Genomic DNA, 985,073 nt, shown 5'->3' with positions numbered 1-985,073 from the left:
GATCTATTTGCATGCACTGCTTTCATTGTATGCTAATAGTTCTCATGCGTATTCATTGGGGAAATCCTGAAAACCCGGCTGGATTGCGGCCCTCGGGGAGGGACTTTGACTCCCCTGTTCTAGAGTGAAGAAAATTACCTTTTGTTTATCACAGTCAGTTTTGCTTGCAAAAAGTCAGTGCTTCTTACTTCTTCGACCTCAAGTTGAGATTGAATTCTAGGGTTTGAAAAATGGCTATACAATAAATGTTTGTCTTCTAAAGAGGGATATTTATAGATCTGCCAGAAAATATATAGTAATACCTATTTTATTCTACAATAATCTACTTTAATTTTGTTTATAACAAGACTGGTTGGGGTCCATTGTTAATATTTCCCTTGTTCATTAATGTTAAGGATAATTGCCTACCAAATAAGGTGTTATAGGAGCCAATCCATTCTTTGTTCTAAATACAATCAGTTTATAAGTTACTTGCTTGGTTTTCATGTTTAAGCTGTGTGTCTTTACTTTGTAAGTCTAAGGTCTGCCTCACTTCATTACAGCAGGGGTTCTCAATCCATCCAGCCAGTCAGATTTTCAGGATACCCAACATGAATATGCATGAGTCAGATCTGCATACAAGGGAGGCAGTGCATGCAAATTTATCTCATGCATATTCATGATGAGTATCCTGAAAACCACACTGGCTGGGTGTACTGTATACTATGGACTGGGTTCAGAACTCCTGCTCTACAGAGATTTGGTTCTGTTCTGCAACAGTGAATCTCAGTATTTTAACAAGATACCTCAGAGTAATTCCTATTGCATTCAATGGGTTTTCTAGAAATAATAAGCAACCTTGTGGTATTTGATATCGCAGGGGTCATAGTGAAAATAACAAAGAGCACATCTGCACTTATAGATCAAGAAATACAAAACAAAGCTATAAAATCCCTGTGCTATAAAGTCTATAAAATCATGTTTTCCTGGTACCAAATTTCACATAGATTTTGGGCCAGTTTTTTTTTCCTGATTTTTGCTAATTCAGACATTTCTAGAGCTGACTCGAAGGAACAACAGAAATATTGAATCTGTCATAAAACATAAGCACTTCATAGATGTTCTCAGCTTTTTATACTGCATTACATCTGCCACTTTTACAATTCTGCAGCTGCTCAAAATTTCAAGTGCTAACACTTTCTTCTGCACTTAAGTCTTTCTTGTATATAAAAAATACATAAAAACACCTCTAGGGCTATCCTGATTTTTACTTCTGTTTAACTTAGTTATGCTTCATCATATGATCCACTCTTAATTGGGCTCTTTATAGCATTAATAATATTAAAGACCATTGGATTTGGTGAATCACTGCATACTATGTATGTCTGACACCAACAAACTATCACTTGATTAAGGTCCTTCTCCTTTTTGCATCTCTCATGGCAAGGTTGGTAATCTTATTTATGAGGTTTTCAAAATACATTTGCAACCTTATAGGCTGTGGTTGAATCGGGTCAGGGGCATTGTAGGAGTAGGTAGTAATATGGAGAATAAATGATCCTGACCAGGTAGATAAACTAATTAATTGGATCTTATCTTCCAATTATCTGTAGGCCTGAACTTTTACAATTGGGAGTTTTCTATGTAATTGTGAATAGATAGTGTTCACAAGCACCATGTACGAAGGGATGCAATATCACAATTTTCACTGCTTGCCCTTGGGTGTGTTGTGAAGCACAAAGCCTCTAGCAGCACCTGCAGGGTGTTTGCACTCCAAAGAGCTTGTTAGATATGGAAACAACTCGTATATATAAAAAAAGGCTGTCTAAAGAATGTCAATTATAATCCCGTCTCAGTTGAAAGTTTAGCGAGGCTAGAGCAACATTATGAACTCATCAAGCACTGGTAAAGCCTTTAAGGCTAGGTGGCAAATAAGAATGCTTTGATTTTTCAACAGCTCTCTAAAAGTGCAATTATCTACACAGTATATGGCAATAAATATAACAGAATTCAGTGAACAGAGGTTCTCATTGAGGTGATGATGTCACTAGTGCATCCAAGAATGGATGCCAACTCAAAAGAAACTAAATTCAAATTGAATATATTGTTTTCTATTCTTATTTACAGCACTTAAAGAAATATATTTCTGAGGTTTACTAAAACAAAACAAATCGATTGATAGTTCTCTCAAATCTCTCAGCTATTTTCCTGAGAGTCCTGATATTTTTAGGTAGCTTTTCCACAGCCTTCATAATTAATACTGAGTCAGCAAGCTGACAGTTTTTCAAAGTAGGTTTATCATGTGGTCAGTAAAATGTAATTAATGTTTTTTGTTCTCTTAGGCTTCTGCAGCTGGTGTCATGATTGTTGCGGTTGTCCTGATCTTGATAGAACCGAGGCTTCAGCCATCATGCTGTGGCTTTCTTCAGGCATACCCCGAAGAAAGCCACAGCATGATAGCTGAAACGTTGGTTCTACCTACCCAGATGTGACGAGACCCGGGCAAGAACAGCAATCTTATAATTAATGTTCTCCGATCTTACCATACATTACTGCAGAACACTGTTCTGAACTGTGTTCGTGAGAATCTGGGGGGGGGGGGGGGGAATGCTGGTTTCAAATCTTCATATTTTCAAAAGAGTTTTCAAGTAAACCAAATGTTTGGTAGCATTCTGCTCTCTCACCCCTTTCCCTAGGTTTTGATTTGCATCACATGTAAGAAAAACTGCATAGAACTACGGATCGGTACTTAGAGCTCCTGCCTGGATGTTCCCACAGTGAATAACAAGATTTTAAAGTCCTTAAGACTGTAAAGTAGCAGTCCTTATTAGCTAGGGGGTTAAACAGTCTTTCCTTAAGAGCTGGATTCACCCCCAGATCTTCTTTTTTTTTTAAATTTGTCCCCAGAGAACAAAAAGAGAGATTCGTAATAAAATGAACAAGATAATATTTGACAGAATAGGAATAAATGTATTGGGAGAGTCCCGAAGAAGCTGATTTTTCTGTTAATACCGTCCATGCAACTGGAGCTGTAGTCGCAAACAGCTCGTCACCTAAATGCACAGGTCCCTTTTGCTTCCCATGACTCAGGCCTTGATTGTACAGTATGTACTCCATCTCCACCCTCATGTGAATCTTTGCTAGTGCACTGCCACAGGAGTGATTATCGCACATTTAAAACTTTAGATAGGAAAGCTAACTGAAATAAACCCTCTTTCAGATAACACCGCTGTGAAATGTTTTAACAACCTTCCTCTATTTTTAAACGCCGGCTAAAGTTTCCCACTCAAAAGCCACTTTTAAAGGGAGAGTATCGAATTTCTTAGCAAGGGCTACTAACTTCTTTGTAGTACTTCTATTTTTAGGCGTTTATAAATTTCCAGTTTAGTTTAATTTCAGGCTATTTAGAGATTCTTTGATGGTACAAAATATCACTGTTCAGTAGTGTTTTGACAACACAGGGTATATTTTCCAATGGAATCGACTTTTATCAGTTAAAATCAGAAGCACTAATTATATGTCATTTTAATTTGTAAACCTTTGCACACAAACTCACACTCTGATACTTTGCACATTTATGCATTGTGTCATGTGTCATACACGACAACACGTTTACACATGTTTCATATCTTTGCACATAAGAGTCCCTTGTTAATTTACTTAATCAGGTGATGTCAACACCTTGGTTTCTTCTTTTTCCAGCCAGGTTTTTGGGACATCTGTAATGAACAGATATGTGAGAAATTTTTTCATACATTGGAGAGCGTGCTTGCAAATATATCTTGTACGTATTCACTAGAGGTATTCTAAAATTCAGCCATCTAACATTTTTTGCAGGCCTGTTTACCAACTTCTATGTCACTTGGTTCCTAGACTAGACAGAAGGATGCAGAGAAAGAATGGATACATCAGCTACACAAATAATAATTACTATGCATGGTATGGTCTGATAGATCCCCTTACACACAAACCTAAGCCACGAATGACTTATGGGAGCCAGCACACGAGTGCCACAGTTTCCAAGGCAGGACTTGAGCAGGGCAGATTGCTGGCGCTGTCACAAGGCAATGCAGGGTTAGGTAGCTTGGTCAAGGACACAAGATGCTGCTGTGGGATTTGAACTTGTATATTCCAGTTCACTGCACTAGCCATTAGGCAAGAGAATCTTCCCAATGCAGCAGCTAAGCAAAGGTGGATGATGATGAATCGAGCAAATACACTCAAATCCTGGAGATCATGTGGGCAGTGAGGAAATTCATGTGGAGAATTTAGTCCTTAACCCTTCAGCACTGCAGATAAAGATGGTGGGATGAAGAGTTAGTATAGGTAAGATGGAGTGGAAAAGATAGATATGAATCACTTCTTCACTCTTTCCAAAAATACGAGGACTAGGGGGCATGCGATGAAGCTACTAAGAAGTAGATTTAAAATAATTAAACTCTGAAATTTGTTGAAATCAACGAGTTTAAAAAAGGTTTGGATAATTTCTTAAAAGAGAAGGCCATAGGCCATTATTAAGATGGACTTGAGGAAATCCACTGCTTATTCCTAGGAGAATCGGCATAAAATCTGTTTTACTACTTGGGACCTGGGTTGGCTCCTGTTGGAAACAGGATACTGGTCTGTCCCAGTATGGCAATTCTTATGTTCTTATAAGACTTCTCCCCTATTTGGCATGTCAAATGTGGTTTGTGTAGTATCTAGCGCCCATCCTGTGTCATAACCATTACTGCAAATAATTTAGCCTTAAGGAGACTAGTGCCAGACCTTATATGAAATTTGTTTTTTTTTTAAATTAGTGCCTTCTAGTAGCTCCTATTCAAAGGTGCTATAAGAAACAAGTGCCATTAATATATTCTTTGGTGTAGATGTTTTCAATCATGTATGAATGCTGCATTTACATGGTACATGGCAGTGTAAGCTACTGCTTCCGTTTATATTTGAGCATGATGATACTTTGGATTTCTTCACAAGGTGGCCACAGTTTTCCCATATTTCTGTCTCTTGTGCGATAGTTGTGAGTGCACGATACCTTAGGAAGGATGGAATAGAGAGTGATCGCTGCTAATAGGGTAACGATATCTTTATTTTTGCGGCATTGCCTAGGGATTCAACTTTAGGGCCATTGAAAATTTGAACCTGTATTGATAAAGTTGGAGTCGTGGTATTCTCAAAATTTGCTAAAATTAAATTCTGCATAAGCAAAGATGGCTTGTTCCAACTCCTATTCCATTGAACGATAGTGAATCTGTGGCTATTGTGAATCCCTCTAAAGTTTTGGGCTTTAAACTAGATTTAGTTTTGGGCTTCGCCAGACAATCTCCAACTTACCGTATATAAGAAGGGCTAAAATTGAAACAGCTGAGGATCCGTGCGCTCCTCGGTTTTTGAAAGCTAATTTGCAAGGTTAGTCCAGGCTCTAGCTATTTCTCAAATGGACTACACTTAAGTGGAAAATTCATCACTGGGTGCTAACCGTGTTTAGTTAGCACATCTGTAACAGTGCGCCTATTGATGAAGTCCCCCTTAACTCTCTATATTTTAATGAAAAAATTACAAATTCTGCAAAATACTGCAGTTAGATTGATTTTCAAAAGAAAAAAAAAATGATTGTTTCTTTGTTGTTGGCCTGTCCACTGGCTTCCCATTAAAGCGTTAGCTTGTTTTATGTTTAAAATTTTAAATGGTTTGGCCCCACAAAGTATATCCCGATTAGTAGCTTTTCCTAGAACTAGAGATTTCTCCAGGACAAGAGATTCTTACATGTTGATATTTCCATCCTTTTAAGTTTGTTCAATATAAAAAGATATTGGAATCATCTTTTTCTTATAGAGCCACTGAAATTTGAAATGACATTCCTTTATCTGTGACGAAGCAATGCTCTTACGATTCTTTTCACAAATGCCTTAAGACCTATTTATTTCAAAAATTCTTGATTAATTGTAAAATTGTATATATTATCAGTGTAGTTTTTCTTCATTGTAAACTGCTATGGACCCCTGCAGTGGAAGAGATACCCACTCTCCCCCGCTGGCAAGTGACTTCCCTCCCTCGTCTTCACCACCCCCCCTCCCCCTTACCTCAAATAGATGACCCGCACGGACGCTGACTCCCTCCTCCCAGCTACCTGCATTGTCTAAAATGGGACTTCCAATCCCAGGTGCATATTTGGATGCACCGGGAAGGGGCCTGAGGCTCTGATTGGCTCAAGTTGTTTAAGGCCCCTCCCATGGGGCCATGGGAAAACAACTTGGGCCAATCAGAGCCTCAGGCCCCTCCCTGGAAGCACCGGGAACGGATCTAAGGTTCTGATTGGCTTGGACTTCTAAGGCCCCTCCTATGGGGTGTGTTGCCACCATTCCGTGGGGGGAGGAGGAGGAAAGGGGTGTTATGATGCAGCGGAGAGAATGGGCCTCTCTCCTGCATCACAACACAGGGGCTTTCTAGCAGTCTCTGACACTGATCGGCACCCCTGGATCAGTTGATTATTTTTGTCGCCAAAAGCCAACGTCACTTTTTGAAAATGCTTGGCATTTTTTAAGAATCCATCGGAGGGCTCATTTCAATGTTGAAGAGCCAATTTGCATGTCAGTATTGGAGACTGCTAGAAACTTCCCTTTTGATAATCCGCCGCTAAACTGCGTACAGGCTAAACTGCCAGAAAAACAGTTTAGCGACGGCGTTAAAATTTTGAGACTCTGGTGCTAGTTGCATGGGAGATCCCTGGATCTAACCCTAGTATCAATGAGCACAAGGAGATTAGACATTTGTTAACAACCTTACTAGTTTTGAGAGATGCTTGGGGTATTGCGGAACTTTGAGATAAGACATGGTAGAGGGTCTGCATGTTATATTACGCGTATGTATGGGAATTGTAAAATGTAGCAGGTGAGCTTGAGGACTACACTGTATAAGAATTTAAAAATGTTTGGGAGAGACATAGATGGCAGTAATAAGAATAGGATTGAGAGTTTGAATAAAAGATATGGGAGAGCTCATGTGGTTAATGCTCATCAATCCAAAGTAATAAGATACCTAGAGAGAAAGACAAGTGGGCACACTGGCAGGGCTGAAGCAACAGTGTTATACTCTGCCTCCCACCATTAACTTTCAGCCCCCAGTGTCTGGGCCAGGCCTGCACATTGGATGAGCCAATTGATCCTTATGGTCTATTTAAGCATATGGTTCTTCTGTTCAGGTCATAACGTAGGTGAAATCATGTGTAAAAAAAAAGGATGTTGAGAATTCAATATTAAAGGCCTACCGAAACGTCTTTTTTCAGTTTCAGCAAAAATCAAAATGCCACCAAAACTTTCTGATAGTTTTCAGCCAAAACTGCAGGCGGAACTTATCGCCTGCTTTCAGTTGAAGCCAAAACAGAAAACTCAAATTTGGTTGTGTGAAAGTGAACCAATAAGGGCCACTGGGGGTTGTCAGAGCTTGCAATCTGGATCCCTCTGCTAAACCCACGGTATCCAAAATATAATAATGTGTGTAAAAAAGATCATATTTTATCTCCAAGAAAAATAATCTGTATGTAGTCGATATAAATCAGAAAGGTGGTATATCAAATCCAAGACCATTCTCATAGACTGCAGTTAACCCAGATGCTTTTACAGCTGATGTCATAACTCCACCAGAAGCTAATTCCTAAGTAGCTTATCAATCTCAATTTAAAGACTTAAATTCCTGTTCTACTACTACTAGTATTTATTATTTCTATAGCGCTACCAGGCACATGCAGCGCAGTACATTAAACACCCAAGAGACAGTCCCTGCTCAAAAGAGCTTACAATCTAATTATGACAAGTAAACAGGACAGAAGAATAAATCCTATACACGATGCTCAAGCAGGAAATTACAAAGGGAATGATGAGGCAGATAGGGTAAGGCAGTGGTCTTTGCTAATTTTTAAGTGAGGGCCGTTTCGGGTTCAAAAGGGCTGAACGAGAGCTGACAAATATGAGCCATGATACCAATAACACTTCTTGACATTCATTCCTACCAGAACACAGATAAACCCTATACAAATACAGGACCACAACCTAAAAGTTCTAATATACACAAACGAAACCCTAAGATGCCAGACTCTGCATGCAGTACAATACCAGAGAAATGGAAATGCATTTTTTCCTGAACGGTGCAAAATATAGACAGCAAATATAAATTCTTAAAACTGACCAGACATATTTCAATCACTAAATTGAAAATAAAATAATTTTTCCTACCTTTGTTGTCTGGTGATTTTATTTTTCTAATCATCTTTTTCCAGTCTTTGGCTGCATTTCCTTCTGTCTGTGCTCTTAAATGTATTTTCCAGGGCCTTCTTATCCAATTGCTGTTTTTCTCTCCTCCTTCACTTTCTGCCCTATATCCATCTTCATCATTAACTTTTTAAAATTCAATTTTCTTCAATTTTTCTGCTTCCTTCTCAAATCTATCTACTGTTCCATGTCTTCCTTTCCCCATCTATCCATATGCACCACCCTCCCCTCCTTCCATGTGTACCATCTCCTCCCTCTTTCTTCTTCCCTATTCCCATTTTTTCTTAAACATTTTTCCATCTCTCTTCCTTCCCCTCCCCCATCCCTCTGCGCCATCTCCTCACTCCCCTTCTCCTTCCCTGTGCAGCATCTCCTCCCCCTCTTGTGGTCTGACATCTTTCTCCTCTCTTTCCCATGATCTGGCATCACTCTCCCTTCCCTCCTTTGTGGTCTGGCATCTCTCAGTCCTTCTCTTCCCCATCTCCCCTACCTCTGTCTTTCCTTCCCTGTTCTGGCATGTCTCTCTCCTTCCCTCTTCAGTTCTAGTGGTCTGGTATCGCCTCTTCTGTTCTTCTCTTCCCTCCCCCCCCTCCCCCAATGGTCTGGCATCTCTCTTCACTTCTCTCCTTCCCTTTCCCTCCCCTGAAAGACTGGCATCTTTCTTTTTCCCTCCCCATCCCTGAGTCCAGCATCTCTCTAATAACCACCCCCCTGGAATCCCCCCCAAACCCCCATGTTCCTCTCCTCCACGAGATCTAGTAAGGCAGTTGTTCTTGCACTCCTCAGACCGCTGGCAGTGTGAGTGAATTAAACACCCTGCCTTTGGCAGCCCAGAAGCTTTCCCTCTGCTACTGCTCCCCGTCTATGTGGGGACAGGAAGAAGTAGCATAGGGAAAGCTTCCAGGCTGCCGAAGGCAGTGTTTACCTTACTCATGCTTCTAGCGGTCCAAAGACTGAAAGAGCGGCTGCAGCAATGGATCCTGCAGGGGGAGATGGAACATGGGTCACAGAGTTTAGCATGAACTGCCCAAAAGGTCACTTGCAATGAAGACCACTGGGGTAGGGGATCATTCTACTTGTGCAAGATCATAACTGCATTTCTTGCAACTGTATTACAAAAAAAAGAATAGGAAGTGTAGCTCCCTACCCCCACCCCAAGGCTGTCTGAAATTCTCTGGTGGTCTAGTAGTGTAGTCAGGGCTGGAGCTATTTTGAGAGCAGAGACAGAATGGACAGTAATAACTGGGAATCGCTCCTGCCCCAACTATACCCCTAGACCACCAAAGATTGTAAGCTAGGCCCAGTGCGGCCTACGTATTGGGGGAAAGCACTCGCAAAGGATCCAGGAGGAGGGAGACAAACTGAACAAATTTTCAGCTGCCACTGAAAATACATGTTCATTTTTGGTCAAAAAAAACAAACAAATCATGACCAAAAATTAAAATAACCTTTTGGCCAAAACAGAAACCAAGCAGGAAATGTATTGGGCCAGTTTTGGAAACTAAAATTGCAATTTAGTCAACCTCTGTTCAAAATATTTTAATGAAGCCAAGAACGGTAGAATTCCTTAATAGGTTTGTTCTAAAATATACAACCCCCCAGAGCTTATTAGGGAAAATTGACAAGTAGCATTCAAATTCTGAATTGGGTGGATTGAGTAGTTCTAGTAGGGTACTCCATAAGCCTCACTGACCATGCCATTCTTTTTTGGGTGCCTGTGATAGTATTCCTTTAAGAGCTCAGGTTCTTTTGCATTTTATTTTTTTGTCAAATAAAGGTTAAGCCTAGAAAATGGGAATAGCCTATAAACTTTCTTTTTTCCTTAACTAGAAAAATGATGAGTTGACACGGACTGCTACTTTTGGTCTAAAATAGCATTTTGATTCCACAAATTTGATGCATCTTAAATTCGTGGCCATTGCTTTATAGTATATTCTTACCTGCCCTCCACAGCCTGGCTGGCTTGTTTTTACACTTTAAAATGCTGTTGCAATATGTTTTAGGGGTAAACCAAGTGATGTAAGATTCCTAATTTAGGTAGCCCAAACTGATCCTGATCATTTTATTATATAAAACATGTGGAATGTAGAGGCCTTAAAATGTATGTATAAAGTGGCAAAGTTTTAAAATCAGTACAAAATTAATTCTTATATTTAATAGATAGAAAATAAAATCAACCTCCTATACCATTGTATATGGAGACGTGTCTTTTGGAGAAAGTGTTGCAACCGTCACTGTTCCAGTGACCAGATTAGCTGGACACCCCCAACCTCTTTTATAATTAAATCTCCGTTAAGTTTGTGAAATGTCTTGTTGCGCTCCATTTTAAAAGATTAATAGTAACAGTAAATGTATTCTACTGTACTTAAACTGTATTTATAATAAGCAGATGCCTTTTAAAAGAAATAATAAAATTAAATGTTATATTTACACTGCATCATTGCTGGATGTATCACTGAAGGCAATGCAATTTCATTAAAATTATGCTTTTATTTTGTTAGGAAAAATATTCATCATGCATTATAGAGGGGGGGGGAAACAAAATAATAGCAGAATATAGAATAAAAAAACGACATTTTGCCTTGAAGCGAAAACTGTCTTTGAAATCTCTAGAAAGGAATAGCAGTGACAAAAGTACCCAAGTAACACATAACTTTTTTCTTAAAACTTAAGAGCCCCACCCCAGCCCACATGCCCATTCGGATATGGGAAGCATTTCTTTGTAAGGGAGGTAGGATCAATAGTTCTGTAAAGGAAAGGAAGCCAGTCAAGCATCACTCACTAGATCCTCGCAAGGCGCAGGGTGGTCCTGGGCTCACGGACCCTCTTTGAGGCAATTATTCTAGTTCACGAGGACCCAAACCAATCTCTGTGAGTATGGATCTGAGTCTGATTAGTGAAGTAAAAAGGGCACCTCTGAAAACTCAGCGCCCATTGCACATAAGAATGTTTAAAATACTGGTATACATACACGTACAGGCCAGTTTGCCACCCCTGGGCCCTGTGAATATGCTACTTTCTTGTAAGCATATATTTGCAAGGGAAGTGAACACATGGGCAGGGCTTAACCATAACCCATAATGCTGTAAGTTAGGAGCGATTCTGCAGCATTTATGTGTTTGTTTTTAAGCCAGCTCTATGGCTGCTGTAGGTGCACTGATACCGAGTGATGCTAACATTCTAGAATGGAACCTAAGTGACTAGATTCCATTATAGAATAGGAACCTACAGCTTCGGAATGCCTAAATCAGGGGTGTCCAATGTCGGTCCTCGAGGGCCGCAATCCAGTCGGGTTTTCAGGATTTCCCCAATGAATATGCATGAGATCTATTAGCATACAATGAAAGCAGTGCATGCAAATAGATCTCATGCATATTCATTGGGGAAATCCTGAAAACCCGACTGGATTGCGGCCCTCGAGGACCGACATTGGACACCCCTGGCCTAAATGGAAATACCCAGTTACAGACTTGCCTACAAAGTGCCTATGTACTGGCTGAATGTCCAGCTCAAATAAAATAGCCTGGTTGCTTGGCAGCTACGCAGGATACTTTGTTTGAGGGGAAAATGAAACAACTAGATCAGTGGTTCCCAAACTTGTCCTGGGGGACCCCCAGCCAGTCAGGTTTTCCAGAGATCCCTAATGAATATGCATGAGAGAGATTTGCATATAATGGAAGTGGCAGGTATGCAAATCTCTCTCATGCATATTCATTAGGGATATCTGGAAAACCTGACTGGCTGGGGGTCCCCCAGGACAGGTTTGGGAACCACTGAACTAGATCGTCAGGTTTTTGTACAATATAAATCATCCAGTGTAGCTAGTTTGTGACCTAAATAGTTTCTGCAGTTAAATTTGGTCTCTTTATGCAAATGACATTTTGTGGTTTGTTGGCATCTGTCTCCAAGAGCAAAATTACTTTCGAAACAAACAACTTAGTCTGTATATAGATGCATCTTTTTATAAAGATCTTTAAAGATGCAAGTTTGGAGGACTGCAACAGGCACTGACTTCTAATTTAAATAGTTGGCTTCCCAAACCTGTCCTGGGAAACCCCACTCAGTTGGGTTTTCAGAATATCCACAATGAGTATCCACGAGATCCATTTGCACATATCTCATGCATACTCATTGTAGAGTTTTATAAACTGAGTCTCCAGTGTCCTCTTGAATCTTTGCAGAAATGCTGAAAATCTGGCTGACCGCGATCCCCAGGATATGTTTTGAAAAGCCCTGGCATTTAGGAAGAAATGCAGAGGGAAACTTTGATCTAATAAGCAGTGCCACACTTATATACTGTGATATAGTATGATGTAAGTATAGCAACATCATGCAACCTGTGTTCTACCTGCACACGATGACATCACTGGGCATTTGTGTGATGTCACAGGCTCTGATTCTAGGCATGTATATAAAGTAGCATAGAGACTGTATTACCATCGAGTCCTCACAGACAGAATATACCCTCGTGTGAAATGTTTTTGAAATTTTCCTTTGTACTATAAAATTGTCCTAAATGTACAAAATTATTTTCTGTGAATAAAAATGGGAATTAAATTATAATGAAACCAGTTAGTGTACAGTAGTTATACTGGAATTACTCTTTCAGGAGGTCACAGGTTAAACTTCTGGCTTTTTCTTTTTTGCAGTGTATATATTGTATTTGGTATTGCAAATGGTAAAATAATATTTATGCTCACTAGTAGTGATACATCCACTACTCATAATTAGAAACACCCACTTTTGATTCCTAGGTAATGGTTAAATAAATGCTTACTGTTGGAAAATACTTTTTTTCTATTTAAATTTTTGGTTTATTTTGAAAATAGATTATTTGTAATTGTGCATCATTTGCTTCTTAACAGTTTGTTACAGAGTTTCATTTAATTTATGTTTAATGAAGTTTTATGTTCTTTGTGTATTATTATTATTTTTAACTGAGTTGTTTTCTGTTCCTTGCCATGATGCTTGTTAATAGCCGGTGATAACTAATCTGTTGGTTATTTTTGTAATTTTTTTTTCTCTTTGGTACTCTGGGTATTCCAGAGGATACAAAGCCATTTTTCTGCTCTGCTTCTTTTCCATTTCCTCCCCTTGGCCTCTTTATTAAAGTATTTTATTGCAATTTCTCTCTTGGTGCTCTTTTTAGGATGGGTGGGAAAGAGGATAGAAGAATTGAAGAAGTCTTGAGGTCATTCAGTAGTGTCTGTCTTAGAACTAGTCTTTTCCATTTCTACAGTCCTTTTGTGGTGAAATTATGGAAATGAAATAATTTCAGTGAAAATAGCATTTAGAGGACAGAGTCCAAGGCCCTTTTTTATGAATAAAATAGGCCTGTCTGAAAATCGCCTTTCTCTGGCAAGCTAAAAGTCTCTGCAGGTTTCTTTTGCATGTGTACTTTTAGCTAGGCAAAGAAGAGGATTCTCTGTGGGTTTGCTTAAGTCACAGAAATGAAATAGCAGGTGTGGGGTTAATGTTTCCAGATACCTGGGTGTCCTTTTGCTCCCCTTAGGCATCCCATACAAACTGCAGTTTCAGAGGGCTTTGCAGCCTGTGCTTTCACGTTCAAAATTGTCAGCAGTGTACATGGGTGAAACTGCCACTATTGCAAACAACACGGGCCATTTAAAATTGACCCATAAGGATATTATAGAAATGAAATTCACCACACCCAAGCAGTCTTTATAATTGTGACGTCTGTCTAATACAGAATTAATGTCAGGGATTGGCAGTGTGTTTTTTCCAGTCATTGCAGAATATACACACCATGAAACCCTTCCTGGGAAGAATCAGTGAGAACACATCTAGGAAAAATTACTCTATCTCGATATCATTAGGATTGCTAATTTGTAGCTATTTTCACACACCTCCTATATTCTTTAAAACATAAATGGTCTGAAGACTGTCTACTGTCTGAGTGGTTCTTGTCTGGTTAATTTTAAATAGTTAATTTCGGGGGACCTTTTTCTAAGTTGCATTAATTTCCAATGCCTGATTAACACAGGAAAAAAATCAACTAATGCAGGATGCAGTAAAGCTTTCTGTATCAGTTTTGCCATTTGTGTAAATTAGGGCATCCACAAAAGTGGATCCACAGCCTCAGCACCTTTCAGTTGTGGGTTCAAACCCACACTGCTCCTTGTGACACTGGGCAAGTCACTCATTGCCCCAGGGACATTAGAGAGATTGTGAGCCCACCGGGACAGACAGGGAAAAATGCCTGAATAAATTCATGTAAACCGTTCTGAGCTCCCCTGGGAGAATGGTATAGAAAATTGAATAAATGAATAGCGTGAAAAGTTTCAGCCTCTTATCACCAGAGCAGGTATTGTGATGTCATAATGCCTCATTCCACCAATGCCTAAGAGCCAACCTCATCAGTGATGTCACAATGGCTTCATTGTCCTATACTTGGCTCACATTTTCTACATTATTGTTTCTAGAGTGGCGCAGTGGTTAACGCTACAGCCTTAGCACCCTGAGGTGGTGAGTTCAAACCCACACTGTTCCTTGAGACCATGGGCAAGTCATTCAATCCCCTCATTGCCCCTGATATATTAGGTAGATTGTGAGCCCACCAGGACAGATAAGGAAAAATGCTTGAGTACCTGAATAAACCACTTAGGCTATAAGTGGTATATAAATACAAAAAAAAAAAAAAGTACTTTCTTATTTTTTGTGAAGACACATGTCAGAGGCAGAAAATAGGTATGGAAGCACTATTAAACATGCTGACATTACACTGCTTACTGGTTAGCATGTCCTATAACAGTGGTTTTCAACCTTTTTACACCTATGGACCGGCAGAAATAAAAGAATTATTCTGTGGATTGGCGGTTGAAGAACACTGGGCTAAGTTGTGGGCCAGACCCCGCCCATCTCTACCCAATCTCCACCCCAGACCCCGCCCCCATAATAGTGCTAATTGCACCTTGCACGTCCCGTGCCTCATCTGGAAGCCTTCCCTCTGACATTGCAACATCAGAGAGAAGGCTTCCAGTTCAGGCGCAGGATGCCCGTAGGAGCCGCTGCCCCTGGCTTTGTGCACTGAATCGGTTAGGAAGAGAGAGCTGGCTCGAAGATAACGCCGCATCGATCGCACCGTGGACCGGCGGTTGAAGAACACTGTTTTGGTCCTGATGCACGTGCTGGCCCTGTGGACCGGCAGGAAATTTCTGTGGACCGGCACTGGTCCATGGACCGGTGGTTGAAGAACACTGTCCTATAACATGGGAGCCTTCAGCACTTCCTAAATAGAAGGTGGTAGGTAATTCTCCACTTTTTTCAGTGGCTGCACGCTAATTCCAACGCTAGTATTAACACATGGCCAGTGTAACGGCTTTTGTACCCCTTGCAAGATGCTTCTTAGCAAAAAAAAAAAAAAAAAGGGCATATAGGCATAAAGCTGCTGCCTAAGCTTTGTTACGGCTGGCTTTGTTGGTTCTGTCTCAAAACCAAGAAGGTGATATTGGAAGAGGTGGGACCAGTAGAGCTGTTAGCAGTGTGGCTTAGAGAGCCGTGCTGTATGTACCTTTGTGCCACTTTTTTTGTGTGTGTGCTGGGAAGTGCCAGGGCTGGTGTATAGTGGGAAGGAAGATGCTGGACCAGAGAAGGGGTGAGGTGAGTCCTGTGTTCAGGGTCACTTTTACTTAAGCTGGGCCTGGGCCAGCTACCCCTTTACTCATAGGTAAAAATGGCCACTGCAGTATCTTCAGATAATCTCCCTGTAGTGCATATCTTTCCCAGTAGATAATCAAGTGCGTGCTCAATTGGTGTGCATGGTTCTCCAGCTGAAAAAGGAACTCGACCCCCTTTTTTACAAAACCATGGCATGGTTTTTAGCGCTGGCCATGGCGGAAACATCACATTCATGTTATTGTCTTTAAAATCACATACCCCTTCCCTTGTCCCCAATTTTTAGAATTGTAAGCCGCTTTGGATAAGGTTACCATATTTGTTTAAGTAAAAAAAAAAAAAAGAAAGACTGGATGGACCGACCGTTCAGGTCTTTGCCTGCCGCCATTTACTATGATGCTCAGAATTCCTATGAGCGTCAGAGCTCTTACTGCCACAGCCAGTGCTAAAAATTGCTATGGTGATCAGAATGCTGTTTACCTAAATAAATACATGCTTTTCATTTAATGAAATACACTAGAAATTGTGGGTTTTGTTTCCTGTGAGAAATGGCTTTTACAGGGTTTCAACTTCAACTAAAGGCACATTTTATTGTTGGGATACTGAAAGTGCACCTATAAAAATAATGTGTCCCAAAAACCCATCACAATTTTTTGTTTTGTTTTGTTTTGTTTTTTTGCAATCAGACTGATAGTGATGAGCAAATAATTTATAGGAGAGTGAATTGAGTTCCTGAAGGGGCGGGAAATTTCATGGCGACACCAGGAAATATTTCTTCACCGAGAGAGTGGTTGATCCTTGGAACGAGCTCCCGGTGCAGGTGATCGAGGCAAACGGCGTGCAAGAATTTAAGAGCAAATGGGATGCCCATGTGGGATCCCTTAGAGGGTTAAGCCAAGGGAACCTGTCACCAGGAGTGGGATCCCTAGGATAGTAGACTTGGGGGTGGGTTAGTAGAGTGGGCAGACCTGATGGGCTATGGCCCTTATCTGCCGTCATCTTCTATGTTTTTAAAGGTACAGCATCCTTGGAGTGACATCAAGTCTGATTATTTTAAATGTTAGATTTTTGACCTGGCATTTTCCTCCTGCATGTTTGAGGGCAGGGATCTAGCATCATGAACCTACGTTTGTAATAAAACCAGAGATTTCTGTCTTGTTCTCTTCTCCTTTCACCTGAATCCTGCACTCTCAACCCAACATGAATATTTCTTTCCTTCTCATTTTTTTTTCGATAACGACTTTGAGGGGACACAGCTTTACTTATGTTTTCAGTCCCCCTTTCCTATTTAAAATTGTACTTCTGCCCCTTATCCTCATGTTATTGTCTTTAAAATCATATACCCCTTCCCTTCTCCCCAATTTTTAGAATTGTAATCTGCTTTGGATAGGGTTACCATATTTGTTTAAGTAAAAAATAAAAAGAAAGCAAATGTGGCCCGGCCCCACATAAACTTCATCTCCTTCCCTGTGCTAGGGGCCACATCTGGAGAGCCTCCGAGCATTCGCGGATGTGTTGCGATGACTTCACATGCTTGTGTGCATATGGTGACATATGTGTTGCATCCACACAGGTTGAAAGACCCCTCCAGATTCAGTCCCGACGTCTGACAGAGCCAGGGTCCTTCTAGAACCCGGGCCAACTGCCGGGTTTTCAAAAATCTGTCCGGACATCATGTTCTCTAAAAAGAGGATGTGGATAAATCTGGACATATGGTAACCATAGCTTTGGAGGGGTTTGGGGATTTTTTTTTTACATTATTGCGGGATACCACATTTTTTAAATAAACTTGGAAACCACAAGTCTGGTCACTGGGTACTATTGTCCCCAGTCTGGTACTGGGTACTAGAATGCCCAGTACTGGTACTGGGTACTATTGACCCCAGTCCATCCCCAAGTCTGGTCACTGGGTACTATTGTCTCCAGTCTGGTACTGGGAACTAGAATGCCCGGTACTGGGTACTATTGACCCCAGTCCATCCCCAAGTCTGTCACTGGGTACTATTGTCCCCAGTCTGGTACTGGGTGCTAGAATGTCCAGTACTGGTACTGGGTACTATTGTCCCCAGTCTGGTACTGGGTACTAGAATGCCCAGTACTGGTACTGGGTACTATTGACCCCAGTCTGTCCCCAACTAAGAGCTATGAACACTGGCTTCATAACTTCTCCAGCTGGCTCAGGGAACAGAACCATGGTCTCTGCATGTTCACAGCCCTGCTACCAGGTTCAAATACATTTATTTTTTGTATAGGTGTATGCCCTAAGAAGATAAGAATTGCCATACTGGAACAGACGGAAAGTCCATCAAGCCTACTATCCTGTTTCCAACAGTGGCCAACCCAGGTCCCAAGTACCTGGAAACTACATTCCAGAGTTGAGATTGTGATGTCATAATGCCTCATTCCACCAATGCCTAAAAGCCAACCTCACCAGTGATGTCACAATGGCTTGATTGTCTTATTCTTGGCTCATATAAGAACAGCTTCACTGGGACAGACCACATGTCCATCAAGCTCAGCATTCAGTTTCCAACAGTGGCCAACCCAGGTCCCAAATATCTAGCTGTTCCTTATTTATTAATGATTTGCATTGTGACCTTTCCTCCATTTTTCTGAATTATTACTAATGCAATTCTTGCGCCTGGGAACATTTTTGACAACAAAAACCCTAGTTTCTGTAAATTTCACAGTGAGATTTTCCAAAACCTTTAAATCTTTCATCCTATACAGCAAATAAGAATCTGAGAGGAAAAGTGGTAAGTGGATCAATTTACAAGTGCTCCAATGAATCATTAAAAAGAGTACAAGTTGCTGTTTTTTTCATTAATGTTCCCTTTAGAGGTGAACAAATTGGTCGTGTTTACAACTTAAGATATACTTTTGAGTTTATCTTTGAAGTGTCCATTCTAAATGACATCCATAGTGTGAGGGATGAAAGCTATTGTTCTAAGTTTCTTGTGATGTTATCTTGTTTTTCCTAAACATTATTACTTATTAAAGGATCTAACAGCATATTATCACCTCGGCTATATTTCCTGGATCCTAGCAAGTTGTTAAAGCAGTAAACAGTAAAAGATTTCTGGCAGACAGCTTACACTGTGGCATGCTGAATTAGGTCTGAAAGGCTGATTAAAAGAGCAGAGTAAATTCGTTGAAAGCAAAACTGATGACTTTGAACATTCTAAGGGAAAATGAATTGGACAACAACCTATAGAACACCTGAAAACGGTGATATCGGGTGCCAGAAAGAATCTGTTCTGGGTTTAATTTCTGTCGTTTACCAGGGATCTCAAAGACCCTCCTTGAGGGCCGCAATCCAGCCAGGTTTTCAGGATTTCCCCAATGAATATGCATTGAAAGTAGTGCATGCACATAGATCTCATGCATATTCACTGGGGAAATCCTGAAAACCCGACTGGATTGCGGCCCACAAGGAGGGACTTTGAGACCCCTGGTATATACTGATATCTTGTAGGGTTGGAAACATATTCATTGTCTTAATACAGTGCTGTTCATGGAGTCATATCTAGCCAGTCAGGTTTTCAAGATTACCACAATAGATATGTGGAATATATTTGTAGAGATTTAAGATCCATTGTATACAATTGCAATTCTGTCTCATGCATGTTCATTGCAGTAATCCTGAAACCCTGGCTGGTTAGTTGGTACTAAAAGGACAGGAGATGCTTTCTTCACAGACTGTGAAAGCAGAAACAAAACAACGAAGGTGACTTCAATTGGTAAACTGTGTTTCCATATATCTATCTATCTATCTATCTATCTATATATCTATATGTATATGTATATATGGAAACACAGTTTACCAATTGAAGTCACCTTCGTTGTTTTGTTTCCGTGTATATACATATATATATATATATATATATATATATATATATATATATATATATATATATATATATATATATATACACACAAGTCTTTAAGCCCGTTACATTAACGGGTGCTAGAATATGTGTGTGTCTGTCTTTCTTTCTTTCTTTTTCTCTCCCTGGCCACTTTCTTTCTCTCTTTTTCCTCGACTGTCCACTACCACCCCTTGCCTGCTCCCCCTGTCCAGCACTAGCCCTTCTCCCTTCCTTTTACTTCCCCCCTGTCCTGCAGCACCCCTTCCATTCTCCCCCTGTGCAGCAGGAGCCCTTCTCCCTTCGTTTTAAGTCTCCCCCTGTCCAGCAACACCCCTTCCCTGTTCCCCCTGTGCAGCAGGAGCCCTTCTCCCTTCTTTTAAAGTCTCCCCCTGTCCAGCAGCACCCATTCATTCTCCCCCTGCCAAGCAGTAGGTCTTCTCCTTTCCTTTTACCTCTCCCCCGTCTAGCAGCACCCCTTCCCTGTTCCCCCTGTGCAGCAGGAGCCCTTCTCCCTTCTTTTAAAGTCTCCCCCTGTCCAGCAGCACCCATTCATTCTCCCCCTGCCAAGCAGTAGGTCTTCTCCTTTCCTTTTACCTCTCCCCCGTCTAGCAGCACCTCTTCCCTGCTTCCCCTATCCAGCAGTAGGCCTCCCTTCCTGTTATCTCCTCCCCCCCCCCCCCCGGTCTAACAGCATCTCTTCCATGCTCCCCCAATTGAAGTCACCTTTGCTGTTTTGTTTCTGCTTTCACAGTCTGTGAAGATAGCATCTCCTGTCCTTTCAGTACCAGGGTTTCAGGATTATTGCAATGAACATGCATGAGACAGAATTGCAATTGTATACAATGGATCTTAAATCTCTACAAATATATATACTGATTGCTGAATAACAGACGGCAACAAATAATGCTCCTCTATAGCTGTCTCGGGTATGCGCCGCTTTCAGTCTGAGTAGCCACATCATCTCCTGATGCAGGCCCATTTGGGGCTGAAACACGATTGTGTTGAGTCTTTAGATTCAATAAAGGAGATGTTCAGTCACCTTCGTTGTTTTATCTTGTCTTCCGAAAGATAGATGAATGAGGCATCTGTCAGCCTTCATTGAACCACAAATTGACATCACATATCTGTATTGAAAAACTAGCTGTTGATATAAAATAAATGAGGGTCTACTGCTCCGATCTATGCTACAGTGATCTTATATACATTGGTTTGCGGGGGGTTTCTAATTAAGCAATACACCAAGGGCTAGATTCACTAAGCTCACTGAAAACCCGACTGGATTGCGGCCCTCAAGGAGGGACTTTGAGACCCCTCTTAAAATGCACCTGAGCAGTCAGGCAAACCGTATTAGAAGGTGATTGCCCGACGGTGAGTTTAGTGAATCTAGGCCCAAGTACGGCATTCTAACAATGAGACTGAATCGCATTTATCTCGAACAGGTATTCTAAACCCCGCCCTCAGGGCACAGCAAGCCAGTCTGCTTTTCAAGATACCCACAACGAATATACTTGAGATAGATTTGCATACCATGGAGGCAGTGCATGCAAATTTATCTAAAGCATCTTTAAGGGACATATCCTGAAAACCAGATTGGCTAGGAGTGTCCTAAAGACTCAGATGAGAACTACTGTCCTGGAAGTACCACCTGACCAGTCGGGCACGATGCTGTAAAGTTACCGTGCATTTAATGAGCGACGTTAAACCAGTTATAACTGGTTTAGAGTTGAAGCATTTTAGCTTCCAATGCATACAATGGCTCTGTGTGATCTTTTCTGTGCGTCATCTGATAATTATACAATTGTATTACAATGAGCTCATAAATATTAAAACAAGCACTCCAGGCGATGCCCAGATATTACTCATCAAAAAAAAGCTTCCCTTAAACATTAATTATATATTTGTTTTTGAGTTTAAGGAATTTTTAAATGGTAGGATTGTGCTCAGAGACCTGGAGGGGCGCAAGGGGGGGGAAATCTCCTCACCACCCAATCATTGCATGATCCATATTTTCAATTAACGTGCAAAAGTTCAATTGTAAAAAAGATGTGAAATTCTTCACTTCATAAATAGACATTAAAAGTGAAAAATGCACTCATCTGTAAATGGCTTTGACGTGGCACGTTTCGTTTGCTGCGTCAGGAAACCATGAAGGCTGATTATTCAAAAGGGTAATCTGTCAGCGTGAATGGATGAGATTTCCGAAAGAAGAAAACCTCTCATTTCTTCCAGGCCACTCAAATACCCGGTTCAACAGCTCAGATTCTCAGATATTGTTAGGTACTAAAGTGCCCTACGAGGGTCAAGATAAGGAAATGGGGTCATTAGGGCATAGACAGGGGGTGGGTAAGCAGAGTGGGCAGACTTGATGGGCTGTAGCCCTTTTCTGCCGTCATCATCTTCATCTTCTATGTTTCTATGTTTCAACACTACAAAATTACCGGAAGGTCTGGGGGTGCTGGTAGCGTTGAACCGCACGCGTTAAAACCTTATACTGTCAGGACGGGGGCTGCCGATTGCATAGTTTGTTGGTACTTGTCTACCCTCCAATGAGATTCATGACATGTGCTTATGATGCACTAACAAAAGGCATGCATATGGTTTGCGTGCCTAGGACGTAGTTTTCCCTGGCACATGAGTAGGTGTGAGTGAAGGTCCATGGTACCCTAATCTCTAACTCGATCAGAACTGGAACAGAGGTCTGCACTGTTTCATCCTGAAGAAAACGGGAATTATAGTGGGTTCTCAAGCTTTTTACTGAATTAAGAAAAAAAAAAAAAAGCAAAAAGCTACTGTAATAGAAAAACATTCAAGGTTACCTAAGTTCACATCTTCAGATGCAACTGTTAAACTGCAAGAAGTGTTTCATATATGCTGTTATCTTCGTCAACCCTGCACTGACAGCTGAAGAAAATACTTGCATATGATCATCAATGCTCAACCATCGCTCTTAGGCCAATAAAAATTCTGTTCTACCAACAGCTTGGTGGCTGATAACATAAAACTAGTCACCCCAGCAGTATATAACGTTATCATATGAGTTAGTCTAGAATACCGCTAAATACCAGACAATACACATCAGTATTGTTAGCCCAACACACTTGAAAGGCTATGGCCTCAGAATCGGAGCCTACGCACAGCGGTGAATCACAAACTGAGGATAATCCGCGTAGTACTACAGCTCCTGCTCCAATCATTGGCCGGTATATATATATTTTTTAAATTTTTTCTAAAGCATTTCAATAAAGCTGAACCCTTCACCCCAAACTTCAAAGACTTTTTAAGGGATACTGTGTATATATAATATACAAATTTTCAAACCGAGTGAACTGATTGAGCCTGTGATTTTGAATGTCCTGGTGGCCCTGACGCAGCGGATGTTTAAAATCCCCGCGAAACGCTGGCCGCGTCGGCAAACAGACACTAGTGACGGAATTTATTTTTAAAGACAAGTCAGCAACAAGATAAGTCTTTCTGGTCTATTCTTTTCAAATCCTGGCTATTATATATACACAGTATCCCTTAAAAAGTTTTTGAAGTTTGGGGTGAAGGGTTCAGCTTTATTGAAATGCTTTAGAAAAAAATTTAAAAAATATATATATACCGGCCAATGATTGGAGCAGGAGCTGTAGTACTACGCGGATTATCCTCAGTTTGTGATTCACCGCTGTGCGTAGGATCCGATTCTGAGGCCATAGCCTTTCAAGTGTGTTGGGCTAACAATACTGATGTGTATTGTCTGGTATTTAGCGGTCGGCTGATAACATAACACATAATACAACATTATACTTATAGACCACGTTACCAAAAAGTTCTATGCAGTTTACAAAAGATTATAAACATTAAACATAATCGTATATTTGAATGAGTCAGGTATTTGGTTTTTAGGGAAAGGGGTAAAACGCGGACCTCACAGACCTGACGGACCTCGCGGATCTAAACCTGTACGGCCTTAAAAATCTGAGGTCCGTGTCGGTCCGTGTCCGTGGCGCTTGTAGTTTCTGTCGCTGACAGACCTTGATGAGATTTTTGCGCTGACGGATCCGTCTCAGCATAGGGAGGGAAAAGTGTTAGGATCTGTCAGCGCTAAAAATCTCTTTGAGGTCTGTCAGAGCCAGAGACTAGAGCTGGAGTTTGGAGACTTCTTTTCCCCGCTCTCTTGGCTTCTGCTCTGCCGCTCCAGCACGAGTCTCTGGCTCTGACAGACCTCGAAGAGATTTTAGCGCTGATGGATCCGTCTCAGCAGAGGGAGGGAAAAGTGTTAGGATCCGTCAGCGCTAAAAATCTCTTCGAGGTCTGTCAGAGCCAGAGGCTAGTGCTGGAGCGGCAGAGCAGAAGCCAAGAGAGCGGGGACATAGGTATCGGAAAAGAGGTCTCCAAACTACAAGCGCCATGGACACGGACCTCAGATTTTTAAGGCCGTACGGGTTTAGATCCGCGAGGTCCGTCAGGTCCGTCAGGTCCGTGTTTTACCCCTTCCCCATGTGAATGATGTTGACTTAGGTGGGTTTAGCCTCTTTAAAAACTTTTGTACATAGGATATGAAATCTTCATTTAAACGATCTTGTGTTGATCTTTTATTTCTTAGACATCCTTCATTTATAAAAGTTGTTGTTGTTTTTTACAAAATTCAGACAATTGAACCTGGCGCTCAGCAGATTAGCTGCTGCGTTTGTCAATCAAATCAGCATCTTGAAACCATCATTACTATCCACTGCGGAAAAGCCCTTAGAAATATACTGTACAAACATTCGTGGTAGTACAGGGTAAATTCACTTAACCCTGGATAAATCTTTGGAAATTACTGTGGACTCCTTTTTTAAAGGTGCATTTGGGCCTTAACGCGCGCTGGCCGCTACCGCCTCCTTTTAAGCAGGCGGTCATTTTTCGGCTAAAAATGCTAGCACACTTTAGTAAAAGGAGCCCTTTGTTTTACAACAGAAAACGTGTAATTTTACGCTTAGACTTTATAATAGCAGACTTCCCCTCCCCCACCCTCCCTTTTTTTCCCCAGTAAAAGGTGGGAAACAGGTGTTTTGTTCTTTGGCACCTCTGAAGAGTGTTAGTACTGAGAGTTCACATGTCATCAGCTCCCATCATAGCTTGAGAAAGGTCACTCAGTATTTCAGTAGCACAAAATAAGGCAAAATGTGTATCTGCAATGTGTGTGGGGGGGGAGGGGGAGGGGAGAACAACTGAACACAGAGGCAGCATTGTGTCGTTTATGACCACTGGCTGCCTTTGAACCTGTTAGCACAGCCATCTGGCTAAGTTAAGAAAATGTAGCACTTCCTGTGTTGACATCCCCGCTCTCTTTCGTTCTGGAGCGCTTCGGCGGCATCCCTGAGCGGAAGCTTTTAGTTCTCTGGTTCTGCATCCATGCAAGTCTCCCACGGGTTTCTGGGCATGCGAGGCAAAGAGATTAAGAGGAGAGCAACTCCACAGATGAACAGCAGGGCGAAGGCGGCACAGGCACAGGCAAAGGACCACGAATAATAATATTCAATCCAGACCGTGTCCTCGCTATCGACCATCCTCTTCACCGATTGTCTGATGACTTCAACAGCGATGATGATGCAAAGGCCTGGGACAGAAGAGATTCAAAACAGTAACATACTGACATGGAAGAGGTTTCATCTGATGTGTTTTCTGTATCATGTTTTACTATATTATACCTGTGTTAACTATTTCCCTTTGTATTTTCCCTCAATGTTTCTTCTTTACTTTATGAATTGTATTTCATCCCTCCTTTCCCATGTTTATCAATGTTAAATTTAAGAGTTCTTACCCATTATTTAAGTAATTGTATGTACTGTATTGTTTGTTTTATTTTTTTTTTATATTTAATAATTGTAAATTTTAAAGTGTACATCGCTTAGAATATCTGATTAAGCGATTGATCAAGTCTCCTAATAAACTTGAAACTTGAAACTTTTTAATTGTTGTGTCCCTCAGACCCTCGCACAAGATGAGAGCCTGTGCGTGGACTGGTCTGACAGAAATGCTAAAATCATTCATTAAGTGCAAAAAGGACAAAAGGGAGAATTGCATCTGAACACAAATGACCATTACTTTGTCTTTTGTAAACATCCATAAGATCAAGGACTAGGGGACATGCAATGGAGCTATGAAGTAGTAGATTTAAAACAAACCAGAGAAAATATTTCTTCACACAATGTGTAACTAAACTCTGGAAATCGTTGCCGGAGAATGTGGTAAAATCAGTTAGAGTAGTGGAGTTTAAAGAAGGCTTGGATAATTGGTTCATAGACAACCCCGCAAAAGACAAAGGCACGTGCCGACAACTGAGCGCAAGACGGAGGCGTGCCCTGAAGAAAATTACAGTTTTTAGGGGCTCCGACGGGGTGTTTTGTTGGGGAGCCCCCCCAGTTTACTTAATAGAGATCGCGCCGGCGTTGTGGGGGGTTTGGGGGGGTTGTAAGCCTCCACATTTTACTGTAAACTTAACTTTTTCCCTAAAAACAGGGAAGTGAAGTTTTCAGTAAAATGTGGGGGGTTACAACCCCCCACACCCTCCACAACGCCCCCACAACGCAGCGCAATCTCTATTAAGTAAAGTGGGGGGGTTCCCGCCCCGCCCCCCCCGTCGGAGCCGTAAAAACAGTAATTTTCTGCGGCGCGCGCCTTTGTCCCGGCGCGCTTTTGACCTGACACCGGATAATTTCCTAAAAGAGAAGTCCATAGGCCATTATTGAGATGGCTTGGGGAAATCCACTACTTTTTCCTAGGATAAGCAGCATAAAATCCGTTTTAGTATTTGGGATCTAGCTAAGTACTTGAGACCTGGGTTGGCCACTGTTGGAAACAGGATGCTGGGCTTGATGGACCTTCAGTCTGTCCCAGTATGGCAATTCTTATGTGAGCCAAGTATAGGACAATGAAGCCATTGTGACATCACTGGTGAGGTTGGCTCTTAGGCATTGGTGGAATGAGGCACTATGACATCACAATCTCAGCTCTGGAATGTTGCTACTCTGGGTTTCTGCCAGGTACTTGAGACCTGGGTTGGCCACTATTGGAAACAGGATACTGGGCTTGATGGACCTTCGATCTGTCCCAGTATTCTTGGAGCTAGGAGACAGTAACTTTAGTTTGGAGCCTGAATTCTACCGGTTCTTTTCAGCGTGTACATTAATTTACCCAACTGTACGGTCTTGGATTGGTTATGAGAGGATATTATTTTATTTGCTATAAGATCTATTTTTACGAATGTTTGTTTTACCTAATTTAGGTGGACTAAAAGAAAATACAAGTCTCCCTCCATATTCATGGGTTGGGCATTTGCAATTTTGGTTATTCGCAAGCCCCCTGCTTCCTGGACCCCTCCATACCTTACCTTAAAGCACTGGTAGTCTAGCAGTGAAGCAGGGTAGGAGCGATCTTCCTACACTCCTGCCCCGTGAAAGCTGCAATCAAAAATGGCTGCCGTGAGTGCCTGCAGGGATCTGACAAGTTCCCACAGTCTCGAGAACGTGTGGCAGCCATTTTTGATCACAGCTTTCACAGGGCAGGAGTATAGGAAGATCATTCTTGCCCTGCTTCACCACTCGACCACCAGAGCTTTAAGGTACGGTTCTGGGGGCTCTTAAAGTTATTTGTGAATACATAGTTTTAGCAAGGGGACTATTCCCCTAACCCCCGTAAATATAGAGGGGGGGGAGTGCATTCTGCTCTTTCCTAGGCTAATACACAAGGCCTCAAATTCTATAAACTCCGCCTAAAGTTAGGTATCTCCAGTGGTGTGCCTAACTAATCTTGTTGCCTAGCTTAATTGATTAATTGGCACTGATAATTGGTAAGGTCTTGACCAGAGGGCTGCCGCGTGAGCGGACGGCTGGGCAAGATGGACCACTGGTCTAACCCAGCAGCGGCAGTTCTTAGGTTCTTACATTAATTGAAAGTTAGGTACACAACTTGATAGATACAAAGTACAAAGCATTTACCTAAAAGTGGACACAGTTGAGGTGGATGGTGGGCATGTTTTCAGGTTACGTGTCTGTTTTTGACTTGGGCATCATTGCGCATGAGACTGAGGGCTCCTTTTACAAAGGTGCGCTAGCAGTTTTAGCGCGCACTAGCCGAAAATCTACCGCCTGCTCAGAAGGAGGTGGTAGCGGCTAGCCCGTGCGGCAAGGCCCTAGCGCACCTTCGTAAAAGAAGCCCTTAGGAGAACACATTTAGGCCAAGAAAACCCTAGAATAGGTTACGCCTAAAAGCTAGAATGCATAGTGATCCTTAACGCTGCTTAGGTGATGATAAGCATGATTCTACATAGTGCGCTAACCTTTATATTGTTGAATCGTGCTTAGTGGCACACTAGCGGCACTGATTTTTGTAGGTGACATATTTGGAATTCTGCCCAAGTCGGATTACATAAAAGATATGAACTACAATTGAATCGGTTCAGCGGACGGCCACCAGGATGGTCTCGGGGCTCAAGGGTCTCTCGTATGAAGAAAGATTGAACAAATTGCAGCTCTACACTCTCGAAGAACGTAGGGAGAGGGGAGACATGATTGAGACATTTAAGTATATCACGGGACGGGTCGAGGTGGAAGATGATATTTTCCTTCTCAAAGGATCCTCGGCCACAAGAGGACATCCGCTCAAACTCAGGGGAGGGAAATTTCGTGGAGACGCCAGGAAGTACTTCTTCACGGAAAGAGTGATTGATCATTGGAACAAGCTTCCAGTGCAGGTGATCGAGGCAGACAGCGTGCCAGACTTTAAGAATAAATGGGATGCCCATGTGGGATCCCTACGAGGGTCAAGATAAGGAAATTGGGTCATTAGGGCATAGACAGGGGGTGGGTAAGCAGAGTGGGCAGACTTGATGGGCTTTAGCCCTTTTCTGCCGTCATCTTCTAGGTTTCTATGATGGGTCATTTGGCCTTTTCTGCCATCATGTTTCTATGTTTCTATAATCAGAAAGTTCTATGACATCACAATGCAGGTGTAAAGAGCCTTAGCCTATAGGAAGAGGAGATGCAAATGTTAAGAGCCTTAGCCAATAGGGAGAGGAGGAGAGAGTGGCTGCTGCAGACACCAGAAAGTATTTCTTCACAGAGAGAGTGGTTGATCATTGGAACAAGCTTCCAGTGCAGGTGATCGAGGCAGACAGCGTGCCAGACTTTAAGAAGAAATGGGATACCCATGTGGGATCCCTACGAGGGTCAAGATAAGGAAATTGGGTCATTAGGGCATAGACAGGGGGTGGGTAAGCAGAGTGGGCAGACTTGATGGGCTTTAGCCCTTTTCTGCCGTCATCTTCTAGGTTTCTATGATGGGTCATTTGGCCTTTTCTGCCATCATGTTTCTATGTTTCTATAATCAGAAAGTTCTATGACATCACAATGCAGGTGTAAAGAGCCTTAGCCTATAGGAAGAGGAGATGCAAATGTTAAGAGCCTTAGCCAATAGGGAGAGGAGGAGAGAGTGGCTGCTGCAGACACCAGAAAGTATTTCTTCACAGAGAGAGTGGTTGATCATTGAAACAAGCTTCCAGTGCAGGTGATCGGGCAGACAGCGTGCCAGACTTTAAGAAGAAATGGGATACCCATGTGGGATCCCTACGAGGGTCAAGATAAGGAAATTGGGTCATTAGGGCATAGAAAGGGGGTGGGTAAGCAGAGTGGGCAGACTTGATGGGCTGTAGCCCTTTTCTGCCGTCATTTTCTATGTTTCTATGTTTCTATGATGGGTCATTTGGCCTTTATCTGCCATCATGTTTCTATGTTTCTATAATCAGAAAGTTCTATGACATCACAATGCAGGTGTAAAGAGCCTTAGCCTATAGGAAGAGGAGATGCAAATGTTAAGAGCCTTAGCCAATAGGGAGAGGAGGAGAGAGTGGCTGCTGCAGACACCAGAAAGTATTTCTTCACAGAGAGAGTGGTTGATCATTGGAACAAGCTTCCAGTGCAGGTGATCGAGGCAGACAGCGTGCCAGACTTTAAGAATAAATGGGATACCCATGTGGGATCCCTACGAGGGTCAAGATAAGGAAATTGGGTCTTTAGGGCATAGACAGGGGGTGGGTAAGCAGAGTGGGCAGACTTGATGGGCTGTAGCCCTTTTCTGCCGTCATCTTCTATGTTTCTATGATGGGTCATTTGGCCTTTATCTGCCATCATGTTTCTATGTTTCTATAATCAGAAAGTTCTATGACATCACAATGCAGGTGTAAAGAGCCTTAGCCTATAGGAAGAGGAGATGCAAATGTTAAGAGCCTTAGCCAATAGGGAGAGGAGGAGAGAGTGGCTGCTGCAGACACCAGAAAGTATTTCTTCACAGAGAGAGTGGTTGATCATTGGAACAAGCTTCCAGTGCAGGTGATCGAGGCAGACAGCGTGCCAGACTTTAAGAATAAATGGGATACCCATGTGGGATCCCTACGAGGGTCAAGTCAAGGAATAGGGTCATTAGGGTATAGACTTGAAGGGGTGGGTCAATAGAGTGGGGAGAGCCCTTTTCTGCCATCATCTTTCTATGTTTCTTACAATATGCTGCAGAAAAATAATGCAGCCCTAATACAGAAGTCAAGGCGTGATTGTCACTTCTCATTCTAAGATGCTGCACAGTCTGTTGCAAACTTGAGAAAGGCACGGGGACAAATTTATCCCTATCCCCGCAAAAACTCAATTTCCCCATCCCCGGGAGTTTTGTTGCTGCCCCTGTCCCATTCCTGTATGCTCTGCCTTAACCGCACAAGCCGTGTTTGAGGCTTGTGCAATTGAGGACAGAGCTTACAGGGATGGGGCAGGGACAGGAAAATAACTCACGGGGATGGGAATATGAGATTACACGGGTATGGGGAAAAATTTGTCCCCATGTCATTCTCTTCTTGGGAGAACAATGTAGAAAATTGAATAAATAAATAGTGTGAAACGTTTCAGCCTCTGATAACCAGAGCTGGTATTGTGATGTCATAATGCCTCATTCCACCAATGCCTAAGAGCCAACCTCATCAGTGGTGTCACAATGGCTTGATTGCCCTTTACTTGGCTCACCTTTACTACATTTTGATTTCTAGAATGGTGCAGTGTAGAGAAAGACACAAGGACAAATTTTAACCCATCCCTGCAGGAACTCAATTTCCCTGTCCCCAAGAGCCTTGTTGCTGTTTCTGCCCCTACCCCATTCCTGCAAGCTCTGCCTTAACCGCACAAGCCTCGAACACTTATGATGTTAAAGCGTTTGAGGCTTGTGCAGATGAGGACGGAGCTTAGGCATTGGTGGAATGAGGCATTATGACATCACAATCTGAGCTCTCGAATGTTGCTACTTATGATTTTAAAGCGTTTGAGGCTTGTGCAGATGAGGACGGAGCTTAGGCACTGGTGGAATGAGGCATTATGACATCACAATCTGAGCTCTAAAATGTTGCTACTTATGATTTTAAAGCGTTTGAGGCTTGTGCAGATGAGGACGGAGCTTGCAGGAATGGGGCAGGGACAGGAAAAGAAAGGGATGGAAAACTGAGTTCCCACGGGGACGGGAAAAAAATGTGTCCCCGTGTCATTCTCTATGGCAAACCTATGTGCCATCTATAAAAAGCCAGCCTCTCCCTTCTAACCCATTAAGCGTCTTAGGCTCAGCCTCTGAGGCACTCCACTATTTCCTTTCTCAGCATGCAGCATGAAGAGCGTTCACCACTGCCCTTTATTATCTATCGCTCAACCAGTTTCTAATTCAATCCACCAGCTTTGCCCCCTCCCCCACCCCATCTGCTTAGGTTATTTATGAGCCTCCTACGCTTTGCTGAAAGACAAGTGGGATTGAATGTTTGTTCCCTTCTGAGTCAGGGTTGCCAGATTCCTGCCTAAATGGTCTCCTTTACCTTCTGACTTCACGCTGTAAAGATCCTTAGTGACAGATGGTTCTAAACACACAGTCCTGCCAGTTTTCTGCCTTCTTTTGGCCTCCTTGCCACGCCCTGCACTACTGTTGTTCCTTCTCTTTGAAAAATATCATGGACCAGTGGTTGGAGCGAGGGTAGGAGGCGCCTCACTGCATTCTCCTCTCTGCCCTCCCCCTCACTCCCTCTGCACCAATCCCCTGCGTCCTCATCTCTGCCCGCACTCCTTCTGCACTAACCTTTCCCCCCCCCCCCCGGGTCACACTCCCTCCCCACCCCAGACCTCTTTAAATCTTCACCAGCATGAGCAACTTCTCCTGCCTGCTGCTTACACTGGCTTTCCCTCCTGCATCACTTCCTGGTCCCGCAACCCGGAAGTGATTGCAGAGGGAGCCAGGCCAGCAGGCTAGAGTAGTTGCTTGTGCTGGTGAAGATTTTAAAAAGGTACAGGGGGAAGGGAGGGAGTGAGCGTGGCAGGGGTGGGCCAAGAGGTGAGGACACCCCCACCAAGATGGCACCTGGGGTGGTCCGTTCCCTCCCCTAACCCACCCCCTTGTACTACACTACTGTCATGGACTTTATTCATTACATCTATATTCCACACACTCATATAATTTCTAGGCAGATTACAATTTAACACTCAAATCATTTATTTATTTATTAGTCTTTAAGCCCGTTACATTAACGGGTGTTAGAATAGATGTGTGTGTGTGTCTGTCTCTCGTTTTCTCTCTCTCCTTGGCCGCTTTCTGTCTGTCTGTCTTTCTGTCTCTCTTTCCTCGGCTGTCCACCACCACCCTGTGGCTGCTTCCCCCTATCCAGCAGTAGCCCTTCTCCCTTCGTTTTACCTTTTTCCCGGTTTTCATGGTGGTCTGCAGTGCTTTCCGGGTTGCAGCGTCGTGGAAGAAAGGCAACGTTTAAACTGCCACCGGCTCCTACTGATGGGGAAACTTCCTCACGCTCTACTGCACGTGCGGAAACCGCCGAACAAAACAGTCGCACTCTCCTCCTTCTGCCCCACGCGCCGCAAGCTGCCCCAAGCGCCTCAAATCGAATTCGGCACGGAGGCACACATCACGGCGGCAGGGATCATGCCGTTTCAACAGCGTATGAGCAGGTAAGGGTTAGATTAGATTAAATATTCTGCATATCCTACAATTCTAGGCGGATTACAAATTATTCAGATACTCGAGCATTTTTCCCTTTCTGTCCCGGAGGGCATTGGGGGATTAAGTGACTTGCCCAGGGTCACAAGGAGCAGTGCAGGATTTGAACTCACAACTAGAGAATGACACGGTGACAAAATTCATCACCATTCCCGTCCCCGCGGATAACCACGGTAAATCATCTTCATGTCATTCTTTAAGGAGAGAGGGAAGAATCAGAGTATGAATGGCCACAACCACTGACCCGCAAGCTTTGCTTTGAATAATGCTAGTGTAGAAGGACCGAAGTTGAAACAGACACTACAGAATGACAGTCTCTGGTATCCAGAGCAGATATTGTGATGTCATAATGCCTCATTCCACCAGTGCCTAAGAGCCAATCACATCAGTGATGTCACAATGGCTTCATTATCCTTGGCTCACATAAGAATCAGAGTATGAATGGCCACAACCACTGACCCGCAAGCTTTGCTTTGAAGAATGCTGGTGTAGAAGGACCGAGGTTGAAATAGACACTAGAAAATGACATGGGATTATTTCCCGCGGTTATCCGCGGGGACGGAAACGGTGGTGAATTTTGTCACCGTGTCATTCTCTACTCACAACCTCAGGGTGCCGAGGCTCTAGCTCTAACCACTGCACCACAAACAGAATAAACCTTATGTAAAATCACCTTTAGTAACTCTTACATCAAGCAGTGTGTCACTTTCTCAAAGCTGTACATTTATGTATCTTTCTTTCATAGACAGTGGCGTGCAAGACGCCAGCCCTCTGACAATCCAGCGCCGACAATCTTGCGCAAGCCAGAAGCGCGCGGGGGCAAAAGTAATTTTTAAAGAGGTCCGACGGGGGGTTTGGGGTGGCAACCCACCCCCCCCCACTTTATTGGTTAGTGTTCGCGCTGCTGTTGGAGGGAGGTTCGGGGGGTTGGAAACCTCCATTATAGCGAAAACGGAACTTTTTCTGATTTTTTTAGGGAAAAGTTCCGTTTTCTCTATAATGTGGGGGGTTTCACCCCCCGCACCCCCCCGCAACGGCAGCGCGAACACTAACCAATAAAGTGGGGGGGTTGCCACCCCAAACCCCCAGTCTGAGCTCTTTAAAAATTACTTTTTCCCCCTTGCGCTTCTGTCTTGCGCCGAATTGTCGGCACGCTGGCGTCTGGCGTGCGATTATCCCATCACCGTTCAAACCTGGTAATGTAGCTCAGAGGGGACTACAAGCATGTTGGATGAAAGGTCCCATAGAAATCCAAATTATTTTCACATTCATACCTATTAACCAAGATTAGGAAAAAAGTCTCACCTGCAAATGTATAGAACATTGCTGCCGGCTTTAGCAAGTAGTTCCTCTTTGGATTGAAGGCTAAGAGGGTGCAGATGGTTCCCATTGTCATGAAACCAACTCCAATGATAGCGAGAGCTGCCGCCGAGATACTGTATTCTAACAATTCATAAAAGGGCAGAAGAAAGTCTTTAAGAATTGAGATGCTCTAACATCTTATCAGACTTTGCAAGAATTACTTTTTCATAGAAATGTATGTATTTTAAAATTATTTCCTCGCTGACCACCTAGGTGAATCTTAAACATACACAGTTAATTTACAGAAAAAAAACAACAATTACAACTATACATATTCACACACAAAACATGTCTTTTTTAATAGCCAACTCAGCAACAGAACATCCCTCCGAAATTAAGCAGTTATCTACAATGCTACACATTTTTTCCCTAAACATAAATGACCTAACTCAGCAACAAAACTCCTTCACAAACATAGAAACATAGAATATGACGGCAGAAAAGGGCTATAGCCCATCAAGTCTGCCCACTCCAATGACCCACCCCCCTGACTTTACTCCCTTAGAGATCCCATGTGAATGTCCCATTTTCTCTTAAAATCTGACACACTGCTGGCCTCAATCACCTGCAGAAGTAGACTGTTCCAATGATCGACCACCCTTTCTATGAAGAAGTATTTCCTGGAATCACCACAAAATTTCCCTCCCCTGATGTTCAGCGGATGCCCTCTGGTGGTCGAAGGACCTATAGGACAGAAGATATCATCTTCCATCTCGATACGGCCCGTAACATATTTGAACGTCTCAATCATGTCCCCCCCTCTGAGTCTTGAGTAGTCACCTAAATTGTTCAAAATTCTAACCTAAACGTCCTTGACCTGGCAAAGAATTCCACAAGCTGACGCCTCCTAGTGAGAAAGATGCCTGGCTTGTTGACATGTGATGTACTGAGTCCACCAATAGCATTGCTGATTCTGACCTTAATGATCTTTTTGGCATATACACTTCTAATGCTGGTAATGAACACCAGAACTGTCCAATTCATCCATTTCTTCTAAATGATCTTCATCTTTCCCCTCACCACTTCATTGACAGAGGACAACTCTGTCTCTGATCATCTTTCTCTGAATTCCGATACAGGCAGTCCTCGAGTTACAGACACCTGACTTATGTACGACTCATACTTAAGAACGCGGTTGTGGCTTCATTTGATTTCATTGAGCAGTATTTACAGTGGCATAGACTCCTACACGTCTCTTGTAGCAAACCCAGGAATGATGCATGCTGTACCTTAGAGGGAACACTAGTAGGGACAGATGGCCCTTTTGTCAGCTGGGAGCCGAGGGAAGCAGCAAGAAACTTAAAATCTACAAGTTCTGAGTTACATACAAATCCGACTTAAGAACGACTTTTAAAACATAACTCGTTCTTAACCCAGGGACTGCCTGTTTATTTATGCCTCTCTCCAATTTCTCTGTAGGTTCTTCCTTTCTCAACTCCACTTTCTGTGAAGAAATGCTTTCTTAGAAGGTATTATTTTTGAGACCAATGGCATGAATGTATAGAGCAGGAGTGGGCAACCTTGATTCTCCAGGGCCGCACCCCAGTTGGGTTTTCAGGATTTCCCCAGTGAATATGCAATGCACCCTGAAGAAGCTGAAAACTGGGCATGCTCCATCTGGCAGGACAGCAGGTAAATGACCAGTACAAAGAAATCCTGACTTTTCAAGGTAATTGATACCAAAAATAATCTTTATGATCCTGAGAAGAAAATGTAAAAAACCCATGAAACTGTATAAAAGAGTTTTTTCATGCTAAAATACAAAGACCAGACTGGTGATAATATTCATATTGTATATCTGTATTTATATCACCAAACAAGGATTGAATTTAGAGGGACCATCTTTAATATTATACAAACACCTTCATAATTACAGTATAGGAAAATAAATTAATCCTAACCAATGGGGATTTAGGTAGCCAATGAATGAAAGAGGAGCACAGAAATTAAACCTAGACCCTACTGGGAACAGTGTGGCTAGACCAGTGTTCTTCAACCTTTTGACACCTATGGACCGGCGGAAATAAAATAATTATTTTGCAGACCAGCAGTTGAAGAACACTAGGCTAAGTCGTGCCCATCTCCGCCCCAGACCCCGCCCCCAAAATAGTACTAATTGTAACACCATTTTTTCCATTCATTTTTCATATTTACACACAATATAATTGTATTAACAACACATAATGGTTAACCACAAAATTAAAATACACAAAGCACACTGTATGCTTTTTAACATTCATTCCTCCCAGAAAACAGATAACCCCATGCAAATGCAGGACCAAAAACTAAAAGTACTAATATTTACAAACAAACATTAAGATGCAAGACTCTGCAAGCAGTACAACCCAGAGGAAAAGAAACAAATGCATTTCTTTCTGAACAGACAAATCAATCACAAAAAAAAAAAAAAAAAAAATGCATTTCCCCTACCGTTGTTGTCTCGCTCCATCCATGTGCCTTGCCTTCTGGCCTGCCCCCCCCGGTGTTATCTTTTGGCTGGTCCAATGTGCAATCAATGCGGCTTCTTCAGGCCGGCTCTCTGAGTGCTGCATTGCACAAAGCTGTGGGCAGCGGCTCCTCACGCGCGTCCCGTGCCTCATCTGGAAGCCTTCCCTCTGATGTTGCGAAGTCAGAGAGAAGGCTTCTGGTTCAGACGCAGGCCGCGCATAGGAGCCGTTTCCCACGGCTTTGTGCACTGCAGCACTTAGGGAGCTGGCCCGAAGACACCACATTGATCACACCGTGGACTGGCGGCTGAAGAATGCTGTCTTGGGTCTGATGGATGTGCCAGCTCTATGGACCGGCAGAAAATTTCTGAGGACCTGCAGTTGAAGACCACTGGGCTAGACAGTTCAGTAGAGCTTCCCAAAATTTCTCATGAGGAATCGACAACCAAGCAGATTTTCAGATTATCCACAATAAAAATGCATGAGGAATACGTATACGAGATACATCTATATATATATAAAATTGGATGTATGTGTGTATGTACCTCAACAATAGCACTAGTTATTTTTCACCCAGGGTATACAATCAATATAAATCAACTCAGAGGGTAGACCAAAACTCAGTCACCCCTTTCATGCCCTGGAGCACTTATGGTCTTTATCCCGATCCTCAGCGACACCACTTGGAGCTCAAAACACTCTCATTGCTCCAAGCTTTATGTGTCAACTCGTCACTGGATCGATCTTTTATATTATATTATTTATGTTTTTCAACTTTTGTCTATACTATATATTCAAACTTCAATATTCACATTTTAGAATGATTTTTAAGCATATCACTTAGCTTAATCATGTGGTCTCTGGCAGGGGATTAACACCGACATGTTTCGCTATACAAGCTTTATCAAGGATATCCCCTGTTAAAAACAAAAGTTAAAATTAATAATGTTCTAACGGATAGTTGTCGAGGTCACCAATCTTTATGGAACCAGAACAACTAAAAATTCCTTACCTAAACATGAATAACCGCCAACCTCTGACCACTTATATCAAGAGAGATGGCGGCGGCGTCTTTAACAGAAATTAAATAGAGCAGAACCCGGGACAACTGTACCCACGTGATTACGTGGCCAACAGCGTCACGGGACTACTTGCCGGATTTAAAGGTACAGGCTCGAATTATTGTAGAAGAGACTGAACAACCACCCAGAACCCAGACTAGATTAACGTACCCCACTCTAATTCACCATTCAAGCCTTTTGGTGTGACAGTATCTAAAACATATATCCACCTCTGCTCCTTGTAATTCAGCCGCTCTTCACAGTTTCCCCCTTCCCACCCCGCAGCAAGGGGATTTTAAAGGCGGATAAGGGAGGAGCGACTGTTAAGCAAAACGGCAGCTTTCTGACATTACATCATATAGACCCATGCAAGAAAATCCTGAAAACAAACTAATGAAAGATATTTTTGATTGGGTCACGCTACACTATGAAAAGAAAATGCTCACAAAGAAAGAATATCAATTCTTATTAGAAAAATACCCCTGTACCCCTAATATTTACTTCGTACCAAAGATCCATAAGAGTGTAGAAGCCCCGCCGGGCAGACCTATTGTTAACACTAGGGGGTCTTTACTAGAGCCCTTGTCTAAGTTTATTGATGTCTTCCTTTCAAAAAAAGCTTCGGAGGTCTCTTCCTATTTGAAAGATTCGTCCCACCTCTTGAGAATTTTGTCACAGGAAGTGCATATGAGTCCTCAAACGATATTGGTGACGCTTGATGTGGTATCCCTGTATACGAAGATCCCCCAGGGTGAAGCTTTGACTATTATAAAGGATACCCTGGACGAGAGACCAACTCCTCGTATTAGTAGTGATTTTTTATGTCAACTGGCCCAATGGGTAATAGGGAGCAATTATTTCTTTTTTGAAGGAGTTTATTATCAGCAAATTCAAGGTGTCGCCATGGGGGCCACGTTAGCCCCTTCAGTTGCAACATTATACATGGGACAGTTTGAGGACCAAGAAATCTATCCTTCAGAATATTTTCGCCATATTACATTGTGGAAGAGGTTTTTGGACGATATTTTCTTTCTGTGGGAAGGACCTGAAGCGGAGCTTTTAGAATTTCTCCAGTGGATTAACACCAGAAATCCTAACCTCCACTTTACCCCCTCTTTGAGTATGTTTCAAATTGAATTTCTAGACATTCGCATTATCAAGGAAGAAGAACGGTTGATTACCCAACTCTTCCGTAAAGCAGTGGCCCGTAATACTCTGCTGCACTTTTCCAGCCATCACCCCTACCATCTAAAATTTAATCTCCCGGTTAGCCAATTTCTGAGGGCCCGTAGAATATCTTCTGAGGACAGTGATTTTAAAATAGCGGCTAAAGAGTTAAGTAACCGGTTTAAGGTCAGGGGTTATCCTTCAAAATCAATAAAACAGGCATTTTTAAGAGCAAAATACGCGAATCGTGACCTGTTGCTAGCCGAGAGGGAGCATGAAGATTGTATAGACAGATTGATTTGTGTTCTCCCTTACTCGATAGCGGCTAAAGAACTGATATTCCTCATGAAAAAATATTGGCATATCTTGCAGGTTCACTCCATATTTAATGAAATTCCCATGTTTTCATTTAGGAAAGGAAAGACCATAGGACAGATATTAATCCAACAGAAATTGGGTAATTACAGGGAGCAAATACAGGGTACTCATATGGAGTGTGGACGCTGTCAATGGTGTGCCACTACGATTCAGGGTTCCTCATGGAAGGACCCCCATACGGGTACAATAATAAATTCTACTAGTAATACAAACTGTCAATCGATTAATGTAGTTTATGTGATTGTGTGCCCGTGCAGGCTTGTGTACGTGGGCCATACGTCAAGGCCCATACACATAAGGTTGAACGAGCACAAGTAACGAGTTAAAACTAGGAATACTCAAGCTCCTCTGGTGGAACATTTTTTGGCTATGCAACATACCATGGAACAGATACAATGGCGGGTAATAGAGAGCCTTGCTGCGGGGTAGGAAGGGGGAAACTGTGAAGAGCGGCTGAATTACAAGGAGCAGAGGTGGATATATGTTTTAGATACTGTCACACCAAAAGGCTTGAATGGTGAATTAGAGTGGGGTACGTTAATCTAGTCTGGGTTCTGGGTGGTTGTTCAGTCTCTTCTACAATAATTCGAGCCTGTACCTTTAAATCCGGCAAGTAGTCCCGTGACGCTGTTGGCCACGTAATCACGTGGGTACAGTTGTCCCGGGTTCTGCTCTATTTAATTTCTGTTAAAGACGCCGCCGCCATCTCTCTTGATATAAGTGGTCAGAGGTTGGCGGTTATTCATGTTTAGGTAAGGAATTTTTAGTTGTTCTGGTTCCATAAAGATTGGTGACCTCGACAACTATCCGTTAGAACATTATTAATTTTAACTTTTGTTTTTAACAGGGGATATCCTTGATAAAGCTTGTATAGCGAAACATGTCGGTGTTAATCCCCTGCCAGAGACCACATGATTAAGCTAAGTGATATGCTTAAAAATCATTCTAAAATGTGAATATTGAAGTTTGAATATATAGTATAGACAAAAGTTGAAAAACATAAATAATATAATATAAAAGATCGATCCAGTGACGAGTTGACACATAAAGCTTGGAGCAATGAGAGTGTTTTGAGCTCCAAGTGGTGTCGCTGAGGATCGGGATAAAGACCATAAGTGCTCCAGGGCATGAAAGGGGTGACTGAGTTTTGGTCTACCCTCTGAGTTGATTTATATTGTGTGTATGTACCAGCATAACTCCAAAACGCATAGAGAGATTTCAACCAAACTTGGTATACATATCACTTACTATTTGGGGAAAATACTGTGGGGGTGGGAAGGGGGTGACATTTAAAAATTATCAAAACCAAACATATATTTGTGTCTAACCTATAGTTTTCGGGTTTACTTAGATGAATACTGACACTCCTGATGCTGTTTAAGATCAAGTTCAGCCTCATAGAGAGGGACATTCCTGTGGGACATGTGGGGGGGGGGGGGACATTTTGGGATAAACACCCAGGCAATGCCGGGTAATCATATTTACTGAGGATATCCTGAAAAGCTGACTGGCTGTGGACTCCCCACGACAGATAGGGGGTACTTAAGCTTCTTAAAGCTTCCCAATCCGAGCTCTCTCTCTTTGATCTTTCACGATCCACTTTTCTAACTATAAAAATGAATAGATTAGCTGTTTTCATGAACTTTCTCTCATGTGCCATCATTGAGGGCTCAGGAACAGAATCAGATACTACTGCTTTGCTTGGCTTTCAGCCTTATGGCTTATTGGATAGACCTGTACAATACAACCATCACCCTTCCTCCTTGGGCATCATTTCCATGTGCTACAGACCTACACACCTGATGAGAAAGAGGTGCTCAAGTCTTCACATGGTTCCTTACAAAAATATAAAAAAAAATTCAAGAAAAGGATGCCCAAAATAAATCACAAAAGAGTGGAAGCGGGTGTATGATCGCTCAAATCCCTGACGAAGCATTTTTTGCGAAACAGGGGCCCCTGTTGGATATTTTGAAAGAATGTTTGATTGGTAGCTTTTTTCCATGGAGCAGTTTTTCCTGCTTTCTTTACTCCAGGACTACACCTGAATACCAAATACTCAGATAAGTGACTTCTATTTTTGAAAATTACTGTTTGAAGAAAATTTGAAAAATATAAGAAAAGTATAGAAAAATATATAAAACTATAAGAAAATTAAGAATAGAAGTTCACACATTAACTGGGAGTTTTTTTTGACCAAGGATGTGTCTGCTAGGATTAAACTCTGTTTAAAACTAGCCTGTCTATATGGGAAGCCTAAAGAGCCCCTATTAGATACTGAGGTCTTTTCTCCCTTTTTGCAAAGAAAGGTGATTTTCTTGTCCTGTATTGTTTGGAGGGTGCAGTTTTTTGTCCTTACAAAAATATACATGAGTGCAGTGATATAAGAAAGATCTGGATTTGATTTTCAGGGCAGGTTTTGTTCTGTAGGTGAGAAGGTTTAAAGCCCGGACTCAGGATCTATATTAGCCAGGTTTGGGAGAAAGTCATGATGCAGATGTGGCCAAGGATGGCTTTGCTGAGAGGTGGATATTAAAAGGGAGAGAGGGATAAGGCTGGAAATTCCTGGATAGTTATGAAAGCAAACCAAGAGGCTGATTCCAACAGCAAAAGAAAGAAAGTGGCAGGCAAAGCATCTCCTCTCCTCCTGCTCCCAACTTCACAAATCTGATTTTCATCCACTAATGAAAGCCAACTTGTTTGTTGCTTATTGATCAGATGGGTGAATCTGTGGAGACTGCAGTTTTCATTTACTCAGAGCTTACCTTTGGCGGCTCTGAATTGTACAAGATGGATGCTATTGTGTTGTGTGTGTGTGTGTGTGTGTGTGTGTGTGGGGGGGGGGGTTGCAGATGGTCTTGCCATGGACATTTATGAAGCTGCCAGTCTTATATTTAAAAGAAATCCTGATGAATGAACACTGAAGGCTTCAACAGAGCTGAGAAGCCTTGTAGAACAAACGTAGGGTGCAAGGATTGCCATATGGCTCAGCAAGTCCCAGAATTCGTGTGCTTTTTTTTTTTTTTTTTAAAAAGCAGCTTTAGCATAGCAACATATCCAGTGTTAGACAACTGAAGGCGTCACCCAAATTACTGTTGCACCATGTCCACTACAGCAGGGGTTCTCAGCCCAGTCTTCAGGACACACAAAGCCAGTCTGGTTTTCAAGATCTCCACAATATTACATTACATTACATAAATGACTTCTATTCCGCCCGTACCTTGCAGTTGTGGGCGGATTACAAAAGAAACAGCTGGACATTTCCAGGAGAATTACAAGAAGATTGGAGAATTACAATTTAGGGTTTAGGATGCAGAGAAGATGACTGGGCTATTCCAGTAAATATACATTTGGGAAGCAGTTGACATGCTTGAGGCTTTGAAGAGAAAGAGTAATTGGAGATGAGACGAGGTTTGGGGAGGGAATTACACCAGGGTTGGAGTTAAGGCGCCTGGATAAATTTTTTGAATAGCAGGGTTTTGATTTCTTTTCTAAAAGATTTGAAGTCGCTCGTTGTTATCAGCAAGTTGGAGATGGTATGGTCAAGTTTCGCTGCTTGCGTTGCTAGTAAGTTGCGCTGAGTGCCTTTGAGTGGGGGGGGGGTAGGTAAATGGGGTCTGAGCTTGAGATAAATGTGCATGCACTGTCTCCCTCGTACGCCAATATGTTCATGCATAAGAACATAAGATCATAAGAAGTTGCCTCCACTGGGTCAGACCAGAGGTCCATCGCGTCCAGCGGTCCGCTCCAGCGGCAGCCCATCAGGTCTATGACCTGTGAAGTGGTTCCTGACCATTTCTATAACCTACCTCTGCTTCTATCTGTACCCTCAATCCCCTTATCCTTTAGGAACCTATCTAAACCTTCCTTGAACCCCTGTACTGTGCTCTGGCCTATCACAACCTCTGGAAGCGCGTTCCATGTGTCCACCACCCTCTGGGTAAAAAAGAACTTCCTAGCCTTTGTTCTAAACCTGTCCCCTTTCAATTTCTCCGAGTGACCCCTAGTACTTGTGGTTCCTCACAGTCTGAAGAATCTGTCCCTAGCAAGGCTGGGTTGAGAACTCCTGTCTTAGAATGTGTAAAACATCTTTGGGACCAGTGTCTGGCAAAGGCAACCACCGAAGAAGTAGAAAATGAAAATAACTGATGAAGGATGTAATGTACCGACAGGCTCGCATTTGTGTTGTTCCACATGTTACCAGCAGAGATCCCTGCTGCATTTTTTTGCTACTCACTGAATGAACGACCTTAAAATAGCCATTGGCTAAGATTCAGAAGATACTACTATTACACTGACAATTAGCCCTTATGTGAGCAGAGGTTCGTTCATTATACACACTTGACGGCTCATTTATCATATGTTGAATCATCCTGTCCCTTGGTCTTCACTCCCAGTCTGTGAGGGCCACCAGTAGGTCAATTTTTCAGGCTATCCTTAATTAATATGCATGAGATATATTTAGGTATGCAAATTTGTTTTGCATATTCATAAGGGATATCCTGAAGACGTAACCTGTTGACAGCCCTCAAGGACCGGGAGTTAATACTTACCTTGGATGAATCTATGAGATTTAAAGAGCTAAAATAAAAAAATAATCAGTTCTCCTCCCAATTTATTCACCAGAGTGACAAGTATATAAATCCCATAGATTAGGTTTTTTTTTCTGTTAGCTGTGATTGACAGCACAGCCTGTGTATAGGAAGAAAACGCATTATGAATCAGAGGGGAGAAAAACTCTTGGGGAGTCCAATCTCCCCATCAATTCAAAGCCACATATTCAGGAAATATAACTTAAATACAAGTAAACTTTTTTTCTGCAAATTCTTACCCTTTTGTGTAGTCACCTCAAATATCTCTTCATTCTCCCCTGAGGTGAAATGTTTGAAGTATGAGCAGTTATGATCTGGGGGGAAAAAAAGAATTTGGACAGTTTAGGCTTCAGATTACAGTACAATAAGTTACTAGATAGAAAGACGAGCCAGGAACACGAAGGGTGTATTTGGAACAGGTGGAAGCATGCCACGATTAGAGCTCTCTTTTATTGGATGAGGCTTTGAGAATCTTAATGGAAGGAAGTATTGGACAGCTGGCGAGAGAAATGATTTTACATCAGCAGGATCCAGAAGCGAACGACAAGGTTTCTTTATTTACACCACACTCAAAGAGCATGAACAAAAACACCACCAAAAGAGACAGTCAATCAAACGGTTCTATCTCTTTGACTGTCACAGCTAGGTAGGAATAGGCAATAGGAAATGCACCCTTAAATACAGTTCTGTCAGTGAATGATGGGACGAAGCTGTCAAAATGTCTGAAAGCATATATAATAATGAGACCAGATCAAAATCTGAGTTTCATTAGAGAATGACACGGGGACAAATTTGCCCCTGTGAGTTTTGTCCCTGTCCCATTCTTGTAAGCGCCTTTAAACACTTATGATTTTAAAGTGTTTGAGGCTTGTGCAGATGAGGACGGAGCTTAGGCATTGGTGGAATGAGGCATTATGACATCACAATCTGAGCTCTAGAATGTTGCTATTTAGGATTTTAAAGTGTTTGAGGCTTGTGCAGATGAGGACGGAGCTTAGGCACTGGTGGAATGAGGCATTATGACATCACAATATGAGCTTTAGAATCTTGCTACTTATGATTTTAAAGTGTTTGAGGCTTGTGCAGATGAGGACGGAGCTTAGGCATTGGTGGAATGAGGCATTATGACATCACAATATGAGCTCTAGAATGTTGCTACTTAGGATTTTAAAGTGTTTGAGATTGTGCAGATGAGGATGAAGTTTGCAGGAATGGAGCAGGGACAGGACAGGAAACATTTTCTCCCTTTGTGTCATTCTCTAGGGGGAAGGGGTAAAATGCGGACCTCACAGACCTCGCAGATCTCAAACACATGTCCTTAAAAATCTTCATTTATTGACAGCTGAGGTGACCTCTCATTTTCTACATATATCCAACAAACTGCTAAGACCTGTCGCTTCTATGTCTTCAATATCATCAAAATTTGCCCCTTCCTCTCTGATCACCATACCCGGACCCTTGTCCACACTTTCGTAACCTCACACTTAGATTACTGTAATATACTCCTTATTGGTTATCCTTCAGTGTTATCTCTCCCCCTTGCAATCTGTGCAAAACTCCGCTGCGCGACTCATCTTCTACCAACCTCGCTAAGCTCATGTCACCCCTCTCCTTAAATCGCAGACAATTCAAGCTCCTATTGCTGACCTACAAGTGGGTTCATTCTGCTGCCCCTCAATATCTCTCCTCTCTTCTCTCTCCTTATACACCTCCCAGAGAACTCTGTACCTCAGATAAGCTGCTCTTAGCGTTACCCTTCTCCTCCACTGCCAATTCCAGACTTTGTTCCTTTCATCTAGCTGCCCCTTAAGCCTAGAATAAATTGCCTGAGTTTGTCCGTCAAGCCCCTTCCCTTGTTTAAAAGCAGACTGAAAACCCACCTTTTTGATATAGCTTTCAATCCTTAACCCTACTCCTCTGCCCTCCAACCCAGCCAGCTGATTAACCATTCCCCTTAACTGTATCTGTGACATCCTGTTTGTCTGTCTTGCCTGTTTAGATTGTAAGCTCTTTTGAGCAGGGACTGTTTTCTTTGTGAATCTGTACAGCGCTATGTGCATCTGGTAACGCTATAGAAATAATTCATAGTAGTAGTAGTATGAAGAGTTTCAGTCTTTGGGAAGCAGAGCTGAGCTTGTGATGTCATAATGCCTCATTCCACCAATAAGAGCCAACCTCCTCAGTGATGTCACAATGGCTTGATTGTCCTGTACTCCCCTCTGCCCTCTAACCCAGCCAGCTGATTAACCCTTCCCTTTAACTGTATCCGTGACATCCTGTTTGTCTGTCTTGCCTGTTTAGATTGTAAGCTCTTTTGAGCAGGGACTGTCTTCTTTGTGACTCTGTACAGCGCTATGTGCATCTCGTAACGCTATAGAAATAATTCGTAGTAGTAGTAGTAGTGTGAAGAGTTTTAGTCTTTGGGAAGCAGAGCTGAGCTTGTGATGTCATAATGCCTCATTCCACCAATAAGAGCCAACCTCATCTGTGATGTCACAATGGCTTGATTGTCCTGTACTCCCCTCTGCCCTCTAACCCAGCCAGCAGATTAACCATTCCCTTTAACTGTATCCATGACATCTTGTTTGTCTGTCTTGCCTGTTTAGATTGTAAGCTCTTTTGAGCAGGGACTGTTTTCTTATTCTTTGTGACTCTGTACAGCGCTGTGTGCGTCTGGTAGCGCTATAGAAATGATTAATAGTAGTAGTAGTAGACGACCCTATATGTCATGTCTGTCTAAGTTAGATTGTAAGCTCTTCCGAACAGGGACTGTCTATAAATGTTCATTGTGCTTGCCCAGCTGGATTATTGTAATTCTGTTTAAATTGGCATCAAGCAGGGTAGTCTAAAACGACTACAGTTAATACAAAACATGGCAGCTAAATTCATTTTCGGGGAAAGAAAGTACGACCATGTCTTTCCTTTGTTGAGAAAGCTTCACTGGCTCCCAGTTCGTTTTAGGATCCTAAGTTTCTCTATGGAATATTTGACCCTTTAGTCCCCTTATATTGGAATACTTCTAGATTTTGCCACTCGAGGACTACACAGAAATATAAACTATTGTTCCTCTCTTTTAGGGGAATCAAATCTGTCGGGAAGCTTAGCCAATCTTTTGCGTACAGACTCCCTGACTCTGTCAGATTGATAGGTCAGCTATAACATTTTCGTAAAGTCCTAAAACAGGGGTGTCCAATGTCGGTCCTCGAGGGCCGCAGTCCAGTCAGATTTTCAGGATTTCCCCAATGAATATACATGAGGTCTATTTGCATGCACTGCTTTCATTGTATGCTACTAGATCTCATGCATATTCATTGGGGAAATCCTGAAAACCCGACTGGATTGCGGCCCTCGAGGACCGACATTGGACACCCCTGTCCTAAAAGCTCTTCTGTTTACACAATATCTTAACGGCGTAACTACTGAACTGACAAATTGATAGCACTTTAACATTCTCTTGTTATGCATTCTGGTCTTTAATTATCTGTGAACTGAGTCGAGCTCTGTTAGGAGATGACCCTGTATATAAACTGAAGACTAGACTAGACTAGACTAGACTATAGTAGTGGTAGGCAGGTCTGCCGGCAGGAGGAAGTGGGCATCCCTCCTGCCGATCTTCAATTTAGAGGTACTGGGGGTTCAGCTGTTTGTGGTGGGGCCCCAGAGGCAGGAGGAAGTGGGTATCCCGCCTGCCAATCTTCAATTTCAGGGGTGTGGGGGGTCCAGGTAGCCGAGGCAGAAGGGAGTGGGTTTCCTTCCTGCCATTTTATTTTTATAGTTTGGGGGTGTAGGCCATCGTGTGTGCGGGGGGTCATGGCACAACTTTTATTTAATTATTATTTTAATGGGGACAGTTATTGTGAGTGTGTAACACACACACACACAACTTCTGTGCCCATCTATATAATAAAATGCTAAGCGCGCATGCACACTCTTACCGCGTGCTTCCCTGATCCCTGATCTGTCGGGCTGTGGCGGCAAGAGTGCGCATGCGCTACCCCAGGATGGAGAGCAGCTGCATCACTGGAGCCTCCTCGCCCGCAAACTCCGCTCACCAGTGCTGGGCGAACTCCTCCGTGCCCCACATGCCGCTCCGCGCCGGGCACCAGCAGATGGGAATCCTTCCGCCTGCACCGGCTGCTTTGACACCTGCCGAAAAATTTTCTCTCTCTCTTGGCGCCTGCAGGCCGTGGAGGCTGTCGGTGCCTGCATGGCACAGCGGCTTGAGGCGGCTATTGGCGGATGAACGGAGTTAACGGTTGCTGGGGGTGAGAGAAACTGATACCCAGGCACAATGATTGATTGTTCTTTCATCTAGGCAGAAGTTTATGTAGATGACAAATTGCTCGGGAATTAAAAACAAACAAACATGGCTCTGTGAATGTTAATACAAACGGACTTGGGCTCTGTGCAAATACCTAACAAATTCTGGAGAATACTTAGACAGATGCTCAGGTTCTCCGCTGGGACAGGGGAAGAGGTGCTGATGGACATGGGGGGAAAAAAAAGGAAAGGAGGCCTACTGCTGGACAGGGGGAGCAGGAAAGTGGACATGGGGAGGGAGGCCTACTGCTGGACAGGGGGAGCAGGAAAGAGGTGCTGATGGACATGGGGGGTGAAGAAAAAGGAAGGGAGGCCTACTGCTGGACAGGGGGAGCAGGAAAGTGGACATGGAGGGGAAGAAAAAGGAAGGGAAGCCTACTGCTGGACAGGGGAGCAGGAAATAGGTGCTGCTGGACAGGGGAAGAGGTGCTGATGGACAGGGGGGGAATAAAAAGGAAGGGAGGCCTACTGCTGGACAGGGGGAGCAGAAAAGAGGTGCTGCTGGACAGGGGGGGGAGGTAAAACAAAGGGTTGCTTCTGAATAAGGGGAGCAGTGAAGAGGTGGTGGTGGACACAGGGGAGATAAAAGGAAGGGAAAATGGACAGGGGGAGCAGGCAAGTGGGGGTGGTGGACAGCCAAGGAAAAAGAAAGACAGAAATACATAAAGTGGCTGAGAGAGAGAGAAAGAAATAAAGACAGACACACCCACATGTATTCTAGCAGCTGTTAATGTAACAGGCTATAAGACTAGTTAAAAATAAAATTTTAAAAAGCTGCTATTCAGGGCGCTTTTTTATAACACTACCGGCACCTCACTTCCAGATCTGTCAGAGATTTCAGAGTGTTAAAAACTGGCACTTCATTTTGTGCATCATCTGGGCATCGATCGGGGTGCTCATTTTAATATTGATGAGCTCATTGTCATTTATTTACATACAATCATTGGAGGCTACTACAAACCATAGAAAGGCTATGATTTGCCGTTTTGGGCATCGATAGCTGAACTACTTTGATGCTATGCACGTTAAAACTGGTTTAGCGTTGATCGTTAAAGGCACGGTGACTTTTGAGCATATGACAAACACAAGGATAAAATCGTAATGAGCCAATTTGGGAGAGGAGAGAACAAGTCTATTAGCAGCGAGTGAATCAGAACAAAGTGCAGAATCAAAGTAGACTCCCAGATAGCGAAAATATTTTGCGGGGATCAGATCGGTGTCAAACAGATGAATACCACTTTCCATGGGGCTCTAATGCTCTCTCTACAGCAGGGGTGTCAAAGAGCCTCCTCGAGGGCCGCAATCCAGTCGGGTTTTCAGGATTTCCCCAATGAAAATGCATGAGATCTATTTGCATGCACTGCTTTCATTGTATGCTAATAGATCTCATGCGCATTCATTGGGGCAATCCTGAAAACCCGACTGGATTGCGGCCCTCGAGGACCGGAGTTGTCCACCCCTGGTATATACCCTAGTACAGTGATTCCCAACCCTGTCCTGGAGGAATACCAGGCCAATCGGGTTTTCAGGCTAGCCCTAATGAATATGCATGAGAGAGATTTGCATAGGATGGAAGTGATAGGCATGCAAATTTGCTTCATGCATATTCATTAAGGCTAGCCTGAAAACCCAATTGGCCTGGTGTTCCTCCAGGACAGGGTTGGGAACCACTGCCCTAGTACAGGGATGTCAAAGTCCCTCCTGGAGGGCCGCAATCCAGTCGGGTTTTCAGGATTTCCCCAATGAATATGCATGAGACCTATTTGCATGCACTGCTTTCATTGTATGCTAATAGATCTCATGCGCATTCATTGGGGCAATCCTGAAAACCCGACTGGATTGCGGCCCTCGAGGACCGGAGTTGTCCACCCCTGGTATATACCCTAGTACAGGGATGTCAAAGTGCCTCCTCGAGGGCCGCAATCCAGTCGGGTTTTCAGGATTTCCCCAATGAATATGCATGAGACCTATTTGCATGCACTGCTTTCATTGTATGCTAATAGATCTCATGCATATCCATTGGGGAAATCCTGAAAACCTGACTGGATTGCAGCCCTTGAGGAGCGACTTTGACACCCCTGTTCTACAGCATACCGCCTCTAAATGGGTCAGACAATCAAAAGTCCTGAGCTGGGGACCTGCTACTGAACCATTGAGCTGCCTCATGCGAGATGATTTAAATTTGCTATCAGAATGTTTAGTATCAACTTTAAATAACCCAAAACATAAGGCGGTGTAAATTTGTATACACAAACACAACACTGTGAACTGTGTGGTTTCTCTGTATTTCAGCGATTGTTTTGGATTTCGTTTTACAGTTGACGTTTCAACCATGAAGTGAAAGAGGATGGGAACGTCTCAGCCATAAAGCACAGGATGTTCACTATATTGTCTGTGAGTAAAACGTCCTCTTTACTCTTCACTGACTAAGGCAATGTGATTATTGGTGAAATTGACAGAATATTTTGAGAACTAGTCTAAAACAAAGTTGAATGCCTTTGGGCTATTTATCACTAGCCAATGGATGGATCTCCTAAACAAGAGTCAACAAGTCATTTGTAATGTCGAGAAACACTGGGGTAGATTTGACCAGTAATGGTCAGCAGAGCAGGTGGTCACAAAATCCAAAATGGTGCTCAACACAGCAGATCAGCCAAAGTAAAGTCCAAAATGGTGGTCAAAACAGCTGATCTGCTGTGTTGACCACCATTTTGGTTTTTTCTAAACTTGATTTTGGCTCACCTGCTGTTTTGACCATCAAAGTGGTCAGCATACTTAAAAAAAAAACAATTTATTGCCATCAGCTTTTTGGCCAGATATTCAATGCTGGGCCATGTGTGGACACTAGCATTAAAAATTTGGGTAGACGCAGCGGGATAAAACTTAGCCATTTAAGTACAAACAGTATATGTATCACCCAGTATCTGTGATACATATACTGTTTGTGTTTTAGGCGTGTGTGGTTATTCATTCCCTGAGGCAGGTCTGGGGAGCGAAATGCTAGAAGGGGCCTTTTACGCACTGCACCCTCTGAGTCGGGCGCGACAGTTGCAGCAGCGCTGGAGTTCCGAGGGACGGTTAAGTACCGCCTCACACGATGAAAGAAAATGTGAATTTAGAGTGATATTTAATTGGAAATATTTAAGGCTTGGCTATCCTTTTATAAGAATAAAAAGTAGGTAAGGGAGAGAGTGGGGGTGGAGGGGGGTAGAAACAAATGATTCTATGACTTGGATCATATAACCATTTGGGCATTGGAATAGCTGTGTGCTCTCAGAGGCCCTGTGATCCTTCATCCCAATGATAGCTCTGATGTTTCTCCTCTCTTTGTGCGTATTATGCTGATTCACGACAGAAGCTCTTAAGCAGGATTAACAAAATAGAGGAAAAAGCTTCATAAGAGACTCTGTGACGAACATTGGGTTTGAACAGGCGTTTTTGATGATGGTACATTTGTAATGGGCAGAGGTTCTCTGCTGAAGAATTACAGAATTGAATGCTACCCATTTTGCTAAAGTGTGGTTAGAATATTATTGGGGTAGTTATTGAATCGTATTAATACTTCCCTACTATTTCGAAATCTTGGTGATTGACACGCGGCAGATGCCCCCATCTGGTAATGTGCAACTGGATTTGTCCAGTTGGCCCCGGACAAGTAATTTAAATGGCCAACAGCCTCTCCTGGCTGTTTACATAGTAACATAGTAACATAGTAGATGACGGCAGATAAAGACCCGAATGGTCCATCCAGTCTGCCCAACCTGATTCAATTAAAATTTTTTTTTTTTTCTTCCATTGTTTTTCTTCCATTGTTTATATCCAGTGACATAGTAAAGGGGGTGCAGACCACCCTGGGCGCCAAGTTGTTGGTGGCGCTGGAACTTTTTCGCCCTGCCCTGCCACATCGCTCCACCTTCGTGCCATCTTTCCCCCCCCATACCTCCGTATTATCTTCGCCAGCGTGAGCAACTTCTGCCCGATGCTCCCACCAACCTGGTTCCCCTTTGAATCACTTCCGGGTCACTGGGCCAGGAAGTGATGTCAGAGGGAAATCCAACTCTGGCGCGAGGAGGGGTGCGGGGGTGGTGGGGTGCAGTCTACCTTTTATGTATGGGTTTGAAAAAACTTGTTTGGGGAGGTGGGATCGAAAATTAACAAAAGGAAGCTACGGAGCTGAGACTGTCCCACTGATCTTGGCTTTTGATGTAGAAGTGATGTGGTCTTTCTTTCTTAGTTCTATGATAGTGTGACCATATGGCTCCAGAAAAAAGGGGACGGATTGAGACATCCGGGTTTTACTTCCATTGAAAGCAATGGAAGTAAGGAAAACAGATTGAGTCATCTTGGTTGCTTTCAATGGAAGTAAAACCCGGATGTCTCAATCCGTCCCCTTTTTTCTGGAGCCATATGGTCACACTATTCTATGATCTTGTCAAAGGTTTGTAACTTGTCTCTTGAGCAGCAAAAGTTTGGAAACCAGTAATTTAATGAGTGTAATGTGCTTAACAGCTAATCTAGAGAAAAATCAAAGCTTTGACGATGAAATCCTGATAATTTTACAAGTTCACAAATAGTATTTATGTTTCTTACTACTTATAAAAAGAAGGGTGATAAAATCGAATGTAAAGGAACAATTGCCCACAGAATAATGGGTTCATATGTTAAGATCTTTGCTTGCAAAGAAATGGAGGTTTGACCCAGAAGTAGGTCAAACGCGCGGCATGCAGAGCCCTGGGCTTTGTGTGCGGGTTGAGCACAAGTTATCACGCAGAGGTCAAATGAAAAATAAGATTTCTGTTTTGTTTGGTGTCTCTTCTGTCGACGGTCTTTATTTTCCGGCTTATTTTCTTTGAAATAAATCCCATCAACTGACGTATAAAAAGAGAATGAGAATCTCAGTGCACAGAGCAGTGACTTAGGTGATAACTTGGCTGCTGATGGCACACAGTGACAGAGGCTCTTGCTGCCGGATAATCTATTAGATGTGAGAGTAATGCCCTGTACATGAGGGACAGAAAGCATCAAACCTTGAAGTCAAAGCAAAAAAGACATGGGGGAAGCCTCTCTGATTGCTCTGGATCGGTAGCATGGAATGTTGCTACTCTTTGGGATTCTAGAATCTTGCTAATCTCTGGGATTCCGGAATCTTGCTATTTATTCTTAGATATTCTATGTGGAATGTTGCTACTCTTTGGGATTCTAGAATCTTGTTACTCTCTGGGAGTCCGGAATCTTGCTATTCTTTGAAATTCTGTATGGAATGTTGCTACTCTTTGGGATCCTAGAATCTTGTTACTCCCTGGGATTCCGGAATCTTGCTATTTATTCTTAGATATTCTATGTGGAATGTTGCTACTCTTTGGGATTCTAGAATCTTGTTACTCTCTGGGATTCCGGAATCTTGCTATTCTTTGAGATTCTGTATGGAATGTTGCTACTCTTTGAGATTCTAGAATCTTGTTACTCTCTGGGATTCCGGAATCTTGCTATTTATTCTTAGATATTCTATGTGGAATGTTGCTACTCTTTGGGATTCTAGAATCTTGCTACTCTCTGGGATTCCGGAATCTTGCTATTAATTCTTAGATATTCTATGTGGAATGTTGCTACTCTTTGGGATTCCGGAGTCTTGCCATTCTTTGAGATTCTATATGGAATGTTGGGTTTTTGCCAGGTACTGGCGACAGCTGCAATATACGAGATTTATATCCCATTCCTTTTTTGAATTTTGGTTAAATCTATGTGAGTGGCAGCTTTCTTTGAATATCATCGTTCGTGATACTTAAGACTCCTGAAGCAGGCCTGTTGGCCGAAACATATTCATGTCGAGTCATTGAGTTATTGAGCATTGAATTTACCATTGGGACATTGGAGGAATAAAGATCTTCATATTACCAGATGAGTTGGAGGACACTTCTTTAGTGCACATCATTCTGACCTGGACAATTCCATTTTGCTTCTTTGTATTTGTGTTTGTGGTTTTGCTTTCCCCTGGTTTTTCCCTAGTTACATGAAATGCAATACCATCATAATCCCCATTTAATAGGAATGTGGATTAACACTCCTTGTTCAAAAGAGCCCTCTGGTAGCCCACTTCATTCATAAAGGCTTTTTACTGCCCATGTGTTAAGGGGAAAAGTGGTTCCTCTCAGGAATTTGCTAACCTGCTCCCTGTTTGTGACAGCATTCTGGGAAACATTGTATCATCTGAAGGAGGGACTTTGTCCTCAACAGCTCTTAAATTATTCTCCTAGCCTGTCTGTCCACTGCATATAGGCAGTGAAACTCTGAGCCAAAACCAGGCAATTGCTTGATGGCATCAGACCATAGAATGACACCTAAATGAGATCATGCAAGAACACATTCTGTGCTTCATCCTCTACTTTCTCTTTGCAGTAACTGATCTCCAGAACAGGGATTTTAATCTAGTAAATTAGATGCCAAACATCATTACATATATATAGCAGTGTTCTCCCCAGAAATGTTTTCCAGCCGGGTGGCATGAAAAAGTAGCTGAGTGGGGTAGGACGAGACAGGGAAATTTGGTGCTGAGGAAACTTAAATGTGTACTATTTTTATTAGTTAATTATTATTCATTATTTTCCAATGCTCAATATGACTTCCTTTTTTTAAGATTTGACAGTTGTGCCAGAATATTTCTATTAAATTTAAAGAAGTATCCAATTCTAGAAGTGAACAATTAGATATTTGCAAATCTATTTCTTGGACCTGCTTTATTCCTCTTAGGCACCTTCTCGCATGCAGCTGCTAGCTTCTGCCTCTCCTCTTTCTGATTGGTTCTCCTGCACAACGCGAAACCGATGTCCTGCAGAAACAGATCTGCAAGCGTCGGCCAGCCTAGCGGGATCAGCGGCAGAATGAAAACAGACACGACATCGGGGTTCTTCCTGTTTCGCAGCCCCTGCCTCCAACTGTGAGCGTAAAAAACGACCAGCAGTAGGAAAATTTTTTAAAAAAATAAAGCTGAAAGCCCGCTTGCTGGCGCTTAAAAAAAAAAAAAATAAAGTCAGGCTGAGGCGAATTTGCGGCTGAGATGACAGCCGGGCGCTAAAAGGCGCTAGGGAGAAAACCGTATAGGCAAACCAACGGTCTTTTTGTTCTGTTTGAGCAGGGACATTTTAAAGCATGGAAGTACCCTGGTAATAACATTTTTTTCTGTTGTAAGCCCTTACAATCATGTGTAATATAACATCCAGCACCAATTAAGAGAGAGGAAAAACAACACAGAATACAGACTAAGACCTTAGGGCCTGAAAAAAGCTCTCCGAGCTAAGATAAAACAAAATGATTAGAGAAATGGTCCAGCTGAGGTCGCAGAAACCTGGAAAGGCAGATTCTTTGAAAGTGCTCTGATACAGTGCCAAAATAATGCCTTTTATTTATTGGTGGAGGAATCGCAAATCCCATTTACTGTCTCTCTGTCTGACAAATGTCTCAATCTGGCAGTGGAAGAAATGAGGAGGCAAACCCGGGGCTGTAAACCACGGACAATAAACTACAGCTAGACAAGAAACTACTGTGACCTTGAAATCCTGCTGAAAATTGAGGAGCAACTTAGCAGCCATCCAGAAATAAGCACATTGCCGTAAAGTAATCCACATCCCCAATGCAAGCCTTGCTCTTTTGTTTTAAGGTTTTTAAATCTTAGTTTGCCGCTCTTGTACTTTCAGGTGGACTTCCTGGGACATCAGGCCGCTCGGGGGGGGGGGGGGGGGGATAATTAATATCTGGATTTATGAATAAAAAAATCAAAGACTTGTCTTCGGAACATTTGGAGCATTGAGATCAAGCATCAAATTACTGCATCTCAATGGCCACGAATTTGGGCTTGGAGGATGAGATGTACAGTGTCTGCATCTATGAGACAAACTTGGTTTATTCTGTTACATAGAGCAATTTGGACCCCGGTTCGTTTACCGAAGTTAGATAGCTCTAAGTCTAATAGATGCTGGCACTGTCATCTTGAAGCTGGGACATTAGATCATTTGTTATTCTATTGTCCATCGAAACTTGCTTTTGGAAATCAATATGGGGTCAAATAAATAGTTTGTTAGATAATCCAAACATTATCCTATGTTTGGCATGTCAATGAGGGCTAAGAGCCAAATATCCGCTAACAATAATTAGCTTCTACTCATTATGACAGGGGTTACCATACAACAGATTACGAATAATTGGAAAAATTGGGATAGGCTGAATTATAGCTTTTGGTGGAACTCTTTGTGTCACATATTTAAAATGGAAAGGATAATTGCCATGCAGTAGGGAAATTTTAAGAAATTTCAGGATATTTGGGAGCCATTAACAAGATACTGTAAAGATTGAAATTGCTGCATAGAATAAATATTATTTTGTTTTCCTTCACGTCCAGGGTGGGAATATTTTATGATTTCTTTCGCTTATGAGTAATTGTTGGGTATAAGGGAGGGGAGATAATTGACGCAAATTAGAATTTGAAGATATATTAAGTGATGTTAAAGTATAAGATGTATGTAGTTTATGTTACACTTATTGTGAGTTTAAAAATGAATAAATTTTTTTTTTAGAGGTTTTTAAATCTGAAGTGGGATTGATAATGTTCTGTCTCCCTGTCAACTGAATGCTTGGCTGTATCACCGAGGTATCAAACATCAGGCTGTAAATAGTGTATGCAGGTTAATTTGTGGAATCTGGAAGCCCAAGACCATTTGAGGTCTGATGTTATGTTTTTTAATTAACATAAGAACATAACATAAGCAATGCCTCCGCTGGGTCAGACCTGAGGTCCATCTTGCCCAGCAGTCCACTCACGCGGTGGCCCAACAGGTCCAGGACCTGAGCAGTAATCCTCTATTTATACCCTTCTATTCCCTTTTCCAGCAGGAAAATGTCCAATCCTCTCTTAAATCCCAGTACTGTATTCTGCCCTATAACATCCTCTGAAAGCGCATTTCAGGTGTCCACCACACGTTGGGTAAAGAAGAACTTCCTGGCATTCGTTTTGAATCTGTCCCCTTTCAACTTTTCCGAATGCCCTCTTGTTCTTTTATTTTTTTAAAGTTTGAAGAATCTGTCCCTCTCTACTCTCTCTATGCCCCTCATGATCTTATAAGTCTCTATCATATAATTCATATTATTCATCACCGTATCACTTACAAAATAGCTTTAATCTACAAAACAATGAAAACCAAGGAACCTGCTTTTATTCATAAATACCTGATTCCACATGATCCTCCGAGAACCTTAAGATCTGCATCACAGCATCTTCTTCATGTCCCATCCCTAAAAATCATTAGTACCCGTAGGGCTTCTTCTTTCGCAACGACTGCTCCAACAATATGGAATTCGTTACCATTATATTTAAGGTCCGAACAGAATTTAGATAAATTCAAGGGTGGCCTTAAAGGCTTCTTATTTAAAGACGCATACGACTGTTAATTGATCTAAGGGACTTTCCAAGCTTATTTTCTATACTAAAATTGATTTCTCCCTTTCCCTATGTTATTGTCCTTAATTGTTCTTTCAAATTGTATTTCTCCCCACTGAACTATTGTTTCATGTAAGTAAAGTTATGTTATTAATAGTTTAACTGAACCCATTTTAAAATCTTTAATGTAAACGCTTAGAAATTTTGATTAGCGTTTCATCAAATTTTTAATAATAAACTTGAGAAAACCACTTATATCCTAAGTCAGGGGTGTCCAATGTCGGTCCTCGAGGGCCGCAATCCAGTCGGGTTTTCAGGATTTCCCCAATGAATATGTATGAGATCTATTAGCATACAATGAAAGCAGTGCATGCAAATAGATCTCATGCATATTCATTGGGGAAATCCTGAAAACCCAACTGGATTGCGGCCCTCGAGGACCGACATTGGACACCCCTGTCCTAAGTGGTTTGAATTCAGGTACTTTATCATATTTCCCTATCTGTTCTGATGGGCTCAAACTCTATCTAGTGTACCTGGGGCAATGAGGGGATTAAGTGACTCGCCCATGGTCACAAGGAGCGGCGAGGGATTTGAACCCACAACCTCAGGGTGCTGAGGCTGTAGCTCTAACCCAGGGATCTCAAAGTCCCTCCTCGAGGGCCGCAATCCAGTCGGGTTTTCAGGATTTCCCCGATGAATTTGCATTGAAAGCAGTGCATGCACATAGATCTCATGCATATTCATTGGGGAAATGCTGAAAACCCAACTGGATTGCGGCCCTCAAGGAGGGACTTTGAGATCCCCTGCTCTAACCACTGCGCCACACCCTCCCACCACTTCAAGCCTGTATTTGGAGGGTGAGATGAACCAGAGTGATTATCCACGCGATGTGGGTTCCTTGTGAAATGGAGTTGTAGAACTGTAACCCTTGACATGCTGGAGTGGACTGTAGAGCTCCTGTCCTTTCCTCTCTTGATAGGAGAGGGCCACGTTCTTCTCTCAAGCTGGTTTTAAGAAAAGTTTGGACAATTTCCTGGAGGAAAAGTCCATAGTCTGTTATGGGGGAAGCCGCTGCTTGCCCTGGATTGGTAGCATGGAATCTTGTGTCATTCTTTAGTGTCTATCTCAACCTCAGTCTTTCTAACCTGTTAGATTACAAAAGTTAGTTAGTGCAAAATCTAATAGATGCTGGCACTGTCATCTCGATATAGGGACACAGGATCACCTGCTGTTCTATTGTCCATTGATACTCAACTTATGGAAGTCAATATGGGGACAGATTAATACCATACTGGAGTCATCGATTCTATTGACATATGATGTAGTCATATGTGGGATGATATTGCATCTTAAACCCCCATTGGACCGATATAAATGTTGGCTTTTCCTTATTATGACCGGGGTAGCCATGCAAATGGTTACTCGCAATTGGAAAAATTGGGATCGCCTTAGCTTTACTTTTTGGTGGGCAAATTTATGCTTATGTTATAAGTATGAGAAGATGAACGCTGACATGCTGGGACATAATAAGGTATTCAGATTAGTTTGGGGTCCATTGACGTCTTTTGTGGCTTCGTTATAGTTGTCTTTTATCTTTATTTTCCATTGTTTTAACACACATCCAGGGGAGGGGGGGAGATATCTCTTTTGATTTTATTCCCTGATTGAAAATGTTGGATGGGAGGGTTTTTATTAATTTTCTGTATTGTTACTGATGGATTATAAGTGCTTATTATGATTATTAATATATGTATGTACAGTATATTGTTTTGCACTTTTTGTTAGCTTTGAAATCTTAATAAAGATTTTAAAAAAGTCCTTCTACACCAGCATTCTTCAATGCAAGGCTTGAGGGTCAGTGGCTGGGCCCATTCATACTCTGATTCTTCCCTCTCTCCTTAAAGAATGACATGGAGATGGTTTCCCATAGTTATCCATGGGGACGGGGATGGTGATGAATTTTGTTACTGTGTCATTCTCTAATAGGTTGGTAAGTAAGACTGATACCAGGCAGACTTCTATGGCCTGGGTCCCCTAAGTCAGTGGTTCCCAACCCTGTCCTGGAGGAACACCAGGCCAATTGGGTTTTCAGGCTAGCCCTAATGAATATGCATGAAGCAAATTTGCATGCCTATCACTTCCATCATATGCAAATCTCTCTCATGCATATTCATTAGGGCTAGCCTGAAAACCCGATTGGCCTGGTGTTCCTCCAGGACAGGGTTGGGAATCACTGCCCTAAGTGGCAAAAACCGATCAGAATCAAGGCTGGAGTATGCTTCGACAGCAACTCTAGTAGATGGGAAGTAGGTCTGGTGGCTGGGAAAACTTCTATGGTTTCTGCCCCAATATTGGTGGGGAAAGAGAGAGATTAAGTGTACCAGTGTTTAATCATGGAGAAGTGGAAACAAGAGGAAAATTTTAAAGAAATAAAAACTGTACAAATGGAAATGGTTAAATATTTCTGTGAGGTTCTTGCCATTCCATTGGAAAATTTACCTCCAATTGTTAGAGCCGATTATTGAACATTATGAGACCTCAAGGGGAATCTACTCCTATAGAAAAACCAATAGATAACGTCGTAGACATGAATTTATCTCTACTTTTGGAAAGTTCCCTTGAGGTGGGAACAGATAGAACCACTATGTTAACTCTAGCTTTGGAAAGTGATAGGGAATATATCTTACGTTTGTATTTTCAACAGATTAACGATAAGTTTTTGGGCTCTAATGTTACAATTTTTCCAGATTTGGCTCAGAAAACCCAAAGGCGAAGGAAAGAGTTCTTGACTCTGAGGCTTGGGGCTACATTTCTTGTTAAATTTCCTGCAAAATGTTATGTTTCCTATCAAAATAACAATTTTCTTTTCTTCAAGACTAAACAGCTTTTAGAATTTATAGGACCAAAAGAAGGGTTGGTATCTTAGTCCAGTGATATATGACCTGTCATCCGGCTATAGGACGGGTCATCTAATGCCATCACTCTAATATACGTTTATTTCTAAAGAGCTGAAATTTAATTTCTTGATCTCCTTAATGGTGGACTAAATAGGAGTTAAATATTTCTATGTATTACTATAATTGCTTGATTTTTCTTTATTATTTTGATCTGTATCAAGAGATATATGCTTGATTGAAAAATGTTATAAATAAAAAGTTTTTAAAAAAGAAGAAGTAAAACCTGTGTACAGTGCCAGATTCAACTCTGGCTGCCTTGATGGGCAGACTGGGTGGACCATACAGGTCTCTCTATCTATCAACATTTACTATTGGCACCTGTTTTCCTAGTTTCGGAAAGTGCTAGAAAATAAGGAGCTGGTATTCATTGCTTTTTTAAATGCTGAACTGCACTGGCATTCCCCTAAGTCATTCACAGCCCGGTGCTTTCATATAGTGGTCCACCTTTACCTATGTGGCTACCCGGTTAACTTAGGACAACGCTGGCTTTTTTTATTATTAATATGGGGGATTCCTTTATTTTAAAATATTGATGTGGAATGCATTTATTTAAATATCACTGGGAAAGAATCAATTTTATGATCTTTTGCCTTCAGAGGTTTTCCAACCTCAGGTTAGATCACAATATTTTAAATCAGGGGTGCCCAATAGGTCGATCGTGATCAACCAGTAGATTGCCAAGGCAAAGTGAGTCGATCGCGGAGCCCATTCCAGGCTCCGTGATAGACTCACTTTGCCTTGGCGATCTACCGGGCCGATCAGCCTTCCTCTCCCCGATGTCAATTCTGCCGTCGGAGAGGAAGTTCAGGTCAGCCAATCACTGCCTGGCTGGGCCGGAACTTCCTCTCCGACGGCAGAATTGACGTCGGGGAGAGGAATGCTGGTCGGCCTGACGCAGGGAAGCAGGGAGAGCTTGAGGCGGCGGCAGCTTTGGGGCCTGTTACCCGATGGCGGCGGTGGTTTGGGGGCCTGTTCCCCGATGGTGGTAGCAGTGGCTTGGTGGTGGTGGAGGTGGAGGGCAGGGAGAAAGAAAGAAAGGGGGCAGGCAGGGAGACAGAAGGAAAGAAGGGAAACAGAAAAAAAGAAAGGGGGCATGAAGAGAGAAAAAAAGAAAGGGAGGCAGGGAGAAAGAAAGGGCAGGGAGAGAGGAAGAAAAAGTTGGGAGAGGGAATGAAGTCTGGAGGAGAGGAAGCATAAAAGCTGAAAGAAGGGAAGAAAGATTGGATGCACAGTCAGAAGAAGAAAGTGCAACCAGAGACTCATGAAATCACCAGACAACAATGGTAGGAAAAATGATTTTATTTTCATTTTAGTGATCAAAATGTGCCTGAATTTATATCTGCTGTCTATATTTTGCACTATGGCCCCTTTTTACTAAACCGCAATAGCGGTTTTTAGTGCAGGGAGTGAGAGCAGCGCTGGGCATTCAGCGCAGCTCCCTGCGCTAAAAACTGCTATTGTGGTTTAGTAAAAAGGGAGGGGGATATTTGTCTATTTTTGTATGGTTGTTACTGAGGTGACATTGCATAAAGTCATCTGCTTTGACCTATTTGAAAAAAGCCCGGAATAGGAATGATAATTAACATGTTCTCTGCGTACAGTGTGCTTTGTGTTTTTTTAAATTTTATTGTTGGTAGATCATTTTGACTTGGTCATTTTAAAAGTAGCTCGCATGCCCAAAAAATGTGGGCATCCCTGTTTTAAATGATACAATGCCAAGAAAACACAGCAGAAATCAGAACATGAGAGAAGCTGTAAGAAGGAGAAATGAATGCAAAATGTAGTTTCTTTGATTTCCATAATGTGTACCTTGTGGTGATGTGGTGTTTTGGTTTTTTTTTTTTTTAATTCAAAATGAAAGCTGGTTTATATATATTATTAAACTTCTAATAAGAACCTTATGTGATCTGAATTAGGTTTTCTCTGGAGAGAAATGTGGGAAAAATCCATTAAGGGTAAGGTCCGTGACGGTACATCACATTGGCCCTCACATGGAAATTATTCTTCTATCGGTGCGAGTCAGGGAGCATGTTTAGTCCTCATACACACAGACACCAATTAAATCATTTACGCAGGCAGCTGCTACCTTCATTCTCAGTTTCTGTGCCAAGAAAAGAAAACCAGTTGGCAGATTTTAACTATTGCTGGCCCATAAATCTCGGATGCATAACTCCTGAGCATTTGGGTGTAAGATTTGGATACAGCCTATACTGTGACCTGCCAATTAATTCAGTTTCTTGCTACTTACTGTAGATATAATCAGACATGCATATATGGTTCTTTAGTTAAGGGAATGGGGACTTGTATAATGCCTTTTTGTTACTTTGGCATTTCAAAGTGGTGGGCATTGGAGGATTAAGCGACTTGCCCAACAGTGACACCTAGTGGACATGTTTAGGGCCCATGATTGCAGAGTTCTAAAAGAAGGGCCCCAGGATCACAAGGAGCAGCACCAGGATTTGGTCTCACAATTCTGGGTGCAGAGGCTGCAGCTCAACCAGTGATCCACAGCCCTTCTCTTTACTAGTCTTCACAGCCCCTGGGGAAGGAATTGTTGTTGCGTAACAGTGACACCTAGTGGACATATTTAGGGCCCATGATTGCAGGGTTCTATAAGAGGGGCCCCAGTGCATGACCCATTAATGTGTATCAAAATACGGGAAAATCACTGAGCGGCTTCAAATGGGGCCAGATACTAGTCTGAGTCCAAATTACGTAGTTTTTTTTTAATAGTCCAGTTTAGAGTTGATGTGGTGGTCTGGGGGAGGGGGGGCATTCAAGAAAATAATCGCCAATGTCACTGCAGCACAGTGCAAGGTTCAATTACTAGTGTCACTGCCAGCTTCAGGGCCTGTAAAGAGAGCACTTGTTTGTAATACATGAACTTTTTGATAAAATCATATTAAAGATTAAGAAACTTTGGCAACCTTTTACTAAAGATTTGTGTATGCTATGAAGCCCACTTTAGAATAGTAATAATAAACTTTATTTTTATATACCGCCCTAACCATAAGGGTTCACAGATAAAAGCGCGGGACGACAAAGGCACGCCGACAACCCAGCGCAGACAACTGAGCGCAAGGCGGAAGCTCACCGAAGAAAAACAGTATTTTAAGGGGATCCGACGGGGGGTGTTGGTGGGGACCCCCCCCCCCACTTTACTTAATAGAGATTGCACCGGCGTTATTGGGGGGGGTTTGAGGGGTTGTAACCCCCCTCATTTACTGGAAACTTAACTTTTTCCCTTTGGGCGGGATGGACCTCTGGTCTGACTCAGCGGAGGCAACTTCTTATGTTCTTATGTTCTTAAACAGAATTCTCGCCTCGAACGACACCCAATGCAGCTTTTGATAACTGCTGGCTACTTAGTGCTCCTTTAAAGCCGTGTTAGGGCATTAGTGCCCGGAAGATCGCGCGATAAATTTCCCCACACGCTAGATGCTAACGCCAGCATTGAGCTGGCGTTAGTTCTAGCCGCGTAGCGCGGGTTTAGCACGTGCTGAAATGCCAAAAACGCTAACGCAGCTTAGTAAAAGGAGCGCAGAGTTTAGGGTGCGCTAATCCTGTTAGCATGCACTGAGCTTCAGTAAAAGGGCCTCTTTTTGCTAGTAATTTTGTTGAAATAGTTTTCTATCACTAATTTTGCCAGTTTGACTCTGGTTTTATGCCCCATTTGGTTTATTACAATCCCGTATTGGTAAAAGCCGTAGAGAAGAGAATGACAGTAGACTGTCCTGTTCCAGTCTCCAGTATTTTTGCTTATGGTGCACTTTCAGAAGATGCAGTCCGCAGTGTGGAGGCGTGAGAATTTCAGGTATTTGATCCCCACACACACACATGTGCTAATGTCTGTCAGAAAGGAGAGAGCAGAGCCCGTGCTGTACTATTCTGCAGAGACAGCTGCAGATGTGTGACTTTCCAATCCAGCCAGTCACATACTTAAAATTGTCTGAAAGCTAGATATGTTTTAGCCAGAGACCTCTAAGGTTTTGCCATGCTTAGATGGCAGAGACCTCTAGTGGCTCTACTAAAGTATTGTTTTATGACCTATGCGTACACTTTCACTTCTTCCTATATCACGTACCCCATGGTGAATCTCTCAAGACCTTAGCGGGACCGCTGTGCGAAATTCGTTTTTCTGCGCACAGACGTTTGGCACCCAAATCGTCACCGGTCTTCTCTTATTTAATCTTAATTGTAAAAAGTAAAATTAAGGATAAATAAGAGAAGACCGGTGACGATTTGGGTGCCAAATGTCTGTGCGTAGAAAAAAAGAATTTCGCAAAGCGGTCCCGCTGAGGTCTTGGGAGATTCACTATGGGGTATGTGATATTGGAAGAAGTGAAAGTGCTTTGGACATACCCTTCCTAAAAGCTGTTTAAGTTTAGAGCACTTATTTATGGCAGAAGGGCTTTCATGATGGTGGGAGGATGCCTTTCTTTGGAGGGAAACTGGGATGGGTAATGAATATCATGCCCAAAAGGTCTTGCTTGTCTTTTGGTTTAACAGTCGTTGTATCATACAGCAAGTGATAAAGGATCTTTTTCCCATAGAACCGCAGCGCCTGGATGTTTTCCTATTGATTTTATTAATTTAATAAAATTTGATACACTGCTATTCAGTAACCATCAAGGCAATATACAATAATAAATCAGCAGATACCGTATACATAAAACCTGACATAAAAAAAAAATAGAATAACAAACATAACACATGAAAGAGCACGACAAATTTGAAACCAGCAGACAAAGATATTGGCTCCTTTTACTAAGCTGCCGTAGTGTTTTTAGCGCACGCTAACCCCTGCGCTACACGGAAAAATTAACGTCAGCAAAATGGAGGCGTTAGCGTCTAGTGTACGTGGCATTGTAGCACGCGCTAAAACCACAAGCGCAGCTTAGTAAAAGGAGACCATAGTGAAACAAAAGGAAAGTGAAATGGATGTCAGCTAACAAATATATTCGAAAAGGATTTGCCTAAACAACCGGGTCTAAACAAATACACTTCTCCCTCGGTATTCGCGGGGGATAGGGACAGAGCCGGACTGCGAAGTGGGAAAAACCGCGAACAACTTCTCGTCCAGCTCTGACCTACCCCCGTCTCCCTCCCGCCTTCCTCCCCTACCCCCCCGGCATCTCGAGACTACGACGGGAGCTCACGGCAGCCATTTCCTATTGGCGATCTACACAGGGCAGGAGTGTAGGAAGATCGCTTCTGCCCCAAAAGCCCGCTAGACCACCAGGTAAGGCCAGGATGCCGGGGGGAAGGCAGGAGGGAGGCGGGATAGCCCTAAACTATGCTTTTCCCCCCCCCCCAAAAAAAATCTTGGTTAATCATAACCGCGAACACCGAAACCGCGAATAGGGAGGGGGAAGTGTATCTACGGGAAGCAAATTCCAAAGGAGCTACACGACTAAATGTTGACTCCAAAGAAGAAATAAAAACAACCTACCAAGGAGACAGAATTGCCAATTGATCTGTATTTGAAGGACAAAGCAATCTTTGTGAGGAGAGTATGGCGTAGTGGTTAGAGCTCCAGCCTTGGCACCCTGAGGTTGTGGGTTCAGACCCCATGCTGCTCCTTGTGACCCCGGGCAAGTCACTTAATCCTCTACTGCCCCGGGTACATTAGACAGATTGTGAGCCCACCAGAACAGATAGGGAACATGCTTGAAGTACCAAAAAGCTTGATTTTCTATAGGAAAGGAAGGCATACCGCATCTGAAAGGTAATATTTTTTTTGTCATTTAAGGGCCCACAGCACAGACTGGGCCTCCTGAACCCCTGAGCTTTGCACTCTGCCCCTTTCCTCCTGAACCCTCCATATTCCGTCTGTGGAATTTCCAGAGTCAAAATAAGGCAGAAGTAATTCCCGATTGCTCCAGCCCTTCCCCCAGATCCCCACTTTCATAATTGCATCAGTCAACTCTGAGGTCCTTATTAGTTTCATGAATCGCCACATGCTTTGATAGGTGAGAGAAATGTGGGTTTTTTAAAGTTCAATCATCTTTATTAACATTTTAAGATATACAACAATCAATAATTTGATGGGCAGGAGTGGTGCAGAGAGGGCAACTTGAGCAATGGGCAAGTGAGTCCAGTTTCAGGCAGATTTCTGCCTAAATCTAAAGAAGATAGTCTCTCCTGGTATGTTAACAGAGCCCCAAAAGGAGGAAATAGACCCCCCTTCCCCCCAAAAAGTAATATGAAGCACCGTTCTACTAATTTTTACTGAACGCTCATGCAGCTATCACACTGATATATGTAGGTGTTATTTTAGACTTTAAATAATTAGGAGTATAGAAACTGTATTGCTGGTATTACTCTATAACCAATTCAAACTGATTACCAGCTCCTTCAATTCATGCATGCAAAACTATAAATTTTACTTGTATATATATTTTCTAAATCTGATATTAAATAAAGAAATATTTAAATATGTGACTAAGTGCTTAGTGTCTTATCTCCTGCCATCTTTAACGTTTTTCGACAGTCCTGGAATGAATAATACATTTGAGTAAACACTCCTCCTGAAGAAGCCATGACGGCGAAACTCAGGACTGAGTTGGGGAGCAGAGAAAAACCTACCAGTTTGCACATTTGCACAAATTGCACAGATTGCACATATGTATTCAAAATCTTATTGGAACAGCAAGCCCGCAGAGTCACGAGTTTTGACCATTCAAGCTGAACAAGATAGGTGCAATATTGCAAGATATGATGTATAAGCACATGCTGGATGGTCTTGGTTTTTGAGATCAGACATAATGTGGAATAAGGGACACATAAGTGCGATGACGGTCCCAGAATGATCTCGCTGTGGCTCCTATGCAGGAGATAAGACACTGAGCACTTATTCACATATTTAAATATTTAATATCAGATTTAGAGAATATCTATACAAGTAAAATGTATAGTTTTGCATGCATGAATTGAAGGAGCTGGTCATCAATTTGAATTGGTGTTATTTTAGAAACATTTACAAGTGTGGGTCACATACATGTGCAATGACTGATTTTGAAAAGCTGCTATTAACAAGTGAAGATCAACAGGTTCATACTAGTGCTGTCCGATTCAGAAAAAAAAATTTCGATTCGATTCAGCCTATTGAATTGGTTTTTCGATTCAACTTTCCTGCCCAGTTGGGTGTTTTTTTCAAACATCCTGGTGGGTTTATTTTATAGCTTCTTCACCCCCTTTGCCTTCTCCTAACTACACTGGCACTGTGATGTAAACAAAATAAACAAACAAAAAATACTTTTCCTCTCTCTGTCAAATCCTAGTTCACACCAGGAAGTACTTCTTCACTGAAAGAGTGGTGGACAGCTGGAATAGGCTCCCAGTACAGGTGGTTGAGGCCAGCAGCGTGCAAGTTTTTAAGATCATTTGGGATGCTCATGTCGGATCTCTTCGAGGGAAAAGGTCATCAGAGAGCAACTAGGGGGGTGGGTCAATGGAGTGGGCAGACTCGATGGGCCTTGGCCCTTTTCTGCCGTCACTTTCTATGTTTCTATGTTATGTTTCTATGTTTGCGGTCTAACACCAGCTCTGGCAGGATACACGTTTCAAATCTGACATATTGTAATCACAAAATAGAAAATAAAATTCGTTTTTCTACCTTTTGTTGTCTGGTCAATATTCAAATCTCGTTGGTCTCAGGCTCTGGTTGTCTTCTGATAACTCGCTTGCCAGGGTCTCCTTCTTTCTTCTTTCTCCGTGCTAACCACCCATCTTCCGTCTCTGTCCTCCCCTTTCGTTTCCCTTCCCTCCCCAGGAGATCAGGCATCTTTCCTTTTTTTCATTTCCATCACCGCAGCTGCCGCAATAGACCCCACCATCCCCAGATCCACCATCTCTCCTTTTCTCCCCAGCCCCCCCTCCTCAATTCTCAGCTTCCCAGGCCCAGAGCATCCCCAAAGAAAGAGTCCATATTCCCCCACCCTAGGCCCCCTCCCCCCAATTCTCAGCTTCCCCAGGCCCAGAGCATCCCCAAAGAAAGAGTCCCATATTCCCCCTCCCCCCCAATTCCTATATGACCTTGGGAAGAGAGCAGCACTGCAGCAGAGATCCTTTACTTACTTACTGACAGATGTGGGGAGGAGAGGAGAGGAGAAATGCTTCTGGGAACGAGCCAGTCAAACCAACAAATGTGAAAATCAACGTGCTTGCTGCTGCCACCGATCTGCACATTCGCACACAGAGACATTTAAGGGGGGTGGAGAAAAAATCTACACATGTGTTCCCCATGTCATTTAGCCAAGGTTTTACATGAAAGAGTAAGGGAGTCATTTTCTTTAATCCCCGCGCTGTCTCTTTCTGCCTCCAAAGTGAAACAAAATAAATTGCAGTTTCATTATTCATTTGACAGAATTTACAGATGTGCTTTATAAAATGAAATTGCTACATGTGGAAGTGTGCAATGTCTGTGTATAAAAGTGGCATCAATTGCCACGTCACATGGAAGCTGCTGGGTTTGTGCTGCTCATTTATCCATCAGTATCTTTTAAAAATGGCTCTTCCTGCTTTAAGTGCCAGAAAATACACATGTCCTCCTGCAGGTATTTTGTCGTCCTCGCCTTTTGTAAAATAAAATAAAATTCAGAATGTCCTAACTTGGACTTCTCTCTGCATCCTCTATAATAAAACCCTAAGCATGCATGCGCACTTACGATTCTGTGATTCCTGCCGCTGTGATATGTGCCTCCGTGGCCATATTCTATTTGCGGCTTGTGTGGTGGCTTGAGGCGCGTGCGCTGGCTTGCGGTGTGTGCAGTGATTTGAGCGGCGGTGGTGGTTTTCTGATAGCTGGCGGTCTCCTGATAGCTGGCGCCTAGAGCAACGGCAGGAGGGTGTCGTGCGGGTGCTTCGAGGTGTCCCATGCTGGTAAAAATTCTGCTACTGCTCAGGGAAGTGGAGGAGGAGAGGGAAAGGGGGTGCTTTGGGGGGAGGGGAAGACAGAAGGGGACCACGGAGAGACAGGCAGGCATGGCGCAACAGAGAAATACAGGCAGGCAGGGGGCCAGGGAGAGAGATAGAGAGACAGACAGAAAGAAAGACAGACAGGGGGCCAGAAAGGCAGACAGAAAGAAAGACAGACAGCGTCCAAGGAGAGAGAGAGAAAGAAAAAAAGACAGACAGTCAGCGTCCAAGGAGAGGAAGACAAAGAAGAAAAGACATATAGCCAGACTGCCAGCGGCCGAGGAGAAAGAGACAAAGAAAAAACCCCCAAACAGACAGACAGTGAACATAAGAACATAAGAATTGCCCCTGTCGGGTCAGACCGGAGGTCCATCGTGCCCGGCAGTCCGCTCACGCGTCGGCCCCTCAGGTCCAGGACCTGATAGTGCTCATACCCTAAAACTGTCATACGCTTTTCGCTTATGTCCTTTAGAGTAACCTTCTATCTATACCCTGTAATCCCCTTCTCCAGTGGCCAAGGAGAGAGAGAGAAAGAAAGAATGACAGACAGACAGACAGGGGGGTCAGAGAGACAGACAGAAAGAAAGACAGACAGCGTCCAAGGAGAGAGAGAGAGAGAGAAAGAAAAAAAAGACAGACAGGCAGTGGCCAAGGAGAGAGAGAGAAAGAAAGAAAGAAAAACAGAAAGACAGACAGAAAGCGGCTAAGGAGAGAAAGAGACAGAAAGACAGGCAGACACATCTATTCTAGCAACCATTAATGTAATGGGCTTAAAGACTAGTTCTATATAAAATGAGTCTGGTAATGTATGAAAAGTGGTCATCTTGAAAGACCCTCCAGGAGTCTCACTAAAGCATATGCTGCACAGATAGTTGAAGAATGGATCAAATGGTGAATTTTGTAAACCAGAAGTGAAAACTAAATGAATGAAGATGAAAAGCTATAGCATTTGTCCAAAAACGTTTTTAAAATGATAGTAAAGAAACAAGGTAGTCCTTTTACTAAGGAACGGAACCCGATTTAGTATGCGTTAAATGCTAACTCATCCTTAGGATTGAATGGACGCGTTCGCACGCGTCAGCATTTAGCATACGCTGAAATGACTAGCGTGCCTTAGTAAAAGGATAGAAAAAGGAAGGTGAACTAAATTCAAATCCTTTCCTTTCCCTTTGATAAGCACTTGACCTCCACATTGACAACCAGTAAAGCAAAATGATTTCCTCACATTTTGCAAAGCCAAACTTGAATCAGATAAGTATGTCGCTCGTCCTCAGAAATATGATTTCCCAACCCTGTCCCTTCATGACCACCATGATGAATAAATTTCTACATAGAAAACCTTTTACTTAACATAAACATTCAGACGACTACTGTCTGATCTGAGCTCTAAAAGAAGGAAAGCACTCATCTTCCTTTTCTCTATGCCAAAGTCTCATGCGTCTTCTTCTTCTTTTTTTCATTTCTTTAGGAGTGCAGGTTCTGCACACTTTTGCCTGTGGTCTTTGAACCACTTTTTGAAAGGTGAAGCAAGTCTAGACATTCTCTTGAAAACGGCTGTGGGTATAAAGCGTCTGCTTGCATGCATCAGCTTTGTGGAAGTAGAATTCTGCTTGGAAAGGATATACGGAGATTTGAAAGTGCATGCCCAGAAGAGAACACTGCCTCTTAGTACAGCTGAAAGCATACACATTAGAGAATGACATGGGGACCGTTTACCGCAGTAAACCGCGGGTCACCGCAGTACATCCGCAGGAATGGAGATATTTGCAACCGGTTTACCGCAGGAATGGGGACAAGACCTTTCACCGCCCTGCGGGAATGGGGACAAGATCTTTTACCGCCCCGTGGGAGCGGTGAAAAGTCTTACTCCTGAGGTAAAAAAAACATTGCCCGTGTCAGACTCGGCATCTTCTCCCCAGCTCCTCTTCCGCCTATTTCACCTTCAGGAGCCAGCCATGCCACGATGAAGACAGAGGGAACCTAAAACCAAAGCCTGAGACCAATGTGATTTGAAGAATAAAATTACCAGACAACAAAAAGAAAAAAAATAAATTTATTTTATATTTTGTGATTAGAATATTTCATGTGATTAGAATATTTCAGATTTGAAATATGTATCCTGCTAGAGCTGGTATTAGACATAACTAGGAACCGCAAAGCCCAGGCTGTGCTTCTTTAGCTTCCAGCTGGCTTAGGGCTCTCTCTCTGACCAGGGGGCCGTTGCCCTAGTTGCTGTCCCCTAACACAATTCCTGCCATGTGTGACTGAAGTATTCTGTTAGCTTGATTTTTCTATGTAGCATTCTGTAGTAATTTGATTTGTTCAATTTTCACAATAGTGAAGGGGATATTTGTGAAAGGGAGGGAAGACGGGTTTTGTTGAACCTTGCTCTGTTTTATTTGTGTTTATAAAATGACAATTGCCAGAGGATAAGCTTCCGCCCACACACACGCGACTGCAGGGCGGCACAGGCAGGCTTCGCCGGCATCAGTTTCTTTTCTAAAGCGCCGCGAAGGTAAGGGGGAGGGAGGGAGATAGATTTGGCCGGAGATAGGGATGGAGTTTCTTTATGCCGTGAAGGAAAGGGGGAGGGAGGGAGATTCTCGGGCCGCTGAAGGGCGGTGAGGTGGCGAGAGGGAAGGGTGGATGCTGCGGGGACGGGGCGGTGGGTTCGGGAACGGGGCGGTGAAGGGGACGGCGAGGATGGGGCGGTGAAGAGGACAGTGGTCCGGTGACAGGGCCTAGACGGGGACAGATTTTTTCCCCGTGTCATTCTCTAATACACATTGTAGAACACTACACTTCTAGCGTAGGTTATGCAGGTGAAATACTTTTATACCTACAATAAAGCACTTTATAAACCCAGAAATACAGTACACAGTGAGAATGCATTAGTTAAGTACAGTAAAAAAGCACTACCATATGTTAATATGCATTATTTCCTCTAGGTCCCATTTAGGCATTGGATCCGTAGCTGATAATGTGAGTTAATGAGGTATAATACTTCAGTAAATTCCATGCATAGACATTTACCAACACTTTATGAAATTCTAATAAAAATGAAGTCACACTGGAACAAAATATGCAATGGAGTGTTGATCAGAGTAGTGTTTCGATTTAAATAAAACCCAAAAAGCAATGTTAAATTGATTCACTTCTCTCCCACCAATCTTTTGGGTGAGCGTTCACTAAATCCAAAATTAGACAGGTCCTACCTCCAGGTAGCTTCAGTGGTCCACAACCTTTACCCTCCGGATTTGGCTCCTGGATAAATATCCTTTTTGTGCAGAGTCGCCATAGACCAAAGTGAGCTGCTTCACAAGTGGAGTTCAGCTTCTCCACTTTCGGACTTAACACTGCCCAATAATCAGTCACCACGGCTGCCAACATTAAGGAAATGCCAACCAAAATGAAGCAGAATGCCACCCTGATTTTGATGGCCTTGCCTTCCATCGCTGCTAAGGGGGGCGGGGGACGCACAGAGTCCCCTCTTTGCTGCTCTCTTGGTCAAGGAGCTCCACAAGTGAAACCCTCACCCTGGTTCTTGGCACATCTGAGCACGTCAAAATGTCACTCCCCCACCCCCCCCCGTCCCTGGGGCACAAGTAGGGCGGCTCGTAGGCTGGAATGAACTCGGGCTGGTTGGACAGCTGCTGAGGTATATCAGGAAAGTTAGCAGTCAGGCTCGTGAGTGTGGATTCTATTAATGCATCTAATGAGGGGAACAGGAATGACTGGGACTGCTCTGGTTACATTTCTGCTTCGCTGGTTTGCTTTTGGGGGGGGTTAATAATCGACTGGATTTGAACTTGATGCTGAGTGAAATTAATAACTGGTCTCTCTGGATTGTGCAGCAATTCTTATGTTCTTATATGCAGGATGCTCAAAACTATTTCATAAATGCTTGTTGTAGGATATAGTATCACAGTCAAAATACCCTGTTCTACTGACATTTTGGAGTTATGTATTTAAAAGGATTTATCCATGTCGGAGCGCCTAATACCTTGATATGTCCAGCCAAAACAAGTATCGGCAGCACTATCTGGATAAGGCCACTGAAGAATTCACACACCGCCGCAACATGATCTGGGCGTGGAGATGGGGAGGAGGCAAGTTATCGGCGTTATTACATTCCATTACATTAGTGACTTATATTCTGCCTTAACCTTGTAGTTCTAGGCGGATTACAAAAGAGGTAAGCTGGACATCACCAGAAGAGTTTACAGGGTAAAGTACTGCCGTGTTTCCCCCGAAAATAAGCCCTAGCATGATTTTTAAAGATACGCCTAATATAAGCCCTTGCCCAAAAATAAGCCCTAGTTAAGATTGATAGAGGGAAGGTCTCGGCGGGGAAGGCCACGAAGCAGCCCGTTCAGAGCGCTGCCGCCGCTGCTGTTTTTGGAGGCCTCAGGGGTATGGTATGTCAGTCTCACAGTGGGATTCTGCACAGGGGGATGGGAGGGAGGGATAGAAAGATGCTGCACAAGGGGATGGGTGAGAGGGGAGGAAAGATGCTGCACATGGGGGGGGGGAAGAAAGGAAAGAGGAAGAATTGGGGTGGAGGAAAGCAAGGAAGAGATGATTGTTGTACATAAAAAAGACATTCCCCCCAAATAAGCCCTAATGCATTTTTTGGACCCCAAATTAATATAAGACACTATCTTATTTTCGGGGAAACACGGTAGATACAGGAATAGAGAAAAAATAAGGTGCTGTTTTAATTTGTACTAATTACAGGAATAGAGATAAATTACGGTTCTGCGTTAATTTGACCTGCCCAATTTTCTGAATAGTAGGGTTTTTATTTCCCTTCAGAGGGCTTCATAATCAGGTGTTGCTATCGGTAAGTCGGAGAGGTGGTGGTCAAGTTTCGCAGCCTGAGTTGCTAGTAGGCCATTGTACATTTTTTTGCGCAGTGTGCCTTTGACTGGGGGGGACGAGTAAATGGAGTCTGAGTTCTTCTTGGCCTGGTTCAGTTGTTGCAGCAATTTTTCAGCACGACTATCCTGATGAAGTAGGATAGCAAAAAGACCGTCGGAGAGAACGCCAAAAAGGTACGGGGAAGGCAAGGAGAGGAGCAGGGAATGAGCGGGTGGTTGGGGGGAAGAGGGGAGTGCCGCCAAGTCCTTAGGAAGTCTGCGCCCCTGGAACGTACCGCACCCCTTTTACTACGCTACTGTACACCACATTTGTTTCTCATTTTTTTCTGTGGCCCCTCCCCTCTTCACCTCTTTATTTATTTATTTATTTAAAAATTATTTTAACCCGCTTACACCTAGGCAGTTCACATGAATGCGTGCATAACTATCAAACAACAAAAAGAGACATAAAACATAGTTCAGATTCATAAAAGTTCTTCAAACAATCATTTTTTAAAAAGCCTTTACAATAAGTATAAATCTTGTGGTTTTGAAAACCGCTGTATTTCTAGACTGTCTTTACAAACCTTTCATCCTTCTTCACCATGGAAATTCCTGGATCGTTTTATGCAATCTGGGTAGCTGACCACTCCTGCTGCCTGATGTCTCTTTCTTTCCTCTTTTCACATCTTATATTTAGCCTCATCTCTTATGACTTTGCTTGAACTTGTTGGGTTACAAGGGGCTAATTGTACAGTGGAATGTAATTGCTCTTCTTAGCCCCCTTTTTTCGTTGAATGTACTTTCACTGTTTTTGTGGTTCATGTCCTTTGTTGTTATCCCCAAATTTCCAATAACAATTTTGAACCAAAAAAAAAAAAGCCTCTACAAATAAAGTTGTCTTCAAGACTTCTTAAATTTCTGTAAATCAGGGAACAACCGAAGAGGTTCTGTCAAATTGTTCCATAACAATACTCCTGCCACTGAGATAATGGAAGTCCTAATTGTCTCATAATGTACAGTCGTCAGCTCCTCACTAACTAACCGTAACATCCTTTCCGATCTCAAGGATCTTGATGGCTGGTTCACTTTTAACGGTACACCGACGTTTGAGCGCAGGACAAAAGTTCTCCGACAAAGCCGTTGCCGACATTTGCGCGCAGGGATGAGCGCGCGCCACCGCCTGAAGCCGCTCTGACCGTTTCCGTCAGCACTGTGAGGGTGTGTGTGTGGGAACCCCCCCAGTACACTGAGAAATACTCATGCTCATCTTTATTAGTTTATTAAGATTGTGAATTATATTCAATGATGATTATGTGTTGTAGTGAGATTATTGTATTAAAATTATTAAATAAAGAATTTTTTAAAAAAGAGAAATACTCGTGCTCAAGTTGAGGGTGTGTGTGTTTGGGGGGGGGGTGGTTCCCTCCGAGTGGAAGAGCCGGTGTTTAGGAGGAGAGTGGGAATATTCAGTGCCAATGATAGTCCAAATAGAGTTCAACTCTTTCATTTAAAATAGTGCCTAATGCCTATGTTTTGGTCTCTGTTACAACTACAGCTAGGATTATGATTTAAGAGGGTTGTATTAAGAACCAACTCAGAAAACGCTAACTCTGAATTGTTACACCTTTATAAAAGCACAAGTTTTGATTAAGGTTTAATAATGTGTTGATTATGGTTTAATAATGTCTGCATTGAAACCATCCTAGGAAATGCAGACTCTGTATTGTAACATCTTTACAGAAGCTCATGTATTGTAACACCATTACAAAGCTCATATAAACCTCTCTGAATTGGCTCCCCCAGTCATTAGCAGCGGTATAGAAGCTTAAAATAAACAATTATGCCCCTCCCATTCAGTGTATTGGGGAAGGTTTGATCCACCTACCGTTCCATCTACTTGGTTGCCGTGAAGTTGGAAAATGTTTTTTGCATGAACACTCCGGTTTGATGGCAAAAGAATTCCCACAGCTACGGCACGATCACTTGAAAATTCATAGGCAATTGAAAACTTGGCTATTCAATAAACTTTGCTGGATGGCTTCTAGATTTAACTTGCTGACTGGTTTGTTAGTTAGGTTAATTGTTCTTGATCTGTAAACTGTCCAGAGCCGGAGCCAGGTCAGGTTTTCAGGATATCCACAATAAATATGCATGAGATAGATTTGCATCTCAAGGAGGCAGTGCATGCAAATCCATCTCATACATATTCATTGTGGATATCCTAAAAACCTGACCTGGTTCCGGCTCTCGAAGACCGGAATTGCCTACCCCTGATCTAGACTGTCGTGCCTTACCTTCTGTGTGATTTTTCTATTTTCTTTGATAAATGCAGTTTTGCTCTTCAAGGGTTACGGTTATGTGTAAGAAAACACCAAATATATGCATTTATTAACATGCTCATATATTGCCCGGTTTCCTTTGCATGGAAAGTGTTAAGGGTTGATGTGTTCTGTCTTAATAATAATTATTTCTGTAGAGTTAATATATATATATTTTTTAAAATTTATATTCCACATATCTTACAATTCTATGCAGATTACAAATTATTCAGACACGCAAGCCCTAACTGTCCTGGCGGGCTCCCACTCTATCTAATGTACCTGGGACAATGGGGATTAAGTGACTTGCCCAGGGTCACAAGAAGCAGTGCAGGATTTGAATCCACAACCTCAGGGTGCCAAGGTTGTAGCTCTAACCACTGCACCACACACTCCCACTGCTTAGTATTATCGGATAGTTTCATGCCCTCAGGAGCAGGAGGGACGATTAAATATAGGGAACTTTAGTTCCAGACTGTAATTATTTGCCCCCTGTTCTCCCACCTGTAACACACAGGTCCAGGGCATCCTCATTTTGCTCCCCTTTCTCTTTTTAGGGCTTCCAGTTAATGTTTGTTTATTCTGGGAACATCATTCATTCAGGGATTTTGCCAAGCGTGCCATGATGCAGTGGGCCAGAGAGAAGCTGTAAATGAGCCAGTGCTGAAGCGCTTTATGGATGTTTATTTGATCAACCCCAAATGTGCAAAATTAAAAGACTTGCTAGGTTTTTCACATTCATCCACACAAAAACAATTACAGTGGTACCTCGGTTTACGAGTGCACCGGTTTGCGAGTGTTTTGTAAGACGAGCAAAACATTTGCAAAATCGGCGCCTTGGAAACCGAGCGTGGCTCGATTTGCGAGCGGCACCCCTCTGCGATCCGGCACCCTCCCCCCGCGATCCGGCACCCCCCCCTCCCGCAATCCGGCACCCCCCTGCCACGATTCGGCACCCCCCTGCCGCAATCTGAAGTCCCCCAGACCCACCCGAACCCACTTCTTACTGTCATCTGGCATGTCCTGTGCATTGGTGCCAGTGCCCGAAGATTGGCCTCCTCTTCTTGCTGGGCCTTGAGCATCTGCGCATGCTCAAGGCCTGCGAGTTCAAGCTATCTTCGAGATTCTTGGACTTCAAATTGCGGCGGGGGGGTGCCGAATCGTGGCAGGGGGGTGACGAATTACGGCGGGGGGGATGCCGGATCGCAGGGGGAGGGTGCCGGATTGCAGGGGGGGCCTTCAGGGGTAGCAATGCTGGTTCTCGTGAGGGGGGGGGGATAGAGCAGCGCCGCTGGCCTCGGGGGGTGGGAACGTATCAAAGCGAGTTTCCATTATTTCCTATGGGGAATCTCGCTTTGATATACGAGTATTTTGGTTTACGAGCATGCTTCTGGAAAGAATTATGCTCGTAAACCAAGGTACCACTGTACATCAAAATGCCCAAAGACGAGTGGAGAAACCCAGATCTCAATATTTTGGCTCTAGAACACAAAAAGTGTCGAGTGAGCCACCATCATCAAAGGTTCTGAAACAAACTCTACTAACCTCTGTGCTTTCAAACAACACCACATTCCTGCCTTTATAGACAAATATTTAATTCCCTAAGCTTCATCCCATACACTATCCTCAAATTATCAAGATTATCAGATGATAACACTCAACTGGGAGAGTTATGATCGACTTAATTATACTTTCCGGTGGGCAAACTTATGTTCTAGCTACAAATATGAAAAAATGAACGCTGAAATTTGAGGATATAGTAATGCATTTGAAAGGGGGTGGAGCCCACTGACATCATTTATTGAGTCACAATAGTTGTCATGTACCTTTTCTTTTTATCTGTCCTCCTTACACATCCAGGGTGGGAGGGAGGGAGATGGGAAAACATTATAATTATTATTCATTATATCTATTTTATTGAAATTATACTTGTGGTTTTATTTTCATTAGTTAAGGGGAGGAGGGGGTGGGTGAAAATGTTTGTTGTTGAAATATTTCTATATTTAAAGTGCTTATGTTTGATTCGTTTATGTTTAAATTCACAATATTGTACTGTTAATAACTGAAAACATGGTTTTTCCTGTTGCATAGAGCAATCTGGACCCCTGTTCGCTTACAAAAATTAGATGGCTTTAAATGTAATAGATGTTGGCACTGTCATCTTGAAGCAGGGACTTTGGATCACCTTTTATTCTATTGTCCATTTATTTTGGCTTTTTGGAAATCAATTTGGGGCCAAATAAATTGTTTGTTAGAAAATCATGTGGCATTATCATATGATACAATATTATTTGGCATGTCTATGAGGGCTAAGAGCCAAATATCTTCCAAAAATAATAAACTTTTACTTATTTTGACAGGAGTTGCCATACAACAAATAACATGTAATTGGAAAAATTGGAATAGATTGAACTACAGTTTTTGGTGGAATTCAGTATGTCATATTTATAAAATGGAAAGATCATTAGCTATTCAGAAAGGGAATTTTAATAAATTTCAAGATGTGTGGAGACCATTAACAAAATATTGTCATGAATAGGTATTATTTTCCCTGATTTGTACAAATGAAAGAATGGGATGGGGGAGGGGAGCTTTATTATATGGTATGAGATATTGAAAGGTTGGGAGGGAAAGGGATAAATTTTATTTAATATGAAGAATTGTAGAATTTCAAGTGATATATTTAAGTTAAAATGTGGTTACTTTTTGATGCACATGATGAAAGTTATAAAAATGAATAAAGAATTAAAAAAAATAATTGAAAACTAATAAAAAAATAATTGAAAACTAATAAAAAAATAATTGAAAACTAATAAAAAATAATAATTGAAAATTAATAAAAATTTACAAAAAAAAAAAATAGATTTGCTTGTTGTCCCCTCCATCCGACAAATCTTCTACGATCCGACAAATCTTCTACGATCCCAGCAGAAACTCCTTCTTCTCCGTCATAGCGCCGCTCTTCCCCTGCACATACAAGAGTCTTCTCTCACATTATTCAAGACAAAACTCAAAACTTTTTAATTCAAGGATGCTTACAATACCTAGGGTTCCTTTTACGAAGGTGCGCAAGGCTTTTAACGTGCGGAATAGCGCACGCTACATTGCCCCACGCGCTAGATCTTAACGCCAGTATTGAGCTGGCGTTAGTTCTAGAAGCGTAGCGCGCGGTAATTTCCCGCGTGCGCTAAAAACGCCAGCGCACCTTAGTAAAAGGAGCCCCTAATCCGGAAGCCCTTTTCTTTCCCTGGAATAACGTTCTTTTCAGGTTTTCAACTCCAAACACCTCTTCAGAGACAAATTAATTCCTAATGTTTTTATCCAACCCCCTCCCTCCTTTATTTTTTCTATCTTGATGCATTTTTTTTACCACCTCTTCTACCTTCCTCCCCTGTCATGTCAGTCTCAAGTAATATATGTAACCTTCCCCCCTCCTCCACATTTAATTATCATGTGGTGGAATTTTCTTTTTTTTTCTATTTTAATATTTGCTTTCAAACATTTTTATGGATTGTAAATCATCTAGATAAATTTTGATGGATGGTATATCAAAGAAACAATAAACTTGGAAATGTCATACTTGTGCTTCAAAAACCATTTTACTGTGTGAGCAATAAATCTCCCCCTTGGCTCACATAAGAATAGCCATACTGGTCAGACCAAAGGTCCGTCAAGCCCAGTATCCTGTTTCTACAGTGGCTATTCCAGGCCTCAAGTACCTGGCAAAAACCCAAAGAGTAGACTGAGAGGGGAAACGATCGAAACGTTCAAAATGCTGAAAGGAATAGACTTAGTAGATAAAGACAGACTGTTCACCCTCTCCAAGGTAGGGAGAACGAGAGGGCACTCTCTAAAGTTGAAAGGGGATAGATTCCGTACAAACGTAAGGAAGTTCTTCTACACCCAGAGAATGGTAGAAAACTGGAACGCTCTTCCGGAGTCTGTCATAGGGGAAAACACCCTCCAGGGATTCAAATAGAGGGAAACACCCTCCAGGGATTCAAGACTAAGTTCGACAAGTTCCTGCTAAACTGGAACGTACGCAGGTGAGGCTGGACTCATGCAGAGCACTGGTCTTTGACCTGAGGGCCGCCGCGTGAGTGGACTGCTGGGCAGGATGGACCACTGGTCTGACCCAGCAGCATCAGTTCTTATGTTCTTACGTTCAACATTCCAACTAGGATCTCAAACAAATAGCAAGATTCCGGAATCTGAAATAGTAGCAACATTCTAAGCGACCGATCCCAGGGCAAGCAGTGGTTTCCCCTAGGTCTGCCTTGACCTCCTGCTGCTGGATTTCTCTACAGGCTGAAATGTTGTAGGACTACAATATATTATGCTTGCGAGGTTGGTGGAAACAGGTATTTGTGGCGTAGTATTTGCATGATTCAGCTATGGCACATTATCGCCTTGGGTCTGAACTGCAGGGTACCGCAGGGATCCGTGCCACTGGCTTTTTTATTTACTATCTACCTTAAGCTCTTTAGCTGAGCCGTTTGATTGATGGCCATGAAATTCTATATCCATGTCAATGAAGAACAGCTACTCATACCCATAGCTCCGAGTGAACTGAGGAATGGCCATAATGAAAAAAGAGCAACAATTTTTTTTTTTTTTTGCCTGAATATAAGTTGGGGGGCTGGCTCAATTGAGATTTAGGGCTCCTTTTACAAAGGTGTGCAAGCGGTTTTAGCGCGCGCTAGCCGCTACCGCTTCCTTTTAAGCAGGCGGTAATTTTTCAGCTAGTGTACCTTTGTTAAAGAAGCCCTTAAAGTCACGTTTTATGGAATTAAGCAGCAAGTTTCATACACTTATTTTGAGTGTTTGGTAATATATTTAGGCGGTTTGGGACCGTGGGTGCCATGATCAGGGCAGGATTAACCAAGTAGGCATATTTCCTCCTATTGGTTTTAAACGTATTAAGAAAATAAGAACATAATAGCCTTACTGGGTCAGACCAATGGCCCATCAAGCCTGTTCTCACGGTAGCCAAACCAGGTCACTAGTACCTGGCCAAAACCCAACTTTCCATACAGAATCTCAAAGAATAGCAAGATTCCGGAATCCCAGAGAGTAACAAGATTCTAGAATCCCAAAGAGTAGCAACATTCCATACAGAATCTCAAAGAATAGCAAGATTCCGGAATCCCAGAGAGTACCAAGATTCTAGAATCCCAAAGAGTAGCAACATTCCATACAGAATCTCAAAGAATAGCAAGATTCTGGAATCCCAGAGAGTAATAGCAACATTCCATACAGAATCTCAAAGAATAGCAAGATTCCGGAATCCCAGAGAGTACCAAGATTCTAGAATCCCAAAGAGTAGCAACATTCCATACAGAATCTCAAAGAATAGCAAGATTCCGGAATCCCAGAGAGTAATAGCAACATTCCATACAGAATCTCAAAGAATAGCAAGATTCCGGAATCCCAGAGAGTAACAAGATTCTAGAATCCCAAAGAGTAGCAACATTCCATACAGAATCTCAAAGAATAGCAAGATTCCGGAATCCCAGAGAGTAACAAGATTCTAGAATCCCAAAGAGTAGCAACATTCCATACAGAATCTCAAAGAATAGCAAGATTCCGGAATCCCAGAGAGTAACAAGATACTAGAATCCCAAAGAGTAGCAACATTCCATGCTACCAATTCAGGGCAAGCAGTGGCTTCTTCATGTCTTTCTCAATAACAGACTATGGACTTTTCCTCCAGGAACTTGTCCAAACCTTTCTTAAAACCAGCTACGCTATCCGTTCTTACCACATCCACTGCTAACGCGGTCCCGAGCTTAGCTATTCTCTGAGTGAAAAAAAACTTTCCTCCAATTGGTTTTAAAAGTATTTTCCTGTAACTTCATCAAATGTCCCCTAGCCTTTGTCATTTTTAACGGAGTGAAAAATCGATCCACTTGTACCCGTTCTACTCCACTCAGGATTTTGTAGACTTCAATCCTATCTCCCCTCCGCCGTCTCTTTTCCAAGCTGAAGAGCCCTAACCTTTTTAATCTTTCCTCATACGAGAGAAGTTCCATCCCCTTTACCATCCTGGTCGCTCTTCTTTAAACCTTTTCTAGCGCCACTACTACTATTTATTTCTGTAGCTCTACCAGGCACACACAGTGCTTTACGTTAAACACCCAAGAGACAGTCAAACTGGCCAGAATGCATAGAGGGGCATAATAAAAAGAAAAAAGTCTAAGTCCCCTTTTGGCCTAAGTCAGTAGACTCTGAAGTTGGAAGCAGGGAAATGTCCATTCTCAAAAAAAGTCCAAATTGAGGGATTTTTTGAGAATGGCCTACCTGCACATTCAGCAATCTACTGGCCCAGACTGCCACTATATCTCTCCCTACACCACATTCCTGACCCAAAAATTGGCCAAGTCCCAAACGCACAAACCCAGACCTTTTAGGCGAAGGAGGGGCCAGTCCTTCGCTTAAAAGCAGGATTCTGTAACCGGCGTCTGTCAAAAAACAACGCCGGTTACAGCATCCTGTAACTGGCCCACCCCCCCACCGCAATTATCATGATCCCCCCCCCCCCACCTCCGACAAAATCCCAAACCGGCAGGAGGGATCCCAAGCTCTAGGTGTTCAGAGGCAGGGGAAAGGCCTAAGCTGGTTTTAGATACATCTAAAACCAGCTTTGATTATCGGTATTTGGACAATCTGTCTTTTTGTTCGTCCAAGTACTGATTTAGGGCACTTTTTGGATGGGGCTGCAACTAACTCAGAATGTTGCATCATTGATAGAGAGTTATAAGAAGCAATATTACATCACACCCTTCAAGCAAAAAGTGCAGTATCGGAATCCTACAAGTGCAAATTTTAAATCTATCATATACCCCATGCAACCCACCCTAAAACTTCTCGGACTGATGATAGACAAATGTTGCACCATGCAACTGCAAATCAACATGACCGTCCAGAAATCCTTCTCAGCCATGCGTAACTTATGACAGACACAAAAATTGTTTGATAGAGAGCAATTCCAACGCCTGGGATTGAGAAAGCCGCGATGGGGCCTGTGCTGCTGCTGATGTGGTTTGTTATAAGGTACTGTATTTCGGTCTTGCAGTTGGGGTTCAGATGGGTGGAAGAGATGAAAGGGTCAGCAGGTAGAGTGGGGTGCGTGGCGGAGGGGGTGGTGGATGGGAGGGATTAAAAAATGCTCCACGGGGGGATGGGAGGAAGGGAGGGATAAAGCTGCAAGGGTTCTGTTGCACAGGGGGATGCGAGGGAGGGGGGGGAGGGATAGAAAGATACTGCACAAGGGGATGGGTGAGAGGGGAGGAAAGATGCTGCACATGTGGGGTAGAGAAAGGAAATAATAATAATAGCAGTTTATATACCACAGGACCGTGAAGTTCTATGCGGTTTACAATGATTAAAAAAGAATGGTACAATTGAGTAGAACTTACATAGTTGGAGATTAATGACTAACAGTAAATGAGAGCAATTGTGGCAGATTGTGCGGATCAGCTACCTAGGTAATTCAAGAACAGATATGTTTTTAGGTGTTTCCTAAATTCACCATAGTAATTTTTCCAGGTCTTTGCCCCATAATGCTGCTTGAGAAGATCACAGCTACCGACTCCCACCTCTGGGATTCCTCACGAGCAACGGGGGAGAAATTGCGCAGTTCACACAGTCTGTGGGGACTGCATCTTTTCCCGATGACGTATGCCTGAGCAGGGGATCTCTGAGCAACAAAGCTACGAAGAACTTCAAAAATTTGGTGGAATAACCCGAAAATAAAGAACACAGCAGAGCAAAACACACCTTCTGAGTTCACTTGCAGAAGGAATAACTGAGGAGGGTGCTGTGCTCCACTGCAGAAGGGGAGGAATTCTCAAGTTCTTTAAGGGATATATCCTTCTGCGGTTCATGGAAAATGGAAAATCCACAGCTCATGTATGGACTCCTGTGTATCCACAATAGAAGCCCTGTTAAAATTCTAGCTATCAGTAGTTAGAAGTTACTAAGTGAATACCAATTCTGGTAACCCCTACAAAGAGATCCTAGAACATTAGGAAGAATTGGGGTGGAGGAGAGGAAGGGAAAGATAATCATACATGAAAAAAAAAATATCTCCTTGAAAATAAGACCTAGTGCCTCTTTTGGCCCCCAAATTGATATAAGACAGTGTCTTATTTTCTGGGAAACACGATTCTACCTGCTCCTGTAATTCTCCTGGAAATGTCCAGCTTACCTCGTTTGTAATCCGTCTAGAACTGCGAGGCAAAGGTGGACTAATAAGTTAGTCCACACACTTTGACTTCCCACATCAAAGGAAATCGCACAGGGGGCGTGGCTTGGAACACGCACAAGATGGAGGTGTGATCACATTGCTCTGCTCCCCCAGGCACTAATTCTGAAGAATTTGCTGTAAAATAAAGTTTCTTGTATCAAAAGAACTTACTATAAAGTCAGAGGATGGCAACTTCAAGGCAGACGAAACTTGAGACGGCTTTTGTGGGCACTGCTAAGCGTGTCAAGCATGATCATGTGACGCCGGCAAAGACTTCACTCCCGGATGAGGAAGAAATTGATAAAAAAGAAGTGATGACAGCGCTGGAAAAAAATACAGCAGATGCTACAAAAGAACACAGATTACATACAGGAAGTAAAGGAAGAGGTTGTCAACATAAATAAGCAGTTGGAATCGGCAAACCAGAGAGTGACAACACTGGAAAAAAAAATGGAACAGTTGGAACTAACAGAGGTTCAGTTTAAATCTGAAAGAAAAATCATTTCAGAGATGCAAAAACAACTGGAAAATTATGAGAATCGTGGACGTCGAAAGAACATAAAAATAATTGTGCTGGCGGAAAAATTGGAGGGAGAGAATCCCATAAAGTTTCTGGAGACTTCAATACCAAAACTTTTTCAGCTGAACTCAAAACAACCTCTTGAAATTGAAAGAGCCCACAGAATTCCCTTCCATCGGTCAGAAAGTCAGTCAAAGCCCAGACCGCTGATCTTTAAACTGTTAAGGTTTCAGCAAGCCTTTGAAATACTGAAGTTGGCAAAAGCAGACAAAAATTTGACATATAAAGGATCAAAATTATTATTTTTGCCTGACTTTGCAAAGAATACAGCAGCACTGAGGCAGCAGTTTCTTCAATTAAGACCACAGCTTAGAGAAAAAGGATATAAATACGGTTTATATTTCCCTGCAAAAATGAGGATTTCTTATGGGAGTAAATCACTATATTTTGAGGATCCAGGGAAGTTGAAAGACTTTCTGAATAACTCTGAACCAATGACTATGTAAGGAAGAAAAGGTTTAGAAGACAGAAATATATTAATAGGAGTGGAATATAAAAGTAAGACTGGAATAGAATGGATGGAATGCTAAGGATTTATGAAAATGTTACATTTCTTCTTTTATGTATGTATGTAGTGAATATGAAATTGAATGAAATGGTTTAGAACTCTAATATAAATATATTTAAAGAAGCACATTCATAAATAAATTAAAAGAAATATAGATATTATGCTGTGAAAGTGGGAGGAGGGTGGAATATGAGATGAACTTAAGGAGGATTTATAAAATACGTAAAGTTTTGAAATGTTCATTTATTAATATTGAATATGGGGGAACTTAAAAGATTTAAAAGAGAATTGATAAAAAGGTAAAGGTGGTATTTGACCATTTTGGAAATTGGGTTATATAAAAGTATGGAAAAATAATGAAATAAATGGTTATGTTAATATTTAAAATATGTCATGGTAGTAAGATATAAGATGGGAAAAAGTACATTTATATGTGGGAGACAATGTATAAATGTCTGGGGGGTGGAAGTGGTTGCATATCCTATGCGTGGTTCAAGTTTATCCATAATGAAGGGAAGGGTGGGAGGGATATGGGGAGGGGGGATATTTAAGAGTAAGGGGAAAGAATATCTGTGTAGTAGGGGATATTATATCATATTCTTATATTTTATGGATGTTATGGGAAGGATGGTGTCTAATCAATTTCATTTATATAAACTGGAGTGTCAATGCTGGAATTTTATTGAGTTGAAAGATGGAGACTAAATTCTACTCTTTAAATGTCAATGGCCTGAATCACCAAATTAAAAGGAAAAAAATGTTAAATTTCCTTAAAAAGCAACAGGCGGATGTATATTTCATCCAAGAGACCCATCTGTCCACAATAGAATCTAGAAAGCTGGAAGGGGGATGGATTTCAAAAGTATTTTTTGCTCCAGCAAATGGGAAAAAGGCTGGAGTGGCCATTTTAATTAATAAAAAATGTACAGCTGATTTTAAGATGGTAGAAATGGATCCATTAGGAAGGTGGGTGCATATTGAAATGAGCATGGAAAATAATACCCTGGACTTATTTAACATCTACGCTCCTAATACGAATCAGATGGAGTTTTTTAAGAACCTACTACAAATTTTAATGCCACTGGCTGCTTCTAATTTAGTGGTGGCTGGAGATTTCAATGCTGTAATGGATTCAATTATGGATAAAAATCCAAGTAGAGTTATGAAATCATTAGGGCTAGATAATTTGGTAAAATTTTGTGATTTAATAGATGTATGGCGTATTCTTCATTTTAATGATCGGGAATTCTCTTTTAGTTCACAGGTCCATAATTCTTTTTCAAGAATTGATTATATTTTTGTTTCAAATAATTTAGCGAAAAATGTAATAAACTAAACTAAACTAAACCTTGGGTTTATATAATAAGAGCTATTATAGATCCTATTCTCTTATCTGATCATGGTGCTGTATGGATTGAGTTAAAGGATGGTGAAAAGGATTATTCTAAGCCGGTTTGGTGATTTGATAATTCTTTGGTAATAGATTCAAATTTTACTGAAGATTTTAAAATAAAAATGATTGAATTCTTCCAAATTAATGATACTAATGATATCAATATGGAAGTATTATGGGATGCGTTTAAAGCAACCATGAGAGGTAATATTATTTCATATTCAGCATACGTTAGGAAATAGTTTACAAAACAATTTGTTGATTTGGAAAAGGAAATTAAAGTATTGGAAAGTAATTTAATTAATAGATGGGAGTGGAATACTTTGCAATTATTATTAAAAGCAAAAGTTAAATATAATGAGTTATCCTCTAAATTTGTAAGGAATGATTTATTTTCTAAACAAACTCAATACTATGGAAATTCAAATAAGGCGGGTAGGATGCTAGCAAATTATCTTAAAGCAAGGAAAAGAAGAACAAAAATTGTTGTAATAAAAGATAAAAATGGAAAATCACATAATAAAATTGATCAGATTCTAAAACAATTTTTTAGTTTTTATAAAGACTTGTATTCTTCTGAATCTTACAGAGATAGAGAAAAGGATGGATTGGAATTTTTAAGTTCACTTAAGGGGCCTCAAATTCCTGAACATATAAAAGGAATCTTTAAAAGAGTTAGAAACAGCATTGAAGTCTCTTAGAGTTGGATCCGCTCCAGGTGGTGATGGATATACGGTAGAGTTCTATAAATTATTTCAAAATACTTTGTTACCCTATTTGTTAAAATTATATCAATACCAACTGAATAAAAGTTGTATATCAGGTACTATGGCAGATTCATTAATTATTGTCTTACCAAAACCAAACAAAGATCATACTTTGGTATCAAACTACAGGCCTATTTCATTAATTAATGTAGATGGTAGACTTTTAGCCAAAGTTTTGGCATTAAGATTGGCCAAAGCTCTCCCTTTTATTATTGATACTCACCAAACAGGATTCGTTGCAAGAAGACATTCTTCCAATAATACCAGACTGGCTTTTCATACTTTAAATTTAACAAAAGATATTCAGGATCCGGCATTCTTAATTTCTTTGGATGCAGAAAAAGCCTTTGACAGAGTTGAATGGTCTTTTATGTATCAAGCATTAGAATGGTTTGGTATAGGGACTGGTTTTATTCAAATGATTCAGACATTGTATAGCTCCCCTGGTGCTAGGCTATATATTAATAATAATTTATCGGATATATTTAGTTTACAAAGGGGGGTTAGACAAGGTTGTCCTTTGTCTCCTTTGCTTTTTGATGTTGTTCTGGAACCCTTGTTGATAGCTATTAATCAGGCAAAGGAGATACAAGGAATTCCGTTTTCAAGTTGGGACTATAAGCTCTCCGCTTATGCGGATGATATTCTGCTTTATTTGAGGAAACCAGAGACTACTATTCCATGTTTGCTTGAACTGATTGAAAAATTTGGAAAGTTTTCTGGGTACAAGATTAATTGGAGCAAATCGGAAGTGCTACCACTTAATGTACATTGTACCAAAGGATTATTTGATTCATTTACATTTGTTTGGAAAGAAGATGGATTAAAATATTTAGGAATCAATATCAAAAGTACTATTGAGGATACAGTAAAGGAAAATGAAAAACTTTTATTAAAGAAAGTAACGGAAATGTGTGAGCAATGGAATCCTTTATATTTATCTTGGTGGGGGAGAGTTCAAACAATTAAAATGATGATATTGCCTGTGGTTTGTTATCAAATGAGTATGATACCAGTTTTTTTTCAGGGGTCATTTTATAAAAAGTTGAATGGCATTCTTACAAAATTTGTTTGGTTGGGGAAAAGACCTAGAATTGCTTTAGTAAAGTTACAAAAAACAATTGTGGAAGGGGGGGTAAATTTTCCAAATTTTTATAGGTACCATCAAGCCTATATTTTAAGACAGGGTATGTATTGGGTCCTTCCAGAGCTCATGGAGAATGTCCCAGACTGGTTGTATTTAGAATGGCGACTCATGTTTCCTATACATTTGGTTCATCTTTTGAGTATACCAATGCCTAATAGATACAAAGGGAATAGAATTTTGATTGATACTTGGAAGACATTGAGATATGTTACTAAATTATCACCTATTCCAATTTTTAAATCATTAAATCAATCCATTTGGCTAAACTCCAAAATTAAAATAGGCGGTCATAAAATTCTCTGGAAACAATGGATCATTGCAGGAATAAGAACTTTAAATGATGTTATTTCAAATGGTAAACTGCTTAGTTTTTCACAGCTGCAACATAAATATGGTTTTACTAAGTCACAAAGTTTTAAATGGTTGCAGCTGAAGCAGGCTATTCAGGAGGGGTTCCCTGAATGGAAAGATCTTGATACTCAATATAGTTTGGAAATCCTATGTTTCCAGGTGGATTTCTTGGGTCACCAAGCCGCTAAGTGGTATAAATTGATATATGGTTTTACAAATAAAAAACAAAAAACGGGTCTAAGAGACATTTGGAGCATTGAGATTAAGCATCAAATTTCTGCTTCTCAATGGCCACGAATTTGGTCTTGGAGAATTAGATGTACAGTGTCAGCATCTATGAGACAGACTTGGTTCTTTTTGTTGCATAGAGCTCTTTTGACCCCAGTACGTTTACAAAAGTTTGATAGCTCTAGATCTAATAAATGTTGGCACTGTAATCTAGAAGCAGGGACTTTGGATCATCTAATTTTTTATTGTCCTTGTATTAACGCCTTCTGGAAGTCAATTTGGTCTCAAATTAATTATTTTCTAGAAAATCCAGTTGCTATGTCATATGATACAATTTTGTTTGGAACAATGATGAGAGCAAAGAGTCAAATTTCAGCAAATAATAATAAATTACTAATGATTATGACAGGAGTTGCCATTCAGAATATAACTAGAAATTGGAAAGATTATACAAGACTTAACTATACTTTTTGGTGGAAATATGTTATATTTATAAAATGGAACAAATTCTTGCTATGCAAAAAGGAAATTATAACAAGTTTAAAAAAATTTGGGGGCCATTGATTGAATATTCGAATGATTAGACACTTTTTTTTTTTATAGAAGAATAATATGATATGGGATTGGGAGGGTATAATGTGTGAGATTCAAATAAAATGTTGATATGTGTGGAAGGGAAGGGGGGAGGGGGATAATATAAGATTTAATATTATATGAAGTATACAAGTGAATTGTATGAATATTGAATGATTATTGTATACTTGTTATGAGATATGAAAATGAATAAAGAATTGGAAAAAAAAAAAAAAGGAAATCGCACAGTGTGATACCTGTCAGCGGTGGCATAGCGGGGGATAAGCAGTGCCCGGGGTGGTGGTGCACCCTCTCTTGCCCTCTTCCCTGCCCCCCCCCCCCCCGCCACATGCACGCTCCTTCCCCGTACCTTTTTATCTTTGGCTTGAGCAGCCACAAACTTGGCGCACGAGCAGCAAGGGGAGGAGTGGTAAGGGTTGGGCGGAGAGCAGGAGGGGTGCCAGCGCCGCTGAGGAAGACAGCGCCTGGGGTGGCCTTTGGAACTCACTTCCTGAGGGGGCTATGCTACCTCAAGGTACCCTCTACTTCAGGAAGCAGGTGAAAGGCTGTCTCTTCCCCCAAGTTTTTAATGGCTGTGGCAACTAGCTATTCAGTCACTCCACATGCCCTGAGTAAAATGGTGTGATGGCCGTGTTACTCCACTTTTAAAGGTAATATGTAGAAATAAAAACATAAAGGAAATATGGTGATACCTTTTTTATTCGACTAACTTAGGGCCCCTTTCATCAAGCTGTACTAGAGGTTTTTAGCGTGAGCCGGCGTGGTAAATGCTCTTGACACCCCTAAAATTCCTGAGTGTCACAGCACTTACCTCGCCAGGCCTGCGCTAAAAACTTGATGAAAGGGGGTGTGGTGGTGGTGGTGGTGGTGGTTAATGCATACTGTGTAACTTGAGACCGGTTTTCCTATATATACGATATGCCCAGTCACTTCACCTTGGCTCTTTTTGGCTGTCTAAAATTTACTCATGTATCACTTTGTTACTTCAGTATTCCACTGTGCTTCCTGTAATGATATATTTGTAGTAGAGAATGACACGGGGACAAATTTTTCTCTGTTCCTACAGGAACTGAATTTCACCTCACAAGTTTTGTCACTGTCCCTGCCTCATTCCTGTAAGCTCTGCCTTAACCCCACAAGCCTTGAACACTTATGATTTTTAAAGTGTCTGAGGCTTGTGCAGATGAGGACGGAGCTTAGGCATTGGTGGAATGAAGCATTATGACATCACAATCTGAGCTCTAGAATGTTGCTACTTAGGATTCTAAAGTGTTTGAGGCTTGTGCAGATGAGGACGGAGCTTAGGCATTGGTGGAATGAGGCATTATGACATCACAAGCTGAGCTCTAGAATGTTGCTACTTAATGATTTTCATGTGTTTGAAGCTTATGCAGGCATTGGTGGAATGAGGCATTATGACATCACAAGCTGAGCTCTAGAATGTTGCTACTTAGGATTCTAAAGTGTTTGAGGCTTGTGCAGATGAGGACGGAGCTTAGGCATTGGTGGAATGAGGCATTATGACATCACAAACTGAGCTCTAGAATGTTGCTACTTAGGATTTTAAAGTGTTTGAGGCTTGTGCAGATGAAGACGGAGCTTGCAGAGATGGGGCGGGGACAGGAAAAGAACTCGTGGGGACGGGGTGGGAAAATGAGTTCCCGCGGAGACGGGGGAAAATTTGTCCTCATGTCAATCTCTAATTTGTAATCTTCTCGGTTTTATCATATTCCTATTACAGTGCTCCCCCGGTCATTCGTGGTCCCAGTCATTTGCAGTATTTTCTGACCGTGAATGACCGGGCAGGAGAGGCCAGCCGGAGAAGCAGGAGAGAGCAGCCGGAGCGTGAAGAAAATCACTCGCGGTATGCTCCGACCGCCTTTTCCTGCACTAAAGTCGGGCCTCACCCATGAGGAGCTGCTTTGACACGTAGCTCCTGATGGGTGAGGCCCGACTTTAGCGCAGGAAGAGGCGGTCGGAGCATACCGCGAGTGATTTTCTTCACGCTCCGGCTGCCCTCTCCTGTCTCCCCCGCTGAAAAGATTCACTGAGGTTCCTGGAGCGGAACCCCCGTGAATATTGGGGGGGAGGACTGTATATGAACGTTCCACTGTGCTGTTTCTGTGCATATTTCTGACACTATATCATATTGTTGCCAAAGCAAATTAAATCCTAGTTATGTCCAAATTTATCTCATTGATTTAACTGCTTTATGTTGCCACTTGGTCATTTTATGATTATGGTAATACAGTGCATGTTGATTAATAAAGTTCTACCTGTTGAATGTAATGTAATGTAATGTAATTTATTTCTTATATACCGCTACATCCGTTAGGTTCTAAGCGGTTTACAGAAAATATACATTAAGATTAGAAATAAGAAAGGTACTTGAAAAATTCCCTTACTGTCCCGAAGGCTCACAATCTAACTAAAGTACCTGGAGGGTAATAGAGAAGTGAAAAGTAGAGTTAGAGGAAAAATAAAAATAAAATAAACATTTTAACAAGACAGCATTGATCTAAATACTTTGGAAGGTAGAAGAGAGGAGAGAAAGGAATAGAAGCAGAAGGGGGAGCCGTTGAACAGTAGAATTCTGGAGAAATTTAAATGATAGAAATAGAACAAAACAAAGACAAAAGGCAAAACAATAGATAAGATTAAAGATAAATCATAAGCTGGAAAGAAAAATAAAATAAAACTTTGTCTTCAATCCACGGTTTCAGCGTCAGTGATGAAGTGGAGCAAGTAAGTTTAGGAGGAGCGATTGACGTTTCCAGAAAGGGCTTCTTCAGGGAAGAGACTTGGCAGACAGTCCCAGGATGCCTATGTCTCCTCCCCTGCGATGTTCTCCCATCCATGCATTCCCTCCCAGACACACTGCCCGTGCCCCAGCCGCTCCAAGGAGGCTGCCCCAGATGAGGCCCAGATGAACTCTACCTTAGGTTAAATCATTTCATAAATAGGGAGAAATTAAAGGACACTCTCTTTCCTGCAGTTGTGAGGAACTTCTGTCATGGTTTGAGTGGATTTCTAGATTGCTGTGCTCACATGGGAGAGTCCTGTCCGAGGAATAACGAGGAGAAAAGGGAAAAAGGAGAGCCTCACTTATCCGTTCCCCTCTCCTTTATAACAGCCTAGATTCAGAATGGCCTCACTAGCATCTGCATTTGCCACGTGGAATTTTAAAAAAAGTGTGCTTTAATGGACACCGGTCTTGGCATCGGGCAGCCAAGTTGCTCTGAGTAGGCACCAGTGTTTGTTGCTGGCATCACAGACAGAATGATCTCTGTCCAGCTTTTTCAATGCCACCATTTAGGCTGTATGCAGAGAGTGGGCTATCTTCCCTCTAAGCCAGTGTCTCGCAAACTTTGTCAAGCTGCAAGCGCACCAGACGCGATGGCCGCAGCGCAAGGCATCCGGAAGTGCGCAACCGTCAATGTGATGATGTCACGCACATTCGTGAAGGCCCTCCAGATGGGCCCTGAGCTGCCAGTGGGGGGGGTGCTGTAAGGGAAGACGCGCGGAGAGAAGGTGGTGCCGGCTGACTGCCTACAGGGGGTGCCTCTCACTACAAGAGGCAGTTAGACGGCACCGGCATCTGGCGGCACCCCTGAAATCATGGGCAATCAGTTTGCGGTATGCTGCTCTAAGCGGGTCACGTGAGCGATCACTCGTACAGTCTAGGATCGTCGCTCACAAATTTTACACGATCGCTCAGAAAAATTACTTGCAAATCTGGAAAATGGTCTTTAGAACTTGGTACTCACCCAAAAATCTTTTTTAGAACTGGTCGCTCGAATGAGAAAAAATTTGCATGCGCCTAGCCAGTTCAAAATCTTTTTTAGAACTTGTCGCTCGAATGAGAAAAAATTTGCATGCACCTAGCCAGTTCAAAATCTTTTTTAGAACTTGTCGCTCGAAAGAGAAAAAATTTGCATGCGCCTAGCCAGTTCAAAATCTTTTTTAGAACTTGTCGCTCGAAAGAGAAAAAATTTGCATGCGCCTAGCCAGTTCAAAATCTTTTTTAGAACTTGTCGCTCGAATGAGAAAAAATTTGCATGCGCCTAGCCAGTTCAAAATCTTTTTTAGATCTTGTCGCTCGAATGAGAAAAAATTTGCATGCGCCTAGCCAGTTCAAAATCTTTTTTTGATCTTGTCGCTCGAATGAGAAAAAATTTGCATGCGCCTAGCCAGTTCAAAATCTTTTTTAGAACTTGTCGCTCGAAAGAGAAAAAATTTGCATGCGCCTAGCCAGTTCAAAATCTTTTTTAGATCTTGTCGCTCGAATGAGAAAAAATTTGCATGCGCCTAGCCAGTTCAAAATCTTTTTTAGAACTTGTCGCTCGAATGAGAAAAAATTTGCATGCGCCTAGCCAGTTCAAAATCTTTTTTAGATATTGTCGCTCGAATGAGAAAAAATTTGCATGCGCCTAGCCAGTTCAAAATCTTTTTTAGAACTTGTCGCTCGAATGAGAAAAAATTTGCATGCGCCTAGCCAGTTCATAGCGGGAGCATTGAAAGTGGGTTTGATGTATGCAGACACTGGAGATTCTCTTTTGGACTGCTTTGATGCCTGGCACTCGATGCTTCAAGCTTTACTGGATTCTTATAAAGGGCATGCACTTTCATTGGCAGATAAAGACCCGAACGGTCCATCCAGTCTGCCCATTAGTTATACCCATTAAAAATACATGATTAAATTAACTTGTCTTTTTGATTTTCTGGGTCATAGACTGTAAAGTCCACCTGCTATTGTCCTAAGTTCCAAATGCTGAAATTTTCCATCTAATCAAGCCATTATGACATCACTGCTGAGGTTGGCTCTTAGGCATTGGTGGAATGAGGCATTATGACATCACAGTCTAAGCTCTGGAATGTTGCTACTCTTTGGCTTTCTGCCAGGTAACATAGTAAATGACGGCAGATAAAGACCTGAACGGTCCATCCAGTCTGCCCATTAGTTATACCCCTTAAAAATACATGATTAAATTAACTTGTCTCTTTGATTTTCTGGGTCATAGACTGTAAAGTCCACCTGCTATTGTCCTAGGTGCCATCTAAGCTCACTCCAGCCTATCCAACCATCCCGTTTGCAAGATATCTACCATAAGGTCTACTCAGTATCATCCTCATGTTCCAAGTTAGTGGAGTTCTCATTGATGCCCTCCCCAGCCCAATCCTACACCAAATCATCACATATGGGACACAGACCGTGCAAGTCTGTCCAGTACCCGCCTTAGTTCTTAATTGTGAATGATATGTTTTCTTCCTTCAAGTTAAATGTTAAATACAAACCCAGTAAGTTAAAATCAACCTAGATCAGTGGTCTCCAACTCAAACCCTTTGCAGGGCCACATTTGGGATTTGTAGGTACTTAGAAGGCCTCAGAAAAAAGAGTTAATGTCTTATTAAAGAAATGACAGTTTTGCATGAGGTAAAACTCTTTATAGTTTATAAATCTTTCCTTTTGGCTAAGTCTTAATAATAATATTGTAATTTATAGCTAAAGAGACGTATGATCAATAAACTTTTATTTTACTTTTGTGATTATGATAAACATACCGAGGGCCTCAAAATAGTACCTGGCGGGCTGAAAGTTTGAGACCACTGGCCTAGATCTACCAATCAAATCCATGATTACATTTGGAAACATTGCATAGGGTTTAACCCTGGTGGTTTTTTTGGGGTTTTTTTTTTCATACATTCAGTAAACTCAAATAATTACAAAGGTGTTCATCCCTCTTTTTTTTTTTGCTTAATGAAAGCTTTTAACAAATTACAAAATCCTGCAAATATTTAGTGGAGAACATTCATTAAAAAAAATAAGTATTGGTACAGTTCAGAAAAATGCATTTATTAAAAAAAAAAAAAAAGTTTCTAAGTATCCTATACACAGTCATAATATTAACGGTATATCAAGTTTTCTTTTTTTAATTAACATATACATAAACATTTAAAGATATTTTACATACAGAGAAACGTAAGCCTCAAGGTGCACTGCAAAATAGCCCTTGTGGGATTGAGGAAATAAATACCATAGGAAAATGCAGGTAGTGTTGAGGATAATTTGACTAGAAAATGCAGACACTGGATATCACTGTGCATCATGGCATTATTCGTGCCGTCCTGGTGAAAACCAAGACTATCTGGCGGAAGGGTAAAGAAACCCAGGGTAAAGCAAGAAAGCCCCTCACCCCCACCCCATAGGTCAAGGCTCACAGTCTATAAATAGCTTCCATGGAATGTGTTAATTAAAATACAGGGTGTCCACAAAAACACCCCTCTATTTTAAATGGTTACAAAACCAAAATTGATTGGAATATTCTTTCACCTTTGATGCTACATTTTCATCAACTCATATAGTTTCATATGGCATCTGTTGATTACAGACGCTCGGGATGTGCGCCCCCACCTGTTTCTCGGCAAACATCGATGCGATAATTGAGCTCGGACCAGGCTCTCCGAAGCATATCCGCCGTAATTGCGTTCATAGCTTCAGTGATGCGTTCCTGCAGGTCATCCATAGTTGTGGGTAGTGACAGTACGTACCCTCAAAGGAAAAAGTCACAAATAGTAATGGCCAGTGATCTCAGGGACCATTTTGTCGCGTTGCATCGTCCGAAGGTTGTAACTCCTGCATCAACTGCAGCTTATAAGGGTGAAAGTGCAAGCAGATTGCGTAAGATCTTCCTAATTGTGCTTTTTGGGACTTGTATTTGCTGTCATCTTAGTTATAAACATATTCCAATGTTTTGATTTTGTAACCATTTAAAATCAAGGAGAGTTTTTGTGGGCACCCTGTACATGAAAGGCTTTAGATCGGCATATTTCTCTCAATGTATCAACTGTTTAATCGGTGTCAGGTCAAAAGCGCGCCGGGACAAAGGCGCGCCCAGACAATTGAGCGCAGCTCGTGCCACCGCGCCGCTCTAAATTACTGTTTTTAGCGCTCTGACGGGGGCGTGGGGGGGAACCCCCCCCACTTTACTTAATAGACATCGCGCCGCGTTGTGGGGGGTGTGGGGGGTTGTAACCCCCCACATTTTACTGAAAACTTCACTTTTTCCCTGTTTTTAGGGAAAAAGTTCAGTTTACAGTAAAATGTGGAGGGTTACAACCCCCCAAACCCCCCATAACACCGGCGCGATGTCTATTAAGTAAACTGGGGGGGGTTCCCCAACAAAACCCCCCGTTGGAGCCCCTAAAAACTGTAATTTAGAGCGGTGCGGCGGTGCGCACTGCGCTCAATTGTCGGTGCGCATTTTTGTCTTTCGCGCCGTTGTCTATGAACCGTTTAATCTTAACAATTCATCCTTTAAATTCAGAAATTTACAATTATAAACAAGTTCAACAACATAAACATAATATCCTTCTACCCAATATAACATCTTTAAAGCTAGGTCCCCAGTTTACTCATTGACAATACAAATCCATCAGTCACCAAACCCTTCTATAATGGATTAAGTTACACTTTTTTTTTTTTCTTCGTACTTTTGTGCTAAACAACGTTCCAGGGTGGGTGTCGGGAGGGGAAAGGGAGTTGCACTGGAATTTGATTCAGGGAACTTATGGATAGTTTCTTGAAGGTTTTTATTTTATTTGAATATTAGGTGGGAGGATGTGGGTAAATATAATTGTACATTAATATATGAAAAGTTTATTGTGCTTTTCTTGTAGTATTATATGTATATGAATTACTTGTTGCACAATTGTAGTTTGAAAATTCAATAAAGACATACAAAAAACCCCAACAAAAACAACGTTCCACCTTTAATTTCTAATCCCAGAAGTGGCATTAGCTACTAGTTCAGACTGAGGAGATTTACATGTACATATGAAGACGGGTTTACATATGTGACTTTAGACCTGGGATTAAAGCCAAATTGTAAATGCTGCAACCCAGAGGGTGAGTCACTCACGATCTAATTTTGGATGTGGTTTTTACCAGGCCCCTGGTCAGATCGCTGCTTGTTTGGTTTTGTGTTGCATGGGCAAATATTGCCCAAGATAAATGGCATCTGCCCGCTGGATTGGCAGAAGCTTTGGATCCATTGTAGGATGGGGATAGGGGGAATATTTCCCTCTTTTTTGATGAGATTTGTCCCTTTTTTTAACATAATTTTTTCTAGCGATAAAAAAGCCTTGTTCTTGTAAGCAGAATGGAAAGAAATGAGAAATAAGATGGTATAAATGAGAAATAATATGGTGTAAAAGAGAGATCCAACAGCCAGAATGAACTGGAAAAAAGTATGCAACTATGCCTTAAGGCAGAATAAAAAAAGAAGACTCAGAATAGAGACAAAGAACAGTCTTTTTGTAAAACAAAGATTCTTGACACTTGGACTAGTTGTTAAAGCTATTCATTTTTCAGACTGAAAAGATTCCTAAGAGGTGGGAGGGAGGAAGACAACGAAATTCATTAATCGGCTTCGAGTGAGAAAATTGTTCTCTTTATGTAGAGACAAAATGTCCTTATCCATTGCCAATGACGCTCTAAATCAGGGGTGTCAAAGTCCTTCCTTGAGGGCCGCAATCCAGTCGGGTTTTCAGGATTTCCCCAATGAACATGCATTGAAAGCAGTGCATGCAAATAGATCTCATGCATATTCATTGGGGAAATCCTGAAAACCCGACTGGAATGCGACCCTCGAGGAGGGACTTTGACACCCCTGCTCTAAATGGTTGAATCTAAACTAAACTAAACTAAACCTTAGGTTTGTATACCGCGCCATCTCCGCAAGCGCAGAGCTCGGCACGGTTTACAGAGTTAAGAGGAAAGGAACTACAATAAGGGATAAAGGAGAGGGACTAAGAGGAAAGAGAGGGACAGAATACTGGAGAATGGGAGGTGACTAGATTTTTGCAAAGAGCCACGTTTTCAAGGGTTTGCGGAAGGATTGGAAGGAGCTTGAGTTTCTGAGCGGGGATGAGAGGTTGTTCCAGAGTTCTGTGGTTCTAAAGGGGAGAGATGTTCCAAGTTTTCCTGCGCGGGATATACCTTTTATAGAGGGGAATGATAGTTTCAGTTTTTGGGAGGGTCTGGTGGAATGGGGGTTTGAGGAATTCCAAAAGAGTGGGATGACGGGAGGAAGGACGCCATGTGGGATCTTGAAGGCTAAGCAGGCACATTTAAAGAGGACTCTGGAGTATACTGGGAGCCAGTGAAGCTTGGAGAGGAGTGGGGAGACATGATCGAACTTGCTTTTTGCGAAAATAATCTACAGTTTGTACCTGGGACTCATGTCCACATGATACTGTTCAACTATGATGGTCTATTAAAATACTTCTCTAAAGAAGGGAAGAAGCATTAATGAGACTGGTTTAAGCCAACATGGATTTATTTTATGATGCAGCAAAAAACAGAGGGGAGGGGGGGAGACAATAATTCCATTAAGAACATAAGAACATAAGCAGTGCCTCCGCCGGGTCAGACCATAGGTCCATCCCGCCCGGCAGTCCGCTCCTGCGGCGGCCCAAACAGGTCACGACCTGTGTGAATCACCAGAAGGGGCTCCCTTGCACCTTGGTTTCTCATTGAAGTCTTATCTTCCCATCGTAGTCCTAACCCTCCGGTCTTGCACATGCACAACCTGTTGGGTTTCTATACTTATTACCTGGTTAGCTTTCTATACCTGTGTTACATCCCAGCACCTCTCTCAGTATCCCACGATCCCTTTATCCCTCAGGAATCCATCCAATCCCTGTTTGAATCCCTGTACCGTACTCTGCCTGATCACTTCCTCCGGTAGCGCATTCCAAGTGTCCACGACCCTTTGGGTGAAAAAAAACTTCCTTGCATTTGTTTTGAACCTATCTCCCTTCAGTTTCTCTGAATGCCCCCTCGTACTTGTTGTCCCCTTCAGTCTGAAGAATCTGTCCCTATCCACCCTCTCTATGCCCCTCATGATCTTGAAGGTCTCTATCATATCTCCCCTGAGCCTCCTTATTTCCAGAGAGAAGAGCCCCAGCCTATCCAACCTCTCGGCGTATGGGCAGTGTTCCAGCCCTTTTACCAGTTTCGTTGCTCTCCTTTGGACTCTCTCAAGTACCGCCATGTCCTTCTTGAGGTGTGGCGACCAATACTGAACGCAGTATTCCAGATGTGGACGCACCATCGCTCGATACAATGGCATGATGACTTCCCGCGTCCTGGTTGTTATGCCCTTCTTTATGATGCCCAGCATCCTGTTGGCTTTTTTCGAGGCTGCTGCGCACTGTGCAGATGGCTTCAGTGATGCATCCACCAGCACACCCAAGTCTCTCTCAAGTCTGCTGTCTCCCAACAATGCCCCCCCCCAATTTGTAGTTGAACAACGGGTTCTTTTTCCCTATATGCATGACCTTGCATTTTTTCATGTTAAAGCGCATTTGCCATTTGTTTGCCCAGTCTTCCAGCTTGTCCAGGTCCCTTTGCAGGTCCTCACACTCCTCCCTGGACCTAACTCTACCGCACAGTTTGGTATCGTCTGCAAATTTTATAACCTCGCACTTTGCCTCCTTTTCCAGGTCATTGATAAATATGTTGAAGAGTAACGGCCCCAGCACCGATCCCTGTGGCACACCGCTCGTGACTCCCCGCCAGTCAGAATATTGGCCCTTCACTCCGACCCTCTGCAGTCTACCCGACAACCAGTGCTTGATCCATCTGTGCACATCCCCTCCCACCCCGTGGTTCCACAGCTTCCTAAGCAGCCTTTCATATGGCACCTTGTCGAAAGCCTTTTGAAAATCGAGGTAAATGATGTCTATGGGTTCCCCATTGTCCACCCGACATAATGGATGCGAAACAATGTGAGATAATGAGTCTCAGTATCTGGATAGTTCCACAACAATTTTCTTGTAGAGATAAAGCTTGATTATAGACACCAAACAAATTTCAAATGTGGTTACAAAAAATAGATGTAAATAGGACCCGATATGTTTGCATGCATCAGATCGCGGATGGGCGTCAGGTAGTAAGTTGAACAACATAACTGCTGGTTGACGCCCATCCGCGATTTGATGCATGAAAACATTTAGAGGGGCATAATTAAAAAAAAAAAAAAGTCTATGTTCATTTTGGGCCTAGGACACTAGTTGCCCAAAGCCAGCAGTGTCCAAAGTCCATTCTCGAAAATTACGTCCCAAATATTCTTTTTCGAGAATCATCTAATTATACGTCCAGCCGTTTGATTGTCCAGACCACGAAGTCTATACCGCATTCTCGTCCAAGAAATCGTCCCAGTCCAAAACACCTAGAAAAAGACCTTTTGGATGTGGGAGGAATCAGCAAAGTGATAGACTGGCCAGCCAGATTTGGCAACAGAGTAGTGGGTCACCTTACAGGGTACTGCTGTGAACTTCTCAAAAAGGTTGCCACATAAACACCTCACCACAACTCCCTTGCAGGTCATGGTGTGCCTCCAAAACACCCCCAAAACCTACTAGACCCACCTTTCTACCACCCCAATAGCCCTTATGGCTGCAGGTGCCACCTATATGGCAGTACTTAGAATATATTAGATATAGTAAGGCCTAAACTATGTTTCAACCCTATAAAAAGTAAACAAATAGATAAAGGGAGGATAACCTATTAATTATGTAGAGTAATTAAGTCTAATCTAATCTAATCTAAACCTTAAGTTTATATACCGCATCATCTCCATGAGAATGGAGCTCGACACGGTTTACAAGAACTTAAAATAGTGGGTAGAGAAGAAGAAAAAGGATTACATGAACTTATGTGTAGAAGGGGGGAGAGAAAGGGGGGAAGGATAGAGCTACAATTTGCTGAAAAGCCAGGTTTTCAGTTGTTTGCGGAATAACTGAAGGGAGCTCAGGTTCCGCAGCGGGGTGGTGAGGTTGTTCCAAAGACCTGTGATTTTGAAGAGAAGGGATTTTCCCAGTCATCAAACCTGCATCATTCACAATGAAATTAAAGGCCACTATAGCTCATAATTTGAATAATCTAAATCAAAATCTAAATAATTAAAGTGTAATTAAAATTAAAATATAATCCTAATTGAGTGTTTAAATGTTTAAAGAGAACCGTGGTGGACATATCATAATTTATACAGACTTCAATCTTTGGAACCTCTTATGATATATACCATTCCAAGTTCCAGTCTTGTATGTTGTTATAATCATCTATGTCCACCACCCCCTACCAATTAAACATCTTTTTAAATTATTTAAATAACTGTTATATTAATCTAAGATGCCTCTAGATAAGTCTAAACCCCATTTCGATTATCGGTACTTGGACGACCTGTTTTTTAGATCATCCAAGTGCCAATTTAGGCGGGTTTGTAGACGTATTTTCATTTTGATTATGTACCTCTTATTGTCCCCAATGTGCTTGATTTGATGTTTTAAAGACTGGATTCCTGAGGAAGGCACAAATGGTCAAAACAAAGACTGAGCTGGATCCTGTTTACATCTATTTTTTTTTTTTGTCTCCACGTTTGAAATTTTTTGGGCATCCAAGATCAAGTTTTATCTTTGCAATAAAATTGCTCTGGAACTAACCAGATACTGGTGCCCCAATATCATGTGCTTAATGCCAATTCTAAATGGCATCTTGGTGCCAAGATTCCATTATAGAATAGCATACGTTGGACTTGCTTTAAGCATGACAGTTTAGCCATGTCAATGGCAGGTATATGTGATGTGCCTACATTCAACATATGATGGGGATAATTTATAGTCTATACAGTGTTCCCCTGGTGATTCACGGTCGGCGGTTCGTGGTCCCAGTCATTCGTGGTATTTTCCGACCGCGAACTGCCGACCAGGAGAGGTCAGCTGGAGAGGCAGGAGAGAGCAGCCGGAGCATCAGCGAATGAAGGAAATCACTCGCTGTATGCTCCGACCGCCTCTTCCTGCACTGAAGTCGGGCCTTACCAATCAGGAGCTGTGTGTCAAAGCAGCTCCTGATTGGTGAGGCCCGACTTTAGTGCAGGAAGAGGCAGTCGGAGCATACAGCGAGTGATTTCCTGCACTCTCTCCTGCCTCTCCCGCTGCCCTCTCCAGTCTCCCCCACGAAAAACCGTATTCACGGTTTTTCAAGATTCGCGGGGGTTCCTGGAACAGAACCCCCGCAAATATCGGGGAAGTACTGTATATATAAAATTGGATGTATCTATGTGTGTGTATGTATGTATGTTCCTGCCAGCTCATTTATGTTGGACGCACGAGCAGGAAAATCAGGACCAGATTAATAGAACACAAGAGCAGGCTCAATACCAACTCTGTTTCTGCTCTGTTAGTTCCGGCATTGCCTTGAAAAACATCATGGGTTTGATGATCTTACCTGGTTTGTGTTAGAACAGATAGGTGAGAATTATAAGGGCGACAGAATGTCTTGTATTCAATTAAGAGAACAGGTTTGGATCTTTCACTTACGAACTGTACAACCAGATGGATTAAATGACTGTATCGAGTGGAATACCATCTTATAGTAATTTTGCTTCTGTCCTACTATTGGCTGTAGTATTTTGACGTATTTCCTGTACGGCTTTAAAGCTTGGCGTGCGCTTCCCTCTGGTAGCTCCGCCCTCCTTCCAGCCAGCTTGGATTGCTGTCCTTCATGCTTTTGATGTTTTCCAGCATTTCAACTTAATGGGTTCCAGATGAAGGGACAACTTGTCACTGAAACCGGGCTTGGTTGAACCCAGCTTGATGAACAAGTCATTCAATTAGCTTTTGGACGTATTATCTGAAGGATTTCATCTATTCATCAATTCAAGCTAAGTTTTATCTTTTTGGAGTTGGCTGGGGGGTTCTTAGAGTGGTATCTTGGCCTGTTGGTGTGCGACTCAAATTTATTTATTTATCATTGTGTTTATTATTCACTGCACCAGTATTCAATTTATCTGATAAACTGTTGTAAATCTGCGTATCAACGCAGATACTACTTTAATTGATGTAAACCGCCTAGAACTCAACGGGTATGGCGGTATATAATAAAATTATTATTATTATTATTATTGTGTTAGGCACACAAGAGATATCCAGTGATGGTGTGCAGGTAGGGGCTTCCCGCCGCTGCCTTGTGTTTAGCGCTGGAGGTTTTTCCTCCCCTCGCTATTACCTCACACTGAGGATATCCTGTTTCACTTCTTCATTTTGGTGTGTTATGTATATTAGTTTAGGGTGTTTTACCCGGTTCACACACTTGCATCCAGGATACCGCCCTCAGAACCTATTGACTTCACTGCATATTTGCTGTTTCTTTTTGCAAGTTCCTGTGGCAGTGCTTTGTGGAGTTTTTGTTGTGTGTATGTATGCTCCAGCATAACTCTGAAATGCATGGAGAGATTTCAACCAAACTTGGTATACATATCACTTACTATCTGAGGAAAAATACTGTCGGGGTGGGAAGGGGGTGTCTAATCCATAGTTTTTGGGGATGATACTCCCAATGCGGTTTAAGTCCAAGTTCCAACCGTAATCACTGAATACAAGTCTATCGATACCGGAAGATTGGGATAAATAAATATCCAGGCAATCCGGTGATCAGCTAGCAGTCTATAACCTACACATGTAACTGAAAGTGACATCCAGGCCTGCCCAGGATCCACCCAAGTGTACAGCCCCCTGCAGCAGTGGCATAGTAAGGGGGAGGGGGGCAGTCCACCCTGGGCGCCAAGTTGATGGGTGCACTGGCACCCTTATCTCCGCCCTTGCCTCTTCCCATGCCGCCCCTCACCATGCGCGGGCCCCTTCCCTTTCTTTCCCTGTACCTCTAATTGTTCATCACCATGAGCAACAACTTTAACGTGCTCCTCGCGACGACAGCGTCTCTCCCACTGATGTCACTTCCGGGTGCCTCACATAGGAAGTGACGTCAGCGAGAGAGACGACAGGGCGGTGAGGAGCATGAAGTTCTTGTTGCTCGCGGCGGTGAACAACTAGAGATACGGGGGAAGGGAAGGGGTGTGTGGATGTGGCAGGGGGGATCGGGGAAGGAGCGGGGAGGTGGCAACGAGGGCGAGGGAGGGACGCCACCAGCCCAGGTGCCTCTCACCCTGGATACACCACTGCCCTGCAGATTAGATGCTGCCTTATAGAATAGATGAACATAAGTGCCTAATCGTCAATTGCAGTTGTTTTATTTAAAAATGTAAAATGCCGTAAAGAGCTTTAAAATGGACGTACATAAATCGAAAAAGTTCCCTTCTCATTATTACGCAACTCCGCTGCACAGAATGACCCCAGGTGCTCTCTAGCATTATGGTACCTCAGCAGAGTGGAAGATATACACATCTTCTCCTATAATCCTTGCGCCCTGTTCTGAATGTGTAAATATTCGCACAATTTGTTATATGAAGAAGATTCCATATCGGAATTGAAATGTCGAGTCATTGTTTCAGAACACACAAAGAGGGCCCGAGTACAAAAAATCAAGACATACAAAGAATGCACAAAGGGCGTCAGTGAACTAGGACTCGTCTTTATTGACCCAACACGAGCCGCGTTTCATCATACAACACCCGCATCAGGGTTCAAACAAATGTTCTTAAATGCCAAAAAAATGAGGCCTAAGTCGATAAGTTCTGACGCTGTTAAAACAGTGAACTGTGCAAAGTGCCAAAGTTACTCAGAGAATCAATGTGTCTCCTCATAAAGGTGGCTCGTGTTCGGGTCAATTGAAGATGAGCCTTTGTGCATTCTTTGAGTATGTTGTCACGTCATCCATTTCAGTGATGTCTGACTGTTATCTTCCTTAGGGCCATAAGTATAGGCGGACTAGAGGGCAACCATTCTGGGTCCAAAGCCACTTACAGGTGGAAATGGAATGAAATGGAAGCATTGGTTGGCAGCAGATGAAAAGCCAAAGTGGGGACAGAAGGAAAGATTGTTCATCAAGGTATATGGGGGAGTGAAGGGGGGGGGAAGTTGAGAGGGGGAATTGGGATAGAGATCTAGGGGAAAGAGGGGGTACAAATACACTTGCCCGCCTTGCTATAGCTCTAATTTTCCCCTCGTTCTTGAGGACATGACTTCTGGCTCAAAGCCCATCTGACTGGGTGACTTAAGGTATCGTACTGACATCTTGATCCTCATAGGTCCTGTTTTCATGGCATGTTTGCAGTCTTTTTAAAGATGCATGTTCATTTCCAGGCAGTATAGAAACAGTCGCATACTGTGAAAAACTCAGTGGTGGGATCTTGGTATATTTTTCCCAGTATTACCAAAAATTGCCAGGTAAAAATAGTTTTTGCAAATGCTATCTAAAAAATATATAAAGCTAATTAAAAACGCACATATAAGTGAAAAACCTATTTTAACCCGAACCTAGAACCAGTACTGCGTTTGTGATTCTGCAAAGTATCTATTTAGAGTCATTTTTTAAAATTTATATAAATAAGTTAATCGGAGCGAGATCACTTGATTTCAGGCTCCACACTGGGAAATGCATTAAGGGTCTGGTGTAAACAAGGTGTAGGTTTCATCAAAAGGCTGAAGACAGGACAAAAAGGTGCTGCTACTCCTTCTGTGATTCTTGCTGGAGCCATCAGACTGCAATAATTCATTGCATCCCAGTTCACGAGAGACTATGTTCATTTGACACCTGGTGTCTAATAATCCTGACTCTAAAGAGTTCATTGTAGCTCTTCATTCCTATTGGTTTCCTTCTGTTTCTATAGTATGTTAGATTCTCCATTAACGTATCACATATCTTTAAAATTGGAGAACAATTTTGAGAATGAAGAGTATATAAGAACATAAGAATTTGCCATACTTGGTCAGACCAATGGACCACCTAGCCATGTATCTTGCTTCCAACCGTGGCCAATCCAAGCCACAAATACCTGGCAGAATCCCAAGGAGTAGCGAGATTAATCCAAACAGTAGCAATTGACGTTGAAATGGTGAACCTTCAAACAGGAGTGGTCCTGCGGTTGACCATACTAATGTTAACCCCTTCTGTAATTTCTTTCTGGAAGCAGTTGTGGACCTGCAGAAAGCTGGCTTCCTGTTCTGGATCGTAACTCGCTGCAGGCATCACTTTCAAGGGTTCCCTAGAGAGAGTGTACATGGAGAGCTCACTCATGGGTATAGAACTGCCGAGTTTCATGCCAATGGATGAGATATCCCTAGAGGGGGAAGGTTCTGTGGATTGAGAGCTAGACCGCGACCTCCTCCTCCTGTACCTATAACTTGGCATTCGGGCATAAGGAGAGGAAGAGGACAAAGTCTTCAGGAACTCCCTCTTTGACTTGAATCTCAATTCTTTATTTTTCTCAATGTAAATGTTTACTGCAAGGACACCTATGGTCTCTGCCACAATGAATGACAGTGCGCCAAAATAAAATGACCATCCGTAGCTGTATTGATTCTTTTTGTCTTCATCCTTCTTGTCACTTGGGTCCCCTGTGTTGCTGGATATGTAGACAATAATTCCTATGATGTTACTCAGTCCTTGAAAAAAAGAAAAAAGAAAAGGTTGGCTTTATAATTCTCAAGGGCTCATGGAACACGTTAGAATATAAATGCAACACAAACATTACTCAGGTACCTTGAACTATCGCTGGAAAGATGTGAGCTAAATACAAAAATAAATAAAAATAAATGTTTTCACTAATGAGAGCATTCTATTAACTATCTATAAAAATGTGGAAGATGTACGGTATCTCTACGCCTGCAAAACAAATTTCCCCTGAGCGTACACTTTATTTTTAAGAGGATGATTCACTCTTATGCTAAGCCATCAAATTGATCAAGATCTCTTGCTTCCTGGAATGAATATGTAGGAGACAGATTTGCATACAATGGATCTAGCTAGGTAGTCTTTATCCCCCGCTATTCTATAAAACTTGCATATCCGGTTTTATTCTTAGCATGCAAAGTTGTGCGCACACGTTATAGCGTAGTGCAGTGGTTCCCAAACCTGTCCTGGGGGACCCCCAGCCAGTCAGGTTTTCAAGACATCCCTAATGAATATGCATGAGAGAGATTTGCATACCTGTCACTTCCATTATATGCAAATCTCTCTCATGCATATTCATTAGGGATATCTTGAAAACCTGACTGGCTGGGGGTCCCCCAGGACAGGTTTGGGAACCACTGGTATAGTGTCAGTTGGCGCATGTAACTTAATTAGCTGTTAATTGGCATTAAAGATTGGCTATAATTGCTGTTTAGCACTAATTAACGGTGATGCGTCAATACATTTTTGCGCCTGTCTAGGTAGAGTGGCCTAGTGGTTAGTGCTGCAGCCTGCAAACGCTACAGCTTCTTGTGACTCTGGGCAAAACACTCAACCCTCCACTGCCCCAAGTACAAAATATGTAAACCGCTTTGATTGTAACTACAGAAAGGTGGTATATCAAGTTCATCCTCTTTCCCTACAGATGGGTGTGAACAATTTATAGTAGCCATTAACCTAGTGCAGGGGTCGGCAACCTGCGGCTATTCTGCCATGTGGATCCCTAGGTCCTGATCTTTTAAGCTCCCTCCCAACTCTACAGTTCACCCCCCCCCCCCGCCCCTGGGCCTTCTGAGGTACCTGGTGGTCTAGCGGGGGTCTTTGTGGCAAGAGCACAGCCCTCTCACTCCTGCCTCCTCGTGGCTGGCTTCTAAAATGGCTGCCACGACCTCTCATGGCAGCTCACAGTACTACAGGAAATGCCATGAGCAGGTGTGAAAGGTCAGGGCAGCCACGTGGAGGCAAGAGCGAAAGGGCCACCCTCCTGCCACAAAGACCCCCCACAGGTACCTTGGTAGGCCTGGGGGGAGGGGGATACTGGGGTTGGGAGAGAGATTAAAGGGTCGGGGACTAGAGAAGGGAGAGAACCTTGGCTATGGTTTGAGGGGAGGAGGACAAGGGAGGGAGGGAAGAGAGGTGCAGAGACCTGCGAGGGGTTGGAGGGAAGAAAGAGAGGAGAGAAGCTAGACCTTGGGGAGGGAAGAGAGAGTGAGAGACCTGGAATATCTCAAACTCCCTTTTCTACCTGGTGTGGCTCTTTGTAAATCTTGGGTCGAATTTTTAGAATAAATTGGCTCTTTGCTTTAAAAAGATTGCCGATCCCTGACCTAGGAACAGTAACATAGTAGATAGTGGCAGATAAAGACCCGAATGGTCCATCCAGTCTGTAGCAATTGCCGATATAGAATGTTCTGTCGTTCTATTCTGGCACCTTAACTTCGGTAAGGTATCAAAATACTAGGCGCTAAGCTGGTATTTTATAACGGCACAGTTACACACCAAATTGGTTATGTAAGTGCATGTTTGTAAGTGCACAGTTATAATGCCCAACGTCAGGGTCCAATCGCGCTGTGCATAAACAGCGTGGTGCCCGTTTGCGGCAGTTGACCATTTAAAAGCAAGTATTCGATAAATTGCGTGCAGGGATAGAGTGCTGCTGACATGCCCATGTCCCTCCCGTGTTAACACCCCTTTGCAGTTGTGCACAAGAGAAATTAGGCTCCCAGTTCAGAGCAGGGACATAAGTCTAGTTACACTCATAATAAAAATTAGCGCTTGTTAGGTCCAGTTATTGGTTCTCTTCTTTAATCAGGTGTCAATTTAGCACTGATTAGCTAATTGTTATACCTCAAAACTGATTCTAAACTAATTTTGTTTTTTTCTATACCGCCACAATCATGCGACTTCCAGACGGTTTACAGTGAAGAGAGCTGGACAATCAGCGAATTACAGAATACAATTAGTAAAAGATACACATATTTCTCAAAGTTATCAGCATGGTGTTGATAGTTTTAGAATGGTATCTGATTAGGAGATAAATCTGTCGAACAGTGCTGTCTTAATTTCTTTCCGAAATGCGCCGTAGTTCAACCTGGTTCTGTTGATGTATTTGCCTAGCCAGGTCTGCTGTTTACAAGCTTGAAACTTAAAGGTTCTGTCCAGAAAGGACTTGTATTTGCAATCAGAGATCCTTGGATACCTGGGTGTTCAATTATGTGCTAAACTTTTAAGTACCATTTCTAGAATTTGGGGTTTCTCTTAGATAACCCCAGTCCTTGTGTCTGACGCTAACAATCTGGATATGTGGAGTGTCTTCAAAGTGCCAGCATTGATGCCCAGAATTAGTGGCATAGTAAGGGTGGACTGTTCTGGGGGTCGGCACCCCTCCTCTTCTCTGCCCCCATTCCTTCTCGTCCTAACCTGTCGCGTGTGCGCCTTCGCTTCCCCCCACCTTATCTATCTCTTCACCGGCACGAGCAGCAACTCCAACCTGCTGCGCGCGCGCCAGTGTCGGCTCTCCATCTGACGTCACTTCTGGGTCCGGCGTCTAGGAAGTGATGTCAGAGAGATAGCCGATGCGAGCAGCGAGTTGACAATGTTAAAAGAAGTACAGGGTAGGGAAAGGGTGCATGCGGCGGGGAGGGGGGGAGGGGGGAAGGAGCTGGGATGGAAAAGAGGGGTACCGATGCCCTGGGTGCCTCTCACCCTCGCTTTGCCACTGCTACAACTGGTGCAGAATAGCCAGCTGCAGTTACCCTCTTAGTCCAATCAAAGAAAGCAGAGTACACCTGGTCTTCAAACCCACTTTATTGGCAACCAAATATAAAATCTATATGAACAATCATCTGTAGCAGATCATAGACACACGTAGAAGATCCTGGACGCGACATGGGCTGTCATGCAGGCTATTTAGCTGAAACACAGCCCATGCCGAGTCCATGATCTGCTACGGATGATTGTTCATATAGATTTTATATTTGGTTGCCAACAATGTGGGTTTGAAGACCAGGCAAACTCTGATCTCTTCTATTGGACCCTGTGGTTGGTTCTGCAGAGGTTATCGTCTCCTCCTTTGGTTGGCGGTCACTCTCTTACTCCCATGGGCTCTGTTTTGTTTTGCCAAATCTGCCTGTTACCGGTGTTTGCAATAGGCACTTGCGCCTCTATAACTGAACAATTGATAGCAAACTCTTGTTATAGTTCTACATTTGTTCAGATTGGTCAAGACAATGGACAACAACGAATAATGACGTGCCTCGCTTAGTATACATTTAGCTCATTAATGCATCTTAAAAGTCTAGTGTGAGTGCATTAGCCTGCTAATTACTGGGTGTGCAATAAACCTGCCCATGTAAGGAGATTAAAAATCCATGTGTGGAACCAAAAGAGTGCCTGAAAATCATGGAGGAAGGGAATCAAATGGCAAAACTTTTGACCTTGCGCATCCTACAGATCACATAGTTAAAGCGTAATGGGCTCAGTTCAATAGAGGTCACTAAAAGCGCCCATACACTGGGCACTAAGTGAGTATTCTACAATGGCAGATTTGGGTGATAGTAATAGCGTAAATTTACGGTTATACGCCGAATATGAGGCACAACCACTTACGTGGTTTCTATGGCTGGCGTAAATTGTGGCATGTACACATGGTGGTTGTACGCGTCAATGTTGCCATTCTATAAAGTGCAAGCGAAAATAGTCTGAACACCCCGACATGCCCGTGCCCCTCCCGCTTTAATGCCCCCCCGGTTGCGTTTGCACATGAAACGTTAGGTGTGTTTATAGAGTAGGGGCTTATGTCTTACGCCAATTGTCGGTCGTTATCAACAATTGGTAAATCATGTTGCATGAGTAACAGGTCCCTATTCTCTGACAGCGCTCCTGACTTTGAGGTGCCAGTTGTAGAATTTGGGGAATATACATTGGCAAGGAATGATGCCCGTTTTGTTCATGACCACGATCGTCTATGCTTGCCCTATTTCTCAAGCACGGGTTGGGATTTTCCACCTCGGCTCAAAGTTAGTTGGGTACACGAGTCATTTCTCGGCACTTGGGACACAATCCTAAGTTGTACCTGAGGCAATGAACGATGAACCCTGGCTTCCTTGTTCTTTAAGCATTAGGGGTTACAAATTCATATTTAAACCCAATTGATTGGGTATAGCCAGGGAGAGGACAGAATCGTTGGATACAACTATGGAGAAAAGACTTGGCCTCCCCTTTTTGCTTTAGATCAAATGTTGAAAACATAGAAACATAGAAAAAGACGGCTGATAAGGGCCATAGCCCATCAGGTCTGCCCACTCTACTGACCCACCCCCAAGTCTACTTTGCTAGAGATCCCACTCCTAATGACCAATCTCCTTAACTTAACCTCCTAAGGCATCCCATTTGCTCTTAAAATCTAGCACGCTGTTGGCCTCGATTACCTGCACCGGGAGCTCATTCCAAGGATCAACCACTCTCTCGGTGAAGAAATACTTCCTGGTGTCGCCATGAAATCTCCCGCCCCTGAGTTTGAGCGGATGCCCTCTTGTGGCCGAGGGTCCCTTGAGAAAGAGAATCTCCTCTTCCATCTTGACACGGCCGGTGATATGTTTAAATGTCTCGATCATGTCTCCTCTCTCCCTACGTTCTTCGAGAGAGTAGAGCCGCAAATTTTTCAGCCTCTCTTCGTACGAGAGGTCCTTGAGCCCCGAGACCATCCCGGTGGCCATCCTGCTATTTCCCTGATTGCACCGTTACAAAAGAGAGCAACTAGGGAACTGATCTCTGCCTCAGTTCTGAATACATAAAATGGCATTGCTTTATTCACCACAAAGAAACAGGAGATATCAACCTTCCCAAAATAGGAAAGCAAAGAAAACAGCTAAGGAGACCTGGGGTGCTCAATGCTTTATTGCATGTAGACATGCTCGTGTTTCGGCTGAAAAGGCCTGCCTCAGGAGTCTGTATAGAAATCAGAAAGATATCGAGAAGTATCTCAAGAAATCATTCCCTGTAGAAATTATGTGTCATTATTTTCTTGTGCAAAGAGTCAATAACTGGAGGAATGAAAATGAAGTCATATATTGCTTTAAAAGTAGGGTTGCCAGATTTTCCTAGACCCGCCCCCCAGGCACGTCCAGTTCTGCCCATTCCCGCCCTTTAACACTAATTCCGCCTCCAGTCCCGCCCTAGCCTCGTCCTCTGCTGCCTGATCTTGTCAGGCAGGGAAAACGTCTGCGCATGCACGTAATATCATCGCGTGGCATCTGCCTAACGCAATTTGAGGGGGCTTTTCAGAACCCAAAACGCCGGGATTTGAAAAGCCGTCCGGAACCCCGGACGTGGCCTCAAAAAGGACATGTCTGGGGAAATCCAGACGTTTTATAGCTGGCGTGTTCGGCAGTGTGAAACGCGTTCCCCTATTTACGATACGTGTTCACTGCTGTTCAGATAAAAATTCAAAGTTTTAAAACTGGTACAACAAGGCGCTTATGACATTCTGCCAAATTATTTGGCAAAATGCCTAACTCTATGTACTCCGCCAAGGACGCTGAGGCCACAGAATCGTTGGTTGTTAGACACAACAAAGGGGAATATTTTACAATATGTATGGACCAAAAATTCATGGTTTTCTATAGCTGGACCTTTTATGTGGAATGCGTTGACTGGTACCGTAACGGTTTTGTAAAAATCTAATGCAATTTAGAAAGCTGCTTAAGACCCATCTGTTTGTACGGGCTTTTTATAAGCTAATATCCTGCTTTATTAAGTTAACATTCTATCTTCTATTGGCCTGGTGGTCCTCCAGGACAGGGTTGGGAACCAATGTCTTAATGCATTCTGCTTCATTTTTTCAATCAAGTTCCTTATATTCAACTTGATGTATTTGATCTGTTCTATGTATTACTTCTTTCCCTGCCAGGCCGGTATTTTCTGCATTAAATGCTTTCTGTCTTTATCTGTTTTTAAATCCATTATTCTAATTTGTATTTTATCTGTATCCCATGTATTAGCTCACCTTGTTGTGAACCGCCTAGAACTTTTCCAGAATAAAATTATTATTATCCTTTGAGATTCTGTATGGAATGTTGCTACTCTCTGAGATTCTGGAATCTTGCTATTCTTTGAGATTCTGTATGGAATGTTGCTACTCTGGGATTCTAGAATCTTGTTACTCTCTGGGATTCTGGAATCTTGCTATTCTTTGAGATTCTGTATGGAATGTTGCTACTCTTTGGGGTTCTAGAATCTTGTTACTCTCCAGGATTCCAGAATCTTGCTATTCTTTTTGATTCTGAATGGAATGTTGCTACTCTTTGGGATTCTAGAATCTTGTTACTCTCTGGGATTCCGGAATCTTGATAGGCTGGTATCTTAATGCATTCTGCTTCATTTTTTCAATCAAGTTCCTTATATTCAACTTGATGTATTTGATCTGTTCTATGTATTACTTCTTTCCCTGCCATGCTGGTATTTTCTGCATTAAATGCTTTCTGTCTTTATCTGTTTTTAAGTCCATTATTCTAATTTGTATTTTATCTGTATCCCCTGTATTAGCTCACCTTGTTGTAAACCTCCTAGAACTTTTTCGGGATGGCGGTATATAAGAATAAAATTATTATTATTATTATCTTCTGAATGTCATCTTCTTTTACAGATTTAGATCTGTTTTGCTTTATTGTGAAGCAATGATAATACAGTACTCCCCTGATATTCACGGGAGTTCCGTTCCAGGAACCCCCGCGAATCTTGAAAAAACCGCGAATATGGTTTTTCATGGGGGAGCCTGAAGAGGGCGGCAGGAGAGCAGCCGGAGCGCCGCGAGTGCAGGAAATCACTCGTGGTACGCTCCGACCGCCTCTTCCTGCACTAAGTCGGGCCTTATCCAACCAGGAGCTGCGTGTCATAGCAGCTCCTGATTGGATAAGGACCGACTTAGTGCAGGAAGAGGCGGTCGGAGCATACCGCCAGTGATATTCTGCACTTGCGGCGCTCCGGCTGCTCTCTCCTGCTGCCCTCTCTTTGTCGGCGGTTCGCGGTCGTAAAATACCGCGAATGACCGGGACCGCGAACCGCTGACTGCGAACGACCGGGGGAACACTGTAGATGAATGGCTGAGAGGTAATCTATAGGTTCATATAATCTTATGATTTTTACTGACGTATATGACTTTTTAAGATGTTCAAACCTGAATTGTGTACGTGATATCGTGAGCCACCTTGGGCAAAGGCGGATTAGAAATGTTTTAAATAAATAAACATCAGTGAACACATATACAGACTTCTGAGGCAGGCCTTTTCGGTTGAAACCAAGCGTGTCGAGTCTCAGCATTGGGCACCCAGGGGTCACCTCTGCTCTTTCCTTTCCGTTGTTTTGTTCACTCCTTTCCCCGGTTGATTTTCACCCTGTGCTCAAGTGATTTGACAATGCTCTTAATCCAAGCTTTTGAGTCACCAAATGCCTGTCATTTGTCCTTGGTGGTAAAAGATCCATCCACTTTCATGGTCTATATCTTCGTAGTAAGTCGTGCTTTGGTAATTGTTTGGTAACAATGAGTACTTATGCAGATGGTTTTTGAGAACAAAAAGTCTTAAAAACATATTCAAATGAGCTATGTTCCGTTCTCCGTACAGCTGGAAAAACAGTTGTCGGACTGACATAAGGAACTTACACAGTGGAATACTTTGCTTATACAGATTTGAAATCTACGTGCAGGGCTGGCTCTCACCCTATGGCCAGGTGGGGCACTGGTTCAGGATGCCAAAATCACAGTCTGTCATCTTTCCCTTTTTCTCCTCTCCCTCCTGCAAGAGAGATGGTGGACCCAAGATTTAGGATTTTGGAACCTTTTATTACAAGGAAGAGGATTTTTATGGGAGAGAAAAGGGGGTGGCTGGTGCAAAGGCTGGCTCAGGGTGCCACAGCCCCTGAAGCTAGCCCTGATACATGTGTTGAAGGGATTGAAAGTTTAGAGTTGCCAGATTTTCCTTCCCCCAGGCCCACCTAGTTACACCCACCCCCTAATCCCGCCCCCAAGCCTGCCCTAGCCCCGCCCCCACTGCCTGCTCTTGTCGGGCAGGAAGGAAGTCCGCGCATGCGCAGACTTCCTCCCTGCCTGTCACCGCTTTTCAAAACCCGGACAAAGTGGCAGGTTTTGAAAAGCTGTTTGGACTTATGTACCCTAGTAGAAGGACTCACTTGGGGTGACTGAGAACTGACATGTGCGAATGCTTTCTCTGGGAAGTGTGTTTGACACGGTGACAAAATTCATCACCGTTCCTGTCCCTGCGGATAACCGTGGGAAATAATCCCATGTCATTTTTTCGTGTCTATTTCAACCTCAGTCCTTCTACATCAGCATTCTTCAAAGCGAAGCTTGCGGGTCAGTGGTTATGGCCATTCATACTCTGATTCTTATGTGAGCCAAGGATAATGAAGCCATTGTGACATCACTGATGTGATTGGCTCTTAGGCACTGGTGGAATGAGGCATTATGACATCACAATATCTGCTCTGGATACCAGAGACTGTCATTCTGTAGTGTCTGTTTCAACCTCGGTCCTTCTACACCAGCATTCTTCAGAGCAAAGCTTGCGGGTCAGTGGTTGTGGCCATTCATACTCTGATTCTTCCCTCTTTCCTTAAAGAATGACATGAAGATGGATTCCCGTGGTTATCCGCTGGGACGGGGACAGTGATGAATTTTGTCACCGGGTCATTCTCTAGTCTAAGATTTAAATGTGTAATTTGCATGATGTCTGGTAACCATGTAACGGAGAGAGTTATTTCTGTTCCATGAGGTCACAGGAACAGGGCGTCTCCTCCCTTTGGGTTTCCACTGTTAACCCATTCCCAGAAGAGACAGTCTGGGCCCCCTCCTATGGGCTGTCTTGCTAGACTGGAAATCTGTACAGAGGACTGGGGCTTGCGAGCGCAAACTGTCAGACAGGGCCCTGTGCTTTTGCTGCCTTCATGCTTTGGATAAGTGAGGGGAGGGGACGGTAGTACACTTCTCCCTCGGTATTCGCGGGGGATATGGGCAGAGCCGGACCGCGAATGGAGAAAAACTGCAAATATCTTCTTGTCCAGCTCTGACCTACCCCCGCCTCCCTCCTGCTTTCCCCCCGGCATCCCGGCCTTACCTGGTGGTCTAGCAGGCTTTCGGGGCAGGAGCGATCTTCCTATGCTCCTGCCCCGTGCAGATTGCTAATAGGAAATGACTGCCGTGAGTTCCCGTAGTCTCTTGAGACTACGGCGGGAGCTCACGGCAGCCATTTCCTATTGGCGATCTACACGGGGCAGGAGCGTAGGAAGATCACTCCTGCCCCGAAAGCCTGCTAGACCACCAGGTAAGGCCGGGATGCCAGGAGAGAGGCGGGAATGTGATAAAATATGAGCTTCCTCCCCCCCCAAAAATCGTGAATTTGTGAAACCACAAGTGTGGAAACCACGAATGGTGAGGGGGAAGTGTAGATGTTTTCCTATTTTTGTTTTCATCATTATCTGGGGGGTCATGTGAATTTCTAAGATTTAAGATAGAATCATGTCTGGTAAAAAAAGAAAAAAAACACCCCATTTGATAACCACTGTGTTGGGTTACTGAAGATTCGTATTGTGCAAACAACAATCCAAGTCACTTCTTGCCAAAGAAGCCTCTTAGCTAGCATTAATATTAGGGATGGTTGATTATTTCTTTATTCAGATCAGGGCAGGTGTTGGAATCACTGGGGCCCAATGTTCCTGTAAAATCTGCTTTGATTTTAGCTAAGGGCAGTGCTGCAGTAAATCTCAGCTGAAGTCGTGGTGCAGGGCAGGCGGCAGGTCCCCTGGGAGTCCCTCAGAGTCTGCTGTGGCTCACTGGTAGAGCTGCTGCCTCTGCACCCCGAGGTTGTGAGATCAAATCCCGGTGCTGTTCCTCGTGACCCCGGACAAAGCAACAAAAAGGCAGTATACAAGTCCCCATTCCCTTTCCCTTTCATCAAGCCCAGTATCCTGTTTCCAGCAGTGGCCAACCCAGGTCCCAAGTACCAGACAGAAACCCAAAGAGTAGCAACATTCCAGAGCTGAGATTGTGACATCACAATGCCTCATTCCACCAATGCCTAAGAGCCAACCTCAGCAGTGATGTCACAATGGCTTCATTGTCTTATACTTGGCTCATGCTGCTCTGGGACAGACCAAAGGTGTGGCTCACTGGTAGAGGTTGTGAGATCAAATCCTGGTGCTGTTCCTCGTGACCCCGGGCAAGTCACTTAATCATCCAGTGCCAAAGCAACAAAAAGGCAGTATATAAGTCCCCTTTCCCTTTCATCAAGCCCAGTATCCTGTTTCCAACAGTGGCCAACCCAGGTCCCAAGTACCTGGTGGAAATCCAATGAGTAGCAACATTCCAGAGCTGAGATTGTGATGTCATAATGCCTCATTCTACCAATAGCAGCCAACTTCATCAGTGATGTCACAGTGGCTGGATTGTCCTATAATTGGCTCACATAAGAACATAAGAATAGCCATACTGGGACAAACCAAAGGGGTGGCTCACTGGTAGAGCTGCTGTCTCTGCACCCAGAGGATGTGAGATCAAATCCCAGTGCTGCTGCTTGTGACCCTGGGCAAGTCACTTAATCCTCCAGTGCCCACCACTTTGAATGTTAGCTTTGAAGTGCCAAAGCAACAAAAACCAGTATAGAAGTCCCCATTTCCTTTCCCTTCCTCTGAACAATTTCATGTTTCAGCATTCCTGATGGGAAGAATGCAGGCTCTGGACACCCATACATCCTACAGGTAGCATTGCTGGCACTGAAGACAGAAAGCAGGCAGTGCCAGGCAAGAGTGATGCAACACATCACCAAGTTCTGTCTTGTTCCTGTCCTGCCTACTTCAAGTTTTATTAGGATTTTATTAGGATTTTATATACCGCCTATCAAGGTTATCTAAGCGGTTTTTACAATCAGGTACTCAAGCATTTTCCCCTGTCTGTCCCGGTGGGCTCACAATCTATCTAACGTACCTGGGGCTATGGAGGATTAAGTGACATGCCCAGGGTCACAAGGAGCAGCGCGGGGTTTGAACCCACAACCCCAGGGTGCTGAGGCTGTAGATCCAACCACTGCGCCACACACTCCAGATGCCAGGACATATCCTCGGACATCTCCGCGGACATATCCTCGGAGATTAGAGAAACTGGGCCTCTTCTCCCTTGAAAAGAGAAGAAGGAGAGGGGACATGATCGAAACATTCGAGATACTGAAGGGATAGACTTAGTAGATAAAGACAGGTTGTTCACCCTCTCCAGGGTAGGGAGAACGAGAGGGCACTCTCTAAGGTTGAAGTTGGATAGATTCCGTACAAACTTAAGGAAGTTCTTCTTCACCCAGAGAATGGTGGAAAACTGGAACGCTCTTCCAGAGTCTGTTGTAGGGGGAAACACCCTCCAGGGACTCAAAGAGAGGGAAACACCCTCCAGGGATTCAAGACAAAGTTAGACAAGTTCCTGCTGAACTGGAACGTAAGCAGGTAGGGCTGGTCTCAGTTAGGGCGCTGGTCTTTGACCTAAGGGCTACCGCAGGAGCGGAATGCTGGGCACGATGGACCACGGGTCTGACCCCGCAGCGGCAATTCTTATGTTTTTGAGAACATGTCCGGGTAAATCCAGAGGTCTGGTAACCCCAGTCCTGGGACTGTATGCTTTTGATCTGTATAAGAGCAGCAGAACCTTATGTACAGTGGGATGGGAGGTTGACGTCGGGACTTGATTTATTTTGTCTCTGCCAATATTTTAAAAAACTTGTCAAAAATATGTTGACATCATATGATTGAGTGTCCCAAACTGTGGGTTCCCAACAAAAGCTCTGACTCGCAGAGAGGACATACGTTTCATGAATGTTCATTGTGGAAAAACCGAATGGTGCGCGGCCCTTGTCATCTAGGGTCTCGCACTGTCTACAGCCAGACTCTTTGGAAACAGGGGCTTGCGTTTCTAGCTAGTTCACATTCCTGACAGAAGCCATTTCTCCCCCCCCCCTCCCTTTACCTGCAGCTACGAACAGAATCCCCGCACTGAGAATGATGTTGCTTTTGCTGCTGTAAATCCTCCCAGCTCCAACACAGAGGCCTCCGAGCAGCAGTAATATTGTACTAAGGATGGGAAACACGCTGGAGGCTCGAACGATACCTGCAAATGAAGGAAATAAAACAGACCATAATTAGTTCAGGGTGGCTTGTGCATTTTCTCCCACAAACTCCACTGGGGTGGGGAAGAGTAGTGAACTTCCCTGTGCTCTGAAGGGGCCAGACTGGGGTTACCAGCCGTCTGGATTTCCTCGGACATGTCCGGATGGCTTTTCAAAACCCGGCCCAACGAGAGCAGGCAGCGGGGGTGGGGCCAGGGTGGGACAGGGCGGGGATGGGTGAACTGGGCGGGCCTGGGGGGTGGGTCTAGGGGGGGGTCTGGATTTTCCAAATGGAAAATCTAGTAACCCTCCAAATGGCTCCAGAAAAAGGAGGATGGATTGAAACCTCCAGGTTTTAATTCCATTGAAAGCAATGGAAGTAAAACCCGGATATCGCAATCCATTCTATGTTAAGCTTATAACACTAATGCTCTATGACCTCACAATGCAGGTGTAAGCGTATTTGCCGCAGAAAACAACTCTGCTTCATCAACAGCTCAGCTGGGGGCAAGAGAACACATTAGACTTGGGAAACAACTCTTTTGAATACTGAGAATTGGCAACTGGAATGAATTTTGACAAGCTCTTCTGTTCTCAATAGGGTTCATCTACCATGTTCTTACACAATAACCTTATTTGAAATAGTGTGTCCAGTGGCGTCGTTCATTTTTAGAAGTTGAAAGGTTTCTGTCATGTTATATTTTACAGTACAGATGAAGCAAGATCAAGAGTGTTGAAAACTGGGAAGTTAGTCGATTGACTTCCTAGCAAGTAAGAGATCTGGGACTAACATGAAAAGATTGTTACAGAGGGGTCTTTCATGTTCTCTGCTCTTAACATTTTTAATTTTATTTTTACAATGTTCAAACACTTAAGCAGAAAGGTGGGGGTGTGGATGAGGGGAAATCGGAGACGGGGGAGGAGGATACCTGGAGGAACCCAGAGCGTGACGAGGGTTTGTGTAGGAAGCCCAGTTGAGCTATGGAGTAGAGAATGACCCAGGGACAAATTTGTCCCTGTCCCCGCAGGAACTCAATTTCCCCGTCCCCGCGAGTTTGGTCGCTGTCCCTGTCCTTCTTGTAAGCTCTGCCTTAACCATACAAGCCTCGAACGCTTATGATTTTAAGGTGTTTGAGGCTTGTGCAGATGAGGACACAGCTTGCAGGAATAGGGCGGGGATGGGAAAATAAAAATTTGTCCCTGCGTCATTCTCTACTTGAGAGAACAGTAGACAAAATTGAATAAATAAATAGTGTGAAAAGTTTCAGCCTCTGATCGTCAGAGCAGGTGTTGTGATGTCACAATGCCTCATTCCACCAATAAGAGCCAACCTCATCGGTGATGTCACAATGGCTGGATTGTCCTACACTTTATTACATTTTGATTTCTAAAGTGGTGCAGTCAGGAGTGCCAAGTATGTGAAGCCTTTTGTGTACAAGTCATTGGGTCCCCTTACCCTGGCCATGATGTTATGTGAGAGTGACCGGGGGCAGGTATTTAAATCAAGCTTTCTCGCAGATTGAGAAAGGAGCTTTCCAATCATTATAAACAGTACATAAATGTTCAATAAAGATAAAGAAACCTAGTTGTAGTTGTGGAGGGCCAGTCGTAAAGGGCCTTCATGTGTGCAATTCATCATCCCTCCCCCAGCTGTTATGCCAGGTTGTGGCAACTAGATGTGATTATTTAAAGCAACTCTTTGCAAAGCTGTAGGTGCATGACTGAAGGGGCATAACCAAAGAGAAAACTCCCCTTTGGTGCTCCTTCACCGCCTACTGGAGGAATATAATAAGAAAAACGATGATTAAGAACCAACTGATCCCCGGGGATACCAGGAGGATCTATTCCGGCTTGATAGACGAGCTTGTCTAGAAGATATTGGGTACACTGCTTAGTATTTCCAGCCCTTCAAGTCCCAACTCGCTCAGTCTTCCAGTAGCTTTCTTAAACGGACTTTGCCACGCCCACCATTAGTTTTTTCATGGAGTCCTGGCAGAGTTCTTTCAAGAAGCCCATCTGAATCTGCGTCTGACCCTCAATGTCTTCAGTTCCTCAGATACTGTACTGAGTAAGGACTATGCGCAAGAGAAACTTGTATGGGCCACCGTACCCAGGTTGGGCACCAGGATTTACATCAGAGTTCAACAGACATAAATCTGGCACCCAAAGGTAGGGTATGGGAATATTGGGCTGGTTAACCGGTGTTTGATCACCCATTGGGAAGGAGACACGAAATCTAGGAAGGCAAAGAGGGGAAGGGCACAGGCTCCAGGAGATAAGGTAAGGGGTAGGGGAGGGGGGCAGGGTGTAGGAGGTGAAAGGGAACAACTTTAAATCTGACTTTCTTGCCGATGGTGAGAAGCATGATAGGACAAGGTAGTTTTGGGAAGAGGGCAGGCTGGGACAGCATTTAAAAGAACAGCTCCTGGGGGACACCGGTCTTTTCCCCTTTCCATCAGAGGCAGATCGTCACACGCCCACCTACCCTAGCTGGCATGAAGGCAGTAATAACGGGGTTCAGAGGGGTTATAAGTTGCACCATCCCTGAGTTACAAGGTTATGTGCTTATCGGGCGATGAGCGATAATCGTGTCTTAAAGCTTGCTGAGCAGTATCTTGAGGGTCAGGTGACCCAAAACAGCATAGAGATCCATGCCAATCTCAGGCCCTAGATGTCGTGGTGGGGCCCAGGGAAGGTCAGATGCACTGTGTAGTTTCTTTTTGTAGTTCGAGGGGGGTGGTGAGGGGGGGGAGGGGGAGGAGTATTGTTTGTGCTCAATATACAAAGCTGGAGCCTGGTTTTACACCCACCAAGAAAGTGTCTGTCTGGTCAAGAATTAAATCTGACATCAAATGAGTATTACGAAGGGGTAAATGGGGGAGGGGGTGGCAGCAGGGCCAATCCAGATCCACTGCTGATATTTTCTGATGACCATTTTTAGAATCCAGCCCTATTTGTCTATCCAGGCTTTGAAAACTGTTGTCGTTTCTCTTATTTTAATTACTCCCTTGGTAGGAAATTAAGCATCTGCTTCTGTACCTTACTCAGATTTTCTTAGGAGTACAAAGGCTTAGTTAAGTTTGAAGAATGGGAATTTAAGTCTATTGAGCTTTTGTTGGTTTGCTTCATTAGCTTATGGTTTAATTGTGCCAATGCTCGGTGCTGGACTGGTGAAGGGCCTTGAGCATCTGTGCATGCTCAAGACTTGCTGGACTTCCTTCGAGAATCCCGGAGAGGGCGGGAACCAGAAGGTCTTGAGCATGCACAGACGCTCAAGGTCCTTCAGCCCAGCACAGAGCTTTGGCTTCCGGAGCATAAGAACATAAGAAGTTGCCTCCGCTGAGGCAGACCAGAGGTCCATCTCGCCCAGCGGTCCGCTCCCGCAGCGGCCCATCAGGCCCATTGCCTGAGCAGTGGTCCCAGACTATCCCTATAACCTACCTCTACTCCTATCTGTACCCCTCAATTCCTTTATCCTCTAGGAACCTATCCAAACCTTCTTTGAAGCCTTGTAACGTGCTCCGGCCTATCACAGCCTCTCGAAGCGCGTTCCATGTATCCACCACCCTCTGGGTGAAAAAGAACTTCCTGGCGTTTGTTCTAAACCTGTCCCCTTTTAATTTCTCCGAGTGCCCCCTTGTACTTGTGGTTCCCCATAATCTAAAAAATCTGTCCCTGTCTACCTTTTCTATACCCTTCAGGATCTTGAAGGTTTCTATCATGTCTCCTCTAAGTCTCCGCTTTTCCAGGGAGAACAGCCCCAGCTTCTTCAGTCTGTCAGTATATGAGAGGTTTTCCATACCCCTTATCAGTTTCGTTGCTCTTCTCTGGACCCCCTCAAGCACTGCCATGTCCTTCTTCAGGTACGGCGACCAGTACTGGACACAGTATTCCAGATGCGGGCGCACCATTGCACGATACAGTGGCAGGATGACCTCCTTCGTCCTGGTCGTGATACCCTTCTTAATGATACCCAACATCGGGACTGTAAGTGCGATGTCGGTCTGGAACAGGGGGTAGTGGGTAGTGGAGGACAGGAGTGCCGGTCAACAAGGGGAGGGAAGATAGGAGTGCCAGTCATCAGGGGAAGGGTAATAGCAGTGCTGGTTATCGGGGAGTGGAGGAGCAGATAGCAATGGTTATCAGTGAGGATAGCAGTGCTGGTCATGGGAAGAGGGTGGAGGATAGCAGTGCCGGGCATCTGAAGGGGTGGAAAATAGTATTATTGGTCGTCGGGTGGGGAGGGGAGGAAAAAAGCACCATCGTCCAAAGGAGGCTCAAACATAAATCAAGAACCCCATTTTTGGGCCATACACTGAGGAGCTGAAAAACCAGGCATGGATCTAAACTATGTTTGTGGCCTTCTCTGGCCATGCACTTAGGGAAAACAAGACCTGGATGTACAGTTTCACTGGTGCATGTCTGATTTTCTGCACCATTTTAGGCAAAAAACACTTTTTGTACTTATAGAAATACTTACGTAAAAGATATTCTGAGCTATCGTGATCATAGTCATTGTCCTCTGGAAAGTGATTGATTCGAAAACAGTTTCCTTTATAAAGACCTAAACATCGGGAGACAGATAATGAAAGGTCAGTGTCCGACAACATACAGGAAAAGAACTGAGCCTGCAATAAGTATCTGTCCATTTCATTTTGGTTTCCTGTACGATGGGTTCAGTAACACTTGTGTGCCCTTTCTGAAAAAATAAAAAATCTGCTCATAAAATCTATTTGCCCAAAGCCCAGTGGCTTCTTTTTTTTTAAGTTCAAAAGTTTTTCTTAGTTTTATACTTAAGTAAACTTTGAATAAACAAGACCTGATATAACCATATCATGCAGAAAGTACAGACAAGAATCATGAAATGAGATAATTTAGCACAAGTACAACAAGCTGATCAAGTCTTCCTTAAGAAGAGAAGCCAACAGATGTTTCACCAAAAGATATTTATAAAAATATTTAAGTAAAAACATGACCTAGACCAGGGATCTCAAAGTCCCTCCTTGAGGGCCGCAATCCAGTCGGGTTTTCAGGATTTCCCCAATGAATATGCATTGGAAGCAGTGCATGCACATAGATCTCATGCATATTCATTGGGGAAATCCTGAAAACCCGACTGGATTCAGCCCTCAAGGAGGGACTTTGGGGAACCCTGATGTATAGGTTACGTCTCTTACATGTTCTATATCAGGGGTGTCCAATGTCGGTCCTCGAGGGCCGCAGTCCAGTCGGGTTTTCAGGATTTCCCCAATGAATATGCATGAGATCTATTTGCATGCACTGCTTTCAATGCATATTCATTGGGGAAATCCTGAAAACTCGACTGGACTGCGGCCCTCGAGGACCGACATTGGACACCCCTGTTCTATATCAAAGATCTCAAAGTCCCTCCTTGAGGGCCGCAATCCAGTTGGGTTTTCAGGATTTCCCCAATGAATATGCATGAGATCTATTTGCATGCACTGCTTTCAATGCATATTCATTGGGGAAATCCTGAAAACCCGACTGGAATACGGCTCTCAAGGACCGGAGTTCCCTACCCCTGCTATAAGGCAGTGTTTCGCAACCCTGTCCTGGAGGACCCCCAGGCCAGTCGGGTTTTCAAGATAGCCCTAATGAATATGCATGACAGAGATTTGCATATAATGGAGATGCCAGGAATGCAGATCTGCTCCATGCATATTCAACAGGGCTATCTTGAAAACCCGACTGGCCTGGGGGTCCTTCAGGACAGGTTTGGGAACCACTGCTGTATAATGTTCCTGGTGCAGGTCCAGGAAGTGACATCAGAGGAAGAGCCGATGCTGGTGCGATCGAAGGTTGGGGGTTGCTGCTTACGCCAGGAATGTTATTGAGGTACGGGGGGGGGGGGGGGAAGTGATACGCGCACATGCGACAACGGGGCGGGGAAGAAGCGGGGTGTCGGAGAGGAGGACGGGTGCATGCGCCCTCACCAAGAAGGTGCCCGGGACAGTTTAGCAGATTTTAGTTTTGAGAATCTGCCCCTTAATCCCCCCCCCTCCCACTGCCCAGCTCAGTGGTCAGTAAAACTCAGTCAAAAGAGCCAAAGATCAGCAGTACAACGATTTAAGATTTCTTTTGAGAGCCAAATTTCTTTTCAAGAACCATCTTTTTAGGAGTCGGTTTAAACTAGCTACTAACATTGAATAAAACCAAATATCATAATAATAATAATCTTATTTATTGACAAAAAAAATCTTTTTCTATCTTTTGTCGTTTCATCTTGTCTTCACTCACTTCATTCTAGCCAGCATCTGTCCTCTCTCTGTCTTCCATGCCCCTTCCATGTCTGCCCTCTCCCTATTCCATACAGCATCTTCCTTCTTTCTATTCTCCTTCCACAAACTGTCTATTTTGTGCCCCTTCTCTTCTTTGTACATGATTTATTTCAGCTCTGCCACCTCTCCATTTTTCTCTGCCACCACCCCCTCCCTTATGCTCTGGCATCTCTCTCTTCTCCTTTCTTTCCCACCCCATGGTCTGGCATCTGTCTCCTTCCCTTCCCTGATTCCCAGGCATATCGCTCCTTTCCTTACATCTCTCCCTCCCCATCCATGCTCTGAAATCTCCTCCTTCCTTTTCCCTTGGTCTGGCATACTTTCCTCCTTCCCTCCATGTCTTGGCATATCTCCCTCCCTCTCTTCCCCCATGCCCTGGCATCTCTTCCTCCCTCCCTGTCTTCCCTCCATGCCCTGGCATCTCTTCCTCCCTCCATTTCTTCCCTCCATGCCCTGGCATCTGTTCCCTCCATCCCCTTCATGATCTGGCATCTCTTCCCTCCCCGACTCAATCGCTCAGCGAGTGATTGAGTTGGGGCAGAGCCCTGACAGTAGTGACAGGAGAAGCAGTCTCCTGTCACTGCTGTCAGGACTTCTGCCGGCTTTTTTTTTTTTTTTAAATGGGCCATTTAAAAAAAAAAAGAAAAGAAAAAAAACCCAGGCAGACCTCTCGGTAACAGTTACTGACAGGTCTACAGCAGTCAGGTTTGACAATAGTCAAACCCGAGGCAAATTAGCTAAACAATTGTTAGCGAATCAATTGCTTGGCTATTTTGCATGGGGTTATTCTAATTTGCAGGGGTGGATCGGATGGGATCATAAACTGGGCCGTTTAGTGAATCGGGTCGGGAAACAAGAACGAACGCAAAACCAGTAAAACTGGTTTTGTGAACATCGTTACAGGATCAGTAAGTTTAGTGAACTCCTTGTTTAATTTCAAGTGCTTTGGAAGAAAACGATAGAGTTGAGGAATTGCTGTTTTAGTTCGGTTTGTGGAAATAAATATTCATATCAATAAAACCACTTTAGTTGGTATGAGATCCACACTTCATTTTCAAGGAATATTTTAAGTCTTCCATTGCCCAATTAGTTTGGGTCTTCCAGCTTTCCTAGTCAGGTCTGGACAGGAGAGTGTTGTAAATTCATGCATAACAAAAATCAAGTGCGCACAAATGAGCTCAAAGTAAAAACCGGAATGGCCCCCTAACTGCTTTCCACTAGGAATCTTGTAAAATATTTCTGTTCTTGGAAGAGCCACAAACGGAACTCTTTAGTGGCTGAGGTATCTAGAGAATGACATGGGGACAAATTTTTCCCCATCTCTACAGGAGATAATTTTACCATCCCGCCCCACAAATTCTTTTCCTGTCCCTGCCCCATTCCTGAAAGTTCTGTCTTCATCTGCATAAGCCTCAAACACTTTAAAATCCTAAGTAGCAACATTCTAGAGCTCAGATTGTGATGTCATAATGCCTCATTCCACCAATGCCTAAGCTCCGTCCTCATCTGCACAAGTCTCAAAACACTTTAATATCATAAGTTGCAACATTCTAGAGCGCAAATTGTGATGTCATAATGCCTCATTCCACCAATGCCTAAGCTCCGTCCTCATCTGCACAAGCCTCAAACACTTTACAATCATATGTGTTCGAGGCTTGTGTGGTTAAGGCAGAGTTTATAGGAATAGGGCAGGAACTGGGACATTAACAAAACTTTCAGGGACGGGATGGGGAAATTGAGTTCCTGCGGGGACGGGTAAAAAATTGTCCCCATGTCATGCTCTACACTGCACCACTCTAGAAATCAAAATGTAGTAAAAGTGAGCCAAGTAAAGGACAATCAAGCCATTGTGACATCACTGATGAGGTTGGCTCTTATTGGTGGAATGAGGTATTATGACGTCACAATACCTGCTCTGGGTATCAGAGGCTGAAACTTTTCACACTATTTATTTATTAAATTTTCTATACTGCTCTCCCGAGTAGAGAATGACACAGGGACAAATTTTTCCCCATCCCCACGGGAACTCATTTTCCCGTCCCATCCCCGCAAGTTCTTTTCCTGTCCCTGCCCCTTTTCTCAGGCTCCGTCCTCATCTGCACAAGCCTCAAATACTTTAAAATCATAAGTGTTCGAGGCTTATGTGGTTAAGGCAGAGCTTACAGGAAAGGGACAGAGATAGCAATAAAGCTCACGGGGATGGGACAGGGACATTGACTTCCTGCAGGGACGGGGAAGTGGATACCTCTAGTCTAGTCATTCTCTAGACTAGAGGTATCCACTGGTTGTACTGTGGAACGTAATAGTTGTTTGCACTACTGTGTTGGATTTAGGGGTTCAGTTTCCAGTACTGTCGATCTAGCACCTCATACATCCTTGTAACCAAAATAAAAACAACAGCAACAAAATCTCTGACATCTTTCCTGTGTTTTGTGATCAATGAGCTCTGGATGCATCCTTTTTTTTTTTTTTTTTTTTTTTTTGCTTTTTTGGTAGGCAATGTATTTTTCATCTAGCTCTGAATAAACTTAGTGTCTTTTCAGTTTTATCTTTCCTTGGAAGTGTCAGATCTAACAGCTTATGTGGTTGTTTTCCTTGACAGTAGCAGAAACAAAGTGGGTCGGAAAAGCAGCTACTCTTTGCTGGAAGAATTCATTCCCCCGTGGAGAGACTTTCTGCTCTTGAATCCTTTCTCTTTCTCTCTGCCTTAAAACCTAAGAAATGTAATTCCATCAATGTGTGACTTCCAGGAGCAGCCGTCCCAACAAACCGATAACGTTGCACTTTTAAAGATGACCCTTGCCTCATCTGAGCATCAGCTGTCAATCGGGCTGTCAGGTCACACTTTATTTGATCTAATTCTTATTAGAGGACTGTAAGTGTTAATTTTGCAGGGATCCTAAATAATGGTTAGAGTTACAGCCTCGGCACCCTGAGGTTGTGGGTTCAAACCCTATGCTGCTCCCTGTGACCTGGGCAAGTCACTTAATCCTCCACTGCCCCGGTGACATTAGATAGATTGTGAGCCCACTGGGACAGATAGGGAAAATGCTTAAAGTGCCTGTATGTAAATTGCTTTGAGTGTACTTGTAAAAAAGGCAGTATACAAGTCCTAGTCCCTTTCCCTGATGTCATAATGCCTCATTCCACCAATAAGAGCCAACTTCATCAGTGATGTCACTTCTGATATTGTATCAGAGGAGAGTGTGGTGCAGTGGTTAGAGCTATAGCCTTGGCACCCTGAGGTGGTGGGTTCAAACCCCATGCTGCTCCTTGTGACCCTGGGCAAGTCACTTAATCCTCCACTGCCCCAGGGACATTAGGTTGTGATCCCACTGGGACAGATAAGGAAAATGCTTAAAGTACCTGTATGTAAACCGCTTTGAGTACGGTTGTAAAAATACAAAAAGGCGGAATACAAGTCCCAACCCCTTTCCCTGATGTCATAATGCCCCATTCCACCAATAAGAGCCAACTTCATCAGTGATGTCACAATGGCTTCATTGTTCTATACTTGGTTCACTTCTGATATTGTATCAGAGGAGAGTGTGGTGCAGTGGTTAGCGCTATAGCCTTGGCACCCTGAGGTGGTGGGTTCAAACCCCATGCTGCTCCTTGTGACCCTGGGCAAGTCACTTAATCCTCCACTGCCCCAGGGACATTAGATTGTGATCCCACTGGGACAGATAAGGAAAATGCTTAAAGTACCTGTATGTAAATTGCTTTGAGTGTACTTGTAAAAAAGGCAGTTTGAGTGCAGAGCTCCTCTCCCTGGACAATCTGCCTGCTTTTAAATATCAGCAGCAGTGGGAGATCAATTGCTTTTACACCTAAGCAGCAACGGGACCAACCCACCAAAAACCCGCAGTCCCGGTCCTGCAAAAATATGAGCTCCACCCTCCCTGCAGTTCGCTTGGAAAATCAACTGCTTTTACACCTAAGCAGCAGCAGGACCAGCCACCACTACCAAGAGCCCTTTGCCCCGATCCAGCCAGGCATGTGAGCTCCTCCCTCTGCAGTCCATTGGAGAGATCAATCTACCTGCTTTTAAATATCAGCAACAGTGGGAAATCAACTGCTTTTACACCTCAGCAGCAGCGGAACTATCCGCAACTACCAAGAGCACACAGACCCGATCCAGCCAAGAGTGTGAGCTCCACCTCCCCCTGCAGTCCACCAGGAAGATCAACTGTTTTTTACACCTAAGCAGCAACAGGACCAGCCACCACTACCGAGAGCACTTTGCCCTGATCCAGCCAAACAAGTAAGCTCTTCCCCCAGCATTCCGTTGGAAAAATCAATATGCTTGCTTTTAAATATTATCAGAAGTAGGAGATCAACTGCTTTTACACCTAAGCAGCACCAAGACCAGCCGCCACTATCGAGAGCTTTTGTCCCAATCCAGCCAGACGTGTATGTTCTTCACCATACAATTTGTTGGAGAGATCAATCTGCCTGCTTTTAAATATCAGCAGCATTGGGAAAACAACTGCTTTTACACCTAAGCAGTAGCGGGTCCATCCGCAACCACCAAGAACCCACAGACCCGAACCTGCCAGGAATGTGAGATCCGCCCCCCCCTACAATTCGATAAGAAGATCAACTGTTTTTACACCTAAGCAGCAATAGGACCAGCCGCCACTACCGGGAACCCTTTGCCACGATCCAGCCAGACATATAAGATCTTCCCCCAGCATTCCATTGGATAGATCAATCTACCTGCTTTTAAATATCAGCAGCAGTAGAAAAACAACTGCTTTTACATACAAGCAGCAGCGAGACCTACCGCAACCACCAAGAGCCCACAGACCCGATCCTGCCAGGAGTGTGAACTCCTCCCCCTGCAGTCCATTGGAGAGATCAATCTGCCTGCTTTTAAATATCAGCAGCAGTGGAGATCAACTGCTTTTACACCTAAGCAGCAACGAGACCAGCCACAACCACCGAGAGCACACAGACCCGATCCTACCAAGAGTGTGAACTCTTCCCCCCATGCAATCCGCTAAGAAGATCGACTGTCGGCTCCGGGCGGCTTTCCCGCAGAGGAGAGAATCCTGCATTCACCGTGGGCCTCATCTGGGGCAGCCTCCTTGGAGCGGGCTGGGGCACGGGTAGTGTGTCTGGGAGGGAATGCATGGATGGGAGAACATCGCAGGGGAGGAGACATAGGCATCCTGGGACTGTCTGCCAAGTCTCTTCCCTGAAGAAGCCCTTTCTGGAAACGTCAATCGCTCCTCCTAAACTTACTTGCTCCACTTCATCACTGACGCTGAAACCGTGGATTGAAGACAAAGTTTTATTTTATTTTTCTTTCCAGCTTATGATTTATCTTTAATCTTATCTATTGTTTTGCCTTTTGTCTTTGTTTTGTTCTATTTCTATCATTTAAATTTCTCCAGAATTCTACTGTTCAACGGCTCCCCCTTCTGCTTCTATTCCTTTCTCTCCTCTCTTCTACCTTCCAAAGTATTTAGATCAATGCTGTCTTGTTAAAATGTTTATTTTATTTTTATTTTTCCTCTAACTCTACTTTTCACTTCTCTATTACCCTCCAGGTACTTTAGTTAGATTGTGAGCCTTCGGGACAGTAAGGGAAATTTTTAAGTACCTTTCTTATTTCTAATCTTAATGTATATTTTCTGTAAACCGCTTAGAACCTAACGGATGTAGCGGTATATAAGAAATAAATTACATTACATTACATTACAAGTCCTAGTCCCTTTCCCTGATGTCATAATGCCTCATTCCACCAATAAGAGCCAACTTCATCAGTGATGTCACAATGGCTTCATTGTTCTATACTTGGCTCACTTCTGATATTGTATCAGAGGAGAGTGTGGTGCCGTGGTTAGAGCTACAGCCTTGGCACCCTGAGGTGGTGGGTTCAAACCCCATGCTGCTCCTTGTGACCTTGGGCAAGTCACTTAATCCTCTACTGCCCCAGGGACATTAGGTTGTGATCCCACTGGGACAGATAAGGAAAATGCTTAAAGTACCTGTATGTAAACCGCTTTGAGTACGGTTGTAAAAATACAAAAAGGTGGAATATAAGTCCCAACCCTGATGTCATAATGCGTGTCAGAAACCCAAATAGTAGCAACGTTCCAGAGCTGAGTTTGTGATGTCATACTTGCCTCATTCCACCAATAAGAGCCAACCTCATCAGTGATGTCACAATGGCTTCATTGTTCTATACTTGGTTCACTTCTGATATTGTATCAGAGGAGAGTGTGGTGCAGTGGTTAGAGCTACAGGTTCAAACCCTGCATTGCTTCCTGTGACCTGGGCAAGTCACTTAATCCTCCACTGCCCCAGGTACATTAGATAGACTGTGAGCCCACCAGGACGGGTAGTAAAATACTTGAGTACCTGATTGTACACAGCTTAATGCACCTTGTCCAAGTGGTATATCACATCCCAATCCCTTTCCCTTTGAGTGAAATTTAAAGTAATAATCAGTGATATTGTATTTTGACAAACAAAATAGGAGGAATTTTAAAATATGCACATAACTCAATATTTTTGCTCAGAATTCCCCTAGGAGGACGTTGTTTTGACTTTCTGCATGAACACATAGGCAGGCTGCCACCTTAAACTAATTACTGCTGGATTTCTTTTCTGGTGGCTCTAGAGCAGAAGCTTTAGCACTAATTGGTTGCCCCTTTGATTCTTCGAGGATAGCAGTGGTTACATCTGTCAGATTGAGATCCTCTGCCCTGCTTCCTAAAGGTCAGTTTATGTGAATGTTAGAGACTAAACATGACACACATGTAGATATTCTAGGACAGGCCTGTCCATTCCCCCTCCCCTCCCCCCCCTCCCCGCCATTTGACTCTGTCCTAATCTTCTCATGTCTTAGCTCTAAACATATTAGCTCTTGACTAGTCAATATATTGATTGAAAATCTGAGCAATAGCACAAGCTTTTTTTTTTCCCAATTGGTACATAGGGCGTGATTTGTTGTCTGAAAAAATTTTGACACAATACAGTTTGTTTTGCAATTTTAACTTGTTTTCCTTCCAGTTTTTTTTTTTTTTTAAACTATATATCGATACTGAATTTAATGTGGAGGGTGACAGATTTAAGTACCCTGGAGACTAAAGCTTTCAGTTGATCCACAGACCATAGAAACATACATAGAAACATAGAAAGATGACGGCAGATAAGGGCTATAGCCCATCAAGTCTGCCCACACTATTTACCCACCCTCTTAAGTCTACTGACCCCCTAAAATATAATTGTAATTATACTGTCACTCTACTGACCAGCTCATTCAAGTCCTAGTGACCCTATCCCTTAGCATGACCTCGTAGGGATCCCACATAGGTATCCCATTTGTTCTTGAAGTCTAGGATGCTGCGTGCCTCGACCACCTGCACTGGAAGCTTGTTCCAATGCTCAATCACTCTCTCCGTGAAGAAGTACTTCCTGGCGTCTCCACGAAACTTCCCTCCCTTGAGTTTGAGTGGATGTCCTCTTGTGGTCGAGGGTCCCTTGAGAAGAAAGATATCATCTTCTTCCACCTCGATACGTCCCGTGATGTACTTAAATGTCTCAATCATGTCTCCCCTCTCCCTACGCTCTTCGAGAGTGTAGAGCTGCAATTTGCTCAGTCTTTCTTCGTACGGGAGACCCTTTAGCCCCGAGACCATCCTGGTAGCCATCCGCTGAACCGATTCAATTCTGAGCACATCCTTACGGTAATGTGGCCTCCAGAATTGCACACAGTATTCCAGATGAGGTCTCACCATGGCTCTGTACAATGGCATCATGACTTCAGGTTTCCTGTTGACGAAGCTTCTCTTGATACAACCTATCATCTGCCGTGCTTTAGATGAAGCCTTCTCCACTTGAGTGGCTGCTTTCATGTCAGCACTGATGATTAAAGTCGGTGCTGGGTAACCATACAGGCTGCAATTTCTGGAACATGGATTTGGGGATGGAGAAGAGCCCACCGTGAAGTCCTAAAGGAGCAGCCCTGGTGCATGAATATTGCATGCCTTAAAATTTAAATGAAATTTCAGCCTTGTACCTTCCCCATTAATGGCATTCAGGTCCCCAGCATCCCTTCTGAGATTTTGATAATTACACTCAACAGCCATGATCACCCCATGACCCTTTGCAGAACTGTCCTATAAAATAGTACAATTAAAATACCATACTTTAAAAATATTAAACTTTGTGCCATGTACATATCTATACTAAAACAATATATGCATATAATGAGGGCAGTACTTAGCAATCCTCCCGTGGTTTTTTAAAATTTATGTGTATCATTATGCTTTCACATTAGCTGCTCTTTGTTCTTCGTCAAGAAATTACCTAGGTTCAACTGGTCCTGATGCTGAGGTCCAAATTCAGAATGAAAGAGAGAAAGATCACAGGAAACCATCGATAACTCTTAACATAACATAACAAAATTTCTTGCTACCTTGCGATTCGGTGCAGTTAACAACAATTAAAATACAAGTATTCATGATATAAACACAATTAATTAAAATATTTACCAAATAGATTAGTCTTCATAAATTTTCTAAATGACAAATAAGCAGTAGAGATAGAAAGACATATACTAATTTGTTTATTCCATAATGCTGCCTGATAACGCTAAGATCTTACTAAAGAAGCGTTTATACACACATCCTTTTACAGAAGGAAAATCAAAGAGCTGAAGATCACTAAACTAAACTAAACTAAATCTTAGGTTTGTATACCGCGCCGTCTCCACAAGCGTAGAGCTCGGCATGGTTTACAGGGTTAGATTGAAAAGGAGCTACAATGAAGGGTTATAGGAAAGGAGCTAGGAAGATAAAGAACCAAAGTGCGGGAGGTGTTAGATTTTTGAAAAGAGCCAAGTTTTCAGGTGTTTGCAGAAGGATTGGAGGGAGCTTGAAATTCTGAGCGGTGATGTGAGGTTGTTCCAGAGTTCACGTACACTTCTCCCTCCGTATTCGCGGTTTCAGCATTCGCGGTTTCGATTATTCACGGTTTTTAGCTTGCTGGCTCCTCCCCCCCCCCCCAATTACATCAGCTTGCATAGAGAAATCGCTGATTCCAAGCGTTTACAGAGAAAATCGCCGATTCCCAGCACTTTCTTCACCGTGTTTTGCTTCTCCTTCAGGAACAGGCCAGGTCTCCCACCATGTTGTTCGCGGTTTCACCATATTCACGGTGGTTTTTAATAGAAAACAGCGAAAAACATATGAAAAAGTTATTCGCGGGTCTGTTAATCCCCTATCACAGTGAATATGGAGGGAGAAGTGTAGTTTCAAGAGAAGAAACCATACAAGAGCCACAAAACATCGGATCCATCCCAAATCCTTTTTCCAGCTTTTTGAGTAAACTGGAGGACTGCTGAGACTTCCCCTAGCTCCCCGAGAGGTACCTCCTTTTTCTTGAGGAAGGACACTCGATCCTAATGACTTGGGACAAGTCTAAACCACTTTAGACTTGATTCTCTTCCTGGGACACCTCTAGCTTCTCTTTTCAGTGGATGCGAACATCTCACCTTCTCACCGAGACCTTGGGAGACAGCTGATAGCTGCCCTTCAGCTCCCTGGATCCAGGAGAGCTGAAGCCTCCTGCTGCATAGCCCATACATTCTGTGAAACATTTTTTATTTTATTTATTCAGTTTTCTATACCGTTTTCCCTGGAGAGCTCAGAATGGTTTACATGAGTTTATTCAGGGCAAGTCACTTAATCCCCCATTTCCCAGGTACATTAGATAGATTGTGAATCCACCAGGACAGACAGGGAAAAATGCTTGAGTACCTGAATAAATTCATGTAAACCGTTCTGAGCTCCCCTGGGAGAATAAATAAATAGTGTGAAAAGTTACAGCCTCTGATAACCAGAGCAGGTATTGTGATGTCATACTGCCTCATTCCACCAATGCCTAAGAGCCAACCTCATCAGTGATGTCACAATGGCTGGATTGCCCTTCACTTGGATCACTTTTGCTACATTTTGATTTCTAGAGTGGTGCAGTGGTTAAAGCCACCCTGAGGTTGTGGGTTCAAAGCCACGCTGCTCTTTATGACCCCAGGCAAGTCACTTAATCCCTCAATTGCCTCAGGTACATTAGACAGACAGGGAAAAATGCTTGAGTACCTGAATAAATTCATGTAAACCGTTCTGAGCTCCCCTGGGAGAATAAATAAATAGTGTGAAAAGTTACAGCCTCTGATAACCAGAGCAGGTATTGTGATGTCATACTGCCTCATTCCACCAATGCCTAAGAGCCAACCTCATCAGTGATGTCACAATGGCTGGATTGCCCTTCACTTGGATCACTTTTGCTACATTTTGATTTCTAGAGTGGTGCAGTGGTTAAAGCCACCCTGAGGTTGTGGGTTCAAAGCCACGCTGCTCTTTATGACCCCAGGCAAGTCACTTAATCCCTCAATTGCCTCAGGTACATTAGACAGACAGGGAAAAATGCTTGAGTACCTGAATAAATTCATGTAAACCGTTTTGAGCTCCCCTGGGAGAATAAATAAATAGTGTGAAAAGTTACAGCCTCTGATAACCAGAGCAGGTATTGTGATGTCATACTGCCTCATTCCACCAATGCCTAAGAGCCAACCTCATCAGTGATGTCACAATGGCTGGATTGTCCTACACTTGGTTCACTTTTGCTACATTTTGATTTCTAGAGTGCTGCCGTGTAGAGAATGACACGGGGACAAATTTGACTGTCTCCGCAGGAACTCAATTTCCCCGTCCCATCCCCGCAAGTTTTGTCGATGCCCCTGCCCCATTCTTGTAAGCTCTGCCTTAACGGCACAAGCCTCGAACACATGATTTTAAAGTGTTTGAGGCTTGTGCAGGTGAGGACGGAGCTTGCAGGCGTGGGACAGGGACAGAAAAATGACTTCCCGCGGGGATGGAGAAAAATTTGTCCCCGTGTCATTCTCTAGTGAATACCATAATCTCCTTACAGCTCTGTTACTGCTGACTCATCCTTCTTTTTACAAGCAGGGCTGGTTGAGCAACAGGTGACTCCAGGCTTTTTTTGCTGAGTCCCTCAATGGTAGTTAGACCTCATAGTAATCATTGAAATAATTTGGATTAAATATTAAAACTAGCATATGAAAATTATAAAAAAGTTTTCAACATATTGTATGATAAAAAAAATATTTTGTTGGCGAAAACCAAAGGAATGAAAAATTCTGTTCTCTGTATTTGGCTTTAATTACCGTAATCACAGAGTGTTTTTCTATCAGCAAAGACTGAGGTCAGAACTTCTCAACTGGTGTTCTTGAAGGGTAGATAATTCACTCTGCTGTTTAAAGACCACAAATTCTTCTCTACTCTGCTTTTTCTCTTTATTTTTCCCAGTATAGCAGCCTGTGTTTGACCCTACCATCACCTCCCTTGCAGCTGAATGATTCTTTGTGCTTATCCCATAGTTGTCTGAATTAAAACAGTTTTTACCTCCATTGGGAAGGCTGTTCCCTGTATTCACTAATCTAAGTAAAGAAGAAATATATCCTGTTACCTATCTCCATGATCCCTTGTTCTAGAATTTTCTTTACACTGAGAAATGCTTGCTGCTTTGTTATGTTTGAAGTAAATTTGTATATTTTTATCTGTCATATCTGCTCTTCCCTTTTCTCTCGTCTCAAAGCATTTGTGTCTTTTTCATGTCCCACTCTAGGGATAGCTAAAAATGTTACTTTTTAGATGCTAAAACATTAGGTCCATTGATTAGAAATGACTCATTTGATGTTATCCACCTATAGGGCCATAGAGTTACCAGACGTCCGGATGGACAAAGGGGACCCCATAGACATCATATACTTCCGGAAAGAATTAAAGACCACTTTGTTTAAGAAATTCATGTCCTAGCCAGACTTTCTCCCCGCGAACAAAACTCCCACACCTTACCCCGAATTTCTTCTTCATACTAGGTATCCTACATTCTTTGTTTGTTTACAAAAAAAAAAATTTTCCTCTCCTCAATGGTTACCCAGATACTCGCTGGTGTCTGACCATTTTCAATGTATTATGTACAATAGTTAATTCTTATACTGCAACCTATGTTTACTTTTGCTTCTAACCACCTTGTACCTGTAATCACTGATCACTCAGTGACCTCCTATTTATTTAATTTACTGTAATTCGCTGATTGTACAGCTATTCTTCATTGTGAACCGCCTAGAAGTTGCAAGATTATGGCGGTATAGAAAAATAAAGTTATTATTATTATATACTTGGATTTCCAAAAAGCCTTCGACAAGGTACCCCATGATCGCCTACCACGGAAACTGAAGAACCATGGGGTGGAAGGAGATGTACATAGATGGGTCAAAAATTGGTTGGCGGGTAGGAAGCAAAGGGTAGGAGTGAAGGGCCACTACTCGGACTGGAGAAGGGTCACGAGTGGTGTTCCGCAGGGGTCGGTACTCGGACCGCTGCTGCTCAATGTATTTATTAATGACCTAGAAACAAGGACGAAGTGCGAAGTTATAAAGTTTGCAGATGACAAAAAACTTTTTAGTGAGGTTAGGAATAAAGAGGACTGTGAAGATTTACAAAGGGACCTGAACAAACTGGGAGAGTGGGCGAATAAATGGCAGATGAACTTTAATGTAGAGAAATGTAAAGTCTTGCATGTAGGAAACAGAAACCCAATATACAGCTACACGATGGGAGGGCTGGTAATGGGTGAAAGTAGCCTAGAGAAGGACTTAGGGGTACTGGTGGGCAAAACAATGAAGCCGTCAGCACAGTGCGCAGCGGCCTCTAAGAAGGCCTCTAAGAATGCTAGGTATTATCAAGAAAGGTATTACAACCAGAACGAAAGAAGTTATTCTGCCGTTGTATCGGGCGATGGTGCGCCCGCATCTGGAGTACTGCATCCAATATTGGTCGCCGTACCTTAAGAAGGATATGGCGATATTCGAGAGGGTCCAGAAAAGAGCGACAAGATTGATAAAAGGTATGGAGAATCTTTCATAAGCTGATAGATTGGAGAAACTGGGGCTCTTTTCCCTGGAGAAGCGGAGACTTAGAGGGGACATGATAGAGACTTACAAGATCATGAAAGGCATAGAGAAAGTGGAGAGGGACAGATTCTTCAAACTTTTGAAAACTACAAAAACGAGAGGGCATTCGGAAAAATTAAAAGGGGACAGATTCAGAACCAATGCTGGGAAGTACTTCTTCACCCAAAGGGTGGTGGACATCTGGAATGCGCTTCCAGAGGGTGTGATAGGACAGAGTACGGTACTGGGTTTCAAGAAGGGATTAGATGATTTCATGAAGGAAAAGGGGATTGAAGGGTATAGATAGAGGATACTATACAGGTCCTGGACCTGATGGGCCGCCGCATGGGCGGACTGCTGGGTGTGATGGACCTCTGGTCTGATCCAGCAGAGGCACTGCTTATGTTCTTATGTCCCCAGACATGCCCGGGGGCCTGGACATCTTTTCAAAACCACTTTGTATGGGTTTTGAAAAGCTTCTGTTGTTCGGACGGCATCCATGAATGCTTGTCCTAGGATAAAGTACAGTTACTTACCGTAACAGGTGTTATCCAGGGACAGCAACCCACCCACCTACCCACCCATCTCACAACCCACCCACCTCCCCTGGTTGGCATCTTAGCTAGCTATCTGAACTAAGGAGATGCTGAGGAAACGCGCACTCTACGTCGGGCGGGAAGGCACTCGCGCATGCACGGTGCGGCAGTCGCAAACTTTCTAAAAGTTTTACAAGCAAGTCTGCTTGCGAGGCTGTCCGCATCAAGTCTCTGTGCATGATGTCACCCATATGTGAGAATATCTGCCTGTTGTCCCTGGATAATACCTGTTACGGTAAGTAACTGTGCTTTATAGAGGCTTCCAGAAAGACTACTACTAGGCAATGTTACCATCAGAAATGGATTAGGTTTTCTGCTTGGTGCGCAGTTCATCACAAGGAACCTCAATTTACCTCCTTGTCTTCAGTTTTGGATTACCTGTTGTATTTATCTCACTCAGGCCTCAAATCCACATCCATTAGAGTCCATCTCAGTGCAATTGCTGCTTTTCATCAGCCACTAGAGGGGAAACCTTTATCTGCTTATCCTGTGGTTTCCAGATTTATGAAAGGACATTTCAATGTCAAACCACCTCTCAAACCGCCTCCTGTGGTTTGGGATCTCAATGTGGTTCTTGCTCAGTTGATGAAGCCTCCATTTGAACCAATGTCTACGGTTCATCTGAAATATCTCACTTGGAAAGTGGTCTTCCTTATTGTTCTCACGTCTGCTTTCAGAGTCAGTGAGCTACAGACTTTAGTAGCGGACCCACCTTTTACAGTATTCCATCATGACTAGGTGGTCCTCCGTATTCATCCTAAATTCTTACCAAAAGTAGTTTCAGAATTTCATCTTAATCAATCCATTGTTCTTCCAGTGTTTTTTCCAAAGCCTCATTCTTATCCTGGAGAAACAGCTCTTCATACTCTGGACTGCAAGTGTGCTTTGGCCTTCTACTTACAAAGGACTAAGCTATACAAATCTTCTCCTCAACTTTTTGTCTCCTTCGATCCAAATAAATTGGGACATCCAGTTTCCAAGAGAACCATATCCAACTGGTTGGCTGCTTGCATCTCATTCTGCTATGCTCAGGCTGGACTGCATCTAGAGCAGGGATCTCAAAGTCCCTCCTTGAGGGCCGCAATCCAGTCGGGTTTTCAGGATTTCCCCAATGAATATGCATTGAAAGCAGTGAATGCACATAGATCTCATGCATATTCATTGGGGAAATCCTGAAAACCCTCAAGGAGGGACTTTGAGACCCCTGATCTAGAGGGTCGAGTCACAGCCCATAAAGTTAGGGCCATGGCAGCATCTGTAGTTTTCCTTAGATCTACACTTCTCCCTCCATATTTGCTGTGATAAGGGAATAACAGACCCGCGAATACAGAAAAACCGCAAATAACTTTTTCATATGTTATTTGCTGTTTTCTATTAAAAACCATCATGAATATGGTGAAACCGCGAATAACATGGTGGGAGACCTGGCCTGTTCCTGAAGGAGAGGCAAAACACGGTGAAGAAAATGCTGGGAATTGGTGATTTTCTCTGTAAACGCTTGGAATCGGCGATTTCTCTATGCAAGCTGATGTCATTTGGGGAGAGGAGCCAGCAAGCTAAAAAATGTGAATAATCGAAACCGCGAATATGGAGGGAGACGTGTATATGTTTGTTCTGGTGCTCTTCAATTGTTCCTGCTAATAACGATGAAGTGAATACATGTCTCCCTCCGTATTCGCTGTGATAGGGGATTAACAGAACCGCAAATACAGAAAAAATGCGAATAACTTTTTCATATGTTATTCACTGTTTTCTATTAAAAACCATTGTGAATATGGTGAAACCGCGAATAACATGGTGGGAGACCTGGCCTGTTCCTGAAGGAGAGGCAAAACAGGGTGAAGAAAGTGCTGGGAATCAGCGATTTTCTCTGTAAACACTTGGAATCAACGATTTCTCTATGCAAGCTGATGTCATTTTGGGGGGGAGGAGCCAGCAAGCTAAAAACCGTGAATAATCGAAACCGCGATTGCTGAAACTGCGAATATGGAGGGAAAAGTGTACTCCCATTGAGGAAATCTGCAAAACTGCCACTTGATCCTTGGTTCATACATCCACCTTTCATTATTGTATGGATTCTTTTTCCAGACGGAACGGCCACTATGGCCTGGCAGTATTACAAAATGTATTCTCCTGAATTGCCAACACTCCCACCATCCCATTCTGGTTAGCTTGGAGGTCACCTATATGTGAGAATACCTGCCTCCTTGTCCTGGGATAAAGTACATTTACTTACTGTAACAGGTGTTATCCAGGCAGTTATTCTCACAACCTCCCCTGGTTGACTTCTTAGCTAGCTATCTGAAGTGAGGAGATGCTGAGGAGACGCGCGCTCTCCGTCGGGCGGGAAGGCACTTGCGCATGTGCGGTGCGGCAGTCGCGAACTTTCCAAAAGTTCTTCAAGCAAGTCTGGCTTGTGGAAGCTGTTCGCATGGGGGCCTCCGTGGTTGACGTCGCCCATATGTTGAGAATATCTGTCTGCTGTCCCTGGATAACACCTGTTACGGTAAGTAACTGTGCTTTTTACCTTCTACACACATTCCCTGTTGGATATGATGAAAATGCAGCGTTTGAATCAAATTTGTGGCATTCAGAAGCTAGGTTCCATGAGAAAGGAACCTGCAGTGTTTGTTTTCAAGCCCAAATACTAATTAGCTTATAATATTAGTAGGGATTACTATGACTGTATAAATTACAATCAAGCAATGCATTTCTCGAGTTTTCAGAGCATGTAGTTCTCGTGTTCAGTAAAATCAATGTGCTTTTTTATTCTTGATTCTACATCAGTCAGACTCCTTTACCCTAGTTTAGTAAGAATCTATACCATGCTTGTCCTTAACCCTCAACAGGGCACGTTATGAAAGTTACGTTAAAGGGCATCTGGGGTCCGCGTAGACCCCAGCACCATAAAGTCATATTACGGCTTAAATAAATTGAATGGAAATAATTATTGAGGTTAAATAATAATAACTTTATTCTTCTATACCGGCACAATCGTGCGACTTCTAGGCGGTTCACAACTGAAGAGAGCTGGGCAATCAGCGAGTTACAATATGCAGATAGTCAGTGAAATTACAGTATGCAGAATCTTAAAATTACAGCAAATTACAATATAACATACAGTTTGTTGAGAATTTCAGAGGGGACATGTTAGAAATAATAGAATTGGATTTAGTGTTTGGTGTAGTTACTGGTTAGGTGATATATCTGTCGAATAAGGCAGTTTTTATGACTTTTCTTAAAGCGACGTAGGTCAGTCTAGCTCAGGGATCTCAAAGTCCCTCCTTGAGGGCCGCAATCCAGTCGGGTTTTCAGGATTTCCCCAATAAATATTCATTGAAAGCAGTGCATGCACATAGATCTCATGCATATTCATGGGGGAAATCCTGAAAACCCTACTGGATTGCGGCCCTCGAGGAGGGACTTTAAGACCCCTGATCTAGCTCCGTTAATGCAGTTGTCCAGCCAGTGTTGTCGTTTGTTTGCTTGGTACATAAAACTTCTATCCAGAAAGGTTTTGTATTTACAGCCGGTAATGCTTGGGTATGCAAATAGACTGCAGTTTCTGGTTTGTCTTATAGGGCTGTATAATATGAAGTGAGATAGCAAATATGTAGGAGCCAGTCCCCAAACCAGCTTGAAACATATGCAATAGAACTTGAATATTATTCGTGCCTCAACTGGCAGCCAGTGCAGCAGTCTGTAGTAGGGGCTAACATGGTCGCCCTTTTTCTGAACAATTCTAAGTTTCCTCACTGTTTTTTTTGGTATACCCATATAAATGATATTGCATTAGTCCAGTGTAGAAAGCACTAGTGATTGCACTAGTAATCTAAATGATAATGGGTCAAAGTAGTTTTTGATGGTCTTTAATTTCCATAATGTCAGGAAACACTTTTTTACCACTATGTTCGTGTGTTCAACCATTGTCAACCCAGCGGAGGCAACTTCTTATGTTCTTACTGAATAACTGGATAAAAATGTAAATGCCACAGCGAACACCAAACAGAGCGTTTAAATATCAAGGGGTTAAGCTACCTCCACTTTGCTAGCCCCTCCCCCACCCCAGCCCAGCTAAGAAAAACCCTTACTAGTGCAGTGTAAATGTCCTAGCGATCTGGTTCATCGTTGTGTAGATCAACAAACGAGACGCATTCTTCAGTGTAACCTTTAAAATCTAGGAAAATCTTAGAAGTAGCCCTTCCCCTCCCCCCCCTTGACTGAGTAATCCGAGAAGCAGCAGTTGCGTCACGGTGGAAATATTTAGAATCAAAGCTGACAGTCCCTTCTTCATTTACACTTTGTGCTACTTTAGGACAAGAATTGCCTGAATCATATAATGTGCTGTAGTGGAAGGAATATTGCAAAGCACAATTCCAGGGGGGTGCAGCATATGCCACTGGCCCTGATAAAATGCGATGGCAATTTAAAAAAAAAAAAAAAAAAGGCCACATAGCAATGGGCACAAGAGAAATGCATTGGGCTATTTTTCCTGTTTGAAAATAACTTTTGTTCATCGAACGTAGTTTAAATGAAATCCTTGCATTGATTTTTTGCTCAAGGTGCAGTAGCTTGACGAGGGTGAGAGGCGCCATGCTAGTGCCCCTCCCCCCTGCTCCTTCCCTGATCCCCCTTGCCGCGCGCATGCCCCCTTCCCCCATAAAGCACAATCTGGCAACCTTAATCCGGTCCATCTCCAGGCCCTCTCGGAAACTGAGCCCACTGCACTACTGGGAGAGGGTTAGCGTTAACAGAGCAGGTCTAGGGGACCAGATTTTACGAATGTAAAATCTGGCAACCCTACCTGGAGCCCGAGTTCAAGAATCTCCTCTGCCGTAGACTAGTGCTGCCCAATTTGCTGACTTGAATTGATTTACCGATTCGCTTTGGTGAATCGATTCGAATCGATTCATTTCCCCCCAAAATAGCATAGCGTAACCAGCTTGTTCGCAGCCTGCCCCACCAGGACTTCCTTCTGCCGTGTCACCAGTGATGTATTTAGTGACGCGGTAGAGGGAAGCCTTTAGGCAGGCCGCAAGTTAGCTTGTTTAGGGCCTATGTCTGCTAGCCGTTCACCGCCGCCACTGCTGCATTAGAAGGCCCTGAAGGTATGTCAGGCCTCACCGGAAGGTGTGTGTGTGTGTGTGTGTGTGTGGAGGGGGGGGTGTGGTCGTGTAGTGTTGCACAGGGTGATGGGAGGGACGGTAAGCTGCTGCACAGGGAGATAGGAGGGAGAATTGAATTCATTTAATAGGCTGAATCGAATCGAAAATTTTTTCCCCTGAATCAGACTTGTGTCATCATAAGTAAAGTCTTTATCTCCCTTCTCTTGTGCTTTTGGTGAAAACAAGCCATTTCTTCCAATGGATTTGCTGCTCAACCAGTGACGTAGTAAGTGGGGTGCGTGGAGGGGGGTGCAGTCCGCCCCGGGCATGGTCTTCCTAAGGGTACAGCAGCACCCCTCCTCCTCTCCGCTCCCACTCGCCCACCCGCTCACTCACTTCCCCGCCGCTAGCTCGCCCACCTGCTCACTACCCATTCGCACACACACAAACGCCCGCCCGCTTGCTCCCTGCTCCTCTCCTTGCCGTGGGTGCCCCTTGCCTTCCCCGTATCTTTCTGGCGCTCTCTCTGATGTCACTTATGGAACATGCACCTAGGAAATGATGTCAGAAAGAGCGGCAAAAAAGGTATGGGGGAAGGCAAGGGGGCGCATGTGTGAGGGGGAGGGGGTACCATCATCCCAAGCGTCCTTTACCACTACTACGCCACAAATTACTCGGCCCGTGACTTGCAAAAAGCATCTTAATGAGACTCATATTGGACCGCGCGTTGTCATCCAAACCTGTTTGCTAGTTTATGAACCTGTAGAAGCAAAATAATTTCTTCCCGAAAACGCAGACAGGGAGAGAGCACTTAACAAGTGTAAGTGCTCTCATTCACTCCGGATAAACTTCTGAGCAGAAACCCTCCAATCTACAGAATGGTTCACGAACATAAATCTTGATTCTGCAGTCCAGTTGATTCATGCCTTACTGCCGCAGGAGACGCACTGTCTGGTATTTCTGTCTAGCATGGGGATAAAAGCTGACGAAAATAACAGCTGTATTTCAGCATTTATTTGCCTTCACTATAGCATAAATGGGGACCACAAATAAACTGCGGCATCTTTGCAATGACACGATTAATGAACGATCCGCATGGCTGGTCATTTTCAAAACAGGCTAAGTGGTCCATTTTAAGGACGGGCTTCCGTTTGAAAATGGCACAAGAACAATGGTGAGGTTGCTTAGAAAACAAAACCAAAAGCAAACAAAATTTTGGTTTTCTGTTTTAGTACCCACTAGCCGTCAATTGGAAAAGGCTTTGTGCCCAGATTCGACTAACATGCAGCTTATAAGGGCAGTTGTGTGCGCAATTTAATAGATTAATTAGGGTTCCCTGAACGGAAAAACTTAAAAACATATTACAGCTTGCAGATCCTTTGCTACCAGACAGATCTAGCAGGGCATCAGGCCGCCCAGTGGTACAAATTGATTTCTGAATTTTTAAATAAGAAGCCAAAAAATAGTCTTAGAGATATTTGGAGCATCGAGATAAAACAGTATATTTCTGTGTCTCGTTGGCCACGAATTTGGACTTGGGGGTTGAAATGTACAGCGTCAGCATCTATGAGACAAACATGGTTATTTTTATTGCATAGGATTTTCTGGACCCCAGTTTGTTTAAATAAAATAGATAGGATCACGTGATGCCTTGAGCCGCGGCAGACGCTGGCTGCCTGAGCTCCCGGGCCCCGAGCCCCGAATCGCACTGTTGCCGACCATCGGAGGAGCACCGGAAGACAGCGCTTTGCAGCGCATCGGGCACACACTACATGGACAGATTTCTGTCCTCGCCCGCACTGCAGATGTCAACCCGCACCCAGAAAAAAGATCGGGAACGCCAGCAGCCCGGCGTGGACAAAATGGCGCCGGTAACCTCCGCTGCACCACTCCAGCAAATAGCGCCGGAGGCGCTGACAGCTATCACACAGGCAGTAACAGTGGCAATGCAGCCTAGTATTAATAAACTCTCTGAACAACTTTTCAAGCTTGAAAATCTGTTGCTGGACACTACCAGCCGGACTACAGCTCTAGAGACCCGAGTATCCAGCCTTGATGACACGCAGCGGGCCCATGACACCACGTTGCAGGAACTGCAGGCCCTAGCCCAAAAGCAGGCAGACAGACTGGAAGATCTGGAAAATAGATCCAGGAGATCGAATCTACGCTTCTTAGGAATTCCAGAAACTGTGCCCGGACCTAAACTACTACAGGTACTGGAGGCCTGGCTGACTAGCACCTTTACATTGAAAGAGGGCTTGGGGCCCATCCGCCTGGAGAGGGCACACCGGCTGGGCAGGGAGCAGGCACGAGAGATGAGGCCTCGCATGGTGATAGCCAAACTTTTAAATTACAATCACAAAGTGGAAATATTGCGCAAATATAAACAACTCCGAGAGACTTTAGCATTTGAGGAATCAGAGGTGCGCATCTTTCAAGATTATTCAGCAGCATTGACTGAGCGCAGGAAGCAGTTCTATCCCATCTGTTCCTCTTTGGCTGAAAAAAAAGTACGTTTTCTCTTTTTGTACCCGGCCACTTTGAAAATTCACCACCAGGGACAATGGCAAGTTTTCGAGGCAGCAGCAGAGGCAGCTCTCTACGTAAATACCCAGGTGCTACCCCAGTCGGACCCAATCTGACCGAGCAAGTGGTGCGAGCCGACCTCGGCTTGTTACCTCTTAGGTGACTTTGGATTTGCAGCTGATGGACTCCAGGTTCTTCTGATTCGGGGGAAAAGCTGCATTTCATGGTTTCGGCTGTAATGTTGCACTAAGATTCCAGTTTGTTTGCATTCTAATGTTCTTTTGTTCTAGTTCAGGGACTGGTATATATAATGTGGTTGGGGATTTTCCCAATGTGTTTTATTCTTTAGGCTAAAAATATGTAAACTGTTTTCTAATTGTCTGGGGGACTCAGGACCCGGAGTGGCATAGTATTGTGATCCCTCACACCTTTGGGACCGCCTTTGGACGGCCCTAGGGCTGTGACCACAACCATGCGAACAGGGGGTAGGTGGGGAAGGGAGGGGAGGGCGGGTGGGGGTTCAAGGGGGGGGAGTCCTTTGCCAATATGGATGTTGTTGGCATTTGTTGAGTTACAGGAGAGTATGGGTTCTGCAACGGCAGTGAGACTAAAGTTAATTGCATTTTCTATGGTACCTCTGACGCTCGGGCAGGTCCTGAGCGCCACATGGCTACCCTGGGTGTGGCTGGGAGCCCGGGGTGGATCCTATTTACACATTCTATCTTCTCTATTTACACATGCCTTACTGATGCCCGCTGGCTAGCAGTTTGAGATTGGTATCTTGGAATGTTTCGGGTATTACCTCCCCTATTAAAAGAACAAAAATTTTAACACAGCTCAAACGTCATAAGGTTGCCATAGCCTGTCTCCAGGAAACCCGATTGACGGAGTTAGAGCATCAGAAGTTGAGGAGGTCCTGGGTGGACATGGTGTATGCGGCCTCCTCCACGCATAAGCGTGCAGGGGTAGCGGTATTAATTAGTAAGACCTTACCATATACAGCAAAAGTGGTAGTCTCTGACCCGAAGGGCAGATATATATTGTTGCAACTGACAGTAGGCACATATTCTTTTAATCTCATGAATGTGTACGCACCCAATACCTATGACCATTCTTTTTTTGAGGGCATTACAGCACTGCTTCTTGGGAGAGTTACTGAACCGGTATATGTAGCAGGAGATTACAATCAGGTTCTTGACCCAACCTGTGATCGCTCCCAGCCGGGGCCCAGCACCAATTCATTCCAAACCAGAGGCATTCCTTATCTATGCGCCACTCTGGATTTAGTTGACCCATGGAGAATTCTCCATACCTCAGAACGGGATTACACTCATCGCTCCAGGGCCCATAACACCCAATCTAGAATAGATTATATTCTTACCACGCGTAGGGCCTTCCTAAATGTGGATGCAGCGGTCATAGGCCCGGCTGTGATCTCCGACCACGCGATGATTTGGATTGATGTGAATGTGGGCTTTGGCTTACGGGGACCTGCACGCTGGCGCTTCCCTAGTTATTTGTTCTCTGATGAACATTTCAAAACATACTTAACATCTAAGTGGGATGAATTCTTAGACTTTAATGGTCAGCATTGCAATGATCCGCAGTTGTTTTGGAACACCGTCAAGGCAGTGCTCAGAGGAGATTGCATAGCCTACGTAATAGCGGGCAACCGCCGTCTATCACGGGGAATACTTAGGTTAGAAAAGGAACTTGCCCTAGCTAAACGTCGTTACACTCACAACCCGACCCGAACCCGACCCGAACCTCTAGAGAACACTTGATCTTGGTGGAAACGACCCTTAATTCCTACATACATGAGCGCACGGTGAAAATGCTTTTGTACCAAAAATATCGCTATCATCGCTATGGTAATCGCGCAGGGAAGTTATTAGCCCGATTGACCTCCCAAGCTAGGGGTCATCGCTATGTGTTGGGGTTGCGGGATAGCCTGGGTTGTCTCCAACATACTACTGGCCAAATTGCACAGCTTTTCATGTCCCACTTTCGGGGGATATACGATTGCCAGGACTCGGGGGCAGAACCCCTTATTAGGGATTATTTAGTGGATTCTGGATTACAGCCGCTTTCTGATTCAGTGGGTCCATAGATATAAGTGAAAGGCTTGGTATTTTACATATGTGATATGTTTTTATGATTATTTTCAATGAATTGTAATTGCCCTAGAGGTCGAAGTGCACAGTCGCTTCCCCGCCTTTAAAAAAATACATCCTCTATAATAAAACCCTAAGCGCGCTTGCGCACATACGATGCCGTGATCCCTGCCGCTGTGATGTGTGCCTCCTTGGCCATATTCCATTTGTGGCACATGCGGCAGCTTGCGCCGGCTTGGGGTGCGTGCAGCGGTTTCAGCGGCGGTTTGTCTCCTGATAGCTGGCAGTAGAGCAAGGGCAGAAGGGTGTCGTGCAGGTGCTGCGAGTTGTCCCATGCAGGTAAAAAATTCTGCTACTGCTGCACAGGGAAGTGGAGGGGGAGTAGGAAAGGGGGCTGCTTTGGGGGGAGGGGTGTGCTTGGCGGGCAGGCAGCAATCTTGCTCATGGGAGGGAGAGACAGAAGGGGCCATGGAGAGACAGGCAGGCATGGCACAACAAAAAGAGATAGGCAGGCAGGGGGCCAGGGAGAGAGACAGACAGAAAGAATGACAACAAACAGACAGGGGGCAGAGAGATAGACAGACAGACAGCGGCCAAAGAGAGAGAGACAAAGAAAAAAAAGACAGTCAGACGGAGGCCAAGGAGAGAGAGAGAGAGAAAGAAAGACAGACAGACAGGAGGCCAGGGAGAGACACAGACAGAAAGAATGACAGACATAGGACCAGAGAGACAGACAGAAAGACAGACAGACAGCGGCCAAAGAGAGAGAGACAAAGAAAAATATACAGACAGACAGCGGCCAAGGAGAGAGAGAGACAGACAGAAAGACAGACAGACAGAAAGCAGTCAAGGAGAGAGAGAGAGAGAGAGAGACAGAAAGAAAGACAGAGACAGAAAGCGGCCAATGAGAGAGAGACAGAAAGAAAGACAAACAGACACATCTATTCTAACGGGCTTAAAGACTAGTATTCTAATATGTGTTTGCCACTTTGGTTTCTTTTCATTTGGAGATTAGATATAGAATTCTGAGAAGAACCTTTAAGGCTTTTCTTTTTTTTTGCCAGATAAGAAATGCTATTGCTTTAAAACGCTAGCAAGGGTAATAATGAAACTGGAACATCAGAGGAAATGCAGGAGCACCTCAAGATAACCTTTACCTCTTGATGCCGGCAGGGACAGCTGCTTTCTTCCTGCTATCTTTTCATATTGTGTTCATTAAAAATTAGTCACAGGTCTCTCTAAGCACTTCAGAGCCTTCCATTCACATTAGCACAGGCACCGAGGGAATGTCTGTTGTTCCAGCCTCATGTGGATTATTTAATAGGCATTGCTATTGCTGTAAGTTAAAATCCATGCTGCGAAGGGTGCAATGGCAACGAGGACTCACATTTTGGGAAAAGATGGAATGAGCAGTTGTGACAAAAGGCCCGCGGTTCAGAATGAAGACACAGGGACTACTTTACAAAAGTGAATTAAGATTTGCAGCCGTGTTAACGCGACATTTGAAGTAGCATTTTATTCAGGGCGTGCATTAATGTTTGCTTTACTGTGTGGTATATGCTCCACAGTAGAGAATGACACGGTGACAAAATTCATCACCGTTCCATGTCATTTTCTAGTGTCTATTTCAACCTCGGTCCTTCTACGCCAGCATTCTTCAAAGCAAAGCTTGAGGGTCAGTGGTTGTGGCCATTCATACTCTGATTCTTATGTGAGCCAAGGATAATGAAGCCATTGTGACATCACTGATGTGATTGGCTCTTAGGCACTGGTGGAATGAGGCATTATGACATCACAATATCTGCTCTGGATACCAGAGACTGTCATTCTTCAGTGTCTATCTCAACCTCAGTCCTTCTACACCAGCATTCTTCAAAGCAAAGCTTGCGAGTCAGTGGTTGTGGCCATTCATACTCTGATTCTTCCCTCTCTCCTTAAAGAATGACATGAAGATGGTTTCCCGCGGTTATCAGCTGGGACGGGAACGGTGATTAATTTTGTCACCGTGTCATTCTCTACTCCACAGCTAAGGCAGGAACACTCCTATTTAGAGGGGGCGCAATGCTCCCTCATTAACATAACGCTCCATTTGTATACTGCAAATACCTCGCAGTTCTATGCGGTTAATATAAAGAGAACTGTGTATTCACAGAGAATTGCAAAATAACAATGGAAATGTACATTTGTACATTACGCCACATTATTTCTCCCCCCCAAAAAAAAAAAATTGCTTAAATAAGTAGGTTTATAACACATGTGGATCAAAACAATTGGCAGATATTAGATTTATTCAAGATGCTCCCAGCAACAGTGCCAGCCGTGTTTCACCCAACAAGGCTGCTTCAGGGGCATTTAACTAGCTGGGATCCGAAACAGATTCCACCACGAATGAAAGCCAGCTGATACAAAGAAACAGCTTCATATATACAATACATCTCCTTAATCTCCTATAATTTTCCTATAATGATCATAAGATACGGTAATATTTCCAGGCCACACCCCCTGAGAATGTCTGAGCAATTCATTAACATGTGGTAGCAGGCATGGTTGAGCGATAAGCATTTTTTTGGATGTTAATCTAAACTAAACTAAACCTTAAGTTTGTATACCACATCCTCTCCACACTCGTAGAGCTCGGCACGGTTTACAGGAATTGATATAAAGAAGGAACTCCAATGAAGGGTTATAGGAACGTAGTATAAAGAATGTTTAGAGGGACTTAGTATACCAAAGAGGGAGGAAGTATTACATTTTTGAGAATAGCCAGGTTTTCAGATGTTTTCGGAATAGTTGGAGTAAAGTGCTTAAAACTTTTCTTACAGAATTAAGACTGCTAAAGATAAAACTATAAAAGCCATGCTGAGTCCATCGAGCCCAGTACCCTGCAGATCCTATAAAGCTGTGGTCTCAAACTCGCAGCCCGGGGGCCACATGCGGCCCCACAGGTACTATTTTGAGGCCCTGGGTATGTTTATCATAATCACAAAAGTAAACTAAAACAGTTTCTTGACCATCTGTCTCTTTAGCTATAAATTACAATATTATTATTAAGATATAGCCAAAAGGAAAGATTTATAAACTATAAAGTTTTACCTCATGCAAAATTGTCATTTCTTTAATAAGACATTAACTATTTTTTTTCTGCAGCCCTCCAAGTACCTACAAATCTAAAAAGTGGCCTTGCAAAGGGTTCGAGTTTGAGATCACTGCTATAAAGTAACTGTTTCTCATAACCCATTCCAGGTTAATAGCTGGTTAATAGCTTTTTATGGACTTTTCCTCCGGGAACTTGTCCAAGCTTTTATTTTTTTTTTTTTTTTGACTCATGCAGCATTGGTCACCTTGACCACATTCTCCAGAAACAAATTCCACAGCTTTATTATGCACTGCTTAAAATAAATCCTACAAAGTTTGTCTGGTGGTCATTCATTTCAAGGACTGCCCTCAATTTTGTGTTTCAAACATTAAACAACCTTTCCTTTTATTTTTAAACCATACCACCCCACTCCTGATTTTATTAACTTTGCTGTGTGCCTTTCATTACATTTTCACCAAACCTGACCTGGCGCGCAAAGCCAGTTTCAATCTGGAAGCAGCAGGCAAAGCTGCCCCCACAAAAAACGATTGGGAGTTATCACTCACTGAAGAAACCAGTGGCCAGGGAAAGGAAAACAGAAATGTATACTCATTTCAGATGCTGTTCTTTCCCTTAATCTGAATATATATTTCCATCAAATAAATTGCACAGGGCTACTTGCTAGCATAACAGGTATTTTAGACAACTTGGTAGTTACAATAATTGGAAAACACCCGCTAACATAGATTGAAACTGTAACTTAAGTGTTCTTTTCAGTGAGAAACTTATTGAATATTTCCGAGGTCTTACAGAATTTGCAGGCTTGCCAGTTTTGCCCTTCAAATTGTTGTGCTAGTTTATTTAGGTAATTGTAGCTAGCAGATTTTTGGTCTACTCATAACAAAACTGATATGCCATATCAAATACAGCGTGGAAGTCTGTAATCTTTCAGCTGAAAGTAATGTGCATGTTTTACATGGTAATCTAATCTAATCTAATCCTTAGGTTTGTATACCGCATCATCTCCACGTTCGTAGAGCTCGACGCGGTTTACAGTAGGAGAAATAGGAAGGAACTACAACAGAGGGTTAGAGGTAGAAGTGTGAAGAAAATTTAGAGGACTTGGGATGCCAAGATATAAGAGTTTCTTTGATTCCTAAATTGGAGGGAGACTTACATTTTTTGAGAAAAGCCAGGTTTTCAGATGTTTGCGGAAAACTTGGAGAGAGCTCAAGTTCCGAAGAGGGGAGGTAAGGTTGTTCCAGAGCTCAGTGATTTTGAAGTAGAGGGAGGTCCCTAGCTTTCCTGTGTGGGAAATGCCTTTTAGCGAGGGGAAGGATAGTTTTAATTTGTGGGAGGATCTGGTGGTATTAGGGTTTGAGGAATTCCAAGAAAGAGGGATAAAGGGAGGGAGGATACCATATAGGATTTTGAAAGTTAAACAGGCGCATTTATAGTGGACCCTGGCGATTATCGGAAGCATGGTAGTGGTGGCTTTTCAGAAAAACAGTGTCCTGGTTCCCCTTTGCTCTTTGGTATCTTTAAGTTAAAACAGACTGGAGAAAATATTTATTCACACAACGTGTAATTAAACTATGGAATTCATTGTCGGAGAATGTGGTGAAATCAGCTCAGCAGGGTTTAAAAAAGGTAAGTCCATAGGCCATTATTGAGATGACTTAGTGAAATCCGCGGCTTATTCCTTGGATAAGCAGCATAGAATCTGTTTTACTACTTGAAATCTAGCTAGGTGCTTTGGACCTGGGTTGGCCACTGTTGGAAACAGGATACTGGGCTTGATGGACCTTCAGTCTGTCTCTATATGGCAATTCTTATGTGAGCCAAGTATAGGACAATCAAGCCATTGTGACAACAGTGATGAAGTTGGCTCTTAGGCATTGGTGGAATGAGGCACTATGACATCACAATCCTAGCTCTGGAATGTTGCTACTCTTTTGGTTTCTGTCAGGTACTTCTGACCTGGGTTGGCCATTGTTGGAAAAAGGATACTGGACTTGATGGACCTTCAGCCTGTCCCAGTATGGCAGTTCTTATGTTCACACAATGATTTCTCCATGAGTATTGGGGAACTTTTTTTTAAAAAAATTTATATTCTGCATATCCTACAATTCTATGCGGAATACAAATTATTCAGGTATTCAAGCATTTTTCTCTAACTGTACTAGCAGGCTCCAACTCTATCTAACGAACCTGGGGCAATGGGGATTAAGTGACTTGCACAAGGTCACAAGGAGCAGTGTGGGATTTGAATCCACAACCTCAGGTTGCCAAGGCTGTAGCTCTAACCACTTCGCCACACACCACACACTTGTATTAGACTTTTGGATCCTTTACTGTATTCAGTCTCTGGTGGGGAGGGAATCATGGTGTTTCCTTGAGTGACTCCTAAAGGTCACTATTCAAATTGATTTAACTGGCCAGAAGTGGCTCTGGTTAAATGACTTGTTCAGGGCTTCCATATTCAGTGGCACATAACTGGTTCGCCCAGGGAAGCTCAGAATGGTTTACATGAATTTATTCAGGTACTCAAACATTTTTCCCTGTCTGTTTTGGTGGGCATGGGGGGGGGGGGGGATTGGGTAACTTGCCCAGGGTCATGGGAAGTGGTGTGGGTTTGAACCCTTGGCCTCAGGGTGCTAAAGCTATAGCTTTGGCCACTGCATCACACTCTCCCCCCCCCCAATTAAGGCCTTGATTCTCTAAATGGCGCCTGTGTCGGTGGCTGCCTTAACAGTGGCCGCCAATCACGTATCAATCACGTGACGGCGCTGTGTAGAGAATCGCGCCTTCGGGGAAAGGAAGGCACCAGGAATGTAGGACAGGGTTTTCAAGGCCTACATTTTCAGCACCTACCTTTGATTGCACCTAACGCAGGGATCTCAAAGACCCTCCTCGAGGGCCGCAATCCAGTCGGGTTTTCAGGATTTCCCCAATGAATATGCACTGAAAGCAGATCATGCACATAGATCTCATGCATATTCATTGGGGAAATCCGGAAAACCCGACTGGATTGCGGCCCTCGAGGAGGGGCTTTGAGACCCCTGACCTGATGCCACTTCCAGCATTAGCCACGCCTACATTGGCATTAGGCAACAAAGTGCTTCTGTAGGCGTAATTCTTGGCATCGTTTTTTGTTTTTTTTAGGCGCCTTGAAATTTCTTTTCAAAGCTCTTTTAAATGGCATTTTGCATTTAACTTAAGCGCCGGTAGGGCTCCTAAGCTAAGCTGCGGTTTGTTGAATATGGGCTCGATGTACAGAAAGCACAGTTACTTACCGTAACAGGTGTTATCCAGGGACAGCAGGCAGATATTCTTGACTGATGGGTGACGGCACCGACGGAGCCCCGGTACGGACAATTTTAGAGTGATTGCACTCTAAGAACTTGGAAAGTTCTGGCATGCCGCACCGCGCACGCGCGAGTGCCTTCCTGCCCGACAGAGGCGCGCGGTCCCCAGTTAAGATAAGCCAGCTAAGAAGCCAACCCGGGGAGGTGGGAGGGACGCAAGAATATCTGCCTGCTGTCCCTGGATAACACCTGTTACGGTAAGTAACTGTGCTTTATCCCAGGACAAGCAGGCAGCATATTCTTGACTGATGGGTGACCTCCAAGCTAACAAAAAGAGGGATGGAGGGAAGGTTGGCCATTATGAAAACAAATTTTGCAAAACAGATTGGCCGAAGTGTCCATCCCGTCTGGAGAATGCATCCAGACAATAATGAGATGTAAAAGTATGAACTGAGGACCAAGTAGCAGCCTTGCAGATTTCCTCAATAGGAGTGGAACGGAGGAAAGCCACAGATGCTGCCATAGCTCGAACTCTATGGGCCGTGACAGAACCTTCCAGTGTCAGTCCGGACTGAGCATAACAGAATGAAATGCACGCTGCCAGCCAATTAGACAACGTATGTTTAGAGACAGGACGTCCCAATTTATTCGGATCAAAGGACAGAAAGAGTTGGGGAACTGATCTGTGGGGTTTCGTACGCTCTAGATAGTAAGCTAGAGCCCTCTTACAATCCAAAGTATGCAGAGCTTGTTCCCCAGAATGAGAATGAGGTTTTGGAAAGAAAACAGGCAAAACAATGGATTGGTTGAGATGGAATTCAGAGACAACCTTAGGGAGAAACTTTGGATGCGTACGCAGAACCACCTTGTCATGGTGAAAGACCGTAAAAGGTGGATCTGCAACCAGGGCATGAAGCTCACTGACTCTCCTGGCAGAAGTAAGAGCAATAAGAAAAAGTACCTTCCAAGTGAGAAACTTGAAAGAAGCGGTAGCCAAAGGTTCAAATGGAGGCTTCATCAAGGCGGAAAGAACCACATTGAGATCCCAGATAACAGGAGGGGCCTTAAGAGGTGGTTTCACATTAAAAAGACCCCGCATGAACCTGGACACCAGGGGATGAGCTGATAGAAGTTTTCCATGGATCGGCTCATGAAAAGCAGCAATGGCACTGAGGTGGACTCTGATGGAAGAAGACTTAAGGCCAGAGTCAGACAAAGAAAGCAAATAATCCAACAACGTCTCCACTGCCAGGGAAGTTGGATCAAGATGATGAAGAAGACACCAGGAAGAAAATCTCGTCCACTTCTGATGGTAACATTGCAGAGTGGCTGGCTTCCTGGAGGCATCTAGAATGGAACGAACGGGCTGAGACAAAAGCGTATCATGAGAAGTCAGCCCGAGAGATACCAAGCTGTCAGGTGCAGAGACTGGAGGTTGGGATGTAGAAGGGTCTCCTGATGCTGTGTAAGCAGAGAAGGATACAGTGGAAGAAGAAAAGGTTCCCTGGAACTGAGTTGAAGTAGAAGGGAGAACCAATGTTGTCTGGGCCACCTCGGAGCAATCAGAATCATGGTGGCTCGTTCCCTCTTGAGCTTGAATAAGGTTCTCAACATGAGAGGCAGAGGAGGGAAAGCGTACAGGAACAGATTTGACCAATCGAGGAGAAATGCATCCACTGCCAGACGGTGAGGAGAGTAGAGTCTGGAGCAGAAGAGGGGCAGCTGGTGATTGTGAGGAGCTGCAAAGAGGTCTATCTGAGGAGTGCCCCATTGAGCGAAGATAGACTGTAGAGTTACAGGATCGAGTGTCCACTCGTGAGGTTGGAGAATTCTGCTGAGCTTGTCCGCTAAGGAATTCTGTTCTCCCTGAATGTAGATAGCTTTCAGGAAGAGATGGTGATCTATGGCCCAAGTCCAGATCTTCTGTGCTTCCTGGCACAAGAGGCGAGAGCCTGTCCCCCCTTGCTTGTTGATGTAGTACATGGCCACTTGATTGTCTGTGCACAGCAGAAGGACCTGAGGAAAGAGAAGATGTTGGAAGGCCTTGAGGGCATAAAACATCGCTCTGAGTTCCAGGAAATTGATGTGATGCTTCTTTTCCTGGGCTGTCCAAAGACCTTGAGTCTGGAACTCGTTCAAATGAGCTCCCCATGCATAAGGGGAGGCGTCGGTGGTGATGACTAGTTGATGAGGAGGCTGATGGAACAGAAGACCTCTGGATAGATTTGAGGATACCAACCACCATTGTAGAGATTGACGAAGAGATGATGTCACAGAGATTTGTCGTGAGCAAGGATCCGTCGCTTGGGACCACTGAGTAGCAAGGGTCCATTGAGGAGTTCGCAGGTGAAGACGTATGAGGGGTGCGACATGAACTGTGGATGCCATGTGACCCAAGAGTATCATCATTTGTTTGGCAGAGATGGAATGTTGTGGAAGTACCTGCTGACATAGAGACTGAAGAGTCTGAAGACGGTTGGATGGTAGAAATGCTCTCATGAGGAGTGTGTCCAATATCGCTCCAATGAATTGGAGTCTTTGAGTGGGAATGAGATGAGATTTGGGTAGATTGATCTCGAATCCCAATATTTGTAGAAACTGGATGGTTTGGTTGGTGGCCAGGAGAACTGCTGGGGCAGATGTGGCCTTGATTAACCAGTCGTCCAGGTAAGGAAATACCTGAAGGTGGTGAGAGCGCAGAAAAGCAGCTACCACGATGAGACATTTGGTGAACACCCTTGGAGAGGAAGCAAGACCGAAGGGCAGCACCTTGTACTGGTAATGACACTGATTGATCATGAAACGGAGATACTGTCTTGAGGTTACATTGATTGGAATGTGAGTGTATGCTTCTTTGAGATCGAGAGAGCATAGCCAGTCGTCTTGGTTGAGAAGAGGATAAAGAATGGCTAAGGAAAGCATCTTGAATTTTTCCTTTACCAGATGTTTGTTGAGATCGCGAAGATCTAGAATTGGTCTGAGATCTCCTGTTTTTTTGGGGACTAGAAAATAACGGGAGTAGAATCCCTGACCCTTTTGATCTAGAGGCACTTCTTCTATAGCGTTTAGAAGAAGGAGGGATTGAACTTCCTGAATGAGGAGGGCAGATTGAGGACTGTTCAAAGCAGACTCTTTTGGCAGGTTTTGGGATGGAAGAGTCTGAAAGTTGAGAGAGTAGCCGTGGCGGATGATGTTGAGGACCCATTGGTCCGAAGTGATAACTTCCCACCGGCTGAGGAATAGAGAGAGACGACCTCCTATAGGTTGAGGCAGGAGAGCAGATATAGGAGTATTGGCTATACTTTGGAGAAGTAAGTCAAAAGGGTTGTGTCTTCTGCTGTGGAGTTGGCTTAACAGGCTGCTGTTGCTGTTGTTGCCTGGGAGGCTGACGCTGTTGCTGCCGTTGACGCCTGGTTTGCTGAGCAGTTGTTGGCAATGGCCGAGCTGTGAAAAGGCGTTGATAGGCTGACTGTTGTCTAAAAGGCCTTGTTGGGGGAGGCTTTTTCTTATTTTTAAGAAGGGTATCCCAACGTGTTTCATGAGCCGACAGCTTTTGAGTAGTCGAATCCATGGATTCTCCGAAAAGCTCATCCCCTAAGCATGGGGTGTTGGCTAACCGATCTTGATGATTAACATCAAGTTCAGATACCCGAAGCCAGGCCAGACGACGCATTGCCACAGACATTGCTGTCGCTCTGGATGTAAGTTCGAAGGTGTCATAAATGGATCTAACCATGAACTTACGCAACTGAAACAGAGAAGACAAGCAATGGTGGAAAGATTGTTGTTTCCGTTGAGGAAGGTATTTTTCAAAAGAAGCCATGGTGGTAAGGAGATGTTTCAAATAAAAGGAAAAATGAAAGCCATAATTTCCAGCTCTATTTGCCAACATTGCATTTTAGTAGAGCCTCTTACCAAATTTATCCATGGCTTTGCCCTCTCTGCCAGGAGGAACAGAAGCATATACACTGGCTCCTGCAGATTTTTTAAGGGTGGATTCGACAAGTAAAGATTCATGAGGAAGTTGTGGTTTGTCGAACCCAGGAATGGGAATTACTTTGTACAGAGAGTCTAACTTACGTGGGGCCCCTGGAACCGTTAAGGGAGTCTCTAAATTCTTGTAAAAAGTCTCCCTCAAGATGTCGTGAAGAGGGAGCTTCAAATATTCCTTTGGAGGTTGGTCAAAGTCCAGGGCGTCCAGAAAAGCTTTAGACTTTTTGGATTCAGCCTCCAAAGGAATAGACAGAGAATCACACATATCTTTCAGGAAACTGGAGAAAGATGAAGTGTCATGCTTAGAGGACGGGTCATGTACAGCAGACTCCTCCTCATCTGAGGAACATTCTCCTTCAGAGAGAAAAGGCTCTTCTGAATCTCCCCACAGATCAGGATCCCTGACATGGGGAGAACGATCTCGAGACTCCGGGGTAGTTGGGTCTGCATGCCGGGTCTTGCGCACCGACTTACCCGATCTCATCGACATCGACCCAGGCGATGTAATCGGTTGCACCGGAGCCGAAGTCTGCACCGATTGATGCTGAGCTCTCGGCTCCGGCGCAAGGACTGGCATCGATGTCGATGAGGTGGAGTGAATCGGTACCGAGGGACTGGATACCGACAATATAGGTTGTTCCACTATCGGAACCGGCTCAGTGCGGACCGGCACCGGAAGGTTCGGTGCTAGGATCAATGGAAGGAGCTGTTGCAATTGCTGCTTGAGCTGTTCCTGGAGAATGGCCGTAATACGGTCATCAAGGGATGGCACCGGTACCGCTTTTTTCTTCTGCGGTACCTGCGGTGCCGCTCGACGCCCCGGAGATGAGGAGCCCGATGTCGAGGGACTCACCTCAATAGGGGCGGAGCGCTTCCGCTGGCGCCTCACAGTCGGCAGGATTGGACTCACTGCACTCGAGACCGGAGGACGTTCCAGCGGGGAAGGCTTCTTAGCCGGCTTACCTGAATGTTGGGACGCCGGTGCGGAATCTCGCGGCGTCGAAGAAGAGGGTGCCGACTAAACCGGTGCCGAAGTCGGAGCCGATGGAACGGGATCGGACATCTCGGCACCGAAAAGTAATCGCTGTTGTATTTGGCGATTTTTTAATGTTCTCTTTTTCAGTGTGGCACAGCGGGTGCAGGTGGAGGCCTGATGCTCAGGACCCAAACACTGTAAGCACCAGTTGTGTGGGTCCGTGAGAGATATGGGCCGAGCACACCGCTGGCACTTTTTAAAACCTGGCTGAGGGGGCATGAACGTGAACACCGCTTCAGCCAAATCGAAGGCCGAGGCTTCGATGGTGGCAGAAGGCCCCGCAGGGGAAAAGCCAAATTGAATGAAAAAACAAAAGTTTTTTTTTTTTTTTTTTTTGAAAATAAGGAAAGAAAAAGAAAGAGGCAAAAGCCAAAAAGGTTTACGCGAGCGGGAAGGCAAGTTCAAAAAATTTTCAACAGCCGTTGAAAAAACGCGTCTTCTTAGCTCCGCGGAAACTAAGAAACTGGGGACCGCGCGCCTCTGTCGGGCGGGAAGGCACTCGCGCGTGCGCGGTGCGGCATGCCAGAACTTTCCAAGTTCTTAGAGTGCAATCACTCTAAAATTGTCCGTACCGGGGCTCCGTCGGTGCCGTCACCCATCAGTCAAGAATAGCTGCCTGCTTGTCCTGGGATAAGATCCAAACGCATCACTCCAGTGTTTTAAACCTCACAGAAATGCAAAAACACTAAAAATTCTTAAGATTATCAACAATGTTCCTGTGATGAAGGCAATACGTTCGTATGTATAATAATAACAACTTTATTTTTGTATACCGCAAATACCACAAGACAGTTTAGAGCGGTTCACAATACGAGAGACTGTACATATACAGGATCAATTGTCAAATATAAAGGTCATCAGTTTCAATTACAGGAGAGTACCGAGAGGAGAAGGAGAAGCAGAAGGAAAGGGAGTACGTTGGATTGAGGGGGAGGGAAGGGAAAGACCAGGGAAGGAAGGGAAGGGAAAGACCGGGGAAGGAAGGGAAGGGAAAGACCAGGGAAGGGAAAGACCGGGGAAGGAAGGGAAGGGAAAGACCGGGGAAGGAAGGGAAGGGAAAGACCGGGGAAGGAAGGGAAGGGAAAGACCGGGGAAGGAAGGGAGGTGGTTAAAGTTTGGTGAGATTGGCCGGAAGGGAAGGGGTTAGAAAAATTTATCAAAGAGGTAAGATTTGAGAGATTTCCTGAAGGATTGGTAGGATGGGGCAGATGAGATGTATGTATGCATCAGCCATCTAATCTTTTAAGACCTGCGGCAAAAGACTTGATGATCCTTCTTTCCATCTTGCAAAATTAGGAGCATAAGTCCTCCAATTTTCACATTGTAATAATAACGTTATTCTTTTATACCGCCATAGTCAGACGACTTCTAGGCGGCTCACACCGAAGAGAGCTGGACAGTCAGCAAATTACAATGTGCACCTCATAAGATTGTGAGATTATAAGAGTACGACATGTTATACAAGAATAGATATAATACAATTGTTGGTATTTTTTTGTGTGTGTAGCTTCTGTTTAGGAGATAAATCTATCGAACAATGCAGTTTTAATTTCTTTCCGTAAGTCAACCTAGCCTACTACTTATGGAGAATTCAGGAAACACCTGAAAACACATCTATTCTTGAAATACTTAGGAAACCAACCTATTCAATCTTAGGCCTTAACAACCGAGCGCAAGAACCACCTGTCGCTAAATCTGTACTTTGTTTATTCATTCCATCTGTAACATTTCTAATCATTGTAAACCGCATAGAACTTCACGGTCCTGCGGTATATAAACTGTTATCATTATTATTATTATTATTAATATAGTTGCCTAACCAAGACTGCTGTTTACTTGCTTGATACATGAGAGTTCTATCTAAGAAGGATTTGCATTTATAGACAGTGATGTTGGGTATGCAAAAAGGTTACAATTTCTGGTTGTCCTTGTTGGACTATATAGCGCGAAATGAGATAGAAGACAAGTGGGAGCTAGTCCCCAGACCAGTTTGATATTCGTGCCTCTATGGTCAGCCAGTGCAGCAGCTTGTAGAACGGACTAACATGGTCGCTTTTCTTCAATCCAAATATCAAGCGGACAGCTGTGTTCTTCTGAACATTCTTAATTGTGGAACTTGCTGCCAACATTAGAGAATGACATGGGGACAAATTTTTCCCCGTCCCTGCAGGAACTCAATTTCCCAGTTTCTTCCTTGCAAATTTTGTCCCTGGCCCTGCCCCATTCTTGTAAGCTCTGCCTTAACCACACGTCTCAAACTTTTATGATTTTAAAGTGTTTGAGGCTTGTGCAGATGAGGACAGAGCTTAGCCATTGGTGGAATGAGACATTATGACATCACACTCTGAGCTCTAGAATGTTGCTACTCTTTTGGTTTTAAAGTGTTTGAGGCTTGTGCAGATGGGGACGGAGCTTAGCCATTGGTGGAATGAGACATTATGACATCACAATCTGAGCTCTAGAATGTTGCTGCTTAGGATTTTAAAGTGTTTGAGGCTTGTGCAGATGAGGACGGAGCTTAGGTATTGGTGGAATGAGGCATTATGACATCACAATCTGAGCTCTAGAATGTTGCTACTCTTTTGGTTTTAAAGTGTTTGAGGCTTGTGCAGATGAGGACGGAGCTTAGGTATTGGTGGAATGAGGCATTATGACATCACAATCTGAGCTCTAGAATGTTGCTACTTAGGATTTTAAAGTGTTTGAGGCTTGTGCAGATGAGGATGGAGCTTAGGTATTGGTGGAATGAGGCATTATGACATCACAATCTGAGCTCTAGAATGTTGCTACTCTTTTGGTTTTAAAGTGTTTGAGGCTTGTGCAGATGAGGACGGAGCTTGCAGGAATGAGGCAGGGACAAGAAAAGGACTCGCCAGGATAGGAAAATGAGTTCCTGCTATACAGTAAAAAATTTGTCCCCGTGTCATTCTCTAACATTTTTATGTTCTACTAAATGCCCTGAGACTTTTAAAAAACAAACTGAAGACCTTTTCATTTCAACAGGCTTATATCGATATATTGTGCTAATATATTAATGACTCCCAAACCACATTTTAAAAAAAGATATTCATCTGACTCCCTCCCTGTGCATGCTTCAGGCTCCAAGTGTCCGCTAATCCAGAGCAACTGAACTAGACTCATCTCTTATAGCCTGTTTTACAAAGCCACGCTATTAGCTGCCGCCTGGCAACAGCCCCGAAACCCTTTAAATCTCTATGGGCTTCGGGGCCGTTACCACGCTGCAGCCGTTAGCGCAGCTTTGTAAAACAGGCCGTTAGTCTTCTGTTCGTTGTTGTTAACTGTCTTGTTTGCATGTAACCCGTTCTGGGCTTCTCGGGGAGGACAGGATATAAATTGAACTAACTAAATAAATAATTTGTAAGCAAACTGTTGTTAAAATGTGTCATTGAATGTTTTATGTGTGGGTTTAAAAAAAAAAAAAAGTATTTATTTTTTTCCCACCTAGAACCGCAGATAGTGTGGGCATGCATTTTAAAATCCCATTGTGACGTCATAGGGCATTGTTTTTAGACCCTCCTACTCTTGGTTAGCAGTTCCATGGTGGGGAAAGTGTGGCTCGCTGGTAGAGCTGCTGCCTTTGCACCCCGAGGTTGTGAGATCAAATCCCAGTGCTGCTCCTTGTGACCCCTGGGCAAGTCACTTAATCCTCCGGTGCCCACTGCTTTGAAATGCCAAAGCCACAAAAAGGCAGTATACAATAGAGTTTTGAACGGGGATCGTGGGAATCCCGCAGGGGTCCCATGGGAAACCCCCCCCCTAACCCACAGGACTCCCACGGGGACCCCCTCTGACCCACAGGACTCCCACGGGGACCCCCCTCTAGCCAACGGGACTCCCACGGCGATGGAAGGCTTTGGAAGCAGGGTTCGTCCATATAATATAATGGACACGTCAGCCTTAGTAACAGAGGGGGTTTATAAGTGAGTTACCTGAACAGAAAACATAAAAAGGTTTCCACCAAAGAGATTCCACAAGGAAAACAGCAGCGCAAACACAAAAGAAACTGTGGAATTGATGATCCTGTCAGAAGTAATTGCTGCTTTTTATGGGGACGGGCGGGGATGGAGGTAATTCCTTGCGGGGATGGGTGGGGACGGAGAGGATCCTGACGGGGACGGGTGGGGACGGAGAGGATCCTGGCGGGGATGGGCGGGATTTCTGTCCCTGTGCAACTCTCTAGTATACAAGTCTCCCCGTTGTTTGTCAATTTCTATATGAAAGTGCCATGAAACATTCATAGATTCTCTTGTTTCTGCTCTCGGATCCATGCCTCGGCAAATGGAAATATGACTGGTTTTCACACCCTAGAAATATAAGGACCCGTATTCACCAGGGATGTACCTGCATAGGAACCATTCCTAGTCAAATAAATCCTGATCACCGGATCATACCCAGAACTCCAGCAGCAGTTATCTGGACATTGCTTCTGAAAAACTGGTCAGACAGCCTTGGCACACTCTGGGCAGTACTGGGGTATTTAGGGATGGCGCTGGGCATTACAGGCAACATTCAATCTAACCAGGTAACTGTCTGTATAAAGCTGGGAGCAGTGGCATAGCCATGGGTAGGCCTGAGTGTGCACAGGCCCACTCAGCAGTGGCAAAGCTGATTTGTAGCTAGTGGGGATCCTGAAGCCTCACCAGCTGAAGACTCTCTGTGATCCAGTATCTCTTAACTTCATTCCATTAGTTCCCCTGGCATTGGGACGCGACTCAAATTAGTTGATCACGCCAGCTCTGAGCTTTCTGGTGGGCTGTGTGTGTATTGGGTGGGGGAAAACAGGGAAGGGGTGTGGAGTTAAGAGATGCTGGATTGCCTGGGGGTGGGGACCAGGTTTCTGTGCTGACCCACCTGGTCCTCAAGTCTGCCCAGAATTGGATGTCTGGCTATGCCCCTGGTTATGAGACCCTCCATCCCCCTTGGAAACTGGGACAGACAGCTCGTAGCAGCCAGCATTAAAAAAAAAAAAATGACCAGCAAATCAGCTCAATAGTCAGCAAATGCTTCTACAAATTAAAACTCATTCGCTCTCTTTCATCACTACTCGATCGTCCCTCTCTTATCCACTCCCTTATCATTTCAAACATTGACTACTGTAATACCCTTTATCAGGGTATAAATCAAACAGAGTTACGCAGACTTCAAATTTTACAAAACACTGCCGTTAAACTTATCTACCATGCCAAAAAAAAATTTGATCACGTCACCCCGCTTTCACATGATGCCCACTGGCTCCCAATCCCCCATCGCATTACATTCAAAATTCACCTATAAGAACATAAGAATTGCCGCTGCTGGGTCAGACCCGTGGTCCATCATGCCCAGCAGTCCGCTCTCGCGACGGCCCCTAGGTCAAAGACCAATGCCCTAACTGAGACTAGCCCTACCACCGCCCATTCTTGTTCAGCAGGAACTTGTCTAACTTTGTCTTGAATCCCTGGAGGGTGTTTTCCCCTTTAACAGCCTCTGGAAGAGCATTCCAGCTCTCCACCACTCTCTGGGTGAAAAAGAACTTCCTTACATTCATACGGAATCTATCCCCTTTCAACTTTAGAGAGTGCCCTCTCGTTCTCCCTACCTTGGTGAGGGTGAACAACCTGCCCTTATCTACTAAGTCTATCCCCTTCAGTACCTTGAATGTTTCGATCATGTCCTCTCTCAATCTCCTCTGTTCGAGATAGAAGAGACCCAGTTTCTCTAATCTTTCGCTGTATGGCAGCTCCTCCAGCCCCTTAACCATACACCATACCCCTGCCTTTATAGACAAATATATAAACCCTTATGCCTCCACTCGTACACTACGTTCAAATTATCAAGATCTCCTTGTTGTCCCCTCCATCTGAGAAATCTTCTACCACACCACCAGAAAATCCATCTTCTCTGTCATGGTGCCCTCACTATGGAGCACTCTTCCCATGCATATAAAGCAAGAGTCCTCTCTTTCATTATTCAAGACAAAACTGAAAACTTTCTTATTCAATGATGCCTATGATATCTAATCTAGGATCCCTTCTGCTTTCTCTGAAATAATTTTCACTTCAGGTTTTTCAACTCCAAATGCCTCTCTAGTCCCTAATGTCCTATCCACCCCCTCCATCCCCATTTTTTTAAATCTTGATGTATTTTTTTACCATCTTTTCTTCGTTCCTTCCCTTTAATGTCCGTCTTAAGTTATATTACTCCCCCCCCCCCATAATGTTTTGTGATGGAAAACTGGTTGTGATGGAAAAGAGAGTGGTGGAAAACTGGAATGCTCTTCCAGAGGCTGTCGTAGGGGGGAAACACCCTCCAGGGATTCAAGACAAAGTTAGACGAGTTCCTGCTGAACTAGAGCGTACGTAGGTAGGGCCGGTCTCAGTTGGGGCACTGGTCTTTGACCTAGGGGTCACCGCGGAAGTGGACTGCTGGGCACGATGGATCACTGGTCTGACCTAGAGAATGACACAGGGACTGTTTACCGTGGTAAACCGTGGTCACTGCAGTAAATCCGCAGTAATGGGGACATTTGCAACTGGTTTACTGCAGGAATGGGGACAAGACCTTTCACCGTCCTGTGGAAGCAATGAAAAGTCTTGCTCCTGTGGTAAAAAAATTGCGCCCGTGCCAGACTCGGCATCTCCTTCCCAGCTCCTCTTGGGTCTATTTTACCTTCAGGAACCAGCCATGTCATGATGAAGACAGAAGGAACCCAAAACCAAAGCCTGAGACCAATGTGATTTGAAGAATAAAATTACCAGACAACAAAAGGTAGAAAAAAAAAATGTATTTTTATATTTTGTGATTAGAATATTTCAGATTTGAAATATGTATCCTGCTAGAGCTGGTATTAGACATAACTGGGAACCGCAAAGCCCAGGCTGTACTTCTTTAGCTTCCAGCTGGCTTAGGTCTCTCTCTGTAACTAGGGGCAGTTGCCCTAGTTGCTCTCCCCTAACACTATTCCTGCCATGTGTGACTGAAGTATTCTGTTAGCTTGATTTTTCTATGTAGCATTCTGTGGTAATTTGGTTTGTTTAGTTTCACTATAGTAGAGGGGATATTTGTGAAAGGGAGGGGAGACGGGGGTTTTGTTGATCCTTGCTCTGTATTATTTGTGTTTATAAAATGACAATTGTACAGAATAGTTTCTTTTTATACTTTAATAAAATAAGTTCAGTATAAAATCCTAACAGTTTAAGGCTTATGTGGGTGGGATCTGACAGTTTGCAAGGCGGGGACGGGGACTGAGCTTGCAGGGCGGGGGTGGGGACTGAGCTTACAGGGATGGGGCAGGGATGGGGGCTGAACTCACTGGGACGGAGCAGGGATGGGGACTGAGCTGACGGGGGTCAGGGCAGGGATAGGGTTGAGCTCACGGTGTTGGGGGCGGGAACGGTGATAAATATTTTTCCCTGTGACATTCTCTAGTCTGACCCAGCAGCGGCAATTCTTATGTTCATTTTTTTCTTCTTACTTTTAACATTTGCTTTTAAATTTTAAATTATTTTTTTTATTGACTGTAAACCGTCTAGATATTTTTTGATGGACGGTATATCAAGAAATTAATAAACTTGGAAACTCGGATAGTGACCCAATATTTTGTAGCCCCCATTAAGTCAGAATCTATGTCTTTCTTCCTGGTCGTATGTACCGTATTTTCACGCATATAACGTGTGCGTTATACACGTTTTTACCTACCGCGCATACCCCTCGCGCGTTATACGCGTGAGCGCGGTATACAAAATTTTTTTTACATAGTTCCCACCCCGCCCGACGCCCGATTCACCCCCCCAGCAGGACCGCTCGCACCCCCACCCCGAACGACCGCTCGCACGCGCTCCCACCCGCACCTGCATCCACGATCAGAGCAAGAGGGAGCCCAAGCCCTCTTGCCCGGCCGACTCCCCAACTCCCCGACAATATCGGGCCAGGAGGGAGCCCAAACCCTCCTGGCCACGGCGACCCCCTACCCCCACCCCGCACTACATTACGGGCAGGAGGGATCCCAGGCCCTCCTGCCCTCGACGCAAACCCCCCTCCCTCCAACAACCGCCCCCCCCAAGAACCTCCGACCGCCCCCCCAGCCGACCCGCGACCCCCCTGGCCGACCCCCACGACACCCCCACCCCCCTTCCCCGTACCTTTGGTAGTTGGCCGGACAGACGGGAGCCAAACCCGCCTGTCCGGCAGGCAGCCAACGACGGAATGAGGCCGGATTGGCCCATCCGTCCCAAAGCTCCGCCTACTGGTGGGGCCTAAGGCGCATGGGCCAATCAGAATAGGCCCTGGAGCCTTAGGTCCCACCTGGGGGCGCGGCCTGAGGCACATGGGCCCAACCCGACCATGTGCCTCAGGCCGCGCCCCCAGGTGGGACAGCGCACGGAGAGTCGGGGCAGTGCACGGAAAGTCAGGGTGGGTGAACGGAGAGTCGGGACAGCGCACGGAGAGTCGGGGCAGTGCACGGAAAGTCAGGGAGGGTGAACGGATAGTCGGGACAGCGCACGGAGAGTCGGGGAGGGCGAAAGGAGAGTCGGGGTGGCCAGAGGAGAGTCGGGGCGGGCGAAAGGACAGTCGGGCAGCATGCGCGGTATACCCGTGAGCGCGGTATACAAAAGTTTTTGTACATAAAATCGTGGTTTCTGCGCGTTATACCCGTGTGCGCGTTTTACATGGGTGCCCGTTATCTGCGTGAAAATACGGTACTACTAAATGCAGTTTTCAACAGGCATTTTTCAGGAGGTGAAACTCGGCACTTAATGTCTTTAGAGATGGAGTCGAATAAACCTGATTTCTTGTAGACATTGCACCTTCAGGCAGTAACCTATTTCAAGTCATAATTCTGACATAGTTTTTAGTTACGGTAATGGTCCGCTGGAACCTTGCAAACTGTAGATGCCACCTTTGGGACATGGATTAGACAGGAAACTGCAGAATTATTGGACGTTGCTGCTGGGGGCCAGGGAAAATGTTCAGCCTTTTCGTGCTCCAAGCTGCTAAAGCAGGAGTTTCGGGTTTATGAGCAGGAAATTCTGCGGTGTGGAGCTGGGGAAAGCTTCAGATTGAAATGAATGATTTGGGCTGCCTAGAAAATAACAAAGGAGAATATATTCTTTTATTTAGCAGAGAGAATATAGCTTTATGTAGTATTTTGTATTAGCGTAGGCTTAGAGGACAAGGTTTTCATGCCTGAGAAATGCACAGATTCACAAATGAGCTTTGATGGCTAGAAGCCGATCTTTTGTTACGGTTCTGCTCATTATCCTGCTACGAGGGCTTTATCCTACTGGGCAATATTTCTATATGTCTCCTACATCCCTGAATAGACTTGTATCACAAATACACATTACGTACGTTGGCAAAGAGGCTACTGCTCACTCTGAAATGCTAATTAGGGTACGGTCACATCAATATTTAGGCAAAGTCCACTGAAACCACACTCCTTAAAAAGGCATGACGTTACTAAAACTTATCCCAGGTTGTGTTTTAACTGGCCTGTGTATCAGATATGAGATGAGGATGTCTGTGAAATCAGATTCTGCTGTGAATATTCTGCTGCCCGTCAATATCTCTTCCTCACACACCTCCCAGAGAACTCAGTTCCTCAGAGAGGCTCCTCTTAGCGTTAACCTTCTCTTCTACTGCAAATTCCAGACTTTGTTCTTTTCACCTAACTGCCCCCCTATGCCAGGAATAAACTACCCGAGTTTGTCCACCAAGCCTCATCCCTTACCTTATTTAAAAGCAGACTGAAAACTCACCTTCTTGATATAGCCTTCAGATCCATAGCCCTACTCCCCACATACTACCAACCCAGCCCCCTTAACTGTATCCATGACATCCTGTTTGTCTGTCTTGTCTGTTTAGATTGTAAGCTCTTTAGAGCAGGGACTGTCTTATTTGTGACTCTGTACAGCGCTATGTACATCTGGTAACGCTATAGAAATAATTAATAGTAGTAGTAGTTTGAAGAGTTTCAGCCTTTGGGAAGCAGAGCTGAGCTTGTGATGTCATAATGCCTCATTCCACCAATAAGAGCCAACCTCGTCAGTGATGTCACAAAGGCTTGATTGTCCTGTACTCCCCTCTGCTCTCCAACCCAGCCAGCAGATTAACCCTTCCCCTTAACTGTATCCATGACATCCTGTTGTCTGTCTTCTCTGTTTAGACTGTAAGCTCTTTGGAGCAGGGACTGTCTTCTTTTGACTGTACAGCATATTGTGTACGTCTGGTAGCGCTATAGAAGTAATTAATAGAAGTAGTAGAATATAACTGTCAGTGATTTATTGCTTACACAGAGATATTGCGTCTCCTATTAATCCAGTCTCTCCCTCTGCACAACTGACTGCATACTTGTGAGAAGAAAAGGTGCTTGATGCACCTTAATGAAAAGAGAGATATTGCTATTCCTAACACACACGCACGACTGTTCAAATGTTTTATTATTTTCATCTCAAGGAGTGGTCCAGTGTTTAGAGCTGCAGCCTCAGCACCCAGAGGTTGTTGGGTTCAATCCCAGCATTGTTCCTTGTGACCCTGGCCAAGTCGCCTATCCCTCTGTAGCCCAGGTATCATAGTTAGACACCCCAACTCCTCTTCGTGCCCCCGCACCCCTTCCCCATACTTTGGTGCGATCAGCGACGAACTTGCTACCCGCGTCGGCTTCGGCGCTTTCTCTGACTTCACTTCCAGGAGGAACCGACATCAGGGAGAGCTCCGACGCGGGCAGCAGGTTCTTTGCGGCTCGTGCTGAAGTTAAAAAGGTATGGGGAAGGGGTGCGTGTGTGGCGGGGGGGGCGGGGCAGGGAAGAGGGTGTGAGGCGCCGCCACCCTGGGTGGTGTTCACCCTCGCAACACCACTGAGTATGATAACACTTTTTTGGGATTACAGGGATAGTTCTGCCTTCACAGAATTCTATAGACGTTTTATTTACTCGCTGTCTCTGCTATGCTGCTTTGCTCTCTGCTCCTCGGCTCATGTTCCTGTGTCTGCTCCAGTTCCTCCTCCTGTCTCCAACTAATGCTGCCCGATTCAGGGACAAAATTATTTCGAATTGATTCGCCCTGTTGAATCGATTTTTTGATTCGATTTCAATGACACAGCTTTTTAAGTATAACATTTTATTTAACCAAGGCATATGGGTTACAGTTGGTTGACGTAGAGTAAGGCAGTTGAGAGGCGTTGCAAACTTGGTTATTAATATAGACTTATATTTCGGATAATATTACTGCTTTACAATATATTTGAACACTTTCATATACGTTTGGAAAGGGTTCAGAGTTAAAGTCCTGGGTAAGTAGGTGGGAAGGGAAGGAAGGGGGATTTGTTCAGAGATGTTTGGGGGTGGCATAGAAGAAAAACTGCGCACTGGTATGCTAATCTTTGTTTTGAATTAAAAAAAAAAAAAGAAATACAAGTTGAAATAACGAAGTAAATAAGAAAACAGATAAATGGGGGTGGGGCATGGATTGGGCTGGGGTGGGGGGCCCAGTGTACTTGTGTGCCTAGGGGCCATTGAAGAATTAATCCTGCCCTGCCGACATAAGCAACAAGTTGGTGGCTTCTCGAGCCGAAGTTAAAAAAATACGGGGGGGAGGGGCATGCACGCGGCAGCGGGCGGAGTGAGGAGGAGGGGTGTCAGTGCCCCTAGCAAGATGGCGCCCGGGGCGGACCGCCACCCTCACACACCCTTTACTATGCTACTGATTCTGAGTTTCAAAGCAGATAATTTTTCCTGGTTTGTAAAGTGCCAGACCATCGTATGTAGGATTATCATATGGCTCCAGAAAAAGGAGTTCATAGTCTTTCGCTTGCGAGACTTCTGCGCGCCGACATTGGAGCACAGACAATTCAGCGCAAGACCCTAGTGCGCCACCGAAAAACTTACTTTTACAGAGCTCCGAAGCGGGATATGAGTAGGGAACCCCCCCAGTTTACTTCATACTCTTTGTGCTGCCGTTGGGGGGGAAGGGAGGCTGGGGGGATTGGAGCCCTCCATTATAAAGTAAACTTAACTTTTTCCTGATTTTTTAGGAAAAAGTTAAGTTTTCTCTATAATGGGGGGGGGGAGATTGCACTCCCCCACCCCCTCCCAACGGCAGCGCAAAGACTATGAAGTAAAGTGGGGGGGGGTTTCCCCACTCACACCCCACGTCGGAGCTCTTTAAAAGTAAGTTTTTCCGTAGCGCGCTGGGGTCTTGCGCCAAATTGTCTGCGTTCCAATGTCGGCGCGCTGAAGCCTCGTGCATGAATGACCCATCACCGAAAAAAGGAGAAGAGCAATTTGGTGACATATCTGAATTTGATGCCCAGAGCTTCCCCTGCGTTAGTGGCAAGTTTCATCAGTGTTTGAGTGAGGGCAGATGCTTGTGTTCTGGTGGGGACGTCGTTTTGTGTCCGCTTCAAGCGATCGACGCATCTAGTGACAGATGTGAACTGCTGCCTAGCCTGCCGTAATTCATCAATGAATGTAGGTGAAAAGAACAGGTAAGTTACACCTTCTGTTGTGACCACTGTCCAAGAATTTCAGCTCTTAAGTGGACTTAAGTGCTTTTGAAAAGGAATAGAGAAACAACAAAACGGTAAATGCTTCTATCCCTGTTTCGATTTATTTAGCATTAGAGAATGGCACGGTGACAAAATTCAGCACCGTTCCTGTCCCCGCGGATAACCGCGGGAAACCATCTTCATGTCATTCTTTAAGGAGAGAGGGAAGAATCAGAGTATGAATGGCCACAACCACTGACCCACAAGCTTTGCTTTGAAGAATGCTGGTATAGAAGGACTGAGGTTGAAACAGACACTACAGAATGACAGTCTCTGGTATCCAGAGCAGATATTGTGATGTCATAATGCCTCATTCCACCAGTGCCTAAGAGCCAATCACATCAGTGATGTCACAATGGCTTCATTATCCTTGGCTCCCATAAGAATCAGAGTATGAATGGCCACAACCACTGACCCACAAGCTTTGCTTTGAAGAATGCTGGCGTAGAAGGACCGAGGTTGAAATAGATGCTAGAAAATGACATGGGATTATTTCCCGCGGTTATCCGCGGGGACGGGAACGGTGATGAATTCTGTCACCGTGTCATTCTCTATTTAGCATCTTTCTTCCTCCCCCCCCCCAAAGTAATCTAAAGCTATTTAAATGGAGAAACATTCAACAGTATAACAGGACAGGTTTGCTAATGCTAATGCTAACTGCTAGCAGTGCAAAATACAGTGATGCCTTGGTTTGCGAGCATAATTCGTCCCAGAAGCATGCTCGTAATCCAAAGCACATGTCCCCATGGAAAATAATGGAAACTCGGACGATTTGTTTCACATCCCAAACCTGGTACGGATAGTAAGTTGATGCAGAAGAGGGAGGGTGAAATGGCTTTGCACAGAGTCACAAGGAGCTGCGGAGGAAATTAAACCCAATTCCTTAGCCAAAAGGAGCCGGAACAAACGAGACCGACTACTGTACCTCTTTCATCGCCCGGCTCACTTCCTTCACTTCCAGCTCCTCCAGCGTCGGGGGATCCACTGTGTATGGCATGGTGGAGTACCAGCACCACTGTCATCTGCAGTCCAGGAATTAGCAGTCCTCCATGAAGTGTCACCCACTAGCCGGCTGCCAGCGTCTCTGCCTCTATATTGCTCTTCGACAAAGAGCAATATAGGCTCGTAGTCCAATCCCTAGTACTAGGCCTACTGGACTACTGCAACATCCTCTACCTGCCTTGCCCTGCAACAATGATAAAACAATTACAGACAATCCAAAACACTGCGCTCAGACTGATCTACTCGCTAAGAAAATTTGACCACGTCACCACTGCCTACCTGGACTCACCCTGGTTACCAATACAAGCGCAAATCCAATTCAAATTATACTGTCTGTTATTCAAAGCAATAAATGGCTCAGCCCCCAATTACCTAAACAACCGCCTGAACCAAAACCTCGCCACTAGACAAAGAAGATCTAAGACTCCATTTACCTACCCCCCACTCAAAGGCACCCAGCGTAAGCAGATGTTTGACAGTCTGCTAGCGACGCAGGCAGCGAAATTGGACCACGCCATCTCCAACCTGCTGATGACAACAAGCGATTTCAAATCTTTTCGCAAAGAAATCAAAACCCATCTATTCAAAAAATTTATACAGATGTCATAACTCCAACCTGAATTCCCCTCAGTGTGACTCCCCCATCCTCCCTTCTTCACCAGTTACCCTTCCCCTCAAAACCCAAGCTTGTCAACTGCTTCCCTAACTGCATATATACTGAAACTGCACTATCTCCTATCTGTACAGCATCCCGAATTGTATATCCACTGGAAATAGCTCAATCCTCCTTGCCGTATCCCATTCCCTAAACTATACTACACCATTCTTCTTGTAACTCCTCTTTTAGTCTTTAAGACAATTAAGACCAATACACCGGCTTTTATAGATAGGCTCCTGATCCCTTACAGTTCATCGAGAGTTCTTAGATCATCCTCTCAGTCTACCCTTAATGTTCCTTCCTTGAAAATTATCGGAACACGTCGTGCCTCTATTTTTTCGGTAACAGCACCAACGATCTGGAATTCTCTCCCTTTATACATAAGACTCGAACAAGATTTGCAGAAATTCAAGAGCAGTTTAAAGTGTCTTCTCTTTAAAGAAGCCTTTAACTGAATCCACCAAATCCATTATGAGGTACCATCCTATGATCTTTCCCATTCATAAAACTATAGCATCAGTATTTCTCTCATTTGATCTCTCTCTACTACCATCTTTCTTTCCCCCCCCCTCCTAATGTACTTCCCTTTTATGTACTTTTCTTTAAAAAAAAAATTGTATTTCTTCCCCCCTTTCCTAATGTTTCCCTTGTTCAATTTACCCCTGTTGGTCTAATTATAAAGATTATGTATTAGTGATTTTTTTTTTTTTTTTAATTTCATTTTATTTCTGTAAAACGCTTTGTAATTTGAAAAGCGTTTAATCAAATTATTTGAATAAACTTGAAACTTGAAATGTTCTATTTCTTGTAATTCTTCTGGAAATGTCCAGATGTCTCTTTTGTAATCCGCCCAGAACTGCAAGGTTGAGGCGGAATAGAAATCTGTAATGTAATGTAATGTAACCACCACAGGTCCTCCAGTAGGGTCCTTTATTGTCAGCGGTCACCTTTCTATTTATCCCAGGAGAGCTCAGAATGGTTTATATGAATTTATTCAGGTACTCAAGCATTTTTCCCTGTCTGTCCTGGTGTGTTCACAATCTATCTAATGTACCTGGGGCAATGGGGGGGATTAAGTGCTTTACCCAAGGTCATAAGGAGCAGCGTGGGTTTGAACCCACAACCTCAGGGTGCTGAGGCTGTAGCTTTAACCACTGCGCCACACTCAACCCAACGCTCGCCTGAGCTCAGGAAAGCACAGGATTGCCCTGTTTATGGTGAAATGGCAGCGGCCCCGAGCAGTTGGGCAGGAAGTGGCTGAATAGGCATGCGTGTGCGGCTGGCAGGAGGACAGGCATCCACGCGACCGCCCTGGCTTTCTCAGACTCCGGCGATGTTTGAGGTGGTGTTGGTGTCTCCGCATATTGTAACGGCTTGGCAGCAGCTTCCAGTGGCCTCGCCCGGAAAGACGGTAGCTCGGCAGCCCTCACTGAAGGGGGGCCGGCTGTGTGGACACCCGCAGCGTGCTCTGACCCGGCCCTTCATTTTCCGGCGACAGCAGCAGTTCGGGCCGGCCTTGCCTCCATTCCTTCCTCCCTGCGCTCTTCACTCTCTCTCCTCTCTTCCCCCCCCCCCCCATGTGCCGCTCGGGTGCCTCTGGAGCTGTGCCGGGTCCTGTCCGCAGCAGCCTTTACCTTCTGTGCCCTGCAGTTTCTGCCAGTGCTGCCGCTGCATACACAGAAAGGAAATATAGACACGTGAGTAAGTGCTCATTTACCGAGGCAACACTCCAAACCGCGTTACTCACAAACCGAGCTTTGACTACGTTTAAACTCACCACATGCCATGTACCCTTGGGTGATAGTTCTGTTCATGTTGTTTAGTTTGTAGCCACTGGGGGGTGCTGTAAGAACACACATGCGTAAAGTACAGGCAGTCCCTGGATTAAGATCGAGTTACGTTTTTAAAGCTGTTCGTAAGCTGGGTTTGTATGTAACTCAGAACTTGTAGATTTTCAGATTCTTGCTGTTTACAAAAGGGCCAACTGTCCCTAGCCAGTGTTCCCTCTAAGGCAGTGTTTTTCAACCTTTTTTGGGCAAAGGCACACTTGTTTCATGAAAAAAATCACGAGGCACACCACCATTAGAAAATGTTAAAAAATTTAACTCTCTGCCTATATTGACTATATATAAAGTAATTCTCTTGAATAGGAATCAAATAAACACAAAGAAAGTATTTTATAATTACTTTATTACGAAATAAAAATTATAAAAATTATAAAATACTTTATTCAGTGCGAAACCTGGGCCTGTTTGGCTGAACACAAAGCTGATATTCTGGCTGGAATCGAAGAAAGACACACACGTAGCTCTTCGTCAACAGCTCTCAGTCTCTCTCTGTATTTGGTTTTTATAGCATACAAAAATAGACAAATATACCCTCCATCCTTTTTATTAAACCACAATAGCAGTTTTTAGCGCAGGGAGCTGCGCTGAATGTCCAGCGCTGCTCTTGACACTCATAGGCTCCCTGCGCTAAAAACCACTATTGCGGTTTAGTAAAAGGTGACCATATTGTAAAATATAGACAGCAGATATAAATTCAGAACTGTGCATAGTAAGTGAAGGGAAGTTTTCATCTCTGGGAATTTACCCAGTTAGCTATTAAGTTATTTGGGCAAATTCCTTTGAAAACTGTGGTAATACTGCTTCCACTTTGCTAAATTTAAAATAAAATCATTTTTCCTACCTTGTCTGGTGATTTCTGGTTGCACTTTCTTCTTCTGACTGTGCATCCAATCTTTCTTCCCTTCTATCAGCCTGTATGCTTTCTTTCCTCCACACCTCATTCCCTCCCCCAACTTTTTCTTCCTCTCTCCCTGACCTTTCTTTCTTTCTTTCTTTTTTTCTGTTTCTCTTCTTTCCTTCTGTTTCCCTGCCTGCCCCCTTTCTTTCTTTCTTTCTTTCTCCCTGCCGTTCCCCAAGCCACTGCCGCTGCCATCGGGGAACAGGACCCACCAATGGATAACAGGCCCCAAAGCCGACGCCGACGCATGCTCTCCCTGACGTCAATTCTGCAATCGGAGAGGAAGTTCTGCCCAGCCAGGCAGCGATTGGCTGGCCCGAACTTCCTCTCCGACTGCAGAATTGACGTCAGGGAGAAGAAGACTGATCGGCTCGATAGATTAGATCGCCAAGACAAAGTGAGTCCTGGGTGATCGATTCACTTTGCCTTGGCGAGCTACTGGCGCCCCTGCCTCGGGCCCCCTGGCCCTGCAGCACACCAGGCAACATCTCGCGGCACACTAGTGTGCCGCGGAACAGCGGTTGAAAAACACTGCTCTAAGGTACAGCATGCACAACCACACACTGTTCTTAATGTGGGCATGCATCATTCCTGGATCTGCTACAGGAGAAGTGTAAGGTGTCTATGCCACTGGGAATACTGCTCAGTGAAATCAAATTAAGCTGCAAAAACGTTCTTAAGTATGAGTCGTACATACGTCGGGTGTCTGTAACTCGGGGACTGCCTGTACTTGACTCACATAAGAACATAAGAGTTGCCATACTGGGACAGACCAAAGGTCCCTCAAGTCCAGTATCCTGTTTCCAACAGTGGCCAACCCAGGTCACAAGGAGTAGCAACATTCCAGAGCTCATATTGTGATGTCAGAATGCCTCATTCCACCGATGCCTAAGAGACAACTTCATCAGTGTCGTCATAATGGCTTGATTATTCCTTTACAGGCAGTCCCCGGGTTAAGAACAAGTTACGCTTTTAAAGCTATTCTTAAGTCAGATTTGTATGTAACTCAGAATTTGTAGATGTTAAGATTCTTGCTGCTTACATCTGCTCCCAGCTGCCAAAGGGCCAACTGTCCCCAGTGTTCCCTCTAAGGTACCTCTTTCAACGAGCCCCGTTTCGTTACTTCCTCAGGGAAACGAGGTGATACTCAAAACGTACTGCACTGGCTGAACTATTTAAACTCAGCTCTTTGCGGTAATGCTGCGGAAATGGAGAAAGCAACAATCTGAGCAGCATTACCGCAAAGAGCTGAGTTTAAATAGTTCAGTCAGGACAGTACGTTTTGAGTATCGCCTCATTTCCCTGAGGAAGTAACGACACGGGGCTCTTTGGAAGAGGTGGCGCTGTTATTTAAGAGAAGTTTTTTTCATCCCAATTTTTGAGATGTTTTACATATACACCAGGAAACATTAAGTATTGAAATTAATAATGAAGAAATATACATCAGAAAAAGGGTCCTTCTAAGGTACAGAATGCACGACTACACAGTTAGGGTTACCAGATTTTCCAAACGGAAAATCCGGACTTGGAGAAATAAGGGAGCTGTGCTACGGTTGCTCTGGGCCAGGCCAGCACCAAATATTTTGCAGTGAATTTTCACTGACTATGGGAATGGCACTTGCCCTGTTGATTGGGGGGGGGGAGGGGGAGTGGACATATTACTAAAGGGTTCTAATATGCTAATGAAATCCCAGTTCTGACATTGACTGCTCTCGACCACAATAATACAGAGAAAATATTTGTTTTTTTCTGGGCTACTGTAATCTAATATAATAAAGCCCTAAGCGCGCATGCGCACTCCCACCTGCGTGCTCCTGTTTTCCGTGCGGCTGTAGGGCACTGCAGGTAGGAGTGCGCATGCGCGCGAATCCCCCAAGGCGGATGTCGGCCGTGGCGGCTGTTGGTGGCTGTTGGCGGCTGCAGGCTCGGCGGCAGGTTGGACAAACGTACCCGGAGCCGGACACGAAACGCCGAGGTCATCTCGCTGTGGGAGGGGCAGATGGGAGGGTCAATGGGGTCGGCTGCATGGTGGCGGGGGGGGGGGAAGATGGAAACAGGCTGATCACCGGTTCTACTGCACAGGGGGGATGGGAGGGAGGGAAATAAAAATGATGGGTTCTACTGTACAGGGGGAATGGAAGGGGGGTAGAAATTTAAAGATGCTTCTCATTGGGTCTACTACACAGGGGGATGGGAGGGAGGCAGGCAGGCAGGCTGGCTTCGGGGATGGGGTTGGGTCAAAATCTGGAAGGCAGTGAGGGGGACATAGGAAGGAGGCACGGGGGGCACTAAGGACATAGGAAGGGGCACTGAGGGCACTAAGGACACAGGACAGAGGCATTGGGGGCACTAAGGACACGGGAAGGAGGCACTGGGGGCACTAAGGACACAGGACGGATGCACTGGGGGCACTAAGGACATGGGAAGGAGGCACTGGGGGTACTATGGACACAAGACGGAGGCACTGGGGCACTTAGGACATGGGAAGGTGGCACTGGGGGCACTAAGGATGTAGGAAGGGTTACTAAGGACGTAGGAAGGAAGAACTGGGGTAATAAGGACATAGGAGGCACTGAGGGCACTAAGGACATAGGATGGGACAGTATGAACATAGGAAGGGGGCCACTGAGAGACAGGCAGGCATGGCACAACAGAGAAATACAGGGGGCCAGGGAAACAGAGACAGAAAGAAAGATAGACAGGGGGCCAGGGAGAGACACAGACAGAAAGAATGACAGACAGACAGCGTCCAAGGAGAAAGAGACAAAGAAAAAAAACAAACCCAAAATAGACATCTACTCTAGCACCCGTTAATGTAACGGGCTAAAATACTAGTATTTTATAAGCTAATAAAATGTCTCAGTATTGTAACAGGTGTGAATTGAATGTAGAGGATATGATATGTGTTTGAGTGAGGGCAGATGTTTGTGTTCTGGTGAGGAAGCCGTTTTGTGTCAGCTTCAAGTGATTGACGCGTCTAGTGACAGATGTGAACTAATACCATTTAGTTCGAGGCGAGCTACATGAAAAAGAAGCCAGAATAATTCTATGGGGAAAATACAATTCCTTGGATAAAAAAATATCCTTACAATTCTTTAACTAAAAAAGCAAACTTTACAACCGATCGTACCAAAATATTTTCAACATTCTACGAAACTTCCAATAACTAACTTCTGGCCTTTTTGAAGGTTTGGTCTCCAGAATTGTACACAACGGGCTCCTTTTATTAAGCTGCGAATAGTGCGCGGTACAATGCCACGCACGCTAGACGCTAATGCCAGCATTGAGCTGGCGTTAGTTCTAGCTGCGTAGCGCAAGGTTAGCACATGCTAATCTGCTGCGTGCGCTAAAAAAGGCTAGCGTACCTTAGTAAAAGGAGCCCTTATATTTTAAATGAGATCTCACCAGAGCCTTATACAGGGGCATCAATACCTCCTTTTTCCTACTGGCTATACCTCTCCCTATGTACCCCAGCTTCAACCGTCACCTTTTCAACCTGTTTGGCCACCTTAAAATTATCACGTACTATTGAAAGGTCACTTGGATACACAAAGTCAGAGGCGTGAAGAAAGTACAAGAGTTTTATTCACAGCATGCCGGGACTCTAGTGCAGTTAATAGCCTGCCTACTAGAGTGTCAGAAACAGGAAATACACGGATTTTATGCCCTTTTCGCAAACCAATATATGCAAAAACTACAATTTTCATTTGTTACTTCTATAACTTTCTACAATTATTATTGGTCCTAAGCCAGCACTTATGATAGGTTCAGGGGTACAACTTATAGTCCTATAGGAAACTAGCTCATTTCTCTGCTTATCTAAATCTTACAGGTCTAAATTCTACATGTACAGAAGGGCAGGGCACATCATGGCTCAAACTCTTATCTATTCAGCTTACAATGTGGTAAGGTAGGGACATACATTTTAGGCAGATGAAGTCAATAGATTATACACTGTTTTCAGCTATGTAGGCCAGAGCAATATTTTAAACAACAGTTAACTATTTCATGACCCTACACTATCACTCCCAAGTCCTGCTCCTCTTTTGTGCACAAAAGTTCTTCACCTCCTACAAATTCAGATTGTACTTGAATGTAATTCACCTCGAGCTAAATCTCAAATCCCTTCCCTTTCAAGAGAATTCTTCTTTGCATTGTACAATTTGGAGTCTATTTTTGTCTTCTGGAGACTTTGGCAATACTTAATTCTGAACAACTGCCAAACTAGCCTACCTGCAAGTATTTGATAAACAGGTGAGAGTTGGGCTGGTACTAATATAGACAAATAAAACCCTAAGATGCAAGACTCTGCATGCACTACAACCCCCAGAGAAATAGAAACAAATGCATTTCTTCCTGAACAGTGCAAAATATAGACAGCAGATGTCATTTCTCAAAACTGACATAATTCAATCACTAAAATGAAAATAAAATAATTTCCCCTACCTTTGTTGCCTGGTGATTTTGGTTTTCAAACTATATTTCGCAATCTCTGGCTGCACATCCTTCTGTCTGTGCTCTTAACTGTGTATTTAGGGCCATCTTATCCATTTGTTGTTTTTCTCTCCTTCACTTTCTACCATACATCCATCTTTAGCATTAACTTTTAACATTCAACTTTCTTCCATTTTTCTACTTTCTTCTCAAAATCTACTTTTCCATGTCTTCCTAAACTAACTAAACTAAACTAAACTAAACTAAACCTTCCCATCTATCCATGTGTACCATCTCCTCCCTCTTTTTTCTTCCCTCCTCCCTTCTATCCATAGGAAGCATTTCTTCTTATCTCTTCCCTGTCACATCCATTGCTGTGCACCATCTCCTCCCTCTGTCTCCCCTTTCCCTCCATCCCTATGCACCATCTCATTCCTCTTCCATGGTCAAACATCTCTGTCTTCCCCCTTCCCCCCTCATATGGTCTGGCATCTTTCTCCTCTCCTTCCCATAGCCTGGAATCTCTCTCCTCTCCCATGGTCTGGCATATCTCTCTCTTTTCCTCCCTCTTTCCAAGGTATAACATCTCTCTCCTCTCCTTTTTACGGACTGGCATCTCTCTCCCCTCCTTCCCTTCCATTCTGTGGTCTGGCATATCTCTCTCGCTCTCTCTTTCCTATTCCAGTGGTCTGACATTTCTCCCTTCTTTGGGTCATCTTTCCTCCCTCCTTCCTCTCTACCACTATCATGTCCAACAATTCTCCCACTTTCTTCCTTTCCCCATATACATCATCTCTCTTTTCTTCTCATGCCACACACCTATGTCCAATAACTCTCTGTTCCTTTTCCCTCCCCCAGGGCAGAATTTCTTTCTCTCCCTTTCCACTACTCCACCTGTGCAGCATCTCTCTTTTCCTACTTTCCTACCCCCAACCCCCAAGCATTTGTCCTTCCCAACCCTCTCCCTGTATATACAGTATCTGTCTTCCCAGCCCCCTGAGCATCTGTCCTCCCTGCCTTCCCAACTCACTACTCCCTGCACCTAGCCTCTCCCTGTTGGGCTCTGCACCCAGCCCCCTTCCCTCCCCACTCTGTCAGGTTCTGCACCCAGTCCCCCCTCCACTCCCCTCTGTCAGGCTCTGCACCTAGCCCTCCCTCCCCTATCAGGCTCTGCACCTAGCCCTCCCTCCCCTATCAGGCTCTGCACCTAGCCCCCTCCCTCCTTTCTTCCCCTATCAAACTCTGCACCTAGCCCCCTTCCTCCCTCTCCTATCAGGCTCTGCACCTAGCCTCCTCCCTCCCTACCCTGTCAGGCACTGCACCCCCTTCACCTCCCATCATCCACCGCACCTAGCCCCCTCCCCCTGTCAGACTCTGCAGCCAGCCCACCCCCACTCTGTACCCAGCCACCCCCTCCTCCTACCAGACTCTGCATCTATCCACCCTCTCCTCCTGCCAGACTCTGCATCCAGCCCCCTTTTCCCTCCCTTCAGGCATTGCACCTAGCCCCCTTCTCCTCCCCCATTATGCACTGCACCTAGCCCCTCCCCCTGTCAGACTCTGCACCCAGCCCACCCCATACCCAACCACCCCCCTCCTGCCAGACTCTGCACCTAGCCCCCTCCCCTTGTTAGACTCTGCACCCAGCCCACCCCCACTCTGTACCCAGCAACCCCCTCCTCCTGCCAGACTCTGCATCCAGCCCCCTTTTCCCTCCCTTCAGGCACTGCACTTAGCCCCCTTTGCCTCCCCCATTATGCACTGCACCTAGCCCCCTCCCCCTGTCAGACTCTGCACCCAGCCCACCCCATACCCAACCACCCCCCCTCCTGCCAGACTCTGCACCTAGCCCCCTCCCCTTGTTAGACTCTGCCCCCAGCCCACCCCCACTCTGTACCCAGCCACCCCCCTCCTGCCAGACTCTGCACCTAGCCCCCTCCCTCCTTCCCCTGTCAGGCACTGCACCCCCTTCACCTCCCATCATTCACTGCACCAAGCCCCCTCCCCCTGTCAGACTCTGCACTAAGTCCACCCCCATTCTGTACCCAGCCACCCCCTCCTCCTGCCAGACTCTGCACCCAGTCACCCCCCCCTCCAGCCAGACTCTGCATCCAGCCCCCTTTCCCCTCCCTTCAGGCACTGCACCTAGCCCCCTTCTCCTCCCCCATTATGAACTGCACCTAGCCCCCTCCCCCTGTCAGACTCTGCACCCAGCCCACCCCTACTCTGTACCCAGCCACCCCCCTCCTGCCAGACTCTGCACCTAGCCCCCTCCCCTTGTTAGACTCTGCACCCAGCCACCCCCCTCCTGCCAGACTCTGCACCTAGCCCCCTCCCCCTCATCAGACTCTGCACCCAGCCTCCCCCTGTCAGACTCTGCACCCAGCCACCCTCTCCTCCTGCCAGACTCTGCATCCAGTCCTCTTTCCCCTCCCTTCAGGCACTGCACCTAGCCCCCTTCTCCCTCCCCCCCATTATGCACTGCACATAGCCCTCTCCCCCTGTCAGACTCTGCATCTAGCCCCGTCCTCCTTCCTCTTCTGGTCTGGTGGTCCAGCGGTCTTCATGGCTGGTTTCTTCTGCCACTGAGCGGCAATGAGTGGGAGTGCACTTTGATGTTCCTGCTTGGTGCTCAGCGGCTTCTTTGACTGGCTCTCGTGAATCGTGAGAGTTCATGGGAGCCAGTCAAAAGAAGCTGCTGAGTGCCGAGCAGGAACGTCAAAGTGCGTTCCCACTCATTGCCGCTCAGCGGCAGAAGAAACCAGCCGCGAAGACTGGGTTAGCAGCGGGGCAGGAACTCGCTTCACCGCTGGACCACCAGGGATAAAAGTAAGTGGCAATTTGGGGGGAGGCCACAACCCCTCTGGCCTCCCATTCCTGCGCCTATGGGTAAGGCTTAAGGCATCATGCCCCCTCACTCTGTATAGTTCAGTGGTTGTCAAGTCTGTCCTGGGGGACCACCAGCCAGTTAAGGATATTCTGAAAATCTAATGAATATGCATGAGAGATTTGCATATAATGGAGGTGACAGGCATGCAAATCTCTCTCATGCATATTCATTAGGGACAGTTTGACTGGTGGTCCCCCAGGAGAGGTCTGAGAACCACTGGCATAGCTGATGCCCTCTGCAATGAGAGGGCATAGGATGAAGTTAAGAGGTGATAGGTTCCGGAGTAATCTAAGGAAATACTTTTTTACAGAAAGGGTGGTAGATGTATGTCACAGTCTCCCGGAAGAGGTGGTGGACACAGAGACTGTGTCTGAATTCAAAAGGGCCTTGGATAGGCACGTGGGATCTCTTGGAGAGAGAAAGAGTTAATGGTTACTGCGGATGGGCAGACTGGATGGGCCATTTGGCCTTTATCCACCATCATGTTACAATGTTTCTGTAAAACAATTCAAAAAATAATCACCTTCTTTCCACAGAAATAAACAACCAAATACTTTTATGGTCACAGAGTGACTCTAGGTTTCTAAGTGAACGCTCAGACCCATAACCAAACTCTAGTGAAACGTCACGGAGTCAGTTATAATAGAGATCATCACAGCAAGTTCACTGTCTCTGCCACCTGAAGGAGTGTCCGGTCCCTGGTAAGCCTATTTAATAGTATTTGAAAGGTTTTGAAACATTTAGTATGAATGCATTTATTAGTCTTGGGTTTCTAGTTCACCCTGACACTGTTGTCACAGTAGAAGGTGGTTAGAAAGTTATTGTTTTTCCTTTGCAGTGCCCCTCCTGAGGAAGCCAATCGTGAAACCCAGTTTGGGGGGGTTTAACAGCTTATGGCAGTTGCAATGTGTTAGTACTTTAAATATGTCCCCGGAGCAGTGAAAGAGCAACAGCAGTGCCATCCTGCATTCAGATAAGTTACCTATCTTTTCCTTGTATGCAGAGACAGTGAACTTGCTGTGATGGTCTCTATTATAACTGACTCCGTGACTTTTCACTAGAGTTTGGTTATGGGTCTGAGCGTTCACTTAGAAACCTAGAGTCACTGTGTGACCATAAAAGTATTTGGTTGTTTATTTAGGTGGAAATAAGATGATTATTTTTTGAATTGTTATATGGTTATCACTTTTGAAGAAACAAAGTCCCTTATATTTTATGTACAATGTTTCTATAACCATAAAGTTCTATGACATCACAATGCAAGTGTTAAGAGCCTTAGCCTATAAGAAGAGGAGATGCAAATGTTTAAGAGCCTTAGCCAATAGGGAGAGGAGGAGATAGTGGATGCTGTGGATAGGCCATTTGGCCTTTATCTGACATCAGGTTTCTGTGTTTCTATGATGGGCAGCCCCGTCTCTCTCCACTACCTAGTCACTGTTTTATGAGTTTGAAGGTTGAGTTGCATCACAAGTTAGGACACTCTCCCCCCCCCCCCCCCCCGGCTATGAACAGATGTATTACATCATCTTTTAGTTTAATACATTCTGTCCCCACCAGGATCCTCCCATCCCCACTCGTCCCCGTCAGGATCCTCTCCGTCCCCACCCATCCCCGCCAGGATCCTCTCCGTCCCCACCCATCCCTGTCAGGATCCTCTCTGTCCCCACCCATCCCCGCCAGGATCCTCTCCGTCCCCACCCGTCCCCGCCAGGATCCTCTCCGTCCCCACCCGTCCATGTCAGGATCCTCTCTGACCCCACCCATCCCTGCCAGGATCCTCTCCGTCCCCACCCGTCCCCACCAGGATCCTCTCCGTCCCCACCCATCCCTGTCAGGATCCTCTCTGTCCCCACCCATCCCCGCCAGGATCCTCTCCGTCCCCACCAGGATCCTCTCCGTCCCCACCCGTCCATGTCAGGATCCTCTCTGACCCCACCCATCCCTGCCAGGATCCTCTCCGTCCCCACCCGTCCCCGTCAGGATCCTCTCCGTCCCCACCCATCCCTGCCAGGATGCTCTCCATCCCCACCTGTCCCTGCCAGGATCCTCTCCATCCCCACCCGTCCCCATCAGGATCCTCTCTGTCCCCACACGTCCCTGCCAGGATCCTCTCCGTCCCCACCCGTCCCTGTCAGGATCCTCTCCGTCCCCACCCATCCCCGCCAGGATCCTCTCCGTCCCCACCTGTCCCCGCCAAGATCCTCTCCGTCCCCACCTGTCCCCGCCAGGATCCTCTCCGTCCCCACCCATCCCTGCCAGGATCCTCTCCATCCCCACCCATCCCCGCAAGGAATTACCTCCATCCCCGCCCGTCCCCATAAAAAGCAGCAATTACTTCTGACAGGATCATCAATTCCACAGTTTCTTTTGTGTTTGCGCTGCTGTTTTCCTTGTGGAATCTCTTTGGTGGAACCCTTTTTTTGTTTTCTGTTCAGGTAATTAACTTATAAACCCCCTCTTTTACTAAGGCTGACGTGTCCATTATATTATATGGACGAACCCTGCTTCAAAAGCCTTCCAACCCCGTGGGAGTCCCGTGGATCAGAGGGGGGGTCCCCATGGGTCCCTTAGGTTAGGGGGGATTCCCGCAGGACCCCTGCGGGACCCGTTGGATTCCAGCGATTCCCGTTCCCGTGTAGATCTCTAGTTCAAAAGCCGAATTGTCAGATGCTTTTATTTAATGCACACTTTCCGTCCCTAGGCAAGAGGAATCTGAGCAAATTAGCAACAGCTGGACTTTGTAACATCCTCATGTCCCCGTCCACCCCTCCCCCTCCCCTTCACTTCATTCCTACTGTCTCGGTAGCCCTGAACTTCCCTCCACCCCCTCCAGAGATTGTGTATTGCCTGTCAAATTACTGGGAGGTTTTGTTTCTCCGGGAGTGTGTTTCCACAGCCTGCTGTGTTGGTTTATCTAGGCAGACACACAAACGACGCTGCCAGTTTGCCGTTCGGGAGTTTAACTTATTAATTTTTTTTTTTTAAATTCGTTTTATATCGGGTCCTCCCCAACGAGCTCAGAACGGGGTTAACTGAGACTTAAGCGCAGACGTAAGAGACAAGATCCACCCCCTCCCCTTCCCCCCCCCCCCATTCGTTCCACAAAGATGATCCCCAAGACTAACCTGGCTAAAGTCATCGTACTGTACTGTCAATGGCAAGGTTCCCATAGCAATCTTACAGATAACTTGTTGCCAAGCAACAGCATCAGATACAGCCTAAAAGAGAGTGGTACATTTTTGAATCCTTTTGGGACCCAGACTTGAATTATTTTATTACTGCACCTGATGCCTCTGTAGGTTCTCCAAATAATATCCCGCACAAAATAAATGATTTTTACATTTTCTCTCCACTTTGCTGTCTTTTTTTCTCTTTCACCTTTTTATTTTTTCTCTCTCTCTTGACACAATAACTCGAAGCTGCTATTTGCATCAGTTAAAACGACTGATAAGAAATTCACGATACCTTCAAGGCAGCATATCCTCCAGAGCCCCGAATGAGTAAGATCCCCTTTCGTCTTTTTGGGCTGAGTCTGTGCTTCATCCATGGTGATGTTGGTGCCGTTACAGATGTGAGCCCTGGAGTAGAGCCAGTAATCGGTGCCAATCGCGATGGTCATCAGGCTGAAGGCAGCGAAGGCGCCCGCTGTGGTCAGCAGCATCTGGACCCCGCGATCACACCACACCATAGTGCATCATAGTCTCCGCCACCCGAGCGGTGAAAGGGGCGCCCAGACCCTGCCGGGCTGCTTTGCCCCTGGCTAATCGCCTGTCTCGGCTGCACCCATGCACACGGTCTCAGACAAAAGAAACCGACGAGGTGGGAAAGGAGCGAGGAGAAAAAAAAAAAGTGACAAAGGCTTTGCCTGCACTCCAGAAAAGTGCCAGGAGCTCCTGGAGCGTGATCAGCTCTACCAACTGCGCTCTCTGAAGTGGTGTGTGTGGCTCTCTGGGCTGGTCTGATCTCTGCTTTGTGGATCCTCCGCCTCCTGTCCCTAAACTCCAGCCGTAGGAGCCAGGAAGGGTTCAGACGGCAGCTTCCCCCCCTCTGGGGTGGGGGGAGAGATAAATATGCAAAGAACTGGGCGGAGATTGATTCTTTAAGTGAAAAACATGAGACTCTGACCCACCTCCAAGCAGTAGAATAAAAAAAATAAATAAATAAAGCTATCTTTAATACTGTATGCCAATTACCCCTATGTGAAATTCTTTATGGTACTACAGCTACTTAAACTTCATTGCCTTGATATAAACTGAATCCAGTTTAGTTGTGAATTGCCTTCTGTGGGTAGTGTTTGTTTTCATAATTTCCTTTGCCTTGTATCAGTCAGTCCCTCACAATTTATTGCCAGACAGACTAGGAGAATACATCAAGAAAACCTTTGATAGTTAACCAACGGATTTATTAACATCATAAAGCAAAATGGTATTAGACCCATTAGTCTCGTCTTTTGAATTTGAAAAAAAATTGTGGCCTATCTGTAGGGAGAACTGCTTCCTGGTTGCGGGCCAGAGGTGGCAGAAGGCAGGGTCTGTCTGGGCCCGCTCAATTCATCCTCTGTCACACACCACAGCTGAATAAGAATTCTGCTTCTGTTTTTTGGTTTTTTTTCCTGGGCAGCATCGATGTACACAGGCAAAAAGAATTTTTCATTTTAGTAATTTCTGGAAATTTTCCCTGTTTACATGTTGCTTATTTTTAAAGCATGCTTCACGCATAAATGCCACCTTTTACCGTGGCCTGGGGGGCGCTAAATGCGCTGGCACTGCTCTGACCCTCAAAGGAATTCTGTGAGCATCGGAGAACTTAGCCCTCCGGGGGCCGCAGTAAAAACCTCTACCACGGCTTAGTAAAAGGGGAGGTGGTAGGTTTTTGTGTCTGCAGGTTAATTGTGCATAAATTTATGTTAACGCATGTTTAATATTACAAACGCTAATGGCTCCTTTTACGAAGGTGCGCTAGCGTTTTTAGCGCAGGCGCCAGATTAGCGCACGCTAGCCGAAAAACTACCGCCTGCTCAAGAGGAGGCGGTAGCGGCTAGCGCGCAAGGCGTTTTGTCACGCGCTATTCCGCGCATTAAGGCCCTCGCGCACCTTCGTAAAAGGAGCCCTAAAAGTTTTAAGGTGTGCTAACAGATTTAGCATGCACTAAATTCTAAGAAGCCCAATTTATTATTTAGGGCTGGACTCTCTAATAATGCCGGTAAAATCCGATGAGTCGCTGTCGTGGCCGTAAATGTAACCATTTCAAAAAGACGAGTCATTCTCGAAGAATCGCACATGCAAATGAGGGTCACAGAGGGTCATAAAATTAACGTGAGTTGCTGGTGATAGCGACTGGCACGTGCGTAGAATAGGCCATGGAAAGAGGTGCCAATGTGCTCATGTGCCGGGAAAAAGCTACGCCTTACACACGCATATTGTGGGCGTGCCTTATTGGAGCGCAATATATGCACACAGGTATCCCTCCTGCCATTTGTTTTGGGTTCGGGGGTGCCTGGCTTGGGAGGGGGGCCCAATTGAGGGCCTTCATTAGTGGTGGGGGACTATTTTCCTTTTTTTTTATGGGATAAATATTTTGCGTGTGTAACACATGCAAAATATCTGTGCCATTAAAAGAAAATGGAAAATCGGACAGTTTTTACAATCGCTAAAACCCCTTTTAGTTTTTTTAAATAGCCAAGCAACGTTAGTGCATCAAATCGCTTGTCTATTTTGCATGGGGTTTTAGCTAATTTGCAAGGCTGGATTGGAAATGGGCGATCGAGGGGAAAAAAACACGCGGTGGGCCGTTTTGTCTCTTTTCTTGGATTATGACACATTTCTCATATCTATAGTGCTCCAAGAGAACAGACAGAAGGAGGTGAAGGCAGTGTATTTCCTCTTCTAAGGATATTAGGAGAACATAGCATGTGGATGATAATGCTTCTCCATTTCCACCAACTTCCTCTAGTACTTTTGGAGGTATCAAGAGCAGATGAGCAGAAAAGCACTCCCCCTGGTGGAAAGGGCTACATCAATTTGCTGCACGGTCGTCTATACTTTCCCTTCTGGAACCTTTCACATTATATTTAATGGTTAAGGCCTAATGGCCCTGTGAGAGAGTCAGAGGCAGCAGGGAACGCTAATCAGAGAGAGAATCTCGGAGAGAGGCAGGAGCCAGAAGGCCTTGAGCATGCGCAGATGCTCAAGGCCCAGTCCAGGAAGAGGCAGGATCTTCGGGCACTGGCACCTCCTGTGGGTTGGTGCTGCATGCCAGTGCCAGATTGGGGGTAAGCCTTTAGTTTGGGTGGGCGGGGGATGCCGGTTTGCGAGGGGGGGGGGCGATGCCGGTTCGCGGGCGGGGGGACTAGCAAATCGAATCAATGCTCGGTTTGCGAGTCACGATTTGCGAAAATGTTTTGTTTATCTTGCAAAACACTCGCAAACCGCGTTACTCACAAACCGAGGTTTGACTGTATATCTTTTCCAGTTTAAGATTCATTCAGGGAAGTGCAAGAGTGAGAGGGGGGGGGCTTCCAAATCTAGAGACTGATACAAGCCTCAAGGAACAGACTCTCCAGGAGAGTTCTCTGAGAGAGAAGTCACAACCAGGGAGGTCACGAGCTGATACAGAGCTCTGGAAACAGACTAATACTTATGAGGAGAGTGAAAGCAGGGTTCCTGAGGTAAGCCCAACTTATTATTCTGAGAATTGTGGAATATGCTCATGAGTCTGGCTGGGACTGTTTATTTGAATAGAGAAACTGCTTCCCCTGAGCCTGTGAATGAACAGGCTCATAAGAGTGTATAAATAAAAGCTTTCCTTATACTTTCCAACCGTATCTGCCTAAGTTTTTGTGTGAAGGTGAACAGGGGGTTCCTGGAAAACCTAGACAGGATCTCCTATAGGCCCTTAAAGAAAATCTTTCTTTCACATATTTAGTTGGACTAACACAACAACCAAGTTCAATTCACTTTTCAAAGTGAAAGGTCACTTGGACACACAAAGGCAGAGGCGTGAAGAAAGTACAAGAGGTTTATTTACAGCATGCTGGACTCTAGTGCAGTTAACAGCCTGCCTACTAGAGTGTTAGAATCAGGAAATGCATGGACTTTTAAGCCCTTTTCACTAAGCATATGCAAACTAATATATGCAAAAACTACAATTTTCATTTGTTACTTCTATAACTTTTCTACAATTATTATGATAGGTTCAGGGATACAACTTATAGTCCTATAGGAAACTAGCTCATTTCTCTGCTTATCTAAATCTTACAGTTTTAAATGTTACATATACAGAAGGGCAGGGTACATCATGGCTCAAACTCTTATCTATTTAGCTTACAATGTGGTAAGGTAGGGACATACATTTTAGGCAGATGAGGTCAGTAGATTGTACACTGTTTTCAGCTATGTAGGCCAGAGCAATATTTTAAACAACAGTTAACCATTTCATGACCCTACATTAGCTTCTTGGGTGTAGAGCAAAAGTTTGCTTCCGCTGAGATTTATGGCGGTATAAATTTATTTTTAAAGTAAATACTCTGGAAAGGAGACCCAGATGGAGGTAGCTGTGAATGTAATTACCAGGGCTCAATTAAAATCTGAGAGCATTAACAGAGTCGAAAGCCCTGCCAGCTTATGAGGCCTACAGCAAGACAACACCTGGAAACCTCTTTGCATTTGTTCATGAAAGAAAAGCGCAAACAGCATTTTCCAAGACTCGGAAGCCTGGGATCCATGCACAATTGACAGTTTTTCTTCCCGCAGTCACCGATATTCTTGCTGCAGAGAAATATGTGCGAAATCTCTCTCCCGCCCCGGTTCTAATGTGAAAAATTCAAAGTTTAGAACCAGAAGCACAAGAGAATGTTTTATACGTGTCTGCACCACTGATAATGGTGAGGCCAATGAAATTATGCAGCAGCTTGCGGGACCTCTCTGTGCAGGGAATCAGGATATTGCGCTACTGGCTGAATGGTAGATTTTGTTTTGCTTTTGTTGTCGGCTACTGGCATCGGCATTAGAGGCTTGGCGTTATTACTCATCACGTATCCAGGGGGGCCTTGTCAGCTTATTTGGTGGAGAGTAGAATCATTTTTCAGTGATCAATTTACTTCTAGCTTACAGGGCTCCCTCCCGCTCTGTGTTGAGCAGTGAAAGAGGAGTCATATGTCTGGCACAAATGATCTCTTTCAGAGGGGCACAGGTCGTTTTACTGAGGCTTATAAAGATATAGAAATAATGTAGTGCAGAGGAGGGAATGAAGGCATGAGGGGAGATCTTTTGGTATGATCTAAGGTGGTGTTTCTCAACTTGGTCCTGGAGAACCCCCTTGACAATCAGGTTTTCAAGATATCATAGTAACATAGTAAATGACGGCAGATAAAGACCTGAATTATCCATCTAGTCTATCCAAACATACACTCTCTATAATTTAATGATTTAATTTAAATTGTTCTTTTTCTTAGATATTTCTGGGCTAGAAACCCAGAGCTCTGTCAGGTATTGTGCATCTATTGGAGTCTCGTCGAAGCTCTCTCCAGCACATCCAGCTCATCCCAGACCATCCTCAACTGAATGGCCATATACGTGACACAAGCTGTGCAAGTCTGCCCAATACTGGCCTTAGTTCTTCAATATATACCCATTATTTTCTGTTTCGAGATCCTCTTTGTTCATCCCACGCTTTATTTTTTTTAACTCCATCACCGTTTTGCTCTCCACTACCTCCCTCGGGAGCGCATTCCAGGCATCCACCACCCTCTCCACAAAGAAGGATTTCCTAACATTACTCTTGAGTCTACCACCCCTCAACCTCATATTATGCCCTCTGGGTTTTACCATATCCACAATGAATATGCATAAACTTGATTTGTATACTTTGCCTCCGGTATATGCAAATTTCTTTCATGCATATTCATTGTGGATATCCTGAAAACCTGAATGGCAAGAGGGTACTCCAGGACCGAGTTGAGCAACGCCCTAGATGCTGGGTTCCGCCACCTTCATAATATTTTTTTAAAACTGAACATTTTAACCCTCATATAAATGGGATCTCCTGGTACTGACTGCAGAGGAAAGCCGGTAGGAGAGAAAACAGAAGGTAGGATGTGCCGATTACTAATAATGCCTGGCAATGCACAGATGGTCAGGAAAATAGAGTTTTGCAAGCAGCCAAGACTCTTTATCTGCCCCTCCCCCAGCCAGGAGCTAACTTGCTAGGATAGATATCTGCCTTGGAAGCCAATGAATTAGCACATCTGAGAGGATGTTTCCTAAATGTTTGGGCCCTAGGCACATGTCTGCTTTGAATAATGTTAATTTGGCCGTACCTCGAATACTATGTGCATTTCTGATTACAGTATCTCAAAAAAGATGTAGCAGGATTAGAAAAGGCACAGAGAAGGGCAACAAAAATGATAAAAGGGATGGGATGACTTTTCTATGAAGAAAGGTTAAAGTGGCCAGGGCATTTCAGCTTGGAGAAGAGACGGCTCAGGGGTGATATGATAGAGGTCTATAAAATACTGGGTGGACTGGAAAGGGTAGATGTGAATCACTTGTTTACTCTTTCCAAAAATACTAGGACCAGGGGGCATACGATGAAGCTATGTAGTGAGTGGCGTACCTAGGTGGGGGTGGGGGGGGGGGGGGCGGGCCGCCCCGGGTACCAGCCCTAAGGGGGTGTTCCCGGCCTTGCCGTTCAGTCCCCCGCCACCCCCGAAGGACCGCTCGCCCCAATGACCTTCATGCACCACCTGTGAAGCAGCCCGCAGCAGGATCGCGAAGTCAGCGTCAGCATCCCTGCGCTGCTTCCTGCGCCGCGATCCCGCCCCTCCTCTGACGTCAGAGGAGGGGCGGGACCGTGGCGCAGGAAGCAGCGCAAGGATCGCTGACGCTGACTTCGCGATCCTGCTGCGGCTGCTTCATAGGTGGTGCGGGGAGGCCAGGGGGGCGAGCGGTCCTTCGGGGTGGGTCGGGGCATCAGGCCTTCAGGGTGGGGCGGGCGGGCAGGCAAGCAGGCTTTCAAGGGGGAGGGGGTGACAGGCAGGCAGGCAGGCCTTCAAGGGGGGACAGGCCTTCGGGGGGGGGTGCAGACCTTCAAGGGGTGCAGGCCTTCAAGGGGGGCAGGCAGGCCTTCAGGGGGGTGCAGGCCTTCGGGGGGGGTGTAGGCCTTTGGGGGGGTGCAGACCTTCAAGGGGGTGCAGGCCTTCAAGGGGGGGAACAGGCCTTCAAGGGGGGAAAGGCAGGCAGGCCTTCAAGGGGGGACAGGCCTACAAGGGGGGGGACAGGCCTACAAAGGGGGGGACAGGCCTACAAGGGGGGGGGACAGGCCTTCAAGGGGGGGACAGGCCTTCGGGGGGGTGCAGACCTTCAAGGGAGTGCAGGCCTTCGGGGGGGGGGGGTGCAGTCCTTCAAGGGGGTGCAGGCCTTCAAGGGGGGGAAAGGCAGGCAGGCAGGCCTTCAAGGGGGGGACAGGCCTACAAGGGGGGGAGAAGCTACAAGGGGGTGGTACAAGCCTTCAAGTGGGGGACAGGCCTTCGGGGGGGGTGCAGACCTTCAAGGGAGTGCAGGCCTTCGAGGGGGGGGGTGCAGGCCTTCAAGGGGGTGCAGGCCTTCAAGGGGGGACAGGCCTTCAAGGGGGGAAAGGCAGGCAGGCAGGCCTTCAAGGGGGGGACAGGCCTACAAGGGGAGGGGAGAAGCTACAAGGGGGTGGGACAGGCCTTCAAGTGGGGGACAGGCCTTCGGGGGGGTGCAGGCCTTCGGGGGGTGCAGACCTTCAAGGGGGGGACAGGCAGGCAGGCCTTCAAGGGGGGGACAGGCCTACAAGGGGAAGGGACAGGCCTTCAAGGGGGGTGCAGGCCTTCAAGGTGGGACAGGCAGACCTTTAAGGGGGGACAGGCCTTTGGGGGGGGACCATGATTTAGAAGTACACGGAGGGAAGGGGGTGTTCAAAGAGACATGCATATGCCAAACTTTGGGGGGGGGAAGAAATAATGGGTCTGAAAATAGAGGAGAGGGAGAGAGATGATGGACCATGGGATTTAGGGAGGGAAGGAACAGAAAGGGAGAGAAATTGGACACAAAGGATGGTGTGGAGGAGGGATAGAGATACTGGATAGGAGGGTAATTAGGAAAAGAAACGGAGAGACGGTGGACTCTGGGATGGTGGGGAAGGAGGGAGAGATGCCGGATGAAAGGGTATTTAAGAAAAGGTGGATCTGTGGAGGGAGATGAAAAAAAGGAAAGATACCAGACTTCCTGGGAAGGGAAGGGAAATGGAAAGGGAGGACAGAGTTGGCAGATGGATGGTTAGCATGCAGAAAGAAGGAGACCCTGGCAAGCAAGTTATCAGAAGAAAACCAGAGCCTTGGACCAACAAGATTTGAAATATAACCAGACAACAAAAGGTAGAAAAATTAATTTTATTTTCTGTTTTGTGATTATAACATGTCAGATTTGAAATGTGTATCCTGCCAGAGCTGGTGTTGGACTGCAAACGTGAGCTAGGATTTAACAGAAAGAGGAAAAGTCCTTTTTGTTTCTTTACTGTATTTTATTTACACCACAGCGCCAGTGTGGTTAGGAGAAGCCAAAGGGGGTGAAAAAGCTATAAAACCCACCAGGAGTTTTGAAAAAAATCACCCAACTGGGCAGGAAAATCGAATTGAAAAACCAATTCAATAGGGCTGAATCGAATCAAAATTTTTTTTTCCTGTATCTGGCAGCATTAGTTTGCGCTACTGTCTTAGACTTTAGGACCTGGGATTGGGGAGAGATGGCATCCTCAGTACTTTATAATGCAAGTGAAACGAGGATTTGGTCAGACTTTTGAAGGGTCTGCAGAAAAAAAATATTGTATAGGCCGGGGACATGAGACAGCAGGAAATGGGAACTTTTCTTCCTTCTATTTTTGTGAATGGAAAGGCTGAGGATGTCAGAGAGGTCAGTTAAAATATGTGCTTTATAAGAAAATATAATAATGTGTTTTATAAAGTTTATAGCATAGCTGGCCTACCCAGTGAGGTGTTCCTAGTGGTGATGGTGGCAGCGTGTCAATGTGTTGAGAGGAAGAGGTGGTCTGGGAAATTCTGCTGAGCAAACTCCGGGCCCATTTCCACCCCCCAGTTAGTCCACTCCACTCAACTGATTCACACACTGAGTGGGTCTTTGGGTGTTGTTTTGGGATCTCTTCCAGTGGTTTATCTCCTTCTGGTCCAAGGAAGGAAACTTTGTTATCCTTAGCATTGACCTACAGAATATGTTTGTAACAGCGCTGCTTGTGTGGCATTAGGCTATGTAGTGATCGAAAGAAAAAAACAGACCTTTGCACATTTTTGCACTATATGGTGGGTGTATGAGGAGATTCACATTTCCTGCACAGCTAAGTCCATGTGAAGTTACCTTGTGCTGTATTTGACATCTAGCAAGGTCTCTGTTTGAAAGGAAAGATCTAAACTTAAAAATGAAGTGGCCAGAAGTTATGGTAAAAGCAGATAGTGTAGCTGGTTTTAAGAAAGATTTGGACAAATTCCTGGAGGAAAAGTCCATAATCTGTTATTAAGACATGGGGGAAGTGTCTGCTTGCCCTGGATCGGTAGCATGGAATGTTGCTACTCTTTGGGTTTTGACCAGGTATTAGTGTCCTGGATTGGCTACCATGAGAATGGGCTACTGGGCATGATGGACCATTGGTCTGACCCAGTTAGGCTATTCTTATGTTATGTTCTCATCTGTAGGGGCCTTTGTTTTCACTTCTTATTTTAATGTATTTTTTTTCTGGGAACTTATCAGTGTTTTTTATAATGGGAACAAAAATGGAAGAGAATTAATGTGTGTGGAATGGGGGGTAACTAATTTCTTCAGCTAAATAATTCAATCCACTTCAAACAGACATAGGAGAACTTGTGCACCATTCACACACCCTCCAACCAAAAACGTCAAAAGAAAAAAACTGTTCGACAACCTCCTAGCCATTCGAGCTGCAACACTCGACCCCCAACTCTACAACCAATTGATATCAACCACAGACTGCAAAACCTTCAAAAAGAAATAAAAACCCTTCTATTCAAAAAACACATAAAACCGAACTAACACAATCAGAACTGTCCCAAGCATCACCTGCAACTACTCCATATGTACTTCTAATGTCATGACAATTTAGACATAATTTATGTTATGTTATGTTTGGAATAATGGTTACATATATGAGGTTCAATAAAAGAAAATTTTCACTGCCTGTTTCTATTCTGACCAGTTATTCCATTTCATGGTTATTGCAAAAAAAAAAAAAAAAAAAATTTTTTTACATGGGGGGGGGGGGTGTCAAAAAATGATGGGCCCCGGGTGCCACATACCCTAGGTACGCCACTGTATGTAGTAGATTTAAAACAAACCAGAGAAAATATTTCTTGATACAACATATAATTAAACTGTAGAATTAATTGCTGGAGAATGTGATGAAATCAGTTTAGCAGGGTTTAAAAAAGGTTTGGATAATTTTCTAAAAGAAAAGTCCATTGACTATTATTGAGCTGGCCTGGGGAAATCCACTGCTTATTTCTAGGAGAAGCAGCATAAAATCTGTTTTACTACTTGGGATCTAACTAGGTACTTGGGTCCTGGGTTGGCCACTGTTGGAAACAGGATACTGGGCTTGATGGATGTTTGCTCTGTCCCAGAATAGCAATTCTTATGTTCTTATGAGAGCCAAGTACAGGTAGTCATCGACTTACGACCGCAATTGATTCCGACTGCTAGGTTGTAAGTGGATCAGGACATAAGTCGGCCTATGTTAAATTAAGGCAAGAATATTAGACTGGGTAATGATATTTTAATCATCTTAAAGCAATCTGTTAACATTTTCTTTCTTCAGAGAGCGGAAGTCGCGTCGTAAGGTCGAACAGTCGTAAGTTGGATAGGTCGTAAGTCGACGACTACCTGTATAGGATAATCAAGCCATTGTGACATCACTGCTGAGATTGGCTCTTAGGCATTGGTGGATTGAGGCATTATGACGTCACAATCTCAGCTCTGGAATGTTGCTACTGTTTGGGTTTCTGTCAGGTACTTGGGACCTGGGTTAGCCATTGTTGGAAACAGGATACTGGGCTTGATGGACCTTCGGTCTGTCCCAGTATGTCAAGTATTATGTGAGCCAAGTATAGGACAGTCAAGCCATTGTGACATCACTGCTGAGATTGGCTCTTAGGCATTGGTGGAATGAGGCATTATGATGTCACAATCTCAGCTCTGGAATGTTGCTACTGTTTGGGTTTCTGTCAGGTACTTGGGACCTGGGTTGGCCACTGTTGGAAGCAGGATACTGGGCTTGATGGACCTTCGGTCTGTCCCAGTATGTCAAGTATTATGTGAGCCAAGCATAGGACAGTCAAGCCATTGTGACATCACTGCTGAGATTGGCTCTTAGGCATTGGTGGAATGAGGCATTATGACGTCACAATCTCAGCTCTGGAATGTTGCTACTGTTTGGGTTTCTGTCAGGTACTTGGGACCTGGGTTAGCCATTGTTGGAAACAGGATACTGGGCTTGATGGACCTTCGGTCTGTCCCAGTATGTCAAATATTATGTGAGCCAAGTATAGGACAGTCAAGCCATTGTGACATCACTGCTGAGATTGGCTCTTAGGCATTGGTGGAATGAGGCATTATGATGTCACAATCTCAGCTCTGGAATGTTGCTACTGTTTGGGTTTCTGTCAGGTACTTGGGACCTGGGTTGGCCACTGTTGGAAGCAGGATACTGGGCTTGATGGACCTTCGGTCTGTCCCAGTATGTCAAGTATTATGTGAGCCAAGCATAGGACAGTCAAGCCATTGTGACATCACTGCTGAGATTGGCTCTTAGGCATTGGTGGAATGAGGCATTATGACATCACAATCTCAGCTCTGGAATGTTGATACTGTTTGGGCTTCTGCCAGGTACTTGGGACCTGGGTTGGCCACTGTTGGAAGCAGGATACTGGGCTTCAGTCTGTCCCAGTATGGCAATTCTTATGTTCTTATGTCCTAATTATGTTATCCGCTGAGGATATGCATGTGTGCAGGGCTGCCACATTTCTCTTTTCAGGAGGAAAAGGTTTTGACTAGCACTGATTTTGAATTTACATTCCAAAGAATGTGCTATTCCTAGTTTGATTCTACTTATTGAAATCCATGCATGAGGATAGGACTCTCAAGAAGCTTTTGAATTAAACTTATGCTTTTCTAACAGTGGCAGAAGACAAATTACATTTAGGACGTTCACCATAACCTCCCTCTTGGAACTAGGTCATTTGTCAACTCTGTGTATGTTCTGGGGATGCAGCGATGAGAGTAGATTTTAATAAATAAGGCAAAGGGATGGAGGTGAGGGGGAATACCAAGATTAACAGCTATAAATTAAACTTTCTCTATTAAAGTGTAATTTTTGGTGATGCCACTAGATGGTCCTATTCGTTTTAGGAGTTAAGTACTGGGTGTGTGACTTTCTATCCATTTCCTGTTCTCACTGATCATTTTGCATATATATATATAACTTGGTTCTTCTCAAGCAGGAGCAAAATGAAATGCTCTAAGGATACTAAATAAAAGCTTGTTTCATATTTAATTCAGTAAAAATGCTTGAGGGTGAGAATTGAGGGTCTCCTGGTACGTGTTTTGTTTTATTAAATTTTATTAACTTTTGTACTCCACCAAGAATAAACTATAAACTGTTTGTTAAATTTACCCCTCTCCCCCCTCCCTTTTATGAAACCGCATTAGGCTTTTTTTTATATCCAGCCGTGGCAGTAAAAATTCTGACGCTCATACAGCTGGCAATAAAAAAAGCCTAACGCAGCTTCTTAAAAGGGGGAGGGGTTAATTCTATTTTTGTATAGTTGATGTATTCCAAATAAAAGTTATCTCTCTTTATGGAATAGGTAGACCTGTTTGAATTTCTTATGTGAATTCTGAACACTGAACTGGTAATGGAAACTGATGTTCAAAGGCGAACAAGCTCGTTATCATGCCCTGGATGCCTCACTGCAGCCCTTAATGTTTGAGTAAGTAATTGTTAAGGCCAAATTCTTCAAGATGTCTGTAAGAATACTGCAGTGGTGTATCTCTGAGGGAGCCCTCTCTGAACAAGAGGCAGTGCTTAACATTTACAGCAATAAATTAAAGATTTCATAATCCAGTTTTATTTTTAAATGCTGCTGTTAATAATAATAAATGGATTCGTCTATACCGCCATTACCCAAGAGTTCTAGGCGGTTTACAGTGTAAGAAACTGAACAATCAGCAAAAATACATATCATAGGATTAAAAAAAACCAAGATTAAAAATGATAAAATAATTACAATGTTAAAAAGACCTAATTATGTGATAAATTTGTCAAACAAAGAGACTTTACTAATTTTAAAAAAGAACAATAAGACATGGCTTGATGAAGACCGAGCCAACATTGAAGTTTGCCTGCCTGAAATGCTAAGGTCCTATCAAAAAAGGTCTTATATCTGACACCACTTGGCTTAGGATAGGCAAATAAGTTAGAGTTTCTTGTAATCCTTGATGGTCTATAAAATTCAAAGCGAGGGAACAAATAAATTGGAGACTCTCCTGAAATCAGCTTAAAACAAATGCAAGAAAACTTAAATCGTATTCTTGCTTCCAACGCTAGCCAATGCAATAATCGATAATATGGACTAATGTGGTCGTTCTTCTTCAGACCAAATATCAATGGAACCGCAGCATTTTGAACTATTCTCGGTCTTCTTAAAATCTTTTGGGAAGATCCCAAATAAATGATGTTACAATAATCCAGAATGGGTAGGATCAATGATTGTACCAGTAATCTAAAAGACACTGGATCAAAGTATTTTTTAATGGTCCATAATTTCCACATTGTATAGAAACATTTTTGTACTACCAAGTTTGTATGATTGATCCAAGTTGGCGGTCAAGCGTGATACCCAAGATTTTTATGGAATTGGTTATTGGATAGACATGTCCATTAAGACAAAGCGATGTTTCTGTTATTTTATCATTGGGACTGGCTAAAAAAAAATTTGTTTTTTCCGTATTGAGCTTTAGCCTGAAACTAATAGCCCATTGCTCTATCTGAGATAATATGGATTATTGGCATTTGATATACTGCTCTATTTTGGAGAAGTTTGGGGCAGTGTACAATTTCAGGCACCCTTAAGTATTTTCCCTATCTGGCCCAGTGGAGCAATGGAGGGTCTAAGGGCTGCTACTATTTGAGTTTTTGCCAGGTACTTGTGATCTGGATTGGCCTCTGTGAAGACGGGGTACAGGGCTAGATGGACCATTGATCCAGTAAGGCTACTCTTATGTTCTTAAGTGACTTGCCCAGGGTCACAGGGAGCGGCGCTGAGTTCAAACCCGCAACCTTAGGGTGCAGAGGCAGCGGCTCTAAGCGCTAGGCCACGCCTCCGTTTTTCTTTTGCCCTGGGAACAATATTTCTGAATCTGGCCCTGGATGAACCCTCAAGCAAAACAAGCATGTGCTTGGGGGGCACCAAGGGAAGTGGGGGCTCCACAGGGTTTCTTCCTCTAGCCTTATTGCCCTTAACTCTTTCACTGCCGTTCAACATGAATTTCAGTATTTTTTTTAAATCAGGATCTTTTCCTTAATGCAATAACTCAATCAGGGCTGAGAGGTCAGTTAGCAATGGAAGGGCTGAGGGGCACCATTGTGGGCTGTGCTTGGGGCATCAATTGGCTTTAATCCAGCCCTGTCTGAATTTTAACACCGCTGTTGTGTATGAGGAAGGGACCAGTATTCCTACTTTGCTCAGTCATGAGAAATAGCTGGTAGTCGCCATGGAAAGACTTCCCCTTGCTAGTGATGATTCATTGCACAAAGGACCCACTGAGACCAGATGTGGAGTAGTGGAGTCACTGGCGTACTAAGGAGGGAGGGGGCGCAGTCTTTGTAAAGGGCGCAGGCACCCATCTTCCTCTCCGCCCCCTCCTTCCATGCATGCGCCCCTTCCCTCGTAACTCTTTAATTTTTCCTGTGCGAGAAGCATTACGAACTCGCTGCCCTCGTCGGTGTCATCTCTCTCCGACGTCACTTCCGGCCCCGCACCGTGGAAGTGGCGTGAGAGGGGTGGCCGACACACGACGCAGGCAGCAAGTTCATGCTGTTGCTCTCGCCTGGAAAATTAAAAAAGGTACGGGGGAAGGGAAGGGGGGGTCGGGAAGGGTGGAGGGGCACCGCTTACCCTCACTTCACCACTGGGTGGCGTAGCCTAAGGGTGAGCACAATGGGAGGGGAACTGGGTTCAATTCCAACTATGGCTTCTTGTGACCCTGGGCAAAGTCACTTACCCCTCCATTGTCCTATCTTTGGAACCCCTGAGGGACAGAAAAAGTATCTACACTGGTTGTACAGTAACAGGTAAATGGCTCTTAGTATACAAAACCTTATCTTCTAATGAACCACTATTTATTTCAAGAATGCTTATCCCTTACAGCACCTCCCGATCTCTCCGCTCAACGTCGCAAAACCTTTTAACCGTCCCCTCTTTGAAAATTATAGGCATTAGAAGACAAGATATGTTTTCTGTGATGGCCCCACAACTGTGGAACGCACTGCCACAGTACATTAGAGAAGAAAAACACATAAATTCATTCAAAAAAACGTTAAAAACTTATCTTTTTAAAGATGTGTTCAATATCTAATAATGAGACCTACCACTTGAAACTTCAAGCCTTTATTTTGTTACCTTCCCTCTTGTTTTTCCCTTTTTTGTTTTCTCTCTTTAACTAAAAATTGTAATTTCTCCCCGCTATCCCCTTCATGTCTGTCCTAGATAAAAGATGTGTATTACCCTGTTAGTTTTCATAATCGATGTTTTTTTTAAGCTGTACATCGCTTAGTTAACTGAATAGAAACATAGAAGAAGAAGAAGAAACATAGAAGATGATGGCAGAATAGGGCTAGTGCCCATCAAGTCTGCCCACTCTGCTTACCCACCCCCTATCTATGCCCTAATGACCCAATTTCCTTATCTTGACCCTCGTAGGGATCCCACATGGGTATCCCATTTATTCTCAAAGTCTGGGATGCTGCTGGCCTCGATCACCTGCACTGGAAGCTTGTTCCAATGATCAACCACTCTCTCTGTGAAGAAATACTTTCTGTTGTCTGCAGCAGCCACTCTCTCCTCCTCTCCCTATTGGCTAAGGCTCTTAACATTTGCATCTCCTCTTCCTATAGGCTAAGGCTCTTTACACCTGCATTGTGATGTCATAGAACTTTCTGATTATAGAAACATAGAAACATGATGGCAGAAAAGGCCAAATGACCCATCATAGAAACATAGAAACATAGGAGATGACGGCAGAAAAGGGCTACAGCCCATCAAGTCTGCCCACTCTGCTTACCCACCCCCTGTCTATGCCCTAATGACCCAATTTCCTTATCTTGACCCTCGTAGGGATCCCACATGGGTATCCCATTTATTCTTAAAGTCTGGCACGCTGTCTGCCTCGATCACCTGCACTGGAAGCTTGTTCCAATGATCAACCACTCTCTCTGTGAAGAAATACTTTCTGGTGTCGCCATGAAATTTTCCGCCCCTGAGTTTGAGCGGGTGCCCTCTTGTGGCTGAGGGTCCCTTGAGAAAGAAAATATCATCTTCCGCTTCAACATGTCCTGTGAGGTACTTAAATGTTTCGATCATGTCTCCCCTCTCCCTATGTTCCTCGAGAGTGTAGAGCTGCAATTTGTTCAGTCTCTCTTCGTACGAGAGACCCTTGATCCCCGAGATCATCCTGGTGGCCGTCCGCGATTTATCAAATATTAATAAAAACTTGAAACTTGAAAACTTTGGTTGTACCACGTAATGGTGGTATATCAAGAACCTAAAAAAGCAGAAAATGGTCAAGATAGATTGCGGTGCCCATGTCTTATAAATCAATCATAGTGCGTTCCTCTAATCCAGATATATCAATACCACCGTTAAATAAAATTAAAAGATTTGATTTCATGATTGCCTTAGCTATCCAAAAGCACAAAGGAAAGAAGAAACCAACGTAATCTGCAATGAAGAAAGCAGCAAGCAAAAAAACAACGTACAAACCGCAGATAACGTACAAGATGCAGGTGTTTGTTTATTAAGACAATTAAAATGCGGTAAAATATACAACCTTATTACCAACCAAGGGACCTGACACGGTCCGTGTTTCGAACAACACGCCTTCCTCAGGGGTCCATGGTGGTTAAAGGTGTGAAACAAAACCGCACAAAAGATATCAAATCAACGCCTATGTCAAACAAATGTGGACAAGCATATACTCCGCAATGGCAGTAACACGGACCGTGTCGGGTCCCTTGGTTGGTAATAAGGTTGTATATTTTACTGCATTTTAATTGTTTTAATAAACAAACGCCTGCATCTTGTACATTATCTGCAGTTTGTACGTTGTTTTTGTGCCTTAGCTATCCACCATATTGTTTCCAATTGGAAAGACAATTCTAGGCTTAATTTTTACGAATGGTGGAATCACCTGTGTGTCATCAGAAAGTCTGAGGAAATAATAACATTCAAACAAAATAACAAAATATAACAAATGAAGTGAATTGAATTAATTAATTATATAAAGTACATAATATGATATTAAAAATAATTATAGAGTGCTCAGTGTGATATCTTATTCAAAACCAGCAGGTTAATAGAATAAAGATGTGTTGACATTACATCATTGCACTCACCTACCTACCAGCCCTAAACATTTTGTTAGATATAAATTGTTCAAGCAGATATATAGTGGTGAATATCTGTAGATGAATACTTAGCTGAATTTAGAAGATATTGATTGATTGATGAGGTAGGTAGGTGAGTGCAATGATGTAATGTCAACACATCTTTATTCTATTAACCTGCTGGTTTTGAATAAGATATCACACTGAGCACTCTATAATTATTTTTAATATCATATTATGTACTTTATATAATTAATTAATTCAATTCACTTCATTTGTTATATTATTAAGCTGGTGAATAGATTTATATATTTTCTCCCATTTATTTAAATTTTGATTAACAAAATAACAAAGCCAGATTCACAAAAATTTGGACCCCTCTTGATGAATATGTAAGGACTCATGTAAATCCTAATTAACTTTACTTTGTATATTAACTATACTATATTTTGCATATTATTATGTATATTTTGGTGTCTGCAGCTTATTGTTCTGTTTTATTCTTATACTTTTGTATTTGTAAAATTTCAATTAAAAAAAAAAAAAGGATAGATTGCGGTGCCCAGTTCTTGAGAGAAATCATAAAAGTGATGGTATAAGTAGAAATAGGACAGAAATGTACAAAATGTACATTAAAGTACATTGAACACCGATTCAGTCATCTTCGTTGTTTGTTCTCTGATTTCACGGTTTTTTAAGGTAGTGTTTCCTGTTTCTTGTGGCCTAAATGTGAGTGCCACTTACAAATTTACTCCATAGAGTACACTTAGGGCTCCTTTTACGAAGCCGTGTTAACGGCTTTAGCGCTAGAGAGTTGTGTGGGGACAGAAATCCCACCCATCCCCACCCATTCCCACCAGAATCCTCTCGGTCCCCACCAGGATCCTCTCGGTCCCCACCAGGATCCTCTCCATCCCCGCCCGTCCCCGTCAGGATCCTCTCCGTCCCCACCTGTCCCCGCCAGGATCCTCTCTGTCCCCACCCATCCCCGCCAGGATCCTCTCCGTCCCCACCAGGATCCTCTCCGCCCCCACCCATCCCCACCAGGATCCTCTCCGTCCCCACCCATCCCCGCAAGGAATTACCTCCATCCCTGCCCGTCCCCATAAAAAGCAGCAATTCCTTCTGACAGGATCATCAATTCCACAGTTTCTTTTGTGTTTGCGCTGCTGTTTTCCTTGTGGAATCTCTTTGGTGGAACCCTTTTTTGGTTTTCTGTTCAGGTAATTAATTTATAAACCCCCTCTTTTACTAAGGCTGACGTGTCCATTATATTATATGGACGAACCCTGCTTCCAAAGCCTTCCATCCCCATGGGAGACCCGTTGGCTAGAAGGGGGTCCCCGTGGGAGTCCCGTGGGCCAGAAGGGGGTCCCCGTCGGAGTCCCATGGGTTAGGGGGGATTCCCACGGGACCCCCACAGGATTCCCACGATCCCCGTTCCCGTGCAGACCTCTATTTAGCGAGTGTGACTTTTCATCACGCGCTAACCCCCGTGCTAGCCAAAAATTACCACTTGCTCAAGAGGAGGCGGTAGCGGCTAGCACATCCGGCGGGTTAGCGTGCACTATTACGTGTGTTAAACCGCTACCGCGCCTTCGTAAAAGGAGCCCTTAGTGCATACTACATGTACATAAGGTGTAATTCTTGAAAGGTTGACTAAAGATGGTTCTGGGATGCTGGCTGTAGATGTCTGATGTCACTTCCAGGTCCCGCACCTAGGAAGTGATGTCAGAGGGAAAGCTGATGCTGGTATGGGCAGCAAGTTGGTGATGCTGCTCGCACCGGGAAGTTAAAGAGGTATGGGTGAGGCAAGGGGGGGTGGCGCATGTACGGTAGATGGGAGTGGGGAAAGAGTGGGGGATGGGGAACAGGGCAGGGGAGGAGCACCACCGCCCCCAAGCACCTCACCCTCATTACGCCACTAGTTGGTAGTAGCCAATTTGCTTATTAATGATTGGCTAGCAAGTTAGGTTGCACATGCACTGCAGGATCGCACCCAAATCTGAGTGTCACACACAGAATCCAAGGACAGTGGGCACAATATGGAAATAGCATACACTCTTATTCGCTCTCATATGCTTAGAGTCCCTGGCCGGGGCGGGAGGGGGGGGCACATTTAGGGCCCGCTTCACTAAATTCACCGATCTTGTAACAATCGTCGCTAAACCGGTTTGACTGGTTTTGCAGTCGTTCATGTTCCCTGACCCTATTCACAAAACTGCTTTGCGACGTGCCTCTCCAAGCACTCACCCAGTCTCCGATCCGAGCATGCTAATGAGGGCATATGCCACGCAAAAGTAGGCAGCGATCGAATCACAAAGCTTTCTAGAAGGCACTCTGTCCTGAGTTGGTAAATGTTCATGAGGACTAGGCTGGATAATTTGAGAGGGAACACGGGGCTGTGGGATTCTCCTAGTTGTGATTCCAGGCACTGCTCTTACCGATGATAACCCTCTCTCCCCTCCCCCAAACACAGCTCCAGCTTAGACCGCCACTGCCTTTCTGTTGAAATTACTGCAGCTGCTGCTGATATAAAGAAGTGATGGGCCCATGGGGGTGCTCTGAGCCACTGCATGAAAGAGAGGACACAATACAAGCTCTGGCTCAGCTAAAATAACATTTATTCACTTCAGCTGTTCGTGCAAGGCAGGAAACCCCCAGGGAGAACCTGAGCAGCATGGGTCTGTTTATCCCGGAGAAGCCGGATAGTGATTTTTGTGGGGCTGTTTCACGTTTTCTTTATCAACACAGTAATATGACAAACATGATTTGCCCTGGAAGAAACGTTGCATCCATCCGATCTGTTCTTTTCAAACTCTCTGGTGGTATCGCTATCGCGGCAGGGGAGACGAGCCACCTCTTCTTCTGCGATCGTTGCTGGGGGTGGGGATTCTGTAACCGGTGTTGTTTTTGACAGACACCGGTTACAGAATCCAGCTTTTAGGTGAAGGACTGGCCCCTCCTTCGCCTAAAAGTCCTTGTTTTGGGCGTTTGGTACTTAGGCTTTTTTTTTAGGTTGATTATATGGTGTAAGTTTAGATGTAGTGGTGGGTCTGGGCGTTTAAACAGCTGAATGTAGAGGCAGGCCATTATCAAAAAAACTTCCTTTTGGCCAAAAGGGAACTTAGACGTTTTTTTAAAAAATTATGCCCCCTCCATGCGTTTAACAGTTAAACAATTTAAATGGGGGACAATTAACAGATTTGTAGTAGAACGTATATAATTTGTACTCAATGTTTTGTTTTGTCCTCCCCTTTTAAAAATGTTATACGCATTGAAATATATGATATTGCGTAGAAAACAAATCTTAATAAAACTTGAAAACTTGATTTATTAATGACACGACAGTACTTACGTGGAAACAACGGGATGGTAGGGAGAAATACAACTTTTAAACAAAAGAGAACACCTAAGGTTAAAAACAAGAGGAAAAGGGAGGGAGAGTTAAATACAAATAAACAGCATTTGGCATGGAAGGACCCTAAGATTATTTAACATCCATAAGCGTCTTTCAATAAGAAGCTTTTAAGACCGCCTTTCAATTTATCAAGATTTTTCTCAGACCTTAAATGTGGTGGTAACAAATTCCATATCCACACTACCGAAAGGACGTGCTGAGGATCGAGTCGGTTCAGCGAACGGCCACCAGGATGGTCTTGGGGCTCAAGGATCTCACGTATGAAGAAAGACTAAAAAAATTGCGGCTGTACTCACTTGAGGAAAGAAGAGAACGGGGAGATATGATTGAAACATATAAGTACATCACGGGACACGTCGAGTCAGAGGATGATATCTTCTGGCTCATGGGACCCTCGTCCACCAGAGGGCATCCGCTGAAAATCAGGGGATGGAAGTTTCATGGCGACTCCAGGAAGTACTTCTTCACCGAAAGAGTAGTGGATCATTGGAACAGACTCCCACTCCAGGTGATAAAGGCCAGCAGCGGGACGGATTTTAAGAGAAAATGGGATACTCACGTGGGATCTTTAAGGGAGTAAATTCAGGGGAGGGGATACTTGGAATGGGCAGACTTGGTGGGCTATAGCCCTTTTCTGCTGCTTTTTTCTATGTTTCTATGATGGCAGATAAAGGCCAAATGGCCACAGCATCCACTATCTCCTCCTCTCCCTATTGGCTAAGGCTCTTAACATTTGCATCTCCTCTTCCTATAGGCTAAGGCTCTTTACACCTGCATTGTGATGTCATAGAACTTTATGGTTATAGAAACATAGAAACATGATGGCAGATAAAGGCCAAATGGCCCATCCAGAGCATCCACTATCTCCTCCTCTCCCTATTGGCTAAGGCTCTTAACATTTGCATCTCCTCTTCCTATTGGCTAAAGCTCTTTACATCTGCATTGTGAGGTCACAGGGCTTTATGGTTATAGAAACAGACTCCCACTCCAGGTGATAAAGGCCAGCAGCGTGACGGATTTTAAGAGAAAATGGGATACTCACGTGGGATCTTTAAGGGAGTAAATTCAGGGGAGGGGATACTTGGAATGGGCAGACTTGGTGGGCTATAGCCCTTTTCTGCCGCTTTTTTCTATGTTTCTATGTTTCTATCGTGGCGAATGAAGTTGCCCTGCGTGTACTGATGGGACATATAGGAGGTGCCAAGAGGCAGGTGTCGCTGTTGCACAATGACTAGCCCAGGTGACGGTGAATGCTGTCTCAAGAGCATCTCTAGTCTTAGCCATGGAAAAGCCATGATAGATTAAATTACACATTTTGGTGGACAAATGTATGTAATACATACAGGGCCGGATTTAGATGAAAAGAGGCCCTAGGCTATTCCACTTATGAGGCCATTTCACCTCCCATTTTTAAGTTTGTAAATTACATGAGAGATAAAAAAATATATCATTACTGTGATATATATCAATATGTTAAATGAAACATGTTGTTATTGGTACTAACTTTTATAAAAAATGTGACACGGATAATAAATAAAAAAAAGTCGAGAACACTTATTTGGACATTTATTCTCAGCACCATATATAGTACTTGTAACAATAACTAATCAAACATAACACACAACATTGCCCCTTCCTATGTCCATAGTGCCCCCAGTGCATCCTTTCTCACCTCACCCCCCCCCCTCTGATGCCCGCCTGCTTCCCATCCCCCTTCCACTGAAACACCTCACCCCCCGATGCCAGTCTGGGCCGCCCTGTCCTGACGGATCCACGTTTTGCCTCTCTCCCTGCGGGGCTGGGCTTTGCCCAGCTGTTTCCGGACTGACGTCTTTCCCTCCCCGATCCTCCTCCCAGGGCGAGAAAAAGAAAGGGAGAAGTCGAGTCGGTGCCCCGTTGCGTCCGGAGCCGGTTCCGATCCCGAAGCGTAGAATTTCTCCCTATTTTCGGTTCAGTGTTTTAGTGTTCACTGTTTTTAGAATAGTGTAATTTGAATTTTACTAACAATTTGAATGTAGACCCTCATGATCTTGAGGCCCTAGGCTGAAGCCTAGTTAGCCTATAGGAAAATCCGGCCCTGAATACATACAAATATGAGAGAATGAATGCAGAATGTTTTGGGTCCAGTGTTTCATTTAACAAAATATGGAGTCCATTGGCTTCATTTCCTGCTTCACATTAATGGTTTCTGTATTTTTCTCTAAGTTTTTCCTTACACATCCGGGGTGTGGGGGGGAGAGAATGGGGAGGGAGAGATAATTAAGAAATTGATATCAATAAAGTTGTCTTGTATTATTAATAATTGATAGAAGGGTGGGTAGCTAAAGTCATGTTCTATATACTACTTGCGTAAAATGGTGTAATCTCTGTAATAATTTTCTGTGTTCAATCAAATGTACTACACTGTTGTAGTTTTTTAAAAATAATCATAAAAAAAGTCTTAGCCAGCCTGATCTGCAGAAGCTGAACATGGGAATCAAATGCAGATTTGCACATGGATCAAGGGGACGGGATGATTTTCCTATGAGGAAAGATTAACGAGGCTAGAGCTCTTCAGGTTGGAAGACGACAGCCGCAGGTGGCGGATTCCGCCTCCGACCCTGTCACATCTAGAGTTAATTTGGAAACAGGCAGAGGATAAGCAGCCCTAGGCAAATTTTATTGTACTCTAACCTTGTTGTTTTTTGCTTTTAAGTGTAATGAAGTTTTTTAATGCATTGTTTTTTCATTCCCCAATTTATATTCACTGTAAACCGCTTAGATTTAGGGCTCCTTTTATTAAGCTGCGATAGCGTTTTTAGCGCACAGAATTGTAGCGCACGCTAAACCCGCGCTACGCGGCTAGAACTAACGCCAGCTCAATGCTGGTGTTAGCGTCTAGCTCGCATGAAAACCGCTATTGAAGCTTAGTAAAAGGAGTCCTTAAACTTTAGGTTTATATTTGCAATATATTAAATAAATTGAACTTAGAAAATAGAAACATGATGACAGATACAGGTAACATGGCCCATCCAGTCTGCCCATCTGCAGTAATCATTATCTCCTCCTTTCCCTAAGAGATTCTTTTAAAACCAAGTGGAGGAAAAAAAAATTTTCACTCAGAGAATAGTTAAGCTCTGGAACGAGTTACCAGAGGATGTGGTAAGAGCGGATAGTGTAGCTTGTTTTAAGAAAGGTTTGGACAAGTTCCTGGAGGAAAAGTCCATAGTCTGTTATTGAGAAAGACATGGGGGAAGCCACTGCTTGCCCTGGATCGGTAGCATAGAATGTGGCTACTATTTGGGATTCTAGAATCTTGTTACTCTCTGGAATTCTATAATCTTGCTATTCCTTGGGATTCTGTATGGAATGTGGCTACTCTTTGGGATTCTGGAATCTTGCTGTTCCTTGAGATTCTGTACGGAATGTTGCTACTCTTTGGGATTGTAGAATCTTGTTACTCTCTGGGATTCCAGAATCTTGCTGTTCTTTGAGATTCTGTATGGAATGTTGCTGCTCCTTGGGATTCTAGAATCTTGTTACTCTTTGGGGTTCCGGAATCTTGCTATTCTTTGAGATTCTGTATGGAATGTTGCTACTCCTTGGGTTTTGGCCAGATACTAGTGACCTGGATTGGCCACCGTGAGAACGGTCTACTGGGCTTGATGGACCATTGGTCTGACCCAGTAAGGCTATTCTTATGTTCTTACCTGAGTTCAGACACATTGTCTGTCTCCACCACCTCTTCCAGCAGACTGTTCCATGCATCTACCACCCTTTTTGTTAAAAAGTATTTCCTTAGATTACTCCTGAGCCTATCACCTCTTAACTTCATCCTATGCCCTCTCATTCCAGAGCTTCCTTTCATATGAAGGAAAGAGACTCGACTCATGCGACAGGAGTTCCATCCCCTTTATCATCTTGGTCGCTCTTCTTTGAACCTTTTCTAGCACCACTATAAAAAGGGAAATGAGGTTCCTTGAAAATAATTTTGAAATATTCTAAGCATAACCACGCTTCCATTAGCAGGTAAAAGTAATTGTTTTTCCGAGAACCTGTTCTATGCTGTAAAAAGGAAATCCTCAGGAGCTTCACTCTAGTTTTCAAATTTGCATTTACTGCACAGTGATTTGAAGCCCTTACAAGAAATGACATTTGTTAGAGCTGCTCTTTATTCTATTACTAAAGGCCAGGTAGCGAAATGATTTATCAAGGCAGCTCCATGATGGAAGCAGGAGCAAGACTGACGCTGAAATAAAACAAATTCAGAAAACCAACATATGAGGCAGTAATTTATCTGAAGTCACCTTGAAATTAAGTAAATGCTTTGTAAAAGGATTTATCTGTAGGACTGCATAGGCTGTAGAGGTTAAAAGTTCCTTCCTAATACATTATATTGATTTTGCAGAATGTTGTGCTATTAATCTAAAATTCTACTGGCTCTTTATTCTTGTGAGTATATGGCTAATACCATATTTGCCCTATTAATTACCCCAAAGTACTTTTGACATGGGGACAAATTTTTCCCTGTCCCCACGGGGACTCATTTTCCTGTCCCTGCCCCATTCCTGCAAGCTCCATCCTCATCTGCACAAGCCTCAGACACTTTAAAATCCTAAGTAGCAACATTCTAGAGCTCAGATTGTGATGTCATAATGCCTCATTCCACCAATGCCTAAGCTCCGTCCTCATCTGCACAAGCCTCAAACACTTTAAAATCCTAAGTAGCAGCATTCTAGAGCTCAGATTGTGATGTCATAATGCCTCATTCCACCAATGCCTAAGCTCCGTCCTCATCTGCACAAGCCTCAAACACTTTGAAATCATAAGTAGCAACATTCTAGAGCTCAGATTGTGATGTCATAATGCCTCATTCCACCAATGCCTAAGCTCCGTCCTCATCTGCACAAGCCTCAAACACTTTAAAATCCTAAGTAGCAGCATTCTAGAGCTCAGATTGTGATGTCATAATGCCTCATTCTACCAATGCCTAAGCTCCGTCCTCATCTGCACAAGCCTCAAACACTTTAAAAGCATAAGTAGCAACATTCTAGAGCTCAGATTGTGATGTCATAATGCCTCATTCCACCAATGCCTAAGCTCCGTCCTCATCTGCACAAGCCTCAAACACTTTAAAATCCTAAGTAGCAACATTCTAGAGCTCAGACTGTGATGTCATAATGCCTCATTCCACCAATGCCTAAGCTCCGTCCTCATCTGCACAAGCCTCAAACACTTTAAAAGCATAAGTAGCAACATTCTAGAGCTCAGATTGTGATGTCATAATGCCTCATTCCACCAATGCCTAAGCTCCGTCCTCATCTGCACAAGCCTCAAACACTTTAAAAGCATAAGTAGCAACATTCTAGAGCTCAGATTGTGATGTCATAATGCCTCATTCCACCAATGTCTAAGCTCTATCCTCATCTGCACAAGCCTCAAACACTTTAAAATCCTAAGTGTTCAAGGCTTGTGCGGTTAAGGCAGAGCTCACAAAAATGGGGCAGGGACAGGGACAGCGACAAAACTCGTGGGGACGGGAAGGAGAAATTGAGTTCATGTCCCCGTGTCATTTTCTACACTGCACCACTCTAGAAAAGAGATCCAATTGAAGGACAATCCAACCATTGTGACATCACTGATGAGGTTGGTTCTTAGGCATTGGTGGAATGAGGCATTATGACGTCACAATACCTGCTCTGGTTATCAGAAGCTGAAACTTTTCACACTATTTATTCAATTTTCTATACTGTTCTTCCAAGTAGACAAATTTTTCCCCGTCCCCGCGAGTTGTTTTCCTGCTCCTGCCCTATTCCTGCCAGCTCTGTCCTCATCTGCACAAACCTCAAATACTTTAAAATCATAAGTGTTCGAGGCTTGTGCAGTTAAGACAGAGCTTACAGGAATGGGGAAGCGAAAGCGACAAAACTTGCAGGGATGGGGAAATTGTCCCCGTTTCATTCTCTAGTCTAGAACCAAAGCGCATCAACGTGCAACAGGTCTTAAGAACATAAGAACATAAGAAGTTGCCTCCGCTGAGGCAGACCAGAGGTCCATCTCACCCAGCGGTCCGCTCCCGCAGCGGCCCATCAGGCCCATTGCCTGAGCAGTGGTCCCAGACTATCCCTATAACCTACCTCTACTCCTATCTGTACCCCTCAATTCCTTTATCCTCTAGGAACCTATCCAAACCTTCTTTGAAGCCTTGTAACGTGCTCCGGCCTATCACATCCTCCGGAAGCGCGTTCCATGTGTCCACCACCCTCTGGGTGAAAAAGAACTTTCTGGCATTTGTTCTAAACCTGTCCCCTTTTAATTTCTCCGAGTGCCCCCTTGTACTTGTGGTTCCCCATAATCTGAAAAATCTGTCCCTGTCTACCTTTTCTATACCCTTCAGGATCTTGAAGGTTTCTATCATGTCTCCTCTAAGTCTCCACTTTTCCAGGGAGAACAGCCCCAGCTTTTTCAGTCTGTCAGTATATGAGAGGTTTTCCATGACCTTTATCAGTTTAGTTGCTCTTCTCTGGACTCCCTCAAGTACCTCCATGTCCTTCTTGAGGTACGGCGACCAGTACTGGACACAGTACTCCAGATGCGGTCGCACCATTGCACGATACAGTGGCAGGATGACCTCCTTCGTCCTGGTCGTGATACCCTTCTTAATGATACCCAACATTTTGTTGGCTTTCCTTGAGGCTGTGGCGCACTGTGCCGACGCCTTCAAAGTTGTGTCTACCATCTTGCAGAAAGAGACCGTATATTGAAATAGTGATGTAAGTAAAGATGAAATAAGGTTGCTTGATTCTTTCTCCTCCTTTCCTGGGTCCTGTGCTTAAGTGATCACATGACAAGGATTTGAAGGGCACTGTTTAGCTCCTGGGCACTGTTTAGTTTTGTGGGAGCTGGTAGAAAATTTCTATAAGCAGCTGGTTACTTCTACACATGTAACTCTTGGGGATCAGGGTCCCAGAACCCTGAATATACTGGAAAAGGGGGAATTTCTATTTGTCCTATTTACCCTCTTTTTACCTGATAGGGTCCTTCTGACCTACCTCCTGTGCACATAACCTGTCACAGGGTACCGTAGGAGGCCAGGGGCTACACACTGCCAAGAGCGTCATCCATACCCTCATCACCTCTCACCTAGACTACTGCGACCTGCAATCTTACTGGCCTTCCACTAAACCATCTCTCTCCCCTTCAATGACGGAATATGTAGTTGGTTTTAAAACCGATGAGAGTTAATGAAGCTGGTTTTAAAAAAAGGTTTGGACAAGTTCCTGGAGGAAAAGTCCATAAACTGCTGTTGAGACACATCCAGGGTGGGGGGGTTGGAAAATATTTTGAATCTTTAATCTGAGTGCAATTTTTGAATATGAAGATGGGGGGGGTGTTATATGTATTTGTCATAGATTACAATTTGATTGAATTTAGGTGCTATTATAGTGTAATATGATTGTATATTGTGTTGCACTTATTTTTGGTTTCAAAATGAATAAAGATAATAAAAAAAGAATGGGTTCCATCTCTAATGACAGACACCACTGCTGACAAGTTTTAAACTTGTGTTAATTCCTTTTTTAAAAAAATTATTACTACTGTTCAATATATGTGCACAAGGATTTTCCTGTTTAGTAACACATGACCTTAATGTAAGTAATCCCAATGGAAAATGGAGAAATTGGATAAGAATCATATTAATTGCCCGATAACGTTGAGATAACTGAAATCTCCAATTTCTCTTGTGTGGTTACTCAGAGCAAGAAGAAACCAAACAGCTTTGCCAGTGTGCTGGGTAATTGCTTTGTGAAGTTCATGGGTCAAAGAAGAAATACAATTTACGTACCACGTTTCTTTCTTTCTGTCTTTCTTTCTCCCTGTCCCCCTTTCTTTCTGCCTTTCTATCTCTTTCCCTGCCCCCTTTCTTTCTCTCTCCTGCCCCCTCCCTTTCCTGTCTTTCTTTCTCTCTCCTGCCCCCCCCAAGCCACCGCCACACTAACAGATCATCTCAATGCAGCAACTGCACAAGGCCCCCCTCCACTCCCCCCCCCCCCCCCACGACGTCGGAGAGGAAGTTCTGGGCCATCCTGGCAGCAATTGGCTGGCCGTAACTTCCTCTCCGACGTCAGAATTGATGTCGGGGAGGAGGGGGTGGGAAGGCTTGTGCAGTCGCTGCATGAAGATGATCTGTTAGTGCGGCGGTGGCTTGGAGAAATAGGTGTCAGTGGCTCATTTTTAGCTCGCCTGTCCCGCGCCTTCTGAAACGGGACATTTTGGCGTCCCTAAGCTGTGTGTGGGGACAACGGCTACACCAATCAGGAACTGCTTTGACACACTATCTGGTGCGTCAAAGCAGCTCCTGATTGGTGTAGCTTGACTTTAGTTCCTGGAAGAGGCGGTCAGAAAATGCCGCGAAAGACTGAGCCCAGGGTTCGTGAACTACGAATTCTCAGGGGTTTACTGTACAAAATGATTACAAGTGCACAAATGGCAACAGGGCTACTCTTGACAGCATTTATATATATACTGTATATATAATGTTTATAGACATATAGATACTGTATGTAGATATATACTGTAAATCAGTGTCTCGCAAACTTTGTCAAGCCGCAGCACAGTAAACGTGGGCGGCCCTGTGCCGCCAATGGGGAGGGGGGGGGGCGGAAGGTTAGATGCACGGAGAGAAGGAGATGCTGGCGTCGGCTGATCGCCTATAGGATGTGCCTCTCACTGCGAGAGGCATGTCCTGTAGGCCTTCAGCCAACGCCTCTCCTCCTCAGCGTCTCGTGGCACACCTGAAATCTCGTGAGGCAGACAGTTGGCGAAATACTACTGTAAATATTATACACTCACTCATGCCCTTAAAACCAAAATAAGAACCCAATCCTACATATACTAGAAGTAACATTAAGGACTCCTTTTACTAAGCTGCGTTGGCGTTTTTACTGAACGCAGCAGTTTAGCGCACGCTAATCCCACGCTACGCGGCTAGAACTAACGCCAGCTCAATGCTGGCATTAGCGTCTAGCGCGGGGCAATTTAGCACGTGCTATTCCGCGCGTTAATGCCCTAACGTAGCTTAGGGCTCCTTTTACGAAGGCGCGGTAGCGGCTTCAGCGCGCGTGACTTTTCATCACGCGCTAACCCCCGTGCTAGCCGATAAACTACCTGCTCAAGAGGAGGCGGTAGCAGCTAGCGCGGACGGCTGTTTAGCGTGCGCTATTACGCCCATTAAACCAATTCCGCGGCTTCGTAAAAGGAGCCCTTTGTAAAAGGAGCCCTAAATTTACAGAAATCTCATTTTAATTAGCTGTCCCTCACCTAGGTTTTCATCACCCACAGTCCCACAACAGGGCAGATCTCTAATAAATAATATATAATTAAGCCGATAGGTTATGCTGCAGCGTTTCTCTGTACAGTAACAATGGGTATTCTAATGAACTAGTTAAAAAAAAATACTAAGAAGGAAACTTGATCTCCCTTTAATGACCTCCCTCATTTTCCTAGTGTCAGACACAAGGGCACCCCTCAGAGCAAGGGAGTGAGAAATTGCCAGGCCTGGCTTTCCGTTACCTGCTGTGTGCTGTTCGCCAGGGTTAACGAGTCTCTACTTGCTTATTTTTATTTTAGCGCATGGGGAGGAAAGAAAGGAGGCCGGGAAAAGGGTTCAAATTTAAAACGCCTCTGAGAATTCCTTGGTTACGATAAAAGATCACAGTGGCCCGGGGGAAGGTCAGTGTCTGAATAACGTCTGAATGAGACAGGCCCCTTTCCGAGGGCGAAGTCAATTAATGAACCCTTAGGGCTCCTTTTAAGAAGCCGCGTTAGGGCATGAACGCGCGGAATAGCGCGTGCTAAACTGTCGTGCGCTGGACACTAACGCCAGCATTGAGCTGGCGTTAGTTCTAGCCGCGTAGCGCGGGTTTAGCGTGCGCTAAAATGCTGCGTGGGGTAAAAACGCTAACGCAGCTTAGTACAAGGCGCACTTAGCAGCTGTAAGCTGCTCCCTTTACCTGGCGCGTTACACATTTCAGGTTGAAGCAAGGAGGAGGCAAGCACCTACCCGCTCATGTCGGTTGAGTAGGAGGGCTTTTGAATAGGCAGGATGGGAGTGTTTGCGGGGTGCTTTTCCTCAATGGAGCTGCTGGGAGTAGGGGAGAAAGGCACGTGCAATCAAGTTTCCTATATTGACCAATTCCAATGCAGGTTTATTTCCTTAATTCAGGGGTCCCCAAAGTCCCTCCTTGAGGGCCAAATCCAGTCAGGTTTTCAGGATTTCCCCAATGAATATGCATTGAAAGCAGTGCATGCATATAGATCTCATGCATATTCATTGGGGAAATCCTGAAAACCCAACTGGATTGCGGCCCTCAAGAAGGGACTTTGACACCCCTGTTTTATATAAAACCTTAAAAGAGACTTTAAAGCAGGGGTGTCAAAGTCCCTCCTCGAGGGCCGCAATCCAGTTGGGTTTTCAGGATTTCCCCAATGACTATGCATGAGATCCATTTGCATGCATTGCTTTCATTGTATGCTAATAGATCTCATGCATATTCATTGGAGAAATCCTGAAAACCTGACTGGATTCCGGCCCTCCAGGACCAGAGTTGCCCACCCCTGCTCTAGAGGTTCCAGGGGGAAAAAAGTGAGATATACTAACCCTCTTGATCCTCCCCTCTCTCTTTGCCAATACTAGAGTCTCTTCTAGTTCTCGATCCTCACACATTTACTGTAATTGTTTCCTATCTCCCCATCTCACGTGTCAATAGGCATAGTATGGGGGGTATATTTTTAATAAGAACTAGACCAGGGGTGGGCAACTCCGGTCCTCGAGGGCCGGAATCCAGTCGGGTTTTCAGGATTTCCCCAATGAATATGCATTGAAAGCAGTGCATGCATATAGATCTCATGCATATTCATTGGGGAAATCCTGAAAACCCAACTGGATTGCGGCCCTCAAGGAGGGACTTTGACACCCCTGTTTTATATAAAACCTTAAAAGAGACTTTAAAGCAGGGGTGTCAAAGTCCCTCCTCGAGGGCCGCAATCCAGTTGGGTTTTCAGGATTTCCCCAATGACTATGCATGAGATCCATTTGCATGCACTGCTTTCATTGTATGCTAATAGAGCTCATACATATTCATTGGGGAAATCCTGAAAACCCGACTGGATTGTGGCCCTCAAGGAGGGACTTTGGGTACCCCTGCTTTAATTAAAAAGAATGTGTGAAAAGTATCGGGGAGAAAAACCCAAAATGGAGAATTATATGAACATTTTTTTAAAAAGCTTTTTTTTCTTGCTTTATCCACATCACTTTTGCCTGTGGATTTTGCATGAATTTTGAGTGAAGTGGTATGGTAACTGTCCCCTCCTCCCCCCTCCCCCCTTTTTACAAAACCACAATAGCATTTTTTTTTTTTAGCGCAGGCTGGCGTGCTGAATGCACTGCACTGCTCCTGATGCTCATAGAGGGGGTCTTTTATCAAGGTGCGTTAGCTGATTTAACGTGCGCTAAATAACGCACGCTAAAAGCTAACGTGTTCATAGAATATAATGGGCGCATTAGCATTTAGGGCTCCTTTTACGAAGCTGCGTTAGCGGCTTTATCGCACGCACCTTTTTACCGCGCGCTAGCCGAAAAACTACCGCCTGCTCAAGAGGAGGTGCTAGCGGCTAGCGCAGCCGGCAAATTAGCGCGTGCTATTATGCGCGTTAAACCGCTGACGCAGCTTCGTAAAAGGAGCCCTCAGTGTCTAATAATATTTAGCACATGCTGATTTGGCTAGTGCACCTTAGTAAAAGACCCCCAGAATTCCTATGAGCGTCGGGAGCAGCACAGAACATTTAGGGCGCCGGCCTGCGCTAAAAACCACTATCGTGGTTTTGTAAAAAAAAGTGTGTGTGGGGGTGAATATGGGTAAGCTTCCACACTCCTCTCCCTTCTTAAAAATAAATAAAGATGATTTAACCTCTTTTCCCTCAAAGATAAAACAGGGGAAGCAAAACCACAAACTCAGAAGCACAGAACCAAAGTGGAATTGCCCCAACCAGAATGGTGCACACCAAAAAAGTGTCTTTTAACTCATCTGGTAAATTCAAATGCCTTTATTCGTCCAAAATTCATCTATTGACTCAACGACCCGACGTGCACATGTTTCGGCCTCCTCGGCCAGTGATTTGAATTGCTTCACGTCTTTTCAAAGCAGCGTTTTGGAGAGATTGTGCGCCAGAAGACGTATGAGGAGAGACTGGAAGCCCTGAATATGTATACCCTAGAGGAAAGGAGAGACAGGGGAGATATGATTCAGACGTTCAAATACTTAAAGGGTATTAACGTAGAACAAAATCTTTTCCAGAGAAAGGAAAATGGTAAAACCAGAGGACATAATTTGAGGTTGAGGGGTGGTAGATTCAGGGGCAATGTTAGGAAATTCTACTTTACGGAGAGGGTAGTGGATGCCTGGAATGCGCTCCCGAGAGAGGTGGTGGAGAGTAAAACTGTGACTGAGTTCAAAGAAGCGTGGGATGAACACAGAAGATTTAGAATCAGAAAATAATATTAAATATTGAACTAGGCCAGTTACTGGGCAGACTTGCACGGTCTGTGTCTGTGTATGGCCGTTTGGTGAAGGATGGGCAGGGGAGGGCTTCAATGGCTGGGAGGGTGTAGATGGGCTGGAGTAAGTCTTAACAGAGATTTTGGCAGTTGGAACCCAAGCACAGTACCGGGTAAAGCTTTGGATTCTTGGCCAGAAATAGCTAAGAAGAAAAATTACAAAAAAAAAATTTTTTTAAATTGAATCAGGTTGGGCAGACTGGATGGACCATTCGGGTCTTTATCTGCCGTCATCTACTATGTTATTATGTTACTATGTATTTTATACCCTGTATGTTTCTTAATACAAACCTGAAGACTCATAAGACTCCTGATGCAGGCCGAGTAGGCCGAAACATGTGCACTTCGGGGCGTTGAGTTAATAGATGAATTTTGGAAGAATAAAGGCATTTGAATTTACCAGATGAGTTAAAAGACACTTTTTTTGTGTGCACCATTCTGGTTGGATTGGTTCTTAACCTTTTTTCCTACCATTGAATGCTCAAATGCCACTTATACGAGTCGTTTCGATATCATAAGCGTTGTGGAATTTAGCTTTGAAAAGGGAAAAATTGATTGGCCACTTCTGACTTCTTAGATCAAACTTTATTATTCTCTCTCAGTTCCGCTGCCGTGAATGAAGGGCACGCTAGCACAGCTCTGGTTGATGGCTGAGAGATACTTAGCACAGCCTGTACTGAATGCCAGCTGAATGGGATCCCAGAATTAAAACAAACAGACTGACAAAAGATGCTTGTCTCTCTCTCTCTCTCTGGAAAAAAAAAAAAAAGAATCTCAAACAATTTCTGCCCCCCTTACACACAACATAAAGAAAAGCATTTCAATTTCTTAATGAGCCAGCTGTAGATTTCTCTCAAAAAAGGGACTTAATTACGATGCTAATGGAAGGATACACAAGTACAGTAATGTGAGATGCCGAGGAGCATCACAGAGGTGCTTTTTTAATGAGTGGTAGAATTTTGAGGGATATCAAATTAGTAGAAGAGCAAAAAGTAGGAGGAGGGGAAGAAGCCCCAAGGTGGTCCGTTATATACTCATGTGAGTAGTTATAAAATTCCATTCATGCATATAAGTAGTCGTTTGGAAAGCATAGCACCTAGGGCTCCTTTTACGGAGCCGCGATAGCAGTTTTAACGCGCGCGATGTTTAATCAACGCGCTAGCCCCAAAACTACCGCCTGCTCAAGAGGAGGCAATAGCGGCTAGCCCGTCTGGCGGTTTAGTGCACGGCATTACGCACGTTAAACCGCTACCGCGCCTTCGTAAAAGGAGCCCCCTAGTGTCAGACATTCTTGGAGGCAGAGAACAGATGCAGCTGTGCCAGGTGTTTCCAATCAGTGCCAATTTAGCCTTACGCTCACCTACCAAATTCAAGTCTATCTCTATTCAGAAAGTTAAGACCATCAAGTTCCTGGAAGTTATGTTCGACGGGAAATTAGCCTTTCGTGATCCTATCAGCACTGTCGTTCGGAAATGTTTCTACCAATTGCGCACGAAACGTTCCCTTGCCAAGTTACTCAACCGTTCTTTGTCAAATATACTCATTCATTCATTCGTTATTTCTTGTTTAGATTACAGTAACGCTCTCTATAAAGGTATCGCTAAAAAGAAAAAAAATTTGATCACGTAACTCCCCTTTTAAAAGAAAAGCATTGTTTACCTGTAAACCACAGAATTACATATAAAATAGCATTACTCACACATAAAATACTAATAAACAAAGCTCCTGCATTCTTAGAAAGATTTCTAATTCCTTATACTCCCACAAAATCTTTAAGATCCGAAGAAAAATCTTTACTACCATATTTTCACGCATATAACGCGCGCGTTATACATGATTTTTACAAACCGAGTATAACCATGCGCGTTATATTCGTGAGCGCGTTATCCCCTTTTTTTTTTTACATAGTTCCCCCCCCCCCCGACGTCCGATTCACCCCGCAGGACCGCTCGCACCCTCACCCCGAAGGACCGCTCGCACCCCCACAGCCTCCCCACCCACCCACCCCCATCATGTAGAAGCTGCCTACCGTCGTCCTGCTGCTTCCTCTGCCGGCGGTCCTGCCCCTTCTCTTAGCCCTGCGTCTACGCTGCTTCCTCTTCCGGCGGTCCCGCCCTTTCTCTGACGCTTTTTAAGGACACCTTTTAACTGAGTCATTCAAATTCTATTAAATTAGGAAACTTTACAGCGGACCAATAGCGCTGGTAAGCGAAAATTAAGCGGGTAACCTTTCCTAACTGCTTGTTTCATTACCTTTCCCTTTTTTATTTGTTTATGAATTTAATCCTTTAATTTTTTTTCACTCCCTTTTTCACATGTATTGTTTTGTTAAAATAGTCCGAATTGTCTTGTTTTGTTTTGGGGGTTTTTAACCGAATTTTTAACTAAATGTAAATCGCATTGGATTTGGATTTTGCGATCAAATCAAATATTTCAATAAACTTGAAACTTGATGTTTACAAATAGTCCAAAATACTGCCTTAAAAATCATCTATAATGCTAAAAAAAATATTTGATCATGTCGCTCCTCTTCTGTACAAGGCACATCGGTTCCAATAGAACATCGTATCATTTTCCAAAATTATGTTGTTGACCCTCAAAACTAGATTAGCAAGACAGCCAGAAGTCATGAATAAACGCTTGATTCCTCATTCATCTCAGCGAACACTCCGATCCTCTAATCAAAACCTGCTATTAATCCCTTCACTAAGACATATTAACGTTATGAGAACCAGTGTTTTCTCTGTCACCGCCCCCTCTCTTTTCGAACTCAGCCCCAAATCACAAGAAAGAGATCTCTACATTAGAAAACTTTATATCCAGTCTCAAAGCATTCCTTTTTAAAGACGCTTTTGAAAATTGATCGTCCTTTTAAGGATGTTTTAATGTCATCAATATCTCTGCCATTCTGGCTGATATCAGTGTCCCCCATTCCTTTTGTCTTCCCCTTATTTGTTCTTTCCTGTTCTGATTTTGTAGTTCTCCCTTCTCCTTATGTACCAGTTAGTCAAATGTATGTACTATTAGTCTAGTACTATTCTTTTTATTTTCCCCTTAATGCGATGATTTTATGTATTAATTTTATTTTTCCTTTGTTTACCCCACTTTGAATTTTCTGATAAGGCAGAATATCAACACATCTGCATTCGTTCTGTAAAATAAGGGCTGGATTCAGTAAATGGTGCTCAGTTTGGCATAAAAAAAAATCCGTGGTAAATGTGATTCTACAGTATAAAAGGCATGTGCACTTCGCAGAATAGCGCTTAGGTCTGGATTCCATACTTAATTTTTGGGCACCGGATTTGCACCTGCTGAAACTACATGTAAATGCTGGTGCTCAAGTTGAGCAAATTCTGTAATTCCTCGCACAACTTTTGGGAATGCCCCAGATCAGTGGCATAGTAAGGGAGGGGTGGGCAGGGGTCCACCCCAGGTACCGTCTTCCTGGAAGCGCTGGTACCCTCCTCCTCGCCGCCTGTTCTGCCCCCACTTTAAGTGGGCTTTTGCTCAGTTTCTTGTATAAGAACAAGTTTAAGTGTTTATGCTAAGATGCATAAGTGCTCTGTGGACTTAAATCCCCCAAAAGCTTTGCTTTTCCCAGAGAGCTAGGCTGCAGCTACAGAGTTTAAGCCCGCCTTCTTCAGTTTGAGAGAGAACAGTTGCCATATTTGTAGACTGCATGTCTGTATGAGAACCTGAGTTTAGCATTGTTCTCCCACCTGGTTTTCACCCTTTATTTCTAGCAATCTAATAAAGCTTACGTTACAATATTTAAGTCTGGAGCTCAGTGTTATCTTCCACAAGGTGTGGACACATTTCCAGCTTTCCCTTGAATAGGATGGGCTGGTAGAGTGAGAAGATTCTGTGAAAGTTTAACTGCCTTGAAGTCAACAATTGTAAGTGTTTATTCTTTACTTCATGTTATTAAAGAAATGTGTTCAAGAGCTACAGATTCTGGCTGATAACACTAAGATTACAGAAGTAAGGGTTAACTGAATAGGAGCCTCATACAATTGACAATATAACTCAGAGTGAGTTCAATAGTGCTTGACTATTCAGAGGAGTCCTTGGTTTTCAGTAAAAAGCCTGAAGAGATTTCGGTGAGGAAATCTATAAAGACTCTTCAGGGAAGCTGTAAACTGTCCAGTAAAGCTATAGTCAGCACCCTCCCCCTTGCTCCTTTCCACTCCTCCCCCGCTACACGCGCACCTTCACTTCCCTAACTGTACCTGTAGCTCTTCATCAGTGTGAGCAGCAACTCCAACCTGCTGCTCGTGCCAGCGTCAGCTCTACCTATGACATCACTTCCAGGTCCTGTGCCTGTGCTCACGCTGGGAAAGCTAAATAATAATAACGACGCGATGCTCCCCTTGGTGAGGGCCGAACTGCAGCTTCTGCATCAGTTTGGGTTACCTCACCCTCGTTCCTCCACCTATCGTGCCTACGTCCCTGACCCTCATTGGCTCCCCCCTCCTGAGTTTCCCCTCCCCCTCCCTACCTCCCTTTCATTCACCCCCCCCCCTCCTAGGCAATGGCCTCGGCCCTTTTGTCATTGCTCCCCCCTCTAGGGTGGGGCCATCATCAATAGTTCTAGGCGGTTTACACCAAGAGAAGTTGTACAATCAGTGAGAGTACAATCACATAGAATGTACTAGTTACAGTCTAAAAAACGCCTAAGTTAGGTAATGAATTTGTCAAACAAAGTAGTCTTAACTCATTTTCAAAAAGAACAATAAGAGGTATGGGGAAGGGAAGGGACTCATGCATGGGGGGGGGGAGCAGGGAAGAAGCAGGATGCAGAGAAGGGGACAGGGAGGGGTACCACTGCCCCAGGCACCTCTCACTCTTACTACATCACTGCCCCAGATATACCCCCAGCCATGCCCCCTTTTCAAATCGTACACACTAGAAACGTTAGGCACCAATTCTTACAAAACTTCTAATCAAAGCCAATGAACTACAATAATTTTTAGTGCCCAATTAATTGCTCTTTAAGGGCTTGCTAATAAATTAAATTTTGCATGTACCTAAACATAAGAACATAAGATTTGCCGCTGCTGGGTTAGACCAGTGGTCCATCGTGCCCAGCAGTTCACTCATGCGGGGCCCTTAGGTCAAAGACCAGTGCCCTAACTGAGACTAGCCCTACCAGCGCACGTTCTGGTTCAGCAGGAACTTGTCTAACTTTGTCTTGAATCCCTGGAGGGTGTTTTTCCTTATAACAGCTTCCAGAAGAGCGTTCCAGCTTTCTACCACTCTCTGGGTGAAGAAGAACTTCCTTACGTTTGTACAGAATCTATCCCCTTTCATCTTTAGAGAGCGTCCTCTCATTCTCTCTACCTTGGAGAGGGTGAACAACCTGTCTTTATCTACTAAGTCTATTCCCTTCATTATCTTGAATGTTTTGATCATGTCCCCTCTCAGTCTCCTCTTTTTAAGGGAGAAGAGGCCCAGTTTCTCTAATCTCTCATTGTATGGCAGCTTCTCCAACCCCTTAACCATTTTAGTCGTTCTTCTCTGGATCCTTTCGATTAGTACTGTATTAGTATTAGTAGGGTGCTTAGGGAGCTGAGTGATGTCTTGGCGGAGCCACTGTCCGCGCTCTTCAACCTCTCCCTTAGTACAGGCAGCGTCCCGTTGGACTGGAGGACGGCTAACGTCATTCCACTCCACAAGAAAGGCTCAAAGATGGAGACAGCAAACTACAGACCAGTGAGTCTAACATCGATAGTGAGCAAACTAATGGAAACTCTAATCAAACACCAATTAGATAAGATCCTGGATGAGGAGAATCTACGGGATCCCCGACAACATGGATTTACTAAGGGGAGATCCTGCCAATCCAACCTGATCAGCTTCTTTGACTGGGTAACGGGGAAGCTGGATATTGGGGAGTCCCTGGACATCGTGTACCTGGACTTTAGCAAAGCATTCGATAGCGTACCACACCGCAGGTTACTGAGCAAGATGAGTTCTATAGGATTAGGTAACACATTGACGAAATGGGTTGGGAGCTGGCTTGGAGGTAGGCTCCAAAGGGTGGTGGTGAACGGCACCCCCTCCGAAATGACGGAGGTGATTAGTGGAGTACCACAGGGCTCAGTCTTGGGCCCAATCCTATTCAACATCTTTATAAGAGACTTGGCAGAAGGGCTTCGAGGTAAAATAACATTATTCGCCGATGACGCCAAACTGAGTAATGTAGTGGGCAAATGCACAACAGACGAAGATTCAGTGCCCGACAACATGATGCACGACCTACTCCTACTGGAGCGATGGTCTAGGACATGGCAACTCAACTTCAATGCCAAAAAATGCAAAGTTATGCACCTGGGCAGCCAGAATCCATGCAAGTCTTATACCCTTAATGGCGAGATCCTAGCAAAAACGGTAGCAGAACGAGACTTGGGGGTAATCGTCAGTGAGGACATGAAGTCTGCCAATCAAGTGGAGCAGGCTTCGTCCAAGGCAAGACAAATCATGGGCTGCATACGAAGGGGTTTCGTCAGTCATAAGGCGGAAGTCATTATGCCATTGTATAGATCCATGGTGAGGCCCCACCTGGAATACTGTGTGCAATTCTGGAGGCCGCATTATCGCAAGGATGTGCTGAGACTGGAGTCGGTGCAAAGAATGGCCACCCGGATGGTCTCGGGACTCAAGGATCTACCATACGAAAAACGGCTTGACAAATTACAGCTATACTCGCTCGAGGAGCGCAGAGAGAGGGGGGACATGATCGAGACGTTCAAGTATCTTACGGGCCGCATCGAGGCGGAGGAAGATATCTTCTTTTTCAAGGGTCCCACGACAACAAGAGGGCATCCGTTGAAAATCAGGGGCGGGAAACTACGAGGTGACACCAGGAAATTCTTTTTCACTGAAAGAGTGGTTGATCGCTGGAATAGTCTTCCACTACAGGTGATTGAGGCCAGCAGCGTGCCTGATTTTAAGGCCAAATGGGATCGGCACATGGGATCTATTCACAGGGCAAAGGTAGGGGAGGGACATTAAGGTGGGCAGACTAGATGGGCCGTGGGCCCTTATCTGCCGTCTATTTCTATGTTTCTATGTATGGCGACCAGTGCTGGATGCAGTATTCCAGGTGAGGACGTACCATGGCCCGGTACAGCAGCGTGATAACCTTCTCTGATCTGTTCGTGATCCCCTTCTTAATCATTCCTAGCATTCTGTTCGCCCTTTTTCCCGCTGCCGCACAATGCACAGATGGCTTCATTGACTTGTCGACCAGCACTCCCAAGTCTCTTTCCTAGGGGGTCTCTCCAAATACTGCACAGGACATCCTGTATTCGTGTATAAGATTTTTGTTACTGACATGCATCACCTTACACTTATCCACATTAAACCTGTCGCGGCCCATTTCTCGAGCGTGTTTATGTCCCATAATGGACAAAAATGGAATTGCTAGGCTAAAAGATGCTGGGAACAAATATGTGGAGAATGATGAGGAGAAAGAAAATGTGCTAAACAAATACTTCTGTTCTGTGTTCACAGAAGAAAATCCTGGAGAAGGACCGAGATTGTTTGGCAAAGTTACACGAGAAAATGGAGTAGATTCTGCGCCGTTCACGGAGGAGGGTGTTTATGAGCAACTTGAAAAACTGAAGGTGGACAAAGCGATGGGACCAGACGGGATCCATCCCAGGATACTAAGGGAGCTCAGAGAGGTTCTGGCGAGTCCTATTAAAGACTTGTTCAACAAATCTCTGGAGACGGGAGTGATTCCTGGGGATTGGAGGAGAGCGGATGTGGTCCCTATTCATAAAAGTGGTCACAGGGATGAAGCAGGAAACTACAGGCCGGTGAGCCTCACTTCAGTTGTTGGAAAAATAATGGAAGTGTTGCTGAAAGAAAGGATAGTGTATTTCCTTGAATCTAATGGGTTACAGGATCCGAGGCAACATGGCTTTACAAAAGGTAAATCGTGCCAAACGAACCTGATTGAATTTTTTGATTGGGTGACCAGAGAGCTGGATCGAGGACATATGCTAGATGTAATTTACTTGGATTTCAGCAAAGCCTTTGATACAGTTCCTCATAGGAGGCTGTTGAACAAACTTGAAGGGCTGAAGTTAGGACCCAAAGTGGTGAACTGGGTCAGAAACTGGCTGTCGGACAGATGCCAGAGGGTGATGGTTAATGGAAGTCGCTCGAAGGAAGGAAAGGTGACTAGTGGAGTCCCTCAGGGTTCGGTGCTGGGGCCAATCCTGTTCAATATGTATGTAAGTGACATTGCTGAAGGGTTAGAAGGAAAAGTGTGCCTTTGTGCAGATGATACCAAGATTTGTAACAGAGTAGACACCGAAGAGGGAGTGGAAAATATGAAAAAGGATCTGCAAAAGTTAGAGGAATGGTCTAATGCCTGGCAACTAAAATTCAATGCAAAGAAATGCAGAGTAATGCATTTGGGGATTAATAATAGGAAGGAACCGTATATGCTGGGAGGAGAGAAGCTGATATGCACGGACGGGGAGAGGGACCTTGGGGTGATAGTGTCCGAAGATCTAAAGGCAAAAAAACAGTGTGACAAGGCAGTGGCTGCTGCCAGAAGGATTCTGGGCTGTATAAAGAGAGGCGTAGTCAGTAGAAGGAAGAAGGTGTTGATGCCCCTGTACAGGTCATTGGTGAGGTCCCACTTGGAGTATTGTGTTCAGTTTTGAGACCATATCTGGCGAAAGACGTAAGAAGACTTGAGGCGGTCCAGAGGAGGGCGACGAAAATTATAGGAGGCTTGCGCCAGAAGACGTATGAGGAGAGACTGGAAGCCCTGAATATGTATACCCTAGAGGAAAGGAGAGACAGGGGAGATATGATTCAGACGTTCAAATACTTAAAGGGTATTAACGTAGAACAAAATCTTTTCCAGAGAAAGGAAAATGGTAAAACCAGAGGACATAATTTGAGGTTGAGGTGTGGTAGATTCAGGGGCAATGTTAGGAAATTCTACTTTACAGAGAGGGTAGTGGATGCCTGGAATGCGCTCCCGAGAGAGGTGGTGGAGAGCAAAACTGTGACTGAGTTCAAAGAAGCGTGGGATGAACACAGAAGATTTAGAATCAGAAAATAATATTAAATATTGAACTAGGCCAGTTACTGGGCAGACTTGCACGGTCTGTGTCTGTGTATGGCCGTTTGGTGGAGGATGGGCAGGGGAGGGCTTCAATGGCTGGGAGGGTGTAGATGGGCTGGAGTAAGTCTTAACAGAGATTTCGGCAGTTGGAACCCAAGCATAGTACCGGGTAAAGCTTTGGATTCTTGCCCAGAAATAGCTAAGAAGAATAAAAAATAAAAAAAAAATTTAAATTGAATCAGGTTGGGCAAACTGGATGGACCATTCGGGTCTTTATCTGCCATCATCTACTATGTTACTATGTTACTATGTTTTTGCAATCCTCCTGTGTCTTCACTACTCTGAATAACTTTGTATTGTTTGCCAATTTAATCACCTCACTCGTCGTACCAATTTCCAGGTCATTTATAAATATGTTGAAGAGCACGGGTCCAAGCACTCCACTCGTGACGCTTTTCCAGTCTGATTATTGTCCATTTACCCCCCACTCTCTGTTTCCTATGCGCCAGCCAGTTTTTAATCCACGTGAGTATTTCACCCTCGATTCCATGGTTCACAATTTTTCGAAGTAGTCGTTCATGCGGAACCTTATCGAACGCCTTCTGAAAATCCAAATATACGATGTTGACTGGGTCATCCTTGTCTATCTGCCTGTTTACAACCCTCGAAGAAGTGCAGCAAGTTCGTCAAGCAAGATCTTCCTTTACTGAAGCCATGCTGGCTGGTCCTCATCAGATTGTGTCCATCAAGGTGATCAATGATGCGGTCCTTTATCAGTGCCTCTACCATCTTTCCCAGTACCGAGGTCAGACTCTCCGGTCTGTAGTTTCCTGGATCTCCCCGCGAACCTTTCTTGAAGATCGACGTAAGATTCACCACTTTCCAGTCTTCTGAAACCCTTCCCGATTTGATCGACAGATTGGCTATTAGTTGAAGCAGTTCAACTATAGCTCCTTTCAGTTTCTTGATTTCCCTCGGATGGATGCTATCCGGTCCCATGGATTTATCGTTTTTAAGCATACCTCTTCTAGACTGACCGTCAGCCCTGCCAGTTTCCCGTCTTCGATTCATGCATATAGCCTGTCGGCTTCCGGTATGTTGTGTATAGCCTCTTCAGTAAATACAGACACAAAAAATGTGTTCAGTTTGTCGGCGATGGCTTTGTCCTCCTTTAGCACTCCCTTTATTCCATGGTCATCCAACGGCACCACCGCTTGCTTCATGGGTCGTTTCCCCTTAATATATCGAAAGAACGGCATGAAGGTTTTTGCCTCCTTGGCTATTTTTTCCTTGTAGTTTCTTTTGGCCCCTCTTACCACCTTAAGGCACCTGCTTTGATGTTGTTTGTGGTTTTTCCAGTTTTCGTACCTTTTTTGAACTTTTCCATTCCTTAAACGAAGTCTTCTTGTCTCTGATCGCTTCCTTCACCGCTACAGTAAGCCACTCCGGTTCCTTGTTCTTTTTCCTCTTGGATCCCTTGTTGATACGTGTTATAGATAGATTTTGCGCCTCAGTGGCTGTGTCCTTAGATTATCTAATCGTAAATTGCTGACAGTCTCCTCCCATCATATAATAGGAGCCAAAAGGCATGATATTTTCTCAGTCGAAGTCCCTCAACTCTGGAATACCCTACCAGCTCTTTTTAGAGAAGAAGCTAATCTCGAACGTTTCAAAAGCCTACTCAAGAGTCATTTATTTAAAGAAGCTTTTAACATTTGATTTAAATTTTACAGTATCCTTTTTAACTCCCTTAAGGAATTAAGCAGCAACGAGCCCTTTCCTTTTGTTTTTTTTTTCCTTATTTGTCTTTCGTTCCTATCCAAATTGTATTTCTAACCCTATTTCCTTTTGTCTCCCGTCTGTTTGTCTCGTTTATCCCTTTTTAATATGCCAATTAGTTGATATTTCTTTATAATTGCATTCTTTTTGTAAGCATTAATGGTATTTGTTAATGGCATTTTTATTTTGTTCATGCTCTTTTTTTATATATATTGTAAACTCGCTTAGATATTAGATAAGCGATTAAATCAAATTTTAATAAAACCTTGAAACCATGTTTTGGGCACGATATATAGAATCTGGGAGAAATACATATGTGCTGATTTCTAGGTACACATATTAGGTGTGATTAAAAATATGATGAAGTTTAAATTAAAAAAAAATTATTACAGTAAAAGACATATTGCTAGTAATCTCCCTCAAAATACTCCCCCTTGCTTCAAACACACTTATCCCATTGTTCTCGACACTTTCTGAAATAGTTCTGGAAGACCTATTTCATGTCTTTAGTTGCACTGTCGTGGCTGCCTCGGTGTCCTGAATCGATTCAAAACGTTTACCTTTCATGGTCATTTTGATTTTGGGGAAGAGCCAGAAGCCACACGGTGCCAGATGACGACACATCCTGTTTTTATTTGACAGAAATTGCCATGCCAGAAGCAATGTGTGACACGGAGCGTTGTTATAATAGAGGATGAAACTGTTTGCCCATTTCTCAGGTCGCACTCACTCGCCTCATGTTCAAATCTGCCGTTAAAAATATTTTGAATGGAAGCATAAGAGATATTCAGATCCTCAGAAATTTCCCTAATAGTCAATCGCTTACTCTTCCAACATTTCACTTACTCTTCCAACATTCTCTTGGGTTTTTGATATTGAAGGACGTCTCGATCTCTCCTCGTCTTCAACTGATTTACAACCATTATGAAATTGCTCAAACCACTTGTAAACCATCATTATGGTCACTGCAGCATCGTCATAAACTAATTTGACCTTTTTATTGTGTTTCTTTAACACTTTTTTGCTGTCTGACACAAAATTTCCTGTTGTTCATGATCCATGATTTACGGCACACTTCAAAACACACCTTCTCTCAACCAAGTAGCTCACAACTGACTGACTGCGGTTGAAACTTGTCACACATTGTTACTAAGGTTTGATGCGCTGCTTCCCGTACTGAAGATCCTTGCCTTTCCGTTGGATGGCGCTCGTCAGCAGCATTCACCATATTTTTTTTTAATCACACCTCATACATTCACAGAATATCTCCTGTCTCAGAGCAGGTCCAACTTTGTGGCAGTTTTCCAGTGGGTATGTTTTCTAAAGGAACCCAAATAAGTATGGGGCCTCTTTAAAATACAAAAATTCCAAATTCAGGCATAGACTGTATATTGGATGATGGTCCCTTTAGTAGCCTCTGGCAAGATAAATGCCATATGATTGAGGATCTCCATTGGTGCGCCCGCATCTGGAGTACTGCGTCCAATATTGGTCGCCGTACCTTAAGAAGGATATGGCGATGCTCAAGAGGGTTCAGAAAGAGCAACACGCTTGATAAAAGGTATGGAAAACCTTTCATATGCTGAAAGATTGGAGAAACTAGGGCTCTTTTCCCTAGAAAAACGGAGACTTAGAGGGGGCATGATAAAGACTTACAAGATCATGAGGGGCATAGAGAGAGTGGAGAGGGACAGATTCTTCAAACTTTCGAAAACTACAAGAACATAGAAACATAGAAATAGATGGCAGATAAGGGCCACGGCCCATCTAGTCTGCCCACCCCAATGACCCTCCCCTACCTTTCTCTGTGATGTACAGCTATACGATGGGAGGGCTGGTAATGGGTTAAAGTAGCCTAGAGAAGGACTTAGGGGTACTGCTGGGCAAAACAATGAAGCCGTCGGCACAGTGCGCAGCGGCCTCTAAGAAGGTGAACAGAATGCTAGGTATTATCAAGAAAGGTATTACAACCAGAACGAAAGAAGTTATCCTGCCGTTGTATCGGGCGATGGTGCACCCGCATCTGGAGTTCTGCATCCAATATTGGTCGCCGTACCTTAAGAAGGATATGGCGATATTCGAGAGGGTCCAGAAAAGAGCGACAAGATTGATAAAAGGTATGGAGAACCTTTCATAAGCTGATAGATTGGAGAAACTGGGGCTCTTTTCCCTGGAGAAGCGGAGACTTAGAGGGGACATGATAGAGACTTACAAGATCATGAAAGGCATAGAGTAAGTGGAGAGGGACAGATTCTTCAAACTTTCGAAAACTACAAGAACGAGAGGGCATTCGGAAAAATTGAGAGGGGACAGATTCAGAACCAATGCTAGGAAGTTCTTATTCACACCCAAAGGGTGGTGGACACCTGGAATGCGCTTCCAGAGGATGTGATAGGACAGAGTACGGTATTGGGTTTCAAGAAGGGATTAGATGATTTCCTGAAGGAAAAGGGAATAGAAGGGTATAGCTAGAGGATTATCATACAGGCCCTGGACCTGAAGGGCCGCCGCGTGAGCGGACTGCTGGGTGCGATGGACCTCTGGTCTGACCCAGCAGAGGCACTGCTTCTGTCCTTCTGTCCTTATGAGTTATGGATCATGAGCTACTGAGCGCATGAGCTGGTGATTGTGATTTCAAGTTGACTTATTGGAATTCTGTTGGATTTATACTCTCCAGTTATTGACTCCAAGGGGACTGAATGAATAATTGATTGGATGGCATTGATTTAATATGGTAAGTAGTCATGTGATATAATGCTGACACCATGTCTTGTTTTTGCAGCTGTACACTTGCAGTGAAGATAGGGGCAGTTAATTGTCACTCAAAACCATCTGTTTACCCAGCTTGACTCGTCAAGTGCATAATTGGAGGGGGGGGGGTTAAACTTGTAAACCACTAAAGGTTAATTGAGCCATTTGGCAGTATATCAAATGTGAATAAATAAAAAATTAAAAAGGAAGAGAGATGTAATGGTCAAAGGGTCTTATGCTCTTAAGTCAGGGAATAAACTCATAAAGTTTCATATGGTATCTGTTGATTACATACACTCGATGTGCGCCCCCACCTGCTACTCGGCAAACATCGATGCGATAATCGAGCTCGGACCAGACTCTCCAAAGCATATCCATGTAATCAAGTTTCAAGTTTCAAGTTTTATTAGGATTTTATATACCGCCTATCAAGGTTATCTAAGCGGTTTTACAATCAGGTACTCAAGCATTTTCCCTATCTGTCCCGGTGGGCTCACAATTTATCTAACGAACCTGGGGCTAAGGAGGATTAAGTGACTTGCCCAGGATCACAAGGAGCAGCGCGGGGTTTGAACCCACAACCCCAGGGTGCTAAGACTGTAGCTTCAACCACTGCGCCACACACTAGAGAATGACACGGGGAAAAAATCTGTCCCCGTCACCGCCCCGTCCCCGGCCCACCATCCTCTGCACCGCCCCGTCACCGCCATTCCATTCACCGCCCCGTCACCGCCACTGCCATCTCATTCACCGCCCCGTCACCGTCCCCGCAGCATCCATATAAGCCTTAGTACTCTAATATTTAGCGTATTCCACCCTCCCTCCACCTCACCTTATATTCATTCCGAGTTTGCCGGCTTCCTTTTTCCCTAGCCGCACGCGTTCAAAAAGCCGTGCATTTAGCCAGCTCCCTCCCTCCACCTCACCTTAAATTTCGAGTTTTCCGGCTTCCTTTTTTCCGAGCCGCACATGTTCAAAAATCCGTGCACGCGCGGCTGCGCGAGTCAATCAAACTTCTCCTCTCCTGCAACTTCCTGTTTCCGGTTACGTCAGAGGAGAAGATTGAGTGACTCGCGCAGCCGCGCGTGCACGGATTTTTGAACACGTGCGGCTCGGAAAAAAGGAAGCCGGAAAACTCGAAATTTAAGGTGAGGTGGAGGGAGGGAGCTGGCTAAATGCTACGGGCGGGCGGGCGGTGGCTGTGGGGACCGCGCAATCCTTGATACCTCACTGCGGAGACAAGACCATTCACCGCCCCGCGGGCGGTGAATGGCCTTGTCCCCGTCGCCGCAGCGACTGCTAGTTTTCTTCCCCGTTTTCGGCGGGTGACCCGCGGCTAAAATGCGGTGGCCGCGGGTAAACCGCCACCGTGTCATTCTCTACCACACACTCCACACGTTTATAACTTCAGTGATGCGTTCCTGCAGATCATCCAAGGTTGCGGTTAGTGGAGGTACGTACGCGCTGTCTTTCACGTGTCCCCAAAGGAAAAAGTCACAAGCAGTAATGTCCAGTGATCTCTGGGGCCACTTGAGAAACACCTGGTCATTTTGTCGCATTGCATTGTCTCAAGGTTGTAACTCCTGCACCAATTGCAGCTTATAAGGGTGAAAGTACAAGCGATTGTGTAAGATCTTCCTAACCGTGCTTTTTGGGACTTTTATTTGCAGTCATCTTATTTACAAGCATATTCCAATACGTTTTGATTTTGTAACCATTTAAAATCAAGGAGTGTTTTTGTGGGCACCCTGTACAATGCTATTCCCCCTCCTTTTCTTCCTACCCTGTCTTTCCTGAACAGATTATAGCCCGTGAACTCCATCTCTGTGATCACCACTATATCCAACTCATCTTCTTCCTTCAGAGCTTCTAGATCCAGAATCTTGTTTCCGTTGCTTCGAGATTAAAGTGTTCCATCTCCCAAACAACTCTCTTCCCAGCACAGGTACCCACTGGAGAGTGAATGCTGTTGCTTGACTGTGAAGAAATATAGAAAAAAATCCTCCTATCCAAGTATAAATATTGTATAGAACTAAAGGGTAAACATGGATGGTTCAAAATTGAAAAAAAAAATTTAGTGAATTTTTAAATAATAAATTGTGGTTACAAAAAAACCTTCACCTTCAATAAAAACTTCTCTGTTTCCAATTATGTCCAATATATACTTTTTCTAAACAACTAACTACAACAGAGACAGGCGTATCATAATTACAGAGGGTCAGATCATAGGATCTCTTATCTATAATAATAAAATGCTAAGCGCGCATGCGCACTCTTAACGCCGTGTTGCCTGATCTGTAGTTCCGTGGCTGGCAGAGTGCGCATGTGCGCTTACCACGCATCTCTCGGTCTCGCAGCGGGCTTGCCGGCTACGGCCAGACAAAGTTCATTTTTTGGTTCAAAGCCCCCGCCACGGCTCCTCTATCGAACCTCACCAGAGTCAGAGAAGACTTCCGACTCTGGTGGGGATCGAGAGAAGAGACGCAGCAGCGGCTTTGAACTATAAAATGAACTTTGGCTGGCCGGAGCCAAAGACAGAGACATGGCTCTCTTACTGCCCCCCCTTCCCTTCCCGCGGTCCCGACTACAAACCTGACGAATCCAGCAGCGTGTGTAGCACTCTACACACGCTGCTTCGGGGCCTTCTACTGCCCTGATTTGCTTTGCCGCGTCTCTGATGATGTCATCAGGGACGTGCCAGAGTAAATCAGGGCAGTAGAAGGCCCCGAAGCAGCGTGTGTAGAGTGCTGCATACACTGCTGGAATCGGCAGGTTTGTCGGGACCGCGGGAAGAGAAGGGGGAGTGCATTAAGGGAGCTGGCCAGACCGCGGGGAGAAAGGGGAGGTAGGAGAAACGCTGCTGCTGCACAGGGAAGTGGTGTGGGGAGAGGGAAATGGAGGGGTAGGGAATGCTGCTGCTGTGGCTGCTGCACAGGGAAATGGAGGGGAAAGGAATACTGCTGTGGATGCTGCACAGGGAAGTGGGGGGAAAGAAATGCTGCTACATAGGAGGCAGGGAGAGAGACAGATAGATAGAAAGAAAGACAGTGGGAGGAAGGGAGACAGAAAGAAAAGAAGAAAGACACAGGGGCAGGGAGAGACACAAAAAGGCAGACAGACAAAGGGGGCCAGGGAGAGAGACAGACAGACAGAAAGAAAGACAGCGGGAGGGAAAGAGAGAGACAGAAATAAAGACAGACAGACATATATTCTAGCACCCGTTAATATAACGGGCTAAAATACTAGTACTTTATATATTATTCCAGGTGCACATCCTGAAACCATGTTTTAATCACCTTCGCCTGTCCCACCTCACCTACCTTCTAGTGCAGGGGTGTCAAAGTCCCTCCTCAAGGGCTGCAATCCAGTCGGGTTTTCAGGATTTCCCCCATGAATATGTATGAGATCTATTAGCATACAATGAAAGTAGTGCATGCAAATAGATCTCACACTGGAAAGGTGGAAGTGGATTAAATAAATATTAATAAACCAAGCTATTCCGCTTCAACATTGTAAGGGCACTATCCCCAACGGAAGAAAAAGCCTCAGGTAATATTACGGCAGAGCATGAAAATGCTCAAATCTCCTCCACCCACATCATTGGCAAAAAAACTTCCGATATTTATTCCAGATATTTATTTTATGTCTTTCTATTTGTCAACTTTCATCCAGGGTGGGGGATTTCATTTGGAGGGAAGGGTAGGGGGGCAGGGGATGGAATCAAGGGGGGTGTAGAAAGGAATGAATTAGTTCATATGGAAATTTAATTTGGAGGAATGATATAAATATGTATGAAATATTATTATTATGATTCTTATTGTAATGAATGTATTTTTGTATCATCTTATTGTATTTTTTCCTGGATTCTTTCAATAAAAATTGTTATAAATTAAAAACGCATGGCTGAATGCAGGGGCTGAAAAGATCAAATGTATTATGGTGATGAAGAAGATCATAACCCATCTTTTAATTGGCTTAATTTCATTCCAGATGTAGTGCCACAGACCTCTGGTGGTTCCTTCACTTTTTTCTTTTCATAACCAGAGTTTCCCTGGGGGTGTTTCCCCCCACCTCCCCAGTACCTCCTTTAATTCTGTGACTGTTTTCGCCTTCTCAGCTTCCATCAGAAAGCTGTTTTGTGTTCCCCAGCCTTTCTATGAAGACGTGTTTATGGTAAATATTTCATGGGTTATACTCCAATTTATATTCTAGGCCCAGGATGAGCGCCCAAGAGTTAAATCTCTCTTCTCTAAATGCAATAGCTCTCTACGCTTTCTCTGTGCCTTGTCAAATTCATTGGGGCAGAGTGAAGTCATCGGTGTTCACATCCTGCCAAAGGCTTATTCTTCTCCATTTCTGCCCATCTTCATCAGAGCTCCTAACCATCCGTGACAAAGCTGACCTTTTTTATTCCAGTGGGCTGGAGATGGTATTAAAGAAATGTCCCAGAGCACCGGGAGGCTCTATTACCCAGGGAGTCTGTAATTTGCCATATCTAACCTAGATAACATTACAGCTACAGCATCTGCCATCCCTTTTTCTCATAAATGCAACTGTTTGGGGTTAGTTTGTAGGGAAGTTTTCCTCCTATCAATTAAGCATTAGCCTTGCTTAATTAAGGCTTAGGAAAGAGAAAGGAAATGGATATCAAAGGGCAGGAAGGAAAACATTTTCTCTAAACCGTGATCTCTGTGACAGATCCATGACGTATCTAAACGCTAATGATAAGAGTGTGTTCTCACCGAATTCAGTGATGTGTCTCGTATGTACACTGTGAACTGTTGACGTTGTAACAAAACCTTAGAGTGCATTAAACAGAACACGGAAAATAAATTTAATTTAGCTGCCGCTCATGTAGGAGGTCAATTATTAACTGTGTGGGCTAAATCCATTAGTGTATATTATTTAACATGGATATGCAGTATATCCTGCTTTAGCACACATTCTTAGTATATGACCCCATTTATGTGTGTGGGGGGGGGGGAGGTTTATGAAGATGGCCAAATTAGTCATAAGCCAAAAAGACTCGGCTATTGTGAAAAATCAGTAATATTAAGAAAACACTTTCACAAGAAAAATGCACGTCTGATGGAAATAAACAGCACAGCTCAGGCTTCATTACAACATGCAATTTGAAAAAACGGAGGAAAAAGCCTCAGACTCGGGCCCTCACACCGCCACAAAGGTGGCTAAAAGGTGGTTAGCCTATATGATTGGGCATAAATCAGGGATCTCAAAGTCCCTCCTTGAGGGCCGCAATCCAGTCGGGTTTTCAGGATTTCCCCAATGAATATGCATTGAAAGCAGTGCATGCACATAGATCTCATGCATATTCATTGGGGAAATCCTGAAAACCCGACTGGATTGCGGCCCTCCAGGAGGGACTTTGAGACCCCTGGCATAAATGTATTATGCAATTTTGGTTGCAGAAAGAAATCTCCAAGTTTTTGGCATTGGAGGAATCAATTACATCGCTTATTTTTATTTGAGAGTTGGGAGGTTCGAGGTTCGCCTAAAAAAACTCGTCTTTTTATGGAGGTTTGGGATCCTTATATTCAGAATCTTTCACCAAAAATACGAAGTTTGGTTATCAATGATTTATTATGAAAATTAGGTTTACTAATTACATTCCAGTTATTTATTTTAATTTTTAATTTTTGTCAACTTTCATCCAGGGTGAGGGATTTCATTTAGGGGAAGATAGTGGGTAGGGCAGGGGTAGGGCACTCCGGTCCTCGAGAGCCGTATTCCAGTCGGGTTTTCAGGATTTCCCCAATGAATATGCATTGAAAGCAGTGCATGCAAATAGATCTCATGCATATTCATTGCGGAAATCCTGAAAACCCGACTGGAATACGGCTCTCGAGGACCGGAGTCCCCTACCCCTGGGGTAGGGGATAGAATTAAGGGGGGTGTAGATAAGATTGAATTAATTCATATGGAAAGTAAATTTGAAAGAATGATTTAAATTTGTATGAAATATTGTGATTCTTATTGTACTGAATGTATTTTTGTATTATCCTATTGCAATGATTATTTGATTCTTTCAGTAAAAATTGTTATACATAAAAGGTGGTTAGGCGTTAACCTCATCGGCAAAAAACCTCCATTATACTGCAAAGGATAAAAGCCTTAGGCGGTGCTATTTATGCTAAAAGATAGAAGAAATGGCTTTCAACTTATCTTCTGTTGATCGGTACACCAATGGTGGCCGGCGTTTCACAAGTCTGCTGCCTCAGGGTGTAATGTGTCTGATCGAGCTTCAAATGGGACACCAGAACGCATCTCCTGCATATTGTAATTAAGCCTGAGCTGTAATATTTCTGATGTTAATAGTGTATTTTCATATAGTTTGTTTTTTTTTTTTCGATTTTTCAAATGTATACATTGTCAAGTTCATAATATCAATAAAGAAATAAAAAAAAAAAAAAGACATTGTGCAAATTAGTCCTAAGGCCATTTAGCTATGAATGAAAGATGTACCACTGGATGAAAGAAAAGTGATGTACACGAGGACATCATTGTGTTCAGATCCTGCCAAACTGGAATCAATTCCCACTGCAGTTCCCCAAGACCCTGGGCAAGTCCACTCAATTCTCCATTATCCTTTGTACAAAACTTAGATTGTGGGCCCTCTAGGGGCAGAGAAAGTAGCTGCACGTAATGGGCCTGATTGTGGAAATGGCGCCTGCCACGGTAGGTGCCTGCAAATCGGGTGCCTACCACGGGTCAATTACCGGTAAGTGCTGTGTCCAGAATTGCGTCTATTTTCTTCTACGGGTGCCTTAAAGGTAGGCCAACATTTTATAGGCCTACGTTTTAATTTTCCAGGCGGGAGCAACATCATGAACTTGCTGCCTGCATCATTTTGGCTGTCCCTCCGATGTCACTTCCTAGGTGCGGGGCCCAGAAGTGATGTCAGAGAGAGGCGACAGCAACGCAGGCAGCAAGTTCGTAATACTGCTCGCACAGGGAAAATTACAGAGGTATGAGGGAAGGGAGAATGGGTGTATGCACGGTGGGGGAGGGGGTGGAGGTGAAGTGGAGGATGGATGCCAGCGCCCCTACCAAGACCATGCCCATGGTGGGACGCCCCCTGTCCACTCTTACTACGCCATTGCATGATTCTACAAATGGTGCCATAGCATGATTGATATGTGATCGATGGCCGTTTTTAAGGCGGCGGGCAACGTTGGCACCATTTACAGAATCCGGGCCTGATTAGTGCATGTTTAGCAAGTGAACTCTTGCTGTCTACATAACGGGTAGCAGTAGGGGGCTCACACATTAATGGAAAAATTTGTGTATGGTCATCAATAGGGAAAATACAAAAAAAAATTAGCCATTTTACCCTGGTGGTAAAAATGGCCTTTGCACACAGAAATGACCTGTGTAAGGATGCACCAAGGCCACTTTTTACTGCAATTTAGTTAAAATAACATTCCTAAGTGAAATAAAATATTCACTTTCTTGCACACTTTTGAAATAGGTGTTGGTGCATTGTTGCTTGTTTTTTTTCTTAAAACTGAAGACACGGCTCTCTGGTTGTAACACGTGGAGTTTAAGTGGAGGCTGCTGGTAAGGACTGTTGAGATCTTGAGCAACAGAGGGAATCGCTGGGACAAGATGGATGTGTGTGAATAAATCTTATGTCATTCATCTTGACGTTAAATCATCGTACGTAAACTAAAGTTTCGAATAAGGACGATTACACTAATGCATGCTTCTGTGTCCTTCACTGATTTGTCATATCATATGATTGACTTCTGCAACGGGATGTGACGAGCCCGTGAAATCATGTTAATTGCAGCTGATGGCCATGCGGTCGCTAAGCAGGTTGCTATGTAAGTGGGTTGATATCAATTAATTATAAAGGCATTCCATAGATGCAGGCTCAGGGGTTTGCTTATTTTGAATGAAGAGAATCTCATTAAGAACTGCCACTGGAAGAGCTCAGCCACTCGTCTACCACCAATGTACAGTATTTTAAAACAATTACTGAGCCGGCAGTACACTTCAGCACCATGGATAAGTACCTACAGTATGGCCATCAGTTTCTACTTGGCAGCTTAAAAGTTTACTTTGTTACTTAGTTAATGTCCGTTTCATTTCTTTTCTTTCCAGTTAGTTTCATTTTCCATTGAAACTGTTCTTCCTGTTTAGTGTTCCCCCATGGGATTTACCGGGGATGGGACAGATAACCATGGTGGAGTCCCGAACGGATGGGCATAGAAACATGATGGCAGATAAAGGCCAAATGGCCCATCCGGTCTGCCCATCCGCAGTAACCATTATCTCTTTCTCTCTCCGAGAGATCCTATGTGCCTATCCCAGGCCCTTTTGAATTTAGATACAGTCTCTTTCTCCACCACCTCTTCCGGGAGACTGTTCCATGCATCTACTACCCTTTCTGTAAAAAAGTATTTCCTTAGATTACTCCAGAGCCTATCACCCCTTAACTTCATCCTATGCCCTCTCATTGCAGAGCTTCCTTTCAAATGAAAGAGACTTGACTCATGCGCATTTACATTTTGTAAGTATTTAAATGTCTCTATCATATCTCCCCTCTCCCAACTTTCCTTCAAAGAATACAGATTGAAATCTTTAAGTCTGTCCCCATACGCCTTATGATGAAGGCCACAAACCATTTTAGTAGCCTTCCTCTGGACCAACTCCATCCTTTTTATATCTTTTTGAAGGTGGGATAGCCAGAATTGTACACAATATTCTAAATGAGGTCTCACCAAAGTCTTATACAGGGGCATCAATACCTCCTTTTTCCTACTGTCCATGCCTCTCCCTATGCACCCTAGCATCCTTCTAGCTTTTGCCATCACCTTTTCAACCTGTTTGGCCACCTTAAGATCATCACATAGAAACATAGAATATGACGGCAGAAAAGGGCTGTAGCCCATCAAGTCTGCCCACGCTAATGACCCACCCCCAGACTTCACCCAGCTAGAGATCCCACATACATATCCCATTTCTTTTTAAAATCGAGCACGCTGCTGGCGTTAATCACCTGCAATGGAAGTTCATTCCAATGATCGACTACCCTTTCGGTGAAGAAATACTTCCTGGCGTCGCCATGAAATTGCCCGCCTTTGATTTTCAGCGGATGACCTCTTGTGGTTGAAGGTCCTTTAAGAAAGAAGATATCGTCTTCCACCTCGATGCGGCCCGTGATATATTTAAAAGTCTCAATCATGTCCCCCCTCTCTCTACGTTCCTCGAGCGAGTATAGCTGCAGTTTATTTAGTCTTTCCTCATATGGGAGATTCTTGAGTCCCGAGACCATCCTGGTGGTCATTCGCTGAACCGACTCAATTCTCCGCACATCTTTTTGATAATGTGGTCTCCAGAATTGAACACAATATTCAAGATGAGGTCTCACCATGGATCTGTACAGGGGCATTATGACTTCGGGCCTCCGGCTGACGAAACCTCTACGGATGCATCCCACCATTTGTCTAGCCTTGGATGCAGCTTTCTCCACCTGCTTGGCAGTTTTCATGTCTTCACTAATGATTACTCCCAAATCACATACCCACACATCACATACAATCACACCCAAGTCCCGCTTTTTTGTCGTGCACATAAGTTCTTCACCCCCTAAACTGTACCGTTCCTTCAGGTTTTTGCAGCCCAAATGCATGGCCTTGCATTTTTTAGCATTAAATTTTAGCTGCCAAATTTCAGACCATTCTTCAAGCTTCGCCAGGTCTTTCTTCATGTTATTCACACCATCCTGGGTGTCTACTCTATTGCAGATTTTGGTATCATCTGCAAAGAGGCAAGTCTTACCCGAGAGCTCTTTAGCAATATCGTATATAAAAATGTTGAAAAGAACAGGCCCAAGAACAGAACCTTGAGGCACACTACTGGTAACATCTCTTTCCTCAGAGCAATCTCCATTGATCACTACCCTCTGTCGCCTTCCACTCAAACAGATCTTGACACAGCCCGTCACTTTGGGACCCATCCCAAGGGCACTCAGTTTATTTATTAGACGTCTGTGTAGAACACTATCAAAGGCTTTGCTAAAATCTAAATACATCTAGCACATATCCTCTATCTAATTCTCTGGTCACCCAATCAAAGAAATTGATCAGATTTGTCTGACAAGACCTACCTCAAGTGAATCCATGTTGCCTCCGGTCCTGTAATTCACAAGATAACAGAAACTTGACCATTCTCTGTTTTAATAGTGTTTCATTAATTTGCTTACCACAGACGTCAGACTTACCGGGCCTGTAATTCCCTACTACTTCCTACTTTGGGGAGAGGAGGAAGGGTAAAGGGCTTAGGCAAGATAGGTTAAGAAAAGAGGGAGGGGTCATGAGTGCGAAGAGGTGATCAGGTTTGAGAAAGAGTACGGCGGTAAGGAGGAGGATGATTGGTGAAATGAGGGGAAAGGTCAGAGAGTTTAAGGAGGAATTTGGGATTTCAGCAGGCAAGGGAAGCAAGGGAAGGGAAGGGAAGGTGGGGAGGCCAGGTGGAAGGGCTGGGCTGGGGGGGATAACAAGTGTTGTTTTTTTTTCTTTTCTTCAGTGATGCTTTACTAGAGCTTACCTGAGGGGCTTCAGTTTTGGGTCGCCATGGCGCAGGACCGCATTCGGCGGTAGGGACGAGGCTTTAGGCCTGGTTTGTGGCACTCATGGTCTTCAGTCCTTTGGTGAGTGAGTTGTCCTCATGTCCTTCATACACAGTGCCACACGCATTGATGCAAGCAGCAAGATGACACCGGCAGATAAACACATGGCGCGTCTGGAGCAGCCTCCAGCTGCAAAGAAGAAGAGATTGGCCCAGGCATCAGAGCCGCCCACAGCCTGTAAAAGTGGGTGGCTAGGTAGGAAAGGCAAGATGTGTGCTGTGCAGGCAATTCCATTGCCGTGTTGGGCGCCCAGCCATAAGGCTAAACCAAACTAAACCTTAAGTTTATATACCGCATCCTCTCCATAGAGATGGAGCTCGGCATAGTTTACAGGAATTTAAATATAAGGAAGGAAAAACATAATAAGAGTTAGTGATTATAAAGAGGGTAGCGAGATTTACATTTTTGAGAATAGCCAAGTTTTCAGATGCTTTTGGAATAATTGGAAGGAGCCCAGATTCTGCAGCAGGACAGGAAGGTTATTCCAAAGCTCAGTGATTTTGAAGAAAAGAGATTTCCCTAATTTTCCAGCATAGATAACACCTTTTAGCGAATGGAAAGATAGTTTAAGTTTTTGGATGGATCTGGTAGTGTCAGGACTCGTAGAATTCTAAGATAGTGGAATTAGAGGAGGAAGAATGCCATGCAAGATCTTGAATGTTAGGCAGGCACACTTAAAGTGAACCCTAGAAATTACTAGAAGCCAGTGAAGTTTTGATAGAAGCGGGGAAACATGATCAAATTGACTTTTTGCAAAGATCAACCTAGCTGCAGTATTCTGGATCTGCTGAAGTCTTTGGAGACTTTTCATGGTGAGACTTAGATAGATGGAGTTGCAGTAGTCCAGCCTGGAAAGGATGATTGATTGTACAAGGACAACAAAATGTTGTTGGTGGAAGCAGAATCTCACTTTTCTCATCATGTGGAGACTAAAAAAACATTTTTTTTTTACCAGAGTGTTGAGATGGTCGTTAAATGAAAGTGTAGAGTCAATAATGACGCCCAAAACTTTGCTTGAGAATTCAATCTGCAGTGTGGGACCAGAAGGTAATGAAATGATTGTGGGTAGCTGATCTAGTTTTGGGCCAAGCCAAAGTAATTTTGTTTTGGACTCGTTCAGCTTCATTTGTACAGTGAGGGTCCAGGATTGGAGTTTCGTTATGCATGCTGTTATATTCTCAGTGAGGTTGGTAAGATTTGAATCTACCTCAAGAAGGACAAGGATGTCATTTGCATATGTGTATAATGTCAACACATTGCGTTCCAATATTTTTGCGGTCACCGCCCCTTCTCTTTGGAATTCGCTGCCCAATCAGTTGCGCAGTGAATCCGCAATAAATCAATTTAAATCAAAATTAAAAACATTCTTGTTCCAAGATGCTTTTGGACAATAACTGTCCTCTTAAGGACAAAACCAAGTTTTGTTGCTTTTTACCCTAACCTATTGGTTTTTTCCCTTTCATTGTGCTCTTTCTCTCATGATTGTAGTTCTTTCCTCTTTTCCCTATTGTCTGAAGTTAGTCCATACATCTTATTATGCATCTTTTTGGTATCGTTTAGTATCCCTAACTTTTAAATTTGTTTTTACGTAATTTTTATATTGTACACTGCTTAGAAACCTGATTAAGCAGTTTAAAAAATCTTTTAATATACTTGAAAAAATAGTAACATAGTAGATGACGGTAGATAAAGACCCGAATGGTCCATCCAGTCTGCCCAACCTGATTCAATTTAAATTTTTTTTTTTTTTTTTTTTTCTTCTTAGCTATTTCTGGGCAAGAATCCAAAGCTTTACCCGGTACTGTGCTTGGGTTCCAACTGCCGAAATCTCTGTTAAGACTTACTCCAGCCCATCTACACCCTCCCAGCCATTGAAGCCCTCCCCTGCCCATCCTCCACCAAACGGCCATACACAGACACAGACTGTGCAAGTCTGCCCAGTAACTGGCCTAGTTCAATATTTAATATTATTTTCTGATTCTAAATCTTCTGTGTTCATCCCACGCTTCTTTGAACTCAGTCACAGTTTTACTCTCCACCACCTCTCTCGGGAGCGCATTCCAGGCATCCACCACCCTCTCCGTAAAGTAGAATTTCCTAACATTGCCCCTGAATCTACCACCCCTCAACCTCAAATTATGTCCTCTGGTTTTACCATTTTCCTTTCTCTGGAAAAGATTTTGTTCTACATTAATACCCTTTAAGTATTTGAACGTCTGAATCATATCTCCCCTGTCTCTCCTTTCCTCTAGGGTATACATATTCAGGGCTTCCAGTCTCTCCTCATACATCTTCTGGCGCAAGCCTCCTATCATTTTCGTCGCCCTCCTCTGGACCGCCTCAAGTCTTCTTACGTCTTTCGCCAGATACAGTCTCCAAAACTGAACACAATACTCCAAGTGGGGCCTCACCAATGACCTGTACAGGGGCATCAACACCTTCTTCCTTCTACTGACTACGCCTCTCTTTATACAGCCCAGAATCCTTCTGGCAGCAGCCACTGCCTTGTCATAGTTGAGATAGTTGAGAAACTTGAGATAGTTGGAAAAGTTTCAAAGTAGATATATAGATGTTGAAAAGAATAGGGAACAGAGGTGATCCCTGCGGGACTCTGCATAACGGCTTCCAAGGAGAAGACATGGTGCCATTCATATTAACAGTGTATGAGCGAGAACGTAAGAATTTTGAGAACCAGTCTAAGAGACTGTGGAATCAATGCCTATCTCAGAAAGTTGGTAAATTAGAATATCATGGTGGACAACGTCAAAGGCCGCAGATAGATCGAATTGTAATAGGATAGCAAACTTATTACAAGAGTGTAGTTGTTGAATCTTTGAAATTAAAGAGGCCAGTAGGAATTCGGTGCTGAAGTTCGGTCTGAAGCCATGTTAGCAAGGTAAGAGAATGGAGAGGTAAATAAGATGAGAGTTGAGTAGATATGATAGACTCTAGCATTTTGGTCAGGAGAGGAATATTCGCTATAGGACGATAGCTGGACGGTGAAGATGGATCTAGATCAGCTTTTTTCAGTAATGGGGTCAGGGCAATGTGTCCCATTTCTACAGAAAATAGGCCTGATAGTAAGGCAGAGTTTATAAGTCTGGTGAGAGATGAAATAGCCTGCGTGGGAATTTTCTTGTATAGGTAAGAAGGAAACGGGTCCAGGGCACATTTGCAAGATCTTAATTTGTGGCACAATTTTGAAACCTGGGCTTCAGATACATGCTCAAAGACTGTCCAGGATCTGTCTACTGGGATAGGGTTGGTGTTGCTGGACACCAGAGAATTGTAAGTGACTGCTGATGGAAAAGAGCTTCTTATAGTAGCAACCTTTTCGTTGAAAAATTTTGCTAGGTCGTCCGCAGCTGGAGAGGAGGGGAGTATAGAGGAGTCGTTTTTAGAAGTTAAGGAGCACCAGATGTTATACAATGTACTGCTTTGGTTATTGGATCTGATGATTTTATCACCGTAGAAATTCTTCCTAGCTTTTTTTTAATACTGTGTTATAGAGCGTAATACTGTCCCTCCAAGACTGTCTATCCGCAGGGGATTTAAATTTTTTTCCATTTACGCTCCAGTACTCGGCATTTATGCTTCAGTTCTCCGTGGTACAGAAGATACCAGGGGGCCTTATGGGAGTAGGAGACAGTCTTAGAAGATATAGGAGCAAGAGGTAGTAGGTAGTCTCAGAGAGGTTGACCCAGTTGTGCCAGTTGGCTTCAGGGGCATCGGGCTTGGGACAGAAGGAAAACTGATTAAGAAATTAGGTCCAGAACTGTTCACTCACAATTTTCATGTGGAAGGTAATGGATTTAGAGGCATGGGGTTGAACCCCAAGGTGAGACATGAAAATGAGGAGACAGAAGGTACCTAAAAAGTGGTCGGACTAAGGGACTTGTTCCCAATGAACACCTTCGGTTGAAGTTTTGTAATCAGTAAGGTCAAGGAAACTGATGATGTCTAGAGTGTGCCCTTTTTCATGGGTTGGAGAGGACTCAGGGGAGGGAAAGCCCAGAGAAGTGAGAAAGTTGTTGAATTCAATCGCATCCTTACTAGTGTTATTGTCTAGGTGGAGATTAAGATCACCAACAATCAGTAATCTTTGAAATTTTAGGAAAGCGCTTGTTATGGTCTCAAAAACAAGTTTGGAGGATTCATTCCAAGGGATTGGTGGACGATATAGTAACAGAATACCCAATGGGTGATAGTGGAGCTCATCATTGACTGTAGCTAGCATATATTCTAGTGATGTGTCGCTTACCCTTTTCGAGGAGCTGTACACCTAAAAATGGAAAAAAACTTAAAAAATTTTAAAAGCAATCTAAAGTGCTTTCTTTTTAAAGATGCTTTTAATTGATCAATTATATTTTAGTAATTAAACTATTTTTGTTTTTTACATTTACTGTCCCAATCCCCTTTTGTGTTTACCTTAAATGTTTCTCACATTTTCTATATCGATTGTATTTCTTCCCCTCTTCCTATTCGTGTTTAGGGGCTTTTCGGTCCGTTTTTACCTAGTATGTAATTGTTGTCAGTCTTGTAGTTTTTTAAATATAGAAATGTATGTTTTACTTGTTAAATTTTTGTTTAAATGTTAATTTTAAATCTTGTTCAACGCTTTGTAGTTTCGAAAAAGCATTTAATCAAAAATCTGAATAAACAATCTATATATATAAAATCGGAGGTATGTATGTGTGTATGTATGTGTGTGTGTATGTGCCGCGATCATGCAAAAACGGCTTGACCGATTTGAACGAAACTTGGTATGCAGATCCCTCACTACCTGGGATGATATGTTCTGGGGGTCTCGTGGCCCACCTGCACACGTGGGCGGAGCTACAAACATAAAATCAGATTTCACCCATTCATGTCAATGGAAAAAATGTAAAAAGCTGCCATTCTCACAGTAATTCAAAAACGGCTTGACCGATTTGAACAAAAATTGGTATGCAGATCCCTCACTACCTGTGGTGATATGTTCTGGGGGTCTCGCGGCCCACCTGCACACGTGGGCGGAGCTACAAACAGAAAATCGGATTTCACCCATTCATGTCAATGGAAAAAATGTAAAAAGCTGCCATTCTCACAGTAATTCACAAACGGCTTGACCGATTTGAACGAAACTTGGTATGCAGATCCCTCACTACCTGGGGTGATATGTTCTGGGTGTCTCCCGGCCCCCCTGCACACGTGGGCGGAGCTACAAACAGAAAATCAGATTTCACCCATTCATGTCAATGGAAAAAAATGTAAAAAGCTGCCATTCTCACAGTAATTCACAAACGGCTTGACCGATTTGAACGAAACTTGGTATGCAGATCCCTCACTACCTGGGGTGATATGTTCTGGGGGTCTCGCGGCCCTCCTGCACACGTGGGCGGAGCTACAAACAGAAAATCAGATTTCACCCATTCATGTCAATGGAAAATATGTAAAAAGCTGCCATTCTCACTGTAATTCAAAAACGGCTTGACTGATTTGGACGAAACTTGGTATGCAGATCCCTCACTACCTAGGGTGATATGTTCTGGGGGTCTCACAGCCCACAACTCTATTTTGCTTGCTCAAGGGTGGGTTCACCCAAGAATTTATATGTTCTTGCTCCAGGAGGTGAAACTAAAATTGTTGTTTATAATCACGTTTTGCGTTAGGTGTATTGTATTCATTTTGTCAAATATTTCACTTTATAATTTGAATATTGTACTTTTTATTAAGCTGTAAAAAAAATACTTTCATTCACCACTATAAAGTATCTTTATTTGAATCCATTTACAGTGTTATTGCTATAATTAAATACCCGTGCAACGCCGGGGCATCAGCTAGTAAACAATAAACAATAGAGAAGTGCCAGGCCTCCTCCTTTCTGGCAATTTTTGGAAGAGAACAGGCCTTGATAACCATGGGAATAGAGTTCATTTTGTGTAAATAAATCATCTTTTGTGATCCACGATTCTATAATGCACAGGAATCCAGGATCAAAATCCCCTAGTACATCATTTAATATTTGGAGCTTGTTGCATGCTGCTCTGACATTGCAATATGCCCCCTCTTTTACTAAGCTGCGGTAGCGTTTTTAGCGTGCGCTGCAGATTAGCACACGCTGCCCCCGTGCCACGTGCCAAGAACTAACACAGCTCAATGGTGGCATTAGTTTCTAGCGCGCACGGCAATGCAGCGCACGCTAAAAGCGTGGGCTAAAACCGCTAGCGCAGCTTAGTAAAAGGAGCCCATAGTGTCGGGACTGGAGTGAGAGAGTCAGAGGCAAGACTGGGCAAGTTGGCAATAGGTACAGGCTTTAAAGAAGCATAGTTAACAACTCGAGGGTTTTTTTTTTAAGGGGTAATTTCTGGAGTGCACCAGCATAGGGAATCTGAGGCCAGGGCAGATCTCACTTTCACCAGTGGAGTCAAATATATTGGGGGAGAGAGGTTTTGTGCAGTGAGTAGTATTGAGAAATGAACAAAGTAAGAGAAAAAGGAACCAAGGGGGTAGTTTCATGATGAAAATTAACGGAAAGCACAGGGACTAATCTGAAGCTGCTAGATAACAGAAATAGAGAAAGGTAAATAGACCAATAAAAAGTAGGGTAGGGGCACCAGCTAAGGAGCCGATTAGGAGTAAGTTTATTATTTTTTATTATTTTTTATTTTTTTAGGGGGCAGCCTGGTCTGCTGAGCCCTTAAGAGGGCTAAAAGGTGAGCCAGAAGAAGAGGGGGAGGGGGGTTGGCTTTGACCACTGAGCCCTTAAGAGGGCTGGAAGGCAGGCCAGGTGAAAAAACGGCTGCTGGGGGCAGGGCTTCCCGCTGAACGCGATCTCTGCCCTCAGTGCAGTGAAGGAGGACGACTCGATCTCCCTTCCCATTCACTGTGCTGTGGCTGGAGATGGCCTGGTCTGCTGGATAAGGCTGTGTGGGCTGGTGGCTCGAAGTGCTATTGCCCGATAACAGTGCTGATATGGAGCGGCAGGAAGGTGGTGGGCATTGGCCAAGGAATGGTGCGTTGCCTCCAAGATCTGACAGGCCTGTTGTGGAGCTGCAAGATGGTGATGAGCAGATGGATGATGCGAGGAGTGTACGGCTGCTGCATGATGGTGAGTTGGATACAGTTCTGTTTTATTTACTGGGGATGGAGTGTGCCCAGCCTGGAAAGGGGGAGGGACAGGGTTCTAAGTCTACCAGGGCCCACATGGGAACCAGTAATTGGCAAGTCAAGTGCGCAATATAAAAATTTTTGCATCGGCCCCAGCATATAGTCAAGCACATGGATACGGAAAAGAGACAGCGGGATTTGCAGGCATCTTGGCCACTAGGAGTTTGGGAGTCGTGGGATTCGTTTATTTGTGTCTTCCTCAGAGGTAGTTGGTCTAGGTGGGGGTTCAGCTGGGGTTTCTGCCTTTATGTGGGGGTGTCGCAGAAGGGGCTTGTTCAGGTATCGCAGAAGGGGCATGTTCTCAGTGAAATGGCATCATTGAATTCCCTGATCTCTATGAAACTACAGCAATGGATTTTACATGGGAGGTATGATGGCAGATAAAGGCCAAGTGGCCCAACTAATCTTCCCATCCAAAGCATCCACTATCTCCTCCTCTCCCTAAAAGATCCCAAGTGCCTGACCCACACTTTCTTGAATTCAGACACAGTCTTTTTCTCCACCACCTCTACCAGGAGACTATTCCACTACTGTCCAGTAGATATAGAGTATAGTCGATGACAGAGAAACTAAGGATTTTAGCCGTAGCCCCCAGAGTTTGATATATCACTTTACATTCCAATTCAGGATCGTTTTGATGTAACATGAATAAGAATATAAGAATAGTCATACTGCAACAGACTGAAGGTCCATCAAGCCCAGTATCCTGCTTCCAACAATGGTCAACCCAGGTCCCAAGTACCTGGCAGAAGCCCAAACAGTATCAACATTCCAGAGCTGAGATTGTGATGTCATAATGCCTCATTCCACCAATACCTATGAGCCAACCTCATCAGTGATGTCACAATGGCTTGAATGTCCTATACTTGGCTCACATACGAATATAAGAGTTGCCATACTGGGACAGACCACCGATCCATAAAGCCCAGTATCCTGCTTCTAACAATGGCCAACCCAGGTCCCAAATACCTGGCAAGATCCCAAGTAATAAAACAGATTTTTTTTTTCTGCTTATTCTAAGAATAAGCAGTGGATTTACCCCAAGCCATCGCAATAAGGACCTGATGCAGCCTCACTCAACATATGGAATATTTAAAGCAGATGACAGGAATGAAATGCATTACAAAAGAATCTGATTCTCAAGTTTCTTTAACAGGATGGACAAGCTGTGGTGTTTTCTGAAGTTATTCAGCTTTGCATCTGCAGGAAGTCACACCAAAAGAAAAAAAAAAAAAAAAAGCAACAATGTTCTCCTAAAATGTAATGAGTATTTTAAACATTTAAAACTTGTGTAGCAGTCTGGAGAGAGACTGATAACAGTTCTTAAACATCATTTCTCTTAATTCCTGCTGGCAGGATGGTAAAAGTCTCTGAAATGGGGAGATGCACTTGGCACAATAAATTAACATCTTCCAGTGCGTTAATTAGGTTAGTGCCACAAAATACCTTTGCCATCTATTGGGTTTCATGAGACGTCAATTTGCGTTCTATAAATGCAGATAAGATTCACGTAAGGCATTTTTAATAAGTGTAATAAACTTCATCAGCTTTGCAAATAAGGTTTTAAATGAGTCAGCACGCAGGTAATTAGCAGGAATCAGACAGGGGCAAAACACATTTCTCTCCTGATAAGATGATAATCTAGTTTGCTCCCAAAGAAAATAACCTGTTAGAAAGCCACTGGAACCATAAACGCAAGAAGGCGGTCGAAGAAACTCCAGAATATGTAGAACGGAGTTTAATAATTCCTACGCGATAGCCCTGGGTCTGTTCTGTTCTCACAGTTGGACTTTTGACTCCTCGATCGGGGCTCTGTTAGATTGAAGGTATTTTTAATCCAATTTATCCCAACAGCACATTCGAACGAGACCCTTTGCTTTCCTGAAATCTCAAGACACTGCCCTGCCCTGCTGGATCAATTCTTTTCAACGACGACAAACTCTACACAGCTAATTATCTTTGATCCGTACAGCAATGATGATTCCCAGCTTGGCACTTGAAAATAATTGTTCTGTGGATTGCAGGGAAGCAACCTAGTTATAACTCGGACCAAAATATCTTTATTTCTACTGTACCGTATTATCTTGCACAGAAATGACCCTCAATATCCAAAGAAGTCACAGCAAAATTCATCAGTTCCCCTGCACACCACAGTTATGTCATCATGCAGAATGTGTGATACATTACCTAATGCTTCTATATTCAGTCTTGCAAGGATGAATAACACTTTTCATCTAACTAGGAAACAAACCTTTGCCATTGTAGCATTCTTGAAACTTGCACATTATACGTATCCTCTGAGTAATTATGTATATTATCCTTGAACTCTTTTTAGAGAAGAGAGACCGTGTTATTAAAACTATACAAAATAATGTTTAGCTGAGATTATATATGGGAACGGGAACTGCTTAAATTAAAAAAAACGAGCCTCAGAACTGTCTAGCGGAGACAAGAAGCTCAGCTAGAGCAATAAGCCATGAAAGGCTCCAAAACTTAAATCATAGGTTACTCTGACCAGGAGAGAAACCCAGTAAAAAAAACTTGAGGGCTCAAAGGGCCCGCTGAGAAAAACTTGAGTTTACCCCCACCGGTCAAGTAAAACTGCATTCAAAAATTGTCCCAGAAGAATCAGGGCAAAGTTACACAGTGTAGTGGTATACAAACAAAAAATCCCCCCAAATATAAGAAAAAAGCTCCACCAGTACTTATCTTTTGTCGGTTGCAACCGTACGTTTGCCCTGATTCTTCTGGGACAATTTTTGAATGCAGTTTTACTCGACCGTTGGGGGTAAACTCAGGTTTTTTTCTCAGCGGGCCCTTTGAGCCCTCAAGTTTTTTACTTGGTAGGAAGGGGTAAAACGCAGACCTGACGGACCTGACGGACCTCGCGGATCTAAACCCGCTCGTCCTTAAAAATCTGAGGTCCGTGCCACTTGTAGATAGTTTCTGGCTCTGACAGACCTCGGTGACAATTTAGCGCTGACGGATCCTAATACTTTTCCCTCCCTATGCTGAGACGGGTCCGTCAGCGCTAAATTGTCACCGAGGTCTGTCAGAGCCAGAAACTAACTACAAGCAGCACGGACCTCAGATTTTTAAGGACGTGCGGGTTTAGATCCGTGAGGTCCGTCAGGTCCGCGAGATCCGCGTTTTACCCCGGTCAGAGGAGCCTATGATTTAACTTTTGGAGCCTTTCATGGCATATTGTTCTAGCTGAGCTTGTTGTCTCCGCTAGACGGTTCTGAGGCTCATTTTGTAATTTAAATAGTTCCTGTTCCCATATATAATCTCAGCTAAACATTATTCTTCAAGTAAGGATTGAGAAGTTAATTTTGACAGCAACACTGTTTTTTGTATTAAAACTATACAGTCATGGCTGGGTAAGCTACATGATAAAGACCAGAACTGACTGCCGATCATCTTCCTTGGCCTCTAGATCAGAAGTCCCTATCTGTACTTGAACATTAATCAACGATTCAGAAACCGGAAGATAAATGGTCATGTATTTTGTAAATGCTACCACTGAGGATCATAGAGAATTATTAAAAAAAAAACAAAAAAACCTGAAGGGTCATGTTGGCATAGAATTTAATTGGTTCTAAAGATGAATGACCAAGTAGGCCATCTTCTAAGGAGCTGTGATCTGAAATGAGTCAGAGTGAGAGAAGCTAGTGAGATGGGAAGGAAGGTAAAGAGGAACAGGTAAGAGAGTTTTCTGCATATACCCCCTCCAGGACACTTCATTCCAATAATCAAAACCTGCTCACCATCCCCTCAATATGTGAGCTATTTTATGACACAACTTGCAAATCCATTTTCCCGGTTCCTGCCCCCTCCCTGTGGAATGCCCTCCCATTGGATCTTCGCCTAGAAAATTCTTTAGAAAAATTCAAGTCCAAACTTCAGACTTTTCTTTTTAACGATGCCTACAATCTCTGAACACATTTCTTTCAAATAAAATTCATGTAGTTCTTTGATGGACTTTGGACAAAATGCTTCTTATGAAGCCCCTCCTCCCTTTTATTTTTTGATTTTCAGTCTCAATGTATTTATTAACTTACCTAATTCCTCCTCCCGTCTCGTTTCCAGTGTGTCAGTCTGTTTATGGCCCCTTTTATTTCTAATTTTAGACATATTTAATTTTTAATTTATTTTCTTTTAATTCTTTCCATTGTGAACCGTTTAGGTGCCTGTTTGGTAAAGGGTATAACAAAGGATAAAGAAACTTGAAACATGGGTGAATCTTTTGTGTGCATTGGCGTCATCCGTTCGTGTATGTCAGAACATTGAAAATCTAACGCGTTGACTATGTTCCATATCTATCCCTCTTCGTTATTGATTATCTTGATACAGAAGAAAGATTGACGTTTTTTTCCTACTTCTATTTTGCTGTCAACATTTGTGCAGACAGTGGGGTGATGGATCTTTATGCGCTGGCGAGGATCAATTTTTCCTTGACCCCCCAGAGCCATCTTTTCATTACCAAATAATAAATCACCAGTGGGGCTTTATATGATAATCCCCGAACAGATTTTCAACCAGGATTTTGAGGAATATAACTTGAATTAATTAAATGTAAAGAGCTATGCTCTAAGCTGGGACTCGGCCTAGTCAAAAGAAAACAGATAACAATATTCATTAACTATGATCAACTCGATTGCCATGTTAGTTTTAAAACTTATCCAAAAGATAACTAATCTTCAAGAAAGGCTGACAGGTATTTAAGACTCATTATTTTTAAAATTTCCATAATGTAGCAGACAACAGATAAGCTACAGAAGCAAATGTGCGGGACTGCTGAAAAAGGAAGTAGAGAGGTACTGAGGTATTTCTCATGAGCCGCCTTTTACCCTCTGGAAATTTAAAAATTCAAAGCCAAGGTGGGTCCCATCTAGAAGTTTCTTCTTAATGAATAAGAACATAAGAACATAAGCAGTGCCTCCGCCGGGTCAGACCATAGGTCCATCCTGCCCGGCAGTCCGCTCCCGCGGCGGCCCAAACAGGTCACGACCTGTCTGAATCACCAGAAGGGGCTCCCTTGCCACCTTGGTTTCTCATTGAAGTCCTATCTTCCCATCGAAGTCCTAACCCTCCGGTCTTGCACATGCACGACCTGGTTGGGTTTCTATACTTATTACCTGGTTAGCTTTCTATACTTGTGTTACATCCCAGCTCCTCCCTCAGTATCCCACGATCCCTTTATCCCTCAGGAATCCGTCCAATCCCTGTTTGAATCCCTGTACCGTACTCTGCCTGATCACTTCCTCCGGTAGCGCATTCCAAGTGTCCACGACCCTTTGGGTGAAAAAAAACTTCCTTGCATTTGTTTTGAACCTATCTCCCTTCAGTTTCTCCGAATGCCCCCTCGTACTTGTTGTCCCCTTCAGTCTGAAGAATCTGTCCCTATCCACCCTCTCTATGCCCCTCATGATCTTGAAGGTCTCTATCATATCTCCCCTGAGCCTCCTTTTTTCCAGAGAGAAGAGCCCCAGCCTATCCAACCTCTCGGCGTATGGGCAGTGAATTTGTTTTAGTGCGATATAATTCTCTTATTTTTTTGTTTTTGTTTCTTTGATACTGACTGTAAAGCCACATCGAACCTTAATTGGGGCATTAGGGTCAATAAATGAAAATAAAATGAAAATCCAAGGTTCATCAAGCCCAGCAGCCAGTTGGACCAGTGGTCAGCCTGGATCGCAAATACACAGAAGATCCCAAAAAGTATATTTGTTTTCCATAGCTCCTTTTCAGGGATGAAGGATGATTCTCTCTCGTCGTGTTAGCTAATAGATTTTATGGATTTTTTTTTTTTCCCCTCCAGGAGTTTATCCAATCTGAATCTTGCTGGGTTGGCTGCCTGTGATGTGTTCAGACATAAGGCATGCTGTCCTCAAGGATGTGTCTATTTGGGATTCTCTTCTGGTTGGTGGAAGTTTTGGGGGGGAGGGGATGGATAATTTTAGTGATTCCTTATCCAGAAATAGGGGTTGAAACTATTTTCCTTAGGATTTCTAGCTTTGGCTTCTATGTTAATTCAAGTGGTACACATTCCAGTCTTCCTTTCCTTGTTCCCCCTAGATGTTTTGACCGAAGATCAGTTTTCTTGGAGATGATTTTGGAGTGATAACTATTTGTTTCAAGGATTCTATTAAAAAGAGCAAGAACAACTACTTAAAGGTGTCTTATCTCTGTCTTCTGGACCAGAGCAAATTCTGTAGTATTTTGTAGCTTGGCTATATAAAATGGATTTGATATGTGAAGGACAGAAACTGGAATAATGAAGGTGGTTGCATCTATTGGTAGGTTTCTCTATACCGATTTCTATTTTACAACATTTTAATTATAAATTTCAAAAAGAAATGATGTGTAAATGTAATTATGAAATAAGACAAATAAGAGAATAATTATAATTTTTTTTTTTTAAAACCCTGAATAATGCACACCAAGACTGTACAGATTGCTTTTCAAGTTTCAAGTTTCAAGTTTATTTATTCTTGATGAATCGCCTATTTAAATTGCTAGGCGATGTACAATAATATTAACATATGTTAATAAATGAAACAAGCACAATATTAATGGTGACATAAAAACAAATTTGTTGTTAGTTAAAATTTAACACACTTAATAAACTAAGTGTAAACATAAGTTTAAAATAATTTTGTGGGTAAAACATACAAGACATGTGCGGTTAAGAGGGGGAATAGTTACAATTTTTGATAGAAGAGAAGAAAAAACATAAAAGGGAAAAACAAAAGGGAGGTTATAATGGTTGTTTTTGAAAAAAAAACAAAAAAAAAAACTAGAAAACTCGGTAACGGTATGAAGATAATCAATTTTTCTTTGTCCTAAGATCCATACGCATCTTTAAAGAGGAAGGTTTTTAACGTTTTTTTAAACAGTGTTAGGTCTTTTAGTTCTCTAATGTATTGTGGTAAAAGATTCCAAGAATGTGGGGCCATAACTGAGAACATGTCTTGTCTTCTAGTTCCTATCATTTTAATAGAAGGCACTGAAAGAAGATTAAATGAAGATGAACGAAGTGATCTTGTTGTACTATATGGGATAAGCCATCTGTTAATAAATTGGGGTTCATTAAAGTTTAGGACTTTGAACACCAAAGACCATTGCAGATCGAGACTGTAGCATCTAAAAAAAATTCCTTTCCATGGAGTAATCCATGTTGAATGTGATTACAGGATACGATTCACTGACGGAGCGGTAGAAATGTTTAAGGTTCTCTTCTCCTTCAGTCACAATTATGAAGATATTATCTACGTCCTGGTAATATCAGAAAGGTATGTTGTGATGACTAGCAAAGCCTCCTCCAATTATGACATAAAACAGTTGGCATTCTGGTGCCCGTAGCAGATCTCTTAGTCTGTAAATAGGTTGCATTATTGAAGTTGAAGTAGTTATGGGTTAGGATAAATGCAATTAGTCCTGCGGCAGCTTTTGCTGTGTGTTCATGGTCCAGGAAAGCAGTCATTAGGAGTTTGCCATCTGCATGGGAGATGTTGCTGTACAGTGATCTCCACATCCATCGAACCAAGGAAGATGTTGGGTGGTAACTTGTTCAGAAACTGAAGTATCTTATTTATGTATTCATTCATTTTTTTATTCAATTTCTATATCGTTCTCCTAGTGGAGCTCAGAAGAGTTTACATGAATTTATTCAGGTACTCAAGCATAATTCCCTGTCTGACCCATTGGGCTCACAATCTATCTAATGTACTTGGGGCAATGGGGGAATTAAGTGACTTGCCCAGGGTCACAAGGAGCAGCGTGGGTTTGAACCCACAACCTCAGGTGCCGAGACTTTAACTATTGTACCCCTCTAGAAATTGAAATGTAGCAAAAGTGAGCCAAGTGTAGGACAATCCAGCCATTGTGACATCACTGATGAGGTTGGTTCTTAGGCATTGGTGGAATGAGGCATTGTGACATCACAATACCTGCTCTGGTGATCAGAGGCTGAAATTTTTCACACTATTTATTTATTTTCCCAGGGGAGCTCAGAACGCTTTACATGAATTTATTCAGATACTCAAGCAAAATTCTCTGTCTGTCTCAGTGGACTCACAGTCTATCTAATGTACCTGGAGCAATGGGGGGATTAAGTGACTTGCCCAGGGTCACAAGGACAAGGGTGGGTTTGAACCCCTAACCCCAGGGTGCTGAGGCTGTAGCTTTAACCATTGCACCATTCTAGAAATCAAAATATAGCAGAAGTGAGCCAATTATAGGACAATGAAGCCATTGTGACATCACTGATGAGTTTGGCTCTTAGGCATTGATGAAATGAGGCATTATGACATCACAATACCTGCTCTGGTTATCACAGGCTGTAACTTTTCACACTATTTATTTATTTAATTTTCTATGCTATTCTCCCAGGGGAGTTCAGAATGGTTTACAGTACATGAATTTATTCAGGTACTCATGCACAATTCCATGTTTGTCCCAGTGGGCTCACAATCTATCTAATGTACCTGAGGCAAAGGGGGAGCAGGTGACTTGCCCAGGTCACCCATCTCACCTGAGTATTGTCCAGCTCTCTTGGCTACATCTACCAAAGGATTTTCAAAAAGATGACCACTAAAATGGGGCATGGCCTGTATATAAACCAGAGGCTGAGAGAATGAAGGTGATCAATATGTATTCTAGAATGCCACTAGCCTGGACATCACTCACCCTCACTATGCTACTGCATGGTCAAGTGACTTTGGTACCCAAGAAGTGTCTATCAGGGCCAAGAGAAGAAGAAATTTCATTTAATTTTTTTCTTATTCTCTGTGCACTAAAGAAACTTGGAAGACATAAGAACATAAGAATAGCCTTACTTTGCCAGACCAATGGTCCATCAAGCCCAGTAGCTCGTTCTCATGGTGGCCAATCCAGGTCACTAGTACTTGGCCAAAACCCAAGGAGTAGCACCATTCTACATAGAATCTCAAAGAAAAGCAAGATTTCAGAATCCCAGAGAGTAACAAGATTCTAGAATCCCAGAGTAGCAACATTCCATGATACCGATCCAGGGCAATCAGTGGTTTCCCCCATGTCTTTCTCAATAACAGACTATGGACTTTTCCTCTAGGAATCTGTCCAAACCTTTCTTAAAACCAGCTACACTATCTGCTCTTACCATAACCTCTATTCATTGAGGTAACACGACCACATCACAGAGACATACCTCAACTCACACTGGCTTACAATTCCGGCAAGAATACTGTTCAAATTCTACTGTCTACTATTTAAAACTATAAATGGCGACAGCCCAACCTACCTGAACAACCGCCTTATCCAAACTACCTCAACTAGACGTAGGAAAACCCACACTCCATTCACGCACCCTCCAATCAAAGAAGTTAAACTGAAAAAACTGTATGACGGACTCCTAGCCACACAAGCAGCAAAACTAGACAATCAAATCTCCAATCTACTGATAACAACCCCAGACTACAAAATGCTCAGAAAAGAAATAAAGACTCTTCTTTTCAAGAAATTCCTGAAAACGAACTAATACCACACAAACCTTCCCAATTCCCCAAAGCAACCTGATCTACTCTTTATCTCCCCTGGAAATTGCAAAATATCTTCTTTTGTAATCCGCCTTGAACCGCAAGGTAATGGCGGAATAGAAATCACTAATGTAATATAATGTAATGTGTTCCAGAGCTTAACTATTCTCTGAGTGAAAAAAATTTTTCCTTCTGTTGGTGGCTGAGGGAAGATATGATAGAGGTTTATAAAATATTGAGTGAGCAGAAGAGGTACACATGAGTCACTCATTTTACTCTTTCCAAAAATACAAGGGCTTGGGGTGGGGGGGGGGGGGGGAGTGGTCACATAATGAAACTACTAAGTTGTACATTTTAAATATATTGGACAAAATGTTTCTTCACTCAATGTGTAATTACACTCTGGAATTTGTTGTCAGAAAATGTGGTTAAAGCATTTAGCTTAACAAGGTTTAAAATTTATAGGGACATGTTCCTACAAGTTCATAAGCCACTATTAAGATGGATACACAGCAAAAAAAAAAAAAAAAAAATCTGTTTTTCCTCTTTTGGGATCTTGCCAGGTACTTGTGACTTGGATTGACCACTGTTGGAAACAGGATACTGAGCTTAATGGACTTTCAGTCTGACCCAGTATGGCAACACTTGTCCTAATGTGGGACTAAAGTGGAAAATGCTGGAGTGTGGCGATAAGGCTCTGAACTAGGGGCAATACAGGAAGTGACTAATGGATTGCAATAAATTAGCATCTTTCAAAGGCTGTCTACATTCAAGTTCTGAATAAGGTCTCCTCTTTTGATCCAGTTTCCTGTCCCCTCCCTCCCCCTCTGTGTTCCTTTTGCTAAAGGATTCAATGAGATAACTGCAGGAGCTCAAATTGCTTCATTTCCGTAGGAATGGAATACTGATGGGCACGAGTATATTCCCCTTAAAACCGACTTTGACAGATCTCGTTCAGCTGACCTGTGCAACATTTGATGTCTCTCTGACCCTGGCTAATGGTTTTGGCTATGTTGGAATGCAGGTATAGAAGTAAAAATTAATGGGACCCTTAATCTTTGGCTGTTTAGTAAATATCTTATTCTAGAGCAGGGGTGTCAAAGTCTCTCCTCGAGGACCACAATCCAGTCGGGTTTTCAGGATTTCCCCCATGAATATGCATGAGCTCTATTAGCATACAATGAAAGCAGTGCATGCAAATAGATCTCATGCATGTTCATTGGGGAAATCCTGAAAACCCGACTGGATTGCGGCCCTCCAGGAGGGACTTTGACATCCCTGTACTAGGGCAGTGGTTCCCAACCCTGTCCTGGAGGAACACCAGGCCAATTGGGTTTTCAGGCTAGCCCTAATGAATATGCATGAAGCAAATTTGCGTGCCTATCACTTCCATCATATGCAAATCTCTCTCATGCATATTCATTAGGGCTAGCCTGAAAACCCGATTGGCCTGGTGTTCCTCCAGGACAGGGTTGGGAACCACTGTACTAGGGTATATACCAGGGGTGGACAACTCCGGTCCTCGAGGGCCGTAATCCAGTCGGGTTTTCAGGATTTCCCCCATGAATGCGCATGAGATCTATTAGCATACAATGAAAGCAGTGCATGCAAATAGATCTCATGCATATTCATGGGGGAAATCCTGAAAACCCGACTGGATTGCGGCCCTCCAGGAGGGACTTTGACATCCCTGTACTAGGGCAGTGGTTCCCAACCCTGTCCTGGAGGAACACCAGGCCAATTGGGTTTTCAGGCTAGCCCTAATGAATATGCATGAAGCAAATTTGCGTGCCTATCACTTCCATCATATGCAAATCTCTCTCATGCATATTCATTAGGGCTAGCCTGAAAACCCGATTGGCCTGGTGTTCCTCCAGGACAGGGTTGGGAACCACTGTACTAGGGTATATACCAGGGGTGGACAACTCCGGTCCTCGAGGGCCGCAATCCAGTCGGGTTTTCAGGATTTCCCCCATGAATGCGCATGAGCTCTATTAGCATACAATGAAAGCAGTGCATGCAAATAGATCTCATGCATATTCATGGAGGAAATCCTGAAAACCCGACTGGATTGCGGCCCTCCAGGAGGGACTTTGACATCCCTGTACTAGGGCAGTGGTTCCCAACCCTGTCCTGGAGGAACACCAGGCCAATTGGGTTTTCAAGCTAGCCCTAATGAATATGCATGAAGCAAATTTGCGTGCCTATCACTTCCATCATATGCAAATCTCTCTCATGCATATTCATTAGGGCTAGCCTGAAAACCCGATTGGCCTGGTATTCCTCCAGGACAGGGTTGGGAATCACTGTACTAGGGTATATACCAGGGGTGGACAACTCCGGTCCTCGAGGGCCGCAATCCAGTCGGGTTTTCAGGATTTCCCCCATGAATGCGCATGAGCTCTATTAGCATACAATGAAAGCAGTGCATGCAAATAGATCTCATGCATATTCATGGAGGAAATCCTGAAAACCCGACTGGATTGCGGCCCTCCAGGAGGGACTTTGACATCCCTGTACTAGGGCAGTGGTTCCCAACCCTGTCCTGGAGGAACACCAGGCCAATTGGGTTTTCAGGCTAGCCCTAATGAATATGCATGAAGCAAATTTGCGTGCCTATCACTTCCATCATATGCAAATCTCTCTCATGCATATTCATTAGGGCTAGCCTGAAAACCCGATTGGCCTGGTATTCCTCCAGGACAGGGTTGGGAATCACTGTACTAGGGTATATACCAGGGGTGGACAACTCCGGTCCTCGAGGGCCGCAATCCAGTCAGGTTTTCAGGATTTCCCCAATGAATGCGCATGAGATCTATTAGCATACAATGAAAGCAGTGCATGCAAATAGATCTCATGCATATTCATTGGGGAAATCCTGAAAACCTGACTGGATTGCGGCCCTCCAGGAGGGACTTTGACACCCCTTCTCTAAAGCTTGTATTGTAACCATAGTTACTAAAATGCATTTACGTGACTCATATTCTCAGCACAATGAGGCTAGGTAACCATAGTGATAAAAATGCACTTGCAAAACACAGTCACTTATGACAATGATGTACCTTATATCCTTACGTCAACGTCTTGCGCGTGATTGTGTTGTTAAAATTTCCTGCGCATGCGTGCTTGTGTTGAAGTTCACTGCGCGCAATTGCCCTGAGCTAAGTTGTTTTGCGCTCAATTGTCTTCGCACAATTTTTTCCGCGCGTTTTTGTCTTGTGCGCATTTGACTTGCCACCATTCTTCTCGATTGCTAAAGCAGCTCAACTTGCAAAAAAAAAAAAAAAAAAGACCTTATTCTGCTGAAAGTTTCAAGTTTGAAGTTTATTTAAAAATTTGATTTAATCACAAAATCTTAATCCAATGCGATTTACAAATAACAATAAAATCAGGGTAAAAGGAAAACACATTGATTGAACCAGACAATAATATGACTTTTGACCAACTTGAGGGGGGGAAAGGTTAAATACAATTTATAAATAAAAATAAAAAGGGCATGGGTAAAGAAACAATAGGATGGGAAAAGGTTATCTGCTTAATTTTCACTTAACAGCATTATTAGTCCACTAAAGAGTATCCTGATTATATAGAGTTCAAATAACTCAGTTAAAGGCGTCCTTAAAAAGCCAGCTTTTCAGGAGCAATTTTTCTTCCCTTAAATTAATTGGGAGCGAATTCCAAATTTGAGGGGAATGTTTGTAGACTGAGATTCCTCTTCCAGCACCAGCGTAAGGGCTATGCTACAACATCAAAGAGAGGAAGTTAATCTGATCTGCTATAAAAGTAACCTAAAAAGTTTTTTTTATTCAAAGAAGTTTTCAGCCTTTAAATTTTTTCTTTTAAACATATCGTTTTATTCTCACCCGATCTTTTCTTTTTCCTCTCTCCTTCTTCACCTTTTTTCTCTCTCTCTTTCTCTTTTCTTCTTTTGAACCCCTACCCTATCGTACTTTCCATACATGTTTTTCCTTTGAATTTTAAAAAACTAAATTATAGTTCCACCCCCTTGTCTCTTCTATATTAGTTAGTCTTTATGTCGATTTGTTTACCCCATTTTAAATTTTATCCTTAAACTAATAGTATGTGCTTTTTTTTCTTTTTTTGTGTGTGTTTTAATGGCTTTTATTATTGTATTTCGCTTAGTAAAACAAAATAAGTGATTATATCAAATTTTAATAAAAACTTGAACCTAGATGTGTTTGAGACCACATAGGTCTTTCCAGTGCCAGTAGTAAGGGGGGACGGGGAGTAGTCCATCCTGGGCGCCATGTTGGAGGGGGCACTGGCACCCTTCCTCTTCTCCACCCCTTCCTACTCCTCCCCTTGCCACATGCTTGCCCCCGTTCCCTACCCCCGTGCCTCTAGTTGCTCACCACTGTGAGCAACAATTTTAACAAGCTCCTCGTGTCTGCATCGTCGCTCCCGGGTGGCGCGCATAGGAAGTGACGTCAGCAGGAGAGACGATGGGGTCGTGTGAAGCACGGTATAGCAACATAGTAGATGACGACAGATAAAGACCCAAATGGTCCATCCAGTCTGCCCAACCTGATTCAATTTAAATTTTTTTAATTTTTTCTTCTTAGCTATTTCTGGGCAAGAATCCAAAGCTCCACCTAGTACTGTGCTTGGGTTCCAACTGCCGAAGTCTCCGTTAAATCTCACTCCAGTCCATCTACACCCTTCCACCCATTGAAGCCCTCCCCAGCCCATCCTCAACCAAAAGGCCATATATAGACACAAGTCTGTCCAGTCGTGCTGCCCGGATTGCGATTCGAATTGATTCACCGATTCACTTTGGGTGAATCAATTCGAATCGATTCGTATTTAAAGAAAAAAAAAATTGGCCTTGCCGATTTGGGGCCCAACCTTCCTCCCTGTGCTTTCAGGTTTAGTTTTAATACACAGCTTCTAAACGTCAATGAAGGGCAGCGCTTTTGGCAAATCCGAAAGACAGCAGAGGCCTCTCATGGAGCGCAAAGAGAAAGTAATGTAGTACCCTCCCCCTCCATCAGCCACGGACTGCGCACGCTCGTGGGAATGCCACACCTTTACCGCCTCGTCCCAGTCCCGGCGTCTGGTGCACTCTTTCCGAGCCCTGCCTCCCTGCTTGCTCCCTCGTCAGTTTCGCTGTTGAAATGAAGCCATTCGCCCCCTAACAGCTGCTTCTCCAAAACAAAAAACTGAGCTTCCTTCTGAAGACGAGCTGCATATGGGCAACCTCAAAACAAATAGGGTACACCACGAGTCCGTTCTTTCACATCATTATTGCCTCTCCGAGATATGTTCCAAAGTATAAAATCCATCAGATCATGACACCATCTGTTTATGTGTTTAAATTCAAAATAACTGCTTTGCACTGAATATTGTTAGAAAGAGTCCAAAATTACATAAACACTATTTCTGAGAGACTCGTGCGATACGTAAATACAAATCACCATTCATGTTCTGTGTGATCAAAAATATCACCATTACTTACCCCATGGCACGATACTGAATCACGGCAGAAAAGATAAGTGATGGTAATTTCTTCTTTTTTTTATATTTAATGAAAAAAATATTTTGAACAATATGATTAAGTTGAAAAAAGTGGCCTAGTAGTAGAGCTGCTGCCTCGGCACCCTGAGGTTATGGGATCAAATCCCAGTGCTGCCCCTTGTGACCCTGGGCAAGCCACTTAATCCTCCAGTGCTCCAGGTTAAAAATAAGTGCCTGTATATATGTGAACTGCTTTGAATGTGTAACCACACCAAAGCAGTACACACGTCCCATTCCCTTTCCCCTTTTTTGGAATGATTCATTATCCTGCTACTATTCTAGATACCTCCTAGAAGAAACCAAAGGAAACTCTGCGAAGTGAAGTACCGCTGTACCATGCAACCACAAATCAACAAAACAATACAAAAATCATTTGGGGTCATGAGAAACTTAAGGCAAGTTCGAAAATTCTTCGACAGAACACAATTCCAGCTCTTGGTCCAATCCCTAGTCCTGGGTCTTCTAGACTACTGCATCATACTCTATCTCACCTGCCCCACAACCTTGATAAAACAACTACAAACTGTTCAAAACATAGCGCTAAGACTTATCTATTCATTGAGGAAACACGACCACATCATGGCGGCATACCTAGACTCTCACTGGCTCCCAATACAAGCAAGAGTACAATTCAAATCCTACTGCCTACTATTTAAAACCATAAACGGAGACAGTCCAGCCTACCTAAACAACCGCCTAATCCAAACTACCTCAACCAGACACAGGAGAACGCACAGACCGTTCACTCATCCCCCAATCAAAGACGTAAAACGAAAAAAACTGTACGACGGCCTTCTAGCCACTCAAGCAGCAAAACTAGACTACCAACTCTCCAATTTACTGATAACGACTACAGACTACAAATCATTTAGAAAAGAAATAAAAACTATCCTATTCAAGACCTCCTTGAAGACAAACTAACTCCGCAAGACTCATCCCAATTCTCTGTAGCAAATCTCTCTACTCTTCAGTTCCTCTGGAAATGGCCAGATAACTTCTTTTCTAATCCGCCTTGAACCGCAAGATATTGGTGGAATAGAAATCTCTAATGTAATGTAATGTAATTTATTTCTTATATACCGCTAATCCGTTAGGTTCTAAGCGGTTTACAGAAAATATACATTAGGGTGCATTAAAATTATAAGTAAGATAGGTACTTAGAAATTCCCTTACGGTCCCGAAGGCTCACAATCTAACTAAAGTACCTGGAAAAATGACAATTAGTAGAGTAATAAAGAAATAAAAAATAAAGATAGAGGAGAAAAATAAGAAAATAAACATTCTAATAAGACTACAATGATCTAAAGGACTTTGAAAGGTTGAAAAGAGGGGAGATAGGAATAGATGCAGAAGGGAGAACCGTTGAAACAATAGAATTCTGGGGAAATTTAAATGAAATTTAAATGATAAAATAAAACAAAACAAGTGGCAAAACAATGAATGAGATTAAAAACTATATCATAAACTAAAAAGAAAGTACACTAAAATCATCCACATAAAATAAAATCATCCACACAAAAAAGTAATCCACATGAGAATCTTAAAGGACCTAGTCCACTAGGGACGCAGGACCCAACACGGTCTGTGTTTCAACAAAAAGTCTTCTTCAGGGGTCCTATAAATAGTGAGGGGTACTTTAAGAATATATGTAAGTTATGAAGAGTAGTGACTGTGAAATTTAAAGCTATGAATGATGTCTAATATGCAGAAACTGTGAGATAAAAAGATACAGTGATTTGAATGGAACTAGTGGTAATCAATTGGTGAAAGACCGTGATAAATATCACAAATATATATTAAAAAAACAGGAAGTGTTAAGTCTATGCAAAAATGTAGAGTAAGGTGAAAAATTAAACTAGAAATGCAAAAGCTGTGCTAAGCAATTGAACTGTGAATACGTGTATGAACGGGCTTAAGAAGCGAAAAGGGCACTTAAGAACATAAGAACATAAGCAATGCCTCTGCTGGGTCAGACCAGGGGTCCATGGCGCCCAGCAGTCCGCTCACGCGGCAGCCCATACAGGTCCAGGACCTGTATAATAATCCTCTATCCATTCCCTTCAATCCCCTTTTCCTTCAGGAAATCATCTAATACCTTCTTGAAACCCTATACCGTACTCTGTCCTATCACTCCCTCTGGAAGCGCATTCCAGGTGTCCACCACCCTTTGGGTGAAGAAGAACTTCCTAGCATTGGTTCTGAATCTGTCCCCTCTTAATTTTTCCGAATGCCCTCTCGTTCTTGTAGTCTTTGAAAGTTTGAAGAATCTGTCCCTCTCCACTTTCTCTATGCCCTTCATGATCTTGTAAGTCTCTATCATATCCCCTCTAAGCCTCCGCTTCTCCAGGGAAAAGAGCCCCAGTTTCTCTAATCTTTCAGCGTACGAAAGGTTTTCCATACCAGTCGCATTGCTCTCCTCTGAACTCTCTGGAGTATTGCCATATCCTTCTTAAGGTACGGCGATCAATACTGGACACAGTACTCCAGATGCGGGCACACCATCGCCCAATACAACGGCAGGATAACGTCCTTCGTTCTGGTTGTGATACCCTTTTTGATAATATCTAACATTCTGTTTGCCTTCTTAGCGGCCGCTGCGCATTGTGCCGATGGCTTCATTGATTTGTCCACCAGTACGATGGGAGGGCTGGCAATGGGTGAAAGTAGCCCCTTTTCTAGGCTACTTTCACCCATTGCCAGCCCTCCCATTGTATAGCTGTACATCGGGTTTCTGTTTCCCACATGCAAGACCTTACATTTTTCTACATTAAAGTTCATCTGCCATTTATTCGCTCACTCTCCCAGTTTGTTCAGGTCCTTTTGTAAATCCTCACAGTCCTCCTTAGTCCCAACCCCACTAAAAAGCTTGGTATCATCTGCGAATTTTATAATTTCGCACTTCATCCCAGTTTCTAGGTCATTGATAAATACATTGAACAGCAGCGGTCCGGGTACTGACCCCTGCGGAACACCACTCGTGACTTTTCTCCAGTCAGAGAAGAGTCCCTTTACTCCCACCCTTTGTTTCCTCCCCGCCAACCCGTTTTTGATCCATCTATGCACCTCTCCTTCCACCCCATGGTTCTTCAGTTTCCATAGTAGGCGTTCATGGGGTACCTTGTCGAAAGCTTTTTGGAAATCCAAGTACAGTGGTGCCTCACACAATGAACTTAATTCGTTCCAGGAGCAAGTTTGTTATGCGAAAAGTTCGTTATGTGAAACGCGTTTTCCCATAACAATACATGTTAAAAAAAATAATTCGTTCTGCAGCATAAAATATGCTAAGATGACATAAAAAAAGATAAATTTGTCAAAATGGTGAAAATGGTGGTCTTGCTGAGGCCAAACTCTGACGAGGTCACACTTCCAAAGTATTTAGATCAATGCTGTCTTGTTAAAATGTTTATTTTTCCTCTAACTCTACTTTTCACTTCTCTATTACCCTCCAGGTACTTTAGTTAGATTGTGAGCCTTCGGGACAGTAAGGGAATTTTTCAAGTACCTTTCTTATTTCTAATCTTAATGTATATTTTCTGTAAACCGCTTAGAACCTAACGGATGTAGCAGTATATAAGAAATAAATTACATTACATTACATTACTGTTTTACCCCACATTCACTCCTTCTAATTATTTCCCGTTTCATTTCAACAGAAATCACCTTCCTGCTTTTTTTAGAAGCCATGATCTATAAAAAATATTGAGTTTATCTTAAAAGGACGACTGTATACAGTGAGAGAGGGCAGAGTCTCAGCGGCAAAAACTGGGACTTAACTTTTCTTTCTTTTTTTTTTTCTAGCATCGGGGAAGCGGCGAGAGTAGCTCCGCCCCCCCCAACGCATCAGCAGTAGGCGCCGGGCCCCTCCATAAAAGGAGGCGAGCCGACGGTCCGCCACTGCACAGGGAGCCAGGCGAAGGGCTGTGAGAGAGGGCAGTTAAGCGCAGTGACTAACGACTGCCTGCAGTGCCTGCGCGGAAGGATGCAATACATCGGCAGCTTGGGCGACTTCGTTGTGTGAAATGAAGTTCGTTGTGTGAAGTTCGTTGTGTGAATCAAGACATGAAGTTCGTTGTGCGAGGCGTTCGTTATGCGAGGCACCACTGTATGCAGGACAAAAGTACATCCCCTGAGGGTCCTATAACGGTGAATACGTGGAGAATCTGATTAAACGAAAAAGATGAAAATGACATGAAAATAAATGAATTAAAATTGCAAAGGATTAAAAACATGTCTAAAACTCTGTGCTACTACCAGGTTTAAAAAATAGGCATGTTATCAGAACCATATAAAATGTTTAGGAGTCACATATTGTGCAGAAATACTAATGATGTCAGGAGACAGGTGCGGGTGATGGAAGAAAAGACACATTCTTCTTGGTTTTCGCTAGATACCTCCTACACATGCCACAGGTATCATCCTGGCCTATTTACAAACCCTCAGAGAAACGGGAGATGCCGCCTTCCCAGAACTTGGAAAGCGTGAAACAACAACAAAGGTGACTTTTGATGCTCGGTTGCTTTATAGCACAGTTACTTACCGTAACAGGTGTTATCCAGGGACAGCAGGCAGATATTCTTAACACATGGGTGACGTCACCGACGGAGCCCTCGGTACGGACCTTTTTAACTAGAAGTTTCTAGTTGGCCGCACCGCGCGTGCGCGAGTGCCTTCCCGCCCGACGGAGGAGTGCGTGGTCCCCAGTTAGGATAAGCCAGCTAAGAAGCCAACCCGGGGAGGTGGGTGGGACGTAAGAATATCTGCCTGCTGTCCCTGGATAACACCTGTTACGGTAAGTAACTGTGCTTTATCCCAGGACAAGCAGGCAGCATATTCTTAACACATGGGTGACCTCCAAGCTAACAAAGAGGGAGGTGGGATGGTTGGCCATTAGGAAAATAAATTTTGTAACACAGATTGGCCGAAGTGCCCATCCCGTCTGGAGAACGCATCCAGACAGTAGTGAGTAGTGAACGTGTGAACTGAGGACCAAGTGGCCGCCTTGCAGATTTCCTCGATGGGCGTGGAGCGGAGGAAAGCCACAGAAGCAGCCATAGCTCGGACTCTGTGGGCCGTGACAGTTCCTTCCAGTGAGAGACCGGCCCGAGCGTAGCAGAAAGCAATACAGGCAGCAAGCCAATTTGAAAGTGTCCGTTTGGAGACAGGACGACCCAAACGGTTGGGGTCGAAAGACAAAAAGAGCTGAGGGGCTGTTCGGTGAGCTCTGGTACGATCAAGATAGTAAGCAAGGGCACGCTTACAATCCAGCGTGTGCAACGCCTGTTCCCCAGGATGCGAATGAGGCTTAGGGAAGAAGACGGGCAGCACAATGGACTGGTTGAGGTGAAAAGCTGAGACCACCTTGGGAAGGAATTTAGGGTGGGTACGCAGAACAACCTTGTCATGGTGAAAAACAGTGAAAGGTGGGTCGGCAACCAGTGCATGCAGTTCGCTAACCCTCCTGGCAGAGGTGATGGCAATTAGGAAAAGCACCTTCCAGGTAAGAAGCCTGAGAGAAGTTGTGGCAAGAGGCTCAAACGGAGGTTTCATGAGAGCTGAGAGAACCACATTCAGGTCCCAGACGACAGGAGGAGGCTTGAGAGGCGGTTTGATGTTGAAGAGTCCTCTCATGAATCTGGAAACCAGAGGATGAGCCGTGAGAGGTTTTCCGAGAATAGGCTCATGAAACGCAGTGATGGCACTGAGGTGGACTCTGATGGAGGTAGTTTTGAGGCCAGCGTTGGACAGTGAGAGCAAATATTCCAAGACAGTTTCCACCGCTAAGGAGGTGGGTTCTTGATGATGCCGGAGACACCAGGATGAAAATCTGGTCCACTTCTGATGGTAACATTGGAGAGTGGCCGGTTTCCTGGAAGCGTCCAAAATGAGGCGGACCGGTTGAGATAGATTCTTCGGAGAGGTCAGCCCGAGAGAAACCAAGCTGTCAGGTGGAGCGAAGACAGATTGGGATGTAGCAGAGACTGATGCTGTTGCGTAAGTAGAGTAGGAAACACAGGAAGTAGAATGGGTTCCCTGGAGCTGAGCTGGAGCAGGAGTGAGAACCAGTGTTGGCGAGGCCACCGAGGTGCGATAAGAATCATGGTGGCGTGGTCTTTGCGGAGTTTGGACAAGGTCCGCAACATCAGAGGAAGTGGAGGGAAGGCATACAGGAACCGATCCCTCCAATCGAGCAGGAATGCATCCGGGGCCAGACGGTGAGGAGAGAAGAGTCTGGAGCAGAATTGGGGCAGCTGATGATTGTGAGGTGCTGCAAAGAGGTCCACCTGCGGAGTGCCCCATTGAGCAAAGACGGAGAGCAGAGTCGGAGGGTCCAACGTCCACTCGTGGGGTTGAAGGATGCGACTGAGATTGTCGGCCAGAGAGTTCTGTTCGCCCTGGATATAGACCGCCCTGAGAAAAAGATTGCGGTCCGTGGCCCAGGTCCAGATGCGCAGAGCCTCCATACAAAGGGGGCGAGATCCGGTGCCGCCTTGCTTGTTTATGTAGTACATGGCGACTTGATTGTCCGTGCAAAGGAGGAGGACTTGAGGGCAGAGGAGATGTTGGAAAGCCTTGAGGGCATAGAACATGGCTCTGAGTTCCAGGAAATTGATGTGATGACGACGCTCCTGTGGGGTCCAAAGTCCCTGGGTGCGTAGATCTCCTAGGTGAGCTCCCCACGCGTAGGGGGACGCATCTGTGGTGATGATCATAGAGTGGGGGGGCAGATGAAAAAGCAGACCCCTGGAAAGATTTGAGGAGTTCAACCACCATTGGAGAGATTGCTGAAGAGATGATGTCACAGAGATGGGATGAGAAAGAAGGTCCGTAGTCTGTGACCATTGGTTGGCGAGAGTCCACTGAGGCGTACGAAGGTGGAGGCATGCCAGAGGAAGGACATGCACCGTCGAGGCCATGTGACCCAGTAGGACCATCATCTGTCGGGCAGGGATGGAGGGGTGCATGAGTACCTGACGGCAGAGATGGAGCAGGGTCCGCTGGCGATCGGAGGGGAGAAAGGCCCTCATTAGCGTGGTGTCCAGAACTGCTCCAATGAATTGAAGTCGCTGGGTGGGAAGCAAGTGCGACTTGGGGTAGTTGATCTCGAATCCCAGGAGGTGGAGGAGAGAGATGGTGTGATGAGTGGCTTGTAGCACGAGTTGAGATGAAGGTGCTTTCACCAACCAATCGTCCAAGTAGGGGAACACCTGGAGGTTGTGAGACCTGAGGAAGGCCGCTACCACAATAAGGCACTTGGTGAAGACCCTGGGTGAGGAAGCTAGTCCGAACGGTAGCACCTTGTACTGATAGTGGTGGTGCAGTACCTGGAACCGTAGGTAGCGGCGAGAATTCTGGTTGATGGAGATGTGAGTGTAGGCCTCTTTGAGGTCCAGGGAACATAGCCAGTCGTGTTGAGAAAGAAGAGGGTAAAGCGTGGCAAGGGAGAGCATTCTGAACTTCTCCTTGACTAGACACTTGTTGAGGTCCCTTAGATCGAGAATGGGACGGAGGTCTCCCGTCTTTTTGGGGACCAGGAAGTAGCGGGAGTAGAATCCCTGACCCCTTTGATCTGGAGGTACTTCTTCGATGGCATTGAGAAGGAGGAGGGATTGAACCTCCCTCAGGAGGAGGGGGGTTTGAGATGAGTTTGAAGCAGACTCTACGGGAAGGTTGTCCGGAGGTAGAGTCTGGAAGTTGAGAGAGTAGCCGTGGCGGATGATGTTGAGGACCCACTGGTCCGACGTAATGACTTCCCAACGGCTGGAGAAAATGGTGAGACGACCTCCGATGGGTTGTGGAAGAGGTAGCAAGGGTGGATGACTGGCTATGCCCTGGAGAGAAGAGTCAAAAGGGCTGAGTTTGTTTAGTAGGCTGAGAAGGCTTAGAGGGTTGAGTGGCCTGAGATCGAGCCTGAGCATGATGTTGCTGTTGACGGGGCCGTCGAGATTGCTGGGGGGGCGGGTTGAGTGGTCTGGCTGAGAATCTCCGTTGATAAGATGTTTGTGGCCGATAAGGTCGGGTAGGCGGTGCCTTCTTTTTCGGCTTGATCAGGGTGTCCCACCTGGTTTCATGGGCAGAGAGTTTCTGGGTGGTGGAATCCAGTGACTCTCCAAAAAGCTCATCCCCGAGACAGGGGGCGTTGGCCAGACGATCCTGGTGGTTGATGTCCAGGTCGGAGACTCTGAGCCAGGCCAAGCGACGCATGGCTACGGCCATGGCAGAGGCCCGAGAGGTAAGCTCGAAGGAGTCGTATATCGAGCGGACCATATACTTGCGCATTTGGAGAAGGCTAGAGATGTGCTGTTGGAATAGCGGGACCTTGCGCTCAGGAAGGTACTTTTGGAGGGCAGACAGTTGTTGGACCAAATGTTTGAGATAGAAGGAAAAATGGAAGGAATAGTTGTTTGCCCTGTTTGCAAGCATGGCATTCTGGTAAAGCCTCTTGCCAAACTTGTCCATGGTTTTACCTTCTCTGCCAGGAGGGGTAGAGGCATAGACACTGGAGCCCTGAGTCTTTTTTAGGGTGGATTCAACCAGAAGGGACTCATGGGGCAATTGAGATTTGTCGAATCCAGGAATGGGAATGACACGGTAAAGGTTGTCCAGTTTACGGGGGGGCTCCCGGTACCGTGAGGGGATTTTCCAAGTTTTTGTAGAACGTTTCCCGTAGAATGTCATGCACGGGAAGTTTGAGGAACTCCTTAGGAGGTTGCTCAAAGTCTAGAGCCTCTAGAAAGGCTTGAGACTTTTTTGAGTCCGATTCCAGAGGAAGGGATAGGGCAGCAGACATTTCTCTCAAAAATTTGGAAAATGAGGACTGCTCTGGTTTAGAGATGGCATCGGGTGCCGATGGTTCCTCATCAGATGAGGAGGGATCCTCCTCGGTACCGAGAGGAGTTTCCTCCCATAAGTCAGGGTCCCTGACTTCTGGTCGAGACACCGGGGTGGAGGGCGCGGTATGTCGAGTTTTGGACAAGGATTTTCCAGAGCGCACCGAAACGGTACCAGGGGAGGACGACCGGCGTCTATCTCGGTCCCGAGAAGAATGCCGTACCGCCTGGTGCCGAGGAGGATCCAATGTGGCATGAGAATGAACCACCGGATCGCCGGGAAGTTGTTGGGCCGAAAGGATCGGCATGGATGTGTTCACCGGTACCGAAGGGGTGGACACCGGGGGCTCGGTACGGGGCTCGGGCCGGTCTGGTACCGGAAGGAGCGGTGCCAGGATAGTGGGCAACAGTTGTTCAAGTTGTTTCTTCAACTGTTCTTGGAGTTGAGCCTTTAAGATGGCCGAGATATGGTCATCTAGGGGTGGCATCGGAACCGCTTTCTTTTTCTTCGGCTCCTTAGATGCCGCTCCACGCCCCGGCGATGAGGAGGCCGATGACGAGGCACTCACCGAGATCGGGGCGGAGCGTTTGCGGGACCGGTGCGATGCCGGTAGGGACGGTGTCGCCACCGTAGCCGGAGGGCGCTCGAGGGAAGAGGAAGGCTTCTTAGCCGGCTTACCTGGCGCCAGTGACGCCGATGCGGGGTCGGTCGGTGTCGAGGACGACGGTGCCGATTTCTGAGGTACCGCTGTTGAAGGTGAGGAGTCCATCGCCGACTCGGTGCCGAAGAGGAGAGTTTGCTGAATTCTTCGGTTTTTAAGGGTTCTTTTTTGAAGAGTAGCACAGCGGGTGCAGGAGTCCGCCCGATGCTCCGGACCCAGACACTGCAAACACCAATTGTGTGGGTCAGTGATGGAGATCGGGCGTGCACACCGCTGGCACTTCTTAAAACCGACCTGCGGGGGCATGAAGGGGAAGATAGCCTCCGCAAAATCGAAGCCCGAGGCCTGTATACTGGCAACAGGCCCCGCCGGGGCAAAAACGAAAGAAAAGGGAAAAAAAAGCAAAGTTTTTTTTTTTTTTTTTTTGCAAATCAAAGAAAAATAAACCCGAAGGTAAAGGAAGAAAAAAGAAGGAAAAAAGCGCGAGCGGGAAGGCAAAAAAGTGGTTTCAACGGCCGTTGAAAAAACACACGCGTCTTCTTCGCTCCGCGGAAACGAAGAAACTGGGGACCACGCACTCCTCCGTCGGGCGGGAAGGCACTCGCGCACGCGCGGTGCGGCCAACTAGAAACTTCTAGTTAAAAAGGTCCGTACCGAGGGCTCCGTCGGTGACGTCACCCATGTGTTAAGAATATGCTGCCTGCTTGTCCTGGGATAATACATATTATGACTCAACACCATCATGTTTCGGCCCAAAGGGGCCTGCCTCAGGAGACTGAATGCTGATTGAGAAGTAAATGGCACAGAATGTAATAAGTGATCAATGCCTGTGTTATATATAACTAGTCTTTAAGCCCGTTACATTAACGGGTGCTAGAATAGATGTGTGTGTCTGTCTGTCTGTTACTTTATCTCTCTCTCCTTTGCCTCTGTGTCCTTCTGTCTTCCCCCCCCCCCCCGAGCAAAGCTGTCTGCCCCAGCACACACCTCCCCCCAAAGCAGCCCCCTTTCCCTCTCCTTAACTATCTTTCTATGGCCCTCTTCTGTCTTCCCCCCCCCCCAAGAGCAAAGCTGTTTGCCCCAAGCACACCCCTCCCCCCAAAGCAGCCCCCTTTCCCTCTCCCCCTGGCCCCCTGTATTGATCCCCTTCTTACCCTCCTTCCATCCCGGCGTCTTCTGGCCTGATCCTCTTCAAAGCAGCCTGCGATCGTGGTGGCCGGCTTTAGCGAACCTCGCAGGCCGCTCTCCAACTCGGTAGCACGTTCCCTCTGACGCGATCCTGTGCGTCAGAGGGAACGTGCTACTGAGGTTGGAGATCGGCCTGCGAGGTTCGCTAAAGCCGGCCACGATCGCAGGCTGCTGTGAAGAGGAGGATCAGCAGCGGTAGCGGTGCGCGAGGGCGGGAGGTGTGTTCCCTGCCAAGGACGCGGGCAGGGAGAGAGCTTGCCTGCGCTTCATCGCAGCAGCAGTTGGTGAGTGAGGGCGGGAGGAGGGGAGTGGCCAGAATGTTCCCTGCCACTGGTTTCTAAAATGGAACACGGCCACAGATCACACACCACAGCGGCAGGGATCACGCTGTTTTAACAGCGCATGCGCCGGTAAGCTTTTATTATATAGGATATGTGGTCACTTTCTGTCCAGAAGGTTGTCAATGAAATGATATTTGAAAAATATTTTGGTGCTTATAAGCAGAGAACGCAAATCTCAGGTTAAAACGTATGTGGGCTGCTGTCCATACAACCCCCCCCCAAGACCTATCACCAGTATCGCCCCCACACTATCCCAAATACCCCTTAATTTTAATTAACTCCTCTCCCCCCCCCCTTTCCTGACTAAGTGGTGTGCTGAGAATGACCTCCTTACTACCATGGGAACTATGATGGGTTTTTTTGGGGGGAGGGCAACTTGATTTTTCTGTCTGGGGCTCATTCAATAATAATAATAATAATAATAATTTTATTTTTTATATACTGCCTAACCAGGAATGGTTCTAGGCAGTTCTGAACAAATAAAAACTGAAGAATTCAATTTAAAATGAAAATACATCGGATAATAAAACTTAAGAAATTTATAAAATTTTAAAAAGATGACAGAATACAATTAGGATGCAAATTTATGAAATAATTTTCTAAAATCAAGATAGGAGGAAGCTCCTAGCATAATTTTTTCCAAACCAACCATTCAATATAGCAGCCTGAAAAGAGAGAGTTCTCTCAAGAAATCTTTTATAACAACATAATTTAATAGAAGGAAATGCAAAGAAACTCTACGTGTGGACTTATTTGAGTGGTTCAAAGAAAAATGGGAAAGAAGGTAGCCAGGTGACAAGCCAAAGATTGATTTATAACAAATACAAGCAAACTTAAACAAAACTCTGGCCTCAATCGGCAAACCAATGAAGTTTCTGATAATATGGCGTAATATGCTCCCATGTTTTCAAACCAAAAATCAATCAATCGAACTGCAGTGTTTTGAACCACTCTCAGTCCTAGCTATTAGAGATCTGCACGGGAATGGGGATCGCGGGAATCCCGCGGGAGTCCTGCGGGAATCCCCCCTAACCCATGGGCCTCCCACGGGGACCCCCTTCTAGTCAACGGGACTCCCACGGGGATGGAAGGCTTTGGAAGCAGGGTTCGTCCATATAATATAATGGACACGTCAGCCTTAGTGAAAAAGGGGGTTTATAAATTAATTACCTGAACAGAAAACCAAAAAAGGGTTCCACCAAAGAGATTCCACAAGGAAAACAGCAGCGCAAACACAAAAGAAACTGTGGAATTGATGATCCTGTCAGAAGTAATTGCTGCTTTTTATGGAGACGGGCGGGGATGGAGGTAATTCCTTGCGGGAATGGGTGGGGATGGAGAGGGTCCTGATGAGGACGGGTGGGGGTGGGGACAGAGCGGATCTTGGCGGGGACGGGTGGGGACGGAGAGGATCCTGACGGGGAAGGGTGGGGACGGAGAGGATCCTGATGGGTTCGGGTGAGGACGGAGAGGATCCTGGCGGGGATGTGTGAGGACGGAGAGGATCCTGGCGGGGACGGGGGGGACGGAGAGGATCCTGGCGGGGATGGGTGGGGATGGAGAGGATCCTGATGGGGCCGGGTGGGGGTGGGGACAGAGCGGATCTTGGCGGTCTAGTCAACGGGACTCCCACGGGGATGGAAGGCTTTGGAAGCAGGGTTCGTCCATATAATATAATGGACACGTCAGCCTTAGTGAAAGAGGGGGTTTATAAATTAATTACCTGAACAGAAAACCAAAAAAGGGTTCCACCAAAGAGATTCCACAAGGAAAACAGCAGCGCAAACACAAAAGAAACTGTGGAATTGATGATCCTGTCAGAAGTAATTGCTGCTTTTTATGGAGACGGGCGGGGATGGAGGTAATTCCTTGCGGGAATGGATGGGGATGGAGAGGATCCTGATGGGGATGAGTGGGGGTGGGGACAGAGCGGATCTTGGCGGGGACGGGTGGGGACGGAGAGGATCCTGACGGGGACGGAGAGGATCCTGAAGGGGACGGGTGAGGACGGAGAGGATCCTGGCGGGGATGTGCGAGGACGGAGAGGATCCTGGCGGGGACGGGGGGGACGGAGAGGATCCTGGCGGGGATGGGTGGGGATGGAGAGGATCCTGATGGGGCCGGGTGGGGGTGGGGACAGATCTTGGCGGGGACGGGTGGGGAAGGAGAGGATCCTGGCGGGGACGGGTGGGGATGGAGAGGATCCTGGCGGGGATGAGTGGGATTTCTGTTCCCGCGCAACTCTCTACTAGCTATGTCTCGTACAATGTTTTTCCATCCTTCAGTATTCATAATATATATATTTTTTTTAATGTGGCCAAACTATGGGGTCTTTTTATTAAGGCTTGCCTTAGCATTTAGTGCGCCTTACTAAAAGGACCCCCATGTGTTCAGATTTGATTACACTGTTACAGCTGTTTATATCAATCAAGCATTAAATAGGAATACTAAAGAGCCAATGATGCTATATTGCAATTTTCCTAAAATCAATTGTAATTGTGAATCTCCATTAATAAATACAAATATTATATTTTACTGGGATTGGATTTTTTTTTTTTGTCTGCATTGTTTGCCTCTCAATAAATTATTGTGCTAGCTTCCTCCAGGAAATCATTCAAGAGTTAATCACCGCACTGCTAACCCTCTTGAAATGAGGTTTCACTTCGGTCATTATCCTCTCAAATGCGCTGCATGCGACATGGCAAAACAGATTATTCAGAAACAAGTGCAGAGTGAAGAAATGCAAGCAGTCGTATAGAGCAGTAAACGGTTCATTGTCCTTTCAGAGGTTCATCATTGTCTTTCGATGAACAGACTGGGGGATTCTTTGGCGACTAGTCATTCAAGACAAAGCAATCAGTTTTGGAAAGATATATTCTTCCCCACGTGCAAACTCTGGCCTTCCTGCAGAGGGAAGGCACAAGAGGATGGGTGAGAGGGGAGCAAAGATGTTGCACATGTGGGGGAAAGGAGAGAGGAAGAATTTGGGTAAAGGAGAGATGATCATGTACATGAAAAAATAAGCCGTACCCGAAAATAAAACCTAGTGCCTTTTTTGGGCACCGAGAAATAATTCCCATTGTAGTGGGTGCAGTGGCATACCAAGGGTGGGGTGGGGGTGGACCGCCCAGGGCGCACACCCTAGGGGGGTGCACAGCTGGCCGGGTCCGGAACCTCCTGGGACCTGCACTTCAGCATGGCTGCCGGTCCACCCCCAAGAAAAAGTCTAAGAAGCCGGCGGGAGCGGCGAAAGCATCTTTTAAGGAACGTCCTCCCGATCTGGCTCTATCCCACCCCATTTGTGTCACCACCAGAGAGCATTCTTAGCCATTGGTCGACCTTGCCTGGGTGCTGCGACCGCAGGTGCCAGAACGCTGATCACTTTGGGCTGCGAAGAGAACAAAAGCGATCAGCGTTCTGGCGCCTGGGGTCGCAGCACCCAGGCAAGGTCGACCAATGGCTGAGAATGCTCTCTGGTGGTGTCACGAACAGGGCAGGTTAGAGCCAGATCGGGAGGATGTTCCTTAAAGGGCGCTTTCGCCGCTCCCGCCGGCTTCTTAGCCTTTTTCTAGCACCAGATTTACCACAGTTTTTTATAGAAGCTTATATTGAAGAGAAGAACCGTAGCAGTGGCGTACCAAGTGTGTCAAAAAAATGATGGGCTCTGGGTGTCACATACCCTAAGTACGCCACTGAGTGGGTGCAGCTGGCCTGATTTAAAAGCAATTTCATAGCACAACTTGAGAGGTTATCTATAGATAGTGTGACCATATGGCTCCAGAAAAAAGGGGACGGATTGAGACATCCAGGTTTTACTTCCATTGAAAGCAACCAAGATGTCTCAATCTGTTCTCCTTACTTCCATTGCTTTCAATGGAAGTAAAACCCGGATGTCTCAATCCGTCCCCTTTTTTCTGGAACCATATGGTCACACTATCTATAGATATCATAAAGGAAGGTCTCTAGAGTGACATACAGAAAGTACTAAGGTGCCATGGTGAGAATTAACCTATTTGGAGACCTGCCCTCCAGATGATCCAGACCAGGAATTGGACTGAGGGCCACATACAAAGCAGCAAGTCTGCCACACCCTGTGAACCAATCTAACTACAATTTTCTAATGTATGCAAGATTGATTTGGATCCCGACTAGCAAAGTCTCTCTGTTGAGAGGAGCATGTCATGTTGCTCTGGCGCCCCCTGGGGGAATTCTGTTATGAGTTTTCCTATTTTTATAAGAATTAGGGTATCCCGTGTAAATGGCGAAGCTTGAAGAATGGCCTGAAATTTGACAGCTAAAATTTAATGGTAAGGAATGCAAGGTCATGCATTTGGGCTGCAAAAACCTGAGGGAACGGTACAGTTTAGGGGGTGAAGAACTTATGTGCACGACAGAAGAGTGGGACATGGGTGTGATTGTATGTGATGATTTTACGGTGGCCAAACAGGTTGAAAAGGTGACGGCAAAAGCTAGAAGGATGCTAGGGTGCATAGGGAGAGGTATGAGCAGTAAGAAAAAAGAGGTATTGATGCCCATGTATAAGACTTTGGTAAGACCTAATTTAGAATATTGTGTACAATTCAGAGGGCCACACCTTCACAAAGATTAAAAAGTATGGAGTTGGTCCAGAGGAAAGCTACTAAAAAGGTGCATGGTCTTCGTCATAAGGCTTATGGGGGCAGACTTAAAGATCTCAATCTGTATACTTTGGAGAAAAGGTGAGACAGGGGAGATATGATAGAGACGTTTAAATACCTAAGTGATGTAAATGTGCATGAGTCGAATCTCTTTCATTTGAAAAGAAGTTCTGCAGTGGTCTCAAACCCGCAGCCCGGGGGCCACATGTGGCTTGCCAGGTACTATTTTGTGGCCCACAGTCTGTACTAGTGCTGCCTGCTCTTTGTAACGTCCTCCAGTTTCCCCCCGGCCTCCCGCTCTTACTTTCAGATAATTACCGCAGCCTGCAGAGAGGATTGCCGGTGCTGTAGCAATCCTTGCAGGCTGCCGTTGTCCTCAGCAGCACATTCCCTCTGCCTCGATCCTGCCCTTGATGTCAGAGGAGGGGTGGGACTGCAGCAGAGGAGATGTGCTGCGGAGGCTGATGGTAGCCTGCAAGGAACGCTACAGCACCGGCGATCCTCTCTGCAGGCTGCAGTAATTAGCTGAAACTAAGACCTGGAGGCCAGGGGGAAAGTTGGAGGATACTGCAAAGAAGGGGGGGTACATGCAGGTCTTTGGGGAGGGGGGATTTATAAACTATAAAGAGTTCTACCTCATGCAAAATTGTCATTTCTTTAATAAGACATTAACTATTTTTTCTGCGGCCTGCCGCACCTTGCTAAAAGGCCCTATGTAGCCCTGAAAAGGACATTTAGGTCTCGAAAGCATCAAGAAAAAGAAATGTTTTTAATTTCGTCTTAAAATGATGAAGAGTTGATTCTTCCCTTAAGTAGGCCGGAATATTATTCCAAAGAGATGGAGCGCTGACAGAGAAAATGGTGGACCTCATTGAGCTGATAAACTTCAAAGATGGGAGAGATAAAAGATTTATAAAAGATGATCTTAAGGTCTTTGAGGAACTATAGGGAATTAGAAGATTATTAATAAATTCGGGTTGACTATTTGGTCTAGTTTTAAAGATTAGTAAAATAATTTTATATGTGATTCTATGTTCTACTGGCAACCAATGAGCTTTATAAAGGAGGGGAGTGACATGATCTAACTTCTTTGCATTAAATATAATCTTTACAGCCGTGTTCTGTATAATTTGGCAGTAATATCAATCTTTTTCACAGAGAACCGAAAGATTTCAAGAATACTCAGAGCACTTGCACTTTTCATAATCTCGTAAGTGTATCTTTCGGAGCTCTTGTGCCATCTTCTGTTCGTACAGAGTTTCACACTTTAAAAACTTACTGATGATTCTTTCTCATTCACAAAATGCAGAAAACTATCAGTCTATAAAACATAAAAAGGTATTGCATTGGATTCTGTTATACTGCTGAAACATTCATTCTTCTTCCAAGGTTTCAAAAGGAATGCATGAAAGAAAATGTTTGTTTTGGGAGTTTTTTTTTGGGGGGGGGGGTTTAGGGGGGGGTTCATGGTGCATCAAATGGAATTTGATATATAGTAATGGGCTGTGTGCAAACAAACTCTGGTTACATTATTTATAAATTCAGTTTTGTTGTCCTCAACACAGGAATGATTGCACTTGGAATACCCAAACAAGAAGACATCAAGAAGCAAAGTGGGGAAGTAGCCCCTAACCTAAGTCAAATCTAGATATACTGTACAGCTGCAGATTTTTGATTCTGTCATAAGGGGGAGTATAACTAACCTATGAATATTCATGTTGATATGTGTCAAAAAAATTTTTGAAAGCAAATTGACGTGCAAACGTTCTCATTCAAACTGGGTGACGAGGAGGGTAGGTGGTCTGAAATTGCTCTCTGTCGAGGTTTTCATTGGCATTATCAGGTTAAGTCTATTGAAATGGTGTATAGTCAGATACAGTAGGTATTTTTCTGTTCTTGGAGGACTCACAATTGAAAAGAACTTGAACCCAAGTCCCCTGAGTCTCAACCTACTTCTAAAACCATTAGGCTACTCTGCTCTGCGTGGACATCTGTGTGGCCATTTTATATGATGTCTTGAAAATCCAAAATAACTGGCTTTTTAATAAATTACACTTAAAGTTGATCAGATTATTCAATCAAATAGATACTCAGCTAACAATAACCAACTTTTGATCTTTAAATTTCTTCCGGGATCTCAGCAATACAACCCATTGCGATTCAAGTTCTCATAAGGGGATGGGCCTTGATACAGTTACCATGCAAAACATGATTCATGTCAGTGTTAGCTTTTGTCGAATTAGGGGCTGTTCTATGTAAAATTTACATAATCATTGAAGATATTGAGTTTAAAGTTTATGAAAGTTGTTGAATTGTGGAAGAGTATTTAAAATTGCAAAAGTTGAAGGGGTCAGTGAAGAAATGGTGTGTACATCCCCAGCGATTATGAAAGCTTGAATCACAATGGTGGCATTGTAAGGACAGATAAAAAGAAAAGGTACATGACAGCTATTGTGACTCAATAAATGATGTCATTAGGCTCCACCCCCTTTCAAATGCACCACTATAGCCTCAAATTTTAGCGTTCATTCTTTCATATTTGTAGTTAGAACATAAGTTTGCCCACCAGAAAGTATAATTAAGTCGATCATAACTCTTCCATCATCTGGATGGCTATTCCCATCATTATTAAGAAAAAAACGGCTTTTATAGCGATCCAACGAAGGTTTAACATGTAATAGAGTACCACAAATTATGGCTTCATAAGTCAGTGGTATCAATGACCCAAGTACTACATTAATTTGGCCCCATATTGACTTCCAAAAATTAAGTCTCAATGGACAATAGAATATCAGATGATCCAAAGTTCCTATATTAGTATGACAATGCCAACATCTATTAGATTTAGAATTGTCTAACTTTTGCAAATGAACTGGAGGTCCAAAAAATCCTATGCAACAAGTAAAACCAAGTTTGTCTCATAGTTGTTGAATTGTGGAAGAGTATTTAAAAATGCAAAAGTTGAAGGGGTCAGTGAAGAAATGGTGTGTATATCCCTAGCGATTATGAAAGCTTGAATCACAATGGTGGCATTGCTGAGATCCCCCCCAAAGATTTAAAGATCAAAAGTTGGTTATTGTTAGTTATCCATTTTATAAGATGGGCATTCCTATGCAGTGGCGTAGTAAGGGGCGGGGGAGGTCTGCTCCGGGTGCCATCTTGGTTGGGGTGCTGGCACCCATCCTCCTCTCCACCCCCACTCTCCTTCCCCAACCTCTCATTACTGCACATGCACCCCCTTCCCTTCCCTCATACCTCTTTAACGTTTGCGGTAGGCGCAGCAATCCCAGCCTGATGCTCATGCCAGCGTTGGATCTTACTCTGATGTCACTTCCTGGACCCGTGCCTAGGAAGTGATGTCAGCAGGTTAGGGTTACTGCTTGTGCTGTGACCGTTAAAGAGGGAAGGGGGAAGGGAAGGGACACACGCGCACGGCAGGAGGAAACAGAGAAGGAGCAAATGGGGGGAGGCAGAGAAGAGGGGAGGGGCGCCTCTCACCTCAGTACGTCACTGTTCCTATGCTGCCACATAGACATATGTGCCCATTGTTCCTTATTCCCCCAACCCCTGTTCATAATTTGAACATTTTAGTTTGTAACATGGATGTTTATGTCGGATGTTTCCAGGACTGGATGCCCTTCTCATATGTATTTGAGAACAAGCTGTACCCTATTCTAACATATATGCAAGATGGATACCCATATTCCTAATCGGGCGTCTTTCATTTAAAAATGCCCCTAAAATGTCTCCACAGAATGTCTCGTAACAGAGAACTTCCCTGCCTGTAGGGGAAGAACTTTCAAACAAAGAGTCTCAACAAAGTGTATCTTAACGCTCTAAGGAGCAAGCATTCAATCCGCAAGGCTTTAAAGCCTAATAAGCACACTTCACGTTTTATCTGCTGGGTTACAGGAAGTCAATGCAAAGATTCTAAAAGTGGAGTTGTATTTGAGGGCCGCATTGTGATAATAATTGGAAAGGCGTATTCTGAACTAACTCAAAGTATCTAGGCAGCGAGTCCAAAATAAATGGCCTTACAATAATCAAGATTCCTGATGGCCAACAATTTACAAGTGTGCAAGAATCGACCTAATTGACAGAAAGACACCCTTTCCATTTTCCAAATCTGATGTTCAGGCATAAATGTTACATTCGGTTGAGCACCTACATTGCACACCGTTGACAGACTCTCCGAGGCCATTATACCCAGATTCAGGGCTAGATGTACTGAAGTCCTCGATCGTCAAATGATCGTCGCTAAACCAGTTTGACTGGTTTAGCGGCTGATCGTATTTGCTGACCTGATGCTCTGAACGGCTCACCGTGTGGTTTTCTGTTGGCCATACATTCTCTGATTCTGGCATGAAAATGAGGTAATTAATATTAAAACCAGGCATCCAATCAATGTCCTAACTTTGCATGCCGGAATTCGGTCGGTAGCAGCAACCCAGAAAACCTGGCAGGTCTGCCTGGTTTTTTCTCTAAAAGTACAGAACACGAAACTGGCCTATATTTAATGGTTCAATATAGTAGCGTCATGACATCATTACGTTTTTTTGACGTCATGCCACTACTTGACGCTCAGTATATAAAGAACGCTAAGTAAATCGCCTCTGTCTGGCGGTTTGAGGATTTAGAAGCAACTTCTACCAACTTTTCATCCGTGGTACGTACGCTCCAATGGAGCTTTTTAAATTTTGTGCATCTCGTTTCCAGTTTTTGCCTTAAGTAGTGTGCAACATCCCCATGTACTCATGTGGGTACGTTATTGTGGTTTACTCACACCTGACATGGTATATTTGTTTTCTATTAGAACTATTCGCTGCAAGTCACGAAGCCAAGCTTTTTCAGCATGATTTTCATCCAGGAACTATAATCGGGTCCCCTGAAGCAGGGATCGAAACGGGGCCACGTTGGGACCCCCCCCAATCCTGCTTATAAGCTAAGTGAACTTTCTACCAGCCTGTATTGTGCAGTGACGTTTGCATGGTATTATAGGCAGAAAATTGTTGGAATTTTTTTGAAGCTCCTTTGATATAATATTTCATACATGCTTTTGGAGTTTGTGATCAAAGACTTTTTATGAAATAACAATGACTCTTTACCCAAGGGAGGTTTTTCAGCCTTCCCTTCAGAGTTTCATATCTCTGAGTATTTTTATAAACATCTTTTTGATCACTCTCCATAGGCTAGCCATTAAATATAGGCCAGTTTCGTGTTATGTACTTTTAGTAGTCTTTTCTGGCCTCGAGTTTATATACTCATTATCCCTGAACGCATTTCAGTAAATTTGTTTTTTTCTCTAGGCAGAGATGTGCCCATAAAAAAAATGCTGTGCCGTGCCGACGACCCCCCTCCCCTGATGAACAACCCTGGTATCAAAAAATCTGCAGGAGGGATGCCCACTCCCTCCTGCCACCACAAACCCTCCTGCACTGACACCCCTCTGCAAGGATCCCCCAAACCGACCCCTCCCCATCTCCAAAAATCAGGAGGAGGGATGCCCACTCCCTCTTGCTGCCATGAACCAACCCCCCCCCCCCACACACACACACAGACCCCCCCCTTTGTCACCATGTCCCCCTAACCAACCTCTTTCCTTTTCCATTTCCTTTCCCACTCCCCTTCAAAAAAAATCAGCAGGAGGGATGCCTGCTCCCTGGCCTCCCTATTCCCCCATAACCCCTGAACCTCTCCCACCTGTGCCATTATAAAAAAAAAAGAAAAAATTCCTCAACAGCTGAGCGGCAGGACGCTGCTTTGGGTCTTCCTCTGCCACTCAGTTGTTCAGGCTTCCCCAAATCAGCTCTACGCATATATCGGTCGTTCTCACAGCGACTGATCGGATGGGATTACGGTGAACCTCTGTGCAAATCATTTGCATGCAAACATGTTGGAACATTAATTGCTGTTCCAGAGTCGGCCAAAAAATCAGCCAACAGCGATCCACACAGTCTTAACAACCGTATTTTGTGCATCTAACTCTCAGTGAAGTAGTAATACATGGTTTGTATAGCCAAACAATATCTGTTCCTCTTTAAACACTGATCAATTGTGAGCCCAAACTCACTCAGGATTCCTTGCAGCTCTAAAACCAGGATCATACGATAACAGGTAGCAATAGATGTAACTCATCACATACTCTAAACCAGTGGTTCCCAACCCTGTCCTGGAGGACCGCCAGGCCAGTTGGTTTTTCAGGCTAGCCCTAATGAATATGCATGAGAGAGATCTGCATATAATGACGATGCCAGGCATGGAAATCTGCTCCATGCATATTCATTAGGGCTATCCTGAAACCTCGACTGGCCTGGGGGTCCTCCAGGAGAGGGTTGGGAACAACTGCTCTAAACGGTAAACCTTTAGACAATCCCCCCCCACCAGAAATCAAAAGGTACTAATATTAAACAGAGCATGCAGATCCCTGTGGCACCCCACATTTAAAAGACATCTAGGTGAATTCAGCATAGAGATTATTGCTTCGTTCAGTTAGTGAGTGCCCAACCCAAAACTGGCCATTTTGAGCTGGGCTGATGGAGGGGTTTCTTCTTTCATCATTGGTAAGGACTAACCACCTACATTTCTATACCTTTTTACAGGGGCAAGAAAAATGTTCTTGTATATTTGGAAAAGTGTGTCCACAGAGTAAATAGAGAAGCTGAAGGATAAGGGAGGAATGGTTAAACTTAACTTCTACAGATTTTTTTTTTCTAGCCAACCCTCTTGAAGGGTGTTTGTAGCATGGTAGGCAGGAAATCAGAGACTGAAGCCATAGCTCTGGAGACCAGTAAAGCTCTGGATTTAGCGGCATCAGATTGGTGGAGAGCCAGACAGAGCTTCCTTTATTAATAAATTGGCCATTACCAGTCTTGCGGGGACCTAGGTTTGAAAGTGGTAAGGATCTAGATGTCATCTGTGTATACGAAAAAACATCAAGAAGTATAGCAAACAGAACTAAACTAAACTAAACCTTAGGTTTGTATACCGCGCCATCTCCACAAGCGTAGAGCTCGGCACGGTTTACAGAGTTAGGAAGAAAGGAACTCCAATGAAGGGTTATAGGAAAGGAACAAGAAGAAAGAGAGGGACAAGGGTCCCAGAGAGCAGGAGGTGTTAGATTTTTGAAAAGAGCCAAGTTTTCAGGTGTTTGCGGAAGAATTGGAGGGAGTTTGAATTTCTGAGCGGGGATGTGAGGTTGTTCCAGAGTTCTGTGGTTCTAAAGGGGAGGGATGTAATCCCCTCTCTCTCCTTCTTGCTGTAATATCCCTTCCCGCTACCCTCAACCTTTACTTCCCTTCTCCAGCTAACCTCAACGACATCATTCTATGTCAATTGTTCATTATTGTTCGTGCAACTATTTGTAATCTCTGATATGTTTATAACTTTGATAAATTGCTGTGAACCGCCTAGAACTCCCTGGGTATGGCGGTATACAAGAATAAAATTATTATTATTATTATTAATTATGGTCACTTAGTCAGATAGAGATTGCAGATAGGCTGCTTGTAGGTGAGCAAAATGATCCATGTGTTAATACTTCTATTACTGCTCTACATTCCCATCAATAATTTCAAAAGATTTTAAACACGCCAATACTATTTCGTGATCAACAGTGTTAAAAATGGCTGAAATATCCAACATTGCCAGGTGCATTTGACACTGCCAGCCACAAGGTGATGCAATGAATCCAGTAATGAAACATTGAAAGTTTTGGTACTGCGGATACTATATTGAAAATCATCCAGCAGCCTTTTGATGACATAATGAGCTTCCAATTGCCTTTATTCTGGTTTCGAAGTCAACATTTATTTTATCTGTACTTAGATCCTTTTTCACAAATAGTGAGAATTAAGTTAAACACAAAATCTTGTGGAGGGTCAGTGATGGAAACTGTGAACCATTAAAAACTTGGTATCAAATTAAATATCCTTACTCAAGTAGGTTTCTGAGACCCTTTATCCTCCATCTTCTCCTGAAATACTCTACTGTGGGATTTTCTCATATTTGTGGATTATTCCTTAGGAATCCCATAAACCATCTCCCTTGAACTTTCCAGTAATACAAGAACCATTCTTGGAGAGCCTTGGGGTTCTGTTCAACAAGCCTGGTTCCAGACGTCTGTTCCTGATGCTGACACCAGGAAGTCTGAGCTAGCCCGCTCCTTGAATCTGATGCCAGAGGTGTGATCCAATGGGCAGATCCAGACTGCAACCGTTCCAGTGATTCTGCCTTGGCTTTTCTTTATCTCCCAATTGAGCTCCTGCCACCTGAGATACCTCTCCTACACCACTCAGTGGCGTAGTAAGGGGGGGGGGGGTGATCTGCTCTGACTCAACACCCCTTCTCCTTTCCGCCCCCTCGCTCTTCTCCTTGCCACACGCATACACCCCTTGCCTTCCCTGTACTGTTTTTACTTCCCCGATGCGAGGTTGCTATCTGCATTGGCGCTCTCTCTGACATCACTCCCAGGACCTGCGCTTAGGAAATGACGTCAAAGGGCGAGCTGACACCAAGGTGGGCATGCTGCTCACGTTGGAGAAGTTAAAAAGATATGGGGAAAAGGAAGGGGGGCCGTACGTGTCAGGGGGGTGGGGAAGAGGGCGAGGGAGGGATGCCACCGCTAGGGTTACCAGACGTGTGGATTTCCCCGGATATGTCCTCCTTTTTGGGGACATGTCTGGGGGTCCGGACTTCTTTTCATAACCCGGTACTTTGTCCGGGTTTTGAAAAGCCTCCTCTAAATCGCGTCGGGCAGGAGGAAATCCACGCGTGACAACAGTCAGCAGGGGGCTGGGCTAGGATGGGATTGGCGGTGAGACTAGGGCGTAATGGGGCGAGGATGGGTGGAACTGGGGGACGGATCTAGGGGGGGGTCCAGATTTTACTATATTAAAATCTGGCAACCCTAGCTGCCACCCCGGGTACCGCAAACCCGTACTACGCCACTGACTATTGCGCTAACGGGTCTGCTATACCTTAGGTAGTGTGTCAGGAGGCAGGCTATAACAGCCTGTAGGGAATTGTGCATTTGGAATATGGTGATTTATGCAATTGTGGGTTTATTGTATATTTCCTAAGCATTCTAGCTTGTCTAATGCTTAAGTCTCATATTTCATGTATATGTTATTTTTCTAATACACCACCTGGTTCATTGTTTGTCATATTATATTGTCCAAGTGTTAAGGACTTGAGTCTATTTGGGGAACATGGCTGCTGTGAGTTCCATGAGGCTGTAGCAGGAACTCGTGGCAGCCATTTTGGATTGCAGCCCTGCATGGGGCAGGAGCGTAGGAAAATTGCTCCTGCCCCACTTCACCGCTAGACCACCAGGCTTTAAAAGTAAGGTGTGGAGAGGTCCAGGAGGGTGGGGGGTGGTTCAGATTCAGCCCTAAAGTTATTCATAAAGTTTTGTTATTTGCAAGGGGGCTGTGCTCCTAACCCCTGCAAATATGGAGGGGGGGAGTGTACTTTGCTTCAAACATTTACACCTAATAGTAGATTTATTTTATTTATTGGGATTTATTAACCGCCTTTTTGATGAAGAAATTCACCCAAAGTGGTTAATACACTGAATAGCAATCAGTATTTTCCCTATCTGTCATGACAGGCTCCCAATCTACTTATTTATTTATTTATTCAATTTTCTATACCGTTCTTCCAGGGGAACTCAGAACAGTTTTAAATGCATTTATTCAGGTACTCAAGCAGTTTTCCCTGTCTGTCCCGGCGGGCTCACAATCTATCTAACGTACCTGGGGCAATGGAGGGATTAAGTGATTTGCCCAGGGTCACAAGGAGCAGCGTGAGTTTGAACCCACAACCTCAGGGCGCTGAGGCTGTAGCTTTAACCACTAGGCCACACCTCATTTCTGCAGCTTTTCAAGTGCAACTTTATCAAAACATATCTTTGCCCATATGCCTTCATCAAATGGGCTCAAAAAAAAAAGCACCAACTTGCTTCCCAGCCTAGGCTAAATTTACTTTCATACTCCTGCATTGTATATGTTGTGGTGAATTACATGCAGAAATTTACATCAGGTCTCAGCTGGTGTAAATCCTCATCCTGAAAGTTAGGCACGGATTCCTTTCCTAATCATATGTAGCACTGCTTGCTTTTTTTTTTAAGCTGCCGCTGTACACCGAGCAGAAGATTTGAACGTATTGTCCATGACGACACTTAGAACATTTTCTCTCAATGGTGACTCATAAAATGGAGCCTAGCATTCAAATAACTATAATTTAGATTATTCTTCACAAAAAAAGGAGAATTCTGCACAAAGCAAACAGTGAAAAGGAGCAGAGATGAAAAAAAAAATCAGACACATTTTCTTGGAATTCCTCAAACCCTAATACCACCAGATTCTCCCACAAATTAAAACTATCCTTCCCCTCGCTAAAAGGCATTTCCCACACAGGAAAGCTAGGGACCTCCCTCCACTTCAAAATCACTGAGCTCTGGAACAACCTTACCTCCCCTCTTCGGAACTTGAGCTCTCTCCAAGTTTTCCGCAAACATCTGAAAACCTGGCTTTTCTCAAAAAATGTAAGTCTCCCTCCAACTTAGGAATCAAGGAAACTCTTATATCTTGGCATCCCAAGTCCTCTAAATTTTCTTCATACTTCTATCTCTAACCCTCTGTTGTAGTTCCTTCCTATTTCCCCTACTGTAAACCGCGTTGAGCTCTACGAACGTGGAGATGATGCGGTATACAAACCTAAGGATTAGATTAGATTAGATGACCAAACCAAAGAAGAGAGTTCAATGTGATTCAACATGGGTGCAGACATCCACACTAAGTACTCATCCCGGAGAATACTTGAATACTGCAGAGCCAGGTGGTTGTTTTTTTTTACTGGCACTTAAATTTTAGCAGACGAAAAAGGAGAAGAGTTCCTTTCATTTTGCAGCATTAAACTCGCTACAGCTTGGCGATTCTGCTTCAGCATTTATTTCAACAGTGTGTTATCAATAAGTGTCCCCCGAAGACGGCGTTGTTTCGCTATGCCGAAACAAGGATCCTTGTTGGGACAATTTTAACGTTTATTGGTCTCAATAAAAACTAATCTTGGTTGATTTAGACATCCACCTTGTCTTTTTTTGTTGGTGCACTTAAATTTTAGCAACATTTATTGAATTTGACCCTTATTGTGTAAATTCTCTGGCAATCTGCAAAATGTGCTGAAACTTCTCTATTGTTTCATATCAAGCTTTGCTCATTGGCCGATGTCTTTTTACGCTGAATAATGATGTACCTCCTCCCTCGGAAAAATATAAATCGGACTCAATGGATACTTACAAATTTGGGATCGATTTGCTGTTACTTCCATGTTCATTGTGACAATCGTCTTCTTAGGTTATTTAAGGGTTCATTTTCAAAGCACTTAGTCAAAGTGCCACAGGTTTCTAAGGCGATTTGTGTGTCTAAGGCCCTGATGTTCAAAACTGGCCGTGCATTTAACGTTCACCGTTAAACCAGTTCTAATCAGTTTAGCTTCCGATGCACAAAATGGTTCTGCGCGGTCTTTTCCGTGCCCCATACCAGCCTCCGAGAATAATATGGAAATGCAGTACAACAAGCTCATTAATATTAAAATGAGCACTCCAGGCAATGCACAAAATGAAGCGCCAAACTTTAACGCTCCAAAATAACCGGCAGGTCTGGAGGTGCCGGTAGCGTTGAACCGCGTGCGTTAAAAGCGTATACAGGCAGGTCTGGGGCTGCCGACTGCATGAGGTGAAAGTTTTTTTTTTTAAAAAGCACATTTGCATGGTTTGCAAGTAGTTTTCGCCCCCCCCTCCACCCCCAAATGGTGCTTATGACAGTTACAGTTACTTTATTTGAAATACTGCATTTTTTAAACAAATGTAGTCAAATCAAAGCGGTTAAAAAATTTAAAAACAATGGATTAAAGAGGAAAAAAAAAATAAAAACGAGAAAAAACGAGGGGTGGGGGGGGAGGCCGATACAATAGGCAAACTGGATTTCATAGCAATTAACAAAAAACTTGAATAAGTCCATCAATGGCTGGATACTAATAGGTTGGCGCTTAACATTAATAAAACAAATGTGATGCTTTTTCCATGGAAAGACAGTTCTAAACTCATTGCCCCTATTCCTATAAAAAAAATGTTCCCCTGCAATCAGTTAACACCATTAAAATTTTAGGAGTGATTTTCGACACTAAACTAACGTTCCACGATCATATCAGCCGTATTATTAAAGCATCCTTTTATAGACTTCGTCAAATCCGCTCTCTTTCACAATTCCTCTGCCCGAAATCTCTCAACATTCTTATTCACTCTTTGGTGATTTCTAAAATCGATTATTGTAACGCCCTTTTTAAGGGAATCGCTCAAAGTGAAATTAGACGATTACAAATTATACAAAATACCTCCATTAAACTTATAACAAAAACCAGGAAATTTGATCATGTAACTCCCCTTCTTAGGAAGGCGCACTGGCTACCCGTATCTCACCGGATAACATGCAAATTATGCTTACTTATTTACAAATCCCTACTTTATAAAACCCCAGCATTTATTTTTAAATTATTAATTCCTTGTACTTCTAACCAAACGTTACGATCGAATGAACAGCACTTGTTGATGATTCTTTCCCTTAAGAACATTAATACAAGACGACAATTTATTTTCTCTGTTACGGCCCCTCAAGTCTGGAACTCTCTTCCTATCTATTTGAGAGAAGAGGAGTGTGTGGCGCAGTGGTTGGAGCTACAGCCTCAGCACCCTGGGGTTGTGGGTTCAAACCCCGCGCTGCTCCTTGTGACCCTGGGCAAGTCGCTTAATCCTCCAGAGCCCCAGGTACGTTAGATCGATTGTGAGCCCACCGGGACAGAGAGGGAAAATGCTTGAGTACCTGATTGTAAAAACCGCTTAGATAACCTTGATAAGCGGTATATCAAATCCTAATGAACTTGAAGAGCGCAATTTTGATAAATTTAAGAGTAATTTAAAAACTTTTCTTTTCAAAGATGCTTTCGATAATTAATTATTTCTTTTTGATTTACTCTGTTTCTTGATTAAGATTATGGAATATTTAAATCATCTGCCTTATGTTCTTTCCTTGATTGTTCTGCTCTTTTAAACATTCTGTAGTTCACTCCCCTTTTCCCTTATTTACTTGTTTGTTAAGTTTGTTAATAGTCCTTTCTGGACTTAATTTTTTGTTAAGTATTGTATTTACTCCCTTAATACTGTAATTTTATTATTATGTTCATCGCTTTGAAATATGATTAAGCGATTAATCAAAAACATTATTAAAACTTGAAACTTGAAACAAAAGGATTAACAGTAAAGGGATGGATTACAAGAGTCCTTTTTACGAAGGTGCGCTAACCAATTTAGCACACACTAAGGGCTCCTTTTACGAAGCCGCGTTAGCAGCGTTATCGCACGCAACTTTTTAGCACACGCTAACCCCTGCGCTAACCGAAAAACTAGGGCCCGCTCAAGAGGAGGCGGTAGCGGCTGGCGCGGCTGGCAAATTAGCGCGCGCTATTACGCGGGTTAAACCGCTAACGCGGCTTCGTAAAAGGGGCCCTACACGCTAAGGTGCCCGTAGAATATAATGGATGCCTTAGCATTTAGTGTGTGCCCATCTTTAGCGTGCACGCAAAATCAATTAGCATGCGCTAAATCGGTCAGTGCGCCTTTGGAAAAGGACCCCAATATTTGTTGGGGGAAAGAAAAACATAAACAAAAAAGGACGAAAACAAAAGGTTGAAAGGTCGAAGTATAACAAATCGTGAAAAGTACAGTTTTCCCCGAAAACAAAAGTGCCTATAGAGATTCACAGCTGAATGCCTTTCTAAAGTACCGTATTTGCCGGCGTATAAGACGACTTTTCAGTACCTTAAAATCCTCCCCAAAGTCGGGGGTCGTCTTATACGCCGGGTACTGTTTACATGCCCTTACTTTACATTAGAGAGCTGCACGGGGACGCCCCTAGGGTCGCGGGGATCCCGTGGGGACGCCCCCTAGGGTCGCGGGGATCCCATGGGGACGCCTCCGAGGGTCGCGGGGCTGGATGTACTCAGTCTTCTGGATGTACGCGGCTCTTCTTCTCCCTACCTTCTCTGCTTGCAGCACAGAGCCGAACGGAAGTCTTCCCGACGTCAGCGCTGACGTCGGAGGGGAGGGAGGGCTTAAACAAAGCTTAAACAAAGCCCTCCCTCCCTCCGACGTCAGCGCTGACGTCGGGAAGACTTCCGTTCGGCTCTGTGCTGCAGGCAGGGCAGATAAGGAGAAGGAGAGTAGCCTCGCGGTTCGAGTGGCTACCAAGAGAGAGGGGCGGCCGCCCCGCCCCGGTTGCAGCACAGCCGGCCAGGTTCCCTTACTTTTGTGGAACTTCCCCGACCGACCGATAACAGCCCGGGTCCGACAATCCTCCCTGCCCTTTAGCCGCGAATCTAAATTACCTTCTTACAGCAGCTGTAAGAAGGTAATTTAGATTCGCGGTTAAGGGCAGGGAGGTTTGTCGGACCGGGGCTGTTGTCGGTCGGTCGGGGAAGTGCCACAAAAGTAAGGGGACCTGGCCGGCTGTGCTGCACCCGGGGCGGTAGAGAAGGTGTGCGGAAGAAGGGGTAGTCTTATACGGCGAGTATATAACAAAACTCTATATTTTAACTAAAAGTTGGGGGGTCGTCTTATACGCCGGCAAATACGGTAATAGTAATAGGATGAAATGTACGGTATCTGCATCTATGAGACAAACTTGGTTTTTTCTGTTACATAGAGCGTTATGGACCCCTGTTAGGTTGCAAAAATTAGATAGTTCTTTGTCTAATAGATGCTGGCATTGTCATTTAGAAGCAGGAACTTTAGATCATTTATTGTTTCATTGCCCATATATTATGAATTTTTGGAAATCAATTTGGGACCAAATTAATAATTTATTAGAGAACCCAGCGGCATTATCTTATGATACTGTGATATTTGGTATGGAAATGAGAGCAAAAAGTCAGATTTCTGCTAAAACAGTAAATTATTACTAATAATGACTGGGGTTGCCATTCAGCAAATTACATATAATTGGAAGGATTGGAAGAGATTAAATTATAACTTTTGGTGGAATTCTTTATGCCATATCTATAAAATGGAAAGATTTATTGCTTTACAAAGGGGATACTTTAAGAAATTTCAGGATGTGTGGAAACCATTAACAAAATATTGTAAGGATTAAGTAAAATTATTTCCCTTTTAATTATCAGTTCAGGATATAGGGAGGGGGGTATTTTTCTTATTACATATATTATATAATAATGGAAGATATGGATGGGAGGGATGGGAAAGGGGAAGGGATAAAATTTATATAATGTACCAATGATTGTTTATAAGTGATATATTTATTGTTACTGTGAATGAATATATTTTACACTTAATGTAATTTTGAAAATGAATAAAGAATATTAAAAAAAAGAAAATAAATAAAGTAATAGGCTTTGAACTGTGACTTGAAAACTTTAAAGGATTTCTCCAACCTTAAATAGAACGGTAATGAGTTCCAGAGACTCGGGGGCCATCGCAGAAAAGCTCGAATCGCGATTAGCATCCAGAAACATTTGCCGCCTTTTTTTTTTTTTTTTTTTATAATTCTTTATTCATTTTCAAACTTACAATAAGTGTGACAATATGTCCAAACAAATTAACAATAAATATATCACTTAATAATCATCAATGGTACAAATAAGAACATAAGAACATAAGAAGTTGCTTCCGCTGAGGCAGACCAGAGGTCCATCTCGCCCAGCGGTCCGCTCCCGCGGCGGCCCATCAGGCCCTTTTGCCTGAGCAGTGGTCCCTGACTAGCTTTATAACCTATCTCTACTCCTATCCCTATAACCCATCTCTACACTTATCTATACCCCTCAATCCCTTTGTCCTCTAGGAACCTATCCAAGCCTTCCTTGAAGCCCTGTACAGTGCTCCTATCTACCACAGCCTCTGGAAGCACATTCCATGTATCCACCACCCTCTGGGTGAAAAAGAATTTCCTAGCGTTTGTTCTAAACCTGTCCCCTTTCAATTTCTCTGAGTGCCCCCTTGTACTTGTGGTCCCCTCTTATGCTCTTATCTCCCACCCACCCTTCCCACCCTTTCCTAGTTCTTAATAAAGCAACACAAAAAATATATAACCCTAAGGACAGTAGTATAGCCACTAAAGTCCAATATATAATTGGCTAACACGCTTAATCCCTCGGGGAGGATGTCTGAACCGGGAAAAATACGGAATCAATACAAATAATTATTTAAATAAAGGACATCAATATGAGCCCTTAGCATGCGGACGGGAGATTATGGTTCGGGCTGTATGTCATAGGTGACCAGCACTAGACCAAAGTCTAAATGAGAATAGCCTCATACATCATTTAGTCTTTTACAAAGTTATCAAACCGGTGACACCTCTCACACTCCCAATTTTAAATCCTGGTCGGACATACACATCGGGGGAGAAAGGGTGAAAAATGCACAATAAATAAATTCATTGCCAAGAAACCATCACCCTGGCAGAATGAAAATAAAGTGCAGAGTGCAAAGTGCTCACAACCAATTGATGCTAAAAAAATTTTTTATAATTAACTTAATAAAGACACCACTAAATGACACTGTTACTATAGGATCAAAAATCATGAGCTTTTCCTGCTGCATTCACACGTTTATGCCTCTGTCTGTGAACTGTTCTGCATATGTGTCAGTTGCCTTCTCCAGCGATTGATCCTAGCAAAAACGGTAGCAGAACAAGACTTGGGGGTAATCGTCAGTGGGGACATGAAGTCTGCCAATCAAGTGGAGCAGGCTTCGTCCAAGGCAAGACAAATCATGGGCTGCATACGAAGGGGTTTCGTCAGTCGTAAGGCGGAAGTCATTATGCCATTGTATAGATCCATGGTGAGGCCCCACCTAGAGTACTGTGTGCAATTCTGGAGGCCGCATTATCGCAAGGATGTGCTGAGACTGGAGTCGGTTCAGAGAATGGCCACCTGGATGGTCTCGGGACTCAAGGATCTCCCGTACGAAGAACGATTAGACAAATTACAGCTATACTCGCTCGAGGAGCGCAGAGAGAGGGGGGACATGATCGAGACGTTCAAGTATCTTACGGGCCGCATCGAGGCGGAGGAAGATATCTTCTTTTTCAAGGGTCCCACGACAACAAGAGGGCATCCGTGGAAAATCAGGGGCGGGAGACTACGAGGTGACACCAGGAAATTCTTTTTCACTGAAAGAGTGGTTGATCGCTGGAATAGTCTTCCACTACAGGTGATTGAGGCCAGCAGCGTGCCTGATTTTAAGGCCAAATGGGATCGGCACATGGGATCTATTCACAGGGCAAAGGTAGGGGAGGAACATTAGGGTGGGCAGACTGGATGGGCCGTGGCTCTTATCTGCCATCTATTTCTATGGACTTTCCATGGACCTCATTTGCACGTGATGTTTTTGGAGCATCACTTGTCGTTCAGAAATCGGAAAATTTACCGGCACTACAACGGCTCACAGGATTTTTAGCAGGGACTTTTGAGCATCTGAGCCTAATTGCTTTGAAAATGAGCCCCTTAGGGGCCTCACTAAAGGACCTTATTGTAGGGCGTTCGTAGACAAACGGTGATATTTAGCTGAAGTTTCATTTCACCCTTCTAACGTAACAAACGTTTATTCTACCGCTATGCAATTAATAGTTTTAACATTCATAATCCTAAAATCAGCAATGTCTGAAATAATCTACCAACAGAACAGACTTACACACACTGTTTAAAACCACTGTTTTATTACATTATTCAATTAAACCCACAGCATTTAGAGATTAAGGTGTTGATCACCTGTGAAGGCAATTTCTAACCACATAAATATATCAAAATGTATAAAGAGAAGTTGTTTTTTGTGAGGGTGACATCCAGCATCCACACAGAAAAGTATAACGTCTGTAACTGCCAGCTCCTTTTGGGTTTATTTCATTACATCAGCGAAGGAACAAGTATTTCGTTTCTGAGCAGGAATGTACCACGTGACCTAGTAATAATAATTTAAAAAGTTCAACAGTCTTTAGAAAATTATTTACAGTCCGGCCCTGGAAAGAAACATTGAAAATCAGTGCACTATAAAAGAAACCAAATTTACCCCCCTTTTACAAAACTGTAGCGTGGTTTTTAGCGGAAACAGCTCCAATGCTCATAGAATTCCTATGAGCGTCATAAAAATAGCTTTACTGGGTCAGACCAATGGTCCATCAAGCTCAGTAGCCCGCTCTCATGGTGACCAATCCAGGTCACTAGTACCTGACCAAAACCCAAAGAGTAGCAACATTCCATACAGAATCTCAAAGAATAGCAAGATTCCGAAATCCCAGAGAGTAACAAGATTCTAGAATCCCAAAGAGTAGCAACATTCCATACAGAATCTCAAAGAATAGCAAGATTCCAGAATCCCAGAGAGTAAGAAGATTCTAGAATCCCAAAGAGTAGCAACATTCCATACAGAATCTCAAAGAATAGCATGATTTTGGAACCCCAGAGAGTAAGAAGATTCTAGAACCCCCAAGGAGTAGCAACATTCCATGCTACCGATCCAGGACAAGCAGTGGCTTCCCCCATGTCTTTCTCAATAACAGACTACAGACTTTTCCTCCAGGAAATTGTCCAAACCTTTCTTAAAACCAGCTACGCTATCTACTCTTACCAGAACCTCTGGCAATGCGTTCCAGAGCTTAACCTCTGAGTGAAAAAAAAATTCCTCCTATTGGTTTTAAGAGTATTTCCCTGTAACTTCATTGAGTGTCCCCTAGTATTTGTACTTTTTGATGGAGTGAAAAATCGATCCACTTGTACCCGTTCTACTCCACTCCACTCCACTAAAAACTATGCTACAGTTTTTTTAAAAAGGGGAGGGGGGAGGGGGTTAATGCTTGTACATCATGACAGGCCTGTTTTCGCTGTAGCCTTGCATTTTGGTGCTAGCCTCCTGTCAGAGAACATCTACCCTCTTTGGGATGCTGTAAACCTGAAAGAAGATTTGTTGGATTCACTGTCCTATGATTTTTTTAAATTTATAATATCATTATTTCACATACAATGAAATAAACAGAAACAATAGTCCACATCAGAAGAAAGAAGCAGTTGAAAAAAAATTCTGAACATTAAACTCCCCCCACCCCTCATCATAGGTCATTTCAAATTTCTTTAGCCATTCATTTTACCCCTCAATAGAATTTTTTTAATCAGTAATCTTTCAAGCTGGGTAGGATCAAAGTAAATATACTTTACAGACTTCAAAGATATCACACATTTACAAGGAAACTGAAGGAAGAATACTCCTAATGCCATTACGCTCTCTTTCAAGCTTACAAATTCTTTCTGACGCAGTTGTATGGTTCTAGGCACATCTGGAAACATACAGACCGACTGACCACAAAACTGAACATCTTTTTCCTGTAAATATATTTTCAATATATTAATTTTCTCCTGTTTGGTCGGGAAAGTAACCGAAAGGATAGCTCTAGTAGTGATATACTCCAAGGAAACTAGTCAAGTTAATTGATTCCAAAATAGCAATCTCGTTAGTGCCTTCTACAACTGCCCCAGAATAAGGAACAAAAACATATCAACATTCAGAAATAAATAATTATCCACTATCAATATCGCCTTTAAATATCTACGCAACAATATCTCAGGAGACGGCACATAGGAGAATTCAAAATTATGTAATGTTCTAGAACGGGTATGATTTTCTAGGAACTCGAATTGTTTGTGGATCAACAAACTGTCTTTTACGAAAGCTGAAGAAGCTGACTGTAAATTTGACATAGACGAAGAAATTTGTGACAGTTTAGTGTCCATCTTAGCAATTTTAGAGTCTGTCATAAAACTTGTCAACTCTCTGCTGAGAGAAACTACATTCTTCAGTCCTAACTACCACTTACCTGATGTCTTTTAAGGTAATATCTTGAGGTTGAACAATTGTCCACTGCTGTTGGTTGAACAATGATCCACTGCTGTTGGATCATCACAAACAGCACGTGAATGCTCAAAAGATTATGCATGTAAATCTGTAGATATCCCACCCACAGGGGCAACACCATCTTGGGAAGATGCCCCAGTGGGACCAGCAGGAGTAAAGAGAGGGGAAGGAGTGGATCTACCTCCGTCACTTAAAGAAGCTCCAGAAACAGATAGAACACCTGGAGTTGAGGCAGTCAACTTCATCTGAACATAGGATCATAAGGCTTTGGAATGCTTGTATTTTTAATTTTCTCCTTGCGCTTAACCATGGTGGAATAGTCAAAGAGTACCTCAAGAAGAAGAAGAATCCAGGATCTTAAGTACTTGCAGCTCCTCTTGGGCTCCTAGCAATGACGTCTGACGTCAAACACCATCACCTACCAAAGTCATGATCTCACTCTCAGGGAGGGAGTCCAGAGCAGCAAGAAGCCTCCTTCACAGGCACTCCTGGTGCCTTCAGATTTTCAGGGTTTCCCAGTGGCGGCATTTGATGTCACACGCTGCCGCCCGCCAAAGTCCTGACCTCACTCTCAGGGAGGGGGTACAGAGCAGTAAGCGGCCTCCTTCCCACTGACCTATGATTTAATGGTTTATACTTTATGGTTTAGTTATATTCTGCCTTAGGCCAAGACAGAGTTCAAAATACAACCTATGTAATCAAATTTAATTTAAAAAAAACCAAAATAACTAAAAATAAAACAGGCAGAATTGCCTATTTACACCTTGGAGCTGATTAACTCAACGTTGTCATTTCGTACACTTAGCATATGTGTTAGGTTGCATCAATCAAATAGTCCCCGTAGGAACTTCTTCATAGCCTGAAATGACTCATCTTTGAACTGAACTAATCAATGTCAGTCAAGCAAGGCATCATGAGTTACAACATTCAACTACTCAGTGGAACTTTCTTATCTTCCAAACTGGTAGTCACATTTATAACTCTATACAGTCGTAGGTCAATTGATATTCTTAGTTTTAATTAGATACATATCAATGAAATAATTCTTCTAAAAGGAAAATATTTTAAATTGAAGATCATTTTGAAAAGTTTTCATTATCGTATCACAGATGGTATTTTAGGCTGGAAATCTGACATCCCACTCAGAAATCAACCTCAAAACCCAATTAAAGAATTCACCTTGTCCAGTAGTGAGCTTTCTGAGCTCTGCTTTTGAAACTAAGTACAAGCAGTAATTTAATAATTAACCTCTCAAAGAAATGGCCGAATATTGGAGTGTCTCGAAATGATGACCCAAGAAATCTCACATGCTGCCTCAACAAGGGGATGACGACATTTGATCGTAGTCTGGACATTTGAGCAGCGCAGGATAACTGGTATTCATCTGCAGGGATGCTTCGCTAGAGATATCGGATGGGCTGCGGCCTCGGATCCAGGCATCCGGATGCAGGAACTGACCCGAATAATCGGAACAGTTGCTGAGTCTGGGGCGATAGAAGCCCGGGTGGGGCCGATAGATTTCCTCTGCTGTATATCTTTTCATGAACAGGTAGACGGACATCACGCCAGCAGTCTGCAAGGGATCAAAGAAGGCAAGATGGGTCAGCATGGATAACCACAAAAGGGCCTTCAAGTTCCAAGCAATCAAAAAAGCAAATTTATTGAAGGACCAGACACGGTCTGCGTTTCGGCATGTCCACCCCCGTCAGAAGTCGTCCAATGCAATCCACACAAAGATTAGCCAGACAAATAACACCTAATATTGAGATGCTTAACGAGCAGAATCCTTGGCTAGAGAGAATACGAATGAACAGTGCCATCATATGCGTGCCTCTTGCCTTCCCTGTACCTTTTTGCTTTCCCGGCGCGAGGTTGCTGCCCTCGTCAACATTGTGCTCTCTCTGACGTCACTTCTGGGACCCGCACCTAGGATGTGACGTCAAGAGGGTGAGCCGACACCAATGTGGGCATGCCGATCACACCGGAGAAGTTAAAAAGGGAAGGGGGCACGTGCAACAGGGGGAACGAGGAAGGGCCGCCACTGCCCTGGGCGTCGCCCACTCTTACTATGCCACTGCCCGAGCCTAAGTATTTCCAAAGGGTGGGGTGGCTGTGTTTATTCAACTCAAGTCTCAAGCAGTTATATATGTAAAGAAGAATGCCAAGCTTTTACCCCTGATGCAGCCTGTGGGCGAAACATGGCCACATCGGGTTTGTCCCCAATAACTGACTGCATTTTAGTCTGTTGTTTTTCATTTTGGGTTATTTCTAATTGTGGTCTGCAGACCAAGGCCTCTTTGTTGGTTTGGACTGATAAATCCACAGCAATCATGAGTCTAAGGGGCTATGCAAGCATCTGTTTGTATGCCCTGATTCTAGTGGGGCTGGAAATGTAGCTAGTTTGAATGTAAAATAGTCCAGAAAGGTATGAGGTGGTGGTATTGAGTACGAGGGAGGTTGCTATTTTGCTGGGTGGAGGGAAAAGGTCATATTATGACGGGGGTTGGGGTTGGGGGGGAGTTTTGACCCTAATAAGATTGAAGGGTATGAGCAGGTATGCACACATGGGTTTGGAAAAGTTTAAAGAAGAATGGTGGGGCCTAGGAATATTGGCGAAGGGGCAGGTGATCACTGCTAGATCCAGGAAGAAAATTCTGTGACATTTTATTAGGGTTTTGGCCAGTTTTGGAACCAGCACAGAACAAAATAGCAGTGTTGTTCAACCACCGGTCCATGGACCAGTGCCGGTCCACAGAAATTTCCTAACGGGCCACAGGGCCAGCACGTGCATCAGGCCCAAAACAGTGTTCTTCAACCACCGATCCACGGTGAAATCGATGTGGCGTTATCTTCGAGCCAGCTCCCTCTTCCTAACTGATTCAGTGCACAAAGCCACGGGCAGCGGCTCCTACGGGCATCCTGCGCCTGAACCGGAAGCCTTCTCTCTGACGTTGCAACGTCAGAGGGAAGGCTTCCAGATGAGGCACAGGACGTGCAAGGTGCAATTAGTACTATTATGGGGGCGGGGTCTGGGGTGGAGATTGGGTAGAGATAGGCGGGGGTCTGGCCCACGACTTAGCCCAGTGTTCTTCAACCGCCGGTCCACAGACCAATGCTGGTCCACAAAATAATTCTTTTATTTCTGCTGGTCCATAGGTGTAAAAAGGTTGAAAAACACTGCAAAATAGGACATGGTACAGAGTTTTCTGTGTACTATTAAAAATGGAATTACACCCATTATCCTATAATGGGAATCCCGCAAAGAAGATTCTTTGAGTGCAAAATGTTAGCAGTGAGACCTGAAACTAGAGCTTCTGATGCTTGAGGCTTATAGGTTGGAAATTTAGGTATTCGGTTTTACCTCTAATTGTGTGCGCATGGAGTCTGAACTGGGGGGGACCGAGGGGCTGATTCTATGGTTCATAGACAACCCCATGAAAGACAAAGGCACGCGCCGACAACTGAGCGCAAGACGGAGGCGCATGCCAAAGAAAATTACAGTTTTTAGGGGCTCCAATGGGGGGTTTTGTTGGGGAGCCCCCCCCCCAGTTTACTTAATAGAGATCACGCCGGCGTTGTGGTGGATTTGGGGGGTTGTAACCCTCCACATTTTACTGTACACTTAACTTTTTCCCTAAAAACAGGGAAAAAGTGAAGTTTTCAGTAAGATGTGGGGGGTTACAACCCCCCAAACCCCCCCACAACACGGCACGATCTCTATTAAGTAAAGTGGGGGGGGGGGTCCCCCCAGGCCCCCCGTCGGAGCTCTAAAAACAGTAATTTTCTGCGGCGCGCACCTCCGCACTGTGCTCAATTGTCTGCGCGCGCCTTTGTCCCGGCGCACTTTTGACCTGACAACGATTCTATAAACATCGCCTGAATCAGCCAGCGCCTAAAAAGTAGACGTGTCAATTACACTTGGCTGCCGTTTACAGATTTGCAGCTAGCGGCGTGTGTGAAAACATAGGCAAGGCCCACATTTTTGGAGAATCATGCTTCGTGGCAGTGGCATAGTAAGGGTGAGCAGCGTCCAGAGGGGTGGCACCCCTCTCAAGCTCTCTTCTCCATCACCCCCCTCCCCTCCCCCGCATGGGCGTGCCTCCCTTCCCTTTCCCCGTACCTGTTTAACTTTTCCGGCACGAGCAGCACGCCGATGTCGGCGTCCGCTCGCCCTTGGACGTCACGACGTCCTAGGCTCGGATACTGGAAGTGACATCACAGAGAGTTCAGATGATGGCACTGGCGCCAACCTTGCACCGGGGGAAGTTAAAAAGGTACGGGGGAAGGCAAGGGTGCCACGCCCTTAGGAAGACCGCTCCCAGGGCAGGCCGCCCCTTCCGTCCCCCGGACTATGCCACTGCTCAGCGGTGCCCAAGTCATGCTCCATCAATAAAAATGCTCACTTAGGTGTTAAGCGCCGATAAGTACCGTGCAATAGGCACTTATTATAGAATTGGAAAGGCACCTATCATGCAATTCATTTTTTTCCCCTATTATTGAGCCTATTAAAGGTATTTTTCCAATTGAGTTAGGGGCCTGAGGCGTCTAACTTTAGACATCCTTTATAAAATCAGCCCCTGGGTGGTTTTTTTTTTTAAATTCAGTCACCAAACAAGTAGTACACTCCGTATTCGCGGTTTCAGCATTCACGATTTCGATAATTCACGGTTTTTAGCTTGCTGGCTCCTCCCCTCCCCCCCATTATGTCAGCTTGCATAGAGAAATCGCTGATTTCAAGTGCTTTCTTCACCGTGTTTTGCCTCTCCTTCAGGAACAGGCCGGGTCTCCCACCGTGTTATTCGCGGTTTCACCATATTCGCGATGGTTTTTAATAGAAAACAGCGAATAACACATGAAAAAGTTATTTGCGGTTTTTCTGTATTCGCGGTTCCGTTAATCCCTTGTCACAGCGAATACGGAGGGAGAAGTGTATAGTTTCTGTTAAAACAAGTCTCTCCCTCCCCCCCCTCCTCAGAACATGCAATCCCAGCAGTCTCCAGTACATCTCCCCCTACCCCCACCCCCCACCCTGGGACCCTGACTTCCCATCACCCTGCTCCAAATACCTCTGTTAAAAGGAAAGATATAGCAGCAAACGCAAAGGACCAGCCATATTTATAATTAAAGTAAGTCTCCGAATCCTTGGTCCTATTCAGGAGTTCATCATTGATGCTTGAGATGTACAACACCAGCCCCACAACCAGAGATAAACCTGGAGAAGACACAAAGAGGGGCATTTTTGATGTTTGATCAGCCACTTAAACTGGTTGAGAAGAGTTTAGGAGGCCTGGTAACTCACACTTAACCCAACCACAAGTCCAGACCAGTCTTGTTTTCATAAATACCGGGTTTTTTTCCAGGAAAGTAGTACTCCCCCGATATTCGCGGGGGTTCCGTTCCAGGAACCCCTGCGAATCTTGAAAAACCGCGAATACGGTTTTTCATGGGGGAGACTGGAGAGGCAGGAGAGAGCAGCCGGAGTGCCGGCGAGTGCAGGAAATCACTCGCTGTATGCTCCGACCGCCTCTTCCTGCACTAAGTCGGGCCTTACCAATCAGGAGCTGCGTGCCAATGCTTTGGAATCCGAACGCCCTGCACATTGTGTGTGTGTGTGTTTGTGCCTCAAAATCTGAATGCTGCTTTGGAATATTTGCTAATATTTTACCTTAAAATCCAGTGTATTTCCTGTTAAAATTTGAGTTTGTGGGACCCAGGAATGGATTAAACCAGTTTCTATTATTTTCTTTTCTTTTTTTTTTTTAGTTCAATAATTTTATTGAATATTATAAGTAATATACAGAAAGCAGTTCAAATACATAAAAATTGAATAAGAAATAGTGATGTAGAAACAAAAGAAACCATAATTGCAGTCATTTGCATTTAATAGATTAGTAAGAAGAATTCAGAGTATTTGAAACTGCTAAGAAAAGAAATAGAGAGGATAGAGAAGCAAAGAGGATGAAGTAAAAAGAAAAAAGAGAGATGAAGAAAGAGAGAGAGAAAGAGTCATTCTTAGATTCATATGTTCATTCTGCCTTGTAGTTTCTATTATTTTCAATAGGAAAACTTGTCTTGGAGCTCAAACGCTTTGGAACTCGAATGGGGTTCTGGAACGGATTAAGTTCGGATTCCAAGGCATCACTGTATATATAGAGCCCTCAAAAGCGGCACGCCATCGCACACAAAATGCCAAACCTACCGAGCTAAAAGCCGCGCTACGCTTCTTCATCGGCTCCTATATTTTTAAATAGAACTTATTATTAACACAACTTCTTTAGGTTATTAGATACTAGTCTTATAGCCCGTTACATTAACGGGTGCTAGAATATATGTCTGTGTGTCTGTCTTTCTTTCTTTCTCTCTCTCCTTAGTCGCTTTCTATATTTCTTTCTTTCTTTTTCCTTGACTGTCCACCACCACCCCTTGCTTGCTCCACCTGTCCATTCTCCCTTCCTTTTACCTCCTCTGTGTCTACCATCATTCCTTCACTGCTCTCCTTATCCAGCAGCAGTCCTTCTCCCTTTGTTTTACCTCCCCCCCTGACTAAAAAGGCAAAAAAAAAAAGGGGCAAAAATTTAAATCTTAAGTTTGGCATTCCTCCACTTCCCTCCCCCACACCCAAAACAGAAGCCTCTCCCCAAAGTGTTATGAAGTGGCCACTCATTCTCAGGCTGATATTTTAAGGCAGAAAAGGGCACGCCTGTCAGCCTTGCATACTTTTCTAAACCAAGCAAGTGACGGCTCTCACCCAACGGCAAAAGCGGCAGACGCCTCGGCTAAAAGAAGCCCTCGCCGGAGCAGCAAATCTTTTTACCTGTCCAGACTGACGTGACCCGTGTAAATAAAGTGCAAAAGTTTTTCCACTTGCGCCTGATCCAGAAAGACGCTCCAGCAGAACTCTCTCCGCACAGGGCTCCGAAGTAACCGCTGAAGGAGGCCAGCAGGTTCCGGTGGGCCCGAAACTGGGCCTCCCCGATGCGGACGACACAGTCGCAGAAGAAGCCGGCCTGCCGTTGCTGGTTCAGCCGCTGCAGGAGCTGCTGGCAGTGCTTGGCCGGGAACTGCACGATGCCGCGGCCGGGAGAGGAGGGAGACGGGCGCACACGCCGCCAACTGCCGCTTTCCTCGCTACGCAGCGGCTCCGCGGTGGCGGCGGCTGCTGCTGCTCTCCCACCCCCCGCACAACACCGGATTCGGAGCTTCGGTCTGCCCTGCTCCCTGCTCGCCTTGCCGTATTGTATTTTTTAGTTGAAAGACGCGGCGGCGGCTCCTCTCATGATCTCCACCTGCGTCGGAAGTCCGACGCAGGCGGGGATCGTGAGAGGAGCCACCGCCGCCTCTTTCAACTAAAAAATACAATAGGGCAAGGAGAGCAGGGAGCAGGCCAGACCGAACAACAGGACGAAAAACAGAACCCTAAGCGCGCATGCGCATCCTACCTGCGGGTCCCTACAGCTCATGAAAAACAGGCGCATGCGCAGCTTAGGGTTTTATTATATTAGATTGAAATAGCTTCTATTTTAAAGTTTATCAGACTTATCTGTAAAATCCTGGCAAAGCATGTGATGTAGCTTATGCCAAGAAGCTGAAAAGCAACGTCGCCATGTTTAGACATTTTGGAGGAACACACAAAAATCCAGCAGCAAACGTAACCATTTTTGAAAGAGAAAAACATCTAATTTTTTTTTTTCCCCAAAAAAAATGGCCATTTCCTAGACCTGGAACGCTCTTCCAATTTATTTACGAAAGGAGCAGGACCTGGGAAGATTCAAAAGTAATTTAAAAACATTCCTTTTTAAAGATGCCTTTGATATTTAATTTCTTAATACCCAGGTCATTGATTTTATTCTATTAATATGCTTTTATTTTTTTGTTCCCTCATGTACCTTTCCTTTTTTGTTCTGCTTTCCTATATTAAATTGTATTTCACTACCCCTTTTTTACCTTATGTTATGAATATGATGAGTTAATTTTTAACCTTATTGTATTGTTTTAAGTTTGTATTGTATTGTATTGTATTGTTCCCCTTTGAATGTATTTTAAATTGTTCATCGCTTAGAACTATGATTAAGCGATTAATCAAAAGAATTAATAAACTTGAAACTTGATGTGTTTATTTTCTGTGCTTCTATCTTTTTAAACCAGTAAGTTTAATACGTGTCAGCCGATAAAGACCTGCACAGTCCAGGCAGTCTGTCTAACAAGGCGGCTAGGTTTGAATTTGGCACTCTGCACAGATTGCACTTCTTCACGATTAAACACTGGTACACCCAGATCCCCTTTTATTAAGCTGCGTTAGGGCTTTTTTTTATCTTCGTCCGCGGTGGTATAAACTCCGACGCTCGTAGAATTCCTATGAGTGTTTTGTTGTTTTTTTTAAACTTTCTTTAAGTCAACTTGAAACACGGTACAGGCTTATCACCATGCACACACAGCATAAAATACAAATACAAGGCATAACCGAACATCAGCAATGTTAAGGAATCCAAAAACAATCAGCACCAGCTCAAGTAGACCCAATTTTTACAGTTTTCACACATCCCCACCTCCCAACACCCTCCCTCCTCCTACCTCACCCCCCCCACCTAACAACTCCCCCCTCCCTCCCCAAAGCTGTGGAGGAAACATGGTACAGAGCCTTAACCTTTGTCAAAGAGAGACATAAGCTTTCAATGGTATCCCCCGCTGCGAACATCAAAAACAATCCCAGGTTGCCATTTCCAACATGCTATTGGTCCACAATGGTAAAGCCAGTGGCTCAGCGGCCATCCACACTTGGAGTTTAGCTTTTTTGGCCAATAAAACGCCCACAGCTGCTCTGTAGCCTGCTGTTCCAATTCAGAAGTAAACCCTAACTAGAGTATCCTATAAGGCCATTCGCAGGATCTGTCCACTAGTGCTGCCCGATTCAGGAAAAAAAATTTTGATTCAATTCGATTCAGCCTATTGAATTGGTTTTTTGATTCGATTCGATTTTCCTGCCCAATTGGGTGTTTTTTTCAAACATCCTGGTGGGTTTATTTTATAGCCTCTTCACCCCCTTTGCCTTCTCCTAACCACACTGGCGCTGTGATGTAAACAAAATAAACAAACAAAAAATACTTTTCCTCTCTCTCTCTTAAATCCTAGCTTACGTTTGCAATCTAACACCAGCTCTGGCAGGATACAAGCTTCAAATCTGACACATTGTAATCACAAAACAGAAAATAAAATTATTTTTTCTACCTTTTCTTATCTTGTCATTTTTCAAATCTTGTTGGTCCCAGGCTCTGGTTGTCTTCTGATAACTTGCTTGCCAGGATCTCCTTCTTTCTTCTTTCTCCGTGCTAACCATCCATCTTCTATCTCTGTCCTCCCCTTCCCTCCCCTGGAGGTCTGGCATCTTTCCTTTCTTTCATCTCCCTCCACAGATCCACCTTTTCTCAACTACCCTTTCATCCAGCATCTCTCCCTCCTTCCCCACCACCCCAGGGTCCACCATCTCTCCCTTTCTTTTCCCAACTACTCTCCTATCCAGTATCTCTATCCCCCCCTCCCTCCACATCATCCCTTGTGTCCAACTTCTCTCCCTTTCTGTTCCTTCCCTCCCTAAATCCCATGGTCCATCATCTCTCTCCCTCTCCTATATTTTCAGACCCATTATTTCTTCCCTTTGAACCCCCCTTCCCTCCGTGTACTTCTACACCAGGGCCCCCCTCCCCTGAAGGCCTGTCCCCCCATAAAGGTCTGCATCCCACCCCTGAAGGCCTGAATCCCCCCAAAGCCCTGCCTGCCTGCCTGTCCCCCTTGAAGGCCTGCACCCCCCAAAGGCCTGTCCCCCCCCTTGAAGGCCTGTCCCCCCTGAAGGCTTGCCCGCCCCACCCTGAAGGACTGGTCACCCCACCCCGAAGGACTGCTCACTTCCCCCCCCCCCCCTCCGGGAAGGCCTGCGTGTTCCCCCTGGCCTCCCCGCACCATTTACCGTATAGAAGCAGCCTATAGCAAGATCGCGATGCCAGCGATCTTTGAACTTTTTCGGTGCTGTTTCCTCCGTCGTGGTCCCGCCCCTCCTCTGACAAATACAGTCGGGTTTTCAGGATTTCCCCAATGAATATGCATTGAAGCAGTGCATGCACATAGCTCTCATGCATATTCATTGGGGAAATCCTGAAAACCCGACTGGATTCGGACTTTGGGGACCCCTGCTCTGGCGCCTACGTATGATCGACATGCAGCCGGCACCGTTTTTGTAAGCGGCTGCCGATTTAGTCACTTTGTATATAAATCCTGGCCCAAACTGCAGACCTCATAGCATACCCTGAAGAAAGCCACAGCGGGATGGCTGAAGCATCGATTGCACTTACTCAGACACAGCAAGACCCAGACAGCCGCGGAAACCTACGACAATATCCGGGGCTCCATCCCTTTTTCAAAGGTTACTGGATCTGTGTCATGTGGCATCTCCTAAGTCAGAGCAGAATCTAGTTCTTGAGCAGCTGTTTTATTTATTTATTTTAAAAAATTTTCTAACCCGCATATCTGACAATTCTAAGCGGGTAACGATCCAACATACATAATCAAATAATCTCTAATGTCATTTAAAAGAAAAGAAAACCTGATACAATCATAAGGATAAAGTTGCTAAAACTGTTCACTATAAAACTTAAGACAATCATGTTCAGAATAAAAATAAAAATTGGCAAAAAATGATAAAGAAAACACTCATTCAAATAACCTGGCTTTCACCGTCTTCCTAAACTGCAAAATATCTGACGCTTTCCTTGTCTCAAGAGCAGGGCAGGATTAACCAATAGGCCAAGTAGGCACGCGCCTAGGGCCCGAAATGGTCAGGGGGGCCCGATGAAGGAGGGCATCAACATTGTTTTTTCCAAACGGCGATAGGCCCCTCCAGCATCGATCGGCAATGCGGGCCCCCCGATCGGCAACGCGGGCCCCACCCCGATCGGCAATGCAGCCCCCCCCCACCCCCATCGACGGAAAGTAAGACAAGCAAGCAACGCGGGTAAGAAAGGCAACGGGAACTGTAATTGTGCAAGCGGTGCTGCTTGCCCAAAGCTTCCCTCTGACGCAGCTTCCTGTTTCCGCCTGGGCGCATGGTGGGATGGGGCGGGGCAGGGGGGCCCAGTGTACCTGTGTTCCTAGGGGCCCTCGACGAATTTATCCTGCCCTGCTCGAGGCAACGCATTCCGATACATCGGCCCTTGTATCGCCAGCAATAGTTTTACGATGCCCTGAGCGTCTCACCACACTCAAAGAGGTTTTAAAAATAGTTTGTAAGTTGGATAGAAAAGCTAAGGCTTACCGGAAAGTATAAAGAAGATCCCAGACACAAAAGCTAATATGGTTCTGTGGGGACGAATGTGTCCAACGTTGTTCAAAATAAATCCAATGAACATGAAGAAGAGGCTGACCAGAGGGAAAGGTGTGGCGGAACGAATCATTTCTGGTGGAGGAAGAACATAGAAGAGTTAACGATTCACCCGGAGAAGCAAAAGACATGGCCAGGCCGCTTTAGCTGCAGTTAAAAAAAAAAAAAAAAGAGGTAAATCGCACAAAAATAACCCTGTGAATTTCAACATAAACAAAAGCGCAAGAACAGAAGATACAGAGGTGGCATCTTAATGTCTATCCCTTCTCTGAGGTTGCCCCAATATTTATCTCGAATGTACTGAAGCTAGGTGAGAATCTCTTTTTTATTTATTTTTTTTTTTTTTAATCTTTATTAGTTTTCAATTATTAACAGTGCAATACAGTGAATTTAAACATAAACGAATCAAACAAAGGCACTTTAAAGCTAGGTGAGAATCAGTGGGGTAGCGAGGATGAGAGGCACCCGGGGGAGGTGGAACCCCTCCCCGGCTGTCGTCTCATACCCCCGTGCCTTCCCTCATTCCTCTAGTTCAGTGATTCCCAACCCTGTCCTGGAGGAACACCAGGCCAATCGGGTTTTCAGGCTAGCCCTAATGAATATGCATGAGAGAGATTTGCATATGATGGAAGTGATAGGCATGCAAATTTGCTTCATGCATATTCATTAGGGCTAGCCTGAAAACCCAATTGGCCTGGTGTTCCTCCAGGACAGGGTTGGGAACCACTGAACTAGAGGTATGGGGGAAGGGAAGGGTCCCGAGCATAAGAACAGACGGAAGGTCCATCAAGCCCAGCATCCTGTTTCCAACAGTGGCCAACCCAGGTCCCAAGTAGCTAGCTACATCCGAAACATTAAAACAGATTTTATGCTGCTTATCCTAGGATTAAGCAGTGGATTTCCCCAAGCCATCTTAATAATGGCCTATGGACTTCTCTTTTAGGACATTGGCCAAACCTTTTTTTAAACCCTGCTAAGCTAACTGATTTCAAAATCCTTTGGCCTACCTGACTTTCTCACCTAAATCAGATCAAAATTTTAGTCTGGTGCTTTGCTCTTCTGGGTGTTTTTTTTTTTTTTTTTAAGTTCAAAGAGTTTTATTGATTTTATAAAAGATGAAATACAAAGCCAACAATATGCGTGCTCCAACGAGGAGCACATTATAACAATGTCATTAACAAATGTGAAGTGCATCCACAGTGAAATAATAGTCACAGAAGGTTATTGCTACTGTATACATGCACTGGACTTCCCATTTATCTTTTCATTTTAAAAGCCTTTTGCCTCATTTGCTAGAATTTTGTAGCTTAGGACACACAGATCCTACAAAGTGGGAAAAAGAAATAAAACACCTCTCCGAGAGCAAAGATTTTTCTGTGAATCAGCAGATCCAAGGTGTAATTCTCAGCCACACATCATCTGTTAACACTTTCCATCCTCCCAACCATTTGTGCAGGGTGCACTCAGTAAGGACACGATTTAAAAGCAAACCATTTCAGTGTTTCAAGGGGAATTTCTGAACAGTGTACCAACAAAACAGTATCAGAGGTGTTTTGATTTGTGCGATCACATCAGGGCAGTAGATAGTCATTGGGCTCTCGGTCTTCTGTGCAATTTATATAGCAGTTGCTAAAAAAGAGGTCAATTAAAAATTTGTTTTGGCATTACGGGATGACCTTTAGCAACTGTAAAATTAACTAAATTGCTCAAGGTCAAAAGGGGCCGGATTCAGTAAATCTCACCCAAAGTTAGGCACTGGAAAAACTCAGCACTAATGTCCCTATTCTATTGTATAAACAGCGCTTTAACGTAGGCGCGGCAGGCGCCTAAGTTAAGAGGGAAACACCATTTAAGAATTCTTTTTAAAGAGATTTCCAGGCGCCAGGATCATGCCTCCAGAAACATAGGCAATGGAGCGCTGCTTTGTTTGGGGAGGGGGCCCAGAAGCACCGCCTTGGCACACTCCTGAGCCCTCCTGGCGCTTTAGTTTTAACTGCCGTGCAGCGTCCATGAGCAGGCCTGCCCCCAGAAATAGAATGAAAGGTGCCGGGGCAGACCTGGTGTTTGACGCTGCGTGGTGGCTGCCCGAAGATTTTAAACAAACTCCGAGAGCAGGGCGTGAGGGCTAACACAGCAACCGAGAATTTGGGGGGAAGCCGTGGCCCCTGTGGCCTCCCCCGTTTCAACGCCTATGTCCAGAGGTGCCTACCGGTGCCTAACACCACTGTAGGCGTGGCTGCCGGACGTGGCGCTAGGCGTGATTCATGTCAAAGGGAGGCACTGAAAATGTAGGCCTTGAAAACTCTGGTCTACATTTCTGGCGCCTACCTTTGCCAGAGGCGCAGTTCTCTAAATGGTGGCATCGCATGGTTGACATGCGATTGACGTACGCTTGTAAGGTCTCAATCGGTCGCTTTTAAGGTGGCCGCTACCAACGGCGCCAGTTAGAGTATCTGGGCCTAAACACAGAAAAAAACAAAAGTCTTCCTCGCAAGCCCGACGGACAAAATTACCAAAACAACGTTGCATATAAAAGATCACGACTACCCGATTACTAAAACAATAAAAATATTGGGAGTCACATTAGACACACATTTGACAATGGTTGAACACACACGAGCATAGTGGTAAAAAAGTGTTTCCTGACATCATTGAAGTTAAAGACCATCAAAAACTACTTTGACCCATTATCATTTAGATTACTAGTGCAATCACTAGTGCTTTCTACACTGGACTAATGCAATATCATTTATATGGGTATACCAAATAAAACTGAGGAAACTTAGAATTGTTCAGAAAAAGGGCGACCATGTTAGCCCCTACTACAGACTGCTGCACTGGCTGCCAGTCGAGGCACGAATAATATTCAAGTTCTCTTGCATATGTTTCAAGCTGGTTTGGGGACTGGCTCCTACAGATTTGCTATCTCACTTCATATTATACAGCCCTATAAGACAAACCAGAAACTGCAGTCTATTTGCATACCCAAGCATTACCGGCTGTAAATACAAAACCTTTCTGGATAGAAGTTTTATGTACCAAGCAAACAAACGACAACACTGGCTGGACAACTGCATTAACGGAGCTAGATCAGGGGTCTTAAAGTCCCTCCTCGAGGGCCGCAATCCAGTCGGGTTTTCAGGATTTCCCCAATGAATATGCATGAGATCTATGTGCACGCACTGCTTTCAATGCATATTCATGGGGGAAATCCTGAAAACCCGACTGGATTGCGGCCCTCAAGGAGGGACTTTGAGATCCCTGAGCTAGACTGACCTACGTCGCTTTTAGAAAAGTCATAAAAACTGCCTTATTCGACAGATATATCACCTAAACAGTACCTACACCAAACACTAATTTCCATTTCTTTTTTCCTAATATGTCCTCCCTGAAATCCTTAACAAATTGTATTATGTAATTCGCCACTTTTTCTAAAAAGGCCCTTCTGAAATTCTAAACAAACTGTATCTTGTAATTTGCTGTAATTTTAAGATTCTGCATACTGTAATTTCACTGACTATCTGCATATTGTAACTCGCTGATTGTCCAGCTCTCTTCAGTTGTGAACCGCCTAGAAGTCGCACGATTATGGCGGTATAGAAGAATAAAGTTATTATTATTATTATTAAGTACTATTTAGCACTTAGGCCCTGATCCTAGAAATGTTAGGTTCCTAGACTGGCGCACCTAGCCGATCTAGGTACCTAACTTAATTTTCGTAATTGGCTTAATTGGCACAGTTAATTGAAAGCGCCAATAAAAAAAATGTAGAAGACCATTAAAAAAAAATTGAATTAGCTGATAGGCACCTAACTCATTGGGCCTACCACTTTGAGGTCTACTCCAAGGCACCTACCAGCAAGTAGGCGTAGTTAGGCAGATCCAGGGTAGATTTTGGATGTGGTTTAACTTAGGCACCTAACTTAGGAAAACCCTGGCCTGCATGGGAGTGCATCTAAGGCATCAACGCCTACCTTTGGCTTAGTTGCCACTAGGGACTGTCCTATAAATGGCTCCTAGCAGATGATTGACAATTGAGCTCGATGGCAACTGGAATTAGGCACCGTTTATAGAATCAGGGCCTTAGTACCGTTTCCTGAGCCTTGCTTTGGCGCCAGATGAAGCCTGATGTACTTCTGGCACTCAACGTAGGCATGGAAGTGGCAGTATTCTGTAATAGCGTGCCTCTGACCAGCGGCGTAGTAAGGGTGAGTGGCCCCTCCCCCCCGAAACTCGCGTGCCCCCTTTCCTATCCCCGTACCTTTTCAACTTCTCTGGCGTGAGCAGCATGCCCACGTCGGTATCTGCTCGCCCTTTGACGTCACTTCCTAGGCATGGGTCGCAGAAGTGACATCAGAGAGAGCGTCGATATGCCAACATGGACAGCAACCTTGCATCAGGGTAAAAAAAGGAAAGGAGGAAGGCAAGGAGAGGAGTGGGGGCGGAGACGAGGAGGGGGGCCATACCCTTAGGAAGACCGTGCCCGGGGCGGACCCCCCCCTTCCAGCCCCTTCTTACAACGCCACTGCCTCTGACCTGCCCATGCCCTCCCTTGACCACATCCCCTTCTGGCTCCGCACATGAATGTAGGTGCCTTCCGGTCATTGATTCTTTTTGTCTGTATATTCCAGTACACTTCTCCCTCCGTATTCGCGGTTTCAGCATTCGCAGTTTCAATTATTCACGGTTTTTAGCTTACTGGCTCCTCCCCCCCAAATGACATCAGCTTGCAGAGAGAAATCGCTGATCCAAGCGTTTACAGAGAAAATCGACGATGCCCAGCACTTTCTTCACCGTGTTTTGCCTCTCCTTCAGGAACAGGCCAGGTCTCCCACCATGTTATTCGCAGTTTCACCATATTTACGATGGTTTTTAATAGAAAACAGCAAAAACATATTAAAAAGTTATTTGCGATTTTTTTTTTAATTCACGGATCTGTTAATCCCCTATCACAGCGAATACGGAGGGAGAAGTGTAATGATGTTTTATTTTAATCCCCTGTTTTATCTTATATGTCTTTTTAAAATGTAGTGTAAACCGCCTAGATGTAATGATAGGCTGTATATTACATGAATAATAAACTTGAATCATGCACAGGCAGTTGTGGGCACAACTTCAAATTAATGCCAATTGACATCAATTATTAACACTCAGTTATTGGTTGTTAATGGCTCATTACTTCATGTCGTTGCATACGCAGCTCTCGCTCATATTTAAAATTGGTCATCCAGATATAGGCACCCTCTATAGAATCCAAGGAAGGGAGGGCAGCTATGCCACCAAGCCTGGGACTTCCCGTTTCTAAGTGGCACAGCACCTCTTGATGTACAGTTATGCAGTTTAATATGGTAGCCTAGTAGATGATGGAGTAGCCGAGTAGATGATGGTAGCCTAGTACATGATGGAGTAGCCTAGTAGATGATGGAGTAGCCTAGTAGATGATGGTAGGGTAGCCTAGTAGATGATGAAGTAGCCTAGTAGATGATGAAGTAGCCAAGTAGATGATGGAGTAGCCTAGTAGATGATGGTAGCCTAGTAGATGATGGAGTAGCCAAGTAGATGATGGAGTAGCCAAGTAGATGATGGAGTAGCCTAGTAGATGATGGAGTAGCCTAGTAGATGATGGTAGCCTAGTACATGATGGAGTAGCCGAGTAGATGATGGTAGCCTAGTACATGATGGAGTAGCTGAGTAGATGATGGAGTAGCCTAGTACATGATGGAGTAGCCTAGTAGATGATGGTAGCCTAGTAGATGATGGAGTAGCCAAGTAGATGATGGTAGCCTAGTAGATGACGGAGGTAAACTACCAATTGTCATGCATTTAGGCTGCAAAAACCCAAGGGAATGTTACAGTTTAGGGCAGGGGTGTCCAACCTCTTGCCCGAGGGTTGCATGCAGCCCCGTGAAGTATTTTTTGCAGCCCCAGTCGAGGGCGATGCAGTGTTTTCCTCTGCTGCCCCCGGGTGATTACCGTCTTGCCGGCTCCCTCCTCTGTCTTGCTGCAGCCTTTGCGCATTTGTGCAGCCCCAGAAATTTTTTTTTCAGCCAATGCGGCCCAGGTAAGCCAAAAGGTTGGACACCCCTGGAATAGGGGGTGAAGAACTTATGTGCATGACAGAAGAGCAAGTCTTGGGTGTGATTGTATGTGATGATCTTAAGGTTGAAAAGGTGACGGTGAAAGCTAGAAGGATGCTAGGGTACATAGGGACAGGTATGACCAGTAGGAAAAAGGAGAAATCGATTCCCCTGTATAAGGCTCTGATGAGACCTCATTTGGAATATTGTGCACAATTCTGGAGGCCATGCCTTCAAAAAGATATAAAAAGGATGGAGTCGGTCCAGAGGAAGGCGACTAAAATGGTGGGTGGTCTTCGTCTTAAGGCGTATGGGGACAGACTTAAAGATCTCAATCTGTAGACTTTGGAGGAAAGGAGGGAGAGGGGAGATATGATAGAGAAGTTTAAATCAAAAAATGTCACACATCAGCAGTGGGCTAACTCTCTGAGATCCAACATTGAAATTCACGTTTGAAGCTGGTGTGAAACCTTCTGGCTGTTGGAAGCTGTTTGGAGAACCCCTGAAGAAACCAAACGTGTTGGTGAAACGAGTGCTTGTTGGAGATTTTGGCTCCGTCGTGGGCTTGGCTGCGTTCTGCGAGAGGCTTAGGGCTCCTTTTACATAGGTGCACTAGCATTTTTCGCGTACGCTAGCCGAAAAAATACCGCCCGCTTAAAAGGAGGTGGTAGCGGCTAGGGCGTGCGGTATTTTAGTGCACGCTAAAACCGCTAGCACATCTTTGTAAAAGGCGCCCTTAATTTTGCCCTTGAAAAAAGAAGAACTTTAATACTGGTGGATCCTTTCCAGTTACGTCCTCTGGCACCAGAGCTAAGTATTTTGCTTCCTTTTTCAGCGATTTTGTATTTTGAACTTTATATTTCCTATATTTATATGCAAAAAGTTTTTAAAAGTTTTTAAAGAAAAACGTATTATAAAAATTAATTAAAAAATTTAAATCTATAAAAAAGAATTAAAAATACTGTGCACAGTAGTGGGGTGTGAGTTTTTTTTGCCCATGACAAGAAAAAGAATGCCAGCTGTGAATCATCAATGATTGCTGCGTGCTAAAACGTTTTTGAAGCTTTTTCTCCACCTGTTTTGAATTTCAATGTTGGATCTTAGAGAGGTAGTCCACTGCTGGTGAGTGACATTTTTTGCAAGTTTTTGGTTTTACTGTCACTACTTTTTTGAGAGAAGTTTAAATACCTACATAATGTAAATGCGCATAAATCGAGTCTCTTTCATTTGAAAGGAAGCTCTGGAATGACAGGACATAGGATGAAGTTAAGAGGTGACAGGCTCCGGAGTAATCTGAGGAAATACTTTTTTACAGAAAGGGTGGTAGATGCGTGGAACAGTCTCCCGGAAGAGGTGGTGGAGACAGAGACTGTGTCTGAATTCAAGAAAGTGGGATAGGCACGTGGGATCTCTTAGAGAGAGGAAGAGATCATGGTTACTGCGGATGGGCAGACTGGATGGGCCATTTGGCCTTTATCTGCCATCATGTTTCTCTGTTTCTATAACTATAAAGCTCTTTGACCTCACAATGCAAGTGTTAAGAGCCTTAGCCTATAGGGAGAGGAGGAGATAATGGTTACTGTGGGTGGGCAGACTGGATGGGCCATTTGGCCTTTATCTGCCATCATGTTTCTCTGTTTCTATAACTATAAAGCTCTTTGACCTCACAATGCAAGTGTTAAGAGCCTTAGCCTATAGGGAGAGGAGGAGATAATGGTTACTGTGGGTGGGCAGACTGGATGGGCCATTTGGCCTTTATCTGCCATCATGTTTCTATGTTACATACAGTTTCTTACATATGTGTAGATGAACATAAAGTTTCTTAATGGGTTCAAATTCCACACTGCTTCCTGTGACACTGGGCAAGTCAATTAATCCCCTTCTGCCCCAGGTATATTCGATAGATTGTGAGCCCATCGGGCCAGACAGGGAAAATGTTTAAGTACCTGTATGTAAACTGCTTTGAGTATGTCTGTAAAACTACAAAAAGGAGGTCTACAAGTCCCAATCCCAATCCCTTTCCCTATTTTACCATGCATAGTAGGGATATGTCTGTTTTTCCGAAAGAGTGCACCCACATTACAGAACCGCATCATCACCTACTTAAAACATTGACTGTGGATTCGGATGTCAACTGGACATTCATTGGCACAACATATTCGATGGTGAAACACCGCCCACGTTCTTCGCCTGAAAGCAAAAAGATTTTCGTGTTTAACCACTTTATCAGCCACTAGTGCAATGTTCACAAGACAGCTACGTTTCTCCCGTTCTGCAAAATGAACAATGAGCAATTAGAACTCGTATTCAGCAAGGACAATAACAAAAGATAGACAGCAGTTTCCACTAAAATACAAATCCCATTGATGAACAATTAGTACACAAATTATATTAATTTCTGGAAAAGAAAAGCTTTTATCAGTTTCCTAAACAGCTTGAATAACCCTTTGGATTGAATTTAGGAAGACAATTGTTTGAAACTTGTATGCTTAATGAATGATATCCTGTTATCATTTGGTTTTAATGTGGTATATGATTCAAGTTTATTTAAAATATTTGATTTGATCGCAAAATCCAAATCCAATGCGATTTACATGTAGTTAAAAATTAGATCAAAGTAAAAAAATAAAAAACAAGACAATTAGTACTATTTTAATAAAATAATACGTTTGAAAAAGGGAGGAGAAAAAAAAAGAATTAAATACAATTCATAAACATATAAAAAGGGATGGGTAATAAAACAAGAGGTTGGGGAAGGTTACACACTTAATATGACGCTGACTAGATAAGAATTGTCAGACCATGGGTTAGATTTGGAAAGCAAACCGATCGTGTACCGATCGGTTTGCGAAGACTTTGCGACCTGGTTTCCCTCCGGCCCGATTCACTTACCTCTCTGCCGACCATGTTCCGATATGCACATGCAAATGAGGGCAACGGCATGCAACGTAGGCAGGGACGCGATTCCCTAACCCAAACCCTGCAACGCCGACTGGGCTGGCCGATCACAAACAAGCGACTGCCGAGGACCAGTCGCTCAGGCCCTTTCCGACTGCCCTGCCTTCTGCCGCCCTGCTCTCTGCCCTGTCTGCCCCGATCTCCTGCGGCCCCGACTCTCCCGCTGCCCTGATCTCCTGCCTGCCTCGACTCTCCCACCCTTCCCCGCAGTGCAAGCCCGTGGTTATAACCCGCGAGGCTGACGGGGCTGTGAGGAGCACGTTGAAGTTCTCGTTGCTTGCGGCAGTGAACAACTAGTGGAGTTATGGGGGAAGGGAAGGGGAAAATTAATCCAATTGGCGCATTTCTGCACAATTCTTCTGTGGGCCGGATAAAATCATATCACCCGCGGGCCGTACTTTGGAGATCCCTGAACTAGTGGATGCTCCCTTCTGCCTCAAGATGGGTCTCCTCATATTGGAGCTACTATAGTGGCAGTGGGCCTCTTGAAGCCTGCCTCACTGATTACTATCTGCAGCTATTTGAACCTCTCTAGATACTTCATTGGCATAGCACTGTTGGACCAAACTTCTGCACACTGCCTTTGGGCAAGTAGTCCTGACCAGTTTGCCCCTATTAGCTAATACAGAATGACACGGTGACAAAATTCATCACCGTTCCTGTCCCGCCGGATAACCACGGGAAACCATGTCCATATCATTCTTTAAAGAGAGAAGGAAGAATCAGAGTATGAATGGGCTCAGCCACTGACTCTCAAGCCCTGCATTGAAGAATGCTGGTATAGAAGGACTGAGGTTGAGATACACACTAAAGAATGGCAATCTCTGCTATCCAGAGCTGATACTGTGATGTCATAATGCTTCCTTCTACCAATAAGAGCCAACCTCATCAGCAATGTCACAATGGGTTCATCCTCCTACACTTGGCTCACATAAGAATCAGAATGGCCACATCTACTGACCCTCAAGCCTTGCAGTGAAGCATGCTGGTGTAGAAGGACTGAGGTTGAGATAGACATTAAAGAATGAAATGGGATTGTTTCACATGGTTATCTGCAAGGACGGGAACGGTGATGAATTTTGTCACCGTGTCATTCTCTATTAGCTAACTCCTCTCCCAACTATGCGCAGTGCCCTGAGTTTGGGAATCCCCCACTTTGTGTGTCTGACTCAGTCCTGCTTGTCAATAGAAAAAGCCATGTTTCTCATCTATAGCAGATAATTTTGTAGTCAGCAGGACTGGTAAAAAGCACAATCCCACCCACACCCGAGAGTAGCTGTTTATTTTCTTCTGGTCTGGGTATAGCTGGTGGTATATTTTCGCAGTGCCAGACACTAAGCTGGCTGCTGCAGTCTCAGTGTGAAGAATTTGAGGAATTCTAGTTATGCTCATAGAGACAGAAGGAGTAAAGAATGACACGGGGACAAATTTTTCCTCGTCCCCACGGGAACTCATTTTCCCATCCCTGCCCCATTCCTGCAAGTTCTATCCTCATCTGCACAAGCCTCAAACACTTTAAAATCATGTGTTTGAGGTCTGTGTGGTTAAGGCAGAGCTTACAGGAACGGGACAGGGACAGCGACAAAACTCATGGGGACAGGACAGGGTAATTGAATTCCTGTGGGTACGGGGGCAAATTTGTCCCCATGTCATTCTCTACACTGCACCACTCTAGAAATTAAAATGTAGTAAAAGTGAGCCAAGTAAAGGACAATCAAGCCATTGTGACATCACTGATGAGGTTGGCTCTTATTGGTGGAATGAGGCATTATGATGTCACAATATCTGTTCTGGTTATCAGAGGCTGAAACTTTTCACACTATTTATTTATTCAATTTTCTATACTGTTCTTACAAATAGAGAATGACATGGGGCATATTTTTCTACGTCCCCGCGGGAACTCATTTTCCTGTCCCACCACTCCCCTCCCCCCCCCGCAAGTTCTTTTCCTGTCCCTGCCCCATTGCTGCAAGCTTCATCCTCATCTGCATAAGCCTCAACCACTTTAAAATCATAAGTATTCGAGGCTTGTGCGGTTAAGGCAGAGCTTATAGGAAAGGGACAGTGACAGCAACAAAACTCATGGGAACGGGGAAATTAAGTTCCTATGGGACGGGGCCAAATTTCTCTCTGTGTCATTCTCTAAGAAGGGGTAGAGGACTAGTCAGAGGCTCGGAGCCATATGTCCATTGGAGAGGCATTCAAATTAGAGGATTGTTTTTTTGTAAGATCATCATCCAAAATGAGCATCACCGCCCATCATCTCTGCAAGCAGCTTAACAGGTGAGAGGCAGCTGATAACATGCATGACATGAAACAAATCACGGGAGGAATGGAGTGAGACAAAATGGAAAGATTTTCATACATAAGCCCAGTTTCTCAACTGATGAAATAGATAACCGAGCAATCGGTCTCAATATCCTACAGTACTTTGCACTCTACACGATGGGGTAATGAATGGCCTACCTGTATCTAGGAAAATCAATGACCAACACAAATACTTGTTCTGGAAATTAAAAATTAGCTAGTGCAAGACAGGATGACCTGAGCCCCCGTTTACGGTCTAAAACAGTGATCACTCTTTGCTAGCCTTGTCATTTGTTTTATTTGCATTTTATCTATATTTTATTTGCATAATAAAATACAAAAAAAAAAAAATTTAATGTGAGCTGGCATGGTAAATCCTCTGATGCTCAGAGAATTCCTTTGAGCATTGGAGCAGTTACCTCGCCGGCCTGTGCTAAAAACCTCTAGCACAGCTTGATAACCGGAGGGGGGGGGGGAGGTAGGTTTGGAGTACAGCAGAGGGGGCTAGAGGGAAGCACCTTCCAATCTAGCTACAATGGAGAAAAAGAAGAAGTTACATGGTCTGGGAAAAAATCCCCCCAGTTTGCAAAACTGGGAGCTCATTCTGACTTGTTTTGCAATTACAAATTTATTCTTAAGTAGTGAGAGCCACCCTGGGTGGTGATGCCTCTCCTGCCATCGTCTCTACACCCCGCTCTCCCCTGCTGTGCGTGCCCCCTTCCTCCATACCTCTAGTTCCTCACCGCCATGAGCAAAAACTTCAATGTGCTCCTCGTGACCCCGTCGGCCTTCCCTCTGATGCCACTTCCTGTGCGTGCCCCCTTCCTCCATACCTCTAGTTCCTCACTGCCATGAGCAAAAACTTCAATGTGCTCCTCGTGACCCCGTCGGCCTTCCCTCTGATGTCACTTCCTGTGCGCGGCACCCGGAAGTGATGTCAGCGTGAGAGCTGACGCGGTTGCGAGGAGCACATTGAAGTTGTGGCTTGCGGCAGTGAATCACTAGAGGTACAGGGGGAGGGAAGGGGATGCGAGTGAGTGGTGAGTAGGGAGAAGAGGCGGGGGGTACAAAGAGGAGGAGGGGTGCAGGCACCCCAACAACATGGCACCCGGGCAGACTGCCCCCCCCTTACTACAACAACTGTTCTTAAGCTCTTAGGGCATTTTTTTTTTTTCTTTCATGGCAAAATCTCACTTGTGTCAAAATTATAAAGCCATCACAATCTGAATTTCATGGGTTGTGAAAAAATGAACATTCTATATAATAATACCCTTAGCGCGCATGCGCACTTCAATCTTTGTGGCTCTGTGCGTCCGTAGCTCCGTGGCCGACAGAGAAATGTTGGAGCGTGTGGTGCATACACATTCGGCACGTACTCACATTGGGAGCTACGAGGCAAATTACTTTCCTGTGTGTTGGTTGCCCTTTCCAACACAACGCGTGATTTAAAAAAAAAAGGTAGGTGGGAAAGTGGGCAGTGACATTGACAGACTGACAGACATAGAGACACACACACTGAAAGACAGGTAGGTGGGAGTGAAAGACACACACAGAAGGACAGGGTGCCAGGGAGAGAGAGATTGAAAGAAAAAAAAAAATAAAACAGACAGTGGACAAGGAGAGAGAGACACACTGAAAAAAAGACAGACAGACAGACATACAGCGGCCAAGGAGAGACAGCAAAAAAAGAAAGACAGACAGCGGCTAAGGAGAGAGAGAGACAGAAAGAAAGAAAGACAGACAGAAAGCGGCCAAGGAGAGAGAGAGAGAGAAAGAAAGACAGACACACACATCTATTCTAGCACCCGTTAATGTAACGGGCTTAAAGATTAGTATAAAAATAATTGGTTTTGAAAGTTTCTGGGTTTTCTTATATCCCCACGATAATCTCTTTTTTTTTTCTATGAAATGAAAGTTGCCTACTGACTTCTCCTTTATGTTCCAAATGGAGAAAGCCTAAGAGAGATGAACAGACTATTTCTCAAACCAGCTCACTCCTTGGCAGAAGTTTTGCATAGCTATTAGTACTTTTAAGATTTATCAGCTTGCGAAGGCAGAAAGATTTGCAAACTACTTTCACAATTCAGAGACACAACACATGACACGTAGGGTGAGGTGGAGGGATAGTTTAGTGGTTCTACATAACTGTTTTAATAGTATTTTTCTGCTAAGGATTTGGGGAATTTCATTCTTGTAACGGGACAGATTTCTACCTTCTGGTATGTTACATATTATTCCCCCCTGAGCTGCACACGGGGCATTAAAAGAAGGTTATCTTGCCACTTTTCCTCAGTCAAGTGCCCCCTTGTTCCTTGGCTAAAACGCAACCCATGCTGATACCAAAAGACAACTTCTGAGCAATTAATGTGAGCTTTAGAGGAACAAAAGCTTGATGCCGCCTAAATCTACTTAGTTTCATCTGGACTCATGAACACACCTTGAGTCACCGTTTCTCACAATTTGTACCAAATATCAGTTTTTGGGGAGACTTCAGAAACCTGTGTCAAAGGTCTTCTAAACCATTGTTTTCTATGCTGAGCGGGAGTCCTCCAACTGCATTGGTCCCAGTGGGGGGAGGAGGGGGAGGGGTGCTTCAATATTGTGTTTTCAATTTCAATTGAAAGGGTACAGGCAGGTTCCCTGGAGTCCTCCAGATCTTGCCTATCACTATTGAAAAAGTGATCGTGAAACAGCACCCCTCACTGGCAGGACTATGGGTAACATATAACATACCATAACAAAACTTTATTCTTCTATACCGCCATAATCAGACGACTTCCAGGCGGTTCACACTAAAGAGAGCTGGACAATCAGCAAATTACAAAATGCAAAGAGTGAAAGTACAACATATTACTCAAGAAATAGACAGAATAAAATTACTAAATTTTGTGTGACTTCTGTTTAGGAGATAAATCTGTCAAACAATTCAATTTTAATTTCTTTCCAATAGGCGCCGTAGGTCAACCTGGCTCCATTGATGTAGTTACCTAACCAAGATTGCTTGAAACATAAAAGACCTCTCCAAAAAAGACTTGTATTTACAACCAGTGATCCTTGGGTATGCAAATAAATTCCAATCTCTGGTTGTCCTTGTAGGGCTATAAAGCACGAAATGAGGTAGAAGATAGGTAGGAGCTAATCCCCAAACCAGCTTAAAACAAATGCTAGAAAACTTAAACATTATTCGTGCCTCCATTGGAAACCAATGCAACAGAGACTAACATGGTCGCTTTTCTTCAATCCAGATACCAAGCGGACAGCAGCATTCTGTACTATTCTTCGTTTTTTAGGTCCACCCAAATAAACGATATTGCAGTAGTAGAGAACTCCTGTTCAGTTTAGATGGAACATTTAGGTAGCTTGCAGGGTATATGAGGGAGAAACTACAAAATGAGGCAGACAATTGCTTTATATTGTCTGCTCCAGCCTCACCTCCTCCCTTTCTGTCTCTATGGACGGAGAGGGGATGAGCATGGAGCAGGTGCTACAGGTCTCAGGTGGGATAAACATGAGAGGAAGGCTGGAAAAGGAAGCAGAGTTTGGTCAGCCGGAAGCCTGAAGTCATAATGCCATTATACAGAACCATGGTGAGACCTCATTTGGAATATTGTGTGCAATTCTGGAGGCCACACTACCGAAAAGATGTGCTGAGAGTAGAGTCGGTGCAACGGATGGCCACCAGGATGGTCTCGGGGCTCAAGGATCTATCGTACGAGGAAAGGCTGAAAAATGTGCGGCTGTACTCACTCGAGGAACGTAGGGAGAGAGGAGACATGATCGAGACGTTTAAGTATATTACCGGCCGTATCGAGATGGAAGAAGGACCCTCAGCCACAAGAGGGCATCCGCTCAAACTCAGGGGCGGGAAATTTCATGGCGACACCAGGAAATATTTCTTCACCGAGAGAGTGGTTGATCCTTGGAACGAGCTCCCGGTGCAGGTGATTGAGGCAAACAGCGTGCAAGAATTTAAGAGCAAATGGGATGCCCATGTGGGATCCCTTAGAGGGTTAAGCCAAGGGAACCTGTCACCAGGAGTGGGATCCCTAGGATAGTAGACTTGGGGGTGGGTTAGTAGAGTGGGCAGACCTGATGGGCTATGGCCCTTATCTGCCGTCATCTTCTATGTTTCTAATTCTCTACTGCTTTGATGGGACCTGTATTTCAATACTAATTTTGGGATATAAACATGTGAAACCTTTATGACTATAACCCCTGTTCTTTAAAATCTTAGAAAATAGAAAAATTGTTGAAGGAATTGAGCTAGGGTTACTGGACCCATGGCCACGCCTCCAGGCCCGCCCAGTTCTGTCCACATCCCGCCTCAAACCCCACCCCCCTTAACCAGTTTGTGCATCGGGACGGCATCCACACATGCGCAGATGCGATGCGATGATGTCACCGTGTTGCATCCACACATTCAAAGATGCTGTCCCGACGTCGGAAGCTTTTCAAAACCCGGAGAAAGTGCCAGGTTTTGAAAAGCCATCCAGACCCCTGGACATGTCCAGGGAAAGCCGGACGTCTGGTAACCCTAAATTGAGCTGATGTCATAGAGCAGAAGTCTTAAAGTCCCTCCTTGAGGGCCGTAATCCAGTCGGGTTTTCAGGATTTCCCCAATGAATATGCATGAGATCTATATGCATGCACTGCTTTCAATGCATATTCATTGGGGAAATCCTGAAAATCCAACTGGATTACGGCCCTCGAGGACCGGAGTTGCCCAGCCCTGCACTAGCCATAGCACAGGGATGTCAAAGTCCCTCCTTGAGGGCCATAATCCAGTCGGGTTTTCAGGATTTCCCCAATGAATATGCGTGAGATCTATGTGCATGCACTGCTCTCAATGCATATTCATTGAGGAAATCCTGAAAACCCGACTGGATTGCGGCCCTCTAGTAAGGACTTTGAGATCCCTGTCATAGAGGCTGTACATTGCTTCTTCCCAGTTAATTAACTACAATCTTGACATGTCACAAATCAGAAGCTATGCATTTAGACTATGCATTTTGACATTGTACGACAACTCAATTGCCACTAATGCCACTAATGTAGGCTTACCAGATTTTACAGCAGTAAAATCCACATGTGGCCCCGCCCAAGTCACGCTCTGTTCCCCCAGCTCCACCTCCAAATCTCTTCTCCTAGAGCTTGGAGCCAGGTTTGGAAGGCCTCTGAGCATGTGCAGGTGTGATGTCACTGCATTGCATCCGTGCAGATGCCTTCCAGACGTGGCCTCAAGCTCGAAGCTTTTCAAAACCCGGACAAAATGCTGGGTTTTGAAAAGCCGTCTGGATGCCTGGACAGTCCTCTAAAAGGAGGACATGTCCGGGTAACCCTACACTAATGCAAGTCAACAACTCGAGTATTGCGGTTTTGACATGGACACTTCATCTGTTGATATTCTTATACATGTCACATCTTCTGATTTTTTTGGACTCCTGATGCAGGCGTTGTGATGCTGAAACACAGCCGTGTCAAGTCTTAGGATCTGTACTATATGGAAAATTTAATATGATGCAGTAAATGCAAATCAATCTCAGGCATATTCATTGTAGAAATCTTGAAAACCTGACTGGATTGTGGCTCACTACTGAGATGGAGGCACAGGCCTAGAGTATAAATGTATGAGCTAGAGAATGAGACGGGGACAAATTGTTCTCCATTCCCCCAGGAACTCAATTTCCCTGTCCCTGCCCCATGAGTTTTGTCACTGTCCCTGTCCCTGCCCCATTTCTGTAAGCTTTGCCTTTACTGCACAAGCCTCGAACACTTATCAAGTTTATTAGGATTTTATATACCGCCTATCAAGGTTATCTAAGCGGTTTTTACAATCAGGTACTCAAGCATTTTCCCTCTCTGTCCCGGTGGGCTCACAATCTATCTAACGTACCTGGGGCTCTGGAGGATTAAGTGACTTGCCCAGGGTCACAAGGAGCAGCGCGGGGTTTGAACCCACAACCCCAGGGTGCTAAGGCTGTAGCTCCAACCACTGCGCTACACACTCCTTTTAAAGTGTTTGAGGCTTGTGCAGATGAGGACAGAGCTTAGGCATTGGTGGAATGAGGCATTATGACATCACAATCTGAGCTCTAGAATGTTGCTACTTAGGATTTTAAAGTGTCTGAGGCTTGTGCGGATGGGGACGGAGCTTAGGCATTGGTGGAATGAGGCATTATGACATCACAATCTGAGCTCTAGAATGTTGCTACTTAGGATTTTAAAGTGTCTGAGGCTTGTGCGGATGGGGACGGAGCTTACAGGAATGGAGCAGGGACAGGAAAAGAATTTGCGGGGCACAGGGAAAAATTTGTCCGCTAGTATGAGCCCTGGGTCCAACCTTAAGGCTGTTGTGGCCACAAAGTTTCAATGAGATTTGAAGGGATCTACACAGGCAAAAATGTTTAATTTGTTTTGAATGTTTTTGGACTTTTTTCTCAATTTTGGGGAAAGGTTTTTAGTTCATTGTAAACATTCATTTTCAGAAAAATATTTAATGTGGACATATTTTGCTTATATTCATATGTTGATATGCAAAAATAATCTTGAAACTCAATTTTAGGACACACTTCAGAACATGCACACCAAATTCCAAAGTCTTACCCGCTAAGAAGCACACTCTCCAGAGTCCAGAATGCAAGGACATCTTAATTTCGGTTGTTTGGTTTTGGGGTAGGATGATACCTTCCTCCAGATACAGCCAGTAATCTGTGCTAACTGCAATTCCTAAAAGTCCCAGACTGCACACAGCAAAGACGCTGCTGAGAAGGGTCAGAGCTTTCCGGCTGCATAAACCCATGCCACCGATCATCAGCTTTGGAGGGCACACAAGACAGCTGTAGAGAAACAAAGACCATTAATAGCGGGAGCTGCTGTTCCACAAGTGTGTTCACCTTTCCTTATTCAGGTATTTAGTCTTTGGAGTTCATACGTTTTATTTATGGCATTGAATTACGGAACTTTATGTATAATATAAACTCACCCTACAAGGAGAAGGAGCAAAAAATTAAAGCAAAAATGACAAAGTGAGCTTTAGCTGCAAAGAATCTTGGTCCTATATGATCCTCTTTTTTTTGTGGCGTTTAGTCACCTTTGACTATAGTTTTTGCCAATGATGTGGGTGGAGGAGGTAGAGCGTGACTAACACTCACCAGAGGCCTGAGGCTTTTTTCTTTCATCTTAGAGCAGAGGTGTCCAACCTTTTGGCTTCCCTGGGCCGCATTGGCCGAAAAAAATGTTTCTGGGGGCCGCACAAATGTGGAAATGGTTCATAGACAAAACCGCCGAAGACAAAGGCGTGCGCTGACAACTGTGCGTTGAAGAAAAAGAGTGTTTTTAGGGGCTCCGATGGGGGTTTTTTGTTGGGGAACCCCCCCATTTTACTTAATACAGATCACGGCGGTGTTGTGGGGGGTTTGGGGGATTGTAACCCCCCATCTTTATATTGGAAACTTAACTGTTTCCCTGTTTTTTAGGGAAAAAGTGAAGTTTTCAGTAAAATGTGGAGGGTTACAACCCCCCAAACCCCCCACAACGCCCCCACAACGCGGTGTAATCTGTATAAAGTAAAGTGGGGGGGTTCTCCCCCGTCGGAGCCCTTTAAAACAGTCATTTTCTTTGGCGCGCGGCTCCGCGTTGCGCTTAGTTGTCTGTGCGCGCCTTTGTCCCGGCGCACTTTTGACCTGACACCGTGCAAACGCTGCAGCAAGACAGAGGAGGGAGCCGGCAAGATGGTAAACACCCATGCGTAGCAGAGGAAAACACTGCATCGCCCTCGACTGGGGCCGCACAAAATACTTCACGGGGCCGCAGGTTGGACACCCGTCTTAGAGTAACTCTCAGCTGATTGGTGGAGAGTTTTGGGAATGTAAGCATTTTTGCATTTCCTTCACCTCGCTCAGTAGTGATTTTGTCCTGCAATATTTCAACCAGAAGCAATCAGGGGTGGCCAGGGGAATTAGTTGGGATCAGCTGAAAGCGCTCCAAAATTAGCAATTTCAAATTACCATTTGTAATTGGTACAGGATAGGTAGGAGAAAAAAAAAGGTACGGTCTACATCAGTGGTCTCAAACTCAAACCCTTTGCAGGGCCACATTTTGGATTTGTAGGTACTTGGAGGGCCTCAGAAAAAAATAGTTAATGTCTTATTAAAAAAATGACAATTTTGCATGAGGTAAAACTCTTTATAGTTTATAAATCTTTCCTTTTAGCTAAGTCGTAATAATAATATTGTCATTCATAGCTAAAGAGATATGAATTTTACTTTTGTGATTATGATAAACAGACCGAGGGCCTCAATATAGTACCTGGCGGGCCGCATGTGGCCCCCGGGCCACGAGTTTGAGACCACTGGTCTACATGCAACCTAATTTGTTTGGAAATGTTGAATGGTTTACGCCGTTATATTGGCTGAAATTACAGAAGGTGCTTGAAACATGTAACATGATTTTGCAAGGCATACGTTCTCATGTTCAAACCCCAATTGAACTTGCCCGTGTTAGTCTTCCTGCTGCTAGGGAAAGTGGAAATGACAGCTCAATAACAGAAGCAGGCAGGGGAGCAGGCAGAAAAAGCTTCCATTTAATCTTTGGGGAAATTACGATGTTATTACTCCTGTAGGCTGGGAAAGTGATGCCAGAAGCCACCTGCAATCCTTTCAGCTTTTCAGATTTCTTATCAATCCACACTTATCAGTAGAATTCTGTGTCCTTGACAACAGTGATAGTCTATGAACCAAGACTTTAATATTTCTTACAAGAAGAAGAAAAAAAATCATTTGTTTTACAATGAATTATGGGCTCCAGTGACAAAAAGAGAAGGAGTACAATTAATTTGCTTTTGGTTAGAAAATGCATTAAAGTATAAGGAATATAACAAGTTATGAGAGAAAAGCCTGCTTAGAATCATGTCTGGGAAATTAAGACCTAAACTTACCGATCCTGTAACGATGGTCGCAATGGCCAATCAGGGACTTCCTTGGGCTCAACCATCCCAAGGGAGGAGCCAGAGGTGCCCGAGCCAATCACGGCCTTAGGCCCCTCCCTGTGCATCACATGGGGCAGGGCCTAAGGCCCCAGTTCGTCGGAGGAGGCCATGGAACAGGAGGGACTGAGCAACCCTCCTGCTCCCAACTTTTAGAGGTACGGGGAGGGGGAGGGGGCGTCTGCATCCTATATCCCAAGTTAGTGCCCCCTTCCTCCCTCCCTCCCTCCCTCGAAGCTGCGCCGAAACCTGCCTGCCTGCCCCCAAGCCAACTCACCTTCGCTCTATTTAATTACCCCCTCCCCCGCTGCTGCCACAACTCCAAAAGGACTAGGCGCGTGCAGCAATTGCACGCCGCTGGACCATAAGCCTTCCCCCCTACGTTAATTCTGACGTCGGAAAGAAGGTCCAGGCCAGCTAATTGCTGCTTGGCTGGCCCGGACCTTCTCTCCGACATCAGAATTAACGTCAGAATTGACGTCAGAGGGAAGGCTTATGGGCCGGCGGTGTGCAATCGCTGCACGTGCCTGGCCCTTTTGGAGTTGCGGCAGCAGCGGGGGGTAATTAAATAGAGCGGGCAGGCGGCAAGTTTCAGCGGTGGTGGGCGGTGGTCAGCCTGTGTACCCCCAACAGGCGGTTCGCGTACCTCCTAAGGTACGCAGCTGTGAATCTTGACGAAGGCCCCAATGTTCTTAACTTACCGTACCTTTAACCAGTTCTAACCGGTTTAGCGTCAAAGCATTTCAGTTTCCAATGCACTTAATAGCTTTGCAAGGTCTTTTCTGTGCTTTGTTTCACCTCCGGTAATGCTATGTAAATGTACGACGAGGTCATTAATATTAAAATGAGCAATCTGGGCGATGCCCAGACGTTACCTGGTGATGCACGAAATTAAGCGTTGACCTTGAACACTCCAAAATTACCGGCAGGTCTGGAGGTGCCAGTAGCTTGTTAAAATCGCACCTCAGGCACGTGGGTTACAGGCGCATCTCATGTGTGTCAAAAGTGTACACCGGGCTGCAGATTGCATGAGAGATGGACATTGAAGATACATTTATCATACTTGATTGGAGGTTCCATATATTCGTATGTTAAAAGCACGTCTTATCCACATGTTTTAAAGGTGTGTCTCATGCACGTTCACTGCTGATTGCATCAGAGGTGGAAGCTAAAAAAAAAAAAAAATACGGGAGCAGCATATATGTCCCACAGAAGCAGCATAGAAAAAAAGCAACATGGTTTGCTAGTAGTTCTCCGCCCCTCCCTTCCGCCTCTGGCATTGACGGATGCTTAAGAGAAACTGGGCCTCTTCTCTCTTGAACAGAGATTGAGAGGGGACATGATCGAAACATTCAAGGTACTGAAGGGAATAGACTTAGTAGATAAGGACAGGTTGTTCACCCTCTCCAAGGTAGGGAGAACGAGAGGGCACTCTCTAAAGTTGAAAGGGGATAGATTCTGGACGAACGTAAGGAAGTTCTTCTTCACCCAGAGAGTGGTAGAAAGCTGGAACGCCCTTCCAGAGGCTGTTATAGGGGAAAACACCCTCCAAGGATTCAAGACAAAGTTAGACAAGTTTCTGTTGAACAAGAACGTGCGCTGGTAGGGCTAGTCTCAGTTAGGGTGCTGGTCTTAGACCAGAGGGCCGCCGCGTGAGCGGACTGCTGGGCATGATGGACCACTGGTCTGACTCAGCAGTGGCAATGATGCTTTACAATAAGGTACATCTATGACTGATGCTTACGTGCTCATGTGTGCCTATGACAAAGCATTTTCTGGTGCATGCACACATTTATGCCTCCTTCCGTGGACTATTCTGCGCATGTGTCAATTGCTTTAAAGAAGCCAGTATAAGGAATATATCAAGTTGTGAGAGAAAAGCCTGCTTAGAATCATGTCTAAGAAATTAAGACCTAAACTTACCGATCCTGTAACGATGGTCGCAATGGCCAATCAGGGACTTCCTTGGGCTCAACCCTTCCAAGGGAGGAGCCCGAGGCGCCCGAGCCAATCACGGCCTTAGGCCCCTCCCCGTGCATCACATGATGCACTGGGGCAGGGCCTAAGGCCCCCAGTTCGTCGGAGGAGGCTTAGGGACTGAGTAACCCTCCTGGAATTTCTGTGGACCTCCGCCGAGCTCATTTGCATGCAAAGTTTTTCTCAGCATCGCTTTATGAAATTGGAAAATTAACTGGTACTACAACAACATGCAGGATTTTAGTGGTACGTTTAGAACTTCGGGGCTTGAGGAAATGTGAAATGTTGGCCCATAATTGTCAGAGTTAAAGAGAGAAAATGTTAAGTAGGGCATGCGGTGATGAGACACGCTGCTTGTTACAGAATGACTAAAAGAATTTAAGAAATAACAGTAATTATTTGCTACTATTGTGCTCGAGGTATCAGGAGAGGTGTGAAATACTAATGAACCCATCTAGGCTGATTGATACAGCACAGTGATTGCATTGTCTACCAGAAGGGGGGGGACGTGCCAAGGAGGAGATCCAGATTGAGTGAATTCTGCTAGTTAATTCCAGGTCACTGGAGACACACTGGAATAGCTTTGTTCTTAAATGTGCCTGTGAAATCATTGGTCACCCTATGCCAGTGTATGCCACGGCGAGACTTCAAGTGTACTGCAAGATGCCAGCGAGGAGAGGTGCTGGCGCTGGCTGACTGCTTACAGGACATACCTCTCATGGCGAGAGGCATAGCCTGTGGGCAGTCAGCTGGCACCGGCACCTCTCCTCCTGCAACACCACCCCCCCACCACCCCACTGGCGTAGCAATTGCAGGCGCAGGGCCCCATCTTGAAGGCCTCCGCACGTGCGCGGACATCGATGTGATGTGCACAATGTCATCGCCGTGCATTTCCGGATACCCTCCAGCGGCAGCCCTGTGTTTAGTGTGCTGCGGCTGAAAAAGGTTTGCAGAACGCCGTTCTATGCCAACATTTCTCAAGACAGATCTGGAGTTATCCCCTAAACAGTCTGGTTTTCAGGATAATCACCAAACAAATATGTACGAGACAGATTTACATACCCTGCTTTCATATTCCCCCCCCCCCCCCCAATTAGAGAATGACACGGGGACAAATTTTTCCCCATCCCCGCAGGAACTCAATTTCCCCATCCCGTCCCCGCGAGTTTTGTCGCGGTCCCTGTCCTTGCCCCATTCCTGTAAGCTCAGCCTTAATGGCACACGCCTTGAACACTTGTGAATTTAAAGTGTTTGAGGCTTGTGCAGATGAGGACGGAGCTTAGGCATTGGTGGACTGAGGCATTATGACATAGTAACATAGTACATGACGGCAGATAAAGACCCGAATGGTCCATCCAGTCTGCCCAACCTGATTCAATTTAAATTTTTTTTATTTTTTTTCTTCTTAGCTATTTCTGGGCAAGAATCCAAAGCTTTACCCAGTACTGTGCTTGGGTTCCAACTGCCGAAAACTCTGTTAAGACTTACTCCAGCCCATCTACACCCTCCCAGCCATTGAAGCCCTCCCCTGCCCATCCTCCTCCAAACGGCCATACACAGACACAGACCGTGCAAGTCTGCCCAGTAACTGGCCTAGTTCAATATTTAATATTATTTTCTGATTCTAAATCTTCTGTGTTCATCCCACGCTTCTTTGAACTCAGTCACTGTTTTCCTCTCTACCACCTCTCTCGGGAGCGCATTCCAGGCATCCACTACCCTCTCCGTAAAGTAGAATTTCCTAACATTGCCCCTGAATCTACCACCCCTCAACCTCAAATTATGTCCTCTGGTTTTACCATTTTCCTTTCTCTGGAAAAGATTTTGTTCTACGTTAATACCCTTCAAGTATTTGAACGTCTGAATCATATCTCCCCTGTCTCTCCTTTCCTCTAGGGTATACATATTCAGGGCTTCCAGTCTCTCCTCATACGTCTTCTGGCGCAAGCCTCTTATCATTTTCGTCGCCCTCCTCTGGACCGCCTCAAGTCTTCTTACGTACATCACAGTCTGAGCTCTAGAATGTTGCTACTTATGATTTTAAAGAGTTTGAGGCTTGTGCAGATGAGGACGGAGTTTGCAGGAATGGGGCAGGGACAGGAAAAGATCTTGCGGGGACGGGATGGGAAAATGAGTTCCCACGGGGACAGGGAAAAATTTGTCCCCGTGTCATTCTCTACCCCGAATGTCCCATGCAGTGTCCATGGCACTAGATAATAAGAGCAGGTCCTCCGTTGGACGCAGTGGGAATGTTTGCACGACACTAATTTTTATCAAGGTAGTTATTTCTTTAATATATCTTAAGAACATAAGAAATTGCCTCCGCTGAAGCAGACCAGAGGTCCATCTCGCCCAGCGGTCCGCTCCCGCCGCGGCCCATCAGGCCCATTGCCTGAGCAGTGGTCTCAGACTATCCCTTAACCTACCTCTACTCCTATCTGTACCCCTCAATTCCTTTATCCTCTAGGAACCTATCCAAACCTTCTTTGAAGCCTTGTAATGTGCTCCGGCCTATCACAGCCTCCGGAAGCGCGTTCCATGTGTCCACCACCCTCTGGGTGAAAAAGAACTTTCTGGCATTTGTTCTAAACCTGTCCCCTTTTAATTTCTCTGAGTGCCCCCTTGTACTTGTGGTTCCCCATAATCTGAAAAATCTGTCCCTGTCTACCTTTTCTATACCCTTCAGGATCTTGAAGGTTTCTATCATGTCTCCTCTAAGTCTCCGCTTTTCCAGGGAGAACAGCCCAAGCTTTTTCAGTCTGTCAGTATATGGGAGGTTTTCCATACCCTTTATCAGTTTAGTTGCTCTTCTCTGGACTCCCTCAAGTACCGCCATGTCCTTCTTGAGGTACGGCGACCAGGACTGGACTACGGCGACCAGGTATTAATAACGCAATCGGGTAACCCATGAAGCTCTCTGTTCCTTCTTTGGCCAACGTGTTCACCTCCTTTGGTGTTGAACGCTCTTGCCAGGACTCCATAGAGTTAAAACAATTGCTAAGGGTTTTGTCCAATTGCTTCTAATTCCCTAGATATCGGATTTATTAGATTTTGTCATTATTGGGCCTCTCTTGATCTACTGTATATCAAACAAGAGATGCCTGCTTTAAATTCTGACCACTTTATTCCAGACAGTGAGTCTCACTGCATCAGGCCCCTCTTTGTACCACCTACTGCAGCTAAGGTTACAACAGCCATAGCAACGAACGAGCAAGCGCTCTGCTGGTGACTAACCCTTGTGTGTCATCGCAGCTCGGTCAGTAATTACAGACTGTCAGACTGTGCCTTGTTTATTCCTAGATTGTTGTTTTTTTTTATTTTGTACAAATAGAAACCTGTCGTACAGATGGGATGCTACAGCTATTTCAGAAGGTAGCACCTGAATGGCTTTCTTGGCTAGTCACAGGTGAGCAGGGAAGGCTCCGCCACTAAGTTTTGGGAGCAGTGGCATGGGGCGGGGGGGGGGGGGGTTAAAGTTGGTGGGGGAGCTGGTACCTGTTCTCCTCGCCATCCCCTCTGCTGTGCGCGTGCACCCCTCCCCTCATACCTCTTTAATTCTCCCAGCATGAGCAGCATCACGAACTTGCTCCCTGTAATTTCCAGGTCCTGTCCCTAGGAAGTGACATCAGAAGGATGGAAGGGAAGTGGGGCAGGGGAGGGGAGATAGTGAAATGGTTCCAGTATGTGCCAGAGCTTTCCTCTTGGGTCTGCTGCAGCCTCCCCTCTACCTGAGTTAGAGACTGAGTGCTGTGTGGGCTATATATAGCACAGGCTCGCACTGAAGTGTTGCTTTGTCCCACCTCCCTCCGAGACAGACTTCCTGTTGAGCAGGACAGGCTTCTCCAGCTTTTCAATGCAGGCCTGTACTTACAGGGCCTGTGCACCACTCACTACTCTTTAGCTTAGCTCTGGTGAGGGAGGAGTGATCCAGAAACATGGCGTGAAGGAGGAGAGATGCCAGATGCAGGAGAGGGAAGGGAAGGAGAGATACTGGGTGTAGGATGGGGGTAGAAAGGTGAGATGAGTTGCTGGCTAATTGTGGGAGAGTAGAAGAGAAGGGAGATGGCCCAATGGAGTGTGAGGTAGTAAGGCGACAGGAAGATGCTGATCTACTGGGGAGTGGAATGGGTCGAGACGTGAGCTGCATGGGGGAGGGGATTGGCAGTGGCGCACGGTGGAAGTAGGGTTGCCAGATTTTCCGCAGTAAATGCACCAATGCCCTTAGGAATTGAGTAAGCTTTGATGCACTCTCCATGGCTTTGTAAAACGGGCCCTTAGACTGTGAGCTTTTCAGGGACAGGAAAGTGCATGGAGGGGCATAATCAAAAGAAACGTCTAAGTCCCATTTGGATGTAGGGAGCTAGTTGCCCAAAGTCGGCAGCGGCAAAATGTCCATTCTTGAAAAGTATGTCCAAATATTCTTTTTTTTTTTTTTTTCTTCGAAAATCATCTGTCTGTACGTCCATATGTTTGATCGTCCAGACTGCCACTACATCTATCTTTATACCGTATTCTCAACCAAAAATTCATCCAAGTCTCAAACGCCCAGAACAAGACCTTTCGGACGTGGGAGAGGCCAGCATTGTGATGGACAGGCTACCCAGCCATGGCAACAGAGCAGTGGGGCACCTTACAGGGAACTGCTGTGAACTTCGCAAAAAGAGTGTCACATTAATATCTCACTAGAACTCCCTTATAGATCATGGTGACCCCAAAACCCACTATACCCACCTGTCTACAACCCCAACGCCCTTATGGCTGCAGGTGCCACCTATAGGGCAGTAGAGTAGGGTTTTGGTTGGGATTTGCTGGGCTCACATGTTCCACCACGAATGTAGTGGTTAGAGTAGCTTATAGGCCTGGGTCCTCCTCTCTATAATCCGGTAGCCCCCCCACCCCCCACCCCCAGACTACTTAAGCCACCTCTGTGCAGCTAAGTGCTGATGTTCTGGAGGCAGGTATATATAGTTATATTTTGAACTTTGTGGGAGTGCGACGGGATCAGTGAACACAGGGTGTGTGTTGGGAGGTCTTTACTTTATCCCTGTAGTGGTTCTCTGGTCACTTTCGAAAGCTTTTGGGCACTTATACCTGTTTTCACATCGTCTAACTCACAATGTCTAAGTTCCATCTAGGCAGTCTCGTCAAATCTTCGAATATCCCTGCAGGATGACTAACTCTAGGTCAGCCCACATCCCGCTGTAACCACGCCTCCAAAAACATCCCTTTCAGCACGGCGGGATTCAGAGGCCTAAAGTGTTCCCATAGTACCTGGAAGTAACTCACCTAGATCTACAACTGAAAAAAGGCATGAAGTGAAATCCAAGTAAGTCATCAAATAGCATAGCTGGTTTTAAGAAAGGTTTGGACAAGTTCTTGGAGGAAAAATCCATAGTCTGTTATTGAGAGAAAGACATGGGGGAAGCCACTGCTTGTCCTGGACAAGTAGCATGGAATGTTGCTACTCTTTGGGATTCTAGAATCTTGTCACTCTCTGGGATTCCGGAATCTTGCTATTCTTTGAGATTCTGTATGGAATGTTCAGGGCCCCTAAGCACACAAGTACACTGGGCCCCCCTGCCCCGCCCCACCCCAGGTGGAAACAGGAAGCTGTGTCAGAGGGAAATTTTGGGCAAGCAGCACTGCTTGCACAATTACAGTTCCCGTTGCCTTTCTTACCCACGTTGCTTGCTTGTCTTACTTTCCGTTGATGGGGGGGGGCACGTTACCGATCGGGGTGGAGCCCGCATTGCCGGTCAGGGGGGCCAGCGTTGCCAATCGATGCTGGAGGGGCCCATCGCCGTTTGGAAAAAACAATCTTGATGCCCTCTTTCATCGGGCCCCCCTGACCATTTCGGGCCCTAGGCACGTGCCTACTTAGCCTATTGGTTAAGCCTGCCCTGGGAATGTTGCTACTCTTTGGGATTCTAGAATCTTGTTACTCTCTGGGATTCCGGAATCTTGCTATTCTTTGAGATTCTGTATGGAATGTGGCTACTCTTTGGGATTCTAGAATCTTGTTACTCTCTGGGATTCCGGAATCTTGCTATTCTTTGAGATTCTGTATGGAATGTTGCTGCTCCTTGGGTTTTGGCCAGGTACTAAGGACCTGGATTGGCCACCGTGAGAACGGGCTACTGGGCTTAATGGACCATTGGTCTGACCCAGTAAGGCTAGTCTTATGTTCTTAGTATCTTGCCTCCCATCCCAGCTTAAATTTATTGTAAAATTGTAACCTAAAAACTATCTACCTGATAGCTGCATTAATGCAGAGTATGAAGAATAGATATAGTGGTTTTTCATTAAATTCAAGATCTATTGTCTTATTAATAATTGAAACCCTTTCCCTCAGCAATGAGAATAAAACCTTTGCTGAATGTGCAACTACTACACCCATGTATACATATAATTGCTATATATATTTATTGCCAAACAGTGTGAAATTCACTACTTGAAATTGCATTTCCTTAACCCATTTAAATTCAAGTATAAAAGAACCTGAGTGTGCAGACCATGGGCTAATGATAGTCACTGGATCTGAACATGGGGTACACTTTTTTTTTTTAATGAATGCAGTGTGACCACGAGTAAATATTAAAACAGACAATATGAAATCAATTCCATTTATCAGGGTGTGACATTAGCAACAGACGTAGCAGGATAGCTTCAGGGTGGGAAGAAGGGAATCTTGTAACTCTTTCAATTAAAGAAATTTGAATATGGAATGAAAAGGTCGTGGGATATAATTAATGTATGTGTAACCTTCATAGTCAGTACTTAATCCTGTCCTGGGGAGCACCAGCCAGTCGGGGCTTGTGGAATAGCCGCAGTCAATGTGCAGCAGAGAGAGAAAAGAGTTCTAATATAACTTGGAATTTCGTTCCAAACCATTGTAAACCTATACGAAAAGTAGCGAGAGATATTACCAACAAGCTGTATCCCTTTCACTGAAGGAAATGAAAGTTTGTACTTCTGAGAATTCAGAATTCCATGTTAGAGGCTCAAATAGACCATGGATGATGATGGGATGTATCAATAGAAGTTTCGTCAGCAGGAAGCCTGAAGTCATAATGCCATTGTACAGAACCATGGTGAGACCTCATCTGGAATACTGTGTACAATTCTGGAGGCCACATTACCATAAAGATGTGCTCAGAGTCGAATCGATTCAACGGATGGCCACCAGGATGATCTCGGGGCTCAAGGGTCTCTCGTACGAAGAGAGACTAAACAAATTGAAGCTCTACACTCTAGAGCACAGGTGTCAAAGTCGGTCCTCGAGGGCCAGAATCCAGTCGGGTTTTCAGGATTTCCCCAATGAATCTGCATGAGATCTATTTGCATGTACTGCTTTCAATGCATATTCATTGGGGAAATCCAGAAAACCCGACTGGATTCCGGCCCTCGAGGAGGGACTTTGACACCCCTGCTCTAGAGGAACGTAGGGAGAGGGGAGACATTTAAATACATCACAGGACTTATCGAGGTGGAAGATGATATCTTCCTTCTCAAAGGACCCTCGGCCACAAGAGGGCATCCGCTCAAACTCAGGGGCGGGAAATTTCATGGCGACATCAGGAAGTATTTCTTCACAGAAAGAGTGGTTGACCGATGGAATAAGCTTCCAGTGCAGGTGATCAAGGCCGGCAGCGTTCTGGACTTTAAGTATAAATGGGATGCCTATGTGGGATCCCTACGAGGGTCGAACTAAAGAATTGGTCACTAGGTATAGACTTAAGAGGATGGGTCAGTAGTGTGGGCAGACTTGATGGGCTATAGCCCTTTTCTGCCGTCATCTTTCTATGTTTCTATGGATAATTTTCAATATCATGCAAGCGCATTTAAATCAAATTCTAAGATGAACAGGGAGCCGGGGAAGATGTGTCAGTAATGGAAGTATATGATCAAATTTCCCTTTTCCAAAAATCAATTTGGCCGCCATATTCTGAATCAATTGTAACCGGTTGATATTTCCTTTACTCAAGCAAATGTAAATAGAGTTGCAGTAATCTAACTGAGCCAAAATAATGGCTTGAACCAATACAGCAAAATGTTGCTTAGAGAATAGCTGACACCCCCCCCCCCTAACATTCTAGGACTAAAGAAACATTTTTTAAAAAGATGATTCACCTGACTTTGAAAGGAAAGGGAAGAGTCCAACAGAATACCCAATACCTTAGATCAGGGGTGTCAAAGTCCCTCCTCGAGGGCCGCAATCCAGTCGGGTTTTCAGGATTTCCCCAATGAATATGCATTGAAAGCAGTGAATGCAAATAGATCTCATGCATATTCATTGGGGAAATCCTGAAAACCCAACTGGAATATGGCTCTCGAGGACCGGAGTTCCCTACCCCTGATCTAGCCCTTTGAGTCTAAGGCTGGAATTTTTGTTTAGGATCTAAGTCAGGGGTGTCAAAGTCCCTCCTCGAGGGCCGCAATCCAGTCGGGTTTTCAGGATTTCCCCAATGAATATGCATTGAAAGTGCATGCAAATAGATCTCATGCATATTCATTGGGGAAATCCTGAAAACCCGACTGGATTGCGGCCCTCGAGGAGGGACTTTGACACCCCTGCCCTAGATGAAAAATCTATCTTCAAAAGATCTCCAGAACTCAAAGTTATTGAAGAAGGTAAAAAATCAATTTTGGGGCCAAACCACAATAATTTCATTTTTGCCGCATTGAGCTTCATTTGAACAGATGTAGCCCAGGCTTGTAATCTGGAAATACAAGAGTTAATAAACGTATGTTTATCATATAGATCAGTGGTTCCCAACTCTGTCCTGGGGACCCCCAGCCAGTTGGGTTTTCAAGATATCCCTAATGAATATGCATGAGAGAAATTTGCATATAATGGAAGTGACAGGTATGCAAATCTCTCTCATGCATATTCATTAGGGGTATCTTGAAAACCCGACCAGCTGGGGGTCCCCAGGACAGGGTTGGGAACCACCGATATAGATGGATCCAAACCAGAAACACCAATCAGGGATGAGCACTAGAGACAAGAGTGGCTGACTACAGGAAGGGATCAAGAACAAAAGAAAAAGACTGTTAAAAAATTATTTTTGACAGTGAGACATTAACAAACTGCTGCTGTACAAGAAACCTATTTATGGCACAGGAAGGATGATGCCGTCACATGTTACAGGTGATGCTTCTTCCACCACCTGCCTTATGAAGGCCCATTTTGATTAATAATCTCTTTGCTTTACTTTTTATCTCCTTACTAGATTTCAGTTTCTAAAGGAAACATTTCTGATCAACTCGGATTTTATAGCCTATAGCAGTGATTCCCAACCCTGTCCTGGAGGAACACCAGGCCAATCGGGTTTTCAGGCTAGCCCTAATGAATATGCATGAGAGAGATTTGCATATGATGGAAGTGATAGGCATGCAAATTTGCTTCATGCATATTCATTAGGGCTAGCCTGAAAACCCAATTGGCCTGGTGTTCCTCCAGGACAGGGTTGGGAACCACTGGCCTATAGAATTGGCAGCCTTCAAGAGAGAAAGCGCTAACTAGTAAGACATAGGAACATAAGAATAGCCCAGTAGCCCATCCTCACGGTGGCAAATCCAGGCCTCTAATACCTGGCAAAAACCCAAAGAGTAGCAACATTCCGTGCCACCGATCCAAGGCAAGCAGTGGCTTCCCCCCCCCATCTGTCTTAACAGCAGACCATGGACTTTGCCTCCAGGAACTTGTCCAAACCTTTCTTAAAACCAACTATGCTATCCGCTCTTACCACATCCTCTGGCAACGCGTTCCAGGGCTCAAGTATTCTCTGAGTGAAAAAATATTTCCTCCTATTGGTTTTAAGAGTATTTCCCTGTAACTTCGTCGAGTGTCCCCTAGTCTTTGTAGTTTTTGACGGAGTGAAAAATCGATCCACTTGTACCCGTTCTACTCCACTCAGGATTTTGTAGACTTTAATCCTATGTCCCCCTCAGCTGTCTCTTTTCCAAGCTGAAGAGCCCTATCCTTTTTAGTCTTTCCTCATACGAGAGGAGCTCCATCCCCTTTAGTTTGAATGGCACGAGAATATCATTAGAACAAGCGATAGAAAAATCACCAGCAGAACAGGGCAGCTTCCCTCAGCAGCAGAGACGTGATCTCAGGTGAATACTTGTAGGCCTTCTAGATTCTTCATCAAATGAAGGCAAACACTAATCACCTTCACTGTCTAATGATTTTGCCACTCAAGTCCTGGTGTATGCAGCCGGAAAACATTTAATTTACACCTGCATTCTCAGCTGATTTAACCAAAGCAGCCCGTCCATCCTTTATGCTTCAGCAATCTGATGTCAGGAAAAGGGGGATAGATAATCTGTTGGATCTGTGCTGCTTTACTGGAAGAATTAGCTAAGCCCTATTAGTCTAGATCTCAAGGGAGCCAGCTTTTAAAATCATTAAGGGGAAATCAACACAAATTACTCCTGTACTCCAGTATTGGAAAAGCTCCTTCCTGAGGAGAGTGTGGTGTACTGGTTAGAGCTCCAGCCTCAGCGCCCTGAGGTTGTGGGTTCAAATCCCACACTGCTCCCTGTGACCCTTGGAAGCCACTTAATCTTCCACTGTCCAAGGTATATTAGATAAGATTGTAAGCCCACTGGGGCAGACAGGGAAAATGCTTGAAGTACCTGTATGTAAACCACTTTGAGTACGGGTGTAAAACTAAAAAAAGGCGGAATACAAGTCCCAACCCCTTTCCCTGATGTCATAATGCCTGGCAGAAACCCAAATAGTAGCAACATTCCAGAGCCCAGATTGTGATGTCATAATGCCTAAGAGCCAACCTCATCACGATGTCACAATGGCTTCATTGTTCTAAACTTGGCTCACTTCTGATATTGTATTGGAGGAGAGTGTGGCACAGTGGTTAGAGCTCCAGCCTCAGCGCGCTGAGGTTGTGGGTTCAAATCCCACACTGCTCCCCGTGACCCTTGGAAGTCACTTAATCCTCCACTGCCCCAAGTGCGTTAGATGGATTGGGAGCCCACTGGGGCAGACAGGGAAAATGCTTGAAGTAGCTTTATGTAAAACTACAAAAAGGCAGTATAGTTGCTGAGAATGTCTGAGTTATAATCCAATTAAAAATAATTGTAGCGGGTGCTATGAAAAACCCAGAGCTGACACGTACGCTACTGTCAAGCAAAAACTCTAGCATTCTGCTGCTATTTTGACACTCGTTGCCATCTCTTTATAACAGCTCCCCCCCCCCCCCCCTTCTACGGTGACAATATCTCACAATTTCCACGCTGGAGTTAAACAGGTCCCCTATCTGGTGTTATACCAGAAGGGCAGCGAGCACCGTTTTCTCCCTCCATCCTTCTCTCTTACATTAACCCCTGCCAGTCCGTGACACAGCCGCCTTCTAGGGTTTCAGTGAAACATTTCGGCATCTCGATGAGGTTTAAAAAAAAAAAAAAAATCCCCCCCCCCAAACATGTTTTTCTTCTAGCCCACAGCTTGAATTGCAAAAGCTTTGAAAAGTTCTCTTGCTGCTGAAGGCAGATTCTTGAATTCAACCAAAAGAGCCTTTAAAATCGAGCCGGACCTAAAACACTGGGCTCCTTTAATCAAGCCGCGCTAGCGGGAGTTAATGCGCGCAACTTTTCATCGCGCGCTAACCCTCCCCCGCGCTGGCCAAAAACTACCGCCTGCTCAAGAGGAGGCGGTAGCGGTAGCGCGGCCGGCGGTTTAGCCCGCGGTATTACGCGCATTAAACCGCTAGCGCGGCTTGATTAAAGGAGCCCACTGTCTCTGCTGAATCCTTAAAGGACCGAGGCAAGAGGTTCACTATTCGGAAACATCAAAAGGCTAAAGCCCAAGACTTAATACCTCGCCACAAAGGAGCCCGGTGATCGGAGGAGCAGGCAATTCGAGCCATTCAAAATTGCACTGAATGAAGTAATAAACAGTCCCAGAATTATCCCCTCTCTCCCTCCCACTTGTTATAACATCTAAAAAGCTCCTTAAATGAAACGATAGTCTGCTGATCGTTAGAAATCTATGCACCAGAATATAATAACCCTTTCTAAGAAGAAAAGCAGGAAAATGCTTTCTTACCTGGCTTGCTAAATAATGAAGGATGCAATGAAGGTTTGCATGGACGATCAAGGGAAACTTGAGGGGCGGGCCGGGCAGCTGTTCCCCTTTGGTGCAAGCTGAGGAAGCCCCCAGGCAGGAAGGAGCTTTTTCTGGGAATGGTCAATGGAGCCAAAGGCACAGGAGAAAGCAGTGCCTTAATGCAGTCAGCAGCTTACTTGCTGGATATCCTGAGCATGTGACAGCTGACCCCGGGCCCCCTCCCCTTCCTTTCCCCACTGCTCTCAAGTGCTTGCAGATTATCTGCCTTGAGCCCCCCCCCCAAAAAAAAAATAATCTGGGTTTATGAATATCGTTTCCCTTCTTAAAGTACCTCTAGCTGGCAGAGGCGACCTCCCAGCTCGTCCAATCTAATATGGGGGTGGAGAGAGGGGTAAATGGAGGGTTCTTAGCTTAAGTGGCCAGGAGAAAGACATGAGTTCCAGTAGAGGAGGGCTACTCTGTATTTAACTTGATGGGGTTTTTTTCCTCCCCAGGTGACTGTTGGCATCCTTCCCTGATCTTCTCTCAGCAGCTATGAGACCGATTGAACCCCAACTCATAGAAAAGGAGGTGGGGGAGGGACTGAGCGACAGAAGTGCATCCCTTTACCAAGTAGCAAACCAAGCCATTTACACGGGGTGCATGGCTATTACCCGGGAGAGAGAGATTTTACCTTGCTGTTACTGCACAGTTTTACCTTTTGCTGAGATTTTTGCCTGTGTTGTCTACTGAATCTGCAGTATATATATATACAGTATATATATATTTTAATGGGCTTCCACTTTGACCGTAGAGCAGTCCTGAAGTAGCGCTGACATTTTCTGGAGCTCAAAGATCCCTTCCCTCACCCCTCACCAGTATGGCTGTCAAGGGTGTGACAACATGAGGTGACAGTAAAACAAGGAATCCAAGCACCTAGGTAGGATCTTTTTTTATTTATAGATCTCCCATCAGGGTCCCAAAGGGGATATCCAGAGGGTTCTAGAACATTGTGTACCACAATCAACTTTCTGATGCCCCAGCTCTCTGAATCCTAGTAGAGAATGACAAATTTGTCTCCATTTTGTCCCTGTCCCATTCCTGTAAACTCTGCCTTAATCGCACAAGCCTCAGACACTTATGATTTGAAAGTGTTTGAAGCTTGTGCAGATGAGGACGGAGCTCAGGCATTGGTGGAATGAGGCATTATGACATCACAATCTGAGCTCTAGAATGTTGCTACTTAGGATTTTAAAGTGTTTGAGGCTTGCGCAGATGAGGACGGAGCTTGTAGGAATGGATCAGGGACAGGAAAAGAACTGCTGGGGATGGGAAAATGATTTCCCACTGGGACAGGGGATATTTTGTCCCCGTGTCATTGTCTAGATCCTAGTACCCAGCATCATTACATATTGTGCTGGCAGTGCCAGTTCCAGTTCCAGATACGTGGCCTGGATTCCTCAAAGTGTGCCTATGGCGTTATCCATTAATGTGTGTGCCAAAGGGAAAAATTATATCCTTAGGCAAATAAATCTTGGTTTTCGCAGTTACCTGCCTTTCTACATAAGCACACACTTTTTTTCCCCCCCTAATAAAAGAGAGAACCACTTTGGTTTGGGTGAACCCAGCCAGGATCCACCTCTTATTAGTTTCTTTCTTGAAAAGTTGCTCTTTTCTAATTATCCTTAACAGCAATGAGACACGTCCACCTGTGATTTTTTTTATGCTTGCAATAATTTTTTATATCTGTATTTTTCCTATAGCGTTATAGCAGCTCTCAGACTTTGTTTTGGTTTTTTTTAACCTATATTTTTTCTTCTTTTTTTCATTAGGCAGCTTCTTTCTTTTGGTTTGGGTTTCCAGCTTAATTGAAACTGGGATATGTTACCAAAAGCCTTTGTTCTAAACTGTCCAAGATTCATCCTCATGTAATAATCACCATTCCTTAAAATCTAGCTTCGCTGTTACAGTAACAGTGCATGCCCAGGTACTACAAACCTTTGTTCCGTCCAAAAATGGTGGACGTGCACTGTCACTTTGACCACTGGACCTGCACAGCACCTCTTCTCTCCTCTAGAGCTCATCTGATAGATGGTGATATGATAGATGACATCACTCTGAACATAAGAATATCCTTACTGGGTCAGACCAATGGTCCATCTAGCCATGTATTGCGCCTTCATGGTGGCCAATCCAGGTCCCTAGTACCTGGCCTAAACCCAAGGAGTAACAACATTCCATGCAGAATCTCAAAGAATAGCAAGATTCCAGAATCCCAAAGAGTAGCAACATTCCATACAGAATCTTAAAGAATAGCAAGATTCTGGAATCCCAGAGAGTAACAAGATTCTAGAATTCCAAAGAGTAGCAACATTCTATGCTACCGATCCAGGGCAAACAGTGGCTTCCCCCATGTCTTTCTCAATAAAAGACTATGGACTTTAACATAAATTAAGCAGGTATGTATAAGCAGGTAGACTGATTATATATTATAGGCAGAAATAAGAAAGAGGATTGATTATGGTTTGAGAGGGAGATATTGAAAACCAACTCAGAAAACACTAACTCTGTATTGTTACACCTTTACAAAAGCACAAGTATTGATTAAAGTTTAATAATGTATTAATTATGGTTTAATAATGTCAGTATTGAAACGATAAACTTATAAGAATAGGCTGTCACACAAATATATAGTCACATAGACAGGTATTTCAGAGAGAAACCAGGGGTCTCAAGTGCTCCCAGCCAGAAGCCCGATGTATATTACAAAGCTGGTGGCTTATTCGGTGAGCTATCATCGGTCCCAATAGTTTAAAGCCTTGTAATATGGCCTTGTGCTGTTTCTTGACCCTTTAAGTTGTTTGGGTCTCTGCACGGAGCAGTCGCTTCAGTATATCAGCTCGGATATCTTTGCAGCGCCAGGGGGTTAACAGTGCTGCCTTTGGCGTTTTCCTGATGAAGCTCCTGTTTAATGAATAGGAGTGAAACGGAGATCTTCCGTCGTTGTTGAAAGGAAAATTGATATATGATACTTTCAGCCAAAGAACATGAAAGCTAAGTAATTTTCATTAAAACGGAAGAGCAATATATTAGTAATTCAGCTGTGCTAAATGTAGAAAAGAGCACAAAAAAAGCATAAAAAATGTATATAAAAACATAAAAAGATAAAAACAACTATAAAATTCTGGTATAGAGAGTATAAACGGGACCGATGATAGCTCACCGAATAAGCCACCAGCTTTGTAATATACATCGGGCTTCTGGCTGGGAGCACTTGAGACCCCTGGTTTCTCTCTGAAATACCTGTCTATGTGACTATATATTTGTGTGACAGCCTATTCTTATAAGATTTTAGTGTGATTCACAAATTTTGGAAAGTGAGTATTGAAACTATCCCAGGAAACGCAAACTCTGTATTATAACATCTTTACAGAAGCTCATATATTATACACTATTACAGAAGCTCATATAAACCGCTCTGAATTGACTCCTCCAGCTTACAATAAACATAACTTTTTGGAATGATGTACTTTTCACCTGGAAGCTGCCTGAATCCAAACTAATGAATGTAAGCCTATATAAGAGGATAAGTTGTCTGAGCAGAGTTGTTACCCTCCAAGGAATTACCAAAAAGATTACTGCAACTATTTCCAAGAACTTAAATAGAACTCAGCTGATAAAACTTACAGTGTAAATCATGAGAGAGAGAGAGAGAGAGAGACTTAATTTTCACTTTGAAGGCAATATGATAGCCTAGATCGGGGGTCGGCAACCCGCAGCTCCAGAGCCGCATGCGGCTCTTTTTCACCTTTGACGCGGCTTCGGTAGTGTGTCACGCGGGCCGGACCAATCAGCAAGCAAGGCTTTCATCTGTGTACGTGCTGAGCTCACTGCTCAGCATGGCTATTTCCCGCCGCGACGCCGGACTTGTAAGCTGCATGCCTGCATCGCCAGAATTTAGGTAGGCTGTTTTCATCCCCGTGGGAGTCTCTCTCGTGCGCTATGGCTCTAAGTCAGGGGTGCCCAACTCAGCAGCAGCGATCGACACAAGCTTCTGACGTCGGGGCCTACCCTCTGCGAGTCCCGCTTGTTTCAACTTCTTTTTCCACAAAGGCGAGACTCGTAGAGGGAAGGCCTCGATGTCGGCAGCTTGTCTTGATCACCGCTGCTGACGAGTTGCTGAAGAGAGCCGCGGAGCAGGGGGGTGTTGCCAGGTGCAGGTAGAAGGGAGAGGGCCAGATGCAGGACTCGTGGGTGAGGGAGGAGAAGAGAGAGAGAAAGAGAGAGGGGCGGGAAACAAAAGGAAATATTCATACTGGGCTGGGCCGGAGTGGAGGGAGGGTGGAAAGATTCTAGCTACAGGGTACAGTAACAAAGGAAAAGGGGGGAAAGCTGAAAATGGAGATAGTGACACAAAGAAGAGAAAGGGTAAGCAGGACCTACTGAATAAGGATAGAGATACAGAGGGGACATGAAGAGGAGGTGAAATAGAGACATAGAAGTAATGCTGAAAAAGTGGGGGGGGGGAATAAAGACATTGAAAGGGCAAATGGTGAACATGGGGTAAAGACAAGGACAGAGACAAATGAAGATTCTGAAAAAGTGGTGAGATAGGGATATAGGTGAGATGGACACAAAGAAGGGTGATGCTGGAAAATAGGTGGAATGGTAATTCTGACAAACACAGAAGGGAAATGCTGGATCATGGAGAGATGGGGCTCAGGCTGGATGGAATGAGGAGAAATGCCTTGTTGGCCCGGAACTTCCTCTCCTACGTCAGAATTGACGTCAGGGAGCGGAATGCTGGTCAGCGCGACGCTTCTGCAGGGAAAGCTTGGGACGGCGGTGGCTTGGGGGCTATTCCCCGATGGCGGTGGCAGCAAACCGAGTGGCTTGGGGGAGGGCACGGAGAAAGAAAGAAAGGGGGCAGACAGAGACAGAAAGAAGGGGGAATAGGGAGACAGAAAGAAAAAGTTGGGGGAGAGAATGAGGTCTGGAGGAGAGGAAACATACAGGAGGCTGAAAGAAAGGAAGAAAGATTGGATGCACAGTCAGAAGAAGAAAGTGCAACCAGAGACTCATGAAATCACCAAACAGCAAAGGTAGGAAAAATGATTTTATTTTCAATTTAGTGATCCTGTATATAGCATTAAGATAAGAAACAATATATGCAGTGTTAGATTTGTTTTATAATGGTTTTGCGGCTCCAAGTTTTTTTTCTTTTCGAAAACGGGTCCAAGTGGCTCTTTATGTCTTAAAGGTTGCAGACCCCTGGCCTAGATTATATGGAAACAGATCTATTTCACATCTAATTTTTTTTTTTTTTAAGGTGCATAAGTAGGTGTGGTAGCCCTGTTAGTCTGGATCTAGCAAGAGGAGGATAAGAGATCACTGCCTTTGATTCTTCCACATTTTGGTTGTATTGTTGCTTGTCAAGGGTCTGGAGTTTTGTTTGATGAATATTTTTCACAGTATCTGGCTAAATAGCCTTTCTTTTGGGGGAAGGGGAGGATTGAGTTGGGGCTATATTTTTGTTTGCAGGTTGGTTGTCTCTGTACTTGATGACTCCATAAACACTGCTAAAGATAAGGAGGGTGTAGGAAGACTGTGGGTTGCGACAGAGGACTAGTCATAATATACCCAAATATATTTTGCATTTGGTTAATTATAGTCATTTGTACTTGTTGTGGGAATGGAAAGGGGGGGCTGATTAATACCATGTAAAGTTTGATGACCGAAGTTGTAGCGTACTCTGTTTTATATATTTGAACTGTTCTGCAGTCATCAATAAAAAAATTATTGAACCAAAGATGATAAATAGAAATCAAAATAAAACAAAAGATAAAATACTTTTTTAATTGAACTAACAAAATAATTTTGACTAGATTTTTGAAGGCAATACTTTCTTGTTTGGGTCAGAAATGAGCAAAAGATGACAAATTTCAGTATATATAATAATAATGATAATAATAAAATTTATTTATATCCCACAATACCTTGCAGTTCAGAGCCAAACACAGTGAAGGTACTTACATGAACACATATCTGAAATATATCACTAAGGGGTTCTTTTATCAAGCTGCGCTAGCGGGTTAGCGTATCGGACATTTTATCACGTGCTAACCCCCGCAGCCGGCAAAAAAACTAACGGCTAGCGCGGCAGGTGGTTTAACGCACGGTATTACGTGCATTAAACCCCTACCGCAGCTTGATAAAAGGACCCCTAAGTGAAACATAAAACCATTTCAATGATGGACGGGAGATTAGAAGATGACATAGAAACATAGAAAGATGACGGCAGATAAGGGCTATAGCCCATCAAGTCTGCCCACTCCATTGACCCACCCCTTTAAGTTTACTGACCCCTTTAATTATACAGCCACTTTACTGACCCGCCCCTTCAAGTCCCTAGTGACCCTATTCGTTGACTTGACCCTCGTAGGGATTCCATTTATTCTTAAAGTCTGGCACGCTGTCTGCCTCGATCACCTGCACTGGAAGCTTGTTCCAATGATCAACCACTCTCTCTGTGAAGAAATACTTTCTGGTGTCTGCAGCAGCCACTCTCTCCTCCTCTCCCTATTGGCTAAGGCTCTTAACATTTGCATCTCCTCTTCCTATAGGCTAAGGCTCTTTACACCTGCATTGTGATGTCATAGAACTTTCTGATTATAGAAACATAGAAACATGATGGCAGATAAAGGCCAAATGACCCATCATAGAAACATAGAAGATGACGGCAGAAAAGGGCTATAGCCCATCAAGTCTGCCCACTCCATTGACCCACCCCTTTAAGTCTACTGACCCCTTTAATTATACAGCCACTTTACTGACCCGCTCCTTCAAGTCCCTAGTGACCCTATTCGTTGACTTGACCCCTGTAGGGATCCCACGTAGGTATCCCATTTATTCTCAAAGTCTGGGATGCTGCTGGCCTCGATCACCTGCACTGGAAGCTTGTTCCAATGCTCAATCACTCTTTCAGTGAAGAAGTACTTCCTGGCGTCTCCACGAAACTTCCCTCCCCTGAGTTTGAGCGGATGGTCTGCAATATTCTTTCTCTCTCTCTCTCCTCTGTGACTCTTTATCCACCTTTCCTTTTTCATCTGTCTTATTATTCACTTACTAGTTGTTAAGCCCGTTACATTAACGGGTGCTAGAATATATGTCTGTCTGTCTTTTTCTTTCTGCCTCTTTCCTCCCTCCATTTCCCTGTGTAGCGCTGTCTCTGCTTTCTTCCTCAGTCTGCACTCTCAAGCTGTAACATTACTGCTTAGCTTTTTCTCCCTGCAAGCATCTCTGCTCTCTTTCTCATCCCCAGTCTCTTTGCTCTTTTTCTCTTCTTGCAGGGGTCTCTGCTCTCCTTTTTGCATATGTTCCTGATTCCTTCAAACTTCTGTTTTCTCTGTATGCTCCTGATCCTGTGTTTCCCTGTAGGTGTCTCTTTTTTTTTTTTATTTTATTCCTTCTTCAGTCTCTGTTCTTTATCTGAACATTCCCTTCCTCAGTCTCTCCAACTGCAGCTCTCTTGCCCTCTAAGCCCCTGCTGTGCATGTCACTCCTGATCCCCTCTAGTGTTTAAGCCTGTTAAAGCCTCCTTCCTTCACATGTCCCCTATTTTCAGCCCCAGCTCCAAACTCATTTTTTAGCCCCCCCCCCAGCCCTCTTCTCCCATCTTTTTCCTTTCAGCTTCCAGCCCCCTTTTCTCCCATGTCCCTGGAGCCTATTAATCCACCGAGAAGCCCCACCCTTCCCTGGCCCAAATGGAAGCGTCCCTTTCCCTCTCTGTGACAGTGGTTGTTTTTATTTTTGGTTTTGGCCGGGGTTTCTCCCACTCTTCCTCCCCTTCCCCTTTTGCCCCCTCTCACTGTTTTGCTCTCCTGTTCTCACCCATTTTCTGCCTCGCTTTCCCTTTCTCTTCCAGGACCGGTCTTGCTGTGTTGTTATAGCGGCTGGGTTTCCATGGCAACCCTGCTCGCGGGTCTGTGAGTGTCGGGCCCTAATGTTATTTCCTCCTATTTGAAGCTGTCCGGGTCTGGCGGCGCTGTGTCGGGTGGAACCGGGGAGGCGGGGCCTGGCTCGGTAGGTGGTGGAAGAAGGCTGGGTAGCTGCTCGATGGATCGCAAAAAAAGGAGGAGGGGCTGGGCACTCGGAGAAGGGAGCCGTTTTAAAAGGCGCCCCCGCGGCTCCTCTCATGCGCTGCAGTTGCGTCGGAAGATGAGAGAAGAGCCGCGGTGGTGGCTTTGTGGGTCCGTAGTCAGAGAGAAGTAAGACTGGGGACTCGCGCATGCGCACTCCTGCGGCCACAGACCTACAGCGCACGGAACACGCAAATAGGAGTGCGCATGCGCGAGTTAGCCTTTTATTATATATGATACATAAGAATATAAGAATAGTCATACTGGGTCAGACCAAAGGTTTATCAAGCCCAATAGCCCATTCTCATGATGGCCAATCCAGGTCACTAGTAAGTGGCAAGAACCCAAACAAGGGGGTGCTGAAAAGTTCGCAGTCCAACCAACCAATTTCCTAAATTCTGCCACTGTAGTTGAAAAGAGTTATCTTATTTCATTAGGTGCCAATTTGCAGAAATAAAATTATATGTTTTGACATTTTCAGATCATTGATTGGACCATATCCATGTCATTCTCGTCTTGGTTGGCCTGAGAACTTTTCAGTACCCCCTTCCTAGTGTGAAGAGTTTCAGTCGCTGATAACCAGAGCTGAGATTGTGATGTCATAATGCCTCATTCCACCAATAAGAGCCAACCTCATCAGTGATGTCACAATGGCTTCATTGTCCTATACTTGGCTCACTTTTATTACATACGAGGGGGTGCTGAAAGTTCTCAGCCCAACCAACCAACTTGTTAAATTTTGAGCGTTATTTTGCCACCGGAACTGAAAGCACAGTTACTTACCATAACAGGTGTTATCCAGGGACAGCAGGCAGCTATTCTCAACATGGGGGTGACGCCATCCACGGAGCCCCGATGCGGACAGCCTCGCAAGCAGACTTGCTTGAAGAAATTGAAAAAGTTTGCGACTGCCGCGCATGCACAAGTGCCTTCCCGCCGAGCGCAGGGCGCGTCTTCTCAGTTCAAATAGCTAGCAGAGAAGCCAACCAGGGGAAGTGAGTGGGTTGTGAGAATATCTGCCTGCTGTCCCTGGATAACACCTGTCACAGTAAATAACTGCTTTATTTCAGGACAAGCAGGCAGTCTATTCTCAATGAATTATGTACATTTAATTTCTTAAAATGTTAATGTCCTTTTATTTTTACTATTTGTACAACGCTTTGTACTTCTGGTTAAGCGTTTAATCAAACAATATGAATAAAGTTGAAAACTTGAAACATGTGGGTGATCTCCAAGCTAACCAGAATGGGATGGTGGAAGTGTTGGCAATTTAGGAGAATAAATTTTGTAATACCGCCTGGCCAAAATGGCCATCCTGTCTGGAAAAAGTATCCAGACAATAATAAGAGGTGAAAGTATGAATCGAGGATCAAGTGGCAGCTTTGCAGATTTCCTCAATAGGAGTAGATCTAAGGAAAGCTACTGGAGCCGCCATGGCTCTGACTTTGTGGGCTGTGACTCGACTCTGTAGATGCATATGCTGCAAGATTGGTATCGAGACCAGGGAAAACTGGTACATAAGGTGTGGAGGGAGACTCCGAAGACGAGGAAGGATGAAGCCCAGGCAGCGTCAAAGCCACCTGCTTTAATGATGGCTTGGTCGGAGGAGGCTGCTGAGCTATGAGATCTGAGAGAGACAAAAAAAAGAAAACGGCGCCTCAGAAAAAGACATAGCAGTTGGACGAGGACTTCCCAATTGAGAAAAGGTGAAGTAAACTCGAGGACGAAGTAGAAGATGGACTCTCCGCGGGAGACCTGATTAGTCGTTTGTTTTGTTGTCCCCTAAAAATCTGTAATTTTATCGCATAGAATTTTGAATAAGCGATCAATCAAATTTATATTAAACTTGAAACTTGAAGTCGGGGTAAGGACTTTATGGAAAGGCCTAGTCACACCGCCCAAGTTGTTGTACTGAAACTCGACGTCCGGGGAAAAGGCAGGATGGAGCCCCAGATTAGAAAAGGCCACAACGCAATCGAGCCTGCAAGCTGAGATCGCGGTAGGCCCAACGTTGGTACATGAAAAAAAAATTAAAATAAAATAAAACGCGCAAGAAACACAGCGACCCTGAAGAAAATAAAACACGAGCCGCGGTGAGAGAAGGCACAAAGTAGAACTGAGTCTAGCGCAGAGCATCGAAACACGTCTTCTCAGCGCCGCGGAAAACTGAGAACTGAGGAGAAGCATGTCCTGCACTGGGCAGGAAGGCACTCGCGCATGCGCGTTGCGGCAGCCATGAACTTTTTCACGTTCTTCAAGCAAGTCTGCTTGCGAGACTGTCCACATCGGGGCTCCGTAGATGACGTCACCCACATGTTGAAAATAGGCTGCCTGCTTGTCCTGGGATTGTTTCATTAAGTGCCAATTTGCAGAAACGAAATTCTGCTTTGACACTGCTTCAGATCATTGATTGGACCATATCCACATCATTCTCTTCTTGGTTGGGCTGAGAACTTCTCAGCATTCCCTCGTAATTCCTTTCCTTTCCTTTTCCACTCGATTTGTACACTGCTTTGATTCCCATCCTGAAAGGCAGCAGATTAAGAAACTTATACTGCTTTATCGCTCTCTGACCCCCTGTTTCTCACTCCTCCACCCCCATCTTTCCCTGTGAGACTATAACTAGAATACTTTGGTGCTTCACATATATTCTGGTATCTGATATTTCTCAAAACATCTCACTCATGTTCTCAGCTCTTAGGAAAATTCAGCGGAGTAGAACGGGTACAAGTGGATCGATTTTTCACTACGTCAAAAAGACTAGGAGACACTCGATGAAATTACAGAGAAATTCTTTTAAAAACAATAGGAGGAAATATTTCTTTTACTCAGAGAATAGTTAAGCTCTGGAACGTGTTGCCAGAGGTTGTGGTAAGAGCGGTTAACGTAGCTGGTTTTAAGAAAGGTTTGGATAATTTCCTGGTGAAAAAGTCCATAGTCTGTAATTGAGAAAGACATGGGGGAAGCCCTGGATCGGTAGAATGGAATGTTGCTACTCTTTGGGATTCTAGAATCTTGTTACTCTCTGGGATTCCGGAATTTTGCTATTCTTTGAGATCTGTATGGAATGTTGCTACTCTTTGGGATTCTAGAATCTTGTTACTCTCTGGGATTCCGGAATTTTGCTATTCTTTGAGATCTGTATGGAATGTTGCTACTCTTTGGGATTCTAGAATCTTGTTACTCTCTGGGATTCCGGAATCTTGCTATTCTTTGAGATTCTGTATGGAATGTTGCTGCTCCTTGGGTTTTGGCCAGGTACTAGAGACCTGGATTGGCCAGTGTGAGAAAGGGCTACTGGCTTGATGGACCATTGGTCTGACCCAGTAAGGCTATTCTTATGTTCTTAAGACAATATCTTGATAATAAGCTTTTAAATATTCTTATTCATGCATTGATTCTGAATAGACTTTTAGAACTTTGTTAGTCTCCTATCCTACCAAAAAATTCACCGGTTACAACTTGTCCAGAGTAGAGTGGTGAAGATAATTTACAATGCTTGAGAATATGGCCATGTCTGTCCACTTCTATATGAGAGCACTGGATTCCTTCTAGCTACAGGATCTGTTATAAGATGATACCGCTGACCCACAATCTCCGCTCCCTCTGACGTGAGCACATGAGCAATTGAACACAGTTTTTGTGCGTGTCGCTCACAGGTTTCAAATGTTTGCTCATGCACGAGGCCACTCTGCTGTGGCTTGCTTTCAGCTGTGCCTGTCCTCTGCTGTAGCTGACGCTAATGTTTCTTTCAAAATGGCTGCCGAGACTTCAGGCGGCAGCCTCATGAGATTCACAGAAGTATCGCAAAGCTGCTGTATGAAGTCTCGGCAGCCGTTTTGAAAGAAACATTAGCAGCGGATACAACAGTGGACCGGAGGGTGGGGTGAGCACTTACCACCAAGGGGTGGGGGAGAGAGACGGGTCAGATGTTGGTGGGTGGGAGGGGGGGCATATCATGATGGAGGTGTGGAGAAATGAGAGAAGGAAACAGATTACTGGTTCTCTTAGGGGTTTTTTTCCAAATTGAGTGGTTTAGTTCAACTTTGATTTATTAGTCGATATATCCCAAATTACTATACAGTAACATCTGAGCACCGGTTGTAGCTGGAGTCACCTTATGGCCCCAAAACTGAGAACAGATGTATTTCCTGGACAGTAAGGCCTGGATTCTGTAAACTGAATCCCGATTGTAGGCAGCTGTAGGCATCCTACAGCTGTCTAATAAGCCAATCGGGACGCACGTTAAAAAAAAAAAAAAATGCTCCCCAGGTAAGTCGCCTATATTGAAGGCGCCTCCAGGAGCCTAGGGAGGCGCGGAAGCCCGCATAAGCTCACCTAAGGCTAGGCAGTAGCCTTAGGCGAACCTAGGCAGCCCCAAGCGTCTCTGTAGTAGAGCAGGAGACGCTTACAATGTAGGCCAGCAAAATGCTGGCCTACGTTGTAAGTAGATGCGGCCGCTATATTTATCCTGGCAAGGGATCTCCCTGCCGTGATTAATATAATGGCCGCCAGTCTCCCCCTCTGAACGAACGAGGCAGGAGAGTGCCCAACCCCTCCTGCCAAGAGAGCTCCCACCACCATGATCGCTGGCAGGAGGGTGCCAATCAGGCCTTGGCATCTTGTGGGATGGGTCGGAGAGGGGTGGGCCCGCCTCTTTTTGTCGGAGGCGGGCCTGAGGGATGGTGGGAAGACCCATCTGTCTGGCTAACATTTCACGGTTATTGGGGGGCTCCATGCGTGTGAGGGGTTGGGCACCCTCCTGCCGGCAATCATAGTGAGGTCTCTCCTGGCAGGAGGGGTTGGACACCCTCCTGCTACCGTGACCTTCGTGGGGGAGGGGAATGGCAGCCATTATACTTATCAAGGCAGGGAGATCCCTTGCCATGATAAGTATAGTGGCTGCGTCCACAGTAACCCGGTTTTATAACTGGCATCTATAACATAGATATCAGTTACAGAATCAGGTTTATTTTAGGTGGGTGTAGGCCCGATTCAGTATAGGTCGCACAGAATCCGGGCCTAAGTGCTGTGCAGAAGGCTGAACAAAGATTTGATAATGGTCTGGCAATATGATGGAATTTATTTACACTTTTATACAGACAATTCATTCATAGAGATACCCACAAATATATATATATATATATATATAAATTAAAAAAAAAAATCTAAAAAAGTGTGGAGGACTAAGCAATGATTGGGTGGTGAAGTGGTGGGGGGATTCGTCCCCTGTTATGACCCCCTCCGTGCCTCTGAGCTAATCCTATCATATGTAATAGCTTTATTCAAATGATAATGTATCGCATTTAATGGAAGTGTTTTTGGTTGATATATATTTTTCAACATTCATACTCAATTCTATGTATTAACCCCTGGTTAATGTGTACAGTTCCGTCCCCACTTTTTCAGTTTTAATGAGCTATGTACCAGTTGCTCTTCAGTCTATGACTTCTTGTACGCTGTGTGTACTTTTCACTGCATCGAGAGAAGATATCCCTGGAAGCATGTCTGGGTCACAATGATGAAATACATGTGTAATATAAGCAAGAGCAAAAGTGGAAATGTCCAGTCAGAATGGTGCACAAAAGTGTCTTTCAACTCATCTGATAAATCCAAATGTCTTTATTCATCCAAAATAACTCATTCATCCAAAGTAACTCAAAGACTCGACATGATCAAGTTTCGGCCACCCGGCCTGCATCAGGAGTCTTTGGGTATCAATTGGATAAATATGGCCTAAAGCAAAACGATCAAACCGTTGCTCCGAATCTTGTGACGCTACAAACCAACACGGCCTTGCAAGATTCGGAGCAACGGTTTGATCGTTTTGCTTTAGGTTCTATTTATCCAATTGATACCCAAAGACTCCTGATGCAGGCCGGGTGGCCGAAACATGATCATGTCGAGTCATTGAGTTACTTTGGATGAATGAGTTATTTTGGATGAATAAAGACATTTGGATTTATCAGATGAGTTGAAAGACACTTTTTGTGCACCATTCTGACTGGACATTTCCACTTTTGCTCTTGCTTGTTTGATATCTGTGGATTTGTTTCCCCTGTTTTAGTATACATGTGTAATATGTCATTTCAAGTTTTTTGCATGGAAAATCAGCCCCCACCAAAGCAGGTACAGGTGACAACATAGTTTCTATTTATGGAAGAATATTGACTTGTATTTTTGCATTGAAAATTAGTACAAAATCTGCAGGTAAAAAGGGTGGGATTCATTTACAAACAGAACATGCAAATACCATTCATTTTATTCTTGCGGGCCCTGTGCAAATGTGAATCAACTGTGTCAGCAACACTATACCGTCCTTTATTCCATTCTGTGATGGTCTGAATAATTTTAGCGCACGTTGAAATAAAAGTGGTGATGTCCTTCAATCCTGCTACATCGATTGCTGTATGCTGAATATTATGAACGCAAAATAAAACCCAAAAAATATAGGGAGGAAAAATATGTAACTACAACAAAACCTCCCCAACCCCAAGAAAACAAACCGACAAGGGGGAGAGACAAGAGAACCCAAACCTCAACCTGAATTAACCCTTTCAGGACCAAGGGACATATTTGTCCCATAACTTTAAAATCCTATAAATTTTGATTGGGATAGTCTACAGTTCTAAATTTGATATGTACGGATTCCATAGGATACTGCCTTTATGTTAACAAACTGGTTCCGACATTCATTCATTAGCGTCGTTGCCAGATTGACGAGAAGATTCACTTGCCACACTGTCCATAAGCCAGAAGTGTGATTTTTTAAAATAAAAATAATGATATTTCACAAAAAAAATCAATTTTTTGGCATCTGCAAGCCCTTTTTACCATAAAAATGTCGTCAAAACCACAAAAATTGGCCTACGATCCTTATGGTCCTGAAAGGGTTAACCAACAAATTACATATAATGTGAAACAGGAGCACCCTCAGTAACACAGCCACCCGCTTGGGGAAGGCTGTCACCGGCTGACACTCAGAAAGAGTGTGAACTGTGAAACATCCCCGGGTTCTTCCTGTTCGTGAGAATAAATCAAGTGCACCCCCAAAAAGTGCTGCGTGTGAAAAAAGATTTGAATAAATAAAAAAAAACACACTAGAAACAGTAAAGGAAACTCTTGTCTCTACTCCTTGTCAGGGGGGCCAAACAAGGAAGGAAAGTGTCCAAATCTGTCCGAATCTGAACCAAGCCAGTCAATGAATGGAAGTACTTAGCTTCTCTGGACAATAGAACAGCCAGCCGATGTGTGACATCATCCGTCCAACGGGACTCCGTTTCGGGGGTGCACACCCCCTTCTTCAGGAACAACTGGACTGTAGTAAGACTGGTGATTCCTCCGACGTAGCTTGGAAAGTAAGGCAGAAAATATTATGAAGGCAGTTTTCGACTGTCCACATTGGACAACATAGTATGTTACTATGTTGTCCAATGTGGACAGTTGAAAACTGCCTTCACAATATTCAGCATACAGCAATCGATGTAGCAGGATTGAAGGACATCACCACTTTTATTTCAACGTGCGCTAAAATTATTCAAACCATCACAGAATGGAATAAGAAAGGTTGCCTTTGCCTAGTTCCTTCTCATTAGGAGCCATCCGGATTATAAGAGAGCGGTTTTGCTTGGAGATTTGCCGACAGAAACTGGATGATCTCGGTAAGCATCTCGCCAACCAACCAATGGGGCACCATCGATACGGACTAATTACAAAGCATGAGTCAGCTTTTTGCTTTGGAGGTGGGACGTTTTCAAAGCTATTTACGCAGTAACATACTATGTTGTCCAATGTGGACAGTTGAAAACTGCCTTCATAATATTCAGCATACAGCAATCGATGTAGCAGGATTGAAGGACATCACCACTTTTATTTCAACGTGCGCTAAAATTATTCAAACCATCACAGAATGGAATAAGAATGGTTGCCTTTGCCTAGTTCCTTCTCATTAGGAGCCATCCGGATTATAAGAGAGCGGTTTTGCTTGGAGATTTGCCGACAGAAACTGGATGATCTCGGTAAGCATCTCGCCAACCAACCAATGGGGCACCATCGATACGGACTAATTACAAAGCATGAGTCAGCTTTTTGCTTTGGAGGTGGGACGTTTTCAAAGCTATTTACGCAGATAACTTGGCTGTCCCTCGATGCATCTTGGAGTCAGGGCAGCTTTCGACCGATAAAGCCTTTTGCTGAATGGTGAGGAAGTGGCTCCCAGCGGCAGAAACAAAATAAAGCACGGAAAACAAACGGGAAGTAATGCCCACAGATTTGAAAAAAACAATTTTACCAGCATATTTATTTAAACTCATTTGTAATCTTCAATTCCTAGCTGCTAACAAACACACATAATCAGTTTTTGGCATCCCATTTGGGCAATAACACAATACATTACCTTTTCCTGTAGTTTCGATTACCTCTCGTTCAAGTTTTGTGTTAAAGAAAAATCATTCTCTGTCAAGTCCTGCCCTCAGTCGCTCATGACACAGACCTTCTGATGGTCTGGGTTAAACAGAAATGTCTGAGATTTCTTTCTCTATTATCATCACCAAAATTCATCTCTTCCTCTCTGAGCACCCTAGCAAAACCCTTATCCATATGCCCATCACTTCACACCAACATTAATGCAATTTGCTTCTCCTACCAAACCGTCTCACTCCCCTTCAATCTGTTCAAAAATCTGCTGAACATCTTTTCTGACAGTCACTATGGCCTAGATCAGGGGTCTCAAAGACCTTCCTTGAGGGCCGCAATCCAGTCGGGTTTTCAGGATTTCCCCATGAGATCTATGTGCATGCACTGCTTTCAATGCATATTCATTGGGGAAATCCTGAAAACCTGACTGGATTGCGGCCCTCAAGGAGGACTTTGAGATCCCTGGATTCACTAACAATAGCCACTCAAACGCCGTTGGCCGATTTTCCAACAGCGATTCATTCACCATTAAGTTTGCATGTAAAATGGAAGTCGGTCCCTCTCCTGCTAGCCAGCCGGCTGCTCCCCTACAAATTCAGCGGCTTCACTCAGAAACTGGGTGGCACTGGGCCCGCTTCCGCCTACAGCCCGCAGGGATTAAAAGCTGGGGTGGTCTCCAAGACCCCTGCTATGATTTTTGGCACACCCACGAAGCTGGCATCAGAATCAGCAGCACCCTATGAATACCTGGGCCAAAACAGAGTACCAGATTTACAGAAATTCTTTCAGAAGTCTGATGGTGTGCCAGTACATCTGAAGTGTGGTCTTCCTGATCGACTGCTGTACCGCACAACTATGGCTTTAACAATAGGAGGGGGCCATCTATTGTCTACATGGCCTCACAACCAAAGAACAAGAACGGAATGGAGTTAGCAGGACTGAAAGCCCATGTATTGCATTACGAAGATCTCCTGTGTAATTATGTTTTCTTTGTTCCAATTCGTGTTCAGATGTGACATAATTAATATTAAAGATTAATGTGTCCTGAAAAGAAAAAAAAAAAGTTTGCATGTAAATGATTTGCACGGAGGTGTAAATCATTTGCATGCAAACCCACCGACTCAATCACTCAGTGAGCGATTGAGAAATGCGCAGAGGAGTGACAGGAGAAGCAGCCTAAAAACAGGGAAAAAGTTAAGTTTTCAGTAAAATGTGGGGGGTTACAACCCCCCACACCCCCCACAACGCGGCGCGATGTCTATTAAGTAAAGTGGGGGGGTTCCCCCCCTCATGCCCCCCCGTCGGAGCTCTAAAAACAGTAATTTTGAGCGGCGCGCACCTCCGCGCTGCGCTCAATTGTCTGGGCGCACCTTTGTCCCGGCGCGCTTTTGACCTGACACCTCATTATTGCACTCTCAGTCCCTTAACCTTCCATAGTCAATGTTTATAATATAGATAATAGAAAAATCACTTATCTTCAAATGAATATAAGGAAGGCAGCACAGTATTAAATCAGCTCCGGCTCTTGTAACTAATTTCAATCTCTATTAAAGAACCCCCTTGTTTGAAACTCTCATAGCCCACAGTGTCCCCTTCCTGATGACACTCACGCGAAACTCGAGTCGAAGGGATGCTATGGGAGTTTCGAACACGGGGGGTTCTTTAATAGAGATTGAATCAGTTACGAGAGCCAGAGCTGAGTTAATACCGTGCTGCCTTCCTTATATTCATTTGAAGATAAGTGATTTTTCTATTATCTATATTATAAACATTGACTACGGAAGGTTAAGGGACTGAAAATGCAATGATGGTCCCTAGTGTACAACCGGCACATGTACTTTTAATAGTACTTTATGCACGGATCGGTTGGTGACTGACAACTTCACTTATATTAATTAATATTTATTATGTTCACATAGCATTTTATGCTCTTTATATATTGATGTGCTAACTTGCGGAGTATATTTACAAAGTAGATTTTTTAAGACAAGGAATTAATGATTAACTCCTTAATATTAATAAGCCTCAAATGTTAGACCTGTTTCTGGGTTTATTAGATCTGCTGATTCCAAAAATGGCACCAGTTTTTTCCCATCAGCTCTAGTTTTTGAGGGGAAGGGGTAAAACGCGGACCTGACAGATCTAAAACTACACGTCCTTAAAAATCTGAGGTCTGTTTCGCTCGTACTTTCTGTCTCTTACAGACCTCTATGAGATTTTAGCGCTGACGGATCCGTCTCAGCTTAGGGAGGGAAAAGTATTAGGATCCGTCAGCGCTAAAATCCCATAGAGGTCTGTCAGAGCCAAATTCTATGTCGGGCTTAAAGGATAAGCAGAGCGCAAAACGGTTAAACAGCCCTGTTAAGCGCCAGGTTTTCTGGATCTCCTGAAAGAGACCTCCACTATAGTGTACCCTTACTTTAAACTATAATAAGATCCAGTAGACTTAAACCTATACATAAGGCGGCTTCTGTTCTGCCGCTCCAGCACTAGTCTCTGGCTCTGACAGACCTCAAAGAGATTTTAGCGCTGACGGATCCTAATACTTTTCCCTCCGTATGCTTAGACGGATCCGTCAGCGCTCAAATCTCATCGAGGTCTGTAAGAGACAGAAACTACGAGCGGCACGGACACGGACCTCAGATTTTTAAGGACGTGCGGTTTTAGATCCGCAAGGTCCGTCAGGTCTGTGAGATCTGCGTTTTACCTCTTCCAGTTTTTGAAATACAGAACATGTGCCATTTACTACTCTTCACTCTGCTCGCCTGTTAAAAAAATCTGGATATTTTAATGTAGTGTTTAAATTCATATCTTTTAAGCATGAAGGAAACATATTAAAAATTAAAAGAAAAGTGTACAACATGAAAATCTGCTTATTTCATACCAAAAGCACAAATTTATGATACAAACTTCCCAGTCATTTGACATATAAACAATTATACAATCCAGTGTTTTGGATGTAAAACTACAGTTGGAAATATGTAACCACTCTCATTATATCTGCTAATTTGTACACAAAAACACAAACTAGGTAACAGAAGAGAAAGCTGAAAAAATCTGTTAGAATTTAAATCTATGTGTAACTGTTTTAAACAGATCAGATTGAGAAACCTTTGAAATATAAATTTATGTAGTCCAAGGAGACCATGTTTACCATCTAAATTTTTTGCACATAATTATATAATACTAGTCTTTAAGCCCGTTACATTAACGGGTGCTAGAATATATGTCTGTCTTTCTTTCTTTCTGTCTCTCTCTCTCTCTCCTTGGCTCCCTTTTTCTGTCTGTCTTTCTGTCCCTCTCCCTGCCCCTGTGTCTTTCTTCCTTTCTGTCTGTCTCCCTCCCTCCTGCTGTCTGTCATTCTTTCCCTCCATTTCCCTGTGCAGTAGTATTTCCACCCCACTTCCCTGCAACAGCATTTCCCTCCCCCCCCCGACTTCCCTGTGCAGCAGCAGCAGCAGTATTTGTCTTCCCCTCCAGGTCCCTGTGCAGCAGTTGCAGCATTTCCCCACCCCTTCCCTTACCGCGATCTTGCCTGCTCCGTTCGGCCCCTCCCCGCGTTCTGGCCTGCTGCGATCTGGCTGCTCCGTTTGTCTCCTCGCGGCTGGAGTCCTCTTCTTTGTCGGCCCCCCCTTCCCTTCCCGCGGTCTTGAGCTTCGGTCTGGTCTGGCCTGCTCGCCTTGCCGTATTTTTTTTTTTTAGTTGAAAGACGCGGCGGTGGCTCCTCTCATGATCCCCACCTGCGTCGGAAGTCCGACACAGGCGGGGATCGTGAGAGGAGCCACCGCTGCGTCTTTCAACTAAAAAATGCAATAAGGCAGGGAGCAGGCCAGACCGAAAAACAGAACCGTAAGCCGCGCATGTGCACTTCCTATGGGTCGCTACAGCTCATGGAAAACCGGCGCACGTATAGGAAGTGCGCATGCGCGGCTTACTGTTTTATTATATTAGATAATAGAACAAAGGCAATTTTGTCATTTGAGCTTTATATTTTTATGTCAGTGTGCATTATAGGAAAGGAAGTAGATTAATAATTTGAACCAAAGGTTATTATACGCACACAAAAAAGTGGGTAATTTAAATACATAAATTTCCCATTCAAAAAAGAAAGCTTGTTATGACATCCCAATTCTGAAGAAGAGATCTTTTAAATAGTGGTAAAAAAATTAAGAAATTCAACCATATCTAAAAACCTAGAGCTGATGTGGTCTATCCAATGCAATTTTCTGAATCAGTGCAAAATAACCTCAGGAACAAGTCAAAAAACCCAAGGCACCAAGACATTTCTTTTTTTCTGTTGTTGTTGTTGTTGGCCTGTGTTATCTGTTAGGAATAATCTCTTATGTGACATCCTGTAAAGGCAGCTGTTTGGTAGGTATGGGGCTCAAAAGAAAAAAATTGCTAGAGATATGAGAGATAACAAGAGAACCAAGAAAGAACAGGGCCTCGAAATCCAAGTGATGACAGTGTATCAAGGAGAAGGCGGCGGTTGACAGTGTCAAAAGCAGCAGATAGACCAAGAAGGATGAGGACAGAGCATCCTTTGGACTTGGCCAGGAACGGGTCATTAGGGGCTTTAGCAAGGGCAGTTTCTGATTGGAGTGTGTCAAAAATACCTAGGGATAACAGAAAGTCCAGGCAAGAGCGGTGAAGAGCTTGTTCAAGGAACTCAGATAAGAAGGGGAGGAGGGAGATGAGGTGACAGTTGGAGGGGCAGATGGGGGTCCAGTGAGGGTTTTTTGAGAAGAGGCGTAACTATGGCATGTTTGAAGGCATCAGGAACGGTTACTGTGGAGAATGATAAATTGAAGATAGGACAGATCGGAGGGATGACAGTCAGGGAGATAGATGGGAGGGAATAGGAGAGGAGCCGGTTGTAGGTTTGGAGAAGGAAAGAAACTGAGCAGTCGCCTCTTTAGTGACTACAGTGAAGGAAGAAAAGGCAGGATGGACTGGGGGAGGGGGAGGGGACCCAGTTGAGAGCTCAAGATTAATCTGGGGTGGGGGGAAGAGGTGAGGGCACCTCAAGTAAAGAGTTCAGTGTGGCAAAGAGAGAATGGGGGGATGGCTCCAAGAGAAGTGTACATCGGTAATGTCTCCGGTTTCAGGAATGTTTCGATGTGAACTCTGCTCGCTGACACAGAATTAGGTGTTACTACCAGACTATAAAGGTCTGGTTGGATGATTTATTACTGTGATTTGAAGTGCCTGTGTTCAGTTAAGCTTGCAGTATATCATCTTAGGTCAGTATTTTTCCAAAAGGCAGTTAATAAATCTTTAACAATTACGCCGGGAGCTGTTCAGACAACTGAGAATTCATTGGAACGACACTCTCTGGTGTTTGCTTGTTTTTTTGGAACGCAATGAAGTGCTCCAGCAGTAAATTTGTATCACATTCATCAGACATTCATATCTAGTTTCCATACAGGAGATACAGGCTCCGTGACATGATTTCCTGAAGTCTACCAGCAACAAGCTCTGTTATATGTCAGTGGTTACCATGAATTTCATGGTTGAAGGCGTCTGAACATTTTGGGTTTGGTCAGAGAACGTGAGTGGTGCCATTCAAGATACTGTCGCTTAGTCTCTGGTGTGAAGTGAAGTACCCATGTCTCATCTCCCATCACTATGCGGTCCAAGAATTAGTCTCCTTCGGCACCGTAGTACTCAAGTAATGCTCAAGAAGCAGCCATTTTTTTTTCCCGTTTGTGTTCTGATGTCAACATTCTTGGAACCCACCTCACACAAATACTGTAGTGAAGGTGTTCAATGACGATTTCATGAACAACAGAACAAGAAACATAAGAAAAAGCCGCATGAAGCTCATCAATTGTGCATTTCCTGTTCTGCTGAATGTGTGCATCAATTGCAGTTTCCAATTCTTCAGTGATGACAAGACGGGTGTCCGGATCTTGCTTCATTGTGCACGTTTGCTCTCCCTTCGTTAAACAACCAACACTATTTCTGTACATTTGCCTCATTCATTACACCTTCACCATACACTGCAATTAGCTGTCTGTGAATTTCAGATGGACGTACGTTCCTTGTATTTAAAAAATGAATCACCAATTGCACCTCACAATTGGTGGGATTGTTGATAAGACATGGTTAATGAAATACCTCTGAAATTAAGTATGATGCAATGAAAAGTTTGGCACTGATAGGCAAGGTTACATACAAGTCTATACATGTTCGCAATGTTCCAGTCCAAAGCGCCAATTAGGTTGTTAATATATGCAAATGATTCTTACTTTAAAAATGGCCCTTGTATTGGTGAGTCAGGTTTTCTGAACTACACTGTAGTTGGTGTTCTGGAACCTGCAAGATTGGTATTGTGACTCCCCCTGCCCTTGAACTAAAGAACCGGTATGCTGTCCTGGAAGTAAAGATGAGAGCATTCCAAGGAGAGGAAGGACCAAAGCTTGAAATCCCCAAAATTACGGGATCGGTGACCACTAAGAGGCGAAAGGTAGTGGTAGTTGGCGATTCCCTTCTGAGGGGTACAGAAGCATCCATCTGCAGAACAGACACGATGTCACAAGAGGTATGCTGTCTGCCTGGTGCCAAAATTCAAGATGTTACGGAGAGCTTGCCGAGACTCATCAAGCCTGATGATTATAATCCAATACTGTTCACCCATGTTGGCACTAAAGATACTTGCAGGTACCCTTGCGAATATATCAAAAGTGACTTTGTGGCTCTGGGAGAGAAGGTGAAACAGTCAGGTGCGCAGGTGGTATTTTTGTCCATCCTCCCTGTTGAGGGTAAAGGCCAGGGTAGAGATGCTCGTATTCTGGAGATGAATGTGTGGTTTACTTGGATGGTGTCATCAAGAGTGTTTTGGTTACCTGGATCATGTGATTGTTTTCCATGGGCTGCTGAGCAAGGATGGTGTGCATCTATCAAAGAAGGGAAGAAGTATCTTCAGCAGCAGGCTGGCTAATCCACTGAAGAGAGCTTTAAACCAGAAGTAATGGGGCAGGGTGATCAAAGCCCTCGGGTGAGTATAAGCCCTCAGGTAAGTAAATCACTGAATACCTCTACACGGATGGGAAAAAGGGGCAATGTATGGGAAGTATGGTACGGGCAAAATGGTAGAAACAATTATAAAAAAGTAAAATTTTGGAACATGTAGACAAACATGATTTAATGACACGGAGTCAGCCTGGGTTCAGCCGAGGGAGATCTTGCCTCACAAATTTGCTTGACTTCTTTGAAGGTGTGAATAAGCATGTAGATAAAGGTGAGCCGGTTGATATAGTGTTTCTAGATTTTCAGAAAGCTTTTGATAAAGTTCCTGACGAGAGGCTCCTGAGAAAATTAAAGTGTCATTGGATAGGTGGCAAAGTTCAGTTGTGGATTAGAAATTGGTTATCGGATAGAAAACAGAGGGTAGGGTTAAATGGTCATTTTTCCCAATGGAGGAGAGTAAATAGTGGAGTGCCACAGGGGTCTGTACTGGGACCGGTGCTATTTAACTTATTTATAAATGATCTAGAAATTGGAATGAAAAGTGAGGTGATTAAATTTGCAGATGACACCAAACTGTTCAAAGTTGTTAAAACGCATGCGGATTATGAAAAATTGCAGGTGGACCTTAAGAAATTGGAAGATTGGGTGTCCAAATGGCAGATGAAATTTAATGTGGACAAATACAAAGTGATGCACATTGGGAAGAATAACCTGAATCACAGATATCGGAAGCTAGGGTTCACCTTGATGACTGGCGCCCAAGAAAAGGATCTAGGTATCACTGTAGACAATATGATGAAATCTTCCGCCCAATGTGCAGCGGCAGACAAAAAAGCAAATAGGATGCTGGGAATTATTAAAAAAAGGGATGGCTAACAAGACTAAGAAAGTTATAATGCCCCTGTATATAGTGCAACCTCATCTGGAGTATTGTGTTCAATTCTGGTCTCCTTATCTGAAGAAAGATATAGTGATGCTAGAAAAGGTAATTATTGTGAAAAATTATAAATTACAAATAAAATTATAAAATAAATAATAATAAAAAAGAATAGCTTTACTGGGTCAGATCAATGGTCTATCAAGCCCAGTAGCCCATTCTCTTGGTGGCCAATCCAGGTCACTAGTACCTGGCCAAAACCCAAGGAGTAGCAATGTTCCATGCTACCGATCCAGGACAAGCAGTGGCTTCCCCCATGTCTTTCTCAATAACAGACTATGAACCTTTCCTTCAGGAAATTGTCCAAACCTTTCTTAAAACCAGCTGTGCTATCCGCTCTTACCACATCCTCTGGCAACACGTTCCGGAGCTTAATTATTCTCTGAGGGAAAAAAAAATTTCCTCCTATTAGTTTTAAAAGTATTTCCCTGTAACTTCATCGAGTGTCCCCCCTAGTCTTTGCAATTTTTGACGAAGTGAAAAATCGATCCACTTGTACTCATTCTACTCCACTCAGGATTTTGTAGGCTTCAATCCTATCTCCCCTCAGCCGTCTCTTTTTCAAGCCGAAGAGCCCTAACCATTTTAGTCTTTCCTCATATGAGAGGAGTTCCATCCCCTTTATTATTACATTACATTAGAGATTTCTATTCCACCATTACCTTGCAGTTCAAGGTAATGGCGGAATAGAAATCTCTAATGTAATGTAATGTAATGATAAAGGGGATGGAATTTCTCTCTTTCCTCATATGAGGGGTGGAGGAAAGGTAGACCCTGATCGATTTTCAGAGGGTTGTGTTCGTGAGGAGCTAGCTAAATTAAAGGAAGACAAAGCGATGGAGCCGGATGGTGTACATCTGAGAGTGTTGAAAGAAGTTCTGCTGGGTCTGCTGATTGACACTTTCAATGAGTCACTAGAGTTGGGAGTGGTACCAGAATACTGGAGTGGTCCATCTCCACAAAAGCAGAAGTAGGGAATTACAGGACGGTAAGTCTGTTTTCTGTGGTAAGCAAATTAATGGAAATGCTTTTAAATCAGAGAATGGTGAAGTTTCTGGAATCCTGTGGATTACAGGACCAGAGGCAACATGGATTCACTAGAGGTAGGTCTTGTCAGACAAATCAGATCAATTTCTTTGACTGGGTGACCGGAGAATTGGATAGAGGGAATGCGCTAGATGTGGTGTATTTAGATTTTAGCAAAGCCTTTGACAGTGTCCACACAGGCGTCTAATAAATAAACTGAGTGCCCTCAGGATGGGTCCCAAAGTGACGGGCTGTGTCAAGATCTGGTTGAGTGGAAGGCAACAGAGGTTAGTGATCAATGGAGATCGCTCTAAGGAAAGGGATGTTACCAGGGGTGTGCCTCAAGGTTCTGTTCTTGGGCCTGTTCTTTTTAACATTTATATAAACGATATTGCTAAAGGGCTCTCGGATAAGATTTGCCTCTTTGTGGTTGATACCAAAATCTACAATAGAGTAGACACGCCAGATGATGTGAATAACATGAAGAAAGACCCGGCAAAGCTTGAAATATGGTCTGAAATTTGGCAGCTAAAATTTAATGCTAAGAAATGCAAGGTCATGCATTTGGGCTGCAAAAACCCAAGGGATCAGTACAAATTAGGGGGTGAAGAACTTATGTGCACGACAGAAGAGTGGGACTTGGGGGTGATTGTATGTGTTGATCTTAAGGTGGCCAAACAGGTTGAAAAGATGACAGCGAAAGCTAGAAGGATGCTAGGGTGCATAGGGAGAGGCATGGACAGTAGGAAAAAGAGGAATTGATACCCCTGTATAAGACTTTGGTGAGACTCATTTAGAATGCTGTGTACAATTCTGGAGGCTGCACCTTCAAAAAGATGTAGAAAGGATGGAGTCGGTCCAGAGGAAGGCTGCTAAAATGGTGTGTATCTCCGTATACTTTGGGGGAAAGGTGGGAGAGGGGAGAAATGATAGAGACATTTGAATACCTAAGTGGCGTAAATGTGCATGAGTCAAGTCTCTTTCATTTGAAAGGAAGCTCTGGAATGATCTTGAAGTTAAGAGGTGATTGGCTCAGGAGTAATCTAAGGAAATACTTTTTACAGAAAGGGTGATAGAAGCATGGAACAGTCTCCTGGAAGAGCTGGTGGAGACAGAGACTGTGTCTGATTTCAAGAGGGCCTGGGATAGGCACATGGGATCTCTCAGAGAGAAAAAGAGATAATGGTTCCTGCAGATGGGCAGACTAGATGGGCCATTTGGCCTTTATTTGCTATCATGTTTTTATGTTTCTATTTTTAAAGAAATATCTATCTATTTTCGCGAATGCATTTTATTCAATTATTGTATAATTTTAGTTGTTTTTAGATTTCATACTTTTATTCACTGTTTGTATATTTTTAGTACTGTATGTGAACCGCCTAGAACTATGTGGTGGGGCGGTAAATAAAAATAAAATTATTATTATTATTCACAAAAATGCCTGTATTCAAACCACTAGGGGCAATGGTTCTAAAAAAAAAAAAATCCAAACGTTCTCTCTGGTGCAGTCTGCGTTTGATATTGCCTCTACGGAAGTCAACATTAATCTTCTCAATCACAAAACATTTAAATTCAGAAAATAAATGTCCAGCTGTCTCACAGTGATCAGCCAACGGAGCAATGAGTTTGTGCGTAGAAACACAATGTCTGTGTTCAATAAGACATGTTTTAAGTTGGCGAGATGTCTGCCCAACATACATTAGCCCACAAGGACAGATCAGGGCATAGATAACACACATCAAAGTACAAGAGGTAAATGATTTTAAAGGAATCATCTGATTTTCATTAGGAGCTTTAAATTCGGTGATATACAGCATCAGATCACAGACAGAGCAATGACCACAGTAAGTATGACGTCCTGTCATAACGTCCCTTGATTCCTGACCCAATCCTGTAACAGCAGGACATAAAACGTCACGTAGATTTGCATGCCTCTTATAAGAAAATAAAAAAGAGAAGTCTTCAAAGCAAGGTAGAGTAGAATGAATATGCAGATGTTTCTTCATTATCATCACAATTTCAGGTGTATGCATATTATATTTCAACACACAAGGAATAGCTTCGAAATCATTGGAAGCAGGTTTATATTCAAGCAAATGCTCTCGGTGGTTAAACAAAGCTCTCTTTGCAGCATTCTTCAAAATTGTTATCAGGATACCCTCTAGCTGCTAAACTGTCAACCAATTCTGTAGATTTTACTCTGTAATTAGAGTCAGAAGAACAAATGCTACGATATCTGATAAGCTGGGAAAAAGGGATACTCCTTTTGGAATGAGAAGGATGTATGTTTAGAAAATGTAAGATAGTACAGTAAGATAGTACCTCGGAATCCGAATGCCCCAGAACGCGAATGTTTTGGAATCCAAACTTTTTTTTTTGTAGTAAATTTTGCCCCAGAATTCTAACTCTGCTTTGGAATCCGAACACCCTGCACATTGTGTGTGTTTCTGCCCAGAATCTGAATGCTGCTTTGGAATATTTGTTAATATTTTACCTTAAAATCCAGTGTATTTATTGTTCAAAATTTGAGTTTGTGGGACCCAGGAACGGATTAATCCAGTTTCTATTATTTTCAATGGGAAAAATTGTCTTGGAACTCGAACGCTTTGAACTCGAACGGGGTTCTGGAATGGATTAAGTTTAGATTCCAAGGCATCACTGTATTATGATCCGTAGCTTTCTTAAACACAGAGCTACTGAAACTACTTTCATGTTTTACCACTTTCACATTCAAAAAAAATTAACCGTCTGAGTAGCCCAATGGGCTTCAAAGCAGATAGTTTGATGGTGGGAATTTAATTCAACCAGAAACCCCTTCAAATCCCCTTTTGTACCAGTCCATGCCAAAAAGACATCGTCGATGTAACGCCACCAACAGAACGCAAATGGAAAAAAAAAAAATAGGAATAAACCCACTTCTTCTCGAACCAGGCCATAAACAAATTAGCAATACTAGGGGCAAATGACGCCCCCATTGCTACTCCCTTAACTTGCATATAGAAGGCATTCTCAATAAAAAAATAATTGCTTGACATTGCTAAAGATGTCAAGACAATCAAAAATTCAGGTGGTATCAAAAAGGGATGAGGTCCGGTTTGCAAAATCTCTTCCAAAATATTCACAAGGTTCTTGTTGAGGAATATTCGTGTATAACGATACCACATCAAAAGTACTAGATCTGTAACAGCTGAAGATTTTCTAACAGTTGTAAACCCCCCCCCCCAAAAAAAAAAAAGAGAGTGGTATCTTTTAAATAGGAATCGATTTGTACCACAAAGGGCTGGAGATGACAATCCACATACTTGCAAACTCTATTCGGAAGTGAATCACAGGCAGAGACGATAGGACATCCTGGAGGAAGATCTAAGTTCTTATGAATTTTAGGGAGTGTGTAAAACACTGGAACCCTAAAGTTAGTATAGTTTAAGAATTGAAATTCAGCTTCCTCCATTGGAAAGCAGCGTTTTTGTTTAAGTTGTTAATGTTCCCCCGATGCAGGTCTATTTGACTGAAACACTCTAACGAGGGAGAGCGTTGGGAAAGCATTATCAAGCTACCAGTGCTGAAGCTGGAAATCACCGTTAAAGATAAGTGTTGTCAAATGGTTTGATAAACGCAATACCTCTTTCAATCAATATTTCACACTTACAGCAAGTGGTAAGCGTTAGATTACACATTGCACGATTAAGCTGTGGCTCCATTCATTCACATTTTAAGGGGAGGATGGAGGTGTATATAGATGATTAAAGCCATATTTTCAGGATGGGGACCTGAAATAACATATAGGTTATAAGAGGCCTTATGATCTGAGCCTCTCCAGCTCTATGATATACACTCCTTCTAGTTTCATATTGAGTGTGGGATAGTTTTGAAAATATTAGTGTGGCATTTACATATAATACAGTTTTGACGTGGAATAATTCTAAAGTTTGCTGTTTTATTGCATTAGTGTTGAATAGGCATCTTAAAATGACTAATCCGTTTAGGGAAACAGACCACCTCCGGGTGAGATCCTACGAGTGGGACACCCGGCCTCTATTACAAAATAAGGCTTGCAACTTGAACTCTGAGTGAGTTCAGAGCTAGATTGTTTTTAAAAACCATCTTGTAAGAAGCCTAGAATCTGAGGCAGCAAAGGGATTGATCGCTCTCTCTGAACATCAGGACTCAAGCATAAGCTGAAGTAGTAGAATGCTTGTAGTAAAGTAGCAATCCCATTCTCTGTATACCTCCCTTTTCCTCAACTTTGACCTCTTAGCCAGGCTGTATGGCCAAAGGGAGATGGATCCTTCATTAGAACAAGACCCTGACGCCACAGGTCTGGAAGAAGAGAAAGTCGTAACGGATCGTGGATTAGTTGTTGGATCAGATCCACGTACCACGGTCTTCTGGGACAATCTAGAGCAATGAGGATCACCAGGACTGGATAAAGATGCATCTTTTGGAGAACTCGTCTGATCATTGGCCAAGGCAGAAATATGTAGAGTAATTCTTGTGTCGGCCATCTTTGAAGAAACACTTCTGAGCTAGAGGGGCAGTGCAGACACCCCCTTGTCTTTTGATGTATACCACTGCAGTGACATTGTTTCAAGTTTATTTAAAAGTTTGATTTGATCGCAATATCACAACCCAATGCGATTTACAAATAAAATCAGGGTAAAATTAAAAGCCAACTAAGAATAAAACCCACACAATTAATAAAGGAAGACAATACAAGACACAAGGAGGATAGGTTTAAATACAATTCATAAACAAATAAAATGAACATAGGTGTTAAGACAATGGGCTCCTTTTACTAAGGTGCGCTAGCGTTTTTAGCACGCTAGCTGAAAAATTACCACTTGCTTAAAAGGAGGCGGTAGCAGCTAGCGCGCGTGCTATTCCGCGCGTTAAGGCCCTTTGTAAACGGAGCCCAATAGGATGGGAAAGAGTTACCCATTTCTTCATTTAAAAAAAAAAATTTTGTACGCTATAGGATGTTTGAGTTATATAGAATTTGAGCGTCTCAGTTATCCAATAAAATCCTTACTGCATATCATTGAAGAATGCTGTGAAAGCTTTCAGGGCCCTGACTTCTAAGCAATTGCTTGGTGATAGATGGCAGTTAGGGAAAAGTAGCAAAAAACCCCAACAACAACCACCAACAAGCTGGAGCTGAGAGTAATTAGGAATTAAATGGCATACTCACCCCACAGCCAGCTGAAGGAGGGAGGAAGTTTCTCTACCGAGAATGCCAGATTTTCTGACCTGAATCCCAACCCCCTCCTCATAGAAAGCCCCTCCTCATAGAATTTTCAATTTTCCCCTCAGTCTCTTAAAAAAAAAAAAAAAAAAAAAGCAGAAGGGGGGTGGGGAGGATCCTGGCACCAGCAGCAACCTAAAATACCCTGAGACTCACTGAATCAGGACCAGAACAGTAACTGTAAATTCTGAAGAGACTAGAAGCTGATGGGAAACCTTCTGCCACCTGCTGGAGATCGAGCTATAAGACTATGATGCTTCTAGTCAGTTAGAGAGCACAACCGAACACTGTCTCCACCTGCTGGTAGATGGTCATAACCTGTCAGTTTCTGGATTCATCTACTGCTAATGACAAGGAGTATAAGCGTTTCATTTTTTTTCTCCACTTGAAAGGCTTATATTTAAGCACAGAAATCAGGCAAAAATGTGTGCTATCATTTTTGGGTTTGCTCGGACTTGCATACACTTCCTTCTCAGTAGCAGCACTTAAAGAGGCTTGCATAGACTTCCACTTCCAAATCAAAACTGGCACATTTTAAAACAGAAAATCAGAAGTAATCCTCTCTTCAAACCCCCCCCCCCCCCCCATGCCAGCTCCTAGCTGGCGATAGGTTTCCGACATCGGTGTAAAGCTTGCTAAGGGATGATAAGCCTTGAAAAAACCCTTCTGTAGGTGAAACACGTTGGCTCCTATTTCCCTGAAAAGAAGACCACAATTAAAAGCTAAGTACCCTTGAAATATGCTAGAAGGGTTGTTAAATAAAAATTTAAAAGTAAAGTTTGCTAGTAAAAATTGATAGTGGCTCCAGTGAGGAGGCCAGTACATAAAGCCTAGGGCTGTGAAAGCTTTTGAGCCCAGGTGGTACTTCTGAGGAGCTGGGGATTATATACTGGAGGTGAGGAGTTTGAGATATATACTCATCTTGGTGAAGGGTCAAAAAACTTTCATAGCTTGAAGCTTTAGACCAGGGGTGTCCAACCTTTTGGCTTCCCTGGGCCGCATTGGCCGAAAAAAATGTTTCTGGAGCCGCACAAACGCGCAAATGCCGCAGCAAGACAGAGGAGGAAGTCGGCAACGTGGTGAACACCAGGGGGCAGCAGAGGAAAACACTTCATCACCCTCGACCGGGGCCGCACAAAATACTTCACTGGGCCACAGGTTGGACACCCCTGACCCCTGCTTTAGATCTCCACCTCCTCATTAGTCCTATTAAGTATAGACAAATTTTATCTTGTAAACAGTGATTTAACTTATCTTAAAAGGCTGGGGTTTTTTTTGTCTGTCGGCCAGGGGATATTCATAGCATAATGCTGTGAAAGTTTTTCGAGCATTAACGCCCAAATTCTGTAACCAGCGCCTAAAGTCAGGCACCTATTTCGGAGGCGCCCAACTAGATAGGCGCCTCTCTAAATTGAACGACAAGCTCAATTAAGCTTTTTAATCAGCGCCGATTGAAACACGGGCGCCTATCAAGAAAGCGCGATTCTGTAACAAGGCGCCTCTAACAATTTAGGCGGCCTTCAAAAAAAAAAGGCGCTATGCATGCTAGGCGTGGCTACATGTCAGGCGCCTTGTTGCAGAATCATCGCTCTTAAGCGTGCGCGGATCGCCGGTCTTGATGGACCGAAGGTCTGATCCGGAGATGGCAGTTCTTATGTTCAGAGAGGGGCCTCATTTTTAGTTATGCCTAAAGCTGGCCTAGTTCTTGGGCGACTCCAAAATGGGTTCCGCTCGGCGTGATTCATTAAACAGCGCCCGATTTTACTTGAATCGCGCTGAACAGGGCCTAATTAGGCGCCTAACTTCTGGGCGCTTCTTATAGAATTTGCCCTTAAGTGTCACCGTTGAAGCCCGAAAGAGGGGGAAAAAACTGAAAAAGCAATGTTTACTTTTGGTGAATTTAGGTTCTGAGCATCAGGCAATGGAGGGTGTGGCGCAGTGGTTGGATCTATAGCCTCAGCACCCTGGGGTTGTGGGTTCAAACCCCGCGCTGCTCCTTGTGACCCTGGGCAAGTCACTTAATCCTCCAGAGCCCCAGGTACGTTAGATAGATTGTGAGCCCACCGGGACAGAGAGGGAAAATGCTTGAGTACCTGATTGTAAAAACCGCTTAGATAACCTTGATAGGCGGTATATAAAATCCTAATAAACTTGAAACTTAAATGATTTCTTCCAAATCAGTGTGTCATAGGATCTCTTACAAAATTTCTTTATTAACCTTCAAAACGCTACAAACTAAAACTCCTCAATTTACCGAAAAATATCTCATTCCTTATGAGCCCTTCCCACATCCTTAGATCTACAGACCACGGTCTGTTAACTATTCCCTCCTTGAGAATAATCGGTACCAAATGCCAGGACATGATTGGTTCATAGACAGTGGCGCGCAAGACGCCAGCGCGCCGACAATTCGGCGCAAGACAGAAACGCGTGGGGGAAAAAGTAATTTTTAAAGAGGTCCGACGGGGGGTTTGGGGTAGCAACCCCCCCACTTTATTGGTTAGTGTTTGCGCTGCTGTTGGAGGGGGGTTCAGGGGGTTGGAAACCTCCATTATAGTGAAAACTGAACTTTTTCTGAATTTTTTCGGGAAAAGTTCTGTTTTCTCTATAATGTGGGGGGTTTCACCCCCCCCCCGCAACGGCAGCGTGAACATTAACCAATAAAGTGGGGGGGGGTTGCCAGTCGGAGCTCTTTAAAAATTACTTTTTCCCTCGCGCGCTTCTGTCTTGCGCCAAATTGTTGGCGCGCTGGCGTCTGGCGCACAATTATCCCGTCACCACATTTTCTCCATAATTGCTCCTCAGCTTTGGAACACTCTACCCATTTCTTTGAGAGAAGACAAAAACCTAGACCGCTTTAAAGGCCTTCTCAAGAGTCATTTATTGAAAGAAGCGTTCAAACCTTGAATCCGGTACTTCCCCCCCCCCCATCTTTCAAAAGAAACAACTTTCAACATTCCCGTACCTATTGTACTTTCCTTAATTGTTCTCCTTTACTATAACAATTGTATTTCTTCCTTTCGTTTCATGTTAGTTAAGTTCGACTTGTCTCATGTTAGTTAAACGCTGTACTATGCACAAAATTTCAATACTAATGTCTCATCAACCAATCACTGTCCCCCACTGAACGAGTACACAAATCACACTTTGTTCCTCAGAATGCCACACTAAAAAGTCGTGTGGTAGCGGTCCTCACCGGAACTTTATATAGTGCGATTCTTTTGATTAAATATATTATCATTTACGTTTTGTTTCATAATAATTTATAAAGTGTCAGTGGCTTTATGTTCCACTCTGAACGCCGCGGCCATTTTACTGCCTCAGCGAACATTGTAGGGAATTAGCGTTCTGCTAAAGTTCTGAATCGTTCTGGTAAGCATATGGATAGCATGCCTGTTTCTTAGCTTGAACATAGTAACATAGTAGATGACGGCAGATAAAGACCCGAATGGTCCATCCAGTCTGCCCAACCTGATTCAATTTAAATTTTTTAATTTTTTCTTCTTAGCTATTTATGGGCAAGAATCCAAAGCTCTACCCGGTACTGTGCTTGGGTTCCAACTGCCGAAATCTCCATCAAAACCTATTCCAGCCCATCTATACCCTCCCAGCCACTGAAGCCCTCCCCAGCCCATCCTCCACCAAACGGCCATACACAGACACAGACCGTGCAAGTCTGCCCAGTAACTGGCCTAGTTCAATATTTAATATTATTTTCTGATTCTAAATCTTCTGTGTTCATCCCACGCTTCTTTGAACTCAGTCACCGTTTTACTCTCCACCACCTCTCTCGGGAGCGCATTCCAGGCATCCACTACCCTCTCTGTAAAGTAGAATTTCCTAACATTGCCCCTGAATCTACCACCCCCTCAACCTCAAATTGAATATTGGTATACATCGGGTCGCTGATCTATTTTATTTTATTCATTCCAGTTCTCTCCATCCCCGACCCTGATGAAAAGATGAAACGCGTCGGTGGGGATAGAGGCAGTCCCGATTCCAAGCTAAGTTATGATTATGCATTTATAGCTGTATACTACATTTTTCCAAATGACCACCGACACTTCATAAATTATTATGAAATCCCAAGTCCTCTAAATTTTCTTCACACTTCTACCTCTAACCCTCTGTTGTAGTTCCTTCTTATTTCTCCTACTGTAAACCGCGTTGAGCTCTACGAACGTGGAGATGATGCGGTATAGAAACCTAAGGATTGGATTAGATTAATCAAAAGAATCACAATATATAAAGTTCCGGTGAGGACCGCTACCACATGACTTTTTAGTGTGGCATTCTGAGGAACAAAGTGTGATTTGTGTACTTGTTCAGTGGGGGACAGTGATTGGTTGATGAGTCATGTTAGTTAAGTCATATGCTTTAAATGCTGTTTTAAAACACTTATGTTACAATCATTTGTATTTTATTGATGTTTATTTTAATCCCCTTTTTTTTCTTACCTGTAACTCGCTTAGAAGCTCTAGGATAAGCGATGGGATCAAACTTTAAATAAAACTTGAAACTTGATTTGACTATTGTCTTATTTTCCTCCCACCAACTTTATAAACATCCATTCACATTTAGGCAATTACAGCAGGAATTTAGGATTGGATTCTGCAATTGGCGCCTCAAATTCTATAAGTAGCGCCCAAAAGTGAGGCGCCGAATTAGGCGCCATTCAGGTCAAATTGGGTGCTGTTTAGTGAATCACGCTGAGCGGCACCAATTTTGGAGGCGCCCAAGAAATAGGCCAGCTCTAGGCGCAACTAAAACTTAGGCGCCCGTGCGAGCGCTTAAGCGCGCTTAAGAGCAGCAATTCTGTAACAAGGCGCCTAACACGAAGCCAAGTCCGCGCCTACTTTTTTGAAGGCCGCCTCGTTACAGAATCGCTCTTTCTCGATAGGCGCCTAGGTTTCAATTAGTGCTAATTAAAAAGCTTAATTGAGCTTGCTCTTCAATTTAGATAGGCGCCTAACTAGTGGGACGCCTCCAAAATAGGTACCTAACACTTAGGCGTCCATTACAGAATCGCGCTTAGCTGCACCAAACTAAAACTTAGGGCTCCTTTTATCAAGGTGCGCCGGACATTTCATCACGCGCTAACCCCCGCGGCAAGCCAAAAAAACTAATGCCTCGTCAATGGAGGCGTTAGCGACTAGCGCGGCAGGCGGCTTAACGTGCGGTATTCCGCGCGTTAAACCCCCCCCTACCGCGCCTTGATAAAAGGACCCCTTAGGCACTTGTAATACAGGCCAGGGTTTTAAAGGCGCTCACGTCCTTGTAGAGACACCCAAGTCTTTCGCCACCCCTAAACACACCTACTTTGGTGTTAGGCGCTGATAGGCAGCTATCTTTTGTAGAATCACACCTAAGAGAATAGACGTCCATCTCCCAATTAAATTTATTTTTTTTTATCAATTATGAACTTGTTAAAGCTTATAACCGAAGCCAATTTACTAACGTTATGTTACAGAATTTCGGTTCATAGACAACTCGGCGAAAGACAAAGGTGCGCGCCGACAACTGAGCGCAAGACGGAGGCGCGCGCCGAAGAAAATTACAGTTTTTAGGGTCTCCGACGGGGGGTTTTGTTGGGGAGCCCCCCCCCAGTTTACTTAATAGAGATCGCGCCGGCTTTGTGGGGGGTTGTAACCGTCCACATTTTACTGTAAACTTAACTTTTTCCCTAAAAAAAAGGGGAAAAAGTGAAGTTTTGAGTAAAATGTGGACGGTTACAACCCCCCAAATCCCCCACAACGCTGGCGCGATATCTATTAAGTAAACTGGGGGGGTTCCCCCACCACGCCCCTCTGTCGGAGCCGTAAAAACAGTAATTTTGTGCGGCGTGTGCCTCCGCGCTGCGCGCGCCTTTGTCCCGGTGCGCTTTTGACCTGACACCCAGAATTTCCTTCTTAGTGAAAAGACTCCTAAAATTAGGTGCTCAACCTTACATTGCTTTCAAAGGTGCTGATTTCAGTCCTTTATCCCCCAAATTATGTACATGAATCTTTTAAAATCAGAGTCCTTGTTACATGTTGTTAAAATGAATTTACTCTCAGCACAGTTTGTACAAATGACTTTCTCCGATCTGTTGTCGGTGCTAGACAGAAAACACATCTTCAGCTTCAGATTTAACTCTCACGTCAGAATTGGCTGTTTAGAAATTGAAGTGAGCCAGCAGCTCTTAAAGCAGCACTAAGATGCTTCAATTGGTTGAATGGCGCACGTTTTTGTAGTTATTCAGTCATTTAGTCATTTATTTAGACATTTTTGGGGTTGAATAATATTATTATATACTAGTCTTTAAGCCCGTTACATTAACAGGTGCTAGAATATATGTCTGTCTGTCTTTCTTTCTGTCTCTCTCTCTCTCTCCCGCTCTCTCTCTCCTTGTCTCCCTTTTTCTGTCTGTCTTTCTGTCCCTCTCCCTGCCCCTGTGTCTTTCTTCCTTTCTGTCTGTCTCCCTCCCTCCTGCTGTCTGTCAGTCATTCTTTGCCTCCATTTCCCTGTGCAGCAGCATTTCCATTCCACTTCCCTGTGGAGCAGCAACAGCAACAGCATTTCCCTTCCCCCCCCCCCGACTTCCCTGTGCAGCAGCAGCAGCAGTATTTGGCTTCCCCTACAGGTCCCTGTGCAGCAGTTGCAGCATTTCCCCCACCCCTTCCCTTCTCTTACCGCGATCTGGGCTGCTCCGTTAGGCTCCCCTGCGTTGTTTAGTGTAGCTTTTTGCAGTCCTTTGCAATTATCACCACAAAATCCCCCCCTCAACGTTTTGATGTTACAGCATTGTGTTATTTGGCATCATTAGTATCTGGTTGGTTGCGTGACCACGTGACGTTTTGCACGTGGTGACGCTGGAGGCCTTTAAATGTACGGCGTTTTTCCGCCGGTGTAACATCAATAAGACAGAAGCTGTGTGAAATGCTCTCCGTCCTTTATGTGAGATATGCGTTACTACTTTTGGTGAGTCCCTTCCTCATAGCCAAGAGTTATGTTTTATAAGATAAATTGGTGACGGGACTAAATTGCGCGAGACAACGGCGCGCCGACAACTGAGCGCAAGGTTGACGGCGCGCCGAAGAAAAGCACTATTTTAAAGGGCTCCGACGGGGGTTGTGGGGGGGAACCCCCCCCACTTTACTTAACAGACATTGCGCTGCCGTTGTGGGGGGTTTGGGGGGTTGTAACCCCCCAACATTATACTTAAAACTGAACTTTTTCCCTAAAAAACAGGCAAAAAGTTCGGTTTCAAGTATAATGAGGGGGTTACAACACCCCAAACCCCCCCACAACGCCAGCGCGATGTCTGTTAAGTAAAATAGGGGGGTTCCCCACCAACCCCCCCCCGTCGGAACCCTTTAAAATAGTGCTTTTCTTTGGCGCGCCGTCAACCTTGCGCTCAGTTGTTGGCGCGCCGTTGTCTCACGCAATTTTGTCTATGAACCAAGATAAATTAGACATGTTTTAACATTAGTATGAATAAAGCATTAATTTGTTTCATTTTGTATTTTTTAGAATCTATGATGCCCACCATATGAAAACTCTTTATACTTTTTCGTTGGTTCCCTGAGGCAGGAACGAAACGTGGCACGTCGGAACCTGCAAGCTAACGAGATAAGTTTGCCGAGTTCTTTTAAACGATATGACCTTCACCATTTAAGACCTTGAGCCGTTTTTGGCATTCTTTATAAAATTACAATATAAAGTTGTTCATTGTTTCATATGCGATGATTGGGCGGTGATGGGGGCAATGTTGGGGGTCTCCCCCAGTTACCACCCCCATGATTCTGAGCATATCTAAATTTTGTTCTATACCATCTATACAGCTCATTTATAAATATTACCTAGAGCGATTTGTTTTGTTGCATCAATTGGTTGACGAGCAATAGGGAAAGAAAGAACACAATGACAAATGTTAGTGAATTTTAGACAAAGACTAACAGAAAACCTTGGAATACTGATGGAAGGATTGACAGTTTTATTCCAGTGGAATTTGTCAGAACAGACCATATTCACATCTCCCCACAGTGGGACCTGGCCATACGTCCACAGTAACTGGTTCAAACAGAATTTGGCACAAGTAACCATTTCCTACGCATTTACCCTTTCAAAACCGTACGGGAACCTGAACGATTGGGACTGACGGTTAAACCCATCGGACCGTGGACGGGAACAACTATTTTAAGAGTCTCGTTTCTTCCGGCAAATGCTCGTTCTGCATGAGATCGTGGTAACGTGCTAGAAACACAATGGCTCAGTCTGCATGCATCCATTGAGAAAACATGCATCCGACTTCGACATGCCCATCGGGAAAGCAAAAATTCTGGCACCGACATTAACAAGTCAAAAGTAAACAACAACCACCCCCCCCCCCCAAAAAAAAAAAAAAAAAAAAGTGTAAAAAAAAAAAAAAAGAAAAACTACACCAGATTACTTGTCATAACAGAATCAAACAATGCACAGATATATCACAGATTGTTTAACCAGTGTATTCTAGTTTATTCTAATAGAATGTGCTAAGCTTCTTGTATGTACAGTTCCTGAATATGCCGAGGGGGGGGGGTCCATTAAATAGTGTTTTAACATTCTTGATAAAACATTGTTCTTTTTAATGAGTATAAGCAGATATGTCATAAACAGCCCAGTTAAGACTTGTATAAAACCAGCAAATGGAAATTATTTAAAGGATAGCTATCTAAAAAATATAGATATATATATATATACTAAACCGATGATGATGCATTAAGAGGTTGGGGGAAAGAGCATTTCAAAAGGACACATTAACCTAGATTTAAATAAGAATACTCATTCAAAACAGGGACTTCCATAAATATAGCACAAATTTGTCTTAGAAAATTATTGTAACACTCTCTTTATATGAGATAATTAATATGTCAATTATATTATAGATTCATTTGTTAAGGTTTAATATAAACATGCAAAAACTCCTTGCTTGATGCATATCTAAAATGTTTAATCTAGTCACCCAACAAATTAAAAAAAAAAATCTTTCCAGCTTTCTCATCTAGGTTCTATTGTGCCTTCTCACTTTTCCTCTTAAAATAACCTCGACTCCATTCCTGGGGAGCTGGTAGTAATACATTAGATAACATACACTGTACATAGTACCTTCTCAAACTCTACCGCAGTTTGCCAATGGCACTGCAACGTAATGGTTTCTGATGACAAATTAGCAATGGCGCACACAAATACCAGTTTTTTTTATATGATTAGATTTTTGGCATCATTAATACGAATCTCTCAGAGATTAAAATTAACAACAAAATCAGGAAAAAGTAATTAATGGCCATAAAATTCTAACAGGTAGTATTTGGCAATGTTATCAGCCATCTGGCCTCTCTAGAAATTCTGCTCAAATTGTATAGCTTTCAATACAATTGATTTTCCAGAAATCGAAAGGACCGGATACCTATCTCTTGCTCTCTCTATATACACACATATTTATTTTTGTTTAAAATCAGTACCAGATTATCTTTGATGCTGACAGTACATGAAGCTACATTACTTACTTTCCTCCTTACTCTTTCATTCGGTTCTTTTAACCGAAGCCTCAAGACTGACCAGAGGAAAAAGTGGTCTCTCGAGGCCACATCCTTTCATTACCACATCATCTGCATTTACAGTAAGAACATAAAGCCTTTTCCATTTAAAGTGTTTTCACTCTGAGTAATCTTGTATTCCTTCTAGACTCTATAGTGAAAAAAAATTCCAGTGGCCGAAGGAGATTGAGATTATGAAAATAGACTGAATTTGAGCCAAAATGGCTTCGTAGCATTCGATAGATCCTAAATTCTACAGCTCGTTCTGGTCTCAACATGAGTAAACTGGATGCTGGGTATTACCTTTTTATTTTCACTAAGACAACTTTCCTTTACAAGAAATACCCTCTGCTAGCAATCTGTTAAGATAGGTTTCTAACCCTAAAATTTTCAGGTCCTTCTAAATGACTGAAGTCATGACCTTAAAATTCTAGGGTTAAGGACTGTTTCTATTGCACCTGTCTGTGCACGCCTTTTGGTTCATACTGTGCTTTGTAAGCTAGGGTGCAAAAACTGGGGGTTTACAAATGAAAAGCCTTCAAAATCTGCTTGATCGATGTTGGCGATAACAAGCTGGTCTGGTGGCGTCAACACTGGTTGTCCTCGCGTGAAGAACTTGTCGAAGTTTTCAGCACCTTTGCCGCACTGTAGAAAAAGGGAAAACAACCGACACTGAACAATATAGTTGCGTTTACAGGATTCTCAGAAAGGTGGATAAGTTATTTCTTTTCATTTGGAACACCGCCTGGCTGTTTTATGGCGTTTTCATTGCCGCCTCCAATGTTATCTTCTCGCCAGCTCCCTCCTCGTCCTGCGCCTGAACCAGAAGCCTCCTCTCTGACGTCACAACATCAGAGGGAAGGCTTCCCGATGAGGTGCGGGACGTGCAAGGAGCTGCCACACCTGGCTTTGTGCACACTGCGGCAGTGAGGAAGAGGGAGCCGGCCACAAGATATCTGGGTCAGCGTGTCAAACCTTCATCTCATACCAAGACACATGAAGGGTTGGCCACAGGCTCTGGGAATATGTTTCTCTAGCTTTAATAGCTCTTTATGGGGCATTAAATTAAAAAAATAAATAAAGGGTAAAATATTCATAGCCAGTCGAGTTTAAATTTAGTATAAATTGTTAGTCCTATGGAAGTTAAAACTTTTTTTCAAATATAAAGATGTTCCTTTTATGTCAAATGTTGTAAGAATGTACCCTGATGTACAGTGGTACCTCGGTTTACGAGTGTTTTGCAAGACAAGCAAACCATTTGCAAAATCGGTGCCTCGGAAACCGAGCATGGCTCGATTTACGAGCGCCCCCCCCCCCCCGCAATCCGGCACCCTCTCCCCGCGATCCGGCACCCCCCACCATGATCCAGCACCCCCCAACGCGATTGGGCACCCCCCGCCCGATCCGGCACCCCCCGACACGATTGGGCACCCTCCCGCCGCTTCTTACCCTCATCTGGGCACCGGCACCGGCATGTCCTGTGCTTGATGCCGGTGACCGAAAATCGACTTCCTCTTCTGCTGGGCCTTGAGCATCTGAGCATGCTCAAGGCCTGCGAGTTCACATTCTGCACGTGAACTCGCAGGCCTTGAGCATGCTCAGATGCTCAAGACCCAGCAGAAGAGGAAGTCGATTTTCGGGCACCGGCATCAAGCACATGACATGCCGGTGCCCAGATGAGGGTAAGAAGCGGCGGGAGTGTGCCCAATCGTGTCGGGGGGAGGAGGGTGCCAGATCATGGCGGGGGGGGGGGTTGCCCAATCGTGTCGGGGGGGGTTGCCCAATCGCGTCTGGGGGGTGCCGGATCCCAGGGGGGACCTTCAGGAGGAGCAATGCCGGTTCTTGTGGGGGGGGGGGGGAACGCATCAAAGCGAGTTTCCATTATTTCCTATGGGGAAACTCGCTTTGATAAACGAGCATTTTGGATTACGAGCTTGCTCCTGGAACGGATTATGCTCGTAATCCAAGGTACCACTGTTTCTTGTTCCACACAGAAGAGAAGGAAACAATTTCTCATATTGAGACCACAGGCATTGCAATTCGGTGCTACATTTGTTTTCAGATACCCCTGTAAATGTGTTATGGTCTATAATAGGGGTTGGCAATTCTGGTCCTCGAGAGCCAGAGCCAGGTCAGGTTTTCAGGATCTCCACGATAAATATGCCTGAGATAGATTTGCATCTCAAAGAGGCAGGGCATGCAAATCCATCTCATACATATTCATTGTGGAGATCCTGAAAACCTGACCTGGCTCCGGCTCTCGAGGACCGGAATTGTCTACCCCTGGTCTATAAAGATAGTCGATATGTTTTCTATAGACCAACCCTGTCCTGGAGGACCACCAGGCCAGTCGGGTTTTGGGGATAGCCCTAATGAATATGCATGCCTGTCACCTCCATTATATGCAAATGGACTCTGAATCAAGCAGTACTACTTAATCACTTTCCCACACTGTCTTCTCTTCCGAAGCCTTCCAATTATTACGCAAATAAATTTGAAACCATTTCTGAATTGAGTAACTTTCAACCCATATGAAATCTGGAGTCACCCTGATACATCCGCCTTAGTATGTCTTTGAAGTTCTACTTCATTCTCCTAAAAACTAATGAAACAGAAAACCATGCAAGTGAGGAGGGCTAGTAGCCAGGGTTCAAAGCTTTTGTAGGCCTCAGTTCTCATGATTAGGTAAAGCAGGGGTCTCCAAAGTACGGCCTACGGGGCACATCCGGCTCACGATATGATTTTATCCGGCCCATGGAAGAATTGTACATAAATGCGCCAATTGGACTAATTTTCCAATGAGAATCTGCAAACCCCCCTCCCATGAGGTGTTGATAGATTTCAAATGCATTAATTAAAATTGTGTTCAAAATATATTGATATTCCATATTATGTTAATATTATTCACAACTTTATTTAATACTAAATCGTAATTGAATACTTTGTGGTATTTCTTCGTACTTGTTCGGCCTCGATCGACAGTGTCAATTTGCGGCATTGGAGGTAGCTCTGGCGCTGTGACTAATCTTTAAACTGAATCAGGAAGTTCGTTACTAGCCATTACGGTTAATTGTCCATAAGAATACTTGCAGTGGAATACTCAATTTGTAATTGCATAAATTTATATTTAAAGGTGCGTATTCACTTATTCACACATTTGCTTGTACAGAGTTCTCGTGATTTTAATAATTTATTGTCTCTTACACATACTCTGTAATTAGTTTATAACATTTTCTACTTTCAATAAAACTCATATATCTTGAGTTATTTATCTTTTTTTTTTCTACAGCCCGCTGAAAAGTGCTGAAGTACTCAATGTGGCCCTCGTGGCCGTGGAGACCCCTGAGTTAAAGTAATCCAAAGCCAGTTCCACCAAAACTAGCTTCACTGTGGGTAGACACCGGAAATAACCAGTCCCAATCCAAAATCCAGTCGTATTTCAGCAGAGAGCAGACTAGGCATGTTCTCCCTCTACGACAGTGGAAGAAGTGAATCATCTCTGGGCTGCTAATGGTGTCTTAATGGATGCACTTTATTTATTTTTTTTTAATGGCTTTCATGTCTAATATGCAACCTAACTGATACTATTAAATGGACATTATTCATAATTCCATCAAGACAAGTTCAGTGATATTTTACTGCCTCCCCACGTCATCTAGCAGTATCGGGTCTACAATTTAGAGACAGGTTTTAAGAAGACCTTGTCTCTGACTTATCTACATTAAAAAAAAAAAAAAAAATTGATTTCCTAAACAGAAAAAAAAGCATAATTTACCCCCCCTCCTTTACTAATGCGTCGGTGACTGCTCCGAAGCGCATAGGAATTCTATGAGCGTTGGAGCTGCCGGCGTTAAAACCCACGCTACGCGTTAGTAAAGCAGGGGGTTGGTTTGTTTCAGGGTAGGAAAGCACTCTGCAAGATTGTCTTTTTAATGCAGTAGCAGAAGGCATCTTTCTAAAGTTAATTAACACTTATTTATATTTATATTTTATTTAAAAATGTATATTCCGCCTATACTCTAAGTCAGTGGTTCCCAAACCTGTCCTGGGGGACCCCCAGCCAGTCAGCTTTTCAAGATATCCCTAATGAATATGCATGAGAAAGATTTGCATACCTGTTACTTCCATTATATGCAAATCTCTCTCATGCATATTCATTAGGGATATCTTGAAAACCTGACTGGCTGGGGGTCCCCCAGGACAGGTTTGGGAACCACTGCTCTAAGTGGTTTCCATTATAATAAACATTCATAATTGCGTCTCAAGACCTAACAAACATCAACTCACTCTCAACGTATAGTATATTTGTAACATAGTTATCAAACTGTCCACTAATAGACACGTCTAGGTACTGATTTCATAAGATTCACGCATATCCTAAACTATAATTGCCTCTACATATAGGCATCGACAAACAAATTTGAACAGTCAGAGCATAATTTCAGTTGTCCTGACAACTTATTCCAGAGGGTCATACCATGCGATAGAAAACAGTCTAGATTTTGTGATCACATACTTCACTCCCTCTTCCATTCTTGCTATTCATTTCCTGCAGCCTTCTGATCTCAAGGTTCTGTTTGGTCTATAGACTTCCCAGAGATTCACACCAGAAAGGGACTGATTGATACAGTGTCTGGTATACCAATGTTAGCACCTTATAGCACCAGTGAAGTTGTTTCAGAATAGGAGTGATCTGTGCCATCCTTGGAACGCCACTAATCAAATATTTTTTCACTCAGAGAATAGTTACGCTCTGGAACGCATTGCCAGAGGTTGTGGTAAGAGCAGATAGCGTAGCTGGTTTTAAGAAGGGTTTGGACAATTTCCTGGAGGAAAAAAACACATAGTCTGCTATTGAGAAAGACATGGGGGAAGCCCTGGATTGGTAGCATGGAATGTTGCTACTCTTTGGGTTTTGGCCAGATACTAGGGACCTGGATTGGCCACTGTGAGAACGGCCTACTAGGCTTGATGGACCTATGGTGTAACCCAGTAAGGCTATTCTTATGTTCTTAATCTGGCTGCTGAATTCATTACAACCTGTAAGGCCTTAAGCTTTGATTTTGTCGAGCCCAAATAGAGAGAATTACAATAATCCAATTTAGGCAGAATTAGTCCATGTACCACCGTTTTAAAATCATATGGTGTTAACAATGGTTTTAACCTATATAAGGTACGTAATTGTGCATACCTCCTTTGGACAGTATTCAGAATTTGGTTACCCATAGTGAGAGCTGAACCTAAACAGATCCCCAAGATGTTCATCTCTGTTCTCACTTCTGTCTGGGACCCCAACACGTCTAAGACTGTTCACCATGTTACTCTCAGCATATTTTCCCATATCATAATCTCAGTCTTGTTGCCACATACTGAAACCCCAAAAGTCTTATATTTTCCAACTCAACTACTACAAACCCTCTCTCTGGCTTAAAATCTCAATATACAGCTGACTATGATAGAGCAGTGGACAACAAATTTTAAATTGAAACTTAATACAGAAAATACTAAACGTTTTTTGGCTACCCAAATGATAAAATAACTAAACCATCACTTCACTTGAATGGCTATGACTACCCGATTTTAAACTCTATAAAAATACTGAGAGTCACACTAGATTGCCATCTAACCATGACAGATCATATGGATTCAATGATAAAAAAAAAAAAAAAAATGCTTTTTTTGCACTATGGAAATTAAAGACCATAAAAAATTACTTTGATCCTTTATCCTTTAGACCAGTGGTCTCAAATTCAAACCCTTTGAAGGGCCACATTTTGGATTTGTAGGTACTTGGAGGGCCTCAGAAAAAAATAGTTAATGTCTTATTAAAGAAATGACAATTTTTAATGAGGTAAAACTCTTTTATAGTTTATAAATCTTTCCTTTTGGCTAAGTCTTTCAAATAATATTGTAATTTATGGCTAAAGAGACATATGATCAATAAACTGTTTTATTTTACTTGTGCGATTATGATAAACATACCGAGGGCCTCAAAATAGTACCTGGCGGGCTGCATATGGCCCCCGGGCCGCGAGTTTGAGACCACTGCTTTAGACTATTGGTGCAGGCTTTGGTTTTATCTATACTGGATTATTGTAACATTGTCTATTTGGGAGCTCCAAAGAAAGTATTGAGGAAATTGAGAATAGTACAGAATGCAGCTGTTCGACTGATATTTGGATTGAAGAAACACGACCATGTCAGTCCTCACTATCGTTTGCTGCATTGGCTGCCGGTGGAGGCGCGAGTACTATTCAGATTTTCTTGTATCTGTTTTAAGTTGATTTGGGGATTGGCCCCCAACTTATCTTTTATCTCATTTCGTGCTGTATAGTCCTATAAGGAAAATTAGGAATTCACATTTATTTGCTTATCCAAAAATTACTGGTAGCAGATACAAGACTTTTTTGGATAAGACTCTCGCATTCCAAGCAGGTAAACAGCAATTTTAGCTGGGTAAATACATCGGTGAAGCTATGTTGTCTTATGGTGCATTTCGTAAAGAAATTAAGTCAGCGCTGTTTGACAAATGTATTTCTTAAACGTGGGTACTATTATTAGCAAAACTCTACTTTGAGTATATCTAAGTAACTGTTCTATTTTTAACTATTTGTATTTCGCTGATTGTCCAGCCTTCTTCTGTTAAAACCGCCTAGAAGTCATTTGGTTATGGCGGTATAGAAGAATAAAGTTATGTTATGTTATGTTATGTTATTATCTGTGCCAAGCTAGAAAATGTAACATATTTCTTTCAGGTAGTCTTTACATTAAAGCTACTGTTAAAATACTTTCAATATTAGAAGAAATCAGGAACTAGCCAGCTAAGTCTCCCTCTTGAAATTGCTATCTCCCTCACTGTTGCCCCCAGGCATATTTTTTAAAAAAAAAAATTTCAGCCTTATAACATTTAATATCAAAACCTACAGGTAGGGAGAACAAGAGGGCACTCTCTAAAGTTGAAAGGGGATAGATTCCGTACAAACGTAAGGAAGTTCTTCTTCACCCAGAGAGTGGTAGAAAGCTGGAACGCCCTTCCAGGAGCTGTTATAGGGGAAAACATCCTCCAAGGATTCAAGACAAAGTTAGACAAGTTTCTGTTGAACAAGAACGTGCGCTGGTAGGGCTAGTCTCAGTTAAGGTGCTGGTCTTAGACCAGAGGGCCGCCGCGTGAGCGGACTGCTGGGCATGACGGACCACTGGTCTGACTCAGCAGTGGCAACTCTTATGTTCTTATAGAATGTCTTAATTGTGCATGCATAACGTAGACCCTCACTGAATAAGTGATCACATATTAGAATGAGAAACATGCCAAGAAAACGGAAACCTCAAGATGTCCAATGCAATGCTGGAAGCACACAAGCAACTCTGCAGTATGGCATCAAAGAGGGCCACCAAAACTCATCTGCGGTGCAATATCAATATAATTCTGAAGGCCATTACTTCTCTAGGAAGACTCTCCACATATGAGACCCGATCACCCCGGCGTTGGGTGCTGTCCACTGGCTGCCGATCGACAAATGATGTATATTCAAAGGCCTAGGGGATGGCCTACAAACTCTTCCACAACATGGTACCAGCCTATACGGCCTCCAAAACTTCTGCTCTACGGCCCAAATTGACCGCTTCGTTCGCAAGAAGAAAAGTAACTGCATGCCTTGAGCGTGCCCCAAAAAGATCTTACTTGCTAAACCTACTGCGCCTCTGGAACAAACTACCTACCAGCATAAGATCATTAGAAGGCCTACTGGGCTTGATGGACCTTTGGCCTGACCCAGTAAGGCTATTCTTATGTTCTCAATCTAGCTGCTGCATTCATTACAACCTCTAAGGCCTTACATAAGAACATAAGCAATGCCTCTGCTGGGTCAGACCTGAGGTCCATCTTGCCCAGCAGTCCACTCACGCGGCGGCCCAACAGGTCCAGGACCTGTGTAGTAAACCTCTATCTATACCCTTCTATCCCCTTTTCCAGCAGGAAATTGTCCAATCCTTTCTTAAACCCCGAAACTGTTCTCTGCCCTATAACGTCCTCTGGAAGCGCATTCCAGGTGTCGACCACACGTTGGGTAAAGAAGAACTTCCTAGCATTCGTTTTGAATCTGTCCCCTTTCAACTTTTCCGAATGCCCTCTTGTTTTTTTATTTTCTGAAAGTTTGAAGAATCTTTCCCTCTCTACTCTCTCTATGCCCTTCATGATCTTGTAAGTCTCTATCATATCTCCTCTAAGTCTCCTCTTCTCCAGGGAAAAGGGACCCAGTTTCTCCAATCTTTCTCTATCTCTATCTCTCTCTCTTTCTCTCTCTCCCTTTCTCTCTCTCTTTCTTTCTATCCCTCTCTCTCTATATTTCTCTCTGTATCCCTTTCTCTCTCTCTTTCTGTCCCTCTCCACTCTCTCTATGCCCTTCATGATCTTGTAAGTCTCTATCATATTCCCTCTAAGTCTCCTCTTCTCCAGGGAAAAGAGACCCAGTTTCTCCAATCTTTCTCTCTCTCTCTCTCTCTGTCTCCTTTTCTCTCTCTCTTTCTGTCCCTCTCTACTCTCTCTATACCCTTCATGATCTTGTAAGTCTCTATCATATCCCCTCTAAGTCTCCTCTTCTCCAGGGAAAAGGGACCCAGTTTCTCCAATCTTTTTTTCTCTCTCTCTCTCTCTGTCTCCTTTTCTCTCTCTCTTTCTGTCCCTCTCTACTCTCTCTATGCCCTTCATGATCTTGTAAGTCTCTATCATATCCCCTCTAAGTCTCCTCTTCTCCAGGGAAAAGAGACCCAGGTTCTCCAATCTCTCAGCGTATGAAAGGTTTTCCATCCCCTTAATCAGTCGTGTCGCTCTCCTCTGAACTCTCTCGAGTAACGCCATGTCCTTCTTAAGGTACGGCGACCAGTACTGGACGCAGTACTCAAGATACGATCTGAGGATAAAAATCTATTACTGTTCCATCCCTACGAATCATAAATACTAGACGTACCACACTCTTCTCTGTCACCGCCCCCCAAACGTGGAACTTATTACCCGCTCAGGTAAGAGAAGAAAAGAACATTGAGAAATTCAAATCAAAACTAAAAGGTTTCCTATATAGAGACGCTTTCAACTGATTAGTGAGCCCCTTAAACTGAGTTGATATTCCCAATTGAAGTAGGCAAGCACTGATCTACTATAACTCCTATTCTTTTATCCTTTTATGTCCTCTTTCCTATATCAAATTGTAGTTCTTCCCTGATTTCTCCATGAAGTGCGCGTCTGTCTATCCCTATTTGAAAATTATTTATTGTACATCGCTTTGTAATCTTTGAAAAAAGCGATTTTATCAAATATGAAATAAACTTGAAACTACTGAACTTCAGGATAGCTATAAAAACAACCCCCCTTCCCCTGCACCAATCCAAATCCCCTGGACCCTCTGACAAGGGCCCTGAATGCTTCACTATCTTGATTCTCACAAGCTGATGAGCTCCGTCTTATTAGGTTTGACCATACCACATTCTACCACAATACATCATACTGTTCACCACTGTCCTCTTATATCATACTATACGCCATATTTACCATACTGTGTGTGCCTTGCTACGATCACTCATACTTTGCTGCACGTTTGCTGTTCCATGTGTTCCATGCTATGTTTGTCATGCATGCCCGCCTTGCCATTTTGCCAAGCCATGTCATACTATATTAACTGTGCTTTGTAAAACTGTTTGCCATGCTGCTTGGCCAAACCATGCCGTCTCACCGTTTTATCATGCTTTGTTAACTATGTTTTGCCATCTTGTCTAAGTTTACTGTCACCATACTATGTCTGAAAATGCAGCACCGTGATTGGAGCTGCAGCCTAGGCACCCTGAGACCCACGCTGCTCCTTGTGACCCTGGGCAAGTCACCTGCTCCTCCACTGCCCCAGGTACATTAGATAGATTGTGAGCCCGCCAGGACAGACAGGGAAAAATGCTTGAGTACCTGAATAAATTCATGTAAACCGTTCTGAGCTCCCCTGGGAGAATAAATAGTGAAAAGTTTCAGCCTCTGATAACCAGAGCAGGTATTGTGATGTCATAATGCCTCATTCTACCAATAAGAGCCAATCTCATCAGTGATGTCACAAAGGCTTGTCCTACACATGGATCACTTTTACTACATTACATTTTCTAGAGTGGAACAGTGGTTAAAACTACAGCCTCAGCACCCTGAGGTTGTGGGTTCAAACCCATGCTGCTCCTTGTGACCCTGGGCAAGTCACTTAATCCTCCCATTGCCCCGGGTACATTAGACAGATTGTGAGCCCCCTGGGACAGACAGAGAAATGTGCTTGAGTACCTGGATAAATTCATGTACTTCCCTGGGAGAACGGTATAGAAAATTGAATAAATAAATAGTGTGAAAAGTTTTAGCCTCTGATAACCAGAGCAGGTATTGTGATGTCATAATGCTTCATTCCACCAATGCCTAAGAGCCAACCTCGTCAGTGATGTCACAATGGCTTGATTGTCCTACACTTGGATCACTTTTACTACCTTTCAATTTCTAGAGAGGTGCAATGGTTCAAGCTACGGCCTCAGTACCCCAAGGTTGTGCTCCTTGTGACCCTGGGCAAGTCACTTAATCCTCCCATTGCCCCGGGTACAGACTGTGAGCCCCCTGGGACAGACAGAGAAATGTGCTTGAGTACCTGGATAAATTCATGTACTTCCCTGGGAGAACGGTATAGAAAATTGAATAGATAAATACGGACATGTAGCTGCCATTTCTGACTCACCACTTTAGGCTTAAATGGGGGCTGGATCTCCCGACCCTCTAATTTCTCCCAGTCGATTCTTCTGAAGAAAGCGTGTTCTCTGATGTCTCGCTCCCCCTCAGAACCGCAGCCGAGACGCTTAGCAGGGTGTTTTGTCATTAACTATAAATCCAAACACCAAAAAGGTGAAAGTGAAAACGGTCCACCACGCACTTTGCTCAAAGTGTGAAAGAGCAATTTACTGATTTCATGCTCACAAGCCTTTTCCAATAACGGAGAGCAAGATTTATTTTAAACCTCTGAAAAGGAGATGTACTGAAGCCCTGTGTAGTTTCAGTAGTGAGTAGCAGAGGAAGAGAAAGGGGTGAAAGCACAAGACACAGAATCAGGGTAAAAAAAGCACCAAAAGTCATTCAATACAAAAATCGGTCATTTTACTGATGCACAGGAAAGACCCATGGAAGGGCGTGATAAGGTCATTTTGTTTTTGTAAATTGTCTTTTTAATGTTCACTCCTCCCCCCACCTATAATTATTATTTTAACCGTTTATTTTTTTAGCATTGTAAACCGGCTAGATATATGTTGATGGTCGGTATATTAAAAATAATAAAACTTGAAACTTTAGCACTGCTTTGTAACAGGGTCCTTATATTTTAGGGTACAAAGTAGGCAGGGCAATGATTTTCCACTGCACCAGTCTCACTGGATTTTCAAGGGAAACCTCAACAGGGGGCTTCCCCAACAAAACCATCTTCCATAAATGAAAGGGAGGGAATCTTACCAAAGGAGATTTTTTTTCCCATATAAACATTTGAAAATGATTTAAGTGCTGATATTGTAATGCAAATAACAGCCTATATATTTGAGTTATCGAGAGGTACTTACCCCTTTACAGATAGAAACAGCTTCTTTGGACATTGATTTCGGATAGGAAACATTATGCTCCATTATAGACTGGAAGAGCTCATCCTCATCTTCCCCATCAAATGGTGGCTGTGAAAACAAAATTGGTGGCATTCAAATTCTCAGGCCCCTGTGATTATTCCTGGGCGCCAAGCAGGACTGTTTATCCAGGACTATATATGGTGCCCTCAAGTTGATATTATATTTTGTAATTGTGATGTAAATTGCCTTTATAAAAAAAAGCCCAAATATAATCGGAGTAGTCATAGAAACATAGAAGATGACGGCAGAAAAGGGCAAAAGCCCATCAAGTCTGCCCACTCTAATCAAGGGGGGTGGGTCATTACTTTATACAGTAATTATATTGCTCTGGAAGTAATTATATTTCTTCTGGAAGTAATTATATTGCTCTGGAAGTAATTATATTGCTTCTGGACTCTATTGAGAGCGAGACCAGAAGGCTTTGAGCATGCGCAAATGCTCAAAGCCAGTCCAGCCCAGCCCAGACCAGAAGAAGGAGGATCTCCGACGCACCGCCCAGCCTAGGCCGCGCCAGAAGAGGGAGGATCTTCGAGCACTGGCACTGGTGCCAAGTCGGGTAAAGGAAGTGTCATTGACTGCTCGGGGGGGGGGGAAGTAGGATCGCGGTGGAGGGGGGGGCAATGCGAGTGGGGGGAGGATGCCGGTTCGCAGGGGGGGGGAAGCCAGATCACGGGGAGGGGTTTGGAACAGCGTCGGATTCCTCAAGGGGGGGGGGGGGAGAATGGAGCAGCACCGGTAGCCTCGGGGGGGGGGAGGGGGGGGAGGAGGTGGAACCAATCAAAGCAGTTTCCCTTACTTCCTATGGGGAAACTTGCTTTGATATACGAGCAATTTGGTTTACGAGCATGCTTCTGGAACGAATTATGCTCGTAAACCAAGGTTCCACTGTACTTGTAAATTGAATGATAATCCATTCCAAAGTTGTGGATCTTTAGCTAAACTTCAAAGCACGGTATGCTAACAAAATCAGAACCAGAACCAGTAAAGGTTCAAATCCTGCTCCTTGTGATCTCAAGTGAGAGTCAATAACTTTTGATTTACCAAGTAAAGATTATAAATCCTCTGGGGCAGAGAACTACATACGCAACCTAACTTGCCTTCAGCTCAGATTTGGGAAGACAAATAAAGCAGAAATTAATGACTTTTTGATTTCAGGAAGAACCAGGGGGGGGGGGAGAGAGCAGGGGGGATCTGTTTCTCCTCATAGACCCCAACTGTCTTAGTTTTACATTTGTGAGCTGCATGAAAGACTTCTGTGCTTCTTTGATTCAGTATTTGCAAAGAGGTTTATTTTGCTCTGGTCCGAGAAGAATTATTATGTTTCTCCAATTCATGATGTAACTTCCTTCTTCTTGCATTTTGTAATTTGCTGATTGTCCAGCCTTCTTTCTTTGTGAACCGCCTAGAAGTCAGTTTGACTATGGCAGTATAGAAAAATAAAGTTATTATTATTATTATTTAGATATTTATATACTGCCTATCAGGTTATCTACCTGATTGTAAACCGCTTAGATTCTAAGCGGTTTGTACAATCAGTTACTCAAGCATTTTCCCTATCTGTCCTGGTGGGCTCACAATTTATCTAATGTACCTGGAGCTAAGGAGGACTGAGTGACTTGCCCAGGGTCACAAGAAACAGCACAGGATTTGAACCCACAGCCTAAGGGTGCTGAGGCTGTAGCTCCAACCACTAGGCCACTCCTTCCTCCTTTTATGCCAGGTACGATCTCAGTCTCTCAAGTTACTGGTGCAGTGCGATGGAACGTCCACAAAATACACCAAGTGGAGCCAGTCCCTGGACGCAGGAATTTAAAATGCAAGATACTTTATTTCAAATTGTGAACAAACACTGGAACCTAGGTTCCAGTGCTTGTCAGTTCACAATTTGAAATAAAGTAGAGTCAAACCTCGGTTTGCGAGTAACGTGGTTTGCAAGTGTTTTGCAGGACGAGCAAACTTTAATTCGCAAAACGAGTGTTGACTCAATAAACGAGCGCAGCCCACCCCCAAACTCTTACCTCCAGCGGACACCACTACTCACACCGGCACCACCGCCTTGCCCATGCCGCCGGAAACAGAAAATGCAATCAAAAGGGGGTGGAGCTTGGATGACGGCATGGACACAATGGTGGACTGGGCTGCAGAGAGCGATGAGGAGGCCGGGCATTGGGGGGTCCTCCGCGGGAGAGAGACCTTCGTCATCTGCCTGGAGAGGTAGCAAACAGCAGCAGAGTCCTCCCCAAGAGAATTGGAGGAGCCGAGTGGATCAGTCCGTGGTCGAGGCAGTGGTGGAGGCGCTGCTAATAATAATCAATCTGCTAAAATTTTTGAGTTGTGGAACGAATCGTCTGAGATTCCATTACTTGCTATGGGGAAAGTTGCTTTGATATACAAGCGCTTTGGATTATGAGCATGCTTCTTGAACGAATTATGCTCGCAAACCAAGGTACCACTGTATATTGCATTTTGCATTCCTGTGTCCAAGGACTGGCTCCACTTGGTGTACTTTGTAGACGTTCCTCCTTCTTTTGTGGAAGCCTGGTCTTTTGCTTCTGTATTGGAAAACCCCTGCCTCATGTCGCATTCCCTCTCAGCGGCTTTGTGGATTGGGCAGTGCAATGGAATGCCATGCAACATCTATCTTGTTCTTATCACTAGATGTCGAACAGTAAATGTACGGAATTCCTTACCTGCCCAGCCAGCATTTCATATAATAATACGCCGTAGGCCCACCAATCCACAGATTTTCCATATGGCTGATATGCAATGATCTGAAAAAAAAAAATGTACAAATCAAGATGAATGTGAGTAACGAAGACGGGGTAATTAGTTGGATAAAGTGATCCATTTTGTTAAGCCATTTAGTGGCTGACAAGATTGGATGAGTCGGAGAGTCTGGAGGGAAGTCGAGGTCAGAGGAGGAGGTCAAGGAAGAGGTGGGGAGAAGTTAAAGGAATTTAACTCCTCAACGTACATTTCCCTATTGGTTTTAAAAGTATTTCCCTGTAACTTCATCAAGTGTCTCCTAGTCTTTGTAATTTTTGATGGAGTGACAGCAATTTAATGGCAGAATCTAGGCATACTGAAGAATCAAGTTGGATGTCACTGTGCTGTAGAGCAGTGTTCTTCAACCTTTTTACACCCGTGGACCGGCAGAAATAAAAGAAAGGAAAGGTTCCAAGAAGAATCAGACAAAGGACCCTGCATGGATAACCAGTGAAGTAAAGAAAGTGATAGGAGACAAGAAAAAATCATTTCAGAAGTGGAAAAAGGACAAAACTGAAGGAAACTGGAGAGAGCACAGGAAACAACAAAAAGAATGTCACCGAGTAGTCAAGAAAGCCAAGAAAGAGTATGAGGAGAGACTAGCCAAGGAAGCAAGAAATTTCAAACCATTTTTCCGATATGTGAAAGGGAAACAGCCAGCGAGGGAGGAGGTGGGGCCCCTGGATGAGGGTGACCGGAAGGGAGTGGTGAAAGAGGAAAAAGAGGTGGCTGGTAGGCTAAACAAGTTCTTCTCGTCGGTCTTTACAATAGAGGACACATCCAGTGTGCCAGAACCGGAAAAAATCTTCAGTGGAGATCAAGAGGGGAAATTATCATGCATGGAGGTAAGCCTCGAAGACGTTCTTAGGCAGGTAGATAGATTGAGAACGGACAAAGCTCCGGGCCCAGACGGGATCCACCCGAGAATACTGAAAGAGCTCAGAGATGAAACAGCACAGTTACTGCAGCATATTTGCAACCTGTCCTTGAGAACAGGGGTAATCCCGGAGGACTGGAAGATAGCGAATGTTACACCGATCTTCAAAAAAGGATCGAGAGGCGACCCGGGAAACTACAGACCGGTGAGCTTAACCTCCGTTCCGGGGAAGATGGTCGAATCAATTATCAGGGAAGGTATTAATGAGCATATAGAAAAAAATAATCTGATGAGATCGAGCCAGCATGGTTTCTGTAAAGGCCGATCATGCCAGACAAATCTACTGCATTTCTTTGAGGGGATAAGTAAGCAATTGGACCAAGGTGACCCAGTAGACATTATATATCTAGATTTCCAAAAAGCCTTTGACAAGGTGCCCCATGAACGCTTACTGAAGAAACTGTGGAGTCACGGGGTGGAAGGGGACGTGTACAGATGGATCAAAAATTGGCTGGCGGGCAGGAAACAGAGGGTAGGAGTAAAGGGGCACTACTCTGACTGGATAGGGGTCACAAGTGGTGTTCCGCAAGGGTCAGTGCTGGGACCATTGCTGTTCAATATATTTATTAATGATCTAGAAACGGGGACAAAGTGCAAAGTTATCAAGTTCGCGGATGACACAAAACTCTCCAGCAGGGCCAGAACTGTTGAAGAATGCAAAGAATTGCAAAACGACCTGAACAAACTGAGTGAGTGGGCAAAAAAATGGCAGATGAGCTTCAATGTGGAGAAATGTAAGGTCTTGCACATAGGGAAGGGGAACTCCAGGTACAGCTATACGATGGGAGGGAGGGTACTCGGGGAAGGCAGCCAAGAAAAAGATCTGGGGGTATTGGTAGATAACACAATGAAGCCGGCGGCACAATGTGCAGCGGCCTCAAAAAAAGCGAACAGAATGTTGGGCATTATCAAAAAAGGTATCACTACCAGAACAAAAGAAGTTATCCTGCCACTGTATCGAGCAATGGTGCGCCCACATCTGGAATACTGCGTCCAATACTGGTCGCCATACCTCAAGAAGGACATGGCAATACTCGAAAGGGTCCAGAGGAGGGCAACGAGGATGATAAAGGGTATGGAGAACCTTTCATATGCCGAACGGTTAGACAGGCTGGGGCTCTTTACCCTGGAAAAGCGGAGACTGAGAGGGGACATGATAGAAACTTATAAAATCATGAAAGGCATAGAGAAGGTGGAGAGGGACAGATTCTTTAGACTAGCAGGGACAACTAAAACAAGAGGTCATTCAGAAAAACTGAGAGGAGACAGATTCATAACGAATGCAAGGCGGTTCTTCTTCACTCAGAGGGTGGTGGACACCTGGAACGCGCTTCCCGGAGAGGTAATAAGACAGAGTACAATTCTGGGGTTCAAAAAGGGACTGGATGACTTCCTGGAAGCAAAGGGGATAACAGGGTACAGATAGAGGTTTACCGTACATTGAGCGAATAGGGTATGGATATTTTAGGTTAGGTAGGGAACACTTTCAGGTCATGGACCTGGGGGGCCGCCGCGGGAGCGGACTGCCGGGCACGATGGACCCCTGGTCTGACCCGGCAGAGGCAACACTTATGTTCTTATGTTCTTATGTTCTTAATTATTTTGTGGACCGGCAAACTACTAGGACTAAAATTTAAAAACCCCGTTTACGCCCCATCTCCGCGAGCTCGGTCCCCGCAAACCATCTGATCCCATCTGCACAAGCCGCAATTATGATTTTATATTGAACGTATTTTATTAAAGTATAAAAAGAAACAATATTCTGAACAATTGTGATTTTATAAATACAAATATACAGAGCATGGACCAACAAAACCCCTGTCTCCCCTCCCCTTCACATATATCCCCTCTACTATCAAGAAAACTGAACAAGCCAAGTTATTATAGAATGCTACATAGAAATATCATGCTAACAGAATACTGCAGTCCCCAGTTATGTCTCTAGCAGGATATATAATTCAAATCTGATATATTCTAATGACAAAATAGAAATAAAATTATTTTTTTCTACCTTTTGTTGTCTCTGGTTTCTGCTTTCATCTTCTTTTCACTCTTTTCCTTCCAGCATCTGCCCGTTCCATCCAATGTCTGCCCTCTCCCCATTCCATATGTATCTGACTTCTTTCTATGCCCCCCTTCCTTGTCCATCCTCCTCTCTCCTTTTTACATCATTCATTCCAGCTTCACTGCCTTCTTCATTTTTATCTCTCCTACACCAGATCTAGCATCTTTATCCCTCTCTCTTTTTTTTTTTAGTTCAATAAATTTTATTCAGTATTTTAAAAAATACAAGGAGCAATTCAAATACATAAAAGTAGTATAACATTTTGCATTAATATACAGTTAATTATAAAGGCCCATATTATTAAGAAAAGCTCAGAGTTGTTTTTGGATTTGTTTGTGGTGATGTATGACAATAGAAAGTGAAATAGGACAAAGTAAAAATTGAAAGAGAGAGGAAAAAAGAAGAGAGAAAGAAAAAAAAAAATATATATATATAATTTTTAAAGAGAGGAGAAGACAGGAGTGTCTACATAGTAGAATGTACATATGAATCTAAAAATGACCAGGGTGATTTTTTGTTTTTCCAATTCATGGATTTATGGAGTGAAATTTTATTTTCATATGCATATGATTCAAATCTGTGGTACATACATAGAGAGTTCCACCAAAAAGTATAATCTAATAACGAAGATGATTTCCAATTTTTCAGAATATGCATGAGAGCAGTCACAAACATGGTATCAATAAGTTTAGGAGGACAATTTGATTGCGCGAAACAGAGGTGTTGAGATCGAAGGATTATAATGTCCATAGAAATCTCTTCTGAGCAGTTGGTGATAGATTGTATGGTATTCCAGATTTTGGACCAAAAAGAACGGACCAGAGTACAATGGAAGAACATATGATCAAGAGTTCCTTCCTCTTTCAAACAGTTCCAGCAGATAGAATCTTGTTTTAATTTGGCTTTCCACATACGAAATGGGGTCCATATTGCATTCCACATTACAAAGAGCATTGACTGTGAAACTCTAGAAGATAAAAGTGGGCGATTTGTTGAAGACCAAAAGAGTTCCCAGTCAATGTCAGAAAGTGGAATGGTTATTATATTATCCCAGTGTTTCATAGCATGATATGAGAAAGTGAAGGATTGGTCTCTTAGAATATTATAAAAAAAAGATATAGCTTTCCCTTTTGATAGAGACCGTAAAGACCAATGGTAAATAGTATTTTTAGAAGATATGAAGTCATATTGTATCTGTACAGAAGACAGTATTTCACTGAGTATGATCCATTGTGAATAAGCAGAGGATGTTAGTAGGTATGTGGAGCAAAGTATATCAAAAGGGATTAGTTTATTAAGAGTATATAATTGATGAACAAACCATATACCTGTCCGTTGCCACCGTTTCCATGAAAGGGATTTGCCTTGGTTTTGGATATTGGGATTGTTCCAAAGGGACATGAATGGGCTAACACTAATTGAGATATCAGCTATTTTATCTAAATGATGGAGAGCATGCTGCGTTGAATTCAAAAGAGAGTATTTTCTCAAATGTCTGGGTATTGGTATCGTTAATAGGCAAGAGATGTGTAAAGGTTTGCATAGAAAACATTCCATTTCATACCAATTAGGAGGGTCTTGAGAGAAGGAGTCATTGACCCAGTAAGCTCCATATTTAGTTAATGAAGCAATATAGTAGTGGTAGAAATCTGGAAAGTTAAGACCACCGTTAATTTTAGAGGCCTTCAGCTTGGCTAGAGCAATTCGGGGTTTTTTCTTGTTCCATATAAATTCAGATAGCTTCTTATTTAGCCAATGGAAAAATGATTTCTGGCATAAAAGAGGAAGCATTGAGAGGATGTAATTAATTTGAGGTGCTAGGGTCATTTTGATGGATGATATTCTACCCCACCAAGACAAATAAAGTGGAGACCACCTAGATGTAGTGTTAAGAACTAAATTTTTGATTTTGGATATATTAAGATCTTGAGCAAAGACTGGATCTTTGTGTATTAAAATCCCTAAATATTTCACAGCTTCATTTGACCATGTGAATGGAAAATTAGCCAAGTCTGATTGAAGAATGTTATTGTTCAGAGGAAAGATTTCTGATTTCTCCCAGTTTACAGAATATCCTGAGAAGCTAGAATATTGTTTGATGATATGTATAAGATGAGGGAGAGAAGATTGAGGGTTCCTTAGAAAAATTAATACATCATCAGCATATGCTGCTAGTTTGAAGTCTCTATCAGGGGAGGGAATACCATTAATTAGCGGGCATTGTCGAATAGCAGAGAGAAGAGGCTCCAACACTAAATTGAACAATAGTGGTGAGAGAGGACAGCCCTGTCTAGTGCCTCTGTGAAGGGGAAATTTATTGGATAAAGAGTTATTAATTAGAATACGAGCATTAGGACTATAATATAATGTTTTTATCCATTTCGTGAAAAATGATCCAAAGTTATACCATTTTAGGACACTGAAAAGAAAAGACCACTCCACTCGATCAAAGGCTTTTTCAGCGTCTATAGCTAGGCCTATTATTGGGTCTGTCAATGTTTTAGCATGTGCATTCACGTGGTGAAAAAGTCGTAGGTTATCTCCTATATATCTTTGTTTAATAAATCCCGTTTGGTCTTTGTGTATAAGATGTGGAATCACTTTGGTGAGTCTTAATGCAAGTAACTTTGCCATTATTTTATAATCTAAGTTAAGGAGAGAGATGGGACGGAAGTTTTTGACCAAGGTAGCGTCTCTGTCAGGTTTAGGGATTACAACGATGGTGGCTTCTGTGAAATTAAATTGTTTATCTGGAGAGGAGTGGAGGAAATCATAGTATGTAAGGAGATGAGGAGCTAAGATGTTTCGAAATAGTTTATAAAATTCGTTAGTAAAACCATCCGGACCTGGGGCTTTTCCAGTCGGTAGGGAAGATATAGCAGTTTCTATTTCTGTTATGGTTATCGGAGAATCTAGTTCCAATTTAACAGGCTCCGATATGGTCGGGTGAGATAAGGAGGAAAGAAAAGAGTCTATATCTGATTCAGGAGCCACAACTTCAGACTTATATAATGAAGTATAAAAATTTTCAAATTGAGAAGAAATTGAAGATCTGGTTTTGACTAATTGTCCTAATGAATTTTGGATAGATGTGATATGTAATCTTTTGGATTTAATTTTAAGGTATCTGGCCAGTGGACGACCCATAAGATTATCTCCCATATAATGACCAGAATTGGAAATGAAGATATCTCGTCTGGCTGTGCATGAAACTAAAGTATTATATTCATATTTAAGTTTTTGGATATGATGGAGAATAGTTGGGTCATGTAAGTGATTAGACATATGTTGTATTTCTAATGTTTTAATAGCGTTTTCTAATTCTTTTTCTTTTTTCATGGACTGTTTTTTTTTCCAAGAGGCAATTTTTATCAATTCACCTCTAAGGGTTGCTTTATAAGCTTCCCAGATTATGGAAGGACAAACTTCAGGATCTTTAGAGTTATTTTCGAAGAATTCTAATGTAAATGAGTTGATTTTTTCAACAGTTTCTTCATCCAAGAGTAAGGCGTTGTTTAGTCTCCAAGAAGGAGATTCATTACGTGGAGCCGAAATAGAAATATATAAAGAAATGGCAGCATGGTCCGTAAGGGAGATTGGATGTATACTAGTATTAGTAAGGTCATGAATGAGAGAGGAGGATATAAGAAAGAAATCAATTCTCGAGTATGTATTATGCGGTGGTGAAAAATGTGAATATTCTCTACCTTTCGGGTGAAGTAGTCGCCAAGGATCTACAAGGGAGAAAGCATCTTTTAGGGCCTGTAGAGCTGTGAAAGACTTGGTCTTGGATGGTTTACAGGAAGAAGATCTGTCAATATATAAGTCTTGGATTTGGTTAAAATCTCCACCCAATATCAGAGAACAAGAACTGAATTCAATTAGTGCTAGTTGAATGTCTCTAAAAAAATCCGGGTGATCTTTAACCGGGCCATAAATATTGAGAAGAACAAAGTCTATTGAGTGCAACGCAGCATGTACCAGACACCATCTTCCCTCTGTGTCTGTTTTAATTGAATGAATAATGGGAGAGAGTTTATCTTTAAGAAAGATTGAAACACCATTTTTCTTTTGATAAGTCGCAGGGGAGTATATATGAGCAGAGTATCCCTTTAGTTGAAATTTCGTGGCGGCAGCAGATGGGAGGTGGGTTTCTTGTAATAAAATTATGTCTGGATGTTTATTGGACACATAATTGGATATCTTTTTTCTTTTAATGGGATGATTCAGGCCATTCACATTAAAGGAAAAGACATGTAGGTCAGCCATAATATATGATTTGCGTTAGAGAGATATGCAGTATATCACTTTTGTCGAGAGAAGATATCTGATATATTAGTGAGATAAGGTAGACACTCCTGTCTAATAAGAAAAGTAGAAAAGACATTAAAATAAGAAAGAAGAAGATAGTAATGACCTCATAATATGTGGTCAGAAGATAGATAAACCAAACTATCATGTACATATTAAAATATTTTAAGGATGCTTCTATGAGCATATAAGAATGACGCATGTGAAGCATCTAACATCTAACAAGATCCACACCTAATCAGTAATATAAATGTAAAGATTAGTGTGCTTAATTTAGCAGGTTATATAAAATTTGTATTTCATTACATAACATAACATGTTAAGATAAGAGCTTATTGGCTCAGATTAAAATATTAAATTTGGAATTGATTTGATCAAACAGATACCTCAAAGTAAAATATATGGCTGATAATATTAGCCCGTTGGGGTAGTATTTGTCTCAGGTATAGAGTCTATAAATAGTTGTGCGGTTGCTTTGTCTGTGAATGAGTGTGATTTCCCTTCTCTCCATATGCGTAAAGTCGCTGGATACACTAGTGCAAACTTCACTCCTCGATGATGCAGTGTAGAACATAGTGGCACCATCGTCTTGCGAAGGGTGGATACATGTAGGGAGTAGTCGTTGAACAAAAGTAATCTTTGACCTTCATATTCAAGTCGACCATATTTTCGAAAGGCTTGTATGATAAGATCTTTATCTTTCCAGTTGATATATCTAGCAATAACTGCTCTCGGGCGGTTGTTATTCTCTGTACGTTGGCTCAAGCGGTGTGCCCGTTCGCATGGAAAACCAGAATCAGGGGTCACTAGGCCAAGTTGTTTTGGGAGCCAAAGTTGAAAAAAATAGTATAGATCCTGATCAGTACGGAGATCAGGTAGCCCCACTACTCGTAGATCGTTGCGGCGTTGACGATTCTCCTGGTCGTCCAAACGTGTTGTCAGTGTTGCTATTTGATTTTGCAATGCTGTTACTTTTTCACGATCTTGCAAAGTTGCATCTTCATTATCAGACACCCTTTGCTCCACTGCTGTAATACGTCCAGCGTGTGATTCAAAACGATCATTAATACAGTCTACAGCCAGTTGTAATTTAAGAAATTTTTCTTCCAGGGCCTCGGTGACCATTTTTGAGATTTCTTGGGCCCAATCTCCCCATTGTGTCAAGGTTATAGATGGAGTCGGTGACATCGCCATTTTAAGTTCTGAGCAGGATAATTTATGTTTAGGTGTTTTTGCCGGTCTTACCGGCATTTCTATTTGATGCACACTTTTAAATTGCTACGTATTTAAATGTAATGAAAATAAAATTGCAAAAGCACAGATTATATTAAATCAGGTGTGTAAGAGGAGCCGTTAAGCCATCCGTGCGTTTTTCGTGGCGATCAGGTCATGGACTTGAAATCACCTTCCTCTTCGGCGGTTCACAGTGGGCGGTGCCGAAGTGGCTGTTAGGGGGCGGGGCAAACCGCCGATTTCAGGCTCCTCCGGTGCAGTGAAGGGGGATGCCTCGATCTCCCTTTCCCTTCACTGTGCTGGATTTTGAAGAGGGGTCCTGTATTCAGAGCCCTCAAGAGGGCTGCAAAGGCAGACTTGTGCCGAAGTGGCTGTTGGGGGCGGGGCAAACCGCCGATCTCGGGCTCCTCCGGTGCAGTGAAGGGGGACGCCTCGATCTCCCTTCCCCTTCACTGTGCTGGATTTTGAAGAGGGGTCCTGTATTCAGAGCCCTCAAGAGGGCTGCAAAGGCAGACTTGTGCCGAAGTGGCTGTTGGGGGCGGGGCAAACCGCCGATCTCGGGCTCCTCCGGTGCAGTGAAGGGGGACGCCTCGATCTCCCTTCCCCTTCACTGTGCTGGATTTTGAAGAGGGGTCCTGTATTCAGAGCCCTCAAGAGGGCTGCAAAGGCAGACTTGTGCCGAAGTGGCTGTTGGGGGCGGGGCAAACCGCCGATCTCGGGCTCCTCCGGTGCAGTGAAGGGGGATGCCTCGATCTTCCTTCCCCTTCACTGTGCTGGATTCCAAGCTTTATCCCTCTCTCATTTCTCTGCTGACCCCCCTTTCCAGCATCAATGTCTCTCTACTTTCTCATTCCTCTCTCTCCCCTTTCTCTCATCTGATCTCTCCATTCCACCCTGACCCCTTCCCCTCCTGTAATCTCCCTGCCAGCTGTTTCCTTCCTTTTTTCTTTCTCCCTACCCTCCTTCCTTTTTTTCCTTCTCCCTTCCCTCCTCCCTCTATCCAACATTAACTCAAGATTCCCATCCCTTTCCCTCCTCCCTCCCAGCAGCATCTCTCCTTCTTCTCCCTTCCCTCCTCCCTCTATCCAACATTAACTCTCTTCCCATCCCTTTCCCTCCTCCCTCCCAGCAGCATCTCTCCTTCTTCTCCCTTCCCTCCTCCCTCTATCCAACATTAACTCTCTTCCCATCCCTTTCCCTCCTCCCCTCCCAGCAGCATCTCTCCTTCTTCTCCCTTCCCTCCTCCCTCTATCCAACAGTAACTCTCTTCCCATCCCTTTCCCTCCTCCCCTCCCAGCAGCATCTCTCCTTCTTCTCCCTTCCCTCCTCCCTCTATCCAACAGTAACTCTCTTCCCATACCTTTCCCTCCTCCCCTCCCAGCAGCATCTCTCCTTCTAACTCCCTTCAAGTCCAGTAACAGCTCTCCCTTTTCCAGACCTTCCCAGCCTCCTACAGTGGCTTCCTCCCTTTCCAGCAGCTCTCGGTACTTGCCTGCAGGAAGTTGCCGGTAAATCATTTCCCTGGCAAATTGGAGAGCTGGAGGGAGGGGAGACAGCCACTGTGAAGGCTCCCCAGGATCTTGTTCGCACACGCTGACCATCTCCCTCCACCTGCACCTGAATCTGCAGCTCTCTCCGGTCTAATTGCAACTTCCCCGCGGCCCTCTTCAGCAACTCAGCAGGGGTGGCGATCAAGACACGCTGCCGACGTCGGGACCTTCACTCTCTGAGTCCCGCCTATTTTGTTTCAACTTCCTGTTTCCGAACAGGCGAGACTCAGAGAGGGAAGGCCCCGACGTTGGCAGCCTGTCTTGATCGCCTGAGGCTGGGAGGAACATTAGTCGGGAGGAACCGCAGTCGGAAGGAAATTTAACTGCCGACTTGATCTTGCCGGCCCTGCGCAGACCGGCAGAAATTTTTTGCAGACCGGCGGTTGAAGAACTGTGCTCTAGAGTTCTCAGGGTTCAACCCTATTCACTCTACTTTTCAATATTTACATGGTACCGGTTTGCAGGTTGTATGGTTCTTGGGTGTTTGGATATACAATAAAACCTTCATGAAGATGAGTTAAAATCTTATTTTCTAACTGAAGGTTTGCCATTGAAATGCACTTTTTGCAAATGTCCCTTTTCTAGCCTCCCCCCTTATTTCTTCTCTGACCCATCTGACTGGACAAATTGTTGCACACCGCTTAGGGCGCTTTTCGATAGGCGGTATATATCAAGCACTAAAAAAACTTGAACATAACATAACAGCAGATTTCTAGACCCCATAACCATTAGTTCAATGCGGTTAACAAAAGATTATGCTCTGGGAAAATACAGAAATAATATGATGCACAGAAATTTAGCTTTGGAATTTGGAAAAAAGAAAAGTCTTTGAAAGTTTTCTGTAATGTTTATAAGATCTAGATCTAATCGATAATGGACGGAAATCTTTATCATAAGAAGCAGCTTGATAAGAAAGACAATGCCCATGATGTTTCTTACTTTTGCAACCCTTTGCTGAAGGGAACGTAAATAGGGCATGAGATTTTCTATTCCTCTCGTGTGTAATAACAACAAATTTATCAACAAGATGTGATGGAGCAACACCAAAAGCTACTTTATAATATATGCATCCAACTTGAAAAATCACTCGGGCCTCCACTGGGAGCCAATGCAGCTCACGATAATAAGGAGTGACATGATCGTACTTCCTCAGGCCATAAATCATTCTTACATCTGTATTTTGGACCAAGGCCTGTCTGGTCAAATTTTTCTTAGTACTTGTCAAGTATATAATATTATAGTAATCTAAAAAACCTCAAAAGTAGTGTCTGAACTAAGAGCGTAATGTTTGCAAGGCTCAAGTGTTATTTTTATCGAGTTTGGACAATTCTACTTTTCTGCTATCTTTCTGTTTTATCCACATCCTTAGGGAAATGAGATATTTAGAGATCATTCCTCCTTGTCTCTTAAGCCACATTTTTAAATTTTGTTTATTTGGTTTTATGTCCCATCCACCCAGAACAGCTCAGAATGGGTTACAAGATTAGATGCATAATAAGGCGTATTTATACAAAGTGATGGCAACACATAGTTAACGAAGCCTGGTAAAACATCATATGACAAAACATGGTACGGTGAGACATAGCATGACAAACATAGTATTACAAGCATGGCTAACCTAGTATGACATGTAGCAAGATAGAACTTTGCACGGTAGACATGGAACAGCAAACACTGTATAGCAGACCAAGTGTGAGACATCGTAGTATGGCAAATATAGTGTGGAAGATACAACATACAGTATAGTAGAGCGTGACAAAAATGGTGATAGTGTGACAAAATTATTCTCTAAGAAGTCCCAACAAGGATCCAAGTTTCAGCATCAAACGATGCTTTCATCAGGGGACACTGATAATTGTAGTGGATGCACCAAATGGAGCCAAAGGCTTGTCAACTTCATGGAGGGTGGCCTAAGGGATCTGGACAATCGGAGTCTTAGGCCACTCCCAGTGCATCCCATAATGCACTGGAAGGGAGGCCTAAGATTCCGGTTGGCTCAGGTGCCTAAAGCCTCTACAATGGGAGGGGCCTTAGGCGCCCGGGCCAATCAGGACCTTAGGTCCCCCCCCCCGGTGCATCCCAGGATGCACTGGTAAGGCCCACCATTCTATAGAGGCAGGCCTGCTGGCTGGAGGGAGTAAGCATCCATCTAGCCGGCAAGAAACAGGTATGGGAGAGGGGTCCGGGTGGGCTTGGGGGTTTCGGGGTAGGGGCATGTTTTCAAGGGGGGGTGGCGGCAGGAGGAACTGGGCACTCTTCCTGCCATGGACTTTTTTTTGGGGGGGGGGCTTTGGGGATTCCCTCCTGCCAGCCAAATTTGCAGCTGGGGGGAGGGGTTCCTGTTGTGGCCGTTGAGCTGATCACGGCAGGGAGATTCCTTTGTCGCCATCAGCTCAACGGCAACACGATTCTCTAACCGGTGCCTGTGACACGGACGTCGGTTAGAGAATCGGGTTGGTTTCAGAGGGGTTAGGCGTCTGTCCATCAGGACAGATGCAATTCTATATAGGACGCATCTGTGCGATTCTCAAAAGCTGCTTAGGTGGCTGCTGAGACCGGGCATCCTAAACAGAATTTCTCCCTAAGCACGCCTAGGCGATGATAAGCGTGCGCCTAAGTTTTATAACATTGGTGCTGACATCGGCACCATCTTTAGGTGGACTTTATAGAATCAGCGCCAGTGTGTCCTATAAGTAGTGTTGAGTTACCCGCCTTGGGGCTCTGGGAAGAGGCGAGATTAAAGAGTACCTAAATATTTAAAATTACCTTAGTTTTATATGAAAATTGGCTATTTAAGGACTACTAAGAAGACCATTTACCTAAGTTCCCCCTTTAACAATTTAAAGTAATGTTTTGCCTTGAAATAGTAACAAGGAAATTTCCTTAATGTATTCACCTCGTTATCAACTCGGAATTAATTTGCGTCACAAGGACTGAAAGTACAGAGCAGCTTCTTGGGGAGTCTAGAAATCAAAGCTGCAGCCTTGCAATTTTCAGGAAAGAAGTTTAATTTTCAGCTCAGCAATGCAATTCGATTTAGTGAAAGCACAAAGAGCGCAGAGCCCAGGAGAAAATTGCTGCCTTTTCAGTGGTAATAACAGGATGCAGTCAGAATTACGCCACCGTCTCCAGGGTCCAAGAAATTAGAAGTCTGCCACCTGCTGAACAGGAAACTCAAAGCTCTTAAGTCTGCAGCTGAAATTCGTGGGTCAAAATATCCAAATTATAGTATTTATGGCTCAACTGTGCTGGAGTAGTCTCATGCGTACAAAAGGAAATATTTCTTTTTATTTTGTTCGCTCAGATCTAACGTCTATTAATGAACAAGTCCAGTTTATTTTAAGTAATAGCAAAACAAACCATTCTGAAGAACTCTTTTCACCTTAAGGACATGTTGAGAATAATGTGGTTCAACAAAGACAACTCTTGTTATGCCACAAAAGGAGGTACAACGAAGAGTATCTCATCTGGATTAGAGAATGACACGGGGACTAATTTTTCCTCGTCCCCGCGGGAACTCATTTTCCCATCTCGGCGAGTTTTTTTCCTGTCCCTGCCCCATCCCTGCAAGCTCCGTCCTCATCTGCACAAGCCTCAGACACTTTAAGATCCTAAGTAGCAACATTCGAGAGCTCAGATTGTGATGTCATAATGCCTCATTTCACCAATACCTAAGCTCTGTCCTCATCTGCACAAGCCTCAAACGCTTTAAAATCATAAGTAGCAACATTCTAGAGCTCAGATTGTGATGTCATAATGCCTCATTCCACCAATGCCTAAGCTCTGTCCTCAACTCCACAAGCCTCAAACACTTTAAAACCATAAGTTGCAACATTCTAGAGCTCAGATTGTGATGTCACAATGCCTCATTCCACCAATGCCTAAGCTCCGCCCTCATCTGCACAAGCCTCAAACACTTTAAAATCATAAGTAGCAACATTCTAGAGCTCAGATTGTGATGTCATAATGTCTCATTCCACCAATGCCTATGCTCTGTCCTCATCCCTCTGCATAAGCCTCAAACACTTTAAAATCCTAAGTAGCAACATTCGAGAGCTCAGATTGTGATGTCATAATGCCTCATTTCACCAATACCTAAGCTCCGTCCTCATCTGCACAAGCCTCAGACACTTTAAGATCCTAAGTAGCAACATTCGAGAGCTCAGATTGTGATGTCATAATGCCTCATTTCACCAATACCTAAGCTCTGTCCTCATCTGCACAAGCCTCAAACGCTTTAAAATCATAAGTAGCAACATTCTAGAGCTCAGATTGTGATGTCATAATGCCTCATTCCACCAATGCCTAAGTTCCGTCCTCATCCGCACAAGCCTCAAACACTTTAAAATCATAAGTAGCAACATTCTAGAGCTCAGATTGTGATGTCATAATGCCTCATTCCACCAATGCCTAAGCTCTGTCCTCAACTCCACAAGCCTCAAACACTTTAAAACCATAAGTAGCAACATTCTAGAGCTCAGATTGTGATGTCATAATGCCTCATTCCACCAATGCCTAAGCTCCGCCCTCATCTGCACAAGCCTCAAACACTTTAAAATCATAAGTAGCAACATTCTAGAGCTCAGATTGTGATGTCACAATGCCTCATTCCACCAATGCCTAAGCTCCGCCCTCATCTGCACAAGCCTCAAACACTTTAAAATCATAAGTAGCAACATTCTAGAGCTCAGACTGTGATGTCATAATGTCTCATTCCACCAATGCCTAAGCTCTGTCCTCATCCCTCTGCATAAGCCTCAAACACTTTAAAATCCTAAGTGTTCGAGGTTTGTGCGGTTAAGGCAGAGCTTATAGGAATGGGGCAGGGACAATGACAAAGCTCACGGGGATGCGGAAATTGAGTTCCTTTGGCGATGGGGAAAAATTTGTCCCCGTGTCATTCTCTAGTCTGGATAATGAAGTAGTGTAGCCACAAGTGGGCTTGGACGTGCAAAGGCTCACCCCCTTTGGGCTCACACTTGTCAGCTGGCGTGGATTCACATAGGAAAAAACCGAGCATGCACAGAGCGCCAACTGCAGCGCAGGGATATTATCGACAGCTATTGAACCTGGTAGGAGTTCGGGTTGCTGGAGGACAACGTCTTCAACTGGGAAGGTTTCAGAAACCCTGCCAGCTAAGATATTTACATTCTGAGTTGGGGAGAGTGCACTGGGTGGGGGGAGGAAAGAAAATGTCATATCAAATCAATTTGGACTCAGGCCCACCCAAAACTGGGCGTCTGGCTAGGTCAGATTCTTCATGTACATTCCCACACGAGGATTCGGTGTACGGCAGAAAAATGCAACGACAAGAGTTCAAAAAAGCATGGGATGAACACAGAGGATCAAGAATCAGAAAATTATAGTAAATATTGAAGAACTAAGGTCAGTACTGGGCAGACTTGCACGGTCTGTGTCCGTATATGGCCGTTTGGGGGAGGATGGGCTGCGGAAAGCTTTGACAGAGACTTCAGTGGATGGAACGTAAGCACCAGGCAGAGCTTTGGATTCTTGCCTTGCCCAGAAATAGCTAAGAAGAAATAAAAAATGTAAATTGAATCAGGTTGGGCAGACTGAAAGGACCATTCGGGTCTTTATCTGCCCTCATCTACTAGGTTTGATGTTACTAAGATGTAATGGGGTAGTTTTATGAGCACTTGAGTATGTACAGCAGTGTTTAATTCAGATGACGCCCCTTGGTGGGCTCGGAGCTGGCTTCTACTTCGGCGGGCCACCCTTGCTCAGAGCGGCTGGTGTACTGTCTCCCTGGTGGACTGATGGGATCGTCTTCTTTTCGCCCACATTTCCTCTGTATTGTTTCTGATCGTATGGTGCTAAGCACCGCTTTCTTGTTCTGTCTTTGATTTGTTTTGATGCTTTGTTCTCTGCCTTTGGATGTAGGTTGCGGTCACAGATGTTTGGAGGGGGGGGAGGTTCCCCTCTATTCCATCACTTCTTGGCACTTTAATTTATATTGTGATCCCTATCTGGGACAGACAGGGAATTTCCTTCTGCCTCAGTATTGCATCCAAATGGTTCTATTACCTTGCAACGTTAAAAATTATTATTTTTTTCTTCTCTGTTTTCACTTTTTGTAACCGCATCGAACCGAAAGGCATTTTGTGGTATATAAATAAAGAGTGTGGTACAGTGGTTAAAGCTACAGCCTCAGCACCCTGAGGTTGTGGGTTCAAACCCACGCTGCTCCTTGTGACCCTGGGCAAGTCACTTAATCCCCTCCCATTGCCCCAGGTACATTAAATAGACTGTGAGCCCATCGGGACAGATGGGGAATTATGCTTGAGTACCTGAATAAATTCATGTAAACCGTTCTGAGCTCCCCTGGGAGAATAAATAAATAGTGTAAAAAGTTACAGCCTCTGATCACCAGAGCAGGTATAGTGATGTCATAATGCCTCATTCCACCAATGCCTAAGAGCCAACCTCATCAGTGATGTCACAATGGCTGGATTGTCCTACACTTGGATCATTTTTGCTACATTTTGGTTTCTAGAGCGGTGCAGTGGTTAAAGCCACCCTGAAGTTGTGGGTTCAAACCCACGCTGCTCTTTATGACCCCAGGCAAGTCACTTAATCCCCCCATTGCCTCAGGTACATTAGACAGACAGGGAAAAATGCTGGAGTACCTGAATAAACTCATGTAAACATAAAATTTTATTTATATATCACAAACCTTAGGAGTTCTATGTGGTTTGCAAAAGAAAATTGAAATAGTGATAAAACCAAAATGACCTAGAAATTGCAAAAAATTCCTAAATAAGTAGATTTTCAATAATTTCCTGAACTGCTGGTAAGAGACAGAGCTAATTAACAGCTTGACAAACTCTTTATCTCAAGGGGTTTTATACGCTTAGAAATGATAACACTTACTTCTTATCTGATAGACCAGTGTCCCGCAAACTTTCTCGAGCCGCAGCACACTAAATGTAGTGGCCGCGGCTCGAAGCATCCTTTAGTAAATGGACATCAACATCCATGCATGCGCGAAGGCCCTCCAGACGGGCTCTGAGACGCCAGTGGGGGGTGCCAGCAGGGAAGAGGGCTGGAGAGAAGGAGAGGTGCGGGCTGACTGCCTACAGGACGTGCCTCTCGCCCTGACAGGTGCATCCTGTAGGCAGTCAGCTGGCGCCTCTCCTCCTCCGCAGTGTGCCGCGGCACACCTGAAATCTCAGGAGGCACACGGTTTGCGATACACTGTGATAGGCGGTACAGTACTCCCCCGATATTCGCGAATCTCAAAAAAACGCAAATACGGTTTTTCATGGGGGAACCTGAAGAGGGCAGCGGAAGAGCAGCCGGAGCGCTGCCAGTGCAGGATATCCCTCGCGGTATGCTCCGACCGCCTCTTCCTGCACTAAGTCGGGCCTTATCCAATCAGGAGCTGCATGTCAGCGAGGGATTTCCTGCACTTGCGGCGCTCCGGTTGCTCTCCCCCGCCGCCCTCTCCTTGTCGGCGGTTCGTGGTCGGAAAATACTGCGAATGACTGGGACTGCGAACTGCCGACCGACCGGGAGAACACTGTATATCAATTAAATAATAAACTTGAAACTTGAGAGAACAGGCAGAATGAGGGAGGAATGGGCACCTATGAAACCTGTTATACAATTATTCCCATTGTCAAAACAGGCGACTCCAGTGCTATGAATATGGCCATCTGTGGACAGGAACACTTAAACCACCTTTAAATGATTTAATTACTGGTTTTCTAAGAATCCAAGAGGGAGGTGAAAGAACTTGAAGTAGCCCACCAGCAATATATTATTAAGACAACTGGGATTTTTGATGCCCTGGCATATCTGTCAACACAACTCTACGGTTCATAGACAAAACCGCGGAAGACAAAGGCGCGCGCCGACAACTGAGCGCAAGACGGAAGTGCGTGCTGAAGAAAAAGAGTGTTTTAGGGGCTCTGATAGGGGTTTTGTTGGGGAACCCCCCCACTTTACTTAATACAGATCGCGGCGGCGTTGTGGGGGGTTTGGGGAGGTTGTAATTTACACCCAAGAGTGCTCAGAGAATTGAGAGATGTTCTGGCGGAACCGTTGGCAGTGCTCTTCAATCTCTCACTAAGTACAGGAAAGTTCCGTTGGACTGGAAAACAGCCAACGTCATTCCTTTACATAAAAAGGGTTGTAAGGCTGAGGCTGCGAACTATAGACCGGTAAGCCTCACCTCAATAGTGTGTAAACTCATGGAAACACTAATTAAGTATAAATTAGATACGATCCTGAACGAGGAAGATCTCCGGGATCCCAGCCAACATGGATTCACCAAGGGTAGGTCATGCCAGTCCAATCTAATCAGCTTCTTTGACTGGGTACCAAGAAGACTGGACTCAGGAGAGTCCTTGGACGTCGTGTACCTGGACTTCAGCAAAGCGTTTGACAGCGTCCCACACCGCAGGCTGCTGAACAAGATGAAATCGATGGGATTAGGAGAGACTCTAACTGCATGGGTTAAAGATTGGCTTAGTGGCAGACTTCAGAGGGTGGTGGTTAACGGTACCCTCTCTAAAATGTCGGAGGTGACTAGCGGAGTGCCACAGCGTTCAGTCCTGGGCCCACTCCTCTTCAACATATTCATTGGGGATCTGACTCAAGGGCTTCAAGGCAAGGTAACCTTATTCGCTGATGACGCCAAACTATGCAATATAGTAAACAGCTATAATCTACAGAATGCTATGGAGCAGGACCTGCATACTTTGGAAAGTTGGTCCTTGATCTGGCAGCTGGGCTTCAACGCCAAGAAATGTAAGGTCATGCATCTCGGTAACGGAAATCCTTGCAGAACTTACACCCTGAATGGAGAAACTTTAACCAGGACTACGGCAGAACGAGACTTAGGAGTAATCATCAGTGCTGACATGAAAGCAGCCACTCAAGTGGAGAAGGCTTCATCTAAAGCACGGCAGATGATAGGTTGTATCAAGAGAAGCTTCGTCAACAGGAAACCTGAAGTCATGATGCCATTGTACAGAGCCATGGAATACTGTGTGCAATTCTGGAGGCCACATTACCGTAAGGATGTGCTCAGAATTGAATCGGTTCAGCGGATGGCCACCAGGATGGTCTCGGGGCTAAAGGGTCTCCCGTACGAAGAAAGACTGAGTAAATTGCAGCTCTACACTCTCGAAGAGCGTAGGGAGAGGGGAGACATGATTGAGACATTTAAGTACATCACGGGACGGGTCGAGGTGGAAGATGATATCTTTCTTCTCAAGGGACCCTCGACCACAAGAGGACATCCGCTCAAGCTCAGGGGAGGGAAGTTTCGTGGAGACGCCAGGAAGTACTTCTTCACGGAGAGAGTGATTGAGCATTGGAACAAGCTTCCAGTACAGGTGATCGAGGCACGCAGCATCCTAGACTTCAAGAACAAATGGGATACCTATGTGGGATCCCTACGAGGTCATGCTAAGGGATAGGGTCACTAGGACTTGAATGAGCGGGTCAGTAGAGTGACAGTATAATTATAACTATACTTCAGGGGGTCAGTAAACTTAAGACGGTGGGTAAATAGTGTGGGCAGACTTGATGGGCTATAGCCCTTTTCTGCCGTCATCTTTCTATGTTTCTAATCCCCCTCATTATACTGGCAACTTAACTGTTTCTCTGTGTTTTAGGGAAAAAGTGAAGTTTTAACTAAAATGTGGGGGGTTACAACCCCCCACAATGCCCCCATAACGCAGCGCGACCTGTATAAAGTAAAGTGGGGGGGTTCCCCCACACGCACCCCGTCGGAGCCCTCTAAAAGTCATTTTCTTCGGTGCGCGCCTCCGCGCTGCGCTGTTATCTGCGCGCACCTTTGTCCCAGCGCGCTTTTGACCTGACACCAACTCTACTGATAGCACAAGAGACTCACCCCCCCGCCCCCCACCCAACTTGCATGCACCCAGTTCTGCAAGAATAAAGCCACAGCTTCAGCAGCCTTTGCACCGCTCAGTCTTTGAAAGCGGAGGCTGTGTGCAAGTGGGAGCAACCAGGAAATTCTAAGCTACCACCTTAGAAAATTCTGGCTGAAACAATCTTTCGCTGATCAAATGCTAGACTTTGAGTTTCAGAGGAAGTTCGGCACTATATTTAGTCTTTCACAGTGTAGGCAGCCAGGCAGCGTTGCATTTTGCGTACAATGTGGGGGATAGATAGCGTATGAGCCCAATTCGCCATGGAGGACAAGTCTAATTATGCACAAATTTGAACTGCCCCGAGGCTCGGAAGACTCTTGCTTCTTCTGCGAGTCCTAATTAGCTGCGTCCCGGGTGACACATCAATTTAATGCTCATTCTAGTTTTGCAGATCTGGAGACATGAAATGCAGGAGAGCACAACTTGCCGTAGTAATTTGTTCACCTGTTAATCATGCACAGAGAAGCCAGCAGCCACCTCGACACAGAATAAACGGTAGCTTTTATTTATTTATTTATTCAATTTTCTAAACTGTTCTCCCAAGGGCGCTCAGAACGGTTTACAAGAATTTATCCAGGCACTCAAGCATTTTCCCTGTCTGTCCCAGTGGGCTCACCATCTATCTAATGTACCTGGAGCAATGGGGGGATTAAGTGACTTGCCCAGGGTCAGAAGGAGCAGCGTGGGTTTGAACACACAACCTCAGGGTGCTGAGGCTGTAGCTTTAACCACTGCACCACTCTAGAAATCAGAATGTAGCAAAAGTGATCCAAGTGCAGGACAATCCAGCCATTGTGACATCACTGATGAGGTTGGCTCTTATTGGTGAAATGAGGCATTATGACATCACAATACCTGCTCTGGTGATCAGAGGCTGTAACTTTTCACACTATTTATTTATTCAATTTTCTATTCTGTTCTCCCAGTGGCGCTCAGAACGGTTTACATGAATTTATTCAGGTTCTCAAGCATTTTTCCCTGTCTGTCCCGGTGGGTTCACAATCTATCTAATGTACCTGGAGCAATGGGGGGATTAAGTGACTTGCCCAGGGTCACAAAGAGCAGCGTGGGTTTGAACCCACAACCTCAGGTGAGGCTGTAGCTTTAACCACTGCACCACTCTAGAAATCAGAATGTAGCAAAAGTGATCCAAGTGCAGGACAATCCAGCCATTGTGACATCACTGATGAGGTTGGCTCTTATTGGTGGAATGAGGCATTATGACATCATAATACCTGCTCTGGTGATCAGAGGCTGTAACTTTTCACACTATTTATTTATCCTCCTAAGGGAGCTCAGAATGGCTTACATGAATTTATTCAGGTACTCAAGCATTTTTCCATCTGTCCCAGTGGGCTCACAATCTATCTAATGTACCTGGGGCAGAGTCACAAGGAGCAGCGTGGGTTTGAACCAACAACCTCAGGGTGCTGAGACTGTAGTTTCAACCACTGTGTCACACTCTCCCCCATCTGTTTAACATACGAGTACTAATTGGGAAATCAAATGCAGAGTAAGACAAAAAGGGGATTGAGTTGGCTCTACTTTGATGTAAAGCATTCTGGCATTTTCAGAAGCCCTGTTTTTCGCCCTAATTTGAATTTTGCGACACGGTCAGGTTTTTCACATGCCCAACATACTGAGGAATTAGCTGTGGCCATATAAGAAAAGAAAGGCTCGCAACTGACCATGCTGTAAGACCACAAGTCAACAGAACTGGGTGAGGTCACAGTGAGCCCCTGAGATTTGTGACGAGAGAAGAATGAAGCTCTGAGAGCCGTGATAGGAGCACAGTAAAATTTTAGGGCACATAATTAGTTACTATCAAAAGCATAGAGATGACAAGATTGATAATACAGTGGTACCTCGGTTTACGAGTGCACTGGTTTGCGAGTGTTTTGCAAGACGAGCAAAACATTAGCAAAATCGGCGCCTCGGAAACCGAGCGCGCTTCGATTTGCGAGCGCCCCACCTGCGAACCGGCACCCTCCCCCCCACGATCCGGCCCCCCCCCGCCACCATCGGGCCCTCCCGCTGCCATCGGGCACCCCCCGCCGCGACCTGACATCCCCCCAACCCACCCGAACCCTCTTCTTACTTTTCTGTAGCCTCCGCAGCGGCACCGGCACCAGCACCAGCATGTCCTGTGCGTGGTGCCGGTGCCTGAAGATCTGATTCCTGTGCTGGGCCTTGAGAGGTCACGTTCGACGTGAACTCTCAGGCCTTGCACAGGAAGCAGATCTTTAGGCACCGGCACCACGCACAGGACATGCTGGTGCCGGTGCCGCTGCGGAGGCTACAGAAAAGTAAGAAGAGGGTTCTGGTGGGTTGGGGGGACCTCAGGTCGCGGCGGGGGGGTGCCCGATGGCGGCGGGGGGATGCCCGATGGCGGCAGGGGGAGTGCCCGATGGCGGCGGGGGGTGCCGGATCGCGAGGGGGGGAGGGTGCCGGTTCACGGGGGGGGGGGGGCCTTCGGGGGGAACAATGCCGGTTCTCGTGGGGGGGAGCAGTGCTGCTGGCCTCGGGGGGGGGGAGAGGAAGGTGGGGGGTGGAAACATATCAAAGCAAGTTTCCCTTACTTCCTATGGGGAAACTTGCTTTGATACACGAGCATTTTGGATTACGAGCATGCTCCTGGAATGGATTATGCTCGTAACCCAAGGTACCACTGTACTTGTAAAGCACCTGCAGGGTACAGCAAGTAATAGAAGTTCCTTTCACAGAAATGTGAGAAACAAAGTAAAAGCTAAAGATTCAGCATTGCGCAAATAAGTGGACGTCATAGATAGCAAACCAGGTGATATATATGTAATAATAATAATAACAGCTTATATACCGCAATACCGTGAAGTTCCATGCGGTTTACAAAGATTAAGCAAAGATACAAATTGATTGACTTTAAGAGGGGAGGAAGAAAGAGGGTTAATAGGACAGGAAATCCATTTTTGAGGAGAGAGTGATCAATAGAACAAGTTAATTGCTATAGAGGGGAGAGAGAAGAGAGGATCAGTTGTCTAGATACTTTAGGAATTGGTGGAATGAGGCATTATGACATCACAATCTGAGCTTTAGAATGTTGCTACCTATGATTTTAAAGTGTTTGAGGCTTGTGCAGATGAGGACGGAGCTTAGGCATTGGTGGAATGAGGCATTATGACATCACAGTCTAAGCTCTAGAATGTTGCTACTTATGATTTTAAAGGTTTGAGGCTTGTGCAGATAATAATAATAATAACAGCTTATATACCGCAATACCATGAAGTTCTATGCGGTGTACAAAGATTAAGCAAAGGTACAAATTGATTGACTTTAAGAGGGGAGGAAGAAAGAGGGTTAATAGGACAGGAAATCCATTTTTGAGGAGAGAGTGATCAATAGAACAAGTTAATCGCTATAGAGGGGAGAGAGAAGAGAGGATCAGTTGTCTAGATGCTTTAGGAACAGGTGGTTATGTATGTAGTAGAGAGACAGAAGAGAAATTGGGCAGTTTAAAGATGTCTTGTTTCTGACTCAGAAAATAAGAATGTACCCAGATGTATCTAAATTAACGCAAAAAAGGAGGAAACAATTTCTGCTTTTGAGACCCCAGGTTTTGAAACTGGGAGCTACTTTTGTACTAAGGTTCTCTTGCAAATGTTTGATTAATTTCAAGGGGGCCAGATATACTTTTTTTGATTCTACACAGTTGACGAGATTTATCTTAGAAAATGAGGCGAGGTCTGCAAGGACCCCCTTGTCAATATTCAGGAATGAATGCTCAGAGAAGTTTCGTTCAGGTCCATTTCAGGCTACCATTATTTCCCTTAATAAGTGAGGGAGTCTTCGATTTTGATGGAACTCCTCCTTCACAGTTGAAACTTACCTAATTTACCTTGTTATTGTGTTTCCTTTTTACTGATATTAGTTGGATACTGTTGATTTCACATGATTATTATTGTCATAAAACACTGAAACTTAATAAAGATTTAAAGAAAAAAAAAAAAAAAAAGAAATTGGGCAGTTTATCTCAGGCTGTGGGACGTCAGACGAGAAACGTTGCCCTTCGTGCAACTATAGCCAAGGCTGTTTGGTTGTTAAAGAAAGTACGTTCTGGTGGTCTACTTTCTTGGGTGGGTCCCTCTCAATAGGGATTTGTGGTTTTCGAAAATTGGCCGAGTACTCTAGTACTTGACATTATTAGAAATTGTGTGCTTCAATTCCGGAACTTCTAAAACTGAAACCAATACCTGATCTCCTTCAAAATATTATTACTATAGCTCCTCTTAAAGGTGTTGCCTCTAAATGGTACACTTTATTGAGACAAACTTCACCTGTGTCTATATCACTAATGACGAGTGCATGGCATCCGGATTTAGACATGTCCACTGATGATGAGCTTTGGCAGAAAGTGTGGACCAGAGTATTCAAATCGATTAGATCGGCTCCAGTCCTTCAATCAATGTACTTTCTATTACATCGGTCCCACTGGACTCCACATAAACTCGCTAAATTTTCCAAAGAAGGCTCCAATCTATGCTGGTCCTATGGAAAATTCGAAGATACACCGCCGCACATGTTACACCAATGCTCACATATTAAATTGTATCGGGATAAAGTCTGGAGCACCATATCCACCATTCTAAATATTAATGAACCCTTACATCTTTAAAATTATTATTCTTGGACAACATGGTCTCACATATTCTATGCCCGAACCCAATGCTCGTTTTCTTAACATCTTATTATTCTTGGCTATTAAAAACATCTTGCACTGTTGGAAGAACTTATCTAAGGTAGAATACATTGTGTGGTGGAACATGGTATGCATAACCAACAAATTTGAAAGTGTAATAGCTGAAAAATATCATTCTATTAGTTCTTTTTTCAAAGTATGGAGACCTGGTCAACTTTATTGCAACTTGGACCGTTGACATAAAATTATCTCAATGTAATACCAATGTAATATTTATAAAATATAGAGAGAGTCACTTCTTGTCAGTTAATTAAGTCGCTTGGGATGCTCAGTACGATGATCATTGGGAACTCTCTTCTATTCTTTTCACGTATACTCTCAGCTGAAATTATATGTACTGGCCCTGCTGGATTTGGTTGACATGAGACACTGGTTGTATTGACTTATAAAAAAACTATCTTCCCGCTTATTAACTGTGATACGTACATAAGAACATAAGAAATGCCTTCACCGGATCAGACCCCAGGTCCATCTAGTCCGGCGACCCGCACAGCGGAGGCCAATCCATGTGTTCCCTGCTGAAGATCTTGTTTAACCATATACCCTCAATGTGTTTTGCAAGAAGGTGTGCATCCAACTTGCCCTTGAATCCTGAAATGGTGGTCTCCGCCACAACCTCCTCCGGGAGAGCATTCCAAGCGTCCACCACTCGCTGTGTGAAACAGAACTTCCTGATATTTGTCTCCGGCCTGTTGCCCCTCAGTTTCAGTCCATGACCCCTTGTCCGAGTCACATTTGACAATGTGAATAACGAAGTTTCTTGCTCAATTTTGTCAAAACCTTTTAGTATTTTGAAAGTCTCTATCATGTCCCCTCGCAGCCTTCTCTTTTTGAGGGTGAACAATCCCAGTTTTCCGAGGCATTCTTTGTAACTCAAATTCTCGATGCCTTTTACTAGCTTCGTGGCTCGCCTCTGCACCCTCTCCAGCAGGGTTATATCCTTCTAGTCTGTTTCATGTTTAAGTTATCTTTTGTATACAATGGTACCTTGGTTTACGAGTGCACCGGTTTGCGAGTGTTTTGCAAGACGAGCAAAACATTCGCAAACTTGGTGCCTCGTAAACCGAGCTTGCCTCGCTGTACGAGTGCCCCCCCCCCCGCGAACCGGCACCTTCCCCCCCCCGCGATCCGGCACCCCCCCCCCCCCCGCAGCAACCTGAGATCCCCCCAACCCACCCGAACCCTCTTCTTACTTCCAGTGTAGCCTCCATATCGGCACCAGCATGTCCTGTGCCCAAAAATCTGCTTGGAAACAGGATGCAGGGCTTGATGGACCTGTGGTCTGTCCCATTACAGCAATTCTTATGTTCTTAAGTGAGCCAAGTATAGGACAATGAAGCCATTGTGACATCACTGATGAGATTGGCTCTTAGGAATTGGTGGAATGAGGCATTATGACATCACAATCTCAGCTCTGGAATGTTGCTTGGGACCTGGGTTGTAAACAGGATACTGGGCTTGATGAAAGGGGAAAGGGAATGGGGCCTTGTATACTGCCTTTTTCTATACTGGGCTTGCTGGACCTTCGCTCTGTCCCAGTTTGACAATTCTTATATTCTTATGTTTATCCTTAAAAGGGATTCTAAACCCTGAAGCCTGCCTATAACAGTGTGGGGACCAAAATTCTTGCTGCTGGTTGTCCACATGAGCAAGATGTAGACATTCTTTTTAATTCCTCCGGATATTCTTAAGTGCACTCATTGGATGTTACCAATCCTCAGCCAAATCCTCAGCCATCTGGAAGCTGAGGAGCCCAAGGACTAGGCCTGATGGTACAGGAAACCGATGTCAAGTTGACTAGTAGGGAAATGCTGGCACTTGAAAACACGGAGAAAGTGACATTTTTGGTTTTATTGTGCAGTTAAACTAGCACGACCTAAAATGAAAAAAAAACAAAAAACAAAACCCCGAAAGAAAATACAGAACAAAAAACGTTTCTATCCATACTAAGCAGTTCTGCTTCTCATTGGTTACCAATTGGTTATAGGATCACACACAAAATTCTTCTTTTGACCTTTAAAACCCGTATCACTAACTGTCCTGAATTTATAAATAGGTTATTAATCCCATACAATTCTTCAAGATCTCTACGATCTGCTTCCCATCACCTTCTATCTATTCCTTCAATCAATCATATCTGTACGATGCGCACACAACCATTTTTCCAGTTTCTGCCCTATCGCTGCGGAATTCCGCACCTGCTGATTTAAGAGAAGAAACGTCACGGATTGGTTGAAATCTAAATTAAAGGCATTTTTATTTAAAGATGCATTCAACGTTCGAACGTCCTTATCAAGATGACTGGCAAATTTAACAGGGTTTTAACAATGCTAAGAAATTTAAAACCACCCTTCCGTTTGTTCTTACCTTTTAAAGTTTTCTTTTCTAGTTGATATTGTAGTTGTTCCCCTTTTTCCTACTGTATCCATAAGTTTGTATGTTCTATTTGTGTTACTTTACGTATAGGTCATTGCAAAATAACCTGGTTTATTTTTTAGCTGTACAATCGCCTAGAAACTCTGTGTAGGCGATTTAACAAATTTTTAATAAAGCTTGAAAACTTGATATCTGTCTCCCTTCCTGAAGTGTACTTAGAGATAAAAAATTATAATGAAGTCAGGAAAGAACGTACTGGCTAATCAGAAACGTAACATAACATTATACTTATAGACCACGTTACGTGGTTTACAAAAGATTATAAAGATTAAACATAATCATATATTTGAATGAGTCAGCTAGTCAGGTATTTGGAGAAAAGATAGGATTTTAGCTGTTTTCTAAAATGTCTGTAAGAAAAAACTGTGAGCAACAGTGATCAAAATTCTTTTTCATGAGAAACTGCCTGAGATGCTACAGAGTGATTTAGGAATTTCTTGCTTTTACAACCTTTTACAGAAGGGAAATTGAACAGAGCATGAGTTTTTCTACTGCATTTGTGCGTAGCTATGGAAAAACTATTAGCCAGATAAGTAGGGGCTGCACCATATAAAACCTTGTAACAAAAACAGCCAACTTGAACAATACCTGAGCTTCCATTCACAATAAAATAATATAACCTGATCGTATTTCTTCAATCTGTGAATCAATCTAACTGCTGTGTTCTGTATCAATGATAATCTCAATAATTCCTTCTTAGTAATCGATAAATAAGCAATATTGCAATAGTCAAGGAGACTCAACAGTAATGACTGGACCAATAAATTAGTATAAATGAAGTATCAAATTATCGGCCAATCGCTAACATACCATTTATTGCAAAATTAACAGAAAAGCTGATCTTTAATCAGCTTTCTGACTTCATTGAGAAAACAAATGCACTACATCCGAATCAAACCGGATTCAGAAAATTCCATAACACCGAATACTCTTTGATAGGACTGACCTCTAACATCCAATACTATTTAGATCACCATAGATCCGTTATTCTTTTCTCCCTTGACATTTCGGCTGCCTTTGACACTATAGATCATGATCTACTCCTACACAGACTCGAGGAAAAAGGAATAAATGAAAGAGTATTAAAATGGTTTAAATCCTATCTTACAAATCGAACCTCCTCAGTCAGATTCAACAATGAAAATTCTAATTCGTTTACCTCAACATTTGGAATTCCCCAGGGTTCCATCTTATCCCCTTTACTCTTTAACATTTTCTTATCTCCTTTATTAGAAATCAGTCAGGCCTTAGGTTTTATACCATTCTCTTATGCGGATGATATCCAACTCATACATCCCTTGGATCCCGAAAACCACTCAGAAATTTTAGTTATAAACCAAAAATTGGAACAAATTCAAAATTGGCTGGACAAAAATAAACTGGCTTTAAATATCAACAAGACTAAATCCATTTTGTTTAATTGGAAGAAAGAATTGTCACTTATAAAACCTTTTTATCTTAATAACATTCCAATTAATTTGGTCCCATCGGTTAAAATTCTTGGTATATTGATAGATGAGAAACTTTCATACCACGATCATATTTCCCTCATTGTTAAAAACTGCTTTTACAAACTTCGTCAGATTAGGTCAATCTCCAAATTTCTTACCATATCCTCTTTGAATATATTAATTCATTCTTTTATAACATCAAAAATTGATTATTGTAATGCCTTATTTCTAAATATTACTAACAAAGAAAAAAGAAGACTTCAGATAATTCAGAACATAGCCGTAAAATTAATTTATAAAGCAAAAAAGTTTGACCATGTTTCCCCACTCTTAATAGATGCGCATTGGTTACCTATAGGCCACAGGATCCTGTTTAAAATATTGTTGCTTATTTTTAAGACATTGGCATTTAACGAGCCACAGTTCATTTTTAGATCACTGATTCCATACAAACCTAAACGTTCCTTGCGATCATCTGATCAAAATCTGCTCTCGGTACCATCATTGAAGATTATTGGAACCAGAAGATCAGATATGTTCACCGTTATGGGCCCACAATGGTGGAATACCCTGCCTCAGTATATTCGATCTGAACAAGATATTGTAAAATTTAAAAGACTGTTAAAAACCCACTTATTTAAAGATGCCTATGATTCTTAACATTAGTTTATTTTAACTAATTTAAAAACTTGATTACTTTATTACATTGTGCTTTGGTTTTATGAATCCCTTCCTTTTGTTTTTTCCTCTTTTTCTAACCAATCCCAAATATTGTAACTTTTAACCCCATTCCTCAAACTCATGTCTGAATTGTTTTAAATTTGTTATTTGAATTTATTTTGTAAGTTTCTTCTATCTTAATTATAATATGTACATCGCCTAGAAATTGTAATAGGCGATTCAACAAAAATTAAATAAACTTGAAACTTGAATAATGTAAAGGCTGAAAATTCAAAATAGGGTCTAATTGTTCGAAGCCTCCATAAAGTGAAATAACTTTTACGTACAACAGCATCTATCTGGGTTTTCATAGTAAGATGTTGATCTAATACGATTCCTAAAATTTTAATCGTTGGATGGATTGTATAAGTTGTTGAAAGTATATTGATGGAAAGTTCATGAAAGATTCTGCTAGGAGATGCTACAAAGAACTTTGTTTTATCAGGATTAAGCTTAAGTTTGAATTGCTGCATCCCAAAAAGTCATCCTTTCCATTACAGTCTCAATTTGAGTAGTAATCTGAGATAGAACCGAATTACAAGGTAAAACTATTGTGATGTCATCAGCATAACTGAACAGTCTTATATCCAGATGGCTTAGGCACGAACCTAGTGATGAAAGGTAGACATTAAATAATGTAGGTGATAGTGGAGATCCTTGAGGCACGCCTGTCCACCACTGTCTCTGTCTATTAATGAACGAGGGAACTTGTTTTCTTCACTATCCAACAGGTTGCAGTGGCCGAGATATGAAAATCAAACAATGGCCGACATCTACAACAAAGGTTTCATCTATCTAATCTCAGAGGCTCTGCAGAGCAGTACCCGGCATAGAATTCTACATATTTATTCCAATTTCTCGGTGTGTACCCTCTCCAGCTCTCATAACACGCTAGTTCATGAGTCACGTACCAGGGCCAGTCGTGAGCAGGCAGTGAGAGGCTGGAGTATTAATTTATTTGAAGGGTGTCAGACACTTAGTTTGAAGTAGCAGTGCTTCTGACTAGAATATTAATGAAAGTCTTATCCAGTGTGATGTCCCTACTTTGGTCTGACACGGCTACTCATCTGTTCTGTTCTTGGGCCTGTTCCTTTTAACATTTTTATAAACGATATTGCTGAAGGGCTGTCGGGTAAGATTTGCCTCTTTGCGGATGATATCAAAATCTGCAATAGAGTAGACACGCCGGATGGTGTGAATAACATGAAGAAAGACCCGGTAAAGCTTGAAGAATGGTCTCAAATTTGGCAGCTAAAATTTAATGCTAAGAAATGCCAGGTCATGCATTTGGGCTGCAAAAACCCGAGGGAACGGTACAGTTTAGGGGGTGAAGAACTTATGTGCACGACGGAAGAGCGGGACTTGGGTGTGATTGTATGTGATGATCTTAAGATGGCCCAACAGACTGAAAAGGTGACGGCGAAAGCTAGAAGGATGTTAGGTTGCATAGGGAGAGGTATGGCCAGTAGGAAAAAGGAGGTATTGATGCCTCCGTATAAGACTCTGGTGAGACCTCATTTAGAATATTGTGTACGATTCTGGAGGCCGGACCTTCAATCCAGAGGAAGGCTACTAAAATGGTGTGTGGTCTTTGTCATAAGGCGTATGGGGACAGACTTCACGATCTCAATCTGTAGACTTTTGAGGAGAGGGGAGATATGATAGAGATGTTTAAATCCAAACGATTCCAAAAAAATGTCACTCACCATCCTGGGCTACCTCTCTAAGATCCAACATTGAAATTTATTCAAAGCATCGTAGGTCCCGTATTCCTATGGTATAGCTCTCTCTATGCAACAAGTCACTTGGCTAGGACCATTTCAGTCTGACTACAATTTCCAAGCGTGTGAAATCCATCACAGACAACATGACTTTTAACCACTGTTTCTGCCAGTTTCAGAAAATCCACTTTAATCATTTCGTTTAAAGGATCTAACCATTAATCCATACAACTGTGAGGTACCAGTGCAATGCTAAATTATCCCTAATCCACTGAATCCATCCCAATGGAAAATCTCACACGTACTGAGAGAATGAAGCACCTCAATCCAATTATATGTAGCTCTCATCCAGAGAATGACAGGGGACATATTGAAAGCAGTGCATTGAAATACATCTCATGTATATTCATTGGGGAAATCCTGAAAACCCAACTGGAATACGGCTCTCGAGGACCGGAGTTCCCTACCCCTGCTCTACTTGATAGAGCACTGAAAACTTCCCCTTCATTTTATCCTTCCCCACTTTTCTATCTACATTCATGTCATGTCTCCACCGCCGCCGCACCCCCCCTCATTTTTATTGTAATCCGCTTAGACATTCTATTTGACAGCTATGATTTTATTGTCAGATTGTTTTGATGTGTACAAATGGGTTCATAGTCATTCGCGAGCGGGACTTCGGCGCACCGACATTGCAGCGCAAACAAATCGGCGCAAGACCTCAGCGCGCCACCTAAAAAGTTACTTTTAAAGAGCTCCGACGTGGGGTATGAGTTTACTTCATACTCTTCGCGGTGCCTTTGGGGGGGTTTGAACCCTCCATTATAGAGTAAACTTAACTTTTACCCGATTTTATAGGAAAACGTTAAGTTTTCTCTATAATGTGGGGGGTTGCACCCCCCCACACTCCCCCAACGGCAGCGCGAAGAGTATGAAGTAAACTGGGGGGGTTTTCCCCCCCACACCCCTCGTCAGAGCTCTTGAAAAGTAACTTTTTAGGCAGCGCGCTGGGGTCTTGAGCCAAATTGTCTGCGCTGCAATGTCAGCGCACCGAAGTCTCGCGCACTTTTGTCCCGTCACCGTACAAATGATATATCATTTTTTAGTTTATTTATTTAAAACATTTATATTCTGCATATCCCAAAATCTATGCAGGTTACAATCAACATACATAAGCATAAAAAGACAAATAACCAAACATGTACACATTAATTAAAAAAAACAAAAACAACATTCCAGAACATTCTCTTATAACTCCCCTAAAAAGGAAATTATCTATAAAACTGTAATATCTCCCCTATACACTACCAAAGACCTCTGAAAAATAATAAGAGCCTTCAAGCACTTATGAAATGATAACAGTACAGAAATCTGATAAATCTGCTCAGGAAGTATGTTTTTATTATAATCTGCATAGGTGTATGAGGACTAAAAAATTCTAAATAAATAAATGTGCCATTGAAGTCAATGATAAGCTAAAGACATTAGGTGAAGATGATTGGAGCCTCCAAATCTACATTGCCAACCATGTGTGTTGCCCATGTGTTGTTCCAGGAGCTGGGATGAAGGGTAAGCATAGCACAGATTCACTCAAAACATACACCCACACAAGGGCAGTGAAGATGAGAAAGGGATGAATATCATGACAGGCAAAGGCGTCTAATGAGTTTACCTCTGGTGCAATGTAGTCTGGAGTCCCACAGAAGGTCCTGGTTGATACATTATCCACCATGTGTTCTTTGCACATCCCAAAATCGGCAATCTTAATGTGACCTTCTGAATCCAACATCACATTATCCAACTTCAGATCTCTGGAAGAAAGAAGGGGTTGACATTCAAAATGTCTTCCATTCAGCTAAGCAAAGAAATACAGGCAGTCCCCGGGTTAAGAACATAAGAATAGTCTTACTGGGTCAGACCAATGGTCCATCAAGCCCTGTAGTCCGTTCTCATGGTGGCCAATCCAAGTCACTAGTACCTGGCAAAAATCCAAAGAGTAGCAACATTCCACAGAATCTCAAGAGTAGCAACATTCTGTTCTACCGATCCAGGGCAAGCAGTGGCTTCCTCCATGTCTTTCTTAATAACAGACTATGGACTTTTCCTCCAAGAACTTGTCCAAACCTTTCTTAAAACCAGCTACGCTATCCGCTCTTACCACATCCTCTGGCAATGCATTCCAGAGCTTAATTATTCTCTGAGTGAAAAAAAATTTCCTTCTATTGGTTTTAAAAGTATTTCCCTGTAACTTCATTGAGTGTTCTCTAGTCTTTGTAATTTTTGAAAAATTGATCCACTTATACCCCTTTCTACTCCACTCAGGATTTTGTAGACTTCAATCATATCTCCCCTCAACCGTCTCTTTTCCAAGCTGAAGAGCCCTAACCATTTTAGTCTTTCCTCATACGAGAGAAGTTCCATCCCCTTCACCATCTTGATCGCTCTTCTTTGAACTACCGTATTTGCCGGCGTATAGGACGACTGGGCGTATAAGACGACCCCCCAACTTTTAGTTAAAAAATAGAGTTTTGTGTTATACTCGCCGTATAAGACGACCCCTTCTTCCTTCTCCACCCCTTTGTATTCCCCCATGTGCTTTCAGCGTTCTTCTCCCTCCTCTGTCTTCAAGTGCTTTCAGAGTCCTTCCCCCCCCCTTCTCTACCGCCCCGGGTGCAGCACAGCCAGCCAGGTCCCCTTACTTTTGTGGCACTTCCCCGACCGACCGACAACAGCCCGGGTCCGACAAACTTCCCTGCCCTTAACCGCGAATCTAAATTACCTTCTTACAGCTGCTGTAAGAAGGTAATTTAGATTCGCGGCTACAGGGCAGGGAGGATTGTCGGACCCGGGCTGTTATCGGTCGGTCGGGGAAGTGCCACAAAAGTAAGGGGACCTGGCCGGCTGTGCTGCAACCGGGGCGGGGCGGCCGCCCCTCTCTCTTGGTACTCTCTCTCTCCTTACCTGCCATGCCTGCAGCAGAGCCGAACGGAAGTCTTCCCGACGTCAGCGCTGACGTCGGAGGGAGGGAGGGCTTTGTTTAAGCCCTCCCTCCCCTCCGACGTCAGCGCTGACGTCGGGAAGACTTCCGTTCGGCTCTGTGCTGCAAGCAGAGAAGGTAGGGAGAAGAAGAGCCGCGCGACTGAGTACATCCAGCCCCGCAAGTAAGGGCATGTAAACTGTACCCGGCGTATAAGACGACCCCCGACTTTGGGGAGGATTTTAAGGTACTAAAAAGTCGTCTTATACGCCGGCAAATACGGTATATCTTTTTGAGATAATGAGACCAGAATTGAACACAATACTCCAGATGAAGTCACACCATGAAGCGATACAAGGGTATTATAACATTCTTAGTCTTGTTAACCATCCCTTTTCCCTGCATCATATTTGCTTTTTTGTCCGCCGCCACACATCGGGCGGAAGGTTTCATCGTATTGTCTACAATGAAACCCAGATCCTTTTCTTGGGCGCTAATCCCCAGGGTGGACCCTAGCATCCGGTAACTGTGATTTGGGTTATTCTTCCCAATGTGCATCACTTTGCATTTATCTACATTAAATTTCATCTGCCACTTGGACGCCCAGTCTTCCAATTTCCTAAGGTCCACCTGCAATTTTTCACAATCTGCATGCATTTTAACAACTTTGGTGTCATCTGCAAATTTAATCACTTCACTTATTCCAATTTCCAGATCATTTATAAATAAATTAAATAGCACCAGTCCCAGTATAGACCCCTGTGACACTCCACTGTTTACTCTTTTCCATTGAGAAAAATGACCATTTAACCCTACCCTCTGTTTTCTATCCGATAACCAATTCCTAATCCACAACTGAACTTTGCCACTTTAATTTTCTCAGGAGCCTCTCGTGAGGAGCTTTATCAAAAGCTTTCTGAAAATCTAGATACAGCGGCTCATGTTTTTAAAGCTGTTCTTAAGTCGGGTTTGTATTAGAGAATGATACGGGACAAATTTTTCCCAGTCCCCATGGGAAATTATTTTCCTATCCCGTCCACGAGAGTTTTTTTCCTGTCCCAAACACTTTAAAATCATAAGTATTTGGGCCTTGTGCAGTTAAGGCAGAGCTTACAGGTTTGGGTAAGGGACAGCGACAAAACTCGCGGGGACAGGACAGGGAAATTGAGTTCCTGTGGGGATGAGGAAAATTTGTCCCCGTGTCATTCTCTAGTTTGTATGTAACTCAGAACTTGTAGATTTTAAGATTCTTGCTGCTTACCTCTGCTCCCAGCTGACAAAAGGACCAACTGTCCCTACCAGTGTTCCTTCTAAGGCAGTGGTCTCAAACTTGCAGCCCGCCAGGTCCTATATTGAGGCCCTCGGTCTGTTTATCATAATCACAAAAGTAAAATAAAACCGTTTCTCGATCATTTCTCTCTTTAGCTATAAATGACAATATTATTATTACGACTTAGCCAAGGAAAGATTTAGAAACTATAAAGAGTTTTACCTCATGCAAAACTGTCATTTCTTTAATAAGACATTAACTATTTTTTTTCTGCGGCCCTCCAAGTACCTACAAATCCCAAATGTGGCCCTGCAGAGGGTTTCAGTTTGAGACCACTGGCCTATAGGAAGAGGAGATGCAAATGTTAAGAGCCTTAGCCAATAGGGAGAGGAGGAGATAGTGGATGGGCCATTTGGCCTTTATCTGCCATAAAGGTCTATGACATCACAATGCAGGTGTAAAGAGCCTTAGCCAATAGGGAGAGGAAATGCAAATGTTAAGAGCCTTAGCCAATAGGGAGAGGAGGAGATAGTGGATGGGCCATTTGGCCTTTATCTGCCATAAAGGTCTATGACATCACAATGCAGGTGTAAAGAGCCTTAGCCTATAGCAGTGGTTTCAAACCCACAGCCCGCCAGGTCCTATTTTGAGGCCCTCGGTCTGTTTATCATAATCACAAAAGTAAAATAAAACAGTTTCTTGATCATACGTCTCTTTAGCTATAAATGACAATATTATTATTAAGACTTAGCCGAAAGGAAAGATTTATAAACTATAAAGAGTTTTACCTCATGCAAAATTGTCATCCGTATAATAAAACCCTTAGCGCACATGCGCAGTTGAAACTTCGTGCGGCCGTGATCCCCGATCTGTGGCTCCGTGTCGCTGCATGCGCAGTAGGAGCCTTTGGCGGTTCGCGACGCGTGCGACGGTGTCCCCAGCAACGTCCCTGCCCCGATCTCCAACACTGGTTGACTTCTGACGATGCCTCTCCTTCTCACTCCCGGACCAGCAGAGAAGTGGGCCGGCCTAGCAAAAGCCCCGAGGCTGCCCGGCCTAGCGGAGGCTGGACAGTGAGCAGGTAAGGGAGAAGGGGTACTACTGGACAGGGGGAAGGTAAAAGGAAAGGAGAAGGGCTACTGCTGGACAGGGGAAGCAGGGAAGGGGTGCTGCTGGACAAGGGGGAGGTAAAAGTAAGGGAGAAAGGAAGACTGAAAGAAATGCCTAAGTCTACATATCTATTCTAGCACCCGTTAATGCAACGGGCTAAAGCACTAGTTTGTTTAATAAGACATTAACTATTTTTTTCTGAGGCCCTCCAAGTACCTACAAATTCAAAATGTGGCCCTGCAAAGGGTTTGAGTTCGCTGATCTGAGGTACAGCATACACAACCACACACTGTTCTTCATGTGGCCATGCATCATTCCTGAATCTGCTACAGGAGACGTGTAAGAGTCTATGCCACTGGAAATACTGCTCAGTGAAATCAAATGAAGCTGCGACCAGGTTCTTAAGTACAAGTTGTACTTAAGTCGGGTGTCTGTAACTTAGGGACTGCCTGTAAATACATTTTTAAAAATTCCTAAATCTGGCCGATCTGATAGCCCTAAACAAAGCAATTTCCGAAAGGTTCCACAGAAGGAAGGAGAACCCCGAAAACAAAAAAAAAAGACCGTGTAAATAATGTTCTTGATCTAAAAGTCCTTAATGAAAAGTGATGCAGACAATGTAAAAGTCATTCCATGTAACACACAGTAAAAATAGTGGTGTGGATCCAACACGGTCCATGTTTCGGTAATGGATAACCTTCTTCAGGGGTCATATAAAGATATATTAATATGTGACAATACGAAAGGAGTCCCATGAATGAAAAATGTGATGGGATGGTGAAAGTGATAAAAGTGAATGATAGCCCTACCAGCCAAGTTTGACAAAGGAGACCCACAAGGATCTTTGAACTTGGAGCCTGCTCTGGCAGACATCAATTAGGTAAACTTGGAAATGACAAATTAATTCTTAACAATAGGACTAACATGATACGATAATCAGAAATATAAACATTTAACAGCACTCTAAAATATATTTTATCAAATTTCTGTCACATGTTCCCCCTTCTACAAAACTGCGATAGTGGTTTTTAGCACAGGCTAGCAAACTGAATGCTCTGCACTGCTCCTGACAATCATAGAGTTCCTATGAGCATCGGGAGCAGTGTAGAACATTCAGGCCCTGAGTCTGCAAAGTGCGTCCCGATTGTAGGCAGCTGTAGGCGTCCTACAGCTATCTAATCAGCCAATTGGGAGGCATGTTTTCTAAAAAAAAATTGCTCCCCAGGCAGGCCGCCTATATTGAAGGTGCCTCCGGGAGCCTAGGGAAGCCTGCAAGCCCGCCTAAGCTTGCCTAAGGCTAGGCAGCAGCCTTAGGCAAACCTAGGCGCCCCTATGTGTCTCCCTAGCAGAGTGGGAGACGCTTACAATGTAGGCTAGCAAAATGCTGGCCTACATGGTAAGTAGACACAGCTGCTATACTTTATCACGGCAAGGGATCTCTGTGGGAGTGTAGTAACTGTTCTAAACGAGCGAGGTCGCATTTTTTCTCCAACCTGCCCTAAGTGTCAGCTGGGTTGCAATTCTTTTTTTCATGCCTTTTGGGGATGCCCTCAAGTGAAAGTTTTTTGGAGGGCCGTACTCCGCTTCTTGGAGCGGCTTGTTGGTCGCTCTATTCCGATGTCTCCGGTAGGCTTGCTTTTGGATAGATATGAATCTTCGCGAGTGCCTGCTCGGGGACATCGGTTGCTGATCCGGAAAGCTGCTGTTATAGGAAAGAAGATCACACTTAGCGTTTGGACACAAGCCACCGCACCTGCTTACTGGGCTTGGAGGAATCGCTTTCATAATCTGATGCTCTTGGAGCAGCGCCATGCCCGTTTATCTGTCAGGCGGACGAAGGTTTTTCTGCAGACCTGGGACCCCTACATTCGCTCGCTTTCCCCTAGGGCCAGAAGTCTGGTCTTAAACTCGTTTCACTGATGATACCATGTGCTCTCAGCTGTTTCCCCGGGATGGTTGGTGGGTTGTTTGGGTGAGTGTGACTGGAGGGTATGAATGGATGGGTGTGTGTGGAGTTAGTTGGGTAGGATGAGACTCAATTCTGTGGGTGGGTGGTAGGGGTTCGGTTGTCTTGTTTACTACGTGCTGAGCGTCATAAGAACACAGCTTGCTCAGCATTCTCTTTTCTTTCTTGCTGGTTTCGGGTTATGGGTAGGGCTTCAGGGTGGGGGTTCGGGTTGGGGTGGGAGTTTGTGATTGGGAGCGGGGGGGGGGTTGGGGGGTTTCTTTGGGGGAGGGGGAAATTGTTTGGTTGTACGTTTAGTGATCTCGACCTTGTTGTACTGTTGTGCTGTATTGTGTATTTACTGATTGTGCACCAATAAAACATGATTTATACTAAACGAGCGAGGTCTTGCAATACGAGTACATACAGTATACACGCGTCACATCATCACAGCTGAGCCGATGGTTCTTCTCTCTCTGACGCTGGGGTAGTATAGTGACTGTTCTAAACGAGCGAGGTCTTGCAATACGAGTACATACAGTATACACGCGTCACATCATCACAGCTGAGCCGATGGTTCTTCTCTCTCTGACGCTGGGGGTAGTATAGTGACTGTTCTAAACGAGTGAGGTCTTGCAATACGAGTACATACAGTATACACGCGTCACATCATCACAGTTGAGCCGATGGTTCTTCTCTCTCTGACGCTGGGGAAGTATAGTGACTGTTCTAAATGAGCGAGGTCTTGCAATACGAGTACATACAGTATACACGCATCACATCATTACAGCTGAGCCGATGGTTCTTCTCTCTCTGACGCTGGGGTAGTATAGTGACTGTTCTAAACGAGCGAGGTCTTGCAATACGAGTACATACAGTATACACGCGTCACATCATCACAGCTGAACCGATGGTTCTTCTCTCTCTGACGCTGGGGTAGTATAGTGACTGTTCTAAACAAGTGAGGTCTTGCAATACGAGTACGTATAGTATTTTCTATTAAAGTTTTTGGGTTGTGGAACAAATTGTCTGAGTTTCCATTATTTCCTGTGGGGGAAATTCGCTTTGATAGACAAGTGCTTTGGATTACAAGCATTCTTCTGGAACGAATTATGCTCGCAAACCAAGGTTTGGGACTGTATTTCTAATCTGACATACTGGCATAAAATACATATCTTATCTTTGCATTTCCCCAGAACTAAGAAAGCTTAAAGGCCTAAATGGCTCCAATAAAATATACATGACAATAATAAAACAAAATGTAGCTATCAAAACAAATTAAAACAGTAATCATCCTATTCAATTTGATCTTGTAAAGTACTCGCTCAAGCAGAATCAGTCCATACGGTACTGTGGTGTGACTGGCTAAAATTAATTCCACGGCTTTCCCCAAACTTTTGCATGACTGAAAAGCTGTGATAAATGTCATGGGGGGATTCTCATCCTGCTCTCTCACAAGCACACCCACATATGGAAGGAATGGTGCTTAAGCGTCACCAAGAGTCTTGTGACTTGAAACAGTAAAGCGTCTTACTAAAAGTAGCAGGATTCAAATACCCTCTGTGAGCAAATTTTCAAATTTTATCAGGCATTGTTCATGGATAATCTGAGACAGGTAAAGCACGCAAGACATAGTGTAACGCTCACCTGTAAATGATCCCTTTTTTGTGCAGGAAGAATAACCCAATAGAAATCTCCGCTGCATAAAATCTGAAAAAAACCCAAAACTGATTTCAGAAGGTTTTTTTGATGATACACAATTTTTCTGATGATTAAGACATCAATATAATTCAGCCTACCAAAGAAATTTATAAAATGCATCATTCATGGTAGAAATCTCGCTGTTATACTGTGTGAATCTTGCTATGCTCTTATATAATTATTGTATTACTGTTCTAACATGAAGCAGGTATCTTCCCCAGTTGTGACACAGCTGTCCAGACCATAGATAAAAGAATTAGGATGGATTGTTGAAGCAAATACTATGACCCCATGGGGTCTGAATGAAGACATGGAGTGGTTTTCAGTAGCATACTGATGGTTTTCATTCCCTGTTTGTAATGCTGTTTTTGTCTCTGTTTTAAATTTTTAATATACAGCATCCAATACCTAAGGGTCTCAAAGATTTTTTTTAAAAAAGGGTGATTCTTTCAGGGTTGAAAGCAATTCTTTATTCATGGATAGGACCTACGGGATTGAATTATGGTCATTGGAGATCACGAATGTTATATCTAGTACTCATGGAAGCTTTGTCCGTTTCTGACAGGGATATGAAACAAGGTCGAAATTTACTTATTATTTGGAAACCATTTTTAGAAACATTGACTCCAGTTGCTCGCAGTCATGTTTTGTCAGGAAGACCTTAATTTAAAAAAAAAAAAAAAAAAAATATATATATATATATATATAATATTTACATATTTATGCAGTTCTGGAAGGGGATAAGGATAGATATATTCATTATTTATTTACTCATTTATTTGTTTATTTTTCAATTATTATATTTTACATATTTATTGCTCTATAAATTGGGTGGGAAATGGGTTGGTGGAATAGAGATTGGTAGTTGAAATTGAAATTATTTAAATCTGATCTTTGATGTTTACATTTACAAATTCCTTTTATATCTAATTCTAATTGTACTTCTTCATGTTCAATAAAAATGATTTAAAGTAAAGAATACTCCTTTTTTTTCAATCCCGATTTTAAAGTACTCTTTCTTTTTTCAGCTTAAAATATTTCTAAGTTGGTAAATGCTATATTTAATAAGCCTGTGTAAGGTCGTGATTAAAAACTAGGGGAGAAGGTCCTAAAATACCCTTTCTGACATCAACCTTTTTTGACGTCAGAATCCACGGAGGCGGGTTTTAAAAGGCTGCATAGACGCCGCGGCCATTTTAAACAGACACGGCTTACAAGCAACTTTGAACTGCACGGCTTTAAAGCATAATAGGTGATATTTAGATGAATTGTTAAATCTTAGCTTTTTATAGCTTATGGGCAGTGTTGTAATTCTATTTTTTTTTTTATTTTGCAGCGCTTTTTTCACCTCATTCCCTGAAGAAAGTATTTGAAATGCGATACACATCGGAGGAGATGCAGTTGTAAAGTTAACTAGCCTCTAATACTAAGAAGAAAATTGTTTCCTATGATTTGGTTAATAGCTTAAAAACTCACAAATATATGATTATACACATAAAAACTGAATCAATGACGATTGCCCCAGCAAAGGTTATTTCACCTGGCTGGTATTCTGAGGATTCCTGAAGATCTCCTTATTGCCTTAAGCCAGGGGTCTCAAAGTCCCTCCTCGAGGGCCGCAATCCAGTCGGGTTTTCAGGATTTCCCCAATGAATATGCATGAGATCTATTTGCATGCACTGCTTTCATCGGATGCTGATAGATCTCATGCATATTTATTGGGGAAATCCCGAAAACCCAACTGGATTGCGGCCCTCGAGGAGGGACTTTGACACCCTTGCCTTAAGCTGTGCAATATAATATAATTACATATGGTATGAAGATAATATATGATAGCCAAATAATAGAGTAACAGTGATTTATCAACAACATGGTTCTCAGTCACTGTCTAGATAGCCTAATGTGCTTACTTTAGGAATGCTGAACGCATAGTAGCAACCAAATATTTGCACTACAGGAGCCCTCAGCAACAGCCACTATATTATATGTCAGGGGTCTCAAAGTCCCTCCTCGAGGGCCGCAATCCAGTCGGGTTTTCAGGATTTCCCCAATGAATATGCATGAGATCTATGTGCATGCACTGCTTTCAATGCATATTCATTGGGGAAATCCTGAAAACCCGACTGGATTGCGGCCCTCAAGGAGGGACTTTGAGATCCCTGTTATATTACATGTGTTGCTACTGCCTTTCCTTTAAGCTGCACTGAGTGTGTGTGTGTGATGCCTTCTTTTGTTAAACGCTGCAGCTGGCATTTAAAAAAAAGATACGACAATTGCTGGGCTTGAATGTTGACCCAGTTATTAACATCGTGGGACTGTAAAATGAAAAGCTGGACAATATTACTGCAGGCAGCGTGTGCACGTGAATCCAGGGGACAGACAACAGCCCTTGTGGATGACGCTTCCTCTCCATCTGATCTCTTGCAAGGTCTGCTTTGTGGCAGGGGTCCTCAAATCCACGACCCGGCTAGGTTTTCAGGATTTCCACAATGAATGTGTGTATGGGATCCTATTTGTATTCACTGTTTCCACCTGCATGCAAATAGAGCTCATACATATTCACTGTGGAAATCCTGAAAACCAGGCTGAGCTGTGGACCTTGAGGACTGGATTTAAGGGCTTCTGCTTTATGGTCTTGTCACCGAATTCATCAAATACAGCCTGTGGTTTAGTAAGGGTGAAAGGCACCCGGAGCAGTGGCGCCACCTACCCCCTTCTTTTTCCCTGTATCTTTTAAACTTCTCGGGCCTGAGCAGCATGCCCACGTCAGTGTTGGCTTGCCCTTTGACGTTACTTCCTAGGCGTGGGTCCCGGAAGTGACGTCAGAGCGCCGATGCTGACACGGGCAGCAATCTCGTGCCAGGGAAGTAAAAAAAGGTACGGGGGAACGCAAAGGGCGTGTGGCATTGGGGGGGGTGGAGAAGAGGAGGAGTGCCGTGCTTTGAGCAAGACGGCGCCTGGGGTGCACTGCCCCTCCCCCACCCCATTTACTAGGAGAGAAGCATTGGGGGCGGGGAGTGTAGAGGGGGAGGAGTGTCCAGGGTGGATTGCCCCTCCCCCACCCCATTTATTACACCAATGAATGCAGCCCAATAAGAGTAATGATATGATTTGGTAACATTCCCCCCCCCCTGCGGACAGCGAATAAATATACTTCTCTCCCCCTTTGGAAGGTGTTAGAAAGTCAGATCCCCACAAGCAGCCAAGAATTGCACCGTGGAAGTGTAGACTCCTGTTCAGAGGAAACAATAATTCTCAATCTCTGGCCAAACCCCCCTGTAGGAGCAAAAGTACATCCATCCACTGGTTATACGTCAGGGGTAAATTGAGATCAAAGAGCATGCTGGTTGACGATGAGCCAGGTAAATCACAGTCCTCCCCCTCGGTACGACAGCTGTAAACGCATGACAGACAGCCCGACCCACACCTTCACCTGCTACGTTCCCAACCTTTGCTCCATTACATCTGTCAAAGGATAAATTCACTTTAGTAAACTCCGCTACTAGACACTTGGAAACAATACTGGACGAAGTAGAAAAATGGATGACAAACCACAAATTAAAACTAAACTCGGACAAAACCAAATTCTTAATGCTTGAAACGGACAAAATCCCATCCATAACAGACCTGGAAATCAAAACTACCAAATACCCAATCCAGACCTCCCTCAAAATCCTGGGAGTGCTGATAGATAGATGCTGCACTATGCAGACTCAAATCAACAAAACTACCCAAAAAGCATTCTTCACAATGCGCAACTTACGAAAAATAAGGAAATTCTTCGACAAAGAACACTACAGGATCATTGTTCAATCCCTGGTACTAGGACTTGTGGACTACTGCAATATCCTATATCTACCATGTCCTACAAAAATGATCAAAAAACTACAGACCATTCAGAACACGGCTCTCAGACTAATCTATTCCCTCGGAAAATATGACCACATAACTAACGCCTACCTAGACTCACATTGGCTACCGATTAGAGCCAGAATCCAATTCAAACTATACTGTCTACTCTTCAAAGTACTCAACGGTACAGCACCTGCCTATCTAATCGATCGCCTACACCGGAACCTTCCACCCAGAATAAGAAGAACACTGACACCATTCTCATACCCACCACTCAATGGCACTCATCGTACAAAGCTTTACGATAACCTCATAGCAACGCATGCAGCAAAACTCGAACCCTCCATAACCAGATTGTTAACCTCAACATCTGACTTCAAAGCATTCCGCAAAGAACTCAAAACGCTACTTTTCAAAAAGCATATTCAAAACACCTAATCTCCTCTTCCACATACACCGACCAGGTTACCCACTCCCTGACACCATATCCTCAACTGACCAAAAAAAACAAAAACCTAATTCATCCTATCGATTCATATTACCTACCAACGCCTGGAAAAAGATTTGATATGTAATGTAATATAACTGCTTCATCCAATGTTACCAAATATATACTCATTCTGTAACTATGTCTTACCCTAAATGTCACGTACCCTCCTGGAAATGTCCAGCTTCTTCTTATGTAATCCGCTTTGAACCGCAAGGTACAAGCGGAATAGAAATCACTAATGTAATGTAATGTAATGTAAACTCAAAACAGCTGCCTGATGCTTAAAAATAGGAAATATTATGGAAGTTAAAAAGAGATTAGTGATGACCAAAAGAGAATGGTGGTAAAGATGGTTTTTTAAAAAATAAAAAAATATCAAATTGTGTTTTAACAGTGCCCCCTCCTGATGAAGAGCCGAAACTCGAGTCGGGGGGGGGGGGGGTCATGGAGTTTTATTAGAGTTGACACAGTAGTAGAAAAGCACTTTAATGCACAGTTCACAAGTTTGCACAAGGTGAATGGAGTACCCAACCTGCTGACAAAGATAAGTGACTATATTTGTCCAGTATAAAGTGAATATAACTAAGGTTAAAGGTTGGGTCAGGGACAGTGAAACTGCTATGATGGTCCCGATTCTACCCGCAGTTTGGTGTCATCACTAAACATAGGGTTAGGTGGTCTGAGCACTTTTACTAATTTATAAATTATATATCTTGATAAGAGCTGTGATTGCTTAAGAGATCGAAGAGATTCATCACGGAGTTTAGTAAGCTTTCCCCATTTGTTTGTTAAAAAAATAAAAAAAAGTCATCACTATTCTCTTAAGTCATCATGCTTACACCGGCACTGTTTGACCTGAGAGCTCTTAAACCCCAGCAAGTGCTGGAAAAGTATCAGAAGACAAAGACGATTAACATGATTTTTTTTCAACAAAAGTGCTGTGCATTAGCTCATATACGACAGGTTATCACGTGGCGGGAACAGAGAGTTACACCTCCAACGAAGAGAACAACGCTGGACCTTTGAATTAGACACTGTCAGCCCGAAAGGATTAATGAAATGCATCTTTAGATTGGTTTTATCTCTATTAATTTGCAGTCTCCCTTCAACTCTATATAAGTTTAAACCCAAACTAAAAACCTTCTTATTCAAAGACGCCTTCGATTAGCCCCTTCTCTTTTAAAAATGCTGTTTGATAGCAACCGCCCTTCTAAGGACAATTTAAGTCCCTTTCTTTAAGCCTTTTAGTTCCCTCCTTCAGTGTTTCTTTCCTTTAAGATTGTAGTTCGACCCCTTCTCTCCTTTTGTATAAGTCTGTCTGTTTAGTTAACTATGTTTGTTAACTTGAATGTTTTTATTCACTAATGTACACCTTCTAGAAGCCTGATTAGACGGTTTTTAAATGAACTTGAAACTTGACGTAAAGCACAGTATTTTCTATTTTTCACCGCTAGTAGGGTAAACACGCCCATTGAGCAATGACTGTGTTTGTCATCCAATGAGGAGAGGCCAACACTTCCCCTGGTGCTGACGTGGAGGGACGTGGTTGGCTACTCTCCCTATGAAAACCGAGACGCTGAGGTTTAGCATTTAGGACATTGGTGAGATCGTGAGCACAACGCTGTCAGTAAGTAAAAGTTTCTAATTTCTGATATCTTATAAAGCACAAGCGGACAGAAAGGGATACACATTATTTAATTACTTTTACAGATCTGTGCGAATCAAAGTGAGGTCGTATAGCCCTGAAGAAACGTGAAACGTCGGCAACATAGCAGACTGCTTTATACAATCACAGTTGTTTTAGCGGCATCAAATCTCAGTCCTTGACAATTTTAAACCCCAATAGCGGACCGTCACTCTGTGGAAGTTTTTGCCAATGATGTGGTGGTGGTGGCTTGAGCTTGGGCTCTGCCGATAAAACCCGAGGCTTTTCTTCCATTTGAGTCGACTCTCAGCTTCACACAAGTGGAGTCATTTGTGGTATCAGAAGACAAAGAGACATGAGATTAGCCCACAACACAGTTGATTTGTTCAATTTTTGCCTTTAGATGTCTTAAAAATCAGTGTTTTATAAGCTCTTATTTACACATATATCAAACTTCATTAATGGTTTGAGGGCCTGAAATGTAAAAGGTTCATATCTGCCCCCTCCCCCCAACCAAAGATAACAGAAGAAGAAATGGGCTAAAATCTACTTCAGTTGTCAATGGTCAAGACTCATGTCAAAGACAATTACCATTCTCAGTAAAGAGTGACCGCTCCCTATTTCTCCACTATCTTTGGCATATGATATCGTAAGCATACTCCCACCCTCAAAAGCTTTGGACCAGAAGTATTCATTCTATGATTAATAAATTTTGATATACCGCCTTGTCTTGCAAAACGTAAAAGAAGTGTACACGGCCTAAAATAAACGGCTGTAACTAGGTCTGATTTCTAGGGTTACTGAAATTGCCAATTCATTTGATTCTCCGATCAACTATATGAAAGCATGCCTAATGAGAAATCTTTGTAGATAGCTTGAAATCAGACGACCTTCAAGACTGGAGGTGAATACCACCTCAAAACAACTGGCCAAGAGTCTAGGAATGTCGTTGACTCAATGTCACGTCTGCAGTGTTCTGGTGGTCTTTGACCTAAGGGCCGCCACGTGAGCGGACTGCTGGGCACGATGGACCGGTGTCAGGTCAAAAGCACGCCGGGACAAAGGCGCGCCCAGACAATTGAGCGCAGCGCAGAGGCGCGCGCCGCTCAAAATTACTGTTTTTAGGGCTCCGACGGGGGGGGCGTGGGGGGGAACCCCCCCACTTTACTTAATACACATCGCGCCGCATTGTGGGGGCGTTGTGGGGGGTTGTAACCCCCCACATTTTACTGAAAACTTCACTTTTTCCCTGTTTTTAGGGAAAAAGTTAAGTTTACAGTAAAATGTGGAGGGTTACAACCCCCCAAACCCCCCATAACGCCGGCGCGATGTCTATTAAGTAAAGTGGTGGGGTGTTCCCCAACAAAACCCCCCGTCGGAGCCCCTAAATTTTCTTCGGCGCGTACCTCCATCTTGTGCTCAGTTGTCGGCGCGCGCCTTTGTCTTTTGCGCCGTTGTCTATGAACCCGATGGACCACTGGTCTGACCCAGCAGGGCAATTTTTTATGTTCTTATCAATTACCCTTATGGCCCCATTATGTGCAAGAGTTTCAGCACACTTTGAGTTGACAGACAACTGAGCCAACCAGAGGAGCCTGGGCACTGGTATACCTTGGAATATTGTGTGAAAACATGGTGATACAGTCAGTTGTCTAAAAACACTACTAGTTGTACTCACACTGCTTGTGGTTCCTTGAATTTTCCCACTTGCTGAATGTGATACATGAGATCCCCACCATTTACATACTCCATGACGAAATATAGACGATCCTAGGACACAGAATTAACACAATTAATGCAAATGGGTTAACACAGTGGGTGTGAACAAAGACTTAACTGTTGGATACTTAATGCCAACTTCGTTTTAAGATGGCTGCCTAGGCTTCAGAGAATAGAATAAAGGGCTAGATGCACTCATGTTAGTCGGTAATACCAACTGGATCGCTGTTGGCCAATTCTCTTTTCTATGCATATTAGAACCCTACTACAAGTTTATGGCTCCACTGCTTATTCCTAGGATAAGAAGCAGAAAACCTGTTTTGCTACTTGGGATCTAACTAGGTACTTGGGACCTGGGTTGGCAACTGCTGGAAACAGGATGCTGGGCTCAGTGCCCTTTGACCTGTTGTTATGTGAGCCACGTATAGGACAGTCAAACCATTGTGACATCACTGATGAGGTTGGTTCTTAGGCATTGGTGGAATGAGGCATTATGACATCACAATCTCAGCTCTGGAATGTTGCTACTATTTGGACTTCTGCCAGGTACCTGGGATCTGATTTGGCCACTGTTGAAAACAGGATACTGGGCTTGATGGACCTTCAGTCTGTCCCAGTATGGCAATTCTTATATTCTTATGCTTGGGACCAGAAGCATTTTGGATTTTAGAATTTTTCAGTTTTTGAAATGATGTCACCTGGGGCCATAGCGATTCATATTCCTTGACTGTTGCTGCCCTGCAGGCTTCTCTCTGGTGCTTCCTGCCTTGCTGACATCACTTCCTCTTTCCTTCCTGGCTGGACACAGCAGAGAGAATCATGAGGGTCTGCAGCAGGCAATGAATATGAATTGTTGGGGCCACCGCCAACACCTCATAGGGTGAAGTCTTGAAAGTGACTTTGGGGCCAGGTTTCACTTTTGATGCTAAAAGTAAGCTTTTTCTGTACACATGAATAATGCAACAATGTTACAAAAAAAATTCTGGTTTTGGAGGTTTTTGGTTTTTTTTAGAATTTTGGAAAAAAGTTCTTGTATATGAACCACCGTGCTCGTTTCTAGGGAAACTTCCTAGCTACATTCGTTTTCCATGCAATTCACTCTCTCAGCTTTGACCTTTGTGCCACCACCTTTTCAGTGTTCAGAAACTAAAGACAGCTGATGGGAAAGGCTAGAAAACAAGGCCTTCCAAAAAGGAAACCCTCAGAAAAGCAGAGAGACAAGAGAGAGACCTACCACGGTCTGAAAGCAGGAATGCAGCTGTGTTAGGAAAGGTGGTTTTTCTGGAAGGGCTAAAACTCTCTTTTCTATCATGGTACACTCCACGTCGTCATCTTGAATCACTACGTCCTTTTTCAATATTTTGACTGCGTAAAGGTCTTCTGTCCCCTTTCTGTCCGCCAGCATCACCTACAAAACAAAATACGCAAAGAGTGCTTAGGACGTCTTTGTCTTTCTTTCTATACATACATACATATGACCCCCCCTCAGTTTCTATACATGGCGTGCTATATTGAGACAGGCAAGAAGGGTATTACAACCAGAATGAAAGACGTTATCCTGTCGTTGTATCGGGCGATGGTGCGCCCGCATCTGGAGTACTGCGTCCACTATTGGTCGCCGTACCTAAAGAAGGATATGGCGATACTCGAGAGGGTTCAGATGAGAGCGATACGTTTGATAAAAAGTATGGAAAACCTTTCATACGCTGAAAGACTGGAGAAACTGGGGCTCTTTTTCCTGGAGAAGCAGAGACTTAGAGGGGACATGATAGAGGCTTACAAGATCACGAAGGCCATAGAGAAAGTGGGAGAGGGACAGCTTCGTCAAACTTTCGAAATCTGAAAGAACGAGAGGGCATTCGGCAAAATTAAAAGGGGACAGATTTAAAACCAACGCTAGGAAGTTCTTTTTCACCCAACGGGTGGTGGACACCTGGAATGCGCTTCCAGAGGGTGTGATAGGACAAGGTACGGTATTGGAGTTCAAGAAGGGATTAGATGATTGCTTGAAGAAAAAGGGGATAGAAGGGTATAAATAGAGGGTTAAATACAGGTTTCTGGATCTGATGGGCCACCGCGTGAGCGGACTGCTGGGCATGATGGACCTCTAGTGCAGTGGTTCCCAACCCTGTCCTGGAGGAACACCAGGCCAATTGGGTTTTCAGGCTAGCCCTAATGAATATGCATGAAGCAAATTTGCATGCCTATCACTTCCATCATATGCAAATCTCTCTCATGCATATTCATTAGGGCTAGCCTGAAAACCCGATTGGCCTGGTGTTCCTCCAGGACAGGGTTGGGAATCACTGCTCTAGTCTGACCCAGCAGAGGCAATGCTTATATTCATGCAACTAAATTAGCTAACGAGTCAATTAGCACCAGTAATTGGGTGCAATCCATCTATTATGGCGCCTTAACTTAGGTACTGGCAGGTGTCTTATAACTTGTTTAACTGTATAAACAACTTGCCTTGAGTTTAGCCTCCCATCTGTTTATCCCAACGCACTCCGTATCAACCCATCCTGTCCCCATCTAATATCTGCATTTGACCCCTTAACACTAGGCTACGCGTCATATCTATGTTATTTGAGTGTTCTAATGCGTGCTTATTAGGTATTTCATAAGTATTATGCCGACATTGTATTATATCTCTCTTACTTGAATTTCAGTATCCTCTTCTCCCTAAGAGATCCCACACGCCTGTCCCATGCTATCTTGAATTCTGATTAGAGAATGACACGGTGGCAGTTACCCCCGCCGAAATGGGGGGGGGAAGTGCTCACTGTGGGCATGAGGACAAGACCTTCCATCACCCCGTGGAGCGGTGAATGGCCTTGTCCCCGCAGTTAAGGGAGGGAAGGCGTGCGGTCACTGATTGCGCGCGGCCTCCTCCCTACCTACCTACGGCCAAATCTATCTATCACAGCAAAGCCTGCCTGCCTGCAGTTGCATGTATGTAGGCGGAAGTTTCTCCTCTGACACAACTTCCGGTTGCGTCAGAGGAGACGCTTTCGCCCACACACAAGTGACTGCAGGCACAGGCAGGCAGTGTCTGCCGGCTTCAGTAAGTTTCTTTACTAATGCGCCGCGAAGGTAAGGGGGAGGGAGGGAGATTTTCGGGCCGCTGAAGGACGGTGAGGTGGCGAGAGGGAAGGGTGGATGCTGCAGGGACGGTGATGGGGCTGTGAAGGGGACGGCGGTCCGGTGACAGGGACAGATTTTTTCCCCAGTTATGCACCTGGGCAGCCAGAATCCATGCAAGTCTTATACCCTTAATGGCGAGATCCTAGCAAAAACGGTAGCAGAACGAGACTTAGGGGTAATCGTCAGTGAGGACATGAAGTCTGCCAATCAAGTGGAGCAGGCTTCGTCCAAGGCAAGACAAATCATGGGCTGCATACGAAGGGGTTTCGTCAGTCGTAAGGCGGAAGTCATTATGCCATTGTATAGATCCATGGTGAGGCCCCACCTGGAATACTGTGTGCAATTCTGGAGGCCGCATTATCGCAAGGATGTGCTGAGACTGGAGTCGGTGCAAAGAATGGCCACCCGGATGGTCTCGGGACTCAAGGATCTACCATACGAAAAACGGCTTGACAAATTGCAGCTATACTCGCTCGAGGAGCGCAGAGAGAGGGGGGACATGATCGAGACGTTCAAGTATCTTACGGGCCGCATCGAGGCGGAGGAAGATATCTTCTTTTTCAAGGGTCCCACGACAACAAGAGGGCATCCGTTGAAAATCAGGGGCGGGAAACTACGAGGTGACACCAGGAAATTCTTTTTCACTGAAAGAGTGGTTGATCGCTGGAATAGTCTTCCACTACAGGTGATTGAGGCCAGCAGCGTGCCTGATTTTAAGGCCAAATGGGATCGGCACATGGGATCTATTCACAGGGCAAAGGTAGTGGAGGGACATTAAGGTGGGCAGACTAGATGGGCCGTGGGCCCTTATCTGCCGTCTATTTCTATGTTTCTATGTTTCTATTCTCTAATTCATTTATTTATTTATTTATTTATTTATTTAGATTTATATCCCGTTCTCCCAGTAGCTCAGAACGGTCTACAAGTAAACATACACAGTAGAAGTAATTAGGCAAATAAGATGTACAATAGGTTTAGGTGCTTGGACATACAAAATTGTGCAGTATTTATCAGGGTACAAACAATTTTTCAGAGTACAGACAATTTATCAGAGTACAGACTAAGAGAGGACTATACTGAAATTTAGGAGAAGTTAAATAGGGGAGAGAAGAGTGAGGTGGGGTTTAAGGGGGGGTGTAGACTGAGGGAGATCTTTAGTTGAAGAGGAGGGTCTTTACCATTTTACGGAATGTCAATAAAGAGTTCTGTTGCCTGAGTTGGGGGGGGAGTTTATTCCAGAGATGTGGGATGAAGTGGCTGTAGGATCGTTTGTGGGCAGTTTCTGAGAGGAGGGACCTTCCAGGGGGAATGCATAGGCGTATTTCCGATTTTGAGCGGAGGGAGCGAGTGGGGGTGTAGATGGGAAGCTTAGATTTTATGTAGGAGGGGGTGGTGGCATAAATTCTCTTGTGGGCTACTGCTAGGGCCTTGAAAGCACAGCGCTGGCTAATTGGGAGCCAGTGTTCAGCGCGGAGTGCTGGGGAGACGGGATCATGGTAGTTGAGGTTGTGTAGGAGGCGGATAGCTGCATTTTGGACACGTTGGAGGCGTTTGAGATTATTTTTGGTTAGTCCATTAAATAGGGAGTTACCGTAATCCATTCTGGAGAGGACATATGCGTAGAGGAGTTGGGCGAGGTCAGGTGTGGAGATGTAGGGTTTGATCCTTTTCAGTTGGCGGAGGTAGTAGAAGGAGGTGGAGATTACTTGGGATATGTGGGCAGATAGGGATAAGTGTCCATCTAAAGTTACTCCTAGGCTGCGTACCTGATCTGTTGCCGTTAGTAGAGTGGAGTCCCATGCTAGGGTAGGACGTGTGAATTTGGTGCTTTTTTTCCTGATCCATAAGAGTTCTGTTTTAGTGGCGTTTAGTTGAAGTTTGTTGTTTGACATCCAAGTTTTCATCTCCACCACCTCCACAGGGAGACTATTCCACGCATGCACTCTCAGATCCCATTTTAGTGCGTTGCTCAATGAAAAGTTTGGTCCTGCCTTGCTATTTGTGTGTTCTAGGGTTGCCCTGACAGAAGGCTAATTCTAATTAAGTTGGAAGGCCGCTTGTATAAAACCAGTGCTGAAATCAGGAATGGATCCAGTTCTGCCTACCAGTAATTGGGCCTCTCTTCAACTATTTTGGGCCAAGTTACCACTTAAGCTGTTTTAAAAAACAACTGGCAGATTTTCTAAATATGACCAATGTCAGCTCCACGCGGTCACGCTCTTGGGAGCTTCAAGCACTTGTACGAATTTTCACCGAGATTTATATATATAACTCATCTCTCTGGCTATATCTGCTGTACGTCTTGGTCAATCATAGATTTTTACTCAAAAGGCTGTTTAACACTGTTCAAGAAATTGCTATTAAATGATTTAAATTGCATATAGTAGACATTTTTATTAGGTATTTATATACCGCCTATCAAGGTTATCTAAAGCAGTTTACAATCAGGTACTTATGCATTTTCCCTATCTGTCCCGGTGGGCTCACAATCCACCTAATGTACCTGGGGCAGTAGAGGATTAAGGGAAATACCAAGGGTCACAGGGAGCAGTGTGGGATTTGAACCCACAACCTCAGGGTGCCGAGGCTGGAGCTCTAACCACTGTGCCACACTCTCTTCCAATACAATGTCAAAAATGAGCCAAGTATAGGAAAATTAAGCCATTGTGACATCACTGATGAGGTTAGCCCTTAGGCATTGGTGGAATGAGGCAATTATGACATCACAATCTCAGCCAGTGGCGTACCAAGGGGGGCGCGGGAGGGGCGGTCCGCCCCGGGTGCCAGCCCTGAGGGGGTGCTCCCGGCCTTGCCGTTCAGTCCCCCCCCACCCCCGAAGGACCGCTCGCCCCACTGACCTTCCTGCACCACCTGTGAAGCAACCCGCAGCATCAGCGATCCCTGAACTGCTTGGGCGCTGCTTCCTGCGCCGCGGTCCCGCCCCTCCTCTGACATTAGAGGAGGGGCGGGACCGCGGCACAGGAATCAGCGCCTAAGCAGCGCAGGGATCGCGTCGCGATCCTGCTGCGGCTTCTTCATAGGTGGTGCAGGAAGGTCAGTGGGGCGAACGGTCCTTTGGGGGTGGTGGGGGGGACTGAACGGCAAGGCCGGGAGCATAGGTAGTGCTGCTTCATAGATGGTGCGGGGAGGCCAGGGGAGCGAGCGGTCCTTCGGGGTGGGGCGGGCAGGAAGGCAGGCAGGCTTTCAAGGGGGAGGGGGGTGACAGGCAGGCAGGCCTTCAAGGGGGGGGGGACAGGCAGGCCTTCAAGGGGGGGACAGGCCTTCCGGGGGTGTGTGCAGACCTTCAAGGGGGAGGGACAGGCCTTCAAGGGGGGGGCAGGCAGGCCTTTGGGGGGGGGTGCAGGACTTCGGGGGGTGCAGACCTTCAAGGGGGTGCAGGCCTTCAAGGGGGGGACAGGCCTTCAAGGGGGGGACAGGCAGGCAGGCCTTCAAGGGGGAGGACAGGCCTACAAGGGGGGGACAGGCCTACAAGGGGGTGGAACAGGCCTTCAAGGGGGGTGCAGGCCTTCAGGGGGGGTGCAGGCCTTCAAGGAGGGGGACAGGCCTTCGGGGGGGGTGCAGGCCTTTGGGGGGGTGCAGACCTTCAAGGGGGGGACAGGCCTTCAAGGGGGGGACAAGCAGGCAGGCCTACAAGGGGGGACAGGCCTACAAGGGGGTGGGACAGGCCTTCAAAGGGGGTGCAGGCCTTTAAGGGGGGACAGGCCTTTGGGGGGGGGACCCTGGTTTAGAAGTACACGGAGGGAAGGGGGTGTTCAAAGAGACGTGCATATGCCAAACTTTGGGGGGGAGGAAGAAATAATGGGTCTGAAAATAGAGGAGAGGGAGAGAGATGATGGACCATGGGATTTAGGAAGGGAAGGAACAGGAAGGGAGGGAAATTGGACACAAGGGATGGTGTGGAGGAGTGATAGAGATACTGGATAGGAGGGTAATTGGGAAAAGAAAGGGAGAGATGGTGGACTCTGGGGTGGTGGGGAAGGAGGGAGAGATGCCGGATGAAAGGGTAGTTAAGAAAAGGTGGATCTGTGGAGGGAGATGAAAAAAAGGAAAGATACCAGACTTCCTAGGGAGGGAAGGGAAATGGAAAGGGAGGACAGAGTTGGCAGATAGATGGTTAGCATGCAGAAAGAAGAAAGAAGGAGACCCTGGCAAGCAAGTTATCAGAAGAAAACCAGAGCCTTGGACCAACAAGATTTGAAATATAACCAGACAACAAAAGGTAGAAAAATTAATTTTATTTTCTGTTTTGTGATTATAATATGTCAGATTTGAAATGTGTATCCTGCCAGAGCTGGTGTTGGACTGCAAACGTGAGCTAGGATTTAACAGAGAGAGGAAAAGTCCTTTTTGTTTCTTTATTTTATTTACACCACAGCGTCAGTGTGGTTAGGAGAAGCCAAAGGGGGTGAAAAAGCTATAAAACCCACCAGGAGTTTTGAAAAAAATCACCCAACTGGGCAGGAAAATCGAATTGAAAAACCAATTCAATAGGCTGAATCAAATCAAATTTTTTTTCCTGAATCTGGCAGCATTAGTTTGCGCTACTGTCTTAGACTTTAGGACCTGGGATTGGGTAGAGATTGCATCCTCAGTACTTTATAATGCAAGTGAAACAAGGATTTGGTCAGACTTTTGAAGGGTCTGCAGAAAAAAAATATTGTATAGGCTGGGGACATGAGACAGCAGGAAATGGGAACTTTTCTTCCTTCTATTTTTGTGAATGGAAAGGCTGAGGATGTCAGAGAGTTCAGTTAAAATATGTGCTTTATAAGAAAATATAATAATGTGTTTTATAAAGTTTATAGTATAGCTGGCCTACCCAGTGAGGTGTTCCTAGTGGTGGTGGTGGCAGCGTGTCAATGTGTTGAGAGGAAGAGGTGGTCTGGGAAATTCTGCTGAGCAAACTCCGGGCCCATTTCCACCCCCCAGTTAGTCCACTCCACTCAACTGGTTCACACACTGAGTGGGTCTTTGGGTGTTGTTTTGGGATCTCTTCCAGTGGTTTATCAGTATCTCCTTCTGGTCCAAGGAAGGAAACTTTGTTATCCTTAGCATTGACCTACAGAATATGTTTGTAACAGCGCTGCTTGTGTGGCATTAGGCTATGTAGTGATCGAAAGAAAAAAACAGACTTTTGCACTATATGGTGGGTGTATGAGGAGATTCACATTTCCTGCACAGCTAAGTCCATGTGAAGTTACCTTGTGCTGTATTTGACATCTAGCAAGGTCTCTGTTTGAAAGGAAAGATCTAAACTTAAAAATGAAGTGGCCAGAAGTTATGGTAAAAGCAGATAGTGTAGCTGGTTTTAAGAAAGATTTGGACAAATTCCTGGAGGAAAAGTCCATAATCTGTTATTAAGACATGGGGGAAGTGTCTGCTTGCCCTGGATCGGTAGCATGGAATGTTGCTACTCTTTGGGTTTTGACCAGGTATTAGTATCCTGGATTGGCTACCATGAGAATGGGCTACTGGGCATGATGGACCATTGGTCTGACCCAGTTAGGCTATTCTTATGTTATGTTCTCATCTGTACGGGCTTTTGTTTTCACTTCTTATTTTAATGTATTTTTTTTCTGGGAACTTATCAGTGTTTTTTATAATGGGAACAAAAATGGAAGAGAATTAATGTGTGTGGGATGAGGGGGTAACTAATTTCTTCAGCTAAATAATTCAATCCACTTCAAACAGACATAGGAGAACTCACGCACCATTCACACACCCTCCAACCAAAAACGTCAAAAGAAAAAAACAGTTCGACAACCTCCTAGCCATTCGAGCTGCAACACTCGACCCCCAACTCTACAACCAATTGACATCGACCACAGACTGCAAAACCTTCAAAAAGAAATAAAAACCCTTCTATTCGGGGGGCGCTGTGGAGCCCGACTAGGATGGTCGTGGGTTAGATCAGCTCCAGCAGCCCTACCTACTATTTTCCTCTTCTGAGCTATATTACTGCTTTTTCAATTATTATTTTCAGCAGAATTTATTCTTTATATGATGGCTTCAGCAAAGGTTGGAAAACGTCACAAGCCTGAGCCCTTGTCACCTGCCAAATCTACCCAGGACAAATCTGACAAGCCAGAGGCTCCCTCCATGCTTGACTTATGGGAGGCAATTCGCTCACTACAAGATATTATGACTGACACGAAAGATGCCTTAACTGAGATGAAAGACGAACTCAGCACTATACACTCTGATATTTCAGGCTTCAAAACTAAGCTTGCTGATTTGGAAATCAAGTCTGCCACTGCCGATGCCAATATCAAGGCCCTGCAGACACATGTAAAGCGCTCTCTCCTCATCGAGCGGGAACTTGAAGACGCGAGCAACCGCTCGCGCCGGAACAATGTGCGGCTGCTTGGAGTGCCGGAAAATCGGGAGGGCACTAATATACTGGCTTTCCTTGAAACATTCATCCCTTCTCTCCTAAACATTAATTTTACCAAAGACTTTGAGATCGAGAGAGCCCACCGCACACCTTCAACTCGGCAGCAGCGTGATCAGCGCCCTCGACCGATTATACTCAAAATTCTCCGGTACCAGCAGGTGCTGGAAATCATGCAAAAAGCCCGCACACTCGCTCCTATTACCTTCGAGGGACACAAGATACTTTTCCTGCCAGACCTTCACAAGAACACAGTGAAATCAAGACAACAACTTCTGGCTCTTCGTCCTCAACTAAAGAAGATGGGTGCTCGTTTTGGAATTTACTACCCTGCCAGAATGAGAGTCACATACCTTAATCAAACACGCGACTTCACCGATCCGGAACTACTGGCGTCTTTCATTGAAGAAAAATCTCCAACCTCAATAGATGCAGTGTGACTGTGACTGCTCTAAATCATTCATGCACTGACTTACCAGCCTTGCCTGCTCGTCCCTCGTGGGCTCCCAGGACTCCATTTTCCTTCCGTTGGACATTTCAGCCTGTACTTCCTGCTTACTTGCTTGCCTGCATGAAATGTTTGCTGTGACTCATATAATTCTGTTCTCTGTTCTCTCCGATACACCTGATCTGTCTTTCTACTTTAATGCCTTTCTCTCTCTTCTCCCACCCCCTTTATCTTTCTTCCTCGCCACCATTTTGCCTTCTGTGCTTCTCTTTCTTTCTGCACACGTGGAACCAGCTGCACAACTTGTTTCCTACCCGGTTCCTCTGACTTTTCTTTCAGACGCATTACCGCTGCTTTCCTCTCCTTGCTAGATGACTCACTGCTTTATATAACTGATCTTTCCTTGCTACTGGCCTTTAACTGCTGTGTTTACTCAGCTTATCTCTCCCTTCACGGTCCACCGAGCTTCAATTAGGCTCTCATGTTTCCTTTATTGATTGCCTCTTCAGTATCAATTAACCTCCATGACTCATAGCCCTCTCTCTTTTAAATTCTTATTTCCAATTGCCTCTTTCTAGTCCTTTTCTTGGCTAATGGAATTTTATTATGACTACCCATATAATATCTCTCCCTTCTCTCTTTCTGCTGAGAATTTTTTTTTTTTTTTTTTTTTTTTACATATGCTTATTCATACTCTTACAATGCTAATTTGATTCATTACTCTTTTTCCTGTTCTCAGATGATGGTTGCTAACAGTTCTGAATTAGGCTGCTGTGTTTGCTATCTGACCTCGGCCGCCTGGCTTGACTTTCTAGTTACCCCAACTTGTTGGCTGCGTTTGTAGCCTATCTCATTGACATTTGTTTTAAGTGCCTCCATTTTACCTGTTTGCTGTGAATGCACTATTCACCTGATTGGTTTTTGTCCTTTTTTCTTTTATCAAGGTGTACCTTCTCAGTGTATAATGCCTTACATCCCTCACTATCTGATTATTGTTGCCTGACTGAATATGTCATGAATCCACCTCATATTTATCCATGCCTTTAACCTTTACTTCTCTCAATGTCAAGGGTCTAAACAATTGCATTAAAAAACGCAAAATTATTTCTTATTTACAGGACGTTAATTCGGACATTGTTTTTTTACAGGAAACGCATCTTTCAGAATCTGATTCCCACAAACTTACCCTGAAAGGTTATTCACCACCATTATGCTCACCTGCACTCAATGGGAAAAATGGAGTCATAACTTTCATACGTCAAAACCCAGCCATTTCCATTGATTTTAGCTCTCATGACATGAATGGTCGTTGGGTTAGTACTCTGCTTACCATCTCGCAACAACCAGTTCGCATCATTAATATATATGCTCCTAACACGGACCAACCAGATTTCTTTACCAATTTGGCTACCCACATCCTTCAAAGCCCTAATACTCCTATTATTTTAGGGGGGGACTTTAATCTCATCCTAGATGTAGATAAGGATAGGAAGTCCCATGCAACATATAAAAAGACCCGATCCTGGTTCACTCTACATGATATCATTTCACAGTTACAACTCATTGATCCGTGGAGACTCCACCATCCTGATGCTGACCGTTATACCTTTTTCTCTGCTCCCCACTCCACCTATTCTCGCATTGACTACTTTCTTGCTAGTTCCTCCCTGGTTGACCATCTCTCCTCCTCTACCATTGGAGATATTGCCATTTCGGACCACGCTGCCATCTCCTTGACTTGCAATCATTTTTCTCTCTCGCCCAAATCCAGACAATGGAGATTCAATTCCTCTCTACTTATGGAACCTGACTTTGTCACCACTGTCAATGATGCCATAAATGAATTCTTTGTCTTCAATTCACCTGACCAAACCTCTTGGCCTAATACATGGGACACCTTTAAGGCTTACATACGGGGAGTCATCATCCAATATTCCTCTCATCTCCACTCTGTCAGGAAAAAACGAATCAAAGATCTGGAACAACGTATTCACGTTGCAGAATCTACATATACATCTGATTTATCTAATATCACTGCCCTAACGGATCTCCGAAAACTTCGTTTCGAATATAATTCCTTACTCAGTACTGCAGCAGCTAGATCAGTATTTGTTCAAGCATCTACATATCACGCGGAAAATAACAAGACCGGCCATTTGCTTGCGAATCTTCTAAATAAATCTTCTAACCAAACTTCTATCCCTTCGATCAAAGACCCCTCCGGTGCTCTTCTTACTGGGACATCTGCTGTATCGTCTCAGTTTCTCTCATTTTACCAAACACTATATTCTTCTGACTCCTCTTATTCGGCTACCTCTACGGACTCTTTTCTAGCATTGCAACATCCGACGGTCTCCTTATCTGACTTACCTCTTCTTGATAAAACATTCACAGCACAGGAACTCTTGGAAGCAATTACTTCTCTAGCTCCCAAGAAATCCCCAGGACCGGATGGATTGACTGCCGAATTCTATAAAGCTTTTCATCAGACATTATTACCCCACATGCTTGCTTTCTTTCACCATCTCTGTGCTCATGGGACTGCTATGGGCTCCTTCACTGAAGCCACGCTGATTGTTTTCCCGAAACCGGGAAAGGACCCACAGGACGTTAAGAACTACCGTCCTATCTCCCTCATCAATGTCGATGCCAAGATTTTTGCCAAAATCCTGGCCTCTCGTATGCAATCTGTTCTTTCCTATTTAATTAGTCCGGACCAATCCGGATTCTTACACAATCGCTACTCATCTAATAACACTCGTTTATTTTCTCATATTCTTCACCATACAGACTCCAATCCAGATAGACTTCTGATTATGGCATTAGATGCTGAAAAAGCCTTCGACCGTGTTGAATGGCCCTTCCTTTTTCACACGCTTTCATGGTTCGGCTTTCCCGAATCATTCATTCGCATGATCAAAACCCTATACTCCCACCCTCAAACCAAAATTTTGATTAATGGACATTTAACTTCTTCCTTTTCGCCTTCGAGGGGTACCAGACAGGGATGCCCACTTTCACCTCTCCTTTTTAATCTCGTACTTGAACCTCTTCTTATTGCCATCCGGAATGATTCTTCTATTAAGGGATTCCATCATGACTCTTTCTCTGTTAAACTTTCTGCTTATGCAGATGATATCCTACTCTATGTCACGCCGGAATCTTTGCCCTCGGTCCTATCCCAAATCCACCGCTACTCCGCTATCTCCGGTTACAAGCTAAATATTTCTAAGTCTGAAATTATGCCACTAAACTGTATTGACGTGCAGACAGTGGTCACAGGACAGGGATTTCTTTGGTCTCCCCAAAAAATAAAATATCTCGGAATCTTCTTTGGTCCTTCCCTAGACTCCACTATACATTTTAATACCGAACATCTTATTTCAACCACCCTCACCTGTACTCGCAAGTGGTCTCCGCTCAATCTGACATGGTTTGGTCGTCTTTCTACTATTAAGATGATGATCGTTCCTAAAATCAATTATGTTCTCAGCATGCTCCCCATACTCTTTCCTCATGCTGTTTACGCCCGCATTGAGAAACTCCTTGTGGACTTTCTCTGGCAGGGAAAACAACCTAGAATTGCGCTTAAAAAATTGAAATCTCCCCGTGAATGGGGAGGTGTTAATTTTCCCTGCTTTAGAGGTTATCACATGGCCTTCTTGATGACTCAGGGCTCTCTTTGGCAAGATTCTAATCCGATCTCAGTCAATCCTAATTGGTTACAACTCGAAATGACTTTGACGGATCCATCTTCTCTTAAGCATGCCCCTTGTATGTCTCTCACTGCTTCTATTAAAGCTAACCCCATTATCAAGAGTACATGGTCAGCGATTTGTTATGTGGACTCCATCTCTTCTAATAAATGGGCAGAATCTTCGTTAGCTCCCGTCTGGAATAATCCTCGTATCACAATCAATAAGGAGATGGTGGCGTGGAAGAGGTGGCAACAACAGGGGATTTGGTATGTTCATCATCTCCTCCAGAATGACCACTGGCTTTCCTTTTCCGATCTTATGGTCAAATTCCACATTCCTCAATCTCAATACTTTCTCTGGATACAACTTCATCATAGTCTCAAATCTGCCTTTCCATCTCCTATCTCCCTTGCTGTTCCTCCTGACTTACCTAACTTATTTCTTTCCTATCCTACCATGAAAGGTCAGACATCTAAATGGTATAAATATATCCAATCTCACACCACCACACCTCCCCATGATACCATAGCGAAATGGAATGTTTCATTACACACTCCATTCACTGAACATTCGTGGCTACTCATGTGGCCCAAACTTCTGAAGTCACTTCGTTCAGCCTCACACATACAAACAGCGATATTCTTATACCACAGGGCCTTTTGGACCCCGGATAAGTCAGCCAAAATAAATCGGTCTTATGATGGTTGTTGCTGGACCTGTAAATCCCCTGATGGCTCTTTACTCCATATGCTTTACACATGTACACATGTCTCATCTTTTTGGTCTAATGTGTGGTCTACAATTGCCCGCATCTTTCATATCACCGATACTTTTTCCTTTGACTTATTGTTTAATGGCTCTTCGATCCTATCCTCCCCTTTATCCATCACTCATGAACGCCTGTTAATTATACTTTTATTCACTGCTCTCTCCACCATCCTGCACAATTGGAAGGATACCACTAAACTACATGTCAATATATGGTGGAACTCGATATGTCTCCTTGTGAAATATGAATGTCATTTTGCTGAACGCAATAACTCCATGATCTCTTATACAAAAACTTGGTCCCCTCTGCTTGAATATTGCAAATCAGTCTCATGAATACTGAATATTGTTACTCAGATTCTTGACTTTAATATTCATTTCTCTATTATATGTTTTTGCCTCACCCTTAGTCTTCTGAATTCAGGCACTTATCAGAATTAACCATGTTCCAATACATTTTATATATATCATATTCTTTTATTTTAGATTGGACATGTCCTTCTGATTTTTCTGGTACATTATTTGAGCATTTCACCTACTGTTTTTGTTTTTCTTTTCTTTAATACCCCTTTCTTGAACTAATGTCATCACATCTTTATTTTGTTATGCATTTTATAATCTGTGATCATTATTCCTTTGTGGATGCACTTCACACTTGTTAATGATATTGTTATAATGTGCTCCTTGTTGGAGCACTCACATTGTTGGCTTTGTATTTTTACTCTACTTATAAAATCAATAAAACACTTTGAACAAAAAAAAAAAAAAACCCTTCTATTCAAAAAACACATAAAACCGAACTAACACAATCAGAACTGTCCCAAGCATCACCTGCAACTACTCCATATGTACTTCTGATGTCATGACAATTCAGACATAATTTATGTTATGTTATGTTTGGAATATAAGAAAATTTTCACTGCCTGTTTCTATTCTGACCATTTATTCCGTTTCATGGTCATTATAAAAAATATTTTTTTACATGGGGGGGGTGTCAAAAAATGATGGGCCCCGGGTGCCACATACCCTAGGTACGCCACTGATCTCAGCTCTGGAATGTTGCTACTATTTGGGTTTCTGGCAGGCATTATGACATCAGGGAAAGGGGTTGGGACTTGTATTCTGCCTTTTTGTATTTTTACAACCGTACTCAAAGCAATTTACATACAGGTACTTTAAGCATTTTCCCTATCTGTCCCAGTGGGCTCAAAATCTATCTAACGTACCCGGGGCAGTAGAGGATTAAGTGACTTGCCCAGGGTCACAAGGAGCAGTACAGGGTTTGAACCCACAACCTCAGGGTGCTGAGGCTGGAGCTCTAGCCATTACCACTGTTGCCTTTCTTGGTACACCCGATTTCAGCAGGCCTATGTCCCGGTACTCAAATTTGGCTGGTGAAATTGGCACTCAATTCTGTTCTACTACTACTGATTATTTCTGTAGAGCTACCAGACGTACGCAGCCTTGCACAGAGTCATAAAGAAGAAGAAAAGAGTCCCTGCTCATAAGAGCTTAAAATCTAAACAAACAAGATGCTTGTATTGACTCTTATTACAGTGGTACCTTGGATTACGAGCATAATCCGTTCCAAGAGCATGCTCGTAATCCAAAATGCTCGTTTATCAAAGCGAGTTTCCCCATAGGAAATAATGGAAACTCGCTTTGATATGTTCCCACCCACCCTCTCTACCCCCCCCCGAGGCCAGCAGCGCTGCTCCCCCCCCACGAGAACCGGCATTACTCCCCCCGAAGGCCCTCCCCGTGAACCGGCACCCTTCCCCCCGCGATCTGGCACCCCCACGCCGCCATCGGCCACCCCCCCTCCCGCTGCCATCGGGCACCCCCCCACCGCGACCCCCCCAACCCACCCGAACCCTCTTATTACTTTACTGTAGCCTCTGCACCGGCATCGGCACCGGCACCAGCATGTCCTGTGCGTTGGTACCGGTGCCCGAAGATCTGCCTCCTGTGCTGGGCCTTCACCATGTGCGCATGCTCAAGGCCTGAGAGTTCACGTTCGACGTGAGAGTTCACGTTCGACGTGAACTCTCAGGCCTTAAGCATGCACACATGCTCAAGGCCCAGCACAGGAGGCAGATCTTCGGGCACCGGCAGGACATGCTGGTGCCGGTGCGGAGGCTACACTGAAGTAAGAGGGTTCGGGTGGGTTGGGGGACCTCAGGTCGCGGCGGGGGGGGTGCCCGATGGTGGCGGGGGGGGGGGGGTGGCCGATGGGGGGGGGGGGGGCTCGCAAATCGAGGCGGGCTCAGTTTCCGAGGCGCCGATTTTGCAAATGTTTTGCTTGTCTTGCAAAACACTCACAAACCGGAGCACTCGTAAACCGAGGTACCACTGTATTCCCAATTATGATTCATTCTGCACCAGTTACATCTCTGGCTTTGGGTGGTATGGTAATTATACATCACTGGGGTTATCTTGGCAGTAAATAAAGAATAATAAACCTGAAATAAAAACTTCAGCTCGGTTAGGTGTCCCTTGCTCGCTCTAGCCTTTTATTTTGATGGGTAAAAACTGCATCCGAGATTGGTGGCAAAAGTTTCTTACCTTGCCAAAGCTCCCTTTCCCTAGCACCATGAGGAAGTTAAAGTCCGTCAACTTGACCCGGTCAAGGTTGTTGGATGGCACATAGGGCTTCCTATCTTCTATTGGACTGATTACTTTGTTACCAGCTGGGCCAAGTTTGGCTTTCTAAAAGACACATTGGTAAGACAGTCAGCACTCGATCACCAAGAATATTTATGTTCCAATTAATATTTTTTCAAGACAGCATTACATCATTCAAACGAGGCATCTGGTTCAAGCTGCACACAGCTTCTAGGAATTCAAATAACATGAAGGTTGCATGCATTTCCAAGCTGAAAATGCCACTTATTGCTAACTAGAAAAAACTTTGAACTGGCAACCTGTAAACAGCTTCCCCCAATGAAAAAATTATTCAATTTTATAACCGCATCCACTGAATAGGCATAAAATAAAAATAGCATTTGTGTTTGTACATAAAGCATGCAATAATACAATAGATGTGCTTTAGGTGAAAAATAAATGGTTAACTGTGAATTTTTTTTATTTTATTTTAAATATTCAAGCATTTCCAGGCTCCAGAGTTGCAACCATGCTATTCAGAGCATGCACATGAAGGAAAAAAAAAATGTTGCTTTTTTTCAAATGCAGCAGGCCTCACATTGCCAAGACATCGCATTCACTAGCATAACTACAGCTCAGAAGTCGATCCATCCTTAAAATTTCGTAGCCACATCGCTTCGGTACTTAAGACTGTTTTTTTTCAAAATGAGAATGGTACTCAAATTACCGGATTTGTTGTCAGCTGCAAACTTTAGACTAGTTATGCAGAAATATGTCTTAAGAGTTACGTGTTGATTATTCTAACTCTATTTTTTTGTGGCTCGCCAAAGACATCGCTCAGAGCGCTTCAAGTGGCTCAGAATACCGCTGCTAGGGTAATAGCTAGGTTGCCCCGCTATTCCCATGTCACACCTGTACTGGCTGAACTTCACTGGTTGCCGATTACATGGCTCCCCTGTGAATTTGTGGTTGGCTGTTCACAGTCCCGGTCATTTGCGGTATTTTCCGACCGCGAACCGCCGACCAGGAGAGCTGGAGAGGGCAGCCGGAGCGCCAGCGAGTGAAGGAAGTCACTCTCTGTATGCTCCGACCGCCTCTTCCTGTACTAAAGTCAGGCCTCACCAATCAGGAGCTGCTTTGACACGCAGCTCCTGATTGGTAAGGCCCGACTTTAGTACAGGAAGAGGCGGTCGGAGCATACAGCGAGTGATTTCCTTCATTCGCCGGCACTCCGGCTGCTCTCTCCTGCCTCTCCAGTCTCCCCCACGAAAACCCATATTTGCGGTTTTTCAAGATTCACGGGGGTTCCTGGAACAGAACCCCTGTGGATATCGGGGGAGTACTGTATATGGAGAATACAATTCAAGCTTTTAACTTTGGTATTCAAAGCTGTACGTGACCTACTGCCTAAGGTGACTGCTTCTCTTCTGCCGATAAATACACCCTCTTGTTCTTTGAGATCACAAAACAGAGATTTCTTAGTTGTTCCCACAAGTCGTTCTGTCAGTAATGCATAGCATGGGTTTTAGGGTCGGTAACTGCTCCGATACGTACAGGGATTCTGTGAGCGTCAAAGCAGTTACCACAGCTGCCAACGCTAAAACCCACGCTACGTGTTAGTAAGAGAGGGGGTAAAGTTGTAAATCGATCGAATATGTTCCAAGTAGCTGGACCTTTACGATGGAACTCGGTTCTAGATTCCATCCATTCGATTTCTGATTTCCTGGCATTTCGAAAAAAAAAGTCTGAAGGCCTACTTCTTTCAACTTGCCTTTTAAAATTAGGCCATTTTGAAATTGCTTGGTTTTAATTCTTTTAAGGTATGGGTTTAAGGTTGTTTACTGTACGCTGTTATTTTGTAATGATCTGCCATGTTCTGTTTGTTCATGCATGTCAGGTTTTGTTTTAATTATTCATGTATTGTTGTTATCCATAGAGATGTCTGATACGCGGCCTATAAGTATTTTAAACAAATAAATGGGAGCCCGAGACCCCAGTGTCGATGGGCATAATGTAGCACGCGGCTGGTAGAGCACTCGTGTCGCCCATCAGCTGGGGTAGGTGGGATTAGTGGAGGAAGGGGGGGGGTAGGAAGTAGGTAGGTAAGAATTGGGCGGTGGGCCTGTCAGGGTAGTTAATTTTAAAGTGATTGGTGGAGGGGTGCGGGGGTGAGGTCTTAAAGCCGGGATCCTGGAGGACTCGGCTCCTTCTGAGGTCCTCCAGGGCGGCTTTTCCCACCTGCCCGTTGTTTGAGGGTAGATGTTGGTAGCTCGGGGGGGGGGAGGAGGGGGATCTCCCGAGCTACTGGGTCATGGGGCTCATCAGGTAATGAGCGTTGGGGCGGCGGGGAGCCGTGCCTGGTGGGTCAGGTGACCCGGAAAAAGGGCATGAAGGACATGCCACCCCTCTGACTCTTGCTGTGGTGGCTGGGTCGAGGGAATAAAACTAATTCATTGGGTAGCTCCAGGACCTGATGGGCCGCCGCGTGAGCGGACTGCTGGGCATGATGAACCTCTGGTCTGACCCAGCAGAGGCAACTCTTATGTTCTTATATGATGTTACTTATGTTTTATGAAGTTAAGATATATTATGTTTATGGTTAATAAACTGAGCTGCGGCTGATTTTACCAACCAGAAGACTCTAGTGTGTTTTTGGTAAGGTTAAGGGGGAGGGTTATGAGGGAAAAGTGGGGGTTGAGTATTTAGGGGGACAGCAGGGCCTATCCAGATGGTCCCTGACAAAATCTGCAAGAAAAGCTGCTGCCCCAGACATAAGCTGCTGCCCCAGGTTTTTCTTGCCTTCTCTGTGCTGGTTCGATTCATAGAACAGCAAATTGAAAAGCAGATTTTCAGCACTGTTTCCTTTTAAAAAGTCTTCCCCTGGTGATAAACGTAACAGCGGGATCTGGATAGCCCCTACTGTCTTCCCCCAACCCCCCTTATCCTATTCCCAAAAACTGAAACAACACACCAGCTTGGAATATAGCCGCAGCTCAATTTATTAATAAAATATCAACCAAATTCATTTGCATAAATTAACATCTTTAACACAGTAACTTCATATCACAAGATCTGCCAGCTCCTCCCGAGCTACCCGGTGTAACCATCAATAAATGGCCCCCAACCCCGCCATAAACAGCAAGAGCCTGAGGGGTGGCATGACCTCATGCCCCTTTAACCAGGTCAATATCCCCCAAGACACGGCTCCCAGCCAGCCCCCCCGCTCATCGCCGGATGAGCCCCAGCACCCAGTAGCTCGGGAGATCCGCCTACCCGAGCTACTAAGGCCACTAATAGAGGGCGGGTGGGCGGGGAAAAAGCCGCCCTGGAGGACCAGAAAAAACCCAGTCCTCCAGGGTCCCGACTTTAAAACCTCCTCCGTTGCCGCCCCCTCTTCCCCTAACCAATCGCGCACCAGTTTTCTGGCGCGCTCCTAGCCACCCCATAAATCTCTCTTTCTCCTCTCTAACCCCTCCCCCTGACTCGAAGGCGACACAGGGCTCCCAGCCCCGTGTTATCATACGCCCTTCGAGACGGGCTCTCGGGCTACTCTTAACGGTGTTAATATAAGGCTCTTGGTTCCTCCTCGACTGCTTCCACAGCTTCACTAGCTTATTTCTCTATTCTGTACTCTGCCCGCAATCGGTACTGGCTCACTCAGCTTTGAGACGGCCGCCGCGACTCACGTCGTCTCAAACACTCACGAACGATCTTTGTTTTATTGTTGCCATTAGAACCATCTAAGACTCTTCTTTCCTCCACGATAAATATCCTGTAGCTTTTAGAAGTGCACAAAAAAAAAAACAAAAAAAACAAGACGCAAGTTATTAAATCGCATCAATTGGCAATGCCAAACTCGGGCCCAGATGCACCGAAGCCAGCGATCATTGCTAAACCTGTTTTAACAGCTTTAGTGGCGATCGCATTCGCCGACCCAATGCAGAAAATGGCTCACCGCCTGGTTTTCTGCATAATCGCTCATTCCCCGATCCAACCATGCAGATGAGCCAATTAATATTCAAATGGCATGTAAACTAGTAGTGCGATTGATGCGCTAACACGGCTTCCTGATGCATTAAAAAAAGTGATGGCTTTTAACGATCCAAAATAAAGCGACTGGTCAAGACGGTTCATAGACAACACCGCGAAAGATAAAGGCGCGCGCCGACAACTGAGCGCAAGATGGAGGCGCGCATCGAAGAAAATTACTGTTTTTAGGTGCTCCGACGGGGGGTTTTGTTGGGGAGCCCCCCAGTTTACTTAATAGAGATCGCGCCGGCGTTGTGGGGGGTTTGGGGGGTTGTAACCCCCCACATTTTACTGTAAACTTAACTTTTTCCCTAAAAACAGGGAAAAAGTGAAGTTTTCAGTAAAATGTGGGGGGTTACAACCCCCCAAACACCCCACAATGCCCCCACAACGCGCCACGATCTCTATTAAGTAAAGTGGGGGGGGGTTCCCCCCCGCCCCCCTGTCGGAGCTCTAAAAGCAGTAATTTTCTGCGGTGCGCACCTCCACGCTGCGCTCAATTGTCTGGGCGCGCCTTTGTCCCGGTGCGCTTTTGACCTGACACTGGTCAAGACCATTCGCTTGCCTGTCTAACCTTTTTTTTTTTTAATGGGCATATTACACATGCACAATATCTGCTCCATTAGAAAAAAAAGCACACACCCCCTCCCCTGCAGATGACAGCCCTCTCCAACAAACTGGCACTGGGAAGCAATACCCCCCAGCAAAAATGGTAGGAGGAATGCCCACTTCCTCCTGCCATGCCAACCCCACTTCCCCTGCATGAGAAAAAATGGCAGAAGGGATGCCCACTCCCTCCTGCCACCGAAGACCTACTCCCGTGCCAGGTGCCCCCCCAATCAGGGCCTTAAGACTCCTCCCCCTTTGTTTCCCGGGATACAGAGAAAGGAGCCTAATGCCCTGATTGGCTCAGAAGCCTAAGGCCCCTCCCAAGGGGGCAAGGGGAGGGGTTTTAGGTGTCAGTCAATCAGGGCCTTAGGCCCCCTTCTCGTGCATCACATGATGCACTGGGGAGGGTAAGGCCTGCAATTTTTAACTGGTGGGCCTACAAGCACGATGGACTGAGTTTCCCTCCCGCTCCAACTTCTCTAAACAGATATGAGGGGGGGAGGGGCTCGGGGGACCTCCAGTGGCAGGAGGGAGTGTACATCCTTCCTGCCCTTTTGTCAGGGGGGGCAGGGGGAGGGTAGGGATGTTTGGGGGGTGTACCTTTGGTAGCAGGTGGGAGTGGGCATCCCTTCTGCAGTTTTGCTGCCATTGGGCCCCCCGGGGGTTGGCATGGCAGGAGGGAGAGCGGCATCCTTCCTGCCATTTTGGCCTTGTGCAGAGAGGGGGGCAAATGGCAGAAGGGAATGGCCATCATCCCTCCTGCCGATTTTTGCTAGCGCGAGGGGGGGGATTCCCAGTGCCGCTTTCATTGGTCATTGGGAAGGTCCATCATCGGTGGGGGAGCTTTTTTTTTTTTTTTTTTTAATGGGGCAGATATTGTGCATGTAAAAAGGTTTCCTGCCCAGAACAGCATGGCAGGAGGCTTTCCCTTAGCTGTTCAGGCTTCCCCTGCCGGCTCTAAACATGTGTGGGAGTCGCTCTTACAGTGATCCATTAGATCGGAAAGTCAGGGATTACGGTGAACATCCACGTGAATCATCTGTATGCCAACTTTTTAGTGCATCAATAGCTCTTTCTGAATTGGTGGAAAAAAAAAAAAAAAATCGGATCGGTGCAGACCCATGCTGTCATACCGATCCTCTTAGTGCATCTAGGCCCCGGTCTGGTGATGTCATATTAAGGAAGAATGTTCTGTGTATCAACTTGTATCCTCTTACAATACCTAATCCATTGTCTGGTAACATCTCGAGCTCTGTGACCTTTCTTTTCCATTGTCTTAGAATGGTGACTCGGTTAAGCAGATAAAACTCATATTTTGTGAAGTGGATGGCGCAGGAGCTCAGACAATGACATCCAGACTTACACAATAGACCATGAAAACAGATATATCTTAAACACACACACACACACATGCTGTCACAGGGATCATCATAAAATAAAGATTGCCGCTCCGTCTCTGCGGCAGAACATCGGAAGGCAGGGAGCCAGAGGAAAGATGGAAAGGCTGTAGTTTCTCAACTGGGGGGGTTTTCAAATAGAGAGCTACACAGGAACGGGGATGACGGGAATCCCGCGGGACCCGCGGGGATCCTGCGGGTTCCCCCTTTGGGTCACGGGGATCCCGTGGGGACGCCCCCTAGGGTCGTGGGGATCCCGTGGGGACGCCCCCTAGGGTCGCGGGGATCCCGTGGGGACGCCTCCGAGGGTCGCGGGGTTCCTGCGGGGTTGGATCGCAGTGCACTCGAGCCGCGAGGGTAGTCTCCTTCTCCTTACCTGCCCTGTCGCAGCACACAGCCGAACGGAAATCTTCCCGATGTCAGCGCTGACGTCGGAGGGAGGGCTTAAGCAAAGCCCTCCCTTCCTCCGACGTCAGTGCTGACATCAGGAAGACTTCCGGTCGGCTGTGTGCGGCAGGGCAGGTAGGGAGAAGGCAATGGCGTACGAAAGAGGGGGGAGGGGGCGGTCCACCCCGGAGAATGTGTACAGCCGGTCAGGTCCCCCGATCGACCGACAACAGGCCCGGCCGACAAATCTCCCTGCCCTGTAGCCGCGAATCTAAATTACCTCTTACAGCAGCTTCACTACTCCAGCTGCTGTAAGAAGGTAATTTAGATTCGCGGCTACAGGACAGGGAGATTTGTCCGACCGGGCCTGTTCTGTTGTCGGTCGGGTGCAAAAGCGCCACAAAGGTGGAGGCAGGGAGGGAGGAAAGGTGGAGTGGAGAAGAAAAGACGCTTAAGGGGGGAGAAGGCCGCTGAAAGCACTGGGGAAGACAAAGGGGTGGAAAAGAACGCTGAAAGGACATGGGGTAAACGGGAGGAGGGGGGGAAGGACCCTGAAAGCACTGGGGAAGACAGAGGGGGGAGAAGGCCGCTGAAAGGACATGGAGAAGACAGAGGAGGGAGAAGGACGCTGAAAGGACATGGGGAAGGCAGAGGGGGGAGAAGGATGCTGCCTGACAGGACATGGGGAAGATGGTGGGGGAGAAGGACACTGAAAGGAAATGGGGAAGAGGGAATGGGAAGAAGACGCTGGCAGGGAAGAAGACAGAGGTGCCAGACTATGGGGGGAGCTGAGGGAAAAAGATGGGTGCCAGACCAATTTGGGAGGGGGGAGAAAGGGAGAGGCACAGTAACAGAGCAAATGGAAGACACAGAGAGAAGAGAGGCAGTGGATGGAAGGAATTGAATGAGAACATGAAGAAAGCAGAAACCAGGCAATAAAGGTAGGAAAAAAAATTCTTTTTTTTTTTGCTTAAGGATAAAGTAGTATATTAGTTGTATTGATAAAAATTTATAAACATTAGAGGCTCTGGTAGAAACCCGTTTACAAAGTATGTATTCTTCCCAATTAATATTTCCAAATTAATAAAGTCTTTTTGCTTATTTTTAAATGGGTTTCTACCAGAGCCTTTAATTCAGTAGCATAATTAAATGAAATAACTATTTCTGTAGTTTATAGGGACGGGCGGGGACGTAGGGGATTCCGCGCGGGGACGTAGGGGATTCCTCGCGGGGACGGAGGGGATTCCTCGCGGGGACGGGTGGGGACGGAGGGATTCCTCGCGGGGACGGGTGGGAGTCCTCACGGGGACGGGTGGGACTTTGGCGGGGACGGGTGGGGACAGGTGGGATTTCTGTCCCCGCGCAACTCTCTAGTTTCAAATGCACGATTAAAGCACCTGTCTGCAAAACCTGTCACACCACAGACTTGGAATAGACAAGAGCTGAAATGCTCAAAGTAATTACCCAAAATAGGAGGGGGGGGAAAATTAGGCAGAGAATGCTTTACTACTGGAATATGAAGGAATGATGGAGGAAAAAAGGGGTAAGGGGGGGAGTATTTTGGCTGATAATATTACAATTTGCTGTCAGTGGCACGGCCACGGTTCATAGACAACACCGCGAAAGACAAAGGCGCACGCCGACAACTGAGCGCGAGACGGAGGCGCGCGCCGAAGAAAATTACAGGTTTTAGGGGCTCCGACGGGGGTTTTTGTTGGGGAGCCCCCCCCAGTTTACTTAATACAGATCGCGCTGGCGTTGTGGGGGGTTTGGGGGGTTGTAACCCCCTACATTTTACTGTAAACTTAACTTTTTCCCTAAAAACAGGGAAAAAGTGTAGTTTTCAGTAAAATGTGGGGGGTTACAACCCCCCAAGCCCCCCACAACGCGGCACGATCTCTATTAAGTAAAGTGGGGAGGTTCCCCCCCCCCCCCGTCGGAGCCCTAAAAACAGTAATTTTATGCGGCGCGCGCCTCCGCGCTGCGCTCAGTTGTCTGCGCGCGCCTTTGACCCGACACCCACGGCCACATTTATTTGACACATCCACTTATTTTTAAGTTCAGTATGTGGGACAGGGTCTGTCAGAGCTACTTCCGGCTTTTCCACACCACCTACTTTCAACGTTGGCACAGGATAATGGAACAATAGTTCTGTTATTCAATTTCTGCCAGAATTTAGGGCTCCTTTTACTAAGCTGCGGTAGCGTTTTTAGCACGCGCTGCCCCTCGCCCTACACGGAAAAACTAACGGTCAATGGAGGCGTTAGCGTCTAGCGCCTAACCGCTAGCGCAATTCCCCTTGGTTGGCCCCTTGAGATCCATCTTTCCAGTTCACTTTGCTTGACAGTGTTTATAGTGCGAAAATCACAAATCCAATTAGTTCAGCAGGTGATGTGCTACCAAGGGGACAGGGTGTGATAGATTTTGCAAGTACTAACATCACTCAGAAAGGTTTCCTTAACCCCACCCCACATCGGAAAGAGAAAAAAAAACTACAGCAGAGACCCTCAGGACACTGACGTTCAAGGTCAAACTCAGATAGGCAGAACTGCTGAACACTGAAATTTGGATGGCTCGACCCTATCATTCCCAACCCTAAAAGGTATCAAACATATGAGGGGTCGTTGTAAAAATGTAGAACTCGTTTCCTGATGAGATTCATGTTACTACTGTATATCCTGTCTTCCACAAGTTTAAAGCTACAGCCTCAGCACTCCTTGTAACCCTGGCCAAGTCACTTAATCCCCCTATTGCCCCAGGTACGTTAGATAAGATTTTGAGTCCACCGGGACAGATAGGGAAAATGCTTGAGTACCTGAATAAATTTATATAAGCTGTTCTGAGCTCCCCGGGGAGAAGAGTACAGAAAATTGAATTAATAAATAATTTGTAACTTACTGTCTACGATGTTATCTGTAACTCGCGGTTTCAAAAGTCTCTGTAAAGGCTGTATGTAGTGTGTGTGAAGCTATATATATTGTAATGTAGCAACTACCTGTAATCCACCTAGAACTCCATTTTGCAAGAATTTGCCAACATATAAGACTGCATAAGAACATAAGAGATGCCACTGCTGGGTCAGATCAGTGATCCATCGCGCCCAGCACTCCGCTCACGCGGCGGCCCTTTTGGTCAAAGACCAGCGCCGTAACTGAGACTAGCCTTACTAGTGTACGACCTTGTTCAGTATGAACTCGTCCAACCTTGTCTTGAATCCCTGGAGGGTGTTTCCCTCTATTTGAATCCCTGGAGGGTGTTTTCTCCTATAACAGCCTCCGGAAGAGCGTTCCAGTTTTCCACCACTCTCTGGGTGAAGAAGAACTTCCTTACGTTTGTACGGAATCTATCCCCTTTCAACTTTAGAGAGTGCCCTCTCTTTCTCCCTACCTTGGAGAGGGTGAACAACCTGTCTTTATCTACTTTGTCTTGAGTCCCTGTAGGGTGTTTTCCCCTATAACAGACTCCGGAAGAGCGTTCTAGTTTTCCACCAGTCTCTGGGTGAAGAAGAACTTCCTTACGTTTGTACAGAATCTATCCCCTTTTAACTTTAGAGAGTGCCCTCTCGTCCTCTCTACCTTGGAGAGGGTGAACAACTTGTCCTTATCTACTAAGTCTATTCCCTTCATTATCTTGAATGTTTCGATCATGTCCCCTCTCAGTCTCCTCTTTTCAAGGGAGAAGAGGCCCAGTTTCTCTAATCTCTCACTGTACGGCATTAGATGATGGAGACAGAAAGGGAGTGATAAAAGAGGAAAAGGAGATAGCTGACAGGTTAAACGAGTTCTTCACGTCAGTCTTCACGAGGGAGGACACAACCAACATTCCGGAACCCGAGGAGATCACAAAGAGAGAACAGGATGAAAATCTGGTCCAACTAGAGGTGAGCAAGGTGGATGTCCTCAAGCAGATAGACAGGCTAAAGAGCCAGGTCCGGATGGCATTCACCCAAGGGTACTCAAGGAACTAAGGAACGAAATAGCTGAGCCACTTCGACAAATATGCAACCTATCCTTAAAAACTGGAGAGATTACGAAAGACTGGAAAATGTCACGCCCATCTTCAAGAAAGGCTCAAGGGGAGACCCAGGAAACTACAGGCCGGTGAGCTTGACCTCGGTCCCGGGAAAGATGATGGAAGCGCTGATTAAAGACAGCATCTGGGAACACATCGAAAACAATGGGCTACTAAAGTCGAGCCAGCATGGCTTCTGCAAGGGCAGGTCATGCCTCACAAACTTATTATACTTCTTTGAGGGGGTAAACAGCCAGGTGGATAAAGGGGAATCCATAGACATCATTTACCTTGACTTCCAAAAAGCCTTCGACAAGGTACCACACGAAAGGCTGCTAAGGAAGCTATGGAACCACGGGGTCCAAGGGGGGGTCCACCGATGGATCAAAAACTGGCTGGCGGACAGGAAACAGAGGGTTGGAGTAAAGGGCCATTACTCAGACTGGCAATGGGTCACGAGCGGAGTTCCACAGGAGTCGGTGCTGGGACCGCTCCTGTTCAATATATTTATTAACGACCTGGAGGCAGGAACAAAATGTGAGGTTATTAAATTTGCGGATGACACCAATCTATACAGCAGGGTTAATAACATGGAGGACTGCGAAGATCTCCAAAAAGATCTGACAACGCTGGAAGAGTGGGCCAAAAAGTGGCAAATGAGCTTCAACATAGGGAAATGCAAGATCATGCATGTAGGGAAAAAGAACCCGATGTACACTTACAAAATGGAGGGATCACTGCTAGGGGTAAGTAACCTTGAAAGAGACCTGGGAGTGATGGTAGACACAACCTTGAAGGCGTTGGCACAGTGTGCGACAGCCTCAAAGAAAGCAAACAAAATGTTGGGTATCATTAAGAAAGGTATCACGACCAGGACAAAGGAAGTCATCCTGCCACTGTATCGTGCAATGGTGCGCCCGCACCTGGAGTACTGTGTCCAGTACTGGTCGCCGTACCTCAAGAAGGACATGGCGGTACTTGAGAGAGTCCAGAGAAGAGCAACTAAGCTAATAAAGGGTATGGAGGACCTCTCATATACTGACAGACTGAAAAGGCTGGGGCTTTTCTCCCTGGAAAAGCGGTGACTTAGAGGAGACATGATAGAAACCTTCAAGATCCTGAAGGGTATAGAAAGGGTAGACAGGGACAGATTTTTCAGATTATGGGGAACCACAAGTACAAGGGGGCACTCGGAGAAATTAAAAGGGGACAGGTTTAGAACAAATGCCAGAAAGTTCTTTTTCACCCAGAGGGTGGTGGATACATGGAACGCGCTACCAGAGGATGTGATAAGCGGGAGCACGCTACAGGGCTTCAAAGAAGGTTTGGATAGGTACCTGGAAGACAAAGGGATTGAGGGGTACAGATAGGATTAGAGGTAAGTTACAAAATTAGTCTGGGGTCACTGTTCAGGCAATAGGCCTGATGGGCCGCTGCGGGAGCGGACCGCTGGGCAGAATGGACCTCTGGTCTGTCCCAGTGGAGGCACCTTCTTATGTTCTTATGTACATTTGCGTCCCAGCGGAAGCAGTGCACCCAAAACGTTCCTCATGCTTATGTACTGTGGATATCTTAAAACCCCAACGGATTGGGTGGTCCTGGAGGACTAGAGTGAGAACCAGCACTCCAGAGTTCAACCATTCAGCTAAAATTGACTGCACGATAAACTCAACATGCAACTGGACTTGCTTGTGTGTTTACTGCTGCAATATATATTACATGCGTGATAGCGGAATAGATGCTGAAATGAACTGTCTCGTACTGAATTAAAATGCCTTTTATAGCAGAACGGCCTAATATAATATTCACTTGATACTGCAGTTCTGGGGTTATTTAAAAAAAAAATTTATTCTTAGCCATTCCTTATCCTAGACCAGTGTTTTTCAAGCTTTTTACACCTATGGACCGGAAGAAATAAAAGAATTATTCTGTGGACCGGCGGTTGAAGAACACTGGGCTAAGTCGTGGGCCAGACCCCGCCCATCTCTACCCAATCTCCACCCCAGACCCCGCCCCCATAATAGTACTAATTGCATCTTGCACGTCCCGTGCCTCATCTGGAAGCCTTCCCTCTGACGTTGCAACGTCAGAGAGAAGGCTTCCGGTTCAGGCGCAGGATGCCCGTAGGAGCCGCTGCCCGTGGCTTTGTGCACTGAATCAGTGAGGAAGAGGGAGCTGGCTCGAAGATAACGCTGCATCGATCGCACCGTGGACCGGCGGTTGAAGAACACTGTTTTGGGCCTGATGCACGTGCTGGCCCTGTGGACGGGCACTGGTCCATGGACCGGTGGTTGAAGAACACTGTCCTAGACCACTCTATGTTCACAGGGAGCCAGGCTGCATTTGGACTGTGTTAAATCTGACCCCCAAACAAATGATCCCCAATTAAGAGTTTTACAGGGGGTGGGAAGGGAGACGACATTTTGAGGGGTTATGACCAGCAATATTTACACTCAAATTGAGGGCAAAATTCTTTTCAAAAATGTATGAATACCGTACATACTCAAATATAAACTGAGATTTTTGGGACCAAAAAAAGGCCCAAAAATGGGGGTTTTGGCTTATATTCGGGTCATCACCCACCCTCTCCCAGACTTGTCGCAGGCCTCCGCGAGGTCTGCCTTATGGCCTGGTGGGTTTGGTCATGATAGGAGGGATTCCTCGCATCTCCTGTCCCAGCTGACTCTGCTAATGTTATTTTACCTCCTTCCCGCCTCCCCCGCGTACCTTTTTGAATCCCTGGTGGTCCAGCGGTGTACTGGGCAAGTGCGAGCTTTCCGTGCTCCTGCCCCGCACTAAGCCCCTCCCTGAATGGCCGCCTCAAGTTCTCACTGGACTCATGAGAACTCGGGGCAGCTATTTAGCAAGTGGCTCAGCATCGGGCATGAGTGAGGAAAGCTCTCTCATGACCGATACACTGCTGGGCCATGAGAACTCAAGACAGCCATTCAGGGAGGGGCTCAGCACAGGGCAGGAGCGTGGAAAACTCACTCCTTCCCAGTACACTGCTGGACCACCAGGGATTTAAAAAGGTATGCAGAGGAAGAGGGAGGGGAGGGAGGTAAAAAAATTGGCAGTGTCAACCGGAACAGGAGGGGTCTCTCCTGTTCTGGCCTACCATGTCATAGGCAGGCCCAGTGGAGGCCTTCAGGATATCGGGAGGGAGGGGGTCTGGGTGCAGAGCCTGGCAGGGAGGGTGAGGAAACAGGGTGGAGAGCTGTGCATGGAGGGAGGGAGTCAGGGTGCAGAGCCTGGCAGGGAGGGAGGGAGGGAGGGGGGCTGAGTGCAGAGCCTGGCAGGGGAGGGAGTGAAGGCACATGAATATTAACCCCCCTCCATCTTATATTTGAGTCAACCTTTTTTCCTCCTTTTTTTTTTTTGGGGGGGGGGAAGGGTACCTCATCTTATACTCGGATCGACTTATATTTGAGTATATATGGTATGTTTCTTCTTCCTCGGAGCAATGAACTGACTTAAAAATTGACCTGTTTGTACCATGCTGTTTTTATAAGCAGACTTCTCCTCCCACCGGGGATTTAGACCTTAAACTAGAATCCTCTGAGCCACTACTGGAAGACGAATCTAAATCAGTATATGAGACTCGGGAGTTGTATGAGAAGTTTCTTTGAACTGCAACCATGGATATATGCTTCCCTTAGAGTAATCATCAGCATCCCAATGAAATTTCTTTATCTTAGATTGCCGTGTTTTGTTCCTGAATTGTTCTAAAGACTGTTGAATAGCTGGTAGGCTTTCCTGAAAAAAGTTGAATTTGTTTGCGTTTGAGCCAGCCCGGGTGTTTTTGGACGCTCCTTGCCCTCGGAAGGGAGATAGAGATAGCCGAACCAATTCGCTGCCTAGTGATTTTTGCACTTATTATTTCACTTTATTTTTCACTTTTAGCACGTTTGTGCACTAGTAAATTTAGGTGGGAAACCCAGAGGTGTTTCACATATAATACCCGTCCTGGGTTTTGATTGTGGCAGCTGGTGCTTTAGGGACTTGTATGTCGTGCGTGCTTGAACTGTGGGTTAATTGGGCGTGACGCTTCTATTACGTTCAACTGCGCTTAGCGTAAGATGCGTGTATATCATGCGTGCTTGAACTGTGGGTAAATTGGGTGTGATGCTTCTATTACGTTCAGCCGCGCTTGGCGTAAGATGCGTGTATGTCGTATATGCTTGAACTGTGGGTAAATTGGGCGTGACGCTTCTATTACGTTCAGTCGCGCTCAGCGTAAGATATGCGCGCTTGTACTGCAGGTTCTGATGATGTAATGCGCTTATGCGCTCGTACTGCGAGACGACGCTCGTTTATCGAGTTAAAATTGAATAAAATGTTTTGCTCGTCTTGCAAAACCACTCGCTGTCCAAAGTTTGACAGTATAGGCTTATTATTTCAGATTGTCTCTAGTCAACAATATTTCAAAGCAAGGTATCGGACTCAGGTCGTCAAAGGCAACAAGGAAATCCGGCTTTCAGGATCTCTGAAATGAATAAGCATGAAATGTACTTGTAAGGCTGCAGTTTTGGCCTTGACCCAATTTATGCAGGTTTGGAGGAAGAGTCAGACGTGTCTGCATTCCTGCACGGATCTTCAAGGGATACAAGATGCTGTTTGATGCTCTGGGAACGCAGCACAAAACAGTAAATCTCATTAAAAGGGAATTTTAGTATCCACAAAGGGCTGCCACTTCTGGCTGTGTTCAATTACATCCCTGGAAGTCTGCCACAGAACATGAAACGTTTCATATCCCATTCCCCTCCGCTTCTGTTGACATCGTGTCAACCAATTATGAAAACCACGTTTGCCAGTTTCCCCCCCCCCCCTAACTTTGTACAGGCAGCAAACGGTGACAAATACTAAACCGCCACAGATTTCCGAAGGTGGCCGTAAGAAACGCCATTTCTTTTACACCGGAGTCACATGCAGGATTCCCAGCAAGCTCCACTATATGTAAACCACCAGGAAAGACTGAACAGCGCTCCATCCTCTGGCGGAGACTGCAAGCCAGGGCTACAATCCGTTGCTTTACAAGGAGAACAGGGTGGAAAATTAAAACGAGGTACTCTAAGATCATAAAAGCATTATTAACTAGGTTTCTATGGCTCAGTTTTTACTTCATTTATCTGTGGTTAAAAAACATCTCTATACACCTGTACATATCTACATATAATCTTCTTGAAATACAGTCGGCCCTCCATATCCATGGGTTCCCCATTAGAGAATGACACGGTGACAAAATTCATCACCGTTCCCGTCCCCGTGGAAAATAATCCCATGTCATTTTCTAGTTTCTATTTCAACCTCAGTCCTTCTACACCAGCATTCTTCAAAGCAAAGCTTGTGGGTCAGTGGTTGTGGCCATTCATACTCTGATTCTTCCCTCTCTCCTTAAAGAATGACATGAAGATGGTTTCCCGCGGTTATCCGCGGGGACGGGAACGGTGATGAATTTTGTCACTGTGTCATTCTCTATTCCCCATCCATGGATTCACCCAACTGTGGATCCAAGTGCAGCTCTCTCTCAGGTCCCCCACACCCGGTGCCCCTTGGCAGCCAGTCTTTGGCCCTGCGGCAGCCATGCTCAAAAAGTCTGCCTGCGGCCTGCCCCAGCCCAATCCTTCCGATGCTACTTCCTGGATGGGATGAAGGCAGCCTCCGAGTACAACTGCTGCTATGGCTGCAAGGCCGAAGACTGGCTGCAAAGCTATACCAGGTTCAGGGGACGTGAGAGAGAAACAACGAGCGACCAGGCCACGGTTGAGGGGAGTGGAATTAAGAGAACTTCAGCATCTGCGGATTTTGGTATGCAAACAATCCCCTGCGGATACGAGGAACGACTGTATATACACACACTGGGACTAGATTCGGTAGAAGGTACCCAGAGTTAGGTACTTTTAAGACACGCTAAGCTAGGATTCGGTAAAGGGCACACTGCGCAGAGCGTCCTCTGCAGAGCGTCCTTAGCTTCTCGTGCCTAACTTTGGGGGAGTGCACGTACGCCTGTTTAAATGCTCATATCCAATAACATTGCGTCTTATTTCTGGGAACTCCCCTGACCTGCCTAGGCTCCTCCCATGGCCACACCTCCTTTACAACAGCACGTTCTGAAATTTAGAATAGGTACATATTATGGAATAGGGAATAGGGCAGACCAAAATACAACTCCTAATTAAGTGCTTGTTAATTCCAACAGTAGATGTTGAACTACTTCCAATAGCTGGTGTTTAACTGACTGACTAGTTTATGCACCGATCTCAGATCTGCCCCCAAATTTGGGCAACCTATACAGAATCTAAGGGATTTATAAATATATATATATGGTTACCATATTTGTGAGGAAAAAAAGAGGACAAGTCCCCGCCCACACTCCACCTACAGCCCCCGCCCACCCACTCATTTCCTTAGTTCCCCTTCCCATCCTCTGTACCTTATCTCTCTCTTTCCTTTCCTCCAACCCTCCTCCCCCACAAGGTGCATCTCTCTCTCTCTCCTTCCAACCCACCCATCCCTTGGGTGCCCCTCTTTCTCCTTCCAACCTCCTCTCCTGCTGTTTCTGTCTCTCCCCTCCCATCCAGCATTACCCTACTCCATGCTCTCTTCTCCAGCACTCTTTCCTTTCCATAATGCTTCTCCTGCCCTCCCTCCCTCCGTGTTGTTTCTCCAGCCCTCCCTCCTTCCCTTCCTTCATGCTGTTTCTCTAGCCCCCTCCCCTCTCTTCTCTGATGCTGCTTCCCTTCACAACCTCTCCAGCTCCTGACTCCTCCGCCTATCTCCTCCCCAGGCCCGGCCGCTGTAATTTAATCTTCAGTTAGATTGCAGCAGCAGCGAGATAAGCCTGCTGCTGCCAGCCTAACCTGGAAGCCGCCTCTCTGCAAGTTCCGCCTATATAGGAACAGGAAGCTGCTGAGGAAAAGTGGCTTCCAGGGCAGGCAGGCGACAGCAGGCTTATCTCACTGCTGCTGCTGACTGCCCGAAGATTAAATTACAGCAGCCGGGCCCAGGGAGGAGGTAGGTGGGGGAGTCAGGAAAGCTGGCTAAACCCAGACCCCCCATTTTAAAAAAAAAACCACCCGGGCACCCGGACAGCCCTTGATAACGATGGCATTTCCAGGTTTTCCCGGATGTCTAGTAACCCAACACACACAAACCGCTTCGAACTTCACGGTATAGCGGTATATAAGAAATAAATTATTATTATTATATATCTGCATATTTATTATACATAGTAAACAAGCATGACAGCTCAGTGCTGGGCAGCTGCTTGCAAGGCAGAGCATGTGCTCACGTGCATTAGCTGAAGAACTGAAAACAGAGGAAGAAAAGATGCTTAGCGCTTAACGAGGCCTTATCAAGCCACGACTAGGAGTATAATGCACAGCCCCAAACTGCAGAGTCGACTGGCAAAACAAAGCCACTGAGCATGCTCTATAAGAAAATGGTGACTCAGCTGTTTAGAGAAACTCAGACCCATTGTCAAAGGCCCTTTTATCCAGGGGGTTCAAAGGAATATTTCACATCAGAAAAACTGAGGTACCCTTTAGGATTGAAGAGGAGGAGGTTGACGCTCCATTGTGGCATGGGGTTCTTTAAGCCAACAGTAGTTTTTAAGCCCTGCTTTCGATGGACTATCTTGAAAGCCAATGACCACTCAGGTTTGTTTCGTAACCTTCCTCCGGACAATCCGCACAGAACTCATGGCTCCTGGTGAACTGACTAAATCACAGAGCCAACGTCACACTGTACAGAGTTACCATCAGATTTGTTTCTCAATCAGGGCATGAAGCAATTTCTGCCTTCAAAACTTTGCAACATCCTTTACAAACAAAATAGAAATTATTCTCTAGGTGAAATCAGTTTGTAATGAAGCAGCGTAAAGCCAGGAAACTGATAATGAAGTGGTGATTACTCTGCATTCACAGCAAAATGAGGTACTCTCAAAAGAAAACCAAAATCATGCAAATCGTCTTACTTCCTTCGGGATGGACGCACCTTATCTTGGCCATGTCTTTTGCCCTGCAACCATAGGTGAGACAGGATTTACTCTTGCAAACCTCAACGCATCCTTTAAGGCAAACTGAGTCAAGCATTGAAGGTGGTGCTATGAGCTCCGGGAGCAGCCATGGAGCCGTGTTTGTTTGTATGCATTAAATAACATTCGAGTACAAAAACTTTGAGTCGTCTATGGATGTCGGAGAGTTTTAACTGCCTGGTGAATGGTGCACAGCAGGGAACCAGCAGAGTCGGGCTCTGCACAGACATAAAACACTCGGGGCTTCTTTCACGAAGGGGTGCTAAGCGTTTTAGCCTTTTTGGTTCACAGTCATTAAGTGCACGGGAGAAAGCCGCGCCGACATGAGAGATCAGACAATTGAGCGCAAGACTCCAGCGCACCGCCGTAAAAGTTAATTTTAAAGAGCTCCGACGGGGGGGGGGGGGGGGTGAGGGAGGTACAACCCCCCAGCTTACTTAATAGTGTTTGCACTGCCATGGGGGGGGGTTTGGAACCCCCATTATAGAGGAAACAACTTTTTCCCTATTTTTTAGGGGCAAATTTAAGTTTTCTGTATAATGTGGGGGCTTGCACCCCCCCCAAACGGCAGCGCGAACACTATGAAGTGTGTGTGGGGGGGGGCAGCCCCCTTCAGAGCTCTTTGAAATTAACTTTTACGGTGGCGTGCTTTTGTCTCGTCACCGTGCATGTTAGTCTACGGACGTGTCAGCGGTCAGCGCACGTGCAGATCTGGCGTGCTAAAATGCTTAGCGCACCTTCGTAAAACAGGGGGTTAGTTTTCTTTTTCTTTTTCTCATGAATTTTTTCTCTTGATTTTCAGCTGGTTTCTTTCGTTATTTTCCGCATATTAGTTTTAACGGGGATTCATCAGCCCCTACTGAGCTGATTTCACATGTGCTAACCGCCACATGATGGGGTGCTTTTATCAAGGCGTGCTAAATGCTAAGGCATCCATTATATTCTATGGGCGCCTTAGCATTTAATGTGCGCTAAATCGGTTAGCGAGCCTTAATAAAAGGACCCCTAAGGGATATTAACACGATCAGTCCATTTAGTGAACGCTGCTTTTTTTTTTTTTTTTTTTTTAAGACAATGCAAATTAAGGTCCCCTTTTTCAAAGCCGCACAGCAAATCCTCTGATGCCCATTTAATTCCTATGGGCGTCGGAGCAGGTACCGCGCCGGACTGTGCCGGCAGCTTTTGTAAAAGGGGGGGGAGGGGGAGGGGGGAAATACAGATGCATTCCTGCTAAAACAAAGGCATCACGAAGTATTCCATGGGAGGCAAACCCCAATTAATATCACACGAGTACATTTTTAACAATTACTTCCATTCAAGTAAGTATCTCTCTTAAAAAAAACTCCTCACAAACCCCCCCCCCAAAAAAAAAAAAACATTTTAAATGGTGTCAGTTGCTTCTTAAGAGTATACACTTCATATAAGTACCCTTATCTAGCATATAGGTTGCCTGGTAGGTCTTTCATTGCCACTGTCCACCGCCTATTAAATACTCTACTGAAAGGATTTGAGAAACTCTACATCAGTGGTTTGGTAAAGGGGAGAGGGGAGGGGGGGTCAGATCGCCCTGGGCGCCGTCTTGGTAAGGGAACCGATAAGAATCGTTCAGAATGCCGCCGTTCGCCTCATTTACGATCTCAAAAAAATCAGATCACGTAAGCCCTTACTACAAAAAACCGCACTGGCTGCCGACGGAGGCAAGGATCACCTTCAAATCTGCTTGCCTCTGCTTCAAAACCTTAACAGGCTCGTCTCCAATCTACCTGTCGGATCACTTTGAATGTTCAGGCCCCACCCGCACACGTAATGCCCACCTTTTTGCCTTCCCGTCCCTAAAGGGCTGTGTCTACAGGAGATTCCTGGACAGATCTCCGGCATTCCAAGCAGGCAACTGGAATAAATGTCTTGGCACTCTCATTTCTAACTCACCCTCCTACCAAACTTTCAGGAGATCAATCAAAACCTATCTCTTTGATACATTTTTCTGACTCCCTCCCAGCCTTGTCAACCTGCCTTGTATCTCCGATATGCCTCCGGATCTCCTGACTTCTCCCGACTTGCTAAGTTAAGCTGATTGTCTTGTTTGTAACATCGCTGTCTATGTACAGTCTCTTACTCTCCGCTCTGAACTGTTGTGTTACTGCAGTAAAATAAAGTTATTATTATTATACCCATATTCCTCTCCGCCCCCCCCCCTCCCCAATGCCACGCATACACTCTGCCGTGTACGCTGCTTCCCCTCCCCGTACCTCTGTAAGGTTCCTGGTGTGAGCAGCGAACCCCCCCCCCCACCCCAAGTTGCTGTCGCACCAGCGTTGGCTCTTCCTCTGATGTCATTTTCTGGACCTGCACCTAGGAAGTGACATCAGAGGAAGAGCCGACGCTGGCATGACAGCAACTTGGAGGGGGGGGGGGGAGTTGCTTCTCACGCCAGGAACCTTACAGAGGTACGGTGGAAGGGAAGTGGAAGCGCGCAGGAGGTGGGGGGCGGAGAAGAGGGCGTGACAGGGGTGCCACTGCCTCGTGCGCCTCTCCCCCTCGCTACGCCACTGCTCTAACGAGGATATGCTGATTTGAAAGTTGGACGACTGGTATGTCCTCTGTAGGCTTACTGCCATGAAATATCGTACTTGGTGTGCTTTTATGCAAAAATGGGTAGATTTGAGCGACGGAAGCGGGATGGGGTGGCTGAAAGGTTTTAAATGGGGGAGGGGGCAGAGAGCTTTTCTTATGTATTAGTGGGGTAGTTTGGTTGGTATGGGCTGTTTGCAGTGTTTGCTTCTATACTTGTTTGCATTCTGAGTTGACAATGTATTTGGCTTCACTGTTTGTCTATATTGCAGCATTCAATAAAGCTGTTAATACAAAAAAAAAAAAACCACCCCAACCAAAAACCCCACCTCAAACAAAACATTAAACTGGAAGCCACTTCTCTGAACCCAGCCAGGTGGACAAGCTCTATACCAGGATACTATCACTGTAAAAAGGAATTAAGTTGACGAGCAATTCTAATAGGCATTGATACTGACCTTGCTTAATTAAAAATTGGGAATATTACAATTCATTTTTGACTTGTGTTCATTAGTAATTCAAGGCAAAAATAGATCTGCCATTGGACAGCATAAATGCTGAATTACTTAACCCCTTAAAGACCCACGAAATTTGCTATACGCTGAGTTCCGGTGGGGGTCAAAAGTGACCCCCCCAAGATAAAGCAATGCTTATTTGTATTAACTGAGTCATAGGAATGTTGAATTCTGCACTTTGAAATACTTAATTACAATTTGTAAATTTATAACTCGTAACTGTAAAATTGTAAAAATGTCTTGTAGCAGGGCTTACTTTAGAACACTCATTTATTTGAAATACTTTGCAATTTGTGAATTTAAATCAAATTTGTTACTATAAAACTTCTAGGTTGAGCTAGATTTAGTAAAGCATGTTACCATGTAAAGGTCCCATCACATTAATGAGTGTCAACCCACACTAATGTGGAGAGTGTGGTGCAGTGGTTAAAGCTACAGACTCAGCACCCAGAGGTTGTGGGTTCAACCCCACGCTGCTCCTTTTGACCTTGGGCAAGTCACTTAATCCCTCCATTGCCCCGGGTACATTAGAAAGATTGTGATCCCGCCGGGACAGACAGGAAAATGCTTGAAGCATGTCAACCGTTCTGAGACGGTATAGAAAATTGAATAAATAGTGTGAAAAGCTTCTACCTCTGATAACCAGAGCTGGTATTGTGATGTCATAATGCCTCATTCCACCAATAAGAGCCAACCTCATCAGTGATGTCACAATGGCTGGATTGTCCTACACTTCGCTCACTTTTGCTACATTTTACTTTCTAGAGTGGTGCAGTGGTTAAAGCTACAGCCTCAGCACCCTGAGGTTGTGGGTTCAAACCCGCGCTGCTCCTTGTGACCCTGGGCAAGTCACTTAATCCCTCCATTGCCTAGACCTGCTTTCGCCCACTACTTATGAGGAATTCAGAAAACGTCTAAAAACTCAACTGTTCCTAAAGTATCTAGACAACTGACCCACTCATCTTCTTTCTCCTCCATAGTGATTCCTCTGTCCTATTAATCTCTTTCTCCTCAACAACGCATTTCCGGTCCTATTAACTCTCCTCTTCCCCCCTCTTAAATTCAATCAATTTGTACCTCGCTTAATCTATTGTAAACCGCATAGAACTTAACGGGATTGCGGTATATAAACTGTTATTAATCCTTCCATTGCCCCAGGTACATTAGAGAAATTGTGAGCCCGCCGGGACAGACAGGGAACATGCTTGACGCATGTAAACCGTTCTGAGCTCCCCTGGGAGAACGGTATAGAAAATTGAATAAATAATGTGGTAGTGGACTTTAGCAAAATTAGCCTTGGGTGAGTACTCTTCCCCCCCCTTCAACACCCCCGACCTAGCTGTCCCCTTGGAATGTCCCCTCTCCATGTGAATAAAAGTATGTATATGGCCGAAAAAAAAACCGCACACAACAAGACTGGTTGATTTTCAGACTTATAAATTATGTGGATATAACTTTGAAAATTGACCTCCCTGTGATTAAAATTGGCTTTATAGTGAAAGAGATGCTTAGGTTGGGGTTTTTTTTTTTCTGTTTTCTATGGAAAGTATACAGTATTTATAGGAAAAAGAAACACCACTAGTTATGTCTCTTTGGCAGCAGATATGCTACTTGTTGCCATGGCAACTCATTTAAAGCCCACTGGGAGCTGGAGTATTAGGAGACACTGAAGCAATAACGCCATATTATATAAAGGACTTGTGTCATTACTGGTGTCCTTGAACTCCTGTTTTTATTTGGGGCAGATCTGCTTCTCTGCAGCTCTTCTGTGGCTTAGGTTTTCATTTGCTCTAGCGACACCTCAAATAGGGGTTCTTTTACTAAGGCGTACTAACCGATTTAGCACGCCTTACTAAAAAGACCCCATAGAGCTATAAAAGGCAGTAAGTCAAGATTAGCCCAAAGCTCTCGCCCCCCCCCCCCCTCATTCTATAACTTGGTGCCTACTAATCCGTGCCAAGAGCATACGAGGTTTATAGAATACCAGCCCTTATGCATGCCAGAAGGCCAAACAGGCTGAAAAGATGACTGCGAAAGCAAGGGTGCTTGGGTGCTATAGGGAGAGGTGCTGCCAGTAGGAAAAAGGCGAGACCTCATTTAGAATATTGTGTACAATTCTGGAGACTGGACCTTCGTAAAGATATAAACAGGATGGTGTCGGTCCAGAGGAAGGCCAATAAAATTGTCGATGGCCTATGTCATAAAGGCATACACCACCACCGATATGTATATTTTTGAGGAGAGATACCTACATGGCATAAATGCGCACGAGGCAAATTTCTTTCAATTGAAAGGAAACTCTGGAATGAGGGGGCTTAAGATGAAGGTAAAATGGGAGTGACTGAGAAAACACTTTTTCACAGAAAGGGTGGTGAACGCTTGGAACGGCCATCCTCTGAAGGTGGTGGAGACCAAGGGTGTATCTGAATTGAAGAAAGCTTGGGACAAGTATGTTGGATCTCCAAGGGAGAGGTAAGGATAGTAGATGGTATGGTTAGGAAGACTGGATTTGCATTTTAAAGTGTTTGAGGCTTGTACAGATGAGGATGGAGCTTGCAGGAATGGGGCAGGGACAAGAAAAGAACTCGCCGGGATGGGAAAATGAGTTCCTGTGGGAATAGGGAAAAATTTGTCCCTGTGTCATTCTCTAATGTGGAAGACTGTAGCATGAAGACAGGATACACTTAAGATCTTAAGTCACTATTCTATAAGGATCACAACCAACATTGTTGAGTAGACTGGATGGATCCTTCTGCTGTTACAACCAACTCCACAGGAAACCAAGATAGGAAGAGAAGACAAGGGAGAGGTAGCCAGATAATGTCTATTTTTCAAAAAGGATTCCTCAATATTGATTAATGTTGGGATTAAATAAATTAAATGATACTCAGCCACTGGTCTACGAGAGTACGTTTTAATCGTGAATGTTTTATCTTAACTGTGGAGTTTTTGATTTTCTGGATGAGAAATTAATTCATGGATTACGGCCATATAGTATATGGAGGAATAACAGCAGGGCAATTCTTACAAACAGTCGGAAATGCTGCGATTCGGTGGTTAAGCCAGGCACATATTCGTGATCATGTGATTCCTCTGTATTTGAAATTCCACTGGTTACCGATGGAATTTAGGATCAAATGTAAGATTTTGATGTTGGCACATAGAGCATTAGTTGAGTTACAACTGGAAAATCTCTCTGACTTACCCCCTCCTGTGCTCATGCGTAGCGCGGGTTTTAGCGCCGGCAGTGGCGGTTACTGCTCCGACGCTCATAGAATTCCTATGAGCATCGGAGCAGTTACCACCACAGCCGGCGCTAAAACCCGCGCTAAACGTTAGGAATCGCCTAGGCGATTATTAAGGCAAGATGAGCCTTTAGAATATGGGGTACGACGACTCTGTTATCGTTCAACCAGAAATTGTGCATTTTTAAATTTAGTTCCAATTTTATGGAATAGTATGCCTGTAGAATTGAGAAAGGAAAAATCTTTCCAAAATTTTAAAAGACATTGAGGGCTCCTTTTACGAGGCCGCGTTAGTGGCTTTATCGCACGCAACTTTTTAGCGCTTGCTAACCCCCGCGCTAGCCGAAAATCTACCGCCTGCTCAAGAGGGGGCAGCAGCGGCTAGCGCGGCCGGCAAATTAGCGCACGTTAAACCGCTAACGCGGCTTCGTTAAAGGAGCCCTTAAAAGGCACATTTTTTTTTCAACTGGTCTTTTTAAACTGACGGGATCTGAATTTGGGACTTCAATCTGCATTTATATATTATATATTTTCATTAATTAATTTTTAATTTAATTAATTTAGGGGTCCTTTTGTTACGGCGCGCTAACCGATTTAGTACACGCTAAATGCAAGATGCTAAGACGCCCATAGAATATAATGGGTCCTTTTACAAAGGCGCGGTAGCGGTTTAAACTGCCCGCCGTGCTAGTACCTAACGCCTCCATTGATGAGGCGTTAGGATTTTAGGCTGCCGCGGGGGTTACCGCGTGATGAAATGTACAACGCGCTTACCCCCGTAGCGCGCCTTGATAAAAGGAACCCTTAGTGCATGCTAATCCTTAGTGCGCGCTATATCGGTTAGCGCGCCTTAATAAAAGGACCCCTAAATTAATTAAATAAAAAATTAATTAATTAATGAAAATATATAATATATAAATGCAGATTGAAGTCCCAAATTTTACAAAGGTACGCTAGTGGTTTTAACGTACTTTTAGCCGAAAATCTACCGCCTGCTCAAAAGGAGGCGGTAGTGGCTAGCGCGCACGGCAATTTTATCAAGGCGCGCTATGGGGACATTTCATCACGCGCTAACACCTGCGGCAAGCCAAAAAACTAACGCCTCGTCAATGGAGGCGTTAATGACTAGCGCGGCAGGCGGTTTAACGCACGGTATTCCGCGCATTAAACCCCTACCGCGTCCTGATAGAAGGAGCCCTAAGAGGTTTTCTTTTCTGAAAATCTGGTGGTTAGGTTGTTATATAACATTATGTATTAGAAACGTGACCTTTTATTTTTCTTTTCTATTTCAATGGAGTTCTTTTCATAATTTTGATTGAATTATATTGCAAACTGTATATGTGGGATATAAAGATTTTAATAAAGTTTCAAGTTTATTAAGTTTATTAGTTTCAAGTTTATTAAAAATTTGTTTGACCGCTTAATCCAACTTCTAAGTGGTTAACATAATAAAATTACACAAAAATAAATTAAACATATTAAAACAGGGGAGACAAATGACTTACTCAAAACATACTGCAACAGTAGGGCAGATGGGGAGGAACTACAATAAGTATAGGATAGATAAGTCATAAGGCTAAAAGAGTAGGTTAGGTAAAAAATTGAAAAAAAGGAAAAGAAAGAAGAGTGGCAATTTAACAAAAGGCGTCTCGGAATAGAAATGTTTTTAATGCTATTTTAAATTGTTTTATATCTAATTCATTGCGGAGATTTATAGGCAGTAAATTCCAAAGGGAAGGGGCAGTGACAGCAAAGTTGTTGGTACGTAGAGTATTTATTGATTTTAACGATGGTATAACTAAAAGATTTTGAGAAGTGGAACGGAGGGATTAAAAGACTGTTAATGAAATTATTATTGGGCTCCTTTTATGAAGCTGCGATAGCGTTTTTAGTGCGCGCTGAATTGCCCCGCGCGCTAAACCCACGCTACACAGCTAGAACTAACGCCAGCTCGATGCTGGCGTTAGCGTCGAGCGCGTGGGGCAGTTTAGCGCGCGTTAAAACCACTATCGCAGCTTCGTAAAAGGAGCCCGCTGTCTAATCTAATCTAATCTTTAGGTTTGTATATCGCTGTCTTTCGTATTTATTGTCTCAGTAAGCTTGACTCCGATAAAGCCATCTTGGTGAAATGCAGCCATATCAGGCACATTTTTATGCCTGGGAGAACGTCTAATTAAGACTGTTTTCTTATTTTGTTTGGTCTGCTTCTCTACTATTCCTCGATATTGTTCCACTTTCTTAATGTTTTCTTTTTTTTAATTAAATAAAAAGTGTGATGAGGAAGTAACTTGGGTTAGGAGTTTTCCCTTTTGTTTCTCTTAATGTCGGTTCATGACCATTGCACGCCTGACATGAGGACAGTCACCTACTGACTGTGATACTCTGCTGCCCTCTGGTGGTAAGCGAGCATTAAAACAGCTCTGTGGAAAACCCGCTTAACAGGACTAATGTTTAAAATATTTACCCACTGCCTTTTGCTACTTTGGATGCTCTCCATGGGACCGCCTTGGTTTTCTATTTTGCTTTGGTAAATACCTGCAAAGCCACCGAACAAGAGACTGGTGGCACTTTTAAGAATATGTTTAACTGCTAAATTCGGGGTTTTGCTTCTACACCCTGCAAAATGGCAACTTAGTAAAAAAGACTGTGGATCAGGCCTTAATTTTAGCACGAGCGACTTTTTGCTCTGTGGATTGGGTTGACCTTAACCAGTTTGGGGGTTACAGAGAACCCCCCCCCTGCTTTTAAATGTATTTCCTCCTCTCTGTATCTGAGCAGCGAGGACCACCAGCGTTCAAATGATAACCGAACCTCAGCTTTCTCTAAGCACATGAAAAAATAAAACTTGGGGGGTCCCTTTTACTAAGGCACGCTAACTGATTTACCACACGCTAACAATTAGCACGCACCAAATGCTAAGGTGTCCGTAGAATATAATGGACGCGCCTTGGTAAAAGAGGGGGCTGGTGTTTCATATTTCTTAATCTAAAATATTTAAGAAGGAAATAACTAAGAAATTCCCCTGCTCTGGGGAAAGGAAACATCAGGAAGCAATCCAGAAATCTTTGGCTCTGTAATGTGGCAAAGCTGGATATTGCTATCCTTCGATAACCGGAATTAATGGATTAATGGGCTGCAAGATTCCCTGAAAATCCGACTGGACGATAAGGGGCCAATTCTATAACTGGGCACTTCCCATTTCGTTGCCCAGTGGCGCCAGGGCGCTCAGATTCTATTCTAGAATATGTTACGCGCCCCCCGTAACACCAGCCACAGATGTGGCACAATTGGGAGCACCTATATGCAACAGGGATGCACATAATTTACATATTCTGTACGTTACATGTGTGAGAGCCCAACCACGCTCCACCTGTTGAATTTACACGATCTACCCCTGAATTCTATAAACAGCGCCCAAAATTGCATATGCAAATTTGGGCACACATGTAATTTAATCGCGTGACAAGCCGATTAGTGCCAGTAATTGGGGACATGCAATAATTTGTGTTAATTACCAAGAACTTGGCTTTAAACTTGCATCTCACTACGCACTACTGCAGTGTCCGGCAAACTTTTTTTTAAAGCCGCGGTACACTAAACTTGGGCCCTCGGCTGGAGGGCATCCGGAAGTGCGCGGACATCGACGCACATGCGCAGAGGCCCTCCAGATGTGGTCCCGGGCCTGCAATTACTATGCCGGTGGGGGCTGTCGGAGAAGAAGAGGCGTGGAGAGGAGGAAAGGCACCGGCTGACTGCCCAAGGACGTACTGCTCGTCAGTCGGTGCTTCTGCTCCTTGCCAGCGTCTCGCGACATCTGAACAAACTGAGTGAGTGGGCAAAAAGATGGCAGATGAGCTTCAATGTGGAGAAATGTAAGGTCTTGCACATAGGGAAGGGGAACTCCATGTATAGCTATACGATGGGAGGGAGGGTACTGGGGGAAGGCAACCAAGAAAAAGATCTGGGGGTAATGGTGGATAACACAATGAAGCCAGCGGCGCAATGCGCAGTGGCCTCAAAGAAAGCGAGCAGAATGTTGGGCATTCTCAAAAAAGGTATCATGACCAGAACGAAGGAAGTTATCCTGCCACTGTATCGAGCAATGGTGCGCCCACATCTGGAATACTGCATCCCATACTGGTCGCCATACCTCAAGAAGGACATGGCAATACTCAAGAGGGTCCAGAGGAGAGCAATGAGGATGATAAAGGGCATGGAGAACCTTTCATATGCCGAACGGTTGGACAAGCTGGGGCTCTTTACCCTGGAAAAGCGGAGACTGAGAAGGGACATGATAGAGACTTATAAGATCATGAAAGGCATAGAGAAGATGGAGAGGGACAGATTCTTTAGACTAGTGGGGATGACAAAAACAAGAGGTCATTCAGAAAAACTTAGAGGAGACAGATTCATAACGAATGCAAGGAAGTTCTTCTTCACTCAACGGGTGGTAGACACCTGGAACGCGCTTCCCGGAGAGGTGATAAGACAGAGTACAATTCTGGGGTTCAAAAAGGGACTGGATGACTTCCTGGAAGTGAAGGGGATATCAGGGTACAGATAGAGGTTTACCTTACAGGACATTAAGCGAATAGGGTATGGACGTTTTAGGTTAGGTAGGGAACACTTACGGGTCATGGACCTGGGGGGCCGCCGCGGGAGCAGACTGCCGGGCACAATGAACCCCTGGTCTGACCCGGCAAAGGCAATGCTTATATTCTTATGACACACTACACTGCACTATTGTATAAAGATCTTTTAGTGCATAACTGAAAAAGGGCGTGGCCTTAGGAAAGACATGGGCGGGTCAGGCACGTTCACTAAATTTGCATGCAGTATCTCAGAATTGGGGGGGGGGGTCCATGCCTAATTTACATGTGAAGATTTATGCCAGGTTTCAACAGGTGTAAATCCCCCGTGCCCAACAGTCGAGCATGGATCCTGGCGCTATGCGTTAGACTATAAATCGCAGTTAACTAACTTGGAGCGCCGTTTACAGAAAAGCACTCGAGGCACTTTTTTGATCCTTTTGTCCCCTTACGTTGGAACACCCTTAGGCTTTGCCATTTGAGAAGCACACAAAGATATACGTTAGCCTTCCCTTCCTTTAAGGGAGTTAAATCTGTGGGAAGCTCAGTCGATCTTTTGTTTTCAAGTTTGTGGAGATCTGGAATGAACTTCCCGACTCCATTAGGCTTTTAGGCCAGCTGCAATTATTTCGTAAATTCCTGAAAACTTTGTTGTTCTCGCAATTTTTAAATGTTTAACTACAGCCTCAACGAAATGATAATATTATAGTTATTTTTCTTATGTACTTTAATTTTTAATTAGTTCTTCCTTCTCCTGTTTTCTGCTATGTACTCTAGTCTTAATTACATGTGAACCGAGTCGAGCTCCACCGGGAGATAACTCGGTATATAAACCAAAGATTAGGTTAGATTTTTTTTTTTTTTTGACACCCAAATTTGGATATAATTTACTGAATCTAGTCCTATACCACTTAATACGTGCGTCATCGCACAACAGCGCTAAGCCCTGGCACTTTTAGGGGTTAAATGCTAGCACTGTATACATTTTAGGCTCGCAAGGGGTGTGTAAAAATCAGGCACCTGGTTATAGAATCACCCCTTAAATGACTTTATTTATTAATCCCCATTGCCTCCAAAATAAGAGATGATATTTGTGGGGAGAAATAAATGATTTTGTTTAATAAGGAATCACTTATAGTAGGAGAGAAAGGACGCCTTCCCTCCACCTCCTCCCCCCCCAAGAGAAAAAAATATCAATGGTGTGTTTGTTGCTCTGACCAGTTGGTGTTGAATGTTGTGGCGAGCGGCCCCCTGGTAGGGGGAGCTGCTCTGGATGGCTGGTCTTTGTTGTTGCTTTCTTTATTATAAATTGTAGGGGGCCAACGGGGTACCTTTGGACGCCGCTTTTTGTGTCTCTTCCCTCCTATGGGGGGGACCCTGGGGGGGGGATTCTGGTATCTTTTCCTCTTGCTACAGGGATGGGACGAGTCTGCTTCCATACCCTCTGTATTTGCTGTTAACTTTTTCCCTGTTTCGGTATGTAGGAGGACATCCTCCTCGGCAACTCTTCTGTCATTGTACCCTCTTTGGGACCATCTCCAGAGTGCAGTTTTGGGTTTCTACCTTGTTATTTGTACTTGCCTTTTTGTATTTGCGCCTTTGGCGTACTTGTTGTTTTTGTTACCTTGTTGTTCCCTTCTCAATAAAAATGATTTTCAAAAAAAAAAAAAGCACCCCAATGAATACCTCTAGGGCGCAAAGAAACTGGCAACCATATTAAACAAAGGAATTGAAATCCTGCTTTGCCTCGATGTCTAAAGAATTCTCCAGATCAGTTTCAGTGGAGTTTAATTTTACTGTCAAGGACCCAAATATATAAACAACCTACAAAGCATTTAATTTTAAGAGCAGTACAAAATCGCATAAGCCAGCAAGAAAGTGAAAGGCATTTCAAGAACAGCCTCATGACGCTGGGATCTAGTCATGTTTCACACAGAGACTGCACAAAAAACATGGAAGCACCAAACCCTACAACGGTAGAACAGTCGAAAGGAATAGAGCCGGATAAATGGTCTTTTAAAAGGAGGAGGTCTAAACACCAACAGGGGGCAGTGTTTCAGCATTTTAAAGCCTGCATCAGGATTTGTGATCTTATACGTCAGACTGTAGCAGCTGTCACAAAGGTTTGTGCCTGGCTTCGCCTTCCGTGCTGTGTGCTCTGAATTTACACCAAATGATTTGCACAATTACCATAAGATCGTGACTCCAGATGCAGGTTTTAAAGTGCCGAAACAGGGCTCCGTGTTGAGTCACATCTTCTTGGCGGACATTGAAAGCTCTTTGAATCTTGTTGCTTAATCAAATTGGTGTATGGACCTCCTCAGGCCTTCTTCTTTTGGAAGACCATTTATCTGCCCCACCCCCCTACTCCTTTTCACATACAGACAGCACTTGTGGACTTAAACAAGTACTGGTTTCATCCATAGATTTCAGGCAAGTCCAGTTTAGGACAGAGTAGTCATTTGTTAATTTGGGGGACAATGTCAACTCTCAAGGCTGTTGGCGGTACAAAATGGCTTTGATTTGTGTCAAGCTATGTCCAGTAGACAAGAGTCTCTGTGGCACAGAGAATCTAACCCCATAAACCAAGCTCTGAAAAAGTCTGTATACTCTGCTAAATGTTAGTTACCATATCACATACACAAACACCGATATATTCATTTCCAGAATGAATATAGAATCAACATAAAAGATATGAACTAGACATCAGAGCTATAGCAAGAAAATAGGAACTCAATTTCCAAGGATGACAGTGGCATAATGCTCAAAATTACAGGCAGAGGGCATTACTGGCTTTTGGAGACCCTCTTCCAACACCCCCCTGGCTCTTAGTTTCCTGCCATAATTCTGACATTGCCAGGGCATATATAAGTTATGACACCCTTACTCCTTCTCAAGTCTCAGCATTCATCCTCAGCTGCTAATCAGGTAATTTCATTTAAAAAAAACCAAGCAAACAGCATTACTACCCAACTGGGCATTTCGTTGACATTGCTCTGCCTTCCCAAGTCTAAAATGAAAATCATATGTATACACCTGAGGAGCTGGCTAGCTGATGAGAGAGAATTTTACTGTTTGATTGGTTTTATACTGTTTGTAGTGGTTCTGCTGAGTTTCCCATATATACTCGAAAATAAACTGAGATTTTGGGGCCCAAAAATGGGAGTCTTGGTTTATATTTGGGCCAGCGCCCACTCGCCCCCCTCCCAGACTTGTTGCAGGCATCCCGCCAGGCCACCAGGCTCTGCACCTTGCCTCCTTTCCCATTCTACCTCCTCTCTGCCGACATCCTGCATGCCACTGCGCCTTCCGTATGACCCGCGTACCTGGAATCCTTGGTGGTCCATAGGTGTACCGAGCAGGAGCACACTTTGGGCGTTGCTGCTCGGCACTGACTGGATTCCTGAATGGCTCTCACGAATTCTCACAAGACCCGCCACATCCATTCAGGAAGCCGCTCAGCTCTGAGCGGCAGCGCCCAAAGCGCACTTCTGCTCGGTACAGCTGAACCGCCCGAACTCAGGACAGCAACCAGCTCAGCTGTGGGACAGGAGCGTGGAAAGCTCGCTCCTGCCCACTACATCTCTGGACCACCAGGGATTCCAGGTACGTGGGTCATGGGGAAGGCACGGCAGCATGCAGAATATCGGCAGAGAGGAGGTACAGTGGACAGGGCGAGGAGGGAAGACAGTATGGCAGGGCAGGGAGGGAAGGGGGCTGGGTGCAGTGCTCGGCAGGGAGGGGGCTAGGTGCAGATCCTGGCAGGGCACTTGAATATTAAGCCGTCCGTCTTATATTCGAGTCAACCATTTTTTCCTCCTTTTTGTGGGGAAAAATGGGGGGGTCTTGACTTAAATTTGGATCAACTTTGTATTCAAGTATATACGGTATATATGTTTTTGTTGCCCACTTACGTAGTTGTAATCTGCATATAAATATTATAAATAAACAGAAAATATTCAAATATATGCATGGGAACTTTCTAGAAAGTCTGGAGCCCTCACTGAAATAAGCTGAGAGCTTGCTCACAGACTGGGGTGGGAGACCGAGAGAGGGGGCAAACTGCTAAGCTAAGCGAGCACATACAAGGCATATGTTACTGTAGCTTGTATGTGCCGATCTGATTACAAAGGCCAATGAAAAAAAATTATTGGTGCCTTGATATTTTTTTTTTTTTACCTTTTCCTGGGGTTATTTGGGGCGCTGATTCAGAAAATTGCATCGGATAGACCGCATCAGCTCTACTTTCTCAGATATGGTTGAATTTATTACATTTTTTTTTTTTACCGCTATTTAAAAGATCTCTTCTGCAAAATCGGGATATCATTAACAAGCTTTCTTTTTTGCGTGGGAAATTTATGTATTTAAATTACCCACATTTTTTTTTGTGTGTGTGTATAACGACCTTTGTTTTACAACTATTCATCTACTTCCTTTCCTATAATGCACACTGGCATAAAAATATGAACAATTTGTAAAGGCTTTGAATAAAGACGGTTCGTCCATTGAATACAGAGCGCATATGTTACCTGGACTTATCATGGAAAACCTGAAGGCAGGAATTTTCGATGATCCACAGATCAGACGACTTATAAACGACCCACATTTCATAGCATCAATGAATGAAATCGAATCATGGGCCTGGTCTTCCATTGTTCTTGTTGTGAAAAAACTTTCTTGGCAACAAGAAGGCAGACAACTACACACCATTAGTAGAGGATATGCTCTTTCATTTTGACAGGCTTGGCTGTAACATGCGTGTTAAAAGTCCATTATCTGCCTAGGTTCACTAAGCTCACCGGTCTGGATCGTTATTAGGCGATTCGTGGCCGAGTTCCACCGGGCGACCGATTCACTACAGAGTCCTCATGCAAATTATCCGATCGGACGCACGCCCCACAGCTAACAACGGAGAAATGCCTGAATGTCTCTGCCTCTGGCCCTGAAGCAGTGGACTGAGTGTTATGTCCACGAAACGCTGGCCACGTCGGCAACTTATTGGCAGTAAACAGGCAAAACATGAATTAGCAATGACAACGCTGAGATAAGTATTCAGTTGTCAAATTCTTTCTCAAACTATTAGAGAGATGTACCCATGAGTTTATAAATAATATTTAAAAAATTATACATATTTATTTAAAAAAATATTTAAAGTGAATTGAATAAATTCTCAGGTTTTTGGGCCAATGATTGGAGCAAGGAGCAGCTATGCTGAAGTTTCAGTCTGTGATAAGACTGCGCGTAGGCTCCTATTCTGAGGCCTTTTCCTGAGTAGCTAGAATTATAAGAGAATATATTTTGGTTACATTCTCTCTGGAAGTGGTATTTGTTATTATTTTGGAATAGTGCGTTTTGAACCACTTCGGGTATATATCTTGGAGCAGAAAACTGGTGCCATTTTTGGAATCAGCAGATCAAATAAACCCAGAAACAGGTCTAACATTTGAGGCACCAAAATGAGTGTTGGCCACTGTTATCTGATGCGTCACTGTTTTATTTGTCTTCCTTTAAAAAAAAATATCATTTCTTCAACCTTTTATATTTAAAAAATTATGATTTTTCCAGCTCTGCCAGCTAAGGATGGGGAGAGGAAGGACTCAAAGGGAAGAAAAAAATAGAGCAGGCGAACCTTTTAGGCTGCAAGGGGAGAAAATGGAAGACTGGGCAAGACGAGTTCAAAAATATTGAACAAAAAGTGCAAAATTAATCTGGACAAAGGGTAAAAAAGCAAGAGGAAGCACTATATTGAGCAAGAGAGAGTTCAGCCTGGGAAGGCAGGCAGTGGGAGAAACAGAACAGCAGCCTCGGGCAATCCGTTTTGAATGGCTACTGGATTGTTTCTTTGGATTAGTTGGTCACGTGAAAGATTTGCATCTGGGGGGGGGGTGTCATAAATACATATATGTGTATGCATACTGGCTCTTCTTAAAGGAGCTTCAGCTAAAGCAGGGGGGTCAAAGTCCCTCCTCGAGGGCCGCAATCCAGTCAGGTTTTCAGGATTTCCCCAATGAATATGCATGAGATCTATTTGCATGCACTGCTTCTATTGTACGCTAATAGATCTCATGCATATTCATTGGGGAAATCCTGAAAACCCGACTGGATTGCGGCCCTCGAGGAGGGACTTTGACACCCCTGAGCTAAAGGATTTTTCTTCCTAGGTCAGCTTTTCCAAGACATTTTTTTCTTTGTAAATGCATTATGGTTTCGTTTCAGTCCTATGGATGCTCTTAAAAGAAGAGCCTGTGATGTATACGTTGTATATACATTATATATATATATATTACATATTTTAATATAATATATAATACAAGTGAACATGATCATTGATTTACAGAACTTCCTAAAAGTTCCATAAAGGACATGTAAAAACAGAAAGAAAAGCTCATTAATTTAAAGATGCACCTGTTTCGTTCTGTTAGGGAAAGGTCAACCCCTCTGTGCTCAATTTCCATGCATTTCTCGCTTCAAAAACATCCCAGTCTCTTGGAACTCATCCCATCCCACCCCACGCATTCTGAAAAGAGTAATTACCGGTAGATAAAATAGTGCATCTTTAAAGGCCTGACAAAGCTGAGGAGCACTCAAGGGGGGGGGAGGGAGTCAGATGTTCAAAATCTCTGCAAAAAGAGGAAGAGGTCTTGATGTGTTAATGCTAAGTGTAATCAGTGCCGAGCAAAAAAAAAACAAAAAAACAACAAACTACCTTCAAGAAGTGGATATTTTTTATATGACAGCCCTGGGAAAGAGACAGGAAAGAAAACATTAACGAGAAAAAGGCTGGCTTGGTTAGGAGAAAGGCAAAGAGGCATAATTATAGGCAAGTAACCCAGGTGTCAGTGAGCAGAAATGGATACAAATACACAGCAAAAACAGGAACCAAATACACCTAGGAACTCCTTTTACTAAGCTGCGTTAGGGCTTTAACGCGTGGAATAGCGCACGCTAGACCTTAACGCCAGCATTGAGCTGGCGTTAGTTCTAGAAGCGTAGCAGGCGGTAATCTCCTGCCTGCGCTAAAAACGCTAGCGCACCTTAGTAAAAGGAGCCCCTAGACCAGGGGGTGTCAAAGTCCCTCCTGGAGGGCCGCAATCCAGTCGGGTTTTCAGGATTTCCCCAATGAATATGCATGAGATCTGTTAGCATACAATGAAAGCCAGTGCGTGCAAATAGATCTCCTGCATATTCATTGGGGAAATCCTGAAAACCCAACTGGATTCCGGCCCTCGAGGACCGGAGTTGCCAACCCCTGGTTTAGACAATAGTGAAGCCTTTAAAGCAGGGGTGTCAAAAGTCCCTCCTCGAGGGCTGCAATCCAGTCGGGTTTTCAGGATTTCCCCAATGAATATGCAGGAGATCTATTAACGTACAATGAAAGCAGTGCATGCAAATAGATCTCCTGCATAGTCAATGGGGAAAACCCGACTGGATTCCGGCCCTCGAGGACCGGAGTTGCCAACCCCTGGTTTAGACAATAGTGAAGCCTTTAAAGCAGGGGTGTCAAAGTCCCTCCTCGAGGGCTGCAATCCAGTCGGGTTTTCAGGATTTCCCTAATGAATATGCAGGAGATCTATTAGCGTACAATGAAAGCAGTGCATGCAAATAGATCTCCTGCATATTCATTGGGGAAAACCCGACTGGATTCCGGCCTTCGAGGACCGGAGTTACCAACCCCTGGTTTAGACAATAGTGAAGCCTTTAAAGCAGGGGTGTCAAAAGTCCCTTCTCGAGGGCCGCAATCCAGTCGGGTTTTCAGGATTTCCCTAATGAATATGCAGGCGATCTATTTGCACGCACTGGCTTTCATTGCATGCTAACAGATCTCCTGCATATTCATTGGGGAAATCCTGAAAACCCGACTGGATTGCGGCCCTCCAGGAGGGACTTTTGACACCCCTGCCCTAGGCTGAGAACAGAAACCAGAATTGGAGCTACGCAGTCATTTCTTCCTTGGGCAAGTTCTACAACGCATTTGAAGAGTTTTCCGTATTCCTTTACTCGCTGTTCAGAAAAGAAAGTTTGGCTTTGCGGTTTTGAAAGCTGCAGGAAACCACGTTCTGCAGCTGTGCTTTCAGCAGTTGGAACCTAGGACAAGGCCAGGTGGACTTTAGTCTAAGGCCCAGAAATAGCACAGAAGAGACAAGTTAATTGAATCACGTATTTGTAATGGGTTGAAGTAATGGGCCGACTGGATGGACCGTCCGGGTCTTTATCTGCCGTCATTTACTATGCCACTATGCATTAAATGGGCAGGAACTACCTGGAACACATTTTAACCATGAATGAAGCCAGTTTCATGAGCCCCTGCGAACAAAGTGAAGGGAAACGGTCTTGACGTCAACGCTAAAGCTCGAGAACGAAAGCTGTTCTTACATTACTTCACGTGTTCAAGGCAAACTAAAGGAACTGAACCTCAAGGAGGCTACATCCCATCCGATCTACTCAATTACCGTATTCTCTCGCATATAACGCGCGCGTTATAAGTGGTTTTTACAAACCGCGCATATTCTTGCGCGTTATACGCGTGAGCGCGTTGTACAAAATTTTTTTTACATAGTTTACGCCAACCCTGGGCAGGCAAGTAGTAGGAAAGTGTGCACCTTACCTCTACTTGTAGCGCCGAAGTTTTCAATGAAATTTCAGCTCCTCCAAGTCTGCAGCAGTGACTCCTCTCCAATCCAGGCAGCGACTCCAAAAAAAAATCCTGGGCTTGCCTCTCAGCTCCGAAATCCCCCGATTTCCAATCGCTACTGCAACCCATTAAATATCATGGGTGGCAGTAGCGATTGGTCCCCTTCTTGAGCAGGAAAGAACTGACTAATGAGGAGCCAGAATATTGAAAGGGGCGGAGTCAGGCAACGTGCAAGTCGGGTGGAGAGAGACGAGTTGGAGGAGACCACATGGCCGACAAGCATGGCCGCTGGAAAAAAAATCAGACACCCGTCCCGAAGTGAACCGAACACACGGTGAAGACCCGGTAAATCGCGGTATGTAGAAGGGATACATTTGCCTGCAGGGACAAATCTTTTCACCGTTTTTGCGGGCGGTGAAAACTTTTGTCCTCGTGTCTGCAGTGATTTGGCCATGGAGTCTCCATAGCCCGCAGCTAAACCGCAGCCACACCGCGGGGATTGCTCCCCGTGTCATTTTCTAATAGGAAGGTGGTAGACCAGGAGGGGGGGGAGGGGGAGAGAGAGGGAGATGAGATGTTGGCTGCAAGGGGTATGGGTGGGAGTAGAGAGGAGAAGGGAAAAGACTGAATATATTGGGGAGGGAGATAAAAGGCAAAAACCTTGCCTTATAAGAGGGGGAGGGGTAGAAAAAAGGGTGAGATGCTGGTCACCTTGGGGACAAGGGAGATGCTAGACAAAGAGGGTGGAGAGGTAAGGCCTTGAATCACCTCTGAGAGAAGGGATCAGAAGACTGAAAATGGGTCTCCATAGCTCCAAAACATTTTCTGGACAGTTTTCACAAAATGCGCAAACTGAAAATTTAAAATGCTCGCACCGTCTTTAAGATGACCGCAAAACCTGCATGCAGTATACTCCCGTGTCTCATTTTTCTGGAAGGAATGTGCAGAGATTTTATTCTGAAATACCTTGGGCACTTTATTATCCATGCAGTTTGCTGATGGAAACCAAGTACTCACAGCCGAAAGAAAAATGCTCCAAAATGGGCCAACACACTTCATTTCTGCACGCGCTTCAAGTCCTCCATTTTAGAAACTGCGTAAGGATGTTTCAGTGAACTACATAATGGCATTAAAAAAAAAAAAATATTATCTGATCTTAAATCTCACCTCAAATTTCTGTCGGAGCTCCACGTTGCCGTCATCCGCCTCCGGAATGGGGACGTTATAGTACTCACCTTCCTCTTGGTTAAGCAATTTGTACCTGAAACACATGAAGCTTAGATCAGACAATCTTTCTTGATTTTTTCTATTCTCATTTAGATTAAGTCTTTTTTTATTAAAAAAAAAAACAACCAATTACTTTTAGACCAAGTTTCACCAAAAATCTTTTAATACCCCTCCTGATGTTGTTCTTCCCTAAATGTTTTTCTTTTTGGGTTTTTTTTTTAATTTTTAAACAAATGTAGTTTATCCTTGTATTCCTTATGTATCTTTAAATAATTATGGATAAGATTGTACGTTTATTGTTTTAAATGGTTTTTATTTGTCCCCCCCCAAAACTATTATTGTTATACGCATTGAAATTACTTGATATTGCGTTCAAATCAAAACTTTAATAAACTTGAAACTTGATAAGCAAAGTCCTGTCAACGAGTCCACAAAGCTACACGCTAAATCCAAGACAAGGGATCTGCATTACGAAATAAGGAAACAGAATCTGCCCATGCCAGCTCTTTACCTTTCAACTGCCACCTGCTCAGTGCTCCTTTTGTTCACAGCTAATCCTTTATTAACTATGCTTACCTAGCACTGTTAATGTGGCAGAGCGCATCTCAATAATGGCCTGTGGACTTCTCTTTTAGGAAATTTATCCAAACCTTTTTTTTTTTAAACCCTGCTAAGCTAAATGATTTCACCACATTCTCCAGCAATGAATTCTAGAGTTTAATTACGCGTTGTGTGAAGAAGTATTTTATCAGTTTTTAAAAAAAAATCTACTACTTAGTAGTTTCATCACATGTCTCCTAGTTCTAGTGTTTTTGGAAAGAATAAACAAGCGATTCACATCTACCCTTTCCACTCCACTCAGTGTTTTATAGACCTCTATCATATCACCCCGAGTCATCTCTTTTCCAAGCTGAAGAGCCCTAGCCGCTTTAGCCTTTCCTCATAGGGAAGCCATCCCACCCCTTTTCTCATTTTTGTCGCCCTTCTCTGTACGTTTTCTAATTCCGCTATCATTTTTGAGATACAGCAACCAGAATTTCACACGGTATTCGAGGTGTACCATAGAGCAGTGGTCTCAAACTCAAACCCTTTGCAGGGCCACATTTTGGATTTGTAGGTACTTGAAGGGCCGCAGAAAAATTAGTTAATGTCTTATTAAAGAAATGACAACTTTGCATGAGGTAGAAACATAGAAACATAGAAAATGACAGCAGAAAAGGGCCATAGCCCATCGAGTCTGCCCACTCCATTAACCCTCCCCTAACTACCCTCTTAGGGGTCATGCTCTGATGGCATCACCTCTACCCTACCCTTGTAGAGATCCGACGTGGGCATCCCACTTTTTCTTAAAATCTTGCACACTGCTGGCCGCGATCACCTGCACTGAGAGCCCGTTCCAGTGGTCAACCACTCTTTCCGTGAAGAAGTACTTCCTGGTGTCACCATGAAATTTCCCGCCCCTGATTTTCAGCGGATGCCCTCTTGTGGCCGAGAGGCCTTTGAGAAAGAAAATATCATCTTCTACCTCGATACGGCCAGTGATATACTTAAATGTCTCAATCATGTCTCCCCTCTCCCTACGTTCTTCGAGAGAGTATAGCCGCAATTTGTCCAGCCTATCCTCGTATGGGAGATCCTTGAGCCCCGAGATCATCCTGGTGGCCATTCTCTGAACTGACTCAACTCTCAGCACAACCTTACGGTAATGTGGCCTCCAGAATTGTACACAGTACTCCAGATGAGGCCTCACCATGGTCCTGTACAAAGGCATTATGACCTCTGGCTTCCAGCTAACAAAACTTCTACGGATACAGCCCAGCATTTGTCTAGCCTTGGACGAAGCCTTCTCCACTACAAATCCAAAATGTGGATTATCTGAAATTATCAGAAGCAATTAAGGAAAGATTTATAAACTGCATAGTTTATAAATCTTTCCTTAATTACTTGTTCTTTTTTTTTTTTTTTTCCAATCTTCGATCAAGTCGTTATTTAAATCAGTGGACCCAATAAGGATCCCAGTTTCAGCAAATAGGAGGTGCCTTCTTCAACATACATATTCCTTTTTTTATTATTGATTTTTTATTCAAAAATAGTGCATTAGATATACATATACATATTAAATAACTTCAAAATTGCACTTGAATCAATCATCAAAATATTTCAAGACATTTCCCCCCCTTCCATACCAGAACAAAAAAAAAACAAATGCATTACTTCAGACAAGTAATAAAAATCTTATTAAACATAGTGATGAAAATCTGCTATCCCTCCACCTTCCCCACCCACTCACCCTGGATGTGAAAATAAAATTAAAAAAAAAAAAAAAAAAAATCATCGTTAATAAAATTTGTCAATGGACTCCAAGTTAATTTGAATAACTTATCATTACACAACATTTCTGAATTCATTTTCTCGTATTTGTAATATAAACATACAGAATCCCACCAAAAGGAGAAATTAAGCCGATCCCAATTTTTGGTCACCAGTTGCATGGCTATCCCAGGCATAAAAGCAAATAATCTACTTTTATATTTATCCGAAGGAGGTTTCGGTGACAACAACGTACCACAAATTACAACTTCATAAGATAGCGGAATTGAAGATCCCAAAATCAAATTGATTTGTCCCCATATAGTTGAGCATCAAAAGTTGAGAATCAAAGGACAATGAAACAACCAATGATCCAGGGTCCCTACATCAAGATGACAGTGCCAGCATCTATTAGACTTTGAACTATCTACCTTTTGCAATCTAACAGGGGTCCAAAAAACTCTATGTAACAAAAAAAAAAAAATATATGTTTGACTCATAGATGCTGATGCTGTACATCCCATCCTCCAAGTCCAAATCCATGGCCATTGAGTTACAGAAATCTGCTGTTTTATCTCAATATTCCAAATATCTTTCAAGCAGCTATTAATTTATACCACTTGGCGGCCTGATGCCCTGAGAAATCTCTCCTTAATTGCATCTGATAATTTCAGCCATACACAGCTGAAAGCAATGCAACATGCACTAAGGGCCGCCGCGGGACCACTGGTCTGACCCAGCAGCGGCAATTCTTATATTTTTAAACGTAGAAAATGATTCTTTTTTTCTTAAAAGTGTGTATAAAATGAGGGGGGGGGGGGATGCATCTTATACACTGCTGCGTCCTATACGCCAGCAAAAACGGTAATTCAAATGCGATGTCCTAAATTTCAGCAACTCCCCAAGGGAAAAAAAAAAACAAACCAACCTCAAGAGCAGGCAACACAGAAGAACTAGAGACAAAACTATTGTAATCTCGCTGAGCTAATCGTTGTAAGTTTCATTTTTAAAAGAGTGCATCTTACCATCCACATGCTGGCATTTTCATGAGCTCCGACACCCCGAATGAGAAGGACCCCATAAAATCATTTCTGGTGGTCCGATCCCAGTCCCAAATCTCTACCGATAACCGCCTGTCTTTATCCGATGGCTTTAGTTTACTAAAAAGAGAACACACAGACAAAAAAAAAAAAGAGGGGTCAAACCTGCCTTAGGGAACATTGCTTAAAAACAAAGGAGCCCACTCACTCTTTCGTGTTTGCTAAGCAGATAATACCCACATCAGCATGTTAACGACTTCTGCGCAAGCGTGCCGACTGTTACCATGGCAATTAGTGTGCGCTAATTTGCGCCTTAACTCCACGTTGGGTTGGGGAGTGGGAGCTAGGCAGAGAATGGGCATCAACTGCATACCACAGTTAACGCATTGTACTTACTGCATGCTATGCATTCACTTCTGCACTTTGACAGCAGGAGGTGCTAAACGCATTCACACTAGAGAATGACACGGTGGCGGTTTACCCGCGGCCACCGCATTTTAGCCGCGGGTCACCCGCCGAAAACGGGGAAGAAAACTAGCAGTCGCTGCGGCGACGGGGATAAGGCCATTCACCGCCCGCGGGGCGGTGAATGGTCTTGTCCCCCGCAGTGAGGCATGAAGGATCGCGCGGTCCCCGCAGCTCACACCCGCCCGCCCAATCGATTCCAGTGCCCAGCCAGCTCTCTCCCCTCTCCTCACCCCAGTCCGCAGATCCTCCTCCTCGGCGACCCGCACGCTACCAGAGAGCCGCGCACACCCGCCGCTGCTCAGCCTCGATCTTCTGCTCTGACGCAACCGGAAACAGGAAGTTGCAGCAGAGCAGAAGATCGAACACTGAGCAGCCGCGCGTGTGCGGCTCCCTGGGAAAGCGCGCAGGTTGCCGAAAAAGAAAACCCACAAACCAAGGTGAGGAGAAGGGAGAGAGCCGGCCAAACACCAGGATCGACCGGGCAGGCAGGTAGTGGCCGCGGGGACCGTGCGATCGCTAGTGTTCCCGGCTCAAATTGGAAGGAGGGAGTGAAAGGAAAAAGGCTTATATGGATGCAGCGGGGACGGTGACGGGGCGGTGAATGGGATGGCGGTGACGGTGACGGGGCGGTGAAGGGATCGGCGGTGACGGGGCGGTGCAGAGGATGGTGGGCCGGTGACGGGGCGGTGACGGGGACAGATTTTTTCCCCGTGTCATTCTCTAATTCACACTACTTGCAAGCAGTCTTAAACTCGCCAACACAGAAGTCACAATGCAATAATTGCTGACGGCATGCTGGGCATGCTCCCTACGACTGCCACACAGGCGGGGCCAGCGTTCCCTCTAAGCTGTGCGAGAGTCCTCCACCTACATTCCTGCCACTGGGGGAGCTGTTTCGAGATCACATTTTCAAAAGTAAGGGACAGGCGAGTTCTGCAGGGCTGCAGAGGATCTGCCTTCCCCAAATTGTTGAAAACACAATATTGAAGCACCGCCTCCCCCTACTGGCAGCAGTGTGCTGTTAAGTTGCAAGTAAGCGCACTTTAAAGAACCCCACAGTGTAACTATCAGGGCAGCGTCTGGCAAACTTTGCAAAGCCGCAGCACACTAAACATGGCGGCTGTAGCTCGAGGCATCCAGAAGTGCGCGGACGTCGATGCGATGAAGTCACACGGGTGCATGATGTCATCATGTCGATGTCCGTGCATGCGTGAAGGCCCTCCAGATGGAGCCTCAGCTGCCAGTGGAGGAAAGAGGGAGGTGTACTGGAAGGAAGAGGCGCGGAGAGGAAAGGCACTGGCTGACTACGTACAAGTTGCACCTCTCAACGCGAGAGGCACGTCCTGTAGGCAGTCAGCCATCGCTGGCATTTCACAGCGCACCTGGAATCTCAGGCGGCACATAGTTTGCGATACACCGTCTTAGAGTAAACGGTAGTGCTGCCCGATTCGAATCGATTCACATCGGGTGAATCAATTTGAATCGATTTGTTTTTGTAAAAAAATTGAACTCACCGATTCATCAGCCCCCTTGCTAGAGACCCGTTTGGGCTTTCCCTCTGCCACCGGAATCCTTCCATCTAATGTAACTTCTGGTTTTGCGAAACTGGAAGTTACATCAGAAATAAGGACTCCGGTGGCAGAGGGAAAGCCGAATGGACCTCTGCGCGCAGAACGGCGGCAACAAAGTGATTTTTAATTAGTTGGCTGCCAGTAGATGCCCATGCCTCATCTTCCCGCATGCACGCTCATGCTTCCCCCCGGAGCCCGGCAAACGCCCCCGATCCGCCACCTGCATGCACCGCTCTTGCTGCTGCTGCTCTCCCAGGTCGTGCCAGTAGCTGGCCTTTTATTGGCCCCATGACGGCCAGAGCCCCGCGCACCTGCGAGCGCCAGGTGATGTGGTGGCGTACGGGGGCTCCCGAGGAGCGGTGCACGAGTGCATTGGAAGTGCTGCGGAGACACTTCTCACTGCGCTTTTGCAAAGCTGCGTCTTCTGCAGCTCACGGGAAAAGTGTTTGTCTGCTGTGCGAAGCGCCTGGAGCTCTTGCTAGGTGCCACAATGCACGAGTGTTGCTCTCTGCCAGCCAAATACTGGGCTTCTGTGTTGGGAGTCAGAGCTGGGGGGAGAGGGGAGATGGACGGAGTTGGTGGACTGGAGGAGAGATGGGGAGACGATGGAGGGAGAAGACAGATGGGGAGGGCGGAGATGGACTTGGGGGAGATCATGCAGAAGGGGGATGGACTTGGGGGAGGGAGAGATGAACTTGGGGGAGAGGGGAAATGGGGGGAGGGATAGAAGAAATAATTCATCTAAAAACGGGAGAGGGATGGTGGGCAATGGGATTTAGGGAGGAAAGGAACAGAAAGGGAAAGAAATTGTACACAAGGGATGGTGCGGGGGAGTGGGGTGTAGAGATACTGGATAGGAGGGTAGTTGGGAAGAGAAAGGGAGAGCTGGTGGAACCTGGGGTGGTGGGGAAGGAGGGAGAGATGCTGGATGAAAGGGTAGTTGAGAAAAGGTGGAACTGGGGATGGAGACGAAAAAAAGGAAAGATGCCAGACCTCCAGGGGAGGGAAGGGAAACAGAAGGGGAGGACAGAGATAGAAGATGGATGGTTAGCATGGAGAAAGAAGAAGTAGGAGACCCTGGCAAACAAGTTATCAGAAGACAACCAGAGCCTGGGACCAACAAGATCTGAATAATGACCAGCCAATCAAAGGTAGAAAAAAATAATTTTATTTTCTATTTTGCGATTACAATATGTCAGATTTGAAATGTGCATCCTGCCAGAGGTGGTGTTAAGACCGCGAACGTGAGCTAGGATTTAACAGAAAGACGAAAAGTCTTTTTTGTTTATTTTGGTTACACCACAGCGCCAGTGTGGGTAGGAGAGGGCGAAGGGGGTGAAGAGGCTATAAAAGGGGATGTTTGGGAAAAAAACCCACCACCCATTTGGGAAGGAAAATCGAATCGAAAAATCGATTCAATAGGCTGAATCGAATCAAAAATCGGGCAGCCCTAGTAAACGGATCTCACAAGGTCTGGATAGTATCCTAAACAGGAACCCTACATGCAAATGGCTAAGAATTTCTGATGCAGTTCCATGCAAATGCCTGGCCCTCCCATCACTTGGTAGCTTTTTAATGCTGAATTATTTCTGATACACAGAGGGTCAGTTAAATGACTTACATCATCTCTCCATCATCTTCAGTAAGGAGAGATCAACTGGGGTCTATTGAAACTGTAGCAGAAATGAAACCATCCAAACCTTAACTAACAACGTATTCTATGGATCGGGGGTGTCTTCTTCGGGACTCCAGCACCCCTCCTCCTCTCCACCCCCCCATCTCACTCCTCCCCCCTGCCCCGCGCGTGCCCCTTCCCCCATGCTTTTTCAACTTCGGCGCGAGCAGCTGCCCGCGTCGGCTTTGGCACTCTCTCCAACGTCACTCCCGGGACCCACGCCACGGGGAAGGGGCATATGCGTGGCGGGACGCCAGCACCCCAGGCACCGCTCACGCTCGCTAGGCCACTGTCAAGAGACATATTAGCTACACTGTAGAGCCGATAGAATGGTCCAAAACAGTTCCGCCGAGAGAAGAACGCCACATCAGACTCACAATGTAAATGTTTCGTTCCAGTGCGGGTTCAAGGTAGAGCGTATGGTTTTCGTCTTCTTTTTGCTTTCATTCCTTGGGTCGGGAATAAGTTTCAGCTTCACATACGGATCAGACAGCCCATTCGGGTCCATAGGGATTAGGTTTCTTGCTTCTCGAACTGGAAGAAAGAGAAAAGAAGGTCGAGTCACATTATCGATGCCCACGCGGTTATTAAGCAAGTAGGGGGAAAACAAAACAATCTCCGCCATTGTTAATTCATAAAGAGCAGAGCAGAGACCCTGCAGGGCTCAGTGGTGAACTATGTATGAGACTGCGGATTTATGACGAGGGAAGGACGAATCCTTTGGGATATCAGACAATAGAAACTTTTTATTTATTTACTGAAAACTTTTTTTTTTTTAACAATGCCTACTATCACCTTCTTCTGCTGCATTTTTATAGTGCTAATCAAATACATTGTTTCATTTCTTAAAAAAAATAAATAAATAAATAACAAAACTATCCACATTTGTACTGAACATTGTTTGTTACCACAGTTCGTTCTTGTTTGGTTTTGCCATTTTCTCTGAGGAAATCAAATACAGCCTGAAAATCAAACACCTTCTTTGCACAAACATAGAAACATAGAACATAGAAATATGATGGCAGAAAAGGGCTACAGCCCATCAAGTCTGCCCACTCTACTGACCCACCTCATTAAGTCTGAGTGCTAATGACCTAGTTCCTTAACTCGACCCTCGTAGGGATCCCACGTGAACAAAGGTTTTCTGTTCCAGACTGACTATTCCCTATTTTAAAGATGCATTTTAGAGCAGATGCCATATTTAAATTTTTTTTTTTTTTAAATTTCTCATGTCTTTTTAGTAGTACCTCAAGGTATTTTCCTGTCTCCAGAGGGCTTGCGATCCAAGTTTGTACCTGAGGTAATGGAGAGTTAAGATAATTTGCCCAAACTTATAAGGCGCTTCACTGCTTCTCTGTTTCTCATTAACCACTTATCAATTCTACCTCGGTGCATTACCATAACCACTCATGTGAAGTGGTTGGCATACAGCAGAGAATGACACGGGGACCCATTTGTCCCTGTCCCCGCAGGAGCTCAATTTCTTCATCCCCGCGAGTTTTGTCACTGCCTCTGCCCCAGTCCAGTAAATTCTGCCTTAATCACACAAGCCTCGAATACTTATGATTTTAAAGCGTTTGAGGCTTGTGCAGATGAGGACGGAGCTTAGGCATTGGTGGAATGAGGCATTATGACATCACAATCTGAGCTCTAGAATGTTGCCATTTAGGATTTTAAAGTGTTTGAGGCTTGTGCAGATGAGGACGGAGCTTAGGCATTGGTGGAATGAGGCATTATGACATCACAATCTGAGCTCTAGAATGTTGCTATTTAGGATTTTAAAGTGTTTGAGGCTTGTGCAGATGAGGACGGAGCTTAGGCATTGGTGGAATGAGGCATTATGACATCACAATCTGAGCTCTAGAATGTTGCTACTTAGGATTTTAAAGTGTTTGAGGCTTGTGCAGATGAGGACGGAGCTTAGGCATTGGTGGAATGAGGCATTATGACATCACAATCTGAGCTCTAGAATGTTGCTACTAATGATTTTAAAGTGTTTGAGGCTTGTGCAGATGAGGACGGAGCTTAGGCATTGGTGGAATGAGGCATTATGACATCACAATCTGAGCTCTAGAATGTTGCTACTTAGGATTTTAAAGTGTTTGAGGCTTGTGCAGATGAGGACGGAGCTTAGGCATTGGTGGAATGAGGCATTATGACATCACAATCTGAGCTCTAGAATGTTGCTACTTAGGATTTTAAAGTGTTTGAGGCTTGTGCAGATGAGGACGGAGCTTAGGCATTGGTGGAATGAGGCATTATGACATCACAATCTGAGCTCTAGAATGTTGCTACTAATGATTTTAAAGTGTTTGAGGCTTGTGCAGATGAGGACGGAGCTTAGGCATTGGTGGAATGAGGCATTATGACATCACAATCTGAGCTCTAGAATGTTGCTACTTAGGATTTTAAAGTGTTTGAGGCTTGTGCAGATGAGGACGGAGCTTAGGCATTGGTGGAATGAGGCATTATGACATCACAATCTGAGCTCTAGAATGTTGCTACTTAAGATAAGTGAAGTGTTTGAGGCTGTGCAGTGTGCATTGCTAAGTGTGCAAGATAAGTACCGGTAAAACCTGGCCCAATATATTGGTACCTACCTAGTAACATCTAACGATACCTAGGCGCTGCTAGGAGTGATTCTATAAAGGACACCAGCAGATGATTGATGGCTGCGTGGACCAGTGCCTACAATTTAGGTGTGGTTAGGTGCCGTTTACAGAATTAGTCCCTTAGCGCCTATATTTCGGGCACCTAAATTTTGCTGCTTTTTGCAGTATCTACCCCATATGTCTGGCAAGTTGGGATTAACTATGAGTGACGTTGCAACACTGAGACACATGAGCAGACTGGAGATGAAATGACCCCTAAATCCCCTGATTAATTTAACTTTTCCGCTTTAAGTCCAAACATCACCATCTTGAAGGAGTATGAATTACATGCTAGATTGTTACAGATAAAACAAAGCCCTTCCTGTAATCGGCATTCTTGAGGCTGAATGGTTTCTTGACAGCTTATGTTTGAACTGTGCATGACACTCTAAAGCTTACAGAACCTGCTACAAGGAATCTATATTACATCTGAAGCACAATCCTCTTTTTCTCTGTATTCATTTATCCAGGCAAGATGTCATGTTTGATGGGGGATAATAAAATGTCTCTTACAACAAAGAAATAAAGAGAAAAAAAGGATACGGCTTACACTGGAAGGTGTAATGGGTAAATTTGACAAACTGAACAGTAGCAAATTGCCTGGACCGGATGGTATACATCCTAGAGTGGAGACAGAATTGAAAAATGAACTTGCAGAGCTATTGCTAGGAATTTTTCTTTAAAATTCAGCACAGTATCAGAAGACCGGAGGGTAACCAAGGTGACGCCGATTTTTAAAAAGGGCTCCAGAAGTGATCCAGGAAATTATAGACTGGTGAGACTGACGGTGCCAGGCAAAATGGTAGAGATTATTATAAAGAACAAAATGACAGAACATATACATAAGCATGGATTAATGAGAGAACGCCAATATGGCTTTAATCAAGAGGAATCTTGCCTCACCAATCTACTGCATTTCTTTGAAGGGGTGAATGAACATGTGGATAAAAGGTGAGGCGGCTGACATTGTATATTTGGATTTCCAAAAGGCGTTTGACAAAGTACCTCATGAAAGACTTCTGAGGAAATTAGAGGGTCATGGGATAGGAGGTAATGTCCTATTATGGGTTAAGAACCGGTTGAAAGACAAAAACCAGAGAGATGGTTTAAATGGTCAATATTCTGAATGGAGAAGGGTAAATAGTGGGACTCCCCAGGGGTCTGTGCTTGGACCTCTGCTTTTTGACATATATATCAATGACTTAGAGATGGGAATAACTAGTGAGATAATTAAATTTTGCTGATGACAAAAAGTTGTTAAATCACAAGATGACCTTGTGAGACTGGACATCAAAATGGCAGATTACATTTATCCCTTCTTCTACAAAACTGCGCTAGCAGTTTCTAGCGCGGGGAGCCACGCAGAATGGCCCGCTCTGCTCCTATGAGCGTCGGGAGCAGCGCGGGCCATCCAGCGCGGCTCTCTGCGCTAAAAACTGCTAGCGCAGTTTCGTAGAAAAGGATAATGTGAGGAAGTGCAAAGTGATGCATGTAAGAAAGAGGAACCCGAACTATAGCTACGTGATGCTGGGTTCTGTGTCAGGAGTCACCGCCCAGGAAAAGGATCTAGGTGTCATCGTTGAGGATACGTTGAAACCCTCAGCTCAATGTGAGCGGCGGTGGCTAAGAAAGCAAATAGAATGTTAGGAATTATCCAGAAAGGAATGGAAAACAAAGATGAAAATGTTATAATGCCCTTGTATTGCTCTATGGCAGTGTTTTTCAACCGCTGTTCCGCGGCACACTAGTGTGCCGCGAGATGTTGCCTGGTGTGCCGTACGGTCAGGGCCACCATCAGGGCAGTACCACCAGTCTAGGGAGAGGGGCGGTCCGCCCCACGTGGACAGGAGAGAGCTGGACGGGGGACCCGCGGAGTTCAATACATCTTGAGCCGCGAGGCTCGTCTTCTGTTCCTGCCTGCCCTGCAGCTAACATATAGCCGATCGCAAGCGTTCCCCGATGTCAGCGCTGACGTCGGAGGGAGGGCTTAAGCAAAGCCTGCCCTCCGACGTCAGCGCTGACGTCGGAGAATACTTCCGTTCGGCTATTTGTGCGCGGCAGGGCAGGCAGGAAGCAGAAGACAAGCCTCGCGGCTTGAGCTTCGTTTTGCTGAGAAAGTTGCAAAGATGGGCTGGGAGGCAAACACGGAACACAAAAGGGGGGAGTGAGTGCGTTTTGGACACAAGGCATGAACTTGGGAGAGAGGAAGGGAGGGAAAGAGATGCTGAGGTGGGGGAGGGAATGCGTTTTTGGACACAGAAGGCATGGACTTGGGAGAGAGGAAGGGAGGGAAAGAGATGCTGAGGTGGGGGAGGGAATGCGTTTTTGGACACAGAAGAAATGGACTTGGGAGAGAGGAAGGGAGGGAAAGAGATGCTGAGGTGGGGGAGGGAATGCGTTTTTGGACACAGAAGAAATGGACTTGGGAGAGAGGAAGGGAGGGAAAGAGATGCTGAGGTGGGGGAGGGAATGCGTTTTTGGACACAGAAGAAATGGACTTGGGAGAGAGGAAGGGAGGGAAAGAGATGCTGAGGTGGGGGAGGGAATGAGTGTTTGGACACAGAAGGCATGGACTTTGGAGAGAGGAAGGGAGGGAAAGAGATGGTTGTGTACACGGGGAATAGAAGAAAGGAGAATTTTTGGTCATAGGGAGGGAGTGAGGTACAGATAGTGGCATACCAGGGTGGGGGGGGGGGGCGGACTGCCCCACCCCGGGTTTACGTTCCAAGGGGGTGCACAGCTGGCCACCCTCCAGTGTTGTCCCTAGGCCGGCAAACTGCGGCTCTTTAGCCACTTGAGTGCCACCGCTGCCAACAGTGTTGTTGGCGGTGGCAGCATTATAAAATACTTTCTTTGTGTTTATTTGATTCCTATTCAAGAGAATTACTTTATATATAGTCAATATAGGCACAGAGTTAAATTTTTTAACATTTTCTAATGGTGGTGTGCCTCGTGATTTTTTTCATGAAACAAGTGTGCCTTTGCCCAAAAAAGGTTGAAAAACACTGCTCTATGGTACAGCCGCACCTCGCACACTGCGTGCAGTTCTGGTCGCTGCATCTCAAAAATGATATCGCATAATTAGAACTTTGTGACCAGTAAATGTTATATGAATTGAGCTATGTAGCTTCAAGGTCAGCAAAGAAGTTAGATCAGATCTTTAAGTGGTACCGGCAAAGCCAAGACATGACTGAAAGAAGTCGTCCGAGGGATGGGGTTGTGGTTTGGCAGTCTAAAGTTTCCCGCCTTGATTAATGGACCGTCAGATGTGATTTCATCAGTCAAAGTATCTACTGTAATTGTTTTCTACCACGTAAATGGAAAGTTCAAAAACGGAGTGGAGATGAAAGAGAGAGGAGCATCTGTGTCTCTCCACACTTTAAAAAGCCAACACAGCAGGCCTGCTTCATTGATTTTATGTATATTTATCAAGGCAGCTGGTGTTCTTCACAAATCTTTCCAAACAAACAAAAAAAAAACAACTATTCAATATTCTCTATGCACGTCAAGTTCAGTTGTAGAAGTACATTTGTTGCTGTACAGGATAAGGAAAATTAGACTATTTTGGAGGTACATCCAATGACACCAACGGCCGATGTACAATGATGTGCATATATCTGTCCGGTTGTGCCAAATCGATGATTTCATAGAATCTGATTCCGGCTGTACAACAAGATGAAGCTTTTTAGCTCCTATGTTGTTCCTAGAGGATTAAACATAGGCCACAGAATGGGGTGGGTCGTCGGGGCCATGGCCGACCAATATCTTGCTGAACACAGCATCAACAACATGGAGCCGGGGGTGGGAATTGGTTGAAGGGGCCAAACCAAACAAGGCGTTCTACAGCCCCGGGGAAAAAACAGAACTTAATAGGCCGCGATAACTCCGCTTTCGTTTGAAGACGGGACTTATGTGTTCTTGAAAGCTACTGTACCTCCGCATCTCTTTTGCCAGACCAATAAAAGGCATTACACCCACGGAGATCCAACACGACGTGAAGAATATTTGAGCCTGGATCGCATATAAAGTGGCACTCGTGTATACAATGGGACTGAACGGCAACACATCGAAAGCTTGTCATTAGCTCCACTGCCACTTGTCAGGGCCCCAGTGGTTCATGGATGGTATTTAACTTTGCCAACGGAAACCTCAAAGAGCTCAGAGCCAAGATACCAAACTCTTCATACTCACGAGATTTTGTTTTATTTGACGTAACTCCTTGTCTAAAAATCAGGTCCTTAACAAACTGAATATTATTCAAAAGAATAATAATCCTCTTTATCAAAGAGAGTACCTCAAATGTAGACGTGGAGGGGCATTTTTGAAAAAACCAAACCCAAAACCCTTCTAAGTTCATCTCGGATGTTTCCAGCTGAATGTCCAAAGTTGGAGGTACAAAACTGGCCATTTTTGAATGGCAAACTGATGGACAAAAAAAAAAAAAATCGTCTACTTAGAAGTGTCGGCCACCGAGACATCTAACTTTATAGCCCATTTTCGATCAGAGAAACTTCCAGGTTGAAAATGTCCTAATCCGGACCATTTGGATGTGGGTGGAGCCAGCATAGCCACACAAATATCCCAACAGAGCAATGGGACACCTTAGAGGACACTGCTGTGAACTTCACATAAAAAGGGTGCCCTCTGTATCTCTCACCATAACTCCTTTATAATTTAGGGTGAGACCCCCCCTCAAAAACCTACTGTACCCTCCTGTGTACCACCCCAATAGCTTATGGCTGAAGGTGGCACCCATATGGCAGTATAGTAGGGTTTGGGTGGGCTCACAAGTTCTACCATAAATGTAGTGGTTAGAGGGGCTTATGCCTGGGTCCTCCTCTCTACTGTTCACTAGCCCACCCACCAGACTACTTAAGACACCTGTGTGCAGCTCTACTAGGCTTCCCCATAACAGATCCTGCTGTTTTAAAGACAGATATGTACATTTTTATTCTCAATTTTTTGTGGTGGAAGGGGGGTCAGTGAGCACTTGGGGAGTGTGGGGGTGTCTTACCTTGATGCATGCAGTGGTCACCTGGTCAGTTACATAGTAACATAGTTAATGATGGCAGATAAAACCCCGAGTGGTCCATCCAGTCTGCCCAACCGTACATGCTCCATAAATTAATTTAGTTTAAATGGTCCTGTTTCTTAGATATTTCTGGGCCAGAAACCCAGGGCCAAGCCCGGTAGTGTGCTTAGGTTCCGTCTACTGGAGTCTCCATCAAAGCTCACTCCAGCCCATCTTAACCATCCCAGCCATCAAAACCCTTCTCAGCCCGTCCTCAACTGAATGTTCATATGTGGGACACGGACCGTGCAAGCCTGCCCAGTACTGGCCTTAGTTCCTTCAATATATACCCATTATTTTCGGTGTCAGGTCAAAAGCGCGCTGGGACAAAGGCGCGCCCAGACAATTGAGCACAGCGCGGAGGCGCGCGCTAATCAAAATTACTGTTTTTAAGGCTCCGACGGGGGGGACGTGGGAGGGGAACCCCTCCACTTTACTTAATAGACATCACGCCGCGTTGTGGGGGGGGGGGTTGTAACCCCCCACATTTTACTGAAAACTTCACTTTTTCCCTGTTTTTAGGGAAAAAGTTAAGTTTACAGTAAAATGTGGAGGGTTACAACCCCCAAAGCCCCCATAACGCCGGCGCGATGTCTATTAAGTAAAGTGGGGGGTTCCCCAACAAAACCTCCCATCGGAGCCCCTAAAAACTGTAATTTTCTTCGGTGCGCGCCTCCGTCTTGCGCTCAGTTGTCGGCGCGCGCCTTTGTCTTTCACGGCGTTGTCTATGAACCTTATTTTCTGATTAGAGATCCTCTGTGTTCACCCCACGCTTGTTTGAACTCTGTCACCGACTTCTTCTCCACCACCTCCCTCGGAAGCGCATCCCACGCATCAACCACCCTCTCCGTAAAGAAAAATTTCCTAACATTACACTTAAATCTACCTCTCAACCTCAAATTATGCCCTTTTCCTTTCTCTGGAATAGATTTTGTTCTACCTTTGAAGTATTTGAACGTCTGAATCATATCTCCCCTGTCCCTCCTTTCCTCTAGGGTATACATATTCAGGGCTTCCAGTCTCTCCTCATACGTCTTCTTTGCTGAAGTTAGACCCTTCTACAACAGGTCTAGTTCCAAACATATAAGTTCCGTCCAGGATGTCTTGCAAAATGTTTATCGCTGCAAGACATCCATATCTGACCTGCCCTTGAGACTGCCCACAGCCCACCCGTAACATGCCTTCACCATGCCCATCTTATGCTCTGGATGTACAGAGAATGGAGCACCTTGCCAGATGTACAGAAAGACTGTTTTGAATATCATCACTTGGACGTCCTGGTGATTAGGTGGCCAAGTGATGATTTATGATGCTTTTTGGATGTCTTATGTTTTTTAAAAAAAATTATGAGCCTGATCGATTGTACAATCAAAGAACAAAAAAAAGTCTCACAAAGAACCTCAACCAAGTGGAAACAAACAAGGCGGTATGCGAATGGGATGCAATCAAACAAGCTCTTTATTAAGTGGGACTCAACACCAGTAGGGTTTCGACAAAAGCCTTCATCAGGAGTCCAATCAATTAATCCCCTTACAGGGTTCAAGACTGGAAACGAGAGCTATGGATGAAAACTAAGCTCCTTCAGAGGTACCAAAGAACCCTTCTGAGACCAAACATCTCAGGCCACTTGTTCCCTATTCAGCTCTCATAGGCAACACCCCCCCCCCCCTCTCCAACAAAAGCATGCATGGCTGCTATGAAAATTCCACATCCAACATGGTCCAGCAATAGGGCAACACAAGAACAGACTAACTTTTCTGGGCAAGGGCTACCATAATGAACCAGTCATCCAAGTCAAATCTCTTCAGGCTAGCATTTGATGAGGGAGATCTTCTCTCCATCTCCCTCAAACTAGCATCGGGCTACAAAGTGCAATATTTGAAGAATTTGTTTGTACCCTCACTGGCGAAGATGCCGGGGGGGGGGGGCTGAGGAGAGGGATGAACTCCTCGCAAATTTGCCTTATGTGACTAAAGGTCAAGTTGGAATGAGTTCTTTACTAGCCTTTATTCACCTCAAGCGATGGACAGCAAGAATAACCTGGACATAGACAACAGCCCTAAGATTCTACACATGGATCCAAAACCGGACGCCAATCCAAGATGTGTGCCCAACTAAGCTGGCCAATGAGTGCCAATAACTGGGTGCCAAATCCCGCAGCGCGCAACCGGAAAGGGAGTGTGGCCATGGGGGATGCATGGGTGGGTCAGGGGGCATTCCTAAAATATGTGTGCAGTTTATAGAATACTGGGGATATGCACCGAAATTGGGCGCCGGGAAGTACATCTAGTTTCAGCAGCCATACGTCCCAGCAACCAAATTTGGGTACTGAAATTGGCACTCAATGCTCTTTATAGAATGGCACTGAGCAGCAATTTTTGGCAGTGCTAATTTGTGAGTGCCACAGACCTCAGTGGCACAGCCAGACTCAGTACTTTGGATGGATGGGTCCTTCCACTTTACACCTCCCCCCCCACGCCAGAGACATGAAACTCCCCCCTCCCCCAGGCTTTTTACACTTATCCCGCATCCCTCCTCCACGGCCTTCTGGCATCAGCCCTCCAATGTCTGAACCTTATCCCTCCCTAGAGTACCTTATAAGCATCTCCGGCACCAGCAGGGATTAATTTTTGCTGCTGGCGTTGATCCTCAAGGCTTCCCTCTGCTGCATCCTCCCAAACAGGAAAAAAGAAGCACATCAACTAGGGCGTGGTATGGTAGAGAGAAACCTGGGGGGGGAGGGGGGTCAGCGCTGGAAGCAAAAATGAATCGCTGCTGGTACCAGGGACACCTTGTAAGACATTCTGGGGAGGGACAGGGTGCAGAGACTGGAGGGCAGATGCCAGGTGGCCATGGAATTGAGAGGAGGGCAGTGTGGTACCATCGTTGGGTGGGCCTGAGCCAAAAATGGGTGGGCCTGGTCGTAGCTATACCACTGCTAGCCCTAAATGATTACAGCAGTAGCAAAAAAAAAAAAAAAAATCATTCAAGAAGCAGTACAAGTTATAAGATAGCATTTTTTTCCCAATGTCTTAATAGATAGAGAACAAGGGGTAAGCCAAAAGAGTAACAGTTTAGACGTAAGATAGAGTGTGATCGCAATAATATTCTGTGCCTATATTTCCAGTTTATGGGTTTAAACATAGGTATATTTCCTGATTTATCTAGAAACACACAAAAAAGGCGCCAATCATCGAGAGTGATTGCTTTAGGGGCCAATTTTGTATTGATATTTCCTTGCATTTGCATTATTTTACTTGAGTGTATCTTTTACCTTTTGTGACCCTAAATAATAATAATTATTTTATTCTTATATACCACCATCCCGAAAAAGTTCTAGGCGGTTCACAACAAAGTGAGCTAATACATGGGATACAGATAAAATACAAATTAGAATAATGGACTTAAAAACAGATAAAGACAGAAAGCATTTAATGCAGAAAATACCAGCATGGCAGGGAAAGAAGTAATACATAGAACAGATCAAATACATCAAGTTGAATATAAGGAACTTGATTGAAAAAATGAAGCAGAATGCATTAAGATACCAGCCTATCAAGATTCCGGAATCCCAGAGAGTAACAAGATTCTAGAATCCCAAAGAGTAGCAACATTCCATTCAGAATCAAAAAGAATAGCAAGATTCTGGAATCCTGGAGAGTAACAAGATTCTAGAACCCCAAAGAGTAGCAACATTCCATACAGAATCTCAAAGAATAGCAAGATTCCAGAATCCCAGAGAGTAACAAGATTCTAGAATCCCAGAGTAGCAACATTCCATACAGAATCTCAAAGAATAGCCAGATTCCAGAATCCCAGAGAGTAACAAGATTCTAGAATCCCAGAGTAGCAACATTCCATACAGAATCTCAAAGAATAGCAAGATTCCAGAATCCCAGAGAGTAACAAGATTCTAGAATCCCAGAGTAGCAACATTCCATACAGAATCTCAAAGAATAGCAAGATTCCAGAATCTCAGAGAGTAGCAACATTCCATACAGAATCTCAAAGGATAATAATAATTTTATTCTGGAAAAGTTCTAGGCGGTTCACAACAAGGTGAGCTAATACATGGGATACAGATAAAATACAAATTAGAATAATGGATTTAAAAACAGATAAAGACAGAAAGCATTTAATGCAGAAAATACCAGCCTGGCAGGGAAAGAAGTAATACATAGAACAGACCAAATACATCAAGTTGAATATAAGGAACTTGATGGAAAAAATGAAGCAGAATGCATTAAGATACAAGCCTTTAACAATTTTCTAAAATCAAGATAGGAAGAGACTTCTGACATCATTTTTCCAAGCCATACATTCATTTTTTATTTTTTTTTGTAGCTACAGAGGATTTCAGGGTATCTGTATGACTTTTTTCCTATATTAATTATTCCTAAATATCTTGGATCTTATTTCCGATAACTTGTGGACTGTCTCAGGAATTTTGTTTTTCCCGATTTATTTATTTTCTTTTATTGCTTTAATTTCATTATCATGGAAGTATTGAAGTGATTGTAAATTTAAAATATTAGAAAAATAAAATTAAATAAAAAAAAAAAAGATAGTGTGTGATAAACGTAAGGAAAACTTACAAATGTGGTAAGTAAATCTTGCTACAATAAGGGCTCCTTTTACAAAGCTGTGATAGTGGTTTTAGCGCGCGCTGAATTGCCACGTGCACTAGGTGCCAATGCCAGCATTGAGCTGGCGTTAATTCTAGCTGTGTAGCGTGGGTTTAGCGTGCGTGCTAAAATGCTGCATGCACTAAAAACGCTAAGTGCTCCTTTTACTAAACTGCAATAGGGCTTTAACGCGCACTACAATACCACGCACGCTAGATGCTAACGCCAGCATTGAGCTTTGACACGCAGCTCCTGATTGGATAAGGCCCGACTTAGTGCAAGAAGAGGCGGTCGGCGCTCTGGCTGCTCTCCTGCCGCCCTCTCCCACTGCCCTCTTCAGGCTCCCCCATGAAAAACTGTATTCGCGGTTTTTTGAGATTTGTGGGGGTTCCTGGAATGGAACCCCCGCGAATATCGGGGGAGTACTGTATTAGAGAATGACACGGTGACAAAATTCATCACCGTTCCCGTCCCCGCGGGAAATAATCCCATGTCATTTTCTAGTGTCTATTTCAACCTCGGTCCTTCTACACCAGCATTCTTCAAAGCAAAGCTTGTGGGTCAGTGGTTGTGGCCATTCATACTCTGATTCTTATGGGAGCCAAGGATAATGAAGTCATTGTGACATCACTGATGTGATTGGCTCTTAGGCACTGGTGGAATGAGGCATTATGACATCACAATATCTGCTCTGGATACCAGAGACTGTCATTCTGTAGTGTCTATTTCAAGCTCGGTCCTTCTACACCAGCATTCTTCAAAGCAAAGCTTGCGGGTCAGTGGTTGTGGCCATTCATACTCTGATTCTTATGGGAGCCAAGGATAATGAAGCCATTGTGACATCACTGATGTGATTGGCTCTTAGGCACTGGTGGAATGAGGCATTATGACATCACAATATCTGCTCTGGAATGTTGCTGCTCAATCTCAGCATTCTTCAAAGCAAAGCTTGAGGGTCAGTGGTTGTGGCCATTCATACTCTGATTCTTCCCTCTCTCCTTAAAGAATGACATGAAGATGGTTTCCCGCGGTTATCCGCGGGGACGGGAACGGTGATGAATTTTGTCACCGTGTCATTCTCTATTTAACTGTATATCTATCTACTAATTTGCTTTTTTCATTCAAAGGCTTGGGCTGTACAGTTTTCAATACGACACAAACACTAAGGATAATTTTTTAAATTTGTTTCCATTCAACGCGGCAACCGCACCCAACAGTCTGTTTTGTTGTTCTGGCACGCACTAACCTAACTTAGCACTTGCTAAATCATTTTAATGCATGCGAAGTTGACAGCAAAACACAGCTATGGTGTTTTGCCCCGCAGGTCCCTAAACTGCACTGATTTTGAAGAATTAAAATGACCTGTGCTGTGCAGTACAGAGACTGTCCATTTGGAGGGACTCTTGGATCACAATAAAATTCCTGAAAACACAGGGAGCCTCTGCCAAGACACTCCTACAAAAAAAAATGTTAACTGCACAAAACCCCACAAAAATGAAGTGCTAAACCATGATGAGAATGACCCGATACATTACAAGAGCAAAACGCAAAGGGCTCCTTTTACAAAAGACGTGCTAGGGCCTTAACGCTTGGAATAGCGTGCACTAAATCACCCCGCACGCTAGCTGCTACCGCGGTAGATTTTCGGCTAGCGTGCGCTAATCATGTGTGTTCAGCTGGAAGAATGCTGATGAAATTTTAAAGGAAGCAAATAAACGGTGCATTTTTCTCTCACTAGAAACAGAACCAAAAGGCTCCTCTTACCCCTAGAAGGTGATTGGCGTGGACCTTAGGGGTGGGGGTCTCTCTGTCCAGTCCTAACAATCTACTTGCTTTCTTAGCCACTGCCGTACATTGAGCTGAGGGTTTCAACGTATCCTCAACGACACCTAGATCCTTTTCTTGGGCGGTGACTCCTAACGTGGAACCTGCATCGCTTAGCTATAATTTGGGTTCCTCTTTCCCACTTTACACTTGTTCACATTTAAACACCATCTGCCATTTTGACGCCCAGCCTCACAAGGTCCTCTCGCAATTTTTCACAATCCTCTTCAGATTTAACAACTTTGCGTTATCAGCAAATTTCATTATCTCACTAGTTATTCCCATCTCTCGATCAAGTTCAAGTTTCAAGTTTATTCATGGCTTGATATACCAACCATCACAAGTATCTGGGCGGTTTACAACGTTAAAAAATTAAAAAGGTCTAATATTATTTGTGATTTGGGTGGGGTAAAATAAAAAGAGGGTAAACCTATAACTATAACAAATTAAGACTGATTAGAGGTTTTGGGGGATAGGGAAGTTTTAATTACAATGATACATAAAAATAAATGGAAGGGAAATAAGGAGAGGGAAACAGGGATGTCGCTTCTTAAAAGCTTCCCCCCCACTTCCCCCAGTTATTGGTAGGCATCTTTAAAGAGAAATGTTTTGAGATTCGTTTTAAATTTACTTAAGGAATTTTCATTGTGAAGATGGAATGGCATTGCATTCCAGAGCGAGGGAGCAACTACTTTACGTTATGTTAAAAAGGAGTGGTCCCAGCACAGACCCCTGGGAAACCCCACTATTTGCCCTTCTCCATTGAGAATATTAACAATTTAAACCTACTCTCTGTTTTTCGTCTTTCCACCAGTTCTTAATCCATAAGACGACATTACCTCCTATCCCATGACTTTCTAATTTCCTCGGAAGTCTTTTGAAAATCCAAATGCACGATATCAACCGGTTCACCTCTATCCACATGTTCATGCAGTAGATTGGCGAGGCAAGATTTCCCTTGACCAAAACCATGTTGGCTTTCTCTCATTAATCCATGCTTATGTATATGTTCTGTCATTTTGTCCTTTATAATAGTCTCTACCATTTTGCCCAGTACTGACAACAGACTCACCGGCCTATAATTTCCCGGATCACCTCTGGATCCTTTTTTAGAGCCTGGCATTGTGTTGGCCACCCTCCAGTCTTCCGGTACTACTGTCTCCTTGAACACCTTAATGCCTGCTCTGAGCTGGCATTACGTTTTTAGTAAGGACAGATTTTGTTTTGATCCCTGTTCTCTGAGCATTGGGAAGGAATAGGAAATGACCTCGATAGCATGGTATCTTTGGAATGTACATCCTCTATAACAGGGGTCTCCAAAGTCCCTCCTTGAGGGTAACAATCCAGTCAGGTTTTCAGAATTTCCCCCATGAATATGCATGAGATCTATGTTCATGCACTGCTTTCAATGCATATTCATGGGGGAAATTCTGAAAACCCGACTGGATTCGGCCCTCAAGGAGGGACTTTGGAGACCTCTGCTCTATAATAAAACCCTATGCGCACATGTGCACTTACGATGTCGTGATCCCTGCCGCCGTCTAATATAATAAAACGGTAAGCCGCACATGCGCATTTCCTATGCGTGCTTCTGTTTTCCGTGAGCTGAGCTAGGAAGTGCACATGTGCGGCTTACGGACTGGCCTCACGTGAGGCAAGACAAGTGCGCATGCGCGCCCTTCCCTGCTCTCCACCTGCGGAGCGGTGGCTGCCGGCCGCTAGCACCCCCTGCCCTCTCCGTCGCCTCCCGGCTCCAGCGGCGTAGGCAGCACTATAAACACGCTGCTTCGCGCCCTCCTCTGCCGATTTCCTCTGCCGCGTCTCTGATGACATCATCGGAGACAGACGCGGCAGAGGAAATCGCCAGTAGAAGGCCGCGAAGCAGCGTGTTTAAAGTGCTGCCTACGCGGTTGGAGCCCCGAGGTTTGTCGGCGGTGGGAGGGTCAGGAGCAGTAAAAGAAGGGGGAGGGGCCGAACAGAGCAGGGAAGAGAAGGGAAGAGAAGGGAAAGGGGGAGTGGGGGAAAATGCTGCTACTGCTTCTACACAGGAAAGGGGGGGATAGGAGGGAAATGCTGTTGCTGCTGCATAGGGAAGTGGGATGGAAATGCTGCTGCACAGGGAAATGGGGAAAAATGACAGACAGACAGCGGGAGGGAGGGAGACAGAAAGAAAGAAAGACACAGGTGCAGGGAGAGGGACAGAAAGACAGACAGAGAAAGGGGGCCAGAGAGAGAGTCAGCGGGAGAGGGAAAGGGGGCTGTTTTGGGGGGAGGGGTGTGCTTGGGGCAAACAGCTTTGCTCTGGGGGGGAAGACAGAAGGGGCCATGGAGAGACAGGGAGAGGGATAGGGGGCTGGTTTTGGGGGGAGGGGTGTGCTGGGGGGAGACAGAAGGGGCCATGGAGAGATAGGGAAAGGGGGCTGCTTTGGGGGGAGGTGTGCTGGGGACAGACAGCTTTGCTCGGGGGTGAGGGGGAGACAGAAGGATACAGACAGCGGCCAAGGAGAGAGAGATAAAGAAACACAGACAGACAGACACATCTATTCTAGCACCTGTTAATGTAACGGGCTTAAAGACTAGTGATGTATAAGTGGTTTGGAATGGCCCAGGAAATATTCATAACCTTAAACCGTGCACGTTATTCCCTAAAGACCATTTGTGAGCTCTCAACCCAGTACAGGCGACAGCTACTAAGGTTGTTTGTAGTGAAATTTGCATACAGTACTCAATGGTACCCCTGAAATTTGCAAACCATAGAGAGGTAGTGCGCTCAAATTTATCTCATGCATTTTCGTTGTGAGTATCACGAAAACCTTTCCAGTGGCCTGCGTTGAGAAACCCTGCTCTGCCAGTAGCACGGTGACTAGTATGCCATCCTGACTCCAGGACTTGCAGCTTCTAGGTGCCCTTCGGTAAAGTCAGCCAAGCAAGCAGAATGGCAGCGACCGGGGAAGGAAGCCTTGCTGCTAATCCCCTTACAACTGTTACTCAACAGCGGATGAACTGACGAAAAAACCAGAAGCATGTGATGTGATTCAATAAATTGTAGTTTTTTCTTATCTTTTCACATTTTTTTTAAAGTGTTTTATTGTAGTTCTGTTAGTTATTACCTAGGTATATATTAAACTGTAATTAACCTGTAGACTGTGCATAAAATTGTTTAGTAAAAGTAGGTCACAGGAGGAACATACATAACCAGAATTTGTTTCGAACTCTGTGCATTATAGGGGAAAAAGCAAGCACAGAACTCCCAGAGGTACCTTGTTCCCTCTCTCCCACCATATCTTGTTAATGAGCCCAGCAGCTGGGTCTTGACATTTGCTCTATAGAAAGCAGCGTTTGAGGAGGCCGGGATGTGCAGAGCAGCGTCGGAGGAATGGTATGGAACCGTGGTTCTCAACGAAGCCCTTCCCAGCCAGTCAGGTTTCCAGGATGACTACGATACAAAGGCAAACGAGGGATGCGCGCACATTACAGCCAGGGCATGCGAATCTGTCACTTTCATATTCTTTGGGGATGTCCTGTAACCCAGCTGGCTGTGGGCTGAGAACCGCTAGTATTGGGGATGGATAAAGGGCGTAGAATTCAAAGAGCGTGTGACTGAGGCTGTGTGCATGTGTAAAAGACAGAAACTTTAAGAATTAGAAAGAGGTTGTGAGAGATGCAATGAATGAAAAAGTGCTGCAGACTTTGTTTCTATATAGAAACATGACGGCAGTTAAAGGCCAAATTGCCCGTCCGCTATCTCCTCCTCTCCCTATTGGCTAAGACTCTTAACATTTGCATCTCCTCTCCCTATTGGCTAAGGCTATTTACACCTGCATTGTGAGGTCATAGAGCTTTATGGTTATAGAATCATAGAAATATGACAGCAGTTAAAGGCCAAATGGCCCGTCCGCTATCTCCTCCTCTCCCTATTGGCTAAGACTCTTAACATTTGCATCTCCTCTCCCTATTGGCTAAGGCTATTTACACCTGCATTGTGAGGTCATAGAGCTTTATGGTTATAGAATCATAGAAATCTGACAGCAGAGAAAGGCCAAAAGACCCATCCTGTTTGCCCATCCACAGTAACCATTTTCTCTTCCTCTCTCTAAGAGTTCCTATGTGCATATCCCAAGCTTTTCTTGAATTCAGGACAGAAGTAATATTACGAGGGGCTGCTGAAAATTTCTCAACCCAACCAAGAAGAGAATGATTAAGGAGCCATGAAAACTAACAAGTTATTCCACACTTTTCTTGACATTTTCAGTTTCATTTACATAAGAACATAAGAAGTGCCTCTGCCCAGCAGCCCGCTCATGTGGTGGCCCACCAGAGCTCACAAATGGTCTTTAGGGAATAACGTGCACGGTTTTCCTGGGCCATTCCAAACCACTTAAAATGTCTAAAGATTTATAGTGTCTAAAATGTCCAGCTACAGTTGAAGAAATTGCGGAATCTGACAAAGTGCTATACCATAAATACCCAACAAAATATCACAGGCATTGATTCCAAGAGTGACATGGGTCTAATTAGAAAGGACACGGTTAAGATGCATTCTTCGTAAGAGGAGGAACTGAGCATACATTCAAACATACACAGAAAATAGCAGCAGATACGTCTTCGGCGGTGTTCAAGTCCACGTTAAAAGCCCACTTCTTTGAGAGTGCTTTCAACTCACCTTGAGTTCTGCATCCCCAACCTTCTATGTCATGTCTGTCTGTCCAAGTTAGACTGTAAGCTCTTCCTGGCAGGGACCATCTATAAATGTCAGCCCACCTCTTTGAGAGTGCTTTCAACTCCTAACTCTTCTCATCTTGGGTTCTGCATCCCCAACCCTCTATGTCATGTCTGTCTGTCCAAGTTAGACTGTAAGCTCTTCCTGGCAGGGACCATCTATAAATGTCAGCCCACCTCTTTGAGAGTGCTTTCAACTCCTAACTCTTCTCATCTTGGGTTCTGCATCCCCAACCCTCTATGTCATGTCTGTCTGTCCAAGTTAGACTGTAAGCTCTTCCTGGCAGGGACCATCTATAAATGTTAGCCCACCTCTTTGAGAGTGCTTTCAACTCCTAACTCTTCTCATCTTGGGTTCTGCATCCCCAACCCTCTATGTCATGTCTGTCTGTCCAAATTAGACTGTAAGCTCTTCCTGGAAGGGACCTTCTATATATGTCAGCCCACCTCTTTGAGAGTGCTTTCAACTCCTAACTCTTCTCACCTTGGGTTCTGCATTAGAGAATGACACGGTGGTTGTTACCCGCGGCTAGCCACGGGTAACCTGCCGAAATGGTGACAAAAAGAAAAAAGGTCACCGTCCTGTGGAGCAGTGAATGGTCTTGTCTCCGCAGTTAAAGGAATGAGCACGCGCGGTGAACGAGTGTGCGGTCCGGCAGCCCCCTCTCTCCCACCGGCCGTGCATCTCCCTCCTTCCCTTTCCCTTCCCTTCTCTTTGTGGCGATTTCTATAAGGCTATGCGTTGTATTGCAGCTGGAGCCTTGAAGTCGCGTGGCTGCTGGAAAAGTCTCCTCTGATACAACTTCCTGTTTCCGGATGCACCGGTTGTATCTGGCAGAAACTCAAAGAGTAGCAACATTCCAGAGCTGAGATTGTGATGTCATAATGCCTCATTCCACCAATGTCTAAGAGCCAAACTCTCACCAATGATGTCACAATGGCTTGATTGTCTTATAATTGGCTCACATAAGAACATTAGAATTGCCATATACTGGGACAGACCAAAAGTTTCCAACAGTAGCTAACCCAGGTCCCAAGTAACTACTTAGATCCCAAGTAATACAACAGATTTTATGCTGCTTATCCCAGGAAGAAAATAGGGGTGGTAGCTGAATCCCACACACAATTTTCCAGCTTGGCCTTGCATTTTTCCACCTAGAGAACACTACGGTTCCTATCTGGAGTTCTCTCAAGAACTTATAAAACTCTCCTTACTGAAGAGCACGCCTGGTTGCAAATCCAAGTAGACTGTGCCGACCCTTATGGAAGGTATAGCTTTACTTTAATTTAGGAAAACAGGCCTGTATATATGTATTAAAAAACATCACTCTTTGTTATAACCAGTCAGCTGCTTAATTCATTTACTTCATTACGATACCAAAAATATAAAGGAAAATTTTTCTAAACACACAAATAGAAATCTGGCAGAGGGCTGTTTAATAAACATATATATTTTTCTTTGATGCCTAGTCAAAACATAAGCACTCAAACCAGAAGCTAATATTATGCAGCAACAACAACTGAAAAAAAATGCACACACAGAGAAAAAGGAATTGCTAATGCTCTGACTCAGAGGCAGGAAAAGCTCATAGTCAAGGTTCAGTGCCAATATCGAAGCAAAAAGGGTCTACTTTCCAGAAAGAATCCCTTACCAGCTGACAAAATTCTAACACTGCTTCACATACCTGACATCCTGGCATCTTGAGTAGAGAATGACACGGGGACAAATTTCCCCCCACCCCCGCAGGAACTCCATTTCCCCGTCCTGTCACCACAAGTTTTATCGCTGTCCCTCTCCCTGCCCTATTCATGTAAGCTCTGCCTTAACCGCACAAGCTTCCAACACTTTTAAAGTATTTGAGGCTTGTACAGATGAGGACGGAGCTTAGGCATTGGTGGAATGAGGCATTATGACATCACAATCTGAGCTCTAGAATGTTGCTACTTAGGATTTTAAAGTGTCTGAGGCTTGTGCAGATGAGGACGGAGCTGAGGCGTTGGTGGAATGAGGCATTATGACATCACAATCTGAGCTCTAGAATGTTGCTACTTAGGATTTTAAAGTGTTTGATGCTTGTGCAGATGAGGACGGAGCTGAGGCATTGGTGGAATGAGGCATTATGACATCACAATCTGAGCTCTAGAATGTTGCTACTTAGGATTTTAAAGTGTTTGAGGCTTGTGCAGATGAGGACGGAGCTTAGGCATTGGTGGAATGGGGTATTATGACATCACAATCGGAGCTCTAGAATGTTGGACAGAGGACAGAGCTTGCAGGAATGGGGCAGGGACAGGAAAAGAACTCGCAGGGACGGATATGGGATGGGGATGGGATGGGGTGGGGAAAAATTTGTCCCCGTGTCATTCTCTAGTCTTGAGTACTTCTACATAGATGCGATTCAATGTAGAATTTAATGGGAAATCCTTGAGTTTCCAGTGTCTGTCAAAGCTGGCTCGCTTTCACTAATGTTCCCTGGAAAAGTTTCATCCTTTTGAATGAACGTTTAAGCTACAGACAGATCCAAAATTAATATTTAACATTTCAGAACACTGGGCCTGACTGAACACAACGGATCTTGCATGGAAAACCTTGTTACTGTGAAGCTCCATTAGATATTCTTATGGATCTACACTGTGACCTTACAGGATTGCTACTAAAAAGATATTAAACCAGGCTGATGATGTTGCATGGTACATTTAAATTAAAATGGACTTCTTTGCACCCCCCAATTGTGCAGTATGCTTTTGGTTTCTAAATGTCTTCCGACACCTTGTACCCAGAGACTCGCTAGCTTGCATCTATAAAGTATTCTGTGATCTTCAGAGAAGGCAGCTGGCTTTAAACATGCAAAAATCATTCTTATAACTTGTTTTCTGTGTAGAATATTCCTCCTCAGCTGGAGTCATCTCTTGGTGCCCCCCCCCCCCAACCCCCGTATAGGACATCCTAAAAAAGAAACCTCATGTACATCCATATAATAATATACACAGAACTCCTCTCTGGATCTGTGTGCGTGCTCAGTATGTGGATTATTCCAGTTACACACACAACTGCGCAGCCAATTTAAGTAATAAAAACACAATATATATAGGAACAAAAAGACACCATTTTTAAAAATTAGGACAACTAACATTTTATATTTTGGGATTAATTTTAATAAGAACTTGTTGCACAGGTAAAAAGGCTTTTATTAAAATTATCTCAGGCGTTATGCATATAGGAATGTACAGGGGAGTCACTTGGATGGTGCTGTGATTCACATACATTACTTAAGAACATAAGAAATGCCATACTAAGACAGGTCAAAGGTCCATCAAGCCCAGAATCCTGTTTCCAACAGTGGCCAACCCAGGTCCCAAGTACCTACCTAGATCCCAAGTAGTAAAACAGATTTTATGCTGCTTCTCCTAGGAATAAGCAGTGGATTTCTCCAAACCATCTCAATAATGGCCAATGGAAAATATCCAAGCCTTTTTTAAATCCTGCCAAGCTAACTGATTTCATGTACATCCTTTACACATTAATGTTTACGCTTGATCACTGGCAGGTGTAACTTGTCTATGGCTTCAAGTAGTCTGGTATAAAGGGGGGAAAAAGGGAGAAAATAGAATTGTTTGTTTTCCAAACAAAGCACGTTGCCAGAAACTGGTTGAGTGGAAGGTGACAGAGGGTAGTAGTGATCAATGGGATCACTCGGAGGCAGTGGTGTGCCTCAACTTAAGGTTCTGTTCCTGGGCCTGTTCTTTTTAACATTTTTATAAATGATATTGCTGAAGGGTTGTCATTGATATTGCTGGAGGACTTTAAACTAAAGGTCTGAAAGTTAACTGAGAAAGTATAAGGTTGAAGATTCACTTAGAGCCCCCACTACCCTTGCAACGGCTCTGGTATAGCTGCACCGTAAACATAGGCCTTTCAAAAATGTTCTCTGCTAGAACTCCCACAGCAGCCCATCTGCTGCTCCCTAAAGCTCTGGGACTCTCCCCTAGAGCAGCATTTCAGCATAGCTGGCTGTGGAAAAACGCTCAGCCTTCAGACAAAAAAAATAACATTTAATAAGAAAGTGAATTCTTCTATTATTCTGCATCTGTCTTCCTGTTTCTGCTTTCCTAGCCTTGACCCCCTGTAAGATAGGCCTCATCGAAGAGAAAATTAAGCTCGCTACCTCTCTGATGGGACCCAAAAAAGGTCAGAGAGGCAGCGAATGAAGGAAGAAGCTGCCCCTGGTCTTTGCTTTGGTAACCTTCGCAGAGGAAATAATTTGTTCTCTTTAAATGTTAAAGCTCCTGCCAAAAGAACATAAAAGCATTATCGAGCATCTGGACTTTTCAACACTCATATGTCGAGCTCCTACAATGATTTAAATGCTATGTTCAAACTGGTCAGGAAATGAAAACACAGGACTCTCTTCACTTGAAGACTAGCAACTAGAGACACAACATGTAGGTCTTTATTTAATGCTTTGTTATCAATTGTATTTTGCTTAGTAAAACAAGATAGCCGATCAAATCTTAATGAAAACTTATGTTACATAAGAACATAAGAATTGTCATCTCCGGATCAGACCTTAGGTCCATCTAGCCCAGTATCCCGTCTTCACAGAGGCCAATCCAAGTCACTAGTACCTGGCAAAACCCCAAATAGCAGCAGCGCTCCATGCCACCGATCTAGGACGAGCAGTGGCTTCTCCCATGTGTGTCTCAACAGCAGTTTATGGACTTTTCCTCCAGGAACTTGTCCAAACCCATTTTCAAACCAGCTACATTACCCGCTATTACCACGTCCTCTGGCAATGCATTCTAGAACATAACATAAAAAGTGCCATCTCCGGATCAGACCCTGGGTCCATCAAGTCCAGCGATTCGCACACGCGGAGGCCCCACCAGGTGTACCCTGGCATAGTTTTAGACCCCATATCACTGTATGCTTCTCAAGGGAGATGTGCATCTAATTTACCCTTACCCATATCACTCTATGCTACTCTTAAGGAGATGTGCATCTAATTTACCCTTACCCATATCACTCTATGCTACTCTTAAGGAGATGTGCATCTAATTTACCCTTACCCGTATCACTCTATGCCACTCTTAAGGAGATGTGCATCTAATTTACCCTTAAATCCTAGAACGGTGGATTCTGCAATTACCTCTTCTGGTGGACACCTGGAATGCTCTCCCAGAAGAGGTAATTGCGGAATCCACCGTTCTAGGATTTAAGGGTAAACTAGATGCACATCTCCTTAAGAGTGGCATAGAGTGATACGGGTAAGGGTAAATTAGAAGCACATCTCCCTTGAGAAGCATACAGTGATATGGGGACTAAAACTATGCCAGGGTACACCTGGCGGGGCCTCCGTGTGTGCGGATCGCCGGACTTGATGGACCCAGGGTCTGATCCGGAGATGGCAATTCTTATGTTCTTATGTAACATAAGTTTTCATTAAGATTTGATCGGCTATCTCGTTTTACTAAGCAAAATACAATTGATAACAAAGATGAACCATACAAACAAGCAGACTAACTGGTACAAAAGGGGAGAACTGCAATCTGCTTTTTAGAGGCAAAAGAGGTAACATTTATGGACAGCACAGTAACGAAGGGGTGGGCAAAAACCCCAAAAGCGTGAAGAGCTATCCTTTGAAATGAAATTATAAACTGTATACATCTTTAAATAAACTTTTCAGGTTATTTTTGAAGCGTGTCAAATTTTCTTCCTCTCTTAAGTATTTTGGCAAAGCATTCCAGAGCCGAGGAACAGTCACGGAGAGGATGTCTTGCCATTTCTGAATTTCTGATACAGGATTGCAGCTTCCTGCAAGAAATCATCCTACCGAGCAGTGGTGTCGCGAGGGTGAGCAGCGCCCTGAGCGGTGGTTCCATCCTGCCTATCGCGGGGTGGGGGGAGGGTGTTTCGAGGGGGGGGTTTTGACTGGACGGAGTGGGCATTGCGGTTAGGTGTGTGGGGGGAGGGGTGTTTTGGGGGTGGGGGGTTCCAGCAGGAGGAATTGGGATGAAGCTCTGGAACTCCCTCCTTGGAACCCTGAGGATCTGTACGGATCGTGCCCAATTTTAAAAAAATGCTGAAAACACAATTATTTGTTGATGCCTTTTTAGGATATAGCATGGAAGAATAATTCAGTATTAGTATATACTGAATAAAACCTGGCTAAGCGTGGCCTTTCAGAGAGTTAAATATTCCTTTGCTACTTCATACTTTCTGCTTTAGTTCAGCTACGCGAGCAGGATGAAAATTTACGTCTTGCCAAACTCACCACGGCTTTATTTTTCCACATTTACTCCACAAAGAGAGCTAACAACTGAGAAAGGTGTCTAGTTTCCTTACAGAGCATTCCTGTGGTAGATTTTCCAGATGTTTCAGAGTTTCACAAATGAAGAAAAAAATAGAGCCCTCGCAATATTTGAGAAAACCATGTGACGAATGGCTAAAAGGATGTCTACTATACAATAGTCTGTAACCACACCTCAATTCTATATTTAGATTGATTTATTATTTAACTTCCCAGAATGAATCCTACTCGAGATGGAATACAAAATAAACATCATTCTTCAACATGTTTCTTCAACATATCCAGATTGTACAATAATACAACAAGAACAGAGAATGATTTTACAAAACCCTGGAAAGGAGAATGGTCTACTCTCATTTCATGGTACAAAAAAATATCCCAGGAAAAGCAATAATTTCATAAGCAAAGTATCGCTTATCGCTTTTCCAAAAAAAAAAAAAAAAATTTCTATATGTTAGCAGGAAATATAGCCACACATTAAGGAACAAGAATTAACAATCAATGAGAAAATTGAACTTGGGCCTTCAAATTGTCCTCCGAATGCTGTTCATAATGTCATGATTCATAACATAACTTTGACCTTTTGCTTATTAGCATGAGATGCTCGAACTAATTTCACAGTAATTAACTTTATGCTTAAAGGGTATACCCCTATAATTAGAAACAATTAAAATACTGCAGAATGACCTACACTGTCAATGTCAAAACTAATGGTACAATACTGAAACAGACCTTTATCGTCATGGAGGAACACATACTTGTCTAGCTCTATGCAAAGCAAACTTCCATTTCAGACTTCCAAGTCAGATAGTTTGTCCAAAAGGTAAATCTAAACCAATTGGATTCTTGTTTTATTTGCATATTATAATCCTGTTTCCTGAATAAAATTATTATTTATAAAATATATATATGTAATGATGGTTCTTCGAAAAAGATTAAGTGTCTCTACTAACCAACCAACCATCTGACTCTATGGTACGAAATAGCCAAGTAACCGGTAATTCTGGGATTATTTCCCTCTCTGTTTTGTAAAAAAGTCTTTCTTATTAAGAAAACTCTCAAAAGTGCTAGAAGAGAGGCAAAAATCAAAACATGACTGGCTCATTGGCTTCCTTTGGACTTGACATGCAGCATTTGCTCTCAACCAAGATACATCTAGCAACCTTGTGGTCAGTGAAGCTTGAAGATCCAAGACTGGATGGACCGTTCATGTCTTTATCTGCCGTCATTTACTATGTCACTATCCATAAAAGAAGAAAAAGTAAAAATACAGATATGTGTATTTGAAATTATTTTCCCACTGTATTTACAGTACAAAATATGTGAAGAGACCAACTTTTGCACTGTATTTTATTACTGACAGTACTGGCCATAGATAAAGAAGATGGTGACCCCAAAACTGGTAGGTCTACAATAATGCAGAGAGAGTGGAAGAAACGGGCAGAACAAATTGTCCTTAACAGTCGACTTTCTGTTTGATTTCAGGCCCAGGCCAGTGAGTGAAAGATGAAATGCAGACTGCGTAGAGGAGTTGACAGGAACACAGGGAGGGAACATTTCAGAAATTAATTTTGGGATCAACTGCACAGACCTCTTAGAATTCAAGCCTGGATCTACAAATATTGTATGAGGGTAAATCAAAAAGTACACTTCTCCCTCCATATTCGCGGTTTCAGCACTCGCGGTTTCACGGTTATTTGTGATTTTTCGCATGCTGACTCCTTCCCCCCCTCCAAATTACATCATGAGTAAAGTACTGTACCGATAAAAAGTTTGGCGCTTACCAGCTTTCACAATCGCTGCTATTATCAGGGCTGTGGAGTCGGTAGATAAATGTTCTGACTCCGACTCCTCAGGTTTTTGTACTTCTGACTCCGACTCCGCGTGAAACAAGATCTTCATCCGCGTAAAAAAAATGTTGTGCGTATGGTGGGAGAGCTTGGTTGGATGAATTTTTCGAGTCTACACCAGGTGATTTCTACCAACGAGGTATTGAAAACCTTGTTGAACGTTGGAAATAAGTTGTAAACAACAACGAGGGAGAATACATTTATAAGTACTGGTGCTCCGAATTGTGCTTTGCATGCCATATAGTGAAGGACGTGTTCGTTTTGCGGTTACGTGAGGCACTGCATGCATTGGTCTTTATTCTTACAGTACAGAAGTCATTAATTATAACTTTTTGTGAATTGGGACATTTAAACTTGCTTTTTTTTAATTCCAATCTAAATTTAGTCGGAGTCGGTGCATTGTTTGACAACTCCGACTCCGACTCCAGGTACCCGAAATTTCCTCCGACTCCTCGACTCTGACTCCACAGCACTGGCTATTATTCATTTTTTTAATATATTAAAGGATGTCTGTTAAAACCCCCCCCCCGCAAATAACATAAAAATTATTCACGGTTTTTCCTTATTTGCAGTCATGTTCCGCCCCTAACCACCACGAATACGGAAGGAGGAGTGTAATGTAAATCATGTTTTATTGTTGTACAATCGGCAAACACACACAACAAAGCAAAAGCATAACAAGGTCGAGAAAACCAAAAGTACAACAAGACAAGTTTTGGAAATAAACCCCCGTCCCTCACGCTGCCCACATCCGATTGCATACACTTCACCCATACTGGACTCCCACCCCCACCCCATCACCCCAAAGAAAACAAACAGACCAGAAGAACTGCTGAGCAAGCTGTGTTCTTATGCCACTCAGCAAGCACCGAACAAAAACGTCCCCAACCCCGACCATCCTCCCACAGAAACCACCCCCACCCTCCCCAACTTGCGAACAACACACTCCACCACATCCATACCAACCATCCTCACGCAGCCAAACATCATACCAAATATCCCGGGGAAGTATCCGAGGACATACGGTATCATCGCCTAGAACGAGTTTAAGACCAGACTTCTGGCCATAGGGGAAAGCGATTGAATATAGGAGTCCCAGATCTGCAAAAAACCTTTTTTCCGCTTGAAAGACAAGCGGGCATGGTGTTGTTCCAAAAGCATCAAAGTATGAAATCGATTCCTCCAAGCCCAGTAAGCAGGTGCGGTTGATTGCATCCATACACTAAGTATGATCTTCTTACCGATAACAGCTGCCTTTCCGAATCAACATCCGATGTCCCCGAGCAGAAACCCTCAAAGATTCATACCAATCCAGAAGTAAGCCTACTGGCGACATTGGAAGAGATTGACCAAAAAACCTTTACGGAAGGAGGAGTATAAAGGCAAAATACATTTAACGGCTTTAATAGAAGTAACCGCGAGCAATTGAACATATCATCCCCGTGCAAGACGATGCATTTGTTGTATCGGTCAACTAGCTTCTACATTCCTGCAGAGAAGAAGTTTTTCGGCTGCTCCTGAAGCCAGGTGAGCCACCGCTTCCTTTACGTCCTCATGCTTTGTCGTTTGCCCTCTGGGTCGCAGTGATGCAGCCACGTCTCATCGCAAGTGACAAATTTCTCCAGAACACTTGGATCTTCTTCGTACCGTCTCAAGCACGGGGTCACAACCTCCAAACGCTGTTGCTCGTGCAGATCAGTAAAGCTGTTTGGGAACCCATCGGGCGCAGACTTTCCTGTATCCCAAATCATCGTGCATTAGGGCAAACGCAGATCCATAGCTCATGTCCAAATTTTCAGCCAATTAAGATACCATTATCTGTCAGTCTTCTCTAATCAAGGCATCTGCCCTGTCCATGTGCTCGTGTGTGCATGATGTTGATGTGTGACCAGAATGACCTTCGTTGTTACACCTGTTCTTCCCGCTCTTAAATCTTTCGCTGACTCATGGTGCTATGTGCATACTGAGTCAATATCCGACGGTGAATTTGCACAAGTTTCACCCCGTCTGCACGTTGCTCTTTGATAGCGCAATCCTGCAATGGAACGCCCACGTTTCTGACCTTGTGGCTGCCACGCAATTAAAGGCCAAGTGCTGCACGGTGCGTGGACGAATCATCCGACAGGCAACGAACGAGTGCTAATGTTGCATTTAGCTCTGTTCTGGTTATCGCGTAATTCAACAACTGTCTTTAATTTTTTTGATCTGCCCACATTTACAGTGTAGCCGAAAATAAGTTATCTTCAAAAGAGACTTGTTTTATGACAAACGACAAGAGCTCACCGTAAAACAGAATTGCTCCCTGCGTCTTTCGGAAAATAGGGTCAGACAGGACGCTATCATTCACAGAGAGGGCCACGTGGACAAAGGAGATGGAGTCTCTGAGGAAGGGGTTAGCCCCTCTATCACTGTCCTGCCTGACAGGTAATTTCAGCCTTTGCAGTCGATTCTGTTTGGGACAACACCAAGAAAAGATTGGTTAACAGGCACGGTGTGCATCTTAAAGACCTTCCAGCATCTGGAAACTCAGCAGACTAGAATTAATCACCTCTGGATCACTCTAGTTACGTTTACTTATGTTCCGGACAAATAAGTGAAGCTACTTTGGTGATAAAAACATGCTTTATCCTGTTTTTCCTTTTAGATAATGCTTTTCCCCAGTGTTCTATCTCTATGTTGCTTTCCATTATCTTTCTGCATGGGAGCCATGACACGAAACAATTATAACACAGTGGCTTGACGTTGCAATACTATAGCAGCTGTAAATATCTTTCAAATGAGCAGCATACAAAGATGTAGAACTAGATCTCTGAGACCTGGCGTTAGATAGGCTGGAGCCCCGGATCAAAATTTTGAGAGGTGGCTTTGAAACGGCAACAGTGAATAACGAGTTGAACTCTGTTACGCATCGGCAGATAAGGGGAAGATCCCTGAATAGTATTCTCAAGGTTTGTGACACTGAAATAGTAGTTATGAGGTGCAAAGACCGCCAGCAGACTGAGGGCCAGATTCTCAAAACTTTTAACGTGGTCGCTAAGCAGTTTTCCGGCGGTTTAGCCTGCACGCATTTTAGCGGCGGATTATAAAAACGGATTCTCTCTGTCTTTAGCGAGGTTTCTAGCAGTCTCCGACAATGGCGTGCAAATGGGCTCTCCGGTGGATTCTTAAAAATCGCCGAGGCATTTTCGAAGAGCGGCGTCGGCTTTTGGCGACAAAAAGCAGCAAATGGTCCGGGGGGTGCAGTTACAATGCCAGCACTTGTGTTTTGACTGTGGCTAATGAAAAAAAAAAATTGTGTACCTAGTTATTTTTAGGGGAGACTAGTAAAATCATGCTTCTTTTGAGTTTTTGTGACACAGAGGCATGTTTCATACGCGCTTGTTAAAAGCTAACATTTCTTCTTGAGCGCATGTATGATACCCTTGTCTTGCGTGTTTTTGGCTATGGGTCTTGATTACATTTTACATTAAAAGCAAGTTACAAGGTTTACCTGAATTATAGTAGTTTTTTTTTTAAGAGAAAGGCATGTTTCAGGCGCGCTTGTTAAAAGCCAATGTTTCTTCTTGAGCGCATGTATGATACCCTTGTCTTGTGCGTTTCTGGCTGTGGGCCTTAATAAAATTTTACAAGGTTTACAAGAATTATAGTCGTTTTTGGGAGAGAAAGGCATGTTTTATGCGTGATTGAAAAAAGTTGACATTGCTTTTCCCCTCCTCTCCCTTCCATTTGTCCAATAGTACAGCAGGAGAGTGTGTTGGGGGTTTTATTTTACGGCGTTTTTCTGCGCAAGTGTCCATCAGCGATAGGCACATGCAAATGTAGAAAATCTTCGCTGCTACCTACTGCTTTTTTTTTTGCATGCGCAATTTTTAAAGAATGTCTCGAGTTTTTAGATTCGGTGTCAAAACGGGCTACGGTAGCAGACCGTCGCTTTTTAACGCGGGTTTTTGAAAACCCTGCCCTCAGAGTCTACTTCAGTTTCGGCCAGACCCAGGGTCCCCCCTGTGGTGCTCGAGCCCAGGAAAACAGTTGCATCCCCTCAAAACTGCGCTTGTCCAAAATGTCTGTGGGTGAGATGGAAAAAAAGACATCGGAAGAAGAGACTGTCTCCGACTTTAATCATGTTATGTCTTTCTGCCTCATAATTATGAAGGAACAAACAAGCCCTGTGTCAATTATAACAAAGTAAATGCGGCAAGTGTTCTGATAAGGCAAGAAAATTGTGTTTACCTACTGTGAGACAGGAATAAACCAGAATGTTTTCACATTTATCTAGAAGGCAGGGGGTGATGCTCTGGCTTTATTCTCACCATCAGTGCGTGCAAATAAAGGACAACAAATAAAATCATATATTTTGGAGAGAGAGAGTGTGTAAAAACTTTAATTGGACAATACATCCATTTCTTGAGTAGCTTTCCAGAACTAACAGGGTCAGATTAAAAGGTAAGATTTGCCTCTTTGCGGATGATACCAAAATCTGCAATAGAGTAGACACCCTGGATGGTGTGAATAATGGTGTGAAGAAAGACCTGGCAAAGCTTGAAGAATGGTCTGAAATTTGGCAGCTAAAATTCAATGCCAAGAAATGTAAGGTCATGCATTTGGGCTGCAAAATCCCAAGGGAACAATACAGTTTACGGGGCGAAGAACTTTTGTGCATGAAAAAGGAGTAGGATTTGGGCGTGATAGTATGTGATGATCTTAAGGTGGCCAAATAGGTCAAAAAGGTAACGGCGAAAGATAGAAGGATGTAGGGTGCATAGGGAGAGGTATGGCCAGTAGGAAAAAGAAGGTATTGATGCCCCTGTATAAGACTCTGGTGAAACCTCATTTAGAATATTGTGTACGATTCTGGAGATCACCTTCAAAAAGATATAAACAGGTTTGAGTCAGTCTAGAGCAGTGGTTCTTAACCTTGTTGGAGGTACTGAACCACACCAGTTTCATATGCGTGTTCACCGAACCCTTCTTTATTGGAAAAATAAAATATGATTTTTACAAATTCAAAACATAGGTATACAAATCCCCTGCAGCACAGGTAGGCCAAGCGATGTTGCGTGATCACCTGCAGCCAATTATGGACAAGCGGGGCGTATCATCACGAATCATAAGCGCTTCGGTCACGTTCAATCATCTATCAGTTATTCAGTGATTTTGATCAAGACTGATTGTGTATTCGGTTTCTTGATCTATCAATCAACAGCAGAAGTCACACTGATTTGCAGTAAATTTCATTATTATGTTATTATTATTCGAAATATAGGAGAACTTTTTTGTTTTCAAAATTGATATTATTTTTTCCCTCACTGTATACCTATGTTTTGAATTTGTAAAAATCATATTTTATTTTTCCAATAAAGAAGGGTTTGGTGAACATGCATATGAAACTGGTGGGGTTCAGTACCTCCAACAAGGTTAAGAACCATTGGTCTAGAGCAGGGGTCTGCAACATTTAAGACATAAAGAGCCACTTGGACCCGTTTTCGAAAAGAAAAAAAACTTGGAGCCGCAAAACCATTATAAAACAAATCTAACACTGCATATATTGTTTCTTATCTTAATGCTATATACAGGATCATGCAGTTAGCTGTCAATCTGAAGAAAAAAAGGACTTTTTCACTTAAAAATCAAAGATCACCACCATTACTGGGCCAATAAGCCCCCCATATAATGTGCCAGTAGCCACAGGCCCCCCTATAATATGCCAGTAGCCAATAGGAGACCCCACAATATGCTAGTAGCCATAGCTCCCCCCTACATTGTGCTAGGAGTCATAGTCCCCCCATATAATGTGCCAGAGTCCAGGCCCCCCATATAATTAGCCACAATAGTAGGTTTTAGCACAGGGAGTTACGCTGAATGCCTCGCGCTGCTCTCAATGCTCATAGGCTCCCTGCGCTAAAAAACGATATTGCGGTTTAGTAAAAGGGAGCCATAGTGCAAAATATAGACAGCAGATATAAATTCTCAAAACAGACACATTTTGATCACTAAATTGAAAATAAAATCATTTTTCCTACCTTTGCTGTTTGGTGATTTCATGAGTCTCTGGTTGCACTTTCTTCTTCTGACTGTGCATCCAATCTTTCTTCCTTTCTTTCAGCCTCCTGTATGTTTCCTCTCCTCCAGACCTCATTCTCTCCCCCAACTTTTTCTTTCTGTCTCCCTGTTCCCCCTTCTTTCTGTCTCTGTCTGCCCCCTTTCTTTCTTTCTCCGTGCCCTCCCCCAAGCCACTCGGTTTGCTGCCACCGCCATCGGAGAATAGCCCCCAGGCCACCGCCGTCCCAAGCTTTCCCTGCAGAAGCGTCGCGCTGACCAGCATTTCGCTCCCTGACGTCAATTCTGACGTAGGAGAGGAAGTTCCGGGAAAACAAGGCATTTCTCCTCATTCCATCCAGCCTGAGCCCCATCTCTCCTTGATCCAGCATTTCCCTTCTGTGTCTGTCAGAATTACCATTCCACCTATTTTCTAGCATCACCCTTCTTTGTGTCCATCTCACCTATATCCCTATCTCACCACTTTTTCAGAATCTTCATTTTTTTCTGTCCTTGTCTTTACCCCATGTTCACCATTTGCCCTTTCAATGTCTTTATCTCCCCTCCCACACTTTTTCAGCATTACTTCTATGTCTCTATTTCACCTCCTCTTCATGTCCCCTCTGTATCTCTATCCTTATTCAGTAGGTCCTGCTTACCCTTTCTCTTCTTTGTGTCACTATCTCCATTTTCAGCTTTTCCCCCTTTTTCCTTTGTTACTGCACCCTGTAGCCAGAATCTTTCCACCCTCCCTCCACTCCGGCCCAGCCCAGTATGAAATATTTCCTTTTGTTTCCCTCCCCTCTCTCTTTCTCTCTCTCTTCTCCTCCCTCACCCACGAGTCCTGCATCTGGCCCTCTCCCTTCTACCTGCACCTGGCAACACCCCCCTGCTCCGCGGCTCTCTTCAGCAACTCGTCAGCAGCGGTGATCAAGACAAGTTGCCGACATCGAGGCCTTCCCTCTACGAGTCTCGCCTTTGTGGAAAAAGAAGTTGAAACAAGCGGGACTCGCAGAGGGTAGGCCCCGACGTCAGAAGCTTGTGTCGATCGCTGCTGCTGCACGAGAGAGACTCCCACGGGGATGAAAACAGCCTACCTAAATTCTGGCGATGCAGGCATGCAGCTTACAAGTCCGGCGTCGCAGCGGGAAATAGCCATGCTGAGCAGTGAGCTCAGCACGTACACAGATGAAAGCCTTGCTTGCTGATTGGTCCGGCGGCACGTCATCCTCCGCGCCTCCCATTCTTCAGGAGCGCGCCGCAGCCACTGAAAGACTCCGGCCCGCGTGACACACTACCGGAGCCGCGGCAAAGGTGTAAAAGAGCCGCATGCGGCTCTGGAGCCGTGGGTTGCCGACCCCCGGTCTAGAGGAAGGCTACTAAAATGGTGTGTGGTCTTTGTCATAAGGCATATGGGGACAGACTTAAAGATCTCAATATGTATACTTTGGAGGAAAGGCGGGAGAGGAGAGATATGATAGAGATGTTTAAATCCAAACGATTCCATAAAATGTCGCTCACCAGCAGTGGGCTACCTCTCTAAGATCCAACATTGAAATTTGAAAAAGAGGTGGAGAAAAAGCCTCAAAAACGTTTTAAATATGCAGCCATCATTGATGATTCACAGCTGGCATTCTTTTCTTACCATAGGCAAAAAAACTCACACCCGCAGCACAATGTAAAAAGATCTGAAAGGGAAAACCCCACTACTGTGCACAGTATATATTTTTTTTTAAAAAAACTTTTTAAAATTTTTATGAATAAATATATGAAATATAAAGTTCTAAACGCAACATTGCTGAACAAGGAAGCAAAATACTTAACTCTGGCACCAGAGGACAGAACTGAAGGAACCCCACCAGTATGAATTGTCGCTTCTTCTTTTTTTCAATGGCAAACAAAAACTCCCACAGCACACAGTCAAATCCAATCAAGTCCACAGCAGAGCCAAAGCCTCCAACAAGCACCTGTTTCACCAACACATTTGGTTTCTTCTGGGAACGTGAAAGAGGTTCAAGGGAAGGAGTGGGAAGGGAGGAAGGAAGGGAGCGGAGAAGAGGGCGGGGAAGGGTGCCACCTCCCAGGGCGCCTATCATCCTCGCTACGCCACTGCCTCCCCCCTTTTTCTTGTTCCTTCCTCATCCCTCTGCTTCCTTCTGTTTTCTCTTTTCCTGTCCATAATTGTAGTTTTTGTCAATAATTATTTATTAGATATATATTATATTATTTATTATAGATAATTATAATTTTTTTTCGGGGGAGAAGGGGGGCGGAGATTGTAAACTGCCTTGACAGGTTTTTCCAAGGCGGTATATCAAATTCCTTAATAAACTATAATAAGATATCTAAAGTCAGGCTCTTGGAGAGATATTTATCTAATTCATCATGAAGGAGCTGCATCACTAACTAATCATGAAGGCAGTCTTCGACTCTGACTCCTAAAGGATCTGTCTCTGGTATTTGGACCGACCAAACAATAGGCTTGCTGCCTAAGTATTATATCTAAAAGGGCAGAAAGCAATCTCATATCACCTTTACTCAAAGCATTTTAGCATTCGTGAGATTGCCTAGAGGTTATATACAGGCCTCTAAAGAAATTCATTGTGGAAAGGCCTTTTGTCAATAAATCATATCACTCCCCCGAACTAAAGCCACAGAGTTCCATGAAATATTCCATCTGAAATGTTCCGAACTACACAGAAATCCAACCACTGATTAGCGATCGACTGCTTCTGCAGTCTTATCTACCTCGAAGGAGCCAATTTATTGCACACTTAAATGCGCTCTGTAACTTATCATTATGACTTCTCCATTAATCAGTGCTACTTCTTCTGTATGCTTGAATGCTGCGTGAGTGAAAATGGATTACAAAGCGAATGCTGTGTCTGTCTATCCCCAAGCTGACTGAATTGGATAATGCCGGCTGGCCATTAACGCTGACTTGGGGGGGGGGGGGAGAGGTGGAATAATGTACCCAGAAGTTCCGTTCACTTTCTCAACCTAAACCAAAAATTGACAAAAATCTTGTGATTCGTACCATGAAAATCTCAGACACAGATCATCTATGGATTTTGGCTTTATAAGCTGCCATAAGAACATAAGAATCTCCATACTGGGACAGACCGAAGGTCCATCAAGCCCAGCATCCTGCTTCCAACTGTGGCCAACCCAGGTCCCAAGTACCTAGCTAGGTCCCAAGTAGTAAAACAAATTTTACGCTGCTTTCCCCAAGCCATCTCAATAATGGCCCATGGACTTCTCTTTTAGGAAATTATCCAAACCTTTTTATTTTTTTTTTAAACCCCGCTAAGCTAACTGATTTCACCTTTTGTTGGGGAAGCCTTCTGTTACCAGTGTTTGGTTTCCTGGTGGCAATGCTCTACAGCAGCATGTCACAAGCCTTCTGAAGCTCCAGCACACTACACTAAGGGCCGCAGCTGGAGGGAATCTGGACATGCACGGAGGTTGACGTGATCCAATCCAAACCTTAGTCTTGTATACCAAATCATCCCGACAACAGGGCTCGATCCGGTTCACAAAAAGTTAACTAAAAGGACAAGGAATGCGAATAATTGGACAAAGAAGTCATCAATTGAAATCCCTTATTTGTCAGTTAAAAATTTCTGAAATAGATAAGGCTGAAAAATTATCAGAGAAGGAAGGAGTCTAATATCTGTAGGAAGATCATTCCAAATTTTTATAAGGGAAAATGCCAAAGCATGACAAATCCTACCTAAAGCTTTAAATCCCCTAATACGAGAAGGGAAGGCTAATTTAAATTTGTGAATTCCCCTAGAACAGGGGTAGGCAATTCCAGTCCTCGAGAGCCGGAGCCAGGTCAGGTTTTCAGGATATCCACCATGAATATGTATGAGATGGATTTGCATGCACTGCCTCCTTGAGATGCAAATCTATCTCATGCATATTGGTATAGCGGTATTTAAGAAATAAATTATTATTATTATTGTGGATATCCTGAAAACCTGACCTGGCTCCGGCTCTCGAGGACCGGAATTGCCTACCCCTGCCCTAGAAGATAAAGGCTGTTGGGAGTGATGACTTCAGGCGTATGTGTGGCGACATCATGTTGACATGTGCGCGTGCTTGGAGGCTTTCCAGACGGGGCCCTGAGCTTGCTAACCCTGCGAGGAGAGGTGCCAGTGCCGGCTGACTGCCTACAGGATGGGCCTCACACCGTGAGAAGCATGTTCTGTAGTTAGTCAGCTGGCACTGGCACCTCTCCTTCTTGCCGGCGTCTCGTGGCACACCCTGAATCTCGTCGCAGAACACAATTTCCAATATACTGCTCTACAGGCACGAGGATACCAAAACCAGATGTAAGACAAACTATGAAGTTATTTTTTATTTTTTTCATATTACCAGAAATGGCAGCAATGCAAGTCAAAGTTAGCCACGTCATTGCTTGACAGATACAGACTAGGGGAAAGCCTCCGTTATAATCAGAGCCTGCTGCAAAAGCGTTAAGGAAGAAAGGAATAGAGTCAGATTTCAAAATCTCAATACAAGGTAAACTGCATAAAATCCCTGCTATAAAAAAAAAAAAAAAAATATATATATATATATATATATATACTGTATATACTGTATGTATATATATATATATATATATATATATATATATATATATATATATATATATATATATATAAAACCCTCCCTTCCCTCTAAAAACAACTATTCCCCAAAACAACAGCAGCAACAACAACAAAAAAAAATCATATGAGCTCTGTTATTTTAAAAAAGTAGGGGCAAGCAGGCGGAAGACTAGCTTGCAAGCCATATACTGTTAAGAGCGGTGAGAGTCGGCACTGGGTAACTGACCGTCACAATTCCAAGCCTCAACTAACAGAGCGGGTGGTCACAGCACATCAGCCGGGCTGGAAAGAGTCTAAGCAACGCTCTGAAATGTTTACACCCACCTCCTGTGTTTTCACATCTGTTATTCTGCCTGGAAGAGAGCTGTTAAATTATTAAAGGAAACCGCTTTAATCCTTGGATCAGCAGGTGCACTCAGGTTGGCTTCATAGATAGCAGGACCCCCGATTCCTACTGGCCAATGGGAAGAGTGTGGCGCAGTGGTTAAAGCTACAGCCTCAGCGCTCTGAGGTTGTGGGTTCTAACCCATGCTGCTCCTTGTGACCCTGGGCAAGTCACTTAAACCCCCCATTAGATAGATTGTGAGCCCACCAGGACAGGCAGGGAAAAATGCTTGAGTGCCTGAATAAATTCATGTAAACTGTTCTCAGCTCCCCTGAGGGTATAAATAAATAGTGTGAAAAGTTTCATCCTCTGATCACCAGAGCTGGTATTGTGACGTCATAATGCCTCATTCCACCAATAAGAGCCAACCTCATCAGTGATGTCACAATGGCTGGATTGTCCTACACTTGGATCACTTTTGCTACATTTTGATTTCTAGAGTGGTGCAGTGGTTAAAGCCACAGTCTCAGCACCCTGAGGTTGTGGGTTCAAACCCACGCTGCTCTTTATGACCCCAGGCAAGTCACTTAATCCCCCCCCCATTGCCTCAGGTACATTAGACAGACAGGGAAAAATGCTTGAGTACCTGAATAAATTCATGTAAAACCATTCTGAGCTCCCCTGGGAGAACAGTGTAGAAAATTGAATACATTAATTCTCGTAACAGTGTTCTATGTTAAGCGGCGGTAGGTACCCTAAAGTCACATATCTTAATTGTTTTAACTGGTGATAAGCGGCATTGTAATTGACAGCATCATTTAAAACCAATTAAAAACACATCTGAAAAAAAATGTAGCCACCTACAAAAACGGGAGCCATCTCTCGTCCATAGAGGCGTCTACATTGAAAATAGACACCGTTTATTTCCTAAGTGGATGCAAGCATCAGTAGTCACCTCTATGGACCGATTCTCGTCGAAACTAGGCACCGGACATATAGGCCTGTAGACATGTAGATTTTGGCCTATTTTCGATGCGGTTGTGATTCTATAAATGGCGCTGTCACGTGATTTGACACGTGAATGGCGCCGCTTTTCTGGACGGCCATCGATATCGGCACTGTGCACGCCTAGATCTAGGCGCCTTGTTCTGGCAGCTCCGGAAAGATTTGTTTCCTGGCGCTGGTCGAATCTCGCGAAACACAAGTCTTCACAAACAAGACCGTAACGAGCAGATGGCGAAGCACGAGTAAGAGAGGACGTCTGACTCTAGATTGATGAAGGAAATGATTTTCAAATGGGTGGTCACAAAGCAGTTTCTCCCACTTGAAAACCCTAAATGCATAGCGAGACGGTGGCAGACCTCTGGTCATGATAGAAACATAGAGAAACTTAGAGTATGACGGCAGAAAAGGGCCGTCGGCCCAACACGTCTGCCCACTCAAAAGAACCCTCCCCCTAAGCAATTCCCCGAAGTGAACCCACATGTTTATCCCATCGTTTCTTGAAGTCGAGCACGTTGCTGGCTTCAACTACCTGACGTGGAAGGCCATTCCAACGATCAACCACCCTTTCGGTGAAGAAGTATTTCCTGATGTCACCATGAAATCTCCCACCCTTGAGTTTGAGCGGATGTCCTCTTGTTGCCATGGGACCCGTAAGAAAAAGGATATCTTTCTCCACCTCAATGGTGGAGGATTTGTCCGGATAAGAGTATTAGACATTGACATGCATACAGTGGTGTAGTTAGGGAGGGCGGGGGATAAGGACCGCCCCAGGCGCTTTGTCAGTGGGGGTGCCAGAACCTTTGCGCCCTGCCACACCACGCTCATGCCAAGCCTCCCCCCCCCCCCCTGCATCTCTGTAAATCTTCGCAAGCGCTGGGAACTTCTTCTGCCTGTTGCTCGCACCAGCCTGGTTCCCCTCTAAATCACTTCTGGGTCAAGGAGGCAGGAAGTGACGTCACAGGGAAATTCAAAGCTGGCGTGAGAGGAGCATGCCGGTGAAAAGACACTCTCACTGGAGCAGATTTAAAGGTATGGGGTGGGGAGTGTGGAGCAGGGGGCGGGAAGGAGAGGGGGGTGCAGAGAGGAGGTTGCGGGGGGATGCTACCGCCCCGGGTACCTCCTACTCTTATTATGCCAATGCATGCATATTCTCCTTGCTCTAAAAAGGTTAAAAAAAAAAAAAATTGTAACGAATGTATTAAAGCAACTTGAGGGAGTGAGAAGGAAAGAGCATTGGCCATCCTTCTCCTGGAGGTTCACCTATCCAGTTGGGTGCAAAGTGAATATGCAAGAGACATTTGCATATTTATTCTGCTCTGTAACTCTCCAGATCCTACGGAGAAATATCCTAACGTTCTCACAGCCCGACCGGCTCAACTGGGGCTGGAAACTGGACAGGCACCATGAAGCTCCTTGCGACTCTCCCCCCTCCATTTTCCACGGGGAACACGAAGGGTGTGGGAAATAAACACTAGTGGCCGCCATGCCAGCTGCCTCGTGAAAGCGGACTTTGATGCAGAAGCAGTGCAGAGTGTGGGAAGGCGGTGAAATGTGGAGAAACGATGGCTCTCCGGCCTACAGCGCAGGGCCAGTTTTTCCACCCTCTCCGTTTTGGATCGACCAATGCTTTTAAAAGCCAGAGTTCAACATTCCCAGCCAAGCAGAAGAAACCACTTCTAGAATTAAATCTCTCATGTTCCAGCAAGCCTCAGAGGACAGCTACTATCAGTCAAGCAAGAAGGCCGGGCAGTGTCTCGGTTGTTTACCCAAGGAGTTCCAGTGACATTAACTGCAAATATTTAAAAAGCACACCCTTTCTTCTTTGGCTCCCATGTGAATAATGACTGCAGGGTTTCTTTTCTCCTTTTTTGGTTTTAAGGATTTTCTCTTATCTCTGCAAGTCTATCCCTCCAAATGAAAGTTTAACCGAAATCTCGGAGATCTCCAGCAACCCACTAGACCACCAATTAAGAAACTTCATCACATGCGGTGTATGTTTGGTTTTCTTTTTAAAGTTTAACAAGAATATTTCATCTTTGTTATTTACATATGAGCTCTTTATTTAAAGTTGATGCCTTGCACAGCATCTGTTCTTTCAAAATCCAGTCTATTTTCGCAAAGCACAGGTTTGTGTGTGGCAGGGGCATAGCCCGACCTACGTATGGTTACCAGAGGTCTGGATTTACCCGGACATGTCCTCTTTTTAGTGGGCATGTCCGGGCGTCCAGATGGCTTTTCAACATAGATGCAATGCAGTGGCATCACACACACGTGTGTGTATGATTTCATCATGTCACAGGCACGGATGCCCTCACAACTGACGTGAACAGGCTGAGGGGGGCGGGTCTAGGGGCAAGGCTGGGGCATAGCATGGGCATAATGGGGTACGGAGGGGTGGAACTGGGCGGACCTGAGGGCGGGCCTATGGGTACAGATTTTACGTAAGTAAAATCTGGTAACCCTAGACCAGGGATAGGCAATTCTGGTCCTCAAGAGCCCGGAGCCAGGTCAGGTTTTCAGGATATCCACAATAAATATGCTTGAGATAGATTTGCATCTCAAGGAGGCAGTGCATGCAAATCCATCTCATATATATTAATGGTGGAGATGCTGAAAACCTGACCTGGCTCCAGCTCTCGAGGACTGGAATTGCCTACCCCTACATATCATTTTGAGTGAACCCAGTTAGGACAGGTAGTTCTTCCAAAACTTCCTCCCACCCCTTTCCGCATCTTTCTTCCTCTCCTCTGACACCAGGTCCAGCATTAGCTCCTGCATGTGGCCCAGCAGCTCCCTTCCACAGTCTCTCAGCACCTTCGCCAGTGCAACAGCGATGCAGATTTCCCTCCGCTGCATCCGGGAAACAGGAAGTGATGTTAGTGAGGGCGGGACGCAGCAGAAGGCAACCTGCAGGGCCAATGCAGGCAGTGGAAGTATGTCACTGAGGGAGATCAGAGAGAGAGGAGGAGCTGAAGGCCACAGGATGGGAATGTCAGATCCGAGGGGAGTGGGGGGTGGGTGGGAGAGAAGAGCACGATGACTGCTACTGGACTGTTTTGGTGGGTCATCAAGTTGGGTCCGAGCCAAGAATACGTGGGCCAGTGCCCACCCAGGTCCACCCGTAGCTATGTCACCAATAGGCAAAAAAAATGAGTTTGGAAACACTGGCCAGCTAGTGCACTACACATACTGCATGCTAACTGGATAACACAGAGTTAACCTCTGACCAGAGTTAACTCCTGATTAGAACGGGTACAAGTGGATCAATTTTTCGCACCGCCAAAAATTACAAAGACTAGGGGACACTCGATGAAGTTACAGGGAAATACTTTTAAAACCAATAGGAGGAAATAGAACACATTGCCAGAGGTTGTGGTAAGAGCCAATAACCAGCGTAGCTGGTTTTAAGAAAGGCTTGGCCAAGTTCCTGGAGGAAAGGTTCATAGTCCGTGGGAAGCCACTGCTTGCCCTGGATTGGTAGCATGGAATCTTGCTACTCTTTGGAGGTTTCAAGTGGAATGTTGCTACTCTTTGAGATTCTATGTGGAACGTTGCTACTCTTTGGGTTCCGGAATCTTGCTTACTCTTTGAGATTCTGGAATCTTGCTACTCTTTGAGATTCTATGTGGAACGTTGCTACTCTTTGGGTACCGGAATCTTGCTTACTCTTTGAGATTCTGGAATCTTGCTACTCTTTGAGATTCTATGTAGAACGTTGCTACTCTTTGGGTTCCGGAATCTTGCTTACTCTTTGAGATTCTGGAATCTTGCTACTCTTTGAGATTCTATGTGGAACGTTGCTACTCTTTGGGTTCCGGAATCTTGCCTACTCTTTGAGATTTTGGAATCTTGCTACTCTTTGAGATTCTATGTGGAACGTTGCTACTCTTTGGGTTCCGGAATCTTGCTTACTCTTTGAGATTCTGGAATCTTGCTACTCTTTGAGATTCTATGTGGAATGTTGCTACTCTTTGGGTTCCGGACTCTTGCCTACTCTTTGAGATTCTGGAATCTTGCTACTCTGAGATTCTATGTGGAATGTTGCTACTCTTTGGGTTCTGGAATCTTGCCTACTCTTTGAGATTCTGGAATCTTGCTACTCTTTGAGATTCTATGTGGAATGTTGCTACTCTTTGGGTTCCGGAATCTTGCCTACTCTTTGAGATTCTGGAATCTTGCTACTCTTTGAGATTCTATGTGGAACGTTGCTACTCTTTGGGTTCCGGAATCTTGCTTACTCTTTGAGATTCTGGAATCTTGCTACTCTTTGAGATTCTATGTGGAACGTTGCTACTCTTTGGGTTTTGGCCAGGTACTAGTGACCTGGATTGGCCACCATGAGAGTGGGCTACTGGGCTTGATGCACCTTTGTTCTGACCCACTAAGACTATTCTTATGTTTTTATTACTCAGAAGCACGTACCACAAGCACTTTAATCTAAATGTAAACATATGACCTGCAATAAAAAAAAAAAAACACTGAGAACACCCCTCCCTGATGCAAGTGTTAGTTTTGGGTTTGTTGCATGCTAAAATTTTGTACACTAAGCCCAAAATATTTTAGTGGAAGGGCACAGAAAATAAATATGTTGAAATAAGGAAGGTACCTTTGCTTTCCATGCACATGGAGTTTCAGTAAAGATTGTTTTTATTATTTAAATACAACCAATCATTTTGACAGACTTCAGTCCTCACTGCTATTTATTGTACAGAGTTTACCTGAGATTTGAAAGTGGTACCATTTCATGACTTCAGTGACGCATCTAAAGAAAACGTTTGTCATATTTAATCAGTCCACATCTTCAAAGCTGCTTGATAGAGGCCGACCAAATTTCCGTTTCAGCTTCAGTGCCAAAACCAGTCCAAAATTCCAATTTGGCCACGTTTCAGTTTTAGACAAAATGCTGATGCATTTTTGTCAGAAATGGAAACTCCTTTCCTTTGGACAAGAAAACTCACCCACTCTTGACTTCCCTCTCCCAACCTTCAGCCTTTGAGGAATGGCTGCTGCTGGAAGAAATGGTTTGAAGATTTAAAACTTTATGGACATTCTACGTCTATTAGAGGTAGGATGAAGAACCAGCAAAACCTAAAGGGCCAAATACACCAGAAAGTTTTTTCATTCTTCGTCTATGACAGGGGTGTCAAAGTCCCTCCTCGAGGGCCGTAATCCAGTCAGGTTTTCAGGATTTCCCTAATAAATATGCATGAGATCTATTTGCATACAATGAAAGCAGCGTATGTAAATAGTTCTCATGCATATTCATTGGGGAAATCCTGAAAACTCGACTGGACTGCGGTCCTTGAGGAGGGACTTTGACACCCCTGGTCTATGAGGAAAATCATTTGCTATAACCGATCCTCCATATACAAAGCAAGTGCTGCCTTCTTTAAAATAATTTAAATCAAATATATATATATATATATATATATTTTTTTTTTTAAGTGTCTGCTCCTTACTTGTGACGCTCATTACATCGCCGACGACTTCTGCTTTCAGAAAAATTCTCCCTCGTTTCTCTGTGTGATCCATCCCGCACAAGCTTGGCACATTTATGACACATACTTTGTGAACGTTCATATCGCATGCTGTGGAGAAACAAAGCGGAGATAGTCAGAATCAGAGAAAAAAATAAAATAAAAATAGAGCCTCCCCAACATTGTTCCCTATAATCCTGCTGGGGGGGGGGTGCTGATTTACTGCAACATTTTCAATAGTGAGGGACTGGCAAGCTCTGCAGGACTCTAGGGAACTTGCCTGCCCCTAACGATTGAAAATGATATTGAAGCACTGCCCCCTACTGGCAGTAAAGCAGTTGGAGGACTCCCACTCAGAGTGAACAGTGTTCTCTGGTAAAGAGAACAGTGGAAGGAATATTGTTGAAAACTTAGATAAGACACAGTAGAAGGAACAACGCTGAAATAATTAAGTAAAGAAATGTATAGCTCATCAATTCAAAAGAATAATCCAACTCAGATACTTTTTAAAAAATGCAGCTATGTGCAAGGAATCAGCAGGCAGCCTTCATAAAATCACTGCCACATTACAGTGTTCCTGTTCCCTAAAATAATTCCTGATGCAAAATGTACTGGGCAAAATGGGGGGAAAGCTGAGCTACTGAGAACATATGCCTTATATCGGGTCATCAACAGAGCAGAAACTATATGCAAGTTGCCCATCTTTAACAGCTCCTGCCATGTTTCTGGAGGCTGAGGAGATGTGAATCTAGCAGGAGATAGCAGTGCTTCTGCAGCCCACAAAGTCAGATCTTAGCAGCACATAAGCCCTCAGTGTGCAGAGCTGTTCAAGGTTCGTTATCACTCACTGATGCAAAAGAAAAAATCAAAAGCATTTTCTTTTCTACTTCGTTGAAAATGAAAGTTTTCAGATGCAAGATCAAAACGATTGCAAGAAATTAAAACATTCTTTTCAGAAAAATTAAAAATTCTCCTCCAATCGAATTTGACTTCCTCTTAGACTTGTGTTTCTGCTTTTTAATGCATGAGTAACAGATAAATAATCTATATTAGAGAATGACACAGGGACAAATTTTCCCCCGTCCCTGCGGGAACTCATGTTCTCATCCCATGAGTTATTTTCTTGTCCCCGCCCCATTCCTGCATGCTTTGTCCTCATCTGCACAAGTCTCAAACGCTTTAAAATCCTAAGTAGCAACATTCTAGAGCTCAGATTGTGATGTCATAATGCCTCATTCCACCAATGCCTAAGCTCCGTCCTCATCTGCACAAGTCTCAAACGCTTTAAAATCCTAAGTAGCAACATTCTAGAGCTCAGATTGTGATGTCATAATGCCTCATTCCACCAATGCCTAAGCTCCATCTCATCTGCAACAAGCCTCAAACACTTTAAAATCCTAAGTAGCAACATTCGAGAGCTGAGATTGTGATGTCATAATGCCTCATTCCACCAATGCCTAAGCTCCGTCCTCATCTTCACAAGCTTCAAACCCTTTAAAATCATAAGTGTTTGAGGCTTGTATGGTTAAGACTGAGCTTACAGGAATGGGGCAGGGGCAGTGATAAAACTCGCAGGGACTGGATGGGGAAATTGAGTTCTTGCAGGGATGGGAACATTCTCTAATCTATATGGAATATGCTATGCAAAAAGTAATTACATTTGCAAGTGCATAAATTTGACTGCTTTGGACCTTGCAGAAAATCATAGTGACATCCTGCCTGATTTTGAAACTGAGAAATGCAAAATGATGAAATAATCCAGTGTACCAACATCTTCCAGCAGTATGGAAGGGTAATGAAATACATGTTGGAGACCAATCACTGTAAGATAATATTGACCGAGACAAACTTTTCCAGAAGATGAAAAGGATACTGTGTGGTTTGCTGTCTGGATTTTGGCAGCTCCCTACTGGGTAAAGAGACACCGTTCTATCCAAATATTGATACAATATCCACGAAGGACACAAAGGTTCATGGGGAAAAGATGGATGAAATCTGTATTTATATTTCTTCTTCTCCAGCAGTGACTGGTATGCTCAATCCAGCAAACCCACTCAAATGTATTTTGCAGCCGCCTCGGGATAGCCGCAGTTAACAAGAGGCATGCTGCCGGTAGTTTTCACGGGCAACATACGGATTTGTTAGCTCCAGTTAGCTCTTCAGAGACATCAAATACGAAAGCGTTAGGACAAGAATGTTCTCGGTGATGGCTCCGAGGTGGTGGAACGCCCTCCCGAAAGAATTAAAACTAGAAAAGGACACCAGAAAGTTCAAGAAAGGGATAAAGACCATCCTCTTCACAGGCTACTTTAATGAATAAAGCAGCACAGAGGAGATAGCGGTACTGTAACTAAAGCGCGCAGGACTTTGGCGCGCCGACAATCCCGCGGCGACATTTGCGCGGACAAATGTACGCCGACGCTTCTGCCGGTCCCGTTTGTGCTCTGAGGGAGGTTCGACTACACTTAGAAGTGCTCGAACTCCTGTGGTGGGAGGGGGGTTTAGGACGGAACCCCCCAGTACACTGAAAACTCCCGTTCGCCTTCCCTTTTTCGGTTAGTGTATTGGGGGAAGGGTCTCCCACCCACACCTTCAACAGGAGCGCGAGCACTTCTAAGTGTAGTGGGGGTTCCCCCCCCCAAACCCCCTCTCAGAGCACAAACGGGAACGTGCAAAGGTCGCTGCGGGATTGTCAGCGCGCCTTTGATGGGTCAACCAGAGATATCTGGCTAGCCCCATTAAGAACACAACACAGAATATGATACAAGTATTATGTGTGTAAATAAGTAGGATTTAGTATGAACATAGTACTTGATACTATTACATGTGGATACACGTAAGATGATTGATTATGGTATAAATGTGTCTGCATTGAAAGCCATCTCAGAAAACGCTAACTCTGTATTGTAACACCTTTACAGAAGCTCATGTAAACCGTTCTGAATTGACTCCCCAATCAGTAGTAGAAGCTTTCAATAAACATAAACATGAACTACAGAGAAAGCAAATCCAGGGCCAGTCACATATTTACATATCAGTCGATATTCAATCACTGTAGTCAATGCTTTTTTTTTTTTTTTTTTAAATCACCGTCTGTAGTGGTCAAAAAGTATCCACTATGCGGGAAATTCTGTAAAAGGTGTCTAGAAAGATAGGCGACAATCTGGTGTCCATCACACTCAGAGAACCACGTCTAACTTAAAACTTTGGCACCTGCAATGTAGGCCAGGATTTTAAAGGCCTACGCTATAGGTGCCTAAAGCCTTTAAAGAATTGAACCTCGAGGCACCTAACGTTTTCTCCACCCCTAAACACTCCTATTTTTTGTTGAATTGAACCTAAAAAGATAAGTGCCTATCTCCCAATTCATTTTTATTTTTTCAATTATGAGCTTGATAAATTTACTAATTCCCTCCCCCAAATTAGGCTTTTTTATCACCAGCTGCAGCGGTATTAGCTCTGACGCTCATCCTTTTTTTTTTTTTTTTTTTACAGAAAGGGTGGTAGATGCGTGGAACCGTCTCTCGAAAGACAGAGACTGTGTCTGAATTCAAGAAAGGTTGGGCTCGCTCAGACACAGCTTTCCTTTCGTACTGGTTTGCTCATTTCAGAACTTTCAATATACCAAATTATCCCCCCCTTTTACTAAGCAGAGGTTTCATAGCTCACAATGCAATTGATGCCTTATCATTAAAATTTCTGCCTGTCTGTCTTTTGCAGTCATTTCTCATTACACACACGCAGAGGCAAAGTGACTGAAATAAGAATTTTAATGAAGTGGAGCATTCACAACGGGCTGGGAAGAATTTATTTGCAGATCTTTCAATTAATACACACAATGAGACCCAAGAGAGCTACAATCTTATAGCAGCCGAAGTGCCATTGGCTGCTACAATTGCATTACGTGAATGTATAGCCTTTTCAAAATTACTGCTGACCTTTGATTCACCCGTGTCTTTTCTCATCTCCTTCTGTATATCATTCTATGGGAATTTAGGGAGTAAACTCCGAGGAGAAAATTGTGGCTTTGAATTTATTGCACACCTTTCTCAGTAATAGCTCAAACTACCTAGGCTAAACTAAATCTTGGACTTATATACCGAGTCATCCCTGAGAAACAAGGCTCGACTGGTTAACAGTAGTTACAGTTAATAGAAATAATTGACCTCTTAGAAACTTATCTGCTAGAAAACGCTAAAACTAAACTAAACCTTGTTTGTATACCACATCATCTCCATAAAGATAGAGCTCGGCATGGTTTACAGGTAAATTCAATAAATGAGGAAGGACATAATAAGAGGTTATGAAGAGGATAGCTAGCTTTACATTTTAAATAGATAGCTTTACATTTTGGAGAAAAACCAGGTTTTCAGATGCTTTTGGAATAATTGGAATGAGCCTAGGTTCCACAGCAGGGCAGGGAGGTTATTCCAAAGCTCAGTGAGTTTGAAGAAAAGGGATTTTCCTAATTTACCTGCATACATGACGCCTATTAATGAGAATGAGAGAAAAAAAGAAGAGATAGAGAAAAAAAGAGAGAGAGAAAGAGAGAGAGAAAAAAAAGAGAGAGAGAAAAGAGAGAGAGAGGAAGAGAGAAAGAAAAAAAAGAGGAAGAGAGAAAAAAGATAGGAAAAAAGGAGAGAGAGGAAGAGAGAAAAAAGAGAGGAAGAGAGAAAGAAAAAAAGAGAGGAAGAGAGAGAAAAAAGAGAGGAAGAGAGAAAGAAAAAAAGAGGAAGAGAGAAAATAAGGAGAGAGAGGAAGATAGAGAGAAAAAAAGGAGAGAGAGAGGGAGAGAGAGAGAGAAAAAGGAGAGAGAGAAAAGAGAGAGAGAGGAAGAAAAACTAAATTAAACTAAACCTTAAGTTTGTATACCACATCATCTCCATAAAGATAGAGCTTGGCACGGTTTCCAGGTAATTCAATAAATGAAACAGAGCAGTTTTCAGTATTTTTCGAAAAACTTGAAGAGATACACAGGATCTTATTTGAGAAGGTACATTAGGTTGTTCCAAATTGCTATACCTTCTACAGTGGGAAAATGGCTGTTAGTAAATACCTTTTACAGTGGGAAAAGAAAGTTTAAATACGTGAATAGTTCTGCATCTTGGCGATCTCGAAGAATTTAAAGCTAGAGGGACCAGCGAATCAAAGATACCATGTAAGATTTTAAAAACGATGCAGGCACGTTTAAACTGAGCTCTCAATCAAAAAGGAAACCAGTGTAAACTCCTCAACAGAGGTGACACATGATCATACTTTGTTTTACCAAAGAACAATCTTGTGGCGGTATTTTGAATTAACTGGCGTCTTTTTTCATTTCCTATGCTCAAACGCAAGTAAATGGAGTTACAGTTGTGCCAAAATGATAGATTGGACCAGAATTGCAAAGTGATCTACACTCAGGCATCGTAGATATTTCCCTGTCACCAGAGAGCTTACAATGAAATTTGTTTCTCAAGCAACGGAGGGTTAAGTGACTTGGCCAAGATCACAGAGTGGCAGTGGGATCTGAGCCCGCCATTAGGATACTCCGCCACACAAATTCAGTGACTTTTTATCCCTAACATGAGCCACTACTAGAGTTCTTGCCAGTTCTTCCCCTTCTGCTCAGGCTGCCTCAACTCAACATGTCCCCTCCTAAAACTTCAGTCTTCAGCTGGTTGGCTGCTGATACACAAAATCAAACAAGGAAGGACTGAATTCAGGACATTAAGTTTAAAAACTTTGGGATAAATTGGGGACATTTATTCAGGCTTTCACTTGACTCAATTCAAATCGCTACATTCCCTCTCTTAAGATCTGGGTTTCAGTGGCGTAATAATGGGGCCTGCCCTGGGCACTGTATTGGTGAGGGCCCCAACACCCGTCCTCCACTCTGAATAAGGAAAAGCCACAAATAACTTTTGATATGTTATTCTCGGTTTTTAGAAGACGTTGTCGTTTTTATTATTGAAACCGTGAATAGGCAAGCGATTTCAGTGCTTGGAGCAGGCAAGCAACGATTCCCAGCAATTCCCAAAGAATTAAGGGCTTGGAACAGGGAAGCAGCGATTCCCAGCGATTCAGAGAATTTAGGGCTAATAGCAGACAAGCAGCGAATCCCAGAGATTTTCTCCATGCATGCTGGGAAGAAGCCTTTCTCTCTATGGATGCTGGGAAGCAGCGTTTTTCTCCTTGCATGCTGAGAAGAAGCCTTTCTCTCTATGGATGCTGGGAAGCAGTGTTTTTCTCCGTGCATGCTGGGAAGAAGCCTTTCTCTCTATGGATGCTGGGAAGCAGTGTTTTTCTCCATGCATGCTGGGAAGAAGCCTTTCTCTCTATGGATGCTGGGAAGCAGCGTTTTTCTCAGTGCACACTGGGAAGCAGCGATTTTGTGGGAGAAAACATGGAAGTAGCAATTTTCAGAGTGAATGGTAAGCGATAAACTTTTTTTTATCGGTACAGTAAAAGGAAAAAGAACTTTAATGATGATGTCATTTGGGGGGGGGGCGGAGTCAGCAGCCGAAAAATCACGAATAAGCAAATCCACAGATACGGACACCGCAGATATGGAGGGAGAAGTGTACTTGAAAACATTTCAGATATTTTTCAACATCTACCACTTTTCTGATGTGACTATCAAGTTACAGATTTTGGATCCAAAAATTGAGTCAGAAGACATATGCATGTTGTTAATTTCAACATAGTTCAGCAGATCATACTTTGCACCTTCTGGGAATATAAGGCAAAGCTCCCCCTGCTGGTCTAGGCTTAGCAAATTAAGTCCCTGGCTGGACTTCTAAACTCCCCGCAAGGCTTCTATGAAGGGTGATGAGCATCAAACAACCAAACCCTCACTGGATCCAAAAGAGAAGGTCAGAGGAGAGCCCAACTTATATGGTCTAGAATAGAGAATGACACGGGGTCAAATTTTGCCCGTCCCCACATGGGATTTGTCGCTGTCCCTGCCCCATTCCTGTAATCTATGCCTTAACTGTACAAGTCTCGAACACTTATGATTTTAAAGTGTTTGAGGCTTGAGCAGATGAGGACGGAGCTTAGGCATTGGTGGAATGAGGCATTATGACATCACAATCTGAGCTCTAGAATGTTGCCACTTATGATTTTAAAGTGTTTGAGGCTTGAGCAGATGAGGACGGAGCTTGCAGGAATGGGGCAGAGATAGGAAAAGAACTTGCGGGGATAGGATGGGAAAATGAGTTCCCACAGGGATGGGGAAAAATTTGTTCCCGTGTCATACTCTAGTCTAGAACAGTGTTTCCCAAGTAAGTCCTGGAATATCCCCTTGTCAATCAGGTTTTCAGGCTATCCACAATGAATATGCACAAGATCATTTGCATACACCGCCTCCATTGTATGAAAATCTCTTTCATGCAAATTCATTATGGATTATCTTGAAAACCTGACTTCCAGAAATGACTTGAGAAATGCTAGCCTAGAATTTACTCCTAGAATACAGAATCAACATTTTAAACTGTCTACTAGAAAAAAATAAAACCCTCTTACAAAATGTTACATTTTTCCTCTTTGAATTGTTAAACAATATAAATCCATTTTTTAAAAAGGAGTTTAGAATAACGCATATGTGCTTGGGTCTCAGTATTTGATCATGATTCAGCTATTCCCAAGATAGAGAGAAACCTGTGTAAAATGACTTAAGTGATAAATTGAAAGAGCAAAAAAGTTAGTTACCATTATGTGAAATCTCGGTAATGTTCCAAACACGTCCTCTAGTGAGTACTTACAGAAAAAGAGCTGGTGTTCAAAATGGATCATTTTGGATAGAATGGAATTTTTCTTTTGGCCTCCTTTTGCCTTCCTCACACAGAGCCGCAGGACCTCTCACTAGCTCCAGGTACTAAAGTGGCATTTCCTCCTCCTCCACCTCCATCCCCTCATCCTCAGTACCACATCTCAGCCAGCTAAAACCACTATGGTAGGAGCAGCCTTAATTCGCTTCCTCCCAATACATAGTGGACTAATATCGCTGACTGTATCCCACCCTCCAGAAGATATTGTGATGTCGAACTGGTGACTGAAAATAAGCAACTTACAGAGCTTGATGGCTTCCCCTCCCTCCCCCCCATCAATGACTGTCTACATCAGTGTCTCGCAAAGTTTTTCAAGCCCTGGCACACTAAACTCGGGGCTGCATCTGCAGGGCCTCAGGGCATGCGTAGATGTCAACGCAATGATGTCACATGCCAGAGGTTGTGGTAAGAGCGGAGAGCGGATAGCGTAGCTGGTTTTTAGAAAGGTTTGGACAAGTTTCTGGAGGAAAAGTCCCTAGTATGTTATTGAGAAAGAAATGGGGTAGCCACTGCTTGCCCAGGATTGGTAGCATGGAATGTTGCTACTCTTTGGGATTCTAGAATCTTGTTACTCTTTGGGATTCCGGAATCTTGCTATTCTTTGAGATTCTGTATGGAATGTTGCTACTCTTTGGGATTCTAGAATCTTGTTACTCTCTGAGATTCTGAAATCTTGCTATTCTTTGAGATTCTGTATGGAATGTTGCTACTCCTTGGGTTTTTGCCAGGTACTAGTGACCTGGATTGGCCACCATGAGAATGGGCTACTGGGCTTGATGGACCATTGGTCTGACCAGGTAAGGCTATTCTTATGTGTGACATCATCACGTTGACGCATGCGCGGAGGCCCTCCAGATGGGGGCGCTGAGCTTTCTAACCCTGAAATTACTATGCCAAAGGGGGGTGCGGAGAGGAGGAGAAGCATCATCGAACTGCCTACAGGACATGCCTCTCGTGGCACACCCGGAATCTTGCCACGGCACAAAGTTTGCGATACACTGGGATTTTTTTTTTTTTTTTTAATCGAGCAGTTATTTTGCATGTGTAATACATGCAAAATATCTGTCCGATTTAAAAAAAAAAAATTCAAAAAGCCAGCAGAAGCCCTGACAGCAGTGACAGGAAGCTGCTTCTCCTGTCACTACTGCCAGGGCTCTGCCCCGATTCAATCGCTTTTGAGTCGGAGTTTGCATGCAAATGATTTGCATGCAAACTTGATAGTGAATCAATCGCTGCTTTAAAATCGGCCAACTGCGATTGACTCACTATCATTTAGTGAATCTAGGCCTAAGTACAGTGGTACCTTGGTTTACGCTGACAATTCGTTCCAGAACCCATAAGGTGCCAAGGAAGTGGTGAGGGGTGGCCCAGGGATGAGTACCTGTCGGGTGCCGGGTGCTGCAGCGCCGTCTCTAGGAAACGCCTCCTCCGTCCGCCAGCCGATGGAGAACCCCGTAGTGCCACTTCGCGGAGATGCCTCTTCTGTCTGCCAGCCGCTGGAGAACCCCTGAGCCAACACATCGCCGCTTCAGGGGGATTCCAATTCCGTCCGCCGGTCAGCCTTCCACGCCGGATGCCTTCCGCGTGGACAGCCTATGAGAGCCCACGCAACCGAGTGCCATCCCACCTGCACGTTGCGTATGATCACGCACGTCGATGAGTGATGTTGTGCGGGATCATACGTAACGTGCAGGTGGGACGGCACTCGGCTGCGTAGGCTCAGATAGAGGCTCTCCAACATGTGGAAGGCACCCGGCGTGGAAGGCTGACCGGTGGACGGAAGAGGAATGCCCTGAAGCGGCGCTTCCTGCTCGTTTATCGGGGCGGTGCTCAGTTTGCGAGATAAAAGTTTGCTGAGTGTTTTGCTCGTCTTGCAAAACACTCGCAAACCGCGTTACTCACAAACAGAGGTTCCACTGTATTTTTTAAAAACTGGACCACCAATTAGTGACATAGAGAATGAAGAAATGAACGTTCCCTACTCCAGCCCCACCACAATTATATTCAGATTCGTCACTCAAACTTACTTTCACATTTCATCCCCTGGTGAATAAGTCCATAAAGCAACGATCCACAGTGATCGCAAAATGTGGGGCTGCCATATGTGTGGATTTTGAACTTGTGCTTGCTTCTAGGGTCCTAAAAAAAAGGAAAATACAACAGATGTGTTGACATTTTCAGTAAAATGCCTACTGTATATCCTTTTCCCTTTCAGGGCTCACCACCAGCGTCCAACTTCTCATCTACTTCCCTGATTCTTCCCACATCTCCACAGAGAGAGAGACAGTCAGAAAGAGAGAGAGAGACAGTCAGAAAGAGAGAGACAGACAGAGACAGAGAAAGAGAGAGACAGAGAGAGAGACAGTCAGACAGAGAGAGAGAGAGAGAGAGAGAGAGAGAGAGAGACAGTCAGACAGAGAGAGAGAGACAGAGAGAGAGAGACAGTCAGACAGAGAGAGAGAGAGACAGAGAGAAACAGACAGAGAAAAACAGAGAGAGACAAAGAGAAACAGACAGAGAAAGAGAGACAGAGAGAGACAGTCAGAAAGAGAGAGAGACAGTCAGAAAGAGAGAGACAGACAGAGACAGAGATAGAGAGAGACAGAGAGAGAGACAGTCAGACAGAGAGAGAGAGAGAGAGACAGTCAGACAGAGAGAGAGAGACAGAAAGAGAGAGACAGTCAGACAGAGAGAGAGAGAGAGAGACAGAGAGAAACAGACAGAGAAAAACAGAGAGAGACAAAGAGAAACAGACAGAGAAAGAGAGACAGAGAGAGACAGTCAGAAAGAGAGAGAAACAGAGAGAGACAGTCAGAAAGAGAGAAAGACAGAGAAAGAGAGAAAGACAGAGAAAGAGAGAAAGACAGAGAGAGAGAAAGAGACAGAGAAAGAGCGAAACAGAGAGAGAGAGAGAGAAATAGAGAGACAGTGAAAGAGAGAGAAAAACCAACAAAATGATCACAGATGAAACCAGTATTTTTTTTTTTTTAGCCTGAAAGTGGCTAAAGGAATTCACTGATACAAGGCAGTAAAAAAAAAAAAAAAAAAAATCCGCCAGAAGTAGTCCAGTCAAGATGCAGACAAAATGGTTTAGTAAGAAAACATATTTAAGGATGGTTAAGGCTTTTGCATTTCAAGAGCCTTTTAAAAAGACCTATAATAGAACTTAGATTCTGGTATGTGACTATATTTTTGTGTGTTTCTATGAGTCAATTTTATGATTTTATGTCCACCTGTTCTTTTTATTCTGAATGTTGCAATAAAGTTTACCTGCTCAACTCCTCCCGTTACAAAGGCGCAGAACCGGCCGCTGCATGGCAAATGCTCCCACACCCATTGAACCCCTATGGGCGTCGGAGCGATAATCGCCTTTGTAAAAGGGGACCTAAATTATCTAAGACTGACTAAGGGCTCCTTTTACTAAGGTGCGCTAGCGTTTTTAGCGCACGCAGGAAATTACCGCGCGCTACGCTTCTAGAACTAATGCCTGCTCAATGCCGGCGTTAAGGTCTAGCTCACGGGGCTTAGTAAAAGGAGCCCCGAATTTACTTCTAAGTTAGTGATGTACATCTGTATGATAGATCAGCACGGGTCAGAGTTTTCTACTGGTTTTGGCTCATTTGAGTTTTCCCCCCCCAAAATTCTCATATTCTTTAACCCTTTCAGGACCATAAGGATCGTAGGCCAATTTTTGTGGTTTTGACGACATTTTTATGGTAAAAAGGGCTTGCAGATGCCAAAAAATTGATTTTTTTTGTGAAATATCATTATTTTTTTTTAAAAAAATCACACTTCTGGCTTATGGACAGTGTGGCAAGTGAATCTTCTCGTCAATCTGGCAACGATGCTAATGAATGAATGTCGGAACCAGTTTGTTTACATAAAGGCAGTATCATATGGAATCCGTACATATCAAATTTAGAACTGTAGACTATCCCAATCAAAATTTATAGGATTTTAAAGTTATGGGACAAATATGTCCCTTGGTCCTGAAAGGGTTAAGCATGGTGATCATTTTGAGGTGCATTCAATCAATAGGCTAATGCAGTGGTTCCAAACCCTGTCCTAGTGGACCACCAGGCCAATCGGGCTTTCAGGATAGACCTAATGAATATGCATGGAGCAGATTTGCATGCCTGTCACTTCCATTATATGCAAATCTCTCTCAGGCATATTCATTAGGTCTATCCTGAAAGCCCGATTGGCCTGGTGGTCTTCCAGGACAGGGTTGGGAACCACTGGGCTAATGCACATTAAAACTATTTAGCCCTTACACAAACGAATGCATCTCTCCAATATACACCCTTGATTACACAGTAAGGTGATGGGTGCCGGGAGGGATGGGAGACGGTGCTGGAAACTACCCTTAGTTGAAAACTACCCTTGTACATCTAGACCAGTATCGCGGCACACTAAACTGGTGGCTGCGGCTCGAGGGCATCCAGAAGTGCGCAGATGCCGACGCGACGACATCACGTGCGTGCGTGATGTCATCCAGACGGGGTTCCAAGCCGCCGGTGAAGGGTGCTGGAAGGGAAGAGGTGCGGAGAGGCACCGGCACCGGCTGACTGCCTGCAGGATTTGCCTCTCGCCGTCAGCCAGCGCCTCGTGACCCACCAGGAATCTCGAGCGACACACTAGGTGTGCCACGGCACACAGTCTGTGATACACTGATCTAAACAATCTACACTTCTCCCTCCGTATTCGCAGGGGTTAGGGGAAGAGCCGGCCCGCGAATATTAAAAAAACGATAATACTATTCGGGCCAGTTCTGCCCCTAACCCCCGCTTACCCGGCTATTTTAAACCCTGAAAGCCCCTCCCCCCCTCCCTTTAAGTCTTACCTGGTGGTCTAGTGGGTTTTCAGGCAGGAGTGATCTTCGCACGCTCCTGCCCCGTGCAGATCGCTCACAGGAAATGGCTACCTTGAGCTCCCGTAGTCTCTTGAGCCATTTCCTGTGAGCGATCTGCACAGGGCAGGAGCGTGAGAAGATCGCGCCTGCCTGAAAACACGATAAACCAATAGGTAAGATTTAAGGGGGGCTTACAGAGCTTAAAATAGCTCGAAAAATGAAAATAAATTTTTTAATTTAAAAACGCGAATAAGCGAATCCGTAGATGCGGAATTCGCACGCATTTGGCATAGCATGAAAGCACACACTTTTATGTCTTTTAACACGGTGTAAATGTATGTATAAGTTTACCATATAGCTCCAGAAAAAGGAGGACGGATTTACACAGCCGGATTTTATTTCCACCGAAAGCAATGGACGTAAATAGGACAGACTAAGATACCTGGATGTTATTTGCACTGAAAGTACTGGAAGTAAAACCCGGATGTCTTAATCCATCCTATCTTTTCTGGAGCCATTTGGTAACCCTATTTTTTCACTCAGAGAATAGTTAAGCTCTGGAACATATTGCCAGAGGTTTCGGTTAGAGCCGATAGGGTAGTTGGTTTTAAGAAGGGTTTGGACAGTTTCCTGGAGGAAAAGTCCATAGTCTGTTATTGAAACAAACAAGGGGGAAGCCACTACTTGCCCTGGATCGGTAGCATGGAATATGGCTACTCTCTGGGATTCCGGAATCTTGCTATTCTTTGAGATTCTGTATGGAATGTTGCTACTCCTTGGATTTTGGCTAGGTACTAGTAACCTGGATTGGCCACCATGAGAACGGACTACTGGGCTTCATGGACCATTGGTCTGACCCGGTAAGGCTATTCCTATGTTCTTAGTATCAGCCAATATGATCCGACGTGCCCAAAGGCGCAGAGGCGTGAACGGGGACCACTTTCACCATCTGTTCTAACTTGTGGGTAAGTGAATAAAAGCAATCCACTTGCTCGTTCATCTTGTCATACTATCGCCGGAGGCGGGCTACTTTTCCGTGGCCACTCTGTATATCTCTGCATGGAATGGAAATCTGTCTGTCTACTAGATCAGTGTTCTTCAACCGCCGGTCCGTGGATCGGTGCCGGTGTGGTGCGATTGACGCGGCATTGTCTTTAGGCCGGCTCCCTCTTCCTCAGTGCGGCAGTGCACAAAGCCGTGGGCAGAGGCTCCTACGCGCGTCCTGCGCCTGAACTGGAAGCCTTCTCTCTGACATCGCAACGGCAGAGGGAAGGCTTCCAGGTGCGGCGCAGGACGCACGAGGAGCCGCTGCCTAGGGCTTTGTGCACTTCAGCCCTGAGGAAGAGGGAGCCGGCCAGAAGATAACGCCGGGGGGGGGGGGGGACAGGCCAGAAGCCAAGGCACAGCATGGAGGGAGGGAGACAATAACGGTAGGGGAAATGCTTTTTTTTAATTTTTTTTGTATTTGTTTCTTTTCCTCTGGAGTTGTACAGCATACAGAGTCTTGCATCTTAGGGTTTGTTTGTATATATTTGTACTTTTAGTTTTTGGTCCTGTATTTGCATGGGGTTATCTGAGTTCTGGTAGGAATGAATATTGAGAAGCATACAGTGTGCTTTGTGTAGTTTAATTTTGTGGTTAACCATTATGTGTTGTTAATACGATTATATTGTGTTTGTTTATATATGAAAAATGAATGGAAAAAATGGTATTACAATTAGTACTATTATGGGGGCGGGTTCTGGGGAGGAGATTGGGTGGAGATGGGCGTGGTCTGGTCCCCAACTTAGCCTAGTGTTCTTCAACTGCCGGTCTGCGGACCGGTGCCGGTCCACAAAATAATAATTTTATTTCCGCCGATCCATAGGTGTCAAAAGGTTGGAGAACATGGCATTAGGCTGCATGACTCAGCCAAGACATTTTATTATGGTAGTTTAATCTATATATATAAAATCGGAGGTATGTATGTGTGTATGTGTGTGTGTATGTGCCGCGATCACGCAAAAACGGCTTGACCGATTTGAAGGAAACTTGGTATGCAGATCCCTCACTACCTGGGATGATATGTTCTGGGGGTCTCGCGGCCCACCTGCACACGTGGGCGGAGCTACAAACAGAAAATCTGATTTCACCCATTCAAGTCAATGGGAAAAATGTAAAAAGCTGTGGGACCGATTTGAACGAAACTTGATATGCAGATCCCTCACTACCTGGGGTGATATGTTCTGGGGGTCTCGCGGCCCACCTGCACATGTGGGCGGAGCTACAAACAGAAAATCAGATTTCACCCATTCATGTCAATGGAAAAAATGTAAAAAGCTGCCATTCTCACAGTAATTCCAACTACCTGGGGTGATATGTCCTGGGGGTCTCGCGGCCCACCTGCACAAGTGGGCGGAGCTACAAACAGAACATCAGATTTCACCCATTCATGTCAATGGAAAAAATGTAAACAGCTGCCATTCTCACAGTAAATCTAAAACGGCTTGACCGATTTGAACGAAACTTGGTATGCAGATCCCTCACTAACTGGGGTGATATGTTCTGGGGGTCTCTTCACCCAAGAATTTATATGTTCTTGCTCCTGTAGGTGAAACTAAAAATGTTGTTTATAATCAAGTTTTGTGTTAGTTGTATTGTATTCATTTTGTCAAATATTTCACATTATAATTTGAATATTGTACTTTTTATAAAGCTGTAAAAAAATAATTTCATTCACCACTATAAAGTATCTTTATTTGAATCCATTTACAGTGTTATTGCTATAATTAAATACCCGTGCAACGCCGGGGCATCAGCTAGTATTTTCATATAATCCTGTGATCAGAAACTGCACTGGCTTATGAGGAAGAGAACTGGATGTATTTAAACAAGGTGTTCATTTGTTTCCAAAAGCCATAAAACCTCAGTGTTTTCTAATTATGTTTGAGGCAGAGGATGGAGGCACACGATTCCTCCTAGGGACTGTCATAAGCTGCCAGGAGCAACTGGTGGCTGGCAAACTGCAACGCCAGACTTAATCTGATCCAATTACATTATCTTGACTTAGCCAAACGAAGGAAAGACAATAGGCTGAAAGAGGATAGTGGCACAATTCTGATGCACTATAAAACTCTACCACGGAATTCAGTGACCATAGAAAATAAATGCTATACAATAACAACACATGCAAATGAATAATACATAAACGGCTTATAATTAAGGATAAAGCACTTTAGTTGTACCACAGAAAGGCAGAATATCAAATCCATTACCCTTTAGCTTAAAAGGAAGTTTTCATATCGCATGGTGCAGTTAACATTCCCATTAGAGGTGGACTGGGAAACTGAAGCATCTGCTAAAAAAGGGGGGTGGGCGAAGCGCACTGAAACCCCCCAAGACAGATTTACATGTCTATTTGTATAGTTTTCATTTAAAATTTCTTAGAATTCTATTGTTTAACTGTTTCTCTTTCCATTCTATTCATATGCCTTCCTCTACCTTTTCTTTTTTCCTCATTTCTAATGTTTATTTTTCTTTTTACATTTCTATATTTGATTTAATTCTTAAAATTATTTTCTATTTAATTAGTTTCTTTCCATTACATTATTATTTTGGAATATACGTTTTTGTTTAACAGTATGGTATTGAGAGTTCAATGTATTCTTGTTAGGATGCTTCATATCTCATTTTTTCCTCTATCTTTATTTTCCTCTCTATTATTTTGCTAATTTGTTTGTTCTTTGGTACTTTAGTTAGATTGTGAGCCTTCGGGACAGTAAGGGAATTTCAAAGTACCTATTCTTTATTTATTTATCTTATTTTTATTGTCTATTTTCTGTAAACCGCTTAGAATCCTAACGGAATTTAGCGGTATATAAGAAATAAATTACATTACATTACATTACATTTCAAATATGCATGAGGGGTTGGGTTTTTTTTTTCAATCTGGATTGTCTACGTCTATACTTCTGGGCCTTTGTCTAAAGTGAAACTAGGACTGCACACGGATGAACGCAGAAACCCCCACACACTTTAGGCCAGGAGGTGTCCAACCTGCGGCCCCGTGAAGTATTTTGTGCGGCCCCGGTCGAGGGCGATACAGTGTTTTCCTCTGCTGCTCCAGGTGTTTACCGTCTTGCCGGCTCCCTCCTCTGTCTTGCTGCAGCATTTGCGCAGCCCCAAAAACATTTTTTTCAGCCAAGGTGACCCAGGGAAGCCAAAAGGTTGGACACCCCTGCTTTAGGCCATATTCTGTAAATTGTGTTTACATTATTCAATTTTTTATTCCCTTCTCCAAGAGGAGCTCAGAACGGTTTACATGAATTTATTCAGCTACTCAAGCATTTTTCCCTGTCTGTCCTGACGGGCTCACAATCTCTCTAATGTACCTGGGGTAATGGGGTATTTGCCCAGGGTCACAAGGAGCAGTGTGCATTTGAACTCACAATCTCAGGGTGCTGGGGCTGGGGCTTTAACCACTGCACCACTCTAGAAATCAAAATGTAGCAAAAGTGATCCAAGTGAAGGGCAATCCAGCCATTGTGACATCACTGATGAGGTTGGCTCTTAGGCATTGGTGGAATGAGGCATTATGACATCACAATACCTGCTCTAGTTCTCACAGGATGTAACTTTTCACACTATTTATTTATTCTCCCAGGGGAGCTCAGAATGGTTTTACATGAATTTATTCAGCTACTCAAGCATTTTTCTCTGTCTGTCCTGGTGGGTTCACAATCTTTCTAATGTACCTGGGGCAATGGGGGGATTAAATGATTTGCCCAGGGTCACAAGGAGCAGCGTGGGTTTGAAACCACAACCTCAGAGTGCTGAGGCTATAGCTTCAACCACTGAAAAGGGGGGCATCTAATATTTCAAGATGCCGGGAAGTGTGCCAATGCATGCCCCAGCACATGCGCACAGTTCTTGGGTCAAGTTCCTGCACCTTGCTTTCACTTTACTGTCATGCATAAAATTTGTATCCCTTAGCTTTGGGCCTTGGGGGGCTAGTTTTCTACGCTGTTTTTGCGCTATGGGACGTGTGTCCTTGCCTCTAGCGCCAGAGTTTTGCACATCAGGCACAAAGTTATTAATATTGACCGACCCACATAGGCATGGTAATCTCATAGGCCTTTTGCTCTCAATATGCATGCCAAAACAGGAAATCAAATTGTGCAGAAACTGAAAACTATCAAGGATAGTTCTCAAAAGGTTTTTCTTCTCTGCTATAGTGATAAAAGGACTCATTTTTGGATAAATACAAAACAAAAAATTCTAGTTCTTGATTAAAGCTTAATTAAATAACTGCACACCAGAAGGGCGGGAGACACTAGCTCTGTTGAAAAAGAAATGTACCCTATCCGTTTCAATTCCTGCACTGCTGTGGTTCAAAACAAAAGATGGGGAAAATCATTGCCTACTCTATTTTGAATACAAAGTCACCCAGCTCAAAATTAAAGATCTATTTTAACGCTTGGAATCTCAATATTTTAATAACTGGTCATAGTCTGTGATTGACTTCTGGGGAAATAGATAGAACAAGAATTGGGTGCACACCTATAGCCAAATTGATTCAGATGTTACAAATAGGCAGTTACTGATTCTCAAATGTGAATATTTTAAGGGGCAAATGCAGGTTGTAATTAATACGGTATTTCTTCACTGGTTCTCTGATCATATTTCTGTACCAGGACTAGAACACTTTTCTTCCTTTATTTCAGGCCTGAAAGAAAACCAGCCCCAAACGACAAAGCTTGTAAAATGAGAGCGTAATCCAAGCCAAGATTTCATAGCTGGCATCGCCTGTGTTTATATTACAGAGAGCAAGTACAAACTCATAACTAAGGCAGAGAAAGATTTACTTTATAAACATTGTTAAAAAGTCATGTTTAACCGAACTTCAGACGATTCCTGAAAACATCTGTTTGCTGGGTCCACCAGAAGGGGGTCATGGGAAGAGGTTATCGGACGGAGAAACAGCTGGTTCCCGGCAAAGACCCCAACGTGCTGCTTCCAGACCTGCCCCTATTACTCCAGGAACCCGGAAAGCCACCCTGCCATTTTAGATTTATGAGCCACCTTTCCATGAAGAGGTTCGCCCAAAGCCGAACGGTTCTCTCTGTTTCGACTTGTTTTCGAGAGATGAAAGGCATCTTTGCGAGCGAGGGGACGGGGGTCTGGAATAAATCCTTTTGAGAGCTGGCATCCACATGCGGGGGAGGGGGGATTTAATAAATGGTACCAGTGGCGCAGTGAGGGTGAGAGGCGCCTGGTGCGGTGCCCCTCCTCCGCCCTCTTCTCCGCCTCCCCAGCCGCTCCTTCCCTGCCCTCCTCCTGCCACGCACACCCCTTCTCTTCCCCATCCCTCTTTAATGTTCCAGACGCGAGCAGCATCCCCAACCTGAAAAGGTGAGAGAAAGAGAGAAAGAAAGAAAGAGAGAAAGAAAGAGAGAAAGAAAGAAAGAGAGAGAGAGAGAAAGAAAGAAAGAAAGAAAGAAAGAAAGAGAGAGAGAGAGAGAAAGAAAGAAAGAAGAAAGAAAGAAAGAAAAAAAGAAAGAAAGAAAGAAAGACACATCTACTCTAGCACCTGTTACTGTAACGGGCTTAAACACTTGTTTTTAATAATTCCCTTCATAAATACGCAAGATCCTATCAATGTTATGAGGGCCCAGAGAAGCATCATTCTTTGACGTGATTGGTCCTTGAAAACTAACGTCAAGTACAGTCGACTCCACCTAAGTGCATGTCGGATAAGCGCACGCTCCAGTTATCCGCACCCTACCACCAAGGTCCCGTGTTTTTTTTCCCATTAAAGTCAACGGACGTAAACTCCGGATATTTGCACTTCTGATAAGCGCACAATCCGCTTATGCGCACTGATGTCATAGGTCCCGCCTCTATTTTTTCACGTTAACTTCACTCCGGTTAAATGCAATCACGGGTCCTCTGTATTTATTGCACCGCAATTTACTATCCCCCCCACCCCCCTGCCTGGAACGTCACAGCACTGCGAGCCGTCCCAGGCAGCAAGTAGACGGGAGACCTGCGCCAGCGCGCCGAACACTCACCAGCACCCCAGGTAGCTGCCGATACTGGCTAAATGACCGCCTGACTACAAAGTGGTACTCCTATTAAGCGCACACTCCGCTTAAGCGCACATGGCGGTCCGGTCTGGAGGCCTTGCACTTAAGCGGAGTTGACTGTAATTTTATTTGTATTTTTTATGCAGTCGTTATCCTAACTTGAGCAACAAAGCAATCATGGCTTTGTTACCGTTTGGATCTTCTTATCTTTGCGAGCTTGGATTTTCAGCTCCAACAGAAATTAAATTGAAAAAAACGAGAAGGACTGCAGATGGTGGATGATGAAATGCGTGTTTGCTTGTCGACTATTGAGCCGCGTTTTGAGTTAATTTACACTAAAAAATAAGCACATCCATTGCATCGATTAGCAATTCTATTTTATCTATTTTAGTTTCACCGTTGTTACGATTATCCATACATAGCTTAAAGAACTTTAAATAAATACCTCTCAAATTTAATTTTTTGTTGGTTTTGCAATTTTATAAGTTCAATTATAATGCGCCGTGAACAATATTTGCTTTGTTTAGTGTGCCGGAGCTAAAAAAAAAACAGACACAGGTCTAGGGCAGAGGTAAGCAATTCCGGTCCTCGAGAGCCGGAGCCAGGTCAGGTTTTCAGGATCTCCACCATGAATATGTATGAGATGGATTTGCATGCACTGTCTCCTTGAGATGCAAACCTATTTCATGCATATTTATTGTGGATATCCTGAAAACCTGACCTGGCTCCGGCTCTCGAGGACCGGAATTGCCTACCCCTGGTCTAAAGGCAACCAATAACCCTGCACCTGCTCTGAAGAGCTGTATCCTCTCTGAACATATGACAACATAACTTTAGTTCGAAGAAGCACTCCACCACCGTTTCTCTGTTAATTAAAACTAAATATTTACACAGGGAGGCAACTTGGCTACAGTCAATAACGAGGGAAAGCGAGTTTGTTTTAGATGACCTGGAAAATAATTTTCCTAAAATGGCAGGAGGTGGTTATGAGTTGTTAAGTTTGTTTTTGAGCTGGAGAAAGAAAGGGGGAGGGAATCTCTTTCGAAGGAACTTCGTTTCTCTGGCGCTATTTTTTTTAGAACCAGGCGTCAAAAGGGCTGTGAAGGGAGCAAATACCAGGTTTCACAGCGTGAGAGTGTATAGCAATGTCTGTTTGTACTATGTACCTTCAGAGAGAACCTTGAAATTATTTGACATCCGGAAACACCCCAGCTTCTCCATGCTGTAATACCGTCTTGGCCATCGGACCTGGTGGGTGGTCCAAAATCTAAATAAACTAAGGTAGCATCACATGCAAATTTAATTCAGTGATCTCCAGATGCCTCTGTAAGGCAAAGTACCTTACAAAAGTTTTCTCTCCCACAGTGGAGAAAAACAAGTGAAAAGTGTATTCCTAACACTAGAGGGAGCCACATGCTGCCCACAAACAAGTACTAATACAAAGGTTCCCCAACCGCTGTGACACACCTGACGTACATTGTTCACCTGTGTGACACACTGAACACTACAATTCATAGCTGAACACATTTTTTATACCTCCTCCCCCTTTCTATATATCATTACGAGGCTGCTAATAATAATTCAAGGGATACACAGAAGTAGGGTTACCGTATGGCTCCAGGAAAAGGAGGACGGATTGAGACATCCGGGTTTTACTTCCACTGCTTTCAATGGAAGTAAAACCTAGATGTCTCTATTTATCCCCCTTACTTCCATTGCTTTCATTGGAAGTAAAGCCCAGATATCTGAATCCTTCCTCTTTTTCCTGGAGCCATATGGTGACCCTACCCAGAAGCAATGATGGCGAGTGTGAGGAGGAAAAGAAGTGCTAGTCTAGAGGACTGCAACAATTCCATGTGGGGCTAGTTATGGAGACTTATGAACCCAAGCAGGTGACGGGTCAAAAGCGCGCGAGGACATAGACGCGCAGACAACTGAGCGCAGGGCTTGATCGTGTCGAAGAAAAACCGTATTTTAAAGGGCTCTGACGGGGGCTGTGGGGGGGGAACCCCCCACTCTACTTAATAGGGATCATGCTGCCATGTTGGGCGGGGTGTGGGGGACTTCTCCCCAACCTGTTGCATGTAGGGTCCCCCCTAGACCCGCCCCCCAGGCCCGCCCAGTTCTGTCCATCTCCGCCCTGTAATGCCCTAATCCCGCCCCAAGTCCTGCCCTAGCCACGCCCCCCCCGCTACCTGTTCTTGTCGGACAGGAAATCTGTGCATGCACGGATGCCACGCAGTGACATCATGCACATGCACGCGTGGCATCCGCGCATACGAAGACTTCCTCCTTGCCCGAAGCGACATGAGGAGGCTTTTCCAAACTCGGACAAAGTGCCAGGTTTTGAAAAGCCCTCCAGACCCCCGGACATATCCTTAAAAAGAGGACATGTCCGGGGGAATCCAGACGTTTGGTAATCCTAGTTGCTCATATAGTTATTAAAGAAAGCACAAGCCTGTGTGCAATTCTGGAGGCCGCATTACCGTAAGGATGTGCTGAGACTGGAGTCGGTCCAGAGAATGGCCACCCGGATGGTCTCGGGACTCAAGGATCTCCCGTACGAGGAACGGCTGGATAAGTTGCAGATGTACTCACTCGAGGTACGCAGAGAGAGGGGTGACATGATCGAGACGTTCAAATATCTCACAGGCCACATCGAGGTGGAAGAAGATATCTTCTTTTTCAAGGGTTCCGCGGCAACAAGGGGGCATCCGTGGAAAATCAGGGGCGGGAAACTGCACGGGGACACCAGGAAATTCTTTTTCACTGAAAGGGTGGTTGATTGCTGGAATAGTCTTCCACTTCAGGTGATTGAGGCCAGCAGCGTGCCTGATTTTAAGGCCAAATGGGATATTCACAGAGAAAGGTAGGGGAGGGTCATTGGGGTGGGCAGATTAGATGGGCCGTGGCCCTTATCTGCCGTCTATTTCTATGTTTCTATGTAAATGTTTGGCAACACGCTCCCAGTTTAGTGAGCACAGAACTTGTAAGTTTTCACTCTTGTCAGGGCTCTGCGCAGGTCTCAATCGCTAACTGAGCGATTGACTCGGTGGGTTTCCATGCAAACTTAATAGTGAATCAATCGCTGTTGGACAATCGGAAACAGCGGTTGAGCCGTTATTATTAGTGAATCTAGCCCAGGGGTAGGCAATTCCGGGTCCTCGAGAGCCGGAGCCAGGTCAGGTTTTCAGGATCTCCACCATGAATATGTACGAGATGGATTTGCATGCACCACCTCCTTGAGATGCAAATCTATCTCACGCATATTTATTGTGGATATCCTGAAAACCTGACCTGGCTCCGGCTCTCGAGGCCCGGAATTGCCTACCCCTGATCTAGCCCAAAGTAAGCAAGGAGTCTTTGTAACTTCAGTTTTAGTAACAGCTGATCTTCTTTTGTTTCTCTCCACCCTCAAACTTCTGCGCTCATCTCCTGGTTATCTGAATTGTCACGATCAGGAAGGGGAAGCGACTCGTCTGGCACCTTCTGTCTGCAGTGATTTGCCTATTATCAGTGCTGCTGAAGAAATTTTACAAGCTGTAAATACGATAAAGAATTGAATAGCCTCGGGTGGTTTTCATCTCCATAGTTTCCTCTGGGCCACCATAATGTCATCCCGAATTAGGAGGAGACCGAAATACAGTTCATTTCCTCCTGCTGCAGAAAACAGCCCAAACCCCTCTGAGCCTGCTACAGCGACTGTAGTTAAAAGGAAGCCATCGAGGTGTCAAGGCTCCACCTTGGGTATAACCAATATTTCTCGGCAGCCTGTTAGGAAAGAATGAATTTTCTGTCCCATTTCATGTTTCCTACTGTGTGAGAAACAAAGCACAGTCGACTCTCTGTTAACCGGAGCTCAATTAACCAGAACTCTCAAGCAACCAGCAAAAAACCCAAAGAAAAACTCCTAGAACACACCTAGAAACTCGTCTTTTTATGGAGGTTTGGGATCCTTATATTCAGAATCTTTCACCAAGAATATGAAGTTTGGTTATCAATGATTTACTATGAAATTAGGTTTAATAATTACATTCCAGTTATTTATTTTAATTCTTTATTCTTGTCAACTTTCATCCGATGGTGAGGGATTTCATTTAGGAGGAAAGGTAGGGGGGTAGGGGATGGAATTAAGGGGTGTGTAGATAAGATTGGATTAGTTCATATGGAAATTTAATTTGAAAGAATGATATAAATTTGTATGAAATATTATTATTATGATTCTTATTGTATTGAATGTATTTTTGTATTATCCTATTGCATTGATTATTTGATTCTTTCAATAAAAATTGTTATAAAGTAAAACCCAAAGAAATACAGTAAGACTTTAACTAAAAATGAAAATCAATTTCTGACAGAAAATTAAGTGTAAACTTAGCATGCCACACCCGAGTACGCTCACGCTTCGCCTACTACATGTCCGGTAGTTTGTCTGGAACAGTTTATGGTATGACATAGTATGGGGTTTAGTATTAGTTAGGCCTGTTTTTAATAGTGACTCTCAAGCAACCAGAAACTACAGCTATCCGGCATCTACCAATCCCCAGGGATGCTGGTTAACTGAGAGTCTACTACAGATCTCCGGTTCCATATGCTTGTGAAAAGGGGGGGGGGGGGGTGTCAGCCTAATTGTTTTATTTTAACAAAGTTTCTAAAGGCCTGCAGTGAAAGTTCTCAGCATGTTACAAAAGCTTATGGGTGGGGCTGTGATTTTCTGTCGGTGAGAAGCAGGAATGGGGATAACTAACTTCCGAGCATCAACTCACGGCCCCATTTCTCAAATTTCAAGTTTATTTAAAATGTACTATACCGCCTACTCGAGACTTCTAGGCGGTGTACAAAAAATGCCATAACCAATAAAAGTATAATTTAATCTAAAACAGACCAAGGGGAAAAAAACGATTCAAGGACAAAAAAAACGAACAGGAACAAAAGGGAAGAGGAGATAGGAACTCAAATTAATAGAAAGAAAAGAAAACACTTAAAAGGAAAAAACAGAAGGGCTAAAAATTTTTTTCTAAAAACTAACTTTTAAATGTCGTATTCAAAAGATCTCCTCGGTGCTACCTTCTTTTTTTTTTCATTGAATTTTCAAATTTCGGGCCATGTTTGAAGGGAATGTACCTACAGAATGTTACATAGGGCGCATTTTTCACAGGTGCAAGCTTTTCATGCGGACTTAGTTATTCTCCCAATTGTATTAAATGTGATAAAACTCTTAATACGCTAGCTCATGCATTGTGGCTCTGTCCTCTTATTAAGTCGTTCTGGTCTGCTATATTTGGGTTCATTATGGGATAGTTCATTAGTGGAATCTCCAAGGGGGGGTGTTATTTGGTAAAGCTGCTGCTTGTGGGATATATGGACAATGGAGATGCATTTTATTTCAAAAGGCATGTAAGATTGGTCATAAATGTATTTTGCAATATTGGTTACAGAAAGATCCTCCTAGTTTTTGGCGCTGGAGGAATCAATTCAATAGTTTATTGTTATTTAAGGTTTGGGAGGTTCGTAGATTTCCTAGACGAACTCGTCTCTTTTTGAAAATTTGGAACCCTTATATTCAAAATCTTTCATCTAGAGCACGAAGTATGATTATTAATGTTTTACAATGAAGCTTTGGAAACATTCATTGCATTCTAATACCTGGTATTTTATGTCACCTTCCATTGGGGGGGGGGGGGGTGGAGGGAACTGGGGGATGTATGAGTAGGATGAAAATAGTTATATGGAAATGTATTACAATGTAATAAATTGAATATAAAATAAAAAGAATGGGGGTAGGGAAGAGGGGTTGAAATAGGTCATATGGATATATATTTTGGAAGAATGATAGAAATATGTATGGAAATATCATAATTGTGAATTTAATCGTAATGCATATTTATTTGTTTTATATCATTGCATATTTACTTGTTTCCTTCAATAAAATATTATAACATAATTGAATTTTCAATTGTTACACACAACCCAAAAACAATTAAGGAACTATGGTTGTCAATAGAAAAAAAATAAAAGAAAATTTTTTTTACAAAGCAATCCATCAAGCCCTCATCAAGAGAGAAATTACTCCCTCGGTGCTGCTTTCTAGTTCTGAATAACATACCAATCTCCAAGCATGGGTGCGGTTAATAACCATCACTTCCCACAGAGAGGGTAATTTAAAAAAGAAAAAAAAAAGGTATAGTACAATGCAGGACGATACAAAGTTATTCAGAGTACTGAGGACACAGAAGGATTGCGAAGACCTACAAAGAGACATAAATACGCTCGAGGAATGGGCTGCGAAATGGCAAATGAGGTTCAACATGGATAAGTGCAAGGTGATGCATGTCGGGAACCAAAATCATATGCACAAATACAGGATGTCCGGTGCTATACTCGGAGAGAGCCTTCAGGTAAGAGACTTGGGAGTACTTGTAGACAAGTCAATGAAACCGTCCGCGCAATTCGCGGCAGCGGCGAAAACGGCAAACGGAATGATTAAGAAGGGGATCACAAACAGATCAGAGAAGGTTATCATTCCGCTGTACTGGGCCATGGTACGCCCTCATCTGGAATACTGCATCCAGCACTGGTCACTGTAGATGAAGAAGGACACAGTACTACTCGAAAGGGTCCAGAGAAGAGCGACAAAAATGGTTAAGGGGCTGGAGGAGTTGCCGTACAAAGAGAGGCTAGAGAAACTGGGCCTCTTCTCCCTTAAGAGAAGAAGACTGAGAGGGGACATGATCGAAACATTCAAGATATTGAAGGGAATAGACTTAATAGAGAAAGAGAGATTGTTTACCCTCTCTAAAGTGGAGAGAACGAGAGGGCACTCTCTAAAGTTAAAAGGGGATAGATTCCGTACAAATGTAAGGAAGTTCTTCTTCACCCAGAGTGGTAGAAATCTGGAACGTTTTTCCAGAGGCTGTTATAGGGGAAAACACCCTCCAGGGATTCAAGACAAAGTTAGACAAGTTCCTGCTGAACAAGAACGTACACAGGTAAAGCTAGACTCAAATAGGGCACTGGTCTTTGACCTAAGGGCCGCCGCGTGAGCGGACTGCTGGGCACGATGGACCACTGGTCTGACCCACCAGCGGTAATTCTTATGTTCTTATGTGAACAATGAACTACCACGAGCTGGGATGAATTACAGGAGCGCTTCTCTAGGGTTACCATGTTTTCTTCTCCCCAAAAAAGAGGATACATGATCCTTCCCTATTCTGCGCCCAGCCCAGCCCCCAGCCCCGACATACAGTGGTGCCTCACACAACGAACTTAATTCGTTCCAGGAGCAAGTTTGTTATGCGAAAAGTTTGTTATGTGAAACGCGTTAAGCGCAGTGACTAACGACTGCCTGCAGCGCCTGCGCGGAAGGATGCAATACATCGGCAGCGATCGTGGAAGCTCGGGCGACTTCGTTGTGTGAAACGAAGTTCGTTGTATGAATCATGACATGAAGTTCGTTGTGTGCAGCGTTCGCTGTGCGAGGCGTTCTTTATGCGAGGCACCACTGTATCTCGTCTCTTTGGGGCCACGTCTGGAGGGCATCCGCACATGCATGGATGTGATGTTATGATGTTTTGAAAAGCCCGTCTGGACACCTGGACAGTCCTCTAAAAAGAGGAATTGTCCGGGGAAATCCGGAAGTCTGGTAACCCTATGCTGAGGCAAACAAAAAGAATGTTAAAAAAATAGTAAAAACAAGTGGAATTGTCCAATAAGAAAAGGTGCAACAAATAAAGGTGTCTTTCAACTCATCTGGATAATCAGGTTATTCTTTATTCTTCCAAAAATACTCGACCCGACATGTACATGTTTCGGCCCTACGGCCTGCGTCAGGAGTCTATAGGTAATGTATAAAATCATAGAAACACATATAGAAACATATAAACACTATAATAATAAAATAAAAGTACATGGTAGTAAAAACATTAAAAACATTCAAAATATTAAAAAGAAACAGCAAATTACATGTAAAAGTTTCTTTAGACAATGCAAAACAACATATTCTTTAATGAACCGAACATAAAAAATAAAAATGAATAATGACTAATATCGTATAAATTTATCATATAAATTTAAAACCAACCATAACAACAAAATATCATATAAATTTAAAAGCGAACATAGTTTAGATATCACAACAAAGCAATATAGATATTCTATATATTATTAATAGAAATCAATATATTATTACTAAGAAAATTATATATCAATAAAAAATGAAAAATGAAAAATAAGGTGACTAAAAAGCAATCAATGTATCATCCATAGGAGTCAATGTATTGTTATCAATAGAGCAAAAAAATGTGTATTGCCACTAGGAATAAATATATTATTACTAGAAAAAACATATATAATCAATAAGCAAAAAACAATCAACAAAAAGAATGTATCATTTCACAAGCAAAGGGTACAGGATCATGACACCACCATCAGATAAAGGATGACGAAAGCAGGAATACGCTGGTGAACCACAGGACTCCCGTAATGAATTTGCTGGGCTGCTATGGGATCGTAAGGAAAGACAACCCAAACAAGTCTTTATTCGAAATAGTAAGCCCCAACAAGGCTTATCCCAGTTCCGGCCTACCTAGGACGCCTTCTTCAGGGGACACTTTGCTGAAAGCGAAGCTGGTTCAGAAAAGCTACCTCGGCAGTGACAAAACGCGGCAATGGGTAACACTTGACAAACACCTAACCCTGAAAAACCACACAAACCTACTGTTTAAAAAAATGTATTTCGGTCCTCTGGAAACTTCGCACTCTTAAAAAGTTCTTCGATGAAAAGTCTTTCCGTTTACTAGTACAATCATCCATCTTAAGCACCCTAGATTACTGTAACATCATATACCTAGGAGCTTATAAAAAAGAACCTCAACAAGCTGAGATTAATTCAGAACACCGCGATCCGACTAATCCACAGTTTAAAAAAATGGGAACACGTTTCCCCTTATTATCAGAAACTCCATTGGTTACCCGCAGAATCCAGAGTCCTCTTCAAGTTTGCTTGTTTTTGTTAAAGCTGTCTTTGGGATTCTTCCAGCTTCCCTAATCTCCCAGTTCTCCCTCAACGAGTCCAACAAGAGCACTCGCGGAACAAACCTATTTAATTACCCCTCCTTGAAATCTTACCAATACAAAAAGTTTCTAGATAGAATGTTATCATTCCAGGCAGCCAGGCTGAACACATGGCTTGGAAAGCCCATACTTGAGGCCACTCCATACGCAGACTTTAGAAAATCCCTGAAAACTCGACTGTTTAACAAATTCTAAATTCCCATACCCAACTCTTCCTCGCCATGACCCTTCCACCTCTCCCACTAATTCCAAGGCCCGAAACTAATTATACTTTCCACCTTGAATCTCATGTACTGACAAAACGTATCTTTATTGTAACCCATGTACTGACTAAACGTATCTTTATTGTAACCCATGTACTGACTAAATGTATCTTTATGGTAACCCACCTGTTTCCCTTACACTGACAAAATGCACCTTGATAGTAAACCACTTGTATTGTAACCCACTTGCATCCCATGTACTGACAAAATATATCTTTATTGTAAACCATTTCTATCCCATGTACTATCAAATGTATCTTTATTGTAAACCACTTCGAACTTCACGGTATAGCGGTATATAAGAAAAAATTATTATTATTATTATTATTATTCTGTTGGCCTGTCTGCTATGTACTGTAGCATTTAAGTTCCACGGTGAGATTCCCAGAGAAAGTCACACACCACGTGTGGTTGCATTATTCAGTTCTTAACCTTTCCATTGTATTTATTTTTACCATTATCTGTACATTTCACGTGGCGCCTGTATAAGGCTCTTTTGTTTGCTTAAAAAGCTTCCGTGTACATAGGTTTCCTAAGGACTTTGAGTGGGAAGCAGACGGAAGGATTTTACATCAAGAGTTTACACGCACGCTCTTCTGTGTTGCCACCACCTGAAATTCGCACAACAGTAGCAACTTTGTAATCCAAATGCCAGGGGGATTTCTTGTCATTGAATACTGGCATATCTAGTCTAACACAAGTTGAAGGCGATTTAAATCAATTCAAAACCGATCCACTTAAAGCTAACTCACTCACCCACATCCTAAGTGCAGAATGCTTTATCTCACATCATAAAGCTTCAGAAACGGGGAGGGCAATTTTGCGGTAAAAATAGTTTCTGCTCCCCACAAATGGGATGTCCTCCAATGGGCATCCTTCCACCTGCAAAATCCGGAGACTCTGGTTCCTGAGGATGTACTTAGCTCAGAGGAGAGCAGAAACTGCATGCAGAAATTGCATTTGGAAAATTGCAAGCACTACTTTACTTAAAATCCTAAGTAGCAACATTCTAGAGCTCAGATTATGATGTCATAATGCCTCATTCCACCAATGCCTAAGCTCCGTCCTCATCTGCACAAGCCTCGAACGCTAACCTTTTCCTATCGTGTGTCCCGGATGACGGGACATTCCAAAAATGCCGTTGCCATCGTATGTCCCATGGCATGGGACATACAGTACACATCAGGAACACAAAATATTTGAATTTACAGACTTATGACTTATTTACATTATGTTTAACATAGCCGTAAATGATAACGGTGAATAATACAAAACTTTGCTAAAATAATTACGATTGGAACCAGGGTAACGTAAAATTTATTACGATAGGAAAAGGTTAAGAGTTTTGCGCCCTGACCTGTAGCAATAACCAATCTAAACGTGTCATTTCTCTCTTCCTTTGGAGCAAACCTTGCAGATAAAAGGTACAACATTATGGAAAGCAGTTCATTAGACAAGAACACAGAGATAAAGGGCTCCGTTTACAAAGGTGCGCTAACGTTTTTAGCGGATGCACCGGATTAGCACGCGCTAGCCGAAAAACTACCGCCTGCTCAAGAGGAGGCGGTAGCAGCTAGCCCATGCGGCATTTTTGCACGCGCTATTCCACGCGTTAGGGCCCTAACGCACCTTTATAAAAGGAGCCCAAAGTGTGCAACAACCACTTCACAGGTGAACTACGGTAAGCAGGACTCGCCAGAACTCACAGCAGCCATTCAGATTGAAGCGCAGGGCCAGCTGGGGCAGGCGGAAAGCTCGCTCCTGACCTGTGCGCTGCGGAAACAGGACAAGACAGCCGTCGATTTAAAAAAGTACCGGGGGAGCCGGAGATGAAAGATTTTTCAGGCTGCCACTGTGAAAGGGCATGGGGTGGGGGGACTGGAGATGAAAGATTTTTCTGCCTATCCTACGGTCGAGGCTGCCAGTTTGAAAGATGGACCTTTCTTCCCCTTTGTTTGTGTCTAGGGTTTCAATACCTCTCGTTTCCTCCCTCGAGGGCTGGGGCCTCTTAGGAACCAGAGCCTTGGCTAGTTCCAGCACTGATGCCACATGGATGTGTTGTTGACATGGGGGGGGGGGGATGGATTTGGGGGGTTATTGCTTTTGGGGGGTGGGAGATATTGTAACGTTGTGAATATTTGATGATATTATGATTGTCACTTTTCTGATCTTGTTAACAGTGTTGTGTATGTTGTATACTGTTCTGCTTGTAATTTTTCTCAATACAAATTGTTTGATCATAACAGAGGGAGAGGGGGTGAGTGGGATGGGATTGGGGTACTTCCTGTAACCTTTGCTGGATGATTTAATATATTCTTACATTCTTTGTATTCTATGATTTTGAATTTCTAATAAAAAAAGATTTAATCTTAAAAATTACTGGGGGGTATAGGGGCGATGATTTAAAAGAACTGGGTATAAAAATTGTTAGTCGGATGGGACGGATCCCTCTTGTCCCGGCCTACCACTAGACCACCAGAGGGGGGACAGGGTACAGAGCCTGGCAGGGAGGGGGGACAGGGTGCAAAGCTAGGCAAGGAGTGTGGGGTTGGGTGCAGAGCTTGGCAGGGAGAATTTGGTTCAGAATGTTTTGTTTTTTTTCTTGTTTTCCTCCTCTAAATCTAGGGTGCGTCTTATGGTCAGGTGCGTCTTATGGACTGAAAAATTCAGTATTTTAGACATATTTTTCGAGAATGGACGTTTACCCGCTGCTGACTCTGGGCATCCAAATCGGACTTAGACGTATCTTTTGATTATGCCCCCCTCCACGAGTTTAAGCACAACATTCAGCCCTGAACCGCGCAAGCCGAACCGCTGAAAGATAGAACTGCTATCTATGTGGCTTAATTTAAGTGGTTATCTTATGCAGCCTTAACCGCTTAAGTGCCAACACTGTCCCTGCAAGTTAACTGGTATCCGCTCAGGCACTAAGAGGGGAAATGCTGTATATGGCGGCCTATCTTTTGTCAATCACACTTAGGCGTCCATTACAGAATCGAGCCTAACTTAAAACTTAGGCTCCTGTAATGTAGGCCAGGGTTTTAAAGGGATACATTATATGCAGAATCTAGAAATACAAAATTACTTCCTGTCAAATTTTGTAACAAGCGTAGCCGTGCCTCAGAGACCGAGTCATCCAGCACAATTTTACTTATTGCCACTCTTCGGTCAGATTCTCATTCATTGGCATCAGGCATATGCTTGCTGCATCTAATTTTTTTGACGTTATTATTTTTGAATTTTTATATATTTTTTTGTGTCTTTTTAAATTTTCATTTTTAAAAATTAGTTTTAAGAGAAATAAATACCAAAGACTTTAATAAGATAGTGCATCTATTTGAAAAGCACTTATTTGAGTCAGTTGTCAGCACTGTTTGTATCCCAACGGGGCCACCTTTTCACCCGATGTGGCTTCGTCAGGGGAAATGGTTGACAGTGCGGAACAGGAATCGACCTAGCTCCTCCGCAAAACTTCAAAAATTCAAAAATAATAACGTCAAAATGTTAGATGCAGCAAGCATATGCCTGATGCCAATGAATGAGAATCTGACCGAAGAGTGGCAATAAGTAAAATTGTGCTGGATGACTCGGTCTCTGAGGCATGGCTACGCTTGTTACAAAATTTGACAGGAAGTAGTTTTGTATTTCTAGATTCTATTTGATACTTCCTTTAGTACTTGCATTTTGGTTCTACCATACATTATATGCACCCAAAGTCCTTTAGAGCAGTGGTTCCCAACCCTGTCCTGGAGGAACACCAGGCCAATTGGGTTTTCAGGCTAGCCCTAATGAATATGCATGAAGCAAATTTGCATGCCTATCACTTCCATCATATGCAAATCTCTCTCATGCATATTCATTAGGGCTAGCCTGAAAACCCGATTGGCCTGGTGTTCCTTCAGGACAGGGTTGGGAATCACTGTACTAGGGTATATACCAGGGGTGGACAACTCCGGTCCTCGAGGGCCGCAATCCAGTCGGGTTTTCAGGATTTCCCCAATGAATGCGCATGAGATCTATTAGCATACAATGAAAGCAGTGCATGCAAATAGATCTCATGCATATTCATTAGGGCTAGCCTGAAAACCCGATTGGCCTGGTGTTCCTCCAGGACAGGGTTGGGAATCACTGCTTTAGAGAATTGTGCCTACATCGCCTAAGTCCTTCTCCACTCCTAAACACGCCTACTTTGGAGTTTGACGCCACTAAGCGCTTATCTTTTGTAGAAGCATGCCTAAGAAGATGGGCGCCTATAGTCCAATTAATTTTTATTTTTTTCAATTATGAGCTTGATAAAGTTCATTATTGAAGCCAATTTATTAATTAAGTTAGGTGCTTAAGTTTAGATGCCTCTTATAGAATGTCCTCTTAATTGGTTACCGTATTTTCACGCATATAACGTGTGCGTTATACACGATTTTACAAATCGTGCATAACCTTGCGCGTTATACGCGTGAGCGCGTTTTACAACTTTTTTTTTTACATAGTTCCCCCCCCCCGACGTCCGATTCATCCCCCCGCAGGACCACTCCCACCCCCACCCCGAAGGACCGCTCGCAGGCACCCGCACCCCCACCCCGAAGGGCCACTCGCACGCAATCCCACCCGCACCCTCACAGCCTCCCGACCCTCCCCCCATCATGTAGAAGCTCCTACCGGTGTCCTGCTGCTTCCTCTTGGCGGTCCCGGCCCTTCTGTGAGCCCTGATGTCAGAGAAAGGGCGGGACCGCCGGAAGAGGAAGCAGCGCAGGCGCAGGGCTCACAGAAGGGCCGGGACCGCCAAGAGGAAGCAGCAGGACACCGGTAGGAGCTTCTACATGATGGGGGAGGGGTCGGGAGGCTGTGGGGGTGCGAGCGGTCCTTCAAGGTGGGGGTGCGGGTGCGTGCGAGCGGTCCTTCGCGGTGGGGGTGCGAGCGGTCCTGTGGGGGGGTGAATCGGACGTCGAGGGGGGGGGGCATCAGGCTTTTATGGTGGGGACTGGACTTCAAGGGGGAGAGGAGAATCGGGGCGGGCGAAAGGAGAGTCGGGGCGGGCGAAAGGAGAGTCGAGTGGCGACGGGAGAGTCGGGGCAGCATGCGCGGTATACGTGTGTGCGCGGTATAAAAACATTTTTTTACATATATTTTGGTTTCCCGCGCGCTATACCCGTGTGCGCGTTTTACATGGGTGCGCGTTATCTACGTGAAAATAAGGTAAGTTATGCAGAATATTTAGGGCTCCTTTTACAAAGGCATGCTAGCGATTTTAGCGCGCGCTAGCCGCTACTGCCTCCTTTTAAGCAGGCGGTAATTTTTCAGCTAGCGCACGCGCTAAAAACACTAGCGCACCTTAGTAAAAGGGGCCCGTAGTCAGGATTTAAACAACCTGAAGCCTCTCTGGGCAGTTTAAATTGCTTTGAATATCAGGCTTTAATTTCTCTAAAAAAGAAAAAAAAAAGAAAAGAAATAAAAATCATCTTTTTTTCCCCCGTCCTCTCTCAGATTCTGCAAGAAGCAAACTGCAGGTGGCAGTGCGGAACCCTGAAGTGCCCGGCGTTTAGAGAGCCCTTGAATTATGATCAAACGCCGCAAATTACGGGGAACGAAGCAGACTGAAGTGTCTTGTGCCTGGTTGACAATTACTGTGCTCTAATGAACGATTACTGAAGGCTCAGCCAGCGTTTGCAGCGTACTAGTAAATGAGTTTTTTCTTAATTGTAATTATGAGAGCCATAATACCAGGAACAGAAATTCTGGAGAGCTGTCGGTGACTTTGCTGGAAAGTCTGATAAGGAACCTGTTGGGGAACATTGGAACTACTCAGCTGCTTTGGGGTTTTCTTGGGGGGGGGGGGGTGTTGCCATTTTTGGTTTTTTTTTTTGGGGGGGGGGGTTTCTGCCACTTTTGTGCCATCTGCCACACAGAGGATACACTAAATGCTTAGTACATTTTAATGCACAGCTTTGAGTTTGTTAAGCCCAGATTCAATGTGACAAAATCATCTTTTTTTAGGTCTTGCGTTAATGCTCAAATTAGAGCCCAGTGCAGGGGCCCAGTTGCAAAGTGCTCCCACTTGAACTCAACATTAGCCAGTTAGAACATGCCGCTGTGAACATGCCAGGCGGATGGGTCACGTATGATGACAATGACATCTTTATAAAACATGCATGTGATTGTTTTGTGGCGCACTCCATACACTTGTGCGCTGAATTGTCGTTGCGTCGAATTGTCTGGCTAGGTAACCATAGTGATAAAAATGCACTTGCAAAACACTGTCACGTATGATGACAATGACATCTTTACGTGAACATGCGCGTGATTATTTTGTTGATATTTTGTGGCGCGCTCCATACACTTGTGCGCTGAATTGTCGTTGCGCCAAATTGTCTGGCTAGGTAACCATAGTGATAAAAATGCACTTGCAAAACACCGTCACGTATGATGACAATGACATCTTTACGTGAACGTGCGCGTGATTGTTTTGTTGATATTTTGTGGCGCGCTCCATACACTTGTGCGCTGAATTGTCGTTGCGCCAAATTGTCTGGCTAGGTAACCATAGTGATAAAAATGCACTTGCAAAACACCGTCACGTATGATGACAATGACATCTTTACGTGAACGTGCGCGTGATTGTTTTGTTGATATTTTGTGGCGCGCTCCATACACTTGTGCGCTGAATTGTCGTTGCGCCAAATTGTCTGGCTAGGTAACCATAGTGATAAAAATGCACTTGCAAAACACCGTCACGTATGATGACAATGACATCTTTACGTGAACGTGCGCGTGATTGTTTTGTTGATATTTTGTGGCGCGCTCCATACACTTGTGCGCTGAATTGTCGTTGCGCCAAATTGTCTGGCTAGGTAACCATAGTGATAAAAATGCACTTGCAGAACACCGTCACGTATGATGACAATGACATCTTTAAGTGAACGTGCGCGTGATTGTTTTGTTGATATTTTGTGGCGCGTTCCACACACTTGTGCGCTGAATTGTCGTTGCGCTGAATTGTCGTTACGCCGAATTGTCTGGCTAGGTAACCATAGTGATAAAAATGCACTTGCAAAACACCATCACATATGATGACAATGACATCTTTATGTGAACGATTGTGTTAATATTTTGTGGCCGAATTGTCTTTGCACTCACTTGTCTTGCGCTGAATTTTAATGCGCTCACTTGTCTTGCACTGAATTATTGTTGCGCTGAATTGTTGTTGCGCTGAATTGTCGTTGCGCTGAATTGTCTTGCACTGAATTATTGTTGCGCTGAATTGTCTTGCACTGAATTATTGTTGCGCTGAATTGTCTTTGCGCTCACTTGTCTTGCACTGAATTATTGTTGCGCTGAATTGTCATTGCGCTGAATTGTCTTGCGCTGAATTGTCTTGCACTGAATTATTGTTGCGCTGAATTGTCTTTGTGCTCACTTGTCTTGCACTGAATTATTGTTGCGCTGAATTGTCGTTGCGCTGAATTGTCTTGCACTGAATTATTGTTGCGCTGAATTATCTTGCACTGAATTATTGTTGCGCTGAATTGTCTTTGTGCTCACTTGTCTTGCACTGAATTATTGTTGCGCTGAATTGTCATTGCGCTGAATTGTCTTGCACTGAATTATTGTTGCGCTGAATTGTCTTGCACTGAATTATTGTTGCGCTGAATTATCTTGCACTGAATTATTGTTGCGCTGAATTGTCTTTGTGCTCACTTGTCTTGCACTGAATTATTGTTGCGCTGAATTGTCGTTGCGCTGAATTGTCTTGCACTGAATTATTGTTGCGCTGAATTGTCTTGCACTGAATTATTGTTGCGCTGAATTATCTTGCACTGAATTATTGTTGCGCTGAATTGTCTTTGTGCTCACTTGTCTTGCACTGAATTATTGTTGTGCTGAATTGTCTTGCACTGAATTATTGTTGCGCTGAATTATCTTGCACTGAATTATTGTTGCGCTGAATTGTCTTTGTGCTCACTTATCTTGCACTGAATTATTGTTGCGCTGAATTGTCGTTGCGCTGAATTATTGTTGCGCTGAATTGTCTTGCACTGAATTATTGTTGCGCTGAATTATCTTGCACTGAATTATTGTTGCGCTGAATTGTCTTTGTGCTCACTTGTCTTGCACTGAATTATTGTTGCGCTGAATTGTCGTTGCGCTGAATTGTCTTGCACTGAATTATTGTTGCGCTGAATTGTCTTGAAATCAATTGTCTTGCGTGCATTTGACCTGCCACCCAGGATGGATAACGCTTCCATGCCTATTCTTCCGCAATCACACTCCCCCCCACCCCCCTTCAAAAATAATTTTAATGAACAGCTAGTGTACAAGTTAGCACATGCTAACTGGGAAAACATTGCAAAACGCTTTTAATACATTTTCGGGAGCCTGATTTGCACATGCTAAGGGCCCGATTCTGTATAGTGCAACCAAAAATTGTGCGCACATATCTGTGTGATCTTGTTTAACAAGCTAATTGGTAATTAACAAGTAATAATTGACATATTTGTGCACACAACTCTAAGCATATTCTATAAAGTAATGTGCACAAATTTGATTCCATGAGGTCAAGGGTGGGGCATGGGTGCTTCTACCGTGTTTCCCCAAAAATAAGAACATAAGAATTGCCACTGCTGAGTCAGACCAGTGATCCATCATGCCCAGCAGTCCGCTCACGCGGCGGCCCTCTGGTCTAAGACCAGCACCTTAACTGAGACTAGCCCTACCAGCGCACGTTCTTGTTCCACAGAAACTTGTCTAACTTTGTCTTGAATCCTTGGAGGGTGTTTTCCCCTATAACAGCCTCTGGAAGGGCGTTCCAGCTTTCTACCACTCTCTGGGTGAAGAAGAACTTCCTTACGTTTGTACGGAATCTATCCCCTTTCAACTTTAGAGAGTGACCTCTCGTTCTCCCTACCTTGGATAGTGTCTTATATTAATTTTGGGTTCAAAAAATGCACTAGGGCTTACTTTCGGGGATGTCTTATTTTTTTCATGTACAACAATCATCTTTCCCTTCCTCGCCTCCACCCCGATTCTTCCTCTTTCCTCGCCCCCCCTCCCTCATGTGCAACATCCTTCCTCCCCTCTCACCCATCCCTTTGTGCAGCATCTTTCTATCCTTCCCTCCTTCCCATCCCCCTGTGCAGCAGAACCCCACCAACCTCCCACCGTAAGACTGATACATCTCCACTCCAAGTCCTCCTAAAACAGCAGGGGTGGAGGTTGCTAAATTAACAAGTCCGATTTTTTTTTTTTTTTAGCAAATCAGGCTGCACTAGTATCAAGGATGGAGTCAGGGAATATTGAAGACATTTGGGGTGGAAGGGGGGCTTCAGGTATCAATCTTAACTAGGGCTTATTTTGGGGGTAGGGCTTATATTAGGAGCATCTTTACAGGCTTATTTTCGGGGAAACAGGGTAAAAGTTAGGTCATTGCTAAAGAATACACCCGATCCGTGCCCAACTTAGGTGCATGTATTTATGCCTGGTTCTATCGGTCTAACTGGGTGTGCCTATATGTTAATCACAAGTACGGGCACAACTGCGCATAACTTAGGATAGATTTTTTTATAGAATCTCACTAAGCGCCGTCCTTTTTGATACGACTGATTTTTTATGCATCGTATATAGAGAGCATGGTCCTATGCGGTGGCAAGTCAAATGCATGCGGACAATTGCATGAAAACAACTGAGTGCAAGATAATTGAGCGCAACCACAATTGAGCGCAGCGAACCACAACACATGCGCAGAAATTTTAACACCACAATCACGTGCAAGACGTTGTCGTTGCGCTCAATTGTCTTCACGCAATTGTCGTTGCGCTTAATTGTCTTCACGCAATTGTCGTTGCGCTCAATTGTCTTGCAGGCAATTGTCGTTGCGCTCAATTGTCTTCACGCAATTGTCGTTGCGCTCAATTGTCTTCACGCAATTGTCGTTGCGCTCAATTGTCTTCACGCAATTGTCGTTGCGCTCAATTGTCTTCACGCAATTGTCGTTGCGCTCAATTGTCTTCACGCAATTGTCGTTGCGCTCAATTGTCTTCATGCAATTGTCGTTGCGCTCAAGTGTCTTCACGCAATTGTCGTTGCGCTCAAGTGTCTTCACGCAATTGTCCGCGCGCTTTTGTCTTGCGCGCATTTGGCTATAACCCGTCCTATTCAAGCAATAGGGAAAAGGATTGGGATTTGTATACTGCCTTTTTGCAGTTACAAAACCACACTCAAAGCGGTTTACATACATAGGGATACTTATTTTGCACAAGGTGCAATGGAGGGTTAAGTAACTTGCCCAGCGCTAGGATTTCATCCTATATCTTCTGGGTAGAGGCAGAAGTTCTACCACCAGGCCACTGCCTCACCTTTACAAATGTAGTTTTCTAATAAGGCTCCATAGACATTACAACAAAATGATGCACGTTGGGTTAACATTAAAACGGAAATTTTCACAAAGCTGCCCAGCTGCTTAGACAAAGGGTTCGCAGTCCAATCCTCAGGACACACTTAGGGCTCCTTTTACAAAGGTGCGTTAGGGCCTTAACGCGCGGAATAGCGTGCGCTAAAAAGCCACGCGTGCTAGCCGCTACCGCCTCCTCTTGAGCAGGCAGTAGTTTTTCGGGTAGCGCACGCTAATCCGGTGCCTGCGCTAAAAACGCTAGCGCACCTTTGTAAAAGGAGCCCTTAGCTAGAAAGGGTTTCAGGATATCCATCATGAATATGCATAAGATAGATCTGCATACAATGGAAGAGACTGGGACAGACAGGGAAAAATGCTTGAGTACCAGAATATTCCCTTGAGCTCCCTTGGGCGAACGGTATAGAAAATGAAACAAAGAGTGTGAAAAGTTACAGCCTCTGATCACCAGAGCTGGTATTGTGATGTCATAATGCCTCATTCCACCAATAAGAGCCAACCTCATCAGTGATGCCACAATGGCTGGATTGTCCTACACTTGGCTCACTTTGCTACATTTTGTTTTCTAGAGTGGCGCCGTGGTTAAAGCTACAGCCTCAGCATTTAGGAAGGTGCAGTCAATTAACGCAGCCTAATTTACTGTACAAGCCACTCACTTGCTCCCAAGATTAAATGTCAGCTGGGGACACTGTAGCCAGATCATCATGAACTCTTGGCCACAGCAATACAAAGATAGTGGGCCACAAGATAGGCCAGAACCGGTGGCAACTTACCTCCATCCTCCCCAAAACCCCAGCAGGCAGCTCCGTTCAGCAAAGGGCCTGCAACACAAGCAGGAGGGTTTCACCTCTTTCCTGCTTGCTGAAGACAAGGAACCCACCCTAATCGTAAGCAAAATTCTGGCTGATGGGCGTCCAGGCAATTCATTTCCCATTTATAAAATCTAATATCCCGTTGATTTGATCGAGTACCAGTGGGCATCAGAAGAGGAGTCAGAGGCTGAGTTTCATCAGGTACCGCTACCAAGCTATGGAATCACAGGGTGCAAGGGGAGGTCCACCGGTGGATCAAAAACTGGCTGGCAGACAGGAAACAGAGGGTTGGAGTAAAGGGACATTACTCAGACTGGCAAGGGGTCACGAGCGGAGTTCCGAAGGGGTCGGTGCTGGGACCGCTCCTGTTCAATATATTTATTAACGACCTGGAGGCGGGAACAAAATGTGAGGTCATTAAATTTGCAGATGACACCAAACTATACAGCAGGGTTAAAACCACGGCAGACTGTGAAGATCTCCAAAAGGATCTGACGACACTGGAAGAGTGGGCCAAAAAGTGGCAAATGAGCTTCAACATAGGGAAATGCAAGGTCATGCATGTAGGGAAAAAGAACCCGATGTACACTTACAAAATGGAGGGATCACTGCTAGGGGTAAGTAACCTTGAAAGAGACCTGGGAGTGATGGTAGAAACAACATTGAAGGCGTCGGCACAGTGCGCCACAGCTTCAAGGAAAGCAAACAAAATGTTGGGTATCATCAAAAAGGGTATCACGACCAGGACGAAGGAAGTCATCCTGCCACTGTATCGCGCAATGGTGCACCCGCATCTGGAGTACTGTGTCCAGTACTGGTCACCGTACCTCAAGAAGGACATGGCGGTACTTAAGGGGGTCCAGAGAAAAGCAACTAAGCTGATAAAGGGTATGGAAAACCTCTCATATACTGACAGACTGAAAAAACTGGGGCTGTTCTCCCTGGAGAAGCGGAGACATGATAGAAACCTTCAAGATCCTGAAGGGCATAGAAAAAGTAGACAGGGACAGATTTTTCAAATTATGGGGAACCACAAGAACTAGGGGGCACTCGGAGAAATTGAAAGGGGACAGGTTTAGAACAAACGCTAGGAAGTTCTTTTTCACGCGCTTCCGGAGGCTGTGGTAGGTAGGAGCACGTTACAGGGCTTCAAAGCAGGTTTGGATAGGTTCCTAGAGGACAAAGGGATTGAGGGGTAAAAATAGGAGTAGACGTGGGTTATAGGGATAGGAGTAGAGGTAGGTTATAGAAATATTCAGGGACCACTGCTCAGGCAATAGGCCTGATGGGCTGCCGCGGGAGCGGACCGCTGGGCGAGATGGACCTCTGGTCTGCCTCAGCGGAGGCAACTTCTTATGTTTTGGGGGAAAGGGTTTTGCTTTTATGGTGTGCTGGAGGGAGAAGAGGGGGGTGAGATGGTTGAAATCTAGGCAAAAGTTGTGAACAGGCAGATATTTTCAGACTATGAACAAGAAACTTGGGGTCCTTTTACTAAGCTGTGACATGAAGTGGCCTTAGTGTGCCCTTCTGTTTCTCAAGGTCATTTTTACCGCAGCTGTATCTTGTTTAATATTTTCATAAATGACCTAGAAGAAGGAACATCCAGTGGGATCATCAAGTTTGCCGACGACACAAAGCTATGCCGGGCAATCAGATCGCAGAAAGACAGCGAGGTACTCCAGAGTGACTTGTGTCAGTTAGAGAAATGGGCGGAGAAATGGCAGATGAAGTTTAATGTGGAAAAGTGCAAAGCACACCATTTAGGCAGTAAGAACAAGAAATTCGAGAATAGAATGACCGGTGCAACTCTGGGCAAGAGCAAACAAGAAAAGGACCTGGGTGTACTGATAGATAGGACCCTGAAACCGTTGGCACAATGTGCGGCAGCAGCAAAGAAAGCAAATAGAATGTTGGGCATGATAAAGAAAGGAATCACGAGTAGATCGGAGAGGGTCATAATGCCGCTTTATAGGGCAATGGTCAGACCACATTTGGAATACTGTGTCCAACATTGGTCTCCCAACCTAAAGAAGGATATAAAAATGCTGGAGAGGGTGCAGAAACAAGCAACGAAGCTAATAACTGGTATGGAGAACTTGGATTACGAGGAACGACTCAAGAAACTGGGACTGTTCTCCCTTGAGAAGAGGAGACTGCGAGGGGACATGATTGAGACTTTCAAAATACTGAAAGGCATCGACAAAATAGGGCAGGAAAATAAATTATTTACCTTGTCAAGTGTGACATGGACAAGAGGACTTGGACTGAAGCTGAGGGGGGACAAGACCAGGACAAAATGTCAGGAAGTTCTGCTTCACGCAGCGAGTGGTGGACGCCTGGAATGCTCTCCCCGAGGAGGTTATTACGGAATCCACTGTTCTAGGATTCAAAAGCAAATTAGATGCACATCTCCTTACGAGAGGCATAGAGGGATACGGGTGACTAAAACTACATCAGGTGTGCACCTGACTGGGCCTCCGCGTGTGCGGATCGCCGGACTCGATGGACCTTGAGTCTGATCCGGTGGTGGCCTTTAGCGTGTGGATAGTTTTACAAAATTACTGCATCAGTATTTACCACCAATCATTTCTGAGCTCACCTGGTAGCGTACCTACACTAACTAGTTAATGCAGGAAGGCCTACTTTCTGCCCATGGTACCCCCTCACAAAAAAAACACCACCCAACCAACCACTAGTGCATACACATTTCAGAGTTACTGCAGGAAATCTGAGCATGTCCCAGGGTACTCCATTGTTACCTGTATTAAGCACACATTAATACCTAATGCAGCTTAGGAATTGGGCTCCCTGGTGTAGGAAACAATCCTGCAAAAAACCCCAAGGGAACGGTACAGTTTAAGGGGTGAAGAACTTACACGACAGAAGAGCGGGACATGGGTGGGATTGTATGCGATGATCTTAAGGTGGCCAAACGGGTTGAAAAGGTGACGGCGAAAGCTTGAAGGGCGCTAGGGTGCGTAGGGAGAGGTATGGCCAGTAGGAAAAAGGAGATACTGTATTGTTACAGAAAATCTGGTAACAGCCATGTTAAAATAGCTGTCTAAATGCTGCAGCCTAAAAATGTTTTGCAAAAATTAATAAAAGGCCCGCTTGCAAGTAAGGAAAGATCCTGAAAAAAAAATACAAGATAACACAATTGTTTATATTCCAGCCTGGTCGCTCTCCAACAATTCCTGGTCAATGTTGTCTTAAAAATGATATGTGCTCCTAACCCTTTGGTCGATCTTCAACGTTCACAGTCTCTCCCTCAGGATTCAAGTTGAATTCTGGGACCAGGTAAATGACATCCATTCAGTCTGACCTAGAGGAAAGGTCTAATTTTGGATTGCGTGGGCTGGTTTATTTTCCTTGAAAGCAAAAGGACGAGTCTTAATGACTGTGAAATTATGTTTAAAAGAGCTGCAGGGTTTATGGGGTTCTGAAAAAAATACACTTGCACATCTGTTCAGCAATTACCAGGCTTTGATGTAGAAAAAAAAACCTGTTTATCTACAGGAGAGAGTGGCGCAGTGATTAATGCTGAGGTTGTGGGTTCAACTTCAAACCCACGCTGCTCTTTGTGACCCTGGGCAAGTCACTTAATCCCCCCATTGCCCCAGGTGCATTAGATAGATTGTAAGCCACCAGGACAGACATGGAAAAATGCTTGAGTACCTGAATAAATTCATGTAAACCATTCTGAGCTTCCCTGGAAGAACGGTATAGAAAATTGAATAAATAAATAGTGTGAAAAGCTCCAGCCTCTGATAACCAGAGCTGGTATTGTGACATCATAATGCCTCATTCCATCAATGCCTAAGAGCCAACCTCAGCAGTGATGTCACAATGGCTCGATTGTCCTGTACTTGGCTCACTTTTACTACATTTTGATTTCTAGAGTGGCGCAGTGGTTAAAGCTACAGCCTCAGCACCCTGGGGTTGTGGGTTCAAACCCACACTGTTCCTTGTGACCCTGGGCAAGTCACTTAATCCCCCCATTGCTCCAGGTACATTAAATAGATTGTAAGCCACCAGGACAGACAGGTAAAAATGCTTAAGTATCTGAATAAACCATTCATTCTGAGCTCCCTGGGGGAACGGTATAGAAAGCTAAATAAATAATCTTTAAAAAATACGGTAGAGATCACAATCTTTGGTGCACATTTAATAAAGAAAAATAAAGTTTATTTTTTCCACCATTTTTTGGGGGTTTGGTAGAAACAGAGCCACAAAGGGCAATGCAAAGTTCCCAGGGGCAGAAGAGACGTTTACCACTAATTTTATAAACTTGCGCACTCAATTTGACACTTATAAGAGGCGTTAAAATTTGTGCATGCAATTTCATAGACTATTGATCCAATTATCACTAACAGGGATTTTAAAAGGTCACTGGCAAATTTACACGTACGGTAAGAGAATAAGGGCGATCTGCACCTATTTTAATCGTGAGGATTTACACCATGAGCTCCTTTTACAAAGCCGCGCTAGCGGGGTTAATGCGCGCGACTTTTCATCATGCACTAATCCCCACGCTGGCCAAAAACTACCGCCTGCTCAAGAAGAGGTGGTAGCAGATAGCAAGTCCGGCGGTTTAGCACCTGCTATTACACGCGCTAAATCGCTAGTACGCCTTTGTGAAAAGCCCTCCAAGTTTCAGTTGGTGGAAATGGCCACACCCAAAGTTAGACACAATTCCCGTTGCTAAGCGCCGTTTATAGAATAGTGACAATTGCTATTTTTGGGGCGCTGATTTTTCGGCGCTATTTATAGAATCTAGTCCTAGTGCGCAAAATTGCAACGAGAAGTTACACAATAGTACCAGTTATGGATGTGACGGTTATTAAAATAGCTGCCAATTGGGTGTTGCCCATTAATTACACTTCTCCCTCCCTATTCGCTGTGATAGGGGATTAACAGAACCGCAAATAACTTTTTTATATGTTATTTGCTGTTTTCTATTAAAAATCATCGTGAATATGGTGAAACCGCGAATAACACGGTGGGAGACCTGGCCTGTTCCTGAAGGAGAGGCAAACACGGTGAAGAAAGCGCTGGGAATCAGCGATTTTCTCTGTAAACGCTTGGAATCAGCGATTTCTCTATGCAAGCTGATGTCATTTGGGGAGAGGAGCCAGCAAGCTAAAAACCGTGAATAATCAAAACCGCGAATGCTGAAACCGCGAATACAGAGGGAGAAGTGTATATGTTTGTTCTGGTGCTCTTCAATTGTTCCTGCTAATAACGATGAAATTAATACACTTCTCCCTCTGTATTCACTGTGATAGGGGATTAACAGAACCGCAAATAACTTTTTCATATGTTATTCGCTGTTTTCTATTCAAAACCATCGTGAATATGGTGAAACCGCGAATAACATGGTGGAAGACCTGGTCTGTTCCTGAAGGAGAGGCAAAACACGGTGAAGAAAGCGCTGGGAATCGACGATTTTCTCTGTAAACGCTTGGAATCAGCGATTTCCCTATGCAAGCTGATGTAATTTGGGGGGGGGGGGGAGGAGCCAGCAAGCTAAAAACTGTGAATAATCAAAACCGCGATTGCTGAAACCGCGAATACGGAGGGAGAAGTGTAGCTACAACTGGTTTAACCAGCTATTACGCACGAACAGCTCTTAGCTGGTATTCTGCAAACTGAGCATGCAAAATCCATCGCGCACGACTGCCAAGTGGGTGGAGGGCCCAGAAGAGAAATGGGAGGGTCAATGGCCTGCTCAATTTTCTATAATGTACACGCAGAAGTGTTACCGGTTATGCGCCAGCCCTTATGCTGCCTCATTGGCCGATGTAAATGTTAAATGTGGAACTGTGGACTTATAGTATCATTCTGCAATGGCAGTTTTGGGTGGCAGTCGATCTGACCACTTTTCACCGAAGCTGAGGCAGCTCGACTGGCTGCCGGTGGATCTCCGTACACAATGTACACAACGGTGGCGCGCGTTTGTGACCTGTGGGAGACACACGAGTGGTAGTGCCAGATGTGTGTAAATCACGCTATGCCGGCAGCGTCGCACCGCCTTTTCTGTCGCTGGCCCACGTTTGTGGAACACTCTGCCAGGGTTCATACATTTCAGTGCGTCTTTACAGCAATTCAAAAAAGCATTCAAGACCTTCCCTTGCTCATTGGTACTGTGGAGTGGGCCGGGAAATGTGCGCGTCTCGTTTGGCATGCCCATCCTTGCTATCACGCATACTGTTGTGTTGTTTTATAATCAGGGCTGTGGAGTCGGTAGATAAATGTTCCGACTCCGACTCCTCAGTTTTTTGTACTTCTGACTCTCCGACTCCGGTAAACAAACGACCCCGCGCGTGAAACAAGATCTTCATCCGCGTAAAAAAAATGTTGTGCGTATGGTGGGAGAGCTTGGTTGGATGAATTTTTCGAGTCTACACCAGGTGATTTCTACCAACGAGGTATTGAAAACCTTGTTGAACGTTGGAAATAAGTTGTAAACAACAACGAGGGAGAATACATTTATAAGTATTGGTGCTCCGAATTGTACGTTGCGTGCCATATAGTGAAGCACGTGTTCGTTTTGCGGTTACGTGAGGCCCTGCATGCATTGGTCTTTATTCTTACAGTACAGAAGTCATTAATTAGAACTTTTTGTGAATTGGGACATTTAAACTTGCTTTTTTTTAATTCCAATCTAAATTTAGTCGGAGTCGGTGCATTGTTTGGCAACTCCGACTCTGACTCCAGGTACCTGAAATTTCCTCCGACTCCGACTCCACAGCTCTGTTTATAATAACCCTTAGTGGTATCTTAGACAGATAGTCTTTTTGATTATGTATGTTTTGTCGTGAGTCGCTTTGGTCCACGTTAGATTATGTTAAGTTGATCAGGTTTTCGATGCCGCCTTTACCTATTCAGTTCAAGGTCGGATTACATTACAAGAGGTTGGGTCAGTTACCCAAGAAGTTACAATGGACAGTTTGTCACAGACATTCAATATGGCTGCTAGTACAGGTAGGGTTGCCAGATTTTCCAATCATAAAATCTGGACCCCCCCCTAGACATGCCCCCAGGCCCGATCAGTTCCGCCAATCCCGCCCTGTAACGCTTTAACCCTGACCCCAGTCCCGCCCCCCCCCCCCCGCTTCCTGCTCTTCTCGGGCAAGGGAGAAAGTCCGCGCGTGCATAGATGCCACGCGATGGTGTCACGCGCATGAGCTTGTGCACGTGAAATCATCGCGTGGCATCTGCGCGCGAGCGGACTTCCTCCCTGCCCCAGCGATTTGAGCAGGCTTTACAAAACCCGGACACAGTACCGGGTTTTGAAAAGGCATCCGGACCCCCGGATATGTCCTCAAAAGCAGGACGTGTCCGTGGAAATCCAGACGTTTGGTAACCCTAAGTTCAAGTGCCATATAAGAACATAAGAACATAAGCAGTGCCTCCGCTGGGTCAGACCACAGGTCCATCCTGCCCAGCAGTCCGCTCCTGCGGCGGCCCAAACAGGTCAAGACCTGTCTGAATCATCAGAAGGGGCTCCCTTGCCACCTTGGTTTCCCATTTAAGTCCTGCCTTCCTATCGAAGTCCTAGCCCTCCGGTCTTGCACATGCACGACCTGGTTGGTTTATACTCATTACCTGGTTAACTTCCTATACTTGTGTTACATCCCAGCTCCTCCCTCAGTATCCCACGATCCCTTTATCCCTCAGGAATCCATCCAATCCCTGTTTGAATCCTTGTACCGTATTCTGCCTGATCACTTCCTCCGGTAGCGCATTCCAAGTGTCCACGACCCTTTGGGTGAAAAAAAACTTCCTTGCATTTGTTTTGAACCTAGCTCCCTTCAGTTTCTCAGAATGCCCCCTCGTATTTGCTGTCCCCTTCAGTCTGAAGAATCTGTCCCTATCCACCCTCTCTATGCCCCTCATGATCTTGAAGGTCTCTATCATATCTCCCCTGAGCCTCCTTTTCTCCAGAGAGAAGAGCCCCAGCCTATCCAGCCTCTCGGCGTATGAGCAGTGTTCCAGCCCTCTTACCAATTTCGTTGCTCTCCTTTGGACTCTCTCAAGTACCGCCATGTCCTTTTATAAATTATAGAAGTAATTGCTGAACAGAATTTGCACTTAGCGCACATCATCCTGGTACTTAACTTTAAGAGACCTGTACAGGATTAACCCCACCCCCTTTAACGATTCAGCAGCGCATGTGGGATTTTAGCCAGGCTATTAAACAGAGCAATGGTACGAGAGGAACGAGAAAAATGATAAAACCAGAGGGCATAATTTGAGGCTGAGGGGTGGTAGACTCAAGAGTAATGTTAGGAAATTATTTTTTAGATGCCTGGAATGCGCTCCCGAGGGAGGTGGTGGAGAGGAAAATGGTGACAGAATTTTTTTTAAAAAAAAGGCCTTGGTGAACACAGAGGATCTCTAATCAGAAAATAATGAGTATATATTGAAGGAACTATGGGCAGACTTGCACAGTCTGTGTCCCGTATATGGACATTCAGTGGAGGACGGGCTGGGGAGGGTTAAGAACATAACATAAGGATTGTCGCTGCTGGGTCAGACCAGTGGTCCATCATGCCCAACCGTCCGCTCCCGCGGCAGCCCTCTGGTCAAAGACCAGCGCCCTAACCGAGACGAGCCCTACCAGCGTCCGTTCTTGTTCAGCAGGAACTTGTCTTACTTTGTCTTGAATCCCTGGAGGGTGTTTTCCCCTATAACAGCCTCCGGAAAATGGTCTGGAATGAGCTTTGGCAAAGATTCCAGTAGATGGAACCTAAGCATATTACTGGGCAGGGCTCTGGGTTTCTGGTCCAGATATATCTAAGAAAAAGGACCCTCTAAATGAAATGATTAATTTATGGAGCAGGTACGGTTGGGTAGACTGGATGGGACATTCAGGTCTTTCTCTGATGCCAGTTCTATGTCAAGGCAGGGGGGTCAGAATCATCGGCCACCAGGCCTTTCTGTTGGTTGGGAAGTCTGACAGAAATGCTAAGAGATTATAGCATGGTTTTAGTGGTGGTGGTCTTTGTTTTTTTGGCTTCGATGATACGAGTCAAGAGTTGCTCTGGAACCTTACAGGGTGTCAGGTCAAAAGCGTGCCGGGACAAAGGCGCGCGCAGACAATTGAGCGCAGTGCGGAGGCACGTGCCGCAGAAAATTACAGTTTTTAGGGCTCCGACGGGGGGGGGGGGGGCGTGGTTTACTTAATAGAGATTGCGCCGTGTTGTGGGGGCGTTGTGGGGGTTTGGGGGGTTGTAACCCCCCACATTTTACTGAAAACTTCAATTTTTCCCTGTTTTTAGGGAAAAAGTTAAGTTTACTGTAAAATGTGGAGGGTTACAACCCCCCAAACCCCCCACAACACCGGCGCAATCTCTATTAAGTAAACTGGGGGGGGGCTCCCCAACAAAACCCTCCGTCGGAGCCCCTAAAAACTGTAATTTTCTTTGGCGCGCGCCTCCGTCTTGCGCTCAGTTGTCGGCGCGCGCCTTTGTCTTTCGCGGGGTTGTCTATGAACCACCTTACAGACATTAAGGTCATTTCACATTAGTGAACATCACGATAGGCCCAGGAACAATGCCAAAACTATTATCCGAGGGGTCCAAAATGTCTACCAAGTATGCCAAGGGACCAGATGCTACTATTAGGAGAAAAAAAAAGCCCTAACATCCGCAGCTTGATATATGGCTGCTGTGAACCCCATCCAAAAGCAGAGGAGGAGAGGTAGAATACTGTGTGCTTTGATAATTGGCATCCAAGCATGTCCTTTCTCCGATTAGCTACAACATATGCTTCATTCCCTACGTCTTTCTTTTTTCGGTTAGGTTAAAAATATGCTTTGAAAGAATCGCAGGCATGCTTTTCTGGAAGAAAGGGAACTGTAAAACAAAGGAACACGCCAAGATCCAAGCGTGCAAATGTAACATGGCCACTACACAACCGCTGTATCCTCCCTTCCCCACACAATAACCAGATGGCAGGGATCAGAGAATAAAGAAGGACTGGGGCCTAAGCCAACTTGGCTTGAAGCGTAGAGATTGCCCTGTGGGATGGCCTCCCACGAGCCAACCAGGTGCACTCAAAGGCTCACGCTGCGTGCCCTGTGACACAATACCGCAGCACACGCCGGAATCTTTGCATACCCTTTATTGGTTTAATTAATAAACTACTCTACTAAAATGGCTTCTTTTTTAAAAAAAATTCTTTCTTCATTTTTTATATCAAATACAAAGTGCAAACACATGAACATTCAAGTAACGTACCATATTGCACTCTATTCCAACAATAAAATATAAAACTGTTTTATCCCCCCTTCCCACCTGGATATGTATCATGTTCATTCATGAAACAAAGGGAAATAATAGTAGTAATAATAATGATAATAGTTCATATTCATATCTTACAATATTTTGTTAACGGGCCCAAAATTTCCTTAAATTTACTATGATGTCCCAACTGTAAAGAATTAATATTTTCAAACTTATAAATCTGGCCTAGGGATTCCCACCAGAAACTATAATTTAAGTTATCCCAACTTTTCCAGTTTTTCATTATCAATTGCTTGGCTACTCCTGTCATGAACGTGCCTGATTTTAAGGCCAAATGGGATAGACACGTGGGATCTATTCACAGAGAAAGGTAGGGGAGGGTCATTGGGGTGGGCAGACTAGATGGGCCGTGGCCCTTATCTGCCGTCTATTTCTAAGTGTCTATGTTTCTATGATTAGGAGCAATTTGTTTTGATTTGCATTAATTGGTTTTTGGGGTAATAAAATCGTTCCAAATAATACTATATCACATGTCTATATTGAATACTAAAATGGCTTCTATTGCGCAATCTCTCCAAAAGATTCAATGCGGAACGCAGCCGGAAAACTAGCACAGTCGCAATGACAAGAATTTCCCAACAGATCCAGCGCTCAAAGAAATGGGTTTTCATCATTTTACGAAATAGCCAATACGATGTGACTGATCGAATTTGGACAGGGATATCGTTCCAGATCTTTGCACCGAGACAAGCAAAGTCGATCGACGCTAGATTTTATATTTCACTTTTAGTTATTCAGTGAACTCCTAGAACAGTGTCTCCCAAACTTTTCCGCCACGGCACACAAAATGCGGGCCTGTAAATGCAGCCCTGTGCTTGTGGGGGGGGGTGCTTCCAAAACCCGGACAAACCGCTGGGTTTTGGAAATCTCTCCATCGCCGGGGAGGCAGAGAGAAGGAGAGAGCGCTGGCAGCGACCGACTCATCTCTTTCGCGGCACAGCCAGGGCCGGATTTTCCTATAGGCTAACTAGGCTTCAGCCTAGGGCCTCAAGATCAAGAGGGGCCTACATTCAAATTGTTAGCAAAATTAAAATGACACTATTCTAAAAACAGTGAACACTAAAACACTGAACCGAAAATAAGGAGAAATTCTACGCTTCGGGATCGGAATCGGCTCCGGCCGCCGACTCGGCTTCTCCCTTTCTTTTTCTCGCCCTGGGAGGAGGATCGGGGAGGGAAAGACGTCAGTCCGGAAACAGCTGGGCAAAGCCCAGCCCCGTGGGGAGAGCGGCAAAACGTGGATCCGTTAGGACAGGGCGGTCCAGACTGGCATCGGGATGGGGTGGGGGGTTTCAGTGGAAGGGGGATGGGAGGCAGGCAGGCTGGCATCGGAGGGGGGGGGTGGGGGGTTTAATGGAAGGCAGGCAGGCAGGATGGCATGGGGAGCTGTTCAATGTAAGGGGGATGGGAGGCAGGCGGGCATCGGAGGGGGGTGAGGTGAGGAAGGACGCACTGGGGGCACTATGGACAATAACATGTTTCATTTAACATATTGATATATATCACAGTAATGATGTATTTTATTATCTCTCATGTAATTTACAAACTTAAAAATGGGAAGTGAAAGGGCCTCATAAGTGGAATAGTCTCTAGAGTCTCTTTTCATCTAAATCTGGCCCTGGCCACAGCACACAGTCCTAGAAAACTGATTCTATCCCATCATAAGAAAGAACATTTAACCCAGCTTTATGGAGAGGTCATCTTTAAAATTTCAGGATTTGTGACCTACAGACTATCCTACCCTGATCACCTCAAGCCCCAGCCAACCAAATTTGAAGACACTGTTCTACCTACCCAGACGTGTCAAGACCCGGACAACAATCATAAAGCTAGTTTCATTATTTGTCTGATTGATATGACCTATCAGTCTCAAAGCATCACAGGGGTCTCAAAGTCCCCCTTTGAGGGCTGCAATCCAGTCGGGTTTTCAGGATTCCCCCAATGAATATGCATGAGATCTATGTGCATGCACTGCTTTCAATGCATATTCATTGGGGAAATCCTGAAAACCTGACTGGATTGCGACCCTCAAGGAGGGACTTTGAGATCCCTGATATAGAACATGTAAGAGACGTAACCTGTACATCAAGGGTCCCTAAAGTCCCTCCTTGAGGGCCGCAATCCAGTCGGGTTTTCAGGATTTCCCCAGTGAATATGCATGAGATCTATGTGCATGCACTGCTTTCAATGCATATCATTGGGGAAATCCTGAAAACCTGACTGGATTGCGGCCCTCAAGGAGGGACTTTCAGATCCCACCTTCCTAATGAGCTGCCACACTGTTAAAACACACTGGGACCATTAAACAGAGAAGGCATGATTTAAATTGGCATAAAGATATGCAAACAGGTTATAAATCTGGACTACTCTCTCCCTTCCCTTCCAACAATACTGGACTTGCCCGAGTAGCCGGCTTCCTCTGCCCAGGAAAGTACAGGAATGCTGGACTAGTTAAATCAAGATTAAAAATTTTGATTGTGAGATCTGTGATTAAAATTTTTAATCATTCAACAGTTCGTTTTAGATCTCACCTGTCTGACTAACTTAATCCATAACCGATAAGCGTCTTGAGTGCCACGCTTTTTACACCAGGCCGTGACAAATTTCAGCCTTGCGAGGTTGCCATGGGAACTTGTGGCAGCCATTTTCAACAGCGAGTTTGCACTGGGCAGGAACACACAGGAGCATCACTCCTGCCCCGGTTCACCTATGGACTACCAGGGCATCAAAGGGAGGCTAACAGCGATGGGGTAGAGCAGAGCTGCTCGGGTCAGACTCTGTGAAAATGTGCCGACTCCAACTCTGACCCCTAATAGAGTTAAACCGTTTGTCATGCAAATATTATTATGCTTAAATTTCTTATATCCCAGATAATAATTTGATTAACCCATTTGTTTCAGGATATGTTTACAAAATGCAATATATTTATATTAGTGAAAGTGGCAGCTAGGGCTCCTTTCACGAAGGCGCGTTAGGGCCTTAACGCGCGGAATAGCGTGCTAGCCGCTACCGCCCCCTCTTGAGCAGGCGGTAGTTTTTCGGCTAGCGCGTGCTAATCCAGTGCATGCGCTAAAATGCTAGTAAAAGGAGCCCCTAGTGTGCGACACGGGGACAAAATTTATCCCCATCCCCTTGCGAACTTCTATATAGATATATAAATCAAAAAGTTGGAAGGTTTTGTGTACCAATGCCACAGCCCTGCCTTTTTCCCTCTTTTGGGGGGATAAAAAAATTACTTTGGTTTATATTTGGATCGGTATATATTTGACTATATTGTATACGGCGCATCGTCTACTTGCAGAACTGTCCTGCTTATCTGCAACTTGGCGGTTTGCTTTCTATTGTTTTTATTCGGCTTCTAAATTTTCTGCATTGCTCGCTTTTAGTAGAAGTCCTAGCTATGTGATAATTTCCTATTGATTTTTTTATGAGATTGATATTGCAATGACATAGATTATATACAATATTATCCATACTAGTGTTTAAGCCCGTTACATTAACGGGTGCTAGTAAAGCCTCCTTTCCCTCACATGTCCCCTATTTTCAACCCCAGCTCCAAACCCATTTTTACTCTCCCCCCCCCCAACCCCCATCTCCCATCTTTTCCCTTTCAGCTTCTAGCCCCCTTTTCTCACCAGCAGCATTTCCCTCCCCCCTACTTCCCTGTGCAGCAGCAGCTTTTCCCTCCCCACACCTCACTTCCCTGTGCAGCAGCAGCTTTTCCCTCCCCACACCACTGTGCAGCAGCATTCCCTCCTCCTCCATTTCCCTGTGCAGCAGCATTTCTGTTTGTTTCTGGCCGGCACCCTTACAGTCCCTTGCCGAAGTTATTTTTGAGTTTAAAGCTGCAGCGGTGGCTCCTCTCACGATCAGCGCCTGCGTCGGAAGCCTTCTCTCTGAGGTGACGTCAGAGAGGCTTCCGACGCAGGCACGGCTTGTGAGAGGAGCCGTATGGCAGCTTTGAACTTAAAATAACTTCGGCAAGGGACTGTAAGGGAGCCGACCAGACCACGGGCTGCGCTGTGTTAGATGGTGTGAGGACGGGAGGGGGAAGTCTCCATGTGCCCATGCTTAAGGTGCCTCTGCGTGCGCAGAAGAAATCACTGCTGACTCCTTCTACTGCGCAAGCGAAGCCATGGAGCTACAGAGCACGGATCACGCAGGTAGGAGTGTGAATGTGCGCTTAGGGTTTTTTTTATTAGTGATTATTGCAACACCATCTTATATAATAAATCCCTAGCCACGCATGCACATTCCTACCTGCGTGTTCCATTTTCCCTGTTCCATGAGGTGTAAGTCCGTGGTGGGAGGAGTGCGCATGCGCGGGTCCCCAGCCTTACAGCACCTAACTACACTCGCCGGTAGGACTGGCCGCCAGCGCTGGACTCCCTGCTCTGATAAAAGTAAGTTCTTCGCCTTGCCGCCCCCCCCCCCCTTTCACTTCCTTTCCCGCGGTCCCAACTCCAAACCTTCCAATTCCAGCAGCGTCTGCATCACTCTACACACGTTGCTTCGGGGCTGTAGAAGGCCCCAAAGCAGCGTGTGTACAGTGCTGCAGACGCTGCTGGAGTTGGCAGGTTGTCGGGACCGCGGAAAGGGAAGGGGGGCGGCGGCAAGGGACTACGAGAGCTGACCAGACTTCTAGCACCCATTAATGTAACGGGCTAAAATACTAGTATATGTAATATTATCCATGTCATTGAAATATATATATATATATATATATGTGTGTGTGTGTGTTTATTGTCGCAACATGAGATATCAGCTTTGAGGTTCTAATTTTTATTTTTTTTTAAGTTTTCATAACATCTGGTAAATTTACTAGTTGACAGGGTAGAAAAGGAAAGTCGGAAATATGAAAACACAAAAAACAAATCAAACAAAACACAGAATAAGCAGACTGTAATCTAACAAGAATCTGTTAAAGAAAATGGTGGTAAAGAAACACCAGAAAGTCCAACAGGACAAGAAACCCACGGGTTCAAGAACACACAGAAAAACAGTGGGAACGGACAATGAATACTCCACTGAAGATCACTGATGTAAAATAAATCTTGTTTATTGCAATGAAGGACACGGCTGTTGTACGTGTCCTTCATTGCAATAAACAAGATTTTTTTTTTTTTTTTACATCAGTGATCTTTAGTGGAGTGTTCATTGTCCGTTCCCAAAGAAAATGGTGGCGGCATCCACTGAAGAAACCAACAGCGAAAGAAAAACGGATATGCCATTTTCCAAATCCATATTAGAGAGTTAAATCGCCCAACCCAAGAGTTGATTTAAGGCTTCAAGAATAAGTATTTAATGTTAGCCCAGGAGTTTCCTTCTGTTGCTTTGGGTCTCCCCTTCAATCAGGGCTGATCCCCCTACTAGGGCACCATGAGCGACTCTGGGGTTTCCTCCCATTTTCAACCAAGCTACTCTGCATATAAGGTCCATTGTATAAGAACAGACCTTTCATAAAATTGTGCAGCTGTACACAAGCAATGCAGGTCCAAATCAACAAAACTACTCAAAAAGCATTTTTCACCATGCACAACTTACGAAAAATAAGAAAATACTTCGACAAAGATCACTACAGGATCATAGTCCAATCCCTTGTCCTAGGACTAGTGGACTATTGCAATATCCTCTACCTACCATGCCCTACATACTTGATAAACCAACTACAGACCATTCAAAATACAGCCCTCAGACTGATATATTCACTCGGAAAATATCACCAATGCCTACCTAGACTCACACTGGCTACCGATACGAGCTCGAATCCAATTCAAATTTTACCGTCTATTATTCAAAGCAATAAACGGAACTGCACCCACCTACCTAAACAACCGTCTAAATCGTAACCGCACATCCAGACTAAGAAGAGCCCAGACCCCGTTCTCCTACCCGCCACTCAAGGGAACTCAGCGCAAGAAGATGTATGACGGCCTCCTTGCGACGCAGGCAGCGAAGCTGGACCCCTCCATCTCCAACCTACTGACAACTACAAGTGACTTTAAATCATTTCAAAAAGAAACCAAAACTCTGCTATTCAAAAAATCTATACAGCCTTCTCTACCCTCTACTAATATCCCAAATGACTATCAAGTATCTACCCTAAACTGCATCTTCTCTACTAGTAAACCTCAATCCTCCTCTTTGCCTCTACTAAAGGACTGTCCCCTAAATTGTAACTCCCCATCGCCTCTACTATGTATCCGTCCCTTAAATTGTAACTTCCTGGAAATGTCCAGCTATCTTCTACTGTAATCTGCTTAGAACTGCAAGGTACAGGCGGAATAGAAGTCACTAATGTAATGTAATGCATTCCCCGGGGACATAGCTGTGATACATAATTTATGAAATACACAGATACATGTGTAAGAATAGATGCATCAACTTCAGAGGTAGTGTAAATGAGGAATCCACTCGGGCTGCTTACTTTATAAGAACACATTGGCATCTGTATTGCTGGGTGAAACAGGCACCTCTTTGGACTTCTCACATATACATCCTGTTATAAATTCAGACCCCTCCCCCCATCTCATTAGTCCTCTCATTAAAGCTACAAGTCCTAGACCTGGAGCCACTGACCACCGCTGCCTCCAAAATTCAAATTGTACAAAACCTCCCACCTAAATTAGAAAAAAATCTGAGAAAATGTCTGCCACTGAGACAGATATGGGGGAAGCCACTGCTTGCCCTGGGATCAGTTGCATGGAATGTTGCTACTGTTTTGGGCTCCGGAATTTTGCTTACTCTGAGATTCTGGAATGTTGCTACTGTTTTAGGTTCCGGAATCTCGCTTACTCTGAGATTCTGGAATGTTGCTACTGTTTTGGGCTCCGGAATCTTGCTTACTCTGAGATTCTGGAATGTTGCTACTGTTTTGGGCTCCGGAATTTTGCTTACTCTGAGATTCTGAAACGTTGCTACTGTTTTGGGCTCTGGAATTTTGCTTACTCTGAGATTCTGGAATGTTGCTACTGTTTTGGGCTCCGGAATCTCGCTTACTCTGAGATTCTGGAATGTTGCTACTGTTTTGGGCTCCGGAATCTCGCTTACTCTGAGATTCTGGAATGTTGCTACTGTTTTGGGCTCCGGAATTTTGCTTACTCTGAGATTCTGGAATGTTGCTACTGTTTTGGGCTCCGGAATTTTGCTTACTCTGAGATTCTGGAATGTTGCTACTGTTTTGGGCTCCGGAATCTTGCTTACTCTGAGATTCTGGAATGTTGCTACTGTTTTGGGCTCCGGAATCTCGCTTACTCTGAGATTCTGGAATGTTGCTACTGTTTTGGGCTCCGGAATTTTGCTTACTCTGAGATTCTGGAATGTTGCTACCTTTTGGGTTTCTGCCAGCTACTGTGACCTGGATTGGGCTAGATGAACTGTTGGCTGACCAATATGGCAGTTGTTATGTTCTTATCTAAAATAGACCCTCGGACCAAGAGCTAATGACAATTACAAGCAACTTATTTCCTTTATGCTCCAAAATGTTACTCACCAGTCTCCTTCAACAATTGACGTGAAAACTTCAAAAGGTCTCAGTTAATCCATCTCAGTGACACAGAATCAAAATACAGTAAAATAAGCATAACTGAAATAATAAGCTTGTAATTGGGCCCTGGCTCCTGATTTCAGGGTCCCTGTCTCAAATCTGTTCCAATTTAGGGAGGAGGTTTTGTGTTATTTGGATCAATATTATTCATTTTATCTCATGCATCAAGTTATTCAGTTGCTTGGACAGAAAATATTGAACTCCAACATTACCCTGTGAAAGGGAGAACTGAACACTTGTCTCTGAAGCATTCATAGTGCTTTGCAAGGACAACCTTAAAATATGCCAGTGAGACTTATTCCTCCCTTTGAACATAAATATAACAGGACTGTAGGGAAGGCAAACTTGAGCAAGAGCCACCCTGCTACTGAGTTACCCTGGCTCCTGTCCCGATGGAAAGCAGAGTGAAATTCAAGATCTTATTGCTGACACACAAAACTGTTCACCTCTCAGAACCGCAATATCTTGCGGCCAGACCACATAACCCTAATCCACCACACGCCCTACGCTCGAGCCAGGAGTCTCTACTTTCAAAGACATCAAATACAAAATGCACAGGTTTTGGCTTTATATTGTATGGAAGTGATAAATATGTGTTTTATGATCCAGTCCAGTTAGAAGATTTCATTAAAGAGAAACCTTTGCTGAAAGTTTAATTTCTAGTATTGATTTTCATTTTTGGAGGATGATGTATAAATATATAAATGCCATTTGCCTGTCCTTTGATGGTAGATAGATTTGCTTTTTCTTTTTTAAAATACTGGCGACCACGATAATGTGGACTAGGACACGGTTGATTAATTGCCTTATATATGTTTTAATGTACTCTATATGGAGTTTCTTGTGGTCATTCATGAATATTTGTTATTAATGTATTATAACGAATAATCAATAAAGAAATTTTTTTTAAACCCAAAAAGCACAAGGGCGAGAACGTTCTCAGTGCAACTAGAATTATTCTATTGCACTTTACTTGGGTATAACATCTTCACAATGTAAAGCGTTGCAAACAATTCAAAATGCAGCGGCACGCCTGATACGCGGTAGAAACAAATTCAATCATGTTTCACCACTATTGAGAAAACTTAATTGGCTGCCGGTACATTCTCGCATCGTAAGTTCTTGTACTAGTTTCCAGAGTAATCCATCAAAAAAAAATCCCTCCCGGTATTTGGCACAGGCGATGAAATTATATCAGTCGTCCAGGACTCTGAGATCTATGAAAGCACAAGAACATCGGTAATCTCGATAGCAGGGGTATCTCTATTGAATAAACTGAAGGGATCCTTGAGGTTACTTATGGATACGCAAAAATTCAAGAAGGTACAGTTTAGGGGGTGAAGAACTTGATGTGTACGACAGAAGAGCGGGACTAGGTGTGATTGTATGTGATGATCTTAAGGTGGCCAAACAGGCTGAAAAGGTGTCGACGAAAGCTAGAAGGATGTGGTTGCATAGGAAGAGGTATGGCCAGTAGGAAAAAGGAGGTATTGATGCCTCCGTATAAGACTCTGGTGAGACCTCATTTAGAATACTGTGTACAATTCAGGAGGCCGCACCTTCAAAAAGATATAAAAAGGATGGAGTCGGACCAGAGGAAGGCGACTAAAATGGTGCCTAGTCTTCGTGATAAGGCGTTTGGGGACAGACTTAAAGATCTCAATATGTATACTTTAGAGGAAAGCCGGGAGAGGGGAGATATGATGGAGACATTTAAATACTTCCGTAATGTAAATGCGCATGAGTCGAGTCTTTTTCATTTGAAAGGAAACTGTGCAAATGAGAGGCCATAGGATGAAGTTAAGAGGTGATAGGCTCCGGAATAATCTAAGGAAATACTTTTTTACGGAAAGGGTGGTAGATGCATGGAACAGTCTCCCGGAAGAGGTGGTGGAGACAGAAACTGTGTCACTCTGAATTCAAGAAAGCGTGGGACAGGCATGTGGGATCTCTCTGAGAAAGAAAGAGATAAAAGTTACAGCAGATGGGCAGACTAGATGGGCCACATGGCCTTTATCTGCCATCATGATTCTATGTATTTAAAACAACCTTGTTTATGGAAGCCTTCGCTAACTGAGTATCCATATAACATGAGAACCTTGGAAATGTACTTTCTGATTATGTACTTGTCATGTTATATTTATTTATGATTATATTTTGTAACCTGCTTAGGTCTACATGGGTGAAAAATTTTTGTAATAAATAATCTAGGATGAGAGCAAACAGGACGAACATAATACACACTGTTAGAGCGATTTAGGAGGGTGCAAATATAGCATACTTAGAATTGTTAACTGCAATCTTGTGTAAACACAGGGCTCCTTTTTACTAAGGTGCGCTAATGGTTTTAGCGGGCAGGCGCTAAACGCTAACGCCTCCATAGAGCTCGCATTAGTATTTTTCGTTTAGCGCACGCTAAAAACGCTAGCGCACCTTAGTAAAAGGATCCCTTAGTATACATACTATACATACATATATAATAGCGTAATAATGCAAATGGCAACATTATCAAGCAGCTAGGAGGCCGACGGCAATCACAGTGGAATCCGTCTGAATCTGTATTTAAAATCCGTTACAGATGTCTTTGAAAACCGCACTGAATTGACTCCCCAGTCATAAGAAGCTTCCCATAAAAGAAAAGGTAAAGTTTAAAATGATAACAGCATTTCTTCTACCCAGTGGTAGGAAGCTTTTAGGATTCATAGAGAGGCTTTGTAATATCCAAGGATACGTGAATTTGTCTTGTTTTTCACTTTTAGCTAACAATTCAGGAAAAGAGGTTGGCCAAGGACATAAGTCAGAAATGAGCTCAGCGCCGCAGAGGGCGATTGCTGTCGTCTGTCACGCTGCCGACATTTTGCATTCGACAATAACGTTATCATCCAGGGCCAAGATTCACTGCATGGCCAGAAAGAGGTTTGTAAGCTTTCTGCTTTTAGAAACCGAGATGATCTTTTAGGGACATTTTCCAGGTCTCCCTAGCAAAAGAAGAGACTTCTAAAGTAAAAGGAAAAAAAACAAGCACACAGCCCCCTCCCCCCCCCCCCCCAAAGGCAGGAAGCCAAAATCAAAATCCCATTGATTGAGCTCCGTCTCTGGCAGGATTCAAATCTAGGCTAAAATCCCACTTTTAACTCCTAACTTCCACTCAGTTGTAAAGTACCCCTGTTTGTTTTATCATTCCTTCTCTGAGAAACTCCCTAACCCCTATTTGTCCTGTTTGTCTGTTTTCAATTAGTTTGTAAGTTTCAAGTTTTATTTTAATTTGATAAATCGCTTAACTTAATTTTTACTAAGCGAGTTACAGCATACAAAGATAACATTTATTTAAACATAATGTTTTTTTAAAAAATTTTAAAAAAATTATTTTTAAAACAGTAGTTAGAACCGACAGACAGACAGACCAACCGAAACACTAGGCAAAAAAAGGGCAAAACTACAATTCAGTATTTTCCAGGGTATAGAAAAGAACCATAAACGAGGAGAAAAACATTAGGAGGGGGAAGGTAAATCTTTTAAATATAATTTATAAATTAAAAGCGTCTTTAAAAAGAAAGCTTTTTAAATTACTTTTAAAATGACTCGGGTTGTTTTCCTCTCTCAATTGCAGAGGTAAAGTGTTCCAAAGTTGTGGCACTATTACCGAAAACATATCTTGTCGACGAGTTCCAATAATATTCAGGGAAGGAACCACTAAGAGTTTTAGGTTGGTGGACCGAAGGGAACGCGACGGACTATACGGAATAAGTGCATTGTTGATAAATTGGGGTTCATTAGTATCAAGGGTTTTGAATACTAATAATAGAATTTTGAAAGTAAGCTCTATTAAGCAGGGATTGTCTCTTACATGTTAATGTACAGCATTGCACAAGTCTAACAGCGCTAGGATTACCGGACGTCTGGGGAAAACCGTTCATGTCCTCTTTCTAGAAGACTGTCCGGGCTCCCAGACGGACTTTCCAAAACCCGGCTTTTGTCCAGGTTTAGGAAAGTGCCTACAAGCTCCGGCCGCATCTGGAGGGCATCTGAGCGTGCGTGGATGACATCACACGCGTCTGCGCATGCTCCAGGCCTTCCAGACGTGGCCACGGCTCCTCGCAAAGAGAAGAGGCTATCTGGGGGGCAGGACTGGAGGGCAGAATTGGGCAGGACTAGAGGAGAAGCTGGGCGGGGCTGGAAGTGGAATAGGGTGGCGTCATGTGACTGGGTTTTTTTTTTTTGTTTTTTTTTTAATATGGTAACCCTAAGCAGTGTTATAGAAATGATAAGATGTAGTAGTAGTAGTAGTAGACTGAAGTAACTGCACTGCCTCTCCCCTTCCCCCCTCCCCTTCCCCTGAATTCTCCGATAGTGTAGCTGGTTTTAAGAAAGGTTTGGACAATTTCCTGGAGGAAAAGTCCATAGTCTGTTATTGAGAAAGATGTGGGGGAAGCCACTGCTTGCCCTGCATCGGTAGCATGGAATGTTTGGGATTCTAGAATCTTGCTACTCTCTTGGATTCCAGAATCTTGCTATTCTTTGAGATTCTGTATGGAATGTTGCTACTCTTTGGGATTCTAGAATCTTGTTACTCTCTGGGATTCCGGAATCTTGCTATTCTTTGAGATTCTGTATGGAATGTTGCTATTACTCTCTGGGATTCCGGAATCTTGCTACTCTTTGGGATTCTGGAATCTTGCTATTCTTTGAGATTCTGTATGGAATGTTGCTACTCTTTGGGATTCTAGAATCTTGTTACTCTCTGGGATTCCGGAATCTTGCTATTCTTTGAGATTCTGTATGGAATGTTGCTACTCTTTGGGATTCTAGAATCTTGTTACTCTCTGGGATTCCGGAATCTTGCTATTCTTTGAGATTCTGTATGGAATGTTGCTACTCTTTGGGATTCTAGAATCTTGTTACTCTCTGGGATTCTGGAATCTTACTATTCTTTGAGATTCTGTATGGAATGTTGCTACTCTTTGGGATTCTAGAATCTTGTTACTCTCTGGGATTCCGGAATCTTGCTATTCTTTGAGATTCTGTATGGAATGTTGCTACTCTTTGGGATTCTAGAATCTTGTTACTCTCTGGGATTCCGGAATCTTGCTATTCTTTGAGATTCTGTATGGAATGTTGCTATTACTCTCTGGGATTCCGGAATCTTGCTACTCTTTGGGATTCTGGAATCTTGCTATTCTTTGAGATTCTGTATGGAATGTTGCTACTCTTTGGGATTCTAGAATCTTGTTACTCTCTGGGATTCCGGAATCTTGCTATTCTTTGAGATTCTGTATGGAATGTTGCTACTCTTTGGGATTCTAGAATCTTGTTATTCTCTGGGATTCCGGAATCTTGCTATTCTTTGAGATTCTGTATGGAATGTTGCTACTCTTTGGGATTCTAGAATCTTGTTACTCTCTGGGATTCTGGAATCTTACTATTCTTTGAGATTCTGTATGGAATGTTGCTACTCTTTGGGATTCTAGAATCTTGTTACTCTCTGGGATTCCGGAATCTTGCTATTCTTTGAGATTCTGTATGGAATGTTGCTACTCTTTGGGATTCTAGAATCTTGTTACTCTCTGGGATTCCGAAATCTTGCTATTCTTTGAGATTCTGTATGGAATGTTGCTACTCTTTGGGATTCTAGAATCTTGTTACTCTCTGGGATTCCGGAATCTTGCTATTCTTTGAGATTCCAGAATGTTGCTACTGTTTGGATTTTGACCAGGTACTAGGGACCTGGATTGGCCACCGTGAGAATGGGCTACTGGGCTAGATGTTACCGTTGTCTGACCCAGTAAGGCTATTCTTATGTTCTTATCTTCAAAGAATGTCTGAACTATCATCTTGCCCTTGGGAAATAGATTTACTTATATGGTAACTAAGCACTGCATTGCACTCTAACTTGTAAGAGAAACTGAAAACAATTGAAGGTTCTCTTTTCATTCTTATTTTATGCACAAGAACCCATAGCATAGACTTCTGTTGATAGTTTTGCCTCTTTCTAGGTTCAAACTAGGAGCAACAGGAAATGCCCAGAATCCATGTTTAATATTTCCTCTACAGAATCAAGAGAGACCTTTTTTCAGCATTTCAAGGGATCTGACAAGAGCTTTCTAGTTTGAAACGATCCATAAGGATGGACGGACACAGCCCAAGAAGCAAAAACAACAAGGTCGTTCCAGGAAACTGCTGGATCAGGCAACTTGCTTCCAGCCAGTCCCTGACCTCACAGTGGGGAGTTACAAAGAAGAGAATGACAGGGGGACAAATATTTCCCCATCCCCCGCAGGAACTCAATTTCCCCGAGCTGTCCCCACAAATTTTGTCGCTGTCCCTGTCCCATTCCTGTAAGCTCTGCCTTAACTGCACAAGCCTCAGACACTTATGATTTTAAAGTGTTTGAGGCTTGTGCAGATGAGGACGGAGCTTAGGCATTGGTGGAATGAGGCATTATGACATCACAATCTGAGCTCTAGAATGTTGCTATTTAGGATTTTAAAGTGTTTGAGGCTTGTGCAGATGAGGACAGAGCTTAGGCATTGGTGGAATGAGGCATTATGACATCACAATCTGAGCTCTAGAATGTTGCTACTTAGGATTTTAAAGTGTTTGAGGCTTGCGCAGATGAGGACGGAGCTTGCAGGAATGGGGAAGGGACGGGAAAATGAGTTCCCGTGGAGATGGGGAACTATTTGTCCCCGTGCCATTCTCTATTACAAAGAAGCGAAACTTAAGCAACTGTGCACGCTACAAGGCCACACAGGTGTCCCGGGATCACCGCTCATCTACACCACGTCATGCCTGACGCTACTAAAGGCATCCATCGAACAAGAACATAAGGATGTCCTATCACGATGCTACAGTGTTATAGCCATGAAGGGAAGCATTTTAAAGACTTTTCGGCCGGCTACAAGGAAGAGCTTACCTGAAGTGCTGGGAACTCTGCAATCCCTTCGCCAGCTTACAAACTGGTTTGCGATCATTGGAGCCCTGTGCAGGATATTCATTTCTCCCAGGGGAGGCCAACTGTTTACTTCTACAGCTGCCAGACGCAAATTTCCTAAACCCCATAACCTTGTCAAATGCTTTCTTTATCAGGAAGAAAGTCATTACCGCTTTATTGAATTTTATGATAGCTGAAAAGCATATTAGGGGGCTGTAATTGACCAGATGAAGGCAATGCAACTCTAAAACATGTTTAGACTGGCCTTCAAGACTATTTCAACAATATTAAATGTTCTTGGAAAAGTGTAGAACGTCTAACATAAAAGGTAAGGCCTACAAACTCCTGGCTTCTTTTCCTTGACTTGTCTTTGGAAAAAGCTTAACTAGAATATTACAGTAATAGGATAACCAGCGTATGTGATACCCTGGGCCCATCATTTTTTGACACCTCCCCCCCATCTGTATGAAAAACATGATTTTTAGTAACAAGCCACATGTCACACATGAGTACCTAGGAAAAGGCAGCATCTTACATACTGCAGTGAACAGTGCAACAGCAATACACCCATTGAAAAACTAAACAAGCCAGACCAGCACAGATCAATCCTACATCATCAATCCTAACAGAAAACCATGTCTTTCGAACACACAGAACACAGAAAACACCTTCACCTAGTATGGAATATGTAACTACAAACTAACCCCTCCCCCTTTTACAAAACTGTAGTGTGGATTTTAGCCACGGTGGTAACAGCTCTGACGCTCATACAATTCTGAGTATCAGAGCTGCTACCACCATGGCTGTCGCTAAAAAACCCTCCACAGTTTTGTAAAAGGGGGGATAAAATAGAAATACATAGACAAAGGTTAAATTGAACCAGTAAGAAGCTTTACTCTGCATACAGTGCACCACAGAAACAGTGACATATGTCTCCTAAAGCAATAAATAAATAGAAAATTTTTTTCTACCTTTGTCTTCTGTGGTTTCTGCTTTCCTCATCTTCTTGTAACTCTCTTCCTTCCATCCACTGTCTGCCGTCTCTCTTCCCCTATATGGCATCTTCTCTCCTTCTATGCCCCTTCCAGAAACTGTATGCCTCCCCCTTCCATCTCTCCTTTCACCCCCATTGGTCTGGCATCTCTCTCCTCTCCTTCCCTCACCCACACTTCTCCTCTGCAATCCCTTTCCCTTTTTTCCCTCATTTTCTTTTTCAATTTATTTTCTGCATCTGACTAGATTACGTTCTTACTACCCTCTCATCAATGTCCTTTTTTACTGTCTACCTACAGCTCACCATCTCTTTCCCTCACTCCCCTCCAGTGTTTCCCTAACTCAATCCTTTTCTCCCCATCATGTGCCCTCCTTTTATTTATCCCCTCCTTCCATCATGTACCCTCTTTCTCCAACCCTTCCATCTAGTACCTTCTCCTCTGTTCACTTCCATTCAGCATCTGCTCCCCTCTTTCTCTCCTCTCATTTCCTTCCTACATTTGCTCACTTATCTCTCTCATCTGCACTTCCATCTAGCATAGGCTCCCCACTACCATCCAATGTCTGTCCTTTCTCTCGCCATCCACTCCTCTTCAATCAGCATCTGCCCCCTTTCTTTCCCTCCAATATCCTTCCCCCTTATGTCGCTCCCTTTTCTCTTTACATCAATTCCATCAGCACCACCCTTCCCCCTTTCTTTCCCTCCACCACTCTTCCATTCCAGCAGTCCTGCTCCTTTCTCTCCCTTCATGCAACAAGGTCTCACGATGACTGTAGCTGCCGGCTGCCAGTCCACCCCACTCCGAGGTACTTGCTCTGGAGCGAACTCAGCAGCCGCATGCTGGAAGGTCCCATGATGACTCGTCTGCTGGCTCTGCTCCGGAAGAAGTAAGTTATGTCGGAGGGGGTGGACCCAGCAGATGCAGGGAGTTGTGGAAAAGTCCCGCAATGACTGCATCTGCCGGGTCTACCCCCTCTGACGTAACTTACTTCTACCGAAGCAGAACCGGCAGACGAGTCATTGCGGGACCTTCCTGCACCTCAGCGCGGCTGCCGACTCTGCTGCAGAGAAAGTAAGTCAGAGGTAACGTGACCATTTATTTTTTTCATCAAAAGGGGATGACTGTGTATCCTTTCTTTCATTTCTTTCTTTCTGCACTCAGGCCTAACAATTGTCCCTTTCTATTCCCTCCCTCCTTCCTTCCCATGTCCTTAGTGCCCCCAGGGCCTCCTTCCCGTGTCCTTAGTGCCCTCAGTGCCTCCGTCCTGTGTCCTTAGTGCCCCCAGTGCCTCATTCTCATGTCCTTAGTGCCCCCAGTGCCTCTGTCCTGTGTCCATAGTGCCTCCAGTGCCTCCTTCCTGTGTCCATAGTGCCCCCAGCCTGTGTCCTTAGTGCCCCCAGTGTCTCCGTCCTGTGTCCATAGTGCCCCCAGTGCCTCCGTCCTGTGTCCTTAGTGCCCCCAGTTCCTCCGCCCTGTGTCCATAGTGCTCCCAGTGCCTCCTTCCCGTGCCCATAGTGACCCCAGTGCCTCCTTCCCATGTCCTTAGTGCCCCCAGTGCCTCCTTCCCGTGTCCATAGCGCCCCCAGTGCCTTCTTCCCGTGTCCTTAGCGCCCCAGTGCCTCCTTCCCGTGTCCATAGTGCCTCCTTCCTGTGTCCATGGTGCCCCCAGTGCCTCCATCCCATGTCCTTAGTGCCCCCAGTGCCTCCTTCTTATGTCCCCCACTGCCTTCCAGATTTTGTCTACCCCCAAAGCCAGCCTGCCTGCCTGCCTACCTATCTCCCTCCCTCCCTGCCGCGCTAAAGCCAACCAGCTTGCCTGCTTACATCCTTCCCTCCCTGCTGCGGAAAAAAAAGCGCCTCTCTCTTCCCTTTCCCCCAGTCCACGCCGCTGCAATCTTACCTCCCCGCTGCTGAAACTAATCGCCGACAAGAAGTCTTTCCGACGTCAATTCTGACGTCGGAGAGGATGTTCTGGGCCAACCAATCACTGGGACTGCTGTAACCTGAGACTGTTGTAATCATTCCATATACTCCAACACAAGTTTCATGTTTCAAGTTTTAATAAAATTTGATAGATCGCTTATTTGTTATTCAAAGCGATGAACAAATCTAAAAACATGTAGTACATTTCTCAATGCGGGGAGACAATATTATTAACCTAAGTCGGACAATAAAACAAAACAGATCCAACAGGAAAATAGGGCAGGAGACAAAGTAAAGGAGACAAATAGGAGTAAAACGATAGGAAGGGGAAAGACCATATATAGGTCTCAAAAAAATTAAGACAGTGATAAAATTCTGAAGGAAATAAAAAATTAGCAATTAGCAATTAAAAGCATCTTTAAAAAGGAAGCATTTCAATTTGCTTTTGAATTTGTCTATATGACATTCTTCCCTTATATATATATGGGAAGGGAATTCCACAGTTGAGGAGCAACGACCGAGAAAATGTACTGCCTACGGGTACTAATGGATTTCACAGAAGTGATAACCAGCAAGTGCTGGCTATCAGATCTAAGTGATCAAACGGGAGTATAAGGTATTAAAACTCGCTCGATAAAGGCTGGGGTTTTGTGAAGAATAGATTTGAAAGTTAATAGACAGATCTTATAGGTTATTCAGTCAGTTGACTGACTTTTTTTCTTTTTTAATCGCCTTTCTTATGGAATGACCTTCCACAAGTTATTCAAAGTGAACTTTCATTTCCAAAATTTAAGTCTGTGTTGAAAACTCATTTTTTTTCAATTTGGCATTTAATTTGAGGTAATTTTTAGACTGTCAGTGGACACGAGAAGACTACATTCACGAGACTAAAACAAAGGTGTGTTTTTTTTCTTCTTCTCAATATTTAGATTAGGTCTTTCCTATTGATAATGGTGTTTTTTTTCTAGTTTTAACTGATTTTCTTGTGTTTTGTATCCTGCATTGATCTGTTGTAAATTGCGGGATACCAAATTTTAATAACCAGAGATATCCTCTCCTGAGGTCATCGATGAAATAAGCCACCACCTGAGTTCCTATGATTTAAACCCTTGCTAACCAAATGAAGAGACGATCTCTAGAAAGAAACTCATGGATATATTAATTTAGTCCAACTTGTTTGTTGATCCTTATTTTCTACATAAATAAAACTGAGCAAAACAGTTGGAACTTGCCCCAACCCTGATGGCTTTTGCAATTTTGTCAAATAATGTACAATTAACTGATCTATAACGGAGTTTCCAAGATTGTTATCTCTGCTGATAATAGATAGGACTTCGGAGCACTAGGTATGAGGAAAGACTAAAGAGACGGCTGAGGGGATATATGATTGAAGTCTACAAAATCCTGAGTATAGTAGGACGGGTACAAGTGGATCGATTTTTCACTCCATCAAAAATGACAAAGACTAGGAGACACTCGAAGTTACAGGGAAATACTTTTAAAACCAATAGGAGGAAATATTTTTTCATTCAGCGAATAGTTAAGCTCTGGAACGCATTGCTAGAGGTTGTAGTAACAGCTAGTGCTGCCCGATTCGAATCGATTCACCGATTCACTTCAGGTGAATCGATTCGAATCGATTTGATTTTGTAAAAAATCGAACTCACCGATTCATCTGCTCCCTTGCTAGAGACCCGTTCAAGCTTTCCCTCTGCCACCGGAATCCTTCCATCTAATGTAACTTCCGGTTTTGCGAAACCAAAAGTTACACCAGAAGCAAGGACTCCAGTGGCAGAGGGATAGCCAAGTGGACCTCTGGGAGCAAAATGGTGGCAACAAGGTGATTTTTAATTGGTTGGCTAGAAACAGATGACTGCGCCTCATCTTCCCGCATGCACGCTCATGCTTCCCCCCGGAGCCCGGCAAACGCCCCCGATCCACCACCTGCATGCATCGTTCTTGCTGTTGCTCAGTGACACACGTCTGCTCTTCCGGGTCCTGCCAGCGGCTGGTCTTTCATCAACCACATGACGGCCAGAGCCCCGCACACCTGTGAGCACCGGGTGATGTGGTGCCGCAGAGGGGATCCCGAGGAGCGGTGCGAGCACATTGAGAAGTGCTGCAGTGCGGAGACGCTTCTCCACGGCTTTTGCAAGGCCCACATCTTCTGCAGCTCACAGGACTGCTGTGTGAAGCGCCCGGAGCTCTTGGTAGGTGCCGCAATACACGAGTGTTGCCCTCTGCCAGCCAAATACTGGGCTTCTGTGTTGAGAGTCAGAGCTGGGGGGAGAGGGGATATGGACTCGGAGCTGGTGGACTGGAGAAGGAGAGATGTGGAGAAGATGGAGGGGGGAAGATGGATGGACTTGGGGGAGGGAAAGATGAACTTGGGGGAGAGGGGAGTTAGGGGCGGGAGAGGGGAAATGGGGGAAGGGATAGAAGAAATAATGGATTTAAAAACAGAAGAGGGAGAGAGATGGTGGATAATGGGATTTAGGGAGGGAAGGAACAGAAAGGGAGAGAAGTAGTACACTGGGGGAGGAGAGGTAGAGATAGGATAGGAGGGTAGTTGGGAAGAGAAAGGGAGAGCTGGTGGAACCTGGGGTGGTGGGGAAGGAGTGAGATATGCTGGATAAAAGGGTAGTTGAGAAAAGGTAGATCTGGGGATGGAGACGAAAAAAAGGAAAGATGCCAGACCTCCGGGAGAGGGAAGGGAAACAGAAGGGGAGGACAGAGACAGAAGATGGATGGTTAGCACGAAGAAAGGAGATCCTGGCAAGTGAGTTATCAGAAGACAACCAGAGCCTGGGACCAACAAGATCTGAATAATGACCAGACAACAAAAGGTAGAAAAATAATTTTATTTTCTATTTTGCGATTACAATATGTCAGATTTGAAATGTGTATCCTGCCAGAGGTGGTGTTAGATCATGAATGTGAGCTAGGATTTAACAGAGAGGAAAAGTCTTTTTTGTTTATTTGGTTTACACCACAGCGCCAGTGTGGGCAGGAGAGGTGCAAAGGGGGTGAAGAGGCTATAAAATAAACCCAACAGGATGTTTGAAAAAAAATACCCATTTAGGCAGGAAAAATCGAATCGAATCGAAATATTTTTTTCCTGAATCGGGCAGCACTAGTAACAGCAGATAGTGTAGCTGGTTTTAAGAAAGGTAAGAAAAGTCCATAATCTGTTATTGAGAAAGACATGGCGGAAGCTACTGCTTGCCCGGGATCAGTAGCGTGGAATGTTTCTACTCTTTGGGATTCTAGAATCTTGTTACTCTCTGGGATTCCGGAATCTTGCCATTCTTTGAGATTCTGTATGGAATGTTGCTACTTCTTGGATTTTGGCCAGGTACTAGTGACCTAGATTGGCCACCATGAGAACGGGCTACTGGGCTTGATGGACCTTTGGTCTGACCCAGTAAGGCTATTCTTATGTTCTTATATGAATCAATATTACCAGGAGGAAAAGACAATGGAAATACCCCCCCCCCCTAAAAAAACAGCAACAACTAAGTATATCACCTTTACTGTCCATTCTAGCCTGGTTGGAGGGGAGGAGGGGGTTCTGTTAATACAACTGTCTGACTTATCATTTCAAAACACATTTCACTCCCTGCCTGCCAGTTCATACATTAAACATCAGACAAAAAAAAGCAGAACCATCTAATCAAATGTCTCACAGCTCCAATGCAAATTAGAACCACTGGAAGAATCGGCAAACACTAATTAAATATCCTGACAGTATTTCTAGTATCTATTACTGTTTTATCTTTTTTTTTTTTTTTAATTATAATGCATAATTAAAGAGAATGCTAGGTACATCAAAGACTTCCTTTAGAACATGGTACAATAAAAGGCAACATTTATTTTCATTTGTTCTCTGCTTTCAGTACTGAAGAGACAGCTGCTCTAGCCAGAAGCTAACAGAATTGCTAATCATAGCTAATTCCATATGCTGCCTGATAAAAACAAAAAGGTAAGCACATATGCATTTAAGTGTTCCAACACCGAAGGTGGTCCAGGCAACACCGTGTGTTTACAATCCAACTTCCGCAGAATGCCACTAGGTGGCGATCGGTAGAAATAATATACGGTAGCTGTTTGCATGAAGTCCTATTTATAACGGGCAAGGTAGTCATACCAATAAGGGGCTTTAGTGGCAGAATATAGATGATACATATAACTGATTAAGGCCTAGATTCACTAAGGGTATGGATCCGATCCATGTCCAGGGGGCTGATTCACGAATCGCCCTCATGCAAATGATGGCGATCGGAATCACTCCCCCAACTGCCTGCCCGGATCGCTCTATAGCGATCCCAACGCATGCGCAGACCATCTGTAGATGGTCTGCCCATGCGTTGGCCCTCCAAGCCCGGCAGCAATTTTTTTTTTTTAACTGTTTTTAACTTTTTTTAACTTTTTGGGAGCCCTTGGTTTTAACCCGCTTTAATTTTGCAGGTTAAAACCACGGGCTTGCACTGCAGGGAAGGGTGAGAAGTCGGGGCAGGCAGAAGATCAGGGAAGCGGGAGAGTCGGGGCAGCAGGAGAGTCGGCGTTGCAGGAGTTCGGGGCAGGCAAGAGTTTGCGGCAGGCAGGAGATCAGGGCAGCAGGAGATCAGGGCAGCAGGAGATCAGGGCAGCAGGAGATCGGGGCAAGCGGGAGAGGCTGAAAGCAGGAGTTCGGGGAAGAGAGCAGGGCGGCAGAAGGCAAGTCGTCAACAGTCGCTTGTTTGTGATCGGCCAGCCCGGTCGGTGCTGCAGGGTTTTGGTTTGTGAAACGCTGCCTGCCATCACTTGAATGCCGTTCCCTCTCGTTTACATGCGCGGATTGGAGGATGGTCAGGACACAGGTTAGTGAATCAGGTCGGAGGGAAATCAGGTTGCAAAGGGCTCGCAAACTGATTGGTACACGATCAGTTTGCTTAGTGAATCTAGCCCTAAGACTCCAAGGGCAATATCAAAGCACAAAGTGCCTTGAGACTTGATCAGATGTAGCCATGGGAAAGTAACCACTGCCTATGGTTATGTTCATTCCAACATTTGAATCCTGCGCACTACAATAAGAGTTCCCAAAGGTGAATCTTAAGTTATGCTACAGCCCTATGCGCAACGAGTTTTCTGAAAAGAGGGAACCCCGTTTTCTCTCTTACTTTGCTGAAATTAGATCATATCTGTTTATCAAAGACACTCAAGGTGACGTACGTGTACAAATGCATGAAAATTTAGGCCTTTAGCTGACCACATGATACCCATTATTCTTTAATAGTGTTCGAAAGGTTACACTTATCTATTGGGACAGTGTCCACAATTATTTATTTCTGTCTATTATTCTTAACTATCCCTATGCCCTTTTGTACTTACCTTCAGTGTTTCTTTTCTATAAAAATTGTATTTCTCCCCCCCTTCTTATTGTTCCTCGAGGCTCTAGAGAGCCAGCTAATCCAAGTATACTCGTTAATTAGTCATGTATGTCTAACTTGTCAAAATTATTCGCCTCTATGCTATTTTTAAATATTTTATAAATCGCTTTGTATCTTTGAATAAACGTTTAATCAAATACTTGAATAAACTTGAAACTTAAACTTGAAACCGCAAAAAAAAGAAAAAAGAAAGAAAAAAAACCATGAGAATACAAATCATAGAAAACAAAAACATAAAAGCAGAGTACACAACTAGAGAATGACACGGGGACAAATTTTTCCCCGTCCTGTCCCTGCAAGCTCCGTCCTCATCTGCACAAGCCTCAAACGCTTTAAAATCATCAGTGGTCAAGGCTTCTGCGGTTAAGGCAGAGCTTACAGGAATGGGCCAGGGACAGGGACAGCGATAAAACTTGTGGGGACAGGACAGGGAAATTGAGTTCCTGCGTGGATGGGGAAAAATTCTTTGCACTGCATCACTCTAGAAATCAAAATGTAGTAAAAGTGAGCCAAGTAAAGGACAATCCAGCCATTGTGACATCACTGATGAAGTTGGCTCTTATTGGTGGAATGAGACATTATGATGTCACAATACCTGCTCTGGTTTATCAGAGGCTGAAACTTTTCACACTATTTAATTATTCAGTTTTCTATACTGATCTCCCAAGTAGAGCATGATATGAGGGACAAATCTTTCCCCGTCCCCACGGCAACTCATTTTCCCGTCTCCGTCCACATGAATTCTTTTCCTGTACCTGCCCCATTCCTGCAAGCTCCAGCCTCATCTGCACATGCCTCAAACACTTTAAAATCATCAGTGGTCAAGGCTTCTGCGGTTAAGGCAGAGCTCACAGGAATAGGGAAAGGAAAGGGTCAGCAGCAAAACTTTTTGATTTCCATCGCCCTTCGTGCAGACCAAGTACGACCAAGCAAAAACCTCTGCTCATCTTCGCCCAAAAGTAACAACAGTACACAAAGCATTGGTCCAATGCGTTGGAGGAAATCGGTCTTCGAATCCACCTCTGAGTTTCGAGGCCCCAAAATTTAGATCATCAGACCTATTCCTAACTTCAATTTAGGAAGGTGCTAAAACACATCTGTTTTCATTATAGTCTTGCGATGATTCATAATTTCTATGGTAGACTCAAGAGTAATTCTAGGAAATTCTTCTTTAGATGCCTGGAATGTGCTCCCGAGGGAGGTGGTGGAGAGGAAAATGGTGACAGAGTTCAAAAAAGCATGGGATGAACACAGCGGACCTCTAATCAGAAAATAATGATATCTATTGAAGAACTAAGGCTAGTATTGGGCAGACTTGCATAGAGGATGGGCTCGGCTGATTTAGATGAGCTGGACTCAACTTCAACAGAGACTCCAGTAGATGTACAATACCGGGCAGAGCTCTGGATTTCTGGCCCTGAAATATCTAAGAAAAAGAACAATTTAAGTGTATGTTTGGGCAGAATGGATGTCATTTACTATGTTACTAAGTTGCTAACCTTATTAATCTTATGTAAGCCGCAATGATTCCCAGCTGACATCTGCATGGGGTTATCAGAGGTCCGGATTTCCCCGGACATGTTTTCTTTTTGAGGACATGTCCGGGGGTTCGGATGGCTTTTCAAAAGCCAGTACTTTGTCCGGGTTTTGAAAAGAAATTGCATTGGGAGGGGGGCATCCGCGCATGCAATGCGGTGATTTCACCACATCGCATTCTCGCTTGCGCGGATGCCTTCCTGCCCGACCAACAGGCAGCAGGGGGCGGGGCTAGGGGGAGAGTTGAGGGCAGAGCTGGGGTGTAACAAGGTAGGGATGGGTGGAACTGGGCGGGCCTGGGGGCGGAAGAAACAATATGGAGCACCAGAAGTGACGTCAGCGGGAGACCTGACGGGGTCGCGAAAAACATGTTGACCTGCCTGAACAACAACTTAAACTAGAGGTGTGGGGGAAGGGGGCATGCACGTGGAGGGGAAGAATGGTAAGAGGCGGGGGAGGGGTGGAGAGGCGGAGCTATATTCAATTGCACGCCTTGCACCCAGTCCTTCTTCCATCCCTCCTTCCTGCCCAGCCTCCTATGCCCACTGCAAGCCTCCCTTAAGCCCTGGTGGTCCAGCGGTGAGCCGGGACAGGAGTGATCCTTCCCACGTCCTGTCCCGGCCAACTGTTAGCCACCCCACCTCCCTCCCGGACCCCTCTAAATGCCTTTGAACCCTGGTGATCTCGTGGTGAAGCAAGGCTGGAGCTATCTTTGTTCGCTCCTGCCCCGTGCAGAAAAGACTGCCGCAAGTTCCTGGGGCAGTCGCGTGAGACTGCATGAATTTGCGAGACTGCTGCAGGAACTCCCAGCAGCAATTTCTGATCACAGCTCTGCATAGGACAGGAACGAATGAAGGTAGCTCCTGTCCCACTTTACCACTAGACCACCAGGGTTCAAAGATATGTTCTAGAGGGGTCCGGGAGGCGGGATAGAGGTGAGGTGGTTAACAGTTGGCCGGGACAGGACACAGGAAGGTTCACTCCTGTCCCAGTTGGACCACCAGGGCTTAAGGAAATGGGAAGGGGAACTTGCAGACCTGAGGACCCGAATATAAACCGAGACCCCCATGGTGGGAATTTTTGATTTATTTTTTTTTTTTTTGCATTATATAGTATTATTTGGAATTAATTTTATGCACACATTTTGCATGGTATCTATAATAATAATAATAACAGTTTATATACCGCAGGACCGTGAAGTTCTATGCGGTTTACAATGATTAAAAGGTATTACAGATCGAGTGGAATAAACAAAGTTCAGAGTTGGTGAATAACAGTTCTAAAGATCATTTGATGAGGACTAAGATTGTGTAGGTCAGTTACCTAAGTACTTCAGGAAGAGGTATGATTTTAGGCGTTTCCTGAATTCCCTATAAGTCGTAGGCACGAGCAGTTGTTCCAGGTCTTTACCCCATAATGCTGCTTGATGTGAGAAAAGATGCTGGTGATGACTTTTAAATTTACAACCTCTAACCGGTGGAGAAACAAAGTTCGGATGTGAGGTTCTCCTGAATCTGTTGGTTGTGAAGGAGAAAAGGTCTGTTATGGATTTAGGGGCTAAGCCGTAAAGTACCTTGAAGCAAAAACAACCAAACTTGAATTTCACACGTGCCTCCGTCGGCAGCCAGTGCAGAAGTCGGCAGGAAGGTGTCACGTGATCAAACTTCTTCAGTCCGCAAAGTAACCTAACCGCTGCATTTTGTACCAGTTATAATCGCCGCATGTTCTTCTGGGAGAGTGCCAAGTAGTATACGCCAGTTAGGTTTGCAAACTTTGAGATTTCATGCTACATGCTGAAATCCACAGTGTCCCTTGAAACCCCCGTTTCTAATGCAGTCTTGTGTGCATTATGAGTCCATAAGTCTAGTGACGTGAGCTGCAATTGCTTTTATAAACTTACTCTCTTTTCACGTAGGAAGTAGCATGAACTGATTGCCACCAGATCTGAAATGAACAAACACAAATTTTTAGATCAGAATATTATAAAATAGGAGAGCTGGGATGATGGGAATATTGCATGGTTATTTTTTTGTTTTTTTCTTTTCTTAATCCACCAATTCCCATGCCTCTGCAAGATACAAACAATGGAACCTTTTGACACACAGCCAAGAGGAAATGTCAGAGAGAGGCAGAACGTTTCACACAGAGAACCGACTGTTGAGTCCCGCAGTGACTGTACAGATGCTAACAGTAGGCCAAGCTCCTTAAACTTTTAATTGGCTGGTTTCCAATTCCATGGCATTTATGAAAATGATAAAACTCATAAAAAGTCGCCATTCAGCCTCTGGAAGCAGTATTCAGATGCTAATAGGACTTTCCGAAAATTACAAATAAGCCATCCTTCTGCACAGAAGAACCGTCCCAAGGGGGAAACGGCTGAACGCTGGGGAGAGCACAGCCTTAAAAGCCACAGAGGCAGAACCACGATAAACTTGAAGCCATTTTCTAAGGGGTTTTTCCCTCTCTCTAAGAAAACTGAGCGATTCTGGAGGTGTCCATCATGACTGAAAGGGGAGGGGACTTAAGAACAGCCTTACTGGGTCAGACCAACGGTCCATCAAGCCCTGTAGCCCGTTCTCACGGTTGTCAATCCAGGTCACTAGTTCCTGGCCAAAACCCAAACAGTAGCAACATTCCATACAGAATCTCAAAGAATAGCAAGATTCCGGAATCCCAGAGAGTGACAAGATTCTAGAATCCCAAAGAGTAGCAACATTCCATACAGAATCTCAAAGAATAGCAAGATTCCAGAATCCCAGAGAGTAACAAGATTCTAGAATCCCAAAGAGTAGCAACATTCCATACAGAATCTCAAAAAATAGCAAGATTCCGGAATCCCAGAGAGTGACAAGATTCTAGAATCCCATTCCATGCTACCAATCCAGGGCAAGCAGTGGCTCCCCCCATGTCTTTCTCAATAACAGACTATGGACTTTTCCTCCAGGAATTTGTCCAAACCTTTCTAAAAACCAGCTATGCTACAATCAAAGCGATTTACATATTATACAGGTACTCTTTTGTACCTAAGACAAAGGGGGGGGGAGTTAAGACACTCGACCAGGGTCACAAGAAGATCCAGCGGGAATTGAACCCAGTTCAGCTGGTTCTCAGGCCACCACACAAATCAAATCAGGCTGCTCCCCCACTAAACATTAAAAAACCTAGTATTCCTTTCGTTAATGTGAATTCTTTTTAACGTGTGCTGCTTGAACAATTTTGATAAATCTGCACCCCAGACAGCTCGTAATACAGGTTTTGAGTTTGAAGGAGGCATCTTTTGTTTTAAGATTTCAAGTACCTGATTATGGAAGAGGCAATTAACCCTTCATAAGCCACACATACAAGCATGTCCTCATTCTTTCTAGCACTATCAATAAGAGCTTTCAAATTGAGAGTTTCAGAGGGATTAGGCAGAATTGTTTCTAATGAATTTGTCTCGAGATTAATGCATGTATTATAACTTCTGCAGCACATAAATTTTGCGGGGGGGGAATTATCACATTGCACAAGTTACTGCTACTACTAACTTATCACTTATATAGCGCAAAGGCCGGTACTGGACAGACTTGCACGATCTGTGTCCCATTTGTGATGATTTGGTGTAGGATTGGGCTGGGGAGGGCATCAATGGGAACTCCACTAACTTGGAACATGAGGATGTTACTAGCCAGACTTTTTTTTTTTTTTTTACAGGGCTGCTCAATTCCGGTCCTTGAGATCTACAGGCAGGCCAGGTTTTCAGGATCTCCACAATGAACATGCATGAGAGAGATTTATATACCAAGAAGGCAGTGCAGGCAAATCTCTCTCATGCATATTCATTGTAGATATCCTAAAAACCTGGCCTGCCTGTAGATCTCGAGGACCAGAATTGAGCAGCCCCATGGTAGATCTCCTGCAAACAGGATGGTTGGATAGGCTGGAGTGAGCTTGGACGGCAACTTCAGCATTTGGAACCTAAGACAATACCAGGTGGACTTTACAGTCTATGACCCAGAAATAGCAAAGAAGAGACAAGTTAATTGAATTCAATTTCAGCAAGAAGGTAGGTGTGGGACAGGGGGAGAAAGAGAAGCATTGTATGCCGGGGGGGAGGTGTTGGAGGGAGGGAGAGAGATTGGCCTGGACGCCTATGGGGTGTCCAGCCAATCAGAGCCTTCCCGGTAAATTCAGGGAGGGGCCTGAGGCTCTGATTGGCCCAGGTTGTATAAGCCCCCTCCCATGGGATGCACCAAGGAGGGGGAAGGCTCATTTTGAAAGACATGGGCCAGCTGGTTGGAGGGAATCTTTCCCCCACAGGTCAGACATCTACATGGAGGTAAGGTGAGGTGTCAGAGGCAGGGGGGTGTTGTTTAGAAGCGGGAGAGTGTAGACATCTCTCCCACTGCAGGGTGGGGGCAGGCGGTGGTTTCGCTTGGCAGTGGGAGAGAATGGGCATCTTTCCCACTGCAGGGGGGGTTGTTGGGTGGCAGCAGGAGAGAATAGGCATCTCTTCCACTGCAAGCGGAGGGAATCGCCATCGCTGCAGGGGGGTTGTTTGTAGCGGGCAAAATTGGGCATCTCTCCCGCTGCAGGGGGGTTGTTGGTTGGCAGCGGGAGAGAATCGGTATCTCTTGCGCTACTGAGGTGGATTGTTGGTTGGCAGCAAGATAGACTGAGCATCTCTCCCACTGTTGTGTTTTGGAGGGGGTTCTTTTCGCATTTTTTTCTGCGCATGTGCCTATCGCTTTCACCAGCGATGGGCACATTCAAATTTAAAAAATCTTTGCTGCTGTCTGCCGACCTCATTTGCATGCGCGATTTTTTGACAATGGTTCGCTTTTTTAAAATTCACTATCCAAACGGCTGCGTTAGCAGACTGTCGCTTTTTAATACGGTTTTCTTGAGAATCCTGGCCTGAATGTCCATGAAAAGTGTGCCATTACTTGCTGGTTCCACGTGTAAATGTTGAGGAATACACTTATAGGTGGTGAGTAATTACACGCAGAAGACCCATATGAAAAAAAAAAAAAACTCCCCATGTCACCAATTGGTGAACAAAGCCCTAGGTAGCAAAGTTTTGACTTTAAAACACTGAATCACATACTGGAGTCTAAGCACACCTGCCCCTCAATCACGGCAGATAAAGGCCAAATGGCCCATCCAGTCTGCCCATCTGCAGAATCCACTATCCCTATAGGATAAGACTCTTTACACCTGATTGTAAAGTCATACAGCATTATTGTTATAAGCAAAGGCGCTTAACACTTGCATTGTTAGGCCATAGAAGCTTTATGATTATAGAAACTTGATGACAGATAAAGGCCAAATGGCCCATCAGCAGCATCCACTATCTCCTCCTCTCCCTATTGGCTAAGGCTCTTAACATTTGCATCTCCTCTTCCAATAGGCTAAGGCTCTTTACACCTGCATTGTGAGGTCATAGAGCTTTATGGTTATAGAAACAGAGAAAACATGATGGCCGATAAATGCCATATGTCTCATTCAGTCTGCCCATCCGCAGTAACCATTATCTCTTTTTCTCTCCGAGAGATCCCACGTGCCTATCCCAGGCTTTCTTGAACTCAGACACAGTCTCTGTCTCCACCACCTCTTCCAGGAGACTGTTCTATGCATCTACCATCCTTTCTGTAAAAAAGTATTTCCTTAGCTTACTCCTGAGCCTATCACCTCTTAACTTCATCCTATGCTCTCTCGTTCCAGAGCTTCCTTTCAAATGAAAGAGACTCACCTCACGCGCATTTATTTATTCAATTTTCTATACCATTCTCCCAGGAGAGCTCAGAACGGTTTACATGAGTTTATTCAGGTACTCAAGCATTTTTCCCTGTCTGTCCCGGTGGGCTCACAATCGATCTAGTGTACCTGGGGCAATGCCACGTAGTTATAATTCAAAGTTGTTTTTTAAAACAAGTTAATTATTTTCTGTTCTATTAGCTTTTCTCTGTAAGCTTATCAAATTGCTTATCCCAAGCAGTGTTTAGAACTTCCAGAAATGGACAAGGATCATTAATTGGCATTCTACGCGTATCTCATTGCTTCTAGAAGTTTATGATTTTTGTTTATGCCATCTTAAGTCACCACAGACTATTCAGATTCAAAGTATGATGTAACTCAACTTCCAAACAATGCAGGACAAGGAAGCAATGACTATTTATTTTAAAAACTTTCCTCCTCTTGGCAAAAGCCATGCAGCATGGTTTATAAATACAAAACAAATAAAAAATAAATGCAAAATACATAACTCACACATAAGATAATATTATTATTATTTAAGTTAATACCAAGTGAAGTGCCCTGTTTGCCACGTCTATCTTTGCAAAGCTGATGCTTGTTTTAAAACATATATCTAATATAGTGATCTCAAATTCGCGGCCCCGCCAGGTACTATTTTGAGGCCTTTGGTATGTTACCATTGTTCTGGAACGTTGCCTGCCTCACTGTAATTTCACCTAAGCGCTTTTCTGCGTCTGTACGCGATTGTGAGGTGAAGTGGAGAGGACAAATGCGTACAGACGCAGAAAAGCGCTTGCGTGAGGTTACCGCAGTGAGGCGGGTAATGTTCCAGAACGTAAGGTAACCACTGGAGGCAGTGCAGCTTGTGCGTGTATACATAATCTCGTGAACTCTCGCAAAATTCGGCACCTCTCTTGGCAGTGACTGCTTGATGTAAGATGGCGGTTGTGTCCGTTGCTGGAGGAGGCGAGAGCTGAAGGCGGTTGCGGATGCGACCACCGGACACTTAAGACACAAGTTTTCCAGGCACAAGTCGGATATTGATTCTCCCCTCTACAAAAAAGCCTAGAGGACATCCCCCAAATTTTGTCTCTTGCAGTTGATACTTTAGAATATAAATCACAATTTTGCATAAGGTAAAACTTTTTATACTTTATAAATCTTTCCTTAATTGATTCTGATTATTTCAGCTATACACAGTTGAAAGCAATGCAAAGTTGTCATTTCATTAATAAGACATTAACTATTTTTTTTCTGCGGCCCTCCAAGTACCTACAAATCCAAAATGTGGCCCTGCAAAGGGTTTGAGTTTGAGACCGCTGATCTAATCCAAGGAGAGAATAATTTCCATATCAAATTACAAAAAAAAAAGGCTTGCCAGAAACACAGCCTGCAACAGATCACAACAGAATAAATGGCTGGACGACAAAGATAGGTGAAATCAATTACTGGCAAATACTTATTAAAAGGGTTCATAGTCTGTCGCGCGCGAGACACCAGCGCACCGACAATCCAGTGCTGACAATTCGGCGCAAGAGAGATGCGTGCCACGGAGGTTGGAACCCTGCATTATAGAGAAAACTGAACTTTTTCCGATTTTTTTCAGGAAAAGTTCCGTTTTCTCTATAATTTGGGGGGTTGCCCCCCCCCCCCCGAACCCCCCCTCAACAGCAGCGCGAACACGATACAGTAAAGTGGGGGGGGGGTTTCCCCCCCACCCCGGTCGGAGCTCTTTAAAATGAAGTTTTCCCACGGCGCGCTTCTTTCTTGCACCGAATTGTCAGCGCTGGCGTCTGGGGCGCGATTATCCCGTCACCATTAAAAGCTAGGTAAATGGTTATTACATCATGTTATATTATTATTCTGGACTTTGTCTCCACTCTTTTGTACGTAAACCGCAATGAACCATCTGAAGGTATTTGTGGTATATAAAGAATGCCTGCATTGTATTGTGAGTCACTATTTCTCTGGAAAGATAAAGCCTTGCACAGCTCCCATCGTTTTAATTCAGAACCATTAAATAGCTCCGTGCGCTTGTGACGGTTCTCATTAAGCTTGGGCTGTTCCAGAGCTCTTACAAAAAGGAATCGATGCACTATCATGACGGCAGCAACACGACTTCACTGGATTATGTACATCCCAAGTTAGCCAAGGGGTTAGGGAACTATTTATAACTACATTTTTCCATATGCCCAGCTGTGTTTCTCGATGCTTAACGAGTGGAAATAGATGTTTTTCGTCAACATTAACTCCTACAATTAGGCATAAGGGGACAGTCATGTGCTTGTCTCACCCATTACGTAAACTCCATCTATTTTTCAAGTCCAGCACAGAGAACAAGTATCTCCAACCCAGGAGTTTGTATAACACAGTCTTCAGTCACTGAATAATAATTGCATTATTAAAGCGCTATAACTAGTCACGCCTTGAATTCAGATCATCTTTCTCAACAAGTGATTTTATCAGGTGTAGGAGGTTATTAAATTCACATTTGTTTTCCCTGTGGCTTGTTTGCTTGCCAAATAAGGCTCGTAAGAACTCCACTTGAAAATTGGAACGTGATGCAAAACCATGTTTTATGGAAAAATCACAGAACAACTGATTTTCCTCAAGCTAGCATTACTAGACTATTCTATTATACAGAGTTCTAGGATTCCAAATCCTCTCTTTTTGGTAGATGAGTGGAACAGTCTCTAAGTAGAGGTGGTGGAGACAGAGACTGTCTGATTTCAAGAAAGCCTAGGCTAGGCACGTGGGATCTCTCGGAGAGAGAAAGAGATAACGGTTACTGCGGATGGGCAGACTGGATGGGCCATTTGGCCTTTATCTGCCGTCATATTTCTATAACCATAAAGCTCTATGACCTCACAATGCAGGTGTAAAGAGCCTTAGCCTATAGGAAGAGGAGATGCAAATGACAAGAGGCTTAGCCAATAGGGAGAGGAGGAGATAGTGGATGCTGTAGATGGGCCATTTGGCCTTTATCTGCCATCATGTTTCTAACATCCAAGTCTGCTCAGTCATTTTCCTCTCTGGTTCACTATATCTAAATTCCCATATGTAAGTCAATGGCAACAATGGCTCTTTATTTTAGGGGGATGAGACTTGATACACCACACATTATATATACAGGTACAGTGGTGCCTCGCATAACGGACGCCTCGCACAGCGAACGCTGCGCACAACGAACTTTATGTCTTGATTCGTACAACGAACTTCGTTTCACACAACGAAGTCGCCCGAGCTGCATCCTTCCGCGCAGGCACTGCGCTTAACTGCCCTCTCTCCGCCTGGCTCCCTCTTGCCCCCCCCCCGACTCCCCGACACGATCGGGGCAAGAGGGAGCCCAAGCCCTCTTGCCCCCCCGACTCCCCGACACGATCGGGGCAAGAGGGAGCCCAAGCCCTCTTGCCCCCCCGACTCCCCGACACGATCGGGGCAAGAGGGAGCTCAAGCCCTCTTGCCCCCCCGACTCCCCGACACGATCGGGGCAAGAGGGAGCCCAAGCCCTCTTGCCCCCCCGACTCCCCGACACGATCGGGGCAAGAGGGAGCTCAAGCCCTCTTGCCCCCCCGACTCCCCGACACGATCGGGGCAAGAGGGAGCCCAAGCCCTCTTGCCCCCCCGACTCCCCGACACGATCGGGGCAAGAGGGAGCTCAAGCCCTCTTGCCCCCCCGACTCCCCGACACGATCGGGGCAAGAGGGAGCTCAAGCCCTCTTGCCCCCCCGACTCCCCGACACGATCGGGGCAAGAGGGAGCTCAAGCCCTCTTGCCCCCCCGACTCCCCGACACGATCGGGGCAAGAGGGAGCCCAAGCCCTCTTGCCCCCCCCGACTCCCCGACACGATCGGGCCCGGAGGGAGCCCAAGTCCTCCTGGCCACGGCGACCCCCTAACCCCACCCTGCACTACATTACGGGCAGGAGGGATCCCAGGCCCTCCTGCCCTCGACGCAAACCCCCCCTCCCCCCAACGACCGCCCCCCCCCAAGAACCTCCGACCGCCCCCCAGCCGACCCGCGACCCCCCTGGCCGACCCCCACGACACCCCCAACCCCCTTCCCCGTACCTTTCTGTAGTTGGCCGGACAGACGGGAGCCAAACCCGCCTGTCCGGCAGGCAGCCAACGACGGAATGAGGCCGGATTGGCCCATCCGTCCCAAAGCTCCGCCTACTGGTGGGGCCTAAGGCGCCTGGGCCAATCAGAATAGGCCCGGGAGACTTAGGTCCCTCCTGGGGGCGGGGCCTGAGGCACATGGGCCCAACCCGACCATGTGCCTCAGGCCCTGCCCCCAGGAGGGACCTAAGGCTCCCGGGCCTATTCTGATTGGCCCAGGCGCCTTAGGCCCCACCAGTAGGCGGAGCTTTGGGACGGATGGGCCAATCCGGCCTCATTCCGTCGTTGGCTGCCTGCCGGACAGGCGGGTTTGGCTCCCGTCTGTCCGGCCAACTACAGAAAGGTACGGGGGTTGGGGGGGTCGTGGGGGTCGGCCAGGGGGGTCGCGGGTCGGCTGGGGGGGCGTTCGGAGGTTCTTGGGGGGGCGGTCGTTGGGGGGAGGGGGGGTTTGCGTCGTGGGCAGGAGGGCCTGGGATCCCTCCTGCCCGTAATGTAGTGCAGGGTGGGGTTAGGGGGTCGCCGTGGCCAGGAGGACTTGGGCTCCCTCCTGGCCCGATATTGTCGGGGAGTTGGGGAATCGGCGGGGCAAGAGGGCTTGGGCTCCCTCTTGCCCCGATCGTGTCGGGGAGTCGGGGGGGCAAGAGGGCTTGGGCTCCCTCTTGCCCCGATCGTGTCGGGGAGTCGGGGGGCAAGAGGGCTTGGGCTCCCTCTTGCCCCGATCGTGTCGGGGAGTCGGGGGGGGGGCAAGAGGGCTTGGGCTCCCTCTTGCCCCGATCGTGTCGGGGAGTCGGGGGGGCAAGAGGGCTTGGGCTTCCTCTTGCCCCGATCGTGTCGGGGAGTCGGGGGGCAAGAGGGCTTGGGCTCCCTCTTGCCCCGATCGTGTCGGGGAGTCGGGGGGCAAGAGGGCTTGGGCTCCCTCTTGCCCCGATCGTGTCGGGGAGTCGGGGGGGCAAGAGGGCTTGAGCTCCCTCTTGCCCCGATCGTGTCGGGGGTGCCAGGGACCACACGGAGTCACCCACCGTACCACCCGATTCGGGTAAGCGCAGGTATCGGTGGGTGGCTTATTTGCGGGGGGGTGCCGTATTTTACATTTTTTTCTAAAAAGGGGGGGCTGTCTTATTTGATGGCCCTGCCTTATCATCGGGGAAACACGGTAGAAAAAAAAAAAAATGAACAGTTAAGTCCCAGTTTTTGCCGCTGAGACTCTGCCCTCTCTCACTGTAAAATTAGACTCTACTTAGTCTGTCTTTAAATTTAAAAAATGTGTGTTGTTTTAAAAAACAATTATGTTTTTAGATGTATCTAAATAAAAATAATAACCAAAAATTTATCTTTTTTTATGTCATCTTAGCATATTTTATGCTGCAGAACGAATTATTTTTTTTTACATGTATTCCTATGGGAAAACGCGTTTCACATAACGAACGTTTCACATAACAAACTTGCTCCTGGAACCAATTAAGTTCGTTGTGTGAGGCACCACTGTACAGTGGAACCTTGGTTTAGGAACATAATTCGTTCCAGAAGAATGCTCGTAAACCAAAATACTCGTATATCAAAGCAAGTTTCCCCATAGGAACTAAGGGAAACTCGCTTGATACGTTCCCACTTACCCCCCCCCAAGGCCAGCGGAGCTGCTCTACCCCCCCCCATTAACTGGCATCGCTCCCCCTTCTGCTCACAAACGCCCCCCCCCCCACGCAAACCGGCACCCCCCACCCGAACAACTTCAAACTTGGTGGAATGAGGTATTATGACATCACAATCTGAGCTCTAGGATGTTGCTACTAATCATTTTAAAGCGTTTGAGGCTCGGTGGAATGAGGCATTATGACATCACAATCTGAGCTCTAGAATGTTGCTACTTATGATTTTAAAGTGTTTGAGGCTTGTGCAGATGAGGATGGAGCTTAGGCATTGGTGGAATGAGGCATTATGACATCACAATCTGAGCTCTAGAATGTTGCTACTTATGATTTTAAAGTGTTTGAGGCTTGTGCAGATGAGGACGGAGCTTAGGCATTGGTGGAATGAGGCATTATGACATCACAATCTGAGCTCTAGAATGTTGCTACTTATGCTTTTAAAGTGTTTGAGGCTTGTGCAGATGAGGACGGAACTTAGGCATTGGTGGAATGAGGCATTATGACATCACAATCTGAGCTCTAGAATGCTGCTACTTAGGATTTTAAAGTGTTTGAGGCTTGTGCAGATGAGGACGGAGCTTAGGCATTGGTGGAATGAGGCATTATGACATCACAATCTGAGCTCTAGAATGTTGCTACTTATGATTTTAAAGTGTTTGAGGCTTGTGCAGTGAGGACGGAGCTTAGGCAATGGTGGAATGAGGCATTATGACATCATAATCTGAGCTCTAGAATGTTGCTACTTATGATTTTAAAGCGTTTGAGGCTTGTGCAGATGAGGACGGAGCTTAGGCATTGATGGAATGAGGCATTATGACATCACAATCTGAACTCTAGAATGTTGCTATTTAGGATTTTAAAGTGTTTGAGATATTTTCAGCTGACGGCAAAGTAAATAAGACAAAGTTATCTTAGTTTCCACGACCTTGATAAAGGGAAATGCATTGGTAAAGGGGAGCATTTTGCTGAAAATGCTGAAAAGCTAAGTTACTTATTTAAAACTACTTAAATTATGAAATAGTAAAAATTAAATCACATTATTAATAAGAGATATGTAAGCTTTTGCTAAACTGGGAAACATGAGAACTGGACCCCAGCGCATTTTGCTACTCGGGGGGAGGTCTGAAATCCCATAAGCATTAGCATGAACTTATTTATAATGCTACTGAATTTGCTTACAACGTTACTGAAATTTGATATTGTGTCAGACTGAATAAAAAGTGAATCAACATAGGGATTGGTGGAATGAGGCATTATGACATCACAATCTCAGCTCTGGAATGTTGCTACTATTTGAGTTTCTGAAAGGTACTTGGGACCTGGGTTGGCCACTATTGGAAACAGGATGCTGGGCTTGGTGGACCTTCAGTCTGTCCCAATATGGCAATTTTTATGAGGACCAACTTCAAAACCTAAGAGCAATGCCCTGGTTTACTTTATTACCCAAAAGACAGCATTAGTTTGTTTTCTCTTTCTACAGCTGAGGATAGATTAAGTACTGTATTATCTAGGTCAGTGTTTTTCAACTTTTTTACACCCATGGACCGGCAGAAATAAAAGAATTATTCTGTGGACCGGCATCAGTCCGTGGACCGGTGGTTGAAGAACACTGGGCTAAGTTGTGGGCCAGGCTCCGCCCATCTCCACCCAATCTCCACCCCAGACCCCGCCCCCATAATAGTACTAATTGCACCTTGCACGTCCCTTGCCTCATCTGGAAGCCTTCCCTCTGACGTTGCAACGTCAGAGAGAAGGCTTCCGGTTCAGGCGCAGGATGCCCGTAGGAGCCGCTGCCTGTGGCTTTGTGCACTGAATCAGTTAGGAAGAGGGAGCTGGCTCAAAGATAACGCCACATCGATCGCACCGTGGACCGGCGGTTGAAGAACACTGGGCTAAGTCGTGGGCCAAACTCCGCCCATCTCTACCCAATCTCCACCTCAGACCCCGCCCCCATAATAGTACTAATTGCACCTTGCACGTCCCGTGCCTCATCTGGAAGCCTTCCCTCTGACGTTGCAACGTCAGAGAGAAGGCTTCCGGTTCAGGCGCAGGACGCCTGTAGGAGCCGCTGTCCATGGCTTTGTGCACTGAATCAGTTAGGAAGAGGGAGCTGGCTCAAAGATAACGCCGCATCGATCGCACCATGGACCGGCGGTTGAAGAACACTGGGCTAAGTCGTGGGCCAAACTCCGCCCATCTCTACCCAATCTCCACCTCAGACCCCGCCCCCATAATAGTACTAATTGCACCTTGCACGTCCCTTGCCTCATCTGGAAGCCTTCCCTCTGACGTTGCAACGTCAGAGAGAAGGCTTCCGGTTCAGGCGCAGGATGCCCGTAGGAGCCGCTGCCTGTGGCTTTGTGCACTGAATCAGTTAGGAAGAGGGAGCTGGCTCAAAGATAACGCCGCATCGATCGCACCATGGACCGGTGGTTGAAGAACACTGATCTAGGTCGCTATTATGGTAAAGTATATTGGGATGGAACGTCCAATTAGTAATCCGTCAGGAAAAGACCCAGGCACAGCAGTACTGAGGTTCGGTGAAAGTTTGAAGATCACTGCTTGGCGGTTAGAAGTTTGATTTTGGATAGCTCTCCAGTGAAGATAAAGCGCAACCTTACTTTTGAACGTTCTACACAGTTACGAGGGGGGGGGAGGGAGGAGGGGGGAGCAGATTCAGTTTAAGATCTTGACTCAGGCTTAAATAGACCAAAAAAATCCACCATTTTATCTAAGCCAGAAATCTTTCTTTTATTTCCAAGCGTGTACGAACAATCCTTTTTTTGGAGACTTTTGGGATTAATTAACTCTTATAAGTATTCTTGATGGATTTACAAATTGATGCAGGACAGCTGGGAGATTGAGTTCAGTAGGGACATGGTTTAAGGCCAAACTTTTTGGGCTTGCGAACTACGTTTCAAATGACCAAGTCAAAATGATCAACCAACAATAAAATTTGAAGAAAAACCCCCCCACAAAGCACACTGTACGCAGAGAAAATGTTAATTATCATTTGTATTCAGGGGTTTTCCCAAAGGTCACGGCAGATGTCTTTAAAATACGCAATGTCACCTCAGTAACAACCATACAAAAATAGAGAAATATACCCCCTCCCCTTTTACTAAACCGCGATAGCGTTTTTTAGCACAGGAAGCTGCGCTGAATGCCTCTCGCAGCTCCCGACACTCATAGGCTCCCTGCGCTAAAAGCCACTATTGCAGTTTAGTAAAAGGGGGCCATAGTGCAAAATATAGACAGCAGATATCAATTCTCAAAACTGACACATTTCGATCACTAAATTGAAAATAAAATCATTTTTCCTACCTTTTTGTCTAGTGATTTCATGAGTCTATGGTTGCACTTCCGTCTTCTGGTAAATCCAATATTTCTTTCTTTCTGCCTTTCTTCCTGCCGCCTCCCCTTTTCTTTCTGTCTCTCTTTCTCTCCCCCCCCCGCCCCCTCTTTATTTCTGTCGTTCTCTCTCCCCCTGCCTGCCTGTCTTTCTTTCTTTCTGTCTCTCCCTGCCCCCTCCAAGCCATCGTGCTGATTTCTTCCTGCCTCCCCAAGCCAGGCCAGGCGCGTACAAGCGCCAGACTCACAAGCCTTCCCCCTCCCCCCCCATGTCAATTCAGACGTCGGAGAGGAAGTTCCAGGCCAGCCAGGCAGCGATTAGCTTGCCCAGGACTTCCTCTCTGACGTAAGAATTGACATCGGAGGTGAAGGCTTGTGGGTCCGGCGCTTGTACGCGCCTGGCCTGGCTCGGGGAGGCAGGGAGAACAAGATCGCAAAGGCAACGAGATCGACCCGCGTTGCCTTTGCAATCTATTGGTCAATCACGATCGACCATTTGGGCACCCCTGCTTTTCATGCACAAGGTAGTTTACCATCAAACATTAAAAACAGTAAATAGGAAAGCACGTCATAAATTTATTTTTTATTTTATTTATATATCACTTATATTCTAAATGATTTTACATTCAGGTACTTTATCATATTTTCCTATCTGTCCCATCGGGCTCAAACTCTATCTAGTATACCTGGAGCAATAGGGGAGATTAAGTGACTTGCCCAAGGTCATATGGAGCAGTAAGGGATTCGCAACCACAACCTCAGGGGGCTGAGGCTGTAGCTCCACCCACTGCGCCACACACTCTCCATTAAAGTCATTAAATTGCAAAGTTAACTGCCAATATCTTGCAACCCTAGCTTTAAATGCGTTTGTGATTTTAGATTTGCTTTTAATTTTGGTACGACTTGGTCTGCAGGGATGGTGGCACCGAAGGAAAGAGAATAAATCTGTTTGGCAAGGGCTTACAATAATGCGCCAGGATTTTCCTTTTGAGCAGAATCTTTTACCGCCCAAGTTCATCTGTATCACACGGCTTTAGTTGGCCTCCGGGCTCTGATAGCTGTGAAGTTCCTGCAGAAAACAGGTGTCTCTCAGATGTGGGTATATTTATCAGACCAACAAAATGAAAAATAGGTTGTTGGAACATGATCTTCCGAGCAAAAACCAAAAAAATGACTCCAAAATAAAGCCCACTTAGGAACATCGTTATTCCACAGAGTTTCTTTTGGTTTCTACGTGATCTTCCGAGACCACGCGGGGCTTTCTTCAGAAGTTCATATTTTACACAGCATTTTGTTGTCATTGGGAGCAAAGGCTGCAGAGTTTTGAGCAAATGGAACATGAAATGCAGCTTTCCTTTCATGGTCTGTGCTGTCCTGCCCCTCCCCCCGTCACACTATTTTTCATTCTGACGGTTAATGGACAGAAAGTGTTCATTATATCCAACAATCCCATCCATTACAGTTGATGAATCATTCACCGACTTCATGAATTAGTCCTTTTAAACCACAAGCCCATTATTCAGCATTACAGAGAGGTTTGGAAATTTGAAGAGATATGGAAAGACAGCCATGTCTTCCACGCTTTGTTTCATCATGCACGCCTGCCTGGAGGAAAAGTCCATAGCCTGTTATTGAGAAAGACGTGGGGGAAGCCACTGCTTGCCCTGGATAGGTAGAATGGAATGTTGCTACTCTTTGGAGATTTCACATGGAATGTTGCTACTTTTAGGGTTCCGGAATCTTGCTTACTCTTTGAACATAAGAAGTGCCTCTGCTGGATCAGACCAGAGGTCCATCGCGCCCAGCAGTCCGCTCGCGCGGCAGCCCAATAGGTCCAGGACCTGTGTAATAGTCTATGTGGAATGTTGTTACTCTTTGGGTTCCGGAACCTTGCTACTCTTTGAGATTCTATGTGGAATGTTGCTACTGTTTAGGTTTTGGCCAGGAATCGGTGACCTGGATTGGCCACCATGAGAATGGGCTTCTGGGCATGATGAACCATTGAGCTGACCCAGTAAGGCTATTCTTATGTTCTTATTTTTGCCAAGTCGTGTCGTACTATATTAGCCATGCTTTGTAATACTATAATCAAGGTGCTGTTTTGCCAAACTATACTTGCCATCAGTGGCGTAGTGAGGGTGAGAGGGGCCCGGGGCAGTGGTGCCCCTCCTCCACCCTCTCCCACCTCCACACGCTCCTTCCCTTCCCCCTACTGCTACATGCATGCCTCTTCCCTTCTCCAGTACCTCTGTAAATTTCCTGATGTGAGCAGGCACCCCCAACCTACTGTCACGCCAGCGTTGGAACTTCCTCTGACATCACTTCCTAGGTGTGTCCAGGAAGTGACATCAGAGTAAGAGCCGACGCTGGCATGACAGTAGGTTGGGGGTTCCTGCTCACACCAGTAATGTTACAGAGGTTTGGGGGAAGAGAAGCAGTGTGCACACGCAGCAGTGGGGGGCAGAGAAGGAGCAGGGGTGGGAGCAAAGAGGAGGACAACGCCCGGGGCGGTCCACCCCCCTTTACTCCGCCACTGATTGCCATGCTATGTCTCACCACGCCATGTATCGCTCTATTATGTTTTTTTACCATACTTTGATAACTATGTTTTGCTATCTCTTATCATATTATGTCTCAGTGTGTGGTGCAGGGGTTAGAGCTGCTGCATCGGCACCCTAAGGCTGTGGGTTCAAATCCACATTGCTCTTTGTGACCCTGGGGTCACCTGATCCTCTATTGCTCTAGATAGATTAGATAGATTGTGAGCCCGCCAGGACAGACAGGGAAAAATGCTTGAGTGCCTGAATAAATTCATGTAAACTGTTCTGAGCTCCCCTGACAGAACAGTACAGAAAATTGAATAAATGAATAGTGTGAAAAATTTCAGCCTCTGATCACCAGAGCAGTTATAGTGATGTCATAATGCCTCATTCCACCAATGCCTAAGAGCCAACCTCATCAGTGATGTCACAATGGCTGGATTGTCCTACACTTGGATCACTTTTGCTACATTTTGGTTTCTAGAGTGGTGCAGTGGTTAAAGCTACAGCCTCAGTACCCTGAGGTTGTAGGTCCAAACCCACGTTATTCCTTGTGACCCTGGACAAGTTACTTAATCCCCCATTGCCCCAGATACATTAGACAGATTGTGAGCCCACCAGGACAGACAGGGAAAAATGCTTAAGTACCTGAATAAATTCATGTAAACCGTTCTGAGCTCCCCTGGCAGAACAGTACAGAAAATTGAATAAATGAATAGTGTGAAAAATTTCAGCCTCTGATCACCAGAGCAGGTATAGTGATGTCATAATGCCTCATTCCACCAATGCCTAAGAACCAACCTCATCAGTGATGTCACAATGGCTTGACTGTCCTACACTTGGATCACTTTTACTACCTTTCAATTTCTAGAGAGGTGCAATGGTTCAAGCTACGGCCTCAGCACCCCGAGGTTGTGGGTTCAAATCTACGCTGCTCCTTGTGACCCTGGGCAAGTCACTTAATCCCCCCATTGCCCCAGATACATTAGATAGATTATAAGCCCACCACGACAGACAGGAAAATTGCTTGAGTACCTGAATTAATTCATGGAAACTAATCTGAGCTCCCCTGGGAGAATGGTCTAGAACAATGAATGAATAAATATATATAAACAGGGATGAATACAGAGGACCAGATTCTGTAAACGGCACCTAAAATCAGCAGCTGCTTACAAAAACAGCACCAGCCATGCGCCAATCACACTTAGGTGCTGTTTAAAGAATCGTGGCTAACGGCACCCACCAGAAAACCTAGGTGTCCACAGTAAAGAAACATACAGATAAACATTGTTGTATACAGTCGAGGCACATAAGAGGCAGATCCAGTCATAATAATCACATGTGACTATGGGAAATGGATGAGACATAGTTAATCAAATGATGTAGAATCACAAAACAACATCAGAATCCAGATACGCTTTGAAAGCTGGGGACGCAACACGTTCTGTGTTTCGACTTGAAACGTATTCCTCAGGGGTCCAGAAATATCTGAATTCAAAGAAAGTTGCCAATGCACAAAAAAGGCCGAGAAATCCTGGTCCTGTGAATATGAGAATATTCAGGCTTTTGGCGCTGCCGTGGGCGAGAGAGAAACGATCAGAGCGTTCCTGGGAACGTAATTTGATTAACTGAATAAACGCTGGCATCACAAACATCACCTGAGCAGTTTTTGTTTTGTGCTTCGCTCCACTGGATTTACTGCGGACGTTTGGGTCCCTTTTATTGTTCTTTGAAATGGGTTCGATTTCAAAGTAGCCTGGAAAAAAAAAAAATCATATTTTCCAGTGTCGCAACACGGCCACAAAACAGGACGGAGGCAGATATTCCCTTTACAATGGGATTAAGCAAGAGCAAGCGGCAGATGGCTTACAATGGAGATAAAACAAACAGTCCATCTTCAATGAAAGCAGGGAGGGAGGCACAGATGATTGCAGGCAGAATGAATTGCTTTTGGTTTCCATGTTCATTCTGAAGTCTAGCTCAGCGCGGAGTTAGTTTCATTTGCAATTAGGCACAAGCCATGAGCTCCACGGACCTCCGAGGAATCCTAAAGTTCCTTAATCAGATAATCACTGGGAAAAAAAAAAGTCAAACACTAGCATTTGCCAAATATCATTCCCAGCAACCTGGCCAATTATTTCATTTTATTTCTCTCTCCTTACTGGTTTCACTTATCGGTGATAACCCTTTGGTGGAATCTTTTCATGTTATACCACTTTACATTTTGTTTTCTGGTTTGCTCCAATACCATCATTTACCTGACTATCGGTGAAGACTTACATCTGCATGTCTCAATGGCTATCATCAATTCTGTTTGCTTTGGATGCTCATTTCACTTCAAGTTTTTAATCTGGCTGTTAGCGTCTTTTATGGTTTTAAGATTTGCACTTCATGGCTCTAACTTACATTTGTGTTCTTTTTTATTTAATTATATATGCTCAAGAATTCGCTTATGTATTGTAACAATTCTATTATGTATGTTTTAATTTGACCTATTAGGACCCCTGATGAAGTCGTGTTTTCCCGAAACACGGACCGTGTCGGGTCCACTGGTTCATTTGCCTTTAGGTGATTTTTTTAACCGCATTTTATTAATGAACTTTGCCTGCATCATCGTACGCCCGTCTGCAGTTTTTCTTGTTTTGGTTTCGCTTGAAATACCCATCACATCTTAAAGAGGGAAAACCATTTCATGTCCTCTTATAAAAAAAAACAAGGAGAAAGCAAGAAATTCTGGACAAGTGGGTGGAGGGGAGAGTTTTCTTCCTGGATTATTTCATATTATACATCAGTTGCGCACCGAGGGAGGTGTGGGCTGCCCCGGGTTAAGCCAGTAAGGGGTGCAAAGAGAAGCCGCAGTCCATACACCCATCGCTGTTGGTTCCGCTGGCCCCCGCCTCCTACCCTCTCTAACGCCAGCTTCCTTTCACCGGTAACTACTTTATTCACATTTGCCACTGGCATAGCTAAACGCATGTGGGTAAAAAAAAAAAAAAGTCATCAATTGACCTTATACATCCCATAACCTAGAGCTAGTTTGATGAAAAATGAAATGAACGCATGTTACACTCTTCCATTTAGTGATCCAACTAGCTTAATATCATGGGCCAAAGATGGCCGCCTCCATCAGGCCATGAAATGCTTTCTGCTCTAAACTGAAATATTTTATTGAATAATACTGCGGTAGAAGAATAATGTCCACTTTATGTAGTAGCCTCTTTGCTGGCATTATATGAACCTTCTCGCGCCTTTAAGATCTCAAACACAACAATTATTAGTCGTTCCATTGATACGATTGATAACAAGGGCAATGAATCGATCCCGTATCTTTAGTGTGGTAGGTGCGCAATTATGGAACGCTCTCCCAGACACTGGCACATCAGATCTCATCCTTCATATCTTTTTGCAAGAATTTGAAGACTTACTTTTTTCAAAGGGCCATCTCAGATTTAAAGATGTAGAATTGTTTTATTGGTTTTTTTTTATTTTGCATGATGAACATAAGAACATAAGAATTGCCACTGCTGGGTCAGACCAGTGGTCCATCGTGCCCAGCAGTCCGCTCTCCCGGCGGCCCCTAGGTCAAAGACCAGTGCCCTAAGTGAGACCAGCCCTACCTGCGTACGTTCCGGTTCAGCAGGAACTTGTTTAACTTTGTCTTGAATCCCTGGAGGGTGTTTTCCCCTATAACAGCCTCCGGAAGAGCATTCCAGTTTTCCACCACTCTCTGGGTGAAGAAGAACTTTTCTTATGTTAGTACGGAATCTGTCCCCTTTCAACTTTAGAGAGTGCCCTCTCGTTCTCTCTACCTTGGAGAGGGTGAACAACCTGTCTTTATCTACTAAGTCTATTCCCTTCAGTATCTTGAATGTTTCGATCATGTCCCCTCTCAGTCTCCTCTTTTCAAGGGAGAAGAGGCCTAGTTTCTCTAACCTCTCGCAGTACGGCAACTTCTCCAGCCCCTTAACCATTTTAGTCACTCTTCTCTGGACCCTTTCGAGTTGTACTATGTCTTTCTTCATGTACGGCGACCAGTGCTGGAGGCAGTATTCCAGGTGAGTGCGCACCATGGCCCGGTACAGCGGCATGATAACCTTCTCCGATCTGTTCGTGATCCCCTTCTTAATCATTCCTAGCATTCTGTTTGCCTTTTTCACCGCAACCACACATTGCGCAGACGGCTTCATCGACTTGTCGACCGGTATTCCCAAGTCTCTTTCCTGGGGGGGGGGGGGGGGGGGTCTCTCCGAGTACTGCACCAGACATCCTGTATTCGTGTATAAGATTTTTGTTACCGACATGCATCACTTTACATTTATCCACGTTAAACCTCATTTGCCATGTCGCAGCCTATTACACGAGCGTGTTTATGTCCCATTGCAGGTCTTTGCAATCCTTCTGCGTCTTCACTACTCTGACTAGCTTCGTATTGTCCGCAAATTTAATCACCTCGCTCATCGTATGTGTTTTTTGTCTTGCTTATGTAACTTTTATGAATGTTTTTATGCAATCCGCATAGTTCTTTGGATATGCGGGATAAAGTATAATCCAACCAGCTGTACAATATACTCAATTTTAAGAATTTCTGCCTGTTACGCTATAAATAGAATAGAACGAGTCAGTAGTAGGTCGCTAATGATGGTTAACTACGTCTCCATTTTCATCTGTGCACGAAAGTGTCGAAATGATCAACTGCTTCACACTGGAAGTTTTCGAATCCAGTGGTGTTAAGTTAGGAGAAAAAGCAGGGGGAAGACATGGAATATTTTAAGACACTCACTGATTATAACAAAACTTGACTATTGTAATGCGTTACTAATTAACATTACACAAAAAGAAAAAAACCATTTACAAATAATTCAAAATATTGCAGTCAAACTTTTACACAATGGTAAAAAGTATGACCATGTTACTCCTTACTTGATCGAGTCGCATTGGCTCCCCATTACTCATCGCATTACGTATAAAATTTTGTTGCTGGTATTTAAAACTCTATCCACAAATGAACCATCATTTATAAATCGGATGCTTATCCCATATAATTTATCACGCACTCTTCGATCTTTAGCACAAGGATTACTGGCAGTCCCTTCTTTAAAAGTGGTAGGTACCAGACGTCATGACATGTTCTCAATTGTGGCCCCCCCAGACTTGGAACTCTTTGCTACAATACATAAGAGATGAAAAGGAACTCAGTCTTTTTAAAAATAAATTAAAAACTTTCCTTTTTAAAGATGCTTTTAGTCTTTAACATAAATACTTTTAATTAGTGTAGTTAAGTCATCCCTCCTTATGTTTTTTCCTTGAATGTTCCCCTTCTTCTTTTCAAAACATTTATTATTTAACTTTTCCCCTTTTATCATTATGTGTTCTTGCTTTCGTCTGTTTATGAGTCTGTTTTTTACCTTTTACTTAATATTATTTGTATGTTTTTTAAAATGCTTATATATCTTATTGTAAATCGCTTAGTAAATTATGGATAGGCGATTCATCAAATTAATAAAATAAACATAATGCCCGATTTGTGCCATGTGGCTAAAATGCAACTGCGTTTCAAAAAAACACAACGCAAGTGCTTTGTGTTGGACACTGTTTACGGCACAAAGCCACCGTTCAGTCAATAACCCTCTTTTTGATTTAACAGTAATGACGGTTCCCAAGCTGCTCGAAACAAATGAAGATGAGGCCCGCAGACATCCGACAAGACTTAAAAACACAATGCGACACACTGTGCACGGAAATGTTCTCTGCAATGGAAAGATAGCATTGATGGATAGACATAAGGACGTCTGTCATTCTCGGGCAACAGAGAACTCAAAATGATATCCAGGAAGCTAGCTGTCAAGTTCCTGGCGATCAAGGGATTATTTAGACGTCTGAAATACAGATTATAGCTGTTCGTTGATACTTCCACACAAAGCCATCACTACGCCTACTTATCATTTCTAAAGCGCCAAAAGGCGTACACAGCGCTGTACATTTAATATTCAATAGGTAGTCCCTGCTCAGAAGAGCTTACAATCTTATATGGACAGACAGGACATCTCAGGGTAGGGGAGTTTCTGGTAGGAGAAATGATACAATGAGTATAAGTATCTGACAATGAGTGGGAGTTAAGAGTTGAAAGCGGCTTCAAAGAACATAAGAAGTTGCCCCCGCTGAGTCAGACCAGAGGTCCATCTTGCTCAGCGGTCCGCTCCCGCGGCGGCACATCAGGCCTAGTGCCTGAACAGTGGTCCCTGATTAATTTTGTAACTTACCTCTAATCCCATCCCTCTACTCTTATCTGTACCCCTCAATCCCTTTGTCTTCCAAGTACCTATCCAAAGCCTCTTTGAACCCCTGTAGCGTGATCCTGTTTATTACATCTTCTGGTAGCGCGTTCCATGTATCCACCACCCTCTGTGTGAAAAAGAACTTCCTGGCGTTTGTTCTAAACCTCTCCCCTTTCAATTTCTCTGAGTGCCCCCTTGTACTTATTGATCCCCTTAATTTGAAAAATCTGTCCCTGTCTATTTTTTCTATGCCCTTCATGATCTTGAAGGTTTCTATCATGTCTCCTCTAAGTCTCCGCTTTTCCAGGGAGAAAAGCCCTAGGTTTTCAGTCTGTCAGTATATGAGAGGTCCTCTAGAAGCGGGCTTTTAGTTTGGATTTGAATACCGCTAGAGATGGAGCATGACGTATTGACTCTGGCAGCCTGTTCCAGGCATACGGCGCAGCAAGAAAGAAGGGATGGAGTCTGGAGTTGGCGATGGAGGTAAAGGGTACAGATAAGAGGAACTTACCCAATGAAGAGAGTTCACGGGGGGGAGGGGGAGCATAGGGGGAGATGAGTGAGGAGAAATATTCAGTGGCTACAAAGTGAATAAACTTGTAAGTCAGTAAGAGGAGTTTGAACTGCATTCGGAAGCAGACGGGGAGCCAATGAAGTGACTTGAGGAAGGGGATAATGTGAGAATGGCGGCTCTCACGGAATACGAGTTGTGAAACAGCATTTTGAATGGACTGAAGGGATGAGAGGTGGATGAGCGGGAGACCTGAGAGAATTACGTTGAAGTAGTCTAAGCGTGAGGTTATGAGAGCGTGGATAAGGGTTTTGGCAGTGTACTTGGAGAAGAGAGGTTGGATTTTGGTAATATTATAGAGCAGGGGTGTCAAAGTCCCTCCTCGAGGGCCGCAATCCAGTTGGGTTTTCAGGATTTCCCCAATGAATATGCATGAGATCTATTTGCATGCACTCCTTTCATTTGTATGCTAATAGATTTCTTGCATATTCATTGGGGAAATCCTGAAAACACGACTGGATTGCGGCCCTCGAGGAGGGGCTTTGACATCCCTGTTATAGAGGAAGAAGTGACAGGCTTTAGTGGTTTGTTGAATCTGAGCAGAAAAGGAGAAAGAGGAGTCAAAGGTCACCCTGAGGTTGCGAGGTGACGAGACAGGAAGGAGGAGAGTGTTATCCAGAGAAATAGAGAACAGAGGAGGGGGGTGAGTTTAGGCAGAAAAATAAGGAGTTGTTTTAGCCATATTGAGTTTCAGATAATAATAATAGCATTATTTATATCCCGTCATAAATTTTCAGTTCAGGACGGTATACAGTATTGAAGCAAACAGAGTGATTACATCAGGGGTGCCCAATAAGTCGATCACGATCGACCGGTAGCTCGCCAAGGCAAAGTGAGTCGATCATCCAGGACTCCCTTTGCCTTGGCGATCTATCGGGCCAATCAATCTTCTTCTCCCCGATGTCAATTCTGCCGTCGGAGAGGAAGTTCAGGCCAGCCAATCGCTGCCTGGCTGGGCGGAACTTCCTCTCCGACGGCAGAATTGACATCAGGGAGAGGAAGATTGATCGGCCCGAAGCAGAGAGAGCATGGGGCGGCGGCAGCGGCGGCTTTGGGGCCTGTTATCCGTTGGTGGCGTTTGGGTCCTGTTCCCCGATGGCAGCAGCAGTGGCTTGGGGAAGGGCAGGGAGAAAGAAAGAAAGGGGCGCAGGCAGGGAGACAGAAGGAAAGAAGAGAAACAGGAAAAAAAGAAAGGGGGCATGAGGAGAGAAAAAAATAAAGGGCAGGGAGAGAGGAAGAAAAAGTTGGGGGAGGGAATGAGGTTTGGAGAAGAGGAAGCATACAGGCTGAAAGAAAGATTGGATGCACAGTCAGAAGAAGAAAGTGCAACCAGAGACTCATGAAATCACCAGACAAGGTAGGAAAAATGATTTTATTTCAAATTTAGTGATCAAAATGTGTCTGAATTTATATCTGCTGTCTATATCACAGGCTGTAGATATCGTACCTTCTTAGACAGAACATTCAAATTCCAAGCAGGTAGACTGCACACTTGGCTAGGCTACTTCTTTAGGAAAGAATTAAAAACCACCCTGTTTAAGAAATTCATAACCTAACCAGACCTCCCCCCCTAAGAAGCCCGTTCAACCTCTTCAGCCAATTTTCCACCTTTAATTGTTACCAGTTCATTCACTGGTGCCTGTCCTCCGTTAATGGACCACGATAACAAATTAGTTCCTCACCAACATTCTTAAGTTATCTTTATCATCTTTTCAGTCTTACACCTTGTAACTCATGGACCGTGCAATCTCCTTTCTCTATCCTACTTATGCTCTCAATTTCCACCGATTGTATAAAGTTACTCACTGTGAAACCGTGTAATTCACTGACCCTGTAATTTTCCTAGAACTATCACAAGATGTTCAATGATATACTCTGTAATTCGCTATCTGTACAGTTTTTCTTCATTGTGAACCGCCTAGAAGTCGCAAGATTGTGGCGGTATATAAGAATAAAGTTATTATTATTATTATTATTATATTTTACAATACGGTCCCCTTTTACTAAACCGCAATAGTGCCTATGAGCGCAGGGAGCCTATGAGCGTCTAGAGCAGCGCTGGACATTCAGCGCAGCTCCCTACGCTAAAAAATGCTATTGTGGTTTAGTAAAAAGGGAGGGGGTATATTTGTCTATTTTTGTATGGTTGTTACTGAGGTGACAGTGCATAGAGTCATTTGCTTTGACCTCTTTGAAAAAACCCCGGAATAGGAATGATAATTAACAATTCTATGCGTACAGTGTGCGTTGTGTTTTTTTTTTAATTTTATTGTTGGTCATTTTATTGTTATTGATTTGGTCATTTTAAAAGTAGCTCGCGAGTCAAAAAAGTGTGGGCACCCCTGGATTACATGGTATTGGTTCAGTTACAGGTTTGTGGAGAGTACAAGCGTATCGTGACAATACAACATGGGTTTGGAGTGTGAATAGATGGAGGGGAGCAAGGTAAAGAAAGGAAGAAGGGGGTATGTTGGGAGGAAGTTGGAAATTCAGACGAATTAGTCAAATAGGTGGGTTTTCAGAGTTTTTCTGAAAGGTTGGTATGTTGGGGAGTTCAGGAGGAGGTCACTTAGGGTGTTGTTCACGATGCCTGCTTGGAAGGATAGAGTTCTATCCAGGAATCTTTTGAAATGGCATCCCTTGGGGTTCGGGAAAGCGAATAGTAATGGTCTGCGAGAGAGGCGGGGTTTTAACCTGTAGGACAAAGTGTCTCAGGAGGCAGGTGGATGAGATGCCGAAGAGTGTCTTGTAACATAGGCACCCGAACTTGAAGATAATTCTGGCCTCGATCGGTAGCCAGTGGAGTTTTTTGAAATATAGGGTGATATGGTCGAACTTTTTCAGTTCAAAGATTAGTCTTATCGCGTGTTTTGGATCGCTCTCAGTCTTTTTATGGTTTTTTGTGGGATCCTAGGTAGATAATGTTGCAGTAGTCCAGAGAGCTTAAGATTAGTGATTCCCTTACCTACTGTTATTTCCTTATTCTACCCCAAACAAAAATTGTAACTTTTATCTTTTCCTTCCCACTGTATGTTTGTTCAAGTTAATGTTTTTATGTTAAAATGTCAACCCCTTTGCACTTGATATATTTTTTGTTATGTACATCGCTTAGTGATTATAATAGGCGATTTATCAAATTGTGTTAATAAACTTGATAAACTTGATAAACTTGATAATAACAATCTGAACGATGAGAAGTCAAAGTAGGGTTTTAGCGTGCGTAGTTTCCATAGAAGGCTGAAATATTTTTTGATTAGGATGTTGATTTGGGCTTCAAGTGTGAATTGTTGGTCAAGGGTAAAGCCTAGGATTTTTATGGTAGGGTTGATTGGGAAGTTAGGTTGATTGAAGTATTGGTGAGCTTTTTTGTTGGGGTGGCCATTAAGAATTAGGGTTTTTTTTTCTGGGTTTAGTTTGAGTTTGATAGTTTGTCCAGTGTATTACCTGGTAGATGACTAATGAGATGAAGCATTTGGTTTCTGTTGACAGGGTAGAGATTGTGATGATGATTGTGATGTCATCCGCATAGATGTAGGATTTGAGGTTAAATTTTGATAGTTCATGGCTTAGAGAGGACATGTATACATTGAAAAGAGTGAGGGAAGAGAGGGGAGCCTTGAGGGACACCACAGGGATTGATCCATGATTTTGAGTAGACTTGTTCACTGATGACTTGGTGGGAGCAGTTTTTTAGGAAGCCGTTGAACTAGTTGAGTACGTGGCCCGAGATACCTATTGCATCCAGACATCTGAGAAGTATGTCGTGATCTATCAGGTCAAAGGCACTGCTCAGGTCAAATTGAAGAATCAGTGCCTGGTTCCCTGTGCTGAGTATGTGAGAGATGTGATCCACGATGGAGATTAGAGTGGTTTCGGTGCTGTGGTGTGCATGGAATCCTGATTGGTATTCATGTAGCAATGAGAATTTATCCAGGTAGTCAGTCAGGGTCATGTTGATCAGTCCTTCCATCAATTTGGTGAAGAAGGGGATGTTGGCTACTGGCCTGTAGGTTAAGGAGATGGGGTCTTTGTGGTTCTTCACGATAGGTGTGATGAGGATGTGGCTTAGTTCGGATAGGAACTCGCCTTTGGTCATCCGTTGCGAGATCCAGTCATAGAGCAAGGCTTTAAAGGGAGAGGGAGCTATTTTCATAATGATGGGTGGACAGGTGTCTAGGTGGCAATAAGAGTTGGCATATTTGTTGTAGAGTCTAAGGAATTGGAACCAGTTGGGGGTTTCAAAGTTGTTTCAAGTCATGTTGGCAGGAATCCAACGTTGGACAGTCTGAGATACAGGCCTGAATTGCTGTAGAGATATCAGGTATGGAGAGATAGATCTATGAGTCATCAGCATAGAAGTGATATTGAAAACCATGAGAGGAGATCAGTGTACCAAGAGAGCGGGTACATATAGAGAAGAGAAGAGGAGAGGACTCAAGAAAGCGCCTTGAGGTACACCGATAAGACAGTAAGATGGCAATAGAGGAGGATCCTCCATAACATACATTGAAAGTGCGATGGGAGAGATAAAAAAAAAATAAAAACTAGAACACAAAACCCTGGAATCCCAGCAAGGACAGCGTGTTGAAGAGTAGGTGGTGACCAACAGTGTCGAAGGCAGCAGACAGATTGAGAAGGATGAGGATAGAGTACAGGCCATTGGATGTGGTCAGGAACAGGTCAACAGAGACTTTAGCAAGCACAGTTTCCACAGAATGGAGAAGGTGACACGCAGCTCCTGATTGGTAAGGCCCGACTTTAGTACAGGAAGAGGTGGTCGGAGCATACAGCGAGTGATTTTCTTCACTCGCCGGCGCTCCAGCTGCCCTCTCCTGCCCGGTCATTCGTGGTCAGAAAATACCGTGAATGACTGGGACCGTGAACCACTGATCGCGAATTTGCGGGGGGGGGGGCACTGTATCACTTTTTGTGAGTTTAGATCAGTGGTTCCCAACCCTGTCCTGGGGGACCACCAGGCCAATTGGGTTTTCAGGCTAGCCCTAATGAATATGCATGGAGCAGATTTGCATGCCTATCACTTCCATTATATGCAAATATCTCTCATGTATATTCATTAGGGCTAGCCTGAAACTCCGATTGGCCTGGTGTTCCTCCAGGACAGGGTTGGGAATCACTGGTTTAGATCATACCAAGTGGTGTACAAGCCTTAACAGAATGTTGTTAAGAAAACAAAAGGTAAAATAGTCAAAACATTTGATGGCATTATGAGACTAAAGTGATCAGAAAACATATTTATTTTTATTTATTTGATATACCGCCTTTAAAGCCAAAAGGCATAGCAACCTGGATTACAGTCCATTCTCATTATTTGTGCGTTCGCAATGCGCAAGTTCACCTATCCAAGGTTGCATCAATTGAAGCCAAATTCTCCATTTGCACCACTGTGTTTGCGTATTTGCGAACCGGAGCTTAGGAAAAAAAAAAAAAAAGCTTATTTGCTTTCACTTTCACCTCGCAGTCAGGCTTTGCTTCCAGATATGGCCTTCAAGCGTCTGGAGAATGAATTACAGGTACTTATCCAGGAAACTAACCCTAATTTTCCATAGACTCCACGTTTCGTTATTTGCGATTTTGCTAACAATTTCACGCACCATACCACCCGGAATGCCAAGAACGGACTGTGCATTTAAAATTCCGTAAGTAAATGAGGAAGTCAGGAAAGGGAATGACTAATAAGAACCGCTTTGAAGAAGCGACCTTCCTTCCGTTTCTTCTCCCCTCCCCTTTTTAATTTTTATTTTAACTTCGATGGATTTTTGAAATTTCCCTCCCCCGAGCACCTCCTGTATCAATCTTCGTCTTCCCCATTTGTCTTTGTCCTGCCCATATACTATCCTATTTTTATTTTTAACTATTTTAAATCTTATTTTAGCATTGTAAACCGACCAGATACCCGTCGAAGGCCGGCCTATCAAACTGTAAATAAACTTGGAATATAGCAGTTATAAAAAGAAAATGCAATGCCATCACTGTGATTTTCCCTGAGAAGGCCACATAATGAACTATAGTCTAATATAGATGGCATACATAATGATCAGACCATTCGCAGTGCTAGACTTTTCATCATAACAATGGTGGATTATGCCCTGCGGCATCCTCTGAAACAGCACTGCAATATGTCAAAATCTGTCATTGTATTTTGATTCTGCACGGCGGCCATGATGGCTGGAAACAGCAGATTCCATATTGCAGCTTTCAAATTATTGTTTCTATGGTTTTAACTAGCCTCGGATTAACCATTAAGCAAAATAGGCACCTGGTTAGGGCACCAAGGGGTGCCACTGAATTTTCTCCCCCAGCTATCATGCACTTAACTCTTTCACTGCCATCTACCACACTCATTAGCCAACATGAATTTCAGTGTTTTTCTAATCATTGTATGATAAAAACCATCCCTAACAGAACTAGAAGTAAACACAATCAAATATCCAATACAGAATACGCTCAAAATTCTGGGAACACACCTAGACAGAGGCTGCACTATGCAAACACAAATACACAAAACCATAAAAAAAGCATTCTTCACCATGCAAAACCTAAGAAAAATAAGAAAATTCTTTTCCAAAGAACACTTCAAGATCATTGTACAATCCCTCATACTCAGCTCCTTAGATTACTGCAACAGCCTCTACCTACCTTGCCCAAATACTATGATAAAACAACTACAGACCGTTCAGAATACAGCTATCAGACTCATCTACTCGCTCAGCAAATTCGACCACGTCACAACCGCCTATGTAGACTCTCACTGGCTTCCGATAAAAGCAAGAACTCAATTCAAACTCTACTGCTTACTTTTCAAAGTAACCCATGGTATGGCCCCCAAATACCTGAACAACCGCCTTTACCGCTACCGTTTACCTAGATCAAGAAGAACTCAGAACCTTTTCACCTTCCCCCCTCATAATGGTACCCGACGTAAGAAACTTTACGACAGCCTTCTAGCAACACAGGCAGCGAAAACTGACCCCACCATTACCAAACTGATGATCAACACAACAGACTACAAAATGTTTCGGAAAGAAATCAAAACATTTCTTTTCAAAAAACACGTCCTTACTTAATATCCCCTTCCCCAATCGCACATGCACTCTCCCCAGCAAATAACACACTGGTCATCCCCTCGATCCTCATTTACCATAAATATCCAGACCCCTAAATAAACATCTCCCATAGGTATCCATTTAACCTTCTCCTAAATAAGCATCTCCCTTAGGTATCCACTTAACTGATTCCCTCAAAGTTAGGTATCTTTCTTCAGTTGCCTATATTGTTTTCCCCACTGAACTTGTAACTACTTGATCCCTGTTGAGTCATTCTATCGATAAATCCAGATATCTTATAATTGTATCTCTATACCACAGCATGTAATGTACTTGAATCGTTGTTATGTAATTCTCTCGGTAATGTCTTGATCTCTTTTAACTGTAATCCGCTTAGAACCGCAAGGCACAGGCGGAATAGAAATCACAAATGTAATGTATATACAGTAAAACCTTGGTTTGCGAGCATAATTCGTTCCGAAACCATATTTGTAATCTAAAACACTCGTATATCAAAGCGAATTTCCCCGTAAGAAATAACGGAAACTCAGACGATTCATTCCACAACACAAAAACTTTAATACAAAATACTGTATGTACTTGTATTGCAAGACCTCGCGCGTTTAGAACAGTCACTACACTCCCGCAGCGTCAGAGAGAAGAACCATCGGCTTAGTTGTGATGATGTGACACATGTATACTGTATGTACTCATATTGCAAGACCTTGCTTGTATGTCAAGTTAAAATTTAATAAAAGGTTTTGCTTGTTTTGCAAAACACTTGTATACCAAGTTACTTGCAACCCAAGGAATTTTTTATATAATACTATTTCTCAGCCCTTATTGAATTTAATGTCTTGTCAGATAAGCAACGGAAGGGCCGAGGGGCACCGTTGTTGGACAGTGCTCAGTTGGCCTTAATCCAGCCCTAGTTTTAACCAAAGGTTCCTGAAGCTCCATGTGGCAGGAACATCAAGAAAAATGAATCCATGCATCCCTGTTTACTCCTAGCCACAAACCGAAATTCATCAAAAGATCTACCTAATATTTGTGCTTTATAGATTAAGGACTAGAGCGTTTGCAGCTGCATCACTGAAGAACTGCAATGGTGTGTCACTCAGTCTCCTTGACAACTTGACTACCAAAACGTTGCTTTTAGGGAGGTTTGAATTTGTCGGGACGCCATCTGCTGCAAGGAGCTTTCTGATAGGATACTAAGACACATTTAAGATTTTGTCCCTGTTGTTGCCTAGGGTAAGACCACCTTTACAACAGTCACTGGAGGAGTCATTTCACCAGTACCCCAAAATAATAACCATGACAAAATAGCCCTTGATAAAAGAACTCTTAAGAACATAAGAACTGCCATAATGGGACAGACTGAAGGTCTACCAAGTCCAGTATTCTGTTTCCAACAATGGCCAAAGATCCCTAGAACCTGGCAGAAACCCAAAGAGTAGCAACATTCCAGATCTGAGATTGTGATGTCACAATGCCTCATTCCACCAATCCCTAAGAGCCAACCTCAGCAGTGATGTCACAATGCCTTGATTGTCCTGTACTTGGCTCACATAAGAACATAAGAGATGTGATACTGGGACAGGCCAAAGGCCCATCATGGCCAGCATCCTGTTTCCAACAGTGGTCAACCCAGGTCCCAACTACCTAGCAAGATCCCAAGTAGTAAAACAGATTTTATGGTGCTTATCCTAGGAATAAGCAGTGGATTTCCCCAAGCCATCTTAATAATGGCCTATGGACTTCTCTTTTAGGAAATTATCAAAATCTTTTTAAACCCCGCTAAGCTAACTGATTTCATCACAATCTCCAGCATTGAAATTCCAGAATTTAATTACACGTTGTGTGAAGAAATATCTTCTCTGGTTTGTTTTAAATCTACTACTTAGTAGTTTTATCATAGGTCCCTGTTACCTAATAGCCCTTGACATTTCTTCTTACTACATGTCTGCCATCCATTTTCTCTCTGTATCCCTATCTGTCCTGTCCAGCATCTCTCCTCTGTGTCTCTTAGTGTTCCTTCCTTAGTGTTCCACCCCTTCTTTAGCATTTCCCCATGTCCCTGTCTCTATTCTTACTCCACGCCCTACATTCTTGTCTGTGCTCTGTCCCTCCCCCCCCCGGGTCTATTATTTTGCCTGCTCCCATGGTCTGGCATAATTCCCTCTTCTCTATCCGTGGGTCCAGCATCTCTCCTCCTTTGTTCCACCCCTTACCCTTACCCTGGCCTTTGTCTCTTCCTCCTCCCATCTGGAGGGAGGGACAGACACTGGATTTGAGATGGGGAGAAAGAGAGATTGTCTGGACCCAGGAGGGGTGCCCCTGTTGCCCCCGCCTGACTGGCCCTGAACTGAGCAGCAGCAGCATGGGTGAAGCAGAAAAAAAAATGCAGTACTGCTCAGAGTGAAAGATGGCTTCACGCTTCGAACAGCATCATCTCTCGTAGATGTACCTTCACACGGGATTAATTATTCAACAGATATAGCACACAGCAGGCACCAAACTTGACTCCTGAACTGTATTACCAGCAGTTCTCTTGCTGGGAAAACCATTGCATTTTTCACACAATTCTTCAGGGCAGAGATTACGGCAGTGCAATGGAGAAAAAAACATGGATACTATCCCCAGCCTTCTCGTCTTTCATCGCATATAGCTAGCAGTTCCTTATACTAACAAGATCTTGTTTCAGAGGTTCCGGGAACATCCTCAAACAGAATTTTTACAAAATGTTAAACAAGACTATCGGTGACATCATAAAAATGGCAACCCATTTACATTTCAGGGATATGTTTCTTAGTAATTACTCGCAGCATGAGCTGAGACAACGGGAAAAAAAAGAAATGCATCATGACAATTTAATAATCATCTTAAAACATGAGCACATAAAACCCAAGAGAGAAGGAAGCAGTTCCTGGCCATGCGCCAGGCAGCTTTAGTCTTGGAGGCTAATTTTCTAGTCAATATTTCTTTGTAAATGTATTATTAGGTATGGAAAGAAGTATGCTTTTTTTAAAATTCTTGCTATTATGATTTTTCTTGATATTAATGTGTGTGTGTGGGGGGAGGTGGGTTAGGGTAGACAAGATGTCCAATGGTCGGGACTGTTAAGGGCTGGTTAGATACAGCAGGAGATAATTATTCCACTCTCATTTTGGTTTTATATTATTCTGGAATACCATTTCCCTATGGATTGTACCTTGGATTTTCAATTATTTATGATCTGATTTCCAGCTGTAAAATTGATTTTTTTTTTTCTTGCTTATGTTTTGGTGTTGCTGGATACAGCGCAATGCATATTTCTAGCTGTCAAGAGCATTTTGATGCATAAGTGCAAATTTAAAATACACACCTGCATGACTAAATAAAAACATACATGTAACTTAGCTAGTGTGACCATATGGCTCCAGAAAAAAGGGGACGGATTGAGACATCCGGGTTTTACTTCCATTGAAAGCAACCAAGATGTCTCAATCTGTTCTCCTTACTTCCATTGCTTTCAATGGAAGTAAAACCCGGATGTCTCAATCCGTCCCCTTTTTTCTGGAGCCATATGGTCACACTAAACTTAGCTGATCATGAAAACAAAGTGTAATTTTTTTTTTTTTAATTCATTCTTGAGAAGGACGTAACAGCTAAAATGTTTTCAATGCTTATCCCTTCTAACCTGTTGATCTTCTGATTTATGAACGTATCAGACATAGCTAGAACATAGAAATATAGTACGATGGCAGATCTACAATTCCTTTCTAACCCTAGATCTTCGGTGCTTGCTCCATGCTTTCCTAAATTATCTGAATTATCCTCATTTCTTCTACTTCCTGTTTCTTGCATTCATTACACTTTCTATAATATTTTCTTACATTATTTTTGAGTGTACATCCCTTCCACCATCATCCTATGCCTCCCTGGTTTCAGAGCTTCCTTTCAAGTTTACTTAAAAGTTTTACACACCACCCAATTGGCCTTCTAGGCGTTGAACATTGTCTTAAAAACATATATGGAATAACAATACATCCTTTAAAACAATAATCATTATTAAAAACAATACAGAAACGAAAAAAGAAAAGAAGGGTAGAACTACAATTTATCAAGTAAAAAGAGAAAACATATAGGGAAAAAACAAAAGGGAGGGTGTTTAAAAGTAGAATAAGACTATATGTAGCCCTAAAAAGGGCATTTAGGTCTCGAAAGCATCAAGAAAAAGAAATGTTTTTAAATTTGTCTTAAAATGGTGAAGAGTTGATTCTTCCCGTAAGTGGACCAATTGAACAAGGCCCGCCTCCTGTGCATTTTTGCCAAGGAGCTATTTAAATCTCTATCATAGTGCCTCTCTCCCACCTTTCTTCCAAAGTAAGTCTGTTCCCATGCGCTTAGATCACAAAAAAGGTTCAAAATAATAGATATAGAAATAATTTAAAACCAGGTTGGGCAGACTGGATGGACCATTCGGGTCTTTATCTGCCGTCATCTACTATGTTACTATGTTACTATGTTACCCTGACATGGCCAAGGGCTGCATCGGGCGGGCTGTTAAAACCAAACGGTGTCGTTCAACAAGTGTCACCTATTGGCAATAGCTTATTTCAGCTAATCGCAAACTGTGTGGCTTGGCATCCTAGTGTGCCGCAAGAGACGTCCTGTATGCGAGTCAGCTGGCGCCAGCGTCTCTCCTCCTCTCCGCTCCCCCTCCCCCGGCGTAGTCATTTCAAGGTTAGCAAAGAGAGGGACTGCCAAAGCCTGACAGTTTGTCTGGATTTTGGAAGTCCCCCAAGCTCAGGGCCTGCCTCTGGAGGGCCTCGGTGCATGCACAGACGCTGACGCGATGACTTCACGTGACATCATTGCGTCAAATGTCCACGCCTGCATGGAGGCCCTTCAGATGCAGGCCTGAGTTTAGTGTACTGGGGCAGAAAAAACTTTGCGAGTCAGTGGCTTATCTCCTCTCTCAAGCGGCCCTTGTAAGGGTGAAACATGGCTGTACTGGGCTTTTAATTATTTAAGTATCTATTAATCTATGTGGTAAACAGATTTGTTTTGGACTTTTAGTCTGACCTACTGTTTTTGTATTCTCTGGACCTATACGTTTTATGATGAAGACCACCAACCAATTTAGAAGCCAACCTTTGGGCCAAAACCATTCTGTTTATATAGTTTGGAGACTCTAGAACTGTAGAACTCTAGAACTGTAGAACTCTAGAACTGTACACAGAACTCCAAATATGGAGAGAAGACACCACCCAAAAAGTCCAGATGATGTGGTCCCGTGAGAAACGAGATACCTTTTATTCAAATTCAGACATGGAAGGTTACATTGGTCGGCCAACACAGAACAATGTAAGAATACATTTAATAAAGGGCGAGAAACACAAGGAGATAGAGCCATCGTATTTATGGAAGGCTAGAAAAACAGGCTTGCAGCACATACGAAGAAAGAGACATTCTTATGCATCACTGAAGCCAAAAACTAACTGAGCATGGCCTACCTCACTACGTTGCTATTATGGGACCAGAACGAAGTCTGGCATCCTTGTAAATCGCATTGGATTGGGATATTGCGATCATATCAAATATTTTAAATAAACTTGAAACTTAAGAACATAAGAATTGCTGTACTGTTTCCAGCAGTGGTCAATCCAGATCCCAAGCAGTAAAACAGATTTTATGCTGCTTGTGTAGAAGAGAAATGAGCCTTCAAGTGTTGGAGCAAATCAAGATGAGCCTCACTAAGTAACTTATCCTTTACAGCTGGCAGCGTTTAGAAGGATCTTCAGTTTATTTTAACAGATTTTTATTTCACCAATCCTAAATAAACCTATCCTTGATAGATTACAAGGGAAGTGATGCCAAGGAAAAATACATCAAACCAAAGACAGAATTACAGTGTTATGTTTCCCAATTAGGTTTGCGAACAGTAAGAAATTCTTATTACTTCCATGAATCAGATTAGGAATAAATCTGTTCTAGAGTGAAAAACAAAATCCAATAGATCAGTAATGAACCAAAGTTTAAACAGTGCACTTAACATAATTAAGCACAGAATGATTGAAAGATTAGGTTATTACCCTGGATAATCTTTCTGTTAATCTTCTCTTAACAGAAAGAAGATTAACCAGGTAATACATTAGGTGATCAATCAAATTCCCGTGAACTGGGTTTTCCAGAAGTGTGATACTTACAGCTTTCACCACCTCCCACATTGCTAGTGGAGTGGAGTGCCCCCTTCAGTTACATCCCAAAGCAATCAGACTTCACTGGAATAGAATACAAAGAAGGAAGGGTATGAGGAACATCTCTGCAGAAATCATACAATTCTGTTCTGCTCTGTAACTAAGAAAAAAATTAGAATAATGATCAACAGGAATTTAAAACATAGCAGCAATAGAGAACCAACCTGCTGTGTGCAACAAGCACTAACATCAAAGGAGCCAGAGGCTGAGGAATAGACTTACTTATACAGAATTTCTTTATGCTTAGTCATCTGGCTGACAGGAGAAGAGCTCCAGGCCTGAAATCTAGAAATGTCTGAGGCAGAAAAGCAGGTGAAACAGGATATAGTGAGGGCAGGCTGTACGGACTCTTGAGAAGATTAACAGAAAGATTATCCAGGTAAGAACCTAATCTTTAATTCTGTAACATCTACTCAGGAGTCCGTACATTAGGCGACATACCCAAAGCAACCGGACAACATAGACAGAGAATTAATTGCAGATATCGAAACCATCTCTCTGTGTGGAGACACAGTGCTGTTGGGGGACTTCAATATGCCTGATGTAGACTGGAACAAACTTTGTGCTACGACCAGCGGAAGTAAGAGGCTACTGGCCTCCATGAGGGAAGCAAGCCTCAAACAGATGGTATTGGAACCCACCAGCGATCAGGCGATTCTGAACCTAATACTCATTAGTGTCACAGAAGTTTCAGTAGGAGATGCTTTGGCCTCCAGTGACCACAGCATGGTGTGGTTTCACCTCAGGAAGGGAGTTACTAGGTCAAATACATTGACAAAGGTTCTAAATTTTAAGAGAACTAACTTCCAGAGCATGGGAGATTTTGTCTATGAGGCACTGCAAAATCAGGGCATGACGGACAGTGTGGAGGTACTATGGTCAACCCTGAAATCCACCCTGCAAGAAGCAACCAAACTCTACATAAAAAATGTGAGTAAACGACGGAGAAATAGTAGACCCCAATGGTTCTCCACGGAGATCTCTGAGCTAGTAAAGCAAAAGAAAAAAACATTTCCCTCCTACAAACAATCACAACGACCGGAAGACAAAGAAACCTATCTGGTAAAATCCAGAACTGTTAAAACAGCAATCAGGGATGCCAAACTCCGGATGGAAGAAAATAAAGCTAGGCAGGTTAAAAAAGGGGATAAATCCTTTTTCAAATATGTTAGCGACAGAAGAAAGAATACAGACAGGATTGTGCGCCTAAGGAAACACGACGGTAACTTTGTAGATTCAGACTTAGATAAAGCCAAACTACTCAACAGCTACTTCTGCTTGGTCTTTACCCGTGAGGCATCGGGATTCGAACCGCAGCTACAGACAAGAGGGTGCTCGGAGGACCCATTCCGGAGATTTTGAATTCACCGAGAGCACCGTCTATCACGAACTATCGAAGCTAAAAGTAAACAAAGCCATGGGGCCGGATAACCTACACCCCAGAGTACTTCGGGAATTAAGAGATGTCCTGGCGGAACCGTTAGCCGCACTTTTCAATCTTTCCCTCAGCAAGGGAAAAGTCCCCTTGGACTGGAAAACTGCTAACGTCTTTCCGCTTCACAAAAAGGGAAGCAGGTTGGAGGCTGAAAATTACAGACCGGTGAGTCTCACATCAATAGTGTGTAAACTTATGGAAACGTTGATTAAAAACAGATTGGATACGTTTCTGGATGACGAAAGACTGAGGGATCTCCACCAGCATGGATTTACAAAGGGAATGTCTTGTCAAACCAATCTGATAAGCTTCTTTGACTGGGTAACAAAACTACTGGATGGGGGACAATCCCTGGATATCGTGTATTTAGACTTCAGTAAGGCTTTTAATAGTGTCCCACACCGTAGGTTATTAAACAAGATGAATATGATGGGTCTGGGAGATACATTGACTACATGGGTTAAAGACTGGCTTAGTGGCAGACTTCAGAGGGTGGTAGTAAATGGTACTCCCTCAGAAATGTCGAAGTGACCAGTGGAGTGCCACAGGGCTTGGTTTTAGATCCGATACTATTTAATATCTTTGTAAGGGATCTACCTCAGGGACTTCGAGGTAAAATTGCATTATTTGCGGATGACGCTAAACTATGCAACATTGTGGGCAGCGCAACCGAGCCTGACAGTGCAACCATGCCAGACACTATGAGGCAGGACCTACTTTTACTGGAACAATGGTCTAATACTTGGCAACTGAGTTTTAATACCAAAAAGTGTAAGCAAAAACCCCTGCAGAACATACACCCTGAATGGTGAAAACTTAACAAGAACCATCGCAGAACGAGACCTGGGTGTAATCATTAGTGAAGATATGAAAACTGCCAATCAGGTGGAGAAAGCTACAGCCAAGGCTAGACAAATGCTAGGTCATCCGGAGAAGTTTTATCAGCCGTAAGCCTGAAGTCATAATGTCGTTGTACAGGTCGATGGTGAGACCTCATCTGGAGTACTGTGTTCAGTTTTGGAGGCCATATTATCAAAAGGATGTGAAGAGAATGGAGTTGGTTCAGCTTAAAGCCAACAAGATGGTCTCAGGACGTAGCCCTTTCAGGACCAAGGGACATATTTGTCCCATAACTTTAAAATCCTATAAATTTTGATTGGGATAGTCTACAGTTCTAAATTTGATATGTACGGATTCCATATGATACTGCCTTTATGTAAACAAACTGGTTCCGACATTCATTCATTAGCGTCGTTGCCAGGTTGACGAGAAGATTCACTTGCCACACTGTCCATAAGCCAGAAGTGTGATTTTTTAAATAAAAATAATGATATTTCACCAAAAAAAATCAATTTTTTGGCATCTGCAAGCCCTTTTTACCATAAAAAGGTCATCAAAAACCACAAAAATTGGCCTACGATCCTTATGGTCCTGAAAGGGTTAAGGATCTCCCATATGAAGAACGTCTAAGCAGGCTGCAGTTATATTCTCTCGAAGAACGCAGAGAAAGGGGTGACATGATAGAGACATTCAAATATCTTAAGGGCCGTATTGAGGTGGAGGAAGCCTTAAGGGGCCCACGGCAACCAGAGGGCATCCGCTCAAACTCAAGGGTGGGAGATTTCATGATTACATCAGGAAATACTTCTTCACCGAAAGATTGGTTGATCGATGGAATGGTCTTCCACGTCAGATAGTTGAGGCCAGTAATGCACTCGATTTCAAGGGACGATGGGATAAACATGTAGGTTCACTCCGGGGAAATGCTTAAAAAGAGGGTTCTTGTTGAAGAAGGGTTCTTGAAGTGGGTTCGCTCTGGGAAATTCTTAGAAGGAGGGTTCTTGTTGAGGAAGGGTTCTTCGAGTGGGTAGATTTGTTGGGCCGACGGCCCTTTTCTGCCGTCAAACTCTATGTTTCTATACCAAAGCAATGGCTGATATCTAGGATATCTGCCTGCAAGACCAAGGACCCAAAGGGGGAGTCCTCTCAAGATGCCACATCCATTCTGTAAAATCTGGTAAAGGTATGAAGAGTAGTCCAAGTAGCTGCTCTACAAATCTCTGTAGGAGGAACTGCCCAAGACTCCACCCATGAAGATGCCTCACTCCTGGTCGAGTGTGCCTTGAGAGAAACCGGTGATGTATGCCAATGAAATGGCCATGCAAAGCCATCTGGCTATAGAGGCCTTGAACACCAGTTTGCCATGCCTGGACTGGCTCGTTAGCACAAACAGATAGATAGATGAAAGTCATTGGTCTTTTGTAAGTAGTGAAGTAAAACTCTTCAAATATCCAATTTCCTCAATATCCTATCCTGCTTGTCTGAGCCAGTAGGTTGAAAAGTAGGCAGACAAACCTCCTGGTTGACGTGAAAATAAGGTTCCTGTTCTGTTGAAAATGTGCTAGGTCTACATAGCAAGGCCATTCTGGGGCCACTAAGATCATAAGTCCAGTATGAGTTCTGATCCTCCGGATGACCCGGCCCACCAAGGGCCTAAGTACCTTGCTAGATCCCAAATAGTAAAACAGATTTAATGCTGCTTATCCTAGGAATAAGCATTGGATTTTCCCAAGCCATGACTTCTCTTTTGTGAAATTATCCAAAACTTTTTTAAACCCTTTCTCTACAGTGAACAAAAAGCTCATCAGTTCATCAGTTAAACAAACATGGACCATCTCAGCTGAGAGGGACAAGGAAAGCAATCAGATAATCATCATTATCACAGAAGTGTTTCATCCGAAAGGAAATTACAACAGAAACAGCCTCCAGTTGCCACATGGCAGATTTGAGTAATAGATCTGAATTTTCTCAAGCACATTAACGCAAAGCGGCCAAAATGAAGATGAACTAATCTGTAGCACTCATTATGAAGGAGATTCAGCTAAGGGTCAACAGCTCCTGTCAAGTTTTCAAGTCCATCAATCCTAACTTCAAGGCAGAATTATTCTGTGCAGATAAATCTCTATTCCAATTCATTTTCAACAATATGACATCATTTTTTTCGGTTTCTCAAGACCCAGGATTGCCTGCTTCTGATTGGGCACCCATTTAACACAAAAGCCTTTTCCAAGCTTTAGATCATTTTGCTTAAAATCTGCTTAATTTTTCTGGAGCACCTGCCAGAAGTCCAGAAGATTTATGCAAAATGAGTTAAGTGTTCTTTGAGCATATTACCGGTAGTTTCTTTACTTAATCAAGTTAAACCTTGGATTATAATTAAGTGAGAAGAATCCTGAACATTAAAAAAAAAAAAAAAAGTTTGCATAAAATTTAGAATCTGCACAGAAACCGTGACAAGGGGTCTTGCCTCAATACTAGTGTTGCTGGATTTCTCAGACTGGCTTACACTTCCCCCTCCGTATTCGCGGGGGTTCGGGGCAGAGCTGGCCCGCAAATATGAAAAAAATGCAAATAATATTCGGGCCGGTACTGCCCCTAATCCCCGCTTCCCCCGGCTATTTTAAACCCTGAAAGCCCCCCCTTAAGCCTTACCTGATGGTCTAGCAGGTTTTCAGGCAGGAGCGATCTACCCTGTGCAGATCGCTCACAGGAAATGGCTGTCTTGAGCTCCCGTAGTCTCTCGAGCCATTTCCTGTGAGCGATCTGCATGGGGCAGGAGCATGGGAAGGTCGCTCCTGCCCCGACAACCCACTAGACCACCAGGTAAGGCTTAGGGGGAGGCTTACAGGGCTTAAAATAGCCCAAAAAATTAAAATGGGATTTTTGGTTTTAAAACCGCGAATAACCAAATCCGTAGATAAGGAATTCGCAAATACGGAGGGGAAATGTACAAGACTGGCAGAAGCAGGTAACTGTGGCAAAGTGCTTACTTGGTTCAAATCCTATTTGTCAGGCAGACGAGTTCTGGTCAGCAATAACTCATCATTACCTTAAGCACTGAACTGGGGGGGTAGGAGGTCACAGGAGTCCATACTGTCTTCCATTTTATTTAATATCTAATATAATAAAACGCTAGGCCGCGCATGCGCACTCCCACCTGCGTGTGCCCGTTTTCTGTGAGCTGTAGGGCACCGCAGGTAGGAGTGCGTATGCGCGCGAAGCTCTCTCTCTCCCTCCTGAGGAGGATGTCTGTCGCAGCTGCTGTCGGCAGCCCGAGGCGGATGTCAGCCGCGGTGGCTGCTGGCCGCCCAAAGCTCTCTCTCTCCCTCCCCGAGGCAGATGTCGACCGCGGCGGCCCGAGTCGGATGTCGACTGCGGCGGCTGTCGGCGGCTGCAGGCCGCGGTGGCCAAACCCGGACAGCATTTAAAAATAAATTTTTAAACGATGGCTTTTCAACCCCCCCCCCACCACCACCGCCGCAATACCTTTTAAAACCCTCCCCCCAGCTTTGTGCTTAAGGCCTGGCTTCTTCAGGCAGCAGCAGCGTTTAAAATTCGATGCCGTTGCCGACTTCATGCCTTCCTCTCTGGCGGGTCCTGCTTACTTCTTGTTTTCATGAAGTAGATAGGACCCGCCAGAGAGGAAGACCTGAAGCCAGCAACAGCAATTAATTATAAATGCTGCTGCTGCTGCTGCTGCCCGATGAAGTTGAAGGAGGAAAGGGAGCAAAAGGGGAGAAAATGGTAGGGCATGGAGTTAAGGAGGAAGGTATGGAGGGGGGGAGGAAAATACTGCACAGGGAAGTGGGGTGGGAGGGAAATGCTGCAGCACACGGAAATGGAGGGGCAGAAAAGGGGTTGATGGACAGGGGAAGAGGTGGACAGGGGGGGCAGAAAAATGAAGACAGGCCTGCTGCTGGACAGGGGGAGCAGGAAGGAGGTGATGATGGACAGGGGGAGGTAAAACAAAGGGAGAAGGGCTTCTGCTTGATAAGTGATGGGGTGGTGGTGGACACAGGGGAGGTAAAAGGAAGGGAGAATGGACATGGGGAGCAGGCAAGGGGTGGTAGTGGACAGCCAAGAGAAAAAAAAAAAAAAAAAGACAGACAGAAATACAGAAAGCGGCTAAGGAGAGAGAAAAAAAAATAAAGACAGACACACACACATTTATTCTAGCACCCGTTAATGTAAATGGCTATAAGACTAGTTTACTATATTCCCTGATGTGGCTAGAACAACCCAATTACGTAGAAAGGAATTTCTTCTGTTAAAATCATGGCTATTAGCTCTTGAAGACACTTTTTTCTTAAAATTTCCCTGCAAGTTCATAATTAAAATACATGAAAAAGAATTTATATTTTGGGTTTCAACTCGGCTTCCACAATTTCTAAGTATTCGGGAACAAGAAAAAGATAAATACGCTGAGACCAATAAAATGTTTTTTTGCTGTGCTGGGGTCAAATTGTGGGATTCACTTGTCAGTTATGAAAATGTTACAAGAGTAACTTCAGAAAACGACTTAAAATGCAGTTATTTGTTTATGCTTTTTTTTTTTAGAAATTGATTTTCGTGACCATTTTTTTGTTGGGCATCTCACATGACTTTCTGAGGATTATTCGTTCATGTTTTTTGATTTTATTTATTTTACTGAATTATGTATATAAAGATATGTAAACCGTTTAGGCTTAAATGGTATAGAATCTAATCTAATCTTAGGTTTGGCTTTATATACCGAGACATCAGTCCAAGAAAGCTCAACTCGGTTTACTTAACAAATAAAAATCATAAAGAATAAGACTAAGTTTCGGAAGATTAATTTTCAAAGTGTTTAGCAAATAAAATGGTTTTTAAAGATTTATGAAAAAGTTGAAATGAACCAGAATTCCTTAAAAGGAGTGGGAGATCGTTCCAAAGTTGAGAAAACTTAAAAATCAGAGATTGACTAAAAATCTTGACTCCTTTAATCCCTTTTTTGGAAGGAAGAGTTGGCTCCCGTCTGTCCGGCCAACTACACAAAGGTACGGGGAAGGGGGTGTGGGTGTCGTGGGGGTCGGCCAGGGGAGTCGCGGGTCGGCTGGGGGGGCGGTCGGAGGTTATTTGGGGGGGGCGGTCGTTGGGGGGAAGGGGGTTTGCGTCGAGGGCAGGAGGGCCTGGGATCCCTCCTGCCGTAATGTAGTGCGGGGTGGGGGTAGGGGTCGCCGTGGCCAGGAGGGTTTGGGCTCCCTCCTAGCCCGATATTGTTGGGGAGTCGGCGGGGCAAGAGGGCTTGGGCTCCCTTTTGCCCCGATCGTGTCGGGGGGGCAAGAGGGCTTGAGCTCCCTCTTGCCCCGATCATGTCGGGGGTGCCGCGGTTGGCTGGGGCAAGAGGTCTTGAGCTCCCTCTTGCCCCGATCGTGTCGGGGGTGCCGTGGTTGGCTGGGGCCAGAGGGCTTGAGCTCCCTCTTGCCCCGATCGTGTCGGGGAGTTGGGGGGGCAAGAGGGCTTGGACTCCCTTTTGCCCCGATTGTGTCGGGGGCAAGAGGGCTTGAGCTCCCTCTTGCCCCGATTGTGTCGGGGGTGCCGCGGTTGGCTGGGGCAAGAGGGCTTGAGCTCCCTCTTGCCCCGATCGTGTCGGGGAGTCGGGGAGTCGGCGGGGCAAGAGGGATTGACGTTAGAGAAAGAGCGAACCGCTGGAAGAGGAAGCAGCGCAGGCGCAGGGCTCACGGAAGGGCCGGGACCGCCAAGAGAAAGCAGCAGGACACCGGTAGGAGCTTCTACATGATGGGGGGGTGTCGGGAGGCTGTGGGGGTGCGAGCGGTCCTTCAGGGTGGGGGTGCAGGTGCGGGTGGGAGTGCGTGTGAGCGGTCCTTCGGGGTGGGGGTGCGAGCGGTCCAGCGGGGGGTGAATCGGACGTGGGGGGGGCATCAGGCTTTCAGGGTGGGGACAGGACTTCAAGGGGGAGAGGAGAGTCGGTACGGGCGAAAAGAGAGTCGGGGTGGCCAGAGGAGAGTTGGGGCAGGCGAAAGGAGAGTCGGCCAGCATGCGCGGTATATAAAAATTTCTGTACATAAATTTGTGTTTTCCGCGTGCTATACCCGTGTGCGCGTTTTACACGGGTGCGCGTTATCTACGTGAAAATACGGTACTTACAGCCTAAGGAACATGTTTACATACTAAAGGGTATTAGGATTTGGAGTTAACATGGATTTTAATGTGTTTTACATGAAAATCTAATGCTATTTTTATGCAGGTCTTCCATTAACGTAAGCATTGGTGCATATGAACTGCTAGGATTTAACAAAGCAGAATTTAGTTAAGTAAACCAGCATTAACACAACTATTATTCCGTCAGCGAGCATTACCTAGGATGCATTAACAGGATAAGGTTTTCACACACCCGTCATCTCCCAGAAAAATTCTCTAATGTACACACTAACAGATATATTACCACAGAATGCTTTAACATGGTCTTGCGGTAACTCCTTTAGCACATGCTAAGGAGCTTAATGCGCTGTAGTAAACATACCCTCAAGTTTGTACTGAAGGCAACGGAAGACGAAGTGAATTGCTAAAGGTCAAGAGAAGCAGCGCTGACATCTGAATCCTAGTTTCTCCGATTCTCATCCCACTGTTCTAACAATAAATCGTGTATCTGGATTTTCAAAAGGCATTTGACAAAGTCTTCGTGAAAGTCTCTTAAGGAAATCAGACAGTCATGGGAAAGGAGATGTAATGTCCAGTATCGATCAAGAACAGGCTAAAAGAGAGAAAACCGTGAGTAGGGTTAAATAGTCAATATTCTTAACAGAGAAGGGTACATAGTGGGGTTCCCCAGGGGTCTGTGCTGGGACCGCTGCTTTTTAACATATTTATCGATGATTTAGAGATGGGAATGACTAGTGAGATAATTCAATGCTGATGACTCAGAAGTTGTTAAATCGCAAGAGGACTGTGAAAAATTGCAAGAGGACCTTGTAAGACTGGGAGACGAGGCATCAAAATGGCAGATGATGTTTATCTTGGGCAAGTGCGAAGTGATACACGTGGAACCCAAACTATAACTATGTGACGCAGCGTTCTACGTTAGGAGTCACTGCCAGGAAAATGCGTCATCGTTGACGAAACGCTGAAAACCTCTGCTCAGTGTGCGGTGGCGGCTAAGAAAGAAAATACAATGTTAGAAATTATTAGAAAAAGAATGGAAAATAAAGATGAGAATGTTATAATGCCTATGTATCGCATTCAGTGGGGTGCAAGTCTAATCATCACATCTCATAAAAGATATAATGGAATTAGAAAAGGTACAGAGAAGGGTGACAAAAACGATAAAAGGGATGGGATAATAATAATAATAACTTTATTTTTGTATACCGCCATACCCAAGGAGTTCTAGGCGGTTTACATTAGATTAACAAAAAATTACAAGTGGTTTAAAAACAATTGAACAATATTAGAGGCAAGCAATAAATAATACGTGGTTCGAAAACAATTGAACAATATTTGGAGCAAGGAGGTAGAATGTAGTTAGGAGAAGAGAGGGGGGTAGGTTAGGGGGGGGGAGGGGGTGGGTAGGTTGGGAAAGGAGGTGGAAGGGGGGGAGGAGGAGATTGTTGTTCATTGGAGAGGGGTGTTAGGTGTCTTGTCCATGGAATAGGTGAGTTTTGAGAGATTTTCTAAACCCAAGGTAGGTGGGGGCCTCAAGGACAATTTGGGCTAGCCATGGGTTCAGTTTGGCAGCCTGGAAGGCAAAAGTTTTATCAAGGAATCTTTTGTAGTGACATAGTTTTAGGGAGGGGAAGGCGAAGAGTTGAATTCTGCGGGATGACTTCCCTATGAGGAAAGGCTAAAGCGGCTAGGGCTCTTCAGCTTGGAGAAGAGACAGCTGAGGGGAGATATGATAGAGGTCTATAAAATACTGAGCGGAGTGGAAGGGGTGGATGTGAGTCGCTTGTTCACTCTTTCCAAAGATACTAGAACTAGGGAACATGCAATAACGCTACTAAGTAGTAGATTAAAAACAAACTGGAGAAAATATTTCTTCATATTGCTGAACAATATGGTGTTTGATGATTTATATTTCTTACATCTTCTATATCCGTTTATTAATATGGATATTTGCATATTTAATGTATACATGAACTTATTGTTCCCTAGGTTTGATTAGTTATGTAAAGTAGACACCATTTGATATTCTATCTTTTTTTTTTTTTTTTTTTTTACTTCTGAATCTGTGGATATGTTTATATATTTATTAATTATTTATTTGTATGTTTTTAGACTCCTGAGGCAGGCCTTGTGGTCGAAACATGGCTTTTACACTGAACATTTGGTTTCTTCCAATATCCTTTCTGCCATCAGGGGTCAGTGGTCTCTGCTGTTAGTTTTTTGCTTTTTTTTCTGCAGAGATTTTTGTTCTTCTTGGTTTTGCTAAAAATAAATTCCCAATCTCTTTTTTTAATCTTTGAATCCTTAGCGCAGGAAGTACCTGCGGATATGGATGGAGATGGGATGGATTCCGGCAGGAATGGGTACAGTTTCTGTCCCCATTGGAACTAACTCAAAATCAATATGCACAAAATAGCTTTAGGGTTGAGTGATTTACTCTTGGCAGAGGGCACTAGACATTTCAGAGGAAAAGGGAAAGGAGGTGGGATTTGATGTACTGCCTTTTTGTGGTTACAAAGCAGTTTACTTATTATATACAGTACTTATATTGTACCTAGGACAGTGTCTCTCAAACTGTGTGCCCCAAAGAGATTCCGGTGTGCCACGAGAGATTCCAGAGTTTTATTTTATTTTTTTAAAAATTCCCTTCATAAGTATACACTAGAATAGATGACATGTACATCAAGTACGCAAGAGTCTGTCAAAGTTATGAGCATCTGTGTGCGTAAGGAGACAACTGCCCAGACAAGCATCATTCTTTGACATGATTGGTCCTTGAAAACTAAAGGCAAGTAATTTAAGTTTTTTTTTTTATAAAGTAGCTATCCTAACTTGAGCAACAAAGCAATCGAGGCTTTGTTACCATTTGGATCTTATCTTTGGATTTTCAGCTTTGACTGAAATTAAATTTTTTAAAAAGAGAACGACTGTAGATGGTCAATGATGAAATGCATGTTTGCTTGCCAACTATCGAGCCACATTTTTTAGTTAATTTGCACTCCAAAACAAGCACATTCATTGAACTGATTAGCAATTCTATCCTATTTTAGTTTCACCGTTTACATAGCTTAAAGAACTTTATATAAATACCTCTCAATTTTCATTTTTTGTTGGTTTTACAATTTTATAATTTCAATTATAATGTGCTGCAAAAAACATTTGCTTCATTTAGTTTGCCTGAACTAAAAAAAAGTTTGAGAGACACTGATCTAGGGCAGGGGTAGGCAATTCCGGTCCTCGAGAGCTGGAGCCAGGTCAGGTTTTCAGGATATCCACAATGAATATGTACGAGATGGATTTGCATGCACTGCCTCCTTGAGATGCAAATTTATCTCATGCATATTTATTGTGGATATCCTGAAAACCTGACCTGGCTCTAGCTCTCGAGGACCCGAATTGCCTACCCCTGATCTAGGTCAATGGAGGGTTAAGTGAGTTGCCCAGTCTGTAGTGGGAATTAAACCCATTAGTACACTAGTACACTCCTTCCTCATTTCCAGTCGCAAATGACTGTAGCGTCTATGCTCTTCTTTCATGTCTTGGATGGAGGACATCTTTAAGTGTGTATTATTTTTTTTTTTACATAAATTTTGCAGAAAAATAAATCTAAGATTACACAGCGTTCAGTCATTGTAGGTAATGGGTATATGATGTTCCAACAAATCTTAAACTGGAAAGTCAAGAAGGGAAAAAACAGAGCACATTTGTGCAGCTAAAATGTTCCTGCTCAGCAATTTACATTTACACAGTAATTTTCATTTTCAAAACTATTAAATCCAAGTAAATAGGCTTGGCTCGGCCCTGTACTCCTCTGCATGGTTAAAAGTAAAAGAACAAATGCAAACAGGATGGAACCGCCCAACCAAAACGTCAAAACACTTTTTAAAGCACGCATATGTATTTCTGAGCACACTGCCAAGACCCTCATTCCACACTCTCATCGCGTCTTGCCTAGATTACTGCAACTTCCTTCTCGTTGGTATTCCGCTAAGCCATCTCTCTCCCCTTGCCTAGATTACTGCAACTTCCTTCTCATTGGTATTCCGCTCAGCCATCTCTCTCCCCTTGCCTAGATTACTGCAACTTCCTTCTCGTTGGTATTCTGCTAAGCCATCTCTCTCCCCTTGCCTAGATTACTGCAACTTCCTTCTCGTTGGTATTCCGCTAAGCCATCTCTCTCCCCTTGCCTAGATTACTGCAACTTCCTTCTCGTTGGTATTCCGCTCAGCCATCTCTTTCCCCTTGCCTAGATTACTGCAACTTCCTTCTCGTTGGTATTCCGCTAAGCCATCTCTCTCCCCTTGCCTAGATTACTGCAACTTCCTTCTCGTTGGTATTCCGCTCAGCCATCTCTCTCCCCTTACCTAGATTACTGCAACTTCCTTCTCGTTGGTATTCCGCTAAGCCATCTCTCTCCCCTTCAATCTGTTTGGAATTCTGTTGCATGCCTCGTATTCCTCCAGAGTCATTATGTTAACCTTATCCTTCTCCTCAAGTCGCTTCACTGGCTCCCTTTCTGTTTCCGCATACAGTTCAAATTGCTCTTTATTGACATACAAGAGTATCCACTCTGCATCTCCTCAGTATCTCTCCTCACTTATCTCTCCCTATACTCCGCCCTAGGAACTCCATTCATCGGGTAAGTCTCTCCTTTTCTACTGCTAACTACTGACTGTCCCTTCTATCTTGCTGCGACATATGCCTGGAACAACCTACTTGACTTGGTACTTTGGACTCTATCTCTGGCAGTATTCAAATCCAGGCTCTAAGCTCACTTTTTTGAAGCTGTGTTTTAAGTCCTAACTCTACCTACTTGTAAAGCATCCATATCTGTCATCACCCCCTCTATAGTCCCCTATCCACCTCATCAGTCCCCATTCAAAACCGAAAAGGTGAAATGAATAGTGAATACCCCTGACACAGCCAGAGGCAAAATGGGGAGACCCTGTCATATTTGGACATGTGGTTTCCAGCAAAATACGGAATATAAGAACATAAAAATAGCCTTACTGGGTCAGACCAATGGTCCTCAAGTCCAGTAGCCCGTTCCTACGGTGGTCAATCCAGGTCACTAGTACCTGGCCAAAATCCAAATTGTAGCAATATTTCATGCTACCGATATAGGGCAAGCAGTGGCTTCCCCCATGTCTTTCTCAATAACAGACTATGGACTTTTCCTCCAGGAACATGTCCAAACCTTTCTTAAAACCAGCTACAAAATCTGCTCTTACCACAACCTCTGGCAATGCGTTCCAGAGCTTCACTATTCTCTGAGTGAAAACAAATTTCCTCCAATTGGTTTTACAAATATTTCCCTGTAACTTCATCGAGTATCCCCTAGTCTTTGTCATTTTTGACAGCGCAAAAAATCGATCCACTTGTACCCGTTCTACTCCACTCAGGATTTTGTAAACTTCAATCATATCTCCCCTCAGCCGTCTCTTTTCCAAGCTGAAGGATGACTCGGATGGAAATTACTCAGATCAAGTTGTGATTTTACAGCATGGATGACGTGGAACACAGCTAAATCCTTGTTTTTCACTATATCTATTTTTTTTAAGAAAGCAGCATCAATTTTATCATTTTTTTCCAGTTTCTCTATAAATGGAATTTGTTACAGAATATAATTGATTTTTTTTCATGAAGTGATAAGTGAATTATTTTCATAAAATTGTGAATAAACTATAATAAACGGAGTTTATTTTTATACCCATGAGGACTATCTGAGGTCTTTTTCTCCACTTATATTTTTGTTCTGCTTTTGGATAAAGGGGTGAGTGCTGTTTCAATTTGATTTTGAGTACATATATACAGTATAATTTTTTGTGTGTGAATTACCAAGTGGCCCCATAATTCTCAATTGTTGAAGGAACTTTCCTGGCTTCCAATTTCTTGGCATGTGAAATTCCAAGTTTTGACACGGATCCACAAAGCTTTAACAATGAAGCTCCTGTTAGTTTGGCGAGCAGTTTGCGAATCTAGCAACCAACAAGAACCTTGCGCTCAGCTGACAAACTACTGTTGCATATTACGTCACTTAAGATTGTCAGACTCAGAACTTATTTACTCTTTTATATTTGGTGATCTGCATTTTTGTTTCTGTTGCAATGCAGTGTCAAAATGTACAGCGCTGCATGCGCCTTTCAGTGCTATTTAAATTAGTAGCAATTCTCCATGAAAATTGTGGAAAAGTTGTACTATCAGTCTTACTGTACTATTTTGCAGTCATCAATAACAATTTGTTGAAACATAAATACTGTATATTTGATATAAAAACCATGTAGGGGGTAAACTTATGATACGCTATGATATAACGAACAGCGATCTATAAATACTAATAAACAAACATTTTATAAACTTATTTTTAAAAAACATAATTTTATTTATTTAATTAAAATATTGATAATCCGCTTTAAACCAAAACGGCTCACAATAAACATACATCACATTTCCACAACAATCTTAAACAATAAAATGCTGAGCCAATAAAAACATAGAAGGCAAAAAAGGATAAGACCACGCGTCGTATCTTTCTAAAGACAAGGAAGTTATCAAGACACATCTTTTGAACACAAACCCAATGTACGCATTTCCTGGGAATGCAGCCTCGGAGTGTTGTGAGTTGTGGTTTATACAATACGTGCGTAAGCATCTCTCACGTCATCACAACTTTGATGTAACGCTCATCAAGTTGTCTAAGTCAGTGTTTTTCAACCTTTTTACACCTATGGACCGGCAGAAATAAAATAATTATTCTGTGGAACGGAATCGGTCCGTGGACCGGTGGTTGAAGAACACTGGGCTAAGTTATGGGCCAGACTCCGCCCATCTCTACCCAATCTCCACCCCAGACCCGCCCCCATAATAGTACTAATTGCACCTTGCACATCCCGTGCCTCATCTGGAAGCCTTCCCTCTGACGTTGCAACATCAGAGAGAAGGCTTCCGGCTCAGTCGCAGGATGCCTGCAGGAGCCACTGCCCATGGCTTTGTGCACTTAATCAGTTAGGAAGAGGGATCTGGCTCGAAGATAACGCCACATTGATCGCACCGTGGACCGGCGGTTGAAGAACACTGGGCTAAGTCGTGGGCCAGACCCCACCCATCTCTACCCAATCTCCATCCCAGACCCCGCCCCCATAATAGTACTAATTGCATCTTGCACGTCCCGTGCCTCATCTGGAAGCCTTCCCTCTGACGTTGCAACATCAGAGAGAAGGCTTCCAGTTCAGTCGCAGGATGCCCGCAGGAGCCACTGCCCGTGGCTTTGTGCACTGAATCAGTTAGGAAGAGGGAGCTGGCTCGAAGATAACGCCGCACTGATCGCACCGTGGACCGGCGGTTGAAGAACACTGGTCTAAGTCAGTGATTCTCAACCCTGCCTTGGAGGACCACCAGGCCAATCGGGTTTTCAGGCTAGCCCTAATGAATATGCATTGAGCAGATTTGCCTGCCTGTCACTTCCATTCTATGCAAATCTCTCTCATGCATATTCATTAGGGCTGGCCTGAAAACCCGAATGGCCTGGGGGTCCTCCAGGACCGGGTTGGGAACCATTGGTCTAAGCAGTGTACATTTTTATACTAAGAATAAAAGAGATAGAAGGAAAAAAAAATCAGTAGAGGGAAATTAAGATGAATAAATCGAGTCCTGAACAAGTGGAAACATACATGGATGTATTTTTAGCCTCAAATTCTGCAGATTGAGAGAATTTTATAAAGGAACACAGGTGCCCACTTGTACCACCTACGTTGTATTTTGTTTTGTTTTGTTTGTTAAAACTTGATATACCTTCTCTCAAGCTAAAATCAAAGTGGCTTACAATTAAAACCAACAAGAAAAGCTGTTAGGAAGGGAACTACACAATTCGAGAGAAAGAAAATGAGATTAATTCAAAAGTAGAATAGATTCAAATTCAATCTAGGCAGCTGGACTTCTGGATTCTGGGGCTTCCCTGCAGATTGATTTCTCCTCTAAGATTCTGGGAATCCTTTTCGATTCCTCTCTTACATTTAAAATCAAATAAATTCTCTGGTCAAGAAATGCTTTTTCAGTTTACGAATGCCGAGGAAGGTTAGACCTCTTTTCCATCAACGCCATGTCTCTGTCTTGGTTCAATCTACATTATCTCGGCTAGATTATTGTAATGCTACGTACCTTGGTGTTACAAAGACCTGTCTCCGAAGATTACAGTTGATTCAGAGTACCGCTGATTTTGGGAAAACCCAAATTCGACCATGTGACTCCATTGTTGTTGAGCCGTCATTGGCTCCCGGTTTATCTTAGGATTCCATTCAAATGTGCGTGCATTACCTTCAAAATTCTACATGATATTTTACATTACATTACATTATATTTGTGATTTCTATTCCGCCATTACCTTGCGGTTCAAGGCGGATTACATTCAAACTAAAAACAAGAATTACATTCAAATTAAAAGGAATAGAATAAGCGATGACATAGAATTTTTTAAGGTAATAAACATTGGATAAAGAGTTACCAAAGGGAAGTGGAGGTCTTTAGGAGATAAGAATAGGGTGAAATTATGGGTTTTAGATAACGTTTGATAGATAAAAGAGTATTAGAGAGATCTAAGGGTAAATAGAGTGTTGGATATTGGGTTGGGATTGGTTGTGCTGGATAGGTTTTATGTGTTTTTTGAAGAGTATGGTTTTAATATCTCTCCTGAAGGCTTTGTTGTCTGAAGTCGAAGATAACAGAGTAGTGGTTTGTCTGTCCAGTTTAGCTGCTTTGGAGGCTATTAGGTTGTCATAAAGTTTTTTTCGTTTGACATCTTTGGATGATGGGTGAGAGAAAAGTGAGTGGGTTCTTCTGTGTCTGATTGAGGAGGATTGATTTAGTCGGCTATTCCAGTAGGTTGGGCCCTCTCCATTGAGAGCCTCCATTTTCACTCCTCTTGTCCCTCTGCTATGGAACATTTATAGATTTTCCTATGCTAGAGGTGCTGAACAATTCAAACTTTCTCTTCCATCTAAAAAAGGAATTAAAGGAGTCAAGAACTTCAGCCTTTCTTTGGCTTTCAAATTTTCTCAATTGTGGAACGAACTCCTTTTCACTTTGAGATGCCCCAGCCCAGGGGTGTCCAATGTCGGTCCTCGAGGGCCGCAATCCAGTCGGGTTTTCAGGATTTCCCCAACGAATATGCATGAGCTCTATTAGCATACCATGAAAGCAGTGCATGCAAATAGATCTCATGCATATTCATTGGGGAAATCCTGAAAACCCGACTGGATTGCGGCCCTCGAGGACCGACATTGGACACCCCTGCCCTAGCCCTTTCCTGCTCGTCCGTAAATCTTTAAAAAAAAAAATTTTTATTTGCTAAACGCTTCGAAAATTAATCCTCTTGTAATTCTTGTTGTGTTCTTTTAGTACATCTTTTTTTAATTATTGTTCACCGGTATATAAAGCTAAGGTTTAGTTTAGTTTTAGTTTAACTTTTTGTAAAATCACCCTGAAAATGTTTTATCTAATTGCAGGGCCTTCCCCCTCAGAGCTTATGGCAGTCTGACTACTAAATACGAGTATCTTTTATAGACTGGACACTCGGGAGGAATGTTAGCAACATAAGCAACCATTAAGGTTATTCTACTTTTTCCAGTCGTGGTACATGGGCTTGTGCGCAACTGTGAAGCTGAAAGCTATGCCTTCGCTAGTTTCACTCCCAGCAGGGCCTCCCAAGGCAGACAGGTTTCAATGGAGATGTCACACTAATGATGTACTACCTATCTGCACAGCAGCAGATAGGCAGCGTTTGAGGTGAAGGATCGTGTTTGATGCGACGAAGGCGACAACGAATTTATACTGCGCAGAAAAAATGCCCGGCAATCTACTTCCGTATTCTGACACGAAAACTTGATAATGTTCAACAAAGGGGGGGGGGGGGGACTGTGGTGCAGTGGTTAGAGTCACAGTACCCCGAGGTTGTGAGTTCAAATCCCACACTGCGCCTACTGACCCTGGGCAAGTCACTTAATCCCCCCATTGCCCCAGGTACATTAGATAGATTGTGAACCCACCGGGACAGACAGGGAAAAACGCTTGAGAACCTGAATAAATTCATGTAAACCGTTCTGAGCGCCACTGGGAGAACAGAATAGAAAATTGAATAAATAAATAATGTGAAAGGTTTCAGCCACTGATCACCAGAGCAGGTATTGTGACATCATAATGCCTCATTCCACCAATAAGAGCCAACCTCATCAGTGATGTCACAATGGCTGGATTGTCCTACACTTGGATCACTTTTGCTACATTTCGATTTCTAGAGTGGTGCAGTGGTTAAAGCTACAGCCTCAGCACCCTGAGGTTGTGGGTTCAAACCCACGCTACGCTGTTCCTTCTGACCCTGGGCAAGTCACTTAATCCCCCCATTGCTCCAGGTACTTTAGATAGGGAAAAATGCTGGAGTAACTGAATGTAAACCATTTAAAACTGATAGATGCTGGCATTGTCATCTTGATATAGGGACGTTAGAGCATTTGCTTTATTTTTGTCCTTTGATACTCAAAGTCTGGAAATCTATCTGGGGTCAAATTATTACGATACCGGAAGTTCCTTTATCACTATCATATGATATAGGGGTCCTTTTATCAAGGCGCGGAATACCGCGCATTAAACCGACTGCCGCGCTAGTCGCTAACACCTCCATTGACCAGGCGTTAGTTTTTTTTGCTTGCCGCGGGGGTTAGCGTGTGATGAAATGTCCGACGCGCTAACCCCGCTAGCGCGGCTTGATAAAAGGACCCATAGTATTATTTGGAACGATATTATTAACCAAGAAACCTATAAATCCAAATCAGAATAAATTGTTCCTCATCATAACAGGAGTGGCCATGCAGATGATACTGAAAAATTGGGATAACTTGAATTATAATTTTGGGTGGGAGTCCTCATGTCAAATTTATAAGCTGGAAAACATTTATTCTATACAGAGGGGACATCATAGTAAATTTAAGGAAATTTGGGGCCCATTAACAAATTACTGCAAGTTATGATATATTAATATTATCTCCCTTTGTTTTGTGAAAGTGTTATACACATCCAGGAGGGGAGGGGGGGAGGGAGGTTGGGAGGTGGGATTTAATAACTGTATATTATTTGATTGGAACAGAGTGCAGTATTTTATATTACTTGTTTGTTCTTCTGTTTGCACTATGTATTTGATGTAAAAATGAATAAAGAATTTTTTAAAAAACAAAACAAAACCATTTAGGCTATATGTGGTATAAATAAATAAAATTAAAATAAAGTCGCTAGGACTTGAACATGAATCAACGGCACCTAACCCATGGGGTGCTCTGCCACTGCTTGATAAAAGGAGCGCTAAGCTTGTTATCTGCGCAAATTAACCTAATTAAAAAAATTAAGTTAGGCACCTAGATTGGTTAGGCATGCCAATCTAGGCACCTAACTTTGAGATTCTGTATGGAATCTTGCCTTTGAGATTCTATATGGAATGTTGCTACTCTTTGGGATTCTGGAATCTTGCTATTCTTTGAGATTCTATATGGAATGTTGCTACTCTTTGGGATTCTGGAATCTTGCTATTCTTTGAGATTCTATATGGAATGTTGCTACTCTTTGGGATTCTGGAATCTTGCTATTCTTTGAGATTCTATATGGAATGTTGCTACTCTTTGGGATTCTGGAATCTTGCTATTCTTTGAGATTCTATATGGAATGTTGCTACTCTTTGGGATTCTGGAATCTTGCTATTCTTTGAGATTCTATATGGAATGTTGCTACTCTCTGGGATTCCGGAATCTTACTATTCTTTGAGATTCTGTATGGAATGTTGCTACTCCTTGGGTTTTGGCCAGGTACTGGTGACCTGGATTGGCTACCGTGAGAATGGGCTACTGTGCTTGATGGACCTTGGTCTGACCCAGTAAGGCTTTTCTTATGTTCTTATTGCAGCTATTTCAGCAGAGAATTATCCCATGAAACGTCCCACAATGAATCATCCTGGACCCTGTGGCCAGCGTGTCCCAGGACCCCAATGTTCTGGATTTTGAAAATGAAGGGTGATAGCAGTGCTGAGTAGCTGCGGTTGTGGCTTGTGTCATTCCTCTTTTGCATCCTGCATCCCATCAGGGCACAGGGATTGAAGAACAGGGGACCCACTGCCACAGACAAGGTGCCTGGAGCCCCAGGACTGATCTTCTCTCCCTGTGTGTGTGTGTGGGGGGGTGATCCTCCCAATTCTTTACTCCCCTTCTCCTCGATCCAGCACCTCTCCCTCAAGCGCTGTTATCCTCCCCTCCCCCACGGGGTCTAGGAAGATTCATTATGCTCATTTCACTGCATCACAGCTGTGATGAAATGTCCCGCAATGAAGTGGCCACCACGAATGATCCTATTCCGACTTATAGCAGGGGGATATTTAAAACGTGGAATAAGAACATAAGAATAGCCTTACTGGGTCAGACCAATGGTCCATCAAGCCCAGTAGCCCGTTCTCACAGAGGCCAATCTAGGTCACTAGTACCTGACCAAATACCAAAGAGTAGCAACATTCCATACAGAATCTCAAAGAATAGCAAGATTCTCCCAGAGAGTAACAAGATTCTAGAATCCCAAAGAGTAGCAACATTCCATGATACCAATCCAGATCAAGCAGTGGCTTCCCCCGTGTCTTTCTCAATAACAGACTATGGACTTTTCCTCCAGGATATGTCCGATAAAAAGGGCTGCAATTCCCCGAGTCTCTCCTTGCCTCATTGTCTGGAGTCTTTCAACCACTATTACCTCTGGAAAAGTCGCTCTTGCAGCACTATGTAGCTCTCAGCGAGAGTCAGCCCTGGGGTGCCTGAACTCCCGTGCTACTGTCACAGGATGGAGAACAGTCCAAAGGTTCAATAAGTACGAGATGCCACAAGAAACATAACACCTGCTATGGAGGCAAATATCTCTCACTGAGGATATTCTTAAAACCCCGACTGACTGGGTGTGACCCAAGGACTGGGTTGAGAAGTGCCAATTTAGGGTAGGGTTACCGTATTTTGCGTTGTAAAATCCTGGGAGCATGGCTACACCCTGTTCCGTGCCACGGCCATGCCATGCTCCGCCCCCCAGCAAGCCTCGTCTCTTCACTCCTGACTTCCAGGCCGCGTCCGAGGGCCTCAAAGCATGCGCGGACACATGTGACATCATCCGTGCATACTCAGAGGCCCCTCCAGACATGGCCGGAGTGTTCCAAAACCTAAACAAACTGCTGGATTTTGGAAAGTCTGTCCGGGCACCTGGATAGACCTCTAAAAAGAGGATGTGTCCGGGTTTTCCCAAACATAGAACTTGAGGTAGGTTATAAAGGTGGTCAGAAACCACTTCACAGGTCGCAGACCTGATGGGCCGCCGCGGGAGCGGACCGCTGGGCGAGATGGACCTCGGTCTGACCCAGTGGAGGCAACTTCTTATGTTCTTATGTTCTTATCTGGTAATCCTAATTTAGGGAAATGCGTTAATTTTTTGCTTTGCACTTTTTACTTTGCCGGTTGTTTGGAATGTCTGATATGTCTGGAAGCTTCGGTCCATTAGAGCATATTTCGATGTTTCATCATTCAGAATCCTGGCACAATCCCTTATACTGAGTCAACTAGATTATTGCAATATCGCCTACCTGGCAATTTCCCAGAAGAATATGCGGCGATTACAATTGGTGCAAAATGCGGCGGTCAAGCTAATTTTTGGGGTTGAAGAAGTTCGATCATGTAACACCTTCCTGCCGACTTCTACATTGGCTACCGATGGAGGCACGCGCGAAGTTTAAGTTGGGATGCTTTTGCTTTAAGGCACTATTCGGTTTAGCCCCTAAATATATAACTGACCTCTTCTCTTTCTCAAACAACAGACTTAAGAGAAGCTCACGCTCGAATTTTGTTTCCCCACCGGTTAAAGGATGTAGATTTTAAAAACACCATCGACATCTTCTCTCACATCAAGCGGCATTATGGGGCAAAGATCTGGAACAATTGCTCACGCCTACTACTTATGGGGAATTTAGGAAACACCTAAAAACATACCTGTTCCTGAAGTATTTAGGCAACTAACCTGTACAATCCTACTCCACAATAACTGATCTCTAGCGCTGTTAATAACTAGCTTCTAACCTTGTTAATTCTACTTAATTTGTAACATCTTTTAACCACTGTAAACCACATAGAACTTCACGGACCTGCGGTATATAAACTATTATTATTATTACTAGCTTTATAGCCCGTTACATTAACGGGTGCTAGAATATATGTGTGTCTGTCTTTATTTCTTTCTCTCTCTGTCTCCTTAGCCGCTTTTTCCTGTCCATTCTCCCTTATTTTTACCTCCCCTGTGTCCACCACCACCCCTTCACTGCTCCCCTTATCCAGCAGCAGCCCTTCTCCCTATGTTTTACCTCCCCCCTGTCCATCAGCACCTCTTCCTGCTCCCTCTGTCCAGCAGTAGGCCTTCCTTCATTCCCCCCCTGTCCATCAGCACCTCTTCCTGCTCCCCATGTCCAGCAGTAGGCCTCCCTTCATTCCCCCCCCCGTGTCCATCAGCACCTCTTCCTGCTCCCCCTGTCCAACAATAGGCCTCCATTCCTTCCCCCCCCCCCGTCCATCATCACCTCTTCCTGCTCCCTCTGTCCAGCAGTAGGCCTTCCTTCATTTCCCCCCCCCCTGTCCATCAGCACCCCTTCCTGCTCCCCCTGTCCATGGGAGTTAGTACAGGGCCGGTGTCTGCCATTCCCCCCAGAGTCCTTGCGCCCCCCCCCTTCCCTTCCCACGGACCTGACTACCTACCCGACAATTCAAGCAGCGTGTGGAGCAGTCTTCACACGCTGCTTCGGGTCCTTCTACTGGCCTGATTTACTCTGGCACGTCCCTGATGACATCATCAGAGACGCGGCAGAGCAAATCAGGGAAGTAGAAGGGCCCGAAGCAGCGTGTGAAGACTGCTCCACACGCTGCTTGAATCACCAAGGTAGTCGGGTCTGCGGGAAGGGGGGTGAGCGGAAAAGGACACGGACTCCTGTGGTCTGTCGCGGAGGGTGGCCAGGCTCCATTTCAGCCGCAGGGAAGGCTCACCGCCCCAGCTCCTTACCCGTCCGCAGCCCGGGCCAGGCCTCCCGCGCTTTCTCAGCGGCCCGGCTCGCTCGGTTGTTTTTATTTTTACTGCGCTTCCTGCATTCGCTGCTCTCAGTGACGTAATAAGCGCGCATGCGCACTTGTCTTGCCACATCCCGACAGAAAAGGGATCAGGGAACACGCGAGGCAAGTGCGCATGCGCGGCTAGCATTTTATTATTTAAGATTATAAGAAGTGATTGGTTCTGTATATTGCCCCGATGATTGCTCAAATAGCAGTCTACCAAATTCAGATAAATTAAATAAAAATTACACATTTTATAAGTACATTCTTACTGTAAATTCAATAGCACTGTTATAAATTTAGAATTGTTTAAAACCTGCTGAAAAACTTGATGCTATTCCCACCTTGAAACAGCTGCTTCTCTTTATTCGGCATCGTGCAGCTTTGAAGATTCAAGTTCGAGACACACCACAGGAACTCCGGAGTTGGTCTCGCAGCCTTACCTACACACCCTGTGGCTTTAACCTGAGCCAAGAAGTATAGTACAAAGGGAAACAGCTGTTCAGGAGGCAGCAAATAATACAACCACGTAAAACCAAGGGGAACCCCCCCCCCCACCACCCTAAAAACCAAAGACAAGAAAAAAAAAAATCAACTACATGGGGGCACAAAGCATTTGATGCCATGGCAACTTAACACTCGGGATTTGTTAAACAATGATATAAGCAAAAAAACTGTGCCCACCTTCCCAAAAAACAAAACCACATTCCCAAACTACCAAAATAGAAATATGAGAAATTGATTGAAAGAGCCAGTCTAAGGCCTTCGATCGGATGCTATTTTACAGCGGCTTGGGATTGAAGGGAACTTTTTGAAGTGGTTATCTTTACTGTATCATAGTCCGATAGCTAGTTTGTTGGTCAACGGGGGTTATACTAGATCTATCTCTGCACAGCGGTACCCGGCGGGGAGGTCTCTTGTTTTCTTTAATCTTTGCATTGGTCATGGAGTCCCTTATGCATAAAATTCGAACTAGTAGGGACATACACAGCATTTTTGCTGGAGATCAGGAACGTAAGATGTTGCTCTTATGTGGATGGCGTTCTCTTTGCTGTCACAGAACCCTTTGAATCGTTGGCTGGCATTCTAAGGCAGGCGGATGCCTATATCTGGTTTCAAAGTTAATATTAATGAAGCTGAACCTTACTGTCTCTGATGATACACTTGGTGAGTTACACGTTGCAATTCCTTTTCACTGGGCACCTTGCTACATTCGCTATTTGGCGGTGAATGTCCCAGCTGATTTGGGCACTCTCTTTGAGGTTAACTATCCTCCTCTATGGAAGGCAAGTCTAGCAGATTTAGACAGGTGGGAAGGATTGCGGATTAGAGAATGGCACGGTGACAGAATTCGTCACCGTTCCCATCCCCGTGGATAACTGTAGGAAACCATCTCCATGTCATTCTTTAAGGAGAGAGGGAAGAATCAGAGTATGAATGGCCACAACCACTGACCCTCAAGCCTTGCACTGAAGAATGCTGGTGTAGAAGGACTGAGGTTGAGATAGACAGAATGAGAGTCTCTGGTATCTAGAGCAGAAATTGTGATGTCATAATGCCTCATTCCACCAATTCCTAAGAGCCAACCTTATCAGTGATGTCACAATGGCTTCATTGTCTTATACTTGGCTCACATAAGAATCAAAGTTTGAATGGGCCCAGTCACTGATCCTCAAGCCTTGCATTGAAGAATGCAGCCGTAGGACTGAGGTTGAGATAAGACACTAAAGGTTGACACAGGATGGTTTCCCTTGGTTATCCAAGGGGACACGAACGGTGATGAATTTTGTCACCGTGTCATTCTCTATTGTGGATTTCTTGGCTTCCTTGCCTTCTGTATCTTATCGCTTGTCTCCCTATACCTGTTCCAGGAAAGTTTCTTCTGTCAATGCAGGAGAGGGTCTTTTCTTATATTTGGGAGCATAAGCCACCTAAGGTTCAGAAAACAAGGATGTGTTTAGATCAGCGATCTCAAACTCAAACCCTTTGCAGGGCCACATTTTGGATTTGTAGGTACTTGGAGGGCCGCAGAAAAAATAGTTAATGTCTTATTAAAGAAATGACAACTTTGCATGAGGTAAAACTCGTTATAGTCTATAAATCTTTCCATAATTGCTTCTGATCATTTCAGCTATACACAGCTGAAAGCAGTGCAACATGGAAAAAGTGAAGTTTAGAGAGTTTTTCACTTTTTCCATGTTGCACTGCTTTCAGCTGTGTATAGCTGAAATAATCTGAAGCAATTAAGGAAAGATTTATAAACTATAAAGAGTTTTACCTCATGCAAAATTGTGATTTAGATTCTAAAGTATCAACTGCAAGAGACAAGATTTTGGTGAAGTCCTCTAGGCTTTTTTGTAGAGAGGAGCATCAATATCCGACTTGTGCCTAAAGTGTCCGGTGGTCACATCCGCAACTGCCTTCGGCTCTCACCTCCTCCAGCACCGGACACAACCACCGTCTTACATCAAGCAGCCACCGCCAGGAGAGGTGCCGAATTTCGCGAGAGTCCACGAGATTACGTACGCACAAGCTGCTCTGCCTCCAACAGAAACATAGAATATGACGGCAGAAAAGGGCCGAAGGCCCAACAAGTCTGCTCACTCGGATAACCCACCGCCCTAAGCACTTCCTCGAAGTGAACTCGCATGTTTATCCCATTTATTCTTAAAAGCGAGCACATTGTTGGCCTCTACTACCTGAAGTGGAAGATCATTCCAACGATCAACCACCCTTTCGGTGAAGAAATGCTTTCTAATGTCCTCATGAAATCTCCCACCCCTGATTTTTAGCGGATGCCCTCTTATCGCCGTAGGTCCTGTCCTCTCCACTCCACCTCACAATTGCGTACTGGCGCAGGAAAGCGCTTGCGTGAGGTTACATCAGTGAGGTGGGCAACGTTCCAGAACAATGGTAATATACCGACGGCCTCAAAATAGTACTTGGCGGGCCGCATGTGGCCCGTTGGACGCGAGTTTGAGACCACTGGTTTAGATCATGCGTCTGGAGGAATGGGGATACCTAATTTTCTTATCTATGTACTATCAAGCAGTTCAACTTGAAGCAGTTTTGGAATGGATTTCTTTTCCAGCTAAACATGTCTTCAAGAATGCCGTTGTTACACTGCTCCTCCATAAACCCTCACTAGACCCCGCATTCCCCTCCTCCTCTTCCTATCCAAACTACTTGAACGTGCTGTTCACCACTGTTGCCTGGACTTCCTTTCTTCGCCCGATATTCTTGGCCTGCTTCAATCGGGCTGTCGCCCTCTCCATTCCATTCTGTCTGTCCAAATTAGTTAAAAATTTTATGCTGCGTTAGGTGCTGCTTCGTTGGGAGCAGGAGAATTATGCCTCTCTTAAGGTTTTTCATTTGGGGTATTTGGAGGGGGCTTATTTCTAGGCTCCATAAGACCCTCCTCCTTTGCTGTCCTCTGGAACGCAAGTATTAGGCTAAGTGGGAGAGCCTTTTGGGTTACTCCCTCACGAACACTCAATGGGAAGGGATATGTAGAAGCCTTTTGAAAGTCTCTATCACCACTAATTTGGTGGAACATGGGTACAAAATCTTGTTCCAGTGGGATTATACCCTTGCACGTTTGCAGGCGATCTACGGTACTGGATCAGGCTTATGGTTGGGTTTTTTTTGCCCAGGTAGGTACTTTTTCTCATATTTGGTGAAAACGTCACAAAACGCTGCTTATTAGAGACAAGTTTTGGTTCTTCTGCAAGATATACTGCTTGTTATTTTATCCCTTGATATATGTGTTTTTCTGTTAAATGTACCGGAGCTGGGGCTAAAGGAAGGGGTCCAAAGGTTGATGGCTCTGGTAGCCACTGCAGCAAGAGTTTGCCTGGCCTCTTACTGGAAGTAAGCCGATATGTCTTCTTCGGACATTTTGCTGACTAAAATAGACTTTGTTTACTCGATGACGAAGTTGACAGCACTGCATAAAGACACTAGGGACACCTTATCGGGCTTGGAGATGCTTGCTATCTTAATAAGCTTTGTCACGCATATTAGCAGCCTGTACTCACACTCAGTGGTTTGCCGAGTGTAAGCATTGCTCTAAGTGGTTTGAAGTTGAAAGGGGGGGAAGGGGAGAGGGAGGCGGAAGATACCATGCTCATCCCAAGCAGCAAAGACGACATGCTATATCTACTGAGAAAAGTCAAAGCTGAAAGTCATAGCATGGGATTAGAACTGAACATAGACAAAAGGAAGATCTTGAACATGGAAAATGATGAAGATTTTGAGCTTGAAGGCGACAAAATAGAAGTTGTAAAGGATTTCAATCTCCTGGGCTCTTTTGTAAACAGACGCAACTAGCAGGGAAGAAATACTCCGCTGAACAGCTCTTGATCTTTCTTCAATGAAGGCTCTCGACAAAGTATTCAAAGGCAAGGAGGTAACACTCCAAACGAAGATCAGACTTATCCATGCACTCATTTTCTCAATGGTCAGTTACAGATGTGAAAGCTGGACACTACGGAAACAAGACAGAAAGAAGATTGACTCATTCGAGCTTTGGTACAGGAGAAGGATTTTATGCATGCCGTGGACCACCAGAACTAACAAATCAATTCTGGAAGAGATCAAACCGGTTATGTCACTCAAAGCCCAAATGATGAAGTTACAAATGTCTTATTTTGGTCACACCGTCAGAAGAGAAAGATCATTGGAGAAGGACATCATGTTTGGGAAGATCGAAGGAACCAGATGAAGAGGGCAACCTGCAGTAAGATGGCTGGACACGTTGAAAGCAGCCATGGGAATGACCCTGGAGGACCTTACAGGACTAGCACAAAACCAATCTCTTTTTAGATCCGCAATTCATCAAGTCGCTAGGCACCTAATTAGTGCAGAAATAAATGGAGTACAGCACACTTAGGCATCCTGTGGTTAACACTGAATTCTGCACATGCAAAATAATTTTTTTCTAATCTTTTTTAAGGGGGGGCGTCAAGGGCAGAGTGGGCATTCCAGTTAGCACATCTAGATTACAATTCCCCCTCTGTATCACGAATTCTGTATCTACGGATTTGCTTATTCGCGGTTTTAGATCAAAAAATACATTTTCATTTTTCAGGCTATTTTAAGCCCTGTAAGCCCCCCTTTAAACCTTACCTGGTGGTCTAGCGGGTTTTCAGGGCAGGAGCGATCTTCCCACGCTCCTGCCCTGTGCAGATCGCTCACAAAAAATGGCTTGAGAGACTACGGGAGCTCAAGGCAGTCATTTCCTGTGAGCGACCTGCAAGGGGCAGGAGCTTGAGAAGATCGCTCTTGCCTGAAAACCTGCTAGACCACCAGGAAAAGCTTAAGGGAGGGCTTAAAATAGCCAGGGGAAGCGGGGGTTAGGGGCAGAACCGGCCCGAATATTATTCGCGTTTTTTTAATATTCGCGGGCCGGCTCTGCCCCGAACCCCCGCGAATACGGAGGGGGAAGTGTACTGCATGCTAACGGATTAGCGCATAGATACCACAAGAGGCCTTGCCGCCAACAAAATAGGTGATGATATGTACTCGTGTGATAATTTTTTTAAAAATGTTCATGCACTAATAACATTAGCACATGTCTCATCAGTGCAAAAAAATGGCCTTATGTGCAAGAAAGACCTGTATAAGGGAGTGAACTAAGGACACTTTTTACGACAACTTAGACAAAGAGCCCTATGGACAGTAAACGTGGGCATAAAAGGGACAGAATTTACTGGAAGAAAAGATCAGCTGTTATTATGATTTCTAGAAAGATGCAGCCTCAAGATAGAAAAACAGCCTAAAGCAGATATTTTAAGCACTTTTGTTATTTGGTTAACTACAACTGCAGACCGTTTCCCGCAGGCCATATGTAGGCACTTAATGGAGCATGCAGTGAGGAATTAAGCAATTTAGGAACACATCTGCCTTGAGGGCTGCAAGATGGTATGATAAACTACCATTAGAAAAACAAACTGGTTTAACGTCCTGAATCATGATTTAATAAGGCTTCAAAGCTATCCTACGTCTGGGGAAATCAAAGCATCACCGATACACAACTTGGGTTTTGCACTACAAAACTGCATGACACCGTTGTATTATTTTATCATTTTTAGACTGTAGAGTAGAAAAAAATGATCTCCTTTTTGTCTGTCTTGTCTGTTTAGATTGTAAGCTCTTTGGAGCAGGGACTGCCTTCTTTGTGACTCTGTACAGCATTGCGTGCGTCTGGTAGCGTTATAGAAATAATTCTAGTACTAGTAGTAGTGTGAAGAGTTTCAGTCTTTGGGAAGCAGAGCTGAGCTTGTGATGTCATAATGCCCCATTCCACCAATAAGAGCCAACCTCATCAGTGATGTCACAATGGCTTGATTGTCCTGGACTCCACTCTGCCCTCCAACCCAGCCAGCAGATTAACTGTTCCCCTTAACTGTATCCATGACATCTGTTTAGATTGTAAGCTCTTTTGAGCATGGACTGTCTTCTTTGTGACTCAGTACAGCACTGGGTTCTTGTAGCACTATAGAAATAATTCATAGTAGGGTGAAGAGTTTCAGTCTTTGGGAAGCAGAGCTGAACTTGTGATATCATAATGCCTCATTCCACCAATAAGAGCCAACCTCGTCAGTGATGTCACAATGGCTTGATTGTCCTGTACTCCCCTCTGCCCTCCAACTCAGCCCGCTGATTAACCCTTCCCCTTAACTGTATCCATGACATCCTATTTGTCTTTAGAAAGCAGAGCGGAGTTTGAGATGTCATAATGGTTCGTCCATCAATAAGAGCCAACCTCATCAGTGATGTCACAATGGCTTGATTGTCCTGTACTCCCCTCTGCCCTCCAACCCAGCCAGTAGATTAACCGTTCCCCTTAACTGTATCCATGACATCCTGTTTGTCTTTAGGAAGCAGAGCGGAGCTTGTGATGTCATAATGGTTCGTCCACCAATAAGAGCCAACCTCCTCAGTGATGTCACAATGGCTTGATTGTCCTGTACTCCCCTCTGCCCTCTAACCCAGCCAGCAGATTAACCCTTCCCCTTAACTGTATCCATGACATCCTGTTTGTCTGTCTTGCCTGTTTAGATTGTAAGCTCTTTTGAGCAGGGACCATCTTCTTTGTGACTCAGTACAGCGCTGTGTGCGTCTGGTAGCCCTATAGAAATAATTCATAGTAGTAGTTTGACAGCTTGCAGGCTTGCGGGTGATATATTGGAAAACATGCGATACAAGACGAATGCAAAAAAAGAAAAAGGAACCTCCATTGGAAGACACAGGATAGTGAGATTTTGAAGAATCCAACCAGTGGCAGAGCAATTTATACGAGGTTTCTTTAAAAAAAATAAAATAAAAATAGACAAGACTGATGTTTCTTGATTTTATTTATACATGTACACACACATATCTATACAGTGGAACCTTGGTTTTTGAGCATAATTCGTTCCAGAATCATGCTCGTAAATCAATTTACTCGTATATCAAAGCGAGTTTCCCATAGGAAGTAAGGGAAACTCGCTTGATTCGTTCCCCTCCCCCCCAAGGACACCGGTGCTGCTCCACCTTATCCCCGTCCCCGAGGCCACCAGCGCTGCTCCACACACACATACCCGCGATCCGGAATCCCCCCCCCCCCCCCCCGGCCGCAATCCAGCATCCCCCACTCACCCACCCACCCAAACATAATCTCTTACCCCTATCTGGCACCGGCACCAGCACCAACGTACAGGACATGCCGGTGACCGAAGACCCTCCCTCTTGCTTGTGCTGGGCCTTGAGCATCTTGTGATCTTGTGCATGCTCAAGGCCTTCTAGTTCTCGCTCTCTCCGAGATTCTATAGACACACCCAAACCTATTAAAAAAAATATGAGGTCACTTCAGTGTGAAAGGTTCTTGAGATAATGTTCACACAAGCAACCAGTTAGAGTGCGGCATAGTGGTTAGAGCTAAAGCCTCCGCACCCTGAGGTTGTGGGTTCAAACCCCGTGCTACTCCCCATAACCCCAGGCAAGTCACTTAATCCTCCACTACCCCAGCTACATTAGACAGATTGTAAGCCCACCAGGACAGATAGGGAAAATGTTTGAAGTACCTGTATGTAAACTGTTTTGAGTGTGGTAGTGTAACTGCAAAAAGGTGGCATACAAGTCCCAATCCCTTTCCATATCTTTTTTTTCAAAGACACTAAACTCCAGTCAAAGAGGTGAGGCACAAAACAAAAAAACACACACATAAACATACAACATCAAAAAATTGATAATGAAGAAGAAAAAAATTGGTACTGTTTGTATAGGGTTTTTGTGGGTTTTTTTATTTATTTGCTTTAGGACAGGGATGTCAAAGTCTCTCCTCGAGGGCCGCAATCCAGTCGGGTTTTTTAAGGATTTCCCCAATGAATATGCATGAGATCTATTAGCATACAATGAAAGCAGTGCTTGCAAATAGATCTCATGCATATTCATTGGGGAAATCCTGAAAACCCAACTGGATTGCGGCTCTCGAGGAGGGACTCTGACACCCCTGCTTTAGGAGGAATAGAGTATTTTTTTCCCCTCTTTCATCCTGAATGTTGTAGTTTGCTTTGCTTTTCCCCTTAAGAAAATAAGAAGAGCTCCTGGAGCTCCCCTTAGTAACTGGTTTCAAGCCCAACAGTTGAGGTTTCCTGGGGCACCAGATGTCACCTATTGTTCTTTCAGAGCACAAAAGAGTCCAATCAAAAATCCCACAAAGCGCTTTTATTGTTCCAGTCTTATTCCAAAGGGCAGAGTTTCTAGCCCTCATTTTTTTTCATCGCACAAGACAGGGTTAGCAAGCGGAGAAAACAAAATGCGAAAATGCTCTACTCCGTGGCATTTCCCCCAGGGATATTATCCATTTCAGATAAAGCCAAGGCATTTGAAAAGCCATTACCCCCCCCCCCTCAAAATTGCCAGCAATACATCCTAGAAAACCAATCAAAGCAGCTCAAAGCTGTACACTGGAAACATGCTGCCACTTTCTATCGTCACGATCTGTGGAAACAAGATCATTAATAAATATCTTCATATTGTTTAATGAACAGTGACATATCAGGCACTACTTAAACTCCTGTCAATTGCGCAATGTTTAAGCTACGCTTGCTCAATAGAAGAAAGCAACTCAGGGCAGCATTATCCCTTCATTAACCAGCTTTATGCAAATTGGGCAGAAGGAAGATCCACTTAATCAAATGAAGCTTAAGTTGTCTGTAACTCCCTAAGGATACTACAAGCATGCACAGTAAATGCAGAAGATCAGAGTGCATACAGTATCGCACTCCCTGGCATCGTCATATTAGGGCAGAACAAAGGTCCATCAAGCTCAGTATCATGTTTCTAACAGGGTCCAGCAACAAGCTGGCTCCAGAGAGTGGCCCCCCCACCCAAACAAGGCCGCCCTAATAGCGCACCAAACAAACCTTCCACTCAACCTGAAGGACCTCCCCAAGGAGTCAACAATCCAGGAAGCCCCCCCCCCCCCCAGTCTAGAAGGCAATCTCAAGTTATTCCTTCTTTTCTCAACGCTGGAATCCATAAGAACATAAGACTAGCCTTACTGGGTTAATAATAATAATAATAATTTTATTCTTATATACCGCCATACCCAGCGAGTTCTAGGCGGTTTACATTAAATTAGATTAGGATCCGCATAGACTTGTAGATTTACAACAAATTTATCGGATTTACAACAACTGTCGCCAAAACTTGGCAGATGAAAACCATTGGGTTAGACCAATGGTCCATCAAGCCCAATAGCACATTGTCAAGGTGGCTAATCCAGGTCCCTAGTACCTGGCCAAAACCCAAAGAGTAGCAATCTTCCACATAGAATCTCAAGAATATCAACATTCCATGCTACCGATCCAGGGCAAGCAGTGGTTACCCCCATGTCTTTCCCAATAACACTGAAGAAAAAAGCCCAAGGTGGCCTCATCGACGAGAAGAGCATAGCACAACAGAGGAGTTGTGAAGATAAGATGTCAATGATTCAGCCACGGGTGTAAAATTCAAGGAGTCTATGCCTTTGTCCAGAGTCTCAAAGACTTATTACTCTATTACATGAATAGAGCATTCAACACAGATCAATGGCCCAGAGGAGCCTAAGGAAGTCCCTGATTGGCCATTGTAGTCTGGTGTCGTTATCAGTAGATTGGAGATTTGGTTATCTAGTTAAGCTGCTTGAGTGGCCAGGAGGCCATCGTATAGTTTTTTCCGTTTTACTTATTTGATCGAGGGGTGTATGAAAGGGGTGTGTGTTTTCCTAGGTCTGATTGAGGTGGCTTGGATGAGGCGGTTGTTCAGGTAGGTTGGGCTGTCTCCATTTAAGGTTTTAAATAACATACAGTAGAATTTAAATAGTATTTTTTCTTGGATTGGTAGCCAATGTGAGTTGATGTATTTTTCTGTAATATGGTCGTGTTTTCTCTGCACTGCTCCCGCTCTGCCTCTGCTGCTGTTCCCCACCAGGACTGCTGCTTACTTGCTTGAGATGCAAGGGTCCTATCCAAAAAAAGTCTTGTAACTGCAGCCAGTAATTTTTGGATAAGCAAATAAATTGGAATTCCTGGTTATCCTCGTTGGACTGTATATGCGAGTTGATTCGTCAATGAGATTTAGGACTCCTGAGGCAGGCTTTATAGCCAAAACACGGCCCGTGTAGAGTCACGACAAGTGTTCAAATAATCTGATTGCTAATAAATCCCTGTTGGTTTGGTGACCTGGACTGCAATGCTCTTTCCTTGGATCGGTTCGTATTTGGGCAGAGGTTGATATTCCCTTTTGTTTGGTGAATCCAAATAGTTTCAGCAACCCCTAGTGGTAGCACCCAAGGAGGCAGAGTCTTTTAAGGCTGGGTGTCACTATTGGGGAAGGCTCAAGAGCCAAATCATTGCCGGTCTCTAAAAGCTGGTCTGGAAACATCGGGCTGATGTATGAGCACTACTTCTGAGATGCCTCGCAAGCAGCATTATTCTCTCTATGGTAGCACTGAGAAACCACATGTGGTAACTCTCAAACACCAACCTCTTACCACATCGTTATAGCATTCTCCCTCCCGTTGTCTCCTGAAGTGCCAAGTTACTAGATGATTTTCATAGATTAGGAAGTAAAGAATGACATATACTTAGTCAACCACAGAAAGATAGTTTACTTAGTGTTAGCCAAATGCCACGGGGAAATGCCACGGAGAAGAGCATGTTTGCATTTTGTTTTCTCTGCTTGCTAACCCTGTCTTGTGCGATGAAAAAAACGAGGGCTAGAAACTCTGCCCTTTGGAATAAGACTGGAACAATAAAAGCGCTTTGTGGGATTTTTGATTGGGTCTAGATTCACTAAACTCACCGTTGTTGGGCAATCCAAGGCCGAGTCTTGCCGGGCGACCAATTCACAACAGGCTCTGCATGCAAATGTTGTAATCGGAGGCACACCCTACAGCGATCCCACAGATCGTTGTAGAGCAATCGAGACGCAAGCACAGACTTTCCTCGTTGGCTGTAGATGCGATCCACGCATGAGCTTCCGCTCCGCACAAGCGAGGTCAAAACAAAGGGGGCTAGCACGGGCTAGTAGGGCGGCAGAGGGCAGGAGTGTCAGCAGGGACAAACTGGGATTTCAGGGCAGCGGAGAGTCGGCAGGGACAAACAGGGATTTCAGGGCGACAGAGAGCATAAAAACATAAGAATAGCCTTACTGGGTCAGACCAATGGTCCATCAAGCCATGGTCCATCGTTCTCACGGTGGCCAAAACCCAAAGAGTAGCAACATTCCATACAGAATCCCAGAGAGTAACAAGATTCTAGAATCCCCAGAGTAGCAACATTCCACATAGAATCTCAAAGAATAGCAAGATTCCGGAATCCCAAAGAGTAGCAACATTCCATGCTACCGATCCAGGGCAAGCAGTGGCTTCCCCCATGTCTTTCTTAATAACAGACTATGGACTTTTCCTCCAGGAAATTGTCCAAACTTTTCTTAAAACCAGCTACGCTATCTGCTCTTACCACAACCTCTGGCAATGCGTTCCAGAGCTTAACTATTCTCTGAGTGAAAAAAAAATTTCCTCCTATTGGTTTTAAAAGTATTTCCCTGCAACTTCATCGAGTGTCCCCTAGTCGGCAGGGACAGTAAGCGACTGGTCCTCAGCAGTCGCTTCATTTTGGATCGGCAAGCCCAATCGGTGTCCCTTCTTCTGTTTAGTGAATCGCTGCCTTCCTACTTATGCATGCCATTTCCCCTCATTTGCATGGGCGGGTCAGATCGGGTGGGAGCAGAAGGTTAGTGAATCGGGTCAGGAAACGCTCGCAAACTGGTCAGGACACCATCGGTGAGCTTAGTGAATCTAGCCCTTAGTCGACAACAGAAAGGAAGCTTTCCTGGTGTTGGCCGATAAAGCATTGACAATGGAAGTACAACTGAAAACATGGGCAAGTTGGAAATTGTAAACAGCCTTGCTAAAAGCCTGAGAATTATGTTCATACACAGTGTAATGCGACGAGTTTAAATTGTCATGCAATATTTCACAGGAAGCCATTATTAATTCACACACATAAGGCAAGACAGAACTGACAAGCAGACAACATGCCGTTAACCAAGCTGTAGTATTTGGTACAATTTGCAAAGAATGAATCGTATAATCAGATGGTCACTACATAAAGGGCATCGTAATAATTGGTGACAGCGCCAAGCAAAAGTCAAGAGATAATAGGATTTTAAACTTTTCGTACAAGCTGCAATTATAAAGGCAGCAGTAGAGATAAAAAGATCGTATAAGATAAGTAAGATCCCACTTTCGCCAAAAACATTTCGCCGTCCTCGTCCAATCCATCATCCTCTCCAAACTTGACTACTGCAATGCCATTTACTTATGCCTAACAAAAAAAAAGTCTTAAAAAACTCCAGCTTATCCTGAATACTGCAGCCAAGTTGATCTTTGCAAAACGCAAATCTGACCATGTCTCCCCAACTCCTGTCCAATCTTTACTGGCTCCCAGTGATTTCCAGAATCCATTTCAAATGCTCCTGCCTGGCTTTTAAGATCATTCATGGCATCCTTCCTCACCTAATCCCACTATCCTTTAACTCCTCGAGTCCTGACTCCACCAGACCCGCCCAAACATATAAACTATCCTTCCCCTCTCTACGCGGTATTCTCTATGCAGGTAAACTGGGAAAATCTCTTCTCTTCAAAATCACAGGTCTCTGGAACGACCTTTCTATGCCGCTGCGGAACCTTACTATGCCGCTGCGGAACCTTTCTATCCCGCTGCAGAACCTTACTATGCCGCTGCAGAACCTTACTATCCCGCTGCGGAACCTTACTATCCCGCTGCGGAACCTTACTATCCCGCTGCGGAACCTTACTATCCCGCTGCGGAACCTTACTATCCCGCTGCGGAACCTTACTATCCCACCACAGGCTCTCTCCAACTATTCTGCAAGCAATTGAAAACTTGGCTCTTCTCTAACATGTAATTCTATTTTCCCCCTTACTCTTCCATTCTATATATAAGCTCATGTAAACCTTTTCCTTTCTCTTCTTATATTTTAAGTTCTTGTAAACCGTGCCGAGCTCCAGATACTTGGGATTCTAATCGCTTTTCATTGACAACACCAGCAACTGCCCTCTCCCACAAAGCAATTCAAATTTCTTTAAGTGGGGAGGCAATTTGTTAAAATTTAAGCACGAAGTCATTAATACCCACTCGGACCTTTTCTTCCAGAACCAAAATAGCAGCTGTCATTAGCGTAGATCCAGAACCTCGGGCCCTGCTTCCCTAATAAGTTGGCTGAAGGCAGATAGTGGGAAAGCATGGCACGAAAAAGATCAAAGATCTCCCAGTCATATCCACCATTACCCGAACCAGCAAACTCGCAGCCAAAGCGTTTGGCAATTTGGGGTTTTAGCTAAAGATTAACACAAAGCCTTGCTTGAAAGCATTGAGTGTTATTAATTGCCAGAGGATGTGGTAAGAGCGGATAAGCGTAGCTGGTTTTAAGAAAGGTTTGGACAAGTTCCTGGAAGAAAAGTCCACAGTCTTGTTATTGAGAAAGACATGGGGGAAGCCACTGCTTGCCCTGGATCGGTAGCATGGAATGTTGCTACTCTTTGGGTTTTGGCCAGGTACTAGTGACCTGGATTGGCTACCGTGAGAACAGGCTACTGGGCTTGATGAACCATTGGTCTGACCTAGTAAGGCTATTCTTATGTTCCCACCCCTCTTGTAGAATATCTGTGGAATGAGGTCTGCTATTTCCTCCTTCCAAAAGAATTGAAAATCATCATTTTTGTAGAACGTCTGTTCATACCAGACAAGCAAGATTAGGACTTAACTACAAATCTCCTTCACTGACATCTTTTTAATTCTCAAACTACTTCCTGGGCTACCTTAGCAAAAGATATAATCAAATCTTTTTTTTTTCTCCCCTAATATCTCGACACAATTTATTCCTGGGACAATTCTAAGCAAAAAAAATGGAAAATTCTGCAAAACACTGCACACCATTTGTATTTTTTTTTATTTTTGGCAGAATTCTCCCATTATAAGGGCTTGCAACTCCCCCCCCCCCAGGCATGAAATACCCCATTCAGCACCACAAGAGTTTCCCATGTACCTTCCTGCAGACTTTCACCCCATTTCCATGGCAACCCCCTCCCTTGTCAACCTTTTTCCAGGCCCCTTCTCACACACTCCCCTCTACCTCTAACCTTTTCTCCAGCCCCACACGTGCCTCCCCCACCTTATGTTTCAGCGTCCCCCTGTCTGTGACCCGGCATACCCATCGCTCCAGCGTGGCAAGGGGAGGAGCTACACATTGGGCTGCTTCCTGCCCCTCTGCAGCCCCAAGTCCAACTATTTCTTTGAGCCTTGTGGGCGTCTATACGGCTGTGTGGCTTAAAGGAACCATGGAGAATCAAGGCGGCGGGGGAGAACGCAGCTCAACCAGCAGCCTCGCAGCTCCTCCTCTTGCCACGCTGGAGCGTTAAGTGTGGTGGGAGAGAGGAGACGGGAAGGAAAGAGGATGTCTGTGCCGCCAAAGCTGACTGCGCAGGATCCTGCAGTCCGCGGAGGTTGGCTATACTGCGCAAACTCTGCATTGACTCGCTGAATGAAACTAGCAACCAGGGCATGTATACACTTGTGGTTTAAAACATTTGACCAAAAAAATGTACACGTCCATTGTACCTTCTGTCCTTTCACACTCCTCAGCTCATAATCTTGGGGGGTTATCCGACTCCTGGCTTGGCTGTGGCTCACTGGTAGAGCTGCTGCCTCTGCACCCAGAGGTTGTGAGATCAAATCCCGATGCTGCTCCTTGTGACCCCAGGCAAGTCACTTAATCCTCCAGTGCCAAAGCAACAAAAAGGCAGTATACAAGTCCCCATTCCCTTTCATCAAATCCAGTATCCTATTTCCAACAGTGGCCAACCCAGGTCCCAAGTACCTGGCGGAAACCCAAAGAGCAGCAACATTCCAGAGCTGAGACTGTGACATCACAATGCCTCATTCCACCAATGCCTAAGAGCCAACCTCAGCAGTGATAACACAATGGCTTCATTGTCTTATACTTGGCTCACATAACAATTGCTGCTCTGGGACAGACCAAAGGTGTGGCTCACTGGTAGAGCTGCTGCCTCTGCACCCAGAGGTTGTGAGATAAAATCCGACTGCTGCTCCTTGTGACCCCGGGGCAAGTCACTTAATCCTCCAGTGCCCACCGCTTTGAATGCAAAAGCCACAAAAAGGCAGTATACAAGTCCCCATTTCCCTTCCCTTATCAAGCCCAGTATCCTGTTTCCAACAATGGCCAACCCAAGTCCCAACTCTTAATTTGGATCCGAGCTACAATTTCTAGAGCATAATAACCTTAGCACCAATCATGTAATAATAATAATAATAATAATAATTATTTTTTGTATACCGCCATACCCAGTGAGTTCTAGGCGGTTCACAACAAATAGATGAATTACATACAGTGCGAATGAAAAAAGAAGAACATAGCAAGGCAATCAAAAGGTCAAGACTAGTTTACATTGACAATTTAGGTGAGGGAGGGCTAATACAGAGCATATACAGTATGTACTGAAGAGAATACAATTGGATTTATGAGAAGGGGGAACAAAGCATATTAGATGAGAGGGGGGGAGCAACAATCTTGGAAGGGTGGGGAAAAAGTAAAGGAAGAGGTGGGAAGCGTTGAGGAGGGGGAGGGGAGGGTTAAGGATTTGATCTGTTGCAAAGAAGAGATTTTGATCTGTTTTCTAATGTGGAGAAGGCGGAAGTGGGGAGCATTAAGGATTTGGTCCTTTGAAAAGTAGAGTTTTGAGCTTTTTTCTAAAGTGGAGGTATGAAGAGGCATTAAGTATAATTTGGGCGAGCCATGAATTTAGTTTGGCCGCTTGAAAAGAGAAGGTTCGTTCGAGGAATCTTTTAAGATGACACGATTTCAGTGAGGGAAAAGCGAACATAGTTATTCTGCGGGAGCTCTTCTTATTATAGTTCAGGTTGAAGTGGGGGTAAAGATAGTCTGGTGACATACCAGATACGGTTTTGTAGCAGATGCAAGAGAACTTAAATAGGACTCTGGATTCGAATGGCAGCCAGTGCAACTTGTGGTAGAAAGGGGATATGTGTTCCCATTTCTTCAGGCCAAAGATAAGGCGGATGGCGGTATTTTGTACTTGCTTACAACGCTAAAACTTTAGCACAGTTCTGTTCCGTTAGTACAGTGAATGCTGTCCTAAATCTATACTATGCCATGTAATGTCTTCTACGAATGCCGCAAATTCTTTTAAGCTATGTCTGCCAAAAACATCTTTCAATAATTTTGTCCTTCTACACAGTGAATGTACCTTTGTAACCCGTTCTGGGCTCCTTTGGGAGAACGGGCTCAATAAATAAGAAGTCCCTGTTCTTTTCTGGAATTTATTTTATTGAATAAATGCTGTTGATTTACTCCCAGAAGCTTGTTGCCCAAAGGCAAGAGACTTCGAAGTAATAGCGGTAGAGGAGGACAGAAATTGTGACGAGAAAGAGGTGTTATGGCAGAGGCCGGAAAGTCATCAAGCAGATTAAAGCGGTTCCAGAGGCGAAATGCTGAGTCGTGCATATATGTACTGTATGTGTGTGCTTATGTGGCAAAAAAAGAGAAGTCCAGTTCCAAAGGGGAGAGTGGAGGAGCACAAATACATCTTAGCACACTTGAGTACATTGGCCCCGTGTATATGTAAGTGAGGGGCAGTCTCTGGGCCCTTCCTGAAAGGGGGGATAGAGGGCAGAACGAGCCCCTCTTATGGTCATTGATGGTGAAGATCTATCTATCTTGGCAACCTGATTAAGATTTTTGTTTGATTATTTAGTTTTGTCTTATTGTTGATTTTATGATGTATATTTTGATTTTGTAATCCACCTTTGAATGTTAAATTAGTGCATACTATAAATTAAAAAAAAAAAAAACCCAAAACAATTAAACTTGGTAAATGCAACAGGTACCATTTTTTTTTAAGTTTATACTACATAAAAGTAGTACGACTCCTCCAGATTTGGGGATAATTTGCTTATGTATAGCTCTGTTTTGGGAGGTTTTTATATGAGGAATGCCAGCAAACATATGGTTTCCCTAATCCATTTAGATCAGTGGTCTCAAACTCGCAGCCTGTCAGGTACTATTTTGAGGCCCTCGGTATGTTTATCATAATCACAAAAGTAAAATAAAACAGTTTCTTGATCATATGTCTCTTTAGCTATAAATGACAATATTATTATTAAGACTTAGCCAAAAGGAAAGATTTATAACTATAAAGAGTTTTACCTCATGCAAAATTGTCATTTCTTTAATAAGACATTAACTATTTTTTCTGCGGCCTCCAATACCTACAAATCCAAAATGTGGCCCTGGCAAAGGGTTGGAGTTGGAGACCACTGGCTTAACTGTATCCATGACATCCTGTTTGTCTTTGGGAAGCAGAACCAAGATTGTGATGTCATAATGCCTCATTCCACCAATAAGAGCCAACCTCATCAGTGATGTCACAATGGCTTGATTGTCCTGTTCTCCCCTTTGCCCTCCCACCGAGCCAGTGGATTAGCTGTTCCCCTTAACTCAGTGGTCTCAAACTCACAGCCTGCCAAGGTCTTATTTTGAGGCCCTCGGTATGTTTATCCTAATCACAAAAGTAAAATAAAACAGTTTCTTGATCGTATGTCTCTTTAGCTATAAATGACAATATTATTATTAAGACTTAGCCAAAAGGAAAGAGTTTTACCTCATGCAAAATTGTCATTTCTTTAAGAAGAGATTAACTTTTTTTTTTTCTGAGGCCCTCCAAGTACCCACAAATCCAAAATGTGGCCCCTAAAAGGGTTTGAGTTTGAGACCATGATTTAGAATGTGTGGTATTTAGTGAAAAAGGTGTTCCCTAAATACATCTTAACCTGAAGAGAAGATCATGTCACAAAGCTGCTTTCGGTTTCTGCTCTGAAATACTAATCTGCAGCGATTACACTAATTCCTGAACAGATGCAAAAAATGTACCATGATTCTTGGTTCAAATTAAACACATCGTCTTTAGCTCTGTATTTATTTACTGCTCATCTAAGGGCAGCTGTTTGCGAAGGCTTTCATTCAACCCAGAGACTCTGGAAAGAGACCGATATTCTGCAGCTGGAAATAAGTCTTTTAATCAGTCAACCAAGAGACTCATTCACCCATAATTTTGCAGCATTAAAGACAATTCTCTTCTATTTTCTATGTCTATTTTTTTTTTTTTTTGACACAAGCCTATTTGAGTGGGAAAAAAAAAAGCGAGAATATGTTACTAGGCTTGTCAATTTTCATCCAGTTTTCAGGCGAAAGATTTGCAAATGGGCTAAAAGGTCATTTGTAGCTTTACAGATGCAAACAGAAATGCAGTGGAGTCCAGCAAAGTGTGAAACACAGAGGAGACGCTGTTCTGCGGGACAGGGCCATTAACAGTTATTAGCCAGAAAGAATGGAGATTGCAGACTCTTATTTAGGGAAAGAAGGTCTCTTTCAGAATCCTTCTTTGCGTCTGGCTTTACAAAGGAAGACACTGCAACAATACCTGACACAGTGAAAGTGTTCAAGGGAGTCGTACAGGACAGCCTCACCACAGTAGACGTGGACTTGGACCAGATTTACCACCAGATCGACAAACTTAAAAGTGATAAATCTCCTGGACCTGACGGAATTCATCCGAGAGTCCTAAAAGAAGTGAAATTTGAAATCGGAGAACTATTGCAAAAACTTGCCAACCTGTCAATCAAAACAGGACAGATACCGGCCGACTGGAAGATAGCGAACGTCACGCCGATATTTAAAAAAGGATCGAGAGGAGTGCCAGGCAACTACAGACCTGCGAGTCTCACGTCTGTCCCTGGAAAGATGGTTGAGGCGCTGATCAAAGATAGCATAGTTCGGCACCTAGACACACACGACCTGATGAGAGCCAGCCAACATGGGTTCAGGAAAGGGAAATCATGTTTGACGAACCTACTTCAATTTTTTGAGACAGTGAACAGACAAATTGATAACAGGTGGATATTGTATACTTGAACTTTTAGAAAGCGTTCGACAAGGTTCCACCATGTAAGACTTTTCAGGAAATTACAAGGCCATGGAATAGAGGGAGATATACTAAGATGGATAGGCAAATGGCTAGAGAACAGAAAACAGAGAGTGGGCATAAACGGGAAGTTCTCAAAATGGGAAAAAGTGACTAGCGGTGTACCCCAGGGCTCGGTACTTGGACCCATCTTATTTATTATTTTCATAAATGACCTGGAAGAAGGAACATCCAGTGAAATCATCAAGTTTGCAGATCCGGGCAATCAGATCGCAGAAGGACAGCGAGGAACTCCAGAGCGACTTGAATCAATTGGAGAAGTGGGCAGATAAATGGCAGATTAATTTTAATGTGGAAAAATGCAAAGTGATGCATTTAGGCAGAAAAAATAAAGATCACAAGTATAGTATGTCAGGTGTAACTCTGGGAAAGACCGAACAGGAAAAGGACCTGGGTGTACTGATAGATAGGACCCTGAAAACGTCGGCGCAATGTGCAGCAGCAGTGAAGAAAGCAAATAGAATGCTAGGCATGATAAAGAAGGGAATTACGAGTAGATCAGAGAAAGTTATAATACCTCTCTACAGAGCCATAGTCAGACCGCACCTGGAATACTGTGTCAAACATTGGTCTCCATACCTAAAGAAGGATATAAAACTGCTAGAGAGGGTGCAGAGACGAGCAACAAAGCTAGTGAAAGGTATGGAGAACCTGGATTACGAGGAACGACTTAGGAGCCTGGGGTTGTTCTCCCTTGGGAAGAGGAGACTGCGAGGGGATCTGATCGAGACTTTCAAAATACTGAAAGGATTCAACAAAATGGAGCAGGGAAAGCAATTATTTACAATGTCCATTCAGTCTTCCCATTCGCAAATATGAAGGCAGATAAAGTCCAAATTGCCCATCCAGTCTGCCCATTGGCAGCATCTTCTATCTCCCCCTCTCCCTATTGGCTAAGGCTCTGGAGGTCATAGAGCTTTATGGTTATAGAAACATAGAAACATCCTCTCCCTATTGGCTAAGGCTCTTAACATTTGCATCTCCTCTTCCTATAGGCCAAGACTCTTTACACCTGCATTGTGATGTCATAGAGATTTATGGTTATAGAAACATAGTACCAACTGAGTTTTTGGTTAAGCTACTATCGATTTCTCTTGAGAAGAATTACTTCACGTTCCAAGATATTTTCTATCAACAGTTACATGGTACTGCCATGGGTGCTACATGCGCTCCCTCCCTGGCCAATCTCTTTATGTCTGATTTTGAAGAAAAATACGTATACAATTCTTCTTTTTTCTCCAAGGTATCTTTGTGGTGCCGGTACATAGACGATATTTTCATCATTTGGGAGGACTCTGTGTTGGAATTGCACAAGTTTGTTACCTTTTTGAATACCTGCCTTCCCACTATTAAGTTTACATCAACTTTTGAAAAACAGAACATCTCTTTTTTAGATGTTAGTATAGATATTAAGGACAATATTTTCCACACTTCAATACACCGGAAAACAACTGATCGTAACACTTTCCTAGATTTTTCCAGCTCGCATCCCCGTCATTTGAAGGAAAGCCTACCTACCTCGCAATTTTTGCGCTACAGGAGATTGTGTTCAAACAAACATGAATTTAAAGTTCAAGCGCAAATTCTAAGTAGGAGATTAACGGATCGAGGCTATCCTGAGAAATGCATTAAAACATCCTATAAAAGGGCTCTGCATAACCATAGAGAACATCTATTGCAGTACGCTTCATCTGCACCAGAGCAGGATCAACTAGTTTGTGTATTACGTCACTCACAACAGGCGGGACGCTTTGCAAACGTCATCAAAAAACATTGGAATTGCCTATCTATACATTCTTGCTTTAAAGAGAGGAAGGTTTTGACTGCATATTCCAGGAATAGAAACCTGTTAGAAACCATCTGTCCTACCAGTACATGTGCAGTATATCCTATCACTATTCCACTTGGTGAGGGTAGACCTGGACATATACAATGTGGGCATTGTACTATATGCCCTATATCGTTAAACTGTGACAACTTCATTAATCCAGTAGATCAGAGAATTTATAAATTAAAAACATCTACCTCGTGTGAAGCCGGGACTATGGATCATTTATTATATTTGATACTTAAATTTTGGAGATCTATCTGGGACCAAGTGAACAATATATTGGAAAATCCAGTGGCATTGACGTACAATACCACCCTATTTGGTATTTTAATGAGAGCTAAAAGTCAAATATCTGCTAGGAATAACAAACTTCTCTTTGTAATGACAGGGGTTGCCATACAATTTATTTTGAAGAACTGGGATAGGTTAAATTACACATTCTGGTGGGAATCCCTTTGTTATACTTTTAAAATGGAGTGTCTGATGGCTATACAGCAGGGAAGGTACAGGAAATTTATAGATGTTTGGGAGCCGTTGACTAAATTTTGTAAGGAATGATAACTGACTTTATTTTACTGACCTCTAAACATACACATCCAGGGTGGAAGGGAGGAGGGGGAGGTTTGTACTGGAACTGTTTTGGGGAATTTTTAGATCGTTTCTTGTGGGTATTTACTTTCATGATTAATAGGTGGGAGGGTGGGGGAAAAATAATTGCTTATTACTATATGTAAGTTTATTGTTCTTTTCTTGTAATATTATATAGAAACATAGAAACATAGAAAGTGATGGCAGAAAAAGGCCGAGGCCCATCGAGTCTGTCCACTCCATTGACCCACCCCCCTAGTTAATCGCCCTCTGATGACCTTTTCCCTCGTAGAGATCCGACATGAGCATCCCATCTGTTCTTAAAATCTGGCACGCTGCTGGCCTCGATCACCTGTACTGGGAGCTTATTCCAGCTGTCAACCACTCTTTCGGTGAAGAAGTATTTCCTGGTGTCGCCATGAAACTTCCCGCCCTTTATTTTCAACGGGTGTCCTCTTGTGGCCGAGGGTCCTCTAAGAAGGAAAATATCATCTTCTACCTTGATACGACCAGTGACATACTTAAACGTCTCAATCATGTCTCCTCTCTCCCTACGTTCTTCGAGAGATTATAGCCACAATTCGTTCAGCCTTTCTTCGTACGATAGATCCTTGAGACCCGAGACCATCCTGGTGGCCATTTGCTGTACCGACTCGACTCTCAGCACATCTTTACGGTAATGTGGCCTCCAGAATTGTACGCAGTACTCCGGATGAGGCCTCACCATGGTTCTGTACAAAGGCATTAGGACATCGGGCTTCCAACTAACAAAGCTTCTCTGGATACAACCCAGCATTTGCCTAGCCCTGGATGAAGCCTTCTCCACTTGATTGGCCGTTTTCATGTCTTCACTGATGATCACCCCCAAATCCCGTTCTGCTGCAGTCCTTGCTAAGGTTTCACCATTCAATGTGTACGTTCTGCACGGATTATTGTTGCCAAGGTACATGACCTTGCATTTGTTAGCGTTGAAGTTAAGCTGCCAGGTCAAGGATCAATGTTGCACTAAAAGCAGGTCTTGCGTCATGCTGTCGGACAGACTGCCGTTACTCATAATGTTACATAGTTTGGCATCATCGGCGAATAATGTTATTTTACCTTGAAGCCCCTGAGTCATGTCTCTTACGAATTTGTTGAAAAGGATTGGGCCCAAGACATGAATTATTTGTATGCACAATTATAGTTGGAAAATTTAATAAAGATTTAAAAAAAAAAAAAAAAAAGAAGAATCCTTCTTTGGCATTCCTGGGACATTAAGGGATCCATAAGAAACTCTCTATGTACATATATCCAGAATGAGCAAAGCGCTGCCAAGCAGAGTGGGTAGGAATTCCGGCCTTTATCTGGTGCCATTTCCAAGGTTACTGTACCAAGTTACTCCTGAGCTGTCACTTTGGAGTCTCATTCAGTGATCTCTATTGTAGCACATTCATTCCTCTGAATAAGGTTTCTTTCCTTTTTGCACCCGATTTGCCCCATCCCTTCTCTTAGATATACACATTTAAGCCCATCCTCGGATCTTATCTGATATGGTTGCATAGGGAGAGGTATGGCCAGTAGGAAAAAGGAGGTATTGATGGCCCTGTATAAGACTCTGGTGAGACCTCATTTGGAATGTTGTATACAATTCTGGAGGCCGCACCTTCAAAAAGATATAAAAAGGATGGAATCGGTCCAGAGGAAGGCTACTAAAATGGTGTGTGGTCTTCATCATAAGGCGTAAGATCTCAATCTGTGTATTTTGGAAGAAAGGCGGGAGAGGGGAGATATGATAGAGGTTTAAATACCTACGTAATGTAAATGTGCATCAGTCGAGTCTCTTTCATTTGAAAGAAAAATCTGCAATGAGAGGGCAAAGTTAAGAGGTGACAGGCTCCGGAGTAATCTGAGGAAATACTTTTGTACGGAAAGGGTGCTAGATGCATGGAAGAGTCTCCCGGAAGAGGTGGTGGAAACAGAGACTGTGTCTGAATTCAAGAGGGCTTGAAATAGGCACGTGGGATCTCTTAGAGAGAGGAAGAGATAATGGTTACTGCGGATGGGCAGACTAGATGGGCCATTTGGCCTTTATCTACCATCACGTTACAGTGTTTCTATAACCATAAAGCTCTATGACCTCACAATGCAGGTGTTAAGAGCCTTAGCCTATAGGAAGAGGAGATGCAAAGGTGAAGAGCCTTAGCCAATAGGGAGAAGAGGAGATAGTGGATGCTGCGAATGGGCCATTTGGCCTTTATCTGTTATCATGTTTCTATGTTCTTGCCAGCTTTTCTTTGGATGTTTTCAGCCTGACCAAAGTACGAGCTTCAGAACCCCACATTATTCGAGTGAACTGGTAAGAATGAGCAGACTAGACAGGAAATATTGGGCGAGGAAAGGATTCTATAAATGGGACTTTAAAAAAATTGGTGCTGGAAAAAAATAGGTACTAAGTTGCTATTCTATAGCCGGTGCCCAGGTTAGAGCTGAAACCTAGCATAAATGCCAATACCCAACTCACTATGCTTGGGCATGGAAATGGCCACTAGAGAATGATACGGAGACAAATTTTCCCCGTTCCCACAGGAACTCAATTTCTCTGTCCCGTCCCTGCAGGTTTGTCGCTGTCCCTGTCCCATTCCTGTAAGCTCTGCCTTAACCGCACAAGTCTCCAACACTTGTCATTTTAAAGTGTTTGAGGCTTGTGCTGATGAGGACGGAGCTTAGGCATTGGTGGACTGAGGCATTATGACATCACAGTATGAGCTCTAGAATGTTGCTACTTAGGATTTTAAAGTGTTTGAGCCTTGTGCAGATGAGGACGGAGCTTAGGCATTGGTGGACTGAGGCATTATGACATCACAGTATGAGCTCTAGAATGTTGCTACTTAGGATTTTAAAGTGTTTGAGACTTGTGCAGATGAGGACGGAGCTTAGGCATTGGTGGAATGAGGCATTATGACATCACAATCTCAGCTCTAGAATGTTGCTACTTAGGATTTTACAGTGTTTGAGGCTTGTGCAGATGAGGACGGAGCTTGCAGGAATGGGGCAGGGACACGAAAAGAGCTCGCAGAAACAAGACAGGGAAAATAGATCCCGTGGGGATGGGGACAAATTTGTCCCCATGTCATTCTCACAACTTATCAGAATGCACTTGCCCCTCCCCTGGCCACTACCCCTTTTCATTTGTTTGCTAGGAATTTTAGGCACCTGGTCTTAGAAAACAATGCACAGGCAGATGCCCTTGCTAATTCCAATTATTGCTAATTGACTGCATTAATCAATTGTTTGCATCAATTAATTGATAGTTATATGCATCCAGAATCCAGGGATTTGTCTTTATCTGCTCTTTTGTACTATGTTTCTGCGACACGTCCCCAAAAACGTAATTTCCTTTTTTCTACTGATTTTGCCTCTCTGAAATACAGCTTTGGCTGTGGCCACTGCACCTGGTTATTTAACCTCATGTATTCTGTATTTACCCTGCTTGCCGTCCCTCACCAGCAAGTTCGAACCTTCCCTAAACTCCTCTCTTGTTTTAGATTGGGCTTGTTTATATACTGCAAACCACTTAAGACACCCTGTGGTGTGATGGGCTTTATTAACAATCACTGAGAGATAAAATGCATGCGATATTTCATTCAATCATTTAAAAAAAAAAAAAAAAAACTAGCACTTGTTACATCGTGTTATCACCCTAAGCATGTGCAACCATCTTGAGGTCTCTTTCCTGGCTGGTGCACATCAGTTTCGGCCCCATCACTTTCTGGATTTCTGCTCCTGAAAAATGCACAATTTGGTGCGTTTTTTGCTTGCAGTCCTTAGCGACAAGCATTCCATCATACAGTTTTGAACCGCATTGCATGGGGTCGGTCAGTCACTACTTGCCTATGACCGATTTTGTTAGCTTTTTGCAGAGTAACTCAAGATCCTTTTTATTAACCTATGCCAAGCATTTTTTCCATATAGGTTTGTTTTTCCAAGCACCGAAGATTATTTATTGTAAGCCGCATAGAATTTTAATAATAATAATAATAATAACAGTTTATATACCGCAATACCGTTAAGTTCTATGCGGATATGTGGGCTATAAATATTTATTTAAACAAATATACGCTTACCAGGTCCCATAATAAGCCAAACTATCATCATATCCAGCATGACTATTACTTGAATATCCAGGCTCTCAAGATCTGGGCCCTTCCAAACAGCTGCCCAACCCTATCCCCCTCCCCCACTCAGCCTATATGGTCACCACAAGAAGGGGAAAATTCTGTAAACGGCATATAATATTAGTAACAAAACAATAGGAACCCTCTGGACCTTGTTGTCAATAAAGTCCGAACTCTAATCCAAAAGGGACAACACTAGAATTTTCCCTGGAGAAAATGTTTGAAAAGGAAGGCTCAAAAGACTTTTAGATAACAAACTTTTGAATAATGAGCCTTTCTGATTGCACCAGACACAAGTCTAAATAAAGACTGCCTCATACATCATGTTATCAAAAAAATACATATATATACTTTAAATCACCTCCAAACATTTGCTCCAGGAAAAAATATTTCTATAGCGCTACCAAACGCACGCAGCGCTGAACAGAGTCACAAAGAGTAAGAAAACAGTCCCTGCTCCAAAGAGCTTACAATCTAAACAGACAAACAGGATGTCACGGATACAGTGAAGGGAAACGGTTAATCAACTGGCTGGGTTGGAGGGCAGAGGAGTAGGGTTAAGGATTGAAAGCTCTATAAAAAAGGTGGGTTTTCAGTCTGCTTTTAAACAAGGGAAGGGAAGGGGTTTGACGGACAAACTCGGGTAATTTATTCCAGGCATAGGGGGCAGCTAGATGAAAGGAACAAAGTCTGCCTCTTTATCCTTTAACGGCCCCTCTAGGAGGACATCCACTGCCTCAAAAGTGTAGGTTTAGGATTTCACAGTCCAACATAACCATAATTCAAGTTCTATTTTGCATTCCACATAACATATGGCAAAGCTGCTTATCTCTATAATACCCTACGAGACCGAGAAGCCCTTTTAATTGTCGAGAGCCTGGCACACGGCTGAAACATTTGGAACAGAAAATTAAAGTCAGCGAGAAAGGATGTTCAGCATTTGAAAGATATTCTTCATTATTAAAAAATAATGTCATAATAATCGGGCTGTGCAAAGGCATCGGCAGCTGCTACATGAAAAAAAACATTTTGAGTTGGGTTTGTTGCATATATTGAGTGCTATGTAGTATTCATGAGTTTATGAGCCAAGCTAGCTCAATGAAGACAGATTTCTCTTGCACAAATGACTAATGAACAGACTATGATGAGACCAAAAAAAAAAAAACCAACACGTTGGCTAACTTTAAAGCAGTAATGTAAAATTAACAAAATAAATATGCATAACATCAGCACATGGGTGAGAAGAAGATGATCATGAATAAACAATTAGCCAAAATGTTTTACAATTATTGCTCATGATAAATCATGGCTGCATCTAAAAACAGCTGTATTTCGGTGACTAGCTGGAATGCCGGTCTCATTTCCCACCAAAATATCTGCATTCACTTTATCGTTATTAGCAGGAACAAGTGAAGAGCACCAGAACAAACATATACACTTCTCCCTCCGTATTCGCGGTTTCAGCATTCACGGTTTTTAGCTTGCTGGCTCCTCCCCCACAAATTACATCAGCTTGCATAGAGAAATCGCCGATTCCGAGCATTTACAGAGAAAATCGCCAATTCCCAGCACTTTCTTCACCCTGTTTTGCCTCTCCTTCAGGAACACGCCAGGTCTCCCGCCATGTTATTCGCGGTTTCACCATATTCACGATGGTTTTTAATAGAAAACCGCGAATAACATATGAAAAAGTTATTCACGGTTTTTCTGTATTTGCGGTTCTGTTAAACCCCTATCACAGCGAATACGGAGGGAGAAGTGTAAAGCACTAATAATTAAACAAATGAAAGATGAAAATTCAAGTTATTCCTGCCAACAACACTACAATCCGCAATAAATCTCCTGGTCTAATAATTAAACTTTTAAATCTGTGGCATTCTACTGCAGGCCTGGAAGTCCAAGATGGTTTCTTCGCAGCCTTCAGCGTGACTCTCATAAAACATAGGACGGCTAATATGCAAACCAGCCGGAAAGGGCTACCGACCAGTTAAATTGCATGTCTGTGGCTATCCAGTCTTTATTTTGTTTTACAGCATTTAATCGGTCGTCGTCACTAAAAATGACTGGTTAGTGCCAAATCCAAAAGTGGTTAACTTGTGGAGTGTTCCAGGGTCCGAGTCAGGTTTAAGTATTGTTATTCAGCTTTAATGGGTTTCATAAGCCGCAGTCTTATCCTGCAGTTTAGCTTATGCTATGTCTTAATCAGCTATGTGCTGGTCAGTTTTAAAAAAAAAAGGATATTTCAAGCCAAGGCCCAGACAATGGCCCGGCTTTGACTATCTGAGACTAATGCCAGAGGCAAGCATCAAAACGCTCATCGTTGCTGGCTGAATATTTGGGAGGGGGAGGGGCAGGGAATTATTTATTCAACCCACGCACGCATCAAGTAATATTCTGGGCTCAATAAGTTGCTAAAACAGATCTCCTTGCCTGCTTCCTACTGCTCTGTGACTGCAAATCACAAGCTGGATAGAAGGAAGGGATGAAGAATATGGTACCTGGATTGGAAAGGTTTCCCCTGATGCAGCCTGGCAAAACAAGGATCCTTGTCGGGATTATGTGCTCTTCTGCTGGAGCAGTAAAACTTTTGGAACTATTGGAGTATTTGAGGATTTGAAGAACTGAAGATTTTATGAACAGTGGCGTCATAAGGGTGAGCGGCACCCCCTCCCCCACCATGCACAAGTGCTCCCTTCCCTTTCCCCGTACCTTTTAAACTTCTCCGGCGTGAACAGCGTGCCCACGTCGGTGTCAGATCGCCCTTTTGACGTCACTTCCTCGGCGCGGGGTCCCAGAAGTGACATCAGAGAAAGTGCCGATGCCGACGCGGGCAGTAATCTCGCGCCGGGGAAGTAAAAAGATATGGGGGAAGGCGAAGGGCGTGAGTGCAAGGCAAAGAGAGGAGCGGTGGGGGGGGGAAGGACAGAGAAGAGAAGGGGTGCCACGCCCTTAGGAAGATGGCACCCAGGGCAGACCGCCCCTCTCGCTCCCCCTTATTATGTTACTGACTTTGAACTGACCATTTGATTCTCCAGCTAAAGCAGTGATCTCAAACTCGCGGCCTGGGGGCCACATGCGGCCCGCCAGGTCCTATTTTGAGGCCAGTGATCAGACTGAAGGCAGCCAGAGGTTTTTGTATTTATGTTACTACTTAAGTTTGAGGCTTTTTTCTCCACATGTTTGTGACTGCTAGATACTCTGTAAGTTTCTTCCGTTCTCCTGGCTTGGGAACAATTTAAATAAGGCCGGGCGGCGGGGTCATCGCAAGAGCCAGTTCGGAAAGTTGCTGGAGTCCTCTCGGCTCTGTTTTTCGGTTCGTCCCGGAGGGGGGGGGGGGGGCAGGAGGCGCTCTTTGTGCCCCAGTCCCGGCTTGTGGAGGCAATCGTCGGCTGGCTGGGAGCGGGCTTGTGGAGGCGATCGTCGGCTGGTGACGTGCAACGCGCATGCGCACTCTCGCCTAGCGCGACAGATCAGATCTCAGGAAACACACGGCGATAGTGCGCATGCGCGGCTAGCATTTTATTATTATAGATGGTGTCAAAGACGGTTTCTTGGTGGGTTGCTTCTGAAAGACAATTATGCTGTACAGAACAAAGGGATCTTGGGAGTATGCAAGGTATTAGCAGACGAAAAAGAGAGGGATAATCCGGGATAGTAAGTCTTGTAGGTAATAAGATGGGAAACCAAGATCCAATGTTCCGAATGGGGTAAAGAACGTTACTCCAGAGAAGGCCCAAGTTTTTTAATGTACTTTTTTTTTATTCATTATTTAATTTATTTTTTTTTCTATCCCTTTTTCAACGGGTTACAGGTAGCCTACTCCTCCCCTCCTATGGTGTAAATTTTTAGGGGACACCTTGATATACCTACGCCTCCCCAATGTCCACACTCCCTTTTCAGTTGTTGTTTGTGGCTAATTGGAACAATGACCACCTACAGCAGGGGTAGGCAATTCCGGTCCTCGAGAGCCGGAGCCGGGTCAGGTTTTTCAGGATCTCCACAACAAATATGCGCGAGATAGATTTGCATCTCGAGGAGGCAGTGCATGCAAGTCCATCTTGTACATATTCACGGTGGAGATCCCGAAAACCTGACCTGGCTCCAGCTCTCGAGGACCGGAATTGCCTACCCCTGACCTACAGTCTCTTCCTTGTTATTTACGCAGTCATGATACTTGGGTTCCAGCTGCTGAAGTCTCCGTCAAAGCTCACTCCAGCCCATCCAGAATGGAGCCCAAGCACAGTACCGGGTAGAGCTTTGGATTCTTGCCCAGAAATAGCTAAGAAGAAAAAAAATTTAAAACTGAATCAGATTGGGCAAACTGGATGGACCACTAGGGTCTTTATCTGCCATCATGCTTTTTCAGCCTCCACATGCTGAGGAAAGTAAGATCCTACTTTCGCCAAAAACATTTCGCCGTCCTCGTCCAATCCATCCTCCTCTCCAAACTTGACTACTGCAATGCCATTTACTTATGCCTAACAAAAAAAAGTCTTCAAAGACTCCAATTTATCCTGAATACTGCAGCCAAGTTGATCTTTGCAAAACACAAATCTGACCATGTCTCCCCAACTCCTGTCCAATCTTCACTGGCTCCCAGTGATTTCCAGAATGCATTTCAAATGCTCCTGCCTGGCTTTTAAGATCATTCACGGCATCCTTCCTCCCCTAATCCCACTATCCTTTAACTCCTCGAGTCCTGACTCCACCAGACCCGCCCAAAGATATAAACTATCCTTCCCCTCTCTACGCGGTATTCTCTATGCAGGTAAACTGGGAAAATCTCTTCTCTTCAAAATCACAGGTCTCTGGAACGACCTTACTATGCCGCTGCGGAACCTTACTATGCCGCTGCGGAACCTTTCTATCCCGCTGCGGAACCTTACTATGCCGCTGCGGAACCTTACTTTGCCGCTGCGGAACCTTACTATCCCGCTGCGGAACCTTACTATCCCACCGCGGGCTCTCTCCAACTATTCCGCAAGCAACTGAAAACTTGGCTCTTCTCTAACATGTAATTCTATTTTCCCCCTTACTCTTCCATTCTATATATAAGCTCATGTAAACCTTTTCTTTTCTCTTCTTATATTTTAAGTTCTTGTAAACTGTGCCGAGCTCCACTTCCTTGGAGAGGATGCGGTATAGAAACTTAAGGTTTAGTTTAGTTTAGTTTAGTCATCTACTATGTTACTATGATTTCACCTAGCCACAATTGCATCAATTGTAGGGTTACCAAATTTTCCATCTGGAAAATCTGGACCCCCCTAGCCCCCCCCCCACAGGCCCACCCAGCCCCCCCCCCTGTTCCGCCCTGCCACACCCCCAAGCCCCGCATCCAAGCCTACCCCAGCCCCCCCCCTCCCCCCACTGCCTTCTCTCATCAGGCAGGACATCCGTGCATGCGCGGACAAAGTGTCCTCAAAAGGAGGACATATCCGGGGAAATCCAGAATCTGGGAACCCTTATCAACTGCAACCATTATTCCCCATTTGCAACGACACTTTAAAAGATTTTTTAAAAACCAGCTTTATTGCTTTCATGTTCACCTCATGGTCAGGCTTTGCTTCCAGACATGGCCCCCCAGCCATCCGGAAAGTGAGTTACAGGTTCTTCAAGAGCTCTCTCATGCAGGAACCTAACCCTTTCTTCCCCAAAAAGGATTCACTGTTCACTTTCTGCTGTTTTCAGGCACAACATGTACTGCTGGAACCTAACCTCTATTTTCCCACAGACTCAATGTTTCATCTAACATAATAAAACGGTAAGCCGCGCATGCGCACTTCCTATGCGTGCGTCCGTTTTCCGTGAGCTGAAGCGACCCATATGAAGTGCGCATGCGCGGCTTATGGTCTGGCCTCACGCGAGGCAAGACAAGTTCACATGCGCGCCCTTCCCTGCTCTCCACCTGCGGAGCGGCGGCTGCCGTCCGCTAGCACCCCCTGCCCTCTCCGTCACCTCCCGGCTCCAGCGGCGTAGGCAGCACTATAAACACGCTGCTTCGCGCCCTTCCCTGCCAATTTCCTCTGCCGCGTCTCTGATGACATCATCGGAGACAGACGCGGCAGAGGAAATCGCCAGTAGAAGGCCACGAAGCAGCGTGTCTAAAGTGCTGCCTACGCGGCTGGAGCCCCGAGGTTTGTTATTCATAATTTCGTGGTTGGCAAACATTTTCAGGAACCATGCTACCGCAAATAATGTGAATAAACTGTACATTTCTAATATTAAATTGAAATAAATTTCAAGTTTACCTTCTTTGATACCCCCTGATTAGAGTTACCAGACATCTGGATTTTACCAGGACATCTCCTCTTTTTAAGAGGACTGTCGTATCTGCACATATGCAGAAGTACGCCAGATTCGGCTTGAAGAGATGAGGTTTGCGTGGGGCTGATGTTGGGGGGGCAGAATGGTATGGGCCCAAGGCGAGGCCGTGCGTCCTCTTTTTCCAGATGTAAAATATGGTAACCCTACCCCTTAAGAATTATTGATCTGTCTCAAAGCATGGAGTGTAAATCGGTTTTCTTTAACACTTTCAAACTCATTTTCTGGAGTTTCCATTTACAGTGTACCTCCGGTCATTCACGGTTCGCGGTCCCGGTCATTCGCGGTATTCTCCGACCAAGACTTCCTGTGCTAAAGTTGGGTTCACCAATCAGGAGCTGCGTGTCAAAGCAGCTCCTGATTGGTGAAGCCTGACTTTAGTGCAGGAAGAGGCGGTCGGAGCATACCACAAGTGATTTCCTTCACTCGCTGGCGATCCAGCTGCCCTCTCCTGCCTCCCCAGGCGAAAAAACATATTCGTGGTTTTTCGATATTCGCGGGGGTTCCTGGAACGGAACCCCCGTGAATATCGGGGGAGTATTGTATTTTATTTTTTTTAATAAACTTATCAGTATTCCTGCATGCTCAGAGGGGCATCACATCAAAGCGTACAACACTGCATTCCATATTAAAGAAAACATTTCCCAATGTACTTACATCTGTGTCAGGCCCTTTGTCCGCACCAGGACAGGAAAAGGTAACAAATTCATGGCACCTCTTGTGAACCACAAAACAGCAAACTGTGGAGAAGAGAGCAAAGCAGGAAGAATGGTTAGTGGACAGAACAGGAAATGCACATTCACTAAAATCAAGGCAAATGCAACCCCAAATTTACCTTCCCTCTAAACCAGGGGTGTCAAATGCCAGTCCTCGAGGGCCGCAATCCAGTCGGGTTTTCAGGATTTCCCCAACGAATATGCATGAGATCTATTTGCTTGCACTGCCTTCATTGTATGCTAGTAGATCTCAGGCAAATTCGTTGGGGAAATCCAGAAAACCCGACTGGATTGCGGGTCTTGAGGACCGACCTTTGACACCCCTGCTCTAAACAAATGGTGGTTCCTCTATTCACACAAAAGGCAGCAAAAGTCAAACCCTCTTTGAGATTTGAGAACGAGTGAAACCAGATATCTCTAGGGGTATCTACCACTTGGCACCTTCTGTATCTGTGTATTGGGATTTATTTTTCCCTTTGTTTCAGGGTTTTGCTTTAATTGCAATGGAAGGCTTTACTGGCTTACTTGCAATGGAAGTATTTTTTCCCTCACATCAAGAGTGGTGGCTGCTTGGAATACCCTGAAAAAACAAAAAAAAAACCCTCTGTGGAGTGACGATGTTCCTAAATGGACTTTATTTGAAAGTGTCAAAGTTCCAAAGATACACTGAAATCATTCCACATAAAATAATTCCATCCACATAAAAATAAATCATCCACATAAGAGTCTCACTTCCGGCTCACCACACAATTGTTTCCCAAGTACTCAACTTTATAGGACCCCCAGGGACCCCTGAAGAAGACTTTTTGTCGAAACGCAGACCGTGTTGGGTCCTGTATCCCTAGCGGACTAGGTCCTTTAAGGCTCTTATGTGGATGATTTATTTTTATGTGGATGATTTCGGTGTACCTTTGGAACTTTGACACTTTCAAATAAAGTCCATTTAGGAACATTGTCACTCCACAGAGTTTTTTTTTTTTTGTTTTCTCTGGATTTTCTTCTTTGTGGATATTTTGGGGTCCATTCCTTTTGTTTTTTGCTTTTTGCTTGGAATACTCTCCCAGATGGGGAACTGGAAACATCCACAGCGAATAAATTTTTTTTAAAAAGGCATAGATATCTTTACCATAGAGAATACTAACAATTTATGTTTAAATGATTTTTATTATTCCAGCAGTACAAACAGAAGCAAATACAAACAGTAGTACCATTCAGGAAATAACATTTTCAACAATATAATCAGTTCCCCTCCCATCCCCCCCTCCCCTCCCCAAGAATCCATGGCCAGTCCAACAGTTGAGAATGGGAATAAAATCTTAAAGATTCAAAAGTCTACTGCAAGCACGCGGTGTGAGGTCCTGCCAGAAGTGCTCCCACACCTGACAAAATTTGCGACCCGGGCCAAGAGTCAATACTAACAATTTAAAAATGGAGCTCATTTGTATCGGGAGTCAATGAAGTAAATCTTTGAATCTATGGTAATGCTGGTCTTAATCCACCGATATATAACAGCTGAAGGTCTCAGCAGCCATTTCGATAGCAGAGATTAAAGAAGCGAGTAGGGCTTCCTCCTGCCCTAATTTAGCCATTAAACCAACAAGGCTTCTAAGGTAGCCTGAGATGGGCCTAAGGGTGGAAGAGTGGTGCTTTTGGTCAGAGGGATGGGGGGGAGTAGAATCAGAACTCTGGACCAGTTTCGGACTGAAGCTGAAATTCAGTTGGCCTCTATCACCAGACGCTGCCATTCTGAGCTTGAGTAACAATTATGGAGATTCAGTAGGACATGAGGACCCCATCAGTTATCGGAGCAGATGCAAAAATGTATTTAGAACAAGAATAAAACTGGCTTCTAGTTATTTTCTGCAACTAACCCTCTGAAGAAAAATGTTTGTGTTTCAACCTAAAAAGCTTCCTCTCTTAAACTTTGTCTGAATTCCCATTAAGGATTTTCAACAAACAGAAGTCCTAAACAAGATCAATATTTAAATAGGGAAACTGAAAAAGACCTAAAGATATGTGCCAAGAGTCGATCCACTCTCATGTGTAGGATGGTCCATAGGTAGCGGAACGGAGGGGGGACCACAGAGGCCATGGCCTCCCCAAAAATTGGCAATGGCACTGCCCCAGCCCCCTTCCCTTCCTCCATCCCACAGCTGAGCCTCACGGATTGTCGACCAGGATTGAGGCTGTCTTCCTCGGCTACCCCCCTTTAAAGCTAATTACGGCAGCCTGCAGAGCGAACCTAGCATGTCAGTCTCCGCAACACGTTCCCTCTGCCGCAGTCCAGCCCCTGATGTCAGAGGAGGGGCAGGACTACGGCAGAGGGAATGTGCTCCAGAGACTGACGGCAGCCTGCTAGGTTTGCTCTGCAGGCTGTCGTAATTAGCTTTAAAGGGGGGAAGCTGAGGAAGACAGCCTCAATCCTGGTCCACAATCCGTGAGGCGCGGGAAGCAGCGGAGGTAAGGCCCCGCCCATTGCAAGGGCCCCATCAGGATGAGGATTGCCACAGATGCTGGATCTGGATACCAGGGGCGGGGACAGAAAAGGACTTTGAGGAGGGGCGGGAAAGCAGACTTGAAGGAAGACAGGGCAGATGCTGGACTAGAGAGGTTAGAGAGGGGAAACACTGAACCAAGGAGAGAGATGCCAGGCCCTGGGGAGGGGGAAGGCAAAGAGAGTGAGAGAGACAGAAAGACCAGGATCAAAGGTGGGAGGACTCAAAATGTTAGCAGAAGGAAGAGAGAGGGGGAGAAACCTGAAACAAAGGGAAGGCAGAAGAGACGGGGGCAGATGTTGGACTTAGGGGTGTATAGAGGGAAGAGAGAGAAAGAGACTGCAGAGAGGTGGTAAGATTCTGGGCCAGGGAGGGAGGAAGGAAGGAGAGAGAGAAGCAGAGAAAGACCTAGAAGAAAGGAGAACAAATGCTGGGGGGGGGTGTAAGCAGAAGAAAGACAGAGAGAGAGAGAGAGAGAGAGAGGCCTGGACCAAAGGGGGAAAGACAGGAGGCAGATGTTGGACTATGGGAGGTGCAGATAGAAGAGACAGAAGGGGAGAGACCATGAGGAATAACAGAGAGATGCAAGATCATAACAGATGAGGGAGAGAGAGGGAGACATGTTGCCAATAGGGGTGGAGGAGAGAGGAAGAAAAATTGGACTCATGGAGGGACAGAGAGAGATGTTGGTTGGGGAAGGGAATGAGGTCCAGAGGAGAGGAAGCATGCAGGAGGCAGAAAGAAAAAAAAATGTTGGATGCACAGTCAGAAGGAAGTCCAACCAGAAACTAATTAAATCACCAGACAACAAAGGTAAGGGAAATTATTTTATTTTCAATTTAGTGATTGAATTGTGCCAATTTGGGGAATTTACATCTGCTGTCTATATTTTGTACTGTTAAGGAAGAAATGTATTTGTTTCTATTTCTCTGGTGTTCTACTGCATGCAGAGTCTTGAATCTTAGGGTTTCGTTTATATATATATATATTAGTACTTTTAGTTTGTGGACCTGTATTTGCATAGGGGTTATCTGTGCTCTGGTAGGACTGAATGTTGAGAAGCATACAATTAATACTATTATGGGGGCGGGATCTGGGGCGGAGCTTGTGGGGCCCCCCAAACAAAAAAGCGTTCCGCTGCCTATGGGATGGTCAACGGCGGAGGGGAAGCAGGTATACTGAGTGTCTAAGATAATTTATTGTATAGAAACATTGGCAGAAAACTGGAAATCGGCCTCTTTGCTAGATTACACTTTCTGGTGAAATTCGCTCTGTCTTTACAACAAATATGAACGATTTGCTTTCGAAAAACGCTGTTATCACTGGAATATCTGTACGTGTCTCTCCTATTTCATCGCCCTGGAAATTTCTTGACCAGTTTATGGATGTCACATAGCTGACCATTCCTGTTATGTTATGGTATCTGCTTTTTCTTTTCTACTTTGGGTTATTTCTCGTCTCATTTGTTTATTCTGTTCCACTTCTGCTTTGTACGACTTCTGGTCTTCGACACAAGAGGTGCGATAAATGTTATGTATGCTGATTTATGATATTGATTGTGTTCATTATATAGCTTAATTCAAGCGCTCCTTAAAAAGCTTTCTGTACAAAGACGCGTTCAAAACATAGCATAACTTACCAAGTACTAAATCTTTAGACTTTAATGAATCTTATGAGTAGGTCGCCAAATTATTCTTTATTTTCTTCTTATGTGCTCCCACCATATGTGTTCTTCCCTAAATGTTTCTTTTCTTTCTTTAAAGATTGTAGTTCATCCCCCTTGCCTTTTTTACCAGTTTGTATTAGAACGTATATAATTTGTATACAATGTCTTCCCCCTTTTTTATTTTTTAAAAATTGTTATACGCATTGAAATATATGATATTGCATAGATAACAAATCTTAATAAACTTGAAACTTGTTACAAAATTTCAATAAAAATTTTGAACTGAACTGAAAAAAAAGGAAAACCGACAGAAATTGAAAGCGTGACTATGCACCCCCCCCAAAAAAAAAATTGCATATGCTGTCAAAACTATTCTCAGAATGCATGAATAGCTGACAAGACAAACAAATAATACACTGACACATTCTCAATTTATGCCAGAAGTATTTGTGTGTACACCAGAGGCAAGTATCAATTTTCCTGTTTAACAAGACAGCTTCTCACCTCATTCATTAATAATTTGTTCTATGTGAAACTTATACAAGGAACCCAAGTTTTCTGCTTTTTTTCCCCCCCCCCCATCTAGTTATGTAGCACTATGATTTATCATACAGAACTACCCAAGGATAGAAAAGCCAAAAAGTCTCTCAATTTTTCTACGCCAGTCTTCCTGGAATTTAACAGATAAAGAGAAATGCATTATAATAACCTCAACTTAAGCCTTTGCCGGAAATAATGGAAAATGCAAGGACACTTCCAAGTTTCTTAGCAAATCAGTAGTTTAGCTTAACTGCAGAATTACCAAGAAACCTGTAACGCACAGCAAACGTCTCAGTAAAATGCACTGAATTTAAATCGTAAATCTTTTTGAAACAACAGATTTTCCCAAAAGTGAAATAAGACAACTCATTCTTCACACAAAAGGGTTTTTGTTCCAGTAAAATAGTGCAATTTTCCTTTTCGGCATGAAAACATTATTCCGAATTTGAAAATATTTTCATGTTTTTTTTACCAGGAAAAACTACATGGGCAGTAGCGAAGGTGCAGTGGACGGAGAACCTGGGTTCAGTTTCCACTGTGGGCAAGTGGACCAGGCCGGTGTTAGATATGCTGGGGCCCAGCTGCCCCCTTCCCTCAATTTCCCCACCCATGAAATGCCTTCCCATCCAGCATCTCTGCCTCCGTCCTTCCATTGACTCAGTTACAAAATTTATCTATGAGCGTCGGGGCTGTTACGGCCACGGCTGGCGCTAAAAACCGCACTGCGGTTTTGTAAAAGGTGGGTTAGATTGTGAGTCCGCCAGGGACAGAGAAAGTATCTGCATATAATAAATATAACCAATACTTCAAAAGAAAAGGAATTTCACATGGACTGTAAAAGTGCTCAGAACTGTTGTCGGTAGAAAGACCGCAACCGGGGCCAAGCCCCTAAATGTAGCTTTCTTAGTCTATCATAGCACAAAAAGTAGTCATTTGGGATGTACTGTTCATTAATTGGTAATCAACCACCATTACTTATCCAATCCAATCTTTAGTTTTATAAACCAATTCATCCCTACAGCAGGGCTCGACTCGCTTAACAAAATACAGTAAAACCTTGGATTGCAAGTAACTTGGTTTGCAAGTGTTTTGCAAGACAAGCACATTTGATTCAATTTTAACTTGATATACAAGCAATGTCTTGCAATACGAGTATATACAGTATACATGCGTTGCATCATCACAACTGAGCCGATGGTTCTTCTCTCACTGACATTGCAAGAATGTCGTGACTGTTCTAAATGAGTGAGGTTTTGCAATACGAGTACATACAGTATACACACGTCACATCATCACCACTGAGCCGATGGTTCTTCTCTCTCTGACGCTGCGAGAGTGTTGTGACTGTTCTAAATGAGCGAGGTCTTGCAATACAAGTACGTATTATTTTGTATTAAAGTTTTTGGGCTGTGGAACGAATCGTCTGAGTTTCGCAACTTAAAACTGAAAAAATAATAATAATAATAACTTTATTCTTCTATACCGCCACAATCTTGCGACTTCTAGGCGGTTTACAATCAAGAGTGCTGGACATTCAGCGAAATACAATAAGTAGATATTCAGAGGAAATACAGAGATCAGAGACCTCAGGAGGCAATAGTATAGAAATACAATTTGCTGAGCGAAAATGTAATATGTACATTTTAGTAGGTAATGTCCGACAAGACCTGTTGGGGATAAATAGCAACGTAAAGTTACGATAAGATGAAGATAACAGATTATATTTATAACAGTGCTGTAAGTTCAGGTGGAATAGGGAGGGGGGAGGGAGAGTGGGTCAATTGTTTAGGTATTTCTGGAACAAGTATGGTCTCGGGACTCAAGGATCTACCATACGAAAAACGGCTTGACAAATTACAGCTATACTCGCTCGAGGAGCGCAGAGAGAGGGGGGACATGATCGAGACGTTCAAGTATCTTACGGGCCGCATCGAGGCGGAGGAAGATATCTTCTTTTTCAAGGGTCCCACGACAACAAGAGGGCATCCGTTGAAAATCAGGGGCGGGAAACTACGAGGTGACACCAGGAAATTCTTTTTCACTGAAAGAGTGGTTGATTGCTGGAATAGTCTTCCACTGCAGGTGATTGAGGCCAGCAGCGTGCCTGATTTTAAGGCCAAATGGGATCGGCACATGGGATCTATTCACAGGGCAAAGGTAGGGGAGGGACATTAAGGTGGGCAGACTAGATGGGCCGTGGGCCCTTATCTGCCGTCTATTTCTATGTTTCTATGTTTCTAAGTATGTTTTTAGGTATATAGTGGGCGAAAGCAGTTGGTCTAGGTCTTTGCCCCATAGGACTGCTTGGTGAGAGAGAAGGTTTTTTTTTTTGTTACTTTTTTTGTTACATTATTGATTTGAGAAGATAAAGAGAGTGTGGAATCTAAAATAAAATCAAGAATTTTAGATGAGAAATCAATTTTCAATAGATCACCTAAGGCTAACGATACTGATGTAGGAAGCCGTTTGATTTTTGGCCCAAACCATAATAATTTTGTTTTAGAAGTGTTTAGTTTCATACCAATCTTGAATTCTTATGACTTTACTTGAAACCCTTTTCGGGGTACTTAACTGAGGCTGCTGTAACGCTGTTAAGATTCTATTGCGGGTTCTGACACGTTTCGCCAGACTGGCTTCCTCAGAGAACCCACTAATAATTCAACTGTAATCGAGTGGTCAACTTCTTCCTCATACTCTTCTCGTGTGACTTCCTCTTCCTGTTTGATCATACAGAGCACTCTTACAGTCCATGTGGAATTAGTCAGTGTTTTGGGGGGTGTCTTTTTGTTTGAAGTAATTGGTTTTCCCAATTGGGCTTCACCCCAGTGTGCTTAGTTTTTCCCCAGTAGTACTGTTTGGGGATCCCATTATAAATATAAACCATTTTGTTTGTACCACAGAGAAGTGGTATATAAATAAAAATCAACAACACTTTTTGTAGGTGATATCAGAGTATGATAATGGATATTCTGTATTGGGTGTTCCTTCGCACACCTAAAAATTGTCTAATGCTTGCTGGAACTTGCTGTGTCAAGTTAACCCTTTTTATAAACCTGTCCTAAAGAACCTGTTATTGAGAAAGACATGGGGGAAACTACTGCTTGCCCTGGATTGGTAGCATGGAATGTTACTACTCTTTGGGATTTTAGAATGTTGTTACTCTCTGGGATTCCGGAATCTTGCTATTCTTTGAGATTCTGTATGGAATGTTGCTACTCTTTGGGATTCTAGAATCTTGTTACTCTCTGGGATTCCGGAATCTTGCTATTCTTTGAGATTCTGTATGGAATGTTGCTACTCTTTGGGATTTTAGAATGTTGTTACTCTCTGGGATTCCGGAATCTTGCTATTCTTTGAGATTCTGTATGGAATGTTGCTACTCTTTGGGATTCTAGAATCTTGTTACTCTCTGGGACTCCGGAATCTTGTTATTCTTTGAGATTCTGTATGGAATGTTGCTACTCCTTGGGTTTTGGCCAGGTACTAGGGACCTGGATTGGCCACCATGAGAACGGGCTACTGGGCTTGATGGACCACTAGTCTGACCCAGTAAGGCTATTCTTATGTTTTTATGTTCTTATAACCTTCAAATTAATTTTAAATGCATGCGATATATGTACATAGGAAGGCATTGTGACAGATACTGAGCCACCAGGCTAGCCCTTGACCACCAACTGTCTTAGGTAGTGTAAGTGTATCATACCCAAGAATAATTCTCTTGAAAAACACTTCTACAAATAATAAACAACAATCTGAAGCTTTTTGGCCTCTCAAAGGATGAAAATCCTCAAACCAGATGATTAGAGCTGCAAATTCTAGCGCTCTCATATACAGATGACAGTGACAAAGCACTCAGGTCTGGCCTTTCAGTTCATGTCACTGACCTCACTAAACAAAATGCATCTGTTTATTATCGGCAGTTTGTACTACATACGTCCCTTCACTGCTACATATTTCCAGATAAGCGTCTTTTCCCCGTTTTCCCCACTAATTCACCAATCCATTTCCAGGTGTAGCAGGTGGTCTGTGTTTGGAAGGTAAGATTATGAACTTTCCTATAAATCACGGTTAGTGAGACAACTATAAGTGTTGCAAAGCTGCGACACAGGTCTACCCCCTGCCCACCACCACCACCACCACCACCACATTTATAGTGTATGAGTTCCAAAATGTAGAATCTCCTTAAATTTACTTGCATGCTTATTCCTCTGTAGGACAAGTGGCCTTCCACATGCAAGCTAAAAGGACAGATTGGGACAGCTGTGGCATATAAAAAAGCATTTGGCTCCAGAGCCCGGCAACTCATTAATATTCTCTGGCAGCAGCTTTGGTGTGGTATTATCTTAGGGCTCCTTTTATCAAGCCGCGCTAAACCGCCGTCCACACTAGCCGCTACTGCCTCCTCTTGAGCAGGTGGTAATTTTTAGCCAGCACGGGGGTTAACGCGTGATGAAAAGTCATGCGCATTAACCCCGCTAGCGTAGCTTGATAAAAGGAGCCCTTAATCTAGTTTTTAGCCAGCGCGGGGGTTAACGCGTGATGAAAAGTCATGCGCATTAACCCCGCTAGCGTAGCTTGATAAAAGGAGCCCTTAATCTAGTTTTTAGCCAGCGCGGGGGTTAACGCATGATGAAAAGTCACGCGCGTTAACTCCGCTAGCGCGGCTTGATGAAAGGAGCCCTTAATCTATTTTTTAGCCAGCGCGGGGGTTAACGCGTGATGAAAAGTCGCGCGGCTTGATAAAAGGAGCCCTTAATCTGTGTATCACACAATACAAAGGAAAAAAATCACAACCCCCCCCAATGCAAAATATAGAGCCAAAAAAGGAAGTGGGGAAGGGACACAATCAAGCAACATCAAAAATCAATCTTACACATACAGTATAGCATATATTAAAAAGGATTTTTTATTCCTGCTTCACTTTATGTATATGCTATAGGTGTATGATTGATTTATGATGTTTTAATAAATTGAGTGGTCCCGCAGTTTCTTGATTGTGTCCCTTATTATCTTAATCTTTTTCATTTTGCAAAGTAACATCTCTCATGTCCTTTGACACGACATCACCTGAATGCAGTGGTTCTCAACACAGTCCTTGGGGACCAGGCCGTGTTAGATATGCTGGAGCCCAGCTGCCCCCCTCCCTCAATTTCCCCACCCATGAAATGCCTTCCCATCCAGCATCTCTGCCTCCGTCCTCCTTCCCTCCCTCCCCACCACCCCCCAGGTCCACTAAATGCCCTTCCATCCAGTATCCCTCCCTTCATTTTAAAATCAGCTGCTCTAAGGGGCCCCCCCATGGGCCAGGATACCCTTCCCAACCCGCTCTGTAAAAATGCAAGGTCGCTGGTGTGGATGCGATTCTCTAATGCTGCCCACAGCCTCCTCAGCGCCATTCCTCTATCGCGGTCCGCCCAAGCAGAAAACAGGAAGTTGCATCAGAGGGGGTGAACTCTGGCAAAGGAACAGCGCCAAGCAGGCCGTGGGCAGAGTTACAGGCCTCCTTGCATTTTCACTCCCATTTTCAAATAATTCATAACTATGTTACAAAGCACTGGTCTCAGTACATATCCCTGTGGGTCTCCATTCAGAGAGCTGACCATGTAACTCTCTCCCCCTTTCACAAAACATGATAGCGGTTTTTTAGCGCAGGCAGGCGTGCTGAATGCTCCGCGCTGCTCCCTACACTCATAGAGTTCCTATGAGCATAGGCAGCAGTGCATTCAGTGCGCCGGCCTGTACTAAAAACCGCTTTCGTGGTTTTGTAAAAAGGGGGGGGGGGTCTATTCTATGTCTTTTATATTTGAACCACTTCCAGTTTACAACAGAACATTGCATTCTATCTCATGACTTTTTAATTTTCTCAGGGGTCTGAATATCTAGACCAGACACGGGCAACTCTGGTCCTCGAGGGCCGTATTCCAGTCGGGTTTTCAGGATTTCCCCAATGAATATGCATGAGATCTATTTGCATGCACTGCTTTCAATGCATATTCATTGGGGAAATCCTGAAAACCCGATTGGATTCCGGCCCTTGAGGACCGGAGTTGTCCATGTTTGATCTAGACCATAAGTTCCCAACCTTTTTTTAATCAAACCCCACTTTTTCAGTGAATGATTTGATAGCGCCCTACCTTGGGTAAACTATATTGTACATACTTCCCTCTCTCTCTCCCTCCTCACTTCCCTTCAGCATCTGTTACCCTTCCTCCCCCTCTCCCTCCACTTCCCTTCTGCGCCACTCAACCTCTTCCCCTCATCAAGCCACCTTCCTCTCCTCTCTTCCCTTCACCTTAGCGTGCGCTCTTCACAGTTTTCTCTTTCTGAGGTGTCCGGACGCGGTTACATTCTTACCACGTCCCGCGCGACTGCCCTAAAGCTTCTCCTCTGACGCACTTCCTGTTTCCACTTGGGCGGCTTGCATCAAGAGGAAAAGCTTTGGGAAGCTGCCAATTGCTCAAGGGGGTAGCGGCTGGTTCTCAATGCCCCCTCAATATGACTTGGTCACAAAATGCCCCCCTTAGACTTCTCAGCGCCCACCGGTGGGCGGTAGAGCCCCCATTGGCAACCCCTGATCTAAACACACTACATCACCAGCTCCCCTTTATCCATAGGGTAAATCACAAAAAATTGTAGCAAAATGGTACGGCAAGACTTCCCTTGGGTAAATTCATGTTGTCTCTACCCCAATTAAATGATGGGTGAAATCAAAAGCTTTGAAATTCAGTAGAATACATTTTTAAATATAAATACACAAAATTAAAAAGAATATCCTTGGCTTCATAATATAAATAGAATTAGTAACACTGGCCCATTTAGCTGTTCCCTCCCTTGAACATTTACAGCCAGAGGGGATTCATCAACATGATCGTGGCACAGTCCGCCCTCAGGAAATCAGCTCTCTGAGTAATAAATGGTGAACCCTCTCTTCCCGTTACATCATGAGAAGTCTAAGCCAAATGTTCTTCCTACAGATCTGCAAATCTGATTTCTTGGCTTGTTCTTAAGGCGGTTTTGCAGAACATTAAAATTTAATTTCTTGCTTCCTGCACCCCAAGTGAACGCAGAGTTATTAAGAAATCAGTGTTCATCAAATCCCAGGAGGAGGATAGACAGTGCTTTAACATTCAAGCTTCACAGCTTGCTACCTTATGGCTCTACTTCAGGCAATCATGATTCCGAGAAACAGAGAGCCGATCAACCCCCCTGGCAATTTTATTTTCGAATATACCACTTTCGTTGTAGCAATGTCTTTCCCAATCACATTTAACTGAATCTTGTGTTTCACAACTAGAAGAGACACGAACGTTTATTCAACAGAACTGCGCTGCCATGTGTTATCCATTCCGTTATGGAAAATCTTGAAGACACTGGTAGGCAACGACGCTCAATATATTTCAGTGGAAGCCTTTCGTTATGGGTTTACAGAAGATGACCATGTTTGCCCCTGCAGTCAGTTATCAGTGGCTTTCTCACATAGGAAGGAACAGAAGTTAGCCAACACAAGAATCTCAGGCATAAAACACCAAACTTCAGCCACTATTAATGGCATATTATTAACACTAGACCAGGAGTGTCCAACCTTTTGGCTCCCCTGGGCCACATCGGCCGAAAAAAATGTTTCTGGGGCCGCGCAAAACGCTGCAGCAAGACAGAGGAGGGAGCCGGCAAGATGGTAAACCCCCGGGGGCAGCAGAGGAAAACGCTGCATCGCCCTCGACCGGGGCCGCACAAAATACTTCACGGGGCCGCAGGTTGGACACCCCTGCTCTAGACAGAAATGCTGTCGTCATTCACCTAACCCAAAGTTCTACGGCATAATAATGTTGCACACATGGTTAATCCCACTGTAACTCTAACCCAGGGGTCTCAAAGTCCCTCCTCGAGGGCCGCAATCCAGTCGGGTTTTCAGGATTTCCCCAATGAATATGCATGAGATTTATGTGCACGCACTGCTTTCAATGCATATTCATTGGGGAGATCCTGAAAACCCGACTGGATTGCGGCCCTCAAGGAGGGACTTTGAGATCCCTGCTCTAACCTCAGGATTCACACTGGATTTCAACAAGATGTCCAAAGTCTTTGGAGTCATACTCGACTCCACCCTATCATATGAATCTCAAGCATCCAACTTAAGGAAGAAAACCTTCTACAATATGAGAAGACACAATGAGCTCCTTTTACTAAGCTGCGGCAGCGTTTTTAGCGCGTGTTACAGATTTGTGCGTGCTAACCCCCGCGCTACGCAGAAAAACTAACGCCAGCTCAATGGAGCGCATGTTAAAAACACTAGCACAGCTTAGTAAAAGGAGCCTTAAGACTTATCAGATCCTTTTTTCAAGAGTGGCACTTTGGACTGGGGTCAAGAGAGCAGGTCGTTCTACCTTTATATCTTACTTTTCTTTAACCACGGTATTTCTCCCCTTTTTTCCACTCGTACCCGTTTGTCTAGTCGAGTATATTATTGTTTTGTCGTGCACGTTTTTTTTTTTGTTAAAGTTATGTTAATTTGTGTTATGTGTTTTTACCCTATTTTAAAATGTATAACCACCTTGAAATAAACTGGTACGGTGGTATATCAATTTTTTTTTTTTTTCAAATTCTTTATTCATTTTATAACTTACATCAAGTACATCGATATTGATATTAACATTGTAACATAAATAATTCACTTGAGATTTTACAATTGAACTTTATCAAATTAAATTTATCCCCCTCCCTTCCTTCATGTTATATTTCATGAAATCATTTTCTTCAATAATAAAATCCCCCCTCCCCCCACCCAATTTTTCATTTGTACTAAAAAGGGAAATATATATACTTATTCTTTACAATATTCTGATAATGGCCTCTACACATCCTGAAATTTATTAAAATTCCCATTTTGAATGGCTAATGTTCTTTCCATTTTATAAATATGGCATACTGAATTTCACTAAAGTTCAGTCTATTCCAACTTTTCCAATTATGTGTTATTTGTTGTATGGCAACCCCTGTCAAAATGAGCGAAAGTTTATTATTATTAGAGGATATTTGGTTCTTGGCCCTCATCGCCATGCCAAATAATACTGTGTCATATGTTAATGCCGCATGATTTTCTAATAAGCAATTTATCTGGCTCCAAATTGATTTCCAAAATTCCATAATAAATGGACAATAGAATAATAAATGGTCTAAAGTCCCTGCTTCAAGATGACAATGCCAGCATCTATCAGACTTAGAGCTATCTAATTTTTTTAAACGAACGGGTCCAGAAGGCTCTATGCAACAGGAAAAGCCATGTTTGTCTCATAGATGCTGACATTATACATCTCATCCTCCAAGACCAAATGCGTGGCCACTGAGATGCAGTAGGATACTTAATCTCAATGCTCCAAATGTCTCTAAGACCATTCCTTGGTTTTTTATTAATTAATCCAGATATTAATTTGTACCAATGTGCAGCCTGGTGTCCCAGAAAGTCCTTCTGAAAACATAAGAACTCTAAACTATATTGATTATTAAGATTTTTCCATTCAGGGAACCCTGCCTGAATGGCCTGCTTCAGTTGCAACCATTTATAACTTTGCGATTTATCAAGACCAAATGCATGTTGCAACTGTGAAAAATCAAGCAGTTTACCATTAGATATAAAATACGTATTCCTGCTATTATCCAATGCTTCCAGACGACGTTAACTCTGCTTGATAATAAAAAATAACAGATCTAGAACACGAGTCTTATCAGAGACAAGTAGAGTAGCCCGATCTTCAACCTTCTCCAAGCTCAAGAATTTTTGAACCCAAATTTATCACCTTCAAAGGACTTCCAGATCTGGACATCCATCCTCACTCCTGGTGAGGGAACATAATTTTCTTTTAATCCAATGAAACCTGCAAGGTGGTCCTGTAGTTTCATACCAAATTTCAACCTAGTCAATAGCAATGGATAAGCCAAGAAAATCAACACCGGTGCAAAGAAAACCTTTATTTCAGATTGTCAACGAGTAAATTAAACCATACTGCAGAGAGGCCAAGCTGCACTCGCAGATATAATCTGTTCTGCCAGGAATGATGGAAGAGGAGCCAGTGAAAGGGAAACGAGCTCAACAAATACATTAAATCTTTCAGAAGAAATCGATGGACTTGGATGAATTCTTCACAAGACTGTGCGAACAACGTGATCAACAGTCACAACAGTGAAAATGACCCATAAAAGGAAACTCGCATCGCTTCAAAGAAAAATCCTACTTTCCTTTCTTGGTATTTGAAAAGTAACTTACCGTAATTACTTCTTTAAAACTCTTCACTGTAGAAGGCGTTCCCAAATCATACTGCATACAGGATTGCCCTTCACATTTTATTTTAGAAATAAAAAGGGTCCATTTATTTTTTTTTAATAATTCTTTATTCATTTTTTCATCTTACAACAAGTGAATTAAACATAATATAAACAATTTCCACATATCACTTGTATTTACAATCAAATATTCTTATATGATAAATTAAATACCCCCCTTTTTATTATCAATCCTATTCCAAATGATATACATTCCCCAACCCACCCCCACATATATACTACCCATGTGCTATGATATCTGATCATTAGAATAAATAGTCAATGGTCCCCATATTTTTTTTAAATTATGAATATTCCCTGTAACGCTATCATCTTTTCCATCTTATATATGTAACAAACTGAATTCCACCAAAATGTATAGTTTAATTTAGTATAATCTTTCCAATTTTGAGTAATTTGTTGCATGGCGACCCCTGTCAATATTAATAATAACTTGTTATTATTTGCAGAAATCGGGCTCTGAGTTCTCATTGCTGTACCAAATAATATAGTGTCATACGAGAGTCCTACATGATTATCTAATAATGTATTGGTATATTGAGTCCATTTATTAAGCTATGGTAAAGACTAACACAGCTACAAATGCCTCAGGAGACCCCAAATAATTTGTTATCCATGCACTAAAAAAATATTTTTAAAATATTTTTTTTTTTGCGCCAAGGGTGGAGAGTGGGCGCGTTATGTGCGATTTGATTAGCGCAACTACACTGCTGCATGCTAATTAGAATGTAGCTAGTGCAACGCTCTTACCATCTACAAAATAGGTTGCAAAGGGGCTCATTCACTAATAGGAAAATTAGCGCATGGCCATTAATACAGAAAACAGAAAAATCAGAAGAATAGCCTTACTGGGTCAGACCAATGGTCCATCTAACCCAGTATCCTGTCCTTACAGTGGCCAATCCAGGCCACAAGTACCTAGCAACATTCCAGAATCTCAAATAATAGCAACATTCCATACAGAATCCCAAAGAATAGCAAGATTCTGGAATCCCGAATAGTAGTAACATTCCGTGCTATTGATCCAGAGCAAGCAGTGCCTTCCCCCATGTCTATCTCAATAGCAGACTATGGACTTTTCCTCCAGGAACCTATCCAAACCTTTTTTTAAAACCAGCTATGTTAACAACTCTTATAATATCCTCTAGCAATGCATTCCAGAACTTACCTATTCTCTGAGTGAAAAATCATATCCTCCTATTGGTTTTAAGATGGGTTTGGACAATTTCCTGGAGGAAAAGTCCAGAGTCTATTATTGAGAAAGACATGGGGGAAGCCACTGCTTACCCTGGATCGGTAGCATGGAATGTTGCTATTCTTTGGGTTCTAGCCAGGCACTAGTGGCCTGGATTGGCCAACATGAGAACAGGCTACTGGGTTTGATGGACCTTTGGTCTGACCCAGTAAGGCTAGGTTCTTATTTTCTTATGGTTTTTAAAGTGTCTCCCTGTAACTTCATCGGGGGTCCCCCTAGTCTTTGTAATTTTTGACGGAGTGAAAAATCGATCCACTTGTACCCGTTCTACTCTACTCAGGATTTTGTAGACTTCAATCAAATCTCCCCTCAGCCATCTTTTTTCCAAGCTGAAGAGCCCTAACCGTTTTAGTCTTTCCTCATACGAGAGGAGTTCCATCCCTTTTATCATCTTGGTCGCTCTTCTTTGAACCTTTTCTAGTGCAGCTATATCTTTCTTGAGATAAGGAGACCAGAATTGAACACAATATTCCAGATGAGGTCGCACCATGGAGCGATAAAGAGGCATTATAACATTCTTAGTCTTGTTAAATGATTAAGAGGATGGAGGAGTTGCCGTACAGTGAGAGATTGGAGAAGCTGGGCCTCTTCTCCCTTGAAAAGAGGAGACTGCGAGGGAACATGATCGAGACATTCAAAATACTGAAGGGAATAGACTTAGTAGAGAAAGATAGACTGTTCACCCTCTCCAAGGTAGGGAGAACGAGAGGACACTCTCCAAAGTTGAAAGGGGATAGATTCCGTACAAACGTAAGGAAGTTCTTCACCCAGAGAGTGGTAGAAAACTGGAACGCTCTTCCGGAGCCTGTTATAGGGGAAAACACCCTCCAGGGTTTCAAGACAAAGTTGGACAAGTTCATGCTAAACTGGTGAGACTGGACTCATTTGGACCACTGGTCTGACCCAGCAGCGGCAATTCTTATGTTCTTAAACATCTCTTTTTTAAATAATTCCTAGCATCTTCTTTGCTTTCCTGGCTGCTGGCACCGCACATTGGGTAGAAGGTTTCATCGTATTGTCCACAGATCTTTTTCTTGGGCATTAACTCCAAAGGTGGACCCTAGTATCTGGTAACTATGATTTGGGTTCTTCTTTCCAATATTCATTACTTTGATTTGTCCACATTACCCCTCCCCCCTTGGCTCCCCTTTTACAAAGACACATTAGGCTTTTTTATCGCCGACTCCAGCAGTATTAGCTCTGACGCTCAAAGGAATTCTATGAGTTTCAGAGCTAATACCGCCGTGGCCGGTGATAAAAAGGCCCTAATGCCTCACTTTTATCCACATGTGAGGGGATCTGTGGGACCACTGGATCATCAAGGAACAAAAGGGGCACCAGGAGAGGTTAAGGCCACAGTTGAGAGACTTTGGTCTTTATGGTTTTCAAGAGTGACAATGCGGAGGAACTGAAAGAAATCTCGGTGAACCGGGAAGATGTGCCGAGCCAAAAAGACAAGCTAATGAGTGATCCAGTATGGCTGTTCCTTATGACACACTAAGGCCATTTTTACCACAATTTGATAAAAGTGCCCCAAAATGTTTTATTTTGTTCCTCCTGGAAAAACAATTTCTCCAATCCAGTGTACTTCAGCAGAGCTTTAAGACCTCACCCTCAAGAGTTTGATAATGAAACTTTTATTTTAAAAACAGGTTAATGAAATTTTGTGGGGATTTGGTTAGGATTTTTCCGGATGTATCCAGAACTACTCAGTTGAGGAGGAAAGAATTTTTGAAATTGAAGGAGAGAGTGTTGGCACTGGATGCATCCTTTTACCTGAAATTTCCCTGCAAATGTTTGATTAAGTTACAAGATATTGAGTATTCATTTTGGGACCCTATACAATTACAACAATTTTTAGTTGTAAGAGAATAGAAATAGAAATATAAATGAGATTTGTTTCACCTAGCTGAGATTATGAGGAGAATTAATATAAAAATATCCCATCGTTTAAGGTGAACCATGAATTATTGTCCTTTATTTGCTTGAATTTTATTTAATTAGAAATAGCAAGGTATACTCCCCATTAATGTGGGCTTAAAAGGAATTATGTATGTATGATTTGATTATGTATTGTTTTATGTGATTTCCTTTTTTCTTTTGAAGTATTGGATATTGTAATGTATTCAAAATTATTAAAAAAAAAAAAAAAGACCTCACCCTCTTTCTGGCCAATTTGAAATATCCCTCGAATTAAACATTTAAAAGCTGATTATCACAAGTCTACTTTTCATATGACCCTTTTTCCTAGGTTCAAATGCACATAAATATTTTAAATCTAATGGATTTCAAAAGAAGGATGCCATATTTCTTTATTCTTTAGAAAAAATTACACTTATGCATGAGAGAGAACCAGGACTGATTCCAGCTCTTGCCTCTTCCCCTACTCCCAACTCAGACACGAGTTAAATAACTAGACCCACAGGCAATGTTCTTTAACTCAACAGCCCCTCTGATCTAAATGTTCTTGCAGTTTCGGCTGCTTGAATTATTTCCCAAACTTCAACTGCCTCGCTCTGTAAATGGTTGATTATCATTTTAAGTAATGCAACACTTCAGCAGATAAAGCCTCACTCTGTTTCTATACAGAATTTAAGATCGTTTCCTGAATTATAATCCATCCGTGAACCTAATTTATATTTATGAGGAGAAAAAAAACAACCAAGGAAATTGAATATTTATTAGCACATTTTAAGTAGAAATGGGAATATTAACAGGGCGAATGACTAAGACAGAGAGAGAGAGAGAGTGTTTTAAGCACATACTTTCTTTGCTACTTTTGTTTTTAATATAATTAATTATACATTTTCAACCATAGGCTCAGGAGTAATCTAAGGAAATACTTCTTCACAGAAAGGGTGGTAGATGTGTGAAATAGTCTCCCGGTAGAGGTGGTAGACTGAATTCATGAAAGCGTGGAACAGGTACATGGATTCTCTTAGGGAGAGGAGGAGAAAGTAGATGCTGTGGATGGGCAGACTGGATGGGCCATTTGGCCTTTATCTGCCGTCATGTTTCTATAACCATAAAGTTCTATGATATCACAATGCAGGTGTAAAGAGCCTTAGCCTATAGGAAGAGGAGATGCAAATATTAAGAGCCTTAGCCAATAGGGAGAGAAGGAGATAGTGGATGCTGCGGATGGGCCATTTGGCCTTTATCTGCCGTCATGTTTTTATAACCATAAAGCTCTATGACCTCACCATGCAGATGCAAGAACCTTAGCTTACAGTATAACAATAATGCTCTATGACCTCACAATGCAGATGTAAAGAGCTTTAGCCAATAGGGAGAGGTGGAGATAGTGGATGCAGCGGATGGATAGACTGGATGGGTCAATGGGCCCTCATCTGCCATCATGTTTCTATCTATTCCATTGTTACTGTTTTGAAAGGGGTTAAACTCCCAATAAGCTGGTCTAGTGCAGTGTTCTTCAACCGCCGGTCCACAGAAAATTCCTGCCGGTCTGCGCAGGGCCGGCGAGATCGATGTGCTTAAATTTCCTGCCGGGTGTATAGCAGTGCAGCGCCAGTCTTGGCCTCCCCAACTGCTGTTCCACCCAGCCTCGGGCTCCAGGTGGTGTGCGGGGCCGGCATGTGGATTGGGGCCATCGGCAGCGTCTGGGCCTTCCCCCTGCGACGGTTCGCTTGTGTGGCGAGAGTCCGCCCACGTGCAGGATGCGTGCAGGCACCCGGTGTTTGAGAGGGTGCGTCTGGGTGCAGTGGGTTGAGCCCATGCAGCTGCGGGGTCGTGCCATGTTTGCTGGCTGCCGCCGGGTTGTTGACAGCGTTCACGGGTGAGCGAATGGTGCAGTGCTGGCCCTGAGCTTGCCTGTCGGCAAGCCGCTCACTTGTGGTGACTCGACGGCAGGGTGGCGGGTAGGGGCTTCCGGCTTGTCTTGGGCAGCATTTATTTCCGCCGGTCCATAAGTGTGTTATTTCGATAACTTCATTAAGATTAGGATCGCTATCTTTCCTACTGTCACCCCCTCTGCTATATCCTCAACCTATCACTCTCCATCGCAATTGTTACCGACGCCTTCAAACATGCCATTGTTATACCACTCCTCAAAAAACCATCACTGGACCCTAACTGACCTTTCAACTATCGTCCTGTCTCCCTCCTTCCCTTCTTAATCAAGTACTTGAACATGCTGTTCACCACCGTTGTCTTGACTTTCTTTCATCGCAAGCTATCCTTGACCCATTTCAATCAGGCCTTGTGAAAGTCTCCAATGACCTGCTCCTGGCCAAATCCAAAGGCCTCTACTCCATCCTCATTGATCTATCCACAGCTTTTCTGAGCACACTGCCAAGACCCTCATCACCTCTCGCCTAGACTACTGCAACCTGCTTCTCGTTGGCTTTCCGCTAAACCATTTCTCTTGCCTTCAATCTGTTCAGAAATCTGCTGCACACCTCGTATTCTGTCAATGTCGCTATGCCCAACATTTCCCCTCTCCTCAAGTCACTTCACAGGCTCCCTATCCACATAGAGTTCAAACTCTTTCTTACTGACCTACAAGTGTATTCACTCTGCAGCAACTCAGTATCATAGTAGAACATAGTAGATGATGACGGCAGATAAAGACCCGAATGGTCCATCCAGTCTGCCCAACCTGATTCAACCCAAATTTTTTTTTTTTTTTCTAATTTTTCTTCTTAGCTACTTCTGGGCAAGAATCCAAAGCTCCACCCGGTACTGTGCTTGGGTTCCAACTGCCAAAATGGAACCCAAGCACAATACCGGGTGGAGCTTTGGATTCTTGCCCAGAAGTAGCTAAGAAGAAAAATTTTTAAAAAAATATTAAAAAAAAAAATTTGGGTATCTCTCCTCTCTCCCCACATGCCACGCCCGGACACTCCACTCATCGAATAAGTCTCTCTTATCTAAATCTTCTCCTCTACAGCCAACTCCAGACTCCATCACTTCTACTTTACTGCAAAGTACGCCTGGAACAAACTGCCTGACTCGGTGCGTCAGATTCCGTCTCTGGCATTATTCCAGACTTCTTTGAAGCTGCTTCAATTCCAAACTCCGACCCACCTGCTAAGCCCCAATATCTGTCCTCATTCCCCCACCTGAGCACTGTATATTGATGCACCCTCTTGACCAGTCTGTCTTGACTAGACTGTAAGCTCTTTTGAGAAGGGACTATCTCTTCTGTGTTTTGATATACAGCACTGCGTATGTCTAGCAGCATTATAGAAATGATTAGTAGTACCGTGAAATGTTGCTATTCTTTGGAGATTCTTCATGGAATGTTGTCACTCTTTGAGGATTCCAAACAACAGCAACATTCCAGAACCTTAAAGAACATTCCAGAATCCTAACTCAATACATCAGGCTCCATCTCTGGCATTATTCAAATCCAGACTTCTTTGCAGCTGCTTTAATTCCAAACTCCAACCCACCTGCTAAGCCCCAATATCTGTCTTCTCATTCCCTCTGTCATTTCCCCACCTGAGCGCTGTGTATTGATGCACCTTCTTGTCTAGTTTGTCTGCCTTGACTAGATTGTAAGCTCTTCTGAGCAGGGACTGTCTCTTCTGTGTTTTGATGTATGTCTAGTAGCGTTACAGAAATGATTAGTAGTAGTTTTTAGAAATGCAAGTGGGACGGTGCCTCAGAATGACAGATAATGCAGAACCTGCATGGATTGCCATCCCAAGCTGTACCCGCCACACTCCGCTTTGTAAAGTACAACCACTCTAAACCCAGTCTCCAGACAAGCCCAGCCAGTCATGTTTTTGGCATATCCCCAATGAATATGCATCTGAAGCTTCGGGGACCCATTTTCACACTGCAGGAGGCACCTTAAAGTTTTTATTTTCATGGGAACACGCTCTCCTGTAGGATCAGAGTTCTCGAGCCTATGGCGGCTGAAATGTGGACGGCGGGTATCAAAGAGATGGTTGCTTCCTGATCTCTATGAATTTACTAGAAAACATATTATTCAACTACAAACAGCTTTACTTGAATACAGTAAAACCTTGGATTTCAAGTAACTTGGTTTGCAAGTGTTTTGCAAGACAAGCAAAACATTTGATTCAATTTTAACTTGATATACAAGCAATGTCTTGCAATACAAGTACATACAGTATAAGCACATCACAACTGAGGTGATGGTTCTTCTCTCTCTGATGCTGCGGGAGTGTAGTGACCGTTCTAAACGAGCAAAGTCTTGCAATACAAGTACATACAGTGTACACGCGTCACATCATCACAACTGAGCAGATGGCTCTTCTCTCTCTGACATTGCAAGAGTGCAGTGACTGTCCTAAACGAGCGAGGACTTGCAATACAAGTGCGTATAATATTTTGTATTAAAGTTTCTGGGTTGTGGAACAAATCGTCTGAGTTTCCATTATTTCCTATGGGGAAATTCGCTTTGATATACGAGTGCTTTTGGATTACACGCATGCTTCTGGAACAAATTGTGCTTGCAAACCAAGGTTTAACTGTATACACCACTTCACTATACAAAGCAGCATAGTGAAGTATACAGATAATCCTACCCAAACCCTACCTACCCACTCTGTACCCTTAATATACTCTAATATGCCCCAACTAATGCTATATGCCTCTATTTACCCAACACTTACCACCTTAGATCTCGACAACTCTTTGGTAATTCATATGTAACTCTTACGACATCTCTTATACTATTCCTGTAAACTTTAATGTAATTTCTGAAAACTTTTACGTAATCCGCCTTGAACCGCAAGGTATTGGCGGAATAGAAATCACTAATGTAATAATCAAATAACTGAAGACATTAAGAAAGAGTTAAGAGCACTTGAAATGTAAAAGGTACACTAGCCCAGCTCCAAGAAATCAGGGGAGCAAAAGGGTAATTATTATTCTTTCCAAAAAGTTTAAATTTTTTAAAAATGAAGTCATTATTTTCTGACTATTTAAAACATCCTCAACCCTAAGATACCTCAGTAACGTGTACCAGAGGCTTGTCACAGCACCACTGTTGAACAAGGATGGTATTTAGAACATGGGTTAAGTGAAGGAAAAAAAAAAAAATAAGTTACACCTTCTCACAAGGATTTTGTTGTTGTTGTTTTTAAAATAAAAAGTTGCTTTTGTCTCCAGCATTTCAAAGTAAATTACTGACTACCTAGCGATAATGATACAATGTTCTAACAATATACTGGGCTCAGCGCCTGGAAATTGTTTTCTATTGATGTGACAAAAAACCTACAAGTCAAAAAAAAAAAAAAACCCCACCGATGCTGAGAAACAAAATGAATTATCTAAAGATTAAGAGTCACATTTCTATGAAGGAAACAATACACATTGATTCGCATTCCAGGACTGTGCCCAATTCAAGAGGAAATCCGTCTGTTGTAATTTCTAGTGCTCGTCTGTTTTCAAGTCCTATTTAATGTGACGGAGCAATAAATTATGAATCACTATTTTGTTTCATGTAAGCAGTCACCTAGCTTCGTTTCTGGCAATGGCCTCATATTTTCAGTTTATTATACTGTGGGCCCCGAGATGCCGACAAAGGAGGAAAGTCACCGGCTGACTGCTTACAGGACATGCCTCTCGTGGTGAGAGGCATGTCCTGCAGTCAGTCAGCCGGCACTCGCGCCTCTCCTCCTTCTCCGCCACCTCCATCACCGGTGGGAATAGGAGGCTCAGGGACGCGGCTGGAGGACACGATGACATCACATGTGCGTGTGACATCACTGTGTCGACGGCCGTGTATTTCCGAGTGCCCTCCAGCCGCGGCCCCGAGACTAGCGTGTCACAGCGTAAAAAGTCTGCGACACGCTGCTGTATACACACAAATACATCGAAAATGGCAAGCTAGATTCACAATGCCCTTATGGAAACACTCTGACCACGTCTACATAACCCCCTCCAGGTCCCCTTATGGAAATACTGTTTACATCTACTACCTTCCCCTCCCCCAACCCTCCCCCCCAAAAAAAAAAAACAGATTAAAATCAGGAATTTTGCCTCTTGCTGGGCTTAACATTTTTGATCACCCATGTGATCTACGCTGCCTCTCTCCTTACATTGAGAAGGCAAATCTTGACTCAGTTGTCCATGCCATAACATCAAGGCTAGATTACTGCAATGCATTCTACAAAGTTTCTGCACCAGCTCAAAATGCTGCAGCAAGACTAATAGAAGGCTGTAAGCGATGTGACCACATTACAAAGAACATCACTGGCTACCAGTACGATTTAGGGCGAAATATAAATCTCTTTGTCTGCTCTTCAAGGACCTTGGAAGACAAGATCTTCCTCTACACTCCTTCACGGTCACTAAGGTCCTCCCAGGGAGTGTTCATAGCCACCCCTCCCCCCCTCCAAAGAACATCACACAGTGAGCCTTCTCCGGAGTAGCCCCCACACTCTGGCATGCACAAGACTATCTGTATTTCAGGAAGGAAGTGAAAGTTTGGCTCTTCAACCAGGTCTTTAATGGACTTGTATAGCAGGCCATCTTTATCCACTCCTTCCCTAGCTAAGAATTTTCAAGCACCATCGTGACCTCATATGCAACTTCCTTATTTTCTTACTCCTGCTACTCCTACGTGCTCCATCTTTCCTTACACCCTATGCTATCTATTAAAATGCTTTACCATGTATTGTGTTGACATCTTAATGTCAATATTCAACATAAGAATATAAGAATAGCCTTACTGGGTCAGACCAAGCCCAGTAGCCTGTTCTCATGGTGGCCAATCCAGGTCACTAGTACCTGGCCAAAATCCAAACAGTAGCATCATTCCACATAGAATTCCAGAGAGCAACAAGATTCTAGAATCCCAAAGAGTAGCAACATTCCATGCTACCGATCCGGGGCAAGCACAGGCTTACCCCATGTCTTAATAACAAACTAGGGACTTCTCCTCCAGGAATTTGTCCAATCTTTCTTAAAACCAGCTACGCTATCCACTTTTACCACAACCTCTGGGTTCCAGAGCTTAACTATAGTACAAAATAGCTATGAGAAAAATGCTATCAATGTAACGCCACTAACAAAACAAATATTTAGCCCATTGAGAGGAATATATCCACTTTTCCTCAAAAGATGTCATATATAAATTAGCTATAGAGGGGGCAAATGAAGCCCCCATCGCTATCCCAGAAACTTGCCTCAATAGAATCTATTTGCAAAGGTAAAATAGTTGAAAGACATTACAATTCTGGTCAATTCACTTATAAAATTCTGTTCCCATGTCTTGGGATCTTTGTGTGTATAGTCCGAGGCTTATCATATTATTCTCTCGTTGGAGGAGAAAACCTATAATGGCAGCAGGCTGTAAAAGAGACCCAGTTTGAGAATATTTTAATGACGTTCCTCTACCTATGGGTAAAGCAGGCGTGCATGCAAAAGGCAAACACTGTGGAAAAAAAAAAAAGTAAGGCCTGGTGGCCGGAATGAAACAACAGTTACAAGAAGTACTTTGATGAAGATGACAGAAGGAATATGTTTGAACAGGCAAGATCTTCAGGTTGGTAAATGTTTTGGTTTCATCATATTTCTTAAAGGCTGTCTTGAGGAATTGTCATATTTTAACAAAAAATGCATTTGTTATTACTACTGCCTGTTATCATTTTGATACAGTTGTTATAAAGAAATAGAGTTGAAACAAGCAAATACAGTGGTACCTCGGTTTACGAGTGCACCGGTTTGCGAGTGCTTTGCAAGATGAGCAAAACATTTGCAAAATCGGTGCCTTGGAAACCGAGCCAGAGGAAAAGCGGGGAAGTGGGGTGGCGGGAATGTGGGGAAACCGAAAGCTACGAGGGTAAAGGCTGAGGGCAAAGCAGAAGCACAGGGAACAGGAGAACTGCCCGAAATTCAAGGGGAGGCGGCCCAGGTATATACAGAGGTGGAGGAAAAACGACGGGACCTGCGGTGCTTATACACAAATGCAAGAAGCCTCATGGCCAAGATGGGTGAACTAGAGGTCGTGGACAAGGGGGAGGACCTGGATATAATTGGAATTACAGAAACATGGTGGACAGAGGAGAATCAATGGGATGTGGCGCTGCCGGGGTACAAGCTCTAAAGGAGGGACAGGACCCACAAGAAGGGGGGAGGCATAGCACTATATATAAAGGACTCTATCTACTCAGTCGGGATGGATATGGCAACGAAGGCAGAGGGGCTGGAATCGCTATGGGTCAAATTGCCGGGAAACAAGGGTGCAAGCATAAAACTGGGGCTGTACTATCGCCCACCTGGTACGCCGGAAGGAGTCGGACACGACTTGGAAGCTGAATTGAGACAAGAATGCAGGACTTGAAGTGTAACAGTGATGGGGGACTTCAACTACCCGGGGATTGACTGGAGTACGGGTCACTCCAACTGCACTAGGGAAACAGGATTTGTAGAAACTGTGAGGGACTGCTTCATGGAGCAACTAGTCAGGGAACCGACGCGAGGGAGTGCTACTCTTGACCTCATCCTAAACGGATTAGGGGGGCCTGCAAGAGGGGTAGAAGTGGGAGGACCACTAGGCAACAGTGACCACAATACGATCAGATTCACATTAGAAAGGGGGACACCCACAGTAAGGAGGACCGCAACAACTGCGTTCAACTTCAGGAAAGGGAACTATGCTGCTATGAGGGAAATGGTGGGGAGGAAGCTCAGAAACATCCTTAGGATGGAGACTATAGGAAGCGCCTGGACCCTATTCAGGGACACCCTGCAGGAAGCACAAAGAATGTACGTCCCCAGTTTCAGGAAAGGCGGCAAGAAGAACAAGCGGTCAAAGGACCCGGTTTGGATCTCAACAGAAGCAAAGAGGGCAATAAATGACAAAAAAGTATCCTTCCGGAGATGGAAAAAGGACCCAACGGAGGAAAATCACCAGGCGCACAGGAAATGCCAAAAGGAATGCCACCGAGAGGTTAGAAAAGCAAAAGGGAACTACGAAGAGGGGTTGGCCAGGGAGGCGAAGAACTTCAAGGCATTCTTCAGTTACGTAAAGGGGAAGCGACCAGCGAGAGAGGAGGTGGGGCCGTTGGACAATGGGGATAGGAAGGGAGTGATTAAGGAGGATAAAGAGGTAGCTGAGAGGTTGAACACGTTCTTCTCGTCGGTTTTCACGAGAGAAGACACATCTAACATACCGGACTCAGAGGAGCTCATGAGTGGTATTTGTGAGCACATCGAGAGAAATGGCCTACTGAGAACAAGCCAGTACGGATTCTGTAAGGGAAGGTCATGCTTAACGAACCTTCTGCACTTCTTTGAGGGAATAAGCAGTCGGGTGGACAATGGGGAACCCATAGACATCGTTTACCTCGATTTTCAAAAGGCTTTCGACAAGGTGCCACATGAAAGGCTGCTTAGGAAGCTGTGGAACCACGGGGTGGGAGGGGATGTGCACAGATGGATCGAGCACTGGTTGTTGGGTAGACTGCAGAGGGTCGGAGTAAAGGGACAATATTCTGACTGGCGTGGAGTCACGAGCGGTGTGCCACAGGGATCGGTGCTGGGGCCGTTACTCTTCAACATATTTATCAATGACCTGGAAAAGGAGGCAAAGTGCGAGGTTATAAAATTTGCAGATGATACCAAACTGTGCGGCAGAGTTAGATCCAGGGAGGAGTGTGAGGACCTGCAAAGGGACCTGGACAAGCTGGAAGACTGGGCAAACAAATGGCAAATGCGCTTTAACGTGGAAAAATGCAAGGTCATGCATATAGGGAAAAAGAACCCGTTGTTCAACTACAAATTAGGGGGGGCATTGTTGAGAGACAGCAGTCTAGAGAGAGACTTGGGTGTGCTGGTGGATGCATCACTGAAGCCATCTGCGCAGTGCGCAGCAGCCTCGAAAAAAGCCAACATGATGCTGGGCATCATAAAGAGGGGCATAACAACCAGGTTGCGGGAAGTCATCATGCCATTGTATCGAGCGATGGTGCGTCCGCATCTGGAATACTGCGTTCAATATTGGTCGCCGTACCTCAAGAAGGACATGGCAGTACTTGAGAGAGTCCAAAGGAGAGCAACGAAACTGGTAAAAGGGCTGCAACACTGCCCATACGCCGAGAGGTTGGATAGGCTGGGGCTCTTCTCTCTGGAAAAAAGGAGGCTCAGGGGAGATATGATAGAGACCTTCAGGATCATGAGGGGCATAGAGAGGGTGGATAGGGACAGATTCTTCAGACTGAAGGGGACAACAGGTACGAGGGGGCATTCGGAGAAACTGAAGGGAGAGAGGTTCAAAACAAATGCAAGGAAGTTTTTTTTCACCCAAAGGGTCGTGGACACTTGGAATGCGCTACCGGAGGAAGTGATCAGGCAGAGTACGGTACAGGGATTCAAACAGGGATTGGACGGATTCCTGAGGGATAAAGGGATCGTGGGATACTGAGAGAGGTGCTGGGATGTAACACAGGTATAGAAAGCTAACCAGGTAATAAGTATAGAAACCCAACCAGGTCGTGCATGTGCAAGACCGAAGGGTTAGGACTTCTATGGGAAGATAGGACTCAATGGGAAACCAAGGTGGCAAGGGGGCCCCTTCTGGTGATTCAGACAGGTCGTGACCTGTTTGGGCCGCCACGGGAGCGGACTGCTGGGCAGGATGGACCTATGGTCTGACCCGGCGGAGGCACTGCTTATGTTCTTATGAATATGCAAGAGAGATTTGCATTCATTGCCTCCATTGTATGTATATCTATTTTTTTTTTTTTTGTATAATATTTCTTTATTGGGCAAAACCAACAGCATACAGATACAGTAAAAAGCAAAAACACATCCGCAAAGTGAGGGCACCCGTCCGATCAGGGCAGGCTACAGACACAAGGCATCAATGCAGCAAAAAGCAGATGTCAGGATGTCAGAACATGCTCAATACATAAGTTTACAATGACCCGCAACAAACCCTCCCCAACAAGAAACAAGCAACCAGAGAACATAGTACATAGACTAAAACCCAATTATCCCAACCCCCCCACCCACCCCCACCCCAAGACCTGCGTGGTAGTCAGCCGAGACTAGAAAAGAGCAGAAAGAGATAAAACCGAAGAGAAGCACACTAGAGAAAAGGGTGTCAGGTCAGAAGCGCACCGGGACAAAGGCGCGAGCAGACAACTGAGCGCAGCGCAGCGGCGCGCGCCAAAGAAAAAGACAGTTTTTAGGGGCTACGACGGGGGGTGTGGGGGGAACCCCCCCCCCCACTTTACTTAATACACATCGTGCCGCGTTTGGGGGCGTTGTGGGGGGTTTGGGGGGTTGTAACCCCCCACATTTTACTGAAAACTTAACTTTTTCCCTGTTTTTAGGGAAAAAGTAATGTTTTCACTAAAATGTGGGGGGTTACAACCCCCCAAACCTCCCACAACGCCGCCGCGCTATGTATAAAGTAAAGTGGGGGGGGGGGCTCCCCAACAAAAACCCCTGTCGCAGCCCCTAAAAGCAGTCTTTTTCTTCGGCGCGCGCCTCCATCTTGCGCTCAGTTGTCGGCGCGCGCCTTTGTCTTCCGCATTACTGTCTATGAACCTAGAAAAGTAAAAGAAAAGAAAACGACAGTATGAAACGGAGCTACCCGTCAGAAGCAGGAGAGAGAACGGAAGACCAACGTGTACCTACGAAAGAAAAAGAAAAAAGGAAAAGAAGAAAGAAAGGGATGAAAAGCCCACAAGGGCGGACTGTGCATGGTAAGAGGCAGCATCCAACCCCCTGTAGTAGCTTCGTAACTCGAGAGTTCAGCAATTTAACAAAAGCTCAAGTTTCAAGTTTATTAGGATTTTATATACCGCCTATCAAGGTTATCTAAGCGGTTTTTACAATCAGGTACTCTCCCTATGGGGAAGGGACAGCCAGTATCCTTCCCATACACCCTGAAATTTGGTCCAAAGGGTCTCATGTATATCTATTTCATATGTGAAGGGAGGAGATTTCTGTTTTTCTTGAGCTTACAAAGAACTGAGTATTAACTTACTAGATTTCTGGAATTTTCCTTTCCTGGCTGGAGAAAAACCAGGAAGAGTCATCTATTACCACTGCAAAATTATGCATTTACTGTACAGGAGTCATGACTACTGTATATCCTGAGGTGAAGATGAATCATGGCATATTCCACTATATAGTGGGTGTCCTGCAGCTGAAATCAAGGGTTCGTGAGCTCGTCACGCTGCACTTAATGAGGTCTTTTTTCTTCTTCTTTTTTTTTTCCAACCAACGCAAGGAAATCTTCAGATCAAAATTTGCAAACGGCAGTGTTTTATACCCACCATTTCACACAGCAATTTCAAGAGCACTTCGGCAGTTTAGTGACAAGCCAACACCGCATTAAAAAAAAAAAATTAGGGGAAAACTGCTGTGACGTTTATTCGCCAGTTCTCTGCCGTCAGTATCATCAAACTGCCCTGACATTTCAGACATAGGAAAAAGGTTCTCTCAGACAACTATCATTTTAATCCACTGTATTCTTCATTATTAAAAGGGAAAATACCATTTTCCTTAATATTTTGTCAAAGTTATATTTTCCAGACTAAAAATGTGAAGGTGTGCCAAACTCAGGATGGCATTAAAATAGCCCAATGTCGTTTATGACGTTGTCTATGTAATATACACCATCAATCCACAACGGCATTTAATAAACTTCAAAGTGCCTAATTTCTAAGTGATCCTTTTTTCAGATAATACGTTTCTAAGTACCTCTATAGAAACATAAGAGTATGACGGCAGAAAAGGGCCATCGGCCCAACAAGTCTGCCCACTCGAAGAACCCTCCCTCTAAGAATTTCCCGGAGCGAGCCCACTCCAAGAACCCTTCCTCAACAAGAACCCTCCCGGAGCGGACCTACATGTTTATCCCATCGTCCCTTGAAGTCGAGTGCGTTACTGGCCTCAACTATGGTCTTCAGTTCCAGCCAACCACCAGCCAAATTATTTGAAGGCTTGTTTCTCTTTCTGGCTTTTATTCATCATCAGACCTTAGTTTTATTTTATTAATAATAATAATAATAACTTTATTCTTGTATATCGCATTACCATGGAAGTTCTATGCGGTTAACAGATGAAGAGACTGTACATTTACAGCGAAGTTACATTTTCAGCGATGCTACAGTTACAGTGAAGTTATTATTACAGCAAAGTTACATTTGAAATGAAGATACATTTGCTGTGAGTTACATACATCGGTGATACATAAGGCAGTGTTACATACGGCGATGTTACATACAGCGATGTTCAATAAGGTAGAGCAGAGGCATTTAGAATGAGGAGTAACGAAGACGGGATGGTTAGCTGGATTGAGTGATCCATTTTGCTAAGCCATTTAGTGGCTAAAAAGATTGGGGGAGTCGGAGAGACTGGGGTAAGTTGGGGTTAGAGGAGGTGGCAGGGAAGAGGGGGGAGAAGTTAGAGGAATTTGTCAAAAAGGTAAGTTTTGATTGACTTCCTGAACATTAGATAGGTGGGGGAATTGGAGATGAGGGTTGTAAGGCATTTGTTCCATTTGCCCGCTTGGAATGCTAGGGATCTATCGAGGAATTTCTTGTAGAGGCAGCCCTTCAGGGAAGGAAAGGAAAACAGGTAAGTGTTTCGTGTACGAGAGGGGCCTGCAATTTCAAGATGCTCAGATAGGTAGATTGGTGAAGAGCCTGCTAGTGCTTGTGCTTGTTCTCTATATTCTATGTTTTGTGCAAATCGAAAAGCTTTTCTTATACAACTTTAAAACTTTTGTACTTAGCTTTAGCTATTTCTTCATTCTTTTTTTTTAAACCTCGGGAAGGACCTCGAGGTTTAACCAGTTTCGCCCGAAGGCTTTTTCAAGAACGGGTCCCCCCTATTGTTTTGCTCCACAGCTTCCCGACATGTGTTCTTCTATGTAGAAAATGCCGGCAAGGAGGAGAGGCACCGGCTGACTGCTTACAGGACATGGCTGTCGTAACGAGAGGCATGTCCTGCAGTCAGTCAGCCGGCGCCCGCGCCTCTCCTCCTCGCTGGCGCCTCTGCTCCTTCTCCAGCGCCTCCCCCACCGGCTCAGGGACGCGGCTGGAGGACATGATGACGTCACACACGCGTGCGATATCACTGTGTCGACGTCCGTGCATTTCCAAGTGCCCTCCAGAAACGCACGTCGGGATGCTATGGAGCAAAACAAAAGGGGGGACCCGTTTTTGAAAAAGCCTTCGGGCGAAACTGGTTGAACCTTAAGGTCCTTCCCGAGGTTTAAAAAAAAAAAATGAAGAAATAGCTAAAGCTAAGTACAAAAGTTTTAAAGTTGTATAAGAAAAGTTTATCGATTTGCACAAAACATAGAATATAGAGCACAAGCACTTAAAAAAAAACTAAGGTCTGATGATGAATAAAAGCCAGAAAGAGAAACAAGCTTTCAAATAATTTAGCTGGTGGTTGGCTGGAACTGAAGACCATAGAGGTACTTAGAAATGTATTATCTGAAAAAAGATCACTTGGAAATTAGGCACTTTGAAGTTTATTATATGCCGTTGTGGATTGATGGTGTAAACTCAGGCTTGCATACACCACAGATGCTGGAGGGAGCCACAGTCTATGGCTCTGTTGCAGTTCCCTATGGCCTATCCAGTCTGTCCACTCAAATTAATATCTAATCCTCTATAATAAAATCCTAAGCGCGCATGTACACTTAGGATGGCGTGTTCCCTGACAGCATGCTGTGTCCCTCTGTGCCGAATTCCATTTTCGAATACGGAAGCAGGAAACACGCCAGCGACTCCCCCCTCCTGCCCTCACTCACCAACCGCTGCCGCTGCTCCTCTTCAAAGCACTAGAACAGTGGTTCCAAACCCTGTCCTGGAGGACCACCAAGCCAGTCGGATTATCAGGCTAGCCCTAATTGCTATAAATATGCATGAGAGAGATTTGCATATAATGGAAGTGACAGGCATGCAAATCTGCTGCAGGACCTAGTACCAGTACCACTAGGTCAGACACCAAATTAGCTTATTGCTGTTTGCACTCAAATTAATAGCCCAGTGTCTACGTTTCCTTCCTCTCCATCAGAGCTCTTCAGTCCTTGCCCCATGCTTTCTCAAATTCAGAGGTTTTCTCCACAAACCTTCACCGAGAGGCTGTTTCGTACATCCTTCTGTAAAGAGATTATTGAAAGTAGTCCCTTTCACCCTCAACCTATCACCCTTCATTGCGGGGCTTCCTTTGCACTGAAAAAGGCCCATCTCCTATTCATTTGAACCTTGGAGCTATTGGAAGTATGTTTAGATCTTTCATTTTTTTCTCCACCTGCTTTACGACAACAATCAATCACCATTTCTGTCACCATAGAAACGTGGAAAAATAAAGGCGGATAAAGACCACATGGCCTATCCCAGGGGTAGGCAATTCCGGTCCTCGAGAGCCGGAACCAGGGTTTTCAGGATATCCACAATACATATGCGTGAAATAGATTTGCATCTCAAGGAGGCAGTGCATGCAAATCCATCTCGTACATATTCATGGTGGAGATCCTGAAAACCTGACCTGGCTCCGGATCTTGAGGACTGGAATTGTCTACCCCTGATCTAGACTAAAACACTTGTTATATCAGGGATCTCAAAGTCCCTCCTTGAGGGCCGCAATCCGGTCAGGTTTTCAGGATTTCTCCAATGAATATGCATTGAAAGCGGTGCATGCACATAGATCTCATGCATATTCATTGGGGAAATCCTGAAAACCTAACCTGGCTCTGGCTCTCAAGGACCGGAATTGCCTACCCCTGGCCTATCCAGTCTGCATGTCCACACTACCTACCATGTATCCCCGAAAATAAGCCCTAGTTATATCGACCCTGGAAGCCTAACCCGAATGTCCCTGGATTCGCCGGCGGCAGAAGCACATCCCCTGCCCCCACTGCGCAGCCGAGACCCCGCTGACCCTCACACCACAGAAAACAACATATCTCCTAACAGCAGTGTCGGCAGCATTTTAAACAGGCTGCTTCGCAGTCTTCTCCCGCCGGGTCCTACCCTGTGCCACATCACTGATGATGTCATCAACGAGGCAGCACAGGAAAGATGCTCGCTCAAGGGTTCTGCTGCACGGGAGGGAAAGAAAGATGCTGCAGAAGGAAGGCACAAGGGGATTGGTGAAGAGGGGAGGAAAGATGCTGCACATGTGGGGGAGAGGAAGAAAAGAGGAAGAATTGGGGTGAAGGAGAGGAAGGGAGAGCTGATCATTGTACATGAAAAAAATAAGACCTACCCCGAAAATAAGCCCTGTGCAATTTTTGGACCCAAAATTAATATAAGACACTGTCTTATTTTCAGGGAAACACGATACTATCATCTCCTCTCCCCTAGAGATCCATCCTGTGAAACAGCTTCATCTGATGCTGTCCGTTTGATTAGGGCTTATGAATGTAAAGAAAAACTTTCTTGTTCAGTGACTGGTGATAACACAGGGACCCCCCCCTCCCCATTTCCCAATGACAGACTTTAAAATGCTATGTGAAGCTACTGAGCCATTGAATAATAAGATACAGCGGCCAAAAGCAAAGACAGAGGACGATCAATCGAATGCAAGACAAGCGAATGCAACCCCCAAAACCACAAAGAAAAATCACATTTACGTTAAAAGATAAGTTTCTAACCTTCTGTGCATACAACACTATAGTTTAACAGTATACACCCTCAGGGAACATTTCAGTTTTGAGTCACAGCTGAAGCGCCTTGAATGTGAATAATTGAACTCTGACTCAGCAATGAAAATCACGGCCGGCAGGTTCTGGCAGAGGCAACGTGAGAAGCAAATATCTCATCTAGAACAGCAATAAAACCGACTTTCATACACAAATCGCTGAAAAGGATGACGGCAAGAAATTCAGTATGTGTGGGGGAGGGGGAAGGGGCATGAATGTCCTTTATTTCAGGTGTTTTCATCTGAATGGAACTAACCCTTGCGCAGCATTTGGAAGCCCTGATTTATCAGGTTTTCCCGATAGCCCTAATGAATATGCATGGGGCAGATTTGCATGCCTGTCACTTCCATTATATGCAAATCTCTCTCATGCATATTTATTAGGGCTAGCCTGAAAACCCGACTGGCCTGGTGGTCTTCCAGGACTGGGTTGGGAACCACTGCTCTAGTGCACCTTTAACCCAGTTGGGTAGCTTTTGGAAGCTATAGAGCTGCGAGACGAAGCCTGGATTTACAGGCCCGTACCAGATAAGTGACCTCTAGTGACCTTTAACCCAGTTGTGAAATGGAACTGATACTTGGGTAGCTTTTGGAAGCTATAGAGCTGCGAGACGAAGCCTGGATTTACAGGCCCGAACCAGATAAGTGACCTCGAGAGACCTTTAACCCAGTTGTAAAATAGAACTGATACTGGGTAGCGTTTGGAAGCTATAGAGCTGCGAGACGAGGCCTGGATTTACAGGCCCGAACCAGATAAGTGACCTCGAGAGACCTTTAACCCAGTTGTGAAATGGAACTGATCCTTGTGTAGCGTTTGGAAGCTATAGAGCTGCGAGACGAAGCCTGGATTTACAGGCCCGTACCAGATAAGTGACCTCTAGAGACCTTTAACCCAGTTGTGAAATGGAACTGATACTGGGTAGCGTTTGGAAGCTATAGAGCTGCGAGACGAAGCCTGGATTTACAGGCCCGTACCAGATAAGTGACCTCTAGTGACCTTTAACCCAGTTGTGAAATGGAACTGATACTTGGGTAGCGTTTGGAAGCTATAGAGCTGCGAGACGAGGCCTGGATTTACAGGCCCGAACCAGATAAGTGACCTCTAGTGCACCTTTAACCCAGTTGTGAAATGGAACTGATCCTTGTGTAGTGTTTGGAAGCTATAGAGCTGCGAGACGAGGCCTGGATTTACAGGCCCGAACCAGATAAGTGACCTCTAGTGCACCTTTAACCCAGCTGTGAGTGTTTCAACAATGCTGCAAGGTTTGGTCATACAGGTTGGATGGTTTTTTTTATGCCAATGACTGATTTCATGACAGCATTATACCACCTCTGCTTATGACTGTCACTTTATTCCTAGGCTTTTTCTCTCCACCTGCTACTGTTGAAGATAGATTGGTATTGCTCTCTCTGTGGTTTCAATCCCATTCAACAGTAAAGTTAGAATTGTTATTCTGTTGAAACCCTTCTCGTTTCCAGCTTTATTTTTGGTGCCCATTTGCAATTTACACACGTAAATTAAACACAGAAATCCCAGTTTTAAAATGCTGCGATTTAAACGGGGTGTGGTTTACATGGGACTGGGGAGTAACTGAAACACGCCCCTGTATTCTTCATGTCAAAAGGATTCGACAAAATACACCAAGAAACATCATTATTCACTTTCTCAAATGTGACACGGACAAGAGGTCATGGACTAAAACTGAGGGTCAGCAGGTCCAGGACAAATGTCAGGAAGTTCTGTTTCGCACAGAGAGTGGTGGACGCTTGGAATGCTCTCCCGGAGGAGGTGGTGACGGAGAATACCATTTTGGGATTTAAGCGCAAGTTGGATGCACACCTTCTTGAAAATCACATTGAGGGATACGGGTAATCAAGATCTCCAGCAGGGAACACCTAGCTTGGCCTCCGCGTGTGCGGGTCGCCGGACTAGATGGACCTAGGGTCTGACCCGGTGAAGGCGTTTCTTATGTTCTAAATACTCACCTGTGATCAGAAAGGTCAACGTCGGAATTTATAGCTGCTCCTGGGTATTTATAGGTTTTGTAAACGTACTCATTGTGGATAGCACTTAGAATTTGGGGGGGGGGGGGGGGGGAGAGAAACAAGCACAGGAGGATTATAGGGGCAACCTTCCTTGATTTGATATTGCTGAATGTTTGCGTTCTCTGTTCTTAATTGGGAGTATTTGGTCTTGCTATTGTTTGGGATTCTGCCGGATACTTGTGATCCAGACTGGGTTAGATGGATCTTTTCCTAAATAGGTTCAGGCAATGTACAATTCGGGTGTTAGGTAAACAGAAAAAGGAGAGAGGGGACACTAAGCAGGGGGAGAGGAGGGGGGAAGAGTCTTCTAAGGGGCATTTCTAATAGAGAATGACACGGTGACAAAATTCATCACCGTTCCCGTCCCTGCGGATAACCGCGGGAAATAATCCCATGTCATTTTCTAGTGTCTATTTCAACCTCGGTCCTTCTACACCAGCATTCTTCAGGGCAAAGCTTGCGGGTCAGTAGTTGTGGCAATTCATACTCTGATTCTTCCCTCTCTCCTTAAAGAATGACATGAAGATGGTTTACCGCAGTTATCCGTGGGGACGGGAATGGTGATGAATTTTGTCACCGTGTCATTCTCTAATTTCTAACATGAGATTCATCTAACTTACACACTCCGTGCACAAAGAAGCGTCACCCCCCCCCCTCCTTTGTTTTCTCCTTGCCCTCTTACCACCCTTTTTTATTTATTTTATCTCGATGTATTTTACACTTGATCCTCTTGTTTCTGTACGTTTACGTCTTATCTACTGAACATACCATATTTTTTGGACCATAAGACGCACCGGATCATAAGACGCACCCACCTGTAGAGGAGGAAAAGCCAAGAAAAAAAAATGTTTTTCATTATTTTTTTCTTCTTGGTTTTTCCTCCTCTACATGTAGGTGTCTCTGGTGGTCTGGTGCTGAGAAGCCCAAAGCCACCCACAGCCGCCCGAATCCCAAAGCCGCCAGAAGCCGCCCGCAGCCCCTCGACTGGTACGTTTTTTAGTGGTGGTCCAGCATGGTCTCCGAGACGGCTCCTGTTTCTTTAGCAGAGCGACGCAGGAGCGCGACCTGCAGCCAATCACAGAGCGACGCGACCAGGCAGGAAGTGCAAAAGTCGCGCTCCCGCGTTGTGCGTTGCTCTTCTAAAGACACAGGCAGCCGTCCCGGAGACCGTGCTGGACCACCACTAAAAAAGGGACCGGGGGGGGGGGGGGAGCACAGTGTATTTGGGTCCATAAGACGCACCCCCTTTTCCGGGGTGGAAAAAGTGCATCTTATGGTCTGAAAAATACGGTATATATTTTTTTATTTTTACTTTCTTTTAAATTTTTTAGTATTGTAAATCGTCTAGGTACAAATTGATAGACAGTATATCAAGTATAGAATAAACTTGGGCAACATTGAAGAGATATCAAGAACAGTTTACCGTACATTGGATGAGGAAGTAATCTTTAAGTTACCGATTGTCAATGGAGTAATTGTTTCGATGAGAAGAGTCTTTGCATCTAAGAATAGGATCTCAAGTATCATCTCACACGGGCTAAGTGCCGGGACCTGAATGGGTGCGTCACCCAAGTTGCCTTTGTTGATGATTTTTAGACATTGACCAGTGTGTGTATTTTCTAAAAGACTCTATGGGCTCCTTTTACTAAGGTGCGCTAGCGTTTTTAGAACACGTAGATTAACACGTGCTAACCCCGTGCTACGCGGCTAGAACTAGCGCCAGCTCAACGCTGGCGTTAGCATCTAGAGCAGGGGTGTTCAACCTTTTGGCTTCACTGGGCCGCATTGGCCGAAAAAAATGTTTCTGGGGCCGCACAAACTTTCAAACGTTGCAGCAAGACACAGGAGGGAGCCGGCAAGACAGTAAACGCCCGGGGGCAGCAGAGGAAAACACCGCATCGCTCTCGACTGCGGCCGCACAAAATACTTCACGGGGGCCGCAGGTTGGACACCCCTGATCTAGAGCGCGTGCTATTCTGTGCATTAAAGCCCTAACGCAGCTTAGTAAAAGGAGCCCTATATGTTAGCAGATCATTCTCTCAAATGCTACCAGAATCTGACAAGTCCCAATCACGACCTGGATTTCACAAATGCCCCAACAAATCCTTTGAGGTTACTGCTCAAAGCTAGTTTGCTTCCAAGATCAGTTTAACTTTAGAACGACATGTGCTTCCAAGGTTTTCCTTATCGACGGCAGCCTTGGAATTTGCCGACCCTTTGAGATTACTTGGTCAGAGCCAGGAACGGACCTTGTTGTATGGCAGCCTTCCAAGCAAGCCAGTCGTATGTTCCCAAAGACACTGCGGGATTCACTAGTGAATCCCAAGCGCATTAAAGAGAGTACAGAAATAACCATTTACCGCAGAGTAGTATAAATTACCAAAGACAAGTTTCTTGCTCGCGATGATCAGTCTCAGGTTTTTAAGCCACTGATAATGTCCATCTGTCTTTTCCTGGAATTTAGTTTCTAATGAAAAAAATGTTTATTTCCAAGACTGCAGCCTCTTCTTTGTAACAAGACATTTTGCTTTTAGGCAACTTTACATCCAAAACACTGAAAACATTTGGAATCATAATCTTTTCCATTTACCAGGGTCAAATCCTTGGAGAATGGCTACGACTTGCATTGACATTAGTCCTTTTTTCCCCCAAAGCCCACAACAGTGTTTACATTTTGTGTTAAGACATTTTGGGTTTCCAAATTATTTTGCTTATTTTTTGAGATCTTAAAGTCTTTTCCTTGCTCCCTTCAGTTTACAATCAAAGTTTTTCACCCCTCTATTCTCTTGCCACACAAAATTCCATTCAATAAAATCCCTGCCACTTTAAAATTCTGCTTCATAATTCATCTCTCCTCCCCCCCCCCCCCCTCCGTTCTACACTGTTTCTGCTTTCAGAAATGCATTTCTGCTTACTGGAACACTGCGCACAGGAAAGAGACTTTTTAACCACAGTTCCCATTAAATTTATTTATTTATTTAAAAAATTTATTACTCACAACCAACCAACAATTCTGAGTGAGTTAGAATCCAAAATACATAATTAAAACAATGGCACAAACTACAAAAAGACATAAAAACAAATCAGTTCATAAACTATAACAGAACAATAATAATATTCTTCATAACTCAAGTCATTTACCAAAACAAACATACACAACACAATAAAAAAAAAAGAAAAGATTCATTTAAATATTCCTACTCAATCATTTACCAAAACATTGCTGGAAAAAACAAAGGTTTAAGAAATTTCCTGAACTGAAGTAAATCAGTAGCATTCTTTATATCCAATGGTAATGCATTCCATAATATTACACCCTGCACAGTTAATAAAGCATGCCCCCCCCACAACCACCGTACCTTTTAAGATGAAAGTCTGTCCAGAGGGATGGATACATCCTCCGGCCGAAGACCCATCATTCCAAAATGTTGGGCCTTCCCTTCCCCAGTGCAATCTGGGATGCACTGGGGAGGGGCCTATGACTCCAAATGACCCAGATGCCTAAGGCCCTTCCCCATAGGAGAAGCCTTAGGCACCTGGGCCAACCAGAGTCTTAGGCCTCCTTCCCAGTGCATCCTGGGATGCACCGGGGAGGGGCCTAAAATTGTGATTGGCCAGATACGCTCCCATGGGAGCGCTTTTAGGCATCTTGGCCAATCAGAGCCATAGACCCCTCCCCGGTGCATCCCAGAAAGGCCCACCATTTTGAAGTGAAGAGCCTACTGGCTATTGGATATATGCATCCCTCCAGCTGGACTTTCATCTTAAAAGGTACAGAGGTGTGTGGGGGTGCCAGGAGGGTCTACTGGTTAGGAAGAGGTGCTAAGGGGTCTATAGGTGTGGGGGGGCTCTGGAAGGGGTGTCACTGGGTGGAGGGAAGTTCCAGGTGGGGGGTAGGCAGCAGGAGGGAATGGGCATCCCTCGTGCCGAGGGATTTGTCGAGGGTGGGTCAGGGATGGTGGCAGGAGAGAGTGGACATCTCTCCTACCATGGACATTAGTAGATGGGTTCAAGGGTGGGCATCCCTTCTGCTGTGGACATTCGCATGGGGGGAGGGAGTGGCCATCCCTCCTGCCAGTCAACTTCGTGCCGGGGGTCCCTGCTGCTACCACGGCTGCTCAGCTGATCACGTCAGGGAGATTTCCTTGCCACGAGCACATGATGGCAAGGGATCAGGTGCGATTCTCTAACCAGCACCTCTGACATCAGCACCAGTTAGAGAATCTGGATGATTAGATGGGGTTAGTTGTCTGTCCATTAGGGCAGACACGATTCTGTATAGGACGCCAGTCTGCGATTCTTAGCCACTTCTTAGGGGGCTGATGAGACCGGCATTCTATAAAGAATTTCCCCCAAAGTATACACACACACATATATACAAGTATATATACTGTATTCATGCACACACACTCTGTATATAAGTCATAATTTGTAGTTTCATATCATCTTTGCAAAATCTATAATGGAAAATAACTAGTTCTACTCTATGTAAATCAGGGGTCTCAAAGACCCTACTTGGAGGCCGCAATTCAGTCGGGTTTTCAGGATTTCCCCAATGAATATGCATTGAAAGCAGTGCATGCACACATATCTCATGCATATTCATTGCGGAAATCCTGAAAACCCGACTGGACTGCAGCCCTCAAGAAGTGACTTTGAGATCCCTGATATAGAACATGTAAGAGACATAACCTATACATCAGGGGTCCTCAAAGTCCCTCCTTGAGGGCCGAATCCAGTCGGGTTTTCTGGATTTCCCCAATGAATATGCATGAGATCTATTTGCATGCACTGCTTTCAATGCATATTCTTTGGGGAAATCCTGAAAACCCGACTGGATTGCGGCCCTCGAGGATGGACTTTGAGATTCCTGATCTAAATCTTGCTTCCAGTTTTTGTCTCATTATTTTTCTCACCTGAAATTTCCAAGATGCTTTTTATTGATAGATATGAATCAATTTTGCACTGGAGAACAACTTGATATCTCTGCCCCACAAAGACAGATGATAACTAGTTGTTTACGTAGGTAAACAGATGATCTGTTTGTTATGCAACAGTTTTTCAACAGACAATGCTGTTCCCGGGAACACTTATCTCGTCCCGAAGGTGTTTTCTAACAACCACCCACTATGGTACAGATGGGAAAAGAATAGACCACAGTAAAATCAATCTAGTTGCCAACATTACAAGTGATATCCCTGTTCCCTTTCACAGATATTAGATTAACGAATTCCAGCACAATATCGTTAGGATTTACCGGCCTTATTAACTAAAGATGGCCTTTGAGGCTTCAAGGAGCACCTGCTAATTATTCTTAGGTCTTTGTCTAGCAGTGTTTCTCTTCACATAGACCAGGGGTAGGCAATTCCAGTCCTCGAGAGCCGGAGCCAGGTCAGGTTTTCAGGAGGAGTGTGTGGCGCGGTGGTTGGAGCTACAGCCTCAGCACCCTGGGGTTGTGGGTTCAAATCCCGCGCTGCTCCTTGTGATCCTGGGCAAGTCACTTAATCCTCCATAGCCCCAAGTACGTTAGATAGATTGTGAGCCCACCGGGACAGAGAGGGAAAATGCTTGAGTACCTGATTGTAAAACCACTTAGAAAACCTTGATAGACAGTATATAAAATCCTAATAAACTTAAACTTATATCCACAATAAATATGCATGAGATAGATTTGCATCTCAGGGAGGTAGTGCATGCAAATCCATCTCGTACATATTCATTATAGATATCCTGAAAACCTGACCTGGCTCCGGCTCTCGAGGACCGGAATTGCCTACCACTGACATAGACTATTGTAGGGGTCTCAAAGTCCCTCCTTGAGGGCCTCAATCCAGTCGGGTTTTCAGGATTTCCCCAATGAGTATGCATGAGATCTATGTGCATGCACTGCTTTCAATGCATATTCATTGGGGAAATCCTGAAAACCCGACTGGATTGCGGCCCTCAAGGAGGGACTTTGAGACCCCTGGACTATTGTAACATCAATTTACATTCATCTAGCCACAAAATTCCCCTGGAGGTTGCTATTAAAAGAAAATATGGTTGTGAGAATGGTCTTAGACCATTCCTTCAATGATCACCTCAACTCCCTAATAAAAAAATGTTTCTTCAGCCTTCACATGCTAAGGAAAGTGAGAACCTGTTTCCATCAAAAACATTTTGCCGTCCTTGTCCAATCCACCATCCTTCAAAGACTCCAGCGGATTCAAAATGCCGCTGCTAAGCTTATCTTCGCAAAAAGCAAATTCGACCACGTCTCACCACTTTTGTCCAAGCTCCACTGGCTTCCGATAATCTCTAGAGTCCACTTCAAATGTGCCTGCCTTACTTTCAAGATCCTACACGGCATTCTCCCCCCTTTTATTCCTCTTTCTTGGAACTCCTCTAACCCAAATTTCACCCGATCTACCCAAAAACTGAAACTTTCCTTTCCCTCTTGAAAAGGCGTTTCCCTTGTAGGAAAACTAGGTTCCTCCTTCCCTTTCAGAATCACTGAGCTCTGGAACAACCTTACCTTCCATCTTAGGAATCTGAGCTCCCTCCAAATCTTCCGAAAACATCTGAAAACCTGGTTATTTTCAAAAATGTAACTCTTCCTCTCTCTGGTTACTCTGTCCTAAATTTTCTCTTCATTTTGTCTTTTCCCTTCACTGGAGTTCCTTTCTACCCTAACCCTTGTTAACCGTTTCGAGCTTTGCGAATGTAGAGATGATGCGGTATACAAACCCAAGGTTTAGTTTAGTAGTTTAGTTTAGCTTAGACAAGAAACAACCTGAGCATCTCTCTCCATCTCTAGAACATTTTACTGGGCACTCTCATATTCAAAAATTTTTAAATTCATTTTAACCCACGGTAAAGCAGCCAGGCAACAAAACAACCCAAGAGGTGGAAAATAGAACAGAAGCATCAACAGTTCAAATCTAAGATCCATTGGGGGGGGGGGGGGGGGGCGCTTGGTGCTCTTTTCCATCGGTGTTTCAGCTAGCAAACCGAAGTACGGTTTCAAAACTTCTGACTCACTTAAAAGGTGGGTTTAGGACCCTTAATATTCATAACTGCAATGGTAAAATTCTAAACATTTTGTAATTTTATGTATGTAAACTTACAAACTTGTAAACCACTTAAATGTAGGTGGAATAAAAACCAGACATAATAAGTCAATAAACCACAACAATGGTTCCACCCAATATTTTGGAGACCTTCTGGTAAGATATTACCATGTCAACATAATGTGTCAGAAGTTCTTTCAAAGAAAACCAAAAAAACTCTGTGGAGTGACGATGTTCCCAAATGGACTTTATTTGAAAGTATCAAAGTTCCAAAGGTACACTAAAATCATCCACATAAAATAATTCCATCCACATAAAAGTAAATCATCCACATAAGAGCCTTAAAGGACCTAGTCTGCTAGGGATACAGGACCCAACACGGTCTGCGTTTCGACAAAAAGTCTTCTTCAGGGGTCCCTGGGGGTCCTATAAAGGTGAGTACGTGGGAAACAATTGTGTGGTGAGCCAGAAGTGAGACACTGCTTGTGTTTGCAACATTCTAGAGCTCAGACTGTGATGTCATAATGCCTGATTCCACCAATGCCTAAGCTCCGTCCTCATCTGCGCAAGCCTCAGACACTTTAAAATCCTAAGTAGCAAAAATCAAAAGGAACTGACCCCAAAATATCCACAAAGAAGAAAATCCAGAGAAAACAAAAAAAACTCTGTGGAGTGATGATGTTCCTAAATGCAGTGATTCCCAACCCTGTCCTGGAGGAACACCAGGCCAATCGGGTTTTCAGGCTAGCCCTAATGAATATGCATGAGAGAGATTTGCATATGATGGAAGTGATAGGCATGCAAATTTGCTTCATGCATATTCATTAGGGCTAGCCTGAAAACCCAATTGGCCTGGTGTTCCTCCAGGACAGGGTTGGGAACCACTGCCTAAATGGACTTTATTTGAAAGTGTCAAAGTTCCAAAGCTACACTGAAATCATCCACATAAAATAATTCCATCCACATAAAAGTAAATCATCCACATAAGAGCCTTAAAGGACCTAGTCCGCTAGGGATACAGGACCCAACACGGTCCGCGTTTTGACAAAAAGTCTTCTTCAGGGGTCCCTGGGGGTCCTATAAAGGTGAGTACGTGGGAAACAATTGTGTGGTGAGCTGGAAGTGAGACACTGCTTGCATTTGCATCAGAAGTTCTTTCAGACATATTGGTCTGTCATTCCCTAGCATTTCTGTTTTGCTTTGGCTGCCCAAAACTTACTTCTAAGAGATTTATTTTGCACCAAACTATAGCAAATTTTTAACATCTTTTTTAAAATTATTATTATTTCTACTAATCTTACAAAGCAATCTTACAAAACAGAAACAATAAGAGATAATCATTTTAATCATCATTAAAGCTGTGGCTTTTTGAACAAGCCTTTACGGGTTAAGTGGTGGTAGGAATTTGAGGAGCGCGCTCCTAGTTCAATGATGGGGGACAGACATCCCAACGATATTTTGGAGTATTGTGTTCAATAAGGATTCCAAATGACTTGAGGCAATTCAGAAGAGTTAGGTGCCACTGACTCGTGTGAAAGATCCAAAAAGGAATAGGTTTTGTGCTAGTCTGGTAAGGTCCCTGCACAAAACTGATTTCGTTTAAGATCTGTAATTCATCAAGTCATTTGGACTCGAACACAAGTCAATGGCAGAGGAAGACAACAAAAATGGTATCTACCTTCAGTCAAAAGAGAAGAGACATGAAGACCTGAATATGTGAACCCCAGAGCAGTGGTTTTCAATCCAGCCCTCAAGGACCCCCAGGCCATTCAAGGTTTTCAGGATACCTACTATACAGTATATATACATGATATATACAGTATATATGCATGAGATGCTAATTCATCTCATGCATATTCAGTGTGGATATCCTGAAAACCTGCGAGGACTGAGTTAAAAACCACTGCCCTAGAGGAAAGGTGGGATAGAGGGGATACGACATAGATGTTTAAATACTTGAAAAGTATTAATATGCAAACTAATCTTTTGGAGATGGGAAAGCAGTAGAAATAGACACCAAGAGTTGAGGTTTCAAGGTGGAAGATTAAGGAGCAACATCAGAAAATACTTTTTCATAGATAAAATGGCGGATGCCTAGAATACCCTTCCGGGGAAGGTTATGAATACAAAAATGCTGACGGATTTCAAGAACGTGTGGGATAAACACAAAGGATCCCCATATAGAAAATCCACTTAAAACAAAAGATGAGCAACCTCCTAGCTGGAGTGAGCTTTGATGGCAGCTCCAGAGTTGGGAAGCAGAACCAGTGCCTGGCAGACTTCCATGGTCTCTGCCCCCAAATTGGCGGGGAGACATAATGTATGCCAGTATTTAATCATGAAGGAATGGAAAATGCACAAAGTGTCAAACACAACACTGGACAGCTTGTTGAGCAGACTGGATGGACCGTTTGGGTCGCTGCTAACATTTACTAAGTGGTCCTTTTACAAAGCTGTGGTATCGATTCGGCCGTAGAAAATGCACAGAAGCCCATTCAATTCCCATGGATGTCGGTGCATTAGCCATGGGAGAATCTCTACTACAGCTTTGTAAAACGGGCCCTAAGTCACTAGCTTCTGACTTTTAGACGGCAGCCTGTACGTTTTGGCTGTCGCAAGTCGCTATTTGTCTTTGAACTTATTTTTTGCAAAATTTATGTTTAGAGAAATCTGTGTTTATGCTGTCTAGAACTGCAATTGATATATTAAAACAACAACAGCAAAAAAAAATATGCCATACTGGGTCGGACTACGTCCGTCAAACCAGTATCCTGTCTCAAGACAGTGGCCAACGCAGGTCACAAATACTTTGCAGGGTCCCAGAAAATAGATCCAAGCCTCCTTGCTGGGGCTCTTTTCCCTGGAAAAGCGGAGACTTAGAGGGGATATGATAGAAACTTACAAGATTATGAAGGGTATAGAGAAGGAAGAGAGGGACAGATTCTTCAGACTGGCGGGGGGGCAACAAAAACTAGAGGGCACTCAAAAAAATTGAAGGGAGATAGGTTTAGAACCAATGCTAGGAAGTTCTTCTTCACCCAGAGGGTGGTGGACACCTGGAATGCGCTTCCAGAGGAGATGGTAGAGCAGAGTACGATTTTGGGTTTCAAAATGGGATTGGACGATTTCCTAAAGGAAAAGGGGATTGAAGGGTATAAGTAGAGGGATACTATACAAGCAAAATGTCTTAAATAATAGATAACTTACAGGTCATTGACCTGGGGGGGCCGCCGCGGGAGTGGACTGCTGGGCATGTTGGACTTGTGGTCTGACTCAGCAGAGGCGATGCTTATGTTCTTATGTTATCCAGGGATAAGCAGTGGCTTACTGTTTTATGTATCTAGCTGTAACTTACTTCAAATCTCATTTATATGATGCAACATGCAATAAATAATAGATTCAGACAGTATTTCAGGGCGTGTTTCATGTACAATGCTTTGAATGCCTTTCACTGCTATAGAAATGATAAATAGGAGGAGAAGGAGCTTTCTCCACCACATTTGTTTCTAGTCTGCCTATAGATTTATTGAATTTCAAGAGCCTGGCATCTAAGGTGGTTAATCTGTCCAAATCTCATTGAATTCTATGAATATCCTTTTGGTTGCTCGTTACCCACTGATTTACAAGGTTCCCAGCTCACTATTTAGTCATGCTTTTACCGAACCCCATGGACAAAAATCTGCTCTATGTTCGCAACCCAGGGTAGAGCTGCCAGGCAACTGTTCCCTTTCACAAAACAGCACACGAGGTGGAAAAGATAGAACAGATGCTCCATTAGCTCAAATCCAAGATCCTGGTGGGGTTTGCAAACCAAAGTACAGTTTCAAACCTGCTGACTCACTAACTGTGACCACTGCAGTTGTTAAAGAGTCCGAAACTTGTCTTGTTAATGACTAACAAGATAAGTTTAGGACTCTTAGTAACTGCAATGGTAAAATTCTAAGGATATTAAAGGAAATGCAGCCATATAACATTTGGCAAGTTAGCAGAATCTATCTCACTCAGGAGCCGATGTAATAACATAGCCTTACTGGGGCAGACCAGTGGTCCATATAGGTCACTAGTATCTGGCCAAAACCCAAAGAGTAGCAACATTCCATACAGAATCTCAAAGAATAGCAAGATTCCGAAATCCCAGAGAGTAACAAGATTCTAGAATCCCAAAGAGTAGCAACATTCCATACAGAATCTCAAAGAATAGCAAGATTCTAGAATCCCAAAGAGTAGCAACATTCCATACAGAATCTCAAAGAATAGCAAGATTCTAGAATCCCAAAGAGTAGCAACATTCCATACAGAATCTCAAAGAATAGCAAGATTCCGGAATCCCAGAGAGTAACAAGATTCTAGAATCCCAAAGAGTAGCAACATTCCATACAGAATCTCAAAGAATAGCAAGATTCTAGAATCCCAAAGAGAAGCAACATTCCATACAGAATCTCAAAGAATAGCAAGATTCTAGAATCCCAAAGAGTAGCAACATTCCATACAGAATCTCAAAGAATAGCAAGATTCCGGAATCCCAGAGAGTAACAAGATTCTAGAATCCCAAAGAGTAGCAACATTCCATACAGAATCTCAAAGAATAGCAAGATTCCGGAATCCCAGAGAGTAACAAGATTCTAGAACCCCAAAGAGTAGCAACATTCCATGGCAGGCATAGTGGCCTAGTGACAGGCAGGCAGGCAGGGAGGCCTAGTGGTAGGCAGGCAGGCCCCATACCACTCACGTACTCCCCCAGTACCTTAAATCATCCCCATACCCCCACGTGCTCCCCAGTACCTTAAATCATCCCCCCCATGCGAGTACCTTAAATCATCCCCCATACCCCCAAGTGCCCCCAGTACCTTAAATCATCCCATGTGCCCCCCAGTACCTTAAATTATCCCCCATACAACCACATGCCCCCCAGTACCTTAAATCATCCCTCCACATACCATCCCAGTACCTTTTTTTAATCATCCCACCTCCCCCCCCCCCCCCCCCCCCCCACCGTACCTTTATTCATATCCCTTCGGTACCATTTTAAATTCTTCCCTGCTTAGACGGCTCTCATTTTCCCAGCCAGCAGGCGCACAAGCTAGAAGCAAAGAGATCAGGAGCAAGCCCTCTGCGCTCCTGCCTGGGCTAAGAGGCAAATTTATTTTGTGGTAAAAAGTTAGGAGCTTAGCATTGATTCTTCAACACTAGGCACCTAACTTAAGTTCCCTTTTATCAAGCTGTAGCAGAGCGTTTTAGAGCTCGCTGGCGAGGTAAGTGCTCTAACGCTCATTCAATTCCAATGAACGTCGGAGCATTTACCTCGGCCGGCCAGCACTAAAACGCTCTACCACAGCATGGCAAATAGGGGCCTCAGGCTTATAAATCTAGACATAGGACATGCCTAAAATTTCAGGGCACTACATTAAGCTTCTAAATTTAGGTGAATTTTCAACAGGAAAGGCTCCTATGTTTGACTGAAACCTAGATCCTCCTTAAGCCTTATCGTAGGCCCTGAGTTGCTAATCTGGTAGCCCTTTTAATCATTTCCATCCTCTCCAGAAAATCCTTGCAAAATTATGGTCTTGAGAACCAAACACAGGATTAGAGGTATATACGTTTCACCAGTGACCTAAAAACTTTTTTTTTAAAGTGCTCCTTTACACCTGAACGTATTGTTAACTCATGTTGCTTCATGATACAAATGAGCAACCTTGAGTAAGGGACCCAAGAGTAATTCTCTCTGATGATCTTATCTGGTAGCTGCCACTTTCTCCCCTCCTAATTAATAAATGACTAATGGATATATTGCATCAAAGTATCAAGAGGATCATGCAAGACCGAGCTCAGCTAATATGAGAGAGAGCATCTTCCAAAGTAAATGCACATGGAATAGGCCGAGATGTCTCTCTGCACTCCTTAATAGGTGACTTTGCACAATCTGTACGGTCTGTAGTGAGGTACACGGTGAGAAAAGCACAGGTCTGTGATTTCTAGGTTGTTATACAAAGTAGAGAGTTGCGCGGGGACAGAAATCCCACCCATCCCCGCCAGGATCCTCTCCATCCCCACCCGTCCCCGTCAGGATCCTCTCCGTCCCCACCCATCCACAGCAAGGAATTACCTCCATCCCCGCCCATCCCCATAAAAAGCAGCAATTACTTCTGAAAGGATCATCAATTCCACAGTTTATTTTGTGTTTGCGCTGCTGTTTTCCTTGTGGAATCTCTTTGGTGGAACCCTTTTTTTGTTTTCTGTTCAGGTAATTAACTTATAAACCCCCTCTTTTATTAAGGCTGACGTGTCCATTATATTATATGGACGAAACCTGCTTACAAAGCCTTCCATCCCCGTGGAGTCCCGTTGGCTAGAGGGGGACCCCCGTGGGACTCCCGTGGGTTAGGGGGGATTCCCTCGGCACCCCCGCGGGACCCTCGGGATTCCCACGATCCCCGTTCAGACCTCTAATACAAAGTCAACCCCTAAATACAGTTTTCTTGTACGCCTGGAAACTCCTAAGTCCATCCATTCTGGTGGCAAGTAGCCACATGCCACAGCCTGCCACGCTGGAATCAAAGAGCTCTTTTATGACTGAATTCTGTTGGTGCAGAGATAGGGCCGCATGGTACGTGCTCTAATCTGATTGCAACTTCTGTTACAAGGCACGCGTGTCCATGGAATTAACACCTCTCTGTGCCTTAAAAAGAATTAGCATTTGGTGAATAGTTGCAGGCTTTGATTACTATTGGAAAAGATTTATTTTGAGCCACTTAACGACAGGAGCAATTCCTTATACAGTCCATGAAAGAAAATCAATATATTCATGCCTTTAAATGTCTCTGACCTTTACAGAAATTGAATAAATATTGTGCAAGGAGCATTGATCAAGTCTCACTCAAGTCCACGAAAGTGAAAATACGGCATTTTGTTGTTTTATGGACACCTATTCCACAGAATTCGGGAATAGGTAACCTTGATTTGTTTCTGATTCTAAGGGGCTACTAAAATCCAAAACACAACAATAACCGCCTAATATTTTTACACGGCGCTCAAAACTGCGCATGGAAATTTGGGCACATGCCCAATTTCTTCATGCAATTTAACTGAATAGCGAACCAATTAGTGTCAATAATTGGGCTAATCGGACACTCCGTATTTTTCGGACCATAAGACGCACCAGCCTGTAGAGGAGGAAAAACCAAGAAAAAGAAAATTTGGTTCAGAATTTTTTTCTTCTTGGTTATTCCTCCTCTACACTTTGGTGTGTCTGGTGGTCTGGTGCGTCCGGTGCTGGGAAGTCCAAAGTTCGCAGCCGCCCAAAGCCAGCAGCTATCTGAAGCCCGAAGCAGCCCAAAGCTGGCCAAAACCGCCAGAAGCCCAAAGCCGCCTGCAGCCCCCCCCCCCCTCCCCCGGTACCATTTTTAGTGGTGGTGGTTCAGCGCTGTCTCCTGGACGGCTGCCTTGGTCTTTAGAAAAGCGACGCACAATACAGGAGCGCGACCTTTGCACTTCCTGCCTGGTCCCATGCCGCTCTGTGATTGACTGCAGCCAATCACAGAGCGGCTCACCGGACCATGGCCACTAAAAAAGGTACCGGGGGGGGGGGCGCAGTGTATTCGGTCCATAAGATGCATCCCCTTTTCTACCCCCTTTTTGGGGGTGGAAAAAGTATCTTACGGTCCCAAAAATACGGTAAATTATATTAACTGATATTTGCATGCGCATCTTTAGGCGCCAGGATCCACATGCAAATGTAAATGTGGATATGAAAACGGGATGAAAGCCATGGGAGGGGCGGCATGGGTGGATTGGGGACGTTCCTGGAATGTGCATGCTCTTTTAGAGAATAAGGGAAATCCACAGGTAATTTAGGCATGAGAATTTGTACCAGGTTTTACTTGCGCCCAAATCTGTGCGCTACCTATAGACTAGCGGTCAACGCCAAATTTTTTTGTGCCACCGATTTTTCAGCAGCAGATATAGAAATTGTGGCCTAAACAAAAAAGTGAAAAGAACAAACAATAAGGACAGATTTCCCCTTCCTCCAGCAGGCCCAAGCGGGGAATTCAGTAGAGAGAGATATGGAGAAGTGTCTTACATTCGAGAACCAGGTCTTGGGGGATGAGAGGAGAACGTAGAAGGGATCTGTGCCCCTAAATGTGAATTGTGTATATTTGAGTGGTGTGGTGCGCATATGTGTGTGCATGTGAGACACTGTAGACTTGAGGAGTTGTTTGGAGTGGGTGTGGGGGTTTACTTATTGTTCCAGTCTGGGTTTTAATAGCCCCATGGGTGTAACTAAAACCAAGGCTACCTATCCAGGAATATATTATGTGCATGCGGCATAGGGGTTATGGAATGTAGTAAGGCGGATATACAGGGTTGGAGTGTTTGAAGGTTGGAGATAGGTACTGGGGTGTGAAGGGTGTGCTCTTTAAGGTATTCTCATTCTCACTCCCCCACCCCCACCCCCACCCCGTTTTCCAATTTGTCCTTGTTCTCTTCTTCACTCCCCTCCTTTCTTATTGTCAGGCCAATTCCCTGGCCCCTCCATCCTCGCAACTCACTCATCCTCCATCTCCACTCCCCTAAAATAGAGAATGACATGGGGTCAAACTTGTTTCCATCCCCGCAGGAACTCAATTTCTCCATCCCGTCCCCTTGAGTTTCGGCGCTGTCCTCATCTATGCCCCACTCCTGTAAGCTCTGCCTTAACCACACAAGCCTTAAGCACTTATGATTTTAATGTGTCTGAGACTTGTGCAGATGAGGACGGAGCTTAGGCATTGGTGGAATGAGGCATTATGACATCACAATCTCAGCTCTAGAATGTTGCTACTTAGGATTTTAAAGTGTTTGAGGCTTGTGCAAATGAGGACGGAGCTTAGGCATTGATGCAATGAGGCATTATGACATCACAATCTGAGCTCTAGAATGTTACTACTTAGGATTTTAAAGTGTTTGAGGCTTGTGCAGATGAGGACGGAGCTTAGGCATTGGTGGAATGAGGCATTATGACATCACAATCTGAGCTCTAGAACATTGCTACTTAGGATTTGAAAGTGTTTGAGCAGTGCAAAAGATAGACAGCAGATTAAAATACTCAAAATTGACACAATTCAATCCCTAACTTGAAATAAAATCATTCCCCCTACCTTTGTCTTCCTCCCTCCATGCTGTGCCTCCCTCCGGCGGGTGTCTAACTTTCTGGCCGGCTCCAACCTGGTCGTTTCATGCGGCCCACGATGTCATCTTGTGGCCGGCTCCCTCCTCCTCACAGCCATAGTGTGCACGCTTCTACCCATGGCGGTTCCAATCTCAAAATGGCAGCGGCTCCTCGTGCGTCCTACACCTGAACCGGAAGCAACATCAGAGGGAATGCTTCTGGATGAGGTGTGGGACGCGCGAAGAGCCGCTGCATGCACACTACGGCTGTGAGGAGGAGGAAGCCGGCCACAAGGTAAAACTGGGGGCATCGGACCGCAGGCCGCATAAAACGACTAGGCGGGTCGGATTTGGCCCGCTGGCCTTGAGTTTGACACCTGTGCCCTAAACCATACCGTTCTCTCAGGTTTTTGCAGCCCAAATGCCTGACCCTGCATTTCTTAGCATTAAATTTCAACTGCCAAATGTCCCGACTGGGCTCATACCACCTGCCAGGCTGTGGGAGATAGTGACTAATCAACTCAACAGAAATTAGAACCAGAGACCTCCAGGTGAAAGTTTAAGCATCCCTTCCTGTCCACTCAGCCTGCCATAACCTCAGACTTCTTTTTGGTGAATATCCTCTTCTAAACTAGTAATATTTGGGAATGGGATGGCTGGAAGGGGGATGGAAAGAGGGGAGGGGGTGTTGGGAGGTACTTTATTGTGTTTGTATTGTGGTGATAATTGATTGTGATTGAGAGTGGTGGAAAACTGGAACGCTCTCCCGGAGGCTGTTATAGGGGAAAACACCATCAAGGGATTGAAATAGGGGAAAACACCCTCCAGGGATTCAATTATGGGAAAACACCATCCAGGGATTCAATTATGGGAAAACATCATCCAGGGATTCAATTATGGGAAAACACCCTCCAGGGATTCAATTATGGGAAAACACCATCCAGGGATTCAATTATGGGAAAACACCCTCCAGGGATTCAATTATGGGAAAACACCATCCAGGGATTCAAGACTATGTTAGACAAGTTCCTACTGAACAAGGACTTACGCTGGTAGGGCTAGTCTCAGTTAGGGCGCTGGTCTTTGACAAAAAGGGGCCGCCGCGTGAGCGGACTGCTGGGCATGATGGACCACTGGTCTGACCCAGCAGCAGCATTTCTTATGTTCTTATGTTGATTTCTTTGAATTTCTATATCTACAATGTATTAACTGAGTTGAGATGATATCCTTTGTAAGATTTTTGTTATGTATATTTTATTTTTAAAACTCAATAAAATTATTGAACATTAAAACAGCTTTTGTTCCTGGAGGAAAATTAAAGTATAGTATGGAGGCATCTGTTTCATTTTGCAAGATAATTGGAAGAAGAACAACCAAAAGCTTAGCTTCATGGAAGCAAAACTGAATAATTAATGTTACTAAAGCTTTCAGAAGGGCTGTTGTGAGTGTGCGTACCTATGATAGATAACATGAGACATCATTGGTTCTTTAGGAACAACTTTTCAGATCGACTGTGACATTAGTGTAATTACTGATACTGAAGGGAATAGACTTAGTAGATAAAGACAGGTTGTTCACCCTCTCCAAGGTAGAGAGAACAAGAGGGCACTCTCTAAAGTTAAAAAGGGATAGATTCCATACAAACGTAAGGAAGTTCTTCTTCACCCAGAAAGTGGTGGAAAACTGGAACGCTCTTCCGGAGGCTGTTATAGGGGAAAACACCCTCCAGGGATTCAATGTAAGGAAGTTCTTCTTTACCCGGAGAATGGTGGAAAACTGGAACGCTCTTCCGGAGTCTGTCATAGGGGAAAACATCCTCCAGGGATTCAATGTAAGGAAGTTCTTCTTCACCCAGAGAGTGGTGGAAAACTGGAACGCTCTTCCGGAGGCTGTTATAGGGGAAAACACCCTCCAGGGATTCAATGTAAGGAAGTTCTTCTTTACCCGGAGAATGGTGGAAAACTGGAACGCTCTTCCGGAGTCTGTCATAGGGGAAAACATCCTCCAGGGATTCAATGTAAGGAAGTTCTTCTTCACCCAGAGAGTGGTGGAAAACTGGAACGCTCTTCCGGAGGCTGTCATAGGGGAAAACACCCTCCAGGGATTCAATGTAAGGAAGTTCTTCTTTACCCGGAGAATGGTGGAAAACTGGAACGCTCTTCCGGAGTCTGTCATAGGGGAAAACATCCTCCAGGGATTCAATGTAAGGAAGTTCTTCTTCACCCAGAGAGTGGTGGAAAACTGGAACGCTCTTCCGGAGGAAAAACACCATCAAGGGATTGAAATAGGGGAAAACACCCTCCAGGGATTCAAATAGGGGAAAACACCCTCCAGGGATTCAAGACAAAAGTTAGACAAGTTCCTGCTGAACCAGAACGTACGCAGGTAAGGCTAGTCTCAGTTAGGGCACTGGTCTTTGACCTAGGGGCCACCGTGAGAGCGGACTGCTGGGCACGATGGACCTCTGGTCTGACCCAGCAGCGGCAATTCTTATGTTCTTATCTTCAAGATCACCACCCCCTTCATCACTGGCACTTAAAAGTAAGTTCTTGCTTAGCTTCAAATCCAACAATCCTTTCTATTTACTGTTTTAGAGGCCAACTGACTTTGCAGTGCTAAAACTGACCCAAAATTTGAATTTTATCTTGTTTTCAATTTAGGCAGAAAATGCTAATGATTTCGCCTGAAATAAACTGTGTCACTGAAATTGGTGCAAGCCCCGCCTCCTCCCCCTCACCAAGAACAGAAGCAGCTCCTCTCCAGACCCCCTACTTTGAACGCACCGGTGGTCCAGTGGTACAGGAGCAATCCCCACTCACTCCCTGCCTCTGCTAGCTTGGTTGCCAAAATGACTACTGCTACTTCAAATGGTAGTCTAGAAAGACTGTTGCCAGAAGTTGCGGCAGCCATTTTGAGACTGGAGCCAGGATAGATAGACAAATCGCTCCTAAACCATGCCGGTTCCAATCTCAAAATGGCTGCTGCAACTTCCGGCAGCAGTCTTTCCAGACTACCACTTGAAGTCGCAGTAGCCATTTTGACAGCAAAGCTGGCAGAGGCAGGTGCGAGTGGGGATAGCTTCTGCCCTGACTGGACCACCAACACTTGTAAGGTAGGCCTCGGGGGGGGGGAAGGGGAGGGCCTGGGAGAAGAGTTAGTCCTGTTCAAGGAGGGGAAAGAGGAGAGGGAAGGAGCACAGCACTGATTAGGGGTGGCCAATGGTTTTGGCTAAAACTGAGGGTTGAATTTTGGGTGCCAATTCAGTTTCAATAAAACTGAAAACAATTAATTAAGACATGTCCTTTATGGACATGCAGAACGTATCTTAGCTTATAAATAATTTCTGAGATAGAATAAGCGAAGGAAGGTCAACATGGACTGTGCTTCACACTATTGAACATTTCAGGTGAAAGTCTCAGTTGGTTTCTCCCCAGGGCAATCATCCTTTTCATAGGAACCCCTTTGATTCTTCTCAAGCAGTAGGTTCCATTTTTCTGCTTTGGTTAAGGCTCACAACACCCTCATTGGCCTAAAACTAAATTTCAATTGACTGGACATTAACCCCTATGACAAGACTTATCCAAGTTTCAATCCTCAAGAGCTACAAGCAGAGTTAAGAATAGCCTTACTGGGTCATACCAATGGTCCATCAAGCCCAGTAGCCCGTTCTCACAGTGGCCAATCCAGGTCACTAGTACCTGGCCAAAACCCAAGGAGTAGCAATATTCCATGCTACCGAACCAGGGCAAGCAGTGGCTTCCCCCATGTCTTTCTCAATAACAGAGTATGGACTTTTCCTCCAGGAACTTGTCCAAACCTTTCTTAAAACCAGCTACGCTATCCGCTCTTACCACAACCTCTGGCAATGCGTTCCAGAGCTTAAGTTTCAAGTTTTATTTTAATTTGATGAATTGCTTATTTAGATTTACTAAGCGAGTTACAACATTAATAAAAATATAAACATATAATTAGACATACCATTTAAAATTTAAAAATCAACAGACTAATCAATACACGAGGTAAGGAGGGATAGAACTACAATTCAATGCTTTAAAGCACAGACAAGAACCATTAATTATTCTCTGAGTGATAAAAAAGTATTTCCTCTTATTGCTTTTAAAAGTATTTCCCTGTAACTTCATCGATGTCCCCTAGTCTTTGTCATTTTTCACGGAGTGAAAAATCGATCTACTTGTACCCGTTCTACTCCACTCAGGATTTTGTAGACTTCAATTATATCTCCCCTCAGCCATCTCTTTTCCAAGCTGAAGAGCCCTAACCGTTTGAATATGCATGAGAAAAATGTGCATGCCCTCCACATTCATTATATGCAGATCTCTCGTGCATATTCATTAGGGGTATCCTGAAAATCTGGTCTGCTAGCAGCTCTTGTGGATTGAACTTGGACTTACACCCGGCTAAGAAGCCTTCCTCCTCAACCCACAACTCAAAGCCTACACTTAGATCTTAGCCATAACGCTGAAAGAAACACTTTACACTCTGCCATGCTCCCTGTTATCATAGATTACCCCTTTCTAACTTGCCTGAAAGGTCAGGGAATATGACCTCTTAAGGATGTTTGGAGCCCCTTAGAGGGCTTTGTTAAGCAGTATGAGTGATGGAATGATTGGCCTGCCAGAAAAACAGGAGGATGGGTGTTTGGGTTAGGGAGGGTGGGATGGGTGGATAATGGTATGTTTCTGTTAAGAATTTTCTTGTGTATGTTTATAATATAATTGTACGTTGCATTTCTCTGTAGAATGTAAAAATTTAATAAAGATTAAACTAATGTACTAGTGGAGTAAAAGTGGTTTCAGAAGAGGGGGAAAAGGATCAGTTAGTGTCTCCTGACAGTTTAAATATTTCTCAATTCCTGGAATCATCGAAGGATTTTATAGCCAAAAGAGCAACACTGTTGGTCACTTTCAAAACTGACATAGAAAAACAAGACATTCTTAAATTATATTTTATAAATAAGAATGCCCTGTTTTGTGGTCAACTGATAAACAACTTTCCAGATGTCTCCAAACAAACACAATACAGGAGGAAACAATTCCTACAACTCAAGACTCGAGTCTTGGGTGTAGGAGCCTCCTTTTTCCTTAAATTCCCTTGCAAATGTTTGGTGACTTTATCAAAATGTTAGATATGTTTTTGTAGATCCAGCTCATCTAGAGAATTTTCTTCAAGATAAAAATAAAGTAAATATTTTACATGAAACTAATACAGAGATTGAGGTTGAGTGAAATATAGTTCTTTTTTTTTTTTTTTTGCCTGATCTGAAGATTATTGAATAATTTATTTCCTGTTAATCTTTTTCTTATGATTTGGTGATGCCAATAGAACAAGCAGCCCTCATATAATGTGGACTTGAATTAGATTTTCTTTTATTTTGATGTATTTTCCTTGATTATTCTTTTTCATGGAATTGTTATAAGTTGTTAAATGAATAAAGTTATTTAAAAAAAAAAAAAAAAAGGAACATTTCTGATTTCTCATGGGTGCTGGGAAAGAATCGTCGGCTGCATGGATAGAAATGCCTGTAACCCACAGCCTCAGGGCCAAACTGTTACAGTAAAGTTAAAAAAAAAAAAAAAAAAAAAACCAACGTACTGATCTCAATTGAGATTTGAAAGACAAAGCAAGCGCAGAGAGCCTCTGTTGATATGATAGGTGGATCAGGTTCCATGTAGCCCATTATCTTGAACTGCAGACAGCAGATAAAAAAAAAAAAAGGCTAAATGTTTCTCAGAGATCCAGAACGAGTGAAATAAAGAGAAATAAAACAAAACAAGGAAGATGACATCTTTATTTTACTGGACTAACGTAATGCTTTTATGACTAGCTTTTGAAGGTCAGAACCTTTTCTCCTCAGGTCTGAGTGAATAAACTGTGGGGGAGGGGAGGGGGAGGATGCTTGAATCTATAGTGCAGGTGTGCACAGAGATGGGGACAAAAAAAAAAATCCATATTAACACGGGGACGGGCAGTGATGGGGACCAAATTATGTCCCTGTGCACACCTCATAACATTCCTTGCCTTCCCCCTGTCCCAACATGGCTGCTCTCCGCTGCCCACCCGCTGTCTACCTTTAATTTCAGTTTTCAGCCCTGCAGGCCAGCAGCAGCCATATAAAAAGGCTGCCTGAGGCCTGCTCCGGGCTTTTCCCTCTGACCTGTCCTGCCCCTTTTGACACAACTTCCTATTTTAGAAGGGGCGGGTCAGGTCAACAGGTCGCCTTACTATACAACCGACGCTGATCTGCAGGGTAAAGACTGAATTTAAAGGAAGGTGGCAAGAGGTTGGGCAGCAGAGAGCAGCTACGATGGGTTGGGGAGGGGGGGAAAGGAGGTGATGCTGGGGCAGAGGGGGGAGAGAGCTGAACCTGAGTTGGGAAGCAGAGAGGGGAAGAGTTGCACCTGGGGGGTACAGGGATAGAGGGTAGGAGGAAGACAAGGCCTGGGGCTGGGAGAAAGGAAGACATCAAAACATAAGAACATAAGAACATAAGCAGTGCCTCTGCCGGGTCAGACCACAGGTCCATCCTGCCCAGCAGTCCGCTCCCGCGGCGGCCCAAACAGGTCACGACCTGTCAGAATCATCAGAAGGGGCTGTTAAATGCAAGTTGTGGATGGAGATGAGAAATAAAACTATGGAGATGATGCAAGGACGGTACCAATATGACAGGGATGGTGACAGGACATGAATCGATATGACAGGGATGGGCTGGAGATGGAAAAGAATTCACCGGGGGCAGGTGGGGATGGGGACCAGAATAGGTCCCCGTGCACACCTCTAACCTACCCTGGTTAAGAAGTAAACAGCTTTTAAACTGGGAGGCAGCTTACTAGTCAAACACTGCACTAATCGAGTTCACAAAGATTAGGCCAAGATACCCTTTCATTTACGGAAGTGTGTGGCATAGGAGTTAGAGCTGCAGCCTCAGCACCATGAAGTTGTGGGTTCAAATCCCTCACTGCCAGTTAATCCCCTCATCGCCCCAGGTACAGTAGATAGAGTTTGAGCCCACCGGGACAGAAATGGAAATATGATAAAGTACCTGAATGAAAATCACTTAGGATAAGTGGTAAATAAATAATAATGAATAAATAAAGCAAGAAAATCTTCCAATCCATTGAGCGTGAGACAGCTTGCACACCCCAGCAGTACCCCCCGTTCCCTACACCTTGCCATGATTTTTTCCCCCTTAATGCCTTTTTCTATTTTCTTTATAAAATAAAAGATCTCCTTAATACCTTCGGCATTTGAGCATTTTAAAAGGAAAAGTCCTTTTTTTGGGTCATCAATAGGCGTGGGGAGCGAGCACAGTGCAAAGCTGGTAACGGTTCTCATCTGTCACGTTTTCTCATTTATTCTAAGCTATGACGGTGCCCAACAGTGATGAGGACAGATAACTGGACGGTATCCATGGAAGGGTTTACAAGAAGCAAGATACGTAAAGAAATTCTTCTTCACCCAGAGAGTGGTGGAAAACTGGAATGCTCTTCCGGAGGCTGTTATAGGGGAAAACACCCTCCAGGGATTTAAGACAAAGTTGGACGGGTTCCTGTTGAACCGGAACGTATGCAGGTAGGGCTGGTCTCAGGGCACTGGTCTTTGATCTGGGGGCCACTGCGGGAGCGGACTGATGGGCATGATGGACCACTGGTCTGACCCAGCAGCGGCAAATTCTTATGTTCTTAATGTCACCCCCTTTCCCTTATCGCAACTGGTAAGGTATAATTTGGCACATACCATATAGTGTATACTCAAATATAAACTGAGGAACAATGGCCTACCTGTGAGAGCTCCAGTCCCAAAATGGCCACTACGATCTCCAGCAGCCATCTCAGAGACTGCCGCTCAAAGTTGCAGCAGCCATTTTTACTATGGCGACAGCACGGGCAGGAGCATTGTGGGGATCACTCCTATCCCAGCTCAACCACTAGGCCACCAGGGATGTACCATAGGCCCGTGGGGAGAATGGCTTTGACTATTTGGTGGCAGGGGGAAGGTGGAAATGTGGGAGCTCTTCCAATTCAGGGGTTGCAGCAGAGGAATAACACAGGGCAGGGAAGGAAGAGGAGGGGGAGACAGGGTAGGGCCAAATAGAAACTGAGATGCAATTTCTGATGCCTTTTTTTAGCCCCAAAATCTCACATAAGCAGTAAAAAAGGCACAGTGTCTGGAACAATGCCAATTCTACCAAGTCCTCCTATCTTTCAAGGATCCATGCTTGAATATTTAGTGTGCTTTAATCACCCTGAGAACATCATTTAAGAACATAAGAACAGCCATACTGGGTCAGACCAATGGTCCATCAAGCCCAGTAGCCCATTCTCATGGTGGCCAATCCAGGTCACTAGTACCTGGCCAAAACCCAAGGAGTAGCAACATTCCATACAGAATCTCAAAGAATAACAAGATTCCGGAATCCCAGAGAGTAACAAGATTCTAGAATCCCAGAGTAGCAACTTTCCATACAGAATCTCAAAGAATAGCAAGATTCCGGAATCCCAGAGAGCAGCAAGATTCTAGAATCCCAAAGAGTAGCACATTCCCTACAGAATCTCAAAGAATAGCAAGATTCCGGAATCCCAGAGAGCAGCAAGATTCTAGAATCCCAAAGAGTAGCAACATTCCCTACAGAATCTCAAAGAATAGTAAGATTCCGGAATCCCAGAGAGTAACAAGATTCTAGAATCCCAAAGAGTAGCAACATTCCGGAATCGCAGAGAGTAACAAGATTCTAGAATCCCAAACAGTAACAACATTCCATTTGGGAGGGGGGGAAGAGAGAGGGAATTAAGAGAACCTGAGCATCAGCGGATTTTGGTATCTACAGGGGATACTGGAACCAATCCCCCCAAAGAACTGTACCGCCTTTGTATGGCACAAGCAATGTTAGTTGGGCTCACAGTCTTATTTATTGTACGTAGGAAAATGGAAAGTTTCCATATATACTCGAATATAAACCGAGGTAACCTTTTCCCCCCAAAAAAGGAGGAAAAAAGGTTGACTCGATTATAAATTGATGGTTTTTATTCAAGTACCAGTAAAGGGCAGAAGCAAACCCTCCTCCCTCCCTGGTGTCCTGTCTGCCTGGCTCTGCCCCCCTTCCCAGAACGGCCCCCCTCCCAGAACCACCGCAGGCCGGCAGTATTGCCCTGGTGGTCTAGTGGAGCGGGGAACTGGAGCTGCCGTCGCTCCCTCCCTCCTAGCCACTTTATGCAATTAGCCCGCCCCTCCCCTTCCGGCCCCCTTGCAGGTCCCTGCTAGTCCAGTGGAGAGGCGGGGCAGGAGCGATCCCTTTACACTCCTGCTCAGCAGTCTCCGAAGGGAAAAAATGGCTGCCGCGAGATCCTGCAGCAAACTTCTCAAACGAGATCCTGCGGCAATCGAAACGAGAACCAGAGAGGGTACCCCTAGTCACTTGGATGAAAAAGGATCCAGATGGCAGGTAGTAGACCAGATTGAGATAAGTTTTTGTTCCCTCCCCAGTTCCTCTATCTGAAAGTAAATGAATTAGCAGGGCAAGTGCCTTGAGGGCCACTAAATTAACACATCTGAGAGGCTTCCCTCCCACATATTTGATCCTAAGCGCAAGCTCGGGTTGCCTATGCCTTAATCCTGCCCTGCTTTGAGAATTCTGCAGTCGCGATGCATACAGAAATTACTATTAACCCAACAAACCACGTCTTTTTTTATCTAAGCAATGTGAAATTTATTTCATATCAGCAGATGTAGTTTCCAAGTTCCTTCCTAAAGCTGTCTCTTAGTAAAAATTAAGAAAAGAACAAACATGTTAAAATCAATATTGACAGATTAGGCTGTACTCTCCAGTCTTATCACTAAAGCCATTACAGCCAGACCATAATTGCACATGCGCTGCAATTCCTTAACCACTGTAACCCAGTTTTCCTACTCTTGGCAGTTTGCAAAGAGGAAGAGAACACAATTAAAATGTAAATATGTAAAAATGTAAACTCACCTCTTCGCTTCCCTCGTTCTCCATCTCTGTTTTGTCTGCTCATAATCTCAGGGTCATCTTTGACTCCTCTCTCCCCTTCACTGTCCAGATACAACGTATCGCTAAAACCTGCCGCTTTCTTCCTTTATAATATTACCAAAATCCGACCCTCCCTCTCTGAGCACACGACCAAAACACTTATCCATGCCCTTGCGTTTTAGACTACTTCAATTCGCTCCTCTCAGGCCTTCATCTTAGCCATCTCGTTCCCCTCCAATCTATCCAGAATTTTGGCTGCACGACTCATATTCTGGGAGAGCTGCTATACTCATGTTACCCCTCTCCTAAAGTCACTTCATTGGCTTCCCATCCGTTTCTCAAAAAAAAGAAAATGTTTATTTAAACATAAGCAGGATTGGAGCTCCTCCTTAAAAGGGGAGGAGCCAACAGCGATCACTACGAGGAGAGCAGGGCAGCAGGAGAGAGAGTAAGGAAGCAATCGCTGCCTAGGGAGAGTCGGGAGGCAGAGGGGAGAAGGCAGGAGACAGTGAGGGGCAGCGGCGAGAGATAGCTCCGCCCACCCCTCCGACGTCACCACAGAGCAGGATCGGAGCTCCTCCTTAAAAGGGGAGGGGCCAACGGCGCCCAGCCGTGAGCCACCACTGTCAGGAAACGGCGCCGACTCTACATGGGTTATGTGTCGTGTTAAATGTTCCAGATGATTTAAACACCCCCCGCCCCCTTTTATGAAGCCGCGTTAGGCTTTTTTATTGCCTGCTATGGCGGCATTAGGTCCGACGCACATAGGAATTCTATGAACGCCGGAACTTTTACTGTCACGGCCGGCGATAAAAAAGCCTAACGCGGCTTCATAAAAAGATAGGGGGACAGTTTGCTAGGAATGGAAAATTATGGGACCCATAAGAACGGACCCACAATGCCATGTGTTTTTAGAACACAAGCTAGTACAGCTTCAATGGCAACCTCCCCCTCCCCCCCCCCCACACTCATGCTGCATCTGTCAATGGAGTGACAGACTTCCAGTTTTCAGAAGATTATATATTTTGCTCTCCAGAGCACTTAATGTGACTGAACTATTAAAGAGGTTTTAGAATACCCTTCTATTCACAGGAGAACATCTTCGCTTTCTTCCCATTAGAAAGGTCACAAGATGAAAAAGTTACTTAATCTTTAAGTGCAAATGCCCAAGAGACCACAGGCCATTTATCTCTCTCAGAAATCAATTTTTTAAATTTCATGGTCAGGTTAAAACATTTCACAGTGACCACCAACATCAAAATCAACTTAAAGTACATTTCCCACCAAGGCTTTCGCAAACCTCAAAAGTGAAGGAGGCTTACGCCTAGTGGTTATAGTGCTGGACTGACAACCAGGGAAGCCCGGTTCAACAAATCTCACTGCTGCTCTTTGTAACCCTGAGCAAGTCACTTAACCCTTCATTGGCTCAGATACAAACTTAAGGATTGTCGAGTCCTTTAGGGATGGGAAAAATATTTCTGTAACTCAATGTAACTTGCCTAAAGCAATCCTGAGTGGAGTAGAACGGGTACAAGTGGATCGATTTTTCACTCCGTGAAAAATTACAAAGACTAGGGGACACTCGATGAAAGTTACAGGGAAATACTTTTAAAACCAATAGGAGGAAATTTTTTTCACTCAGAGAATAGTTAAGTTCTGGAACACATTGCCAGATGTTGTGGTAAAAGCGGATAGTGTGGCTGATTTTAAGAAAGGTTTGGACAAGTTCCTGGAGGAAAAGTCTGTTATTGAGAAAGACATGGGGGAAGCCACTGCTTACCCTGGATCGGTAGCATGGAATGTTGCTACTCTTTGGGATTGTAGAATCTTATTACTCTCTGGGATTCCGGAGTCTTGCTATTCTTTGAGATTCTGTATGGAATATTGCTACTCTTTGGGATTCTAGAATTTTATTACTTTCTGGGATTCCGGAATCTTGCTATTCTTTGAGATTCTGTATGGAATATTGCTACTCTTTGGGATTCTAGAATCTTATTACTCTCTGGGATTCCGGAGTCTTGCTATTCTTTGAGATTCTGTATGGAATATTGCTACTCTTTGGGATTCTAGAATCTTATTACTCTCTGGGATTCCGGAGTCTTGCTATTCTTTGAGATTCAGCATGGAATGTTGCTACTATTTAGGGTTCCGGAATCTTGCGTACTCTTTGAGATTCTGGAATGTTGCTACTCCTAGCATTTTGGCCAGGTACTAGAGACCTGGATTGGCCATCATGAGAATGAGCTACTGGGTTTGATGGACCATTGGTCTGACCAAGTAAGGCTATTTTTACGTTCTTATATGAACTTTTCTCTATTGCCCTTTTGTATTTTTTTTTTCTTCCTTTGCTTGTTATGTCCTGTTCCCAGTTTTCATGGACAATTGATGTTGCTGTATGGAAGGTGTTGCCCTCTTTTCTACAAACACTGTAGTTCCTTTTTTTCTTTTCCTTAAGTCTGTACATGGCCTTGTCCTTCAAGTCAGCCAAGGCGATATAGTAAGTTCACAATAAAACAAACCAGCCATAAATCCAAATAAATAAATCAATATTAAGTTGACAAGAAAAAAAAAGGTAGGATCAAATGTTAGACATCTCAACATTAAGGTTCCATTTTATGGACGGAAAAACAAGTGCAACGGCCAACAGAAAGGATTTGTGCCTTGTGCCACATTTTCCCCCTTCTCCTTTAACCTTCCCAGGCCCGACTTGTTTATTTATTTATTCAATTTTCTATATCGTTTTCCAAGGAAAGCTCAAAACGGTTTTAGTTTTTCAGGTACTCAAGCATTTTTCCCTGTCTGTCTAATGTACCTGAGGCAATGGGAGGATTTAGTGACCTGCTCAGGGTCACAAGGAACAACGGGGGTTTGAACCCACAACCTCAGGGTGCTGAGGCTGTAGCTTTAACCACTGCACCACTCTAGAAATCAAAATGTAGCAAAAGTGATCCAAATGAAGGGCAATCCAGCCATTGTGACATCACTGATGAGGTTGGCTCTTATTGGTGGACTGAGGCATTATGACATCACAATACCTGCTCTGATTATCAGAGGCTGAAACTTTTCACACTATTTATTTATTTATTCACTTTTTTCTATACCGTTCTCCCAGAACGGTTTACATGAATTTATTCAGGTACTCAAGCATTTTTCCCTGTCTGTCCTGGCGGGCTCACAATCTAGCTAATGTACCTGGGGCAATGGGGGGATTAAGTGACTTGCTCAGGGTCACAAGGAGCAGCGTGGGTTTGAACCCACAACCTCAGGATGCTGAGGCTGTAGCTTTAACCATTGCGCCAAACTCTCCCCCTTACATAGTGTAGAAAGGAAGTATCCAAAAATACTGATCCAAAACTGATCAATAGAAATATTCCCAAAGCTGAATGCATTGAATTTATCAAAATGTCAAACTCTACATTCACAATGGCAGTGCAGGAAAGAACCATCGCTAAGTACGAGTTAGGAACAGACCCCAAACGGGAAGAAAAAGCCCCATAAAATCCCTCCCACCGCCACAGCAGTGGCTTAAGGTGTTCAGGCAGCAGTGGTGTACCTAGCATATGTGACCCCCCCCCCCCAATCTGTACGAAAAACATGATTTTTAGTAATAATCCACGTCACACATTAGTACCTAGGAAAAGGCAGTATCTTACATACTGCAATGAGCAGTACATCAATACACCCACTGTAAAACTAAACAAGCCAGACTAGTACAGATCAATCCTGCAGTCAATCCTAACAAAAAACCATGTCTTTCGAACACACAGAACACAGAACACAAAACACCTTCGCCTAGTATGGAATATCTAATCATAAACTAACCCCTCCCCCTTTTACAAAACTGTAGTGTGGTTTTAGCCATGGTGGCAACAGCTCACACTCTCATAGAATTCTGAGCATCAGAGCTGTTACCACCAAGGCCAACGCTAAAAAACAGCTCTACAGTTTTGTAAAAGGGGAGATAAAATAGAAATATGTAGACGAAGGTTAAATTGAACCACCAAGAAGCTGGACTCTGCATACAATGCATTACCACAGAAACAGCGATGCATCGCCCCTAAAGCAAACAAAAATAAATATAATTTTTTTCTACTTTGTCTTCTCTGGTTTCTGCTTTCCTCATCTTCTTGTCACTCTCTTCCTTTCATTCGTCTACCCTCTTTCTGCCCCTTCTATAGGGCATCTCCTCTCCTTCTATTCCCCTTTCAGAAACTTTATGCCTCCCCCTTCCATCTCTCCCTTCACCCTCATTGGTCTGGCATCCATCTCCTTCCCTCCCCCCAAGCCCTGGCATCTCTCCCTCCCTCTCCATGGTCTGGTATCTCCTTTCCCTCCTTTCCATGGACTTGGCATCTCTGGGTTCCTCTCCCTTGTCTTCCTTCTCCCTCCTTCCGTCTCCCCAATTGGGTGCTACAGCAGTAGCATTTCTCTCTCCCCACTTACCTTCCCTGTGCAGCAGCATTTCTCCCCACCCCTTCCCTGTGTAGCAGCAGCATTTCTCTTCCCTGTCCTGTGCAGTAACAGCATTTCTGGCCGGTTCCTTGCTGCAGCCGGTTTTCCATTCAAAGCCGCGGGCGTCGACACCTCGCCCAATACACGGCGGTGGCGGAAGCTTTCTCTCTGTCATCGTGACAGAGGGAACGCTTCCGACGCAGCCACGGATCGCGCAAGGAGCCAACGGCAGCGTCTTTGAGCGGAAAAACTGCTGCAGGGGAGCCGGCCAGAAACCAGACACCCGCCGAAGGGAGCACAAGCTTGGCCGCGGACACCCCTGATTTGAAGTTTACTGCCGCTGCTGCTGGTTAAGGAAAGCAGCAGCGGCAGAATAGGGAGGGTGGCCGGCTGTGCACCCCCTTGGAACGTGCACCCAGGATGGACCGCCCCCCCCTCCCCCCTCCTTGGTACGCCACTGTCAGGCAGGAATCCTCATAGGCATAAAAAACCTCCCACAGGTCTCTCAAGACTCTGTGCGATGCGATAAAATTGCGAGTCAAAAGAGAGTGATCAGAGTGATACGAGTGAAATTAACTCCGACTTATCTTAGTGAAGCTCGGTCGACATGCCTGTGAATTTTTTTCCAGCCCCTGCAAAACACTCTTTTCTATGATCATTCTGTGTCAAAATATAGCATTTTAACAAACAGAAAACTACAGGCCATGGCTCACGGCCGATGGTAATACAGTCCCAGCACTTGAAACGTTAAAGTTCTCAGTTTCTTTCAGTTCCCCTTTGCTTCCGATGGCATAATGCCGCATGCGGTACGTACTTTTGATCGTGTTTAATTGGAAGTAGTGATGATTCCCGAGCTCATAGTATGAGCAGTCACTGTGCTTCCTTCCACTCAGTGCTAGATGCTTACATTCAGAGAGCAATTCCACATTAATCAGAGTCATGAATATTGCAAAGGTGGTGAGAATGTATTCTGAGTGGAAGCCAGTCTGTAAACCCTGAAAGGAAATCGGCTTCCCTCAGACACCCACAGCCTCTGATCTGTTGCTCTTGAATACGGAAATGTGTGGTCATGAATGTGGAATTTCGATAAAGAAAAGAAAAGGGAAATATGGGCTGTGGTTTATATGGAATAGGTTCTTGCTTTGGACGGGACCGAGCCCTCAGGGAGTTAGGATCAAAGACTCAAGCTCACGCTCTTCCATTAACAGAGAAAGACCAGAAAGGCCCATCCACTCTTCCCAAGGTCCACCTGTCCTCTTTGGATAGATACTCATACAAATCACCCCTTCCCATTTCCCCCTCCCTCACATAAAGGGGAGGAGTTGCCTATTGGTTAGAGCTCATACTTCAACACCCTAAGGGTAAGAGTTAAATCCTAGCCTGCTCCCCTGTGATTCTAGGCAAGTCACTTAGGCCCAGATGCACAAAGTTCTGACACCATGATAAAAAAAAAAAAAAAAATTACTGTAGTGGGAGCGATTTTTCTTTTACTAGCGATGCTCGGCACGATACCATGCAAATTATAAGCATGCTATTTGGGTGGAGAATCGCCAATAAAAGGGTGGAAAAAGCTTCCCTGGCACTTGCTCAGAAGACCATTCACTAGGCCCAGCTCCTCCCTCCTCTCAAGCTGCTCTCCCTGCCCCAAACAACTGAACCGCAGGACTCCCCGAAGCCACTTCCCCTGATGCTCAGCTGTTCGGGGTAGAAAAGAGCAGCTTTTTTTTTTACATGGGTATAGAAGCTGTGTGTAACACACACACACACGACATCTGTGCCTATTAAAATAAAAAAGAAAGTTGTGCCAGGATCCCCTACACCACCCCCTCTTCCATGAGATCAGCAGGAGGGACGCCCATTCCTTCCTGCCTCAGACACCCCCACCCCGTGCCATTCTCCATCCGATCCTCCCACAGCCATTCATAGCCCCCAACACCAAAGAAAGAGTTCAGCAAGAGGAATGCCCGTTCCCTCCTGTCCCAGCCGCCGCAGCCTGGGCCCCTCCCCATCCACCCAACTCCCCCCCATCCACCTCACTCCCACCTGCCACATAAATATCCCCACCGACATTCTCTTATCAGTTTTTTGGGATCCTCAGCAAGCTTCTTCAGAATTTGTGACGATGGTAAGTTCACCACAAAGACTCCATTCGTCATTGGATCAACTCTCCAATCTACTAATCGCGACCCCCAGACTACAAAACTTTCAGAAAAGAAATAAAAACCCTGCTATTCAAGAAATCCATGAAGACTAACTAACACCGTATGAAACATTTCAATCCTCTGAAGCAACCTGCTCTACTCTGTTAACACCTCTGGACATGTCCAGAAATCCTCTTCTGTAATCCGCCTTGAACCGCAAGGTAATGGCGGAATAAAAATCACTAATGTAATGTAATGTAACTTTCAAAAAAATTTTCAAATATCTTATTATTTTTTACATCTTTTTACGCTATGTGATAAAAGCCACTTATCTGTTGGGCTTAGTGCAAGGAGCGCCACTCCCACCTGCCAGCAGGTCGGCCTCTTCAAAATGGCGGGCCTTTCCCCTTCCTGGTGCATCCTGGGCCTTAGGCTCAGGTGCATAAGGCCCCTCCCCAGTCTCTTCTGCATCGGAGCCTTAATCCCTCCATTGCCCCCAGTGCCACAATTAGATTGGGAGGCTGCCAAGACAGTTGGGAAAATACTTAAGAATACCTGATTACTATTCAATGTATTGTAAACCGCTTTGGGTGAATCTCTTCATGAAAAAGGCAGTTAATAAATCCCAATAAATAAATAAAATAAAGTACCACTACCCCCTCATCTCCACCCCAGCCCCCGCCATGTACCCCCCCCCCTTCCCTTGTACCTCTAGTTCAAGTTGTTGCTCGTGGCAGTCAACAAAGTGCTCCTCGCGACCCCCGTCGGCTCTCCCTCCGACATCACATCCTATGCGCGGCACCCGGAAATGATGTCAGCGAGACAGCCGACGGGGTCGCGAAGATCACGTTGTTGACCGCCGCAAACAACAGCCTCAACTAGGGGAGGGAAGGGAAAGGGGGCGGAAGAGTGGAGGGGAGGCAGGTGAAGAAGTGGGGGGCAGAGAGGAGGAGGGGTGCCGGTGCCCTCACCAAAGTGGCGCCCAGGGCGGGACCACCCCCCTTGCCCCGCCACTGAGCACTACTTCCTTTTAGGGTTACAAATGCCTCTCCATGCAGCAGGTTACCTAGCCATCCCCAAGCTCTGTCGGTTCATAGACGAAAGCGCACGGGACAATCGCGCGCGGACAAAGCCGCCAAGACACATGCGCGCAGGATCAAAAGGTAACTTTAAAGCACTCCAAGGGGTGTGTAGGGGGGAACCCCCATTTTACTTAGAACTTTTGGCGCTGCCGTTGGGAGGTTTGGGGGGCAATTCCCCCCCCCCCCCCATTAGAGAGGAAACTGTAATTTTTCCCAGTGTTTTAGTGAAAAATTACAGTTTCCTCTAAGTGGGGGATTCCCCACCCCCACCCCACCTCCAACGGTAGCAGCAACACTTCTAAGTAAAGTAGGGGTTCCCACAATCACACACCCTCGGAGCGCTTTAAAGTTACCTTTTAATCCTGCGCGCATGTGTCTTGGCGGCTTTGTCCGCGCGCTTTAGTTCCGTCACCGCTCTGTCACAGATCCACTTTTTACAATGCACAACAGCAGAAACCAGCAGAACACTCCCCAATTTCAGCAGTTTTCCAATAATCGATTGCAGGGCACAGCTTAAGTCAAGTCATGCTGGTCTTCACTGCCAACGGCCAAGACTGCGTCGCCGAAATCCATTTACAAGTAGAATCATTCAACATGGCTCAAGATACCAAAGAGGAAAAACACAGCACCGCAAAATATGTGAACTGATTAAGCTTAAAGGAGCATAAAAGCTTTTTACCCATGAACATAATGGGCAGTTTAACTACTAAATATACTGTACAAAGGAATAATCAGGTGAGACTACCAATTATACCTGTCATTTAACCCAGCTTCTATGTCCGTAAGGCCTTAATGACATCACTGACATACTATAACTCCCACTGATTGCAGGTTACAAAAACCACAACAAAAACCAAGCAACGCAAAGAGGGGTCTCAAAACTTAAAACTAATCCACTTATCAGAAGCAAATCACCAGCCCAAAGGGTAAAGGCCAATCACACAAGTTTGATAACGGTCTGTAAGAAAAAGCCCGCGCATGTTAGGTACTGCATCTGTACATCTGTACAAATAATCTCTCCAACTCATCTTTTCTTGCTTGGCTGCACATACAAAATGATTTGTCAGTAAAGCAATCATCTGTTTATATGGAATAGCTGAAGACCACATAAGTGATACAAACTGCTTTCAATAAAATCTAAAGAATACGTATTGCACATTCCATTTGGTACGAAACAGAGAATGACACGGGGACAAATTTTTCCCTGTCCCCAGGGGAACTCATTTTCCCATCCCGTCGAGTTCTTTTCCTGTCCCCGCCCCATTCCTGCAAGTTCCGTCCTCATCTGCACAAGCCTGAAATACTTTAAAATCCTAAGTAGCAACATTTGAGAGCTCAGATTGTGATGTCATAATGCCTCATTCCACCAATGCCTAAGCTCCGTCCTCATCCGCACAAGCCTCAAACACTTTAAAACCAAAAGAGTAGCAACATTCGAGAGCTCAGATTGTGATGTCATAATGCCTCATTCCACCAATGCCTAAGCTCCGTCCTCCTCTGCACAAGCCTCAAACACTTTAAAATCATAAGTAGCAACATTCTAGAACTCAGATTGTGATGTCATAATGCCTAAGCTCCGTCCTCATCTGCACAAGCCTGAAATGCTTTAAAATCCTAAGTAGCAACATTCGAGAGCTCAGATTGTGATGTCATAATGTCTCATTCCACCAATGCCTAAGCTCCGTCCTCATCCGCACAAGCCTCAAACACTTTAAAACCAAAAGAGTAGCAACATTCGAGAGCTCAGATTGTGATGTCATAATGCCTCATTCCACCAATGCCTAAGCTCCGTGCTCCTCTGCACAAGCCTCAAACACTTTAAAATCATAAGTAGCAACATTCTAGAACTCAGATTGTGATGTCATAATGCCTAAGCTCCGTCCTCATCTGCACAAGCCTGAAATGCTTTAAAATCCTAAGTAGCAACATTCGAGAGCTCAGATTGTGATGTCATAATGCCTCATTCCACCAATGCCTCAGCTCCGTCCTCATCCGCACAAGCCTCAACACTTTAAAACCAAAAGAGTAGCAACATTCTAGAGCTCAGATTGTGATGTCATAATGCCTCATTCCACCAATGCCTAAGCTCCGTCCTCCTCTGCACAAGCCTCAAACACTTTAAAATCATAAGTAGCAACATTCTAGAACTCAGATTGTGATGTCATAATGCCTAAGCTCCGTCCTCATATGCACAAGCCTCAAACGCTTTAAAATCATAAGTAGCAACATTCGAGAGCTCAGATTGTGATGTCATAATGCCTAAGCTCCGTCCTCATATGCACAAGCCTCAAATGCTTTAAAATCATAAGTAGCAACATTAGAGAGCTCAGATTGTGATGTCATAATGCCTAAGCTCCATCCTCATATGCACAAGCCTCAAACGCTTTAAAATCATAAGTAGCAATATTCGAGAGCTCAGATTGTGATGTCATAATGTCTCATTCCACCAATGCCTCAGCTCTGTCCTCATCTGCACAAATCTCAAACACTTTAAAATCATAAGTGTTCGAGGCTTGTGTGGTTAAGGCAGAGTTTACAGGAATAGGACAGGGACAAACCCATGGGGACAGGGAAATTGAGTTTCTGCGGTTATGGGGAAAAATTTGTCCCCATGTTATTCTCCAGATCAAAACTGTTTTACCAAGAATTTCTTGTTTTACAAAAATGCTCTTCTACATGACTGACAGCCCTCCTGGCACAAAATTAATTTTTGGTACTTGGCTGCTGCCCACAACAGGTGGGATATTTGTCTATAGCAAAGCAAAAGAAATTCAGGTTAAGTCTTCTCATCTGCCATCTAGAGAATGACACGGTGACAAAATTCATCACTGTTCCCGTCCCCGCGGGAAACCATCTTCATGTCATTCTTTAAGGAGAGAGGGAAGAATCAGTGTATGAATGGCCACAACCTCTGACCCGCAAGCTTTGCTTTGAAGAATGCTGGTGTAGAAGGACCAAGGTTGAAATAGACACTAGAAAATGACATGGGATTATTTCCCGCGGTTATCCGCGGGGACGGGAACGGTGATGAATTTTGTCACCGTGTCATTCTCTACTGCAAGCTCCGCTTTCACTGCATAAGCCTTGAATACTTATGACTTTAAAGTGTCCGAGGATTGTGCAGATGAGGATAGAGCTTGCTGGGAAGAAACGAGGACAGAGATCTTACCAGATGGAGAAAATTTGTCCCCGTGTCATTCTCTACATGCCATCTCTTGATTATTCACCGTGGACAACCTGACCAGATATGTCGGAAGATCTTAGAACTGAGAGTCCCAGAAAAACTATATTTCTATATTCTCATGACTATATTTTGACGGCTTACTCCCCCAGATTCTACAGTTTATACGGCACCCAAATTTGACATCTAAATTTTGGTACACTGCTGAGATACGTGTGAACGTAACTGTTGAATGAGCTATCAATTGTCGTGAGAACTAACTTCAGCCAGTAAGGGAGTGGCGCCGGACCAGGCAGGAACATGGACAGCACGCGCCTGCCCTCTGCACCGCTCTGCCAGCCATCCGGTGAGGGAGAGAGGCAGGAGCGCGGAAAGGGGACTTTAAAAAAAGGTACCGGGGGCGCTGCCTACGGGGGAGGGTGCCTGTGCTGCCTATGGATTTTTCACTCTATAAAACCCTGTCCCAGCCTACCACTAGACCACCAGAGGGGGTACAGGGCAGGGCGGTGGGAATTTTTTTTCTTAGGTTTTCCTCCTCTATAGGTGGGTGCGTCTTATGGTCAGGTGCGTCTTATAGAGCAAAAAATACGGTATATTCTCTTTTTTTTTTGCAATTCTTTATTTAGAATAATAAACAGTACACACATTCAGTAGAACATCAATTAAACAACACAATTCAGAACACCCCACACACATGCTGAATAACAACAACCTCCAATATATCGCTAAATAGCTCTCCTCCCCCCCTCCCCCCACCATTAAACATATATTCTAACAGTGTGCACAGTTCTGGGCTTCCTACCTCGAGATCAATACAAAACAGCTGGAAAAATCAAAATTCTGGAATTCTTGCCATATAAAGACTTTAGCACCTAGGTGTGTTTACCTTTAAGAAGAAAAAACCAAGAGCTGAAATAATTATGGTCCATAAATACTCAACGGGTCATATGAGGAAAAATATTTATGCTTGGCAATATGTAGAAAGCAATAGGAGCCCTAAATGCCTGGAGAAAAGGATTATTTTGCTGGCACAGGTGTAACATTATTGAATCTTGTGCACGGTGACCTTGTGCACGATGGAACAATTTTAAGAGAGAAAACTGGCTAAATTTGCCAAGCACACAACGATGATAATATATTATGGCAGTTAAATGAATGGAAGTCTTCTGTCCACGGCTTTACTTCACTCTGTGTCTACACAACTCCCTCCCAGCATGCTCCTTTTTTCCACTGACCTACATCTTTTTATTTTTTATTTTTATTTTTTGTATTATGTGATACTGCAGGATATTATAGCAATTTATTCTTTAAACAAAGGGCTGGATTCACTTAGCTCGCCGATCCAATCCATGGGCGATTCGTGACTGGGCGTCCGATTCACTACCAGTCCTTATGCAAATGAATGCAATCGGAGGTAGAGAATGACACGGGGAAAAAATCTGTCCCCGTCACCGCCCCGTCACCGGCCCACCATCCTCTGCACCGCCCCGTCACCGTCACCGCCATCCCTTTCACCGCCCCGTCACCGCCACTGCCATCCCATTCACCGCCCCGTCACCGTCACCGTCCCCGCCAGAATCCTTTTCCCTTTCACTCCCTCCTTCCAATTTGAGCCGGGAACACTAGCGATCGCACGGTCCCCGCAGCTCACACCCGCCTGCCCAATCGATTCTAGTGTTTAGCCAGCTCTCTCCCTTCTCCTCACCTTAGTTTGTAGATTTTCTTTTTCGGCGACCCGCACGCGCGGCTGCTCAGTGTTCAATCTTCTGCTCTGCTGAAACTTCCTGTTTCCGGTTGCGTCAGAGCAGAAGATTGGAACACTGAGCAGCCGCGCGTGCGCGGCTCTCTGATAGCGTGCGGGTCGCCGAAAAAGAAAATCTACAAACTAAGGTGAGGAGAAGGGAGAGAGCTGGCTAAACACTAGAATCGATTGGGCGGGCGGGTGTGAGCTGCGGGGACCGCGCGATCCTTCATGCCTCACTGCGGGGGACAAGACCATTCACCGCCCCGCGGGCGGTGAATGGCCTTGTCCCCGTCACCGCAGCAACTGCTAGTTTTCTTCCCCGTTTTCGGCGGGTGACCCGCGGCTAAAATGCGGTGGCCGCGGGTAAACCGCCACCGTGTCATTCTCTAATCGGAGGCACGTCCCACACCGACCCCACGGATCGTTGCAGAGCGATCCCAACGCATGCGCAGGTCAAAACAAGGGGGGGGGTGAACAGAACACGCTTCAGCCAGGAACAGAACACGTTTTTAACCCACGGGTTAAAACCACGGGCTCAAAGGGTGGCAGAGAGCAGGGCAGAAGAGAGGCGGAGAGCAGGGCTTTTACACAAGGGAGATGTTATTTCACTTGGAAAGGACGTGAGTGACTGGGTCTTCAGCAGTCGCTACTTTTTTGATCGGCCAGCCCAGTCAGTGTTCCTGAAATTGTTTAGTGAATCGCTCTCTAGACATTTGAATACCATTTCCCTTATTTGCATGCATGGATCGGATTGGGTACGGATCGGATCGCGAAGAAGGTTAGTGAATCAGGTCGGGGTTGCAAGTGGTCGCAAACTGGTCGGGACACGATCGGTAAGGTTAGTGAATCCTGCCCAATATTCATTTAAAGCCAAGAGCAATTGTTAATCTGACTCTCATTAGTATAAAATATTTTCGGTTTCGCGACTTCCAAGTCAACATTCCATGAATTCTGAGCACAGCTGCATTGGGTCCAGCACAGAGGACAGATGCTACATAGAAACATAACGGCAGATAAAAGCCAAATGGCCCATCTAGTATGCCCATCTGCAGCATCCACTATCTCCTCCTCTCCCTATTGGCTAAGGGGCTCATAATCAAAAGTTTAAAACGTCCAAAAATCAGTCTAAGTCGGCACTTGGACGTCCTAATAGCAAGAACGGCCAAGTGACGATAATCAAAACCAACTTGCAGTACTTCTAAGCTGCTGTGCGTCTAGAGAGCGACGGGGCATGTTGGAAGGTGTGTCATGGGCAGGAATCGGGTGGGCTTCAACCTGGATGTACCCTAGCCATAATCAAAGCTTTCCTAGAGGGAACTTAAACGCAACGCAAACAGGTCTACCTGCCGGCGTCTAAGTTCCACAAAGGTACCCAAGCTGACAAGAAGACTACTGGAGGATTTAAGGCATGATACCTCCCCCCTTACTCCCACAGTGGTCACGACCCCCTCCCACCACCCAAACAGTGAAAAAAAAACCTCAAACACCATAGGCTTCCAATCAGCGAAGTCAGTAACGGGGGATTCCTGGTGGCTCAGCTGATAGGGATTCCCCCTGCCAGGATCAGCTGAGCCATGGAGCCCTACACCCTGCCCCCTGATATCCCACACAGGCTCTCTTGATATCAGGCTTTCTTCAATTCAGACACAGTCTCTGTCTCCACCTCTGTCTCTTCCGGGAGACTGTTCCACAGTACACCGACAAATGAGCACCAGACAACGGCGCCCCGTCAAATGCGTACACTGACAAGTGCGCGCGGGACAATGGCGTCCCATCAATTGCGCTACAAAACAGTATCCGTTGTATGGAGCGCAACTGACGGGGCGGCACTGTCCTGCTCGCACTTGTCGGTGCGCACATAAGAAATGCCTACACCGGATCAGACCTGGGGTCCATCCAATCCGGCGATCTGCACACGCGGCGGCTCAGCCAGGCGTACTCTGGCGAATACATTAGTCATTCGTATCCCTCAATGTGTCCTGCAAGAAGATGTGCGTCCAATTTTCCCTTAAATCCTAGAATGGTGGTTTCCTCCACCATCTCTTCCGGGAGAGAGTTCCAGGCGTTCACCACTCGCTGTGCGAAGCAGAACTTTCTGACATTTGTCCTGGCCGTGTCCCCTCTCAGCTTCATTTGACGGGGCACGATTGATGGGGCATTATTGTTCTGCGCGCATTTGTCGGGCCACACTGTTCCATGCATCTACCACCCTTTCTGTAAAAAGGTATTTCCTTGGATTACTCCTGGGCCTCTCACCTCTTAACTTCATCCTATGCCCTCTCTTTCCAGAGCTTCCTTTCAAATGAAAGAGACTCAACTCACGTGCATTTATGCCATGTAGGCATTTAAATGTCTCTATCATATCTCCCCTCTCCCTATTGGCTAAGGCTCTTAACATTTGCATCTCCTCTTCCTATAGGCTAAGGCTCTGTGCACCTGCATTGTGATGTCATAGAACTTTATAGAAACATGGCAGATAAAGGCCAAATGGCCCATCCAGTCTGTCCATCCGCAGTAACCATTATCTTTCTTTCTCCGAGAGATCCCACGTGTCTGTCCCACGCTTTCTTGAATGCAGACACAGTTTCTGTCTCCACCACCTCTTCTGGGAGACTGTGACATACATCTACCACCCTTTCTGTAAAAAAGTATCTCCTTAGATTACTCCTGAGCCTATCACCTCTTAACTTCATCCTATGTCCTCTCATTGCAGAGCTTCCTTTCAAATGAAAGAGATTCGCCTCATGCGCAGTTTTGCCACGCAGGTATTTAAACATTTCTATCGTATCTCCCCTCTCCTCTCTACAAACATCTGATATCTCCCCTAAGACAAATAATGAGTCCAAATTAAACTCTGCTCTTTTCAGAGCTACAAAGTTACACCATGAATTATTCATCATGGATGCTGCCAGACCCTTCACCCATCAGACTCGGTTAGGAAGTAGGACAAACAGCCCTGGTATCTGCGAAACTCATATTAATATGAAGAGGGATGAAGCGCCATATTGATCGTTCAGCCGAGATGCAATAATGAGTTAATTAAGTTTTGTAACCAAGAATAAATAACAACATTATAGAAAAAAAGGAGAAAGAAGGCAACCATTGATGCGTAAATTAATGTGCACTATCATTTCACTAATCTTCCTGGGGATGGAAGATTTAATTGGGAACTGTAACTACAAAAACACTACTTATGAACTGTATTTCTTAGACGGCAGGAAAAGTATATTAACTTTTGTAAATTAATGGTAATAGTGAATGGACCTCAAATCGACATGCTGTAGAATAATATGCTCGAGGTCAAACTAATGCAATTTATTTATTCATTTCTATACCACTCAATCCAAAGTTCTTAACGGTTCACAAGAGTACATACATAACAAATCAAGCCTAAACAAACCATACAGTAGAATCTCAGTTATCTGGTACCCAGGGGGATTGGTGGATGCCAGATAACTGATTTTCTGGTTGTTTGAGAGTGTGTTAAAAACCTTGTCTAACACAGATCTCATTTCCTCCCCCCCCCCCCCTGCCCCAGAGAACCAGCGAGGCAGTGGTCCCGAAACGCAAAGCCCTCCTCCCTCGTCCAGAAACAGCAGAAGCAGGCAGCAGTCCTGAGCTGCGAACCCCCTCACTCGCTCGCTCCCTTCCTTGCCCCAAAGTGGCAGCCGGCTCAAAAGAGGCTGCTCGCAGCCAGCCCCGACAGGTTCTTTCCTCCGATGCGTCGGAGGCGATGTTTTGAGCGCTGCCTCCTGCTGACCGACTGCTACTTCGGGTAAGGAAAGGAGCGAGGGGGTTCGCAGCTCAGGACCACCGCCTGCTTCTTCTGCTTCGGGGCTTGAGGGAGGGAAGGGGGGACTTTGCTGCTCAGGACCACTGTTGGTGCTTCAGGGCATGAAGGAGGGAGGGGGGTTTACTGCTTAGGACCGCAGGTGCATCGGGGGACTTTTTCTTTTCTCCGGTGATTTTTTTTTTCCGGGTTGGGTGAGAGTGCCAGTTAACTGAGATTCTACTGTAGCAATCTGCCTGAAGTTTCTTCCTGTAGGTGCCTGAAATTCATAACTGGATAAGCTCATCATTTTGGCTGTTCAGAGCATACCATGCTGCAGCTAATTATGCCACTCTCTGGGCAGCGGGATCTTGACACGGGGCAGCTTTCCAGACCTGCTCCACACTCCCATCCAGGATTACTGAATTCCAGAGGCGAGGGGCCAAGGTAATAAAAAGCTGTTTCTCCAGAAAAGCACGTCGCTGCAGAAGGTACTTCAGGTTGAAACTCATGGTACACCGACTGCACTGAAACGGTCGCCCACCCGTGTGAATACGAACATGTCTGCGCAAGTGATGGGAGCTTTGGAAAGTTGCATTATAGCGCTCACAAATTTAATGCAAGTGTACGGTGGCAGGCGAGAGGGCACAATGGAGTCCCATTACCACTCTGCAATGAGAGTGGCCTAGTAGCCACCTATTGTTTTTGCAGTCAGGGACAGGAAAAGCATTTTAAAAGAAATAAAAACACAAAGCACCAAATGCATTCTGTGGAATTATTGAATAACCTCATTGAGAAGGCTGATGCAAGACACTTGTATTGATTCTCATACAAGCAAAGCCATTGGAACGTATTTCTAGAGGAAATGTTTTATAAAACTCAACTGAGCACTTTCTGGATACCACGGGGACTTATTAATTAAATCGCACACTCCAACTTCAAAGCCCAGGATTTTAAAAATAAAAAGTGGCATTTATATTTATTTAAGAGTCTCCCATTGATGTTAACATAAAAACATAAGAATAGCCTTACTGGGTCAGACCAATGGTCCATCAAGCCCAGTAGCCCATTCTCACGGTGGCCAATCCAGGTCACTAGTACCTGGCCAAAACCCAAGGAGGAGCAACATTCCGGAATCCCAGAGAGTAACAAGATTCTAGAATCCCAAAGAGTAGCCGCATTCCAGAATCCTAAGAATAGCAAGATTCGGGAACCCAGAAGAGTAGCAACATTCTGGAATCTCAAAGAGTAAGCAAGATTCCGGGACCCTAAACCGTAGCAACATTCCATTCAGAATCTCAAAGAATAGCAAGATTACGGAATCCCAGAGAGTGACAAGATTCTAGAATCCCAAAGAGTAGCAACATTCCATACAGAATCTCAAAGAATAGCAAGATTCCGGAATCCCAAAGAGTAGCAACATTCCATTCAGAATCTCAAAGAATAGCAAGATTACGGAATCCCAGAGAGTGACAAGATTCTAGAATCCCAAAGAGTAGCAACATTCCATACAGAATCTCAAAGAATAGCAAGATTCCGGAATCCCAAAGAGTAGCAACATTCCATTCAGAATCTCAAAGAATAGCAAGATTCCAGAATCCCAGAGAGTAACAAGATTTTAGAATCCCAAAGAGTAGCAACATTCCATACAGAATCTCAAAGAATAGCAAGATTCCGGAATCCCAGAGAGTAACAAGATTCTAGAATCCCAAAGAGTAGCCGCATTCCAGGATCCTAAGAATAGCAAGATTCGGGAACCCAGAAGAGTAGCAACATTCTGGAATCTCAAAGAGTAAGCAAGATTCCGGGACCCTAAACCGTAGCAACATTCCATTCAGAATCTCAAAGAATAGCAAGATTACGGAATCCCAGAGAGTGACAAGATTCTAGAATCCCAAAGAGTAGCAACATTCCATACAGAATCTCAAAGAATAGCAAGATTCCGGAATCCCAGAGAGTAACAAGATTCTAGAATCCCAAAGAGTAGCAACATTCCATACAGAATCTCAAAGAATAGCAAGATTCCGGAATCCCAAAGAGTAGCAACATTCCATTCAGAATCTCAAAGAATAGCAAGATTCCGGAATCCCAGAGAGTAACAAGATTTTAGAATCCCAAAGAGTAGCAACATTCCATACAGAATCTCAAAGAATATCAAGATTCCGGAATCCCAGAAAGTAACAAGATTATAGAATCCCAAAGAGTAGCAACATTCCATGTTACTGATCCAGGGCAAGCAGTGGCTTCCCCCATGTCTTTCTCAATAACAGACTATGTACTTTTCTTCCAGGAAATTGTCCAAACCTTTCTTAAAACCAGCTACGCTATCCGCTCTTACCACATATGAATTAATAGTTATTGATTAGCCCAAGATGCTATTAGCAGAGCTGGCTCAACCACTAAGTAAGACTGGGCAGTCGCTGAATGGCAGCTTCTTGAGAGTAGCTGTAATCTAGGTAAACAACAGGTCCCCACTGCCATGCAAACTGGACGCACCATCTGTAACAGAATTTAACCTGTAATTTTAAGGACTTCTATGTGATCATCGTGATCACCGAGTTTAATTATCAAAATATAGAATTTAGCCTAGGGCCGGAATCCAGTCAGGTTTTCAGGATTTCCCCAATGAATATGCATGAGATCTGTGTGCATGCACTACTTTCAATGCATATTCATTGGGGAAATCCTGAAAAACCAGACTGGATTGCGGCCCTCAAGGAGGGACTTTGAGATCCCTGGCCTAGGGTGTCCACTGTCCGTGCTCCAGTCCTATCACTCTTATACCACAGATATGACTTCAAGAGACCTTTATTCTGTGTTTAAGGCTATAACTGGTTCCGTAATGAAACCGCGCGGGACAATGACGCGCCAATAATCCCGTGCAGGACTTATGCATGCGGGCTAAAAACTGTTCCTGTTACTGCTGTGAATGGGGAAACCCCTAGTAAACTGAGAAGTGTTCGCGCTCATGTTGGGGGAGAGGGGGGAGGGGAAAAAACCCCCATTACACTGAAAACTGCCATTTTCCTTTGGTTTTCGGGTAATTGGCAGTTTTCAGTGTAGTGAGTGGGGGGGTTCCCCCCAACACCCCCCCAAAAGTGAATGCAAACACTTCTCAGTTTAGTAGGGGGGTTCCCCCCCACACACAAAAACCTCCTCTGAGCACTAACAGTAACAGTTTTTAGGCAGCGCGCAGAAGTCCTGCGTGCAATCGTCGGCGCAGCAATGTCCTGTGCGATTTTGACGCGTCACCCTAAAACTCTATGAGTGTCGGGAGCTGTTATTTAGGTTTTCACTTCATGCCACTGATTAAATATTTAAGAAAATCATATATGAAGGTTTTTGACCTAGGATTAGATGGAGTTGGCGACTGCAACACTGTAAATTGTTTGGTCCACTCGATGAGGTCTTTTTCCCTCCATGATATCTGATTGTTGAGCCAATGCCTATTGGTCGAGTTCCACTTTATGGTTCACGTCCGCTGGCCAACATATGCACTCAGCTCTTCAAAGGTTAGGTGTGATAAATTCTCACACGAATAGACAGATGCATTGTCAGGAACAGAAGGAACTCTAGCAGGGCTGTGGAGGCGGAGTCGGAGGAAATTTCGGGTACCTGGAGTCGGAGTCAGAAGTACAAAAAACTGAGGAGTCGGAGTCGGAACATTTATCTACCGACTCCATTTTTGAACTTGGCATACCAATCACGAGCGATTCTTTCAGCTATAGCACCCACTATATACACAGCACAAATGTTGCGAGCAGCTTCTGCGGCCTTAGAACCTTGATTAAAAGCAAAAAGAAGGTGGTGTCGAAAATGCTCATTTCTCTCAACTTGACATTCCATTTTAATGATCTGAAAATTAACCAGCGCTGTGGAGTCGGAGTCGGAGGAAATTTCGGGTACCTGGAGTCGGAGTCTGAAGTACAAAAAACTGAGGAGTCGGAGTCGGAACATTTATCTACCGACTCCATTTTTGAACTTGGCATACCAATCACGAGCGATTCTTTCAGCTATAGCACCCACTATATACACAGCACAAATGTTGCGAGCAGCTTCTGCGGCCTTAGAACCTTGATTAAAAGCAAAAAGAAGGTGGTGTCGAAAATGCTCATTTCTCTCAACTGGACATTCCATTTTAACGATCTGAAAATTAACCAGTGCTGTGGAGTCGGAGTCGAGGAGTCGGAGTCGGAGGAAATTTCGGGTACCTGGAGTCGGAGTCGGAGTCAGAAGTACAAAAAACTGAGGAGTCGGAGTCGGAACATTTATCTACCGACTCCATTTTTGAACTTGGCATACCAATCACGAGCGATTCTTTCAGCTATAGCACCCACTATATACACAGCACAAATGTTGCGAGCAGCTTCTGCGGCCTTAGAACCTTGATTAAAAGCAAAAAGAAGGTGGTGTCGAAAATGCTCATTTCTCTCAACTGGACATTCCATTTTAACGATCTGAAAATTAACCAGTGCTGTGGAGTCGGAGTCGAGGAGTCGGAGTCGGAGGAAATTTCGGGTACCTGGAGTCGGAGTCGGAGTCAGAAGTACAAAAAACTGAGGAGTCGGAGTCGGAACATTTATCTACCGACTCCATTTTTGAACTTGGCATACCAATCACGAGCGATTCTTTCAGCTATAGCACCCACTATATACACAGCACAAATGTTGCGAGCAGCTTCTGCGGCCTTAGAACCTTGATTAAAAGCAAAAAGAAGGTGGTGTCGAAAATGCTCATTTCTCTCAACTGGACATTCCATTTTAACGATCTGAAAATTAACCAGTGCTGTGGAGTCGGAGTCGAGGAGTCGGAGTCGGAGGAAATTTCGGGTACCTGGAGTCAGAGTCGGAGTCAGAAGTACAAAAAACTGAGGAGTCGGAGTCGGAACATTTATCTACCGACTCCATTTTTGAACTTGGCATACCAATCACGAGCGATTCTTTCAGCTATAGCACCCACTATATACACAGCACGAATGTTGCGAGCAGCTTCTGCGGCCTTAGAACCTTGATTAAAAAAAAAAAGAAGGTGGTGTCGAAAATGCTTATTTCTCTCAACTGGACATTCCATTTTAACGATCTGAAAATTAACCAGTGCTGTGGAGTCGGAGTCGAGGAGTCGGAGTCGGAGGAAATTTCGGGTACCTGGAGTCGGAATCAGAGTCTGAAGTACAAAAAACTGAGGAGTCGATATCGGAACATTTATCTACCGACTCCACAGCCCTGACTCTAGCAGTACCTTACTATTTAAAAAACCCCTCCCAAAAAAGATATTTTCACCCAATTCTAATACTTAGGTCACACCATTTCGGAAGTTCATAGTGGGTTGTTTCAGGCACTGCAGGTATCTGTGTATCCAGAGGGTTTTTAAATCTCTCTGTTTACTAAGCTGTGCTATGATAATGAAGCATTTATTTGCCAGTTAGCATATATTAATTGGCAATAAATGCAGCTTAATGTAGGGTTTAAAGCAATGCACATTAGCTAATGAGCTCCAACACCAACAAAATAAATGCACAGCAGTTCATTATTTTGCAAAATGAATGCGGCCTGTATTAACCTTTACGAGGTTGCATTTTTCATTGAAAGTTATCTCCACTTCAGACTTTCCGGCCCACAAAACACATAAGACATTACATTCAGGTATTCCAGATTATTTGGCAACATTTATTATTCCTTATTCACCATCTCGGACTCTTTGTTCACTAACAGTCCTCATCCTTCAAAAACAAAATGGAAATCAACAAGACATTCAGCATTCTTTGCTACTGAATCGGCATTATGGATTTCATTAACTTCAAATCTACACTTACAATCTTCTAAGAACCTTTCTTTTTGAACAAGCATTTTCTAATTTATAAAAAAAACAAAACAGAAGTAACGGAGAGCATATTTTTTTTGTAGTACCTGCATTAGGTTCTGAATTTTATGTCCTTTGAATGAATGGTGATTTCTATCCTATTTGATTAATAGTGTTCAATTTCTGTGTTATAAATTATTTTTAATGTAAACTGTCTTGAATTGTGCTGCAACTAAGGCGGTATATCAAGTTTAATAAACGATAAACTAGTTGATGCTCCCAAAAGATACCAGCTTTAAAAACACTATGAGACAGACATGGGGGAAGCCATTGCTGGATCACTGGCATGGAATGTTGCTACTATTTGGGATTCTAGAACCTTGCTATTCTTTGGGATTCTGCGTGGAATGTTGCTACTATTTGGGATTCTACAACCTTGCTATTCTTTGGGATTCTGCGTGGAATGTTGCTACTATTTGGGATTCTACAACCTTGCTATTCTTTGGGATTCTGTGTGGAACGTTGCTACTATTTGGGATTCTACATGGAATGTTGCTACAATTTGGGATTCTAGAACCTTGCTATTCTTTGGGATTCTGTATGGAATGGTACTACTTGTGATCTGGATTGGCCACCATGAAGACCAGATACTGGGCTACATGGTCAAAAAAAATAAAAAATAAAAAATCGAGCCATTGGTCTGAGCCAGTAAGTATTACATGGAATTTATTACATGATGTGCAGGCTAATTACACGTGATGCTATTTTTTATTTTTTTTTACTGTTCATCATTGCTAGGTAATATTTCCTGCGCATAGGTGTTATTTTAAATTACTCTAGGGTAGACTATTTCAACAACATTTCCAGACAAAAACTAGGGATTTCTGTATTTGTGCTGGGATAATCTATGCTAAACATAAATTTTATAAAGGTCGTTCTACGCAGAATGGGATTTATAGAATACCAATAATGGGCGCCAGCATTTATGCCTGCCAAATGCTCACACCCCAGTAATGGCAGTCAGACGTGGAAATGTAGGCTTTCGCTGACACTGCGCCTAATTTCTGGGGAATGACCCTGACCCGCTCAGGCCCTTCCCATGGCCACACCCCCTTTGGCTGTAGACTAGATCTGTATGTAACTCCTAATTACTCTTAATAAGGTGCTTGCTAACACCAGTCATTGATTGGTATTGCCAATTTAGCCAATTACTTTGTGCGTGGATCTATGGGCGACCTATACAGAATCTCCCCTCCCCCACTGGAAGCAGGAGCAGAATCTACCCTAGAAGAGAATTAGTACCTTCCTCCCCCCCTGTCCCAGCCATCTAGTTTCTCACTCTCCCTTCCCCCCGCCGCATACTTTTTAAACATCAGATATTCACTGGCAATGAGCAACGATTGACATACACAGCTCACACCAGCCCCACAGCCTTCCTTCTGATGCAACTTCCTGTTGCCACAGACAGGATTACATGATTAGAGGGAGACTGGGGGCATGCACGAGCAGTATGTATCGCTTGTTTCCAGCAAAGATCTGATGTTTAAAAGGTACGAAGGTGGTTTGAAAAGTCCAGTAAAAAAGTAAGTTATATTTCTCAACATAATCTCCATTGAGGGCAAGTTTCCAGTTTTTCTATCCTATGAGAAAAATATGGTTTGAAAAATTTTTTTTTTTAAATTTAACCTGCTTTTTTACCAAACTTTTCAAACCACCCTCATACATGGCAGAGAGACATTATATGGGTGGGTAGGGTTATCGGTGACCAGATTTCCCCGGATGGCTTTTCAAAACTCGGCACTTTGCCCAGGTTTTGAAGGGAGAAAAGTCCGCACAGGCGCGGACGGCTCAAGTCATCGTGTGACATCTGCGCATGCGCGGACTTCCTCCCTGCCCCTCGCAATCTGCGGACAAGAACGGGCAGCGGGACGCGGCGGACAAAAGCAGGCAGCAGGGGCGGGACTGGGGGGTGGGATTAGAGCGGGGATGGGCGGGACTGGGACGTGTCTAGGGGGGTCCGAATTTCCCAATTGAAAAACCTGGCAACCCTATGGGTGGGCCTGGGCCCACCCGTGGCTACACCACCGATTGGAAGATGTAGGAAAAATCTTAAAATGACAAATAATTCTGCATTACTTCTGTTGCCTCCATCGCCCTATCCATAAATACTAATTTTCTTTAAAAAGACGACGATTCAAAGCCACAGTATTCTCTCAAAATGTTTATCTACCTGTCCAACAAAAGGCTAAAACTCCCAAAACCAACCACTGGTTTATCCTGAAAAGTATTTGCCTGTCACAGGATGTCAGGGGCTGCAGCCTCCCAAACATTTCAACAAATACCTAATTAGATGGAACAGTAGTTTGCAGAGGTGGGACATCAGAATTGCTACCTTCAAGCTTCGCGTTTTGTCAGAGCAGATAACAGGGTTCCTGTGTGTACAATATAGGAGGCGGTTCTGGCCTTCACGGGCAGAGCTATCTTAAGAGACAAAACACTGACATCTTGTTCATTCCTTACATGAAATGTGAATAGGTATTATTCAGCCTAACAGGAAAATCTGTCTGGTATTTAAGAATCAAAGTGCAATGAAATTTAGGATTAAAGTGTTTGTAGCAGAGACATTTTGGGGGGTTACAGCATATATCCACTCCACTGATCACTTCCGACGTTTCGGAGACAGTATCATTTACCACCACCCTCTGGAGTCTACCTCTGAGCCAGTCTTTAACCCATGCAGTCAATGTTTGGGATTAGGAGAAACATTGACTGCATGGGTTAAAGACTGGCTCAGAGGTAGACTTCAGAGGGTGGTGGTAAACGGTACTCTCTCCGAAACGTCGGAAGTGATCAGCGGAGTGCCGCAGGGCTCGGCCTTGGGTCTGATACTTTTTAACCTCTTCGTAAGGGACCTGGCTCAGGGGCTTCGAAGTAAAATTACATTATTTGTCGATGACGCCAAACTATGCAACATAGTAGGCAAAAGCACAGTGCCCGACAGTATGGCGCAGGACCTACTCTTACTGGAACATTGGTCCACAACTTGGCAACTAAGTTTTAATGCTAAAAAGTGTAAGGTCATGTACCTTGGCAGCAGAAATCCATGCAGCACTTGCACCCTAAATGGTGAGACCTTAGCAAGAACTGCAGCAGAACGGGACTTAGGAGTGATCATTAGTGAAGACATGAAGACTGCCAATCAAGTGGAGAAAGCTTCATCCAAGGCTAGACAAATGATAGGTTGTATCCGAAGAAGTTTCGTCAGCCGGAAGCCCGAAGTTATAATGCCGTTGTACAGATCCATGGTGAGACCTCATCTGGAATATTGTGTACAATTCTGGAGACCACATTATCAAAAAGATGTGCTGAGAGTTGAGTCGATTCAGCGAATGGCCACCAGGATGGTCTCAGGACTCAAGGATCTCCCGTATGAGGAACGGCTGGGTAAGTTGCAGCTATACTCACTCGAGGAACGCAGAGAGACATGATTGAGACGTTCAAATATGTCACGGGCCGTATTGAGATAGAAGAAGATATCTTTTACCTTAAAGGACCTACGGTGACAAGAGGGCATCTGTTGAAAATCAGGGGTGGGAGATTTCATAGCGACGCCAGGAAGTATTTCTTCACCGAAAGGTAATTGAGGCCAGCAGCGTGCTAGATTTTAAGAAAAAATGGGATAAGCATGTGGGATCACTTCAAGGAAGAACTTAGGGGGGTGGGTCATTAGAGTGGGCAGACTTGTTGGGCCGTGGCCCTTTTCTGCCGTCATATTCTATGTTTCTATATCTTTCCACTGGTTCTCACCAGTTCATAATTCTCAGAGCTGGAGAATGCGCTTGTGACCTGAGCTGGCTACTGCTGGAAAAGGATCCTGGCCTTGATGAACCTTCGGTCTGACCCAGTAGGGAAACTCTTATGTTCTTATGGTCTTAAGCATCCCACAATACAAAGGAAAAAGAACATCCCTACATGTGAAAAGTTAAACCACAAAAGAAGTGAGGAACGGACACAATCAATTGATTTAAACATTGTAAATCAATAATATACATATAGCATATACATAACGTGGCCATTTACTTTTTTCCTCTTATTTTGGGGAGTAGGGCTTATATTAAGACCTACTCCGAAAATCATGGTAGGTCTTATTTTCAGGGAAACAAGGTAGGTGGGTTGCTCTCTTTCTAAAAAACGGGACATTTTGGCGTCCTGAAGCTGTGCTCAGGGACAAAGGGACAGGCTACCTAAAATGGGATGGTCACGTTACATATACATAAAACAAAGCAGGCATAAAAACAAATCTTTCAATCCTTTTTCATACTGGATTTGTTTTATGTATATGCTATACTAGTTTTTTAGCCCGTTACATTAACGGGTGTTAGAATATGTGTGTAGACTTAGGCATTTCTTTCTTTCTTTCTTTCTCTCTCCCTGCCCCCTTCCGTTCTTTCTTTCTTTCTGTCTCACACCCTGGCCCCCCTGTCTGTCTGTCTTTATTTATGGCTCTCTCTCTGCCCCCTGTTTGTCTTTTTTTTCTTTCTGTCTCTCTTCCCCTGTCTGTCTTACCTTCTCCCTTACTTTTAACTTCCCCCTGTCCAGCAGCAGCCCTTCCCTGCTCCCTCTGTCCAGCAGCAGCCCTTCTCCCTTACTTTTACCTCACCCCTGTCCAGCAGTACCCCTTCCCTGCTCCCCCTGTCCCAGCAGTAGCCCTTCTCCCTTCCTTTTACCTCCCCCTGTCCAGGAGCACCCCTTCCCTGCTCCCCCTTTTCACCTGTAGCCCTTCTCCCTTACTTTTACCTCGCCCCTGTACAGCAGCACCCCTTTCCTGCTCCCCCTGTCCACCAGGAGCCCTTCTCCCATACTTTTACCTCCCCCTGTCCAGCAGCACCTCTTTCCTGCTTCCCCTGTCCAGCAGTAGCCCTTCTCCTTTTCTTTTAACTCCTCCCTATGCAGCAGCACCTCTTCCCTGCTCCCCCTGTACAGCAGCACCCATTCCCTACTCCCCCAGTACAGCAGTAGGATTTCTCCTTTCCTTTTAACTGCCTCCTGTCCAGCAGCACACCTTCTCTGCTCCCCCCTATCCAGCAGCACCCCTTCCCTGCTCCCCCTGTGCAGCAGTAGCCCTTCTCCCTTCCTTTTACCTCACCCTGTCAAATAGTACCCCTTCCCTATTCCCTGTTCAGCATCCGGTAGGCAGGGCAGCCTCGGGGCTTTTGCTAGGACAGCCTGCCTCGCATTATCAAAGTGGGCCGGCCTAGAAAATGTCCCACGGCCGCACAGCTCTGTGGGAGTGATAGAGTGGGGTCAGGCGTCAGCAAAGGAGGAAGAGGGCGAGAAGTAGTAAAGATCCGACACTATGCTCTTTATATTCCATGGCCATCTCTGCAGCAGGGGCCCTCGTTTACCGAGGTTGGCCCCCCAGCGAGGCAGCAGGTTCATATGTCCGCAAAGATTAAGCTGATGGGGAGAGGCCGGAAGTCTGCCGAGTCTTTGTTCCCGCAGCCATATTTCCTATCCGGGCAGGAACGTTGCTGGGGAAACATGCACAGGCTCCTATTTCGCATGTGGGGACACGGCACCAGGGAGGCACGGGAACATGGGGATTGAAATGCGCATGCGCGCTAAGGGTATTATTTTTTCCTCATTTCTTTATATTCTTTTACAAGTTGAGTAAACAACATATGAAAGGAAATATAACAATTCAAAAAAGAAACAAGTAATAAAATTACAAAAGTCCACATTGTGAGGAGAGAGAATCAATCACTTCCAAGAGTAGTTGGATTCCAGGAAATAATTCTAAATTAAATCAAATTGCAGAGTGCAGTTGGAGCCAATTAATTAATGGCCTGATTGGCTGATTCCATGGAAGTCTCTGGAATTCTTGTAGTTCGCTAAGGGTATTATTATAGCGGATGTGTATTATTGATTTACAATGTTTAAATACACTGATTGTGTCCCTTTCCCACTTCTTCTATGGTCTTAAGCAACACACCATCTAAAAATGACACAGTTGCCAATAAGAAAAGCCTCACACAAAGTTTTTAAAAGACTTTTTGTAAAGGGTTAGCTTTTATTTACATTTTATTTTCCTGTGTGTTTTTAGGGGGTGGTTGAGGGTGATTTTTTCTCAATAGATTTTTTTTTTTAATGTTTATGTTGATTAAAAATATGCTAAAATCACCTTTTTTTTTTTTTTTTTTTTACAAAATAAATCAAGGCAATGTACACAAAATTAAAAATTAATTCATGAAAAGAACTTCAAAACCAACAGAAAAGTAAACCACCACACTGGCACTAACCGCGTTAGCACACGCAAAACACTAAGACGCCCATACGAATATAAAGGGCATCATAGTACCGTATTTTCACGCATATAACGCGCGCGTTATATGCGTTTTTACCTACCGCGCATACCCCTCGCGCGTTATACGCGTGAGCGCGGTATACAAAAGTTTTTCTACATAGTTCCCACCCCGCCCGATGCCCGATTCACCCCCCCCAGCAGGACCGCTCGCACCCCCACCCCGAACGACCGCTCGCACGTGCTCCCACCCGCATCCACGATCGGAGCAAGAGGGAGCCCAAGCCCTCTTGCCCGGCCGACTCCCCAACTCCCCGACAATATCGGGCCAGGAGGGAGCCCAAACCCTCCTGGCCACGGCGACCCCCTACCCCCACCCCGCACTACATTACGGGCAGGAGGGATCCCAGGCCCTCCTGCCCTCGACGCAAACCCCCCTCCCTCCAACGACCGCCCCCCCCCAAGAACCTCCGACTGCCACCCCAGCCGACCCGCGACCCCCCTGGCCGACCCCCACGACACCCCCACCCCCCTTCCCCATACCTTTGGTAGTTGGCCGGACAGACGGGAGCCAAACCCGCCTGTCCGGCAGGCAGCCAACGACGGAATGAGGCCGGATTGGCCCATCCGTCCCAAAGCTCCGCCTACTGGTGGGGCCTAAGGCGCGTGGGCCAATCAGAATAGGCCCTGGAGCCTTAGGTCCCACCTGGGGGCGCGGCCTGAGGCACATGGTCGGGTTGGGCCCATGTGCCTCAGGCCGCGCCCCCAGGTGGGACCTAAGGCTCCAGGGCCTATTCTGATTGGCCCACGCACCTTAGGCCCCACCAGTAGGCGGAGCTTTGGGACGGATGGGCCAATCCGGCCTCATTCCGTCGTTGGCTGCCTGCCGGACAGGCGGGTTTGGCTCCCGTCTGTCCGGCCAACTACCAAAGGTACGGGGAAGGGGGGGTGGGGGTGTCGTGGGGGTCGGCCAGGGGGGTCGCGGGTCGGCTGGGGGGGCGGTCGTTGGAGGGAGGGGGGTTTGCGTCGAGGGCAGGAGGGCCTGGGATCCCTCCTGCCCGTAATGTAGTGCGGGGTGGGGGTAGGGGGTCGCCGTGGCCAGGAGGGTTTGGGCTCCCTTCTGGCCCGATATTGTCGGGGAGTCGGCGGTCCTTCGGGGTGGGGGTGCGAGCGGTCCTGCGAGGGGGGGTGGTGAATCGAACGTCGGGGGGGGCATCAGGTTTTCAGGGTGGGGACAGGACTTCAAGGGGGAGAGGAGAGTCGGGGTGGCCAGAGGAGAGTCGGGGCGGGTGAAAGGAGAGTTGGGCAGCATGCGCGGTATATAAAAATTTCTGTACATAAAGTTGTGTTTTTCGCCGCTATACCCGTGTGCGCGTTGTACACGGGTGCGCGTTATCTATGTGAAAATACGGTAGTTAGTGCAGACTGGAGCAGTAAATGCCCCAAAGCCCATAGGGATTTAAAGGGCTTTGGGCAGGATTACCATGTGTCTGGAAAAACCCATGTCCTCTTTTTAGAACTGTCCGGGTGCCCGGATGGATTTGTAAAACCTGGCAGTGTGTCTGGGTTTTGGAAAGCCTCATATTCAGGGCCGCATCTGCAGGGCCTCCAAGCATGCATGGATGTGAGACGATGACATCACACGCATGCGCACATACAGGCAACATGTTTGCATTGGATCTGCGCATGTTCTTAGGTCCTCCAGACACGGCCCCGAGCTTGGGAAGAAGAGATAAGGGTTATGTGGGGGCTGGAGGTGGGACAGGGTGTGACTGGGGCAGATCGGGGTGGGGCCACATGTCCTCTTTTATATTTTTTAACAAGGAAATCTGGCAACCCTAGCTACAGGGCTTTTGCTGCGCTGCCCTCGCTAGCGTTGCTTTGTAAAAGGGGACTTAAATCCGTTAGCGCTCCTACATGAATTCCCCCCTTAGTGGCACAGGGTAAGCTTATGGACTATGACTGCTACAAAAGTATAGCTAGAAGGCAAAAATAATAGTAAGTGAAGAAAGAAGAAAAAAAAATCCATACACAATAAAGATGTGCATTTTTTTTGTTTTAGTGTTCCTCAAAATATTTGTGCACCAAATTGATTTAATAAGCGTGTTAATCTACAAATGAACGCATTAACCCCCTTTTTACAAAACTGCAAACGTGGTTTTGAGCGCAGGTCGGCGCACTGAACGTTCAGCACAGCTTCCGGCACTCGTAAGAACTCTATGAGCATCGGGAGCAACGCAAGGGATTCAGCGCTTCAGCCGGCGCTAAAAACCGCTTTCACGCTTTTGTGAAATGGGGGTGAAATCAATTTACAGGTTTAAATGTATCTTATTCAAATGCATAGAAGCCAACTTTTAAAAACGATTAGGGGGGGGCTCTAAACCCAATAGAAATTACCCCTTCCTGGACAAGAGTAAAAGAGTTTGCTCAATTTTGGGGGTACTCAACACCTACAGATCTGGTTCCTATGTTCAAATTTACATAACAAAGAGGATAGAATCATTATTACACAAAAAATATTAAGAAACGAGCAATGTGCAGTATGCCTTCTTCTTAGGTGATAGCGACTTGATGAATTACAGATCTAAAAAGAAATGGGTTTTGTGCTAGTCTGGTAAAGTCCTCCAACGTCATCCCTATGGTTGTTTTCGACGTCTTCAGCCATCTGACTGCAGGTTGTCCTCTTCACCTGGTTCCTTCGATCTTCCCAAACATGATGTCCTTCTCCAATGATCTTTCTCTTCTGAAAGTACGACCAAATAAGGCTTCTAGTGCCCTAGCCAGTTTGATCTCTTCCAGAATCGATTTGCTAGTTCTTCTGGCGGTCAACGGCACGCCTAAAATCCTTCTCCAATGCCAAAACTCAAATGAGTCCATTTATTTTCTGTCTTGTTTCCGTAGTGTCCAGCTTTCGCATCTTCAACTGACCACTGAGAAAATGAGTGTGTGGACAAGTCTGATCTTCGTTTGGAGTGTTACCTCCTTGCCTTTGAATATTTTGTCGAGAGCCTTCATTGAAGAGCGACCAAGTGCTATTCTACGGAGTATTTCTTCCCTGCTGGTTGCGTCTTTGTTTACAAAAAAAAAAAAAACAGGAGATTGAAATCCTTCACAACTTCTAGTCTATCGCCTACAATCTTTTTTTTTTTATATATAATTTATATTCTGCATATCCTACAATTCTATGCGTATTACAAATTATTCAGGTACTCAAGCACTGTTCCCTAACTGTCCTGGTGGGCTCCCACTCTATCTAATGTACCTGGGGCAAAGGGGATTAAGTGACTTGCCTATGGTCACAAGGAGCAGTGCGGGATTCGAACCCACAACCTCAGGGTGCCAAGGCTGTAGCTCTAACCACTCCACCACACACTCCCCCTCTTTCCACTCCCATCCGTAATTATTTTCCGTGTTTATGATTTTCATCTTGTTTATGTTCAGTTCTAATCCGTTCTGCTTATCCTGCTTATTCAGGACGGAACATAAGCAGTATGGTCAACAGTCCACAAAAATTGATTAATGTGTTAAATTTTTATTAAAATTAATGTGTGAAAGAGAGCTGAAAATCAGGAAAAAGGCCCAAATTAATTGAAGTTAAGTTTTAAGTTGTTTTTTTTTTTAAGTTTATTAGGATTTTATATACCGCCTATCAAAGTTATCTAAGCGGTTTTACAATCAGGTACTCAAGCATTTTCCCTCTCTGTCCCGATGGGCTCACAATCTATTTAACGTACCTGGGGCTCTGGAAGATTAAGTGACTTGCCCAGGGTCACAAGGAGCAGCAGCGAAAATGAACCACAAATTTCAGCCCTACAATGCATCACCTCTAAACATACAGGAATGGCGCCAGTTCAATGTCCATGTGGCTGAGTCATGAACAAGTTTCTGAGTTTATTTAAAATTTTCTATCCCGCCCTAGGGCGACTTACAATCTAAAACATAATAAAATAACAATACAATATACAAAAATAACGCATATATAATACCTAAAATGAGGGGGGAAAATACATTAAATTTAGCAAAGAAAGAAAAAAAAAATTAACATTAGGGATATTCCTCCGTTTTCCAAGATACCCGAGAATATGCATCGGAGAAAAGATAGGTGTTTAAGTTTTCCTTGAACTTGTCAACGGATGTTATTGATCTAAGTGCCAATGCTATCGAATTCCAATACTTTGGACCGTTAACAGAGAAAATTGCGTCTCTTACATGTTCATGTCCAATTTCTGCCCGCTACATATGGGTTCAACAGCCGTGCTAGAAGAGGTGGCTCGTCTGTATTCAGTACCTTAAATGCAATAAGAAGTCATTTGTACACAATCCGGTATTTCACAGGGAGCCAATGAGCGTTTCTCATGAATGATGATATATGATCAAATTTGCAAAGGTTATGAATTACTCTGATAGCTCTATTCTGCATTACACATATCTGCAATCTTTGAATATCCTTCTGATGTAATCCAGCATAAAGAGAATTACAATAATCGATTTGTTGACTAACAAGAGAATGTACTAGGAGGTTCAAAGCCTCTGGAAGTAACAAAGAGCGAATCGGTCTAATCGGACATAGTTTAAAGAAAGAATTTTTCACTACCCCAACTCCCATGGTCCCTGATCAGCCAAAAGCACTACAAATTCCAACAAAAAACGTCCATTAAAAATTTACAATAAAGGCCCCTTTTTACAAAGCCACTGTAGTGATTCCCATGCAGCAAGAGATGCAACCCAATCAATTCCTATGGACTGTGTCGTTATTTGCTCTGCAGCTTTGTAAAAGGGGCCCTAAATCAGCAAACAAATTTTGAAAATTTTTTTTTTATATAGAAATGATCTCGTATGTATTTGAGGTGGCAAAAGGTGCCAAACATCCCTTTATTATAACCATTGCATAGAGCAGGGGTGTCCAACCTTTTGGCTTCCCTGGGCCACATTGGCCCCAAAAAATGTTTCTGGGGCCGCACAAATGCGCAAACACTGCAGCAAGACAGAGGAGGGAGCCGGCAAGACGGTAAACACCCGGGGGCAGCAGAGGAAAACACTGCATCGCCCTCGACCAGGGCCACACAAAATACTTCACAGGGCCGCAGGTTGGACACCCCTGGCATAGAATATTTAAATTTAAAAAAAACATAGAGCATATTTAATACAAAGTATAAATGCAAAAATATAAAAAAATAACATAAAATATATTTGCATTCTGAAAATGCTATTTATTTAAAAAAAAACACAAAAAAACCCAATTGTCAACTACTCAAATATTACATTACATTACATTACAGATTTCTATTCCGCCATTACCTTTCGGTTCAAAGCGGATTACAAAAAGAGTTATGGAAGAAGGGTTACAACGTTAGATCAGAGAAGGTTTCCAAGAGAGGGAAAAGTAGGATCTGAGGTTAGGGAGGGGATGGAAAGAAGGGGGTTAAGCTTTATCATGGTATTAAGCTTTATATCAGTGAAGTTCACACAAAGAGTTCCCAGTCTCCACTCAAACAAGTACCTTTCCCAGCAAGATTCATAACGCTAAGGACCTGATTCTAGCAATGGTGCCCTAAGTTACGTAGTGGTAGGTGCCCTTCTGCCGCCTAACTTCATTGTTTTAATTAGCGTTAATCGGCAACGGTAATTGACTGCATCGTTTAAAACCAATTACAACAAAAGCTGCAGCTTGGTCAAATAAAATCATTTATGCTCTATGGTTCTGCTTGCTGAAAGGCAAAAATGTTTTAAGCATGTAAAAAAGCTAATTAAATGGCAATTACGTCGCAGTCTATTCTAGTCATTCGCAGCAGTATGGTTCCCGGAAAAGTCCACAAACCGCATATGACAAAATGCTGCATCGATGGGAAAATAGAGGTTAGTACATTTGGCACCTCCAAACCGTGTAAAGTGAATGATGAATCCTATAGGTCAGGGGTGTCAAAGTCCCTCCTCGAGGGCCGCAATCCAGTCGGGTTTTCAGGATTTCCCCCATGAATATGCAGGAGATCTATTCGCATCCAATGAAAGCAGTGCATGCACATAGATCTCATGCATATTCACTGGGGAAATCCTGAAAACCCGACTGGATTGCGGCCCTCGAGGAGGGACTTTGACACCCCTGTGACAGGTTCTTTCACGGGACAGCATTTCACAAAAACGACAGCGGAACATTTAGAATGTTGCAAATATACCTCCTCCCCCCCCCCCTTTTTTTTTTTTTTACAAACCTGCGTAAGATGATTTTCGTGCCCTGCGCTGCTCCGATGCTCACAGGAATTCTCTGACTGTTGGAGCAGCGCAGAGAATTCAGCACGCCAGCTGGCGCTAAAAACCTCTTGCATGGTTTTGTAAAAGATGGAGATATTTTCTTTTATTTGCAATACTGCTTATAGAAATAACATTCTTAAACAAAATAACTGCACAGAACAGTGGTAGAAACAAATAAAGTGTACGGTACTGCACAGCCATAGTAAGCGATTCATCTACTCATCAACCAACGCAACGCACCGTGGCTGTCTCACCATTAGAAGTACAGTGACAACGGAAAGAAAAACAATTGCACACAACGGTGCTGCTGAGACACGCTATTAAGCGTTCTAAAAGGGGCCCTTGGCGTGCTCACCATTAGGACAAAAAGGTTCAGGACGCTACACCTTGGTGGCCGTTTCTGGAAGGAAAGCCGAAAGTGAAAGAGAAAGTAAACAAAGCTTTATTCCTAAGGTCGAAGATCCGCAAATACACGAGCACATACGCAAATAGCGGTCACAATCAGTGGAGTAGTAAGGGAGGGGGGCTGTCCGCCCCAGGTACCCTGTTGGTGGGGGGCGACAACATCCCTCCTCCTTTCCGCTCCCCCCCGCCTCATCCCACTCCTCCCATCACCGCGCGCCCCCCTCCTTCCCTTCCCTCCGTACCTCTAGTTGAAGTTGTTGTTCACGGTGGTCAACAACGTGCTCCTCGTAACCCCGTTGGCTCTCCTGTTGACGTCACATCCAGGTACCATGCATAGGAAGTGATGTCAGAGGGAGAGCCAACGGGGTCAGGAGGAGCACGTGGTTGACCACCACAAGCAACAACTCCAATTAGAAGTATGGGGGAAAGGAAAGGTAGGGGGCCCGTGGCAGGGGGGAAGATCAGCAAAGGATCTACGGGTGGAGACGAGGGCGGGGGAGGGGTGTCACTGCCCTGGGAGCCTCTCACCTTCGCTGCGCCACTGGTCACAATGCATGCAACTGTGGATAAGCAAAATCGCAAAATCGGAAACATGCGAATATCAGCAGACTCATCACCAATTTATATTCGTAATGAATCTTTAGAAAAATTCAAGCGATCCTTAAAAAGTTTTTTGTTCAACGACGCTTTTGAAAAATAGACAATAGAGAATGACACGGTGGTTTTTGCCCGCGGCTAGCCGCGAGTAGCCGCGGGTAACCCGCCAAAACGGGAAGAGAAAATTAGTGGTCCCTGCGGGGACGGGGACAAGGCCATTCATCACCCCGTGGAGCAGTGAATGGTCTCGTCTCCGCAGTGAAGCCAGCACGGATCACGCAGTCCAGCATCCCCACCCGATCGCCGCATCCCACGTCCTGCCATCTCCCTCCCTCCACCTCACCTTAGGTGCTTGCCGAATCTGAGTTTAATTCTTCTCCCAGCCAGCACGCTTTCAATAAGTCGCGCATGCGCAGCTGCTTGAATTGTTGAATCTCCTCTGACACAACCGGAAACAGGAAGTTGGGTCAGAGGAGAAGATTCAACAGCTCAAGCAACCGTGCGTGTGGCTTATCGAAAGCGTGTGGCTGGGAGAAGAATTAAAGTCAGACTCGGCAGGCACCTAAGGTGAGGTGGGAGGGAGGGAGATGGCAGGACACGGCGATCGGGCGGGAGGGTGCTTCTGGACCATGCGATCCGTGATCGTGCATGTTTCCTCACATTAGGAAGGAGGGAGTGGACAGTAGTCGTGGGGACGGGGCGGGCACAGTGATCGTGGGGATGGGGTGGTGACAGGGATGGTGGTCGCAGGGACGGGGCGGTGACAGGGACAAAATTTTTCACCGTGTCACTCTCTAATAGACAACACAATTTTACAAATCACCAAACTTCTAAGATCTAAATTAGATTTCTTTATACATTATAGATTCATCTTTTTTCTCTTTTTTTTTCTTTTCTTCTTTCCTTTTTTCTCTTTTTTTTTCTTTTCTTCTTTCCTTTTTTCTTTTTTTTTTTCTTTTCTTCTTTCCTTTTTTCTCTTTTTTTTTCTTTTCTTCTTTCCTTTTTTCTTCTTTTTTTTTCTTTTCTTCTTTCCTTTTTTCTCTTTTTTTTTCTTTTCTTCTTTCCTTTTTTCTCTTTTTTTTTCTCCTTTTTATGTTACCTACCAAATGTGTTCCCCGCTAAATGTTTTCTTTCTCTCTTTAAAGATTGTAGTTCATCCCTTTCACCTTCCGTACCAGTTATGTATTAGAATGGATAGAATGCGATTGTAATTATGTTAAAGAGTTTTGTTCTACCCCCCCATTTTTAAAATGTTATACGCTTTGAAGCTTTTGATATTGCATGCATAACAAAAATTTAATAAACTTGAAACTAATAGGAGATTGGCTAAGCCAGCCCACCTCCCAGACCTCTCCACGCCTTTTAAAGTCTGGCGGTCTAGCGGTGAAGCGGGGCAGGAGCGATCTTCCTGTGCTTCTGCCCCCATGCAGAGCCGCAATCAAAAAGGGCTGCCGTGAGTTCCCGCTGCAGTCTCGTGAGACCGCGGGAAAACTCACAGCAGCCATTTTTGATCGCAGTTTTGCACGGGGCAGGAGTGCAGGAAGATCGCTCCTGCCCCGCTTCACCGCCTGGCTTTAAAAATAAGGTGTGGAGAGGTCTGGGAGGAGGGCTGGTTTAGAGACTCGCAAATAACCGAATTTGTGAATCCTAAACCCGCAAATATGGAGGGGAAGTGTAAAACACTTAAGCACCTAACTTTCGGCGGCTTTTTTTTTTTTTTTTTTTTAATCCGGCCCAAAATGCTTCCTAATGTCTAACCTCATTCTCCCCATTTTAAATGTTAATTTAATATCTTTCACTTACCAGAACTCAAGCGCTGCCATCGATGACTTTATGATCGGAATGCCAAGAGGTAGCTTTAACAACAATCCAGGAACATTAAGATCTCTGAAGCCTAAATGATGAAATATCTTGACAGCGCTCAACAAGGATCTGAGTTTCCTATCATGTTCCATATAATTATACTGCTCTGTCACTTTCTGATTACCCATCCACCTCTCCCACCCACCTTTCCCCTGGGACCCTCATTGGAATGCAGCTCACGTTTCTCTTATATAATCTCATATTCTAATCTTTTGCTCATACCTGGAGAAAGATCTGAATTCAAAAGTTTGTCAAGTATTATTTATTTACAGTGGTACCTCGGTTTGCGAGTGCATCGGTTTGCGAGTGTCCCCCCCCCCCCGCGATCCGGCACCCTCTGCTCGCGTCGACCCCCTCCCCACCGCAATCCGGCATCAAACTAAACTAAACTAAACTAAACTAAGCCTTAAGTTTATATACCGCATCATCTCCACGGAAGCGGAGCTCGACACAGTTTACAAAGCTTAAAAATACAAGAAGAGAGGGGAGAGAGAGTTTACAAGAGCATATGAGAAAGAGGGGAAGTAAGCAGGAGATGTTATATATTAGAGAAAAGCCAGGTTTTCAGTTGTTTCCGGAACAGGCACCCACCCACCCACCCGATCATATTTCTTACCCCCCATTTGGCACCGGCACCAATGCACAGGACATGCCGGTGCCCGAAGATCTGCCTCCTTCGCGCTGGGCCTTGAGCATCTGCGCATGCTCAAGGCCTTCGTGTTCCCGTTCTCTCCGAGATTCTCGGAGATCTGAGAATCTCCCCATATCATTCTCTACTACATAATGGTCTCAAGATATTGGATTAACCTAATACAATTTTTTAAACACAGCATATGGTATCTTTGGATTTTTAATTTTGCAGTAGAAGCTACACGGCTTTCTAAATCAATCACAAAGCAAGTCCCTGTGTAGCATATCTGAATGCCCATATATCACAGGTGAACTAGTTTGGTTACACCACAAAAAGGCACTATATCAAGTATTTAATTTTATAAAAGTTAGCACTTTATTTTCCATTCCTTTTTCATTTCTATTTACATATTACCTTTTCTGTGAAATGCAAGTCGTAGAGATAACAAACCATCACTCTTAGGACATTATTTCAGGTTAAAAATAACACTATTTTAGACTGCTCAGGTTACCCAGGATTCTCTTGTCCTCTTCTAGGCTCTATCCAGTAAGTACAGTGTGATAATTACTTAAGAGGTAATACTTCTGCTAATCAATCTTAGTGGGGTATTAGCTGTTTATAACAGTTCTACATCCTCTGCTTGAAGCCACTGATCCCCTTTACTTTCCAAAGGAAAGGCAGCTTATGAGACCACTATGGAGATATGTACCGTATTTTCACGTAGATAACGCGCACCCGTGTAAAACGCGCACACGGGTATAGCGCGCGGGAAACACAAATTTATGTAAAGAAATTTTTATATACCGCGCTCACGGGTATACCGCGCATGCCGCCCCGACTCTCCTCTGGCTGCCCTGACTCTCCTCTGGCTGCCCCGACTCTCCTTTCACCCGCCCCGACTTTCCTTTCGCTGCCCCGACTCTCCGTTCGCTGCCCCGACTCTCCTCTGGCTGTCCCCCCTTGAAGTCCTGTCCCCCCCTTGAAGGTCTGCCTGTCCCCCCTTGAAGTCCTGTCCCCATCCTGAAAGCCTGATGCCCCCCCCGACGCCCGATTCATCATCCGGAAGGACAGCTCGCACCCCCACCGCTCGCACTCCCACCCCGATGGACCGCTCGCACTCCCACCCGAAGAACCGCTCGCACCCCCACAGCCTCCCCCCCTCCCCCATGGAGAAGCTGTCTACCTTGTTTCCGGATGCCAGTGAGCCCAGCTGCTTCCTCTGCCGGCGGTCCCGCCGCTTCTCTGAGCCCTGCGCTACGCTGCTTCCTCTTCCGGCGGTGCTGCCCTTTTTCTGACCCCAGAGAGTAACAAGATTCTAGAATCCCAGAGAGTAGCAACATTCCATGCAGAATCTCAAAGAATAGCAAGATTCTGGAAACCCAGAGAGTACGAAGATTCTAGAATCCCAAAGAGTAGCAACATTCCATTCAGAATCTCAAAGAATAGCAAGATTCCTGAATCCCAGAGAGTAACAAGATTATAGAATTCCAAAGAGTAGCAACATTCCATTCAGAATCTCAAAGAACAGCAAGATTCCGGAATCCCAGAGAGTAACAAGATTCTAGAATCCCAGAGAGTAGAAACATTCCATACAGAATCTCAAAGAATAGCAAGATCCCGGAATCCCAGAGAGTAACAAGATTCTGGAATTCCAAAGAGTAGCAACATTCCATATAGAATCTCAAAGAATAGCAAGATCCCGGAATCCCAGAGAGTAACAAGATTCTAGAATTCCAAAGAGTAGCAACATTCCATGCAGAATCTCAAAGAATAGCAAGATTCCGGAATCCCAGAGAGTAAGAAGATTCTAGAATCCCAAAGAGTAGCAACATTCTATACAGAATCTCAAAGAATAGCAAGATTCAAGAATCCCAGAGAGTAACAAGATTCTAGAATCCCAGAGAGTAGCAACATTCCATTCAGAATCTCAAAGAATAGCAAGATTCCTGAATCCCAGAGAGTAACAAGATTATAGAATCCCAAAGAGTAGCAACATTCCATACAGAATCTCAAAGAATAGCAAGATTCCGGAATCCCAGAGAGTAACATGATTCTAGAATCTCAGAGAGTAGAAACATTCCATACAGAATCTCAAAGAATAGCAAGATTCCGGAATCCCAGAGAGTAACAAGATTCTAGAATCCCAAACATTCCATGCTACCGATGCAGGGCAAGCAGTGGCTTCCCCCGTGTCTTTCCCGTGCTAAATCTTTCTTGAGATAAGGAGACCAGAATTGAATGGAATACTCCCAATGAGGTCGCACCTTGGAGCGATACAGGAGCATTATAACATTCTTGTTAATCATCCCTTTTTTACTAATTCCCAGCATCTTGTTTGCTTTTTGGGGAATTATTAAAAAAAGGGATGGTTAACAAAACTAAGAATGTCATAATGCAACCTCATTTGGAGTATTGTATTCAATTCTGGTCTCCTTATCTCTGGCTGGAAAATTTCCTACGTTTTGTACTATCAGAATATTTCATAACCTTTTACAGAGCTAAGAATCCTTTCAATGATTTTGGTTTCTAAGATACAGTAATTTAAGAAATAATGATATGTCAGATAATACATTTTAAAATTATTAATGTTCCTGTAAACAATTACACTGATAATTATCTTTGGCATTCGCAGAGATGACAATCTCTCTGGGGCAGAAACTCACAGTGCCCAGTTCATGGTACAAAATAAACTGCAAAATAGGGATAAAAAAAAAACCACAGACGACACCTAAAGAGCCAGACCCGCATAAGAGGGTTATGCAGTTTCTGGGTGAATATATCGGTCCGTTCTCATATAAAATGTAAAAATCCACCCTAGGCCGTCCTATCTCTCTTCCAATCCTTCCCTTCTGATCCCCCCCCCCCCTCAATAAATGAGCAGGCCCTCTTCTGAACCCACCCCCACCAACGGCCCTTCCTGGTCTGCCTGGTGGTCCAGTGGAGATGCTGGGGGTAGGAGTGACTGACCTTCCTCAGGACTCAGCCAAGGGTTTCCTGGTGGTCTAGTGGGACGTAATGGGAAAAGTCCCCCTCCAACCCTGCTTCATCTGTCAGTGGGTGTCAAAAATCAGTGCCAATGCTCCCTAAAAGTGGTCTTGCTATCCCCTTTGAAGGGGATACTTTTGCCCAGTAGGGGATGGGGGTGGGGGGAGAATCAGAAAGAAGAGGGAAAACTAAATCCTTTGTGCCTCTAACATCTAGATTTGATGAACAAATAAGGCAAAGATTCTAAACCAGGAAGATATGAACATTACCCAAAACAGGTTTTCCTCCCTCCCGCCTTTACCCCCCATCACAATTAATAACATAACATTAAAAACTCAATTCTATACTGCAACACCCTTAAGTTCTATGTGGCTTACAAAAGAGAAAAGTGAATTCAGTAAATGGGATGCTTTAATTACCCCAAAGATCTAGCAAACAGATATGTTTTTAAAAGTCGCCTGAATTGTTGATAAGTGGCCACCAGGATGGTCTCGGGGCTCAAGAATCTCCCATATGAGGAAAGACTGAATAAATTGCAGCTATACTCACTCGAGGAACGTAGAGAGAGGGGGGACATGATTGAGACGTTTAAATATATCACGGGCCGTATCGAGGTGGAAGACGATATCTTCTTTCTTAAAGGACCCTCGACCACAAGAGGGCTTCTGCTGAAAATCAGGGGCGGGCAATTTCATGGCGACACCACCAGGAAGCATTTCGTCACCGAAAGGGTGGTCGATCATTGGAATGAACTTCCACTGCAGGTGATTAAGGCCAGCAGCGTGCCAGACTTTAAGAAAAAATGGGATACGCATGTGGGATCTATAGCGGGGTGAAGTTATGAGGGTGGGTCATTAGGGTGGGCAGACTTGATGGGCTGCGGCCCTTTACTGCCATCATTTTCTATGTTTCTAAGTGTTAGAAGACATAATTAAGACGATTCAAATCCTTGTCCCAAGAATGCCGCTTGATAAGATAGAAGGCGTTGATATCTTTTTAAATTTACAGCCTTTAAACAGATGGAAAAGTGGATAGAGCATGCAAATGTCTGAAATGTTTTGAACTAACAAATGTGAACTATTTTCTCTGTCGGCGCTCCATCTCTTTGGAATAATATATCCGGCCCACTTACGGGAAAGAATCAACTCTTCAACATTTTAAGACGAATTTAAAAACATTTCTTTTTCTTGATGCTTTCAAGACCTAAATGCCCTTTTTAGGGCTACATATAGTCTTATTCTACTTTTAAACACCCTCCCTTTTGTTTTTTTTCCCTTTATGTCCTCTCTTTTTACTTGATAAATTGTAGTTCTACCCTTCTTTTCTTTTTTTGTTTCTGTATTGTTTTTAAATGTTTTTAATAATGATTATTGTTTTAAAGGATGTACTGTTATTCCATATATGACGACTGGACAGTATATAAAATTTCTAAATAACCTTGAAGCTTGATAGTTGGGTATGAGGGCCTGCTAACACCTTGAAGCAAATGCAACCAAACTTAAACTTTATACAGGCCTCGACCGGCAGTCAATGCAGCTGCCGAAAGTCAGACTTATTCAAGTTGAAAATCAAACGAACAGCTGCGTTCTGAATACGGCACAGTCTGTAAAGACTTTTTTGAACACCAGCAAGATGGACAATGTTACAATAGTCAAGCTGACTCAGGACCAGGGATTGCATCAGAAATCTGAAGGATGAAACCATCAAAGTATGCTCTGATGGGACGCAATTTCCATAATGGTTTGGAAATCCCTTCGTACCAGAGCATCAACCTGGGTGCGTGTTGGGAAAGAAGAAAATTTCTTAACGAAAAATAATTTGTGGGAAGACCGGACGAGTAATGTAAATTTATTTTCACAATCTGAGCTATAATGCTCTGATGACACACTGCAGCCACAGAGACTCTTCCAGGAAGAGAAGAGGAAAAATTAGAGAATGACACGGTGGTTGTTACCCGCGGCTAGCCGCGGGCAACCCGTCAAAACGGTGACCAAAAAAAAAAAAGGTCGCCGTGAGTTCGGGGACAAGGCCATTCACCGCCCCGTGGAGCGGTGAATGGTAGCACGGGGCGGTGAACAAGTAGTGAACGCGCGGTGAACGAGTGTTCGATCCGGCAGCCCACTCTCTCCCGCCGGCCGTCTATGCATCTCCTTCCCTCCTTTTCTTCTTGAAAATGGCAATTTCTATAAGGCTACGAGCTGTATTACAGCCAGAGCCTTGAGGTCGCGTCGCGTTGCCTGCTGGAAAAAGTCTCCTCTGACGCAACTTCCTGTTTCCGGTTGCATCAGAGGAGACTTTTCTAGCAGGCAACCCGACGCGACTTCAAGGCTCCGGCTGTAATACAGCTCGTAGCCTTATAGAAATCGCCAGTTTCAAGAAGAAAAGGCGAGGGAGGGAAGGAAATGCACGGCTGGCCGGCGGGAGGGAGCTGCTGGACCGCGTGAAGGGTGCTGGGGATGGGGGGATGGAAAGGAGAAGACGCTGAAGACGGGGACAGTGACAGGGCGGTGAAAGAGACAGCGGGGGCGGTGACGGGGCGGTGAAGGGGATGGCAGAGACAGGGACTGGGTGATGAAAGGACCAGCGGGGACGGGGCGGTGCAGAGGATGGTGGTCCGGGGACAGGACGGTGACGGGGACAGAATTTTCTCTAGGAAAAATCTAAGCACATGCTTCACCCAAAATTGGTCCCTCTTTCAAAAACCTTGCTTGTAGATGTGAACTTCAGCAAGTTAAAAGGGGGGTGGGGGAGGGGAACAGGAGTTAAAGACTTAAATGGTTCGATTAAAATTTCATTAGGAAGAAATCATCAGTGCAATGCATTCTAGCTAAAACCCTCCCGGGCAGCTAGCTACTAATGTTTATTTGGCACAGCTGGGCAAACCTGATGCAATCCAGACCCAAAAGCTCCTTCCTCTCAGCGAGGACACTACTTTTTGGAAATAAACCCTAAAGGGCTCATAATCGAAAGGAAACATGTCCAAAATCCCATCTAAATTGGCACTTGGACAATTAGTAAGACAAGTCGTCCAAGTGCCGATAACCGAAACAGGTTTTAGACGTATTTAAAAACAGCGTAGATCTCTTCACAGCTGCAGTACGCCCAGAGCAGAAAGGGGCATTTTAGGAGGAGTGGTCAGGGCGGGATTTGGGCGGGACGTGGGCTGACCTAGACTTAGTCGTACTGCAAGTACAGTGGTACCTCAGTTTACGGAATGTTTTGCAAGACGAGCAAAACATTCGCAAAACTGGCGCCTCGGAAACCGAGCATGGCTCGATTTACGAGCGCCCCCCCCCCCACCGCTGCTTACTGTCATCTGGGCACCGGTACCGGCATGTCCTGTGCGTTGGTGCCGGTGCCCGAAGATCGGCCTCCTCTTCTTGCTGTGCCTTGAGCATCTGCGCATGCTCAAGGCCTGCGAGTTCACGCAGCGGCAGGGGGATGCCCGATCGCGGGGGGGGGGGTGCCGGATCGCGGGGGGGGGAGAGTGCCGGATTGCAGGGGGGGCCTTTGGGGGGAGCAATGCTGGTTCTCGTGGGGGTGGATAGAGCAGCGCCGCTGGCCTCGGGGGGGTGGGAACGTATCAAAGCGAGTTTCCATTATTTCCTAAGTGGAAACTCGCTTTGATAAACGAACATTTTGGATTACGAGCATTCTCCTGGAACGGATTATGCTCGTAATCCAAGGTACCACTGCATAACCAGAGACTGCCTGGATGGAACTTGCACGTTGGGACTTAGGTGATGTAAAAACAGGTCTAAGTGCCCAGAAGATATCCAAAGTGACCAGATAACCAGTGCAAACACAAAGTACAGACCCTCATACACTCCACCAGTGATCACTGAACTCCCTCCCCCCTCCGTCAACACCACAAAAATCAGAAAAACATACATGCCTGCCTCCAGAAAGTGTAGTTACTTACCTGTAACGTAGGTTCTCCGTGGACAGCAGGACATCAGCACCTGGCATAGGAAGCCTAGTAGAGCAGCAACGAGGTGGCTTAAGTAGTCTGGGGCTATTGGGGTTGTAGACAGGTGGGTCTAGTAGGTTTTGGGGGGCTCACCATGACCTATAAGGGAGTTCTGGTGAGATGTTTATATGGCACCCTTTTTGTGAAGTTTGCAGCAGTGCCCTGTAAGGTGCCCCACTACTGTGTTGCCATGTCTGGGTGTCCAGGCCATCATTTTGCTGGCCCCTCCCATGTCCAAAAGGTCTTGTTCTAGGACTAGGTGTTTTTTGACTTGGATGATTTTATGGACGAGAATAAGATATAACGATATTAGACTTAGCGGTCTGGACGCTCAAACGGCTGGACTAGAGAGTTGCGTGGGGACAGAAATCCCACTCATCCCCGCCAGTCCCCGCCAGGATCCTCTCCATCCCCACCCATCCCCGTCAGGATCCTCTCCGTCCCCACCCATCCCCGCAAGGAATTACCTCCATCCCCACCCGTCCCCATAAAAAGCAGCAATTACTTCTGACAGGATCATCAATTCCACAGTTTCTTTTGTGTTTGCGCTGCTGTTTTCCTTGTGGAATCTCTTTGGTGGAACCCTTTTTTGGTTTTCTGTTCAGGTAATTAACTTATAAACCCCCTCTTTTACTAAGGCTGACGTGTCCATTATATTATATTATATGGATGAACCCTGCTTCCAAAGCCTTCAATCCCCATGGGAGTCCCGTGGGCCAGAGGGGGGTCCCTGTGGGAGTCCCGTGGGTTAGGGAGGGGACCCCCGCGGGACCTGCGGGATTCCCGCAATCCCCTTTCCCATGTACACCTCTAGGCTGGACATAGAATTAGACGATTTTCGAAAAAAGAAATATTTTGGACGTATTTTTCGAGAATCACTGCCGACTTTGGTCGACTAGCAACTTAGGCCCAAAATGGACTTAAGACGTATCTTTTGAATTTGTCCTACCCGTACTATGAATGCACTCTTGGAACCCATTCTGGGCTCCTTTTATAGATGACTAAATTAATAAAATATTTGCGCCTTGTCTAAGTGGGTACAGAGCTGCTCTCAGCCAACTAAACTCATAAAATAATGCTCTCGGGCACCTCCATGGCTTTGTGGCCCCTAAGTTGTGACATTTAAAAGAACTCCCACCCATCCCCCCACACACGGTAAAAACAGGAAGTACACTTTAGGTTTAACAGATGATAAATATATAAAGCAATCAGGATTATTTATTTATAAAGCAATCAGGATTATGTCATTTTCGCTATTTACAAAATGCATTTTAATTTTTTTGTGAAGCGAGACCCCTCCCCCCCCCCTTTCCTTTGTAACGTGAGGCCCTAAGCTGTAGCTTGTCTATCTCATGCATAAATCTGGCCTACATATCACCTTCCCGTGGATCTATATTTACTCCAAAAGGAACATTGGTCTCATTTACTATTTTTCTTTTCTTCGTACAACGGTGGATTCCTCCCCCCCACCTCCCCCCCCAAAAAACCTGCTTCAAAGAGCTTAACAATTAAAAACCTGCTTAACTGCACAGTGATTGCTTAACGCCTCTTCCCCCCACCCACCCCCCTTGTAATGACAGAGCACAGCACTCTCAGAGCAGCTCAACCGTAACCACCTGCCTCCCCATTATATTTTTAGACCCTATTTGCTCCTAGCGAATGTCTGCCACAGCATCACATTTATCCTTTCAGCCTCGACATAAGCTAAAAATGTCCAGATCGAGAAAGCTGTTGGCCAGTAGGAGATTATTTTAAATCAAGTAGCACTCGAACACTGTTAATTACAGCTCCGCCACAGCTTAACCACCCAAATTTCACCATGCCAAGATACGAAAGGAAAAATGAACTAAGCTAACAAAGTTTTTTTTTTAGCAAGGGAGGAGGGGCAAGACTGCAAGGGACAGAAGGTTTACTCCAATTGCATAATTACCCAGGCCTTGGATGTTTGCATAATAAAGGAAAGATTGGAAGCCAGGAAAACTGAAATCATGCACCAGAGAATGTCAAAAAAAAAGTTGAGTAGTTATCAGGAAAATAAAATGCACAAGTTCAACAATAGAAAGCTCTTGACACCTGGAAGGCACAGACCGTCTAAAAATATAATGTTGCACATAGGTAACCCATAAACACTTTGCACCGCAGAGCTCTGAATAACGCCTTCTAAAAATCTGCTTGATAACAATGCTCAGAAGTTCAAGAATTCCAATTAATGATGGGCTATTTGCATTAGGCGCAGGCGGGATAACAACTGAGAATAAGGGATAAATATGTTTCATTGAATTTAGACAACGGTAGGCCCCGAAGAGCATGTGAAAGCTACTGCAGAGAAGCCGGGAACTGTGGAATGAGGTAAAATTGTTGACCTCCTAATTGTGCTTTTCTAAGAATTGTGCACTTGTCAGTGGGCTGCATTTTTATATAAAAAGGTGTAAATTAACGCATAACAATTAGCTGTAAGGGAAACTGCAAGATAAACACATTCTAGATATAAAAACACAGCTACCTTACCCAAGGCTAAGAAAGTCTGAGTTACTGAGGACTAACCACAGATTAGTACTATCACCAGAGGGCGACAGTGAGTAGTCTCAAGGCAATGATTAAAAAGGGAGATACAGTGGTGCCTCGCATAACGGACGCCTCGCACAGCGAACGCTGCGCATAACGAACTTTTTGTCTTGCTCCCTATAACGAACTTCGTTTCACACAACGAAGTCGCCCGAGGGGCCCGGGGGGGGGGGGGGGGCGGAACTACTCTCGCCGCTTCCTAATGTGAGCCGGGAACAGCAGCACCCTCACCTTACCTCGGATGCCGAGTTTTCCGGCTTTCTTTTTCGGCCAGCCACACGCTTTCAGGGAGCAGCACATGCGCGCATGCTCTGCTGTTCAATCTTCTCCTCTGACGCAACTCCAGCAGCTGCGCGTGCACAGCTTTTTGAGATCGTGCCGGGAGCCAGACCCGCTGATGCACAGCAGCAGTGAATATTGTGCAGACAAACTAACCTGCTGGTACAGCCGAAGAGGGAGGAAGGAAAACTGTTGAATTTCTTGGGGGAAAGATGAGGAGTTCTGGCCAGCAGGGGAGGGAAAGCTGGACAGTACGGGGGAGGAGCAGTAGGGAAGGCAAGAGATCACTGCCCTCTCCAGCCAAAATTTTCCTTTTCAGAGGGACCCCGACATGGCAGCCATTCTCACAAACTGCCTGTGGCTGCCCCGAAGTTTTCCCTCTGCTGCAACTTCCCGTTTCTGATAGGGCAGATCGCCGCAAAGGGAAAGCTTCGGGGCAGCTACCGGCAGTTTATGAGAACAGCTGCCATGTCGGGGTCCCTCTGAAAAGGAAAATTTAGGTGTTTAATAAAGAAGTTTGGATCGCAGGGCCCCTTAGATCTATGCTCCCCCCTCTTACGCCAGCCCTGGGACCCTTCTGACAGTTTCGGGCCCTAGGCAAGTGCAGAGCTGCACTCAAGTGGCTAAAGAGCCACATGCGGCTCGCGAGCCGCGGTTTGCCGACCACTGACCTAGGACAACTGGAGGGTCAGGTGATTTGCCTAGAGTCACATGGAGCTGCAGTGGGAACTGACCCAGTTCCCGAAGTTCTTAGCCTCCTGCAGATCGTGCGGCTGGGTGAGGGAGAAGGCTGGCAGGCTCTGCATGTGAGGTGAGGTGGAGGGAGGGAAATGTAGGGCTGCAGAACGAATTATTTTGTTTTACAGGTATTCTTATGGGACAACAGGGCTGCAGAACGAATTATTTTGTTTTACATGTATTCTTATGGGAAAACGCGTTTCACACAACGAACGTTTCACATAACAAACTTGCTCCTGGAACGGATTAAGTTCGTTGTGTGAGGCACCACTGTATCTGGTATATGGCACAAGTCAAACCTGTGAGCAAATAGCATTGCCAAGGCCCCAAAGCAGGATGCTAAACTCGAACTGATTTTTTTGCAGCCATATGAGGGATACATAAGGCCAGAAACACGATTTTGAGAACAGAGTATAACAGGAAAATCATTAACACAATGGATCCATGATACATGACAGTTATACCTTCAGGCTTTGGAAGTGCCCCTTTCATTGTTAAACATTTGCGGAATTAACAAATCCTATAAACATATGTAGAAGGATTGTTCAGATGAGATTAAACTTAACAGGAGTGGATCTGTTCCCTGTAACAAACCAGTAAAACTAGATTAGACTAAATTACTGTAGAACCGAGACCTTCTGTTATGCATCATGGCCAAAGAGTCTCATGTCACGCAGGCTGCTAAATTTAAAACTACATCTCATGCCCTCCTTCTGGGACAGAGGGAAGTCAGGGCAAGCACTGAAATCTCAGCTGGCATCAGGGCAAGCTTGCCCACGATCAGGCCTTTAAGGGAGCCCAGGATAAGGACTGTTCAAAAAGCACTGCCATGTAGAACGCACTAGGCCTGCCCCAGCCAGGGTTCAGTAAAAAGCTCAAAGATAAGTACATTAATTCCACTGAGGAGAGCTCTGCTAGGTCTTTTCAACACACTTACTCAAGGGTCAGGAAAAAAATTATAGAGGGTTGTTAGAATTAGCACAAATCACTGACATGAACATACAAATCTGAAGATATTTTCAATATATGGCATGCAGAAACTATAAGAACATAAGAAGTTGCCTCCACTGGGTCAGACCGAGGTCCATCTCGCCCAGCGGTCCGCTCCCGCGGCGGCCCATCAGGTCTGCGACCTGTGAAGTGGTTTCTGACCACTTCTATAACCTACCTCAAGTTCTATCTGTACCCCTCTATCCCTTTATCCTCCAGGAACCTATCCAAACCCTTCTTGAATCCCTGTACAGAGTTCTGGCCTATCACTTCCTCCGGAAGCGCGTTCCATGTGTCTACCACCCTCTGCGTAAAAAAGAATTTTCTAGCATTTGTTCTAAACCTGTCCCCTTTCAACTTCTCCGAGTGACCCCTAGTGCTTGTGGCTCCTCTCAGTTTGAAGAATCTGTCCTTATTTACTCTCTCTATGCCCTTAAGGATTTTGAAGGTTTCTATCATGTCCCCTCTAAGTCTCCTCTTCTCCAGGGAGAACAGCCCCAGCATTTTTAACCTGTCAGCGTATGGAAAATTTTCCATACCTTTTATCAGCTTAGTCGCCCTCCTCTGCACTCCCTCGAGTACCGCCATGTCCTTCTTGAGGTACGGCGACCAGTATTGAACACAGTACTCCAGGTGCGGGCGCACCATTGCGCGATACAGCGGCATGATGACTTCCTTCGTCCGGGTTGTGATACCCTTTTTGATGATGCCCAGCATTCTGTTTGCTTTCTTTGAGGCTGTCGCACATTGCGCCGATGGTTTCAGTGATACATACTCGTATATTTAACGCATGTATTGTAACACCTTTACTGAAGCTCATGCAAACCGCTCTGAATTGACTCCCAGTCATTAGAAGAAGTATAGAAGCTTGCAATTAACAAACATATCTCCCAGAACGCCCCCCCAAAATGCCACCTCACAGTGGCTAAGAGGGGTACTTTTCACACAATCAGTTCCTATATCCTGATAACTTGCTCTGGTTTTCTCCAACTGGCCTGCTATGCTCTTAGATTCATACTGAAAAGTGCCTGTTTTGGTTTTGTTGGGAGGGGGGGGTCAACATCCCCTCCAAACACACATACACTGCTAATCTAACAATATATATAGGACAGTGGTCTCAAACTGGGGGCCCAGGGGCCACATGTGGCCCACCAGGTCCTATTTTGAGGCCCTCGGTATGTTTATCATAATCACAAAAGTAAAATAAAACAGTTTCTTGATCATACGTCTCTTTAGCTATAAATGACAATATTATTATTAAGACTTAGCCAAAAGGAAAGATTTATAAACTATAAAGAGTTTTACCTCATGCAAAATTCTCATTTCTTTAATAAGACATTAACTATTTTTTTTCTGAGGCCCTCCAAGTACCTACAAATCCAAAACGTGGCCCTGCAAAGGGGTTGAGTTGGAGACCACTGATATAGGAGGTAGATAATTCTTGAGGACATTTTGCCCAGGAGGAATCATAGAAACATGACGGCAGATAAAGGCCAAATGGCCCATCTAGTCTGTCCATCCGCACTAACTATTATCTCTCTCTCTCTGAGAGATCCCACGTGCCTATCCCAGGCCCTCTTGAATTCAGAAAGAGAAATCATTCTCTAGCTGTAATGAGAAACTGGGGCACAGAAATAGTTATGGTGCATGATTGACCCCCCCCCCTCAAAAAAAAAATAAAATAAAATACTAGCATTGGGAGAGGCAAAGGGCTTCTGTTTTAATGCATACAATAAAGCTTATAATAGAGGCTGCCAATGGTTCTGCAGTTAATAGAACACAGTCACAGACTTAATGAATTCTAGAAGAGTTATAAGAGAAATATTTATTCCAGCTTTTATACACCTGTTTCCCCATGTAAACTCTAGAGATTTATTTCCAGTATTATCAGGCATATAATGTACATCATTTATATCCAAGATAAAACTAGAAATGCCCACTTACCTCCCCTAGTCCAGCGAGGGTTTGTTTCCATTGTGTCATAATCCTGAGTTATTACACTGTACATTCACTCCCTCTCTTCCAATCACAAAGACACTCCATCATTTGCACCACTCTTCCTACGGAAAACTACAGATGACTCTTGAAAAGTGATATATAAAACCTTGTAATGGTTTATAAGCAAGATGCCATGCTTCAAATGGTGCTCCTCTCTTGGGAGGTTGTGGTGGCCAGCTGCAAAAAAGTGATAATAGCATCGATTCTCAATTTATGAACAATGATCCGGTTTACCACCCACAGAGCCTTCTTAAAAGGATATGAAAACTAAGCCATAATGAAAAACACAGCAAGCAGCTGGTACTCTTAAGAGCTGCCAGTCAGCAGGAGACTAATGGTCTCTGACTGCCAGGCAGAGCGTGCTAGCCCAAACAGGGAAGAGGTACGTACATGCAGTTACCCTGTTTTGACTAGGGCAGGGGGGTAGGCAATTCTGGTCCTCGAGAGCCGGAGCCAGGTCAGGTTTTCAGGATATCCACAATAAATATGCATGAGATAGATTTGCATCTCAAGGAGGCAGTGCATGCAAATCCATCTCATGCATATTCATGGTGGAGATCCTGAAAACCTGACCTGGCTCCGGCTCTTGAGGACCGGAATTGCCTACCCCTGGACTAGGGGAACCAAGAACAGCCATACTGGGTCAGGTCAGTCCACCTGGCTCAGCATTCTAGTTCCAAGTTTCAAGTTTCTTCATTTTTAATATCCCGCAAATCGTGGAACAGCTAAGCGGCTTAGATAAAATAAGTACAAATATTTTTTTTAAAAATTGAATTTAAAAACTAAAAACATTCTGCTTCCAAGAGGAGCCAATCGAGATCATGAGTACCTAGCAGGAAACCCCAAATATAGTAAGATGCTATGCTACTGACCCCAAGGATAAGTAGTAGCTTTTCACCTTCAGGAATTTATACGAAGCTTTTTGAAAACCAGCTACACCGAAGCGCCATTTTCAACCCGAGATTCAGCTTTAATCTACTCTCCTCAGCATTCCTCCTGATAACTTTCAGCGCGACAGCTCCCGAGGAAGGAGGGTTGTCCCTCCGAAACGGAGCTCTGTAGAGCTACTCATTATTCAGCACGAGTGATTGACTATTCAACATACAGGGGAGGGAAGATGCGTCAGCTTTCAACACGCGTGGATAAGAGACGACTTTAATACATGCGCTCAAGAAGCGTGCTTTTGAGATCTCCCCCCCTAATAAACTACTATAATTTATGTGATGCACTTTTTTTTTAATGATGAGCCACAGCCAGAAACACACGCATGAGATGCGCTTTGCATGGTACTGGCACTCCCAGACTAGCCAGTACTTGGGAGTCATTAAAAGCCAACGACGTGCTTGGAGAATCACCCAGCGATGATAGAGAATTGCCCCGAGTGCTCTTTTAAATATTGATGAGCTCATTTTACTATCACTTCAATATTCATGACCTCGTTATAATACATTTGCATGGCACAGTCGGAGTCTGCTAGGAAGCTCGGAAAAGACCATGGTGAGCCGTTTTGAAAAATCGGCCGGTAAAATACTTCCCCGCTAAACTGGCCGGAGCCGGTTTAGCGACCATTGTTAAAGGCACGGTAAGTGATGAAAATCTAGCCCCAAAATGTTTATTTCAAGAGTTAGCAACGTAGAGTCCCATTCAAATTTAAATCACTATTCATCCCCATAAAAAGTCAATCTAGGCAGTGGCGTAGCGAGGGTGAGGCGCCCTTCCCCCACACTCCCACTTCTTCCCTGATCCCCCCTGCCACACGTGCACCCCCCTTCTCTTCCTTAGGACCTCTAGTTGGACACCGCCATGAGCAACAAGAACTTCAATGTGCTCCTTGAGACCCCGTTGTCTCTCCCGCTGATGTGACCTCTTATGCGCAGCACCTAGAAGTGATGTCAGCGGGAGAGACGACAAGAGTCGCAAGAGGGAAGGTTAAGAACATAAGAATAGCCTCACTGGGTCAAACCAATGGTCCATCAAGCCCAGTAGTCCGTTCTCACGGTGGCCAATCCAGGTCACTAGTACCTGGCCAAAACCCAAAGAATAGAAACATTCCATTCAGAATCTCAAAGAATAGCAAGATTCTGGAATCCTAGAGAGTAACAAGATTATAGAACCCAAAAGAGTAGCAACATTCTATACAGAATCTCAAAGAATAACAAGATCCCAGAGAGTAACAAGATTCCAGAATCCAAAGAGTAGCAACATTCTATACAGAATCTCAAAGAATAACAAGATTCCGGAATCCCAGAAAGTAACAAGATTCTAGAATCCCAAAGAGTAGAAACATTCCATGCTACCGATACAGGGCAAGCAGCGGTTTCCCCCGTGTCTTTCTCAATAACAGACTATGGACTTTTCCTCCAAGAACTTGTCAAGACCTTTCTTAAAACCAGCTATGCTATCCGCTCTTACCACAACCTCTGGCAATGCATTCCAGAGCTTAACTATTCTCCGAGCGAAAAAAATGTCCTCCAATTGGTTTTAAGAGTATTTCCCTGTAACTTCATCGAGTGTCCCCTAGTCTTTGTAATTTTTGACGGAGTGAAAAATCGATCCACTTGTACCCGTTCTACTCCACTCAGGATTTTATAGACTTCAATCATATCTCCCCTCAGCCGTCTCTTTTCCAAGCTGAAGAGCCCTAATCATACAAGAGGAGTTCCATCCCCTTTACCATCTTGGTTGCTCTTCTTAGAACCTTTTCTAGCGCCAATATATCTTTCTTGAGATAAGGAGACCAGAATTGAACGCAATACTCCAGATGAGGTCGCACCATGGAGCGATACAGAGGCATTATAGCATTCTTAGTCTTGTTAGCCATCCCTTTTTTAATAATTCCCAGCATCCTGCTTGCGGCAGTGAACAACCAGAGGTACGGGGGAAGGGAAAGAGGGAGTGCTCGGGGGAAAGGGAGGAGAGGGAAGAGGTGGGGTGCCCATACCCCCTCCAACATGGCGCCCGGAATGCCCTCCTCTCCCACCCACCCCTCACTATCCCACTGACTCTAGAGATAGGAAGGAATCTATTCTATACCTGCCAGTGAAATTCTTCATCAGTGAATCCCCTGCACCCAAGAGAGGCATTTGGACCAATCCCAATAGGATCAGTTTTCACTTGAATGCCAACTCCACGGATCTGTACCCAACCATGCCCGCAACTCAAACATCAGATTTATTTATAAAATATTTCATCATATTCTTTGGTTGCTGAAAACAGGCACTTAAAATAAAGACATGTATTACAGGGACTCAGCAGTCAGACTGTTCCCATACCACTGATTTATTTAATCATGGCATTTGCATTAAACTTTAAAACAAAATTATACAGTATTTCAACCCCTGGCTGCTTCAGAGCTTATGAGTTAAGACAGCGGGCGACAGCCAGCTCCACGAGCGGATTCAGACACGGGTCATCTTAGGAATAGCCTAATGCAGTGAAGAGCAAACTGTATGCCGCAGCGAGATGAGAGCCTACCACTGGTGGCGCAGGTGCCAGCGCCTCTCCCTCCTCCCCAGCGATGGAGAGATTTTCAAATCCCAGCGGTTTGTCTGGGTTTGGGAAGGCCCCCGAGCTCCGGGCCGCGTCTGGAGGGCCTCTGAGCGTGTGACGTCGTCGGTCGACATCCGCGCATGCTCGGAGACCCTCTAGACGCGGCCCCCCGAGTTTAGTGTGTCGCAGCGAAAAAGGTTCGCGACACGCTGGCCTGAGAATCTGAGGAGCTGGGTTTGACTCATGATCTTCCATTACCCCAGGTGCATAAGGCCTGATTTTGAGCCCAGTAGGGACAGAGAAAGTACTTGCAGAGAATACAGTGGTACCTTGGTTTACGAGCATAATTCGTTCCAGAAGCATGCTCGTAAACCAAAATACTCGTATATCAAAGCGAGTTTCCCTATAGGAGCTAAGGGAAACTCGCTTGATTCGTTCCCACCCACCCCATCCCCCGAGGCCAGCGGCGTTGCTCTACCCCCCCAAGAACCGGCATTGCTCCCCCCGCACATGAAGGCCCCACATGTGATTCGCCATCCCCCCGCTCGTTTCGACACTCCCCCCATTCGTAGCGCCCCTCCCCCACCATGATCCGCCACCCATCCCCCCGCGATCCGGCACCCTCCGCTCGCGTCGTACCCCCTCCCCACCACGGTCCGCATCAAAAAGGCACCCACCCACCCACCCGATCACATTTCTTACTCCCCATTTGGCACCGGCACCAACGCACAGGACATGCCGGTGCTGGTGCCGGAAGATCTGCCTCCTTCTGCGCTGGGCCTCGAAGAGAATGGAAACACGAAGGCCTTGAGCATGCGCAGATGCTTAAGGCCCAGCACAGAAGGAGGCAGATCTTCGGGCACCGGCACTGACATGTCCTGTGTGTTGGTGCCGGTGCCAAATAGAGGGTAAGAAATGTGATCGGGTGGGTGCCTTTTCGATGCCGGATCGCGGCGGGGAGGGTATGCGACGCGAGCGGAGTGTGCCGGATCATGGGGGGGAGGGTGCCGGATAGCTGGGGTGGGGGGTGCTCGTAAATCGAGGCACGTTCGGTTTCCGAGGCACCAATTTTGCGAATGTTTTGCTCGTCTTGCAAAACACTCGCAAACCGAGGTACCACTGTATATATACCACTTTGCTTGTACCACAGAAAGACAGTAAATCAACTGCATGAGCCTTTACCCATCACCTTCCCCCACTTAAAATCCAGCAACACAGCAAATAGGGTTTATTCCAGTGTTTCTGAACTCAGTACCAGTGGCGTAGTAAGGATAGGAGGTGCCGGGGTGGTGGCTCTTCCCACACCCCCCCCCCAAGCTCCACTCTTGCACTCTTCCTTCCCCCACCTTCCCTCTAAATCTTCGCCAGTGCGAGTAACTTTTCTCCAGCATGCTCCTCACGGCCAGCTTTGGATTTCCCTCCGACGTCACTTCCTGGCCCCTTGACCCGGAAGAGATTCGGAGGGGGAATCAGGCTGGCACGAGCAACAGACAAGAGAAGTTGCTTGCACTAGCGACGCTCTACAGAGGTATGGGGTGGGGGGGGGAGGGATGGCGTGGTGCGGCAGGGCGAAGAGGTTCCGGCGCTGCCCCTCCCCCTTTACGTGCCACTGTGGAGTACCCCCCTTGCCAGTCAGGCTTCCAGGATATCCTATACCAACCCCTGGGCATTGACCAGTAGTGAAAGAAGTCCAGTTGGTGTCATGCATTTCGCTTATACTCGATGAAACCCCCGACCCCTCCTTTCTTCTGGCCGGTTGCCTGAGGTCCCATCAGTCGCTACATCCAATACATTCACCGGGCTGCATTTCAAAGAATTAGCGTGTCATATGCATTAAGCCCGCCGCTGATTCACTGCAACTGAAATTTTTGCAAACCGATTCCAAGCAAAGCAAAGTTAATATCAGTATAATGAGGTGAAATGCAAACAGCATTTTGCTTAATGACATAATGATGATAATTTGAGGATGACGTAGGACAAGTAAGATATTTAAGTTTTCACACCTGCACGATTACCGGGTGCACAAAGCAGTGACTGACACGCAGAAAGCGAAACCTGAAAACCGGCTCATTGTGCCCAAAACGAGAACAAAACAGACGTGCACTTAATCCAGAAACAACCTCCGCTGCCTACTGGGTTAGCAAACGCTGTCGTAGCACTAGCTCAACAATTATATGTCTAGGTTTAAGCAGCCGATTCCTACGGCATCTGTCTCAACAGCCCCCCTGAAGCGTTTTGGTCCTCTGCTTAGCAACATAGGAATTGATACTGGACAAATGCCACCTGGGCCCATCTAGTCTGCCCAGTAAAGTGGCTGGAGTGGAACCTGCTGCCCCTATGCAGGTTTTCAATTTTCCTTAGTTTTTTCTTTCACTTATTCTTCCTCTTGGGTTTGGTTTTGTTTTCAACTTACACCTTAATTGGGTTTGGTTCAAGATGGAAGCTCCGGGACTTTGTTGTCAGCCGTCCCGGTTCGAGTTCTTCGCGACGGTGTGAGGGTCGGTCTTCCCTCGAGGTCATTAAGCTTGGCCTTGGGGGTTCCCTGCGGTCCTGGACTGACGCAGCGGTTGCTTTTGGTCGCGGCAGCCGCGGTTCCAGGGATCGGCCCTGTTGGAAGCGCCTGGCTGTGGAGTCCTGCGGCTTCGGCGACGACACGGCTGTCTCTCCTGCTGGTCGGCTGGGGTGCGCTGCGTCGGTTCCTGCCCTTGGGAGTCCAGAGAACTGTGCGGCTTGTTTTGGCGTCCGGGGATCTTTGCGACCTGTCTTCGGTCCCTGCCAGCTGTCCTTTGGCCGTTGGGATTGCTTATGCTGAGGCAACAGAGCTGCTTCAGGGAATTGGCGGCTAAGCATTAAAAACAATTCAAGCTGGACTTCAGTCAGACTTTTTTGATTTTTGTTTTTCAATTATTCCAGTTTATGAATTATTTTAAATTTATTCCTTTATTTTTCACCCCTATTCTTTTTATTTTTATTCTTGGAATTCTATGGTTTAACAGTTCCTCTCTTTCATTCCTCTTCCTTTATTCTGTTTAAACACGGTACTCTTTCATCAATTGTGAAAAACACAGAGGACTTTAATAGATGGCTCAAAGCCTGGTGTCATCAAGAAGGCTTCAGGTACATAGAGGATGAGGAAATACATGGAAGGACAAGAAGCTATATTGCACTGATGGGCTACATATTACTACAGCAGGAAAAAGAAACCTTGCAGAGAAATTTAGACAATATTTTTCTAGGCATTTAAACTAGAAGGTGGGGGTGGTGTATGTACGAAGGACAATTATAGAGACCACCCCCGGCAAAAGAAAAGATGTGATAGTAGTAAAGACTGCAATATAAGCAATATCAGCAACTCATTTCTTAGTATTGCAACGGAAAGTGAAACGACACAAAAATCCATACGAAAAAGGAGATTATCGCTGATCGAGGAAATATGCTAGATGTAATTTACTTAGATTTCAGCAAAGCCTTTGATACAGTTCCTCATAGGAGACTGTTGAACAAACTTGAAGGGCTGAAGTTAGGACCCAAAGTGGTGAACTAGGTTAGAAACTGGCTGTCGGACAGACGCCAGAGGGTGGTGGTTAATGGAAGTCGCTCGGAGGAAGGAAAGGTGAGTAGTGGAGTCCCTCAGGGTACGGTGCTGGGGCCGATCCTATTTAATAAGTTTGTGAGTGACATTGCTGAAGGTTAGAAGGAAAAGTGTGCCTTTTTGCAGATGATGCCAAGATTTGTAACAGAGTAGACTAGAGAGTTCTGCAGGGACAGAAATACCACCCGTCCCCGCCAAAGTCCCACCCGTTCCCGAGAGGAATCCCACCCGTCCCCACCTGTCCCCGCGAGGAATCCCTCCGTCCCCACCCATACATGCGAGGAATCCCCTCCGTCCCCACCCGTCCCCGCAAGGAATCCCCTCCGTCCCCACCCGTCCCTATAAACTACAGAAATAGTTATTTCATTTAATTATGCTACTGAATTAAAGGCTCTGGTAGAAACCCATTTACAAATAAGCAAAAAGACTTTATTAATTTGGAAATATTAATTGGGAAGAATACATACTTTGTAAACAGGTTTCTACCAAAGCCTCTAATGTTTACAAATTTTTATCAACACAACTAATATACTACTTTATCCTAATGCAAAAAAAAAAAAAAAAGAAATATAATTTTTTTCCTACCTTTGTTGCCTGGTTTCTGCTTTCCTCATGTTCTCATTCAATTCCTTCCATCCACTATCTCTCTTCTCTCTGCGTCTTCCATTTGCTCTGTTACTGTGCCTCTCCCTTTCTCCCCCCTTCCAAATTGGTCTGGCACCCATCTTCTTCCCTCCGCGAGCCCCCATAGTCTGGCATCTCTGTCTTCTTCCCTGCCAGCGTCTTCTCCCCCCCCCCCATCTTCCCCATGTCCTGTCAGCATCCTTCTCCCCCCTCTGTCTTCCCCATGTCCTGTCAGCGTCCTTCTCCCCCCTCTGTCTTCCCCATGTGCTTTCAGTGTCCTTCTCCCCCCTCTGTCTTCCTCATGTCCTTTCAGCGTCCTTCTCTCCCCCCCGTCTTCCCCATGTCCTTTCAGCGTCCTTCTCCCCCTCCGTTTTCCCCATGTCCTTTCAGCATCCTTCTCCCCCCCCTGTCTTCCCCATGTCCTTTCAGCGTCCTTCTCCACCCCTTTGTCTTCCCCAGTGCTTTCAGCGTCCTTTTCCCCCCTCAGTTTTACCTTAAGCATCTTTTCCTCTCCACTCCACCTTTCCTCCCTTTCTCCTTCCCTGCCCCTTACCTTTGTGGCGCTTCCCCGCCCAACCGACAACAGAACAGGCCCGGTCCGACAAACCTCCCTGCCCTACAAACCTCCCTGCCCTGTAGCCGCGAATCTAAATTACCTTCTTACAGCAGAGTTTAACTATTCTGTGAGTGAAAAAATATTTCCTGTAACTTGATATCAAAGTATATTCTAAAAGTAAAACATATCCTGAAAAAAAATGGGTTAATCAAATTATTATCTGTGAAATAAGAAATGTAAGCATTATATTTGCATGACATACAGTTTAACTCTATTAGGGGTTGGAGTTGGAGTCAGCACCTTTTCACCGACTCCGGTAACCCAAAAATTGCTTCCGACTCCACAGCCCTGAATTCAAACACCATTTTTTTTGGTCTAAAGACTGGACAACTCTGATGCAATCTGCAGCCATGAAGCAAAATATCATACAACCACACCCGATGCCTCGCGCTTCTTTGCTTTATTCTCTTAACAATTTAGCTCTATCACTGAAGTTATAAAAAAGCAAATCGCAGCAGCATCAAAAAAGAGGCATCTTTGGGCATTAGCTGATTTCTCCAGGCTGGAAAGCTAAACAGCCAAGTCTCCTATCCAAATATTAATCCAGGAAATAACCTTTACACTGCTTTATCAACCCAGTTCCCAGTTGCAGGCCTAATAAGCGCTAGACCCCCTGGGGACACAAAGACTTACAGGAAGCTATGTAATCACAAAGGTGCACAGGACTTCAACCCTCCCCCTCCCCCCCCCCCCCCCCCCAGAAAGTGGCATCAAATCTCATTAGTTGCAAATTTGCTTCATTAAATCTCAAGCCTATTATTACAGGGCTCCATTAGGAATTATCTCTCCATACTTTTCTTTCTGAGAAGGGGAGGGGAGATGTAATTTGTCTCTGGTTTCCATCACCGTGAAAACTGGCCTTGAACAGATCAATAAGCGTCACCAAAAATCACGATAGGAAAAAAAACACAAAATCCCCTGTGATGCTTTGCAGCACAAGAGGCTCCACAGAAGAAGGAGGCGAAAAGGCACTTAATTCTATAGCTTATCTTTTAACATTGTTTTAGATTTGTTTACCTTGCATGTGTGCATTTCTTTCCTTTAAGAATAGCCTTACTGGGTCAGACCAAAGGTCCATCAAGCACACTAGCCTGTTCTCACGGTGACCAATCCAGGTCCCTTTTACCTGGCCAAAACCCAAGGAGTAGCAACATTCCATACAGAATCTCAAAAAAAATAGCAAGATTCCGGAATCCCAAAGAGTAACAAGATTCCGGAACCCCAAAGAGTAACAAGATTCCGGAATCCCAAAGAGTAACAAGATTCCGGAATCCCAAAGAGTAACAAGATTCCGGAATCCCAAAGAGTAACTAGATTCCATGCTACCGATCCAAGGCAAGCAGAGGCTTCCCCCATGTCTTTCTCAATAACAGACTATGGACCTTTCCTCCAGGAACTTGTCCAAGCCTTTCTTAAAACCAGCTATGCTATCTGCTGTTATTCAAATGGAGTTCCTTTCCTTCTATATTTTTAAATTTTAGGTTGGTACATCGCATTGATCCCACGTGTTGGATAAAGTGGTTCTAATTTGGCATTGGTGGAATGAGGCATTATGACAACACAATTTGAGCTCTAGAATGTTGCTACTTAGGATTTTAAAGTGTTTGACGCTTGTGCAGATGAGGACGGAGCTTTCAGGAATGGGGCAGGGACAGGAAAAGAACTCGACGGGACAGACCGGGAAAATGAATTCCCGCGGGGACGGGGAAAAATTTGTTCCCATGCCATTCTCTAATTCCATTTACTTTGCCCAGTGGATTGATGTGAATTGAGAGACGGTGTTGCAAGAGGACTGGGTTGAATAAGTTTTTGCCGACAGTTTGTGAATTCACACTCAAACGGGACATGATGCCATCAGCAATTTGAAAGATAAGAAGTGAAAAAGATGTGGAATAAAAATAAAAATTAGTGCCTACTGAGAAACACGAATGAGACAGCTATAGGATTCACCCGTATTGCACACCCTTTTCTGCATTAAAAGGGTCCGAACGCCAGATTCTGCAAATGATGCCACTATTGGCGGATGCCTACAAAAGCGCCACCGATCACGTTCCAAACGCGCAAACGCGCTGTTTGCAGAACTGCAACTCGCATGAAAGGTAGGTGCCGGAAAGGTAGGCTAGGATTTGGAAGGCCTACATTTCTGGCGCCCATCTTTCAGGCAAACTGCGCCTACAGAGGCCGCCTAATGGCATTTACGGCACTGGCCATGCCTATTTCGCCAAATGGCACCTCTATAGCCACATTTACAGCACTGCTTCAGGAGGCGCAGGTAAGCGGCTACGTTTTTTTTTATTTAAATGGGATATTAAGTAGCTTTTATGGATGCGGGTCACTTAAGTTAGGCGGTGCCACAACACCTGCCATTGCCTAACAAAGTGCCGTTTGTAGAATCTGGGCCTTAATGTTTATACTTCTCGTCACGCTGAAGCTTTCAGTTTGTAAAAATATTATGATGGTTTTTTTTCAAAGTAAAAGAATGTATTACGAGGAGATACAGTCTTTCCCCAAAAATAAGCCCTAGTCGCCGGCAGCAGAGCTTCCCCCCCCCCGGCCGAACCCCCGCTGACACTTCCATCTCTCCCTCCCATTACAACGCTGCCAACCGCAAAATACAGTACCTTGCAAATGATAGCATGCAGCAATCTAATCAGGCTGCTTCGCGGCCTTCTGACACCCAAGCGTTCCTCTGCCGCGTTGCTGATGACATCATCAGTGATGTGGCAGAGGAACGCCTGGGCGGCAGAAGGCCGTGAAAAGCTTGATTAGATTACTGCACGCTGCCGTTTGCAAGGTACTGTATCTCGTAGTTGGTGGCGCTCTAATTGGAGGGAGAGATGGAAGTGTCAGCGGGGGTTTGGTGGTGCAGGGGGGATAGAAAGATGCTGCACGGGTGGGGGATGGGAGGATGGGAGGGACTGAAGCTGTGTAAGGGTTCTGCTGCACAAGGGATGGGAGGGAGGGAAGGATAGAAAGAGGGACGGCACAAGGGGATGGGTAAGAGGGGAGTAAAGATGCTGCACCTGTGGGGGAGAGAAAGGAAAGAGGAAGAATTGGGGTGGAGGAGAGGAAGGGAGAGATGATCATTGTACATGAAAAAAATAAGACCGTCCCCGAAAATAAGACCTAGCGCGTTTTTTGGGCCCAAAATTAATATGACAGTGTCTTATTTTGGGGGAAACATGGTAATTATCTATCCTCGCATGTGCCCCCCCCCCATCTATCTGAATATTAAAAGCATGAAGTGAACAGGACAGCAGGCCTGATAATGGTCTCAAAAGGTACGAGGCCTACAGTTACAGGAGACTGCCCAAGCAGCAGGAACAAAGTCTTGCTCCAAAAACTACATCTACTCTCTCAAAGCCTGCCAAAAAAAAAAAAAAATAGCTCTTGATTTGAAATGCAAAGTTCATCCAGAATGAAACTCATGCATTTGTTCAGTATCTCTTCTTTGGCAGATGCATAAAATTTAAGATGAATTCCATCTGCACACTACATGAGTCTGCTGACTTCCGTTTTGATGCAAGAAAAGGCCCCCCTCCTCCCATGAAAACGGGATCTCCCTTCCAAAGATTAATTTTTAAATGCTTTTCTGTTTGCTTAAGATTTTACCGCAAGCAAATCCAGTTTTTACATTGCATTAAATCATTTTCATGCATCAACTGGATCGTGACCAGAACTGTTCAGGCACGTCAGCAGGTAATTTCACTGGGCTATCATTTATATGCTGGGCTGCTTATTACGTTCTCAGCATCAATCCAAACAACAAAATTGTACAAGGAAAAACAAGCAAGATTTTTAAAAAATGACCATTTTTGGTGGTACAAAATCATATGAATTTTAAAACAAACAAAAAAAAGATTCATTAATACTGTATAAAGGCAAAAGAAAAAAAATAGAGAAAAAAAATTAGATTTAGGGCCCATTTTACAAAGCCGTGCAGTAACGGCCCCGAAGCCCATAGAGATTTAAAGGACTTCGGGGCTGTTGCTGAACAGCTTTGTAAAACAGGCCCTTAGTAGTTTGCTCACGTGATAACATCCAAAGTGGCTAATTTATTCCAGATATTTCCCAGAAATAACTCACAAGGAGGAAAGTGAAACATAATCATTCAACATTGTACTACACTTCTCCCTCCGTATTTGCTGTGATAGGGGATTAACAGAACCGCAAATACAAAAAAACCGCGAATAACTTTCATATGTTATTCGCGGTTTTCTATTAAAAACCATCATGAATACGGTGAAACCGCGAATAACATGGTGGGAGACCTGGCCTGTTCCTGAAGGAGAGGCAAAACACGGTGAAGAAAGTGCTGGGAATCGGCGATTTTCTCTGTAAACGCTTGGAATCAGCTATTTCTCTATGCAAGCTGATGTAATTTGGTGGGAGGAGCCAGCAAGCTAATAAACGTGAATAATCGAAACCACAAATTACTGAAACCACGAATACGGAGGGAGAAGTGTAATTCCCTCAAAAATATAGCATTATATAATCAAACCAGGTAAAATATGGAACCCATAGCTATTAAATGTAGTGGCTCCTGTGGGAAGGGGGAGGCACTGGGAGTGAACTGAAGGGAAATGTTCTGCTCACCTAAGCTGACAGACTATATAAAGAAAGATACATATAAAAAGAATCCCTTGTCAGCTTGCAATTAGACTACTGCAACTCGCTACTCTCAGGCCTTCCGCTTAGACATCTCGTTCTCTCCAATCCATCCAGAATTCGGCCGCATAATTCCTCTTACTGACCTACAAACACACTCACTCAGCTGCCCCTCACTATCTTCACTTATTCCCCCCCCCCACGAGCTCCACTCAGCTGGTAAGTCCCTCCTATCTGTGCCCTTCTCTTCCTCTGCCAACTCCAGACTCCGTCCCGTCTATCGTGCCACGCCATATCCTTGGAACAAGCTGCCCGAATCCCTAAGGCGAGCTACGTCTCTGGCGGGGTTCAAGGCCCAGTTAAAAGCCCACCTCTTCGAGACTGCTCTCAACTCCTAAATCCTCTCATCTTGGTTTCTGCATCCTGCATATGTCATGTCTGTCTGTCAAAGTTAGATTGTAAGCTCTTCTGAGCAGGGACCGTCTATTAAATGTCGATATGTACAATGCTGCGTAGGCCTTTCAGCGTTATACGTGATAGATAGCAGTAGTAGCAGTAAGATGGCAAAAACTGTCTTAGATAGGGCACAATATCCAAAAGCGATCAAACTCAATGGCTGACAGATAGAATATTTATTTGCACTATGCAAAGGGATAACTGGACAGACCTCAAGATGATCTGTCTTCTCCCGCCTTCAAAAAATATGTTTATGTTTGATACTGTTCTTTATATACTCCAAAAAAAAACCACATACACACAATGCACTCAATGCTCAAAATAGGAAAAACATCTGTAACATCTGTAACTTTGATCCAATACCAAGAGTGCCAAAGCCAGGCTGGCAAAATTGTTTTCCCAAAGACGTGCAAAACTAAGTTTTCAAACCCATGTTAAAGCAGGGTAAGGAACGTCCAATTTGCAAATGTTTAGAGACTGCATTCCAATTCAAAGGGGCCAAGACATTAAAAAAAATATATATATAGTACTGTAGCCTGTAAAGGGTGGGATAAAAAGCAGATTTGGGGAGTGCAAAGTGATCAACACATTTAACAATGCTGTGGGCTGCCCAGTCTTTATAACCTTGAAACTCGAGAGAAAAATTTGAACTCTACCCTACAGGCAACTAGAAGTGAACGATTCTCTTTGACAAAAGGGGTAACGTAAGTATGATATTAGGCTTATGCAATTACAAAGTAATACTTCTACAAAGAGAAAAGCATCTTTCAGTATCTTATCAGCTTGTTTTTGTGGTCCAATAAGTTTGTGCCAATTGACATCAGTTCACGCGTTATTTCATCATCATTTTAGCACAATTAGATTACTGCAATTCAGTTTACTGCAACATAAGCTCAGGAAATCTGAAGTGGTTGTGGCTGATACAGAGCACGGCTGCCCGCTTGATTTTTGGTAAAACAAAATTTGAGGACTGTTCACTGGCTTCCTCTTCAATCCAGAATTAAGTGCTTGTATGGTCTTGTCTTTTTTTTTTTTTAACCACGGCCTATCTCCGAGTCCCTTACATCTCTGGCATTGAATTTTTCAAGACAAGTTAACAAAGAACAACTTGTACACATTCTTGATCGTTTCCATCATTAAATGGGGTTCAGTCAGTTTTATTTTTTTCCCATTCTCTCTCATTCATCTTTACTTCATTTTGGAATGACCTTCCTTCCGTTCAGTCTAAGACAGGGATCTCAAAGTCCCTCCTTGAGGGCCGCAATCCAGTCGGGTTTTCAGGATTTCCCCAATGAATATGCATTGAAAGCAGTGCATGCACATAGATCTCATGCATATTCATTGGGGAAATCCTGAAAACCCGACTGGATTGCGGCCCTCAAGGAGGGACTTTGAGACCCCTGGTCTAAAAGATTGTACATCTTATTATATCTTCCCAAAACTTTTAAAGATTTAACTATTTCAAACTTTTTTTTTTAGAATAATTGAATATTTATACATTTATTTAAAAACTTATACCCTGCTTTAGACCTAAGTGGTTCACAAGGTCCATACACATGGCCTCTTTTACAAAGCCGCGTTAGCGGCTGCCGCGCTGCAACAGCCCCGAAGCCCTTTAAATCTCTATGGGCTTCAGGGCCGTTAGCGCTTTGTAAAAGAGGCCGACAGTTTAACAACGAATGTTAATAAATATGAAAAACTCTCCAATAATATTATTACGAATGGATGACAATATAGAAAAGGCATCTAACAAATCATGTTGTCTTTAACCTTTTTAAATCTCTGAATATCAGAGAGCATCCTAAGCGACCCTGTCAGATTATTCCATAGCAGTACCCCTGCCACTGAAATTACTCAAGCCCTCATTTTTGCATAATGTACGCTTAACTGTTTTACTGATTTTCATTGTACATTAATAAATCTTTTGTGAACCGCATCGAGCCCTAACTTTTGTACAAGAAGAAGCAATATACAAGGCGAAAGATTAGATTAGATGTCAGTCGGTTGTAATACGTATGTACGGGAGCCTTACAACAGAGCTGTAAAGGATAAAAACTGATATTTATGATTCAGTTAGATCATTTAAGTCCACAAAAGGAAATGGTGTAGGGAAGAAGGAAGTGAGAGATGGCCCTCTAATGAGGCAATTAATCTCACTGGAAGTGTGGAATCATGATAATTTAGAAATATTAAAAAAAAAAATAAAAAGACACCAGAATGTACAAATATTCTCTATGGCCAACTGAAAAAATAGCACAGATCATAGATCCAAGTCAGCATTAATTGCCTCACGCAGCCACACAATCAAAAGAATTAAAAAGCATTAATCCAATTCTTTGATAACATAGTAAATGACGGCAGATGAAAGACCTGTATGGTCCATCCAGTGAGCCCAAAAGCCACACTCATTCTCAAGGTAATGCTGAAGCAACAATCCAGTAATTTTTCATTTTAATGCAAAGTTCCAGTATAAGATCTCCTCCCCTTTCCCAAGTAAGACCTGCACTCAAAACGATTTGATTTGTGGTATAAAATATGCATAAGCCCAGTACTGGCCAGTGTTGATAGGGGTCCGGTGCAGTAGAGGAGCTGTCCAGTGCTGACAGGGGGCACAGTGCAGCAGAGAGAGAGAGAGAGCAAGCCCTGTACTAGCCGACCTGGTAGAGCTTGGCGTGACTGGAGAGCACTCAGGCTTCAATGGGAATTCCAGCCGTGGGAACCTAAAGACAGTACCGGGCAGACTATTGCCCAGAAATATTAAAGAAAAGACAATTTAAACATGAAAGTATAATGAGTGTGAATTAGAGAATTGCATGGGGACAGAAATCCCACCCTTCCCCGCCAGGATCCTCTCCGTCCCCACCCGTCCCCGCCAAGATCCTCTCCATCCCCACAAGGAATTACCGCCATCCCCATAAAAAGCAGCAATTACTTCTGACAGGATCATCAATTCCACAGTCTCTTTTGTGTTTGTGCTGCTGTTTTCCTTGTGGAATCTCTTTGGTGGAACCCTTTTTTTGTTTTCTGTTCAGGTAATTAACTTATAAACCCCCTCTTTTACTAAGGCTGACGTGTCCATTATATTATACGGACGAACCCTGCTTCCAAAGCCTTCCATCCCCGTGGGAGTCCCGTTGGCTAGAGGGGGGTCTCCGTGGAAGTCCTGTGGGTTAGGGGGATTCCCACAGAACCCCCGCGGGATTCCCGCGATCCCCGTTCAGACCTCCAGTGTGAATATTGGGCAGATTGGATGGGCGGTTCAGGTCTTTTTATCTGCTATCATTTACTATAAGACACTTGTGAAATGTCAAACTAAGACTCTCCCATACACAACTAAAGGTTCTCACTGATGTCTTACTTCCCTGCTAAGTATTTATTTGCTTATTTATTTAAACATTCAGGGAGTATTTCTGGGGAAGGAGGAAAGACTTCAAGTACTCACGGATGTCAAACATTAGATATGACAATTTCAATTCCAGCCCTTTGTCCTTGGCTATTATTTATTTTCATGTGGTATTACAGATCATCCTGAATATGCATTAGGCTTAAAACTCAATCCAAATTTAGTAATGAAATCCCGGCTTGAAGCCACAGATGGAAATGGGTTTAAAATTCAGCAATACTGTTAAAAATAAATAATAATAATTGACTCAGAAGAACAGAACACTTCTGTGCCATTAGCCAGACAGTAAAACTAGGTTTGGAAATGCCAGATGTATTAAACTATTTATTTTCCATAGACACAGAATGGGGAAAAAAATCTTTAGCACACGAGAAATCAGGAGAACGCCTCGGGGCTGCCACTTCAACTCATTCGGTCTTCGCCTGCCATCATGTTTCTATAACCATAAAGCTCTATGACCTCACAATGCAGGTGTAAAGAGCCTTAGCCTATAGGAAGAGGAGATGCAAATGTTAAGAGCCTTAGCCAATAGATAGTGGATGCTCAGGGATGGGCCATTTGACCTTTATATGCCATCATGTTACTATGTTTCTATAATGACAATGTTCATATCACAATTTAAAAGAATTAATTAATAATTTAAATAGTGCTTTATGGTTATAGAAACATAGTTAAATAAATAAATATAGGGATATATATTTTTTTAAATTGTGATATGAATATTGTCATTTAAGTTATTATTACAATTGAAAAAAAGATATATCCCTATATTTATTTATTTAACTATGTTTCTATAACCATAAAGCTCTATGACCTCACAATGCAGGTGTAAAGAGCCTTAGTCAATAGGGAGAGGAGATGCAAATGTTAAGAGCCTTAGCCAATAGGGAGAGGAGGAGATAGTGGATGCTGCGGATGGGCCATTTGGCCTTTATCTGCCATCATGTTCTTATGTTTTGATGAGAGAGCCTGGTTCTCACACTGTGCAAAATGATAGACAGGACTGGGGAAGTTCCAGCATGAGAATTTGGATATGTTGGTTGAAAGAAGGTATCTGGCTTTTCAGAAGCATTTGATGAGGTCTCTCATGAGAAACATGTATAGCCTATGTATAGAAAACGACTTTTCCTGATATTATGTTTGCAAACCACAATGAGGGCTTGTTGGAATTGGCACAGTATAGATTGAATTTAATACATTTAACTTGATTTGGGCACATTACATTCTGCTTTGCACAACATGGGTCTAGGACAGTTTATCACAGCCATTTCGGCATGATGAAATGGCCACGAAATATCCAATTCAGCATTTGGCGAGAGGGCAATGCTCCCCCATCCTCAAAATTAATCTTTCTTTCGGCCCATGGCCCTAGCTGCCGGGGACTTTCCGCTGCCTCTCCCGGCCCCCAACCCCCCCCCTCCCGATTTATCATCCCATTTCGAAGAACCTCTCACACAGCTTTGTCCCGCTGCCTCTCCCCTGTCCCCGTCCCCCCTCCCCCCCAGAAGAACCTCATCTGTGCTCCCGCGAAAAGGAGTCCTGGTCAGCAAGCAAAATGCGAAGAGGAGTCCTCGCCAGCAAGGGTATGTGAGCAAGCAGTACAGGGACGAAGCAGGAGTATGGGACGATCCATCGTGGCCAGTTCATCGCAACTGCGATTAAACATCCTATGATAAACTGGCCGCGATGAATCGTCCCATTCCACCCAACATAGTATTATCTCTCTATAAATAACATGCATACCTGCTTCTGATTATCACATCTCAAAAAAAAAAAAAAAAAAGAGACACAGCGGAATTAGAGAAGGTTCTGAGAAGAGCCACAAGTGAATGGAACAGATGCCTTCATGATGAAAAATTTTCAAAGGCAAGTGTGGCGAAGTGATTAGATCTACAGCCTCAGCACCCTGAGGTTGTGGGTTCAAATCCCACACTGCTCCCTGTGACCCTTGGAAGCCACTTAATCTTCCACTGTCCAAGGTATATTAGATAAGATTGTAAGCCCACTGGGACAGACAGGGAAAATGCTTGAAGTACCTGTATGTAAACCGCTTTGAGTACAGTTGTAAAACTACAAAAAAGCAGAATACAAGTCCCAACCCCTTGCCCTGATGTCATAATGCCCATCAGAAACCCAAATAGTAGCAACATTCCAGAGCTGAGATTGTGATGTCATAATGCCTCATTCCACCAATGCCTAAGGGCCAACCTCATCAGTGATGTCACAATTGCTTCATTGTTCTATACTTGGCTCACTTCTGATATTGTATTGGAGGAGAGCTTGGCACAGTGGTTAGAGTTACAGCCTCAGCACCCTGAGGTTGTGGGTTCAAACCCTATGCTGCTCCTTGTGACCCTGAGCAAGTCACTCACTGCTCCAGGTTCATGAGAGACTGTGAGCCTGCCGAGACAGATAGGGAAAATGCTTGAGTACCTGATTGTAAACCACTTAATATATCTTGTCCAAGCGGTATATCAAACCCCAATCCCTTTCTCTATCAGTCTATTGTGACAAAAATCATACCTCAACAAAGTAGTCAGTGCATAATGTGCCACCTACCTGTATCATTCTTATCAAGAAAGGCTGTTTTAAAAGTTTTCTAGACAAAACTCTGGCTTTCCAAGCGGGGAAAATGAACTCTTGGATGTGTTCTCTAATTGACCAATCCCAATCTTACTATGAGTTTAGAAAATCAATGAAAACCTATTTGTTTGGTAAATCTATGCGATTATTTTACATTGTATTATATTGCATTGTATTGTACTGTATTATAGTCCACTGAATTCTACTGTATTTTGTGTCTTCGCTGATATGTCTCAGTTCTCTTGCTGTGAACCACCCGGAACTTCTGGTCAGGCAGTATATAAGAAAATTAATTATTATTACTATTTTACATTGTATTATATTGCATTGTATTGTACTGTATTATAGTCCACTGAATTCTACTGTGTTTTGTGTCTTCGCTGATATGTCTCAGTTCTCTTGCTGTGAACCACCCGGAACTTCTGGTCAGGCAGTATATAAGAAAATTAATTATTATTACTATTTTACATTGTATTATATTGCATTGTATTGTACTGTATTATAGTCCACTGAATTCTACTGTATTTTGTGTCTTCGCTGATATGTCTCAGTTCTCTTGCTGTGAACCACCCGGAACTTCTGGTCAGGCAGTATATAAGAAAATTAATTATTATTACTATTTTACATTGTATTATATTGCATTGTATTGTACTGTATTATAGTCCACTGAATTCTACTGTATTTTGTGTCTTCGCTGATATGTCTCAGTTCTCTTGCTGTGAACCACCCGGAACTTCTGGTCAGGCAGTATATAAGAAAATTAATTATTATTACTATTTTACATTGTATTATATTGCATTGTATTGTACTGTATTATAGTCCACTGAATTCTACTGTATTTTGTGTCTTCGCTGATATGTCTCAGTTCTCTTGCTGTGAACCACCCGGAACTTCTGGTCAGGCAGTATATAAGAAAATTAATTATTATTACTATGATTATTAAACAGATTAGGGCTCTTCAACTTGGAGAAAGGTTAATTGAGCAGGGTTTTGACAGAAATTTATAAGAACTTAAGTGATGTGGAAAAAGTTAATCACGAATATTTAACTTTCCAAAATACTATGGCTAAGATGGACTTGAGCAACAAGCATGGAGAGAGATGTCTATGAGGGAGGAGGAAAGTGAAAACAAAGAAAAGTGAAAAAGTTATTTTTTTATTTTTTTTTAAGTCCCTGGATGGGAGAGAACGTCAGGAAATCAGGCTCCCCATGAGATCTCTCGGGGAATTCTTCCAAATAAGCCAGAAAGCTGGGCCTGATGGACTGTTGGTCAAACTAACCCCTTCTTCTATTAAACTGCGCTTGCAGTTTTTCACGCAGAGAGCCGCGCTGAATGGCCCGCGCTGCTCCCGACGCTCACAGGAACTCTATGAGCGTCGGGAGCCGTGCGGGCCCTTCAGCGCGGCTCCCCGCGCTAGAAACTGCTAACACAGTTTAATAGAAGAGGGGGGTAAGTGAAACATCTTTCTAAAGTGGCCTTTTAAAAAGGCTTCACAGTTTTGACCATGTGGCATTTCTTTTCCACAGAGCATAATCCTAATCAACAAGAACTCAAAATGATAACGCACAAGTTCATTATAGCCTTCCATAATCATAAATGTTGCAGACGAAGCTACGTCAAGCCCATTCTGGACTCTTGCATAATAGCGATGAGAGGGGATAGCACAACTGCACCACAGACAGTTGCTTGGGGAGAGAAATCAAGCCCGTCCACGCTGGAATCATACCCGTCCCTGCCCATCCCCGCCCGTCCGTATAAACTTCCAAAGTAGTTCTTAGGCTACTGGATTAAAGGCTCTGGTAGAGACCCGTTTACAAGTAAGCAAAGACACTTTATTAATTTGGAAATGTTAATTGGGAAGAAGACATACTTTGTAAACAGGTCTCTGCCAGAGCCTCTAATGTAAATATAATTTATAAATTCTCCAGCTGATGAGGACCCCCAAGCTATGTCAGCTGAGGACTTCCTCTGAAGGTGGCCGGGGGTCTCTTTTGCCAAGCTTGGCAGGCAGCAGTAGCATCCGTGAGTCACAGATGCTATCACCTCAGTGGCTCAGGGATGCTGCCAGAAACTGCTGCGCTTGATGGAGGGAAGTTCTGGCCGTCCTTGGAGAAGGTCCCCAGCTGGCGGTGCTTGGGGATCCCAACCAGCCACAGCAAAGGTCAGCAAGTACTTCAGAACGGGAGAAATAAAACCAGAAATTAATTTCCTTTTGAACACAATACAAAGACATCTGCTACATATTTCAGTCAATAAATTTCTTTTTTTACCTTTGTTGTCTGGAGATTTATTTTTCCATCAAGTTAGTCCCAGTTTCTGCTTTCCCCTCTTCTGTTGCTGTCCATTGGTTCCTCCAACCATGGTCCAGCATTTCTCCCTCTCTTCCCTTCCTCCCATTGTACAGAATCCTCACTCCCATCTATCCTGGATCAATCTCCCTCTTTTCCCCCTCCCTACTCCTGCACAGCCATTCTTCCTATCCTCCACCCGCATGTGCAACATGTCTTCCCCTCTCTTTCTCATTCCCTCCCTAGCTTCAAAGGGAGTTGGGAAAGAGAGAGAGGAATCCAGGCTGCATCTCTCCCATCCCCTTTATTGCCACATCCAACATTTTTCCCTCTCTCATTCCCCGGACCATGTGCAGCATCTTTCATCTCTGCCCACCAGCCCCATGCCCAACATTTCTCCTTCTCTCACCCCTCTCCAGGACCATGCCACATCTCTCCCTCCATTCCCTCCACCACTATATCCAACATTCCTCCCTCTTGCATCCCTTTCAAATCTGTCCCACTGTTCCCTCTCCACCACCATATTCAACATTTCTCCCTTGAAGAATGGTCTGAAATTTGGCAGCTAAAATTTAATGTTAAGAAATGCAAGGAGATGCATTTGAGCTGCAAAAACCAGAGGGAACAGTACATTTTAGGTGTGAAGAACTTATGTGCATGACGGAAGAGCGGGACTTGGGTGTGATTGTATGTGATGATCTTAAGGTGGCCAAACAGGCTGAAACAGTGATGGCGAAAGCTAGAAAGATGTTAGGTTGCATAGGGAGAGGTATGGCCAGTAGGAAAAAGGAGGTACTGATGCCTCTGTATAAGACTCTGGTGAGACCTCATTTAGAAAATTGTGTACAATTCTGGAGGCCACACCTTCAAAAAGATATAAAAAGGATGGAGTCGGTCCAGATGAAGCCTACTAAAATGGTGTGTGGTCTTCGTGATAAGGCGTATGGGGACAGACTTAAAGATCTCAATCTGTAGACTTTGGAGGAAAGGCAGGAGAGGGGAGATATGATAGAGATGTTTAAATACCTACATAGTATAAATGTGCATGAGTCGAGTCTCTTTCATTTGAAAGGAAACTTTGCAATGAGAGGGCATAGGATGAAGTTAAGAGATGATACACTCCGGAATAATCTGAGGAAATACTTTTTTACTGAAAGGGTGGTAGATGCATGGAACAGTCTCCTGGAAGAGGTGGTGGAAATAGAGACTGTGTCTGAATAGGCACGTGGGATCTCTCAGAGACAGAAAGAGATAATGGTTACTCTGGATGGGCAGATTAGATGGGCCATTTGGCCTTTATCTGCCGTCATGTTTCTATGTTTCTGTTTCCCCAAGCATCTCTACCTCACTCCTCTCCTTCCCTAGGCCCCCAAATTCTCCTCTTTCTTCCATTCTCTGTGTACACCAACTCTCTTTCCCTCTCATTCACACACTCATGCCCAACGATTCTCCCTTTCTATTCCCTCCCACACCACAGCATTTCTTTCCCTTCCTCCCTCCATCTTATGTCCCAAGTTTGTGGCCTCTTCCTCTTTCCCTTCTCTGTCCCAAGTTCATGCCCCCTTCTTTCCTTCTGTGTCCAAAAGGGCACCCTGCCTTCTGTGTCTCCCCTCCCTCCTTCCAGCCTTTGTCCCAAATTCGTGCCTCTTCTCTCTCCCTTCCTCGGTCCAACGCGCACAAATGTGCACTCACTCGCTCACCCCCTCCTATCTTGGTCCCCCCTCCCAAAAGACTGTACCAGAGCTGTCCAGGTCAGCCGCCTCCTTCCTGCCTTCCAGTTGCACTTTTTCACAACCCCATGGGATCCCCGCGACCCCAGAGGGGGTCCTCACAGGATCTCTGTGATCCCTGGGGGAAACCCCGCAGGATCCCCGCGGGATTCTCGTCGTCCCCGTGCAGCTCTCTTCTGCACAAGTCACATCCTTGATTGTGTGCCAAATTTCCCATCTTCCAACTCTACACCTGCAACTTTTAAATGGAGAAACAAGGCTAATTATTAGCAGGACTTTCACTGCCACCATTATTTCACTTGTTCTTCTGCCACAACACCCTGTAAACCTGTAACTCTTCCAAGCCCTAAATCAGGGCAGTTAACAGCATATAAAATGACGCTGCGCAATTGATTTGTGGAGGGAGCAGATCTGGCCACGCAACACCTCCACTGGTTACCAGTCAAATATCGAATGGTGTATACAGTTATAGTGCTGATTTTGGAAAGTCTTACACTATGAGATACCTTGGCATTTGACTCAGGTGTTGAAAGTATATCAACCATGCAGACCTTTAAGGTCGGAGGGGACACAGGTAAGGCTAGACTCAAATAGGGCACTGGTCTTTGACCTAAGGGCCGCCGCGTGAGCAGACTGCTGGGCACGATGGCCCACTGGTCTGACCCAGCAGCGGCATTTCTTATGTCCTTATGTCAGCGATGGTCTTGTCAGTGTTCCCTATGCAAAAAATAAGAGCTCCAATAATCTCTGCGGCAGGAGTGCTTTTATGGAACAATTTGACAGGACTGCTTAGATTGCTTTCCGATATTCAGATATGTAAGGGCATGTTGAAGACAACTTTTATTTACCGAGGCTTTTTCTTGAAATTTTTGTATTATGCATTTGCTTTTGGAGAATTTTATATGAAGGTAAGTTTTTTTTTTTATTGCTGTATTGCTATTACGGTTAATGTATGTATTCTGTGAAGTGCTTAGGTGTAACCGGGGTACGTGTTTTTAAATAAATAAAATATAAAGTCAGCCAATCATACATCGGCACTTCCTGCTGGGAATTTTTGTGCTGTCTGGAAACACTGCATCCTGTGTGGCTCTACCAGCTGTTTAGGCGCAGGTAGTGAAAGGTATGTCTGGGCAATGTGGAGCATCGTCAGCTGTACTCACTGCTCCGCCTAGAGCAGGGGTGTCAAAGTCCCGCCTCGAGGGCCGCAATCCAGTCGGGTTTTCAGGATTTCCCCGATGAATATGCATGAGATCTATTTGCATGCACTGCTTTCATTGTATGCTAATAGATCTCATGCAAATTCATTGGGGAAATCCTGAAAACCCGACTGGATTGCGGCCCTCGAGGAGGGACTTTGACACCCCTGACCTAGAGGCATAATCCTATTTCGTGTGTGCTGAACTGGACAGAGAGGGGGATGAGGAATGGGCAGGGTTTGCAAACTACTGTTTTGAAGCACCTACCTCCAAAGACGTAGCCAGTCATATTTTGGGTAGACGCACAATTCACATACCCCCTTCCCCGATCACGTGCATGCCCCCCTTCTCCTGTACCTGTTTGATTTTCCCAGTGCCAGCAGCATCACGAATTTGCTGCCTGCGTCATGTCGGCTCTCCCTCTGACGTCGCAGGCCCGGGACCCGGAAGCGATGTCGGAGAAAGCAGACACCAATGTGGGCAGCAATTTCGTGACACTGCTCAAGCCGGGAAATTAAAGAGGTACGAGGGGAGGGAAGGGGCACATGCGTGCGGCAGTGGAGGTCGGGAAGGAGCGGAGAGAAGGACGCTGCTGGCACCCCCACCAAGACGGCACCTGGGGCAGACTGCCCTCCATCCCCCCCATCCTTACTACGCCATTGGATGCAGCCAGCAGAACGCGGCTACTGCACCAGCCTCTCCCCTCCCGCATATGCATGCATGAGGGGAGCAGCATGGCGAGGACAGTGCCACTGGCTGCAGCAAGTAGGAGTTCACCTGGCAGGGCTTGGGGGCCCATCAGCTGTAACAAAGGTGCCAAGCTTTCAGGTGCATTTGAGCCCAAACTCCTACCCATGGCCTGTCAGAGTTTGTGGAGGACAAGAAACACTGCTTCTACTGATCTGCTTGTACAGAGGGCACAGAAAACTCTTGTGTTTGTGCCAAAATGCTTCATCATTCTACGTGGCTGCTGAATCATCTTTTATGGTTGCTCTGACATACAAATGCAGTGTTCCACTGTACCATGTATGAAGAATGATCTATTTCCTATTTGGGGAAGGGGGAGGAGTGAGATCTCAGGAGGAGAAAAAAAAAAAGTAACAGGGGTAAAAAGAGAAGTCTGGGTTATGGTTTTGGTGTATGTTTCTTTATGAGATTACTTATTGTCTTGTTATTTTCCAAAATTGAAAATAAGGACATTTCTTCCTCACTAACCAAATGTAGTTATTAGATGACAGGAGGGCCCCAAGCGCACACACTCAGCCAATCATCAGGGATTTATACAAGCTAAACAGGGTCCTAAGAGGAACAGAGGAACAAGGACACTTCAGCGACCCCCCCCCCCACCCTTGCTTCCTGGTTTCTGATAATCACAATATATAAGTATGTAGGGAAGAAAAATTATATCAGGACAGCAGTGCAGAAAGGACAACCTTGGAGAATAAGTTAAAAAAAACCAAAAAAAAAAAAAAAACCAGCTTAGCAGTTTAAAAAAATGGTTTGGATAACTTCCCAAAAGAGACGTCCATAAGCCATTATTCACATGGATATGGGGAAATCTACTGCTTACTCCTAGGATATGCAAAACAAAATTTGTTTTATTCTTTGGGGATCTTGCCAGGTACTTGTTGGAAACAGGAGGTACTGGGCTTGATGGACCTGTGGTCTTTCCTAACATGGCAGCTCTTATGTTCACTACCACTGAACATTTTGGGTTAAAACAGGCAGACACATCACTAGGAGAGTGGTGGGAAACAGCTAAATTATTTTTTCCAGCTTCTTGCTGACCAATGAAAGCCTAATCTAGGCCCCTCTTCCTTAATCGGAGCATAAATAAAAGTGATGCATCCTCTTTTGTCTACAGGAACTATTTATTCTGCAGCAGTGAAAGAGGCCCTGAAAGAATCAAGCTGTGACCCACATTCCTTTTCTTCTCTTTAAGGAACAGGGGCAGCAAGTCCAGCAAGAGCTGCTTTGTAGAAGCTTAATTAGTGAAAACAAAAATAATCACAGCAAAGAAGAGGTATCAAGGGTAAAAACAGTCATCCGCAAGTTACAGAGCCTCTCAGATTAGAGGTATACAAACACAAAAGGGTGCGTGGTCGTCATCATAAGGCGTATGGGGGACAGACTTAAAGATCTCACTCGGTATACTTTGGAGGAAAGGCGGGAGAGGGGAGATATGATAGAGACATTTTAAATACCTACGTGGCATAAATACGTGCGAGTCGAGTCTCTTTCATGAGAGGGCATAGGATGAAGTTAAGAGGTGATAGGCCCCGCAGTAATCTGAGGAAATACTTTTTTACGGAAACATGGAACAGTCTCCCGGAAAAGGTGAACATAAGAATTGCTGCTGCTGGGTCAGACCATTGGTCCATCGTGCCCAGCAGTCTACTCACGCGGCAGCCCTCTGGTCAAAGACCAGGGCCCTAACTGAAACTAGCCTTATCTGCTTATGTTCCGGTTCAGCAGGAACTTGTCTAACCTTGTCTTGAATCCCTGGAGGGTGTTTTCCCGTATAACAGACTCCGGAAGAGCGTTCCAGTTTTCCACCACTCTCTAGGTGAAGAAGAACTTCCTTACGTTTGTACAGAATCTATCCCCATTCAACTTTAGAGAGTGTTCACCCTCTCGTTCTCCCTACCTTGGAGAGGGTGAACAACCTGTCCTTATCTACTAAGTCTATCCCCTTCAGTACCTTGAATGTTTCGATCATGTCCCCTCTCAGTCTCCTCTGTTTGAGGGAGAAGAGGCCCGATTTCTCTAATCTCTCACTGTACGGCAACTCCTCCAGCCCCTTAACCATCTTAGTCGCTCTTCTCTGGACCCTTTCGAGTAGTACCGTGTCCTTCTTCATGTAAGGCGACCAGTGCTGGACGCAGTAATCCAGGTGAGGGCGCACCATGGCCCTGTACAGCGGCATGATAACCTTCTCCGATCTGTTCGTGATCCCCTTCTTTATCTGAATTCAAGAGGGCCTGGGATAGGCATGTGGGATCTCTTGGGATGGGACGGGAAAAATTTGTCCCCGTGTCATTCTCTATACTTAAGTATTTTTACTTGTAAAAAGATACTGTTTTTGCCATACCTTTTACTTGTAACGCAATTAAAAATAAGCACTTCATTTGTACTTGGTAGGAGATGTCGGTCCTTGCTAGCAGTTGATTTGACCCAAACTTCTGGTCCCAAAAACAGCTGAGCTGGGGCTGGACATTCAATCCCAATCAGATGCAAGACAGCTTCTGACATATCTTGGAAACTCTAATCTCGCTCCTCCCTCCGAACACGATTGGTCTGATCGAAGCAGAGGAGCCTTCTGGGAGATGGATGGCACAAAATGGCTGCTTAGCTCAATTTGTCCTCCTCAACCCAGCAATACAGCCTTTATAAGATGGCTGGATAATTTTTTTAGCTTCTCTTAGACTGTAATAATAATTTATTTTTTATATACCGCTATACCAAAAAGTTCAAAGCGGATTACAACAAGGAAAGTTAATACATACAGTGTGAATAGAAATAACATAAGAGGTAAAATAAGCAAATAAAATTGGAGTAGATCAGTTAAAACAGGAGATTTTATGTAAAAACTAGTCATTAAGCCCGTTACATAAATGGGTGCTTGAATATATGTATGTCTGTCTTTCTGTCTCTCTCCCTCCCACTGTCTCTCTCTCTCCCTGGCCCCCTTTCTCTGTCTTTCTGTCCCTCTCCCTGTGTCTTTCCTCCAGGTATTTCCCTTCCCCTCCAAGTCCCTGTGCAGCAGTAACAGCATTTTCCCCCACCCCCCCCCTTCCCTACTCTTAGCACGATGTGGCCTGCTCCTTTTGGCCCCTCCCCCTTCCCTCCCGCGATGTAGCCTGTTCCAAGGGCCCCCCCCCCTTCCCTTATCGTGTTTCCCACAGGCAGGCCAGCTTCTCCCTGCATGTACCGGTTTTTTTTTTTCTGTTTCCCTCCCTCGCGTGGCTGCCTGCCTGGTCCCACTGAGCAGCTCGCAGCTGGAGTCTCTTTCGGCGCTTCCCTGTCCGGTCCACGGTCTGGCCTGCTCTGGGCGAGTGTCGCAGGGCTCCTCTCGATCCCCGCCAGCGTCAGAAGCCTTCTCCGACGCTGGTGCGGCTTATGAGAGGAGCCGACACCACGATCTGGACAGCAGGGAGTCCAACGCTGGCGGTTGGGAAGCAGTAAGGTTGGGAACTCGCGCATGCGCACTCCTGCGGCTACGGACCTACATCTCGCAGATCAGAGATCACGGAAGCACGCAGTTGAGTGCCATGCGCAGCTAGATGGTTTATATATATATAGATACGGAACGTATTAAGGCGTCAACCTATTAAACAGATGGGTCTTTAGCAGTTTTCTGAAATCAAAATAAGAAATAGCCTCTAACATAGTTTTTCCAAGCCCCGTATTCAATTTAGCGGCCTGGAAAGCGAAAGTTCTCTCCAGAAACTTCTTGTATTGACAGGATTTAATAGAGGGGTAGTTAAACAGGTTAATCCTACATGTACTCTTGTTAGAATGACTCAAGAGAAAATGAGGAGCAAGATAGTCTGGTAACATACCAAAAACTGCTTTATAACAGATACTAAAGGATTTAAACAGAACTCTGGACTCTACCAGCAACCAATGAAGCTTTTGATAAAAAGGAGTAATGTGCTCCCATTTTTTAAAATCCAAAAATGAGGCGAACAGCTGTGTTCTGAATCAATCTCAGTCTCTTGAGTATTTTCTTGTAAGCCCCTGGTTACACAATATTACAGTAATCCAGAATACTCAAAATAGAAGACTGCACCAGCAGACGAAAAGGGTGTCAGGTCAAAAGCGCGCCGGGACAAAGGCGCGCCCAGACAATTGAGCGCAGCGCAGAAAATTACTGTTTTTACGGCTCCGATGGGGGGGGCGTGGGGGGGAACCCCCCCCCACTTTACTTAATTTTTTTTTTTTTAATTTATTCAATTTTTCTATACCGTTCTCCCAGGGGATTTCAGAATGGTTTACATGAATTTATTCAGGTACTCAAGCATTTTTCCCTGTCTGTCCCGGCGGGCTCACAATCTATCTAATGTACCTGAATAGAGATCGCGCCGCGTTGTGGAGGCGTTGTGGGGGGCGTGGGGGGGTTGTAACCCCCCACATTTTACTGAAAACTTCACTTTTTCCCTGTTTTTAGGGAAAAAGTTAAGTTTACAGTAAAATGTGGAGGGTTACAACCCCCCAAACTCCCCACAACGCCGGCGCGATCTCTATTAAGTAAACTGGGGGGGGGGGCTCCCCAACAAAACCCCCCGTCGGAGCCCCTAAAAACTGTCATTTTCTTCAGTGCGTGCCTCCGTCTTGCGTTCAGTTGTTGGCGCGCGCCTTTGTCTTTCGCGGGGTTGTCTATGAACCGACGAAAAGAGGCTTCGTCAAAGAACTTCTTAATGGTGCGGAGCTTCTAGAGAACTGAAATACATTTTTTAAACACTAAGTCAGTATGTTTTACCAAGGTAAAGTGTTTATCCAGAGTTATACCTAGTACTTTTTTATACATTGTTCTATTCCCTCCCACTCGCATGCCTCTTGAAGGTCAAGAATAGCAAACGTGTCAACTATTCAGAGGAGAAAAATGGTACATGTTTTCAATAAAGATTGACTTCAAATCTTGATCCAAAACCCAAGGTGATCACAGTCTCTTCAAAGATGACGACAGACTCAAAAACTCAAACCCCATCAAAGGCCTCTCTCAACTCTCGTATTTCTAGAGGAAAACTTTATGTCTCTTTTAATGCTTGTATTATACAATCTACGGTTTAATAGAAAATAAGGCCTCTAATAAATTTCACCTTGTAGTCCTTACTCGTGTTTAAACCAAGCCTTAACGCTTATGCCAGTACCAACAAGATCTTAACACTCTAGTGTCCTTGTCTGGTTCTCAAGGCCCACAAATAACTCTTAAAATGTAATATTCCCACGTATCAAATGATTCATTTGAACTTCACAAAGCTTTCTTTCCAAACACATATATCTAAACTGTTCTCCAACAAAAAATATTGATCTAGAAGATATTTTTGAGACGTTAGAAGAGAGATCTATGGCTGAAGAAATGTTTACAATTTATAATCCTAGTACCAGGAAAGGCTGTACGTGATAGAACGGGTAAGCATCTAAGCTCAAGATGTTGTAGCTGACATGTCTTTTATATCTTAATGCGATGTTGGTCTTTTATGGCTTATATAGTTTCAAGTTTATTTAAATTTGATAAATCGCTTATTACATACTAAGCGAGTAACAGTAAAATATAGGATAGCTCTAGAGTTCATTATACAGCTTTAAAAGGGGTCAAAAACAAACTGGCAAAACAGGCAAACTCGGAAACATAAGGGAAAGGAAAAGGAAGGGAAAACAGTTACAATATTAATATTTTTCATAATTGGGAAGAAAAGAAAAACCAAATAAGGGAAGAACATGTGGAATGGGATTAAGATTGTTAAAAATGAATTATCTAAGCATTAAATGCGTCTCTAAAGAGAAAAGTTTTTAAATTCTTATTAGATGGCTTAGGACATTGGTCAAGTGCGTTGATTATTATATGCCAATAAAATAGACTGCCTTTGGTCCTCTCAATTATGGTAAAGCAGCCGGTTTCTAAGCTGTGTAACTTTTAAGCAAAGCAATCCCATACATGTGGGGGGGGGGGGGGTTTAATCCAGACACTCAATTTTTTTTCTATTTTGAATAGATCAAAGCCCTTGAAAATTCTGGAAAAACTAGGTCGCAAAAGGTGCAAGTAATCGACACAATGAGAACCCTACATATCACTTATTACATTTTTAGGGCTGGACACTGGACTTCCACATGCGTGACTGAAATTATATGAAGTTCAAAAGCTTTTTATTCCACGGTAGTCATAATGTCCTCCAGATTACTTCATGACATTGATCAAACCCCCAACAAATGTTAATCATTGGTATACAGTACTCCCCCAAAATTCACGGGGGTTCCATTCTAGGAACCCCCGCGAATTTCAAAAAACTGCAAATACGGTTTTTCGCCTGTCAAAAGGCAGGAGAGGGCAGCTGGAGAGGCAGGAGAGGGCAGCTAGAGCGCCGGCGGGTGAAGAAAATCACTCACGGTCTGCACCGACCGCCTCTTCCTGTAGTAAAGTCAGGCTACACCAATCAGGAGCTGCTTTGACACACAGCTCCTGATTGGTGTAGCCCGACTTTACTACAGGAAGAGGCGGTCGGAGCAGACTGTGAATGAGTGAGTCCGTGAATTCGCGGGGCACTTTAATACAAAACCAAAATATAAAAACCAGAGGATTTTAAAAAAAAAAAAAAAAAAAAAAAAAATCCCACACCCAGAAAACCACTAGTCAAATAAATATGAATGGGAACGCCCTCAGATAGAAAACTAATCTACATATACAGCATTTAGGACAATTTTGGGTCATTTTGAGGTGAACATTAGAGTTTTATCATTCATTAGACATTCTCCGAGTAAACCAAAACTGTGCTCAGTGTATGAGGGTGGTTTGAAAAGTCTGGTAAAAAAAAAACAAGTTAAACATTTTCTAAAGAAAACGGTGATATTTTTCAACATAGTCTCCATCGAGGGTTGTACGCATAGGGCTCTTTTTACTAAGGTGCGCTAGCGTTTTTAGCGCACACTGCATTGCCGTGCACGCTAACCCCATGCCAAAAACTAACGCCAGCTCAATGCTGGCGTTAGCGTCTAGCGCGTGCTAAAATCGCTAGCACAGCTTAGTAAAAGGAGCCCAAAGTCCAGCGAGTGTCCAGTTTTTCCATCCCGTCAGAAAAAGAGGTTTTGTCAAATTAAAAAATATATATATTTGTTTAACTTGGTTTTTTTACTGAATTTTTCCATCCGCCCTCATACTTAAAAGATCTTATCATACAATATCACAGAATAGTGCTGCTTCGTGGTAAAAAATCTATAAATAATTGAAAAAATATGTACAATGTGCTTATTTTATCTGTCACAGCAAAAATCTCTACTTGGCTGATATAATTTAAAACATTTGCATTTCTCAAAATTAAAGGGTCCTTTCATTAAAGCGTGCTAATCAATTTAGCGTGCGCTATTCTTTAGCGCGCCTTAATAAAAGAACCCCAAAATCAGGTTCAATATTTACAACCGTCTATGAATAGACAATTCAAATGATTTTTTTTTAAATTAGAAAGTTTACTCAACATTATTCTCTATAGTTGAAGAATAATAACAATAACTTTATATACCGCAGTACCACAAAATAGTTCAAAGCGGTTTACAATAAGAGAGACAGCAATATTACACAGAACAATTCAAAGGTACATCAGCAAAGATATGAAATTATACAAATTTATCAAATAGAATAGATAAATACACTTCCCCCCTCCCTATTTACGTTTTCGACATTCGAGGTTTCGATTATTCACATTTTTTTTCCCCAGGCTCCCCCTGAGAATCGTTCGTTGGCAGCCCGCAAAAAAAACCCCCGAAAAACAGTCCCAGGACTTGGATCGGGGCAAGGAGGGAGGCGATCAGAGGAGGAAGGGGCCATCGGAGGCGGAGGAGGTGAGCAGCTGCCCCAGGAGCGCAGACCTCATCTGGTGGTCTAGCGGTGACACGGGGCAAGAGCGATCATCCTACGCTCCTGCCCCGTGCAGAGCCGTGCTGCGAGTTCCTGTGGTCTCACAAGACTACGGCAGGGAGTTCCTGTTGTAGTCTCGTGAGACCACGGGAACTCACAGCACGGCTCTGCAAGGGGAAGGAGCGTAGGAAGATCGCTCCTGCCTCACGTCACCACTAGACCACCAGGTAAGTCCGGGGGTGGGTCAGAGCCGGCCCAAAAATGATTCGCAATTTTTCGCTATTCGCGGGCCGGCTCTGCCCCTAACCCCCGCAAATAGGGAGGGAGAAATGTAGCGCATCCTTGTTTCATACTGGATCCGTCAAGTGGGCAAAAATAACATTTTCAGAAGAACAGTTTTACCAAGTAAAATAATTTTAAGCAAACACATTTGAAGTGAAGAGGATCTAATGTGTCAGACAGCTTCAGGGAAGTTGCCGCTTAATACAAAGTTCCCTGTGTTCAACTGCTCTTTAGCGAACTGGAGGCGGCGGCGGGAACTGGAACAAACAAGTCACAGGAGGAAGAGGTTTGTAGACTCAGGCAGAAAAACATAGGTGAGAGGGTTCATGAACTCAGAATTGAACGCAGAGAACTGATTTCCTTTTGACTACCAGAATGTTCTCGTTATTTCGAGGCAAGAGGAATTCATCAACTCTGAATTTTATGCGACGGTTTCTACTACAGCGATTTCTCCCCCTGTTTTAGGTCTATGCTTTAACAGCTTAAAATCCCTCCTAAAAATGCACCAAAAAAAGTATATGCACAGCTAGAGAAATAAATCTTAGGAACAAGTTGACACGCCTCCCTGTAACCATTCACTCAACAGATGTCATGTACATTGGAGCCTAAATGTAAAGCACTGGTTCAGATAAGGATCGTAAACATCTGGCTAGATTTCATTTTATGAGATTCAACCATCATTTTAGCATTCAGACAAGGAATCACAGAAGCTGCTTTAATTCCAAACTCCGACCCACCTTCTAAGCCCCAATATCTATCTTCTCATTCCCCCACCTGAGCACTGTGTATTGATGCACCCTCTTGACCAATCTGTCTTGACTAGATTGTAAGCTCTTCTGAGCAGGGACTGTCTCTTCTGCGTTTCGATGTTTAGCGCTGCATATGGCTAGCAGCAGTATAGAAATGATTAGTAGTAGTAGTAGTAGTAGTAGCAAGGAATATTGGCAGTGTTTGAGATTCTAGAATTTTGCTGCTCTTTGGGGATTCCAAACAATAGCAACATTCCAGAACCTGAAAGAACATTCCGGAATCCTGACCAGTGTTCCCGCTAAGGTGCGCTGGTGTGCGCTTGCGCACAAAATATTACCTGGCAGCGCACAAGTTTCTCGTCACAGCGCACACATTGTAGAGCACAGTTCTTCAACCGCCGGTCCGCAAACAAAATCTTGCCGGTCCGCGAAGGATTCGGTCCCCGCCGCAACGAAAGGCCGGCGTCAGCTGACTTGCAACTTCCTGTTGCAGTCGCTGTGCCGGGACTCCTGCCTTCGCCGGGACTCCTGCCTTCCACCGCGTTTGCCTCCTGCCTTGTCTCCGCACCTCCAGACCAGCAGCGGCAGCTCTGTATGTTTTTAACTTCGGCACAGAGCTGCCCCTAATCAATAGTTTAGCGCGGTTTCATAAGGCAGCCTCGGGGCCTTTGCTAGGCCGGCCCACATCGCATCATCGAAGCGGGCCGGCTATCAAAGGCCCCGAGGCTGCCTCATGAAACCGCGCTAAACTATTGATTAGGGGCAGCTCTGTGCCGAAGTTAAAAGCATACAGAGCTGCCGCTGCTGGTCTGAACTCTTGGGCCGCTGAAGGAGGGCAAAAAGCAGCTATCCTGGAGGTTTCCCTTCCTCTCGCCTTACAGGTTCCTTTTTTCCACCTTTTTTTTTTTTCCTTCAAACGGCAACGGGCCCCAGCATCGACATCAATCAAGTAAGTTCCACTGTCAATCAAGCGGTTCTGCTCGGCCAAAGCTTCCCCTGTGACATGAGCCACCCTCAGGGGAAAGAAAGTGACCCACAAAGGTGAGGGGAAGGGGGGCAGATGATGGAAGTTGGGGGGGGGGAGAGAGAGAAGGGGCAGATGATGGAATGGAGGAGATGAGAGAGAGAGAGAAGGGGACAGATGATGGAAGTGAGAAGAAGGGAGAGAGAGCAGAAGGCAGATGGATGTCAGTTGAGAGGGGAGAGCAGATGCTGAATGGAAGTGGGGAAAGAACACATACTGGATGGAAGGAGGAGATAAATAAAGGGGGAAGAAAATAGTAAGATAATGGAGGGGTGAGGGAAAGGGGTGACAAGCTGTGTGTAGACACAGTGAAAAGAGGGAAACGGGACTAAATAGTAAGAAAGAATTTAATTTAGATGGAGGCAGAAAATAGAGAAGGAAGACCAGAGAAGAAAAGGGAAGAGAGCAGAGAATGATCAGATCTGAGTGGAGGAAATGAGAAGAGAGATATGCTAAAAACCACAGGGGGGAGGGAAGGATAGAGATGCCAGACCATGAGGGGAACAGAAGGAAGATGATGGATGCTAGACCAAATTGGAGGGTGGGGGGGGGGCAGGAGGAGAGATGGCAGGGAAAGACAGACAGTGAATGGAAGGGGCAGATGCTGGACTGAAGAGACAGAGAAGGTTATCATGCTGCTGTACCGGGCCATGGTACGCCCTCACCTGGAGTACTGCGTCCAGCACTGGTACTTTAAGAAGGACACGGTACTACTCGAAAGGATCCAGAGAAGAGCAACTAAAATGGTTAAGGGGCTGGAGGAGTTGCCGTACAGCGAAAGATTAGAGAAACTGGGCCTCTTCTCCCTTGAGCAGAGGAGATTGAGAGGGGACATGATAGAAACATTCAAGGTACTGAAGGGAATAGACTTAGTAGCTAAGGCAGGGAGAACGAGAGAGCACTCTCTAAAGTTGAAAGGGGATAGATTCCATACAAACGTAAGGAAGTTCTGTGGTAGAAAGCAACATATTTATTTGGCTCATAACTTGCTGGCGCCCGATATTTTTAGCTCACAGTGAAAAAAGTTTGCTCACAACACCCGCCCGCTTAGAGGGAACACTGATCCTGACTCAATAAATCAGGCCTTTCTATTGCAAATGCAAGCAGTGTCTCACTTCCGGCTCACCACATAATTGTTTCCCACGCATTCACCTTTATAGGACCCCCAGGGACCCCTGAAGAAGACTTTTTGTCGAAACGCGGACCGTGTTGGGTCCTGGATCCCTAGCGGACTAGGTCCTTTAAGGCTTTTATGTGGATGATTTATTTTTATGTGGATTAAATTATTTTATGTGGATGATTTCAGTGTACCTTTGGAACTTTGACACTTTCAAATAAAGTCCATTTAGAAACATCATCAGTCCACAGAGTTTTTTTGGTTTTCTCTGGATTTTCTTCTTTGTGGATATTTTGGGGTCAATTCCTTTTGTTTTTTTCAATAAATCAGGCTCCATCTCTGGCATTATTCAAATCCAGCCTTTTTTCAAGCTGCTTTCAATTCCAAAGTCCAACCCACCTTCTAAGCCCCAATATCTGTCTTCTCATTCCCTCTGTAATTCCCCCACCCGAGCACTGTGTATTGATGCACCTTCTTTTCTAGTTTGTCTGTCTTGACTAGACTGTAAGCTCTTTTGAGCAGGGACTGTCTCTTCTGTGTTTTGATATACAGCACTGCGTATGTCTAGCAGCATTATAGAAATGATTAGTAGTACCATGAAATGTTGCTATTCTTTGGAGATTCTTCATGGAATGTTGTCACTCTTTGAGGATTCCAAACAATAGCAACATTCCAGTACCCCAAAGAACATTCCGGAATCCTGACTCGATACATCAGGCTCCATCTCTGGCAGTATTTGAATCCAGACTCAAAGCCCACTTCTTTGCAGCTGCTTTAATTCCAAACTCTGACCCACCTGCTAAGCACCAATATCTGTCTTATCATTCCCCCACCTGAGCACCTTCTTGTCCAGTTTGTCTGTCTTGACTAGACTGTAAGCTCTTTTGAGCAGGGACTGTCTTCTAGGTTTCAATGTGCAGCGCTCCATATGCCTAGTAAAAGTATAGAAATGATTAGTGGCAGTAGAATTTCACAAGGCCCAAACTTACTCTCATAGCACCTGTGCAAGGGAGAAACAGGAAAGAAGGCTCTTCAGCCTTACACTGCTAAAAATGACAATCATTATGCTATTTTTCCATTTCCAAATGACTCAAATAGCTCTAATTTTAAACTTAACAGCAGCATCAATTGTTTCAAACGTGTGCGATGTCCACGAGCTGCAGTTCGTTCAAACTCCTGGAGAGTGCCAGCAGATGTAACACATCCCACCACTATTGGCTGATCAACTTCAACTCCCAACCTTTTACCAAGTCAAATTCAAGGTCTGCACGTTGCTCCAGAGCTCCCCAAATACCCAGCCGATCTGCTAAATGCTTCGATTTGCAACAGTGCCTTTAAAAGTCTTAAGGGGTGGGGGCAAACCTCCAACCGTGCTGAGAATTCATCTTTAATGCACCTCGTTTGCCTATCTAGCCCCCTCATTATGGGATGTTTTTCTATTTAGGTTGGACTCACCCTTTTCAAAATGTAAGGGATCTATCAAAATATCTATTTTACTTGAGCCACTAGAAAATGAGACAGATTCTCTACGAAACCCTTCTCTATCTAATCTTCTCCTCCACGCCAATTCCAGACTTTGTTCCTTTCATCTAGCTGCCCCCTAGGCCTGGAATAAATTACCCGAGTTTGTCCATCAAGCCTCTTCCCTTGTTTAAAAGCAGACTGAAAACCCACCTTTTTGATATAGCTTTCAATCTTTAACCCTACTCTTCTGCCCTCCAACCCTGCCAGCAGATTAACCGTTCCCCTTAACTGTATCCATGACATCCTGTTTGTCTTTAGGAAGCAGAGCGGAGCTTGTGATGTCATAATGGTTCTTCCACCAATAAGAGCCAACCTTCTCAGTGATGTCACAATGGCTTGATTGTCCTGTACTCCCCTCTGCCCTCCAACCCAGCCAGCTGATTAACCCTTCCCTTTAACTGTATCCATGACATCCTGTTTGTCTGTCTTGCCTGTTTAGATTGTAAGCTCTTTGGAGCAGGGACTGTCTTCGAGGTGGAAGATATCTTCTTTTTCAAGGGTCCCGCGACAACAAGGGGGCATCAGGGGCGGGAAACTGCACGGTGACACTAGGAAGTTCTTCTTCACTGAAAGGGTGGTTGATCGCTGGAATAGTCTTCCACTTCAGGTTATTGAGGCCAGCAGCGTGCCAGATTTTAAGGCCAGATGGGACAGACATGTGGGATCTATCCGCAAAGATAGATAGGGAGGGTCATTGGAGTGGGCAGACTTGATGGGCCGTGGCCCTTATCTGCCGTCTATTTCTATGTTTCTATGTTTCTTTTTGACTCTGTACAGCGCTGCGTGCGTCTGGTAGCCCTATAGAAATAATTCATAGTAGTAGTAGTAGTGTGAAGAGTTTCAGTCTTTGGGAAGCAGAGCTGAGCTTGTGATGTCATAATGCCTCATTCCACCAATAAAAGCCAACCTCCTCGGTGATGTCACAATGGCTTGATTGTCCTGTACTCCCCTCTGCCCTCCAACCCAGCCAGCTGATTAACCCTTCCCCTTAACTGTATCCATGCCATCCTGTTTGTCTGTCTTGCCTGTTTAGATTGTAAGCTCTTTCGAGCAGGGACTCTTTTCTTACTCTTTGTGATTCTGTACAGCGCTATAGAAATTATTAATAGTAGTAGTAATCTCTCTTCTCTGCTGTCCTTGTCCTCTTGAATTTCTCATCAGTACAATATTCTCTTTGTCTATCTCTTAGGAAAATTTTATTCATATGCTACTTTGCTGAGTCCTCTTGAAAGGTGGTTAAAAAAAAGCCCATAAATAAACTCAGCTTTTCTCTGTGTATTATTACCCATGTATCTTGTAAACATTTTATATAGATAGTATATATATTTTTCAACCAAAACATAAATAAAATGGTATAATTATTGGTTTACCTGGAAAAAATATAAAAAGGAAGGTCAAACAAGTGATAAACAATTCCCTTTTGGACTAATTTATGGGTTTTCACTAGTTTTTCAGAAGTACAGCGACCTATTACAGAGAAAGATGACAGTTCCACAGGGGATTATTTTTCCAGGTCAGCCATTACATCATTGGCCTTTATGAAGACACCAAAAAAAAAGAGAACATGAAACACTTTTCAGAAAAGTAGGACATTCCGAATAGAAAGTGATCAAACACTTTTGAATGTTACAGAGACTCAATTGGAACGTTACCCTCCTGTGGCTGCTAGTTCCGTCATCTCCTGCCCTTAGCCCATCTCCATCCTTTAAACTTTTAACAACTCTCAACAGCTCCAAAAACCAACAAAACTACCGCTGCCAAACAACTTGCAATCTAATCTACTTGTATCTTCAGGCAGTATCTTTCGCACCTTCTACACATGCAATCAGGGCAGTCACAAGCATTAAGGCCCAGATGCTACAACGGCATCTAACTTAAGTGGAATGTGCCATTTTAAAATGATTAAAAAAGTTTTGTTTTAAATGTAGGCGCTTAAAAAAAATCAGCACCTGTATTGCGGCTATGGAAGAACTTTACGATGCCTAACGCCACTGTGGGCGTGGCTTTAAGCGTTGTAAAGCGCCTCCAAAGCCACGATGCACATGAACATAAGAACATAAGATTTGTCGCTGCTGGGTCAGACCAGTGGTCCATCGTGCCCAGCAGTCCACTCACGTGGCGGCCCTTAGGTCAATGACCAGTGCCCTATTTGAGTCTAGCCTTACTTGTGTATGTTCTGTTCTAGTAGGAACTTATCCAACCTTGTCTTGAATCCCTGGAGGGTGTTTTCCCCTATAACAGCCTCCGGAAGAGCGTTCCAGATTTCTACCACTCTCTGGGTGAAGAAGAACTTCCTTACGTTTGTAAGGAATCTTTTCCCTTCTAACTTTAGCGAGTGCCCTCTCGCTCTCTCCACCTTGGAGAGGATGAACAATCTCTCTTTCTTTACTAAGTCAATTTCTTTCAATATCTTGAATGTTTCGATCGTGTCCCCTCTCAGTCTTCTCTTTGAAAGGTGGGCGCTGAACTGTAGGTCTTGAGAACACTGGCCCACATGCCTTGCACTTATCTTTCACAAAGCCACAATTCTATGAACGGCGCAGTTGCGTGACGTGCAAAATCAGCGGCCGTTTTTTAGCTGGACGGCGGCACTGTTTATAGAATCCAGCCCTAAGTTTTAGCCCAGTGGGGGGTTTGAATTTCATGAGTTTGAAAGGTTTGAGCATGGATGTCGATTGAGACTTCTATTTTATTGAACCCACACACATGAAATAATTTCTTTTTGAAATGTTTCTCAGTACTACAAGGTTCATAAGAACATAAGAGATGCCGCTGCTGGGTCAGACCAGTGGTCCATCGCGCCCAGCAGTCCGCTCACGTGGCGGCCCTTTTGGTCAAAGACCAGTGCCCTAACTGAGACTAGCCTTACTGGCGTATGACCTTGTTCAGTAGGAACTTGTCTAACTTTGTCTTGAATCCCTGGAGGGTGTTTTCCCCTATAACAGCCTCCGGAAGAGCGTTCCAGTTCTCCATCACTCTCTGGGTGAAGAAGAACTTCCTTACATTGAATCCCTGGAGGGTGTTTTCCCCTATAACAGCCTCCGGAAGAGCGTTCCAGTTCTCCATCACTCTCTGGGTGAAGAAGAACTTCCTTACATTGAATCCCTGGAGGGTGTTTTCCCCTATAACAGCCTCCAGAAGAGCGTTCCAGTTCTCCATCACTCTCTGGGTGAAGAAGAACTTCCTTACATTGAATCCCTGGAGGGTGTTTTCCCCTATAACAGCCTCCGGAAGAGCATTCCAGTTTTCCACCACTCTCTGGGTGAAGAAGAACTTCCTTACGTTTGTACGGAATCTATCCCCTTTCAACTTTAGAGAGTGCCCTCTCGTTCTCCCTACCTTGGAGAGGGTGAACAGTCTGTCTTTATCTACTAAGTCTATTCCCTTCAGTATCTTGAATGTTTCGATCATGTCCCCTCTCAATCTCCTCTGTTCTAGGGAGAAGAGGCCCAGTTTCTCTAGGTGTGTTGAGATAGATGAACGTTTAACATGACCAACCTAAGTAAGACCTAGATTGTTATAAAGATTATTTCAGTTTTGGGAGACTTATCTAAATTCTGTTGGATCCTCCATCTTTTAGGCAGCTTGATAAAGGTTTTTTTTATGAGAAGTTTATTTAAGCAGGGGGAGGGGGTTCTTCTTGACTACTGTTTAAATTGGTCCTTTGTCACCTATTTTCCGTGTAAGCAATGTTTATGGAGTGTTGCTTGTTGTTGGATGCCATCGACTCGTGTTCGAGTCCTAGCGACTTGACAAATTGCGGATCTAAAAAGAAATCGGTTTTATGCTAGTCCGGAAAGGTCCTCCAGCGTCATCCCCATGGTTGTTTTCAATGTATCCAGCCATCTTTTTGCAGGTCGCCCTCTTCGCCTGGTTCCTTCGATCTTCCCAAATATGATGTCCTTCTCCAGTGATCTGATGGTCACACCATCAAAAGGGAGTGCTGCTTAAGTGCTCTAAATTCGAGTGGCATAGTGGTTAGAGCTCCAGCCTCAACACTCTGAGGTTGTGGTTAAAGCTCCTTGTGACCCTGGTTAAGTCACTTAATTCTCCATTGCCCCAGGTACATTAGAGAGATTGTGAGCTCACCAGGATAGACAGGGAAAATACTTGAGGGCCTGAATAAATTCATGTAAACCGTTCTGAGCTCCCCTGACAGAACAGTATAGAAAATTGAATAAATGAATAGTGTGAAAAATTTCAGCCTCTGATCACCAGAGCTGGTATTGTGATGTCATAATGCCTCATTCCACCAATAAGAGCCAACCAACCTCATCAGTGATGTCACAAAGGCTGGATTGTCCTACACTTGGATCACTTTTACTACATTTTGCTTTCAAGAGTGATGCAGTGGTTAAAGCTACAGCCTCAGCACGCTGCTCCCTGTGACCCTGGGCAAGTCACTTAATCCCCCTACTGCCCCAGGTACATTACATAAGAGTGTGAGCCCACTAGGGCAGATAGGGTCAAATACTTGAGTACCTGAATGTAAACATCCCAAAAACTGCTTTGTAACAAATACAGGAAAACTTAAACAGAACTCTGGCAACCAGTGAAGTTTTTGATAAAAGGGGTTAATATGCTCCCATTTTTTATACTCTAGTCCTCTAGTCTTAATTATATGTGATCCGAGTCGAGCTCCACTGGGAGATGACCCGGTATATAAACCAAAGATTAGATTAGGATTAAGAGCATTTTAATTATTCAAAAACCAAATAAAGAGATATAGCTATAGTGGGAGTTTATAGGGGGATGTGATTATTTGCGAGGGGGATGGAAAATAAGTTATTTAAATAGCTGAGCTGCTTCCTGTGTTTTGGAAGCTAAAAATCACAGAAATTCTTCAAGAGTCGCACATTGCCAGTGAATGTATATGAAAAACGTGCAAATGGACAGCTGCCAGAGTTGAAGCCTTGACAGCTGGCGACACTACTCACAACTTTCAACTTATGCCAATTTAAGGCCTACCGTGACTGGTGCCAAGTGTTCCATACACACCTACAAGTATGTTTGACCAAAATAGATGGGCTGGAGTGAGCTTTGACGGAGACTTCAGTGGTTGGATCCTAAGCACAGAACCGGGCAGAGCTTTGGATTCTTGCCCAGAAATAGCTAAGAAAAAGAAGGAAAAAAAAAATGTAAATTGAATCAGGTTGGGAAGACTGGATGGACCATTCGGGTCTTTATCTGCCGTCATCTACTATGTTACACCTTTTCTGTGGCTTCCACATCCTCCACTCAGCCAGTTTTCCCATTTTCTGACCCAGGAGAATTGAAGGCTACTACAAAACCCCAAATTTAATTGCAGTCCATACCGTAGTTTCCAGCTGGTTAAATTATGGTGCCTTATGAAGGAGGCCGTTGCAAAGAGGCACCAATGCCGCAGAAACTGTGACGAGGACCAGATCTCTTCCAAAAAAAGTGGTTCAGGGACCAGCTACAATGACCTCAACTATCCTTGAAAACAGCATCTCAGATGCAGGTTCTTTTTTTATTTTTTTTTTTTAAGGAATGAGGCCCACGGCTGACGGCATCACATCACCCATCACAAATGACGCTTAACTGATATCAAAAGGTTTTGGGCGCTTGGAGTATAATTTCTCAGAATGTGGTGGGTCGGTGGATGTGCCTGCAAAAAGCAAAGTGGCTTTTTTTTTAATCCAAACTGGGATTTCTTTTTCTCTCCTCCGAATTCTACAGATTTGGAACCAAGAAACGTATTCCAGAGATGGTGATGTGACAGCCCTGCTCAATTCTGCTGCAGTCTGCATCAGTAACTTTACCAAAAATAGTTGTCCGAGGTAGAGAGGAAGCAGCTGATACCATCCTCAGCCAGAAAGAGTCAGTCACAACAGAAGGGAGTCATTTGCTCGTTCTTTTTCGTGCTGGTGCCATGAAGAGCCAGCAATACTTTCTCTTCCAAGCTGCATTTAATGATTTACAAGATGTGAGAACACAATAAAACCTTTCACACAGCACTCTCAAATCATGTCGCTTTGAAAAATAAAGTCATTTTTCTCAGTCCCAACGATCGATGCCGGCTAATAGCCATCCTCACCACTTATTGTCAATGTTTACCGTCATATGTGGTAATGAATCACTATCTGGGGTATATTTCAGCTATCCCAAGCAGCTTCTTTCACTTTTGATGAAGTTTGTCCTATTAAGGGATTAATGCTCACCAATTAGTACATCTGAGATGTGCCAAAGGATAGGCCAAAAGTTATAAAGAACAAACATAATGACTTATAAGTGGATGAGGGTGTTGGTTAAAATATTAGCCTTGTAAAGGCTCAAAGTTGAAGATGGCAAAGCTTAAAATAATCTATTGGTGGGGGTGGTGAAGACCATAACAGATTTTGGATGGATATGGAGGCAGGGGCAGACAGAAGCACCCACACAGGGCTCTGTGCTCCTACGGGCCTTGCCCCAACTTGCTCCCTAACACCCCCCCCCCCCAAACTTAAAACAAGCCATCTGCTCTCAACTCTGAGCCTGCTCTCCATGTCCCACCCCCTTGTGATGTAACTTCCTGCAGCAGATAGCCTATGCAAATTACTGCTGCTGCTATCCTGAGCCCTCTCTGGAGAACACATGTTTTAAGGTAGGGGAAAGTTCAGAGAAAAGAGGTTGTACTGGGCTGCTGGAAGCCCCCCCCCTCAAAGTGATCCACACCGGACCCCACAATCTGTTAATGATTTTGGTGTCAGGTCAAAACCGCCGAAGACAAAGGCGCGCGCCGACAACTGAGCGCAGCGCAGAGGCGCGCGCCGACAACTGAGCGCAGCGCGGAGGCACGCGCCGAAGAAAATAACTGTTTTTAGGGGCTCCGACGGGGGTGTGTGGGAGGAACCCCCCCACTTTACTTTATACAGATCGCGCCGCGTTCTGGGGGCGTTGTGGGGGTTTTGGGGGGTTGTAGCCCCCCACATTTTACTGAAAACTTCACTTTTTCCCTAAAAACAGGGAAAAAGTTAAGTTTACAGTATAATGAGGGGGGTTACAACCCCCCAAGCCACCCACAACGCCGCCGCGATCTGTATTAAGTAAAGTGTGGGGGCTCCCCAACAAAACCCCCCGTCGGAGCCCCTAAAAACTGTCATTTTCTTCGGCGCGCACCTCCATCTTGTGCTCAGTTGTCGGCGCGCATTTGTCTTCCATGATTTTGTCTATGAACCATGATTTTAAAGTGTGTAAAGGGGGGGGGAGAAATAAAATCTGGAAATCGGGAAGGTGACCAAAAATACAAACAATTTTTCCCACATGTACACCTTTAACCTAAATATAAAGGATTCTTACATGGAAAGGGAACAGAATTGGATCAACTTAGCCATGCTTAGGCTGAAAATCTAGTACCGTATTTTCACGTAGATAACGCGCACCCATGTAAAACGCGCACACGGGTATAGCGCGCGGGGAACCGACATATGTAAAAAAATTTTATATACCACGCACACCCGTATACCGCGCATGCTGCCCCGACTCTCCCGTCGCCACCCGACTCTCCTTTCGCCCGCCCCGACTCTCCTCTCCCCCTTGAAGTCCTGTCCCCACCCTGAAAGCCTGATGCCCCCCCCGACGTCCGATTCACCCCCCCCCCCGCAGGACCGCTCGCACCCCCACAGCCTCCCGACCCCCCCCCATCATGTAGAAGCTCCTACCGGTGTCCTGCTGCTTCCTCTTGGCGGTCCCGGCCCTTCTGTGAGCCCTGCGTCTGCGCTGCTTCGTCTTCCAGCGGGTCCCGCCCTTTCTCTGACGTGCGGGTGGGAGTGCGTGCGAGCGGTCCTTCAGGGTGGGGGTGCGAGCGGTCCTGCGGGGGGATGAATCGGACGTCGGGGGGGGGGGAACTATGTAAAAAAAATTTGTAAAACGCACTCACGCGTATAATGCGCAAGGTTATGCACGGTTTGTAAAAACCGTGTATAACGCGCACGTTATATGCGTGAAAATACGGTAGTTACGAAGGCAGCCTAGTGCCCAGCAGACTTTTATAGTTGGTGTCCCGAATACCGGCTACGTTGGAGTGAGCTCCGACAGCAACTGGGCATCCAAGTGGCAGATGAAATTTAATGTAGACAAATGCAAAGTGATGCACACTGGGATGCAATGATTTGTTTTCTGCATGGCAACTAAGGCTGTGATGAAGGGGGAGGAGTTTCCTGAGGAGGGAGATACCAGTGGGTGTAACTGGGGTTGTGATTAAGTGCGGTAGGGCGGCAGAGTTTTTGAGGATGGAAGTATGAGTCGGTGTTTACCTGGTTTGAAGGAGGAGTCATGTGATGTCTGTCAGAACGAGCCGATGACAGAGGGGTGGAAAGGTTTTGTGGGAGATGTGAGAGGTGTCAAGAGTGGACAGAACTTAGCGATGAGGAAGCTCTGTAAGACATTTGAGTAAGCTGAAGTTTTTTAAGCAGCTCCTGAGGGAAAGGGAAGGGAATCTATCCATTAATATCCTTTCTCCCTAGGCAAATGCATCAGGGCGCCAGGGATATATAAAAGGGGAGGGAGGAGACTATAGAGCTGGCCCCAGTGGGGGTATCAGTCAGGCGAGACCTGCCCCAGATCTTGGGACACACCTACCTACAACGAATGTGCTTAAGATAAATTTGTATGCAAATCTCTCATGTGTATTTATTGTGGATATTCTGAAAACCTGACTGCCTGGGGTGTTCCAAAGTAGAGAATGACACGGTGATAAAACTCATCACCGTTCCCGTCCCCGCGGATAACTGCGGGAAACCATCTTCATGTCATTCTTTAAGGAGAGAGGGAAGAATCAGAGTATGAATGGCCACAACCACTGACCCGCAAGCTTTGCTTTGAAGAATGCTGGTGTAGAAGGACCGAGGTTGAAACAGACACTACAGAATGACAGTCTCTGGTATCCAGAGCAGATATTGTGATGTCATAATGCCTCATTCCACCAGTGCCTAAGAGCCAATCACATCAGTGATGTCACAATGGCTTCATTATTCTTGGCTCACATAAGAATCAGAGTATGAATGGCCACAACCACTGACCCGCAAGCTTTGCTTTGAAGAATGCTGGTGTAGAAGGACTGAGGTTGAAATAGACACTAGAAAATGACATGGGATTATTTCCCACGGTTATCCACAGGGACGGAAACGGTGATGAATTTTGTCACCGTGTCATTCTCTATTCCAAAGACTGTATATAGAAGGCAGAGAATACACAGACATAATTGTAGGGGTGTCCAACCTCGACCATAGCTCGGTTTGGTTTTCAGGATTTTCCCAATGAATATGCATGGGATCTATTTGCATACAATAAAGGCAGTGCATGCAACGAGATCTCACGCATATTTACCGGGGAAATCCTGAAATCCCGACTGGGACAGAGGTTGGACAGCCCTGTTCTAGGGCAGATGAGAATTTCATTTTGGCATCCCCTACACCTGTTGCTCTTGAAGATCGTCAGCACTGGATAAAACTCTCGCTTCTTCCACAAATTAAAAAAAAAAAAAAACACAAATCGGAGCCAGGCACTGATCACCTAAAGTGAGTATGCATGTGACTGTCTCTCTCTCTCTCAGTGGGGAGCGGTCCACCCCGGGCACCATGTTGATGGGGTCACTGCCACCCTTCTTCTTTTCTGCCCCTTCCCACTTCTCCCCTCGCTACGTGTATCCCCCTCCTCCCCCCCCTTCCCTTCCCCTGGATCTCTATCTGTTCACCATTGCGAGAAACAACTTTAACGTGCTCCTCGCAACCGTGTCGTCTCTCCCACTGACGTCACTTCCGGGTGCCACGCATAGGAAGCGACGTCAACGGGAGAGACGGGGGGGGGGCGATGAGGAGCACGTTGAAAGTCCTTGTTGTTCACGATGGTGAGCTAGAGGTACGGGGGAAGGGAAGGGGGCGCGCTTGCGGCGGGGAGGGGGGAAGGGCGGAGACAAGTGCAGGGGAGGGGCGCCACCACCCTCGCTACGCCACTGCTCTCTCATACATATTCATTAACTCAAATTCTTAGAACCAGCTATTAAATCTTTAATACAAACAAGTATTATCTGAATCAATTCAATTTTAATCTCATCTCCCACCGTTCATTTCATTACTTTTACAACTTACCAATACTTAGGGCTCCTTTTATCAAGCCGCACCTAGCGGTTTAACGCACGTAATAGCGCGCGTTAAACCGCCGGCCACGCTAGCTGCTAACGCCTGCCTTGAGCAGGGGGTAGTTTTTTGGCCAGCGCGGGAGTTAGCGCGTGATTAAAAGTCGCTAGCGCGGCTTGATAAAAGGAGCCCTTCATTTAATAAATAAATATCAGAATAATTTAGTCAGTGAACTCAATCCCCATCACTCACACTCACTTCCCAACTTTCGCACACATGCTACAGTCATTGGGATTACTTTGATCCAAAACTGGATCTTGGTTGGTTCATGAGTTCATTAGTCCATGATCACCTAGTGAGAGAAGCTTCAAACTGAGAGAGTTGCACAAAAGTCTAGCCCAGGGGTCTCAAAGTCCCTCCTTGAGGGCCGCAATCCAGTGGGGTTTTCAGGATTTCCCCAATGAATAGGCATTGAAAGCAGATCATGCACATAGATCTCATGCATATTCATTGGGGAAATCCTGAAAACCCCACTGGATTGTGGCCCTCAAGGAGGGACTTTGAAACCCCTGGTCTAGCATGTGAAAATCAGTTTCTTAAACACAAGCCTGCCGCTCGAGACTACGACGGGAACTCCCAACAGCCATTTCCTATTGGCGATCTGCACGGGGCAGGAGCGTAGGAAGATCGCTCCTGCCCCCGAAAACCCGCTAGACCACCAGGTAAGGCCGGGATGCCGGGGGGAAGGCAAAAATATGGGTTGTTTTTTTTTCCCCCTCCCCCTCAAAAATCACGATTATGTGAAATCGTGAGTGTGGAAACCGCGAATAGGGAGGGGGAAGTGTAATATTAATACTTTTGAAGTGTTTAAACATCCTACACCTGCTCTACATAGACATTTGGCTATGACCAAACGGGTAAGATTGAATATAATCAACCTGCAGGACTTGAGGAGCATTTTTGCCAACTGTTTGAGGGCCACAATTTATATATTTATTTCATTTGTTTTCTATCCTGTTCTCCCCAACACGAGATCAAAATGGGTTATGGGTTAACATCCTCTATAATAAAACCCTAAGCATACATGCGCACTTACTATGCCGTGATCCCTGCCGCCTTGATGTGTGCTTCCATGCCGCATGTGCGCACTCCCTGCCTTCTGCCCCAATCTCCGATGCCAGCTGACTTCCTGTGCTGCCACTGCCGGGACCCCTCTTCTCACCCCCGGACCAGCAAACACAGCAGCCGCGGTTTCATCTTGCAGCCGTGGGGCATGTGCTAGGCCAGCCCACTTCGATAATGCGAGGTGGGCCAGCCTACCAAAAGCCCTGAGGCTGCCCGGGCTAGCGGATGCTGGACAGGGAGAGCAGGGAAAGGAGAAGGAGTACTACTGGACAGGAGGATCAGGTAAGGGGTGCTGCTGGACAGGTATTGATGGACAGGGGGAGCAGGGAAGAGGAGTTGCTGGACAGGGGGGAGGTTAAACGAAGGGAGAAGAGCTGCTGCTGGACAGGGGGAGCAGGACAGGGGTGCTGCAGGACAGGGGGGAGGTAAAAGGAAAGGAGAAGGGCTACTGCTGGACAGGGGGAGCAGGTGGTGGTAAGACAGCTGAGGAAAGAGAGAGACAGAAAGAAAGACAGACAGCGGCCAAGGAGAGAGAGAGAGAGAGAAAGACAGACAGACACACATCTATTCTAGCACCCGTTAATGTAATGGGCTTAAAGACTAGAACATAATATACAGTTAACAGGTTACAGTCTTCATAGTTACAATACATGATTCAATCCTAACTCAACCAAGATACATATAGGGACCCATACCAATATACATTTCTTTGTAATCCACAGGCTGTAGGCAGGGAAGTTAGGTGAAGAAGTATGTTTTAACTGGAATGCGCTCCTGAGAGAGGTGGTGGAGAGTAAAACTGTGACTGAGTTCAAAGAAGCGTGGGATGAACACAGAAGATTTAGAATCAGAAAATAATATTAAATATTGAACTAGGCCAGTTACTGGGCAGACTTGCACGGTCTGTGTCTGTGTATGGCCGTTTGGTGGAGGATGGGCTGGGGAGGGCTTCAATGGCTGGGAGGGTGTAGATGGGCTGGAGTAAGTCTTAACAGAGATTTAGGCAGTTGGAACCCAAGCACAGTACCGGGTAAAGCTTTGGATTCTCGCCCAGAAATAGCTAAGAAGAAAAAAAATTTAAAAAAAAATTAAATTGAATCAGGTTGGGCAGACTGGATGGACCATTCGGGTCTTTATCTACCGTCATCTACTATGTTACTATGTTATGTTACTATGTTTATTGCTTTCCTAAAGTTCAGGAGTACTTCAAGGGATCCAATCTGTGGGGGCAGTTGATTCCAGTGGCTTGGTATGACGTGGAAGTCGGATAGTCTTTTGGCAGTTTGCAGTTGAAAGGCACAATCTGAAGGTGCTTTAAAGCGTGCTTCACCCTGGGAGCAGAGTGGCCTGTTCACGATGTACGGAGGAAGCTTGGTTGTCATGTAGCCTTCAGGGGCCACATGTTGGCAATCAACGCCGGATGGGAGGGGGAGGAGAGAGAGACTGGATACCCTGGGAAAGGGGGGATAATGAGGTAGGGAAGAGAAGGCTCAGCTATAGTATCCGATATCCCTGAGCCAGCCTTACCTCCCCGCAGAGGTGGTGGGGACAAAACCAGCAACAGAATTCAAAACGATGTGTGATGTACACAGAGGATTCCTATGTAGCAAGAGAATGGAATCAAAGCAAAACAAGTGACTTGCCACATCAAAACGACAGAGAGGAATGTGACCTGCATCTCTAACAAAATCAGAGGACGTAACCTGTAGGAGTGGTAGGTACAACTCTACCTATATTACTGGACAGACTAGATAGACTATGCCGGTCTTCATCTGTCATATGCTACTATGTTAAATTAATTTTTGGTGCCCAAGTTAGAAAGATGATATGGAAAGGGCCAATGCACGGTAAGGACAGTTCTTAGAGCACAGAAACTCAGCACACCCTCTTGACTCTCTGACGCTATATCACCTGAAAAGTTAAATGGCCGACTAGTTAGAGGGAGCCCTTGTCTCCTCAATCCCATCCAAACCACCCTTCCCTTTCCGATTCACGTTCAGCTCCTCCCCTCATTACTATCCCCCAAACCCCCAACATCTAAATGCTATCCTTGCAGATTACCTCATTTCAATTCTCCCCTCTCCCCCGAATTACTGAACTAAGAGGACAACCCCCATCACCACGCTAGGCCGAGCAGCAGGAGAATCTCAACTCCTACCAGGCCAACTTGCTATGACATGCATTACAGAATCTCAACTCCTACCAGGCCAACTTGCTATGACATGCATTACCAAAAACACTGCAAACAGCCAGAGCAGAAGAGTGAAAGGTAGGCCGGGAGGTTAGAAGGGCCTGGAAGAGTTTTACAACCGGTTACTTCACAAAGGTGGGGGGGGGGGGGGAAGGGAGATCTGAATGTGTGTCTAGAAAGCATTTAGATGCCGTGGAGGACAAGGAAAAACCACAGAACCATCAGGAGGATGGGGTAAGAACCAAAACACGGCCTCCCCCCACTTTAAAATTACTTGTGTGTAACTGAAAAACACCTTCTCTATTGGAGTGTAAACTGCTTTGATAGCTTTTGGGCTTGCAGGTGGTATATACTAGGAATTTTTTGGTGCCAGCACACACCGGTATAGTGTACCAGCACCTTTTTTTTTTTTTTTTTTTTTTTAACCTGCTCCCCATCTCTAGGCATCGGAATGGGGGAGTCACAGGGGCCACAGCATCTTCTCCTGGTTTACCTTTCAACTTGTTTTGTTTCTCGTAGCAGCATTTCAGAGAAAACTGTCTGTGCCAACCTACCTGTTATCTCATTTCGTGCTATATAATCTCGTGAGGGTAACCAGGAATTGTAACTTATTTGCATACCCGAAGATTTTAGGCTGTAAAGTTAGGTCTTTTTTAGACAGGATGCTCGCATTTCAAGCAAGTAAACAACAGTCCTGGTTGGGCAACTATGTTAGCGGAGCCAGATTTATCTTACGGCGCCTTCCGAAAATAAATTAAGACAGTATTATTTGATAAAGTTATCTCTTAATTCGATGTTTTTATATTCTTAATAATAATTTTACTGTTTTTACTTAAACTTTTATTGTCTTTTTAGTTAATATGCTGTATTCTCATCTTAATATTGTACTTCGCTGATTGTCCAGTTTTTCCTCTCTTGTGTAAACCGCCTAGAATTCTCTTGATTGTGGCGGTATACAAAAATAAAGTTATGTTATGTTAACCCTGGCGTCTCCTTTCTGCCGCACCCCTCCTCTGTGATGTAACTTCCTGTTTCCTGAGGGTCACGGCAGAGAGGAGACTCCAGGGAGGGCACAGGCAACTTTCTCTGAAATGCTGCGGTGAGAAACAAAGCAAAAGGTAAACCAGGGAGGAGCTGCCCGATTGCAGCGGGTGAGAATCAGGTTTGAGAGAGACCGAAAGGGTGAGGGATCTTTAACACAGGCAGGGGAGGGGGGGATTTAAAAGATAGAAAACTTTTCAATATCTTTCTTGCCCCTTTGATGACTGTGTGCCAATCCATAGGTTTTCATGTATTCGCATACGCTGATGACATTCAGCTCCTACATCCTTTGGATCCCAGCAATTCTTTGGATATCATAGCGATTAATAATAAACTTGAACAAATTCATCAATGGTTAGATACTAATAGGTTAGCTCTTAATATTGAAAAAACAAAGACGATGCTTTTCCCATGGAAAGAAACTCCTATTTCTCCTATTGCTCCTATTTCTTTAAAAAATATTCCCTTGCAATCGGTTAGCACCATTAAAATTCTAGGAGTGAATCCAAGATGGCCGCTGCATGTCCGCTGCAGTGAGGACGCCGTCGAAAGTTTCCTGCAACTATGCCGAAAAGACGGGGAAGGAATGTCGGAGGAGCCTCCCGGCGACCCTTATCCCCAGCGGTCACTATTGATGACTTTCTCCGACGCCTACAACGGGAGCAAGAAGAGTCGGGTGCCAGCTCGCTAGGGACGCCGCCGGAGAGTAGCGCGGTGGTGAGATCCCCTGGGCTCGATATCACTCTTAGCCCCGACGTCAGGACGCCACCCCTTCAACCGACGCCGCAAGCAGCTAGCTCTCCACGGGACCAGAATGCACCCGAGGAGGTAGCTTCTTCGTTCCCAGAGGCTAGCATGGAGGGCTCGCCGAACATAACAACGCAGAGTGATATGCTCTCTCTGCAAGGACGTGCGACCGGGACAACAAAAGCTGGGGAAATACAAGACGCCACTGAGGTAAAGCTAAATTCAGAACATTTAGATTCTACACCATTACAACTTTTTTCACCTACAAAACCCCCTAAAGTTACACTTGAAGCATTATGGGACTTGGTAGTGAATTTGGGGAATTCTTTAAACCCTCAAATAAAAAGTTTGGACAAGGAATTAAAAGAACAAAAAGAAGAAATAAATGTGTTAAAGCAGGATATATCTCAATTAAAAACAGAGTCACAAAATACAAGTAAGGAGCTAATATCTTTAAAACAAAATCAAGATTTGCTGGTTAAAGACAATATAATACTCAGGAGGAAGCTGGAAGCTCAGGAGAATAATGGTCGAATTAACAATCTGAGATTTATAAATTTTCCAAAGATCTTGTCAACTTCTCCTAGAGAAATGGTGAAAAGGTATTTTATGGAAATATTGGAAATTCCTGAAAGCTCCTTACCTCCTCTTACAAGAGTGTATTATCTTCCTGCCAAGCTCCAATTCAAAGAAGAAAGAAAAAATGAGGAATCCCGGGAGAGATCATTGGACATTTCCGCAATACTGGAACAATCGGATAGAGAATTGGCTGTTCCAGCCACTCTCTTGTTGCCTGTCGCTTTGGCTCCAGACAAGGATTGGATATTAAAACTTTTCTTTAAAAATAGGTCCAAAGACTTCCTGGGACATCATATTCAGATTTTCCCTGATGTCTCTAGGGAGACTCAAAAGAGAAGGAAAGAATTTCTACTTCTAAAACCTGGAGTGACTCAAATAGGGGGTATTTTCTTTCTGAGATATCCATGTAAATGTGTGGTTAGATATTTATCATTGAAGTATATTTTTACAGAGCCGTCTCAACTGATTAGTTTTCTCTCAGCGAAACGTCTTGAGAAAGGAATAACAGCGCCCATGGAAGGTTAGCTCCCCGCACTGTAGTAAGACATGGATTTTCTTGTAATTAATTTGATTTATATTTGTTCTACTCTTTAAATCTTGGATCCAATATATGGAGGACTAGTGTGTGATCAACTAGATCATTATTACTTTATTTATATATTTTTATTTTCAAACTGAATTATGATTGTGGTATATTTTAATTTTGGAAATTTAGTTCAGTATGTTGTTTGATCTCACTTTACTGTACAAGATGTATATGCTTTGTAATATTATAAAATTCTATAAATAAATAATATTAAAAAAAAAAAATTCTAGGAGTGATTTTTGATAATAAATTAACTTTTCATGATCATATTGGTAGTATTATCAAATCATCTTTTTATAGACTTCGTCAAATTCGATCCCTTTCGCAATACCTCTGCCCTAAATCACTCAACATTCTTATCCACTCCTTGGTGATTTTCAAAATCGATTATTGTTAACGCCCTTTTTAAAGGAATTGCACAAAGTGAAATTAGACGATTACAAATCATACAAAATACTTCCATCAAGCTTATAACAAAAACAAAGAAATTCGATCATGTAACACCACTTCTTAAGAATGCCCACTGGCTTCCGGTATCTCATAGAATAACTTATAAGTTATGCTTACTTACTTTCAAATCATTACTCTTTAAAACTCCTGCATTTATTTTTAAATTATTAATTCCTTACTCCTCGAATAGAATATTACGGTCAAACGAACAACATCTATTGACAATTCCTTCTCTCAAGATCATCAATACTAGACGACAATTTATTTTTTCCATTACGGCCCCTCAAGTCTGGAACTCTCTTCCTATCTATTTGAGAGAAGAACACAATCTCGATAAATTTAAGACTAATTTAAAAACATTTCTTTTTAAAGATGCTTTTGAGTGTTAGTTTTCCCTCTTGGATTTATGGTCAAATATATTTTATTGAGCAAGCAAGAACACAACATAATAGCACAAAGTACAAAAACAGCTCAAAATTTTGCATTTTGAAACAGTCCCCAAAAGAACCACCCCCCCCCCAAACCCCCCTCCCTACCATACCCACCCCTGGGTCCTCCTTCGAGCACAAATTAACAAAGAATTGAAGAACAAACTATACAAAAAAGGCACAAAAGGGAAGTACAGACAAAGCATCAATTAAGTATCCGGCTACGAGCCAGAGGGGTCAAAGTATTCCAGAAAGGTTCCCAAGTGGTCTGGAAAAGACGACCATGTCGAGAAGCCAAGTCAGTCACATCCCGTCGCTCCCACATCAAAAGAGCGATCATGCGGCTCCTCCAAAGGGAATAGTCCGGTGCCTCAGCTTCAAGCCATTTCAGCAGGATGCATTTCAAGGCAATCAGGATAGACCACTTGAGGAAAGCTGCAACTCCCTTGAAACGTGGAAAGTAGTGAGGAACAGTCCCAAATAAAAGCAAAGGGGAACTACGAACAGTAACATGCCAAATAGACTCCACAAAAGCAAATACAGCAGTCCAAAAAAGTTGTATCTGAGGACAAGTCCAGAACATGTGGCCTAAGCTGGCTTCCGGAGCCTGACAACGAAGACAGGCTGCATGGGGACGGAAGTGAGCCAAATAAGCCCTTCTAGGAGAAACATATAAACGAAAAATCAATTTAAAATGCTGCTCCCAAAAGGTAGTGTATTTACGAAAAGCAGGCAGGCGCCGGACAGCCTGAAGAAGGACATCAGAAGGCAAATCAACAGCAAGATCACCCGACCAAGCATCTCGCAGCTTAGAATGGTCAAACAAAGGGCATTCATCCTTCAAGTGGCGGTGATGAAACTTGAGAGGGACCGATTGTTGAGAACCAAGGGTAAAGGCCGTGGACAAAGTCTCATGACAAGCGGCCTTCAAGGAGCTAGAAGGTAAGGAAGAGATATAATGATGGATTTGCATGTAAGCAAAATAGTCATTAGCAGGGAGATCAAATTCAGCTCGCAACTGAGCAAAAGATTTAATGGCGCCTTCATCGTTAACCAAGTGAAATAGATAATGAATGCCCCTTGTTTCCCACCGAGCAAAACTCGGCCCATCAATCCCAGGTAAGAAAGAACCATTGAAACGAATAGGAAGGAAGGGAGAAACAGAAGGAGAAAGAGAGTGAAATTTACAGACCCAACGCCAAACCTTCCTTAAGGGTCGATGTAAAACTTTCAGAGAAAGAGATTCAGGTTCTGAAGAAGAAACAGAATGAAGATATGCGCTGAAATGAGTAGAAGAAAAGCAGGAAAGTTCCAGAGCTGAGTTAGTGAATGCCGAAGTACCCCGTAAAAGATCATTAATATGCCTCATTCCACAACCAACTGTCAAATAGCGGAGATTCAGTAATCCCAAGCCACCCCTATACCAGGGAGTTGCCGCCCGCTTATAAAGCAAACGAGGCCTCTTCCCTGCCCAAAGAAATTTCTGGACCAGTCGTTCCAAGCGGCGCTCGTCCCGAAACGTCAAATAAAGGGGAAGGACCTGGAAAACATAAAGCCAACAGGGGACCAGTAGCATGTTGTACAGGTGTACTCGACCCAAAAGTGAGAAAGGAAGAGACTCCCAAAGGTGCAACTTATTCTGTAACGTCTGAAACAACGGGGCTACATTCAACCGGTACAAACTAGACAAGTCGAGTGGAATAGTAACCCCCAAGTACCGCAAAGAAGAATCTGCCCACCGAAGAGGGAATACACCCCGCTATGAAGTTCGTAAATCTAGTGGAAAAGGTAAAGCCAAGGATTTATCTAAATTAAGAGACAGCCCTGAGTAAAACCCAAATTCAGAGATGAGATCCAGAGCCGCCGGAAGAGAATCTTCAGGTCGGGTAAGAATGAGAAACATATCGTCTGCGTACGCCAGAGTCTTAAGTTCGAAGTCACCGACCGAGAGACCTCGCACCTCCGCAAACCCCCGAAGAGTGCATAACAACGGTTCCAAAGAAAGAAGAAACAAAAGAGGGGAGAGAGGGCAGCCCTGTCGGGTGCCACGGAGAATAGGGAAGGAGTCAGTACAAGTCCCATTAACAAGCAATGATGCCAAGGGATTGGAATATAGGGAACGCACAGCGTCTAGAAAGAATCCCCCAAACCCCACATACTCCAAGGTACGAAATAAGAAGGACCAGTGAATACTATCAAACGCCTTAGAAGCATCCAAGCTGACAAATAAGGTCGGAATCCGGAAAGATTGACACTGGGCAAGAGCAAGAAGTACCTTGCGAACATTATGTACAGACTGTCGGCCCCGAACAAAGCCTACTTGATCCTCATGGATAAGCTGAGGTAAATGAGGAGCAAGACGATCAGCCAACATACGAGCAAAAAGTTTAAGGTCCACATTGATCAATGAAATGGGACGATAAGATTCCGGCAAATCAGCAGTCTTACCAGGCTTCAAGAGTAAGGTAATAAGGGCCTCGTTTGCAAAACGTGGAAAAGAACCACGGGCCGAAGCAGCATCAAAATATGCCAATAAAGGTCCATAAAGTGTCGGAGAAAGAAGCCGATAGAAATCACCCGAGAACCCATCCGGACCCGGAGCACGGTCAGAGCGGAGCGATTTAATAGCAGACTCCAATTCAACCGCCCTAAACGGACTATTAAGAGAGGCAATCGCATCCGCTGACAAACGAGGCAACCCTGAAGAGTGAAGATAGTCCGAAATCATATCCAAAGAAGCGTCTTCCGGAGCTTCATATAACCGACTAAAGAAATCAAATAAGACCCCAGAGATCTCAGAAGTCCGAGACACCACACCACCGCCCTGGGTACGCAAAGATAAAATTGGCTTCCTGCCAGTCGCTGCGTTAACCAAACGAGCCATAAGACGGCCGGGTTTGTTACCGTAGCGAAGGAAACGATGATGATAAAAGGCTTTGCATTTTTGGGAACGAGAGTGGAGAAGGGAGTTCAGGGCCACCTGCGTAGACAAGTAGCAGTCCCGAGTCCCCGGAGAAGGGTGAAGAGAAAAAGACCGCTTTGCCAAACGCAAAGCCCGTTCCAGGGTAACAATCCCCTGATTAATACGCCTACGACGAGCACAGAGAAAGGAAATGATATGCCCTCTAATCACCGTCTTCCCAGCCTCCCAAAACAAAATAGGATCAGCCATGTGGGAAGCATTATTTGTAGAATAATCGTCCCACTGGGTCTGCAAAAAGGCACGAAATTCCTCATCCTTAGCAAGATAAAAGGGAAACCTCCAAGACGGCGCGCGGAGGTAGTTAGGATCCAGGACAACATCAACCCAAATCGGGGCATGATCCGAAATCGACACAGGTCCAATCTCCGCCGAGTGAACAGAAGGAAACAAAGAGTTAGATAAGAAAATATAATCGAGACGGGACCAAGTACCATGGGCACGAGAGAGATGGGTATAGTCACGAACTTCAGGGTGGAGAAGACGCCACGAGTCTACAACCGAAAGTGAGTCACAGAAATCGAAAAGGAGATGACTCTTAGAACCCAAAGAAGAAGCAGAAGAGCTAGACTTATCCTGATCGGGATGCATCACCAAGTTAAAATCACCCAAAAGAAGCAGCGGGTCATCAGGAAAACGAGAACGAAGATGAAGCAATCGCTGTAGGAAGGCTGACTCTCCAGAATTAGGGCCATATACCACAAGGAGAAGATAAGAGCGACCACCCAGAGTAAGGCGAAGAAGCAAGGAGCGACCGTCTGGCGACCTATCCAGAACCTGGACACCTATTGGAGAAGACTTACGGACCAGCACTGCAATGCCCCCATGACGACCCGAAGAAGAAGCAAAAAACACCTCCCCCACCCAAGAACGACGCAACTTAAGATGTTCTGCATCAGTTAATCTAGTTTCCTGCAGACAAGCAATATCAGATCGGTAGCGTTGGAGAGCAACAAGTATTTTGGATCTCTTGACAGGCGACGTGATCCCCCCAACATTCCAAGAGGTGAGTCTAAACGGGGTACTCAGGTCCTAAAGTAGAAAAAGGCACAGAAGAGAAGTAAGAAGAGACTGAAAAACCACCCCAAGGGCCCAGCCACCCCCCAGAGCAGGAACACACAATAGCAATAATCCAAGAGGAAACCCACAATAACATTCCAGACAGTAACAAAAGCAAACCCCATAGAAGGAGGACCCCCCACCCCCCCCCCAATCCAACCCAACCCACCCCACCCCAACCCAATACCCTGCCCATCACCCAACCCATCCCAACCCCTCCAACCCCAAGAAAGAAACCGTTCCACAGAAGTGGAACAGAAAGGAGTCACACAAAGATGGTTATGGGGCCCCAAATCCCCAAACCCACACCCAACACAAGCACCCCAAGCTTTACCACACGCATCCATTCAATCAAACAAACCTCAGCAATAGGCAGCAGACACAGGTGCCACAAATGCAACAGGGCAGAAAGCCACAGGAACAGAGAAGCCCTGGAACTGCCAATAGGACAGCACTCCCCCGCATCCCAGCAGCACGCCAGAGACCCACCAAACAAAAACTGAGAAGCGGCCCCCAAACCATGCAAAGTCCATTTAATCCAAGAAAAACAAGCAGACTCTACCCCCCAACAGACACCCCAATAAAACACAATCACAACAGGACCAAAGCCACACCAGACCCCACGAGCAGCCCAACCAGACAGGATCTGCGTCCAAACTAAAACCAACAGGAAGCCAGTACCCAGAGGCCCACCAAAAGGGGAAAGGGTGAGTAGAAGGCTCAGGAAAACCCTCCAAAGCCGAGCATTCCCCCAGGCAAGCCCAAGAGAGGTCACCCTCCCACGAAGGTGTCAGGAGCGAGGTATGACAACGGCCCCCTCAGGCCCCACACCCAGGCAGCCGGCCCGCTAGATCCCCAAGCAAACCCTAGAACATAACAGCCAACCAAGCAAGGAGAACCGGTGCTGCCAAAGTGCGGGGCCGGGTATAGCAGAAAGCGACAACATAGAAAACAGAGGGGCAAAGTAAATGTCTCAACTAAAACAAACATGGGAATAGAATCCAGCAAACACGGGCCAGCATGCCAGAGGGCACGAAGGGAAGCAAGAGGCCAACCCATTCTCGAGGCCAGGACTGTTGATCCAGAAGAGAAGCGCTCCACAGATGAGTGCTAGGGTAGCTCAGCAGCCAGGACCAGAAACTCAGGGGGCCGAAGAGGGCCCCGCTTCCCCGGGTAGCGCGTCAAGATAGTGTTGCGCGGCTTCAGCGGTGGGGAACATACGCCAGCCCGAGGGAGTCCAAATCTTGAGCTGCGCCGGATAAAGAAGCTGAAATCGAACTTTCCGGTCGTAGAGAGCCGAACACACCGGTGAGAAGCGCCTCCGGCGTTCCTGGAGCGCAGGGGAGTAGTCTTGGAACAGCCGCACAGGGGAGTCCTCAAACGATAAGGTATTCCGCTTTAGCCTGTACTGTCTCATCAACTCCGCTTTAACAGCCGAGTTATGTATTTTGAAGATAACAACCCCCCTCTTGGATTTATTAATTGTGTTGATTTTGATTATGGAATTTTACGTCCCCTACCTTGTGTTTTTTTCCCTGACTATTCTATTTATAATATTTTGTAGTTCAATTCCCTTTATGTTGTCTGTGAAGTTTGTTAATAGTCTTGTTTGATTTTAAGTCTATGTTAAATATTGTATTACTCCTTAACATTGTAATTTTTAATGTTTATTATTTATGTTCATCGTTTTGAAGTGTGATTAAGCGATTAATCAAAAACACTAATAAACTTGAAACTTGAAAAGAGGGAGATATCTGAGATTGGCATGGGGGGGGCGGAATGAGTCAGAAGAGAAAGGGGAGGGGAAAACCTGAACTGGGTATAGAAGGGAGGGAGGGAGAGAGAGAGAAACATGCTGGACAAAGACTGGTAAAAATGTTTTGGCCTCTGTAGGGGCCATAGATAGCAACCCCGCCCCTATGGTTGCCCTGTATGTGTACCAGTACCTTTTCTCTACAAAAAAAAACGCACTGGGTATATAAGAGATGAAAATTAAAATAAAATGCATTACATTGCTATGGAGGGTTGGTAGACTAGGCATAGGGTTACCAGATCGGACGGCTTTTCAAAACCCGGCGCTTTGTCCGAGTTTTGAAAAGCTTCCACCTTGGGACCGCGTCAGGAGGGCCTCTGCGCATTAGTGGATGCAACGCGGTGACATCACATCGGTTCAGATGCCCTCCCAACGCGGACCCAAGGGAGGGGTGCGAGGCTGGGGCGCAACCGGGTGCGACTTGGGCATAATGGGGCGGGGCTGGGTAGAACTGGGCGGGCCTGGAGGTGGGGCAATGGGTCCAGAATTTACAGGAGTAGCTAGGCATCGAACATAAATGCATGCTAAATTTAGCTCCTGGTACCCAGGCCTTGGTGAATAGCATGTTACTAACAGGATCAATATCCTGCCGTGTGTTGCACATGCAGGGCTATTACATTTTAACGCAACCAGATATGTGCTAAATACAGACCATTTTGCCCTGCATTTGAAACTTCACGAATCATGTTATTTAATACATACGATAACACCCTTTTCTCCTCTCTGAGTCCTGCAAGTCGTCACCCAAGCTGGCTTAAGAGTTAAAAATGAACACGATCCAGTTTTTCATCTTGTGAAGTTTTACCCAGGAGTGGCCGCAATATGTGACAAACCCCACACACCTGCAACTTCAAGCAGAAATAGAGTGGCTCGTTTCTATTATTTAAATAAGGCTTGTCCTTTTCATCTCACACAGGAGACAAACACTACCGTAGTCATAAGCTACAGAAATCACTTTTGATAAAGTATCCTAATTAATTTCAATTACATTACATTACATTAATATTTATACGCTGTTAAAACAGCCCTAAAGAGAGCAGAAACGCACGTTTGCAACGCCATGGTAGAATGGTTCGGGATGATTTTACTGCAAGGGTTCATGGGGATTTTCAAAGGCATTTCTTTTCTGCCTTTGTCTTCTGGTTTAATACATGCCTCTCCGCTACAGAGTTCACTCGGCTGCTGTCAGATACTTCACTTTGATATCGGTCTATTGCACATCTGAACAATGCAATGAAAGAATGAGCCCATTTATCTTTCAAACACGGTGTTCATTAAGTTAAATAAAAGCTTACATTAACTACCCCTTGGGGACACTGCAAATTTCTACTCTTTGCTGACAAAAGACCTTAGACCTTTTAAGCTCATTTTGTATATCTAGTACTGTATATCAAAAGGGTTATAATGTTTATTGATGGGTGGTCCAAAGTCATCGTTGTTAGGTGCCATCAACTCGTGCTTTGAGTCCTAGCAACTTGATGAATTACGGATCTAAAAAGAAATTGGTTTTGTGCTAGTCTGGAAAGATCCTCCAGCATCATCCCCATGGTTGTTTTAAATGTGTCCAGTCATTTGATTGCAGGTCGCCCTCTTCGCCTTGTTCCTTCGATCTTCCCAAACATAGCTTTTCATTCGGAGAATAGTTAAGCTCTGGAATGCATTGGCAGAGGTTGTGGTAAGAGCGGATAGCGTAGCTGGTTTTAAGGTTTGGACAATTTCCTGGAAGAAAAGTTCATAGTCTGCCCTGGATCGGTAGCAAGGAATGTTGCTACTCTTTGGGATTCTAGAATCTTGCTATTCTTTGAGATTCTGTATGGAATGTCGTACTCTTTGGGATTCTAGAATCTTGTTACTCTCTGGGATTCCGGAATCTTGCTATTCTTTGAGATTCTGTATGGAATGTTGCTGCTCTTTGGGATTCTAGAATCTTGTTACTCTCTGGGATTCCAGAATGTTGCTATTCTTTGAGATTCTGTATGGAATGTTGCTACTCTTTGGGATTCTAGAATCTTGTTACTCTCTGGGATTCCGGAATCTTGCTATTCTTTGAGATTCTGTATGGAATGTTGCTACTCTTTGGGATTCCTGAATCTTGTTACTCTTTGGGATTCCGGAATCTTGCTATTCTTTGAGATTCTGTATGGAATGTTGCTACTCTTTGGTTTTTGACAGGTACTAGTGACTTGGGTTGGTCACCGTGAGAACGGGCTACTGGTCTTGATGGACCATTGGTCTGACCCAGTAAGGCTATTCTTAGGTTCTTATGAAGTCCTTCTCAAGTGATCTCTCTCTTCTGACACTGTGACTAAAATAGGACAGTCGTAACTTCATCATTTGGGCTTCGAGTGACATAGCCGGTTTGATCTCTTCCAGAATCAATTTGTTAGTTTTTCTGGCAGTCCACGGCATGCCTAAAATCCTTCTCCAGCACCAAAGCTCAAATGAGTCAATCTTCTTTCTGTCTTGTTTCTGTAGTGTCCAGCTTTCACATCTGTAACTGACCACTGAGAAAATAAGCGTGGACAGGTCCAATGTCATTATAAACCAATAGAGCTATCTATATAAAACTGATGTATCAATAACACAAGAATTGGAGACAGTCAGTAAGAAGAGCATTGAATATGAACCCTACTATCTGATGAGATTTGTAGATCATTATTCTTCTTGCCAAACAGGTATTTACTCCATTGTTTTCCCAAGTGTAAGCCTTTTGCATACTAAACACTCAATCTGTAAGGTAATCGCCAAAATGTGCATGCCATCTACGCAGACTATGGCAGATCAGCACTTACGCGTGGGAATGTTACAGATTGGCTGGGTGCTAAGCAGCATCTTGGTACGACTTGTATAGTACGCAAATTTAAGAGGGTGTTCACATGGGTGGGGTGGAGCATCTTCCACAATTACGTATATGTTACAGAACTGCATCATTCAGCAGTGGGATTTAACATTTGCATCTCTTCTTCCTATAGGCTAAAGCTCTTTACACCTGCATTGTGAGGTCATAGAGCTTTATGATTATAGAAACATAGAAACATAATGGCAGATAAAGGACAAATGGCTCATCCACAGCATGCACTATTTCTTCCTATTGGCTAAGGCCCTTAATATTTGCATCTCCTCTTCCTATAGGCTAAGGCTCTTTACATCTGCATTGTGAAGTCATAGAGCTTTATGGTTATAGAGAAACATAGAAACATGATGGCAAATAAAGGCCAAATGGCCCATCCGCAGCATCCACTATCTCCTCCTCTCCCTATTGGCTAAGGCTCTTAACATTTGCATCTCCTCTTCCTATAGGTTAAGGCTCTTTGCACCTGCATTGTGAGGTCATAGAGCTTTATGATTATAGAAACATAGAAACATGATGGCACAGAATGCACCTATATGCTGACTCATGCTGCAATTCTATAATGGAATCTTGAGGCCCAGATTCCATTCTAGAATTCACGCTCATCGCTCAGCATCAGCACTACGGTTTTTAAGTGCCTAGCTTTTGACACACTCTAGAAGGGCCCCATTTGTGCGTTTCTGTCTGCTGATGTAAATACAAAGACTGCCTCAGCTCCAGCTGTCCTTAGGGCTCAGAACCTCACTCCCACCATTGCTGCAGGCAGTGCCAACGATATGGGCCACAGGATTGCACAGATCAAAGAGCCCAGCTGACGTCTGTGTTGACAACAAAGAAAGATGCTATGAGATCTTTAAGGAAGAGGATGGGATGGTAGACGTTATGGCTGGGCAGATTAGATAGGTCATATAGAGGACCCTTTTACTAAACGATGATAAGCACTAGCACGTGCTTTATCACCACCTACAAACAGTGCTAGTGGCATGCGCTAATAGCGGGTTCAGCGCGTACTTCCCACACTAAAAAACAGTGCTTGTCAGCACGGGGGCATGCTCTGGGTAGAGAATAATAATAATAATAATATTTTATTTTGTATACCGCCATACCCAGGGAGTTCAAGGCGGTTCACAACAGATAGATGAATTACATACAGTGCGATTAGAAAAAAGAAGAACATAACAAAGCAATCGTAGGGTCAAACTCGTTTACATTAACAATTTAGGTGAGGGAAGGGCCAAATACGGGGTACATACAGAGTGTGCTGTAGTAGGATACAATTAAGTTTAAGAGAGGGGGGGAACCAAGCATATTAGCTGGAAAAAAGGGGGGGGAGCAACAAACTTAGAAGGGGGGCGGGTGGAAAAGTAAGGAAGAGGAGAGGGGGGGTGAGATGGGGGAAGGGGGGCGTTAAGGGATAGGTCTGTTGCAAAGAAGGGTTTTAATCTGTTTTCTAAGGTGGAGAAGGGGAAACGTTATGGAGGAAGAGGGGAGCGTTAGGGATTTGGTCCGTTAAAAAGTAGAGTTTTGAGCTTTTTTCTGAAGGGGGGTATGAAGAGCAGTCAAGTATGATTTGGGCGAGCCATGAATTTAGTTTGGCCGCTTGAAAAGAGAAGGTTCGTTCGAGGAATCTTTTAAGATGACACGATTTCAGTGAGGGAAAAGCGAACAAAGTTGATCTGCGGGAGCTCTTCTTATTATAGTTCAGGTTGAAGTGGGGGTAAAGATAGGCTGGTGACATACCAGATACGGTTTTGTAGCAGATGCAAGAAAACTTAAATAGAACTCTGGATTCGAATGGCAGCCAGTGCAACTTGTTGTAGAAAGGGGATATGTGTTCCCATTTCTTCAGGCCAAAGATAAGGCGGATGGCGGTATTTTGGACCAGTCTCAGCTTCCTGGTGATTTTCTTGAAGGCGCCTAGATAAATGATGTTACAGTAGTCTAGGACACTAAGAATGGAAGATTGGACCAGCAGACGAAAGGAGGTGTCATTAAAGTATTTTTTAATGGTGCGGAGTTTCCAGAGCACCGAGATGCTTTTCTTAAACACTAGGTCAGTGTGTTTCTCCAGAGTGAGATGCTTGTCTAAAGTGACTCCTAGTATTTTTAATGATTGCTCAATACAGTAGTCAAGTCCATTGATGTGTATCGTAGTTTCCTTAATTTTGTCGTTTGGGGATACTAAGAAGAGTTTAGTTTTTTCTGGGTTTAGCTTTAGTCTAAACGCTGACATCCAAAGTTCGATCTGATTTAGGGTGAAGGATAGCGAGTTTAGAAACTCTGAGGTAAAGTAAGAGAGCGGAATGAGTATTGTGATGTCGTCAGCGTAGATGAAAAATTTGAGCTTTAAGCTTTGTAGGAGATTTCCTAGGGAGACAAGGTAGATGTTAAATAGGGTGGGGGACAGGGGGGAGCCTTGTGGGACTCCACAAGGGTTGTCCCAGCTGTAGGAGGTAGTATCGTCCTTGAACACCTTGTAGGTTCTTGTTGTCAGGAATCCATGGAACCAATTGAGAACATGACCTGAGATTCCAATAGAAGTCAGACAGTCTAGTAGAGTGTCGTGGTCAACCAAGTCAAATGCGCTACTTAGATCGAGTTGCAATATTAGAGCACAAGAGCCTTGGCTGAATAGTTGATGAAGGTAGTCGAGCAGGGAAGCTAAAATTGTTTCGGTACTGTGACCTGCCGGAAGCCGGATTGATTGTCGTGCAAGATATTGTGTTTTTCTAAGTATGTGGTGAGTTCGGTGTTTACTATCCCTTCTGCTATTTTGGTAACCAGGGGGATATTGGCGATAGGTCTAAAGTTGGAAGCCATGTTAGAAGGCTCTTTAGTATTTTTCTTAATTGGTGTAATCATAATGTGCCCTTGTTCTACTGGGAACTTCCCCGAGGATAGTAGAGAGTTGATCCAAGTCAGCATTTTGGCCTTAAAATTGACTGGGGCCGATTTCATGACATTAGGGGGACAGGTGTCCAGTCTGCAGTAGGAGTTGGCATACTTATTGTAGTGTTTATTAAAAGTTTGCCAGTCTATGGGTGAGAATGTGTTCCAGAACAGGTCAGCTCTGGAATCGCCTGAGTCTAGTAGAATAGGGTAACACCAGTGGGGCTTGGTTGGGTCGGTAAGAGAGGATCTTAGTTTTTGTATTTTGGAGGTGAAGAAATCCGCCAAGCTGTTTGCTGTTAGAGTGGGCTCTTCGGGTGTGTTGATAAATGTTTCTATATTGTATAGATCATTTACCAGCTTAAAAAGCTTGTTGCTGTTGGTTGAGATGTCACCAATTTTGAGGACATAGAAGTTTTTGCGTTTTTCTTTGGTTCAATTTTTGTAGGTTTTTACTTTTAATCTCCAGGCGGTTCTGTGCTCTTGAGTTCCTGATTTTAGCCAAAGTCTTTCCGATTTTCTTAGGTCTCTCTTTAGCATTAGCAGTTCTGTGTCAAACCAGCCGTCTAGGTTTTTAACTCTCTTTCTGTGGGTTTTGATGGGGGCCATTTTATTTAGGATATTGGTGCTATCAGTAATCCAGGAGTTCATGAATTGATCGGTTTGTTTGTTTTGTTCTGATATGATCTCATAGTGAGACCAGAATTCTACAGGATTTATCTTACCTCTGCTGGTATGGAATTTTTTATTTCTTGTGTTTGGGATATAATTTGTTGGACTCGTAGTTTTTAGTTGGCAATCAAGTTCAAAATTGCAGAGGCTGTGATCCGACCATAGTGAGTCGGTCCAGTGTTCTTGTTTCCAGATTATTTTGGGGTTAGGTAGCTCTCGAGAGGAGAAAGAAACAAGATCTAACTGATGGCCTTTTTGATGGGTTTTAACTGGGGGGGGGGGGGGGTTTGAGGTACCCTAGTGAAGAGATGAGTGACCAGAGTTCTGTGGTTTCAGGTTGGTCTATTTTTTCAAGGTGGATATTAATATCTCCACATAGTAGGTTGTAAGGGCTAGATAGAGAGTTAGTTAGTAAGAATTCGAAGAAGTCATCCTTGGCAAGGTTCCATTTTTTTGGTGGAACATAAAACAGAGTTGTTGTTAACGCAGCCGTTAGGGATTTGGATGATAGTGAGACTGAAAGAATTTCGAGGTTGGGAGTGGATTTTGAGTTTTGAATAGAGCAGTGTAGGTTGTCTTTAAAAATTATGGCTAGGCCTCCCCCCCTACCCCAGGTCCTAGCTAGCGATAAAATTTTGAAGCCTGGGGGAAGGCAGTCTTGGATAATAATATCGTTGTTGGATAATAGCCATGTTTCTGTAAATAGGGCGAAGTCAGGGTTGGTTTCTTTCAGCCAGTCCTTAATTAGTATGGACTTATTCCTCATGGATCTTATATTTAAGTAGGAGCCATGTAGGTTTTGGTAGTTGGCCGGATCGATTGGACAAATGTGGGAGTAAGTTAGTTTTTTAGTGATCGTTGTTTTTTTATGTGTTGTTTGGACGGTCTGCGTAGTGGTGGCAGAATTGGTATTGGGAAGGGGCCTGCTTCAGAGTAGTCATATAATGCGCGGTGAGAGATAGTGGGGGTTTTAGATTTTACCGGACGGAATGAGGGGTTAAGGACAGGGATAGGGGTTGGGGTAAGTGAGTTGATCAGGCAAATTCTGAACCAGATCAGGTAGAGTAGAAAAAGTGGTAAGCAGATGGGGCAGGCCATGATACAGATCTATCTGTGGGGAGAATGGGGTAAAAAGGCTGAGGTTGTGATTGGGAGGAGAAAACACAGTCCAGCCAAAGGAGGGATTGGGATGACTGGAGAGCAGGCCAGCCGAGGGAGGATTGATGGCTGGAGGTAAAATAGAAGAGACAAACAGAACTGACAAAAGGAGTTTACTTATCGTCTAGAGGTTCTGTCTGTGAGGTCCTTCCAATTTGGTAGGAGGACCTCTCTGCAGACCCTTCACAGTCTGCATGTATGTCATCCGCTAATTGGTTATCACATGGGCATTAACAAGCACTGACTGATTAGCGCAAGATTAGCGAGGAAGTCCTATAGGTGGTATTGAGGGCTCACGTGCTAATTGTCATGCATTAATTTTGCAAACTGGATGTGGCCATTAATACAAAAATGGCCGTCTTAGAGCCAAGCTAAGAGGAAACATAACATAGTGCTTATCGACCGCGTAACCAGAAGTTCAACGCGGTTTACAAAAAGTTATAAAAGTAAACATGTTACATGAAATAAGATCATTCGTTAAGCAGTCAAATATTTAGAAAATAGACAGGTCTTCAACCAGCACATGGGAAACAACATATGCCACTTTTTGGCGTGGCTTAGTAAAAGAACCCCCACGGTCTTTATTTGGTGTCATTTTCTCCTTTTCTATGTATATAGACAAAAATTCACTTACAAGTCTCTCTCTCCTTTTTGGTTATAGCTCCTTCCTCTTACTTTTTAAAATCCCACTGCTGAATGATAGCAAATACTCTCCAGAGAGGCTGTGAACGTTGCCCTAGCAGACCAAAGGAACAGGAACCAGATTTGGGGACAGAAGCTTGATCTCCCTCTTCACTACTGTTGAAAACTATCAATTTGGCAAAAAAAAGTACCAAGAAAAAAACAGAACATATACCGTATTTCCCGCGGCCTATACATGGGTTTTACAATCCCCTGCAATGGGTGCCGCTTCCTTTATATGGGGCGGCCTATCTAAAGACATCGTAGATAAGCCGTCCCATTGGAAGATCAGCCGCGGAGTCCTCCGTAACTGCAGCTCCCTCCTGGACGGCTGCCAGCTGCCTCGTTGTGGCCAGCAGTGCAGGGCAGGAGCGATCTTTTCAGCCTCCAGCTGGCCCCGCGCTTGCTTCCTCAATGCCTGCGCCAGTTCTCCTCGCAAGTCCCGCGAGAACTGACGCAGGCATTGAGGAAGCAGCGCGGCTGGATGCTGAAAAGAATGCTCCTGCCCTGCACCGCTGGCCGCGACGAGGCAGCCGTCGAAGGTATTTACTGGGGGGAGGGATGTATAGGCCGCCCCCTGCCCCATTGTATAGGCCGTTTTAAGTTTTTAAACGCTTAGATAAGCCACGGCTAGTACATGGGGCGCTTTATCTAAGAGTTTTAAAACCTAAATCGGCATTTCCTGCGGCCTATACATAGGGGCAGCATAAACATGGGGAAATACGGTATGGCTTACTGGGAAGTCAAATGCTCAAGATTTGACAGGCTATAGGCCCGGAAGCTATTTAAAATCCTTACACATAATGTCACTTTATAACAGGAGTTTCTAATTCAAATACGATGGACACAATTAGTTCTTTTAAAGTGACTTTTAGAAATTGTTATACAGGGTGCGCACAAAAACACTCCTTGATTTTAAATGGTTAGAAAACCAAAATTTATTGGAATATTCTTTCATATCTTTTGATTACATACACTCGATGTGCGCCCCCACCTGTTACTCGGCAAACATCGATGCGATAATCGAGCTCGGACCAGACTCTCCGAAGCATATCCATGTGATCGCGTTTATAGCTTCAGTGATGCGTTCCTGCAGATCATCCATAGTTGCGGTTAGTGGAGGTACGTACGCGCTGTCTTTCACGTGCCCCCAAAGGAAAAAGTCACAAACAGTAATGTCCAGTGATCTCGGGGCCACTTGAGGAACACTTGGTCATTTTGTCGCATTGCATTGTCTCAAGGTTGCAACTTCTGCACCAATTGCAGCTTATAAGGGTGAAAGTGCAAGCAGATTGTGTAAGATCTTCCTAACCGTGCTTTTTGGGACTTGTATTTGCTGTCATCTTAGTTATAAACATATTCCAATTAGTTTTGATTTTGTAACCATTTAAAATCAAGGAGAGTTTTTGTGGGCATCCAAGTTTCAAGTTTTTATTAATATTTGATAAATCGCTTATTCAATTAACTAAGCGATGTACAGCTTTATAAAAACATAAGTTGTGAAACTAACAGGGTAATACACATCTTTTAACTCTAAGACAAACATGAGACTTGGGGATAGCGGGGGAGAAGTTACAATTTTTAGTTCAAGAGAGAGTACAAAAAGAGGGGAAAAACAAAAAGGAAGGTAGCAAAATAAGTTTCGTGTGTTAGGTCTCGTTATTAGATCTTGAACGTGTCTTTAAAAAGATACGTTTTTAACGCTTTTTTAAATGAAGTTATATGTTTTTCTTCTCTAATGTACTGTGGTAGTGCATTCCACAGTTATGGGGCCATCACAGAAAACATATCGTGTCTTCTAATGTCTCTAATTTTCAAAGAGGGAACGGTTAAAAAGTTTTGCGACGTTGAGCGGTAAGATCGGGAGATGCTGTGAGGAATAAGCATTCTTGATATAAATTGTGGTTCGTTAGAAGATAAGGTTTTGTATACTAAAAGCAAAATTTTAAAGTTAATCCGATGGCTGATTGGCAGCCAATGAGAATCTATTAATAAAGGAGTGAAATGGATCGTATTATTTTGCATTATAAATTAATTTAACATCCTGTATTATTTAATCCCACTAATCCCATGAAATTTGTTTTATTTTTTTGTTTTACTGTTTGTTTTGAGTTTTAGGCATGTCTGGTTGGAACTTACTTAGGATATTTATTTTTTTTTTTCAATAAATAAATACTTGCATTCTTCTCTTGGCCGCCTGCACAACTAGCCATCCTAGTCCCCCGCCTGTGCTCCTCAGCACACTGTGTTTATGTCTCTTGGGGATTACTGGTTGCCAGCGATTCTCTTACTACCCGATGAGTAATAAAAAAAACCCCTGGCTTGCCTAGCGATGTAATTTAAATAACGACCTGCAGCGATTACATCACTCATTTTCCTCCCAAGAAGCTGCTGGGTTTCTGCTCAGCGATTCTAAAGTTAGAACTCTTGATCTGCTGCCAATCTGACATGTTGTGGTATCCCCTATGATTTATGCCGCAACTTTCCAACCAACGAGCTCGAGTCTCTGATTCAGCGTGGGTGTGTCCTTAGGTAAAGCCAAGCTAGATTTTTTAAAAAGGGAATGGAAGGAATTTTGAAAAGGTCACAATTTACACATGCTGTACCACAGCCAGGACTGATTTGACAGACATACAACCAAAAGCTCCAGCACTATAAGTGCTCCTCCCCTTCCCCCCCCCCCTGAAAAAAAGGCTACTTCAAGAATAGGGTGACGCCCAGTTAAAAGTCCAGCACAAATATCTTTACATCAAGCTAAAATGCTTTGAAGGAAATAAAGCTGAGCGCATCTTAAAACGCAGTTGTCAGTCAGCCCGATATCATTAATATTCCCAGAATATCTCGAGGGACGCAGTGGTGTGGACTTTTCCTCAGCTCACCGAATTGCCCAGGAGTTCCCCCCCCTCCCCCCCAGCACTCTGCACTCTCTGTACCTTCCTGTATTTTTTCAGAATGAGTCATGGCTCAAAGTGATGTGTTTTTTTTTGTTATCAAAGGTTTATTTTCCCAATATCCTTGAAAAACTTGGCAACTGGTCATTTTTTTTTTTTTTTTACCACTTAAAAAAAACCTCAACAACAAGATACCAGTTTTCTGAACTACGTTTCGGCATCAGCCACGACCAGGGTCAGATTTTTTTTTTTTTTTAATAAATCTTTATTAATTTTCAAATGTTAACAGTGCCATACAATGAATTTAAACTCACAATTAAGCCAGAATAAGTTTTTCCAGCTACAAACAGCAACCTTTGTTAAATCTTATTAGGCCCTCAGCGCCACCACTCGGAACTCAAACTTCTCATAGTCCTAAGCTTTACGTGTCAGCTCGTCACTGGGTCTATTTTTACTATCCCTTAACAAGAGCTTAATATTTAATTTGTTTATATAATTTCCGCTCTATTTATTCATTCAATAAGCTAATGCTTAGTTTGTGGCTGGAAAAACTTATTCTGGCTTAATTGTGAGTTTGAATGCTTTAAGCTACCTTGAAAAATAAATAGTGCATTCATTTGATACAATGAATTTAAACATAAACACTACACAGAATGCACTTTAAATACACAAATAATTCAAAAAACAATCATTTTCTCCCCCCCTCCTCCCCATAATTAATAGAAGTACATATTTAATTTCAATAATATAGATAATTAAGTATAGCAAGCAATAATACAGTCCCTCCCCCCACCCACCCACCCTGGATGTGTAAGGAAGTCAAATAAAAGGAAAGGTACAGGACAGTTATTGTGACTCATTAAATACGGTCAATGGGCTCCACGCCATTTGGAATGCGTTACTATATCCCAAACATTCCGAGTTCATTCCTTCATACTTGTAACTGGAACGTAGGTTTGCCCACCAGAAAGTGTAATTCAGTCGATCATAACTCTTCCAGTTACGTGTAACCATCTGGATGGCTATTCCCGTCATTATCAAGAAAAGCCGGCTTTTATGTCGATCCAAAGAAGGTTTACTATGTAACAGAGTACCACAAATTATGGCTTCCCTCCCCCCCCAAACACACATACACAACCTGTGCCTCCGATGATCCCTCCCACCCCCTCCCCCTTACCTTGCTTACAATGGCTGGCCAGAGGGATGCCTATTCCCTCCAGCCAGCAGGCCCACCTTTTCAAAATGGAGGGCCTTCCCCTCCCCATTGCATCCTGGGATGCATAGGGGAGGGGCCTAAGGCTCTGAATGTCCCAGGTTGTTTAAGGCCCGTCCTATGTACCATACAAGATATCCTAGTGCTAAAACTGCCCAAATCCTGCCCAAAACATACCTCTAACACGCCCCATTAACATTTAGATGTCCTGGAGGGTAAATGACCTGCAAAATGTCTAAAAATTTGGATTTAAAAAAATCAGCACTTTGATGTTTTGGTGACTAAAGTGCCGTTTATGCTGTTTTGGGGGCATTTTTATTGTTTGAAAATGAGCCCTATAGTGTATTACCAGGTTCTGTAATAATCCCCACAGTCACCAGAGTTACTGAGGCTGATGTAGCAAGTCAAGCCTCCGTGCTCATTTTGTTTCGGATTTAAGGTTAGTATTGCCGAAAAACAGACCATGTTGGGCCTTTATTTTCCACTGCACATCGCCCATAGAGTACAGTTGCTCTGGACTTTTTATATTTTTTCCTGTATTTTCCACAACTTTTGTGCTGCGATTCTTGCATTTCCCCTCTTTCTTGTTTCCATTATAGCCACCCCAGCCTAAAGAGAAAACCAACGCTCTTACACCACTGCTGTTTAAAAGATGTGGGCATCTCTCCTTGTATATTAGCACATGCTCTGTGTTAAAGACCAGATGCAATCGTTCTCTACTGATAAGCAATGCAACTGCAGAAACATATGCAACACAAAAATTGAAGATCCAATAAAACCTGGAAGCCCAAATTAGTACATAAGAATAGCCTTACTGGGTCAGATCAAAGGTCCATCAAGCTCGTTCTCACTAGTACCTGGCCAACACCCAAGGAGTAGCCACATTCCATACAGAATCTCAAAGAATAGCAAGATTTCTGGAATCCCAGAGAGTAACAAGATTCTAGAATCCCAAAGAGTAGCAACATTCCATACAGAATCTCAAAGAATAGCAAGATTCTAGAATCCCAAAGAGTAGCAAGATTCCGGAATGCCAGAGAGTAACAAGATTCTAGAATCCCAAAGAGTATCAACATTCCATGCTACTGATCCAGGGCAAGCAGTGGCTTCTCCCTATCTTTCTCAATAACAGACTATGGATTTTTCTTCCAGGAACTTGTTCAAACCTTTCTTAAAACTAGCTACGCTATCCGCTCTTACCACAACCTCTGGCAATGCGTTCCAGAACTTAACTATTCTCTGAGTGAAAAAAATATTTCCCTGTAACTTCATAGAGTGTCCCCTAATCTAAAGTTGTAATTTTTGACAGAGTGAAAAATTGATCCACTTCTACTCCACTCAGGATTTTGTAGACTTCAATCATATATATGCAACTAGAGAATATATTTAAATACCTCTCTCTAAAATTGGTTTAGTAATATATTTTACATTACATTTGTGATTTCTATTCCGCCTGTGCCTTGCGGTTCTAAGCGGATTACAGTTAAAAGAGATCAGGACATTACCAAGAGAATTACATTACAACAATTTAAGTAAATTACATGTTGTGGTATAGAAATACAAGTATAAGATATCTGGATTTATCGATAGAATAACTTGACAGGGTTCAAGTAGTTACAAGGTTCAGTGGGGAAAACAATATAGACAACTGAAGAAAGATACCTAACTTTGAAGGAATCAGTTAAGTGGATACCTAAGGGAGATACTTATTTAGGAGAAGGTTAAATGGATACCTAAGGAAGATGCTTATTTAGGAGTTTGGATATTTTTGGTAAATGAGGTTCAAGGGGATGACTAGTGTGTTATTTGCTGGGGAGAGTGCATGTGCGATTGGGGAGGGGAACATTAAGTAAGGACGTGTTTTTTGAAAAGAAATGTTTTGATTTCTTTCCGAAACACTTTGATGTCTGTTGTTTTGATCATCAGTTTGGTGATGGTGGGGTCAATTTTCGCTGCCTGAGTTGCTAGAAGGCTGTCGTAAAGTTTCTTACGTCAGGTACCATGATGAGGGGGGAAGGTGAAAAGATTCTGAGTTCTTCTTGATCTGGGTAGTCGGTAGCGGCAAAGACGGTTGTTCAGGTATTTGGGGGCCATACCATGGGTTACTTTGAAAAGTAAGCAGTAGAGTTTGAATTGAGTTCTTGCTTTTATCGGAAGCCAGTGAGAGTCTACATAGGCGGGTGTGACGTGGTCGAATTTGCTGAGCGAGTAGATGAGTCTGATAGCTGTATTCTGAACGGTCTGTAGTTGTTTTATCAAGTATTTGGGCAAGGTAGGTAGAGACTGTTGCAGTAATCTAAGGAGCTGAGTATGAGGGATTGTACAATGATCTTGAAGTGTTCTTTGGAAAAGAATTTTCTTATTTTTCTTAGGTTTCGCATGGTGAAGAATGCTTTTTTTATGGTTTTGTGTATTTGTGTTTGCATTGTGCAGCCTCTGTCTAGGTGTGTTCCCAGAATTTTGAGAGTATTCTGTATTTTGATGAACAAATTCCATAAAATAAAGTCCACAGCACAAATCTCACGTTTTCTGAATCCTCATTACATTTTAGGGAGGAGAGGAAAAATGAATAGCAATCATTTTGTGGCGGTGAGAAAGAAACATACGTTGACCTTCACAGAAAACTTAACTCTTTTTTAATGTATTTGGACCACAGTTCTTTTGGGTGGAAAGCCCATTCACATCTATAATGTGCATATCTGTCACTGTCCAAAGGAGGAATTTTCAGATGTAAGCGCAACCCAGTCACAGAGCAAGAAGATACTGGTCAGAATCAAGAATGGATAGAAAGGGGATAAGAAAGCAATTAGCTGAGTTGTGGGTTGGTGAAGGCGGAGTGTGTGTTTTTTGCTATCATTGGCAATTTATATGTAAAATTATATGCAACACTTATGGGTCATGTCTTCCAAGTGATTTTATTAATATTATAATGAGCACAATACACAAAGCTGTACTGAAGCGATTTTGACCCGAACATCTATCTCTCCATCATAGGAGCTGTCCAGACTATGGTGCTGAACAGTAGTGAGTTGATTGGTCATTCTAGTTTCTTTAAAATGTTTTGTCTTGCAAACAGTTAAACACCCAGCTTCCATCAACTGGGAAATCAATGTAGTAGTCAGAAGGTAAAGTGTAAATATGTACCTAGGTCCACTTTATTCTTTGACCGATACCTCATTTTGAATACCATGTGTAAATCTGGAGGCAGCACCTTCAAAAATATATACACTTCCCTCTCCGGATTCGCGGGGGATAGGGGCAGAGCCAGACTGCGAATGGCGAAAAACCGCGAATATCCAACTCTGACCCACCCCCACCTCCCCGGCCTTACCTGGTGGTTTAGCGGATTTTCGGGGCAGGAGCGATCTTCCTACGCTCCTGCCCCGTGCAGATCGCCATTAGGAAATGGCTGCTGTGAGTTCCCGTAGTCTCTTGAGACTACGACGGGAACTCCCTAAAGCTATTTCCTAATGGCGATCTACATATGGCAGGAACGTAGGAAGATCGCTCCTGCCCTGAAAACCTGCTAGACCACCAGGTAAAGCCGGGATGCCGGGGGGAAGACTTAAGGATGTTTTTTTTTTTCTTTTTTCCCCCTCCCCCAAAAATCACGAATATGTGAAATCGCGATTACTGAAACCGCGAATGGGGAGGGAGAAGTGTAAACAGGATGGAGAGCACAGCTAGTAAAATGGTCAATGGTCTTTGTCATAAAAAGTATGGGGACAGACAAAGATCTCAATATGTATTCATGGAAGGAAGGTGGGAGAGGAGAGATATGATATATAGTTTAAAGGGAAAGGGATTGGGGCTGGTATACAGTACACTTCTCCCTCCGTATCCGCAGTTTCCGTATCTGCGGATTTGCTTATTTGCGATTTTTCGGCTGCTGACTCCACCCCCAAAAATTACATCATTAAAGTTCTTTTTCCTTTTACTGTACCAATAAAAAAGTTTATCGCTTACCATTCACTCTGGCTTTGGCGGTATACAAGAATAAAATTATTATTATTATTATAAAATCGCTGCTTCCCTGCTTCCCAGTGTACACTGAGAAAAACGCTGCTTCCCAGCATCCATAGAGAGAAAGGCTTCTTCCCAGCATGCATGAAGAAAATCGCTGGGAATCGCTGCTTGCCTGCTATTAGCCCTAAATTCTCTTTGAATCGCTGGGAATCGCTGCTTGTCTGCTCCAAGCCCTGAAATCGCTGCTTGCCTGCTCCAAGCTATTCGCAGTTTCAATAATAAAAAGGACGCCATTTTCTAAAAACTGCAAACAACATATAAAAAGTTGTTTGCGGTTTTTCCATATTCGCACCTATGGTCCGCCTGCATTCCCCGTGAATACGGAGGAGAAGTGTACACTCAAAGCGGTTTACATACAGGTACTTCAAGCATTTTTCCCTGTGTGTCCCGATGGGCTCACAATCTATCTAATGTACCTGGGGCAATGGAGGATTGAGTGACTTGCCCAAGGTCACAGAAAGCAATGCAGGGTTTGAACCCATGACCTCTGGGTGGTGAGGCTGTAGCTCCAACCACTGTTCCACACTCTCCTCTGATACAATAATAGAAGTGAACCAAGTATAGAGCAATGAAGCCATTGTGACATCACTGATGAAGTTGGCTCTTATTGGTGGAATGGGGCATTATGACATCAGGGAAAGGTGAATTCATGGAATGGTCTCCTGGTGTAACCAAATTCAAGAACGCTTGGGATAGGTATATAGGAGAGAAAGGGATAATAGAGGGAATGGATAGGCCATATGATCTTTATCTGCATTCACTTTTCTGTTTTGAAAATTCAACATCTAAAAAAAGGAACCAGTGTGGCCTTTGTGAAAGCACAAAGACAGGTATCCTTCCCTTCCAACATTAGAGAATTTCCATAAGGTGAGACCATACCTGTCCACAGAGCAAAACAAAGAGAAATCCAACAGGTCTGCAGTAAAAGGCGAACACCAAGACCAAAAAAAAAAAAAAAAAGACTGCAGGTGGCAACGTACAAGGTGCAGGAATGTTTATTTAAAAACGATATAAAATTGTAATCCAAAGAAGTGACTCTCGTATACATGGCGCACGGACCCAACGCGATCTGTGTTTCGGAGAAACACTCCTTCCTCAGGGGGTACGAAAATATCCTGTGTCACGAATAGAGCAACATAGTTGTGTAAAATTATTAAAAATTTGCGAGTTGAAGGCAAAGACTTCTTTTGGGCTAGCACTTCAAATCACAAATTTTATATAACTATGTTGTTCTCCACATGACCGTGTTGGGTCCGTTCTCCAAGTATATTAGAGTCACTTCTTTGGATTACAATTTTATATCCTTTTTTAATACCTTGTTTCCCCGAAAATAAGACAGACAGTGTCTTATATTTATTTGGGGCCCAAAAAAAGGCACTAGGTCTTATTTTCGGGGCACGCACATGATCATCTCTCCCTCCCTCTCCTTCACCCCAATTCTTCCTCTTTCCTTTCTCTCCCCCCACCTGTGCAGCATCTTTCCTCCCCTCCCTCCATCCCCCTGTGCACAGCTTCTTTCCTTCCCTCCCTCCCTCTCATCCCTTGTGCAGCAGAACCCTTAAGCATCCCACCCCCACCTCCCGGCCGCCACCACGCAGCCAAATTCCTGCTGACCCTCCATCCTTCCCAATTCACCGACCGCGAGCGAGTCCTACCTTCAACCAAAGCAGCGTCAGGCCGGCAGCACTCTAAACAGGCTGCTTCAGCCTTGTCCATTGGGGATTTCACTCTGTCGCGTTACTGATGATGAAACCCCCCGACGGACAAGGCCAAAGCAGCTCGTTTAGAGCGCTGCCAGCCCGACGCTGCTTCGGTTGAAGGTAGAGCTCGCTCGTGGTCAGTGGGGAGGGAAGGATGGAGTGTCAGCAGGGGTTCAGCTGCGCGGCGTGGGGGGCGGTGGCGAGCCGGGTTGAAGAGTTGCTGGCAAATCCCGGGACCAGGTCTTATTTTCGGGGAAACACGGTAAACATTCCTGCACCTTGTACATTGCCATCTGCAGTCCTTTTTCGCTCTTGGAGACCATACCTGTGCCTTCACTATGAAAACCAGTAACGCTGTTCTCTCTCCACAGCTACAGCAAGACAACTGAACCTCAATCCACAACACCAGTACAATTGATTAGCTAACATTTAACCTAAAATCATTTTTTTCGATACATCACTTAGGGCTCCTTTTACTAAGGGCCTGTTTTACAAAGCCACGCTAGCGGCTGCCGCACGGCAACAGCCCCGAAGCCTTTTAAATCTCTATGGGTTTCGAGGCCGTTACCACGCTGTAGCCGCTAGCGCAGCTTTGTAAAACAGGCCCTAAGCAGCAAAAGAGCATTTTACCACAAGCCGGTGAGGTAAATACTGCAACGCTCACCGAATTACCTATGAGTGTCTGAACATATACCACGCCAGTCCGTGGTAAAATGCTCTCGCGCTGCTTAATAAAACCCAGCGTTAACTTTTCGTTCTTACTTCCTGTTCCCTGCACTTTTCTCGTTTAGTCTGTGCTTATTCCACAGGTTCAGGTCCAGCGTATGCGACACTGCGAGTTATTTCACATTTTTTTTTATTTTTAGATGTCATTTTGTATTTTTGTATGTAGTTTGTAACCCGCCCTGGCTAAGGAAGGGATATAAATGAATAAACCAAAACCAAACGCCACATTTGCCAGCTTCATGCCACCATGCAATAAATTTTCTAACATTTCTGCTTTGCAACTTAATTTACAAGAAATAAGCACAGCACAGCTTCATATCAGCAGGTGCTCTGATATTCTGCTGCACAGTCATGCAAAATGAACAGCAGAAGTCAGGGACAAAAACCCCACACTGTCGCTATTCAAAGCAGGCGTCACGTGACACCTATATACAGGGGTAAGTGTTAAGCAGCCTCATAAACAAGGCCTAAGACGAGTTTCTTTATAATATGGATAAGCACAAAAGAAAGCAATGAACTCAGAGCCACCTATTAAAAATATGTGAATCCAAATGGTCATTTGAACCCCACATTTCCAGAGAGATATCAGAAACGTCCACTAGGTTTATCTGGGAATGCAGCAGAGGGTGCAAGGGATTCCTGCTCAGAATAGCTCCCTTGCACCCAAGGTTTCTTCCACCTTGCTATCATATATACTCGGATATAAACTGTGAATTCTGTGCCAAAAAAGGGCATCAAAATTTGAATCCGTTTATATTTGAGCCTACCCTCCTTCACCCGTAGTGTCTAGAATTCCTTACATTCCCTCCCTTCCCCAAGGTATCCTGTTGCCTCCGCCTCCACTCCCTGCCCCCAACAGAAACTTCCAGGTCCTCATTTTTCCCTCCCTCCATCCCAGACCCACTATAGGCAGGAGATCCCCACATACTCCTGCCTGTGTGGTCTCTGTAGCACATATGGCTGCCCTGAGTTTCAGCGGCAAATCTCGTGAGGCTGCCTCCAGAGGTTGTGGCAGCCATTTTGGGATTGAAACCAGCACACAACTGTGTAATGTGTTTAAGAACATAAGAACTGCCATCTCCGGATCAGACCTTCGGTCCATCAAGTCCGGCGATCCGCACACGCGGAGGCCCTGCCAGGTGTACATCTGGCGTAATTTATAGTCCACCATATCCTTATATGCCTCTCTTAAGGAGATATGCATCTAGTTTGCTCTTGAAGCCTAGGACGGTCGATTCCGCAATAATCTCCTCTGGGAGGGCATTCCAGGTGTCAACCACTCTCTGAGTGAAGCAGAACTTCCTGACATTAGTCCTGAACCTGTCCCCCCTTAGCTTCATTACATGTCCTCTAGTCCGTGTCAAATTGGACAATGTAAATAATCTTCTCTGCTCTATTTTGTCGATTCCTTTCAGTATTTTGAAGGTCTCGATCATATCCCCACGCAGTCTCCTTTTCTCAGGTTCCCTTTGTCTAATCTTATAGTTTGTTTATAGATCAGAAACCATTCAGTATGACGTATATGCAACAGGAGGAAATTAGGAGGGGATTTTTTTTTTTTTAAAACCCTCCTTTCCCTTCCTCTTCATTATAGATCCTACGTCAGGGGTGTCAAAGTCCCTCCTCGAGGGCCGCAATCCAGTCGGGTTTTCAGGATTTCCCCAATGAATATGAATGAGATCTATTAGCATACAATGAAAGCAGTGCATGCAAATAGATCTCATGCATATTCATTGGGGAAATCCTGAAAACCCGACTGGATTGCAGCCCTCGAGGAGGGACTTTGACACCCCTGTCCTACGTACTTCTCTATGCTTTCCTGAATTAATATATTGTTTTGGTCTCCACCTCCTCCAATGGGAGACTGTTCCATGCATCTACCACCCTTTCTGTACAGATTTCTTTCCTTACTCTATCCCCTTTTTACCTTCAGTCTTCTTATTCCAGAGCTTTCTTCCTTCCAAAGGAAGCTTCCTGTGCATCTATGCCATGGAAATATTTCAATATCTAGCTCCTTTCTGCTTCCTTTCATATTGAGACCTTTAAATCTGTCCCCATGCATGTTTTATAATAAAGACTTGACCATTTTAACAGCTGTTATCTTGGTCAATTCAACCCGGTTTATATCTTTTTGAAAGCGTGGTCTTCAAAACTGTACACAATTATTTAAGTTTCAAGTTTATTGGCTTTTAATATACCGACATCAAAGAGTATCTGGCCGGTTTACAATAAAAAAATTTTTTTAAGGCGAGCTAAATGCTAAGGCATCCAATCTCTGGCTGGCTGGCCCAGAACTTCCTCTCCAACGTCAGAATTGACATCGAGGGGTGGGGGAGGCTTGTGGGCCCGGCGCTTGTTCGTGCCTGGAATCGGGGAAGCAGGGAGAAATCAGTGGCAGTGGCTTGGGGGGAGGGTGCAGGGAGAGAGAAAGAAAGAAAGATAGACAGAAAGAAAGAAGGGGGCAGGGAGAGAGAACGAACTAAGGGGGGCAGGGAGAGAGAGAAAAAAAAGGGAGCAGGGAGAAAGAAAGAGAGAGAGAAGGGGAGAGGGCAGGGAGAGAGGAAGAAAAAGTTGGACTCATGGAGGGACGTAGAGAGATGTTGATTGGGAAATGGAATGAGGTCTAGAGGAGAGGAAGCATGCAGGAGGCAGAAGGAAAGAAAGGCAGAAAGAAAGAAATATTGGATTGACAGTCAGAAGAAGTGCAACCAGAGACTCATGAAATCACCAGATAGCAAAGGTAGGAAAAATGATTTTATTTTCAATTTAGTGATAAAAATGTGTCCGTTTTGAGAATTTATATTTGCTGTCTATATTTTGCACTATGGCCCCCTTTTACTAAACCGAAATAGCAGTTTTTAGCGCAGGGAGCCTATGAGTGTCGGGAGCAGCGCAGGGCATTCAGCTCCCTGCGCTAAAAACTGCTATTGTGGTTTAGTAAAAAGTGAGGGGGTATATTTATCTATTTTTGTATAGTTGTTCCTGAGGTGACATTGCATAAAGTCATCTGCCTTGACCTCTGATAAAAACCCTGAATACAAATGATAATTCACATTTTCTCTGCATACAGTGTGCTTTGTGTTTTTTTAAATTTTATTGTTGGTAGATCATTTTGACTTGGTCAATTTAAAAGTAGCTCACAAGCCCAAAAAGTGTGGGCACTCCTGCTCTAGTGCAAGTATGTGCTAGGAAGAGAGTTTCCTTGCTGTTCTCTAATAAAACTCAAATGACGCTCTGTAGAGCTCCATCTTTGGGGGGGGTCTTTTTCATCTTTACATTTATATTTTCTTCTTTGAAACCTTAACAGTCTTAATAAAAGCATTCTCTCATCCCAAGGCCTAGGGAATTGGCCTTTATGGATGACTTCAGGATGCACTAGTGCTACCCTAAACAAGACTGACTCGTCCCTGTACGCTATCAAACATCTCTGCGCATTTCTAAAGGTCTTTTGCTTCTAAGAGCAGACAGACTAATTAATGAATGAACTAACTCACTCTCTAACACAGTGTCTCTCAAATATTTTCAACCCCGGCACACTAAGGGCTCCTTTTACGAAGGTGCGCTAGCGTTTTTTAGCGCACGCACACGATTAGCACGCGCTATAATGCACGCTAGCCGACAAACTACTGCCTGCTTAAAAGGAGGCGGTAGCGGCTAGCGCGTACGATAAAACCGCGAGCATATCTTTTGAAAAAGGCGCCCTAAGTGGCGCAAATGTTTTTCGTGGCACATTATAATTGCAATTATAAAATTGCAAAACCATCAAAAAAATTAAATTTGAGAGTTATTTATTTAAAGTTCTTTAAGCTATGTATGGGTAATCGTAACAAAGGTGAAACTTAAGTAGATGGAATACGTAGAATTGGTAATCAATGCAATGGATGCGCTTGGTTTTTTATATAAGAACATAAGAATTGCCGCTGCTGGGTCAGACCAGTGGTCCATCCTGTCCAGCAGTCCGCTCACACGGCGGCCCTTAGGTCAAAGACCAGTGCTCTAAATGAGTCCAGCCTCACCTGCGTACGTTCCAGTTTAGCATGAACTTGTCCAACTTAGTCTTGAATCCCTGGAGGGTGTTTCCCCCTGTTTGAATCCCTGGAGGGTGTTTCCCCTACAACAGACTCCGGAAGAGTGTTCCAGTTTTCTACCACTCTTTGGGTGAAGAAGAACTTCCTCATGTTTGTACGGAATCTATCCCCTTTCAACTTTAGAGAGTGCCCTCTCGTTCTCTCTACCTTAGAGAGGGTGAACAACCTGTCTTTATCTACTAAGTCTATTCCCTTCAGTATCTTGAATGTTTCGATCATGTCCCCTCTCAGTCTCCTCTTTTCAAGAGAGAAAAGAGGCCCAGTTTCTCCAATCTCTCACTGTACAGCAACTCCTCCAGCCCCTTAACCATCTTAGTCGCTCTTCTCTGGACCCTTTCGAGTAGTACTATGTCTTTCTTCATGTACAGCGACCAGTGCTGAACCAGTGCAAACTTACTCAAAACACAGCTCGACAATCAACAAGCAAACACACATTTCATCATCCACCATCTGCAACCATTGTCTTTTTTTTTTTTTATTAAATTTCGGTCAGAGCTTAAAAACCAAGTTTGCAAAGATAAGAAGATCCAAATGGTAACAAAGCCTCGATTGCTTTGTTGCTCAAGTTAGGATAACGACTGCATAAAAACGAAAACTAAAATTACTTGCCGTTAGTTTTCAAAGCCCAATCACGTCAAAGAATGATGCTTGCTTGGGCGGTTGCGTCCTTACGCACAAAGACGCTCATAACATTGACTCTTGCGTGCGTGACGTACATGTCATCTATTCTAGTGTATACTTATGAAGGGGATTTTTAAAAATAAAGTACAATTCTGGAATCTCTTCAGGGCACTCAGATTGAGGGTTCATAGACAAAACCGCGGAAAACAAAAGGCGCGCGCCGACAACTGAGCGCAAGATGGAGACGCACGCCAAAGAAAATGACAGTTTTTAGGTGCTCCGACGGGGGGTTTTGTTGGGGAACCCCCCCACTTTACTTAATACAGATCGCGGTGGCGTTGTGGGTGGTTTGGGGGGTTGTAACCCCCATCATTATACTGTAAACTTAACTTTTTCCCTGTTTTTAGGGAAAAAGTTAAGTTTTCAGTAAAATGTGGGGAGTTACAACCCCCCAAACCCCCCACAACACGGCGCAATCTGTATAAAGTAAAGTGGGGGGGTTCCCCCCACACACACCCCCATCAGAGCCCCTAAAAACAGTTATTTTCTTCGGCGCGTGCCTCCGCGCTGCGCTCAGATGTCCGCGCGCGCCTTTGTCTTCCGCGGTTTTGACCTGACACCCAGATTGAGAGACGCTGCTCTAGCAGGCTCCAGCCACTTCTAGTAAATCTCATTGCCCCTTCAGGTTGCAGACCGCCATGCAAAAAGCACCATTTAAACCAGTGGTCTCAAACTCAAACCCTTTGCGGGGCCACATTTTGGATTTGTAGGTACTTGGAGGGCCTCAGAAAAAAATAGTTAATGTCTTATTAAAGAAATGACAATTTTGCAGGAGGTAAAACTCTTTAGAGTTTATAAAACTTTCCTTTAACAGTTGAAATTATAAAGAGTTTTACCTCATGCAAAATTGTCATTTCCTATGTAGCAGAAGCATTTCTCTTTCCCCTCCCCTTCCGTTCTCTTCCTTGTGGAGCAGCAGCGTGTCTGGCCAGCTTGTTCCGTTCAAAGCCGCGGGTGGCGGCTCCTTGCGAGATCCGCGCCTACGTCTGAAGCCTCTGATGTTGTGACGTCAAGAGAGGCTTCCGATGCAGGAGTGGATAGCGCGAGGAGCCGCCAACCCGCGGGTTTGAACGGAACAAGCCGGCCAGACACGCTGCTGCTCCAAAAGGAAGGGAAAGGGGAAGAGAAATGCTGTTGATCGCGTCCAGACCGCGGGCCGCAAATAAAACCTGGAGAGCCACATGCGGCCCGCGGGCTGCGTGTTTGAGACCGCTGATTTAAACTGTCTGCAAACAGGCGTTGGATGTGTTAACTGGAACCTTTTCACCTCTGCAGCTTGTGAATGTGGAGAAACCGTCAGCCAACCATCTGGTCAAGGCACGCCCTATCAACAGCTTTGAGGAAGGAAGGGCTCTGCTCCACCACCACGCTAATGACACACGGGAATGGCTGGGGTCCATCAAATGCAGCTGCTGGCTACCCTAGGAAATCTCTAGTCATTCAAAAGCTTAGTGCTTTTGGCTGCCTCTGCTATCCATTTCCAACCAAATGGAAAGCGAGCATGGCCCCTATTCCATTACAACACAGAAAATGCTACCTTCCTCTTCCGATGGAATGGAAAATGATTTATTAAGCATGCACCTAGCAAACCAAAGTGCTTTAAAAAGGAGATTGGAAAAATAATACAGCGGTCCCTCCACAGCTAAAGAAAGCATTAAAAAGCAAGATGGGGGGGGGGGGAGGGAACAGCAGCGAAATGCTCTCGGCGTCAAGGTAAAATCATTTGCTTTTAACTCAAAAAGATAAACATCCTCTGACCACAGCTGGCAACCGAATCCCAGAGCATAATGACGGCTCAGTCCTGGGTTTTGAACTCGCATCCTACTGCAGTCTGGTGTTTGCCATTCTGGGGCTTCGTTGGTCTAGGAAACTAGGTTAAGTGCCCTGCCCCATAATTAGGGGGCCATGGCGGATTTTCCACAGCGAACGACGTCAGCTTATATTACAGTAAAAACATATCATTACAATAAAATACTAGACCAACTGGAATTAGATCCCAGTGGTTCTGACACAGATCAAAAAGACCAAATCACACACATGTCATGCTGAAATGCAGCAAGAAGTCAGTGCTTACGGGCGAATCAGGGTTGTTTTGGCAACTTTGGAATTACTACTACCGTGTTTCCCCGAAAATAAGACAGGGTCTTATATTCATTTTAGCTCCAAAAAAATGCATTAGGGCTTATTTTCAGGGATGTCTTATTTTTTGCATGTACAATGATCATCTCTCCCTTACTCCTCCCCTCCACCCCAATTCTTCCTCTTTCCTTTCTTTCTCCCCCCCCCCATGTGCAGCATCTTTCTATCCCTCCCTCCCATCCCCCTGTGAGGCAGAACCCCACCGACCCTCGCACCGTGAGAATGACATAGCTCTGCTCCTAGGCCTCCAAAAACAGCATCGGCGGCAGTGCTCTGAAAAGGCCGCTTTGCGGCCTTCCCTCTTCCACGTCACTGTTTTTTGATGCCTCAGAGGTATGTCAGTCTCGCAGTGGGTTGGTGGGGTTCTGCTGCACAAGGGGATGAGAGCCCAGAAATAGTGGAAGCCTGTATTTTATTTTTTTTTACTAGGGATGAGTCTGGGAGTGTCAGGGACATTCAGGGGAGCTGCGGGGTCGATCTTAACTAGGGCTTATTTTCGGGGTAGGTCTTATTTTCGGGGAAACACGGTACTAACTATTTCTAGCATGTTACCAGAAGTACACAGCGCTGCACAGAGTCACGAAGGAGATAGTCCCTGCTTGCATGAGCTTACAATCTAAATTATCAAGACAGAGAAACAGGATGCCAGGGGTAGGGTTTATGGTTAGAGGCGATGGTTAAACTGCTGGCTAGAGTGGTGAGCAGAGTGCGGTGGGGAGTACGGTTATGAGCTGAAGGCTGTCTCAAAAGGTGGGGTTTTAACCTACTTTTGAATATGGAAAGGGTGTGGTGGACGGACTCAGGCAGCTTATTCCAGGCATACGGAGTGGCAAGCTGAAAGGAACGAAGTCTGGAATTGGAAGTGGAGAAGGGCACTTTGTCTGAGGAACGGAGTTCTCAGGGAGGTGTATGGAAAAATTATGTTCTTACCTGTTAATTTTCTTTCCCTTAGACGCAGCAGATGAATCCAGAGACCAATGGGATAGCACACATCTACTAGCAGGTGGAGATAGAGAAACTGATTAACAGGTGGTCCTATTGGCTGGCACTCCTCCTGTCTCATCAGTATAGCTCCTTGCCCAAGCACACGTAACCAGCAATAGGCATAGCATGTAAAAAACTTCTTTCCCATAACAAATCTCAAAATGCAATAATACAGAAAACAACCTGCCATAATAACAAACTGCGAAAGTTGCAAAAGAAAAAACCGAGAGACAATATCCAGAAAGGGTGGGGCTCTGGATTCATCTGCTGCGTCTAAGGGAAAGAAAATCAACAGGTAAGAACATAATTTTTCCTTCCCTAGCAACAGCAGCAGATGAATCCAGAGACCAATGGGACGTAGCAAAGCAATCCTCAATCTGGGTGGGAAGCAAACGCCGCCTCCGCAACAACCGAAGCACAAAACGCCCCTACCGCATGCGCCCCCACATCCAAGCAGAAATGGGGAGAGAAAGCACGCTCGGAAGACCAATTAGCCACGAGACAAATCTCCTCCAAGGAAAATACCTCTGGGCCGAGCCCAAGAAGTAGCCATCGCTCCGGCGGAATGGTCATGAAGTTCTTTCGCCAACCACTTCCCTGCCAGCAAGCAAGGATAAAGAATGTCCTCCTGGACCCATTGAGCGATGGAGGCTTCGTTCGCCACCAAACGTTTGAGGCGTCCCTTGAAGAATGCAAAAAGGAGATATAAACAACTAAAAGTCGTTAGAAACCGAGCTCACAGAGAACGCTACGTACATATCAAAAAATGCAGTGAATAAAAGCTCTGCTCCCAATTTATGTTATTGAGTTTTAATTTTACTCTTTAATATTTTATGTTTTATTTTTGTACATCGCTTTGTAAACAGATTTAGCGATAAATCAAATGTTAATAATAAACCTTGAACCTTCTCCTCCCAGGAAGAAGGAAGGAAAAGCAAGCATGACATAAAAGAAAGGATGACACCCCCCTAGAAAGAAATAATGGTACCATCCGAACTGATACCCCATATTTCGGAAATCAGAAATAGGAATCCCCGTTGAACAAGGCCCGCAGCATAGAAAACTGCAGAGCTGAAGCCATGGCCACAAGAAACCCCATGTTCAACGGCACAGCCCTTTAGAGTCCCAAAAGACAAGGATGAAATGAAGCCTTCGGTATACTGAGAAGAAGTACGTGAAGATTGTACTCCAAACCGGGCTTTCTAAGAGGCGCATGAATATATCGCACTCTGTTTAGGACCTGAACTACATGAAGCTGAGAAGTAAGCGAAGAGCAATATACCTAGCCCTTGTAACAAGCTAAGAATGGCACTAGAAGCTGAAGGGAATTGAACGCTAAGCCCTCGGCAATACACCTGTGCCAAAAAGGAACTCTGGAGTGGTTCAAACGTTAAGAAGCACCCAAGAAAGGAAAAACCTCCAAAAGGAAGCAGAAGCCACAGGAGAAGACGTCCGTAGCACCTGGATAAGAGAAGAAACAACCTGCTTCGCATAATCCTTACACGTCAGCCAAGATTTTTCAAAAAACTAGGTCGTAATCACTGTTCCCTCTAAGCTGAGCAGGAGTCCTCCACCCACAGTCTCACCAATAGAGGGTGCTGTTTTACTGTCACATTTTTCAATTGTGAGGGACAGGCAAGTTCTGCAGGACTCCAGGGAACATACCTGTCCTTAGCGACTGAAAATATTCCACCCCCTAGTGGTAGCAATGCAGCTGGAGGACACCTGCTCAGCTTAGTAGTACAAATATCCATGTTGAAAGGACCCTAGGCGAGCAAAGCCGGAGATACCAGGAAACTTCTTAGTCCGGCTGTCGAAAGACTCATCAAATCCGCAAAGTAAGGATGGCGCCGCCAATCCAGAGATTCTACAAATACTGTGCCCGGAAAGCGAGCTCGAGGTGGCAAATCCAAGCCATCATCAGCCAGCGGAAAACACTGAAAAAGAGAAGGCAGAAGCGAGAAAGGAGCCATGCAGCTACCCCCTCTAACTCCCACTCCCTGGGCCCGCCGAAGAAGCTAGGAAGCTTAGAATTGAGAGACGAGGCCATGAGGTCTAGGTCAAGCAGATCTCACTTCCAAAAAAAGAGCTAGAACGCTTGAGCCACAAATCTCAATATCCAGGATGCAGAAGATTACACTATTACTAACATGCACACTTTCCAGAGCGTACACAGCGCTGTACACTGTAACATACAAGAAATGGGCCATGCTCAGATTCCACGGAGAGAAAGTCTATCCAAACTCTTATCCTGATCCATAAAAGGATCTGCCAACAGAAGACGAAGATGAGAGTCCACCCATTGAAGCAGAACAACTTCCCCTGCCAATGAGTACAACACTTACTGCCCAAGCAGTAGAGAAATACCCCCATCCTAATACTGACCAAAAGGACCCTCAGCGGCAATCCGGAAGAATGATCTGAAGCTCCAGAAAGGTAGCCTGACCCTGCTCAAGAGCAGAAGAATGAACAAGTACTGAGTCGCCTCTGAAGACCAGACTCCAGGAGCTGAGGATGGAAGCCACGGAGCCCCCCCAACCCGACAGCCCGGGATGGTCGGTGGTCATGAGATAGTCTAGCAAAGACCGAGGCATGCCTTGAAAAGAGAAATCGCGCTGAGCCACCAAATCATACAGAGTGATGCAGGAGGAGCATACCAAATAATTGGTACCCTGAGATACCGGGAACCACCGGAACAAAAGCGACTGCTGTAGCGTAAGAAGGGGAAAGCAAGCCGAAGTCCCCAGTGGAGTCAGCAATATGGATCCCAGAAACTGTACAGAATCCTATACTCTTGGTCATGGTAAGTGAAGAAGAATACCAATCCGAGACCGAGACCCCACGCCCAAGTCTCCGGAAAGAAACACATGTCTCTCCTATATGAATAAAAACATCACCCCGATATACCTATAAATAGTACAGGAGAAAAAAGTGCTGTGCAAATTCAAAGATGCACGCGTAAAGAACTGAGGAAAAGATATCACCCTTTTCGTGTCAGTCAAATGGCCCGACTGGAAGTCGTCCGAATCAAGCAGGCAGTCAAGAAGAAATTAGATGAATCGCCTGGTAGCGCCAAAACGGTACCACCGCCCACATCACCTAAAACGTTCGTGAAGCCTTGGGTAGGCAAAATGGCATGTGCCAAAACCGAAAGCGCTGGTCCAAGAGGGCAGGCAAACCAAGTGCCGATTCGGAGTCCATAGAGAAAATGTAAATATACTCCCAGGTTGTCTGCAGAAATGTGTAACCCCGAGAAACTAATTCAGCAGAATGGGATCCAGCCTGCCCAATGCCCCCGTCTCGGGCACCATGCAGTAAGTGGAACAACGTCCCTTAGTTCCCGAAGAACTACAAGAACCGTCCTGAGGACCAGTAACACTGAAAAGGGAAACACAAAACATAGAGACTCCAAGAACGAACTGGAAAACCTGAGGAGAATGCAAAGATGCAAGCATCCTGAAAAATCTTCACAGCCCTCTGACCTGACATTATAGTGTCTTCTCCCTCATGAGAAAGCCTGAAGAGTCATTGGAAGAAGTCAAGATCCCCTCAGAATGAAGTGCAGAAGGTCAGGGAATGGCAGAATGAGACTGTAGGATCTGCAAGAAGATTCTCCTAGGAAAAATCAAGGTTCACAATGTAAAGAGGAATATACTGGAACCATGAAAACAGTACTAACCCCATGCAACATGAGCGAAATACGTATGTCCTTTAAATTGAATACGTACTAGACTCAATCAAGATGCTGCATCTACCGCACCGTGGAAAACAACAGCATCTTTACAGGTATCAGACAAAGCTCACATCGTTAATGAGAGCTTCAGGGATGATGCTAACAGCCACATAGTTTGTGATCCTCCGTGGGTTTGATAGAATAGGTAACTGGCTCCTGGTTAAAAGGAGCTGTACAGCCCTTTCTGTCTGGTCGGGGGGCCCGTCTAGCATGTGCCATGAGAAAATGGTGACAGAAGAAACCAGCGTGATAAGCATGGAAATCTGAAGTCCAGGCCCCCTCAGAAATAGAGAAAGAGAGTCCTGGCCATAGGAAGATGTGAAGTGTCATTATGCCCATAGAGACAGCCCGAACTTGGAAACTGCTTGTACTACCTTTAGGCATAAATATCCTGTGCCACTACTAGACACATGCAGCTCAGCACAGAGGCCCAAACAAGGACAGTTACCAATAGACAAAGGCTCAATCTGCAGGGACCCCAAGAGAGACAATGAGACACCTGTGTGAAATACAGGGCACTATCTTACTGCTGATCTCACTGTGCCGTGAGTTGCCGTATGTCGCCCCAGTCTGGAGACAAACCGAGGCTGGGTGACCTAGCACAGGTCAGAGTCTCTCTGGTAAACTCCTTGAGTGCTAACCCCAGAGTCCGATTAAACAAGCAGCTTCCTTCAAGGGAGTACAGCAGGAACACAGACATAGACATATAAAGCTGCCCAAGCTTGTCCCAAAGCTGGTTAAACACATACAACTTGTCCGAACCGGAAAGGAGAGAAGCCCCGGCATACCCTGACCAAAGTCAGCTGGAAACAAACTACCGGAACGCTGCAGCTCTCCCGCCATCGCCGGAGACCCATGCGCACTCCTGATTCTCGCTGACACGTGGCCGCTGCATCAACGCTCCTAGAAACATAGTCGGATTCGAGCCCCGCAAAATTTACCCTGCCGCGGCTTGCATAGAAAAAAAATCAGACTCGGGGAATAACCAGAAGAACGGCCCACAGCGCCGGAAAAAACATATCCCATCTCATGTGCGCTGCTATAAACCGGCACCTGCACAATCAGCTGCACATGGCCGTGACAAACACTGATGAAAGAGAGCCTCAGAATAAACAGTACTACTGCTGCACTGAAACCCAACAATGAGAACAAGTGCGAGCATGAAATCGCACCGCTACTGCCGCGCCGTAACCAACAAGGAAACAAAGCGCGTGCATGCAAAGGGCGGAAAGTCCCGGCTCCCTCCATGGATTTCTAGTCATAAAACTTAGCCTCAATAAAATATCCATACCTTAAATGTATGATGACCGAACCCACAGTACTAAGACTCCCAAACAGAACCTGAAGTTCAAACAACCGTAAAAGCCAGACATACTCACAAGCTAGTTGTTAGGGCCAGTTGAAGCCAGTTTGCAGCAAAAGCATGGCAGAATGTAACAACTGTGGTCTCTTTTTTTTTTTTTTTACAGAGAAGGGAAAGAAGAAAAAAATTGAAACCCAGTCAGACCCTCTAGCAATGGAGGGAGGGTGAGGCAGGGACAAGGGGGGGCCCAAGTGTAACCTCTAAAGCCGGCACCGTTCAGCCGGACACCCCTGTCTCACTGAAGAGAAAAATCTCAACAGGAGAAATAGCACTGCCAGCTCACTGAAGAGAAAATCTCAACAGGAGAAACAGAATGGCAGTCTCACTGAAGAGAAACCTCAACAGGAGAAACAGAATGGCAGTCTCACTGAAGAGAAACCTCAACAGGAGAAACAGAATGGCAGTCTCACTGAAGAGAAAACCTCAACAGGAGAAACAGAATGGCAGTCTCACTGAAGAGAAAACCTCAACAGGAGAAACAGAATGGCAGTCTCACTGAAGAGAAACCTCAACAGGAGAAACAGAATGGCAGTCTCGCTGAAGAGAAACCTCAACAGGAGAAAATAAAGTTCCAGCCACAGCCAGAATTCAGGAGCTAGTTGAATAGCGACCTTTTCCTGCTGGGAGATAGAGAATACTAGATAAACAGGAGGAGTGCCAGCCAATAGGACCACCTGTTAATCAGTTTCTCTATCTCCACCTGCTGGTAGATGTGAGCTATCCCATTGGTCTCTGGATTCATCTGCTGCTGTTGCTAGGGAAAAGGAGAAAGAAGACAGGAGAGATACTGAGGGGTTGCAGAACGGGTTTCATTATGCAGGATTGGTTTTCTTGAAGCTGCAAGACTGCCCAGGAGACCCGTTGACAGAAGCTGCAATCACAGTGTCATCATCTCACTAAAAATGACCTTTGGCAAAAAACAGTTTCTGATACAACTCTGGTTCACACCGTCTTGGCATTAAAAAAGTTGGAGCCTGGCCAGATGGCTCAGTAGCAATGTCGAAATCCCAGGAGATTCAAACTCAATTCGGAGTCCAGCCTCTGCTCTTTGGGCAGGTTGGAAACCTAATTATATCTTTAAAATTTGGGGTAAGCCATCCAACCAATACCAAGGACACCAAACACAGTTAACATATCAAGTTAAGTTTTTAGGAAAATCATAATGCTCCCCCCTTAAAAAAAAAAAAAAAATCATAAAACCATTGTGTCACTTAAGATACTATGCAGACCAGGCGTCTCAAAGTCCCTCCTTGAGGGCCGCAATCCAGTCGGGTTTTCAGGATTTCCCCAATGAATATGCATGAGATCTATGTGCATGCACTGCTTTCAATGCATATTCATTGGGGAAATCCTGAAAACCCGACTGGATTGCAGCCCTCAAGGAGGGACTTTGAGATCCCTGATGCAGACAGTACTTCTTGTCCTGAGATGGGTTACGGTATATGTTAGGTTAAACAGGTTTTCTATTCCGCCTTTCAAGGTCAGATTGCATTACAAGAGGTTGGGTCAGTTACCCAAGAAGTCAAAATGAACAGTTTGACACATACATTCAATATGGTTGCTAATACAGGTAGATCAGGTTGATGGTGTGTGTGTGGGGGGGGGAAGGGCTCAATTAATGACTAGTAACTAGGCAGAGAATTCACACGCGCTGGATCTTACAGGGAGCCGCAGTCTATGAGCCCTGGCAGATGACTTGGCTATTTGCAAAAGGAGAACTGAAATGTGGGCTGGGGAGCTGGGTGAATGCAATTGAATGCTCAAACCAGAGTCCCAGGAGAGACCATTGCAACTGCACTGGAAGCCCCAAACAAGAACAAACCACAGGATAAAGAGACAGGTCCTGATAGCCCAAAAGGCTTGGGCCCCGACTCTCCTTTCGCCCGCCCCGACTCTCCTCTTCCCCTTGAAGTCCTGTCCCCATCCTGAAAGCCGATGCCTTTCTCTGACGTGAGAGAAAGGGCAGGACCGCCGGAAGAGGAAGCAGCGCAGACGCTGGGCTCAGAGAAGGGGCGGGTCTGCCGGCAGAGGAAGCAGCAGGACAACGGTAGGCAGCTTCTTCATGATGGGGGGGGAGGCTGTGGAGGTGCGACCGGTCCATCGGGGTGGGGGTGCGGGTACAAGTGCGAGTGCGAGCGGTCCATCGGGGTGGGGGTGCGGGCGGGTGCCAGTGCGACCGGTCCTTTGGGGTGGGGGTGCGAGCGGTCTTGCGGGGGGGTGAATCAGACATCGGGGGGGAAATATGTAAAAAAAAAAATGTGTACAACGCACTCATGAATATAACGCGCATCGTTATACTCGGTTTGTAAAATCGTGTATAACGCGTGCGTTATATGCGTGAAAATACGGTAAATATTTCTAAGAATTTTTTTAATGTTTAAAAATTTAAAAAAACTCTTATTGCCATCTTCAAGAAAACCTTACTGCACTTTTTTAAACCCTATTGAAACCTTTTTATAGAAGGGAACATCAGTTACAAACAAAGAAATGGATGGAAGAGATCATTTTAATTACCAACAAGCAATAAAAAAAAAAAAAATTGATCACACAGTTATCTGTATTTGTCATGTTTCTGTGAGTCAGTGGAACACAAGTCTTGTTATTCAGGGTAAGCTCAACATAAAGAAGAGCTTTCCACCCACATAGTCACCTACTATCAAAAGAACTTCTAGCATTCACAGTATGCACAAGACAGGCGGTAAGATAATTAAAGCGGCCCATTTCTCTGTATGGCTGGGGAAATCCTCTGTGACTCACACTGCAATTATTATTCACATTAAAACAGTCAGAAACCATGTGGCGTTAACATGGAGAAGCGAGCTGATCAGCATCGGAGATGGCCCCTTCATTCAAAGATTAACACACAGCAACGTGGGACGCACCCAAGGAAGAGACCACGTTTCCAAGCGCCACCAGCAGAGCTGATCATAATGTTCCGTTGGAAGATGCCATATTTCAAAACTCTCTGAACATTTTCTGGATACGTTCTTTCGCTCTTGCAGTCATAAAGCTCAGCTCTGAACCCTGAGCCCATGCAGTGAACATAAAATGAGATGGAAAGACTTTTCTAGATTAAAAAGTGTGTTGGCCACGACTTTAATCCAACCATGCAAAGTAAAGTTTGTGTTTGGAAAAGGTTTACACAGCAGGCTAATCTTTTTTTTTTTTTTTTCAGACTATCCTATCTAATAAAACCTTACCCGCGCATGCACTGTTAAAACAGCATGATCCCTGCCACCGTGATTTCTGTTCCGTGGCCGTATTCTATTTGGGGGCGTGTGTGGCCGCTTGCCGCACGCGCCACAGCTTCCGACGTCTTCAGGCTTCAGGCACGTGCAGGCATCTCAACGGCAGTGGCGGTTTGTTATGGCGCACAGAAACGGCAGGAGGGTGTTGTGGATCGGTAAGGGAGGCGGCCAGAAACAAACAAATGCTGCTGCACAGAGAAGTGGGGGAGGGAAATGCTGCTGCTGCACAGGGAAATGGAGGGGGAAGGAATGCTGCTTCTGCATAGGGAAGTAGAGTGGGGGAGGGAAATGCTGCTGCTGCACAGGGAAGTGGGATAGGGGAGGGAAATGCTACTGCTGCACAGGGAAATGGAGGGGGAGGGAATGCTGCTGCAAAGGGAAGTGGGGAAGAGGGAAAGGGGGCCAGGGAGCAAACTTGCTTTGCTTTGGGGGGAGGGGTGTGCTGGGGGGGCAGGGAGCAATCTTGGTTTGTTTTAGAGGTGAGACAGAAGGGGGCCACAGAGAAAGACAAAGAAAGGCAGGCAGGCATGGGGGCCACAGAGAGAGATAGAAAGACAGGCAGGTAGCGCACGAAAAAAGAAGACAGCGGGAAGGGAGAGAGACAGAAAGACAGACAAAGGGGGCCAGGGAGAGAGACAGACAGAAAGAAAGAAAGACAGACAGCGGGAGGGGGAGAGAGAGAAAGAAAGATAGATAGCGGGAGGGAGAGAGACTGGAACACAGACAGACAAAGGGGCCAGGGAGAGAGACAGACAGACAGAAAGAAAGACAAACAGACAGCGGGAGGGAGAGAGAGAGACAGAAAGAAAGGAAGAAAGAGACAGGGGCAGGGAGAGAGGCAGAAAGAAAGACAGACAGATAGACATATATTCTAGCACCCGTTAATGTAACGGGCTTAAACACTAGTACAGATATAAAAGACTAAAGGGAGTGACGTCTACCCAAGATCTGAAATATCTTAAGCCGATCACATTCTCAGTGATGGCCCCAATGTACTGGAACTCCCTTCCAAAGGAATTAAAACTAGAAAAGGACTCCACAAAGTTCAAGAAAGGAATATATGGTACTCTTCACAAAATACTTTAGCAAATAAAGAAACATTTAGTGGAAATAGTAGGCTACCCCTCACTAGGAACACGAAAGGGTGAACTCATAAATAATACAAAGAAAAAGTATATAACAATACAGAAACAATAATTATAGTATAGGTATATAGATGGTATAACTAGGCAAGATTCACATATATTAAGCTCATGTATTGTAACACCATTACTGGAGCTCATGCAATCCACTCAGAATTAACTCCCCAGTCATTACCCTGTTTCTCCGAAAATAAGACACTGTCTTATATTAATTTGGGGGCCCAAAAGAGGCACTAGGTCTTATTTTCGGGGTAGGTCTTCTTTTTTCATGCATTGTACAATGATCATCTCTCCCTTCCTCTCCTCCACCCCAATTCTTCCTATTTCCTTTCTCTCCCCCACATGTGCAGCATCTTTCCTCCCCTCTCACCCATCCCCTTGTGTAGTAATCTTTCTATCCGTCCCTCCCATCCCTTGTGCAGCAGAACCCTTGCAGCTTGTACCCCTCCCCCGCGCCAACCCTTAAATTTCTCCTGCCAACCGAAATACTGTACCTTGTAACAAACAGCATCATCGCAGCAATCTAGACAGGCTGATTTGTGGCCTTATCTTGTCCGGGCGCATGTGCTGCGTTGCTGATGATATCATCAGTGATGAGGCAGAAAACGCCTGGGCAGAAGGCCGCGAAGCAACCTGTCTACGCTGCCATTTGTTACAAGGTACAGTGTTTCAGTCTCACAGTCGTTGGGAGAGATGGAAGGGTTGGCGGGGGGGGGGGTGCGCGGGGAAGAGCTGCTGCTAGTGACTAGGGCTTATTTTCAGGGGTAGGGCTTATTTTCAGGGAAACACGATAGTAGCGGTATAGAAGTTTCCAATAAACAATTTTGCCATTCTGTATTAAAAGGGAAAGTTAAGAATAGTTTCAAGCACCTTAAAAAGGTATTTGCCCTGCCAGATATGGCATCAATACACTGGTAGACCCAAAATCTCTTTTAAAATGATGTTTATAAGAAATAGCTTGCTCCATTTTTTTTTTTAGATACTAGAACACCTATTGTTGAGATCTACCCATCTGTAAATATGCCAGTGCTCTTACTTCACACCACCCCATTTTTGCCCATCTCTGTTCACCCACCCCACCCCACCCTTCCATCCTCCTGTCAGAGCGCGTGCTGTGCTCCCAGTCCCAAGGCTGCAGTTTGTGAATCTGTCCACTGCTTGCCCTGGATTGGTAGCATGGAATGTTGCTACTCTTTGGGGTTCTAGAATCTTGTTACTCTCTGGGATTCCGGAATCTTGCTATTCTTTGAGATTCTGTATGGAAAGATGCTACTATTTGGGATTCTAGAATCTTATTACTCTCTGGGATTCCGGAATCTTGCTATTCTTTGAGATTCTATGTGGAATGTTGCTATTCCTTGGGTTTTGGTCAGGTACTAAGGACCTGGATTGGCCATCGTGAGAACACGCTACTGAGCTTGATGGATCATTGGTCTGACCCAGTAAGGCTATTTTTATGTTCTTGTTAACTCCTTCTTCTCCCCTCTGCCCAAGATGTCATGTTATACCTGAGTTTCGGAATCTGAGCAAGCCAGAGTGAGTAGAACAGCTGCAAACATTAAGAAAAAGAAATAAAACGGAGGAAGCTGCTGCATCAGAGACTCCTGCGTCACTGCAGTTCCCCAGGTGCTCAGGAAGTTGTGTGATGTCTTGGTGGAACCGCTATCCGTGCTCTTCAATCTCTCCCTTAGTACGGGTAACGTCCCGTTGGACTGGAAGACGGCTAACGTCATTCCACTCCACAAGAAAGGCTCCAAGATGGAGACAGCAAACTACAGTCTCACATCAATAGTGTGCAAACTAATGGAAACTCTAATCAAATGCCAATTGGATACGATCCTGAACAAGGAGAATCTACGGGATCCCCGTCAACATGGATTTACTAAGGGGAGATCCTGCCAAACCAACCTGATCAGCTTCTTTGACTGGGTGACGAGGAAGCTGGATGTTGGGGAGTCCCTGGACATCGTATAGCTGGACTTCAGTAAAGCATTCGATAGCGTACCACACCGCAGGTTGCTGAGCAAGATGAGTTCTATAGGATTGGGCGACACGTTGACGAAATGGGTTGGGAACTGGCTTGGAGGTAGGCTTCAGAGGGTAGTGGTGAACGGCACCCCCTCCGAAATGACGGAGGTAATCAGTGGAGTGCCGCAGGGCTCGGTCCTGGGCCCGATCCTATTCAACATCTTTATAAGAGACTTGGCAGAAGGGCTGCGAGGTAAAATAACATTATTCGCCGATGACGCCAAACTAAGCAATGTAGTGGGCAAAAGCACAACAGACATAAATTCAATGTCCGACAACTTGATGCATGACCTACTCCTACTGGAGTGCTGGTCTAGGTCCTGGCAATTAGCTTCAATGCCAAAAAATGCAAAGTCATGCACCTGGGCAGCCAAAATCCATGCAAGACTTATACCCTTAATGGCGAGATCCTAACAAGAACTGAAGCAGAACGAGACTTAGGGGTGATTGTCAGTGAGGACATGAAGACTGCCAATCAAGTGGAGCAAGCTTCATCAAAGGCAAGGCAAATCATAGGTTGCATACACAGGAGTTTCGTCAGCCGTAAGCCGTAAGTCATTATGCCATTGTATAGATCCATGGTGAGGCCCCACCTGGAATACTGTGTGCAATTCTGGAGGCCGCCTTACCATAAGGATGTGCTGAGACTGGAGTCGGTCCAGAGAATGGCCATCCGGATGGTCTCGGGACTCAAGGATCTCCCGTACGAGGAATGGCTGGATAAATTGCAGCGGTACTCACTTGAGGAACGCAGAGAGAGGGGTGACATGATCGAGACATTCAAGTATCTCACGGGCCGCATCGAGGTGGAAGAAGAAATCTTCTTTTTCAAGGGTCCCGCGGCAACAAGGGGGCATCCGTGGAAAATCAGGGGCAGGAAACTGCACGGGGACACCAGGAAAGCAATGTTACTTACCGTAACAGTTGTTATCCAGGGACAGCAGGCAGCTATTCTCACTAGTGGGTGATGTCATCAGACAGAGCCCCGGTACGGACGTCTCACAAGCACGTGTTGCTTGTAGAAACTTAAAGTTTCTAGATGCCCGCACCGCGCATGCGCCGGTGCCTTCCTACCCGGAGATCCGGGCGTGTCTCCTCAGTTCAGGTAGCTAGCCTGAGAAGCCAACCCAGGGGAGGTGGGTGGGACGTGAGAATAGCTGCCTGCTGTCCCTGGATAACAACTGTTACGGTAAGTAACATTGCTTTATCCCAGGACAAGCAGGCAGGTATTCTCACTAGTGGGTGACCTCCAAGCTAACCTCAGTGGGATGGAGGGGGAGTTGGCGACTTAAGAGAATAAATTTTTCAATACTGTTTGGCCAAACTGTCCATCCCGTCTGGAGAGGGTATCCAGACAATAATGTGAGGTGAATGTGTGAACCGAGGACCAGGTGGCAGCCTTGCAAATTTCCTCGATTGGTGTTGATCTGAGGAATGCTACTGAGGCTGCCATTGCTCTGACCTTATGGGCTGTGACCTTACAAGGAAGTGATAATCCAGCCTGGGCATAGCAGGAAGAGATACAAGCCGCCATCCAATTAGAGATGGTGCGCTTTGATACGGGTCTTCCCAACTTGTTAGGGTCGAAGGAGACAAAAAGTTGAGGAGTGGTTCTGTGTGGCTTGGTGCGATCCAGGTAGAAAGCCAAGGCACGTTTGCAGTCTAGAGTGTGAAGGGCCGATTCTCCGTGGTGAGAATGAGGCTTAGGGAAGAATACTGGAAGTACAATGGATTGGTTGAGATGAAATTCGGAGACCACCTTAGGCAGGAATTTCGGGTGAGTGCGGAGGACCACCTTGTCATGGTGGAATACTGTGAATGGTGGGTCCGCCATCAATGCCTGGAGTTCGCTGACTCTGCGAGCGGACGTAAGGGCTACAAGGAAAAGCACTTTCCAGGTGAGATACTTCAGAGGGGCCCTGTTGAGTGGTTCAAACGGGGGCTTCATGAGGTGGGAAAGGACTACATTGAGGTCCCAAACTACTGGGGGTGGTTTGAGAGGAGGGTTAACATGGAAGAGTCCTTTCATAAATCTGGCGACCACCGGATGGGCCGAGAGGGGTTTCCCTTGTAGGGGCTGGTGGAACGCCGCAATAGCGCTCAGGTGGACTCGTATGGATGTGGACTTGAGCCCAGATTGAGATAGGTGTAGGAGATAGTCCAGCACGGAGGATAAGGAAGCTCGCTGAGGTTCCGTTGACTTAGAAGCACACCATGAGGAGAATCTGGTCCATTTTTGGGAGTAGCATTGTCGAGTGGCGGGCTTCCTGGAAGCTTCCAAGACCTCCCTCACTTCTTGTGAGAATTGGTGAGGGGTTACGTTGAGAGGAACCAAGCTGTCAGGTGGAGAGCCTGCAGGTTGGGATGAAGTAGTGATCCTTGATGTTGAGTAAGCAGTGAAGGAAACACTGGAAGTGGTACTGGTTCCCTGCTGCTGAGTTGCAGTAGGAGGGAGAACCAAGGTTGTCTGGGCCACCGAGGAGCTATTAGAATCATGGTGGCCCGTTCGAGTTTCAGCTTGACCAGAGTCTTCTGGATCAGCGGGAATGGTGGGAACGCATATAGAAATTGTTTCCCCCAGTTCAGTAGAAAAGCATCTGCCTCGAGGCGATGAGGAGTGTAGATCCTGGAGCAAAACTGAGGCAGTTTGGCGTTGTGGGGAGCCGCAAAGAGGTCTATCTGAGGCGTCCCCCATTGCGTGAAGATTTCGTGAAGGGGGCTGGAATGGAGAGTCCATTCGTGCGGTTGTAGCAGACGGCTTAGTTTGTCTGCTAAGACGTTGTTCTCCCCCTGGATGTATACTGCTCTGAGTAGGGTGTTGTGGCGCACCGCCCAGTCCCAGACTCGTAGAGCTTCCTGGCAAAGGAGGGCCGAGCCCGTGCCTCCTTGCTTGTTGATATAATACATGGCGGCCTGATTGTCTGTGCGAATGAGGATTACCATGTCGTGGAGTAGGTGTTGGAAAGCTTGGAGCGCATTGAAGATGGCTCTGAGTTCCAGTAGATTGATTTGGTGTAGTCTTTCCGCACTGGTCCAGAATCCTTGGGTGCGGAGACCCTCCAGGTGGGCCCCCCATGCGTAGTTCGACGAATCGGTTGTGAGAACTTTCTGATGGGGGGGAGAGTGCATCAGCAAACCTCTGGATAGATTCGAAGAGGTCATCCACCAAAGTAGAGACTGCCGAAGAGCAGGTGTGACTAAGATGCGTTTGGATAGTGGATCGGACGTTTGATTCCACTGTGATGCCAGGGTCCACTGGGGGATCCTGAGGTGGAGTCTGGCAAAGGGTGTCACATGTACTGTGGAGGCCATATGGCCCAGGAGCACCATCAGTTGTCTCGCCGGTAGGGTTTGGCGAGTAGACGCCGATTGGCTGAGATGAAGAAGAGACTCCATGCGTTGCCGAGGCAGGAATGCTCGGAGTCGGGTGGTGTCCAGGACCGCTCCGATGAAGGGGAGGGACTGGGTGGGTTGTAGATGAGACTTGGAGAAGTTGATCTCGAAGCCCAAATTCTGGAGGAAGTAGGTTGTAGCCAAGGCCGCCGAAGTGACCTCTGGGGCTGACGGGGCCTTGATGAGCCAGTCGTCGAGGTATGGGAATACCTGTAGACCCCTGTCCCGGAGTGCTGCGGCCACTACCACCAGGCACTTTGTGAAGACTCTGGGGGACGAAGATAGGCCGAATGGTAGCACTCGATACTGTAGGTGCAGATTTCCCACCCGAAATCTGAGGAACTTTCGGGAGGCCGGGTGAATGGGGATGTGAGTGTAGGCCTCCTTGAGATCCAGGGAGCATAACCAGTCGTTCTGCTCGAGGAGGGGGTATAGAGAAGCCAAAGTCAACATGCGAAACTTCTCTTTGACCAGGAACTTGTTGAGGGCTCGAAGGTCTAAAATGGGTCGCAGGTCGCCCGTTTTCTTCGGGACGAGGAAGTACCGGGAGTAAAACCCTCGGTTCAATTGGTCTGACGGGACCGGCTCGACAGCCCGAAGCTGAAGTAAGGTTTGGACTTCCTGAAGAAGCAGGGCGGTCTGCGTCGAGCTTGAAGGATACTCTCTTGGAGGATGGTCCGGGGGGACCCGGTGGAATTGAAGAGAGTATCCTTCTCTTATGATGGTGAGGACCCATAGGTCCGTGGTTATGGCCTCCCATCGATGGTAAAAAAGATGGAGGCGGCCCCCTATGGGAGAGGCCGAGGTTATGCTCCCGGGGGGGGCGTCAAAAGGGCTGGGGAGCCTTAGGTACCGCCGGTGGCTGAGGTTTTTGCTGAGACTTCTGGGGAGGTTGTCTCTTCGCAGGCTGTCTCGCAGCAGGCGTTTGTCTGGGCATGTAACGCCGCTGGTAAATCAGGGGTGGCCTGGAAGGTCGAGACTGTTGAGGTTTGGGTTTGGGCCGCAGGATGGATTGAAAGGATTTTTCATGATCCGACAGCTTCTTGGTAACAGTTTTGATAGACTCATCGAACAGGTCAGCTCCAGCACATGGTACGTTGGCGAGTCTGTCCTGTAGGTTGGGATCCATATCGATAGTACGGAGCCATGCCAGGCGACGCATAGCTACCGCGCTTGCGGCGGCGCGTGCCGAGAGTTCGAATGCATCGAAGGAGGATTGCATCAGCTGGAGGCGTAATTGGGAGAGGGAGGCTACCACTTCCTCGAACTCGAATCGAGCTTGGTTGTCTATGAACGGAGTGAACTTGCGGAGCACCGGCAAGAAGAACTCCAGATAGGAAGAGAAAAAGAAGTTGTAGTTTAGCACCCGTGACGCCATCATGGAGTTTTGGTAGAATTTTCTACCAAATTTGTCCATCGTTCTCCCCTCTCGGCCCGGCGGTACAGAGGCGTAGACCTGGGAGGGATGAGAGCGTTTAAGGGAGGACTCGACCAGTAGGGATTGGTGGGAGAGTTGAGGGCCCTCGAACCCTTTATGGTGCACGATGCGGTATCGAGCATCGAGTTTGCTGGGGATCGCCGGTATGGAATACGGCGTTTCGAAGCACTGCATGAAGGTCTGGTCCAGTAATTTATGCAAGGGGAGCCGAAGCGACTCCGTTGGAGGGTTAGGTAAATGCATGGTGTCCAGATACTCTTTGGAGTATCGGGAGCCCGTGTCAAGGGTCACATCCAGATCCTCCGCCATTTGTCGGAGGAATGATGAGAAGGACAATTGTTCCGCCAGCGTCGGTCTGTGGGACGGGCTGGAGGAGGAGGAGGCCTCCAGGTCCGTGGACATCGGGGAGTGACAAGGAGAATCGGGCACCAGTGTCTCCTCGTACTCCGGGCCCCTCGGGGGGGACACCTCTGATGAGGAGTATCCCCTACGTTGCAGTTTTTTCTGCGGTGACACCTCCGAATGGCGTGAGGAGTGCCAGGATGAGTGTCTCGATCGGTGCCCGTCTCGGTGGCGGGACGGGGATCGGGATCGTCTGTGCATCGCATGGTCTCCCGAGGCCCCCAAGTGGATAGGGCTGGAAGCAGTGGATCGCAACTGGGTTTGCGATGCGGGTTCTTGTGATGCTACCCAAGTCTGGTAAGGAGTACGGAAGAACTCTTCCTGACTATGCCCAGGGCTTCGAGTATCGATCGGAGGTCTGGTCCCATGTTGGCGCGGAGGCGTAATGGGTTCTAATGGCGGCATATCGGTAAGCGAGGCTTGCCGCGTGGGCATCGCCGCCCTCCCCCGTTCGTCCTCGTCGGTTGTCGAGGTCGAACGGTGTGGGGGAGGGGGAGGGGGCGGACCGCCCCTTTGGACCGGTACCGGGAGGTCACCCTGTATGGCAGCGATGAGCCCGGGTCCGATGGTCTGCATGAGCTCAACGAATTGAGCTTCCAGCACGGACCGTAGCGAAGCCGATAAGGAGGGATCCGCACCGAAAGGGGGTCCTCCTGCACGGACATCGCGCTCCTTCGAGGCCGAGTGCTTCTGCTTAGTAGCTTTCGGCACTTTGATGACCATTGGTGGCACTGTGGAAGGAAGAGGTACCTGAGCCGAGGAGACCGGGGCAGGCACCGACGTCGAGCTCGTGGATGGTGTCGGGGTGAGCGATGCCGGTTTCACCACACTCGATGCAGGAGTGGTCGATGCCGGTTTCGCCCGAACCGGGGAGGTATCAGATGAAGTGGAGGCTGAGGGATCCTTAGCTGCGTCCATCTTGAACATCGATTCCCACAATAGGCAACGCCGCTTGAATGAGCGTGCCGTAAGGGTAGAGCAAGGCCCGCACGATTTCGGGATGTGGTCAGGGCCCAAACACTGCAAACAGCGCCAGTGAGGGTCCGTGAGTGAAATCGCGCGTTGGCACTTGCTGCACTTTTTAAACCCGGTGATTGGCCGGGACATAGGCCGGAAAATCTCCGCCGCTAGGTCGAAGCCAGTGGGCCTGAGCCACGTGGCCGGCCCGTTCGACCTGCCGGAGGAAATAATCTTTTTTTTTTTTTTTTTTTTTTACTGAAAAAGAAAAGAACTGTTAACTGTAATTAAAAGAAAACGAAAACGCGGACAAGGAAGGCAAATTTAACTGAATTCAGCTAGCGCATGAAGAAGTTGAACTTCTCAGCTCCGCGGAAAAGAAAGAACTGAGGAGACACGCCCGGATCTCCGGGTAGGAAGGCACCGGCGCATGCGCGGTGCGGGCATCTAGAAACTTTAAGTTTCTACAAGCAACACGTGCTTGTGAGACGTCCGTACCGGGGCTCTGTCTGATGACATCACCCACTAGTGAGAATACCTGCCTGCTTGTCCTGGGATAAATTCTTTTTCACTGAAAGGGTGGTTGATCGCTGGAATAGTCTTCCACTTCAGGTTATTGAGGCCAGCAGTGTGCCTGATTTTAAGGCAAAATGGGATAGACACGTGGGATCTATTCACAGAGAAAGGTAGGGGAGGGTCACTGGGGTGGGCAGACTAGATGGGCCGTGGCCCTTATCTGCCGTCTATTTCTATGTTTCTATGACTGCTGGGGACTAGTGTTGATTTTGGCGAGGACCAAGCCCACGGCCACCAACTACCAAAGGTGGATCAGAACTTCAAAGTGAAGCTGGTGAGTGTGCAGGTTGCAAAGTTGAACAGCGCACTTACAGGTATGCGCACGGAGCCACAACCAGGAAGTAGTAAGGTTGGGGGTCCAGCCTCCTTCCTTCCCGGGCTTTTCAGCACCTGCCCTTAGGAGGGAGGAAATGAGAGGGCATGTGGAACGGCACACAGCCTCCCTCGAATCTTCCCACCCAAAACAACAGCATCTGCTTTCTGTCTTATTTCGGGCTGAGCTACGTTTCTGATCCCTGGGAACTACTAGAGGGGGGGAAAGAGACTGCTCAGTCTCCCATGCACTTGCAGGTTGGGGGAGGGAGCATTACAGGGGGACGGACTGCATCAAAAGCAGATCTCTTTTCTCAGTAGGCAAAATGAGAATAGTCTTACTGGATCAGACCAATGGTCCATCAAGCCCAGTATCTCGTCTTCATGGAGGCTAATCTAAGTCCCAAGTACCTGGCAAAAACCCAAATAGTAGCAGCAATCCAAAGCTCAGATTGTGATGTCATAATGCCTCATTTACCAATGGCTGGCCCGGAACGTCCTCTCCAACGTCAGAATTGACGTCGGGGAGAACGCTTCTGCAGGGAGAGCTTGGGGCGGCGGTGGGGGACGTCGGGGAGAGGAGGGCTGATCGGCCCGGTAGATCTCGAAGGCCACGTGAGATCTACCGCAAGATCTACCGGTCGATCGCGATCGACGTATTGGGCACCCCTGCTCTAGGCAGTCAGATAGCACCAGCACCCCTCCTCACCCACCCCCTCTCTCCCCCCTCCCTCCCTACTGGCACACCAATTTCAGGTTGGGCAAGCTCAGGGCCCTGTCTGGAGAACCTCTGCACACGCGCGGACGTCAACAATGAGAAAACCACGATTTAAATCAAGTCTGACTAGCAATTTAAGTTGTGATTCAATTCTATTTGATTTATAATCAAACCCATCCTGTTGTCTACAAAACTTTTTTTTTTTTTTTTCAGTAGGATAGAAAATTTTGGACACTTGTGCTGTGCCAGGAATTAATTTCAAAAAGTGTCTCAAAAAAATGCTGCACTAAGAAACTTAAAAGGAACCAAAACAAGCAGCGATGCCAAAAAGACAGTACCTGAGACTTCTTACAGGGCAGACAGATGCTCCATAAAAATAAATATAAGTAATACACCAGTATGATAAATAATTAGTGCTATAATATGATATGAGCCCTCAGTGTGACAGTAAGCTGGCGAGCCTGCAGAAACTGCAGCTCAAGTGCTTGATCTTTAAACAGAACAAGAGAGCAAAGAGGTCACTTGACTGACAAACACCATCATCGGGCACATGTGTGTGCTACCATGAAGTGAATAAGTGTAAAACACTAAAACTAGTGCAATAACCAATCCAAAAATATATCTATAATTAATATGGAGCAACAAATGCCAGGGAATTAACCCACAACTTAACAGCAGGAGAAACAGGAGAGTCTTAGCCCCCTCCACAAAATGTAAACATTCAAAAGTACAATGGAACCTTGGTTTACGAGCATAATTCGTTCCAAAAGCATGCTTGTAAACCAAAATACTCGTATATCAAAGCAAGTTTTCCCATAGGAACTAAGGGAAACTCGCTTGATTTGTTCCCATTCACCCCCAACCCCCGAGGCCAGCGGCGCTGCTCTACCCCCCCAAGAACCGGCATTGCTCCTCCCTGCTCATGAAGGCACCCCCCCTCTCTCCCCCGCCGCGATCCGGCATGCCCTAGGCACCCACCCACCCACATTCCTCAGAGAGAACGGGATGCTCAAGGCCCAGCGCGAAGAAAAAGGCAGATCTTCAGGCTCCGGCACCAGCATGTCCTGTGTGTTGGTGCCAGTGCCAAATGGGGGTAAGGAATGTGATCGGGTGGGTGCCTGGGGCATGCAGGATCGTGGCAGGGGGGAGTGCGACGTGAGCGTGGGGTGCCAGATCGCGGGGGGAGGGTGACGGATTGCGGGGGGGGCACTCGTAAATTGAGGCACGCTCGGTTTCCGAGATGCCGATTTTGCTAATGTTTTGCTCGTCTTGCAAAACACTCGCAAACCGGTGCACTCGTAAACCGAGTTACCACTGTATATGCATGAACTATTTATGTACAGAGAAATAATCAGTGATGTTTCGAGCAAGACGCATACAACGGAGATTTCTAAAACGTCGGATGCCTTTTGTAGATTCATTACCCATTAGAATTCGTTCTGCAGTTCTGAATGATTTACCCACCCACCCCTTTTTTTTACAAAACCGAAATAGCGTTTTTTTAGCGTAGGCTGGCACGCTGAATGCTCTGCGATGCTCCCAACGCTCATAGAGGTCCTATGAGCATCAGGAGCAGCACGGAGCATTCAGCACGCCGGCCTGCGCTAAAAACCGCTATCGGGGGGGGTTTGTAACAGAGGGGGTTAGAAGTGTAAGTGCAATTGAAGTGCTTTTATCTACCATTTTGGGGCCAATTTTATAAATGGTGCCTACATTGGCCAGGACCTAAAATGTAGGCGAGGTTTGCAAGGCCTACATTTCAGGTGGCTAAGTTTTTGGAGAATTGCGCTTAGCATAAGCAATGCCTCCGCTGGGTCAGACCCGAGGTCCATCGCACCCAGCAGCCCGCTCGCGCGGCGGTCCAACAGGTCCAGGACCTATGCCGTAATCCTATATCTATACCCTTCTATCTCCTTTTCCAGCGCCTAAGTCACACTCCGCCCATAGAAATGCCCACTTAGGCAATAGGCACTTACCTTTTATAGAATTGGATAAGCACCTATCACAAATTAATTATTTTGTTTTACAATTATTGAGGCTAGGTATTTTGCCAATTAACCCCCTCCCCCCTTTTACGAAGCCGCTTTAAGCTTTTTTTTTTTCTTTTTTTTTAATCACTAGCCACTGTGCTATTTGCTCCAATGCTCAATGCGTGGCGGCAGCAAAAAGGGCGAATAGGATTCTAGGAATGATTAAGAAGGGGATCATGAACAGATCGGAGAAGGTTATCATGCCGCTGTACTGGGCCAAGGTACAACCCCCCCCCCCTGGAATACTGCATCCAGCACTGGTCGCCCTACATGAAGAAGGACACAGTACTACTCAAAAGGGTCCAGAGAAGAGCGACTAAAATGGTTAAGGGGCTGGAGTTGCCGTACAGTGAAAGATTAGAGAAACTGGGCCCTTTATCCCTCGAACAGAGGAGATTGAGAGGGGACATGATTGAAACATTCAAGGTATTGAAGGGAATAGACTTAGTAGATAAGGACAGGTTGTTCACCCTCTCCAAGGTAGAGAGGACGAGAAGGTACTCTCTAAAATTGAAAAAGGGATAGATTCCGTGCAAACGTAAGGAAGTTCTTCTTCACCCAGAGAGTGGTGGGAATCTGGAACGCTCTTCCGGAGGCTGTTATAGGGGAAAACACCCTCCAGGGATTCAAATAGGGGAAAACACCCTCCAGGGATTCAAATAGGGGAAAACACCCTACAGGGATTCAAATAGGGGAAAACACCCTCCAGGGATTCAAATAGGGGAAAACACCCTCCAGGGATTCAAGCCACAGTTAGACAAGTTCCTGCTGAACCAGAACGTACACAGGTAAGGCTAGACTCAGGACACTGGTCTTCGACCCAAGGGCCGCCGCGGGAGCGGACTGCTGGACACGATGGACTACTGGTCTGACCCAGCAGCGACAATTCTTATGTCCGTATGAATTCTATGAGCATCAGAGCCTAACTTAGGTGCCCTTTAAAGAATCAGCCCCTTTATGTTTTATTATGTAATCTTGTTTGACTTGACCAGGGAAATGTAGGGTAACGGGGGAGGGGTGTTATTAAAAAATGAGATGGATTTTTTTCTGGGTGGGCTGGGGAATTTTGAGTGGGAGAATGGAATTAATTCCACTCCAGTTCTTAGGGTTCTTTTCTTGATGACCTGAATAATGTATCTTTCACATCTGTGTAACGTGATTGATCTCAATAAAGATATTTTCAAATAAAAATTAATTTTGTCAACTATCCAACATAAGTTCATCCCTACAGGATATGAATGTATAAAACTGGTATTTTAAGTATTAACTGCATTCCGTACTAGAGAGACTATCAGGATGTGGCTCCTCCTTCATGCAACAGAACTAAAGTTTACAAGCCAGACATGGAAGACGTGAAATTGAAGCCTTATAAAAACACACAGCAATTTTGTTTTCTTGCATGGCCTCCCACAGACAGCCATCTCCGAAAAAAAAAAAATATTCTCTAAGGGGGGGGGGGAAAAAAAAACAGACTGCATAAAGATTCTTTTCATAAAACCAGAAAATGGAGCTCACCAAGTAGGTTGCACGACATTTAATTTGGGGGAATTCTTTGCAACAATGAATCACTTATTTGCATGTTTCGCATTTCAAAATCATCTTGAAACACAGAAAGATAGAAACATGATGGCAGATAAAGGCCAAATGGCCCATCCAGTCCGCCCGTCTGCACCATCCACTATCTCCTCCTCTCCCTATAGGCTAAGGCTCTTTACACCTGCATTGTGAGGTCATAGAGCATTATTGTTATAGATACATAGAAAAATGATGGCAGATAAAGGCCAAATGGCCCATCCAGTCTGCCCATCCACTATCTCCTCCTCTCTCTAAGAGATCCTAGGTGCCTGTCCCACACTTTCTTGAATTCAGGCACAGTCTCTGTCTCCACCTCTACTGGGAGACTATTCCATGCATCTACTACCCTTACAGTAAAAAAATATTTCCTTACATTACTCCTGAGCCTATCACCTCTTAACCTTATACCATGCCCTCTCACTGGGGTTTCCTTTCAAATGAAAGAGATTCGCCTCATGTGCATTTATGCCACGTAGGTATTTAAACATCTCTTAACATATTTCCCCTCTCCCGCCTTTCCTCCATAGTATCCAGATTGAGATTTTTAAGTCTGTCCCCATATGCCTTAGGATGAAGACCACACACCATTTCAGTAGCCTTCCTCTGGACCGACTCCATCCTGTTTAGATCTTTTTGAAAGTACGGTCTCTACCCAGTAACCGTCTTAATTTATCAAAGGCTCTCATTAGTGCTGTGCATTTGCTGGGGGCTTATCGCTTCAGTGTAAACTCTATTAGGCTGAGTTTACAGAAAATCTTAGCAGTGTGTGGCAATAAACATTTCTTGCTTACCTTGGCACTGGAACCCTTGCTTTCCAAAGCCCCTGCAGGAGGAAACACAAGGAAAACAAGCAGTTACGATCATGTGTTTCCTTTATAATGCAGATTTTTTTTTGGGGTACGCATGAATAATGTGATGTTAGATATGTAACACTCTAAGTCATTAAAAGATCATCACTCGCTTGAAATGACATATTTGGAGCAATGTTTCCAAATTCAGTCCAGGATAAAAACCTAACCAGGCTGGTTTACAAGACAAAGGCATGAGAGATTTTTCTACATACTGGACACACAATTGAGTTGAAAAGTAAATTGAATTACTCACCCTTGAAAATCTGAGCTCAAAGAGAATTACCATATTTTTAAGCATTAAACGTGCTCTTAGATATAGGAGCACACGGCCCCTCAATCTCGTTCCCCGCTTCTCTCTCATACACCGTTCCACAGATAAGCTGCTCTTAGTTTTACCCTTCTCCACTGCCAATTCCAGACTTCGTTCCTTTCATCTAGCTAAGCCTGGAATAAATCACCCGAGTTTGTTCATCAAGCCCCTTCCCTTCCCTTGTTTAAAAGCAGACTGAAACCCCACCTTTTTGATATAGCTTTCAATCCTGAACCCTACTCTTCTGCCCTCCAACCTAGTCAGCAGATTAACCCTTCCTCTTAACCATATCCATGACATCCTGCTGTCTGTCTTCTCTGTTTAGATTGTAAGCTCTTTCGAGCAGGGACTGTTTTCTTACTCTTTGTGACTCTGTACAGCGCTGCGTGCGTCCGGTAGCCCTATAGAAATAATTCATAATAGTGTGAAGAGTTTCAGTCTTTGGGAAGCAGAGCTGAGATTGTGACATCATAATGCCTCATTCTACCAATAAGAGCCAACCTCGTCAGTGAGGTCACAATGGCTTGATTGTCCTGTACTCCCTTCTGCCCTCCAACCCAGCCAGCAGATTAACCCTTCCCCTTAACTGTATCCATGACATCCTGTTTGTCTGTCTTGTCTGTTTAGATTGTAAGCTCTTTGGAGCAGGGGCTGTCTTCTTTGTGACTCTGTACAGCGCTGCGTGCGTCTGGTAGTGCTATAGAAATAATTAACAGAAGTAGCAGTAGATGCTCAAAAAAACAAGAGCCCCCAAAAAAGCCACATGAAGTGCTATTCTATAAACGGTGCTCCGAGTTGGGCGCCATTTACAGAACAGCGCTTACAGCCAATGTCCATGCCAAAAATTGGAGGCAAGGATTTACACCAACTGAAACTTGGTGCGAGTCGTGGAACTTAATTTAGGCGCTGAGCCCTAGTATTCAATAATACGCATCTTTAGTGAACTCCCCTAATTCGCCCATGCCCCGCCCGTGGCCACACCCCCTGTTGAGCTGCACTTGCATGCAGATCTTTATAGAAGTGTGCTTGGCAAGATGGCTATGAAAAATCCAAATTGTTGCCGATTTAACACCATTGATTGATTATCCAATTTAGTTGCATGTGGAAATCTCCACGCCTTTTACAGAATCCAGGGATAAGACGTACAAACTGCACGTCTATGTAAAAATAAGCTTGTATAGAGCACCCTCCTAAAGGCCTGAATGGCTAATTATATCTCCAGTCCAAAAAACAAGGCAAGCGACCCCCCACGGTGAATACACAGCAGTGAAAAAGTGGGGAAGGAACTGCACGCGTCAACCTGAGATAAAGCAGAGTTTATTGAATACAATCGGTTATTATAACGCAAAACAAATAACGTGGCCAATCTATCTTATGGCTCCTTCAAGACCCGACACGGTCTGTGTTTCGGCTTCAAAAAAAGAAGCCTGCTTCAGGGGTACCAGATGACAATCCAGTAGATGGCGCTAAAGTACTTTAAACTTCCATATCGCACAACGGGAAAAACTGGCGAGAACTCTTTGGAAAGGTGACATATATCGCTCGGGAGCTACGTAGTACTGTGCTGTTTCTGTATATGCCACTATGCAGCTCCCGAGCGATATGTCACCTTTCCAAAGAGTTCTCGCCAGTTTTTCCTGTTGTGTGAAATGGAAGTTTAAAATACTTTAGCGTCATCTACTGGATTGTCATCTGGTACCCCTGAAGCAGGCTTCTTTTTCGAAGCCGAAACACAGACTGTGTCGGGTCTCGAAGGAGCCACAAGATAAGATTGGCCACGTTATTTGTTTTGTATTATAATAACCGATTGTATTCAATAAACTCTGCTTTATTTCAGGCTGGCACGTGCAGTTCCTTCCCCACTTTTTCTCTGTTGTTAATTATATGTCCAGAATAGAGTTGGGGCACGCTGGATTTGTCTAGGCCAGGGGTAGGGAACTCCGGTCCTCAAGAGTCGTATTCCAGTCGGGTTTTCAGGATTTCCCCAATGAATATGCATTGAAAGCAGTGCATGCAAAAAGATCTCATGCATATTCATTGGGGAAATCCTGAAAACCCGACTGGAATACGACTCTCGCGGACCGGAGTTCCCTACCCCTGGTCTAGGCCTTCAGCCGCATGCATACAGATGCACAAACGTGCCCGTTTGCCTTAGTTTAAAAGTCTTGATAAACCACCCTTCATACAATGTTAGAGTGGGTACATCACCAATAATCAATAAAATGCGTATGATAAATACATGCTCATTTTAAAAAAAAATTTTTTTTCAAGTAAGCCCCACCCTTCAAAGAAACAAACAGATAAACAGATTGACGTGCCTCAGCGTAACCTATTATAGCTTTTTCAGGCAAAAACGTGTTTTGTTTGGGTTTTTAACTAGATAACAACTGTTCCTCCCATAAACTTACTGGCAGCTCATTCCGCAATTGAGGGACTTTCTAAAAGAAAGCCCACTCCCTCATGACCACAAGACGATCATCTTTTGCCGTCAGTAATTGTAAACCCGCCGTCCTCAACACTCTAGTTGGAGAGTAGATATTAAGCAAAGTTGTCAAATAACCCGGTTCACCTGAATACAATGCCTTATAGGTGAGCCCCAAATACTTGCAGATAGGCCTAAACTCTAAAGTCAACCAATGGTATTGCAAATGTAACGGGGTTAATGCATCGGAACGACCCTCCCCACCTAACAATCGTAGTCCCACATTCTGTAAAGTACGCAATCTACGTAACAAGGAACACAGGAGACTCACGTACACCACATTTCCATAATCCAATTTTGACATAAAAAATGAATGAACACATTTAACGTATCTTCGTCAAAGCATGGTCGAATCAATTGTAACATCCGCAACGCAGCAAATCCCTTCCAATCACCTGGGATCTAGTGTGACTCCTTAATATCGAAGAGAACCCAGGAACAGTGGCAGAACCAGCAACCATCCTTGTAGCCCAGGAGTGGTCAACCATAGTCCTCGGGTGGGCAGGTGGGGAGGGCACAACCCAGTCTGGCGTTCAAAATTTTCACGCTGAATAAGCAAGAGATCTATTTGTATACAATGGAAGTGGTACATGCAAATCAATCTTGTGCACAGTCATTGCAGAAATCTTGAAAACCCAACGAGGCTGCGGCCCTCAGGGATTGTTGGGCTGCCCATTCTCACTGTAGCCAATGGAAAGCAAGACCCTAGCAGCAGAGAAAAGGAAGTGTTAGTACAAGAGAGCATGTGGTAAAAGCACACAGTGGGCCAGGATGTAGGGGATGGAAGGTAGCGTGCCAAGGATCCAGGCTGTACCAAAACAGAAACGCGAAAAGGAACACCACCAGAAAAAAAAACCCACGAATGATTGGAGAGCGACACGAATGATTAAAGGCATGGAAAACCTTTCATACACTGAAAGACTGGAGAGACTGGGGCTCTTCTCCCTGGAAAAGCGGAGACTTAGAGGGGACATGATAGAAACCCACAAGATCTTGAAGGGCATAGAGAGAGTAGAGAGGGACAGATTCTTCAAACTTTCAGAACATAAAAGAACAAGAGGGCATTCGGAAAAGCTGAAAGGGGACAGATTCAAAACGAATGCTAGGAAGTTTTTCTTTACCCAGCGTGTTGTGGACATCTGGAATGCGCTTCCAGAGGGCGTAATAGGGCAGAGTACGGTGCATGGGTTCAAGAAAGGATTGGACAATTTCCTACTGGAAAAAGGGATAGAGGGGTATAGATAGAAGGCTACTGCACAGGTCCTAGACCTGTTGGGCCACCGCGTGGGCAGACAGCTGGGCACGATGGACCTCTGGTCTGACCCAGTGGAGGCATTTCTTATGTTCTTATGTTCTTAACTCCCTCTCCCGGAGAAGGTCAGCAGCTGAAGCATTTTCAACCTTCCTGCAGGGTTGTGGCAGGACAGACAACACTGGCAAGCTATAGACTCCCACACTTTCAATATAACAAATTACTGGGAGAAGGAAGACAGATACAGGTAATTAATAATACTAATATATTTATATACCACAGCAAGCATACAATTCTCAGCAGTTCACAATAAGAGAAGCTGGTGATCTCTGGAGACATGCAAAAATAAATAATTTTTTTTTTAAATCATTCTGCAACTCGCAACACAAACTTTACAAATACATAGGTCTCCCCCCATCGCCTAAAGACAGCACGAGAAGTACAGGACAGAAAGCAATCAGGAAACTCCGCCCACCATTGCATTGCCTGAAGGAACAATTTTATGCGCATATCGATGGCTCTAAACCTGCCATGAACAGAAGGAGAAACAAAAACAACTAACATTACGAGCGGCAAGGCTAAAAGGGAGCAAACTCAAAACGTTCCATCAGAGAGAGCGGGGCCATGCCACGCAGAACTTGGGTCCCGCAAGCTCTCTCGAGCCGCGGCACACTAAAGGTAGCGGCCGTGGCTCGAGGCACCCAGAGGTGCGCGGATATCGCCGTGATGACATCATGCGCGTGCGTGACGTCATGTCGATGTCCGCGTGTGGGTGAAGGCCCTCCAGGCGGGCCCTGAGATGCCAGTGGGGGGGGGGGTGCCAGAAGGAAAGAGGGCCAGAGAGAAGGATAGGTTCTGGCGCCCACTGATTGCCTCTCGTGGTGAGAGGCGCGTCTTGTAGGCAAGTCAGCTGGCGCCGGTGCCTCTCCTCCTCCCCTGAAATCTCAAGCGGCACACAGTTTGAGATGCACGGTTCTAGAGCATGCAGACAAATTTAAATAATACTTTTGCCCTCAAGGTAGCCAATGCAGCCTAATTAAATGCTGTGGACAACCTAGATTTAAAAAAAACAGCAATCAAGTATACTCAGGATCAATGTCTGGACTGTCATTCCATAAAATAGCCCCAAAGCTCCCCTCTACATGGGGTCGCATGGTAAGGTCCACGTCCAGTCACTTCCTTGATCCTCATGGTAGCAGCAAAGGAAGTTGTCAACCCCCCCGTTACTACCAGCTTAAAATAGCAACAGATGTCTCTCAAAATCTGTAATACAAAATTTTAAATCAAACAAAACCAGGCAAATTAATAAAAAAACTATTTAAATCTAAAAACTTGGTTCCCAGGGCACTTCTCTCTGCTGCTCAGACAGCCCGCTCATTTTCATGCAACACCGGCAACTCTCCATAATCACAGGCGACAGGTCCTTGGCTATTCTAGGACCATGAATATGCACGCGATGAATTTGCATCCTCTGCAGAAGCGAAGTCTGCAAGAGCCATGTGGATATTCAGCATGATTATCTGGGAAAAGCAGATGGGTCAGATGCACCTCCAGGACAGGGCTGAGAATTCAAAAGCTTCACTAATCATTCTAAATGATAATTAAGGCAGTATCGGTGCTCTGAGACGGTCCATTTCCACAAACCTCTAACACCATAGAAGGGGATTTTCAAAGGAACGTCCATCTCGCCATGTGGTGGACTTTTTCAGTGCATTTCCCAAAATGAAACGTCCAAAATATGAACAAAGCAGGCACAAAAACATCTATCCAACATCATTTGTACAAAATGACCAGACAAGACATCTCTACAGGGCAGAAGGGCAACCTGGTGGTCAATGCAGTGGACTTTAAACAAAACCCAGGTACAACTCTACTACTAATCAAGTCTATAGCGCTACTAGACATACGCAGCACTGTTCATCGAAACACAGAAGAGACAGTCCCTGCTCAGAAGAGCTTACAGTCTAATCAAGACAGACAAACTGGACAAGAAGGTGCATCAATACACAGTGCTCAGGTGGGGAAATGATAAGACAGATATTGGGGCTTAGCAGGTGGGTTGGAGTTTGAAATTGAAGCAGCTTCAAAGAAGTGGGCTTTGAGTCTGGATTCGAATACTGCCAGAGATGAAGCCTGATGTATCGAGTCAGGATTCCAGAATGTTCTTTGAAGTTCTGGAATGTTGCTATTACTTGGAACCCCAAAGAGCACCAAAATTCCAGAATCTCAGAGTTGCAACATTCCATGCTTCTACGATTACTACTAATCATGTCTATAGCGCTACTAGACATACAAAACACTGTATATCAAAACACAGAAGAGACAGTCCCTACTCTGAAGAGCTTAGTCTAATCAAGACAGACGAACTGGACAAGAAGGTGCATCAATACACAGTGCTCAGGTGGGGAAATGATAAGACAGATATTGGGGCTTAGCAGGTGGGTTGGAGTTTGAAATTGAAGCAGCTTCAAAGAAGTGGGCTTTGAGTCTGGATTCGAATGCTGCCAGAGATGGAGCCTGATGTATCGAGTCAGGATTCCAGAATGTTCTTTGAAGTTCTGGAATGTTGCTATTACTTGGAACCCCAAAGAGCACCAAAATTCCAGAATCTCAGAGTTGCAACATTCCATGCTTCTACTATTACTACTAATCATGTCTATAGCGCTACTAGACATACAAAACACTGTATATCAAAACACAGAAGAGACAGTCCCTACTCTGAAGAGCTTAGTCTAATCAAGACAGACAAACTGGACAAGAAGGTGCATCAATACACAGTGCTCAGGTGGGGAAATGATAAGACAGATATTGGGGCTTAGCAGGTGGGTTGGAGTTTGAAATTGAAGCAGCTTCAAAGAAGTGGGCTTTGAGTCTGGATTCGAATACTGCCAGAGATGGAGCCTGATGTATCGAGTCAGGATTCCAGAATGTTCTTTGAAGTTCTGGAATGTTGCTATTACTTGGAACCCCAAAGAGCACCAAAATTCCAGAATCTCAGAGTTGCAACATTCCATGCTTCTACTATTACCACTAATCATGTCTATAGCGCTACTAGACATACAAAACACTGTATATCAAAACACAGAAGAGACAGTCCCTGCTCAGAAGAGCTTAGTCTAATCAAGACAGACAAACTGGACAAGAAGGTGCATCAGTACACAGTGCTCAGGTGGGGGAATGAGAAGACTTAGAAGGGGCTTAGAAGGTGGGCTGGAGTTTGGAATTGAAGCAGCTTCAAAGAAGTGGGCTTTGAGTCTGGATTCGAATACTGCCAGAGATGGAGCCTGATGTATCGAGTCAGGATTCCAGAATGTTCTTTGAAGTTCTGGAATGTTGCTATTACTTGGAACCCCAAAGAGCACCAAAATTCCAGAATCTCAGAGTTGCAACATTCCATGCTTCTACTATTACCACTAATCATGTCTATAGCACTACTAGACATACAAAACACTGTATATCAAAACACAGAAGAGACAGTCCCTGCTCAGAAGAGCTTAGTCTAATCAAGACAGACGAACTGGACAAGAAGGTGCATCAGTACACAGTGCTCAGGTGGGGGAATGAGAAGACTTAGAAGGGGCTTAGAAGGTGGGCTGGAGTTTGGAATTGAAGCAGCTTCAAAGAAGTGGGCTTTGAGTCTGGATTCGAATACTGCCAGAGATGAAGCCTGATGTATCGAGTCAGGATTCCAGAATGTTCTTTGAAGTTCTGGAATGTTGCTATTACTTGGAACCCCAAAGAGCACCAAAATTCCAGAATCTCAGAGTTGCAACATTCCATGCTTCTACTATTACCACTAATCATGTCTATAGCGCTACTAGACATACAAAACACTGTATATCAAAACACAGAAGAGACAGTCCCTGCTCTGAAGAGCTTAGTCTAATCAAGACAGACGAACTGGACAAGAAGGTGCATCAGTACACAGTGCTCAGGTGGGGGAATGAGAAGACTTAGAAGGGGCTTAGAAGGTGGGCTGGAGTTTGGAATTGAAGCAGCTTCAAAGAAGTGGGCTTTGAGTCTGGATTCGAATAATGCCAGAGTCGGAGCGTGAAGTACCAAGTCAGGCAGTTTGTTCCAGGCATACAATGCAGCAAAGTAGAAGGCACGGAGTCTAGAGTTGGCCGTAGAAGAGTACAGATAAGAGAGACTTATCCAATAAGCAGAGTGCCAGGGGTGGGGGGGGGAGAGAGAAGAGATACTGAGAACCTGCAGAGCAAATGCAGGAGGAGAGTGTGGCACAATGGAGAGAGCTACACCCTCAGCACCCTGAGGTTGCGAGTTCAATCCCAGCCTGCTCCTTGTGACTCAGGGCAAGTCACGTAACTCTCCATTGTCCCACCACAGTTAAGATTGTGAGCCTACCAGGACAGAAAGGGAGAATACTTACTGCTTTGGGTGAATCTCTTCATGAAAATGCGGCTAAGAAAATCCAAATTAATAAATAAATAGAAATTGTTGTTATGTGTCCCGGACTCGTCTTTGTAGCTACGTTCTGGACACTGTAGCAATGTTCCACCGGGCACGCCGCATTCTGCAACTACCTGTAGACTTGTGGCACTGGACTTTGGTGCTTTTCGTCTTGATAGCACAGAGGAGTATTTTTTCTTTTCTACTGTGGCAGGTCCTTTGAAGTGGTCCTTCGTTGCCGCTGGAGATCCGGCAAGAGAGAAACCCGTCAGCTTCCAAGCATCTCCTAAAACATTACCTGTTACATTTGGCCTACGGATTGCCCTGCCTGGAGTGGAAGTACCTGTTCTGTCCTGACGTTCTCACAGCTTTGATTTTGGTGAGGTTTGTTTATGTTGTTTGCGTTGTACGTATGATTACGTATGTTTTTGTTTGTTCTCCGCCCTGGATAAGGGTGGATTATAAATAACAAGGAAGCTCTGGAATGAGAGGGCATAGGATGCAGTTAAGAGGCTCCGGAGTAATCTAAGGAAATACTTTTTTACAGAAAGGGTGGTAAATGCATGGAACAGTCTCTCGGAAGAGGTGGTGGAGACAGAGACTGTGTTTGAATTTAAGAAAGCCTGGGATAAGCACTTGGGATCTCTTAGAAAAGTTTTGCAAACCTTTCAGCCGGCAGCATACTAAATCCACTGCCCCGGCCGGAAGACAGCTGGAAGTGCGCCGAGGCCCATCTGGCCGCGACTCGCTTTGGTAGAGGGATCCGGGAGGTACAGGGAGAGGAGGAGATGCCGGCCAGGAGGAGAATCATCGGCATCAGCTGACTTCCTACAGGACGTGCCTCGCACCACAACAGGCATGTCCTGTAGACAGTCAGCCGATGTGGAAGACTCGCCTCCTCATCGGTGTGTCGTGACACACCTGAAATCTCTGGAGGCAGACAGTTTGCAATACACTCTTAAAAGAGAGAAAGAGATAATGGTTACTGCGGATGGGCAGACTGGATGGGCCTTTATCTGCCATCATTTTTCTGTTTCTATAACCATAAAGTTCTATGAAAAAAACAATGCAGGTGTAAAGAGCCTTAGTCTATAGGAAGAGGAGATGCAAATGTTAAGAGCCTTAGCCAATAGGGAGAGAAGGAGATAGCGGATGCTGCAGATGGGCCATTTGGCAATTATCTACCATCATGTTTCAACGTTTCTAAAACCATAAAGCTCTATGACATCACAATGCAGGTGTAAAGAGCCTTAGCCTATAGGAAGAGGAGATGCAAATGTTAAGAGCCTTAGCCAATAGAGAGAGTAGGAGATAGTGGATGCCCTGGATGGGTCATTTGGCCTTTATCTGCCATCAGGTTTCTATGTTTCTATAACCATAAAGCTCTATGACATCACAATGCAGGTATAAAGAGCCTTAGCCTATAGGAAGAGGAGATGCAAATGTTAAGAGCCTTAGCCAATAGGGAGAGGAGGAGATAGTGGATGCTGCAGATGGGCCATTTGGCCTTTATCTGCCATCATATTTCTGTTTTAAGTCTAAATTGTTTAAAATATATGTGTAAAGGGCCCGATTGATCTAATCAGTTAAATATTTTCAGTCCTACCTTGTCTGAGGCATTGTATAATTGCTTTGCCTGGCTATGTCTTAATGACTGTATGTTTTTAACATAACACTTCATTTTTATTCCACAAAAACCTTACAGAAAAACTGCAGAAACACAGTGAGCTACAAAATTATAAATCGATACCGTAATCCATTTTGGGATTAAAGTGTAAACAGAAATGCTTAAAGCAGATTTACACACATTTGCAAAGAACATTAAAGAATCCTCTGTTTGCTTTGATCAATCTAGGCTAGTGGCTGGCACCCAGTGATGGGGGAGGGGGTTTCTAGGATGATTAATCACGGCCGCGATGATCGTCTTATTCCAAGTCTTAACGACTAAGCATTTGGGAGGGCGATGCCCCCATCCTCTCCCCCACCCAAGCCCCCCTCAGCCATCAGCACCCCGGCGCCCTCGTCCAGCTTGTCCTCTCCCATCACCACCTCAACGGACTCCTTACACCATTCTGCTCTAGGAGGCATTGGCAGTTCCTCGTCACCCCTCCCAGTGATTGGGACTTTGTGCAGTCCTGGGTGCTGCATTCCCTCGGCTTTAGGCCGCCAGACTTCTGTCACTGCCCAACTGGAGGGGACAATTTAGCACGGCCATTCCAGCACAGCTGCAATGAAGTGTCCCATGATGACCTGGCCGCAATGAATCATCCCATCGTGGTGACTGGGTGGTCCTTAAATACCCTACTAGTTGAATTTGAGATGTTAATTCCAGTTACTCACTGCATTTTGAATATCTATCTTTCACCCTTATTCTAAATTAGCAATGCATGCCCTGGATCGGTAGCATGGAATGTTGCTACTCTTTGGGATTCTAGAATCTTGTTACTCTCTGGGATTCCGGAACCTTGCTATTCTTTGAGATTCTGTATGGAATGTTGCTGCTCTTTGGGTTTTTGCTAAGTACTAGAGACCTGGATTGGCCACCATGAGAACAGGCTACTGGGCTTGATGGAGCATTGGTCTGACCCAGTATAGCTATTCTTATATTGTTACATGAGCCAAGAATAGGACAATTAAGCCATTGTAACATCACTGATGAGGTTGGCTCCGAGCCACTGTGGAATGAGGCATTATGACATCACAATCTCAGCTCTGGAATGTTGCTCTCATTGGGGTTCCAGAATCTTGCTATTCTTTGAGATGCTGGAATGTTGCTACTCTTTGGGTTTTGGCCTGGATTGGCCACCGTGAGAACAGGCTACTGGGCTTGATGGACCATTGGTCTGACCCAGTATAGCTATTCTTATATTGTTACATGAGCCAAGAATAGGACAATTAAGCCATTGTAACATCACTGGTTGGCTCTTAGGCACTGTGGAATGAGACATTATGACATCACAATCTCAGCTCTGGAATGTTGCTCTCATTGGGGTTTCAGAATTTTGTTATTCTTTGAGATGCTGGAATGTTGTTACTCTTTGGGTTTTGGCCAGGTACTGGTGACCCGGATTGGCCACCATGAGAACGGGCTACTGAGCTTAATGGACCATTGGTCTGACCCAGTAAGGCTATTCTTATGTTAATGCTACAACAAAAATTATACAAGATTGCCAAAAGGCAGCTGTGTAGCAGGTGTCAATTATGTAGCAGAAGCAATCAGTCAGGCATAATTTAACAAACTAGGTAAGTGCCTGTAATCCAAAGATTGTGTGGAGGGTGAGGGGGGGGGGCAATCGGATGTGCTCCAGATTCAGGAGGCTAGAATTGCTATCTGGATTCTTTCAGGATTCTAAAAATGTGTAAACTACCTGTCTCAAAGCGAGATGGATGGCTAAGAGCATGGGTATTTTTCAGAGTTCAGCCCACTTCAGCTCCCTAGTGCAGAGGCTGTGGTAGGATCCAGCCAATGGGAAGGCTTCTAGTCACAGGAAGGCGGGGCTGGACTGCAAAAGCTTTTGGGAGGAAACTCAACTCCGCACGGGCTTTTTGGAGAGAATCAGTGGAACTAAAGAATGTTCTGGAGGAGGGGGAGGGAGGATGGATGTGGTTGCAAAATAGTAAGACTGAAGAATGGGAGTAAAAAAAAGTGTGGAGGGTCTGCCACAGGCTTACAAAAGACCTGGCAGCAAATGCAAAAATTTTACATGATGGTGGGCAGTCCTGGTGAGGGGGTGGGAGGAACTGTCTGAATGAGCACGTGAACAGCACTACCGTGTTTCCCCAAAAATAAGCCATGATTTTCGGGGTAGGCCTTAATATAAGCCCTACCCCTGAAAATAAGCCCTAGTCGCCAGCAGCAGAACTTTCCATGCCCCCCCCCCAATGACCCTTCCATCTCTCCCTCCTATTTAAACCCCGACCACGAGCCGAAATACCTGGAAACAAAGGCAGCGTCAGCAGCACAGGCTGAATCTCGGCCTGCCCTTCTCACTCCCAGTCGTTCCTTGTCGCATAGCTGATGACATCATCAGTGATGTGGCAGAGGAACGCCCAGACGTGAGAAGGGCAGGCCGTGATTCAATCTGTGCTGTCGACGCTACCATTTGTTTCCAGGTATTTCAGCTCGCAGTCAAGGTTCGGTTGGGAGGGAGAGATGAAACGGTCAGCGGGGAGGGGGGGGAGATGGAAGGAATAGAAAGATGCTGCAGAAGGGATGGGAGGGAGGGATAGAAGCTGCAAGGGCTCTGCTGCACAAGGGGATGGGAGGGAGGGAGAGAAAGATACTGCACAAGAGGATGGGTGAGAGGGGAGGAAAGATGCTGCATATGTGGGGGAGAGAAAGGAAAGAGGAAGATTTAGGGTGGAGGAGAGGAAGGGAGAGATGATTATTGTACATAAAAAACAAATAAGACATCCGCGAAAATAAGACCTAGTGCCTTTTTTGGACTCAAAATTAATATAAGACAGTGTTTTATTTTCGGGAAAACATGGTAGAAAAGAAAGCTCGAGAGAGCATGCAATCCCAGTGCTGCTCCTTGTGACCCTGGGCAAGTCCACCAATCCTCCAGTGCCCACTGCCTTGAATACCAAAGCGACAAAAAAGGTGGTACACAAGTCCCTGTTTCCCCTTCCCTTTTTCCATACCGCAGCACACTAAACTCGGGGCCTCCGCACACATGCAAATGTCAACACGATGACATCACGCATATGTGACATCATCACGTCGACATCTGTGCATGTGTGGAGGAGTCGCGTCCCTGAGCTTAACCCCGAAATGACTACGCCGATGGGGAGGTGCGTACAGCCGGAGGGGCACCGACGCCAGCTGGCTCGCCTACACAACGGGCCTCTTGATGGCACACCCAGAATCTCGCCGCGGCACACAGTTTGTGGTGCGCTGCATTAAGCTTCTCTGTTCAAAGCATGTGCTTGCACACGGTGGCGTAGTGGGGGTGAGAGGCGCCCGGTACAGTGGCCCCCTCCATCCGCTCCTTCCCCAACCCCTCCTGCCGTGCGTGCACACCCCTCCCCCTGTACTTCCTTAAAGTTCATGGCGGAAGCAGCAACTCCCAACCTGCTGCTGCACTTTCCATCTTTAAAAGGAATAAAATCTATTGGTAATATTACTCGATCGTTCTCATATACTTTAACAATGACTTGGAATGGGATTCCCTCTTGTGTTAGAACTCTTTTCTCCTTCCAGATTTTCCGTAAATCTAGGAAAACCGTTCTTAGAAATTTGTTTTAAGGAAAATTAGTTATCTTCTCTCTAGGAAGACGGATGAGGGTCTTCATTAAGGGCTCCTTTTACAAAGGTACGCTAGGGCCTTAATGCGTGGAATAGCGTGCGCTAAAATCCCCCGCGCACTAGCCGCTACCGCCTCCTCTTGAGCAAGTGGTAGTTTTTCGGGTAGCGAGCACCTCTGTAAAAGGAGCCCTAAGTTATTTTCTCTCTAATCTAAGTACTTTCGCTCTGATTATCAATTTTTATATGAACCGAGTCGAGCTCCTTTTGGGGAGATGACACAATATATAAATCCAAGATTTAGATTAGATTAATAACCATTATCTCTTTCTCTGTCCGAAAGATCCCACGTGCCTGTCCCTGGCCCTCTTGAATCGAGACACAGTCTCTGTCTCAGCCACCTCTTCCGGGAGACTGTTCCACGCATCTACCACCCTTTCCGTAAAAAAAGTATTTCCTGAGACTGAACTCCGAGGACTTTCTTAGAGATCAGACTTGACAGGTGACCCTTGAGGGGAAGAATGCTGGCCTAGTGCCTAACCCTCAGTAAGCCTAGAAGAGGTGACTTATACTGTATAGTGGATGATTAAGAGAATAAGCACATTTATAGAGGATTGTTAATCTTTTATTTCTTACATTTTGCCCCTTCTCCCTCTCATGATATCAACTTTATCTGATGTATATTTCTTTATCCAAAATCACGCTAACGCCTGCTGCACGGCAAAAGCCCTTTAAATCTCTATGGGTTTCGAGGCATTGTAGAAGGGGGGGAATAATTTTTTTTATTTTTTAAATTTATAACATTTTATTGAAGAAATCAGTAAATATACATTAATAAAATACAATAAAATAGTCATTACATTAAAATTTCCATCAAATGTCTTTCATTTCTTCAAAATATATTTCCAAATTACCCATTGCATATCTCAATACCCTCCCCCCTATTTCCTACCCCCTTCCCTTTTCCTTATTCACCTTTCCCTCCCCCCTATCCTCCCTTCCCTATCCCCCTAAATTATGTGTAAACCTTTTATTAAAGAAATAAAATAACCCAAAAATTAACCCCCTCCCAAACCCAATGAAAATTGACACAAATAAAGAATAATAAAAATAAAAAACTAGAAATTTTTAAATAAATGATAATAGCTTCAATGTAAATCATTAAGAATTAAACTTCTTGCCTTAGTTGAAAGATTCTGAATATACGGATCCCAAATTTCCATAAACACACAAATTTTATTAAGTTTTCAAAAATTAACTGTAAAAGATCAATAAATACAGTGACACACAGTCAAGTGATGGAGCTCCAGTCATATTAATAAACAAAATTCCATAATCACGGAAAACTGAACAAGGACAACTATATATCTGAAAAGACATAACCATATTCCCCATAAGTTATATGTACTCCCCAGCGGGGAATAATTTTCCAACGTCACTATGCTACTTTTGCTTTTCACTTGTACTGTAGTGATGAATATAACAGCTGAATTTAAAACTCTGAATGACCTTTAAAATTATTATTCCAGGTTAAAAACGGCTAGAGAAACATATCTTAAATCAGACAACAACTTTCCATTGCTCTACAAGTGATCTGGGCCCTGCCTTATAATTAAGTCAACCAGTAAGTTACACACAGAAAACAGCACAAAACCATCAAGGGATCCCCCTCTCTTCCCAGGCTCAGGCATTTTCATTATCACACATCCTATAAGTGCTCTGTAATCAACGGCGGATCCTAATCCTCTCAGAAAGTCATTCTGCACTTCACTTCATTATCTCGCCTGAACTCAGTGTTTGCCCTTCGGTTTTTTTCAACGTTCCATCTCCTGTGTGTATACCGAAGATGTCAACTGTTGACTGAACAAACACAAGCGCAGAGGACTTGCCGAGAGCTCCGAACGCAGGAACGGTCAAGCGAACCGTACAGCAAACTGAGCTTGCATAACACAAAGGGATTAAAGCAGGGGGTGGCCAAGTCCCTCCTCGAGGGCCACAATCCAGTCGGGTTTTCAGGATTTCCCCAATGAATATGCAATGAGATCTGTTAGCATACAATGAAAGCAGTGCACGCAAATAGATCTCATGCATATTCATTGGGGAAATCTGAAATCCCGACTGGATGGCGGCCCTCGAGGAGGAACTTTGACATCCCTGTACTAGGGTATACCAGGGGTGGACAACTCCGGTCCTCGAGGGCCGCAATCCAGTCGGGTTTTCAGGATTTCCCCAATGAATATGCATGAGATCTGTTAGCATACAATGAAAGCAGTGCACGCAAATAGATCTCATGCATATTCATTGGGGAAATCCTGAAATCCCGACTGGATGGCGGCCCTCGAGGAGGAACTTTGACACCCCTGGACTAAAGCAATCCACGTTGCTGGCCAGCGATCAAAAACCTGGTTTGTATGTTTCTTGCCATTGCTTACCCCGCCCAAAACAAAAGAATTGCAGCTCAAGAGAAGCTGTATTTCAAATTTCTGCAAGCACTGTCAACAAATTTTATTTTTCCATCCTGTTTTCCCCAACGAGCTCAGAACAGGTTACAAGGTTAACATACAAGAAGTGCATAATCAAAACATACATGTAAGTACAATTTGGACGTATGGCATTAGTCACCCAAAGTCGGCGAAATGTCCATTCTCGAAGAGTACATCTAAAATATTTTTTTAATCAAAAATCGTCCATCTGTATGTCCAAGCGTTTGAGCGTCCAAACCACCACTACATCTCTCTTTATACCACATTCTCAACTAAAAAAAATCTGTCCGAGAGCCAGGCCTTTTGGACGTGGGAGGGGCCAGCATTGTGATGGACTGCCCACCCAGACATGGCAACAGAGGGGCACCTTACAGGGCACTGCTGTGAACTTCACAAAATGAGTGCCACATAAACATCTCACCATAACTCCCTTAAAGATAATGGTGAGCCCCCCCCAAAACCTCCCCCCCCCCCACTATACCTACATGTCTACAACATAGCCCTTATGGCTGCAGGTGAAACATATGTGGCGGTACAGGAGGGTTTTGGGGTGTTTTGGGGGGGCTCACATTTTCCACCAGAATGCAGTAGTTAGAGTGGCTTATGGGCCTGGGTCCTTCTCTCTATGGCTCACTAGCCCACCCCACCCCCAAACTACTTAAGACACCTCTCTGTGCAGCTCTACTAGGCTTTCCTATGCCAGAGGCAGGTATGTATGTTTTTATTCTGAACTATGTGGGGGTGTGAGGGGATCAGTGAACATGGGGGGAGTATGTAGGGGTCTTTACTTTGTCCCTGTAGTGGTTTATCTGGTCACTTTGGATACCTTTTTGGGCATTTATACCTCTCTTTACATCGTCTAACTCACAACGTATAAGTTTCATCTAGGCAGTCTCATCAAACATTTGATTGTCCCAGCAGGATGACTAAGTCTAGGTCGGCCCACATCCCGCCCTAACCACTCCTCCAAAAATGCCCCTTTCAGCTCTTGGTACACAGCGGGATTCAGAGGACTAAAATGTCTCTGGATAAGTTTCGATTACGAGCCCCATAAGATCCCCCTATAGGCTAAGGCTCTTAACAATTGCATTGTGAGGTCACAGAGCTTTATGGTTACAGAAACATAGAAACATGATGGCAGATAAAGGCCAAATGGCCTATCCGCAGCATCCACTATCTCCTCTTCTCCCTATTGGCTAAGGCTCTTTACACCTGCATTGTGAGGTCATAGAGATTTATGGTTATAGAAACATGTTAGCAGATAAAAACCAAATGGCCCATCCAGTCTGCCCATCCACAGCATCCATTATCTTCTATCTCTAAGAGATCCCACGGGCCTTTCCCATGCTTTCTTGAATTCAGACACAGTCTTTGTCTCCACCACCTCTACTGGGATACTATTCCACGCCACCTACCACCCTTTCTGTAAAAAAGAGTTTCCTTAGATTACTCTTTACCCTATCACCTCTTAACTTTATACCATGCCCTCTCACTGGCGTTTCCTTTCAACTGAAAGAGATTCGCCTCATGCACATTTATGAAACGTAGATATTTAAACGTCTCTCTCATATCTCCCCTCTCCCACCTTTCCTCCAAATCTGTCCTCATATACCTTAGGTTGAAGACCACCGACCATTTTAGTTGCCTTCCTCTGGACCGTTTCCATCCGGTTTTTATCTTTTTGAAGGTGTGGTCTCCAGAATTGTACAAAATATTATAAATGAGATCTCTCCTATGTCTTAAATAGGGACATCAATACCTCCTTTTTCCTACTGGCCATACCTCTCCCTATGCACCCTACCATCCTTCTAGCTTTCACCATCACCTTTTTAACCTGTTTGGCCACTTTAAGATCATCACATACAATTGCCCTAAAATCTCGCTCCTATTTTGTGCACAAAAGTTCTTCACCCCCTAAATCGGTACCATTCCCTCAGGTTTTTGCAAGCCAAATGCATTAACTTGCATTTCTCAACATTATATCTTAAGCTACCAAATTTCAGACCATTCTCATTGGTGTTTACTCTATTGCAGATTTGGGGATCATCCACAAAAAAAGGCAAATTGTACCCAACAGCCTTTCAGCAATATTGCTTACAAAAATGTTAAAGAAAAGGCCCAAGAACCGAACCTCGAGGCACACCACTGGTAACATCTTTTTCCTCAGAGCAATCTCTGTTGACCACTAACCCCTGTCTCCTTCCACTCAAACAGTTCTTGACCCATCCTGAGGGCACTCAGTTTATCTATTAGATACCTGTGTGGAACACTGTCAAAGGCTTTGCTAAAATCTAAATACACCACATCTAGTGCACCCCCTCTATCAAATTCTCTGGTCAAATTTGTCTGTCAAGAACTGCCTCTAGTGAATCCATGTTGCCTCGGGTCCTGTAATCCGGTTCATAGACAACGGCGCGAAAGATAAAGGCGCGCCCGGACAATTGAGCGCAGCACGGAGGCGCGCGCTGCTCTAAATTACTGTTTTTAGGGCTCTGACGGGGGGGCGTGGAGGGGGGAACCCCCCACTTTACTTAATAGACATTGCGCCGGCGTTATGGGGGGTTTCGGGGTTGTAACCCTCCACATTTTACTGTAAACTTAATTTTTTCCCTAAAAACAGGGAAAAAGTGAAGTTTTCAGTAAAATGTGGGGGGTTACAACCCCCCAAACCACCCACAACGCCCCCACAACGCGGCGCGATGTCTATTTAGTAAAGTGGGGGGTTCCCCCCACGCTCTCCCCGTCGGAGCCCTAAAAACAGTAATTTAGAGCGGCGCGCGCATCCGCGCTGCGCTCAATTGTCTGGGCGCGCCTTTGTCCCGGCGCGCTTTTGACCTGACACCCTGTAATCCATGGGATCACAGAAACCTCACTATTCTCCATTTTAAAAGAGTATCCATTAATTGTCTTACCACAGAAGTCAGACTTACCGGCCTGTAATTCCCTACTTTTTCCTTACGTCCACTTTTGTGGAGGAGGACCACATCCGCTCTTCTCCAGTCCTCCGGTACAATTGCCAACTCTAGAGAAGCATTGAAAAGGTCGGCCGATGGAGCTACCAGGACTTCCCTAAGTTCCTTCAGCACCCTCGGATGTGCACCATCTGGCCCCATCACTTAGTTCACCTTTAGTTTAGCTAGATTCTCAAAATCACAATCCTCTGAAAAATCGATCAGGGTCTACCACACCTTCATCCCTATTTGCGTTTAGACTTCTGAAGTCCCGGCTCTCGGCGCTTGAGCTGTGAACACAGAACAGAAATATCTGTTAAATAATTCATTCTTTACCTTTCATCAGCGTCTACATATTTCTCTCCTTCGCCTTTCAGTCTCACCGTGCCACTTACGCACGTCTCCCGATCACTAATATACCTAACAAATGTCTTGTCCCCCGTTTTACCATGTCGGCTATTTTTTTCTTCCATTTGCATCTTTGCTTCCTGACGACTCCACCAGCCTCTCTTAACTAGTCCAGATTTTTTTGCCCGTCTTCCTATTTCTGCGATCTTTTGTCGTTTTTCCTTACCTTTTCAGTTACTACTTTTAAGAACCCAAGGTGGCTTTTTTTTCCTCTTACTTTTATTTACTTTCCTTGCAAAATGGTTTCTTGCCCTTACAATTGCTGCTTTCAGTTTTGCCCATTGCTTTCCTACTTCTTCCAGATATTTCTGTCTCGATAATTCTTTGATGTAAAGTCTAGAAACTTTTCTTTTGAATGAGCCCTCTCTACACCTGTCTTAATATTAAATCACACTAAGTGGTGATCACTGTATGTCAGATGATCACCCACTGTAACATCAGAAACCCTTTCCCCGTTTGTAAGCACTAAGTCAAGTTTCAAGTTTATTAGCATTTTATGAATCGCCTATCGAAATATCTAGGCGATGTACACTCTAAAAGCCACTGATAGTGGTTTCACATATAGTTTTGACAGATTAGACATAATACAGACAATTTAAAACAATAAAAAATTTTTTTAGGGAACAATCAATACAATACATTTGAGGTTAAGGAATAACATGAGTAGGCAGGAAAGAAGGGGAAAGTTACATCATTTTTATCTATTGAAATCTACATAAAAGGAAAAAAACACAGTGCGGAGCAAGGGGATTTGGAAGGTGCAATATTTGTAATAAAATGTATAAAAATTATGTGTGTTATATCATGTGTTCAAATGCATCTTGAAATAAAAAAGTTTTTAAAAATCTTTTAAACGTGTGTAAGTCTTTTTCTATTCTTATGTAGTTTGGTAATGAGTTCCATAACGGAAAATATTTCGTTTCTTCTTATGCCAATAATTTTTAAGGAGGGGATAGATAATAAATTCGAAGTAGATGAACGTAAGGAACGTGCGGAGTTATATGGAATGATCATTTTAGAAATAAATTGTGGTTCATTGAAAGTCAGTGTTTTATGCACTAAGAGTATAATTTTGAAAGTAATACGATGGGAAATGGGTAGCCAGTGTGATTTAATCAGTAGTGGAGTGACGTGATCATATTTTTTAGCTTTATGGATTAATTTTATTGCGGTATTTTGAATTATCTGAAGTCCAGTATGACCCCCATCCCATGTGGGTTCCATTACCAACTGCTGGAACAGTTCTCCTTGTAGAGAATCTAGAACCTCCCTACGTCTAGAAGACCCTATATGGCTTTGCCCTTCCTGCCTCCGCTGCACTATTTAGTTTTTCTCCCTCCCCACCCCCGTGAACTTTTTAATAAGCAAGCCAGGCTTTGGTCCCGCAGCGCCTGGGGCAGCCTGTCCAGGCCTTTCTCTTTGACACGTCCTGCCCTTCCAAAACCAGGAAGTTGTGTCAAAGGGGGTGGGTGTATCCGAGGAAAAGGCCCCAGTGCAATCTTCCGGCAGCCTTGAGAGTAAGGCTACTGCTGGTGCTGCACTGAGGTAGAGAACGACACGGGGGGTCAAACTTGTCCCCGTCCCCGCAGGAACTCAATTTCCCCGTCCCATCCACACAAGTTTTGTCGCTGTCCCTGCCTTTTTCCTGCAAGCTCTGCCTTAACCACACAAGCCTCAGACACTTATGATTTTACAGTGCAGATGAGGACGGAGCTTAGGCATTGTTGGAATGAGGCATTATGACATCACAATCTGAGCTCTAGAATGTTGCTACTTAGGATTTTAAAGTGTCTGAGGCTTGTGCAGATGAGGATGGAGCTTAGGCATTGGTGGAATGAGGCATTATGACATCATAATCTGAGCTCTAGAATGTTGTTACTCAGGATTTTAAACATAGAAACATAGAAACATAGAAAGATGACGGCAGAAAAGGGCTATAGCCCATCAAGTCTGCCCACTCTACTGACCCACCCCATTAAGTCTGAGTACTAATGACTTAAAGTGTTTGAGGCTTGTGTATATGAGGACGGAGCTTAGGCATTGTTGGAATGAGGCATTATGACATCACAATCTGAGCTCTAGAATGTTGCTACTTATGATTTTAAAGTGTTTGAGGCTTGTGCAGATGAGGATGGAGCTTAGGCATTGGTGGAATGAGGCATTATGACATCACAATCTGAGCTCTAAAATGTTGCTACTAATGATTTTAAAGCGTTTGAGGCTCGGTGGAATGAGGCATTATGACATCACAATCTGAGCTCTAGAATGTTGCTACTTATGATTTTAAAGTGTTTGAGGCTTGTGCAGATGAGGATGGAGCTTAGGCATTGGTGGAATGAGGCATTATGACATCACAATCTGAGCTCTAGAATGTTGCTACTTAGGATTTTAAAGTGTTTGAGGCTTGTGCAGATGAGGATGGAGCTTAGGCATTGGTGGAATGAGGCATTATGACATAATCTGAGCTCTAGAATGTTGCTACTTAGGATTTTAAAGTGTTGGAAGCTTGTGCAGATGAGGACAGAGCTTGCAGGAATGGGGTAGGAAAAGAACTCGCAGGGTCAGGAAGGGAAAATGAGCTCCCATGGGTACAGGGAAAATTTTGTCCGGGAGAAGGGAAGCGGCGTGCGCATGGCTCGAGGGGGTGGGGAAGAAGCATGTGGAGGTGGGTTGGCGGGGAGGAGCGCCACCTCTACCTCTCACCCTCGCTACACCACTGGATGGATTACATTCAGATATACCTAGGGGGTCTCACAACCTAAATTTTTGCATCCGAGGCATTGGAAAGTTAAGTGACTTGCACAAGCAGCAGTCATGGGATTCGAACCCGGCACCTCCGGATGTGACGTCCAGCGCGCTAACCATGAGGCTACTTGTACTGTAAAAAGCTATGCATGTGCTAAACTGACCTCGCCAATTGCTTGGAAAGCTCATGTCATTCCATCTCTAAACCTAGAGGGACTTCAACTGCGTAATATCTGTAAGATGGAGAAATGAACTGCAATAAGTCAAAAGGCTGATGCAGGATGGGAGAAAATCTGGGATGCCTTGAAAAATACGAGTTTCCTTCAGGGTGGATCCTGCCGAGTCATGGAACAGTGATGTAGCCCACTTTCCCGAGTTGGGTTTAAGAAAAACACTCCTGTAAATGGAGAGAAGATTGTAGAAGGTTGACGATTATGTTTCAACGATGCCACGACATATGTATGTCATTTTGCATGTTCTTTCAAAAAAAGACTTCGTGTTAAATAAATAAGTTATTGTATTATGTTGTATTTATTATATTTGATATATAAGCAGTTTACAAAACTAAATGCATTAGGCGTGTGTAAAGTGACAGCCCTGCCCCCCCCCCCCCCCTTTACAAATACAGGGATTTGCAGAATAGCACTTAGGTGTCCTGCTAGTTGTTTTTTTTTTTAACATTTATGCAAGCAAGGGCAGGCACCTAGATTACAAAATGGCCTTTCCTGTATATATTACCTAAGTGCAAGCTGTGTGTTGCATTATGTACTTCTGTCTATGTACAAACCTGGAGCAATTTTAAAGCACCCGTTTTTGTGGTTTATAAAAACTACCTCCCAGTAACTCTGAAGAAACAATATTGAGCTGGAAAGAATACTTAAGCACCTTTTTTTACCGCCTAAACAAATACATGTACAGTGTTCCCCCGTGAATTCACGACACGCTCCGACTGCCTCTTCCTGTACTAAAGTCGGGCTACACCAATCAGGATCTGCATGTCAAAGCAGCTCCTGATTGGTGTAGCCTTATTTTTTTGTAAGAGGAAGAGGCGGAGCATATCGCGAGTGATTTTTCTGCCACCGCTGGCGCTCCAGCTGCCCTCTTCTGCCTTTTGACAGGCGAAAAGCCTCATTCAGGGCTTTTTGAAATTCGCGGGGGTTCCTGGAACGGAACCCCTGCGAATTTGGGGGGGGGTACTGTATACAGAGAGGCAGAGAGGAGTAGTTCATTAGCTTAAAGAACATTTTCTAAACACAACTGTGATGAGAAATCTTTCTCATACCTCAGAGTCTGGTGGAATACCTAGAATTTCACTGTCACTGCGCTCTATCAGACGTTTACGTCAGAGGGGAATCCATGGGAAAAAGGAACTAGTTCTGGTGGTTTAATTGTGAGATTTGTTTCCTTTCCATTATCTCTTGATTATCAAAAGATTTCTCTCAATTGTCCGTGTCCCTCAAAAGAAAATGTCAGTCAAGGATCAAACTGTACAAAAAAATAAATAAATTACAAAATAAAAAATACATTATTTCTTGTAATATTACTACGGGCCTGATTCTGGAAACGGCCCCTGTCAAATGGGCATCTACCACGTGTCAATCACTGTTAGACGTCGCGTCCAGAATCGCATCTATTATTTACACGCCTACATTTAAAGCATCCGACTGGAGCCTACGGATGCCTAAGGCCACTTCCGGCATAAGCCATGCCCACGCCAGCCTCAGGCGTGCCTAGATGTCTCTGTACAAGCGTGAACAACACCTACATTGTACGCATCATTCGCCACATTAATATTTTTTTTTTAAACGTGCGTAACGATCAGACTGTTAGATAGCGGTACAACGTCTACAGTCGGAACGCCATTTTGAGAATCAGGCGATTTTGGGTATACTGTATATCAGGTGTCTCCAAACTTTTAGCCACGAGGGCTGCATTGAATAGTTCAGCACTTTTGAGAGGGCCTTAGTAAAAAAAAAAAAAAAAAAAAGATAAATAGCTCTAGATACGAGTTTTATTGAAAGCAGAACATTTTATGAACTAAATACAGAATATGTGAGATTAAATTATCGTATATTGACGACGAACACTACCAGCAAATTCTCATATTTTCATCGCAAATTATGATCAAACCATGAATGTGAATGATGGGACTGTTTTTGTGTTTTTAAAATCTTATTAAGCTGAGGTTCCAAATTTTGAAAACGCTAATTACAAGTAGCGACTTCAAATGTTCATCAGATAAATTTGCCCTGTATTTTGGACTTGATATATTTCATTTGGGAAAAAAGTTTGTTCGCAAAGATACGCTGTCCCAAAAATGGAGATAAATTCACAAGTAAGTGAATACGCACCTTCAAATATAAACTTATGCAATTACAAATTGAGTATTCCACTGCACCACTGCAAGTATTCTTATGGACAATTAACCGTAATGACTAGTAATGAACTCCCAGATTCAATTTAAAGATTAGTCACAGCGCCAGAGCTACCTACAATGCCGCAAATTGACACTGTCGACCGAGGCTGAACAACAACGAAGAAATACCACAAAGTATACAATTATGATTCAGTATTAAATAAAGTTGTGAATAATATTAATATTAGCATAATATGGAATATCACTATGGGGTCCTTTCATCAAGGCGCGGTAAGCGGTTAACGCACGGAATACCGCGCGTTCAACCGCCTGCCACTAACGCCTCCATGGCCGAGGCATTAGTTTTTTGGCTTGCCCCGGGGGTTAGTGCGTGATGAAATGTCCGACACGCTAACCCCCGTAGCGCACCTTGATAAAAGGAGCCCTATATTTTAAACATAATTTGAATTAACGCATTTGAAATCTATCAACACCCTGTGTTTGATTGGGGGTTTGTTTTTTTGGTTTTTTTTGCAGATTCTCATTAAAAAATTGGTCCAAATGGCGCATTTCTACACAATTCTTCTGCGGGGTTAATGTGGCCCGCGGGTCGTATTAGAGACCAGATGTATGGTTTGGTCCTAAAGACTTTCACCATTTATGAAAAAAAAAAAAAAAAAAGTTCAGAAAATATTCACCTACCCACATTATTTTGTTTTTGCCAAAGGCTGTTTTTCAGCAGCATTTTCACCAATTTGTGCTTAAGGTTAGGACATACAGCAATCAAATGTACAGTGGTACCTTGGTTTACAAGTAGAGAATGGCACGGTGACAAAATTCATCACCGTTCCCGTCCCCGCGGATAACCGCGGGAAATAATCCCATGTCATTTTCTAGTGTCTATTTCAACCTCAATCCTTCTACACCAGCATTCTTCAAAGCAAAGCTTGTGGGTCAGTGGTTGTGGCCATTCATACTCTGATTCTTATGTGAGCCAAGGATAATGAAGCCATTGTGACATCACTGATGTGATTGGCTCTTAGGCACTGGTGGAATGAGGCATTATGACATCACAATATCGGCTCTGGATACCAGAGACTGTCATTCTGTAGTATCTATCTCAACCTCAGTCCTTCTACACCAGCATTCTTCAAAGCAAAGCTTGAGGGTCAGTGGTTGTGGCCATTCATACTCCGATTCTTCCCTCTTTCCTTAAAGAATGACATGAAGATGGTTTCCCGCAGTTATCCGCGGGGACGAGAACGGTGATAATTTTTGTCACCGTGTCATTCTCTATTTACGAGCATAATTCGTTCCAGAAGCATGCTCGTAATTCAAAGTTCTCGTATATCAAAGCACATGTCCCCATAGGCCACAATGTAAACTGAAACAATTCGTCCCACAACCAAGGTTTACTATGGTGGCCCAGGGGTGGGTACCTGCCTGTGGGTGCTGCAGCCCCTGTAGCATGGCGGCTTCCTTTCCCCAGGGTCCCTGTGCGGCTCTCCTCCCTCTTTGGCCGATGCCTTTTCCGTTCACCAGCGCCTCCCGGCTTCTGATTCAAGCCGGCCGCCATCCTTCTGACACACGCGCAGGACCTCTGAACTCCCCCGTCAAGCCGGCGCCACTCCAACAACATGCGCACCACGTACAAGCACGCAGGACGCATGCGTCTGGAGGGTGGCCGGCTTGAATCGGATACCGGGAGGCGCCGGTGAACGGCGGAGACATCAGCCGAAGAGGGAGGAGAGCCGCACGGGGACCCCGGGGATAGGAAGCCACCACGCTACAAGGGCTTCAGCACCCACTGGTAGGTACCCACCCCTGGGCCACCATAGTGAGAGCTCGTGTAGTGAATCAACACTCGTTTTGCGAGACGAAAGTTTGCCGAGTGTTTTGCTCGTCTTGCAAAACACTCGCAAACCAAGGTTCCACTGTAGTTAGTTGCAAGAGGAGACCAGAAAATTATGTACCTCTAAGGGGAACTATCAAGACCTTAAAAGCTTCCTCCTTTCCCAAGGACACAGGACGGAAGCGTACCCTTCAGATATCGGGCTCTTAGACAGCATCTGGCTCCCACAGCTTGATAAAATATTGCATTTATCCTGGGAAAGGCGAGGTGTGGGGAGGGCAGGGCAGGGCAGGGCTCTCTCATTTCAAACCATGTTACAATGTCCTGTTCCTTAACAGCAAGGAATGGAAAGTTATTTCCCCTTTTCAAATATTTATTACATTTTAAGTAGTTGTATTAGAAAAGATCCATAAACAGAGAGATAGCAATGAACATATATGCATGCTTGCATATAATAAAGTAGAAAATATAGAATTTTTTTTTAAAAAGTCACTTAATAATCCTCCATTGCCCCAGGTACAAAATCAGTACCTGTATACAAAAGTCCCAATCCCTTTCCACGACCGCTGTCCTAAAGGATGTCAGCCACAGATAGGCAACGCCTAGTGCGTCTAACTTTTTGAAGCGTCTCCCCCCAGCTGCGACGTGCACTATTCAGAAAAAGCACCAGTCAACCTGCGGCTGAGCCCAACAGGTTCTTTGCAGCGGCGGGATTTTGCTGCCGGTGCACGGTCATGCATGCACACGCCGCCCGCAGGGATGGAGTCCCCCCTCCGCTCGCCGCCCCTGCACGAGCGTGCACATGCCAGCCGCGGAAACCGGAGCCTCGCCAAGGCGCCCCCCTCCCCCTGCACCGAAGAGCTCGGCGAGACTTGGCTGCTGTTGCTCGGGCGCGCCAGGCGGAAGAGGAGCCCTCCTCGCGCCCACTCCCTCGCCGGCGCGCGCCCTTACCAAATGAAGTCGGTGCAGTGGCTGCAGAAGGTGGGCTGCTTGAAGAAGCGCGCGATGAATTTGTGGTTCTTCACCTCGTGCACGTTCTTCTGCCTCAGCGCCCCTTTGCGGGCGAAGCGGTTGGCCACGTCCTGGGTGGAGGAGGACTCGCCGGCCTGGAAGACGTCGGCCATGGGGGCTGCCCGGGGCGGCACTGGACGGAGCTGGGACTGTCGCTCGCGCTGCTGCTGCTGCGCTCTCTGCCCCCCACGCGCTCACTGACAGCTCGAGCTCGGGCTCGCGCTGCTGCTGCTCCTGCTCACGCTGCCTCCTCTTCCTCCTCCTCCGGCCTCGCCGCTGACGTCGCGCGGGCAGGGCAGGGGGAGGCGCGAGGGGAGCGCGCGGAGCGGGCGGACTGAGCCCCCTAGCGGGGGAACGCCGAATGAGCGGGTGGGACGCCTGGGGCCAACCTTCTGTCACGACCGCTTTCAGGTAGAAAACGCTGCGTTCGTTTAATTTGTCACATTTTATTGAAGGAATCAAATAAATACAGAATAATATGATACTAAAAGACATTTATTACAGTTAAATTCATAATAAAACATTTGCATACACATTTTATCATTCCTCCAACATATATTTTAATATATCTAAACTATTTTTCCCTATATCCCCCCTTATTACTTTATAGATATTAAAATCATCATTCCTATTTCCCTCCCTACCCTAGAATGAAAGGTGACATAAAATACCAAATAAATAGAATTTTTTTTTTTTAAACCCACATTTATTTAAATCTAATATAAAGTATTAAGAATCATACTTCTTGCTTTCGAGGATAATTTTTGTATATAAGGATCCCATATTTTTAAAAATAATCGTGTTCTTTTAGGAAATTTACGAACCTCAAAAACTTCAAATAAAATTAAACGACGGAATTGATTCCTCCAATGCCAATCATTTGGAGGATCTTTTTGTAACCAATATTGTAATATGCATTTACTAGTCTTATAGCCCGTTACATTAATGGGTGCTAGAATATATGTGTGTGTGTCTGTCTTTATTTCTTTTTCTCTCTCCTTAGCCGCTTTCTGTATTTCTATCTTTCTTTCTTTTTTTTTTTTTTCCTTGGCTGTCCGCCACCACCCCTTGTCTGCTCCCCCTGTTCATTCTCCCTTCCTTTTACCTCCCCTACCCCATCACTGCTCACCTTATCCAACAGCAGCCCTTCTCCCTTTATTTTACCTCACCCCTCTTCCTGCTCCCTCGTCCATCAGCACCTCTTCCTGCTCCCCCTGTCCAGCAATATGCAGTTCAACAGCAGAGAAAGAGAAAAAACACTATACACTTTGGAATATAAAAAGAAAGCAGTCTACTTTTATTGTCTGGCCATTTTATTCATGTTTATCCCAGTTTCTGCTCTCTTCTCTCAATTTTCTTACCAGGGTTTGCAGTCTATCTGGCTCTTCTCTTATTCCTGTCTTCACTTCCTCTCCTACATCCAT

The 985,073-nt window shown here is 44.4% G+C and overlaps 4 protein-coding genes and 1 pseudogene across 6 annotated transcripts; 1 reads left to right on the top strand and 4 right to left on the bottom strand.

Moving 5' to 3' along the window:
- Window positions 1-24,123: 24,123 nt before the first annotated feature.
- On the bottom strand, window positions 24,124-72,938 carry CACNG1 (calcium voltage-gated channel auxiliary subunit gamma 1). Its single transcript, XM_033962066.1, has 4 exons — window positions 72,634-72,938; window positions 44,032-44,106; window positions 34,094-34,231; window positions 24,124-25,328 (listed from the first exon to the last, which is right to left on the bottom strand). The coding sequence occupies exons 1-4, from the start codon at window positions 72,869-72,871 to the stop codon at window positions 25,102-25,104; spliced, it is 678 nt and encodes a 225-aa protein (XP_033817957.1). The 5' UTR covers window positions 72,872-72,938; the 3' UTR covers window positions 24,124-25,101.
- Window positions 72,939-107,278: 34,340 nt separating this feature from the next.
- CACNG4 (calcium voltage-gated channel auxiliary subunit gamma 4) lies at window positions 107,279-189,269 on the bottom strand. The gene is made up of 4 exons (XM_033961786.1): window positions 189,047-189,269; window positions 124,745-124,828; window positions 120,126-120,266; window positions 107,279-107,820 (listed from the first exon to the last, which is right to left on the bottom strand). The coding sequence occupies exons 1-4, from the start codon at window positions 189,267-189,269 to the stop codon at window positions 107,279-107,281; spliced, it is 990 nt and encodes a 329-aa protein (XP_033817677.1).
- Window positions 189,270-305,548: 116,279 nt separating this feature from the next.
- Window positions 305,549-337,105, bottom strand: CACNG5 (calcium voltage-gated channel auxiliary subunit gamma 5). Its single transcript, XM_033962413.1, has 6 exons — window positions 336,974-337,105; window positions 333,719-333,951; window positions 323,954-324,040; window positions 315,708-315,848; window positions 309,472-309,617; window positions 305,549-305,978 (listed from the first exon to the last, which is right to left on the bottom strand). The coding sequence occupies exons 2-6, from the start codon at window positions 333,924-333,926 to the stop codon at window positions 305,721-305,723; spliced, it is 840 nt and encodes a 279-aa protein (XP_033818304.1). The 5' UTR covers window positions 333,927-333,951; window positions 336,974-337,105; the 3' UTR covers window positions 305,549-305,720.
- A 29,440-nt stretch (window positions 337,106-366,545) lies between these two features.
- Window positions 366,546-367,717, top strand: LOC117367895 (annotated as a pseudogene).
- A 21,633-nt stretch (window positions 367,718-389,350) lies between these two features.
- Window positions 389,351-983,985, bottom strand: PRKCA (protein kinase C alpha). Of its 3 annotated transcripts, XM_033960343.1 has the most exons (18): window positions 983,590-983,985; window positions 956,085-956,116; window positions 729,796-729,878; window positions 570,393-570,504; window positions 560,537-560,665; window positions 516,425-516,581; window positions 512,319-512,453; window positions 508,924-509,017; window positions 488,165-488,188; window positions 469,698-469,841; window positions 453,897-454,070; window positions 452,622-452,713; window positions 444,903-444,965; window positions 437,626-437,764; window positions 404,796-404,876; window positions 402,046-402,153; window positions 401,181-401,321; window positions 389,351-391,080 (listed from the first exon to the last, which is right to left on the bottom strand). In XM_033960343.1, exons 1-18 carry the CDS (start codon window positions 983,760-983,762, stop codon window positions 390,916-390,918), a joined length of 2,046 nt encoding a protein of 681 aa, XP_033816234.1. In that variant the 5' UTR covers window positions 983,763-983,985; the 3' UTR covers window positions 389,351-390,915. The 3 variants fall into 3 exon arrangements, with proteins under 3 accessions (XP_033816234.1, XP_033816237.1, XP_033816235.1); XM_033960344.1 differs by lacking the exon at window positions 488,165-488,188 and having other exon boundaries at window positions 390,916-391,080; window positions 983,590-983,762; XM_033960346.1 differs by lacking the exons at window positions 729,796-729,878; window positions 956,085-956,116; window positions 983,590-983,985 and adding an exon at window positions 570,588-570,623.
- Window positions 983,986-985,073: the final 1,088 nt, after the last annotated feature.

The sequence above is a fragment of the Geotrypetes seraphini genome, chromosome 10 (assembly GCF_902459505.1).
Source record: "Geotrypetes seraphini chromosome 10, aGeoSer1.1, whole genome shotgun sequence".
Classification (NCBI taxonomy): Eukaryota; Metazoa; Chordata; class Amphibia; order Gymnophiona; family Dermophiidae; genus Geotrypetes; species Geotrypetes seraphini.
The sequence above is the reverse complement of the archived record's forward strand: the minus strand, read 5'-3'. Positions and strand labels throughout refer to the sequence as shown.

Coding starts and splice junctions, on each gene's coding strand:
- CACNG4 (XM_033961786.1), bottom strand. CDS start 189,269: ATGGTGTGGTGTGATCGCGGGGTCCAGATGCTGCTGACCACAGCGGGC. Junction 120,267..124,744: donor TAGCTCAGAATATCTTTTAC/GTAAGTATTTCT, acceptor CTTCATTTGCAG/GTATCGTTCGAGCCTCCAGC. Junction 107,821..120,125: donor GATTCTGTTCGTAGCTGCAG/GTAAAGGGAGGG, acceptor CTTTTTTTCAAG/GACTGAGTAACATCATAGGA.
- CACNG5 (XM_033962413.1), bottom strand. CDS start 333,926: ATGATCGGTGGCATGGGTTTATGCAGCCGGAAAGCTCTGACCCTTCTC. Junction 324,041..333,718: donor GAGAGTGTGCTTCTTAGCGG/GTAAGACTTTGG, acceptor TTTTGCTTTCAG/GCGAAGAACGTGGGCGGTGT. Junction 315,849..323,953: donor ATCCACAGTCAATGTTTTAA/GTAGGTGATGAT, acceptor TTCCTCCACCAG/AAATGATTCGTTCCGCCACA.
- PRKCA (XM_033960343.1), bottom strand. CDS start 983,762: ATGGCCGACGTCTTCCAGGCCGGCGAGTCCTCCTCCACCCAGGACGTG. Junction 570,505..729,795: donor ACAAAGGGCCTGACACAGAT/GTAAGTACATTG, acceptor CCTTTTTTTTAG/GACCCTAGAAGCAAGCACAA. Junction 404,877..437,625: donor CAGACTACATTGCACCAGAG/GTAAACTCATTA, acceptor TTTTTTTTTCAG/ATCATTGCATATCAGCCATA.
- CACNG1 (XM_033962066.1), bottom strand. CDS start 72,871: ATGGAAGGCAAGGCCATCAAAATCAGGGTGGCATTCTGCTTCATTTTG. Junction 44,107..72,633: donor ACCACTGAAGCTACCTGGAG/GTAGGACCTGTC, acceptor TTTTCCCCCCAG/ATCATAACTGCTCATACTTC. Junction 25,329..34,093: donor AATGTTCTATACATTTGCAG/GTGAGACTTTTT, acceptor CTTCTGTCCCAG/GCCTTTGCATCATCATCGCT.